At 39.6% G+C, this 1,079,912-nt stretch overlaps 5 protein-coding genes across 12 annotated transcripts; 2 read left to right on the top strand and 3 right to left on the bottom strand.

The window, feature by feature from the left end:
- Positions 1-13,638: 13,638 nt before the first annotated feature.
- On the bottom strand, positions 13,639-24,344 carry snw1 (SNW domain containing 1). Of its 2 annotated transcripts, none has more exons than XM_041806025.1 (14): positions 24,268-24,344; positions 23,613-23,766; positions 23,256-23,417; positions 22,549-22,644; positions 21,258-21,364; positions 20,915-21,019; positions 20,274-20,343; positions 20,092-20,157; positions 19,758-19,874; positions 19,529-19,670; positions 18,710-18,818; positions 17,082-17,199; positions 16,458-16,621; positions 13,639-14,393 (listed from the first exon to the last, which is right to left on the bottom strand). In XM_041806025.1, exons 1-14 carry the CDS (start codon positions 24,279-24,281, stop codon positions 14,201-14,203), a joined length of 1,617 nt encoding a protein of 538 aa, XP_041661959.1. In that variant the 5' UTR covers positions 24,282-24,344; the 3' UTR covers positions 13,639-14,200. The 2 variants fall into 2 exon arrangements, with proteins under 2 accessions (XP_041661959.1, XP_041661960.1); XM_041806026.1 differs by having other exon boundaries at positions 18,710-18,815.
- Positions 24,345-337,556: 313,212 nt separating this feature from the next.
- On the top strand, positions 337,557-873,956 carry LOC121521774 (neurexin-3b). 3 transcript variants are annotated; one of them, XR_005992887.1, is made up of 26 exons: positions 337,557-337,628; positions 343,050-344,180; positions 349,027-349,044; positions 349,381-349,407; positions 352,688-352,699; positions 455,809-456,110; positions 457,548-457,592; positions 459,193-459,354; positions 486,549-486,987; positions 495,497-495,880; positions 546,221-546,424; positions 547,959-547,985; positions 550,437-550,556; positions 551,591-551,703; positions 552,524-552,792; positions 553,010-553,200; positions 556,088-556,261; positions 557,244-557,270; positions 561,276-561,395; positions 727,683-727,864; positions 782,871-783,042; positions 804,009-804,098; positions 805,783-806,093; positions 851,143-851,221; positions 868,306-868,850; positions 871,481-871,605. XR_005992887.1 is itself a non-coding variant. In XM_041805938.1 (25 exons), the coding sequence occupies exons 2-25, from the start codon at positions 343,484-343,486 to the stop codon at positions 872,464-872,466; spliced, it is 5,151 nt and encodes a 1,716-aa protein (XP_041661872.1). In that variant the 5' UTR covers positions 337,557-337,628; positions 343,050-343,483; the 3' UTR covers positions 872,467-873,956. The 3 variants fall into 3 exon arrangements, 2 of the variants coding, with proteins under 2 accessions (XP_041661872.1, XP_041661873.1); XM_041805938.1 differs by lacking the exon at positions 868,306-868,850 and having other exon boundaries at positions 871,481-873,956; XM_041805939.1 differs by lacking the exons at positions 457,548-457,592; positions 868,306-868,850 and having other exon boundaries at positions 871,481-873,956.
- Positions 873,957-908,851: 34,895 nt separating this feature from the next.
- LOC121521870 (centrosomal protein of 128 kDa) lies at positions 908,852-1,004,008 on the bottom strand. Of its 3 annotated transcripts, XM_041806047.1 has the most exons (25): positions 1,003,295-1,004,008; positions 1,002,724-1,002,810; positions 1,002,147-1,002,279; positions 1,001,825-1,001,940; positions 1,001,425-1,001,516; positions 996,631-996,703; positions 995,931-996,041; positions 993,662-993,748; positions 987,456-987,530; positions 987,130-987,277; positions 983,291-983,436; positions 982,000-982,071; positions 981,521-981,706; positions 976,858-977,046; positions 972,069-972,530; positions 962,238-962,402; positions 958,383-958,547; positions 945,632-945,691; positions 943,049-943,241; positions 928,179-928,228; positions 926,940-926,963; positions 918,515-918,592; positions 916,964-917,077; positions 915,504-915,612; positions 908,852-909,563 (listed from the first exon to the last, which is right to left on the bottom strand). In XM_041806047.1, exons 1-25 carry the CDS (start codon positions 1,003,463-1,003,465, stop codon positions 909,490-909,492), a joined length of 3,180 nt encoding a protein of 1,059 aa, XP_041661981.1. In that variant the 5' UTR covers positions 1,003,466-1,004,008; the 3' UTR covers positions 908,852-909,489. The 3 variants fall into 3 exon arrangements, 2 of the variants coding, with proteins under 2 accessions (XP_041661981.1, XP_041661982.1); XM_041806048.1 differs by lacking the exon at positions 962,238-962,402; XR_005992896.1 differs by lacking the exons at positions 908,852-909,563; positions 915,504-915,612 and having other exon boundaries at positions 917,010-917,077; positions 918,515-919,134.
- A 1,658-nt stretch (positions 1,004,009-1,005,666) lies between these two features.
- tshr (thyroid stimulating hormone receptor) lies at positions 1,005,667-1,053,910 on the top strand. The gene is made up of 10 exons (XM_041806208.1): positions 1,005,667-1,005,836; positions 1,024,123-1,024,194; positions 1,029,323-1,029,397; positions 1,035,796-1,035,870; positions 1,038,540-1,038,614; positions 1,039,220-1,039,297; positions 1,039,919-1,039,987; positions 1,042,991-1,043,068; positions 1,050,735-1,050,923; positions 1,051,966-1,053,910. Exons 1-10 carry the CDS (start codon positions 1,005,667-1,005,669, stop codon positions 1,053,419-1,053,421), a joined length of 2,337 nt encoding a protein of 778 aa, XP_041662142.1. The 3' UTR covers positions 1,053,422-1,053,910.
- Positions 1,053,911-1,065,977: 12,067 nt separating this feature from the next.
- On the bottom strand, positions 1,065,978-1,079,477 carry gtf2a1 (general transcription factor IIA, 1). Of its 3 annotated transcripts, XM_041805446.1 has the most exons (12): positions 1,078,100-1,078,250; positions 1,077,486-1,077,587; positions 1,077,063-1,077,070; positions 1,076,916-1,076,968; positions 1,075,210-1,075,396; positions 1,074,883-1,074,947; positions 1,071,724-1,071,799; positions 1,071,452-1,071,573; positions 1,071,081-1,071,185; positions 1,070,668-1,070,970; positions 1,070,248-1,070,337; positions 1,065,978-1,067,592 (listed from the first exon to the last, which is right to left on the bottom strand). In XM_041805446.1, the coding sequence occupies exons 4-12, from the start codon at positions 1,076,937-1,076,939 to the stop codon at positions 1,067,485-1,067,487; spliced, it is 1,080 nt and encodes a 359-aa protein (XP_041661380.1). In that variant the 5' UTR covers positions 1,076,940-1,076,968; positions 1,077,063-1,077,070; positions 1,077,486-1,077,587; positions 1,078,100-1,078,250; the 3' UTR covers positions 1,065,978-1,067,484. The 3 variants fall into 3 exon arrangements, with proteins under 3 accessions (XP_041661380.1, XP_041661381.1, XP_041661379.1); XM_041805447.1 differs by lacking the exon at positions 1,077,063-1,077,070; XM_041805445.1 differs by lacking the exons at positions 1,076,916-1,076,968; positions 1,077,063-1,077,070; positions 1,078,100-1,078,250 and adding an exon at positions 1,079,262-1,079,477.
- Between the last annotated feature and the right edge of the window lie 435 nt (positions 1,079,478-1,079,912).

The raw sequence follows: 1,079,912 nt of genomic DNA, 5'->3' as shown, positions 1-1,079,912 counted from the left end.
TGCACATATAAAAAAAATCTACTGCACCATGACCACGGTGCTCTCAGTGCAGAGGGTAGCCTGCATAAATATTTCAGGTACAGTGGGAGGGGAAGAAGACCTCTAGTGTAAGAGAATACAACAACAATAGGCGGGTTTCCTGGAGTCACAGTGGACCTCTAGGTTGTACTTTTCCCTTCCTGCTTGGTGAATACGGTCCAGTGGAACGTGCCTGTCTGCACAGCCCATGCTGTGTTTGCCTGTATGAGATATAGTGTGTTTGTTTAACACTCCAGCTGTGAGGAAGCATTACCATGCCTCTTCCTCCTCAAACTGCATGTGTTTTGTTTGTGTGTTGAGGGATTTTATTCATTTATAGATGCAAATGCAACATCAGTTGTACAGTTGCATAAATCTCCCTCTTCCACCCACCTAGATGGCACTGTTGGGCTGCTCAAAGGTTGAGCCCTGACGGTAAACAGACCTTGAATCAAAGTTAATGCTGGTACTGTGAGTTGTAGTTCAGTGTGTGGTTACATCTGCGTGCAGCTCGGTGTTCCTGTAAGGTGTGACATCTATGATTAAGACATAAGAGATAACATCTGATGACTTGATTCTCTAATCAATTTTCAAACCTTTCCCTCTTGTTTCATCTCAAGGTTGTAACCTTGAGTGTGGAATAATGAAACATTAGTCCGGCCGGCTCTTGCCAATGTGCCCAAAGGCAGTTAAGCTCCCATCCATTCCAAACCTGATAAAGGTGATAAGGATCCAGCTTTAATAGGATCAGAGGCAGGGTTAAAAGGAAAGAGGATCTGCTCTCATTGATACAGACACAGCAAGGAGCCTAAAATGATTGGATTTTAGTCTGATTAAACACTCGTAATAAAACTGCCCAAATGAAAAGCATTTTTAACGTCCTTGGTGTGATCCTGTGTGACCTGTCAGCAGTTAATTTGTTTTTTGATGAGCAGAGTCATATACCATGTTAATGGCACAGAAAAAACAAGAGAAAGGTAGACCATAGACCACAGACCAAATATGGAGCCAGGGGTGGCTTAAGGGGCTTATGCCCCAAAACTTTTCTCGAAAGCCCCCAATCTTTAAGGCTGGTAAAAAGAAAGTTACTTCTAGGTGTTATGATACATGAATGCAAAATAAACTGATGATAATAAACAAAGTAACCCAGCTGATCTCAACATGAAAAAGTAATTTCTGAAATTAAAATTAAGATTAAAATTAAAATTTCTAACGCCTAAGTGACACACTTCATTGCAAAAGCAGTACCATTTAAACAGCACTAAATGTTAACAATATTTGGCATTTTCAGAAATAAATCAATATCTGGAACTACATATTTTTAATGTTCTTCTCCAAAAGAAATAGAGCCAACTAGAAACTTACAGATATCCTACCTCATCTGTTTATATAACTTTAAAGAACAAACATCAGACACTTTATGCCCTATTTAAGAAGCACAACTGAGAATTATTGATCTTCATCATGCTGGTTACACAATGATGAGGACACTTTGAGAAAATATATTAAAAATTATGCTGTATTTTGAGTGGAACTGTATCATTTTTTTCCCCGAATGCTGAAAAGATTTGTTGGCATTATACATCTATATTTGAATCTCAGATTACTTTAAAATAGTGGGTAAAATGGCCTGATGAGCAAAACATTTCTGGGGAACCTTCTGACTCTCTTAAATTTCGCACAAAGCCCAGGATATCAAACACTTTTGTCTTCAAAAGAAGATATAAAAAAAAAAAAAAAAAACCAACTAATAATGGCCCAAATGTAACTATGGGTGCTTTCAATTGTTTCGAACTGCGTTGCGGCACAGTTCCTCCCTCCCCCTTCCCCCCGCTGGCTTGCTTTCACACTAGCAACATTGATCTGTGCCAGGGCCCACGTGTATGTGCTCAGTCTGATACAGAAGGTGGTGGTAGCTGGTTCACAAACCAACCAAGGAGGAGAAAGAAGAACTTACCATGGCAACCACTCAGATCCTGACCTGAGCGAAGTTTGTTTTTGTTTTAACCTATCAGAAAAGTCCATCTTGCCGCCATGGATGTTTTTAAAGTCACTTTTTAAGATGCCAGCAACGTCGCTCTTCATATCCATACTGACGTGCAGCTCAGAGGATAAAATGGGCTCACACTGTGCAGACAGTTTTTTTTTTTTTAGATGAAAGGAGACTTTTGTTGCCTTTGCATTTAATCTTACTAACTCCAACTTGTGTTCATCCATAAGGTGAGTCATAACAGACTGTTTGTTGACTTGATTCTGAGGATATCCACCTTTTATTGAGGCAAAATCTGAACAAACTGCTGCACCATGGAAAGAAGTATAGTTTTATGATGATGTCATAAAGCTGATATGACACTCTGTCCCATATCTAGGCGCAGTTGCATTTACATCTCATCTGAATCGCTCCCAAGTGGGCCCATGCCCGGTGCCCGTGCAGGGGTCATTTGCATTCACACTGATCAATCAAACCTGACTTTGGGCTCAAGAGCATGCCACCTAAATAAGACAGCAAAACAAGATATGGTTTAGAGTGAGTTTACATATGATATGCTAGTTGCTCTTATGGAAAACACAGCTGGTATCCACCAAGTGGCCGCCTCAGATATTACAAATTAAACCCGTGGACAGGTGCAAAAACTGCAGTTCCTAATGTGTCCACTTGAAGGCAGATCTAAAAGCCAGGGAGCCCCTTAGAGGCCTTATTAATATGCTTATTTATGTAGCAGAAATAAACATGTTCACACCAGCTTCATGGTTTTACAGTAATAGTTTATTGCTTTGTTGCTACACTTTGTACAGACAATACATTTGTATAAGAACTCAAGTGTGGTAGAGCTCTGAATAGTCATTTTTCTAAAGTGGAGTTGAGGCCTGCTTCAAATCCTCCTCTACCTGTTTCTAAATGGGCTTGAGCTTGTATAGCAGTTTTCTAGTTGCCTGACTACTAAAGGAGCTTTCACACCACACGCCACACCTATATTCACTCTACATTCACACACTGATGGAGAAATGGCCATCAGTATTTGCCAATCCCATTCATACCCATATACATGTTACAAATAAGCAAATAAGTGTCACATCAACATGTGACTGCAAGAGCTGGGGATCGAACCCACAAGAAGTCAGGTAGAGTCAGCAACTTTAATGACAATCACCACTGTTGGTCTTTATAACACCTCTCAGAAACCAGTAGGTGGCGCCTGTGAAACTATGACCCTTCTATGCAAACTATGGTATTCATCCTATCATACAGATATGGGGACTCATGGAAAATCAAGATAGTAAAAGCTTGCTGAACTCAAGGGTTTGAATGAGGCCCTTTATAAAGTTTCTGTGGTGGATTCACATGTACAGTGCACAGTCTTTTTGTCAGTTTTGGGGTTGAAGGATATAAGCATGGGCCGAACCCTGCACACGTACTCAATGACTGGGCTCCATTTGCTTCTGTCAGTTGAGTGATGTCAGTTGCCATATTGGAAATGCTGACTCGACTTGACTTTTGGTCAATTTAACACAACACAAAAAGAAATGGAGCTGAAGTGGTTCATAGGCAGTTTTACCATTAGGCAAAGGTAGGCAATTACCTCGGGGCCTCATGCTTCAAGAGGCCTTGAGCTAAAGCCATTCTAGGTGTGCACAAAAGCCGGCTCAAGAAACGAAAATCTTGTCCAGTCTTGACTGACAACCTGCACTACAAGAGTGATCCTGACCGCTCACTGTGTGCTGACGACACCTCATCATAGCTACAAGAGAAACACTCTGTGTGATTCTAGGGGTCTTTTGCTCGAAAAAAAGAAAAAACAAACAAGAAACAATTCTGAACTCCTCCCGATGTACCAAGAGGAGGATAATGTTGACCAGCTCTCCTTCAAATAGAACCTGAGGTATAAAGGTGATAAAATGTTGAGAAAATTTGCCTAGTTAACCTCGCCAGTACATACAGCTTCGGTGGATTTACACATAAATCCCTGGAGGAGGAAAAAGTGGGAACTTGTATAGTGCCACTTTGATAGGGGATGCAAAGATAAGGATTAAATACTCTCCTGTTGGTAGGCAAGATACATGTTACTAACATCAGGTCAGAGTGTCAAACTAGACGATGAAAGATGTCAGACATGTCTGATTATGTTCTGCTACTAGAGCGTTTGTCATCCCTGATGCTCACGATCGCGCACAACATTTTCTGATGAACTGTGACGATGATGTTGGGCTCAATTAGTGTAGTCTGAGCCAGCCTTTAAATATGAGGTATATGTCTAAAAATACTTTAAATGATTCTGGTGCATTCAATGTAAATAAAGTTCAAAGAGTAGAAAATAGGGGCGCAGGTGGCCGAGTGGTTAAGGCGCGCCCCATGTACACAGACGGCCCGGGTTCGAATCCAGCCCGAGGCCCCCCACCACACGCCCCCCCCCGCCCCCGACCCCATCCACTGTACCCCCCCATCTAATAAAGGCACAAAAAAACCCACCCAAAATAAAAAAAAAGTATAAAATAGAATCAAAATAGAGCTAATTAGACCCCAGCTGTGGGAACCCTATAGGTGTCTTGATATAATAAATAGGTAGATTGTTTTATGATGAAATGTGATAAGTCCAAATGTATGATTTTTGGCAGAAGACTGTATATTGCACACTTTTTAAAATCATTAAGTCACACCCAGGCAGAAGACCACTAACTGAGCAGATAACTTTACTCATGGTGCAAAGTTTCTTCTTATTTTTTTTTAATTCAACCTTTATTTAACCATGAAATCCTCATTGAGATTAAAAATCCTTTTTTCCAAGAGTTTCCTGAACAAGACAGCAGCAGCAAACAGAGTTCCAGCCAGCCAAAATTATATAAAAATATTATTATTATTATTATTATTTATTTTAATGTGTATTCAAAAGTAGAATTCTACAAATATGAGGCAATTTAAAACTCTGTCTCCCATACAATATTTCTTTACTCAGTTTCCTTTTGTTTCTGTTTTTATATTGTGTAACACTGTTATGTTAAACCAAAATGATAATTAAAGTGTTCAAAAAAAAAAAAAAAAAAGTCCAATAAAATTAGTTAATTGAGTTTCGACTTGTTTGTAAATCATTCCAGGCAGAGGGAGCAGCAAATTTAAATGCTTTTTTTCTCAGTTCAGTTCTGACCTTTGGGATGAACAGCAAGTAAAGATCTACCACAAAAGTGTCTCTAAAAGAATCTTCAGTGATTACTGCACAGTCCAATCCAACTTTATTTGTATTGCACATTTTACCAACACAAAGTCTCCAAAGTGCTGCACAGAATACTGAATCAAGCAGAACAGAATAAAGCACATGTGAAATATACATATCAAATCAATATCACAAATATCAAATATACATAAATAAATAAATAAAAGCCAATCAAATAAAAACACTTAAAAATAATAAAATCAACAAAAGACTGTCAGAGGACCACACAATTCTCATGCTTTCTCAAAACTGACATCAAAACACATTTAAATAGTTTCTTTAAACTTTTAGACCAAAAGTAGGAGCGTGCTGGGAAAATCTGCCCATTTATTTTATTGTAATTTTTTCTCATTGTAGCAGCATCAATATTTGGAATAAGTGATTGATAGAAAATATATTCCCATCTATTTTAATAAATCAGCTGCTTGAGTTACTTTTTAAGTGAGTCTTTAAGTTTCTGGAGTACTTTCAGATTTTGTTACACCCATGAACAGTACACACGTCAATGCAACTCTTCCAACATAACAGAGAGCTTCAGTACCCTCCATCTGCAGTCCACAGTTGGAGATGAGGTGTCATGCCTTTGCAAACACAGATACTGTGGATACCAAATATTATTTGGAAAATCTCCCTGTTATGCTGCAGCATGCATCAGAGTTTTTGGTGCGAAACGCCAGAAAACAAAACCAAAGTGTTAAATTTAGAGGATCCATGTGCAAGGATGCACCACGACTGCTGTCACAGTTTCAGGACAATAACAAAGGATGATGCATGGACTTCTTCCAGTATACCAAATGTTTTTGGGTAGATTTTGCTCTATTCCTCTTAAGGAAGTTTTTTTTTTGTGTTGCAACAGCAACTGTTAAAACAGGTAAGATAGATTAAATATACCCACTATAAAGAGCTACCATTCTCAGTTTCTTTGAGTATAATTCAAATTATTTGATTGGATATTATTTCTACACATTCTAAACATTTTTTATAGTGTAGTGGGGGGATCCTTGGCTTTTTCAGCCAGTCTCTAGTTGACACTCAAGGAGCTACAGTTTCTCACACTTCCCGATGAGCTCCATTTTCCATCTACTGATTTTAATGCTCCATTTGCAATGATACGCTGCATAATTCTAAAAGACGATTCATAAAAGTATATAACTCAATTTTCAAGGATTTTAAATCAGTTGTTTCCTTCCTCCCTATAACATCCTGATCCAAAACACAGGCTTTATTATTAATGGATATGGATTCTTTTATAGTGGGCCAAGACATTATAAAAAAAATCCTAATTAGAACCATATGTCTCCATTGACATGGTAACATGTCAGTTTCTTACAGTAACATTCAGGACAGATGATTTCCTATTCACTGAAGATGTATTCCCGCTCCCTGTGCAATTTCCTTGCTTTGATGTCATCTAATGAAATCATCAGGAGAATCAATCTCTCCTCCTATTCCCCCAACAACCTATTAAGAACCAGCACTGCCAGAGAAGAAATCTAGGCAAGCAGCCATTTTTCATACTCCACTGGCATCTAAATGGGGTTGGTAACAAATGATGAAATCACAATAGCACAGAAGTAACCATGTAAATGAGTATAAACGAGTGTATTCATTGGTAGGAAGTACCAACAGAGCAAGTGCAGACATCCAGATCTGTGATGTATTGACTGATAACTGCTGCAAACAATGCTTCTAATATTTGGAAGCACAAAGTGTTGTTGACATTTCTAATAGAAATCTGAGGAGGAAAGAAGATGATTATATGAAGTTATTGCATCATCAACATAAGTGCATTAAATCTGACTTTAGCTCCACGTTTCCATTCAGACCACACTCTCTGGCCCAGCTCTTCTTTAAAATAAAGACATTGGCTTAGGCGTCAATCACTTCCTGTCACAGCAAATCCCAGAACAGACGTTGTGCACTCCCTCCACGGTTGGGTGGGCCCCGCTGCCAGAGTATGTGTGGTAGGCTGCTCTCTGACTGACACTACCATTAGAGATTGTTACGCCTGTCTTAGTCTTCCTCACATAATAGATTATCCGCAGAGGGAGCCAATGAGGAGACGAAGGATTCTGCTCTCCACGATCCAGGTGAGTTAGACAGGACGGACAGATTGACAGACAGACCATTTTCCAGTGAGCAGTAGACTCTGTCCGACTCCAGACTGCGGTTATAATGATGAGTGAAATCCGGCCTAAATATTCACAGATGAGGAACTAATGATAAGGAAGTGAGTGAGGACAGGCAGGGAGCTCGGGTGGGTGATGCTGGAGGTGAATGTTAGTTTGACAGATTACACTTCCACACTCTGTGGCTCTGCTCGCTCCATTGTATTCAAACTTTATATTCACAATATGAGTGACAGTCCGTATGTAAATATGAAATATGACGGTATGACTAAGCCTCTGTGGAAACTACGGGTATATGCAAGCAATATTTGAAGTAACATCTTACTAAGTTGAGGCATAATTTGAGTTAAGACTGTATAGAGATGGACAACATGACCACTGTCCAAAAGTGAAACTGAATGACCAGTGCTTTGAGGACTATAGTCTCTGTATATGGGGGCCCACTCTACCCACTGAGCCAAACTGGTGCCCCATATATGGCATTTTAACCAATAAAGAGGATCCCAGTTGAGTATAAACTATCACTAAGTGATAACTTTCTGAAAGGATAATGAAGTCTAACTCCCTTTGGGTTAGTTGCCCTTAGCTCTGTGTTAACACAGACAGGCCAGTGCTTCCTTCAGTTTATCAAAAATGTCACTCAGATGCTCATGCACGTTTTCTTTGTCATACACCCTGTCCTCTCCAAGTGTTAACCTTGCAACCACATGGGGGAAGACAGATGGTCCCGACCACTCTGAGACTCTGGAAGCTCTATAGCCATGTCCTAAGTCATCTGTTTCATCAGTCCTCTGTCTTTGGTTGAACCAGAAATAGTTTCTGATCTGCCATCTTAAAGATCACCCCTTAAACTGGTCAAAGGTTCGAGGATCAAGGACCATGACTTACAAGGGCAATTTGAGAGCAGCCTTCCTGGAACTCTTGCCTCCTTATTGGATATCACTCTCTGATTGGACACAGCTGCACAGTGGACTGTAACAACATCAGCAGAGATTAACAGATTATAACACCAGTGATAAAAGAGTCGATATGTGATAAAGTGGGACTTATAAAGTGTTTGAAATGTCTATTTCAGGTGAAATATTGAGCTTACATTTAATCACAAATCAACTCTATAGGGATACAGTCTTTTAAATTGAACATTTGATTTGTTTTACAATTTCCCATCAACCAATCTGATCATAATCAGATATAATATGGATAGCCTCCTCAGTCTTCTGCTTCACTTCCTTCAGCCCCTTAATGCGTCACTGGTGGGAGGGACCAAGACTCGTGGAAAAGACTCAAGCCAGGGACGCAGGCCACATTTTAGGGAAAGTGAGACACAGCCTTTGTAGAGGCACAAATCCCAGTGCCTGGTAGTGGTTCATTTGCATTCAATCTGACCAACATAAGCTCAAGTGCACTCAGAACCGGACCCGGACCCCTACTTTAAAGTCATCTAAGCTTTTCAGAAGTGCTCTGTTTGTACCCAATCGTACTATCACCTGTTACCATTATACCTAATTACTCATAGAGTATTCCAGGTGCTTTTTAAGCATTCCATTTACTTGCTGTCCCAACTTTTTGTAACAATTGCAGGCATCAAATTCAGAATGTGTGTACATTATAAAAATATTGGTATTAACATTAAATACCATGTTTTTGGGCTGTGTTCAGTTAGAGATAGATTGGAAAGAATTTGTAAATCTCTGTATTCTGCTTTTATCTACATTTCACACAATTTCCCAACTTTTTTGGAGTTTAGGTTTTTATTTTATACAATTAGAACAAACATGATCAGCTTTGCAACTACTCAATATAAAGATGCTTACTTTTCCCCAAGTCTTAGAAATTAGGCTACCTGTCAGTTGTGTTTATGTGTTGAAAATCTCCAGATCTGGGTATTGTACCATGAATTGCTCTGTTTTTGTAAGTTTACTCTTGTAAATGTCAAATCAACCATGCAACACTTGCTGTGATACCACCTTTTAGATGAGGCTATTTCAGCCTAAACATTAAGACATTTTCACCCATGATTTACATTTTCCTTGCTCTTAATGGTGACTGATTCTTCAGTGGAAGAACAGCAATGGTGTCAGAGAGGGAATAGGAGCATTGTTTTCCATGGATGTGGGTGTGTTTCTTGAACAGAACAGAAAGGATTCCTCTGTCACAGCTGCAGCCTTCAGCCCTGGAAGAGAGGAGCAAATCTCATGGAGGGAGATAAGATCTGTCTGGCCAGCGTCTTCAACAGGTCAACAGTGGCAGTGGGGGCGTTTATCACCCAACTTATTGCTTTGCTGCCATTGAGGGGAGGAAGGTTGGAGACATATCACAAAAGGCATCACAAAACAAACTAAGTGCTTCTCCTGCAAGTCCAAAGACTGGAAAGATGCGCTGCTACAACTCAATATTGTTTATTATTTTTTGGAGGTTTGTTTCCTTTGGGAGAAAAGATAAGGAGTTATCCATCACGGCCTCTCTGTCTGCAACCTGAGGATTCCATTATGGCCGAACACAATATGTTCAGCGTTTACATCAAGCAGCACACAAAAGCAATGCCAAGGAACCAATTTCCTCTTACCTTCATGAATAAGAATCTCATTCATCTTCCTCTGTGTGCATTCATAAAGGCAGACAAGAGCTGAGTGGAGACCTTTTATCAAGCTGTCCCTTCTATTTCCACAATGGTCCGAGGACAAATGCAGGCAGAGAGGGAGCAAATCTTTTCTGTTGTTTTCAGGCAGGAACCAAAGCAGATTACAAAGCTTGTCCTGACTGTTTACTCAGATATATTTCTGATGTTTCTCTGTTGCAAGGACTTCAATAATGCTCATAAATATGAGTACAAAACCACAGACAACAGTGACTGTTCCCATCATGAACCTGTCACGCTAAGATGGTACATGCTAGATTGATTTCCTCACACTGACATTCACACCAGGCCCTCACAATAACCCCCCGCTGTCCTGAAATCACCCCACAGTGGCAGCAGAGCGACCTCCCGTACACCCATTCATTCAATATTTACACTCAACAGTAGAATACACACACCTGATCATGAGCCGCTTTTGTTACACAGCAGATAACATTGCATAAGAATTTGTTAAAGTGTACAATGCAAATGGATGTGCAGATAGTAGAAACCACAGTTACAAAAAAGTTGGGACGTTGCAGTGATTTGAAAATCCTCTTTAACTTATATTCAATCAAATTCAGCACAAGGACAAGATATTGAATGTTTACGCTGGCAAACTTTTATGTATTTTGGAAACGTACACACATTCTTAATTTGATGCCTGCAACATGTACTAAAAAAGTTGGGACAGGGACAAGACATGACTGGGAAAAACAATCAAAAAACACTGGGAATATTCCACAGGTAAATTTGGTAACAGGTTATAGTACCATGTTTGGGTCTTAAAAGAGCACTCTTGAGGCTGTAAGGCATAGATTTGGTGAGGCAGACTGCCTGAGCGCACTATTAGGTGGGAAGGAGGATTAACAAATACCCGGTAGTGCTCTGGATGTCCTTGCACATCTCCAGGGGCATGTGAAAAAATAATAAAGTCCACATCTTGAGGGCAGAGTAAGGGGTAGATGTGGGGAGTAAGTATGCCTAGGTTACTGTCTGAGTGGGAAGTAGGGTTGTCACGAGCCCCTGGTCGTGCTGTGAATGCCCAGAGGGCCTGAAAACTGCCGGTAGTCTCCTGGCATACCACCAGAGATGAAAAGGCCTGGGCAAAAGACATGCTGTCAAGCTCGCCTCTGCCCCCTACTTCTCCAGCCCTGGGTTGTGGCACATTGTGTCCCCGTGATGAATCCAGTGTGCCCTACATGCCTAAAACTTATGCACATGACTGTAAGAAAGACCTCATTCTTCCTCCACTTCCAACTCTTTTCAAAAAGGTGTAACACAGTGGTAAACACGCTCCTGTCCCAGTTTTTCTGGAACTTGCTGCAGGGATCAAATTCAAAATGTGCATGTAGGCTATATAAAAAATATCAATAAGAGCTGTGGTTTGAAAATTTGATTTCTTGTCCTTATGCTTAATTCATTTAAAAATAGGTTAAAAAGGATGCTCAAATGACTATATTCTGTTTTTATTCAAATTTTGCAAAGCATCCCAGCTTTTTCGGAATTTGGGTTTGTAGATGAGTAAAACAAATCCGGGAAGAATCCAAAGACAGTGGGAGAGTGCTCCGATAAGGAATAAATGAATAATTGAATACATAAATAAAAGGAAATAAAGGTCAGTGTCATGGTTTTTGTCTTGTTTGCTCAGGTGCAGCAGTGAGACGGGGACATCACGCCACCTTTTCCCCCCAAGCTTGTGAGTCTGTCTGCTCCTCTCCACAGGAGTAAAGGTCAATGTTAAATCACATCAGAGCCACTTTGCTGTAATTGAGTGAGGGTTTAATGTGTTTTAGCCTGGTTCCTCTGTTGTCCTGAAGACAGGAGGCCAAGTGGAGGTGGAGCGCCTGAAACAGGTGGTTAAGCAGTAATCTGAGACAGTCACTGAGTACATGCACAATCATTAAACAACAGACTTCTGGAGTTGTACCGAATTATTCAAGCAGTCAAGCTAACAGCATAATCAAGCACAGTGGTTTCTGCAGAAGCGGGTATACTCTGCATTCTGTTAATGGCCAACCATATATGAAGGTTGCTATTGCTTTTTCACTAGGGCTAGACAGGTTTGGATTTTTTTCCCCTTAATAAATAAATTCATTTAGAAACTGCATTTTGTATTTATTTGGGTTGTCTTTGTGAGACATTAAAATTGGTTCGATGATCCGAAACATTTAAGTGTGATAAATATGCAAAAAAATTAGGAATCAGAAAGGGGGCACATACTATTTCACGGCACTGTAGCTGCATTGTAAGCTTAGCTTTAACTACCAAGCTCCATCATCTTAAATTAGCTAGCTTTAGCAAATGTAGCAAAGCTGACTTAGCTACACAAATAGCATAGATACATAGCTGCTTTGTGAACTTAGCTTATGAAGCTAATCGGGCTACATAAGCTACGTGTGAGAATATTTTTTTTCCTGTAAGCAGACTGTTTACTTGGCTTCATGAAAAATTTTGTTACCAGGTGTTGAACTTTTGGTATCCTTTCCCTTACTCTAAATGGAAGTTTAATCCTATTTTCCTTTTTTTTTTTTTTTTAATCAGTTTTTGCATGTTTAAGCACAATCTGAAATGCACATCCTCTTGAACGGTCTGAGAGTGACTGTCAGAAATTAATGGTCTGCAACCAGATTGTCTTGAAATTTGGTTATCACTACATTACAGGACATTTTAGAAAATGGAAGTATATGCATGTCTGCTAAGGGATTCCATATATGTTAGAGCTTTTGCCTCATTTTTTCCAAGCACACATTCACAACCTACTAGGAACAGCTACACAAACCAGCTGAGAACCATTGTTCTACGATACGTAATTGATTTAACCTTCACATTCTTCATCACTCCATTGAAACTACATTCTGGCGAATGAAGGCGGCTTTAATTTGGAACTGCAACGAGCACAACTTTACTCGAGCATATGCAGAAAATTTGCCAAGAATTCTGTTTTCACATCCCAAAATATTTCCATTATCACTTGTCTTGAGTCCTTAATTATTTTCAGCTTCATGTGGATTTTTTTCTACAATTCTGAGACAATATTTCTGATGCTGGTAGAAAGGCAGGCAGTAAACCATAGCTTAAAAGCATGGAGCTCCGCTCTAATACAGGAAGCCATAACTACAAACACTCTGAGAAAAACATGAATTATGTGCCCATAACAAGTGTCTGAGTCCTATTGAGGCATGAGTGAAAGATGGTACTGCGCAGAGATTACTGAGTCTGCTGGGCTGTGTAATGCTGCGATGATTATTTTCTGACGGCTGGGAAAATAAAACTGTCAGCCTGCATAAGTCGTAATTAATTGAAATTAATGAAACCAGTTTTGGTCTAATCATCGCATAAATTGCAGAGCCTATTTCTGAAAAAAAAAAAAAAAAAAAATGGCAGTACTCAGACTTTGAAATGGATGGCTTCTGTAAATACTTTCTGGGCATTTAATCATCTTTGTAAATGGGATGCATTACTCTGTAGTGATTAAAATGAGGGAAATCTAATACGGGAAAACTATAATAATTAGACAACTAATGGACTTTCTACTCAGACACTATGTTGCAAAAGTTTAAACTAAGTAGCTCTAAACTTCACCCAAAAAAGCTGATGGTAGAAAACATTACTTCTGGATTAATAAGCAACACAAAATAGCTCACATAGCAATAAAAACAACAAATTACACACTATATGAAATTTATTCCAGTGGTAGTAATGTACAAGAATTATAAAGCTGGTTTGCTTTACATCTTTCAGATAAGTTTTACTGCTGTACATATCTTCCATCACATACAGGTTTTAACTATGCTCACAAATACACCTCAGGCTTAAATAAAACATCTAAAAAGATGAAGAGGAATCATGTGAACAGCTCCTGCTGGGTTTAATACATGTAGAAAATAAAAATAAAGGTACAATAACTAAAATCTACAGGTTTTAATGGTCATAACATTATCACATACTACTCTCCACACCTAACTTGTACAATGACTCTTTCAGACGCAGAGGCTGACCTTACACATTGCAGCATTAGTTATGCTTCCCCTGTGTTATATTTAAAGTGTTCACTCATGTCATTTAACATGACACTGAATGAAATTAAAATAAGGTAGAAAAAACATCAGATGTGAAAAATAAGGGAAATCATGAGCCTCTTTCACAGTCTTTTACTGAAACAAAAATCTGACTGATGATTCCTGATAGAGATTTGGGGGCCTCCATTGCAGGGTGCCATGCCCCTCTCACTCCTTCCTGCGTTTCTTGTCGTGGTAGTCGTCCTTTGAGCGGCTGCTGGTTGAGGGTCTTTTGGAGCCACCGTGCTGCTTGGCCTCCTCCAAGAACTTGTCCAGACCGAAGGGATCCTCCTCAAACTGCACAGGGCCTTCTCGTCTCTGAGCATGATCAGTACCTGAGAACTCTTTGTCTGGCACAAACCTGGTGGACAGGAAAAGAAAACATTAGCAAATTCATAGTTTATTAGACCATTAAACTGTTCTCACTTATCTTTTATGTTGTGCATTTATCTTCCAGTCTAGTAACAGAAAGGATGAAAGACAACAACCGTGAATTAGGTCTCTACTTGTTCATTTTATAAAAGAAATGCAAAGCTAGATTCAGTCTCAGTGTTTTCCATTGAACATCTGTTTTCATGTCTCAGGGAACCAGAAGACTTTCTTCCATTGTTTTTACATAGCTGCGTGACACCCTGCAGCTAGACGACATTCCTAGAGGACAACGACAAGCTGTTGACTAAACATATGGGACAGGCCATGCTCGACTGGTAGTGTGTGGCACTGCTGCCCCAAGGACAAGAGCTCCTGCTGGGGTGTCATGTGCACTCTCAGCTTGTGCTTCAAAAAGAGAGCAGGAACAATCTTAAAATGAATGCAGAATTTTCTTATTCTGGGTAATTATCATGAAGTAGGTTGAAACTTTAGCCGTCACTTTAGTAGTCTGATAAATGTTAACCAAAGAGATGATTAACAAGCCTGTAAATGTTTCAAGTCCAGAGGCTTAAAAGATTAAATGATGGAGCCATTGTTGATAGTAAAACAATTTCAGAAAATATTAACACAAAAATTATAAACATTACGGTATAAGCTTATGAAGTTGTCAGTGAAATAAAGTTTGAGCACATGCCAAAGTAAGTCTCCCTAATCTATATGTAGATGGGCAAAGTACTGTCTATTGCACTATTAAGTTAACCACAAATGAGACAAGCAGAAACTCTGAACTGCCTGGGACAGGCTGCTCTGCAATAATCTTAAAGCTTGTGGGCTCACGCCACTGAAGGAGACGATGTGTCCTTTCCATAGAATTTGGCTCTAACAGTCACTCTTTTTAAAGTAACTAACTCTTTAGGCAATAAATCTGTCTTTAAAGAAGGCCAGGTCTGCATACTAACTATTTTTCCCTAGTATCTTTATCATCTTAATAATGTGTAACGTCAGACTGTGTGATTTCTGCTCATTATGAATTGATTTGTCATGACCATTGTAATAAGACAGCAATATTTCACAAAACAAACAAAAAAGCTTTGCTGGATCAGAATTGTTTTAATTAAAAAGTATTTTTTCAGCTAGTATAGTGCAGCACGTCATGCTTACGTGTACTGTCCCCTAATGGAGGGGACAGTAGTGTGCATCAAAAAGACTGATGTAATAATTTTCAAAACTCACAGCATAAGTTTATCAGTCTTATAATAACTAAATCTGCTGAAAACAATTACTTTTCACTAATAAATTCAGCTTCTACAAGCGTGAATTTATCATGTATAAGCTAATATAATGCTGTGCATCCTGCTGGATGTAGTAAGAAGTTGGATGTAGTCATTTCTAAAATGCACAACATGATTTCATCTAACTAAATATTCTGTTTTGAAAAAAAGATATGTTGGCATCTTTAGCCATTTGTTTATCTGCTTGCGATGTCCAGAAACCAGCTACAGTGATATGACAAACTGAACCACAGGCAAGTCATCAAGCTGCAATGGCTCAGCTCTCACAGCTGCAAATGTCATCAACAATGTTTTTAAACACTTGCTGCATTGCCAATCTTTGGTCTTAGCTGGGCTTCAGAATTCTTGGTACAGTACTCTCAAGCAGTGGTAAAAAATACCATCACAAATACACCATTTATATGTAAATATCTATTAGCATGGCTCTTGTACTTAAAAAAAAAAAAAAAAAAAGGATTTATGCACAACTTGTGTGACTTTGTATGCTCTTAAATGGCAATGTCCTTGAATTATGAAGAGACACATAAGACAATTATGACAAAATCAAACATAACCTAATTACACCCTTATCTTTTTGTCATATTTAAAATAATTTCCATGTCGGACATCAGTAACTTCTCTGCTCTTTACACATCTTCCAAATGATAATTGGACTACTGTTCAGTAACCTGACAAAACTGTGACTTGGAATGACACAATGTAAACAGACTGATGGCCAAGTATTAGTGACCATTCAACAAAAATAATGAAATCCATAGTACCTGTTGTTTTGCATGAGCGTGTCAAAGTCATCTGCGTAGGCATCCTTATCAATGTTTTTGCTGGGTCTGTAGATGTTTGAAGCCATGTCTCTACCACTGCGGAAGGGCTGGTCATACACGTTGTATGTGTCATCTTCACCGCCTGCAAAACCACTATCCATTCCCTGGAAGACAGAGAGACAGAGAGAAAATACATCAATATACATACAATTTAAAAGACAAATCTACTTATGAAGGTTGTGCCTGCAAATAAACATTTAAACTTTAGGAAATGTTTTTTTCCTCATTTAGAAAGAAAAAGAAATTATGTGACTGATCTGATATTAACAACAAATCTGCAGATCACATGGTATATTTTGTGGTCAGATTTAATACTCTATTTTAATATTATAAACAGTATACCACTGCTTTCTTTAAAAGCCCGACTATGACCAAATGAGGAAGAACAGCGGTCAAAATTTGGCTCCAGCATGCCTCCCAGCACTCTTTCAGAAGTAACAACAAACAAAGGAATCAAATCAATCAGGAATCAAAAGTGTGACATATGCATCTGATTTACAGTATTGCCCAATACAAAAAAATCAAAAGTACTGATAAAATACAGCAGCTTTGAACGAATCTAACCTTGCTCTGATTGAAGAGTCTCTGGTCATATTGGGCTTCACTGGCTGACCGCGGGTTGGGCATGCCCAGAGCGATGAGCTCACTGATGTCTCTGTCTTGATCTCTCTGCAGCTTGGACCTGTGACAAAACACAGAATGATGTAAAAACAACATAAGAAAACACATTTCCAAAAAATCTACAGTCAAAAGGGAACAGCAATTTTATATTGTTGTACTATATTGTAAGTGCATCTAAAAGATTGTAGAAGAGTTCATTTTCCTTCAACACTTTAATCAAAAAGAGAAACCTTTGTATATTTGAGGTTTATTACATGAAGTGAAATATTTAAAATCTTTTTGTTTTAATCTTGATGATTATGGCTTAAAGCCCATAAAAATAAAAAAACACTATCTCAAACTATTAGAATTTTGCATAAGACCAATGGTAAAAAAAGGTCAACACAATGAAATGCCTATTAAGCTCTCAAACTTGGTCGAGGCTACTTTTGCACTGCATCGGTGTGGTGTGGCATGGAGGGAATCTGCTTTTGGCACTGCTAAGGTATTATGATTTGCTTTGATAGCAGCCTTCAGCTTGTCTGTATTATAGTTTGATGTCTCATTTTCCTCTTGACACCATGCTAAACATTCTCTACAGAGTTCAGGTCAGGCCAGTTGGCCAGCCAATCTAACACAGTAATACCAAGGTCAGTAAAGAAGTTTCTGGTAGTTTTGGCACTGCTGGTGGGTGCCAAGTCCTGCTGGAAAAAAGAAATCAGTATCCTTGTAAAGATTCTTAGAAGATGGAAGCATGAAGTGCTTTGCAATCTCCTAATAGACAGCTGACAGCATTGACTCTGGACTGTGGAAACTGAAAACACCGGACTTTAATCACCTTGGATTCTCTGCCTCTCCACTCTTCCTCCAGACTCTGGGACTTTGGTTTCCAAATGTAATGCAAAACTGACTTTAATCTAAAAACAGGACTTTGGACTATGGAGTAACAGATGGCTGCCAAGTGAATCTAAAATATATTCAAGTTTCACTTTTTGAATTAAATTACAGAATAAAACTGAACTTTTCTAAAATATCTCATTTCTGAGATGCATCATTATATATCACATTAAACTCCCCTGCATGCCTATGCATAAAACAAAAGGTTACACCTTTTATCACAAGGATTTTGGCATCAAATCATTACTTTAAAATGAAATGCAAGCATAAAAAACTCTCTGTATTAAGTTCTTTGTGACTTTACATCTCGACTGTCCTCTGGCAAACAGTGTGTCAAAGTTAAGTGAAAGGTAATTTTAAGATAACGAGGTTTGTGCTTTCTGGCAGCTGGAATTGTGATTGTAATGAGCTCTCCTCTGAATTTCAATTCCACCTCTCCTTCAGGGACCCACAATTCTATCAAATGACACCCTGACAGCGCACATACGCATGCACTGATCACTCATCTCTCATGCACAGTATGTGGATCACTGTGGACAAGGACTACTGCCTGGGTACTCTGCTGGATCCTGCTGGGTTTGTTCAGTATAACTGCTGGTCCCATGAATGATTCAGCAGAGTGGCTGTGTGTGTCTGCGTGGAGAGACAGAGTGGCTAAGTTCACATGCGGTGTGTTTAAAGTGCGTGTCCAGCACCTCTTATCAGGAGCAGCCCTGGAAATGTTCCTGTCGTGCTGTCTCTCTTTCCTTCTGTCATGGCGGATCTCGTCACGCTCTCTGACCGCTGCGTCCTCGCCACCTGCTGCTTGAGACAGGGAGAGATGGACAGACAGAAAGTGGGAGAAAAGGTGAGGATACAAGAAGAAAATTATAAAAATAAATAAAGGAATAAACACATGAGGGGAGAAGTGAGAGACAGATGATGGGAAATGTTGCAGTTGACGGGCAGAGGTGAAAAGAAACATGGAGATAAAGAGGGAGACAGATGGAGAGAGAAATGAGACGACAGAGGTGAGAGAAGCGGATGTTAGGTGATGTTTGGGAAAATGAAAAAAAAAAACAGATGGTGTAGGCATGGTGAAATGTGAGGCAGGTGGTTGAGACAAGGTAGAAGAGGAAGATTAACTCAAGAGAAACTGAGTGCTCAGTCGACTTACAGACAAAAACACAGATGTTGGAGTTTATAATAAAATGGTACTTTGAGATTTTAAATTCTGACTCAGTCATGTATTGAAAGGGTCATTCAAAGACAACACAAAAAACATGCCATACAACCCTGATTTATCGTCTTAAAATCCGAATGCTAACTATCAGCAGGGTAGCAGAACACTTCACAGTTTGCTGGTGCTGTCAACACTGGCAGGGTGAAAAATGTTGTCATCATTTATGCCACCCATGCTCCAGATTTAGAAGTGGCAACAGCGCTGCCAATCAAGTCTCCCCACTCCCTCTAAATAACACAAGTAAGAAACAGCTGGAGTAACCTTTTTACTGACCCTTATCTTCAGGACTTACCTTTGTCTTCGTGACTTCTGATTCCTGCCCTGCGGTCTCGAGCCATCTGGGCCAGATCCCTCAGTTTCTCCTCCCTCTTTTCCTTCTCCTTCTGTGCCATCTTCTTCTCGACCTGAGCTCTCATTTCCACTGCCTCTCTGGCCTATGGAGACATCCAAATATGTAGTGTAAATAAGTGTGGAAAACGTAGCAGTTTTGTTACTAGCAATGAGGATTATTGGTGCTGTACCTTTCTATCAGCGATGTAGAGCGCCTCAGCCAGCTTGGCAAAGTTTTCATTAATGTGAACTGTTTGCAGCCCTCTGCCGTCAGCAGCCAGACGTTTATCAAGAGGAATGGTGTAACCCTGAATGAAAACAGAACACCAAGAGAAAGAAATGAGTCAAGGAGAAAAACAGGGAGTGGGGTAACAAAATGAGGATAATCATAGAGGACCTGGTGTCCCAAAAATCTAATATTTATGACACTGCAAACCAAAATGGCAGGAAAAACACAACTGCATGAACTTCTCAATGGATATTACATCTAGATGAAAGCTGCAGCTGACTCTGTGTTCACATTACCTTTGCGTTCTTCCAGTTAGAGATGCAAGGAGGAATCTTCCACTCCTGCTGCTCCTTGACCGTCATCTAAAACAGCAAAAAAGACAAAGTCAAACACAGTTTCTCCTGAAACAATTTAAATGTATTTTTCTTCATAAAGCCGAAAAATACAAAAATAAGAAAATTATTTCAGCCAATTGTACCTTTCTACTTGGGGAATGCATGACTGGGGCGGGGGGAGAAGGAGGTCCCCGAGGAATCTTCTTATTGATCCTGAAACGAACAAAATGATTTAACTTTATTTTTGATAGGCTGCAGGGACAGAAAACACAATTTCAAACGTGTTTGAAAACATCCTGGTTCGCACAGAACATTTGTCAGAAGGATAGTCACAACAAATTATGATGTGTTTGAACCTGACAGTTTGGTCGATAATGACTTTATTGTCAGTGCAAAATCTTAGACAAAGATATCAATGGGAGAGATTTGCAATCATTAAAAGAATTAAAGGTCAAGTGTTACACTTGAGGAAAAATTACTAAACAAGTATCAACCCAAAACCTTGCAAATGGGTTTTAATTAACTGCAGGATTTTGATTTTTTAATTCTTCTGCTTATTAGAACACATTTCTCATTTTAATTTCCTTTAGCCATTTGCTGCTTCTCAATTTAGATGAAGTTAATGAAAATAAACTACAAGGTGAGTGAAATTCTGAATGTCTGAATTTAAAGACTTATTAACCATCTAAAGACATTACATATGAACATTTTTCTGTATAATCATGTTCAGTCAAACCAGCAAATAAATGTCAATTCCATGTTTAGGTGAGAACTCTTTGCTTACTTGAAACGGGGTGGCTCCATTGGATCCTTCTGCATTTCCACCATCCGAATCACCCTCTGTTTGGCCCCTGAGTTAAATGCCACTCCCTGCTGGGACGGTGTATATCTTTAGGAAAGACAAAGGGTTGAGATGCATAAAAGGTTCATCCCTCAACAACAAACAGGTAAACAGACTTTAAATCAATTTCACCTTCTTATGTTTTAAAAAGGACATGTCTGAATCATTCCCATCACTCGCTTAATATCCACCTGGCTTCAGCATGAGCTCAGTGACAGAGCAACATTACTTAATATTTTTACTGTAAGTGAGCAAAAATAGTTAAATAATCAAACATGACATGTACCTGATATATTGTGCTGGAGCTTGTTTGTCTGCAGCTCTTACGGGCATAGCAGCTGCAATCTTTTGAGAAACCTGTTTGTCCAAAGCAGCCCGAGTCTTCTCTGTGAGCTACAAGGACACATAAGGAAACAACAACATTTAGTTAAGGACAAGTTAAAATGTTTTATGCTTCTAAATCATTTACATTCAGGCAACATGAGCACTGCATTTGAGAGAAAATAGAACACATAGAAGCCTTAGGATGCTAGTTTGAAACTTGATTGTTGCCGAGCAACCCAAACATTTTCCTCACAGAGCTGCTGTGATTGGCTAGTCATGTGCAAGCTACTGCTGACTGGGTTCAGATCTGCTGTGGGTTTCACCAGGTATACGCGAGTTCAAATGTAACCTAGTTTGAACTTAAAGTCTATATTGTGTCAGAGTTAACAATATGCTCACTTTTATGGTGTTGCACTAGCTGAGATAATTTCAGCGTAGGTTGGTTTTTAATGTAAATATTACACGTGCCCCCTAATAGGTGTAAAGTCCTCTGTAAATTCGGTTACCTTGGTGACAGTTTAAAAAGATAGGATAACTTGGAGAATTACGAGGAGCTGACGATTTTACTGGCTGTTTCATGTCAGCAGGGCATTCTCTGTGATCATTACACCCCCCATAAATTTATGAAAACTTTCTTTGATCTCGCAAGTTCTTTTTTTCATAAGCAGAGGCACAATTTGATATTTCCCAAATCGTTCAGCCCATAAGTGCAGCCACACGGATGAGGGGTTGGGTGTTGGAGCAGGGATCTAAGCGGGTCACGGATCAGCTGTTTCTTCATTAGCTGTCTGACCAACAATTTTTAAGTGCCCAGGGCATTGTTGTGATCTTTTATAATTTTCAGTTTGGTACTGTTTTCTGTCAGGAGAGCTGCTGCTCCTGGTGTCTGTGCATTATTGATCTTGTGAGATTGGTTTCACATAGACGAGAAATCTTGTGACATTTTGATCTCATCACTCCCCTAGCTATTAATAAGTATAGCTTTTAAGTAAAAGGTGAATAGACTGTATTGCTCTCTGTGATAACATTGAATAAAGGATATATCACTAACACTTTCAGTTTACAAAATTAGCTGAGTTCTATGTATTGCTAGAAATATTTTGAACACAAATGTTTTATACTGAAAATGAATGTTTTCATTTGGTTGACAATATGAGGAGATGGTCTTTATTCAGTCAAATCTAAAGTCACACAGATAACATGAACAGATGTACACCTGCTCATCTTTCTTTCAACAAACACCCCTGGCTTACCTCTTGGATAGCATCCTCATCAGGCCTCTGAAGTTCAGCAGCATCCTCATTCAAAACTTCCTTTGGAAGAAGGTCTGTGTACTTACTGAAGATCACCTGCAAATGATGAAAGACATACATCAGACTGAGAAAAATGACCTTCAAACAATGCAATAGATTGTTTCAAGTGTTTTTCACTGTTGACTACACTTGTGCATAATGTAAAACAAAGTATATTTATGAAGTAATTGATTAACATTTATTATGCAGAGGCATAGGCAATATTAGTATTTATATGGAAACTGGTTTGACATTTAAAACAAGATGGAATTTGTCTGGTCCAGCCTCAATTGTATGAATTCAAGAGACCTTTGTATTACTTACCACAAATTAAAAACAGGTACTTCTGTAACTAATGCATATCCAAATAATGTATCTTTGACAGGGCCTAACTTTTTAGACATAAGAGTGTGCAGTCTCATTAATGGAGTTCAGTCACACACACCCCGCACCATCTTTTGTTTGTTATCCAAGCTTCAAGATTGTTTGTTTGATAAATGCATGTCATGCAGAGGTTTTAAAATCAATTACCCATTGTACTTAAAATCAGGATATCAATACCAATCAAAGCAATTGTGATTATGATTTCTGACATAATCAAGCAGCCTAACTGCAAACACAGTAAAGTGTGTGTTGAGCATATCTTCACTGGTAGTTTAGTTGTTTACCTTATCCTTGCTCTGTCCTTGTCTGGCTATGGCGTCATATTTGATCTTTCCTTCTGCGTCCACCTGTACAGCCAGGGCATTCGATGTCTTCTTCTTCCGACCCATCTCCAGAGGAAACTGGGCCACATGGATCTCTGGGAAAGCTCCTCCATCTCCAAAGTCCTACAATAACACAAATTAAAAAACAATATAAAATGTTCTTATGTTAACATGTCTATCAACTCACTATCAATGATACATCTGCCAGTACTAAGCCAGACAAAAACATCCACCATCACAAACATAGCACTGACATAACCCCTTTTCAAACTTGTAAAAGTTTGAGATAACTACGTGATAAAAAAGACATAGATCTACCTCAAGGGAGCGGGGTACCCAGCCTTTTCTGTGTCCATAAGGAGGGGGATCTCTGCGGGAAGCAACCAGGGCGGTGGAGTAGGACTTTTGGGCTCGGAGGCGCTCCTCTGCCTCCAGCTGGTCCTGGGACAACTGGGTCGGCGCCGGTAAAAAGCTGTAAATAAAATAAAGGGAAAAACGACACTCTTGTTGGTTTGTTTTTAAGCTCTGCTGCTTTAAGCCCTAGCTAGCTAGCATTAGCCGAAAGTGCCAACAGATTACGTTATGTCAACGTAACAACGCTGATTCAAAGGTGCTCAAAGAACCAGCTGACAAGCTTCAACACTCAGTATTAATAATTATACATCTACGTGGGAAAAATGAAGGAACACTACAAACCTGACTCCAGGAAACGACTGATAAATTTATGTTTTTTACCCCACTATAGCATGTTGATAAGCTACATAGCTAGCATGGCTAATAGCCTACGACACACGGCTAGCTAGCATTTGTCGGTGAAGTTAGCTATGATTTGAAAAAGGAAACGACGACAGACAGGGTGAAACAACACTGTGTGATACTGAATTTAGTCTTTAAATGATACGTCATGGTTTGAAAAAGGAATATCGAACAAATTTGTGGCTAAAAGAACAAAAGGCCTTGTCGTGGTACTTACCTCGTTAGAGACATTTTCCTCTATCTTCCTTAGCAGAGAACTGAGCATGCGCACTCAGTGCTAAAAGGAGACTGCGCCATCCGGAAAGTCACTTTATCAACAAAGGCCTTTTCCGCTATATTATTAAAAATACTGCAACTTTTTTCAGCAAGCTTATCTAAGAATAAACCATTTTATTGTAGAATTGGGGTTATAGTTTTAGCCTCTATTCTGCTTTATTGGTGTTTGCAAACACATAAAAAAATCAAAATGACACACTAATATGTTAAATCCACTTGTAGCGCACGCCAAAACAAACAAACAAACAACCCCCCCCCCCAAAAAAAATCTCTCTATGTCAGTGTTGTTTTACGAGGACATTTTACCTGTGCAAGATTCTTACAAGAAACCTGAAGAATTGATTCACTGACATGTTTTGCTTATGTGGGTGCACTATTTCTAAGCACCTTTTGAGTTAAAAATTCCAACATATCTCTACAGCATTTTGACAAAAATGATGCAGCCATCATCAGTTTTAAAAATCTATCAAGCTTCTCAAGTTGTCCTCATAATTTTGAAATCATGATACAACAGGTTGAAAATGAATAATTTTCAAGTCCTCCTCCTGCAAAAGGGAGAGCTGTTTGATATTTATATTTTAAGATACATAACATAGGTATTGTAGGCTGTGAAAGTTTAAAATAGGAACTGTTCTTCTATGAAAAAAAAAACACAACGTGGGGTTATAGATATTGATTTAGTAATGAAAAATACCAAGATTGTTAATATTAGACACAATTTTAAGGTATTTGTTGTTCTGCAGTGGGTTTTCAAGTCCTTAGAGTTTAAAAATAGTCAGTTTTTTTTAGTTTGGCCACGTAATGAAATTTCATGCTGTGACTGGCAAAATTAATTTATTTACTGTGCTACTTTAATACAATTACATTTTCAAAAATCCACATTATTCTAAGAATTTCTACAGTTAATCATAATTTATCTCTCTTCTTGACACATTTTCCTTAATTTTGCATTTGTCTTGGTTCCATTTTGGTTTTTATTCCATCTTAAACTAAAGGAAATTGACTTCTTGTTACTTTTATTTTGAAAGAACAAAGGAAACTTTGGGTAAATGGAAGATTATGACACAGATTTAACCACAGAAAAGGGAACTTGTTCTAGATTGAAAAGGAAGTAAGGGAACAGTAAACGCTTTGATATTAGAAGATGTGAATGACGTTTGACTTGTCCTTTTTTAACTCAAATGAGTAAAGCTGTCAAACAATTACATTTTTAATCTTGATTAATCTCACCATTATGATTAACCTCCTTCTTTTACACAATCTTCTCCCTGGCTGTAGTTCTCTTACAAATGGAAAAAATTCTCCTCCAGGATTTTCCAATAATTTGCTGCATACATTTTTAACATCTACCTTTACAAGCCTTCAAGGCTGGCTGCCAAGAAGCATCCCACAGCATGATGCTGCCACCACCATGCTTCACAGTGGGGATGGTGTGTTTGTGGTGATGTGTAGTGTTTGGTGTCTTGTCTGATGGCCAGAAAGCACCAAATTGGTCTCATCAGACTAAAGAACTTTCTTCCACTTGACCATGGGTCTCACACATGCATTTTGGTGAACTCTAGTTCAGATTTAATACACATTTTCTTCAACAGTGGCTTTCTCTTTTCCACTCTCCCATAAAGCTTTGACTTGTGAGGAACAAAGGGTTCAGTTGTTGTATGCCCCCCATATCTGCTGCTGAAGCTTGTAACTCCTTCAGAGTTTCCATACAGTAGATCTCTTGGTGGCCTCTCTTACCAGCTTCCTTCTTGCATGGTTTCTCAGTGTATGTAAGGAAGGTCTGATCTTGGCAGATTTTCATATTCCTTTCATTTCTTGATGGTGTATTAAACTGAACTCTAGGGGATGTTCAGCATCTTTTCAATAACCTTTTCTCTGAGTTGCTGTGAGTGTTCTTTTGATTTCATGGTGTAATGGTTGCTGTGAATACTGATTAACCAGTGACTTGATCTTCCAGACACAGATGTCTTTATACTTCAATGATCTGAGACGCAATCAATGCACTCAGGTGATCCCATTTCAGTAACTGTGAGTCTTCCAGCACCAAATGGCTGGACCTCTGCAGAATTAGGTCAGCCACTTTGATGGGGGTGAATATTTATGCAGGCACTCAGTTTACCTTTTATGCTTAAAATCAATTAAAGGGTTTAACATCCAAGGGGTGAATACTTTTATAGGCATTGCATATTCCACTTGAAGCATCCCATTTCTAATCTGATATGGGTGTTTTTCGCTGGCTTCCAGGAAGTTTCTTGTTTTTCTTTAGCTGAAAAAGTCCATGAATGGACTATGAGCTATTGCAGCAAGGTTTTACCCACTTAGTGCTGCAAACAACCTTGAAATAGACAATGAATATTACACCTATACTGTATAAAGCTGCTTTGAGTTCCTTCTTTGTGTTTAAGTCTAAACGGCATTAGTGAATCAACCACGGCCTTGTCATTTTTTTCAGGGACGCAGATAACGCTACTCTTATGGTGCCAACATTGCTTTTTTATAAAGGTAAACAGAGTCCACCTGGTTCCTGCACGGAGTGATAAAGCAGCATAAGTAGCAAGGCCAGACAGTATTATCTGGTGTAAAATGGAAAAAAGACAACCCTCAAGCTGTTGCAGGACTAGATGAGGTGGATGTGGTTGAAAACTTCAGACAACTTAGCAGAGGAGGAATATAAAAAGCTTGATTATTTTGCTATCATGTAGGAGATTTATATAATGCCACCTTTTGCTGTTATGATGAATGTGATGAATATGATGACTCAGACTCTCCAGTCATGATGATCAGCAAGAAGAAGTGACATGACTGGTAACTTGTTGGGTTTCTTTCTTTCTTTCTTTCTCTCTTTCTTTCAACACTACTGTATGTGTCTACATCTTTTCCATCTCCCCATCGCCCCTGCCTCTCTTGTCTCCCCATCTTTCTTCCTTCCTCTCCCTCTCTGTTTCTCAGAAAAGAGGAGGAGGCAGTCTGTCAGTCGCTCAGAAGAGACGCAGTGTATTAATGTGACACAGGGTAAAAGGACACGTCAAAGGAGATCAATCACCGGGCCGTGGCACGGGACACGAAAGCTTTTAATAAACCCAATCATCAGGGTGCATCTCTATGTGACCGTGCTTGGCATTTGGCATTGAGGAGTTTTATACTGTTCTGTCTGCCTGTCTCTGGACTTGCTGCAGTTTGACTGATGGAGTGGGCATCCTTTCACCACTCAGCTAAAATCACCCTCCAGGGAGTTTGTAAGCAGTGCTTCAAAGTTTTGGGTGCTATTTTGAGGAATAGGAAGACCATTTTTAAAAATATACCAAGAAAGGGAACTTAAGTTGGACTGATTTTTGCATATTCTTTATGGAAAAAGATGGATTTACATAAAAAAGATGAGCAGTAAAGGCGAAGTGCATCTCATTTTGCATTTAGGAGAATTAAGTCACTGTCTTAACTTTTCTAATCATGAGGTCATGCTAACAAAGGGCTGTGGCATCCAAGTAATTGTGGTAAAGGACTTTGGAGAGTTGCAGACTGTGTTTACACTCCCAGTACATGGACCTGAGGAAGACAACACATGCTCTGTGGTATCTTGTCATCTTCATCACATTCCTAATCTCAAGTGTTACTGCATGATAGAGGGATCAGGGCACGGAGGGATCAAACTAGAAAACACAAGATGAACAGACTGATAAAGGCTCAGCATTCACTCTTTAAACAAATTATAAAAAGATCTAGCCAACACAAGGGGAGCTGCTTAATGAGGCTATATCTTTATAGTTTTGGCTGTAAGGTGCAGCTATCTTGTAGGTCTGGATATAGTTATTCCTGAGGTCTTTATTTACAGCTACCAAGTTACATAATAGATCTGTTAGGCCAATCAAATATCACCAATGTCCTGAAAGTGCATACTTTAGTAATATTTACATCCATGACACTGCCATAAAGCCTAAAACACATCAGGCTATGCCAGTGGTTCCAAGTGCACCAATCATAAATCAAAAACCAAATCCCAAAAATATTCTTATACATACATATTATTAAATAAAAAGGCAGGACAACACAAACATGTTTAGAAAGTAAATCATTACAGAAGGCTTCAGAGGACATGAATGCATGCATTTTTTACCCCTTCTCCTGTGATAACATGGACATTTTTGATATTTTCAACAAATCTTAAAAACGAACTTATTTCCATAGAAAAGCAATATCTTTTTCCCTGTACGCACTGAATACAGTGCTGTGACCCACTTTTGGGTCTCCACCCACCAGTTGAGAAACACTTAGCTTAGCCACGGTAAGACGCTATAGCATCAAAAGTTGTAGCCAAAGTTTATTTTCAAATAAACAGCCATGTTTATGAACAAGTTCAGGTACCTTATTTGTTTCTGCATACATGAGGTAAAGGCAAAAAATAAACATATTCTGGAAGTTTTTTTCAGGTAAAATCTGTAGTATTTGTGGGAGTTTATTTTTTGACACATTTTTAAAATTATGTTGATTGGGCAGCTAGCAGGCAGCTAACAGGAAATGAGGCTAAGTGTGTGGGGGTGTGTGTGTGTGTGTGTGTGTGTGGGGGTAGTTTGATTTTCATGCAAATTATGTGATCAGTTGGAGAGTTGAGTACCTGAACTCTTTACTGACTGCTACTTTCCTTTTCCCACTCTTAGTATTTTTGAGTTTGTGAAAGATACCATGGGCTGTTCATCTTTCTATTCAGGAAAATTAGAAATACTTTTTCAGATTGCATTTCTTTTTTTTAAGAGAATAAGACAGGTCCTGGGTACATGACCTCAGCCTTTCTACAGTAATCCTATTAGCTGTTAGAAACTGTGCCCCTGTTGGCTATATAAGAGCAAAACTCCTATTGGCAGCGCTGCTTTCATACAGCCAATAGGAACACAGATTCAAAATAACCAAGAGGAGCAATGCTTTCATTAAGACTAAAGGAGCTCTGGTTTTAAACAGCCTTTAGGAGCAATGCTTTCATACAACCAACAGGGTGCAACTTTCATACAACAAAAAGGCGAGTAGATTCTAAGTAGCCAATAGAAGCACATCTTTTATGAGCCAATATCAGCTCAGCATTCTTACAGCCAATGGGAGTGCATCTTTCATACAGCCATTATGAAGGCTAAATTCATACATCCAAGAAGAAAATAGCAAATAGTAGCACAGTACTTAAACAGCCAACAGGAGCTCTGCTATCTTTCTGCTATTTTACAGCCAATAGGAGTGCAGCTTTTAAAAGCCGATAGGTTATCTGCTTTAACACACCAATAGAAGGTCAGCTTTCAAAGGAAGGCTGCGTTCATACAACTAATTGGAGCTTTGCTCTTATACAGCAAACGGAAAACAGCAAATGAACAGCCACTCAGCACTGCAGATTGCACATAGCCAATAGAAGTGCTGATTTTATACAGCCAGCAGGGGCATTGCATATACACAAGACCTCTACCCCCCAAAAGCCATCTGATGTTTCTGAGGAAGAAATAACAATATTTCTGAGCCTGATGAGTGGGATAGCTGTTACTCAGTCCAGACTTTAAAAAACTTTGGAGCACTGCAAAGACTAGGTTATAGGCCAAGCCTTGGAAAAACGTTTTGGTACATTAGTTGCTAAATGTTTGAAGGAATTGTACATTAAGAGATACCATGTGAAGTTTTTCTTCTACAGTGAGCAGAGGTCAGATAATCTTTTGAGTAAATTGTTGTTGTATAAATGGGAGAAAGTTGCAGAGGTTCATCCATACCGCTGTATTTTCTCTCTGCTCTGTGGCCCAGCTGTAATTTCATCACTTCTTTAGCTCGTCCTTGCAGACTCTACTTAACAGTGATGTGCATTTTTATTAGGTTTACCCAACCTGAAAAAACACAAGATAACTCAACCAGCAATGTTTAAATTTCAGCAGAGTGCAGAGCTGTGAACAGTACAGCACTTCCTGGACTTTAGCTTGGGCTGGAGAACCTCAGCTGTATATCATGACAGACTATAGCCTATAGAAAGACTTTGCATGCTTGTCATGTTCAGCAGATCCTGGTCCCCAGCCTCCATACATCATAGCCTATGCTTGCTTTCTTCCTTGAAAATCCCATGTGGCATGATGTAACAAATGGACTCTCTCAGTTTTCTTAACAAGACTGAAAGCAAGTGGTGTGTTTGCACCTTTTTGAAGAGGGTTTGAATGGAAAACTTATTTGAAGTTTCCTTACTTGCGGTTCTTTAAATGCAAAATGATGGTACAGTCGTGTATTTCGGTGCTACAGACTTTTTATTTTATATTTACCCTTTAATGGAATCTATTTAAACCTCATTTAACCTTAAAGTCTCAGTCATAGTGTATTTTGAACATGGCTAGGGATGACTTTAAATGTTCCCTTGTGTGGCTAGAATTTGATTTACACACAGTAAAAGGAACTCAAAAACACACATGCTGTTTGTAGTCCTTTCACTCTGTGATCCAGAAGCATCTCAACACTGGGGCACACCTTTAAGGATTTGTCAGGGAGCTGCAGCATGGATGAAAGTGCTCAAATGTCTTGTTGGTCCTTGCAGACATTGAGAAAGCTCCTCTAGCCTCTCTCAGATCCCCTCGGACCCCTGAAAGATAAATGCGGACTTCTCTCTACACTGTTAGCTGAGGGCTGTTTCTCATACTCACTCTCTTTTTATAAACCTTCTCACTCAGACCATGCTGGGTATTCTCTCACACTAGGGAGGGCTGATAACATCACAAGAGATCAAGTCTCTTTCAACCAATGAAATCGCAGCATTGTATCAGAGATAGAGGTGCAGAAGTACATGTCCAGGGAGAGAAAATCCATGAGGATTCCTATATCGCATCAACACATGCACATCCCACTGGTAAAATATTCTGAGCATGATGAGTGGAGAGTCAAGTAGGTAAAATCATAGTCCGTGCAGTTATTTACGTTGGAGCATAAATATAGAGTGAAATAAGCTCAGTGGTCAATGCATTATAGATCATGCTGTTTAGTGTAATAAAATATATTAAGTGTCAAAAACTGCTTACAGTGGCAAAAATGGACTGTAAAAACTAGCAAAAAGTTATTAAAATGTGGCAAAAATGGGTTGCAAAAGGCACGATAATGCAGGATTATGTGGTGCAATGTGGCTGAAGAGTGGCAAAATTAGTTTAATTTGGTAAAACAGGTGAAAAAAGGGCAAAGTTGAGGGTACAAATGGTGAAAAGTGGTTGAAAAGTGGCAAATATGTATTAAAAGTCGCTCAGTATTGGCTTATAGTGGCAACAATTGCCACTAAAAATGGTGAAAAGGTGGTTAAAAAGTGGCAAAAATACAGACATAAGAGGTTAAAAGTGGAGGAAGAATGACAAAAAGTGGTTGAAAGTGGCAAAAAAATAGGTTAAAAAGGGCAGAAAAAGGGATAAAGAAGCAAACATGGATTAAGAACAGAAAGGGGTAGCAAAAATTGGGTAGAAATTGTAAAGAGGAGTTAAAAAGTGGCAAAAATGGATTGGAATCGGAAAAAAGGTATTAAAAGTAGCAAAAAATTTGCCAGAAGTGACAACAATTGGCAGTAGAAATGATGAAAAGGTGGTTAAAATGAGGGAAAAATGATGACATAAGAGGTGAAAAGTGGAGGAAGAATGGCAAAAACTGGTTGAAAGTGGCAAAAATAGGTTAAAACGGGCAGAAAAGCAGAGAAAGAAGCAAATATGGATAAAGAACAGAAAAGTAGCTTTAAAAATGGTGAAAAGCGGTCAAAAATTTGCTAGAGGTGACAACAATTGGCAGTAGAAATAGGTTAAAAGTGGCATAAAGGGCGGCTAAGGCAATGAAAAGGTTTAAAAAAAAAAGCAAAAATTGGCTGAAAGTGGCAAAAATGGGTTTAATGTGGAAACAAATGTGGATACAAATGTGGCAAACTGGGTGGAACCAGTAATGAAAGGGGTTGAAAAGTGGCATGAATTAATAATTTGAACATCAGAATCCAATAATAGCTTGATACACTTTTCAGCTCCATGAGGAAAAGTAATGAAGTTACAGGAACTTATAATGCTGCACAACAGCCCCATTTATCTGTTTTAAACTGCTGTGGACTAGTCTAACCTTGAACAATCTTTGCTATCAGCTCTCAGCTAAACCCCCTTTGCAGACTTTGGCTTGAAATATGCAAAATGTCACTGCCACAAATGTTCTCAAGGTTGTTGTTGTTCAACCTATTAAACAGTCTTGTTGCAATCAAACTCTAAACATTTTTGCACAATCTGCATACCTATCAAAACCCAATGCCTGGCTGAAAGAGATCTGAAGGTGTGACTGTCTGACGATACCTAGCTCTGTGCATCAAAACATTTGTTTGAAAACACATAAAAGAATAAAAAAACCCAAAAAAACAAAAAAACGCCCTCTTTTCCCGACATGAAGCATCTTGTGTTCTGCCCACCTCAGACAATGTTTCCCTGGAAAATCAGTCAGAGAGTAAACACAGACACACAGGGAGCTCTTGTAAACCCGTCGGTTGCTCGAGTTGTGGGAATCAAAAGAAAGTTTCTCTTCCTCTCCCTGGCTTTTTGTAGCGGGAGTTTGTTCTCAAAACTGAGCTCCTCCCTGTCGGAAACAATTCATGTCACAATTATTACCAGGTAAATACTGGGAGGAGAACAGGAAGAAGCAGAAAAAGAAAAGAGAGAAAGCAAAAGCCTTGTGGCTGCACAGGAGGAGTGAATGAAAAATGAAACAACTCAAAGTGGGTCGACTGTCTCCCAGTTTCTAGGATGGTGAATGCACAGGCACGTGCATATATATATTCACCTGCAGCAGTAAAATGCACCCCCCCCCAACACACACACACACACACAGTGCAAGGCTGCAGAGGATGTTTACTGCATGGAGCATGGCATGTTTGACAAATAAAGCATTGCTATCAGGGCACTCTGTATTTTCATTGCTGGACTGCAGCCCTACACCTGATATAACAATGTCACAAAGCTGCCTAACTGTGTGTCACCTCAGATTACAGATGGCAGGATGATGCTCTTAGATTAGTTTAGGTCCATTCACTCCTCACCTGTCAGATATGGTTACACAGTGAATGTCGTTGCCGTTCCCCTTCTGCAGCTGTTTTGATGAAGGGAATCAGTTTGAATTACATGGATGTGTGTTCCTGTATATTTGGCAAAACATCATTTATAAATCCAGGAGACAGTTATGGAGAGGGTCTGTGTGTGCTAGCTGGATCCTTTCTGCTCACGACCCTTAATCTCATTACATTTCACTGTTATATTTCTAGACCGTATATATGAGGTGTTTTGCCCTTAGTTATGTAAGTGAAGCTAAAGTAGGTTACAATATACAAGATGATCATGCCAATTTTAGGCCAGATTCCTCCCTTGCAACCAAAGTCAGAAGGTTTCAACAGAAGTGGCAAATATCCAGGGCTCCATCTTTGTCATTCTGGAATAACTGAACAACATAATAAAGATTTATAATTTCAACTCTAGCCTCCTCAAAAAAGTGTAGAGACATTCCAGTCAGGAGTGAGTTAAACACGTGTGCACATTTACACGTTTTGATTAACCAGAAATGTGCAAAGTCTTTGGCGATTAGACTCCATCGTGATGTCTTCATGTACTTTGAAGGGGTGGTAAAGCTGACAGGACACCCCACTTGTAGGCTGTGTCTGAAACCACTCACTCATTCCCTACTCCCTATCCACTATATAGTGGACTATATAGTGGACTCAACTGCAAAACACAAAAATGATTTCGTACACTACTCTGGCTGCAGGAAATAACGTCATCGCAGTCTCACAATTAAAATGTTTAGCAACAATGGCTCGTGGATTTTGATGACAATGGCTGAGGATTGAAATTAACAGTAGAATTTTACTGAAAACTGGTACTAAATGTGATGTATCCCCCCCCCCCAAAAAAAACACTTATCAACAAAAAGCTTGTGTCTTTATTGGCTAAATAGTCTACATTTTTGTGCGTAATGTAAATTATTTTTGCATAAAGATGATGGTCTCAAGTCTTGTAATCCTCAGAGTTACTCCGTTATAAATCCTTAACATTTTCTTACAGATTTGGTTAAAACCAACAAACAAAAAGTATAAAATAATGTTTTATATGTGTTCCTGTGTTCCTCTCATTCGTCCGTCATGTTTGAGAGCAGCAACCACTATGCATGATGGTAAATATTGCTGGGCAAGTGAGCATTGCTTGTTCACTACTTTTCAAAATGAATTGTGGGATAGAATGAGTGCACTATATCAGGAATAACAATGCTCACTCAGAATTTGGACACCACCACAAAATGGCGTATTCACTATATACTATAAAGTGAATAGGGAGTGGTTTCGGACACAGCCGTAGAATCTAGACACTAGTGGTGGTGTTTATAAGGGGCACAGGATCAGATGAGACTTCTGAGACATTGTGACCAATGAAATGGCTTGTAGGAGGAGATAGCAGCTAAGCAGAAGACTTGATTAGATCTGGACCAGATGTTGATGAGCTAGAATGGAGGTGGCTGGTGTGGAGGAGGGTTGAAGGATTTACACTGGAACAACATTTAAGATATGACAGGTGCATAATAATCGGACTAACAAGATTGTTTCATACTGATGAATATAAAACAGTCTTCCTGCTTAAACCGTCACTGAGTATCTTTTTTGTAGGATGACTCTACAGTGTTGAGAACAATTTTAAGTTCTATTTTTTAAGCTGCTACAGAGAATTGACAGGCTTTGAGAAAGTTTTGCAAAAGTTAGATTTCAGAAAATCAAAGCTTTGTGTCATTCATACATTTCTCATAATAGAGTAGAAATGCACATATAAAGACACTTCCAGATTTGCGCTGGAAGCAGTCCCAGAATGCACATGTGTGCTGAAAGCAATGCTAGAGTGCATGTGTAGGAAATGCTTGTAAAATTGTGTTTATCTTTGCACACATGTGGGCAGAACATGACAAACTTCTGTTTTCCTACTTTGGCTGTTCCTGATAAAGTAGCAGAGAGGAGAATCCATGCATCCAATAACATTAACATGTACTCGAGGAACCTCACAACTGTTCTGTAAGACCAGACAGATGAAGGCTGTTTAAAAAAGAGTTTCATTGTTGACAGAACACATTTTTAGTTTTAAGTGAACAGCATTCAATCATTTTAAGTAATTTTTGTCACTGTACTCAACTTATTTGACAATCTTCCCTTAATCTGCATAGTTGTCCCAGAATGCCTTTGGGCATTAGACATTTTTTAACTATGAGTGAAGTCACTAACTCAGTCAGAGAAGTCCTGGTGCAACCAGAATGCACAATGAATAATACACTGAACATGATGGAGGAGGACTTCCTGTTTCAGTGTGCACCTTTCGTTACTCTTCACTTAATCATTTGTGCATTTTACTTAATTTATCAAGTGTTAATAACCAAATGTCTTAACTACTTAAACTCAAGTGCAAGAACATAACACTTAAAAGCTTTCTTAAATGTATTTCTTGCAACATAGTATAAAGTTTACCTAACTGGGGGCAAACGTTGTTGTTACTTAGTTTTTTAAAACTGCTCTGCAGCTAATTTTAACCATTTGTCTCAACTGGACTTACTGTCTTAAAAAGCTCATAAAACATTAACCCTGTGGTGCACGTGTGGGCAAGCTCTAAACATCCTTTCTCAGGACAGCCTATGTGTGCTGCAGTGATGTCACTGGAATTTATAAAACATTATGGGACCGAGACAAAGAAAAAACTAAACAGAAATTTAAATGAGTATTTTCATGTTAAACACATAGTAAACGATGATAACTGAGACTTTTTTTGCACACCATCTTTCTCTTTGGGACCAAAAGTGAAAAAATAAGGATTCTGTGACAAAATTTTTTCAAGATATTCACATATTTACAAAAAAGCAGTTCCTGTCTGCAAAGACAGATGTGCATATCACAGTCTCTCTGTGTCTCTTTCTCTTCATTATGAGTCAGCCTGTCATTGGCTGTTACAGCCCATGTACCATCTGTTTTGGGAACTGGAAGCGGTGGCTAATGCTAACCTAGCAGCAGAGCCGATCAAAAATATGGGAGTTATTGGTGTGGATTTAATCTTTGAAGACTCCCAGAAAGTCACCCAAGTTCCAGGCTTGCTAGACAAGCTTCTGTAAGATCTTTTGAAGTGGCTATGATTGATAGTTCAAAAGTTTTTTCACTTTTAATAACACATTTCCATTCTTGTCATATATATGGCAGCGTTGGTTTCAGACATTAAGGCAAGGATTGGCAAGGAAAGGCAAGGGAAATCTGCAGGATTTATTAAAGTAAGGTTTACTAATTGTATTCACAGTGTACTATTTCATAATACTGAATACTAAAATACTTTAATTCTTGGTTTTCATATTTTACCTCATCTCATTATTCTGCTTGTCAAAAAAAGTGGCTGGTTGGTGAAAAAGTTAATCCAGCACCGATGTGCTAATCTAATTTTGACAGCTTTAGAGTAGGCAAAGCCTCCCAACAGACCCCATTGTGAACCAGTGCTGGAAAAGATACAGAGGGTCTCATTTGTCTGATACAGAAAATCCAAGGCACCAATGACACCAGCACGGCCAAGGGGTTAAGGGATTGAATGAAAAACTGAGCTGGCAGTAAACAGCTTCCATCTGTCACTCAAACAACCAAGACTACAACTTTAATTGATGTAACTTATAAGACATAATCCTCCCCCCTACAGTCGTCATTAATAATCACAACCAATGGATTATTTTGCAGTCATGAGGCCTCATTGTAACATGGGGTTTAACGTGGATTGATAAGCATGTTCATTCAACCCAAAGTGGTCAAGGGAGTTCTGTTTATGGTACTTTTGCATTGGCTTTATTTTCATCCCAGTAGGTTTCTACTTCAGAAAAACAGACTCTAATGCTGGATATGCTTTAGGATTTGGCTTATATGAAAAGTCACTACCACAGCAGCCATAAAAATGTGTCCATCCTGCTGCCCAAACACAGATCTAGTTCCAAAACAACCAAGATAGTGACGGCCAAAATGCTGAACTCGAGGCTCCACTTTTGACCGAGTCAACGTTGTGTATCAGTCCTTGGACTGTGAAATGAAGGGATGACAGGCAGAAAAAGAACTACCAGAAAAAAGAAGCAGATGGAGGAATTGCGAGTTGTTCAGATTGCCACTAAAGTGTCCTTACCCTTTACCACTGACCTTAACCCGGCGTTGCCAGAGCTGGCGGCCTTGCTATCTAGCCTCCCCTGCGATGGAGTCACTTGTGCGTGGTGCTCCTCTTTGCCAGCATCAGGATGGCGTCCAGTGAAAAGAGGGACCAAGCAAGGTCAGCAGAGGGCTGAATAAACTGCAGGCACTGCCTTTGGAGGCTTCAGTCTTAATGGGCATTGGCTATAGGAGGCCTGAAGAGGATTAGAAGGATGAAGGAAGAAGAGGAGGGTAGGTGATGACTACATGCTGCACTGTCAGGTGAAAATGTCACACTTCCACTTTGAGTATTTTGTCTTGTCTGATTTGGTTTAAGCGTGCTACTTTGTAAGGAAAAATGGGTCTGCATTTGTCTTATGGACATAATTAGGTCAGTGAAATGGATGATTAAGTCTGCAGCAGAATGGATGATTCAGTGTTTATGACCATGTAGTTTATCCAGTGATGCAAACAGCAGAAACACATTTATGCACTCTGCTGTGCTGCTTGCTTGGGGTTGTGAATCATGTATTAAACACTCTCCTTCATCTAAATGTAATGGCTAGACCAAGCTATCTATTTCCCAAATTGTATATAATGCAAAGATTTGCCGAGCAGAATGTAATGCAGAAATATTACTGCAATTGCATATCTGTTTAATTGCATGTTTTATTGCATAAATCAAAGGATGTGTACGTGATAGAGCAGCGTGTTTATTCACCCATTGGCTTATTCTATGATGAATGAACCCTGTCCTACACATTAGATGCAATACTATCTCGTGTCTGTGTTTCCTCCACTAGATGGCAGCACCACTCAGAGCTGCACTGCCATCCTAATACACACAAATTCAAGCACACACTTTCAGAAGTGACAACAAAGATGCCTGCAGGTGCTTCCACGACTCTGCGCTGCATTCGCTTTGCATGATAAAGAGACAGACATTGAAATGGCGCGATGATGCTGTTGCTTTGTAGGTGACTGTATGTGTTTTTACTGTGTGTGAATGCCAGGGGAAGCATTAGCAGAGAGTGAGAGGGGATGGAGGGGAGAGAGCTGCTGCCAGTCAGGGTCTCTTAACACCAGCAGGAGGGCTGTGTGAGATACTATTCCCTCTTCTGTGTTTGGGCTTTTTCCAAGTTGTGCAGTCTGCATCCCATTCAGGATGCTAAGAGGGAGTTGGACTCCCATCAGAAGTCCCATCATTGGTCTTCCAATTTGGAGAGGAAGTCATTAATTTCCTAATCGACGCAAAATTGCTTCGTCACTCGGAGGGAGCTTGTCGTCAAGAGGGCAAACGAGAGCTAATTAAAATGCTCTCATCACATCAACAGCCTTTTTACGCAATTACTCAACCTTCTGCATGTGTTCAAATAAACAAGTGCATGGACCGGCTCTCTGATAAACCACATTTCATGCAGCGTTCATGCCTTCCTGCACACGTGGTGCTCTCAGCCTCAACGAGGATGTGACCTTGAGAAGAGGGGAAGAATGGATACAGGCGGTGCTGGTAGCAGCAGCAGCAGCAGCGCATGAGGGGCTAATCTCCAGAGCATGTCGCTCGATGTAGGGAGCTGATAGTGAGCAGCGGCAGAAGCCTCTCCAGCAGCGGAGATATGTATCGCTCCAGATTTGAGACAGAGCCCCCTCCAAGTGAAGCAAAGGATTTGGAAGGCGAGTTTAAGCAGCTGCGGTTCAGCCTCATTTTCTGCTTCATTTTTTTGTCAGTAAAGGTAATCCAGTTGGAGGAAAAGGCACTGAAATAAGGTGATGCTGAAGCTGAGGCTCAAACTTGTACAGGCAGAGGAAGAAAATGATACACCTGAAACTGAGCATGGGAGACTAAAGGCTTTGGTGGTGTGACAACAATCTATAAAACCTAAGAATGAAGTGGCTGTTTTCTTGTCTCCCATTGGCTCCTCATTAATCAAACTGGTGCAGGAACCTGCACATATTTGGTTGTAGAAATCATCCTATGAGAAAGTCTAGGTGTGATTAATGAAACATGCACATCCGGTCAATTACAGGACAAGTGAGTGAGTGTTGAACCGGCAACTGAAAGCATTTAAACAACACGCCCCTGTATATGCACGGTTCAGCCAGCCTCTCCCCCAGATTTTACAATATGGAAGTACGAACCACTTCAAGAGAGACTGGTCCCTTTTACTGTGGTGTCTTTTCAGGTCAGAGATGTAAAGGAAAATTAAAAATGATTTTTTTTTCCTGTCTTAAAAGTGGCCTTAAAGGGAATCAAACACCCAGCATGTGTAAGGAAATCAAGGAAACCTAACTCAAGACAGTGACTGAATAACTAATTTATACGTATAACTTGTGCAACACCAATTCCAAATGAAAAATCCAGGAGAGCAGACCCAGGACTGCTGAGCAGCTAGAATCCAGCATCAGACAAGAATGAGACAACATTCCTCTCACAAAACTCCAGCAACTGGTTTCCTCACTTTCAAGATGTTTACAGACTGTTGTTGAAAGAAGATTGACATGGCCCTGTCCCTACTTTTTTAAAAATGTTTTACTGCTATCAATTTTCAATATGAGGTAATATTTTTCATGAAATGTAAAATGTCTCAGTTTCAACATCCAGTGTGTTTACACTGTAGACTTTTTTGGAATCTGGGTTGCACAAGTTATATATCATTATCATTATTCAATTATTGTCTCGAGTTAGGTTGTCACAACACTGTTAACTTCAGGGGGGATTCCCGTACACATGCTGGATTTTTTTGTTTTATGATGCATCAAATTTTTTCTATTGGTGAAAGGTCTGGACTGCAGGCAGGCTAGTTCAGCCTCTTCTACTGTGAAGCCATGCTGTTGTGATGGATGTGGTGTAAATATATGAAATATGTAAGGCATTCTCTGATAGAGATGCCTGGATGGAAGCATATGTTGCTGTGAAACCTTTATATACTTTCCAGCATTGATAGTTCCTCTCCAGATGTGTAAGCTGCCCATGCCATAGGCACTAATGAAACCCCATACCATCAGAGATGCAGGCTTGTGAACTGTGCCAGGATAACGAGCTGGATGATCCCTCTCCTCTTTAGTTGGCTGGCCAAAAGGTATTTCAAATTTTCATTCATCTGACCACAGAACAGTTTTCCATTTTTCCCCAGTCCATTTTAAATGAGCTTTTGCCTAGAGAAGACGGTGACATTTCTAGATTGTGTTCCCATATGGCTTCTGCTTTGTATGATACAGCTGTGACTGTCATTTGTGGATGGCATGGTGAACTTTGTTGACAGACTGTGATTTCTGGAAGTTTTCCTGAGCCCATGAAGTGATTACCAGCACAGACTCATGTTTTAATGCTGTGCCACTTGAAGGCCCAGAGATCACAAGCATCCAATACTGACCTTCAACTTTGTCTCTTGCTCACAGAGATTGCTATGGATTCTCTGAGTCTTTTGATGAAATTACTGACTGTTGATGGTATGATATTTAAAGTCTTGTACATTTAAAGTTATATTACATTAAGGAACATTTTTCTGAAATGGTTCCATACGTTGCAGTTGTGGACTGGTGAACATCCACCCATCTTTACTTCTGAGAAACCCTGCCTCTCAAAAATGCTCCTTTTATTCCCAGTCATGTTGCCAGGGAACCTAATTAGTTGCAAAAGGCTCCTCCAGCAACCTTTTTTTGACCCATTCCTACTTTTTCGAGATGTGTTGCTGCCATCAACTTAAAAGTGAGCTAATATTTTTCAATAATGTCTCAGTTTCAACATCTGATTTCTGTTCCATTTTGAATAAAATATGGGTTTATGAGATTTGCAGATCATTGCATTGTGTTTAATTCCATTCACACAGCACCCCAACTTTTGGGGAAATGGGGTTGTGCTAACCTGACACGCCACGCTACGTGATAAACCCCTGATAGACAGCGTTTGGGAAAGGGCAGAGCCTTTGAAAAAAAAAAAAAACTCGAAGGGTGATAGGATGAACGTTCTGTCTGTCACATCTTTACGGGCCAATCAGAGCAACAAAACACGTGACGTAGCTGCTACCGAAGAGTAAACTCCCTAGAGAACTGCATAACACGAACCATGGTGACTGTAGATGTGTCACTACTCGACATTTGTCATTTTTTGAATAGAAAACAACTCACTGCTGTTCTTTGTTCTTCTAATGAAGAAATGTCATCAAGTTCTGATAAAACTGGTGCTTTAGCAGCATCCATGCTAATGTCTTACACCATAATTGCACTGGCCACTTGTCGCTGCTTGCTTATGTCACGACTCCACCGCGCCTTAACGTACTGCCCCTTGTTGCCGTCACTTTCTAACAGGGCCCAAATGGTTCAGACGGGAGCTTTGCAAGATGGATTTGCCAGTGAGAAACACGGAAACGGGTGGGTCCATCTGCTTTGCAAGGTTAGGGTTGTGCATGATATTATTACAATTTCAAGTTGACATCAAATTGTAATAACATTTCTTTGCATTTGAATTTTTAAGAAATGTGGTTGTCTCTTCAGATGGCAGCCAAAAAAGCTTGTTTTGGCTCTTAAAAGAGGCAGGACGTAAACAGAAGATGGCCAGCTGGACCCCACCCTGAAAGTGGTGAGACTGAGAAAAGAGTGGCTGCTGCAAAACGTCAGTTTAAAGTATTATTATTGATACATTTAGTTATGGGAGGCAGTGATATGTTGGTTTATGTTGAAGATAAATCTTCTTACTGTACTTGAGACTTTAAAAGAGATTTAAGAAAGCCTTATGTGTCTAGTAGCCTGTAAAATGAATAAAGTGTTATAGAGTATATTTCTCATTGAAAGCTTTCTTGCAAAACACATCAGTTGTAATTCCTACTTTTTAGAGCACTGGATCCTGTCTCTGCCTAACAGCCTCCATCCGTGTGTCCATACACAGTTGAGAAGATTGTTTATTTAAGTCTTCAGATATGTCAAGTTATTATGATGAAGTGTACAAAACATTTTTGACTTCATTTATGGTCGGCTCTTAAACAACTCCAGGTTTACACACTTAACCGTAACCCCGTTTTCTGTCGTACGAGGGAGGAGGGCCACTGAGTGAATGTTTGTGATGTGTGCAGCATTTTGTTTGTATGACAGTTGACACAAATGCACACAGATCTGCTCCCAAACTCACCTCCACACAAACACAAAGCTGTATTTAAGACATATTCCTGTCACAGTTGGGGGACTTCCAGGACAGCTGCGCCCTAAAACCACTGTCCGAATGATTTGTTGGAGCAAATATGGCCCCTGTGCTTTCATCTTTATGCATGCAGGTTCCCCAAGGTGACCCGCCTCCCAATTTTCCGCACTTTCCTCCATCTTCATTTTTTTTTTCCACTCACCCCCCCGACCCATAACTACCCCACCACAGGCGTCCTGTTTTCTGAAATGGACCTCATTACAAGAAAAGGTGCCATCCAGGTTCACCTTGGGACGGCTGCATCCTCCACAGCAACCAGACGATATGTTTTGGTAGTGGGTAGTGCGATGGGGCCATTCCACCTTAACAGCTTTCGACAGGTGAAGGAGACAGGAGGTGGGATGTGCAGCTGTGCCCTGCACGTACCTGGTAGCAGATCAGCTGGCGTCGTCTCCTGAGGAAAAAAGGGACACAGCTGCGATATTCGTGATTTGTTCCACCGTGTGGAGCTAGTGTTAAATGACAGCACATGTACCTCTGGCCTGTAATCATATCAATAATCTAAAACCTTCATATGGGTTGAATATTGTAAAAAAAAAGTGACCGAGTTGGGACATTTTTCACTGGAAAAAAAAAAAAAAAAAGATAGATGAGAGGATAGATTTCACTTTCTGGTCTGTTCAGTAAATACGTAGTAAGTACAGCCAGGAGCACATAAGCTTATTTGCTTACATAATTACAAGATCAGACTCAAGTAAACAACATTTCTTTACTTGCACCTTTAAAACTCAATAAATAGCCCTTCTGGGTATTAATTTGTAAAACCTGATGTTAATAGGTTCCTTATTTTTCAATAAGAGTAGGGTAAAGGCCAGTTTGGAAAAAGTTTTCACATTAAGTCTGTTGGCAGAAACTAAACTCTGCATGGAGAGGATGCTGAGGGTCATCCAGGGTTCGCGTTTGCTTTCTGAATGGCTTTTAATTGATAAGCATGGCCAAGATCATTCAAGCTAATGCCAACAATCTTTTGGCAAAGTTGGACATTACCTCCCAGCCTGTTTTTGTTAACAGTGCTGAGGTTTCCAAACTAACAGACACTATCAAAGTTAAAATAGACTCAATTAAAGCTGAAGAGTTTTTCTTTTTAAGGAATTTGTTGACAATAAAATCCATCTCTTATAGAACAGTCTCTGATTGGATCGTTTTCAGATGACATAAGAGTTGGCATCAAGGTCAAGTGGTCACCAAGGATAAATCTGAGTATTTACAGTGCCTTTAAAAAGTTTTCACCCCCTTGGTTGTTCTACCCTTTTATTGATTTTTTAAATTAATCATGGGCAGTATAATTTGGCTTTTTTGACAAAAAACATGAAATGTATGTGTAATGTAGTGTAAAATATGTAATGTAAAAATAAATATTCACCCTCTTTAAAGTGATTGACTTTATTGTGGGGATCACCTGAGTGCAGTGAATTTGTCTCAAGTGATTTTAGTACAAAGATGCCTGTGTCTGGAAGGTCCAGTCACTGGTTAATCAGTATTCCTGGCTACCATTACACCAGGAAGACAAAAGAACACTCCTAGAAACTCAGAGTAAGGGTTATTAAAAAGTGGAAGTCAGGGGATGGATACAAAAAATGGCACCGATCATCCCTCAGAGTTAAGTTAAATCCATCATGAATTAATGTGTTAATCTGCCTAGATCAGGCCATCCTCACAAACTGAGTAACCGTGTTAAGGAGACTAATGAGAGACGATGAAGAGAAAGAGAAAGCCGCTGTCGAAGAAAACTGATTAAATCTGAACCAGAGTTCACCAAAAGGCATGTGGGAGACTTCATGGTCATGAGGACAAAAGAACAGGTCTTTTGTCTGATGAGACCAAAATGGACATTTTTGGCCATCAGACAAGATGCTATGTCACCACAAATACACCCTCCTCACTGTGAAGCATTGTGGTGGTAGCATCATGCTGTGGGTATGCTTCTCAGCAGCCAGCCGCAGAAAGCTTATAAAGGTAAAGGGTGAAATGAATTCAGCAAAATATGAGGAAATCCTGGAAGACAATCTTATTCAGCCTGTTAGGAAGTTTTCAAAGCTGATAGTTATGTTTTGGAACTGAAATTGCAACATTGTTGCACATTCCTATGGTTTTGTTAACATTCACACTGCTCTTGGTCAAATGGACCAAACCGTCTGAACACCTACAACCTCTGCCGTTTAGGGGCAGTGTTGTCACAAACAAATAGCAATAATCAAACAATATAAACATACAAACAGTGAAAAAACACCAAATTTACACTTTCTTGGGGTTTCTGGCTGCTTTTGTATTGAGCTGTCCAGCATGTTGTTTACATGAGGCGAACAAATCAGCACCGACTACATGGCTACACATCGCCAAGCAAGGTACTGACCTGTGTTTAAGTGTATTAAATTACATGTATATCTGTTAATCATTACGCTTTATGTCACTTCCTGCCTTTGGTTCACAAGTTGGTCTGCCTTGCTTTCACACCTTAAACAAACTGCGTTAAGATTCGTTTGGAAGCGGACCGAGACCCCCTGTTTTCAAGTGGACCAGAGTCCACTTGTTTGGTCTGCACCAGAGTCTGTGTGAGCTTTCACACCACTCCAAAGGAACCGGATGAAATCGGACCAGAGTTCTTTTATGGCGGACCAAACAGCTTTGGTGTGAATGCGCCCTAAGATAACTATGGCTTGGGAGAAGATTTGTTTCCCAGCAAGTCAATGACCCGAAGCATTCAATGAAAGCTACACAGAAATGGTTCAAAGACTACACGGTGAATGCTATGGTTTAAGCTCCAAACTCTCATTTGAGCTGGGGCACATTAGCCAAATGGCTAGCACCAACACTGTGATCTGATGTACATTCACTGATATTTTCACATCTTGCTGGGAAACCATTCAACGAGCCTTTTGAGGGCTCTGCATCTCTTTTAGCGGGCCTTTAACAAAACCCTGGCTTGCTGTGTACATGAAGACCAGACTCCAGATAATTGCATTCCACTGTGAATTGACTGTTTGCAGTTGCTCTTTGAGTGTTTTCATTTTACATCGGGTTATTGTACAGGATCAAAGATACTTTGCTTGTTTGGATTATTGGAATTCTCAAATACTTACAGAACATGGCTAAATGGATCAATATATCCAAAGTGAAAATGTGCATTTGACATTTGTGAGTGGATCATACTAGAAAAAGCCTTTGGGACAAGAGCCAATTCACCCTTAACTTGGGTCAATAAATGGAGTGTGTTAAAAATTGTTCTTAAGCAGCCAGGTTAGCTTGGATCAACAGATTTCAGTCTCTATGCTAGGCTAGGCTAATGTACACATGGAGCAGAATTTTCTGTCCCCAAACTTATATTCTAAATCTAGGCAAAAAAGTGATTAATTATAATATATGAAATGTCAGTCATTACCTTTAAAAAATGTATTTCTATAGCATGATGAGGAGTATATTTAAGATATATTTTTCAGCCAACCAGTGCATTTGGTTAGAGGTATTAAATTACAAATGGAGCATGACCAGGCACATTGGACAGTAGGGGGTGGATAGTCATTTACATCTCAGAGCCAGTCAAGGGTAGCGGACCTAAATGGAACTGCCACTACTGTCTCCCTCATGGTTTTATCAGGCTCTCCGTGAATTAGCACTGTATGAAAATAAAAACCGTAATATGGATTTGCCAGGCCTCCCCTCATAAAGATAGCCCGGGCTCCACCACCACTCAAGGCTCAGGCGAGGGGGGACCGTGGAAGATCACAGGGCGTGCATTTCATCGTGCCGGTCTGAGCCGTGAATTAGCCATGCATGACAGGGAAATACAAGGCATGAAATTAGCTACAGCTCCCCTTCTCTGTGATCTGTCTCTCTAGACATCAGTTATTCCCTGCTGTATTATTTGCCATACTTTCCACAGCAAATAAACCAGCAGAAAAATGCAGATTAGATTTATTACTAGGGGTCAGCACTGCAAAGTGGTGTGGAAAACCAGACTGAATGCAATACTGTAACATCATTTAATGCTCTATAAGATAAAAACTTGAGCAATGTGTGATGCATTTCAAATGAGAACATATATTTTTAACTGGCAGGAGCTAAGAGGTTTTTTTTAATTATTTAAAGACAGGGCTGTTTTAAGCTGAGAAAGTTTTTTACAGGAGGAAAATATGATGGATTGATGCCTTAAAATGCCTGTTTTTTTCCTTACAGACTTTTTTATTCTCAAAGGCATTACAGAGTAAATTCACACCAATATTTAGCACACAAATTCACAGCCATTTATCTTATTTTAAGACTGACAACCTTAAAGTTTTATGCTTTTTCTAAATTGTTTTCTTATAGTGTGACCTCATCAGTGCTCAATAGTACAGTAAATGCTTGCTTTTCTGTAGTCTGGCTTTTTGTCTTTCATGGCATTTTTGAATTAATTTTTCCCCTTTAAAATAAAATTTTACACAATAGTTTTAGTGTACAATCCCAGGCAGTAACAAAAATGGAGTTCTTCTTGTCTGTCATACCTTTTGACTCACGGTGCTAGGGCTGTACCAATTCTCAGAGTTCACCTTTATTTTGGAGTCACGGATCCATACAGGTTCAGTCCAACAGGAAATAAAACAACAAGAAGCCCAAGATTCATTATTCGAGGAAACTATTTTTTGTTATTAAGTTTGTTCTTTCTTATATATTATAAAACTACCTGTGATAAACTATATGGACAAAACATTTGGCTACACCTGTTAATTACTGAATTCAGATGTCTCAATCAGACTGTTGCCACAGGTGTTTAAAATCAAGCACCTAGCCATGCAGTCTCCATGTACCAACATTTGTGATACAAAATCTCTATCAACGCTTGGCATTGGACTTGGGATACATTCTCCGAACCACCTTATTTCAAAGGTGGCATCCAGCACTAATCTTGCAAAGCCAATAGATTTGCCCGTTTCCGTGTTTCTCACTGGCGAATCCATCTTGCAAAGCTCCCGTCTTAACCGTTTGGGCCTGGTTAGAAAGTGACAGGACCAATCAGCGTCAAGGGGCAGTACTTTCAGCAGCAGCTGAGTTGTGACGTATGCAAGCAACGAGAAGAGGCCGGTGCAATTATGGTGTAAGACATTAGCGTGGATGCTGCTAAAGCGCCAGATGTATCAGAACTTGACGACTTTTCTTTGTTAAAAGCAGAACAAAGAACAGCAGTGAGTTGTTTTCAAAAACACCAAAGGTCGTGTACTGACATATCTACAGTCACCATGTTTCATGTGATGCAGCTCTCTATGGAGTTTACTCTTCAGTAGGTAGCTCCGCACCTCGGTTTGGGGCAACGATGTCACGTGTTTTGTTGCTCTGATTGGCCGGTAAAGATATGACAGACAGAACATTCATCCAATCACCCTCAAGTTTTCTTTCAAAGGCTCTGCCTTTTCCCAAACACTGTCTTTGGAAGGTTTTCCAGATGATGCTTTAAATCACTGAGCTCTTCAAAATGACACATTTTGTTTCCCAAATGTTTGCAAATGGAGACTGCATGGCTAGGTGCTTGATTTTATACACCTGTGATAACGAGTCTAATTGAAACTTTGTTGATTAGTGGGTGTGGCCAAATACTGTCTATATAGTGTATGATGTTTTTGGCAGATAAGATAGTCATGAGATCTTAGGCTGTTAAATAATAAAGTCGTGGCCCCAAGATATTAAAAAAATAGAAATAGGCCTCTACAAGTTAGTAGTTGTCATTGATTTAGAGGCTCTATCATTTACTGGAAGGGCTGTCATTTTTAGCTTCATTTTATTCCAAATATGTTTAATTTTGAGCTGATTTTATTTGAGCCTAACCTTTACCTTTAGTTAGGATTCTCCCCTTTTTAAATAATTGGTTCCTCCTCTATCTCTTTATTTCCTCTGCTGTAACCTGAGACAAGCAGTGTGTAGTGATCTCCCAACACAGCCCTGGAGAGAAAAGGTGAGCTGGAGGAGAACAGGTAAGGTTTACTGTATATGTGACATCCTATTTGAGCTTCTACTAACATGTATGTATGCCATGAGCTGGACCCTCTTTAGCAGCTAGAGGTGATGCACCCACTCATGACCACATGATAATTATGTAGTCCCCATGATTTATTATCTTGTGACCATGACATAATTACCTCATTCCTTTGGCTTATTAGGTTGTGGCCACACCATATTTATTTCTCCCATGAAAACAATTATAAAGGACAGACATGTTTTGAAAGTATTCATGGATGCTGACACTGTAGGATCTTTCTCCAAGCACCATTTCATTTGAAGTTAAACCCCCGCTGCTTTCTTTGGATCAATCCACGCAGTAACAGAGTGCTATGTTTTCATGTGGTTTAACTATACTTGTCCTTGTAACATACTCCGACCAAAAAAAACATGTCAATTGCTGTGCCTTTGGGAGAAAGGAGTCACTCGACATTGACTCAATTGACCCGGGTCTCCCGCTGGATTGAAGTGTTTTTGGCTGAGTGAACAGTGTTTCAAGGTTATAGAGAGGGATGCAGTCAAACGTAATGGCAGCCTGTAATGAGTGTTTTCCTGTGGGATGGACGGTGACTTTGTGGATGGCAGGTGATTCCAGGCCTAAGGGGAGGACGGATTAGAGACTCTCCTGCCATCTTTGAGTTCAGACCAATTTAACCTGGTGAAACACTTTTTCGTCACCCTTCTTATGTGTCAACACCTTTTTCTTTTCATTTGCTTTATCATTTGTCCTTATTCATATTCTTTTTGATGTCTGTTTACCTGTTTCTGTGGAATCTCCCATGAAGCCTTGCTTTAGTTAATTTTGGTTTTAAACTTGAGCTGTTTTAAAATGCCAGACAACCCACACAGGATGAAAAATAAAGATGGATATTGCATTCATAAAGATTTACATTCCCAAATCTTAAAACTACAAATTCTAAGAAATGTGGTTATTCTTGACTTTAGAGTAAACAAACATGACACATGAGGGTGGAGGAATTTGTTGAAGTTTGTAGGACTTCTTTTTTCCTGATAATTCACTATAAATGAATAAAAAATGATATGAATCAAGATCTTTTTTTTTTCGCCGTTTTTGAGAGCATACACTTCTACGCTGTGTGGCTGTTAGAGGGTGTTCTGGCTTGTTCTTTTCTGAGAGAACTCATTAACAATAAGAAACTCATGACCTTGATTGTTGACCTAAAATATAATATCTGTTCATCCTGTAGTCTAACCTTGCAAAGTCAATGGACTGGCCAGATTCCACGCCTGTCATCAGGTAGATACATCTTATATCGTTCTGTTCGGCCCATAATGAACAAGACTGACAAAACGTTCACCCAGTCACTGTCCAGGATTGTTTTCAGAGGTTCTACCCTTCTAGAACACTTTCAGTGTGCGGTCGCCAGGATGCATGTTAAAATGAAAACTCACAAAGAGCATGCTCAGCCAGGTTTGAGGTTCTCCAATACCTAACAGCAGATCACTTTTTAAAAACGTCATTCATGTCTAATTTCTATGGTCACATGTCTGTGCAGCATGTCATCACTTATTGCTTCAGTTATACACTGCCTGGCCAAAAAAAACTGTCGCCACCAAAAAAAAGGTCACCGCCTTTAGCTTTGATTACAGCATGCAGTCACTGTGGCATTGTTTGGATGAGCTTCTGCAGTGTCACAAGATTTATTTCCATCCAGTGTTGCATTAATTTTTCACCAAGATCTTGTATTGATGATGGGAGAGTCTGACCACTGCGCAAAGCCTTCTCCAGCACATCCCAAAGATTCTCAATGGGGTTAAGGTCTGGACTCTGTGGTGGCCAATCCATGTGTGTAAATGATATCTCATGCTCCCTGAACCACTCTTTCACAATTTGAGCCTGATGAATCCTGGCATTGTCATCTTGGAATATGCCCGTGTCATTAGGGAAGAAAAAAATCCATTGATGGAATAACCTGGTCATTCAGTATATTCAGGTAGTCAGCTGACCTCATTCTTTGGGCACATAATGTTGCTGAACCTAGACCTGACCAACTGCAGCAACCCCAGATCATAGTACTGCCCCCACAGGCTTGTATAGTAGGCACTAGGCATGATGGGTGCATCACTTCACCTGCCTCTCTTCTTACCCTAATGCGCCCATCACTCTGGAACAGGGTAAATCTGGACTCATCAGACCACATGACCAGCTTCCATTCCTCCAGAGTCCAATCTTTATGCTCCCTAGCAAACTGAAGCCTTTTTTTACAGTTAGTCTTACTGATTAGTGGTTTTCTTAAGGCTACACAGCTGTCCAGTCCCAATCCCTTGAGTTCCCTTCACACTGTGCATGTGGAAATGCTCTTACTTTCACTATTAAACATACTCCTGAGTTCTACTGTTGTTTTTCTTTGATTTGATTTGGCCAAACATTTAAGGTATAGGATGTGTCTTTCGACGTGGTTTTTTAAGAAATGAGAAGTTACTCATTGCATCAGATGGGGTTAAATAACTTGTTGCCAGCTGAAATTTAATCGCCCATGCAGTAATTATCCAATAGGAGGCTCGTACCTATTTGCTTAGTTAAATCCAGGTGGCGACTTTTTTTTGGCCAGGCAGTGTTTATGAGTATCACCTGATATCTGGTCATAACTTCATTTCCATTTTGTGTCTCAAAATTGTGCTAAATCATGCGTCCTACAAAATGCTATCGGTGCTATCAGTTCATCATTGTTTACTCTGTATTTAAGAGCATTATGGCAACATTAACCACAGCTACAGAGGCTAGTGGCAGTTGGCTGTTACAGTTTTAGAAGAGCACTGGACCAGGACTGTGGGCCTGAAATTACAGAAAAAAAAGAGTTAGGTTAGTGACTTGTAATTCTGTTGTTGACTACAGATGCATCCGAATTGAACCATTTAGCCAGTTAATCCTGGCATCCTTAGACCAGATCACTGTCGGCATACCTCACACCACAGAATAATATGAAGATAAACCTGAGAACCTTCAAAAAATATTTATCCCAGACCCAGCCAGCATGTCCCTGTGGGACCACATGGGTTATATGTGGGCTACAGTATGGGACCCATATGGATTTGTCTGTGGGTTCCATGGTGGCTTCACCTGTGACTGCAAGCGTGAATCAGCCCATGTAAGTCCCGGATAGGCCCCATCTCTAGAGACGCAAGATAGACCCTATTGTAGTAAACATGGGCAATTGCAAGGATCTCTATATGGGGCCTATATGGGTCTCTTATGGGCTGTTCCACAATTGTAGTTCAAGGGCAATCACTGGTAGGGCCACCATGGACCAATGGACAGACCAACATGGGACCCATATTGTAGCCCACATATAACCCATATAGGGCCAACATGGACATGCTGGCTGGGGAGGAGGGTATAAGTCCTAAATTGTCCTATTGTCCTGTGTACCTCACTAGATTTAACCAGTCTTGGTCTGTCTTTCAGTTTCAGTCACCATCTTTACCCTCTGCTCTTTTGAGTAACTATTATTATGATATCTTTCATGATGTCTAACATATTTACTGTGCCTGCTAAAGGCTCTCTCTCTGTGATTTTCCATCCATATGGTGCTCTCAGTAGCTCCTTATGGAGCATCTCGATGGCATTAATCTCTAAATTAAAGCCCTGAAGTCTCTGTAAGCTGGTTCACTGTATGAGAAAAGCATTTTCCTTGAACTTTTGCCTAAGACATGAAGACCAACTCAACTGGACTGTGTACTCATGCTTATCGCCCACAGGCAAGATGAGTATGTTTCCAGATTGTTTAAAGCCAACTTATGTGAACTATGCTTCCTTTCATAGCCATACTATGTAATGTTTTTGTGCAGCACACCATTTGAACAGTTACATAAGCTTTTCTTTGAGCTCAGATCTTTACACTGTTAGAGGTCATTTCATTCAGACATTATAAGTAGAAACCACCCAGTCACCTCTCTGCGTGTGAGACATGTGGCAGCAGTAAATGGTGTAGAATAAGAGTTATTGGCCTGAGCATTGTGGCAGAAATAAGTGATAAATCACAGCGCAGTGCTATGTGGACACTTCATCAGGCCGTGCGTTTGCTGAATATGCCCGCCGTAATGCCGAAGCGATGAGTGCCATCACTTGTGATCCTCATTGTAATTAATGTCAGCGCAGAAAAGGCAGAGTGTGTGAGGGAGATAAAAGGAGAGAGGCACAAGTATGGAAAGACAGAAGGCAGAAATGAGAGGCGAGCATTCCTTAGAGGAATGTGTCATTTAGGATTGGACTAAGTGTGTCTGTGAGCTCATGATGGTAACAGAAAAACTGCCAAAATCTAATGAGGAGCTGTGGAGAATTAATATTGTTGTGTGGTTTAAGATTGTGAAGTCATGTGGCACAGACTGCACACTTTGGCACGTCTTCATTTAATTAGATTAATTGAAAAATGTAAAATTTAAGAGGTTGGATTAGCTGTTTGCACTTCCCATGTACTGAAGTTAGTAGCACTGGTAAATGGCACATGATTCTCCAAGGAGGTTGCAGTTTCCAAAAGATGGAACATTTCAGTTTCTCAGCTTGGTGCTCATACATTATAGAACATGTTTTTAACAAGCCTAGCATTGTAATTTTGGCAGAGGAAACGGTTTATTTTTTACTTAACACACCATAGCTACTCATACTTGCAGGCGTATACTGAGTCTAAAATAAGGGAACTTAATTAAGGAAGTTGTTCCACATTATTAAGCAAGTCACAGGTTTCATACTATAAGGGGAGAAAAATCTTTCTGCAGATGAAAAGCATGAAATATTGCAGTGTCTTACAAATGGTATGAAAACACAGGCTATTTCATGGAAAATTAAGAGAGATCATCAAACTGTGAAAAGATTTGTGCATGATTCAGCCACCCTTAACCAATGCCAACAGGGAGCCCAGAAATAAATGACAACTGATTTTCAAACAGTTTGATTCACTAATGAATGACATGTGACACTGAATGGTCCAGATGGATGGAGCTCTAGATGGTTGATGGATGGCCACAATGTCCCAACAAGGCTACAACATCAGCAAGGAGGTGGTGAAGTGATGTTTAGGGCTGGGATCATAGGAAGTGAGTTGGTAGGCCCCTTTAAGGTGCCTGAAGGTGTCAAAATAACCTTAGCAAAATATGTGGAGTTCCTAACTGTCCATTCACTGCCATGGTACAAAAAGAAGAACCATGCTTATACAAGAAAATGCACCATCCCATGCATGAAGCCCAAAACAGCAGCTCTGGGAGGCAGTTCTGGCATCCTCAAAGGAAATACAGGCAGAAACTAAACATGGGCCTACAAGTTCAATGAATGAGAGTTAAGGTGATAATGTAGGACACCTACCTTATATGGAAATTTATCTGTAAAGATTCTATTGATTTAAATAGCTTTGAAACTCTGTTTTGCATAATAATTTGGAACTCTACATTTTACGTTATTTTGCAAAAAAAATGCCATTGTCATTATTGATAATTTTGTCAAATAAAATCCAGATTACAATGTAACTGTTGAGGAATGAGAAATCCTATTGAATGTCAATTAGATTGACTAGTTAGGAAAAAATAGAAAATTTATGTGCATAATAATTTGGAACACAGTGTATTAACAAATTTCAAAGTTACTTGGCTTTTCAAAAGAATAATAAGACGATTACAGTAGGTAGTATGGTTCAGGGCTTCTTCCCCTTTTGCTGGTTTTTCTGGTTGGCAGTTGGCAAATAGTGCATATAATTTACTGCCATCTAGGGGACTGGATTGGGAAACAAAATTCACAATTCAGGTTGCTGCACTGCTGCAAATATGCGCTGAGGGTGGCGCTTGAGGCACATCATATGATGCACCATGCTGGTGAAACACCAGTGTGTTTTGGGCTTTACATTACCACAACTATTTCCAGTTGAGATTTTTAATTGTAACAGGATCTGTCTTGGCTAGAGAAACTTTCACAGATATGACTTGTTTTTCATTGCCATGGAAATGTTGGATGTTACAGGAAAGACTGCTACATCACGTGGTGGGAACAACTGGAAGCTACCTTTCTATCTATTTCTTTATTTATTCACATTGGATCCCTATAGAATGGTTGTAACCGCAGTTACAACTTTTCTTCAATTACTATATCTCATTCTTGTTTTATGCTTCATACTTTGTGCTGCTGTTTTGTGATGGATCATAAATATTTTCTGCCATTGGTTGCAAGTTAAATTGCCCAAGCACCCCCCCACCCCCACCCCCATAACACAGATTTTTTTTTCCCCATTATGTATGGGACGCATGCATGCTCGTCAGGTTGGGGTCACTTGGTGGCTGTCTCCAAGCCGGACATGGCCCTGGGGCTGCAAATTAAATGGTTGGTTAGTTTTGGCAAGAATAAAAAAATCATGAAAACCCATAAGAGACCACAGCTGTGAAAGTTTTTCATTTATTTATCCTTTATTTTAGCAGGGAGAACTCTCTGAGATTGTAGTCTCTTTTCCAGGGGGCCCTGCAATAATACAATAAAAGACAGAGAAAGAAAAACACATTTGACATGAATAAAATAATTACTGATACAGTCACAAACAAATCCATACTTGCATACCTATGCTCAGGTCAATAAATAACATTTCAAAGCAGTTGCAGTCACTTTCCTAATATAATTTAGACACAAGCTCTGTAAAAATGCCACTATACCAGAGGGCAACCTAGCCTTTAATTGGACATTTTTACACATAATGGGTAAAGGCAGTCTTACCCCATTCCATTCTAAATCTTGGTGTTTTTAAAGCTCTGAGATCTGGTTGTATGGCTTGAGATTTTTAAAGTAGGAAGACAAGTCAGGTAAAACAGGAGGTTACCCAGCTATATAATGAAAAATAAGGACCTAAAGACAGTCCAAGGAGCTGAGGAAAACTGTAACAGACATTCTTAACTGCCCCGATGGAGCACAACAACATTAATGGTGTTCCTGTTTTATTCAAAAGCCCCAGTAAGACATGACATTATTACAGTGTACCTGTATGAACAACACATGGAACAAAAGCAGCTAAATGGACTTTAACCATCATCAAATAAATTATTTACACATGCTTTTCCCACTTTGGCACGTCAAAAATATTTTCTGTTAACAAAAGGAAGCATATTAACAGAGCGGCACAGAAGTGCATGCTTATAGCCCCCTAACCAAACACTAAAATAAAACCTTTACAACATAACGGCTTGACACAAAGGAGCTATAATTACCCATAGGGATGTTGAGAAAACTAAACCTACTGAATAGGTTATGATAATTAACGTCAGCAAAGGGAAGAAGTTCACATTTCTAGATGTGTTTCATTTATGTTCTGTTGAACCAGGCTATCCTCACAAAAAGCAAGCCATATAGTATGACTTTAAAAAACTTTAATATAAACCCCACATCTGAGAAGTTGGGACATTGTGAAAAATGTCCCAAAACTCAAAAATAGAAAAACAGATTCCAGTGGTTTGTAAATTGTTCTCAAATAACCAAATCAAATGCAGCAAAAAGACAAGATGTTTAATGCTCGGACTGATTTTTTTTTGACACACTTTCAGGATTTGATGTCTGCAACACATAAAAATGGGACAGAAATAAATGACTGGGGAAGTTGTGGAATGCTCACAAAGCACCTGGAACATTGCACAGGCAAGTAGCTGACATGGTCACAGGTGATGGTACCATGATTAGGTATAAAAGTAGCTACCTGAAAGGCTTAGTCATTCACAAACAACAATGGCACCAGGTTCTACAATTAGTGAAAGACTGTGTGGACAAATGGTCAAACAGTTCATGGACAGTGGTCCTCCATGTGCCACTGCAAGATATTTAGAGATTTTATTATCTGCACAATATCCACAATGCCATGAAAAGATTCAGAGAAGCTGAAGAAACGTCTGCATTTAAAGGGAAATGCTGAAAACCACCCATGAATGCAGGGGCGGAGCAAGGTGTAGTCTACATTAGGGGCTAAGCCCAAGACTAGGGGGGTCCGGGGACGTTCTCCCTGAGAGATTTGTCCTGCTTTGCAGATGCTGTTTTCATTGATTTTAAGCTGTTTGTATTCATGAAATGCACTTTTTATTTTGGAGAACTTAATGTGCCTATTAAAAACCATGTTTATGATTAAAAGTGTTGAGTATATATCTTATTTCATAATCATCACCTAAGCGTTAAGTATACACCTGTAACCTAATGAAATATGTTTTTCTTATTTCCAAAGGCTAATAGCATAACGAATTTTTAAAAATGACCTGTCATCTATAGGTACCATGTGATTAATTTCTTTCTGACTCACTCTGTTTTCTGCTCTCTTCCTCTTGTAATCTTTAAGGGCACTTTCACATTAGGCCCAGTTGCTTCAAACCGTGCCGCCAGGCGATTCCTCCCCCTCCCCCCTTCCTCCCGCTGGCTTGCTTTCACACTAGCAACATCGATCCTTGCCCGGGCCCACTTGTGTATGTACTCATTCTAATACAGCAGGTCAACAGCCAGAAATGCCTATTACATCAAATGTGATATCAAAAATCTGTGAAACTTTATGGCAAATTTTTTTTTTTTTTCTAGATTTCAGTAGAGGGTTCAATAAACATCTCATTTCCAAAAAGATACGATTTTTTGGCTTTTTTTTTTTTTTTAGGTATCATGCGTTAAAGGTTTGAAATGATACATTTTTCAAATTGTGTCAAATTTAAGACTATGGGACGTCAAGAAAAAGGTGGGTGAGTGCTACGTGGGGTCAAAATATCCAACTCTGTATCTGCAGGATTAGGTGCTCTTCAGGAAAAGGATGAAGAAATCAGTTCTGACTGATATCTACACTATGGACTTTTATTGACAAGTTAAAGGTTAAAGGCAAGTTAAAGGCAAGTCATAGCTCCCTTTTTTGAAAACTTAAGACTATGGAAGTTGAATAATCATTGATAAAATTGTTGTGTACAGTGTTGCAATAACCCTGGTTCAGTGTCAAAATTAACCAATTCTAGAGTGTTCGATTTAACAGTGGCAATTTTGCTGCACAGAAGAAAAAGTGATGTCACACAGCGTGCCAACTTTTTTGGAATTAGGGTTTGTACAGCCAAGCCAGTATTATGAGACAAGTTAGTGACCTCCAGTGGCTGTAAGAGTACCACTTAGATGGGAAATAAAAACTTTCTGAAAAAAAAAAAAAAAAAAAAAAAAAAAAGACAAGACCACTTTTAACAGCTTTTCTCCACTCGTAATTTAAAGTTCATCAATGAAACAAAAATGTCAATTTACTGTTAAGAAATACACCTTGTGGAGTTCAGTTTCCATTGAACAAAGTCCTGCATTTCAACAAGAAGAAATCAATGGAGGCAGGCAGAGTATAGCAGCATATCTCTCTCTGCTTGAATTGTTTAGTTGGGTCACACTGTTACACACTGTTTCTGTCCTATACATGTGTGCTGTTTTTTTTTTTTTTTTTTTTTTTTACAGGAAATCTTCTGCTTTAAAATGCATCACTCATCCTTGGTTGTTGCCTTAGAAGATGCCAAAAGAGTGTTTTAGCAGCATGGAGTGGATCATTTTGACCTAAATCTACCATGCATCAGCTTTTTCAGTCATGAAGAAGAATTTAGACACAGTCACTGTTGTTGCAGATGGTCATGTTTGCTTTGGTAGATCATAAAGAACCATCAACTTTAATATCAGCATGTTACATAACAAGCAAAAATGTTATTTAAAGTGCTTTAAGGTATGAGGATGTTGAAAATTAATGTACTGCAGTATTGTCTTATATCCTGGTTGGTGGTTTTACACTTCATTGCGTTAAGTATTGCATCAGTGCCACACAATAACACATCATCAAACACAAAGGAAGGTTCAAACAATGTTTTCTCTCAGAAACTATTCATTCTGCAGGTGAGGTATGCTCCTGACATCTTATCTAACATGGTATGTATCTCTACTTGATCACTCTGATTTTTTAAGGTGTTTTCGCCCTGCTTAGCCTTGAAAATAGAGAAGAAACTGAGTGGCTGTATAAATTACAGAAAATAAATGAGCAGTATGAAACAGGAAACACATTACCAGCAAGGCTGACTGAGCTTGGTAAGGGACACGAACATCAGGTATTTATCTAATAAGGCCTGGAGCTTTCATCATGACTATCAACACATGGGAGGTATTCTTGTCAGACAAATGAGACTCATGTTACATAGCAGAAAATAACATCACCCTGGATTTAGTTCTTAGTGCACATCCCTCTTGCTCCCTTTCTGTGCTGAAGTTAGTTATCCGTGATAATTGATTTGTCATGTGCTTTGTGAAATGGGAAACTGATGGATGTCTTCATTGAAAAGGAAGAGTACACAGCTGATTAAAGGTCAAGTCTATTAATGAGCCTTTGTATGAAAGAACACTCACCTGCCCTTTCATTGTTTGATTTGGTCCCTGCACAATTCTGTGTAATAAATTCTAATGAAGTCTTTAGAAATCACATCTCGTACACAGTGCAGAACAGTGGCATAACAAGCAGAACAAGCACACGCTATGGACCACATTCTGGTTCAGTACACACAACTGCAATCATGGGGAAGACTGCTGACTTGACAAATGTTCAGAGGGCAATCACTGACACCCTTCACAAGGAGGGTAAGCCACAGAAGGTCAGTGCAGTAAGAGCAGGCTGTTCTCAGAGGCTGTATCAAAGCATGTTCACTGAAAGTTATTTGAAACAGGTTCAAGAACTTAGGGGAGCTTCACCGGGAGCGGATTCAGGCAGGAGTCAATGGATCAAGAGCCACTGCACAGACGGGTCTAAATGGATTACAAGGGTCATGTTCTTTGTGTCGAGCCAGTCCTGAACCACTGACACCATCAGCGTCTTACTGGGGCTAAAGAGAAAAAGAACTATGCTACGTAGCCCAAAGACCTGTTTTTTTGTTGATGAAACTAAATGTATTTGTGCTTTCTTGTGTCCTCTACATGATTCATTTCATTTGGAAATCAAGGTCCCAGAGTCTGGAGGAAGACCGGAAAGGCACAGAATCTAAGGTGCTTAGAATCCACTCGGAGGTTTCCACAGTCAGTGATGATTTGGGGTGCCATGTCATACTGATGTTGGTCCACTGAGCTTTTTCAAGTCCAGAGTCAACACACTGAGCCGTCTACCAGGAGAACTTGGAACACTTCATGCTTCCATCATGCTTCCTTATGCTTATTGTGAAGCCAAAAACTACAAGAAACTAGTTTACTGACCGTGGTATTGCTGTGTTTGATTGGTCTCTGGTGTTATTTTTACACTGTTTTCCTGACTTGAACCTTGAACTGATCAAGCAGGTCCATTATGGACAACTCCACAGCAGAGGATGCTTGGCATCATGCAGAAAAACAGCACAGAAATGTCATCCAAGGCAGCCTCTGATCAGCACCACTGACAGCAGCTGCACTTTTTTCCATGCTGATCTAAAAGCTATTGCATCAGACCACCTCAGTCTGGTTTACCTGGACTACCAAACACCTGAAAGTGTTTGATAAGCAGCTTCCCATACACGTTAATAACTGCAAAAAATGATCCATGCCTGCATATTATTGACAGCATCTGATAGATTTCATCATTTATCATTATGCATATTTTACAACACTTGAGTGGCAACAATAACACTGCTAAAATGAATTCCTATTTACTAAAATTGCACCCCACTTCGCAAAAAAGAGAAATCTGTAGGAACCCACTCTGTAGGGCCCCTATTAAGCACGGCCCCAGTCCTGCTGCACTCTTTGCACTGCCTATAGTTATGCCTCTGGCGCAGACACTGGAAGCAGGGTGCACCCTAAAGCTGCAACGCTGATCTGCAGTTTTTTTTAACTTCAAAATGATACACACACAAGAAGGAAAAGTAGATCCATTTTAAAGCCCAGACAGGCTTACTGATCCAATTCTGTTTTTTATAAAAAAAAACACCTGCAGCAATTCTCGCACCAAGCACCCCAAAGCTCAGTGGTATTTTAAAATCCAGCACACCTCTGATCGACACGCATGATGCATTTTCCCACCCTCTCTGAACCGATAGCAACAATGCATACTTAAAAACCTCGGGGAGAGACAACAAATTAAAGATTGAGTTTGAGAAAACAACAACACCGCCTCGGTAGGTTCCCATATTACTCTCACATCACGCCCCTCTCGCCGCCTTTCCAAGTCTCTGTTTGCTTATACAGAGATTTCCCTCCAGGACCTCAAGCAGCCCCACACTGTAGCAACAACAGGCCTGTTGATCAATGCCACCTTAATTCGAGAGCATGGATTATAATAGAGGCATTAGCGATCATTGATTAGAGCTCAAGTGAGAGGGGGCAGTTGTGGTATGAATGGAGAGTCGATAGAAACATCACTTGCAATGACAAAGACCTGCAGACCCCCTCAGAGTCTCAGGGGGAGTTAAATGTCAAGAACAGCCTTGATGTGGGGAGGTGTTGACGGGGCTTTACATGTTTTATTTTCCTGGGTCTGATGTTATTGATTATGTTTTAGAAAGCTTTCATTTAAAATGACAAATCACTACTTTTTAGGGGTTATTGATATCCTTTCTTTTGATCCCTGTTATGAGGGACTTTATATTAAAAAAAATGGACAAGCCAGCAGTAGTTCAGTCTGTAGAGACTTGGCCTGGAAACTGGAAGGTCACTGGCTCAAGTCCAGGTAAAAAAAAGTCTGGAAAATTGGTCTGGTCTTTGGAGTGGCACCACTTCACCTTCTAAGTATTGCCAATGTGCCATTCAGCAACCTGCGCTGTTCATCCCTGCATCTAACCCCCTCACTATCTGGGTGCACATTTAAGCTGAGATACCATTATAGCTCAACTGATCTATCACTAAGCCCTGTCCCCTCAGCTCATGAGTCACGCTTGTTTTTGTTTCAACATGGGCCTCTGCAAACATATGTATGCTCAATAGTATCTGGTACACTTTGGGATTTGATTGCTCTACAATAGTTATTTTTAACTATATATCCCACAACCCATTGTGACTAATTTATTGTTGTTAATATTAGCTTTTCAAGCTTTCAAACCACATATACACCTTTCTTCTACACTTATTTTTATTGAAGTGTTTACATCTGAAATGACAATGTTGAAATACATATAATTTAACGCATCATACCGCTTTATACTGCAGCGGCATATATTGTTGTAATCAACAGTTGACAGCCTTCATTCTTTGAGGGACCCCACCAAACAGAAACTTTGCTGTGACACTCAAGGATTGTGATTACTGTAGTATTTTTGGCTGAGATTGTGAATAAACTATGCTTGTCTTAAAACGAGATTACTGTTTCACTCTCAGGTAGATTGTGGTAAGTCTAACTCTGGTACTTATGATATGATGGCTAATAATCAAATCTAACTGGAGAAAATGAACCATGTTGGTGAACCCTATATACGCCCCTGTCAGCCCAGGCACTAACAGACTTTTACTGGTTGACCGTGCTAATGAGTCAGCAAGCATCAATATGGTAGTACTGTATGTTGAACAGTGAAAACATGGATTACTAAACAGCTCTGAACATTTCCTCTGTACCCTACTGTACTTTCAGTTCAATTGCAATACATGCAGTCTCTCTAGCTTGTGGCTATATCAGAATGGTAGTTGACTTCTTTGTCAGTGTCCGGCTAGGAAACTGCTGAGCATGCACAGAAATGCCTATTACAGTTTGAGTCTGGCAGAGGAGTAAATTGATCTTCAACAGCATCATCTAGGTTTATTAGTTGGACTGAGGAATTGAACTTAGTTCAGTCAGATTGACATGTTCACATGTATTTTAAAAGTCCAGTTTTAGTCAAACTAATGAAGCTTGGCCTTAGTTCATGCAGGACACAGTAGTCATACACCCAGCCGTGATCAGCTGACGGCCAGCTGATCTCAATTATGGCCTCCCAGCTCTAAGCCAATCACAGCTCATTCGCTCAACACTGTGGTCCATTTAATAGGACATCTTTCTCACTAGTCCCTGCTTCATAAGGATGATGCACAACTCTGCTGCTGGCACAGCTTAACCTCCTCCCCCCCAGCCTCCTTCATAACTCAACCTTGTTGCACCCTCATATTTAGATTCATGCTGCTATGGATTCATTGCTTCTGTACTAATTTTATTGTATTCAGCATTCATTGTCATTAATGTTTCTATTATAACATAGCGGTTTCTCACCAAGCACTACCTGGAAAGTCAAAGCATGCTGCTTGACTAACCCAGGGGGTATCTTATAAGCAGAGCCTTCATCACAAAGCAAACTGCATATCCATCAATAAATCATTAAATGTATGATGACAGTGTTCCTGACTGATATATTATGATGTTTTTCTCTCACTGACAAAAGTGTGTGAGTAGCAGGTCTCAAAGTTACAGAATATATAACTGAATTTCCTCCAATGATATAAAAAAAAACATGCATATGATTAATAAATCAAAATAAACTTAGCACAAAAAGTAAGGAAATTTGTGTTTGGTAGATAATTTCTTTGTTGTAACAATGCTTCTTGGCAATAAATCTTATACCATTGGAAAGCCTGTTTATTTCCCTTTTAAATGGTGCCACATTTGTACGAACCATGCATTTGTGGGATGAGCAGAAGAGCTGAATATGTGGGTTGCGCCCATGAAAAATTTGCCAGATCTTCTCTGCCAATGCCAAACAGCTGATTCTGCCATTGACTCGTTTGATTGGCACCTGTGGGTACCAGCAGCTCAAAACAAGAGTCAACAGCAACAGCAAAATCAGCAGTTTGGCATTGGCAGAGAAGATTTGGCACATTTTTCATGGGCACAACCCACATACTCAGCTCTGCTGCTCATCTCACAAATGCATGGTCCTTACAAATGTGGCACCATTTAAAAGGAAATAAACAGGCTGTCCAACGGTATTTGATTTATTGCCAAGAAGCATTGTTACAACAAAGAAATAATCCACCAAACACAAATTTCCTTATGGCAGTACACCTGTAACCCAACAGTGCTTATGTCAAAGCGTGTGTGAAAGAAACACAAATGCAGGTTAAATAATGGTTTGAATTCTCTTTAAAACATTACTTTACTTCTACTTATCAAACAAGTTTCTCCTCTACTGCAAAGTACTTAGAAACTAATAGATTATTGCAGTCTACACACTTAAAAATATCAACCTATGACACAGCAAAGCAAGAAAATTTACAAATGCCCTTCGGCTACTCTGTTTCTTTTTCCAACAGAAAGCCAGTTATTTTTTGCATGACCTTCACTGTTCCCTCGCCCTGAGGTTGATATTAAATATACAACAAATCATGCTGTTTTGTCATACACCAGTTCAAGATCAAGGATGGAAACCCCTTGACCATCTGACTTGCCTGTAAGCAAACCAGTCCAATACTGATTAGAACAATGAAGAACACAGGGGTGCAAATAAAACTCCTTTTTTGGTGATTTTAAAGAAAGGAAATGAGCCAAAAGTCTGTGGTTGTTGGTAATGATGGTCTACACTAGGATCAAAATGTACCTCAGTACCTGCAACTGTCACCCGTGTCAGTGTTATGGCTAAACTACAAAACTTTTTATGACTTTTTTTTTTGGCTGAACTTTTAGGTTGAGAGATGAGAAGGGGAGGGAGGGATGACTTGCACTAAATGACCCAGAATCAAAACAGTACATCCAACCAGCCTCAGACTGCTACAGTGTGAGGACTAAGCCTCAGTGGAACCCATTAGCTGTAGGATGTCAATGATAAAGCTTTTGAGGGTTTCTGGTGTAGTGACAAGGACTATCAGCTAAATCTGTCTATATAAGTGATTGTTGTCTGCAACTGATCCTTAGCCCAGCCCTTACCAGCAAGCCCCCCTTTGTCAAGCTTCACTTGGCTTTTTTCCCCCTTGTGAAAAAATACGCACAGTCTTGAATCGTTCTCTTTTTTGAGTACCAGATGAAAATTTTAACAGTCCAGTCATCAGAGTGTTTCTGTTACTGTGTCAGCGTAATTAATGAGGCAAAGCAGAGAGGTAAATGTGTGCTCTCCTCAAAGTTTAATGTCTGTTATAACAACAACATTCAGCGGGTGGACTTACTTTGAAGAGCGTCTGTTGGCCTGATTGGGGCTTTAGCACAGGCTGCGAGCTGCAGCTGCTCAGTTCAGTTCATATATACACATATGAAGAACTGTTATATCAATGCTAATTACCTTATTTGCACAGTTCTCAACAAATAAAGTCCATAGCTGTTATTGTGCTTGACCCACACCAGGAAGTAAGAGGTGGTCAGTGGTGGCTTGACATGCCTCAGCAGGAGAGAAAAGAAACTTACACTACAGATGCAGTTACAAAAAAGTGACCTCAGAGAGACTTATAAAATCATTTTTCTGAGCTGATTATGCCCTTGCTGGTTTGTTTTAAAGGGAAGGTGGTTGTAACATCAAGACTTTTTTCACAGCGCAATATAATATAGTTACTTAAAAGGGCAAAAAAAAAAAAAAAATCAATCAATCAATCAATCAATCAATCAATCAATCAGTGCTGTGATATAAATTAAAGGCCACATCTCCCAGGCCTAGAAGCTAGTTAGCTTGGTTCTTGGATAAAAAAAACCCTGCTATAAGTATTTTGCAAAGAGTCACAAAAGACTCAAAGAGATATTTCGGTATTTTTGTAGTTGGGTTGCATAAAGTACTCGGCAAAAGTAGTGGCATTAGCCTCCAGTAATTTCATTGTGCATTGCCCCTTAAATAGGACAGTAATGGAGAAGCTAGGCCATGCAGGCTATAGAGGGGTAAAGTTGCTCTGCATAATTTAGCAAGTTTTACATAAAAATGGGACAGAAAACAATGTTGGCTCAATGGTATGCATTTTTGAAAAGTTTTTAAGTGTTTTATTTTTCGTCCAGAAAGCCTCTGTGTTTGGAACTATTTTGCAATGCAAGACTCAGCTACCAGCTACTTGATCTTCCACCCCAGCTATCTGGGTCTGCGGGCTTTGTCAGAGGAATCAACAAAAACTCAACTAAGTCTACTTATTTCAGCTCAGTTTTCCCCTTCAGCAGCCAGCCAGAGTAAGCCATAATCAAACTGATGAATTTCCATTCAGCTCTTCTGTTCATTTTTTTTTACCCCAATTTATCTTCAGAAAGTTAAAGCAGGTAAAACACCAGTGTTCAATAATGCAGGGAACTCTGGATGGGAAGGGATGCAGGCTGCGGGCGTCTGTGAGCCGCTATCCTCAATCAGAAATGTTCTGAAGACATGTTGTGAAGGTTCAGTTATGACAGCAGTAGCACCCTGCATTTGTTGGAATGGGCTCACATATTGCACACCTACACCACCAGGTAACTCAGGATCTCTCCTGCTAACATGTGCAAGAAAAAGAGAGCCTCTTAGCTTGCAAGGATGTGCCAGTTAGAGATTAATCAAAGCCAATTGATCGTTTAATGACCACTGGGTGGAGCCAGATTTGCACTAGAGTAGACTGTGTTCCACTTCTTGAACTACCAACCCTTTTTTTTTTTTTTTTTAACTATACAGCCATAGGCTCTGAAACACGGATGGACACCGCTTTCAGACTTCAAACAAAAACCAGAATGTTTCCAATACCTAAACTCCTGCCACATGCTGGATGTTAATAGAGTGGTTTGCATGTAACCAGACTGGTCCTGGCAATGAAGATAAAAAATTTTGTGAAGAACCCCCCAAAACACAACTGTTTTACAATTCTAATCATCTTTTATGAGCTTTATTTTCTAAAAGTGTCGATTACACATGCAAATTTGATACACATGCATGTGCAGTTACCATCGCCTCAGCAAGATAACATGCATCTCTTTCCTGTAATGTCCTGTATCCACAGTGAGATAACTGGCAGTTTGGCGGGTAATCGGATTAATGAAACAATCAGGCAATCAGCAATCATTAACCAACCGAGTCTTACTTTTTTTTTTGGGGGGGGGGGGCTGAGGAAACAACAATAAACGGAGCCAATCGTCTTTATCGGTGAGCAGCACATTGCTCATCCACACCCTCTGCAGCCAGTCATCCAAACCCTAATTAACTCTCTGGAATTGGGTAGTTTTTTTTTTCTTTTTTTGGCCTCGATGTTCATCCCCAGAATTCACTGTGCAGAAGATTATCGTTTCTTTTTCTTTTTTGGGGGAAGGGGTAATGATTACCAGGGTGTACTGCAGGGCTTGGAAAAGCATGCCCGGGGCAATAATATTTCCACTCTGCTTGCACTTCTATTGACTGTGCTGTGGCTGCCAGAATCTGTCTTACAGTCATTCACAGAGAGACATGATCCTGCACAGCTCTTAGGGTGAAAGAGAGGATCAGCTGGTGTCAACTCAGACCTACGTTTTTTTTTTCTTGAGTGAAAGAAGTCCAAATTTCTCACAGTGCCAGACAAGGTAAGGCCACAGAGGTATGAATGATGGATGTAGAGCCAGTTTGATGTCACTAATTGGGTTGTGCGTCTTTTTCAGCCTTGAGCTTGGCATCTTGGTCACTGAAATGCTGATTTTCTTGAGTTAGAGCTAACCTTGTAAGATTAAGAAGGTGGCATTGGAGAAGAGCAAGTTATTAAAGCTTTAAAGTAAAAAAACGCTATATCCAGTCTACCTTTGTATTTCAACAGAATGAGGTTTTTATTTGTAGCATCTTCTGGCTGGAGACTAAAGATGACACGAGTGCTCTTGAAACCCAGTGAACTTGCAGCTTACTCACCTAAATCTCTATTCTGAGAGCAGCAGGTAAACAATAAGGGCCAGTAACTTAAAATACACAGTCTTGTCAAAACTAGAGCAGTCATTTCTATGGGGAAAGACACAACACATATCTTATTGCCAGCGAAATACTAACACTTGATATGCATAGAGTCAGAGAAAACAATCACACCTGCCAACATAAATATTATGACTCTACATTTTTCACCACAGAAACAGGAAAAAAAGGACCTCTAAGACAGTCTGCTGGTACAATTGAAAGCACAGAGAGCCATATTATTTGTTGCACATTTGCACAAAAATCCCCAAAAGAGAGCAACACAACAGAACATGAAATAATGACTGAAATATGAGGTAACAGTTAGGAGACAGCCGATAGCACCAAACAGAGTAACCACATCCCAAATTAAACCACACTTATAGACAGAGTACCACTATTAGGGATGAGTTATAAATCCAGACCCTTTACTCAGCTCTTAGTTGAAGCACCTTTGGCAGCAATTACAGCGTCAAGTCATTTTGAATATGACTCAAGTGTTGCACACCTGCCACTCTGCCACAGAACTGTCCCATGGCCACCCCTGTGTTGTCTTGGCTGTGTGCTTCATGTTGGAAGTTGAACCTTCATCCCAGTCTGAGGTCCTGAGTGCTGCCAAACTGGTTTTCATTGAGGATATCTATGTACCTTGCTCCATTCAGCATTTACTCAACTGGTCTTCCAGTTCCTTCTGCCAAAAAACACCCCAACAGCATGATGCTGCCACCACTATGCCTCGCTGTTGGGATGGCATTGGACAGGTGATGTTTAGAATTAAGGCTAAACAGTTCAATCTTGGTTTCATCAGACCAGAGAATCCTGTTTCTCACGCTCTGTGAGTCCTTCGTGGTTTTCTTTTGCAATCCCCAAACAGGCTTTCATGTGTTTTGCACTGAGGAGAGGCTTCTGTTTAGCCACTCTACCATAAAGCCCAGATAAGTAGAGGGCTACAGTGATGGTTGTCTTTCTGGAACTTTGTCTAGCTACACAGGATCTCTGAAGCTCAGTCAGAGCGATCTCTTACTAAGGCTTTTAGCAGAGTCCCAGTTGTGCCAAACGTCTTCCATTTGGTAATTATGGAGGCCACTGTGCTCCTGGGAACCTTAAGTGGAGCAGATCTTTTTGTTGTAGCCTTCCCCAGATCTGTGCCTGTCAACATCGTGTCCCTGCAGGTAGTTCCTTTGACCTTGTGGCTTGGTTGGACAAAAGTTCTACAGTGAACCAGTGTCTTCCATCTTCAGCTTTCATCAAAGATTAATTCCTTTTTATCTTTGAGATTTTGAAGCTTATGCACACTTTTATAACTTTATGTCTTTATTATTATTATAATGCACTTTATTTTGGTGCTTGTGAAACATCTGTTAATTGCTTACAGCATACGCAGAGGTCTGCAGCTCCTCTTAAACCTAATATGAGTACACTTCCCCCATTGCATATCGTCGCTGACTCACTTTGCGTTTTAGGATTGACTTTTAAATCTACAAGAGGGCTAGCCCCTTCCTATTTTTCTGCCTCTTGAAAACCCTATGTTTTACCATGCATGATTACATCGACCAATCAGTTGTTTTTGATTGTCCTGAGGTCAAAGTTGAAGCTTGTCTTCCTCTTCTTGTGTGACTGGTCCTGACTCTGCCTGTTTTTGGATCAAACCTAAAAATGAACTTTTATTTTCTGGCTTTTGGCTGTGCTTGAAAAGTGTTTTTTTTTAGCCCTTTTTTCCATTTTCAATTAAAAAAAAACTTGTGTTTTATTGATTGTAATTTTCATTCTACAGCACTTTGGAAAACTTGTTGTTTCTGAATCTGATTAATGAATACATTTGGTTAGTTTCTAATATGAAGCCTTCCCAGAGACTAACTTAACACCCAGTTTAGAAAACCCATGAACAGGTTTTCTGTGCTTTCATATACCGATCTTTAATGCTTTGTGTGGACCAGGGTTGTTATAGTTTTGAATTTTTCATTAGTTTGCATTAAGTTTGTACCTCTTGTTGAAGATTTAAGTTTAGTTTAAATTAGTTTTCACTAATGGTTTGCAGGTGGCCAGTTAGGGCAAACAGTCTGCAAAAGCCAGATAAATGAAACAAAACAGCTTCAATAAGAGAAACACTTCAACTTTAGAGAGCGAATCAAAAGTCCAAACAAACTTTAAAAGGGGAAACACAATGCAACTGACAACATGCTCTCCAAGAATCAAAAATATTTGTTTAATTTGTCAGTCATAATCCCAATTTAAAAGACAAATGTGTCAGTTTGAACTTGAGATGGAAGGAAAAGTTGTGATGGCACACACATTTCCTTCAAAATAAAAGCACAAACTTTTCACCAGGGACCTTCTTAGATGGCTTCACGACCACGTTTTGGGTCCTGACCCATCAGCTGAGAACCAAGGCATTAGATGACTCAGCCAAAATAAAGAAAGAAAGGCTTTTCATACTTTTATTAATAGAAGAGGACTGTAAATAGAATAAGAAACAGAAATGAGAGAGTGGGGGAGAGGCATGCAGGAAAGGAGCCACAGACTTGAACTTGGGCAACCTGCCTACGTGGAGCATGACTGTACCACAAGGACATTTGGGCTCTGGCATGCCTTTGTTTGCTTTGTTCTTACAGTTTAAATAAAAACTTCAACCTACTCACTTTTCAAACAACAAGCATGCATATTTAGTCTTTAGTTTTTTTAAGTTGGCATGGTAAACGTATACTTGACGGTCTTATCTTGATCAAAGCTGTAGTTTTTCCACATCAATTTTTCTACACAAGCCTATTTGAAGGTGCAATTTCCCTTCCTGAGAGTCAACACTAAAGATTTCTTCCCTCCATGTGTTTTTGGCCAATTACTTTTTTTTTTAAATAGAATACATGCTTTCTTAATTTAATGCTTGTAACACATTCAAAAAAGTTGTGGCGGGGGCAAAAAGAAACAGAAAGTTGGAATTCTCAAAGACAATCTTGGAGCACTCCACAAGTAAACAGATTAATTTGTAACAGCTGATACTACCAAGATTGGTTATAAAGAAGCACTACCGCTCAGTTGTTCACAATTAACAATGGTGCTAAGTTCTTAATTTTGTGAAAGACTGTTTGGGGAAATAGTTGAATAGTTTATGAACAATATTTGCTGGCATGCAGTTGTAAAGAATTCAAAGATTTCACCGTCTTTCACAAGGCTGAAAACCAGGAAGCTGACCAGGCTGTGCTGCAGGAGTGACCCAAAGAGGGTCTGATGAATCCAAATCTATTTATTTATTCTTCAAAAATAATGGCTGTTGAGGCCCCTGGGCTAAAGAAGAAAAGGCCATACATATTGTTATCGGCACAAAGTTTAAAAGCCAGCATTCGTGATGGTGTGGGGGAGTATTAGTGCGAATGGCACGGGCCACTTACACATCTGTGAAGGCCCCATAAATACAGAGAAGTACATACAGGTGTCGGAGCAACATATGCTTCCATCTAACGTCTAATCTATGCCTATTTCAGCAAGACAAGCTACATTCTTTCAAGTTACAACAGCATGGCTTCACAGAGAAAGAGTGAGGGTACTAGACTGACCAGTAAGCAGTCCTGCTTGCAACATGTCTCCCACTGAAAACCTGTGGTTAATTTGAAATGCAAAATATGCAAATACTGTTGAGCAATTTAAGATATAGATTAAGCAGGAATGCTGCCATCTGAGGGATGTGGGTCACAATTACCAGTGTTGGTTTTTGGCCTTTAACTTTAAGTGCAGAGATGTTTCAGAATCTCTGAATCTTTTGATAATATTATGGACTGCAGATGGTGAAGTCCTTGCAATGGTGCGTTTAGGAGTGTTGTTGGCAAACTGTTGCACTATTTTCCCATGCAGACCTTTGCAGTCTTTTAAGCATCTGTACTAACTTTTTTGGAACATGTCGCTAAATTCAGAGTGTGTGTATATGTTGAAATGTATCAGTTTGAACATATAACTTGTGCTGTATTCAAAAGAATATAGGTATAAAAGGATTTGCAAATCACTGTGATATTTGTATTCACATTTTACAGTCTCAACTTTTTTGGGACTGGGACTTGTTCTACAGTTCTCTAAAAAGTGCTACAGTTCAGATAACTGCTGGCAGGTCGAGACAGACATGAATAAAAAATCAGTCTGGGGCTTCAACGGTTAAAAAATTCATCCACATGTGTGGAGACAGTCTAGAATCAGTAGACATGATATTTATCGATTCAAACTGTTGTAACAAAATTGAAAGGAGGACGATTTGTTTAAAACCTTGAATCTCACATCTCATATTAAATTCCTTGATGTCTGTCATTGTTGAAGACCTTTACAGATACGTGAACAGTGACGGTGAAATTTTCTGAATGTTGTCTGCTGCTTTTACAAATCGTCTCATTCTGACATCTTGCAAAATTTTACAACTGGGCCGGCCGGAAAAAAAATCTGTATAATTCAGGAGGAAAATATTTGGCAGTTTTCTTCCTCACATGCAGCTCAGCCAGAAAATTTATGTAAATTTTGAGGAGAGCATGTGTCAGAGGAGCTATTGAAAGCCATACAAACAGAGAGGCATGCATGCTGTTTTGAGTCTCTGCCTTGCTGAGCTCCAGTGCTGTAGTAGATTTCATTTCTCCAAAGGCACTGTATGTTACTACTTCTCCCTCTTCTTGTCAAGCGTGAAGTAATGGTATCACTGTGAAACTGCTATGTTTGCTCTTTCATCCCCCCGTGGAGCATCTGGTCGGTTTGAGCTGTGTCTGAGAGACACCCACCCTGGGCCCCCAGTGTGAAACGTCACCCACTAACACACAGCGATGGCATCTTCCAGCCCAGCGTTTTCATTTTCCTGAGCTTATGCTAAATCTGGCTCTCTGGTGCAGCTGGGGGTTAGCTGCTGGAGACGGAAAGAAAGACGCAGCAATGAGGGGGAGGGAGGTGGAGGGCAGTGTTGTTAAAGGTGAAGCAGGGACACGCAGAGCTTTAAGTGGGAATGAGGAGTATGACAGAGATGTGGGCTGGGGGCAGGTGAAAGGGTGAATGGTGTTGTCATGTTTTGCTGCACCTCCAGGGTAAAAGGCTAATTCGACGTCCAAAAGGGAGGGAAGGAAGAAATGCAATGAGGCTAATGTGGAGCGATACATGCAGAGGGGAGGTGTGGACTCACTCAAACAGTCAGGTTCACTCATTCAGTTTATTCCCACAGTGGGCTCATGTTTGAGAGAGGCAGACAGAGTGGGTGGGATGGAGAGAGAGATAGAAAAGAGGATAGGGAAGCAGAAAAGAAATACGAGCTTGGGGCATAAGTAGGAGTGTTACATCATGGAATTGTTAAAAGATTGGGTCAGGTGGGAGTTTGTCTTCTCAAGGACTGTATTTAAAAGTCTAAAAAAACATCCCTCCAGATAATTTAGAGCTTAATATCCCACGATCCTCTGCCGCCAGGTCAAGCAGTAGTCAGCACCTCAGGGCCCCCAGGACTGAGCTCCACACCGCAGGGGGACTTCTTCCTCCTGCTGGTGGAACAAACAGCACAGACACCCAGAGGCAGTGCTCAGTAGTGCTTTTAATAAACAGGCCTCAGGAGCTTTGGCTTATTTTAGGAAGGCATTTGAATGTTCATTAGGAAGTCCTGCCCCTTGTTGGCTTTTCATTTGTATTCTTTTAATGATTTACCTCCTTAAAGTGATGGCAGAGGTCTTAACATCACACGTTAGTGCCTGTTCCACTGGCATGATGCAATTTCTCTTTGTCTATTTCTCTCATCATTTCTCCTGAGAAAATGATCTGTAAGGTTTATTTATATGATGAATTAGCATCCACCGTGGATGTGGATGGGTAAAATATTTTCTAAAGTTCAAGAAGGCTTAAAAGCACTTACATTGAGTATTTTCCATTGGGTTAAAAATAAAGAGGAAACATGAAAATACACGTTTTAGGGTAAACTGACATGCCTTCGGCAAATCCTCATGAAGATGATGATCACAGCTGGATCAGCTGTCGAGGACTTTGACAGCTGTTTAGACTTGTAAAGAGGCATGCCACTTCTAAAGGCAGGAAATTATTTATCAAGATACATTTTTCAAGAAAAAAATGAAATGATGCAACTAATCTCACAAGTTAGCTAACAGCTAACAGGATGCAAACTGTAAAAATATGAATCAATTTACAGCATGGACATAAAAAGTTCCAACATGTCCACATGTTGCATGTACTTTAATATAGAGTTGCCCTCCCTTTTGCAGCTATAACAGCCTCCACTGTAGAGCATTTATGAAGTCAGGCACTGATGTTTGATGAGAAGGCCTGGCTTGCAACCTCTGTTCCAGTTCATCCCAAAGGTGTGCGATGGGTTGTCAGGGCTCAGTGTGAAGTTCTTCCACACCAAACTCATTAAACTTTGTCCTTGCTTTGTGCCCTGGGGTACAGTCATGTTGGAATAGAAACAGGTCTTTCTCAAACTGTTGCCACAAAGTTGGAAGCATAGCATTGTCCAAAATATCTTGGTATGTTGAAGCATTAAGATTGGCCTTCACTGGAGATAAGGGGCCAAGCCCAAACCCTGAAAAACAGCCCCATACCATTATCTGTCCTCCACCAAATTTCACAGTTGGCACAATGCAGTCAGGCAGGTAAGGGTCTACCAACATCCATCAAACCCAGACTGGACAGAGAAGCATGATTCGTCACTCCACAGAACACGTTTCCACAGCTCCACAGTCCAGTGTCGGTGTTCTTTACACCACTCCATCTGATGCTTGGCATTGGACTTGGTGATGTGAGGTTTGCATGTAGCTGCTTGGCCATGGAAATCCATTACATGAAGCTCCTGCCGTACAGTTTTTGTGCTTACATACATGCTAATGGAAGTTCAGATCTCTTAAACTGTGGAATCAGCAGAGGCGGCTTTTACTGATCATGCACCATAGCAGCTGATGTGATCTTTGGTCTTCCAATTTGTGGCTGAGTTGCTGTTGTTCCACAAGAGTTTATTTTTGGCGCTAAATACCTTGTTTTTCTTTACCAAAACTCTGTCCTGCTTAGCTTCAAATGGTATTATCAATACTAAATATAGAAGGCATATAAAATTCAATTAAAAAAGAAAATAAATCTCCCAGTATAGATGAATCATTTTTTGTAGTATATTAACTACCTGTTTAGTATAATCTACCATCCATCCATCCATCCATCCTCAGCTTTTGTTGTCCCTCATGTTTCTTATGTGTCCATCATCAGAGGCGTGCTGTTTGATGTCAAAGTCTACCGTAGGCTACTAAAAAAGCAGATAGTGCAGCATGCCTTGAAAATAGCATCTTGCACCTTTTCTAGCCATGCATTATTTTTTTCCCCATTCAGGTCTATATTTCTTCAGCCTTTTCTGCTTTTTAGGGAGTATTAAGTGCTTTTGGGAGCACTTCGGCAGCACTCTTGTGCTTTGTTTTTAATGCTATTTGATTTTTTGTAAAGCACTTTGGTCACCTGTGGGGTGTTGTAAAGGGCTATATAAATAAAGTACATTTACATTTAACATTTACATTCGAGACCCATACCTTCAAATCCGAGCCGGTATCAACTATGCTGCAATGCTGTCTCTTCCTAACAAGCAACTCCGAGCGGCAGTGCTTCGGCCAATGAGATGAGCTGCATTATGCACTGTCATGACGACATGTGAGTGTGCACTCAGCTTATTGGTCACAGAGCGGGAGAGGGGAATGACAATAAGATTACCTTTATACTCATATAAGTTGCCCTGTCATTTCATCCATTCATCCATTTTCTATACCACTCATCCCGTTTGGGGTTGCCTGGGGCTGGGGCCTATCCCAGCTGTCATTGGGCGAGAGGCGGGGTACACCCTGGACTGGTTGCCAGAGTCAGTCGCAGGGCTGAGGGTTTATGACAGGGAATATATATTCCATTTTTCAAGTGCAACATGGCAGCCATGATGGGTCAGGGTAGCTGATAGGAAGTGTATCTCCAGTCTAACAGCATTAAAGTGCTAAATGCTCCACTCTTAGTTTTCTCTCTCTAGTGGGGTTCTGTAGAAGTAAATCCAGTCAAACAACTGTTTTCACTCAGACAAATAAAACTAAAACACAGCTTGCAACTGGGACCACCAGCTTCTCCAAAGTGTAAAGCAAGAAGGGGGCTATTGTTACCCACCAGGGGGCGGTACTGCAAGTATATGACATCTCATATAAGCTGCAAATAGGCTGATGTCTGCCAATAGCCAAGTGTCTGCTGATGATGTTAATAATAACACTCTTACTTAGACACACCATCAAGAAGGATTCAGTCCTTAAGCTTCTTTTGTGGTGATTAGTATCTTTAGAAATGTCAGTGAGGTATTTAAGAGTTATTTTCACCTCTGGCACAAAACCTGGAAGTTGTGGTTTCATTTCAGCTCCTTATATCTAAATATTAAAAAATGGAATGGAGTAAGACTCATAATATTGCCACTTAATGCAATGAAAAAGCAGTAAAGAGACCTCCAGATGTGGAGAGCAGTCCTTGAAGAGTGCATTATTAAACATGCTTGTTTACATTGCTCTACTTGCTGCTCGAATGGGATTTACGTCATATATTCGCATGTTCAAATGCATCATTACTAATTTAGCCGACATGTTATTTGATATTTCATGCCTTTCATGCATGTTCTTCCCAGAGGGAGCGGCCTTCAAATCCTGATGAGCTGCAAACATGCAAAGTCAAATACTTACCTCACGACAGTTTAGACAAAAGGTTACAGTGATTCATTGTCTCTGTTCAGCTCTTTCCTCTCTCACTCTCCGTCTTTATCTCTCGCGCTCCTCCTCTGTCTGTCTTTTTTTTCTGTATCTCAGGAGAGCTCATTCTTTCAGGCTTATTTCCCATGAGCCACCGCTGATTGTGCGATTGCAATCACCCCACGCAGCTGCCATGGCGACAGGTAGAGTGTATTCTTGCTCTGAGCGCAAATTTAACGCCACATTTGATGACATAAGCAGAAAGAGGTGTGAGGATGTGTCCCTGTGTGATTGTGTGTAACTCTGTGGTGCCTAATTTATCTAACTGACTTACAGCCATCACAAAAGGCCACGGGTGTCAGAAACAGAGTGTTATCTGTGCTGTCTGGAATGTTCTGTTTGAGAGCTTATTGCATCAGAAAATGAGAAATACCGACAGATACAGTAAAGTTATATGTCAATTTGTCAGCATCCTCTCCTCTGGGGTATCGAGTTTGTCAGTAAATGCAGGTTTTATGAGCGTTGCCTGTCTCTTCTTCTCTGTATCTTCTACCAAAAACCTCTCAGAGGAGTCGAGGGATGCCCTTGCTTGTGTCAAACCAGGATGTCAGAGCAATCTGTTTTGACAGGTTCAGAGAGATGTTTGATAGCGAGGTGCCTTTTCCCGTCCAAAGCGGAAATTGGATGGCATTTTTGCTCTGTGTCACACATGCCTGACAAACTGCAGAGTCACCGTAAGCACAGAAAAAAAATGTATTCATACAGTCGAGTTTATTGTGCCATCCTTGGCTGAGTTTTCCCACTTATAAGACTCAAGATGTGTGACAATCCCTAAGTCAATTATAGGAAACGCAGGGTGAAATAACACCTGAAAAAGTCTATTTCACAGCACATAAATCTGTACATCATGCAGCTAATTGCAACACTGAATGAACTCTCTTTCATTTGCAGGCGGAAGCAGCCAAGCTGCAGCTAATCTCAATTTACAGATTTTACATAAAAATGAAAAAGCAAGAGCAAACTTTGTCACGAAAACTGCTCTGGTTTCAGTTTAAGTAACTTTGTAGTCCGACTGGCATTGACCAATCACATAGCAGAAGGCTGAATGCAGGAAAAAACAGTCCATTCAGAGAGCAGAGCAGACAAAACTTAATCTGTGGTAGGGTGTTCAAGTGGTTATCAAAAAAGGATATATGTATCTGAATAAACAGAGGTCTGCATGCAAATGCAGCTACCAATCTGTTCCAGAAATAAAATTCTAACTTTTGCAAAGCCAATCAGCATTTACCTTACCTGACACCCTGAAAGGCCTCAAAGAACAAATATGACCTCAGTTATATTGGAAAAAACTGTTAAAAGACCCTGTAACGTGAAATCCAAAGTTTGTTAACACTCTTGATATGTTGGAATATGGTTGCTGTAAACATGTGAAAACACTGAGATCTATGTGTGACTTAATTCTGGATTTGGACTGTTAGAAAGCTTTTCACCTCTTTCCTTGCTGGGTTTAATTTGGGCAGGGCAAATATCAGGTCTCATGATGTCACGAGCCCACAGTGGGGAATGGCCCCGCCCCTCTACAATATAAAACCACAGAGCAGTTCATCTCTGTCTGTTAACAGTCATCCAGGAAACTGCACTCTGCTTATAAAGTCAACATTCAGATTGTAACATTTTTTTAATCTGAAAGGATAGTATTTCTCCTGAGTGGGCGTGGCTTCATCTCATTCAACAGACACACCCACCCCATCCTAGAGCAGATTTTACTGCCTCATTTTTCATGATTTTGAAGCTTGATTTTATAAACTTGGAGATTTTTTTAATTGACTTAAATTTGATTTAGGGGTTCATAACATAGTGACCTGTCATGTAAAAAACCCAACTACAGATTTATTTTTACTTTACGGGGTCTTTAAAGTCTTCTTCTCTTAAGTACAGGCCAAACAAAGCTTACATTATTACAAATCTACACATAGTCTGTGTACCATTGGGAACCATTCCAAAAGAACCTGGATGTTGGTTGGACTATTGTTTGTCCGTCTTATTTATTATGGGCCAATCAGAGTCACTTTTGATTGTGCATGCCGTTGTGTTACCTCTGATGGACTAATGACCTGTGTCTTATGCCAGGATGGATTAGAGATAATGCTGATATAACTAAGTGATTTACTTCATCCGTCTCTGCATTGTGCTGTTTTTTGAAACGGACTGGATAGTTTGCATGTTTTCCTCCTGTTTGGATCAGTCTGCTTTATGTGGATTGAGATGTTTTGGCCACAGCCAGCACTAAAAATGGATTTGGCACGTATCGCAAGTTGAGTGGTACTTCTGACGGGCTGGAGTGAATTGCACAGACTGACAAGAATATCAGAGTTTTGCTCCTCTAAGTGCCTTGTATCACTTCACAGACAGAGAATATGAAATGTATGGGTCAGTTTTACCTCAGTAAATCTCCCATCAAGTGACTTGATTTGTCATATAACTGAGTTGGGAAAAACCCAGAATGAAAGCATTCTGTACAGACAAGGAGAGTTTGTCCACACAGACGCCAAACTGGGCTTTTACTTTGAAAAGCACAAACCAAAAGTGCAACTTTACAGGGTTTATCTTGCCTCTAACAAACCCGATGTTGACACACCACATGACTTACTGTCTGCTTGGGGAAGCTGAAATTGACAGAGCAGAGTTATTATTTACTAGATGCAGTGTGGATAGCCAGAGTCAAATGCATGATGCCACATGATATCTGATGCTCTGGTGCTGTTAGGACATGCTGCATATCTTTCACAGACCATGATAAGTGATGATTGCTGATTGGTTATAAGATTGAGCCAAGGCAGCATCACTGACCCTTTACTTAAGCTTAAAGCCTGATTTTGCCTTCCCTGGTATCTACAGTATGACGCTTTGCTGAAAGCCTTTCTGACTGCAGAAGGCCGCTAATGTAGACCACCATCTCCTTCTCTTCACACTCTTTTCAGTCCATATCTTTACACTGTCTTCATCTTTCTAATAAAGTTGGTCCTCTTATTAATGTTTTCCTTCCTTTACATTCACACTCCACCAAACACCTTTTTCATTTCCGTCATCATCCTTTATCTTAGAGGCCCCTTTTTCCCTCCTTTCAGTGCTTTCACTCCTCAGGTTCATTCTTCTGCTCCCTCGTACTCAAACTTTAGCTGCTTTAATTTCCTTCTCTGCCCCTCACTTTATTTTTTTCTTTAATCCCACTGTAGGTGACGTCATGGAGTGTAATTTTATTCTGACAGTGAGGTCAGATATGCAAATGTGTGTCATCTGTCTTTCTTGGAAAACATGCAGTTTTAAGCAGTTCAGATGGGCTCTGTGTCTTATTTATAAAACTTTAAAGTCTTTCCTCAGTTGAAACAACAGCAGAAAGGAATAAAGCTAGGATATTAATAATAATGAACAGGTATAAAATACCAGTGTTAGTTTGTATTGAAATACTAGTATTAACAGTACGTATTTGTATCCTTGTTTTCTGTCAGAAATATTAGTAAATTCAGGTATATTACGGATGTGGTATATCAGCAGTCCCTGAGAATACTTTTTTTAAACTTAAGAGCAGCTTCCCTTGCTTCAGGCCCACTGCTGAAGTTACAACTAGACTAAAGATGTGCTACCGAGATCTGCTGCTCATATTTCATGTAAGGAAAGAGCCACAGGTCGGACTTGAACCTGAGTCACCCGTGTACATGGGAGTGCACCCTAACCGCTAGGCCATATGAGTCTCTACCAATTTTCAGGTCTTTAGTGTTAGACAGCCCTAAACATCTCTGCCATTGTTTAGCATGATTGTTAACAGTAATGGTGGTATCAATTACGAGCCACAAGCACATTGTGCACCTCTACTTAAATGCCATACATGAGCAATTTTACCATGCCCATGCTCACCTATTCATCAGTACCAGGGCAAGGAAAGTGTACCAGGCTACAGTGCAGCACTCATTGGTCAAATAAATTGGACTTGGAGGCTCAAGCTTGCTTGGGCATGGTTCAAGGGTTCCCAGATGCTCCAGTGCAAGGACCCACCACAACTTAATGACCAGGGGCGTAGCTAGGGATTTTGGGCCCCCAGAAAGAATATTACACAGAGCCTGCCTTAACCAGCTAGCCAAGTAACAAATGTTGCATCATTTTTACAAATATGTATGCATTTCAATGTATTTTTGAACCATAGTTTCCTAATTTATGCACGGTAGTTATACAATGGTTAGATTAAATTTACTTGCAGTATTTCGCAGCACTGGACTATACCATTAGGACAAATTTCAGTCTGTTGACTGGCTCATTTAGTCACTTTTGATTCAATAATGACACTAATTACTTAGAAAAAAAAAATTAAAGACAGCTTTAATTGCAGTCTTCTCAAGGGCCCCTCCCTACTGTGGGCCCGGGTAATCACCCTTTTGCCCCCCTGTACTAAGCCCATGTTAATGAAAATTTGCACCCCAAGGACAATGGATAGGAACAGAAACGGGGATGAGAGAGTGGAGGAGAGACACATGGGAAAGGAGCCACAAGCTGGGCATGAACCCAGGCCACCTGCACTCATGCAGTGCAACCCAACCACTAGTCCATCTGCGCTCCATAACTAAAAGTTTTTAATGAAATATTGGGCATTTGGGATTTGAGATGGAACTAGAGTTGCAACAGGACAAAAATGTAGTTATTTTTATTGAAAATAGAAGCACATTGTGAGACTTTTGCCCCTTTTTTCTGGGTGCACATTCACAATCCACTGAAAATGGCTTTGTGACCCACATTTGGGTCCTGACCCACCAGTTGAGAGCGAAGGGCCTGGTGTAAGCACCCCAGTATGAGTCGAAGTCAACAGTCTCAGTCTCAGCACTGGTTGCAGTTTATCCTGCGTTTCAGTGGGACAGCTGCCTCGACAGACTGGAAGAGAAATGTTTAAATCCCACCTTATGCTGATTGCTGCAGCATTTCAAACTCACTGATATATAATTTAAAATCGCTACATGGACCATATTCTACCATTTCACTGAAACTTAACACCTATCTTCATTGGTGAATCCATCAGAAGATTGCTGTGAAAAACCTTTTGTCTTTACTCGATAGCTCACACATTCCCTCTCTCTATTGGAAGCGAAATTCTTTCTCTGTGCATTGTTAAGCTTGAGGTGTTTAAAGTTCAGTAAGATTTGACCCAAAGAAAGATGCATTAAACTTTGCTATCTTATCATTTATGCAGAGCACACTTCAGGGAGTAAACCCAAAGCCAAAGCCGTATCTGGCAGTAATATCCAGTATCTGGCACAGGCCTGGGTTTGAAACATTTACCTGTTTTGATGCCTCTAGCACTGGGCTGAGATAAAGCCACATCTTGCTCAGACATTTAGTGGATATTTGCTCTAAAAGTCTTGGCAGCATTCACTCTGGCAGCAGTTACAGTGATATCCTCTTGATCTTTTTCTCAAGAGGTCATCAAAGATACTCATCACTGGTTCTTCTTTGAAATATTCTCTCTCACTGTAAAGTGAAGTGGCCGTACGAGTTTATTTTTCAAGATCTTAAAGTGGCACACATTTTCGCCTGAAAGAAATACTATGCCTCTACTTTCCAGCCACTTTGAGGGGACTGAAGGGACGCTCTGGCATTCATGAGGAAGGCTTTACTCTAAATTACATCACTTGTAGTCTGGTGAGAAAAAGAGACACATCAGGGGAAATTTCCCACTAAGTTTGGACTTGTGGAGTACTGAACAGCTTCGACCTTAGGCACATTAACAGTAAAACCTCAATAAAATCAGCAGGATAACCAAATGTTTGCCTCTGTTTCATCTCTATAGGAGGCTTGTAAAACTGCTTCACAAGGCATTGTGAGATCCGACCAGAAACAGGGCTGGCATATGGTGCAAAGTTATGCAAACCAGGGTTTAGCACTGATTTCTCTTCATGCAAAAGCTGCAGAAATGATTAAGAATGAGAGCTGGAAAGTTTAAAAAGTATAAGACTTAGAGGTTATCACTAGATAGCAAATTTAAACAAAATGACTGAGGAATACTCTATTGTGATTTTCATAGTGTTTGCTACTACCCAGCTGCATGTATGCTGGAGTTTTGCCCATGGAGAAGCTGTATAGGGTGTTTTTGTTCAGTACATTTGCTGCCAGTGTGTCTTCGGTGAAAGACCTCTTCACACAGCTCAACAACCCTGAAATAAAATTGGAAGTGAACTCCGCTGACCTCAGTGTCTCAAAAGAGTATTAAAGTTTAGAGAGCAGCTTCAACAGCACCTATTTTTTTCAACCACTTGAGACAAACAATATCCAAAATTGAGAAGATTTCTCTGTATGACCTCCATGTCAAGTCAGTCAGTGTTAACACAGACAGAAAAAAAACAGGGAGATTAAGTGTTGGAGTCACACACAGCATGCAGAAGTGTGTTTTATGAAGCTACTATGCATGCTTGGAAAAGATGGTTGGACCTGAGTTCAAGGCTCTTGATTCAGATTCCATTATTTCACATTTCAAAACTGACCACATACAGCAACTACCAGTGCCCTGATTTAGCAAACAAATGTAGGCAAAGAGATGCATTTTATGATCTTGACTTTTAGATATACAAGACTGGAAAAAAGTACTAATCCCATTCTGGATTTATCCTTGTTTGCATTTTCACTATCCACACCCAGGCCTGATTACTGTTACTGCCAGACCTGTTGGATCCAGGAATCCTTTAAATAGAGCCTGTTAAATTTGATGAAGTAAAGTAGGCTAAAAGAGCTCAAAAAGCAACACATCATGGTGCCATGCAAAGAAATTTAAGAACACATGAGAAGCAAAGTCACTGTATGATTCTGGAAAGGGCTACGAGGACATTTCCAAGGCTTTGGGACTCCAGCCAATCACAGTGAGAGCCATTATCCACAAATGGGGAAAACTTGGAACAGTGGTGGAGCTTCCCAGGAGTGGCGGGCCTACCGAAATGACTCCAAGTGCACATCAAAGACTAATCCAGGAGGTAACAAAAGAACCCACACCAACATCTAAAGACCTGAAGGTCTCACTTGACTCAGTTAAGGTCAGCGTTCATGATTCAACCATAACAAGTACACTGGGCAAAAATGGCATCAATGGGAGAGTTCCAAGGTCAAAACCACTGCTGACCAAAAAGAATGCAAAAACATCCTGATAAACCCCCGGACTTTTGGGAAAATTTTCTGTGGACTGAGGAGACAAAAGTAGAACTGTCTGGAAAGTTTTTCTGACAGGATAACACGATTGCACATAAAAACACTTCAAGGACTTATTTCCTCACAGGGAATACTCCTGGTTAAATGAAGGCTAAAAACACTTCAGTTGTGGCAATCTCCATTGTTGAACTTCATAACACCTCTTCACAAGCTAGTAGGTGAAGTTCTCCTCCATGCTGGTTATTAACATCTCTCTCAGGGTTCAGTTCACAAGCCTGGCTCTCTTTTTGTTAACCACAGTGTTTCTTATCCCTTTACCTGGGGGAACAATTTCCTCTCTGCCAAAGCAAAACCAGCAATCTTTGCCTCAGACAATGCTGAGAAATGAGAAGATGTTTGTGACCTTTCAACCTTCTTCAAAACCCTTGAAAACATCTAATGTGTTTCTGTGTAAATAAAGCCAGAGTGATACCACGCTGTTTAAAAGCCTGGTGTGTTTTATGCTGCATGCTCTGTGGACCTTATTTTTAGAAGAGATGTTCTGCCTGCCACATGAACTTTAAATGACTCAATAAAGACATTTTAAATGTCAAATGTCTCATTTGGCTTTTCCTGTTTGTTTTTTACTTTTATGATCCTAACTTTCATCCATGTCTCTCCTCCATCCTTTCCCTCCTGTCCTCTCTCTCACATCTTGGCCCGCCTTTCTCTCTCTCTTCTAATTGTCCCCGCAGCCATGGGCACAGAGTCAAACAGGGAGACGATTACACAGAATCTGCTCTTATGTAATTCATTATCTCACTACGTCTTGATTGGCTAATGTTGATGGGGTGGAGGGGGGGAGAGGACTCGTAGAGTCGTATACAGGCGGATGGGAAATGAAAGACACTTAAAACACGGTACAAGGACGGCCATTGAGCGTGGCGGCTGCCACTGTGTTCTTACATGGGTCATTGCTTTCAGTATTATGTATAGAGAGAGGGAAAGGCATCCGAACCAGGCTGCCTCCTACTTTTTTACTCCTCTTTGACACTTTACTCTTGTTCTGAAGGTCACAAATCTCTGCTTTCAGACATCCTGAAGGAAATGGGAGAAAATGCATACATGAAATTGCAGACTACACAAAACATCAGTGAACCTTTAATTTAAACCTTAGAAGTCCACAGGATTTTTTTTTTTTTTTTTTTTGTCTTAATCAAACTTTACATTTGGCAATATAACTGACTCAGAAATGTTTACCATGTTCATGTTTAGTATCTTTTCAACATAACCTCAACTTTATGAAATTATTATTATTTTTTTTTAAATCTTGTATTAGATATAGGACGTCCAAAACGCACAATATATCAGAAAGCTGTTTTTTGGAAGAGATTTTTCAGTTTAGCTGTGATAACCATATTCTATTTCTTACTTGAATAACAGCCACTCATATCAAAGCAACAATAATTTATTTATTTATTTATGCAGTTGTAAAATATAGCCTTTTTTTTCCCAAAATGTAAACCCCTTACCTTAAAACAGGATAACCTTTTGTGTGATGTTAACAATGTGGACCTAATAACTATTAGGCAAGTTATTTCAGACTTTATAGCAAAGCCATAGTGTTGTCATGTTAGGGTTCAAGAAAATTTAGAACAAAAAACTGAGATTTGTTTTTGAAAAGAACAGAATAATTGTGAAAAGTGAAAAAACAGATTAATAGTGGCTAAAATTTGTTAAAAGTGTCAAAAAATTGAAACAAGGGAAAATACTGGTAAAAAGTGGCATAAAAAGTTGCAGAGATGGGCAAAAGTGGAAAGAATGGATGAAAAGAGGCATAAACAATACAAAAACGGAAGTAAAAGTAGCAAAAAAAATGGGTTGAAGTGGCAAAAACTGGAAAAAGCACAAAAAAGTGGCAAAAATGGGCCAAATGGAAATGGACAAAGTGACTAAAAGGGGTGAAATGTGGCTAAATTGGTGGAAAAACGATGGCAAATAAGTAAAAAAAAAAGTTTAGAAAGTGGCAAGAAAAGGCTAAAATATCTAAAATGGGCAAAAATACATTGCAAATAGTCTAAAAATGGAAAAAAATGACAAAGGCTGGCCAGTAAGTGACAGAAATTGACCAAAAAAAAACATGAAAAAAAAGGCAAACATTGGCAGAACATGGTTGAAAAGTGTCAAAAAATGGGAAAATGTGCATAAAAATGGCATAATGAGCGAAATGGGACAAAAAACATTTAAAGTGGCTAAAAAGGGTAAAAGTGGCTTTAGAAGCGTCAAAAAAGAAAGGGCAAAAGAATCTTAGAATGTGGCCAAAAAAGCAGAAATATACTAAAGTGGGCAAAAACTTGAAAACTGGCTTTTAAACATGGAAGAGAAACTCAAAAACAGGGCCAAAAAAACAGGGCAAAAATTGGCCTCAAGTGGCAAAAAAGGTGTGAAAAGTGGAAAAAAATGTGCCACAATAAATTTGAAAAAATTGCAAAGGTTGGCAAGAGGGCAAAAATAGAGTTAGAATAGCAAAAACATTACAAAATTTGGTCAAAAGTGTCAGAAGTGGGAAACAGTGCAACAAAAGTAGGCGAAAAGGCCTTAAGTGGCAAAAAGGCGAGAAAAGTGGAAAGTATGGGCCAAAAATTGGAATAGATGTAAAGTGACAAGAACATTATGAGAATGGGTGAAAAGAGGCAAAATGTGTCAAAAATGGGAAAAAGGTGCAAAAAAAAAAAAAAAAAAGGTAAAAATGGGCAAAATGGGACATAAAAAGGACAAAGGGGGTAAAGTGGCTAAAGAAGTGGAAAAAAAATGCCAAAAAAAAATGGCAGAAAATGACTATAATGAGCAAAAACTGGGAAAAATGTTAAAGATGGGCAGGAAAGTGACAAAAATGAGCAAAGAAATGCAAAAAAACAAAGGAAAAACTTGCAAAAATGGACAGAAATTGGCAAAAAGTCAAGAAAAAAAGGGCCTCAACTAACAAAAAAAGGGGTGAAAGAGGCATCACTGGGCAAAAATTGTAGCAAGTGGTGAATAGGCAGAAAAAAAAAAAAAAACTGAACATTGGCAAAAATGACAAAGATGGTCAAGAAAGTGGCAAATTTGTAAAACAAAAATGTCCAAATGGATCAAAGGTGAAATAAATTGCAAATTTGGAAAAAGGTGGAGAAAAGGCAAAAAGAAAAACAAATAAATGGTTTAAAGTGTCAAAAGGAAGAAGCAATAGTGTATGGAAAAGTGATGAAATGGGTTAAATAGTAGCACAAATAAATAATTCCAACATCAGAACCCAATAATAGCTTGACACTCTTTTCAGCTCCAAAATGAGGTGACTGTCAGCTAAGACGCTAACACCAATGCTTCGGATCCAACACACATGCTTTGATATCATTAATAAATCACAGCTGGGGAGGGCCCCATTCCCTCGTTTTATCATGGGCAAGCCAATTCTGTGGGCAGGCCTGCATCATGCCAGCATGATTGTGGACTCCTAAGGTCTAAAGGACACAGAAATGGATGTCTACTTCCTAATATTTACTATGCAACAGAGGAAAATGAGGGCTAAATAAAGTGGAAACTATATGACAATTTCTGCCCTCAGGCATCACTATGCTAAATTCAAAAGGCCTCTATTTCTATCCAATGAATGTTCAATGAGGCTTTTTCAGCAAACATCAGTGACATCAAATTAGAGGGTATTCATTTTTCAGGCAAAAAGGAGCACACAAAAGTTTTGCTGTGACCATATGGTAGGACAAAAGAACAAAAGAATCATTGCATTCAGATGATCAAAAGTCTGGCGGGTATTTGAAGTCTCGTTCAAATAAAAGAGTCAGCAGGTTATAGCCAAAGGGCACCTAGTCAAATTAAGATTTACAAGATCAGTCACTGCCTGATGCTATCTATAAGGAAGCATGAAAGTTGGTGATAAGCAAAGGCAGAATGTAAAGAAAGGGTAAAGAGGGCAAGAGAGAGTGTAGGAGAAAGGAAATGAGCAAGAAGGAAGCAGTAACAAAGAGGATGATGGAGTCGGCTTATAGCAGGACCACCGTCCCCAGCAGTGAGTGTATGTCATCATCTCTGATTCACCGCTGGGTTATGTAATGCAGAGCAGAAGGCCTTCATTTTATATAATAGCCGCTAACTGCAGGACATGTCCGTCTCAGTGTGCCATTTACTCTTGTATTGTGACTTTAGAAGGAGTGACCCTCAGTGCTGCCGGAGAACATGACCTCCAGTGATGGAGCGCCTCTGCAGCTCCCAACAAGAAAACAGCCTCCATGACCGCTGACCTCTAGAATAGAAACGCCAGCCCAGGCTGTACTCTTCTTTAAGAAATAAACAATGGAGTATTCTATCATCCATGCATTCACAACCATACTGAGAGTCATGCTGACGGCTGATGTGACTAGTAGCTAGAACATGTTGGTGTCAAAGTTGATGCTACAGCTGGTGCATTACCATCAAACAGTCTGGTTTTGCTCAGAGCAGTTATAGTGTTTCCACAGCTAACTGTACCCTTACTTGGTAGGCAGGTATGTGCGCCAGATGGCGATAGCCAAATTGGCTACATAACAGTGTGGCATCATAGCACAGGAAGTGAGAATTCTTTCCACTGATCAAGGGACTGCAGAGAGTCCAACTTCACCAGCATCAGGCTCATGCACAGGGTTTTGGTACTACTGTGGTACAAAAACAAAAACTGAGCTCATCAGGGAAGTTTTGGGGCATAATACCCCTGAAAAATTCCCTGATGTAAAATTTGCATTGTAAACTTTTTCATCATACAAGTAAAGCTATGATCATCACATCTGTGGTTAAAAGCAGAAAATATGATATGTGGTTTCTCATTCGACATGCAGGATCTACGTCTGTGCATGGGGTTGGGACGGGGAGCTTTGTAACCTATTTTCTGGCCTATTTCTGCACCTGTTTTTACTAGAAACTGGCTGTTAACATTAACACTCGCACAGATGGTTCATCTCTATCTCATTATGAATATACATGCTAAAACTTTTGAAACAAACTTCTGTTTAGGGTTAAGGCAGTGGTTCTCAGCTAGTGGGTTGGGACCCAAAAGTGGGTCGTGGAGCCTTTTTTTTAGAGGGTTGCAAATGTGTTCTTGAAGTAAAAAGTTCACCAAAAAGTCCATGAGGTTAATTTAAAGCATGCTTGTTTTGATCTGTCTCTTTGATTTTTTTCACATTTTGGACGGTCTGACCTCCAAACTGTACAATTTTTGCTTGAATAAATCTGATTGGTTGAAAAATATCAGAAGTTTGGATTGCAATTTCTCATTGAGGAGTTTATTTTGGGTCCTGAGGCTTGACCAGCTGAGAACCACTGGGGTAGGGCAGGGGTTAAGGTAACGGTTAGATTAAAAGTAAAAAACCTGAACAGGCAAAACCTGATTAAAATGTTTAATAAAGCTCAATAAACAGTCTGGTTACAGGAAAAATGCTTGTCTTCCATGAAAACAGTCCAATGCGCCAAGTGTAGTTTACATAGCTCCACTGGCTGCATAAGCTATAGAGATAATGGAGCTACTAAACAAATGTAGCTAAAGCTAGGCTCACAAAGCAGCTATGTATGTAGATTTTCTGGGTAGCTAACTTAGCTTGAGCTAAAGCTCATATTGCAAAAGCTAACATAGCTAAGGATAATAGAGCTGCATAGAAAATGTAGCTACATAGCTAACGTAGCTAACATAGGAAAATATAAGCTCACAAGCAGATTTGAAGGCTCTGTAGGTATGTTATCTACATAGCTTAGTTAGCTCTAGCTACATTTACACAAGATCACATTGCTAAATGTAACTTAGCTACATTGTCTGATGCAGTTACATTAATTATGTAGCTACTTAGCAAATGCAGCTAAAGCTAAGCTCACAAAGCAGCTATGTATGTACTTTTCTGGATAGCTAACTTAGCTTGAGCTAAAGCTCACACTGCTAGAGCTAACTCAGCTAAGGGTAATAGAGCTATGTAGCAAATGTATCTACATAGATAATGTAGCTAACATAGGTAAAGCTAAGCTCACAAGCAGCTTTGTAGGCTCCATTGGTTATTTTTTTAATGTAGCTAAGTTAGCTTTAGCTACATTTACACAAGATCACATTGCTAAATTTAACTTAGCTACATTGGTTGATGTAGTAACATTAATTATGTAGCTACTTAGCAAATGCAGCTAAAGCTAGGCTCACAAAGCAGCTATGTATGTACTTTTCTGGATAGCTAACTTAGCTTGAGCTAAAGCTCACACTGCTAGAGCTAACTCAGCTAAGGGTAATAGAGCTATGTAGCAAATGTATCTACATAGATAATGTAGCTAACATAGGTAAAGCTAAGCTCACAAAGCAGCTTTGTAGGCTCCATTGGTATGTTTTTTTATGTAGCTTAGTTAGCTTTAGCTACATTTACACAAGATCACATTGCTAAATTTAACTTAGCTACATTGGTTGATGTAGTAACATTAATTATGTAGCTAGCATAGCTATGTTAGCTAATGAAGCTAGATAATTTAACCCTGGAAGAGAACCTCTGAGCTTTCTGTGTTTCAGTTATTACATGTTGCTAAGTCTGTGATGTTAACAATGTAGTTATTCCATGATTTTGTGTATATTATGTACATGATGTACCAGCAAAATGTGGCACTTCCTTTCTGTGATATACAGTGTCTCAGATGATCCATCTGAAACTGTTAGAAAGGAGTGTTGTCTGTAACACGCAGGGCACATATTTACATTCTTATCTATATCTCAGTTATGCAGTTGATTCACTAGTGACAGGCGTGCCTATGTTTCTAGCTTTAAATCAGACATATGACATGAACAAGCTGTGGACTCACTATAAATGAACATGCTGAATGTTGGCTGCCTGCTGAATCATACGTTTGAGACTTACCTACAATTTAGAAATCTATTTTGGTCTTTGCTGAAAGTTCTTCTTTCACTTTGGTTGAGCTACCACTTCAGCCTCTCCCAAATATTCACACAATCAGTAACTGTTATTGGAAGAGTGAGCTGTTCTCTTGGCATTGTAAAGTTTTTGCATTTGCCAAGGGAACATTAAGTTATTTTTGGATATTACAAAGGTCTCAGAGCCTCCAAATTCTCTAATGTCCCCAGCCCAAGGGAACCTGGATATAACACAATATGTGGCCACACTCTATCTCCCATGAAAGCTAGTGATAGATGTAAAAGCAGTGGTTTCATTGGCCTTGATGCGAGTAACACAAACACAAAAGAAAATAACACAAGAGGCTATTCACTAACAGCTTAACCCTCGCAGCCCCGCTGGATTCCAAGCTGTAGTCCATACATTGTTCATAGTCTCTCAGGAACCATTAAACATATCTCTATAGGGTAAATTGTGATCTAAAGCTTACCTTTATGCTGTTCTACAGAAGGCTACTTGGATTTACTTTCCCTTCCAGATGAACTGCTCTGTGATTTTATATCGTAGTGTTGGAGGGGCGAGGCCATTCCCCTCTGTGGGCTGGTGACATCACCAACCTATATATTTGCCCTGCCTAAATGAAACCAACCAGGAAAGAGGTGAAAAGCTTTGTAATGTTCTAAATCCAAAATTCAGTCACATGTAGAGCTCAGTGTTTTCACATGTTTACAGCAACCTTATTTAAACGTATCTAGTGTGTTAAGACACAAATTTTGGATTTCACTTTACAGGATCTTAAAAGGCTGGAGGAGTGGCTGGATTCAATCAGGCAGCTTGAAACGACCAATCAGGCACAGCACCTGCATCAGCTCCTAACTAGAAGACACACTCACAGACAAACACCCACACACTCAACAGCGCATGGGAGGACATAGAGCTGCGCCTATTCATTAAAAAGAGAAACAATTCAAAAATCATGACCCAGGGTCATAACAACACCGAAGAGAATTAGGTCCTGACCTTGGTGACCTCAATGGTATAGGTATGGCCATGACCAGCATCAATGTGTGCCATATCCTGCACTATGGTTATGCTCTATCAGACAGTGTGTTCTTACAACATAGATGCTGGATGTGAAAATAACGGCTGCTGTGGAAGTAAAAGCCAGGATACTTGCAGTAAGGACTTCTGTTTTCATCTCAGAGTGCATGCTAACAACTGAGAGCGTACACGTAGCTGATATGAGAGATGTATCTCACGCATTGAAAATATAGTTAATAGAGGGCTTGCCTTCTTTGACCTATTTCAGCTGTCTCCTGCAAAGATAGACAGTAAGTTTTTATTGAGCATATAGCTTTACTTCAGGCGGGCCATGAAGTTGAGCCATATATTTGAGACCAGCTGATCTTACGCAAGCCCTCATCAGCTGACAGCCAGCTGATAGGCTCTAAGCACAGTACTGGCCAACTGACAGCACTAAAATCAAATAGTGCATTTACAGTATATATTTACACTGTGAAAGAGCAGAAGTAAAAGTAAAAGCCCAGTTGGATGTTGCTCTGGAAAAACTGCCCAAGTTTGAACTGTATGCTTTAAGTCTGAAGTTAAGGCTATCTTGGATACATTACAGCAATCACAGGGAACATTTGGCCAGAGTATAGCAGCACTTTATGTTTGTAACCCTCTCTGTGTTCTGCAAATCAAACTTAGATTGCATGTATCAACTCAGGCTGAACTAGTCCTACTTAAAAACTCTCTTAGACAGAGAACTTCTCAGACAACATCAGAAACAACTTTCTGTTATCTTCAGACTACACATCAAACTTTGCAAGGAGATGTTTAAAAGGAGACGACAAAACCGTCCTGAACTAAGCTAAAGAACAATATGTAAACACACTGTTATTCTTAACCTTGACTACAGAAGCAGAGTGAGCTTTCTCACCTTATCAGTTTCTGATATCAACTTAGATTTTTAAATTTACTTCCTGAAAAAAAAACAATCATGGCAGGCCATAAAAGACATGAACAGAACAGACTGGAAGTAGCATGGTGGATGATGGACAGTACCTGGCACTGAAACACAACATAGCCAAGGCAGCAACAATTATCACCTTCTCTTTAGCCTTGTACAGACTAAAAACAACTACAGAACAGAGTGTTCTTTATAACGTTCTGATTAGATTATGTGACTGAAAACATTACAAAAGGCTAAGAAGTTACTTCACAGGTAAACTGTCAGAACCTGAGATTAGCTTTCATGCCTCTGTCTATATCAAAAAGGCCACAATGCAGGTGCCTTGCTTTGTCTCCTGAAGCCTTGGTGCATTATAAACCCAACATACAGCTACAGCTTCACTGCAGATAAGACGCACTAGTAAAAGAAGGTGAGATGAATGCATAGTTTCTTTTAATTTTCCATTTTATCAATCAAAATGAAAATGATATACATGAAATAAAACGTGGTTTATAAGTACAGTATATTCCATGACTCAAATAGGCAATTATGAACTTACTTATGTCCCAAACATGCAGTAATGAATATGGACACACAATTTTACAATATCATGTGGTGCAAAAATCAACACATATGTATTAACATTTAATATTAGACAAAGATAATCTGAGTAAAGTCATATTGCAGTTTTAAATTGGTGATTTCATTAATTGAGGGAAAAAGCCATCCAAACCTACCTAGTCTTATGTGAAAAAATAATCGCCCCCTAAACCTATTAACTGGTTGTGCAATCCTTGGTGGCAACAACTACAAGCAAGTGTTTCCATTAACTTGCAATGGGTCTTTCACATCCCTGTGGAGGAGTTTTGGCCCCACTCTTCTTTGCAGAATTGTATTAATTCAGCCACACTGGAGGGTTTTCGAACAGCCTGTTTAGGGTCATGCCACAGCATCTCAGTTGGATTTAAGCCAAGACCTTGACTAGGCCAATCCAAAACCTTCATTTTGTTTTGTTTAAGCCATTCAGACTAGGCCACTTGCTGGTGTGTTTCAGATCATTGCCCTGCTGCGTGACTGACATGCGCTTGAGCTGATGGCTGGACGTTTCCTTCAGGATTTCCTGGCAGAGGTCAGAATTCATGGTTCCATCAATTACAGCAAGTGGTCCAGGTCCTGAAGCAGCAAAGCAGCCCCAGACCATCACACTACCAACACCACATCTGACTGCTGGTATGATGTTCTTTTCACAAAATGCTGTTAGTTTTAAGCCATATGTAATGATACGCACACCATCCAAAAAGTTAAACTGTTGTCTCGCCAGTCCACAGAGTATTTTCCCAAAACTCTTGGGGATCATGAGCAGGGGCATAGCACAGTGGGGGGAAAGGGTACTGATTACCCGGGCCCACAGTAGGGAGGGTCCCTTGAGAAAACTGCAATGAAAAATGTGTTTTTATCTATTTTTTCTTAGTAATTATAGTGTCATTATTGAATCAAAAGCAATACAATGATTCGGTCAACAGACTGAAATTTGTATCAAATAGAGTAAAAAAAATATTGGGGGAGCCTTGCTCCTCCATTAAAAATGTCCAAATAGTATAGTCCAGCACTGCAAAACAATGCAAGAAAATTTAATCAAACCATAGTAAAAATATTGCTCATAAATGGGGAAATTATGCTTCAAAAATATACATTAAAATGCATATATATTTGTAAAAGATGATGCAATTTTTTGCTTGGCTAGCCAGATAAGGGGAGCCAAAAATCCCTAGGTATGCCGCTGATCATGAGTGTGTTGTTTTGATTGATGTGAGACAAGCTTTTGTGTTCTTTTTTGGTGAGCAGTGGTTAAGGCCTTGGGACTTTCCTATGGATGCTGTTGCCCAGTCTCTTTCTTATTGCTGAATCAGGAAAACTGACCTTAACTGAGCCAAGTGAGGCCTGCAGGTCTTTAGATGTTGTTTTGGGTTCCTGTATGACCTCCTGGATGAGTCATTGATATGCACTTGGTGTAAAAACATTGTTTTTTTCCATTTGTGGATAATGGCTCTCACTGGGGTTTGCTGGAGTCTAAAGCCTTAGAAATGGCTTTGTGACCATTTCCAGACTGATGGATATCAGTGACTTTGTTTCTCATCTGTTCTTGAATTTCTTTAGATGGCACCAGCTCTGGTTCATGGTTTAATGGGATGGGGTGGTTGTAATTACAAAAGTAGTAGGAGCAATATGGCATTCTGTTCACATCTGATGATAACATAAAAGGAATTACAATGAAAATCCTTTGCAATTCAAAAGGGTTTTTGCACCATTCACAGTAACTGAGCTTTAATTGGCGTGAAAATAGCTTGTTTGTTAAACCAGGAGAATTTTTCCTTGTCTTCACTTCAAACTCTATCTTATGCTAGCTAATCTCTACTTTAACACACTGCTGTCAGAGTTTCTTTGCTAACACTGCAAACAGGTGTTAAAGATTGTAAGTGTTAATTGATGGACTTTAGCATTTCTGTGGCTACAACAGATGTTGAAAATTACACATAAATACTTAGAAGAGAAAATGTTTTTCATTATGATAAAAGCAAACCGAGACACATTCACGAACAATGTCATTTGACATCAGTTAACATGGTCACAAGTCAGACTCTGACTACAGCAGAGCCTTGAGAGCTCCTCCTGCTTAGCCTATGTGCTGATTTTATTAACATATTTTAGTGAGTTGTTTGTTTGGATAGATATCCTCATCTTTCTGAATGTTGATGAGAATTTGGCCTTGTCACTGCTTAAAGTCAACTCACAGGTGCGGTTAAGCGGCAAACAAGCATCTTGAGTGTGACTAGAAGGCCATGCATAGCATTTATTTACACTTGCAATGAGAGAGACAGGCAGTAAGGTAATAGTGTTAAGACAGTCAATGGAATTATGCCACAGTGTGCTATTTTACCATCTCAATCAGAACAAAACAAACAAGATGAAGGTGTGAAAGCACTCTTAGTGACTCTTAGAGCTCATTGACTTCAAGCATGTTACTGTGATGAAAGCCACCTTTGCAATAAGATGGTTCACGCAACTGTAAGTGATATTATTTGAAAGTGGAACAACAGCAACTCAGCCATAAGGCAGAAGACAAAACAAAATCACAGAGCAGGGTCAATAACTGCTCAAAGTCAGCAACGCTCTGCTGATTCCAGAGCTGAAGAGTTCTGAACTTCCATTGGTTTTAATGTAAGCACAAAAACTGTGTGTGGGTTTCCATGGCCGATCAGCTTCATGCAAGCCTCACATCACCAAGTTCAATGCCAAGTGTGAGATTGGATTGGTGTAAAGCAAATGACACTGGACTGTGGAGCAGTAGAAACATGTTCTGTGGAATGATGAATCACTGTTTGGCAGTCAGATGGGTTAGTCTGGGTTTAGGAGATGCTTGGAGATCACAACCTGCCTGACTGTCAACTGTGCAATCTTTGGAGGAGGGATAATGGTATGGGGCTGTTTATCAGGCCCCTTATCTCCACTGATGGCCGATCTTAACGCTTCAGCATACCAAAACATTTTGGACAATGCTATTCTTCCAACTTTATGGTAACAGTTTGGGGAAGGCCCTTTTCTATTCCAACATGACAGTTTCCCAGTGCACAAAGGACTATAAAGGCATGGATTCATGGGTTCAGTGTGGAAGAACTTGACTGGCCTGCACAGAGACCTGACCTCAACCCCACTGAGCTCTTCTTGTCCAATATCAGTGCCTGACCTCATAAATGCTCTACAGAATGAATGGGCACAGGTTCCCACAGAAAAACTCTAAAATCGTGTGGAAAGCTTTCCAAAAACAGTGGAGGCTGTTATAAAGGTGGCCAACACTATATTAAAGTACATGTTTGAACACAATGTCATTACAGTCCCTGTTGGTGTAATGTTTAGGCGGCCAAATACTTTTGTCCATACAACATATGTGCTAACCTGACACATGAAACCACTCACACACAACAGTTGGGAAAGGGCAGAGCCTTTGAAAAAATCCTTGGAAGGTGATTGGATTAACTTTCTGTCTGTCACATCTCTACAGGCCAATCAGAGAAACAAAACACGTGACGTAGCCGCTTGCTTACGTCATGACTCTGCCAGGCCCAAAAGCACTGCCCCTCGTCGCTGATTGGTCCTGTCACTTTCTAACCGGACCCAAACGGTTCAGATGGGAGCTTTGCAAGATGGATACGCCAGTGAGAAGCAAGGAGATATATGTGTACTAAGGCTTTAAACAACATGGTTCTGTCCTGTTTGAAACCTTTTTGCAGAAACCGGGCTCATCTAATGTGTGCTTCTATTTGCATGGGTGGAAATAATTTAACACCAACAAATTTTAACACAACCCCATGAGGTACTATAAAAAATGTCATATTAGATACACAAATAAACAATTTCTTAAGTAAAGACAGATCCTGCAATCTGAAATCTGTCAACACAGCACCTCAGGAGACATCCAGAGGCCTCCTGTTAGCATGGAGTATGTGTTGTCTTTTAATTGGCAGTCTGCTATAAGACCCCATATGACTGAGCGTTTTTATTCCAGAGTAAAGTGAATCAGAACAAACTATCAGTGGGCTCTGCCAAAATGAGTCCCCTGACACCTTGTGTTTATCTCTTTCCGTGAATAACAACTTGTTAAAGCAGATAATCAAATCTGAATGGGAAGTGGTGATTAGGCAAATCACATTTTTCTTTTTAGCACAGTGACACACAAAAGCACAAGCGCTGCATTCATCACAAACACTGCCGTGTTGACCAGCTGAGCTGCACCATCGATGTGACCACAGCATACATCCATCGTGTCTACAGGCGGCCATTTTTAAATCTAACGAGCTTCCCTGAGTATGAGCCCCCGTCTCCACCGAGGCTGTGTGAGACATGAGGAACCTAATCCTCCCTCGCACAGATCAGTGACTTACAGCGATCGGCTAATAACTCTGCCAGCTCTCTCATTAACCGCTCTCAGTGACTCTGGTCATACGCCTGTGAACTCCACACACTGCACAGACCTGACACTCGAACATACACTCCAAGATGGCACAAGTGCATGTGCGAAATGAAAGCTGTGAGCTCTCATTTCAAGAGGAAGCACCAGCTAGTATACAGTCACAAAACAAGCACATTTTATTCCTACACTTGCAGGAACAGTTTTTATAATTAGACCAATTCCCTAACTGCTCCTTTTATCTCTCACTATTTCATATCTACATAGATAAAATTAATTTAAAGCCCATTCTGAATTAAATTTTAGTGGGTGACAGAAACTGTTACGTGTATTATTATGAGTACCTTCAGGTTACATGAAAATCATAGACCATCTCTTTACAGTGGCACCTGTCAGTGAGTGGGGTTAGGCAGGGAGGGAACAATTTGTCCTCAATGCTGATCAGTTATGAGCAGGTTATGAGGGTTGCTATGAGAGGAACTCTGACGAGGACCGACTTGTGATGGCTAGACAACTGATTCAGAGCATCTCCTACTCTGCAACTCCTTTCCACTGTTCCCAGTCTGAATTGATATTGTGGAAAAGTCACACAACCACAATCATGGGGAAGACTGCTGGCCTCGCTATTGTCCAGAAGACAATCATTGATGTTCTACATGGGCAGCTGACTGGAAGAGAAAAGTGTGGTAAGAAAAGGTGAACAAGCAACAAGGATTAGCTCAGCCTTTTAGAGGATTGTCAAACAAAGCAGATTCAAGAACCTAGGGTAGCTTCACAAGGAATGGACTGAGACTGGAGTCAGTGGATCAAGAGCCATCACACACAGATGGGTCCAGGAATTGGGCTACGAGTGTCATGTTCTTTGGTTTAGCCAATCCTGAACCACAGATGTCATAAGTGTCTCACCAGGGCTAAGGAGAAAAAGAACTGGATGGTTGTAGCCTCAGTAATCCAAAGTCCTGATCTGAGAGGCACAGAATCCAAGGTGTTTAAAGTCCAGTGTTTTCAGTTTCCACAGTCGGTGATGGTTTGAGTTGCCATGTCATCTGCTGCTGTCAGCCATCTACCAGGAGATTTTAAAACACTTCTTGCTTCTTTCTACCTGAAAGCTTTCTGGAGATACTGACTTCCTTTTCCAGCAGGACTTGGCACCTGCTCACAGTGAAGCCAAAACTACCAGAAACTGGTCCACTTACCATGATGTTACTGTGTTTGATTGGACAGCCAACTCATCTGACCTTAATCCAGTAGAGAATCTGTGGGGTATTATCAAGTGGAAGATTAGAGACACCAGACTCCAGCAGGACTACAGACTAACTGGCTCTATGCCATGTCACTTTGTTGTTGTCATTTGTATGAGATGAGTCTAGAATATATGTAAGTTTCACTTCTTGAATAAAATAACAGGGAAAAGAAAACTTTTCCATGATGTACTTTTTTCAGAAGCACCTGCATAGTTGCAGTAAGAATGTATGGTTTTCCAAACTGCCACAGCACCTACACTTCTCTCCATTTAGGAACCACAAATTAGGCTAACAATTTACAAAGTAATCTGTTAGAGTACTCAGATTACTTTTTTGTTGTAACATTAGTTTTGCAATTCAAGTAATCTATTATCCTGTTACTTTTTTATTAAGAAATGTTCCCTTTTGTTGCCACAAAAAAGGAAAGAAAAAAATCCAAGAAGCATCTGCTTTGTTTCTGTTTCCCTCCAACCTGTTGTCAGGTAGTTCAGTACCCACCACAGGAAAACATGGACACTGTGTCAGTATGCACAAAGCTAGCAGATTAAACTTTTAAAAAACATGAAAATCACAGTGTATTGTAGGTTCAAAGACTTCTGTTGTATTGGTTATTTCATTGAGGCGTGCAGTTTCATGCACAGCCTATGCGTACTGCTGCATAACCCTGCCTTGTTTGTTGTTAAAATGTTAGTATATTTAAGATCTGTGTAGGCTTTCACATCTGTTATTCCAAACTGTAAGTCTATCCAATCCAGGACCAAAAAGAGCTACACATTTCTGTCACAAATCGTGATCGATGTTTATAGTTTTATTGATAAATTAATAGCAGAATATGCCTACATGCCTTACAAAAAGACCTTTGTATAAGCGATCCTGTAAGTGTGTTTCCATGATTTAGTTGTAAATCTAATTTCAACAACTTCAGCTGTGGAAAACATTGAGCCTGTCTTGGGATCATTGGTGCCTCTTAAAGAGGGGCCCAGATCCCAGCTTGGTAACCGGTAATGCACACCATGAAAAAGTAAGATTTCTACCAATCACATAATAGTGAAAATAACCCCATCATGGAAATTTCACTGCCCAGCTTTGTGTAGCTCATGGAGGCATATCACTACCAGTTAGAAAGTCTGCATTTTGATAACCTGCATTCAAACCTAGAGTGGCTACACAGAGGAAAAAATGGAATAGATTGTTTGGGAACGATGATGCTTGAACAAACTAAAGTTCACTCAAGTTAGCAGCTGTCTTCTGGTCACCATGCTCATCTTTACAAAAAGTAATGACAACCCGTGCAGTGATTGTTGAGATATTTCAGTGTAGAACAAAGTGCTGGACTGTCTAACAGACTCTAAACTGAAAAGCCTTGTAGCAAAGGGGAAAACCTTTATTTACTTCAGAATATCAAACTTCCATCAGTTTTGGACACTTGGCAGTGTCTTGGGAAATCTGAGTCTTAGTTTGCTGATTCTTTGCAACCTTAAGTCTTCGGTCGATGAACTGATATTAAAAGACTGAAAAATATCTAAATAAATGTTCATATCAAAGCTCGGAGTCATTATGAATTCAATTCGAGTACTCTGTAACCTTAGTGAGAAAATCCCAAGACATACAAACAAATACACAGAAATTTGCAAAGTGGATCTCTGGATGGAATAATCAGCAGAAGACTAACCTTTAAAGCTAGACTCTGCGTTTGAGACCTTGTGTTGGTACACAGCTGAGTGGGTAAAGCATCCTTGAGAATGGCTCCAAATCCCACCAGTGCTGACTTTCTAGGAGACACATATTGATTTATCATACATGTACAGTGAATCAGATCAGTCAGGACGATGCACAGAAATGTTCAAATAAAAGCATTTTGATAGTTTCTGTGGTGCTATCATGGGCCCTGTGGATGCTTTACCAACGTCTGACTTGTCATGAATTATTCAGAAGGTTGTGGGTGAAAAGCTGCTTGAACCATTAAAATGTAAATGAGGCACATCGATGGTAAACCAAGCCAGCTCAGAGCAACTTTGGTGTATTATTGGTTTTCACTTTGTGTGGGTATATTGAGTCTGTACCTTATTTTGGCCTCTTGGAATTAACCTTATATGGTAACATTTAATATGTAATGTTAAAGCTGAGATGTCATCAACTTTAAACAAAATATGGGAAAAATTCACCTCTAAGTCTAGTTCAGACAAAGATGAGATGAGCTGAAGCTTGCATCTGCTCTCAACAGGCTGCTCTGCAATGATCTGAAGGTTGGTTAGCTCACACTGCTGCAACTGGAGGAAACAAAGAGCTGTGTGCTTCAGTTCATGTATCCTTTTCATGACTGTGTTGTAGCTGCATAACACATGTAGCATACAGTATGATTGATGTAAGTGAGTTACTTTGTCCTTGCTATGGTTACAATAGGCTTTAAACAAAAACATTAAAAAATCAAAGGGATAGGTGGAATATCTATAAATATATCTCTATATAGTTAAAAAATAGTTCAGCACCCTGATAGTCATTGCCAAGGCTCCTCCATATGACCAACCAAAATCAGGCAAGGGTGGGATACCTTTTTAAACCCCTTCAGTGCAATTTGAAGCAAAACAAACAAACAAAAAAACAAACAAACAAACAAACAAACAAACAAACAAACAAAAACAAAAAACAATGGCAGTAATGGGCTGACTGCGGTTCATACACTTAGGCCCAGTTTGCTTTCATTGCTGCTTTTGTGGTATGTAAATATGAATGGATGCGTTTGAATGGGTTCAGCTGATACAGATGGCCAATCTCTAAAGCAACCTTCACAATCAGAGTATGAATGTGGAGTGGATGGGTGTGAATGGGTTACATTTAAAAATATATATATTTTTATTCACAAAGACAGTCTGGCAGTTAAATTAATGAAAAAAATCCCATTGCAAACATAATAGACTAAACATTTCATAAACAGAACAGAGAAAAAGATCAGAGATCTACTCCAGGATTAAAAAAAATGTGTAAATGATGACCTACATAATTAATATTCATGCATAATCCAATGAAGCCAAGTTACCTATAGCAAACACAACTAAAGCTTAGCTTAGTTTAGCTATGTAGATAACCTAGATACGTAGCTTATGTAGCTACTTTCTGAGCTGGGATTTAACTATGTTTAGCTATGTAGCTTTGTTACCTACTTAGCTTGCGCTGCTAACAGAGCTACGTTAGATTTGTGGCTCTGTTATCGATTTAGATTATGCAGCTACATTTGCTACCTTTACTGCTTAAGAATGTTTTTCATGGAGGATGAGGTTTTTTTTCCCTTTGAGAAGACTGTTTACCATGCTTTATAAAACGTTTTGTAATCAGGTTTTACAGGTCAGATTTTTTACTTTTACTACCCTAACTGTTATTTTAATCCTAAACTGCTGTTTATTTTTTTTTTTAAGTGAAAATTTCTCCAATCTTTTGGCTTTATCAAAAAGATCCACTAAAAAAACATTTGGGGAATTTAAGGGAATTATTGTTATTATTATTATTATTATTTTCAAAGGGGTTATTAAAAATAAATATTTGGTAATGTCTTTGTAAATTAAAAAAATTGAGGGGATTATTTTGTGTTTTGGATTTATCTAATAATTTTTAAGGAATTCTTCCAAGACCTCAAAAACTTTTAAGGAAAAACATTCTCTTTCAAAATTCCATACCAGTAAAGATTAGTTTTGTATTATGAGGTAAGATAAGTCTATTGTCCTAGTATGAAGGCATCATTTTTGACTGAAAATTACTTCCTGTTCAAGCAGGGCTTAAGGTTTATACTTATCAGCTCCTACTTATCCCAAATAAGTGGGAGAAATGAATAAGGCATTCCAAACAAAAGCCTGGGTCTCAGGAGGTTAAAAAGTGGAACTTTTTTTTTTTAATTCGCCAGTCTTTCTTTCCCTTTTTTTCTTTTTCCACAGTCTTTACAGAGTGGTTGACCACAAAATCATTGTGACCGGCTGCTCCACAGACTTGGGAATCATAGTGATCCATTATTATACGTGTTGAATTGGAAGTTCAAACCACAAACTGAAAGCTTTAAACTGAAAAATTATAATGAGGCCAGGGGCATTCAAAGGAAATCCAGTGACAGTGCCATCTTAACCTAAGTTAACATCAGAGCGTGCCATTAACACTGAGTGACCCTTTGCTGGCCCTCAGAATGGACTGAGATATACTGTAGTAGGATGCATGAGGATAATTCTGTATCTTTTAAATTGTTTGTAAGTGAAACTCTCTGATAGCATCCGTGCTCTGTCTGTGCAATGTTCACTATAAATATGGACAACCAGGCACATATGCAAATGCAAGCGGAATCCCCGGTCTTATACATAATAAAAAACCCCAGAAAGTGAAAAGTTTTTGGTGGGTTTATACTGAAGCAGTAGCCACATTTTCTGTCACAGTGATATCAAAGTGAAATCTAAGAAAATGTGAGACTTATAAAAGATCAAGCCCAGTGATTCCCCATGAGGCCATGATGATTTTCTTGTCATTCAACTCTGTGGGTCTGAGCCAGAGTATATAACCTTGTTATTGCCTTAATGATATAATCTCTGGGCGTAATGAACTAATTTGTCACCTGCACGTCTCCTCTATCTGCCAATCTCCCTCCATCAGTTGAAGTGTTTGGTAGGTGGGCATGTTGGTAATCTTTATAGCAGTTTTAATAGCTCCCATTATTCCCCGTTCCACTGCTTTTCACAGTGATTCAAAACCTGCTGACAGCAGCAGCCGGCTGCCAAGAAGCAACCGGCGTACTCATTATTTCACAATCAGGGGTCTTTTATTTACCTCCATCGCCACTCACAGTCTCCGCGGGAGCTAATGGAGACGTTTTTCTCATTAAAATGAGAAAACAGAGTATGAGCTGCCCATCAGTGAAGTACATAAACCCCTCTCCAAAATGTGTGCCCTATCTCCACTGGTTGTATTGTAAATATAAGAGCAGCTCTGTCTCAACATTGTGAGAGTTCACTGAAGTAGTCGGCTCATGTTTAACTTCCAGAAAAGTTGGGAAAAACCTCTTAAAAAAAATACTCTGTGCCAAGTTTGGAGTTTGTGAGCTTGAGCAGTGTATTCAGTAAAAGTTTTGGGCTGTATTGTCAGGAAGTACATCCCAAACAGGCTTTAAGAGTTTTTACTGCGTATAAAAAAAGTTCTATTACACAAATCAGCCCACACATGTGCACAAACTTTTTCTTCAGTAAATAATATTAATAATATTAATAATAATGGACAGATGAGTTCCGGTTACTCTTTGAAGAAGAGGCTGTAGATCAGCAGATTTACTATAAGGCAGGACATAGCCTGATTCTAGGGCGTTGTTTATTATGGAGACTAGACATGGGCCAGTTGTTGATTGAACATTTTTGACCAAGTATGCTGGCCCAACATACTTGTTGATTCTGGGGTGAGGCAGGGGTGTGTCTTAGCCCTTTCGCTCTTTAGCACCTGGATGGACTGGATAATGGAGCGGATAAGGGCTGTGAACTGTGGAGTGCCATTTGGTGATGTCCAGACCACTGATTTGGACTTTGCTGATGATGCTTGGAGCCTTGCTGAGACTGTAGATGTCCTTGTAGGGGCTCTTGACTTGCTTAGAGAGGAGGCTGAAGCATTGTGAATGCATGTCTCCTGAGCTGAAACAAAGATCCAGGCATTTGGGGATGCCTTGAATGCTGCCATCGAATCTGTGTGTTTGGATGGTGAGAGCGTGGAAGCTGTGGAGCGGTTCACCTATCTTGGCAGCATCATCCATCGATTCGCTGACTGTGAAGCTGAGCTCAAGCGCAGGCTTGGACTCACAAATGGGTTCACTAAGCAAGGCACTGTTGCATTCCTGGTATCTGAGTATGAGGATGAGTCGGGGTCTTTTGGTCTTTTGGTTCACCCGATCTTACTTTACTCTTTTGAGGGCTGTACATTGACCTATGACCAAAGGCACCAAGTGGACTCCTTTGTGATGGCTGCTCTGTGGTGCATCTCTGGGTATCATTGGCAAGACCTGATTCATTGGCAAGACCAGATGAAAGTCGGAGTCTTTTTGGTCCTTGTCCTCCCACATCTTACTACACTCCTATGAGAAAATTACACATTTCTGGGTATCGTTGGCTTGACCATGTGTCTAATGCTGATGTGCTCAGTAAATTAAAGATAGGAAGGGACAGCTGCCTAAAACAGGAACAGCAGCTGTGATTTAACAGGCCTGATCCAGCTCACCACAAACTGGGTGCCCAGACCCAGTGGGCTGGTCCAGATGCCAGGGGGGTGACCCCGTTAGTCATGAAGGGATCAGCTAAGAGGATATCTGAAGAGATGGGGCAGGGGCCTGGCGCAAGCATTGATGGTGGCCATCAGGAGGAGGCCCAAACAGTACAGGACCAAGGTTGGTGCTGCAAAATCCTGAACTGGCATGTGCTCCTATACCTGACCTGACCTCATACAGTTTTTTTTTTTTTTTTTTGAGACCTTGGAGGGTTGTGGAATATGAGAACAAAAGAGGAGAAGATGGACTGGTTTGACTTTATGGATGAGGTGTGGTTGAGGTGTGGTCCTGTTATACAGTAAATATTCTCTTCTTAACTGTAAAGGACTTTGAATGGCTTTGTGAATGAATAGTGCTCTATAAATAAGCTTTCCTTGCCTTTATTTGAAGATATTTGAGTTTTCTGACGGGCTTTGTGCTTGCTGTTGAGGCCGGGGAGTCCTCTCCAAGAAGTATTTTAGATAATAAAAATCTTCTTTAATGCTATTTTTAAACCCTTGGCTCCAATTTATATTTCAAATAAACATCTCATTCATTGAGAGTAACTTTAGACATATACCTCATATTTATGCACACCTATGAGGCCCCTTGGAGCGCCAGGCCCCAGGCTATTGCCTGCCTTTGCATAATGGTAAAACCACACATGGGGGCAAGACAAGTACTACTACAGCAGAGGGATGATTGGGAAATCTGCTGCGTGAATAGATCAACACATTTAGATGCTGCATTTTGCAGGATAAGATGCAGTGAGTATATAAATATTACAGCTGGATTTGACCGCTTTAACTAGCTCACAGACATCCCAGTGTTCTCTCTCAAGTCTCTATTATGGCTCTGGCTGTAGGGCACACATGCATTTGTCTACAAAGCTGACAGGAATGTACACTGTGAACACTGATTCAAGGAAATCCACTTAGTAGACTTGAAAACTTTCTCTATGCGTGTTCAGTGTGGACGACAGAGATATTTCTCAAACTAAATGAATAACTCCAACACTATGCATACAGGATGAACATAAAACATACTCAGAAACATGAGAGAAAAGTTCAGTGTTGAATTTGCAGCTGTTCTGCTAAAGATAGATTACTGCAACACTTGAAAAATAAGACTTGAAGTACTAGCCTCCTCTCATGATGCAAGTAATAGCAGTCTTGTATATTAAAACACTTCCCTGCACCATGCAGTTTCATAATAATGGCACTCAGGCACTTGCATTATAATACTTTAAAGTTCCCATTCGTTAAAGAGATAATTTGCTGCCTATTTCCCCTCTAACAAATCAGTCCTGGAAGAAAAAAAGACGTTTTCTGTGCTGGATAATACGCAGCCTAAAAAAATCCATACAATCTGGCAGGAAAAATTGGTCCTTGTAACATTTAATTATTAGAAATTGCTGAGTAGAAAAGTTTTGTAATAATAGCCCGTCAGAGGAATACATAAGCATTTATCCTATAAGGGAGAAAGCCTGTGGTTGTTTGCTTTGTAATTAAGGACGCCACAGTTCCTGCAGCTACTCGCCTCCTCCTCCTCCTCGTTTCCTTTCCTCTTGTCGGCAGCAGCGCTCAGTTTAATCTCTGCTCCTAATAAACACATGCAGATACATGCATGCACACACACGCTGTGACACACATATATTCAGTGTGAAATCCCTTTAGCTGGAAGAGCATGCCGTCTTAGCGGCGCAGGCCTTCACCACGCGCTGCAGCGGCTATATATAGAAGTCATCATAGTCGGCTTTCAGGCCCCCTCATCTATTTCCCCTCTCTTCTTCTTTTCTGTATTAACCGCACCAGTGGTTTTCTTTTCCTAAAGTGCTTTCTAGCCGGACAGCCCATCCTCGCTGCTGTCCTTGAAAAGGTTACGCACATGTTTCATTCTTCTCCATTTTGTCTGTCTCCTGCAGAGACAAAGAAGGGGGGAAGAGAGAGGGACTTGGAAACAGAGAGAGCAAGAGAGAGAGACAGTCCCTTCTGATTGAGAATGATTAAAAGCAGCGGGTTGTCACACCCTGCTGGTACTGATGACACGACAAAATTACAGCGTGTTAAAGACAGTAGGGGGAGGAGGAAGGAGCACGAGGGAGAAAACACGCAGAGAGAAATTGCAATCCTAAACCTGCTATGACAAATTGATGTTGAGTAGAGCCTTAAATCCCTCATGTCCCGCTGCCTCCCCCCATCTCCCCCCACATCAGTTGCCTCATTATACATCCAATGACCTCATTATTTCCTGGAGAAACAGGCGTTTCCCAGTACGACCCCGAGCCTTGATATGTAGGACCCCCAGGATCCCATTAAAACGGCGCTCTGCTTGAAGACCACTCAGAGACTGACACTGTTACACTTGATTCACGGCTGTTAATGTACCAACTGGTGAAGCGCCGTTGCTCTTAGCTGCTCGCAGTAATGTTGTTAAACTTAATGTTTTATTATGGGGTCTCTGATTCGCCATCTGGACAGCGTGGCAGAGCAGAAATTAGTATGGTTTCAGCAGTGCCGCTTTCTACGCCTATCAGTGGAAGATAATTTGAGGTGTCTTTTTCCTGCCAGATGAAAGGGGGAAAATTGATTTTCACTTTAATACAGACATACAAATCTGAGAGTTTCATTCAATTTGCAATCTAAACAGGGAGACAGGAGAATTTCTTCACTGAAGAAGATTTACAGGAGAAAACATGAGCAAGTCAATAAGGACAGCTTTTATATGGTCTCCATAATGCAAAACTAATGTACAGTATATCCTTTAAAGACTGAGGGACCCTATAAGATAATAACAGCTCTGATCACAGTTGATCAAAAAATTCAAAGCCTCTGAGAACTTAGTTTGAAATACATGAAAAATTTAAATGTTATATAAAGATTTCATGTGCAGTTGACAGTGTTGAGGGTAATAGAAAGTCTTACTTTTTAAAGTCGTTATCGAGATAAAGGACAAAAACCAAGCTTATAGTTAGTTCAAGCAGGCCGTGGAGTCAAGCACTGCCATAATTAAGATCAGCTGATCTCACTAAGCCTTCATCAGCTGGTGGCCAGCTGATTAGCTCTGAGCATACTATTGGCTAATCGCTCTCATGCTGCCTTATTTAACCTTCATACAGCTCTTTAATTCCAAACCCATTTTGTCCCTTTTGGACCAAAATGGCTAATTTCATACATTAGGCTATAAAATGGTACACATTCATATTTTTTCAAACTTTTTTGTTTAATTTTTCAACCAACCCCTCCCCTACTGATAGATATTAAAAATTCAAACATTTGAAAAAAACATGTAATCCCTAACTGGCCATCCCCGGTGTTTTGGATGGGCGAGAAAATGAAAGTCTTAGTTATTTTCAATATATTGCATGCAAAGTAATTTTTTTTTCTGGTTGTCAGAGTCTGGTAATACCAATAATTTCCAGCATCATTGACTTGCTATTTTTTTTTAATTTCAAATGTAAAAAGCGCCCCTTTTGACCAAATCAGCAAATTTTATATACTAGGCTATAAAATTATTATACATTCAGTTTTTCTTTTAAGTAACACCTCTTCTCCTCTAAAAATAAAAAAAATTCAAAGGTTTAAAACATTTTAACCCCTAAGTGTGTTTTCTCACAGTTACTTATTAAATCAAATTATGATGGAAGTGAAAGCAATCAAAATGGACACTCAGGACAAAACGTCAGGATTTTTGTACACATGGTGTACTAATTAAGACTACATTTTTCAAAATGCTTTATAAATGCACAAAATTGTCTCATGCCTGAGGCTTGACAGCTCATGAAATAGTGTTGAGACTAAAATGAAATTGTGCCAAAATGATACAAAGGGACACATGAAGGTTAAACTCTCTCTGCAAGCTGCTCTTGCAACCCTCCTCCACCCCAGCTCCTCCTTTATTCTGCTTCTTACTTAATCAGTGCTATTTTATTGTCATTGATAGCTGCTCTGCCCAAGGTTTATTGATACTCCTCTCCCTCAGGCTTTCTTTACTGATGAGAACGAACATTCCTGTTTGATGCTTTCTACATGGGGTTGTGGAGAGGTAGGGGGTCCCAGAATAGGCTCGTCACCAAACATAAATAATAGCGATAAGTTCTGATAAATAACTGCTAATAAAGAAATATTTACAGCCACAAATCATGTGCTTCCTGACAGAGTGGCCCTGACTGAAATGTTGTGGTGAGTTGTAGTGTATGTGAGGAAAGGAAACTTTGTCCACATTAACTTGGCAGACCAAGGAGCACCGCCAGCTGCAGTGTGTCACCAGGGAAACACTAATCAGACCGATAGCAAGGTATGTTGTTGCAGACATGCTTCAGAAAAAACTATTGAGTCTGCTGCCTTCAAAGAGATAATTAGCAGAATACAGATGAGACAGGAGGTAGGACTGTGCAAAAAGACATTTAGAGAGCAGCTGTGATTTAATGTGTACTCTCTTAATGCGGTATGGTTATTTTATTCTTCTTAAACAGTGTACAAATGCTTAGCTTAAAATAAATGTTTTAACAGTGTCAAAACTTTTCCCAACATTTCTACTGTGTTCTATTGTTTCACCATTTTGCACCACGATAATAATGGCTACAATGTTGTATGAAATTTGAGTTATTTCCTCTCACTCTGTCACAACAACACTAACTAAAGTGATGTGTAAAATAATGAAGACTGAAGCAAAAATTGTTAATATTTTTTAGGAACGTTTCAAAGAAAGTAGTTATTTTTACAAGTAAAATAAAAACAAAGGTAATCAGCAAAAAAGGCAAGGGGCCTATCCTGTTGTAGTCTTACAGTACTGTGCAGAAGTTTTAGAGCGCTAAAGGTTCTTCACAGGCCCTGATGTTCCACAACCCTGACCTGAAGAGAGGAGGGAGGGCGGCCAGAGTCAGTGTCGACATATTTGACATGTACGTGTGTCACTCAGCAGCAAAGGTCGAGCTTAACAGCATTTCTTTTGTCTGGGCCTTTGCACCCCTGGTAATACGCCCAGCAACCACCAACAGTTTTCAGGTGCTTAGAACATACACACGACAACCAGGGGGTTGTGGCAACCCTCCTACCTCCCCTAACAGTACCCTAGGCTATGTTTAAGTGCCACATCTACCCATAACTCCACCCTAAAGCCGTGGTTTTTGTTTTGTTTGATCAGATTATTTTCCCATGCCCTTGGTAATGTACAAAGACACCCAGAGCATGACCTGTGTTGTGTCAATACTCCTTCCCGCCCAATGGGGTCCTCAGGTGGGTGTATTCACCATTACACGCCTTACTTCAGCCTCAAATTTCGGCCCAAACATGCTTAAAACTTCTTTACAGTACTGTATGTCCAAAATATGTCCACACAGCAGAGAGAGAAGTGGATATGCTGATCATCCTCTGAATCTTGGCTCCTAGCTGTCAGAAAAAAGCCCATTCACTGCTAGCTTGTTTGTAAGTTCAGGAAGACAACGTTCAAAATTCAAAATAAAACAAAAACAATGATCATTTTAATCCATGTTATGACCCTATTGATTACTTTGGTACCTGATCAAACACCGATGTATCGATCCACATGGATGGAATTTTACACCCCTAGTAGCTTTATTGCACTTGTGTAGGCGTGAATATTGTATGATTGGTAGTAAATTAATTTGTCACGAATCTTTGAAGAGAACATGTTTGTGTTATTATCAATGGACTCTTTTAGCCAGAATAGAAAGGGTTATAAACTTTACATTACCATAGATTGCATTAATACAGGCTGTGCGTAGTACAGTTTGACAAAATGCAAGTATGAGCGTGTCTAAATAGTGAGTTCTTTTACAACAGGTTAATTATTTGACAAATTAGGTCAACATTTGGAGAAGTTTTGTTACTCTGAGAGCAAATTGACACAAAACTTGTGGTGGTGCTGCTACTGGAAATAGACATGCACTCTTAAGGCATTTATTATAACATGCATACATTACACAGCAGATTTTTTCATAATGGTAGCTAAAGGGATACTGTGGATATTGTAAAACCACAGAAAAAAACAGTAGTAGTATACTACAACTCAAACTTTTGTTTTTTTTTTGTTTTTTTTTTTATTCAATTTTACACCTGAGTAACAATAAAACTATCTTAAATTAGCATTTGGCTTTTTCCCTATAGTAGGACCACTGATACTGACAACTCTTACTGGATTAATTGATAACTTTGATATAAATAAAGAGAGAAAGATTCTTATGCAAATCCAAGAGAAATGGCAGGTCATATTTTTACAAAAACTAGGTTCAAGGAAATTTAAAGTGATGTTTATTTATAATTTACAGCTGAGACAATGGTACTGTTTATAGCTGCAAGTCAAACAGGATATGTCTGTGTATGAAGTCAGTGTGCTGTGATTTTTGCTGAGACACAGAAGGAAAAAGTAGGAAGAGAAAATGGAAAATGCACAGAATAATAATGAAAGAAAAACTCTCCATGCAAGGATGAGAACTCTATCTTTCATGTCTCCATTATTTTTCGCCATCAAAAACTTTAAGCAAAACCGCTCCATAGTGAGATTGTGCTTTGATGTCCCCCGTGTAATTAAATTTGGAGGTCAGTGATTTTAAGGACATCCAACGCTTTCCAACAGTTCATCTTCGAGTACAGCGTTTTTAAATTGATGAAGCTGCTGTGTGCAAAAACTCCTTTTTGTTCAACATCTTTCCCTGGTGAATGTTTACTAATGAGAGATTCATCAGAGAAAAGTGAGTATTAATCTGATAACAGAAAGTAATGAGTATTAATTTGTTGGCTGATAACCTAATTTTCATAAATCTTAAGAGAAATGAGCACAGTGAGGTGTAGGATGTGAGTCTAGTCGGGGGATATGTTAGATTATTTAATATGTAGGGCTGCATAATACAGTCTATGAACAGAAAGGAGATTTGTAGAATTTGTAAGGATACATTCATTACAAACACCAATAAAAAATGAAAAACTTCTCAACTGGGAGTGGGCTCAAATCATTGTCAGCCAACACAGTTCACCATACCATCCACAAATGTAATTTTAGCTGTATCATACAAAGAAGAAGCCATATGTAAACACAGTCCAGAAATGTCATTATCTTCTCACTGCCAAAAAAGTCATTTATAACAATCTGAGGCAAAATGGAAAACTGTTCTGTGGTCAGATGAATCAAAGATTGATATTCTTTGTTGAAACTACAGATGCCGAGGAGGGGAGCCATCCAGCTTGTTGTCAGCACACAGTTCAAAAGCCTTCATCTCTGATGGCATGGGGTTGCATTAGTGCCTATGGTGAGGACAGCTCACACATGTGGAGAACCACTATCAATGCTGAGAGGTGGAGGTTTTAGTGTGACACATGCTCCCATCCATACAACGTCTCTGTCAGGTAAGGCTTGTTATTTCAGCAAGACAATGATAAACCACATTACACATCCATCACAACAGCATGGCTCAACAGTAGAACTGGCCTAATTGTAGTCAGGACATTTCACCAACAGACAACATTTAATCATTATGAAACAAAAAGTCCGGCAAAGAAGACCCAGGACTGTTGAGAAGCTAGAACCCTACAAGAATGGGACCTTCCTCTCCCATGACTCCAGGAGCTGTTCCCCTCATATCCTAGACGTTTAAAGACTGTTGTTAAAAAAAGAGGTAATACTGCATGATGGTAAACATGGCTCTGTCCCTACTTTTTTATATGTGCTGTTGCCATGAAATTCAGAATCAAATATTTTTCCTGAACTGGTAAAATGTCTCAGTTTCGTGTTCTATTGTGAATTAAATATGTTTTTTGAGATTTGCAGATCATTTATTCTTGATTTACATTTTTCATAACGCCCCAGCTTTTGAGGAATTGGGGTTGTGCACTACAGGGACATTTTCAATGATAGAACAAAAATAAAACTTGACATAACTTTAATATCTGATTAAGGTGCTAGAACAGAATAACATTCCCTAACACTGGCAGAGTTGGCAGCTCCTTTTAAATTACACTGTTTCACAGGCACACACACAAAAACTTCTCTTGACACTGGAGCACTCAGTAAAGTTTTTTGTCCCTTTGTTGTTGTAGGTTTAGAGCAATGATCTGACCATTTTTTGACCCTGGTCACAGTTTCCATTATTTACGGTCAACGTACTTGTAAATGTGTCGCACTTCTGGTGTCAACTTCTACACCACGTCACATCGACCGATTCACACCACATTCACACAGTGATGACGGCTATGTGAAGGACCCAGTGCCAGTGTCTTTTCCAAGGACACTTTGACATTTTACTTCAGTGACGTGGATGGATCCCAAACCTTCAGATGAGATAGGACCAGGTCTACCACAAATCCACAGCCACCACTGTTAAAGTTAAAGTTGTAATAAACACCATTTTAAACATCAAAATAGCACACGTCAAATATATCCTAAATACATAGATGTCATTGAGAAATAATTTCCTGGAAGGGAAGTAAAACTCCATCTTGATTTGTTGTTCTCAGCTCTATGACAGGATGGCTCTCCCGACAGCTTTTTATGAGATGCCCTCTGGAGGTGGAGACTGTAGATGTTCTCTTAACTTGCTGAGTGAGGAGACTGAAGCATTGGGAATGCACATCTCCTGAGCAGAAACAAAGATCCAGGGATTTGGGGATGTTTTGGTATGGTATCTGTGTCTGTGGATGGTGAGAGCGTGGAATTTGTAGAGCAGTTCACCTACCTTGGCATCGTAATCCATCGATATGCTGACTGCGGGGCTGAGATCAACAACAGACTTAGACTCGGTTGATAGGTTCCCAGTAACTTAGCATGTGGGTGAAAGCCAAGAGTCTATGGCCCTTGGTCCTTCTTGTCTTACTATACTTTTGTGAGACCTGGATGTTGACTGATAGCCAGAGGCACCAATTGGCCTCCTTTCTGACATCTTCTCTTCGGCCATCTTTGGGTATCGTCAGCTAGACTGTGTGTCTAATGCTGATATGCTCAGGAGAATGGGGATAGGAAGTGTCAGTTGTGTGATATTGGAATGGCAGCTTTTACGGGCATTATTGCACCTGGCGTGCTTTCCCAGGCTTGATCCAGCTCACTACATTCTGTGTTCTCAGGCATTGTGTAGGGGGCAACAGGGAGGATACCTGGAGAGATAAGGCATAGGCCTGGTGCAGGCCTGAAGGATGACCATTAGGAGTCCAGAGCAGTACATGACCAAGGCTAAAGCAGAGAAGTGCCGTATCAGCAGTACCTGACCTGACTTAACGTAATCTGCAAAGAAGCTAAAGAAAAATCCATGAATGCACTGTCTCAGGGTTGAGTTAAACCACTGATCTTTTTTTTATTTGACAAATGTGTTTGTATCTGAGCTGTGATGATGACACATGCATGTCAGGCATGTCAGGAACTGTGGTCTTGGCTTACAAGTTTGTCTTGAAAATTTCACCTGTTGTTTTCTGCTGATATGTTGAGCATCATACCACCTCTGCCTCCACCACATGTGTATACTATATCTTGCTTCCACGTTGGGTTAATTTTGAGAACATGCAAAGCTGATGCTTCAAACTGAGGCAGGGACCATGTGGCAGCTGTCATGAATCTGTGTAGGCAGGTATATTTCTGGCCTATGACCAAAGCTAGAGCTGTGACATGCTAATATGCAACATACCTTAAAGCATCATGTTTACAAAAACAGACTTTTTTATTTCCCACCAAGCAGAAAAGTTTTTTAAGGTCTTCATAAAGTAAACAGTTACCTTAAAAGACACTTCAGTATATCTGTGAACAGTATGTAGTCATCTGTGTAGAAGTAATCACCTTAAGAACAAACATTACTCCCAGTGGAATTAAACTGTTCTAGAAGTAACAAAGCAGTCAAAAGTCCTTTTAACCACCATCAGGTGTTTTAATCATGATGATAAATTTAGAAATCACCAGTACAGTACAGCAGCAGTAGTTCATGCTTGATAGACAGTAGGGGTATTATATAAAGCCCGTTGGGAAGATTGAGCGTTTTTGTCTAACAGATGCCATGTCTACTTTTTATCCTGCCAGTGCTACCAGTTCCATGTTAACATTTAAATTGCTACCTCGCTGCAGGCCCAGAGATGAGCAGAAATGTCATTGTGTGATGACAAACAAACAATGCCTCTGCGCTATCTTGATTCCTCTCTTTATTGAACAAAAAAAGCGGAAAGGTCCATTTGCATTTTAGAGAAACGTGGGCCAGACAACCTCGGGCGCACACAAAGAACTGCCGGTGTGACGCGCGGAAATGTGACATGGTGCCACAAATAAAAGTCAATCCCTTAAAGGCTACATGCTTTTTTCCCCCCTGAACAGCCTCTTGCACGCACACACACAACAAGCCCAGCGGCCATTTGTTGTTTGAGCAGCATGTACCCATCAAATCCTGCCTCCCCCTCGCATCTCTGCAGCCTCTCTCTCCGAGCGTATATCACAGGGATGACAGACAGCGCAGGGGCCGAATGGCTCCCTCAGCGGTGGAGGCCTGCTCTGGTGAGTAATACTGATCTGTGCACCATCAGCCTCCAATGGCTCCACTTACACGTCGCCGCATAGGAACCAGTTTTACCTCAAAGGTCAGAAACAATTTATTTTCCACCATTTGTAACACCAAAGCGAGCAGGTTATTAAGCTGGCTGACCCAATGGTACACATTCCTGATACTCTTTGATACAGAACTACAAGATTGTTTTTTCAGGGTTTACCTCTGGAGTCAAAAAGCACAAACACTGCTGCATTTTGTAGCTTAAATTGCCTTCTCAGAGCTGCAGACAAATTCAGCAAACTCACTATTGCAATAAGGCAAAGTAAACAGCATCTCCCATAACTTCATTTTCACTAAATAGCATTTAAGAGCTACAATGCCTGCAAGCTTATACTTTGTGATTCGATTTCTCTCACAGAGCAAAAGTGATCAGAAGTATAACTGCAAGGCACATGGAGGAGAGCTGATGTAGGAGTGTTTATTAGCTTAGCTTTATGAGGCTTTAGCACACAGAATAAGTCTGCTGCAGCCACAGTGCTCAACACAACACTCATCCTAAATGTCTAAGTGATTCATCCGACGTGCCGGGGAAGATAATGTTTAATCTGTAAAAGAAAAAAGATGTTAATCTGTTATTTATGTCAATGACCGGCAGTCCCAGCTGGATCTGCTTTGCTATTCATAGAGTTGAGACTGAGCCTCCTCGCCTAACACTCTTCCACAGGCCATTAAGGCCATGATTTACATGCACAAACCACTGCCCTGCACAGATTTAGTGTGTGTGCATGCTGGTGTGTCAAAGAGAGATTGTGTGTTTGACCTAGCAGCTCTTGAGTTTAAGCTTGGAGGTGTATGTTTTCTTCACATTCTCCCTCTGGGTTTAGGCTCTCTTGCTGGTCCATCATTTTTATTTGAAATAAAATGAAATCTATCCATATTGGCTCTTTAATGTACCAGGAATTTAAAATATGAAGTGACTACCGACAGTGTGTTTTGATGCTAAAGCCCGAGACCTTGCACTATAAGTCTGGCAGAGCTCCCTCAGTGCGACAATCTAAACAGGTGAGGGGATCTCTATTGAGTTATCCTGCTCAGTTTCCTGCTAAATCAGCTTCCACCCTGCAAGAAATGTTGTGTAGAAATATTGGCCCTGAGATGCAGTTTTATTTGAAATCCAAGCTCTAGGTAAACCACTATGCAGTCCTTTGCTAACACAGAGGCAGACAGTATCACCAGACTGAATTGTCTTCCAAAGGGAGGTCATACACAGTTGGCTTTTTGTACATAACAGTGATGCAATCTTTCCCTCTGCTTTACTTGGAAATTGTGTCCCCGCTGGACTGTGATGGAAGATTTCCAGATATTTCACAAAGTCATGAGCTACCGGGATAGTGCTGCATTAAATTTCAGGGAAAAATAACAGCCTGGATATTATCAGGATAAAGTGCCTGTGAGAAAGTTGCTCATGTTTCCCAGATGAGATGCTAACTTAGTATGGATTCCAGCCGGATCTCGGCTGGTCTTTCAACATAATAAGACAAGGTGTTAAAGACAAACGGAATAGCTGATTATTTACCCTGCAGCAAAGCAAAGACACACAATAATCAATTCACATGAATCATTCATTCACATTTATTCATCGTAGAAGTCTTGCGGTTTTCTCAGTTTCAGTTGTTGTGGTACCCAAACAGTTAAGTTTAATTTCTCTCCACATTTCCAGTTTTACTTTTACATTTCTTATAAACAGAGCATCGTGATCTGATTTTTTTTTTATAATTGTCTCTCAAACACAGGTGTTGATTGATCTAAAAATGAGAAATGTACATCATGTATAAAACAGAGGCTTTATTTAAACCATTATCAAAAATATTTGCATATTGTTGGGAACTAGGGTAGTTTGGATTTCATGTCAATAGGAATGTTTGCTTTATGCAAAAAATCACACCTGGTCAGTGATTAAATGAAACTGTGAGAGAGGTGAGATTCTCCTCTCCTCATGCTTGCAGGGTTGCTGCAAAGAATTGTGGGCCCAATGACAGGATATCACATCAGACCCCACCACAACTGTCAAATCAAAGAGGGGGGTCTGGCTGCTTATCCATTCACTTCTTAGATATATTACTGAGAGGAAAGGCCATAGTTTGCCAGTACAACATATTTAAAATCTTAGATTAAAAAACAAATTATTCATAAAAATTGTACACTCATGAAATAACCACATTGCAACCATTACAGAATTAGAAAAATGACATAGATAAAACAGAGAAAAAGGTCAGAGGGATTAAATTATGTATCGACCTCTTTTAGAAGTGGTTAAAAGAACAGTGGCTTGCTTTAGTTTTGTTAGCTTTAGTTAAAGCTAACATAGCAATGCTAGCTATGTTATTAACGTTTCTACATGAGGCAATGTAGCTTAATTCGTTTTAGCAATGTGCGCTTTAGCAAACGCAGCTAAGTTAATGTAGCTATGTAGATAACATAGATACGTAGCTTACATGACTGCTTTGTGAGCTTAGCTTTAGCTATGTCAGCTATGTAGCTATGTTAGCTACATAGCTCTATTATCTAAAGCTAGGTTAGCTTTAGCAACCTGAACTTTAGCAAATGTAGCTAAAGCTAGCTTAGCTATGTAGATAGCAATGTGACTTTCACTTTAGCTGCAGTACCTACGTAACCTACATAGCTTACTCAGCTAACTGTGCTAAGCTATGCTTGCTGTGTAGAATGTTTTCATGGTGGACAGGCTTTTTTTAAACAGACTATTCAGCTTTATTAAACTTTTTGTAATCACATTTTGCAGGTTGGATTTTCAATTTAACTTTTGGTATCCTAAATATTACCTTAACCTAAACAGAAGTTTCATCCAATTTTATTTTAAGAGTTTTAGAGTGTATTTCTATTTCTATGAGATAAATGGGGTCTCAGACGATTGGTCTGTGGCCAGACTTTAATAAAATGAACCCCTTGGCAAAACTATAACCACATCTCTTATGTGCAAAAATTGTTTCATGCTTTCTTAGCTATAACTTTATCAGACATTGTAATGTCAAAATAGCATGAAAAAAGTGATATATTTCCTCGGCAACATCTGCAGCCATATATATTTAAACCCGACCTTTAACGATGACAACTGCACCCTCAGCATGTTCTTGCAATATTTCCTTGAGGGTTCCTACATGCGCTCAAATAAATTTGAGATTTTTCGGGACCTGTACTGAGAAAAATTAACACAATTTTTTTGCTTGGCTAATGATCAAAAATGGAAGGCATGATGGGTTTCTCCATACACCAGACCAGGGCTGTAGTTAATGAAATATCAGATGGTAAAGGTCAAAGAAATTTGGTCATAAATGCCCAAATTTAATGATTTCAGAATTACAGTTTTTGTTTGGAAAGCCAAAATTTGTCACAGACTCATTCAGTTGATGATTTGTTGCATGTGTGTTTTCACATGGAATGTGTGTATTGTTTTTTTCAGCACAGATAATAATGAGCAGTGAGCCATCTTACATCTTTACAACCTTTTCTAAGCGTTTCATGCAATTCAGCGATTGTAATGTGGCATGGAAAAAAAATCATAATGGTTGACAGGGATTTGTTTCACTCCTGGAGTTTCATGTCTCAGACCAGCCCACTTTAGTTCAGAACCTTTGAATGAAGATCTGTATTGTGGTTTAGGTACATTCATTATTGTATTTTCAACTATCAATAAATTTCAAAAAGCATTAGAGGTTACTTTTAGCACTTGGGTTAAAATATTCTGACATTTTTTCCCACACTGTAGGACAGCAACTAGCCTGGGCCTTGTGTGTTACTGACAACAACTACTGCACAAAGCCCAATACTGGAGCCTGGCAATGACACTAACACAAAAATCAAGTTTAAGTAAATGTGAGAATTGTTTTCTCAAGTCGTCCTGTTGTACAGTGATCACTATATTATTGTTGTTTATGATGTTAAACACTTCTGCACCATGCCTGATGTTATCAGCTGAGTTAGTCACTTCCCACCTGTTGCAAAGTGTGGCCTGCAGTGATTATGATTTTCAAAACACGTCTTTGCTATAGGTGTTCAAAAAAAGTTGTCAGTCTATGTATGAAAAGAGCCGATTATTAAAATTCAACAACTTCAAATTCACACCTGTGGTGAAAGGAAATAACACATAGTGTTAAAAGTACACTTTAATGTGTGAAAAAAACATGGGTGTTGAAAATGAACACAGCAAGGGAGTTAAAATATTAACACTTTCCAAGATGTAATTTTAACTCTTAAACACAGAAAAAGTATTACATTTAGATTAATGAAGATTTTACTGTGTATTCATTCTCAGAAGTCCACAATGAAAATGGTCATTAGTTGCATCCCTAGTTTATTGATAGATTTGATATTTCACCATGCTTCCAGTCTCAGAAATAGTTTCTCTGGTTTAAAGAGCTTCAGTGTTGACTTTATTTATCCTTAAATGACAATAAACTGCTCTCTGTATGTGATGAATGTTGTAATGCTCTCATTACCTTAGTCTATGTAGGACCACTAAACTCAGAGTGAGAAAACCCAGCTGTCCATGCTGCGTTCAATAAACCTACTGTATGTTGATTAATCACCTCAGATTACAATGCTACAACTGTACACAGAGCCACACAGCCCACCATCCACACACACACACTCATCCATTAAGTGGTGTGTCGGATATCCAGCCGTGAAACTAACCGCTGAATATGGAGTGCTTCCGTTCAGGGAAGGAGAGATACATTGATCCTTGTCTCCTGACATAAAAGCGAGTATTGATGCCATACCCCACAAGGGCTGGTGTTAGACACGCAGACGGAGAGGAATCACACACCAGCAGGAATCTGACCCCTCTGACCCCACACATGTTATCTTCCTGCCAGTGGGGAGGGTAGATCGCTCTTATGTCAAACTTGAACTGTACAGTCGGAGAGCACTTTTATCAGTGCCTCTTTGAAGTTTTCTTTAAAAGAGAAAGATTTTTACAGTAAATATTCTCTTAACTCACACTGCATTACTGTGTTTCTTTAACCATCCCAGTGTTTGGCTCGGTCACGATTTTCAGGCTGTCCCAGTGATGGTTGCCTTAAATACCAGATTTTGCAGGCTACAATGATTAAGAGTTTAGTTTTAGACTGTTTTACTTGCTGCTAGAAACCATCTATAAGAGACAAATGGATTTTTATCTGCTTTTATAAACACTTGACATGAGTAAAAGAGCCTCAGGTGTTCCCCCAGCTAGGAGAGTTTCAACATAAGTTATAATTTAAATCTTACCTACTATACCTAGCACCTCACAGGTGTTAAGTTTTCTGTAAAATATGGTTGTCTCTGTGATAGTTTTGTAAGACATGATAACTAAAGATAATGAGGAGCTAAGGATTTCACTGGCTGTTTGGTATTAAGCCCAATTCAGATCAAACAGGACGAGACATTTCAGAAAGTGGCTAGGGAGGGTTTCAGCTGTCTGAACTGAGCAGTCCCAGCTCAAATGAGGCCGTCTGGTGATCTTGCCTGTGATTCAGTAAGTCAGATCATAGACAGCTGTTTTTATTTCAGACCTTACAATCAGAAACATGCTAAATGAGAAATGGAAAGCTTGTTTTGATATACTAAATGCCTACAAATATTTCTTCAAAGGAGATCATTTTTTTCATCTTTTTTGTTTCCAAATGGAAACTTCAGCCTAATAATAGTCCCATCTATGGTGTCCAATCTAGGAAATTCTCAAGTCTCAGAGTCAGGTATCAGACCACGAATAAAATAGCATCAAATAGTGTCAGACTTCACATGAAACAGCTTTAGAAAAAAGGGCAACATAGCGGCATTAGAGGGACCTCAGTCTATGTTTTGGCTCAAATTTGGAGTCAGTTTTCTTTAAGACACTCTCTGCCGCTATCTACTGGTCACTAAACACATGATCATTTTACCAACCCATTTTTACTGTTATCCTATTGGCTGGTATATATATGTGGATGTATCTGATTGGTTACATTGATGTAACTTTCTGTCTTTCTGATTTTTTTCAGATTTTTTTCTGATCACATACCACCCTATTGAAATGAAGAGTTCATTTGCAAAAACAGTTAAACGCCATTCTGATAAATAATAAGCTGAGAGGTAAAATTAACACTTTCTATTGAGCTGTCTTGTGATCTAACATTCATTTTGGAGCAAAACCCAATAAAGCCTGTGGGAAGCTGGGTCAAAGTTCATGTTTGTTTATTTGGTATTTGGTTTTTAATGTTGGTCTATTAAAGTTGTTCTCTGAATCCCTCTGATTCCTTCATGAATTTAATTTATCCTCCATGCACCCAGGAAGTTGGTGAGGTTGAACCAGAAATAAGTATTTCATTAGACTCAGACATAAAGGTGTCAGGAAATAGGGTATCAGACTAAGAAGGACAAGGTGTCGGGGAGCATCAGACTTGACAGAAAAGGTCTCAGGAAAAAGGGTATCAGACTAAGACAGAACTGATCTGAGGAGAAAGAGTAACAAACTCAGATGAAAAGTCCCCAGAAAAAAAATGCATCCGATTTAGAAGAAAAGGCCAGGTTTTCTGGGACCTGAATCTTTTTATCTGAGGTCTGACACCTAACTCTAAGACCTGAGGATGTCCATACCAGTCCCCTATATCAGCTGCACAGGTAGGCAGGACACATAATGCTAAAGCTAATACATAGAAGCTGCAAGTTTTTAACTTGTCAGTGTGAATCTTTAGTCTGATCTGAGCTTTAGGAGCGTGTTCACTGTGTGGATTCGAGGCCTTTACATAAGACAAGACATATGTGTAGCTGGTCCAATAAGCTGCTGGTTTCCAAATGTCACCACCCTTACCCTTTCATTACCCCTGTTGCCTCAATAGCTGCACCAGATCTAACTGAAATTTCTTTCTGCATGCTACTTTGTTATTTAAGATAACTGTTCAGGTTCAAGGTTGGTTATTGTTCTCTGTTCCCCCATAGTTACCTCCGCCAAGGAAGTTATGTGATCGGGTGGGTTTGTTCGTTTGTTAGCAACATAACTTAAAAAGTCATGGATGGATTTTCATGAAATTTTCAGGAAATGTCAGAAATGGCATGAGGAAGAACTGATTAGATTTTGGGAGTGATCCAGATCACCGTCTGGATTCAGGATTTTTTTTTAAAGGATTCTGTACTATTGGGAGATAGGGCTAATGGCAGAGGTCTGTGCTGTTACCACTTTATACCAGGAGATGGCAGACATGAGTAACTTATTCAAAGTTTTGGAGTTTATAGAGTTTGAAAGACACACGCCTGGTCGAGAAGACAAGTCAGAGTGTAACAGAGAGAAAGACAGCGAATTGTAGCAAGAATACTCACAATGCTGGGAGGAATAGAGGAATATTCACCCTCTGCCATGACTTCCACACGTAGCGAAGCCAATGCTTCGCCTCACCGTGTCTCCACCCCACCGGGGAGGGAATAATCCGGATCACTGGCTGGATCCAGGAATGTTTTTTAAAGGATTCTGTACTATTGGGAAATAGGGCTAATGGTGGAGGTCTGTGCTCTCTGAGTGCTTTTCTAGTTTAGTATATAACTGCTTCCAGCAATTCAATTTAGTTGAAAGCTCTTTTAGTGTTTGAAATTTTAATACTTGGGCTGCTTGAGAGTCCTCCATCTCATATGAATTGGTGCACAGGATATGCACAAATTCAGGTTATGTTGAGCCACAAAGGAAGCACAAAAAGGATCTTTTGTCTTGAAAATATTCAAAGGTCCTGCTCTAGGTCCTGGAGGATGGACAGTGAAACTCACTGGGGTAGGGTTAGTTATCACGCAGGCAGGAAACAAAAAAGGGCAGGAAGTAGATATTGTAGTAGTTTAGATATTGTTCTATTCTATATACTTCCCCAGGGTGAAGCAAGCTAGGGCTAGCTCATTTGAAGTACAGTGCTGTGAAAACAGATAAAATAAAGAAGAAAACAAAGAACAGATGAAAAACAAAGTCATTGAGATCTATCAGCCTGTAAAGGGTTACAAAGCCATTTCCAAGGCTTTGGGACTCACGGAGAGCCTTTGTCTACAAATGGAGAAAACTTGCAACAGTGGTGAAACTTACCAGGAGTAGGCGGTCAACCAAAATTATTCCAAGAGCACATCAACGACTCATCCAGGAAGTTACAAAAGAACTCATAACAACGTATAAAAACCTGCAGGCCTCACTTGACCCAGTTAAGGTCAGAGTTCATGATTTAACAATAACAGACTGGGCACAAATGGAGATTTCCAAGGCCAAAACCACTGCTGACCAAAACGAACACAAAGGTTCATCTCACATTTGACAACAAAACATCCTGATGATTCCCAAGGCTTTTGGGAAAATATGTTTGGACTGATGAGGCAAAAGTTGAACTTTAAAAGTCTGCATCCTGTTATAGCTGGAATAAAACTAAACAGCATTTCATCAAAAGAACATCATACCACCAGTCAAACACGGCGGTGGTAGCGTGACAGTCTGGGCCTGCTCTGCTGCTTCAGGATCTGGACCACTTGCCAGGATAGAGGAAAATAATGATTGAATTCTGCTCTCTATTAGAAAAGTACTAAGGAGAATGTCTGAGTTTATGACCTCAAGCTAATAAAAAATGTTGACAACAAAGAAAAAAATATAATTTTGACATCAATGACAGTGTAAAAAAGTTGAACGATGCTAAAAAAATGAATGACATCGTAAACAAAAAGTTGACGATGACAACGAGATGATGCTGACTGTGAAAAATGACAATAATGACTAAAAAAGGTTGACAATAATGATGTAAAAATGTTGGCGACACCAAAAAATGATATCAACGACGAGGTAAACAAAAAGGTGACAGCGACCAGGGAAAAAAGTTGAGAAAGACAACAAAAAACTTGGCTGTGAACGGAAAACATGATGTTGACAACGACAAAAAGAAGTTGATAACAACAATGATTAAAAGATGCAGAAAACTAATTTAAAGGGGCGACAACAATGAAAAAAAGTTGACGATGAAGATGAAAAATAAATTGTCATTGGCCATGAAATAAAGTTGATGACAAAAAAATAAACTGACTGCAACGCCAAATAAAATTCCTCCACAGTGGTGTAAAAAGACTCATTGCCAGTTAAAGCTTGATTTCAGTTGTTGCCAACAAGGGGGGAACAACCAGTTATTAGGTATAGGAGGCTATTATTTTCACATTGAGCCAAGTGGTTTTGGAGGGCTTTCAATCATTTAAAAATGACATTTTGTAATTTTTGGTGTTATCTTTGTCTAATATTATAAATTGTTTGATGATCAGAAACATTTAATGTATAAATTCCTCAAAAAGACTTTGCAGTGTACGACCTGTTTAGATGCAGTAGCTCATGAAAGAGGTAAGCAAGCACTAGTCTTTCTGCTTCACAGCATAAATAAACATGTTTATATTGTAGAGATGAAAAATGAAAAGAAAGAAAAAGCTCCTCCTCTGGTGTTTTTTAGACCTTGCAGACCTGGGGGATCAATATATTGATTATCAAAGAAGACATTATGGTGGCATACACATGGGCACCCATATGGGAAAAGGGTGGTTGACAACATTTTGTAAAACTTGCAGTGATGAGCGACAACTGCACAGGTTGTGAATAGGCCAGTAGATTGTCTGTCTTTGTGTTAATATGCTGAAATGCAACATCTACATTACTGAAGGGACTACCTATCACTTCTCTAAAAAAATGCCCTCTAAGTACTCTACTTCTTCTTCCTCTTCTCTCTGCTGAGGGACAAGACCAAGAAACCTGAACTGGATGAACTAAGTTAGTGATAATGAGCAGTATGATAATGGCCATGCTACACTCTGACCCTTAGCTCCTTATTCAAATTCTCTCTTATTATGGGAGTGAATTTCCTGCAGCCTGGCCCCTGAAAATGAGTGAAATACCCACGGTCATTAACACTGCCTGATCCTGTGGAGACCCGGGGGAAAAACGGACCTATTTGAGTCAAAAGTAATAGCTTCACAAGGACTGCAGTATCAAATTAGTGCTGTAAGATCAAAATATTTTATCTATTAGACATGCTAATTAAAAAGCGGCATAACTCCTTAAAAACACATACTTTTTTTTCACTCTTGAATCCAGATCTGCATGTAATACACCTGCAATGTGAGCTTCACCTCACATAAACTGAATTTTTTAGTGTTGAATCATAAAAATGACTTGCTAAATATTGTGCCCAAGAGCAAAGGATGTGACTCAGTTTTCATGTTGTGTTCCCAGAGGACCGTTGGCTTATAAAGTGCTCTCCCATAAAATGTCTGCCGTTCTGGCAGCCTCCAGGCGAAAACTGTTGAGGTAGTTTGATCTCCTCAAGCATTTAATTTTTCCTGTTAGACAGGAAAACTTTCCTGTAAATATGCTCTCAAATAAGACACAAATCCTCTGAATAAAAAATAAGACATTTTAGCTTAGGTTTGCTGTGTTTGAACATATTCACTTTTCATTCATTTTTTGTAGTAACACATGATCCTTGTGCACTACCAACAGGATGAGCACTCAGTGTGGGAATCCCTAAACCCAGGTAAGCCATCACAAGTCAACCGTGGAGACTGATGGGCAGCAAGAAGCCAGAACTACACCAGTTGGAACTCCCTTTTTTGCTGGTGTTTCGTTCAGTTAGTCCCACAACACCTCCCGAGGGATTTACAGTGATCTATAGTATCCCAGTGCCACCCCACTCCATGCTTGCTAGCTCTCACCACCCACCATACCAACACAGAGACATCCTCTACCTTATACCTGCCCTACCACATGGTCATCACAGCTTAAAGCAGTGTTGCCACCTTCAACAGACCCAGGCTCTAAATATGCATGCTCCAGGTAGTGACAATACTGACGCTACCTACCCTGGCATGACTTATACTCTATACTCTACATTCTGTAGAGCATTTATGAGGTTAGGCACTGATTTTGAACGAGAAGGCCTGGCTCACAATCTCCAAGTCATCCCAAAGGTGCTCAGCTGGGTTGAAGTCTTGACTCTGTGCTAACAGTTGAGTTCTTCCTCACTAAACTCATCAAACCATGTCTTTATAGTCCTTGCTTTGTGCAATGAGGCACAGTCATGGTGGAATTGAAAGGGGCCTTTCCAAACTGTTGCCACAAAGTTGGTAGCATAGCATTGTCCAAATCTCTTGGCATGCTGAAGCATTAAGACTGGCCTTCACCGGAGATAAGGGGCCTAGCCCAAACCCTGGAAAACAGGGCCATAACATTTTTCCCTCCTCCGCCAAACTTCAAAAGTCAGACAGGGAGTATTTTTCTGGCTTTGGCCAAACTGTTGCACAGTTTTTGCTGGTGAAAGTCCAAAATTCTTGATCCAACAGAGTGTTGGTGACTTTTACACACTATGCAACCTGAGCGGTTGTTGACCTCACTCTGTGATTTTACGTGATCTTCCGTTTCGTGGCTGATTAGCTGTTGTTTCTAAACACTTCCATTTTCTAATGTTAAAACTTACAGCTGATTGTGGAATATCCAGAAGGGATACAACTTCACCTATTGTCTCATTGCAAAGGTGGCATCCATCACACTATCATGATTGAAGTCACTGAGCTCTTCAGAACGACACATTTTGGATCACAAATGTTTGCTAATGGAGACTGCATGGCTAGGTGCTTGATTTTACACTGTGGCAACGAGTCTGAATGAAAAACCTCAAATTTCACTGATTACCAGGTGTGGTGAAATAGTCCATATAGTGTATGTTCAGAAGCAAAGAAGGAACATGAAGCCAAATGACCTGTGGCTTGCAAAATCTAACCTGTTTTTCCTTGATTTAGGGTGGACTCCCAGTCTTGGCTGTCACCAGAGCAGAAGCATAAAAACAAGAGAAACTAGCCCTAATCTTCTGCAGTTCCTTTATTTGGACCCCTCTGAGACTGATGTTGTTGTATACAACAAGAAGAGACACAGGTTGCAAACAGTTAAATAACTTTTGAACCATAAATAGTAGCCACTTACTTTTTCTGTCTTGCAGCTTGCCATTATGCCTTTCTAATGATGCTACCCATGCCTTCATAGCCCTTACAGACACTCATCTAGCAAGCCTGGAACTTGTGTGACTTTAAAGATTAAATCCACACCAGCAACTCTGTTGTTAAATTTCTTTTTATCTATTTTTAATTCATTTTTCGACTGATCTGCCATCCCGTTTTGTAACATGGGCTTCGACAATCCCACGATGCTTTGCCAGACTGTGCATGTCTTTACTCTCAGAGCTATTCAGTGAACAGCCAGAATAGCTGATAATGGAGAGAAAGAGAGACAGAGAGCCTGTGATGTGTCCCTCTGTGTCACTGCAGACTGGAACTGCTTTAAATAATGGCACAAATTCAGCCAAGTCAGAAAAGCGCAAGGACATTTTTTTGCAAATATGTGAAAAAGTTGAAGACTTTTTTTTTTTTTTTTTTGGCACAGAATGAATATTTTTTTCACATTTTGGTGTCAAAGAGAAGGGAAAGCAAGTTTTTGCATAAAAAAGTCTCAGCCATTATTGTTTACTGTGTCATACATAAAAATCTTAGAGTTTTAATTTTGGTTTATTTTGTCTTTTGGCTTTACAGTCCCATAACTTTCTTGAAATTCAAGATACATTACTGCAGCACATGTATTCTTAAAGCCAAGGCTGTCCTTAAAAAAAGGATATTAAGTGCTTAACTGTGCACCACCTAGTTGATGTTTTACATGTTTTTTAAGACACAAGTCCAGGAGAGACAAAAGGTAACAAAAATAGCTATGGGCTCCGAGGGTGAAAAACTTATTCCCCTTTTTTTTTTTCAAGAGTACCTGGATGCATCCAAGGACTTCCACTTCCCATCGGAAGTTGGAAAATTGCCGCCATATCTTGTCTTCTAATACCGGAAGTCACTTGAACTTCGTCTAGAGTCCGCCAAGTAAGGAAATACAAGTAGATGAAAAATTTGGGAGTTTTTGGGTTAACAAGCACAGTGATAACATTTCATTTATTTTAATGAATCGATTTATGATCCAAGTTAACGTATCACTGAGCACAGACATAATATGCGATGGGAGTACTCAATTATTTAAAATAAATAATTTTATATATAACACAGTTTTGTACGGATATTTTTTAATTTTGCATCTATATATACATAGGCCTATATTAATCTGATCGTTTGACCTAATTATTCCAATAACTTACACAACAAGGCCTTTGTCACCCGTATACGAAGTACTTCCAGTTCAGCGTTTATTGTGCCGGACCACTTCCACCAAAATGGGCCGTCTGCAGGAAAAAGATTTACGACTTATTCATATATACTTATATTTCAGTTATTATTTTTATATGTATCAATTTTTAAATGGTTAATAAAAATCTGTGTAATCTCGTTGATTGAGCTTTTTATTCTGAAAACATGCACAGTCCTTGTCTACTGTATTGAATGACGTAGTGGACTTGCCTCTGGCAACGTGGCACTGATGTCAGCGTCCGGCCAGCCAAACTCCCGTCACATATTATGTCTGTACGAAGTGATACTTGAATTTGGATCATAAATTGATTTAGTACAATAATGTTATGTAATCGCTGTGCTTGTCAGTCTGAAAAGTCATGTATTTTTCACGTTTTCTCCATCATCTGCCCAGTCTTCAATTACCCCCCTTAACTAATGTTGTATAAAATACTCTGACAGTACAAAGCAGACAGGCTGTGATAACATGACATGTTCTGTCTCTTTTCAAAGACTCTATTCATCTGAAAGAGAGGTGTGTTTTTATTACTTGACAATTTACAGCATACAGACATGCAGCAGCAAAAGCTCTTGTGCCGTTGCTTCCCGTGCAGTGGGTGCTAGATAGCTGTCTGTCTGCCTGCTCACTGTGTGAACACACATCAAAGCCTCCTGTCAAAAAAACTTCTGATGGAGTTGGAACAGTGACATATTTCAAAGCTATAATCAGTCACAATATGACAGAGAAATTACCACCTTCCCTCAAGAGCAATCAGTCAGCTCCAGCTCCAATCAGCTCTTCTGACGCTCACGCAAACAGACAAGTCAGAAAACTCTACCTCGCTGTAGCACAACATGTCGGAGTTGAGGGGGAAAAATATGGAAGCTTTTCACTCCTAGTGAAACATCTGTGTTTGTCTTATTTAAACACATATTTCAGTCTCCAAAACGGTGTAAACCCTCATGAGTAGTGCTATTAACTCATCCAATTTGCACCCATATGATTTTGTGAATATCTCTTGGTGCAGACGCATCTTTGCCAGTTTGTCTGGCTGTGCGCAGCAGGCAGGCGCTCCCAGCCACAGTTAAATTATCATGTTTCAGTCTGATGGTCTGACCGAGCGCTGCTGTGCAACCAAGACGCCCCCGAGTGACAAGGCTGGATTTGAGGTACAAAGATAAGACGGCCTCCTACCGATCTGCCATCACAGGGGCGGCGCAGCAGGGGCGGAGAGAGGTTGAGGGATGGAGGGAGGGGGGGGTGTTTTCTGACGCTTCCTGTGTAATCTGACCGAAGCAAAGACGATGGAATGGAGGGTGAGGCGAGGTGAGTAGTCGTAAAGTGAATGTGTCACACTGGCTGGCCCCTGGGAGGACCCTGTAAACACTGCTCAGTCACAGCTCTGATTACAAGGGACGACGAAGGAGGGATGGAAACACAGGGAGGAGGAGGAGGGTGTGATAACAAGGGAAAAAGAAGAGATGAAAACAAGACGACAGAAAAGGACATGGAAAGGAGAGGAGGGGAGGGGAGCAGGCGAGGCCGAGTGGAAGGAATATGATCTTGGGAAGAAATAGACTCACAAACAAGAAGTGGTGGGAAAAGACAGCGTGAGAGAATGAAAAATCAAACCTTTTCTAAGTCCTATTTGTGTTTCACCGAGATTGTTTTTCCCCCACAGACTGAAGTTTTTGCTTTTTATAGGAAATCATCCAGCATAGTCGACGAGCGCTGTGCTGCAGAGAATAACTCAATCAGAAAGTCAAGACATGGATTTGCCTCCTAGAGTCAATACTGCAGCTACACTGAACTCAATTGAATTTGCATCACGCCAACGCCACACTCTGAGCTCCCCTCTGTGCTATTGATCTCTGCAGCCCATTTGCACATGAGGAATTTGAATGGCAGAGGAGAAATGTTTGATATAATATTCATTTAAGCAGTGACACCTCATTATGTGGCACCAAAAAGCAGGAAATTATCATTGCTCTTTTGTACTGGGATTAATCATTCTTCTTTGATACCTAACTATGAAATTGATGATGCTAATTATTTTTAATATTACAGATTATTACAGCCACCGATATGCCTTTAAAATGAGCCTTAAGAATAGGAATGAACCAGTAAAGGGAGAGAAATCAAATAGAGCCAATCAGACACACTCTACTTGTCGGAGAGAAGCCAAATAGACACAGACGACATGATTGAGACCCAAAAACAGGAGTCGACGTTCGCCTGCTTAGCACTCAAGGTTATTCCAGCTCCTTAAAGTCATCTGCATGCACTGACATGGGCCAGATGGATTAGCTTAATATTGAATAAGAGTGGTCTTTTCAGAATACCTCTCCATGTTCACAGTTAACTTGTATGATGTCTCCTGTCATTCAACTGGAGCGGCTTTCAACTTGATTTTATCCAGGCAGCAATCCAAATGACAAGGAGATTGGAGAGTGAAGTCTGGTCGGGACAGGCTGTTGTTTGTTTCTGATGTTGTGGGACTGGCAAAAAGGAGTGACTTTAAAAACCCAAAAGGAGTTTGGTCTATTTGATACTAAAATCAGCTGTTTGAATACCATTGCACCAACTGACACGTGTGCTCTGTACTTTAAAGGAATGAGACACTCAGATTTCTCCAGTCATGTGACTCCCAAAACACAACTTTGTATAATTAAGCCACTTAATTGTACCTCTTTGGGTTCTGCACCAGATTTCTGAATTGTGTGCCTTAAGAAAATGTTGATGGACACTCCTCATACTTCTTTGAACTACTGCTGTGACCGTGTACCTTACACCATCAAAATAGAGTCCTATATTGCAGAACTGGTCATATAAAAATGATCAGGAGCCATGGAGCCTCCTTGCTATATTATGAAATGGTATAAGAAAGACTGCATATCAGAAATGTCAAGTCTAAAAACCTTCACTAGACTGCAAGTCTGCCTTTTCCTGACTGCAATAAATCAGTAACCAAAGATCTTCACAGATACATCAATATAATAAACTGATATTTGACTGCAATCCAGATATTTTTTAAATCTAAATTCTAAGATATTAAAAAAGAAGTTTAAAATGAATTAAACTAGGCCAGGGGTGTGAAAGCACTACATAACCATAATAATCCTCAGTCAGCCTTATATCTCTGTCTCAGGATGAAATAGACTTCCACACATCTGCCAAACTGAAGAACAAGAGAACAGAATGAAAACAGAGGATGTTAAAATAAAACAAGATTGGAGAGAGTGACAGAGGCCACCATTGCAGAGCAACAAACACAAAACAAACATTATGTCTCTGAATTTAAATTCAAATCTTATTTCCAGGGAATCTAAATATAAAAGCCCACAGCAATGCCCTGCAAACTCTCAGACATCATTCTGGATTGCTAACACCTGAATGCACAATAGCCCTCTCACTATTGGACAAGTAATTCTGGGCTTTACAGTACACAGCTAAATACTGGAGATTAGCTTTAATGACTCATACCCCTCTTTAGCTTTTAACACAGTCCCTCTGTGGTCTAACAGAAACATCTGTGCTGTGCTTTGATCTAAATATACAGTATATACATCAAGGACCAGAGGTGGTTTCTGACCCTGTTTAAACTAGCTCTAATTAGCCTTTCACACAGCAGTTTGTATTGGTTTACGTCTCTTTAAATGCAAATGAAACCCTTTTCATTCTACACTTCTCTTACTGGGGTTGTGACAAAAGATTCTAAATTACCGTCTGATTTTGTGGGTCATGAACAAAGAACAAGGTTGGCTAGTTTCACATTTTGTTCGTCATTAACTCATTGAGTGCCATTGACGTATATATACGTCAAAGTGTTTTTTTTGGCGGCTGGCACAAGGGGGCTCTCTCACACTCCCTGTGAGTAATTTTGGGGCTTCTGGGATACATAGTCGGAACCCGGAAGAGATTGTAGATCAGAGCCACAGAGATCAGAGGTGGAGACCCTGGGGTTAAAGAGCAGCGCGATCGTTACAGAGGTAATCTAAGCTAAAAGTTCTACAATAGACGCTGGAAGAAACTTTAAACTCTTGCCTGAGAAATAACTCAGGCAAAATCACTTACTCACTGAAACCGACGTTAGGAACCCACTGATTATTCAGCCAAATTTATCGAATGAAATCATCACTCATGTGTTCCTGCTCTGTGATTTCAGAAGCAGACTTGAGAGAAGAGCAAGCCCCATGCAGTTCTACAACACCGTCTGTTGGCAGAAAAACAGGTAAGAACAAAAAAAAAATTCTATATTATATATTATATGTATAAAACATATTATACATTATATTACTTCTATAATTTACAGGCAGTGCCAGGGGACACGCAAGCAGTAGAGGACATGGGCGTATAGGGGGGTAACATGGAGGCGGTCCAGTTCCAGAGTGTGAATGACGGTGACAAGAAGCATTGTTATTTATTTTAAAATAAAATAACATTTGTATTACAATTTTCAGATGTCTTTTATGCCATTGAAGGCAAAATTATAACATTCAAATCACTGTTTTGTTTGGCAGACTCTTTCACAAAAATGCATTTTTCTCAGCTTTCTAGAAAAAAGTGGTCTTTTTGGTGAAACTAGCCTCTATTCAATTTAAGATAAATCAAAAACAGAACAAGCTGCAAACAAACATTTTTTCCCATGATGAAATAGAGAGTTTGTTCTTTCATTTGAGCTATTTGGTGTTTTCAGAGTTATAGTACAAAATATTCTGTGGGTCTTGAAAGATGACTCAAAATGGCCAAAAACGCTGGCACAAGCCACTTTCCATTTTATAAAAGGGCTGGCACTCAATGAGTTAAATAGTCAGGATTACTAAAATAAAACTGCAAAAATATGTAAAAAAAAAAAAAAAAAAAAAAAGAAGTTTAAGAAGGGTCAAATCATTGGCATGCATCAAGCAGAGAAAACATCTAAGAAGATTGCAGAAACTACTAAAACTGGGTTAAGAACTGTCCAATGCATTATTAAAAACTGAAAGGATAGTGGGGAACCATTGTCTTCCAGGAAGAAATGTGGTTGGAAAACAATCCTGAATGATCGTGATTGGCGATGACTTAAACATTTGGCCAAATCAGATTGAAGAAAAACAACAGTAGAACTCAGGGGTATGTTTAATAGTGAAAGTAAGAGCATTTCCACACGCACAATGCGAAGGGAACTCAAGGGATTGGGACTCAACAGCTGTGTAGCCTTAAGAAAACCATTTATCAGTAATGCTAACCGGAAAAAAGGCTTCTGTTTGCTAGGGAGCATAAAGATTGGACTCTGGAGGAATGGAAGAAGCTCATGTGGTCTGATGAGTCCAGATTTACCCTGTTCCAGAGTGATGGGCGCATCAGGGTAAGAAGAGAGGCAGGTGAAGTGATGCACCCATCATGCCTAGTGCCTACTGTACAAGCCTGTGGGGGCAATGCTATGATCTGGGGTTGCTGCAGTTGGTCAGGTCTAGGTTCAGCAACATTATGTGCCCAAAGAATGAGGTCAGCTGACTACCTGAATATACTGAATGACCAGGTTATTCCATCAATGGATTTTTTCTTCCCTAATGGCACGGGCATATTCCAAGATGACAATGCCAGGATTCATCGGGCTCAAATTGTGAAAGAGTGGTTCAGGGAGCATGAGACATGAGACATCATTTTCACACATGGATTGGCCACTACAGAGTCCAGACCTTAACCCCATTGAGAATCTTTGGGATGTGCTGGAGAAGGCTTTGTGCAGTGGTCAGACTCTCCCATCATCAATACAAAATCTTGGTGAAAAATCAATGCAACACTGGATGGAAATAAATCTTGTGACATTGCAGAAGCTTATCGAAACAATGCCACAGCGAATGCATGCTGTGATCAAAGCTAAAGGCGGTCCAACGAAATATTAGAGTGTGTGACCTTTTTTGGTGGTGACTTTTTTTTTTTGGCCAGGCAGTAAAATGAAAACAAATTTGAAATTTTTCTAAAATACGGTTTCTGTCCTTAAAGGTAGATCTTTTTAGTCTGAGTCCACCCAAATGACTAGCAAATAAAGAACTTTGAGTTTATGCTTTAAGTTAACTCAATGATCTGTTGTTGATGTTGTGAAGTTAAAAGTGTGTTTTGGTTAGTGGATGTCAATGCTGGGGCTTCACTGCATGATGTCAAAATCACTTCACTAGTGCAAAATGCCAGTACCAAATAAACAGGAGGATATTTTTGCTTCACCTTTGTACAGTGGGAGTGTTGTTGTCCAACTTTTATACAGTGTGGTTTATGAAAGGGTGGGCATATTAAGCATGAGTTTCAGCCTATACACCTTTATGATTGGCTCAGTTCCTCATTGTTTTGTGTTTGTGCTGAAGGACAAGCTTCCATAACCTGACATATTTCACAATTATCTGGGAAATCTCCCACAGAAAACATCTGTAAAAGGCAGGACTTTTCAGAAAATTCTTGAAAGATAATCAGAGGAATGTTCTGTCTGGCCAATCAGAGAGACAAGACAAAATGACGTTATGTGCGTGTGCAACTCTTAAGCTGTGCTGCCATGCATTGTTAATGGCAAAGCGTTTCTGTGAATAGAATTGTTGTCAAGGCCTGGAGACATGCAAAACATCTCTGCCAAGACAAGCTTTAGGTGTGGCTCTATGCTTTTGTTTTAAATAGAAATGGCTACATCCGAGCTAATAGCAACCGTGGTATCAGCCATTGGATACACTGGCAAATCCCACCCATAACGACCACAAACCCATGCCAAAGCAGACCGGGAGAAGAGCGAAAGCATCGCTTTCATCATGAAAAGCTTTTAGTGTTGTTTTTATTCTATATTTCATACAGAAATGTGGTTGATTTGTGGTGTAAACAAAAAATACATACATATTGTCTTATAAAGAATAGTTACAACTTGGAGTCCTATATCAAATATAATGTAACTACAAGACAGAGATCATTATGTGCACAGTTGCACAGAAACTTTACCCTTAGACACAGAGACAGGCAGATTTAGTGTCACTTCAAAGGAGGACAGAGTTTGTTTGTTGTGTGACTTTGGGGAAACTGAGATAGAGTTGCATGATTATGAAAAACTTGAGCTTTGCTTCAGAAAAGGAACCTTTTTTGTAGCAGATTATATCTGCAAAGCCTGGGAGAAAGGGCAGAATGTACTCTTTAATACTGAGCTGAGAAAGGATTATGAGACTTTGTAATAGCTTGTAATGAGCTGATTTTTTGGAACACTGCAATGTTATTTCTTGTGTCTTACAATCCAATGAGGATTGGGCACTTTTTGTGCATGACATGCAAATATTATATAATCAATCAGTCAGAAAAGGGACATCTCCAATGAGAGCATACTCATGCTACACAAGCATACTCATACTTGTGTAGTATGAATATGCTAACAGCTAATTGCAGTTTCGATAGGAAAGAATTATAGCTACCAATTTCAATAAATATGTTTTAGATGGCAGAACTCCTGCTATGTCCTCTGACCCTCAAATTCCACATATTCTGTCTACACAGAGACTTGCATGCTACGCACATTCCAGAGAGAATCACTCCTTCTCTAGTCAGTCTTTGTAATTCCACTGCATGCACTATGGTCTCTCGCCAGCATGTCCTAGAAGCACCACTCTGCTTGGTTCAATTGATAGCGCCAGGCCTTTGTTAGCACTGGCTGCAGCCAAATGCATTAATCTCATAGAGTGGGTTGATCCAACAGAAGAAACATTACGTCTGATTCTGTGGCGTTGGCTACACATCACCAGTCAGTCAGTGGGTCACAGAGCAGTGGTGCCATTGACAAAGAAAAGTTAACTTATGAGGTGAAAACCTTACAATATTACATGACACAACACATCATTTCTAGAAAACTTAAACCTTTTAACTTCCTCGTATACAGGTGCCTCTCAAAAACTAAGACCATCATGAAACAGTTTTTTCCCCCTGTGATTGAATTAAAAACTGAAACTTCCATATATTCTAGAAACATCTTATTTAAAGTGAAGTATTTCAAGACATTTTGTTTTTTAAGTCGATGATTACAGTTACATCTCACACAAATCAAAGTCCACTATCTCAAAATATTAGAATGTCAAAAAATCCAAAAAAGGATTTATACTACAGAGATGTTGACCTTCTTAAAAAATTATGCTCATTTATCGCTCAGTAACTGGTTGAAGCTCCTTTTACACAATTAATGGCATCAATGCAACATGGCATGAGGCCTGGTCCTGCGAGGGTGTTGTGTAGCCCAGGTTGCTCTGGTAGCAGCTTTCAGCTCATCTTTATTGTCGAGTCTGTTGTCTCTCATCTTCCTCTTGATGTCTATGGGGTTCAGGTCAGGCCAGTTGGCTTGCCAGTCAAACACATTAATACCATGGTCAGTCAACCATTTTCTGGTAGCTTTGGCTTTGCTGTGGACAGGTGCCAAACCCTACTTGTAAAAGAATTCAGTATTTCCATAAAGCTTCTCAGCAGATGGAAGTATGAAGGTCTTTTAAAATGATCTGTTAGACAGCTGACAGCATTGACTCTGGGCTTAATAAAGACCAGTGGACCAACAGCAGCAGGTGACATGGCACCTCAAACCATCACTAACTGTGGAAAGTGAAAACACTGGACTTCAAGCACCTTGGATTCTGTGCCTCTCTGATCTTCCTCCAGACTCTGGGACCTTGATTTCCAAATGAAATTCAAAATTTGGTTTAATCTGAAAACAGAACTTTGAACCGCTGAGTAACAATCCAGTTCTTTTTCTTACCACATTTTGGTGAGCTGTAAGCCTTAAATTTTACCATTTTTTTCCTCATTTTTCAGATGTACCCTTACTCACCCATGATAGTAGCCCTAAAAAGACCTGAAAAATTGTTTGCCAAACATGCACAGAAACATACAACCAATCTATGCAATCCTACGACTGACTATTCATGTCACCATGCATTTAAACACAATCGCAGCCTCTGATCAGCACCATGGACAGCGACCACACTGATCTCACAGTCAGCCCTAAACAGCCTCTGATCAGCACCATGGACAGCGACCACACTGATCTCACAGTCAGCCCTAAACAGCCTCTGATCAGCACCATGCTCAAAGTCAGCCTTAAACAATCCACCGAGTTTAATTAGACTCCCATGCAACTGAAGCTGGTTTAAAGGTACAATAGAATTCTGCACTGAATTGCCTACATCAGCTAAAAAGACATCAACTTTGATGTCATACAGATTTAAGCTGAGTTATTATACTACCTCCAACAGTTCCAAAGCCAGAGAAATACATAAATTTAATGCCGTTTCTTAAGGTGGCTGTCATGATGAAGGTACCAGGATAGTCACGACTTTTTTTATTGTTTTAATAGAAATGCCTCAGAGGTTTTATTTAAAGCTTATTTTTGTCAGTGTTTAATGAGACTCTTAATCTTAATAACAAATAAGCAATTTCCTCTATTCAAACTAACTTTCCAGAGGCACTAAAAACATTTTGGCATGGCAGCAGATGCATCCAGCCTAACAAAGCAGCTGCATTATGACCCATATAAGTCAACCGATGATAAATGATTTAATGAAGTAACAGATGTTAGAAAAAGGACATTTATTACATCAAAACAAAGACATTTGTCTTCTTTCTTCTTCAGGAACTTCCCCTCCAGTCTTCACTCCCCCACTCTATAACGACACACACACACGCACACAAACGCACCTTTTGCACTCCCTTCATTTCCTCTACCCTGAGCTGACTCCCTCAGACTGACAGTGTGGATGATTCCTCCTGTCAGGTTGCCTTAAGTGGGCACTGTCACACCATAGCGGCTTCTATCTCTCTCCACCACAGCAGCGCTTCCACTGTCTGATCCCGCCTTCGACTTTTCCGTGGCCTCCTCTCCACAAAACAATTTCCCTCCTCCTACTCCTCTTTTCCTTTAAATCATCTTCTATCCATGCTAGACTCATTTAGCCTTGAATAGCTTCCTAACTTTTCTTTATCCTCTAACAAAACCTCTGTCTTTCCATGTGGGCGGTGAAGATGGAAATGAGAGTAATAAAACTGGCTTACAGGGGAAGCTGGTGCTCTGATGGATGATCAGCTGGGTTGTTGTTGTGCAATTGCAAGTTTGGTAAGGTCAGCAGTGGCCTGGGGGTCAGTGTCTGATAATTGCAGGCTTTAATACTGTTAACATTTACTCTAAGGGAAACAAGGCCTGTGTTATCACTGATATGTCTCTTTAAGATTGCTTTTGAGCACAGTTTGAAACTCTTGCTAAATGTCAAAGGGAGGTGTGGGAATAGCTTAAGTGGGACAAGCAGGTGCTAAATACAGCATCTTAGTGTGAGAGACTGATTCGGCTGGTACAGCTGAAAAAATTAACACTTCTAAATTTCACCCAAGTCTGACTGCGGTCAGAGAAATTTAATAGAAGTAGAAGTTTGATTTTTCCAAACCCAAGGTAGTTTGAAAAATGAAGCATTGAAAAGGTGTGCTGTGCAATAGATTATGCTTAGCTCTTCACAAACAAACAAGAACCTGAAAGCTTCAAACACTGTCTCCTCAAGGTTGAATCAAGACAAAGGTTGATTTAAATCAATTGACACATTGTAGATGGAATTTTCTTGGAACAGCCAGTCACAAACTGCAAGAAAGACAATTATCCAGTAGATTAATTCAATATTTAATTGCAAAATCCTCTCGAAGCTGCTTCAACAAAGGCATTTTTTAGAATAGGCCACATGCCTTGCAGGGCACAAGTTGTTTTGAGCCTCTTCAAAGTTGAGTTTATTACAGTGGTTAGAATAAAATCCTGATCAGGATAAAAAGAAAAGCTTCTGATCCAGAACGGCGCATTTAGAATGAAATTTACTTCCAAACGAGCATGGTTTATGTTGCATGTTAATCCAATTAGTGTTCAAATACACTCGGACTGTTCAGATAGGGGCCCGCAGGCCCTGAAGATGCTTCTGAGTGGCCCCAACCTCACCAAGGATTGACAAGGATTTCTTTGAGTGTTCTAAATATGGATGTCCTTGAAGAGGATGAGGAACAGTTTAATTTTACTGATGCAGTTCTCTATATTTCAGTCTGTTGTAAACGGTTGTTTTCAAAATAATCTTAATGCTCCTGTTATTATTGCAATTGTTGTAATGAGTGCATACTGTAGTAATCAATAAAGTGGCACACTATTACAGATTACTATTACACACTGTTACCATTATAGATTTGATTTGAAGAGCTGTTAAAATGCACAATTGGAGGCAGAGCTAGACAAGACTTACTGTATGTGAACACTGATAGCCTACTCAGTACAAGAGGATTTGTTTAAACATTTCTGAACAGATCTACATTGGTTAGCTTTGTGACTTTTAGTTGTATGAAAGACTGCTTAACCACCCATGTGTTTTTTTGAAAGCCACTGCAGCTGCCCTCCATGTGTCTTGGATCTTAATGAAGAAGAAAAGTCTATTCAGAGGTTCTGAAATAGTAAAAGGATGCATGCGTGCCAATGAGGATGAAGTCACTGATGATGACAGAATCAAAGTTATTGTGTTATCTGCTAATAAAGATGCCAAAGTTGTTTATTTCAAGTGTGAAACAAAGTAGACTTCTGTTCGTGTGTGTGGTACACAGAGATGATTTGTGTTGCAGAAATAGCTTTTGTAGTTTTTATTTTGTTTTTGTACTTTGATACGATTGGGTCAAATGGGACCACAATATTTCATTTAAAATGGCAAGTTTTGTCATGGTTGACGGATCATTTAATGTCATTAGTTTTTGTTACGACTCCACTAACAGCACTGACTGCTGGTTTAATGATGGTCATTCACCTTAATTTGCCTCTGCCAGATGTGTGGACAAAAGTTTTAATTTCAAATGTTTTTGATGATTGAAACACTAATAAAGGTTTATATATTTAAACCTTTATTTACATTTGTTTAAAGTTTGTATTTAGCAAAAACAGGGGAAAAGGGATTTTGAACTGTCTTGAAAATGCCCAGCCCAGTAAATTGGACTAGTCTTATCATTTGGCCCAGTTGAAGATGTAATTGAAAGCCCTGATGTACACAATTGTTCTAAACATGCCTGGTTGGGTTTAAACAGCTCCTACTGTGCATGCCTACCTGTCTAAGCACGTGAGCATGTCTGAAGGTCCTCCTGTAGACTAGTATTGTTCCCATGTTTATCAACCGTAGGAAAAGTTTGTGCTGAGCTTTCAGTTTAACATAACATAACATAACAAAACAGAACAAAACAAACCAAAAAAACATAGTTTGCAGTTTATGATAGGGTTTATTTCAAACACGTACTGACTTTTCATTCTGAAGTAACACCAGAGTGTACAAACTAATGGCACTACTTTCCAGTTTGTTGATGCATTTATACTGAACAGAGAACAGTTTTTTTTTTTTAAGTTAGAGCACATTTTTCATTTTTTAACAGTAACAGGTTGTTCTGCTGTTACTGGCTGATTAGTCTGGTGGGGCATCTCTGTGCTTTTATTCTCATTAAATACTTTTGACATACGAGGGATGAAAGTAATACAAAATAAATTATAAAAATGGAAGCGATAGACACTCGTGAATTAAAAAAACTGGAGTGATAAATTCTGAAGTTGAGGTTGATTTGATCAAAGTTGTTTCAATTTGACTAAAACACAGTCGTGGATAAACATGACCTTTATTGTAGTTTCTCTATGCAGAAATAACTACTTGCCCCCCAAGAGGAGTTCTCCACTGCTATGAACCTATAGTAAGATGAAATGGTGTACCTAATGAATTGGTTGTTGTGGAAACCTGCCTTTTCATGGGTGGCCCAGCGACTGTCTTTGCCGTCTTAACCATACTTGAAAGAAAGTTCAAGCGTTTTATATCAGTCCAAACATCAGGTGAGCTTTGTTCTTTGTATTCATAAATGTCAGTCTTCATGCTGAAGTAATTTTCCATGACAGACATCTTTGTGTTCTAAAAACACTGACAACACTCTCCTACCCCTTACACAAACACACTCACTCCCTCCATATAACTCCATGGATCAAACACCTGTATTTAAGGACAGCCTCCAACTGTTTCCCTTTGGATTTGCACCAATAAAAGCAATGCAGGCTAGAAAACATTTCTAAAACCAACACCTCTTTGATGCCTTTTATCTCAGCAGGTAAGACAGTCAAATATTACGCAATGGGAGCCAAAGTGACTGACAGATTTAAGAAAGTAGAACAAGAGAGATGAAGAGAGACGAGGAGCAGAGAAGACAGATGATGGGACAAATTGCTTTGCAGCAGCGGAGGTGCCTGCATTCATAATGGGGAAGACAGACAGACAGCCGGATGGATGTGTGTGGGAAAAACCACAGCTAGCACTCTAACCGGATTCTGAACCCTTACTGGAAATGTTTGTGAGGAGCGTGTGGCCACCTGAAACGCAAGTGATGATTCTTCTTTTTTAAATGCTAATAGCCAGGAACGAAGCCCAAAAGAACAACATAGAGAGAATCTTAACATGCTTGATTTGTCTTCAGTTCATAGAAATGAAAACACCCCTTTTTTTAATTTTTACTTTCTCATCCCTGATTGGCACCCATAAACTGTCATTTAAGATATTTATTTCAATTCAATGTATTTATATTGTTACACTAAGTGTTATAAATATCAACTCACAGACCAACAGAGAGAAAATACAAATTTCTGATGTGTTTAGATTAGACAAATAATGGCATTTGTAAATCTCAATTTGTATCTATTTTGACCACTCTTGGAGGAGCTGAGCATTGCATCTTTACTAGAATTGGAAATGTCAAGTGGGAACACAATGTCTGGGATTGGAGTTACGTTATTGGAGTTGCTTTGGCATTCATGCTTTCTTGTGTAGCAGTGTTTGATATAACATCCAGCAATGCATTACACCAGCTGTGCGTAAGTTCAAACATTGCCTAGATTGTCTTACTTACAACAGAGTTTATGCTCTCCTAAAATTTAAGGTGTTGCACCAGCTGTAATAGTTTCAATGCAGGCTGTAAAGTCCTCCATAGAATGACATTAGTGCTGAGAGACAGAATACCTTGCCGGAGCATGCGTTGAGGATTTTACTGGCAATTTGGTGTCAGCACTGCATTCTCCATGATAATGCTGTAGTTTTCCATGAGCAGAGTTAATTTCCGCCATCCACCGTTGAATTATCTCATGTTATTGATCTCAATGTTGTTATTTTATACTGGCTCTACGTTAGGCTGTAGCCTTTAATACTCTCATATGCAAAATTCCTTGCCATATTTTTCATCCACACTGGACGTTATTTGAGGATTAAGAGCAATTAGCACAAGTTATTTTTAGCTGTTAGCATCTGTAGCAAACACTGGATTAAAAAAGACTTTTCAGTGATTGGTTGAAGTAAGAGCAAACAACACATCTGCAACAATATTTTGGTTAGTTCGGACTAGTTAAGATCAGCCATACCTATCTGTGGTGCAACCGAACCATGACACAACTTGAGTTCGAACTTAACTGGTTTCAACGTAGGGTTTAGTGTGGACTTTACACCATAACTTAAGGCAGAACTTACATATGGCTGATGCAACAGGCTGTTGGGCTTTATCGTATGCCTGGTGCAAAGTGTTTTGGTGTGCAGCTCAAATAGCTTTCCTTGTTTTCATTTGATTCAGTTGTTATTTTCATACCACGTGCTGACATTGTTTTATATAGCGAAATGTTTTCTCTGGTTTCAGCTGAGCATGTAGGCTACCTTTGGTCCTTGTGAAGATGGGTTTGTTTTGCCTCTTTTTTATCGTTTCTAAGACGACCAACAACCAACATTACCTACTAAACCACAGTCGTCCCTATTGTGAAGGAATGTTTTAAACAATTAAAACTTGAAATCGCCCATCCACATAGTCTGTTTCAGACAGTGTCCAACGTGTTTTCTTTTCAGTGGCACAATGAAAGGTGGTCAGTGCAAGGAGCTAGCCGAAGTTCAGTCCTGTGAAGAATAAAATCAACCCACTTTAGCCATCCTCTTTGTGCTGTGCTGAGCATGTGGGACATTCTGCCAGACCCATCCGGGTGGTAATTTCTTCGACTAAAAGTATATGACTAAAAATGTTAGTCACGTTCCTTTTTTCTTGAGGAAGACAAGTCTAAGATTAGATTAGATTAGATTAGATTAGATTAGAAAATAGATTTGTGTTGACAAAAACTATGGCAAAAAGTAAGTTTAGTTTTCATCAAGAAGACTATATGAGACTAAGGCAGGCTGCAGACCAATGCCCCATCTCTACAGGTATCATCCCAGCTGACCCTGTTCACGATGCATGAGGCTGCCCCTGAGATCTGGGCCCAAAGAATGGGGGTGGGCCCAGGGAAGTGTGCCAGTGGCCCATAGAAGTGCAACTGCTGCTCCTGTATCCAGCAGCTGACCCTTCCTATCCTCACTCTCTTGAGTATGTCATCACTGGACATGTAGCCTAATGCTGATGTAATATAAGTACTAGACTGAAAAATGTCACTGGCATCAGGCCAAAATTTTATTATGCAATTTTTCATTATTCCATTTTTTTTCATAAATCAGTATGATTGCTCACCCTTTACATCTGTCAGTGGGCTTTACAAATTTTAAACTGATTAAAAGTGTGAAAAAGATGCAGTCAAAATTTAGTGTTAAACTGACTGAAAATAACAAGTTTTTTCAATTCCCTGAAAAGTGTTGATTTTGGAGATAGGGGTATTTTCCTCGACAGCAGCATTATGTACAGTAACATAATGGTAGACTTTTTGAAATGAATGCATGTTTGTGTATGCATGTGAATGTTAGTGTGAAAGTTCTACACATATTACCCCAAAGAGAAAATACAGTTTTCCACTTTTGTCTCCATACATACCCCTTAATAAGTTGACTTTCCAGTTCTTTTCTTTTATTTGGATTTAGTGCCAGGTTATAGGTGTTACAGCACTCCATATGGCCATAACACCCACTTTAGGTTTTCTTGTAAGGAGGCCAGAAAAGTAGATCTATAGCTATTCATCCTTATCACAGCCATTTTTGTCAATTTGTCATATTATCGATCGTTTGGGAAGTGGAGGCTTTGCAGGCTCAGAGCTGGGGTGAGAGAAGAATAGAGATGGTACCGTACCTCAGAGTCTAACTGTCACTGCAGATAGCTCAGGCCTGCACTGTTGACTGTCTGGGAGTGTTTAGTGGGCGTATGTTTGTATTGCATGTGAATGGTAGAGCACTTTAATGGTCAGGCCTGTGATACACCCACAGCATGAGGAGAGAATGGACGAGGGAAAACAGACCAGTGTGACCTCTGACCTGGATACTAATGGAGCTGCTGTGTCCTTCACTCTATTCAAAACCTCAAAAGAAAAAACTCATATTGTGTTAAAGGTTTAAAAAGTGTGTCTCTCTGAGTGCCTTTGTCTTCTGCATGTGGTTAAACGCTGCAGAAAAAGTGAGCAATACTTAAATGACAGATGTTGTCACTGTGTTTTTCTATTTGTTCTTTTACTCCAAAAACATTTTCTGAACTCTGTTTTTCTCCATTCCTTGAAACATTTGCATTGCTTTACTAATAACCCACAGATCTTGGCTTGGTTTATATTTCCCCCTCACCCATTTATGTGTGTGTATTTACAGGCACTCGCAGCAAGACTGTGTTTGCCGTTATTAAATATTAAAAGTGGGAGTGTTTGCTCTGTCTGATAGAGTAGCTTCCGCTAATGGTACTGAATGTGTGTTTGCGCGTGCGTTCGTGCGTGTGTGTTAGTCATTGGATGAGGCACTTTATGGCGAGGGCTGCATCTCAGAGACACAGCGCTCTCCGTATTTCAGCGAGGGTGGCTTACCCCTGAATTATCTCTGTCTTTGCCTCGGCGTGTAGGCTGTCTCGGCTCCTCAGCCATCTGTCTTTCTGCTCAGGTCTCTCTTAAGATTCAGAGCCTGCACTGAGGCATCACTGGGAGGGTTTACTGAATGAATTCCCAGAGGTTTTTTAGGGAGGTATGATTGAATATGAATTTGAGTTTGTGATAGGTTATCTGTATGCCCAGCGGTATGTGGTGTCTGAGCCTACATGCAGCACAGATTTTCACGAAGGACGAAACAGACAAAAAACGTTTCCCATACGAAGAGCTGCTTGAGTTAGCGCTTGCACTACTCCCATGATAGACTGCTCTATAGTATATTTAAAGCTATATAGAATTTAATACTTTAAAGAATATGTTTATTCTGACAAATATTGAAGCAACATTATTTTAGATAATGTTTAAAAGCACTGACAAAACAATGAAAACCATTCAGCTCAATAGATCTTATATAAACCCCAATTCCAAAAAAGTTAGGACATTGTTGTCAGTAAAATGCCACACAGAGACAAGATATTTAATTGGCAAACTGATAAACTTGTGCATTTTTAATTTTCACATGTTCTGAATTCAATGCCGAAAGCACATTCATAAAAAACGGGACAGGAGCATGTTTACCACTGTTTCAATACCTTTTCTTCAAAGAAAACTCTGTAAGCCCCTGGGGACTGAAGACATTCACTGTTGAAGTATTGATGCATATCTTAAGTTGCTTGACAGTGGCAGTTTCCCATTGACTTATTTTGCACCATGTTTAAGAAGAGACAAGTCTGGTCTGCATGCAGGCCAGTCTAGTACATTGTAGTGCTCCAGAGGGTCTCCACAGACCAGAAGAGTTGAGAACATGACTCAAAACAGCTCGTGAATGCCACACTGCATGTTTAATATTTGCAGGGAAGCTCAGACATTCTTTACAGGTCACATAAGCATACCTTTGTGAAGGTAAAAATAGATCAAAGGTTTTAGAGTCCCAACTCATGTCGGTGTGCATCACCATCGTAACCAAAAGCATTTAAAGGAACAGTACACAGAGAGGTGATCATTACAACATGCACTTTTTCACTGTGAAGCCATGCAGTTGTAACTCACGAAGAATGCTTTCTTGCTGAAATAAGCATGGATGTCCCTGAGATGTCATCTAGAAGCAGATGTTGCTCCAAAACCTGCATGTACCTCTGAGCACTGATAGTGCCTAAACAGGTGTGCAAGTTACAAGAGATGGGGACTCCAGTCCGTGGCTTAGACTCAAGTCGCACTTAAGCCTGACACATCAGTGACTTGAGACTTGACTTGGAATAGTGTGCAAAAGACTCGAGACTTAACTTGGACTGGTGATTTGGTACTTGTGGTTTTTAAATTTTTCCATCATGATGTCCTGTCTCCCTGTCACTCTTTCCCCTATGGTCATATAAATGTGCACCACAACAACAATGGCTACCCCATCCGTTGCTGATGATAATTACAGTACATGCTTGAACTCCTTAGATGTAAAAATGGTAGACTTGAGCCTTGACTTGGACTTGTAAAAATGACTGTGTGCATACCATGGGCACTAATACAGCCCTACACCATCACAGATGCTATCTTCTGAACTTTGCAGTGCTAACAATATTGATGGACCTCTTCCTCTTTAGCCCAGAGGACTCGATGGCCATTATTTCCTAAAACAATCTGAAATGTGGACATGTCAGACCGCAGCACACTTTTACACTTTAGTGCCGGTCCATCCCAGGTGCGCTTGAGTCCAGAGAAGTTTGGAAAGCTTCTGGATGTTGTTGTTACATGACATTCAGTTTGCATGGTAGAGTCTTAGCTTACATTTGTAGATGCAGGGCTGTACTGTGGAAATGAACAATGTTATTCCTTAGTCCAGTGGTTCTCAACCTTTTCAGCCCACGACCCCCAAAATAAAGGTGCCAGTGACCAGTGACCCCCACTGTACCTGAAGGTGGCTGAACACAGCCATGCACATTTAAGAATAGTCATGTGCACACAAGGCCACCCATTAGGGGGGAAAAATGGGAGAGGTTGATTGTAAAGTTAAACAGTGGTATTTTATATTTAACCTGAATAATAACCACTCTGATCAAAGAAACAAATTTAAATTAAGTTGTGTAGTAATTAGCCCTCTTAAAATTGATCCTTTTGTTAAAAACATAGTTAAAAAATGTTAAAAATAGCTAAAACAGGTTAATAATGGCAAAAAATGGTGGGAGAGGTGGTGAAATTAGCTTGTAAAAGTAGCAGAAATGAGTTAGAAATGCCAAAAATTAGATAAAAGTGACAAAAAATCTTAACAAAAAATTACAAAAATGGGTTAAAGTGGCAAAAAAGGGCATAGTTAGAGGTAAAGCAGATCCAAAAGTGGCTGAAATGGTGTTAAAGTAGCAAAAATAGATGGAAATTTGTTGAAATGGGATGAAAATTGATATAAACTGGCAAGAAATGGTAAGCTGAGGCAGAAAAAAGTCATAAACTGGCAAAAATGGGCATATCAAATTGTGAAATGCAGCTTAAAAAGTGGTTAAAGGGGTTAATATTGGCAACAATGGGTCAACAGAGCCAACAATAGGCAGAGTTGCAAGATTTGTTTTTAGAAATGGCTAAAACTGGCAGAGAAATAAGTGGTTGAAAGGGTTTAAAATGGACAAAAAAGGGGTTTAAGTTGCAAAAATGTGTTAAAATTGGTCAAACTGGTGGGAAAAAAGTGATTACAATGTATTAAAATTAGGCAAAATTGGTGTAAAGTGGCAACAGTGTAATTCAAAAATGTTGTTAGTTTTTTGAAGGCATCTGGAGACCCCCTCTCAGTGTCTAAAACCCCCAATAGGGTCCTGACACCAACGTTGAGAAACCCTGCTGTAGAACATTGGTTCTCAACTGATCTAGAGTCAGGACCCGCCATCATCTCCTTGTCGACCAATTGCAACCCAGATTCCTGAAATTGTTCAATCATAACCTTGAGATTTTGATGAAAAATGTTGCAGTGTGGACCCTAAATGGAAGAAAACATGAATGAAAAAAAGACAGCATCAAAATTGGTCATTTCTCAAGGAATTTCCTCATTATCTTTGGTAAAACCATTTTATTTTGGGGGAATGAAAATAAGTAAGATGAAACCTTGAGAAAAAGACTTGAATTCGCTTGTTATCAGTGGAAAAAGGAATACAAATGTTAGGATGTCTTAAAGACTTCTTGCCACATGTTTGCCTTGGCACCCATCTGTGACACACTGGAAAGAGCTTCGCAACCCACTTTTGGGTCCCGACCCACCAGTTGAGAACCACTGCCCTAGTCCACATTGTAATATCCACCAGATAATGATGCCAGTTTTTATGGTTGTAACCCCTAAGGGGTCAAAAGTCATGACTATTCCAAGTTGCTTTTTGGCCTTGCGCCTGATTCAAGGCAATGTATTCTGTTTTATCCAATTTTACACAGTGTTCCTCCTTTCTCAGAATTGGGGTTAGCAGACTTTTCAGGTTTTATTGCCAGCTTCGTAAACTGATCAAAATGCTCTCTGGGACATGTTTCATATCCATTTTAGTAAACAGCCACAGTTGCACTCCCTCTATGCTGATGAACAGAGATGCCTGAATTGACTATGGGGTCACTGCTGTTGACAACTCTGGCAGTTCAGGGCAAAAGTTCAACTTTGGGAAAAAGCAGTCATTACAGGTATGGCTAGGAAGTTTTTACTAATCAAGGACATCATTGCTGTCTCTGAGTGAGCTGTGCTGTCCACAAAGTAAGGAACAGAACTGGCAGGACATGCCCTTTATAGCAGCTGAAGGTGCATTTTTATTTTTTCATGTGGACAAACATTTCCAAATGTTGTAAGAGTTCCTGAAACACTGAGCACCTGTACAGTGCGCTCTGATAAAAACCTGAGTTGTAAACATATACATTTGTGCTCCTAAAACCTTAATGTAGCCATTAATGGGGTTTTAGGGCTGTGCTGACAGACACAAGTAGACACTCAAGGAACTGCAGTCTTTTTACATTTCCATACCAGCTTCATTTTTTAGCAGCAGAGGTTATCACTTCAGCATTATGAGTGTAAGTAAGTAGGTATATGGTAAATGAAGAAAGCTTGTTCAAACTTCACTAAGGACCTTCCATTAGCGTCGTAACATTTTTGTGGTTTTTATGTCTTATGTGATACTTTTCTCAAGTTTCTCTCCATCTCTTGTTAAAAATAGTCCCTTTTTACTGGCCCTCTCCAGCCTCCCTCCTTTCAATCAATGTCCCACTCTATTTGCATCAGTCTGTTTCACACACCACCATCTCTGGAGCAGCATCAAAGATTGATGATGGATTAAATCACCACCCTGCACAGACATGTGGCAGTCTTCTAAAAATTTAAATTATTGTTTTAATAGTAATGTCCATCCTGGTTATTCTTTTCAGAGTGAGAAACAAAGCTGACGTGCAGACATTGGTACTCAGACATGCACACACTCACTCTGTATTCATTCTATTATGAGTCATGTGTAACAGAGAGCATATTTTGGTGGTTTTACATCTCACAGCTGCACTGTACCAGACTCAGGGGACTCTGAGGCACTGTTGGTGTCTTGTCAAACCGCATGGAAGAGTTAGCAGAGGGAAGGAGCGCTCATGCTCAACAAGGGACCGCCAAGAGGAACAATCCAGTAGTGACATTTAGCCGAGGAGCGCTGCCCTTTATCCAAAGTCAATTTAAGAGGAGCACACAAAGGTCAGTGTGTTTAGGAGGGTTTCATGATGACTTCAAAACTGCTGATCACTTCAGACAACAACAGCTGATGGTGATAATTTGCTCAACCATATTCCTTTCCTTTAACGTAGCTTTCTCCACTGATGATTGAAGACAAATCAATGCATTCCTCAAGGTCATGAGGTGAGAAAATTTCCATCCCTCATTATTTAGTTAGGGAACGCTTTATGTTTTATTTATTTTTATTCCCACTTTATTTCCATAAATTTTATTGCTCGTATCAGACATTTTTGTTGAAGCCTGGATGTTTCTCTGTATGTCTATGTGATTTCAGTTTGGATTACCATATAGTCCAGCATATAAATCTTCCAGGTATATAAACTACAATCTGATTTTGGAATCTCCCAAGGGTAAAAAAGTTGAAAATGTTCACAATATGCTGTTTCTATGAACTGTATTGCCCTTTTAGCAAGAATAAGAGGGGGAGGAGGGTGAGAGTTTACTGGGACCTAGCCAAATGAGCATAAGCACTCTTGATTAAAAAAAAAAAAAAAAAAAACACAAACATGCATTGATTTCTGAACCATTTGGAAAGTTATGTCAGACTTCATAGCAAAGCTATGATGTGCACAAACATCAAGACGCCAGAAAAAGGAAGTAGAACGAACTGAAATAACCTCAATGGAAAAAATAAATAATTGTAAAATGGGTGCAAAGCTGCAATAATGGGTCAAAAAGGCAGAAGGGGTGGAAAAATTGTGAAAATTGATCAAAAAAGGGATTAAACATGGCAAAATAGGCAGAAAAAGTAGTGAACAGCAGGTACAGACTGGCAAAATGGGAAAAAGATTAGATAGAAATGGCAAAAAATGGGTTAAGAAAAGCAAAAACATGGAGAAAGATGGTGAAAACTGGTTAAAAGCTAGTAAAAATTGTTAAAATTGACAAAAATTGGTTAAAAGAGGCAAAAACAGGTTAATAGTGTGAAAAATGTGACAATTATTAGGTCAAAATTGTGGAAACAGTGAGCAATAGTGCTTAAAAGTGGCACAAATAAGGAAGCAGACTGTCAAAGTTGACGTGTTATCCACATTACTTTTAACGCCACTTTTTTTGTATCACACACACATTCTGTGTGACCCTTGACCCATCCCATAGTTCGGGAGATCAGGAAGTGGCGCCGTCATGATGCAGTGCAAGACATGCAGAAATGGTTACAGGACAGAGACTTTTGAATGGCAGGTTCAGCTTTCAGACCATGTCAGATAAGACTGAAGTTATTTGCTCTACTGTCAATTCAAGTCAATTCAATTCAATTCAACTTTATTTATATTGCACATTGAAAACAACAATGGTTGACTCAAGTGCTTCACAGTATAAAAGCAAAACATGAAACAAGAATACATCACTATCAAATAGTAAAATGATTTAAAATAGAACAGTATGCAGTAATTGTAAAAGTAACAGTAAAATCTAAAATCTGTTGGGATAAAATAATCTCATCCCGAATTGAAAGCCAATGAGGAAAGATGAGTTTTTAATGATTTAAAATGTCCTGGAGTGTGAGCAGATCTTACATGAAGCTATTCCACAGTTTTGTGCCAGCTACTGCAAAGGCTCGGTCTCCCCTTGCTTTTAGCCTTGTTTTGGGCACGTCCATGAGCAGCTGATTGGCAGACCTCAGAGCTCTGGCTGGGGTGTAAACATAAAGCAGTTCACATAAATGATGTTGCCAAATCATGAAGAGCTAAAGACTACTGTCGACATGAACTGAGTCGCCCAGAGGTTGTAGAGTCTTAAATACCCCGTACCACTTGCTGGCCAAGCACACCTCCAATGCAGAGAGCTGCCCCCCCTAGCCATGCTGGATTGTTTACAACAGAGACGCTCCCATTGGGCCAATGCACTTTGGGGCCTGCATGGTTTATTTATTTATTAACGCTTTGCACTGGCTCCATAGCAGCACTGCCCCTTATAATGTCAGTTGGCTGGTCCAATAGCATCTCCTGAAGGTCTGTTTATCCCTCTCCCATCCCCACTCTGCTCCAGTTTGAAAGTTAAACTGTTCAGACAAAAACGAAACTTAAGCATGAAAATGATCACCTGGATCTGTAAATAAACATAAAATTAAAAAAAACCTGAAGATGCTGCAAAAGTGTCAAAGACTCGGCACCCCCTAAAGGAGACAGTCTGACGCTGGTGAATATACAGCTGTAGAGTATCTGTAGAGTATCATCATATAAGCTAACAAGAATAATTGGACTGTGGGTCCCCTTTATTTATGAAGAAAAAATGTTTTATGATTAAATCTGTAGATTTTCTATGATCTGAAGAATGAAGACATGATTAAGTCCTCTTACAAACCCTTAAACGTATTCTATTTTAAGGTGAAAGTCCTGAATTCAGACTTTATCCCTGCACACGAGTAAGCCAGTGCCAGTATTTTTACATTAAGTCTGAGTACTCTTATGATAATAACAATGATAAATGTATTTAATAAGTGCTTTCAATGTTCTGTAGACAGATTTAAAAGAATAGAAGTAAAACAACAGTTACTGGTAGAGTGAAATGTTTCCTGTGAGTAGTTTGCTAATGTACTGATATCATAGTTGCATTAATATGTTGCCATATTCAGCATGTTTTCAATTTTTTTCAACTTCTAGAAGTCTGAAGTTAGGCACTACATTGTGGTATTATTCAGTGTTTGGCTTGGAGTTAACCACGTTATACTCATCTAGCTTCATCTAGAGATTTTTTTGGACTTTATCTGCCATTGTTTTGGGTTGTTGCCACAAACAAACATTTGCATAAAAAGCATTTTTCTCCATTCTTATTGATGAGGGTATTCAAATCTCGAGAAATGTTTGTGATTAATCGTGAGTCAACTAGGAAATTTGTGAGATCAATTGCAATTAAAATTTTTAATCTATTGACAGCCTTAGTAATTAGGCATGGTTCCCAATAAAAAATTAAGTGACTATTAGCCAGGATGCTAGCACCACTGCTACTGATCCAACACACATGGGTTGTTATCATCAATAAAAGATAACCATGGAGCGGCCATTCACTGGGTTTTTCAGGGGCCCAACCAACTCTCTGTGCAGGTCTGTTTTTAGTACCATTTCTTTTCACAATATGGAGTTTGTGCATCAACTAATGTACTCTGGCTGAGCTCTCAGCAAGCAGTGATTGTTAGGAGTCAGACTCACTTGCAGTGTTTTCAATCAAAGCAGCTCTCCACAAGATTTTTTTACTTAACCTATTTACTCCCTGTTTTCTACAAGTGCAATGTTATGACCTAACAAGGGTGAAAAGCGGTTAAAAAGTGGCACCAAACCTTGCTCAAGGTTCTAGGTTGTCAGGAGTCATGCTGTTGTGATGGATGTGTTATGTGGTTTAGCACTGTCTAGCTAGAATAGTTAAGGCCTTCCCTTAGAGAGACATTGTCTGGATGGGAGCATATGTTGCTTTAAAACCTTTGTATACTTTTCAGCGATGATAGAGCCTCTCCAGATGTGTAAGCTGCCCACGCTGTGGGCACTAAAACAACCTCATACCATCAGAGATGCAGGCTTCTGAACTGTGAAGAATTTCAAATTTGATTCATCTGACCACAGACAGTTCATGCCTCAGTCCATTTCAAATGGACTTTGGTCCAGAAAAGACGGAGGCGTATTAGGACTGTGTTCACATAAACATGTCTGTGTATGCAAATTCTGAGCAATCAGGCTATGTGCAATCATATTAGCCCTTTAATAAACGGGCCAAGGGCAGATGTGCCTCAAGCACATTCATGACCATGTGAAATACATCATTATATTTCTTTGATTATTATGTAATCAGAGACCATTCACTCTATAATAATGCATGGTTATTACTGCTTATTCTACATATGTTGTCACCACTTCTTACTGACAGTTTAGCCATACAGAAGAAAACATGATTATGATGTATTAATGGCCAGTACCGCCATAAATTCATCTTACTAATTGCTGTTTTTTTGACTGTTTGTTTCATCGTCTGTCTCTCTCTCCAGCACAGCTTCAGCAGACGGCTGCTCAACATGAATCTAATTCTGCCTGAAGTTCTCCACAGTAAGAAGGGGGTCCCTTTACAACTCCACCTTTGCTAAATGTCGCTTAGTGCTGTGCTCATGGTGGGATCATGTTGGGTCTTTATGAATACTAATGAGGAGTACAGTCTAGACCTGCTCTATTTCCAAAGTGTTTTGTATTAACATTGGTTAAATTGAATTGTATTCAAACAAAGATTAAGTGAACAAAAAGGTCATTACAAGTGTTGTGTCTCTGTTTACATGCAGTTGGATTTTTTGATTATGAGAAGTCTGAACAAAAAAACATTGAGTAGAGCTTAAATTTGCTTTGTAGAAGCTTGAATTGTCTGGTTTTGTTTTTCTCTCTCTCCTCACCAAGCCAGTCAGTGGCTGGCTGCTCACCAGTGAGTCTGTCAGGATTTCCGTCTGTTAAAGTGTTTCCTTGTTTCTGTTTCAAAATGCTTACTGAATTCTGGTGCAAGTCATGTTTCTGTAAATGATCTTACAGAGAGAATAGTATTCTCTAAATCCATCTATCTATCATGAGATAAAGTTAGTGGGCAATCCATTACTACTGTATGTTGCTACAGTGACTTAAAGCTACCTTTATTCCATACAATTACACTGCTGGACCAAAAACAAGCTTGTAGATCACATCCAACCAATTGCACAGATTTGGCTGGGCCCCTGACAAACCAGGAGAATGGACCCTTCCCAGTTATGATTTATTGATAGTATCATGGTGCGGTGCTGGATCAAAAGCATTAGTTTAAGGAAACGTTCTGGGTAACATTACTTCAATTTGAAACTGAAAAGTGTGTCAAACTATTATTCGGTTCTGATGTGATGAATTACTTTTTCACCACTTTTCCCACCTATTGTCAAGGATTACGGGGAAAAACTCAAAAGGGAGGACCCAAATGCAGATTAAACAGAAAGATTTAATTAAACAAACTAAAGTCCAGGAAAAAGCAACTGAGGATCACGAGGAAAAGCCATTAACAAAACTTACTTAAAACAAAGTCCAACAAAAGCAAAATCCACAGGGAGCACGAGGAGAAAACACTGAGATAAACACGAGGAGTAACAAGCACGAGGAAGACATTTGCAATGAACCGACACAGACACAGGGAGACACAGAGCTTAAATACACAGGGAGTGATTAACAATGGCAGACAGGTGTGGACAATCAGACACAGGTGAAACTGGTGAAGGATAATCAAAGTGGAGGGAAACTCAGGCAGGAAGCAAAACTGGAATCACACACAAGGGAAGGCAACTACAAAATAAAACAGGAAACACGGAACCTAACACAAGAAGCACACAAGGACAGAAAACTGGACACAAGAAGCTAAACTACAGAAATACTGAAAACACAGGAGGATACAAAGAACCAAGGAGGGAAACTCAAACACAGGGAGTAAAACTAAAACATGAAACAAAACAAGAAGCACAGGGAACCTTAACATGAAACAGGGAATAACTAAACATAACACAAGGAGCAAAAACTGAACATGAAACAGGGAAATAAACTAGACATGAAATACATGGAGTACTACACAAGAAACACAAGGGCTACAGATAACATCTAAGAACTAAACCAAATACAAAGTCAACTAGAAATCACAGAATACACAAAGGATAACCATAGGAAAACTCAGAAACATAATAAATCAAAACCTGGATCATGACACCTATCTTTGCCCATATGTATCACTTTTCTTCAATTTTGCCCATTTTTTCCCTATTTTTACCCATCTTTGTCACATTTTGTCTATTTTTCCACTTTAAATCCGTTTTGCAGCTTTAGAATTCCAATTTCACCACTTTTTCTGCCCATTTAGGCCACTTTATACACCCTTTCCACCACTTCTCTGCCTTTTTTGCCACTTTTAATCCATTTGCCATGTGAAGCATCTGTTACCCCAATCATTGCCACAAGAAACCATCTTTTTAACTATTTTTATGCCTTTTTTTTTTTTGCCAATTTCAACCACATTTCAATATTTGTCATGCCTGATTTGCCACCGTTACCTATTTTTGCCACTTTCTGACAATTTTTTCCACTCCTGTTATCGTATATTTACCACTTTAAACACATTTTTGCCACTTTTTAACCCATGTCTGCTACCTTTAAAAATCCAATTTCACCATCTTTTTCTCCCTTTTTGCTATTTTTAACCTATTTCAGTCTTTTTTTTTTTTTCTAAGAAAAGGGGTTAACATTTTAAAGAAGGCTCTATACTGTGGGACAAATTAATAAAAAAATATTTGTTGCTTTGATAAGAAAGTGATTATTATTCATGCTATAGATAAATTATGGTTATTTTAACATAACTTTACGATTAACCATGATTTTGCAGACCTCCATGTGCCCCCAATTAGGCTTGGCCCCAGAAAACGCCACCATTGTCCCCCATTATGGACGACCTTGCATCCAACTACTGACAGCTTTTAGCCTACTTAAGCTCTTACTGACCACTGCAACCCCTAAAAAGCATTGACACATTCAATAGCCCCATGGCTCCATCCATGCAAGCTCCTAAATGTGGCAACACAGTTCCTATCCAGTCCTTAATACCCCCCACAACCCATCAGTGAAAGTTAATAGGAAGTGAGATCCAACAAATCAGCCAGGTTATCAAGTTGGCAGTTATTGATGTTTTAGTTTGACAGATTCAGCATCCCAGAGCCAACCCCATCTGTGCAAGCCCTTGCCACCCACCAAGCCCACCCACAGACCTTCTCTGCACTTTGGCCTCCTCATGTGAAAAGGCCAACCAAATAAACAAAAACACAACCATTCCTGGCGCCAGCATTTGACAAGAGTAAAAAAGGAAAAAGAGAAAAGCCTGTGGAGAGATTTCGGAAGGAAGACAGGGCAGGGCAAGGATCAGATCCCTGTTCAGCTCACCCCAACCTGGTTGGGCTGAATTTACCATAAAATCCAGTGTTTAAGTAACACCAGTATAAGAAGCAGTCTGCTTAGGGGGTCTTCCAAGGGAAAAAAAGGTTTGTTCCGTAATCTCCACTGTATTCATTACACTGGCTTCCTGTGAGTCAAAAGATTGTTTTTGAGACCTGCTCTTGGTTTATTAATCACTAAATGGGCTTTGTCCAAAATACCCCTATACTCTACACTGGCTGCCAGTCAGTCACAGCGCTGACATTCAGTACCATAACAAGTGCTTGCTACCTTCCTGATTTACTCTTTTTTTGTAGTTTTTTTTTTTTTTTTTTGTCATGCTTACGTTTTTCAGATCATCACAAACAAATTTGAATGATAGACAAAGATAACCTGGGTAAAATGCAGTTTTCAAAATATGATTTCATTCATTAAGGGGAAAAAAAAGCCCCATCCAGACCTACCTGGTCCTACGTGGAAAAAGTATTTGCCTCACCACAATCTAAAAAAATTAAAGAAAAGATGAGAAACAGAGTCGCTGACATCTTTCAGTAAGGAAAGGGTTACAAAAGTCATTAATGGGGCTTTGGGACTCAAGCGAACTGTGGTCAGAGCCATTATCCACAAATGGAGAAAACTTAGAACAGTGGTGAACCTTCCCAGGATTGGCTGGCCTCTCAAACTGACTCCAACAGCGCATCAACGACTCATCCAGGAGGTCACAAAAGAACCCAGAACAACATCTGAAGACCTGCAGGCCTCACTTGACTCAGTTAAGGTCAGGGTTCATGATTCAACAATAAGAAAGAGACTGGGAAAAATGGCTTTCATAGGGGAGTTCTGAGGTCAAAACCACTGCTGACCAAAAAGAACACAAAGGTTCATCTCACATTTGACAACAAAACATCTTGATGATCCCCAAGACTCTTGGGAGGATATTAAGTGGACTGACGAGACAAAAGTTGAACTTTCTGGAGTCCGTCTGGAGTAAAACTGGCACAGCATTTCATCAAAAGAACATCATACCAACAGTCAAACATGGTGGTGTGCAGTCTGGGGCTGCTTTGCTGCTTCAGGACCTGGACCTCTTGACATAATTGATGGAACAATCAGTTTTGTTCTCTACCAGACAAACAACCAGGCACGCTCACACTCACACCTACGGGCAATTTAGAATTACCATTTTTCCAGGCTTTAAATGTAGGCTGTAAAAAAAATTCTGCCAGCTCCCATTTCTCCATGGGATTAAAAAAAAAAAAAAAACTGTTCAGTGTTTTTTCCCCAAATATGTCACTATTTTGGGGGCAGCTTAGTTGCTTAAGAATTAAATATGTTATGTGAAAACATGGCCTTTTTGGCCTTTAACACTGTTTCTTTGGTATACGTATTGAAATGATTAATCTTCTTGAGGGGCTTCAGTATTAATCTCAGTGTGTTTTATAGCCAGCTAAAACTCCTCAGAAAAGTCTTATATCCATAAGCTAATATCAGGACTGAAATGACTTAAACATCAGGCATTCTTGCACTCATTTCAAAGACAGCGTTGCATTTTTAACACCTGCAGTTAAAAAAAAAAAACAAAAACCTTACTCTCTTCCATCGCTGGCTCTTACCTGAGGAGAGACAGACAGACTCAAGGCAGTTAAACCACTGTGAATCAGGAGAATAGACTTCAAAGATAAGCTGATTTATACACAACTTTTCACCTCTGGAAAGCTGATATGAGGATGTTAGCGTTTGGTGAGACAGGAGTGTACAAGCTGGCCCGGCTGCCTGTGATGTGCTGCACAGAGGGGCAGCGTATTATTTCATCTTTCTCCAAATGCTCCATCTTCTCTGCTCTCATGTTGTTTCAGAGGACGGGTGTTATCATCTATTCACACATCCTTGAGCAAATACTGATGAACATGATGTGCGTTAGCCAACATAAAAGAAAAGGAGACAAACAAAGCATAAAGAGAAAATCAATAAAGTAAAAAGTGCTACAAAGAGGGGTTTAATCAACAATGCAGCTTTTACAAACTCTGAATACTTACATTGTTGAAATATCATTTATCTTGAGACTAATAAAAATATGAAATAACTTGTTTTGGAAATTCCAATCAGTTCTATTATGGTGCTCTTAACTTACAAAACCCTTCAAAATGAAAGGATAAACCTTCATGGTAAAATGTAAAATACGTCTGTGCCTGTCAGTTCAGCTTGTTTAATGTTTGCTTTAGAGGCTCAAACATGTTTCATACATGCATCTCTATGAGTATGTGCCCCCCCCCGCCCTTTCCAAACCAATAAAGTCTTAATTTTTCTTAATACATCCAAGAATTAAGAACCAGATTCTTTTGGGGCTGCAGATCTGAAAAGAGATCACTTCTACAACTGGTCAGGCTTTGTCTAAAACCTGAAGGAAGGGTGGGACATTGTGCACTGGGGACAAACGTATGGGCAAAGGAAACCTTTATTTTGGTTGAAGTTTATGTTTTGTAAGTGTGGCAGTTATCCATTTAATATTTACTCTGTCAGTTTGTGGGCCCTATTTTGATGCAATAAAGTATGCTGCCTTAAGCACATGGAACAAATTGATACAGGGCACTGCTGGTTACATAGCCCACTCTCAGGGCCCCAAGCAAGGTCTACTATGTCAAGAGATTAGATTAGATTAGTGGCTCCCAACTTAAACTATGATAAGACACTTCCTAAATACTTTATACAAAGGTCTCACTGTTTTTTTATGTTGGTCTTGGAGAAGAGGGGTGGGTATACTTTTTTATGCAAGTAGGACAAAAAGGTTTGCTGAGATCACCTGATTACTTATTGAGGTGTTTTGGCACTATGATTCAAATCAGAGTCCTAGCTCTCTTTCCCTTTAAGAGCCAGATGCTCCTGCAGGCTGGCTTGTTGGTATTTACACTGCTTATGTCAGTCATTAAAAAGATCAAACTCTAGCCCTTGAACTTCTTTCCTTCTACTGTCCCACCAACTACACAGAACACACACAGGACACTTTGAATATTTCTTTAAGTGGATTCAAGTGTTGGATCAGTAAAGTAATTCCCACAACATCAGAAACAATAAAATAAGATGTTGTTAACACTTCTGCATTGTGCACAGAAGTGTAACTTCATTAATTTTTTAAATCTCTGCACATATCAACAGATTTGGACAGGTTCTATGTTCATAATTCTCCTGTGAGCTCAACATCAAATAAAGCAGGCTGAAAAAATATGCTGACTTAGTTTTTCTGCTGGAATGCTTGGCTGTACTCTCTTATAAATTCTGCTTTAATATCTCTGCATAATAATATTTATGGTGGTGCTCCTATGTTAAGATCTACCCCTAATGCTACTGGCTGTATCAGAATTGTATATGCTCTTCTACATGGATGTCTTTAGCTACAGTTTTAGCTATACTAGCTACTTAGTTAATGTTACTACTAAGCCAATGTAGCAAACATAGCTGAAGCTAATGTAGCTAAGTTTGCTATCTAGGCACCATAACTAATATAGCTAGTGTTAGTAAATGTAGCATAAGTTAACCTAGCTAATGTAGCGTCCTTAGCTATGTTAGCTTTGTAGCTTCAAAGCTTATGTAGCTAACATAGCTTGCTTTAGCCGAAGCTATCTGAGTTGCATCAGTGTTTTTATGGAAGACAAGCTTTTATCCTGTAAGCAGATGGTTTACTCCGCTTTATTAAATGTTTTGTAGTCAGATTTTGCAGGTCAGGGTTTTAATTTCTAACTTTTAATAACCCTTACCCTAATCTAACCCTACTCAGAAGAGTAATGCAGTTTTACTTTGAAAATTTTTGCGAATACTTCCATTCTGACAAAGGAGGTGTCTTAGTGGTCTGCAAGTGGTCTGAGAGCTGCGGTCTGCAGCCAGACTGACTTGAAATTGTGTAATGTGTACATTAATAAGGCTATGTGTGTGTCCACATCCATGAGCAGCACCACAGCTTGTGTTTGAAGGTTTGAAGGTGATGACAGAACTAGTGCTCAAGGCCTCAGTTATAAAGGCTTTAATTCTTCACTGTGGGCTCCACTAATCTTAATGCAAACATACTGGACACAGTTCACCATCCAGGAAGCATGCAATAAAGGATGTAGACAATGTAGCCATCATGATCAAGCAACAAACAAAGTAGCCTATTATTCTGATGCAAAGCAAACAGAGCATTATTTGACATTGTCAGATCCTACCTGATAGTTTTTGATTAGAATATTTCAACAATTTCTGATCAAAAGTGCAGAAAGAGATGGCAGATGTATGGAAATAGAAGCTAAAACATAATTTTAAAATCTTTCTTGTTGATAGTCATTTAAACTTTGAAGTGTGTGAACACCACTGCAAGTATAAATCACCTCCAGCACCCCTGTAATCAACGCTAAGAGTCCTTATTGTTTTTTATTTTTATTTTTTGTTAGACTTGGTAAAAGAAGTATTTTTAAAGAAGAAAATGAGGTGCTCTGCTTGCTGACAAGTGCTTTGTAGGATCTCTTTATTGTATAATTTGATTTTTAATCATTTGGCAGTAACACATTGTCTACAGTGGGAAATTGGAAAGGTTTAACAGTATTAAAAATTTGATATTGCCTGGTTCTAACTTGGTTTAAATATATAAACAGTGTCAAGAGGAAAACTGGGAAGATACCTATGCTATTTGCCAAGACACCTTACATCAAGTGTATGATAGGGCCTTTTCCTTTAACTACAGGGAATAAACTGTGGTTTTGTTATTCTGCAGACATACAGAAACTGAATGAAAAATGACCAGTTGTGTTGGTAAAAGCAAATTGCTTGTTGAGATAAAGACAGAACGTGTTATCATATAATAAATGTGCTTTTGATCCACAGAGGGCATAAAAAATGCATTAAAGGAGTCCAAAATGTATCATAAGTTGAACTTATTCAATGATATCTGAGCCCTTAAGGGTCAAACAAAACTGTATTCTGGAAAGTACCGTAGGATGAGAGTTGATTACAAAAGCTCCAGGCTCACACACACACAAGTAAAGCTTCTGATTTTCACTCCCGCAGACCTGAAAACACCTCTCCCCAGCGATAAATGTTTACCCATCACAGATTTTACTTCTTTTGTCTTGCCTGCTCACATCTGATCCGTCTCCTTTGTGAAATCTGTGAAGTTTGACTCCGTCCTTCTTTTTTTCTTTACCCTCTCTCGCCTCTCATCATTCGCCTCCCATGCCTCCTCCTTCCCCTCTGCTCCACCTCTCCCCGGTATTCCCTTTTCATTTCTCCTCGTCTGCCATTCTTGCTGGTGATGAGAAGTGTTATTTCTCACAGTTTTTCTAACACCCGGGAGGCCGCCGCCTGGCTTTTGGCAGACGTTGATAAGGGATGATGCTGCGGTTGCCAAGCCATACAAATTATTTCAGGAATAAAGAGATCAATTGCATCTTTTAGCAAATCCCAGACCACTGTTCATTCTGAGTTTATTTTTCACTGTTAGAATAAAAGTTTTTTTGGGGGCAAACAAAGAAAAATCTGAGTGAGGCAGGTTTTTAACTGCAGCATGCACCACAGGTCATTCTTAAGAAACAGAGATGTCAGCTTTTCTTCTTGCTGAACTTGTCATTCTGAAGATCAAAGCTTCAATTTCTGACTTTGTTTGAGCTCAATATTAACAAAGAATCACAGATTCACCACGGTTACTTGCTTTGAGCCTGAAAGATTAAGGGGTCATTCATGGTTTTGGTGAATATTGTACATATTTCTGGGAATGTAGAAGAAATTCTGACTTCCTTTTGTGTTTTTATGTTTAGAACAGAGCAAGGCATAGAGGCAAGGCTAAAATAGAGTCATAAAGCAGCTGGAACAACAAGCATAGCTCTGCCTGAAAAGAAAAATCTGCATGAACACACTTTTAGAATTGCACATCTGTAATTGATTCACATTTGGCGTATGAATTTCAGTTTCTAATTTCAATTACCACAATTAAGGTCCATAATTGGTGAATTTAAAAAAATGCATTAATTGCATGCTTTATTGTTCCTGCCATAACATTTAAGTTGAGCCACTGTGAGGTCTCCCTGCTGCTGCAGTGATGTCAAGTAAGTGCAATGCTGTTCCTTAATCTCTTATTTTACTTGTATCGCTTCTCACACCATAACAAGATCCTTTTTTCACTCTTACACCCATGCCATCTTTGATCCACCCGAACTTCCTTTGTTCCTTTCAAAATGAAAGCAGAATTGTTTCCAAAGAGGAAGTCAATTACCTTAGGCTAAGTTCAGATTGCACATACACTATATTGACAAAAGTATTCACTCACCTGCCTTGACTTGCATATGAACTTAAGTGACATCCCATTCTTAATCCATAGGGTTTAATATGACCTCGGTCCACCCTTTGCAGCTATAACAGCTTAAATTCTTCTGGGAAGGCTTTCCACAGGGTTTAGGAGTGTGTTTATGGGAATGTTTGACCATTCTTCCAGAGGCACATTTGTGAGGTCACACACTGACGTTGGACGAGAAGGCCTGGCTCTAAGTCTTTGCTCTAATTCATCCCAAAGGTGTTCTATCGGGTCTTTCACAAATGTATGTAGAAACAGTCTGCATGCCTAGGAGCTTGATTTTATACACCTGTGGCCATGGAAGTGATTGGAACACCTGATTTCAATTATTTGGATGGGTGAGAGAATACTTTTGACAATATAATGTATTTTCCATGTCTTTTACAATGATCACTGTGTCAGATTAGGCAATAACAGAGCCATAAATTTGTGCCGTTACTTGACAGACATGACAGACCACATGATGGTATGCAATCGATCACTTCGACTAATGCAATGACATTGGAGGGCATGGCTATTTGTCCTCCTTTTGGAGTCATACCTGAACATAACAGCATATTTTCCAATGCTGTAACACTAACGGTCTTAATCAAAGATTGATCTACCTACAGTAAGCAGCACATCATCATAACTCGAGTCAAAATGGCTCATATTATCTTTGTTTTAGCTTAGTGTGATGTTATTATACCTGCAGAAGCCTGCAGACTCACACAGCTGATCAGAGGATAACAGTGCGTGGATGCGGAAGGAGACAAAATGCTAAAAGGTGCATCATAAATTAGTGCATGACAGAGGTTTTTTTGGGGGAAAAATGCTTTGCATGTTTTCAACACATTGTACAGGCGAGCCAACATATTGTCTTGGCCCATTTTTATGTAATACTCGTGAAACTACGCTCCCATCTATAGCCATTATGCTGTGGGGCTCTCTGAGCTCATAATAACCACAGGACCAACTTTCAGAGAAATCACTGGAGGTCAAGTCCAAGGCCATTAGTCAAGTACCTCATACGACCAAACTTCAAAAATCACGGAATATCCCTTTAACTGTGCATGTACATGCACTTAATGTGCAAAAGTAGTGGGTAACAGGCTGCTTTCACTACAAGTGAATAAGCAGTTTAGTGAAGTTATTCAAATTGAGCAATCTAATCTCTCAGACTGCTCACTGCTCTCCCTGTTTGCTTGTATTGTGCTTTCAGCTATTAAAGAAACATCTTAAGAGCAGTAGAGAAGTAACCAAGGCCCAGTCACAAATAGAGCTCTCCAGGAAGGCTTAAGCAGTTTGAGTTCAGCAGATCTGAAACAGATAATCTCCAGGCGTTGTCCTGGAATTTTCTGGACATTATCAGGAGTTATGTGTAAAAGAGCTGAAGAGTAACAGGGAAAATGTTGTTTTTCATTTATCCTTAGTAACACTGTTGTAAAATCCAGGACTTATTATATGCCACAGCAGCAAACCCAGCACTCTAAATAATCACCTAATAGACTCTTCTTATAGATGCTACAGCAGCAGGGCCTTGGTTTTGTTTAAGATGACTCAGACACCTAAGAGGACACTTTACAGAGCCATTGTTCATATTAATAGGGACATCTCCTGCTGTGACAAAGCAGATAAATACTGACATGAAAATGTTACTCTTCTTGTGATTAAGTACCCTGAAAAATGCATTGTTATGTATTTATCTCCTATTAATTCTTGTTACAACCAGAATTTTTTCTTTCTCATTTGTTCCTTCAGGATGTGGATCATAGTCATGGACCGCCTGCTGCTGCTGGACCTGCTTGGCTCTAACTGCTCCAACCATTTTAGAACTATTATATTATCATTATTTATTACAGCACTAGGAGGTCTGCCATGGTTTTAACATTGCTGTGGGAAAAAGAACTCTATCAATAAAAATGGCCCATTAGATATAAGTTATTACAGCTTAGTTAGCGCCTTTTAAGAACACTGCAAAGCTGCTGCCACTGCATTTGATGCAGCTTTATCTTAAATCATGCGTTATTTTTTGGGATAAATGTCATTTTTTTTGTAATTTCATATACTATGTTAACTTATTGATTTCTTAAGTAAATAGTTGTGTTGTAAGATTGATAATAAAAGTCAAGGTTTTATATGAGTAGAGGACACCCTTAGGGTGAGACTGGACCCTCCTCACCATGTCAGGGTCTTGTACTTTCTGCCCTTTGACCCCTTGCTCACTCTTCATAGCCCCTTTCATGGTTACATACGCTAATATATGCCAGTTTCTGTGATGATTATTGCAATTGCTGTTATGTGGCAGTTCATTATTTATCATTAACTGTTTTTTTGTTGCTGTCTATATACCATATTCCACATTATTAAGCTAACTGGATTTTAGTGTCATAACCATTAAGTTTTTTGTTTTTCAATGAAACTCATGGATGGTATTGTGTCTCAGGGCTCTTTAGATCACTGAAATCAATCTCAGACACCTGTGATAATTGGTTTGCCAGGTGAGCCAAATTAAAGGAAAACTACTTGAGAAGGATGTTCCACATTACTAAGCAGGCCACAGGTTTCAAGCAATATGGGAAAGAAAAAGGATCTCTCTGCTGCCAAAAAGCATCAAATAGTGTAACGCCTTGGTCAAGGAATGAAAACATTAGATATTTCTCATAAACTTTAGTGTAATCATTTTACTGTGAAGAAATGCGTGGCTGATTCAGAGCACAGACGGGTTCATGCAGATAAAGGCATAATGAGGAAGGTTTTTGCCAGACAAATTCATCAGATTAAGAGAGCAGCTGCTAAAATGCCATTACAAAGCAGCAAACAGGTATTTGAGTCCCACAAACCTCAAGGTGTAGGATTCTCCAGAGGCTTGAGGTCGTGCATAAACCAGCCACTCCTAACCAGTGCTCACAAGCAGAAACAGTTGCAGTGGGCCCAGAAATACATGAAAACTAATTTTCAAACAGTCTTGTTTACCGATGAGTGCTGTGCAACCCAGGATGGTCCAGATGGATGGAGTAGTTGATGGTTGGTGGATGGCCAACATGTCCCAACAAGGCTGCAACGTCAGTAAGGAGGTGGCAGAGTCATGTTTTGTGCAAAGCATAAAGGGTTTCTGACTGACCACTTTCTTCCATGGTACAAAAATCAAGAGCAGTGCCTTCCATAGCTAAATTATCTTCATGCATGACAATGCACCATTTCATGCTGCAAAGAATACCTCTGTGTCATTGGCTGCTATTGGCATAAAGGTGGGAAACTCATGGTGTGGCCCCCATCTTCCCCTGACCTCAACCCTACTGAAAACCTTTGGAACATCCTCAAGCAAAAGATCTATGAGGGTGGGGGCAGTTCTCATCAAAACAGCAGCTCTGGGAGGATATTCTGACATCTTGCAAAAAAATTTGAGCAGAAACTCTCCAAAAACTCACAAGTTCAATGGATGCAAGAATTGTGAAGGTGATTTTAAAGAAGGGCTCCTGTGTTTACATGTAACTTGGCCTGTTAAGATGTTTTTTTTTTTTTTTGATTGAAATAGCTTTGATTTCAGTAAATATGACCTCCTAATGATGCAAATTCAACAAATGAGCATTTCAGTTCTTTACAACCTATGATATATATATATATATATATATATATATATATAATGTTTCTGAAACTCTGTTGTGCGTAATAATGTGGAACAGTGCATTCTGAGTGTTTAATTTTGAAAAAAAAAAAGTTATCATTGGGAGGTTTGTTCAATAAAATGTGAATTATGCCTGAATGGTTGATGACTTGAAAATTATACTGACTATCATTTGCATCAATTATGTAGGAAAATCAGAGAAAAACATCATTTGCGTAATAATTTGGAAGGCGGTGTACATCTGTCTGTTCCGCTGATACATTGATTTTATTTTTAGCCATTTTCTGTCAGTCCTGCCCAGAATGACTCATAGTAGATTTGGTAAGGTACCTGGATTTTCAAGGACACTGTCTGAGCACATAAAACAGTAGCTTTTTAAAAATGGAGACTGGATGCTTAGAAAGAAGGGAGCCTACCTGTATGCATTTACATATGTAATTATCTTTGAAACGAGCCAAACACAAGTGGAATTTCAGACATTTGATGCTCATTTAGATTCTCCAGCTGCCACCGTGAAAACACAGACTCTGCTCAGATTTTTGTAATATCAAGACATCTTTGTTATTTAATTTTTTTCATGCCATAGCATTTCCATACCACAGGGCAGCTGCGGCTCAGTCAAATGGACTTTAGCTTGTATTGTGGTTTTCTAGGCATCTGATCACTCAAAAGTGCTTTTAACATTCCTGGATGATGGGCTTCAGGACCCCTGGAGCAGTACAGGACCAAGGTTGAGACAGTGAAGTACCTACATATACTCTCATACTAGACCTGACCTGAGAGTAGGCCAATGAGAGACACAGTTCTGTTGGATTGCTAGTGGCGTGAATGAAGTTAGCAGCCCTGCTTCTACCTCTTACTTCCCTCATTATAATTTCATAATGATCCATACGAGTTGAAGTCAAGCAGATAAATATAAAAGGCCTTTCTCTTAGTGTACTGAATATGCAAAAGTGGTGCAACAGGTCGTTGCTTCTTTGTGCTATGGGCTTTTTAAAACCTGTGGGGCATGAATTAAGAGTATACCACTTCTGCAGACACCACAACATCATTGAGCAGGAGTAAATTGATCTCCAACTGCATCATCTAGGTGTGTTGAGAATTTCTATTTGGTATGATTTTAGTCAGACTAACATCATTACATGCATCTTTAAGGTAAATACAGTGAGTTTGTGAGTGTCCTATGGACAAGTGAATGTCTTTTGTAGTGTTGAAGTTGTTCAAGAAGTCAGATGATCATTAAAGGACTGCACAAGCTCAAATCCATTTACCAATGTACTGTTCACCATAATATTAGTACACACCTGCTTATCTTATTTAGTCAGAACAGAAAATATCTCATTATATAACCAGTGTAACTGATAACCAAGTGCTTCTTTAGGACAATAATAATGTCTGGGTTCAGATTCCACTGTTCACTGTTGCTTGGTTGTAACTACTAACATTTTTTGTTCTTTATTGTATTTTAATGAGTTTTACAGAAAGAGCAGCAAATGGGTTTATCGGGCCTTAGTGGGAGGCACATTAAACAACTAACATAATTTTGATTTAACATTTTCTCATTAAAGTTAACTGAAAATTAACTGCTGCACTTTTTCACATTCATAACAAGCTGAGTTTTGGTGCTTGATTATTTGACACCTTCTGAGCTCAAAAGGCACAAACTCAGCATGAGTCATGTTAACACATATTAAATAGAGGCCCTTTTTAATCACCATCGCATTATTAAAATTGAAATGTTGTCAAGGTTAGGGTTTTTATTTTAACAGAAGACTGAGGGTGATATAAAAATGTACCTTCATAACTTGATAGCATCTTATTACAGCAATGCATTGCATGATATTTCATTCTCTGTAAGCTTTTTTATATGAGGCCACTGTAGCATGAGTGTGTGCTTAGTAGATCCATATCTCCACATATACCATGCTTATGCTCCATGTATAATGATGTATAGAATCTGTCATACATCCTTCTCTGTAAATGAAGGAAACGACTGGACATAATGATGTTCCTGCAGTCCCAAATGAGATGTGGATGAGAATGATGGAGCAGAACAGTAGTGTCCTTTGTCATTTTCAGCCATGTTGCAGCTTCACATCAGTGTGCTGAATGGGCCGTTACTCATCACTGGAGATCAGGCCATGTGTGTGTCCATGTATGCAAGTATGGTACATGCGTGCATTAAGTGAAATAGAGTGATATAAAGAGGAAAGGCTTTTTGCTTTCTGTATCTTTGAGGTTTCTGTGTGGGCTGGCTTTGCAATGTTCAAGTCCCAAAAGTGCTCAGTGTGGTTGAGGTCAGGCTCTGTGCAGCCCAGCCAAATTCTTTCACGCCGAACTCATCAAACCATGCCTTTATAGTCCTTGCTTTGTACACTAGGGCATAGTAGTGGGAATAGAAAAGGACCTTCCCCAAACTGTTGCAATGAAGTTGGAAGCATAACATTGTCTAAAATCCACCCATCCATTTTCTATACCGCTTATCCAAAGCAAACAAGCAAACTCTGCACAGAAAGGCCCAGATAGGGAAACAAACTGGGGACCTTCTTGCTGTGAGGCATCAGTGCTAACCCCTGTGCCGCCGTGCAGCCCACACTGTCTAAAATGTCTTGGTATATTGAAGAATTAAGATTGTCCTTCACCGGAGATAAGAGGTCTCGTCCAGAACCCTGAAAAACAGCCACGTACCATTATTCCTCCTCCAAAAACTTCACAGTTGGCACAATGCAGTCAGTCAGGTAACGTTCTCCCAGCACTCGTCAAACCCAGAATCACCCATCTGACTACCAAACAGAGAAGCATCATTCATTACTACACAGTCCAACTTTGGTGTGCTTCACAACACTCTATCCACAATTGACATTACACTTGTTGATGTGAGGCTTCCACACAGCTGCCCTGCCATGAAACACATTCATGAAGCCCCCACTGCAGTTTTTGTGTTTAAATTAATGATAGTGGACGTTCAGAACTCTTCAGCTATGGAATCAGCAGAGCATTGGTGACTTTCACGCGTCTTAGCAGTTTTTGACCCCGCTTTGTGATTTTATGTGGTCTTCTACTTTGTGGCTGAGTTGCTGTTGTTCCTAAATGCTTCCACTTTCTAATAATATCACTTACAGTTGACTGATGAATATCCAATAGGGATGAAATTTTGCATCCATTACAGTACCACGTTTGAAGTCACCAAGCTCTTCAGATTGACACTTTTTGTGTCATAAATGATTTTATACACCTGGGGCAACTGGTCTGATTGAAACACCTGAATTCAGTAATAAACTGGTGTGGCTAAGTACTTGCCCATATTGTATTCTTCTTAGTCTTCATCTTTATTATACCAAAGTTTCATACTTTTGTATTATTCTGTGCATTGAAAGCCGAGACAATGTCATGTTTAAACTAAATGTATTTAGCTGTTGTATTTTGCTGTGAAAACAAATATATTTCTCCTTCAAACAGTTGTTTTTATTCAAGTTTCTGGCTTGAGCAAGAAGGAGGAAGATAAATGTACAGACACAATGACAACCAATATTGCATATGTGTATGTATGCTACTGACAACTGCAGCGTCTGAGATTTTTACCCCAAAATAGTCCCACTTCATTTTTATTTGATTGAAATATCATTGAATGTCCACCAGTCTAGCATCAACATTTAAGATTTGTCTTAAGCATATTTCTTGTCTTATTTTTATGATTAAAGATTTTTTTAAGCTTGCCATAATCTTGTCTTCACCATGGAAAAATAGGTTGTTGACAAACATTTTTCGTCAAACACTATATTGCCAAAAGTATTCACTCACCCATCCAAATAATTGAAATCAGGTGTTCCAATCACTTCCATGGCCACAGATGTATAAAATCAAGCTCCTAGGCATGCAGACTGTTTCTACAAACATTTGTGAAAGAATGGGTCGCTCTCAGGAGCTCAGTGAATTCCAGCATGGTACTGTGATAGGATACCACCTGTGCAACAAGTCCAGTGGTGAAATTTCCTCTCTCCTAAATATTCCACAGTCAACTGTCAGTGGTATTATGACAAAGTGGAAGCGATTGAGAATGACAGCAACTCAGCCACGAAGTGGTAGGCCTAGTAAAATGATGGAGCGGGGTCAGTGGATTTTGAGGCGTATAGTGCGCAGAGGTCGCTAACTTTCTACAGAGTCAATCACTACACACCTCCAAACTTCATGTGGTCTTCAGATTAGCTGAAGAACAGTGCATAGAGAGCTTCATGGAATGGGTTCCCATGGGTGAGCAGCTGCATCCAAGCCATACATCACCAAGTGCAATGCAAAGCATCAGATACAGTGGCGTAAAGCACACTGCCACTGGACTCTAGTGGCAGAGTCCAGTGGACGCTGCCCCTGGACTCTAGAGATCAGTGGAGACGTATTCTCTGGAGTGACAAATCGCGCTTCTCCATCCGGCAATCTGATGGACGAGTCTGGGTTTGGCAGTTGCCAGGAGAACGGTTCTTATCTGACTGCATTGTGCCAAGTGTAAAGTTTGGTGGAGGGGGTTATGGGGCTTGGCCCCTAAGTTCCAGTGAAAGGAACTCTGAATGCTTCAGCATACCAAGAGATTTTGGACAAGTCCATGCTCCCAACTTTGTGGGAACAGTTTGGGGATGGCCCCTTCCTGTTCCAACATGACTATGCACCAGTCCACAAAGCAAGGTCCATAAAGACATGGATGAGAGAGTTTGGTGTGGATGAACTTGACTGGCCTGCACAGAGTCCTGACCGCAACCCAATAGAACACCTTTGGGATGAATTAGAGCGGAGGCTGAGAGCCAGGCCTTCTCGTCCAACATCAGTGTGTGACCTCACAAATGTGCTTCTGGAAGAATGGTCAAAAATTCCCATAAACACACTCCTAAACCTTTTGGAAAGCCTTTCCAGAAGAGTTGAAGCTGTTATAGCTGCAATGGGTGGACCGACGTTATATTAAACCCTATGAATTAAGAATGGGATGTCACTTAAGTTCATATGCGAGTCAAGGCAGGTGAGCGAATACTTTTGTCAATATAATGTTTCTGTAGCTGATGAAATTAACTCTGATCTATAGTAAATCACATCTCGGGAAGGGCCATTCTCTGGGCTTTTCCAGGACCCAGCCATTGGCCTGTATGCAACAGAAACATAACCTGACATGCCAGATGGACTTTTTTCACACATCTACCTGGAAAACCTCCCATAGACTGTGTTTGGGAACAGGCAGAGCCTTAAAAAAAGAAAAACTCAGAAGGTGATTGGATGAGTGCTCTGTCTGTCACTTCTTTACGGGACAGTCAGAGCAACAAAACACGTGAGGATTAGACTCTTGCTGAATCCAGTCGGGAGAAGGGCAACGACGTAATTTCCGCAAAGGTAAAAAAAACTCACAGCTGTTCTTTGTTCTTCTTTAAACAACGAAATGTACTCAAGTTCTGATAAAACTGACACTTTAGCAGCATCCACGCTAATCTCTTCCGCCATAATTGCACCGGCCTCTTGTCACTGTTTGCTTCTGTCATGACTCTGTCCCACCCGGGAGTACTCTTACTCCTTGTTGGTCCTGTTACCTTCTGACAGGGCCAAATCTGTTCAGATGGGAGCTTTGGATTCGCTTGTGAGAAATATTGAGACGGACGAATCCTTTTCAAGGTTAACAGAAACATGGACTGGACCAACGCTAACAGAGTTTACAGTTTAAAACATGACCTTGTTTACTGGTGACTTTCAACCAAATGAGATGTTGAAAACAGAAAGAGTGCAAAACCCATTCATGCAGTTTTCTATTTAGCAAGTGTCTGACAAGCATATTTTTTGACATTTTAATGAAAAATTCAACAAAAAGGCATTTGTGTGGACAGCTAAATAGGCATTAAGGTTTTTTGAGCCTCACTGCCTTGAGTTTGCCCTTGAATATAACAGAGTCCTTGACATTTGTGTTAGGCTGAGTGTATAATGTTACTATGTAATACTTGTATGGCTCCCAAATGCACCTAGTCTGTAATTTTCCATTAAAATATACAGTAGCCAAATGCCACTTTCAGGACTTCTGCTGTCCTCTGTAGTGAGTGACATCTGGCAGTTACCTGCCAACAAAATGTCTATAGGATTTCTAAAGCTGAACATTAAAATTTTAAATGACCAGCAAACTCTTATTTTGCTCCCCTCTCTCCTCGTTTTCATCTTATTTACTCATTCTTTATCCATGTCTTCTTGGTACACATCTGTATGTCTGCATAACTATCCGTAAATTTGTCAAAAGCAGAAACTGACACAGATTAAAGCGGAGCTTTTGTTGAGAAACCCTTGAAAATGTAAATGCACCTCTAAATGCTTCAGTGGAGCGGTCACAGTATGGCCATGGCTGCTCACACAGAGGAGCTTTGATTGAAGTGTTGGTGAAAAGAGATAAAGTCAGACCTGGGCAGCCTGGGGGTGAGGGAATGGGCCGGTGACTGAGAGGTTGCCAGTTTGTGTTGAGAAAATAAATGAAAAAGGACCCTGTGCTCCTTCAGCCAACAGCTGCTGAGTCGTCCTTGATCTGGAAGAAACCCCAAAACTGCTGCGGTGGATACGCTCAGCAGCTAGTGGTGGAAGATTGGTGATTGTAGTGGGCAGCTCCCAGATGTGGATGTTTACAACAGTGTGTTTTTGTGTGCGTGTGTGTGTGTCCCAGACAGCACTTGAAAGGTCTGAAAAGTCAGCAGAAGTTCAGTGAACTTTCCACAGCATCCTTAAACAGTTTACAGTCTGTATGAAGTCTGTCAAATTGATGTTAAAACATGAATGCCTAATTAGTCTACAGTTAAAATGTATTATTTATCAGTAACTCAGTTCTGTTTAATCTCATCAATGATGTGAAATTACTTAGAAAACAAGCTGAACATACTTTGAAATTAAGAAACTGCCTGATGCTGAGGTAAAGCACTGGTTAATAAAAATGAAATAATCACACACAAAGATTAAGAAGAGACACTATTAGAAGTCTGAAGAGTCTGATATTATAGGGGCTTAAAAGGTTTATTTTGTGGCATTTATGCTTTTATTTTACAAATAGGACAGTGACTAGGGCAGAAAATTTGGGAGGAAAAGTGTGAATGACTTGCTAGAGAGTATCAATGTTGAACGTAGGCTGCATACTTCGATGGGTTTAGCCTCTGAACATGGGGTGCATGGCCTACCCCCAAGCCAGCGAACAGCTCCTTATACCCTTAAAAGCATCTACTCTGAGAGCTGAAAGATAAGCCCATTTCTTGGCATGGCTTCTTTTTGCTTGGGCTTTCAGGCTGTGTGGGTGATCTGCATATCTCAGGTGTACAGAATCTAGAGAATAGAGGGCTCGCTGTGTGTGGTTCTCAGCCAAAATAAGACAGAAAAATAATAGACTGTAGCATATATATACATCCACATTAGTAGAAAATGTGTCCATCAGATAAACCTGATGAAGGGTACGAGACAAAATGCATCCGTTTGATAAAGTTGTCCGCCAAACTTTCACTATTGATGAAGCTGTCGCACCATCACACCGGCATATGTTACAGCAAGGATAAACACACTACGAATACACCCACGGTTTGTTTGTTTCAAAGTAAAAGCTGGTTTACTGAGGTAAAAATCAGGAAGAATGCTTTGACAGTGGGCTGAGTTGTGCCTGGCATGAAAGTTGTGACACTGTAAACTGATGACAAAGCACAATATGATTGGCTGTTATGGTGTGTCGCATTACTATTGGCTGGAAGCTCACAAGGCGGACCTGTTAGCTTTCCACAGAGCTAACTTTGAAAGCTAACTCTAGTGTCATAGTTTTATTCATACTGTGACTTTCCTCTGTCCTCCAAATCACCCTCCATCAACCCTCCATATTTTTTGAGGTGATGTTTGGCCAAGACTCCAAGTTTGCTCATGAAATATATCAGAGGGATGATCTGATTGTTAAGACAATATTTTAACACGTGAGCGAACACGTAAGAATTTGATCTATTATTAATGAAAAGCAGTAAATTACAATTTAAAACTGAACAGATCTCATGCATGGATGTGTCAATCCTTTGCTTTTATCAGCCAATATATTTTTCATTAAAAATATCTCTCTAGTACTTTATGATTAGAATATTATTTTTACCTAAAAAGAAGGTTCTTTATGAAACAAGATAAAAATCATTGTACTGACAGTGAAAAAGGTAATACTAATTTGAAAGAAAATATGTCTCTTTCAATATAAAGCATTAATTAAATCTATCCTGAACTGAATGAGTAAAATATCTATGAGTCTATCAACTTGGCTGTATTGTGGTTTGTCTGGTACCTACACTGGGTCCACTTTGAGAGGAGGTCTTGCCACAGCTCAAGTGGACTCTGGCACAGTACACTTGAGATACGAAGGGAGGGGTCTCAGAAAAGATGCCCAAAGTTAACTTGAGATTTGGTCATCTCTTTTCATTATGAAACACTTACCTACCTCAATATTCAAAACATTGACTCTCATGGCAGCCTCACTGGATTAGGTTTCCAAATTATCAGAGAACGTGCACAGACAGAGTAGTAGGTGGCCTACTGGTAGTCTCTAGAACAATGGTTCTCAAACTTTTCAGCCCAGGACCCCCAAAATAAAGGTGTCAGAGACTGGGGACCCCCACTGTACCTGAAGGTGGTTGAACACAGCCATGAACATTCAAGAACAGTCATGTGCAGACAAGGCTATACATAAGGGGGGATAAGGGAGAGAGCCCAGGCAAACTGAGGGCCACTGGAGTGCAGCAAATTCATGGTCCATTGTAAAGTAAAGCAGTGATAACCATATTTTATATTTAACTGGAATTATAACCACTCTTGTCATAGAACTTTTTTTTGTTATTCTTTTATGCAGTAGTGTATAGCCATCTTAAAAACTGAAAAACACTTTTCTTAAAATGGGTTGAAAACTGCTAAAATGGGTTATAGTGTCAATAATGAATCAACAGATTCAACAATACATCGAAAGTGGCAAGAACTGGTTTCGAAGTGGCAAAAACAGGCAGAAAAAAGTGGATAGAAAGGGTTGAAAATGACCCAAAATAGGTTTAGAAGTGGCAAAATTGTTGGAAAAAAGTGATAAAAGTGGGTTAAAATTTGGAAAACTGGTGCAAAGTGGGTAAAAAGAGGCAAAAACGGGTGTCAGTTGCACAAACTTGATGAAAAGTGGTAAATAACAGTGGCAAAGTGGGAGGAAAAGTGGTTTAAAGGTGGCAAAAATTCTTTCAACATCAGAACCAAATATTAGCTTGACACAGTTTTCAGCTCCAAAATAATAGAACTGTTAGCCAGGATGTTAGCAGCAATGCTACTGATAAAACACATAAATATCATCAATAAATCACAGGTAGGTAGGGCCCATTCTCTGATTCTGCCACGGGCCCAGACAAATCTGTGTGCAGATTTACTTTTTATACCTTTTTGATTACTTTGATTTCAGTATAAATGTCACCAAGTGAACATGTTTTCAAGGCATCTGGCGACCCCCAATGGGGTCCCTCCCCTACATTGAGAACTGCTGCTCCAGAGGAGGATCTGATTTTGTTTTAGGGTGATTTCGTCTCATCCTACTGACTCCAGTCATGAAAGAACAGTTAACTTGGCAATTTTTTCTTCACACTTGTACTCTGTAGGTAGAGGCAGGGAGAGACCTCCACTGTTAAGGCTCTCCTTGAATGCTTGGAATATGGCACAAGTGAATCATGAGGGTACCATTAAAAAGGTGTGTTGTGTTGCCACATACAGAGAGGAAGAAGTACCCATGCACTACAGATGTACTGTCATTCAGTTGGAATTGCTAGATGTGACAGTTAAATACAAGACAGTGAAAACATTGTTTTATTTAGCAGCTGCTAAGAAAAAAACACCCTACCTCTGGGCTGTTCAACTGGCAGCCCCTGGACCAAATTTAGCCTGCAGGCAACCTCCAAGTGGCCCAGACCTGACCTGCATTCATGAATCCAGTACATGAAATATTCAAACAGCAGTGAGTGTGAAAGTAGCTTGCAAGTGTGTCATGTTGACTTCATTCCAGTTACACACGTGTTACTGAGAGGGGAGAAAGTTTACAGAAGAAGTTATAATGATGATGATGAGCAGTCATGTTCAAACATTCAGACCACACATAGTAGCCCGGCTTTTAACCTCTTGAACCCCTGCATGCACATATGAGGATATCAAATTTTGGCTTTCTTATGATGTAGTCATAAATTCTGCTATTAGCGTTTGTCAGCAATGCCCACTTAAGTTTCAGTAATTTGCAAGAAATGTTGGGAGGATGACATTGTGAGGAATTTACATGGAATTTTGTGGATATCCTTGTGTTTCTTGAAGAGATTTAGGGGGAATTTTACACTTTTTGGTGATTTCATGAGGTTGTGGGAAATTTGTTTGGATGTTTGGTGGAAATTCCTAAGAAAATTTCAGGCAGGTTCCAAGAATTTTCATGTACATTTCAGGGAATTTGTTTGGATGTTTGGAGGAATTTCTCTGGGGTGTTTTATTTTTGCAAATTTGATTTAAATGTTAAAGAGCAGAATTTGCTTTAAGATTTTAAGTATTTATTTGTGAATTCATTCATATTTTTTTTCCAATTTTTATGGATTTTTTTTATGGGAGGTCCTTTGAAAAATTTAAGGTCTTTCATTGAAATTTCAGAGAATTTGTTTCGATGTACAATGGAATTTCACTGGGACTATCAATTTTTGATAATTTGATTTAAATTTTGAAAAGTTATGTATTTATTTGTAAATTCATTTGTATATTTTGGGGAACTTGATCAGAGGTTTTTTTTGGGGGGGGGGGGGGTCCTTTGAATTTGTAAGACTTTACATGGAAATAATAAGGAATTTCTTTGGATGTTTGGGGTGGATTTGTTTGGAAATTTTCTGGAATTTACATTAAATTTTGGGGCCACTTTTACTGGACTTCTCAGGCCTTATGATAAAGTTTCACGGAAACATTCTGAGGAATATTTGAAGACATTTTGAGGTACTTTTTATGGGATTCTGTAAAAATACATTAAAGATTTTCTACATACATTTTAGGTAATTTCTTTGAAATTCTGAGGAATTTGTGAGGATTTTTGAACGGAAAATTTCCAAGACATTTTTATCAAAAATTGTGTTCAAGCTTGGCCTAAAGAAGTCCTTGTAGTCCATCATCAAAATGAGTCCAACATCCCTCTCTTGATAAATGATACCACTTCTTACTGACTGAAGACCCCACAACAACTGGCCAACTGTGACAAAGTGGGTGAGACCTCTCTTTACTGCACCACATTGTCACTTAAATCATTCAGTATCACATCACATTTCTCATATTTGTTAACTTAGCTATAATTTACTTTTGCTTAGCATTGCAGCACTTACTATCCCGGGTTTGTTTGTGTCAGCATTTAGTTAGAGTTTACACCAAAGCACAAAGTAATTTAAAGCAAACACACAGTTTTGAGTTAATTAAATCACCTTTATTTAGTCTTAGTTTCATTAACTGTGATTTTCATGTTTATTTGTGCATACTCACATTTGTTTGTTCCTTTGTTTAGTGTGCCATGAGGTCTGGCAGCTAAAGAGGGCCGGCCCAGCACTTCCTGCATATTTATAGAGTTGGTGATGTCATCAGAGATATCCCTGGGCCGTACCAACTGAGGGGATTTTCCTTTTTGATTCATGTTTTCTTTTGGAACTTGTAATGTTTCTTTTAGCAATTATATTTATATCATTTGTTTTTTTTAAAAGCCATTTAGTTATGTAAATGTGTTAAGGTTAATTTAAGAGTTAGATTCATTTCTTTGTTTCTAGAGAAATGTGGGTTTCCACCCTTTAGTGAGTAGGGCTCTAACAGCTGCAGCTACTCCAGTGATTGGGCAGCCTATAAAGCCATGAGAGTTTGCATTTGCAGGGGGAGACAGGGAGGCCGTGCTGCCTCTAACACGTGCCTTACTTTAATTTAGTTATGATTTAGTTTAGTTTGATTTGATTTTCCTTCAATTTTTGTTGGTTTTTGATAAGTTAACACTTGTTAATTTTAAACACAGTAAATAAAAAGCTCACTGCTGGGGAAAAGAAGTATGCTGTTGCCTTCCTACCACCTTCCTTGACCCTTTGGTCAAACTACACTACACCAACACACAGCTAAAACATCTGCTCTAAAACAAATCAGTGCTGTGTTTTCCACAGAAACATGACCAACAGAGAGCCACAGCAGTTCCCCTCTGAGACTGTAGTGGATCTTGGCTAAAAAGCTTTATTCACAGACTCCTGAGTAGTGAGAGAGTACATGCAGGGCATTGTGGGTGATGGTGATAGATAATGCCTAAATTGGAGTTATTGTGCTGTCTGCTATTAAAAACTGTTAATGTTAATGTGCCTCTGCCAGATAGGTCACCAAATGAGTTGTATTTTAAATGTGAAACAAAAAACAAATATTTTTTTTACTACATTAATTTGCATTCATTTCAAATTTGCCCACAGCAAAAGCAGAAAAATGACTTCTGAGTGCTACTGAAATGACCAGACCCATTACATTTCTTGTATAAAATCTCTTTTGAATTTTTAATAGACTAACCCCTCCCTACCTTGTTTTTTAAATGTGTTTTTGTTTTCATTACTTTAATTTTTCCCTTTATAAATACAAGGTTTACTCTTCAAAGTCTTTTTCTGCAAAACAGTCATGGAAATAGGGTGGTCATCTTACTATCAGGACAGTCTTAAGTTCCAGTCAATAAAGTAATATTAACTGGTCACCATTGAGTCAGATTTTGCTCTAGGTTTCAGCCGTTGAAGTTTGCTATTGAATATCATGTGAACTGTCTGCTAAATATTTGATTTAGTTGTGTTTTTGTAATTGATATAACAAAGTATAAAGAATAGTTGTGCTGTATAAACAATCTGCATGAGACCATGTAAAATCACAGAGTGTGGTCAACGACTGCTAAGGTCGCCGACACTCTGCTGATTCCAGCTGAAGAGTTCTGAATTTCCACTGGCAGTCATGTCAGCACAAAAACTGTGGTGAAAGCTTCATGGAATGGATATCCATGGCTGAGCGGCCGCATGCAATACTCACATCATCAAATCCAGTGCCACATGTTGGACCAACATGGGACTGTGGACCTGTGGCTTTGATGGAATCAAAAAACACCTGCCTGACTGCAAAGTGCCAACTGTGAAGTTTGATAATGATATGGGGCTGCTTTTCAGGGTTTTGGGCCAAGCCCTTTATCTCCCATAAAGGCCAATCTTAATGCTTCAGCATACCAACATATTTTGGACAATGCTATGCTTCCAACTTTGTAGCAACAGGTTGAGGAAGTCCCTTTCAAATTCCATCATGACTGTGCCCCCGTGCACAAAGCAACAACTATAAAGACATGACTGATGAGTTTGGTGTACTAGATTTTGGCTGGCCCTCACAGAGCCTTGACCTCAATCACATCTAACACCTTTGGGATGAACTAGATTGTGAGCCAGGCCTTCTCAATTGGCATCAGTGCCTGACCTCATAAATGCTCTACAGAATGAATGGGCACAAGCTCCCACAGAAATACACTTCAAAATCGCGTTGAAAGCTTTCCAAGAAGAGTGGAGGCTGTTTTAGCCACAAAAGGAGGGGCATCTTCATATTAAGGTCCATCTCATCAAAAACAATGAAAAACACAAAAAAAGAGTAGCACAGCAGGCTTTAGTCATAATCAGCTGCTGGGGATGCAACACTGGCATGAGTAAAATTCAAGGCTCTGCAAATGCATATATTTCTTTATGTTTTCTTGTCTCCATATGTAACATCAATGTTATAATGACTTCAATGTAATTGACCATTTGCAGACGTGACTTTCATTTGATTTGATTTGATTTGATAATACTTTATTGTCAGAAGCTAGATCTGAAATTTGTTTTGTATTAAAACAGCAGCTCCGTCATGACATTACTTGTAATAGTGAGCACTGGAATTAACAATGCTGACATTAAGTTATTCTTCATTTTTACTGATAATTACATGAAGGATGTATTGGGAGCCATGGTGACAGACAGTAGCATAGCAGAATTAGCCAACACAACACTAATGTTAGTGACACTGTCAAAAAAACAAAACAAAACAAAACAAAACAAAAAGTAATTGATCTCAACAGTGCAAGCAAAAAAATATAAGAGTAGACCTCAAAAGACATTCCTCCATGTACAGGCAAAGATCTCAAGGCATACAAAAGCTGCCATGTCCATGTACATAAAAATAACTGAACCAGGTCTGAAAACTGACCTGATCTAATCAGCATCATCTTATGTATCTGCTTTGAAATCTTAGCTTTAGCAGCTACGCTTGCTACATAGCTCTGTAATTTATAGCAAAGTTAGCTTTAGCAATGTGAGCTTTAGCAAACTTCAATTTAACACAGCTATGCAGAAAACATAGAAAGATAGCTTATGTAGCTGCTTTGTGAGCTTAGCTTTTACTATGTAGCTCTGTGATCTATAGCTAAGTTAGCTTTTGCAGTGTGAACTTTAGCAAATGTAGCTAAAGCTATCTTAACTATGCAGATAATGTAGATAGGTAGCTTACATAGGTGCTTTTTGGGCTTTGCTTTAGCTTCATTTGCTCCATCTGTAAGCTTCATAGCTCCATTATCTATGTAACTGAGCAATCTGGGCTGCGCCTAAACTTAATATATATATATAAAAAAAAACAACGTACAGTACAGTATACGACCGAGATGGTCCAAACTTTATTCGGTCCAGTATACGGTCCAGTCGTCAAGTTACAACAACACATTTGGCATTGCACTCCCTCCTTTTCCTTCAAAATAAAAGTCTACAGGAAACTGCCAGTTTATTAATAGGACACTGAATTTCCTTACAACAAAATAGCTTACATTTACACAGCTTACATTAGTCTGCCTGTGCTAGAATGTTTTCAAGGAGGATAAGCTTTTTTTCTGTAAGGAGTTTATTTGGCTTTGTTAAACATTTTGTCATTAGGCTATCAGGTCAGGTTTTTAACTTTTGGTATCCTGACAGGTATCTTATCTCTTACTCTAACCCTTAACGGAAGTTTAATCAGATTTTATTTGGAAAGGCACTGTGATGTCATATAATGCAAAGGTCTTTGTGAAAATAGAGCTTTGTTTCCTCTGACAGGGCCACAGTGACATTAAATATTGCATATATTAATAAGAGTATTTAAAAAATAAAAAAAATTACCAGATAATTAGCTAAATGCAGCAATCTTTTCAGGGATCCAGTTACTTTTCAAAGTAACTATAATCGGTGACTAACCTTTAGTAAGTTTTTCAGCTTTGGATTTAGAGTTTTTGATCCAGCAGCTGGGAAATACTGAGACATGTATTCAGAGAGTGAATCCGTTCATTAGTCATTCTGAGATGTGGCTGAGCACAGACGTACCTTTTTCCCGCCTAAACCCATCATTTGAAGAGTAAAGCCCACTTGTCAAAGCAGCAAACCTATGACCTTTAATATGATTGAAACCAGCCACTGAATGGCACATCACATTATTTGATGTCATCGCCTCGATCGGTACAATCAGTCAAGCATTAAATGTCTACTTTATAGCTGCTTTGAATGTCATTCTCTCTCCATCTCTTTGAAAAGGGATGTCTTTAGCTTTGAAAAAGCAAAGCTGTCAGGCACGGCACATCTCAATCACATCACTTCAATATTATGTCTCAGCATAAGAAAAGAGGTGAAATCCTTAGAACCACGATTTATTTATCTCTACATTTTTGATTTACTATTGAACAGAGTCATCGCCAGACTACATTTTACCCGACGTCCTCACAAAGATGATAAAACGCTCTCCATGAGGCGTAAGAGAAGCTGAATTCAGTTCAAAGTCTGCCCTTGTCTGATGAAGGTTATCTCTGACTGCTGTGTCATTATGCTTCTTCACTCTTCTGTAGTGTCACCGCCATATTTTACTGTCTGCTTCACTTTTAATTCCAATACTCTGTCAAAAGTTTATTATTACAGCCCTTCATTCAATATTCAGTGTTTTTCTTAGAGGTTAACAAAGCTCACATTATGAAACAAATGAAGATGAAAACCCTTCACCTTAAAATCCCCCTGTAGAATAATAAAGAGATTTAAAAGGCTTATAGGGAAAACACTGCTGGAGGTTTTAAAGAGAGCCTGGCAGAAAGGGATCCAGGGTAAAATAAAGTCAGGTTTATAGTGGAAGCCAAAAAGGACAATATTTAGCATCGTTCATCAAGGTCATTAAGGAAGAAAATATGTCTCTGATGCCGGTGTTGGGACTTAAAAGTCAGGAGAATGATGAGAAAGACGTAAGGAGAGTAGCTCTGCCCTGCCAGGCAGAGTAAAACAGCATAGTGCAATCATATGTTCTATTTAGTATGTAAAGAGTAGCACCTTCAAGTCACATTTGGCATTCATTGGGAGCTAGAGTAAAGCAGACAGGATAAGTGCCTTTTTTCACAACTGTGACAGCTGCATTTCATATGACCTCTAAATGTGCAAAGCAAGAGGACACTAAAGGAATGCAAAAATTCTTAAAGTTATGCATACCTAACATAGCATGCCATGCAAAGAGGCAGATCCACAAAGCAAAAAAAGGCACGCATTAATGACACCAGAATTAGCACTGATTAGCACCTGCTATTTGCCCAATTTTTGCAAAATACCTGCTAAAGAATTTGCTCTAATCTGGTGATAACAAGCCCTCAGACTGGCATTTTGTGCAGTGATCACACATTGGAAAGTTTGTGTGCAGTTTGCATCCATTTTCCTTTCACCCGTGCTCTGTTGTTTAGACAGTATTCTTTTCTGTCGTTTGCACAGGTTTAACACATGCAATAGGAATGGTGTTCTCCTGTTAACTTGAACTTTTGAAGAAATATGGTTTTATTTTGTAATAGACCCTGTTTACATGTTGCTTTTACATTGGCAAGCTGACTGATATTTAGTGTCTGCATCCACACTATGCATTAATATTATGTCTTCGGTAATGACCTGCAGTTGGAACTCACGTACCTGCCTTTGACGTAAACAACCCATACCCAAGATTCATGCAGTGAATACTTATAGAAATAATGAGGGTGAATTTGGTGTCTCTTTAACAGGTTCACCATTTTGCCATTCATTTTTGTCCCTTTTGGCCAGTCTTGACCCCTCATTTTACCAATTTTTGTCAGTCTTTAAATACTTCAATTATTTTCCTCCCCTTCTTTTTTTCCATTTTTACACCTTATATCACCTATTTTTGCCTATTTTATCCCATTTTGACCACTTTTTAACCACTTTCCACCATTCTCCCACCCACTTCTGCCCCTTTTTTGCATTTTTTTTTAACCAACTGTGGCCACTTTCCACCATTTTCCTACCCATTTTTCCCCTCTTGCCTTTCTTGGCCCATTTTTTCCAAATTTTATCCAATTTTAGCTAACCATTTTAAACCACTTTCTCACCCATTTCTGCCTGTTTTTTGTCTTTCAATTTCAGTATTTTTCACTTAAAGTTATTTCAATATCCTCTACTTCATTATGTGGCATCCTCACATTTGTTGCACATCATGGCTTAGCTATGAAGTCTGACATTACTTCCCAATATTTTAGTCAGTTTTCCCATACACCTTATCATTATCAGCAAAAAAAGGGAATTTCAGTTTCAGAAAAGGGGTTTAACTTTAACTTTACAATGGACCATGGTTTTACAGACTTCCATGGGCCCCTCCATTTGACTGGGCCCCAGAAAGCTCTCCCTTTTATCCCACCTTATGGGTGGCCTTGCTCCAGAATGCTATGAAGCAAGATATGACATCATTAATACTGCAGATATCAATGCCATGTGGGAAAGAAAGTTATGCCAGGAGGTTGTTTGGTACTACCCACTGGATTCACTGGATGTCCTTTATTACCTCCGCCAAGGAGGTTATGTGATCGGGTGGGTTTGTTAGTTAGTTAGTTTGTTTGTTAGCAACATAACTAAAAAAGTTGTGGACGTATTTTGATGAAATTTTCAGGAAGTGTCAGAAATGGCATAAGGAAGAACTGATTAGATTTTGGAAGTCTGGATCACCGTTTGGATCCAGGATTTTTTTAAAGGATTCTGTACTATTGGGAGATAGGGCTAATGGCGGAGGTCTGTGCGGTTACCAAGCAGCAACCTCTGGTCCTAAAAAATGAAGCCAATGCGGAAGTGCCAAAAATTGCTATACCGCGAGTGTCCACTTGAGGCTGGCTGCAGGAAAACCGGAAGTTCCGTCTGCACACATGTTAAACAGCCGGTTTTGACACACAAAATAAACTGGTTTGCAGCCTGGTTCAAAACACCAAACATGACTCATTAGCTAGTGTCTTATTTTGCTCCCACTGTATGGGGGGTGAATTTTTTTGTACCACGATCATTTGGATTATATTTAGGATAAACCTCACTTCACGGTGATTGGTGCGTCTCATTTGATTGGCATATAGCTTGGCAGGCAGAGGCTCCGTTCCCGTCAACCGGAATGCGAGCTAGCAGAGTGACAGGAAGTCGGGCTTAGTGGGCGGGGCCGTTAGGTTGATCCAAAGTTCGGTTGAGACCGCAATTTCAATATGGAAGAATCCACGGATTGGCTTCAAATGCCGTTTTACTCCACCTATTGTAAGCAGACGACTGATGTCACACAGTGTTTTCTACAGTCTATGGTGGTTACCACTTTACACCAGGAGATGATGGACATGAGTAACTTCAATCCCAGCAGCATTTTTGCACGTGTTTCTATTCAAAGTCTTGGAGTTTATAGAGTTTGAAAGATGCACACCCGGTCGAGGAGGCGAGTTGGAGCGTAAGAGAAATTAAAAAAAAGCGAATTGTAGCAATAATACTCACAATGCTGGGAGGAATAGAGGAATATTCCCCCTCTGCCATGACTTCCAGTCATCCAGTGAGACCATGGGTGAGACTGTCAGTTCATCTGATGGTACCAGCAGGCAATGCTTCTACCATGACAGTCCACCCATAGCGAAGCCAGTGCTTTGCCTCACCATGTTTCCACCTCATCAGGGAGGGAGTAATCAGCGAATGCCATGGTCGGGGGCACATAGGGACAGATCCAGGAATTTTTTTAAGGATTCTTCACTATTAGGAGACAGGGCTAATGGCGGAGGTCTGCATTCTCTGAATGCTTTTCTAGTTCATTTATATCAACAGCTTCTATGAGTCCATCTGGCCAGCCATAATACTTATTATTTTTCTTTCTTCACAGCTATTAGGATGAGAGTTATCACGTTAAGGCCACAGCTGTTGAGCTAAATGCTTGAAATGGTGCAGCATCAAACCTCTTATTAAAACAAATGTGGCTTCAGAGTGGGTGGTTATATGCTGATCTCTTATTCACCCACTGAGACCATAATTACAACAAAGGCTGACTTCATTGTTCCAGATTTGGACGTGGCTTTGAGTCTGCAAACACCTGCTGGAATCAATTACTTTCATGAAAAGCAATTTGAGGCAAAGTGTGGCGTTCACTTGCTCTTTTTCCATCGATTTGTTTTTGTTTTTCATATATATTTTTTTTCATTTAGTGACATCTGTGCATGCAAGTTTGCCTCTCTTTTTGGATTTTATTGACATAATTCCTCATGTGCAGAGCCAAAAGAGGGCGGGTGCGAGACAGTAGTCATGAGAAGAGTCATTGTAAGAAAAGGACGATGGTGAGAAGGAGCAAGGAGGAGAAAGACGATGGCTGTGAAGTCTCATTTAGCGTGAATCTTTCAGCTTCAGCGGCTGGTGTTGATGGAGGAACAGGAACAGCTGGGCTCCCCTACAGAGAAAGGGACCAGCACAGCGAGATGAAATGGCTCTTACAAAAACAACCCGATCACGCATTACAGCAAATTACTTCCCGCCACACAGAAAAAAGAAATAATAAATAAAAGAAATCAGTGTGCATTTGCAGTGAACTGTGGTGCTACAGTCTGTGCCGCTGCAGTAAGGAAGCTCACAGCCTGAGATGATTTGTACTATACAAATGAGTTCCAGGAAATGGTTGTAATTATGAAGTTAAAGTGCATACGTGTAAGATTTAAGATGGAGCATCCAATAAAAGTAGTATTTAATAGAGGCATCCAGTGCTTTTTACATCTTGAGATACACTTCATGTATTCATTAGGCCTGATCCATATTGCTAATTAACTTCCCCGGTGCGAGTCTTATCTCAAATTGCCTGCGCGCTGCACAGATGTTCAAGAAAACATCTTTTTAAAACCTCAAGCCTTGTAACTGAGTGCCTGTTAAAGAATTTTTCACCTAAGGGGAATTATGTTTTAACACCATGCAGTGACTTACAAGGAAAGTTGGATGAAAGCAGTGAATGTCAACAGCTCTGAAGAAATTAGCAGCGATTATGTATGCATCAGTGCCTTTGTAAGTGGCAATCCAGGATGCGGGAATACACAGCTGCTTGTTCTACACACCATAATGCTCAGCATTTTGTTTTTACCACGTACTGTAAAGGGCTTTCATCTTTAATATAGCCAAAGACTCCGAGGTCCTTTGAGGACTTTAAAGGATAAGAAAAGTGACACATGCAAGGAGAAACATTAAAGTTGAAGGATTGAGGCGAAATGGTGCAAACTACTTGACTTTCCCACGGATTAAGTGACTTTTCAGACTTCTTTAGCTGCTTTATTTATAAAAAGCAGCAATCAAAAAATAGGAGCCACAGCACAGCAACATGTTCTAGATATTCACACTGGTATTCTCTGAAATATACAAACAAGAAGATTGAGATGGGGTGGAAAGAGTGGGGATAGACCCTATTGGTCAGGGGTGTCAAACTCAAGGCCCAGGGCCCAAATCCGGCTCATGGTACAGTTATACCAGGCCTGCGAGATCATGTCATATTTTATTAACTGGCCTACTCGTCTGAGGTCCGCAGAATTTCTCAAGTATAAAAATATAAACTTTCAGGAATTTGAAAACATAAAAAGTTAAAAAATAGATCAAAATTCAGGAATGTGGAAAAATTCATTTGTGTTTTCAGTTCATATTTTCAATTTTTGCTTCTCACAATTACCACTGAAACCTATGGATATGTATTTTTATTTCATATTTTGACCTTTTAGATTCACAATATTAAATTTAAAGTCATAGTTTCACCTTTTAGACTCACAATTCTAAATTTTATCTCATGTCTTAACATTTTCAACTTTGACTTTAAATCCTGTATTTTGAACTTTTAGACCACAACTTAAAATGCAAGCTTATATTTTGACCTTTTAAACTCATGATTAAAAGTAGAAACTCTTATTTTGACCTTTAAAATTTATGATTTTGAATTTGAGCTCATATTTTGACCTTAAAGTCTCATGATTTTGAATTTTATCATATTTTGACCTTTTAAATGCATGATTAAAAATATTAACTCATTTTTTTACCTATTAAAGTTATGAATTCAAATTCTATCTCATACTTTGACTTTTAAAACTCACAATTTCAACTTTCTGTCTCATATGTTTTCCTTTTAGAAATATTATTTAGAATTTTAATTTCAGTCTTTGGCCTTTTGAACTAATTAAATTTGACTTATAATCTCAGATTTCAAGCCTTTCAATTTTATCATTGTTACTTTTTCTTAATCTACAAACCTTTTATCTGAAGTGTGAAGTTTTTTCCCATATTTTATTACTGATGAGAATGAGGTTAACCGTTTATGGTTAAATGACCATGTTAGGCCCTCACGTCAGACCTTAATTCAAAATCCCCTGCTGTAATGGAGTTTGGCACCCCTGTTATGGGTCACTAAGTGACAAACCAGGGTCTGGACCCAGGTGCTTTCCTATCTGGACCTGTACACTTTTAATACTTGTCAAAGGCCATTGCCTGGGGCCTTAAGATATAGGTGTGAATCAAGTATATGGTATATGTCCAGGCTTGTTTTCAATGATTAAGACATGGATTTGTAATGTCAAGACTTATCCAGGGAGGACCCCTGGCCCCAACAACAAGATTCAAGACCCTCAAAAAGCCCCAAAATGTCTTCTTGTCAAGGTTACTGTAGGTAGATAGACAAAATGAAGCAATAACTTGGTGGATAGCTGTTTGGTACAATATCATACAGGGAAATGAGGGAGAAAAGCTGCTAACAGTGGTCTTCCTGGTTCATGCTGCAAGCTGTTCCTACTGTCTGTTGTTTTGATCTGGAAGGGATACTACTGAACAGGATCTGTGATCAGCTGCTCCAACACCAGTCGCCGGAAAAGTCAGGCTTTACGCCAAAGAGGTCTACATTGCAGTAGACCGCATACCGACACTTAGGTTCTTCAATGAGCATTTCCAGGATTTCAATCAAGGGTTGCTTGCAGCCTATTTTGACTTCCAAAAAGGGGTTCGACTCAATGAGCTGGGGTGCCCTCTGGAAGATTCTGGATCCCATTTTTGCTTGTCCAGCTGATGTCTGCCTTATATTCTGGTACAGAGAGTCTGTTGAGTCTCGTGGTTCCAACTCTGACCTCTTCCCAGGTGATTCTGAGGTAAGGCAGGGGTGCATCTGAGCCCTTCCCTAACTGTATGGACAGGGTGATGGTGCAGGTAACAGGGAAGAGAACTGTGGAGTGTCATTTGGTGATGTCCAGATCAGTGATCTGGAGTTTGCTGATGATGCTATGATCCTTGTGGAGAATATAGATGTCCTTGTGGGGCTCTTAACTTGCTGAGTGAGGGGGATGAAAGGGTATAAATGCATTTGTCCTGGGCCAAAACAAAGACACAAACAGAAAGCCCAGGGCCAAGGTTGATGCAGCAAAGTGTTGAACAGGCATCTGCTCCCATATGACATGACCTATCTGCAAAGCATTCTGGGATTGCTTGCAGCATGAACCACAAAGGCAACTTTTAACAGCATTTCTCCCTCAAAACAACTCAACTCAACTCAAAACAGAAAGTAAGTGGCAGAGATGAGCGATTCTGAGTGGCGTGTCTCTAATTGTCATCATTTGTTACTGTTTTGATTGAGAACCCCTAGGTGGCAGAGTTTCTTCTGCATTGAACATCCCCTCTTTTTCATGCGCATATTTTATCTAGCAGCTACATGGCAAATGTTGAGGATATGCAAAGCAAAGACTTGAAACGTGCAGATGGGTAGCCATCATTCACACATGTATATGATGTTAGAAGCAAGTGTATATCTGACATAAACAAATAATAGTTCTGTAGCAATCTAATATTTGTTAATTGCTCCATTTGAGGAACAAATACTTCCAAGAGAGTCTTGATGGATATTCTTATTGTTATGAGGATATTTTCTGCCTCATGCTGTATCATTTATTTTCGCAAATAATGTTTCCATAAAGGTATGAAATATCAGGATAAAATGCAGCAGCATTCACTGTTTAAAAAACATAAACTACATTGCCAAAAATATTTGCTCACCTGCCTTGACTCGCATATGAAGTTAAGTGACATCCCATTCTTAATCCATAGGGTTTAATATGACATCGGTCCACCCTTTGCAGCTATAACAGCTTCAACTCTTCTGGGAAGGCTTTCCACAAGGTTTAGGAGTGTGTTTATGGGAATTTTTGACCATTCTTCCAGAGGCACATTTGTGAGGTCACACACTGATGTTGGACGAGAAGGCCTGGCTCTCAGTCTCCACTCTAATTCATCCCAAAGGTGTTCTGTCGGGTTGAGGTCGGGACTCTGTGCAGGCCAGTCAAGTTCATCCACACCAAACTCTCTCATCCATGTCTTCATGGACCTTGCTTTGTGCACTGGTGCACAATCATGTTGGAACAGGAAGGGGCCATCCCCAAACTTTTCCAACAAAGTTGGAAGCATGGAATTGTCCAAAATCTCTTGGTATGCTGAAGCATTCAGAGTTCCTTTCACTGGAACTAAGGGGTCAAGCCCAGCTGATGAAAAACAACCCCACAACATAATCCCCCCTCCACCAAACTTTACATGTATCACAATGTAGTGAGACAAGTACTGTTCTCCTGGCAACCACCAAACCCAGACTCGTCCATCAGATTGCCAGATGGAGAAGCGTGATTCAACACACCTGAGAACGCGTCTTCACTGCTCTAGAGGCCAGTGGCGGTGTGCTTTACACCACTGCATCCGACACTTTGCATTGCACTTGGTGATGTATGGCTTGGATGCAGCTGCTTGGCCATGGAAACCCATTCCAATAAGCTCTCTACTCACTGTTCTTGAGCTAATCTGAAGGCCACATGAAGTTTGGAGGCCTGATTTCAATTTTTGGATGAAATCACCTGATTTCAATTTTTGGATGGGTGAGTGAATACTTTTGGCAATATAGTGTAAATGCTGAATAAAGTCCAATTTTCCTTTTTGTAATCTAAAAGTTAACACTTCTACAGATTGGATTTAACATAGCTAATGGATTTTGTAACATAAGGAAGCAGCTATTGTTCTTACAGAAAAACTGTGTTTTAATGGGTTGAATGGCTTACATTTTAAACTTACAAGTCATTTTGAGTCCTACTGCAAGTAAGTGAGCACTGACGCAAGAGTTTTCAAAATCTAAGCTGGATTAAGCCATACTGAATCATTGATCCAGCTGCAACTGGCGTGCCACAGCATTTTAACTGCAGTCTGCTCTGCAAATCTCTCCAGTCAGTGCAGAGTGTTACTGAAGGCTGTGTGACCCAGTGAACTGCAGGATCCCAGGAGGCCTCCCTCCAGGCTCCATAAACCTAACAGTCAGCAGTTCACAGCTTCTTTTCAGGTGTTTGCTCCTGTTGAAGTGAGAACGTTTTAAACTAGCGAGGCAAAACAGATGGCAGGAACAGATTTGAGCCAGCAGCTGGGCATCACATGCCATTAGCTTTAAGCTGCCCTCTCTCTCCACGGCACCGGTCATATTGTCTCACCCCATCTTGTACATGCAGATGTCTCACTATTTCACCCAGAACAGTTTAGAGTCTGACTTCTGCTGTTTGTAGATGTGAAGGGAAAGGGTTTGTGGACGATTAATGCAAGCAGGTTCAGCAGTTTAGGCCCAAGAAGCGTGCAAGAATCCAGCTTGTCTGGTGGAGAACGGAACACCAGCTGAATCCCAAAATACATCCCCTTATTGCTCTGGCCCTAACAGGCAGAGAGGCGTACAAAACAAAACCCATCGAGGTCTAAAAATGCAATTTTATTCTGATTCACACCCTGAACAAACAGTCCAAGCATAGAGACAGCATGAGAAAAAAAAGCATAGTACTGAATGTGTTTTTCTCTTTCTCCACTGACTCAGATACTTTCTTCCACTTCTGACAGCTCCTGGACTTTAATTGACAACTTCCTGAAGGAACACAAGCCAAGCTAAAAACACTTTGTTCTCATAATACTGTAGACAGTTTGTTCTCTCTGAACACTAACTTCTTTTAAACACAACTGCCGAAAACTTTCACTCAAACAGCTCAAGTTTTAAACATTTTAAAACAAAGAAAATCTCTTTTTTAATGATTCCTTCTAATTTACGTTTGCATGAAAATAGTCCCAAAAGGAAGTTGTGATGTTTTGGTTCCAACTCCTGACTCAAATCTAACCAATCTACCTGCAAATTTATCCAAACAATTTACCCTGGCGAACATTGTTAACCGACTTAATTTTTATAAAAGTAATTTATCCCCTAAAGTCCAAAATTAGTGTACTACTGCAGTGACAGTGGATATTATTTTTGTCTACTTTGACTTTCAGATTTTGCATTCAAGACCAGAGCGGCTGGGAGGTGTCAAATGAAGAGAAAACGCACCAAAAAATAGCCACATCATTGGCCAAAGCCTTTGGGTCAGTGTTTCCGGAGGACATTTATTCTAGATTGCCACATGAAAGGTTTTTTTTCACACAAGTCATAGGAAGAGTAATGGTGGATAACTGTAGAGAAATAAAACAAAACAAAACGCTGCAATACAACCAGATATAGTGAAAGCATGGTGAAGGGGGATACTTTACAAATCTAGTGAAGTTGTGAGAGTTGGTTTGGCGATGTTAACTGATATGCTTTAGATGGTGATGGCTCGCCACACCGAGTGGAACAGTTGGATGGCAGCAGAGAAGATAAGTTTTATGTAAAAACTGTGCCCTCATGTGGATACATTTTAACATCCGTTCAAAAATAAGGATATAGAGCAATTTATTGTTTAAAAGATTGTTTTAACTATAGTTTTTTAACTTTACTAAAAAATCTATGGCTGATATTGGCTACATTGGAGACTTTGTACCATCCAAAAATTGCAATAAGTCTTTCACATCACTTAGGAAATTTGGCCTATTCTTCTTTGCAGAATTGTTTTAATTCAGCCACACTGAAGGAATTTAAGCATGAATGGCCTGTTTATGTCACATCCCCGGGTTGAGTTAGTTAAGTTACTTTTCCCTCATGTTTCTAGTCTTGTCATTTCCTGTTTTATTTTGGTTACTTACCTTGTGTCTCTTTTCCAGATCACTCCTTCCTACCCACCCTTACCTGTTTTCCCCACGTCCTGATCATCCTCATGTGTCTCACCTGTGTTGATTGTCTGAGTGGCTGCACCTGGTGATCCCTGGTTGATTGTGGTCCTCTCTGTGTATTTAGTTCATTCACTCCCCATCCTCTGTGAGAGATCGTCTTGTTACCCTGTGTACTTTACTTTTGAGCATTCTTTCTGATTGATTCTCCGTGACCTAGACCCAGTGATTGTTATTAGATTCCTCGTGTATAGCCTGCTGATTTTGGTTACCTCAGCCTGTTTTATTGATCATCTGTGTATCTTTTGTTATTAAACAGACTGGAACCCTTCCTGAGTGTCTGCTTTTGAATCCTGGCTTTTCGTGATAGTTTATGTCATGCCACATCATCTCAGTCAGATTTAAGTTAGGATTAGAGCTTTGACTAGGTCAGTCCAAACCCTTTTTTTTTTGTTTGTTTTAATCCCTTCAGAGGTGGACTTAATGGTGTGTTTTGGATCATTGTCTTGCTTCATAACCCAAATGCGCTTGAGTTTGAGGTTATGACTTGAATCAGCCCCCGGCCATCACTCTACCACCACCATGTTTGACTGTTGGTATGATGTTCTTTTGATGAAATGCGGTGTTAGTTTTACTCTGGATGGACTCCAATAAGTTCAACTTTTGTCTCATCAGTCCACTTAATATTCCCCCAAAAGTCTTTAGGATCATCATCATGTTTATTGTCAAATGGGAGGCAAACCTTTGTATTCTTTTTGGACAGCACTGGTGTTGGCCTTGGAACTCTCCCACGGATGCCATTTTTGCCTAGTCTCTTTCTTATGCTGAATCATGAACTCTGACCTTAACTGAGTCAAGTGAGGCCTGCAGGTCTTTAGATGTTGTTTTGGGCTCTTTTGTGACCTGGATGAGTGGTCAGTGCGCTCTTTGAGTCATTTTGGGAGGCCAGCCTTTCCTGGGGAGGTTCACTACCTTTCCAAGTTTTCTCCATTTGTGGATAATGACTCTCAAGCCCTTTCCACACCGCCACCTCCAGTCATTTTAATGAGGAAAGGGCGGCGGAAACGGAAGCGGTTTTAGCCGTGGTGGTAGGACCCAGAAGCGGTTGCCACACACATGAACACGCACAGATTTTGCCCTGCCTCTCAGAGTTCAGCGTGTTTAACTTTCTGGCGGCAGCCGCCTGGCAGCAGCCAATCACATCGAAGAAGAGAGAGAACCTAGAAATAGCAGGCTTTGAGGGTCAAAGCAAACAATGGAGGAGCTCATAATGTTGGTGTCTGGATATCCTAAACACTACAACACAGCTCTACCGTCGTAAAAAGACAACCAGAAGAAATGTATTTTCGAGGGGGAATTATTTTGAAGACAGAACCGTATTTTTCCCTTTGTTTTATAGTACATTATACATGTTAATATCCAGAGATTGTGAGATACTCTATGTGTTTTGGGGAGGAGGGGTTGTGATGGACTTGTGGGCGGCCTCTGCTGTGACGTTCGCCGAAGCACCTCTACGTCATTGTTGCCTTGTACCACAGCGGCAGCAGCCGCTTTAAAAAATGCTCGGCTTTTCGGGAGACTCCTCCGGCAGGGAGGCGGTTTTCTGGGAAGTTACCGCGTGGCGGTGTTTAACCGATAATGTCAGTGACTTTGTTTCTCATTTGTTCTTGAATTCCTTTAGATGGCGCCATGAAGTGTTGCTTTTTCAGCTCTTTCAGCCTACTTGACTCTGTCAGACAGGTTCTACTAAAGGGATTTCTGGACTCAACAATTCTGGCAGTAATCAGGCCTGGGTTTAGCTTAAGAAATTGAACTTCGCTCTCCAAAAAATGTGGTTGATCACAGTTATTTCATGATTTAACAAGGTGGGGATTACTTTTCCACATAGGTAATCTGTGTTATCTGATTTGGACAACATGGCAAATACACAAAAAGCAAAATATGGATTTTCATAGCTGTTTACTTTAGCTTTTAGACATTTTCTTGGGATCTTGCATGGGAAATTAAGCCAGTGTGTTGGCAGAAGGCAAACAGCTTACTAAGTACCAGATGCACCATGTCTGTTGATGTGTTACACCCAAATAAAAACCTCAAAACATTGGAACTTGCTTTTCTACTTAAAAAAGCCGTTATAAATCAGATATTCAAGGCTAGAAAAGCTCAAGAATCCCAGAGGATTTAAAAATGTATTTTCATGACTGCAAAACCTCCCTTTACATGGTATAAAAATGTACATGTCTCATCAGGGAAATCTACCAAGTTTTCACACAAATCACCATTTTTTTTTTTTTTTACCAGACAGAAAGAAATGATTTGGCACCCGGAATGCAGTTTGGGGACCAAAGTTATTCTGAGGCTATAGGAATGTAATATTCTGATGAGGGACTCAGGGTCATATAATGGGAGCTGGGACAGACATTGTGCCTGAAAAAGGTGGATTTCATCTGAAGTAGCTCCTCATGGATGAGTGACCTGGGAAGACATGGTCCCACTGCTGTAGACAGAAATCCATTCTGCCAGATCCAATCGACTTGTCTGACATTATGTTTGAAAAGAGGGAGAAGAAAGAGAGAGATAGAAGGAGCGTCACAAAGAAAGGAAAGAGAAAGACATACAGAAAGGATAGCAGACAGTACACTGTCTTTAAGATGAAAGGTTGGTCGTGACTCATTCGAAGGATCAAACAGGAGCTAGTAAATAGTTCAGAGTTTCTGAAAAGTTACTGAAAAAAATATAAAGAATAGTGAGATGAATGTATCAAATCTTTTCAAAGAAAAACGCAATCTGGGGACAGGCTTTGAGTAGTCAATATGAAAATATGTTCAAGGAAAATTCTGTCACTTTTATGTTGATGTCCTTTCAGAGTAGAAGGTATAAAAACCCACTAAAGTAATAAATTCCTTCAGCTGACAGCGGCTGCAGCTCTGTATTCTTCTCTTTGCTCTGCTGATTTCCAAGGCTCAGTCCGGTAAATATAAATGGTGGCTTCATCAGTGTAAGAAGAAAATGGAAGGAATGAGTGTAAATGGATCAGTTAATACTGATGGACACTTTACAAAGCAAACCTTACCATCAGTATGTGTACTTGGTGGAGAAGGCTCTGCTGAAAAGATGCTTCCTGACTTAGTCAAGCAGCATGCTTTGACTTTCCGGGGAGTGCATGGCTAGAAACCTATTTATGCATGGAAAGATTAATGACAAGTATTGGATACAATACAATTAGTCCAAAAGCAATTAATCTATAGTAGCATGGATCTACAGTAGATATGATGGTGCAACAAGCTTTATGCTATAAAGGAGGAGGCTGGGGTGGAGGAGGTTAAGCTTTGCCAGCAGCAGCAGCGTGGTGCATCAGCATTAATGCAAGCAGGGATTAGTGAGAAGTACGTCATATTTAAATACGTTACAGTGTTGAGAGAAAGAGCTGTGATTGGCTGTGGGAGCAGGGAGGCATTAATAAGGATCAGCTGGTCATCAGGTGATCACAGCTGGGCATATGTCTACCATGACCTGCATTTACCCTACACCCTTCACCCTTCCTAACAGCTTGTGCTTTCTCATAGCATGGATTTTGAACATCCAATGAAAACCAAGGGTGCTTTCAAATTAGGTTTTCAAACTGCACTTTCCTCCCTTTCCCACTTCCCCCTGTTGGTTTTCTTTCACACTAGTGACATCCATCCGTTCCCTCTTGTGTTTGCACTCAGTCTGATACAGCAGGTGGTGGTACGGATGTAGCTGGATTATAAACCTGCCAAGGAGGAGAAAGACGAAGAAGCTACAATGGCAACCAATCAAGTCATGACCTAAGTGAAGATTATACTTGTTTTAACTGGCAAAAAAGTCCATCCTGTCTCCCTGGAAGTTTTTAAAATAACTTTTTAAGATGCCAGCAACATCACTCTTCATATCTACACATCTATGTGCAGCTCAGTGGATTAAAGGGGCTTGCACTGCGCGGACACAGCGTTTTTTGAGAAACTTTTATTGCCTTTGCATCTCATCTCACTGACTGAAACTTGTGTGCATCCTTAAGGTGAGTCATGAGAGACCTTTTGTTGACTTGATTCTAATGATATCTGCCTTTTATTGTGGAAAATATGAACAAACTGCTGCGCAGTGAAGAAGTTAAGTTTTTTCAATGACGTCAAAAAGCTGATACAACACTCTGTCCTCAGCTGCATTCACATCTCATCTGAACTGTGGCAGAGCCCACTGGAACTGTGACTGAGACCACTTCCCTAAGTGGGCACAGTGCTCAGGCTCCATTTGTTTGCATTCACACTGATGAAAACAAACCTGACTTTGGGCTCAAGTGCACCCTAGTGTGAAAGCCACCTTAATTACATTTTCGTGTCATTTAGTCTCCTTGGAGAAAACTAAACTTACTTTTCATCATAGTTTTTTGTGATCTATTTTTAGCTCAAAGTCTTGTCTTCCTAATGAGAAAAGGGTAGTCGAATCACATTTTTGATCAAATAGTTTTGGCTGACTTAATTAAAACTATCCAGGAAGCATTGAGGTACATTCACACCTCACATTAAGGATCCCCGCTTGGGGGGGGGGGTACTGATTACCCACAGTTGGCAGGGGCCCATGAGGAGCCTGCAATGAAAAGTGTGTTTTAATCTATTTTTTTCTATTTTTCTTAGTAATTAGTGTCAGTATTGAATCAAAAGCAACAAAATGAATCCGTCAACAAACTGAAATTTGTATCAAATAGAGTAAAATAAATACTGGGGGGCCTCTGCACCTCCCTTAAAAATGTCCAAATGGTATAGTCCAGCACTGCGAAATAATGCAAGTAAATTCAGTTTAACCATAGTAAAATTATTGCTCATAAATGGGGAAATTATGCTTCAAAAATACGTTAAAATGCTTATATTTTCGTAAAAAATTATGCAACATTTGTTGCTTGGCTAGCCAGTTAAGGGGGGGGGGGGGGCTTTGAAATATTTTTTCTGGGGGCCCAAAATCCCTGGCTACGCCCCTGTCCAAATGCCTACAGCAGATATGAATCAACGTAAGGTCCAAACTGTGAGTCTCACACTTTGAGAAAATGTGTCTCTGAAAAGGTGCTTGGATAAAAACCCCAGTCTGATGTCATGTGACAGGGCTTCTTCCATTTGAATTGTGTCACTTTTGAAACTGACTGCTTATACTTTATGATAACATCGCCTGCGGCCCAAATTTCAACTTTTGCATATTTTAAAATCCCATCAGTTCTCATTTAACACTCTGTGAATATTTCATTATATCAGGCTTTGTTCTGTGGATGAGATAGAGCCCAATGCAAATGTTTTGCTTGCGTTAAACTAGTTAAAAAGGAAAGTGTTGTCATTTTAGTATTAAGGGATTCTGTTTTATACTCTGTGCCTCAATATTACAAAAAAGTCTCTCCTATTACAAACCATTCTAGGACAACACACTTAGTATGTATGAATATGTGAACAAAAAGAAAACACATATTTCACTGTTCTTTAAATATAAATGTAAGAAGGTTTCAAGAGTGACTGAATGTTCCTTATATAAGATTTTATGATTATTAGTTTATAGAAATGATTGGCCTTTTTCAAATGACCCTCCAACGAGTTACATTAAAAAACCTTTAGATCATTTGAGATATAAAGCACACTCACAAACAGTCGTATTTGCACCCTCTTGCAGTGGTGTCAAGCTATTTTACTACCAGTTACTGTCAAACCACAGCCGTGGTTTAAACACTTTGTGACAGCCTGATGGAAGGAAGCACAGGGATTGAGGGGGAAGCTCTGTCATCAATTGATCCATCAGTCTTTGCTTTCTAGACCACTGCTGGGACATAAAGCTCCCAGATAGAGCAGACCTAGAGTCCCATTAGGACCCACACACAGTCAGCTCTTCCAGCATCGCTTCCTCAGATCTGCTGTTTAGACCATAAGGACGGCCTCGTGGTAAAGCCCCCCCTTTGGCTGACTCTCCCTCTCTTTCTCCCTTCCCCTGCTGTGATCCATCAGTAAAACACCCTGCCTCTGGGCCCCTGCTGGCTCTCTGATGCCTCTGATCAGGTTAGCGATCACGCTCAGGCTCCCAGGGTGAAGGCATTTCTTACCTTCATTCTTTACAAAGATCAATTTTCAGGTGGATGCACTGTCACATTGAATTCTGGGAAAAGTGATGCCATTGCTCTCAATTTTCTGAAATTTGGAGATTTTTTTTTGAAACCTTTTATTTAACAACAGACTCAAAAGCACACATTTTGACTAATCAATTCCCATTACTAAGACTGATTAGATATTATATTAACAATGCAATCAGTAGAAGGAACTACATGTTTTTAGAGTACATTCAGAGCTGTTTTTATCTTTTCCAGAAGCAAAATAAAATGAAAACTTCTTCTGATTTAAATGGCCTTTCCTCTCAAAACTAACCTTCAGATATTAGCATGTTAAGCTCATGGTTTATTATCCATTGTAGGAAGCTCATTCTCTTATTGTGAAAGCTTTCAGGGCAGCGTAATCTTCATTCGCTATGTTAATTTCTGAAGTCACCATTTAAAGGCTTCACTAAAAATTTACATTGACTTTCAGTTGCTTGCATCAATGTGACTGTTCTTGCATCAGATTACCATTGTTTCAGCTAATGCTAGCTTCTAATGAAACATACTTTTAGCTATGAAGCAACATTAAATCAAGCAGATGCCTCATTTTGACTTAAAAGGGTGATAAGACCATTACTGGTAGCACTGGTTTGACTACTTGTCACTTTTGAAAGGGCATGAAGCCTACTGTACGTCTACCTTTGAATATGCTGACTATGCAACTATTCTGCCTTGTTTATTGCCCAAAATCTGCAACTCAGCAGTCTAACAACAGAATAACAAATGTGATACACTTGACAGTCTTTATTGTGCTCACAATCTGACAATGAACTGGGCAGAGTTATGCAGCATTACACACAGGCTGTGCAGCAATATGGTTCAATAGAAACAATACAACACAAGCTTTTGTTCTTACATTTTATTTTCTTGTCTTTTCATCCACGTAGTAACACTGAACAACCTGGAATTACTCAAAACGTTCTTTTATTATAACTGAACACATCAGTGTTTTCAGTGGAAAATCATGTTTGAGTATGATTCAAGATAAAATATATATGTATGTTTTCTTGTTGTTTTTTTTTTTTTACTTTTAAGTTTCATCAACTCAAATGTATTACGTTATTTATAAAAATATCTTTAATTTAAAATCACAAGAATGACTTGATTTGATACTCATTAAAAATCAAATCCAGCTTGATGTCTGTACCTCAAAAAATTTAATCAGGCTCAAAGTTTGATTGACCACAAGTAACAGAGTAAAAGGTTTACTTAAACCCAGAAAGTGCTCTTCCATGGAGTTCAGAGCATTATCCTTACTATGATGAAGTTGGTCCCCCACAGACAGTACTTTACCTACTGAGAGAGTAACTTCACTCATGATGCAAAAGTTTATAATGCCCAAAAGCATTCTGGGAGAACTCTGCATATTAAGGGATGATTTTCAATTAATCTAAGTACAAGGACAAAAAATATACAAAGTGATCAACTACTGTTTACTTAAAACTAAAAATGTGTTCTATCAACTCAGAAAAATGGAGCTGAAATAGTTGTTTTGGGTTTTTAAGTGAACTCATCTCACTTTTTTAACAACCTTGTACTGCACAGTGCACCAGCCTCAATAGCTACTCAATGGCTGCTTGCATGCACTGACACAGCTATATTTACCTTTTAGGCACGTTTTTGCAAAAAACTAAGGCTGAAGTGAGGCCTGTAATGTGAGTAAGCATGCCTGAGGCCACCATTAGGGAGGAAGGAGGATTGACACAACCCTGGTTGTCTCTGGATTTCATTTCGTATTTTCAGGGACATGGTAAAATCATCTTTTGAAAAAGTAGGAAAGTCCACACCTTAAGGGCAAAGTAAAGGGTGGATGTGGCTAGTAGGTATGGCTTAGGGCAGTGTCTCCCAACCTAAGAAAAGCAGAGCCCCTCCATGGACCCAAGAGAGAAGAAAAAGTGGCACACTGCCACCAAAAATCTAACCTGACATGCCAAAAGCTTCATTAGGAAACATTTGGGAAAAGGCAGAGACTTTGAAAAAGCTCAGATTGTGATTGGATGAACGTTCTGTCTGTCACATCCCCACAGGCCAGTCAGAGCAACCAAACATGTGACGTAACCGCGTGCGCAGCTACCGAGGAATAACGTGAAACATGGCGACTAGAGACAGGTAAGTACTCAATGTTTGTCATTTTTGAAAAAACAACCCAGTGCTGTTCTTTGTTCTTCTTTTAACGAAGAAATGTTGTCAATTTCTGATAAAGCTGATGCTTTAGCAGCATCCACGCTAAGCTCTTCTGCCATAATTGCACCTTGCTGCTTGTTTATGTCACGACTCGGCCGTGCCTGAAAGTACTGCCCCTTGTCGCTGATTGGTGCTGTCACTTTTTCTAACCAGGCCCAAACGCTTCAGATGGGAGCTTTGCAAGATGGATTTGCCAGTGAAAAACAAAGAAATGGGCCTATCTATCTGCTTTGCAAGGCTACAAAAAAATCAACGTTGATTATAATTTTTTCACCGATAATACCCTAAAAAAAGCCTATGCATGCTTTTCTTACCAAAAGACCTGTGTAAACTAATTAATAATAGCTGTATCATGGTTTTAGTCAATATTTCAACTTCAGGCAGGTAAAGTAACATGTTTGTTATTTTCTCTTAAGTCATGCAGGAACTTGTGAATTCCTGATCCATGTGCTCTCAAGTCACGTCAAAATGTATTTATACAACATATTTAAAACAACCTCAGTTGACCAAAGTGCTTCAGAGGTGCTCTGTTCTGAGCTAAACAGCGATGAGCCCTAACTAAGAAACGGACTCCGTCTTAATAGCAAAGCCATGGCAGAACACTGTGAACATGGATCCTGTGAAAATGATGGGTCGTTCTGTCTAATCGCAATTCTGTTTGACTGACCTGAGTGATTTGTCTAATCTCATATCTTTCTGTCTTCATGGTGTCCAGGCTAATAAAGGATACTTACTTTCTTCATGTAGCGTTAGCCTCAATCTTTGAGCACAATAACCAGGCCACCACATACCTGTGAATAGACTTTTACATGAGGCTACATTTGTCTTATGTTAGCAGAAATCATAAAAGTCAGAGAAAGACTGTCCAACTAAAATATGGAGCTTGTTCTGACTTAATTAGCTTGCTAACTTGCCACAGCTGATAAAATCTGTTAATTACAGTAGTCATTTTGGATGGTTAAATTAACAGTTGCAGGCTGGAAATCAGAAGCCTGTTTTTGAATACTTCTGCCTTAAATAAAAGACCCATTGTGTTTGAGAATACAATGGTTTTTTAGCACTGTATCTCCCTTTGTTATCTTTGTAAGCAGCACAAAGGAACTATGATAGAATGTGCCAAGGTTTTTAACAGTATTTAAGGAGATCGAGGCTTAGCTAAAGATAGATTGTGAACTATATCTCTTTCACCTCCCTCTTGGTAGGCCCATACATCATTCCCCTAAATGTTTCCGGTCTAAATTAATAATGAGTTTGCACTTTGTATTTGGATGACTGTGAATCTGCAGCAGTGAGGAGGTTCAGGACACAATTAGAGTTCAAGAACTCAATGTTCCACTTGACTGAGGACAAACAGACACTGCAACCCAACATCATGCAAATGAGCCCAATTAACTGCAATATCACTGCACAGGGCATGCCTCTCAAACAATCGAGTAAGCAGAGTGTTTAATGGATTTTGGCTGAGCGGCAGAACGAAGTGTGCAAGTAGGAGTGAGAGCACTTATGAGAGCAGTGTGAAGTACTTGCACAGCATTTTATTTGGCTATGATTTACTACTACTGAAAAAGACTCAGTGGTATCAAGATGCTCCCTTTCTGGTAATGGGAAATGTAGTTCTCTACCTGGTAAAGTATTTAGAGCTGTTACTTTGATTGGCAGAGTCTGACCTCTTCACAGTACAAGCTAAAACCCCAACTATACCTTTATTAACACAGATTAACGTCTTTTTGGGCTTTTGCCAAGTGGTAGTCCTAAATGCTCACTGTGGATGTATCTTTATGACAAAGACATCCCAAGATATCTCATAGCTCAGACTGCACACAGAGATGGTCTGGGATGCCTTCATCTGGATTGGTCTGGTAGTACACTATGCACACTGGCACTGAAGACCATACCACCGACTGACAAAGTCTGCAGGAATCCACTAGTAAACAAAAAAGCAAGGTTTTATTTATGCCTGCCTGACTTTACTTGATGGCCTCTCTCACTTTTCTCCTTCTTACACAGTCATTTAGTTTGAGATTTAGGCAGATTAACACATGTGCTATATCCCTTTCATTTTTTTGATGATGGATTTGACCGAACTCCGGGGATATTTAGGGCCTTGGGATATTTTTTGTATCCATACCCTTACTCATACTTTTCAGTAGCCTTTTTCTCTGAGTTGCTTGAAGTGTTCTTTTGTCTTCATGGTGTAATGGTAGCCAGGAATACTGATCAACCAGTGACTGGACCTTCTAGACACAGGTGTGATTGTAACACAATCACTTGAAACAAGTTCACTGCAATCAAGCGATTCCCATTTCACTGTGAGACTACTAGAATAAATTGGCTGGACCTCTGTTGAATTAGTATTTAATGGTGGTGAATATTTTTGCAGTTACCGATTTAACCTTACATGTTTTATCTAAATGACATTGCTTTTAAGAAATCAGTTTCCACTTTGACACTAATAAGGGGTGAATACATTTTATAGGCACTGTTTGTGTTGTAGTACTCAAGAACGGTCTTGACCTTGAGACTGGTCTCAAGACCAGATTTTGAATGTCTTGGTCTGTCTCGGACTAGAGAGCATTTTTACTCAGTCTTGTCTTGGTCTCGGACTGACCAGACTCACGATTTTCCACAAAGACTAGTTGAGACCAGCACTGATCTGCTACTCTTTGACTTCATTAGTGTGATAATAAGGAGAAGCATTTGCTAAGACAACAAATAGCTACACCTGTAAAATCTCAGACATCAGTCCATCTTATTTCTAGTCCGAAATAAGAAATTGCAGTAAAATAACATGCAAACATGAAGAAAGTATACCGGACAAATCCTGAGTGGCATCAGCTGTTTGGTTGCTAAAGGGGGCTTTTTGAAGTCCATCCAGGGGCTGATAAATTGAAAACCTTGGCTTTGCTTTTCAGACCTGATAATCCAGAAGACTTGATTCAATACCAAAATTGCAACATTTTTGCTCTTTGATGTGGTTTGGCTGGCTTTCACACTGCACTTGGTCAAAGGAATCAAACTGTCTAACATAAAGCAGTCATATATTTGTGGTGCTGTCATCCCAAACAAACAAACAGCGACGAAAAGAAAAGAAGATGTAGATGAAGACAAAACAGGAAATCCATTACCTTCCGCTGTTTTCTTTTTACAACATTAACATTGATTCAACATCAAATTCATGCTGTCTTGGGATTTACACACCTTGCATCATAATCCTTCACCTGACCAATGCCCTCCCAGTTTGGCGGTCTACCTAAGACCAGCCTTACACCAGAGGACTAAAACTTTTAAAAGACTATAAAAAGACTGACATCTGAGACCCTCTCACATCTAAAGAGAATTTGTTAGCAAGTCGCTGAGTTTTAAGTCTCAGGCTAAGATTTTGCAAAGACTGGGGGTCACTAACTACACTTAACTACACTTTTGAGGTTATTTTCCACCATGTATCTGGTGGAAATTCACAACAACAATTTTTGGGCAGAGAAGAAGATGTAGATGGAAATGGAGATCGCTTATGAGTTAATATCTCTTTCAAACTTATGTTTTTTTAAAATCATTTATTCATTGAGTAAAGACGATGCGTGTTACTGCAAAAACCAAAGAGCTATCTCAGGAACACTTTGGATAAAAAGTACAGTATAAAAATGAGAGTCGTCTCTCCACAAACCCAAACTGATTGGGCTTTTACTTTGAATAACCCAATGGAACTCTACTGTTCTTGTCATGTTGTAGTACTTGAGAATGGTGTTGGTCTTGGTCACGGTGCACTCTGGTCTTGGGCTAGTCTTGGCCTTGGATGGTGTGGTCTTGAGTACAACACTACGAGGCACACAAACAGCAGTGCAGAGATCCGACTGCAGGTCTGAGCAGAAAAGTTTTTCCATCTCTTGAGTTATGAGCAGACATTCAGTGGATCTAGACTGATCTGTAGTCACATTACTACTTTGAAAAAGGTAGAGATTTAATGTGCTTATGCACAGCACTGGCTCCCATTGGTTGTGGATGATGGTCGCATTATTGAAAACACAATTTGCATACAACCAGACTAAAGACTTCTGATGATTTCAAGCATGTTTGATATTGTTGTGACATCAAGACTGAAGACCGACTGTCTTAAAACTGCTTGGATCAGATCTTATGAACCAGCTTACACTAAACAACTGACATCACAGAAGTGTGCTGCAGCTGTAGCAAGACTCAGGATTTTACTCCAATCTTGGAATTTTGTCTGCAACTTTGGAATTGCGTGAAAAGTTGTTAGCTGTCAGGCCACCTTAAGCTGCTATACTTCCTCTAGCTCTACCTTGAATCTGCACTGCAATATTGCTTTCAACCCAGTACCCACCTGCATGCTCTGAGGGGGGTTTGTAGATGTTATCTCATAAATTCTAAAATTCTGCATGTGAAATAAATCCAGCCTGATGCCAAAAACAAACATGTTCTCCTGCCACAATGAAGGCTTTTGAACATTTTTCCACTCTAGCACAAGCTTCATTTCTCAACACAGGAGGTTGCTGCTTGGAAAAGAAGACAAAAGGTAAATCAGAAGAAGAGGGTGATGAAGGTGGGGTGAAGATCGAGTCAGGGAATGTTATGTGACTAAAGGGAATAGGTGAGACTGGGAGCAAAGAGTGAGAGGTGGTGAGAGGAGCTAGCAGGGAGCACAGGAGTTCTGAGAGGTGGATATAGATAGAGGTGTGTATCCTGGCGCCTTTTTGAAGTGGGTTATAAAAGCCGACCTAGAGTCCTGTGGAGCGTGTTCTTAAAGGTACTGAGCCAAACAATAGGGGGGCTCACCATCTCTCCTGACAGGGAAGAAACAGTCTTAGGTGCTTCAGAACATCACAAAATACAACATGAACACTTCTGTGAGAGAGGCTCTGTTTGCCTTTTCTACTCTCTGTGTATTTCTGTCTTTGACTGCTTGTGTCAATATTAATCTGTTTGTCTGTCTTTAACTTGTCTGTGCTGCAGTCTAAAAGTAAACCAGAGAGTCGTGTCGAGGCACGAAGTTTGAGAAAAAAGCTGCAAAAAGTGAGTCAAAAAGATCCACCTTTGTAGTTCCCAAATAGTTTTCCTGTGTATCCTCTTACTTTGAGTTTATTTTCTTGCTCCACATGGGAATAGGATACCATATGTGTCAGCATTCATAGCTAAGCCCCCTGTCAGCCAACAGAAATCTACATGTAATTATACCCAGACTCTCCTGGAAAAAGCTTCTCTTTGTTACAGTCTGTTTGCCAGAAGCCTATTGGATCAAATGCCAAGCTGGCTGAACTTCACTATCACACTAAATCAAACTGTATTTATCTGGGGAACAGTCCAACTAGTTCCCCTAACAGTGCTTTGTTTCTCACACCTTCCATTTATATTCACCCCCTTTCTGTCTCCCAGTGTACTTTTTGTGTGAGGTTTGGTTTGTGTGGACTTTTTCTGTGTATCTTATTCTCATATCTTTCTGTTCTTTTCATTGTTCATCAGTTCTAACTTCCCACAGGCTGATAAGACAACTGGTATTGTTTGCTTTATTATTCAAAATAAAACTTATTCAAATTTCTACAGTGAAGAAAGAATGTAGGAGTCTTTTTCTATGGTTTATAGACTCTTTGTTGAGCTCAAAACTGATTTCTCTTCCTTAACTACATTTGTATTTATCTGTTGAAGAAGAAGGCTGACATTTTTCCCCTTATCTCAGAATTTTACAGTATTGTTGAAAGTTTAATTTCTTGTCAATTATTTCCCTCACTCTGGTTCAGTACACACAACAAAAACCATGGGGATGACTGCTGGCTTGACATTTGTCCAAGAAGACAATCATTGACATCCTCCACTAGAAGGGTCAGCCACAGAAGGTCACTGCTGAATGGACAGGCTGTTTACAGAGTGTCCTCCATCCATTCATCCATCCATCTTCTTCCAAGAACATATAACCAGAAGTCCCTCTCTCCAGCAGCACTTTCCAACTTCTTCCCTGAGGATCCCAGAGATGATACATAAATCCCTCCAGCACATTTTTGGTCTTGCTTGAGGCCTCCTCTCAGTCAGATGTGCCTGGAAGACCTCCAAAGGGAGGCACCCAGAAGGCATCCTGATTAGATGCCTCGAACCACCTGAACTGGGTCCAATGCGAAGGAGCAGCGGCTCTACTCTTAGTTCCCCATCAGCATCTCACCTGGACTAAGGAGAAAAAGATCTGGACCTTTGCTCAGAGGCCCAAAGTTCTGTTTTCAGGTGAAAGCACATTTTGTTTTCATTTGTAAATGAAGGTCCCCTAGTCTGGAGGAAAATCCAAGAGGAACAGAATCCAAAGTGCAGTGTAAGTTTCCATCAGTGATGGTTTGGGGTACCATGCCATCAGCTGGTGTTTGTCAACTGTGTATCCTGGGCCAAAACAAAGATCCAGGCATTTGGGGATATGTTGGATGCTGCCATTGAAACATAGTTTGTGGCTTGATGGCAAAAGAGCATGGACGTTGTTGAGTAGTTCACCTACCTTGGCAGCGTAATCCATTTATCTGCTGACTGCGAGACTGAGATCAACCGCAGACTTGGACTTGCGCATGGGGCTATGGGTTGGCTGGCAAGACGACATGGTGCTCCTGGTATCTAAGCATGCAGATGAAAGTCAGAGTCTTTTGGTCCCTCTGGGCTTTCTATATTCTTCTGAGCCCTGAAAGTTGACTGAAAGCCAGAGGTGCCGTTTGGACTCCTTCCAGACAACTTCTCTTAGGTGCATTTTTGTGTATCATTGGTGAGACAGTGTGTGTAATGCTGATGTGCTCATGAGAGCAGGGTCTTCTGCCTGATACAGGAGGGGCAGCTACTCTTCTTCCTGACCCAGCTTGTTGCATACTGGGTGCCCAGCACCAGGAGGGCTGGACCAGATGTTCATGGCAGCCGCGTGCATCATGGAGGGGTCAGCTAGGCCAGCCATGTTAGCTGGTTGTGCTTTTATGCTAGTTATGTGTTTATTTCAAAGCACACCATAAGCTAAATGTGTGGTGAATGACACAAACTAAAACCCAGGCATTAGTAATGGGAAGTTCCGCTCTTTTCAGAGAGCTGACTCTTTTGGCTCGGCTCCTAAAGAAGAGCCGGCTCTTTCGACTCCTGAACGGCTCTTTATTTAGGATCTTTTGTAGCCCTATATTTTACCTTATTTCACAAAAAAAAAAAAAAAAAATGGTTAGTGTGTTGAAAACTCTTTTGCATTCAGTGTTTTTATGAGAAGCCTTATAATTGCCTAATTGTGTGCATTTATTCTGTTACAAACCCATTCTTAGGTTTAGCATTTAAATTCCAGTGGTTAGGGTTAGAATTAATGCCGAGCGGATGTAGACGCTTTTGCACATGTGCAGTACAAATTGGGTCTGGGACGGATCGAGTAGCGCCACCCCCCTCTCTGTTTTCACCTAATGGTATAATCCTTTATCCTCACATGTGATTGGCTGCATGGCTGCCATGCTGGCCAATCAAAACAAAGTTCTGACCAAAGCTGCGGCTGGGCACTATGGGAGCTAAGCAGTGAAAGGAAAAAAAAACTGGGAGCCGGCTCTTCTGATTCACTTTTGCTCATGACCCATCACTACCAGGCATGAGTATGAGAAATGTTAAGGCTCCGACTGGACTGTGTGTCTGAGTTAGAGTGAATAGGCTAGTGCCCCACCTCCTTTAACCACACATGACCACCCTTATTACAAGAAATACTGATATGGAGGTGATAGAACTGTCTAATATGCTATTATACATCATTTTGTCCTCTCATCCCTGAATAGAAGAAGGAAGAAAAAGAATCACATAACCCTGTTCCAGGTGCAACTCATGACTTTGACATTTTTCAACCACAGAATCACTCTAAAAATCAGTGTCTTGGTACCTGGGAAAACACTGGTTTGAAAGAAGGCACTGGAAGTTCTGCCCAGTACACTCAGAAAGTAACTAAACCAGCACGAACAAATGATCTTTATTTTGACACCTTCAAGTATGTTTTGAATATAATGTGTATCTAACATGCTATGTGCTGTGACAAACTTCAATTTTCAGCTTAAAACTATCTTTCCCTCTCAAAGTGAAGTATTTTGCTGGTACAAACTTTGCAAACCACAAGGTCACATTTTGCTCAGCATGGCCCTTAATCTGCTACCTCAGCTGCAGAGGTCTCTCCGTTTATCTCTCCATGAGGAGCCATCCTTTGAGAAGAGCTTTGAGGGTTTTTATCTCCGGTAATTGCAAATGGAAGGTTACAATGTGAGGAAAAAACTAAATTCCTGTCATGCAAACACATTAGTAGGACATATTAAATCACATACTTAAATTACCTCCCATCAGAGCTTCCTTTTTTTTGCTCTTTGAGATGTAATGCATTCTCGAGATGTCCTGCTGTTGTTTTTTTTTTGTACGTAATGAATGCAATTTACAGGTAATTGCCTTCTCTCTGTGTCGCTGATTTGTCCAGTGCCTGGTAATGACATTGCCGTGCATGGAGTGATAAACCAGAGGGAAACACAAAGCAATATGTTGTTTTATTGTGATTTAGATTAAGGGGGGTAAACAGTTCCCTGGGGTATTCTAAGGACTTTCAGGATGTTACAACAAGCCTTATCTTCTTAGCTCAACCAGGGTTGTACAACTGTTGCCAATAACTCTTCTTTTACCTGCAAGAAAACAGGAGAGATGTCATGTCTAAACATTGTGCTGTTTACAACCATTGGGTGAACATAAATTCATCAAGTGTGTCATCATGAATTCTTCAAAGTGTAATTTTGGTTCATTAGGATCAATTTCAACCACTAGGGTAATTTATGTTGGTATTTTGGATATGGCTGTGGATAATTTACTCCCCTTAAGACTGGCTATTAAGCCTTCACAAGGTACGACATTTAAAGAACTGCAAACAGTACTAAAATGCACTTCCAAAGGATTATTTTCAGAGATAAATTTACATCTCTTTACATTTCCTACATGCTTCATGCTTTAAGGCACCAGGGCTAACCCTGGCTAAAGTGAGGCCCCAGGCAGACTCTGATATGAGGCCCCCCTCCACTGCTCATCCTGGCCAGAACCAGGGGTAGCTGGCTTGGAACACCTTTGAAATCTGATGTGGCCACTCCAAAATCCATAGCAGCGATTATTTGCTTTGTCAGCCTTGAAGGGAAAGCTGAGATGTTGGCAGTGTTTTTTTCCCCCTTTAAGCCTCTGAGCCATAGGCTATTTTTGAACAATTTTGTCTCGCCCAGACTTCTTGTCTGAAAAAGCTTGCAAAATACCAGCCCTGTGGTGCACAGTCAAGCTCTAAACATTTTTTTCTTTCAGGACATCCTGGCCTTAAAGAATATGTGTGCTGCAGTGATGTCTCTGGAATTTTAAAAAAGTTATCAGCCTACAAAGACAAAATAGAAAATAAACAGAAGTTAAGATTTAAAGATTTTTATGTGTGACACACAGTAACCAATAACAATTAAACAATGATATTTGTAAAAAAAAAAATAAAAATAAACATAAATAAATATCTTTGTGTTGGCTGTTCCTGTCTGAAATGACACAGAAGGCCCCATCACAGGCTCTCTGTCTTTCTCTCACTCTCTCTTTTACAGGCTTTAGGCTGTTCCATCATGATTTAAGTGTAAAGAGGTGTGCAGTTTTCCAAAGCATGATTCAACGATATAAACGCCTGCAAAATATCATCACAGCCAGTCACAAAGCATTATGGGATGAAAAAGACCCAAAATGTTGGATAGCATTAGCTATGAGCAGCATAAATGATCGAAAAATTGACAAAAATTAAATGAAAGACTTTCAGTTTTGGAGTTAGTGGCATGGATTTATTCTTTAAAGACCCCTGAAAGTCACCCACATTGCAGGCTTTCTATAAAAGCCTCTGTAAGGGCTACAACGGCATGGATAGCATCATTAGAATGGCACAACAGGCTGCAGGAGGAAATTAATAAGTGGCTACAATCTGGGTTGCATCCAACAATGTTCCACAAATTCCATCTGCACCAGTGCACAGCACTTTGATCTGATTAATGGCGTGTGCCATCGACCTCTAGAAATACTTCAGGGGTGCAGTGCAGAGCAGCACATTAGAAAGCTGCACAGTGTAGCTCTGACCTGTTCTGGAGTTGATTTGTACTTCGTTTCAATATTATTTCATAATGTTTGGTTTCTGCCACAGGTGAGTACATTAGCAAGTTAAAAGGTTTATATTTGCTACAAAGAATGAGTGGTTTCATATAGAATTCTGTGGTTTTCCACCTCAAAAGCTAACTTTTCTTCATCAGTGGCGCTTTAGTAGCTCTGTGACCCACTGACTGAACAATGACTTGTAGCTTGTGCCGCAGGATGAGACATAGTGTTCACATAGGGTTGATTTACTATTGGATGCCCGTACATTTTGTTGTATTTTGAAGTTGCCTTGATGCATTGCACATTTTTCCAGCTGTCTGGATTGATCTGCCCATCGTGGATTTATTTGTTTGGCTGCAGCCAGCGCTGACAATAGATCCAACACATACCACAGGCGGAGTAGCACTTCTTGGATGCTTACTGTAGCTTTTCAAAAGGGCACATCTTGCCACCTGCAGAGGCCACCTGCATTTCTTATGCAAAATTTGGAATATGGTGAAAGGTTTCCCTTGGACAGGGGTATTTTTCACAGACATTTCAGGAATGATGGTCCTGAAGGAAACCAACCATAGAGCATGGGTCTATTTGGAAACAGTTCATATCTTAGCAGCATGCACCATTGTAGGTTCTTGCAACAGTCTTAAAAACAGCTTTTGTAACACCTTCACACACAACAGAGCACTACTATGGATCTTCTGCAGTGCATCCCCCAAGTGTGAAGTTGGTGGGATGAAGAGTTGTCAGTAGAAACATAAGATGTCATGTACCACATACAGGCAGGAATAGATTTACTCTTATAGTAGTCTGATTCTGATTCTAAGGTAAAATCATCCATGCCTTATTATCCTCCACACTTGACTACAGCTATTTGCTTTAGTTGGAAACTAATCAGGCCTCTGTACATCACCTACACTTTGTTCAAATACCTCAGCCATACTCCAATCCAGATGTGAAAAAAGATCACATAATCTGTTTTGGTGTACTAACAATGGTTGCCAGTTCAGTGTAGAACCTCATACAAAATCCTCCTGTTTGTGTTCCCTTCATGGCCTTGGTCCAAGCTCCATCAGTGAACTCTTTTCACCACACGGTGCAGCTAGGCCTCTCAGATCACAGTATCAAGGACTTATAACATCCCACGATCACACTGGAGACTTTTGGAGACAGGGCCTCCTCTGTAGCTGCACAAAAACTACATTTCACAGCATGCATCCTATTATTTGTCCTTTAATCCCTAAAATACTTTTACCATATGATAACAGTTCAATTATGTTTTTATATGTTCTTAATTTCTGGAGCACTTTGGTGCAGACTGTGATTGTTTTTGGAGTGCTCTGTAGATAGTGTTGACCTTTACTTTGCCATCACTAACTCAATTCTACAAAATTAAGCTAAGAATAAGTTTAAGCAGGAAGTTCTGTTCATCTGACTGACACCAGATACACTAATGTTTGATACACATCAACAAACAGATGCCTCTTTTAAGTTTTTGATTTACTATACTTGAATTATGAACTTCTTATCGTTTTTAAAACAGAAGTGAAATGTGGTGCTGTCTTTTTATGTGCTGTATTGTTTTTGTCTGGACTTTAAGTACTTAATAAAGTTTGATTTTAGTTGAATTAAACTGATTGTTTCATATTATTTCACATTTACCACCCCCCCATGTCTCTGTCTTCCTGCTCTGGTGATCAGTTGATTGTGGGCATTTTCTCTCAACAACCAGATCCAGACACAAAGTTTATGAACCATTTATCTTGCTGCAGCCAAACTTTGAATCAGCTCTCCTCTCTGCTGCTGTCAGTTTGGAGCCGTTCTTCACTTCAGTCACTTCCTGTCCAGGTCTGTCGTGTCCAGGTCCTGCTAATCAGTGTCTGGGTCCAGATCTTCACATGGCAACTCATCACACCGTGCTTACTTCCTCAAGAGTGGTTCCTCTTATATAGTCATTACCCCACTGAATACACAATCACCAAAGGCACTGCACAGTCCTGATTCTTTTCTAAAGTTGTGCAATTAAAATAAAGTTTTTTTCCTGATTAAAATGAACCTTGCAAAGCAGATGAATTTACCAGACTCCATGTCTGTAATCAGGCAAATACATCTTGAAAAGCTTCGTCTGGTCACCAATCAGTCATCTGAGGAGAACCAGGAGGTAGTTATGGGCAGGTTTAGTTGTACTAGTCTAAAGCAATGGCTGCCACAACAAAGCTGCAGTTTTATCAGAACTGTAACACATTTCTGTATGAAATGAAGAAAAAAAACAACACTTAAACCGTTTAGTGATGGAAACAATGTTTTCGCTCTTCTGCTGACCTGCTTCAGTATCAGTTTGTGATCGTTATAGGTGTTGGTTAGTTTTACAGTGAGTGGTTATATACGATGACTGCTAGTGACGTGATTATCTCAGACGTAGCCACAGTGGCGGTTGTATCAGAACTGGACATTTCTTTATTAAAACAGCAGAAAAAAGCCACACGGAAATCTTTTAATGACATACAAGATGCTTTTTAGCTCTTCTCCAGGCCTTTAATCAGAACTGGACCAAAATTGCCTTTGACATAAGAACAAAGAGTCACACCAAAAGCTTGTCTTGGCAGAGAAGATTTTTTTTGCACATCTCCTGACAGGCCTTGGTATAAATCTATGCCTGGAGGAGATCCACCACAGCTACAGCAACGGAAGCCTGTCAGTTAAGAAGAAACGCATGAGCACAGCCTTATTTTTTCTTGTCACTCTGATTGGCCTGTCACGAATTTGATAGACAGAATTATCTTTCAATCACCTTCTGAGATTTTTGGAAAAGTCCTGCCCTTTCCAAACACTTTGGGAGCTTTACCAGATGAATGTGAAATATATATCCATGCAACAGAAATCTAATCTGGTGTGTCAGGTTTGATGAAGCATTGTCTAGGCCCCTGAAAAATCTTAGTGATCCCCCAAAGTTATGATTTATTGATAATATCAATGCAAATGAGTTGGAAGAAGCGTTGGTGCCAGGGTCCTGGTCAACAGTTTTCCCTGTTTTGGAGCTAAAAAGGGAATCACAATATTACTGGGTTCTGATGTTGGAATTACTCATTTGTGCTACTTTTTAACCCCTTTTCGGCAAGTTTTCTGCCCATTTTTGCAGCTTCTTTTTTGCCACTTTGACCTTGAACTGTTTTTGTCACTTTTTATCCCTTTTAGCCACTTTTATTTGCCATTTTAAACCAAATTTTGCCACTTTATGGCCATTTTTGCAACATCATTTGGCACTTTTATTCCCTTTTTTTGCCATTTCCCCCCATTTTTAGGACCCCCTTGAAAACGAGATGCTGCATCTTAAGGGGCTATCCTTCAATAAAATGAAATTAAATTGAGTTTTTTGCTGCTATTAATCAATTTTGCCACTGTTTCATCGAGTAGGTTGGTGATTATTGGGTTGCTGCATGAAACTGCCATGAAGTCCGACAAAGTACCAGCAATGGAGAACATTCAAGGCAATAGAGTCCCTGATTTTTGGTTGGTGGCTTTTTTTGTAAAAGCAAGTTGACAAGAAATCCACAGATGGACACAAGCAGTGAGACAAAATACTTTTGAAAAGCACAGGAGAGTTTAGGGAGTCATACAGAAGTAAAGATGATGATGAGAGGGCTTTGATTAACATGTTACACACACTCCAGATGCTCAGAGGTGATGCCACAAAAGTAACAGGTACAATCCCAAATGAAGAGTAAAAGACAAAGAGAGTGTGGAAGACTATGCAGACGTGTTTTTTCATGATTGCTTCCTTTTTTACCCGTGCTCTTATAAAAAGAGCAACTCTGCACCCCACACAAAAAAACATGCACCAAAACATCAACCATACAAAGCACCAACCATCACACACCCTTCCTATCCTCCCCGTTCACATGCTCACCTCCTCACTCTCTCACCGAAACATCCAAAATTAGCTCTGACCTTCTCTAATGAAAAGAGGAAACAGCACTGTGGAGGGGCTGTGTGCCTGTGAAATAGCATGCTGTTATTCACCAGCCCCCCCAGTGGCAATTATGAGGCGCACCCTGGAAGGCTTTCTGTCGCCACTCTTGCTAGCAGGTGGTCCTTTTAGATACAATAGACACAAATGACAATGAAGTAAACAACCGCTATTCAGCTGCTCTCGCACTGATGTTAATGGCACTGCCGGTACACAGGCCGATAAAGACAGCAGGGGGGATTTTATGAGACGACTGCCTTTATTTCAGCTCCCCTCCTGATAAGGATTTCTAACTATACTGCCTTTAAATTCATATGAATGTCTCTGCTCACATTCCTCTTATTCTCTAGCATAAAAATTTCTGTGAAATCCAGCTAATAAAGGCAGAAATGATCGTGATCACCAGAAATTTAATTAAATCGTTCAAAAAGCTGATATGCTCTTTTAATATTAACTGGTTACAGCTTTTTAAATTGAACCAAATGTCCCTCTGTCTGTTTGATAGGACTATAATTTAAATAACATTATGTTCTGGGCTGTTCGTTCAGCATAATAAGCAATTCAAAGACATCATGGTACAATTTGAGGCCTTTTTTTCTCTGTTTTTATGATAATCGATAATAATTAATTGAAATAATTAGTTCCAGTCTCATTAAAAATCAATTACTTGGGTAAGTGTTGGCTTGAGATTTATTACATGAGCAGAGCTGATGGCAAAATCACATAGGGGAAGTATGCTTCCTGGTTTTGATCCTAGACTAGAAGACTAGAAAGTACTGGACAATTCTGTGGTAAGATGTTTGAAGCCAGTTTAGGGTGGTTGCAATATCAAAAACAGTGTCTCAAAGCAATTTGAAATCCTCTTTGGCTCCACTGAGTGTGTCCAGGTGATCTGTTGCAGCATTGTGCTCCAGTTAGTCTGAAATGGCTGTTAGAGGTGGAGGTGTGGCGGTCTTCAGCCACTGTGCTGGCTTGCAGGCATATTGGCCAATCTCCTTGCATGTCTTGTATCATTCTTAAAATCAAAACAGGCAATCAATTTTTAAAAAAATCACCCCTCCTACAGTGCGATTATTATGACCAAATCATTTTTGGTAACAGGTGGTAAATATGTTTGTGTCCCCTGTAGACAAGGCCTTCTCTGACGTCACTCAGAGACTGTGGAAAAACCTGCTGTTAAAAATAAGAGTAGCGAATATTTGGACTTCATATTATTCTCTTGATTTTACTTTATGTGCACCTTTTATGCAATCTATGTGTATGGTTGATGACTGCTGCTCTTCTACATTTGTCTTATGCAGCTGAGGTTCATTTCTCAGCTATGGCTGTGTGAGTCTGTGTGCAGGTCTGTGCCTTAACAAACATTTACATTTGAGCATGCACACTTTATTTTTCCTTCTGAAATATTTTTACCATGTGATAATCTTTAAATTGATGTTTTAAAAGTTCTTTGTTCCTTATTTTGAAGAACTTTGGAACAAACGGTTTGTTTTGATGGTTTTCTATGCATAAAGTTGACTTTACTTGACATAATTTCTTTTCCTTTCCCCCAAAGGATAATTACAAGCAGGAAGTCTGCTCTGTTTCGAGAAGTGGTGGTCTGCAGAAGCTGCTGTCATGATATTAAACAAATGCCAGTAAGAGCGCCATCTTGATCTGTCACATTAAAGAAGATCAGAGCTGGAACTTTTCCTGTTTTTGAACTGTCCAACTGGAATCCTAATACATAATAAAGTCAAATATCTTTATTATTTTATAAAAAGAAATGTCAGTATCTACATATAATGCTGCAAGATTCATTCATGAAGTGAAGATGTCTGTTTAAAGCACGCTGTACCACTGTGTATACTGCACACTTATGGTAGACTATGAGTAATCAGGCATGTTTAATAGCACAAGTTAATTCTCCCAATCTGTTTCAAAACATCTTATCTATAAAGTAATTTGCTTGATTTTACTGTCGCTGAGAATAAAATCATCTTGGCTCTGATTGACATCAGATACCCACAATCAGACATCAGTGTTTCTTCTAAGTTTAAACTCATTTTCTTATCTCTATACTTACAGTAAATGATGAACTTTTTAATGTGCCCTGTAAAAAATGATTTATATTAGTGTCTATCTTTGTGTTGTGTTGTTTTTATCTGGTCTCTAAGAACTTCATAAAGTTTGAATTGAATCAAAATAAATTCATATTGCTCATTCATTATGTCTCTCTGTTCCTGCTCTGGTGATCAGCTGATTATGGGCATTATCTTTTTAAGTACCAAAATGACCGAAGCTAGATGCAACCCTTGATGAACCAATTATGTTGCTGCAGCCAAACTTTGAATCAGCTCTCTGCTCTACTGCAGCCCTCCACCACCCCAGCCACCTCTTTCCTAGGGTTTCATCAGGTTTTAATCATAGACTGAAAAATGTATTGAAAAATCTGACTACAGCCATTTGGCTACTAAAAGGGATGTTTGAAAATCAGCATTTTAATATGTTGTGTGTGACTGTCAGTGCCTCTAAAATCAGTCAGGTGGTCACCTGAGGTACTGCAGCTTTTTGCACTTCTGCATTGGCTTCATCTTTCAATCGTGGAGATTGCTTCTTGGTTTGACTTCATCACTCTGCCAAAACCAACAAAAGAAGACAGCAGAGTATTGAATGGGAACTGTCTTAAAGAATGACTCCATCCCCTATGCCACTGTAGCATGACACGACTGTTTAAAATGATTGTTGAGAGGAATTCAGTATGAATTATCTTTAACATTCACAATGCACACCCATGCTTGTTTGTGTGCATGAGCTATCACATGATGCCGAAGCTCACCTCTTTCATCTGTGAGAGCACAAGGGAAGTGTACCGAGCTTGAAATGAATGAATGATAGTGTATTCTGTGAAAATCTGTAGTAGAATTTGGTGAAAACTGTAAAATCCCCAATTTGAAAAATTTGTGGTGTTTTGTGTTGTTACCCGCAACTCAAAAACGTTATCCAGTCCGTACAGGTACTGAAGAGTTTAAGAGCTAAGACACACCGAGGTGGAGCCACCAGACTTCACAGCACTCTCTGCACCAGAATATAGGGTAGTCAACAGCTGGATGAGCAAACGTGGGATCCTGCAGCCCTCCAGAATCCTCCAGAAGGTATCTCTGCTCACTGAGTTGAATGCCCTCTGGCAGTCAGCATAGGCTGCAAGCAACCTTGTATTGGTTCCTGAAAGCGCTCAGTGAGGAGCTGAAGTGCCAGTATGTATTGTACTGTAGACCTCTGAGGAGTAAAGCCTGTTTGGACTGAAATAAGCAGGGACGTCTCTGAAAATGACATCCTCTAGGTCAGTGGTTCTCAAACTTTTCAGCCCACGACCCCCAAAATAAAGGTGACAGAGACCAGGGACCCCTACTGTACATAACGTTGGTCAAACACAGCAAACTGAAACTCTCAAAGAATTAAATCTCTTTTTTAATCATTTGTGTAGTAAAAAGCCCTCTTGAAAATGTAAATGTCTTTCGTTAAAAAAAGGATTAAAATAGTTCAAAAATTGCAAAAATGGGTTTATAATAGCAAAAAACTATGGAAAAGGTGGGGAAGTTGAGAAGGACCCAACTGCAGTCAAGATGGCCGACATGGGCGTAGCTATACATCCAATCCAAGCAGAAGTTTCTTTTTGGTGTTAGACTCCTGTTAGACTTTAGTGTTTGTCAGTCTTTTTCACGCCTAAGCCTAACCCTTGGTGCTGGATCTCAAATATATCACCTTCCCCACTGCCTTACGCGGAACCTAACCACTCGGGTTTTAATGCCTAAGCCTAACCTTAGACGTACAGATTCCAGTTGAGACTTCCGGTATGGATTGGATGTATGTTGGCCATCTTGTCTGCATCAAGGTACTCTTGGTGAAGTTGGATTCTAAAAGTAGCAGAAATGGGTTAGAAGTGGCAAAAATTAGATAAAAATGACAAAAGGTAAAAATGGGTTAAAGTTGCAAAAATGGTAATAAATAGTGGTAAAGGAGTTAAAATGTGGCTAAAATTGCTTTAATTTGGCAAAAATGGGTGGAAATTTGGTGACATGGGATGACAAATTATATAAACTGGCAAAAAATGGTTAAGTGAGGAAGAAAAAATTGGCCGATATTGGCAGAAATCAGTTAGACAAGCAAAAATGGGCAAATCAAAATGGTGAAATGGGGATAAAATGGTAAAAACTGGGTTTTAAAAGTGGTTAGTAGCAATAATGGGGGGTCAATAAAGGCAACATTAAGCTTAAGTGACAAAAATTGGTTTAGAAGCGGCAAAAACAGGCAGAAAAAAGTTGTGGAAAGAGTTTAAAACTTACAAAAATAGGTGTTAAATGGTAAAAATTTGTTAAAATTGGTGGGGAAAAAATCATGAAATGGGGTAAAAACATTGACAAAATTGCTGTTAAGCGGCAACAGTGTAATTTGAAAAATATTCTTAGTTTGTTAAGGGCAACTGGTGGCCCACTCTCAGTGTCTCGTGACTCCAATAGGGGTCCAGATCACAAGGTTGGGAACCACTGCTCTAGGTGGATGTGTATGTTGTTCCAAAACCTGAAAGTATGTCTCAGTGCTAATGTTGCCTTCACAGATGTTTAAGTTACCCATGTCATGGGCACTAATACACCCCCACACCATCATGCTAGCTTTTGAATTCTCCATTGATATCAGTCTGGAAGGTCCTTTTTCTTCTATTACCCAAAAGACTAACCTGACATGCCAGATGGAATTGTTTCACATATCCACCTGGGAAAGCTTCAATAGGAAACGTTTGAGAAAAGGAAGAGGCTTTGAAAAAAAATTCGGAGTGTCATTGGATGAATGTTCTGTCTGTCACATCTCTACGGGCTAATCAGACCAACAAAACACTTGATGTAGCTGCTATCGAGCTACGCGTGCGCAGCTACGCAGGAATAAAGCAAAACATGGCGACTATAGACATGTAAGTACTCAGCTTTAGTTGTGTTTGAAAAGAAAACAACTCACTGCTGTTCCTTGTTCTTCTTTAAACGAAGAATTGTTGTCAAATTCTGATAAAACTGGCGCCTTAGCTAACCTTGCAAAGCAGATGGAGATGCCCGTTTCCTTCTTTCTCACTGGCGAATCCATCTTGCAAAGCTCCTATCTGAACCGTTTGGGCCCGGTTAGAAAGTGACAGGACCAATCAGCGACAAGGGGCAGTACTTTCAGGTGCAGCAGCGTCATGACGTAAACAAGCAGTAGCAAGAGCTGGTGCAGTTATGGAGGAAGAGATTAGCGCGCATGCTGCTAAAGCGCCAGTTTTATCAGAACTTGACAACATTTCTCCGTTAAAAGAAGAACAAAGAACAGCAGTGAGTTGTTTTCTTTTCAAAAATGACAAAAGCCGAGTACTTACATGTCTATAGTCGCCATGTTTCGTGCTATTCCTCAGTAGCTGCACATGCGCAGCTCGATAGCAGTTACGTCATGTGTTTTGTTGCTCTCATTGGTCCGTAGAAATGTGATAGACAGAACATTCAACCAATCACACTCCAAGTTTTTTCAAATCCTCTGCCTTTTCTCAAACGTTTCCTATTGAAGCTTTCCCAGATGGATGTGTGGAATAAATTCATCTGCCGTATCAGGTTACGCTTTAGCAGCATCCACGCTAATCTCTTCCTCCATAACTGCACCAGCTCTTGCTGCTGCTTGTTTACGTCACGACTCTGCCATGCCTGAAAGTACTACCCCTCGTCGCTGATTGGTCCTGTCACTTTCTAACCGGGTCCAAACGGTTCAGACAGGGGCTTTGCAAGATGGATTTGTCAGTGAGAAACACGGAAACAGGCGTATCCATCTGCTTTGCAAGGTTACCAAAAGACTTGACACTTTATTTCCAAACACAGTCATAAATGTGGACTTCTCCACTTCAGTTTAGTCCATCTCAGATGAGCTGGGCCCAGAGAGGTTGGCAGTGCTTCTGCACATCGCTGATATATGGCTTTCGTCTTTCATAGTAGAGTCTTAACTTGTATTTGTAGATACAGTGACATTCTGTGTTAACTGAAATTGTTTTTCCAAAGTTTTACCAAGCCCAACATCATCACAGAATGACGGTAGTTTTAAACGCTGTTCTGCTTGAAAGGTCGAAGGTTATGGGCACTTGATACTTGCTTTTGACCTTGTCCTTTCCACGCAGAGATGAACTGTGAATTCTCTAAATTCCTTCTAATTGCTCCTAAACTGTTGGACTATTTATTCATGCAGTCTTTTGAAAGTGGAGACCTCACACCATTGCTGAATGTGAGTGACTAAGCTTTTCAGGAGTACTCTTTTTTCTTTATCTCTAACCATGGTACCATCTTCAACTTCCCCAGTCTTTCTTGCTGTTGTCCCAGTTATTTTGGAATATATTGCAGGTGACTAATTCTGCATGTGTGTATACTTACAGACAAACAATAAAGTGCATCAGTTTTAGCATTAAACATCTGGCATTTGTGCTGTATTCAAATGAAGTATCTGTCTAAAATAATTTGCAAATCACTGCATTCTGTTTTTATTCAAATTTTACACAATGCCCGTACTATTTTGGAATTGGAGGTTTGTAATTTTCTCCAAGGAGGTGGATTTTTGGAATCTGTAATAGCGGTTTGTTTATTTTCTCCCCATTTATATGCTCATGAAGGTTTTGGCTTGTGTTGTGAACTGAGTCTTTGCACTTTCCCAGCCTTGGTGCCCTCCTCTACTTTAACAGTCTCTTGTAAGGAATTCTCAGAGGCCTTTTTGACGAGCACTTCCAACACTGCGCTCGTGCTTCTGGTCAATATACAGAGAAGAGTTTTGATCATTTTAATTGCCCTTTTGACTGCTCGTGATGGGACTGCTCCTTTGAAGAACAAAAGCTCTGCCACTTGAAAAAACACTCAACGCTATAGCCTTGCTCACTCGTCTTCTGCAAAATAAAAGCCTGTCTCCAGGCTGTTGTTTTATTAAATGATTCTGAATGGATTTAATGCATGATTTACAGATGATTATGATAGCAGAGAAATCTCTCTCAGAGCGCTTGACAGACTAAAACTTTGCTCCCTGATGTAACCTTTCATGAGAGTTGGGTCCCTTTTGTGTAGATCTCACTGCAGCTCTTTACCTTAAAGTTTTATTATGCAACGCCAAGAAAATGGAGGAGATTTCAGATACTTGCTAAAGCTTCTCAAGCCTCCTGTTGCAGAAAATTGCTCCAGTTGGGAATAACTCTACAGAAGCTCCTTGGTACAAAACACAATGGGTGCTTCCTATACAAGACAATTACAATAAAGGCTTATCATTTATTTACAATGTTTTCTTACTGTAAGTGTGGGCAAAAAATAGATAACAGCATTGATGTCCCTTGGTTTGGTTTCAGCCCAAACCTTGTTTGACTGGACAAAAATGGAGTTGCATCGTACTACAGTGCTGTAGAAATGTATTTTCCCCTTTCCTGATTTCAAATATTTTGACTCTTTCACATCCCTCTGGAGGAATTTTGGCCCACTTTTTCTTTGCAGAATTGTTTTAATTCAGCCACACTGGAGGGTTTTCCAACATGAATGACCTGTTTAAGGACATACCACAGCATTTCAATCAGACTTAAGTCCAGACTTTGACTAGGCCACTTTATTTTGATTTTTTCTAAGTCATTCAGAGGTGGACTTGCTCGTTTCGGATCATTGTCCTGCTCCATAACCTGAGTGTGCTCGAGGTCACAAACTGAACCGGACATTCTCATTCAGGATTTCCCTGATGGAGAGCACTATCATGGTTCCATCAATTGTGGCAAGATGTCCAGATCCTGAAGCAGCAGAGCAGCAGCGGACCATCACGCTACCACCACCATGTTTTTAGTGTTGGTATGATGTTCATTAAGAAATGTTGTGTTACTTTGCACCAGATGTAACTGACGCACACCTTCAGAATAGTTCTACTTCTGTCTCATCAGTCAACTGAATATTTTCCCTAAAGTCTTGGGGATCATCAAGATATTTTTTTGCCAAACGTGAGATGAGCCCTTGTGTTCTTTTTAGTCACCACTTGTTTGGCCTTGGAACTCTCCTGTAGTGCTGTTTCTTCCCGACTCTTTCTTATTGTTGAATCATGAACACTGACCTTCACCTATTACGCCCTAAGCTATCTTTTAACCATTGTGTCCCTCCTGAACTTTTTGTCTGAAAAACTAGTGAAACAACAACACTGTGGGGCACAGTCAAGCTCTTCCTTTTTCATCAGGACAACTTGGGCTTTTAGAGTATGTGTGCTGAAGTAATGTAACTGGGATTTTTAAAACATTTTGGATTGTAAGGACAAAAAAAAAAAAAAACTAAATGGGAATTAAAACTCAAAGATTTTTTTTTGAGTGACACACGGTAAACAATAATAACTGAGACTTTTTGCACAAACCTATTTTTCCCATTTCTTGTGGACCAAAAATGGAAAAATAATAAATTCTGTCTGCAGAGACACAGAGGGCAACATCACAGGCTCTCTTTCTCTCCATTATGAGCTATTCAGGCCTTCTCTTCAAAGATCTAAGTTAAAAGACTTTTATAGCTTGACTAAGCATGGCGTTTAGCATCAGCAGATAGTGGTGGAAACAATTGAAAATGTATTTAAAAATTGATTAAAAGACATTCAATACTGGAGTTACTGGTGAGGATTAAATCTTTAAATACCCTGTAAAGTCACCCAAGTTCCAGGCTCGCTAGAAAAGCTTCCATAAGGACTTTGAGGGCATGGATAATTTCACTGAAAGGGCAAACGAGAAAAGAGGGAAAAAAAGCAAGAGGTTACGATTTATGGTTCAAATGTTGCATGCACTATGTTTTTATAAACTGCAACACTTCTTGATTTATGCGACAATGCTGGTCTCAGGGGCTTTACTGAGTCAAGTGAGGTCTGCAGGTCTTTAGGTATTGTTCTTCTGTGACCTCCTGGATGGGCTGTAATGCTCTCTTGGAGTAATTTTGTTAGGCCGGCCACGCCTAGGAAGTTTCACAATTGTTCCAAGTTTTCTCCATTTGTGGACAACGGCTCTCACTGGGGTTTGCTAATGCTCAAAAGCCTTAGAAATGGCTTTGTAACCCTTTCCAGACTGATAGATGATGGTGACTTTGTTTCTCATTTGTTCTTAAATTATGCTGGTGCCATGATGTGTTGATTCCTTGATTCAACAGGTCTGACAGTAATCAGGTCTGGGTGTGGATAGTAAATTTGAACTCCGTGTTTTCACAGCAGTGCATGTGTGAAATAATGCCACTTTGCAGTATTACCAATCTGAATTAAAAAGACTCAAACAGAGCTGAGCCCCCCCTTTTCCTTTTCTTGTTAAGAAAATGAATGCAGTAATTCTTTTATTCTGAAAATATTAAATAATGCAGGTTTAATTTGTACCTGAACCCCCTTGTGTTATCTACTTTCATGTTTCACTTTCATTCTTTCCTGCTTTGTTCCTTTAGATTTCACCACTGATTCTCCTTCTTTTGTTCTTTCAAACATCCATTTTTGACTGCCCTAATGAGAGCACATTTTTCATATAGCAATGTCATGAAAATTAACATCTTGGCAGGCCTGTGAAACGAAACAATGAAGCACTAAACTTCCTTTTTTGCTGACTGACTTGTTTCATGTTAGGGAAGCCCTAAAGCTGCGTCTATTGTTCTTTTGAACAGGCAGAAAATGTAAAAATGTTGCAGCACCTGAGTTTTTCACTCAGGATAAACTCTTCATGCAGATGTGAAGAGGAAGAAGTGCTCACAGCAAATTACAAATACAGAGAAGCTTTCAAATAAAAAACCCAGGCTGCAAATGTTTCTCAGCTTTATGAAATGAATTTAATTAAATTTAAAGTGGAATATGGAGGTTGAAGCAGTGCATAGATTTGGAAAAAAGTAAAGAAAGTGCTGTTTCTATGGCATCCACCTTGAGTATTTCACCCCTGGCAATATCAGTCTCTATCAAAGGCAATATTGTCCACCTGAATTGCTTCATAATGGCTACAGAGGATGATATGAAGGGAAGTATTCTCACAGCTCAGCTTTATAGAGGTGATATAGACATTTCAATGATTGTAATGCCACTCCAACACCAGGGCTATGACCTTTCAACCCCTGCCTCAGGGACTTTTTCCCTTTTTTTTATTGGTGATGTCTAAGTCTTATTCCCAGGGGTTAGAGAGAGGCCTCACTGACCTATCTGAAAGGATCCGGCCCTGCAGGGATAAAGCAAAGAGTGTCTGCAGCTGAGAGCAAACAAAATGAGTACATTTCACCCAGAGAGTCTTTCTTTTGTTGATCTCTTTGATCTATAATGTAGATCACCCACCAACTGAAATAAAAAGGAACTTCCTGACCCTAGAGCTTGTGTTACGACACAGTGAAGGAGAACTGCTGACATGTTCTACTAAAAGACAAAAAAATATCTGAAACACCAAAGATGGGTCGAGCTTACTAACAAGGCTGCATTTATTTGCAGTTAAAATAAATCTAATGTAAAACCATCTTCATACTCTGGATCCCCCATGAAGATTTAATTGATACAGGAAACATGCAGTGCTAATAAATAATCAGAATTCAAAATATGTTGTGCATTAGATAAAGCAGAGCATCAGAAGCCAGTGGGTTACACACAGCCATGTTTTCCCTCATGCAATGTAATTATGTAAATTATCTCTCATTATTGTAGATATCAAATTACAAAGTAATTACATGTGCTTAAAAGGGAAAAAGGGACAAGAAAACTCTGATTGATTTTTGTTCTTCAATAAGGCAAACAGACCAATAACCAATGTTAAAACACCAAACATATCTTGAAATGTACAGTGCAGCACTTAAGAACGCAAGCTAGCGGCTAAAACATTAGCCATCTGGGAACAAATTAGAGCTGGATAGTCATTAACTCTGTTTCTGTATCTTTCAGAGCTAATGTCAGTGCTAATGGGACAAGGAGAACCCACGACCAAATCTAAAGGATGTTCCTATCATCCAGTTCTTCCTCATGAAATTATTAAACATAATAAACTAAATGACAGTGTATTGAAATCCATGTACTTTAACATGGGGTTGGCCCCCTTCTGCAGCTGTAACAGCCTCCACTCCTCTCAGAAGGCTTTCTCAAGATTTCATGGGAATTTGTGCCCATTCATTCTGTATTCATGAGGTCAGACACTGATTTTGGATGAGAAGGCCTGGCTTGTAATCTCCATTCCAGTTCATCCCAAAGGTGCTCGATGGGGTTGAGGTCAGGGCTCTGTGCAGGTCTGGGGAGTTCTACCACACTGAACTCATCAAACCATGTCTTTATAGTCCTTGCTTTGTGCACTGGGGTACAGTCATGTTGGAATAGAAAAAGGCCTTCTCCAAACTGTTGTCACAAAGTTGGAACAACAGCATTGCCTAAAATGTCTTGGTATGCTGAAACATTACGGCTGGCCTCCATGGAGATAAGTGGCTTAGCAGAAACCCTGAAAAACAGCCCCATACCATTATCCCTCCTCCTCTAAACTTCACAGTTGGCACAATGCAGTCTAGCTTACACTCCATGCGCTTTCGCCGTTGTTGGCCCTGCTCTGTGATGTTACATGGACTTCCACTTTGTGGCTGAGTTGTTTTTGCTCCTAAATGCTTCCACTTTATAATATTTTCACTTACAGTTGACTGTGGAATATCCCATAAGGATGAAATTTCACAAACTTTCTTATTGGAAAGGTGGCGTCCATCACAGTACCATGCTTAAGGTCGCTGAGCTCTTTTTGTATCACAAAGGTTTGCAAATGGAGCCTGTTGATTTTATATACCTGTGATAACGGGTCTGATTAAAACACCTGAAATCAATAATTAACAGGTGTGGCCTCTTACTTTTGTCCATATAGTTTGTTTTACATCTGGAAGGTGCCTAGACATGCTGCTTGGGAAGGGTTAAACCTGGTTAAAATAAAAGTGGAGGGTGACTGGATGAATATTCTGTCCATCATATTCTGAGGATTAAACTATAGAACACAACCTCGACAGGCAGCCACTGCCATATTTCTGCCCTCAGTGGAGCCGATTGGTAGAACTGTTGCTGAAGCCAGTTAGGAAGAAACAAATAAAAGCTTCCAGTGTGTTCTTTACTAATTTTTTAATAAGGAATTTATGTTCACTTCTGACTGAACTGCTACTAAAGGTGAACCCACGCCAATCTCTTCTATTGTTTGCAGGCTTGCAGTCACTTTCCATTAAATGCAGAGAATGTAAATTTCTGCCATAAGGGGGCTCTCAACCAAACAATAACAGACTGACAAGTAGACCAGAATGGCATTTCATAAGAAGTATTTAGTACACAGAAAAAACATTTTGTTTTGATTCAGAAATTTTCATATTGAGAGAGAAATGCTCTGAAAGGTGCTCTTCCATGTTCATGCTGGAAGTGTTCCCAGAATGGACGAGTGTTTTGGCATCCATGCTCTGGTGTCACATGCAGTGTGAACATGGAAGTGCACTTTAAAGGGCATTTCTAGAAGCTGGTGTCACTCAATTGGTAAAGCAGGCACCCATAAGCAGAGGCTATAGTCCTCAACACACTGGTTAGGGGATTGGCCTCCGGTATGGGTTTCTGCCATTTTTTAAACACACCTGGTGGGCCCAAAGTGTTGGAAATTTCTTCCCAACTAAGAACTTTCTGGTGGTCCTGGGAGGTTCTTGGTTGTGATTTGACCTTCCATCTGATTTTCCCTTTATTTGACACACTGAGGTGCTGTCACAGTGCACTCAGTTTTTTCTAACCTCAGGCAGTGAGCAAAGGTTAAATGTATGATCTTGTACTGCACTCAGATATCCTCATGGTCGCACAACACATAGACAATGCATGGGTTAAACAGCAGTTCGCAGTGCACATCAATTCTCTAAGTCCCTTAAGAGGACCAGAAAGAAAGGCATGGTTGAGTTTGAACTTTTCAGGTTTTTCAGTGACATGTCATGCATCTTTTAGATATCCCCAACTTTCCTGTTGGCTGTACAATATATGCAGTAGTGCATTTTTGGTACAGTGTAGCTTGATTATTTGTTTTTTGCAAAATCATCTTCAGAAACATTTTAGCTTTATTTTTAAGTCCTTTGCAAACCTGGCTAAAGAAGTTGAACAATTCTTTTTGCCTACTTTTTATGTGAAAATCCACAGGTATCATTATTTTTTAATGAAAGGAAATTTTTAGATCTAAACTCTGGGATTTTCCATTTACTCTAACGTCAGCAGAAGCTGAAAGTGTGTATTAGGTCATAGAGCTGGTTGCATGCGTACTGGATATAAATTATCCAGGACATTTTGGCAGAGCTCAGAGGGGCAAAACTATTTAGAATGTAGCGTTTTACAATATTTATGGAGTGTTAGGTCTCTCTTTTTTTGCACTTAAGTCACATCATGAGACATTTAAATTTTTCAGCTGCTCTGTGACCTAATCTCAAATCTGGAGCTTGATTTAAACACTTTTTTGGTCAGTTGTTAATTCGACATATGAAGGGAGAAAAATTGAAATTGCAACAAAACCTATGACTTATGTTTACACAGGTTGAAATGATGGAAATGAATGGATAAAGTAGTTTTTAAAAGGAAAGTACTGTCTAGGTGGTTAATTTTTTGCTTCCATTTGCTGGAATTGATTGGTATGTATGCTATAAGTCACCAGAAAATAAAGGCTCAGACACCAGACCTGGGAAACTTTCTGTAAAACGTTCTTGAAAACTTTGAAGTGCGTTTGATTTGAGACCAATTAGTATCCAACAGCGAATGATCACCACACAACTACTGGAGCACTAACTGGAAAGCTAGCAGTGACATCCATCTGCCCGTCCTCTCACTTTTAATCTTCAGTCGAAGAGACACAGAAAGGGAAGTGACAGCCCTCACAGAGTGCTGGTTCAACTGTATACAGCAGGAGCGACAGTACGGAAGCAGCACCTATCAATCCCAGAATCCATCTGCCATGACATTTGCATCCTGTGTCAGGCTGGGACTCACAAACTTCCTATATACTAAAGTTTCTGTTTACATTCATGATTCATTAATGAGTCGACTCTGGGAAATATTGAATGACTTTAACGTTTTTCTAGTCATGTTTTTCCTCTTCCTTTTTGCTCACTCAATGCTATTTTGCACTCCAGCAGCCAATTAGTTCCTCTCAAATGTGGCTGGGATGCTAAGTGAAGCGATTGAATGCATGTTATGCTATGGAAGCTCCTTATATAATCCAGCAGACTTGACATACCTCTGCCAGACTTGCTGGTGAGCTTCTCCCTCAGAATAGGAGTAATGATAATCTGCAGTAGCTATAGGGCAATGGGGGAAAGCATACATATGAACACTACACAGTTTTTTACATGGGTAATGAGTGGATTCATATTAGTAAATATTTAAACATATTTTTCTATGTGCAAAGACTTATATGTGGTGCATGAGCTGGGGTTAACAGCTGGGTTTTGAATTCAGTTTAACTTCTCTGATTTCTGTGAGGGCCATTAAAATGTTCTTACTTCCAACCCATTGACAATATCTCACAATCATTCACCACAGAAAAATGCAATAACTTCATTGACTTCTTCAAATCAAAAATTGACAATATCCACAACCACAGCCTCCTGTCCTGACCCACCACCTTCCTCCTCTGCCATACCACAAAACACTCTCACGTCTCTGTCACCTATTACTGAATCAGATCTCACCAAAATCTTCAGTAATATCAACATTTCTACCTGCTCCCTGGACCCCATTCCATCTGCCCTAGTAAAAGCCTGCCTCCCCTGTCTCAGCCCACTCATCCTGGACATCATCAACTCATCTCTCACATCTGGAACTGTCCCCCCTGCTTCCAACTAGCCACCATCACACCTATAATCAAAAAACCCAGATTGGACCCTGAAGACCCCAACAATTTTCGCCCCATTTCCAACCTCTCATTCCTGTCAAAAATTCTGGAACGTTCTGCCGCCTCACAACTCCAACAATACCTCCACTCCAATCAGCTCTACGAGTCCCTTCAATCCGGCTTCTGAACCCACCACAGTACTGAAACAACACTCATAAAAGTTCCAAACAACCTTCTGCTTGCATCTGACTCCGGCTCCCTCACTATACTCATCCTCCTTGACCTCTCCGCCGCCTTTAACACCATCGACCATTCCATCCTCCTCCAATGCCTACGGCGGCGATGACAAAGGTTTGATCGCCCAAGGTCCGGTGCTTGGATTTGGTGATGGGATTTAGGAGGTTGGAGTCAGGGGAGTGGAGGTGGTGTTGAAGAAGGGCTGTGAGGTATGGAGGAGCCAGGTTATGGAGGGCTTTGTAGGTGATGAGCAAGACCTTGAAATGGATGTGCTGTTTTATGGGGAGCCAGTGGAGCTGTTGGAGGACAGGGGTGATGTGGTCTCTAGAGCGGGCGTGGGTGAGGAGGCAGGCAGCGGAGTTCTGAATGTATTGCAGTTTTTGTAAGTTGGAGGAAGGGAGTCCATAGAGGAGGCTATTGCAATAGTTGAGTCTGGATGAAATGAAGGCATGAATGAGTGTAACTCAATCTCCCTCCATATCAGAAACTCTGACTCTCTGCCCACCTTCAAACAGTCACACAAACCTTACCTGTTTAACAACGACTCCTAACCATTCATATGTTTCCTCCTGTCCCATTTTTGTTGTGTTTTTGTTTTTGTTTGTTCTGTAAAGCGTCTTTGAGTTTCCTAGAAAAGCGCTATATAAGTCTGATGAATTATTATTATTATTATTATTAAGTTACATTAGCTTATTGGCGAATTAGGTCCATATATGAGCTTATAATAAAGCTCTCATTTCTTAGTGTAGAGGACTGTCATAGTGATCTCCATTGGTCACAATTAAACATTTGATGCGCTGTTGGTGGGGTTATGAAAGGTATCCCTGTCAAATCAGTATTTAGTAGATGCACTTTTGGCTCCAATCAGGGCACTGAGTATAAGGCTAGGTCTCAATCAGAATTGTACTTTTCAGTAACCCTTTTCTGAGCTGCTTGGAGTGTTCTTTTGTCCTCATGTTGTAATGGTAGCCAGGAATACTTTTTAAGTATTGCTATAGTGTTTTAGCTGTAAAATACTCTAGTAGTCATGTTTAATATTCCACTCCATTAGTCAGTGGTATTCATACTGTTAGTGTTTCTACCATCATCCACTGATATTTCAAAATCCAACTGCACCCGTGATGTAAAAAATATTTTTAAAAAAACACTGTATGCTCCAGTAACCAGTGTTTGACCCTGCCATGGCCCTGTGACCTAAACAGCTGGTCAGAGAATAATGATGCAGTGAGGCAGAAGAACATGTATTTTTTTGTTGAATCATAAAATAGTGCCAAATGCAGAAGCTTTCAGGGAGAAAAATAAACAAATCACCCCCCTGGTGGCATCTGGAAGAAAATGGTGTCATCAAGTAATAAAGAGACAAGGGAACGAGATATTAAGTTGTGTGCACAAGGCAAGAAAGTGTTGTCAGTCGTGAGAATGAGATCTAAGATACACATCTGCTGGCCACAAGAAAGGCCTCATAAACAATTTATATAGGCCCCTGTGTTAATGAGTTCAGTGGGTTTACTGATGCTCCATCACTTAAAGGAAGGGTTTTAATTGTTAGTTGAACTTCACTGCAAATCATTTTAAACAAATTCTCTTTCAGCATAGCCTTTTCCTTTATTACTCCCCCCTTTGTAAATAATAAGACAACAGCCTTACAAGAAAAACCGTATAAAATTGTTCTATTCTGGGACTTTTATAGATCAGTTTAAATGCAATGAATAATTTTAGTAAATTAAATGTCTCAAGGTGATTTTGAAAGCGAACGGTCTCTTTTGATGCCACAAGGTACTTATCTCATTCCACAACATACTTATCTTATGGCCATGAGATAACTATCTTGTTTCCACAACTTACTATCTCATGCCCAAGACCTAATTCCAAAAATTCCAAAACATTTTATTCTCAATAGAACATAAACAACATATGAGATGTTGAACCTGAAGGCCATATTTACTATTGTGTAACACCCCCTCATATTTTAACAACGGTTTGTAAACATTTGTTTTAGGAGAGGAATGTTGTCCCATTCTTTGTCTGATGTAGTATTCTATTTGCTCAACAATCTTGGGTCTTCTTTGCAGGACTTTTCATTTTATTATGGGTCAAATGTTTTCTATTAATGAAAGGTTCAGTTCCCAAACTCTTCTACTGTGAAGCCATGCTGTTGTGATGGATGTTATATGTGGTTTAGCATTGTCTCGCTAAAATCTCAAGGTCTTCCCTGGAAGAGACGTTGTCTGGATGGGAGCGTATGTTGCTCTAAAGCCTCTCTATGCTTTTCAGCACTGATAGTGCCTTTCCAGATGTGTAAGCTTCCCATGCCATAGGCATTTATGCCTAAATTGAACTGTGAGCTCATAACAAGCTGGATGGTCCCTCTTCCCTATGGTCCACAGGGTACAATGTTCATGGTTTCCAGAAAGAAATTCAAAGTTTGATTCATCTGACCACAGAACAGTCTTCCATTTTCCTCTGTCTATTTTAATTGACTTTTGGCCCAGAGAAGACAACAGCGTTTCTGGATAATGTTCACATATGTTTTCTTTCTTTGGATGATACAGCTTTAACTTGCATTTGTAGATGTCATGGTGAACTGTGCTGACAGACAGTGTTTCTGTATCTATGTGGTTATCTCCAGTATGCCTGTTTTTAATGCAGTGCCACCTGAGTGCCCACAGATCACGAGTATCCAATACTGACTTTGTGTGTTTTCCCTTGTACATGGAGATTTCTCCAGATTCTCTGAATCTTTTGATGATATTATGGACCGTAGATGGTGGGATATTCATAGTCTTCACAATTTAGGTTGAGACAACCAATTTTTAGACTCAGTTTCTTGCAAATTGGTTAACCTCTATCCATGTTTACTTCTGAGAGCTTCTGCCTCTCTAAAATGCTCCTTTTATACCCAGTCATGTTACTGATCTGTTGTCAGTTAACCTAATTCTTTGCAAAATGCTCGTCTAGCTGGTTTTTATTAATACCACTTACTTTTCCAGCCTTTTGTTGCCTCGTCCCTACTTTTTTGGGATGTGTTGCCGTTGTCAAATTCAACATGATCTAATACATTTCCATGAAATGGTAAAATGGTCAGAGGTTGTAGATGAAGTGCTCAGCGCTGTCAAATTGGGCCCTTAACCTTTTAAGCATTTCCATGTTTGATTGTGTAAACATCTTTACTGTCATTTAATTTAATCAGCCATCAAGAGAAAGGTTTTGCATACTCCGAGAGTGCATGTGTAAGATGTTCTCCATCCATAAAGTAAATGGTTGCATAAGAGATATTTGATCAACTTTCCAGTTTTTAAGCCTACATTTGCATACACTTTAAGGCTTTAAAGGGGGTGTAGTGCACTTACCACCAATTTGTTGTAAAAGCTTGCTGCACTTCAAAACCCGATATATGTGACACTTACTAAAGTTTCGTTTCTTATGTATCAACATGCATGTACACACAAACCCTAACCCTAACCCATACCTTAAAAAGATGAATATTACTCAAGCAATTACAAGTTGCATACCTCCAGTGACATGCACTCGTTGACTTGCATGCGGTCACACATCACCCACTCAAATGCCCCCCTCTGTACACACATCGTGACACACACAAACTTGTGGAGCTCACAGCCCCATCTCATTAATATGCAAAGTATGTGGTGCAGAGAAACACTGGGGTTGAGCTAATCAAATGGTAATGATTTTCACCAGCAAAAACTAATTATAAATTCTTCAACTCCGGTCATTCAATAGCACAGTCATTAAATCATAATGGCAGAGGCAGAGGCCTATTGATATTTTCCTCACATAAGGAGCAACATGTTATCTTGAAGGAGATGAAGCTTTGAAGCTGGCCTTTGAGGTTGAACTTCAAAGACAGGATAGTGGCTGATGAAGGTGGGGACTCCAGGAGATAACTGCAACAAGGCAGAAACACATAGACACTGATGGAGAAATTTATGTTACATACATTACATAGACATCCATTACCAATCCTAGTATTACATTACATGCTCAAAGCACCATGGACATGTAAAGGTTAAATATGTAGAGCTTTAATTACATGGACAAAACCTAGTCAAGCAATAAATTTGTTTTAAATATTCCTAAGTGATGTTAGCCATCTGCATGAAAAATTTGCACAGTTGGAGCAGCAAAACAACATTAGCATCTTAAAAGGATGGGTAATAAATACATGAATGAATGAATTAGTAGAGGAAGAGATTGGGATCTGTGTATTTTGTTGTGAAGCATCCCTGCAATTTTAATGTATTTCTGTGGATGTCTCAGTCACAGGGATTCAATATTAGCACGGCTGTAATCAGCAGGGAGCAATTAGTCAAAGTGGCAATGTGCAAATGTAACTGAAAACTCACATACAACAGTATGAATGCTTGGTGAGTTATAAGAGATTTCTGAAAAGGAATGGACTTGTAATTCAGATGCAGCACACTAAGTCAAGCTGCAAAGCCGGTTATCTTTGAGTACTGTACATTTCTTATATGCATTCTGCTTTTTCCTCACGGTAAAAAGCCTTTGGCAAAATGAACAAAAACATATCTTTGGTACAAAAGTCAAAGTTTAAAGTTGAATGAAAGTTCATGAAACTGTTTTGACATAAAAACTTCCTCACAGTCATATAGGTCAGGGGTGTCAAACTCAAGGCCTGAGGGCCAAATCTGGTCCATGGTACAGTTATACCTGACCGCAAGAGGAAGGAATGTGGGAAAAGAAATGTTTTCATTTCATGTTTTCAATTTTTCATCATACAATTTTGACTTAAACTTATAATTTTGACTTTAATTACATATTTTGACTTTTAACCCCTTAAAGCCTGTTGTATCATATTTGATACATACTTTTGGAATGCCTCTATCTAATTAATTAACCTTGCAAAGCAGATGGAGATGCCTGTTTCCTTGTTTCTCACTGGCTAATCCATCTTGCAAAGCTCCCATCTGAACCGTTTGGGCCCGGTTAGAAAATGACAGGATGAATCAGCGACGAGGAGCAGTACTTTCAGGCGCAGCAGAATCGTGATGTAAACAAGCAACAGCAAGAACTGGTGCAGTTATGGAGGAAGAGCTTAGCGTGGATGCTGCTAAAGCACCAGTTTTATCAGAACTTGACAACATTTCTTCATTAAAAGAAGAACAAAGAACAGCTTTCCCAGATGGATGTGTGATACACATCCATCTGGCATGTCAGGTTACTAATTAAAATAACTAATAAATTACTAAAAAAATCTGAATACAATTTGATAAATGATAAAAATACCCTCAAGTGAGATGATCAGTTATCAAAAAACACCTAATGTATCAAATGAGATAATATATATATATATATATATATATATATATATATATATATGCACTTTCACCTACTGGGTCCATTTCTGAAGCAGAGTGTAGCGAAGTGCAACCAAGAGCAGCTAGATCTTCAAGTTCACTCATGTAAAGAGAACAGCATACATGCAACATGTTATTTAGCTTGTCTGGAGTTGATTTTGCCATTTATTGCTTTTTTTTTTTTCATACAATGTTGATATAATGATGGGATATATGATCAGCATCATGTACATGGTGCTTTATTTTGAAATGGACCAGATGTGTGAGTCCAATGTCTGACTTTTGTAATGGACCAATCTACTCTGGATCAACTTAACCCCTGCTGGAATCAGGGTAAATAGATTGTGAGTATCTGGCTGGAGTGGAGTGGAGTGGCACATCTGACATGCATGACAACTAACTTTGGTGCATGCTGTGGAAACACAAGCTTTGACTATATAGAGGGTACGATAAGTTGAGGGGTGGAACCTTGTGGAAGTTGAGGTAACAGGAATCAAAATGTGGGCACCAAAATGCCATGAAATCAGATGAAAAGAATAAAACTGTAAACTGGACTACATGACTGAGGTACATATACCATATAAAACAATAAAGCTGCACTGTCTCGAAGAAATTCAGTCTTTGTTGTCTAGTTTGAATGCATAGAATCTTTATACATGTGGGAAAGACTGTGTTTACCATCACCTTCCAGAATGGCAAATGCATACACTGAGTTGAGCAAAAAAACTTTTTAGATTGACTGATGGTGCCTCCTGAACACCGTACTAGAATCAGAAGCTTCCATCACCATCCAAACACCCATTCCCAGTTGGTTTCACACCAATCCACACCTTCAATCATGTGATTCCTACCACCCTCCTCCATCTGCTGTGTGACCGCAGTGACTCCCACATCACACAGCTGACAGAGATGTTGCCAGGGACTCCCCACCTGAAAACACAGAGACGTGTGGAAGGAGAACAAACGCTTTACCACATAAATCCACTGGGGAGTTTGGTACAGACCAAGAGGTGGATTAAAACATGCAAGGGGGATGCATAGCTGGGTAGATGGCTGATTTATTTCAAACATTATATCAGGATTTTTAAGAAAAACAGGTATGCCTGTGCCAAATACATACAACATTCTCAGTTGAAAAAATTTTCATTCTATCATCACTTTTGCTTTATTTACCAATCCAGAAGTACCAGCTGCCGAGATATACAGTGGCTGGACAAAGGGATAGCTGGCGAGTCCAGTCTGGGTAGTATCTAAAGTAGTGTGAATGAAACTGGATGGCCGTGACCTTTGACCTCTAAAATCAAACCAGTTCATCCTTTCAATGCAATTAAAGGATTTCCAAAAACAATCTGTACAGATGTTGTTGAGATATCACATTCACAAGAATGGTCTGAAAACAGACAGACAATCCTGACACATTACGCCTCCAGCCTCAGCTGTGACCATCATGGAGGCAAAAAAAGACACTTCATTGGTTTAACATATGTCCACAGTTGTTTCTGGGGATTTCGACTCACACAACAGCAGACATTTAACTTTCAAGTTCAAAAATAGAAACATATCCCTTTGAATGTATAGATCACTGGTGAAAATCAATATTTCTGTAAACAAGCCATATCACTTAGTAGTGTGGAGTTTATGGAAAAAAACACAGTCATTGGTGTCACCTCTCTGGCAGGCACTCTTCATTCATCTAGAAATTTTCTGATACGTGTTGCGTGCAGGTCCATACAGAGCTCTAGCATGCTCAATTTCATCCTCCCTCAGAGATTCCCAATTAGTGAGTTTACTTCCTGGCCTTATCTGACTTTTACAAATCATCAGGATCATCTTACCTCAAACAAGCTACATAAGCAGGGCTTGACATTAACTTTTTTGCTCACCAGCCACGGTGGCTAGTGGTTCTGCAAACTTACTAGCCACTCAGTATTTCCACTAGCCACAACTTTGGTGTTCGGTAACTCTGAGCTATATGCCAAACTTGGTACAAAGGGTATGATACGACACACGTGCTCTACTTTTCCTCACCAATATGATCAATATCAGCTCTCCTCTTAATAAAGCACTTCTCCCTGTAGCTACATATGGAACAGCACACTACTGAGATATGGGTCAGACTGTTAGAGGCAGTCATCTAAGAGTCAAAACTCTTAGATTTTTATTTTCTTGATAGATATCAAGTTTATGCTAAAATTAAAGTACTGTTAATCGTCTGTTTATTAGAAAAAGCTACAGCAGATCACAAGAACATCTCTAATTTTCACTCTGACAAATCTCCACCAGAGAATATTAAGTGTCCAACTTTTCCTGTCCTCTGCTCTATACTGTATGGAGGAAATGTTTTCATACGTGTGTCTCATACTAATTAAAATATCTCTTTAAATAATAGATGACTTACATTTGGTGCATGAAGCTCACATTTGGAGAACATTAAACAACTGATGTATAATACAAGAAGAAAAAAAACACAGTTTAGTTGATTTCTCTTGGACTCCTAAGTGATCAGTTACAGACTTTAATCCTTCTGCCTCTGTTTCTCACTGCATCAGTGAACTTATTTAAAGTTTTGGAGTTTCTCTCGTCTTTTATAACCGTTAATTATCGATTTATGGCAAATTTATAATTAACCCTGAATATACAAACATTTAAAAGTTTCAATAACATTTAAAGTATGCGCACCTTTACGGAGGTTTTTATCATTTCGATCGCCCTCAACAAACAAATATAGATGGAGAATTAATTAAACAATACTTAGACACACCACCTGCTCTGGCTCACACGAGCGAGAGAGACACACAGCTGGAGCGCACACACACACCCCCACGCATAAACAGTGCTGACGCACTGATTCTCCATGGATAGAGAGAAGCTTTAAAGCAGAAGGAGAAAGTTCAGGTCTGAGTTTATCCTGCAAATTCTGAAACTTTTTCCCTAAACAGATAGAAGCCTTCAGTCTAACCAACACATCAGTGTGTGTCCGTATATGTGTGTGAGTGTCGTGTTTATGTGTATCATACAGCATCAAAGCCGTTGGCGCTGCGTCAAAACGCAGGAATGGATGAAGAGACCAGCCGCTTTTCTGTTATTTTGTAGGGAAATTTGAGCTTTTATGTGCCGAACAGCCTCTCTGTAACAAACCTAAATCATAAGGCTAACAGAAAAGCACTTTCAGAGTCAAGCATAAGTTGTGTCACTGATAAATTCAACCCGCCACTGTGACTAGTTAGAGTCACGCTGCTACCCGCCACGGCCGAAATCCACCCGCATTTGGCTGGTTGGCGGGCCTAAAATGTCAAGCCCTGTATATAAGGATTTGAAAGCTATTCCTGAGGTGCATTACAATTTTGACTTTCTATTGACCATCTTGATTTTGAATTGAACATTATTGGTACACTTACAATGGCTGGTCAGAGATTGGCACAAGACTAACCAATATCCACTAAATACAGCTTATATCAGGCCAAAACCTCCAGTCTGACCCTACTCAGACTTGTTTACGTTCTCTCAAAGCTTGGCTTTTTTGTCTTGGGAGAATGTTCTTGAATACTAGCAAATATGAACATATGGGGCATATTTAGACAGAGCTAAAGTGCTGTGAGCCAACTTATAGAAACTAGAAGCAGTAAGCACTGATAAAAAAAGCCCTCTGAAACTGAGGGTGTTGGCACTGCTAGTGAAATAAAGCCATAGAGGACACAGGCCCTTAGTTTAATGGATTTCTATCAGTTATGCAACTCATTGGCTGGGTATGGCATTGCCTCTGGGGGCTAATTGTTAGGCCATCATGTGTAGCCAGAAGCCATTCAGAAAGGCAACAAAAGATAGCCAAGTAAAGAGTTCCTTTTCTGTCAGTGGTCACTGTTTTCAATTGCAGTCTGATTACAGCTATTGGAATTTAGGATTTTATTACGGCTAGTCTGCCATGTTGGCTAACTATAGGAGCAGTCCTCCATATAAACAGGGCAAAGTGAAACAAGAAAATACATTTCAAACAAGCTCCATAGAACGAAGAAAACTTTTAAAACAAGAGAGACCCACAAAGTGAAGCTTGATGGGATTGAGGTAGTAGAAATGCAAAGGTGATAAAAGTCCATTAAAACTGAAAGTAGCTCTGTCTGTGATGGGAACAGAAAAATTGCATTATGTGTGACCTTGAAACAAAAATGGCATCCAGGCATTTGGGGAGCATTAATGCAAAAAAAAGAGGCGTTATATTCAAACACATTATGCATAGGCAACTTTTTGGAAGGAAGCAGTACTTTGTCTTAATCAGCCACAGAATATGATTCATACCAGGAGCATTTCATGCCAAATTCAGAATCAGTCCAGGTTTGGCCTCTTCCAAATAGATTGAGGGCGTTTGAAAATGAGATACAGGTGCGAAAATCATCCTTGGGTCACGAGCATTACACCAAATTACAAAAATCTGTTGGCTCAATATCATCCTCTGCACACAAGTTTGCCAAACGTACTCACTCTCTTCCTGGCAAAGAAACAGAGATCAACTTCACTGTCACATTGGAATAGTTAACAATGTGTCTTTTTTTCCTTAATCATCTCTGTAAATTATCAAATATCACAGTCCTTAAACACAGCAAGCAATGATTTGCTGGAGTTTTATATACTTGAAAAATCAGTGCAACGCTGTAGTTCTGTCCCCGTTCAGGATGTGCATCCTTAAAAGGCTATATGTGAAGACAAGTCAGTGTTGTGTTAAAGGCTGTCTCATTTTATGACTACTTTAATTGCACCAAATATGAGTGTAGGATCTTTGAGTGCATCCTTGGCACAATGTATTCCAAATATCACTGCATGCCAATACAAGCTGGCAGGCTCTCACACAGTTGTATAATGTTTAAATGAATATTTTCAACCAAATGAAGAAGCTACAAAAGTGGAATTTAAAATGAAGGGACCTTAAACTTCCAGGTCTTTGAATAATAGGATGAGATACTTGACATTAACTAGTTCTCCAGTAGCTAGCGAGGTTGCTAGATGACATGGGCTGTGCTTAGAAAGAGTGACAACAGGTACAGCTGGTGGCACAAATAGGGAATCTCTGACCATCTCAATTCCATTCAGCCTAGGTGGTTTATGCAGGCTTCAAAGCTAGGTCCTCCCTACACCGGGCCCTTTGAAGAATCCTGCTCCTGGGAAATAGTGAGTGATATTCCAAAAACATGCATACCAGCTGTGCATTGTAACAAGCCACTCCAAACTAATAAAAAGTAGTCGGTACTTGATGAGCTAGTTCATTCCAGTTTTCAGTAATGACGTTTGAATGTCAAACAAATATAAGGCCCAAGTACAGACATCTAAACAAAAGACAAAAAGACAAAACTAACATGGGCTTAACTAAATGTCCAAACTAACAGGTCCAAAGTCCAAACAGTTGACACACAGAAAAGATGTGATGACAGGACACAAAAAAGCAGGAGCACTGCAATGTACGCTTAGTCTACACATAAGTGGGTGTTTTTGAAATCTGAGGGTGTCCTTGTCCGTTTTCACAAATGCAACTTTCTCAAAAACATCCTTGTCTACATGAAAATGCAAAAACGGACAGTCATTTGCTTTAAAACACACCATGTCAACAGTTTCATCCAAAATCACTGACGTTAGTGTCAGGGTTGTGGTGATTGCACATTTTCTGGTTTTATTTTGATAAGTTCCTGTGGGCTGCTTCCTGCGTGGAGTGTTTTCTGTTTTCTTCAAAGAGGTTGGGCGTTCACCGGCACTGATTCCCCTGGCACCTTCGTACCTGCACCGGATCACTGCAATCACAGTCTGCTCAGTCATCTCCAGTGCTACAAGGAGAGACAAAAAGAAACAAACAGGAAACACTGGAAAATCATGAGGGAATATTAGAGAGAAACACAAGGAACAAAGGGAAGTAAAACGATTTTTTTTTTTTAAAAAAGGCAGTGAAACACCAGAAATAGATGTTTTAAAATTAAAAAGAAACACAAGGAACACAAGGGAGGAAAAATATTAAAAAGGCAGAGGAGACAGTGGAAAATCATGAGGGAATAATAAACAGAAACACAAGGCAAAAAGATAATGAAAAAGATGAAATAAAGCAGGAAACACTAGAAATAAGTGTTTGAAGAAGAAACACAAGGAACACATGGAGGGGAAAACAAAACAACACAGAAAACACGAGAAAACTGTAAGGGAAAATTAAAGAAGAACAAAGGGAGGGAAAACAGGAAACACTAGAAAATAATGGGGGAATATTAAATAGAAACAAATGGAACATGAAGACAGCACAGGAAACACTAGAAAATAACTAGGTTTACATTTAAAAGAAACAAAAGAAACACAGGGAGAGAAAAAAAGATGAAACATCACAAAAAAAAAACCCCAGAATATTATTAGGGAAATATTGAAAAAACACAAGGAATATGGGGATGGAAAAAGTATGAATCAATGCAGGAAACACTGGCAAATTATGAGTGATTATTAAACAGAAACACAAAGAACAGAGGGAAAAAGATGAAATAGCACTGGGGACACTGGCAAACCATGTTTGAGTATTAAGAGGAAACAAAAGGAACACAGGGAGGAGAGAAAACATGAAAGAGCACAGAAGACACTAGATGACAGGGAGGGAAACAATAGAAAGAAAATGAGGAACCTACACAGGAAACCAAAAAAATGAGGGAATTTTACACAGAAACAATGGAACATAGGGAGGGAAAAAGACAAAATAAAGTAGGAAATACAAGAGCATGAATGAGGAAATGTTATAGAGAAACACAAGGAACACAGGAAACATCAGACACTTACAAAAATGCATGACAAAAACAAGCCAAACACACACTCTGGATAAAAGGCCAAGACTGACGTCAAGTTTGATGTGCTTGTAGCAGTCCCGTGACATTCTGATGGCAAAATATTCATATTTTTCAAAAGTTAAAATACACTACTGAGTTCAGCTTCAAGTCAAGTGATACTGTGTTACTTTCTTTTGGGAAATTAATCATTTTACATATGCATTTAAATATTTAGAAGCACTGGGAGCAGCAGCACAGCAGCTACAAGTGAGTTAGGAGGAGCTCGGTTAGTGTGTTTCTCATCAAATAAACATGCATGTCACAGCCAAACAGCCATTTCCTGCTGGGTAGAACTGTATGAAACACCTCCATCACTAAACTTTTTAAAAACATGCGCTTCAGCTTTTGTTTTAATGGAATCTATAGATGCCGTCTCTCCTTAGACATTGCTTGTTTGCTGATGTCAGGATCAGTTTTTGCATCCTTCCCTACATAAACAAATCAATGAACATACAGGACTCCCTAATGCTTTCAAAGCCATTTAAATTCATATAAGCAGATTGGAATTGTAAAGCATGTGTTTCTTGAGGGTTTCTATGTGTTTTCAATCCATATGATTATTGGATTTCTCCTTCCCTCACTCCCCTCTTCATGTGAGGTTTTCCATTCCCATCTTGTATGCATTTATTCTTGCATAATTATGTTACATCCAAGTGTTCACAGCACATACTACATGTTCATATTTGATTCTGACTTTGCACATTTGGCTGTGCGTGTAATTTCACAGTTATTGCTTCCCCCTGGGCCTTGTTTGCACCTCACACTCTCAAGGTTTCTTGCCACTTACCTACTTTTCACACATTTTATTCTCATTTTTGGCCTTGTGAACCTGTTAAACCTTGTTGCAAACCAGCGCATGAATCTACTGCAAAGCGCTGCCAAGAAAGTGCAGAAATAGAGAGAGAAAAGCAGGCTGAGGCTGGAATAATACAACCTAGCAGCACAAGAAAGTCTATTCTGTACATTGGATTGTACTTGCTGCAGCAGCATTGTATCACAGTACAGTATCAGCTGTGACATGTAGAGGCTCAACTTGGAAGAAACTGTGGAAGCAAGTTTAAAAAAAAAATCAATCTTGTAATCCAGGGCTGGAGCCTTGATTGCATGAATACACAATTGGAAGTCGAGGCCCTGGTGCCATCTGTACTGCAGCACACTAAGAAAATAATCTATTTAATTTCCCTGGTGACCGCAGGTGATATCATTTATCTCATCCAGAGAGACTTCTAAAGCAGATAAATGCACTTCTTAGAACGAGATAAATCTTCAGGACCATATGTGCCCCGCTGTGCAGCCGTATGGGAAAGAGAGGGGATTCCGTGTTTGTTTTTCCTCGCCTATTTAATACTCAGATGCCAAACTCTTCCCAGACGAATTCCATTTATCAGTTTCAGTGGGAGAGTGATGCATGCAGGTGTGCAGCTGCACATTTAGAGCGCTTGGAGGAAAAAGCAGGAAAGACACTGTGTTGAATTGTGCTGTGTTCGAAAGACTATCACATCCTGTTTATGTTGCACAGCTTTATCTGTACTGGAGGGCTAATAACTGTACGTGTGGCCTATCTGCTAATGCAAATGAAGTGCTGTATTGCTAACGAAACTGGACATCTTCCCTGCATGTGAGCTTCTTCAGAAATATTTGCATGTGCTCTTGTGTGCACACCCCATGGTGTTTCTCCTGCACATGGTTGGCATTTTAATTCATGCCTGCGTGACTCTGCTAAGTATGCTGTGTCAATATCCCTCTCATTGTCTTTAATTTCCCTTCTTTTTCCCTCCCTTTGCCTTCATTCCTCTTTTTTTTCCACTCCACAGCTCTGTCAGCCCTCCTCTCTTGGATATCGCATTTCCCACTCCTCCCAGAGGACTTGCAGATCGCCCGCGGTTAACATATTGGTAACATTATCTACCTGGACTTGAACCTTTGTGACCCCTAACCCATAGGGACTCCGACATACAGTACACCCAATCAAGAGCCTCATCGGTCACGGGTGGCCGCAGATGCTCGTGACAGTTCTAGCCTATAAGCCGTAGCAGAATCTGCTTCTACATAATTCATAAAGTCAAGTCATTTGGCCTTGAGCGATGCTGCTGAGAAAGTTGAGTGTAGAGCGTAGCCAGCCAGGAGGAGGTCTGTGTGCAGCTGCCACCACAACAGTTTGCTTGTCGTGAGGTTTGATCTCAGAGTTAATTGAACTTGATGTGATTCAAAGAGAAGTGCATGATGGCGTGCGCTGAGAAGCTGCAGGCAGGATTGCTCCAAGCCTTATGTTCCTAAAATGAGAGCTGATTTTAAAAATGGCTGCACTAAGGGATCTCTGCCGGGGCTTAAGGTGAGTGTCTAATTCTCCTATGAAACTTTTTTTTTTAAGTGTAATGTGTGCTTTTTGGTTGCAAATCACACACTTGCCAACACAAAAGCATGTCACACAGCTGTAACACTGGTAGGAACAAAGTGTATCAAAGCATGGAGGATATAATTGTGGAAATAAAACAGGAATAATGAAGTTCAAGGTGCCAAAATTAAGCTCTCAATAATGTCGAAGTGAGAACACTGGTGAGGACAATGGTAGCAAGTATTCCTGGCTACCATTACACCCTTAAATCAAAAGAACACTCCAAGCAACTCAGAGAAAAGGTTGTTGAAAAGTAGAATTCAGGGGATGGATACAAAAAATGTCCAAGTTACTTAACATCCCCCAGATTTCACTTAAATCCATCATCAAGAAATGGAAGGAATATTGCACATGTGTAAATCTGCCTAGATCAGGCTGTCCTCACAAACTGAGTGACTGTGCAAGAAGGAGACTAGTGAGAGAGGCCACCAAGACACCTTTGACTACTCTAAGGAAGTTACAAGCTTCAGAATCTGAGATGGGAGAGACTCTGCATACAACTGTTGGCTGGGTTCTTCATCAATCAAAGCTTTATGGGAGAGTGGCAAAGAGAAAGCCACTGTTGAAGAAAACAGATTAAATTTGGACAAGAGTTTGCCAAAAGGCATGAGGGAGACTCCATCATCAAGTAGGGGAAAGTTTCTTGGTCTGATGAGACCAAAAGTGTGCTTTTTGGCCATCAAACAAAATGTTGTGTTTGTTTGACACCAAATATTGCACATCACCACTGTGAAGCATGGTGGTGGAAGCATCATGCTGTGGGGGTTCTTCTCAGCAGCTGGCCCTGGAAGGCTTGTAAAGGTAGACGGTAGCATGAATGCAGCGAAACATGGGAAAATCCTATATTTTGCAAGAGAACTGTGGCTTGGGATAAGATTTTTATTTCACCACAACAATGAGCCTGAAGTATACAGTGGAAGCTACCCAGAAATGGTTTAAAGACAACAAGGTGAATAATCCGGAGTGGCCGAGTCAAAGCCCAGACCTCAAGAATTTGTGGCTAGACTTGAAAAGGATGGTTTATACCAGGTACTTTGCAACCTGACAGAGCTTGAGCAGTTTTGCAAAGAAGAATGGAGTAAAGTACAGTGTCCAAATATACAAGCCTGACTGAGAGCTATCCACACAGACTCTATCTATGGAAGTAATGCAGGAAGTAGATGCACCAGTCAATGCATGGTCTACCCAACCTTCAAAACAGCCACAGAAATATACAGAAAAATAAAGAAGTAGAGAGCAGTGCTGAATGTTTGATATTGGTCTAACAGCTAAAAAGGTCAGCAATCAATACAGACTTTAAAAATATGGGTATAATCTCAATGACAATACCCACTGTTTGTGGCATGTATGAAGCCAATCAGTGGCAGGCTGCCATGATGCAAATGATGACTCTTTCAGTCTTTCTTACAAAACCTCAACTGCATATAAAGATAGAAGGAGCACCAGCCAACTGGGAGCGAAGCCAAAATATGTAGAATTCCCCCCTGCTGAATGGCTGCAGTGTTGGTAACAAAATCCACTTCCTTAGTGTTAAAGTTACAATATTATATATATTTTTTCAACTGAAGTGGCTATGTTGATACAAAAGGGGAGAGCCCAGCCAGGTAGGGGGGAAGGGAGCATAGAGGTCAGCAAAATCATGGTCCATTGTAAAATCAAGCTGTGATAACCATATTTTATATTGTGCACAAATGTAAGGATGCCAGAAGATTAGGTAGCAGGAACCGAGACCAATTCAAGAGAAAAATAATTAGTAAATTTGCAAAAATGGGTTTAAAGTAGCATAATAGCTTAAAAATTACAAAAATGGAGGAAAAAGTAGGGAAAATAGATTAAAAGAGGCAAAAAATTTTCTACATAAATGCAAATATGGGTGAAAAGCTGTTAAAGAGTAGCAAAATTGATTTTAAAAAGCAGAATTGGCACAAGTGGATTAAAGAGACAAAAATGGGCTAAAAGTGGTGAAAATATGTTAAAAGAGGCAAAAGGTTGCAAGAAAAAGAAGTAAAATGATTTGAGAGGGGCAGAAATTACTTAAAATTGGGAAAAATTGAAAGATGTAAAAATTGGTGAATTGTGATTAAAAAAACGGGACAAAATTGGCAAAAATGGGTTAAAAATGGCAAAAATGGGCAAAAATTGCTAGATTTAGAAGTATGAAGTGGTTAAAAAGGGGCAAAAATGTATTATAAGTCGCAAAAATGTGCTAAAACATGAAAAAAAAGTGGCAAAAATGAGCAGAAACAGTGGAGAAAATTAGTTCAAAAGTGGTTAACAACAACAATAACAATAATATTCAACACACTTTCCAGCTCCAGAATGAGGTAACTGTTAGCCAGGGTACTAGTACCAATGCTACCAATTCAACACGTGCATATTGATATCATCATCATCAATAAGTCATGACTGGGGAAGACCCATTCTTTTGGTTTTTCATTGGCCCAGCCAATTCTGTGGGCTGGCCTGAATGCTGAATGCAGGCCTGTGTCCTTGAGACGTTGTATTCTCTTCCTATCAAAAAAACTTCAATATTCATTATCAAATGAATTTGATTTGATGAAAATTTTCAGAAAATTGGGTCACAATTGCCAATCCAGGAGGTGGTAGACGGTCCTAAGTCTAGATCAATCGAGTTCCACTGTGGTAAACTGTGTGCTGAATGATGGCATGGTGACACATCCATGCCCAGGCCCAGGTGAGCATGGAGTAATGGGAGAGCATGCTGGGAGGGGAACTACAGAGGGGAGTGGCATGCTTTTGGACAATGTAGGGCAACTGGGCTTTGTATGAGTGCACCCTAGTGCCTCCCTAAACTGTCTCATGACATCAGTCTGTGTTAAAGTTATAATAATATCAGAGCATCCAGTCAGGAAATGGTATCGTATCTGCATAGAGCCAGTAGTGCATTCTACCAATGTGTAGAAATAGTGCTAATGTGTATTTTTTATGCACCGGGGAAGGAAACATGACATCATCTTTAGGCTGAATGGTGCAGAGCTAGAGCATGGGCGCCATGTTTTTTGAAAAATCTCCAAACCCATTGGGCGGAAGTAGTGGGGTGAGAAGGGGAAGAAATTATTAAAATGTGCCACGGCCACAGAGTGCTCTTGGAGTAATTAAGTCGACAGCAGTTTGGCTCTAGCAGCTCCATTTTGAGTGTGTAATGTATTTCAATAATGACAGTGTGCGGAGGCAAACTGGCTTGTCGTCACGCTCTCTCTCCCAGCTAATCCTGTTACTGCTGACCACTCTGACGAGGCGTGAGTCCAGCCCTGCCGCCTGCCACTTTTCTGAAAAAGGAGGGATGAGATGGACGGAGAGAAAGGCCCAGAGAAAGCAGCTAGTTTGTCTCCCCGTTGTTTGAATGAGTGAGTGCATGCTTGCTCGCCTAAATGCGCTGTTGACAGTCATTTGTGAGTTTGTGTGTGTGTGTGTAAGACTCCAAGTGCTTGCTTGTGTGGTTGTGTGCCAGCCTGGTGCATATCTACTGTAAATGTTTATTCACTCTGCAGTGAATACACTCCAGCCTCTTGCTGCTTACAGAGGATGTTTTCAGCATCATCTCAGGCACCGAGCCCATCCACTCTGCTCCGGCCACAATGGTTAATCCTGACACGAGCGAGCAATCAGCACTCACAGCCCAGAACATAATGGAAGCCTGCCTGCCTTTCTGCCTGTCTGGATGGATGGAAGTCTGTGTGGATGACTGGCAGGCTGGCTGCTCATCTGGATTCTTGCCTTTTGTGCCTCTGTGGCTGTTTTGATGGCTGGGTAGACAGAGTGTAGGGGCTGATGGTTATGTAAAGTCTATCCGTCATTGAAGGAGAAGAGAAACATGCCAAATGTTGTGATCCCAGCAAAGATGAAAAAGCTTGGGCCTTACTTACTGTAAAGAGCTTGATACATAATCTAATGAACATGTGGTTTATACAGATGGATCTTTAGTGTTTCCACATGTATCTTTCTGTTTGCATGGCAGCTTATTCTGACAGTCTGCAGGGTGAAGTGCTGATGCAGGATAGCGGGTCAGTTCATTATTCCTGGATTAGCATAACTTAAACATTATTCTTACTTATATTCTCTGTACACTAAGGGGGAAAGACTCTTTAGTGATATATTATTAAAACATAGTCCGGTTATATTTCCTCACTGCCTCACACATAAGGCCTTTTGACTCATGGCAGTAGAGAGACTCTCGGGCACAATATTGGTCCCTTGGTTCAGCACTTTGGCAAAGAGAAATAGCTCTGCCATGACAAAATCTGCTGCCTATACTTTTAATACAACTTTAAAAGAGGTGGACGTAGCCTTTTGGTTTCAGAGGGAGGCTCCGCTGGTTACAAAAATAACAGTTATCAATCCAGAGAGAAAAATGCCTCAAGCTTCTTTTGAAAGATTACCTGAGGTAGCATTTTTTGGGGGGTTTAAGTCTTTTTAGTAAAGTATGTTTATTCTGTATGTGATGGTAAGTGGCTGTCCCATGTGTATCCACCCCTCTATCAATATACCATCACTTTAGCTTCAAGTGGATGTGCAGCACTCAAGGCTTTGAAATGGGGCTTAACAAACCAGTGGGTGAAGTCCCACCCGGTTCTTTAACACAATAATACTGATACCTCTGAAACTATTTTTATGCATTAAGGCTTTGTCCACACAGAAAAAAAGATAATTATGTTTCATTTTGAAAATGTTTTACATAAAAATGGCATAGTTTCAAGAAATGTCCACATAAGCATGAAACCATTCAAAAAGACTGAAAACGCTGCAGTTTATATGCCAGATATGTATGTGGTACTGAAAGGCTGCCACAAAAATGCACCAAAAACAGAGAAGAAGATTATGGAACAAGCACACTGAGGCTGTACTGTTTTGTGGCTCTGTGCAAAAATCTATAAAACATGAACCCTTAATTCACACATACAGCAACTACACTACAGTCTGAAGCAAAAATAACAAGTGTACCAAGGCCTAATTTCTTTGGATTTTCTAAATATCAACCATCAAAATTAATGATGAATTTATCCTTGGGCGTCCAGGGGTTCTTAGCTGTTTGTGTCTTCAAGATATGAAGTGGGGAAGGGGAGGATGCATGAAAAAAAGTTGGGAACCACTGCCTTAGAGTTCAGCAGAGTTCCAACTCCCTTTAGAATGTACCAGGTAATGAATATGCAATGTTTTGCACACACTACAAGAGTCCATTTTCATTTGCCTATGGTGCAATTGCCATCACGTTGATGTCACAACTGGTCACAATTGGTGGCACAATTACCTGCTTGCATTTTGCATTTTATTGACATTTGTAAACTTGTAGCTCTCATGTGATCTTGTAATCTCTTGTCTAACATGAAACACTGCAGCCGTCAGAATGAAAATATAAGCTAAAACTAATAAAATCAGATTAAACTTCTGGTTAGGATAAGACTAAAGGTAAGGGTTAGGCTACCATAAGTTAAAAGTAAAAAACCTGACCTGCAAAGCCAAATTACACAGCGTTTTATATATACTTGAGTAAATAGTCTGTGAGTAGGAAAATAATCTTCAATGAAAGCACAAATGCAGCTAATGTAGTTTAAGCCAAAGCAAAGAAAGCTTTATTAGCTACATAAACAACATAGCTACATAGCTAACATTGCTAAATCTAAAGCTAATGAAGCTACATTAGCTGTTCAAGTAAACTAGCCATAGCTAAAGCAAATGTAGCTATGTTGGCTACATTGGATTATGCTATAAACTAATATACATTAATGTATTATAATATGTTATTATTATTTTATAAATTATTATATATCATATTATAAATGATTATATTATATGATTATGTTGGTTTATTTTTCAACACATACAGTATACTGGCTTTAGGGATGCAGCTAACAACTATTCCCGTAGTTGACTAATCATGGACCACTGTAACGATTAGTCGACTACTCAGGTGGCGCCCTTTTCTATTGATGCCTGGTTCAGACTGTTTATACCAGTGGTTCTCAACTGGTAGGTCGGGACCCAAAAGTGGGTCAGGGGCAGTTTTTCCTGGGTGGCAAAAGAAATCGTGACCCTGTGTCTAGAAAAAAAATGGTGTAAAAGAACATACATCCATACCTTTTATTTTACTCTATTTTACTGTGATAATGGGTAAATGAAAATGTTTCATTAACATTTATAGTCATTTATCTCCTTTTGTTGCAATAAAAAAGTTGCTTTTACCAAGACAATGAAGTGATATCTCAAGATCTCTTGAAAATAGTTAGGTAGGGGGTGTAAAACATGTCATTTTTGGCCTGTCTTTTTCTTATCATAAATTTTGTTCCTCCCAGAGCTTAAGGACAACATTTGTATTTACTAAACATGCATTGTTGATATCTTTGGGGGAAATCTGGGTCGCAATTTTGTCTGCAAAGATAATGGTGGGTCCTGAAGCTGGACCACTTGAGAACCACTGGTTTAAATGACTGATGACATGGCAGCTCCCCTAAAGAGAAGTCAAAACACTTGGAGCAACCTCCCAGTAGCCCTAGTATAGTTCACAAGCCCTCCTCCTCCATACTTACAGATGGGACTTTGCCTCAACTACAAATCTGAAATACAAGGCAAGTTTTTTTCACAATCATGGCTTCTGTTATGTTGTTAGCGCTTATCACACTGATTAATGTCTTGGTGTTCATTTTCCTGTGAAGTCTACTTCAAAGCTGCTGTTTCATGATATCAAAAGAGCTATAATGGCTTGATTGAGAGCTCTCTTGACAAATAGAGTTCTTGTGATGCTTGGTTCACCGAATAAGCAGGTAAGGGGTGAAAGGAAGTGGAGATGTAGCTCTTAAATGAGTCAGTTGACTTCCCATAAGTCATAGTGTTGACACAAGAATCTGCCCTGACATGCGCTGAGAAATCTTTGATGTTTTATTGGTATGTTAAGTGTGTATTTTGTTAGTGGGAGTTGCAGGTCTCCAGGACTGTGGCTTAAACAGTCAATCTCTACACTGCAGAGTCCAGCTTCAAATGACACCATCAGCACAAGATCACTGAGGGTATCTTTACTCCATTTTTGAACACTGGATGCAGGTGGCGATGCATTAACAGTCTGCATGGCATCCTTTCTTGCTTTATGTGTTTTGTTTTCTGTAGTGCTGTGTTGTGTGTGGCACAGATAATACAGTACGTTCTGCTGCACTCATAGGCTTTTTACATGAAAGCCACTGTAATGCAGAAAAAACACTTTGTTTAGTTAAGATAGTGACTGATGACTCATTTCCATTTCGCTAAGCTGGTGTCAGGGTACTTGTACTGTGTATTTAGTTTCAATGTCATTGATCAGAGGGACTCTTGAAAGCAAGAGAGACACCAATAACTTTAGTTAATGAGAGTTAAAAAGGCCTATTGTTTGTCTACAAACTGCTACTCCAAAAAAGTTTGGACATTGTGTAAAATGTGAATAGAACTAAAAACCTTAAAGTGCAAAACCTTTCCAGCCTAACCTGACAGCCTCAATACAGACAAGCTTCAATAGGAAACCTTTGAGAAAAGGCAGAGGCTTTGAAAAAAACTGGGAGTATGATTGGGTGAATGTCTGTCTTTCACATCTCTACGGGCCAATTAGAGCAACAAAACACATGACGTAGCCGCTATCAATATACTGAGGAATAATGAGAAACATGGCAACTATAGACATGTCAGTACTCGACTTTTGTCGTTTTTGAAAAGAAAACAACTCACTGCTGTTCTCTGTTTTTCTTTTAACAAAGAAATGCTGTCAAGTTCTGATAAAGCTGGCGCTTTAGCATCCACGCTAAGCACTTCCTGCATAACTGCACCAGCTCTTGCTGCTGCTTGTTTATGTCACGACTCTGCCGTGCCTGAAAGTACTGCCCCTCATCGCTGATTGGTCCTGTCACTTTCTAACCAGGCCCAAACAGTTCAGATGGGAGCTTTGCAAGATGGATTTGCCAGTGAGAAACAAGGAAACAGGCATATCCATTTGCTTTGCAAGGTTATTTCCAGTCACATTCAACTGAATTCAGCAAAAAGACAAATTTTAATTCTTTGATTTTATTTAGTTTTGGAATGTGCACACATTTCTGAATATGATGCCTGCAACACATTTCAGAAAAAAGTTGGCACAGGAATATGTTTACAACTGTGTAAGATCACTTTCTCTAGTGTTATTTAATTATTTCATTTATTATAAATTTATAATAGGGGACAGTGCAAATTATTGACCATGGGTATGTAAATGTGCCAGATTGATTTCCATCTGTAGTCCCCGGCAGGTTGATGGTATGCAAATGAAAGTGTACATCAAGCATGTACCTACTGAACAATAAAAATATATATACATAAAATCAAACAACACAAACAATACCTAAATATAAAAGACAACTGACAATATAGGAGGTGGCTATATGCTTAAGACTGACCAGTAATAAAGTGGCCATTGCAGTAGGAGTGCATTAGCCAGTTGCGAAAGTGCTGCAGTATGCCCTAATACACATGATCATAAATGTGCTTGAGGAAATTGCACATTTGCCCTTGGCTTCTAACAAAACCGAAGACACTGATTGTATCAGTACTTAAAGTGGAATCTCTCCCATTCTTACTTGATGTCCATCTATAGTTGCTCAACAGTGTGGAGTTTCCATTGTCATATTTTGCCCTTGATAATGCACCATGCATTTTCTTTGTAAGACACCTATGGAGTATTACCCACACTCTTTGACTGTGAAGCCATGCCGTTGTAACTCACATAATGTGGCTTGGCATTGTCTTGCTGAAGTAAGCAGGATCATTCCTGAAAAATATCGTCTGGATGAAGCATATGTTACTCTAAAACCTGTATGTAGTGCAGTATTATTGGTGCCTCTATAGTTGTGCAAGTGACCCATGCCATGGGCACTAATACACCACACACCATTACATATGATGGATTTTGAACTTTGCAATCATAACAGTCAACAATCAGCACACAGTTTCTCAGAGAAGTTTGCAGTGCTTTTGGATGTCACATAAGTCTCTGTGATACCAAAAAATCTGTATTTCTGGTTTGCTGTGTGAAATGCCACTGTGTTACGAACCACCAGGCTAATGATTGAGCCTTTCGGGAGTGCTCCTTTGTAGCCAGTCATGGTACTATGACCTGTTGCCAATTAACCAACTACCTGTGGAATGTTCCAGGTGTTTTTCAAGCATGTCACAGCTTTCCTTGTGTCTTCTTGCTCCTGTCACAACTTTTTAGGAACATGTTTCAGGCATCAAATTCTATTGTAGTTTGCCTTTAAGCTGCAGTCAATTAAATATAGGTTGAAAAGGATTTTTGAAAAACTGGTTTCCATTTTATTCACATTTGACACGGCGTCCCAACTTCTTTTGAATTTGGTTTGGTCAAAGGTCAGGTCCCCATGACTTTAATTTTTATGTTATTGAATTGAAAGTGTATATTTGTTGCTCTGTAAACTTTTCCTGACAGAGAACCTGAAATTTGACCGGACTTTTCATTTTCCTTGAGCGTTTCTTCCGTGAACTTTTATAAATGAAGATGGTAACCTCTACGTTTGGTGCCATTGTTCACAGTTGGTTTGTGGACGGGCGATTTTACCTTTCAAAGTCAAATACAACACAAACCTGTAGGTGTAGAAAACCTCCACTAACCTTTGTATTTCAAACAGTCTCCTCATTGCCTTTAACTTGTTGTGTTTTGGTTTGAAATACTGCAAAAAAATTTCCCCCCAAAGCTGAGCTGTATTACAGTAGATGTGTTTTCCTGCAGAGCCTTTCAAATATTGGATCACAGCAAATAGTCTTTAATGGGAGGAAATAGGTCTGTCCCTGGGGCTTGTTGCACTGAGGCAGCCCCAGTGCCTCAGACCTCTCTCTCTCTCTCACTCACTCTTATTCCCCCCTCCTCTTTTGTCTCTCTCGATTACCATACCGTTTGATGCTTACTCTTCAACACAGTTTATGAGCATGCACTATTGTGCACGCTGAAGCTTTCCCATAATGAGGCCAGAGGTTGTCAGCATGGAAGGAGGGAGGGGCAGAGTATGATGGGGATAAATGGAAAGATGTGTGTTACTCCAGAAGAGGTGGACGGGAAAAGATAGAGGTGGAAGAGTTTGGAAAAGAGCAACAGGAATGTGTCCACTGTCACAGCTTGATGAAAAACCTTGGCATTAGAGATTAATTTTTCCATCCAGAATGTGACATATAGGGCAAGGTTTGCAATGGCATCCACAATCTATACAGGAATGAGTATTCACCTAAAACCTAAGGCCACAAACCGACACAGAAGCCAAGGACGGCAGCCGTTTTACCACAGCCACAACAAAGATAAAACCCTTTCATGCCAGAGATCTCTATTCCCGTCGTTCTTTCTTTCTTTCTTTTGCTCAGAGGTGTGTGGAAAGACACTTTGCATAATCCGGTCACATCCGTATGCAGCAGGGTGTTGGGAGATAGAGTGGGAGTAAACAGGATTCCCTGCGGGTGCTGCTTTCACCTGCTGAAGGTGGACTGAGAAACCAAGGCCACATTTGCAGAGCTAAAGGCTTATCATACAAAAAGGCTGTGTTCAGCTGGGAAACTTATACAGCAGTGCATTTCATGTGTTGATGAATACTATTGACTGCTTGTGCAGAGGCTGGAAATTATTTATGAGGGGGGAAACTGCACTCATAACCTTTTTCTGGTGGATTTTTTAAATTTAAAATCAGTTGGACTTGACTTGGATACAGACTTAGCTGTACATGTGTTGGCTATACTCACCTCATAGCTGCCATTTTGGAAAAAGAATGCCTAGCTCTGCTATTCAACCAAGTCTTTTGCCTTATACCCTGGTAATTACCAATATATATAAGGTCTTTAATTTAAGACCTGGATGTATTTGCTGCGATATAAAAGTCATTATTTCTGACATGTAGAAAATTTACTTTGACTGGTAAAAAGCAGTTTTTTGTGTAATGAAGCACACTCTCAATTTCAAAAAGGTTGTGGCGCTGGGTAAAGAGAATGATTTTCAAATCTTGTAAAACCGTATCTCATTCACAATATATCATAAACAACATGTCAGGTGTTGAAACTGAGACATTTTACCATTTAATGAAAACTTTACTTAGCTTATGCTGAATTTGATGGCAGCAACACATCTCAAAAAAGAAAGGAGGGGCAACAAAAGGCTGGAAAAGTAAGAGGTGCTCATTAAAACCAGCGGCATGAGCATTTTGCAACCAGTTAGATTACTTGGCAAAATGTCAGTAACACGACTGGGTATCAAAGGAGCATTTTTTTTTTTTTTTTTTTTTTTTTTTTTTTTTACAAAGGAAGAGTCTCTCAGAAGTAAAAATAGGCAGAGGTTCACCAATCGGTGAAAATTTCAGAAAAATATAAAATTACGAAAACTTGAAATATCCCACCATCTACATTACATGAGATCATAAAAAGATTAAGAGAATATGGAGAAATCTCTGTGAGCAATGGACAAGGCCAAAGGTCAATATTGGATGCTTGGGATTTTCAGGCCCTCAAGTTGTACAGGTCACAGCTTGTCTACTAGAGCGTTTTGGAGTTGTTGGATTGTGTATTTGATGAGTTTGATGAGGGAAAGCCGGAATACCGTCTACTTACATTGAGTTGGCACAGCAGGTCCAAACTCGGCAGCGCCAATCTAAAAATAGCTTGCTCCAACAACTGAAGGTAACGAACCTATTACTAAGACTATAGGAATTATGGCAATGGGCGAATTTGCCAAAATGCTGAAGTATCCCTTTAAAAACAGATATTAATAGTACTGAAAATCACTGCATGGGCTCGGGAACACTTCCAGAAATCACTGTCAGTCAACACAGTTGGCTGTGCCATCCAGAAATGTAAGTTAAAGCTGTGTCATGCAAAGAAGAAGCCTAATGTGAACACAATCCAGAAATGCCACAGTCTTCTCTGGGCCAAAGCTCATTTAAATTGGACCGAGGTAAAATGGAAAACTGTTCTGTGGTCAGATCACTTAAAATTTTAGAAGCTTTTTGGAAACTACAGCATCATATCCTGCTTACTTAAGAAGAGCGATATCCAGCTTGTTATTAGCTGTGAATCAAATATGGGTTTATAAGGTTTTACAATCATTGCATTCAGTTTTTATTACATTTTTACACATCATCCCAACTTTTTTGGAATTGGGGTTTTATTTACTACTTCTCCCATGTGCTTCTCTTCAACACAGTAGGTTTGAAGTGCTAGATACGTCCTTAATTGGTGATCACATGACAAAACCTATGCACAACTAACTAGATACAGGGTTGGGTCAACTTACCCCACTCTCCCCTATAAGCAATAGCTCTCATGCTTTAACCTGCCTATTTCAATTTTGGTTTATTAATGTTTTCACTATAATAGTAAATCTTTTTTATTCTCTTTTGGCTTTTCAGGAAACTCCTCAGCCTTGACTTGTCTTTTCTCCCCAGCATGCTGGCTTTATTCATTTTTAAAAGGCTGTATGTGCCGTGTTTTTAAATTCACAGATTTTTCAGTTTTCTTTTTATTTATACCACAGCAGGCTACTTCTTATTCTCCAGCTGACCACCTCTCATCTATACCAATCTTCAACAACAGGCCATCAACAGCACCCAGAGGGCTTCAACATGCAATATTGAAGATTTCCATTAGTGCTGAATTGTTTAGGGGAAACGTGAAGAGTGTTGGTGCATCAAGAAGCAGACATGAAGCATCATCAACACACACACACACACACACACACACACACACAGGCAGGGGAAAGAAAGGCGAGAAGTCGTGTGGGAAAAAAGCAGGAGATGTGGGAGAACATGAGGGGGATGTTGAAGGAAACCAGTGAGGAAAAAAAAAACATCAAAATGAAATAAAACAGAATTCAATATAACAGTACATAAGAAAATCAGACTGTGTTGCTCTTGTTTTACGTTTCCTGTCTGGTCTAAAGCGAGACGGCCTCCCATGAGAGTATCAGCCAGGGAAATTCCAGCGCAGTGGGAAACTCGACTCATCCTCTTACTGTTTGACTGGCACACAGAGATCCAAACACACAGACACATTGACATATTTGATCTACACAGGCTAACAATGTTGGTACAGATAACTGGTTATAGGAGCTATCTGTCAGTGTTAGAGCTGTTCAGTTGGGACACATGTTTTAAACTCCATCGCTCAAGCCATGTGGATAGTAAAGAAGCTGTAACCACAACACAAGGTGTTAGCCTATGTTAGCCTACTTACATATCCAACAATAAAGGGCAAGAATTCAGTCAGTAATCAGCAAAAGTACGGTTTCCTTTTTAGGACATCCTCAGGTCTTAGGTTCGGGTGTCAGATCTCAGATGAAAAAAGCATCAGGTCTTACGGAAGCCTCTGCCATGTGTCAGATTAAAAAGTTTAAGGACAAGGCATCAGGTCACAGAAAAAAGGCTCCAGGTTTCAGGAAAAGAGGAAATAGGCTTCAGAAATAAAGGTCTCAGGAACAAAAGGCATCAGGCCTCAAGAAAGAAGGTATCAGGTCCCAGGAAAAAGGCGTTGACTTCAGATGGAAGGTCACAGGAAAAAAAAAAAAAAAACTGCATCAGATCTATGGTAAAAAGGTGTCTGGTCTCAGAAAAAAGAGTCAGACTTCAGATGAAAAGGTCACAGAAAAGAAGATCCTGGGTCTAAGGAAAGAACACAACACATCAGGTTTTAGGAGAAGAGGCTTCTGACTTCAGATGAAAGGTCTCAGGAAAAAAGGCATCAGGTCCAAGAAAAAGAGACTTTAGATTTCGGATGAAAAGGTGTAAGTAAAAAGGCTTCAGGTTTAGGAAAAATGAGTCAGGCCCCAGGAAAAGAGGCTGCAGACCTCAGATTAAAAGATCCCGGGAGAAAAGCATCAGGTCAAGGTAAAAAAAAAAAAAAAAAAAAAAACAAGAAAAGAAAAGAAAAGGCATTGGGCCTCAGAAAACAAGGCATTAAGTCTCAAAAACATGTCACGTGATCTAAGGGGAAAAGGGGCCGGGTCTGAGGAAAAAGAGGTCAGCTGTAAGGAAAAAGGCATTAAACTTTAGAGGAAAAGGTTTCAAGAAAAAGGGCATCAGTTTCCAGATAAATAGGGGTCAGGTCAAAGGACAAGAGGCCTCTGTCTTCAGATATTAAGGTCACAGGAAACATCCATCAGATCTGGGGGAAAAAGGCATCAGGTCTTAGAAATAAAGGTATCAGGACTCAGAAAAGCAGGCATCAGTTCTCAGGAAAAGTGACTTCAGATGAAAAGGTCTCATTAAAAGGTTTCAGTCTCTGGAAAAAGGCATCTAATGCCTTGTTTTCCAGAGACCTTTCTTTCTGCAGCCTGACACCCTTTTTCCTAGGACTTAATTGTCAGACGTCTGATACATGGCAGAGGCTTCCCTGAGGTACTTATTAGTACTTCTTACTTTTCCAGCCTTTTGTTGCCTCTTCCTTTCTTTTAGAGATGTGTTGTTGCCATCTTATTCAATATGAACACTAATATTTTTAATGAAATGGTAAAATGTCTCAGATTCAACATCCGCATCTTTATGTTCTATTGTGACTAAAATACAGGTTTATGAGATTTGACAATCATTGCATTCTGTTTTTTTTTTTTTTTTTTTTTTTTTACATTTTACATTGCACCCAGGCTTTTTGTGAACTGGGGGTTCTAGCTTTAGAAATTGTGATTGGCTAACAGTGTTGGAGGGCGGGGTTTAGTGATAGCTCAGTTACTAGTAAAAGGCTGCTTTATCACCTGAATGCACTGTTTTCTCTACAGTGTGTTTTGTATTTGCATTGATTTTCACATTTATGTGGTGCCATTATAAATTTATATGTAGTTAGACGTGTTGTCAGCATGAACATGAACCCTGCTGAGTTATGACGGCACACTATACACATTCATCTTTTCACCAGTCTTTGCCAGTGTTGACTTTCAATGAGAAACTTTTGTGTCTCCAGTCAGGAAACATCCATGATAGCAGGGGTTCTTCAAGCTCTAGTTTGCTGTGGTTGCAACAGCAGTTTAAGCATGCTGTTTGTGGTCTGCTCCAGCTTTCAAGTTTGTGGGAACTCAGATCTGAAGTACATGTTTTCATGGGTTTTTCTACCATACTGAAATGTCTTGTGCCAAAACAGCTCTGTACAAAAAAATATACCTCCAGTTATCAGCTATGATGTTTGGTAGAGACCTCAAATTGTCAACCAGATTTCTCAGTCGAACATCACCAGAGTAAATTTTTGGGGAAGAAATGAAAAAGCTGCAGATTTATGACACAACTAGTAATCATAAATTTGACTCAAATCACTGCATTGTTAAAGTTGCTGTCATTGGATCTTACCTTGGCTTACCTTGACACTCCAGCAGTACAGAAAGATTGGAATTAGAAGAAAAGGCACAAAACAACTCAGGATTGAACAGTTGCATGTTCTCATATTTTATCCCAACATTTCACTGGCTACAATATGGTACTTGGACTAAAAGATAGAACTTTCCTTCAAAGGATTTGGATGCAGTTATCGAACAAAATCAGCAATTAACTGGAAAGAAGCTGAGACAATTCAGTGAAAAAACAGCCTAATTAACTTTCACCGTGTGAATGTTTTTTTTCTTTTCCAGGCAAAACACTTCAGCAAGAGGAACAAGACACTTTTCCAGTGTTTGTGTATGTTGCGCCGGTTTGTGTGTAGACTCTGGTTTTTCTGTTTTCATTAGACACATAAGGACTCGCTCCTGTCCTCTGCCCAGCTGTGAAAGTAGCAGCTTACAGCCTGCAGGTACATCAATGCACCGTTAATTCTGCAGCTTAATGCTCTTGTCTGCACTTACACACTCACACCTTCACATACACACAAAAGCATAAGTGCTGTTCCTCCATTCAAGCTAGATGGTACAAGCAATCCAACCTCCTGAGAGAGGCTTTTTATCTGTGTCTCCAGTAAAGTATAACTCCATGTTTAGTAACTGGAACACCTGCCTGACTGTATCCATATATAATCATAGATGATTAAAATTCTGTGCAATGAATCTGATGACAGTAGAGAAAAAGATGTCCGTAGGTCACAGTATATTGATCTCACCAGCCGACTCATCCAGTTTTCTTTGATTATGTTCACACACACTTGTCAGTCGTCTTACCTTTAACTCTAGCCCTTGAGGAGGAGACCCATCTCAGCAGGTGACAGCTTTCAATCCCACCCCAGGGTCGATGGAGGGATAGAAGAAAACCCCTTTCATCTTCTCTCTGCTCAATCTCTGTCTCTCTCTTTGCACTCGCTCCCACCTTCTTCCTTTTAACTGAACTTTCTCGTGTCTGCAGGAATTCTATGAGCGGTTACACGCCTGTCCGAGGTGATTCTTCAAGGCCTTTTTACAGTAGATGCACTGGCAGCTCTTTGTTTTTCTCTCCCTTACACCTTTTCTCCTGGGACTATTCTGTAATACACCTCCAAGGTAAGGGATTGAAACCGACAGCAGGAGATAGGCTCAGACCTTTGGGAAGCTGCATTTTTGGCACATTCCTTTCTGGAACAAATTTTAAGACCATTTTCCAGTAATTCTCACTATCTGCTTACAAATACTTGTTGAAGGTTTGGCTGTGTACATGATCACCACAGGTCCACTTTTAGCCAAGGCTCAGTCAATTTGTGGCCATTGTAAGAATCTATCAAGTATAATCTGATGAAGATTAGTCTCTGAAAGTGGGTCCAACTTTTCAAGGCTCCACTTTGGGGATAACTAGTGTCTGCATATACAGACAAAATGCAAGTGAGGGACATAGGTATTAGTACTTTATGTGGGACATGGTACTATACAGTTCTACGTGATAGGATTTGAAATGGCAAAAAACATGGATTTGCAAATCAATCTGGTCATTTAGCGCATAATACTATACAATTTCATAAAATACAACATGACATGATACAATGTGAAACGATACAATACGAAACAAAAAGTTATAGTATGACCCATTTTGTTTTTCTACTTATGATGTGATACAACATGACAAAATACCATAATATGGGATCCAACCTGCATAGATACAATGAAAACATCAAACCATACAATTTAATACAGATTGTAAGCATTACAATACAGTATTACAGTATATGATATGATATATGATATGATATGATACAATACGATACGATACACTATGGTATGATATGAAATGATCTGCCATGATACAATACGATAGGACATGGTATGATACGCCATGAAATGGTATTATACTGTATGGTATGATGAATATGATATGGTTCAGTAGAATAAGATGAGATACTGTGAGATATGATGTGATATAGATATACAGGATGCTATACAAAATGATACAAAACATTACAATATGATACAATGTGACAATAAACATTACAAAATGATATAACATAATGTGATACAATATGATATAAAACAATAAAATAGGATGCAGTATAATGATTCAATATAATGCCATACATCATAAGGTATGATACAATGCAATAAGATACAATACAATACATAAGTTGTAATACAATGGGATACAAAGCAGTAAGATGGAATGCAGTGTAATGATATAATATAATAAGATGCAATAGGATATGATAGGATATGATACAGTACAGTGTAATACGATGAGATACAATAGAATATATAAAAATAAGATATGATGGGATACAATGATACAGTATGATGTCGTACAGTTTGATAAGATATGATGGGACATGATAGGATATGATAGGATACAGTAGGTCACAATACTGTACAATATAATAAGATACAATACAGTACAGTATAATATGATGTGATCCAATAGAATATGGTCCAATACAATTTAATGCGATATAAGGATATAGTGGAATGTACAATATGATAAGATACGATAGTAAATGATAGGATATGGCATTGTATGACAAAATACTGTACAGTATAAAATGATGTTATACAATAGGATTTAAAACAATTAGTTATGATGAAATATAACAATACAATATGATGCAGTACGATATGGTACAATATGATATGATGCCATACATAACGATACAGCTCAGGACATACAAAATGATATGATACCAATCATATTTTATCATGCAATGCAACATTATAGTGTAAAATAGGAATACTATACAATACAATACAATACAGAACAATATAATGTGATGCAGAACAATGAGATATGATGCTACATAACGATACATTATGATCTCATAGATACAATATGGGACAATGCGATAAGAAAAGATACTTCAAAATGTAATATGATGTGATACAATAGGACACAAAATAATGAGATATGATCTGATATAATGATACAATATGATTTCATACTCTGCAATACAATACAACTGAAAGTGCTTGTCGGTTAACCCTTATGATTTAGGCTTGTTACAGAGAGGTGTTTTTGGCACATGCAAGCCTCAAATTTCCCCCAAAACAACTGAAAACTGGCTGGTCTTGTCAGCCATTCCTGTGTTTTTACGCAGCACCAAGGGCTTTCATGCTGTATGACACACATAAACATGACACTCACACACATATACGGACACACACTCGCACTGACGTGTTGCTACTCTAGACTGAAGGCTTCTATCTGTTTAGGGAAAAAGTTTCAGAATGTTGGAAGATAAACTCAGACCTGAACTTTCTCATTCTGCTTAAAAGCGCCTCTCTCTCCAAGGAGGATCAGGGCATCAGCGCCATGTGTTTGTGTGTGTGCTCCAGCTCATGCGAGCCAAGATGTGCTGTGTGACTGAATATTATTCGAGTAATACTCCATCTATATTCTTTGTTTGTTGAGGGCGTTCTAGATGTTAAAACCTGCACAAATGCACGCAAAATTTAAACGTCATTAATACCTTTGATACATTTGTATAATGATTTGCCTTATATCGATTATTAATGCATATAAAAGATGAGAGAAACTCTGAAACTTTAAATCAGTTCACTGAGGCAGTCAGAAACAGAGGCAGAAGGATAAAAGTCTGTAACTGATCACTTATAGGTCAAAGGGTATTAAACTAAACAGTGATTTATTTGCTTCTATTATTAAACAACAGACAGTAGAGTTGTTTAATGTTCTTCAGATGTGAGCTACATGCACCAAATGTAAGTCATCCATTATTTAAACAGATATTTTAATTCATTTTAGACACACATATGAAATCATTTCCACCATAAAGTTTAAAGGAGAATAGAGCAGAGGACAGGAGAAGTAGAGCATGTGTGTCATACCCTTTGTACCAAATTTGGCATTTAGGTCATGGTTTCCAACATCAAAATTATGGCTAGGGGAAATACCGAGTGGCTAGTAAGTTTGCAAAACCACTAGCCACTGTGGCTGGTGAGCAAAATAGTTAATGTCAAGCCCTGGTTATGACGTACCTTCATATAGAGAAACCACCAGTTTATTGGTGGAATTGATCATTTGAGTAGTGGAGTCGGTCATTATGTGGGACACTTTTTTTGCTTTTTTAAGTCTTTTGGATCAGTACCTGCACATCTTGTTTTGGATGTGCATGTTCAGAGCTTCTTGATGACATGTTGTAATGCTATGTATCAGAATTGAATATGTTATCATAGGATATGACACATTTATTGTACCCTTTATGATATGACGCAGGTTAATAGAATACAATACAATGCTGTATATACTAGAGGATATAATACAATGTGACACAGTGGGATAGGATACAGTATGACTTGTTGTGATTCAGTGCAATACAATGCAATTCATTATAACACAACATGACCAGCTGTGATACAGTGCGATGTAATAAGATACAGTTCTTGCGCCCTTGTGGAAATTTGTGTCTGATTTAAGTGCTTCACACATTTAGCTGTCATTGTCTCTTTTGGACTAGCAGCTTGAGAATGCAACTGCTGTTTACGACATGTAAAGCTAAATAAATGCTAACTGGTTCCAATATTGGATTTCGTGGGGTTGCATGTGTATTAATTTGGTCAGTCATTTAAGTGACTATTAAGCAACACAAGAAAATATTTTACAAAGGCAAGACTTTAAGGGTAAAGGAGGGTTAGGGGTACAGATGTTTCCAATGCAGCAAACAAAGGCCCCCTCTTCAAGCTAACCTATAGCTGCTGTATAGTTTTGGGCAAATATAGATTTTTTTTCTTTCATTTATGCTAAAAGAAATGACTAGTGCCTCCCCATCTGCACACTAAAATCATTTCCATCCCCCTTCATCCCTCTTTCCTCACCTCAGGATGAAGGCAGCATCAGAGTGTTTGCTTCTTCTCTTCAGCCCCTGGGGGGACGCACTCGTCTCTGCCCCCCCATTACCTCATCATCATCCATCTGGGAGGCAGGATAAGCACTGCACGGGACATTAGGCCCATTACCCAATCACGACAGGCTACCAGCCCCAGCCCACCAACTCCCCCCTGACGCTCTCACGCCGTGCTCCAATTTACTGGAAAGGACACTGTGCTTAACACAAGCTGGGCGTATCAATCTTTCCTGGCTCACACATCACTAAACTGTACTGGTCATATTTATTTATCAGCTCACTCTTTCACATCTTGTCTACACCAGTGTCATAATCCGACAGATAAGGCTGGTTATATCTACCTTTTATGACATTAGATTAGAAATAACGCTAATCCTTCAACAAAGAAAAAACCTGAAGAAATATATTTTCATTGAAGAGTGGTTTGAGATACTCTTTCTGATATTTTTAAGAAATACTCAAAGGAATTTGTGCTTTCAGGAGCATATCAGGCTCATAACAATGGAAAGAGGGATTATTTTAGTTTGTAAAGAATAATTCATTAAATAACTCATTGCATTTAACAGTAATTCATACTGCTCAGGCTCATTTTTACATACAGCAGAAAGCTAAAAATAATTTTCAAATGGTATCAAGACACCATGTTCACAGTGTTAGTCAAGCATGTTATCATCGCTTGAAATCCCTGTACAGAAGGTGTAAATTGGTCTAGAGGGATGTCATTTGCAGGGAATTGGTTATAGATGTTCCAACAGCATTAAGTGGACCTGCAGCTGTACATTAAGGGTGTAATACGAAGCAATCCATACCATGCCCTGGCACGCTTGGCCACCAGAGTCCAGTTTTTTGACTAATGAGAATGCTCCATAATGTATGGTACTCCTCTTTAGCCCTGGCACTGATGGAAAGGCATACTTCAGTCAGGTGCGATTGCTATGCATGCACACAAGCACAAGCATGTTATAGTCATGCCCTCTGTATATTTCTTGTACTGACTTTGGGACCAAGCATGAACTGTGTCTGTTATTTTACAGGGTGATTGTCTATTTGTGGTTGGACTTGGCAGTGAGTTGAGGGCAGCAGTGGAGTTGGTGATAACAGCCTCCACTCCTTTTGGAAGGCTTTCTGAGAGATTTCTGAGTGCTTCTTTGGGAATTTGTGCCCATTCACTTTGTAGAGTATTTATGAAGTCAGGCACTGGTGTTGGATGAGAAGGCCTGGCTCGCAATCTCTGTTCCAGTTTATCCCAAAGAAACTAGATACAGTTGAGGTCAGGGCTCAGTTTGGGCCAGTCGAGTCCTTCCACACCAGACTCATCAAACCATGTCTTTATAATGTCATGTTGGAATAGAAAAGGGCCTTCCCCAAACTGTTGCCACAAAGTTGGAAGCATAGCATTGTCCAAAATGTCTTGGTATGCTGAAGCATCAAGATTGGCCATCACTGGAGATAAGGGTCCCAGCCCAAACCCTAAAAAACAGCCCCATGCCATTATCCCTTCTCCACCAAACTTCACAGCTGGCACAATGTAGCCAGGCAGGTAAGTCAGGTTTCAATCTGGCTGAATCCATGTAGTCTGACCTGGGTTTAAAGAGGTATCCATCTTAATATCAGTCCTTTCCAAAACCATTAAGAATTTCCTCACAGTATCTTTGCGGTTCAACTAGTATTTCAAAGTTCAGAAAACCCAAGCAATGCTTCCGCTCATCAACAGGAATCCAGGTTTTTTGTTCAGTTGATGCCATCAATCAGTATGTTTTTGTTTTCAGATGTTCAATCTCTATGACGACAAGAAGCTTCAGCACATCAGTTATTGTCTTCATTGTCAGCAGTGCTCATAAAAAAGACTGCAACTGAAGGCCGAGGGTGAGGAGGAGGATTGTTGGGTGAAGGGTGAGGTTAAGAGGACCAGAAGAAGGGGGGCATGAGCTGGAGGGAGAGATTTCTGGAAAAGGCATGAAGAATGCTTTAACAGAAGGAGAAAGGAGTCTTGGTGGTGAATTTGATTTACAGGTTTTACCAAAGCTTGGATTTTCTCTGTGAGTTCAGAAAGGCATTTGAGTGAATGCTGGAGAGGAAGAGCAAGGAGATTTACTGAGGAGGTGGTGATGCCGGTGGCTTTTCCACTTTTGGTGCCTGAAGCTCAGCCCGCTGTGTCAGTGTGCAGAGTCTGGGGCCTGGGGGAAGATGGTTGTGGCAGGGTGTATCAAAAACGGTGCCTTGGTAGGACTGCTGGTTTAAATCCTGGAAAATAATGTTTTGAACTGAAGTATGTAAGAGAGAACTCACTCACTTTCTGTTAGATCGCTGTCAGCATACTGTTGTCTACTTGCAACTTGCACAACTGATAACACTAGTACTAAGTAGATAATTCTTCTAAATTGGTTTCAATTATACTGATGATTCTGATCATTTCAGGTTTTAAAGAGTAAAAAGTGTTTCTTCTATCATAAATCTGTGAGCTGTAGTCATAATGCTAACGTAAGCATCACATGGGCGATGTAAAAGCCATGCCCAAAAGACTAATCTTTATGACTGACCAGTTTCTGTAATCAAAGCCTCTTCCTTTTTTTCCCTTGAGGCTAGCCTTTGTGTCATTCCAATGACACTATGAATGCCTTTGAATTCCTTAAGGAAGCTTTTCTAGTGAGCCTAAAACCCACTGACTTTTCAGGCTCTATAAAGATTAAATCCACACTGGTACATCTGACACTGAACATCTTTCATCCATGTTTCGAATCCCTTTTTAATCATCTTTTTTGGTACCTGCTTTGCTAACCTCCATATTTGTTTTCCAGGATGCTTCGTGATGGGCTGACAACCACTAACAGGCTGTTCTGTTGTCAGGTCATGATGGAGACAGCCTCATAGTACAGAGAGTGAGAGTCAGAGATCCTGTGATTTGGCCCTATGTGTCACTGCAGACAGGAACTGCTTTGAAAAATGGCATAAAAACAGCCGATACAAAAAAGCACAAGGACTTGTCAATATTTTGAAGACTTTTTGTTTCAAAATGATTATTTTTCCCTTGTTGGTGCCCCAAGAGATGGGAGGTCAAGTTTGTGCAAAACCAAGTCTTGGGAGCAGATCCACTATGTTTTTTCGTGCTGCGCAAATAACGCTTTCAAGACTTGCGCCCACTAATAGCACCTCTTTTGCAACTAATCCACTAAAAAATCAGCACACTTAGCACAGCCACAGGTTTAGTGGCACATCAGTGGTTATTCACTTAGATTACCAACACCACAATGATAGCGTGAGCAAGAAAAAGGTAAAATACAGTTTTCAGAGAGAAAACGTGTTCATGCAGAGACATGCAGCAAAAACGCACACACACACAAGGAATTAAATATGTCTCAGAGACTGGAGAAGAAGGAAAAATGCACTCACCATTCACTGGTGCCACTGCTGTTTTTACAATATCACATAATAGACATTATTATCACACAAACCAGCATGTCTGAACATCAGTCATTGGTCAGGTATAGCTTAGAGAAGTCATTCTGTATGATGTGACATTTGCTGTGCAAATCAATATTTTATCACAATTAAATTGGACGTTCAGAATTTTGTTTTATACTGAGTATTATCAGCAGCTCACACTGCAACACATTATACACTTTTGCAGAAGTTAAGACAGATGTGATTTATAATGATGATTAACAGCACAGCTGGGAGACATTTATTTAATACCGAGGATAGGGAGGAAGCGCTGGCACAAAAATATTTTTGGCCATTACCCCAGTCTTAGCTTCTGACATGAGAAAGCACAAGTCTGTTATTAGATACTACAGTGTTCTTTACACTACATAAAAATCTTTGAGTTTACATCTCTGTTCAGTTTTTCGTCTGTCTTTATATTCTCATAACTTTTTATTCATGTTGATGTTTTTAAAGCATTTTGTGACAATAAGTCCAGGTGAGACAAAATGGTTCAAAAATAGCTTAGGGCTTGAAGGGTTAAAATATGAACAGTTGAAGATGAAAAATAATGTTCTAGTTTCTCTGAAAACTCAGTTCATTTTTGCAGAAATTTTAAATGAGTAAAAACTTTCTTGATTTTTTTTTTTGCAAAATAATGATACATACTGTAGTGCAGTATGTCATTTATTTGACAGTGGTTTAATGTTTGTTGTAATCATAAAGAACATTTATGATGGCCTCATTTAAGGTTTGAACCATGATGCATTATGGTGAAAAATGCCATTGATTTTTCACTACTTTTCACTATGCATTATGGCAGGGTTGTCTAAACTATGGTCCGGGGGCCAAATGTGGCTTAAGCAAATTCTAGAAAAAGATTAAATATGGTCCACATTTGAATATTGGCAATCAAAATAATATGTGGTTTTTTTTAACTCCCTGATGAGTTTCAGCAGCAAATAGCAGTACCAATAATATTCCAGGGGCAGAGCCAGTGGCAGCTAGGGTCAAACAGTGCCCCCTGAAATCTGATTGGTATCCCCAAAAACCTGAATATGATCGTCTGTTTGCCTTGTCAGCCGTTAAACCCAGCATTTGGTGTTAGCTCAGGTGAGCCACAGAGTCAAGCTCTGTCCCAGTCAGCTGATCCAACACAAGCCCTCATCAGCTGATGGCCAACTGATTTGCTCTATGCATGCTGTTGGCTAATCACTCTCATGATGCCTTATTTAAACTGCTGTTCCCTGGCTATGCTCTGCCGCTCTCTCTGCATGTTACTCTTGCAACCCTCCTCCTCCTTTATTCTGCTTCTGACTTAATCAGTGTCATATACCTCATCCTGCGGATATAAAAATCGCCCAAATGTCCTTAGACATTTCTGTATGTGGCCTTTAGTGGAAAAAGTTTGGATACTGCTGCATTATGGGTTACAAATAGTGCATTATAAAGGGTATGAGGTCACTCATTCAAAATTTGGACTGCACTGCAGTTGCGTTTTTACTATAAAGAGTACCATCATGTAAATAGTGATATCTGACGCAACAATAAACATTTACTTAACTATGGAAAAAGCAACTTTTTATGGATTAAAAAGGAAAATAAAGAAATGTGAAAGAGTAAAATATTTTATTCCAATAGTTGCAGATGGCTTTTGACTGAGCTGTCTGTGAGGTTATCTTTAAGTGAAATGAGATTATAGGGAGCAGTAGTGGATGTTTACTCCTGCTGTAAAAATGTATATTTTAACACAGGTGTTAGTGAGACTTCAGATACCTTGCTGCCAGCCTCAAGCTTAAGTGGAAGAGCAGCTTCTCTCTTTTTTTTTCTTCTTCTTTTTTTTTTTTTTACTTTTTCTTAACTTTGACAGTTACCTCTTAGTCATAGTCGGTAAAATGGCAGCACCAGGATTGCATTCAACCATCCCAGAAGTAGAAAAGAGCTCAGTTATTAAAGCCTGGGCCAAAGATTAGTCCTCCATCTAACAGCATGCAGAAATACTGAATGGGTGTTTGGGAATCAGGCTGACCAAGCTACGGGAAAGATAGAGATTACTGTGGTGGAACATGATACAGAGACCAATTTGGCACTGTCACAACATCCTGGATCAAGCAAGAGCAGAGGATCATGATCTAGAGGAACTCCGAGTTCACATTTGTGAGGATTAATGCTTCATGGTTTAGGTGTTTTAGTGATCAGTGTGACGTATAGCTTCTTTCATGGAATATAAGTATAAAATTTGATCCATCCCTCAAACATTTGTGTTGGAAGTTTTAAAAGTATTAAAATAGGCCCCATTCTCCAACTCTCTAGGTCCAATAGGCCAGAAAAATCTTACTTTATGAGGAAGAGTCCAGAGCTTCAGAGCATGCCAAGTACAAGTCACCAAGCTGTGATTTAATCATTTTCATATGAGGATTTAACAAACTGTGACTACAGAGGGGAAACTCATTAATTTTCTAAAGGTTAAAAGGTTTTCATACATTGTAGATTTGACTGATTTATAAAGTAGTCAACAGTTTAGTTTAAGTTTGAGTAAATGAAATTTGAGCCTTTCCGCCCCTTTCAAACTTTTTTTTACAGTACAATAGGTCAGGAAACATTCAGTTCCTCACTTTTGCCATTTGAGAATAAGACACATTTATTTCAGGACAATGGTCAGACACATTTTTTCTGCTGGTTAAACCATCTGATATTTTCCCAAAGGCACAAAGCCGACAAAAGGACAGTACAAAAGACGTGTAGTTGATGGTACAAAGACATCACACCAACAAAATCACATATTCAGTTAAATCTCTACTCTCTGGGCAGACTAAAAGACCATTACTCTCAGTTTGTTATTTTCTCTTTAAATTTCTTGTGCTGGATTTACAGACACAAACAGTCTATTAGAGCCGTGTTCACAGCTCCATTTCAGGTGTTTGAATGAGGTAAGGGAAGTAGTCAGTGTTGAATATTTGCCATCCTGAGTGTATGGAAGAAAACCTTTCTTTGTTCACCTGTCATAAGAGAGGTTTCCATCCCCTAGTTTTACATATTTTTAATTACGCATGTAAAAACCCTGACAGAAGAGACCACCAATTAAAACAAACCTCAGAATATTGTAAACTAATGTGTAGGAATAGGTGGAAAATTCGTTGTACCAATGAAAGGCAAATGTGAGTTTTTGCAGGGAAACACATGTAGTGAATAAACAATGATGTCTCTGGATTAAAATCCTTCAGTCAGCATTCTGGGCTGTAACCAGAACTGTTTCAGTAGAGCACATTTAAATAAAGTTTTTCAAACTCTATTTTTACTTTGTTTTATCACTTCACTAGTTTCAAATATGATGGACCTTTGCCCCCCTACGCCCTCTCCCTCATCACTTCTACTCTGTTCACCTGCTTTCGTGGATGGTCCACTGCAGAGCTGTCCAAAACCTCTGAGTGTGGAGCTGGAGTGGGCAGTTAATCCCTCCAACAGTGAGCCTGCACTGATGCTGATTTACTGAACAGATAACAGCCTGTCTGTTATGGAGATGCTCCAAAGTTCTGCATGACCACATTAACAAGTCTAAAGAATAAATGTAAAAATCAAAGCCTTTACATTAAAACTTTATTCTAATTTAATCCTTAAAAATGGAAAAATGTGCTAATTTGACAGCAAAGTGTTTAATGTTAACATGGATGTGTAAAAATCAAGACTCATATAACATCAAACTAACCTGTAACATGTTTAAGCATGTTAGCAAATATCAGTAGTGAAAAATTTTCATGAAGCCAAGTGAGAGACAACATCTCAAATGCATATTGTTGCTGGGGTGGCATTTTTCACTTCAGGAGAAAAAGTTACATAACCAGAGGCACTATGACCTCCTGTTTTACAGCCATGCAAATCTGTGTGACAGTCATGGTTATAATAAACAATCAAAATCTCCTTAATTTAGGTAATTTTTCGTGAATCTTTTCATTTCTGCACACAAACAAAACACAATAGAGTTAAAACTATTTTAGTTTATTATCATACACAGGTAAATCCATCCTCATGATGTTCTTGAGGGTCTGACGGCGGTCTCCAGTTACTTCAACCAGTCAAGGAACGCCAAGGAGTCGAGGAAACGCCACTGCCAAATATGTAGTGTTTCTGATGGTGTATAAGGGTAGACTGACTCGGAAGACTGATGAAAATAAACAAAAAAGGATCAGTTTAGTTGTTGAAAAAAAACAGTTTGTTTTTTAAATTAAGCCAACAAGAAAATCAGAATGTTCATTTTATTAAGTCATAAATTAACCAGAAAAAAAAGAAAAAAAACAAACAATTTTGAGATAAAAAAAAAAGTGGTTAATCTATGAAAAAACAAACTCAGAATTTTCGAGTTTATTATGTGACAAATCTATCAGAAAAATGAGTTTTAAAGGTGTAAATTTAAAAGAAAAATAAACATTCTGAGATTACAAAATGTTTTTTTAAGTTTATTTTTTTGATAAATCTAACAGAAAAAAAGAGTTTATTAAGTCATAAATTTACAAGAAAAACATCTACAATTTTGAGATTATGAGGAGTATAAAGAGTATAAAGAGTATAAAGAGTATAAGAGTTTAAGTCAGAAATCAACAACAAATATAAAGATTCTCTTAAGTCAGAAATCAACCAGAATATAAGATTTTCTTAAGTCAGAAGTCTACCAGAAAAAAAAAAAAAAAGTTTATTAAGCCAGAAATCTACCACAAAAAAAAAAGTTAATTAAGTTAGAAATCTACCAGGAAAAATAGAGTTTAAGTCAAAAATCAACAACAAAAAAAAAAAGTTTCCTTAAGTCTACCAGAAAAAACAGAGTTTATTAAGTCAGAAGTCCATTAGAAAAAAAGATTTTCTTAAGTCAGAAGTCTACCAGAATAAAGAGTTTATTAGGTCAGAAATGTAGCAGAAAAAAAGAGTTTATTAAGTGAGAAACTTACAAGAAAAAATAACAGAAATTCTGAGTGTCAACAAGACATATATTCACAAGAACTAATACATAGAAAATTCGAGATTAAAAATTAATCAAATCACTCCTGTGATCTGAATTATCACATGTTCTTTAGCATTCAGACACTAAAGACTAATCATTGTGAACTGGGGCTACTCAGAAGAACAACAAAACATACTGACAGCATCCAAGAGACAACTTTGATTCGACCAGAGTCTTAAGTTTTCTTTCTTGTAAATAAAATTGTAATTTTATAATGTTGTAAATTTATAACTTTTCAAAGTTGAAATTTTAAGTTCATAAAATTCTAATATACCACTTTAAAACATTACATTTTTTTTGTTTTTCCTTTAGATTTGCGCCTTTTTAAAATTAAAATTTCTGAGTTTGGTTATTTGTAAATTAAGGACTTCAAAATTTAAGAAATGTGTTGTTTTTCTTGCAAATCAATGGATCTTTTCAGTTTTTAAGTGGCCCTTACACACTCTCATAGTTCTTTGTAATATCATGAAGTGATTCTAATGTGTGTGGCTTACATAATTTCTGTGGAAAGCTCATGACTGAGTGACATGAAATCATAGTCATATGATGTTCCTGTTTCTACTGGATGAAGGAGAGCTTGCGTTAAGCCCTCAACCTAAATTTAGAGAACTCCTGTAATGACATCAGACCAGGTCCATATGTCAGAGGAGGGAGTGGTCTGAGAAAGGTCCATAGTTTTTTTTTTCAACAGCCTAGATGAGGTCATTTTTTAAATGAATAAAGTACATTATGGTTTGGTTGGGTGTGAACATTGCTCTGTGTACTTCAGTTTGTGTGTTTTCTGATGGGAGGGGTCTGAGTGTCACTCTTTGACAGCGTAGCCTGGATCCAGCAGGGATTTAGTGCTTTTGATCCACAGTGTGAGTGACCACCGGGCACACAGACAGAACAGAGGGTGTAACCAGCCTCAAACCCCCACCCCACCCCAACTAATCTACTCACAGAGTTATCTCCTGCTAAAGGAGCTTACAGAGCCACTGTCTACCCCAGGGGGTTACCCCAGATGAGCATTAGACAACACACAGACACACATATTCTCTGCTCTTGCCCTGTGATTAAAGGTTGTGATATCATTTACCTCCCCAACTGCACAAAAAACACACAATCTCGGCCAAAAAGCACCACAACTCTGAGAAACAGCATAAGAGTATTTGCAGAAACAAATCTGATCTTATTTTCTTTCCCTGACAAGAACAAGAAGAGCACACGGCAAGGGGCACCATGGGAAATCTAGAAGAGCTGATCCTCTGCAAATGCATTATCTCATGGAGATGTAGTAAAGTTATTCCAACTGTTACAATCCCTATTCCTCTATCCTCCACCCCACTGTTGGGTATTTAATACATTGTGGTCTTGTAAACAGATGATCCCTAAATAAATATTCTGTCCCACTTTGCATGCTGGGATGTTGGTAATGCAATAAGCCTGTGTAAGCATGGGTTGCTCCAACCAAGCACTGATCATGATTCTGCTGTCCAGTATGTTAACAGGGTGATCGGCCGGGGCTTAAAGATCAGAAACCAGTCATCTGAATAGACCAATCAAGTTTTTTTCTCACACTACAGTACGTGTATGGTAATAGCGTCAATGCAGATTATGTGATAATCCTCCAAACCTGCACATTTTCTGTAAGAGAACGGGACTGTTCCTGCTGGTCAGATAGCCAAATTATTCACAAATAACAATGGATAGATGAGTGCTATGAAATCTGACTGACATCCTCAGATCAGTGAGAAGCTAAACTACTGGTGATGCAGAGGTGTTACATAATCAGAGACAAACACACAAGAAAAACTGTGATGTGTTGACAGTAGGGCCGGGCAATACAGTCCAAAGTTTGTCACTTTATTTTTTTATATTTATTTATTTTGCCCTTTGCACATTTTGTTCTGGTATTACAAAATGCAAGAGACAAAGCATTCAAATGCATATTCAGCTGTTACAACCCCCATTCGCCCACTAAAACAAACCTGTGATGGAATAGTAATCTCATGTCTGAGCGTAAGACCACAGAAAAATGATCTGTCAGGTCTCACTATTTTCACTTCTGTGTAACCACTGCTGTAGTTTTAAGTTTCATCTCTCTCTTGCTGAGGTTCATCAGGCTGCTACTGACAACATCCCGTTTCCTGATGTTGGCTTTCACAATAAAAAACGTTTATATTGAAGAACTTATCAGAAATCATGTGATGGGCATTGATTTGACTTTTACAGAGGTGCAGGTGAGTGTGTGGAGCTGCTGTGTTTACAGATACTCCATTGACTTCATTCAACACCACACTTCTCTGAATCTTCATGGACTTATAACAAGTGAGACATAAGTTAAAATATACATTTAAACAGTTGTTACAGTTACAGTTAGTTGCTGCAGTGCTGGGCTCAGTCCATAGCAGCTCACAGCTTGTGTTAAAACTCTTACTTTGAGGACTAGTTAATGAATAAATTCATACTTTTTCTTGAGCAGAGTATACAGACCGATGCTTTAACACACAAGGAAATTTTAACCAAAGTAACTGCACTTTCACTTGAGTACAAAGGTCCTCTACTTTCCATCTTTCAGCCCAGGCTTTCTGTATGTTTTTTTTTAGCAGAAATAAGAAATGTGTCTGATAACTTGTTCCAATAATGGTCTATGCCAGTGGTTTCCAACCTTTTCCCTCAACCCCCCTTGGAAAAATTACACATCAGTGTTAATTGTTGTCATTGACAAAATCCCAGCATAATAGTCCTATATACGCATGTTTTTTAACACAATCTAGCCCTTATTGTGACAGTGCATTAGTGCCACTCGAAAAAATAGTAAACTTGAAATTTCAAGTGCCCTCTAGAGTGGCGATCCTCAACTGGCGGCCCAGGGGCCATACTGATCCCCCCCAAAGCTTCCCATCTGGCCTCAAAAGACTAAAAATTCATGAAAACAAATGGTTTTTATGGGTGTCTTTTGTCTATGTATTCCTATAACTATTAAATTAACCCTAAAAACAGTCAATACTGCAACAGATTTATCAGGAATGACTTAGATTTGACCCATTTTAACAGAAATCCACCTGTCAGTCATCATTAGTAAATATGATGCATGATAAGCATATATGCAAAATTCAAGTCCTTATTAAATCTGCTGTGTGTTTTGTGTTAACTTTCCACAAAACACCACTGCAGAGTCTTGGAGAGTGCAATTTTCCTTGTCTGACATTTAAAAGAAAAGACTTATTTCCTGCACGTGTTTCCTGCACGTGTTTCTCACCAATCAGACAGTGTTCTAGTGTGAAACCCAGAGATATACTACAACATAAAATCTGGCCCGTGTACACATGTAGTTGATGACCGCTGCTCTAGAGTGCCATATTAGTGGACAAAATATAGAAAAGTTTCCTTCAGGGTGCTCCTATGATAGTACCCTGTAGGATGCCATCATGTGGACTTGGGGCCAATCCCATTTCTACCCCCTAACCCTTCCCCTTGCCCCTCAAAACAGAGTGGTAAAGGGTAGGGGTGAAAACCCTCCCTTAAGAAACGATTCGCCACTTGATTGTTGTTCATCATCAAACATTGATGGTAAACAGTGCATCATTGGAGGTGACAACAAAGCTTTGACCATCTCATTCATTCTAAGGATCTCTGTGTTGATCTCCATATATTAAACAGTTAAAAGCCCTGGTTTACATGTGTACATACCAAAAATACAATTCACTCCCATCTTTAGTAGCAAGATTGAATATGAGAAAACACAAACGTAAATATTTTCTATAATCAATGCTGAAAATATTTACGTTTACACGCCTTCTTCGTAGTCCATTGTGCCATTTCGCAAGTGAATGTAGTGCGTGGTGGGCATTTGTCATACCCCTTGGTTTTAAGTGTGGTACTGGAAAATCTTCTTTTCTTTTCTTTTTCTTCTTTTTTTGTAGCCCTAGCCCTCGATCAGAAAGAGAATTGGGATACCCTTTTACCTGACGTAGACATGCAAAACCAATGGGAAGGGCTAAGATAAGGTGCCCTCTAGAGCGCCAATGGGCAAGATTTTATAAAGTGCCCTTTAGAGTGTTTAATTAGTGGACAAAACATAGAAAATGCCCTCTAGAATGCCATTCCATTGGCCAAAATGTGGTAAAGAGCCCTCCAGTGAGCCCGTTCAAATGTTAAAATGTGTGAAAAAAGTGCTCTTCACTACTCTGTCCAAGCTTTTAAAAATACTGTATATTCTACATCAGCAGTGGCAACTGCATCAGTAGAACTGTCATTCTCCACACTAGAGCTTAAGCTGACATCCTTACTTATGTATCTTATGTTGAAGCTGATGACTAAATATTTCATAATTCTTCATCTGTTTCATTACAGAGGTATACAACAGGGCTTCTCAGCTACATTTGTTCAAGGGCCAGCTTATGTCTATGCAAACACTGTGAGGGCCGGCGCTAAATAAAAGAAACATTTTGTTTTCTTTCAGATGTACCTTATTTCTAGCCTTTAGCAGTGAACGAAGTCCCTATTCACATAGTTAAAGCCCTATACTACTGCAAGCCACAAAGGGGCGACTGAGATATTTAAGCCACATATTTCTGGGGCTGCCATGTAGTTTGATGTGGAAATGTTGCGTCCTCAATGGTGAAACACACATGGAGGAAAATGAAAAATAAACAGTGAAAAAGGCAATGAAAAATAAACTCTCAACCCCCAAAACTTTTAATTTACACAGATATCTGCAGCTTTCATCAAGAATGGACTTATGAGTAAGTTTGTCATGTTTCTTATTTGCTAATAATGGTTAATAATAGATGGATTTTTGTCAAACTGATCAAACAGTAAGCAATTTTTTTAAAGCTTCAATTTCACTTATCTTTGGAGTTACTTAAACATCTGTATGGATTGAAAAGGAAAGAAAGAAAAGACCTGAAATGCAGCCATAACTTTTTTTCCTCAGCACTTTTCCTGAATTTAATTGAGCTTCTGGGGACCTTATGGGAGCCTGTGGGGGGCCTTATGTGGCCCCCGGGCCTCCAGTTGATGGTCAGTGGTTTAGAAGGTGTAATCACAAAATAAAAACATTTAATCTTAATCAGGATTTCTAACTAGTACACTATAAGTGTATAATGACTTTATGTGCTTTGATTATTTTCGTCCGGCCCTCCAGAAATTCTGAGTCAGCCGCTAGCGTGCAGTGGAACTGCACAGATTGACTAGAAAGGGAGTGATTTGCTCCAGAGTGTACTTTGCGTGCCGATGGCTGCACGGACGGAGTATGGGGATTTTGAGGGTTAAAACGAGACAGCATTTTATTGTTTTTCGTGCATTACCCACTCACCAATGCCACAGTTCGCTTATGGACCCATCTCAAGAATCCACAATTTAGATTGTGAGTATGAGCTGTTTTGACAACCTTTTCCCTCCACTTCATCTATTATTACTGAAGATTTAATTTCGATCTTGTGTCATTGTCACATTTAGCAGCCTTCATCTATTTCCGTCTGTTTGCTTGTGAACTCTGTTCCGCCTAAAATAGATTTTAAAAAAATCTAAAAAAAAGAGATCATGCTGGTCAAAGAAAATCCAAAGCGAGAACTTGGAAACCTCACAGTTTCATCATCCTGAAACGAGCACAACATGTCTGTTTTCCCTGCTAACTGGCACCCTCGGCCTCTTCCCCGCAGTTTTCATGCTGTGAGTCAACCAATGGGCCAAGGTGTTGATATGAGCCGTGATGACATATGAAAGCGTGAGGAGATGAGAGCACGTGGGAGGCTCTCAGATCCAACATTAGCTGTTCATGGGTGTTTTCTGGCTCTTTTTTGCTGAGTCTTCACTCCCACTGTTTGGAGATGAGAGCCAATGACTGAGAGAGAGAGAAAGAGAGAGAGAGAGGGAGAGAGAGAGAGAGGGAGAGAGAGAGAGGAAGCCAGGCAGGGATGGCTCTCTTACATAACGTCTGCTGCTGCATGACACGTTTGGTCACGCTTCGAATCACTACTCCTCAGTCCAAGATGGAGAGGTGTGTGTGTGTGTGAAAGACAGAGAAAGATGGTGCTGAGAGGGTGGTCTGCAGTCCTGCCCATGGGTGAGCGTGGGGATTATTATTGATTGTACAGCTGTCGCTTTTAATTACGTCTCTATCCAATCAATGCAAAAGGCGGCAGGAGCCAAAGTGACATTTCTCCACTCTGATAACTCACATCTCCTCTGTGGCTCAACTGTCCCTTGCTTTGCTTTCACTCACCTGCACCCATTCTCCATCAGATATTTAGCTCAGGCTGACATTTGACAACTTTTATTTGGTGATGCTTAATGGTGCAACTTAGAGAAACCCCTGATGATGTTTTTGCCAGAGGAGAGAGTTAAGAATGGAAGATGTGCACTTCATGTCTATTTTCTGCAGACAGAGCTGGATGGGTGCTGGAGGGTGTCCAAGTCTGGCATTGGCACGAACCCATCCAGAGGAATCTCAGCACCAAAGATGAGCGACTTTTAAGGAAAAACTTTGCATCACAGAAACAGAGTAAGTTGGGATTATTATTATTCTTTTTAACTTAAAAGGAACATTTTCAGCCTGGGAAGATGTTCTCATAGTCAAATCTGGTGGTAAATGGCTGAAAGCCCAACATTAGGACAAACAGAGCAGATTCAGAAAAGCTGCAAAGTCAAAATTACATGCAAATGTTAAAAGCAAATGAAATTACAACTAAAGCTTGAAAACACAGCTGGAAGTCATAATAGTCATAAGGAGTTTGATGAATTAAATATCTCATAACTACAACTAATCTCATAATTTCTCCACATTTTATCACACAATCATGACGTTATCTCACAACATTGACTCTACATGTTATTCAGTTACGACAGCTTTTTCCCATAATTTCATATCTTATATTCGGACCAACCATAGGCATGACTTCTTTTAATTTTTTAATTTTTTTTTTATCTTATGATTACTATCGCATTATTTTGACATTTTATCTTTAGATGTAGATTTTTTTACATGATTGTGACTTTCTTATTTTTGTTTTTTTTCTTATCTTAAACTTCAGACTTTAAATTTTAGATTTTGCACAATTATTTCCACTCTTTGTCTCTAAATAATGACTATCTCTTTATGACATATTTTGTCACTGCATATTTTTATCTCATATGTATATTATTTTGTCTCTTACTTCGCATGATATATTTTGAGTTACTATTTCATAATTTTGACTTTTATTTATTGTTTTGACTTTATTCCACAATTTAATATTTTACCTCATTATACTGACTTAGAATCTCATAACTTAAAATTAACTTTTCATAAATGTGATGTTCAGTGTCATACTGTAGACTTAATTTAGACTTTTTTCATTTCAGAATTATTTCCTATTGCCACAACATTACTCATAGTCTTCTGTCTTCTAAGTTTGACTTTTATCCAGGGCTAGACTGGTAAGATGGCATACAGGGCATTTTTCCAATGGGCCACCATACCTCTGGGTCAGTATGATTTTTTCTTTTTTGTTTGTTTGTTTTCTTACTTTTTACTGATTAAGGATGTTGTGTCCTCTAACAACACGAGAGCAAGTGAAAACAAAGTAAACATACAAAATTTTATTTGTTCGTGGCATTTATTTCTTAGCGTTGTAACATTGTGTGGGAATGATTTAGTAGAGCTATGAAAGGAAGCAGAGGAACCGTGTAGTTTTGTGTTGATTGACCAAGAAAAAACATGCCAGGGTCGATTTTTCCTTCCAGTCCAGTGCTTTTATTCCATAATAATAATATTTTTTATCCCATGGAAATTAGTTACCATCTCATTGTTATGACTGCTTATCTCAGAATTTTGACTTTTGATCTCATTATTACAACTTACAGGCATATGATTTAGACTTTCATTCATAATCATTGCTTCTTTATCTCCTTACTTTAGATCTCATACCATTAATTCCACTTTTATCTCATAATAATGACTCCCTGTCTCATTCTGACTTGCTCTCATAATTTCATCTTTACATGTGAACATTTTTAGTTTTTTCCTCATACTTTATCTTTCTTCTCTTACTTTTGTGTCATTGAGATTTTTATGTCTGAGTATCTCTCAGTTATGAGTTCCTTGTGTCCCATAATTTTGACATTTTATTTGCATTGTTCTGACTTTTACTCCACATTTTCAACCTTTTCCCCATACTGGCTCAGAATCTCAGAAATTACAATTGCTTTTTCACATCTGTGATGTTTATTCACAGATATGTTTATTATTGATGTTTATAGACTTTTGTTACTTACTCTTTTTTTCAATCTCGTAATTATGACTTATCTTGTGATTTTCAAAATTTTATCCCATAATTTTCTAATTCTTAATTGTGACTTTTATCTCATAATATGGACTTTATCCCATAAAAATCTCATTATTATTCTAATTATTATCACCAAATATCTCCTAACTATGATTCACTATCTCTTTGATTTTGACTTTTTATCTTATTACTTTGACTTTTATTCCACAATTTCAACCTTGATGTCAAAAATCTGTCATAAGTTTGATGTTTAATCTCATACTTTAGACTCTTAGGACTTAATAACTCTTATAACAAGGATATTTCAACCCATAATTTGTTATCTCTCAATGTTGACTTTGTTCTACAATATAGACTTTTTATCTCATTAAAACTACTTACTATCTGATTATAATGACTTATTTTCTTAAAATTTTGTATTTCATTACCATGATTTCTTTCTCATAATTTCAACCTTTTACATTTATATTTATCTAATTTGGGTTTTTTGCCAATCTGTGTCTTTCTATTCCCCATACTTTTTCCCCTATACTCATTTTAATGCCTTACCATCTTCTATTTTACTACATTTTTACTAATTATTCACTCTTATTATTCTTTTATCTCGTTCTTCTTACCCAGATTTTTAACTTTTGACCTCTTAGCTATGATTTTTTAGCTCATTATTTGGGTTTTAATCTTTTAATTTTCACTGTAATTACTAATTTCAACCTTTTATCTCAGAAATATGACTTCTTATCTCTTAATTTTAGAATAGTTTCTCTTCATTTTGACTTATCTCAGATTTTTGATTTTTCATCCAATGATCTTATTTTTATGGTCTTACTTTTGCTTGATACTTTAATTTACCATGACTTAGTATCTCAAAAATAGGATTACAAACTTATACATTTTATTTGAGTGTTGGATAGTTTGATGAGAGAGAGTTAGGTTAGAATTACAGCTAGGAGGAAATCTAAATGGTGTTGACCTCATCACTGGGAATGAAACAGCTGAGAGGGGATTCTGTTGGAGCAGCCTCAGGGTACATAGAGCTAAAGCCAGCTGTGAGGCTAATCAGCGGCGTACATCACATCCCTCTGTCCCACCGGGCCTTTGACACCCCTGCTGTCAGAATCCAGGTTCATCTGGATGTAAATCTCCAGGCAAGAAAAGTGTCACATTGTTGGGAGGAAGTGATGTTTATCTGAAACCAAGAGATTTACAGTGCGATGAACCTGGATTCTGGCGGTGGGAACGGTTAAGGCACATGGGACAGAGGGATACATGTATGGAGCTGATCAGCCAAACAGTTTCTGTAACTTTTCTCTATTGAGTGGGTTTTTAACTTAGTATCATTTCTGTGATTGCATTGCATCTGATGTTGTTTTGCTTTTTGCTGCACATTTGTTCACTTTGCAGCACGTAACAGTCGTTGCATTTGTTGCTGACGTGTTTTTGCAAACAGCACCTGGACTCTTCTTCATTGTGAAGCCTTGCTGTTGGGATGGATTTAGCATGGTTTAGCACTGTCCTGGGGAAATAGTCAAGATCTGAAAGAGACGTCTGGATGGGCGCATCTTTCTCTAAAACCTCTCAACTTTTCAGCATTGATAGTGCCTTTGCAGATGTGTAGCTGCCCACACTATAGGCACTAATGCAACCCCATACCATCAGAGGTAGTCTCTCTCCTCTGTAGTCAGCAGGATACAGTATCCAAAGAATCTCAATTTTTGACTCATCTGACCACAGAACAGTTTTCCATTTTGCCTCAATGAGCTATGGCCCAAAGATGACAGCTATGTTTCTGAATTGTTTCCACATATGGCTTCTTGTTTGCATGATACAGCTTAAACTTGCATTTGTGGATGGCATGGTGAACTGTGTTGACAGACGGTGATTTCTGGAAGTGTTCCTGAGACCTTGCAGTGAGTTTTAGTAAAGAATCATTCCTGCTTTTAGTGAACTGTCCCCTAAGGGCCTGCAGATCACAAGCATCTAATATTTATCTCCAGCCTTGTCTATTGTGCACAGAGATTTCTCCAGATTCTCTGAATCTTTTGATGCTAATATGTACTTTAAATGATATCCGAAGTCAAACATTTTTCTGAAATCTTTCCTCATTTTTCTTGATGCAGATTTTTGCAGATTGATGTACCTCTCCCTATCTTTACTTCTGAGAGACTCTGCCTCTCTAAAATGCTCCTTTTATACCCAGTCATGTTACTTACCTTTTGCCAGTTTATCTAGTTAGTTGCAAATTCACCTCTAGCTGTTTTTCATTTGTACCACTTACTTTTCCAACCTTTTGGTTCTCCATCTCTACTTTTTTGAGATGCTAAAAATGAACAAATATTTTCCATGAAATGTTAAAATATCTCAGTTTCAACATGTGATATGTTGTTTATTTTCTATTGCTGGTTGCAGTGAGCACTGGCCTTTGTGAATTAGTTACTATTTGCAAAGGAAGGGTGCAATTTTTTAGCAGATTTTTAATATTCCCAAATTTACATGCATGCAAATGGAGCTGGATGCTGATTGGTTGGCTAAGCAGTTTGCATGCACTTTTCTGCAATTCCCCCTATGGGTGTACTCTGATGCTATCTTTTACAGTCATTTGCACAGGTTTAGCAATCACAAAGTTAGCACTATTCTTTCATGGCCCACCGTTTGCAAAGGCATTTAAGCACTGGAAGCATTTGATTTCATAGCAACTTGAAAGCTCTGAGTCAAATGTTCACACCATTTTTGACAATATGCTAGAACCTCATATGTATGAATGAACAATTTTTTTTCCCACTTGTAATTCCAAACCGTTTTGTAGCAGTCAAGAAAGCCTGGCTTTGCTGTTATAAGCATTCACTGTGCAGCTGAGTAGCATTTGAATCTCTCTTTAAGAATTAAGGACACTATACTCCATATTTGTGAAAAAAAAAAAATCCCTTTTTGGATGTTTGAGGAGAATCAAAGTAATTTCTCGATTGAAGAATCAGGGCTGTCTACCTTGATACTGCGTCCTTTCAGTGGCAAACTAAAACGTAGGCAGAGGCAGCTAAAATAAATACAACAAAAGAGGCTTCACATCGGCTGAGTGGAATTGTGACAAAATGTTTACCCCATTATGCTGAATTGAATATTCCTGTGAATAATAAAGCTTAGCACTGATGAAGTGGGCACTGCTGAATTTAACAGGCTGTAATTGAGGTGGCGGTGGACCTGAGCTCACAATAGAGACACTCTGATGCACTGCAGTCCATAGAGATTAATGCGACCCCCTGTTGATTGATTCCTCGTCAACGAATAATACGAGCAATGCCACAAAAATGTTCTTTCATTCTCCATCTCTTTTCATTTCTCCCTCTTTGCAAATTCGTCTTTCTGTTTCTTTCCACTGTGATTGAAGTGTAGAGGTAGCTGACACTGAAAGACATAATTGGATCCTTGAATACTTAATGGGAACAGCATTCCCCTCTGACTCACTGAATTTCCACATTACCTGCACAGGTTTCTAAAAGCTTTTATACCTTCACTCCCAATCCCAACTACATTTATAAGGCTTCACAGTTGTTAGAATGCCCGGTGGTTTCTCTACCTGTTCTGGCGGTATACATTTGCAGTCCAATTTATCACTCAAGGTAGTGTTCAATTAGCCAGAGCTGCTCCTGTGTGCATGCAGAGACAGACTAAACATCTGTCCAGCAGGTTAAAAACACAAAGTTTGGCACAGTCGTCCCCATTGTGTTGGGTAAATCCATTTGTCTTTGTCTCTAATGGTGAAAAATGAGTCAGCCTGCTTTACATGTGAGTGCATGGAACCAAAGATGGAAAAACACTCTTGTTCACCCTCAGGTGATGCTGGGAGATACTTTCAAAGTCGTTCACTGCAAGAAAATACATGCTGTCTAAGGAGAGCCATATTTCCCGCCTCTCAGCCATTTTGTCGTCTCGGATAACACTGGGACAATCATGGCTTACTGACCCTCATCCGTTTCCATGGGGACCACAATTCTGCAATTACTGAGATTAGAGTCTTATCTGCTTTTGTTCTATTTTGGACAAGCTCATGCAGACTATCTGGAGGCTCGCTGCTCCTACTCTTCCCACAATTATCACAGACGCAGCATCTACCTCCTCCTGTATAAGTACAGTACAGCTTTAACAGATGTACATGCCAGTACTTCTGTCTGAATGCTAGTCTGCACTGCAAAACGGGGTAAAAATGCACTTATTATTAAAGGACCATTTCAGTATTTTTGGCCCTGGGTTCCATAGGGTTCTTGGCAATAGTTGAGGCATTAGCCCTTAGTGATTTCAGTGAGCATTGCTGCTTTAAGCACAATGCACTTGGAGAAGCTAGACTATATCATGCTACAGAAGGGTACAGTTTCTCATCATAATTTAGCGACTTTGAGGTCAAAACGGACCAAAAAACAATTATACAGTTTATTGAAACATTTTTGTAGCCTACATTTTGCAGTGCAAGCTTTGGCTACCAGCTACGTGGCGATGACTTGCCACTAACTGTGGATATGAGGGGATACTTTTAATAGCCAGAGTACTTAAAAGAACATCAACAGATGGGGACTCAGTGAGAAGAAAGAGAAAGGAAACAAACTTTAGTGGAGACAGGTTAGCAGTAGAGATACCAAGCTACCTGGTGGTGTCAGTGTGCAAACTCTGAGCTACTGTTGTCACAAGTGGGACTTCACGACATCTCTACAGTATTAGTGCCAAACAAAAAAGCTTTCTGGGTAAAAAAAAATAATATGCTTCAAAAATTTAGAAAACAGCATACAATTGAGCCAGGGTTTTACCTGGAACTTAATACTGTACCCATCTGTAGTGCTGCATAACCTAACTTCCCCAAGCATGTCCTGTTTGAAGGGGCACAACCACTGAAATCCCTGGAAGCTAATGCCACTACTGTTGCCAAATACCTCCTACAACCCAACTCCGAAAAAATACCAAAATCTTCCTTTAAAACTGCATGAGCTTTTGCAAAAATAAATGTAACTAAATATCCAGATGCCATTCAAAGCAATTTAGGTAAACAAAAACTGCCATAGTAGTAATTTTAAACAAAGTAATCGTATTTAAGTATGGTCTTTTTGTTTTTACAAAAAGCTCCTCCTGATCCATTGTTCATGGAGTTGGAATTTGCTTTTTATTTAGTAAAAAAAGTGACACAAATCATATTTAAGTAAGCCATTACCAAGATTGAAAGGGCTCATTCTAAATACAACCCTTTTCCCTTTCACCTAAGTCTGGCACATGCTATAACCATGCAGAATCTCGGCCTGATACCTCCATTCAAATATCAGCATAGGCCCAATTTTCACAGGGTTCAAAAAAATATCTTGACTGATCTTCCTGTGGTGTGAGGTTTATTAGGAATGATGTTTTTGTCTCTGGTCTGCTCGGTGCCACTCCGACTTGAGATCATAAATATTAAACATGTTCAATATTTACGATCAGGAATCCTGTTGTGTGGAGGGAACACTGAAGACAGCTGAGCAGACATGAGTGGGATTGTTATGTTGAATGTAGTAATAGCCAATCTGGAAGCAAGCTGACCAAAGGAGGAAGCACAACAAACCCAGCCATGGCAACAAAAGCAAGCATTAAGCATAAAGTTTTATGGACATCAGAAAAGGACACGTAACTTCTTGCTTGGTGACAACATAAGTGCTTATCCAATATTTCATGTAAAACAAAGCTTACAAGGGAGGGAGCAGTTAACCAGCAGACAGTCACTTTTAGCTTGTTTTCTCAAAAGCCAATTTTGACAGTGCAATACTTTGAATTTTGAAAGTGGAGACTTTGGTTGTTTGTCACTATAAGCACAAGAAAGTTTAATCTGTCTTCATCTGTTGCAATTTGTGAAATTGATTAAGATTTTGAAAATCTTTCCGTGTGTGCCAGGCCTTCTTCCTATCTAACCCTAAGTTTTGCACATTCACATCTGGGGGTAGGGTGTCTCAGCTCTTGCTGGAATGGAGCCAGGCCCATAGTGGCTGATTTGGAGAACCAGGAGATATCCAAATCGGAGGACCAGTGTGCAATGAGAGATCACATAGGTTGGACTCAGATGAATGGCCGTTGGCACTCATTGTTTGGGAAGCATCTCTCTCTTAGTGAAATTGAACTGAATTGGATTCACTGGCAGGGAACATCAGTTGTTATTACCAAAGCAGAGTACAAATTAATAATAATAATGATAAGAACAGAAAAAGCATTATAATTGGTGGCAAAAGTCTGGGTTTAACTTTAAGATTATTTGGAAAATGTAGGAATTCTATGATAATAATCCCTCTCCTACTCCTTTTCTCTCTTATTGCATCTCCTGGCTGTAATGTCTTCCGATAGACGGCCAGACAGTGCGCTTGGTCTGGGAGGTCCAAAGCGTTCCAGCTTCGCTGTCAGAAAGTTTATTTTCTTTGACTTTCTTCTGGTTGCCCTTGTGACTCACCCCTGAAAACCTTTGATCTGCTGGCTCATTTTTATGTATTTTCATTCATAAAGAGCTTTGCATCAACTGTATAACTTTGAATGTAGGCATGTGAAGGACATAATACAAGGATGATCAATGTGTGCATATTTTACAGCAGGATTTCTATTTATAAAGAAAGCATTGTGTAAAGATGAGGCGTTTGAATTCCCCCTGTGAGACGCAGCATGGAGGTCATTTGGAGTGAATGTGGATCAGTCACTGCTCATGTTTACTCTGGGGGGGATTTGGCCCCCACCGACGGCCGGGACTCTGTCTGTTAGGACAGATCATTGAAGAGGATATCGACTCTGGTCTGTTTGTTTGTGCACACGTTAGCTCTCAGACGCAGCTCTGTAAAGATGTGTGTTTGATTAATCTTTTTTATTTTGAAGTCAGGCCATTTTCAGGGTTTGGGCAGTGTTTTTTAAATGAGACCCCACATCTGTAGGTTTAACAGATAGGTTAAACTGTGTATCGTCCATATATAAATGGTACAAAACACGGTATTTATTTAACATGAAATCCAAGGGGAGCATATATAATAAAAACAAAACTGGGCCTTAGATGGACCCCTGAGGCCCACCCTATTTTACATCAGAACACACAAAGACAAAATCAATTAATGTCACACAGAACCCTCTGTTTGACAGATAAAATATAAACCGATCTAAAGCGTGAGGTCTGTCCAACAGAATGCTGTGATCAATTGTGTTGAAGGCTGCGCTCAGGTCCAGGAGTACCAGAGCTGAGAACATGCCATGACCAGCAGTCTTTAAAGGTTATTTGTTACCTTTAGTAAGGCAGTCTCAGTGATGTGAAACTTCCTAAAAGTTGTTGTCAAAGATATTATTAGTTTCCAGGGCTATGATATGCTGCAATGTCACAATTTGTTGAAAAATCTTGGAAATAAAAGCAGCTTGAAGACTGGCCTGTAGTTTTAAGGCAAAATGGGAGTTCAGGTTTTTAGCAGATCTCTTGTATAACCTCCTCTGATGCTTGGTCAATATCTCGTTTTGACCAAAGTATTGACATTTGATTTAGACCACAGGGGACTGCGTTCAAAGGTGGGAAACAGATATGACATGTCCTCTACCACCATCTTTATCCTGTACTAAGTGTCTCAAATAAAGTTCCTGTAGAAAGTATATTCCGCAACAAAAGCCAAAATTATCTTTCCTGAGGCTGAAATCAATTTTTCTCGAGAAGACCAACTATATTTTACAGCAGCAGATGTAATCCTCAAGAGCAGATGTTTGTTTCGATTGATTTAGCAGAGAACTTTAATGGATTTCTGAAAAGTTGCTCGTAAACATTTGCAACAGTTCACACTTGACTTTGACCTGGAGGTTGCATGTGTCAGCTCTATGTGCCGTGTTCAGCAACATTGACAAGGTTAAGTGGAGATTTAAGATGTAAACAGATGGATGTTTACATTGACCATGGTATTTATGGCTCTGTTTTGTGCAATGTAAAGATATCATATTAAGACAATTCTGTTTCTGTGTTTTTAAACCCATCACAACAGTAGGAGGGACGGCCAAGGTCGGGTTGTAATCCAATGCCAATTTTTGTGTCTTTTATGTCTATGCTATGTCTAGGTCTATTCCAGACACACTGTTCCTTTTTTTTCAATGGGCATCAAAGACTTGCTGCTGTGGATCTGCACATCTAAAACTGCTCCATCTACCAACATCATCCTTACATCTTTTATCATTAGTAGATCAGTTATACTGAATCTTAATCTTAATTCTACTTAAAGGTATCTAATCACCCATAAGGCTGACAGATATGCTGAGGCAGAAGAGCACATAACCAAAGCTTGCATTGCAAAATAGTACCAAACACAGAGGTACTGGGATGAAAAATAAAATGCTTAAATTTTCAATACAGTGTACAAATGAGCCAACATTGTTTTTGGCCCATTTTTACCCTTTTGCACCTACTGTTGCACTTTGAGATTTGTTTCTAAATGTAAAGTGCGTCATAAAAAAAATGTATTATTATTATTATTATTATTATTGTTATTAATCCCCTAATTTACATGGAGCAACTGTACCTGCCCATAGCATTTTATAGCCTAGCTTCTTCAAGTGCATACTGTTTGAAGGGGCAACACTCACTGAAATCGCTGGAGGCTAATGCCACTACTATTGCCAAATACCTTATACAACCCAACTTCAAAAATACCGAAATATCCCTTTAACTGCTGTAACTATTAATAGCAGTCCTCTCCATTACCATCCTAGTTTATAAATTTAATGTGACTCTGTTTTTTATCAGTCATTACTGCTAATTCTTCGCATATTGCTACCATCATTACAGATGTTATAGCCTTATCCTCCAAAGTAATTTTGTGGCCAGATGGCCATAAATTTGTCATCAATCAGTTGTTTATATATGCATATAAGGCAGGGAGAGAAGCAGCAATAAACCCAGAGCAGAGCAAGTATCACTGACAACAGAATGGCATTGATTTAGTCAAATATAGCATAGAGGAGGAGCTGGGGTGGAGGAGGGTTACAAAAAGCAGCATGCAGAGAGAGCAGCAAAGCATAGCCAGGCTGAGGAGTTTAAATATGGCAGCATGAATGCAGTTATTTAATAGCATGCTAAGAGCGAATTATCTGGCTATCAGCTGATGAGGGCTTGGAGATCAGTCTTTCTCAAATCTATGGCAGCCTGACTGAAGCAACTCTTTACACCTGTTTTTTCTTTAGCAGGTTTTAATTTGCCCATTGTTTGCAAAACCATGTTTGAAAATGTTCTGAGAGGGTCACCGTGAATACAAGTGTAAATGTGTGGATGCTGTTCACTTGTGTTCAATGCCATGATTTGTTCGTATGCAGATGATATAACTGTCTACATCCCTTGCATGCACTGACATTATTTTTTAGTCTGAAAATCAGATTTCACGTAAAGGTAAAGGTCAAGAGCTACAGTGAAAGCACATAAAGGCTTTTTATGTTCCCCGACAGTCTGTGTGGGCCTGCAGGGCTGTAAATATCTCCTCATTGTGCTCCATTATGTGAACATGGCAGCCTAAACACACGGTTCAGTCAGAGAAACGGGCACAATGATCAAACTCTCATGAAGGCTAATAATCACTACTTTAGAAAATGTGGCATAAGGGATAGATGGTGACTGCTTTATAATTAAGAAAGCTATGAATAGGCTGGTACAGGAGGTTTTGTCGTTGGTCACGTGTGCTGCCCTGGTTTCCATACCTCTCTCCTCAATAAAGCAGCTCCTAATGACCTCCTCTTCACTCCCGCCCCTTTCTCCTTCCCCTCGCTTTGTACACCGAGCTCTCACAATCCTGCAGGGGACCGTAGGGAGAGTCTGCGTGCTCCGTGTGATGATCAGCAAGTCTTAGAGAGATCCTGACAGCCAATCATCTGTCTTCTAGTGGCGTCCTGCTTGGCTTCGCATTCCAGCGGGGTGCCATTTCTTATATTCCTGCCTGGAGAGCTGTTTCATGTTTGGAATGGACTGGTGGTTTTTCTTCGGCCTGACACGCTGCAGAAAGCGACTCTGATAGATCTGGGCTGTGTTTTCTACAGAGGAAAAAATCAATAGTTTTGCTTTCAGTCATGCATGCACAGTCAAGTGTAAAAAAATTCCCCCCTTGCCTCCAAAATTTGCGTAGATTAGTCACAGAAGAAGAATTTTCTTGTACTTTTGCCCCCTCCTTCTCCTTCACCAGCCTCAGTGTAAAGTTTCCTATTAAAAAATGTTCCCAGCCCCGGCTCTGTTAGTGTGGAGAAAATACATGAAGGGAGTTAATGTGATTTTGGCTGAGCAGATTAGAAATGTCTTTCATGGTCACATTCCAATATTAGTCCAGAGCTAAGCCGTAATATGTGTTTCTTTTGTGCTTAACCTCATAATGTCAAGAGACCCATAGTCACTTCTGGCATGAATATTCTCAGAGAAGTTAGCTGCTGCACTCATTTAAGGCTTTGTGGAAAGGAGGGGGTGAGCGGAGTTACGTAGCAAGGAGAAACGGGTGCGAAAACACACATTTGATGGGTATTTTACACTCTAACTGCTTGCACTGAAAATGCTCCCACGCTCAAAAAAAAGCCCCACATGTGACACAGTGGCGTCTGAGAGCTAACGTGTGCACAAACAAACAGACCAGAGTCGATATCCTCTTCAATGATCTGTCCTAACAGACAGAGTCCCGGCCGTCGGTGGGGGCCAAATCCCCCCCAGAGTAAACATGAGCAGTGACTGATCCACATTCACTCCAAATGACCTCCATGCTGCGTCTCACAGGGGGAATTCAAACGCCTCAATCAGGCTGCGCTCTCTCCTTAACTCAATCCAAGAGGGATTAAGCAACCAAATCAATTAGAAGCTGCGGCTAAGAAGCAGAAGTCTCCCGCTATCTCTTCTTGCCTCTCACTTTCTCTCTCTCTCTCTGTGCAGCCAAAAAACACAAAAGGTACTAAAGGACATTACACATCAAAGGAGGAGTGGGCACTGGCTGGTAATGATGATTAATGACAGTGGATCATTTCTACATTTTTGCTGCTTTACATAGCAAATAGATGAAAACACATTAAAGGAGCAGATTTGATTGATGTGAACATGGATTCAGGCCAAAAGTGAGGAAATATTTGCCTGATGTAACCCACCAGAGTTTTAGCATGGAAACGCTTATGTGACTTCAAGCATGCTGTGATGGATGCCACCTCTACAATAAGACGTTTTTTGAAATTTCATCCCTGCTGGATAAACTGTAAATATTATTATAAGAAAGTGGAAGCATATAGGAACAATAGCCACTCAGCCACTGAGCTTAAGACCATGTAAAAACACAGGGCGGGGTCAACTGATGTCTAAAAGTCTGAACTTTTACTGGCATTAATGTAAGCACAAAAACTGTGCAGCAGGAGCTTCATGGAATAGGGTTTCCGAGGTCAAGCAGCTGCGTTACCAAGTCCAATCCCAAGCGTCAAGTGGAGTGGTGTGAAGCACGCTGACACTGGACTGTGGAGATGTGGAAATGTATGGTGTGGAGTCATAAATCATGCTAACCTTGTAAAGCACGTGGATACGCCCAGTTCCGTTATGCTTCAGCATACCAACACATTTTGGGCAATGTCATGCTTCCAACTTTGTGGCAACAGTTTGGGGAATGCCCAATTGCTCCAACATGACTGTACACTTGTTATGAGTTTCATTTGAATTCAGTGTGAAGTAGAATAACTCATGCTGATTTTATTTATTTATTTGTTGAGAAAAAAGCCCCACTAAATTTGTCCCTGTAAAACTTAGGATAGTTAAAGTCATTTTTATCTCCGCCAAGGAGGTTATGTGATCGGGTGGGTTTGTTCGTTTGTTTGTTCGTTTGTTAGCAACATAACTCAAAAAGTCATGGACGGATTTTGATGAAATTTTCAGGAAATGTCAGAAATGGCATAAGGAAGAACTGATTAGATTTTGGGACTGATCTGGATCACTGTCTGGATCCAGGAATTTTTTTAAAGGGTTCTTTACTATTGGGAGATAGGGCTATTGGTGGAGGTCTGCGCTGTTACCATGTTACACCAGGAGATGGCAGACATGAGTAACTTCAATCCCAGCAGCATGTTTTTGGTGTCTTTCTATTCAAAGTTTTGGAGCTTATAGAGTTGGAAAGACAGACGCCCGGTCGAGGAGACGAGTCGGAGTGTAACAGACAGAAAGACAGGGAACTGTAGCGAGAATACTCACAATGCTGGTAGGAATAGAGGAATATTCACTCTCTGCCATGACTTTCAGTCATCCAGTGAGACCATGGGTGCTTCCGCCTTGACAGTCCACATGTAGCGAAGCCAATGCTTTGCCTCACCATATCTCCACCCCACCGGGGAGGGAGTAATCGGCGAAATAGATTTTGGGAGTGATCCGGATCACCGTCTGGATCCAGGAATGTTTTTAAAGGATTCTTCACTATTGGGAGATACGGCTAATGGCTGAGGTCTGCGCTCTCTGAGTGCTTTTCTAGTTTGAGTAAAGGATACATCTGAGAGAAAAAGAAGTCACCTTTGTAACTGCAAAAAGGTCTTTTATGGGGGGGGGCTTGCACCACACCCTTCTTTCCACTTGGCTAGCTCCAGGTCTGGTGTTAAAGAACACCCAGCCAAGACTCCCTTTTCTTTGCAGCAATTATGTTGCAGACGTGGTGCCCATTCATCTGTTTTTTCTTTTATGTTTTCATAGTTCAGCAGCAGATATTAAGTTACACAACAGCTTCACTGTTATTTCAGCAGTGAGCCTGTAAAAGACTGATTCATGCAGATAACAAGGATTTAGTTTGCTGAAATAACAACATCATAATGCAGATTTGTAAAACAGCAAAAATGCAGGCTTTGTCTCGTCTTTCCTCAAGAGAAGAAAAAAATGTGCTTGTTTGTTGAATAGAGGCTGCGTCCATAATTCCTGATGCAACGACTCTCAACATTTGCCAAAATCATCTTAATGATCCCCAAGATTTTGAGGAAACTATTCATAGACAAAAGTTGAACATTCTGAAAGATATGCATCCTCTTACATCTGGCTTAAAACTAACTTTCATGAAAAGATCATACAAACCGTCAAACATGGTGGTTGAAGTGTGATGGTCTGGGGCCATAACTGTAATTGTCATAACTGATGAGTTCTTAGCTTTCTCCCAGAAAACCCTGAGGGAGAACGTTCAGCCATCAGTTTGTGACCTTAAGCTCAAGCACACTGGAGTTTTGCAGCAAGACAATGATCTGAAACACACCAGCAAGTCCTCCTCTGACTGGCTGAAAAAAGCAAAATGAAGGTTTTAAAGTGCCCTAGACTTAAATCTGATTGAGATGTGGTAGCATGACCTTAAACTGGCGGTTCACACTTGAAAACCCTCCAGTATGGCTTAATAAAACAATTCTGAAAAGAAGAATGGGTCAAAATTCCTCTACTAATTGCCAGTTTTTCTTTACTCAGGTTATCTTTGTCTTATATTAAAATTTGTTTGATCTGAAATAAGGAAGGGGGCAACAGCACTGTGTTTTCAATGCAAATGGGAGAACAATGTTGCCGTCTGAAAAATAAAGGGCAAAAAATTCTTCACCAACAAAGAAGAAGTGAGTGTTAATTCTGTTCTACTGTCAGCAGCCACTTCAGTCAATGTTCTGGGGCAGTCCTGTTTGGCTGGAGTTAACACAATATTTTGTGGCAGGATTAGGAGAAGCCTGTTAGACGCTCTACTGTCTGTTGTATCCTACAGAGACAGCCGAGCGTCTAACAGCATCAATCTGCTATTTGCTTCTCTATAAGTTTTATCTCTCTGATGGGATTCTGCAGAAGTAAAGCCCAGGCTTGTCTCCTCAGGGGTTGGCACAACACATAGAACGGAAACTGTCTTTAGTTTATAAAAAATGGTTAAAGCAGACTGTCAACTTCTCTGTAGCGTGCAGCAGTAGGAAGTCTTTCTTGCCCACCATGGTGCGGTTCCAGGAGTGTTGCGTCACGTGAAAGCATCATCGTTTAACGTCACACTTTCAATTTGACTGGATTTTATGAGCATAAAAGAGGACATAAAAGAAACAGATGTGCCATATTTAAATTTTCAAGTATATATTAAGAATGGAGCTTGCATGACTCACTACCAAAAGATTTAATTCTATTAAAAGCAACATATTCCACATGACTAAGACATGGCAGAGATTTAACAGAGATCTTTTGAGTGTCTAATCCCTGAGTTCTTTCCCCATCTGAGTCCTTTTTTCCCAAATCTTTGTCTGTATGCAGAGCTTGTTCCATTCTTGCCTTTTTCTTACACCTTTCTCCCTCCTAACTCCCCCACCCCATGTTCGCAGCATCTCTCTGGCCCTGGGAAGAATACCCAAGTTCTGAGGGAAACAAGTGTGCAGCGGCGTCAGGATGAGAGGATGGGAGGCTGTTTTTTTGGGGGGGAAGTGAATCCTCTCTCACAGTCTCTCTCTCTCTCTCTGCTTTTCTCTCTCTCACTCTGTTTCGCTGTCTGTCTCCTCCTAGTCCAACAGAATCAAAGGAGATCAGCTCCCTTACAGCCCTGTCTTAGAGGGGTTTGACTACAGAGGAAGGAGAGAGAGGAAGTGAGTAGGGGGGAGGATACTGATCTGATAGAAGTAACTCAGAGGGCAAGACGGAGTACATCACAAGAATAAAATGAAAACTCTGCCCTTTTTTGGCTTGTTTTTGACAAATATAATCCTATTTTTGTACTTTAGACACAGCCCGTAAAAATGGTCATGATGTGAGCTTTGTTATTGATTATGTTTGTGGATCGTAATTGCATTTCTGTTTACAAGGATGTCTTAGTATTTATTTGAAATATGTCTGAACTATCCGTCTTCACTTACACAAAAGGAAAATGCACTCACTGATCACTTTATTAGGTACACCTGTTCAACTGCCCTGCTTCCATATATGTAATGGGCCGATCATATGGCAGCAACTAATGCATTTACACTAACCCTAACTCATGTAGATGATCTGCAAAGGTTCAAACTAGGCATCAGAATGGGGAAGAAAGGTGATTTAAGTGGCTTTTAATGTGCCACATAAAGATCTGCACAAATACTCACATCTGCATGCTGTATACAGTTTATGTTTCATCTGTATCTGCTCATCCAGCTCTTCATTGAAGTCGTAAGATGCTTACGCTCACTGAAATATTCAAGCAAAACATTTGGTTTTATGAAATTGCACCCTCACATCAAACAGTAAAAACCCAGAAATCTGCATTTGACCAAAATTCAGCCTGATATATGTGGTCTCTTTGAAACTTTCACATCTCCACTTGAATTTTAAGCAAAGGTTCTTTGGGTTAGAACAAAGTTTGGCTGCACAGCCGGAGTTTTATTGACTGGCCTACCTGTGGGGCAGCAAGATTTAGGAGGATTCTTTTGTGAATTGACCTCGGTAACTCATCTCAGTAACCACGTAGGCTACACCGCTGTTTATCATGCTGAGTCTGCAGCCACACTAGATGGCTGTGTAAGGCTGTATTTAAAGCAACAGAGTGTAACTTTTCCACTTTAAAATAGTAGTTTCAAAGTTGATCTTGCAGTACAATTACATTCAACAAGGAGAATAGCATCTACTCCATATTCACAGAGCTCCTGCACAATGTATTTTTTTTTCAGCAGGCCTCAGCTTCCTTGCAAGAAGTGCATACAACTTTCTGGCACTGGTTCACACACCAGTGTTCAGCTAAAAAGAAGCCACTTATCCTATCACAGTGTTGTTTAATGCAATCATTCAGAAATCTCTGAGAAAAAAAGAAAAACTAGAAAGAAGCCAGACAAAATGCATCAATCTAAAGGCAAAGTTTATGTTCCTGCAAATATTTATTCATCACAGCTTGTGACATAATATTAGATTGAATTGTTAATTGCACTAAATATAAACCAAATTTAAAAAAATGCAAACAGGCTGTAGATGCTGGCAGAGTGGCCTCATTCCCTGTCCTTCATTAGGCGTTTCACATGTTGCACAGCTTCAAGCTGATTCACTTGTTCCAGGTCTAAGAATGGACAGAACAGTCAGAATGATTTGTGGAGAACAAGGTGATTCCTACAGTCGTGGCTTAGTTGTACTGGTAAACTCGTAAACTATGACTGCCGCTATAGTAACAGGTTTATCAGACCTGGAAACATTCCTTTATCACAATAAGGGCAGAAAACCTACTAAAAGATTTTCGTTGCTCTTCTCCTGACCAGCTACAGCAGAACATTAATTTACAAACTGACTCCACTGACAGTGAACAACATTACCAGCTGCCTGTCAAGCTCAGTCTACTCATTGGGGCTCACTTTTCGCTTCTCTCAATGTCTTTACCCATTTCAGCATTACATAAAAAATGATCTTTTTAACAATTTAAGCAACATCTACCAAGGACAGCAGATGGAAAAAGCTAATGGCTGTAATCTGCCAAAGCTATACCATCTCATACTGTACAAGTATTGTTTATTATTATGCATTGTATATTTTATTAAATGTGCCTTTTATGACACTGTAGTTGCACTCAAAGACTTGAGAGCTACAGAGCACCAGAGTGAATTCTAACATAATGTTACTTTAAGAGCTACATTTCTTCTAGTTACATATATATGATAATATTAGCTTGCTGATTTATTGACGTTCAATTATAGAAGTGCAACTTTTTTTTTTTTTTTTTTTAAAGATTTATTTTTGGCCTTTTTGCCTTCATTGGATAGGACAGTGGATAGAGTCGGAAACAGGGAAGAGAGCGGGGTGAGACACGCAGGAGATAGTGCCACGGGCCGAATTTGAACCTGGGTTGCCTGCGCACACGGCATGCGCCCCAACCACTCGACCACCAGCACGCCGGAAGTGCAACTATTTTAAACTAAGAATTGCATGTTAGTGCACATTGGCAAACCAGCACTAAACAGACACTATGTTAGGATCTTTGTAATGAAAATTGAAACAATGCTCTAAACACCTTATGAGGCTCATATAAGATTGCAGACCACTACTGTGACACACTGCATCTACCAGAGCAGAAATACATGCTATGACATTCAAGTAAAATTATATTAAACTTACGATTAAGGTAAGGGTTAGAATACCAAAGTTTAAGCTCAAAACTCGACGTGTGAACTTGAATTACAAACATTTGATAAAGCTGAGTAAACTGTGTACTTACAGGACAGAAAACTTTGTGGTCTATAAAAACACTCTAATGCAGCTAATGTAGCTAAGTCTAAAGCTAACAAAGCTATGTTAGCTACATAGGTACTTTATCTACATAGCTAACAAGCAAACTCTAAAGCTTACAAAGCTAGGCTAGCTATGTAAGCGGCACAGACTGTGTCACTACAATTCACTATATTAGCTATGTTGGAGACATAGCTACAAAACTAAAAAAGCTAGAACTAAAGTAGATGAAGCTATGTAAGATTATGCTACAGCTGTTAAAGGTAGTAGCAGAAGTAGCATTATCGAACGTAGCTATGCAAATAATGGCTTGCTTAAGCTTCATGAGCTTTAGCTAAAGTGAACAAAGCTACAGTGGATTATATAGTAATGTTAGCTACATAAAGAGTGTAGCTATTTTAGCTTTAGCTAAAGCGAGCCACCAATAGCATATCTATTCTAAAATGGGTTTAAACATAGGGTTTAGACATCTGACCTTTTTTCTTTTTTCTTTATAAAAGTGTTTCTTGGTCTGTAATGTTTGCAATAGTTTTTTTCATTTCTTTAACTGCCAGAATTTGTTTATGAACAAAGTTGAATCTAAAAAACAAACCTTACAAAACGTTTTACCGGCAAATTTCTTCAGTTCTGACAGATGCGGCATCTCACCATAGTGGTCTGAAAGAGGGGGCGTCTGAGATCTAGGGTCTGCAGCCAGACCCCTGTCAAATGCGAAGCAGTTCAGAAAAGAGCTGTGAGTTGTTTTCTGGGTGTGCATTAAACATCCCATACTTTGATCTGCTTGTGCCGCTGTTCTTGGTCTGGAAAACTTACAAAAATATTTGAGAAGTCTGGTCATAAACATGTATCCATATTAAATTAAGATGAACTGAGTTCAATTAAATCAATGCTGTGTAAAAGTTATAAACACAATTGTAAGAGGAAGCTCTGGGGAAACCAAATTAAGAATATATAATCTGATCAAGACAGTTCACAGACCAGAGCTGTACAGAACCTAACCAGAGCACAGAGACTTGTATGCTCAGCTGTGGTATTCATCATTTGGCATCTGTATTCAGATTCTGAGGAGGATGGAAAGTGTTCTCTGTGGGATTTGGGGACATGGAGAATAAAACGCACTTTTGCTCTGTTGTTCTTCGTATCACACTCTAGGATGTCAGCTTTTCTGCAAATTGTCTGAAGATTGTCCGGATTTGTTTTCTTTGTCTGCTCAAATAGACCAGGGTATCTGTTTACAGAGTGTTTCAAATTGCTCAGTTTATGTTAAATGCCTTCCCACAGAGCAGGAGGATGCTTTATGTCTGATTTATGGAAATTATAACAGTTGCTTAGCGAGTGCTGAAACTGTAATGTCTGAAGAGGAACATTACGTTAACATTTGGTTCATCACTGAAATGTACTACGATGCATTTGTTCTTTTTCTCTCGTTGTGTTACAGCTCTTGTCTGTTTTGTTTTTCAGTATTTTCTAAGTCCATCTGGTCCAGTGCATGGCACACTGAAATGATAAACTAAACCACAGCTTTTTTAAATGCAGAGTACACCTGAGGTTGTTTGTTTTGCAGGTTTGTCCTGATAGTGGTGCCTTGACTGAGGTTAAGGGACAAGCTTTGTTAGAGTTCACTTGAACATAGGGTTATCAAATGGCTTAAAAAGCTAATCGTAATTGAGTTCTTATCACTATCTTGATTTTGGGATCAAATAAATGCACATAAATGTACTTTATGATTTTGGCTTTTAGATTTATTATATAAATGAGTACTGAGCTTGCTTTAAGGTGGATGTTACGGCCTCCTGCCCCATGTGCCTGCCTGTCTCTGCCTCTGTCTGCAGGCTCCTGGTGGATGGTGTTTGCTACTCCTGGCCAGTCCCTTGGTATATCAGACCTGGCAGACTACCTGTCTACACTCTCTGCTCTTCTGCCCAGCTCTGGTTCTAGGCTAGGCTCTGTTCTGTTGTTCTCCACCTCTAACCATCTAGGCACTTCTCTAATGGGACTAATAGTGTCTAGTTATTGATTCTCTGAGTTTAATTGAACAGCTGTGTTGATGATTTCATTGATTTTTGTAATAAAACTTCTCAGCTTTCTAGTTAAAACTAAATGTCTCCATTGCTTTTGACACATTTTTCAAGCTGCGTTATGACATGAAGACAGCTTCAAATTGATTATTGTGTAAAATATGATGTTTAGTAGTGTTAAACATTGTGCATGGACAAAATGACTCAAGTAAAAAGGTTTTCTCAACAAAATTCTCTGTTATACTTTTCATTTGTAATGTGTTAGTTATTTTGACATAAATATATTTTACTCCATTTTCAAATTAAAAACCTGATTTGTTTTGAAAGAATAAAGGAACTTCTACAATGAAGTTAGCTTAACTGCACTTCTGAAAGTAATCCCATTTTAGACTGAGGTTGTGAAGCGTTTGTTACGGCTAGTTATAGTTGGATTTTCATTTTGGCCTGAATGTTAACAAGCCAGAGCTTTCAGACTGCCTCCATTCGTACTGTGTCTCATGTGCTTAGAGAATCTAGAGAATAGAAGCCGCCCTCCATGCATATGAGAGTCATATGAACCTTATTTTAGCAGATACAGTATGTGTTTCATATTAGTTGAGTATACTGCAGTGTGTTTCTTCATGATCCTGATGAAGACCACAGGCCAAATAGTGCCCGTCTAATAAAGTTGCTCTCTAAACTTCAACATCTGAGCAAGCTTTGTTTTCATAGAATATGTCACAGGCAAGATAAACAGGACAAGTGCAATTTCAGTTTGTGTTCTTCAAAGTTAAAGCCTGGTTTAGCATTTCTGTGGAGAAACTCACCTTGTTTTGACAGAATGGTTTAATTCTGACTTTCTCCCAGCTCAGTTCGTTCATGAAACAAATGGAAATGAGTGTAGGGACACTCACTGAGGTAACACTTGTGAAGAAGGACAAGGCTGTGACAGCAGGGAGATACAGCCAACACAGCACACACGTGCCTGGTGTGAAAGTTGTGTTGGTGTGAGCTGGAGTGGACACATGCGTCTGCCACAAGCACCAAAAACACAGCCAGTCTGGTAGAGGTGTAACATCTAGCCGCTGGCTCTCTCTGGCAGCTCAAAGGGGAAATGAAATAAAAAAGCTGCTTTTTAGCATTTTTGAACTTATACTGGGGTACAGTTGAGTATCTGCTAACCCCATACTGGGAATTATGCTAACCCAGTCTTTTTTTTGTGGTAATTCTTCAAAGTTCAAAATATGCTTTAATGGCATGAATGGTTAAAACCTTTGTTGCCAAAGCAGAGTACATAAACAAAACAAAACAAATAATTATAATGACAATCACTATAACCCGACTTATGATAATAAAATATTTACAAAAAAACAAAACAAGCACATTATTATTCTTTGTCTAAAATAATCTTATGGTCTGTTCAGAATCTGAGCTCATTGTGACATCACACTGTGTCATCATGATGAGACCTGGTGTCCCATTGAAAAAATAGTGTGCAGAATCAATACTACAATTTCACATCAAAATAAAAAATGAAAAAAAAAAAATCACGTATACCAAAAATAATTCAGATTTATTGAACTATGTGCATGCAAATCTTCCACAATACTCTCTTTATTACTCGCCTACATTGAACCTTAAACAGTCAATGCAGAAATCCTCATAACACCACATTACTAATGCATTCATGCAGTCCTCTTACAGGGCCCGAAGTCCACCATGCAATATTGTGCACATGTTTCATTGCAGTTTTTGTTTACTAGACCGACTGGATCTCTTCTCATAACCCCAGATCTCACCTCCGCTGTAAGACATTATTACAGAGTTTTGATTAATCACAAAGGATATTTACTTTTTGTTTTATTCTGGTGAGCTCAGCATGCATTTAAGGGTAAATTTAGTAGTTTATACTGCTTTGGATATTAAATACACTTAAGACTTCAAAAATGAGTCCACTCAACCCATGGACAAAAAAATCTACCTGCGGCAATATATAAAAAGTAGTCCAATTCTGCTGGATAACAGCGGAGCTGGCAACCCTGCTAACCTGCAAGAGCTTGACTTCCTGTAAGCTAAGCTATCACTAAAGCCAGCCTTCTGGTGGTAGCATCTGCCTATCAAGCTATCTGTCAATCAAATGAGATGTGCAAATCAGTGCACAGTGAGGTTTTTCCTAAATATAATTGGAACGATTTTAGTACGAAAACATTCATCACCCCTACAGTGTGAGGACATGAAGACATTAGCTAATGAAACACATTTGTTTTTTTTGAACCAGGCTGTAAACCAGTTTATTTCAATTGTAAAAAAAAAAAAAACAAAAAACATTTTTTTAACATGTTTTGTGTACGGGATTTCCAGTGTTTCTGCAGCCAACCTCAAGTGGACACTCGCTGTATCGCAGTTTTTTGCTCTTCTGCATTTGCTACATTTTTCAGGACTCGAGGTTGCCACGTTTGCTTTACGAGGGAAGTGGCCTACACCAACTTCGGGCCTGTTTTGTGCGTACGCAGCTTTTATAAATGAGAGCCTTGCTCCTTACCTGGTTTCTCACCCATGAACTTTGACACAGACTGTCCTGAGAAGGGCTTCCTAGAGCTGGTATATAACATCTTCTGGTGCCTGATTCGTATTATATTGTGACTAAAGAACAGCACAGACATTTTATCTGGGCTACAAAAGACAGTATTAGAGATGGGAAAAGAGTATGATTTTTTTCTTTTCAACTTAAATACCACCACATTAGCACACAAAAACCTTTTACCCATTAAATTTAATTGAATTTGGTCCTCAGCCTGACACTGACAGCCCTGTTTAAAAAACAACCAAACAGTTCAAATATTGTGTTCCAAACTAAAAACCTCAACCTTGTAGTAGAAACAAAGAAAATATAATGGAAAAGCACACAATTAAGGGTCTTCATATCATGGATGTTTGACTCTGCACCATATTTCATGCCAAACCAAGCAATTTTTGTTGAGAAATATCAGTGTGAACAAAAAAGCAGTGGACCAACAGACTGACAGGCCATCATCATAACCAGAGCTAATGATCCATGCCACTGTTGTTGGTAAGAGTTGCTCACATGAAAGAAAAAGCAGTTCTGCCCATTTTTAAAAGATTTTTTCATCAGCTAGTTTTTCTTCACCAAAGTTTAATGCTGGCGATGAATCCCATCCCCAGAAGCATCATTAAACGGCATGGAGATCTTGCCCGTTTACACATTTGAGCAATAATCAATGTGTAATTTTTTTAACAGCTATGTGTAAAACTTTGAAGAGGAATCTGAACTGCTACATATGCATATTGTTCAAAGTCCCCACATACTAAATTAAATATGCTGTGAGTCATCTATGTAAAAAAAATATAAGCCTTTGATTGCTCCATCTCGGTGTGATGGCTCATACAAACATTGACTCATAGCTGTTTTCAGTCTGCAGTCTGTCCGCCTGCCCTGCAGCCCGTCTGTATTTGTTTGTATGTTTATTCAGCTCGTTCTCACTTTTTCTCTGTCCATCTGTCCGTCCATCTGTCTGCATGAGTAATCAATAGTCTCTTCATTAGACAAATGGAAGGAGATGGGAGGAAGCTACATCAGGAAGCCAATCAGATAGCGTAAGTGGGAGGGAAGGACATTTCAGATCCAAATCAGCTGCAATGAATCACAAGGGCATGGCTGATTCATAGGGCACGGCTTGATTTAGGGCTGGATAGACTTCATTCAACATCAAACTGAGTGTACTTAATTGCTCCTTGGTTTTATATCGAGCCATGTTTTTGCTTTTGACATTTACTAATTGCTGCAAACTTCAGTCAAATTTACATAAGCATATTTCTAAGCCCTAGTTCGCATGTTCCAAGCAAAAATCACACATGCTTAGCTGATGTAAAGTGAAAAAATTAGTGTTAGATTACTTTGAAGTAGCATAGAAATTTTTCCATTGCTTTGGTTTGGACTTTGATAATATTCAAGCAGCAGTAACTTCAAAACACTCAAGGTTCTCACCATTATAATTGCTCTTTCCTGTCTCTTGAAAACCCACTGACATCTCAAGTTTGACTCATTCTATCATGATTTGTGTTTTAGATTTTTCTCCTAAGGCAAAAAGAAATGAAAAACAGGCATTTAGCTGGTTTCTGTGAGCCAGTGGAGGCTGAATTGAGATAACCATTCAAGCAATATTTAAAAAAGGTTAAAGAGAGGAGATTTGCCTTTGTATACTCCTGATCTTATTCATACTTTATTCCAAAAGAACCTTTTAAACGTAGTGTAAGAAATATGATTCCAAAAAGGGATGGTGTCACTGCCTATTCAGCATCTGTCAGTTTATTGATTTTTTTTCTATCCAGTGTTCAAATGCATTCATAGAAGTGCAAGATCTGTCGATGGATCTAGGAATGTTCTCGTTATAATGCTGAGAATGATTATATAAATCATGTAATTTCAACTGAACAAAAATATGTAATGTAAAACAAGTGACTGCAAAAATACTTACCCCGTTTAGAGTGACTTGACCTAATTCAACAGAGGTTCTTGCAATTTATGCTAGTAGTCAATTAGTGAGACCTGAGTGCTGTGAATGTGTCTCAAGTGACGGTGGTATAAATACAACCATGTCTGGAAGGTCCGGTCGCTAGTCAATCAGTATTCGTGGCTACCATTGCACCATGAAGACAAAATAACACTCCAAGCAACTCAGAACCTCAGTAAAAGTTATTGAAAAGTATAGGCCAGGGGATGGAAAAAAGTCCAAGGCACTGAACACCCCCCCCCCCCCCCCCCGACTTCAGTTAAATCCATCATCAAGACATGGAAAGAGTATGGCACGTGTGTAAATCTGCCTTGATCAGGACATCCTCACAAACTGAGTGACTGTGCAAGAAGGAGACTAGTGAGAGAGACCACCGAGACACCTATGACTACTCTGAAGGAGATACAAGCTTCAGCAGCTGAGATGGAAGAGACTCTGCATACAACAACTGTTGCCTGGGTTCTTCACCAGTCAAAGCTTTTGGGGATAGTGGCAAAGGAAGAACCACTGTTGAAGAAAACTCAGATTAAATCTGGACTAGAGTTCCCCAAAAGGCATGTTGGAGACTCCATGGTCAAATGGAAGAAAGTTCTTTGATTTAAAGATAATGAAATGGTGCTTTTTGGCCATCAGACAAGATGCAATGTTTGCTGCACATCATCACAAACACACCATACCCACTGTGAAGCACAGTGGTGGCAGCATCATGCTGTGGGGATGCTTCTTGTCAGCCAGCCCTGGAAGGCTTGTAAAGGTAGAGGGTGGATACTTTTTATAGGCTGTATTGGCAAAGAATAGCAGTAAACAACTTGGTGAGTAACTGCCTCTTGCATTACTATCAGGGAAGCATATCAATCATAATGCTTGAATAGAAAACAAATATGTAGTATAGTAAATGTAGCATGATTGTTTGCAGTCCTCTTTCTGGATGTCATCTAGCTCAGTGGTTCCCAAACTTTTTTTTCTTCCTTTTTTTTTTTTTTGCAATGCAAGCTTCAGCTACCTGCTCTTCCACCTCAGTGCATCACTATCTGCAGATCAGATGCTTAGACCTGTGGGCTTTAACAGATACAACAAACTAAACTAGTTCTTTCAGCTCAGTTTTCCACTTCAACAGCTGATACACTGTAGAGAACAAATGGGGATGACTGGCTGCTGAAAATAACTTTAGTTGAAGAACTGTAAAACAAAGTTAGGTGTTCATGGAGAACAGGGGGAAATACTGGCCAATATAAAAAAGAAAGGAAACCAAGCACTCCAAACATGAATAATAAAAGTCATTACTATTTCGGCCGAATCATTTAAAAAGCCAACATGTTTTGACCAAGTGAGTCTTCATCAAGGCTAACAGACAAAACTTTTTTTCTGACCAATCCATCGTTACAAGGTTAGAATACCAGTTTATATCTGTAAGGATGGCCTAATGGGTTAGGCCCAAAAATGAGGCAAGTATCCAAAAATGCAATCCCAGTCAAGTTATTAAGACTGAAAATGAGCAACAATATGTCGAGTGCTGGCCTGGAGAAAAAAAAGAAAAGGAAAAAAAAAGGAAATAGGAAAAAAATAAAAATGTAGAAACATCTCCCTACAAAACAACACTGTGGCTCTGCACATACTTGGTTTCACTTAAAGGCTTTAGCAACTGAACAGCTCAGACCCTGACCCCAAAAAGCCAACATACTGAGCCAAAATAATCCATTAACTCTTCAAAACTTATTTCATGACTGCAAATGATACCAGCTTCTGCCAGATAATGTCACATCATCATAGACAACAGCATCCATAAGACAAATTCTCGCATTTCCTTAAAACAGAACATTGCTACAAAACACCCCTACACTTCTACCACACTTGGCGCCCTCCACCCAGCACACCCCTATATAAGCCGATGGCAAACTTCTGCTCTGTTTGCCATTTCCTGGTTGTTAAAGTGGAGCTCAAGAAAACAACAGGTGAACAATTAAATGCATTTTCACATTAATTAATGAATAAATATGTTTCTGAGGTTAAATTGTTCATGTTTGTTTCTTTGACTTGACAATGCAGTTCTTGGTTAAGTTTTTAATGTTGTTTTGTTTCTTAGAGGTCCTTTAAAACCAAGTAGCTGTTTGCTAGCCATGCTAAGCTAATATAACATCGGCCTCAGTGTCAGCCAGCTTGTTGTTTCAAAAGAAGGCTGTGCAACATTATTGCAAGCATGTTTAAAGCATGTGTTTAGTTTATGATGTGAAACCAATGCAGCAGTGTTCTTCTGAGCAGATCGCATCACTCTAAACACCTCAAACCACAGAAAAATCTGAAGAGATAATCTTTTAAAAGATCAAATTATCTGATACCAAATTGAGTTGTTAGATGTGTGTACATTTATCACCAGTGATACATCAAGCAAACATACAGCTCACTCTGATAGAATAAAAATTGGTGCAGCTTCTGAGCATCTGGTGAGGAGTGCTGGTTTAGCTCAGTGGGTAAAGCAGGCACCCCATGTACAGAGGGGGTAAAAAACTGAACAACTGCAGTGAGCATGCTAATGAATCCTCTTATTTCTACAGACAAAATCAAGTTTTAAAACTGTTATTTCTTAATGCTAGCAGGTTTTACTAGTCATTAGTGGGCTGGCTTTACAAGTCTTCCCTTCTTACAAACTATCCATCTGTGTCTGATTGTCAGCATCACCTTGACTTTTTTGATGGGATAAAACATTTCTAAAGAACAAATGTAATTGCCACACCAAAAAAGTGTATTTCCTGTCAGACTGAGATGGACAGACCTTCCAGATCACACACATCCATTGGCTGTCAGATGGAGAACATTACTGTTAGGATAGAGAGAGAAGGTAGTTTTGACCCACTCTTGGGAGTGCAGACTGTATGTTCTATTTACTGTAACCATGCATAAGAGCAGTACAGCATCACTCCCCGCTTTCCAGCGTGACCGCACCCCATCTGGGGGCAAACAAGCCCCAATGGTGGGTTAGAAAACACAGTGACAATGCAATTTTGTCGTGTTTTGTGCCTTAAACCATTTAAAAGCCATACTTTAAGGCAGGTTTTGTTCTTCTCAAATGATCACAGAGTGTCAGAGAAGAAGTCTGAGTCTTGCAGATGAAACTAGAGAGGACTAAAGCAGACAAATGTTGGGCCGATGCTGTGTTCTTAATGACTTTAAGCTAGCAATCTCTCTGTGACAGCAGGAACTGTAATCTTCCTGCCTGCTGACAGCTTTTTCACACATTAAACAACTTACCAATCACATTAAGTGTTAAGATCAGCACACATAGGGCATGTGATATCGGTTTATAACTTTTTTTTAGTCACAAGATGTTGCAGAGAGAGTCTGAACAGACATCTACATTTATAATTTGGTTTAAATTTTAATAAATGTCCTACATTATATGTTTATCTCACTGGCCATTAGATTTGGCTCCCAATAACCATTTTACCATATTGTTTTCATATTTTCAGCTTTTAAATCCCTTATGAACCAGTCTTTCCCATCTACTGCCATTCATTTTTATGTAATGTTTTCCCCCAGAAAGGGGCGGGGCCAGCATAGTTTGGGCAGAGTACCTGGGTGGGTTGCTCTAATCAATACCACGCTGGAATAAAATGCCTAAAATAAGTAAAGAAAAAATTAAAACAAGGTTTCATGCTTGTAATAAGTTAAAAAAAAAAATCTGCCAATGGAACAAGTGATAATTCTTTTTATAGGATTTCTTGATATTAGACATTTTATTCAAGCCTTACAAGATAAGTCTTAAAACTAGCCAAGAAAACTCATTCTTAACTATATTTTACAAGTATTTGGAAGTTTTGTGTCTTATAATAAGCCTTTGATGCTCAAAGTAGCATGTCCCCCTCACAAGTAAGTCATCCCCCATGTTTTATGTAACTCATTTTAAGTGTTATAAAAGTGACACTGTTCTCCTTTTAAGCCCACCACCTACTTAAAATAAGATTGAAAACTGATATTTTGAGACAAAATGTCTTGAATTAGCACCTGTCTTGTTTTAGGAATTACTTTTTGTTCCATCATAAGCCATAGTTCTCCATTCTGTCATCATCTTGTTGATCTACAATAAAGTAATTTGTTTTCATAATTCAAGTTAAATCTAGTTCTTGAAATAAGATCGATTACAAATTACACAGCAACTTAAAAACCTCATGCAATGTCAAAAAAGCTTGTCTCATCTGAGTTATGACTCATAACAAAATATTTTCAAGACATTTTTACATGTCAAGATATTCAAGATGTACTGTCAAAAAACAATTTCATATAGCTTAGTGAAATGTAACTCTTTAGGGGTTTATGTCTTGTTTTAAGTTAGATAAGGTGTTTGGACTGGAATTAGAAAAATATACTTTTGATTTTGAGTTTTTGCAGTGCATGGCTCTTGTGGCCTTTAATCAGCCGGCCCCTCAGGAATTCTCCAGATTAGCCACAACGGTCCTGACCACATGGTGGTTATATGCCACCAGAGAGGGAGCCGGTTTAGCTCTGCTGGTAGAAAGTCTATAGTCTTTGATGCACTGGCTACAAAGAGGGAGGCTGGATCCTGTCTCTCTTTAGCTGTCTCATGTAGAGTTTCCAGTTGTCTGACAGTGGAAGTACAGTGGTCACCTAAGGCAAAGGGCTGGGGTGCTTTCTGGGGGGTCAACCATGAGGCCTAATTACATTCACCTTTGACCTCTGAGCTACTAAAATTAACAAGGTCATCCATTAGTGAGAGTGAACACGAATGCAAATTTTGACCAAAATCCCTCTCAGGAGTCTTAAAATGTTGCGTTCACAAGCAAGGAATGCACATGTGTTCCAGGACCTTAACCTTTGACCTTTTACCTCCAAAACCAAACCAGTCAATCCCTCACTCTTAGTGGAACTTTCTACAAACTTTGAAGAAAATCCCTTATAGCATTTTAAGGGTATTGTGTTCACAGGGACTGGCAAGCAAGGCATGAGCATGACCCCAACTACAATCTTGACCTGTGACCTCCAAAATTTGATTATTTTATCCTTGGGTCAGGGTGAGCATTTGTGCAAAGTTTCATAAAAATCTGTGAATGCTTTTTAGACATATTGTGTTTAAAAGAAGCTCAGGCGTACGCATCATAAAAGCAAAAGGCCAAAAAGAAAAAAGTGAAACCACTTGATTCTGAAAAAAAAACGCTGTAATTTCAGAAATACACTCCTGCATTGGCCAGTCAGAGTGTGAAACAGTCTGAAATAACTCTATCCAGACAACCTGCTGTATTGTAAGTGAGAAAAAAGTAAAAAGGACTACACTTACTCACAGCTGTTTCAACAAAAATAGGTTATCAGAGACAACATAAAAAAAAAAAAGCTGGGGTGAGAATTGTGTACTTAATTCTTGCAAATATTCTTTTCCAGAATAAGATAGGACCTTTCTTGTGACTTTTGTGTCATCTTCATTTAAATCCTGAGAAGTCAGCGAGTGTTTCAGGGTGAGAAGGATCACAGCACAAAGAATACCAAAGGAGGTGAACCCCGAGCCCTCGGTGGGAATTTACACACAGACTATGAAAAATGGCTGCTGCATCACTACATCAGTTGTTCCCGCTGCAGTCTCTGGAGCGCTTCATCCTGAACTGCTCCATTTTCAAAGCCACTGCCTGGTTCCATATTCATAACCAGTCCTGCATAAATGTCCGATTCTATTTCAGCGTGGAGACAAATCACCTTTTTGGATGGCAAAACTCTCCTGCGTGCATTGATTGATCTGTCATCTATCCCCTCGCTGCTGCTTTATTTTAAATCTGAAAACAAACATGAGAGGACTAAACATTACCCTACTTTCTTGTGTTCTATCTTTTTCCTCCCTACATTTCTTCTCTCTTTTTTCTTGCTTTCCAGGAGTCATCCATCAGCACAATGAGGGAATAATAGGAGCTCCTTCTCGCTAGGTCGAAGTGACTGCTGTACCTTCCATTAAGACTGTGACATGAGTGATTGTCTGGAGATGAAAGGTGGGAAAATGAATGAACTCTTCTTAGTGAGACAGAGAGAACATACTGCTGGTTTTTCTGTTACCACCACTGTGGTTTTTAAATGGGAGCAATGGGATTTCCTCCCTCGCTGATCCAGCAAATCCCAGTCATTCCAGTACTTTGAAACACGGCAGTCTCCTCTTCTCTAATACACATTGGCTTTGTCTTCCAAAAGGGGCCAGCTTCAATGAAATGTGCCTGTTCTTTTTTTCTCTCTTTGATGGAATCAAAGCGTCTCTTTCCAAGGGCCCCCTTGAAAAACAAATGGTCTCCCTCTTGAAAATATGGCAGTGGTGCTTTTGCAGTGAAAAAGAAATGTCCACATGATTTATGTGCCATATGATTTCCTGTACAATCTCAGGAAGAACAAAAGGAAAAATGACTCATGTTGTGCCATTGTATTGTGCATTGCTTTGATAAGCAGGCATTCTTCTCAGCAAATGAAAGAAATGTGTCATCTTATTTGAAATTTTTCAAGCTTTCATCACTGTGTCGGCCCCTTTGCGTCTGGCTTTTGTTTCACTCAGTTCTTGTGAAGTAGTGCGTCAGGGGCAGAGGGCTTCATCGGGTCTTTCTGTCTCTGACTTTGTCTTTCTTCTTATTTAAACTCCAGAGTCTGGTCTCTTCCTCTCTGTTCTTCATGAGAAGTCTGACTAACAAAGATGAGATGAGAATGCTCTCCTTCTTCAAGGCTGCATATGTATGGAAAATTTTGGATTCATATCTAGGTGGATTCAAACTATAGAAGTGCAAAAAACTGCAATTTTTTTATTGTCCACTTGAGGCTGGCTGCAAAAGCCCCCCATTTGTAGAAGCAAACAGAGATGAGGACAAAAGTATTAGCCCCCTATAGAAATGTCAGTGCTGTTAAACAGAGCAACACACTTTTTCCAAAAATCCTAGTTTTCTTTGGAATCCTTAAATGATTTTACTTTGCACACAAAAACAAAATTATTTCACAAAAAATACCCGGGTCTAAATTAATAGCCCCATTTAGAATTGTACTTTTTGTTGAGCCATAGCAAAAACCACTGTTGCGCAATGATGTGCTTTAACGTTGTAATGCTCAAAGCTTCTAAAATCAAGTTAAAACATCATGGTAAAAACAAAAGAAATCAGTTTAGACATGAGAAAAAGAATCCTTGATGTTCACAGAGCAGGAGGATCTAAAAAAGTTATCACAGTGTTTCAAAGAGACAAGAACTGGAGAAGTATCATCAAGAAATTCACGCAGCCATGCAGTATAGAACAAGTCTTGCAGAGGTAGGAAGAGAAAGATTTCAAAGAGTCAGGAAAGGAAACTAGTGAGAGATGTGTCTAAAGACCCCAGAACATCTACCAAGACACGACTGAAAGACTTAGCCAAGTCAGGAACTGTAGTCTTAGAGAAGACAATTGCCAGAGTCCATCACGAGAGTCCACTTCTGCAGAGGAGACACCCTCAAGCCAGACTGAAGTGTACTGAGGACAACCTGGGGAAAGATTCTGATACTGGAAGCATGTAACTTGGCACACCAGATGAATTTGTTTCACGCATCCATCTGGTAAACCACTCATAGACAGCGTTTGGGAAAGGGCAGAGCCTTTGAAAAAAAAACTCGGAGGGTGATTGGATGAACATTCTGTCACCTCTTTACGGGCCGATCAGAGCAACAAAACATGTGACATAGCCATGCTGTACCATGCTGTACCCCTACCGAAGGAGTAAACTGTAGACATGTCAGAGCTCAACTTTTGTCATTTTTGAAAAGAAAACATCTCACTTCTAATCTTTGTTCTTCTTTTAACCAGTGTTCATTTGGCAGCTACTTTTAATTTTAGTTTTAGTTTAAGTCTTTTGATAAAATTTCTTTGAGTTTTGGTCACATTTTAGTCATTTTACCCTTTATAGTTTTAGTCAAAGAAAACTCAAAAACATTTTAGTCTAGTTTTAGTCCATAAAAAGTCCTCACATTTTCGTCTTTACTTTTAGTCCAAGCATTTATTCTCTTGACTAAATCTGGTACCAAATCATGGTAGTGTGTTCTCTGCACCCTGCCAAACCTAGGCTCCCTGCTTTCTACAGCTGAGAGGCTGAATAGCTATAGATGGTTTGTATTTCGATAGATTTACCCACGTTGGAGAAATATCACAGATTTTTAATGTCAGATGAAAACTAAATAATGTTTTCATCAAGTTTTAGTCATCTTGATGAAAACTAAACTTGCTTTTTGTCAGTTTTAGTCATCACAGATCTTTCTTTGGTTAGTTTTAGTCTAGTTTTTGTCATGGAAAAAAAAGGCTGTCGACAAACATTTTTAGTCATAGTTTAAGTCGACAAAATTAACATTGCTTTTAACGAAGAAATGTCGTCAAGTTCTGAAAAAAACTGACGCTGTAGCAGCATCCACTCTAATGTCTTCCGCCATAATTGCACCGCCCTCCTCCTTGCTTGCTTACATCACGACTGCGCCACACCAGAGAGTACTGCCCTTCGTTGCTGATTGGTCCTGTCACTTTTTAACTGGGCCTCAACTGTTCAGACGGGAGCTTTGCAAGATGAAATCACAAGTGAGAAACACAGAAATGGGCGTATCCATCTCCTTTGCAATGTTAGGAAGCATGTCCTTTTTTCAGATGAGACCAAACTAGAGCTCTTCAACCATGTTTGGAGAAAGAAGGGAGAGGTGATTGATCCAAGGAACACCGTCCCCATGGTGAAACATGGCAGAAGGAGTATAACACTGTGGGGATGCTTCAGTGTGTCTGGAGCTGGGAATCTCATAAAGGCGGAAGGAATCTGCAAAACTTGGTCTGGGTTGTCACTTAGTCTTCCAACACGACAATGAAGAACTGCCTCCACAAGACCAAGGTGAACCTTATGAACTGGCCTGCACAAAGCCCAGGTTTGAATCCCATTTAAAATCTGTGGGGTGAACTGAAAAGCAAGGCCCATGCCAGAGGACCATCAAATCTAGAGGAGATTGAGAGATTTGATGGGCTGGGGTTCCTCAGGAGATGTGTCAGAGAAAAAGGAGACAAACTGACTATTAACATCAGGGAGGCAAATAATTTAAACCCTGGTCGTATTGGAAGTTTTGTGAAATAATTTTGTTTCTCTGTGTAAAGTAAAATAATGGAAGTGTCCAAAATAAAACTGAGATGTTTGGAAAAGCTGTGCTACAAATTCTGTGTGCTGTTAAACAACACTTGAGAAATACTTGGGGAAAACTGGGAGCTAATAATTCTGTCCTCAGCTGTCTGTGTGGCAGGAATACAAATAATTACAGCCTGGGTTAAAAAACAAATTTGGTCATTTCACACACTATGCAGTGGATACATTTACATTCTATTTAAAAGTGATGTTAAGCCTAATTCAACATGGCATCCTGTTTCAAGTGTTAAAATTCCCCTCCACTAGAATAAAGCCCTTACAAGAGTGCTGTCTGTGTGTATGCTGGTGTTTAAGACTAGATCTGTTGTTCATCTGGCTCGTCTGAATTATTTGTGTGAGGTAACTGTGTGCCAAAACTGTATCCACCTTTGTCTGGTGTGCGATCCGTCTTCATGCAGCCATCTGGCTAGAGCCTGGAACGCGTAGGTGTCACACGGTCAGCCCTGCCAGGTGTCAGGGTGTCCGGGTGCCCAGGTGGTGTGGGTGTCTCACCGAGACCTTTACTTGTTTGGCATCAGATGCAACAGCTCTAGCAATATTTTATTCTGATGTCATGGTATCGACTTCACTCTGACACAGTTTAATTTGACCTTTACTGAGATAGCATATTCTTTCACACAAAGTATTGCATCTAAATGTTGAATATGGCACTCTGAAAGTTCAGCTGTGTCATAATAGCAGTTAAAGCTGAATAATGGCATACACATAAAGTACTTTAAAAAACCCTATGGTGCTGTTTTAGTCTTATTTTTAAATAAGAAATATGCATAGGCTCTAGTTTCTATTCAATAAATTCTTGTTCAATTACTATTTTTGTCTCCTTGTGTATGGAGACAAAAATTATTGTTAAGCTTCCTTTTGCCATTAAATGCCCCACTTTTGCCACTCTTGCTGCTTTTTGCTCTTTTTAGTCACTTTCCACTCATTCTTTTTGCTATGTATTTGCCAATTTTGACCATTTCTTGTCACTTTTCACCCATTTTGCCACTTTGTGCCTTTATTTTTTGTCAATTTTTCTCCCACTTTGCCACTTTTCAACCAATTTTTGCCACTTTTTTATTGCTTTTTTTTTTTTAACCTTTTTTTTCCATCCTTTACTTATTTTTATTGCTACTTTTGCCCATTTTTGCCACTTGGCTCTTTTTCTTGCAAAGGTATTTTTCAACACTTTGGCTCTTTGCTTGACTTAACTTAAACTTTAACTTTAAGACAACTTTATGTATCCCAAAGGGCAATCCAGTTTTTGCAGTCTACCCAGACCATGCATACCGCATTCACAAACAGCAAGCAGGTTGAGCAAGGTTGGGTAAGATTGATTTAAATGTTTCTACCAGCAGCATGCGGAATTGAGTTTTTTAACCAGGTACCACATTTTTCTCTTATTTGATTCAACTGGCATACACAGTGAAGCTACAGATTCAGCCTACCTAACAGCTCATACTCTCTCTGTTACATATAAACTCATACGCTCTGCCCTCTCTTCTATCTGTCCTCTTTCTGTGTTTGGACAGATAAGACACAAAGCAGACAAAAATCATGTCTACAAGTTCAGCATTAACATTTTTGTTGTGTTTGTGCCTTTCATGGAACTAAATTTACCTTTCATCAGAGTTTTGCTGTCAAAGCCTGTTATCATCTAGTCTTTCTCATGGGGAAAAGGTTGTTGACGAACATTTTTAGTTATATTTAAGTCAAGAAAATTACATAGTAGGGGCGGTTAATTGGAGCTACAGCCCTGGCTGCATAAATGCCATTTTGGTGCTGACTGGCAAGGATGATATTTTGTTGGCTAATCATGCAAATCCTTCACATTTACTCCAATGTGGGAACGAAACTGATAACTCTTTACTTTAAGAGATGGTTTTTATGACATTTCAGCTGTATTTCTACTGACGCTTGAGGAAAAGTCTGATTAAATAAACATCACATGTCAAAAGTGTTAACACTGCACAAGCTAAGATCAACACAGCGTATGGCCTGAGTCACTATCCACATAAATGTTTTATTTTCTATATGAAGCTGAAATCTGTGGAGAAGGTTATGAATTACCAGGGGTCAACAGTGTAGGTCTGACTCTAGTGCTGAGGTTGGATGATTTCCTGTGAGTTTACAAACTGGAGTGAAGGATCAATTTCATTTGCATAAAAACCACAGCGTGTGAGTTGATAATGTCAAGCTCTTAAAACAGAGGTTACATCTGTACATGTATTCCCTTTACTGCAATGTGGTTATTTAAAAAAACAACAGTAGCAAATGTTTATGCATAACTCTTGGCCTTGATGTTAAAATGTAAAGAGCTTTGCCTTCTAAACAGAGTGAACCAAGATTATTGACTCTATTTCTGTTATTTAAAACAGGCTGTAAACATGTTTATTGAAGCAGGCATTTTAATATGGGTGTTAGAGGGACCTTAAGGGCCAACCTCAAGTGGACACTCAAGAAACAGCTTTTTTTTTTTTTTCCACTGCATGCATCAACTTCAATCCTCAACACTGACACTGATGAAAGGCCCCTTATTTGAAAGAGATGCTGCATGTTGGATAAATTGAAAAGCCATCTCAGATTAGATTACATTTTTGATCCTTTTGAAGCTTAAAAAAGAAGCAGGGTCCTTGAATCTTAACGAATCACTCAATCTATGGTTTTATATTAAGAGCCTTGACCTTACCATTTTTTTACACTAATCATCATCTCTCTAGTGTCTTCCTTTTTCTGTATTGGATATTGGGTTGCCTTTGCAGGGGTGACCCTATGAGACCAGGTTATGCCAGCCCTAACCCTTACTGGGTGAAAACATTACATTCAAATGAATGGCAATGATGGGATTTAAAAGGTCACAATACAAATCCCACATATAGTTTAATGGTTATTAGGAGCCCAAATGTGGTGACCAGTGAGTTTAAAATGGGCAGAACTTTTAGGCACATTTTGGCCAAAAATTGAGGCTGAAATAAGGTGTACATGTGGCAAGCAAACCACCTTCAGGCAGGAAGGGTTGACATGTGTCCTGCTATATTTATAAAATGTCCTTTCATTACTCAGGGCATGGGAAAATAATCTGCTGAAAAATAACAAAGTCCCACACCTTTAGGGTGGAGTAAGAAGTGGATGTGGCGAGTTAGCACAGCCTTGGGTAAGTTACCACAACCCCCTGGTTGTGCTCTTTATGTCCCAAGGGCCTGGAAACTGCTGGAAAACTTGAGGTAAATATTAAGAGGCCAAATTTCATAACTTTTGCAGTAAGAGGCAGGATTTCTGACAAGGAATATGCCAGAGTTAACCTGACACACCAGATGGATTTGTTTTCACACATCCATCTTTGAAAAAAAACTTGGAGGGTGATTGGATAAATGTTCTGTCAGCCACATCTTTACGGCCATTCAGAACAACACAACTCGTGACGTCAAAGCCACTACCGAGGTGCAAAACATGGCGACTGTAGCCATACCAATATACGACTTTTGTTGTTCTTGAAAAAAAAAAAAAAAACCTCAGTGCTGTTCTCTGTTCATCTTTTAACAAAGAAATGTCATCAAGTTCTGGCAAAACTGGCACTTTAGCAGCATTGATGCTAATCTCTTCTGCCATAATTGCACCGGCCTCTTGTTGCTGCTTGCTTACGTCATGACTCCGCCGCACCCAAAAGTACTGCTTATTGGTCCTGTCACTTTCTAACCAGGCCCAAACAGTTAAGACAGGAGCTTTGCAAGATGGATTCGCCAGTGAGAAACACGGAAAGGGGCGGATCCATCTGCTTTGCAAAGTTATGCCGGAGTCTCTTGAGAGAGATCCCGAGTAGAGCCTGTCACAAACAATTATTTGTCTGAATAATCCTTGTGTGTGGTGTCAACACGATTGTTTTACTGCTCCAAATCACGTCGGAGCTTCCCAGACCCTGTGATATGTACGATTCTAGGTCATAGTGCCTCTGACGGAGTACCCACAACAACCAATGAGAGCAAGCAGACGGGTAACATCACCAGCTGGATCATATATGCTTTCACCAAGAGGTATCGGCAGACATCCATGTTTGTTTGTTTTTTTTCTGAAGTCACGTGATCACACTAGGTCGCTGGCAGGCCAGCAGGTGTGTGTCCAGTGATCTGACAGTCTGGCTGTGTTGTGCAGGGTGTGCGTTCAGAGAATTAAAGATGAAAAAATCATCTGAAATGCCCCACGTATTTAAAATAATTTCACATGTAAATACTGTTTAGTGTGTGGCTGGCCTTAGTAAGAGAAGTGACTGATGGCCACTCTGACTGAGGTCCACAGATTCTGTGTGGAGATGGGGCAAAGTTACCATCACTATAGCCCTCCACCAATCTGGGCTTATGGCAGAGTAGTGTGACAGAAGACTCCTCTGTGCAAAACACATGAAAGACCACTTGGAGTTTACAAAACCTCCGTGTGAAAGCCATGCCATATATAATCTGATTTCATGCAATTCTATATTTTTGTAAATTGAATAAAGAGAATTTATCAACAGATAATATGTCACATTAAACACTAAAATTTTAAGTGGAGTAATCATCCAAAACCATCTATGGTCACGTGGTAATACTAATCACATGCATTTTGGCAATCTTATAGTTTTTCTTTGCTGAACATTTGGAATTATTTGGAAGTAGAAAGATTTAATGGCCAGCCGAGGTACCACTGCTCTAATGACACAGCGAAATGGGACATTTCACCTTAAAGTACCAGGTTGATTTATTCATGCACACGCTAAAAGATTGGCTAAAAGTAGAAAAATCTCAGCAATGAAAATTTTTAATGGTATGCCACTCAACTCTGAGACTGGCAGTTGACAGGGGCTCTTTCAAATTAATCATCAACTATTCAAGGCCACCGTTATATGGACTATGTAAAAAGCTCCTTGCCTTTATGCTAAATCCTCTAAATAACATCACAATTGAATAAAGAGGGTGTCCTCTGTGTCATATATTCTTCAAATAGCTTACTTTCAAACCTGTTGTAAGAGTCTCAGATCTCCTCTTAGAGCATCAGTTTCATGGTGAAGCGGGTGAATGATGCAGTATCACAGCCCCTCTATGGTGATTGTCTATTCAAGCTGCGAGGTATATATGGGATAAAAAATGCAGGTACCCTGGCCTGCAGTGCAGCATGTGTGCTCTCTGTCTCTCTCTCTCTGCCTTCAGATGTATGGAGGTGTTAGGACTACAGTCCGTGTGTCACGATAAGCAAGCCTGACAGGTGCTTCTCCTCATTATTCAAATAAATTCTCACCAGGGTGAGAGGGTGCGATAGAAGTAGAGCCTCGGTGTGTCTTTCTTTATAAGTCACTGCATATACAGTATGCAGCCTTACATGGTGTGTGTGCACAGGCCCCCACCCTGGGCATTGATGGTTACATTACACTGACATTTACAAGGAAATATCACCCTCTTATCATCTGGGTACCATCGCATTTTTCCCCATAAGCCGGACCTATTGATCTAAATATCACATCCATCCTGCTTAGTACCAAAGCTGCAGACTTTGCACGCAACAGCTCCCAAATAACAGGAGATAAATGAACGTCCATTAAGGAGGTTAGCTGGGCCTGTTTGAGGACCCAACCAGGCCAAATTGGATTCTAATAGATGTCCTTGATAGTGTAATCACTTCGACCTGCTAAGGGCCTCTTCAGTGACCGGCTGGCCAGACAGGCAGGCTTTCAGGCAGCTGGGATTTGAGGTAAAATCAGTACAATTAGGATCAATCAGCATCACTGTGTGTACTTCTGTGTGTGTTTCAGAGAGAGGGAAAGCTAATGTGACCTTCAGTGAGGAGGTGGTAAACCATGATACAGCATTATTAGGACTCTCATGGATTATTGATAATAGCGGAGCAGGTGGTGCCTGCTGGCAGCAGGCTTGTGGAAATGTATTGTTTGGGCTACCAGTGCTGGGACAGACATACACATTTATCTGATAATCCTAAGGTTAATACCTCTGAGGTAACGGTTAGCATATAAGCTAGATGACAGTTTGTTGTTTAATAAAGGCTTTTTAGGAATGAAATGTAAAGCTGCAACAAAGAGGTGGCATTAATTTCACATAAAGACTGGGAGCAGAGTCACACAGAAGACTTGTCTCTGTGCAAAGGGAAAAATGTAATTATTCTTCTACATCAACGTACAACGGGTTGTTTTAAATTTTGATAGAACTGAGAGCAGCTTCCATGCTTAATAATTACTAAAGAAACACTTAGAAAGCTTTACACAAAGTGGAGATTCCACAGTGAAAGCACAGGTTCTATTTACCTGCAAGGCATTGTTGCCTGCTTCATCTCCACCAGTGTTGTCAGGCCACCTGCAGGATCATCAGCCTGGAGCCACCTTACACGGACTTTTGAGCCCTTCAGTCCCAGACCGGGCCCCTGAAAGAATGAGTTAGGACCCTCCTCCCAAGATGTGATTTAGCAATACAAACCCATGCATGCTAGAAAAAAAATGTTAGAGAAAAAAAATCTATGACAGGCTCTTATTTTGAAGGACATGTCTCCATCCCCCTTTTCCATTACATCCTTTGGTCCATTTCAAGTCAATCTGCCACATTTTTAATTAAAAACATTTGGCATTGCAAAGAGATATTGGTGGGTCCTGATGTTAGACCAGTTTAGAACCACAGCTCAAACAGTTAGGTCACTCTTTACAACCAAAAAGTAATCTAACAGATTACCTTGTTAGTCATCACCCCCTTTTGAATGGTGATGTCAAGATTAATTTCTCTGTTACTCTTTTGTCATTCTGTCACCAGATAAAACCAGTTAAACTAATTCTCCAATAAAACTGGATTGGAACTCCTTTGATGTGTCTAATCAATAAACGGTTAATGTACAACTTTTGAATCAGCAAACACTATTCCTTAGAAGTTACTGAAGGTCAGGTCAGGTATGGGAACATATGGTGGTTCAATACTGCTCTGGCCTCCTGATGGCCATTGTCCAGGCACGCACCAAGCCCAAACCCCATCTTTCCAAGTATCCTACCAGCTGACCCCTCCACAATCTCGTGGCTGCCCCAAAGGCTTGGTCCAACCAACCAGGTCTCAGACACCCAATGAGCTGGATCAGGCCTTAGAAAGCACACCAGGTACGGTGAAGCTGCCATTCCCGATTCCAGCAGCTGACTCTTCCCATCCCCTCCTGAGTGCATCAATGTTAGAAAGACAGTCTTGCCAACGATACTCAACATGCACTGAAGGAAACTCTTTCCTCAACACCCATGCTCTACCATCCACAGTCACAGATTTGATGGCAGCAGAATACTGGGATCTTTGTTTTGGCCCAAGAGGTGTGTAGTCCCAATGGCCCAGTCTTGTCATGCCACTAAAGCAACCATGTATAAAAATGTTTGTTTGTCTTTTAAAAGGTAATGCCTGGTATTTAAGTTAAGGACCATTTTTTAACCTCCATGGATCCCCTTTGTTACTGGGACCCAGAAAGCTTTCCCCATCGTCCCCTCTTATGGGCAGCATTTGTCCCAGAACCTCTCAAAGTGGTGAGGCAGCAGTAGAGATGTCTCCCAACTGCTCCTAGCAGCTGACACTCAGCAGACTAAGACACGCCCACTCCCTTCTTCCTGCTGTCCCTTATCAGCCACAACACACTTAGTCTATAGTGCTTTTTAGATTTTTTAGCCATGCTGTCAGAACCATTCAAGGCAGACTAATCATGAGCTATCCAAGTACAAAACAATGATACACAATTTATGGACAAAAGTATTCGACCACCTGACCAATACACCAACAGAGACTCTAGTGACACATGTATTCAAAACATGTACTTTAATATGGAGGTACCACCTTGTACAGCTATAACAGTCTAAACTCCTGCTGAAAGGCTTTTCACAAGATTTTGGAGTTTTTGTGTGGGGAATTTGTGCCCATTCATAGAGTATTTATGAGGTCAGGCACTGATGTTGGTCGAGAAGGCCTTTCTGGCAATCTTTGTTCCAGTTCATCCCAAAGATGCTAGATGGGGTTGAGGTCAGGGCTCTGTGTGGGCCAAGTTTTTCCACACTGAAGTCACCAAACCATGTCTTTATAGTCCATGCTTTGTGCACAGTCATGTTGGAATAAAAAAGGGCCTTTCTCGAACTGTTGCCACAAAGTTGGAAGCATAACACTGTCCAAAATGTCTTGGAATGCTGAAGTATTAGGATTGGCTTTCACAGGAGATAAGGGGCCTAGCCCAAACCCTGAAAAACAGCCCCACACCATCATCCCGCCTCCACCAAACTTCACAGTTGGCACAGTGCAGGCAGATAGGTAAGTTCTCTGGCATCTGACTGCCAAACAGTGATTCATCACAGCAGCTGCTCAGCCATGAAAACACATTCATGAAGCTCCCAGCGCAAAGTTTTTGTGATTAGAAGTTCAGAATTCTTCGGCTATGGAATCAGCAGAGCGTTGGTGACTTTTATGCCTCATGCATCTTAGCAGTTGTTGACCCCACTCTGGGATTTTACGTGATCTTCCACCTCGGGGCTGAGTTGCTGTTGTTCCTAAACTCTTCCACTTTCTAATAATATCACTTCCAGTTGACTGTGGAATATTAAATAGGGATGGAATTTTACAATCTGTTTTTTGCAAAGGAAGCATCCAAGCTCTGTGCCATGCAAAATACTGTTTCCTTATGTAGCATATCATTTGGCACTAAATCAGCCAGTTGAAATATAAATGAAAATCAGTTGAGGCAGACGGTTTCTGTCTGTAGGCTTCAGCTGTGCTGCATATTTTTTTAAACAAAATGTAGAATTAATTTACTTTGTGCTCAAATGTCAAGATTTGGATGCTAAGTGATCAACAGTGCCACTAAATCTCCATGTATACATTAGGCTTTAGAGCAAATAGCCTTTTGTAGTCTGATATAAGCAAGCTTTCGGCAGCTGCAGTAATACCTCTGCATACTTTACCCACTTTACACATCAGTGATTTTCAAGAAACTCACGACTCTGTTCAAGTCTAAGTACACTATTGTGATGCTTCAACCTCACTGGCCTATATACTGAAGGTTTTGTATAAATGATTTCTCGTTTGGGACTTGATAAAAATGTGCCACTGTGTTATTCTTTGCATGTTTAGATTGTTGTTTTTTTTTTTGTTGTTTGTTTGTTTGTTTGTTTTTTTCATTTCATGTTGTTGTTTTGGACCTATTTGGTTAGTCATCTTTTGTTCACTTTGGCCAAGGTCTCCATCCCCTCTTGATTTCTATTTTCATTTATATTTTGAATACTGTTGAAGTTTACTTTTCAAATAAAACTTGCAGGGTTTAATCTTCAAATCTTATGTGGCGTCCTTCTTTTTGTGTTCTGAGCTTTAGAACAAACAGCCGTCTTATTTTGCACTGAGTCTTTGAAAATATTTAGAACAATCTGGAGCTTTCTGAACTTTCTTGTGAGAGCAACTTCAAAGCCTTGATGTAACTAAGGAGAACAACATGCTTCTTATAGACTGGATTTTGTAGTGTGACTCCTCCTTGTCACTTTTCAGCTAACTTTATTTATGATCTTGCTCCTGCCATACAAATATGATATAGCTTAGAAATGCAGGAGCAGCTGCTATGGCATGAGTAACCTGAGAACAATGAGAGGAGATAATGAGTATTTGCAATGTACATAGATAGAGCACATACATGGACAGTAGTGTCAGGGTGTCAGCTACGTGTGGTTTAGATATAAGCCTTGTTCAAACTGAAGGCTAATAGGCTAGTAGCTCATCTGTTGTATCTGGTAAGTGGAGGCTCAGCACACTCCTCTGTACAGGAGTGCAGTTAGTATCACACAGAGAGGAGTTAGCTGAAGATCAAACTACACTCCAAACCACCCACTATCCAGACAGACAGAGCATGAACGTTTGATAAGTCGCTTTGTAGTGTTGCTAACTTTCTGGTTTCTCATAAGACACATACAGTTTACAGAAGCAGGAAGATTATATATCAAAAGCTATGCGTTTAAATTAGTGGTTCTTATCTGGTGGGTCAGGGTGCAAAAACGAGTCAGAAAACTGTCTTTAGGGGTTGAGAATACAGTATATGCCAGTGATGTTTGGAAGCCCTACAGCTCTTACAAATGTGTTCAAAATTATTAGAACTCTTCCGTTAAAGCAAGAAAAAACCCACGATGGTCCCTGAAATAACTTGAGTCTGACAAAAGTAATAATAAATAAAAATTTATTGAAAATTAATCAGTGGAAATCAGACATTCCTTTTGAATTGTTGTTCAACAATATCATTTAAAAAAACAAACTAATGAAACTGGCCTCAGGTTATTACCAATGCTGCACATGTCTACTACCTCATTTTGCCTTGTGAGTCTGATTGGCCCATAGTAAATGTGACAGACAGACTATTCAGCCTCTCTATTTATTTATTTAGGGATTTTGTAACTGTGGGACAGAGTTCAGGACAAATTTCCTACAGGGACGTTATCTTATCTTATCTTATCTTATGAAAGCATGTGTGTTGGACCAGTGGTGTCCTGGCTAACAGTTACTTAATTTTTAGTATTTCATTTTTATTATTTTCTTAAAAGTATGTCAAACTTTTAATGGGTTCTGATGTTATTATTGTTTATTCATTCTGCTTTTTAACATTTTTCAGTTTTTAAACTAATTTTTGCCACCCTTAAACCCCTCTGGATACTTCATCTGGCCATTTTTGCAAGTTTATTTGCTATTGTGACCCATTTTTGCCAACTTTTGCATCTTCTAACCAATTTGTGCCCCTTTATAACCACTTTTCATCATTTCCCATCCATTTTTTAACATTTTTGGAAGCTCTTTTGCCACTTGTGTCCAGTTTTATTGCCATTTTCATCACTTTTTTCTCCAGTTTTGCACTTTCTAACCCATTTGTGCCACTTTAAACCCATTTTTGAAAAGTTTTGCAGATATTTAACCATTTTCCCCTATGTTTGTGCATATCCTGGCTTCACTAAGTAGTTTGACATTACTTTCCAAGTGGTTTTACCAATGTGCCCATCCACATTATTGACATTAACAAAAAATGTTTTTGTTTTTTTTTTTTTTTTTAAGGAAAGGGGTTTACATATTTGAAAAAGGGCTGTACTGCACCAAATCATAAATACATAAAAACATAAATTGTGTTGCTTTGATAAAAGTGGTCTTTATTTGGGTGAAATGTATCACAAATCAACTTTACAATGGACCTGACCTCAATGGGCTCCCTCATCGTACTGGGCCCCAGAAAGCTCCCCCATTATGGGAGGCCTGAAATCTGATTGGCCACTCTGAAATCCTGCACAATGATACACTTTTTGCTTATCAGCCAATTTATTGAAAGCTCTGATGCAGGCTGTTTTTCTTTGACCAGGAAATTACTATTAACCTACACTGGATTGGTTGTACTCTAACTTTAACACACTAAAGGTGAGGCATATTAAAGTCATCCTTATATTTTTCTGTATGTGGCCCTCAGCAGCCAAAAACCTGGACACCCTTGCTCTAGACAAAAGAACATAAAAGAGTCATAATTTGTAATTAATAATTTGCTCATTAGGTTAATTGGTGACTCTAAAATTGGCTTTAGGTGTGAATGCGAGTGTACCTGTCTGTCTCTATATGTCAGCCCTGTGACTGACTGGCAACTAGAGCAGGGTGTACCCCACTCTGTACCCCGAACGGGATAAGTGGTATAGAAAATGAATGAATGGAAGTAGCACAGGCTGTTTGTTAGCTGTTGCTATCTAGCTAGCTGTCTAAGATTACATCTGCTCCATTGATTGGTTGGCACAGCCCCTGAGGGTTTTTTTTTTTTTTTTGCATATTTTGTTGACTTGTTGTAAAACAATCCTGCACCTTACTCTCAGCTTGGTGGCTAAATTCACAATATCATGCTAGCAGTAGAGGGCTAACCCTGCATTTCCTGACTTATCAGTGGGTTACCTAAGGGCAGCTTAACTTATGAGCACATCATTAAGCATATAGATTGCTAGTATTCAAATATTAACGATCTAATAGAATTTTTTTCATCTCCGAGGGGCATATCTGCCTCAGTAGCTGCTACATGCTAAACTGTGCTCACCTGCTCACCTCACCTACCTCCAGCCAAGAAGTCAGCTACTGAGATGGAAAGGAAGGCAGAGATAAAACCAGAGATGTAAGTGGCTCCATGATAGCACTGACAAACGCCTGCTGTACTGCCCAGGCGTCTGTCATGTTGTTGCTTTTAAAGCAAGCTAGCATGTCACAGTAGGACACAACATGCGGTGCATAATTCCACTACATGATGACTGAGCTCGCTCTAACGCAAATTTACATTCTGTGGTATGCAGCTCATCCATGATTTATACCTATTCTTACAGCATTTATATATAAAACATAGTAAATATTACAGCAGTTGTTGTGGCAGCTGGCAATTTCTTCCATGATTAGAGAACAAGTTGGGGCGTTATTAAAGTAAACCAGAAGCTTGTGTTGAATTCAGTTTGAAGACATTTTCAAAGGGTTATAATTCATTTAGTATGCCTTTTAGTTCAGTCGAGAAAAAAAAGGGGTAGGAATTTTTGCGAGAGAAAGCGAGCAAGCTTGAGGCACTATTGTCTCTGATTGTAGTGACTTATTTGTGGAAGAAAGCCCTCCGTTCTGAACGTTGTTTGCATGCCTTTTTGTCAATATTGTATGGGTGTTGTGTTCAGTGGGTCATGAATGAAGATGATTTTTATTCTATTGATGCGGCTCTCTGTTCCGCTATCCCTTTTTACTATGTCTCTCTCTGCTATAGCTCATTAGAGAGAGCTGCTGATCTTCTCATCACTGCTGCGTTTAATTAGCCCTGAACACCTCTTTAATGTGTCACAGGATTCGCTTTAGTATTGAGCCACTGGGTCAGTCAGGTGAAGAAGTAGCAGTCAGAATAAAGGCAACATAAAACTCTTTGGAGCTATACAAAGTTAGGATGAAGGGTTTTGGTGTTGTTATGGTCATGATTGAAATGGACAGAGAAGTTTCTAAACCTGCTGGACAAATCTCGGAAATGTCTTTAAGCTCATATTTCTGGTTATATATCTTTTTTAGTGATTTCTTACATTACCTCAAACAGGGTGTGTCTTGTTACAGTGGCTGCCTTGATGGAGCCAAAGTGACAGACATGCCTGTGTGTGTATTACACTTCATCACAGAATGCTTTGAAAGAGGCTTGCAGAAACAACCAGGAAGGCCACTTTCGGCAGCTTTTCTCACTGATGATGGAAAATTCCTTAGTGAAACTAAAATGTTGGTTTACTGCTGGGTAAAAACACTGTATGAAGTGCACATGTTGTTGAACAGTCCTCAATTGAGAGCAAGAAGTAAACAGTTAGGATGGGTGAAGCTGAGCAGCACTTGTCTTCCGGTGCTATTGTTTAGACTAAGAGGTGGAATGTACATACTGTGCATTTAATGTATAATTCTGAGATAATATTTTCCATTGCAAATGCAAATAACAGTCTGTTTCTGCATGGTAATGATACTCCCTTTGACTGAAACCTACCTCTAACCACTGGCTTGTTAGATAAACATTTACGTCTTTTATATATACAGTGTATTGTACAAAGCAACACACTAGATTTCTCCTCTTTCTTTGTACAAAATACATATAAATGACATTAATGTTCATCCAATAAAGTAAACATGTTATAAAATGCAGCGGTTCTTTTTTTAAAAAACTTAACTCCAATCAAATTTTTCATGACAGTGGAGGTACTTAAAGTGAATATATTTTTTAAATGTGTATTTTAGCACCAGTTCAATAACTCTATACAAGTGAATAACACGGAAACAATCCTTTAAGACCAGGGTTGCAGTGGCAACAGGAGAAACAGAAAGGCCCAGATGCTGTTTGAGCCTTGAATCCCTTCTCAAAGTAAAAAATGGCCTCAATTTGAAAGCAGAAGCAGGAGATTTTTTCATTTGAATCCTATTAAACCTTGATGTCTCATTTAACACTGTTCCCAATGCAGTTGTTTTCCCTTTTGCTGGCAGCAGGTAAACAGCTCTGCTCTCCACTGCCTCAGCCTGACTCATATATTTGAATGTATTTCATTAGAAACTTGAAATGTTTGGCATAAGATGATACCTGTGGTGTTCCCTCAGGCACTATTTCAGGCACAATGCAGTTTTGTTAATCCTGTTTTCTGCTTCTATAATACTTAAAAGCATATGAATGTAGAGCATGTGGATAATTAGACCTCTTTTAAAGATGAACTCAGAGGGTTTTGACAGACTTGAAATAATAAGAGTCAAAGCTTACTTGTTGTGTAATATTTGTTTATAAAGTCCTGAATGCCGACCTCAGCTAAAATAGTGGAGAGAATCGCTGGTGATGTAAAGGCTCTCCAGAGCATTCAGAATATTTAGTAAGAATGCCGTCACTTTACTGTAAATAAACTTTCTTTAGGCCACACTACCTTAAGAACCCTTTAGCTCCTGCTGGTTGGTGCACTTCTTAGTCTATACAGAACAAGGGAAGGTCATTCACACTCCTCTTCTCCTCTCCCTGAAGCCTTGCCTCACAGTCAAAAGTCACAGTCATGCCTGGAGCTATTTCTCGATGCATCAGCTCTGATTTGAATTGATGCCAAAGAATAGAGTCAGTGTATCTCCTGATATAGCACCTCGGCTGTGCTTGCAAGTACTTATCATGTTTTATCTTGGTCTGATGCCCAGATATATTTAGACCTCTTGGGTCTGACCTCTTAGCCCCCGTGTCAGAGATCAGGTCAAACCCCTCAGGCCAGACCTCACAGACTGACCCATCAGCAGACTGGAGGTCCCTATACGCGTCTCAAGAAACCTGCCTGCTCAACCTCGATGTGCTAAATTTAGCCTTGATGCAGCTGTTTTTTATTTTTTTTCTTCCTCACAGTTTTCTGCTCTGCGTTGTTTTATGCTGGCTAATATCTCATTGCATTTTGCAAATTTATTTGTTCCCTTGTTTATTCTCTCTTGTCACTTTAATCTTCTCATTATGCATTTCATTAGGGTTTATTCTCGTCTTGTATTTTCTTCTTGTAGCACTTTGTAAACACTGTTTTAAGATTAATTATGTAACAGCAAGAACAGTCATCGTCACTCGCAGCAGAGGACTGCCTGCAGAAGAAATGGCAGGCTAAAAATACAGCTATATGATGCAGTGGTGTACAATAAGAGTGAAAGAAGAGGCCTTTTGAACTCTATTGCAAAAAATATAAATTTTTAACAATGGACAGCAAAATATGTATAAACAACCCCGATTCCACAAATGTTAGTGCGCTGGGTAAAATGTAAATGAAAACAGAATGCAGGGGTTTACAAATCTCATAAACCAATATTTTATTCTGAATAGAACATAAACAAAACATCAGGCATTGAAACTGAGAAATTTTGCAATTTCATGAAAAATATAAGCTCATCTTGTCCTTGATTGGAGCAACACATAAAAAAGTAGGGACAAGGCTATGTTTACCTTTGTGTGGCAGACCAGCTGCTGGGGTTTCTGGGGAGGAATGTTGTCCTATTCTTGTCCAGTGTATAATTCTAACTGCCCAACAGTCTTGGGTCTTCTTTGACAGGTATTTCCTTTTATGATGTGCCAAATTGTTTCTACTGGTGAAAGTCTGGATTGCAGGCTGGCCAGTTCAGTACTCAGACTGTTCTATTGTGAAGCCATGTTGTTGTGATAGATGTGGTATTTGGTTTAACATTGTCTTACTGAAATATGTGAGGCCTTCCCTGAAAGAGGAATTGTCTGGATGTGAGCGTACTGTATGCTGCTCTTAAACCTCTATATACTTTTCGGCATCGATGGTGTCTTTCTAGATTTGTAAGCTGCCCATGCCATAGGCACGTATGCAACTGCATACCATCAGAGATGCAGGCTTTTGAACTGTGTGCTGATAACAAGCTTCCCTTAAGTCTGCAGAGCACTGTGTCTATGGTTTCAAAAAATAATCTCAAATTTTAATTCATCTGAACACAGAACAGTTTTCCATTTTTGCCTCAGTCCATTTTAAATTTGCTTTGGCCCAGAGAAGATGGCAGTGTTTCTAGATTGTGTTCACATATGGCTTCTTCTTTGCATGATACAACTTTGTTTTGCATTTGTGGATGGCGCAGGGAACTGTATTGAAAGACAACGACTTCTGGAAGTGTTCCCAAGCTCATGCAGTGATTTTCAGTACAGAATCGTACCTGTTTTTAATCCAGTACCTCCTGAGGGCCTGAAGATCACAAGCTTATAATATTGACCTTCTGCCTTGTCCCTTGTGCGCATGGATCTCTCCACATTGCCAGAATCATTTGATGATCTTATGTACTATAAATGCTGAAGAATGCAAAGTCTTAGAAATTATATTTTGAGTACATTTTTTTGAAATTGTTCAACAATTTCTAGATGCAGCTTTTGCAGATTGGTGAACCTCTACCCAGCTTTACTTCTAAGTGACTCTGCCTCTCTAAAATGCTTCTTTTAAACTCAGTCATACTCATGACTAGTGAACCTTATTAGTTGCAAAATGGTCCTCAAGCTGTTTTTCTTTTATTGCCCTGTACCTATTTTATTTGAGAAGTGTCCTGCCATCAAACTCAAAAAGAGCTAATAATTTTTATGAAATGGTAAAATGTCTCAGTTTCAACATCTGATATGTTGTTTATTCTGTTATGATTAAAATATGGGTTCATGAGATTTGCAAATCACTGCATTCTGTTTTATTTACATTTTACACGGTGTTCCAACTTTTTTTGGAATTGGGGTTGTATACAAAACATGAAGGCTCTGCATCACAGTTGTATTAATTACATTTTAGGGTCATTCTCTCAGCTACTTTTGTTTACCAGCACTGCAGATATCCATTGGCATCACAGCAGAGGCAAAAGTGGAATGACAACTCAGGGCCCCAATGGAAGAAGAGACTTCTTGTTGGTTCTGACATAAATGTGTTTTGTTCAGGTTCGTCTCTCTAAGTCATAACTGTCAGAGTAAAGGTTGAAGAAACTGCATAAATGAATGTGATGCTGAACTCTCGAACAGGCTAACGAGATGCATTTTTTATTTGTTTTTGGAATAACACAGGATCCTGTGCCCTGACAAAAGGATAAGCTCTGTGTGAGGAGACCCCTAATTTCAGTCTTGCCCCTCTAACACTGGCTCCCAAACTTTTTCTTCCAGGCCCTCTTCAGCAGATGAAAGTATTTTAAGCCCTACCGCCCATCACTATGCACATCACAAACATATATCAAAAAGCACACAAAAACTTTCCTCAGGCAGGTAGGTTGCTGTAAAAGGAAGGAGTCTGGGACACCTATTGTTGTACAAGTGAAGCAGAGGGCCAAATATATACCATCATATGTTCTTTTCTATGTTTAAATAATTGTGATGTCTTCTGTAGATTCATTATTAGACCTACACTTTCCTGGAAGTCCTCTTACAAAGTTTCCCATGCTTTGCTAGCAGTGCAAATGGCACACATTATTTTCATTTAGTCTTACCAAGTTGCCCCGTCATCATTTCAGCCCCCATGGGAGCCACTTTGGGAACCACTGCTCCATGCACCACTGAGAAGTTGCATAACCTACCACATGGCTCATAGTTGTAACAGCATAGCCACCTTCAACAGTCTCCATGCATGATTAATGTAAGCTCCAGGTAGTGGCAAAAATGAAAAAACATGAAGGTTCTGCATTATTAGCTGTCCTACTTACAACTTGGGGCTATTCTTGAGCCAGAACATCACTGGGGTTTTCAAGTGGGAACATCCCCTCACAGGTGTTTTATCCGGTTAATCCCACAAAACATTGAGGGGGCTGGACAGTGAGCCCTGGCATCCCAGAGCCACCTCCCCCTATGCAAGCTCTCAAAACCGTCTGCATCTTACCTACCGTACTGTGTCACTATCAAAATCCAAACAGCATCACCACCACCACCAACAGACCCCGGCTCTGAACATGCAAGCTCCAGATAATGGCAGTGCTGATACTTCCTACCTAAGCCCCCACAAACAAAACAAATATTCCTGGTGCCAACATGACACATAAAAGAGAACTGCAAAGACAGAAGAGAAGCTAGAAAGACAGGCATAGTTAATTCGCTGTTGCCGTTTTATTAAAAAGCAATAGAGATTTTAGGATGTAATACAAAGTTGTAGTTATTAAAACTTCACCACTTCTAAGAGAGATCCTGGTAAATTCAGCAGCAAAGCTGTACTCATGTCTTATTTTATGTATCACCATTGCTTCTAAATGTGTTTTTACCATTTCTTTTTGTACTTAGTTTACCTTTTCCCCCTTTTGACTTATAGATTTAATCCTTTATTTTTACAAATGCCCTTCTAGCAATGTTTTTTGCAAATTAGTACTCACTATACCACTATGATACCTGCATGGGATAGCTGTCCACAGTTTGACGATGCATGTTGTATCAGTCCCTAAGGAATAAACCATAAATAAATGAATAAATAAGAGTAGTCACAGCCCTCTTATATAAAACTTTGATGCAATACCAGTCAAAATCAGACTATACTGATAACTATTATGGATAAATTTCAATCTGGTTTCAGACAACATCACAGCATTTCATCACAGGAACTGCTCTAGAGTAGTTAATGACATTTTGATGAAGGCTGATACAGGTGATTGCTCTGTACTTGTCCTTCTTGATCTGACCACTGCATTCGATACAGTGGATCATACCACGCTTATTGAGCGGCTGAGGTCTTGGGTTGGTGTCTCTGGCACTGCCTTACAGTGGTTTTCATCATATTTGTCCAATAGAAAGTGTGTTGTGTCTGTAAATGGTTTTAATTCTACAGAGGCCTTTTCTCCCTATGGTGTACCGCAGGGTTCCATCCTTGGGCCAGTCTTATTTTCTCTTTATTTACTCCCCCTGGGCAACATAATTAAGAGCCATTGTATCTCCTATCATTGTTATGCAGATGATACCCAAATGTATCTGTCCTGTAAACCATCTAATCCATCAAACATTGTTTCTCTTAAAAATTGTCTTGCTGCAGTTAAAGATTGGATGGCTGAAAACTTTCTCCAGTTAAACAGAGCATGTGTTTAATGAAATCAGTTCTGCTCTTGGAGATCTTGCAGATAACCTGGTACCTACAGTAAAGAGCCTTGGTGTTATTTTAGATGGTAACCTCAGCCTGGAGCCTCATGTGAAAATGCTTTCACAGTCATGTTTTTATCAACTCAGAACCATTTCCAAAATTCGCTCTTTTATCAGTTTTAATGACCTGGAAAAGGTTATTCATGCTTTTATCACATCTCGATTGGATTATTGTAACACCCTTTTTAGCTGTCTTAATCAGAACCTACTCTCACGGCTTCAGTGCATTCAAAATGCAGCTGCTAGACTCTTAACCAGATCAAGAAAGCATGAACACATCACCCCTATTTTATCCTCACTTCACTGGCTCCCTGTGCATTTTAGAGTTGATTTTAAAATTTTAGTCTTGACTTTTAAAGCCCTACACGGCCTGGCCCCATGCTACCTCTCAGAGCTTTTAACTTTCTATACGCCAAAGCGATGCCTAAGATCCTCTGATAAGAACCTTTTATCTGTCCCTAAAACCAGATTAAAATCAAAAGGTGACCGGGCATTTGTGGTGAGGGCTCCAACCCTGTGGAATAGTTTGCCTGAAGGTCTCAGACTTGAGGATTCACTATTTTCTTTTAAATCAGTTCTAAAGACACATCTTTTCAGATTAGCCTTCTCTTAAAAAAAAAAAAAAAAAAAAAAAATCTCTGCTTTATATGTACTTCTTTTGTTTTTACCAATGTTTTGATGTTTTAGATTTTCATTATTTTTGTTTTATATTATTGTATTTTTCTATGTATTGTTGAATTTATGTATTCTATTTCCTGTGTCGGACTTCTTGTGAAGCACTTTGTAACTTAACTTTTGAAAAGTGCTATATAAATAAACTTATTATTATTATTATTATTAACTGTTTTGATACCACAGCACCAAAAATTAATGTCCCAGGCACCCAGTATTTGGTATTTTCTTGTTCTTAATGACCAAAAATTGCAATTAAACACTTGTATACTATCAAAATTGCAAAAATTCATTGGAAAGGTTTCAGTGCTAGGGCGCAGACGGCTGAGTGGTTTTGGTTGCACCCCAAAGCAGGTGGCCTGGGTTTGAGTCAGACTTGTAGCTCCTTTCCTGCATGTCTCTCCCCCAATCTCTCATCCCTGTTTCTGATCCTGTCGACTTTGTCAGTGGACTCTGTCCGCTGTTGTCCTCTCCAAATAAAGGCATAAAAAGTCCAGAAATAAATCTTCAAAAAAAGAAAGGTGCCAATGCCAATAGTGGCAAATGTATTTGTGCAATTTAGACAGTGTTCAGGTGTCCCCTTGCAACTTTTGACTGCCTCATTCCTGTCTGGTGCACCCCTCTTATGATAAAGACTTTATAAAGACTTACTTTTTGATTGTGTATTCACCTCAATGAATAAAACACTGTGTTGAATAACAAGGTGCAGATGACCCAGCAGTTATGTTGTGTCCTGAGTACATGGGCAGCCTTGGTTCAAGTCCCCACTCTCTCATCCTGTTTATAACTCTATCCACTGTCTTCCTCTATGAATAAAGGCATAAAGAGCCCAAAATTAATAAAAAAAATGTTGAATTACTAGACTTTTGAAAACCAAAATTTAAAGCTTTAAATACATCATTAGTGGATAGTAGGTGGGGTTACAGTAACATCACAGGACTGAATGAAGTAGTACTGGATGGACCTACAGCAATGTCTTTCCAGGGGCCCAGGAATTTCAGGTGCTGATATGTCAGGTTTGATGGAAGCCAACCTGCAATGTAAATGTTGCATTTTTTGTAACATCTAAGCAGGCCTGCCCACAGGGTTGGCTGGGCCCCTGAAAAACCTAGAGAATGGGCCCACCCAAGTGATGATTTATTGGTGATGTCACTCATACCCATATTTGCCACTTCAACCCATTTTCTGCTTCTTTTCGCCCTTGTTTTTCACTTTTTGTCACTATGAACCCATTTTTGCCACTTTTCTCTGCCGCAGTTAACCAATTTTTCTTTATGTCCCCTTTTTTCCCTTATTTTATCACTTCTAACACGTGCTTGCTGCTTTACGTCAGATTATGTCAATTTGACCACTTTGAACCCATTCTTGCCCACTCTTTTTTGCCTTTTCTTGCCTATTTTTCCATTGTTTGACCTTTTTGCCCAATTTTTCCTCTTCTTTTCGCCATTCAACCCATTTTTCCAACTTTTCACCCATGTTTTGTTTCTTGTCACAATTATTCCGTTATGTTTTTGTTCAACTTTTCACAGTTACTTCTACTTTTTTTTCTGGCATCTTGATGTTTGTGCACATTATGGCTTAGCTATGAAGGTGACATTACCTTCCTCATCATTTAGTTCAGTGTTCCCATCTTAACATTACTGATAAAAAAGTAATTCTATTTTAAGGGGTTTACATTTTTAAGGGGGCTATATTGTACCAAAGCATAAACAGATAAAACAGACTTTTTTGTAGTTATGACATGAGAGGTTACTATTAAGGTTAGAAATGAAATATGGACATCACAACTTAACTTAGGAAAGGACCATGATTTTGCTGACCTCCATCGCCCCCCAGTTTGTCTCCCTGAAAGCACTCCCCTTTATCCCCCCTCATGGGCGGCCTTGCAGCCAAGTATAAAATCAATATGATTGCTTGTACTTCAGCCGTGATAATGACTGCAAAGGAAAAGCTGCCTTGCACCCTGTTTTTAGTTGTTGGATTAACAAAAAATAAAGAGCCCATTATGGAAATTCACAAAAGCATTTTATAGTGAAAACATATTTTATGTGAGAACTGGGCTCTGCCAGTCTCCGTTTTTTCTGCTCTTCTCTGCATAATCCTTCTGGCCCTTTTTTACGCCTCATAGGAGCTCGGCACCATGGACAGTTCTCTGGCATTAGTGCTACTGGAGCAAAACTTTCCTTTTGCTGTCAAGGGTGCCTGAACCTGGACAGAGCTTCAGTTTTGCATATTTCACAACCAATTTCCAACATGGTTGCTGTCCAAGGTGCTGAAGCCTTTACCATGCTCCAATGGTGCCTTTTACCCAGGCTGAGAGCAACCATTGGTGCTCTCCGAGGTGCTGAAATCCTAATGGCGGTTCAGTGCCAACAAATGTGGTCATTTGTGATTTAACAAGCCATATTTTTATTCTTTTAGCCACTTTTGGAGCATCTGTGGTAAAATTCTTGGATTATCGAAGCCTTTGATTCCTTTTGATGTCAGCGTTCAGTCTTTGCTTTGCAGCTCTAGCCACACAAAAGACAAAAGAAAGCAAGCAGTACAACAGTTGTTAAATTTTAAATGCGGAACATAAATGTGCTATCAATATGTACGTTCTGGGCATGCGTTCTGTGCCCCTTTTCCTAAATTCAACGCACAAGCTGCAAAAGTGTCCATGCGTTTTTATTACTCCTAATTCGCCCTAAGGGGCTATTTGCCTTATTTTGTCTCCGATTTGATTTTTCCCCCTCACTGTGCAGAGTACTGCTGTGTAGAAGGCGGGTCAGAGCGTCAGTGTGGGAGAAATCCAGGGGCCCATCATCAGTTGCGCTGAGTGAGCCGAGCTGAGAGATGCGCGTTCACTGAGCCGGGGAGAGGAGGACCGCTGCGTTTCCTCCACCGCGCCTCACTTATAATAACCTCCTCATCACCAGCATGAGCATCTCACCACCCCGGGCTCACTATAATTAAAGACACCACGCTTTCTGGATGGATTTTCGCTCTGGATTACTATAATTTATATTTATACACAGGCTTTTTACCCGTCCGGATTCGTCTCTCTGCACGGAAAGGTAAGAGCACATTAAAACTGGGTTATTCATTTTAATAACACGTCCTTTACGCATTAGATGTGTTGTTGAGGTCTTTATGTGGCAGGAATCTGAATCTCTTTGCGCGAGTTTGTGTCTTCTTAGAATTTGACGTGGAATTGGTGACTTTAGGCTGAGATGGGGGTTTAAGCGCAGTGGGATGCTCTGGATGATGAGTTTGAAAGCTCTCGCCTGCACTTTAACCACAAAAGAGCGAGCGATGTGTGGGTGAACCACATCTCAAGAGAGCACGTTTATTTGCCAGGGTAGAATTTGTGACAAATATATTTGCGGTGACTGCGTAAAGAGCGATGAGATGGAAACTTTCAGCTCACTGAATCGCGTGTCACAGAAGGGACAGCTTTGTACATTAGGCTCTATATTATTTGCAACAGCAGAAACTGCCGGAACTTCTTACGATTTACGCATGGGTTCTTACAAATATCTGAACGTAGTTCAAATTTCGCTTCGTAAATTTCAAAGCGAGGGGCTCGTGAACCCTTGAGCAACAGTCAGACTGCCACCGTGCGTGGAGCAGAGGGAAAGCTGGAGCGCTGCTGGAAAATGTTGCTGCCCGCTGTTTTATTCATCGGTGCAGGGCTGCTACAGCTCCGGTTTCTAGTCGGCTTTACTTTCAGTTAAAATATATCAAATATTCTGCAAAGTGATCAAATTTACTCTGGTGATCAACAAAAGCTTTGCTTGCTCCTCTCGCGCTGTGAGAGCATGTCTGTGTGGGATGGACAAATCCACTGGGGATTTGAATAGAGACTAAAGCACGACTACATTCAATATTACAGCAAAAACTTCAGTCACCTTACAAATAGGCTGACTGTGACCTTTATTTCCCCTCAGGTTTGTTGGCTTCCATAAAGTTATTCTTTATTATTTTGCACAAATTGTTTATATAAAGGCTCATTTTATGGTTAAAAAAAAGAGAGAATGCATGTGAAAAAAATCCCTTTTTTGTAAGGATGAGAATTATTACCTTTTTATCTAAAAATCTGTGCACCCCACCTCCACAAAAGGGTAGCTCATGTCCTATAAGACCCCCCAGCACAAGTTTTACCCCAGGCATCATCAATGTCTCAGATGAAACGATGTAAGAATGAAGACATGCACACCCCAGCATTGTATAGTGCATTTAAATACAAAACGTGTCAATATTGCAGTTCACTTTTGGTCACGACCGCCTGCTTCGTCCCTAAAGGCCCTCCTTGGACCTCACATTGTCGAACCAGTAGCAGACTAGCAGGTCCGGACCCACTCCCAGTGTGCCTGCTGTGACTGATGTGGGATTAAATCGTTCCTGCAGACTGCAGCTTGTGATGGACAGGGAGCACAGCAGGGGGATAGAGGGGTCTCCAGTGCGTGATGAGGGGGCTAGACTATAATACAAAACATGTCAATAAATCTGCAGCTCTTAAGTTGGATGGATCAATGCATCATTTATGGGCACCGACGGTATCCCGCGCGGGTCATCTCATATCCGTTTCCATTTAATAATTCAACGTGTGTGTATCCCGGAAAATATGTGCTTATTCTAGCATAGTTATAACTCCATCATGAAGAAGAGGTAGGTAAAGTAACCGTCAAGGGTCCACAGCGAGGTAAAGGTACATACCTTAGTAATTTGTAATGTTTGCGGGCCCTTTTTGCAATTAATTAGGTGAACGCTTCTGTTCATGCTAATTTAGCATGCAGCTAACTTACTTTAAAGTGGTTGAAATTAGCTTCTCTTTCTTCCCTCTAGAGTGAGACGAAGTATGATTAAGGGTGCTAAAACATGGGGTTAGCTAAAGGGCACCTTTCACAACAAACATGTGAGGAAAAGGGTCAGAAAAATATGTACTGTATTTGACTTTTAACCACATTAGTTTAATTCAGCTTAGCCTACAGGCTAGCCAGCAGGTGAGTCATTTTATAGGTTTCGAGGACATATAGTCATTTATAAAGTTCCAGGTGGGTAAGTGTTAAGAAATTAAACATGACCTACCTCAACAGACTAGTTTTAAGTGTTAAATGTTTGGTTGAATCAGGAAAACCAAGCTTTTATTATCCCATTAGTGCCTTAGTTAACTGAGAGGGGACATGTTAGCATTGTTAGCTTTCCCTGTCATATCTATGCTCACAGGGACACCTGATGCCTCAGTTAGGCAATAGACACAATAAGTCCTGCTAATTGAATAGAAGCCAGGGCCAATTTTAATAAGACTCTGGAATATCAGGTTTCATGGCCATATCAAGCGTAGCTTATTCAAAGGACAGAGAGCACACAGCACATCTCTACAGCCAGTGAGTTAGATTGACACTGCTGCATTCAGGGTTATTTTCACCACACAGAACCTTTTAACCTCCGTGCTGTCTCACCAAGTCACTTTTAAGACAAAGACAATGATCCAGCCAGGCAGACCCGGTGTTGTCAGAGAGACGTAGGCCACACATGCACACGCCTGCACAGGTGCACACATGCGTGCACACACAGTGCATTAGCATAGGTATCAGTTACTAGAATTCAATAGCTCGCCTGCTGCAGCAAGATTAACTATTCAGGGCAGGTGGTTAAAGGCCCTATTGTGTTGCATGGTTCTGTGCTTCTGTCATGATTGGACAATGCATTTGTCTGGTGGGCAGCCCACTGCCAAAACAATTGCAAGGGCAAAGGGCTGGAAGAGTACACACACATATAAGGTTTCGCCATGTGAATCATTTCTAGCCCTGCTGAGCAAATTTAAACAGAGCTGAATGAGTACAGGAGTAGCAAACACGGACCAGTACACTAGTTAATATTCCAAAGCTGTGCCATCCAGGTTTCAGTGTTGGATAAAAATATGTATTCATTGGAAGAAAATTTAAAAAATGTTTATAGCAGCAAGATACGAATATGAAGCCGTACCGTCTTAACATCTTTCTGAATTGCTGTTTATGATTGTAATCCCCCAAAGACATGCAAATGAGCTAGTGAGTGGCGGTGGATAATTAGTCATATTTATCAGGATCCCAGCAGAACCCTACAGATAGCAGGCTAGCATTTGAGGCTTAACATATGTTGTGGCTCACCTCAGTGGGTTTTCAGTCATCACAGAAACAGCATCTGCAGTCTTGTGTATTTGAAGATGTAAAAAACCCCTCCATATTGTTGCAACTACTATATGAGAATGTATCATTACATGAAGGCAAAGAAAGACTACTTATTTAGGTTGATCTACAAATGAAACTGGGTAATTGGGGGAAAATGGGACACTGGGTAAAATACTCTTAAAAGCTTTAATGGATGATGACAGTGTTATTTCGTAGTATTTAGTGACCACATGGAGAGTCAAATCTGCATCGAGTGGTGCTCTCAATATCCTCTTACAGTAATCTAAACTCATTGGCTTGACTTTGTTCTTCTGTAAGATGCACTTTATTCTGATACTGAGCCAAAACATTTGCCTTGACCCTGATTACACAAATTTATAAAATGTGATGGCACAACTGGGTAAAATGCTGAATAATAATTATGTCAGAGTTGGATGAATGCCTCATTCACACAGTGTAAATCAAAATGAAACAACTTTCCAGACTGAGCTCATTTGATGGATAGCATTTGATTAGATACACAGAAAATTACACTTTTCCATTACCTTACAAGTTTGTGTATCATTTAGGGGACCATAACCATTGTCAAATGTTATGTGACCTTAAATTTTATGTAGATATACATGGTATTATTGGCATGATACAGGTATCAGAAGACACATTGCAGTATATCAGCTGTAAATATGAAGACTTTAAGACGGGACTGACAGATCTGAATCAGCTGAAGTCATTTTCTTTGTTCAATTTCACCCCTTTCATTTTAAGGGTGTTCTAAAGACTGAAGTTTGTTTCCTTGTGCATCCTTTTTTAATATATATTTTTAAACGTTTGCCTTTCTTTTGGATAGGACAGCTGAAGAAAGACAGGAAATATCACACAAGAGAGTGGGGGGAGGACATGCTTTAAACAGCACCAGACAGGGATTTGATCCTGCAACCAGTGCCTTGAGGCTAAAGCCTCTGTTTATGGGCACCTGCTCTTGCCACTGAGCTAAACTAGTGCCCTTCTTTGTTCATCTTTAAACTTTATAGTGTGTTTTAAGGACTGAAGTTTAAGATCTGCACTACATTTATACATCAGTATCTACATTTGTATCCATATTCATATTGGCTAAATTGACTTTGTAAATGTCAGCATATCAGATATCAGCAAAATTCCAATACTGTGTATCTCTAATTCTTAAGTCCAGTTCAGACCGAAGAAACACAGTGCAATGAGATAGTTTTAGATCAGCACTGGAGACGCTCGCAGCAGTCTGAACCAAGTTGTTGCAGCCCCAATTAAGTCTGATGATGTTGCGCATCACCTTGTAAAGTCACAGGCAGTTGGTTGCAACGTGCTGCAAGCAACAAAAAAAAAAAAAGAAAAAGAAAAGTGTAATCCTGTTTTGAAAGGCTGTAACAGCCAACAGATACTCATTGATGGTAATATTTCTTTAGAAACAATCATGCTGTGAATCTTGGAGCTGATCACACCTGTCTTAAGCTGCAGAAGTTTAATGTGTAGTGATGTTCAAGCCTTAGTTATGACAAGACTAAACTAGCAACGTTTTTTTTTTTTTTTTTGTCTACATGTGCCAAGATATTTGAATGAATACCTTGAATGAATGAATTAGTAATGATCAAACAGCCTGATGTCAGGCATAATGAAGATGATGCAAATGCAGAGGAAAAACACTTGGAGTGCAATACTGTCCCTACTGTAGGGAGAGATTTATTTTGAATTAACTTGAGAAATATTCACTTTAAATTGAGAGACTAGGAGAGTTCTTCACACATTGCCTATTCAGTCCCAGCAGTGTTAACTTGGAGGCATTTTAAATGTTGCAGAGTTGCCAATCACAATCAGTTTCAGTGCTTGTTTCAACCTTCAACTTTCAGTTTATCTCGATGTGAATCTTTGGTCTGAACTGCATATAAGGGATAGACAGATGCATCAGTTTACCCCTGGTATCAGCCAATATTGGCCCTTTTGACAGCAAATAATGTGAGCATCACAGATGTAAGTTTATCCATTTTGTTATGTCAACTTAATGCTAGCATTTAGCACACATATAACAGCTGATTTAGACTAGAGATTGATCATTGGGCAGAAGATGAGACTGGCTGGGCAAACTGTTTCGTGATCACATGCTGTCATTATGGGAATTCCAACCAAAGAGATGCTAAAAAATCATTGGTATAGGTAATTTGTTATTTTAAACATTTGCTTTGAATTGCTCAATCTGTGCATCTCTAACAATTTTATGATCTTCTTTGTCATGCACAGTAGCATGGAAAAAGAATGACTTTTTGCTTACAGTGATTTTATCTTTCTCTTCAGCTCTGCTGTAGGTGTGTCCAAAACTGGAGATCCAACCATGGGGCACGGCGCTGGACCAGCGATGAAGGTTACGTGCTTCAATCCAGGAAGTCGCCTCAAGGAAAAATCCAAAGATGCGGCTCTGAATCACTGACAAAACCCACAAAGGAGCACCTTCATTTTTGCACTTTCATCTGTCCACTTTGTGTGGAAATTGGATATTTTCAATATTTCTCTGCATAGCCCTGGCTGAGAAGATTTGATTTCACCCATTATCAACATTAGATCCGGCTCACATAAAAAAACGGATATTGCATCCTCAGCTTGACTGTTAAATTATCTATGTGGAATATAAGGTTCAGCAGATAAATCCAGACATAATCAGATGTTAATATCACACTGAGGATCTGTCCCCTGTTCTTACCCTCTTCTGGTACATCCTATTATTCTCTACAATGAATCCCAACAGCATACCTGGACATGTCCTCTTGCTGCTAAGTACCGTGCTTGGCCTGAGCGTAGGCCTGGAGTTTACTGGCTCTGAAGGTCAGTGGGCTCGCTACCTGCGCTGGGACGCCAGCTCCAGAAGTGACCTGACATTTCAGTTCAAGACTTCAGAATCAGAAGGCCTGCTGCTCTACTTCGACGATGGCGGATATTGCGACTTTCTTCTCCTGAGTGTAACTGAGGGTAAGCTTCAGCTCCGCATCAGCATCGACTGCGCAGAGACCACCATCACCTCGGACAAGATGGTCAACGACAGCCGCTGGCACTTTGTAGCCATCAACAGGCACAATTTGCGGACTGGCTTGGCCGTGGATGGTCAGACCAAGACGGAGGAAGTGCGGCCCCAGCGACGGTTCATGAAGATCGTTAGTGACCTCTTCCTCGGAGGACTCCCTGGGGATATCCGTGCAGCTGCCATCACCCTGCCCACTGTCCGAGAGCTGAAACCATTCAAGGGAATTATTACAGACCTCAGTTATGGAAGTAAGCTACCAACTCTCATCAACAGTCAGAAAGTGCGTTTGGAAATGATGGGCCTCTGCACCGAGAACCCCTGCGAGAACGGTGGAATCTGCTCTCTGGCAGATGGAGAAACCTACTGTGACTGCTCCAAAACTGGATATGTAGGTCGATACTGCACTGAAGGTAAGAGGGCTGGCCCCAGAGCTTTCTGTGTCAAGCGCTTCATATTGATTAAAATCTTTGTGGAAAAAAGTGAGGGTATACCATACAAATTGACACCTTTACAGTTGGTTTCCTGCCTCCAGCCACACAGTAAAAACTGTGATACTAACTGGTAATACTTGCTTTTTACATTATATCTACAATGTTTAATTACTTCACGGTGTTTGGTTTTACCTCAGAATCAGAATATGTCTTTCTTTGTTGATGCCTTACAGCTTCTCTTAGAAAGTCTTCATATTTCATGTGGGAGTTAATTGGAGGTGATGTGCTCAGCGTTTCCTCTTCCTTCACAGTTATTACTTTTGATGAGGAAGCGGTGGATGCAGCATTAGCTGATACGACTAAAATTACAACACTCGGTTCTCTTTTCTCCATTAAATGTATTCAGCTTCTGCAAGCTGGTGCAGGGACCTGAAGGTACACACAGTGTTTGGATGAGAAACAACTTCATCTATTTTCCTCTGCTTCTGTGCCAAGGTCATCTCTTTTTCGGGGGGGGGAGTGTAATGAGATGCGGCACTTTGACAATATTCTATCCTCTTCTATCTCCACACCTTTTAAGATGTAGCTGTATATACTGCTGCTTTCCTAGCTAATGCTTATCAAACAGCCCTGTGACAGTGATATAGGGGAGCCACTTTTAAAAGTGCTTCTAGTACTTTCCTTCCTGTGCAGAAAAATCATTTTCTATTGTACTCTGAACAACTTTTATATTTGATATGGCTGCTGCTGCTTTTGGCCGTCTTAATAAACAAATCAACATGTTTCAAAGCAAACCCCTGCTTGTGGCCTTGAGTTTAATGCTAGCTGATGCCAAGAACAATACTTTGTTGATACTGCAACTTCAATGTCATAAAAAGGAATTCAATAATCTAGAGTACACATTTTTACTATATCTTATACTCTTTTCTTCATGTGTATGCACTGTGAAAGATAACTATGTGTGAATAGACCCATGTCAAATTTCCTCCACCGCTGACCCACTTCCTGCCTGTCTAAATCAAGCTGACATGGTTTAGGGATGACTTTATTTTGCTGAAAACCAGGGGAATGCTCACGCTTACTGAGTGCAGCAGCTCTACTCACAAGCTATTTTAAACCACGTCTAAAACAGTTAAGACTTTATAGTTTGTCACCAAGAGAGCATGCATTTTGAATAAGCATTTGCAGATTTTTGTGCAGCGGTTTTGCTGTGTTTGGTTTCATAACATGTCCTATCATTTGCTGCTCAAACGAAGCTGTTCGGAGCTTAAATCCCAAGCACTAGCCTGTGGCATCGCTGTGGATAGCACGCAATGTGCTGGTTGCAGCGCAGTCAAGCGGACGGACTGGACTTGCCCACTTTTCGCTTCATCCTATTTGCTCATCGCCTCTGTTGAACAGTCAATGCAGGAGGAGGAGGAGGGGAAGGAGGAGGAATAGGGGGGTCCATTTGTCTGAGAGCATACTGGGCTGACTGGGGACCTTTGACATTCTTGTGTTGAAAACAACCAAGATTTTAAGTGTGTGCTCGCGACTCAACCAGACAGCTTTGACGGGGGGGAAAGAGACGGTCACAGCGCGGCCCCAGGGCAGAGCAAGTGTGATGAGTGCATCCACCACAGGCCTCTTGTACCCCAATTTGTCCCAGGAGGTCAGCTGTAGGACAAGAACCAACTCCCTCTTACTTCCACTCTGCCTGTTTCTTCCTCACAAACATCTTTTTGCGCAGTTTTTTGCAATCTTCTCTCATTTCCAAGCAATAAAAGTGCAAGGCATGAAGGGTAGCTCCCAGCTGATGTGACTGCTGCTCTTTTCTGCCTACCCATTAACTGATGTGGCTGATTGTTGATTATGCCACAGAGACAGGGAGCCATAATTAGGAGGATAATGAGAACAGAGATGGCTAATTTGCCTGTAAAATGCCTGCACAAACACCACTGTCAATTTAGACTATCTATCGGCAAACTAGCAAAGATTTTCTTTTTTATTATAATGTCCACATGTGTACAAGTGTCATAATACTTGTTGTTAAAGCCACCCTAAAGCACCTAGAGCTATCAGACTTTGCAATTTGGTTGCAGTTAGATATGAACAACTGCTCAGCACACCTGTCTTTATCTGCATACTGTTGATTATGCTCTACATTAACGAGCAATGAAAGCAATCTGTCAAACCTGTGAATATTTATTCGTAACATTATCAGGCTGCACGGCCCAGGCTCGTCATCCACGCTCTCAGACGCATTTGCATTTAACAGGCGTGCACACAAACACACACGGAGCAACAAGGCCCCGGAGCTGCTCGTTAAAACGGGCAGATGGCAGACTGACTGAGTGGACTGGGCCTCGGAAGCATTTTGCCAGCCTTATTCCTAATGGTAGCCTGCTAGCCCACTGGCCTAGAAGCGAAATATGAGAAGTGGGCAGAATTAACATGTGAGACGAAAGAATGAAACAAGGAAGAGAGGCAGAGGAAAAAAAAAATCATATTTGCACACAGTTTGGCCATTTTTGGTGTGCATTTTTCGCATCAGGGGACAGCCGGGCTAGCTTTCTGCTGAAGCATCACTGTTTCACCACAGTGATAATCATCAGACTGCCCTGTCTCTCTCTCTATCTCTCTGAGCTCCTGCAGCTTTTCCCCCAAACCATTCAGCTCAGCTAGCAGCTTAGCACCATAAACAGTTGGCCATAAAACACATGTTCAGTCCCTCCTCCATGTGGATCAGGATGTATCAGTGACTAACTGTGTCAGGGCAGAGAGCTGAAATTAGACACCTCTCACCACACGAGTCAACTTTGGCAGACTGTTCGCTGTTGTGTGCCGTTTATAACTTCCTTCTGTTGAATCATCTTTGATATCAAAATGATTCTGCTCATCTTATTAGCAGTGCAAATAGCATTATCTTTAATGGTAATGATGTGGATATTGTCCCTCATTCTGTTCAATTAAATTAATGGGGGTGACATTATGAAGTCTCTTGAATACCTCTGGGTTTTCACTTACAGTGTGATATTCATAAGGTCAAGGTTATTAAAACCTACACTGAATTGGTGAATGAATATGTATAACATTGCCTCTTTTCCTCTAACATCTATATGTTCTGCATTTGAATTTAGCAGAAATATATGCTGGTTTGATAGAAGGCTAGTAATTGAAGGCTTGGGCAAGCAAACTGTTAAGCAAGTGCTAAAATGGTGCCTTCAGGCTTAGCTTTGGGGATTAATAAACAGACATGGAAAAAAATGACAGTTACAATAATCTTACTATAAAAAGTAGGTCATGGGGAAAAAAAAGGAAAAAATGGTGTGGGGGACGCGCCTGATTCTAGTGCAGAGGGCATTTGTGTCTAGTGCCCGAGCTGAAAATTATGTTTGGATTTGAGTGGTGAAGCTGCTGGTAAAATAGAGCAGAGGATTACGCTCGGACCACATGTCCTCCGCAGCACATTGGCTTGTTCCGGGCGCTGTCGCATCAAGAGAAAGGGTTTTATCTACATGGGAAACTGAGCGTTTAACACGCACGCAGAGCGTATGCACACTTATTGAACGGGAATACAAGGGTCTGTAAGTCTGCCCAGTACTTGAGCGCTGGAGCTGTCCATCAGCTGGCCACTATCTCCCTCCCTACCTCCCCCCTCGTCCTTTCCTTTCCTCTCCCAATGTCACCCCTTCTCGGAGAAGTAGCAGCCATTTTTCTCCCTAAAGGAGGAGAAGAAAAAAACTCACCTTGCCTTCACCGGCTCCTTCTACAGAATTTTCTCCCTCTGCGCCTGCTCCTCTCAAATGATATTTATGTCCTCGGCTGAGTTTGTTAAATTATACAAGGACTTAATGCTGCCAGAGAGGAAAATAAAGCATGAAAATCCTCAGCTATATCCAGCGGTGGGAAACAGGCCAGGCTTCTTTGCAGCCTGAGCAGAGATCAAGGCAGAGCACTGAGTCAAATTTGCATCAGATATTGTGTATTCGAGCCGACACTTAAAATGTCTAAAGTGGTCCGTCTTAATTAAGATATCTTTAATTTCCTCTTGTCAGTCCTTGATGCTCTCAGGGGCTTTGATTACAGGAATCTCTCAATGTTAATTTAAGCCTACAAGTTGGAGGCTGAAGAGGTAGGATGTTGCATAAAAGCTCAACACATATTCATAGAGACTGCATTCACCGAGTGATCTTTCATGTGCCCTAAATCAGAGTGGCATGTTTGATACCCTGAAGGTGTCGTCCATGGGTGAGATCCTGGTCGGATTTTTATCCTGCAGGAGTAAAAGCTTAATATCCGGCTCATTTATTTATTTATTTTTTCCCACATTGAATTCCCACAGTGAGCATTCCCCTGAGCAACCGCAAGGGGTGTGTTGAATTTGGGTCAACGTGCAGAAAAGATTGGGTGGGGGTTTAAAGGGCAAAAAAGGAGATGGAGGAGAAAGATATGGGTCTAAAAAGAAGCATCTGGAAATCCACAAACCTCACAACACCATAAATCCTTACAGATTTATGCTTTTTTTAACGTGTGTGAGGATTTCTGTGTGATCCAAGATGCAGAATATTCAGTAAATGATATTCAGAGTTGTTTTTACAAAAGGTGCAACGTCAATCTGATTCCAAGAAAAGACGGGACAGATTAAAGTTTCTCTCCACAGGGTTTAAACTGGTATTTTAATCAGGCATGTTAAGGGGTGGCTCTTTGCTCCTTACATGGATGAAACAATTCTTAGAAGTGTGATCTGTTTTGCATGATAGCTCCACATGCAAACTCAAGTTAAGTGTGTTGCTAATGCTGGACTTCTCTTTGCTTTTTCTCCTTTTCTGTGACAAATCCACAGCAGTCCAGAGAACACCAGGTAAGTTTTAGGAAGGCTTTTAATAATTTAAGTTACATTTTTGCCACCCCTTAATAAGCAAACTTAAGTATAGAGATGTTAAGTCAAGTAAAATTAACCAATAATCATGCAATATGCTTTAAAAATGCTACTTTATATTCACATCCTGCAGCATTCTCTTTTATTAGTTATTGCCTCCTTCTATAGAAAGCTTTTATTTGCATTTGTGAAAGCTTTTCATAGTGTGATGGTCATGTTTTGTCATCATACAAAGCATGCATGCAATACAAGAATAGTATTGGTGTGCTGTTGTTTCTCAAACTTTCTCTCTGTCCCTTTCTGGTTTTTCTCTCCAAGGCCTCGCACACCTGAAGGCAGAGCAAGGTACTCTGTTCTTTGTCTTTCTAGAGTTCTGTTGTTTTTACTTGTTCGCCTGGCTTGGTTTTGAGGCGTAATGCTACACTGTGTGCCTTCACTACCTGTCCATGTGCATTTGTATGTTGTAATGCTCTGCAGAGAAGAGGGAGGGTTTTTGTGTGTGACAGTGTGTGTGTGCTAAAAGGGAGCGAGGGAGGGAGGGGGTGCATGGCAGCCCAGCATGTTCCTCATCTCACCTTCGCCTCTCTCTCTTTGCTCTCCCTCTCTGTGGCTCTGTGTCTCTTCACCCTTGATTCACCCAGGTTTCTGTGTATTACATAATTGTGTACTGTTCTCAGTTCCACAGCTAACATGCAGTGACACACTCCACTGTTCCTGCTCGACCTCTGCAGCGACAGGGTAGGGGAGGAGGTTGGAGTGAGGGAGGATGAAATCCAGGGAAGCAGGAAGGTGGATAAGAAAATCATTGGAATTAGGGGAGACAGCTTAGAGTAAGCAGGAAGAGGGGTACTGCAGATAGAGAGGGGGAAAGAGGAAAATAAGAAGCAAACAGTGTCATGTTAGGTAAGGTGCACATGAAAGACAGAGCTGGGTATTGCTTCCAATTACTTTTATATTTACATCCAGTTCCTCTGTAGGCAGTAGTTTTGGAGGGATATAAGGGCGTGAAGGTCGGGGATATGCATTGAGTCAGACTTTAATTCAGCAGACTGAGGCTGCATCTCATCAATGATGCAATTATATAAAGCTGGCTACTCTTTCAAAGCATTGAGATTAGATTTTTCTCAGTGCAACTAGGCCTGGATGATATGGAGAAGTAATCATATTCTGATATATTTTAGCCAAATAGCAATACATATTACAGAACTTGTTTTTTTCTGTAAAGCAAAAACACTAAGTCAGTGAAATCCAGATGGGCTGAAAGCCAAATGTTACATAGGCATCTTTACTTGCAGACAGCTGTAGGCAATTTCTTCATATACATATAAATGACAATAAAAATAAACCCCCTATTTATGTAAAAAATACTTTTGAAATAAAATAAGATTATTAGAATAAAAGAGTAGATTATCTCATAGTCAATTAAATGAAGTCATCCACCCCAGCTACCTCCTTTATAGCATAAAGCTTGTTGCACACTCATTTTCAGATTCATGCTACTATGGATTTTTTGCTTTTGAACTAATTTATTGTGTTCACGTACCCATTGTCATAACTGTATCTATCCACATGGGGGTTTCTAACTATGAGCTCCCTTGAAAGCCAAAGTACACCTGTGTCCACAGCACTCATTTTCAATACAAAACCAATAAAGTCCAGTATTTTTAGTACTCAGACAGAGTGCTAAAATGCCCTCAGCACTAGCTTTTACTGCCACCACTCTCTCAGTGTTCTCTGTTGAAAACAGTTCAATGCCACCCTCATCAATGTCACTTCTCCTTCATTGACCAATCAAAATCAAGTAGGGGGTGGGACTTAATATACCATCTTTGTCAACAGCAGTTAGAGAAGAGGAACTTATCTGATTTGTTATTTAGAGGATAAAGTTCCTACTAGGGATCCATGATCATACTGGCATGATATCAGTATTGGCAGATTATAGTTTTGAAAGTTTATCATTAGTACTGGTAGATGTGACGATTTTGGTTGACTTATATATGAATACGTTTATAAATAAAAGATTTTTTTTTTCTTTGTTCATCATCATTCTTTAAACTTTAGTGTGTCTTAAGGACTGATGCTTGTTTTGTTTTTTGTTTTTTTTTCAATTAAAAGAATGTTTTAAGGATTGAAGTTTTAGGTGTTATTTACATTTATATATTGGTACCAGCTTAATTAAATTTGTTCATATCTGCATATCAGATGGGCTGAAATTCAAAATCATGCATCCCTAGTTTCAAAGTCTACAGCTGCAGCTAATGCTGGGACAGGACTCCTTTACATTGTCTTTACATTTTCTTGGTTATATTTCCTAAAAAAACCAAAAGTATTACACAGCAAAATAGCCAGGATTAAATTAACAGTGAGTGTTAAAATCTAACAATAGAAAAATGAGTGCGCATGTGTCCACTCTTTTGAGTGTTAATTCAGTACTTCTCAAAGTGTTGATTTTTTAAGACTGAACCAGTTATTCCTACACTGTACACAGCAAAAACATCAGTGCTAATTCAATCCCCATGGTGTCCAAGTTTAGTTCTTAATAAATAAATGTGAGGTATTCATAATTTTAGTTATTTAAACAGTGCAAAACACTTCTCATACCTAAGAATGCCACCTCACATTGAATAACTGTGGCAAAGTAAAATGACTGATAAAAACAGTGGAGCAAAGAGATGGATGCAGAGCTAGGATACACCCTGAGTTGAAAGTTTGCAGGTCAGAGATTGAAAGATCACTCTTAAACAAGAATAAAATTTAAAAGGGTAATCTTAATTGTCTAATATTCAGGCTTTTGCTGACTTCAGTTGGAAGAGAGGATTCAGGCCAAAAATCAGCATAATTATCTTGCAGTGTGTGCCAGGCTTTAGTGGGTTAATAATGTTAGAGCAAGGAACCTTTGTAAGTTTCTGCAAATTGCAGAAACATTGAACATTAATTAGCTAAAACTACATATCATTTTAACATGTTTGGACTTGTTCATATCAGCATTAACCAGTCATGATGCTTTGCAGCATTATGAGGGAAAGCAATTACCCCAGATGCCAAAGGAAAATGTTGCAGTGAAAAATTACAGCATCAACTGGGGTTTTGTTTGAGTGTTTCTAAATTGTTCAAACAATTTAGAAGAAAATTGGATCAGTTAGCATTTCAGGGGGGCTTTTATTACAGCTGGGTCACACCGGCCTTCATAACAGCAGCATTTAGCTCACAAATAGCTTTAAGTAAATATTTTCCTCATGACCTTCCTTTTCTACTTCTAAATAACAAGTTAGCTACATAGAGCTTTTCTCTTTATCCTCAACCTTCAAGTACACCATGCTCAAAAAGGCCAACCATTGAATTAAGTGTAGGGATGCAACTCAGGCTGATGTTATGAAGAAGAGGAAAAGCTGCTTGGATTGTTTAGTGTCATACGTGTGATGCCTGTGTGCCTCTTCCATTTCCCCATCATTTGCATGATTGTCATCATTGTGCATGAAAGTGTCAGATTTCAGTGTTCAGGCTTTGTGTAGACTAACTGTAGTTATCCCCACTTTTTGCTGTCTTTTCTCTGGTGCTCTGCGCGGGATGACACCCTTCCCTCTTTTACCTCTACGGACCCTTTCTCCTCTCCAAAAAACTGTAGGTAGAAACAAAGGTACAGCAATCCTTTTTTCCCTACTGTTGCTCATCTCTGCGCTGCAAGAGCTGTGTGTGAGGGAGTGTCTCTTTCTTTATGTGTGTGTATGTTGAATTGGTGCTGCCACTGGTTAATCATTCATTAAGCGTGTTCATTAAATGTGTGCATATGCTCGTCTGTGAGTCTGGGAGAGAAAGTGAAAAATCTGGGGATGCTGCAGCGAGCGAGCGAGTGCCCACATTCACTGTTGCATGAAGGGTGAGTGATTGAACGGAGAGATGAGCGGAGATGGAGAAAAATATGGTGCCAGTTCTTGGGACTGAGTGATTATCACTGTTTAATATGAAATGATGAGCGTGATGAGAGTAAGCTGTGTAATGGATTATTCAGTGCAATCAGTAAAAATCAATCATTGAAGCTCTTTGATGAGATGAGACGTACATGCCTTTGTGTTTACATCTAAAAGAGTGCGTGTGCATGTTTGCTTAAGTGCTTAATTGGATGTGACAGCTCTCTGTGTGTTGGAAAGGACCTGATTGGTGAATGTGACCTGACATTTGGCTCCATCTGAATGAGGTCATAGCTGTGGCTTCTGTATATTGTAACCATGCAGAGAATATCCTCATTATTCATTTATCAAAGCCATGTGATACACTGTGTAGTTGTCTGTGTGGTCTTGACTTGTGTGTTCCTCCTGTAGCCACATGGAGGGAAACAGTGAATTATGATAACACGTGATGATTGACATCAGTTTAATTGACTGAAGAGTGGCTACTGGGAAAGACTGTTGCAGTGATGTATGTGTCGCTAAAGCAAATTATGATAAAAAAATCTTGTAAAGTAAAGACATTTTGCTGACAGGCAGTAGACTTAAAGTTATGAATGTGTTTCCTGGTTTTACAGAGTCATTCCTAAACCTCTCTTTAGCAGAAATGCCTCCATTCTAACCTTACATACTGTATTGGATATCTTTAAGTCCCTGGTTAACAGAAGCCCCCAATGCCATCACAAATTTCCCCCCTAAAATTCCACTTATTTGTTCATCTTCAGAACATTCCCACACTGAAACAATAAATGCTGAAGCTGCCACTAGCACCTGCAAAGAGGAATAGTGAACAGCTGGGGAGATTATAATGTTGGTCAAAGCTGAAAAAATATCAGCAACCAAACCTGTAAGAGGTGTATTTTCATTATGTTTAAAGACTAAGTATGGAACATCCCAAACAAGGAATTCTTGTAAAGTTGGAAAAATTGATAGATTTTAGAGAATGACATGTGCAAAAGCAGCCACATTTTAGACCTAACCTTAGTTGTCCATGCACATGGGTTGCAAACCAACCATGAGGCCCAAGCTATTCAATTGGAGGCCCTGGGGCCGGGTCAGGCCCCCATAGTCATTTTCAGTGGCCCCTGAAGTAGACTACTTATGCTTAAAAATGATCCACACTTTTTTTTTCACAAAAGGTGCAAGTTTTATTCTATGTGTATGATTATTTGCCACATTTATTTCCCACTTTGTCCAACTTCAGGGTGTTGCAGTAATCTTTTACATCTTCTCTTATACCTGCTTGACAAATGCACTGCTTCCCACTCCAGCATCACAATGCACCAATTTCAGCACCTGTGCAGACATGCTGTTTGGTCAGAAAGCCAGACAAAATTTCTCTTCTACTTTTAAAAAACAAAAATCGGCGCAGAGAACAGACATTTTAACAGGAAATAGATGGAGAAGTGTGCATTTTTATCTGTTAGTGTAAGGCCTGGTGGCATATTGACGTGCTAGGAATACAACTTGAGAAGGCGTTGTAAGACAACTCATTATCATTTTAACACCATTTGGCTCCAAGATTTTAGGGGCTCATAGCACCCTTTTTCAGGCTAGTAATAGTATAACAGTATAACTACTAGTGGCATTGATTTTACATAAAATGCAAGGCATTTATAACTGCAAAGACTGTCAAGGTATGTGTGCTTGCGTTAGTTGAGAAGGTTGGTACTGATGAGAAAATCCAAAATAATTTGATTGAAGTCACAGAAATAATTACACATACTTTATGTCATATAACATCTTTTCATGCTCTTCATATGGGATCTTTTTTAAGGATCCAGCCCTCATCTAGGTCATCTGTGCCCTATTCTGAACACTAAAGATGCAGTGTGTAATATTTAGCCTGGTAGCATTAGCAGGACAAACTTGGTCAAAATGAATGTACAAGGAGGCTTATGTAAAATTATGTTTATTCACCTGAATGTATAAGACTGTTACATCATCATTATTATTATTAGCTTAAAATAAGCCTTTTGTTAATATGTAGGGAAGTCCCCCTCCATGGACTCTGCCATCTTGGATTTTTGCATCTTTAATGTTTTTACAGTACTACAGAAGGGACAAAACAATAGGTACACATTTTTCAAATTACACTGGGTGACAGTTACCTCCATTAGTGAGCATCACTAACTAGAATCAGAGTGTTGGATTTTGCTGTTTGCAATTTAACACACTCCACTTTTAACACTTCACGTTCTTTTTCAGATACCTCCCTCTCCAACCCTTAGCGCTGTCACCACAAAGCGGAAGAGATGTTATCCCGCCCAATCATACACACTGTTTCTAGTGCTCAAATGATGGATGCCATTGCAAGAGTCCAACTGAAATACTTTAATACAATACAATACTTTATGAGTCAGCTTTGAAATTCTTATTAACTCTTAAAATTAAACAGTCTTATATTGAATGTTAATCTGCACTTGTGCATACAGAAACTTGCAGGTGAAACTGGAAGGAAGGATGTGTACAGAATAGTAGGGATGTTTCTTTGTGACAAACTACAAATTCAGTTGAATTGTATTAAGTTCACTCGTCCAAAGTTGAGAAAACAGTCAGAAAAAAAGTCAAAATGGAGCACTGTTTGTTTAACATGGGATAGTATAATAAGCAGGAAGACAATGGAAATTTACTGAGTGTGGCTAACGTTAGCAGTGCTATGAGTGTCCTTGCAGGGCACATGCCTGTGCTAAATGTGGTTACTTAACTTTGAACTGCCTAATCATGCTCCTCCTACAAGATGCTATAGCTGTAGCTGTAGTGCACTATGGTAAGCTTTAATTTTTAAAAAAATGTGCTATAGAAGTAAAGTGGATTGGCTCTGATGTCGATTAGTAAGAGCTACAGTGGCTACTAGTGGCATTTGACCTGAATTGCAATTTATATAACTGATATTCGTATAACTGTATGGTTAATTGTGCTCATCTTGAGTGTTGAGATTGGTGTGTACGTGTACATGGATGGGGGTAAGCTGAGCGTTGTAGGAGGCATGGCCAAAGGCAGCATTTGAAGGAGGCGTGGCCAAAGACAGCACTTGTTTTGGCCTGAAAAAGCTCTGAAAGTCACATAGTGAGCCTTCAGAGTTAACCTGTTAAGCCCTAGCCTCTTAAAACACCACATTTTGACATTACCTCTTTCCCCTTTCATGCCACTAGAGGGTTATTAGGACATAATACCAAATTTGGTCCTGCTAGAGCTTAAGAGATTTTTAAGCTACTGGCAACCAACTAACAAAAAATACACAAAAATAAAGCATTCGTCTTTGCTGCTTCTCTGACACTCTCTAGCTAGTGAGGCAGTACAGCTACAACAGCAATTATACCATTGATTCTGTTAATAACATTTAGTGCCATAGTGGTATACCATACTGTTGTTCAGAAATGATGTATTAATGCCTACTATACACCTCTGCCTCTATCTAAGTGTTAATTGATACTGATACCTATAACGATGGTATTTTGGAGGGAAATGTTGTATCGTATCATCCGTTGTTCACTAATCTGAACATTTGGCTCCATATCAGACTCTGCACTGTATCTCCCTGTGGATGAGCTGAAACCAGAAACAGAGTTCCCTTACACTTGCATAACAACAGCAAATTAGGTAGCGAGAGGTTGAGCAGTGTGTAGTGAGGCGTCCTGCAGCGGTTCAGTTGTTTGCACTGTTGCATAACAGATCAAGACGGACTCAGGTTGTATTCTTCCCTTGTTGTGTCTGTGGGGTTTTCCTCTGGGTTTTACGGTTTCTTTCAAACGTCAAAGAACATGAAAATCAAATGAAGTGGGGACATCCATGTGGAATTCTTATAAGTGTAGAGGGTGAGAGATGGTAGCCTTAAATGACCCACTATTGGACTCTATCTCTCATGACCCAGGAGAGGAATAACTACATCGAGAGAATGGTTATGTGACTAATACAATTGTTGCTACTTGGTGGTGAAACCACTTGAATATAATCATTAGAGATAAAAAAGTGATGATTATTTTACACTTGTTTAACCCTGGCATTATTGAGGTTACATGAAGTTTTATTGAGATGTATCCGGACCAAGCTGTGTTAAATGTGATGGTTCCTTACAGAAGGTCCCTATGCTATTAGATTCATGTCTCTGCAGTGTGTACTGTAAATGGCACAGCGGTCAGAGGCCACAGTAAGTGGGACACTGGGGACAACAGACTAGAGCATAGACCCATGAGGACTGTAAGGAGAGAGTGGGGGAGGGGATGAGAGCCAAAAGATGAAGAAAAAGATAGAATGAGTAAGTACAGAGTGGTGCAGGAGAGAGGGCCAGGGGAACATACCAGTGTTGCAAGGCCACATGTTTCCAGTGCACTATATGGAGCACCTCTGTCAACTTTGGCTTTATGCCGCATACAACCCGAGCCATCTATCAAGGAAGTTTTAGTCCTTTGATATCTGCAAGACCCAGATTATTGTTGGCTCAAAGATGTGACTTTTTGTGATGCATAGCTTTGACATTAGAGGAAACTTTTCTAAGCCATGGCAGTGGACCAGGAAGGGTGCTCCACTTAAAGCATTGCTCTAGTTAGCAACATGCTGTGTTACACCTGCAGACATGCAAAGTTAGTAAATCCCCACCAAGGCCAAGCATTATCTCTTATTTTGGATGTAAGAGGTTGAAAATGAAGTTCAACAGCAGGTTTGGATTAAACTTAGGTTCACCTGTCTGCAAACTGACTGATTTCATTCACCAAATTTGATCGATGTAGCACCAAATAGCAATTAAAGACCTCAATTACAGCTCACATTCTCGTGTGATCATACGTGGATGTGTCATACATGTAATGAGATTGAATCCTGTTTACATGCAGTGGTGATTATGTGTTCTACTTTACCTAATTATGTTGAGATTGAATCACCATATTTTCAGTTGAAGACTGAGTATGAAAGCAGTCAAAGCATCAGCTGTAGCATGTGTAGCTTCCAGATGTGATGTGCAAGAGTCAATCACATCCAGATGTTATGTGTTGCTCCTGTGTTTACATTCATATCATACTGGAAGACTGATGCTCTGTGCTGAAGACTTTGTCTTTAAAATGTGTCATGTTCCCTCACTCCAAGACGGTGGAACAGCTCTTCGGAGGATCTGAGAATAATTATGAATTACAGAAATTAACAGTGGTATGTTTTTTAGTATCATCAAAATCATTGTAATGTTTTATTTTTTATCTTTGATTCATATTTTAATATTCAATTTATATTTTTATTATTTAATTTATTTCTAACTGTGATCATTTGACCTTTTTATGCCCTGTTTTATAGGCTTTTATTTATTTTAGATTTTTTAAATTAATCTTTCATCATTGTTTTATTATATTTAATTAATCTTTTTCTTGTTTTGTTGTTTCTGTTTTTATTTGTTTGCATTTTATTTCTGCCTCTTATAACTGAAATTGTCTTCTTTTATTCACACATCATTTCAAATTAAAAATAAAATGAGTGCATTAATTTGAATGAGTTTTACAGATTTTGTCCAAAAGTTGCTATATAGGGGAGGTTTCCTGAATTAATTGATTGATTGGGCTTTAAGTGTTTTCAAGCTGTAAGCATACACAACTATTCATAATTACATACCAAAATCATTTACTTTAACATAACATTCTGAAGTTTCTACAACCCCAATTCCAAAAAAGTTGGGGTCAAATGTGTGAAGTATGAGTAAAACCAGAATGCAATGAATTGCAAATCTCATAAAAAAAATTTATTCACAGTAGATCCTTAACAACATATCATATGTTGACACTGGGACATTTTACCATTTCATGAAAGATAATAGCACATTTTGAATTGGATGGCAGCAACACATCTCAAAATAGGGAGAGAGCAACAAAGGGCTGGAAAAGTAAGTGGTACTAATGAATCACAGCTATAGGAGCATTTTTCAACCATGAGTGGGTATTAAAAGAGCATTTTAGAGGGGCAGAGTCTCTCAGAAGTACAAACTGAGCAGATGTTCACCATTTTGTAAAACCTGCATCTTAAAAATATGGGACGATTTCAGATAAATGTTCCTGAACTAGAAATTGCTAAAAAAATTGAATACCCAATCATCTACATTACCTAATATCATCAAAAGATTCAGACAATCTGGAGAAATATCTGTTTGCAAGGGGCAAGGCTGAAGGTCAGTACTGGACACTTGTGGTATTTGGCAGCGCTGGACTAAAATCAGGTATGATTCTGTACTGGAAGTCCCTGCATCGGCTCAGAAACACTTCCAGAAATTATTGTCTGTCAACACAGTTCTCTGTGCCAAACACAAATGCAAGTTAAAGCTGTATCATGCAAAGAAGAAGCCATATGTAGACATGATCCAGAAACACTGCTGTCTTTTCTGAGCCAGAGCTTGTTTAAAATGGACTGAGGCAAAATGGAAAACTGTTCTGTGGTCAGATGAATCCAAAATTTGAAATCCCTTTTGAAAACCACAGATGCTGTATCCTGTGGACTAGAGAGGAGAGGGACCATCCAGTTTGTTATCAGCACACAGTTCAAACACCTGCATCTCTGATGGTATGGGGTTGCATTAGTGGCTGTGGCACAGGCAGCTTACACATCTGGAAAGGCACTATCAACGCTGAAGTTTACAGGGGTTCTAGAAAAACATAAACTCCCACTAAGACCATGTTTCCTACAGGGAGGACCTTGCATATTTCAGCATGACAATGCTAAACCACATGCTGCATCCATCACAACAGCATGGCTTCACAGTAGAGGAGTCCATTTGCTGAACTGGCCTATCTAATGTCTAGCCCTTTTACCAATAGGGAACATTTGGTGCATCATAAAATGAAAAATCCAGCAAAGATACCCAGGGTGCTTAAGCAGCTAGAATCCTACATCAGACAAGAATGGGACAACATTCCTCTCCCAAACCTCCAGCTACTGGTCTCCTCACTTCCCAGACTTTTACAGGCTGTTGCTGAAAGAAGAGCTTTGGGCTTGTACCATTAATAATCTTGTTCTTAAACAAATCTTGACTGATTTACCCAGTGCCAGGACCTGTCAGTAAAGCACTCACCCAAAGCAATGGCTTGCTATATTTTCTGCTAACACAAGACAAAACCCGAACCCTGAAACACCCGCTGACCACGTTATCCAGATCATGATGGTCCATACTGTGCTCACTGACTCATGACATCATTATTTTCTCCCTCATGTCCAATCAATGATGTGCTTTCAGTGGACACCTGGAGGGTGTTCATCAGCGTATGACTGTTCAGCCCAAGGTCAGAGATGAGGCTCAACGCTTCAGCCTGCAGCTCTAGCTGCCAGCATTACCTAATGGCTTTGCTCTGAGTGCAGAATCATCTATTATGTGCGTGACAAAAGCTCAGTGTAGTGAGAATTTTGCTTGAATGCACATACACAATGGGGGAGAGAGGAAATATTGGTTACACCTTGCAATAATGCAATCCAGAGTTAATTTAAAACCGTGTTGACATGATTTCATCAAAATGCAAGCATTGTGATTAAATAAATTACATAATAATTTATTGTACTTTATCACAGGCTATATGGGTGAATTGCGAGTTGTTTCCTGGAATTGCACTCACTCCCTGCACTTTCGATGATACAGTACTGCCATAGTTGCTTTGGACAGAACTTGGCAATGGGGATGAGTCCACTTTAGAGCAGTGAGAGTGGGAGGAAGGGAGGGAGGTTGGAAGTACTGCCCGAGTCTAATCCCCCTGCATGAAGGCTTAGGACTGAGAACTTACTCTCCTCTTCTGGAGTCACTCTCCCTAATTATCCCCTCAAAGTCCCCGCTGCAAAGTTCACACAGACACGATTCTTGCTTTCCGCCTCTGTCACACCCTCTCTGTTTCTCTCCCTCCCTCTCTCTGTGTTTATATATATTCTCTCTCTCTGCCTGTCACCCCTCCTCTAACTTTGCCTCCATCTCTCTCAGTCTCCCTCCCTGCCTTTGTCTCGCCCTATTCATCTCTGTCTGTTTCTGTATTCTAGTAAGCCTCCTCCTCCTCATCTTTACCCTTTCTTGTGTTTCTCCAGTTCAAAGTAGTGTGAGCATCATGAGCCTCTCATCACACCAAGGCTGAAGATAGGAGCGCTGTGTTGGTTCTCATTGCCCGTCTGCAGATGCCGTCAGGCTTCAGTGGGATTAATATGCAGCTCTGTCCATCCTCTGTGGTGCTTTGGTCCACTGGACTTTGCCAGAACTAACCTAGAGACGTCCCAATTAATTTTCAGCCCTATCCAGGGCCTGTCTGTGTTTTCAAAGAGCCCGCAAATATACTTCAACCTCAAAGATAGCTATGGGTCATTTATTATTTATCCCAGAAGATAAATAATCAAAAACTGTTTTCTGTAAGAAAGACACTGCAGTATGTTTGGTTGGTTCTTTTACAAATTATACATGTGAACTGAGTCACACGGGGTTACGTTGTGCCACCTTATTTCAAAGGGCAATCTTGGGAGCAAATGTGATTAAAGGCCGTGGAGAGTCAATGTGTGTTAACGTCTCAGAATTGGCCAGCAGCGTTCAACAATGCATTTAAGCCCGTAGAGGCATGCTTTGACATGAGCCAACAGCTGCCCGTGTGTCATCCACTTTGGTGACTCATTCGCTGACTCGGGTTCTGTCGTCTGATTTGAACAAAGTTTTCTCAAAACTCGCTCAACATGTAACAGATATTGATTTGGTGATTCATGTGTTCAGTGGGGCTTGTTCACTGAATGGGTTGACAGTTCAGTCCAAGGGGAATGTGAGACATAAAAGTTTGTTTACAGGCCTTCAGAGGGACACATGCATTTGTTAAAAAGTGAAAGAGAGAAAAAGTTTCTTTAAGGAAGCTTCACATAGTCTGATGAATTGCCTCTAGCCATGTTGGTGGGGTCAGGAAATTAGAATGGCGAGACTTACGAGGACATTTGTAAGAATAACCTTATATTAACTCTGCTAATGACTTCTGACTAATGCTGACTAATCAAGGCGAGATTACCAGCACCTAACTATGAATGATCGAGTGTATGGTGGGTAATGTAGGGGGCAGATTCTGACAAGGAAGAGTAATGCATTCAATAAGAAAAATATAAGCTTGTGCATCCTTGAATGTATGTATGACATACAAACAAGCCAAGGGCCTTATCATTAATCATCACTCCACATGGCTATAGTGACCAAGTGTGGTACAGCTTAGCTTGTAGTTCTCTATCCTTTCCTCTTTTCAGGGAAAACCCTGAAGGTCTGGCATGTTTTGGCCTCAGTGATCAGTTTTTTTCAAATGTTTATCAGTCAAAATCTATTGATTTAGATACAGATTGAAACAAAGAGAAGTTGGAAAGAAGTAGGAGTGCATGTGATTAGCTAGTTAAGTTCAGATCCCTTTGTAGTCGGCACCAGAGTTGCAAGTAGTTTAAACTAATCATCATCATATTTCATCAGTTTAAGCCCACAAGCTTAATCAAATGCTCCATCTAATTTGTAACATACTGTAGCTGCTCAACAGTAGTAGTCATTGTAGTTAATGACTATTTCCATGCTGCTATACTCTTTAATCTGTGGTTGAGCAGTGCATTCACATCTCTCTTTCTTGTATTATCAGGAATCAGAGTGGTTAAATTGAGAATATCTGACCATTTGTAAGAATGAATGTGGACCTCTTGGCCAAAGTTTCTTATCCCTGCTGTAAAATCAGTATTGGTCAACTGTTCAAAAAAGTAAAATCATGCCTGTAATTCCTCTAATTGCCCTCAGCCCTGCATAGACCTGCTCCTTGCCCTACTGACCCATGATATGTGGTACAAAATGATGCATATGTCCTTCTCCATCCTTGGTAATTCACAGCCACAGTGTGTCATCAGAGGTCGACTTTGTTTGCATGTTTGTGATGCCATGGCGGCAAAAGAACCGGGTTCTTCTGTCATGCGTCAGACGTTGGATTCAGAGCACCAGCTGGCGCTTATTGGCCTTGGCGCACGTCGGAGGTGCTGTTGATAAACGGCTATTAAACAGCCAGACGCTCACCCCAAAATTGAGTATAACGTCGCCTCTGCTCATTACTCAGTCTGCAACTCCTCGAGGTGGATTTCAAAGTTGCCAAAAATTGAGGGCAATGGTCAAATTGATTTCAGCGTGGAGCGGCTGATACACAGGGAGTCCGAAAATTTGAGCAGCAAATGCAGACCTCGTCCACTCAATGTTGGTTTCCTTCTGCACCTCATTGTCTCTAAAAGCAGGCTGATTGGTTGTAGTGTTTTCTATCTCAGAGCTGTCAGGGCATCTGTTTTAACAGCTATTCCTGAAAAGCAGAGGTAACAGGAATAGAGTTGTTCTAATGAGCAGTGAAGTAAGTTTTGGGTTGGTTTCATTGCATTTGCTACTAGCATCTGAGGAGGTATCGACTGATTTTTAAAATTTCCTTTACATGCTTTCCTCATTTCTCTGCCTCTCTCTTTGCTCTCTCTCTTTCATGTGCTATTTTCCTTGCTTTAAACACTTGTTCAGCATTTTGTTTTTCATTTAGTTTGCATTATTCTCTGTCAAGTAATGCTCCCCTTCTTCATGTTCTCCTTCCTCCGAGTCATTTCCTGGATCTTTGGTTCCCCGATGACATGCTCACAAGCCATTGTCATCTGCTGTGCTGAATTGTTACACAGACACCACCCTCCCTCATGCCAACCTGGCTATTTTCTTATTCTTTCTCCATGTCATTTTCACTCTCTTTTGGCCTTGTGCTCTCTTTACTCCTCTCCCTCTGTTCTCTTTCTCTCTCTCTCTGTGACGCTGACCTCTGGGATCAACCGAGCAAAACTGATTCCTACTTTTTCACGGATCACGAGTGCGTCAGTGGTTACGCAACATGGAGGGAGAGAGAGAGAGAAAAGGAGAGGGAGTTCATGTGAATACGTAACTGACATATTTGTCCATTTTTATTTGGATTGCTGCTTGTCACCTACAGAATTTTGCACTGTTTAATATGCTTGTATGAAATATTCAGACTGTTGTTATTGCCTTTGCTGCTGGGCAAACAAAATGAGCACTGCTTTATACAAAGCAGCAACTACAACATCTTTTACACGCATAATAACAAGATTGCATCCCTAAAACGGCACTAATGGTGCAAGATGAAACATTTCTGCACCTGAAAAGTGCACAGCTGTGCTGTTAAAATTAAAAAAAAAAAAACTCACAACTCAGGAAACCTGACTTGAATGTGCCAGATTACTCCAAATGAAAATCTCATGTGATATAAAACTGCACAAATAGATAGCTTGGTTCACATGTAAAAGCAGTACAACACTGGGTGAACCCATAAGCACAAATCTGAGGAATGCTGTGTATTGTTTGTGAAGAGCCCAAGACCTTATGAGTGGGATTTATGCAAAGAACTAGGTTAAGATGTGGCTTGAAGGGCTGTATTGTGAGAGTCTAAGTATGAGTGCAGGAAGGCTTAGGAATATGTGGGAGCATGTGCGCCTGTGCAGAGTGTTTGTGTGCCTGTGCAGAGGGGTGACATGTGTAGATGTGATGGCTGCAGCCATGCATAGATGTTCACACCAGGGAGAAAGTAAACAAACATGGCAGCCGAATGGTAAGAAAAGAAGCAACCACAGTTGGAGTGCGGAGCCTTTATCTCTCCTGTTTGTTACCTCAGCCAGCATGGTTATTTTTTTAAGATTCTGCTTGTTTGTTTGTTTGTTTGTCTCGTAGTTTGCCAGATATCCCAGGAAAATATGTAACAGATTCAAGGAAAAGATGGAGAACACCAATGTCTTCTGCATTTTTCATGATAACTTTGCAACAGAAAATCCCAGATGAAAATACCCATCTGCATTTAAATATTAAGATACGTAGGCAAAACATGCATTCACATATGAAGGCCATGTGTTTAGTCAACATCCCTGTGAGTGTAACAAAAGCTCACTATATTGATCAGCTCGTCATAGTTACACACTGCGGTGCACCCCTCATCTGTAAACAAAAAGCAGCGTGTCTGCACCATTACAGGACCATGTATGAAGCTGCAACATTAAAGAGCACTGGAAAGAGATGCTGCTGATAGTAGGAATACACTCACTTAAGATCTGCCTCCCATAACTGGGTGTTTAGCTTGTTGGTCCATCTGTGTCAGTTGTAGGATTGGGTGATATCTATTTGTTAAACCTTCCCCAAATTTTACCCGGTAAACAGTATTGCAGCCAGGTATTCAAAACACATACAAGCACTTGCCAGCATGCACACACGCAAGCACAGCAAGCAGAGCGAACCCCTCTGCAGGGATGAGTATTATTCAAAAATCAAAAATAACTCAAAAACAAAATAAATGCTGTTGATTTCAGGGTTGATTTTCACACATCACAGGTTAACTGAGGTACATCATGACAACCCCCATCGTGAAGAGGAAATGAAAAAATAAGAATCCACAAACCTTATCAAATAGGTTCTAAAAATGTTAAGAAATATTCTGTGTGCTTTTACACAAGTAAAGATCGTCTGTAAATACTGTTTATTTTGTGTTTGGTATCAATGACAAGCTCTGTTCAGCCTTGAGGGAAGATTATAAAAAGTCACAGGCTACAGCTCCCAAAACAACCAACAACTACCTTTTAAATTAATCTGCATATCCCTTAAAAGGTGAAACAATATGTTTAAAGGTTCATCAAAATGCTAGATGGCTTAAATTATACCAGATGTTGCTGTTGCAGCAGAGTGTTGTTAAAATGAAATTTCAGATAATTTCTCATCAGTCATTCAACAGCAGATAGAAGAGTTACTGTTTTCAAACTCACGTTGCTGGGGCGCAACATGGTTAAAGTGTATCCCATGTACGCGGTTGCCCCAGGTGTTAGAATAGGAGATTTGTAAAGAGTAGAAGGGAGCTTGGGTGAGCAAAGCTATCACAAGATTTTGCAATGCTGTGCCATACGCTGTGGACAGCACTTGCTTGGGGCTTATTTCATCCAACAGGATAATGACCCAAAACACACCTCCAAAATGTCTATGAAATATTTAAAAAATAAGCAGTCAGCTAGAATTGTGACTGTAATGGAGTGGCCAGCACAGTCTTCAGATCTGAACCCTATTGAGCTGTTGTGGGAGCAGCTGAACTGTCTGGTACAAAGGAAGACTCTATCAAGCCAGTCCACCTTTGGTAGATGCTCCAGGAAGCATGGGGATGATACCCCAGGCTATGGTATTTTTGTATTATACCCACTTCCAGATGTTTTCAACATGACATGGATGTAGGCAAAAAATTGCTTAAAAATTGAATCATCAGTATCAATACCTACAACTAATATTTTGTCTAGAAAAAGCTGCCTATATCAGCTGTAAATGTTGGTTGTAAGAACAAAACATTTGTGGAGCTCTATGCAGGACCAACAGCCCTCCATCAGCTGAAGTGTTTTTCTTGATTCATCATCTAACTTACACTTAAAAGCATGTTTAAAGGGCTGAAATTTGTTAATTTGTTCATCCTCAGACTTTAAATTGTGAGATTTAAGGACTGAAGTTTTAGGTCTGAACTACATCTCAATCCTTACCATCTAAAATGAATTTGTAAGTATTGGCATATCTGATATTATCTTGCATCCCTAATTCTTAGTCATTAGCATTATTGTTTATAGCCTGAATGCATGTGTAAGATAGAAACAAACTCTACCTGCATAATGATCACTTCTCTGACTCTTGATGGGGATATCAGAAAGATATTATTTTTAGATCGGGCAGGGAATGAAAAAGTTTTGTTTTGCATCAAACAACACTGAAGCAGCAGGATAACTTCCTTCAAGTCAAGTGACTAGCATCTTGCGATGTGACTATCGCAGATGTGCACGCTGCATTCGAGACTGAAAACTGATATATCATTTAGCCCTAGAGATGAGTGATGGTGCATGTGTATCGGGTCCTTTTTTGTGCTAAATGTTGCACTTCAGAAGTGTTTGCTCTTCTTTTCCCTTCCCATCGATGACAGACTTACCTCCTCAGCTTTCTCATCTGTGGAGTCTAACATTGCTTGGCAGCGCTCCTGCCTGACAGAGCGGCTGCTTTTTCTCTGACTTGGAAGTTATTTCTACATGTGTCTGTGCGAGCATTTATCCGTGTTGAAGTGCGGCGCTCGTACAGCACGTTTACTCTAACATTCTGACATCCATGACTATAAAGAGGTTGCTTCCTCAGTTGGAAAAGCATTTCATGCACGCTGGAGAAATTTTGACCTGTGAACTATGATGAAAGCGGCGAGTACTTATTAAAAGCTAAAGAATGGGAGATAATGGAAAAAATGGTCATGACTACCATTAGCATTACAAGTACCAAGGAAGTGATATGAAATGTTAAAAAAGGTGAAAAGAAAGAGCGGTTCTTCAACCATCAACCAAGGGCAGACTTTTGTGAGGTGAGGAGTGAAAAGCTTTCATGGCACTCCATCTGAAGGACATAAATATTCACAAAGCTTTCATAATACTACACTGACTTTTATTCTGGGAATAACTGGAAAGGAATTATGAAGCTGGTGGTCTTTTGATGTGATCAGACCAAAAATACAAAATTCACTTAAACCAAACTATAATCAGATCTTTTTGGAGATAAATTATCTTTATCTTAAATATTTATACAAACCACTTTTCTAACCAAACACTCCCCAGGTCATTTGCAAAAGAAAATGTTGAGAGTGCTGAAATAAAAATATTCAGGCAATTAATATTCTACTTGCAAACATCCATGCCCACATGTTGGCACTTTAATTTGTAGCAGAAGAGCTTATAATTGGATGTACGAGTGAGGGAACTCCAGCGATTGTGCTCAATAGAGGGAAATTATCATCAGTTGAATTTCTTTTTCCTTTTCAACGTGCCCTCAATTAACTGGGAAGTTGAGTTGTCTAAAGCAGTAAAGTGACCTTAAAAGAGACCCAGCATATGCTTTGTTAAAACCAAAATTAAAGACAATCTCTAACCCTAACCTCTCAGAATGAGACACGGTAGGAGCCACGTAGCAAATGCCCTTGCTCTGTTGGAGCCATTATGCAGATGATATGCTAATGAAGTCATCAGATTTGGTTCTGCTCAGGCTGCGCTGCATTGAAGGAAGATAATCAAGCACTGATCAGCTCCCAGTGCTGAGCTGTGCTCTCATTTGTGTGTTTCACAGCCATGTTTGCATTTCTGAGCTGCTTTTGCTCTTTTTTCAAATGAGATTATGTTTTGTTCACATGTTTATATGATGCATGCTTCAGTCTTTTATGTTTAATCATCAAACACAGTTTGAAGTGGTTTGAAGATTTAACTCTTTCACTTCTTGATAACACAGTTGATGCACAGGGGCTGTGCATTTGCAATCATGCTGTTGTGTTGGGAATATTATTACAGGGTGTAGGCCAAAATACAGAAATACATCATCTTCCTGACTCATACAATACTGTTATTGAATTGGTGTCAAATGTGCCAATTTCAATGAGGAAAAAAGATGGCGCTCTAAACAGATTCCTCTGCCAATTTGACTCACCACGCCACTTCTTCATGACTCCTCTGAGTATGACAATAATTAAGCTATTGAAATAAGAGTTAATGGGCTAAAGAAGATGTTTACAGAAGGATGAAGAAGACTGCAAGACGATCTCCAACAGTAAAAACCAATGAAAGACTGCATTCCACAAAAACATTAATCCTTAACTTCACCATTTCTGGAGCAGTTTACATTTAACTTAATATTGCAGTAATGATGCATCATTAAATAACTGTCTTGCAATAGATAAAAATCACTTTATTCAGATTTTAAAAATGTTGTGTGCAAAGAAGGGACTACACGCCAAAAGTTTGACCAAAAGACTTACAAAAACCTAGAGACTCACCATTCATATATGTCCAGATATAAGGTAGAGTGTTTGTGTGGTTTGTACATGCATGATCAGTAAAAAACTGTAAGAGATCCTGTATATGTACTTGAGTGCTGACTCTTCAGGTTTTGTAAATTGGTGTTGTACGCATCCTATTCTTTATCCTATTTCATTGGTCCACATGGGTTTGAGAGACACTGAAGGGGGAAAGGTCATGGCATGCTTTCCCAAAAAACAGAGAAATGTATTAATTGATTAGGTGTATCTTATCCATTACTGCCAAAAGTATTGTAAAATGAGTGCAATTTAAAATACAAAACAAAGTTATTCAATGACATTTGTGCTTAAATGTAAGTAAAATGTATAAAAACTCCCTAAAATGTAAATTTGCACATGATACTTTGTGCAACATCATACACTTTAAGCACCTCCAGGGAAGGTGGAGGTCCCTGAACTCTGATGCTGTTGTTTTGGGGGTCACAGCTTTAAAATTTTGGGAACCCCTGTCCTATTGCATCACACCAGATCTTAACTTCGCATTGCGTTGTGTTGAATTGCATTGCATTGTGTTGCATTGCATTGCATTGAGTTGCATTGCATTATGCTAGCTCTTATTGTTTGGTATCATATTGGGCCATGTCATATTGCATCTAATGTTAGGGGTAATGTCCTGCTAAGCAAGGAAGGAAATAGCTTTGTGTCAGTGCAGGTGTGTAGCTAGCAGGTGTGTATTTGTGAGATGGCAAATAGGATGGTATTACACAGTGGAAGTATTCCCATTGCTTTGTATTTTTGATCAATAGGTACAAGAAGAAAAAAAAAATTACAAAAGGTTTATGCTTGATAAAATGAGACGTACGGTGTTATGCACAGCCTGTGCGTAATGCTGTATTGCTGTTTGCATCTGCCCAGTTCATTATCCAATTATGAACATATTAAAGACCTGTGATAGGTAGCAAAGCAACATAACAAGTTACATTTAAATGTGTCACTGTTGAACACTGATTATATCGTATTGTACTGACCCATCACACCCATCGTGCTGGTGCAGTGACCATTTTGATACAATTTGGCAAAACACACAAAAAAATTGTTTTTGGCACTGAATGTCGCAAGTCTGCTTCGCCAGACTTGCAATGTACAGAATGATGACTCAGCTAGTTCAGCAAATACTTTCCTGCTTGATACAAAAGGAAAGCTCACCATGTTCTCATTTTCATGACTAATTTACCAAAAAGTCAGTCTGATATTACAAGTGCAGCCTTTTACCAGAGGACATGGTGAGCGGTGCATGCAGAGCCTACCACCTGCCACTATCAGACCTGCAGGATTCTACTCTTACACAGTGCTGTTACTAATGCAGATCAGTGAAGCTGTTGGTGTTTTGGGGGTTTATCTCATCATTAATGCTGAAAATGTGCAAGTAATGTACGGATTTATACATAGTTTAAAAAAAAAACAATATGCAATGCGTTTAACTTTAGCTCAAAGTAAGGCATCCTCAAGGCACTAATTGACTCTCTGCCCTTTATATTATTCTCCTCAGACAATCATGTTGTCCATTACAAGCATTTAAAAAAAGACTGATCAGACTGTAACACAAATTCCACCAATTCCACCTTAGGGTACACAAACAAATTGAGAGAGCATGACCTCAATGTCCTCAGTAGCAGTTGTGTCCCTGCTACCATCACAACAGGTGGACTGAGAGGACCTCTACCAGCTTTTGCTTTTTATTCATACATTTATTTATTTGTTAGAGCGCAACTGTAGCTGCTCCTCATGCTCAAATCTTGCAGTAATTCCTCTTGATTATTTTTGTCCTTTCCCTGCTCCCTTCACCTCTGTTGTTCCTCTGTTTTTGTTCCTCTTTCATCCTTCCTCTCCAGCTCCCCCTCTCTTGTCATTCTTTTAATCTCACCCATTAGTCACACATTTGCCTCCCCCACTCCTCTTGTTTGGCTATCAGACAGTCATCAGTTCACTTTACGTTTTTCCTCCCTTTACATCTCTCTTTCACTTCACCCCCTCCTTTGAAAGATCAGAAAATAGTATTTTTCCTTTCATGATTAAATCATCCATCCTTCCTTTTCCCCCCTCATCTCTTCCTTGATATCTTACTCTCTTCATTTTTTCCAGTTCATTTAAAGTTCAGAGCTATTTGCAACACCGCTCCTCTCTAACCTCCATCCATATCCCCTCTTGCACCACCTGCTTCCAATCCACTCCGGTCCTGGCCCTGACCCTCCCCTGAAGCTTTAACAAACAAAATACATCTCTTCCTGTTTCACAGTTTTTTGAAGTTTGTGAAGCCGAGCAGATAATGGATTCAACTTGCATGTTCTTATAGTGGAATCTCAAAGCATCGCAGCACACCCATTAACCCCCATTGCCTCTGTGGCTGACTGGGGCTCCTCTGAGAGACTCGTTTGATAGCGTTTGATCATCGTCTTCTCTTTCATTGGTGAGCATGTGTGTATGTGTGCGATGCTCGGATTAACACATCCTATTGATCTCCTCAGCCCGTGCCTGCACAGGCTGACAGATCTGCACAAAGCAATAATTAGTCGAGTAATTGGCTGATCACTTACACGCAAATATGCTGAGCTAACACACTCTGTTGCTTGAGCCTGTTTTGACCCTACAGTAGATTCTGACAGGCACGAGTCTTTGTGTGTGTCTCTTTATGTGTGAGATGACACGCTGGGAATACTTTGTGATTAGGAACTTTGAGCCTGATCACACTAGATTAGACTCATTAAAGCACAGTTGGAGGGCTTGATTAATTAAAATCCATAATTATTTGCATCTCTTAGAAGGAGGTTGCATGTTTCATATACAGTTGTCATGTTTTGTTTCTGTTGAATTTTATATTTCAGAGTGGGCTGTCTCCTCTTTTCATGTGTGCTGTTTGCTGGAGGACAGACAGAAAACAGGTTTTATAAGACTTTCATCCACAAAATATCCTGTTAAACGCCTGGCTCAAGGGTATTTTCTTTCTGTCTTTCTTTTACCAAACACTGGTAATGAGGAGAAACACATCTAGAGATGGCATGATTACCCAGGTTTTCTAGCTAACTATTTGAAAATGTGGCATCTCAAACGTTAAATCCCTTTTTTGTTTTTTTGTTTTTTTTTACTGGTGATATTCATAAGGAACCAACAAGTGACTTTTGTGGTATTGTTGTGGACATTGCACCACCAAAACTAAAAGACCATCTTCCCCAAAGATCTGCACATGAACTTGAATTATTTTCATAGTAAAGATTCCTATTAGTAGACTCAATGGCCTTTTCTTTCTTTCATATTTTTGACCTCATCAGTAGGTAACTTTAATTACATCAGAAATACTGTTTTTTTTCACACAAAACCTCTTTTGCTGTCTTTATAGATAGTCATTTTGGTCTTGATGGGAAATTTAGTTCTTTGTGTAAATGGCAGATGGACCTGAGCATCTGTAGTGCATTTTTAGGTGACTTTCACACTAGGGGCCCAGTCCCAGATCCAGGTACTTGAACCCCAAGTCTGGTTCTTTTTGGTCAGTGTGAATGCAGTGCAACAATATGATTTAATCTTTCAGCAAAAAAAATGCTCAGGTATATTTCAGCGGTAGCTGGAGACATCTCCCTAGAGGCAACTCCCTGGGAAAGTCTTCACTCTTGATAGCAGTGGAAAAACTTCAACTTTTCTTCTTCTTGTCTGTTTTGGCAGACCATTTTCTGTTGTACTAGACTGACTATGATTCACATCTGAGAAGTACTTAACTACAGTTAAAATGGACAAGTTCATTAAGTGCTGTCCATAGTAAATGCTGACTTGGATGAAAACACTTGTCAGAATTCTACAAGAGCCCGGGGCAGCACAAAATATGCCAGAGGCAGTCACCTAACAGTCCTGCATCTGTTCAAAAATAAATAGTCATGCATCGATTGTGAAGACTCACAAAAACAGGCAAAAGAATGTCCCAGTGGTCACTTTTGCTACCTAATATAAAAACTCCTCTCTAAGTCAGCAACTGATAATAGTTTTCCCTGGCTGATACCAAAACTGACCATTTGTAAAATAAAATGCTGGCTAAATGCCACATATTCGCATCAATAATCGACCAGGCAGATAATCAGTCTTCCCCTAATTGAAAATAATAACATCACAAATTTATATAGCGCCTTTCAAGAAACCCAAGAATGCTTTACAAGAACACATAAGACATGGACAGACTAGATGTTTACTGTGCTTTATGCCAGCGTTAAGTTGATGTAACATATTATGTATAAAATCTGCTACTGAAATCTTTTGATGCTATTTAATTTCTGCCCATGCCAACAGGGCTGTTATTGCTGCTATGGATGCCAGGGTAAGTTACCTAGTCAAAGCAGTACAGTAATGTGTTTGCACTATTGTGCAGTGCTATTTGGGAAATTCTCTGAAGCTAACATACAAAATAAAGATGGTAAATATCATACTTACCTTCACTTTATTAGCAATTAAGCATGCTAACTAGCATAAACTGGAGCAGTCTAGAAGGCTTTATACCTCACAGTTTAGTTGATGAACTAGACATAGAGATACATCCTACATAAAGTTAGCATGTAAGCATGCTAACTTTAGCTTTTAGCTCAAAGCAGTGCTGCTTAAATCCCTCATAGCTGTTGAAATGTAAAAGAAAAAACCCTCCTACCATGTGTGGCTGGGTATTTCCCTCAGCCGCCTGATACGAGGCCACGATACCGCTATTCAGCTGATGTCTTTGTAAATAAAGCATAAAGTGCAGCTTATGGTTTCCTGATTCTATATAGAAGTTAGGGATAATTTTGATTTTACAGTATAGTTCAATGCTGGATCAACCTAGTGTGCCTAGCTGTTGTAGCTAACTGCTAATGAGGCTGGTTTCATGTGTCAATTAAGATTGGTGTTGCTGCAGTGTTTTACCTGTTTTAGCACAGCTTGCATGACCCATATACAACTCCTGTAATAGCAGTAGATAGACACTATTATCCATGTTACCTGTGTGAATACCACCTATTTTTTTGGTGAGTCATGCGCTGCATCATGCAGTTTAGTGTCTGGCTTTTTTGTTAACTGTACCATGCAGGATGTATATTTTAAAACTAGCATCATAGCATTATAGCCATATTGATTCTGTACAATCTGTATCAATGCACATATGGCTAGGAGCATGGACAGTATATTACCATATTATTTTTTTTGGCACAGGTCCACTACAATGTAGTATTTTTTCTCTGTTATGCTGCATTTAAGCAGTACATTGAACTGAATGCTAAGGTTAGCATTCTTACATGCTGAAGACTAATCCTTGATTGCTGTTAAAAATTCAGACAGCTCCTTGACATGTACATTTGTTTACCATTCACTTTTTAAAGACAGGTATGAGCACTACAAGCGATGTTGCTACTGTCACCTTTAGGTGACAGCCTTCTACTCTCCCCTCTTTAATGGATCTCTGCCAATATATTTCATGATGAATGTAAAAGTCTTTAGTTTATGAGCGAGTGTGTAAACCAGAGCCACTGAAGGCTCGTTCGTGTGAGTAATCGATATCTCATTCAAGCATGACACCATCACGACGCACCCAAGCATCACACTGAGCAGAGGGATGATGGCGGCTGCAGGCGTGTGCTTTGTAAAGGGTTAAGCTGTATCTATGTTTTGTTGTGTCCAGCGAGAGATGAGAGGCTAAAAGTAGGTGATGGACGTCGTTAAGGGAACACTCAGAAACCTTGCACACCCAGTGGGTGAGAGATTGGAGAAGAGCTCTGACCTTCTCCTGACCTGTGCTGTGAAACGATCACACCAGTCAATGACACATCCGTGTGCGAAGACATGCTAACTTGTCAAAACGTGATCATGTGTGACCTTGAACATGTTTGGCAGGAGGTGTGTGTTAGTATATGTGAAGGAGTGCCTTTCTGAATTATAGAGAATGTTTGCTTTTTAACAGATCAGCAGAAGAGGTGATGCCACAGTCAATGTCACAGCCTTCATGCATAATTGCTCCACTTTGTCATTGCCAACGGCCAGGCAAAGCCACATCTGATTGCTTCCCTCCTTTTCTCCTTCACTCTGTCTTTCCCTCTTCACTCTTTATTCTCATTAGACTCATTAACTTATCCTGCAGAGACAGACAGAGCGAGACGAGACAAAGAGTGAGCTGGGGCAGCCTAAAGAAGCTTTTTACCTCACAGTATAGTTGATGAACCACAGATAGAGATACATCACTGTGTAAGCCAAGAATAGTCTTCCAGCTACATGAGGCCCCTGGTAAAAGGCTAATGTATGACAGCATGTCTGCAACAACAGACCTGTGTTCTCGTGTGTGGGAGTATGTGAGCGTACTCGAGCGTCACTGTTTGTTTGTACCTGTTTGCATTTGTGTTGTGACGGTGGTAAGAAGACACCGAGCAGTAGAAAGCTCACCCTATCTGATGTGCTGAGAGGTCACCCTGTTTGGCGCTGACTCACTGTCCGACACTGTTAAAAAATTAATTGGAAAATACAGTTTAGAGTGCTGCAACTTTCTAGACTGATGTTTTTGGGTGAGTGGTTCTATCTTTATTTTCCCCTCTGGAAGGAGCTTTACTTTCCTTAGGTTGGACGATGTTGCTTCAAGTTTTGCATCCTTGGCTGTAAAAAACAGAAAAGATCTGAATTTAAGACAGGGTTTACAAGTGGACCTGTGGGTTCATGATTTTGTCATTCATTCGATGGCTAACACATGTGTCTGTGTGTATCGCAGCCCAATGCTGAGAGGCCAGCAGTGAGTGAAGTCGGTCCGTCTCATGGTTAAATGATGGGCCCCTTTCGGGCACTCAGAGGGCTTTGAAACACTAAGTAATTGGTTTTCCTGGCAGAATGGGGCCACAGTTGTAGCTTAGGGCCACAGTGAACTCCACTCTCACTCAGGACACTGAACCTTTAGGTAGAAGCTTTCTAAAGCCAAGAAAAAGAAAACTGGAAATCTTCAGCACAGAGAATTCCTCTGAATATGAGATCCAAAAGAAACTGTGACAAGGCATGTTTTTTTTTCTTCAAAATTACAGTTTAAGGGTGCTTCTCTGAGTCAAACAAGCATATGGAATCTTAATTTGCAATCTGCAGCCTGTAACTTATCCCTTACATGACACTAATTCCTCAAGGTTGTACTCCAGAAGCCAAATTAAACCTCAGAGACAAGGTGGAATATGACTCAGAAATTTGTCACTGCGTTAAAAGGTCTGATGCTAAATCCAAACATGCCACTATCCTTTTAAATAGCTTGGTATTGATAATATTTTTGGATATCCGGCCAAGGGCATAATTCCAACCAGGGAATTTGGGGACACGTTCTCACCTTCCAAAATTTTGTTTTTGTCCCAATAACTTGGCAGAGCACAGTCTAAGTTTGGTTTACTCTTTGAACAAGTTTCCTGAACAGAGTAGGCTTAGTGCCTAGCCTTTCAAATCGTAATGTTAAAGCCAAAAACAAACAAAAAAACACACCATACTTTTAGTATGTCTTTTGCTTGAGGTCTTGCATCTCAGGCATCAAAGGATATGACAGTATATAAACATGGACATAGTTTCTGTAATGTCATCTATCAGTTTTTGAAGTCATCAGTGGCTGGCACCATATTGGAAATGCTATCTCTAATTGACTTGTGAAAGAGTGAGATGAAGGAAAAAAAAGATAAAAAGGAGATGGAGATAAAGGGAAGATGGAGATATAGAAAGAGAAGACAGCGATGCAGATAAAGGGAAGAGGGAGATGCAGAAAGACAAGTGAGAAATGTAAGAAGAGAGAAGAGGGAGAAGCAGAATATGAGAGGATGGAGATGCAGGTAAAGGAAGAGGGAGATGCAGAAATACAGAAGAAGGAATTGCATTTAGAAAGAAGAGGGAGATGCAGATTGGGAGAAGAGGAATATGAAGGAAGATCCATATTAAACTTTTTGTCTTAGGTGGCTTTCACACTAGGGGCCCGGTCCCGAATCCAAATGCACTTGATCCCAAAGCGCAGTTCATTTTGGTTAGTGTGAATGCAAACGAACCACACCTGGGCACCGGGCCTGGGACCATTTGGGAAGGTGGTCTCGGATGAGATGTGAATGCAACCGCGCCCAGATATGGGACAGAGCGTTGTATCAGCTTTATGACGTCATCGGGAAAAATAAAATTCTTTCTATGGCACGGTGGTTGGTTCTCATTTTTCCTCAATGAAAGGTGAATATCATCAGAATCAAGTCAACAAACAGTCTGTTATGACTCACCTTATTGATAAACACAAGTTGGAGTCAGTGAGATGAGGTGCAAAGTCAATTAAAGTCTCCTGTCACCTCAAAAACTGCTGTACCTCCGCAGCGCAAGCCCATTTAAGCCTCTGAGCTGCATGTAGATGTGCAGATACGAAGAGCGACGTTGCTGACATCTTAAAAAGTGATTTTAAATCGTCCATGGCTGCAGAATGGACTTTTTTTGCCAGGTTAAAACAAAAACAATCTTGGCTCAGGTCATGACCTGAGTGGTTGCCATGGTAGCTTCTTCCTTTCCCCTGCGGGTTTGAAAACGAGCTATGTGCATACCGCTACCTGCTGTTTCAGACTGAGTACATACGCAAGTGGGCCCGTACAACTGGGCCTATTATGAAAGCACCCTTAGACTTTGCTACAATGTAGGTAATGATGGCAACATAATGTGAAGAATTAGTGGTAGTATTTGATACAAGACTGAATATTCAAATAATAGCTTTAGCAACTCTGATGATGTTTTGAATTCATATTTTTTATGGTGATCAATATGAATAATACACATATTTTATTTTACTACACTGTGTAATTGGATAATCCTGTTAGTTTTAGCAGTTTAAATTTATTAACATAGACCCAAAGAACACAAATAGTTCTTTATATTGACTTACATGTTGACTCAACCCCTTTTAGGGATAGATCTCATTAAAACTGGCATAAACAATGGATCACACAGTTTGACATGAGCCAGGGCTGTAGTCTCTTTACTGTAGACACAGCTTAAGTTGCTGTGAGTCGCTGCTATCATTAGCTCAACTGTTTTGTCGGAGCCAAATTTAGTTTTAAGTTAGGATACTACCACTCTTCATCATTCAGAATGCTTTTACAGGGAGCCAAATTATCTGTAGAAGCTTCCTCCAACTCCGAACAGATGGTCCTAGTAATTAAAAACAATATCACAATAAAAAAAAGCAGTTTCAGCTTTGAAAATAGTGTACAATCACTTTACACAGCAATGCAGGAACAGTAGAATGACTTATATATCAGGATGTTACGATGAAGATGGGTGCAGTGGTTGCTGACTGTCGGCAGTTATCAGATAGCCTGAGGCTACCATTCAGAGCTAAAATATACTCTTGTGCAAAGAATCAGGGTTAAGAAATAACTTCATGCGTAATTTATGTTCTTCTAAAAATGTTGTTGAATTTTGCAGCAATTTTGTCATAAAAAGAAAAAATAGTGTTATAGTGTAAAATAGTTAAAATAGTGTATTTTGTACGTGTACAATGCCTTCCATTATTGTTTAAAATTTGTCTTCTTCTTATAAAGAATTTGACTTTAAAATCTGACAATACATCTGAACCTTCAGCCCCATATTTAGCTTCAGTTTGATGAGAACATGTTAAAGACATGCCGTCTTGTACCTGTGTGCCTCCCAGTTGCAGGAGAATTATGAGGTAAACATGTGTGCCTACAGCCTGAAGAGGTGTCAAGAAAATCATTCAGGCTTCCATGCACATGGAGAAACATGATTCTGCACACATATCTGCTCAAAACTGCTCCATCACCCATGTTTGTCCCTGAAAAGTCTCAGTCCAGCAGTTTCCTCTATCTTTCAGCCTGATAAACACACATTTGTACTGTGCTCACATACCTGGGCCTCTGAGCTGATAAATAACTCATATTTATGTGTGTGTGTGCGTACATACATGTTCACAGAGGATCACGCTGGCTTCTTAGGCTCGACTGGCCTCAGGCACAGAAGAAGCTTTATATATATATATCAGCCTACATGCTTCTTACTCTTCTGGGAGACTGTCGAGAGCTAATTTGTGCGACTGATAGCTGATCGTTTTGGTGGAAAGATGTGGCTGTGGCAGGGGAATACACTGAATGACTTTCTCCTTTTTTAATGTAATCATCTTTATTGTTTTTGCTTTCCATATGCCTCCTCTCCTCCCACATCTGTGCATTTTTTTCTCCCCTGGATTCCATTTCTGTTATTTAGTCATTTTGAAAAGTCTCTTTCCACATGAGACATCATATATCTACAAAACCTACAAGCCTCTACAATGTATCCATCCTCCAAGGTTGAACAAAGTTGAAACAAAAAAGTTGAAATCTCTATTTTTCACCATCTGTTGGATGAATAAAGACAAAATGTGTTTATTTTTTGTTTGCAAGCAGCTCCTTGCATGATTGAGCTGTAGTGAAACAGAGATCTTCTCTGGTTCTGTCTAGTTTGCTCTTTTTTAAAGGTAGAAACTTAGCATGGAATTCAAGATAAATAGTCCTAATGGAAATGTGCATACTTAAAGCCAGTCCCATTTCAAATATCAGTGATTAACACGTTTAAATGTAAGTGACACTTTGTTAAAACAGCTTTAGGTTCCAAGCTTTCTCAGTATTTCTAATAGGGAGGTTTCATATGTCAAAGGTCTGCCATAAGGTGAGTAAAAGGTCAAAGCAATATCTTTGTTTGTCCTTACTGTAGAGTTTTAATACTTCATTGTTAGTTGTAAAATTAGCTTGCACTAGAATACAAACACTCTATTACTAAAAAAAAAAAAAAAATTGTATATTTCCTGCATAATTTCAAACATCAAGGTTGCATCAGGCAGACCGCACTTTACTATTCATACCTAGATAGTTATGCTTGATTGAATTTCTGCCACACTGACTCTCATGTCTAATTCATGATTGCAAAAAAGAAATGAATGAGAAAAAAAAAGTGAAGTTAAGCATAGAATCCTGCATATCAACACATACCTCACTGGATTAACATTTATATGTTCTACATGATGTAGTTTTTTTAGAGAAAAAATAAAAAAAATAAATTAACATGTAGACTGACATTTCTGTGCAATGCACTCTGAGTGATGTTGTCATATAGGGGTGAAACAGCTCAGAGAGGTCATGGTGCAGTTTGAACCTTGGTTGTAGACTCAGTTCTCTGGGAAGAAAGCAACACAAAGCTCCGGATTTGAAATTCTAGTTTTCCCTCATTTATTACTTTTAACTGGAACTACTTGTGATAGTTGTTGTAGACTCTGGTGTATCAAACATGAAACAAAAAAAGAGTACAAGAAATGCAAAGATCAGTGCATCATATTTCTGATTTATATAGTGTGTGGTGACACCGTCACGTAGTTTGTAGTTATAAGTTGACAGTGGTCATCGCAAAATTACCACTTGTGTACATCGGCAGAGGATCCCAGACTAGCCTTTGTAAACACAGGATGGGATGTTGTAATGGAGCCTGAGCAGCGCGCTCACTTTTTTTTTTTTTTTTTAATTATTTTTCTCTCTTCTGAAATGGCCCTTGAATTTAAACTCAAAAAGTTTTAAGGATGGCACGCCATAGGAAGAACAATGCAGCCATATGACATTACTACCCAGGGTGTACTGCAAAAAATGGCAGCCTACAAGTGAAGCTGTTATTTTAATTTTCTCTATACAACATACATGTTAAAGACACTCGTGTTATTTTTTTCTTATTATACAGGATTTCTTTTACTAATAGGCTGCCTGTGCCTTTGCTTATAAAGCCTATGTTACTGAGTAGGTGCTTGATAAACAGTCCAAATGATAATGAATGATTTTTTTATGAATCAATTAAAACCTCAGGCACTGTTTATCTCTTAATGTCTACCACCATACTGGCATACAGCTCTATAACCCAGATGTAAACCTGGACAGTGGTATCTCATAGCCTTTAGTGGGTTAGCAGGATTTTATGTAGACAATGGAGGTGAAGTTTGACTTATTCACTTGTTTGAATTTAGATATGTGGTTATAGGTTGCGGCCTGCAAGCTGGCTTTTACCTCACAGCAAGAAGGTCCCTGGTTCGCTTCCCGGACAGGGCCTCTCTGTGCACGCGTGGTAGGTTAATTGGTGACTCTACATCAGCCGTAGGTTTTAATGTGAGCATGCCTGGTTGTCTGTCTCTGTATGTCAGCCCTGTTATTGACTGGTGACCAGCCCAGGGTGTACCCCGCCTCGCGCCCCCCCAAGAGGATAAGTGGTGTAAAAAATGGATGGGTTAAAGTTTGCTTTAATTAAACAAGACTTCAGTGACATCTGTGCAGAAAAGAGCATGTTGGGGTAGCAGACATAGGCTTCTGTATGAATACATTTGAATTAGGTAAGGCTCAGGTACCGTTAAGGGGACGAGCCATTTCTCAGAGCAGTCTGCATCTAAATATAAAGGATTTTTAGGTTTTTCAGTGGGGTTCTTCAAAGTACAAGTCAAATTGTTGCAGTGACTCACCTTTAAATCTTTGACAGCCTGGTGAGCCTTGACCTCAGCACCCGCAGTCACCTCAGGCGCTGACAACACTTGGCCCAAAAGGTGGTCACATCAAGCTTGGTGAAGTCTCCTCTCTGAAGGGTTCAGTTCCTTTAAAAGTTTCCTGCATGACTTTCAGAGCTCGTGTGCTGATGGGACTTCTGTCAAGGTCTCTTTTTTAAAACCTACTTTTCAGGGCGTCAGACGGCTTTTTAAACGACTTCGGCCTTTTGCATGACTGAGAAATTTCAGACTGAAGTGAAGGGTTGCAGATCAGATCAGACATTCTTAGCTGAGTTTATTTAACGGAAAAATAAAACTATTTCGTTTCTACTTTTTAATGCCAGTAAAATCCAAAATAGAAAGTTTGACTGTCTTGTATTACGTGATAAGTGTGCCTTCTCTGCTCACTACTTGTATTGAAGGCCTTTTAGAGGTGCACACATGATGAGACAACGCTATTGCACCAAGTTTATTCTGTTGGCTATGCATGGTGGAGAATCAGTACAGTTATAGGGCACATAAATGATGCATAATAGCAGTCTAGTCTGTTTGAAAAGATGTTGATTACTTTTTCTTCAGCTCCACATGCTCAGTGGTGTTTTTTAAAGTGCTGCCCAACAATCCTTAGTACAATCCTGCAATATATTCTGCAAGTCATCCACTGACATCACAACCTCTGTGAGACCCTAAGCTATTTCTTTAATTTTGTCAGAGGCAACCCTGAATCCTTTCATACAGTGCCATTGCATGGTCTGAGCTTTGTGAAAATGCTTGTTTTTCACACTGGATATAAATATAAGGCCACAAGCAGTGTATGAGACAATGCTGTCAGTTCAGGCTGACAGCTGTCAGATGTCACCCTTATAGAGCCAGAGGAGGAGGAGGAGTGGGAGATTCTGCATAAAGCTGCCTGGGTTTTGGGGGGAAAATGGAGAACGTGTGTTTACAACCATTGCTGTTGGTTTAATCATCACCTCAGCATTAAAAATGTTGAAGATAAAAGATGCAATGTAGGGATTTTCCAGTTCTGTAAATCAGTGACACTGATGAGGTATAATATCTGCAGGTTTCTTTAAAAACTTTCATGAATCTACAATCCTGTAGGGCTTGAAATGTCCAAACAAAGCTTTGATATTATTTGAGTACAAAACCCAGACTGGCTTATGTGTTGATAAGTTTTATGGAGCGGGGCACAGAGCCAGACATAGTGAGTTGTGTCCAAAAACTGAGAGATCTATAACAGCCCTTATTGTGGTTAGTGTGTTTAGTGGTTGTGTAGTGTGTTTGAGGTGTCTAAGAAATGGAGGCAAAATACTGCTCACTCTCTGAATGGCAAAAATATAGCTGCATTAGTGGTAGAATTAGTTGTCCACCAGAGGGTGGGGGTTAAGTCCCCAGCCCTGTCCTTGGGAAAGACATTGAACCCCGAGTTGGTCCCACTGCTGTACCACTAGAAAGTGAATGTGTATGGATGCCTATGAATGGGCTTAATTAGTACTGATGGACTTTGTGTAGCAGCTTCCACAATTAGTGTGTTAATGGGTGACTTGCAGTGTTAAAGTGCTTTGACCAGAGAGACGACTAGAAAAGTGCTATGCACGTTCAAGTCTAATCAGCAATTTTACCATCTATTTGTGCAATTTAAATCATATCATCTCTCTCTTAAATCCTCATGGCAGCTTCAAGTCAAAATTATGTCTTCAGATGAGTTATTTGAAAGCTTTGGACCTTTTTAGTGTAATGGAAGTTGTATTAGTATAGCATTGACAAGTATGAAAGAAATGAAGCTCAGCATTAGTTCATGCAGGACATGGAAGCCATTCGCCCAGCTATGATCAGCTGATGGCCAGCTGATCGTAGCTATCCCAGCTCCCTCAGCCAATCACAGCTCTTTCTCTCAACACAGCTAACAATTTAAATCTGACTTCTCACTAGTCCCCTGCTTGCATTAATGCTAATACAAGCTGCTGCTGGCAAAGCTTAACCTCCCCCACCCCAGCATCCTCCTTTATAGCATGAGGCTTGTTGCACCCTCATATTCTGTTCATGCCACCATGGATTAATTGCTCTAGAACTAATTTTATTATATTTAATACACATTATCAGAAATGTATCTATCCGTATGGGGGTTTCTAGCCATGCACTTCTTGGAAAGTCAAAGAATGCTGCTTGTCTTACCCAGGGAGCATCTTTTAAACAGAGCTTTGTCAGTCACATTAAACTTTATATCCATTTTGCACTGAAATGGTTGAAAGTGTGACGATAGTGTTCCTGACTGAAATGTGGTTACTTGTCACTTCGGTTGAGCAGTAATACATAACTATAACCATCAACAGCCTACATACAACTTTATTTCCATTACAAAATGCTGCTGCTACAACATGCTAACCGCTAAGCTACTCATATTTCTGTCCGGGGACATGCTAAGGAAAAACTCTGACAGTAAGGCAGAGGTGATTACCTGAAGTTACAGTGGCTACTAGTGGCAGGAGGCTTCATGACAAGTTCAAAAGAGCATTTGACCAGGATTTCAGGCCTGTGTTTGTGAAAAATGCAAATTTTGCACTGTCTAATTTGATATACCAATACTGGATAACTGCATGCACCCCCATTTTCAACAGACCTTATGTAAGGAGGCAGTTTGTTAAAAAAAAAAAAAAAAAAGGAACGCCATGACTAAATGTACCTTCATCTGATTTTATTTGAACTCTTTGTAAATTCAGGAGGCCTGTACCTGATGATCTGAGGAGTCTGATTGGACAGTGGTCAGTGATACAGTCGGAAGGATAATGGGGTGCCATGCTGTTTAGAGATTTATAAAAAAACATAATACTACAGTTGAAGTAAGCGTGAGTAAATCTTACATTCTTCCTTCTTTGGAACTGTGGCTCATCAGAATGCAGGGGTAAAATAGAAATGGCAAATGTCTTTATATTTTAGACATCAATGCCATACAGAAAAGAAAATCTTCCCTCAAAGCCATTTAACGCAAACCACTGGCTTCACTAGAACCTAAGAGAAATTCACCAGTCCCAGAGATATTAATTGCTGTCAGAAAATGATAGATGATGACTGTCAGGGGGTTCTAAGATTGCACATGAATAAATATGTGGGATAAGGCCCAATGACAATTGACATATTTGATATAAACTGTTTCTTTCTTTTTTTTTTTTTTTTTTCAATTAAAGCCCAGGATAAATGGAGGACACATAACAGCATGACACCTCAAGGTCAAGTATTAGAAAAAATGAAAATCTAAAGCTGCTTCTCAATGTTGAATATCCCGATCCTGTATAACCAGCACAATTATACATTATACAATAAAACTGAGTTTATTCTTGAGTAATTGTGCTGCTGGCTTTATTGGGAATGAATGAAGTTTGGGCAATATCATGTTACGTCTAGGTTCCCATAGACTGGGGCTGTTACATGATTTGGGGGCTCGTCCGGGATCTGGACAAGAGACTTCTTGCACCACATTATTTGTTCTTTAGGAATGCCTTTGTTCAAATAAAGGGATTGTTAGCGCTCTTTATTGTGCTGTAAAACAACAAAATGTTTTTCACTGTGATCTTAGGAGAGTGACTTAAAGAACTGCTGAAAGTTTCTTTCATTATAAACATTTTTATTGACATTCAAACATGCCATGGAAGCAGCAGTTAGAAATGTGTGCATTTAGTTAACTCATCCATCACAATTTGTCCTCTACATTTTTCTCAAATTCAGGTAAAAAAATAAACCATTTTTTAGAGGCATGTAGGTGTCTATCCTGATTTGAGTCCAATCCAATAATCTGGTTAGCAGATTCTTGTCAGCGGTGCAGCCCAGCGTGTTTATAATGAAATGTTTGATGTTTTAAAAAATGCCACAACTATATTTTTATTTCCTCTCTGTCTGTGTCCCTCTTTAGCAGCCGCCCCCCTCCCTCTTTTCCCCAGTCGTCCGCTGTGTGCCTGGTTGTAATTGAGTCATTTTCTCCTTGTTCGAGCACTGTCTCCGGCAGGCAGCTGCATCAAGGTGACCTCCTGCTATTGTTTGGGCCTCTGTGTTTTTGTCTCGCTAGCTCCCCAACATAATCACTGCCTTTCAAGCATTGTAATGGGTCAGCTGTGGCTGTGACACATTATTTCTGACCGTGGATACCTCGCTCCATGGTTGGAAATGTCAGCAAAGAGGCAATAAGGTACGTCAGTGAGTGTAGTGATGTAATACTGCAGTCAACCCTTTCCCTCCCTCTGAGCGCTCTCTGATTCTGGGCTCTTTCTGCTCAGCACCCCCCCTCATGAAAACAGCCGAAGGGTGAATGGGGGATCTGTGGGGAGTTGGATCTCCTCTCTTCTCGTCTCCTTTCCTCTCCTTGGAGCGGAGTTGCTCAGAGGAATAATCTCTGTCTGTTTAAAGCACTAATCCATCTGTCAATCCCAGTCTATTATTTGTAGCATTAGGCTGGACAGACGGGCTAATTACATTGATTTGACTTTTATTTAACCTTTATTTAGCCATGTGACACTTGAAAACAAAGTTTCAATGACAAACTTTACATTAAAACAGTATGGATTACACAGCACTGATGCTTGTAAATCCTTTTTGTACTTTTAACGGACATCTTTCTGCTATTTTTGTGATCAAATATGCCTTTATTTCATGTCCTTATGTCTGATTCTTGTTTCCAGGGTAAAATAAAGATGTCGTAAGACTTAAGAGGATATTTAGGCTTATTGTAACACAGCATGCTAGTGAGCAGGACGGATCTTTATCCTTAAATCAATTGAATGTCACTATGATCTTGAGGAGCCTGGAGATCAAGCTGTGAGAACAAGCTGACATGTCAATACACATGGCCACTTAGATAAAGTATTTTGGTACCACACACTCTGCAGCTTACACAACACATTGTCACTTATGTGTGGGATTTTATGTAAGGTTTGACTTTGAAATCTGGTGTGCAAAACACATATATTTTTTGCCCATGTTACATTTCATATAGACTCCCAATACTCCTTTAATTATGCCGCAAGAAATTTGTATTTATGGTGATTTTGACATCTGTTGTGGACAAAATAGCACATCTGATCTTCTAGCTGATCTTTTTTTCTAAATTCTTTGTGAAGAAATATGTTATTCTGCTGTGTTTAACACTAAAATATATCCATCCACCATGACCATTGTGCAGGTCTAACACCTCTGGTAGCATTGGACACCAGCAGTCAGTGGCATAACAAGTTCACCCTGGGTCTCAGTGCAAATGTGTTTTACCAGCCCTCACCCTTCTTCCAAATATTGTGCATCAGGGACGAACAATTTTATGTACACATTTACAGTCATAGGTGCAATATCAATCATGTGACTTGAAGCACTTACAACCACTTCTGTTTTCTGATGGAAACCAAAAGTTTTCTCATTTCCTTGACTAATCTTCAATAAAAGTGTCTGCTATCAACATCATTAGTTGGAAAACTGAGTACTATGTCACAGGCAACGCTGGGGCTGTCACAGATACACAGGCATGATGCTCGAGGCAGACGCTCAAAAACACAAGGTGGATCTTAAGTGGGTGTCAGCAGCACCTTGTCCTGGTGCCTGTCAATTCTGTGACTATATACAGTATAGTCTGTTTATCAGGGACCACAGGCGACACTGGGGCTGTCACAGATACACCTGCATGATGCTCGAGGCGGGCTCTTGAAAACACAAGGATTTTGAGTGTATTCCTGCTGTCAGCAGCAACTTGTACTGCACTTGTCCTAACAAACTTCAGTCCTTCAAACACACTTTAAATCTTAGGGAATGAGGAATAAAAAAGACAAACATCCAGCTGACATAGGTTCACTGGTCCAGCCTTAAACTCCACAAACCTTTCTTGCATAAGGTGGAAATTTACAGCTAATATAGGCTGACATTTTTGGTCAGTTGTAAATATTGACAGAAAACTCAATATCTGCTGATACAGATAAATTGGCTGATATCTGCCCATACCATTATCATGTTGATAATATTGTACATCCCTATTGTAATAAGTGCTGAGCTGCCACTTAGATAATGTTACAACTGTAGGTTTACACTGCAGATGTTAAGAGCCCCAGGCAGCTCAACAACACAATGAGCTTCATTTACTCAATAGTTACAGTCACAGGACTGATCATGTAGAATAAATGTGACTTTGACCTTAGTTAGAAGTAGTTGATGATGTTTAAGTAACACAGTAACAAGCAACAACTTTTTTGTAAAGTTAAGAAGAAATATGTTGATCCATGGATAGATGAGAGATACACAATTCCTCCTCCTGGTTATGTATTTTAGAGCTTCTGTCAGAGGACTGTGGTTCAAATTGTAATCCAGAAATGACCTGAAGACCCAAATAAGAAAAAACAACATAACTGTAGTCAAATATACTGTAATTGATGTACACAAAAAGAGACTGCATATATCTGCTACAATTTCCTTTCTATTAAAAAACCACACATAATACATGTCACAGAAAGAAAAATTACATCCATTTTTTCTAATATATGTCAGTCCTGATGCACATGCTAGTTTGCACTAACATGCATGATTTAGAGCACCATTCTGTAAGCAGCTTTAAACTGTCATCCAAAGTAGCCTCTGATCAGCACCACAGGCAGCAATTGCACATTAACCCAGTCAGCGTCAAACCAAAACAACAGAACACACTTAATTAGTGTAAATTGTTGTATTTATGAGAAAGAAACAATAGCCATGATGAAAAGCATGGACATTTACATGCAGACTTACTCATTTATTTATTTCCTCTTCATAAAAGCTACCATATTTCTAGCACTATAGATCACAGTAGAGTTGAAGCCCGAATATGGATTCGAACATTGCATTCTTTTACCGTAATAAAGTGAACGAGGTGTCTAAGGCAGCACTGAGTCATTTTGAAGCCGTGCTCACCATTTTCAGCCATAGCAGGGAAATCTATGCACATGTATTATTTCTTTACGGCACTTAAGTTACATCCTATTAAACATTCGGCAGGGTTATGGAAACATTGGCTAATTGGTTTTTAACAAACCATAATATAATGAACAGATAAAAGTGTCTACTTGTGTATTTGTCGTCATTAAATACATGCTCAGGGCACCTGTAACTCGACGCTACTGAATAATTTATAGCAAATTGTAAACTTAGTTGCAATAATATGCGTTAAATGATATCTCATTACATTAAACCATTAAATGCATGTTTGTAAAAGCAAGCAGGGATTTAAATTAACTTGTGTTTTATGTGTCTGTGTACACTTTGCGTTGCTAGTTGCAGAGCCCATGGTCTCTAAATTTCAGTGGCAGTCAGAGGCATTTCATAGATGAAAAATCTTCACAGAGTGATTCCTCCTCTTCTTATGTATTCAGAAAGATCTCAACATAAGTTTGTCATCCATTTAAAGTAGGGGTGACTTTGTGCCCCTCTCAGCATTACAGACTTAAAGGTGTTGCCAAATTAGCCAACTAAACAAAAATGAAGGAGTCTAACCTCAAACTTGGTGTTTTAATCTTGTTTGAGTTCAAAAGTTAATTCAACCTAATTCTATAGAAAATGATGTAAGAAACTGTCTCATTGTCCTTTTAATAAGTCTCTTTACTGTGTTATTATTCCAAAGTCATGTTTAATTGACCTCATTTTTCTGCAGACCCTTTTGAATCTTAAGAGTTATAATTCAACACAACAGAAGCTTGTTTAAAGCTTGGCCTTCGTGTTAATTGCTCAGCAGATAATTTGCATGCAAAAATGTTCACTTTGTGTTGAAGCTGCACATCAGCACAACAGTCCTGACCTGCAGTCAGGATTTCTCTCTGATCAGAAATGACACAGACTTGATTTTACTGTCTAGAAGCTGTTGGTTACATCAGATTAACCCCAGTAAAACAATCTGGTTCGGTTCGTACAAAGACCGCAGTGCCCCTGGCTATATACGTTTGATATCGACCTAGAAAGTCATGCATAGCTTTGGTTTGAAAATAGCTTTTTGGGTTAAGAGTCAAAGTCACTGTAGTGTAGTGCTGGGAGTATTGTTATTAATGGACTCTCATTTTCACTAGGGTTGGGTACATGTTGAATATTTCAGTGTGGTTGGATAGATAAATGCTTCATATTTTTGCAAAGAATTGTGCTGTCAAGACAGTGAATTTTAAACCCTCTGAAACTGATGTTGTAATGGACTTCAAGAAGAGATACAGGTTACAAAAAGTTAACTAACTTTTGAACAATAAATCATAGCTACTTCCTTTTTGTTGCTCTTGCTGCCTTCAGCTGTGCTATTGTAATTACACTAACCATGCCTTTGTAGCCCTTATGAGGCTTTTCTAGCGAGCCTGGAACCTGGGTGACTCTCCGGGGCAGCAAAAGATTTAATCAACACCAGTAACTCCGATATTGAATATCTTTTAATCCATTAAAAAAATAAAATCCTTTTTTGGCTGTTTCTGCCACTTGCAGCTTATAAAAAGTTTGCTTATAATACGTATTAATTATATGTCTAAACTGCCTGGTGTCAACAATGAGATTTGCTCTGACTTGTCCCTACATGCAGTAAGCCTTGGACCGATCATGAATCACATCCTAACTGTGTTGTGTTAGAGAAGAAGAGCCTATGCATATCTTTGAACATGTTACAGGCAATATATCTGATGTTTAGGATGCAGGTAGGAAGGAAAAACGGCTCTAATAATCTTTGTAGAAGTGCAATTTCAAAGTGATTACCTTGACATCGCCCTTAATCATTGGAGGAGGTTCAGAGATGCTTTCAGTTTATAAAACTCTACATAGGAAGAGGTTAAAGCTCATCAGCTAATGAGCTGTTTGGATAAAGTATACAAGAGTGGCATGTACTGCTGTTTGTATTTATTGAAGTGTTATCTTTAAATAGCTTGAGAACAGACAGCGAGATAACTCGTCACCTGGAAAACAAGACTCAGAGGTTGAGAGTGTCTCGTGGGCTGAATAAAAGAAAAACATTCCTCTCTTTGAAATCACGTCTGCTCAAGTGTCATCATTCAGAGTTGATTTCGTCGTCTGAGAGAGGTATCTGATCAGGTGAGCATGTGTAAATGGGTGCTTGGAAATTTGAAAAAAAAAGTTTGAGTGAGGCTGAGCGACGGGTGGCTGTCAGTGCGGCGTTTACAGGCATTAAGGACGAGAGGCACTTGTCTCATCACGTCACTCCCTCATTTCTTTTCCACCCCCCCTTCTCCCACTCTCTCCCTTTTCAGGCTTGTGACTGATTTGGCTCATTAAGATCCAGAGAAGGAGAATTAATTATTGTCATTAAATGAAGCGTGCTGCTCCCCCTCTTTCTCCGGCACTCCAGCGGCAGGGCAGTGAGGTGTGGGTGACGGTGAGGGAGCGAGGGAAAGAGAGACGAGGGGGGGGGGGATGAAGGAAGATTTGGCAAGGCTAAAAGAAGCAAGTGAGGGTTAAAGAAACGGGGAATATAATGAAGAAGATGGAGGCACTGACCAGGAGGGAGATGAGGATGGAGGGCTCAGGCCACTGGGAGAAATGAGAAAAAAAGAGGGTCAGACATGGAGGGGAGGGGCCTGAGCAGGATTTTTCTTTATTTTGGACTGGGCTGCATGCAAATACGCCAGCGCATATTGTTTAGCTCAGGGAGCAGAAAAAAATGTATAATCCAGGTCAGAGGGACGGAGCAGGGGGAAGGGAGGAGGGGATGAAGGCAGAGCACAAAAAAGGAAGAGGTCAGAGATTGAGGCATTAAGAGCCAAGAAGGCAGGAAGAGGAGAGAAAAAGCACGCTAGGGAGAATCGTCACCTCCATAATGATAAACCCCAGCAGCAACACAGAGTCTGCTCTGCTTTTATGCAATTTAACACCAAGTAAACGCTTTAGTTTGAAGGATGCAATGACACACTTAAGTCACCATGAGATATGTGTCACGATACTGGCTTCTTGATAAGATTTTATCCCTTTTTTCTAATATTTACTAAGAAATGACATTGAAGTCATTTTATGAATAAGTTTTAATTCCATTCAATAAAACTGTTAAATATCCTTTTGTAAGAATTAATGCATTTATCTTGATGCACTTAAGGTTCATAATTAGTGCAGTGTTTTTTAAATCCCTTTTATCACATGCTTTATTGCCCCTTTCAGCTCTCACTGGTTAAGCCACATCTCCCTGCAGCCACAGTGATGTAAAATAAGCCCACAGTTTTCAGGTTCAGTACAGATACTGATTATTAGTAGTTCATGAGACCAGTATTTGGTACAGATATGCATTTCTTATGATGTACAAAATGTTCTTAATGTTGCAAAAGTGAAATCACATGATCAAAAAAATAAAGGGAAATCTGAATGAGAAAAAGCAACAAAATAGAAGCAGGGAAACAAGAAGTGATGCCATACAGTCAAGTGTTGATTGGCTACTATGCATTTGACATCCAGCCAATCAGATTTGGTTGTATAAAGGACATTTCCTGAGACTGTGGAAATAAAGCCAGAGGGGAAGATACACCTCGCAGTGAAACCAAAGTAGAGCATCTTTCGATATATTAACTTTATCAATTATTGGGGAAATAAAATGCTAATAATCAGCCAATTGCGTAATACCTGTCTCAATAACCAGTCAGGCTGATAAACGGTCAACCTCTTAAGTCAGCCACTGCTCCTTAATGTCTCACTTCCCTTTAAAAATCCCACAAGCAGCTCAGTGGACAAGTCCAAAGTAATCTGCACATTGTGTTATCAAATGTTTACCTTTTTTACAGCTTAATCTCGTTGTAAAGCATTTTGTGCTACATTAGTTTGTATAAAAGGTGCCTTACAATCCATGACAAGTTCCTTTTTCTGTGGTTGGCTTTGTGTCATAGTCTACCTGAAGTTTCATATATTTTGTTTGGTAATAAGAGCAAGTTTGTCCACACAGGAAGTCCATTTCCATAGTTTGTGACAGCAAAAAAATACAAACTGACACATTAGCAGTTTTAAATACAAAACAGTGGCATTAACTGTGATCAAAAATTATTTTTGTATAGCACTGTTACCTCCCAGCAACAAAAGCAGACCAGTTGACCTATTGCTAAGCCCCGCCTCCTGCTCACCAGATTAAACAGTCATTTCTACGCCCAAGTTAACCTTTGCCTCTGAGTAGAGTTTGCATGCTCTCCTCATACATGAATCTTTCTAGGTACTTAGGCTTGCTCCCACATCTTAAGACATGCTCGTTAAGATGGTGACTCTAAATTGCCCGTAGGTGTGAGTGTTGCCATGGCTGCTTGCTTGTGTCCACCTCTTGCCCAGTGACAGCTGGGACTGACCACAGCCCCCCATGATCCAGCTTGGGATAAGCAGTATGGATGGATAGGAAACAGCTTTCAGGTGTGGTTCAGTCACTGGTGAAAATACTGCATTACAGCCAGGCTCTGGTTAAAAATTTAAAGAATACATCTTTTAAGATTAGATAAAAGTTGCATGAACACTTTGAATTTTTATTAATTAATGAAGCATAAAATATTCAAGAAACATTACCCACCCTTCACTCAAATGTGTTAATCATCGGCTTAAATCCTTAAAACACTACTGTGCATAGTAATCTCTGTAGCTCTAAAGCTCATTTAGGTGAGTTTGTTATTAATGGTATTAATATGTTTGGTATCTTGTGCTTCCCAGTCTGCCTTTGTTTTACATGCTGTGTCATGTTGTTTGTACTTTCATCACTCTTTGGCAATATTTTTGCACAATGGTTTTCTTGTTTTACAATTTCTGCTAAACTAAAGTCGACACTCCCGCTCTGAAACAAGATGAACTCAAAATCTCAGAAGCTTCACTTTCTAAAGACACAGCTCACTTTTACAGTTAAGTGACACAAAACAATAAAAGGCAAAAGAAGGTAGGGCTCTTGGCTGGTTTTAGGTATTGCTATTTATTTTTAGTCTCATCGATTAACAACTCATGTTCCAAAAAGCTGGGATACAAATTTTTCTCATGAAATGGTAAAATATCTCAGTTTCAGCCTTTTATGAGATTTTCAGATCATTGCATTCTGTTTTAATTCATATTTGACACAGTGTCCCAACTTTTTGGAATTTGGTCTTTACATTGTACTTAATTGTTTAAATTTGTAACGTTTTGTTAGGCCAGACTACATCCCTACTTATTTCTCACTTGCTTCTCACCTGCAGGTCACCTCCTGTGCCTCGTGCACCACCTGCTCTGGTAGTGTCTTTATGTGCTTGTGTTTTTAAGAGCTAATATTATTGAGTCTTCATGAGGAAGCTTGAATGCTCAAGGCTCGAGGGCAAAGCCACTCAAGAACATCCCCTGCAATTCAAGTGACCTGCTTTCCTGATGCCGGCTCGTTCCCATTACACAGAGTGGCATTTCATTTAGTCTCCGTCATTCATCTTTCCTTCTACAGATGGGATAGGAGACTCTTGTGTTGCTGACATCTCGCCCCCTGCTTTTATTTTATTTTTCATCTTGCTGTTGACATGTTTGTTTTTCTACATTGCTTGCTACTGCTCTTGCCCCCTCTTCTCTTTATTGCTAAGTGTTCCTGCATGCAAGTTGTTCCCCCTGAAAAAGAAGGACACAAAAGTGGTCAAATTCCATGCCAAAGACTGTGCACCTAAGAGAGAGAGAGAGGGAAAGAGAGAGTGATGTTTTAGGTCAGGTTGTGTTGAATTCTGCAGTTAATATGACTCAGCTGACAAATATCCCTGAGCAAAAAAGCTCTGCTGCCCTTAAAAGTGTTCGTGCTTCAAGACCAACTGATGTTGACAGCCAAACATGCAGACTTTTATTGGGTTGAAACGCTCGCTGTGACAGGATTTTTAGTCCTTATTTGCTCTGTGCCTGGTCTGAACCACAGGTGTATTAACAGAGTACAGTGTGTTGACTTGTTTAAGTGTGAAACAATACAGCAGGAGTGAGAAGTGGCTCTTTGGAAGCTTAACTGAAATAATTGGTGAGTCACTGAAGCAGCCAAGGTGGATTCAAAACATGTCTAAGTAGATACTGGTAGTTCAGGTCGGCATGAAAGATCAGATTACAGAATTCAGAGGCCAAGTTATTTCTCTGTTCTCGTGTTATGTCCATCATTACGTGCAACCAAATAATAATTACATTCTAGCCATGTTAGCCTGTGAAAATGTGGCATTTGACTCATCTATTGGGTCATGACTTGAATACTTTGGCTAATTTTGATTAAATAACCAGTTGACCTATTGCTAAGCCCCATCCCCCGCTCACCAGGTAAACACAAGTTAATGTTATTGATTTTCAGTCTGGGTTCAATTTCACCACATCTACACCAGATTACTGCCAGACAATCTAAAGAAATTCAACAGATCAGAAACAGTCATTAGCTGGGTTTCCATTACAGTTTTTCGCAAAATAAAAGCGATATTTCTTAAATTTCAATTAAGTACAATTGCGCTTTGAATGCATTTCCATTGAAGGGAGTTTTGGACATATGCCTTGCAATTCTCGTAAAATCTCATCTCGCGTGAATCCGCTGTAGGGAAGCTTGACGCCCAAAACCTGTTGCCTGTTGGTACGGTTTTGGTTACATCTACGGTGGTTGCCTTGATAATGTTGAACAAAAGACGAAGGGCAACGGATGATAGTTCAGAGGTAAAGTCCATATGTATGTCAAAAGCCATGTATAAGGGTAGAAGTATGATGTTAAGAAAAGTCTCGTCTCTTCTTCTGTCTACACACACAGGGCCATGTTGTCTCGGAGTGACTAATCATGTGACACCGTATGTCACGTCCCGTGACTTGTAAATGAGGAAAAAGTGTTTCCATTACACTTTTGCGATATATTTCTATACCGAAACGCCTGAAAAACCTCCTCATGAAAGTGTAAAAACTTGTTAGCGATATTTTAGGTTTTTTTTCGAAATTCAGGTGTTTCCATTACCAGTTTTTTATCATCAAGATATGTTCTTGTCAAAATGTTTGTTTACAGATCAACATGGTAGCACTGCCAAGCGCACAAGCTTCATCATCTCATGTGGGCCATCTTTCATTTTGGCTGCGGGCCAATCAAAAATGGACAATCAAAAATGTCACTTTTGGCCCCCCGGGGCATAGTTTGGACACCTCTGATGTAAGCTGTCATTATTTTAATCAGTATTTTTAACTTCAGTTTAAGCATTAGTGCAGTAGTGCAGTTCTACATTTATTTTATACAATTTGGCTGATTGAATTAATTCAAAGAGGATAAGTGTCATTATAGTAAAGTAAATGCAAGGACTTTTTATTGACTAACAATGGATTGAAATGTTTCTGATTTGTCAAGTAAGACTAGAATAAAACTACTAAAGTTAAAAATGACTAAAACTAAACACTGTTACATTGAAATCTAAAGATAGCTGCCAATATTAGCACAGCTCCTCACAAGGAACTCAGCTGCTCTGATGACTGAATATTGAATGAAACATTTCAAAGACGAGTGATATCATTCCAGTGTCTTGTATGATGCACTGTTGATGAATGCTGTTGAAAGAGTAGAAACAAAAATACTGAACATGTTGGAAAGGCTGCACTGTTCTGACTATATAACAAGCAGAACTGATGCTTTTCCTGTCTAATGCCCTGACTGTAATCTGCCCTTAGTGCTGATGCTGGTATGCTTAAATGTCAAAAACAATTCGGGGTCATGGGACATAATAAACACTCCCTATATGCATGCAAACCTTTTTGCAGCAGCTTGCATCATTGTACTCTTTGTCTTTCACTTCATCTCACATAAAAGTTGGTTCAAGCTTTGTTTTTTAAACACAAAGGCACTCATAAAAAATGCAATAAAATAGGAATATGATTGCACACACTGTTTACTTGCAGGTGTCTCCAAATATAAAGACAAACTGATGCACGTATAATGTTGACATTTAGAAGTGAAACACACGACTAATACAACGATTGTCTTTTTCTTAAATGGACATGTTGGCATGCTGAATTTTACTTTCAAGAAAAGCAATCAAACTCAGATAGTGTGTAGTAAAACAGTGGCAATTGGGATTTTTTAATGGACTTGCTTGGTGAAAAGTAGTTTTAATAAAGTGCGACATATCTGCAAAAACTGAACATTCATTCTTGTGAACAGGTGTTAAATGTTGGGTGCCTTGAACAAAGTTTTGCAATCATTTACAGCATATTTGCAAGGAATAGATTCATTTTCCATGGTTGTTTATTCCTCTGTCTGTCTTGTTTTCACTGTGTATTGGGAACTGTCTGCTATTGGTACAAGCAATCATGCTGGGAATTTCTTGTAGCTGAAAGTAGCACGTCTTTTAACCACGTCTTTAACGCAAGCTTCAGTTCCAATAAAGAAAGTAAAAACCATGTTCTTTCAGTGGAAAATAAAAAATGAACTCCAGGAGCTCTGAGGATCATAATCCTTACACGCACATTTATGCATAAGCAGCAGAGATATTATTACTATTATTCATTATTCTATACATACCTGCATCATCCAAAAATCATCATTATAATAGTGGTAATAAAGAAGCAGTTTCCAGGTCATTGCACAGCAAGAAATTGAAAACATCTTTCTTCCTGGCAATAGTAAGCCATTAACTTTTAATATTTTGTGAATTCATCCAAAATCATTCATGATACACTGAAACAGAAGTCTATGTACTCTCTCACATCCCTCATTTGCAGTCTTCTCAGCTATTATTCTCTGTAGTCGATATCTCTGAACATCCAAGCTTTCAGGCAAAACTTCCTTCAAACTTCAAACATTGACTCAGCATTGAACAGTTAAAGTCAATATTTCTTTTTCTCACCTTCCGACCCTCCCCATCCTCCGCTCCGTTCTGTCTTCCAGCCGCTCTTAGTTGTTTAAAAAGCCAGCAGCTTTACTCTGTGGCTTTGGCTTTTAGAAATCTCATTCGAGTGCGTTTGTGCACACAGTCACCACAGGTGTCTCTTGAACCGGCGAGTAGAGGTAGAGATGCAGAGGAAGAGAGACAAAGATGGGGAAAGGAACAGCGAGAGGGAAAAATAATAACAAGAAGCAAACGAGGGATGAAGATCAAGAGAAAAAAAAGATGGCCTCAGCTCCAGCGACGATCACTTGTTAATATCTTCGGGGCTTTGTTTCTTGTCCTGATGATCATACGAGCCAAAGGTGTGCTTAAAGTCACAATAATAGGTGGAGTATGTTCAAGGATGAGACTGGGAGAGAACAAACGCACCCTGCTTTAGATTCACTGTGACAACATCTGGAGGAGAGCTGCAGACTCAGATATGAATGCAAATATTTGCCGCTGCCCTTCTCTGCAGTCTCCCGGAGCCGAAGATCCAGATGAAGAGGAGGATTGTTCTGAAGTGTCTTGACATTATTTCTTTAGTGGGCAGAGCTTATGTGAGAGTGTGAGGAGGGAAGATGTATTTGAAACAATAATAGGCTTATTGTTATACCAGATTTCTCAGATACAGCCTAAGATGTGGAGCCTGTGTAGGAATTTACACCTTTAAGAGCTAGGCGTAAAATGTCATTTATGCTTATGTTGAAGCTATCTCAGCTGGTGCAAAACCTTAAATGTTAACAAATGCAAAATAGGCTTAAACTAGAAATTACAGTAAGCTATAGTTTTAAAATTAAACATGGCTGTTGCTTACATAGCTATGCTAGCTACAGAATTAATTTTGCTGCATAAGCTGATGTAGCTGGGTAGTTACGTAGCTTAGGTGGCAGCTTTGTGAGCTTAGCTTACGTAGCTTACAGATCCAGCAGAGCTTTGTAGATAATGTAGCTATGTTAGCTACTTTGTCTAAATAGCTTACAGAGCTAAGTAAGCTATGCTAGCTGTGTTCAAATGTTTTCCTTAAGTACGAGCTTTTTTCTTGTAAGGAGACTGTTTACTCAGCTTTACTAAAAAGTATTGTAATTAGATTTAAAAAAAAAATCACAATCATAAACTGCATTATTGTGAAGTACAATTGCTCTAATTGTGCAGCACTAATTCTCAGTACTAATCAAAGTTATTGTGGTTATTATTTTGGCTGTATTTGTGCAGCCCTAGTTTGTAGGATTGTGCATTCAGATATACAGCCCAAAGTTGATTCAGTTATTTGTTTCTGGGATTTAAAAGAGGATCTCTTCCTTTTGTTTTAGTTTGGAAAGTTGTTTCTCCTTCAAATGAACTCCTACAAGAGCGCTCTGAAATTACACAAAATTGTGTGTTTTTTAAGAATAAAAAGGGCTTAGTGATAAAAACAGTAAAACCATAGAATGAAGTAGCTGCTCATTATGATCAGTGTTATTCAGATGCTCTTCAGTGATAAACAAGAGAGATTTGTGTTTACAAGGACACTTTCCCACACTAAATAGTTTTTATTCCAAGTTGTGTTTAGCTGTGTTAATTATCAGTCATGACTCACTGTCCAAGTGGGAAATAAAGAAGCTCAGAAGTAATCGGCCAAACAGGAATGATAGATATTCTGCTTTATCTATATAGTACACAGTTGTTGAGACTAAATCACACAGGTGTCTCTAACTGTTTGGAGGTTTATAAATTAAATCACTGAAGAGAATCAGGAGTGAAATAAGGTATAGGAGTGCTGCTTAACTCTTCCTCCAGCCACTCTCTGAAACATGTTTTATACCCAGCGCCTCATCTTACCCATCATCCTCCACTTATACATGGACACATAAAATTACTGTGTGCCCTCACACACACAAAAATACACTCACACGCTCTCACACTTCAGGGTGGAACTTAATGGAGTGTGATCTGGTCTGACGTCTCGGCGGCGAGCCCCTCATCTGCATGCAGCCAGTATTCACAAGTATTCCACAGCCTATAATAATAATAAATCCAGACTGAGGAATTGGCACACCTAATCTGACAGGCCTTTATGGATACTCTCATTCATGTAAGACCGGCGCCACACTGTATTATATTCTCTAACTCTCTCATATACCCTGCACGTCAGCGATTGTTAAAATCCAAAGATTAATGATTTGAAGGAACATTATTTCTCTCTGAGATTGTATAAATCATCTGTGACACATATAGATCACATGGTGAGATCAGGGCCAGGAGGGGGGTAAAAATAGAGCAGACAGGGAACAAATGGGACACGGGGACAAAATGAAACTGAAGATTTGATGAGAGGGTGCATTATTAGATCACACAAAATCCTTAGAAAGGTTGCCGTTGTGTTTTACCTCGCACAGTAATCTTCAGCACAAAGAATCTGCACTCTGATGATGGTCTGTCTGGACCCAAAGATTAGAATAATGTATTGAATTAATAATGCCTTTACTGCAGAACAGTCTGCAGAAATTCATTCTTCATTAAGATGCTAGGCTCCTCACTGTTTTATATTATCACAGCTTCAGTGTTTATGTTTAGAAATTTTAATTCAAAATATGACTTTAGTTCAACTGATAAGCACATTCATATCTTGTACATAATTTTCCTGCAAGAAACTTAAAGTTTTTACCTTATCTACAGGAAGTCTAGCTGATGATGATTCAAGAAAAATAGTGCAATTTGGTATTAATGTGAACTTTAAGGCTTAAGATTTTTGTCTTAACAGAGTTATCAAGTTAAAATGTTAGCCCGTAAGGTTGAAACACTAAAAAGAATAAGCCAAGAGTCAAACTGGACACATGTCGACACATGTGACCACATTTTGAACGTCTTGGTCTTGTCTCGGACTCAAGAGCATTTTTACTCAGTCTTGTCTCGACCTTGGGCTGACCGGACTCGGGATTTTCCATCAAGACCAGTTGAGACCAGCACTGATCTGCTATTCTTCGACTTCATTTATGTGATTAAAAGGAGAAGCACTTGCCAAAAACAACAAATAGCTTCACCTGCAAAAACATCAGTCCATATTATTTCTCGTCAGAAATACCTCTGAACACTTACTTTAGGCCTCATTCACCTGACAAATCTAAATAAACATCTCATTTTCAGATATATAAAATAACTCCGGGCTTTTCAGTTGCTTTTGAATACATACAAGGATTTATTTTGACAAGAAGTTAAGTGAATAATTCTGTTAAGATTTGAGATTTTTGCATGTTGTGCTTTCAAAGAGTTGCAGACACCTTGTTTTTATCCATCAGATTTATTAAAAAGAAAACTAAAATTAAAGAGAGAATGCTCTTTAGATGTTCTTAACTATCTTTAACAAGATAGACATGGGTTTTCAAAATTGATTTTTATGGTCTTGGTCTTGACTCGGTCTCCACCCCCAAAAGTCATGGTCTTGACTTGGTCTTGGTGCACTCTGGTCTCTGAAAGTGTGGTCTTGAGTACAACACTAGCCCCTGGTAATATGCAAGGACACCCAGAGCACAACCAGGGTTGCGTAAATCCTCCTTCATCTGTCAATTATAGACAGAGATAGTTTGTGAAGACAGTATGAATGGTTAGTGTGTATTTTAGTTTTAGCCCTAGGCAGTGCTACTGTGCTAATTCTGTAAACAGTTTGGACACCCCTCATGTGTCGATTGCTATGTCCGTTGATTGATCTGCTTCTCAATTAGATATTTCAACTGTATAGTGATGCAGAGGAAGCATGCTTTTCCCCAAACTAGTGAGATTTAAATGATTAGCATTCATTCATAGGTGTTTGTGCCAGATTCAAGGCCACAGACTGATCATCATTAACATTCATAAGCCTTGCTGCTTTAAAACTTTAATTATGGTGTAGTTTCTGTTTGAGGATATTGTTGTTTAGGAAGGGATCATGTCAGGAAAAATAAGTCATTACCCACAATAAAAGCATTTCCTCCTCATGTAGACATAGATTGTTATTCAGGTGGCATCCTGTGTCTCTATAACTTAATTTGCTGTTATAAATTAGCTGGAGTAAACATCATTTCTAGGATGTTTGTTCACCAAGAAAGCAGCTTATTTCTTCCCCTAGCTGCCACTTAGACTTTATTTAAGATAACATACTTGTGTGCTGCAATAGGTGACACATTTGTGCTTCAATGGGATAAAAGCAGAGGAAGGATCTGAGTGCTTGTGCGTCATCCATCATCATCATCGTTGTCATTATCATCTCCAGTCCCCTCTTTAAATTCTCTGACCCCGGAGACGAGCCGTGACCTTGGAGCCACAGTCTCAGCCGTTCTCTCTCGCTTTGGGTCTGATTCATAATGAAGTCTCTCTCCACAACAGACCCACTGCTTAATGAACTTCACCCAGATGTTCGGGGGAGCCACAGACTCCCAGTAGCCCCGAGTCCCTCTCCAATCTCAGCCCGGGCTCCAGGTCCTCCCTCTACATGCTGTCTTCCAGCCATTCTCTCCCTCCATCTCTCTGTCTCAGCTCAAGCTGGTTGTCAGTTTGCTGAGAAATGAGTTCCATCACATGCTTCCCCTATTTCCCTTTGCATATTTTTCCTATGAATGGCCGTCTTTTCTCTTGTCAAGTTCAGGCTCTGTAAGAGAACCAAAGTCTTCTCTGCGTGCATGGATACATTCCCTGTCATGGCATAGCTTCAGAAATAAAAGCTGTTTCCCCTTAAGTCTGTATTTTAAGGGGAAAGGTAAATATTAAAGGGGTTTTGTACTGCCGCGAGTCTGTAAAAGAACAAAGCCATTTATCTTTTCACATCTCCCTCACCTCCACCAGCAGCCAAACATCGAGCGAGCCTGCGTTTCCGCTTGCCTCCCCTTGCCTCGCCTCGCCTTGCCTCGTCTCCCCCGCAGCAAAAATAGCCGAGCTCCTCTTAGCTCCCATGAAGAGGGAGCGATGTTACATATTTGTTGTTGGATTTTTTCCCACACACTAAAGCACAAAATGGATTCATCTGCTCTTAGCACAGGGGAGCAAAAAAAAAAAAAAAAAAAAAAGAGTAAACAAACAGGCAAAGAAGAGTAGCACGACCAAAACGGCAAAAAATGAAAAAGGAAGGTGACAAATTGCTTTTCTGAGAGCTGCATAATTCTCTTAGCCTGAGAGCGTTTGAGCGATTATGTCACTCAAATAAAACATCTTCCAGCACCTTGACCCCTTTGCATAATAGAATCAGAATGCCTACAGTGACATAAATAATGAAGAGATGAAGAGGGCCTTGAATAACAAAGAAATACATTTATTTTCCCTGCTCTCTCTCTTTATGTCAGAGAATTACAGCCACAAACATTTTTGGAGATCCAACTTTTCTTCTCCAGTTCTGGGAAAAAAGTCAGAATTATAATATTAACCCTTAAAGCCTGTTGTATCATATTTGATACATACCTTTATGATACTTCTATCTAATCACTATGATCATAAATTACTTAAAAAATTTGAATACAATCTGAAAAATGATAAAAATTAAAAAAAAAAATGTTGGATTTCAGTAGAAAGTGAAATAAACATTTCAGTTCCAAAAAAATAGAATTTTCTGGGTATAATTTGTGTTTTCAGGCTTTAATGGGCTGTCAGGAATGTGTGCAAAATCTCAAAATTCTGAGGTAAAAGTCAGGAATATGAGATTTAAGTCAGAATTCTAAGAAAAAAAAAACATAACTCTGATAAAAATCTGAAATCTGAGAGAGAAAAAAGATCCTGTAAATTGTGAGATAAAAGTCATGATTCTGGGATAAAAGTCTGATTTTTGAGTTGATAAAGTCAGAATTTTGTGATAAAAAATGAGGATCTACTCTGAGAAAAAGGTCAGAATTCTGAGATAAAGGCGAGAATTTCCTGATATAAGTCAGACTTGTATGAAACACATCAGAATTCTGAGTTAAAAAGTTTAAGAGAAAATGGTTTCAAAGTAAGATCAAAGTAAGGGTTTAGAGATTAAATTCAGAATTCTTAAAAGGTCACGATTCTGAAATTAAATTTGGAATTCCTAGAAACATCAGGATCCTTAGGCAAAAGTGAGAATTAAAGGATTTAAGTCTGTTATCCGTGATTGAAGTCGTCTAAAAAACAAAAATAGTCAGAATGTCGAGATTAATGGTTGATTTCCGTGACTAAATTCTGATTTCTGAGTTTATAGAGACAGAATTCTGGGATAAAAGAAAGCATTCTGAGATTAAAGTCAGGATTCTAAAAATGTTGGGATTCTGGGACTTAGTCAGAATTCAGATATTAAACTCTGAATTCTGAGTTTAAGGTAGAATTCTATGATTAGACTCTGAATTCTGAGATTGAAGACAGGATTTTAAAAAAGTCAGAATTCTGAGATCAAATGTAGATATCTGGGATTAGAGTCTGAATTCTGAGGAACAAAAATGTAGGATTCTGTAGTAAAGTCACAATTGACCTATGGCTAAGTCCCACCCTCAAATGCGATGAGCCAATCACAGTGCGTATAGCCATTCACAAACACTGGACAACTGCTGCCTGGATGTCCATTGAAATGAATAGGAGAAAGTCAGTTTTCATCCGGTTTATCATTTTTTAAATTTTTTTTTTTTTTTTTTGAGAGTTTAAGTTTAAAAATGGTCAAACGGTGTTCATGGGGTACATGCGACTCCAACACAAGGTATCCTGAGAGGCTGGGCGACAGAGTGTGTTTTTTACCTTTTCCTAAGCCACATCTAAACCGAGAAAAGTGTCTTCTGTGGGTAAAAGTTTTGCGGTGGACCACAACATCAACTCAACGTGAATAAAATTAACACCAATGTCTACATCTGTTCTAAGATAAGCCAATATCGTCTTTGAGGCTACATATTGTCACTTTGCTGGAAAAAAAATATATAAAGTTATCTTTAGCATATCTAAAGTTAGCCTAACATTAGCTCCTAGCTTCGTTGTTCGTTGTGTCATGTTGTTTGTTGGGAGTTCATTGTCATTTTTTGTTCTAGTTTTTGTACTTTGGTGATCGTACATCATTGTTAGCCTTTGTCCAAAGGGCTCTAGTAAAACTAATGTTAACTTCTAGAGCCTAGCTTCATGAACTTATCTGTAAAAGCCGTGATAACAAAAGTTGGCAAACTTTATGCTCCGTGATTCAACGTAAATACTATAGCACCAAACTAATGGAGAGACACTCATGGTAAAGATGGTAAAAAGGCTGTTATATTTTTCTCATATTATGAGCCAAAAACCTTAACTTCAGTGGCACTTTGATGCTGATCCTCTATCTTGTGGTCTGAGATTGTGATGGCAACGAGATGCGGTTTATCACGTTTGCACTGGGACCTGTAAATTTTGGCTTGTAACTAAAGCTTTTTATCGACCTTCTCGAGAATGAAATGATTAATATATCTCTCCAATGCATAGTTTAGACCCTTTTGGCGACTTCTAGATGATATGTGATCTTTCTGTCTCCAAAAATCATCAGTGGCCTCCTGTAAAATGTCTCCTACTGTGATACCTGCAGTAGCGTCTGTCACTGAATGTTCATTGTTTGTCCAAGTGAGTGGAGGGGGCGTGGCTTAGCCATAGGTCAATTCTGAGATGAGAGTCATAATTCTAAAAGGAAAAAGTCAGGATTCTGAAATCAAAGTTTGAACTTTGAGATGTAAATCAGAATTCTAAAGAAAGTCAGGACTGAAGATCAGGGATTAAAATCTTGGTTCTGGGATTAAAGTTGCAATGCTGAGATTGACGTCAGGATTTAGAAAATAAATCAGGATTTGAGGAAAAAAGTCATGGTGATTCGGAGATTAAAGTCAGGACTCTGAGATAAAGTCGGGATTTGAGATAATTCATAATTATGAGATTAAAATCAAAAAGAACGTCAGGACGCTGAGATTAATCTCAGACTTTTGAAGAAAAAAATGGATTTTGGGATGATTGTCAGGATTCTGAGATGACAGGCTTATCTGACTGAAGTCTTGATTGTGAGATAAATTCTATATTCTGGGAAAAAAATTTAGAGTTAAGAGTTTTCTCAGAGTTTTTCTCACAATTTAAGAGTCCTAACTTCATCTCATCATTTTCACATTATTCCAGCATTAAAATAGTTTGATCTCTGTTTTTTCCCAGTGACCCTTATCATCTGTACTTTTTTCTTCAATCTAACACTATCTTCACTATCTCATTTGTCAGAAGTGATTTTAAGATAACGTTTTCACCTCAAGGTCATAGAAATGTGACTCAAAACAGCTGAGTGAGTCACTTCTACAAAACACAAAATGGCATTTCCAAAAAAACTCTTCTGACATATTAATTGCAGCGTGCACTCAAGCTCCTCTTGCGATGGATTTTTCCGCCCTGATGAATCGGTGTGACTTTGCCGAGGCCATTTAATGTGTTTATTTTTACTGAGCGGGTGACAACCCATCAAACGGCGCACAAATCTGTGCCTCCCTAAATGGACAGATCTCGCGCTGTGCTAATTAATATCCTCCTGCTTGCTTGCTGTTTTGGATATGCTGCAGAGTGAATGGTGCCAGGGACATGAAGTGTTGGTTTATAGAAAAATGGAGTCCAAGCCTCTTTGGCATCAACAAGAAGATGAAGAAGAGTTGATTCAGCCACTTTCCCCCACTATTCTCTGGGTTTCCATTCATGTTCTGATGTTTGGGTGTCAGTTTGTTTGCATACATTGAGCACATGCATGTCTATCCCCTATGTGCAGATCCGGGCACAGATGGACCTCGAAATGCACCATCCGTTCCACTCCAGAATGTTCACATGGTGTCCGCCCACTGCAGATGGCGTTAATGGGCAGCCATTTTGAGCGTTAAGATCATAGCTACGTGGGAAATCAAGGACTGAATTCACTTGGGATAGCACCAAAAATTGGAATGGTGCAGATTCATTAGGCAAAACTCAAGACAATAAGAAAAGTGATTAATCCTTCTTCAGTCCCTTTATTGGAGATGTTGTTTTTGTCTTTCAAGGGCAGCTGGTGGGCTGGGAAGTGGAACGGGATGAGAGCGTTTACATAATTGACCAGTGAGCCTGCAATGCTTCCTTGTTGGCAGGCCATCAAAGAGAAGATGAGACCATCACACTGGGGACACCCGGTCCGCCAGCCTTCACCTCTTTAGGCCACACTGACTGCCAGGAAGAGCCTCAGTCTGTTCTGTTTAACATGTATGAGACACAAACACATACAAAAGTGCAGATTAATGTAGGCCTGGGCTTCAAGGCTTTCTTTACAACATTTTTATCCTGTAAACAAAGTGACTGCAACATGGCTGCCAGAGCTATTCATGTTGAATATTTACTGAACAAAGGAAGCAAGTTCATTTGCATATGAGTTTACTACAAATGTTCTTGGACGGTTTTAAGGGGGAAACCTCTCACTGCAATTTAAGCATGGAATTTAATGGTTGGGATCTGCCATTGAATACAATGGACAACACTGGATAGTATTACAATTAGTAATAAAGAAAGAGAAGTTGTGATTAGAGGCCAAGATATGGACAATGTTTGTTGTACAAGTCGGGTTTCTGTTTTAATAGGGATGCACAGATGCACTACTTTAATATTATTATTAAATACTGCTTTAATAATAGTATCAGCCAAAATCGGTCGGTATGACAGACAGCCATGGGCAATGATGTGAGCATGAAGCAATATCAGTTGCAGATATTTCTCTGTGTCTTATCAATTTAACGCTGATTTGACAAGAGATTCTTTCACTAGCAGATGTGACCTGTTGGACAGAGGGGACAGGGGAAGATGTGGCACTGCATCACATTGCATTGCTCGCCTGCTGTCAGGATACAATAGAAATGTAGTCAAGCTGATTATTGTCGCTGATGCTGGCTTGCATCTCATGAAGTTAGGATACAGTGTTGTTCCTCTTAGACCATTCAAAATAAAACCAACATATATGGATATTTAGTAGGGATGTAACAATATCAGAATCTCACAATCTTCAAAACAACAAATGAAGACTTCTAAAAATGTAAAGTCAGCGTTTATTAAACAATTACACTTTGAATATTACAGTATGGCAAAAAAGTGCCAAGCTTTTTTGTCCACCACTGAAACAGCTGTAGGTCTTTGGTGATGCTTTCATTTCATTACACCCTGTGTTGAGCCTTCATGCTGCTGTGGAGATGTGGGATTGTGCAACACTTCCTCAAGAAACTTTTTGCCCCCCCCTGGATTCTGCCCCTCGCATCTTAACACATCTTTTTCAGGGTGATGATTAACCAAGTGGCTCCTTATGTTACAAATATTCCCCATCAAGTGTGTCTCTGCAGTCTGGCAATGTCTGCTTATTTTTCTTTCTTTTTTTTTTTTTTTTTTTTTTTGACAGTCACCTTTATTCCTTTCTTATTTCTTGACACAAGCAACCCAAAATGCTTCCACACATCAGATATAAAAGTCACTGGAGCCTCAACAATCTAAAAAAGCATTACTTGGTCCTCCATTGCCACTTCTAGAATCCACCATTTCTGCGCTGTTCGATCAAGCTAGCTGGTGAGGTGCAAAGGATGATGGGTATGCAAGGGTCAATGGTAACTGTAGTTCCCACTTCCTTTCGCTCAGCTCCACTAAAAAAACTACGCTTTTTGCCCTGAAGGCATATTGTTCTTCTGTTGAAACTGTCAAGTTTCCACAATGACATTAAGTAGCTTCCATCACCGAGATACTGTGAAATTAACGATACCGTTACGTCTCTAGTATTTTGTAGTATTACTGATAATCAAATAATAGTTATAATATTATATTATTAAGTTTGTGTATATTATTGAGTTTGTGTCATCTACAGGAACATATACCATCATTTCCCCACTGTAATCAATGGGATTTACAGAATAACTGTTAAATACAGCAAGTTTTAAAAGTAAAATCAGGATCCACTGAACAAAGATGTTGCTGTGTTACTTTAGGATTGAGGGTGGTGTATTTTTTTTTTTACCTGGGATTGTGAGAAAAAGTTGTTTTCTTGGAACAGGTTGAGGTTGAAAACACTTGTGTCTCATAAAGGCATCGTTTTGCAACTGATATTTCATGGCCAGTCTACCTTGGATGTTTATGACATTATGGCAAATAATCAAATCTAAACATGCAGAATAGACGGTATGATGTTTTTGCTGATTGGGCCAGCATGTAATATTGAGTGGACATGTATTTCCCCTCCCTCTTCTCAGCGTTGTTCATGTCATTCTGAGACATGTTTTAGTCCATTTTTGCAGTGTTCTTTGAGCTCTGAAGGCTTGTTTTTTACAATTCCAATAAAGATCGACTTAACCTGAAATTCTGGGGTTTAATCTATAAATCACACCATGTTTCAGAGTCAAAGCAACTTTTCTTTCTGCTTCATTGTTGGTTTAATGGAGGGTAGCAGCAGCTACAGTGCAACAGGTTGAGTGTGGTGCTGTCCATGGTGCTGAAATGCTCAGCAGTGCTCAGTGGACAACAGAAGTGCTTGTAGGATGTTTGCATGGCTTCAAAACCCCATCTGATGATCTGGGATCATACTTTTTTATTGTGACTGCTCTGCTGAGATGAAATCTTCCTTTTTTACAGTGTTGGTGCAGCTTGTCACTTGAGCATTAAAAAAGTATGAATGATTGTCCTTAAAGACCACTATAGGTTTTGTTTTCTTGTAATGACTGGGCTTATTGTGGGTTTATTTTCCTCTCTTCTTACCTTAGCTAAAACTAGAAAGTCTATATGAAGTTTTCAATATATCTTTGATTTGATTAGATGGATAATAATGGAATTAAAGGTGCAATTTTGTGATTTTGGTTTAAGTTAAAGTTTAAGGGAGAAACTTAACTATCATAAATCACAAGAGTTATCAATTTTCTCTACAAGTGAATGTTTATTAAAGAGCATGCTCAGCTGTATGAACAACATACTTTGCCAGAGGCTACATTATTTCCACCTTCAGAGAGGATATGTCAGCAGCCTCGTTCTGCAAACATTTGGAGTTGGCCAGGTTCCATGAGGATCCCTCTGCGGAAATGTTTCTGGTTCTGAGAGCATGTTGAAATGTTGTTTTAAAAGGTGGCCTATTTCATATCATTTTTCTCTAACTGTTCAAAGCAGCTCAGATGATGTTAGCTTACGTTCAGGGAGGCTAACCCTGGGAAATATGCCGCTGGTTAAACAGCATCTGACAGCTTCTTCTTTTTTTATTCTTCCTGTCACACGCAGCAACTCCAAGGTACAAATTATGTAAACTGTAGCGCTGCTTTGGTTCCTTTGATTTTCATTTGGTGTTAATGTTAAGTTACACACACTAGACATGTTTTTGGGGGGCTGATAATGAGGCTGTACTCCTCAGTTAAAATTAAATGTCAGGTAAGTGCCAAAAGCACTCTTCACTGCAGGCAGATTTAACACAATATTTCCAGCAGCCTGTTCACACGCACCAACAGAACAGACGCTGCACATTTGTGCCAGTCCGCTTGTTTTTGCAACTTACTGATACATACACAGCCTCTGACCTCATGCCTGGAAATCCCCTCACAGCTTTCCTACACAATCACCCTTCACAATTTATCTCCACGTCCTCTCAATCACCCTTTCTTGTAGAATCCCCTGCGCTTAATTTAAACTGTCTCTTCTGTCCATTCCCCCCCTCAGTACTGGTTTACTACATGGACTCAGAGAGGCTGATGGAGTGTGGGCCTTAAATTATCCCTGCTCTACATTGGCTCCGAAGCCTCCTGAAGCAGTGTGGGTGGACTGATTTTATGAGTGCGATGATGGTTTGACGTGCCGTAATCCTCTTTCGCTGATCTCCCCTCGTCCATCTGCTCCATCTCCATCCCTCTTTCCTCTTTCTCCTCCTTGCAGCTGCATCTCTCCATCCAAATTCAAACACATGGACATGTAGACTCGTATAAAATACTGCTTACAGATGGATGTACAGGAAGATGTATAGGCACACGGCTACGCTTACTGTACATGTGCAGAGTCGTCAGATTAAGTTGTGATCTTTGCCTCTGTCCTGTTGTGTCTCTGTAAAGCAGCACAGGTCAAATGAGCAGATTTGATCCCTCTCTCTCCTCTATCTTTAGATGTTTCCTTCCTGGAGCTGCTGTGTGAAATAATCTTCACTATCTTTTTTTATCTGCTCATGGATTGCATCACTTCCCCTTTTTTTGGGTTTATCCCTTTCTCTAGGGCTGGGTGATACAGACCAGAATTCCTAGCTTGATACTTGTAAGTTGAATGGTAATATAGTAAATGTATCTGCACGTTTTCTGTAAAGAAAGCAAATAATTGTACAATAACAAAACTTTAAACTTTAATATGATTCTACTTAAAGTCAAACCAAACTGATACCTGTTTGACACTAGAAAAACAAAATTATAAATCCTGGACAACTAATATTGGCCAGTTTTTTCATATTTTATCATCAAAATTGCAGACGTATTCCTATCCATCTAAATTGTACAAAATCCTTGGGAACATTTTCATACATTAGGATTATCCAAATATCCTATATTCTTCACACTATGGGTTTCAAAATGAGACAAAGTCTAAATTTTGTTAATTTATATATTGTACTGAGAAACTGAGATTTACTCCATTGACAAGAGTGTCTTTGCCCAGACAGGAAGCAGTACAGTCAAAGTTACAGACATAAATCCAAACAGTTACAACCAAATCCTGGTCACAGAAATGAAAGTCATCCACCTACAACTTTGAGCATCTTTTTCAATGCCTTCAATCTGCTATTTAAAGATTATTTTGGGGGCTTTTTTCTTTTTAAGATAAGACAGCTAAAAAGTGCCATGAAATATGGGGGAAGCCATGCACAAATGAGTGCCAAGACTGGGAAGCAATCCCACTACCAGTGCTTTTAAGGCTACAGCCTCAGCATATGGGTGGCTGCTCTACTAACTGAGCTAAACATGCACCCTAAATCTACTCCATTTTTTTAAAAGGGGGACATACTATGCAAAAATCACTTTTTCAGGTTTTTCTAACAAAAATACATGCCCCTGGCCTGTCCACAGTCCCCTCAAGTACCAGAAAAATCCACTATCTTCCACCCTCTCTTTCTCCACCTTTCAGAAAATGTGTGCTAAAACAAGCTGTTCTCAGATTTTCCCCTTATGATGTCATGTGGGGAGTTAGCACTGCCCCCAGGTTCGGTTGGCCCTCCCTGCTTGGAAGAAAGTTCCGCCTTCCTCTCCTGATCCTCCTCTCAGCAGCCAGCTAGATACTGGATAGCTCAGTGGGTTACCCTGCCAGACTTTAGTCTGGGAGATTGATGATTCAAATCCCAGTCAGGTCCTAAACTTTGGATCTAACCCTACCCTAACATCTGGAGTACCACATCCATTTCCTGTGAGGGGTGTGGTCAAGGGCGGAGTCAGACAGATCAGTGACATTTAAAGCCACAGACACAGAAACAGCTCGTCCTGAGCAGGGCTGAAACAGAGGGGTTTTTAGACAATCCTGGAGTGTTTTCTCAGCAATAAACTTTACAGCCATGTTGAGAGCAAAATAAACTCATCTTAAAAGGGTAAAATATGTCCCCTTTAAGAGATGATCTAAACATTTTCCAGCAGCAGATTCCAGGCTGCAGAAGCAGCATTCTTGAATCCCCTTTTACCCATTTCAAGGCTCACTTTAGGGACAGAAAGGAGAAGAAAGTCTTGTCACTGATTCACAATGCAAAGACTGTAGCTTTCAGCCTTTTTCTCATGAATAAAACCACATTGATATGATGGAAACAGAAGTAGTATAGTATAAAGAGGATATGTCAAAGATTTAGTCATGAGTGTTCACCAAAGGCCTATCAGTTTGATCGTATAGTTTACAAAAATGAGTTGGGCCTTAATTAAATTTTGTTGTGAGCTTCAGTGCCCCATGGTACACGGTATCCAAAGATTTAAGACACCGAGAAGATGCATGCATGTTTAAAACACCACCATAATCCATTAGAGTCATAGAAGTGTCAGCAACAAGTGCTGCAAAAGAACAAGACTTACTTCTGATATAAAAATCCAGCTATAACTTCAACTCCTTCACAACTTGCTCGATATGACATTAAAAAGTCTGTGAATCATCAGTCAAGAAACTGAAATTTTAGCTTGGCGACACACTAGACAATTGGAGAATGCATTCCACAGACATAAGTCAATTTCAATTTATTTTTCATCATGACTCATCTGAGTGAACACGCTAGATGACTCAGCCAGACTGTCAGACCACCAGAGACCACACACCTGCAACCTGCCACTGACCTCACAGTGAAGATTCTCATCACACCAGATTACACAGAATCTTGTGTAATCAAATGTGACTTCAGAATGAAAATAAACAACGATAACTATCAATATCCTCAGCCTGCTGTCCCTCCACAACAGGCTGTCCTCGCTTGTGTTACAGGTGTTTATGCTTATGAGCGATGAAAGTACGTAACATCAGCTGGTGATGCTGCCAAGTCTGCTCGCTCTCATTAGTTGTTGTGGGTATTTCATCTGAGGTATTACAACCTAAATATCAAAGATGTCTGATACAATTCAAGATCTAAGAGGCTACGAAGCTATATGGAGCAATAAATAGTTGTGTTGACACCACACACTTGAGGATTATTCAGACAAATAACCATTTGCAATCATTCCCAATCATGACATGCCCCTATGATAGTAGGGGGAGGGAAATCTGTCCTCAGATCTGGCTTAAAATCATATAGTTTGTGGCCAGCGTAAGGCAGAGCTGTTGCTTTTTCTCTTAATTTGTTAACATCATGATCTTATTTTGTCAATGGTATCAAAAAGTACAGAACCGTCATGATCTCTACTGATATTATTAACCAAAAGAGAAAGAGAGCACTGTCCAAATTGCACAAATATATATAATATTTCATCCACTGTTATTGATATCGTATGGTATTACACAGGTGTCAGTATTAATAATAATTGCTCCATAAGAAAATTAAATTACCTAAAATGATAATTCCCCATTCAGACTACATTTAAAATGGATTATCTTATGGTCAGTGGGCTTCAAAAACAATCTGCGCCATTATTTCCTAGGCCAGGCACCCATTGACACACTTCAGCACTTTAGGCCACTGCTCTATTCCTGACCCAGCCGGTAACAGCTGGCAGATTGTTTCCCTTAGATAAAAGCTGTTTTGCCCATCTCAGCTGCTGTGGTAGCAGCGCTCTTTGAGGGCACAAAAAATTAGAATAAGCGCCATCTTTTGTTCAAAGTGTGAAACAAGCCGGAGGCTTAGGCTGCTGATGAAATACCACTTCTGTTGTTTTTTTCACCTACAGGGTGAGGTGGGGAGGTGAGTCGGCTTTCAGCTCTGGTATCAAGCACCTGGCCAAGCAGTGGCTGGTGGGGAGACTGACTGTGGAGGCACTGCTGTTGGTGTGTGTTGGGGATGGCAACTGAGCCGGGTCAAAAGAGGTGATGCATCAGTCTGGCACTGGTGTGTTTTGGACTTTATTGTAAACAGTCTTACTGAGCTGTTAGATTTGGCATCTAATTTTTGACAGTCGTCTCAGCAATGGCCACATGAAGTCAGGACACTTAGCTTTCTTTAAAGCAACATTGGTATTGGCGTGTAGGTGAACTGATCTGAATCGATAATGTCACTTGAGAGATCCGAGTACATTAGCTCCCTGGATTGGTGAAAATGTTATTAGAGTCGGTTGATACACTAACTTTAACCTTATAGATCAGTTCACTGAGTCTTTGCTGCTTGTTTTCATAGCTCCTTCTGCATGCTCATAGTCTGGCTCAGCGTCTTCAGCCCTCAGCCTAGCAAAACCTAACTTGACCTTTTACCTTTCTATGAGAGTTATGCCATTGGTAGGTGATTTGCAGGTTACTAAGAGTGTGGTATGGCTTTTCTAAAGCATCTGATAGTTACAGCTCTCACTTTAGAAATGTTTGCAAGCAGCACAACCAGATTTTGTTGGTCTTCAGTCACTTTTAAGTCAGTGACACCGATTTTAAATGATGTGTTTTTCCCTTTTTATCAATTTCATAAAGAAGAAAATAAAGGAATTCTATTATCAGTTTGAGTCTGATCATATCAGACCAAATTGAACCAAATCCAATCAGACCAAATCATTCCATACATTAACAAATCACAAGTGAACCAGATAGTAGCCCAGATTTAAATTGAATTGCCTTGAAGAGTAGAGCTTAACACCCCTAAACATCAAGTATAAAGGCAGCAATAATTTTGTCTTACCCTAAATCACACATGAAAATCAGTCAGTATATCTTTAAAACCTGATATGTTACCCAGGAAGATGTTTATGTCCTACAAAGGGAACATTGTGTTTAGTTGTACTTCTGTTTTGCAGCAGAAACTTTCTTTAAAAAGGCAAACTTGCTCCATAGTCTTGTAATTACATGTTTCCATCAGAAATGCACAGAAACTAAGAGTAAGATCAGAATTTTGTGACCAGAAGCAAAATGCAGTTTCCTTCAAAATATCAATTTTTGCTATTAATATTTGATGCATCACTTGTGCTCGCTCTGATTTCTTCTGACCTGGAAAGGATCCGAGATGACAAAAATACGTACATGTTGGCACAGGCGGCTCTGATGCCTTTTTACATGCCTGAGTTTGCATTCCTGCTCTCCATTTCACACACACTATCTCCACTTGCTCACCTTTGATGCTTCCTTTGGCAATTTTTCCCTTTGTCTCTCATCTCCTTCTCACTCTTAATCTTTTTTTTTCCCTTCCTCGTAGCTTTTATCTTCCCTTTTTTTCTCATTCTTTCCCTTTTCACCATTTTCACTCTACGCTCCCCCTCCCGTCCTCTCTCTCTCTCCATCTCTCCCCTCCCTCTCTCCTTGCCATAGCAGTGGGTGTACTAAGCAGGGATTAGGCGTGATTGAAGTGCTGACGTGAGAGTTCTTCCGCCGGGGCCTCTTATCCTCTGCAGTCCCCCAGAGAGACCTCTCATTGCAGGGCTTCACTAGCAGGTTGGGCCTGGCCTCTCCAAGGACTCCCCATGGAAATAGCCTCTCTTCATGCCTCCGTGCCTTATCCCCAATAGCCTTAGTGCCTTTCCTTGATAGATGTGTGGCTTGGCTCTGATAGAGCTCCCTGCCTGCCAGCCTGGATTTTTATTTTATGTAATTTATTTTTTTCCTTAAGAGAGAGCTCCTTCCTGCTTTTCTCTATCAAAGCCTGGGCTCTTTCTGAGAGAACTCCTTCCTCATCTTCCTCCTCCCTCCCTGATGACTCTTTTGTTGGTGTCACAGGCTACAGTAACTGATTTGATTTTGATGATTTTGACGAGACCACATCAGTGGAGGCTAATGACTCAGCCCACTTAGCCAACTCTCTAAGACGGTTCAAAGAATCACCAGTCGTGAGGGAGGCGCCTGTTTCATCGCCGTCGTCCCTTTTTTATGATGCCGCTTGAAAGGTCAGAATGTTTCCCTTTCATGTGGCATATGTCCCCGACGCTCTGCAGGTTAGCAGCGGAAGTGAATACAAATTACAGAACAAGCGGATGTCAAGGAGTCTTGGCTGGTTTGAGGAGGGAGACGGGTTGTGCCAGTCACTTCCCACGACCTAAATCTTCATTACATTCTCATTCGTCTTCCGCCTGCTGCCGCACTCACTATGATTAACACATAAAAGAGTGAGAGATGTGTGATATGGCATGTGCTCAGCATATTGTGTGCTTTAGCACCCACCCTTGTCCCACCCCACCTGACTGGAATTCTGCACGAGTTAGCCTTTGAAGTAGGGAAGAAAAGAAGGGAATGAGAGAAAAAGACGACTATATGCAGAGTGAAGAGCTGCCCTCAGGGGGCTAACCGGAATATTCATGGAGCCACTTGTTTCAAGTTTGTTGATTTAGCCTCTATTAGATTTTTTCTCTTTGCTTTGCAGTGTTTTAACACTGTTTAAGTTTGCACAAGAAAATGCCGTGATTACCTCTTTAGCCCTGAGTAAGACCCCTACCGTTATTCCACTTCATTCCCAGAACTGATGTAAATTAGGACGCAAAATCTTTGACATTTTTAGCAGCAGCCATTCCACTTTGAATCGCACCATTTCTACATAATCACTCCATGAGAACACATTTTTTGTCTCCAAGAGGGCAATCAAGTTGTTACCATTTATTTTCTCATACTTAAACACAACAGAGTCTCCCACAATCAAGAAAAGGTGCACACACATGTTGAAGTCAGGCACATATTTACATAAATACAGTGTTGTAATGTATAATCATCTCTCCAGATGACAGTCTTATGATCCGTATGCACGCTCATGCTGGCATATCCGCTGCACAATGTACTCTACTTTTCTCTCTGGAATATTTCTCTGTACAAAGACAGGAACAAAGGGCCGATTCTAATGGAATGTAAATGTTAATGTGCTCAAGGATTTCAGCCCAGTCTAATTCATATCCACCGCTTCACTGGTTTGCAGCTCTTTTAATGTATCAAATGCAATAAAACTAAGAGGAGAAAGAGCCCTGAGAAATCCATTTTTCTGTTTCAAATTATTCAGCCCATGAACACAGATTTAAGTTATGTTTCACCCAGATACTTCCACGGACTAATGCTTGGTGACTTTAACAAATCAGAATTAGACTTTCTAGCACATACTTCTTAGACAACACAGTTGACCCAGTGCTCTATAGTTCCAATGTCCTGCCACATAAATTCTGTGAACATAGGGGCAATTTGCCAGAGTTACACTGCCGTACAAAAGTATTGGAACAATGAGGCAAACTCCTTTATTTTTGCTGTAGACTGAACACATTCTGATTTGACATCAAAAGATGAATATGAGACAAGAGATTCACATTTCAGCTTTTATTTTTCAGATCTTTACATCTCTTTACACTCTTTTGTTTGAACCAGGGCTGGGCTGGTAATCTGGTACACAGGGCATTTTCCAGGTGGGTGTGCACACCTTGGGGCCAGCATTATTCTTAACTCTTTTTTTTTGGGGGGGGGGGGGGGTAAAAATTACTAACTTCTTACATACTTCTACTAGGACATTTTGTCTACCATGTTCCTCTTTAACATCAAGAGAGACAGTGAGTCATTTTAGTTGACTATGGCATTTAATTATAAGTTTTATGACCGTTTGGGGGGATCCTTAGGTAGTCCTGGCTGTGAAAGGGGACGAAGGAACAGTTACATCATGTTGGACCAATGATAAAGGGACAGTTATTCATGTGAGCAAAAGTGTTGGAACATGGGACTGACAGATGTGTTTTGTTGCCCAGGTGGGTCCTATTACATTGGGTTTTGCCTTTGTAGACTGTGTGTAACCAACAGGAAAACCAGAGAGCTGTCTATGGGTGAAAAACAAGCAATTGTGAAGCTGAGAGAAGATGGAAAATCAATCAGAGCCATTGCACATCGGCCATAGCCAGTACAACTAAAGTCCTGAAGAAGAAAGAAACCACTGGTGTACTCAATAACAGACGTCATATGGGTAGACCAAGTAAAACAGCAGCAGTTGATGACAGAAACATTGTGACAGCTGTAGAGAAAGACCCTAAAATAACTGTTAGTGACATGAGCAACAACCTCCAGAGGACAGGAGTGAAGGTATGACCATCTACTGTCATCTACAGAGGACTTCTTGAGCAAAAGTACAGAGACTTAAACAGATAAAGATGCAAACCACTCATTAGCCAGAAAATTGGAAGGCCCGGTGTGGAATTTTCCAAAAAGTACAGAGACAAGTCTCAAAAATCCTTGGACAAAGTTTTTTAGACTGATGAGACAATGTTGAACCTTTGCCAAGTGATAGAAAGGATAAAGTTTGGAGAAAGAAAGGATCTGCTCATGATACCAAACATACAAGCCTTTCGTGTGAAACACAGTGGTGGTAATGTCATGTCATAGCAAGATAATGACCCAAAACACACTGCCAAAACAACAAAGGAGTTCATCCAGGGCAAGAAGTGGAGGGTTTGGCCTACTGTTCCAATACTTTTGGAGGGGAGTGATCAGGAAAAACTCAGCTCGGGATGGTTACTCAATCTGGCGGGCATTATTAGAATAATGTTTCACATGCACACACTGTTTTGAGCTACAGTAGTACTCATTTAGTGTTACATGTTTAACCACACTTTCTAAGTTTGTCTTGCCTAAATATAGTTGATAGCAAACAATAAACAACACAACAAGGTGCAACATTTCCAGCCATGGATCTAGCTTTCATAGCACAGCAGGCCGGACTGCAGCAACAGCAGCTGCTGTACAACAGCTATGGCAACTCTCAAGGGACAGAGTACTCAAATAGCAAATGGACAATTAGCCCTTGAAGCACACCTTGTCCAGATGACACCAGAGTGGAGAAGATTAGACTTCTATTAATAGACTGAGGACTTGAAATATGCTTGCAATAAGTTTTGTGGAAGGAGAAGGTTTATGTGAGCTAATGGCATTTGTTTAGCCACCATCATGGCTAACAATAGCTACATGAGTGGAACAGGTGTGTGACAGATGTATAAGTAAGGTGAGGCAGAAATGAATGCTTACAACACGTTAATAAAGTGGTTGTTACTACTGACACATGGACAGATCTCTCCATGGAGTCATATGTATATGTTAGCTATTTTGACAATCTCACTCACAGTTTAGGAACAATTACTAATCCATTATAATGTCCTCTTGTTGTGTCATCCTGAACCAAGATTTGGCGTGCTGATTAGTAGCACACCATGAAAGTACATTCATCCACATCAGTGCTCAACGTGTGCTGGGATAGTGATGAATACAAGGCTGGTGGCCTGCTTGTAAAAGTTGTAAAAGTTGTAAAACTTGTAAAAGTGCTAACAGTGGTGCAATGTTGAGTAAATAAACTATGTTGAGATCTGGTTTGATTGCAAAGACTACTCAACTTTGAACATTCAGTGACCAGTGAAGGTAGGCAGCATAGCTTGCAGGCTGTGAGTCTGCACTTCAAAACTTTCACTGCAGTCGAGAGCTCAACTAGCATATTGTATACTAGCAGAAGTGCGCACTCCACATGGTGGAAACAGATGGTGCTAAAGAAGCTACACAGCTGCACTGAATAGGAATGTTGTGGATCTTGCTGAATGTAATAGAAATCCTCATGCATTCCCCTCTGGGAGACCCCCAAACAGTCCGTGTTTATGCTGTTGCAACTTATGTTCAGTTTTTTTTAATCATAGTAAAAATTAGAAAATGAATTATTTGAGGACATGAATTTTGTGGAGTCACTGACAGACACCAAAAGGTATGTTTCTTTTTTATCCAGTAAAATAGGACCTGCTAGTAGCTCATCAGTAGCCTTTTACTAAAGTAAATGTTCCAGCATTTCTCTATGCTCATTGCATCATTTTACCTTTTTATTACATTCTCCAAATCATTACAGGAATCATAGTCCCAGGCCTCAGAAAAAAAGAAAAGATTCTTCAAACAGCTACCTTACTCTCTGTCAGTGCCCAGAATAAAAGAGTCTTTAGAGAAGCAGACCAGGTGGCTTTCTTAAGAGATCAACAGGCAGCAGAGCAGAGTGAGGGATAAATACAAGCCCATCCCAGAGGACTGCTTCTCTATTAGCCTCACTGATGAACAGAGAGGAAGGTGAACTGGAGGGACACCGCAGGGAGTGTTTTTTTTATGTCATCTTAAAACTAGTGCTACTAACAAACAAGCTTTTTGAGGAACTGAGGAGGCATTTGATGAGTGATTGTTACTGCAACATCAATCTAAGTTTGTGTAGCCATTCTTTGTGGGTTCCTGGATGGATGGAGGAAATGGATTTTTACATACAAACTCAAGTCTAGAAAAGTTGGGGCACTGTGTAAAATTTAAAGACAGACATAATTAAATAATTTGCAGGTCTCATAAACTCAAATTTTATTCACAATAGAACAGAAACACCACATCAGATGTTGAAATTGAGGCATTTTACAATTTTAAGATAAACAATAGCTCATTTTGAATTTGATAGCTGCAAAACATCTCAAAAAAGTAGGGACAGGGCCTTGTTTACCATTATGTATGATCCCCCTCCTTTGAACAACAGTCTGATAACATCTCAGAAGTGAGGAGACCAGTTTTTGGAGTTTCGAGAGAGGAGTGTTGTCCTATTCTTTCTGATGTAGGATTCTAGCTGCTCAACAGTCCTGGGTCTTCTTTGCCAGATTTTCCATGAGTTCCAAATCAAAGGTTTGGACTGCAGACATGCCAGTTCAGCACCTTGAATCTGCTATTGTGAAGCCATGCTGTTGTGAGTTATATGGGGTTTGTCTTGATGAAGTATGCAAGGCTCTAACTGAAAAAGACATTGTCTGGATGACAGCCTATGTTGCTCTCTGTACTTTTCACCATGGATAGTGCCTTTCCAGATATGTAAGCTGCCCACGCCACATGCACTAATGTAACCCCATACCACCAGAGATGCAGACTTTTGAACTGTACCCTAATAAATTAGATGGAACTTTCATTATTTGAATGACAGGAATTTCAATTTTTTTATTAATGTGACCACAGAACAGTTTTCCATTTTGCCTCGGTCCATTTTCAATGATCTTTGGCCCAGAGATGGCCACAGAGATAGCGCAGGGATTTCATCAGATTCTTTTAATATTTTGAAGGCATTATATACTGTAGATGGTTGGATATTAAAAAGGTTACATTAAGGAACATTTTCTGAAATTGTTCCACAAATTTTAGATGCAGACTCTCTAAAATGCCTCTTTGTATCCACTCATGTTGCTAATCAGTTGCCAGTTTCCCTGTCCCTACTTTTTTCAGATGTGTCGCTGCCATCAGATTCAAAATGAGCTAATATTTTTCATGAACTGGTAATATGTCTCAGTTTCAACATCTGTTCTGTTGTGAATAATATCGAGCCACAGATAATTTGCATGAGATCAAGCCCTCATCAGCTGACAGCTAGCTGATTTGCTCTAAGAACGCTGTTGGCTAAACGTTATCAGGTTACCCTATTTATCTGGGTACGCTCTCTTCCAGCTGCTTTTGCAACCCTCCTCCACCCCAGCTCCTCCTACATTCTACTTCTGACTTGATCAGTGTCATTCTTATGTCAGTGATGCCTGCTCTGCTTTGGGGATTTTCTCTGCTTCTCTCCCTGCCTTAACAGCATAGGAAGAGACCAATCTTATACAACATGTGCTGTGACATGTGTTGTGATCCTGACTGAAATAGGGTTTTGTGAGATTTGCAAATTATTGCATTCTGTTTTTTTTTTTACATTTTTCACAGCCCCCAGCCTTTTTGGAAGTGCGGTTGTACAAAGATCATACATGATGCTCTTCAAATCTTCAGGGGAAGGCTTAACATGAATCCAGCATGATGTGACTTCAGGCTGAACCTCATTTGCTCTTAGAAATGTCACATCATAGCTTCAAACGAAGCTAATCGCTGCATTGTGTAGCTGTGTGGTCGACTTCTAAACGCCCTTTCCCTTCTCTTTCTCACTCCCTTCGCTGTTGATTCTCAGGGTAGGAGGGAACGTATGGCACTTATTACAAGTTAATGGGTCATAAATTGAAAGTGAAAGTTCTATAAAAGGCCTGGATTCATATCCACATACTGGCAACCATGCTCATGGAGAAACTATAAGTTCTTCCAGGCTCGGTATTCCTCATCCGTTATGCCTAGACGTCGCCTGCTTTGAGGTCATCTTTTATGAATTACTGGTCTAAATTTACAGTCTAATAAGTTTTTGAGCGTTTATGTGGCGTTCTGCCCTCCTTGTCCTCTACAAAAATAGGATGCAACCTCTGGAGTTTTAACTTAATGGACTGCTGCTATTTGCCAGATCCTCTTTGGTGAGGTCATCCTCGGTGTGGTTAGTGAGAGTGCCCATCTGCGGTTCACAACTTTTTGATAATGTATGAATTAGATGTCTAATTTTTTTAAATACCCAAACCACCTGGGATGGTCGGAAGCACAGCATCTGAGCACATACTTCCAAGCTCTTTCCTGACTCGACGACTTTTTGCAGCAGAAAAAAGCAGATATATAAAATGTTTCAACGCTCGGATTATTTATCTGAGCACATTTAAAGCTGAAGCCAAGAAAGCCGGCCCTCTTGGGCAACAGCCGCTTCCATTTTGGAGCTGCATCTTCCCAATTCCTCAACCACATCAGATTAAATGTGTCATCATGAATAATTACAAATCAACTGCGTTCATCGTGGCAATTCAGCAAATTTCCTCCTCTTCTCATCTCGCCGCTGCTGCTCATTAATGTTTCAGAAGCTGTGGACAAAGTGTTCGACTAAATACCAGCAAACACACAGACACACAAATGTGCAATAAACACGCATCACTAAACCCTGTGTTTCCTCTAATGGCAGTTTCACAGGCTCATTGTAATCGTCTCAATGGCCCCTGTGAGGATTTTTGCAGCATGCTTTATAGTTTTGTTCCTGCTTTTGTGTTTTATTTTTGTCCTCTTTTCTTGGCCAGTTTCCTCAGAGTAAATGAGTTTCTCTTCACTATTAATTCCACTGAGAGACACTTAAATACACCCTTACAATCATCACCACCATCATCTCCATGGTCACCTACTCATCGAATTAATGAAATGATGAACATTTGTGTGTGCTGCTTTGTGGTTCCTCTCATGTGACATTTGTAGCAAGGCAGCCAATTAAAATCAGTGAAGTGGGGAAGGCGGTCAGAAATAATGCAGCAAAGGTCAAATTGTTGCTGAATCCATTCCTGTGCTCGTATTCTAACTTTACTTAATCAGAACACTTGTAAAGTTTCAGTGTAAAAGTCTTTAATTCATGTGCAACGTCTGCACAAGCCTCTTCTCTGCAGCCCACCTGAGCCTCAGCCCCTTCGTCCATATGGAGCAGCCTCTGGTGCAGCGCTGCAGTCACTTCCCTCACCAGCTCAGACTGGTCAAACACATGCACGCTCTGCACACATGTACACACAAACATACAGGCTCCAGAAATAGACATTTTGAGAAGTAGCCTGCAGTGTGGAGCTGACCACTCTACCATAAAGCCAGCTGTCCCACAGGAATTGACATTTTCTTAGATTGGTCTACACACACACACAATAACAACCATGCACGGATGCACGGTGGCTGCATAAATTCCACTTTCTCATGTCAGAGAGGAAGAAGGGAACATGCAGGAGGGCTTGGGTATTATATGTGAAATCTGCAAATAACTAGATTTTCGTCACTTTATTTCCTAAAAGAAGTATTCAGCAATAATAAAAAGCCTCCAGTGCCTATGAAAAGTATTCAGCATTTGAGAAAAAATTAACAAAACAACTATTTAATGCCAAAGTAAGAACGGATTTCTTCAAAGTAATGCAGATTAAATAAAAATATGTAACGTGACATAAGTGACTGCACATTCACCCCCTTTAAAGTGACTGACCTTATTCAACAGAGGTCCAGGCAACCGGTGCTAGTAGTCTCACAATTAGGATCACCTTGAATGTGTCTCATGTGATTGTAATACAAAGTCATCTGTGTCTGGGACTTCCAGTCACTGGTTAATCAGTATTCCTGGCAACCATTAAATCATGAAGACAAAACAACACACCAAGCAACTCAGACAAAAGGTTATTGAGTCAGGGGATGGATGAAAAAAAAAAAAAATCCAAGGTACTGAACATCTCCTGGAGTCTCCTTCTTGCATGGTCTCTTAAACTAGTGAGAGAGGCCACCAAGACACCTATAACTACTCAGAAGGAGTTACAAGCTTCGGCAGCTGAAATTGGACAGACTCTGCATACAACAACTGTTCTTGTTCTTCACCAGTCAAAGCTTTATGGGAGAAAGGCAGACAGTAAGTCAGTGTTGAAGAAAACTCTTTAAATCTGAGCTAGAGTTCATCAAAAGATGTGTGGGAGACATGGTGAAGTGTAAGAAAGCTGTTTGGTCTGATGAGACTTAAATGGGGATTTTTTTGCCATCAGACAAGACACTGAACACTGCACATCACCACAAACATACCATCCCTGCTGTGAAGCATGGTGGTGGCAGCATCATGCTGTGGGGATGCTTCTTGGCAGCCGGTCCTGAAAGGCTTGTAAAGGTAGAGTGTAAAATGAATTAGGCAGATATTGGAGGACAATCTTATGCAGTCTGCAGAGAACTTCAGCTTGGGGAGAGGATATTTTTTAGCAAGACAAAAACCCCAAAGCATACAACAAAATGGTTTAAGGACAACAAGGTGAATGTTCTAGAGAGGCTGAGTCAAAGCTCAGACCTCAATCCAAAAGAGAATTTGTGGCTGGACTTGAAAAGGGCTGTTCACGCCTATCCCGTGCAAGCTGACAAAGTTGCAGAGTAAAATTGCAGTGTCCAGATGTGGTTGCCTGATTGAGACCTATCCTCACCAAGGTTAGAATAGTTTGGGATTTTTCATTAGTTTTTATTTTTGTTTCATTTTCACTTTCTGTGTTCAATTTAATTAGTTTTAATGAGCTTTTACTGCTGGTTTGTTATTTTGGTTTAGTTTTTATTTTGCAAAAATGCTTCATTTTAGTTTAGTTTTTATTCGTTTTATTGTAAGTTGTAGGTTTTTCGGATGCATGTCAGGGCTGTGTGAACATTCTACATTTTTAAAAACATATTCAAACAGGCTGCACTTTAATTATCATTTAATTTATTTAAAGATGATACTTGAATACAACTCCAGGCATAAAACTACCAGTGTGTGAAGCCTCAACCAATCAAATCAGGCCATTTTCACTCTCCAGACTTGGGTGTTGGTGCCAGTCAGTATGGTTGTGTCAGAGACTAAAACTAAGGATATTTTTTCTCTATTCTTTTTTTTTTTCTTTCATTTAGTTTTGTATGCGCACTATACTATACATTTTAGTTAGTTTTTGTGTTTTGTTGAAGTTTATTTTTTAATTTATTTTCAGTTAACTAAAATTAATTTTGAATTTTAGTTTTAATTATTTAGTTAGTTTTAGTCAACTATAATAACCTTGATCCTCACAGACTCAAAGGTGCATCTACTTAATGCTTACATGAATGGGTGAATATTTATGCAGTCACTTGTTTTACGTTACATATTTTGATGTAAATAGCATCTGTTTTCACTTTGAGTTTTTATTAGTGATTTTTTTTAATTAAAAAGCCAAAATACAGTACTTAACAAATTTATTAGACCACCACCCAAAGTAAGGTTTATGCCACAGCTGCCCTAAATTAACAGCATTGGTAATTACCAAAATCATTTTTTATGTTTCTGCAATGGTTTATACACCTATATATAGTAGCTCTTTAACCAAAATGATATTTTTAATGCTAAAATAAATTATTATTGTTATCCATGAATTTTTAAATTTACTGATTTACAAAAAAAAAAAAAAACATAAAAAAAAGCTAAAGCACATTATTATTTCTTGATTAATATGTCAAATTATAGTTATTGACTTGCATTCCTGAACAGGAAAATGAGTTTTAGTGGTTGAATGTTATGTTTGATTAATTTCTGACTTCTCAGAGAAGCCCAGTGAGCCGGCTCAAATTTGGGTATAAAAAGGTGAATTCAGTTTGAAATTCCTCATTCCTGTTCAAAATGGTTGCTCACTGAAAAGGAAAGAGTCTGCTTTAAAGCACTTCATGATGCTGGATGGTCTCTGAGACAAATAGGGAAAGACATAAAGTGTTCTCACAGTGTGGTCAAGTAATGCTTTGGAGTCAGCTGCCGAGACTGGTACTTACAAAATGCGCCAAGGAAGAGGCAGGAAACCAAAGTTAACTGAAGCAGATGTCAGACACATCAAGATTTGAAGTACTAGAGACAGAAGGAAGACCACTGCTGACCTTCAGGCAGAGATTAATGCTTCTAGATCAGAGTCTGAGAAAGTCTCCAGAATGACCATAAGCAGACGACTGACGGAACAAGGCTTAAAGGGAAGAATAGCTGCTAAGAAGCCATTATTGAGGCCTGCAAACATCCAGAAACGCCTCAGATTTGCCAGGGAGCACAAACACTGGCCTGTTGATGACTGGAAGAAGGTACTCTGGATGGACGAGTCCAAGTTTGAACTCTTCAGTCAGCATCTTCATGTTTATGTCCGCAGAGAAGCTGGGGAACATTTTAATGCCAGATGCATTGCACCCACAGTGAAACACGGTGGAGATTCCATTATGGTATGGGGTTCCATTTGTGGATACGGTGTGGGAAAATTAGTGAAAATGGATGGTATAATGAACAAGAACGTCTACCACAACATCTTAGTGCATCATGGAATCCCTTCTGGACTGAATCTGATTGGTTGTGGATTCATATACCAACACGACAATGACCCCCAAGCATACTTCAAAGCTGTGCAGAGACTATTTGACCAAGAAAAAGGAATCTGGAGAACTGGAACTGAAGGACTGGCCAAGTCCAAGTCCGGATTTGAATCCTATTGAACAAATTTGGGATTTAATAGATTCAAAGATTGATGGCACAAAAGTTTCATCTAAAGCAAGTCTGTGGGAACAGCTAGAAACTATTTGGATCCAATAACAAAAGAGACTGTTTAAAAGTACATAAAAACAATGCCAGCAAGAATGCAAGCTGTTATCAAGGTCAAAGGAGGCCATACAAATATTGAGTTTTTTGGTTATTATGTGTGAAAAAGGACTATTTAGTTGTTTCAGTTTGTTATTTGCCAAATATAATACAATAATATTTTTAGTTTTAAACAAGTTTTTGAAAGATTTCTAAAATATTTATGTTCTCTTGTTCTTATGACAGGTGGTCTAATAAATTTATAAGCACTGTATATTGACCATTACTGATTTAAAAAAGAAAAAAAAAATCAATTAAAGGGCAAATACTTTTAAGAGGCACTATATCTCACAGATGTCCTGGTTTAGTTATCAGTAAATTGTCCTCACACTGTCTTTTCATTTCTAAAATCAAGAAGAAGAAACAAGACCAGCAATTGACTTGTAAAATTGCACTCCAGTTAGACAGTGTGAGCAAAAAGCCCAAGGTAACAGGTACAGTGTTTGTTTTGTTTGTTTGAATTGTACCGTACAATGCAGTGACTGGAAGCTAATAAGCTGAGAGTTCTGATAAAAACAGAAAAAAGCTTAAAATCACACGATTGTTGCAGCCAGTTTAAAGCCGGTTCAGACTGAGAACTATCAGAGAACTGGTCTACTTTTCCATTGGTTGAAGCTGACCTGAGAGTCATGTCATTATGTCACTATAAATGTCAATGCATGTCTCCATTTCCCAGCAGCACTTGCTCCAAATTCAGACACAGTAGCAGAGATAATGGATCGTGTTGCTCCTGTGAATTTTAAGTTTAGCATCATCAGTTAAGGGAGCAGTCTAAGGCACAAGATGGCCAAAAACCGACTTAACTTAAAATTAGTAATATTAACACTAATATTTGTTTATTCATATGACCATACTCATTCACACAGTTTTAAAATGATTTGTTTTAAAAGCCCCAAATTTGCTGTTGTTGATGCACACAACAAAACAGGGCGCAAAGGTCCATGTGGTCTTCTCTTGTTTGTTATCCAAATAGCAGTGAACCTTCTGGTATTTCTTCCTCTCTCCTCCTTTCTGAAAGGTCCCAGTGGAGCGAGAGGAGCGTGAAATGGAGAGGAGCGTTAGCAGCGGGGGCAGAAGTAACAAAGGCTATGCTTTTAGAGAAACAGGCCCAATAAAGCACCTTTCTCTGTTTGACAAAGCAGAAGGGAGGGAGATAGACAGCCAAGCTGATGGGGGAGAGAGAAGCAGAGAGGAGGGAGACAGACTCAGGGGTACAGAGCTCAGGGAGAGGTGGATTCATGGAGCTGAACATCACTCTGTGAGTTCAGGACTTATCTTCACATCATCTTTAACTTTACACACATCAAAAAGTGCTACCAACGTGACTTAACTGTTTCTGAGACTGTGCCTGAGTCTATATTTTACCTTCTTCCTTTCTCTTTGTGATTCTGATTCACATTGAATTTCTCTCTTGCCGCTCCGCACACACTCATCCTTTCAGTGTGATGATTTATCCCTTCATCTCCAGAGTGTCATTGAAAAGAGCCGTTTGGCTCTCCAGACTAATAACCGTCGCTGAGATGGAGAGGGGATAATGTTATTGACTTCCAAGCTAGACTGCTGCCTGCCAGTGTGCATCTTTGTGTGTGTGATTCTATATGAAAGTACCAATGTTTTTCTTAGATAAATATACCTGTGGAACTTGTCACTTTGCAGCGGGCATTTTTGGTTGTGTATCTCAGTCGTGAAGGGAGTCCAAATACTAAATATCCAAGGAATGTTTTCTTAATAATAAAATAATTATGCCTACATATTTATTAATGCATAGTCACCAGGTAAGATAAGGAAACTGCAATGATTGAAAAAAGATCAATAAATTGGTGCAATAGTAAATAGGAGTCTCAACGTGTTTGGCAGATCTGCCAGCCTAGCCACCGCTAACATCAGCTTTGTCTGTTCTCATCTTTGAGCTCAGGATTCCTTGATTGTTAGTTATTTACAAGGTTGTTTAGGCAGCTGAATCATCAGCCACTGTCCTTTCATCCTCAAAATAAATGATCTCTGTGAACAAAACTGTTAAAAACGCTGATGAAAAGGACTTTTAAAGTGTAAATATCATTGTGGGACAAGGACTTCTGGAATCCTTGCAAGCTGCCAAAACAGGACATACAGTACATTAAAGATCATGTTTCTTTTTATTAATTTTCTACTATTTTTACATCTTTTGATCATCACAATAGACAAGTTGTATCACCCCTTTCATGCTCATTGATGTATGCATGTGTGCCACTTACTTAGACCAAGTACAAGTACTTTCGTTTGGGTTCTCACTAAATCATAGTACAAAAATGAAGACTTAATAACATTACAGTTCTTAAATTATTTTGAAAGTTTGGTTTGTTTTTATCAGGTGTTCTTTACCTCTAGTCTTGACAATATAGCAGAGTATATGAAATATGAAATCATGTAGAGGATGAAGTTGTCCTCCGTGCTCTGTCTCCACCTTCCTTGATGCACAGATGCAGTAGAATGCTGTTAGTATTAGCAGTGCTAACTCTCAGTGTCAGTATGTGTGCATGGCTGTGTCTGATATAATGTTGTACTTTCTACACTGACTATGGAGCCTTGAGTTAGTCAGCCCACCTATTTTCCAAAAGACAAGTTTTAAGACTCACTTTGGACTGTACTCTCCCTGGAAAAGAGGAAGCCTGACCCGGCATGTACTGTATGCTAATCTTGCCAAACAACAGTACCGGGCCTACTTAAGGAATGGCTCATATGCCCGAGTTTACATCGCACAGACACATTTAACTTCAAGAAAAAAGAGCGGAACAATCATCCAGCAACTTTTGGAGATCATGACAGTAGATTCCATTTTGGCTTAGCACATATCGCTGGGCGGAAGTAGTCAGGCGTCCTAATTTCCCACCAGAATGACGTCACACCCTGCTGTGCATAGATTTTTTCAGTGCATCCTTATTTCTAGGGTTCGCTTTGTTTATCTCTTCCGAAGTTACATCTGTATTCTTCACTAGCAACTCAAACAGTGCAGTGCTTGGGGCATCTACTCCGACATTTATTTGGGAAAAAAACGGATTAGCTTTGTAGTGCTGTGTGAAATATTATTTGAATTATCTATAATGAGTCCATATTGATATCAATATCAATGGTATCCCATTTCTTCAAAGATGTTAATTAGGGATGTGCATTTCAAGTAAGATTAGCATTTGAAAGTCATTGGCAATAATCTGAATAAAAGTCCCTTAATCCCTGATAACTAATATTCTTACAAATGACTGGGATGTTCAAAGTGGTCTGTTAGCTTGTTATTAAAAAAAATATAAAAGAAATTGCCATTAACAGGCTGACAGATTAGGCATTATAACAATCATTTTAACTTTGTAAACTAACAATGAGATGTAAAGTAAGAATGTGAAGTTAAAAAGGTTGTTTCATCTACTATTACCTTCCAATATTAAGTTAAACAGACATTTTCTTAAGCCTATCTCTAATGGTAATTTCTGCAAGGCTGTAGGTTATTGCTCACTGAAGGTATACTTAGTTATGTTTAAAGCTTTGACCCTTTTATGCATATTTCATGCACATGTGTAAAGAACTTCTTTGTCTGCAAACAAGTGGAGCTTTTTCTATTTTCCTCCCATTCATCAGACGACCACAGAGTCAGCGGTGCAAACGTAACAAGCCAGGATTAGCATAGTTAATAGTAAATGTGGGCAGACCTTGCTCCATAAATAGTAAACACCACCCTCTACTATGACAGTAATTCTGTATTTACCTCGCCGTGTTAGGATGAGTAGATTTGATTGCAGCCAAATGGGATTTGGAAAGCATCTGGCATTTGTTTTTCAAAAAACACCCACACACATGTTCACTTATTGTGCACATTCACATGCATGATAATGGCATGCACGCTGCTGCTGTAGCCTCTCCCACATACCACCAAAAAGGTCTTAAAATGTACTTTATGCAAGCGTGTTATGATAGTCCATGAAAGTGCAGACATATCAGTTGGTGCCTGCTTCTCCCTGGGGAGGCTGTGGATCCTCTCTGCTAATTTTAGAAAGCTGCGAGGAGCCGGGGGAATGCTGAGTTTGGTTCAGCCGAGCCAAGCCTGGGAGCCGAGGATGGCGCGGCTTAAAAACCCTCCCCCCCTCCAGCCCCTGAAGCTGGGTGCACACTTTTCAAGGAAACATATGTGACGTATAGGGACGGAATGAAAGAGAGAGGTGGATTAAGCAGGAGTGAAATGGTAGGGAGAGAGGAAAAAAAGCTACGGTGGCGCGGCCTCCAGCGTCAGTGTTGCTGCCACGTGATGGAGGATGTTGTTTGAATTGCGTGATTAGTGTGGCTGTTTGTCATCAGCGTATGCCAAGATTACCCTTCCTCTATTCATGTTACACTTTTCTCTCTATTTATATACTGTAAAGACACATTACCGTATTATACCTAATTTATGTGCATGTGTAGAGTTTGCAATCAGCCCTGCAGTTAAAGGTTAAAGAACAAGAGCTAAAAAAGGTGAGAGTAATCCATTGTTGCTCTTATCTCTTGAAGGAGAACATCGTTGCAAGCTCTGGCACACACTCCAACACACACAAACACCATTCCACACACAGAGCGAGAGTCACATATTGTTTTGGCTACAGGCTACGACTGGTTCTAGCTGGATTTAAAGCTACAGCAGTGTTTTTTCCCTTCATTTTGCAAAGCTTAGTGCTGAATAGGTTTCCCTGAGTTGTTTGCAGATTTATCCCTGACTTTCATCTGCTTTCCAAGGAATAATGATTGTGCTCATGATGTTTAAAAAGTGTACGAGCATGCATCTTTCTCATCTTTTGTCCCACATCTCCAAACGCACCATAAACGGATCCTGACAGCAGCTAAGCAGACAATAATGTAACCAAATTGCCGTTCACCTCCATCTTAAAACAGCACCTGATGTAATTGGCTGTTGAGACGAGGTCTAAGCTCGGGGCCTGATGGGGGTGCTTGTCGTTAACCGCCTTTGGCACCCTGCTCTTCCCCACCATCTAGATTATATTGGCTTGAAGGGCTCTTTCACGGTGAGTCATGTTTATTTCATTGTCCCTTTTATGGCACCGCTGTTCCCCTTTTAACCCCTCGCCTCCCTGCACGCAGCTAAATGTTCTGGCAGTACACAGGAGAGTAAGTTATAGAGGTAATAAATATTAGATGGCCTCAGCTTCCACTAGGAATGTATGCTAATCTGCTTCAATTGCAGGACAGGGACTTTGCCTCTCTGCTGCACTCATTACTTTATGATTTCTGCTTGGAGTTATTTTAAACCAAGTCAGAATCATGTTAATGTCATTTCATTTAATAATGGACAGTTTAGGAAAAAAAAAAAAAAAAGGAAAAAGCCCAGTGGCTGGTCACTGGGCTGAAATGCATCCAGAGATCATCAAAAGAAAGACAGAAAGTGAATAAAATGACACAAGAAGGCAAGTTTAGGATGGAATTTTCATAGATTTTTTCATCCTTTTTATTAAAAAAATACAATACCATCTCCAAAAAAAAAAAAAAAAAATGTATGGGAGTCATTAGAGTACCATATGATGGCAGCATTTGACATTCATGCAGGAACTACAGAATAATTGTTGTTAAGAGGAAAGTGTCCTTTCTTAAACCAAAAAGAGGAAACTTAATGAAAAATTTGTCCATACATCAAAATACACCAGGATACAAGAAATAAAGCTTCTGACTCTCAGAATTTCCTAATGGAGGACTAGCAGACCACCTTATACCCACTGCTCAAAAACTAACACCAAAGTCTCTATGCATCTTGACACCCATCAGCAATTATCTGTCTTTTTCTGATAGACCATTATGCCTATGGGAACGGACATGAATTGCCCAGTGACTCAGGTGAAGTCAGATTTAAATGATTTCCTTTTCTGTGTGACACAAATGCCATCTTTATTGGTTCATAATATACTGGGGGAGTTCTGCTTAGTTTGTTACAGACTTCTGGACTTTACAGTTTGATCCAAACCAAGTTGATAGATGTGAAACCTCCCTTGGACCAAACCGGACCAAACAGCTGGACCTTGGTCTAACCTAAAGAGGTGGTCTCGGCCTAGACCAAACTGAACCATGATCTTTTCATGCCCAGTGTGGAAGCATCATTTTGAAAGGTTCAGACCTTTGTATCAATGACAGGAAATTGCAGCATGAGAACTAGAAAAGGATACAATAATGTAATATAAGTACTGACATGTCTACAGTCGCCATGATTGGCGTTATGCAGTTCTCTATGGAATTTACTCGTCAGAAGTGGCGCACCTCGGTAGCGGCTACGTCACGTGTTTTGTTGCTCTGATTGGCACGTAAAGATGTGACTGACAGAACGTTCATCCAATATCCCTCCGAGTTTTTCTTCAAAGGCTCTGCCCTTTCCCAAACGCTGTCTATGAGTGGTTGCACAGATGGATGTGTGAAACACATCCATCAGGCGTGTCAGGTTAGAGCTGATAATGGTAGCAATAAAAATGAATTGCTATTCGCATTTGAGGGCAGCTGTTACATCAGCAAGTTTGGCAACATGAACTGACAGTAGAACAAAGTTTTGTTAGATTCAGCCTCTTAATTCTGCTCTCAAAATGCATTTAATCTGAAATGTACACATTGTTCTCCTGAGGGAGCAACCCCCCAGTCCCTTCTTGCTATAGTCTGATAAAATCCTGTGGGAAACACTGATCTTTCTCACAGGGCACATATCATACCCCTGCGTTTCCCACCTATATTGGATTGGAAAAAAGAGTGCTGAATATCTGAACAGACTGTCCTTAACAACGCTTAATATTTCCCTTAAGGGTCTGTAAACCTATACATGATGAAGCCCACTAACCGGGAAAAAAAAAAAAAAGGAAAAGCCCAGTGGCTGGTCATTGAAATGCATCCAGTTAGTTCCTCAAACTGGCGTTTATGTTGTTGTTTTCCTCTTCATATGCAGACTTCAGTGCATGTTTGATTTTCTCTACGTTGGATGGTTTCACACCAGCCTCTCAGTGGTAATTACTAATGTGAATTTACATTGGCTCTCACTGCTCCCATGTGGCAACCTGCATTAAGAAACTGTGTCAACATAAGCAGCCAACATACCTGGGGAAAAAATAACAACACATGGTATGAAAACACCTATTAAATGAAATTTCCTCATCCAAATGCTAAAAATACATGCTTAAGCTTGAAATGATAAACGTGACAAATTTTAAAGCCAATAACAGATAGTGTATGTGTTATTGTAGTGTGATTTCACTGTGCAGAAAGGATTTGTTGATTGTTTTTTCAGCCCCTAGAAGTGTGGGTGGAGAGCTTATTGAAAAGATGCCAAGCTCTTCAGTGAAAAAGGTGATAAAGTATTAGCCATAAATGTAAGAATAAAAAGGCCGGATTTTAATTTCCTTTGACGTAAGACTCCCCTCATTTAATTAAATAAAGTGAATAATAGCTGTTGGCTGTACTCGGAGAATAAGAGGTGACATTTGTTGATGGAGTCTTGGGCTGAAACAGCAAATGTCACTGAAAGTAATGATAACAGCAGCATGCAGCTTCATGCTCCACGGCTCTATCCACAGGCAGCATGTGAACTGACAGAGACTGATGCGCTGAGGTAGAGGCATGGCCGGCCTTCTGACAGGAGAGATAATAGCCAATAAGGCAACGCCAGTCTGGGTGACTGACAGGCTCCAGGGACGGCCCCGCCTGCCTGAGACCTTGCTCCACGCAGCCAGCCACTGTTGACACAAACACAATCACGTATATACACATTTTTACAGCTAAACTTGCTCACACAGAGGGTTCATGTTATTGACAGGCTGCCTTATATTTAGTGAATGCCTACATACAGCAAATAAGTACATCTTTTCTCTCTGGCTTTGCAAAATTAAATGATTTCAATCACAAATGGCAAAGCGCGTTCATGCAAAAATATGTTCTTTGTCAGGAAAACAGATGAAAACAAATAAAACCCACACAGAGTGATGCAAGTCCATCAGGGCACTTCTTCTTCTTCTGCAGGATGGAGGAGAATACGAAACCGACACAATGCTCGCTGCCGTCACTTCCCATTTTGGCTCAGGATGGCAGCTGTCAGGCTGATGCAATAGCCCTGCATTCAGGAGACATACCGTCAGAGATGGTTTGATTGTTGACGGAAATAATACAGAACGAGGATGACTTCATGATATTGTAATCCGCAGTTACAGCCATTTAAATAAGGGAAACCACTCGGGGATTCATGAATGCTGCGCCTGCAATGTGCAGTAATTCAATCAATATTTGACACTATAGATGCACTGAAAAACCAGACAAAGAGGGATTCGGTGATGTCATCAAAATGTAAAAACCAGAGCTGTGTCAGGATGTTTCCTCTAGCCGGAGAGCAGCAGTCTTATTTTAAAGTATTGCACATTTGCAAGTGTTCATCCCTCATATCTCTCCTTCTCTAAAATGCTGATGGATGCTGCCTTCTGGCTCGCCATATGCAGCAAGGAAACAAGTTTTTTACTGCTTTAAATTTTAATCATCATGCCTGACCAACTACCCCCCTGTTGCTTAGCAATCTGAATGATTTGAATTAATAATATGAACTTGATCATTTTCTTGACTGATCTTGCATAGGGTAGACTAAATCAGACAGTAAGCCAGGCAAGTAATGAAAGAAGACGTGATAACTTTGACTCTGAGCTTTTCATGCTGCTTTTACTCAAGTTTCTATCATTTCCAGGAGTTGCCTCAGTTTCTTAAATGTGTTCTCACGTCAGGTTGACAAATGCTGATGCTTCTTCACAAACTGGTGGCATCTCGATCTTAGGTTGGAGATATATTTGCTCTTTCATCTTCCATCCAGCTGCATCACAAGTGTTCTTGTAAATATACTCACCTGTATATGACGTGGAAACCTCTAGAGGGCACGATGTAGAGCTCAGACCTGAAACAGCTACCTTATGTGTGGGATGTAAACTACAGAAATGGCAACAGTGAATATGGTGATAATTCTCTGTAAAAAGAATTGGACAAACCTGTGTGATGTCAGCCGTTTGATTACAAAAGGGGGACTCAAATAACCTTGCAAAGCAGATGGATACGCCCGTTTCCGTGTTTCTTATTGGCAAATCCATCTTGCAAAGCTCCCATCTTAACCATTTGGTCCCAGTTAGAAAGTGACAGGACCAATCACCCTCGAGGGGCAGTACTTTCGAGCGTGAAAGGCTCGTGACGTATGCAAGCAGCGAGACGAGGCCAGTGCAATTATGGCGGAAGAAATTAGCGTGGATGCTGCCAAAGCATCAGTTTTATCAGAAATTGACAAAATGTCTTCATCAAAAGAAGAACAAAGAACAGCAGTGAGTTGTTTTCTTTTCAAAAACTACAAAAGTTGTGACTGACATCTCTACAGTCGCCATGGTTCGTGTTATGCAGCTCTGCATGGAGTTCTCGTAGTACTCGTCGGTATGGTGCACCTCGGCTAGGGGGTTCAACATCACTTGTTTTGTTGCTCTGGTTGTCCAGTAAAGACGTGACAGACAGAAAGTTAATCAAATCACCCTCTGCGTTGTTTTCAAAGGCTCTGCCCTTTCCCAAACACCGTCTATGAGTGGTTTACCAGATGGATGTGTGGATGTTCTCTAGATCTAGATCTCTAGCTTTATCTGAACTTCCATCCCCAGACATGAAAGTATCCATGCCAGAGGACTACTGGAGAAAGTTGTGATCAAACTTTGTCATATAATTAAATTGTTATTATCTTTAAATTGTTTCCAGGTTAATCATGAGTGTTAGATTTAACAGGCCTACATTTTTACCAAGTTTTTACCACTAAATGCTGTAAGGCTATACATTAATATTACACGCTGCACCTTTAAACGTTGACTTCTATACCAGACTTTATCTGTCCCAGCTTGTTTGACAGCCGTGCTTGTCTCTTTGCAGTGGCAATGACACAATGTATAGATAGGGATAACTGACCTGTCACTAAGCCTTTCCCCCCCACACACTGAGCCAGTCACATTTCTTACACTGACTTAAAGCTCTCTGACATCTGGTGCACAAACTTTAACAGAAAAGCATTGGAAATTGTCCTGCAGTGGTATTGAAATGTATACAGTTACAGCTAAGCACTCATATTGCTTGGCCTGCTTCAGCTTTGCAGTGTAGCTTGTCATGTCATGTTTAATTTTGCCTAAAAATTTTAGTTCTTTGGCAAAGGGATGTTTATGTCAACTGTAGCCAAAGGGTTACATTTTTGTTAACTTGGGCAGTGTGCTGACTGTTTATCTGAATGAACTAAGGAGGCGGGGCTTAGAGCTAGGTCAGTCATGGACTGCTGCTGTGCTCATTCCACATCTCAGTTTTCTCCACATCTGCGTCCACATTGCGTTTATGTTTCAGGACGTGCAAAGCCGACATGACAAACTGACGCAAGTGGAGGCTATAATGTGTTCATTTGTGTGTCAGCATTGAGTACATCACTGGCCTTGAGCAGAAAATAGTTCGATTGCATCTCACACTTAACACCTTCTCTCTCTTTTCTAACAAGTGCTTTACTTCTGTTGAGTAAGGTGTTGACATCAAACAGCTATATGATTGAGACTGCATTGTCACAAAGACAATGCAATCTTTACTTTTTTCAACCATCAAGGGACTTTTATGTGGATTTTTGTAGGAAGAGGTCTTGTGTTTTGTAGATGAGGCACAGCTATTGACACCATCATCTTATGTCAATGGCAGGTTAGTTTCTTCTAGCATTATGTATTGATGATGATGAGTTTACTTGCGTTTAAACCCCAGAAGCTTAATTTTATATCTTTATGAGATAAAAAAGGCTTCATTTAAGTGTTACTATTTGATAATTATAGGAATGAGATTGGGCTGGCTTCATTTTTCCACATTGAAGTGTCTTGGGACAAGTCTGTACTCCCTGAATTGCTTCCTTGACTCAAACCAGCACTTTATGTGGAACTTTGCTGCCGTTACCTTGGATATAAATAAAGAGAAAAGAGATCAATTACAACGTGCTTTGGATAGAAAGGCTTTATGGATGCATCCAGGTACTCTTTGATTTTGTGCGGCAAGTTCTCTACATAAAGAGCTGGTATAAACATTAATGGGTGATTTAATTGAATACAGCAAACAATCACTGCCCTCCCAATGAGACATTTACATTCCCTCTATTTCACTTGTATTCTTACTGTGGCCGTGGCTTAGTGGTGGAGTCTGCTGGTTTGATCCAGAACTGCTCCAGTCTCTTCCCAAAGGTCAAGCCAATGATGTAAAAATATGTATGGATGTGATTATTACAGATGGGCATTAGCACTTTATATAGGAGCCTCTGCTGGCGGTGTGTAAATGTGTTTGTGTGAGTGTGACATGAGTGTAAAAGCACTTTGAGTGGTTGGAAAAGTGCCTTATAAGCAACAAAAAATGGTCCGGTCATGAGTGTGTGATGTAAAAGGGAAGGAAAGGAAGAAACCTTGGAGGAGTGCATTAAACCTCTAGACACCACAATAACTCTTGGGGAGAATAAAAGGGTGTATTTAAAAAAGGTGCATTGCAACCGCTCTATTTGAAATAACAGTCATACCATATGCTCAGCACTTTGCTTCTGTGTTTTTCTTTTTTGAAAAGGAATAGGATTTTTCTACTCTTGGGATATTATCACTGACAGAAACAAGCTGTCAATGAATGCAAAAATGTGCTTTTATAAACAGGGAACAGTTCAGGCAGCACAACCAGAGCATTTATAGGTTTTAGAGTTTTGTTTTACATGAGCTGGAAGCTGGTGGGAAATCTAAGGTGCATGCTGGTTATTGGGCATATGTGTGGGACAGTAATTATTTAATTTTGTTCCTCTCTCATTATGTTAATACATAATGCCAAATCCTTTAAAGCTTTTTCTGTAGGCCTCACAACTTTTGAGATGTGTATTTCTTTGTTAATACATAAAAAAAGATAGTAATTGGCAATGTTATTTTGAAGCAATAATCCGAAACAAATGTTTTAACTTATCAATTTGACTGTAAGAATCATTTTGGTTTGGTGTGATAATAAGCTACAATTCCCAACTTGATGGTGACTGTGCTTCTTCTAGTCATGAGTCAGCCTTAGGAACAAGCACAGGGCCTGCTGTTGCCTTGGTTTCATGCTCTTCTAATAGAAAGGACGCTTAGCAAAAATATATAACCGACAACAAAATTAAGCAATCACATTCTGAAATCTGCTGACTAGAACACCTCTAGGGCCCACCTGAAGGCCCCTGGTGTTGTCATCATTATCAACTGATAACTGATAACTTTATATTTTGTGCTGCTGTTGAGCTGTAATGCTAGGCTGTGAGTTCTTAAAACTGAAGAATGACAGTCAGTATCAGTGTGGATGCTGTGTCTGGTTTGCTTAAGAGGCCATCTTCCAGGAGACGTTTTTAGGATAAAAAAAAAAAAGTAATATGTGAAACGGAGAGACCAAGACCTAATCAGGGTGAGCTCACAGGCAGGTACAAGCTTTGCAAGGCACCTTGCAAAAGATGTTAAAAAAATAAACCTTAGAGTTGGCCATGCATGCTCACTGAAACAAAGGAATCATTGTTGAAAGGCAATCTGCCTGGTAAAAGGAAGGTTTTTCTCACCATTGTAACGGAGCTTAATACTGCTAGTGATGAGCGCTGGTCTTTATCATAGTAGACTATATCAGGGAGTGGTCTAGATCTGCCCTCATTGAGAAGTATCTTGAGCTAACTTTGGCCTTAAGTTTCCACTATACAAGATTGCCTGATTGATTGTTTTCTTGCAGATGGCCTGCAAGTCAGTCAAAAATATCAAGGAACTTCTGTTAAAGTCAGGTTGAAAAACTGAATTTCAGGAGTTTTTAGTGAAAGTAGAAATAGGACTTTGGTTTACATAGTTTTAGCTCCAGAACTTTCTAGGGCTTCTGGTTTTAACTCATGAGTCGGCTAGCTGATGTTAGCTTTTTCTTTCTTTTCATTTTGCACGTACTTTTGATGAAAGTGGATATTCTGGCCATGAGTTCATGCGCATTTGGATATGTTGCTGGTCATGGATTTGATCATTAAAAGCCTCACTGTGAGACCTCAAAGTTTATCACTGTATCACATTTCCTCATAATGTTTTAGATGGCCAAGATAATTTAGGATTTTAGTTTACAATTTGGGTTAGGACTAGGGGGGCTAGCAACTTTGGATCATGTGCACTTGAATTTCTTACAAGAAGAGACTCAGGTTACAAAAGTTAGATAATTTCTGAACAATAAAGTCTGCTGCTCCACTGACACTATCCATGCCTTCAAAGCCCTTCAAGAAGCTTTTCTAGCGAGTCTGGAACTTGAGTGATTTTTCAAGGGTCTAATAAAGATAAAATCAATGCCAGTAACTCAGAAACAAATGACTTTTTATCCATTTTAATCCATTCTTTGATCATTTATACTGCTATCAGATAATGCTATTTGCCATATTGTTTTGTGACAACCAATGGCAGGCTGTTCTGTCGTTGCGTCATGCTTTGCATAGCTGCCATCTTTACCCCCCAGATGGCCTGAATAGCTCATAATGTAGAGAAAGCAAGACAGAGAGTCTGTGATGCGGCCCTCCGTGTCACAGCAGACAGGATCTGCTTTTAATAATGGCACATGTCAGACATTTCAAAGAAGTGCAAAGACATTTTTTGTAAATGTTTTAATTCTTTGAATTTTTTGTCACATAATAAGTTCTTTTTTCACTTTTTTGGTCCCCAAGAGATTGGAGAACAAGTTTGCTGAAAAAAAAGCTTTTAAAAATTCAAGTGAGATGTCTACAGAGCACATTTTCTTAAAGCCCATGTTTTTCTTTTAAAAAAAGGATGTTTAGAGCTGTGCACCACAGGGTTGATGTTTTACAAGCTTTTTAAGACACAAATCCAGGAGAGACAAAATAGTTCAAAAACAGCCTAGGACTCAGAGGGTTAAAAAAGAGAGTAAATCAGTGAGTATGCAATGCTGCAGAGGTGCTCCTGAACACCCCCATGGTTCAGTCTTACTCCTAATTGTCTTGTATTAGAAATAAGAGCTCACTCACCACATATCTGTCTTACTCCCTCTCTCTCCTTTGCAAACTCATCCTCAGCCCCCCACCTCCTCACACCAGTATTCGCTCCGCACAATTGCCTCAGTTGATAGGATTGGACCTCAGGCGCCTTCCTCCATTCTTCAGACCTCCTCCATCCCACCATCGTTCTCTCCCGCCACTCACACCATCCCCCCTGTTGTCACTCCAAACCTCATCTCTCACTCCACTAAGGCTTCACCATCAGCAGCCAATAAGGAGCTTTAGTGGCACACGCAAACCTGCAGAGACACACACACAAGGTGACAGTGACTAGCTTGTCACAGCAAGTAGCCAGAAGGGAGCCTGGAGCCATGTCCACATTAATGCAGATATATTTGAAAATGACACCTACCTGTCCAGGACTTCTCAGCTATTTTCTGGATTATTTTTTAGGAAAATTCATGTTGTGCTCTGAGCAAATAAAGAAACTCAGCAAGAACAGAAGCCAACTTTATAATGAGTAGATCACAGAGAAGCACGCATAATCAACAACCTTCCAGTTAAAGCTATGCTGCAAGATTAGCATTTTAACAGATATTCAGCCTTTGACCCTTAATCCTGTAATGTCATGTTGAGTGGCTTTTATGGAATCCAATAGTGCTTAATTTTCAAAATTGAAACAAGAACTCAGAGTTTATTAGATTTAGCCAGCTTGCTGTCATCTCCCATCTTCTTTTTGTATAAAAAAGAAAGAACAATTTAACTGACTACTATTTAATATAACAAGTTTTTTCTCTTCTTTTTTCTGTAATTTGACTGGTTTTGATTTGTTTGTATTCCCTCCTTTAAAATGTCAGTGGAACATCTCTTACAAATTTAAAGTTGCGGATTTTAAAGATAGTGCAAGCCTCTCAATTTGCTGGCATTTTCTGCCACATTTGACCAAATCAGAGAGGACTTCTTCTGCCCAATACATCCACCGCTCTGAAACAGTAGTTTGGTATACCAGCATTTACCTGATGCATCAGTGAATCCCTACACATGTCAGAACAACAGCGTTTGATATGTTGAAATAATTGATTTTTGATGGCACCATGGGTGGCACTTTATTTTCAAAAGACAACAAATTCTTCCCAGATACACCTCCTTGATTTCCCAGGTCCTCCTTCCCCTTACGCCTCCACCCTTCCACCACCCTTCCTGTCCTGTATCACCAGGTGAGACTCTTGTGATGACACTACATCATCTGATTGTAGACACAGTGGTCATTAGTGGGCTGGACCAGCTGTCCTTCAACATGTGATGGCAGGGCTGCTCCCTGCTTGCATCAATGCTGCTGCACCATGCTGCTGGCAAAACATCACCTCCTCCACCCCAGCCTCCTCCTTTATAACATAATGTTGTTGTATCCTCATATTCAGAACCATGCTACATGCTTCTGAACCAATTTCATTGTAATCAGTATACACTGTCATAAATGTATCTATCCATATGGGGGTTTCTAGCCATGCACTCCCTGGAAAGTCAAAGCATGCTGCTTTGCTAACCCAGGGAGCATCTTTTGAGCAGTCTTCTCCACCAAAGAAAAACAGTATATCCATTTTGCAATAAGTTTTTTAATGTATGATGAGGGTTTTCCTGAGTGAAATGTGTTTTTAAATATTATTATGGCATGTCAAGATCTTTATTTTTTCTACGCCATTCTTTCAATTCAAAACATTACACACTATTTAAGCCAATGAGAATTCAGCAGCCACAGTGAATGACAGTGATATATCAAAAAGTTGCTTCACCACTGAACTACTAACACACAACCTCTTAAAAAGTAGAACATTTCTACAAGACTGACAATCAAAGGTAATCCCTCCAGCTGTTTGGGGCTCTTTGGCATTGCAAAGTTTGGGAAGTCCTGTTATAAGTAACATGTAAACAAGCTTAAGGAATTGCCATTCCATTATTGTGATCAAAGAGCTGATAACAACAGACCCAGGGGGAGTTTAAATCCAGTGTCTGTTTAGGCAATCATTACTCCACCATATATTAACATTGAGAATATGTGATATTTGCTATATTAATATTCAGAGTGTTGCATGTTATACCGTTCAGTACCTGGTGATACTCTGGTGTCACTGTTACATCATTTGAATGTTAAATATTGTTAAATTCATTAGAGTATCAAGAGTAATCAGCAAAAATGAAGTTTTTTGGAGGAACAATGCACGACATCTTAATGCATTAGCTACGTATCACTACTTTCTTACATCTCTGTTTCCTTTGACTTGAATCTAAGCACAGCTCCAGCCAATCACAAAGTTAATTTAAGCCAATTGAGCTGCTATCTGTGCAGGTCTATTGATAAAACGACCAGCCCTCTGAGTGTAATCACAGACTTGTTGACTAAATGTTTCCAAATAACATAGATGCTGACCGCTGTGTTTCCCCTCCATATGCAGGACTTTCTGTCCACCATAATGAGTCTTACTGTCACAGTCAAGGCGCTGCTTCAAAGTTCTGTCTCTTTTCTCCCTGCAGCACTTTCTTGTGCTTGAGCATATTTGAACTCGAGAAGGGCTTATTTTATTAATGCCCTTTGTAAATATTGCAACAAAATGAGCATGTACTGTAAGTAATGATGGTTTTTCTGAACTCTAAATGCAATGTTTCTACAGCAGGAGTTCTTTCAAGAATCTTTTGAAATCTCCATTTTTAGATTTAAAAAGCATTTCATGTGAGGATTAACCAGCAAATAAAATCTTCAGACTGCGAGAAGTTGCCGGATTTGTGGTAGTATTTGTGCGCTTTGATGGAGTTGAAGGGGAAGAAGGAGAAAGCAGGATTTTGGTGCGTGTTTTGTGCTATCAGGTACGGTAACAAGGTTTATCACAGCTGGAATCACAGGCTAAAGGGACGGCTCTTCACTGCTAGTCTTAACACTCGGTGTCACCTCATTTCTCTGGAGAGCCATTCAAAGCGCCTTCGTCTCTCTTTCCTCCATCTGCCACTCTCTTTCTCCGCTCTTCCTGCCTCTCTGTCTCCCAGTATCTCTTCTTTTTCCCCGTCCCCTTCCCTTTTCTTTTTCTTCCTCTTGTCTCAGCTTCCATCTTCCACTTCTTTTTGTTTGAAACCCCTTCGCTTCCTCCGTGTCACTTCTGTTTATGTTTATCCCTCGCTCTTTGTCTTCCTCTTTTTGTCTCCCTCTTTGTCGCTCCTCTGTTTGCGCAGACATCAAAAACAGTCTCAGACAGGTCGTTCGCCGCAGCTTCACAAGGTTACGAGAAACACGAGATGAGAATAGAAGTGTCAGGGTGACAATTCGCTTCAACCTCAACTCACACTTGAAAGCTGTCATGAGAGGAACACTCTCTGAAGTCTGTATACAGTTTTTGACTGGAAAGTTAACCCATTAAAACCCTAATAGACAGCTTTCTGACTGCTAGCATCAGTGCTTTGTATCCTGGATTAACTGAAGGGTTAACAGATCTTAAGGAGTTAATGACTGACTGAAAAGGTATCTCAGAGTGATTGTCAAAGTGTCCTACAATAAGAGAAAATAGGGGATGAGTGGTAGATGAAAAATTGCAAAAATGTGCTGGATGCTCTTGGAAAATGAGGTGCACATAAAAAAGAGGAAACCTCATCCTTAAAGCATGAAAAATGTATCAGTAAAGAGGCACTTAAAAGGACTTTATTATGATGGCTCGATCGATTTAGACAATATAATGAATGCAAGGCCTTTAAAGTATTTCCTCCCTCATTTTTACATTTTTTTATGCTTGGAGTGCCTGGTTCCCCACATATTGGTGCGTCCTATAATCAGCGTTGGGGGTAACGTGTTGCAGCATAATCCATGAAAGGACTGTATCTTTGTGCCATGATGTTTATTCATAATCATGTAATCCATTATATAGTTACAGGAGAAAACATGATTTTTTTTTTCTCCTTTGTCGCCAGAAAAAACAAAGTCCCCAAATCTGTGCACAGTTTCTGTTTCTCTCCAACTTCTTGGCAGGTAGAGGATTTTTACCAGAGGGAAATACATGTCAGCGTACATCCATAGCTGGCTAATTTAACTAATACTATAGCAAGAAGATGGCATTTACTTTTCAGGATATCCTTATTATATCCTATATAATAATATCCTGATTGTTAGCATAACAAAGTATAGGTAATTGTGTTATTCCTGTGATTAGGCTCCAGATTTACAGAGCTGAGATGACAAAAAATCAATAAAGTGGACAAAGAGTAGCTGTGTGCCTTCAGCTTGTGACGTACATGTGTGACAAATTGGGAAACAGTTTTTCTATTTTTGTAATGCATAAGTACTTTAACATGATGATTTTCTGTGTCATGCAGTTACATAACAAGCCATATTTGAATGGGAGTAATCTTCTAATGTAACAAGTTACTTTCAAAGAATATTATCTAACACTATAATCAATATTAAGTACAGAGTCCCTTCAGAGAGTTATCCTTTTTAAGCTATAAACGGCTCTTTCCTCTGAAAGCTGCCACACTCTTTTGATAAATATACCTATTTTTTCTTGCAGACCATTGCAGCTGTTCCTCAGCTCCGACCTGCAGGTTGATGGTGTTTTTTTGTGTTGCACAGTCATTATTTTGGATCTGAACCACCTTTTTAAAACAACTGTCACAGAATAGAACAAATGAAAACCAGTTAAGAGCAGTGATTCCCACAGGAGTCGAGGGAGGTGCAATATGACAATGGGAGCTCAGCAAGGCTAAATGGAGACTGTGCATGCTTTTGGCACTTGTAGCAAAACATGACAGTTTTATGAGAGGATTTCAAGATAATTGTAGTGCTAAAAAGACATCACATCTATTAAAACAGATACCAAGAAAACATAAATTCATGTATGACCCTCAGCATTACTTGCATACAACAGGTTTTAAAGGAAGAGCTACACCTCTTCCTTTGAAGAGATTTCTTCTGCCAAAGCTGGGCCTGGCAGAAAAAAAGTTTTGGAACCACTGAGTAAGGGAATTGAAACACAAGGAACTATTATAAACCTGTGCAAGGCTGTATGTTGTACGTATATGGACAGTGCGTTTCCGGTTTTGTCTCCTGTACGAAAGTAAAGCCAAAACACCCATGTAATGGGTGATACCATTCTGTTCTATAGTAGTCGTGTGGAGCCAAGGCTTTCGCAGAACGGACCTGCTGATTCGTATCCCTTCAGTTTGGTAAAGTTTTAAGCTAAACAGAATCTTGTGCTGATTTAGAGTGAACACTCACAGCTATGACAAGCTCAGTGGTTGTGTTGTTGTTATTGTTAAGTTTTCTCTTGCCTTTTGCCTTTTTACTTCTACTCTGCTATTCTAAGGGGGTTCAAGATGTCCCGTTTAACTGCAGAGCAGTTGGTCATGACATCTACTAACATGCTTTTAAGTTTATATAACTTATTAAAACAAACCCAAGCAGAAAAATGAGAACTTGGGAATAGATCAGCTCAATAATACCTGCACTATTCTAGTTTAGCAAAAACCCTATATATATCAGTGGTTACCAGAGTGGGCTACAGTGGCTGTCCCGGTGTCATGACAGGGGGGTGCAAGGCTAAGCAACAACAGCCAATACCTCTATACAGCAGAAGAGGAACAGTTCATTGATGTCACCTCAGATTCAACAATGCAGTTTCAGTTCAAGTCCAAGACATTGTTTGCATTTTGTACTGGAGTGGCAGAGTTGGGTAAAGTACATGACTATTGAACTCAATTTAAAATGCAGCTAGTCAAGTTAAAATTTACCCCAGTAGAACTAAAAGTATTGGTCTATAAATATATTCAGGTCAAAGTAAAAAGTATTAAATTTAAAGTTAAATTAAAGTTCTGAGTACTTAGTTGCTACTGAGGAGTTTTACAATAAAATCTGATCTTTTCATATTGGCCAGAACAAGAGAATAGATCTCCAACCAGGTTGTTTAGATAAAGTCACACCTCTATAAAAAAGTAAAAATTTTGAATTTTTTTGAAAATTAAATATTTTATAATATGACAAAGCTACAGTAACTCTTGCAAATCTGTGGCAAGGTCTACTCTGGCAAGAACAAAGCAGAGCCAACCTCATAGCAGGGCAATGCATACTGATGAAGAATATGCACTATGCATTCATTAGGAGCATGGAAGACATATGCAGGAACTCTCAGTGGATAACTTCAGTCATGGTGCAAATGTGTATTACATGAAAAACTACAACAATCCACCAGAAACATGAGCAAAGGGATCCCAGCAGGGGTAACTATACAACTGGCAACATCTAAACACAACTAAACACAAATAAAACACATCTAAGCACTCTGCTAGGGTATGATGGGAAACTCTGTCCACACATCCCCCCAGATTTAAATTTCAGTGCGCACAGCTAAAATCAGTTGACTATCTGTTAATATAAAGGAGGAGGTAGGGTTCGTGAACTATAGTGCAGTCAGTCATTACGACGCGCTTTAATATTTTGGCTTCACTCTGAGGCAGCTGCTGCTCCATTTATCTTTATGTACATTCCATTGTTACAGCATCATCTCCCCTTATCAAAATAAATGTATATTAATCAGTCAATCCATCGATTATAGTGTTATACTAGGTCAAAGTTAAAAAATATCAGCATTTCCCCTTTAATTTTCTGCAGAAGTTCATGTGTAGTAATTTAGCAGCTGAAATACTCTGCAGTATACTGCTCTAAATCTCCCTCAAACTTAAGCCTGTCTGACAGTGCTGCCTGCCTTTGAAGAGAGACATCATCCATGATGCTCCAAATTTATTTGACACGTGGTGGCTCACTATTGAGTCTAAGCAGCACAGTTGCAAGGTGAGTGTGAGCCTCATGCTCGTCTGCATTGGGCTACCCATGCTGCTTCAGCTGTTAAAAGCAAATGATGCTAATTTCTCACTTCAAGGATGACGATGGAGAATAGATGTATAACAGATGGGTGGAAACGAGAGCGAGAAGAGACATGGTTTTTCAGATTTGAATGCATTGTGTGGGATGACATGACAACCTTGACTGACTTCTTTTCCTGAGGATGTCACCAAAATAACAACAGTTAAAAGCAGACCATGGCTTTCTATGTTTAGGCCTGTAACTCCAGGCTTGTCAATCTGCAAATGTTGTGCAAACATGCATCAGACGTGTTGGATGACAGCATGGATCTAGAGTCTCCTTTGCACTAGCACTAGTGTTAGTTGCCCAGCTAGGATGAAGCTTATGTGCCTGTCAGTCTCACAGCTGTAGCGTCTCCAGCTAAAGTCTGGAGTTCTTCATGTAATCACAACACTTCCTTTCTCTAATCCTATCATTAAACTCATTTGATTTCCCTTACATGTATTAAGTCTAGTGCCTCCCACAGTGATTAAGAACGGTTTGATATCCTGCGTTGATCTTAAGGAGGTTGAAGGTTGCCGACCGGAGCACAGTAAGGTGATGGTGCTCCGTGCTCGAAGGCTCTCGGGGTCAGACTGGAGAGCGAGCCTGGGCAGCTTGGGTGTGTGTGGCGCGGGGGAGCGGAAGAAAATGGAAATGGTAATGAAGGAGCTAATTGCTTCCAGTGGATTTTGAAATCGAACCCCGGCCCCCCTGTGCTCAGGCCTGGCTGCGCGCAAATGGAATATTGATGACTACGGCGAAAATAAGGGAAAGTGACCCTGCGATATGATCGATTTGAAAGCCACGGATCTGTGCAGAACATGTCTCAACAGGCAATACATTTCCCCTGGTTTTTATGGATCCGTATACACTTACCACCGGTTTAATATTGCTGAGGTGCACAAATATTACATTATATCAATTTGCTCTCTCTATTATTCATAGCAACAATGTTACACTGATAGTCTTTATATCTCCATGCCTGCTCTTAATTACATCTATACAATTAATACACCCTTGGTGAGATGAGCATACCATGAGCTAATAGCCTTAGTGTTTGATTTCATATTTAGTGTTTGATTTCATATTATAACAAATAATAAATGATCAGACATATTGGACTTTTACTCTGGTTGTAATGCAATAAGAATACTGTTTTTTTGAAAAATAATTGTTTATAGATCTTTTTTTAGATATGATGATTTTAGAACCTATTATGAAAAACCTGGACAGAACTTTTCATCATCAGAGACTGCAATAATCTCTGATTCTGTGAAATAAAAGTCTTATTAGAACAATATCAACTTAATTCTAAAGTAAAGTAACCCGGCATGCCAGACAGACTGTTACATATATCCATTGCATATGACATATCTGGGCAACAGCCCATACACGGTGTTTGGAAAGGGCAGCACTTTTAAAAAAATATCTTTGAGGATAATTTGATAAAGGTTCTGCCTCCATTACGGACCAATCAGAACAACAAAATATATGACATTTAGGGCATACACCATCCCAGGAATAGACAACGTAAACTGAGCTTTACAGGCATCTATCATTGTTCACTATCTGTGGAGACTGTTGGTTAATTCTGAGATTGTCCAAGTAGCTGCCTACACAGCAAAAACAGGAGTGTTGAATATTCAATGTTAAGGCCTTGTTCACAGAGAAAAGAACGGTGTATTTCCATATCATAAAAGTTTTTTGTATACACATTATTTCAGGAAATGTCGGCATAAGCATGGAACCATCAGCATTACAGTGCCATAGTATATATGCTAAGCCTGTAAGTGGTGCTGTAATGCTGATTTTAAGAACATCTGGTCTATGCTGTTCTCATTGGTGGTAAAGAAGTATCAGATTTTGCTGTAACAGCCATAATAAGCTCAGTAGTTTCTGCAGCACAAACATAATCCTGTTATCCGCCATTGTTGTTTTTGCTGGACCCGTGCATGCGGCTCAAGTGGGCTATGCTAAGCATGACGTAATCGTTTTAAGAAAGATGCGGTTGACTGTCTGGGACCCGTTTTCTAAAGGTAGTGTTTACGGCTTCCCAAAATGCTGTTTCTGTGTGGATGACACTGATAAAACAAAAAACTTTTGTCATACTACTCCTGAATTCATCTCCTTGTGGACAGAGCCTAAACCTTTCAGAGTTGATTTTAACTCCCAAAGTGTAATTTTAACTTCAATATGAGTGAAATGGCCTTCAGTGTTGGAGTTGTTTGACAGTGTCTGTAAAAAGTCAACTGATCTAAGCACCGCCCACTGCCATGCTGAATTATAGGTTTTCCTGTCATGCCTCAGGGCATAGTGTTTAGATGTGTTCACATGAATAAATATTTGTTTAAATGTCTCTGAATGTGTTTAAATGTTACATGTTTTACAGTGATCACTGCTGGGATTCCTCTGCTCATGTTTCTGGTGAATTGTTGTTTTTGATGTTAGACACCTCTGCACCATGAGTGAAGTGATCCACTACATTTGTCACTTTCTGGCAATAGCAGGGGATTGACTGTATTAAAGGGTGGAGTGCTGACTTTCGTCTTAGCACATATTCTAGCTTTGTGTATGTCACTTTGCTTCATATTTGTCGTAACTCTGCTTCAGGTGTTCAGTAAGAGGTGGCAATTTAAAGAAATTACGAAAAGTGCATTGTTGTGTCAATAATTAGACTAATAAATACCACAAATTTACACTAAAAGTGAAAGAAAATAACCCAATATTCTGTTGAAAGTGCAATTATAACACTGTGAGTGCGAGAGTCAAAATTTTAGCACTTTGCAAAGTGTTATTTTAACTAGGAACCTTTGAGAATTATATAAACTTGGAAAAAGAGTAACATTTAACACTATGGGAGTTAAATTAATACTAATGATTTTGCTGTGAATTTTTTAATGTGTCCTTTAGATTTTACTCACACTAGAGGGATTAATGGAAGTCTGCACAATGTTTCCATTGCAATCCATGCACTACTTGTTTTCAGTATGGACCAAAATGACTGCATTACAATTAATAAAGGTGTGGTATTTGCATGATGTTCACAGAAAGTGTGAACCATCCCAATATACGTTGTATATCTAACCTTGCAATACAGAATGTATGCAGGTGGATTTTCAATCGCATGAGGTCATGTGCAGAGGGGGATGGTAGTGGCTGTACTTATGGTTATGACAGTATGCGTCTCAGCATTTTTTTGTGGTATACTGAGTGAACTGGTATAAAGGACACAGCCGTTTTCTTATGTGAAAGTAGGTATTAAAAGTGTGTCTCATATCATATTTTATGGTAATACCCTGTAACAAGTGAGTTTATACCAGATTCTGTATTCACTAAACACGTTTAAATGATAGACATTTATAATCCAGATTCAGCCTTGCAAGGGAAGCCATGCTTCCACTCCTACATGCCTCTCGTTTGCCATCAGCCATATGCGAGGGCCCTCCAGGCACAATGTGACAGCAGCCCACTAGTGTCAGTGGTGCACTGAAATTTTTCCTACAGATCATGGTTATAGCGCCAACTGTTTCAAGGACTCTCTCTTGCTCGGGGACCCCAGAGGCTTGTGGCCTGTTCTCGCCCAGATGTACAGTAAAGCCAACTGGAGCAAGGAGCTGGAGACCTGCTCTATTATCAACACTGATGGCAAAGTTACCACACTGTAGATACATGAACTCATCTTTTATTTACAACATGAAACATCTTTTGATTGAGAGACTGAGAAAGACTTCTAAAAGAGTTGTCTTATGCCTTCTGTACACTAGAAGACCTTGTAAAACTTTTACTGGACTTTCTAAGACTGATGTCTGACATCCTGTTAAAACTAAAGACAATGTGTCTGCAACTCACTGAGGTTTCAGACAACGACCAAGATTTTTGAAAGACTAAGGATCACGCTAGGTCACTACCTTCAAGACTACAGCCATTCTTTTTGAGATCCCATAATACACCAGACAGAAATTAAAAATACACCTTTTGAGCTAAAAATCCAAAAGGAGGTTAGACTGGTAGTGTTGTGAATAGAGACATCCTCTGCTTTGACCACAATGGAGTGGAAAAAGATTTACAGTGGACAGAAAATGTGAAAGCCCTTTGAAATCAAGACAATATCAATTCAGTTCATGTTAATGGTTAGAACAGAGAATGTTTCAAAGATAACTCAAGGCCATTCAACAGGGATCTTGAGGGCAGGGGTGTGTTGCCATAGAGAATGTTTCAGCCTTTTTAATGAGTAACCTGAGATGAAAGAATGTCTGTTGAGTATGCTATAGCTCGCTAGAGCTCATTAACTAGCTATCTGTAGTAAACCCAAGGTGGATCTTGAGGTCCTAAATTAGTATGCTCTAGACCCCTAGATCTCACCTGCAGGTTTGGGACCCAAAAGTGGATTGTAAAGCAATTTTGATGGGTTGTGGGTTTGTGCTTGGTTTCAAAAATGGCAAAAAGTCCATGATGTACTTTTATTTTGAAGGAAATATGTACATGTCATTGTTCTGTTTCATCTTTTGCTCTGTCATAAGTCTAAACTGCCCCATTTTTCTAAAAGGTATTTGGATAATGATTGAAAAGTTTATGGGTCACTTAGGAAATGTTGGTGGGTCCTGGTGCTAAACCAGTCTAGAGCCATTGCTCTAGATGGCTCAGGCTCACTAGTTAGCTAGCTGTATTAAACTTGCCAGTGATCTTGAGGGCTGAAATTGATCTAGTGGGTATGCTATAACCAGGTAGAACTTGTTTGCTAGCTGTAGCATACTTATTTGGGACCTCAAGGTCCTAAAGTAGTCTGCTAAAGACAGCTCTCACTCATAAGCTAGCAAGCTAAATTAAAATAACCATGGATATTGAGGGCTGAAATTTCTCCAGTTAGCGTGCTTTGACCAGCTAGAGTTTGATAGCAAGCTTTGATAGCTATAGCATAGGCTACTCATCAGGAATCTAAAGATCCAGAATTCTGCTATAGTCTACAAGAGCTTGTTAGCAATCTAGATGTAGCATACTTATTGGGCGCTCAAGGTAAAAAAAAAAAAAAAAAATAGCATGCTGTAGACAGCTCAAGTTCATGCACAAGCTACATCAATTTCAGCTAGAGCTTGCTAGCTAGCTAGCTCTACTCATTAACAGACAACAGAACGGCTTGATTAAGTCAGAGGCAGACTGAAGGAGGAGCTGGGGTGGAGGAGGGTTGCAAGTGCAGCTTGCAGAGCGAGTGGCAGAGCATGGGCAGGCAAGAGCAGTTCAGATAAGGCAGCATGACAGCAAATTGTCACAAGCATGCATAGAGCAAATCAGCTGCCAATCACTGCTTATCTTCACAACTTGTGAATGTTTTTTTTATCATGTGTGATGTCCTGAATAATTTCATAGCAGCAATATTATACATGTATTTACAAAACAGTCAAGTTTCTTAGACAAGTTGCCAAAAACCATTCTAAACTGAGTTGTTTTTTTTTTTTTTTTTTTTTAATTCGAATGTATAGTCTTTAGACTCTATTTGTCACACTGTCTCAGATTTTAAAATGGCTCTCCATCTTTTCCTCTGGTACACATATGAAAGCTTCCACAAGGCCTTTTTCTGCCTCTTGTGCTATTTCTCATCTCTGTGCTTTGCAAAGACACAAGTTTGACGCCGAAGGGTAGACTTTTTCCCTGACCGGGATCAGCGCCCCGTCATCCCCTCAGCTCCCCTCCCCTTTTTCTTTTGTTTCCCTCTACATATCCTCATTTTTTCTCTACCACCTTGTGTATCTTTCTGCCTGATCCACATGGCTGCTCCCTCATGTTTACATATAGCCTGATCCACAACACAACAGAACAAACTGACGCTTCACAGCCTGAAGCTCATGCGCTTTCTCTCTCTCTCTTGCCCTTCCTCATCTCTCTCTTCTGTCTTCCCCGCTTGTGCTTCTCCTCGGCCCTCATGACTTCTCTGCGTGTACACAAAAGAAATTGCAGGAGGCAGAGGAAATGAAATGACACATTGAAAATGGTATTGTTGGCAGGTAATGACATAGTTACTGTTACCAAGTGTAACAGAGGTTGTTTGGTTTGGTATGGCAGAGAGTCTTTTTTTCTGAAGGTTGCAATTTCTGAAAGGTGCTGCCTTGAACACTGTGTTCTTGGAGGAGGAATCTTCAAGGCCCATCCTGTGGTCTGTGCGGCTGTGTCCAACTTAACACGCTGTGTAAATAATTGACAGTGAGTCTGACCTTGTCTCTTCACAGAAACACCCAGACCTGAGCTGGATGGAGTTTTAAAGGACTGCAGAAAGTGTCAATTATTTGATCACAGGTCATAAGGAAACCGTACTCTGTCTTTCTCTTAGTCTTCTTTTTCCGTGAGCCTAGCACTTTTATTTTTACTCGCTCACTCTCCATCCATCTTCAAGCCTCCCTTCACTCTCTGTCTGGGGCTGTCTCACCTTACTCTTGGTGTCGATCTAAAAAATGGGCCCAGGAAGTCACTTTGCAACAGCAGAGTGATATAAACTGTAAAATCAGGCTATGTTTGATTTATGCGAACCATTAGCGAGGAATAGTGTTCCATCGTGAGTAGTCTGTCTGTCTAGAGGCTGTATGGGAAACCTAAACCCTCGGTCGTACAGATAGGTTTTTATGATCCGAACTGAATGATGGGATTATCATAGCAGTAATTATGGGGAGCTGTGCATTCTGTTTGTGTGTGTTTGCTGAAAGTATCCAATCTCTGCAGTGTACAGTGGTTCTCATATTTACTGAGGCGGCTTTATGATTGATGCAGGAAGCAACACGGATGCTGGGCTTGTTTCATGTATTAAACATTTGACAGTATGTGCAGGAAGAATGCAATAATGACTGTGGGGCTGCAGTTGCACAAAACTCATAAGGAACCAGGGCTGCAAGCAGCACTGAGGGGTCTTCACATCCCGGCGCATGTCGGGTGTGTTGCACATGCGGGTGCATGGGAATAATTGGGCATTAGCAATCTGTGCAGAGACCATGTATATCCTCACAGGATGTGCATTAGATTAAAAATGACTTTGTATATGAGGTAGTATTCCAAGTCAACACTAGGTGGCATTATTACAAAGGAAGATGCTGATCCTGTATGTGTTGGTGATCAAGGCAGGACCAATATTTTTTGTGGCACTAAAGCAAAACCACAAATTTAATCTTTGAATGTGTCAAGCCAGACCTCGATCATACATGTGAAATTATAAACAAATCATGTTTTTCATGTCAGAATTAGGCCAACTTTTTGTCACACTGGTGAGATATTGAAATGCTTACTTCCTGTTGCCAGTAGGGGGTGCTATGATGAGATGTTTGCATGTGGGTGTGTTCAGTGTGGAACAGTTGCCAAAAACTGTAGAAGATCCCAGAATGATTAGTACAAAAGTAACAACATGTTAAAGCCATTTGACACCATCAAAAATGCCTTATTTTGAAATTGAGGCAAAGCTGTCGGTCTTCCTATCTGGAAATTGGTATGAGTCGAGGAGGCCTTTTTGTAGGTCTGATGATGATCGATAAGCACACCAAAATCCATGAGCCTAGGTTGAGTGGTGTGCGGGTGCTGAATGTTTGAGGTTGTTTTTGAGGAAAGCATCAAAATTTGAAGGACGAAATGGCAATTGGCATAGGGTGGCGCAGTGATAAAGTGATGACATCGTTGCATGATTTTATTCAAGATTGTTGCATGATCATCCCTGTGAAGTGTTGGGATGATTGGCATAAGCACTATAGTTAATTTGAATCTACATAGATGACACACTTCAAAAAATATCAAAAAATGGTTTTCCAACTTTGGGCCCCATTCACAGCCCTTGCCTTTGGTTAAAACTCATGGTTTGCACAACGTTAGATGTCAGTCTTGTCTAGCATAAGCACAGAAAATTTGGAGACAATCCAATGAAATCTGTTGCAAGATAATCTTCAGATGTGACACCAGTGATGAGCCAAAAACGGCCAAAATTTGATGCTCAACTGTTTGTAGTGCTTTCTCTGTATGTTTTAGAGGATGGTCAATAGACTTCATTGCACTCCACTGGGGGGCAATCTTCTGGAAGGTTCTGAGGACGTTTTAGACATGTGAAAGCCCCCAAAACAAGCCACAAAGTGCTGGAAAGAAATATCTAAGGTCACCTAGAGATGCAATAGGGCCCTTGCTCTGAAGTCTGTGCTCAAGCCCTAATAAAGAGACTTTACAATGCATGATGAAGCTAGCTTAATGCTTCTTAAATTCATCCTGATGGAATCAAAGTAACACTTCTTTTTTCTTCCTTCTCATTTCAGCAAGGGAAGAAAACGTGGCCACCTTCCGTGGCTCGGAGTACTTCTGCTATGATCTCTCTCAGAACCCCATCCAGAGCAGCAGCGATGAGATCACGCTGTCCTTCAAGACATGGCAACGCAATGGCCTCCTCCTCCACACGGGGAAGTCGGCAGACTACGTCAACCTGGCGCTAAAAGATGGGGCCGTATCCCTCGTCATCAATCTGGGCTCCGGGGCTTTCGAGGCCATTGTGGAGCCGGTGAACGGGAAATTCAATGACAACGCCTGGCACGACATCAAAGTGACACGCAACCTGAGACAGGTAATCGGGGAATGCAGTGATGGACGGAGTTTGGAGACAGGAGGATTTTTTTTTTGTTTTATTCGCCTTTAGATTAGCTGCTTCCACAAGCTTTGAGAGAGCTGGCGTTATAAGAATGTCACCTTGTTCTGATTGGTTGTCATTCCATCGCCACGGTTCAGAAACATTACTAAGACTGATGTCATATACTTTAAGTTCTTTACTATTACATAAATTCTTTTTAAGTTGACTCATTGTTTACTTTCTTTTCCACTTAGTACATTGTTCTCAAGATGGTATTTTGCATGCTAATGGTAGCTAGGTGAAGATAGCATTATTCTAGGTGTTTTCCCTATCCTGTTTATCAGCTTGTTTCCTCTATGAAGTTGTTTGATATTTCTATTTTTCTTCAAAATCCCCTCAGATGACACATCCATCAGGCGCTGTCACTATATTCTTGCTGTTTTAATGCTTGTGTAGAATAAAGACTCCCACTTTAAAGCCAGGCGCAGAGTGTTTGCCTTTGAGCCATCCATTAATGCAGTATTTATAGCTCAGATCATCACGTTGCTCTTTAAAGCTAGAAATACATTTCACATCAAAGATGTGCATCTGTTGTGCATAAGCAGAGTTTGTTTCTTGACAGATATTGTTTAGCGCTTCTTAATGTGATCTTAAAGCTTGTTTTGCTGTTGGGTGGAGCTAGAATTAGTCATGTATTGAAAGGGAGAGGCTGGATAATGACAGGAAGAGTGTTTGGAGTTAGTGCTAGCTGCTAAGTGCGGAGGTGTTCATTGTCTTGGTCGACCTTTAGTTTGTCTGAAAGGCGAGACAGCGGTACAACAAGTAAGTGCCTGTTTCCTGACCCTCCCTGACAGTAAGCGCTTGGCCTCGCAGGTTAGGAAACAGTTGTAGCAGAAAAATCCCAGCAGGATAACTCAGTTTAGGGGGTTAGAAGCTAAGAGGCGAGGGCTGCTTGCCCACCTTCTCCTGTCTTTCCTTCTTTCTTTTTACAGGTCTGTCTTTCTTTCTTTCACTCTCATTTTCTCTCCTCTTTGAAAGACACACTTTGTTAGATGAGGGGTGAAAAAAACACTACAAGTTTTGCTGGGGTTTATGCCATCCTATACAAATTTTTATCTTAAGGTCCCACGTCTTTACCTGTCTCTGTGTTTTTCTTGCAGGACTCTGGTGTAGAAAATTTGGCTAGGATGGCAAGATGGCACTTAGATACTGCTGCGAATCTCTGACAATTCATGTAGTGTTTTTTCACCGCAACACTAACTCATCCATGATTAAAGTCATTTTATACTAACCAATATCTAACCAACTAATGTACTAACTAACATCCTAATTCTTCATCGTTGCTTTTGTTTTTTTGTTTTCTGTCCATCCTTATTAACAACCTTTTTTGTTCACTATTCTTTTGATTTCCTTTCTTCCCCTTTTTCTGGAAAGCAATCAGGCATTGGACACGCTATGGTAAACAAACTACATTGTCTGGTAGATATCATTCTTATTGTCTTTTTTTTGGGTTTGCCGTGTGTCCCCTCCCCCTCTCTTCTTTTATTCGTTCTCTTTGAGTTCCATCCTAGACACTCTTATCAAAAAATGAGGAGATGGGTTTGTATTACCAGGCAATTCTTTCTTCGCTTCTTCTCAATTTCCTCCCTGACCTGCCAACAACCTCCTTCTTTACCCCACAATATCCCATCCTGTTTTTTTTTCACTTTGGCTTTTACTTTTTTACTCTTTCTTTCTTCCACATTACTGCAGATTTCCAACAAGTAAACCAAAATTGACTTCTTTGCCTTTGTGAGGGCAAACTTACTTTTTTTATTTGATTTTTTTCACACAAAAAGTCCCCATTTTTTGTGAGGACTGTCGTCCAGAACTGACAGAAGCTTACCACAATCTCAAAGATGGTGACCTCGACACCGAGCCCTTAAAGAGAAACTAAATAAGTGGCAACCCTTAACCTTCATTGCGGGAGCTCTGACAGTTGTTTCCAACTCACTATGGCGCATGGCATGCCCACACCTCATCGACCTCTCACCTTCCCAACTCATCAAACCTCCACCCTGTCACCCAAAATAACCACTAACACTCTAATTCACTCACCCACATCCCACCTGTCACCTTTTCACTCACTCTGCCCTCCCTGTGTGTGTTTTTGTAGCATGCTAGTGAAAGTGAAGTCTGTGTGATTTGGCTAACCTTACCCCTGGGCCCATAAACATAACATGTCTAAGAATAACTAGACTGATCTAGGATTGACGGTGCAGTCCAGTGACATTGAAGTGGCAACCATGACACTTGAGCTAAACCTGATCAGAGATCAGCAGCAGCTATTCTGAGAGTGTGTATGAATATGGGCTCTGGTCTCGACTGTGCATGAACCTCTGCACCCCCGTGTGGCCTGCTCCAGCTTTGTATGGCACCATTGATCCACTTACTCCCTTACACGTCCAATTAAGTGTGTTTAATTTGCCTTCGGACAGTGATGACCTTTGTTTGCACATTGATGTGGTGTTAAGCCTCCCTTTGTTTTGCATGTGCGTGGAAATATAAATGTAATGTTTGCAAGAGAGGGGCGAATGTGGGACTGTTGGTGTGAGAATGGATGTATATGCGAGTGTAGGCGTGCATAAGCCCGTCTAAGTGTGCGTACATGTTTACTGTATACGTGTATGTCTGCAGTTACCAGATAAATCCCGAAACCTAAGACAAGTGCAGTCAATTTGTCCTTGGTTTGAACATTGTACTAACCCTCCCCCAACCTGAAGTTTTCCGAACCAAACCTAGGATCCATTCTCTTACCCCATCAAAGATAAAGAAAATATGCCTCTGCCATATTTTCTTTACCTGTCCTGTGAATCCTACGGCAAAAAATCCATTAACAAAATCCAACTAAAAACGCTGTCTGGTCCAAAATCGCTTTAAGGTACCAAATGATTCCGATGAGCAACTCTAGTGCAAGAAAAAAAAAAAAAAAAGCTCATATCGAATGCAGACCAAGGAAGAAGGTGTGTTTTACACACAGCACGCAATCGACTCCCAGAGTGTAATGGCTTGGCTTTGGCTATGTGTTGCCCCTCAACAGGTCACCATCTCGGTTGATGGGATCCTCACCACCACTGGCTACACCCAGGAAGACTACACCATGCTGGGCTCCGATGATTTCTTCTATGTGGGTGGGAGCCCCAGCACTGCAGACCTGCCTGGATCTCCAGTTAGCAACAATTTCATGGGCTGTCTCCGAGAGGTAAGACAAACTTCAGTGAATACAAAAAAAAAAAAAAAAAAAAAAAAAGTTTTTGAAATGTGGGTTTGTCATTCCCAATTTGTCTTAAAACAGTGCAGCTGTACAAAAAATAACAACCAGCGCTCTTTCCCCAAAGGGGAACGGGAAGCAGAAGAAAATAAAATTGCATTATCAATTAAAGCTGCTGAGTTGGCAGAGGAAGTATCAGACTTTCAATATTCCCTGGCTTAATGTAATTCATAACACTTACTGCAGTTTGTGTGTGAGGAAATATCCCCAAAATTGCTTCTGTCACATGTAATTTGCAGCCTCAGCTTGAGTGTGCTGCTAAAACGTCTCCCGATGGGCGGCAATCTGAAAGAAATACTTGCCTGTGATGAAACACAAAAAAGCGTTGTTGTTTTGGGACACTTGTAATGCATTTTCTGGCTCTTTGAGTTTGTGAGAATGGCCGAGAAATTTATTAACTGCCTCGTTATTTACATTTTGCTCACCATTACTTATTCTGCAGCACATAATAACTGTAAAGAGGGGGGCAGGTGGCTTTTGGAGCTGTAAAAACTACTCCACATTCATTTCTGCAGTTTTGCAGCAGTCTTAGAAATAGCAGCACATCTTCAATGGACCTTGAGTTCAGACTGTACTGTTTGACATTGCTTTGATATTGTCTTTATCAGTAATTTTATCCTGTCCATTCATCTTCTGTACTTCCCTGCACTCAGAGGTTTGCTTTTAGCTCAGCTACAGTGTTAAAAGGAATGCCACTTAAGATGATATTAGCACGTCCTGGACAATTTAAGTTGCTGTCAGTAACTTGGGACTAAAATTGGCCATCATAGTTTTGCATTCAGAAATGTTTTTTTTTTCTCCTCATTGTCCTGGTTGTCCTGGAGCTTTGTGTGTAACTGCTGAAGTCCTGTAGGCTGGAGACATGAACAGCATTTAGCAGCAGACATTATGAATGCAAGTATGTTTGTTTTATTGTGTGAGAACCATGGTGGACATTTCAGGCAAAGATCAGATATCAACCAAGGAAACACCTTCGCAGACACCTTCAATTAACAAATAAATCTGAGCTTTACTTCCAATTACTAAAGTGAAACCAATTAGCTCACATATGATCCCCACACTAGCCCTTCTCATAGTGTGGCAAAAGAACAGAGGCAAGTAAGATTCAGTCAAATGCAAGAAGATATCATACAAGATCAAAGAATAGGAGGCAGCATGATATGATACACAACAATACATCATGATGCAGTGTAATGCTAACCTTGCAAAGCAGATGGATACGCCCATTTCCGTGTTTCTCACTGGTGAATCCATCTTGCAAAGCTCCCATTTGAACAGTTTCGGCCCGGTTAGAAAGTGACAGGACCAATCAGCGACGAGGGGCAGTACTTTCGGGACGTGGCGGAGTCGTGACGTAAGCAAGCAGCAACAAGCTGCCGGTACAGTTATGGTGGAAGACATAAAAAAAAAAAAAAAAAAACATTAGTTGCAATAGAATAGATTACAATATGGTACAATTCAAAGCGGCACACCACGGTATGATACAATGTGACACGCGATGCAATATGATACCTTTTCGTACCATATTGTGCCATATTATATTGCGTTGTGTGGTGTCATATCGTATACCATACAATACAACTCAGTGCAATATGACACAAGACAATGCAGTATCATCTGATGCCATACAATATGATACAATACAATATGCTGTGATACCACATTATTTGATATGCTAAGTGATGTAGAAATACAGTTTGTAACTATACAATATGATACTGTATCATGTGATACAACATGATGCTGTAAGAGACAGATAAATTAGATATGGCATGATAACATACGATGTGACATAAAATGATTGAATAGAATACGATTGGATAGGACACAATGTGATGTGTTGCAATAACGTGTGTTTTTGCAAGATACAATGCAATGTAAAACAATAGAATATGACAATGGTAAAATGCAATACAACATTATGCAGTAAGTGAAAAAAGAATTAGATATGATACAGATTGATTATATACAGTATGATTAGGTACATGATTATACAGTATAATAGGGTACAGCCATATTTGACGCAATGCATTGCGATACTATAGCAAAAATAAACAGTAGGATACAAGTGATATAGTCTTATAAGATATAATATATGGTAAAATGCAATAGAATGAGTTACAATTACAGAAAAAAAATGACAGCACAACACAATATGATTTGATATGATAGATAGCTGTGTTTGATGTGAAGAAACAAAAAAATAGGGGGCCGTTGTGATACAATATGATAAAGCAATATACGATACCATGCAATAAATTATGTTAAGAGACAAACTTAATAAAGCACAATAAAATATGATGTGGCATGTTTTGATAAGAGACAAAAGGATTCAATATGATATAAAACAAAACAGTACCATATAATACGATAAAATAAAAATAAATACAATATGAGGCAGTGCATTATGATGAAACGTCATTAGAGAAGATACAGTCTGATACAACTGGATACTTTATGACAGGATACCTTATGATAAATTGATAGTCTATAATATGCTGTGATGGATTGTGGTACAACTTATGATGAAATAAAATACAGTACAATACGTTGTTTTATGTGATACAACAACATATATGATACAAGTAATGCAATACATTAAGAGACAAAAAATATGGTACAATAAGAAACAATAGAGTACAGTAGGATGCAATAAATGGTACAATATGATGCAATTGATATGGGAAAAAGAACAGAATAGATGCAATATGATACGGTATGTTTCGGTATGATTCAATACAGTATGTTGTGATACAGTAACCTGGGATATGATAAGATTCGATAGGATAGGATACAATACGATACAATATGATACAATACCATATGATACGGTACAATACAGTACTATCAGATACAATAGGATGTGATGCAACATAATAGTGGACATAGAGATATGATACATTACGATACATTACGATACATTACGATACAATGCGATTTAATTTGATTTGATTCAATTTGATTCAATAGGATTTCATGTGATTTGAAACGTTATGATATGATAGGATGGAATACAATATGATAAGAGACAAAAATATATGATACTCTTAAATAAAGTGTGATACGATATGATACAATGTGATACTAAACAATGCAGCACAATATGATATGATACAATATGGTTTAGTCCAGTTAGGTACTGCAGAATTAGATACAGTAAGATACAACTGGGCATGTTATAATAAGAGAAAAAAGAATTATGATATGATAAGATATGATGATATGACAGTATACATTGTGATACCATTCAATGTGATACAATATGACACCGTACAGTAAGATTTTATATATAGCCCATAGTGCAGACATCAAGATAAGGATAATCTGCTTTAAACAATTTATTGCAAGACAATGACATCCCAGTATCCTGAACTGAATATCCCTGAAAAGATAGAGTACAGGATTAACACATTGACCCACTGCTATTTGGTGTTATTTTTATCCTTTCGCTTCTTATACCCAGGTCCAGCATTATCCTGCTGTCTATTACTTCTTTATGTAATTATTTGTCATCTACTTCTTTGGCCAAACAACCCTTCATGTTAGATTAATTAATGTCATAAGCATCACTGTGAGTAGTTATGAAGTAATGATGTGGTGAGTCAAACTGGCAGGGAAATCTGTTTAGAGCTCTGCCTTTATTTAATATAAGCATCACTATTTGGCACCAAATCTTTGATAATAGCATCACACAAGTAAGGGTGACAAGAAATTTCTATGTCAGTATTTTGATTTGATAGGTTAGTGAGACATCCTTAACCTTCAAAACAGGAAAAAAAAATCACATTGTAATGCAATGAAGCTCTATAGATGAATACAAAGGGCTAGGTTACATTAAGTGGCATGTTGAACTTGATCTAACTGACCATGCTATTAAATCAAGTCTGAAGGAATGGACAGACTATTATTTACAGTTGCATTCACCACTGACCAGTGCTTGCAGCGAAGCCCTTTGAAGTGTGACCTAGCATACATAAAGGGCACTCACAAGGTTACAGGAGAACATGTTTAGTTCTATGCCAGTTGAACACACTTCCTAATCTTTTAGGGTTTACTATAGTGACATTACTACGCAGCCATGTTTCAATCTGTCCCTTCTCCACCTTCTCATCCTGGCTGTTTGTCCCTTCAATCACCACCTTCTCAATGTCGACAAGAGCCAGTAAGCCCAGTGATGTGCTGCCAAGCTCTGTCGAGCACCTTCCAGCATGCCTTTCATTTAGCCAAGTAAGCCTCCATCAGGCTGCTATACACTCCCTTCATCTGTGTGTGTTTTTTTTTAAGGCTGCACACACGTTTGGATGCTGGCTAAGAGAAAGTCACCTTGTCTGTGATGTTTAATGTTGCTGCTGAGACGCTCAGACTGCTGTTTTTCCAGTCATTACCACATTGGCTAATGCCTCGCTTCTCCATCCTCACACTGCTTTGTCTATTTATCTTTTTTCAGTTTCTCTCACAGACACAAATACAGTGCATTTCTTTACAAAACTGCTGCTGCTACTTGTTATCGCAGGCTTTACGAGCAAGTAACATTAATTTGCGCTGGTGCTGTTGATGATTAACTCTAAGTCTGTGATTCCCGGTTTGCAATGTGGCACAAAAGTGACAAAATAACAAAAGGAAAAGAGAGAGAGGCTTGTTTAAACAGGGAAAAGAATGCATCAGGGTACTTGTCAGCATGATCAAAGAATAACAGATGAATAAATACATTAATGATCCACTAGCTCAAGAAAAGCAATGACCAGAAGAGCATTATCCACTCTGTGATGAAATATTTTACTTGTTGTTAAAGCTTTTTGTGCATTTCACATCTGTGCTGTTGCAAAGTTGTTGATTTGCTGTTCTTGACAGCCATGGCAGTCAGTCCAGCACAAAGCATAAAAGATAAATGAGCACTCGGGTCCATACAGCAAGCAAGCCGTATGCAGTCTCATTCTGTAGGTACTCTAAACACAGTTACACTTTTACAGCGTTAACGCAGTTCAAGGATTTTTACCTGCATAACTGAAGCCTCGTCAGAGAAATATTCCTAGATCCATAATATTTCAGTGAGGGGCAGACATTTCTGTCACTGAGGATTCTTCCAAAGCTTGTTCTTGAGTCAGTTTAATAATTTATCACGAATATTTTAACACAGTAAAAGTACTGTGCTTGTTTGGCCTAATTCTTTGTGTTTGGATGCTGCAGGTTTGGTCCGAACGAAGAAAGTAGATGAGGAGTTTGTTTTGACAGATAATGTTGCATCTCTTCTGTATATTGATGAAAACTGTGATGCAGTAAATTCCCACACAAAGCTGAACTAATCCTTGACTGAGCCTCCTCATTTATCCTTCAGGAGAGGCAGACACGACACGCCAAATGTGGTTATATTGGAGTGCATCGTGGTCTCATAATGACTGAAAATATGCCTAGACACAAGTGGCCACCTCCAGTCGTGAAATATGAAGCAAATGCAGAAGTGCAAAAATCGTCTTTTTTGATTTTAAGAAAGATACAAGTTATACTGATTTAAGGGCATGGCTGATATGTCTACAAGCTATTGCATTGTAGCTTTTTGTTCCTGTTTGCCCACCTCAGCTCAACCAAAACTCACTGTTCATAGGATTGAAAGTGAGTTTTAATATAGCAACCACCAAAGAATAGCTACAAAAGACAACTTCAACAAGTGAAAACTCAATTCAAGACAAGTTGTGAAAGAATGACCTGTCATTTGAGGATGAACTGGTTCTGTTCTGTTGTAAATGATAGGGGCCAGCTCCTGTTTCCCTTTTGTATTATTGTTTTAAAGACATCAAAAAGGCAAAATGGCTAAACACCAGCTCATATTATTGAGCTGGGACAAATAATGCAGGGATTGTCATCAGTCTGAGTGAGGCTGGACAGATCCATAAATAAAGTCATGCATTGGGTTGACTTGCTGAGTACTGCTGCAGGGAGGCTTTCAATGCATGCCAGTTCGCATTGTGTTTAGCCAATACAGTCCAGATGAAGGGAACCCAGACCACCTCTGTAAGCAGTCTGAACTATAGGAAAACAACTCATTGTCACTTTGCATTGAAGAAATCCACACAAAGCATTAAAGTCCCTTAGAAGTGAGATCCAAACTTGGTGATATGTTGGAATAAGGTTGCTGTAAACGTGTGGAAGCACAGAGATCCACTGAATGTGTATCTGAATTTTTGATTTAGACTGTTAGAAAGTTGTTCACCTCTTTCCTAGCAAAAATTAGAGCCCATGACATCATCGATCTTGCTGGGGAACAACCCCACCCCCTTGAAGCTACAATGATCGTAGAACACTCCATCTCAATACAGTCTGTTGTTAGCTAATGCCACTGCCTTCATTGAAAGTTAACAGCCAGTTACATGCTGTGTTTTAGTTCTTTGTAAGATAAATTTCCCAAATCTATCAGTCATGGTGACCAACAGGTTATTAAAATGGAAATATTTGTACCAGAAAACAGTAAATTTAATCCCAACTTCTGTCTCTCTGCTCTGGCACAAAGCCAAGTAGCTTTTTTTTTAGAGGATCATATTTCTTGTGAGTGGGCTCAACTGACAAGCCCACATCATCTTAGAGCAGATTCATTGCCTAATTTTTCATGATTTTGAAGCTTCATTTATAAGCTTAGAGATATCACAGTGGCATATCATACAACAAACCTAAAATAAAGATTTTTTAATCACTTTACAGGGACTTTAGGAATTACCGCTTCATATCTGAATGCACCAATATAGATAAAAATCACTGTTGATACATTGTTTAATGGGGTAAATTTATCACTTGTCAATATCATTCTGACTCTTCTGAATGTGCAACCTAAAACATTACTGTGCGTCAGTGATACTCAATGTGTGGCTCTAGAGACACATGTGGCTCATTTGTGAGGATTTGTGGCTCTTTTATGACTAAATTTGAAATATTATTCCCTCAGAAAACCATAAAAACGGAAACATTGACCTCAGAATTATCCATTGCAATTTCTTTCCCACACTTATACAGAAGGCTTTAATTGTCAACCTTTATTTTTGGTCCGTATATTTCGATTGGCCTTATTTGCAATTTTTTGCCCTGTTTTACCCTTTTTTGCCACTTTTATCCCTGTTTTGCCCCCTTTTTTTTAAAACATTTTTGCCTCTTTTATCCTGCTTTTTGCAAATTGCATTTTATCCTTTTTTGCCATTTTTTGTCCATTTAAGATGCATCTTGCCATAACATGTCCTTTTTCCCATTTTCCCCAGCTTTTTGCCTATTTTAGTTTTTCACCCATTTTTTACACGTTTTTGCCACTTTTTTAACCATTATTGCCCCTTTAAGTCATTTTTTTGCCACGTCTCACCCATTACTGCCACTCTTCCTCCACATTTTTTGTCACTTTTCACCCAATTTTTTGCCATTTTCTACCAGTTATATTCCTTTTCACACATAATTTGCCACTTTTTTGCAGCTTTTTCACCTATTTTGCCAGCTTTAACTTATTTTTATTGCCACTTTCGCCCACTTTTCACCACTTAGATTGTGGCTCTTGCAAAGGTATTTTTCAACAGTTTGGCTCTTTGGTTGAGCAGGGTTGAGTAACACTGCTGTACGTATGTAATGAATGTAACATTAGTATCAGACAAATTCTTATGGTGCAAAAAAGGCCACGCTTAGAAGTCCACAGAAACTCACACACCTGGTAATAACTGCTAATTCATCAATCAAAATTCTACTCTTAAAAAAACTAGAGCATGCTCTTCTTAAATTATTGAGTAGTACAAAAGACAGCACAGCAAGCATTCGTCTTTGTCTGATATTTGTATGGATATTCTTACTACATATTAACAACACAAACACACCTACGGGGTCTGGTGTAGTGACTTATCTATTAGGGATGTCAATTACTATTTTCATCACAATATGATAAAATAACAATTCTTTGGAAGAGGATACAATATCAGCAGTGATTTAATTTGACTTGATTTAGGAGCCTTAGATCAATGTCATATGATATCATGTGCCCATTTCACACAGTTAAAGAATAAAAAGAAGCTTATACATATTACAGCTGAGAGAGGAGTGGATATGTTGTTCATCCTCTTAATCTTGGCTGCTAGCTGTAGGCGACTACCCACATATCGCTACCTTGACTGAAACTTCAAGACACAGCTTGGTGGAAATTTTCAGAGGCTATACAGATGGATGTTTTGAATTTAGTGCATCTGTCCACATCAACGCATCATAACACCTGTATTAGCTCACGTATGTCTCATAGCACACAGTTAATCTGTCTGTAAAACCAAATAAAGAAACATTTTGCACAACTGTAAGCTTTAGAACAGTTAAAAAGTGTGCATTAAATACCATGTTGGCTGGTATATGCATATGCTGCTTTTGTTCTCCTTCAGACACATAAAAATAGTCATATAATCAGGGTTGTCCTACAGTATATGGCAGCCTGTTCTGTAAAATATAAACTCATACATTTTTCTTGAATAGAAATAAGGTTTGGACACTAAAAAAGACACAGATTTGTTTGAACCTTGCATTTCATGCACTGAATCCTTCTTTAATAATTGGCATCTTAAAATGGGACCTACTTGGGATTAACTCACTTTTGGAACCAGCCTCATGTGGTCATTTAAGGAACTACAGTTTTTGGTTCCATTTTTTCAGTCTCTGAGATTGCAGCTAGACTCCACCATGTTCATCATTAAGACACTAGCTTTGTGTGTGTCTTTAAAAAAAAGCATTTTGAATGAGAGCAGCTGCCAACACAGCTGAAAACAAGATTGATGAAAATGTTTACGCTCAACTTAAACAGTGCAATTTAGACAGTAAACAACAATCAGCAAACAGAATAAGCAAAAAGCTGCTGAAAATGAAAAAAAGGGGTGTGCTCTGGGAACAACACAGTCAGTTTATTATTCTCTGTTCATCCACGTCTAACAAACTGGCCGTTTGGTATTCATGTAGACTTTTGACCCATTACTCAGATTAAAATAATGATCCGTGCAGCTTTAAGGGAACAAATGCATCAATGTGAAGTGCATATTTCTTCTTGGGCTGTGATGCAGAGGCAGTACTATCTTCCTTGTGATTCCAGTGTTATCCAAACAAGCGTGACTCAGCATGAGTCGGCCCTTGGGAGGGAACATTGGGCGGACAGCATCATGGAGGTGATTCACCATGTGGTTGGGTGGTTGTAGCATTGTGTGATCCTCAACTGTTCATCATACGTTGCTCCATTTAGCAGGCATGATGCCAGCTGCTACCCAGGATTGTGTGAAACCGCTCACGACCGGCTTTGTTATCCTCCCTTCATTCACAAAATCTCTTTTTGAAAACCTGTCTTGAAGGTTTTCTATGCACTGTGCAGTGTATATGTGCAGTTTGCTTTCACCTACATCTTCTCCCAATGCATCATCTTTTTGTCTCTGTGCCTCTCCACCATATCTATTCCTTCCTGCCCCCTCCACCTCCCTCTTTGGATTCAATATCCCGGGATAATGAGGGAGTGATTCAGTTGAGTTTGGCCCATTGCTCAGATCATCAGAGTGCGTCAGTATCTCTGTCTGCCTGTGTGTATAAATGTCTGGCTGAAGCACGTCTGAAGCAGGTCTGTGGGCGCACGTTGGTCTCTGTTCACTATTAGATAAAAAAGTACATCACTTATGAATAAGCTAAGGGAGGCATGTGTTTCTGCAGAGAGCCAATTCCTCCCTTCTTTTCAGTCTGACAGCTAAAGAGATGGTGCGTGCAGCCATCACAACCCCTCTCTCTTTAGTCTCCACTGCGCTCATCTGCCCCCACAGGCTACATGCCATGTCATCCATACACAACGCACAAACACATACATGTCCCGCCCACGCTCGTGTTTTGCCATGTGGGCTGTCACATGACCAAGGGGGCCGGTGGGCAGCCACCATGGCACTCTCACTCTCTCATTCTCTCTCTCCCTGGTCAGCCTGATGTTTGCAGTGCCATGCAGTCAGCGCCTTCTCACACCATCCAGGCCCCTCCTTCTGATGTCACAGGGCACCCGTGGCGGTGCCAGAGCCATGTAGTGGCAACTTGTGTCAGACTGTGGGGGAGGCTGGGGCATGCGCTGTCATGGCTGCTGTGAGAGGGGGGAGGAAGAGGACGAGCTGTGCGCAGGACGTGGAAGAAGGGTGAAGAGTTGATGGGTAAAAAATCAGAGAAGCAGCATGAGAGCAGAGAAGGTGTAGTGCTGCAAATTTAATGGAGGTTTAAATTCAATTACAGTTCTGGCTTCCCTTAATCAAGAAAAAAAATGTTTTTTTAATATATTATCCTTATTTTATGACACATTTTCCCCAAAAAGTTGCTGTATATACAACTGGAAAGGCACTATCAATGTTGAAAACTATGTAGAGGTTTTAAATCCACACAACATCTCTATCAGACAAGGTCTTGACTATTTAAGCACGACAATGCTAAACAGCATACCACATCTATCACAACAGCATGGCTTCACAGTAGAAGAGTCTGGGTGCTTTCCAGACCTTTCATCAAAAGAAAACATACCTTGAGCAGCTATAATCCAATGGGACAACATTCTTCTCCCAAAACTCCAGCAACTGGTCTCCTCACTTTCCAGAAATTTATGAAGTGTTTTTCTTTTTTTTTTTTTTGTTTTTGTTGTTGTTGTTTTTTAAAGAGGGGAGGCTACACAATGGTAAACATGGCCCTGTCCCTACCTTTTTGAGATGTGTTGCAGCCATCAAATTCAAATTTTTTTCATTTTTTTTAAATAGTCAAATGTCCCAGTTTCAACAACTGATATGTTGTTTATGCTCTTTTGTAATAAAAATGGGTTTATGATATTTGAAAATCACTGCCTTCTGTTTTATCCACATTTTACATAGTGCCCCAATATTTTTGGAAATGGGGTTCAACATATTTATGTTTTTACTTTATATTCATCTTGCTTGTTTTTTCAAAGTGTTAAGAGTGTTTAGATTCGATGAATCTGAGCAATGCAGGTGTAAACTCAATAGATAATCATATTTAATAATTGTGATCTCAGTTTTTATCACAATACTTATGATACTTTAACCTTGCAAAGCAGATGGATATGCCCATTACTGTGTTTCTCACTGGTGAATCCATCTTGCAAAGCTCCTGTCTTAACAGTTTGGACCCGGTTAGAAAGAGACAGGACCAATCAGTGTCGAGAGGCAGTACTTTCGGGCATGGCGACGTGACATAAGCAAGCAGAGACAAACCGCCAGTGCAATTATGGTGGAAGAGATTAGCATGAATGCTGCTAAAGTGCCAGTTTTATCAAAACTTGACAACATTTCTTTGTTTGAAAAAGAACAAAGAACAGTGGTGAGCTGTTTTCTTTTCAAAAATGACAGAAGTCGTGTACTGACATGTCTACAGTCGCCATGGTTTGCATTATGCAGTTCTCTATGGCGTTTACTCCTCGGTAGCGGCTATGTCATGTGTTTTGTTGCACTGATTGGCCTGTAAAGATGTGACAGACAGAACGTTCATCCAGTCACCCTCCAAGTTCTTTTTTTCAAAGGCTCTGCCCTTTCCCCCTTTCCCGAGCGCTGTCTATGAGAGGTTTACCAGATGGATGTGTGAAACACGTCCATCTGGCATGTCAGGTTAATGATACTTAAGATTTTTCTGTATTTTAGCAGCCCTAGATGGCATGGGAGTTAAAAAACGTGGAGAGACTGAATAAATGAGTGAACAGATTCAGGTGTGATGCTAGTGGAAAGAGATCGTGACAGAGAAAATCAAGAGACTGATGAACAAGTAGGGGGATGACAAGAGAGGGCAAAATACCAATATTTGGCATTTAAGAGGAATGTGTCCTCATCAGTTATGTGTTAGTCACCACTGTATATTCAGGCACGCGTGTTTTTCCCTCAAATGCAAATGTCACTCTGTCCTTTTAATTATTTAGCTTCTTTAAATAACACCTAAGTGAGCCAAACAGTGATGGATGGGCACAAACCTTGGACTTTAATGGAATGCCTTCACCTTTTAGCCTCACTCTTCAATAGGCCGAGGTCGGCAGCTCATAGAGAGAGACTGTTGACAGGATTTCACTGCAGGTTCAACCTTATGCACACCGTTTACATCCTCAACTAAGAGACACTGCAAACCTAGCACTGCATAAAACAAAAAAAAGTATTCTTTGTCTTTCATGTATTCAAAAATTCTATACTTAATGTGCAGAGAAGCACAATTATGCCCATGAAAACTGAAAGAAAATTAGATGTTTTTTCTTAGTTTTGAAAATTGCTGCTGTTTTTGTGAGTCATACTTAATTTCCAAAGGTTGCAGCTAAAAACAGAGATGATTAATCATAATCTTTCTTTCCCTCTCTTTTTCACCGCTTTGTTGAAACCATTAGGTAACACATAAAAAGGATGTTATTACAGAAAACAAGTTCACATCTCCTCAGATTAGTCATACTGTGCACAATAAGGATTGCTATGATGCCTATGAGGGGAAATACTCTGTGTGGAGAGCAAAAGCAAGGTATTTACAAGATATTGAACAAGGTATTGATTATTGATATCTATAAGCAAATATCTACATAAAAGCATAGCTGACTATCCCTTATAGATCAAACATTATTCCGATCACAACAGTGCTGTGATGCTGTTGTGATGCTTGCAAGTCTATTGATTTTCTTGGTCCAACTGAAAATCCTACAAAGATAGGAGTAAAGATAGTGAGGCTGTCTAGGACTGAAGAGTAAGCCAAGTGCAGACATGCAATACACTGCATAGAACTGTAGTTGGAGTCTGGCTCCAAAATGGAGTCAGTTTCCATTGTTCTCCCATCCTAAAAAGCACAAATTTGCATGAGAAAATTGCAATAAGGTTATTCATTCTCAAAGCAATATCTCATTTTAATTACAAAGATGCACCCATTGTTAATATTAGGGCCAGTACTGGCAATTAAAATAGCAATTTAGCTGAATGCTGATAGTTAAACCAGTTTGTTTTTCTGACTTCATTGTAGTTCTTTGACTCTGGTTTTCAAATGAAATTTGCAATTAGATGATTTTTTATTTTTTATTTTTTATTTTTCTCAGAGTTCCCTTCATGTAGAAATGCCACAAACTGGATGTTGCTGATTTTTTTTACAGAGATGGTTAGAGGACTAACTCAGTAGACATTTTCTGTCATTTATCCATTTGTTATCCATTCTCTTTTTGCTCTATCATATTATTTATTTGGATCCTTAGAAAACACATTGATGGACAACCCTGATGTTCAGTGGCGCAGAGGTTTGCATAGGAGCAAGTACAGAAAAAAATCAGACAGATATGAGTAATGTAGAAGTCTTTGGATGTAACCAGAAAACTAAGATAGATTTAAGAATCAATTAAACAATAAAAAATTAAGACATTAATCCAATAAGATAGTAAAAACAGTGTATAAAAACTAGGGCTGTCAAAATTGACACATTGATGCGGATTAATCCATCATCATGATTAATCTGATTAAAAATTTTAATGCAATTAACCCATCTAAACGCCAGAATGACTCAAAATCCCTGCAACTTCTCTGGCAACGCGTTTCGGGCAGTTTGTCCAAGTAGTGTTACCGTCGAGCATGCCGCCATGCATGCGCAAATGGGCTGTTGATCCGGTAGTGACCAACCAACTCAATATTGAAGATGCTAAACAGCAGACTGGACCTCTCGATGGGATATTTGAGTACAAAAAAACCAAGACCGAACAGTCGACCAACATAAAGTATTATGCACGTTCTGCAGAAAGGAGTTTTCTTTTCACCAACGCACGTCCAGCTTAAAATACCACATTAATTCAAAGCATATGTTTGTCGGGGATTCTGCTAGCACTGTGGCTAACACGTCGCCAAGCTTGCGACAAACCACCCTCACGGTGGGGGTCAATGCCAAATTTAAAAGGGAGACTATGAATAAAAGTGAATATTTTTCAACAAATTGATCTGTATTGTTTCGAAATTTGACATTACCATCTGCTTACTGGGTGCCAAACATGTCTGGCACGGCTACATTTCTTGATTTAAAAATTTGGCCCAGTTGAATTTGTAATTGAATAGCCCTGGCATATATATTCCCTTCTTTCTTTAGTCTGCTTGCTTATGCAAAATGAAATGCAATTAATATAGATTAAAAATGAATTATATTTAGTCTTGATTAATCTAAATTAATCCACAGCAACCCTGTGATTAATCTGATTAAAAATTTTAATTGTTTGACAGCAATAATAAAAACATCTGGAACAGTTAAAATATTTACAGCAATGACAATTGACCATTCGCTAAACTTTATTTGAGATTAATTTAACGCAGGATGTCACAAGATGCACACCTTCAATAGGGTCCAGCTTCTTTCTCATCAGTCCACAGAATAGTTTCCCAAAAGTCTTCAAGACACTCTGGCTGCAGCCTGTTTATTTGTAGCAGTCACTCTTATGACCATTTATTTGAGTAATGGAAATCTCAGAACTGAAATACATGTAATGTTTAATAGAGTAAACACTCAACTTACTTATGGGAGAAAACCTTGACCTCCATGAAAACATTCTAATGCAGCCGATGTAGCTTACATAGCTCCATTCGTTGCATAAGCTACTTAGATAATGCGGCTAAATAGCTGATGAAGCGAAAGCTACACTCACAAAGCAGCTATATTAGCTACGTAACATTGTCTATGAAGCCAAATTTATTTCACTTTTGCTCTAGCTAATGTTTCTAAAACTAACTAAGCTATAGGTAAGGTAGCTACATAGCTATATAGCAAACATAGCTAATGTAGCTAAAGCTAGGCTCACAAAGCAACTATGAAGGTCATGTAGGTATGTTTGCTACATAGTTATGTAAGCTTGAGCTACATTTGCTAAAGTTTATGTTGCTGCAACCTAGCTACAGACAAAATCGCCACCATAAAAACATTGCAATGCAGCCAACATAGCTTACATAGCTCTATTAGCTGCATAACCTATCTAGATAATGCAGCTAAATAGATAATGAAGCAACATAGCTCAGAGATCAAGGCTATACTCACAAAGTAGCTACATAAGCTACATAACTACATTATCTATGAAGCTAAATTTAAGTCACATTTGCTGAAGCTCATGTTTATAAATCTAACTTAGCTATAGGTAATGTAGCTACATAGTTATATAGCAAATATAGCTACATAGCAAACATAGATAATGTAGCTAAAGCTAGACTCACAAACCAGCTATGTAGGCCATGTAGGTATGTTTTTCTACGTAGCTATGATAGCTTTAGCTACATTTGCAAAAGCTCATGTTGCTAAAACCTAGTTAATGGAAAAAAGCTTTCCACCATAAAACATTCCAGTGCAGCTAACATAGCCTACATATCTCCATTAGCTACATAGATAATGGAGCTAAATCTTAATTCACAAAGCAGCTCTGGAAGCTATGTAGGTATGTTATCTGCAATGCTAAATTAGCTTAAGCTGCATTTTCTCAAGCTCAAGTTGCTAATGCTGACTTAGCCATAGGTAACATAGCTTAATAGCTAATGTAGCTACATAGCTAAGGTAGCCAAATCTTACCTCACGGTGCATCTATGTAAGCTATGTAGGTATTTTATCTATGTAGCTCTGTTAGCTCTGGGTACATTTGCCTAAGCTCACATTGGCAAAATTTAGCTACATTTTCTTATGTAGCAATCATAACTACGTAGCTAGCTAGCGAGCTGGCTGCTCTGGTAAATCTGTCTGAGGTTTGCGTTTTAAAACTGAGTCCACCAAATCCTAGTAGATTCCTCTAATTCTGTGTAACGGCTACCCTTCTTAAAATAAAGCAAAAGTTGAGTGATAGGGAAGTAGTTTGATTAAACGTGTTTTATAAACACATACTCCTTATCACTAGAGCAAAACACCAGTCCAAATATCACCTCCAGGTTACAAAATACTTGTTCACTACTAATATTTGACAGAAAGGTATTAGTATTCTTGTGCAAATATAGCATTTTAGCCACAGATATCACCTCCAGACTTCAAACTAGTATAATATCACATTAACATTGCTAAAACTTCTTCTGCTAAGGCTTCAGCGTTTTATCCAGACCCTACATGAGGTTGACATTAATTCCAAGTTTAGCTGGAAATCATAGAGAGTTGCAGTTTTAGTGCTCCTTAACAAAATAAAGCACACAAATATCTGCACTGAACAGATCTACATAAATCTGGTAAGGGATGAATGTTTTCTCTCTTCTGTGCATGTGGTCCTAGATTTGACAGTTCTTCATTGGTGACAGCCTGTGAGACAGATATGTATGAAAGTCATCATTATACATCTATATATATTCAGTTCTTTCTATCGAAGCTTTCTCTTGTCACACCTTCAATAAGAGCAGCCAAACACCTGGAGAGATAGAAGGAAGTGATGAAGACAAAGCTCTTCACCTCTCAAATTAGACAACACTTGCCACATAGAGTATAATCTGCAGTGAAAGTGGGGCTGGAATCATGGAGACAGACGTTGGTATTTTGAGCAGCGGGGCAGCAGCGTCACATTAGCAGGGCAGGAACAATAATAGTTCATGTGACTGACTGAATGAACTCCTCCCCCTGTGCATGTGCGAGTGTTTGACAGGGTACTGTGGGGTCGCTATGAATAGTGTACAATGTGACACAGATAAAGCAGCCTGTCGGCACAAATGCATCAGCAGTCACTTGATTTTTGCTGCATTAAAGGGTCAGTTCAACCAAATCACAACAAGTTTTTTTCTTTGGAATTTAAAGCAACAACTAGTGATTCAGAGAATTGTTGTTTTATATTCAAAGAAAAGCGGAGATTTAAAATATGCAATATTTAATCTGCTGCAGATATAAAGTTTAATTTGCAGTACACATATTGTCATTAATCAGACAGACTCTGAGAATCATTTAGGGGCAAAATAATGAGTAATCCTGGTGTATGCTGTATAATCCTGCACTAGACTTCAAGTGAAGTACTGTTATTACCCACAGCACTTTACACAGCTTTGCCTTTTATCCCTCTTGTCCAGTCCAAATGTTATACTTCTTCACCTTTTTTCACCTATTTACTTAAACATAATTTATTTCCCACTCCCTCCTTAACTGTGCTTATTTTTCTGTTTTTGCTGCTTCATCAAGAAGATCTCCTCTTGGGATCAATAAAGGCTTATCTTGCTTTAAATAGGTCTTATTTTTTCCTCACACAGCATCTTGGTGACTCAGGCTAATCCATAGACATTGCTATCTTTGGCAGATAAAGTGAACAATAAAACAGTTAATAATTAATTCTAAAACAAGGGAATTATTTTTAAAGGGGATTTCAAAAGTCCACTTTTTTAAGAATAAGGCAGACGTTTCAGAGAGGAACTTTAAATAAAAAAAAAGAACTTGGCTGAAAAATAACCCCTTGGTATTTGTGCGCTGTCACATCTCAGTCATTTTTAAGCAGTAATTAACTTCACGTTGAGCCCTTGTAATTAAAACTGACTAATCCGTGTTTTGTTTCATTAAATTTGTTACCTATTCAGGCTGAACCTTTACCCACTGTCTGTTGCCACGCTAATCTGCCCCTACTAAAAACTTAGGGTTTTCTTACATTTCTTTGTGTATACATGTTGAAGTTGAATAGAGTTTTAATGTATCCTCAAACAAGAAGTTGTCATACACTGTATAAAAAGGCACATAACCTTTTTTTTTCTCACTGACTATACAGATTACAGTTTGCAATGGCACACAGGGACAAAGACCTTAATTTTTGGAGACATGTCCTGGTCTGATGAAACTAAAAGTGAACTGTTTGGCCATAATGACCATTGTTACATTTGGAGGAAAAAGGGGGAAGCTTAAAAGTCTGAGAACACCATCCCAACTGTGACGTATGGGGGTGGCAGCATCATGTTGTGGGGGTGTTTTGCTGCAGGAGGGACTGGTGCACTTCAAAAAAATTGGTGGCATCATGAGGAAAGAATATTATGTAGAAATACTGAAGGAACACCTAAAGATATCAGCCAGGAAGTTAAAGCATGAGCGCAAATGGGTCGTCCAAATGCACAGCCTTAAGCATGCCACCAAATCAGTTACAAAGTTGCTTAAGGACAACAAAGTCAGTGTTTGGAGTGGCCATCACAAAGCCCTGATCTGAGTCTTAGAGAAAATTTATGGGCAGAGCTAAAGAGGTGTATGTAAGCAAGACGGCCTACATACCTGACTCAGTTACACCTGTTCTGTCAGGAGAAATAGGCCAAAATTTCAGCAAACTCTTGTGAGAAGCTTGTGGAAGGATACTCAAAATGTTTGACCCAAGTCATACAGTTTGAAGGCAATGCTACAAAATACGAAGGAAATGTATGTAAACTTCCGACTTTGAAGAAAGTAATTTAAAAAATTCTCTTAAAAATATATTTTTCATTATTCTGGCATGAAACCAGGATGTGTGTGCACAACCGGCACTTTTAGCGTTACAGAGCTTATGTTCAATACAGCGTTGTTTTAGTCCAGCTTTTTCAGCACTCAGCCAACAATACCAGCTTTTGTTGTCGCAGCACTCTCAGTTGAAAACAGTTCAGCTTTTGGAACAGCAATGCTCATCTTTGTCACTTCTCCCTCACTGGCCAATCAAATTTAAGCTCCTACTTCATGCCACTCCAGCAGAAGTCACTTCCACAGTCGGGCCACCCTTGTCAAAAAACACTGGCTACACAACTAAGAAGCCCATATGTTCCATACAAATTCACAGCAATAGACATGCTTTCAGATGTGATACTTGTAGGTATTTGAATGGTGTTTATCAGTGTTTACATGTTGAAGTATGGTCACTAATATTTTTCTCAACGCTCGTTGACTGGCTGATGAGCTCTACCAAGAGCAGCAATGGATTGTGGGGCCATCTAGCTTGACCAGGGGGCTACCATTTCATACTCTAAAATCCTACCCCATCTACTACACATCCAGGGATTTCTGGCATGCACACAATTGCATACTGTGAATTTAGATTGTGCATACTCATTGTGATGTAACATTCACAAATAGTGTGAAAGTCGGCATTTTCAGACCCACCCATTCTTTGTTTTATTGAACAGTGAGGTGTAAAAATAAAAAAAAATAGCTAATGCTTGGCTATTTGTGTGGATGGACAATACAGTGAGACTGCTAGTTTAGTTGACCCTAAACTACAAAGCAAGTAAGTTTGAAGATCATGTTAACTGGGAGTGAGCTGCACTGCCAGGACTCAGTTTTCTACCATTTTTGTTGTTGTTGTCCACCTGTTCACATGTGGCTATTGACTGGAACTGTAAAACGCTGGTAGGAAAAGTTGTATATTATTGACAGTTTACACTTCAACCAAGGTGCTAGCATTTTCAAGTTTCCACTCTCAAACCGTCTTAGTACTACCAATTTCATGGCATCAAAAAAGTGTTTAACTTGTAAACATGGCCAGTAGTTTTAAATATTTTGGCTTGAGGCACACTTGAGATCATGTCAGACTCTCAAGGCAGACCATATTCATATCCATGAAAAATAGCCTCTTTAAAAATTGTGACAATATCTTAAGGTTTTGTGTAGTCGTAGTACATACAGTGCAGAAAAGTAAGGCATGAAGAACAACAAAGTCCACACCTTTAGTGTGAATAGAGAGTGAGCATGGCCTAGGGTATGATGATGATGATTCCTTAGTGCTCTTCATGCCTAAAACTTAACCTCATGACTGCAAAGCTGTTTGAATTCCCATGGCACACACCAGTGTGCCTCTGCAAATAATTTTGGAACCACTGCCTTAGATGGCACTTTAACTGAGAGATGTCTGATTGCATTGTCAGATCTGCACCGCTGGGTTAGTGTTCTATGATTATTTTACAATTTGCTTGTTTATGTGGCACATCACAGCATTTATGGCAGTGTGTTACTAATGCAATCACAAACTGTCAACAGAAAAAAGAAGGATAAGAAGACACGGAATTGCAAGACTGAGAACATTTGTTTTCAAGATGGGGAATGGTTGGCACGGGGAAATAATGATTACGAGATGACTTGCTAGATATGCCAAGTGTTTAAAGATGAGACACCGGAAATCTCAATAGCACCACTGCTATGCTGGGAAAAATCTATCAAAGTTTCTTTATTTGGCATTCAAAACAAGTCCTTTAAAGTCTTACATTTTATTTAAAAAGTCTACAGCGACCCTGGGAAGTGCATGTGAGAAAGTAGAGCTTTGTTCTGCAAGGCTTCATGAGCACCTTGTTAGTGTTTGTCGGCTTGTGTGTATCTTCATCGCACTTCAGTGGAATCACCCCGCTTCTTCATTAACACTGGGGCTAAATCATCAGCTGACAGCAGCTGTGGCCAGGGCCAAGAGGACATGAGCACTGATCTGAAGTAGATTAGGGAGGAGATTGTGTTTGTGTGCATGCAGACTCTGTGCTTCCACCCACCTGCCCTTCCCTCACCCTTACCAGGGCCAGATCAATACGGCATGGTGGAGCAGAGATGGAGGATCTTGACTTTATGGAGTCGTTACAGTCCCCGGTGTGTATGTGTTATGAATGGGCCCCATAAGGCAACTGATAGGCCGAAAGAAAGCGTAGCAAAGCAGAGCCATAACAAAAAAAGCAAAGATGAGGTTCAGATCGCCTCCGCTGCAGTCAGTTCCTCTTTTATAACATCATTTCGATTACGTTATTGATCGGCCTGCAGCAGAACAGACATAATCATAATCCCAAAACAGATCGTAGGCTGCCTGATTGAAGATTAGTTTGTCTCAGAATCACATCGGCGTGCCTGGGAGAGTTTGTAAAGACTTTTCCTTGTCAAGAAAACAAAGATGGAGAGTGAGGTTTTGTAGTGTCGACTTCGCCAAACTGTGCTTTTTTATAGAAGGAGAGCAGCCTGTTACAGCTTTGATGGAGACCTTGTGTCATCAGGGACTCACAGAGTTTAATGATTCTTTCCATGTCTTGAAATTTCTACTTTAAACATCTCAAACACATAGACATCTTGCCTTGAAACTTCAACAAGTCTGAGCAATTTAAATCTAAGAATTGCTCAGTGACCATCGCAGTGATGTTAAAAATATTCTCTGTTGCAAATGAGCAACATTAAAGGTCTTTTCATGTAAAATTCAGTTTGTTCTCCTGAGCAAAACTGGTCTGAGAACTTTCTGAAATAAGAAGACAAGGTATTAAGCTTCAGAGGAAAACGTGAAAACAGGGGCTTTTCAGAGATGTTAGTTATGATGGTTAAAATGAGAGGACTTTAAGCTACAGGGTAGCTGCTACATTTCTGTGAATATCATCTTCAAAATCAGCTCTACAAAAAATCTTGTGTGTGTCTATCATTATACAGAGAGTTCATTACATCTGATAGGCTGTTCAACTCCACATGATGCTGCTGCAGAATGTAATGCTGAAAAAGTCAGATTATTTCTACTTCACCATAAGTCTCATTAGAGTGTAGAAAATACTGAAACTTTCCAGAAACATTTGGATGTTTTATTATTCTATTATTTTAGTACATAATCATCACCCATAGAAATCTGAAAGCAACAACATTCTCCATTGCAGAGGGCGAGGGTTAATTAAGAGTTACATTATATCTTTTCTTTCACACATAAGCCCAACTTTTTTGAGCTAGAAGTGCTTATTTTGGTAGTTCAGCATTTTCACACAGTGATCCTTTTCCATTCTCAGATTAAGCGTTTCAGATTCTTCTTGCACAGCCATCAGGTGAATGGGCAGGTAACATGACTGCAAACAGCACTCAGCCGGAACACAAACTTTAAATATACCATCTAAGCATTACAGGGAACTGCCCATCAAAACAATCCAGACTAGGAAGCAGTTCATTCCCTCAGGCTATCACTTTGTAGCTGCCTAACAGTCACAGGGTTGATGACCACTCAGCAGTTACAGAGTTACTCTGATTACCACTCAACAGTCACAGAGTTACTCTGATGGCCACTCAACAGTTACAGTTACTCTGATGACCACTCAACAGTCACAGAGTTACTCTGATGACCACTCAACAGTCACAGAGTTACTCTGATGGCCACTCAACAGTTACAGAGTTACTCTGATGACCACTCAACAGTCACAGAGTTACTCTGATGGCCACTCAACAGTCACAGAGTTACTCTGATGACCACTCAACAGTCACAGAGTTACTCTGATGACCACTCAACAGTCACAGAGTTACTCTGATGACCACTCAACAGTTACAGTTACTCTGATGACCACTCAACAGTCACAGAGTTACTCTGATGGCCACTCAACAGTCACAGAGTTACTCTGATGACCACTCAGCAGTCACAGAGTTACTCTGATGGCCACTCAACAGTTATTGTTACTCTGATGACCACTCAACAGTCACAGAGTTACTCTGATGGCCACTCAACAGTCACAGAGTTACTCTGATGACCACTCAACAGTCACAGAGTTACTCTGATGGCCACTCAACAGTCACAGAGTTACTCTGATGACCACTCAGCAGTCACAGAGTTACTCTGATGGCCACTCAACAGTCACAGAGTTACTCTGATGACCACTCAGCAGTCACAGAGTTACTCTGATGGCCACTCAATAGTCACAGAGTTACTCTGATGACCACTCAACAGTCACAGAGTTACTCTGATGGCCACTCAACAGTTACAGTTACTCTGATGACCACTCAACAGTCACAGAGTTACTCTGATGGCCACTCAACAGGTACAGTTACTCTGATGGCAAATTTTGTATGAAGCTCACTTTGGTAAAATGCCTCACTTCATATGCATGTGTGCAATAATTTGTCTATTTGCTGTTCTTATTGATTATTAAATCTATCTACCGTACTCAAAGCTGGCAATAATCAAGCTATTCACTCAGATACTCTTAGTAGGCTCTCTGTGGTAAAATGCCTCACATCTATCATGTCTAGTCAGCATTCTTGCACCATTTGCAGATCTTGCACCCAAACTATCAATCCACACAGCTGTCAGAGCTTTCCCTCAGCACATCACTGGATATAAATATGAGAAGCTTAGCAGTTAGCCTGTCGTAAGAACAATGCTATAAAACTTTTAAATATAATATATCTGTTTAATATAAAATTGAAATAAAGTGGAATGTAGGCGGTTTACTCATGTATTACTGCTTAACTGAAGTGACGAGTAGCCCAATTAAGCACGATATAAATCTGCAAAGAGGAATGATTGCTGACGGGGCTAGCTGCTAACTTTAGTCACAGTCTGTACAGCATATCAGGCTCACATCATACTCACTGGCACAACGGCCCTGTGATAAATTTAACTGTTTTCTCAGCAAGGCTGATCCGTACAGATGCTAAAGAAGAAAATTAGGTCAATTTGTATTAGCTGGCAACAAAAAAACCTAGTAAGAAGTGTACAGAAACTAAGGTGGTTGGCACTGCCCGTATAAAAAACCACAACCCTCACTGTTCTAGCAAATGATCAGTCTTACATTGGTATAGAGTTCAGGATTTCTACATCTCCAAAGTTACTTTTTTCAGACTCTTGGCAAGTTTTCCTGTTGTCAGTCCCTATCAACTTTTTTCTTTGTGGGGCAGGAGACTGTTCAAAGGCTGTTAAATCACATTAGTTAACACTACAACTCCCCTTGGTAAAATAAGCTTATGATCTAAGCTATGAGTTCATAATAACCAAAATAATCTGTCAGTCAATACAAGAGGAGGTAAGTGTTTTTATAACATGTATCTCAGCAACAAGGAAATTCAAAGTGCCACAAACATGACATCAAAAGCCTCATCACCTAAGGCTAACATAATACATTTAAAGAGGGCATGGATAAAATTATTCACCATTAAAAGCCAAAAGATGATGAAATACAAACAGTTTGGACAAAAATTAAAAATGATAAGACAGCCATAAAATGGAATAGTTAAGTATAAAATAATAAAAAGTTAGTAAAATTCTTATATCAAAGTCAGCTTTTAAAGGAGAATTGTCAGCTGTGATTGAAATAACTAAGCGTTTATGGATTTGGATAGTCTGAAATCTTCTTTTAGATATATGCATAAAAAATAAACATCATCTCTCAGTGTTTGGTTCTGGCTCTGGAAACTAAAAGCAAACATGGATATAAGGATAGTCAGGAAAAATCAGAAAATCTTTGTCTCAGAGTCAAAGCACAGCAACCTAAGTAGTTTGGAGGGAATGCCTGGAAATCACATAAAACATATTTAAATAAAATCCATAAATTAGGATGCAGAGTCACATTTTCACACAGAAAATACCTAGCTCAGTTTTTCTGTTTGTTTATTAACTTAGTTTTTGCAGCAACTATTCTTCCTGGGGTCTATTCAGTTCCCATATGAAATCCAAAACATATTGTTGCCTGCCCTGCTTTGTGCACTGTTCCCTCTTCTGCTGGATATGGTAGCTTTTCTCTTTAACACCTTTTTCAGGAACTTTTCAACACTCTTATCAAGGCCAAAAATTTGTTTGTGTAAAATTTTGATTTGTGACTACCTTCGACTTTAGTCTCCAAAGAGCTCAGCAGTGACCGTCCACTGTAAATCACAACTTTGAAATTCAGTAACGGCTGATAACCGAAATTCACAGGTGACAGTGAGCCCCACCAGACAGAGATGTTGCTGTAAGTCTCTAGGATTATGGGTAGCAAAATAACCCTTTTGAAAACAAAAGGTTGATGGAATACAAAATGAAGCCTGGCATTAGTTCACAGTAGTCTTACGGCCAGCTGTGATCAGCTGATGGCCAGCTAATCTCAATTACCGCCTCCCATCTCCCACAGCCAATCATAGCTCTTTCTCTCAACACAGCCGTATATTTAAATGCTTGCATTAATGCTGATGCACCACACTGCTGCTGCTGGCAAAGCTTAACCTCCTCCACCCCAGCCTCTTCCTTTATAGCAAAAAGCTTGTTGCATCCTCATATTCAGATCTATACTACTATGGATTAATTGCTTTTGAAGTCATTTTAATGTATTCAATATGGTTTCTAAGGTTTCTAGGTTTCTAACTATGCGCCCCCTGGAAAGTCAAAGCATGCTGCTTGAAAACCCAGGGAGCATCTTTTGAGCAGAGCCTTCTCCACCAATTAAAACTGTACATCCATTTTGAAATAAAATGGTTAAATGTCTGATGAGAGTGTTCCTGACTGAACCTGTGTCTTCTACAAGAGCATCTTTCTCTCACAGCAGCGTGGTACAGTGTAGATTGCCAATGAATTAAATGAAAAAAACATCATACAGTAAGAAAGTGCGACAATGGAGGAGATCCAGCATTTTGTTTTTTTTCTTCTTTGGACGTGGCTGTTCATCACAGAAGAAGGCAAGTGGGCAGAGATGAGTCTTTGGACTAATTAATGAAGGGTGTCTGTTGTGTAGCTTCACCCTTTCTGGAGAGATATGCTTTGTACCGGACAGAACAGTTCCAAAAAAGTGGGTCAATATACGTAAGTGGGGTTAGGGGTAGTGGTAAGGGTTAGGCCATACCACTCTGTGGAAACCCACCATAAACCCTTTTTAGAAATTCCAGGGTGAATGCATCCCAGCAGAATCCCTGAGTTAACTTATTTTAGAACTGTGTTTGTTTCAGTTTTTAAGAATTTTTAAGACACATTTACTGTTTGGTGCTTTTCGGCCTGTTCAACATAAAGCTTACCCTTGTTAGCTCTACACTCTTGTGGTCTTTCCAAGAATCCACTTCAGAAGTAACTAGTTTCCAATTTCTGATAAATGGTGCATCTTTTCTTCCTCATACTTTGTCAGACATCAGTGCTCTGATTATTATCAGGCCCTTTGATTCCCATGTCAAACCAATGGTAAATAAGTTGTATTTCTGTCTATACAACAAAAATGAACCTATTCGTAAGAAAGCTATCAGTTTTACAAATATGCAGTTGTAACTACAAGCTATGTCCACTCAATTCTCAATATAGTTTGTGTTTATAGGAGACATTTGAAATGCTGTGTTCAAAAGACTGAACCTCATTACCTTCTTGTGGTGTTTTACTGCAGAGTAAGTGTTTGACAAAGTGTGTGGTAAGTATTTTCTTGTGTGTCATGTTGAGGAGATTTAGTGGAGCCATTAACCGCATTGACAGCTACATCACTGCGTTTGTACTGTACACACAATCACGCACACGCACAGGCATATTTTCAAAGCTGGTGGCCTCACAGCTTTTAATCTAGGAGATCTCGCCCTCCTTCTCTCCATTTGCCTCCTGACATATTTTTCTTTTTCATGTCGTTTCCTTCTCCCTCCACCACCCTTATTCCCACCAGCCCGTCTTTCTCTCCCCATGGTGTTCCTCTCCCGTCAGAGCTCGGGTCACCTGTGTTGATTTACTGTCAAATCTTCCAGGATTATCGGTAATCCCACAGCAGTAAAATCTGTTTGCTGACAGCTGTGCTCCCTCTAACAGTGTTGCTGTTTCCTACACACTGCCCTATATACCAGAGAAAGCCTTCCTCCATCTCAAGAAAGTAAAAAAACAAAAACGTTAATTTTCTGCCTCGATGGATTCCAATTGACAATATTCTGCTCTCTTTTTATGTGCGATTTTGTTGTGTTTGACTGTAATATCTGTCTGCTTTCTTCTTCTGTGGATTAGATGGTTGAGGCATATTATTGTGGGTAAACTGGTATAATATTGAGTATTTTCTCACACTATCACACATGCTCCCGTGGGGTTTCACGGTGTGTTTTTCAAGACCGCTCCTCCTGAACATTACAGGGAATCACTCACTAATAATTTAGCCATCGCTTCTCACGCTTCAATCCGTTGGCAGGTGTTCAATCAAAACCAAAATGCGGTCATGGATTTGTGTACAATCTCCTTTTCATCTGGGATAAATTGAAGTTGAAATGGAAAATAACTGAGAAACAAATTGGGCCCCACACTCCTCAGAAGATATTAGTTTTATCGATCCAGCTGTCCTTGAATCTTTAATATGTTAGATTACTTGACTATGATGCTCTGGTAAAATAGTTTGATATGAAGTGGGATTCATTCTCATGGAAATGCATATTTTTGTACCATTCTGCTCCACAATTAATCCCGTGAAGAAGTGGAAAAACAACAAAATGAGCTAGAATTCCTCTGAGGATATGACTACTATCACAAAGGTTTGATATGTACTGAGATTTTTTTTACCTCTTTTCAGGTGGTGTATAAAAACAATGATATCCGTCTGGAGCTCTCCCGCCTCGCCCGCATCGTAGACCCCAAGATGAAGCTCCAGGGCGATGTGGTCTTCAAGTGTGAAAACGTGCCCACTCTAGACCCCATCAACTTCGAGACCCCTGAGTCTTTCCTGGCTCTGCCGAAGTGGAACACAAAACGAGTCGGCTCCATCTCCTTTGACTTCCGTACCTCTGAACCAAACGGCTTGATACTCTTCACCCAAGGCAAACCCCAGGACCGGCGGGACGCCAAGGGCCAGAAGAACAACAAAGTGGACTTCTTTGCCGTGGAGCTGCTGGATGGAGGGCTGTTCCTGCTACTGGATATGGGCTCTGGTACTATCAAGGTCAAAGCTACACAAGCGAAGGTCAACGATGGCGCCTGGCACCACGTGGACATCCAAAGAGACGGCCGTTCAGGTAAGAATGAAAGAAAGTAATACTAATAAAGACTTCTTTTAAGGTTGCTTTCACTGCTCGTAAAGCTGTAAAGATAACTGCAATCAGCTCAGTGTTTTGGGAGAACTCTGGGGTCTCCTCCTGTCACAGTTTTTCATTCCCAATTCTCTTTCACACAAAAGCACAAACACATAATCAAGAAGGGCTTCAATCAGGACGCAGAGCTCCTGGCTCAATTAAAATTATGTTGCCTGAGGCAATGCAGAGTATGAATTTATGGGCAGAGCTGACGAGGCAAATAAAAAACTACTGCAGAAGGTAATCAAACCAAGAGAAAGAAAGGTAAGCTCAAGTACAATACATCATAAAATACTGAGAGGTGAATGATGGCTATTTTCTGCTATATTGCCATCCCAAACTTGACACAATATAAAACCTAGAATACAAGTGGCCTCAGTTTATAAAATGCAGTCATTGTTTTGGAGTCTCCCAAACAGAAGGGGACTTTATCACTTTTTTTGTTTTGTCCAGGTTTTTTTTTGCAGCTGTGACACTCTTTTAGTACCATCTGTTTCCTTCATATGAAGTTTGCACTTCTGCTAGCTGGTTGAGCTCTTCACTCACAGTTGTCACTTGCCCTGCTTCTCTTGTCACTTGTCTTTAAATTGGAAGCCTTTTCGATTGAACCAGTGCTCCACTAGTATTACTTACTTGACAATATACTCTCTTTTCCCTGAAATGCAGGATTATTAACTTACAAGTTAGAAAAGCAGTTAAAAAGCAGCACCAATCCCCAGCCAACCTAGTCTATGTCTTTATGTATCCCAGCACGTCTTGAGCATTGAGCCAACACTTGCAATACACATGAATTGGGTGAATTTTCAATTGCATTGCATTAGCCACATGCAATTAAGGTAATGACTCAACATTTTAAACTGGTATATTGGCCGTGCTGGTATATAGGGCGTAGCCAACAACTTAGATGAAAAACAAAGATATTAAAAGAATATCTTATACACAAGATTTGACAGTAATATGATGCTAAACATGAACTGTTGGTTGGTTTAGAGCAGACAGTGTGGGGCAACTTCCTGAGGCTCTGCACATATGTGGAGGTTAGCAAAAACATGGTCGATTGCAAATTGAAGGAATGATTACCATATCTTTTTGTAACCTTAATACTTACCAATCATGTTAAAGCAAAGATAAAGGTTTTACTTTGTGTTGCTTCAGTAAAGTCTAGCTTATTCTAAAGCCAAACATAACTTTATAAAATGCTGTAACCCTTTTTGGACTCAGTTATCCAAGCAATTTGGCCAGCAATGTCAGATGGTGACAAACCAAGCCAAGGCCTACACAAAAGTTGTGATTACCCTAAACAAAAGAGGGAATTGGTAGGAACTTTTTGCTCCAGTCATAAGTTGTCAGATCTAAAAGCTGATCAGAGTCAAGCTGAGGAGCTCAGTGTTAGCCTAACACTACTGATCCAACATACATGTATGCAACGATAATGTCAGATCACAGTGAGGAGGCCCATTACATGGGCTTTTCAATGAGGCAAGGCGTTTGTGTTAGTGGTTCTTAACGGGTGTAAAAGTGTGACCTGTAGTGTAAAATGTCAGTTGAGTATTCAGATGATTAGAAAAAGCACTAAACAAGCTCAGGCCCAAAGTTTGGGCTGCCGGAAGGGTTCAACGTTGGTTACGTAAAAACAGTTAAGAAAAAAGGTGAAAATGGAAAATAATAACTATTGAAATATTTTGCAAGAGTAAAACTGTATTTGGATGTTATTAATCATTTCATATTAATATCTTTGTGCACTATTTACAGTATATGCCGATCTTTCAATTTATAAAGACCACTATGAATAGCAATAATGTATTGGAAAGGGTGATGAAAAGTAGGAATAGAAACACTCATTTCCTTTCTAGGACCAGACATCAACTCGTTCAACAACTCATTTAGTTCCCAGAATGTTTACCCGCTTGTGGATCTTCCTTCTCATTAATAGAACCTTTGCTTTTAGCGAGCTAGTCTCTACTTGAACACACAGCTGTCAGAGCATTAACACCAACGCTGCTAACAGGTGTTACTATAGAAAGGGTAATTGTGTTAATTTGTGGCCTTCAGCTGCTCATCTATGATGCTGTAGTTACAACAGATGTTGAAAACACAAAGAGCACTCACAAATGATATTTTGTCAATTTAGTCATTATAATATCTCAAGGAGATCGTCAGATATGTCCTCAGTGAAAAGTAAACACATTTACAGAGAACGCCAATTAACATCTGCTAACGTGGTTGCAAGTTTGACTGTAACACTAGCAAAGCTTTGAAGCCCCTTTTGTTCGTGCGTTTAGTGTTCTGTATTTTTGTGAGAAAAGCAGGCTGTGATATAAAGACCAATCTGTGGTTGGTGTGTGCTGTGGCCCGCTCTAAATGATTGCAGTGTGAACACAAAACAACCTAAGGGGAAAATGCAGCAGTGTATCATTTTATCATCTGGATTAGAGCAAAGCAAACAATTTATGAAAGCACCCTTTAAGTCCATAATGATAACAGTATGGCTGTTACAGTCAACTGTTAATTACTTATAATTAAGCCTGTAAAACTGTATTTGCATGCACTAACTTCCTGTATTTGTTTCATGTTTCTATATATATCACCAAAAGAGCAAAATAGCAGCCCTAATCTATTGTTGGAGTCAGGCCATCCAACAGAATTGGCTCGACCTCTGAATAACCCAGTGAATGGGCCCTCCCCAGTTATGATTTATTCATGATATTAATGCATGTATGTTGAATCAGTAGCATTGGCGCTAACGTCTTGGCTAACAGTAATTTCTTTTTAGAACTGAAAAGTATGTCAAGCTGTGATTGAGTTCTTATGTTTAACTAACTAATTCATGCCACCATAGACCCCCTTTAATCACTGATACTGCCCATTTTTGCCACTTTGAACCCATTTTTGGGACTTTTAAACTGCATTTAACCATTATTTTCCACCCACGTTTGCCCTTTTTGTATTTCTTAGCCCATTTTTGACAGTCATCACATTTTTGTCTCTTTTAACCCATTTTGCCACCTTCTCCTATTTATGCCACTTTTAACCTATTTTGGCACTATTTAACCACTTGTCACATTTTTTTTTCCACTTATGTTTACTTTCTTTGCATCTTTTAGCCCATTTTGTCTTTTTTATCCAATTTTTGCACCTTTTTGGCATTTTTACCCTTTTTTGCCACTTTGTTCCTGTTTTTACCCATTCTTTTTCTCAATTTTTGGCACTTTTTAACCGTTTTTCACCTTTTCCCACCCATGTTTGCCCTTTTTGCTTTCTAAGCACATTTTTACCGCTGTTATTCCGTGTCTCATTTACACATTTTTGCCACTTTTACCTTCTCTTCACCTTTTTCCCCACTCTATTATTTACTCACTCACCAAGTTTTGCAGCTTTCTCACTTTTTGTCCCATTTGTCATATTTTGTGACTTTTTAACTGCTGTTCACCCTTTCTTACCCCACCCATTTTTGCCCCCTCTTGCCTATTTGTGCCCATTTTATTCCTCTTTTCACAAAGCATAACTTAATCAGCATAAATTGATTTTCCCTTAGAGTTATTCTAGCTCCTCCTACTTTATCATCTTGCATCCCAATGTCTACACATCATGGCTTAGCTCTGAATCTGACAATACCTTCCAAATTGTTTTGTTCAATGCAATGTTCCACATTGTTAACATTCTGAAAAGAAGGTAATTCTGTTTAATGAAAATGTTCTTTTAGTTTGAAAAAGCTCTACTTGTTGTTTTGATTAGAGCAGTTATTATTCAGGTAATTAACTTTATGATGGATTGTGATTTCCCTGACCTTGGGGACCCTTGACCATGAGCTCCCAATTTGGCTTGCCCCAGAAAGCTTCCCATTTATCCTCCCTGGTTGGCCTTGGTTGTAGTCAATAGAAAAATCCAACACTATCTTAGCTCTGTAATATTCACTGTTGTACTGAGGCGGCTGTGAGGTTCAAAGATGTAACCATATTAGTGCTGATTTTCCTGCATCACAACCCGGGTGTGATGTAAACTTCCTCTTTATATTAATTTCAGTGATGATTTATTGCCGGTATAAAGCCACACTTCTCTAGAGATCTATCTCTATCTCTACAGATAGCTCGAGTCCATTTCCCCTCTGCTTCCTTCCATCTGCTTGCCTCTGACCTGAAAACATGGCCGAGTACACAGAAGTATTAGAAGAAGATTATATTAGAGGAAAGGGTTAGAAACTTGTGTTGCCTTGAGCTCATAACCAACGCAATCTCTGAATTAGGTAGGATCCTCCGGAGGACTCGGCTGTGTTGGTTGCCGCTACAGCCCGTGTTATATATCAGGTTAGAGCAGCCAATTTAGCCGTGTGTCAGGGTGCCCTGCTTTGATTAATCACCAGCACAGCCCCTGGTACGATAGCTGAGGAGAAAGTAGGGTTTTCACAGGGAAAAAGAGGAATGAGACAGATATATGGATACCAGACTGAAGGATGGTTAACACCATGCATAATCACACTTGTGGCTTGAGTGAAATGCTAATAAGAGTTGCGAGTGAATTAAATTCCTCATTCTCAAAGAACTCCAGCCAGATTCTCGCTGTCAGACTTCAAGGTGAAATTGTGGGAACTCGTACTACGCCTTTTTGTGCCAAGAGAGATCTTTTCATCTCTCTGCTGTGACGACTTGATCTCATTCAGGAATGATACGGAGCTTTGAAATAGACGTGACGTTGTACAAATAGAGAAGAATTGCAAGTTAAAGCATGGGATGAACTATTTGTATTTGAAGACTAAATCTGCTTTTCATTGGCAGCATTAAATAGTGATGCATCTTGTGTAATACTACACATTTTATTTTAGCTTTTGTTATCTTATATTTTATTTCTCAAGCAGCGTCTGAAACTACAGGTACTAACTGGCCTGAAGACGTCTTAAATTGCTATTAATATGTTCTGGTTTTAACCTTTTTTCTTCATTTTGGCTCTAAATTGAAGGGAATAATGATGAGTAAAATTGGTAAAAAACAGTCAGACTCATTCATTGACTCCTCTTTAGATGAGACTTTGACCAAATTTTTCTTATTTGTGATTTTAACTATTTAGAAAACTAAGAACACTACAGAGCATTCCTCTACACGTTTGTGTGCTGACATGATGGATTAAAATGATTCATTTTGCAGTTTAATGCTGAAATATGCTCGGATAAGAAAGACACAATAACTGCACTCCCTTTTTTTTTTTTTTTAATTCTTATTCTTATTATTTTATTTAGCTCTTTAACAGTTTAAAATGGTTTGCACAAAAACACGACTTGAATATGGCCAACCTTTATAATAATCTCCTGAGACCTGAGCTTTTGTTTGGAATGCATTCGGAGTTTCTACCACTTATTAGGGATTAGTTGAACCTGCTAAGTTTAAAAGCTCACCCTCGTCATTGAACAGGAATAGGTTTTTACTAAAATTATGTCTTCAAACTTTCCTTTCCAAAATCCTCTCAAATTCCCCCAGAATTTAAATAAATTACCTTCAATTTCAGTGAAAATTCCCATAAAAGGACCCCAGAAGTTCATTTATATTTCCCCAGATGTTTCGTTGAAACTTTATTATATATAAATATAGTATAAGTATAAACATTCCAACAAAAAATCCATGTAAATTCCTGGAAAATGTAAAGCAAATTACCCCAAAAAATTCCTCCCAGACTTTTGAGTACATTCCCTAAAAGCATGGCTGCCCATAAAGAGGGATAAAGGGGAGAGATTTCTGGGGCCAAGCCAAAGTGGGGCCCCATGGAGGTCATGGTCCATTGTAAAGTTAAACAGTGATAAGCATATTTTATTTTTAACCTGAATAGTAACTCTTATTTAAACAATAAATATTAATTTTATTTATTTGTGGTGCAGCACAAGTATAATTTTTTTAAATGCACACCCCTTTTCTGAAAACAGAATTACATTTTTATTTGTACAGTTAACAATGTTGATGAGCACACTGAACTGAACCATTTGGAAAGTAATGTTATACTTCAAAACTAGCCCAAGATATGCACAAATGTCAGGATGCCAAGAAATAAACAAAAAGAACATCATTAGACAGCATTAATGTGAAATAATTACATAGTTGTGAAAAGAGGCAAAGGAAAAAAAAAAGGTAAAAAGTGGCCAAACGGGTGCAAAAATAAGTGTCAATATCAATGTCAAAAAGAAGTGGCTAAAATGGGCGTAAAGTGTCAAAACAGAGGAAGAATGTGCATAAATGGGTGTAGAGTGGCAAAAGAGTTCAGAAACAGCAAAATAGCTTAATAGTGAAGCACAATGGGGTTAGGAAAATACCAAAATGTATCATAATGGCAAAAATTGCACAAAATGATGAAGGTGGATCCATTCCATCCAAGAAAGGCTGATGCTAGTATTATATATATCCCAGTGCAAAAAAAAAAAAAAAAAAAAAAAAGTAAATGATCATCTAGGAGTCATATGTGTATGTGCATCCAAAGATTGAAAGTCCAGCCTCTCAGAGTCTCTTGCATTGCAATCTGGATCAAGATTTTTAAATCTGTTAGTGACAGGAGGGACAGTGCTTCTTGTGATGCCTTAACAGATGGAAATAAATATTGAAATTATTAAATCGAATGTTCTTTCCACCCCTAATGCTTTTTTTAACAGTGTAAACAACTAAAGACATCCTGATACACAGCTCCATTGGCCAGCACAGCACTCATTAGTGACTAAATAAACAGAAGTCTCTCCCTCTTTCCCCCACAGTGAGGGCTGGCCAGCATAGATGGGCTGTTTTACAAGCCAGATTATATAAAGGATTTGTAATTCAATTTGTTGATATCCTAATTTTGTACACAGTTAAACATTCCTTCTGGTGTAGATTTAAAATTCTAACAGTCTTTCCCATCTTTGCTGAGAAATAGTTCTATTTGAAAATAATTAAAGTCTGCCTTGTATTTACTCCTGTCCCAAAGAAAGGCAGGGTTACTTAACTGAGTGAAGTAAACAAAATCCAGGGAAATTAATCCACTATTTCATAATACACTTCCCTCCAAAAGTATTGGAACAGTGAGGCCAAAACCTTTGTTCTTGCTGTAGACTGACAACATTTGGGTTTGATTTGGGTTTTGCCTGTGAAGACTTTATACGTAGCGGTGTGAGCAACATGAAAACCAGTGAGCTTGCTATGGGTGAAAAACAAGCAATTGTAAAGCTAAGAGAAGATGGAAAATCAATCAGAGCCATTGACCACTGGCCAAAACCAGTGAAACCATCTGGAATATCCTGAAGAAGAAAGAACTCACTGGTGCACTAATGAACATACAGCAAAATAATGACCCATAACAACAAAGGAGTTCATCAGGGGCTAGACGTGGAAGGGCCAAGTCAATACTTTTGCATACCTAAAGATTTTGTGTTCTGCTACAAATAATGCTATCACCTAAGTTGTGTATTAGAACCGGATGTAAATACCTGGAAAAAAAAATTGAAATGTTGATCTCTTGTCTCTTTTGATGGCAATCTTAAATGTTTTCAGTCTAAACAAAGGGATAGGCCTCAGTGTTCCAATACTTTTGGAGGGAAGGGCATATCTTATCTATTTTTGGCTGTTATTTGAATTTCCCAATTATCTGTTCATTTTCTATCCATTATTTTCAGTATATTTCACATTTAATTTAAAAATTTCATCTCTGCAAACACCTAAATAAATACACTGATCTATTAATATAGAAAATAATGTTGAAAAAATGTAAAAAAAAAAAGAAATCTTCTTTGAAAAGACCACTATGGGGCTTTTCTGCTGCACACAGAGACCCTCTTCCAGTGGAGTAGTTATTTTGTTGCTTGAAAGCCAGTTTTTCCCCTGACTGATTTTTCCTCCTGCCCCTCTTTTCTGTAATTTTGTGACTCTGAAAGAGTTCCCCTGGAGAGCCTTACAATTTTGGTGATCAGTGCAATTTGGGCTGCCAAACGTGGCTTTACACTCCACCCACTCCAGCCAAATCTCAGCACAGACATGGGCCCCCTGTGCTATTTTCATCTCCCTTTTTACAACCTTGCTTGTGTTCAGCAGCACCTGCAATTTGTTAGAAAGACTGCTTGAAAATTTTACCGAGAAAAATCTATCAATCACTCTAACCTCTGTAATCACTTTGATCATCAAAAAAGTGCTGTCAGTCTTAAAATCAGAGGGAAAATTTCCTTTTTCTTCCATCTTAAAATAACATATTTCTGAAGTGAAAAATGCTGCAAATTGAGGGCGCTGAATGTCTTCAGTGGTTTATCTGTTATTTAGAAATCTAGCCTGTTTTCTGACAACTTGCAAATATTGCAGACCACTTAAGCGGTGAACATGACACTTTATTTAAATGAAGATTGCCAGTGTTTTATAGCACATGACAGGGATAGATCAGATGAGATCATGACATGAACTTTTTTGCACTGTAGTTTCTGGGTCGTCTTTAATAATGGATTTTTTTTTTTCCCCTCCAGGCATCATCTCAGTAAACAGCCGCCGGACTCCTTTCACAGCCAGTGGGGAAAATGAGATCTTGGACCTGGAGGGGGACCTTTATCTGGGTGGTCTGCCTGACAGCCGTGCGGGCCTGGTGCTCCCCACCGAGCTCTGGACCGCCATGCTTAACTACGGCTACGTGGGCTGTGTGCGGGATCTTTTCATCGACGGACGCAGCAAGGACATTAGGCAGATTGCTCAGTCCCAGAATGCAACAGGCATTAAGTCATCTTGCAGTAAAGTGACAGGGAAACAGTGCGACAGTAACCCTTGCAAGAACAATGGCGTTTGCAAGGAGGGTTGGAACCGCTTTGTGTGCGACTGTACTGGAACTGGCTTCTGGGATAGCACCTGTGAGAGAGGTAAGAAGTCTCTCCTCGTTATGAGGGTGAGTGTTTGCTCTCTACAGTGATGACTTTAAATCTTATTGGGTTTGTCACAAGGCGTATTGATTTGTTTGTAAAGGACTTTTTAAAGAGGGAGCAGCAGCTGCAGAGCTTCTTTTACGTGCTACAAAATCAATTTAAAATGGTGCTTATGGAACAGTGTTGTGTTACTTTCAACAAGTGTTTGAGTAAGTTGAAAACTCAAAGTTTGCAACACTTAAAGTTAAAAATCTCTATATTTGGTTGTGAAGTGGCACTGACGTCCAGAATCTGACAACAATAGTGTTTCCAAGAGAGTGGACATTTCTCTGTGTTTTCCCAGTGTGACTTGGGACTTTTCCCTCACAATATTTATGGAAGCTTTGCTGAAAGATTTAATAGGATTTCACTTTTCTGCCAAGTGGCTTTGGAGAAGCGAAGCCACTTTTTTTTTTTTTTTTTTTTGCTGGTGAAGGTTCTGCAGTGAAATTGGACTTCTCTCCGCTGGTGAAATGGGCTCTCCTTGTCTGGGTTTTAAGAGCTTGAACGCATTAACTTTTTATGAGACAGTGGAGATAGGGACACTCCGAGCTTGGGGAAGTGTATGTTATCGCGCTATTGTTCAGATTGTCCTTCAGTTTTTCTCCATTTTTCTGAGATTTTTGTGGTTTTCAGTGAAGGCCTTTGAGCACTTCTCGGAGAACTTGAGGTGTGTGATACTTGTAGGTGGAATAATGAGCGTCTGGAGTGGAGGTTGGTATAACTACCAAGAAGTGTGACTGTGGGAGGCAGACGAGATGATAATGTGTGGTAAATGATTAAAGAAAGCCAGAAGAGCAAGAGCACCAACATGTTTCTGTAAAGAGGAAGCTCTGTGTTATGGTAAGCACTGACACATGTCCTTTGTATGTTGTTTAAGGCCACTTTCACACATGATTATGTGAGGTTGTTCTGAAATAAAAGGGCTTCAGCCCACTTTGTTTGGACATGTGTAAACACACCAATTGAGCTCTGTTTCAGAACAGAACAGCCAAGCCAAGATCCATTGGAAGAGGTGGTCTCAGCTCGCTTTCAATCAGTCGCTTGCAGTCGAGCCAACAACCAGAACAGAAAGGCCTTCTGTGTGACATCAGCTACAGGCACAGAATAAGCAGCAAGAATATGTTTATCAGGCAATCCTGTTTATATCTAATGATGAATAACAGGAAGAACAATAATCATTTGCATTTATTTGGGGACTAATTAACATAATACCCAGCCACAGGCAAACATCAATCAAAATCACATGACTTACATCTTACCTAGCTCATTGAACCAGGGGAATCTGTCCTTCTCATCACTAGAACCTCCACTTTTAGCAAGCAGGTGTCTACTTTAGCATACTGCTGTCAGAGCCTCTCTGCTGACACTTGATCCTTTTGCAGACTAAGTCCATTTTCTTGTCTGAAATTGCCACATGTAAAGAAGTAAATCTTGTTTTGCGTTAATCATGTCTGCACACTGACTCAGAAACTTTTGCTCATCATTATATTTTTGGAACCAGTTACATTTGGTACACCTGTCAAAATCATTTGAATGGGCAACTGACTTTTCAGGACAGTGACCGCAGCTCCCTTTCTCTCACTCTCTCTCCCTCCCATTGAAACCTCACTATAAACATCATGATAGGCCAGTGTATGTTGTGGATACAAACCAGAGAGACTAGAGTCTAAATTGAAAAAATCCACTTTATAACTAGTGATTTTGTTTATCAAATTAGCTAGTGTGAGATTAACAAGTCGGTTAGACTAATTACCCGTAAATCTTGAAATCCTGGTCTGTAATGTTCTTTAACTGTGATGAACCTCCTGCCACTAGAGGCCACTGTAGCTACAGTGAAAGGCCACTTCACCAGACGTAAGTATGAGAAGCTTAGCAGTAAGGAACAGCACTGTATGACAATCTTAAAAATAATAGATGGAACTAAAGTGGTATGTAGGCTGTTGAGGGTTGAACTCACGTATAACTACTCAACCTAAGTGAGTAGGCCACATATTAACGGTATTAAGCTGCAAAGAGGAACGAAGGCTGGCGGAGCTAGCTGCTAAAGTTAGCAGGCATGATGTGAGCTTGATATACTCTGTACAGTGTGGCTAACACAGTGACCCTGTGATGAATTTGACTGTTTTCTAAGTATTTTCTCCTCTTTGACTAGTTGGTTAAGCACACTTTAAATGAGCATTTAGAATGGAGAAATAGACACATAGGAGCATCCCTATCTGTCATCCCTACTTGGCACAGCACCGTGACACAAGCTTGAGCAAATACCCATATAAAGGTCTCTTTCAGAAGTGGATAGACCTGGTGTTTTTTTCTTTGTCAAGGAGTGAAAAAGCAACAAAATCATCTTTGCTGCTTCTTTTCTTGAAGTCCATTTTGCCTCATACTGCAAATTAACATGATGAATAGATAATAAACACATCAGGTTTAGTGTGCAAGGTGTTAAGGGGTCTAAAAAACATCCAAAAATAATAACTCAGAGTGCAGAAATCTTTACCTGTGTTATGGTTTAAAGTGGTGGTTCTCAGCTGGTCTAGCCTTTCACTCACCGGTCTCATTAATGACAAAATTTTCAACAACACATGTTTATTTAAGGAAAAATGTTGCAGTTTGAATCTTCAATGGAACTCAATTTATGTATGAAAAGAAGAAACAGAACAAAGCCAACACATTTACACCCTATTTTCCCCATGATAATGTGTGAATTTCTGCCACTTTTTCAAAGAACTTTGCAAGAAAATGAGATGTTTTTGCACAGATCTATTATACTGCATGTCCTCTGAAGATTTCAGTAATTCAAAAACTTTTTTTTCCCACCATTTTTTCAGACGACATTCACAACCCACTAAAAACAGTTCCTCAACCCTCTGACTGAGAAGAACTGGTTTAACGAGCAAGTGTTTTGATTGGTGACCTTTGGTTGCCTGTCTTGATGCTGTAGTTACAGCAAAAGTTAAAAACATCACATTTTATTTTATTGTGACATTTACATGTAAGATTAAGACTGCCAAACAATTTCAATTTTAGACGCAATTCATCTCAGAATTTCACATTTAACCTTTATTTGTTTTAATTTGGATTTTTGTTCAATCTTATACAAAGGGTAATTGAATTGGATAATGATATACTTTTATTTTGAAAAAAATATAAAGAGCCTTCAGAATATCAAAGATTATGACCTGAACTCAATCATGTAAAAAGGAACTTGGTGTGGATTGAAAAGGAAAATAAGGGCATGGTAAAAACTTAATTTTTTTTATGTCAACACAAGGTACAGATGGCTGCGGACTTGTCAACCGAGCTGTCTGTGAAATTTTTAAACTGTAATGAGATGCTAAGGAGCAGTTGTTGATCTATTTTACACCACTGTTGCTGCAGGGAGACGGTGATGTGGCTTAAGTAAAGTGCCCTGTAAGGGACAATAAAGCATGCGATTAACTGCCATTTTTAAAAAAAAGTGAAAGAAATTATGGGCCTTGCAATTGCAATTAGTGCATCAATGCTGAAATCTAAACTAACCCATTAGATACTCTTTACGGGAAACCAAACAAAGAAATGTTCATCAACAATGCCAGAGAACACCAGTTAACATGGTTGCAAATTCAACCGTAACAAAGGCATGGCTTTGAAAGCCCCTTTTTTCTCCCAGTGCTGCATTTGTTGAGTGTTGCTGGTAAATATGCTCATCTGCTCAAATGTCAATGAGATGTTTGACTTCATCACTGCTCCAACTTAACCCACATAGCATCTTGCATGCAAAGTGCATCTAGGAAGTCAGGTATGGCATTTGTTTACTTAAGCAGCAGGGCGATGTAATAATGTAAGGACAGCCCATAATATTGCGGTAAAAACACAAAACGACTCATGATTAAAATGCAGCAAGCTGTCATTTTATCATCTGAATTGGAACAAAGGAAATAAGCTTTAGAGGTGAAAACACTCTTACTGCCATTTTAAAAATGTAAATCTTCAGTAGAAGTTGGTATAAGATTTGAAAAAGTAACCCTCGTTGTAATGAGACAGGATTCAGATGAAGCAGAGCATAGCTCAAACTGCACAGTCGTACTGAATACAAGAAAAGTTCACTTTACATTGCATCAATGTAGAGTACATGTTCTGTCATGTTGTTCAAGATGAAATCTTCCATGGGGAGTTGAGTTAGTATGCAGGGGCTGTCTGATCGCGTTAACCTCATCTTAGCTGGGCTATTGCATCTATTTTAGTAGCTCTCATGATGTTGTATCTGCACCAACAGGGGAGAGCAGCAGCTGTGGGGCTGCAGTGTTCTTGCTGAGAAACGCTCCAGCAGAGCCTACGTGCCTCACTGACCCACAATAAGAAAAGTCATATAGCTCCATACAGTCGCTCTCAGACTGCCTGGCATCACTTCATATTCTGTCTGGTTTCACCTCCCCACACACGTCTTTGTCTGAGTGTTCGTACCTCTGTGCTGTGTGACAGTTCTTGCCGCTGGGTGATAACCCAAGAGGCTGCTAGTCTGCCCTCCAGTCGTGGACTTACAGAACAAAGCTTTAGTCTCTTCAGCAGGAGATTTTCACACTCCAGATGATGTAAAATGTGCTGATTCTTCATATTTGGTCCAAATAGTTGTTGAATTCCTCCTGATCAGTTTTGATTGTTGGAGGTGGGCTTCAACAAATGAATCTTATCAGATCCTACGCGGTCCTATCCTTTCTTACACTAAAAAACTAAACAGTTGAAGGTTGTTAAAATGAGCTAATTCAGCTCTATTTTTATGAGTTGATAGAATACATTCTTGATTTTAAGTACACAGTATCAGTCACTGTGAGTATTTCTTGTAATTGTACTTAGATTATTTGACAATCATCCCTTAATCTGCAGATTTTTCCCAGAATATGTTTGGACATAAGACACTTTGGCACCATGAGTGAAGTTACTGACTCAGTTGAAAAAGTCCTATCTGTGGGAAGCAAACTCAATAAACAATGGATGAGGTACTGAACATGATAGAAGAGGTCATTCTGGTGAGCGTAAATGTTCAAAATAAAGTATGTGATAGACACACAAGGGAAGTGGCTATAGTTAAAGAACATTTAGCTTTGTAAAAAAAGTACTACATATTGTCGTAGGTTTCAGTGAGTATTATTTAGAAAATTTTACGTAATCAGTTGCCTTGAATATTTTCAGGTATACCAACTATTGAGGGATTACAGTGAAATGATATATTTTAAGTTGAGTCATACTAAAAAAAAAATGTTTGCACGACTCAAAAATGTTGATGTAATTGGTTACGAAAAATATTTTGAGTATTTTCAACTTGTTCGTTTTTACATTGTATCTATTATTTTGCAGGGGTGTAAAGTAAGTAATTACATTTACTCAATTTGCTGTAATGAGTATTTGCACTTTTTTTAGATCAGTACTTTTACTTTTACTTAGGTACGTTTTAACCAGACTAACTGTACTTTTACTTGAGTACAATAGTTGTTTCCTTTTTCCACCTCTGATATCTTGTCAACCAGCTGCTGATTTTTTTGGTCATCATTTTCTGCTCTCTGGGTACTTTTTCCACCTCTGTTTCCAACACAGTAATACATAACGAGCCAATGATTCCACATCACATCCCAAAACAGCAAAAGTGGAATGTTGATATTTCAGGGTTAAACATTTCAGTGAAAAAGTTTTTAGTGATGCATTTTTTTTGTTACATAGTTAATCTATCAGTGTTAGTTAAACTCTGTAAAGGCTCACTTAATCTTTATGCCTACTGAAATTTCATGTCTAGGGGAATGTGTGGGTGGATTTTCCCATCATGCCCTTGGGCAGATTGTTTATATGTGTTTAGTTGTGTTAGGATGTTGCCTGTGGTTCAGTGATCCCTGCTGGAGTTCTTTGGTTCATGTTTCTGGTGGATTGTTGTTGTTTGTGATGTAAGGCATATTTGCATCATGAGTGAAGTTATCTGCTGAGTTGGAATTCCCACTTGTTACTTAAGGTGTTCCTAAAGGATGCATAGTGCATAAGCATGCATTGCTTTGCTATGAGCTTGACTCTCTGCTTTGTTCTTGCCAGAGGAGACCACAGATTATCAAGTCAGTTCAGCTCTGCCATATTGTAAAATATTTACCACTTTCACAGTGTAGCTTAATTATATGTACTGTGGACCACTATATACACTTTAAAGTGTTAAATTTAACTCTCAATTAACACTGTCAATCTTGCTGTATATTTACTTGATTTTAAAGGTTTGATTTTACCCGGACAACCTGGTTGGAGATCTATTGTTTTGTTGTTCTTGCCAGTAAGGGAAGATCATATTTTACTGTACAACTTTTCAGTAGCTAATCTGTCCTTAAAGTAAACTTTAAATGAAATACTTTTTACTTTTACTTTAGTAGATTTATAGACCATTACTTTTTCTTTTAAGTAAATTTTTACCAGAGTACCTGTGCTTTTACTTGATTACAATAGTTGTGTACTTTTTCCACCTCTGGTATTTCGTTAACCAGCAGCTGCCTTTCTGTTACCGTCCTCTGCTCTCTGGGCAAACTGGCCTGTGGCACAGTGATCATTTAATGTTAAATATCTCATGATTTTAAAAAGCTGAAATTGTGATTGAAGTTCATGCTTGATTAATTGCCCAGGACTAGTATTAGGAATGGGCACTGGAATTTGCCAAATGATGGCTGGGATCGACTCCAGCCTGAGTGACCCCAACAGAATGGATATATCCTGGCCTCAGTTAAATCTACAGAACAGAATTCATGCGAAAATAGTAATGAAAAAGATGTTGTACTGACAAGATAATCAGACCCAAGAGACAATGACAATACACAATAAATTAGAACAACATAACTTCTATAAAAAATATGAACCTTCACTGTTGGTGATTGATTAGAACTACAAAATAAAAGTGAAGAATTCCTGCCTGTATTGCAGTTCTGCCAATTCAAAACAAGAAAAATATTATAGTAATTCCACAACTACTGCTTTAAGCTCTATTATGTTTGCCCGCTTCTTTATTTTGGGTTTTAGCTGTTAATTAGACAAAATAAGCACACTGATCTGCTCTATTTAGCCTGTTTTTGTAGACCAAACAGCTAAGATGTCCCCTTCCCCTCTTCCTCTTCCTCCAGCTCTTCCTGGAGCATCATTAATCCCTCCTGTGTGTCTATATTTCCTCTGTAGTCCCACCTGAACAGTCTGAACCACCTCAGCCAGAGCTCCTGTCAGTGCAAAAGCACATTAGCTCGATACCTGAGCACCCTCACTTTGCTGAACTGCTCACTTTCTCACATAGAGCGAGGCCAGCCACCCTGCGGAGGAACCTCATCTCGGGCGGCTTGTGTCAGCAATCCTGTTTTTTTTTTTTTTTTTTTTCCCTACTCAAAGTGTGTGAGCACAGGTAAAAGGGTCGGAAAGAGGAGCGGTGAGTAAATTGAGAGCTTTGATTTGGAACTAACTCTTCTCTGACACCATGAAGTCAGCACTCGGTACCTTTTCTCTGCTTTATTTCAGCAGTTATTTTCTCCATCTCCACCTTTACCTGCGACTGAGAGCTCATCTGGACTGTATAGTCCATCTCATTCCCCTAACACTTCATGTTTGACCATCAGGAGTGCAGCAGGTCACAGTTTTATAAATAACAAAATGACAGCATCATCTGCAAAAGCATAAAATCTGCACAGGAGAACAGAAGTATCTTAGTTAAGAATTTTACAAAAGCAGCCACTCAAATAAAGAAATGACTTTGATTAGGAATTTGGGGGCTTTTAAGGACTTGTTTTACACCCTTTTTTTTTAGAATGAATGTGCAACTCTTTAGTACAAATGGCGTATTATTAGTCATGCTGGTTGAAGGGTGTATTTTCCTCCTCCACACTTCTCAGCAGCCCCTGGAGCTCCCCAGCGACATATCAAACAAGCACTGAGATGTATTCACACATGGAGCTCGCTATTGATCTCAACACGCTATATGGTACAACAGAGATTTGTGTGAGTATGATGAGACAGGGGCTGGAATGATAGAAATCAGCGCTCTCCCAGGGAGAGCTACAAAGGTTATTCATTTACATCACAATGATTGGCCTTTGCTGCAGACTCACTGCTGGAATTAGAATAAGAGCTTTTGTCTTTGTTCAAACAGATTTTTTTGAGATCAGCCAACACCTTTTTGTGACATTGTGTAGTTCTGATGGGTTTCCCTGGAAAACAATGAAAGTATCAGACATGTTTGAAGACCAGAAATTCCATAGAGCTCTCATAGAAACAGAAACAAAGTCATCTGTATTGTCTCTACAGACAGTGGCCATTTTATCAAGAACTCCTGTGCCATCCAATGCAGTCCAATAGAGATGTTCGCAGACACATAACTACAACATCAGCACTCACTATGGTGGATGGCGGTACTGCTGGTGTTATCATTAGTCTCCTATGCATTTCCATCCATATTTAATGGTTGAGGTGGATTTCAGGGTCATAAAAGAGGAAGCAACAATAAAATTAGCATGCTTAAATGCCAGTGAGTCGACAAATGAGCTGAGTCACCTCGAGGACAGAAAAAGACCAGACTGAGAGAAGCGGGATCTATAGGAAATATCTATCCACACAAAACCCATCAATCAGATGTCACAAGGTAGTCTTCAGACTTCACAAAGAAGCATTTATGAGTGTTAGCATTAGCCCACTCAGTGATGCTGCTGCACCTAAGGCATGACTAAGGAGAATCTTACATTCAACACTTCCTAAAAGGATTTGTAGGCATCTGACATCTCAAGCCGTCTTAACTTTCTGTGTACAAAATGTGCACTACACTCATTACCGTGGGGAATTTGTGGATTTAGCACTGGGATCTAGTCATTAGCATGTGCCTCTTGTGGTCCAAGTAAGGGCAGGATCAGCAGGACGGGTTTATTAATATTGCATTTTTTTTTTTAAATTCACATTGCCATTGATGTAATGCACAAAGAATTGCTTCTTATAAAATGTGTTTTTTTTTTTTTATTGAGGGCATTTTAGGGCCATTTTAGTTGCATTTTTTAGTTGTATAGTGCTAATATACTGTGTTATAAACTTTTGCTCCAGGGCACTTTACATAAAAGTGCAGTTATAGTATAAATTTCATCATGTTATTTGCAAAAATCCAACATCAATACTCTATAAGCACAACACTCAGGGAAATTTATAAGAGTGACATTAGAAAAGAAAAAAGGCTTTTTAACAGATAGACTGTAGGTCTAATACAAGCATTTACAACTATGTTTTTAAGAGTGGTATGACTGATAATATCATTTTAATACAAACATACAAGCAGTATAGCAGTGGTACATTTAATAGAATGAGAGGCGTCATTGATTAACAAAGTGGCATATAAATTGTTTTGTAGATGAGTTTATGAATTTTCTTGCTTAATCTAATAAGATGTCTAACTATTAAGATCACCCACTCTTTCAGTATTCTTATATATTTTGGTATCTGTAGTATATTTTGACCTACAATATTTGAAATAATCTATTTCAGTCTTCTATGTGGTCCTTCTATGCCACAAATCTGGGGTTTGGTCTGTTACCTTTAAGAAACTTTGTGTCACATTATTCATTTAAAGGTTGTTTCTGCTTTTGCCGTGTAGTTGAGGCCACACTGTTAACAGGAATGGACCTTCTGGTGCGTATCGGTCCACTTGTTCTCTGCTCATGAAGAAGCGTATCAGCTTGAAGCTTTGCAAGATGGATATGCCATATGACAGACATGGAATCTGGCCAATCCACTGGCTTTGCCAGGTTAAAATCAGATCATTTCTTAAGCTAAAATTAGCAGCATCTGTGATTTATCTTATCCAACATTAAGGATAACTATGTATTATAATGTGAACCTATGTGTTAATCATGCAGATTACTGCCTTCTCTTTCATCATTTCAGTACTGTGAGCCACTTGCGCTTAATAATGCATTCCTCTATAGCTCCATGCTGCATCGCTGTCTGGTTTCCTCTTTCAATGTTGTCTTCTTTGATGGGTATTCAAATTGTACAAACAATAAGCAGTTACTTTTTGAATAAATCGACTTTTCTTGAAATTGGAGTTGGATGGCATTATTTGAATAGATAATGTATTTATAATAAATAGAAAATGGATGAGCTAGATGAGTGAGAGACCTCTACTGGTGTAAAGAGACTGTGACCTTGAATATTTGCCGTGATGTCACTGGTCATACTTTTGGCCATCCTTTAAAATGCAGCTAAATTCGTGTTTCTTATTATTTTCACAGATGTCTGCTGTATTCAGAGCACAAATCTTTAAATTTTACATTTAGTTTACTTTCCACTAAAGTTTTCCAGCTATACTGCATGCATTTTGCTAAACAGATAAACACTGTGATGAGTTCCTATATTTAAAGCCTTGTTTTTAATTCAGTGCACATCAAATTCATTAGGGTGTAGTTAGATTTTATGTATTGTAATTGCTCTCTAATGAAACTAAATATGTAGCAGAGACATTATATTACAAATAGAAAACTATATCATCAGTTGTGTCACTTTTATTTGCCACACAAAAGCACTAATCTCAGCCAAAGCTTTGCTCAGGCTATCTGAGGTGACTTCTCTGCTTTCCTTCAGCATATGTCGCCATGTGAAATTTTAATGTTCCTGCAGTTCCAAAAACAAAAACTTGTCCTCATGTACCTTTGTTGGCTTTATATTCTGAGAAAAGCCAGGCGGCATGGAAGTAGCTTCAGCCCATTTTTCACTAATGATACATTTGGAAGTGAAATAATAGAATTATCAGAAATGAAAGTCTCTTGATGATTTCATCATATTTGTATCGAGCGCGGCACATTACTCTCTGTAATGTCTCCTCTTCCTCTGGGAGAATAAACCGCAACAATTTTCTTGCTCTATTTACCAGAACGAAAATACAACCTGACAGATATTTTAGACTGTTTGAGGAGATCAAAGATCGTAGCCGGCGACAACTAACAGACAACAGTGCTGCCGTCTGCTCTGTTATCTTGCGTGCCTGATTTAGTATACAGACGATTTCTGTCTCTTATCTCTCGTGTGTCTGTTTTTATCTTCTACTGTCTCTCTTTTTTCATTCCCTGTCCTGAAATCCCTCACTTTCTTTTACATTCTGCTTCTATTTTTTCCCCCCTTCTCCTCTCTCTGTTTCTGTGTCAAACACACATAGGAACACACTTGCCCCTTCTGTCTGGCTTGTCTTCTTTAACCCGGCCCACGAGCCACGCTAGCACCTGTGATCAGAGGTCTGCCATGGTATCACACAAACAGATGTAGTGTCAGCATGGGAGCCAGCCATTCTGTCTGTGCGTTTGTGTTTTATGGATTTATGCACACACTCAATATGATGTATAAAAAGCAGCACCTATCTTCCTGCCGGTGTCTGTGGGATCATATGCTTCTCTGTCTGCCCCCCTGTATACTTCTGCATCCGTTTTTATATTCCTGTCAGCTTTAGTTTGTGTATGCATGCTTGTGTGTGCGCACATTAGCCAGGTGCTGCCAATGCCTCATGCAGGTGTACGATACTGGGTCCCTGGCCCTGATAGACCCTCTCTCATCTGGGTTGTGACCGGGAGCCTAGCCCTGCCAAAAACCCATCTGCCTGTGATCTGAATTCAAATAGGGACGCTTGGCTCGGCATGGCCCCGACAGGCACACATGGCTGGCTGAGAGAAAAGGGGTGCTGGCGGCTTAAAATAAAGCGCTGTGAACATGAATTAGCCTGGCTGGAAGGGAAATGTTTGCCCCTACCGTTGGCTGTGTATTAGTATGGACAACACGTCTCTGTCTCCTTTTGGTATTCATTTATTTAACATTTTATTTAACCACGGGTCTCCGAGTTGTTATAAGACAACAACACGAAAAGATTTACACAAATAAACAGACTGTAACAAAAGAATATATCAGTCAACAAATTAGTAACATTTGGCTGTAAATCATGCATTCATAGATTTTCCACACATATTCAATGCTCATTTTTAAGGTAACTGAATGTAGGAGCAAGATTCACATGTCCATTGCATGGTAGGTAGCACTCATTCCCAAAGTCCGGGTCAGGTCCCACATGCAGGTCGTGGTAGATTTTTTTGGGGTTGCCAAATATGTTTTCAGGATTCATTGCTTAGGTATTTAATGGGATATCCATTTCTGCAATACACATTATAACCACATGGGGGTGTGACTTCCATCCTATCCACCATAATAAAACATAATACAAAGCTCTACCATTCACAAAAAGAGTTAAAGTCACAGTTTTTGAAGGAGGCCCAAGGGGCCAAGCATGAAATGGACACCGATGTGGCTGAGGTAAAGTGGCCCCTTCCAAGCTTATTAACAGAACTTTCTGGGTCAAGACCAGGCTGAGTCAAGAATAAACATTATCCAAACTAGGACTGGCCATCAGCTAAAACACACAGCTAAGGACGGAACGCACGGTTTTTGGACAAATATTTTGTCTGTCCCATTCATTATGGGACAACGAGGGCAACAAAACATATGATGATGTGGATGTGATGTAATGCCAATCCCGGTTGAGAGAAGAGCAACAACATCTTGCCTGTTAGGAAAATCTTTCAGTGCAATTGTTTTCTTTTCTTTTAATAAAGAAATGTCTTCCAGTTCTGATTAAACTGGTGCTGTAGCTATATTCAAGCTAATTGCTACACCAGCAGCCAGCCATTCCAGACTGATATTGGCATTTGCTGTTTGTGTTTTTTTTTGTTCATTGTGAGGTAGATTTGCCAAATCTATCAGCCACAGTGGCCTATAGATCATTTAAAGTATCATCACAGAGATTTGAGACAGAAAACTGACTTTGTCTCCTCTCTGGCACAGAGTCACGTCATTACGTTAACGTAGGGTAAAGGGGCAGGCTAATGGTGTGAGTGTTTTCGTCCATTCAGATTGTAATATTTTTTAAATTTGAGAGGATCCTATCCTATTTCTCCTGAGTGGGCGTGGCTTCAGCTCATTCAACAGACATGCTCACACCATCCTGGAGCAGATTTATCTGCCTCATTTTTCATGATTTTGGAGCTTAATTTTCTAAACTTGGAGATGTTTTCTTTGACTGAAATTTGAACTAGGGGAAATCCCAAAAAATTTCTAAATTTCCATAAAATGTAAAATATATATATTTTTGTATCTCATTTGATTCATTAGGTGTTTATTGATTAGATAGCAGTATAATAAAAATATGTATCAAATATGATACAACACACTTTAAGGGGTTAAGAAGCTTTCTGACTTCTTTAGAAAGAAAACCCAAGCCTCAGTTGGGGATCTGCTCATGATTATGCTTCACTGGCAAGTCTGTGCATGTCTGGAACTAATCTGACCAGCTGAGAACAGCTGATGGAGCTGTGGTCGGCTGTCATGTCCCCCTGTACACTACACAACAAACAACTCACAATCACTGGAACAGATGTGCAGTGTTATTTCTAATTTCTGTATTTCCTGTGATTGCTTGCTAATGTGTGCAAAGGTTATTTTTGTAACTCTCTCCCTCCCAGTGGTAATTGGGTTGAATCACACATACAGGTTTTGTTCAGTGTAGTGCTTTAAAAAGTGATGCTGGCGAATGATTTTCTTCTCAAATAGCCTGCAGTCAGAACCACAGAAAGCAAAGAGAAAGGAAATCATTACCCTCCTCCTGTAATGATAATGTTTCAAGATGTCCTCTCTCTAGTCTTTGGGAGGCAGCTCCAGGCTTTATTTCTGTTTGATTGTTCCATTTCATTACACAAAAAGGTTACCCAAATGTTACTCCTCATATGGAGAATCAAGTACAGCAGATTATTCCGGTCCTGACTTGAGGAAGGTGACATTAAATCAAGTCCACTGGGACGTGTATTTGATGCCATCTGCAGAGAGCTCATGCACGCTGCTAGTCAGTCAGTCAAACAGCAAGCGTGCCGGTTGGTGGTCATGTTAGTAAGCTGTGTTTTTGTGCGGGTCTGCCTGTGTGGGTGTGTGAGGAGAGCCGAGCAGACAGTTGCACGTCGCAGAGTGCTGTGCAGCTGATAAAGTAGCCCAGTTAATCAGGTAAATAGGCCTGTAATGAAGTGTGTTTGTCTGACGGTGTGCCAGCCCAGCGCCGAGCCGTCCCACTGAGACTCTCCTCTTTCTGTCTCTCTGCTGCATTCACACACGTATACTCACACCAATCCACTGGAGACAGATTGGATTGTGTCTAATGCATATTGCATTTTCCCTGACAAGATGCCACCGCCCAAATACAGTAAGTGCTTGTGTTTTCCCTACTGTCACTGGAGAGAAGTAGTGATGGCTGTGGGCCTGAGCTGATGGCTGGGAGTCTGTGCACTGCAGATCAGTGCTGACATCACTCATTATGGCCCTGGCTTTCTGTTTTGTCATATTTTAACTGCTGTGAACACAGTGCTTAAGCTACAGTTTATTTACGTCTTGTTTGAGGCATTAAGTTTCAAATAGATGGAGTTTTATGTCGTATTAGTTTCTAACAAGGGAAATTCATCAGTGTCTATATGCTACCTCTTCTCATTCCATTATGTTTCTTCCTGGGCTCATGCACCCCTAAATTATATCAATCATATTGGTTCACAGAAAGATGGAAATGAGGGAGCACATATAGTACGCAATTACCTGCTCATTTTGCTTGAAGTCCATTTATAGTGGCAGTCGAATAATGGGTTGCCACATCGCTTTTATGGTTTAATCATGGGTTGTAATAGCAACCATGAATGCCATCTATTCTCTGTCACACCATAGATCTCTAATCATATAGCAATCCAGGTATAACAGATTTCAATATATAAGATAGGGCTGTCACATAAGCATGGTTTCAAACTCAGGTATGATACTTTTATGATACTGATACCATACCACAAACAGTATTTAGGAGTTTCTATGCACTTTTAGATGAGTTAATTCCTTTCCTACACACCTGTCCTATGAAAAAGAGTAGTCATATAAAGCCATCCTACCTTGCCTCATTCTTTTGTGTTTATTTTTAGCCCATGTGTTTATGCTGTTATGGCAGTATTCAGCAGCAGTAAAGATGCTCAAATAACTCTTTAAATTTTCCTCTCAATATTCAGTAATCATAGCAGAGAAGCTGTGTGTAACCTTGCAAAACAGATGGATTGGCCAGATTCCACGTTTATCGTCAGGCAAATCAATCTTGCAAATCTCCAATCTGAAACGATTGCCCTATGTATGAGAACAGACCCAACCAATCAGCATCATTTGAGGACAACAAGGCGGTAGCTATGGGCGGTGTTTAGTAGTACTGGGAGGGTGTGACAATCACTGCCACTGGTGTAGTGACTAGCTGGGATATAGGTATAATATAGTGGCTGTTTTGACACAGCTGGACCACATTTCTTATTTTAAAAAGAGCAAATAACCTGACTGAACACTTTTCAAGGTAAGATTGATGTTTTTGCTCTTGTCCCGACCTTTTTTGGGAAAAAGTTTATAAGGCTATTTTACATGAATTACCTTCTTATCTTTGTTCTCTACTGATTCCAAAAGCTGCCACTAGTGTAATCTTCGTTCTCATGGATTTATCATGTATGAGATTCTTCAAACTTGCACTGTCTTTGCTCAGAGAACTTTTAATGTTTTTGCTCCGTTGTCTTAGTCAGAAACAGTCTATGTGGTGTGTGTGTGTGACAGCTTATTCTTGATGAGTTAGTGTATCACAACAATTTTCCTCTAAAGCAGGAAAACAGGATGGTATTGGGTGGTAGGAACTGCAGAAAAAAATGTGATAATGATAGCATCAGTTTCAACACAAGTTTTCACATTTTCAATTTTAGTTTGATATCTTGGCTATATCTCACCCTACACATTTGGTGATTTTATACATATTCAAAGAGTAAAAGTAAAACAAGTATAAATGGTAGACAAATGTACTTGGGTGTCTTTATATACACCTGGGTGGTCCATCCAAATAATTTCTATATTTTGGAAACACTGAATAAATCATTGAGATAATATAAATTGTATAGTTTTAACACTTATAGAAAGTATTTAACATTGATACAGAAATATTATTATTCTAACAATACTGATGTCTCTTCTGATATAAAAGTAACAAATAGAAGTCTTGGGAAATCAATACTGGGACATCCAGAGACTGATGTGTTGGTTCAGTGTCTATAAGAGTGTCCCTGTTGACAGAAATCAGCACATTGGCAAATAATGTGGCATGGAGAGATGCCTTTAACAGTTTTTATCTGTTGTGTAATTGCAATTCATTTCTGGTATCTAGTAAACTCAATCACATATTAGTATAGGTTAATTTTTTAACCAGGCTGAAGTACTGAGTTGTTGGGCTGTAGTCAACCAAAAAAAAAAAAAAACAAAAAAACAAACCAAAACAAAAACAAAACTATGAACAAATGAAAGTACACCCACACAATGACCAACTGATTGGTTGTTAGAAAAAAAATACAACCAAATCAACCAGCTGGTCAACCATCTGGAGGGTTTCTCTGGGCAAACTCTGATTTGATGTTTTTGTGTGCAAACACATGAGAAAAAGATTGCATTGTGTCTGTCTTTCACCAAAAGAATGACAAAAATAATTGTATAGGCAGTCAACTAAAATGTTATTCTAATCACCAACTTGGTATCAGTCTTGGTTTTAACAATCAGTGCATCTTTTATTTCTTGTTTCAGATCTTTTTCCAAATCTTTTCCCAGTATTTCACCACAGGAAGTGACCAATCACGGAAGCTCCACTACCACCATGTTTGTCAGCGGACAGATTAATCATCTACGCTGCGGGGGCCAGCCTGTCCATGTAGGCTCCATGGCACCCACTCTGCATTTTATGTTTTTTGTTTTCTTTGAAGATTACTAGTTACCAAAAACTGGAGGCAAACTCCCACACATTGTCTAAATTGCACAAATTCGGTATTGAAGTTTTGACAATGTCTGTGTGCAGTTTAGACAGTGTGCAGGAGTTGTCCTGCAGTTTTTGATGGATTCATTCCTCTCCTACACATGAAATAGTAGTTTATTTACTTTTCTAAACTATCAATCATTATTGTTGTGAAGCGTCAAAGATTTGACAAAACAAATAAAAGAAAGTTTGTTCTTTTGCAGATGATGTGCTAATTTTCATTTGAAGCATACAGTATAGTTTTGAGATATAATGGGCAAGCCATCTCTTTAGTAGCACATTACCAGTCCCATAGTCTCTGACCAGTAGCCCTCCATACTCCATAGTCATTCATTTGCATATAGAGTCTATAAGTGACCATTAATATTGCTGCCACAATTATATTGTATTGTATTGTAAACAAAAGCCCATTGTTAATAATGCCCTGGAAAACAATGGGGCATAATGTGAATAAGTTCAGAAGTATGACCAATATTGTTTCAGAGTGGTGGGACTCTTGGCTCAGTACCATGATGTATAAACCTTTTTATAGGTATTTTCTGGTCCTATCTGTATTCAGACAATGTCTATTCTTCAGATATGCTAAAAGCCACTTCCAACAGTGTTTGAGTGGCACAATTTAAATGCTTGTCTATACGCATTTTCCACCCACAGTAGGAGGGGATGCAATTGTTCTAGCTGAAAGCCTGCCTGAAACTTTGAGCCCTATAATCACAATAGCTGCAGAGCTGTAAGACAGCCTTTGTGTGAATAATTCCTAAAGGTCAGGTACCAATTACTGCCACAAATGATTTAGATTTCACCCGTCAAACCAGACTAGAGAGAACATACTGCTTCTTTTAAATTGACCTTATTAAGTGCATTACAGTTGAAAATGTTTTACCAGTTTATTGTATTCATAATCATGAACTGCATCTAACTGAAATAGACATTTTTAGCCTAAATTAACATAAAAAAGAAACATAATTTTTCCAAATATAAAGAAAAAAGTACATTTTATACAGTGAAACTCAGGAAATGGATGATAGAGTTTATAATATTGCCTCCTCATATATTTGAAATGAAGCTTTTTCTGTTTTGTATTGCTGTTTTTTTATTGATCTCCAACCTTTATTAAGGCATTGACTGTGTTTAGGGATTGGACTTTACAGTATTTTCATTATTAAGGTACTCAAACAACAAGAGAGTACTTGAGTTCTGTCTTATTATAATTACCAGCACATATAGACCAGCTTTACCAGCAGTGATGATGGCTTTTACTCAGCCATCAGCTCAAGAAGCCTTCTCTTTCCATAAAACTTTATAAGAGCATATCTCCAGGCCCCAGTTTCATTATTTACAAGCTAATCTTATCCACTCTGGTAGCCTATCATCACAGATGATGTCTGTACTGGTGCTAACAGGATAATGTTACTTTGCCTTTTGAGTCATATGCCCCTTGTGAGAGTTACCAGAGCTGTCATCAAGCAGTTGTATCTTTAAACTGGCTCGCTGTGCTTTTAAAGCCAGAGCCATGGCTGGAGAAGTTATTCCTCTATGAACCATTCATTGTTCTGTTACTTTCATCATTTCTTAAAACATGATTCAGTTCAGTCAGGAACACTCTCATCAGACAATTTTTCATAATTTGCCTTATTTCAACATGGATGTACAGTTTTACTGGGTGGAGAAAGCTCTGCTTAAAGATGCTCCCTGGGTTAGTCAAGTCTTTTGACAGCATTATAATTTACCTATATTATGTACATTTTTTCTAACCCATGAGACATACAGTAGATATGGTGATCTGGCAGGTAACCCTCTAACTCCTTGATTCCTGACATGGGGTCCAGGACTTCCTTAGGGGGGCGCCAAAGATTTCAGGGGCAAGGCTCTGCCTGCACTGAGGTTGTAAAATTAGAATTGCACATAGTAACTAAAATCATGATATAACACTTAAAACTCAATAATACAATGGTCTTTTGGTAAGATATATATTCAGGGCTATTTTCAGATTTTAACGAATAATTAAAATTGCAGTCAATTTGACCACAGTGTATCACTACTTTTTTCGTGTCGGTCATGGGAAGGGCTCAGACTCTCTTAGATGGTAGAAAATAAAAGGACCTGAGCTTTTGTAGCACTTTTGCAGTCATTTGACTACTCACCTGAGTGACAAGGTCCCATCAGTGAGGGAATGTGGTAGGTGTGGCTTGGTGATGATGTTCTTGTGTTTCAAATACATGGGCTAGATGTGGCCGTTAAACAGGCCGGGTGGATCTGGCACCATGTAGAGTAGGTCCTAGAGCCCCTCCTCTTTTTGCATTGCTCGTACGGAATGGAAAAAGAGTAACGTAGGTTCAGCATGCTGTCAAAGGTTCAGGTGTAAAGCCTCCTCATCCTGAGTGTCAAATCTTGGTATCCAGGGTGTTATTTAAGCCATGAGATTTCTCCAACTTGACTAGGTCACACCTATGACATTCCCACACAGAATGCAGAGGTTTCTATGTAGAATTGGCCATCAGTTTTAGCCAATTCAATTCAAATGCATCATACCACGCTGCATCGCCATGGCACACGCCATGTGACTGCACAATGTGTGACTGCAGACACTGGGGATCGTATCAATGACCTTCCAATTTAAGACGAATGACTCTACCTACTGAGCCACAGTCGCCCCACAGGTACAGAGGCTGAAAGGAAAAAAGTTTGGGAACCACTGTCTAACTAATCCTCCAAAAAATCTCAACATTGTTCCATAATGGCAATGATGAATATTCTGTGTTGGTGTTTGTTACATTTTTGCTTCTGTCATTCCTTCTCCAATCTGCTAACCAGAGCACACAGTTCTGCAGGATTACATTTGTCAACAGCTGCCAGTCAATGAGTCATTCTCTTTCTTATGGCACGGAGAAAAACTGACTCAGACTTATCTTTTCAGAATAACAAACACAAGAAAAAGCCCTTATGATGAACTAACTCTGCACTTGCAGAGTATCTTGTTTTTGATTGTATGACTTGTATTCTTCATATCATTGACAGCGGAGTTGGTGAACTGTGCTGCTAAGTCAAAACATCAATCCATAAGGATCTTGCGGCATCTTTAATTTCCCCTCTGGGTTAATTGGTCTTCCATGTGCATGTCTTATGTTTTACATGGTTAATTTAGATGAGCCCTCAAGGTCAAGAAAGGCAAAAAGCTAAACCCTGACAGTAAGCGCATCTGCTTTCCTGGTTAGCGTCACCTCATCTGTAGAAAATAGAGGTGTCATCACACTGTCTGAGTGTTAGGTGAAGGACCGTAATGCAGTGTTGATATAATTTGTTTCCAGAGCATGTAGTCAGTGTTTGACTCTTTTCCCTTTTTCCCTTCCTTCTATTCTGACCTGACAGAGTGTATAAATGGTTTTGAGATACAGCTTTAGAGCCAGGAGTGCTTTTACGATTGTAAAATGAAGGAATTAGTGGCTCCATCTTCAAGGTCATGCTCTTGTTTGGGAAGGATGTGTTGATGCATTCGATATTAAGCCCTCGTCTTGGTGTTTGCAATTTGGTTTGAATGAAAGAACATCACGTCAAGGCTGATAAGTGTGTAGCTGTCTGTGTATACACTGCATTGTCATTCACTTCTAGGAGTTTTTTTCCCTCCATGGCATTTGGAGGAAGCTATTGTCGTCTGAGATGTACAACTGGAGCCTTTTGAATGCTTCCCTCTTGTTATCATAAAGTAGATATCCAGCCAGGGAGGAAATCTTCAGAAGCCTTGTGATTAAGCAGTCGCTGCCCTCAGCTCTGTCACCAGGAGTGGAAATGGGTTCATCTTCCTCTTCCTTCTCCAGACAGTTGCATTTTGTAGAAAGCCGCTCATTGTTTGTGTTTCTGTCTTCAGTTTGCTTAATAGTCTTAAAAATCCAGCAGGCACCTACGATCATTTTTCCTCCCTCTCCCTGCCCACCGCACCATAACCCTCATTTCCCTCCGCCTTTCTCTCGCCCTTGTCTTTTCCCAGCCTCACTTCTTGTTGTAAACGGGTGATAAGCACCTTCGCTGGGACATTTATCTCTGCACAGAGAAAAATGACACTTCAAGGTCTGCCCTTACTAACAGACTGGGGCTTACATTGCATACACGGAAGAAAAATGGGGGGAAGGGTGGACAAAGGAGGAAGGAAAAGACTATGGTACAGAACTTAGCATGGTGAAAAAGGGTGGGACATGATATCAGTATCACTATATATCAGCATATTGACGTCTGAGTCATAATGCTTATTGTACATTTTATGTACAATTTTATAATCTTCAGTTCATCAGATCTAATTATGCATCATAGGAAAAATGTCTTGCAGCATCCTAAACATCACAGAATTGCATTATTGTGATATTATCATTAGCGTATCCTTGTTTCATGTGTCGTACTGATTAAGTTATTAACCCTGCTATTCCCTTCTGATTATAAAATAGAGCCGTGAACTTCAGACTGCAGTGATGTGTACATTTATAGCACAGTATTAAACGGAAACATCTTTTTGAAGCCCTGTCTTTTATTCTTGCTGTAATCTGCTATATAAAAGCTGCTGGGCCTCATTTACCAGCTGTTTTGGGAATACATTTGTTTATACGCTAACTTATGCAGTTTTAACAAGATCCTGACATTCACTAAAGTTTTCTTCTCTTAGATTCACTAATACACAAAATCAACACACACTTCAAGGCACTCTTATGGATGTTTGAGTGCTGATATGCAGGGGTGTAGCTAGGGATTTAGGGCCCCCAGAAAATATAACACAGGGCCCCCCTTAAACGGCTTGCCAAGCAACAAATGTTGGGTCATTTTAACAGATATTTATGCATTTCAATTGATAATTAATTAATTAATTAATTTAATAGTACCTCTAAATCCCCATGTACACACGTTTTTATCTGAAAAAGGTGGGCTGAGGGTAAAGTTACACGTGAAGTTTGTTCTAAAGACTGGAGTTTTTCATCTTTAAACTTCAAAGTGTTTTAAGGACTGCAGTCTCATGCCTTTATATGGACATTAAAGCAGCATCTCTTTGTTCAAATTAAAAACATCAGGCTCAAGCTTCAAGCTTACAAAGACAGTTTAGGTGTGAACATTTTTGCAGTTTTAGAACACCTTCATGAATCCATACTCTTAAGATAATAAAAAATCTCCAGAAAATCATATGTAAAAGGTTTAGTTGGACCCATTTAGCGTTACATTTTATGCTTTAAAATGTGGATGAGTTTTTCATACACGCTTAGACCAACAGTAAGCACTCAATGGCTCTGAATGTGCTAACCGATTTGCATCATTTAGCACATCATTGCCCCTGTGATACATCTGTGGGGCCCTGCAGGTGGTAGCAGCAGCTGCACCTGCACTTCACCATTATGGCTAATGTTGCTATATCATGCTCATTTTAGAATGATAATGTCTGGGGCCGTTAGTGACCAGTGGGACAGTGATACCTCATATTTGATCTGCAAACTATGTGTGCATGCTGCTGCATAAATCACCTGTTTGGTTGTGTTGGCACATGAAATGTTTTCCTCTTGTTGGGGCGTGAATAACAAGCATAGTGAGTGATTGACGGGCTGTACCTTTAGAAGAAAAGCTTACATTGTGTTGCCATATTTCAAACTAAGGTACAGATTTAGAAAATGTACTCACAGGGGGAAATGTATATTTTAAGTTCTTATGTCTTGTAAGGTGTCAGCAGGCACTCTGACACCAGGAAATGTTTGACAAGGGTGAGAATAGATGCGTGAACGTGGGCTGACATTCATGCTAAACCAGGTAGGAGTCAAATATCGGATAACGTCATGCAGATTCTGTCCATCTATGAACAAAGCCAGTGTCAAAGTAAAACCCTGAATGCACCAGATTAATCCTAGAAAAGGCCAGAAAAACCTTAATAATTTCATAAAAACACCTGTATTTGCAACATGTGGTTCATTTAACACTCTCAGAACAAGAAAGAAACAGCTGGTTGTATTCGATCTGGTGATGACATATTTTTTAATTTTGATCCTTTTGTAAGAGATATATTTCTTGGCCTTTAATTACAGAGGAGGAAAGTGGATAGAGTCGCCAACAGGGACGAGAGTGCATGCAGAAAAGGAGCCACAGGCTGAACTTGAACCCCGGTTATTAGAGTTAAATAACTTTTGGACCATAAAAAATTATAGCCGCTTAATTTTTTCCCTCTTGAAGCTAGCTGTTGCACTGTTCCAGTGATGCTATCCATGCCTCTGTAGCTCTTATTAAAGACCCTGGAACTCGGATGACTTTTTAGGGACTTGGGACATTAAATCCACACAAGTAGATCTTTTTTTTTTATCAATTTTTGATCATTAATTGCCACTAGCTTGGATGCTAACTTCCATATAATCCTAGAATGCTTTCTGATGAGTTGTCAACCAATGGCAGGCTGTTCCATCACCATCATGCTATGTCAAACTGCGCATGCATAACACACAGATCATTATGGAGATGGCCTGACTAAGTCAAAGTAAAAACCAAAGCAGGAAAAAAAGCTTAAAGTGAGAGTTTGTACATTATCATTCTATTTGTTGAGCCACGTTCTGAGTTCACTGTAGGGCTAAAACAATGTAGCAGTTTTTGTAAGCACAGTTGGTCCAGAGAGTTTAGATGGATGTCAGATCAGTGCTTAGTATTGACCAACACCCAGCACTCAGGAATCAGCTAGTAATGAGAATTTTGGCTCTTTTTAGTGATCCGGCTCATTTGGCTCGGCTCAGCAAAAAGAGTCGGCTCTTTCGGCTCCCAAACGGCTCTTCATTCAGGTACCAGTCTGGCTTCATTTGACCTGCCAGTTTTAGCAATAATATTACATATGACTGATATCTGGGCAGGTATTTTACTCCTCACCTGACACACCTGACATCAAACATTAATGTTATACCATCAAACACAAGTCCTTAATGCATGGTGTGCCTGTGGTAGAGGATAAAAGATCATCCCTACTAATCAATCAAATCACACACAGACACACACAATCTATATAATGATAATAAAAATAGTAATAAAAATATTAAATGGCTCTTAAATGGGATGTGGCTCTTTGAACCAGCTCATTCACCAACAACCCATGACAAGAATCAGCATTAGGGAGCAAAAATTATTTATTTATTTATTTTTGTTTTTTTATTGGGTAAATGTGGTTTATGAAACCATGATGAAATGTTTTAATGGCAGCTGGATAGAGGTGTTGTCCTAGTAAGAACCCACTGAAATTGTCATTCAAACCAGCCCTTGATCAGCACCGCGGTGTAGCACATTTATCTTGACCAATAACAACCCTAGCTAATTTTACAGAATGATCAAAAGAGGTTGTGTCATCATTTATGATTAAAAAAAGTTGTACTTCTGTAAGTGGGTAAACTTCATAGCTTGTACTTCGGAGTTGAATCACTACTTTTACCAGTCTTTTTTCACACGAGTATCTGTGCTTCTAATTACGTACAGAATGTGCGTACTTTTGTTATCTCTGCATTTTTGATTGCACTTATAGGTAGCGTGAGAAATAATGAATGCTACCAAGCAACAAAGATGAAGCTGCCACTGGAGAAAAATAGATGAATTTAATTGTAGGAAAATCCATGAAGTCAAAATGACTGCTTTCAGTCTTTCTAGCTAAAAGTGGTCCTATTTTCTTTGCCTTTTGTTCAAGTTATTGAAATAACACTTCGAATGAAAAAAACACTTGTAGGAATAGTCAGGGACAAGCAGCTAGTACCTTTTATTTTAGCAAAGTTATTACCTTTGTCAAGTTATGTGATCCGGTGGGTTTGTTCCTTTGTTCCGTTGTTCATTTGTTAGCAACATATCTCACAAAGTTGTGGACAGACTTTGATGAAATTTTCAGGAAATGTCAGAAATGGAATAAGGAAGAATTTATTAGATTTTGGGAGTGATCCAGATCAACGTCTGGATTCAGGAATTTTCTTAAGGATTCTGTACTATTGGGAGATAGGGCTAATGGTGGAGGTCTGCGCTGTTACCACTTTACACCAGGAGATGGCGGGCATGAGTAACTTCAATCCCAGCAGCATTTTGGATGTGTTTCTGTTCAAAGTTTTGGAGTTTGAAAGATGCGTGCCCAGTCGAGGAGACGAATCGGAGCGTAACAGAGAGAAAGACAGCAAACTGTAGCAAGAATACTCACGATGCTGGGAGGAATAGAGGAATATTCACCCTCTGCCATGACTTTAAGTCATCCAGTGAGACCATGGGTGAGACTGTCAGTGCATCTGTTGGCACCAGCAGGCAATGCTTCCACCATGACAGTCCACCCGTAGTGAAGCCAATGCTTTGCCTCACCGTGTTTCCACCTTGGGAGTAATCGGCAAATGCCGTGGTGGGGGCACATGGGGACGGATCCAGGAATTTTTTAAAGGATTCTTCACTATTGGGAGATGGGGCTAATGGTGATGAGGTAATGAGGTCTGCGCTCTGAGTGCTTTTCTAGTTACAAATGTGAAAACAGTGTAAATGCCTGCCATGGTCTCTCTAGTGTTAAGCCACACATGTTGCTTCCTTGAATCATACATTCCTTCTATATTTTCCTTTATCTCACAATGCACAGCTGCACAGATTCATCCCTTTCTTGGCCCAACTGTTGAGCTTTTCCGCCTGCATGTACTGTATGTGTGGCTCTTTTGCAGCCTAGGAAAGCATGCTAAATTAATCCCATTGCATTTGAAGCTGCTGGTATTGTGTGGTGAATGCATGAGATGCCTGCTCCTGTGTCCCTACACCGAATAAACGGACCCTTCCACTCTGTCCTCATCCTAGCTTTGTTCCATCCGTCTTTTTAACACAAATCTGCTTCCCGCTGATGTTGAATAATCGTTGAATTGAGCAGAATAATGAGTTTGGTATCTCCTGCATTATCTAGCGTGTCACATGTTTTTCCTAGGCGAGTTTCGGCGCTTCGGCTACTGCGCTGTGACTTGGGGATGGGTTTATTTCCCGCCTCTGAAATGGATTCATCCTAATTTCACTATCCTCTTATTCTCCCTCTCTCCATTTGCTGAGATGATGGTTTTGCAGAGAGGACGTCCTAAGTGATTGGAGGTCATGTAGGCTGAATTTTAATTCCTGTGGATGCCAGCTGGGGTAATTTCCCTGAACACATGCACAAGGAATGCAGAGCGAAATGTCCTCTCCTCTCCTCTCCTACTGAAGAGATTTAAGTTTGCATGCCATTAAAGATGGTGTTTTCCTGCCGCTGGCGCCAGGAGACGGTCTCATGGCGAGCTCAGAGTGGTTCTGTTTGCAAGTACGGCTCCACAGATTCACACAGGGCATGACAAGGGAAAGGAACAGGAAGAAGAGAGAGTAAGAGAAGTACAAACTGTTGAGTGAATCGTTGAAAATGTCAGCAAATCAGTAGTATTGAGGCAGAGATTTGTTTGACAATGTTTTCCCCGGAGAAGAGCAGATCCTCCTGCACTTTAAAACGATCTGTTCCTTTCCTTTTTTTCACTTCTTAGAACATTACGCTGTTGCTCCCTAATCCCCATTTGTAATTAAATGTGTGCTTCAGAGCTGCGCTGGGTTATGTAAACCCTGACTCTCTTTGTGGCACACCATGCATTATGGGAAGGATGAGAATGTGCTGCATCCATCTTCCTCTCTCCTCTGCTTTCTGTGCCTTGTGTCTCATTTCACTCTCCTTTTTTTTTTTTCTATTTCTTTCTTTCACTTCAGCACACACGCAAACTCTCCCTCATCCTTCTGTGTGGATTTCCAGCTCGCTCCCTCCATCTCAAACACACATTCAAGAGAGCGATAGAGGGGGAGAATACTTAGAGGAAATCAAGCCTTCAGTGCTCGGCCATCTGAGAAATTGACAAGTCTCCAAACCTCTGAAAGCAGGGAGGAGCTTTCCCAGAGAGACTAACTGATTCTTAGGTTTAAAAAAGAGGGAAAAGTACAGAATAAGCCCTGGCTGAGGTACTGCTTTAACTTCTGTGGGGTCTGCAAAAATATCTCTGAATGCACGCTGCATAAAAAAGCATGAATTAGCATTTTTGACAGTCTGGAAGCCATGCACCTTAGTTCAGCCACTAAGTCTACCATCTAACAACCATTTTTCTTTTCCTTCTCCCACCCAATACCCATTCAGTCGTTCGCTGTCATTGGTCTTTTTCTTGTCTTTTTTCCCCATTTTATCATGCCACCCTTAAGACATCACCTTCTCTTCTATCCCCGCTCCTGATCCCCACCCTCTTCATCTCCTAACAACTCAAACGAGAAGCTGGCATCAGCCGCAGCTGCCTGTCTTTGACTCTGCTGCCCCCTAATGGTTCACTGGCTCTGTCTTGATTTATACAGGTGTGCAGAAAATGCATATTTATCCCTCCGTCTGATGGAGAGTTTCCTCCGCAGTGTCAAGGAGAGTGCTGGATTTGTTGAAGGCTTATGAGGTAAAGCTTTTAACAGCTAAACAAACATGGATGCTTTTTAAGCCAACCAAAGACAGATGCTGTGGTGCGCTAAGCTCTAGGCTGCTACAGAAGAGGCTTCCCCTTCTCATGATTTTGCTCATTGTAGTTACTGTACTTTCAATTTGCATATTCAGTCGTTTAAACGCCACACAGGAGGTAGAGCTCAGCGAGCCAGATGTGGAGGAGTTTTACAGCAGTACAAGGCTGTTTCATTTGTTCAACATGTTGCTAGAGATGCTGGAAATGAGGCAGATCAAAGATTCACTGTTACAAGGACTCTGAAGAGTAAACCCAGAGGAAAACAGCCAGCTCTTCCCCCACACTGTCTCTCCAATTCAACATATATTTCACATCTTAGGACTTGAGAGGATGCTGTTGGTTTTAAATGTAAAGATGGTAATTTATGCACAAACTCAGTCACTTCCATGAACATTTATGAACGCCTTCTTTGCTTTTTTCATACTCCCATATAGAAACACATTAGCATGAGGTCTTTAGGTCTGTCTCTCTGTTCCTGTGATAGAATAATTTCATAAATACCTGAAAAAGACAGATTTAGCACAACCTTTTTCAGTTAGGAACCCATGCAGGGTAGTCTATATTAGCAAAAAGGGATGGAATATTGCTTGATTTTGTAGTCCAATCAGGAATCCAATACTGGATGGACAAAGAGAATAAAAAGCAAGGCAAAAACTCGCAAGAGGAGTTTTCCCAACAGGTAATGCCATATCTTTAACCAGTAGATTCTCTCTTCTTTTTTTACTTTGATATAATCCATATAAACATCAAATTTTATTGATATCTGTTTTTACAGCAGAGAAACAGAAGGACCTTTCCAGATGCAAGGGTTGGATCATTTTCAATTGCAGTTGCAATGTGAGCATGCATAGAAACATCTAAGGGTGTGGGTTGTTATTCTCATGGCTTGTAGCATATCATGCTGCCATGTCAGTTGTTTGATGGAAACCTAAAGCAGACGTTTTCTCTTTTCCTCGACTGATCTACAACAGAATTTCACTGATGTCACCATCATTTTCCAGACTGTGCACGAGTGGTCTGTGTGTCTACACATTATGCCTAACCTTGCAAAGCAGGTGGATACGCCTGTTTCCTTGTTTTTCACAGGCAAATCCATCTTGAAAAGCTCCCATCTGAAACTTTTGGGCCCGGTTAGAAGTGACAGGACCAATCAGTGACGAGGGGCAGTACTTTCAGGCGCAGCAGAGTCGTGACGTAAACAAGCAGCAGGAAGAGCTGGTGCAGTTATGGAGGAAGTGATTAACGTGGATGCTGCTAAAGCACCAGTTTTATCAGAACTTGACAACATTTCTTCGTTTAAAGAAGAACAAAGGTCAGCAGTGAGTTGTTTTCGTTTCAAAAACAACAAAAGTCAAGTACTTACATGTCTATAGTTGCCATGTTCGCGTTATTCCTCAGTAGCTGCGCATGCGCAGCGTGCTAGCAGCTTCGTCGCGTGTTTTGTTGCTCTGATTAGCCCATAGAGATGTGAAAAGCCTCTGCCTTTTCTCAAACATTTCCTATTGAAGCTTTCCCAGATGGATGTGTGAAACACATCCATCTGGCGTGTCAGGTTACATCATGCCACTGTTGTCACAGATACACCAGTGTGACTCTTGAGGCAGACGCTTAATTATTTAAGGCAGATCTTAAAGTATTCAACAGAATAAAAGTTCCAGGTTCTAAAGTTGGACCATTTTTAATTGCAATTACAGTGTGACAAGTGCAACAGAAGAGTCTAAGTACATGGGTTTTTAGTCAGGTGGCTTGGAGTGTATCATGCTGCCGCAGCCGTTTGATGGAAACCAAAAGCAGACATTTTCTTGTTTCCTTGACTGATCTAGAACAGATTTTTCACTGATATTACCGTCAGTTTCCAGACTGCATGAATGGTCCGTGTGTCTAAATGTGATGCCAGTGTTGTCACAGATACACCGGTGTGACTCTCAAGCCAGACACTTAATTATTTGAGGCACATCTTAAAGTATTCCCGCCATCAGCAGCATCTGATGCTGGGGTCCATTAATGCAGTGGGCACATATATGGTCAGGTAGTGTCACTAAACATCTGCGAGTCAAAAGCAAAGCAAAATCAATGCCACAGGAGTCTTCCTAACTGTTAAAGATGCATCTTTTACCAGCAGATGATAAGGTTGTCAAGAAACCACATTTTAACTTTGATGTGATCCTAATAAAAATCAAACTATATTGATGTCTGTGTTCACACTAGTTCAACAGAATGAAAGTTCCCCTTGCTAGGATTGGATCATTTCTCAATTGCAGATGCGATGTGGGCATGCATGATAAAATCTAAGGATATGGGATGTTAGTCATGCAGCTTGTCAAGCTGCTATCTCTGTGTTGTTTGATGGAAGCCAAAAGCTACTGCTGTCACAGACACACCAGTGTGACACTCAAGGCAGACACGTAATTACATGAGGCAGGTCAGGTCAGGTATGGGAGCATGTCAGTTTGGCACCTCACCATGTCAACCTCAACAGCTCTGGCCTCCTGATTGCCATCATCCCGGCCTGTGCTTGGCCCATTCACCATCTCTCAGGTATCCCCCCAGCTGCCCCTAAAGATGCTGACTTGTTTTTTCAACGGAGTTTTTGCCCCATGTCTCTTTCAAGGACATTTAGAGCAGGACTGGGGTTGTGTCAGTCCTTCCTTTGTTACTTTAGGTGATCTTTAACTACAAAACAAGTATATTTCAAGGAAATGTCAACTGGGAGTGAGCATTATTGAAGGAGCTTGGTAAATAGCTACTGTTGCTGACTGGAACAATAAGTTGCATGTTCAAAAAGCTTATGTGCATGGCTTTTATTACCTAGTATAGTTATTAACAGTGTGCATGTGTAAAGGATTCATGTTGCATTGTTTGCACAGCAATGGAAATGGTGCCATTTTTAAAATGTATTCTCTGCAACCCACTTTCAAAGTTTCATTTGTAAACCAAGGCTAAAAGAATGTACAGTGTTTGCAACCATTGTTATTTCTGCTCTGTTTTTGCTTAGTCTCAAAAATCTCCTCTTTTCGGCTCTACACCTCACTCTGTAATATAAATACAAGTTTAGAAGTATGACCAAGCTGCCCTTTTGCTCTAAACGCTGAAGAAGCATCCTGTTACATTCTTGTAAGTAAACAACACAGATTCAAAAGGGCACTTCCATTTTTCACACTTTTCTTGAGTCACAGCAGAGTTGCCTCTCTGATACATCTTTCTCAGCTTAAATGGGCCTCTTTTTCTGTTTGAATACCTTCAGTTTGCTCTTGAGTTTCATCTAAGTGATGTTTAATTGGAATTTAAAGACAATAGAGAGTCTAGACAAAACTGAAGCTTAAGCGTAGTTTAAATATTTTCTTCTTCTACCTCAGTCTCATACAATCTGTCCACATGACCAAATAATGCCAATGTGCAGAGATTCAGGCTTTCTAAAATGCATTGTAAAGGTTTTGTTGTTGCACAGAGCTCCCCTTGCATTCTCATTTATTTTGTCCAAGCAGCACTTTTAGCCTCATAAATCACCACAAAGTGCAGTTAATCAAAACTTCAGCATCCTTCAGGTAAATGCAGCAGCACCATTTTGAATAATCCACATCAGAGATTAGAAAAAATGTCATTGTGTGTCTTTTACCAACTGTGGGGTTGAGCCAACAGCACTGTAGGAATGACTCAGACTCTCCATTGTCCCTGACCTAGAATACAGCAGGAATAAATAGTACAGTACGATGTCCATTACAAAATCATACTTGAATTTGATGCGCAGAAGCTTGTTTCAGATACTGATTATATCTGTCACATGTTGATAAAGCTCTACGGATTTACCTTATCCTTGTGTAAAGCCTATTCAATATGTCTGATGCACAAAACCGCTTACTGTTTCATATTGACGCTACATCACCCCTCATGCTTTTTGATATCCTGATAAATTCATCTGGGTCTGCTTATGTTGAGCACGGCACAATATTTGATAATCCCCGTGAGTGTACTGACCTCCTGAGTTTTACCATCTGCAAAAGAAAGTCATTCTTCGAAGTGCTTAGCGGACACTATTTCCTAAATCTGGATTGAGACAAAGCAGAGTTTTTACATTTCAGGGTTTCTACACAAGCCACTATGGAAAATGAAAAGGAGAAAAGCAGAAATAAAAGATCTAAAAACTGTTCAAAGAAAATCCAGCGAGTGAACACAAATGCATTTACTGTCATCATATTACTATAACACCACAACGGATAGAGTGGAATAGCTGGCTTCAACCCATCAGTTTTGAAACAATGGATTAAACAACTGTGAGTAACTTTTTAAGGCTTAACAGTAGGAAAAAACAACCAGAGAATAAGCACCAAACTCAGTTTAGCAAGCTCTAGAGAGCCTATTTTAATTGTAATTATTGAAGAAAATTAATTCAGCACATGCATAACAATGGTCAAATTTCTTAAAAAATATCAGTAAATCTAAAGATGAAGGCTGAAAAAAACATAAAAGTAACTAAGTCTTGCAGGTATACCTCACCCTATAGATAATCTTTACAGAACAATACTCATCTCATTTTAGTTCATTTTGGCTCTTTAGCTGGAAGCATGCATCCATTATAAACCCTGTTTCTAAAAAACGGAAAGTTAAGCATTTAAATAGATCCAGATATTGGTTTCATATCTCTGTATACCCCAAAACAAACCTAAAATTAATCAGAGATTTGATTTGATTTTAGTAATTTGGCAAGAAATGAATGCTTATGTTGTCTTGTGTCTGCTTGCTGTTTAAAGGGCCAGCCTCTGCTGGTGAAAAGCCAATGCAGAATTATGAAAGGAGATAGCAGTTTCTTAAAACTGGCTTCAAACCCCATTAGATCCCATATTATAGTGACCAGTCTTTCTTTCTTTTTCCATATTTAAGATGTTCTTATAAGCTGTTATGCCTTTATTTGGATAAGACAGTGGTAGAGTATAGGAAATTAGGTAAAAAGAGTGGGGAATTGCATAAATGAAAGGAGCCACAAGTTGGACTGGAACCCTGCTGCCTGCTCGGGGCACAACACCGGCCAAACATGGGGCGTACCTTAACCTACAGGACATCGGCGCCCATTAATGTCCGTTTTGACAGTAAAAAACTAACATGATTACAGCGCATTACAAAGGAAGGTTTCAGCCTGATTCGCACATTTTAATAATACATAAAGTTCAACGGGATAATTTCTTTTCTAATAGTTATTTCTGGGCTTTTTTATGCCTTTACTGATAGAGGAGGACAGTGGACAGAATTGTAAACAGGAATGAGAGAGCTGGGAGAGACGTGGGGGAAAGTGCCACAGGCCGGAATCGAACCCGGGTCGATCATGTACATGGGGCGCGCCTTAAACCCTAGGCCACCTACAGCCTGTCAGTGGTATGATTTGAAAAAAAAAAAAGTATCCATTTTGATCATCCTAAGGCTGTAGCTTTATTTCCAGGAGGCTAAAACCCTGCTTCAAACTTACCTCTACCAGATTCACTAAAAGTGTTCCAGTTTTGGCAACCATCATTGTCAGGCTGCAAAACACCGGGTGACATCACTGTGACCATGTTTTATGCAGTAAATAGTATACATCTTCTCATCAAACATTCACTTATATAAGTGGCTTTTTATTTCCTTATTTGGATGGCTTGTTGAGTGACTGTAAAAGTGTCAGTGGTAGGAGTAGGAAATGGAGAATAACATGTGGCTAAGGAGCAACATCTCAGATTTTAAACCACACAGCCATCTTGTATGACTACAGCCTTTGTGCTTGGGTTAAGCCTTACTGCTATGGGTAGAGCCTCCCGACCTGGGGTCCAGCTTTCTAGGGGTGGTGCTAAATATTTACAGAGAAGACAAGAGACTCTCTCTGCTCTGAGACTGTCAAAATTAGATTTGCACTTTTTTTTTCCTCTCATATTTTCTGTTGAGTTTATATCAGTGAAAACACCTAAAACTGATGTATTACTGAGCCTGCCCAAGTTAACAATAATAGTTTTCAGTTGGCAGGGCTTTAACTACAACCTTCTGCTATAGTTAGCAATGATTTTGAATTTCAAACAACACAAATTCTAAGACTAAGTTTAAAAGATCCAATAAGTTAATATTACAAAGGTTGAAGTTTGCCACCATGTTATTGGTGATTGGCTAACTTGCAGTAATGCTACATAGCAAAGTTTAGTGCAAGGTGACGTACATGATGCTACTGGCGTACTGCATGAGGTTATACGTGTGGCTTTGCAGCAACCTTGCTAACATGTTGCCTTTTCCTTAAAGCCTACTCGGACTGCACTATTTTTTTGTCTTTCACAACTGAACCATATTTGCCTCTGTAACAAAAATCTTCTCCAGTCATAGCTGACAGACTGGCCTCACTATAAGTGTGATCCAGACTGCTCATGGTATGCTGATGACACACTACTTTGGCCCCTACAGTGTGCAAGTTGGGCAGGTCATTGGGGTGGCTGGTCTAAGAGCTTTAATCATTGCTGCAACAGGAGTGCTCCGTGTAATACAAGTGGTATTTTGCTCTGAAAAGAAGCAAAAAACAAAAAGAAACAATTATGCACCTGTCCTGTACCGGCTATACCTCAGACAAAACTTGAAATATAAATGTAAAAACATACCAAGAAAATTTGCACAGTTAGCCTAACTAATTCATACAGCTTTATTGTACATCCAACATAAATTCCTGAAGGGAGACAAATGTCATTTTAGTAAATGATGATGCAAGGATAGGGAGAAAATGCTTCTTTTTTGCAACAAAAATTCTGGCATGCTAGTGCTGTGGAGTTGTGGTCATGGGACATCTTGGACACATCAGTCATGTCACATGACAAGATCGTTTGTTGTTCCCAACACTCATATTCAAGCCCGACATTTGATGATGAGCTGCGACGATGCAGTCAGGCCAAATCTGTCTAAATTTTGAGCGGGCCTTTAGAATAGATGTAAACATGCTTGTGGATCTTTACACAGGGCCGACTGTGCAGTCTGCCACATATCTTGATCCAATATAGACACATTACTGTATTGATGTGAGGTTTAAGGGATATGATAAAATAATGAGTTTGCTGAGCAAGACAGTGTGGCGTTCCTGCTATCTGAACATACGGGCAAAAGTCAGAGTCTTTATGTCTTTGGTCCTTCCAGTCTTGCTATACTCATGTGAGGCCTAAAAGTTGACTGATGGCAAGAGGTGCTGACTGGACTCCTTTGACAACTTCTCTTTGGCGCATCTTTGGTAGTGTTGGCAAGACCTTGTGTCTAATGCAAAGGTCAGATGCCTGATAAGGGAACGGCAGCTGCACTTTTACAGGCACCTGGCGTGCTTTGCTGGGCCCGATCCAGCTGACCGCATACTGGGTTGCTAGGAATTGGTGGGCTGGCCCAGATGCCGGAGCGACCGTGTGCCTCATTAAAAGGGCAGCTGGGAGGATACCTGGAGAGATGGGGCATGGTTCCTAGTGCAGGCCTAGAGGATGGCCATCAGGAGGCCAGAACAATACAGGACCAAGGTTGACAGTCAAGTGCCGAGCTGGTATGCTCCCATACCTGACCTGACTTGCCTTATATAATTGAGTGTCTGCCTCGAGTGTCTCATCGGTGTATCTGTGACAGCAGTAGCTTTTGGCTTCCATCAAACAACACAGAGATGGAAGCATGACAAACCAGATAGAATAAGCTCCATTCTCTAGCCTCTTTAGATCCGTCATATCAGTGTTGTCTTCAGGGGTGTACCACAGGGGGTAGAAAGAGCACTGATTACCCGGGCCCACAGTAAGGAGGGGCCCTTGAGGAGCCTGCAATGAAAATTATTTATTTATTTATTTATTCTTAGTAATTTGTGTCATTATTGAATCAAAAGAGACAAATGTATTGGTCAACAGACTGAAATTTGAATCAAAGAGAGTAAAATAAATACTGGGGAAGCCATGCTCCTCCCTTAAAAATGTCCAAATGTTGTAGTCCAGTGCTGCGAAATAATGCAAGTAAATTCAGTTTAATCATAGTAAAAATAACGCTCATAAATGTGGAAATTATGCTTCAAAAATATATTAAAATGCATATGTATTCGTAAAAAAAATGATGCATGTGTTGCTTGGCTAGCTAGTTGAGGGGGGGTTTGTGTAATATTCTTTCTGGGGGCCCAAAATCCCTAGCTATGCCCCTGGTTGTCTTTACCCAGTACCCATAATTCTAAACATTTTGCTAAGTTATAACTGCATTCATTTCAATAAAACCCCTAGAATATCAAAATTTCCAATGCCATTGTGAAGGTTTCTGAGCTGAATCTCAGCTCAGCTTGATATCGTTTAGGTTGCTATCTAGACCCCACAAATCATTTACCAATACTTTAGCTATTTTCAGTACAAGGCCTGTGGAAAAATGTTATTAAGGCACCTCTTAGTAGTATATTCAACAAAAAACAAAGGGCCAACATCTGCCATGGAAAATGCAAATTCTGACATTGAAAAACTTACACAATTTATTAGCGTCAGCAGCACGTTAAGTAATCATTGACTCAGCAGTCCTTCAACAGGCCTCTGAACCCCTGAGTGATATATTAAGGTCACTTTGTGCTTTTGGGACATACAGATATTAGCTCTAACACTGTAAGGCATATTTAAAGAGTAAATAATATTAGGAATAACAGGAATCAGTGTCCCTTAGCTTCAGATTAAATTTCCACTTACTGTAACTAATGACTAAGAGCTGCACAATCACATCATTAGACCTTTACAGCAATAATGAATAAATAAACCTGAGCAGAGGTGGGACTGCTAATATTTCCTGCCTAAAGTACAAACTATTAAATTAAATTAGCTCCCCTCTATTTAAATGTATGGCTCCGTGTCTTAGTTAAGTGCTTTTCTTTCACAAGGGGGTTTGAAATATTCCACTCGCCTTTTAAAAGTACAGTGTGGCCTGTTGGGATATTTTTGGTCGTTGTGATGTTGTGCAGCACTTAAATTGTGTTTGTGTGTGCCTGCGTGTCTCCAGAGCGAATCACGTGGTGAGGATTACTTTGGATAACGTCCACAGCCGAGAGCCTCTTCTGTCGAGTGCAGGCATTTCCTACCGCCTCAGCGTGGTTACACAAAGTACACCGACTCTTTACACGCACACACAAAAAGGAGGGGAAATACACTCAGCGCCTGTGAGATTCTTTATCGATGTCCTTATCCTTGCTGTCAGGCTCAGGATGCGATTTTTGATCTTTAAAGATTGTTGACAGCAGACACTGCGTCTGTTGTGTGTATCCGTGAGTGAGAAATTTCAGATGGGTTGACAGGCATTCACATGAAACACCGCAGTGACAGTCGAGGCCCGTGTTGGTTTGTTTATCAAAACAAAGACTTGTCACTCCGTTCAGGGAAATAAAAGATTAGATAATCCTACACAGTTACAGCCAAGGCGAGTAAATAACGGGAACACAGCGAGGAAAAAAAAGAAGACCAAGAAAACAGATTTGAGAGTTTGAAAAGGACTTAAGTGTGCGTGTTTGTCTGTGTTTGTGTGCATGGCGTGCTGAAAAGATTCGACTAGCTTACTGCCCCCTCTAAACCCTGAATATTTGTGAAGCCTCTCACTTAATAGCTTCCCTCCTCCTCCATCTTCTGCTTCAATTGGACTGCTAATTATGTAAAGTGCAGGGTTTGCTGGGAAACACACACAAAAACACACATGCCCACAGATTGACAAGTAGCAGCTTAATTACCATCTGAAATGACATCCTCATTGCTGCTGATATCTCTCTTAAGAAATACCACTGTGGGATTCACTGTCAGTGCAGAGCGGACCAGTCAAAGCATGCACGTACACTTAGACTCACATTGTGGTGGCATGAAGTGCAGTCACCTGCAGTTTCTTTCTGTATTAGCTTTACATCAGGTTGAATGACTGCAATCACAGCAGCAGGCGTCACTCCTGCAGAACCAGATGTCTCATTCTGCAAAGAAAGAGAGAAGTTTGGCTCAGCTGTCTGCTTCCATTTCCTTACAGGTGTGACATTGTGTTGTTTAACCTTCACATGACAACACACATCTATCTGAGACGAAACAAACAGCCGGAATGATACAAGAGTAACACAAAGTGAATTCATGATTCTGGTCCTCTTTCCTGTAAGTGTGTAAAGTTGGTGCTCACTATCATTTGTGCTAGGATAAGTGAATGCTCAAAAAAGTGTGACCAATGCAATCAGACAATCATACTTCTCCAAACAAGCCTCCAGGTATACATGAATTATTCAAAATCAAAAACAGAAGTGATCAATAACATTTTTGGCCCGTCTGACCTGGTTTGATTGAGGCTGCTGTGTTCCCAGACATTGGAAATTGCCTTACTGAATACATTTTTAACAAGTCATGACCAAAACAAGGGCCTGGCTTTCATAAGTTTATTCAAAAAAGAAAAAAAATATTCTTTTTATTCCAAGTTGAACTGATTTTTTGGCCTCTTAGGAGTAGCAAAGCAAGCTGTAAGAAATATAACAGGAAAATGAAGCAGAGAAAAGGGACAGGGATATTATTTCATCAGACTGGGTGCGTGTTCGCTGCATGACACCTGCAGCATCTGTCCACTTTGGCTTGCACCATTGCAGCTTTGCATGCATGTGTATGCTGCATCTTGGTTACGGCTCTGCTGTCACAGGCCTGTCTTTCTTCATGATTTACCTCAGTGAACCTCCCCACACTTAAATTATCTATTCTCTAACTGAGCAGAGTACATTTCGTTCATTTAATATTTGATTGATAATTGAATAACAAATAAATGAAAAATGGCTCATTGTTCACTTTTCTATTTTAAAAACCAAATCAAATAATGCAAATTCTTTTCATTTTCTAGTTTTCATTACTGAAATGAAATCATATAAACAGGAAATGATGCATCTTTTTGACTTTTGCTATTTATGTCGGGATCAAAGAATGTAATATGAAGAAAAGCTGTAAGCAGTCAATTTGATTGCAATATTGATTTGCGTAACCTGATGCAGGTGTTGTGCTCAGAAAAGCATCCTGAGAATCACATGCCTCATCGCTGAGGAGTTCAAGCTTCCCGGAATGATATATATACAAATGCCAGCATAGGACGCACTCACACTTGGCGATCTGTACTGTGCCTGGGCACGTTTGAGCCTAAAAGTCCAGTACATTTTGCCAGCATGAGTACACTCTTCCGTTCTTGGACGCGGTATGCTTCCCTGGCTTCGGCACGGAAGGACAAGGTGGACCACAGCATGGCACGAATGCAACTAAAGGAGCACAAGTGCAGGAACGTGACTTAACTTGGTGCCCGTGTTTGTGTTCCATATATCAGTCCAGGAAGCGTGAACTTCTCATCGATGGGCATGTGATTCTCAGGATGCTTTTCTGAGCATAACACCTGTACCAGGTTATACAAATTAATAATGAAATCATACTAACTGCTTATGTTCATTTTTTCATATTACATTCTCTGATCCCAGCATTAATAGCAAAAGTCAAAAAGATGCATAATTTCTTATTTATTTGATTTCATTTTAGAAATGAAAACAAGAAAATGAACCATTTTGTGTAAAACTCAATCTCAGAAGGGGCCGGATTCTGAATTAAGGTCTGACCTGGGGGCCTAACAGGGTCCAAATTTAACTGTCAACCTCATTTTTCTCCAGTAATGAATTATGGGGAAGAAATTAGCAATGATGAAAAATGACTTTAGAATTTAAATAGTCAAAATGATAAGTTAAAAGGCTCAAAATCTGAGAGAAATAGTCAAACTTATTTGTTCAGAAGGTCCAAACACGTAATTAGATGTTAAAATAATTTTTTTTAAAAGGCAAATATATAAAAAGAAAGTCACAATCACATTTTAAGACAAAAATATGACTTAAATTAGAAAATGGTGCACCTAAAAGGTCAAATAAGATATAAAGGTCAAAATAATCAATTGAAAAGGTCAAAATATTAGATAAAGTCAAAACTATAGGTTGAAAAGATCAAAATATGAGAAAAAAGTCAAATAATAACTTGAAAAATGGTCGAAATATGAAATAAAAGTCCAAATATTACATTTGAAGTCATTACTGCCCAATGCAAAATCACAAATATGAAATAAATACACAAATTAATTTGTTTTCCCACTTTTCTTTTGATCTAGTTAGTTTTACTTTTAATATTTTTTTCACATTTTCATGACTTAAGGATATTTCATATCATCAAGGTTAAGTCTACATTTTTTTACGGGAGGAAATCTGCAGGCCTCATATTTTAGGGCTGGGTGTAACTCTACCACAGGCCGGATTCAGCTTGAGTTTGACTCCCCTGATGTAAAAGGTGACCAAAAGCACTAATTTATGAAAAAAATGATAGATACAAGATACAAGGTTTTGGCCAAATGCCAGAAACATTCAACAATTTTATTAGATGTGCTTTAGTTTTTGGCCTTGTTCTAGGTCCTGTAGAAATATACTGAAAACACATTCTATTGATGTGGACACACATATCTCATAAAACAAGGCAAATACAGCTATTTATCCTTCATTTTCTTGTGATTTGGCCAAAGGCAAGCATAGGTGAGTCTTCTATTTTTTATAGTGCATCCAGGACGTATCCAGCCCTCCTTTACTTTTTCAGTTTTGCTATGTTGTAGCCTGATACTACAGCCATCTATATTCCTTTATCTCTCACTAATCTACACTTAGTATCCTATCATGATATAGTGAAAATGGATTTTTTTTAATTTTTAGATTCTTTTATATAAGGCTCACAGCTGATAATGCATAGTGCAAAAAATGAATGGACTGTCACATGGGGCTGCATTGATGGTTGTACTTCTGGAACTCCCATCTCCCCAGGATCTCTGGATCTCAGTCAGAGTGACCATCAGGTCCCTGGTCACCTCTCTTACTAAGGCCCTCCTCCTCTGATTGCTCAGTTTGGCCAGACGACCAGCTCTTGGAAGAGCCCTGGTTGTGCCATTTGAGAATTATGGAGGCCATTCAGTAAACCAGCTACTAGGCAAAGAGCTGCAACTACAGCCGGTTTCAAGCTCCCAGACAAACACCTGCAATGCAGCACATTAGTCCTCAACTGGTGGGTCGGGACCCAAACATGGTTTTCAAAGCCATTTTCAGTGGGTTGTGGATGTGCCTGAAAAAGAACGTGGCAAAAATTCTGTAGTGTGCTTTTATTTTGAAGGAAATGTCCCCATCCATTTGTTCCACTACATTTTTCGTTGCATCTCAAGTCCAAACTGCACCATTTTAGTTATGATTGCAAAATGTTAGACATGTGGATTATGATACTTAGGTTTCTAAGTAGATGGTGGTGAGTCCTGACCCGAGACAAGTTGATAACTCATGCACTCATGTGTTTCTTGGCCTTATAATAAATAGCCCTTGTACTTCAACATAATCATAATGGTTGAGTTCTAAAGGAATTAACCCCTGGTAGAGTACTTGCTAGTAAAATATGAGCTATTCAGGCTAAATTCCTTTTTTAACCTGGCTGGAAAGAGTTTCTGCTGTGGAGTGGACATTTTAGTATTGGATACGTCTGTGACTTCTTGGGCTTCTGCATCTAATTTCAAGCGGACACTTGAAAAACTGCAGCATGTTGCACTTGGCTTTTTTGGCTTATTTTTTCAACAATAGAGGTTGGTGCTCTTAACTGACTGTCCATTTTTCCTGCATAGTAATGACTTTATAAAGTCTTTGGCAGAAATAAGGCAGACTTTTTGCCAACACAACGGTGAATTTACCTTTGACCACTCAGTGCTGTTATACAGTGATTTTCAATCTTTTTTTCGCCCAAGGCACACCTAAGGTTAAGCCAAAATCTCAAGGCACACCATATTTAAATCGATACAAAACTGACTTTTTAAATAATGTTACAGTCAAGATGGCCTCTAAGGGGGGATAAAGGGGAGAGCTTTCTGGAGCCCAGCCAACTGTGGGATCATGGAGATGGAAATAGTGGGCAAAAGGTGGTAAAAACGGCTTAAAAGTGATTTCAAAAACATGGCAAAATTGGACAAAAGTGGCAAAACAAAGTCAAAAATGAAAATTGGTAAAAAAAAAAAAAAAAAAAAAAAGAAAGAAAGAAAATGGCCACACAGTGGGTTAAAATTGGCAAAAACTTTTTGAAAATGTTAGAATAGTGGCAAAAGTGGGTTACAAATGGTCTAAAAGGGTTAAGTGTTGTATAAAGGAGGAAAAAATGGGTTAAAAGTGATAATAACATGGCAAAATTGGGCAAAAAAGTGGTCAAACAAAGGCAAAAGTGGGCAAAAATTGGCAATAGGGTGGCAAAAATGGGTTGAAAGTGTCAAAAAGGTGCAAAATAGATCACAAGTGGCAGAAAAGTGGCAAAAAAGGGTTAAAGTTGCTAAAAAATTGGTTAAAAAAAGGGGGTTAAATAGGATAGGAATTATGGTAAAAAATGGCTAAAAAATAGCAAAAGTTCTAAATAAAGTGGCAAAAAGGTAGCAAAAATGGGTTAAATGTGGCAAAAAGTTCCAAAAGAAGTGGCAAAAATGGGACAAAAGCAGTAATAAGAGGTGGCAAAAATGCAAAATGGTGTAAGTTGTCAAAAGAATTGGCAAAAATGGGAATAAAAATTGGTTAACTTAGTTAAAAATAGCATGAATAGATAATTTCATTACCAATTTCAACCCAATAATAGTTTGCAATGCTTTTTAGCTCTTGTTGAGGTAACTGTTAGCCAGGATGGTAGCACCACTGATATCATCAATAAATCCCAGCTGGGGAGGTCCTATTCCCTGGGTTTTTTTCAGGGGTCCAGCCAGATCTGCGGGCAGGCCTGGTTACAGTACTTCCCATAAAGCTGTAGTAATAATGTTTTGTACAGATTTCCATGGCACACCTAGACTTGCCTTAGGGCACACTAGTGTGCCTTGCTGCACCGTTTGAGAATCACTGCTGTAATACAATATAATGAACACATTCATACAGTAACTGCACATGTCCATCTTCATTGCCGTTGTTTTAAAACTAGACAGGAGAAAAGTGAGTACAGACACACATTTGCTTTTAAAACCCATGGTGGTATAACACATTTAATGGACAAGGAAGCTGCTCAAAGAAAGCTGGAGAAAAGGGGCTCGTCTTCATGATGGAGTGGACAAGACTGATCCAAAATTACTTTTTTCAATGTAATTCTTAATGTAAGCACAGTGATAGCAAAGAGCAAATTTAAAAGGTGCTAGAGCTCTGTTCAGTGGTGTGAGAAAGTAATATAACAGCTCTTTGTGGGTTGATAATTTGATGCTAGTTTTGTTTCAAACTAATTGAAACCAATGTTGATGTAAAATCTGAACTTTCAGGGCTGCAAAGCTTCCCATTTTGTTGAAATTTAAACTTCTGCTGGAGTTCAGTGTGGCTTAAAGAGCAATCTCTTTAAGAGGCTGTGCTCAGTCAACACATAGTCAATGGATCAGTTTTGACCTTGACTAAAGGAATGTGCTGGTGGGAACCGAAGTTAATAGATATGACTGTATATGTGGATGATGCAGGTTTAGAGGTGTAGACTATATTTGGTATAAAAACAAGCCAAAATGTCTTCTCTTTGACGCTCTGCCTTTCCTACTTTTCATTTTTGTGTCTGACTGATTGTTGGGAGATTTCTATTTGACCTCTACAAATACAAAGCAGATGACTTTCCTCTTTCCTGTCAATCACTTCTGGTCATTTATTTTGGGACTTTTTCCCATTATTTCTCCCTTGAACCTTCCCTTTGAGGTTCTAAATAAAGCAGGTGAGCATCCTCAAAATAAAGTCTTCCTTTTTTGCTTGATTTGTTTTCCTGCCAGTCAGAGCAGACAGAGATATGCCGTGGGACTCAAATTCACAGATCTGCAGTCAACCTAATACTCCACTCTCCTCATTCAAACAATAAAAAGCCTTTTTGACGACGCCTCAGCCGGCCGTGGCTGTGATTGATCGATGACTGTCACACATGACGGCGACGGCTTTACCCTGATGGCCGCTGTGAACAAAACAGAATCTTAAAATTGGCTCTAATAATATGTTTCTCTGCTTGCTTGAAAAGCCACAGCACAGCTTTGACCCTGAAGCAGTCAGGCATATTGACAAACTGGTTAAAGGGTTGTGTATTCAGCCTGTTGAGAGGGAGACTGAAAGTATTTTTCAGCCATGAATAGCTTTGGACTGTTTCAATGGGGAATCAGTCCCAGCTCCCAAAAACAGATTTGCACGTTGTTTTTGCAGAATTTTGGGCTGTTTGGCCAAGATTGTGCATTTAAACAGTTAAATAGGCTGAGTGGAGGTAAACTCAGAGATGTAAGAGACTGATGCTGGAACAGGTTGGATGAACTGAAGATCATTTGGGAGTTAATTCACCCTGCTGCGCAGAGGCCCCTGGTAAACACTGCCTGATGGGTCAGTCAACCAAAATGGAACAGACTGAAACATAGGTTGACTGGATGGATATCAGTGGGACTTTCCTTTTTTCTTCCTTTTTACATTTGGGCTTGGAGAGTTAAATAATACACTGATGTAAAATATGTATATAGTTTAATTGGAATGCAATATTCCCATTTGCAGTCATAGCTATTGCATCTTGCATTGGCAGGTTGTAATAGCTGAACACAAGTCCCACAGAGAACAAAATACAGTTAAAACCTTCCATTTATCATCTAAACTTGGTGTGTTGGAGTGATTTTGACATTAAGCTCTTTTTCCACCGTGAATGCATTCACTGGTTTTGATTAATTTATCTTAATTTACTAGTATGAATGCAGTCATTGTTCCTGAAATACAATTTTCCTTGAATGTTGCATCTCAGAGTCAAAGGAGACTCTTTTTGTGTAAATTAGCAAATCATGATTTACTGAACAAAATAATATTCATTCGCTGTATGGACAAAAGTATTTGGCCACACCTGTGAATTATTGAATTCACATGTTTCACTCAGACCCAGTGCCACGGATTTATAAAATCAAGTACCGAGCCATAAAGTCTCCATTTACAAACATTTGTGATCTAAATGGGTCATTCTGAAGAGTTCAGTGACTTCAAGTGTGGTACCGTGATGGATGCTACTTTTCCATTAAGACGGTTTGTGAAATTTCGTCCCTGCTGGATCAACTGTTAGCAAAACTATTAGAAAGTAGAAGCATTTAGGAAAAACAGCAACTCAACAACAAAGCAGATGTACGGTGCATGGTGGGTTAAAGTTACCAAATCTCTGCTGATTCCACAGCTGAAGAGTTCTGAACTTCCACTGGCATTAATTTAAACACAAAGCTTGTGGTGCCAGAGCTTCATGGAATGGGTTTCCATGACACTTCTCTGTAGCAGTCAGATAGTTGAGAGGGTTTGGTGGATGCTGAAAGAATGCTACCTTTCTGCACTGTGCCAACTGTGACATTTAGTTTAGGGGAAAATGTTATGGAGCTGTTTTTCAAGGTTTGGACTAGGACCCTTATCTCCCGTAGAGGCCAGACTTAATGCTTCAGAACACCAAGACATTTTGGACATTGCAATGCTTCCAACTCTGGGGCAACAGTTTGGGGAAGGTGCTTTTCTATTCCAACATGATTGTGCAACAGGCACAAAGCAAGTACTGGTTTGATGAGTTCAGAGTGGGAGAACTTAACTGGCCTGCACAGAGTCCTATTCTCAACCCTATCAAACATTCTGGGTTGACCTGGAATGGAGATTGTGAACCAGGCTTTCTCGTCCAACATCAGCGCCTGACCTCATAAAAGCTCTACCGATTGAATGGGCACACATTCCCACAGAAACACTCCAAAATCTTGTGGAAAGCCTTCCAAGAAGAGTGGAAGCTGTTATGGCTGCAAAAAGGGGGCCAAGTCCCTATTAAAGTACATCTATATGAATACAATATCATTACAATTCCTGTTGGCATAACGGTCAGGTGACCAAATACTTTTGTCCATATATCTGGTTGGTCAATTTCACTGTCATGTGAAAATACTCTCTCATAAGTTGACATTACCCAGGTCCTTTGAAATTTTGTAAATGGTGCACTGATCTCAGAGCTGAGAATGAAGGATTATCCTGCCTAGCAACAGCAGTGTTGGAAAATTCTAATAGGTGGAATTACTGTGGTCTCATTCTTTTCACCACTTACATGCCAACGCAACTGTAAGTGGATGTTATTTTCTCAGAAAACACTTTCTTTAATGTCGATTGTTAAATTATGACATTAGCATGTGGCTCAGGCTGAAGCTCCAGTACTGTTGAGTCTTAGTTCCCTGTATTTGCATATGTCTCCAACTTCAACTGTACCTGTCACTGCTGTCAAAATCTGTTGACTTCCAGAGGCTAAAAGTGTGTTTTTTTTTTAGTCTAGTGTACCTGAATGTGGCTCCTGTGTGGAGTTTTAGGTTGTTGTGAAATGCACTGATGTAATAGCTGAAGCCCCTTTATTGTACATCATATCAAGCAAGAACATCGATTTTTATGGATGTATTTTTGATGTTGATGTCAGATGAGGCAACTACTGCACACAGCATGCAGCTGAAACTGCTTTTAGTCACATTTTCTAAGGTATGAAATCACAGTGATTTATTGTACCGTAAGAAGAAAGCATGATGAGATTTTAGTCAGGAAACAGTATTAACACATAAAAAAGACAAGATTAGCAAAGACATGATGATGGTTCCTCGAAGGAGCTTTATACTGCAGAGTGGAGATCACACTGTTTTATTGGGTTCTTCTCCTGCTCCTCCTTGTCTCTTTGTGTTTTCAAAGTACAGATTGACTCTCGCCACATTTTGTTTTTCTTGCAGCGCTAGCCTGGGACCTGACCTGGCTCACGAATCAATACATGCCTCTGTCAGTTAGAGGATCTGTCTGTGCTGTGGACAGGCTGCTGGCCACGTATGTGTGGATGTTTGGCAACGTCTCTTTTTTTCTTCTTATGTATGTGTGCGTGCAGTAGAGAGGAAGAGACAGAGGGAGCGAGAGAGCCTGTGCAATTTAAAATTGAGTAAAACAATGCAGTGCCAAGGTTTCATTACCCTCCAGGCTTCTGTACCCACACAGTCGACAGCTTGTTCAGAGAATGGATTTTACAACAGCCCTAAAAGCAACACAGACGAGTGTTGGATTTTAACAGCAGCATACTGCCTGGTGAGATGAACGGCTCACTGATCTCATACTGCTTATACATAAATTATTTAGCATATCACATGAATCTTGACATTTAAGTGGAGCTGAATTGGATTTGACTTTTAATGCTTTCCAGTTTGCTGTAGTTGGCATTTTCTTTAAAAATCACCCATTAATCTCTAAAATATGGGCAAAAAGTTAAAATCAAAACAGTAGGTGGCATGTAACATTGCATCATTTACAGGTACAAACCCTCCCTCGCGTGATTCTCTAAACCCCTCTCACCTAAAGCCTCAGCATTTCCCCAGACGCAGCCAAATGGTTTGTGCATTTCTGAGGCCACAGGGCTATTTTTTTTTTCTTTTAAAAAGCTGAGGTGTCAAAACAGGTATGTCATGGTTGGATGCCCTTTTTAATCTGTCTCTCTCTGCCCAAGAGGCTTCTGGTCTGCTGACAGTCTTCCTGTTTTTTTCGCCACAGTAGCCAGGGCTTCCAGCTCCTTTTTTCGTGATCTAAAAGAAGCAGAAGAGTTAGGCCCAGCTGCTTTAAAAACCAGCAGTCTTTTATATTTTATGTTTTTCTTCATAATTTTTGCCGAATACTAACTACAGAAAAAGCTTTGTGGTTGCAAGTGTGGGCTACAGATGTGAAAAATTACTTTTCAAAGGTCAATGACCTTAACTCAAATGCATTTTAGGGACTCATTTTCTCCCAGGCTGTTCTCAGTGTACATCTTAGTTTGTTAGCTTAATGCTCACACATGGTGCCACTCACCAAGAGATTCAGCATTTTCTGCTTTTTTATTTAAGAATCAATGTATTTTGATTAGGGTACTCAGGCTTCCTCCCACCACCAAAGACATGCCCATTAGGTTAACTGGTGACTGTAAATTGGCCGTAGTTGTGACTTTTTTGCCCTGGTGCCCTACATGTCAGCCCTGTGATTGACAGGCGACCAGTTCAACATCAGCTGGGATAGGCTCCAGCCCCCTATGACCCAGAACAGTATAAGTGGAGTTGAAAATGGATGGATGGATGGATACAGCTGTAGATGTTAATGGTGCACTCTGTTTGTCCTTGTAACTCAGAAATATCTGAGTTGAAATGCAGCCTGAACATGTAATTCTGACTCAAGTCGAAGCAACCCCCCATAACCTCAAGTTACGAGCTTGTAGCAAATGTAATACATTCAGCTTGGGTGTGACTTAATTTCAAGTGCCTTGATCCGAATTCCAAGGTAATTGGAGTACATACATATACATCCCCCATGGTGTAGTTATCAAAAAGCTAACAGATGGCAGCAGATGCCAAATTGCATAATGCAGCACATCACTCAACCAACACAAGTTGGTACTGTTTAGTTGTGTTAAGATATTGCCTGTGATCCCTGCTGGGGTTCTTTTGGTCAGTTTTCAAGTGGTTGTTGTTGTTTTTGTTGTTAGAGACATTTGCACCACGAGTGCAGTTATCCACTGAGCTGGACTTCCCATCTTTGTCTTTAGGTACTCCTCAAGGACACAGAGCGCATATTCTTCACTAGGCATCAGTATGCATTACCTTGCAATGAGGCAACTCCCTGCTTTGTACTTGCCAGAGCCCCATCTTGCCACAGATTTTCAAGAGTCACTGCGGCTGTCATACTGTAAAATATTTACATCTTTCAAAGTGCACTATAATTATAAGTAGCGTGGACCAATATATACACTTTTAAAGTGTTAGATTTAACTCTTAATTAAGACTGTCAATTTTGCTGTGTATTTACTTGATTAAAGAGGTTCGACTTTAGCTGAACAACCTGGTTTGAGATCTATTCTCTTGTTGCTCTTAGCAATAAGGAAAGATCATATTTTAGGGTACAACTCCCAGTAGCTACTCAGTACTCAGTACATTTTAAATTAAATCCTTTTTACTTGGACTTGAGTAGATTTATAGACTGGCACTTCAGTAAATTTTAACCAAAGTAACTGTACTTGAGTACTGTAGAGTACTGCATATACTTTTTCCATCTCTGGTACTCAGGCTGGTAACATGGGTCATAGATTTTCATGTTAAGGCTAAATGCAAAGATACTGGATTATTTCAGGTTTCTTTAAACAGCAAAAAGTCAGAAGTCGGACACCAGTCATGCAAACTGTAGGAAGGCAACCTGTGAACATTGCAGAAACTCCAATCGTCATCGACACGAGGCTTTATAAGCAGTTAGTAACAACAGCTAGGCGCATCCCAACCTCCACTGAATGACACTGTAAACTGCTTCCTTAACTTCTGATCAGGAGATCATTAGCAGCACTTTGTGCTTTATTTGTAAAGACATAAGCTGAAAATGAGTTTCAGGCAGCGTGTGACTAACCATGTTAAATCCTGACTCTTCTGTCCATTACAGAAACAGTGGTGCCGCTTTATGCAGAAGTAGAGCAAAGAGTCATTCTTACAAATTCACTTGGGCTCATGGTTAAGTGAAACCAGTTTGGTGTTTGTCATTTCTGTAACACTAAGACATAGACTGTTACAGCTAAAAACTCTTAGAATTTATCTGGATATAAAAACCATTGAGAAAGCTGCAGGTAAAGAAAAAATGGAGGCGTCAGCACTCAAAACATTTTTTCTAAGTAAGGCAACAGTCACAACGGACTTGTTTCGACTCGTCTTTTTCATCCTTTTTTTTTTTTTATTGTGCACCTTAGAAAGTTTATTGTTGGACTGTGCTCCTTTTCCGCTTCCCTCAAAAAACATACGACATTTGAGTCATCATTTTTCAATATAAAGCAGATATTCCAGCATGAAAATTCTACATATTGCACCTTTAATGGTGGTTGGCTGCACAACAGCCAGTGTCACTTGGACAGAACTGCTTTGCAACTCGACTCCAGAGCAAGTAATGCAGATTTATTATTTTTAAATGGAGAAAAAGTTGTGTTAATAGTTAAAATATTCATGAAAAAAATTATTATTTTAATAATCAAAAAATATGACTCATCCCTGGTGAGGGAATGAGTAAGAACTTGTTCTGTATTCCAGTGCAGTTGTTCCCTTTCTAATTTTGGTTTAGAATGCAGTAGAGAGTAGAGTTGTCACACTTTCAGAATTTCAGAAACACCAGTTAAAATCTAATGATATTTATTCCTGATTCAGTACCACAGAAACAGAAATAGAAGTACAAGGCCACCAGTATTCAGTGATTTCTTCTTTTTAATCAGCACAAGTTATATGCAAAAGTCAGACAGTGTCATCTTTTCTGTTTGTAACACACAAACAGTTTTTACAGCTAAAGGCTCGCCTTTGAATTCAAATAGTTAAAGACATGACTGAAAATCTGTAGTTTTTTAAATCTCTGTATTTTTTATGCTGTCGATCATTAAAGGATAAGTTAAGTATAAAAACACTTACTTACAACTACAAAGGGAAGTTTCACAGGGGAGAAGTATCACTGGTAAAGCTGTGACACACTGAAATGCAGTGTGTCCACCACATCCACTCCCCTGTCACTCTGTGGATGATAAATGCAGTTTCAACCACACTTATGGGACATGTATGCGCATGTTTTTCATCGATGAAATCAAAGGTACATGAATGCATGCGTGTTCTAAATTTAAATTGAGTTCACCTTCCCTCCCAGAGCATTTTTTCTCATGTATTTGCTTTCGAAGCACACGCTCTCATTCATCATATCGTGGCATCTGTATCATAAACAAAGCTGTCAAGAGGAGATGAAGCATATGCAATTTATTTGTCCTGTTATGATGGGTTTTTTTCCCAGACATAAATGGAGACGGGCTTTTTCCCAGAGTGGTTTTAGATGGCAGCACAAGATGTTAAATTCCCTCTTTTTTGTCTTCACAGAGGCGTCAATCCTGTCCTATGACGGCAGCATGTACATGAAAGTGGTGATTCCGAATGTCATGCACACGGAGGCCGAGGATGTCTCACTTCGCTTCATGTCCCAGCGGGCGTTCGGGCTGCTCATGGCCGCCACGTCCCGCGAGTCTGCAGATACGCTGAGGCTGGAGCTGGACAGCGGGAGGGTGAAACTGACGGTCAACTTAGGTATCGTATAAACCGTTAACGCTGGGCCGCCTCACCTCGAGTTCAAGAGGAGGCCTTACTGTTTCTGTGTCCTTTATTTCTCTCTACAAGTCTAGACGTAGATACTAAACCAGTTTGTCTTTGTAGTTGCATGCTTTGTTTTTTTGGACTTGCCTGTCATTTTTCTGCCTTGATTCTTAGATGTCTGTAGATTTTAACATCCATCATTTTAACACTTTACAGAGTTCTCGATGCTCTGCAGCACATCTTTTGAACAGATCATTGAAGTCATGCTCATTATTGTGTACAAATAGATTGTTTTAAAGCATAATGTGTTGATTTTTTAAAATAGATGGCACTTTGTCATTTCACATAGCAACATTTGAGAGTCTATTATGCCATCTATTCAAAGTTAGAATAAGCATAAACATGTCAGTGCTGCACTGGTAGTTCTCATTCTTCTCGTGTGAGTGCGTCTCTGTGGTTTTTTATTTCCTCATGATAGCAGGTCCATGTTTCTCTCCGTCCATTAGTAACCCTTGGTCTATCGTAGCCGGCATTTCCCATGCCTTGTTCAAAGATGGCACTCACCCCTTCAAAGGCCCCGAGCCTGCGGCCCGTCTGGCAAACAGCCCGATGCCACAGCACCCAGCGCGCCTGCAGATGGTGGCACAAGTGCTGCGTTTAAGTAGAGTGCAGGCTTTTAAAGCAGCGAGCCTAGAATAGACACTTAGAACATATGTTTCTAACTTTTGATAGAATCCAAACTGTGTTGGTTGCCACAGCTGCTAAAAACATGGAACATCTGCAGCCCTTATTTCATGTTTTTAATGAGCAATGTGGTCTTCTTCTAAATAATCAAAAGGAAGAACTTTAATATCAAACTGTAAGTAATGCACAGAAGTATTTCCAGTCATTTCTAGGGACTTTAGGCCTCTGTACAGTGTTGGTGCTGCGTGGCTCGAGGCTGTTTGTTTCCACTTTTCTGTTGCGGTTGACGACACATGACCGGCCTGGTCACATGGATTTCTGCACCTGCCAAACTCAGCTTCAGTACTCTCCCCTTACATAGGGATTTGGCTTCATGTTTCATGAAAAATACATATTGATTAAACTTGCATTATATAGTTGGTTACCTGTCAAATATTTCGGCTCTAGCTGCCAGGATGCAAAATCGATGTGGCCATGGAATCTCATGCGACCATTTTGAAATCTAACAAGTCAATACTAAGCCACAGTTCAATAGCTAATTTATAAGCTAGCGTCTAATAAGACAAAAGATGTTCAAAAAGTCTCATCCATGCAATAATATTCACCAATTTGGCATGATATTATTGGCTCCAAGATTAAGATAACTAAGTAAATAAATTTGGATTAGATTGGATTTGTTGTATCAGTAAAATAAGCTTGACAATCAGTAGCCAGCCAGGCAAAAATGGCCGCTGGGGTCATGTGTCCGTCCCCGGAAGGTGGCTTTTCTTGCTCTTGGATGTCTGCAGCTGTAACCTTGAAGGATGCGATTTCATCTGTCACTTATTCTCCCCTCCCCATCTAGACTGTGTCAGGATAAACTGTAACACCAGTAAGTCAACACTCTTCTTCTGCAGACTCTCTCTCTCTTTTTTCTCCTTCAGTCAATGTTTGATTATAGCCTGTGTGCTAGATGTAAGGGAAGGAATGTGTGAATGCAGGGGACTGATAAGAGGATTTCACAGATAAGAGGAGGAAGAAGTAATAGCCAGAGATCAAAGTTATGCAAATCAGACTTAATGTACTCCATATATTTTAAACGGCCCATTTTTTAAATTAAGTCAGGCAGCTAGTTATTTATTGTTCCCTGTTTGCCTATAGCTACTCTCTCAACATTTACACTTTCAGACTCTATGGGCTGTGCTATTTACTCAATTCCGCTGTTATATATGGCTCTGTGTCTCTCTTGTTTTGTTTACTAGCCTTTCGTCTTCAAACACACACTGCAATAAAAAATGATGTACAGTTAGTATTAGAGAACATGCTCTTACTCATGAATGGGACTCTAATTTTTCATTATTCTTAAAGCCTGGTAGAGGGAAACGGAGATGAATAGAAAGAGGAGCAAAGATAAAAGACAGTATATGTTATAGTATACTTTTATATTGTTAATCTTCATCGATTAAAAACACAAATTCAGTTTCTTAAGAGGATTATTTGTTTTTTTAAAACTTAGGACATATTACCCTTCAAAATGAAGTATAAAAGCAACTCCCTGGTACTTATGTAAAAAGATGGGTTCAACAAAGGACAACAGAATTTAAGTCATAAAATTAAAACCCAAGTCTGTACTTCAAATCAATTTCACTGACCAAAGGATGTGGCTTATTTGGCTTTTAAATCCATGTTCAATATCAGTCAGCGGATCCAGGATTGCAAATGAGCAGCCCTGGCCTGAAGAGAAATTCAGTGGGTCTCTGGTGCCCTCTAGTGGTTCAACGCCACATCACCTCACACAATCTTTGCAGCCCCTTCTAATGGCACTGTAGCATTAATATAATGATCTACCAGGGGTGGAAAAAGTACAGGACTAATGTACTCAAGCAAGGCGCCCATAAAAGGGGATAAAGGGGGGTAGCTTTCTGGGGTCCAGCCTAAACTGTGGGCCCAAGGAGATGAGAAAAACCATGGTCCATTGTAAAGTTAATCTGTGATCACCATATTTTATTTTTAACCTGAATAATAGCCACTTCTATCAAATAATAAAAAAATAGTTATTCTATTTATTTATGCTGTAGTAAAATATGGCCTTTGATATAATGTTAACATCTTTTCTTGAAAAATAATTACTTTTTTTGTAAAGTCTCCAGTGTGAATGAGCACAATGACTAAAGTATTTGAAATATAATGTCAGACTTCATAGATAAGCCATGATGTGGACATTCCTTAGGATGCCAGAGAATAAAGAAGAAGGAACTGAAATAACTTTAAGAGGAAAATAAATAATTACAAAAAGTAACAAAAAAGTGATAAAGGGCAAACATGGGTGACAATTAGCAACATTTGGGTTCAAAGAAACAAACATGGGTTAAAAGTGGCAACATTTTGATTATCAAAGGCAAAAAAGGGGGAATGGGCAAAAAGAATGAAAAGCGGTTAAAAAGTGGCAAAATGGGCAAAAAGGTTGTAATAATGTGAGACTAAGATAGTGAAAATTGGTTAAAAAATAGTGAAAATAGGTTTAAAGTGGCAAAAATTGTCTAAAAGATACAAAAAAATGAAAAAAGTACCAAAGCTGGATGGATACAGTGGTCAAAAGGACCTAAAGTAGTACCAATACATTTTTTAAACATCAGAACCAAATAATAGCTTGACACACTCTCAGCTCCACAATGAAGCAACTCTTAGCCAGGATGCTAGCACTACTGCCACTGGCCCAACATACATGCATTGATGATAAACCACAACTTGGGGGGGGGGGTTCACTGGGTTTTTCAGGGGCCCTGCCAATTCTGTGGGCAAGCATGTACTCAAGTAAAAGGGCAGATACACTGGTTATGATTCACTGACGTAATAGAAAAAGTACTGATTTTAACTGTACTGAAAACATAGAAGTACCCTAACAACCTACTCTTTACAGTAACTAAAGTAAATGTACTTAGTTTCTTTCCACCCCTGTTATTTATCTACTTCAGATCATTTAAAAGTCGAATTAAAGTCAAATAAATACGGGATAATAACATTATTAGATCCCTTTGAACTGTACATCAACTTTTGAGTCCTTTTCTGAGTAACAGCAAATCTTTTTACTTCTTTGAACAACTCTGATTCATTTTCTAGTGTCCTTTTTTGTGAGATTCAAACATTTTTTATCTTAAATTTGTGCTTAATTTATAGAAAATGTTTTGAACAGCATATATATATTAAATAACTTCAAATAATTATAATTTATATTCCCTTTTCTACTTAATATTGCTTGTCTTTTTAAGCCTGTTTTGAAAGCAAAGCTTTGTCTTGTACCTGTGCGCCCCCCTTCCCTTGACTAACTAACCGTCCTCTTCAGGCAAAGGCCCTGAGGTTCTTTATGCCGGACAAAAGCTCAACGACAATGAGTGGCACTCAGTACGAGTGGGCCGCCGTGGTAAACACCTCAAGCTTACAGTGGATGAAGACATGGCTGAAGGTATAATGATGAATGGACCATTGACTTTGTGTTGTACATTCTCCATGTAATGCATGATCACTTTATTTCCTCTTTTTAGGTGGTCAGGTTGTAAACTGCTTCTTTATTTTTTCTTAAAGTCCCTGTAAAGTCATTAAAGAATCTTTTTCTTTTTTTTTTGGTTTGTTGTATGAACACCAGGCCAAATTTCAGCCATGAAAAACATTTCTAAGCTTATACAATTAAGTTTCAAAACAATAAAAAATGAGGCAGTAAAATCTGCTCTAGGGTGGTGTGGGCGTGTTGTTTGATGAGCTGGAGCCACGCCCACTCAGGAGAAATGTGATCCTCTCAAATTCAAAGCAGAGGGATAGAAGTTTGAGATTAAATTTACTGTTTTCTAGCACTGATCTCTGTTATGATACTTTTAAATGGCCCGTAGGTCACTGTGGCTGATAGATTTAGGAAATCTAACTCACAATGAACAAAACACAGCATTTAGCAAGCAGATAACTTTCAATGAAAACAGTACCATTGGCTAACAACAGACTGTAATAAGATGAACTGCTCAGTGGTTTTATATCATTGTAGCATTAGGGGGCAGAGTAATTCCCTATTAAGACTGGAGATGTAATGGGCTCCTATATGTGCCCTACTCGATGAATTCAAGCGAGGAAAGAGGTGAAAAACTATAACAGTCTAAATCCACAATTCAGCCACATATAGATCTCAGTGTTTTTACATGTTTACAGCCTTATTCCAACATATCTTGTGTGCTAAGACACACAAATTTGCTTTACTTTACAGGGACTTAAACTAACAAAATGATTTAGGAAAGTCTCACTTGATGATAGAGTATGTGCTCGGATTTGTGCTGTTGCCATTTGTTTTAACTTTAGGTAATGTTTTTTTAAAAGTCGCTTTCGCCTCTTCTGTTGAATCAGCATGGCACAAGTGAAACTGGACTGTGCAGTATTGCTTGCAGTATCCTTCCTTCCTCCTCCACCCCTTCATCCCTCGCCTTCTTCTCCTCTCTCTCCCCTCCTTCACTTTAGGTGTAATGGCAGGCGACCACAACCGTCTGGAGTTCAACAACGTGGAGACGGGCATCTTAACAGAGAGGCGTTTTGTCTCATCGGCTCCTTCATCCTTTATTGGACATCTTCAGGTATAACGTAACAGATTGTTGACCAGAGATTAGTTCATCATTTTATAACGTTACAATGAAAGTCCCGATTCAGAAGTGTCATCCTTTTTATGTTTAAATCACTTCCCATTGGATTTGAACTCCGAATAACTATTAAGCTATATGGCCTTCGTATTTTCAGCTTTTAAATTACCAAAGACTTCATTTTCCCATTCATTCTGATGGAATGTTTTCTCCTAGAAAGGGGTGGACCTTGATCTTTGGGGCAAAGTACCCCAGTGAGATCCTCTTATCAATTTTACACTGTACCTTTAAGTAAAATGTCCCTCTCTGCCAGCACCACCATGTTGCTGAGTCATACTGCTACGTTTTAATTGACTTGATACTTGTTAATGTTTTTAGACATGAATGGATATTCCAAGAGATTGTTGTATTGTTTGCCATAGTTACTGATACAAATGACCACATTTTGGGTAGCATCATAGGCTGATATCAATATAAGCACTGAAATAAAACAGCTCTATGTTGTCAGTGTATACCAACATTTTGCCCATGTTATCCAAAAGAGAGTCATCATTTTCCTTCACAGCTGCCTATGGGAAATATATGCCATTGTCAATTTAACCTCTTATTTTATTTATGAGGTATATTCTCATTATCATTTGAATTTTTCTTACTTGCCTGTTTTTGTCTTAATGTTTGATTGGCCTCTTTAACCACATAGATGTAGGTTGAAAATTTGGCAGATTGGCCTGTATATACAGTCTTATGATGTAGATGTAAAAACCACCCACACTTTGCATTTATTCATAACAGCATCTCTGAACATCTCTCCCCACAGAGCCTGAAGTTCAACGGCATGCAGTACATCGACATGTGCAAGAACGGGGACATCGACTTCTGTGAGCTGAATGCACGCTTCGGCATGCGCTTCATCATCGCCGACCCCGTCACCTTCAAAACCAAAGGCAGCTACCTGGGCTTGGCCACTCTGCAGGCTTATACCACCATGCACCTCTTCTTCCAGTTCAAAACCACCTCACCGGATGGGTTCATCATCTTCAACAGCGGGGACGGGAATGACTTTATAGCTGTGGAACTGGTCAAAGGGTGAGCGGGAAGTAGTCCAGAGGCAATTAATGCTTAAAAATGCTGATGTGCAATGTTTTCTTCTTAAGGTGTTGACCCAGCTATCGATCCTGAATCTTTGTCTCACCTTTTCAAGTTCAATAAACCCTCTGTTGTAGTCATTATTTTGATATATTCACTCTTATATACTTTGCAACAGACCCTGATATTTTCACCTGCTGTGCTTCCTGTCTGACAGGTTTATCCACTACGTGTTCGACCTGGGGAACGGGCCGAGTCTGTTGAAGGGCAACAGTGACAACCCGCTGAATGATAACCAGTGGCATAATGTGGTTATCACGCGAGACGCCGTCAACACACACACGCTCAAGGTGGACTCAAAGTCAGTCACGCAGAATGTGAACGGAGCCAAAAACCTCGACCTGAAAGGTACCAAATCCTCGCTTAGGAGAAATTGAGATTATTATCTTCATGGTGAAGGCCAAAGAGTATCATTTAATCCTCACATCACATTAAAATCCCCCACCGTGTACCAACATATGACCTTGGCTTGCATGAGACTTTAGTCATAAATCTGAAACGTCTGACTCGACAAAATCAATAAGGCTACACTTTGACTTTTTAACTTGAAATGACTCGACATACTTCCAAGTCCCAAATATGAACGCTGTAACAAAATATCTAGCAATGAATGAGCTCTTCATTTTTCTGATGGAGGAGAGGGTATAAATCTTACCCACTTAAACATTTTAATTAAATGCTTGCCTATAAATTTGTTACGAGACATTAAGTTTCCTGACTTTAAATCAGCTTGACAGCAGCCAATCATGTGCAGGATGACAGCAGGTGATTACTTACTCTATCACATCAGGTACAACTGCTATAATCCAAAAAAGTGGAGGGAACTTACTTAACATTAAGCTCAGACATGACTAATAGCTGTGATTAAGGAACAGCAATGTAATTATACTCGTTTACAAGTCTGTTACATGGTGGACTATTATTTGTCTGAAGTTGGTTTGGCATTTAAACATCCATTAAACCATGTTGTTACTCCACTATCAGTGATATCTGCTTAAACTTGCCATTTGTTGATTATTTAGCTTTGGATTCTTCAGTTTTTTTGTTTACTGTTTACTGCTAACATTTCCAGTAGTTCTCGTAAACTTCAAACCCACTTTTCTTTAGTGGCGGTAGATTCTCCTTAAGTTGATAATGTGCACCGATGTCTCTGATTTAATCAAGGTTTGAGTGATGTTGCCTATTTGGTTACTAAAGGAGGCTTTTGAAGGCCATCTATGGCAGTTTCCATATTATTGGTAACAGATGAAGAGGTAAAGACAAGGCAGACCTGAAGTCTCCTGACAAACAGCTACCACGTGCATGCCCCTAATTAAGCATAACTCATATACTTTGAATGCTTATGAAAAATGTAAACCATATGATGTTTGCCCATAAAGACCATGAGCTGTTCCAACCAAAATCATTTTTTAGTAGGGCTGTAAAATTTCTACTGTAAAAGTGAGCATTTTAACATGGGTGTGTATTTGGCGTCCACTGCTTCTGCAGCCAGCCATTAGTGGAAACTTGGGGAACTGAAGTTTTTGCATTAGCTTCATTTTTTTTTTTTGGCCGTTAAGGTGACCCCTTGATTTGTTGCATAGTGAATATCTGTATATGGTAGGCTGGAAAGCATGCACAGGATGGACCTTAGTTCAAAATGAAACAGCTTCTCGGTGATTTAATTATGTATTTTTAATTGTAAGAAGCAAAGGTACTATACTGTGTTAAGGAGACGTCTGAGGATAAAAGTTGTACAAGCAGCCATCATCGGTCTTGGAATCCACCCTCCGAAGAATGAACTGGGACAAAACCAATGCCAGAATTTCTTAGCGGGGTCTGGTGCAGATCTCACCTGTCTAGCAGACCACTACTGTGAGACACCACCTCTGCCAAAACAGAAGAGATGTTATTTGCTGGTACAACATTTTAGATTTTTTTTTTTTTTTTTTTTTTTTCAAATCATTAATTAAAAGTCTGGCAGGTACATCCATGAAATAACAACACTGCAAACATTACAGACCAAGAAACATTTCATAAAAAAGAAAAAGAAAGAAAGAAAGAAAGAAAGAAAGAAAGAACGAAGTTACACAATCTGTGGCTTACTTTAGTTTTGTTAACTTTAGCTAAAACTAACAAAGCTTTGCTAGCTCTGTAGTTAACGTTACTATGTAAGCCACTGTAGCTAAATTAGCTTTTGCTAAAGCTAACAAAGACAAAGTAAGTGACCATTTGTGTAACTACTTCCACAATGGGTCTAGTTTTGGCTAATGTAGCATCACTTAGCTAATGTAGCTTCAGTTCCTTTTTCTTTAGCTAGGTAGCCATGCTACCTTGGTAGCTTAAGTAGCCAACATAACTCTGTTAGCTTTAGGTTTAGCTAAATTAGCTATGTAGCTATGTTACCAACGTAGCTTACATTAGCTTTAGCCTTATCAATGTCAGCTGCGTTAGAGTGGGGTTTTTTGAGGATGAGCTTTTTTTTCCTGCAAGCTGACTCAGCTTAAAAGTTTTGCAGGTATTTGACTTTACATTTTTGTATCCTAACCCTTACCCTAATCATTAACAAGTTTAATTCAATTTATTTTCAAATTTTTAGCATGTGTTTCCATTCTGAAAGAGGTTGCGTCTCACTTTCGTGGTATGCATGGGGGGCATCTGAGATCTGAACCCAGACCGTCTTGGAATTTCCCTCTACGCTATTCCCAGTCTTTGTACTTAGTTAAGCTAAGACCATGAATGCTAGCTTTATATTTACTATACAAACATGGGGGTGGTTTCAATGTTCTCATCTTCCTCAAGATTTGAATTTGATTCTCCAACAATAATTCAATTATTGCTTTGAGAAACATTTATTTTTTCTGAAAGGTCAGAGTATTTCTTTTTCTACTGTGTTTAAAAAGTGTGAACTGACATAATCTTGGTAAAGGAAGTGCTGACTTGTTGAAGACAAGAGCTAAATTTAGGTCTTAAACTTGGCTTTTGATGATATAGTCAGAACTTTAAAGACTCAGTGACTCAAAACTTTTATTCAGTGAACATTTTCAGAACTCTAGTGGTCTTCTGAAACACTCAAGGACGTTGATCTCAGCAGAATGCTAAGAGACACAGACTCAGAGAAACAAGTCTAATCTTAATCTGTAATTCGTAAATGTGTCAAATATCACGTAAAGCATTTTCTGTCACCATGTAAGACTTGGTTCTTTATATCCCTAACATCTAACCTGTCCTTATCCCCTTCTTCCTCTCACCTCAGGTGACCTCTTCATCGGAGGCCTGGGTCCCAACATGTACCAGAACCTTCCTAAACTGGTGGTTTCTCGGGAAGGTTTCCAGGGCTGCTTGGCCTCGGTTGATCTCAACGGCCGCTTGCCAGACCTCATCAATGACGCCCTTTTCCGCAGCGGGCAGATTGAGCGTGGCTGTGAAGGTACAGATGGCCTGCAGTGCTTAAGAATCATGATCTGCTGTGTGAGATTTATTAGTCTAATTACAAAGCTCTTTAGAAGCCCTTAAAGCCACTGGCTGGCATTGTTAATCCCACTTATTTTCTTCCTCTCTGCCAGGCATTTGTCACAGCTTAGAGGAATGCTTAAAACTTGTCTTTTAGTTTCTCTAATCAAGGCTTGTTAACTTTTTATGTTGCTTCATTATATCTGAAGAGACTAGAAGTAGTTAAATATGACTGAGAGAATCCGGTAAAACAGAATAATGAAAGAAAAGAGACAAGAAAAAAATATGTCAAAACATTGAGTAATTCTTTTAAATTGCAGTTTTACAAGGTAAGACTCTTGCAGGTTTTGCCAACTTTCTATTGAACTCTTAACACCCCCTGCCTGCATTTTCTTTTCCTTCTCCAAATTTCCTTCTCAAGAATGACTAGTAAAAGCTTTTCAGAATACAAATAAGCTGTTGATTACGTGGTTTGAGAGTAGCTTTCATTTAAGAGTTGCAATTTTAATGAGTGTAAAGTTAAATGGGTGGGTGTATCCATCCATATTAAAGAGAGCATAGTGCCATAGCAGCACTATCTGGACTTATTAAGAGCCTAAAGCATATCATTACTCTTTCAAATAAACATTTTATGTTTTTAAATACTCATGCCTTTGTGTAGGCCCTCATCATTTAACCTCTAGAGGGCAGCAGAAGCTTAAATACATTCAAAACACCTCACAATCACCTTTGAAAGCAGAACCATAAGAAGCCAAAAACAAGCTTAAATCTTGTCTTTTGTAAAAGCTATGGGTTATCTTTATCCACACAATGAACCCTAAAGAACTTTTAATAATGTTTCACACTGCCAAAGTGACAAACTTTTACAGACACTAACAATGCTGCTCCCTCACTAACCTTTACTCTTGTTTTCCGCTCTGCTCTGTTCTGTTTGTTATTTTCTTTCTGCGCTAACAAAGTTGGTTTCACCAAAGCCGACCTGCAAGGTAGACGGTTAAATCCAGCCTCTCGGAGGCCTGCTCGCCTGAAAGCTTGCTGTGTGCAATGCATCGTGGGTGTCACCATGGCAATAATGTCCTCTTGGGTGCTGCAGAGGTGACTCGCTCTCTGAAAAGACAAAGTTAATAGGTAGAGAAAAAGAGAGACAGAGAAGTCTGGCAGACAAAACAACTGATTAAGCAGCAAGGATAAATGATTCATAGAGCAAGCTCATGCATTTTTATGTACAGCTGCTCTAATGCATATACATATGTCGAGCTCTACCAGATTTACCTGTAAGTAACAGTCAAATATAAAGTCTAAAAGCATGCTTTCTTCCATGCTTACATCAAGGTTAGGCAAAGGGCTCTATCTAATAAAGTTTGCGTAAATCAAGGACATACTTTAAAGAGTTTTTGCTGTGGTTCATCAACCCCTGAACTTCAAAACAAGTCCTTTAGAACATCATGGACAGGACTGTCCCTTATCAGCCACAACATTCAGTTTATGCTGCGATCTAGATTTGATTATTAGCCATAATGTCATAACCATTTAGGGTCAACTCACCACAAGACACCTAAGTGTGAACAGTAATGTTTGGTCATGTAGGAGACATGTATGTAAGCTATTGACTAGGGCTGCTTGATTATAGCCAAAATCATTATCAGTTTATTCTAAATTAAAATGAAATCACCTTTTCAAAAATGATTTCTCCTTGATGTTATGACAACATTGTCTGCATTTATCAACCTGAAATACTCCTAACAGGCAATGAATGAATATAAATGAGTGAAAATCATAAAAGCTGACAAATAAAACCTCACAGTGCCATTTTTCATGATTTTTATTTTTGTTTATTGAATCAGTGCCATTGGTTACCTTCTGCGTTTGGTCACAATATTACAACAAACACTGACACATCTACCAAGTGACAAAACTTATGGGCAAATTAAGTGTAACATGGCATGTGACACTTTGATCCTTTAATACCAATTATCATATTTTCATGAAAGTGGGAAGCCACAATTGATATTGAAACTGAAACCTGATTAATTGCCCAGTACTACTGAACGCACTACCTCTGTCCGATTCAAAAAAAGATGGTTTAACATAGGGAAACAAAACTTATGATCATGTGGAAGACTTAAGTTTGTATCTTTCCAGCCAAACTTGAAGGAAAATGTAGGTTATTCAGGTTCTTGGTCAAGAGCACTACATAACCCACACTCCAAGAGTGCCACAGTGACACCTCTGATTTGCTTATCCCACCATAACATGCCAAATGTCAATTTTCTCTGTGGTTCTGCCACTTCTAGTGAATTTAACAGTAGTTTTTTCAACAGAAGGAAGTTTAAAATTGGGAAACAAAGCTGGTTATCATGTAAAAGACTAAGGACAGCTAGTTAAACTGGCCAGTACAAGATTTACAAGTCAGTTAAACTAATAGGCTATCATTGTTTATGCATAAAGGCCTGAAATCCCAGCCAAATGCTCTATTAAAACTGTGCCTGGGCCTCCTGCCACTAGAAGCTGCTGTAGCCTCAGTAGATGGCTGCTTCATTCCTGCCAGATCTTTCCACTGGCTCTCTGCTAGATGTGTTCATGAGAAGCTTAGCGGTTTGCATCTCATAAAAACAGTGTGGCATGGCAGTAATTTGAACTAGGTCATGGAGAGAAAGTTGTACATAGGCTGTTGAGGCCCTTAACCAAAGGAATGAGTAACCACATTAAGCATGATGTCAATCTACAAAGATGAACGAAGGCTGGTGGAGCTAGCTGCTACCTTTAGCCACACTCTACTCAGTATACCAGCCTCAGATCATATACCCAATGAAACAGTGGGCCTGTTATTAATCTAACTGTATCTGACTTCAGACTAGTCAGTTACAATTTAAATGCTCATTTAGCTGAATAAGAAAACAATCACTGTAGAACATTACAAAAGAGGTCATACAGTAGCTACTGTGCAGAACTTTTAGGCATGTTTGAGCCAAGAATTGAGGCTGAAATTAGGCGTAGATGTGACAGTAAGCCTGCATGAGGGCACCACTGACACAATCCTGATAGCACTCTTGATTTCGGAAAATAATCAGTAGAAAAAATAACAAAGTCCACACCTTTTAGGCGGAGTAAGGGGTGGATTTGGCATGACCTTGGGTACTGTCCAGGTGGAAAGAAAGGCAGCCACGAGTCCTTTGTCGTGCCAAAAACCGCCAGCGGTCTCTGGGTGTATGACCAGGGGCAAAAAAGCTCGAAAGAGATGCCGTAAAGTTTGACCTTTGTCACCCCATACGTCACTTAGCACCAGATCAACCAGTAGAAATGAAAAAGGTGCATTAGGCAGTTTCAACCTGTAGAAGGCAGTCAGTAAGGATGATTTTAACTTTAAAATATAGACCTTGTGCAAAATTGTCAACATGTGGACTCTAATAGAGTAACAGTTTTACTAATCCCCATATACATCCGTAGGTGTTCACCTGAAGGAAGTGGTCTGAGCGTTTAGTTACTCTTTGAGTAATGCTGTCAGAAAAGTCCTGTAGAGTTCTATGGCTGTGGTTTTGACAGTCTGTAGGCAGAGTCAGACAGTTCTGTGGGAGTTCTGTGCTCTTGTATGAAAATGCCAGCACTGACACATTATTGGGGGGGTGTCGACAGCAGAAAGAGGCTGTCACTGCACATCTGAACTCCGCCAGCCGACGTATCAGGCCTCTCTCAGCTTTTTTTTAAAAAAAGCTATCATGCTACCCAGACGAGTGTTTTTCAGAGAGCAAGCGACCTCCTGCTGACACACTCAAACACAGCAAAATCCTCTGTTGCTCCCACTAACATACGAGCAGCGCTGTGTGAATACAAACATGGAATTCACACTCAGAGATACATTCACATGTGCCTGGTTGACTACCGTTACCATACATTACACAGTAAATGCACTTTCAGCTGGCAAACTTAATCTGTTCTCTTCACTTTGTCTTGCATTAGACACCTGCTCTTCAACACTTGCATTCGTCTGCTTTTTTGTTCATGTTCTTTAATTTGATTTATTTTTAGTTGTTTCCTATGTGGTTATCAGAAAGGTTTTTGTCAAGGTTTCCCCCGCTGCGTCTCTGTCTAGACTCCGACGGGGATTGTTTATCTCGTTATCTATGCTGTGCGCTTGTCCTTATCTGCATTCCCTCTCTGTATACGTATTCAAAGGTAGGAGCCATGTGTGGTGTAGAGGAATAGCAAACACACATCCAGTTTGACTTTGAATACCCTCCTTAACTTCTGTCTGACTAATGTGCATACAAAGAATATGCACAACATGTTCTCTTTTCTCCTTCTCTCCATGAATACTGTCTCTTTTAGTGTGTTTAATGTTCGCCGCAGTCGAGGATTGTTAGAATAGACCACTTAGGATGTGTATTATTATTGCTCTTCTTATCCATGAGTCATCTGTTAAAAGGTTATTTTGTTCACGTCTCGTCTTGCTTGTTCAGAGGGAATGCAGCATTTGAAGTTTTACTCTGATAAAACTTTTATAAATTACTTGTTGGAATGAGAATAAATTGCATGCCTGTCCGACTGCACACAAAGAAGGAAATGAAGGCATGTTGACAGTGTCACCATATCAGCTCAGCTTGAGTCCAATTCAGCTGCTGTTACAGTTGTCGTAAACGCAGACTTGCATCCTTTCAGAAGATTTTACAGAAATTAACTCAACACTTTATGGAGCGTGCTGTTGATCTTGTGAAAACCTGGCGCTTCTGCTTTGGGCTTTCCACTACGATTACTGCCTTACCAGCATGAAACAGGATTCCCCTGGATGTTTTTTAAGCGTGCTGCACTCCGGGTCAGGCTTCCTGTGGTGACACTGTTTACTCCGTCTTCTGCTGTATATCTATCTCTCTCTAGAGTGCATTTCTTCTGCATGGGTCCTGCATTGTTAAAGCTCAGAAGTAGCTCCTTATTGTTTCTTAACTGCTGTCCTGTGGCATGTCTCCTTCCTTCTTGTCCTCTTTCTTTATCCCCAGGCCCAAGTACGACCTGCCAGGAGGACTCGTGTGCCAACATGGGCGTGTGCATCCAGCAGTGGGAGAATTTCACTTGTGACTGCTCGATGACGTCCTACACAGGGACCCACTGCAACGACCGTGAGTACCCAAAAATTACTCTTACTTTTGCTTTTTGTGTGTGCTTTAAAGGAGCTCTCTGCGATTTGTATGTGTCTGAGTTGATGTATGAGTCACAGAGACTATCAAATGGCACCTGAAATAGTTGTGTAATACATCTTGTGGCACTGAAGGGAGCTTTATCAAGTCTGGGAAAATCATTCAAGTGGCATCCCTTGAGTGATTTCAGTGAGTTGCAGCTTAAAGGTGCATTACAGGAAATAATGGATAGTAGGTTTTGCTCCTCACAGAATGCTGTCAGCCAGATTGGATTTGACTTTACAACAAAAGATTGGGATTGTCTGTTGCCTTTTTTAGTAAATGTTGTGGCTACAAGGGCTTACATGATGTTTGTTTATCAGGGCTTGTAGGAGCTCTAGCTTTCAGTTGGACTTTTTAAAATTTCCTGACGGCTGTTTTCTTATTGCTTTAAGTTAAATCATTGTTGTTTTTACTGGATGATTAAACCAGATTAAAAAAAGTAGTCCAATAGACTTGCCAAAGTTTTTGCAAGAGCTTTCATTTTAACAAGAAGTGAATGTTCACTCTTTTATAGTTTGACTTTTAGAGATGAGACACTTGCAGGTTACTTCTCAAAACCTTATGAAAAATGATTGATCCGTAGGGTTTTTCCACCACAACCGAGCCACCCGTTTGAGGGTGTGTCTAGAGCTGATGACTCAGCTTTTGAGTCAGTGGCGTTAAATAGCAAGCATTGTTTTGTACAAGAGTTGGCTGTTGTTTCTACTTCAGAGTTTTTTCTTCTTTTATTGGTAATTCCGCAGATACATCAAAGTTTGATGCTACTTTAACACTTCTGCATGGTGTCCCCAAAATATGACAACCGCTATGGCGTCACAGTGGCGCTTGGGCCCTGCTTCAGAGCAGGGCCGTTATGGGTTGGGCTTGGCGTAACCCAGTGCGGCCAAACTGGAGATGGAAAAGTAAATCAGCATGTCTTAGTTTGGATTAGCGCAGCCAACAGACGGTGAGGATGTGCCACTAGACATTAGCTCAGCAACAGCTTTGGAGCTAGCAGCAGCTCATGTGGCATTCCCTTCTTCCATCCTGTGCATGCTAAATACACTAGGAGAAACTCAGATTTCATTATTTTTACTTATTTTATCACAAGTGGTTCTGTTGCAGAGAAAATGGTCCTCATTCATCACTGTCTTCTCAAGATTTTCCTTAACTTTGTTCTTAAGAAAGTTTTAGAGTCAGATTCATGACTTACTCTTAAACTGTTGGATTATTTGTACTTGTGATCTTGAACTGATGAATGTCATGTGCACATAGGTGAAAGTTTTTGCACGTGTTCTTAACACAGAGATCTCTTAACACAGAGAAAATCCTCTTTAATGCCCATAAAAGGGCATGCGACTGATGTCTGTTATGTCCACATTAATGTGAACTATAAAAATGACTGTGCACTGGACTCCAAGGATAAATATTTAGGCATAGATAGTTCTTAAGTGGATAAATTAAAAATATTCTACAAAAAAATCTAATCTGAATCTTATTATATCACTGGTTCAGATAGGGCTGCCTTTAGGAATGACACGTATTGTGTGATAATAAGAAAGGAAGCATACTATAAGAATTAAAAAAAAAAATAGTGACATAGGGTGGTTTGAAAATGTATATTATTTGATGGAAAACTACATCTTTTGATAGGCCAGCTGAATAGAGATAGGATATATGGGGGGAGAGAGAGTGGCAGGAATGCACAAAACAGCACGGAGACTAGAAATCAATCCAGACCAGTGCATTGAGGACTGTAGCCTCAGCATATGGGTATGTGCTCTACCCACTGAGCTTTACTGGAGCCTGGAAACCTCTATTTTTTCTGAAATCTGACTCAGTTAAAAAATGGAACATCTTTTGAATAGATTTCATTGTTAGCTTGTGTTTTTTTATAATTTGAAACAAGTTATTTAATAATAGAAAATTTAAAAAAAACCCATCACACTAATGTGCTCAGTCTCAATTCATAATGTTACACTTAAGATCAAACATTGCACAGTGGACTTTAAGTTGGCCACATTACAGTATTGTGTCTTTTTTAATTGGAATATTTGAATGCTGATGAGTGAAAAACTAGTCATTTAATCCTGTCATTTTAAGGGATGGGGATCAAAATCCCAGTCTGTAAAGACCAACTTCTGTGTTTTTCAAATACACAAAAATCAATAACATTTCAGCTTGGCGATACTGATATTGAGTCTGACATACATCAGCTTTTTGCAAGTGGATCATAAACTTAAAGCACATCAGCATTGTGCATCAAATTCTGACACTAGCGTGCACTCGTAGCTGCTAAAGCACAAGTTTCTTCTTCAACTGCTGGAAAGTGCTCCTAAACTTTGCAGCAATTCCCATTTGTTAAAAATATTAATTCAGTGCATAAATCTGTGGTGGAATCTGCAGCACTGAGGTTAGATAGCAGACTTAACAAGCTGAAAGATACGATGCATTCAAGTAACCTCAATGAATTAGGTAACTGTATCCTATATGTCATGATGTGTTCAAATATCAGAAAAATGAACATTCCGTTTTGACTACAACCTTCAGTAAATACAGTTGTGAATATGAGGAATGTGTTTGTATTTGAGGGATATAAAATAGAAGTACGAATCATAACTGAATAACTTAACTACTCAGTTTAGACTGCTACTGCTGTAAATATTTTTCATCATTTTGTCTTTCCACCAAACCATAAAAAGTATTGATAATGGTATCATTAAGGACTCTGATTGATAAGGAATGTCGATAAAGGTATCAATATTAATGAGAAACGTATTCTTAAGAGTGGTTGGTGAATGAGGCCCATTGATGCAGCCCCATAGAAATAGTTAAGTTGTTTTGATTTGACTGGCAAACTCAACTTGGCTCTTCAGCTGATGGTGTAAATGGTTGTCTTTAGGGGCTAGCCCTAGCTGGGTCAAACAATTTTCACTACGATAACAACAGGATCAGCTTTGGCAGCCCTAATTTGTTCCTTATAATGTCTAGAAATGCAGTGAGGGGCACTCACAGCTGAGTGAAACTGCCGTATAATGCTGTCATTACATAATGATACCCTGCTTATGTCTGTGATAATATGCACTAATTTCACACTTGCAAAGACTACAAATGCCCGCTGACACCTCCTTAAAGTGAATGCACCTCTGAAGCCTTGCCAACCTCTCCTCAACAGTGAGTATCATCTCCTTGACTCAAGGACTCCCAGAGCTCTCTCACTCGTCTGTTTATTAAGCTTTTGTCGGATTTGCTGCTTGAAAGACGCCCTGAAAGCTTCATGTGATCTTTGAATGGAGCAACTAAGTGATGCTGGGTATTGTTGAGGGTTTCTTTTCTTTTTTTCTTTTTGCTGCAATGCAGGCAATTTGTTGGTACAGGTTTGCTTGATGTCTGGAGCGTTCACGTGCCGGGCTTCAGAGTAGGCGTCTGTGACTGATGATGTGTAAAATATCCACTTCTGCCTCAATCGCCTTTTCATAAACGCCCTTCAACCCGCTATCATAGAAGTGTGAGCCTGTGTGTGTGTGGGATCTCTTATCCCCATGACGACAGGGGACTTCCCCTCAGTAATCACGGTTGGCGGTCTTTCATTTAGCGGTTAATAGTAGGGGCATACTGCTGCTGGGCCAGACTAATGAGGTGGTGGAGGCTGTTAGAGGAGCTGCTCTGTGTGAGCGCCGGCGTCCCCTAATCAGCCAGACCTTTGTGATGTTAGACCCAGTCGCTGTCTATGACTTTATATCTCCAAAAACCTTCCTTTTTTTTCCCTTCTCTTTTTCTCCCTGTGCAAAAGATCATCTGATGCAATCATTTCCACGCAAGGCGAGCCATCGACTCCGGTTCTCACTCAGTGATGGGAGCTGTGTTTTTATGTGTTAATTAGTGATGAGAGGCGCTCATTAATTCACCTCCTACCGCAGCCTGGGATGACTTACAGGGCAGATTCATCGATTTCCTATCGGCTCAGAAATATTTCTTCTTAAAAACACAAGAGCTTGGACAGTAACTTACTTTACATTTCGTGACTTTGCAGGGTGAAGTCTTAGTTTGCCTCTTGCAGGGTTTTGTAGATTAATGCTCACTAATATCGACTGGACTCTTCAAGCGTATAATAGCTTCCTTAACTGAGCGTCATGGACCCAAATTGGAATTTTGCACTTGATTTTCTTTTCCTTTGGGTGCTTTTTCAAGCTGTTTCTTTTCATTTCCTTTAAAAAAGAAACAATAAAAGAAGTAAAATGAGGGGGTTTAGGAGCTCTTATTCTAGGAAGGCTGTAGTTGACTTTTCAAAGCATGTCCCAATCTTGTGATGCTGACTCTGATGCCATCCATGTGAGATTTTAAGAGCGTAGCAGTGTGGCATAATGCCACCAGGTGGCAGTAAATCCACAAGCAGGACCGTGCAGTGTCCCTCTGTGCAGGGAGAAAATGAGATGCAATCCCCCGAGCATGAAATCAGCTTTCCTGTTATTTTCCTCCACTGCTTTGCCTCTTGTACTTCTCTATAGTTATGGATCATAGAGAGAAAATTGTGCAATTCCCTAAATAATGCAAAATCAAATGTAGTACATACAATCATATTGCCAACAGTTTTATAGCTTGATTGGAGCGGCTTGGTAAAAATAAAAACAGTGAGCGCAGCCCTTTGCCTCGTGTGCGTGTTCTGTGCGGCTGCCTTTTATTCAGTGAGCACAGCGCTGAGAGAGAGTTTTTAATTAACAATGTGGGAGTGGAGCTTCTCCCTCTGCTTCTCTCGCTCTCTCCCTCTCTGATAGCTGCCAGCAAATATCAGTAATTGTCTGCCTCCCTGACTCCGTCTCTACCCATTGTCCAAATGAAGAAACTTGAACAAAGTAAAGTGAACATTTCTGCCAGTTAAGCCTCTTCGCTGTTTCATCTGCGCTGATTGTTAGCGTCGAGCCTGCGTGCCCTCTCTGCACTCCTCTTTTGTAGCACACAGAGCTCTAGGTGGCAGCGAGAGAGAAGAGGGAGAAAAAAAAACCTCAGGAGGCAAGAAATATCTCCGCTCCTTCCATTTATTCTCATGTACCCCCCTTTTTGCAGTGCTCTTTGCCACGTACAAGCCATTTTCAGTGGACAATCTGGAGGTGCATGTCGTGCCCAGCACTGCTTAAAAAAACAAGGGTGGAGGGGTGGACTCTTTTTATAGCATTTTCATCCTGCTTGGTTCTGGCTCACTGCTTTTGTCATGCTCATCTCCATCTCCCTGTCGTCTCATATCCATCCCTCTCTTCTCGTCTTTTCTCACTCCTCCTCCTCTTTTCCTCTCTCTGTTTTCTGACTGGAACTCTCCCTGTCAGCTTCTATGAATACCGCAGAGTTTCAGTTTAAAAAAAAAAAAAAAAAAAAAATCCAAGGACATGGGCGCTGTGGGCCGAGCAAGACGAGCAGCGGACACTCCTCTTCCACATCCAGAGCAATTACTCAACTTACATAATAGAATTATCTCGGCAAAGGTCGCTGCATTGTTCCACAGTCAGGAACGCGGTAAACAAACACAAATAAAGAAATGAGAGAAGAAAACTGGAATCAGTGATTGTTACGACATATCAAGAGATGTCTTTCTTTCTGTTTGTGCATTGATCCCAATCGAACCCTCTACCCAACCCGTTGTCCTTAATCTACTCTGCTCAGAAGGCTGTAACCATATCCGGCTAACTGCTTACATAAACAGCGGCGGCGTTGCTTCCTTCACTGTTTAAAAGAAAGTAATCATGGCATTCGCCTCGTAGTCATTTCTCTCCCACTCATAGGGGAGAGAAGAGAGAAAAGAAATGGACAAAAGAGGCAAGGAATGAGGAACAAGCTGTGTTTCCTCTGGTCTGCAATGTTCCTGTGAGTAGAAAACCCACAATAATAACAGAATTCTCCCTCTATTGACTGATGTGTCTGCTCTACAGTATTAAACTCGCAGGGGAAGAAAAAAGGCAGGAGCACAATGAGGCTATTCACTTTGACGTGACGTCAGTGATGAGTGAAGGTTTTAGGGATAAACAAGCAAATGGGAAAAGAAACGCGCGCACAATAACGCACACAGGCACCGCTGGTGTCTGTAGACCCCCCTCATGAATACTGAAGGGGTTTTCATTGGAGCTGAATAATTTAACCTGCCGCCCATTTGAATCGGATTAAGTGGCTGGTGCAGGCTCCTGGGCAAGGCCGCCAATAAGGGGGGGAGAGGGGAGAGCTTTCTGGGGCCTAGCCCAACCCAGGGGGCCCATGGAGGCCAGGAAGTTCATCTTTGATAACCATATTTTGTTTTTAGCCTGAATAATAGCCATTCTTATCAAAGAGACAACAAATAAGAAAAAGGTTAATTTATGCTGTAGTAAAATAAACCCTTTTCTTAACATTGCATTACCTTTTTTCTGGTAATGTTAATAATGTGAATTGGCACATTAAACTAAAGCTTTTGGAATTAATGTCAGTATTTATAGAAAAGCCATGATGTAGACAAAAGTTACAAGAATAAAGTAGAAGGAATGGGATTCAGTGGCAAAATGGATTAACAAAGGAAAAACAAGTCAAAATGGGTGAAAAGATTGTGAAAAGCAGTTAAAAAGTGGGAAAAATTGGCCAAAAAGTTTCAAATAGGGGCAGAAAGTTGCAAAATAGTGGAAACAATGGGTTACAGAGGCAATATGGGCAAAAACATAAGCCTAAAGTTGTGAAAATGGGTTAAAAATGTAGTGAAAAATAGGTAAAAAGTGGCAAGAATTTGCCAGTGATGAAAAGGTCTTTAAGTGTTCAAATAAGTGATTCACACATCAGAACCAAGTAATAGCTTGGCACACTTTCAGCTCTGAAATGAAGTAACTGTTAGCCAGGACACTAGCACCAATGCTAGTGGTCCATTGATATTAAACCACAACTGGGAAGTTCTGTGAGTAGATCTGCTAATGGGCAGGTGTTGAGTAGGGGTCGTCTGTTGCTCTTTGGTGCGGTTGGTCATCCCTTAACTGGAAGGTTGGAAGTTCCTGCAGACAAGGAATCCTTAGGGAAGACATTGAACCTTGAATTGTCCCTTTATGAATCGTATGAATGAGATTAAGTGGACTGATGGAAATGCTACTCAGAAGCAACCTGTGGTGTGAAAATTGCTTTGAATGGTCAGAGGACTTTTCCATTCACTGTTTTAAGCAAAGAACAGGAAACACATAATTTCAGTTTGGGCCCACTGAGCAGAACAGTGTGGCATTCCTGGTATCTGAGCATATGCACTAAGTCTTTCGGTCCTTCTGGGCTCACTTTAGTGAAGCCTGGACATTGACTGATGGCCAGATGCACCCACTGGAATCCTGTGTTAGCTTCTCTTCAGCACATCTTTATTCTCATCTGTATTTCACCACACAGTGATGAAAATGAGACACAAATTTTGAGCCGTACAACTCGCTTGAAAGTCAGATCATGCGTCATTTGTCATGCTGTGTGCAGTGGGGTACGACAGCCAACTAGAACCCAACTACAGCCCAACCAGCTGCTCCGGAATGGTCTGATGGATTTGTGACATGCTTGATGTTTTGATCATGGCTCAAGATTCTCCCCACAGCAGTGAGACCAGAACCACAAGCACATTCCTCAACTTTGGGGGTATTTTTTTTTCCATCATAAACTGTCAGACAGCATCTTAAATCATCATGACAACAGCGAAGGAAACTCCAGTGATTTTTGTCACAGTCTGTCCTGACTTCACTCCTGCAGTGTGAGCACTCAGGTTGTCCACAGCCCTCTATGGTTGTGCATCGTAAGCCATCAAGTCACACAGTACAAGCTGACATTCTGCCACGACTGTGATAGAGTTGGTTTGAAATAGCACAGTGTATGCCCGGCTTAACTGAGAGGGCAACTTCACTCAGGGTGCAAAAGTGTATATAGATACTCTGGGGCAACTCTGCAGTTTAAGGGATGATTGTCAAGTAATTTAACTACAATGACGCAAACCACTCTGAGCGATTAAGTACTGTTAAGTACTCATTTTTCACAACCTTGTACTGTTCAGTCTTTCAGTGTTTTGGTGCTTGGTGCCAATGTGATATTGGAGTTAACACCCCTTTATGCTGTCATTGGCTTGCACTATTTTGATAATAACCTCCTTTTCTTCCCACTTTTTCCAGATCCTGTTTTCTCTTTCTGAAGTTACAAAAAAATGTATCAATTTTACTTCACATATTATCACATTCACGTATTAGCTAGGCAGATTGCTTTGAAACCACTGTGTTAGGTAAGTTTTGCAAGTATAAATCCTCAAAACCAGATTGGTTTCATGGTTCGGAGCACATTTTACCTTTTATGGTCACCAACGGCTGCTTTTCTGTCATGTTTGGTTCTTTCCACAACCCAGCATTTGGGGTAGCAGTCGTTTAAACTTAATTATCTTGTTTTCATCATCAGGAGAAGCTAAAATCATAAATGAGATTGAAATTCTGTTAATTGCTCAGTTTTACGAGTCTTTTTCTGCTGAAAATATAAAAAATCAAAAGAAAGAGATGATTGCCTCTTTTGAGTTGATGATATTTTAGTATTTAGTAGATCCCATTGACATATCAGTGCTTTATTTATCTGTTAGGAACTAATAAATGCAGCTGTACAGACACAAAATAAAGCAATGTAGACATAAAACAGACAAAAGCCAGTGAACTGGTGCAGGTTAAAGCAGTCCAAAGTAAAATCTTTAGCCTCCAGACTGGCTGACTGGCAGCGTTAATGAGTCTCATGAGGAAGGGCACAAAGCTAGACATGGCATGTTTGTCCTGAAAGGAGAGATTTGTACCTGATGATGAATGTGTTTTTTGGTTATGTAGTGTGTTTGAGGTGTTTTATGTTATTTTTAGTTCTTTCTTTGTCGCCCCGTTGCTGCAGATGCTGCTGATTGAGGTATATGTTCCTCACGGCACCAAATGGACAACTTTATCATCCAGGCGGATCGCTCAATATCAAGCAGAAGGAGAGACTGATGTAGAAATGTCTTCCTTTTCTTCCTTCAGAAGCTTATAGAAAGTTTCCAGTAAATGAAAGTACCTTTTGGCTGAAGTGGGCTTATAAGTGGAGCATAGAAATATGAGAACATTTGCCTATAAATACCACAGGTAGTTCAGAAATGGGCCAAAAAAGATCCATAGAGAGTGATTTGCGCTCCAGGCACAATCTTATCCCAGAAGCACACTTTGAAATGCTCTCTTTTCTTTGTGATACTCGTAGAGACGATTACGTTAGCTTAAAATGCCCATATGACCGAGGAATGACATCATCGAGGAGCTTAAACAGCATAAAGATTCAACATGTGCTTGCTGTATCATCAGAAAGAAGCAACTTCTGGATGACGGAGGATTGCTGCTCAGGAGGAAACTCATTCTTTGTTGTGAATCCATGGCTTGAAGAAATCTTTGATTGCCCGACATAAACCCTGCAGAACTGCCCCAAACACAAACAAACACATTAGTACGCGCACGTAAAGTTGTCGCTCCAAGATATATAATCTCTCTCCCTCTCTTCCTCACTTCATCACTCCTTCTTCCTTCCCTCTGATCTCATGATATCTATATTAGAACCAGAGCTGCATGTCCGGCCTGAGGGGGGCTAACAAGCTGGACCGCTATTGGCTGATCAAGCTAATGATGCTTGCCCAGCACTGCATCATGTCACTGTGATAAGACTGGATGTCACTTGTGTCAATCGATGTGTCACCTCTGCACACAGAGCCATGGTATAATTGGATATATGCGGTGCTGTGGAGCCTTACTACCCCAAGGCCAGAAAAAGAGAATGTATAACGGGTAAAAAAAATAAATGGAAGATGTTACTCCTCATAAGTGTCAATAAAGGGCATTGTCCAAGAAATTTTCCATTTTTAGCTCATTCATTGCTGTTGATCTGAGCTTAATCTTAAAGGATTAGATCCTGGTAGTTAATGTTTTAAGTAGACAGTGGCTCAAATAATCAATCATTTTATGCATGTGTGAGGCAGATGCAATCATATTTGGTGTTTTCAGCCTGTTTTGGTTGTTGGTCAGTCTGTTTGGGTTTGTAGTGAACGGGGGCCTCATAGAGGCAGCAGCTCAACCTAACCACAGTGCTGATAGGATTAATTGGCTGACAGCTAGATCATATAATTATCCTACAGAGCACACAGTGCTTCTCTCAGCTGTAGACTCCAGAGTCTTCACCACACAGTCTTGGATCGTTGGCTGTAAGATGTAAATCCAATCCCTAATCTCAAACAAAAATTGTCCAGTTACGATCAGGTGCCAATCAATCGGGGTGTCTGTCATTGCACTTAAGATATGCCAGTTAATAATACACACTAACCAAGAGTAATCTCTTGAATATATCATTTCCATCACTGCAAGGCATTAGATATTCCATCTCAAGCTCTTTCATTTCATAGTGAAAATAAAGTCAACTGTAAAAGTATTTTCTTCGGCAATGCGGGAAATTCTGTTAGTCATAATGTAAGCTGTCATAACCATGTTTTATATTTCACTGCAGTTGTAGTACTTATCAAAGCAACAAAAAATATTTTCATTTATTCATGCAGAAGTACAATATAACCTTTTTCAAAATGTAAACCCCTTTTATTATAACAGAACTGCCTTTTTTACTGATGTTAACTGAGTGGATGGGCACATTGAACTAGACCATTATAAAAGAAATGTCAGGCTAAATAGCTAAGCCATGATGTGCAGAAACATAAAGACGCTGGAGAGTACAGATGACGGAACTGAGACAGCTTTAATGGAAAAATGAATAATTGCAAAAATGGGTTAAAAGTGTCAAAACATTTGTAAAGCAGGCGGTGAAAAGAGGTTAAAGAGAGGCAAAAATATGCAAAAAGAGATCTTTGATCTCAACTTGGTTAAATGAAAGTTGGAAAAAAAAAGTCGCTGATTTGTTTTGATATGAATCTTTGTAGATGCAGAAATTAAGAGTGATTTTGCTCCATTCAGCTTAGCTCAGGATACACACTTTAAACTTAAGAGATAAGCATCAGATTAGGAGTTTCTTGTGTTTTGTTTTGGCCACTTTTGCCAGACCCTGTTCTATTCTACTAAATCTATTGAATGCTAAGATCTGCTAGGTTCAACAATGGCTTTTGTTGACATCAGTCTGAGATCTGTTTTCTCATCTCATTCTTTGACATAAAGCAGAAAAGACGCCTTACTGTTTGTCTTCTCACATACCAAAAACATTAGTTAACAGCCCTATTTTATGGTTGACTCACACAGTAGAAAATGTGAAAAGTTCCCCCACTGTGATGAATAAAATCTTTCACAGCTGTCTGTGAATACAACTGCTCTCAGACTTTCTGCAAACTGCCTCAGCGAGCCGACGAGAGAGATGTTGTATGAAAAAGGGAGAGAGAGGGAATGATTGAGTTGAACACATTACAGATAGTTACGATGAGGGGCATCCATCTGTTTTGGTGCCAGGCGGGTAACCTTGAGGCTGTCAGCGCGTTCTCAGCACCCACTCTGGCCCTCTCAGGCTGAGAGCCCAGCCACAGACACATCCATCAACACATGTTCCGAGACACATTTTAGGAGCGCCAGCAACACATACAAATCACCCAATCAATAGCTGGAACAACTCATCTGAACTTCAGGTTTTCAAGAACAGGCATGTTGTGAGTTTGTGTGCCTCGTGTGCATGTTTACCTTTGCTGCTGTGAAATTTATATTTGCCCTGCTCTTGCACAAATGTGTCTTCCTTAGATGTTATGCTATCTCTTTTCACTTCCTGCAGCATCACTTCTCTGCAGCCTGACCACACCAGTTTAGATGTGCATGAGTCAAAGGGAATGGTGATGGTAATGGTCTCTTTGCAGTAAGTTTGGACAGTCATAATTCAAAGTGGATAACAAAAAATAAACTTCTTCAACTTACAGGAAAATAATTCTTCTCATTGAAGTTGATCTTACTGTGAGGCTGATTGCATTGCACCAAGTGTCAGCCTTACTTAGACATGATAATTTGTACCACTATATGCCTGATGTCTCCTGACAGACTCATTTTTACACTCCTACCTTACATACAGGCTTTTAACTGGGCTACATGCTCCCTTTCTTCATGCAACGGCTAGTATGTGGTCTCACAATTACAAGGTGTAGGCTTACCCACAGGGCAGTCTTGTCATTCATCGACTTGAGTTGCCATAGCGAGGTCAGTCATGGGAAGGTTGTGGGAAGAATAGGTTCGACCCTTGGAGCAGAGAAAAAGGAGATGAAATTGCCCCGTTTGATAGCTAACAGCCATTAATTTTGTCCATTAAAGGGCTCTCAGCAGAGCAACCCCACCTTGTGTCTGAAGGGCACTCGTATGGGGAACGTGCTCATGTGAGGAGCAAAAATGATGGTTTTCTTCAGGTTAAGGCATTTAAAGGCAATTACATTTGACATTCATGTTTCTAAAGAGAACAGGTGGTCCACACTTTCTCACTTTATCCTGTGGGTAAAGTTAAATATGCTGTCCTGTCCATTTTTATAATTTAAAGGTCCAGTCCCTGCTGTTTTATTGGTAAAATACAATGAGTCTTGCCATGTATGGCAACTTTAACACATGCGTTACATGTTTAAAAAATAATGTGACAACTTTATGACTAAATTTAAACCAAAATTAGATGCATAACCTGCTCATTTCAATATGAATAGGATAATAAAACTGGAAGATACAGTGCACACTTCTTGTGGTACTTCTCTGGTTTTAACCTGCATTGTTTGGCTACAACTTTTTCTGTAGCACAGGGCTATTCAGTTACAAATTCAACTGGGCCAAATTTTAAAATCAAGAAATGTAGCCGGGCAAGACATGTTCGGGCCCAGTAAGCAGCTGGTAATGTCAAATTTCGAACCAATACACATCAATTTGATGAAAAATATTCACATGAAAAAGTGCATAAAAACACAACAACAGAGCTGTATTTGAAAGTAACCTGAACTAGAAGATTTTTTTTTTTTTTCGCTTGAATAAAAATGAAATAAACAGAATGAAAAAATAAAGGACATGCTTTATACTCAGTAACTTGGGGCTACTTCTGTCAGCATCGGCTTCAAAAAACCGCAGTGCACTGTAGGTAAAAAATTGATGAAAAATTGCGAAACAGGTGGCCCTCTGCATCTCTGACATGACCACAGGCTGGGCCACTTAGGAGTTGTTTCTGGGCTGCTAATTGAATAGGCTTGCTGTAGCGTATCATACTGAATCATATCGTATCGTACCATACCATAATGCACAGCACTGTATCACACCATCATAACTTATGGAGTCATATCATGTAGTATCATGTCTATGATATTGATTTAGGTCATATCCTATAGTATCATATCATATCTTATATCCTATCATACAGTGTTGTATACTATAGTATGGTAATGTGTACTATAGTATCGTGTTGTTTCATATTGTATCATATTGTACTATAGTATATTACATTGTATAAAATAATATCAAATTGTATCATCTTGATAGTATCATATCCTTTCCTTTAGTATTGTATCATATTGTTTGTATCCTATAGTATCGCATCCTGTCATATTGTGTTGTATCTGTTAGTATTGTGTTGTACCATATTTTATTGTATCATATTAAAAGTATCGTATCATATAGTTCGTTAGTGAAGTTTATTTCGAACATGTATAAAGCATAACAATGAAAAATGATGATATACCTTCAAAAGACACACAAATTTTGAAGAGAGAGATGAAACAAAACAATTACAAGGGCACTTAATGATCAAGATTAAATGTACATATCATAAAGTATTGTATAGTATTGTACCAAATCATGTAGTATCTTATCATATCATTAAGTATTGTATTGTGTTGAATTGTACCCTACAGTATTGATCATATAATCCATTCTTGACCACTTAGCCAGCATATTGTCATCTTTAATCATATAAATTCCCTTTTAGATTTTTGTATGAAAGCAAGCCTACATTTTTGTTGCTTGTGATGGTTATTTGACTTCAGTGCTAATTTTAGTCAGCCAGCTTCAATGTTACTTCCTAACAGTGATTTCACTAAAGGTTTTAAAGGCTTTCTGTGACCGTAACCTTCCTCTTGGTCCAAATGAAATCGGCAGTATAACAAAAAATATAAGTTTTGCAAAACAAATCCAAACTTTGTATGATTTATTGTTCTAATTCTGATAATAACAGGTTGAGAGCATTCATATTTCTGTGGTTTCTTTAGAAATGGAGGCTGATGGCTGCAAACTTTAGTTAGAAGTGTGTTTGCTTTCTCTTTGCCCTGCTGCCAAAGTACAGAAAAGATGCCAGAGAGGTTCAGAATTTTGTTGGAAGGTAAACAAATTACTTTTATATGACTGCACATTTATTGTATAATTTGCTGGTAGTCACTTAACTGATGGTGTTTATCCTGTTTAATTTGTGTAAACACTCACAAGCTGAGACTGATGCATGTTGTGATACTGACATCTGACCAAACACTGTATCTCCAAAGTGTTTAAAGCTTAGAAACGCCACATGCTCAGTGCTTAATGTTCCCCTCTTGATAATTATCAACCTCTCACTTAAAGTTTTGGCCTTTCTTTCCCTCCATCCATCCTGTCTTTCTACTTTCCACTTTGCTTCACACGTCTTTTTGTATTCCTCTTTCTCGGCCTCATTGCTAAATCCCTGCAATTATTGTGTCAGCAGCTTCCTAGTTCATCACTTAGCCCCCTACAGATGGTGCTCACAGACTTTCACGGCACATCGTTCTAACTTGCTCATCATGTTTAAAACTATTGCCTACAGATATCCCACCACATTAATCCAGCGTAGACATCCGCAGTGGAATCGGCAAAATTGAAGTTAATAAGTGAACTTTTCAAGCTGAAGATGGAAAATATGATGTGTTCCGGTGTCCTTAGTAAATTAGATGACTGTATTCTATGTTATGATGTGTTCAAATGTCACATAAAAATGGGATTTTTTTTATGAGAAAAATAAATAAATACAGTTGTAAATGTGTTTATATTTGAGGGTTATACAATATATGTGACAGACTGAATCTTAGATTTTAACTCAAGCATTACTCAGCTAAGACCACTTGTAGTTTAAATAAATGCCTTCATTTTGTCTTTCCATCAAACTATAGAAGGTATTGATAGTGGTAATGATAAGGACTCAGATCAGCACTTTCAATGTCCTGTACATAGAATTAAAAGAATAAAAATAAAACACAATAAAAAACTTTAAAACCCTTAAAACCTAGAAATATACTTTAACTATGAAAAAAATGTGATTAATTATGATAAGAAAAGAAAGCTTTACAGAGGGCAAGGCAGGATTTATACGGAAAAGATAAGGCTAGCCTAGATTAGATGAGATGAAATGAGATGGGATAAGATGAGTTGAGGTAAGATATGCTAAGACAGGACTAGAGGAGATGAGATGAAATGACTTAGTTAAAATGAGATGATGAGACAAGATGAGATAATATGAGCTAAGAAGGGACAAGTCTACATGAGATCAGATGACTTAAAATGAGGTGAGACACATATAGATAAAATAAAATCAGATGAGATAAGGCTAGATGAGATGAAATGACATGAATTAAAATAAGACAAGGCTCAACTAGATAAGAAGAAATGACATAAGATGGGTTGAGATGAGATAAAACAAGATAAGAAGTGATGCGACTAGATGATATGAGATAAAATGAAATCAGATGAGTTAAGATAAGAGAAGATGAGACTAAATGAGATAAGATGAAATGCGATAAGACAGGATGATTGATAAGATGAAATAAGATGAGTTAACATGAGATATAGTATGACTAAATCAGATTCAATGAGATGAAATGAAATGAGATAAGAAAAAGGTGAGTTAAGATAAGATGAGATAAGAGTTGTTAAGAAAAATAGTAGATGTGGTGAAAGACTAGATGACATGAGATGAAATTAAATAGGATAAGTTTAGTTAGGATGAGTTGAGTTGTTGGCTAACCAAAAAGAAAGCATTTTGTGTATTTCATCACCAAAATGTATTAATGGTAGTTCTATCAACAGGAGTACTGTCAGTGATAGTAACACATGATGAATACAAATGTTAACAGACAATGATTATAAAGATAAGATGAAGAAGTGGAGTTTAAAGCTATACTTCTTATAACGATAACTGCATCTAATAGCACATACAAATTTGGTGTATTTTATTCCAATTTTAGTTAAAAAACAAAACAACAGTACCTTTGAAATGTTTATGCAGACTTTGTTCTGCTGTCCAGTTATCCAGTTATCCAGACTTTTTACAGACTGTTCAGTGTTTCTGTCCAGCTTATAAAAGAATCCGTATAAATCCTGCCTTGCCCTCTGTAAAGCTTTAGTTTTCTTGCCCATGTCGAAATGTACACCACAATAGAAAAAAAAAAAAATACAACTCACTAGTTTTATATCTAAGTAGAATCTCCTCTAAAGTGGCTCTTTTTTATCCTACTTGAGAAAACCTGACATGAAGACAAAGCTCAGCTCTCCAAAGGTCATCATTTATATTCATTATACAAAGGCCTGAATGAATATGTAACACTGATTTGCTCAAGAGTTGTTGATTAATTTCACATAACGGCTCTCTGACATACTGTAAAGTCCTTATCTGTATTCTCTCAGCACTCTAAATCCATCACCTTGTTCAGAAATTCTCTGCAAAGATAATGAATTAAACAAAGACACCTGGATTTGCACTGGACTATAAAAACCAACGCTGGTGGTTTTGAGCGCTGCTGTGGTATGAAGGTCGAATTGGGCTGATGGTTTGTTGCTGGGTACATAAAACATCTGCTCTGTTGTATTTTTCTAACTTGCTCATGCTGTTCGTACTCCCACACCAACCAAGCATGTTGATAAGTTGAGAGTTGACACATTTGGACGAAGAAACTATCTGGTTTCAAAAAATCTGAGTCTCAACACTCACAGTTTGAAATAATACAGAGGCATACTTAGCAGTAATAGCTATAATGCAAGCTTAATTCAAGCAGTAATATAGTCTTACTACTTCAGGCCCGGCTTTTAAAGTTCACCAGTTGCTTAAATACTTGCAATTTTTCCCAGCTTACTGGTTGCTGGATGGAATTGCATTATCATTAGTTATGTACATGGACCACTTGTAATCAGGATAAACACCTGATCTGTATCAACAGTCTTCATATAAACACCTCATTTGGAATAAACTTCCAATCAAAAGGGGTGGTTTATGCTATGCCTCATCTGGATCAGCATCCATGAAACCACTCGGTGTGATCTTCTCTCTGTTTTGGGCGACTTACTGCGCATGACTGCCCCTCCTGACCTGACGTCTCTCTGCTTCGTTCTTCCCGGAATGGACAGAAACATGGAGCAAAACAAAAAGTTGCAAAGACAACCTTTTTTAGAAACTTTAAGAGCTCAGAATTATTGATCATCTGGATGGTTGAAAGGCTAGAAATACAGAGTTGTACAAACAAGTTCATGAAAAGTTGAAGGAAGCCAGAATTCAGAGAGATATTGACCAAATTAAAAACTGCTTGAAAAGTGTGAAGGGCACCTGTTAAAAGGCCAAAAGTCAAAACGGCAAAAGTGGATCTGGTTCTGCAATTTTTCCATTTTACGCTTTATTGAATGGCCTGATAGGAGAGCGGCCTTTGTCCAACATCTCTCACTACTGTGTGGATGTTGGTTTTGAGGAGGGCAATGTTAATGTGCCTAAATATGCTAAATATATCTCATTTTCCATGTTTAAGATCAATAATTATGGATATTTTGAACTGATAATTTTGTTGTTAGGATAGGTTTTATAGATGACACATGTGTACAGATGTTCAGTGGGCATGCTTTTATGGATGCCTGTTGTCTCAGGCGCCTCTCCACTTCATCTTCAAAATTCAGCTCTATGCATTTTTATGTAAGCAGTTAGCCATATGTGCCCTTCAATTAATATTTTACAAGAACTTAGCTTAGATGTTATACAGTTTTGAATGGACATAGACGTTTTGGCTTTGTCAGAGTATCTCCAATCCAAAGGAGTTACAAGGTTTGGGCACAAGCTTTCTTTGATTTCACTGGCTTAAAAATGAAGACACAAGGTCCTGCACAACAGCCACATTAGAGTTTATTTTAATCCATTTTGCCTTGATAACAAGTAAATTTGATGGTTTTCTCAAAATTACCACATAGTTATCTTGTTATCTTGGAATATAGGCACTGGTTTTCCCATGACAATGTGTTCATGTCTTCAGAACTCTAGAAAAACATCCAAAAATAGCTTGTTATCTTGGGAAAATCAAATGCATGTATGCATATCCTCCCAGGGCTTCTATAATTATGCCTCTTAAACATATTTCTTTTGTTCTGCATTTTTATTTTATGTTTTATTCCATCGAGGTTTTAAAAGGCAACATTTTCCATGAAATAGTGGCTAAAATTTTTCAAAAAATCTGCTTTGCAATTTCTCATTAAGACAGCGGTGGTGGGTCCTGAGGCTAAACCAGTTAGAATTACTTCATTAGATTACCCAGAAAAACATGAAATCTCTCCTTTATTATAGTCTTTTGCTGTGTGATTTCAAACAGCCACTGAATACAGTTAGGATGATTAACCTTTAGCTTTTTCATTTAAATAGAAGAAGTAGTGATGAATGGCAGAGCTGAAATCAAAAATCACATCTTTATACTACCCATTCTGAGCTGTAGATAGGATTTTCAGCCTCCTCTGTGACTTTTTGGCACCCCACGTATCTCAGGAGAGTAAATTAAGCAGTTTTGGAGAGTAATTATATTCAGATTTCTGAAATTGTGCTCACGTTAGTGTCTTGCAGATTTAAAAAAAACTGATTGATCTGAATTTTCAAATTGTTAAAGTTTGGTTCATTTAGGAAAAGAACAAAATCTGTAGCAGGAAAATGCGAGTGCGTGTCCGGACTATCGAAAACAATTGCCACACAGAAAATGAAGAAAACGTTATCGAACTGTTTTGATTTTACAGTTACAGCTTTGTTGCACTGTGGCTCAGTCTGCACATAATTTAATAGCAGCCGCTCACATTTCCTCTTAAAGCTATTACACCTTTTTTTTGCCTCCTATAGCCTCCTCATGCCCACAAAGTAGGACACTGATGCCATTTAGATTAGTATCCCACGTGACCAATGCTGACATGAATTTGCAGGGTGACAAGGGACCCAATTACAGCAGAGGGCTGATCGTCCATGGACCCGGTGTTTCAAATTGTCTCCGAAGCGTCAAGCGGGGAAACAGGAAATGTGTAACTGCGATCGTGTGCACTCTTTTTGATTCACAGTGAATGTGTGCGGTTGTAACTGTGTCACTGTCTGTTCCCGTCTGCGGGGGAAAGGCTTGTATAAACACCAGGGTCAAATACATCACCGTTAAGGTAATGCAAACTGACTACTGTCAGTCTAGAGATGCCTGATACAAGTCATAAGCTGACACACACACATACACCCCAGAGACTTTGGATGATACTGCAGTACCAGCGTCCTGCCCTCAGCACTGCTTAGCCTCTTGGAAAGTTTTTAGCAAATAAAACATAAAAGGGCATGAGACCTTTTCCTGCCAAGAGTTAATCTCTACCTTTACATGAAAAAAGAGCGAAGTTATTACCTTAAACGCTCTTGTTGTGTCTCAGCGGGACGTAAGGCATTGATAACAGCTGAACCTCATAAAACAAAAATGTGTACTCCTGCTTAAAATTTAAAAGGTTAATCATTGTAGCTAAGAAGCGCAGCCTCAATATAATGAGCAATTTCCAAAGGTCACGATGATGCAGTGCAGAGCGAACAAGTAATGAATCACATCAGACAACAACATTACGCAGCACAGCTCTTTTGTTTATGTCATTTTATTGAACATCTCCCTCGCTGGAAGTCCTCCCTCTGCTTGACAGCTATCCCAACCAACTCGAGCTCAGCAGAGATGAATAAAGACTTACCACTTCCTGTTGTGACATAATCAATCGTAATCAATCTTCCTCGGCTCAGAGTGTCCGGTGTGTTGTTGATTCTGTTTTGCATTTATGGAATTATGCATGTGTCTTTGTTTATGCGTGTTCGTTTTTTTGTTGTGTGCACTTCTCTTTTTTTTTTTTTTTTGCAGGACTCTAGCAGGCGTGCAGTCTCTGTTTTATCCCAGGCTATTTTCAAACCTTGTTCGCTTCAACATGCACTCCCTTCCTCTGCTCCACTTCTTGAAATGTCTCTGCGGCAACGTGAACCCCACACTCGGCAAGTACCGTTTGTTTTCCCCTCCTCTACGCCCGCGCCTTGGCGAATCGAACCCTTCCTCTCGCTGAAACGTCCACCGCAATAAGACTATCTCCCATCGGCGGGGTAATGCTTTTGAAAGGCTTTGCGTGCCTATTAGAGGCAGGCTTGGGGAACACACTGGGATGTCATATGTGCAGTCCTGGCATGAGACAGAGCAGCTGAGAGTCCCAGAAAGTCCTTTTCCCTCCTCTTCACTTTACTGTACTCTCAAACAGAGATGACTCACCTGATCCAAGCATCATATTTCTCGGTCCTAAACAAATATTTTACAAAAATGGCGCAGGTAATAAACTTTTGGCTGCTGTTATTACGCTCTGTTAGTGGTCGACAGTGATGGCGGTGCTTTCCCTCTTCATTATTCACCATGTTGTGTGCTGAATGTGTGTGTCAGTGAGACTGGCCCCGGGCCTTTGCCAGCCCATTACTCCCTCGCTGTTTTGCGTGTATGTGCGCGAGTGGGCTGTGTGTTCAGGCCTAACTGATTGTTTCTCCGTCATAGGGACCCTCATTACTGCCCCCACACTGTCACAAGCATCTGCTTCCCTCCCTCCCTCTTTTTTCTCCTCCTGCCATGCGCTGCAGTCGGCTCCAAGCACGCACTGCTCTGTTCTGACATGGAACGAGGAGAGAGGGAAAAGATTGGACAACACATGCAGACATGGATTAGGAGTATGGAGTCATTATGGTTGCAAAACTCATGAGCACATTTTAAAATTTTGAGAGCATGATTTTTCAGGTTTGGGCACAGATTGTTCTTCAAAGCCTGCCGTTGTGCACAAAACTGCCTCATAGTGCTTTATATTTCTTTGTTTGTGCTCTCAGTAGCTACATTTCCATCACAGTTTTTCACAAAATAAAAGCAATAATTCTTATATTTTGACTTTAAACATGTTTCCATTGAAGGGACTTTTAGGCACAAGCCTCGCAATTCTCGTAAAATCTCATCTCAAGAAACTCCACTACAAAGAAGCTGGACGCTCAAAACCTGTTGCATGTTGGTACGATTATGATTGCATCTACAGTGGTTGCCTTGACAATTTTAGCACAGAAAAGTTTCATGTGTGCAGAAAAAACTCTTGAGTGCATGCGTTGAAGGTTTCCTATGTGTGCAGAGAAAGTTTTGAATGCACGCAGGGAAAGTTCTGTGTGTGCAGAGAAAGTTTTGAGTGCAGGCAGGGAAAGTTTCATACGCCAACCTGAACAAGAGGAGAATGGTTTGATCATGAGCACATGAAACCTGAGCAAGCAACTCGAGATTTAAGAGAACAGAGGAACAGAGAACATCTATGCACTAAGAGGCAGCGCTTGGGTTTTGCAACAAAGAGGACTTCATAAAGGAGTGTGAACCCAAATTTGCCAGTGCAGAAGGTAGCAACATACAAGCATGTTATGGCTGCCAGTTCTAGCTGGCTTTTGGTGGGAATCTCAAACTCACATCATGCTCTGGACAGAGTGGTCAGCAGCCCTTGTTTGACCCAAGCCCAGCGGAGCTTTAACCCTAGGCTTCCCCCCTAGAGAGCCAGAGAGGCAGCTTTTACAGAGATGTATTGCACGGCCCAGTGTGCAGCTGCAAGAGAGAAGGGAGGTCAGGGCTTAAAGAGAAAGAAAAGTCTGTGTGAACGAAAAGAAACAGACACAGGGAGAGAGAGAAGGCATAATGAGTGTGTCAAAATTAGCCTGGCTCACCCAGAGAAAAAAAAAAAAACAGCAGTATGTGTTACTAATGATTTGTTCCAGTAAAGCCCAGTGAGAGGGAAGAAACAGGAAAGGGCACAGGAGACAGAAAATGAAGAAGAGGATGGCAGAGAACACTTTTCTTGCAGCTAAATTGAAAACAAAGCTTCTTTTTTTTCCCCTCTTTTTTAAGTATTACAAAAACAGGCAGACACTCGGGAGGCTCGGTTTTGTTAGCACTTAATGGCTCAGAGGCCCATAAATCCAAGATGAGTAATAACCCTGTTAGAGCAAATATTGATCTGGATATTTAGAACACATCAAGTGACATATTACCCCACTATCATAGCGACTGATGTCCCTGCAGTTCAAAAAGTCCTCATAATCCTGCAGAAAAAAATAGAAACACAGAATTTACCCCATTTTTCAAAGTTTTCACACAAAGAAACTTGTAAATTATAGATCTTAACATGGCAAGATGTTCTGTCTTTCACACATACAGCTCCCACCCTGTACATATTTCAAGAGTCTCCAGAAGCTGCTCCATATGAACAGCTGTAGACTTGACTGACGAAACGTCCTACTTTAAACATTCACTCTTAAACCTACAACACGGTAATTATTTAATGACCCAGAGGTGGAAATCATATCTCCAGCTAGGCGTCACTGTCTACTTCCTTTATGGGGGCGTAGCTCTGTTTAACTTGGCCCAAATCTTCAGAGATACAAACTGAAAGTGATTAGACTTCCCTGGAGACTTTCTTTTACTCCCCTTGTTTGGAGAGATACAACCCTGCAGCATTTTTTGCTAGCTATTTTAACATCCACTTCTATCCGCTTCCCAAAATCTGAGAGGGAATAATTGAGAAAGGGGGGATTGTGTCTGAAAAATCCTTTTTTAGCTGTTAATCCCAGTTTATCATTGCAGCCACTGCACTGCAGCCAATTATCACATGCTAATAAATCTAGCTTTGCAGGTAGAGCCTCTATTTTCCAAAAATGTGCCATTTTTCATCCTGATCAGGTTATTAAAAGACAGTAAATATGTGTTTATTCTCTCTCCGTTACATCGTGTTTGTGCATATCCCCCTATGATTTCATATGTATGGCAGTAGATCAATGCATTATCACCTGTGTATTATTAGCTCCCTGCTATTAGTAACGTGATGCATGTTGTGGGTAATGCTGTTTGTCAGAGTTGCATTGATTAGTGCGTTTCAGGCTCTAAGGAGAATGGATGATGATAGGAGTCATTAGCTATGGCTGCACTTCTTAAATAACAGCATCAGAAAGAAATCATAAAGCAGGACTGGTGGTGTAATAAGGGTAAAGGGTTTCAGGTCAGGGCGGTAAAGTTCAGACAACATGGCTGGCTATGGTGTCAAAAAAATGGCAGATTTATACATCCAGTGTAATGTTTAAAATACGACGCCTTCAAAATGAATCATTAAGTGGTGATCTTATTTTGTGAGGAAGTATATTAACTATCGATTTGAAATATTTATGCCTTAGAGTAGACATTACCCATTCTTTTATGGGTACAATTAGCTACTTGAACAAGATTTATGGCTTTCAAAGATTGGGGATGTTCAAGTGACTAATTTACCTGAAGGAATTCTCTCTAGCGGACTGGTCCTAAGGATAGAAAATGTGCTGTTTTGTTGCTTTGGTACACTGAGGTGGAGCGTCTGTAGGAGCTAGATGATAATTACTTATTCCTAACTAATTTCACAAAAAATAAAAAATCCTCGAAAATGGCTGTCAAGTCCAAAAAAATTCTACACCTTATTATAACAAACATGTATGATTTGTATCATTCTGTGTTGCTACTTTCATTTACTTTTTGATCCATAGCAAGTTTTTCCAGCATTAAGCTAATGTCATAAAATCTGGATTTCCTTTCAAAATAAAAGCGAGTTGTTATCCTTAAAGGAAGTGAAATAGGCTTTAAGACACACTTATGCCACAAACCCGTGTAGAACCATAATAAGATGCTCAAATATTTTACCTTTTATTTATCATATTTGATTTGATTAACAGGGAATCTCAATGCAAATTATTCACTTTCAGCGACATTAACATTATTTAGAAAATGTTAGCAGAGTCACAACGTACAATTAATGAGCCACTGCCTTTTATCCAGTTTTAATCAGGCATCTGTAAAGTCAAATAAATTTTCTGTTCTAATAATTATCTCTGTAAATGTACTTTGTGGCCCTGCAAACTTTCCAAGTAGCACTAATGTCTCCAAAGACTACAAGGACTACTCTGAAAGCTTACAGATATGAATGTATTGTGCATGGATTTGTTTTCAAACATAAAGGAAGCATAAATGAGCCTTAAACCTAAGACAAAACAAAGCATAAAAAAGAACAATTCTCTGAGATAAGTATGTTAGCTTAAGTGTTAACCTAATGGGCCTGCATCCATAGCCAGCTTTCTTAGCACTGGCAGTGCCTATACAACTCATAAAAATGAATCCCACTTTCCTTTGTAGAATCTGTAACATTTCAAGATAGCTCTATTTGCTTCATATTTCTGTAATTCAAGTTTTCAGATCTGCAACTGACACAGGTAACAGCTGCAGACCTTAAAACTACCCCCAATAAAAAACAAGTCCCCGGTTTCTCTTTCACTGATGTCAGATGTCCCGCCCCTTCTTGATTTTTGATTGACAAGCAATGGAGAAGTGACATTGATGAGCGCAGCACTGTTCCAAAAGTTGATCGGTTTTCTACTGAGGGCATTTTTTTTTTGTGCTCATGGCACTGAGTGCTCAGAATTCTGGACTGCATTGGTTTAGAACTGAAAATAAGCACTGTCAGTGCAAAAAGAAGCTGGCTGTGGACACAGGCCCTAATGGAGGTACTTACTCAGAGAAAGCAAGTAAAAATGAACTCCTTAAAAGTGCAAATGCTATTGCATTAACCTGGGCTCACTAGATATCACTGAGTCATTTTGTACATGCACTCCTGCATATTTCTTTCTTTTTTCGATATTTATTTCTGGGCTTTTTATACCTTTATCGATAGAGGGGGATAGTAGATGGAATGGAAACGAATGGGAGTGGGGTAGAGACATGTAGAAAAGGAGCCACAGGCCAGACTTGAACCTGGACCGTCTGCATAAATGGGGCTTAACCTAAACATTAGGTCATCTGCCCCCCAACCTTTATATTTCTTTATGTATGCTGAACTTTAACATGCAGTTAAAACAGGGATTTATCACGTCCATCTATAAAGATTTGTCAACCAGTTGCTGTTGAAACTTTTTGGGGATGCGCAATATTATCAGCATGATATTGCTGTCAGCAGATCATTGCTTTTAAGTTAAACATAGATGTTGGAAAATATCATAATTTCTGCCAACAATTATGACCTACATATTGGTCAGTTTATAGCATATTTTGGCCTTAACTATGGGTAATATCTTCAAGTTTACTATGGGTATAGGTATGGGAGGTTGCCTATAGGGTGCTGTAAACCTTAGGGGGTCCATCATGAGTCCTGAAAATGTATTATGAAGCCCCAAAAGTAAAGCAGCTGCCCCACTCCTCTCTCAGCTTCTCTGCTGTTTGCTGTAAAAAGGTGTTTATATATCATTTTTGCTATATAAAGTCCTATAATATGCATCCCTAAAACTTGTAATTGTTCTACAGCCCAATGATGATGACACCATTTAATAGTTAATGGAACTGATCACACACATCCTTACCTAAAACACAACCTCAGCTTATATCTCCACCTCTTCATGTCATTTATTTAAAACACCCCTTTTAAAGTTCTGCAGGCATTGAGAGATTAAGTCTGAAGTTCCTGCTAAATCATGAAGATTGGCATTGCAATTACACACCCCTGCAATCATGTTAAAATAACCTCCTAGGCGGTGGTATTTTGGCCTTCTACCTTGTAAACTAATGGATTCCTCATCTCCTGTCTGCCTTCCCTTTCATTTCATTTCATCCGACATTTTGCAGCAAGTTGGCATAACTCAGCAGTAAGTGGCTGAGTGAAAATCCACAGATAGCTGTCAGATTTCCAGATAGTAAAAGGCAAAGACTAGAACCTTTCTTTTTTTTTAGTCTGTTGGGAATCTGATTCCCACTGAGGCAACCAGTACTAAAATGATATTCCTGTAAGTCACTTAGGAGGAAATCACCCGGTGAATAGTGTAAAAAGTGATGATTTTGTACCTCCAGTGGCGGTGCCGCTAAGCCTCTCTAATCACAGAAGACATCCATGGCTGGCGGAGCATTCCAGCGATTCCTTAATCTCCATCTCAATGATCCGACGCTTTGAGCAAAGCTACCTGGATTCTCTGAACACATGTTTGGACCCTCCTCCAGAAGCATCTTAAGGTTTCATCAGCTGAATATGAGCTTTTATAGTTGAAACGTTCTATTTCTTGCTGTACTTTTGCTCAGTTTTATTCTTGTCTTTTTTTTTGTTAATTATCACTCTGCATGGGCTAGGCTTGAGAGACTGTATATATCAGCTCTGTCATTGTCACCCTAAGTTGTTGAAGAGGATTCTCACTTTGTGAATGCAACCTAACACATCCCCTCAAATGCTCAAGATGGGGTGTATTGTGGCTAATTGTTCCAGGGTTAAGATGACAGCATGGGGGGTAAAAACTGTCACATTTCCTCACACATAAGTATTGCTATCTGAATAGAACAACATATTGACAGTGGTTTTTGCTAACTTTGTTGGTACTGTGGTATCACAAAGGCGACCTCTGGAGCTTACATTATGACGCCAGCCTTCTGCTAACTGCCCCACTGTACATTCAGGGACATAATTCGTGGGACGCTCAGCAGAGTCAATATGCTCTTTTTCTGCTCCATTTCTGTTTGCCTCCTCTGTGAATCATCAGCGTCGTTATATAAATGACTTTAAAAACACGTTGAGACACCATCAAGAGAAATTACGCACGATTCCTGAGTCACGCCTCATTTAATGGGCCGACTGATTTTGTTTGGGCTCAGCAGTGTTTCTTTCCTTCGGATGCTGTGCAACCCCAGGACATGTAAGCGCAGCACGTGGCGGCTGTATGCATATGTGCGAGCTTTTCCCACACACTGTATACTGGAGAGAGGGATGTGTGTCTATCCAAGTGGGGTATGTAAATCTCTGTATGAGGATTACATGGTTGAGGAGGGCTGCTGCGAATTCCCGCTAAATTCCAGTTCCCAAAGGTTAAGTCTATTCTATAGCTCCAGGCTACTTCAATTTATATCAGAGAATATTCGCGGCCTCTTTACCCAGAAATAAATACGAATGTGGTGCTTTGTTGAGAGTGAATTTAAAAGAGTGGAAAAGGTGCAACCTTATGGGGATTTCATTCAGATTTAAATGGATCCAATGAAACCGTTCAGATGTTAAAGTTCAACTCAATGTTTTCTCCCTCACTCTGAGGCTAAATTGTGAGTTTTGTTATGTATTTCTTGCAGGAAATGGTGAAAAAGTGTAAATTCTAACAGCTTTCTCTGCTTCTAAATCCACACAGGCACCAGCACAACAAATCCCCCTCCCATTTTATCTGGTCAATATTATGTTTAAACAACGCTGAGTTTTACTTGCAACTCGCTGGAATGAAAATATGATGTAAGACAAGGGAAAGTTACAGTGGAGCGCAGAGAGCCATCCAGTGGTTTATTGACTGTGAAGGAGCCAGGGGATAGATAACACTGCGGAAGAGATTGTTCTCTGATAACGACTGATATGTCACATAAAGTGGGCTGTTTGTGTGAACACAGGCAGTTTGTATAATAATGATGGGAAGGAGAGAAAGAAGTCACACACTGGAGCAGGATTTATTCCACGGTGTAAAAATCCCCTGTGGACGTGCAGTCATACTGGTCACATCTCATGAGCCAGTGTTCTGGGCTTTTACATATTAAAAGATAAACTGTATGCTGAAAGAAAGTGGATGCAATCATCCATTCATGTTACATGTATTACTCTCTCAAACATTTAAAATATGTGACAACAACAATATGAAATAATTAATTTCTTTAAACATAATATCATCTCTGTTATATCAAAGCAAATATCCAATAGATTGTGATTTCCCAGTATCCACTTTTAATGTTATTCCTTGATCCAGAAAATTACAAAATCCAGAATGCAAATCATGCCAACATTTAAGATGTTTTTTGCATCTAAGTCCACAATATACAGTCTCTTTGCAGCTATGTCTTTGAGTACCATCTGTGTGCGGTCTGCAGTCGTGCTGGCTAGTGGTGGTAGATTAACTCTCAGCTTACAGTTACATTAGCAAGACCAGCAGTTAAAAATATGAATCAGGGTTGAGCAGTTAATTGCAAATGAGATTAAATCGCAATATGGTATGCTGCAATTCACAAATCACAGACATTGCAATTGCTTTAACTTGATCTATGTCAAAATACCAGTTTAATACATTCGTTTTTTTGTTATGCAAATGTTCAGTGTCATTTTTTAGAATGGTTTCCAAAATTGTCCTTTTCATGATTTATGTATGTTTTTTTTATTAAAATGAGCGCCCCCCCCCCCAAAAAAAAAAAAAAAACAAAACAAAACACAACAATCTCTATTCAATAAAGCAACTGGTATCAAATTTTCAATGTGAGCAAAAATGATTTCAATTAGAAATATTTTTTAAATCGTCCTGCTCTTGTTCATTCTATCTAATATTGATGAAGCTTAGCCTTAGTTTACGGAAGTCATACCAGTAACTGCAATTGACTGATTGCCAGCTGACACCAATTATTGCCTCCTAGCTTAAACAGCCAATCACAGCTCTTTCTCTCCCATTTGAATATGATGTACTCCTCACTAATCCCTGCTTGCATCAATGCTGATGCATCACCCTGTTGCTGGCGAAGCTTAACCTCCTCCACCCCCGCGTCCTCCTTTATAGCTTAAAGCTTGTTGTTCAATCCTATTCATATTCATGCTACTATGGATTAATTGCTTCTGAATAATTTCATTGTTTTCCATTCACATTGTCATAAATGTATCCATCCATATGGGGGGTTCTAGCTACGTGCTCCCTGGAAAGTTAAAGTATGCTGCTTGACTAACCCAGGGAGCATCTTTAGAGAAGCGGTTTCTCTGCCAAGTAAAACTGTATATCCATTTTGCCATAAAATGGTTAAATGTATGATGAGAGTGTTCCTGACTAAATGTAGGTTATAATGAGGTTAGAAGGCTTAATTGCTTGAAGTTGTTGAAAGATACACAAGATGAGGAATCTAATAATAATCGCATATCAAATCGCAATCACAATATTGGGGGGAAAAATTCGCAATTAGTTTATTTTTGCAAATCGTCCAGCCCTAATATAAATATATGTTACATAACCTTGTAAAATCCAGCATTTTAGTGTTGCCATTTGAGAATTTCAGCAAAATAATGTCTCCTCAAAAACTGCTCCCTTTCCTTAGTATGTCATTTCAGATTTGCTGGTATGGTGGCTTCGTCAATAACTCGTCCTGACTCAGTTGAAGGTTGAGGAATTGAAAGCATCTATGAATTAATCCATATGTGTCTCTCTTTCAAACAGAGGTGATAACTCATTGATACTTAACTTGGCCCTGATTTTTTTCACTCCCAACCTGAACCCTGAAGTTACTTTTGAGACATCAGTAAGGATTCAGTAGATAGAATCTCAATGCAGCCTTTTAAACAGCAGCTTTGCTATTAAATCTAGCTACACCATGTTCCTCTCCTATCTTTTGAGCCATCCCACATCTACTACAGCACACTCCCTCTCTCTGGGATCTGTTGTGATATCAGATGAAAGAAATGATTCTCGGTTTTTTTTCTCTCATGTCCGCTGCCTCTCTGGAAGCCTCTCATCATTATGTAGTTCTTCTTGTGAAACCATATCTGCTTCATTTTGTGAGCGCATGTGTGTGGGTACATACTGTAGCCTATACATGTGTGGGTTCAGCTTTCCAGCAATGCTACATGCTCGTGTAACCTCCAGTGGTGAAGATTGACAGCCGAGATAGATAACCGCACAGGGATGCAAGTCGGATGGTGCCATAAGGAGGGAAATGATATGTTTAATACATGGGGATCTGACAGATTCCAAGTGTGGAAACACATTATTTGCCATCTCTATTTCCCTGCATAATGAGCCTAGCAGGATGCATTATGATCTCAACATATAGATGAGGTTTGCTTTGTGTAATTTAAATGGAGTGTCTTGACATTAAAACTGTGTACCACCCTATTAGTCACAATACATTTGTCCAACAATGGCTTAGTGTACACCCTCATGTGTGCTGAAATATGATCACTAAAAATGTAATATTATGGTGCAAAAAATCTTTTTTTAAAGATGTATCATCTTTATCTGCTCTGCACTGATTGCCACTAGATGATTAACAACACCTCTCATCATCTAACATATAAATAATCTTCCAGTTTTTAAAGATGCAACCTTAAAGTTTGGATTTTTGCATCTTAACTGTAGAGCCTTGAATTAACAAGCTAAAAATAGTGTATAATAGAGTTTGTAGGCATCTATAATTTATTAATTTATTTTCTGACAGCTTTCTACCTTTTCCCCCTTGTTTTCAAGGCATTTGTGATTTAAGTAATAATGAAATGCTACTGGATTGTCTTGGTGAAGAAGGTGCCAGTTTATCTACATTTCTACCCTCACCTATAGACATAAGCTTTGGTTAATGACCAAAGAATGATATTGTGCAGTAGAGCTGCTGTTTCTTCACATTTCATGGAGCCAAATTGAGCATCTGGTTAGGATACCCCTTGGTTGCTGCCTTTAAAGGTCTTCCGGACACGTCCAGCAGGGAATTAGACCCTGAGATCTTTGGCAGGGTTATGCATCCCATCTGGCCTGGGAACACCCATAGATTGTACAAATTAGGAACAAAGTCTGAGTGATGTTACCCATTTGGGTACTGAAGTGGCCTTTTAAAGCCTACAGTGGTCGTTGCCATTTTGAAGCTGTCTCAACTTTACTTTCAGTCAACCTAATCACAAAGAGGTGGGCCTGGAGTGGGTCTTAAGCCTTCAGACAAGTGCAGGCTTGCATTCATATCAGTCGTGCCCTAAATTACACACAACCTTAAGAGCCTTATAACCTTATGAATATATAACCTTAAAAACAAAATCAACAGTGAGTCCCCTTAAAGACATATTTGTCTGACCAAAAGATTTTTAAAAACACGCTGTCACATGCTTACACTGCAAAGTTTTGCACTTTTGCATTGGCCTTATTTCATTTTCAATTTTTAAATGTGATTTACATTTGATTTATTTATTACTGCAATTTATTATTACTACTTTAGGATGCCCCTGGATACCCTTGGTGGAGCAGGAAAAAAATTGCTGTGAGCAAGGGGTCCACTGCAAGCTCAGCCCTGGATAATTGGAAGAAGATGGATGGATGGATGGATGAATGATGGATGGATGGGTGGATGGATGGCTTGTTAAATGGATGGATGCATGGCTGCATGGATGAGGAATGGGACGTTGGATGGCTGCATGAATGAGGTATGGATTGATGAATGGATGGAAGGTTTTTAATGGATGTATGCATGCATGGATGGATGGATGGATGGATGGATGGATGGATGGATGGGTGGATGGGTGGATTGATGGGCAATAAGAAGGTTTAATTGATGGATGGAAGTTTAACGGATGGATGGATGTATTGATTGATGGATGGATGGATGATTGGTGGAAGGATGGGCAATAAGAAGGTTTAATGGATGAATGGATGATAGGAAGTGTAAAGGGATGGATGGGAGGATGCATGGATAATTTTTGCCAATGTATAATAATGTCTTAAAATGCTAGTAAGCAAAATTAACATTCTGTTAGGGAAAAAGCACAGATGTTGAATGATTCTAACTTAAAATTTTACTGTTGCTGACCAACCTTGATATCCTCCTCACAAAATACATTTGATTGGCTAATCATGTGCCAGCTAACCCTGATGATTATTAGATTCAGTTTTAATGAAAACTAAATACTGTAGCTTAAGCTAAATATTTCCCAAATAATATGTGAGATCAGGGTAAGGTAGCTGAGAAATGTAACTTACCTACCCATGTATAATTTATGCTGTTTGTTTCAGTTTTGCCATTTCTTCTGTGCAATAAAAGAATCAGTTTACTGTTTTTTTTATAAGTTTTACCTTTTTGTTCATCTAAAATGATGAGATTTATATTTTTTATACTAATTCCTTTTAACTACTGGTGCTCAGTATAGCAGTCTTACACAGAATTATTGAGAACAAAAGTATCACTTTGAAACTAAATCTGCCCAGAGTAAAAGGAGAAATCACATCCCAGGTTTCTATTTAAAGTGTGAAGAAAGGTGAGTGCCATTTTCAGAGTATATATTTCCCTCTGTGGAAACATTACCCCTGCTATGATCCTTATTCACACCCAGAGTTGCACTGATTGGGCCTGAACACTGTGTAATGAGAGCGTGTATATCTACATGGAGCCGACAGGGCCTGCACACTCCGAGGGGTCTGCAATCAGGAGGGCAAACCTGTAATTCAAACTTCTGACTACTTTGGACTTTGGTGCCTGCTGCCAATTTGTGTGTGTATTTGTGTGAGGGGCACATAAGTGGTGGTTATTACAGGCTGTGTGTCCCCGCCATTCACTGACAGGCCAGAGGGGGCGGCTACCATCTCATTTCGGTCAGCACCCCAATCAGAGCGCTCAGACCATCTCCTGCAGGGTTAGCTACCTGGGAGGCGTTGCAATAAGTGTGTGTATGTGTGGCTTTTTGTGTTTGTATGTGTTTGTGTGACCTCTACAACACCCCTCCGGTATCGTGCACACACCTTTAGGAACCGCATTGGCAATTTGCAGCACCATTCATCATTTCCATACTGTGGCCTTGATGAGAAAGGCTTTAATAATACATGTGCGAGGAGATAAAATCAGGGGAGAGAAAATTAATATTCTCTGGGCTTGTCAGGCTCATTTAAGCGAGCCCTGTGTTTCGTTGTGTGGCCTCTGACACAGATGATTGCGTGGGCAGCTTTGCAGTTTTTCCTCATAATTACTTTTCACCATGCAGCTCTTGTCCATTGTCAGCCTCAATAAGGTGGAGGTCTACAGAAGAGAGAGAGAGGCAGAGATGTAGCCTGTGAAGCATTAGAACATTAGAACCAAACACAACTCTCTGGCTTAAAAACATCCTCCAAACAGATCATCACGCCACTGTGGGACCCACTGATGCAGATGCAAGCTGTAAATCGGACTTGATAGTCAAGATATCAACATTGTTTTATTGGGAAAAGCTCAACAGGTTGTTTGCTGTCACGTTATCTCAAAGTGAAAGTCAGATGGGAGATGAAGGTCCCCTGCTGGAAATTAATGGGAATTGGAGTACATTACCCTCCTAATATACAACTGCCCACACTTGAAAGCCCCACAGCAGATGTCCAACCTTTAATCAATGTGACTACACTACACCTTGCATGTTTCTGCAGTGCCACAGATTTTTTATTCCAGTTGTTATCACCAGAAGTGAGCACTGCAATCTTGAATCTAACTGTTAGATGGCGCTAATATTCCCAAGCACACGCTGTACCTTAACACATTAAAAAGCCAAACTGGTATCAAATGAAGAGCTGTTTGGGAGTCAAAAGACTTCTTTCTACCAGATCTCTAAAAAGTGACTAATTTTCCAATGCATCAAGTGGTGCATGCCCAACATCAGCTGTGGAAACAGAAACAGGTTCAGGGTTTACCGTGACAAACTGTACTGAACCAAACTTGACAGTTTGGTGGACACGGACCATACGTGAGGATTTTCTGACTCTGCTTCTCCAAACTTTAGACGGATGGATTTTTAATCCATGTCTGCCACCATTTCTCCATGAGCTTTTTAAACTTTTCACCGTTTTGTGCAATCACTTTTGGGACTCAAAAGTAGCTCAAGATTGTTTTTTTTTCCCAACTTTATCTGGTTGGCACAGACGTAAACAGCAAAAAACTTTGGCAATTTGGCAGAAATCACTTCCTGCCCCCCATCTGGAGGATTCTGCTGTGATGTGACATCATTAGCAAACAACCTTTTTAAATCAGACTTTTGACTTGACTTTGCCTTTGTAGCAAATTTCTGCAGAGAAAACCATCAATTCCCCCTCTGCTGTTGGAATCATTTGCATACAGCCTCATGCATACTGATGCACCATGTTTTCCATAGCGCCAGCACCATGGCAGCGCACCAGTTCTTTAATCTTGATGATTTCAAGGTGATCATGCACAGTTGTGCACATGCAGATACACCCACAATCATACATCCTTCATATAAACGCATCTATAAATAACACTCTAATGCATATCCTTCCAGTGCTTACATATATAACACTCACATGCTTTGCTGCTCCTACACATCCACACTTTAGGCTTTGCATGGACCAGTAATAGAACAGTAATTAACTTACTTTCGTGATAAATGCTCCCCTCTTCTCGCCTATCTCTTTAACTTAATCTCAGTCCTTCTTTGCTGCACCCCTACATGAGACTAAAAGCTAAAAAAAAAAAAAAAAGCAGTTTCAGAGGCATATCTGCGCGCAAGGCAGGCTTGTTTTAATTGAGTGTGCTGAGCGATGGGGCTGCTTGGAGGTGCTTTAATTTGCAAGGATGGCTAAACAGATGTAGCATCATAAAGTAATGTAATGGATTCTTCCCCCCTCCCATCGACCCACTGGCGTGAAGGCACGCAAATAAGCCATGCTAAGTGATGGAAACTGGAAGAATGAATGGGGAAAGAGGATTTTTACGCTAAAAATACTTAAGTAGGGCCTTTTTTGGAACGACTCAGTCGCTAAAGCCTAAAAAGTGATGATTTGCAGCCTTCATTGTACGTTCATTGGAACATATGTGAGTGTAGGTGTTTGTGCATGCTTCATATATGCATCACTTATCTGTGCATAACAAACCGAGGCATGCTTTGAAGTGCATGTGCATGCAAAGTGTGAATGCAGTACAGTAAGGGTTTAAAGTGCACAGTGTATATATAAAAGTGTCTTTCTGAGTGTGTGACCGTGTGTTTGTGATACACTAGGCTAGATAAATCCAAGGTTAACTGTTGTCAAACCAGCCTTGGGGCCATGGCAGTGTAGTAGAGGCAAGAGCCATGAAGTGCTCCCCTAAGAGAGGCTGCAGAGCCCAGCTCCAGCTGTCGAGCAGCAAAGGCACACATACATATAGCACATTCCCGACAACACAGACATATGTCACATACCCTGTCCGGGCGGCACTGGGGAGCCACGCAGCGCCGAGGCTGTGGCACGCTTCCTCCTGGCCCGAAACACACCGACCCAGCCAAGTGCAAGAGGCCATGTCGCACAGTAGCAATGTTACAGGGATTTCACAGCGTGGAAAAAGAGACAGACACAGGGTAAGGTCGCTCTCTCTGTCTCGCTCTGTTAGCGAGCGAGAGCTGGCAAGGTGAACGCCGCGTGTCTTTGCATCGCAGTGCCAATGACAGATGGAGACCAGGTGCCATTAGGCAGACAAACGACGGCTTCATTAGGACGTGCCACTGGCAAATGATGAATGCTGCCCTCGCCAAGCCATATTTGGAGCCAGATAAAAACTGCAAAAGAGCTGCTATGTGGGTTGTTGGGAGGCAGCTTTGTTTTCATTACAAGTCCATGCTTTTAGGCTACCTTAAAAGAGAGAAAAAGGCTTTAAAGAGAAGTGTATCAAATGTGGGTAAATTGCATCAAATGGCTTTGAGGGATTAAAGGACATTTAAAAGCGGAAGAGTATTTTTTCTTCTGTTTTAATGGATTCATTTAAAGCAACAACTAAATGTGTTCTAATCAAAAGGCTGCACATTTCTTGTGATTTTTACTGTTTTCAAGTTTTCTGATTTATGTTAATTTAAAATAAATGCATCAGTCACTCACCCACATTAATGAATCGTGTTTGGAAAGAAAGCCATATGGCTGAAAATGCTTTAACAGAGCTGCTTGTTCCCGTGCAAGTTCATTGTTTATCTCAAACAGCGCAGCATCATCATCATCATCATCAGCACCGCTCAGCATCTCCTGCCTCTCTTGTGAAAGAAAGAGGAGGTAAGTCAGGGCACGGAGGGGGTGGCAGCGGGGGGAGTTGAGGGGGACAGAGGTGGAGATCAGGGCAGAGAAAAGTTAAAGGGGAAAGGAGGACGAGGGGAAAGGAGGGGAGAAAGAGCTTGAGAGAGATCACGAGAGACAGAAGCGGAGGGAACGGAGAGAGAGAGGGAGCGCTGCCACAGGCCACAATGGCTCTCCCTCCCCACTCACATCCATGTGTCACCTCACCGTGTTGCAAATTAGGCTACACATGCTCCCTGGAGATGTCAGAACATATATCTTGATGGTTGGCTTGCATTTGCATAGGTGCACTCTGGTCACTTTTTTTTTTTTTTTTTTTTTTAAGAGAGATTATCACGGCCGGGATCTTTGCATTTTAACACATGCTGGATTTAGTTATGGAGGAAAAATCAGAGCAGCGATTTTTCCACCTGAAATCAGCATCTGGTTGTGGAAGCAGCAAAATTGTCATTTTTTCTCTCCCTTAATAACATCAAGTTATGTAGATATTTAAAGACCATTTTAACTTTTCTTCAATCAGGCCATAGAAACAGACTGATCACTGCTCTAACTCTTTCTTCCTTGAACATAAAAGCTCATAAATGGCTAGAATTTTGCTCATTCACCTGCAGAGACTTTACACCAGTACCTACCAGTCTTATGATTCAGAGGAGAGTAAAGCTGGAGGGTACAGAGCAGAGAGAGAGAGAGAGAGAGAGAGAGGTCTAAGCTGACCCGTCCTGTAAGCTCCATTTTGTTGATCTACATTAGCAGCTGAAGGGGACGCACCCCAAAGAGCAAAAATGGAAGAAACGCTTCAATTAGCCCTCCTATGTTGGAGATAAAACTGATTTCCTTTTTTTCTCAATTATATGTCAGTATTACATTTTTAGTTAAAAATGCACAGAAAAAGATTTTAAAAAACAGCTGAAGCCTGGCGCACACTACAAAATAATCATGCCGATTTTGGGTCAGACCGCCCTTCTGACCCAGGGCAGCAAAAGCCCAATTATCGTGTCATCCTAGAGAACATCTTGAAAGGTTTTCCTGTGATGTGTGGTGTGTTTAGACTGATTTTCCTCTCCAGTCTGCCTGTAATATGATTTGAACTACTCCAACTCGCAACAGTACATATCCAGTATTTCAGAAATTCTATTGTGTGAGGAACACTGAAAACAGCCATGCAATCATGAGCAGGATTGTTACATGGAACAGAGCAAATAAATCTAAAGTCAGGATTTAAAAGTAACATGACAATAGGTGGGAGTAAAATAAATTAAGAGAAAATTGTGTTTCACAGTGGTACAAATTTGAAATATGCAAACAGGTAAGACTGTAAAAAGGATAAGGGGGCCCATGTAAAATAGTCAAGGAACAAGTTTTACAGCTTTTCCTTTAATTAGGGTCCAAACTTTATACTCTGTTTTACCATTTAGTTGACATAACATGCCTGCAGTTGCCCAAGTTTTTCGAGAAATATGTATTTCAATTGGCTTGACTAAAATAGTTGTTCCAACTATTTTTCCCAGAAAATTCTGGTTCAACTATAATCTTTTTGTTCACATGGTATATACCCTACCTAATTCAAGACACCCAATATATGTTATATCAACTAGTTAAGTGATCAAAAGTGTACCCAATATTGTATGTGTTCACTCAACATTGCTCAAGTTGTGTTTTTTTTTTTTTTACAAAGTATCTATCAAACTTTAGTTCCCTCTTACTCCAACTACTCCACACTAGAGCAATGTCAACATAGTAGATGAAGCTAGGATAAAGAAGGGCATGTTGCAATGTGAAAATTACAAGATAAAGACCTCTATATGAAGGATGACAACACAGGGCCAGTATGGTCCTAGACCTTGTAGAAGTAGTCCCCAGAAAAGTAAGACAAACATGATATAAATTCATTACAAAATGATTTGGGTTTTTATTTCATCATGGTATAATTTTCTCTTTAACCTGTTTTATGAGTATCATGTAATGTAAGTAGGCCTGCACGGGAAATGACAGCTTTATCATTATTACAATATTGGTATATGCAATGGTTAAATTGCAAAATTCGGATCTACTCAATGAGCAATACTCTGAGCGTGTCTTCACTTTACTCATCAGATGGAGCCTCAGTGTTGCAGTAAAGCTCTTTTACAGTTTTTATATGGTCATGCTAGCTATCAGCTACCCTCCCATTAAATGGTGCCAGTTCAGTGCTGAAAATGCTTAAGCAAATTACAGGTATTCAAGATAAACATGTTACAATCAATGTTGATTAGTTGGACTAAAGCTATGACTAAAAATGTTCGTCGACGGCCTTTTTTTACATAAGAAAGACTAGACTAAGGTTATCCAAAAGTAGATCTTTGATCACTAAAACTAACTAAAGTAAGATTAGTTTTTATCAAGATGACTAAAACAGCCTGAAATTTAATGTAGTTTTTTTCGGACATTCAAAATCCATTATATTTCTCCATTGTGGTTAAATCTGTCAAATTACAATGCATCTGTAGCTATTTTGCCTCTCAGCTGTCGAAAGCAGGGACCCCAGGTTTGGCAGGGTGCAGAGAACACACAACTATGATTTAGTACCAGATTTAGACGAGAAAATAAATGCTTGGAGTAAAAGTAAAGGCTAAAATGTGAGAACTTTTTATGAACTTAAACTAGACTGAATTTTGAGTTTTCGTGGACCAAAACTACAAAGCAGGGGTATTCAATTACAAATTCAACTGGGCAAAATTTTAAAATTAAGAAATTTAGCCCGGCCAGACATGCTCAGCGCCCAGTAAGCAGCTGGTAATGTCAAATTTTTGAGCAAATACTGATCAATTTGATGAAAAATATGCACTTTTTATTCATAGTCTCCCTTTTAAATTTGGCAGCATGACAAAAGCACATCAAAAAGTGCATAAAAACACAACAACAGAGCTTTTTTTGAATATAATCTGAGCTAGAAGAAATATTTTCTTCACTTGAATAAAAATAAAACAAATAGAATTTAAAAATAAAATAACATTCTGTAAATAATAATTTTGGTCACATCTTACCCAGGCATATCTTAAAGTGCATTAAAAGTAAATTTGCACGGTTGTAGCTACAGTTGAAAAGGACATGTTTTTTGCAAAACAGGTTGCCCTCTGCCTCTCTGGCATGATCACAGCCTGGGCCACTTGGGAGTTGGTTCCGGGCTGCATGTGGCACCCTGAATTGAATAGGCCAGCTATAAAGAGTAGAGATGGCTAAAATGTGACGTAAACTAAAAGGCATTTCATCTAAAGACTAATACTGAGACTAAAATTAAAAATAGCTGTCAAAATGAACACTGGTTACAATGAGCTGTGTATTAAAGCTACACATTTCTTCAGTATTAGGTTGTTGCATTTATATAGTTCAAACAATATGGAAATTCTAACTGCATGTCACTACATTTTTCTCATATTGTTTGTATAAAATTGACATTAGTTCAAAATAATAAAATTTTGATTGTATATTAATACATTAAATACTGCATTCCTTTGCATACCAAACCACCATAGTGGACCATACTATATTTGTACTGATCTCACTGACAGAGAAGATGCCAGATTTCCCAGTCTTGTTTCCCCAATTTGCTAGTTTGAAATGTCCATTTTAATCCTGAATGATTCATCTGCAAACACCTCCATGTTTCTTATAAGCCAGGCTCCAAACTGTGTAAAAATAAGCAGGTGAAGTGGAGGAATTAACAGACACTTGCTGCCAGATTATTAAAAACCTTGTTACTGTAATGGTCGTGTAATCAGGGATAGAGATGACAAGGCTCTTGTTCATCATGTAATTAACCCTGGATGTCATTAAAGTTTCTTTTTACCCAGTTTGTGAGTTTATTTTAGTTAATTCCAATGAGAAAATGATTGAAGCTTCCCCAAATCTGTTGGAATTTACATGAGGAAAAGTAATTTCAACATGACTAATTAAAATTAAACATGAAAAACAGTTTTAATGAGTAAATGTGGGTAATTTTCTTGACTTTTGATTGAATTACTTAAAGAAAGGAGAAGCAAGTGGCAATCAGGACTTTATCAACTTCACTCATATTTAGAGATGTTCATAAAAACAACGGATAAACATGTTCCTCAATCATTGGCTCCTGCTACTTCAGTAATAAATGATCTTTCAAACGCAGAATTCCCTTGGAAACCTCGCTGCAATTTGACTTCATTAAATCTGTAATGTTAGAGGAGGAAAGAGACGCAGAGAGATGAGCTCGCCGTGCGAGTTCACCCCCCGCTGCTCCACTGAAATGTCTTTGATGTGCTTGAAAGAGGCAGGATTCCACATTTTTCTTTATAAAATCTTTCATTTATCCATCTCGCTTTAACAATTTGAAACTGAAGGCAGCTCAAGCTGCACTCAGGGATGACAAACACATGATTCGAGATTTATAATTGTTTCTCTCTCCGCCGGTCCCCATCTCAGCCCTCTTGCCTCCTTGCACCGTTTCATTCTGGGAGGCAGGTGCTCGGGTTATGGTTAGCGTTCTGCATTGTGGGCTCTGATGGGACTGGCGATGCATTATATTGTGAGCCAGATATTGCCATCCCTCGGCTGCAGTCGGACGGACAAATGGATGCTGCGTGTGCATCCTGCCTGGGGATAAAGAGAGAGACAAACCAGCAGAGAGAGGGATCAGCAAACGCCTGACACTTAACACCTGAAGCCAACTAACTCCCTGTGAGTTTGGTGTAAAAACAACACAATAACAATCAACATTATCATCATCATTATCATTAGCACACAAGAAATTCTAATTGAATAAAAAGGAGAAGACATCAGCAGCCAACCAGCTGGAAAATCACATACAAACACTCCTCCAGATACAAAAGGACTTGTTTGCAAACATCTTTCTGTGGTGTAGCCAGTCATTTAATATGCTGTTTGACTAAGGCGGCCTCTTAGAAAGGGGATTGCGGTGTTGATCAATGGCATTTGTTTCCATTTCAAAGAGCCATTACAGCAGTCTGACACGCTGTTTGGACGGCAGGTCTCTACTCATTGGCACAAACAATTTAATTTGGATGGACTAAAGCCAGCCAGCATGGCGGCAGGGTGCTGTTTTTTTTTTATTTTGACACCTTGTGCACATTTGGGTCACACATGCACAGGGAAACATGCAGCCAGCTGAGTTCACACATTTCCTCAGTTTGAGGTTAAAAAACAAAAAGTGCTGTGCAAGTGAGAGAAGAGCTGCAGCTGTAAGCAAAGTGTTTCTGTAAATGTGGTTAAAAGTCCTGTGTGGAACTTTTGGTTTGTGTCTGCTTTAGCTCCCCCTGCAGAAAAATCATTCTTCTATTGTCTTTGCTCTCCGTATCATGCATGTTAGTGATGTTTTTGACAAAAAAACTCTCATCAGGCTTTCTTTAACAGTCAAAAATGTTACTCAGTGGGAACCTTGGCGGTGGAAAACTTAATGGCTTTTTTGGCAATGTACAGTACTTCAATTAACACTAACGCAGCTGAAGGCATTAGCAATAACTGCTGTATACAGAAGTTATCAGTCTGGTAGCTGATGTTCTTTGATTTTTCAGGTCAGAGAGACATACACTCCCCCAAAAAGTATTGGAACATCAAAGCTGATTCCTTTATTCTTGCAAAACATTTTAATTTGACATCAAAAGATGAATATGAGACAAGAAGAGATCAACATGTCAGCTTTTACTCCCAGGTATTTACATTTGGATCTGATACACAACTTAGAAGATAGCATCATTTACAGTATGGGAGCAAAAGCATTGGAACAGATAGACTTGAAATAGATTAAAGTGAGTAAGACTCAATATTAAGTTGCAATCTCTTCTTCTTCTCTCTTCTCCTCATTCTCTTCTTTAGCAGGTAAAATGCATGTTCTATAGGGTTTAAGTCTGGAGTTTGCCTCGGCCAGTCTAAAACCTTCCACTTCTTCCCCCCCGATGAACTCCTCTGTTGTTTTGCCAGTGTGTTTTGGGTCTTGCTACATGATAAAGGATCTCTCAGTCAGTTTGGTTGCATCTTTCTTTAAATGTTTCAATAGACTTCTGAGTTCATTTTGCTGCTGCCATCATGAGTTACATCATCGATGAAGATTAATGAGCCCGTCCCAGAAGAAGAAGTCATGCAAGACCAAGCCATTTCATTACCTCTGCTGTGTTTCACAGATGAGCTTGTATGTTTGGGATCATGAACAGATCCTTTCCTTCTGTAAACTTTAGCCTTTCCAACACTTTGGTAAAGGTTTGTCTTGGTCTCACCAGTCCAGTTTGTACCTTCTGTCAAGTTTGAACCCTCTGTACTTTTGTTCATGAAGTCTTCTGTGAACAGTAGACAATGATACCTTCACTCCTGCCCTCTGGAGGTTGTTGCTCATGTCATTAACAGTAGATGGTGATACCTTCACTCCTGTGAACAGTAGATGGTGATACTGTCACTCCTGTGAACAGTAGATGGTGATACCTTCACTCCTGTGAACAGTAGATGGTGATATCTTCACTCCTGTGAACGGTAGATGGTGATACCTTCACTCTTGTGAACGGTAGATGGTGATACCTTCACTCTTGTGAACAGTAAATGGTGATACCTTCACTCTTGTGAACAGTAGATGGTGATAACTTCACTCTTGTGAACAGTAGATGGTGATATCTTCACTCTTGTGAACAGTAGATGGTGATACCTTCACTCCTGTGAACATTAGATGGTGATAACTTCACTCCTGTGAACAGTAGATGGTGATACCTTCACTCTTGTGAACAGTAAATGGTGATACCTTCACTCTTGTGAACAATAGATGGTGATACCTTCACTCTTGTGAAAAGTAGATGGTGATACCTTCACTCTTGTGAACAATAGATGGTGATACCTTCACTCTTGTGAACAGTAAATGGTGATACCTTCACTCTTGTGAACAATAGATGGTGATACCTTCACTCTTGTGAACAATAGATGGTGATACCTTCACTCTTGTGAACAGTAGATGGTGATACCTTCACTCTTGTGAACAGTAGATGGTGATAGCTTCACTCTTGACCTCTGGAAGTTGTTGCTCATGTCACTAACAGTTGTTTAAGGGTCTTTCTTTACACACAATGTATCTGTAATCATCTGCTACTGTTTTCCTTGGCCCACCTTTTTGACGCCTGTTCCTTAGTATATTGATGGTTTCTTTTTTCTTTAGTTGTGCTGGCAAAGATCAATGTTAGTACAATGGCTCTGATAGATTTTTCCATTTTCTCTCAGCTCCGCAATTTTTGTTTTTTACCCACAGACAGCTCTCTGGTTTTCATGTTGGTTACACCTCCAACTATAAATGCAGTCTGCACAGGCAAAACCCAAATCTGAAACTGAGCGTAGACATTCAGCGCTATTTTGGTTTGTATAATCAATGTAAGTAGGACACCTAGTCAACAAAACACACCTGTCAGTCACATGTTCCAACACGTTTGCTCACATGAAAATGGGTGGGTTAAAATAAAAGGTGCTATCGTCTAAGCTGTGTATCAGATCCAGATTTAAATACCTGGAAATAAAAGCTGAAATGTGGATCTCTTGTCTCATTTTCATCTTTTGGTGTCAAACCCAAATGTTTTTAGTCTACAGCAAAAATAAAGGAACTTTGCTCCCTGTACCAGTACTTTAGGGTAGTGTATATTCCTAATAATAAATTCCCTCTTTAGCCATGTTAAAAATCCATCCAGCCTCGTTGACAGAACCTTCCTATTGATAATTCTACATCCTACAATGTACATCCTACTCCATTATTTATTTCCAATATAAGACATGGGGTTCCTTTTGTGTAGTGAAGTAGAGAATAAGACTGTTATGAATGGAGTGGAGGATGGGCATATTAGAGAGAATAGTATGCCTCCTATGACAGACTAGACCAGATAATATTTGTTTTTTTAATTAACCCTAAGCACGGCCTAACAAGAGGATAGAAAAGAGTATCGTCAGCATAAGGATAAATGTCACTCTATGATGAATTATACACAAACGCCACATGTTCAACTTTTTCCCATGAGAAGAGTGATATATATCTACGATATAATAACTTCAGTATTAAGCACATTGTCGAACCTGGTTGCATTCATCTTGTATTCCCAGACCTCAACAGTTAATGTGAAAACCAGCGTCCATTTCTAAAATGTATTATAAAATAAAGATCGGATATTCTTTAACTTGTTATGCTATTCTCCTTCTCCCCAAGTGGGGATAGCCTGTTTTAGTTCTGTGCAAAGAATCAGCAAGGACAAACCTTCAAAGATTCAGTGAGTTCATCTCTGTGGCTCATATATATGTCCTAGATTTCCTACATTTCAACAGGAAGTCAGTGTGTCGCCGACATTTTTCAGCCTGTGCCCTCCTCGTCTGTGGAGTTCATGGCTGCTTTGCTCCTCTTTGTGCTTTCTGTGACAATCACAAGTCTTTCAGCCACCACATCATCGCTATTGAGATTACAAAGCTGAAGGTCGCCCTTGCCAGCTTCTACAGGGGTGTGTATGTGCATTTCGTCTGGGCATGCGGTCTCCAATGGAAGCACCCATGCAGTGTCTCGGCTGGCCAGGTGTTGTGGGGTGACGGTGGACCTATTTTCCAGCTGACTGCTCTTGTTAGCTGTCTGCCGGGCACACAAATCGCAGGGATTGATTTTGCTCAGCCACAGTGAGAAAGGAGGACTGTGATTACAATGCATGCTCCAGCCAAACTTTAACAACTTTCAAAGGCTATTCTTCTCCTTCTTCTCCAGTTATCCTTTCTTTTCCCTCTCACCTGAAAGAACATTTTTAATTTCCAATACAAACAATTATTTTCCTCCTGCGAGGTAAGGGTTTGAGAAGCAGAATATATCCCTCTGTATTTTAATGAAATTTCAACAAATTAAAGAAGGACTTAATAGAATAAGTTTTCTGTTTAACCTCTCGGAGAGGCCGTGGTAGGGATGTTCCTAGGCGACTCATTTCAAAATCAATGACATTCAAAATAAATGCAGGTTAAACAACTAGTCTTAAGGTAAGTAAACACAAAATAAAGCACAGTTTTTTTTAATTTGTCTGAAGGTGTGGAATTTGGTTTACCAGGTTGCCAATGCAGCCTGCTGAACGTACCCACTCATTACTTCAGCTGACCTGACACAGTCTACTTACATCATTTTCTCAACTTTCTACATCAGTGGTAGCCAAAATTCAGTTTATCACAGCCTATTTGAAATCTGAAGATCTTCTGGGTCCTCCAAACCCTGCTAAAAACCAAAACATGGCACTCAAAGTATTTTCTGTCATAGTTTTATTTCACAAATAGAGAATTTCAGTGTGAACACTTCATTTTTTTACACTAATGTTAATAGAAAAGTGTTTTTAGACTCACAAATTACCGTTAATAAGCCACTGCTGTTCATTTTGTTTAAATGAGGCATTTGCAAAGTCACCTATATTTACTTTTTTAAATATTGATCTCTATAAATGTACTTTGTATTTCCACTGAGTATTTCATATAAATGCCTCCAAAGGCACTGATGAATTCATGTAATCAAGACAAGAGTGTTTGAGTGTCAACAGTTAATCCAACACCAGTCAAACCATGACACCGGTTCTGTGCATTAAAAAATAATGATAAAAGGTGATATGTAAGTTAAATCTTCTGGCTTGGTTTTGTTAGGAACATTCTCATTATACATTTCAACATATCATTGCAAAATGGATATACGGTTTTCTTTGCAGAAAAGGCTCTGCTCAAAGATGCTCCCTGGGTTAGCCAAGCGGCATTCTTTTATGTTCCAGGGAGAGCATAGCTAGATACCCCCATATAGATACATTCATCACAATATGTATTGAATACATTGAAATTTGTTCAAAAGCAGTTTATCCATTGTAGCATGAATCTAAATGAGGGTTCAACAAGCTTTATGCTATAAAGGAGGAGGCTGGGGTGGAGGAGGTTAAGCTTTGGCACTAGCATTAATGTAAGCGGGGATCAGTGAGAAGTATGTCAGATTTAAATACACCACTGTGTTGAGAGAAAGAGCTGTGATTGGCTGTGGGAGCTGGGAGGTAATAATTACAATCAGCTGGCTGTCAGCTGATCACAGCTGAGCATATGACTACTGTTTCCAGCATGAACTAACGCTAAGCTTAATTTCAGTGCTTACCTGGAATTGAGGCCCTGATAAAGTCTGTATTACCACTGGAGTATATCTAACATAGACTTTAGTCATATGAGATGAAAAAAAGACACTTGTACAATTCTTTCTGATTATCCCTCAGGTCTGCCTGTGATTTTTGACGCATAGCTTGTTTGACCCAAAAGTACATTGCTTCCTGTTTTGGGGTCAGGTATAGGTTGGCTTGTGTTCTCACCACAAATGAACTGCACCAGAGTCTAAATAAAAGTGGACCGAGACCAACTTTATCAAGTGGACCTGGTGTAGTTCTTTGGTTCACACTAGGGTTTGATTAACGGCCTTCGCACCAGTCTAAATGGACCGAACCATCTTGGCAAATGGACACAAATAGTTCCAATCAGACCAAACAGGTTAGGTCTAAAAGCATCTTTAGCCTTAATACAACTGATATGGAAGGGTTATAGAAAATGAATCCCTCTGAGACAGTTTATTTCAGGCTGTAAACATTTTTATTTCTGTTGTGAAGATTGTCACTTTTATATGAGACCTAATAGGAATTCCTTGCCTTTTGCTGCCAGTTTCAAGCAGTTTCTTGCACTTTCACATTGGCTTCTTTTTTCAGCGCTTAAGGTGCCTGCCTGGTAGCAATTTGTGCTTTTTTTTTATTGGTTTAGGAACCAGCCAAGTGGGCCATGTTCAGTGAATGTACTGTTAACAGGCGGCACACTTAACTCATTAAAATATAAACCATGTATTTCCAAAAATGATTCAGAACTATCATACTTGGATACCAATGCCAAGGCTCCTCCAGGCTCTCAAATTGGCAGTTTGGTCAAAATCTGCTAAACTGCTATGTAAAATATCTCAGACATTAATTTGTAGAAACTGCAGGTGCAGATCTGTTCATTTTACCACAGCAGATTGAGATTTTGAGTCTGTTGAAAGGAGATTCTGTCAGCTCTTTAGAGAGAGGAGGAGAGAGACAGCTCTCAAATCCTTTTTATTGCTTTGTAGAAGAAAAGTCAGATGATTGACGCTTGAAATGTGCAGCTAGACTAAATTAAAAGAAAGCAAACAATTATGTCATATTATTCTCCAAATTTTGTTGACATAACTGTAATGTGTCAAGCTGTAAAGCTGAATGTTTTTTTTTTTTTTTATTTTTTTTTTTTTGCTAAGCCTGCCTGTGCTACCATGCCTTTTTTTCATTCTTTTTGGACATTTCAGCCCAGCCTACTGTAAAATATCCCCTCTTTTAGCCCTCTGTTTCCACAAGGCCAGATGAAAAGGCTTCACCTGAAGGACCAGGCATTGAGTGCACTGAGCGTAGAGCCTTCCCAGCTCTCCACCTGAGTGGCAGTGCAAACACAGGTGCTCACTCTCTGCAGAATTTTTTTCTAATCCCCATGGCAGTTTGGACAACTTGATTTCCTCCCAGAGGTTTTGTGAACAAGCGGTTGGAAATGCTCCACTTCTTGATGTTCTTTCTACAGTATGTTAGGAGCTTGGCTTTTACTAAACCTCCTGGATGGTATATGTGTATGATTTCCACATTAAAAGGAAAGGAGCGTGTCCTGATACTTTGGTGTTTTTCTAATTTGTGGGGGCAGATCAGCCTCTCATCCATGCCTGTAGCTCATAGCTGCCTGTAGCTCTCTACAAGGCGGTCCCTTCTAACCCTCAAACAGCATGTATCTCCTTGGCCTTCTGCCAGGGCCCTGTTATTTAGCCTTCAAAGCAATCCAGCGTTGGTGTAGAAATAACTGTTATCAATATGCCAGGGACATCTGTTTCCACATTTAAACTCTTCTTTCTCTGTGTGCATGTTTTTTACCCTTTCTCTTGTGTTTCTCCGCTGCAGCACTGTAGCAACAGAGCAAGAACTCATAATTAATCCAGCACGTATAATTGCATTTCAATTCATCTGGGTGCTCTCATGACGGCGTGACTCTCCTGCATCCAGATGTGTCTATTCCATCACCACCTAATAAGCCTCCGCAAAAGCAACCTGAAAATGAGAGATGTAAAAAAAAAACAAAAAAACAAAAATGGAGGCTAAGTAGAGGGTGAGCTGAAATCAATTTGAGCTGCTAAATGCTTGTTTGGAGAAGAAACAAACAACTGAAATGATTTTTCTGTCACGGGGAGCCCCAGCTGAGATGTTGAAATGTTTTGATTCAGATGTTCTTCACTACACGTGTTCTTACAGTGAGTGCTTTTTAATCCGCTGCTGTTTTAAACTGTGACCAACATGGCACCCAGCTTTTAACACCTCACATATCCGCGAGGTGAAGAGTGGGCTAAAAGGGCTAAACGGAGCATGAGCGAAGGAGAGCAGCCAGAGTGAGAAGATGTAAAGGTTCCAAGTTCACTCGGGGTAGCACTTTATCAGCCAAGTGCAGCTTCCTTTCCACCAGATTGGCCTTGTGTGTTTACATGCGTGGAGAAAAAAAAAAAGGGCCTATCTGAGGGCTACGGCTCCAGCAAAGGAGGGCTACGCCTGCCTGCCCTGCTTGCGTGCTCACTCAGCATTGAGTTGAAGAGTTCACCCAGCAGGCTGAGTTTTTTTTTCTCATCCAGTAATGTGGAGAGTGAACCCCAGGCAGGCCTACCGAGAGCTCGGCAATGAGCTGTGCTTCCTCCCCGTCACCCCTCCACTCACAAATACACTTCTATTATAAAGATATTCTACTCTCTGTTAGTGCCTTTATGCTGCGCTCTGAAGGTGGAAAATCTTGAGCCATGAAATCTGTAGAGATGAGTAAGGGTTGGAAGTAACAGCAGAGGTTAATTATTTGTTTTTATAGACCATGAAGGTGTAAAAGATGGGTGAAAATATACGCACTGGTTTATTCAAAGAAGGATTAACTTCTTATGATTTTCTACGTAAAGCTGCAAACAGTCTCTTTGGCATTAAAGCTCTTCCAAGGTAGTTTTTACTTGCTTGAAAAACAGGCTGTGAATTATTCTGAGCCCCGAAGTATGACCTACTAAGTAAAACAACACCATCAACATCAAGATTCATCATCTCTATATAGCTATTATTAAGCATGAAATCACTGCCCTTAGGTAGGAGTCAGAAAAGGTGATCAGCTGCATGATGTTATCTTTCAACATTTTCTCCAACAGAAATAGCCTATAGCCTAATGAGACTCATAATAGAACAAAAAATTTGTGTCATTATTATCATTATGCTGTTGAAACATATACAGTACTGTGTGGGACTTTTAGGCATGTTTTTGCCATGAATTGAGGCTGAAGTAAGGCTGGAGGTCATTGCATATGCAAGGGCATATGGAAATAATCCACTAAAAAAATAAAGTCCACGTTCATCGAAATTTCTGAGATCATACAGTTGTACATTTACAAGATAACAAACTCAGGATTTCTAGGTTTAAAAAGTAGTCAATTTAAGAAAAGAAAACTGGAAATTCCCTTAATCATCAATTTGAAACATTGTAAAGTAACAAAAAAATAGAAGAAACCAAAAATTTAAAAAATGGTTGGATTATTGACTTTTTGACTTAATAATCTCAAAAATCTAAAGTTTTGGTTCACGTACATTTGCAGCTTTTATAGTAAAAAATGTCCATTTTTTCTAATGAATTAAAAACTTTTTAGACTTTAGAATTTCAAGATTTTTCTAGAAAATGAAAAGATCCTCTGTATTTCATCCTTGAGTAGTCCTGTTATGCCGTCGTAATAATTGATCATTATTACATAGATTATTTCTGAAGAACAAGTATATATTGGCGTATTATGTTAGGATTTATGACTGGGGGGACCTTGAGAGAACAAACCACTGGGAACCACTGGCCAAGGGTTGATAGCAGGGTTACCACGAACTCCTGGTCGTTCTGTGGATATCCCAAAGGCCTGAAAATTGCTGTCAGTCTCTAGGCGTATCACCAGAGTTGGAGAAGCCTGGAAAAACGAGTTGCCGTCGAGCTTGATCTTGGTGGCTGGGTGCCACACATGTTGTCATGTGTTGACCTTGACTTATACACAGTACTGTACATGTGAATATAAAGCAAACAAATTAACATGCAGAATAGAATAACTGCTTTGACCACAAGGACACCAAAATCATCACAAACAGAAAATTCCATACAGGAACTTTAAATTAAATGTATTTTATTTGGAGAGGAGGGCAGTAGACATAGTTGGGAGAAGCAGGAAAGAAACTGAAGGCCGGACTTGAACCCGGGCTGCCCACATACATGGGGCACAATTAACCACCAGGTGGTCTTCACTCCTATTTTCTTCACATTTCAACATTAAATAAATGTAATGGTGGTATTTTCAAAGAAATCTTAGGTTTCATTGTCTCGCAAATCCTCACATTCTGGTTTTATTTCTTTTTTACATAACATCCCAACTTTTCTGAATTTGCGGTTATAAATTTTCCCGATGTTAACGGAGAGCAGCTGCAGTGAAATGGATAAAAATGATCTCTCATTCTCGCTCGCCCCTGGCTCTGCTCTGGCATTATTGTCCCAGAATGCCTTGGGGCTTGTGTGAATATGAGGGGTAAAAGCAGGACAGACGCAGCGATGTGACTGTGCTGGAAAGTGTAAAAAAAAAAAAAAAAAAAAAAAAAAGAAAGAAAGAGGCTTCGGGTGAGTAAGAGGGGAGGCATTGTTTGAGAAATATTATTAATAAATGGTAATGTCAAACAGAAGAGACAGGCAGCGCAGAGGAGGGATGAATGGCAGCACATTCAGCTAGAACTAAACTATGTGAGTCTGTGTGCACTGATTTTAATTGCAGAGAGGACCAGAGCATTCAAACACAAACACCCTGTACAGGCCTCTCATGACAGTTCTGCTCCATCAATGTTTCATATCAAGTTTTCTGTGTGTTCCTCCTGCTGTGCGGGTTTTTTCCCCATGCCATTAGTAGTATCAGCCTGAGGACAGGAGGATTTTTTAATATGTGGTTCTCACTAATGCGTCTTCTGCAGCCTAATGGTGATTGCACCTCTCAGCCTCGTCCTTTCATTCGTACCAGAGGACCTGGCCTCATCAATGATTGAGCGCTCGGCTTGCACAGAGAGACGAGCGGCAAGCTGACAGACTCGTGAAGGCTTGGTTTATTCTCAGCAGTGTTCTCTGCGTGTGCGTGTTTGTGTGCGTGGGCATAACACAGGCCATTTTCCAGCTGAAGAGCCACTGGTTTATGTTTTGACCAGAGACGCTGAGAATAAGAGCTGGCTGAAGAAAAAAAATGATGAGGGTAAACAGAAATGGAACAAAATACCTCAGAATCCCAAAGGTTTGTGTCCGCCTCCGACAGCCTGTGTGTCAACTATCATTCCATCACTATCTTTATGACCTCATCAAGGCAAGACAGGCTGTATTGGCGGGCTCCGGCGATGAAGCGTAGCCGGCTCTCCTGTCTGTGATGGGCCCTGCGTGGCCTTGCCAGGAGGGATGCGTGTGTCGATGGATGCAGATGGCCTTATAATGAGAGACAGGGGAGGATGGATACAGTCATTGGTCTTAATGGAGCCTCGCCTTTATTTATGAGACAACACGCTGTCGTTTCCTAACAAAAGAGGGGCAGGGATAATGCCATCACTGTCAGTGTTATACCCTCCCCTGTGCTGTGTGCTATAACTCCTGCTGTCAAAGCACACAAGGATGCACCACACGGAGACATAAGAGTACTCTGATGGAGGCTGGAGTGTTTTAAACGTTTGCGAGGGTTTATGTGTGTAGCCCACTCAACAGGAGCCACTTTATTGGCCCGGTTGGCCTTTTTTCATTACATGGACGGGAAATCTTTAATTTGAGCCTCGCCTGCTGTCACCCAGCGTCCCTTCCACCATCACTCTGCTGTACACACTTTCACTACCCCCCCAAGTAGAAATCGATAGTCGATAGGCTGCTCGCAGTGGCACATTTACTTTTAATCTTCAACAATATGGCTCCGGTCCAGTGTTATGACTCATAGCCAATTGGAAAGAAATAATGAAAACGCAATACTGGCAAGAGTTATTGGGAAAATCAGACTTAATACTTAAACTCAGAGTCAAGTATTTTTTTCTATCACTTGAGTGAAGTCAGTTCAATTTCTGAAGTGCTTCACTTTTGAATTAATCCTAGGGAAGCATCGATCCAAACCACCAGGTACATCTTAACGAGATAATAATTTTTGAATTCTTGAATATTTCAAATCCCCTGTGAGAATTTTTAACTGGTTATGAAACAGAATGAAATGAATACTGATGCCTTCATACGAGCTAGAAAGGCAAACCAGACCTTCAGCGGCAGGATTGACTTCGTCTGTACAGCTTATTTTAAATCTTTAAACTCCAGCCAGGGGGTGGATGTCAATGAACTGATTTTCAGCACACTGAAAAACAGCCTTTTTTTTTACATTTAACTGTAAATTCTCACAAAAACTGACACATTTGAAATGTGAAACATTCAAAGAAGGAAGAGCAAGTGTAAAAAACAATGCTACGACCTGAATGGAGGGCCCGTCCGTCTGCTCTGCAGAACCTGTCAGGTCTTTGTTTGAGCCACAATCGCATTCATTTCATGACAGGTAGAGAATTTTCATTTTTTTTATCCACTATTTAAATATTTCAAGTATTCCTAATATTTCGAAGTTATGTTTCTCTCTTGTTTATGAGCATCTTTGTTGTTAAGTTGTTGCTGAATACGTTTCATTTCCTGTTTTTTATTCAAAATAATAGATAAAGAAAAATAAGTAGTGAAGATTTTTATTGTGAAAGGTAATTTAACTTGGTTAAACATTGTCTTAAAATTCACTGAACTTTAGCTTCAGGGTTAAGCTGCCTAGCCCTGACCCCTTAATCCTCTAACCCCACCCTAAGCCTAATCCTATGCCTATGGGCCTTCACACCTAACCCTCCCAAGCCCTAATCCTCACCTAACCCTAGGGACCTTCACACCTAACCCTAACCCTGGCAGTTTGATCATATGAATTCGAACCCCTCCCTCTCCCCCTTTAGAGACCTTTATGCCTAACCCTAACCCTGGTAGTTTGACCATATACAGTCCAACCCCTCCCTCTCCTCCATAGGTACCTTCATGCCTAACCCTAACCCTGGCAGTTTGACCATATAAATTAACCCCTCCCTATCCCCCATAGGGGCCGTCATGCCCCTAACCCTAACCCTGGCAGTTTGACCATATAAATTAACCCCTCCCTATCCCCCATAGGGGCCGTCATGCCCCTAACCCTCTCCAACATTGACCCTAACCCTAAGGACCTTCATGCCTAATCCTAACACTTGTATAGAGCAGGGTGCTGCTTTGAGAGACACCACCTCAGATCCAATATTTCAAACATTCAGGGTTTCAGACAAGTGACATATCAGTTGAACAAAATTTTAGCAGGTAAAAATGTTATATCCTGTGGTGCCTGGTTTAAATGAGAAACAGAGGAGCACTCCAGCAATTAAAGGATAGGATGCAAACCTGCTTTTATAGGTAGATCGAAGAGTTTGACATGAACTTAACCATAGAAAAAGGAACTTGTTATAGATTAAAAGGAAAATAGAAAGGTAAATGTCTGATATGACAAGGTAGAGATGAATTCCAATTTGAGACTCATCTTTAACGCCCTAAAGAAAACTCTTATTGTGAATGTGTTGGGCAAGATGTGCGATGAAATTTTTGTGCTGCTTCTCTGCACGGGCCGCCAAAATCAAACCAAAGTAAGAGCCCCCCACTGGAGCTTTAATGAGTAATTGATATACGGATTTTTTTTTTTTTTTTTTAAGATGCATTTTTAAGGCTTTTTTGCCTTTATTTTAGAGAGGAGTACAGGATCAGAAACAGAGATGATAAAGAGGGGAAAAGACATACAAGAAAGGAGCCATAGGTCAGAAACAGGCCAACTGGACCATATACTGTATATACCTTATTCACCCTCCTTTGTGATTGGTTCACTTTTGATAAGTTGGGCCCTTTGTTAATTTTATGTGATTAAAAATATAAGCCAACATTCAAATCAGCTTTCTGCTGAGCTTTCCTTGACTCCTATTGACGCACTGTTTATTTAATCCAATTTAAGTGTTAAATACATCGCTCTAAAGAATCTTGCATTTACAGGCTCTGACACACTTCTCCTGGCCTTTGCTCAGCCAGTTATCAACCCCTCACGTTTTTATTCTTTCTCTGGTAAGATTAAAAGCCCATGTGAGCCAGAGCGAAGCAGAGATGTGGAGAGAGAGAGAGGGAGAAAGACAGCGAGTCAGTGAAGCGCAGAGCGAGCGAGTTCAAGGAGGCTGACCTCACTCGATAGCTATTGATTTGCTCGTTTGGGTTCACAGCAAGAGTCTGACACTGGAACTTAACAGCTGAAGGCTCCATCTTGAGGAGCAGATGTGAATAAGATCAACCTCAATGACCTTATATTCCCTATCATGTCAAAAAGAAAAAAATAACTCTTGAAGAAGAATAAGAGAATAATCTATGTTGTCAGGCTGTTAGCGTGTAGCAGTAAAACACCTGATTGTTTCCATTCCAACCGCGGTTTGTGTTTGTTTATACTGTACATAATTGATGCTTTCTGTGTAGTTTTTCTATCTCTGGATGTGTGTGCGTGCAGTGCATCTGAGCATGAACTGTCCTTTTTATTTATGTTTGTCTTAAATCCATCTGTCTTGGAATAAAACTCGTTTCACCCCGCTGACGTTTTTATTTTAAGTGACTGCCTGCACAGCCACAACTCTCTGTCATCCCTCTCTTCCTCCGCTTCTCCTCCTCTATCTCTTTTTTCATCTCATTTTCCATCTTTTGTCGTTTCTTGTGTGCAAACGGGATATTCAACATTTATGGTTTACAGAAGCTGTCATGTATAATTCAGGCGTGATAACTTCTCTGATGAATTGACCCCGAGGCGGACCGAGGCTTTTGATTACACTTCAGTAGCCTGATGCTGCAGCTGCTTGAAGGTATAGCGTGGGCTGTTTAGGAGCTGTTGGACCCAGTTTCTGCTGATGTGCACTATCCTCTTGCTATTTGAGACAGTGCATGGGCATAAATTCGTGCATGAGCACATTCATGTGTTCACTTACTGTAAGCCAAAGTACACACTATGTTTGCCCGCATAGAGATGTTGTGTATTAGTTTGCTTTGACCAATGAAAGTGGTCTGCAGCAGCCAGTCAGGCAGATTATAAACAGCTAGTTATAATCCGGAAGAAATCAGAGCCAAAGCACAAAAGCTGTACCTCTCATTTTGTCTGCAAGAAGGAACAGAGGAACAAGATTTAAATAGAGGAGCAGGGATTGGTGACAAGCCAGCTAACTGCTGTTGACAGTGCTGTGTTCCCCATAGTTTTGCAGCCCCACTTTGAAGACAGATTATTGTGGATTAATGCAGTCTGCAGACTTAAAAACCTACCATGGTGCCCCTGGAATTAAGATGTGGAGTGAAAGTCAATTAAGGTGAAGTGGAAGAAGGGCAAGTCACTTTGATGCAATGAAGCCATCTGGAAAACCAAGTTTTAACGCCCTAGTGATGAAAAGGAGATATATGGATTTGAGAAAAGGATTCAAATTCAATCTAAAAACTCACATGTCTTCAGACAGTGGGAGAGGGTATGCAGATGATGTCAGTCAGCACCAGTCATTGCAGCTCAAGCCACTGAATAGCAGAAAGCATCTACTGGTGACAGAAATCATTAGTTAGTAAGCAGTAAACAACTTTAATCCAACACAAAAGCACAATTTTTTCAATAATTATTTTTAATAATGTTCAGTATGGCTCTTCAGCTATTAGAATAGGATGATAGAACCATTTTGGCACCGTACTGTTACATTATAAGAGATGGAAGAAGAAGCCATGCTGTCATACTGTCACAGTGTCACAGCAGGATATACCACTGGTGGGCTCAGGAGGGGCGTTTCCCCCCCCCTTGCCACCCTATTGTTTGAAAAATACCTGAATAAGCACCAACATGTATGCTATGACAAATATAGACAATAAAGTGCCCCATTTGGTAGCCACTCAGTAGAAACAACCTGGCCAAAGTGCCAGTTTGACAAATTGCCTCCCGAGTGTCCTCAAAGTGAGCAAAATTTGGCAAGTGCCCTCTTAAGTGTTCTCTTAATAGACAAACGTTGACAAGATGCCCTTTGACCTTTAATGGGGACATTTGACAGATTGCCTCTTAAGTGCCCTCTGTGTTAAAAAGGTTGAGAAATTGCCCCTTAAATGTCTTCAAAGTGGACAAATTTGGCAAGTGCCCTCTAAATAGACAAAAGTCGGCACATTGCCTCTAAAGTGTTGTCAATGTAGACAAGATTTCACAGGTGCCCTCCTCTGCACCCTTTAAATAGTTGACAAAGTGCTCTTTGACAAGTCTCCTCTTTGTGGGTCAAATTAGACAAATTGCCTATTAAGTGCTCTCCGTGTGAACAAAATGAGACAAGTTGTCTCTTAAGTGTTCAAAAAGTGGACAAAATTTACCAGGTGGACAAATTTCACAAATTGACTCTAAAGTACCCTATATGGGGACACAATTTGACAAGTGCCCTCTATTTGGACATAAATTGACAAATTGCCTCTTACATGTCCTCAAGTGGACAAAATTTGACAAGAGCCTTTTTAAGTGTCCTCAAAGTTACCAGAATTTGACAAGCGTCATCTATAGGGACAAAATTTGATAAATTGCCTTTTAAGTGTTCTTAAAGTGGACAAAATTTGACAAGTGCCCTCTGAAGTGTCATCTATCTGGACAAAATTTGGCAAAGTGTCTGTAGGTTGCCTTTTGAATGGACAATACATGAGTATGAGAGTCCTCCATGCTGCCCTTACAGTGGACAGTAAGTGATAAAGTGCCCTTATCAGTTTTTACAGAGGTGTTTGAGGTATGATCATATTAAGAACAAAAAAAAAAAACTACTTCTCACTGTTTTTTATATAAATGAAACAATAAATGACAACTTTTTAATGATGGTTCCCCACTGCACACAGTAGGCACCCTTTGTACAACTTTTCCCCCATTCCTCAAACATCCTGAGTCTGCCACTGGCGTGTACTGTATGTTTTCAAGCCTACAGGTATTCAGTTAGTGATGAATGTAATCTGCACTCGACTCCATTCTCCCTCCTCTTCTTTTTAACATAAAGAACAGTAAAGGAATGATATTGACAACGACAAGGCATTTGAGGACAGCGGATTATGATATCATGCTGGTACATAAGACCATGCAGAGTCTGATTAACACAGCTGGTTTTACAGTGAGCCCATGCATATTTATTATAGATTAGGTATAGAGAATTGGACTAACTTGAATTTTATTTTGCTGAATGTTGAAGTTTATTTCCACATATTTTCATAAATGTATCTGACCTCCCCACAGTTTATACTGCCAAGATTATATGAAAGCTAACATCTGTACTGTGTGTGTTTTTATCACATAAGAGATAAACTAGGGATGCACAATATGATCTGTAAGATATCAGCGTCAGATATTAGTGTAGAAAGTGTGTTAAAGGTGTTGGCAGCTATGAAAGGTTCTGCAGATATTTACAGCTGTAAATACTGATTGTATATACAGATAACTTTGAAGATTTGGGCAGGACCAATATATCTATTTCAGCTGAAGTCTTTTCTTTATTCTTTATCATTCCTTACAGTTTGTTTTAAGGACTGAATTATATGTCTAAACTACATTTAAATGTGGATATTGTTATCAGTATCAGAGCAAATATCTGCATTTCGGCAATAGTCCAACATCATGCATCCCTCAAATAAACAGGAAGTTAAGACGGATGGGTGTTAAAACCTGAGCCAAGACTAAGTAGGTAAGGTGACCTCATTTTAAAATACACCCTGACATTTTTTTTATATCACAGCAATATTTCTACAGATAAGCTGAAGTAAAAATACAAGTAGATGGATGACTAAATTACAGAGAAAAAACTGATCTAAATCTTCATCATAAAACTTTGGCCTTAATTCAGATTCACATCCACTGATTGAGGGTTCACTGATTGAACAGGGCTGGCGTGCCCTTAGGCTGTGCTTGGAACAGGTTCATATTAAGTGCCAGGAAACTCAATTCATGGCCACACATCTATGTCAGCAGTTTACTGGGTCTTTATTAAACAGCACAGATCTCTGTCGAGTTTAAATATCCCTGATTTAAGCAGCTGTTTGTGTTGATTACCAAAGCATGTTTCAGATTTTATTTCCACTAAGCCTGACTGAGCAAGAGTGTCATACACTACATGCATTACATAGCAACATTTATGTTTAATGTCGTTCGTTGCTGCTGAACAGCTATTTAGATGTGTTTTAAATGTGTTTCGATGTTAGCTGTTGTACAGTGGTCCCTGCTGAGGTTCTTTTGTTCAGGTTCCTGGTGGATTGTTGTTGGTTTGATGTTAGACACATTTGCACCATGAGGGATGTAAGCCACTAAGTTGGAATCCCCATCTGGGACTTGAGATCGTTCTAAAGCACAGTGTATTCTTCATCAGTATACATTTCCTTTCTATGACGCTGACTCTCTGCTTTTCTCTTACCAGAAGAGAGCCACATTATCACAGATTTTAAAGAGTTACTACAGCTCTGTCATATTTTCAAAAGTGTATTTTAACTATATAATGTGTGGAACAAGACTGAAAGTTTTAAAGTGTTCAATCTAATCCTATGTGATTTAAATCAACACCGTTTTACTTTATTACAGAGGAGTGACTTTGCCTGAACAACCTGGTTGGAGATCTATTCTCTTGTTGTTCTTGCCAATAAAGAAAGATCATAGTGTACCATACTACTAACCTCACAGAGCAGAGGAATTTGCCAGACTCCATCTGTCATCAGGCAAATCCATATAACCATAGTAATTGTACTTTTACTAGAGTAGAATAGTTGTGTAGGTTTTCCACCTCTGATAAGAAATGAGAAAAATTAAAGCAGCTGACTGTTACCAATGGAAAGTATGACCATAAACAATGATATGTGGCTGATTCAGATGTTTTTTACATATGCATATTCAAAACTCACATCTGAAAGTCACCTTACGTAAATAGTGATGTTAGCTATGATACAGTCACTAATAAGTTGGAATGGATCTAGTTTTTTTTTTTTTTTTAATTGATATCCTTGTCTCCTAACCTGACACGCCAGATGGCTGTGTTTCACACATCCATCTGGTAAAGCACTTTTAGGCTATGTTCACACTACAGTTAAAAGTGACCTGAATCTGATTTTTTTTGCTCACATGTGACTCGTGTCTGATTTTTCTCTGACAGTGTGAGCAATGCAAGTCCCATTGAATCTGACCTTTTCGAGTCAGAATCAGGCCACTTTCATATGTGGTTCTAAATCAGATATGTATCTGCTCTTTTGGAAGTTGACTGCAGTGTGAACAGGCAAACAAAAAAATCAGATCTGAGAAAAGATCAGAACTGAGCATTAAGGCCTGCAGTGTGAACGTAGCCATAGACAGTGTTTGGGGAAAGGGCAGAGCCTTTGAAAAAAAAATACTAGGAGGGTGATTGGATGGACGTTCTGTCATATCTTTACTGGCCGATCAGAGCAACAAAACATGTGACGTAGTTGCTACCAGGCTGCACCATTACCGAGGAGTAAACTCCATAGAGAACTGCATAATGCGAACCATGACAACTGTAGACATGTCAGTACACATTTTCTGTTGTTTTTGAAAAGAAAACACCTCAATGCTGTTCTTTGTTTAACAAAGAAATGCCATCAAGTTCTGATAAAACTGCCACTTTAGCAGCATCCACGCTAATGTCTTCCGCCATAATTGCACCAGCCTCTTGTTGCTGCTTGCTTACTCTGCTGTGCCCGAAAGTACTGCCACTCGTCGCTGATTGGTCCTGTCACTTCACTTTTAACTGGGCCCAAACTGTTCAGACTTTGCAAGATGGATTTGCCAGTGAGAAACACGGAAATGACTAAATCCATCTGCTTTGCAAAGCTACTTGTCTCCTAGTTTTCTGTAAACTTTATTGTAAGATGTGAGTTATTATTATGTTTATTTGGCTGTCTCCATAACTATATTATAAAGATATCCAGTTTCAGTCTATTTATCAAAGATATTGACAATATTCATGTTCTGTTAATTACTAAGTTCAATTTCTTCTGTTTAATCTATCTGTCTGCAGAATCAATCAACTCCAATTTGCACTCCAATGAGTAACCAGAGCCCTGACTGCCATTTAGAAGGATGTAAATCTACACTGTAACACCACTGTTTAACAAACATGAATTCAGGGAAGCATAACAGATGGAAGCCCCTAAATATGTGTGGATAAAATGCAGGGATGTTGCAGTGCTGCAGAGGGGATTAGGCTGGTTTTACATGGCATTTTTTTCTCTGCATATCAGTAAGAAAGTGCAGAAAATGTTGCAGAATTAATGCCATTCCAAGTGGTTGTTAAAAGAATCTCATGTAGGAACATGTTAGATCACTTTCAATGAGAAATGATAATAATCTGAAGGATTTTTCCTGCTGTTTTGCATTGCTTCCACTCAGGAGTTGCACCAGCCTGCATTCCTCTCTTCTTTTTTTTTAATTAAAAAGGTATGTGAATATGGCACACACCGCCACAGTCAGCTGATGTATAGTGCATATGCCAAAAGAGGCAAGAAATATGCTGAGCAACTATGAGAAATGTCTGATATTGTCAAACCTGACAGCCGATGTTACTCCTTCTTAAACCTTGATATAATTGGATCACAAAGAGACTCATTTCCATGACTGAACAGATAATCAAAGCTGTGTTTAAATGCCAAAATGAATAAATCAAACTCCACGATTCACATTTTCTACCCTTCAGGGAAACTCAATTTCTAAAAACTTTAATGGATAACAAATATTCATTAAAACTGTTATCGTGTGGATGACTAAAGGCATGACTCAGACGCGTGTGCGTAATATTTGTAGAGCATTCCTGGTATCACGGTCCCCCACATCTTCCCATGCTGCAGTGATTTGAATGTATCTTTACTGGCAGCTGTTCCTGAATGCTGGCGCTGGAAATGTGACTCTCAGGGCATCCCTCCTGCTTCTCCTCTGCATGTGGGTATTTTTAACTCACTTTCAGATAGATAATCACTCAATAGCACACACAGGGCGTCATCCTTTTTACGGTGTATGCCCAGGCTTTAAATGCCATGTGATGACTCCTAACGGCTCTTATGGTACGGAGCAGATTTAGCAGAAGGCTGTAACTGCGTACCAAGTGCTGTGTGCTAGTTTGTTACGCCTGCTGCACATGTGCAAACATCTGCATATCATCGCCACAGCTCCATTTATCCTCGCAACATTAAATCCATTTACCTCTTGCATGCCACGAGTCTAAATCTGGGGCCCAAGTAATTAAATGCCATTCTCTTCCTCCATTAGAGAGATAATTAAGTAGGAAACCGGCACTCGTCTCATTGCTCTTTTATACGTGTGTAAATGGGGGCTGGAAAAAGGATGTGGTAAAATAGATGCTACCTTGAATGAGAATCTTCCCATTAGCAGTGCTATCTGCAGCTTCTTCATCTGTCTCTTTCTCTTTTGCATTGGTGCTAACAAGCTCATCAGGTATGAATAAAATAGCTGATTCTAGCATCACATGTTAAAGAGTAGCAGGTTTTTATTGCAAATTGCTTCAGCTGTGGCTTTAGGTGTCTGTCGCTGATTAAAGACCATCTGTTCTTCGCTCTGGTGAAGAAGAAGCTTGGTAATCTTAATTTGACAGTAACAATTCACAATCGCTTGTCTTTCCACAGATGGGTACCGAGGCTTCTGTTTCAGCCGGAGATGCATTTGAGGAGACACTCACAATTGGTGTGAAAATCCAAATAAACCGGCTTATTTTAGCACACGGGTGCTATTCCATTGGGGATTATTGGAGATTAGTAACCAGTGAATATGGAGTCTAAATAGCAAAGGAATCCTGTTAGTTCTCTGAAGAAGCATGAAGGTGGTGTTAGATGAGATGAGATCAGCGATATCAGTTTCAAAGATAAATATTCTTTGAACATTCATCCAACCTAACAAGAAAAATTAATACTTTTAATCCTTTTCATAGGCGACTCTAGAATTTAGGTTAATGAAAGGGATTCACGGCGTGGGACTGCTTTTCTTTCTCCTTATCGGGCATCTCTTAACATGAGTTCTTTCATTGATTTTCTGTCACCTTTAATAATTTATACATTTTTTTCCCAGCAAAATGGATTTTTCTTATTCCAGTAGCCTTAAATGAGAACATGCAGAGATAATTTGCTGTTGCTTATCACTGTTTACACAAGTTAATCCAATGGAAAAGTATCCTTAAACCGCTGAACTTTTCACTCCTTTCAAAGAAAGTAGCTTCTTCTTCTCCTTTCCCTCAAATTTCACATCTACTTACACGCCGCCCCTCGTTTTCCCCCAACTAAAAGGTGAAAAGAAAGGCAGGACACGGCATTAGGTCGGCGTGAGATGCTGGGACATGTGAGAATATGAGGGGCCAGTGTCTTGTTAAAAGCCTAAAGCTGTCGTCAGCATGCACAATGTTCAGAAACATTCAGGCAGATGTTCCTGCTCAGGCTTGATTGCCTTTGCCGGGGCCCATCAGGGATTGCACTTAGCCGCTGAGCTCGAGCTGGCGAAAAAAAGACACAGGGTTATTTTAGCTATGCTCAGTTCCTCCATTAGATACAGCTGAAATATTGACGCTGCTTGCTCCTTTTTCGCCGCTTTCTGCGTGTATCTAGCACACCTTTGGTCAAGAAAGAGTTGGACTACAGCTCCGTGTTAACCAGTAATGGCTTTTGTCTTTCTCTACTTGGTCTAACAAATTTGGCATTGCATGATTGATTCATGTTCAAAGCCCCTGTGGGGGGCTTTTTCATGGTTGTGAAACTGATTGAAATTAATACTAATGCCTTTATGGCATCTACAGAAACAAACAACACCCATCAGCAGCATGATTAACTATTTCTGCATCATTTGTCGAAGCAGTGCCACAGGGTAGGTGTCAGGCAAAACATTTTACAGCATGCTTGAGAAACAGCCTTTAATTTATATTATTCACAGTGCATGTTCACAAGTGAGAGGTTGGACTGTAAAGGCAGAGGAGGTAAAACTTTTTTTTTTTTTTTAGAAAACACTACTTAAAGGCAAAGCTCTGGGTTTTTTAAGTGCTGTTGTTATAGGTACTTGTCAGTATTCTGGCCACCGGAGATGCCGGTCAATGTGGGCCCTTTAAGAAGACACCAGCCAGAATGCAGGCACTGGAATTGCTCCATACTGGGCCATTTACATATTTTTTGGTGAAAATGTACAGTGCATTTGCCCCTGCATTGTTTTGTTGTCAGACATGTCTTCTGAGAATTAACACAATTATGTCACAGAAAGGGCCCCCCTCCACAGCTATGTATTCATAGGTTTGAAGTTATGAAAGCATAGCCATCGTCACCTGCACCTCACCAACCATAACCTGCCATCTGAAACCCACCCCCTGCGAGTTGTTCTTGACCTGGGCCAGAAACACAAAACTTTGTGGAGCTTCACAGGGTCAGAAATCAGGTTTTTTTTCATTCCACACAATGGCAACTACTACTGAACACTGTGTGGCACAAAGACACCAGACATCATTTCTAATTAGTGCATGTTTACATCATTTGAAAACAGTGGAAAACCTTAGATATAATATTAAACTGCAAGTTTTGGGCACTTTGGACCCTTATACAGCACAATACATTATTTAGATCAGTGTAACCAGAAAAGCCCAAGCCAGAAGTTAGCTTAAATGTGCTGATATGTTAAGAGAAGAGGAGAATCCTCCTCCTTGCAAAGCCACCAGGAAGAAAGTCTACAAAAGTGTAGACAGTTTTCTGTGTTTCGGTCAATAATTCTACCATTTAGGAAGTGAAGTGCAAGATTATCAAAGCCTAGGTTGGTGCTTAAAAGCTAACATTAGCTACTCCACTCTCCTTAATGATCCCATCATGATCACTGTCAGCTGTTAGTCAGTGTTCTGGCAGTAATGTTAAATGGTTATATGAGTGTGATGCCTCATGAAAGTTATGAGTAGCCAAGCCTCCATGTGTGAACTCTGGCTGCACTCTCCTTAAAGGGGCCAAGCTGACTGGTACCTACTGTGACGAGATAGATAGATAGATAGATAGATAGATAGATAGATAGATAGATAGATAGATAGATAGATAGATGCATCATCAGTCGGTCGACGATGGACGGACAGACGCATCGTCGGTGAGCTCCAGGGGTGAAAAGACCTGAACAAAAGATATGCCATCAAGCTTGACCTTGGCTGCCATGCGACACCCCCCACCCCTTCTCCAGCCCTGCGTTGTGGCCCATCAGGCCCACTGATGAATCCTTAGAGTCCTTCATGTCTAAAACTCATGCACATGACTGTATAGATTCATCACACATAAATTGGGGCAGCTGTGGCTCATTAGGCAGAGTTGGTCATCTTGCAATCAGAAGGTCATGTGTTCAATCCCCAGCTCCTGCAGTCAGATATTGATGTGTCCTTGAGCAAAACACTTAACACCTATTTGCTACCACTGCTGCATCTGTGGCAGGTCAATGTGTATGGATGCATTTGAATCCATTTAGCTGATGCTGTTGGCCAATTCTCCGTACAATCCTTTGGCCTCAGTGTATGAATGTGGTGTGAATGGGTAGGTAAAAGTACTTTTAGTTGTCAGACAGATAGAAAAGCACAATCAAAGCTCAAGTCCACTTATTTTTCCTCAGTTAGGGCTTGAAGCTTATGGAAACCCCTAATCCAGTATCTCAAAATATTAGACAATTACATAAAACCAATAAGTGTATAATGTATAATACAGATATGTCCTGGAATTTACAGTATGTTCTTCATACTTGGTCATGGCTCCTTTTGCACAAACTACAGCAAACATATGGTGTGGCATGTCTGCAGTCAGTCTGTCGCGCTGCTAAATTAAAGTGTTATGAAGCCCTGGTTGCTTTAATAGCAGCCTTCAGCTCGTCTGTAATGTTGAGTCTGGTGTTTCTCATCTTCCTCTTGGACTCTCTGGGGTTCAGGTTAGGCCGTTTGGCTGGCCAGTCATGCACAGTAATACTGTGGTCAGCAAACCAGTTTCTGGTAGTTTTGGCGCCGTGGGTGGGTGTTGGAAAAGGAAATCAGCATCTCCATAAAGCTTGTCAGCAGCTCTGAAATCTCCTGGTAGACATCTGTGTTCACCCTTCAGCTCATTCATCATTATCAAGTCATACTGTGCGAACAAAAACAGACCATTTAAACCTGCAGGTCGCCATGGGTATATCTACTATTATGAATTTGTCATTAGGCTGCTGACATAAATGAATTTCTTGGGTTAATAGTTTCCTTTAATGCCAATATTGTATGCAGTAATGAAACACTTCAATCAGTCTGTTTGACACTGAATGGTGTCAAACATTCAGCTGTGGAGGAAATGGAGGGAATTTCATGTGGGTGTTTGGTGTATGTCTATGAAACAAATCATGAAGTAGGAAACAAAGGCAAACTTATATCTTCCTGTAAAGCCTGTCTCCTTATTCAGGTGGATTGTGCTTATTTTTCAGTGAAGGTCCTAAAAATTCTTCCCTAATTTGATGTTTTAACACATTAAATCTGCAATTACAGTGCATTTCTAAGAGCTGGAAAGAGAAAACATGTCTTGTGAATAACAGCGTGTGAAAAAAGCCTGACCTGATAATCAGAGCTTAAGACACAAACATGACACATAAGCAACCATCTGATCTCTGTTCAGCTGTAACTCCTCTGAGGTGAAAATGACTGGTTTGAACTTCATCATAATTATTTCTGTAGCTAAGATGATTCTGCCTCAGGTCTGTGTATGTGTTGTTTTGTGTGCACATGCTCCAATCTTTTTTATCTGCCTATCAACAAAGGCGGGTGAACACATCTTTTTATCTGCTCACATCTCACGCCTCGTCACCTGCCTCCTGGGAAGCTTACTTGCTGCTTGCCTTACAGGTGACGATTTGGAGAATGATGGTCTTATCTTAATGTTTCAGATGTAAAACATAATAACAAATGTCTACATTAAACAGGTGTGCACTACGGGGAAATGCTGTTTTGGAAAGCCAAAGTCATATTCATACACTTATTTTAATAATCCTGAGTTTCCAAACTGTTTTTATTTACCTTAAACATGCAGAGAGAGCTCAGCCTTTAACATAAGCCTGTTTTATTTAGAAACAGGCCTTAAGTGCTGATACTCCCTGTTTCATGTGTAAATGATTATATTTGAGTGAAAAATAACTGTTTATGTGCTCTTATTTATATTTGCTTAAAAAGTGTTTTTCTTGAGCATGAACCCTTTTAACGTAATTTATCTGATACAAAAGAGCCAAATCATTATCTGTTTCATCGCCCTTACATAAATACAATGCTACTCACTAATTTGTTCCAGACAGCTTTACTTATTTATGCATTTTTTAGCTCTCATTTTTTTCATTTTTTTCAATCATGCATTCATACTTTAAGTACTTTTTTGTCCATTATAATAATTTCATATCAATTGCAGATTTCAGTTCTTAAGCTCATGAACTAAAAACCACTATGGTCGACCCCTATAAAAACCCACAGACCTAAAGAATCTTTAGCCTTTTCTGGTTATATTCTAGTAAAAATCTAGCTTTATATTAAATATCCATTCCAACACCTCAGCTTTAACCTTGCAAAGCAGATGGATTTGCCCGTTTTCTTGTTTCTCACTGGTGAATCCATATTGCAAAGCTCCCATCTGAACCGTTTGGGCCGGGTTAGAAAGTGACAGGACCAATCAGCATTGAGGGGCAGTACTTTTGGGCGCAGCAGAGTTATGACGTAAGTAAGCAGCGACAAGAGGCCAGTGCAATTATGGCAGGACAGATTAGTGTGGATGCTGTTAAAGTGTCAGTTTTATCAGAACTTGATGACATTTCTTCATTAAAAGAAGAACAAAGATTAGCAGTGAGTTGTTTTCTTTTCAAAAACAACAAAAGTCATGCACTGACATGTGTACAGTCCCCATGATTCCAATATGCAGTTCTCTATGGATTTACTCCTCAGTAGCGGCTATATCATCACATGTTTTGTTGCTCTGATTGGCCCGTAAAGATGTGACAGACAGAACATTCATCCAGTCACCCTCCGAGTTTTTTTTTTTCAAAGACTTTGCCCTTTCCCAAACACTGTCTATGCAAAGTTTTCCAGATGAATGTGTGAAACAAATCCATCTGGCGTGTCAGGTTACCTCAGCTTTGTTGTGGCACCAAAAAACAACCACCTGGAATTCCACCTTTAACCATCGGAACTATGTCAGTACAGGCAATTTGACATTTCCACAAAAAGCTGGGAATTCAGGGACTTTTCGATGTACCTGCATATCATCTGGGACTATGGACCTCTCAACATTTATTTCTGAGAATGGTATCACAGTATTATTTAGCCTCCTTGTTGGTTTGATCCTTTTCAAATAGGACACATACTGTACTCATCAGGTTTGCTAACTGCTTGTTTTCCATGTCCATTACAGCATCATAATTGCACTTGACAAGCTACATGTCACATCAAATGTACCTCCTGCTTACAGTCCTATCATTCACCTCCCCTGAAAGTGACCTAAAAATCTGTGCATCCACACGTGTGGGAAGGAGACCGCTTTCCAGCCATAATTACTCTCCTCCATATTCATGAGAGAGAAAGCGCCCCATGTGAAATGTCACCATTTTCCCACCATGCTTTGTCCTATCCTCCGCCAACTCTAATTGGAGCGGCACAGGTAGCCTTAGCGGAGGGAGAAAGATGGAAGCAAGCCTGGATTGTGGTCAAAGGGGCCTGTGGTTGAATTTTATCACCCCAGTGCAGTATCAGCACAGAGCCTCACTGGGGCAAGATGGCCAACATTCAGCTACCCTGGGGTAATTAAAAATGTCCTCAGTTGAATTTACACCCGGCTGCTGCAGTATGATATCATTATTGGAATGCATTATAATTCAAGGTTATTATAGGTCTGCAGAAAATCGTAGGGCTGAAGAAACCTATTAGGATGCTGTGATACTAAACATCGGTTTATTCCACCCGAAAGGAACGTTGCAGTCGTCCTCAGTGCATTATGTCATCCTCTCCTCCCCCCTGGGATGTGACCCAAAACATCTCCACACATCATGAGTTCCAGGGCGCTGACAGTTTTTGCAGTGACAGCAGTGTTGCGGGGCCACACCTGGCAGAGGGCTTCGCATACCTGCTGTACACTAGCATCTGTTATACCGACACGATTAAGTGTGTTTTGATGCAAAAGTGCATTAGCAGGCATGTACGCACACACGAGCAGCACAGCGAGGCAGCTGAGCGTGGCCGGCCCTGTCACTTCAGTAGGTGAAATGAGGCGGGAATGCTTCGGTATGTGTGCATTTGTTTACCTGCGTGCATGCATGTAGTAGCTAGAGTAGCAAATGATTGTCTATTGTTCGACAAATGAGCTGACAGTCAACCTCCAGCTGGCCTGTGGGTGACACAACGTGGGCTGAGTGGCAGGTGCGAGCATTTTGAGAGCGCTGCAGCCGCTCCGTGTTGCTTTTGTCAAAAACAAGCAAAATTGAGGTTTTGAGCGATAGCAGAGGCGTGGGGGTTGCTTTTGAATAGTCACTCAGCGCTGCACTTGAACACACAATGATGCTGTTTTCAAACTAGACGGGCTCGTATTGTTGTCCTCTCACAAGTGGAGTTGATCCGGTGGAATCTTGGACAACATCATGATGGCTTTTAGAGGAGGTGTTGGATTGGACTTTTGACTGTTCCTCTTTTAGTGTTATGTAGCTGCTGGGCTTTCTTTATTCACTCTCTTTGTTAAGGACATTTCAGTTGCACAATCAATTGTTAGGCTGCATTTTTCAATCGTTGATCCTGTAGCAATTCATGGAAAAAACTCTACAGTTTGTTGTCTGGCGGGGGCGTCGGCCGAGGGGGCTTCAGCACACAAAGTAAAGTGTCATCTGGTAAAAATGATAAATCCCTGACTGAATAGGGATGACTGGTAAATTTTATTTTTATGATTATTGCAAAATAAACATGAAACGGACAATAAATGCATCACAAAGCACTGTCAGAAACACACTGAGTAAGGCACCGGTTTATTTGCAGTGTATTCACAAACAACATGGAGGCATATAAAAAAGGAGACCTAATACATGAGCAGTTTATTCACACTGGGCCAACAAGCTTGTAGCTGGATACATTGATGTCAATTTGGTGGTGACTGCAAGATCAGACAACACTGAGGCTATGAATGTAAGAAATATAGAGAAAAAATTGGTTAATCTGGACTTAATTTAAACTTGCACGTTAATTTCAAGAACATTAAAAAAAGCTGTACTTTAAGTATGCAAATATTTTTTTTTGAAAATTAAACTGTCAGGTCATGACCTCTTAACTCCAAAATCACCACTTTTCACTGAGGAGGGGACTTTTTTTTTTTTTCAAACAATTTTAACACTGAATGGTTGTAGAAATGTGTATTACCATTTTTGTCCAGTCTCTTTCTTATTGTTGGAGGGTTACAGTTAGGGTTAGTCAAGTGAGGCCTGCAGGTTTTTAGATGTTGTTCTGAGTTCTTTTGTGACCTCTTGGATGAGTCGTTGATACACTCTTGGAGTGATTTACATAGATCTGCCACTCCTGGGAACATTCACCACCGTTCCAAGTTTTCTCCATTGGTGGGTAATGGCTCTCACAATGTTTCTGGAGTCCCAAAGCCTTTGAAATAACTTTGGCACTCACGCCATTAGCCTGCCCATTGACCTTACGTTGACCTTATTATCAGAGCGCAGCTGCCTGGCTCTGTGCCAGAGTACAGGCAAAGTCTGTTTTCTGGTTTAAATCTCTGTTATGATGATTTCAATGATCCATAGGCCACTGCGGCTGATAGATTAGCAAATTTACCTCACAATGAACAGAAAAACGGCATTCATCTGACTGTTAACTTTCAATAAGGGCACTGACATGAGCTAACAACAGACTCTACTGAGATTAACTGCTCTGGGATTTTATATTGTAGTGTTAGAAGGTCAGGGTCATTCCCCCTACACATATTTGCCCTGCCCAAATTAAACTCAGCCAGGAAAGAGGGTCTATGATCCAAATACAAAATTCAGACACATGTTGAACTCTGTGTTGTCTCTTGTTTACAGCAAACATATTTCAACATATATAGAGTGTTTAGACACAAATTTTGGATTTCACTTTACAGGGACTGATATTAATTAGGCCTGGGTGTCTGGATAAATTGAACTATTTATTTATTTACATAGGTCCAGGTAAATTAAATCAGCATTTAAAAAATCAAGCAAAGTGTTAGTTCAGGCAGGCCACAGAGTCAAACTCTACTATAATTGATACTAGCTGATCTCACACAGGCTATTAGCTTATTACAGTCATGCTGCCTTATTTAAACAACTCTGCCACTATTTGCAAGTTGATCTTACAACCCTCCTCCACCCCAGCTCCTCCTTCATCCTGCTTCTTAATTGATCAGTGTCATTCTGTTGTCGCTGATGCTGGCTGTGCTCTGGTATTTTACTGCTTCTCTCCCTGCCTTATGTTTTCCTTATTGGCATAGGAGAAGCAGGAATGTGTGCTGTCCCTGCTTAATGCTTTCCACGTAAGCTTGGAAGGGCAGGTGCAGCTGTAACACCAAATATGAATAACAGAACAAGTGCTGATAATTAATAACTGCTAATAAAGAAATATTTCTAGCCACAAATCATGCATATTTCTTGACACAGTGGTCCTGACTAAACTGCACTTTGTGTTTATCTCTAATATTAAAATCTTTTTGATGATCTGAAACATTTACGTGTGACAAATATCCACTGGATCCACTAGCACTGGAAATCCTGGCAACTGCCCTAGTTACTTTTTGGAGGTATTGTCAGCAAACCTTCTTGTCTTTGAGCTATAAATGCCTCTCTTTTGTCAGGCCACACAATGTATTGAATGCATTCAGGAGAACATGTTCTTTTGTGTGCATCACTGTGTCCAAATGTCTTTACTCATACACAAGAATATGAGCCTGCAGATGGGCGACATGAACGTATTACTGTTATGATGGTTTCACATTCCTACACCATTCCATAAGCAATCATTTCTGTCTCTCGCCCACTCAGCCGTCACATGTATCACATACACAGCATAAAATCCCAGAGCACTTTCTCCCTCAACTAGGTATGATCCATATTTCATATATTGCCTGTAAATCGCTTGGCCAGAACTGTTTTGACGAAGCCCTGGAAGTGGCAGGGGGCAGATTGGCTGTGTGCCTGCCGCTTACCGTACCTGGAATACAAACAAGCCTTCTGCAGAGCACTGTAAAATGCTGTATACGGGGTATTTTCAGTGTCAGTTTTCAAGGTTGAAATGCTCTCTATTACCATTTCTTAGCAATCTAGTGTGTGTTTATCATCATCCTGGCAAACCAGAGTGTAGTCATTGGAACCAATTTGCCAGAGTGCATTAAGACGGGGATTAAAATGTTGAGAAATGGAAAACGGCATCATCAGGCTTCATGAAATAGAGCAATCAAACTCCCATTCTGCTGTAAAGTAGAGCCAATTCCACAAGACCTGTCCTCCCTCTGTCTTACATCAAATAACGCAGCCTGTGTGCAGTAAGCATTTATAAAATAAAGCTCAAAACTCAATCTGTGCTGTATGCCTTCACCCCTGTACTCCATTTTTAAAATGCAAAGCCATTGTGTCAAGTCATCTGAGTCGCCGGCGCATCCCTGAGTGTTTTAGCTTGATCCTCTGCTGCAAAGTTTGTCACTGACAGAGGGGGGGACTCCACGGCGTGTTTGTGCATGTGTGACCTGATCTGTTTATACGTGCTGATCCTTTGATCCTGGATCACCTTGAGCGCAGGCGAACGCCACACGGGAGACAAAATAGATGTTGAACGCCAGCAGAAGGATAATGTCAAGGGGGACAAGAGAAAAGGGAAGGGGGATTCAGACCTGTGAGGGGTTTTGTTGTGTGTCTGTGCTTGTAATTGAGGGAGCTTTGCAGAGACTGTGGAGAACTTTCACCTCAGAGGAGAATAAAAACAAGACACTTCTGTTGTATCGTAACAAAGGATAAAAAAGAAAATTATTGTACTCCCTCGCTTACTGAGATTTGGATGAAAAGATCAATACAGTACCACTCTTTTGTCTGCTTCTTCAATATGTAGTAGGAGCTGGCTTCTTAGCTTAGCAAGGAGAAGGACACAGTAGAGTTGCACTTAGAAATCAGTTTGACATCTGAATCAGCCCTGTGGAAAGACCTCAGCTACTCAGTAGATTATGAGGTGTGCAACAATGCCAATTGCTGACATTTGTTTGTTGTGTTGCATCAACTAAAATCTAACAAACTAGTATACTTGACTGCTAATTTAGAGAAGAGCTTTTTAATGAGCAGAAGTCACTTTTGGTATCAATGGATTTCTTCTCATGTTTAAACATGATAAAAATATTGAAAGAATCTTACACAGTCCATTGTTGAAAAAAACATACAAGCATTTAAGAAGAGGTCATAAGAACAATCTGTATGCAAATGGGAGATGGGCTGATTGTTGTCAGTATTAGGTCCAATTTTACTAAAATTTCATGAATGGGATTTATTTTGTTAAAGGATTTTTAACAACAACACTGTAAACTGTAAATATATTGGCAACCAAAATAATATCTTGATTCATAACAATCTGATAGATCACGACAGCAAATAGCCTGATTGGCCATCCGAAACTTCTTAAAATGACCTTGTCAACCGTTAAATAGCCATTTTAGCATGCCTAATTACCAAGCCTATCTTAACCTACTGTGCATTAGACTGTTTTTTATTAACATTAATATCAAGTTCAAGTATATGAAAGTGGCCCCACCATCCCCCGATGAAAAAAGTCTGGACACCCCTGCCTTATGTTGTGCAGTTGAAGCAAGGGCGAGATATGAGTCCATAGGCGCGAGAAGGTGGGTGCTGAGGGTGCTGCAGCACCCCCTGTTGGCAGGCAGTATAAACACACAATGTGTAAACAATTACAACTTAAAAATATTTAGCCAACCTGCCAACAAACATCATCACATCAGGTCAAAGTGTCAAGTCTTGCCTGCACGCAACTCACTCTTCTGCAGGATCTTACAAAAGAAAAGGGATTAGAAACAGCCACTGGTGTTGCAGGTTTTCTGGGTGGCCTGCATCCACAAACTAAGGAGCTTCTGAGAGAGGTGGAAAAGTTGGTAGAAATTTCCCTCTGCTAACGCATGTCTGTGGCCTCTTCTGAGAGGGGATTCTCCACATTTAGATGGTTGAAAAAGGGTTAAGGAACACTGTGACTCAAAAAAGACCGACACACATGGCTCTGCAACATGTCATTTAGGATGAGTCGGACACTGCGCCTTTGACGCAAATCTTTGTGCAGTGCACAGCGGAGCGCAAGGCCACCTACACAGTCATCAGTTGACGTAAGTTAGCTCAAAGTCATGTTTTTGTTGTAGATATACGATTGTTATGATTTTATACTGGATTTTTGCACAGTTTACGTGTGGGTCAGAGCCAAATAACACCATTCAAACATGCATGTGAAGAGTATATCTAGTGGCATTTTTTTTTAAACACAGAATAAGCACACAGTAACAGATGCACTGCTGGTTGATGTCTTTGGTGGTTTTAGTTTTTAAAAATGTGTTTTACGGTATGAGTTGTGTGTGAGGGACTTGCGCGGACTTGGACAATGTGGCTGGTGTGTATGCGGTGTTCATAGAAAATGTCAGGAAACTGAGCTTTGTTTTTGTGTAGTCTTTTGTTGCACAGTATTTGTGCCTTTGCAGAAAAATTATGAAAAATAATAATTTTGTTTGATTCATGTGTGTTAATTTAAGAACATTTATGGTCTTGCAATGTAAACAGCATTTCAAAGATGTTAAAGCAGCTAACGATCGCGTTTTGTTTTGGCAGTATCTGAAGTTGTCATCTTAATTGAATGAAGGTGTGTAAGCACCTGCACATAAACAGTTATGCATGCACTTTTACCTTGCAGCACCCCTCTGCAGAAACATGTTCTCGTGTGCATGTATGAGTCGTCATGTTTCTTGTCTTTGTTTAAGTATTTGTGTTGTCTGATGTAAAATGATAACTCACTTTTACCTTGAAGTTCCCTTATTTAATTCCCCATGCTTTGGTAACAGTGCAAAATGCTGTGCACTGATTTTTAATGACTTCCAGCCCCCTCTAGGGGCCATGGACACCACTTTTGGAATCACTGGACTAGATATCCAGCCTAAATTTAAACACAAGTTTTACCAAAGTAGTTTGATGATGTCAGAAGTTGAATAATATATTTCCCAGGAGCTTATAAAGTTCAAAAATGTATCCTGCATGAAACCGTTTGAAAATAGCAAACTATTGTGTTTGCTCTACAGTTTTGTGTGTTTTATTAGAGACACCAAAGTGGTTATTTGTGAAATTTAGCAGTACTTTTGAACAGATTTTTTTTATGTTCAATCTAGCTTTCCTTTTCACTGCTAGTCTCAGGCTAACCGTTGTATAAGTGATACCCAATTTAATGAGAATTCAGCAGAAATAAATTACAGGCTCGCTACGATACACCACATTACTGTGATGCAATCTGACACACTGAATCTGCAATAAATACCACATGAAAGAGTTTAGTGTAAGTGTTAGAGAACTCTTCATTCCACTGTCGGGTATGCCTTTAGGCCACAAGTCTACTCTATTGTTTCCACCGGCTGTATGTTGGGAAAACAAAAAGGCTCAAAATGAATGTAAAAACAGAAGCAGTGTAAATTTATCACTGGGACCTTTCGGTGGGAAGCCTTCAGAGACACACCATCGCAGAGGGTGCCACATGATAACATCGCCTTGTCACTTATCTCTGTGTCGGGCAACAGCATGACAGGGTGTAGGTGCAGGCTGCAATATCAGAGATCTGTGTTTGCCAGTGAAATAACTGCACAGTGAGCTGTACTTTTTTATTTGAGAATAGTTTTGACAAGGGCATTCTGCCAGCTCTGCACCTTGAGCATTTAAAAACATTAACACGGTTTGTTTTAATGCAGGAAAGGATTAGAGAAAGCAAGTTTCCTCTTGTCTGTTTTCCTTTCATTGCAAAGACTTCACCAAATCAGTTCAACCCCACAGAGAGCAGTTATCTACTCTTTTGGGGAGACTGTTTTCACAAGGGTGCGCTTAATTCTCTTCGGTGCTCAGACTTGTAGATTGCCTCCCTCCAAAGGTAATCATTTCCTAATTGTAGTTGCAGAGGCAGGCCGGATCAATTTACATCTGCTATTTTTTAATGTAATATCTATAAGCAATGTCGGAGCTACGTCCAATATGGTGCCTGTTTATCTGGACAGATTGCAAGTATAGAAAGTTAGTTCCAAAAACAGAGAAGACTGAAGCTGATGCCAACAAACTTTAGATTAAATTCTTTTCTAGGATTCCTGGCTGTCTCTTTTAAAGCTGCGTAGAGCTCGGTGGCTGTTTGCTGTGTGGCAGGCAGATGTCACATGCTGCTGATGCTGGAGGCTGCAGCTGTTTCACACCGAGGGAGGATTTTTGTGTGAGTGGTGACTTCACTGGTCCCTGAGGGGAAAGCTCACCCAGAGCTAGTATACAGTCAAAGTGTTTTATTGCTTTAGGGCACTTCAGGAACGTCGGAGCTCTCCAACACTTTCCCTTTACTTCATGTTTACAGTAAAGGACTTGAAGGCAGACATGCATTCTTAATGTTAGATCTCCACTCTGTTTTCTGCTTCATTTTGCCCAAGATTGGTGGTGAAATAGCTCACATTTAGTCATGTTTAACATCAGATCAATGCAGTGATGCTAGAAAATGTGCATAATGTCTCTGTTTTTACTGTATTAAAAGCAGGGGTGTTGCTAGGCATAAAGCTCTACTGGGGCACAGGCCCCCAACTACGACTTGAGATATTAATGAGTGTATGAACATATTTATAAAAAAACATCTGATTTGTTTTTTTTTGTTTTGTTTTGTTTTTTTGTTTGTTTTCAGTTTGGCAACAAGAATGAAATTTCTGTGTTGTGATCAGCAGGGTCAATCTGTTTATCAAAATTCAATATAGTTCTTTTTACATTCATCAGTAATCAGAGATAACATTCTTTTACCAAAGTTAAAGATTAGCCACCCCATGGCTCCATCTCTGAGTGATAAACTTATCCACTACACAGGATTTACACATCATATCAGCACAGTGTCAGAAATGTAGGGTTAGAGGGCTGCATTGGGATCAGGTCTGAATTTAATTTTTGCTGGCACTAAAACTGTTTAAGTTAGTAAACAAGGCACAGTCTGATTACTTAAATGCACACCAAAGCTTTAACGCTCTTCATAGCGCTGCAGACCTGTGAGCGTCTCCATGACGCACAGGAAGGGACAGGCACTAAGAAACTGAGCCAACATTCTGTTATTTGAGGGGAAATTCCTTCAATCCATAAAAATTGGCCTCTTTTCATAAAGCATTTAATTTATGGACAAGGACAGGAAGGGACATAAAGAGTAAAAACAAACTCTCTGTAGAAGCTCACTGAAGTGCGCTGCGCTTGGCACTCGCAAACAGTGATCAGGAAAATATTTCCACCTACGGCTTAAGAAAACAAAGGATGTGAACATAAAGTCTGTAAATATGACCCTGATGTTACTCTTATTAATACAACAAGGGTTAAATTAGTCCAGGCTGTCAGCTGTTATAGTCTATATTTTTGGAGCGTTATGCCTGACGAGGATGTGAGTTTTCTTTCATGCTCCTTTCAGTGAGAAAACTTTGATAAGAAAAGTGAAAAACCTTATTTGTCGAGGGCAGTGCTTAAGTGAACGCAATATTATCATGTCTTAAACTGAACGCAGCTTCTGTCATTCAGTGTTTTACGTGGAAGTTCAGATTTTAGGAGGAATTGGACGCACACGTTGCAGGTACAGGTGGGAGGGAGGGATGGCACACACCGCAGAGACAGGTGTTAATGGTCAGGAAATCAGGGGAAATGGGCAGGTAGGGTGTTAGCTGTCCGACGCAGGACTCTATCTCAACCTTCTGTCCGTTCAGCACTGTGTGAATGAAGAAAAGAAAAGTTGTTTCTCTCAACATCTTGCTGGGCTCCCAGTGTGTGTGTGTGTGTGTGTGTGCCAGGGGCGTGCATGGAGAGAGAGACAGAGAGTGGCGAGGTGTGGCTTGACTGTTTCATAAAGATGGGCGCAGAGGTTAGAGGACTGCAGGAGTTGATGATCTGTTACATTGGTGGACCTATTCAAAATGTTCAGGGCTCATGACAGCGCCCCCTTACCGTGGCAACCGCCTCGCCTATGCCCAGAACCGGCCCTGCTCCCGATGGCTAGTCCACCCCTGACACAGGGGCACAGCTCATTTATACTGGGGCACGTGCCCCAGTAGAGGGGGTCTGGCAATGCCCCTGATTAAAAAAAAAAATCTGCATGCACCCTTGAAATATGTTCAGTTTTTCTTATACCAGTATTTGCCATGTTGTCACGTACTACACACCCTTAAAGTCATTTGTTTCTGTTTAAAGAAGTTTTGAACCACAGCCACACTTCTCCCTCACCATGCATTTCCTACACCACTTATCCTGTTCAGGGTTGTGAGGGCTGGAGCCAGTCCCAGCTGCCATAGGACAAGAAGTACAGGGCTGACTTATAAAGACAGACAACCAGGCATGCTCACACTCACACCTACAGGCAATTTAGAGTCACCAATTAACCTAATGAGCATGTCTTTGGTCTGTGCGAGGAAACCGAAGTACCTGGAAAGAACCCACGCATGCATGGAGAGGACTTTTAAACTCTGCACAGAAAGGCCCATCCGACCAGGATTCAAACGAGGAACTTCCTCTGTGTGAGGCAAAATCGCTAACCCCTGCATGCCCTCACCAACCAATCAAAATCAATAAGTGGCAGGACTTCTTAAACCAACTTTGATGATGACAATCAGGCAGCAACTTCTGGTGTTGAAATATAAAGCCAGCGCACAAGTGAAAAAAGCTGCAAGTGTCCACTTGAGGCTGACAGCAAAAACTCTGGAGGTCCCATACACACCCATAGTAAAACGCTCATTTCACAGCAGAAATAAACATGTTCACAGCCTGATTCAAATACTGATTTGGGTCTGATTAGCCCAATTTTTTATAGGTACACTCTCTGCACAGGGTGTAATGTCTTTACCTACTCAATTAAGTTATTTGAAGGCTAATTGCTAAGGGCATCACTCAGTTAACTGGTGAGAAGGCATGCTGGAGGTATTTGCCAGGAGTCTTAAAGCATACCTCAGCTCATGTTTTACTCTGCTGACAGAAAGTTTGTTTGAAATAATGCTTCCGTCTCTTGGCCTTTGAAGTCTGCTTCAAATATCAGTAGGTGACATCTCTAAGACTATGTCCATGTTGTATACAGAACAGTCCATGACAGTGGTTCCCAGCCTTTTTACCTCTGAGCCTTAATGGTGCCAGATACACAGAACTGAACTATGCTCAAGCCAAGGCATCAGCTAGAAACAGTTCTGGAATATCTCTTGTTATTTCTCTGCAGTATTTCAACATTCTCCCTAACACTACAGGTGCTAAGGTAAACTGAATCTCCTCCCAGTGGGTTCCCTAAAAATAAAAGCAGTAACTTCATTCAGAATGATGAATGTTCCCACACAGGCAATAAAGGCCTAATCCCTTACACATATCTTTATTTGTGACAAATAAAAGGTGAGACAGAAATCTGTATGTGAAGAATAATTGTCTGCTCTGTAGAAACTAGGTCTTGGGGGATTGCATTGTTCCCAAAGCAGCACCCTAGGGAGCCTGCTGTGATGTGAATCTTATCTTGATTCACATTTTATGTGAAAACAAAAATAAATTTGAGCTGTGCAGTCATTCGTTTTAATAGATACAGGCGTATTTGTGAAAAGTCTGTTAAAGCTCTTCACAGTGGGTAGGCACATGAAAACCTGCAGGATTACATGTGTGAAGATTCGATAGGAATGTTTTTGTGTGTCTTTTTAATTGTTTTTTTCTCTCCTCCCTTCCTCTGCAGTCTGTGTTTTTCTGGCTCAGTTGGGTTTGCCTCAGCTCGGTTCAGCTCACCCAGAGCTGATGCCCTCCCATTTAGATTTCAGTCTTCATTCATAAGTCATACGGGTGTTGCTGCATTTTTAATCTTTCAAACAAACGGCCACGTTTCAATTGCTGCTTGTCAGTTTTGATTTTATGATTCATTCATTATTAAGTGTGTTAGGCTGCAGTGCAGTGCAGCGGATGGATTACTGCACTTTAGCCATGGGCAGGGGATGAGTCTGCTGTATGTTAGTGTGGGGGAGGAGACGACGGACATGCTTTCGCACATGTGTGTCCACATTTGTTTGGATCGCTTTTCAGATTTGATCTAAGTCGTGCAAGAGAAGATGCGTGATTACCCAAAACACAACAGTCCAAATCAGTCGACATAAAATTTGCATGTAGCAAAGAGTCCTCTTAAGCTGCCTGCTGTCTTGTCACCTTTATTTAGGGGATTGAAGCAGCCAAGAAAACTCAACTAGAAACCGCTGACTCAGCTCCAGGTCTGTGAAGAAGAGTTCTTTCAGACCTTGTGGTTTTTTTGAAAAAATTATTTTTACAAACATAAATTTAAGCCAACGTTTTTATTGATTTGTTCCACTTTCTAAAACTCATTAACATTTCAGATCCAAAATATCTGTTCTTAGTTTTTTTGTGATTTAAATCCATGCCAACAGCTAAAACATTAAAGAGATATTTCAGTATTTTTGGAATTCAGTTGTATGAGGTAGTAGTAGTAGTAATAGTAGTGGCATTAGCCTCCAGTGATTCTTTATGAAGGACTCAATGGTTGTACTGGCCAGGAAGCTAGGCTATACAGCTTAACAGATGGGTACAGTTTCTCCCTAGATTTTAGTAAGTGTTTGGTCAAATGGGCCACAAAAATGCTGACTCTAACGTATGCACTATCAAAAAATGTTGAAGCATTTTATTGTATACCCAGAAAGCCTCTGTGTTTTTGTCACTATTTTAACGCAACGTAACGTGTAGCCAAAGCCTGCATTGCAAAGTTGTAACAAAAACAGAGGCTTTCTAGGCATAAAATGAAATCCTTCAAAAGTTTTCATTAGTGCATACATTTGAGGAAACATTATTTCATGGCTCAGTTTTACCAAAAATTTGCAAAATTCCATGGAGAATCTGTACCCATCTGTTACACTGTATAGCCTAGCTTTCTGGTCGATACAACCATCAAGTCTTTTTTAAAGAAGCAGCACTCATTGGAGGATAATGCCACTTCTTCTGCAAGGGAATGTCATACAGTCCAGCTTCAAAAATACTGAAATATCCCTTTAACCTCCTCAGATGCTGCAGTTGGATACTGTATGAGGACATAACATTTTGGCTTTCCAACATATAGAAATGATTTCTGCTAGTAGAATTTTTGGGATAATTGTCCAGAATGTCCATTGAAGTTGAAGTAATTTGCATAAAATGTTGGGATTGTTTGCAATTTGGATATTTTGGGGAATTTTATTGGAAATTGGCGAATATTTTCCTGGAAATCAAGGGGATATTGTTTGTATATTTTGGAGAGTTTCACTGGAAGATTTGTGGAAATTGCTTCCTGCCTTTTTGTAACAGTTTCATGGGAATTTTATTTTGCATTTTTGGGGAATTTTTATTGGAATCTTTTGGCTTAATGATAAAGTTTAACTGAAAGATTTGAGAACTATTTAAAGACATTTTGGGGTGCTTTTATGGGATATGTTCTAAAAATAATTATGAGAATTTCACAGGATTTTTCGGTAATTTCTTTGAAATTTGAGGGAATTTGTTTAAATTTGTTCATAGAGGAAAATACCATTTTTAACACACCTCACATAACAGGAGAATCTGTCAAAAATAATCATTAGATCCATGTGATAATTGGGCATTTGCCCACTTTGGTCAGAAGGGAGAAATCAGACCCAAAAACAGCAGTCGCCAAGGAAGAATGTCATTCATTTGGTGCCATTTTATGCCAGCAATTCTACTGTTTTTCATCTTTGCCAGCTCCCAAAGGATGCTCAGTATTCGACCCTTCCATTGAAAATGATCAGCCATGTTGACCTGCAAGTTCTTTGTCTTCCTGTTTGTTGTACAGTGGGTTGTGTAGTTTATTTCACACAAATCCGCAGGCTTTTTTTTCCAACTGACAATCCAACCATCCATCTAGTATCTGTTGCCCATTAGGGATCATTAGGGAGCTGGAACCAATCCCAGCTGCCAATAGGCATGACGCGGGATACACCTTGGACTGACGCGGGATACACCTTGGACTGAATCAAAATGATTCAACAGATGACTACTCACACCTATGGGCAATTTAGTCACGTTAGCCTAACAAGCTTGTTTTTGAACTGTAGGAGGAAGCCAGAGTGCTCAGAGAGAACCAATGCATGAACAATGATAATGCTCCAGCTCCACACAGCAAGGCTTCAAGTCAGCTATACTATGAGCTTGACAGATATTACTGTCAAGCAAAGGTGAAGATTTGGGTGATAATGTAGACGAGCGACTTCCTCACATTGTCAGATTGTTCTCACATTGTCACTCCATGTAAAATCTGAGTTTTAATAAAGGATTATAGCCCTCTTTCTTCTTCACATTACACACTTCATAAGGTGGTGCGCACAGAATCATGAGACGAAAAAGGTCAACTTTGCTCACTCAGTATTTTAAGAAGATTCAGTAAAATTGTTGCCCAAGGAGATACTTCTGAGTGAAAGAGGCTTTAAAACAAGTGAAACTACAGTATGTTGTTTGTTTGATTCACATCCCTCCAATTGTGGCTTGTTACAAATGTTGCAGCCTCAAGGGACTCATAGCAGAGCTTTAGACTGTTTATTGCCATCCCCCGTACTGTATGGATGTGTTATACATTTAAATGTGAAATGCTGAGGTACAGATAGAACAACAGCTTTAAAAACCCAGACAAAGACGCACAGACTTTGTCGAGAAGAAGAGAAGCTGACAAGAAAGAAAGCTTCAAATGTAACACTGTCGATTTTGTTGTCGCCACCATTTTGATTTCACTAGAGAGAGTGCGTCATGAAACTAATGTGCCAGGCTGCGATGCTCCAAATACCCAGCGACGCTCTTTGTCCTCTGCCAATCCCCCTTTAAGCCCGTCACTTCAAACGGGCTGAAGTTTGGAGCTGTTTGCATGTGGGGGGAATATCACACTCCAGCAGTTATTTTAGAGCTAATGGAGAGAACTAAAGGAGCAAACCTTGAAAGCATTAAACTCATTGTGGAAGCAGACAGACAGATTTGCCTTCCTCCGGACACCCAGAAATTCAAGTGCAGAGAAAATCAGGCTTTCATTTGACTTTCACCAAAACTCTGAGGAGATTCAAGCCTTTAATCTTACTGGCTTTTTTCCCTCAAAACTGCCAGCTTTCTGTAACTTTATCCTTACATTTTTGTCATAAAATTAGGTTCTTTCATTGAAATGTCGGCATCTGTAATCAAGCAACAGCAGTAGGGTTGGGACAAAGTACTGATACTGTAATATATTGATGTCCTGACTAGTGTGATGCAAATATCAAATCAGTGGTGTAACAATTTGGTGGTGTACATAAAATTCCCTGTAAATTCATCTCACTGCACTTCTACTTCATGACTCCTCGTGGCAGCACCTATTACATGAAGGTGAGTGACATTAATGGAGGTTTACTGGCCAAAGATGAAGATAACAACAGTTGAAAATAAGTAGAATAAAACAAACTGCAACATAAAATTTAACAGCAGGGGAAATAATTTAAAGGAGGAATGGGGTAAAAGGAAGTCTGAAACCAAATTTCACTGAATTTATACATGAATTTTGCACACTACATTTAAGAGATAAGGTGAAATAAGATCCAAAGAGAAAATTCTGGCATTGCAGGTGGTAAAAATACAATAGGATTTAAATAAGAATATGCATCATAAATAGAAAATAATTTTGAATAATGATAAAAATAATTAGAACAACAACAATAATAATTTGATTGGATAATAATAATAATAATAATAATAATAATAATGATGAAAAATGTATATAACGCTTAATAACAACAACAATGAAAAACAATGATTACAGTAATAAAAAAATAATGATGACAAAAAATATAAAATAATAACAGTAGCAACAACAATAGTAATGATAATAATGATAATAAATTCATTTATACATAAACAATGAATTAGATGTTTGTGAAATTTTACCCCTGTTGGATATTCCACGGTCAACTATAAGTGTTATTATAAGAAACTGGAAGCGTTTAGGAACAACAGCAACTCAGCCACTAAGCAGAGGACCATGTTAAGTTGCACAGTGGGGTCAACCGCTGCTAAGGTGCCTGCATCATAACAGTTGCCAACATCTGCTGATTCCATAGCTGAAGAGTTCTGAACTTCCACTAGCATTAATGTTAGCACAAAAGTTGTGTTTGGGTTTCCATGGCCAAGAAGCTGCATGCAAGCCTCACATCACCAAATCCAATGCCAAGCGTTTGATGGAGCAGTGTAAAGCACACCGACACTGGACTGTGGGGCAGCACTTTTTTTTTATAGTGTATATTAAGAGGGTTTAGAAAAAGGCCTGAATAAAGTAAAAAAAATTGTGAGATTTTTTGTTTATACCCTGCTGGAGTATTTTGGCTTAAATTCAGTCCTAAAGAATGAGAGTGAAAGCCTCTGTCTTTATTATTATGCAGTCAGCGACTGTAGTAAAACGATGAATACGAGTCCTTGGTTGAACAAAAATCCAATTTTTTTTGTTTGAATATTTTTTTTCACTCTTTTATGCCATAGTAAATTGAGTTTTTGTTGGTCTTTGGTTGCAGAGATGGTGTTGACAATCATTTTTTGCCTTTTTGACTAGTTGATTGATTTGTCTGAATCACTGAGAGGATGCAATTGAAAAAAAGGATAAATGTTGAGCTGCAGTTCTACCAACAATCTTCATAAAGTCCAACATTTACCCTCCCTGTCTTTGTGCAGCTTTAGGTCGCCATTTGTCTTACATAAAGAGGAGACTGTCTTGTTTTGGACCGCTGGTTTTAAGTTATGAAACAAGATTTGAGGTTAATAGAGTCGGGGAGTTTTTCATCTCCTCTCCTCTGAATCCCCACTCTTCTGTGACATTAAGATGTTTTGTGCTCCATTTGCCTGTATGCAGGGCAGGAGGAACAGACTTCATTTGTCACAGTGAGACACCACAGAGAAATCAGAATGTAAAACACTAATTAGCCACGATCCTGACGAGGGTTCATTACCGAGTCAGCGTGAGACTCGGCGCTCCCAGGATTCTCATTGGTTGACTAGTTTGGAGCTGCAGACTCTGGCAGGCTGGGGCGTGGCTCTGCTCAGGAGTATCAAGTTTGTATGCATGCGTGTGCTGTACAGGTGGCTTGTTTGCTTATGCATGAGCGCTGAGAATGCAAATGTTGGATTAAGAAGAAGGAGCCCAGTTGCAGAGCGGCCGTTGTGGCTGGCGCGCCCACATGAGCGAGAGCCTCCATCTGCAGCATAAATGCCTCTGATTTGCTGTTGAAAGGCCGAGCACCCCTGATGGGCCATTTCACTAAGATTGCGTATCAACTGCTCACTCTACTTGTACTGTGCTATAAAGAGAATAAATATTTCTGGCTGGTCTACAGTAGCTGAAAGGGATGGAGGGAGGCTGATGATGAGGCTGACATATTGCTTTCTTCTATTCTATACAACAACATGGCACAGTTTGGATTTAAACCCAGGGATGATGTCTTTTTCCAAACACTGCCCACAGCTAAATGTAGTTTATTCATACATTTGACAAGAAAGCCCGCTTCAGCGCTTATTTAAACTTATTTTTGGCAGTGCCCTCCATTTTTTGGAAGTTCTTTTCATACTTTCCTGCTGATTCTTGACAATATTCTTCACAAAAGAGAGCCAGACAGTATTGTTTTAGACACATGTAGTGCAGCTTATTACCCAGCACTAAGCCTGGAGGTGTTTGTGAAACCAATTTGTGACGGCTGCACTAAGCAAAGACGAAAACATTTAGATAACTCATTCAGCGGTGTAACTGAGATGGGAGACACTAGATCAAGTTTGAACTTTAATCTGCATCTTTTCGACAATTTTAATTCGTAGAATCCATCAAAATAGAGAAGTATTTGTAGGAAATAAACAAAACTCTAAGAGCATCCCTCTCAAAATGACAAATTCTCTTTTTATTAATGCTTGACTTCCTGACATTTGAGCTGTTGTTTGGTTGGTAGGTTGGTAGGTTTAAAAGCTCAGCCTTGTCTTTGAACAGGAATAAGTTTAGACCAAAAATGATGTCCACAAATCTCCTGAAGGTTCTGTTTCTGCAGAAAAGCCAGCCCGGAATCAGTTTATGAGTAGATGTAATGGCTGAGTGTTGTTGGAGGTCTTCAGTCAGTCAGAAATGGTGTCATTCATTTAGAGAAGTCATTTTTCTTGTTATTTTGATGTTGGAGCACAATGACTGGTAAAAGCCGAGCTTCAACAATATTTTTGGCAAAAACTTATTGAAATGTTCCTTTTCAAATTCTACACAAATTACTTAAAATTTTAAAGACATTTCCAAAACTTTCAGTGAAAATTCTTAAAAATATTCTTAAAGAATCCCATAAAAAAGTAAACTTAAATTTCTTTAGATATTACCCCAAGTTTTTCAGTAAAACTTTATCATAAAACATAATCATTGCAATAAAAATAATCAAGAAATTCCATTTAATTTTCAAGTAAATGTCACAAAATGTTTTAGCAAATTCCCAAAATTTCAAAATACTTATCTGAAAATTCCATGAAAATGACAAAAAATTTCCCCAAAGATCCTAATAAATACCCTGAAATTTCCATGAAAATTCCTCAAGCTTTCAAAGGACACCCCAGCCCCAAAAATTCAAAATAAAATTCCCCAAAATTTACAAATAAATTTCCAAAGATGTCTGAAAAGTACATTTTAAAATTTCAAAGCAAACAACCCCACCCCTCAAACAACTCCAAACAATTACCTAAAAGATAAATAAATTTCCCCTATTTGAATAAAGATTCCCATTAATTTCAACACAAATTTTCCAAAACATCCTAATAACTTTCCCTTGAAAATACAAAAAATAAATAAATAAATAAATAAATAAAAAAATCATATCAAATGAGTTCCCCAAAATATCCAAAAATATTCCAGAAAATTTCAAGGACATTCCAGCCCCAATTTCCCTATCAAACCACCCAAACTTACAAATACATTTCTCAAGTATCCTTGAATATACTTCCAAGCAAATTCCCTCCAAAAATTCAAATCAAATTCCCAAAAACTACAAATACATTTTCCAAATTTTAATGTAAATGCCCAAAAATGTCCACAAAATTTCCCCAAAGATCCAAACAAAGTTCCCAGATTCTAATGAAAATACTAGACAAATTTTAGTCCAAATTTTCCCCTAAACTTCCAATACAATTCTCCAAATAAACAAACATATTTTCCCATTATACCACAAAAAACCCTTGAAAATCTCCAAGCAAGTTCTCCAAAATATCACCAAAAAATCCTTAAAATTTCAAAGGAACAACCTAATTCCAGAAGTTTCCGTATAAAAACTTTCAAAGCACATTCCCCCCAAAATTTCAACTTAAAATGGAAAAAAATTACAATACAGTTCCCAAACTTCAATGACAGTTTACCAAATTTCCACCTAAATTCCCCTAAACATCCCAATAAATTTAAAAGCAAATTTTCTCTGAAACTTCCATCGAAACTCTCCAAAATGTGCTAACATAGCCCCCAGATTCTGTAAAAAATCTTCAAAATTTATGAGCAAATTCCCAAAATTTACAGTACTGTGAAATGTACTGAAACTTCCCCTAAAAATCCTTAAACTTAAAAAAAAAAAAAGATTTCCCTAGTTTCTTTGAAAATAGCCCAAAAACTCAATGTACCCGCCAAACCAACCACCTGACCAAAAAAAAAAAAAAAAAAAAAAAAAATTTGCAAAAATTTAAAAATACATTTACCAACTTTAAATGAAAACGCCTGAACATTTTCACACAAATTCCTCCAAACATCAAAAAAGCAAATTCTCCTGAAATTTTAAGCAAAGTACTTTAACTTCAATGGACCATTTGGAAGATAAAACAGTCCCAAAGCAGAAATTATTTTTTGTGTAGAAAAGCCAAAATGTAATGTCCTCCTATGTACAAACAGGAACTCTTGAGGTTTAGTAACAAACTTAGAAACAAAAAAGCCCAATCCTCCACAGAGTCTGGTTTTTATTTTTAAATGGAAACGTGATGTAATATCTTGGCATCTCTCATCACACATCCAGGACAGATTGACATGAACAGATAATTTGCATGAAATGTCAGAGGTGACGCATCTTTTTGTCAGCCTGTCTGCTTTTGTTACGCTCCTGCTCCAAAAGAAGACGAGACTCTGTAGCGTGAGAATGACAGTGAGCTTAGCCTGAGAGCAGACATGCAGCCAGAGCCACAGCAGCGCTCCAATGCAGCCAAAATTCAAAGAGTCTGCTCACTAAAGACCAGTAAGAGCAGGAGAAGCCTCAGTAAACTTTCATGCTAATTTAATTTTCATTGTGATGATATATTTAGCCAGCACAGTGCTCTCTTGGTGATATACACTATTAAACAAAAAAATGTAGTCTTGTTGAATTGCAATCTGCTCTGCACCACTAGTTCACATTTTCTTGGAGACTGCTTTACAAGCCACCAATTATTTCACATGGAAAAGTACAACAAAAGCACCCTGAAGAAAAATAAGGCTGTGATAATTGAATATGCAGAAAAAAAGTGCATAATTTTTTCTTAAAGTCATAACAAATTCTGCAGATTTGCTGCAATGTTACATTTTGTTGAAGTGATTTAAAAATTAATTTCCTAAATCTAATTCAGACTGTGTCAGACTCCTTCAAAATTTAAGACAAAAAAGGAAAAGCACACTATTTTTTACCATAATGAAAGTTATAGCAGCCATCCCCCAAATAATGCAAGAATCAATGTCCTTATTTAAACCAGAACAGACAAGTTAAGAGAAAGAACCCCCCCCCCACAGAGGACAGTGTGCCCATGAAGGCAATAACTATTCTGATCAGTCAGACTAACACTGCATGGTCCGTACAAAAACTCAGATACACCACAAGTAGCTAGATAACTGACCTCAACCACAGAAGTTACCCCTTAATGGGACAAAATAATACAGTTTGAAAAAATTTCCAGCAGAATAAAGGGGTCAAATCATAGAAAACCTCAGCCCTAATAAAGCAGAGGCAGAGTTTCTGAATAACTATCAATTTACTGCACTTTATGAGTTTGTACCACGATGAATAATTGTATGATTAACATGTATACATAAACATTTATTCAGATACAGATTCATATGACTTTATTTATGCCAGAAGGGCAATTCAGTTTTACAGTCTAGCAGGTCTCATTAAAAGAAATCAAAGCAAACCAGGGAAACAAGCAGCCACAGCAGCGTTTGGACAGTTACATGCACACAATGCATGGGTCACCAATGAAAAATCATAAGAGAACTATAAATAAACTGTGGATGAATAAACAAGATAAAACTCCAAGGCGGTTTGACTTCCTGACGAAGGCTTGATGCCGTAACATGTCAAAGTGTGCTGTAAAAATAAAGGCATTTTAATGTTTGAAGACTTGGAGTTAGTTCTTGTTTATTCATCCACTCCATGAATCCCATTTCTGAAGAGCCCCTCAAACAAATATATAGCGTTAGTTCACGCGGGCCACGGAGTCAAGCGCTGCAATGAGTGAGATCAGCTGATCTCACGCAAGCCTCATGCACTAATGGCCAGCTGATTAGCTCTAAGCACGCTGTTAACTTATCACAGTCATGCTCACTTATTTAAACTGCTCTTGCCTGACTACGGTCTGCTGCTCTCTTTGCAAGTTGCCCATGCAACCCTCCTCCACCCCATCTCCTCCTTCATTATGTTTCTGACTTAATCAGTGTCATTCTGTTGTCATTGATGCCTGCTCTGCTCTGGGTATTTTGCTGCTTCTCTCCCTGCCTCATGCTTTTCTTATTGGCACAGGAGCCTGTGCTGTTCCTGATTGATGCTTTCCACATAGGCTTCCACGTAGGGCAGGGGGATCCCTGAACAGCCACAACGCCAGATATACAGCACAAGTGCTGATTAATAATGGCTAATAAAAAAATATTCATAGCTGCAAATCATGTGTTTCTTGACAAAATGGTCCTGACTGAACTGTATTTAAAGAAACAAATACATACCTTAAAACTTAAACTAAGAGTGCACCGACCATAAATCAATCACAGCTATCAGCATTCAGCTATGGAGTGGATTGCTGCAAAGATAAGTTTATTGTATCTGTATGCAATGATGATTAACCCTTAGAGCTCACAGCTATTTTTTCAACGTCATGTCTCGTCTGGACTTTTTTTCTTAAAAAGATTATAAAACATCAACCCTGTGGTGCACAGTCAAGCTCTATACATCTTCTTTTTTAGGATAACCTGGGCTTTAAGAATATATCTACTACATTAATTTCACCTGAATTTTGCAAAAAGTTATAGAACTCTAAAGACAAGAGAAAAAAAATCAGAATTTGAAACTCAAAGATTTTTACTGAAAACACACAGTAAACAATAGTGACAAAGCATTTTCTTTCCACAGACTTGTGCTCCCATCTCTTGGGGACAAAACAGTGAAAAAAATAAACATTATGTAACTAACATTTTTCAAAATATCTAATTATATACAAAAAACATGCGCTTTTTTGCAGTTGGATTAATTTGTGCCACTCCTTTAAGCTGTAGAAATGCAACAGTTGCTACTGGAGGAAAGCCCCTCCCACAGTGTATTGCATGTAAACATTGCCCTAACAAATATGGCACTACCCACCGAAGAAAGCCAAAGTACATGATCAAAAATGGATTAAAAATGGACAAAAAGGCCGTTATTATTGGATCTAATACCATGGATTTAATCTTTAAAGACCCAGAAAAGTCACCGAAGTTCCAGGCTCGCTAGAATGGCGTCCTTAAAGAGGGGGTATTATACTTTTCTGGTTTTTAAAACATAAAGTCACAATGTTAGGTGTCCATACTCCACGTATGCAAATTTTCAAACCGCAAGATAAACGTATGCGGCAGTAATCTTGGAATTAGCGTGTGAACTGATGAAAACAGTTCGTTTAAAATCTCTATGAGATTCTCCTGAGACGAGATTTTGATGGACCAAACTGATGAGGTCATCGCAAAAGGCTCTCCTAACTGGTTCGTAGGTCGTCTGTGCTGCCGGCAAAGCAGCATGAACAGACCGCCCCCACAAGGCCTTTTAGCCTTTTAGCCTAAGCAACACAGTAATTAAACACTTACCAGACAGATACGTCCTGCTCTATCCTTCGCTGCTGCTGGTTTTCTTCCCCCCTCTCTCCAAATCAGGGTCAGACTCGGGGTCTAGCACGTACGGACGTATATCAAAATTCACCATATTTTACTCAGTCAGACCGGTTCATTAAAAGTTTTCAACTACTAGCATAACAACATTAGCCACATTGAAGGGGGCAGGCACAAAACATTGAGTCCTGCCGCCGGCCAGCCTCTGGAAAATCGGCCAATCGGAGGAAAGCAGGTCCGTTGAGCAGGGGGGTGTTAAAGAGACAGCAGCGAAAATGAGGTGTTTCAGGCGGAGGTTAAAATAAGGGTTTTTCAGGATGCCAGTGTGTGAAAAATGAGGAGTTTTTTGAGCTGTAAACCATGTAATGTTACTATGTGGGTATCAGAGAGATGGTGTAAAGCCTTGAAAAAAGGCATAATACCCCCACTTTAAGAACTACGGAGACATCGAGGATAGTAAACGAACAGCAAAATGGTCAGCTTTCAGAGGAAAAAAAGAGTAAGTATCAATGAGTGTACATGACTTATGGTTTAAAAGTTATTAACGGTTTTATGAACTTGTCACTTCTTGTCATATACGACAACACCATCTTCAGAGACCCTGGAAAGTCAGCCAAGTTCTGGGCTCACTAGAAAATGTTCTGCAAGAGCTACAAACGCATGAAAGACATATTTAGAAAGGCACAACACAGAGGTTGCATGGGAAAAAACAAGTTAGGGTCTACGACTTACGGTTCAAAAGTTACCAAGCAATTTACAAGAATTTACAAAAAGGTCTGCCTGTGGCACGGATCCGTGCTGTGTGAGCTCTAAAGGTTAAGTAGCCACTTACCAGCATATTCAATTTTTTTCAAGCTTTAAATTATATGAAGTAAAATTGCGAATCTGAAAACAGAAAAAAGGAACCACATTTTCAGTTGCATCACATAAAAAAGTGTCAAAATTTTTCACAGCAGCTGGAATATAATTGAATTGAAAATTTTATTGATGTCCTCACTCAAAAATAAGAAAATATATATATTTCATATATTCAAAGTAAAAAAAATAAAATTGCTACTTCTTAATTTGAAGCTTTGATTCCCCCTTGTTGTCTAGACATGCAGGTTTGTTGTGTTTAATGGTTTTGCTAAATTAAGGTATCTATAAAAACTGCAGATGATGATTTCAGCGGGTAATCAAGAATAATAACAGCACGGTTACAGAAAATAGATGTTTGACTTTTTTGTATTATGTAATTTTAAAATGCTGAGAAACAAAAACATTACCCAAGTCATGTCCATTAAACTGAAGTCGCGTACTCTATGTACATTTTTAATGGTGTTATAGTAGGAGCTAATCTGAAAATGTCCACTATGAAGCACAGATGAATGCTCTGCCATGTTTGCATCACATTAGGCTTGCAAATGCTTTTTATTCTACGACAAAAAATATACTCTGATCCAGACTGCTGCCTCCCTTTTACACGGATCAATGGATGTCAGAATGTCCTCCCTCCTCTGTCGTTCATTTACCCATGAAACATTATTGCAGCGCTGTGTGCTCACAACAAGCACAGCAATAATTGCGCCCGCGGTGCTCCCCGATAAGGACTCCTCCTAAATGGGAAATAGGAAGGGACATCTTGACAAAAGCGAGGAAACAGAGTAAAGCTGGAGTGGTGAAGTGCCTCCACAATGAGTCATACGTTTGGAGTCAAAGTTTTACAGTGCACCACATCAATGGGGATACTATCACTTTGCCTTGCATGAGTTCCTCTTGTCATTTTGGAATATCTCAGTGTTGATCCAGAAGGTCAGTAGCCAAATACTCAACGCTGGCGTCAAATCGAATTATGTTCCGCGGAGCGACATGATTAAACTGCAATTTGACTTTGAGTGTTTATTTCTCCCAAAGGCTTCACAGACAGTCTCCCCCTTCAGAAATCTCTCAAAGATTGACAGAACAGGGACTGCAAGCCTTTCTTCTCTGTCATTTCTTTTCGAGTAGTGAGAGATTTCACCCTTTTGAAATTCACTAAATCTGTTGCCGTGTGCATAATGCATAGATTTTTTTTTTCTTTGCTTTTAGTTCAGTGGTTTGGCTTCAATAGGCTTTCAGAAGAACACAGAGGGAGAGGAGGTCGCATGACGTAGGGAAAGTGACACCATATTACCCCCCGAGCTGGGTTCGAAAGCACGACTCCAGGTGTCCCAGACGCCGCTGTAGCCCTGCTATTATCCATCCTTTTAGTTTTTACCCTCACGCTCTCATTTTTCTCTCCTCCCTGCCTCACATCTCCTCTCCCTGTGACTAAAGGCAGCCCACTCCTCTGCAGTGGCTGCCTGCCTCCCTGATTTGTTCGCTGCTTGGGGAGGATTTGCATAGGCTGGCCCACTTGCCGCTTCTCCCCTCCCCCTTCCCCCTCCGCTCCCTCCCTCCCGTCCTCCGTCCCATCATCTTCGCTTAGTTTCACCTGAGCCTGCTCTCATCCTCTTTCTCTTTCTCCTCTGTTCTCTCTCTCTCTCTCTCTCTCTCCTCCATCTCGCTCCCTCCCAGCAGTTTCTCATTTTCCTCTTCTTTTTCCCCGGCTTTTCTCTTTCTTTATCAGTCTGCAAATCTCTCTCTTTCTCCTGTGGAGTAATACAAAGAGCTATCAGTCTGGGTCTCTCTGGGTTAACAAGCTAGACCACTTCACCTCTCCAGGGACTTTAAAGAAAAGAAGAAGAAGAAAAAGTCTGAGAAATATTGGAGCCCAACTTAAAGATAAAGCCAAAGTGGAGATCTTCACCAACTGTGAGTGCATTTCTGCTGAGACGATAGAGAGCTGACAGTTTGTCCGTGCATCTCACTGCCTCGGTTCCCTCCCTCCGTCTCACCCTCCTCCTCCTCGGTCTCATAGCTGAGGCTGTGTATTATCTGAGCGGAGCTGTGCAGAGCAGAACGAAGCGGAGCGATCGGGCAGAGAGCTGCAGCGCAGGTTGTCCCCCCCCCTCCTGTCACTCACTCTGTGCCTGCAGGTGAAGGAGGGCGCACAGGGACACAATCCAGGTGTCGTCTGCGAAAAAAAGTGCATGCACACGCTTGCCAGTTGCTTCCGCTCACAATCACACATGCACGCTACTTGGTCATCAAAGGAGCAGCCACAGGGTGATCCTGCCGAGAACAGAAAGTAAAGACATATTGGATTCTGGTTCAAAGAGCCAGCGAGCAAACGAAGACCAGCGGGAGACCTGCAGCTTCTAACGAGAGGAGTCCAAGAGACGAGCCTGAGCCGCGCTTTGTTTGGAGGAAACTGCTGGATCCTACGCTAACAAGGAGCTGGGGTTGATTTCTACCTGCTATGGAGTTTGTGTCTGTTTCCTATTTACTGGAAGGTCACTTTTTCTGAGATCCTTGCACATCTGTGTTTTCAATATCCAGTGGGAAGGGGGGGCGTGAGCCATGCTCCCCAAAGGAAAGCCCCATGAGGGCCAAGTCTTCTGGATGTTGCTTCTTGCAGTGGGGTGCATGGTGCTGGCTTCAGCCTGGGGCTCCTCCTCTTCCTCTTCCTCCTCATCTTCAGACCTACATCTCCTATCTCCTACCTCTGGAGCCCCACAGCCCCCTGCCCTGCCCCGGCCCGATCACCCTCAGGGGCCAAGGCACCACCAGCCACCTGTGTCCATATACCGCTCCCCGGCCTCTCTACGAGCCGGCCATGGTGAGTCCTTCCTCCACCTCTCACTTCTTCCTCCTGACTCTCCCCAGTCTGTCCATTTATCATCATGAATGATCAGAGTGAAAAGGAGCCATCTGTAGCCACCTCTCCATCATCTTTATCTCTCTATAACTGACTCCCTCTCGCCCTCCCTCCCACTGTCCCTCTGTCTTTGTCTTCCTGTCTCCCTCTTGCTCTCACTCTTCCTTCCACCACAGCGTAACCAAAGTTGACAGCAGCTCTGCATCACAGAGCTGTACATCCTTTATGAGATTATAGGTTTAATTGTCAGTGAAAGGCAGTGACAGGAAAAACACCCACAGTGGCTCTATCAGCTAAGGAGTGAGCTGCGACTCTGAATCCCACCTGGTTTGATGCTCCCGTAATTGATGATTGATAGAGAGTGACGAAGTCGACGCTGTTCTCTTCATCTTTAATAAGTGTGCAGCCAAACACCTCTTTAATCCGCCGGTTTGTCCTAATGCATGTTAGGGCTGTACACGACGTGTGCTGTGACATCTGGCTTTTTGAAGTCGACTTAAAATGTAACAGCCCCGTTTAAACGTCCATGTAGGATTTCGTGCATCTGTTATGGTCTCTGACAGCAGTACACTTTCTTTTTTTTTCTCTCAGTCAATGAGCGCACACCCAGGAGGGGGAATTAGCTGTGGTGGTCAAATGCCTTCTCAATATTGACTTCTGTTTTATAGGTGCTTAATGTGATCTATTTGGACCATTATGTGCTACACAGACATCAGGAGAGGGTCTCCAGCAACACATGGCAGAGAATGTTATCAGATTTTATAACAGCAGGGCATCACTGAGTGCTGCTTTTTAAAGAATATGTATTAGAGCTGTGAAAGGATGAGATTTTTTTTCATCTCTATTAATCATAATCACATCCTTTTCGAAATTTTTCTCATTTGCATTTAACCCTATGAAGGACACTCATTAAAATACCTGAAAATCCAAAATTTAAGCCCTACAGTATTATTGGTAGACATCCCAATTTTACCTTTGTCCCTTATATACATGTTTTTCATCATTATGGTGAAAATCAAGGTCAACAAAGTGACCATATGTGGTTTATTTCCATTAAGTACATGCATATTAAGATGCTAATAATGGAAAATAATCACATATAGAGTCTAATGAGTGTTTACTTGTGTATTAAAAAGTTACTTAAACACAAAATATTCATTTTACAAGACATGGTGAGGTTGTCTTTACATTCTGACCTCTTAAAGACATGACTAGTTTCAAAATTAGGTAATCATGGTACCACCAACTTTATCTTATAACTCCAACAGGACACCTATAATAATCACAAATACTAAAGCGAATTTTTGCGGCGATGAGGCTCACAATAAAAATAAAATCTGATTTATGTAATTTAAGTTTAATAAAAGTGTTACACTGTAGTAAAACTGACTTACAGATAATTCGCTATTTATACATTGATATCTCTTTAGAATTCCACCAGAAAATGTAAAAGACATCACAAATATTGAATAACAGCAGCAGAATATGTCTCACTGTAAAGTGAAAACTGCTAGAAACAACATTAGTATGATTAAACTGTAATAGAGTTATGAAACTGACCAAAAATCACACCTATCTTACTATTCATGCCTTGAAAATGTCTATGAATTAGTCAAGTAAATCACCGGATAACTCAATTTTTTCTTTTACAAACCTGTGTCAACATCTAACTTCACTATAGAGTACTATTATCCTACATCATAATAAATTATTAGTCATGAAGTTGCTCATAGTAGATGAGTTGGCCATATGTCTTAAAATAGACAGCATGTTGCAGCCCTAAATGGGCGTATGTCCAAACATGGTTCCTCCACTTTTCACTCAAAAATGTCTGTAGTTGCTAGAATTCATATGCAAACAAAACCTATCGTGGCATTTAGAGCTACTATTCATCTTTATGATATGTGAGTTTTATCCAGTTGTCATGGTTAGTTTTGATTTTTTGGGCCATTTGTTTTGGATCAAAAGAGATTTAAAACTGCAATTTTTGAGTTCTGGAATAAACAGGAAGTTTGAGATTTCCTGGGCAACTGGTGATTGGTCAGATGGTGTGAAGTCACTTTCAGTGACTTTAACTGATCCCCACTGATTGGCTGAGAAAAATCATTTTGGATCGACTGTATCACAGAGAGTTGCGAAGGAAGTTGACTGAAATGACCATATATGGTTCCTTGCCATGTAGGGTTAAAGTGTTTCCATTTTGGATTTCTAACATCTTAAAACAAAGGGCATTTGACTTCCTGTTTGGATACAAACCTGCCTCTCTATGGTAAGGGTTAAGGTAAGAGTGGTTGGGGTTAGGAGCCATGAAAGATACAATAAATTCCCCCATCCACATCAACTCATGGATGGTTTGGAGTAGGAATTGAAGGGCAAATTACAGGCCGGCGTATGTCGGTATTACCCCTGGATGTATATTTGGCATACAGTCAATGAAGGCAAAAACAAGAAGTCATGCTTCTTAGAGGTGGTTCTGCAGCCCTATGAGTGGGACATTGGCACATTTAAAAGCAGAGAGTACTCAAAGGGCTGTGGTTCCGTAGGTTGTATAGATCATGATAAAATCCTTCAGTAAGGTATGAGGTCAGTTTGAAAAGAAATGTTTGGTCCAGTTCAGTAAGGTTATGTCATGTATCCTGAGGGTTAGGGTTAAGGTTGTGGTGTTAATATTTATGTGGTCACACAACCAGGGTTAGGGTTAGACGTGAAGGCTATGGCCAGTGAGAAGATCACTATCAGACCTAACTCCTAGGCCCAGGTTAGGGTTAGAGGGGTTAGGGTCAGGGCAGAGCAAAGATTTTGATGTGAACTTGACTATAGAAAAAAGGACCTTGATATGGATTGGAAAGGAAAGGCTTAGGATTAGGTTTAGGCAACAGTAAAAAGGTAAATGTTGATTACACAAGGCGCAAAGGGCTCCTGATTTGTCCACTGAGCTTCCATGAGTGAAATGAGACATTAAGGAGCAGTGGTGGGGTTATTCTACATCCCTGTAGCTGAAGAGAGGTGCTGCAGTGGCTTAACTAAAGTGTGTTTAAAGGGACAACAAATCATGTGATTAATTGCAATTTTGAAAAAACGTATGCACTAATTATGGACCTTGATTTGTCTTGATTATTGCATTTCCTTTGAAAGGACTACTTTAAACACTTCAACACCCAGAATGCACTTGGCTTGATGCCTTCCAAGACCATTTGCTGCAGTGACTTAAGCAAATCGTGTTGAAAGGGACAATAAGGCATGCGACTAATAGCATTTTGTTAATTGCAATTAATGTGGTTAATCTTGACAGCCCTAATGTGTGTGTGTATATATATATATATTATATATATATATATATATATATATATATATATGTTTATGTTTTCTATCATGGGGATATTTTAATGCTGTTTTTAATGCAATTACTTTTACTGGATGGCATTTATCAACATTACTTTGCTGAAATGTGGTTAATAAATGAAGCAATCAATGTGTTCTAACTTATTAACATCTTAAAAGGCCTGTCTTATTTGATATTCAAATTCAGATAAGATAGCTCACATTATTTGCAAGTTCTACATGCTTAAACTGCAGCATCATTTGGAACATTGATTTCCAGTTTTGGATTTTTAGTTTGTTGTAATTATGATGTAGTGTGACAGTAACACTTGTGAGGAAATAGAATTAGCATTTCTGCCTTATTATGTCAGAAACTGGCTTGTCATATCCTCTCAGTATTTTTTGGAGTGAAATACCACCGAGGAATATTTTACCATAATGCAAAAGATGCCAAGAATATTAAGAAAAAGAACACCCCAATAAATTCAAAGGGCTCTTTTTTGAATCCACAGCATTTGGGCCGATCCAGTCTTTGCCTTTTTGTGTCACAGCGGATCAATCAATCCCTGCGGGGGGATCGAATCTGTTTGAAAAATAAATTTGAGCCAGGTCTTTGCTTGACTCCTCTCAACACATCGAGGGCTCATTTTTTGAGCATGTTGAGGGCTGCTGGAGCAGATGAGCCTGACAGGCAGAGAAGGAGAAAGAGAGCAAGAAAGAGAGAGAGAGCGAGAGAGAGGAGGGATCTGCATCTCTAATGTGAAATGTGCAAACCATACAAAGTGTCATGGGCAGGGACAGGGTGGCAGGCATTTAAAAAATCTGGACGCATGATGCATACTTCTGGGTGTCAGAAAGTCATGAGATGATTGATTTTTTTGGTTATAGTGTTTATTTTTCACCTTTAATTCACACACTGCATTTTATCCACATTCTATCAGTACTAAACTCCCCCAGTGTGTTGTCTGCCATGTCAGAGATACAGAGAGTCCCAGTTTTATAACAGTATATTGGCTATTTCACATTGATTCTGGCTGACTTCTGTGTACATTTGCATTCAGAATGCGGTGACTCACCACGGAGCAAGATAAGAGCGAAGATAAAATCAGGAGTCTGGAGGGCTAGTTATTGTGTATACCCATGTGTGCAAGCTTGTGTATGTGCGCTTATTTACAATTCAGCAGCCACAGACTGACCCTGGTTTTGGCGTGAGTGTAATTACAGATTCAGAGGAGACCTTGAAAGAAAAACATAAAGAGTCAACAGATACATTCTAATGCTTTCACACATATACGCCGAGACTGTATACACTATACGCACACACAGCTCTACACACTGATGTTTAATCCATGTGTACATACATTACACACACACAAATGCACACACTCGGGACTTATAGCCTCTGCATATGTAAACTCTTAATTAGAGGAATGATCCTCTCTGTTAAGGCATAACAGAGCCAAGGTATTCATTAATAACAGAATAAGGGAATGTGATCAGGCTGCCACAGGCATGAATATATAACAACAGTTTATTTTTGTGTTATCTTTAACTGCCATGATTCTAAAAAAAAGTTGGGGCACTGTTTAAAATGTAAATAAAAACTGTGATGCCATGCTGTAATGCTTTACAAATGAACCCATATTATATTCACAATAGAACATAACAAATGTTGAAACTGAGACACGACAAATATTAGCTCTTTTAAATTTGATGGCTTCCCAAAAAAGTAGGGACAAGGCAACAAAAGGCTGGAAAAGTAAATGGAACTTATAAAAACAGCTGGAGGAGTATGAAGCACCTAATTAGGCTAATTGCCAACAAGGCAGTAAAATGACTGGGCATAAAAGGATAGATAGGCAGAGTCTCTCAGAAGTAAAGGTGGGCTGAGGTTGACCAATCTGCAAAAAACTTCTGCGAGCAAATTTCTAAAATATTGCAATCGTAGCTGAGTGTTTGAATGGAAAATGGGGAGGTTTAAACTAGAAATGGAACAAAATGTGTGACCAAACAAAGAGATAAAGACATTTCCTTCAAAATAAAAGCAAATCTTTTTGCCACATACTTTTTCCAGGCATACTTAAAATGCCTTCATGACCCACTTTGGGTCCTGGCCCACCAGTTGAAAACCAAGGATCTACAGTGCAATATATCCAAAGATCATCAGCAAAAGATTCAGAGAATCTAGAGAAATCTCTGTGTGTAAGGGACAAGGCTAAAGGTCAATCGTGGATGCTTGTGATCTTCACGCTTTCAGGCGGCACTGCATAATGTAAATTTAAAAAGCTTTTTTCTAAGTTTGTAAAAAGAAAACAAAAGTTTAAAGGGGATGATTGTGCACTTATTTTAACATACTTCACATAGATATATAAACATTATATCCCATGTACACCGTTTCTGTTCGGTGAAATGCAGTTAAATTCTACACACTGTTCCTTTAAAATGGACTGAGGCAAAATGGAAAACTGTTCTGTGGTCACATGAATCAAAATTTTTAATTATTTTTAGAAACCACACAGTATCCTGCAGACTAAAGAGAGGGATCATCCAGTACATATATGTATCAGCACTCAGTTCAAAAGCCATCTCAGATGGTATGGGGTTGCATTAGTCCCTATGGCTAAGGTAGCTAACACATCCAAAAAAAAAAGGCACTATCAGTGCTGAAAAGTATAGTGAGGCTTTAAAGCATGCTCCCATTCAGGCAATGTCTCTTTTTGGGAATGCCTTGCATACTTCAGCAAGAACACCACATCGGCATCCATCACAACAGCATGGCTTCACAATAGAAGAGTCTGGGTGCTGAACTGGCCTTCCTGCAATCGAAACCTTTCACAAATAGAAAAAAAATTAGCACATCATAAAAAGAAAAATCCAGGAAAGAAGATCCAGGACTGTTAAGGAATTAGAATCCTACATCAGACAAGAATGGGACAACATTCCTCTCCCAAGTGGTCTCCTTCCAAACAATTACAGACTGTTGATGAGAATACAGGCCGCTACACAATGGTAAGCATGGCCCTGTTTCTACTTTTTTGAGATGTGTTGCTGCCATCAATTTCAAAATGAGCTAAGATTTTAATGGTCAAATGTCTCAGTTTCAGAATCTGATATGATGTTTATGCTCTTCTGTGAACAAAAAATGGGTTTATAAGATTTGAAAATCATTGCAGTTTACAGTGTCCCAACTTTTTTAGAAGTGTAAATGTATTTAATTTATCTCCAAACTTGAGAAATACCCTCTTCACATTTTCTGTTGTTTAAAGTTGCAGGAACATAAAGAGTTTTCACCTGAAAACGATGTGTGACTTTTTTTTATTCTGTTGTGATTTCACAGTTTGCACACCCTGGCGATTTCACTTTTTCATTTTAAGTGTCAGTGTCGCTGCATATGTTTAGGGATGTGTGTTTTTATGCTTGTGTGTTTACAAGTTGGAGTGAATAGACTGAGTTGGCATTCAGAACTCTGCAAGTGCCCTGCAGCAGCTTTAAGTCGAGTTACCATGCTCACAGCTGACCCACCGTATCAATTATTCAGTATTTAAGTTGGACAGAAATATCTCTGCTACTGTATTTTTATTGCCAGTAAAAGCATGCTGTCCGATCATTTAAAGCAGGCCCACACATAGAGGGATGCTTCCTGAACAAATCACAGCTTCACATAGAAACATAAAAGGATTATTTGGCAGATCTACATCATGTGCATCGTGCTTAATGCATTTCCTTGATATATACAGTGGGAGGCTGGACTATAGTGATAGTAAAAGTGTCATCACTGCACTATAAATTGAGTAGACATTGTTTAAAAGTGAATGAGTCAACTGAATAACAACTGTGAGAGTGGTTTGACCTGCATCGAAGCTTTGCCCTTAGCACTTAAGGAGAATAAAAGAGCAAGCGCATGTGATGTTTGCCTTTGTGTGTGAATGCGTGGCAGTTGTTTGATGCAGGATCACCTTGAAGAGAGTGGCTCTGGCAACACCATCTTCTTATAGAATGGACCTGTGCTGCAGTGTAAGTTAAGAGAAGGTTAAAATGGAGGCGGAAAGCAAAGAAAAAAGTGTGGTATTTTTCTCTGAGGTAAGCTCTGTGGCTCTGTGATTTGAATGAAGGCTGCATCAAATCCGTCTTTTCTTTCACAAATTATCAAAGGATTGACATTTTTGAGTTTGAGTGTGCTGACTTTCTTCCTCGGGGCCCTTGACACAGTGTGAAGGGATGTGGCGGTATTGGCGCTCAGTTAAAGTGAAGAATGGCTTCCTCTTCACAGCTGGAGGAATAATTGAAAAGAAGGCGACAAAGACAAATTTTAATGCAGAAAAGAATCAAGTGAAGCCTTTGGGATCAAAGTATAGTCAAAGTCTGTGGAGTGGTAAATATTTCTATAAATATATTATGTGCTCTGTTCAGTTATCTCATGAAGAATAGAAGCACTTCTTCACCATCGGTAATGTGCACTGAAAACATGTTGAGTCATTTAAGTTGGAGCATGATTCTCTGTGGTTAGTTTTCTTTCAATTTTTAGCCACACTAGTAGAAATAATGCAGTAATGGACGCATTGGCATGTCTGACAATCCATCACATTTGCCTGGATTGAAATATTTCAACATCTCTTCAATGGATTCTTGTGAATTAAATTTGTCTATCTATCAGGGTGATGGGTTGTACAGTCAAGGTTTAGTGCAGCATTGGGTTAAGGTTTAAGTTTGAATTGTGTTTCAATTTTTCTTCTTTGACCAAGACTAAAAAAAAATCAATTTTATTAGCAATAACTTGACAAGGTAACAGCCATTCAAAACTAAAGATGCATATTTGGTTGACTTAACATCATCCCCCTCTCTAGTTGGCAGCAGAAGTACTTGCCAATTAAATGAGCAATTCATATTTTGGCTTTCAAGGAAAGCCAAATGAATGCTTCAGCTATAACACAGAAGCCCCTCGCCTAGACTGAGCTGTAGTTGTAGCTCCAGTTAATAGGCCTGTTTTGCCCGCTCTACTATCTGGATGTAAAAAAGCACAGTGAACAGACAGCTTATTGTTGAAGCAGTGCTGTGTAGAACTATATTGATCTAGAAAATTGAGATGAAGTTTTATGTAGGCTATTTTAGATTAAACCAGCATCTAGAGTAGCATTTGCATGCTGATGTTAAGGGGCTACACAGTGGCTAGGTGGTTATTTTGCATGTTCTACCCCTACATGGGTGCTCTCCAGGTACTCCAGCTTCCTCCCACTGACCCAAGTCATGCTTGTTAAGTGATGCTAAATTGCCTGCAGATATGAGTGCGACTGCTCTTCAATGACTCTGATGACCACTCAAAAGTCACAGTGTCAGAAAACAGAAATGTAATTTAACAAGCACATTAGCCCTGCTTAATGTAGAATTTCCTGCACTTTCTCTTATGGCTTTACTGAAGCTCCAATACTGAAAAGGCTCACTGTGGTAAAATGCCTTGTATCATCCGCATATTTTGCAATAATTATTTTATTTACTGATCTCAAATACTGTAAGAAATATCTCTGTATTAAAATGCCTAACCTCATATGCACTAATTGCATATTTCATTGAACTCAAATACTACAAGAAAGCTCTCTGTGGTAAAATGCCTCACCTCATATGCAATGAATAATACATTTACTGTACTCCAATACTGTAGGAAAGCTCTCTGTGCCACACCTCAAATGTACTAATTAATCTATTTACTGTACTCAAGTACTGTAAGAAAGCTCACTGTGGTAAAATGCATCACCTCACATGCACATTTACCCTTATAAATCTATTTACTGTACTCAAATACAGTAAAAAATCTCCCAGTGGTAAAATTCCTCACCTCATATGTACTAATTAGTCTATTTACTATTTAGAAATACTGCAAGAAATCTCACTGTGGTAAAATGCCTCACCTCATACGCATGATTGCACTAATTAATGTAAACAATCTTAAATGATCTTATCTAACTCATGTAAATCTGCTTACATCCTTGCATATTTTATACTTCTGATCATGTTTAGTCATCATTCTTGCACCCTTTGCGTAACTTGTAACCACATTATCAATATACACTGACTTGTATATACTAAAAAAAAATTCTAACAATGGCTTTTACATACTTAATTTTTCCAGTTTGATTCATTTTCATATTTTATGTTTAATTAAATTCTGATTGTTTGGTCTATTTGTTGGCCCTGTGATTAACTGGCAACCAGTCCAGGGTGTTCCCCGCCTCTCGCCTATTGACAGCTTGGATTGGCTCCAGCCCCTTGTATGAGATAAGCATAATAGAAAATAGATGGAAGGTTTCAATTGTGAAGCTGTTTAGGAGGACCAAAGTGCTAGCACTACTAATGTTTACCACACTCTGCAAATCAAACTGCATTATTTTCCGCATACAGTTCTGCTTAATTATAACAGTTTCCCTGAACTTGCAACTAAAGATGCACAGATGCATTGGTTTAACATGGGTATCGGCCTCTATTAGCTTTGTTGACAAACATTGGCATACATAATTTGGCATGAACAGATTTCAGTAGCCAATGTTGATCTGTTTTGTCTAATGGAATTAATTCCAGCATTTAGGGGAACTAACTGTTGAGTCAAACAGGATTTTTTTTTCTTTTTACTTGGCCAAAGAACTTATCTGTCAGACAAACTCTAATTTGTTTTCATGGTCAAACACAAGAAAAAATGTTGGCACAGTGGAAGTTTTGTACCAAAGCATTGGTATCAGTATCAGTCCCAATTTTCACAAGTCCATCTTTGGACCAAGGCCACTCAAAAGAGGAGGGGGCATAACTCCAAGGGGGGCCTTGGAGGTCACCAAAGCTATGGTAACCAGTATAAGCATTTATTTTAAACTTAAAAACTTTTTATTATATCTTTTAAGCAACAAAAATTACATGTAAAAATGTAAACCCCTCCTCCTAAACAAGTATAGGCCTTTATTATTTTGCTAAAGTAACATGGTAGGTGGGCACTGTACCCAAAGGTCCATGTATAACCATGCCGAGACTGTCAACATTTTTTTTTTTTTTTTTTTTTTTGTGTACTCCAAAGTCAATTGGATCCAGGCCCAGGAGGTAAATCTTAACCACGAGGCTGGCGCTGCAGATCCAGTGTGTAAGCATTTATATTATTAAAGGTATCTAGGGGTAGAGTCATTTCCTCTAAAATTAATTGGCTTGGTGCAACATTTAGTACATACACAGGTTTCAAAACAAAAAGCAAGTAAACAGCAGAGTTATCAAAGTCAATTATAATCATCTTGGTTCATATATAACTAAAATAGAAAAATATAAATAAGAAGTATACAGACTTTTCATATTTAAATGTTAACAATGATATACAGAGGAGTCATTATACAATTCTACCGTGCTGTCAGCATAGACTTCTTTTGTGTTGCGTCAGCCAGTGCTGCCAATGCTGGACCTTTTTGTATTCTCACAACTGCCATATTAACTTTGCACAATTTTGTGGAACATGCCACACTAGGTACAGAGCTCATGAGGGAGCGAGGACACTCATTAAAATGATACAGTGCAAAATAAACTGGGTATTTTGTAAAAAATATGATGAAAAGAACTGGTTTTCTGTTTCTGGCCATCATCAGTCTGCTGCCACCTTGGTGGTTTTATCAACAAGAGCAAACTGAACACCAAATATGAAGATATTGGCCTCACCAAACTGTTTTTATTTATCTCTTTCTACCACCATCTGCCTCGAGCTGCAGATTTGTGTTGCTCTATTTTTTGGCCACTTGGCACCATCCAAACAATATGATTTTTTTTTATTTCTCCTCTTTTTCGGAGAGTCCTTTATTTATTGAAGTGTTGTGGTAATGCCTTGCTGTGATTGGCCCTAGCTGTTCCAGAGGGATGAAAACAGTGTTGGGGCTTGATGAGAGCACATTTATCTGTATTCCAGATCACCCAGCCTTTTTTGCACAGCTGCACATACATAAACCATGACAGCAGCTGCACATGTAGACGCCCACACAGTGCATACAGCAAAGACCCACTGCTTTGCATTTGTCGTCGCGCTTGCACTGTGAAATCAGATCCTTCTATCTTTTTATCAGTGTAACTTTATATACAGTGAGAAGTATTACCCCTCTTGGATGTTAACCCTTTTATAGATTTTATGAATCAGTCATGGTCAATATAATTAGGCTTTTTTGAGAAAAAAAAACCCTCTTTAATGTCAAAGTGAAAAAAAGAACACTGCTGTCAAGTCAGTACTTAGTAGATGCAGCTTTGGCTGCACTTACGGCACTGAGTCTTTGTGGACAGGTCCCAAACAGGCTTGCACATCTGGACACTGTAATTCTTCTCTTCTTTGCAAAACTGCTCAAGCTCTGTCAGCTTGCATGGGGATCATGCATGAAAAGCCCTTTTCAAGTCCAGCCACAAATTCCCTACTGGATGAGGTCTTGGCTTTGACTCAGCCACTCAAGATTATTCACCTTGTTGTCTTTAAAGCATTTCTGTGTAGCTTTTGCTGTATGCTTCTGGCCATTGTTTTTGCTAGAAAATAAATCTCCCAAGCCCTAGTTCTCTTGTGGAATGAATAAGATTGTCCTCCAGTATTTTTCCTATATTTTGCCACATTTATTTTCCCCCTTCCTGTACAAGCCTTCCAGAGCCGGCTGCTGAGAAGCATCCCCACGGCATGATGCTGCCAACGGTGTGCTTCACAATGAGGATGGTGCATTTTTGGAGATGTGCAGTGTTTGGTGTCCGCAAAACATAGCATCTCACCTGATGGTCAGAAAGCACAATTTTTTCTCATCAGACCAGAGAAGTTTCTCCCACTTGACCATGGAGTCTCCCAACATGCCTTTTAGGGAACTCAAGTCGAAATTTGATCTGATTTTTCATCTGATTTTTCTTCAACAGTGGCTTTCTCTTTGTCACTCTTCTATAAACTTTGACTGGAAAAGAACCTGGGCAACAGTTGTTGTCTGCAGAGTTTCTGCCATATCAGCTGCTAAAGCTTGGAACTCCTTCAGAGTAGTCTTATGTGTCTTGGTTGCCTCAATCTCTAGTTTCCTTCTTGCACGGTCACTCAATTTGTGAGGATGGCCTGATCTAGGCAGATTTACACATGTGACATATTCCTTCCATTTCTTGATGATGGATTTAACTGACCTCTGGGGCATGTTCAGTGCCTTGGAAATCTTTGAATCCCTCCCCTAACTTAGAACATTTTTTTTCTGAGTTGCTTGGAGTGTTCTTTTGTCTTAATGGTGTAATGGTAGCCAGGTATAGATTAGCCAGTGACTGGACCTTCCAGACACAGTCTTATACTACAATCACTGCACAGTGATCCCAGTTTCACTAATTGTGAGACTACTAGCACCAATTGTATTTCCTGTCAAAAAGCCAAAACATATTAACCATGATTGATTAATAAAATCAATAAAAGGGTAAAACTCTCAAGGGGTGAATACTGTTTATAGGCACTGTACATATTTCTAGTTTGTTTGCTGATCTCATTGAATGTATTTCTTTTGTGGCAAAAACTAAAAGCCCAATTGACTTCACTTAACCTCTTTTGGCTAACAGTACAATCCGTACAACCTGAAAATGCTACCTATGACATTGTCACTTTTACCCAAGAGTATACAAAGGGCAAAAACAGAGGCTTATTTTTCATATTGAGGCAAGGACAAAAGAAATAGCAGCAAATTTAAAATGCCAGAGTGTTTGTTTCCCTCCTCAGTAGTTGGCGTGGATAGCATGGCAACATACTGGAATGCTTTTTGTTGTCACAGCTGAAGTTATGAAAAATGTATTTGACCCCACAGTCTCCTGTAAAATGTATTAGTGCAGGTGTGGGGGCTGCATAATAACCCGTCCCACATGCAGTACGTATATGAATTATTCCAATGAAACTGGAGCATTGTACTCTTTATGTTGCTGTCTCCCTTCATGAGTCGTGTGTGGGCCTTATACCAGCACAGTAGTAGACTTAAATGATATTCCCCACTGGGTATTCACAATGGCGGTAGAATTAAATGAAAGAAGGGGTGAGTAACAAGGGAACAGGATGCTGTATTTTTACAAACAGAAATCTATTCCCTCATTTGAGAACATTTCCTCGCTTGTCTTTCCTTTCTCCTCAACGTCTTCCTCCTTGCTTGACTTCTCACCCTCTTTTTACTCCAGAGCTGCTCCCTGTTTATGCTCCAGACAGCAAATCAATAGGAAGAGACATTTTGGTGGGGGCTTAATTACATGGTTATTTTAGGTTTTGCCTCCTCTGCCCCTCTTTTTGCCCTCACATGCTTTGTCTCAGCAGACTTTCTAAAGCCTGCCAGAGAGGAAGGAAAGGAGGTAAGGATGTAAAAGAAGAGGAGAGGAAAGGAGGGAGTAAAATAGAATAAAAGTGAGAAGAAAGTTTGGGAAGCGTTAATGAGGTGACAGTGACATCCCAATGCCTCCTCTGCTCCTTTCCTCTCTCATCCTGACCTTTATCTCTTTTTCTGCCTGCTCAGCTCACAGCCTCACTTCTACCTTCCCTTCCTCTCCTCTCTCTCCCTGACTTTTCTCCTCTTTGTTCATATTTCTTTGCTCTTGCAACATAAAGATAAACATCTTTTCTCCCCTCCAGAACTCCCTGCCTCTCTGTAATTTTTTTCTTGGAATCTGCTTGCGTGGCAAATTAAGCAGCAAAGTCTGTCCTCACAAACTCAACCTCCAGAAACTCACAGCAAACCTCCCCACCCCCTACCCAGTCACTCCAGCCTTGGCTTATTAATTATATTTATGCTCTCTAGTTCCCATAATTATTGCTGTGGCTCCAACAGGAAGGAGTTGAACACATCTCATAATTATCCATCAAATGATTATTCATTTGAACAAACCCCCACTGATTGGAGCTCCATCTTTAATGCAAATGAGCAATCCAATGGGCAGGAATTAAGCCAAGCTTATGGATATTTTATATCTTACTCTCTTTTTCATTATTCAGCCATTCTTATTTTCCCATTCTTTACATGCCATGAGAATAGTTCCCTCTATCTTGTGTTGATCTCAAAGATTGCTATATTGAGCATCTGTGCCTTTCATGTCACGTCTGCCTCCACAGTGTCAGAACCTCCAGAGATTAGACAGAACCAGGATTTCCCGCTGAGGTCGTAAATCATGTTGGATGTGACCTACGGTGACATCATAAGGTTAACTAATAGGTTACTCAGCAGCAGGCAACACCTTTTTAGCGACTTCACTCCGAGCTCATTATGGTCTACATCAGAACAGACGGCGAGACGAGAGAAGACGTGCTCTGTTTTCTCACTCAGACTTCATCGCTGCACATCTTGAGACTCATTTAATCATCTATAGGTGTCTTACACACGATATTAAAAGATGGACCCATGACAGCTTCCTTAAAATAAGGCCAAAACACTGGAGAACCCCTACTGACTGGCTAAAGTATAGGTTGATTGCAGTCACGTCACCATGATGGGGGCAGGAAGTGGGTCCAGCCATTAAGAATGAATGGGAACAGAGGACTGATAGCACTTTAAAGCTCTAAATGGACCTGTACGCTGCAATTATCATCAAAGTATTTTTACATCCATTGAGATCCATAAGATACCTACAGTTTACAAAGAAGCTTTTTTTTTTTTTCCCTGCAGTTTAACCGATTTACCTGGCGTGGAGCAGATCAATATCGCAAATTATTCCTGCAGGCCTTCTAGTGTCTAGCGTTGTCTAGCCAGTTGAAGGGTCTAGTTTGGAGCTAAAAGAGACTTGCAGCGTACCACAGCTTATCATCTTCTTTTTTTCACAAACATGCCTTTCAATAGAAATCATAATGCACGAGTAGTTCAATAAACCTTGCGGGGTAAGCGACCAAGTCCTTTCACGAATGAGCCTGTTCTACTAATGCTCTTTAATGTCAGCCATAGCTCTTTTCTGAGAGCCAGGTTCCTTTCCTCCATCCTTTAAATGTGGTTTAATCCAAATTTAAAAAACAAACTGGTACTAAATGAATAGCCATTTGGAAGCCAAACAACCAGCTCTACTGAGCTGAGCCAAATGACCTGGATCTCCCAAAAATTCCATTACACTTTCCAAGAAGCGAGGTGGAGGAAACGTGGTTAGATCAGAGTTTACTGGGCTAAACCATTACAAAACTGTACTGAAGAAAAAGGGACGGCTTTGTGGAAACCATGCACGAGCATTGTCTGAAACCACTTCCCCAGGCCTTAGACAGAGGTTTTTAATTATCCATGCCTGCTGTGAAGCTTTTTTAGCTTTTACCTTTTACCTTTTATACTTCACTACTTTCAGGACAAAGTAGTAGCTTAGGAATGTTTTTATTTTCACGCTTAGAACGCTTTGGCACAAAGCATGGCCTTTTGGTCACGTTCTATATGTTGGAATGACTTCTTGTCCCCCTTTGGGAGTTCTCCGCTGCTGCATAATGTCATCTGCAAAGACCATAAAAGTTATAAGCTCCTACTTCTTCATGTTAACAGAATGGCATTGGTTCAAACTTTAAAATCAAAATACATACAGTAAAAAATACTTTTCTTGTCATATGGATTCTTTCTTAGAAGTTAGTTCCTCTTATGCTAATGAAATCCAAGGGCATACTTTCAGGAAATGTTTTAAGTATTTATTTCTTGCTATAAGGATAAGCATGTTAAATGCCACAGTCTGTAATTTTAATCATCATGGAATTAAAACAAGGGAATTATGACTTTAAACAAACATTGATAGTCATTAGAGCTGTTGTTATACGAGTTGCTGCAGCTCGTATTAAAGCAACAGATAGGCCACAAATTAAGGTGCTAAACATTAATCCCACGAACACAAACGGGTGACGTTTGGGTTATCTGACTGCTCTTTAGTGTCAGAGCTTAATATGATAAATGGACTCAGACTGAGTTGTTATACACTGCTACGCTAGTGGCAGCATTTATGCCTTGTTTGTGCGTGACCCAGCGAATACTTACTTTGGATCAGGTCTGGCCCATCTCTTATTTAGAGGATTGGCTGATATGACTACAAACCACCATACTGTAGCTGTTAGTCAGAAATTTAAGACTTGTCTTGGTTCCAACTCTGTCTGATTTTAGGTTAGTTAGTTTTAGACTGCATTTTATATCCGATGACCACCAAGGACAGGCTTACAGCGACCTAGTGTCTCTCAGACTTCACCCAATACTTCATACAGTCAATAGATTCTGTTACTGAGTGAAAATATTTATAAATTGCAAAAACACAGGTACAAACTGTGAGTTAACTCTATAATAATAGTCTAGTTTATAGGCCCAAGCTAATGCTTGATGGTCAGCAGTACAAAGTGAGTGAATGATTCCACATTACATCCAAAATTTGCTATTGCATCACACTTTATTGTAAAACATGCCTTTAATAAAACAATATGGTTGGAGATTTATATTGTCTTGTTTTGCAGTGCACAGGAAGAATACTCAGTTCTTTGATTTTGGCTTTATTTTTGTACAACAGAAGGAGATGGAGATACATCGTCCATCTGTATACAGTCAGCGGCTGGTTAACTTCATTGGAAACCACTGGGATATTATTAGACACTGTTGCACTGAACACTGTGACCTTCAAGAGAGCAGCTGAATGATTCATGCGCACCCTCCTTTAGGTTGTGTCTTATTGCAATAATTAGCACTCCTGTGATAGATTCCTGATTCTCTTAGAGAGCCTATTTGTGACATTGGCAGTAAGATGGAGCACCTTTATAGACAGTTATTCATAATGCCGGCTATTTTCATATCCACCTTAGGGTTAATGGGCACTCTTGATGGTTTATTGCATAGTAAGAGTGAATTATTTAAACGAAACAAAATAAATGACTTCCTCAGTGTATAGGAGTCAATTAACCTTTGTTTGCTCCACATTTCAATGGATAAAACAATAGATGGAGCTAAACGCACTTCGCAAGCTTAGTCAGTCCCACCATGTCAAAAGGTGATTTTTGTTATTGCTCAGTGCTCCAGAGCTGGGACCAAGCATCTAGACAAACATGTTTTTCAGGCAATAGATAATTCATCCCCTGATAAATATGTTTACAGCCAAGCAAATATAATATAAGTTTGTAATCCCCTCCATCTTACTCCAGCAAGAACTGGATGAATATCTCCTGCTCCACCGAGTTTCTAACACACTATTTCTCTTTCATTGTGTTTTATCAGGGCAGAAAGGTGGAGAAAAAATTGCATTGGGAGAAGGAAGCACAGTGACATAAAGAGTGAATAAGCAAGAGATAGATCGAGAACTGTGTAGGGAGAAAGAGAGATAGCAGAGAGGTGGCAGATAAAGTGCAAAGAAGATGGAGAGAGTGTACATGTGAGGTGCAGCAGAGAGGCAGACACAGAAAGAGAGATTGGGATAGCCTCTCCAATCCACTCTAGTCCAGGCTAAAGTAGCTAATGGGCTTGCCCAGACGCACTGAGTGGATATTGCATTGGGACTTCCTACAGTCCCTTAGCAAACAGACAGCCAGGTTTGCTAAGAGGCTCGCTGGCCAGCCGGAAACATGATATCATCTTGCGAGCACCAATAATATGGACCCACCGCCGGTTAGAGAGAGAGTGAGAGAGAGGAAAAGAGACAGCAGACTGACCGAGCCGGGGGGAACCCAATTTTGACAGAAGCTATGAAGGAACACCTGCAGGGGGAATTGATTGGCCGGGCTGATGGGTCAATGAAGCTGCTCTGGTATTCATGTGAAGTATGCAGCCTCTAAAATAAAGTGGAATAGGACAGTATTGTGTTTTAGGAATGACAAAATTGAGGCAGAACATACAAAATAGAGGCACACAGAATTTCCCATTCAGCTATTCTTGTTGTTTAAGACTGTGCTGCTTGTGCTGCTGGGGAGAACATTGGATTCATGGTCAGGGACACAAAGCTTAGGCTCTGAAAATCCTCAGTGAATTGTCAGAACCAAACTTTGCTTCATGCTTCTTTTTCTGTTGCTGGTTATGCATACAAAGACAAAATTCTGAGCCAAATAATAAAAAGTCATTGCTTGCTTTTCAAACGTTAAATTCCAGAAGATACACAAATTAATACAAACATAAAAGGAAATACAACTTGGAGAAGAAATTTGCTGCTGGATATTTTACTTGTCAGAAAACAAGACCATCTATGTAATAGAGAGGTCAGAAAGACTGCATTGGTGCTACACAGCCAGGATAATTTTAGAAGAAAATGCTGGGTCATGCTCTTTTGCCAAAATAATTTAAGATAAACCCTGTTGATCCTGGAATTTCTTAAGTTAATCGTGATTAATCTCCCCATTTTGAGATTCCATTATTTTGCATTTTAAACTGTTTTGTTTCATTTCGGATTGTTGTACCGTCTTAAACTAATTGTAATTGACTTTCTGTTTGGTTAAAGCTTTTATTTTGAAAGAAAATTAGGAACCGCAGGTGGATTGAAAACAACTACATGAATTAAACTTTGGAAAAAAATAAATAAAAAAGGAAACAAAACAAAGGCAAATATTTGGTAACACAAGGTGCATAACACTTTTGACTTATCCACTGAGCTGTCTGAGTGTTTTTAAGAGTGAAATGAGACATTATGAAGCAGTGGTGTACTGATATCATGTCACTTTAGCAGTGGCTGCACCAAAGTGCACTGTAAGGGACAAAAAAGCATGCAACTGGTTGCAAATAAAATGAATGCACCAATTATAGACCTTAGATCTTGATAAATGCATTAACTCTGACCAGAATGCATTTGGCTTGATGCCACCCAAGGCCACTCCCAGACTGTACCCCACTGATGAGCTTTACCAGCTTTTCTAGTAGATGTAATGTCAATACAAAGCAAGTTTCATTTGTTAAAGTGCTACAACAGCATATATGTCTTAAAACTGCAAAGTAAAATTCACTGCAGCACAACAGGAACACTTGGGTTTTCATTGGTGCGCAGTTACTTCAGCACTAATAAATGCCCTGTGCCTCTTCTTTCCCTCTTCGTCATTGGCTGGGGTTGCTGCTATGGCCTCTTGCTCTGTATGTCGTATTTCCTTTGACTGTATTCTGACTGGTGGAAGTGGCCCTGAATGTCTGGCTCCCCCATTACAGTTTTAAGGTCTTTTTTCTTTATTGTACTGTACACAGGATCACCTACCCAGTCTACTCCTGCTTATATGCAACCAAAATATTTAACCTGTCCAGGATCAGATTGCATTGTAGGTCTGTTCATTGTCATGGGTCTAAAGAGGACAATGAATGCATAATAGAAAACTCATTAACACACTATCTTGTCTTCTTTTCCAACTTGTGCCCTCACCAGCTGATCTCAAATGTGATGCTCGATTCTGGCACTGTTTGTCTCTGAAGTAGACGCAAAGAAATACTGAAGTACAGGTTTTTGTTTGAAAGGCATCTAAGGCCTACACATTTATCGGTAGGTATTTTTGAAACTGGAGGTTTTTCTGGACATTTTAGCTTTTCGTAAACACGCAAACAGCGTTTAAGGTCACTGAAAACACACTCTTTAAAAAACTCCTTCAAGAGTGAGGATTTTTAAAAATTCAGGATACAGTCTCTTTTTGTAGACAAAATAACTAGAATTTTGGACTTGTAATGTCTCACTGTGCACCAGTTTCTTCTCCAGTTGATGCCATTGCTCTATGTTTTTATCAATTTCATTTACAAGGCGACAGCGTACGCGAAACTTGGGCTAAGGTTAAAGTTGGTAACTGTGACAAATATAAGGCATTTAAGTTGCTAAGCATTCATCACAGGCCCCGAAGTGCCACAATCTGGGGCTGGAGTGAGGGTAAGGGCAACCAGAGTCAGACTCAACACATGCTGACACACTTGTCGCTCAACAGCGAAGGTCAAGCTCAATGGCATTGCTTTTGTCTAAGTCTTTCAACCCCTGGTAATACACTCTGCCTTACAGCTTTTATTTAGGCATCCACAGCACGACCAGGGGCTCATGGGTAGCCCATACTACCCATCTAGACGGTACCCATGACAGTACTTGCTCACCATGTCCACCCCTGGTGGACTTAGTGGTTTTTGCAACAGATTACGTTCCTATGCCCCTGGTAAAGACATCGAGCACACTACTAAGGTTGTGTCAATCCTCCTTCCCACCTGATGATGCCTTCAGGTGGCTTCATTGCCACATGAATACCTTTCTTCAGCCTCAATTTTTGGCCCAAAAATGTCTGAAAGTTCTGCACCGTACTGGAACTAACTCGGTGGATAACTTCACTTGGTGCAAAACCATCTAATGTCAAAAACTTCAGTGATGGAGCAGAGACCTAAGCAAAGAAATCCCAGCAGTGATTACTGTACAAAAGACATCATTAAAACACATATTAGCAGAACTACATGCTGCCCAAGGGCATGATGGAAAAAAACTCTCCCAAACAGGAGAAAAAATTCGCACCAGGGTTGCCGTAAGGGATAGACCACTTTTAGTTTTGCAGGTACATGAGGTGAGAGTTTTGTCTGGAAGTGAAACTTGGTTCATTGACATCTTTTTTTTATAGTGATATGCAACTGCTTGAAAAACCGCAAATTTCCTCCTTCGAATGTCCTTGAAATGGCCACATCCTGTAAATGCTCCTGCTTCCAGCCCATTCATTCTTAGAGTAGCATGCATATCATAGCTCCCATCCTGATTACTGGTCCCAGTTTAAAGCTCAAACAGAAAGAATTAAAAGAGCAAAGATGTCTTGGGGGGCTGCACTGAACAACAATCTCCTTGTTCTTTGTCCAGATGGAGACCCTTGTAGCATGTCACCCCTCTTTAATCACCACACAGGCTGATTAAAAACACCAGTTAGAGATGCTAAATTAATTATGTAATCTTGTCAGGTCCTCCTAATTATTTTTGCATAAAAAGTATTTGATGGAAACACGCTGTTTAGCATTTTAGTTGGCTAAAAAATTTAGGAAATTAGCTCAGAACATGAACACTTGCAAATTTAGAAGTTAGAAGAGACAAGGAAATATGTCTGAACACATGCAAGACATCCTAGCCACCCACAGCACACACATTTTCTCCTCCACACCGCAGCACTTTCTAAAGATTGTTAGCACGCTCTGAAGGGCCGTATTAGCCCATGGTGGGTCAAAGTTCTGAGCCGGTCAGAGGGCATGAGTGTTTTTCGTCCCACTTCTTGACCTCTTGTTTACTGTGCAGCGACCTGGCACTTCAGGACAACTTCAGGCTGCATCTCTCTCTCCGTGCTTAGGGCTCCGAATCCCAACCTTTTCTCGTATCACTGTGGGCTTTATGCATTTTTATTTTGCTGCAATCCTGAGTGTAAAATAAACCAGAGAAATTAACATATAGATATACGAGAAGTAGAAGGAGGCAGGCTCCTTCCTTATTGGCGTCTTACATAACCGCTGGAGACTTTAAAGCGCGCCTTAACCTGTGATTCATCCTGTTTTACAGGGCACTTAGTGGATATGGATAATTCATATGGATCCCAAAAGCTCCCCAGGGCACCGTGGATGTAAACAATATATGTCCCATATTTGCCAGAATAAAGAGTGCAAGGAGCGGTTTGGGCTCACTGTAGCAGGATGAAGCTGCAGCCAGTCAGCCCTGTGCATGAGCAAGATTGATTAGACGCTCATTACTCCGTGCACGCCAGCATCAGTGTATGCGTGGGTGGGAGTGGGTGTTTCCTTGATTTGATTTATCAAGTGCTCAAAAGCAGGCCGAAGGATTAATCGCAGAGATGATACCATGCCGGGCTATTATCTACATTGCTTTATCTGAAGATGCTGACTCGTTCTTATCACCAAAAGTGTGCGTGACTCTGTCTCTGCTTATAGGATGTGGTTTGAATTACTGAAGAGATTACTGCAGCCTGAGCACATCTCGCCTTATGTTTGCCCCCTTTTCTCATCTACCTGTGCTACCTTTCTTGCGAAGAGCAGATGGTATTTTTGGCAGAGGGGACTTATATTTTTTTTTTCTAATATGTGTAAATGTCTATGCCTGTTACGCTTTTAATCCACTTACGAGATGCGGTTTGCACCCAAGAAGAGGGGTCTTTTGTGAGGTCCTTACATGATGCAAACAAGCAGGCTGCTGCTGGCACTCTATCTGCACCAGGATATGAGTCACTCCTCTTCCACCTTCCTCTTCTCTCTCTTCCATCACTCATAAAATCACTCCTCTCTACGCTCACTGCTGCGAAGTTGATGATAATATCACACTCAGGCTAAAATAACCCTCCCTCTCTCCTTCTAATTGATTTTTTCCTCTCTGTACTCGTCCTCTAGCCACCACATAAGATCCTTCCTCCTCCTTTACCTCAGCCTGCCCTTATAAACACTGACTACAAACTAAAATCTTCATTAAGCAGAGTTTCTTCAAACTTAAAGCCTGCTTAATTATTCCTTGTGTTGCAAAATCAATCATTCTGTTTACCAATCTTCAACAAGAAATTTATCCAACTGTTTCGCATTGCAGCTACCCTAAATTCCCAAATATATGTGATCTATATGCACTGAAGTCAAAGAATCACAGCCCTTTGAAAAGTCTTTTAATGTGAAACATCTTCACAGGAAGTGTACGGTCTGATTTAGTTTTAACAGAGATCACAGAGATGTCAAAGCAGAAGTAATTGGATGCGACTGTGGAATAAAAATAGTACTTTTTTAAGTAAAGACATAAGACAGAATGGCTGTGGTTTACTGCTGTATATAAGAAGAGTGTCAGTGTTCTTAAACTCAAACTACAGCAGGTAAAAATAAGCAAAGGGCAAATTAAAACAGCAATCAAGGACACATTTACATATATTACAACCAAAGTGATCAATACAAGGTCAAGTTTAAAGAGTCAAATATTTATGATTTATGAAAAATAACAGATCCTGCTTACCTGGAGAGTTATTGAACTCTAAATTGATCTAGCTCTTTAGCATTTTTCAACTCCACTTTTGAAGGTCTGGGTCTCTTCTTGGCCTAATCAATCTGAATTTACTCAGCCTTATCTCAGTCTCTGACTGAAAAGATATGGGATTCTGTATCAGAACCACAACTGGAGATATAACCATGGGCTTCCTTGTTAATGTGCATCTCTATAGGCCTTTCTACTAACATTGTACCTGATGCCCTATAATGACTTTACACAAGAACATGCTTTCAATAACTTTTCTTAATTCAGATTATTAAAACTTGTGAATGTTAATGGCTGTTAATAGTAAAAAAATGTATTATTTTCCATACTAAATGACATGTTGACTTGGCTTTGGTGGAGGGTAAACAACCTGAACCAAGTAATGGGGGTCCTGGTCTTATCTCTTGGTCTGGTCTATCTCGGTTGCAGAGCAGATGGATTTGCCAGTCTGTCATCAGGCAAATCCAGCTTGAAAAGCTCTAATACACACCATATGTGCCGCACAGAACACGGTTCGGACTAATCAGCTTCATTTAAGGAGAATGTGGCGGTAGCTACAGGTGGGGTTTAGTTGTACTTAAAGCCAATAGCAATGGTTTCCGCTAATGTGCAAAACCCTCATGAACCTATAAGATACCAGAGGTGCTGATGCTGTGGGCATACGAAGTTGCATGTTCCTTTTACGGCTCAATCGTATTTAGTAGATTCTGCCAACTCATGTTTTTCATAATCTTCCAACTGGAAGAAATCAACAATTATGCAAGATGTCTGAAAAGCACATCACTATTTCCCTCGTAGATGAGACTTTAAAACAAAACAGAAATGTAGTTCTCAATTTCCCCTAACTTTCACAACAAATAAACTCTTCTGGAGTGGCATTCGACCCAAATGTCAGTCTCTAAAGTTAACAGTATAGTTCCTAAATGTAACTGTGCGCTAAGAGATCTTTTTCAGTTTCTTAAATTATACCTAATAAAGGATCCTGCCTTGTAATTACTCATCTTTTGTAGTTTTGGATGGCACCATTTATCAACAGAATCAAGCTCATGCAGGACACGGTAGTCAAACACCTGTTGTGATCAGCTGAAAGCCAGTTGATCCCAACTGTCCCCTCCCAACTCCCACAGCCAATCACAGCCCTTTCTCTCAACACAGCATTCCATTTAAATATGGCGTACTTCTCACTTATCCCTGCTAATGTAAATGCTAATGCATCATGCTGCTGCTGCTGCTTGCAAAGCTTAACCTCCTCCACCCCAGCCTCCTCCTTTTTAGCATAAAGCTTATTGTAACCTCATATTGAGATTCATGCTACTACAGATTAGTTGCTTTTGAACCAATGGTGTTGTATTCAGTATGCATTATCATTAACGTTTCTATCCATATGAGGATTTCTGGCCGCGCACTCCTTAGAAAGTCAAAGCATGCTGCTTGGCTAACCCAGGGAGCATCTTTTGAGCAGAGCCTTCTCCGCTAAGTAGAATTGTATATCCATTTTGCAGTACACATGTGATGAGTGTTCCTGACTGAATTAGATTTAGGCAGGAGTAATGTACATAAGCTTAAAAACAAAGATGGCTACGCAGATACATAGAGTGATATCTGATTACTTGGATGTATATACTGATATTTATGTGTACAGATACATAATAGGTGTTCATATACAAAGATGTTTCAGAGGCACAAAGTTAGATATGTAAATCTATACATTCATTGTCCCTTTGTACTGACTGTATAAACCTAGATATTTCATTGTGTAGCTTTCTCATAAACTATTGATCTCTACCAGGCTGGAAAGTGAAAATACTGCTTTTTGTTTCCGTGTTTCAAGGAGAGGAAGCTCTCTTCCTTTCATGTTCTCTCTCTCCATTGAAGTGGCTCATATGAAAAGGACCTGGCCTCAGAATTGGCAGTGTGAAGTACAGATTACATCTTTGAATGCAGCAGAGAGAAGCAGGCTTATCCTGATACAGTATCACTCTCCCAAATCCATAGGCATGAGTACGAGGCCACGTGTCGCCTGAATGAAACTCAAAAACTGATGCCCACGCATGAATTGTCACCGATGTTAATTCCACAAAACCAACATCCAGTGCCATTCAGTTTCATAAATAGCCCCTGTTTGGTTTTTATCTCTATCCCTTGTCTATCCATCGTGTTGTGGTTTTTTTTTTTTCCTTTATCTCTCGTCTAATTCTCTGGTTTTATCTCTGCCTCTCTCTCTATGCAGCCCTCCCTACAAACACTTTCTCTCTCTTTTTTCCTCTCCCTCCCTTTACCCTCATGCCAAGTTGCAAGCTCGAGCTACGTTGAGCCGTGTTCGTGACAGCGTCTGAGCGAATTAACGCAGTTCTGCCACTGTGTGCAGACATCTAGGACACACAGAGGAGAAAAAAAAATGAAAAATGAAAAAAAAAACAAAAAAAAAAACAGCCTGCTCGTTCTGTCTATCTGGCCAAGCTGGAGCCGAGCTTATCAGGCTGTACTGGAGGAGAGGAAAAAGAAGCGGACATTCACCCCCACTGCAGTGCCATAGTGAACATATCAGTGCCGGTACAGGCAACATAGTCGCAGTTTTCAAATGTCAAATGCTTATTTATGTGTTGGTGTTGTGTGTTTGAGTTTAAAGCTCTGATAGTGAATTAATGTATCATCTGACCTTAATGTTCTCAGTGTAGATGGCAGCGCCGCTTCACTGACTTTTAGACCTTTCACAAAGAAAAACCTGTCTTTTTAAATGTAAGGACAAACTATGGAGACTTTCTCGCCCCCACATTGTGATAAATGATTATCTATGAAATTCTTGGAAACAGTTTTTCTTTTTGACAGAACATATTTGTCTTTTTCTAGTGTGCTCTTTATTCAATCCGTCAGTGTTTACAATTCTTCACCACCAGGGAAACTTTTAGGAATTTTGAAGCCCCAGGCAAAGACCAATATGAGGCCCTTCCCTATTTAGCTTAAAGCAATCATAGTGAGTCAACGAAATATTATGGAGTATCTCAAAGCTGGAGAACTACAGGACATACAAATCTAAAATATAAACACCCCAAAGTATCCGGTCCTGACCTCTCAGAAGAGCATCACCTCATCTAAATATTCTAACATATCTGCAGGCCAGGTGCAAGTTATGAAATACAGAAATATATCCTGAGTATTGGTCCAATATCCATTCTTCTGCCAAAAACCATGCATTTTTTATGCATCGCATGCTATTTTTCCCAACAATCCTTTTCATATGTCTTGAGGAGCTTTGACCTTTCCAAGGACTTTTTTTTGCATAATAAAATCTATTTTGATTATTTTCTGAAAACTCTTAACCCATTATTTACATTCAAAATTCATATACTGATCATTAAATGAAATGCCACTTTACTCTCTACCTTCACAAGTTTTTCAGGGCTGACTACCTATAAGCATTCCCCCAGTATGATGCTGCCACCACCATGCTTCACAGTGGGGATGGTGTGTTCGGTGTCTGCCAAACATAGCATCTTGTCCGATGGCCAAAAAGCACCATTTTGGACTCATCAGACTAAAGAGCTTTCTTCCACTTGACCATGGAGGCTCCCACATGCCTTTTGGTGAACTCCAGTCAAGATCTGATATAAATTTTCTTCAACAGTGGTCCTGATCTTGGCAGATTTACATGTGCCATGTTCCTTCCATTTCTTGATGATGAATTTAGCCCAACTCTGGGGGATGTTCAATGCCTTGGAAATGTTTTGTTTCCATCTCCTCACTTATATTTTTCTATAGCCTTTCCTCTGAGTTACTTGGAGTGTTCTTTTGTCTTCATGGTGTAATGGTAGACAGGAATACTGATTAACCAGCTGGCTGGACCTCTGTTGAAATAGGTCAGTCCCTTCAAAGGGGGTGAATATTTATGCAACCACTTATTTTATAAAATATATATTTTATATAATTGACTTTACAGTGTAGAAATCTATTTTCAATCATATTAAAGATCTGTTTTAGAAAATGTTTAGCTCATAAAAAGCCAAATTACATTGACTATGGCTTTATCTTAATGCCTGTTGGCAATTGTCTGCCTTTGCCTAATGGTAAAACCACCAACTTTCACCTCCACTCATGATGTGGTTGAAACCGCCATAACACAAATCATTATTAGACATAATGGTATGTGAAATGCTCTCCAGGATCCATATAGTTAATGTTACTGGTCCCTGTCAGTGATTCTTAGTGAAAAAACAACATCTTATCTAACCTTTTGCAGTGGGGCATGCTTGATTGATGAGCGTACAAAGGTGATTATTGGAGTTGGCATTGACCATGGAATGCAGAATCAATACTGAAGTGCTGTATTGATCTTTATGGCTGTTGTTGATGAAGTGAGGAGGCTCGTTGTGCCAATTGGGAGATGAGTGTAGGAAGATGATTCACTGAGCAGATGGATTTTTATTGAGAGGTTAAGGCTGCTGTCCAGGAGGATTTGTTAAAATGAGAGTTAGGTGGTTAGGTTATGGTCAAGATCCCTGTGTGGTATTATAGTATTGACCTTTGTGGGGGCTTAGCTGCAACTGTACTCTATATCTCATTTGTAAGAACATTTGTAGTATCATCCCTGGTCTTTAAACACATACCTTAAGCTGTATCATTCCTGTAAATAGATGAGAAATAAAACTAAAGTCGCATTAAAATTGATTCCCTTTGCATTTTATGCCACTTTATGCAGATGACGTCATTATTTCTCTTCAACATGCACTAAGAAAACAGCCTAATAAACCCTGTGCAGCTGCAAACTGGCTATGTCAGTGGCAGTGCCAAATGTAGTAAAGGCATAATCTAGCCTCAGATCAGTCGTTACCAACCCTTTTTCCTCAGGAACCTACTCATTTCTAAAAGAAGCTAATCCCCCCTAGGTACGGCATCTAAAAATCAAACATCAATTTTAACTGGTTTCCAACAGAATAGGCATACACAGACGTGCAAATCGAATTTTGACAACCTGGAATCGACACAGCCTTGCATTTGGTGCCCATTCAGGAGAGCCTGGAACCCAGGTTAGGAACCAGTGCCTCTGACTATTGTGGTTTGCAAACTCCTGTTTGAAATAAATTTAAAATAAAGACCTTTATAGCTGAATTGCAATTTAAAACGATGTATAGTAACTTTAAGTTGATAAATCATTTGCAGACCCTGCATTGTATTATGAGTAAAACCCAGTTAAGTCACTTTATTTCTTAAGAAAATACAATGGCATTGTATTTATTCTGCACGCTGCAACACAGAAATGTACTACTATGCATGCATGAGTTTTGATAGACACTTTCCCTCATTGCTGGAATTACAGACACAAGCAGCTAACTTTTGCTGCTCACTACCAGATGTCTGATTTGGGTCTGAAATCACAAACTAATTCCATGTTCCCTCCTCCCTACATTAAAGTCCTATAGAGGATTGTATAGTGCACTCATCGGCACAATAAAGGAAGGAGTTTGGACACCACTCTTGCCGCAGACAATGACATCATTGCTGTTGCATAATTAAAATGTGCAGCATCAACAGCTGGGGGTTTCACTGAACTCTACTGTAAGCATTTTCAAAAAATAATTTGATTTATTATAAATAAATAAAAGGTCTATGAGTATATTTAGTTATAGTATGCTTATTTTCATGCTGTATCTCATTAGTTTGTGCATACTGACTATTGCCCCTGTGTCTGCAATTATAATCAGGAAAAACATTGTAGATCCTTACGCTTTATAAAACAGATGATGGATTTCTATAAGAATGACTCAAATATGAACAGCTCTGTGTTCTGTATTCATGATTTTAGTGCTCTTCTCATTAGTCCCTCATGTCTGAGAACAGTCACCTTCTGCTCGTTAAAGCTGTGCACGATGGCAAATTTTCCTGGAATAGTGACCATGAATTTTTCAATACATTTCACATTGCACTGTGGGATACAATGTGTGTACTATATAACATTGCTCTCTTAGAATTCATCTTTAAAGAATGGCGTATTCACTATGATGCCTATAGCAGTGGTTCTCAAATGGTCTAACACTGGTGTGCCTTGAGGCAAGTCTAGGTGTGCCTTAGGAATCTGTACAACCATACATTCTTACTCTAACTATATAACAACATAAGGTTCTTTATCATGTGTTAAATCAGCTGTTTTGCATGAATTTGAATATGGTGTGCCTTGAGATTTTGGCTTGATCTCTGGTGTGCCTTGGGCAAAAACACTTTGAAAACTGCACTATAGTTCCAGTTATAGGGTGTGAATGCAAACACAGCTTAAGTCTTCTTTATCAGTTGTTCCCCTCAGGGGTGGTGAGGCACTGAAGGGGGGGTCACGGGCTGCTTTCTAAAAATAACAAAGAGGAGTTTAAAATGAATCCAATGGTGTAAATTACCCATAATAGTAAAAAATCCTCCTTAAAATGAGTTCAATTTAAAATAGTTATTAGGTGAGATGATGTTTTGTGCCACGTCCTACACTTGAACTACCTCCAGGGATGGTGGGGGTCCCTGTTATTCTGAGGGTCACAAGATGCCTTCTGAAAAACAACTAATATTTTTAAATGACTTGAAATTACTTATAGTCCCCTGCAAAACTTTTAGGCATATTTGGGACAAAAACTGAGGCTAGAGTACGGCATAGAGTAAACTGCCTGAGGGAACCACTGTGCAGGATTGAGGATTTGACAAAATTTCAAAATAATAAGCCTACATACACTTGTTCTTGCTAAAAGATCTATGCTTGAACTATCAATTATATACCAGTGTATTATGGTAAATTAAAAAAGCAAGGATGTATTTATTTTTTAAGTTAACATAAAGTTCTCAAGTTTATCAAATTGTAAATTTACGAGGAAAATAATCCAAATTTTCAACTTTAAAAGTACTAAATTTACAACTTAGAGTTTTAAAAAAAAATTTGTTCTTAAACAGCTGATTGTGTGGGGGAACATCAAACTAGATGAACCTGTTTTCTTTGTACAAGCCCTGTTGAGAGCCTGTTCAAATGATACCTCTCACTGAAACTCATCTGGACTCAAAAGAGACATTTCTGTAAACTTTGGATATCCATCCACTGTTCAGAGTTTGGTTTCTGGTAAATTTCTGACTTTACAATGTCATAAATTTCTGACTCTGAAAACCCGAAATGTATTTAAGTTTATAACGTCCAAATATTGACATAATAATCTCAAAAATGTTGTTTTTTTTAATTAAAAAATGTCTTTTATCTCAAAGACCAACCAATCCTCTTTATTTTTTACTTCTTAAGGTGGTCCTAATACGTTGTAGTACTATATCTGTTTGTAATTGTGACTTTAAAATAATACACACATAATATGCACATCTAATTTTTGAAAACATCATAAAAGACAGGGCCCTGTGCCCCCTTAGATCCTTGACACCCCCACTGGTTGGGAACCACTGGCCTAGGGTACTGTCTTGGCAGGTAGTATGGTTGCCACAAGCCCTTAGTCGTTCTGGGGATGTCTCAAGCCCCTAAAAACCATCAGCGGTCTCTGGGTGTATCACCATGGGTCAGATGGCCTGGATAAAGAGATGCAGTCTCAGCTTGACCATGGCTGCCAAGTGGCACACGTGTCCACGTGTGTCAAGCTTGACTGTGGCTTCTCTCCTCTCCTCTAAAAAAAATTCAGTAACTGCAAGAGTATAAAGTAAAAAATTTTTCTAGATTTCTTCTTTTAAAGCTGTGTTGTGTCAGTATGTCTGTATTTTAAGCAAAATCTGATGATAAACATTTGTGATTCTTGTATATTTTTTCATTTATGTCACATTTTGAATACTTCTGGCAGTTATGGTTCTCAGACTTACATAACTTTCTAGCTTATGTTGCTAAGATTCGAGGGAAGTGAAGAATTTAAAAATACTCTGAGCATTGATGTCAGCGAGCATAAATATCAGTGTCGGCACAGACAGACCAATTCCACTGCAGGTTTCTACAGGCTAATCTTGTAACAATCAAAATCAAAATGTTGCTGTTGAAATACCTCCTTGCAAATTGGTTCACTTGATTTGTAGTCTCTCTTTCTCTGCAGATGATGAAACAAGCCTATAATGGTCGTTCTGACTGTATTTCAACATGCAAAAGAAAGGCCTGGCAGAGAGAGCAGTGCACGCATGCTGAATTCAAAATGCCACGCTTTCTCACAGACCAAACTTGGCAAGTCTGGTTAGGTCTGGTTTTGAGGACGCTGCCGACTAGATAGGAGCTGGCAGGTACGGTGCTTTGCAGCCCACTCTCCTGTCTCATGGAATACATTGCTCTCCGTCTTAGACTGCCTCCAACTGTGCGTGTCCACGTGTTTACTGTATGTGCCTTAACTTGTGTTTCCTTTCTGTGTTTGTGTGTGTGTTTTGCAACCGTCCAGCGTATTTGTGGTTTTGCCAAGAGCGGCTCTCCTGGATACAGATGCACCACAGCTAGATCCACTTCAAAGCCTCTCTACATACATATCTACCAGCGTGCATACAGACGTTTGCAGTATCCATAGTATGAAAGCCTCACATTTCCATATGCATCATTTCTCTGCAGAGCCAAACTTGCACATGAATAAAGAAGAACCTTTGTGTGAACAGTAATATCGAGACAATTCTCTCATCTCATAACCTCAGTGCCAAAGCAGAGTGCAGGTCCTAACCCACATCTTTGTTGTGACATCCATCTGGGAAATAAGTGCAAACAAGTCATAAGGTTCATTTAAGCGTAATATTTTTGAAAGCACAATTCTGACAGCCAGGGCAGAGGGCAGCGAATCATCAGGTACCCTAACATCACAGCAAATAAAGGTAGAGTTGGAAAATGGCTAAGGTTGTGCTGATTAAGCCCGTCACTCAAACCTCATGAAACGCTGCAATATGCACATTTTATACACCGGACACTTCCCCCTCTGACAGAAAAAGCAAGCTTTACTAATCAGCTGTGAGACGTCAGTGCAGAGAAGCTCGCCACTTTGATGCTACATACAACTGTGGTGCGTGGGTGAATAAATTGATGTGTGTATGTATATATGTGTTTGTGTGAGAAATGTGGGGTATGTGTATGCATCTCCATGCAAAGCTGTAGGATACATCAAAGCTCCACGCTTTGGCACAGCCCCTTTGGTTTCCAATGATGGCTCTAAAAAACAGTTGGATGTGTGCAAAAACTGGGAATGTGTGCACCAGTATGCATAGTAAATTTACTAGAACATCATTTATGCCCAGGATGCATGCCCAGTTTTCAATGAGAATGAGAATGGTGAATGTAATGTTGTTGGCAGATGCAGAGTCTGTTGCCTTGACAAATCTATAGATGAATTAGATGGGTGGTTTGTGGGCAATGCCATAACTGCAGTGTCATCTGAGCTGCAGGTAAAGGTACCTCCACCTTTATTTAGCACTTACATATGGAGCTAAAGTTGATGATACTGATCACAATGGCATTGCTGGTGATGATGATGATCAAGGTTCTTAGAGTTAACTTAAACTAACAAATTAACTGAAACTCAAGTGTAAAAATATTTCTTGTTAACCGAAACAAAATGAGAAAAAAATGTACATCTGTTTACAAAATAAAGACAAGAGAAAGAATATGGTTAATTTTAGCCTTTGACACAAGGATAGTGATAGACACATCCTTTACATTTGTCTCAGGCATGGGGATTTACATTTTGGATGAGCTTGTTCATCTTTTCTCACACAATAGCCTTCAGCTTTTTTGTAAGAAAAAAGGACACTGAATTAAATGCTCATGCATGTTAATGAGTTAACAGTATGCATACATGTTGTACAACATTTTTCCAATAATCATATCTACTTTCACTTCTAACATTAAATTACATTTTGCTGACTTTGGGCAAAAACCTCATATCTCCTAAATCCCCACTTTTCAAGGAATTAAAAAAAGTTGTATTTAAAATAGTTTAACACTGAATAGTAAGAGTAACCATCTTTTAAAATGTTTTATTAATTTAAAATGTATATAAACCCACTGATAGATGTAAAGGGTGACAGATAGCACTGATTAGTGTCAAAAAAAGAAAAAAGGAGATACAAGGTTTTGGTCCAATGCCAGCAATATGTTGTATTGCTCAGCTGCTTCCCCTCCCACCCAAGCTTGGGAAGTAAAAGGGCGTGATTTGATTGGTAGAGACTTCACACTATGGAAATTTGTGATCTTGAGTCGTATTCCATCAATTGAAAAATGAGGAGTGGAGAGTAGGCTATTTGGGTCTTACCCCTGACAAGCATGTGATATTACTGAAAAGACGACTCTTAAACTGATAAAAACTCAGCACAAAAAGCACTTTTTAAAATGAAAAAACTAAACAAAACTAACAATCAAGCAGTAAAAACTTGGGATGCATGATATTATCAGCCTGATATCGACAGATATATTATCCACACTGGCAGATATCAACCAATATACAACCAATGTGCTATGGTGTTGCAAATACCATTTCTCATTTAAATGTAATGGTAATTATAAATATCAATTATTCTATATTTTCTATTTTTCTGCTTATGCAAGTGTTCTGTAAAGATTACATGCAGATTAGATCCTTACATCCATGCGCAATATGTTTTTATTAAATGCCAGGCAATTAACAATTACATATCATCTACAACATTGGTTCCCAACCTCAGGGTCCGGGACCCCCTTGGAGGGCAACAAAGATCTTAGGGGTGTGCTAGGCTTTGTCTGCTCTGAGGTAATTGCAAACATCTTAAACCATGATAAAGCAGTTACTAAGTAGTTTATACAAAGGGCTTTTAAGAAAAGCATGCATATCCCTTTTTAAGGGTTTTATCAGTGAAACAATTAAAATGTATGTCAATTTTTGACAGCAATGTGCAGCAAGGGAAAATGGTTGGGAAACACTGATCTAAAAAAAACACTCTAGCCATAATAATGATTCTATTCTTGATCCTTTTCTGAAGAATATCTCAGTCCTTTACACAGAGAGTGAACTTATTTTGTCTCAAACTGTGGTTCTTTTCATATCAAGTCAAGGACTGTATATATGTATGCACTCTGTTTTTTACAGAGTAAAAGTTTGTCTTGACTTTCTGAGCAGTTAGAACCTCAACAGGTTCTTGCTGATGTCCTTTATATCATCGTCAAAAGTCAGATTACTAAGAAAGTAATCTTTAAAGCAGAAACTAGTCCACTTCTTTGGCCAGCTTTCATTTAAACGCACACATGTTGCAGGAAGACGACACTGCCATAATGGCAGCTTGTCAACTTCCATTTCCTCCCAGGATTTGTCATTACTTTTGATAGCTGCTCTCTGAAAAGGGAAGGGAGCTTATTTTTAAATCAGCAAAACACAGTGTCAGAAAATGTACCACTCTTAAACTACCAGGACATCCACTTCCTTTTGGATGTCCTTTTGGAAACCTTGCATTTTTTAAATTTTGCATGCAATATCAGCCAGAGAAAATAGGCAACCAAGTAAGGACGGGTGCTTTTCCTGCCAAAACCACCAGACTCTGAAATCTCACAGCACCCATTTCCATGCTCTTCTGTCTACAAATGCCCACACATGCATGTGAACTTTTGATGCAGGGTACTTGTCGATCACCTATTGAATTGGCGCCCACTTTGAAGCGATGTTCATTTGTCCTGAATACGATGCAGAGCAGTGACCATTAAAGTGTCTCCACTTGTCTGGTTAGGGCTCTATGAGCAGGAAGCAAAGAGACTATCACTTTGCCCTTTTATCTTCCTTACAGCTCTCAAATGGAGTGGAGTCATTCAATTTAAAGTCTAAGGCCTGGTGGAAGCCAGTGACTTCCATTAACTCCATCCCTGTGAAGTAGTTCGGGAGGTAGAGCATCAAAGAACTTTAATTATCCCGCCCTGCAGTGAGAGTCACAAAGTTATGGAGCTGTGCCGGAGAAAAAAAAAAAAGATTTACAGCAAGGGAGACAGGGGAAGACAAGGAAGGAGAAGGAAATACAAGTTGCATAGATACTACGCAGTAAAGCTGGCTGATTTGCTTCCTTTTTGCTTGTAAAGAACCCTTAAGGTTTTAAATTGCTTCCTTGCTTTCATTATCTGCTATTTGATTGGATTGTGGAGCCCTGCTGAGGTAAGCCATCAGGAAGTAATGGGCACATCTAGTTTTATTATTTTATTTTGATTTGGTCCTCAAACTAGACAGAACCGGAATATACTCACAGCTGTTTGATCGCTGCGACAAAATGGTAGACTTGGGCGCAGAGGAACACAAAAATTTCCCATCTTTAACCCTCAGGGTGATTAAAAAAGGGATTTTCAGAAGATGGTGCACTGCTTTTCTGTGAAATGAAGAACAAATTTTTCCTCTTTTCTTTTTAGGCAGCCGGCGGAGAGCGATATCGGGACAGACAGTCAGACAAAGTGTTGGGGTGGAGGGCGGTCTGTTGGGAGATGGGCGGTAAAGGTCAGGGACGAGGAGATGGCTCTAGCACAAGGACATAATTGGCTAGGCAGAGAGCCAGTCCAACACACACAAACGCTCAAACACACAAAGGTAGGAGATAGTGGCCTGATGTAGCTGGAGGGGAAAGCAAAGCTTACTGAGGGAATTGGAGCCACTGGAGAGAGATGTGTAAAAGTCTTGACAAAGATTGTTCAGTTCTTTATCCGTCACCTTTGTTTTCTTACTCCTCTGAAACTCCTGGAGAGCTCTACTGCAAGCTGTTTGCGATCTCACTTGTCACACTCTCTCTCTTCCTCCCCTACAAAAACTCTTCAACTTTTCATATCCAAATCAATTTTTGAGATTCGTCTCTCAGCAATATTTCACCATCATCACGGAAACTTTAATGCAGTTGAGTCTCCTTTACTCTTGCATTTCTTCCCTTGAGTGTCCGCAGACTTCAAGAAAGATTGTTCCAACAGAATACCAATACGCTTGAATGGTGCAATAACCAGCCAGCAAAATCCTAATGGATGGAAACAAAAAGTGCTCGGAAAAGAGCGGTAATTCATCATTTACTGGATTATTCTTTTTTTCATGCATTGCTGGGTTGTTTTATCAAGACTTGCAGGGGTGTTTCAGTGCCGCGCTGCTCAGGTGGCATGCATAGCTTCAGCATTTGCATTGACAAGCAAAATAAACGCTTTATGGAGAGAGACGACTGCCAACACCTCGAGCACACTCGTGTCTCTGGTGCAGGCCTGCCCACAGAATCGGCTGGGCCCCTGACAAACCCCAGAGAATGGGCCCTCCCCAGGTGTCATTTATTGAAGATATCATGGCATGTGTGTTGGACCAGTATCATTGGTGCTAGCATCCCTAACAGATCATTTTTGGGCTTGTCTGTCAAACTATTATTGGATACTGATGTTATTTGTGTCACTTTTTAACCTCTTTTGATTACTTTTCTGACCATTTTTGCCATTATTATTTGCCATTTTTGCCATTTTAGCCAATTTTTGCCACTTCCTAATCCCATTTCACCAACTTTTCATCGCATTTCTGCCCCTTTTAGTCATTTCTTGCCTCTTCTAGTCCGTTGTTGCCTCCATTTACCCATTTTTGCCATTATTAAGAACTTTTCAACACTTTATTTGCTAATTTTTTAGACTATTACTGTTATTTTAAACCCATTTTGGCCACTCTTAACCCTTTTTCACATTTTTTTTCCTGGTTTTTGCTTCTGTTTACCCATTTTTGCCACTTTCTAATCCCATTTCAACATCTTTTCATCCAATTCTGTCATTTTTTGTCACTTTTTGCCTCTTCCAGCCCATGGTTGCCTCTTTTGACTCGTTTTGCCGCTGTTAAGACCTTTTTAACACTTTTTTTGCTCTTTTTTTTTTCAATTTTAACCACGTCATTACTTGCTACATATGCTTTTGCAACTTTAAACCAATTTTGGCCACTTTTAACCCTTTTTCTTTTTTCTTTTTTCTTTTTTTTTTGCCTCTGTTAACCCATTTCTGCTGCTTTCAAACCATTTTGCCACTTTTCACCCGTTTCTGCTAGTTGTAAAATCCCCTCATTGCCAAGTTTTCTGCCAGTTTGCTACCTTAGCCAGTTTTTGACACTTTAAACCATTTTTCCCACTTTTCAATCTCATTTCATCACCTTTTCATCCCACTTCTGCCACTTTTTTGCCATTTTATGCCTCTTCTGACCCGTTGTTGACCCATTTTTGCCACTTTTAACCTCTTAACACCACTTTTTATTCGACCACTTGTAACCCCCCTTCACCATCTTTTCTGCCATTTTTTTTCTCTGTTAACCAGTTGGCTAGGCCACAGAAAGCCCCCCCCAGTCTCCCTTATGGGTGGCCTTTCTCAGGTGTGCTGGGAAATATTGGCTTTTGTGGCTTAAGGGACACATGCATATCTTTGCATCCTTCCTGTGTATGCAGAGAAATTCTCCAATAGGAAGACACGTACTTGACTATTGCAAATTAATGATCATGTCATGCATAATAATGATCGCCTCAATGCCAAAGCTAAAGAGAGTAGGAGGAAGAGATTAGGGTTAAGGGCGTTATGTTAGATGCCTATCATCAAACAGAATTAAAATCTTGTAATAGAAGTAAAAAGCACCCTTGGGCTGCAAAGGAGAAGTGGTGGTGTAGAAGGCAACACCAGGGAAAAAAGTGTGCTCCAGATATATTCTATGAGACAGGCCCTGCTTTGGGGTGGGAGGGGGTGTTGGCCCAATCAAAGTATCCACAGGCATTGATTCAATGTGACTGTTGTAAGTGGTTGTAAGTGAGGAAATAGTCAAGCTCTCTTTGGGCAGGACTTGGAGATAGCTCTCTTAGGCCTAAATGAGTTAAAAACGCTGTTAGCACTAAGGCTAAGTACAGGTTCATTTCTACACCCAAGGGTGTATAAGTGGACCCTTCCATCTATGATGTTAATGGCAACAGTGCCCAAAAAGTCTTCCTCCATTGATTGGTATTCAATCACTCACTCTAAGTTTTAATTGGACCTTCCGTTTCTCAGCTTTATCAGAGTGTTACAAATTACTTCATGTTTCAGTCTAGATCAAATCTTCCATCATAATAACAGAACAAAGCAAAGAAACAGAAAACGTTCCTCCTCCTTTTATGTCTTCTCTTTGACCCATCCTCCGTCAGAAGCCTGATAAAAGCAAGAAAGATAAAGACAAATAGTCAAAGCAAGACAGCAGAATTGGTTTTTCTCGCAGGAGCTCTTTTTGCATCAGCGTAATGTTTTATTGATTTATTGGCAGCGTGAGAATGATCCATTTATCCTTGTCTCAGAGAGAAATATGAGCGTTGTTGACGTGTTCTGGCTGAATAATCCTGGTATTAATCGAAGCCACAGTGTCAAGATGAGGCAATTCAGCTGTCGGAGAGCTGGCGTCCAAATGAGGAAACTTTGCCAGTGGCACAGGCTAAGTTCAGAAGCTGTGACTCACCACATGGAGTAACCCCAGTTTTGTCAGTTTGGAAGCCTGAAAGTGTTACTAAGACTGCGTCCTTACACAATGCAAGCATCAAACATTGCATCCTATCACGTTGCATCGCCACTCGCTGTCCACACTGCTTCCGTTGCAAATTTAACTATCTGCTCTGTGAATTTCAGGCTCCAATTGTAAACAGAATGCCATGTACTGCCTTCATTTTCAGTGCAGACAAAGGGAAGTATAGTGTTTTGTATTGACATACATTTAACAGCTTTGAACCAAATATTTATGCCTTAAGTCTGATCATAACACTTCAAATATAGATAAAGACAGTATTAATGAACAGCTATCTCCACCTGGTAAAGCTAACAAGCTCTTTTAAGTGAGAAAAGTGAAAGAAAGTCAAGGAAATATTGCTGTCTGACACTCCTTATACCTTGTCATCTACTTCCTTCATTGTTCCTTGTCCATCTCAAAGCAGAAGAGAGGAAAACAGGACCAGGGAAAACACTGTGCTGGTTTGCTGCATGCTGTCAGAAGACTACCAGAGGAATCAAAATAGTGTCTGCTGGAGCTGAGAACAACAAACCCTGTCTTTTAGGGGTGTAATTCACCAGTTCCATCAGGATATGAAATGATATCAATTCTTGGGAACACAATATAATATTTTTTACATAATAAGATCTACCATATTATAATTTCTATCTAACGATATTATGTACCATTTTCACACAGTTGAATAAAAGCAGGTTTGGCAGTTTAACTTTTGAGAGGATTCTGCTTTTTGATGAAAAACTATCTTTTCCAACAAAATGAACAAAGACCTGCATTTCACTTAATGCTTCAAAGGCTGTTTTTGCCACATACTGTGGGAGCCTTTAATTATCTTTAAATAAGGGGCATAAGATAAGATAAGACCAGCTTTATTGCCCCCATAGAGTGAGAAATTTGTCAACAAAGACAACACACAGATTACAAAGCAGGAAAGAGAGTTTTGAGACTGTCAGCAAGCATGCAGTAGGAATTTCAAAATAAAAGCATGCCTCAAAGAAGACAGTGTAGATCAGTGTTTTGACTTTTAATTGATCTGATTTGATAATTGATCAACCAATCAATATAACGATTTACACTGATGGATCATTACACCCCTACTGTCCTTGTAGGAAGAGATGACTCCTCAATATATTTGGATTAGGTCTATTTGTTTTTTCTTGTATTGAAGCTGTAGTAAGCGATTTATTTTAATATCGTATGCCCAAAAAAACAACACAGCCCGTCACGGTCTTGTCATCGAAGCCACAGAATAACACACTTCTGCAATGCCTCCTCGCGCTGCACTCTCACTTGAGGAAAACCAGCAAGGGGCAATGCTCCAGCCAATGAGGAGGCTAGTACTCGCAGCCAATCTCTCTTGTCAGAGGGAGTGTTCCTACTGGCTGCTGTAGTAGGTGAGCTTCCGCCTCTCAGCTCGGTGAAAAGTTGATACCATGGCAGTTACCAGTGGTGTTCGGTCTTATGTAAAATTTGCTGAGACGAACAGTTTTCTTGCCTGTGATTCAGCCATTGATTTCAGTGGAAAAGCGGAGTAAAACCACTCCACGAGAGCTTTGCCACTGCCGGTAATTGATTCAGCAGACATGCACATTCACGAGGAGGTATCTGAGAAGAGGGGCGGAGCTACGGAGCTCATAAAGGAAGATCAGGAGGGGAGGGGGAGTGGAGTTGATTCTACTGCTTTCATCAAATGTTACGTACTCAAGCTTTAATAGATTTTTTTGCTTATTAAGGCTTTGAAATTGCAACTAAACTTAAGTGCAGTTCTGTAAAAGTTTATTATTTTTAAATCATAACAAATTTAGGGGGTTAACGGGGTTATGTCATCCCCCTTGGCACCATGTTTAAGGATCTGTTATATGTAGCATTTCAAGGAGCCCTAAGTGAAATCTAATATGGCGGTTGTTTAATTAAAACCCCGGCAGTGTTTGGGGGGCAGCAGATTAGTGCTTAAAGATCCAATTAAAGTGTTTGGTGAGAGAGTAGCTCCAGAGACTGTTGGGTTTCCTCTTGGATAAGTGAAATACCTTGCAGCCAAAACCTGATAGTGTTTATAGAGTATAATGAGAAATGACCCTTGGTGCAACATGAGGCTACAGACAGCCATTAACTTTGTCTGCAGCCAGAGCTCCTTGACTCTACTGCCCTCTTTCCCACATCAAAAACTAAACAGGATTACTTCAGTGCCATGTGATGGTAAAAGCAGCCTGTCTGAGAGGGAAAGAGAAATATTTAGAAGCAGAAGTCATCTCTAATTTTCAGTTTAGCCTGATCATGTTCTGTGCAAAGATGCTGCAAAATAAAGTGACATAAAGAGAGAAGAGTTTTCTTTGGAGTTTGTTTGTTCGTCTAATCTCCCCCGCTTGGTTATGCAAGCTCAGATAACTGTCTAAATCTTTTATTAGATTCAGATCAGGAAGAACAACCACAGTGTTGATGGAATAAAATGGGCATATTTAGCATTCAGCTGTTTTTCTTAACAGTAATATTGATGCAAATTACCCCCCTTGAGTAATGGAGCTTTTCTCCCATTTTTACATGCAAATGCAGCTGGCCAGAATGAACAGGACAGTCAGTCATGGGAGGTCTATGCATTTGTGGGAGAATATTGCTATGGGTAATGGGATGTGAGGCTGTGCAAATTCCCATTTCAGTTTTCTTTTTACCTATTTTAGCCAGTACATCAACAGTTTATTTCCCAATGATACATCTCTCGCTCCTGCCATCCTTAGCTACAACGTTGAAATCAGGTATCCTCCCTCAGTGGTGCCTTCACCTTTCAGCTATGGAGAATCTCACACAGGCCATTAGTGAAGCAATCAGCATTCTGCAATGTAAATATTTGCTTAAAGCTGTTTCACAGAACTCAAAGCCAACTAAACAAGCATAAGAGCCACTTTATGAAATTTAATCGCAGCATGAGTATGCAAACATGCACCTGCACCCATGAACACAGATGCACATGTATTCCAAAGCACAGGTATAATTTCCAAGTTCTAAGCCAGTCATCATCTTTCCAACTTCAGCAGCTCCCTTCTTGTGTAATGCTGCTCAGCTTGTATAGAAACGCCATCCGTGTGAAGAACCTCCATTGTGCTCACTGGCAGTGTGCTTGTAGTGGTTCAAAATAAAAGTTTGAGTTGATCAAGGTTATGTAGGATTTGACAGAGCAAAACGTTCTCCCTCAGACAGCTTTGATGTTTTCAGTTTGTTACAATGTTTGATGTCAGGGTTGTTCGTTGAGTGGATGTACACATGCTCTGTTACCGTAGAAAGATGCCTTCCAGTCTCATCCTTTATTCGAGCTTTCTTTCCTGACATCGCTTTCATTTAAAATTCCATTATTTTCATATCTTCTTATTTTTTGGGAGATTACGCAATCCTGTGTTTTGAAGTAATGAATAGACCTCTGCTGTGCATTTCAACATTTCTAAAAATGGTCAAGGCAGTCTTAGTCTGTGTGGTTATCTGCTGTTCTCCTCTGTATTATGTTTAATGTTGGAAGTCCATATGATACAATATGAAATAAAACCACCTGTACAATATGATTTGATACAGTATGATATAATGCAATTGGATACAATACAATACAATAAAATGCAATGCGATACAAGGTAGTGTGATGCGATAGGATACAATACAATACAGTGTGATCCAGTGTGCTCCGATATGATGCCATGCGATATGATGCGATGGGGCGTGTTATGATATAAAATATGATATAATACAATACAGTACGGTGCAATGAAATGTGATGTAATGCTATGTAATGTAAAGCAACATGAATACTCCCATAAAACTTGATACACACCTATACAATGCAACTGTGTGCAAATAAAAGATTTTACCAAATGAAATGATACAATGTGAAGTGATATAGTAGAATGTGAAAAAAATTGACACATTATAAAATGATACAACATAATGCAATGACATAACAGGATATTATATATACGATAAAATACAGTACCATGGCACTATGGTCAAATGAAAATATATATACATATACATTTCATTGCAGTGCAATAAAATACAATACAATATGTTGCATTACTATACAATATGACACCACACTATACAAAGCCATATGATATGATATGATGCAAAAGGAAATTCTGATGCCATGATGTGATACAGTACGCTAAGATACAATGAAATATATGATACTATGATAGGAAAGAACACGATAGGATGGAATAGGATATGATACTACAAAATGATATGAAATAGTATGATACATTATGATGCACTGGTATAAGATACTATATGATACAGTACAGTATGATACAGTGTGATGAAATGTGATGCCATACATTACAATAGTGTGAAATAAAAAATAAATGTAAAATAAAATAAAGTGAAATGATACAATAGGATGTAATAGATGCGTTACAATACAATGACATAACATAAGATATAACGATTTGATGCAGTGTGATGAAATATGATACATTATGATATGATGTTATGCTGTGCAATGCTTGAAATCATGCTGTATTCTGCAATAAAATAAGATACAATAGGATACTTACAAAAATATGCAATGAAAAATTATATGATACCATTTGAACAGTACAGTAAAATACAGTACCATGCCTTATGAGCAAAATGCCATATGATTTAATGTGACACATTGTTTATACGTCATCAAGATTTCCACCTCACATTGATCACCTGCAGCAAAGTCAGGTGTCTTACTGTTAAGACAGGCCACAGGGACACTTACAGAGCTAGAGTATGCCCTGAAATTGAAGTCTGCACACAACCCTTTACTATAGGGCCATCCCCTGCCACAGACAGGAAGTTACCAACTTAGTGGATAACTTCATTCACGGTGTGAAAGTGTTAAACTTAAAAAAAACAACAATCATCCACCAGAAACATGAGTGAAAGAATTCAGGCAGTGATGGCTGTACAACAGGCAACATTTAAACACATATAAATACATCTGACAACATCTAAAACACATCTAAACACTGTGCCCAAGGGCATAAGCTGCATAAGCTGCCATATGAAATCTGTGCATCCCCAGATTTCATATGGCAGCTTTGATCAGTTGATTCTTTCTCCGTAACTGAAGGCCGTTTAACTCTGAATGGAGTTAAAACTACACTTTTGGAGTTAGAATTAACTCTGCAATGTTAAACACTGAGATTTCAACACTATAGTTTTTGTTGTGCCTGATTAAGGATGTATATGATACATTATGGTTGGGTTACATGATATCCAGCTAAATGATTTAATAGGACAGGATGCAATCATTTGATACAATAGGATACAATAAAATATGTTATGATTAAAATACTACTACTATATCATAGCATGGCACACCATATCAAACTATATGATGCTGGAAAATATGATACAATATAGAATGATACTGTGTAATATGATATGATATTTGCCTCTGTGGTGAACTTTGAATTTCACCGCGGGGTCTAAAATATTTAGCTTCCTCACATTATATTATAACTTCAAAGAAACTCTGTTTTGCTCTGTTTGCCTGGCCGCTGTGCCTTACCTGAACTTTCATCCTAAATAAAGCCTGACAAAGCAGCACCCTGAGGTGGTTGCCATTCAGGTTGTCATTGTCATACTAGTCACTGACTCAGACTTCTTACCGAGGATCTGCAACCTGCTTGACGGAGCTTAGGGTCAAGTTAGGCAGTGGCACTGGGGGCAGCCGGGCTGTGCACACGATAAGAAAAGCTTTGACGAAAAATGATTTTGAAATGTAAACAAGAATGCTGACAAATATAAACGGATTTGTGTTTCACATTTTGTTTTCTAGGTACAAGACACAATACTTTTCAGTTCAAATAACAGGCTTTTCTTTCTTACTTTTTCTATTTGCTACTTGTAAATGGCATCAATCAATATGTTATTATTCTTCTCTCGCTTCCTATTTTGTTACCTCAAGGTGAACAGGCTTATCATCTGATATAATACAGAACATATATCTTTTGTCCACAGCACCATACAGGAAACTATTACTGCACTCATGAGCCTCATCTTTAGAGGCCTCGCATAAAAAGCACTACAAGTAATCTTGTTTGTGTACGTACTGTACTTGCATAAAGCTGCAGCATAAAAGTTCAAAGACAGCTATTGCTCCGCTTGCATCGTCTGTGCTGCTATTTATGCCTCCCTTGGCAGAGTGGAGCACATCCCTATCAGTATTCATATCCAACACTGCAGTAAAATGAAGTCAGATCCTGATAGGCGCTGTGTGACTGAGGCACCTGTTGCCCTATTGGCTCAGCCTGCAGATTGATGTCTTCCCTTTGATGAACAAGAGCTCATGTCTAGACTATGCAATGGGGCCTGTCACCTTTCCTTTCTACTGCAACATATTTAAAGTGTGTAGGTCGTTGACTATCTCCATTTTTTCTCCTTTTTAACAGAAATGGATCGTGTGCCTATAGGTGGGTTTCCATATGACAGGAGTGGTAATATGTTTTAATGAGCTCAGCTCCCAAGGGCAGTGGAATAAATTTCTCAATTTGGACTGAGAGAAAAAAAATGGGGTCCCTGCTTAGTGCCAATTTACTGTCCCAGGGCAAGGAGAGAAAAAATCTGTTGAATTATGATATGCCAAAATACATTTGAATGATGCATTTTTGGTTCCCATTTTGTCAAAGGTAGCTCAAGGGTTCTACCATCTGAGGCTCCCTTTGTCTTTCCTGTGCGTTCGCTCATTTTCATGCGTGCCATATGAGCCGAGATGTGTGCGAGCCCGGGCCGAGGGTTTGAAGTAAGCTTTGTACAGAGTTTTGCCTATAGTCCTCGTCCCTGCTACCCATGCCACCGCCACAATTCCCACATCCATTTGACTCACACGGAGTGGCAGATTTCCTTTGCCTTTCATGAGCTGTTGAAAGCTGCTGTTGCCTGCTTTAAATTTCTCGTCAGTTCAGCTAAGTACATCTTCAAAGGCGGCAACTGGGCTGCCTGGTGTGGGTGGGGTTCAGGTATTTAAATGAAAGGGTGATGGAGGAGAAGAAAAGAAAAGATGGTGGGAAAAAGAGGAGGCAGAAACACTTAGATTCTACGTCCATAGAACCAAAATCCTGTAAAATAGGTCATATTATAATCCAAACAAATGTAAAAGCTAAGTTTTTTAACTAGCAGGGGAAACCCATCTATTTTCATTCAAAATCTGCCTTTTTTATATGTAAATATAAATAAAAGAACTGGATAAAATGGTGCACTGGTAAAATAAACTGTTTTACATATGGTGAAAAGAGGAATAGGGTTAAACATGATACAATAAGATATATGAGTTGAAAGGTGATGAAGAAAAGGAAAACGGTATAAAAATGAAAGAGTTAACATAGGTTCTAGTTTCAGTAAAAATTTGCAAATTTTCTAATCCATTCAGCATCAAAGTTTCCAAAATTTAAAGGAAAAACCCAACTATTTTCATTCAAAAGGTATCAACTGTTTTATAACTGTAAATAAAATAAACACCATAGGATATGATACACTACAAAATGATATGACAGGATGGGATATGATACATTAAAATTAAATGCAAAGCCATTTATATTTCAGTGACACAACTGACCAAATGTTATAAAGTGTTACCAAATGAAAGATGTTGATAGATGAGGAAAGATTGTAGAAATGAAAATGAGGCAACAGGCAAAATCAGTGGTTCTCACCTGGTGGGTTGGGATACAGAAGTGGGTCGCGGAGCCATTGTCAGTGTCAGATTTTTTTCCTAGAAAAAACATGTGCCAAAAAATCTATCATATACTTTTATTTTGAAGGAAATGTCCTCATTAAACATTTTTTGCTACATCCCAAGTCTAAATACCCCCATTTTTCATTAAAAACACTTTGTTATGGTTTTAAATTTAAGAAATCTGGGTCAGAATTTGTCAGTAAGGAAGTGGTAGTGGGTCATGATCCTAGAGCAGTTGAGAACCAATTTTTCTAGATCCTGTAAAAGCCTCAATCCTATAAAAAGAGCGGATAATGTTATCCAAACAAATACAAAGTTTCCAAACTTTGGAGGAAGAACACATCTCTGCTCATTCAAAATGTGTTTTTACTGTTTTTATAAATGTTAAGTAAAAGCCCTGGATTGAATACTGTTTGATACATTGAGATTCCATACAATAGAGGAAGAAGAAAAAGACAGATGGTAGATAAAAAGGAGGACAGGAGGGAAGAACACTCAGATTCAAAGTCCAGTTTGAAACCACAGTCCTGAAAAAGAGCGCATGTTTTAAACTAAACAGATACAAAATTAAAGTGTAGGAACTTTGGAGGAAACCACTTTTTTTTTCAAGATGTGTCGACTGTATTTTAATTGTTAAACAAAATAATTTGATTAAATATATGATGTGATACAATACTGTACAGTACTGTATAATGCAAACTAATATGTTATATTTTGTAATAATTTCAGAAATGTTCAATAAAAGATAAATATGTGATTCAATACCATGCTTTACTATACAACACAATAAGATACAATACCATACAATTCGGTAAGATTTGATGGGGTGTAAGTATTTTAAATTACAAATGAATGAAAAAGATAAGTGAAAGATTGATAGAGGAAGAAGAAAAGGTGAAATTGTAAAAAAAAAAAAAAAAAAGAGAGAAGGAATCATGGGGGTAAATACACTTCAATTCCAGATCCTGTTAAAATTACAATCCTGTAAAAAGAGTACATATTTGAATCAAATTAAATGCAGAATCAGAGCTTCCAGACTTCAGAGGAAGAACCCATTTCTGCTTATTCAAAATGTGTTGACTGTTTTCTAAATGTTAAATAAATGAATTGGATTAAAACTAAATTATGCATGTTGTATTTTAAATGCACCCAGAGCTTCAGTTATACAAGGCTGTCTTCCTGTTACTAATGACATGCACTATCCTCAGAAACAAGCAAATACACAAGATTCAGGAAGACAGCTTGATCTCCCAAATAGGCTAAATTTTGTTTTTTATTCTCAACATATTCTAAAGAATTGTCCCCCTCCTCGGGGCATTGTAACCATTTAATCAATTTTAAGCTGCTCTGGCCTATTTTCTTGTGAATAAGTAGGCTACACCCAAATTCAAATTACAATTTAGCAACTCTTTTATGTGGCATAATGAGTATTTTGAGACATAAAATTGGGCTGACAGGCCATTCAGGATTTAGAGGACTCGCCATAGAGTATTTAGGAGCACAATAAAACGGAAGCACAGGTTTTCAAGCACTTTAACATCCGTGGACAAATGCAAGCACATCCACATGCTGACACACGCAGAACAGCAGCAACAACAACATGGAGAGCTTTTTGGCTTAGCTTTTAATTAGGCCGACACTAAGACACTGTGAGAGGCCAGAATGTTCCATCCCGCTGCCCTCCGAACTCCCCTGGGTCCTCTCAACCTCACCCCAGGCAAATTCAGCCAAGCCTTGGCCGCTGATCAGCATACACATCCGCATGCAGTTCCACACAAGCCTACTTAATGCTGCCAAGCTCACATGGGCGTGCAGATGTGGGCATTCTCCTCCAGCATGTGCTCATTTGGTGTCTTTGTGTTGTCCTCGGTGGGACTGGCATTTGCCCTCCTGCCTATCGCCAATCCATAATTCGTGCTTAAGTATTCCGTTAATTACAGCTTTCAAGGAGCACCTTTTACCCCAGATGTGTCCCTTCCTCCCTTCTCATTGATTTCAGCTCTTCTTGTTTATTTGTAGATAGGCTGCATGGCAGCAGCCTTTTAAGCATCTATCTCTGTTGCTCCATCCCCTCCCCTCCTCTGAAAGCCATTCTCCCCTTTTGATAAAGGATTGGAAACAGATAACGGAGGAGGTGGTGCAGCTCCGACCTCTCCACGGCTTTGTGGCCAAATGACTAAAAGGAGATGGATTGTGGCTCTGCTGCCAAATTTTCCTCCCATGGCTTCAGTCACTGTTTTGTTTTGTCTCGGTCTCAGTGTCCTTGAAGCAATTGGAAGAACTGCTGGCAAGTGTTGGTCAAAGTATCGTCGGTCAATGGTGGAGGAAGAGTAGTCGGGGAGGAAAGAATGGAGGGGAGAGAGTGGAGGTGAATTGAAGAGAGGGAGGGCATTAATTATAAGGTTGACACGTTCAATAGAGGGCTAAAGTCAAACCACCTGCCAGAGGGAATTGGAAAACTGCAGCTACAGAGAGCCGTCCAATATCGGAGCCCAGATTCAGTGAGAGGGTGGACTAGCAGAGTTTCTTTCCCTGGCTCGACTAAGAGAGACAAAAAGAAAAAGATCTAGCACAGAAGAGCTTAAGGGGTACTCAAGCATTGCACAGACTTACTGTAACTGTATAGGGTTACTTCCTGAAATACATAATTAAATATCATTGCTTAAAATGAATCTGTAGATATTGACTTATCAGTTATCAGAAAAAATGCAATCGTTCATCCCTACTTGATACCTTTGACTGCATGTTTGACCAAATTTAGTGGTACCACCTCAAACAATGGAGGGCACACAAGTCCTGGCTGTGTCTTGGTACCTCCAAATGGAAGCTGTGCAATGTTGGATGTAAGCAAAGTGCACCACTATCCTTCTGTCCTCGCCCATCCTTCAGTGTCATTGCTCTAACTATCAAGTTCTTGCATTGGAAAGCCTTTTTGTAGTCTTGACTTGTATTCTTCCAGCTAAATGCTGCCGTTGTACCATTTTTAGATGTACAAAGACTCTACATACCTCTGTTGCTGAGTAGGTGTGGCTTTCATATGGTGGCAGCATACACTGATGCCTTCAAATGGGGCCCTGTTACTGAAGGAGAAACCATACGAATGCCCCCCTCTTACAGTATTCACAAAATCTCAAGCTGAATTTTCTGAGGGTGTCAAGTTCACAACTTGTGACATGTTTGATGACATTTCTAGAAATGGCAGATCCCGGGACCTCAGTTTTCAGCCACATACAGGACTGAAAGGAGCTGATGCGACTGTAGATTGTCACTTTTGTTGCCTTGTGTCTTGTCCCTCTCTGAAGCACTTAAACAAAAAAGCTATCTGATTTTAGCATTTTCACAAAGAAAGGCAGGAGGGTAATAAGCAATATTCTGGCATCTGTGTTGGTGAAGACTTTCCTGTACTCAACTTCACAGTGTTTTCATATGAAGGCTGCAAGTGTAACATGCTTGAGCCTCTAAACCAGCCTTTCCCAAACTCCAGTATGCCTCAGCCCAATCTAAGACCTGAAAATCTTCTGAGGCCCACCAAAACCCTTGTGCAACCATAACACTAGACTCAAACATTTGCCCTCATGATTTTCTTCATAAACAAAAAATTTCAATGCAAACACTTGGCTTTCAGAGACATAATCACTACTTAAAACGTCTTTGTGGCATTAGATAGTACAAATGAGCAACTGCCAAGCCACTAGAATTTTCTTTTCTAAAATTCGTATCTGTAAAGTACTTTGTGAGACACAAAAAGTTCTTAGAATTGGCAAACCAGCATCATAGTGTATTGTCTAATAGAGTGTCACTGGTTAATCTATCACCAGTTAAACTGTGACACCAGTTCAATACATCAGACAAAATAACTAGTTGTTTCTAAGACTTAAGATACACATGTAATCAGGTACTTTCTTATCATTTTTTATACATGATTTAATAACAATGTTAATATGATTGATTTATTAAATGTTTGATATAATTTCTTTGGTATTTAGTTATTGTACATGACCTCTTGCAGCCCACCTGCAGTACCTCGGGACCAGCCCACACTTTTGGAAGCACTGCTCTAAATCAAATAGAAGCAAGCTGAAAAAAATGTTGTCCTGTCAGTGTTAACAAAGAGCAGAGAACAACAAACTCAGAGGCACTATTTGTTTGAAACTCATTCCTCAAAAGTAAACTTTAGTTAGGGCATCAATCCAGGTGACATTAGTTGTATGCAGAGCCTCTCCCATCTCAGTCATAGGTGTCTTGGTGGCCTCTCTCACTAGACTCTTTCTTGCACAGTCACTAAGTTAATGAAGATGGCCTGATCCAGGCATATCCCTTCAGTTTCTTCATGATGGATTTAACTGAACTCTGGGGGAAGTTCATATATATATAAGTATATACTTTTTGATAAGCTTTTCTATCTATTCTATCTCATGGTGTAATGGTAGCCAGGGATGCTGATTTACCAGTGACTGGACCTTCTTGAAACAGGTGTCTTTATACTCCAGTCACTTGAGGCACATTCATTTAACTCAGGTGATTCATATTTCACTCATTGTAAGACTACTAGCACCAGTTGACTGGACCTTGTTGAATAAGGTCAATCACTAAAGGGGGTGAAAAATTGAGTCACTTATTTTACTTTATATATTTTTATATAATTGACATGTATTTGTAGAAATCTGTTTTCATTTTTAATATTTTTTTTTTTTTTTGTTTGAAAAGGTCCAATTATATTGACCATGACTGATTTATAAAATCAGTAAAAGGGTAAAAAGTTCAAGGGGTAAATATTTTTTACAGACATGCCACCTTGCTATATTCACTACGGAAGAGTATTAGGTCCACTGGGGAAAAAAAAAAAAAAAAAAAAAAAAACATTTTGAGACAATTTTTTTTCCACTTTTGAGAAAAAAGCCAGAATTCTGAGAAAAAGTCAGAATTCTAAGATTAAAGTCAGAATTCTGAGTTTAAGGTCAGAATTCTGAGTGTAATCTCAGAATTCTCAAGTGAAATAAAAAAAAAAAACATCTCAATTTTTTTTTCACTGGCCCTAATACTCTTCTGTAATTCACTGGACTGATGCTGCACTTCTTTTTAACTCTTTAGTCTAAAATCTATTATCTGGCTTGCCTCACAATGAAAGCTCTTTGCTCATTAAATTCTTTATGGACTTTTTCTTTATTTTCTGTGTAATTCTTGCCAGCTTTGCTTTATATAATCAGACTAAATCTTTCTCTCTGCAGACATTTTTAAGACTTGCAAAAGTTTCATGAGTTGTTGTCACCTTAAGTGTTCCAAGAACAGCTCTAAGTCTCACTTAAAGTCAACATATCAGAGACCTTCATAAGAACACTCTCACCTCCCACTGCGTTAAATAATACAAAGACGAGGCGCTCAGCAGGGTTTGTAGGTGAGACCCCATGGAGAGATGGATTCTGGTTTACCATGATGATGACCATTACCATTGAGTGATTGCTTCCATTAAATCACAGCTAAATGCGAAATGGTGCACTTAACTGTGTACCCTACAGGTTGCAATGCATGTCACTGAAATAAGAGCTACCTGCCAAAACCAATCACTTCATCAAGGTTGCGACTGATGGCAGGTCGCTGCTAAAATTGGAGAGTTGTTGGTGAGAAAAGCAGGCCCGTGGTAAATGCCACCTTAAATGGTAACTGTGGGGTTGAAGTCCTTTGCTCAGAGGGAGGGTGCAAAGTAAACTTCTGAAAAGTGCAATCTTGATGGAGGTATTTCTTGTTTCCACCTGCATTTTTCATGCCTGTCTGTGAGTGACAGAGAGCATGCAGTGGATGTGGGAGGTATAATGCAATGCACATTTAACTATTTCTTTAATTAGTCGTGGGAAGGAGCTGCTCATGAATCAACCAGTGAAATGTAAAGGTGTTTGATTAAGGTATGGTTGGAGACAATGTGGGGTTTTTCACAGACATAGGTGGCTAAGATGTAGGGTTGCCATGCAAACAGAAAGCACAGCTGTTTTAAGCTTTGGAGTAGACAATGAGGCAGTGTTTGCACGGGCAATCATCAAATTCAGACAAACAGAACACACCGAGCAGACATCAGGTCATCCGGTATGTTTTGATTCACAGTTTGATTTTGATCTGAAAAACAAAGATCTGTATTGTCAGCTTGTTTGTTTTCTCCTGCGAGGGAGAGCCATTATTGTGTATCCCATTTTAGGTTCAAGTACTACTTTTCTATTTGATGTTGTCAATATCAAAGGGAAGATTAGCCCTGCTTCAAACGAGACGCAGATTCCCTTTTAGCATCCACCCGGTCTGGCTCTCTAATCCATTCTCTTCAAAGGCAGGTGGGCATCTGAGACATAGATACTCAACTAGATTTGTAAATAAAGACTACCTGTAATTGAAATACACAGGCAGCATTGCAAAACGATGGATGATTTGACAGTGCTGTCATAACACCGTAAGTCTCATTCTCTCCTTCAGCCTGTAACATTTTGTTTGTGGTTGTCAGCTCCCATTTAAAACAGCAATTACGTTACAAGAGGGAAAACCTACATGCAGGATGCCGCATCAGTTATCACTTCCCACATTGACAGCTAAGTTCAGCCTTGGAGGACAGAGGCTGTGAAGTTCTGTAGCTGTCTTTGTCATCAGTGCTTGGAGTGAAATAAAACAGCCATCTACCATTGAGCGAACACTCGAGCTGGGTTGTTGGTGCAGCGAAGGCAGCAGCTGGTTTGACAGATAGTCAATCCATCTTGACTTATTACATTCTGTACACAACTAGTCTGAGGCAAACAAACCGAACTAACAAAATCCATTTGCTGCTGTGGCTTGTTGACATTTTGTGAAAAATAACACTGCAACTGTAGCTGCCTCTCTGGAAGAGCTTGCTCTTTAAACAGTGAGTGTGTTTCAACACAGGGCCTTGAATAAAAAGCTGAGGTATATCTGTGCAGTAAAGAAGGCTGAATCCTTAGTTTTCCAACCCAAAAATCATGCTGTTGACTTGTAAAGCACAAGGCACTCTCAAGCAATCATTCTCAAGTGGTGGGTCAGGACCCAAATATGGGTCGTGGAGCTGTTTTCAATGGGTTATGAATGTGTCAAAGAGTTTCTTTGGGGCTTTTGTTCCATCAATTGAAAGCAGAAAGGAAATAGATATTGCTTTGCAATTTTTTCTCCTGATTTATTGAGTAATTTTTGAATTACAAAAACAAAGATGTTTTTATACTCAGACGGTGTTTATTGGGATAGAAGTACTGCTGAATCTTTGGTGCTATTGCAATAAGTAACGTTGCCTTCTTTTCACTTTTATCCACTTTTTTGTTCTCAACTGCACTGTTAGACCAAACAGCAAAAGGTTGTTAAAAAAATGAGTTGCATTAACCTAGAAATAGCTAGACAATAGTCCAAAATAGCTATTTCAGCTCTATTTTTCGAGTTGATGACACGCATTTTTTTTTTTTTTTTTTGTTTAAGTTCTCGATCACTAAGTATTTTTTGTCATTGTACTGAAATTGTTTAGAAAGCATGTCTTAATCTGCATAGTTTTCCCTGAATGCCTTTGGGCATTTGACACTTTTGCACCATGAGTTCAGTTACCCTCTCAGTTAGAAAACTCCTGTGTTGCAAGGATGATGTACTGAACTGCGTAGAAAAAACACTTTCTGGGTCAAAGTGCACCTTTGGTCTTTGTTATTTATTGTCAATTGAATTAGCTAACTTTGGGTGGCATGATTGTTCAAAATAAAAATATGTGAAAGACATAAGGGAAAATTTTAGTCAATGAGAGACATGTCAATTATCCATGTTAACTTGAGTCATACTTAGAAAAATGTATTTCCACTTCTAAAAGAATTGAATGTCATCAGTTATAACAAATATTTTGAGTATTTTTAACTTCCTTGATTTTTACAGTGCAAAAGGCTTTTATATTCACTGAGTACCATAATCCCAGCCATGCCAGCAGCTAGCACAACAAAGCAGACCTTGAGTCGGGTTTACACTTTGCAATTTTCAGCCGATTCAGACACAAATTTTGAGTCGCACAACTCACTTGGATGTTGGACTTTCAGCCTCATCATGCATCATTTGTCCTGCAGTATACAGAGGAACACAAAGGCCAAACACAGTCCCAACAGCTGCTCCCGACTGGTCGGGTGGTCTTCTAGCATGTTTGATCATTTGGCTGATCGACTGCACGCACTTAATGCAAGAGCAGAGCCAAGAGAAGGCCTGTAGAGCTATAACCAGGACATAGTAAGGACTTGTTGCCTTCCATAGAATAAACAAAACATGGATATACTGTAGTCTCAGTGACGTCACTCAGTGGTGTTTGAAGCTGAGTTTTGAAGCCTACACTGTAAATTTACCTGAGTAAATTTTACTCAAATTGGATACAATTTTACTCTGAAAAATCTTACAGTTGGTCCCAGTCTGTTTGGAGTAAAATTTCCTCTGCTTGCAGGGAAATGTTTTCAGAGTTATTGTGTTTTTATTTAACTTTAATGGTTATGAATGCCACAAACACAGTTTGTTTATAACAGAGCTGTTTTTACTCAACACAGTGTTGTGTTTAAGTCTTTCAGAGCTATTTTCCATACTTTATAAAGCTGTTTTTCAGTCCTTATAGAAATGATTCCTACTCATTAAAGAACTCTTCTTCTCCATATAGAAATAGCTAACCCTTTATGTAGAGCTGTATCTTACTCTAAATAGATAGATGCTTCTCTCTAAAGCTACATTTTACTCTAAAAAGATAATTCTGCTGCCTTTCCACTTATAAATGGTGGAAAAAAACAGGACTCTTTTCCCATACGTAGATATAAGACTTAATGTTATAACATTTAAGAAACAATTGTGATGAACATATGACAAGGACCAATGGGCAGAGCGCAAGATGAGATAATAAGGTTAAAGGAGTTTATTAGACAACAACAATAATGCAAATGTGGGTGGGTATAGGCCTACTGGTTGGTGGTCGGTAGAAGCACTGGCAGAGAGATGGAGACACTGCAAAAGAAGAGGACCAAATGGAGTTAGACAAGGAAGAAAACTCACTGAAAAATCATTGATTCAATGGTGGAAGAGGAGCCAGTTTGCCTGACTGGAGGCTGTAGTACACTGGTGTCTGAAGGTTCATCACCAGGTGTGCAGATCTTGATTGCCAAGGATTAGCTGCAGCTGACATACCTTACGAGCTGCAGCCGTGACTGTCCATGAGTGATGACAGCTGAATTAAAACTTAAGTGGGCGTGGTTAAAGTTTTACTCCAGCAGAATTTCATCTGTGTTTTTACTCAAGTGGCTAGTAATAAATACACTTAAAAAAGAGTAGATTTGACTATTTTTGAGTAAGATATTTTCTAGTCTGGAAAAATTACTCCCCAGATTTTCCTGTGTAGGTTTGGCAGTCACAATTTTGGAAAAACTAACCATTGGTTGACAGGCTAAGAAGTTCAGGTGAGGGCTTAAACTTCCTGACAACAGCTACAAAGCAGAAGAAAATAAAAGACCTGCACACCCCATAGTGGTAATTCATTTAAAACAAAAATGTATAAATGAGAATAAAGATCCATTAAAGAAGCTCCTGTTAGGACACATGGCCATGTCAACATTTCCAATGCTGTGTGTTAATGCTGGTTTAGTCCAGTGAATAGCATCTAGGCAAGGATTACAAATGATGTTTCCATCAATCCATGAATAGCTGTAGTTTATAACTGTTTCAGAAAAAAACAGATGAACTGGCCAGCTTCCATGTCCATCATCAGGATCCTTCTTGCAAAGCTTCCAGCTGAAATACTTGATCCCGGTCAGAGAAACCACACCACTGTCACTGGAGGAGATCAAGGTGGCTGTGAGGGGGCGTGGTTTAACTGTACTGCAAGCCTGTAAACATTGATGGCAGATGAAGAAATATCTTTATTGAAAGACAAGCAAAGCACAGCTAATAAGCCAGGCTGACATCTGCAGCAAATGCTTGTACCAGGGAAGTTGGTGCATGAAGGAAGATAGCAGCAGAGTTTGTTGTGCCCAAACTAGCTTATGATGGAAATGTACTTAAGATGAAGTATGTCAAAAAAATATTGATTTTTGTCAATCGATTTTTTCCAGCACCTCCGGTAATTACCCTACTTGTAGATATGAGTAGTTGTAATGCAGTGTTTGTACTGTCTACAGTGTACTTCTCACTCCTTAGACTGAAAAAATCAAGTTTGTAAAAAGTTCAGAATGAGTAAATGTGACCAACTGGGGTTTGAGTCATAAAGGCCTTGGGATAAGATCAGTGGCTGAGGTTGCTGTGTTGTTGCTTGTGTACGAGGGGGCCTTTCAGTTATTGCAGAGAGAGAAGAGGAGAGACAGACAGAGACTGACTGGGAGAGAGTGAGGAGGAGGAGATGAGGAGTTCTGGGCTCTCTGCGAAGCCTTGGCAAAGGCAGACAGCCTGCACTATCCTCTGGGGAAGATTCAATTATAAATGATGCTTTCACTCGGAGCCATCTTGGAATCCCTTATTCTTTAGGAGATCTTCTTCACCTAATCCTCAGCAGGGTTTGGTGTGGCCTGCCTCTGAAGTGATATGCCTCGCACACATTGTGTGTCATGCATTATGAATGATGGGAAGGAGACACTCATGTCCTAATTTCACTGAGAGCAGTGTGAACATCAACACTTGAGCTGACAGAATGCTAATTTTTTTTGCCTTAGAAAGGCACAGGATTGAGTCAGGTTTAACACAGCTTTAGTGTACAAGTGTCCCAACTATTTATTTGCAAATCTTCTATTTTGTCAGCTGAGGCTTCTCCACCTTTGCTGGCTGTCATTGTTTGTCTGTCTCTTTTCTCTCCCAGCATCCTTTGGCATCTCCCTTCCCTTACGTCTTTCTTCGTCTTTCTAAAAATTCTACGGTGGCAGCGTGCAGCATTAAAGTCAGCAGACAGGTCTTCTTTTGTAGCCTAGAGTGCTGGCTGCAAGGATCTCAGCTGCAACCACCACCACCCTCGCTTCCCCCCAGCCTCTGAAATCCTCTTCAGACCCCCTTCCCTCTTTCTCATCCTCCTCCTTTTCCCGACCAGAGAGAATAGGAGCTGACATCTCCAGAGAACCGAGAAAAAAAAAATCATTTAAAGCCCTTCCTCTCTGTCCGCTCGCCGCTACAACAGAGAAGAGTGTCAGTAATGCAGCAGGGAAGGGGGGAGGCGAGGGCGGGCGAGCGGGTGAGACTCGCTCTCAGAGTTTTCGCCGTAATGAGGGGAGAGTTGTTATGGCTCACCTTCTGCTGTTGAAGTCTGTGAGTGTATGTGTGGTTATTTTCACTTCTGTGTACTCATGTTTGCGCCTTTGCAGTGATACATGAAGTGAAGTTACATGACTCTTTGGTTAATGGGTGTCTGTGAGTCGATCCTCCTGTTCTCCCGCAGCTATCTGAGGACGACTTGACATGCCTGTGAGGAAGAAACCCATTCTTTTTTTTTTCCAGACAAACATCTCAGGCTCGCTTCTACCACACTTGACTCTCTCGCTCTCCATCTGTGTCTCTATTCTCCATGTCTGTCCTCCTTCCTCCTGCAAAGAATAACTCATCAACAACATGTACTATCTCACCACATCTCACTACTTGTTCTTGAGCAACATGATACAGATGGCAAATCAAGCTGTTTGTCATGGAACATGTTAAGCATGGCCCCCCGCCTACGACGGGTGACGAAGGAGACAAGAACTTTTTGATTGAGCTGCAAGAGATGGTGGGAAGTTATTCCACCTCAGTTGTTTTTGAGGAAGAATTCTGTAACATACATCTTAAACTTAAACTAAAGGGAAGAATTGCTAATTTAAGATATGATAATGCTCGGCCAGTAGATAAGTTAGACATTTTACTCTAATGATTGCATTCTAACATCTGATGATTCCATCAGTGCATGAGTAGAAGTAGTTTTTTTTTTTTACTCTTTCAGCAGAGCAAAACTGATGGATTGGCCAGATTCCATGTCTGTCATCAGGCAGATCCATCTTGCAAAGCTTCAAGCTGTTCCCAGTCAGAGAATGACTGGAGCAATTTAGCATCACTAGAGGAGAACAAGGTGGGAGCCAGGGGCATTGATTAGTTCAGTGGTTCTCAACTTATCAAGCGTCAGGACCCATCGCCCCCTTAGTGATAAATCATGGTCCAAATTTCATCAGTTTTTTAAATCATAACCAAATGTTTTAATCAGAATTAGGCCACTTTAGGTTTGAACTGGAACTAAAACTATGAAAAACAAATAGATTAAGACATATCCTTCAAAATAAAAGCACTGGCAGACTTTTGGGTTTGAACCCACCAGTTAAGAACAAATGGTTTAGTTGTACCACAAGCCTGCAAACAAAGACAGGAAACCAAGAGATTTCCTTATCCCAAAAAAAAAAAAAAAAAAAAAAAGAGCATAGAACTTACCTTGCAAAGCTGTTGGATTGTCCAGATTTCATACCTGCCATTAGACAGATCCATCTTGCAAAGCTTCAAGCTGTATAACCTGACCAATCAACATAACAAGAGGGAACAAGGTCGTAGCCTGGGCCATGGTTTAGTTGTACTGCAAGCTGGTAAACAATGGCAGCTGGTTAAATTATTTCCTTATTAAAAGAGCAAAAAGCTTACCTTGCAAAGCCATTTGATTGCTTGATTCCATGTCTATCATCAGGCAGATCCTTTTTGCAAAACTCTAATCTGAAACGATTGTGCCCAGTCTGAGAACGCACAGACAAATCAGCATCATATGAGGAGAAGGAGGTGGTGTTATGTCATAGTTTAGTTTTTCTGCATCCAGTCTCAGATCTAGCTATAGAGGTAGTTTTTAATCAGATCTGTACAGCATTACAACAAGAGGTAAGAACCACACTGAAAAATTTCTTGGCAGAAATGATGTTTTTTGCTCTTCTTACAACCAGCCTTGGCATTAGCTTGTGGTTTAGCAGTATACAAGCTGGTATACAATGGCTATTAGCAATTATCAAAGATGTAGCTATAGTGGGAGTTTTATCAGAACAGGACCAAATTCTTTATTAACCCTTCTGAGACCGACATTTTTCCTATGCTACAAGAAAAGGTTCAGCATATAAACCATTTTCCCTTCAGTAACACTGCAGGTCAGTTTTGGCTATAGTGGTGGGGCCCTTGTGATACCTTTCCAAAAGGCCCACAATTCCAGGCAGTTATATATGGTTATTTAGATAGTTTAACCTGAAATGATCAAGTTTCACTGATAAAAATGCTGAAAAATTATCTATTTTTGTCAAAGAAAAGCTGAAAACTGATCTTGTCTTGATGTCTAGATTAAATAAGGCATTTAAATGGCTGATTTGTTCTGCCATGGTCTTCTTCCAGACATTCTGTAGATGAAACACTACCAAAAAAGTGCAGTAACACAATTCTGCAGCAAAAGCAAAGAAGAGTTCTCAAAATTAAATCACTCATGGTGGAAGGATGTATTGGCTTTATGTCAAAGTAGGTGTACCTAATAAAGTGGCAAGTGGGTGATCAGGACTAATTTAGGAAATGGATTAATGGGTTTATTGACTTAATTGAAAGAAAACTTGTTCCAGTTGTTTTCCTCAAAAAGAAAAAGACATTTCTTGTCACCATTTCATGAATTAGTATGCCATCTGCTTTTTTAAGTATGTTAAACTGAAAGTCTTGTTCTTTTAAGTCAAAATAGGCATTCATGTGTGATAACTTCTTCACAGTCCAGACGACCAATGAATAAAAACTGAGAGCATATATGATAGAACGACCATAAAAAGCTTTCTTCGGCGCTTTGCTCTTGAACAAAATGTTCTTGTTCTCCCTGGCATTACTCTTTGTTTCCTGTAACCTGCTCTCCCTCCGCACCAGCACCGACAGCCTACTGCAACAAAACCGTCAGACCTAAATCTCACTGCAGCAGAAAGGCCTTAGCTTCTCCTGGCATTGTTGGATGACTGTAGCACAAATACAACCTCTGTAGTATTTGACTGCTCAATCCCAGCGAGCGGAGCCGCTGCCCAGCGGCTCAGACTTTATCATCCTGGCCAGTGGAGCTGCTCTGCAGCCACAGCAGCCTCGCTTTGCTGCTTTTGCTAGTGGGCGCTGGCTCATAAAGTTAGAATATGACTCTGACAAAATGTTATACAATATGGAATAATCCATAGAAGCCTCTGTATGCACTGTGGAGACCGGAGAATAACTTTTTAAGCTCTTATTGACTGTGTTGGGTTATTGCTGGGTTGTTCTCTAGCAGGTTTTGACACTGATTTAGTTTTCTGTTCAGTTTTGGCATAAAAATTCTCTTCTGGTGATGCAACCGTGACATGCATGCAAATTCTAATACTGCTGGAATTATAACACTGCAATTTTTGATGGGGAAACTATAGACAAATGTGGGTTTCAATGCATCTCTACATGTATTTTACCACCTGGTTTCAGCACATATATCATCATTCCGCTCTGGCTGCCTGCATACTTCTTCCACTTTTCTCCGTGCACGCTCCGTCCATCCTGTCTCCGTTTCCCCGCCACTTCTATTACCCCTGTTTTTTGGCGCGTGAACCCATATAGTGTGATAATGCTACAGCTTATTATAAGAAGGAAACAGACAGTGTAAATCATTCAAGGCTGGCTGTTTTCTTTACACAGCCGTTTTTTCACGTAACACCGCCTGTCATCTATCATAGTCTGTAAGAGATGGGACACATGGCCGCCATCTGTGGAGACAGTGCACACAAAAGACACACACATGAATTTTATGTCTGCGTCATAGAAATGTATAAAATGCCATCCACACTCATAAACATCCATGGCGTTTTAGTAATTTGCTGTAAACTCGCCTTTGACAGCTGATTGAGGATGGAGCCAGCGAGAGAATGAGCGTTCAATCATCAGCCTCGTCCCTCACTGTGTCCCAGAGGGAAGAGGCAACAGTTGGAAATCTGAATTATGATATGATAAAAGGTTGTAAAATGGAGATAAATCCCGGTGATTACACAGCTCGGTATCACAAAATTCGATTCCTCCGCCAATGATTCCTCATTGTAGCGGCGTGAAGGACAGCAGGCCTAATAATTCCCTGTGTATGAAGCTCGGCAGGGGAAAAAGCATTGTGATGATAGACTTCTTTTGAATGTGATTGAGGAGGCAATTACATTTTTGCATCTCACTTTCAGGAATTTTTTCCTTTTTTTCAACCCCTTTCTTTTTCCCCCCTCATTCTCCGATGGCAGAAAATTCGACCACATCAAACCGTGTTTGTCTTCTTTTTCTATCCCCTGGGGTGCCAGTGCTGCAGAAAGCCCAAGAGATAACAAGGGGAAAGACATAAAAGCACATAAACAACACACGCCAAGGAGAAAGGAGAGGAAGTGTGTGCATGTGTGAGCGCTCGTGGAAGTGTGCAGATGTTCAGACTCATACGTGTTTATGCAGATGAGTTTGAGCGCGGGCGAGTGCGTGCATACTCACACAGAGGGTTACAGTTTTAAACATTTACCCACTGCAGCTCTGTTTTCTGGGGCTGTTGGCAGTGGCACCTGTTTCTTTGTGGCCACCCAAACACACATTCACGCACACACACACACACAACTGCACTAGAGTTAGGAAGAACACACTCTTGACCGCCTCCTCCCTGCAGGCTGTGCAGGTGGACCGACAGTTGCAGTCTTTGACTGCAGGTCCTCTTCCAGCTGCCTCTAAATAGAGCGTTTTATCACAGCATGGTGTGGAGCCTGAATGCAGCTAATTAGCCAGTTATAACACATATGCACCATGGCAGCTTCTTTGTTATTTTTGCTCTTGTGCATAGGATGGTTGTGACTCAGTGGTAAAGTGAGTCCTATGTGAGAAGATAAGGGTTCACTCCAGTGTTGTTTTTGAATTTACCCTAAAGGCCTCTGCAAATTGAGTCCACTTTTTTCATCCAAAGTCTTCACACTTTAAAAAAGAAAATCAATCTCATATTGTGCTAATTATGTTTGCTCACTGACGGCAACATTTTTAGTCCATCATTATTTTTTTTTGGAACAGGTTTGATTTTTTTTTTTTTTTAAATCAGTGCAAGTCATTTAGATGGTGATTGATAATTCAGAACAGCACCTGCTATTTTCTTTTCTCTCACTTGCTCATGCCCTTCCCTTTCTCTCATGCACTGAAACCTTAATTTAAACCCCAATATCTGTCCTTGTATTATGTGGATATAAATCATGGAAATACAACAGACAAGGGCTTAAGTTTGTCCTCACAGCTACCTAACAGAGAATAAATTAGAGTCCCTATAAAGCGATGAAAAAAATCTTTGTTTTCGTTTTGATGTATGATAGACCACTGTGTTATGAGCCACCAGAACAAATTTGAGTCATGAAAAACATCTCTAAGTTTATAAAATTACGCCTCAAAATCATGAAAAATGAGGCAGTAAAATCTGCTTTAGGATGGTGTGGGCGTGCGGGTTGCATGAGCTGAAGCCACGCCTACTCAGGAGTAATACTATCCTCTCCAATTTAAAAAAAATGCTTCTGATCAGAGCCCAGCAGAGATAAAATGTACTGTTTTCTGGCACAAATATCTGTTATGATACTGTTAATGACACATAGGCTACTGTGGCTGATATATTTGGGAAATTTACCTCACAATGAACAAAAACACAACATATAGCTGGCTTGTAACTTTCAATATAGGCAGTGGCATCAGCTAACAGACTGTATTGATATGAACTGCTCAGTGATTTTATATCATTATAGAGTTGGGCGGCGGGGTAATTCTCCATCAAGACTGGTGACGTCATGGGCTCCTATATTTGCTCTAAACCAAGCCAGGAATGAGGCGAACAGTATTCTAAAAGTCTAAATCAGAGATTCAGTCACAAAAAGATCTGTGTTTTCACATTTGCATCAACCTTTTTTCCAACATATCTAGTCTGTTAAGACACAAATTTTTGATTTCCATTTACACGGACTTAAAACACTGTGATTTGCCCATGTGTTATGTGGATATAAACCATGGAAATATAACAGATGAAGACCATCAGTTTGTCTTCACAGCCACTTACCAGAATAAAAACTAGTTGCTCTCCATCTCTCCAATTTGGCAAAGCTGTGATGTACGAACTGGTGCTGTATGAAGATCTCAGAAGATGAAGATGATCTATGAAGATCTACTGCAAATTTACACACGAAACAATTTGTCACACTCTATGAATTTTCATGGTATACAAATAAAATGCAACGGACTCAGTGTGCAAGGTTCGAGTGTGTGACTTGTTTTCAGATATGGGATTCGAAGAAACGCATCCAAAAACAACAGACTGAGTGTGCATAGACGTAAAGTCTTTAGATTAGAATTTAACTTGTTTTAGTGAAAGTTTAGTTCATTTTTAACCTGTGTACTTTCAGTGTATCTGCCCTTTACAGTTCCCAAACACTTCAAAGTGCTTTTGAAACACTAACTGATCCCACAAAGAGGTAAACATGACCTTGTCCCCATGTTTTTGAAATCAGCTGCTGCTGGCATCAGAATTAAATTTGGGATAGACATTAATTTTCCAAAAGACATGACCATTCTGTATTCCAACACTAGGTGTAATCTCAGTGCTTTGCAAATCACTGCATCTTTTTTTAAATAAACATCTTTTAAGGAAATGGGGTTGTATAAGTGCAAATAGAAAGGAAGGAGAGACCTTTAACCTGCCTGTACATGTTGTAAGTTAAAAGTGTTTTGAGAGCTTATTTTCTCTTGGAGTTCTCTCGATGTTTCCTTAGCTCAGAATTCCCTGCTGGTCAAGTGTATTGAAACAGGTGACCTTCAGTCAATCTTAGCTCTGTGTGAAATACCTCCTCTTCTTCTTTTTTTTCTCTCCTTTTTTAATGTCATGTGGGGAGCCTGAAGGACAGGACATAGTTCTGTTTTGCAGACAGGTGTCCTGACCTTCTGTCTGCACTCCCACGCCTCGGGGGACCTCGGTGAAATAGAGGCCAAGACTTTGACCCAGTCTCTCATCTACGGTTTGTCTCTAAACGGAGGCTCACTGCAGATGCAATGAATCACCAGACACACCGGAGAGTAATGCATCACTGCAATACCAATGTTTCATATCTAACAGCATACTTTTTAGTTTTGAGGATAGATAATAATCAGTCATGTATTACTTTTAAAGGATAACTAGGGTGAAATCTGGAATATAAGGGGGTCCAGAGGGGCTTGATCTGTCTTCTTGTGAGTTTTAAAGGTGTACAAACGAGTTTTCTTTAAAAGTATAATCATGACCAAATGAGAGAGAAATGTAGCCTGTCTGTGCAAAAGTCCATACCAGGATGCTCTGAGCAGCAAAGAGGTCTCTTGCAATGCATAATGAATAATTGTAAGTTGCATCAGATTGGTCTAAAAAGTCAGTTGGTGTTGCTGGCTGCACTTGTAGTCATGAACATGCATGTCCGTTATGAGACATCAGATCAACTTTAGTGCCATAAAAATACCTCTTTTAAGATTTTATGCTTGTAAATTTCTATCAGGAGAGAGTTCATTTTGATAAAAAATTTATCAATTGCACGATAGTACATGAATAAGAAATGTGTTATGTCTTTGGCGATAAGACTCCATCATGATGTCTTCGTGAATGCAAAGGGCTAGTGAGTCCTACCAGCAGAGCCTGGACCCTGGCTAATTATCAACATTTTTTTTATCATTTCCGGCCCACAAACCCCATCAAACAATCTGTCAAAACTGTAACTCAGCTGCTCAGCCCTACTAGCTTCTGTAGTTATACAATGCTCTTTAACCCTTCAAGCCCAACTATTTTGCCTCACCTGGACTTATTGTCCTAAAAAGCTTGTATAGAATCAACCCTGTGGTGCACACTCAAGTTCTAAACGTCCTTGTTTTTTCAGAACAAACTTGGCTTTAAGAATATGTGTGCTTCAGTAATGCTACTTGAAACTGATGTGTAACACACTGTGGACAATAATGCTAAAGACTTTTTTTTTTTTTTGCACAAACTTGTTCTTCCACCTCTTGGGGGCCAAAAAGTAGGAAAATAATCATTCTGTAACAAAAAGTTTTGAAAATATTGACATACTTGCAAAAAGCTTTGCAATTCTTTATATTAGCTGTTTTTGGGCCATCATTCAAAGCAGTTCCTATCTGCTGTGAACCATTGTCACAGCACATGTGACAACCATTACTGGAAAACAATGTAAAGTAAAGTCATACTTTATTAATCCCTGAAGGGAAATTCACAGTTTACACTCTATTGTTTTACATGCTACACACACATTGACAGAGTGATGACCTTGCTGCTCCCCCAGAAAGTCACCCAAGTTCCAGGCTTGCTAGGAACCCATGCTTAAGGGCTACAAAAGCATGGATAATGACATAAGAACTTCACATTAGAGGGCCTCCAGAGGGAAAAATGTAAGTGGCTCCACCGTGTGATTCAAAAGTTATTTAACTCTAAAAAACCTGTGTCTGTTCTTGTCGTATACAACAACACTGGTCTCAGAGGGTTAATCAGATGTAAGCAACAGCTAACTGATAGCACTGATAGCATCATGTAAAACAGCACAGTTTAGCACTATTTTGATTTAAAAAATGGGGACAGTTATCCAGAAGCTGTGCCAGGTTATAGTACATATTACCTAAGCACCGAGTTAGCTCAGGAACGTGGGCGTAACCCGCAAAAAGGATCAAAGGCCAGTGGTGCTAGCATTGGTAGTGTTATCCACATTCTGCAATCAACTTAGCACGGTTGTGTTTTTTGTTGTTTTCCCATTGTAGTGTTAAATTGGCTTGCAGGATGTCTTTACCTGACTTTTGACTAGTTGGCTAAGTGTTTTTATAATATGCATTTGATCAGATGGGAAATTTGTCACCTAGGAACATCACTTATCTGGACAGTAGGGGTCTGAAGTAGTTAAGGGTAGCACAGATCCACACTGAAGACAAACTTACAGAGGAGAGCTGATTTTAAGTATGGCTGCAGCAAGATGATTGGTTCATAGAGGTTGTGTCTAGATTTGGTTGAGTAAATACTAGTAATCAGCTGATCACCAGAGCAGGAAATCCAAGAGAGAGGTGGAGAGTGAGCAATATGGACGGACTTGGTCCACTTTTATTTTACAAGAAAAGGTTTTAAAAGTGAGTCTTACACACTAAATTTCACATTGATGTCTTTTAAGCAATTCAAGAACCATGCAAAATGTGTAGAAAAATTCCTGTTTGATTTTTCATTCGAAATTTAGCATGCTTTAATTTTGTGCAGGAAATACCCTGAGTGTAGCAGAAAAATGGAGCAGAACACATTGGCTGTAATGCAGAACCCTTTGGCAGTCATGGGACAGAGATTTAGCTTTACCCAACTGAATAGACTGGCATCTGCATGCAAGTACAGCTAACAATCAACCATAAGATGCCACTTTTCCATAACAGCTCCAATCAAATTCTAGGCAGACTGTAAACCACAAAAGTGCACAAAAAGGGAAGTCTTTGTGGCTAACCTCTGGATACTACGGAAGGCCCAAAAGTTGTCGATTGTCTGCATAGGCTACATCATCTTTAATTGTTAGCAAATGGGTGCTGTGATTGAAGAGTTATCAGAGAAAAACACAGTTGGTAGTCATTTTTTCCCCACTCCTACACTTAGAAATCAATGTAGCACCCATATGCTACAGTTAGATTTCAAATGGCCCCCCTCTAATACCCACTGGCCATGGCAAGATTGCATTATTCAAAGATGGGAGATGAAAGTCCCCTCTGATCCACCAAAATAACATCTTGTGCAGTAATCTGTTTGTAGATTTGATTCCTTTGATGATATTTTCCTTGTGGTTGGGCTTTTCACCAGGGCTGCGTGGCTAGGAAATACATGTACGCAAGTTGGGTGCTCTCATTTTCTCCCAAAGCAACACTTCAATTTTGTAATGGCGGCGAGTTCTTCATTGTGCATCTGTGAAACAATGCCAAGAATAATCATAAAGAATAAAGTCACAAATACATAAAAATTACAAAAAAATGCTTAATGGCAGAATGAGAAACTAATATTCCTTATTATAAAAGTTACCAAGCAAATCGAGATGAACAAAAAGATACAAGCTCATCACTATCACACACTCCATTATTGGATTTCTTTTTTGTTGAAGGCTATCTTTTTAATAAACTGAATTATTTCAAGACAAAAAAAAATACTCTTTCTGTTGTGCTTTTGCACTCATAATTACACACAAAAGTGCAAGGTTTTTGCTTAAGTGCTCATGGGAAATCTTTTCTCCAAGGTAGGCTGCTTCAGCTTCTAATCAGTGAAAGCAAAAGAAACCTTAGCAATTGATTTCAACAAGGAACTGCTTTTGTATCCTGCTTTGTGTATGGCTGATTTCTAATAGTAGATAAAGAAAACAAAACCTTGAACCTTACATTGTTAATAAAAAGTTTAGAGCCAGGTTAATGCCTGAGGAGCTGTTAGTTGAAGTAATTGAGAGTGTGCATGCTAAAATATGCCATTGCTTACCCTCACTTTTATCTAATTAGTCTCACTGCGAAAGCATGGATATTCATTCTCTGGCTGCTCATATCCACACTCCAGCAGCTCGCTCGGTACTGAACTTATTCAAATAGAACTCTTGACCTTGGGAGTTTAGCCTAGCCGCCACATTTCTACATTTCCTCTCAGATGCTAACCATCCATGAAAGTTCTTTTTTTCTCTGCTGAAATCTTGAGATGAGTATCTGAAATGATGCCACACTTGATAGTTTTCTCACACTGAATGCATGAATTGATATGCAGCGGACTTCCTCTCTGTGTGGAAATAGAGCCGGTGCAGTCTGGGCCCAGCGGGGTGTTAGAGAAATGTGCAACATTTGGGCGGTCTCGGGTTCTCTCTCCTCTCTGTACTTGTGCAGATAATCACCCACTTGTGCGATTGTATGTGAGAAGGCATCGTGTCTGGGCTGTTTGTGTGTGCTCACACGTGTTTGCACACTTTTACATTCACTTGGTGCATCTGTCCTTCCTGTGCACGTGCGTCAGATGGCGTGCACGTGGCTGACTGTGTGTTTCGAGCTGAACATTGTCTTCTTGAAACACTAAGCAAATCTCCTCAATGTGATAATTGGCTCCCCGGGGTGCCTGTATCTTTTCTGCTCATCATCGTCATCCCCTCCAGAAAAAAAATGAGTGCGTGTGTGCAAGATGAGATAGGCGAAGTTTGCTCGTTTGCCGGGGAAACTGATCCCAAGTCTGCCCGAACTCTTTTGGTAAGAAGAAACTTTGAGGTGATGAGACAGTGGGGCCAGATCCAGTGCAACCCAGCTGCAGGCTGCTGTCTTTATGGCATCAGGGCCTCATTTTCAGCCAGACAATATGTGGAGGATATGAGCTATTTGAGGCAGGTGATATATAATGCAAACATCTGCTACAGTAGCTGCAATGTCATTCAGAGCAAATGGGAGATTTTATTGTTTCTATTTTATGGAGTCATTATTATTGCAAAACCCAAAAGCACATTTAATGTTTAAAGGACAGACTTTTGATTTTGGACTCAGATTTTTCTTCAACTTTCCATTTAAAGCCTACCTGCGTGCTCAAAACTGCCTCCTCTGGCTTAGATTTTTTCTGTTTGTGCTCTAAATGTTTGCTTTTCTCAAATCTTCTCTCAAATCTTTAGTTGTCTGCTCGAATTTCCTTCGGTTGTGCTCAAACCAGCTTCCTCTCATACAGGTTGCTTCTGCTTTCTTGTGAAACTGCCACTCTGATTTATCTCTCTGCGTTCATATAAAATGTTCTCTACAAGCTCAAAACATCACTCTGTTCTTGAATTTTTTTTTATGAATAAAACAATAGACAGCAGGTATAAGATCGGCCTATCGTGTTTGCTCTAGTGTTCTCCTTTTGCTTTGGCCTAATAGAGTCCCAACATTCCTTCACATAAACACTCATCATCTCAGCTGACTTTCCAAGCCCTTCCAACGCCAACTCTGTTTCCCCTTCAGACCATCTTATTGCTAACGGTAATATACAAATGATCCAACTTTTTATGCTGGATTCACCATTTTCTTAGTGTTTTGAAATTTTTAAAATAATTTCTGTTAAATTATCATTTTTTAAAATTTTTTTTTAAAGATTTGTTTTTTGGGCCTTTTGTGCTATTGGATAGAGAGGGACAGTGGACAAACTCGGAAACAGGGACGAGAGAGCAGGTAGAGACACATGGCAAAGGGCCACAGGCTGGATCTGAACCCGGGCCACCTGTGCACTCAACCATCTGCGCGCCCCAAATTATGAAATAATAACGTATAATTATATAACATTACAACACATGAAGCAAATACTCTGAACTATCTCTTTAGTAAACCACTGGGCGGAGTGACACAGTGCAGCAGCCATGTCTGGAGTGTAGTTCCGGCTTTGCTTTTACCTAAACGTCTTCGTCTCGTAATGTTCCATGATTACTTCATAGCGTGGTGAATGTGCAGGTCACAGCTTGTCCACAAGAGCGTTTTTGAGTTGTGGGATTGTGTATTTGATGAGTTTGATGAGGGAAAGCCAGAATACCGTAAGACACCATAGCGTTAGCTGAGCAGCTCCTATCTCAGCACTGCTGATCTAAAAAAAGCTTGCACCAACAACTAAAGGTAACGAACCTATTAGTAAGACTATAGGGATTATGGCAGTGGACGAATTTACCAAAATGTTGAAGTATCCCTTTAACGTTTTTTGTGGGCACAGAGAAAGTTTCGTACGCACTCTAAAAAAGTTTTGAGCCTGACGAAGCAAGTTTTGTACATGTTCAGACAAAGTTTTGAATGCTTACAGAGAAAGCTGTGTACTCATACAGAGAAAAATCAGAGAAGCAGTTTCACAAGCAAGCAGAAGCAACCTAAATGAGAGGGGAATGGTTTAAACATGAGTACAGGAATTTTAAGCAAGATTTGAGAGTAAGTAGACATTTTGAGTTTAAACAGAGAAAATCTAAGCCCAAGGAGGCAGTTTTGAGCACAAAGAAGGGGTTTTGATGGAAAGTTTGAAGAAAAATCCTAACCCAAAATCAATGCCTGTTCTCATAACATAAAAATGCGCTTTTGAGTTTTGCAGTAATAATGACTCCATACTCTACAGCATAAAAAAGAGAAATGTCAGAGGGAGGCGTCTGTGTTAAACCATCCTTGTTAGGTTATCAGTTACAAGCAGTAAGAGCAGTTGTTTGAGGCGCGGGTTGCTTCACTTGTTTAGATATTTTTCATGTCAAATAGAACGACCTTAGCCGGTGGTTTGCATCACTGGCACCTGAGGTGTGTGAAATGCAGCCCTGTTTGTGCGCCTGAAGGCAAATAGAGTTGCTCATCTGGTGGATGGAGTCTCTCCCTCTCTCTTTTTACTCCCTCGCATCCATATGTTCCTGCAGTCTCCAGGGGATTGTGGACCACGGAGCAGATTGTTGGCCGTTTCATAGGGGGAAACAGTGAGACAGCTGGGCACCCATCACAAGGCCAAACAGATGTTCAGGTGACTTGGAGAGGAAGTGATTTGAAAGGAGAGGAACGACGGCAGGGAAAGAGAGACTGAGAGAGAGAGGTGATGTGGAAGAGAGAAACGCAGAGGGATGAAAAAAAGATAAATAAATTGATTCAGAGACTTCATTAGAAATCCCCTGTCAGCTTCCGAGGTGGGCCAAATGCTTCCCACTTTCCTGAGGCCACAGGAGTCTGTTTGGTCTTCCATATTGATCCACCCACCAGTCTATGTGCTGTGGGTCTTTTGCCTTTGATCTCTTGATTATCTTTGCCTAAATGTGGACAAGATGGCTAAGCAGCTGAAGGATTCACTGCTTTAATTCTGATGCACCTTGGGGAACATTTGGAAGTTGGGATTGAATCCAAGCCTGCAGCCATATAGTGAAACTCTTCTCTTTTTTTCTTTTTCTATTTGATTAGAAAAATGAATTCACAAACAGCTTTCACAGATTCAGTGACTAAGGGCCAAGCGCGATCCAATCAGAGCCTCTAATATGACACAAATCTGCATAGTGGCTGACGTGATAGCATAAAACGCCATCCCTGTGAGCGCCCTCATCCTCACTAAAGCAGAGTCTCTTTTTCTGCACTGCATTTGTCAAATTAAACTCAACGAAGGTTCTTCGATTTTTTTCCCCTCCCCTTCCCTCCTTTCTCCATGCCAGCCTTTGTTCTTTGGTTGCAGGTCTCATATATAATACATGAGGATTGGGAGACTTATCCCGTTCTGGCCATACTGGCTGTTATTCCCTGGAAAGGGGGCTATATTTAAGCAGAGGATGGGTCAGGAATGGCATCAGGGGAGCTGCTGACTTCTACCCAAAAGGTGGTGTTGGCTGAATACCATTAAAAACCAAAAATAGAAGTCGACACAATTACATTACAGCAGTGGCAAGGTAGCTGTAAAGGAATTACAGCCGTGTTAGACCTTAATGGAAGTAGTCTGGAGCTGGTTTTATCTGAAAAGTGTCTTGTTGGTGCAGACACTGTGCTCTCTGGTGTCTTGTTACCGTATGTTTATGTGTCGCAAAATTTAATTTTGCCCCATCTCCTTTTAACTGCTTCTCCTGAACAAATCTAAAAGCTGTCCCTCTTTTTTTTCTTCTTGTGTTTCTGCAGCTGGCACCACGTATATATTTGGGAAAGGAGGAGGTCTGATTACATACACATGGCCCAACAATGAGAGGCCAAGCACGAGGACGGACCGGCTGGCCGTGGGCTTCAGCACTACAATCAAAGACGGCATCCTGGTCCGCATCGACAGCGCCCCACGTCTGGGTGACTACATCATGCTTCACATCGTAAGTACCACTGCAGGGTTTCCTGCAGATCCATAAACAGTCTTGTGTTACATTTACAAAATTTAGAGTCTTATAGGGCCTGGAAGTCTTATTCTTACTCTTGAGAAGTCTTCATCAAATCTGCACCATCCACAAGCCTTCAGCTCCATTTACATGCATCACACTGTGTGTGTGGCCTCATCATTTGTGAGTGGCTTTCATTTTTGCACAATTTTCTTTTCCTAATCCTTGAACAACCTACATTTACCACACTTAAAATCTGGTTTAGTATCACTCTTCTTGCCATTTTTAATTCTAATTTGGAGATCACAGCAATCAGTGATTAAACAGTAAGTGCACAGTGTCTGCTTCCTTTGCCTTTTCCTGTTCAGAGTGACGCTGTTTCAGACTGGGTGCATTTTTGCAGCATGCATCTGCAGCACATTCTGCAATGGTTCGCAACATCATGACTTTTATCCTAGGAATGTGTGCGCTGAATATTGGGTGCATCTCTGGCTGTCACAACCCCGTCTTTCTTCATTAGGGCAACTTCGATAAATTTCCCAAGAAATAGTTTGAATCATTGTATAGCTTAACTGAGCTATGACAAATTCAGAAATAAAGCATTTTGTACAAACAGGGTGAGTTTCTCCACAGCAAGAGTTGTTCATATCTCAGCATAACTAACAAGGATCCAAATAAACACATTGAAAACATTTTACTCTTACTTTAAAAAGTAGCAACTGAAAGTGTGACTGTGCTGTGACATATTCTACTGGTGTGTTAGCTTAAAGCCTCAGTAACACTTGAAGCTGACAGAGCATCTTTATTAAAGAGGTACTTTCCAGCTTCTCACTTTAATCAGGGTCATCAAGAAACACATAGCAAACTCATTCTACCAACATAGGCATGCGTATCAGCCAAAACAAGGGAATATTTATTTGAGTTTCAATAGGCGAGCCTTGTATTCTCTAGATTCTTCTCAGTGAGACGTGTGTCACACATGTGAAACACAGCAGGCAGTCTAGGAGCCCTGATTTGTTAACATGCAAGCTCAAACAAAAATCAAGCAGTGATGCTGTCAGTATGCTGCAAATGTGCACCTAGTCGGAAACAAGCTTCAGAGATGGGAAGAAGCTGCTCTAAGTAACGACATTCATTGTTGTGGGAACTCTCTTATTATGTGAATTTATAATGTACCGTAAAATCTGATGTATAAGCTGCACTCTTAATACCTATTTTTTCATCTGACATGTTGTCTGCAGCTTATATACTAGGGCAGTGTTTCTCAGCAGTTTTCTGGCATCATTAGGGTGCTTTCAGAATGCTTCATATTTAACCAAGAATTATCATGAATATGCAGATCATTAGCTATCCCAGATAAAATAATCCAAATTGTTTCATTAGCTTCTGAAATCGTGGCGGTCAAGAATTTTTTTTTTTGTTTTTTTCAGGCATGTAAATAGTTTTTATGAGAGTTCTTTGATTCCATTACTGCATAAATCCCTCAGCAGTCATAAAGATGTAAAATGTTCTTTTTTATATTACTTTTTGACAGGCTAAGATTATTAAAAAAATTAAGGGTGCCTTGGTAGAAAAAAAGGTGGAGAAAGGCTGTACTACAGCAGCTTCTATTCAACTATAGAGTGCTGAGACATGCAACCTCATTGCCACAAGTGTATGCAGCTGGCCCCTTCACACACAGCGTGAAGAACAGTGTGTTCGCTCTGTACTGTAAGCAGCTGCCCTGGCTTCGCTGCTCATAATGTGCTAGAATGCATAACAACACAAAACAAAAAGGGGTTGGTGCTATTTTTTAACAGCTTTTCCCCCTTGTTTGGTCATAAACATGCATTGAGGAATTTAACTTTGGTATGCTGGTATGGCTGAGAATACTCCTCAATAAGGACAACAAGTGACAGGCGGTACAGGGCAGAGCGTCTTGCAGGCTGTGAGTCTGTTGCACAAAAGTCAATGAGAACCCACCATATTATAGCTAGTAGATGCACACACTCCATATGGCAAAAACCGTTGGTATGAAAAGAGTGACACAGCTGCACATAAAACTGCACATTGTGGACTTATGAGAGAATGTTTTAAACTAGGGCTGTCAAGATTAATCGAGTTAATCACGATTAATTAAGGTCCATATGTAAAATAAGTCCACCACTCCTCCTTAATGTATCAGAAGTCATCTGCACATTTTTAATGACCTCTTATTTCATTTTGAATCCAGAGGTTGTTCTTTTTTTTAATGGTTAAATCTATGTTTAAATCTTCACTAGACCTGTAAAAGTTGGTCTGTGCCCAAACAGGAAGTCATTTACCCTTATTTTTAGGACAGTAGAAAAATCCAAAATACCACAAAACAGTGTAAAATGCAAAATGGTGGACTTTTAAAATGCAATTAAAATTAAATTTGTTAATCTTTTGACAGCCCTAGTTTAAACATTTTTTCCTTTGGCACCTTATAATGCAGATTTTATGACATCTCTGTATAGTTGCTGAACTGCTCGATGAATATGTGCATATACCAGGCCTACCTATCTCAGGTTAAATTACAAAGTTGCATAGATTTTTTATAACACTTAGCTATGCTTAGATTGTGTAGGAATGCTGTTAAATGATGGCTGTATAGGTGTGTGCTGGTATGCAGAGGGCCTCGCACAAAGCTCCAGTTAGTGTTGTATGATTTTTTTTTCTCTTCTTTTTGCGGATTTGCTCATTTATGTTCCAATTTGCAGCATTTACAGCAGTTTTTAAGGCATCGTATTACATTCACGCTTACAAACCATTAGCCAGAGAACACAGAAGACAAAGATGAGGAAATGAAAGTTCAAGAATGTTTGGCATCAAGATGAAAAACACAGGAATCGGTTGGCAGGGGCACATAAGCGATTATGAGGCAACTTGCAAGATGTGCAAAAAGCTTGTCATCTTCAGATAATTGGAATCAAAGCTGTTGAGTCCCACATGAGACCAGAAAGATAACGATGCTAGGCAGTGCAAAGAGTTCATTAATTTTTCCATGTTTGCATCTTAAAGGGGTATTAAAAAGAGTTTAACTTGATTTGAAAGTGTGCATCAACCCTATGTTTGCATTATTTAACAGTTTTATGCCAATAACATTCAACCTGAGGTATTCATTTAATCATATTGATGCTAAACATCTGGTTAGAGCAAATTATGAGCTGTATTTTTAGCCTTTTAGCACCTTGCTATCACAGCAAATTAATCAGTGTGTATATTGACACAAGGACTCGTTTTTCCAGCACTACAACCACAGGATGATGACCACAAACAAACCTGTGAATCAATCCTCAAGGTTTTCTTATTGCAGTCTGCAGGCCGAGCTCGGCCAGTAATGCTCCAACTGAATTATACAAACAGAGCAGATCCATAAAAAGAAAAAAAAAGAAGATAACTTACTCCCCTACTCTGAGTCTCTGCTCGCCATCCTCTTCCAGAATAACCCCCCTTCTCCACCATTTCTACCGACTCCCAGCATGAATAATGAATGTGACTCTCCATACATATGCAGCGGGTTCCCACATGTTGGAGCTACATGATAGGAAAGTGGGGGCTGGGGGGCGGGTGGGGGGGTGAAGTTCTTGGCTGGTGGACTGAGCATCCGTGCAGCATCTTAATAATTCCACTTTGCGACCTTGTGTTTGACTCATTTACGCAAGCAATAAGTATTTACATAATCATCAACAGCAGAGAGATGAATGCGGAGCGACAAGACAGAAGGACGGAGATATGTGGAGAAGGGGGTGGGAGAAGACGGGGTGTGGGACCGTTTTGCTGCTGACGCCTTGCAAAAAAAGAAAAAAAAAAAAAAAAAGATGTGATGATGAGGAGGAGCTACAGTTGCTAAAGCAGATTGAAAGTCTTTTTCTTCTTAAAGAGCTCCCCTCATCTCCTGAGTGCCGGCCATGTGGTGCAGAAAAGCAGCCATCTGCTCTGCAAAGATGAGGGCCAACAAGAAGCTGCCTTTACAGTATAGAGACAGAATGTGAAAGTGTGTCTGTGAAGGTGAGAGAAAAAATGAGAAAGCATGCATCGAGAATCATAAAGATGTACAGTAGCGTGTGAGGAGGCTGTAGGAAACGCCTCCCCGCGTTGCTAACTGACTGAGTAATTGCAGGAACCCCTAAAGGAGGGAAAGGGAATGCATTTTTAATTCAGGCTTTTTTGATATCACAGCACAGCTAGCCAGGCAGGGTTCCTCTTATAATTTGGCTGTTAGGCGTTGGATGGTGGACGTCTTCATTCCTCTAGTCTCCTGGTTCTAATTAGTTTATTAATAGATAAAAGGCAGTAGGAGGATTCACTTTTTCATTTGGAGAATCTGTTTTCCTTGTTTTGCTTTCAAATCCTTTACTGACAGCCAAGAGTGAACGAAGAAAGCTTTATTTTTATATACTTCCAGTCACTATTGCACTCTTAAACGATCAAATTTCTGGCAGAAATCAGCTCCTACAAGTCTTACATTCTCCAAAAATTACCCTTCTGTTGAACAAATGAAGAAAAATCCACTCTTTGCCACAGGTGAGTGGTAAATAATTTATCAGACCTTGAGTGAATATTTAGCAGCAAGGCTGCTGAATTTAGCTTCATCTGGAGGAAAATAAACCGTTGCTTGAGCTCACTTCTAATGTTACTAATGTTTATAGTGACTTTTTTACCCTCTGAAGCTGGAAGGGCTGACAGGTAGAGTCAGACTTACACTACCACCTAAAGCTATGACCAGATCAGTGTACCTGGAGAGGCCCTATCTGGCTGTGAGGCGTCAACAGTAACCAACAATCCACATCACACTCCAGATTTTATTTTCTACTGTACAAATCATAAAAATGTGGACAAAATTCCCTTTTTGCCCCAAGGGATAAAAGTGTTGTCTGCATCAGATGAAACTGGGACTCTATTTTTCAAATTTGGATGAAATATCTCAGCTTACAAACTTGTTTTGTCTTTGTGCCATTATTAATTTAATAATGTGTTTCAGTGTTTTGCAAAGAATCACTTTCTCTTTCAGTGTTAACACAGTGTTCCAGGCATTTTTGGCTGCTTAATCTGCAGTTAAATCAACTTTTCTGCCCCTGCGAGTTTTATGTAGGATATAAATGCTGTTAATTTGGCCAATATTTCAAAGATAGCTGAAATGTCATGAGATAACAACTCCTAATGACAGTCGTCAGGTCATCGCTGTCAGCATTTTGCACTTGGTAATGAATCTAGAGGAAAAGGTTAAAGGCATTATGCCTGTCCATTCCTGATATATGTCTAACCAAAGGTCTTAGCAGGCCCAGGGACATTACCTTAGCCTTTGCCATTATTAGGTCACCACTTAAGAATCAGCTCACTTAAGTCGAGATACATTATGAGAGCTTTGAAAGTACTATGTGACAAGGTACAGGCAATGGAAGGAAAATAACTCCTGCAGTGTTGTACTTAGAGGTTCCTATTTTAGTTCAATCCATGCAGAGAAGCTGAATGTCTTTGGATAGCCTTGAATTTTACCTAAGTACCTCATGCTTGCAGATTATTCTGACTGCAAAAAAAAAAAGGGCGTACATAAACATGCTGAGCCCAGAGCACAGAGAAAAACAGACATTTTGAGGCAAGACCTAATCACTGACTCCCTCCTTATTCTCCCTCTCTCTCTCTCGCTTTCTTCATTATCTCCTCGCCGTGATTAGCTTACGGCTTGTTTGGCAATCATGAATTAAAATGCTGATTGTAGTGTTTACATTTAAACTGCTAAGAACAACTGCATGCTTGGTTGGAAATCCGAGGGGCAATTTGGGGTAATTTGCCGAGGTGAGCACGACATTTCGCAACCTCTGGTGTTTCATTTGCACGTTCATTTACATTCAGAGCTCTCATACGAAGCGTGGAGGCAGACAAGGAGATCTGTCAGGTGTCGTCTTTTGTTTCATGCTGCAGATAGTCAAAGATAATAGGACTCCATAGAGACGTTTGTATTGCAGGTGACATTTCAGCGTAAGGTGAGTCAAAAAGGGGGCTTATTGCATTACTGCTGGGATTTGTAGGAGTGTATCTACATTGGGTATGTTAAGGTGTGAGGTGTTTGTGTGTGTATGTGTGTGAGATTAAATCCATGACAGAAAGACTAATCCGTGGGCTAGATGTGCCAGTAATGACTCACAAAGTCTCTCACCGGGGAGTGCACATGTCTGCAGGTTACAGATTACACAAGACACTCACAAACACACCAGGGCACACACACATCGAGAAGAGCATCAAAATTTCATCTCTGCAACATCATTTAGTGAGGGAAAAATCTTTTTTTTTATTGTCTTCACAGAAACAGTAGCCTCAAAACAACACGACATGACAATTAACAACACAAACTTTAAGAAAGTCTGCTGTTTTGAAGACTTTGACGTAGCCTTATTCAAGTGATAAATGTGCGGCTGCGGGTAAATTTCATTAAAGGTTGAATTTTCAAAACTGCCACAGAATTGTCTGGATAAACAACGAAAAATAAGTACCATCTTTTTCTTTGAAGACACAGCTTTGTGTACGAGGTATCATCAGTTTAAATCACTGAACAGCTGGGGAAATCTGAAATTAAATAAAAGATAGACATAGATGCAGCAAGTGTATATATTAACCACTGTGCACCCTCTACCTCAAAGCTAGAGTCTTTTCTTTCAAACAGCAATACGTAGAGTTTTGAAATGTCTACACTCCCCTATGATGTACATCACAAGTACAAACCTCTGCTTCTATGTGTACTTGCATTACTCTTAAATATTTTCAACAGTATTCAAAGCCAGAGAAATCTTCCATTTCTATAGTTGGATGGTCTTGTCAAGGCAGCTGCCATGAAAAACATTGACGGACATGATATTTACATCCCTTCCTTGATGTAAATGAATGTTACACAAAAACTGCTACACATAGAAGTGTGAACTACCTGAACTACTGCTGCAAGTTGCTGTTCTGTTGCTGTATCTCGTTCATGTTTTGTTCTGCTTTCTTGTGATGGACAACTAGCATTCTCTACTATTCGCTGCATGTTCTGACACCCCAACCATCCCCTATAATGTACCCCCCACCACCACCATTCAACCGCTGTAAAACTGTGGTCCCACTAGACATTTCCAAGTGAATCAGGGTTTGCTGAATGACAACTGGCTTCATGAAGTGTATTTACCAAAGAGTAAACTACCATTTTCGTTTAATGGATAAAATTTGTATGTCTTATTAGTTAGTTACTAGTTGTAGAGAACAGAAGTAATGGTCTTTGTCTTGTCAAGGCAACCGCCATGATAGAGCCACTGTGAGAGGCACAATATGTTTATAATTGGCATCAATATGCTGGAAGTTACATCAAGACTGCTACGTTAAGAAGTGTGAACTGCTACTGTAACCATATATCCATTGCGCAGATAAATTTGACATTCATTAGGGAAACTTTCCATACAAAGTGTCTGTTAGGGCTGCACCTTTCAAAAAAAAAAAAAATTCAAAACATGACTGGACAGACATTCTACCTGTCACATTCGTGATGGGCCAATCAGAGCGACAAGACAAAACAAGGCAGTAGACATGTGTAAATGACTTACATGAGCTGTACGGGCCAGCACTTCCTCAATTTATCAGCGACGGATCTCATTGATGGATAAAATTCATGCCATAGCCTATTGGAAGATGTGCAAAGCCTTATTTTCTGCCAAGAGAAGCCTTTTCTCTTGTTTTAATAATGAAAGGTGGTCCAGTTCTGATTAGGGATACATGCAACTTAATAGTAAATTCATTCTTTAAATTAGCCGGCGCGAGATTTTCGGGTCAGTGAAACTAATAAACTGTTTTTTATGAACATGTGCTTGAAACTCCTAGTCTGATGCTCTTTTAAACTGTAATGAACCTCAAGCCACTAGAGGCCGGTGTGGCTTTAGTTAATGGCTGCTGCCTTCTGGTCTGAGCTTTCTTCTGGCACTTCCCTGGACATAAATATGAGAAGCTTAGCAATTAGCACGTAGATGGAACAGCACAGTATGACTTTTTTTTTTTTTTTTGGTAAATGGAAATAAAGTGGTATGTAAAAGTGGTGGTGGTAAAGGCCACATATCAAAATACAATATCAATCTGCAAAGCAGAACGAAGCCTGGTGGAGCTAGCTGCTAATGTTAGCCAAGCTGTACAGAGCACATCGGGCTCACATTATACCCGCTTACACAACGACCCTGTGATGAATTTGACTGTTTTCTAAGTATTTTCTCCTCTTTGGGCAAGTTGGTTAAATGTAGTTTTAATGGATATTTAGCTGAATGGGGAGATGGATGCCTGGGAACATCCTTAGTTCTGCTAAAACTGCTGCTATACGATTGCTACTTCTAAGAAAATAGCTACAGCATTGGCAGCCATTGCTACTGGCTTTCAACTAACTTAACCCCACCTGTAGCTACTGTTTTACTCTCCTTAGGTGATGCTGATTTGTCAGTTGTAACCATTTTCAGGTCTGGCATGAACGTTGTGGATTGAGCTTCATGAGGTGGATTTGCCTGATGACAGACATGGAGTCTGGCAAATCCATCAGCTTTGCGAGGTTACATGTTTTGTGCTGCCCACTTGTGATTGACAATATTTATTCTCTGCCATGGACTGCTAGGTCTTTTGCCCAAGCTATCTCTTTAATGTACCCCCCCCCCCCCCCGATCCCCTGAGTCCTCTTACATTGTGGCCTCACTAGACATTTCCAAGGCTAGTAGAGAGTTGCTGCTCATATTTGATGCCGATAAGGTGGCCAGGGCTGAGCAGTGCATCTTTGCACATCATCTTTTGTCATGGTTTTGATAAGGGTTGAATTGATGCATCAATTTAACATCAGTATTGGTTGAAATAATATGGCATGAATTGTTACCAGTAGCCAGTTATCTGTTATATCCAGTCCATGTAATGCTGGCATCAAGCGTAATAAGAGTCTTCCTCTCAAAGAAGTGTGCATTTTTGTGCATTTTAAGGTCTACTTATGCTACCTAAAATAGAGCCATGCTTTTTAAACGATACAAACAATCTGTCCCGTGCTAAAATCAGATATGGCATCAACTGTTGGCTACATTGCTCAACACTACTCCCTCAATTTATGGTAGTATTGCCATGTTTGGTCCATAACCATAAGTCCCAGGAGAGCATGCAGACATACGGATGAAATGAAGGCAAAGAATGGACAGAAAGCTCTGTCTGCATCCTTTTCAAGTGTAGAGATAAATGAGCCTTCAAAGGAGAAGTATAGGGTGGTTGTCAAATTTAGAGAGACAAAAAGAGGAGGATGACAATGTGCTACAGAGATCCTGGTCTAAGTTAGATCCCAGTTCATGACAGGGACATCGTACATGCCTCAGCCACCAGAATGACCCGTCTTTTCTCCTTAACATTGTTTGAACATCATAGCAGAAAAGTGTATTGGAGGTGAACTCTGGCTCATCATAGCTCCAGTGAGCCCAGATGAATTCACTTCTGCTGAGATGTCGTAGGTGACAAGTCGGAGTCGGGCGAGGCTGGAATAGAGAACGCTCCGTCAGGTTTCATGTCTGGCAGCTCTTTTGGTTTCCAATTAAGGGTGAAAATCACAACAAGACAGCAGAAGATAAGCTCTGCGAGCACTGCAACACGTTCTCTGTAACAGGTAGCTTAAAAATATGCCACTCTCCATACTGAGCTTTCACAATCAAAACTACAACAGCAAATTTATGTATGAGTGTGACATTTAAACTCCTGAAAATCCAGCTGCTTCAGTATAAACCATAAACTTTTACTGTTGTAATTTCTTCTTTGGTTTGTCCCTTAGCAGGAAGGATTTAATTTAAAGTTATCTCGTTAAAAAGTAGAAAAGTACCATTAGTAGTCACATTTTTATTGTTTTAATTTGTATTTTACTTCAAATTTAAGCGCACTTTATTTCACAATAGTCATAAAGTCCATTATTAAGCTTTCCCAAATGAATGCACATATGCTCCAGATAACTAAGCATAAACACATTATCAGAGGATTATTTTTCTTTCTTGTTATCTCTGTTTAAATATTCAACACAAGTATGATAAGTGGACCATTTCTGTTTGTGGTCCTTTTGTTGTTCTAATTGTACAGACCAAACAATTCACAGATGGTGTTGGTATATGAAGGAAAAAACATACAAAGAGTAATGCAATGGTATCCTAGGTCCCACTGCAAGCTATTTATGCATCTCTAGAAACAGAAATGTGCATGAAAGTGCAGCTAGCAGCTGGTTTTGAAATCTGAGGTGTTGTGAAAGCCAGCCAGTGCTTAGATTTTTAGACTTTCTGGAATGCATCACAAATGATCAAACTTGACCTCCAGTCAACAAAGGTTTTGAAAGCTGTCCGTAGAAGCCTGTTATTCGTGTTTCAATTCTGTTGTTATTTGGCAAACTAAAGACCTAGTACTGCAAGAAAATATCAAAAGGAACCTTTTGCATAACCTGACACATCAAGTTCACTGTTTCACATATTCATGGTATGGGGCATATTTCACATTCATGTGGGCAACACCCCATGGATGGTGTTTGGGGGCAACAAAGCATATGATGTAGTCGGCATGCTCCGCCTTGGTAGTATGCTACAAACTACTATAACACAAGCTCAACAGGAATTCATTTCCATTGTACACTAGAAGTGGAGTCAGTTGGGAAATTGAACTCTTACCAGAGCTTGTCCTAAGAAGAAGGACCATATTTTACTCCAAGAAAAGCTTTTTAGTGTGGTTTTTGCTCCTTTTTATCGAGGACATGTCATCCAGTTCTGATAAAACTGCCGCTTTAGCTATATCCACGCTAATCTCTTCAATGGTCACCATTGTTTACAGGCTTGCAGTGCAACTAAAAAACTACCAACAAAGTTAAAAAGTTTGAACAACATAACAGCAAAATAATATTACACACATTAATCAACAACATTATGTAACAGAACAGTTAGACATGAAAAGCTAGTTTAAAAGGTGAGTCTTCAGTGCAGTCCTGAATAAACACGAAGTGAATTCAGATGGGAGAGGGCCGCTATGGCTTTTTGCACTCACCCCTAAAAGGAAGTCACTTTACCATTGCACTCAGATGCTAACATAAGATGGAGCGAAGCCTCTTTGTGACTTAGTTTTTACAGTTAAACTGAATCTCACCAGAAACAGATAAATAGGTGCTTCTTCATAAGATTTCTTTTAACTTTAGTGAAAGAGTGTGGTTCTACAAAATACCACAGTACGCCAAGACTTTTCTCAAGGCTGCACACCATTTGGGAACCGTTGTGATATAATATTTTAGAACTTTTTGCACCCCTGCAGATAACTGACAAAAAAATTGGTTTGCCTTTGGGACTCAGACAGCTAAATTAAGCTTAAAAGAAAGCCTCTGTGTGACCTAGTAATAACAGTTAAAGTAGGACTCACCAGAAACAGATGAATGGATGCTCCTCTGGGTTATAATAAACCAGGAAATCATATTAGGTGCTTCTTGATTTAATTTGCTTTTAATCTTAACGCTGTTGCTTCTCAAGTTCTCAGATGGACTGTAAACAATGCATCAGATGAAAAAGAAGATCTTGGGAGGAAGTCATTTAAATCTGCCTGCTGGCTTTACCAGATGGTCATCTTTGCTAGAGGCATATTTTGTAGACAGACAATAGCTGGTGGGTTTATGTAGTCGGACCTAGCACATCGAAAACACCAACATTCACACCTTCATTTCCAGAGATTTTAAATCAAACCTTGTCAAAATCATACATCGATAACCCGTCATTCCCATGTTTTGCTATGGCGCAAGGACACGTGGTAATCCACTTCTTGATTCCACTCACACTAATTCGCATGGAGAAAATACTCAGCTGCCGGATAATTGAAACCCCAGGTGCGGACACTTCCATACAAGTTGAAAGACATGAAAAGGCTGACAAAGGTGAACGCTATAGTGCACCAACCATGCTGTATGCATTTTCATCATCCTCACATACGCTACATGCATACATACAGTGGTGTAGTGTACTTTAATGAATTAATGCCAGAGAAAAGATGCATAATTCATTCAGCTCTTCAACCACCCCTGTCTTCCCACATCCATCCATCAGCCTCGTCTCTGTCTCTGTGTGTTTGTGTCTAACACTGTCTGCTTCCATGTCTCCCTCCCACTCCCCCACTCGCTCGCTCGCTCTCCCTCTCTCTCTTTCTCTCCCTTTGACAGACCTAATATAGGATGTTTGATGTGTACCTGTGTGCATCAGCTCGTATATGGCCAGCAATGTATTGCCTCTATCAAGTTACCCTACCTCGGCAGGGAAAGACAGATATTATCGCGGTTGTGGCTCACGGCCTCTGATAGCATTACAGCTTCTTATTTGAGTTTGTATTTCCTTACCACCCACATTTGATTCCCCCCTCGGAAATAAAAAGCTGGGAAATATATATCTCACAGCTGTTTTCACTGCTAGTTTTATGCAGTACACGCGGTCAGCATTATTGTAACTGTTGATAAAGAGGTATTTGGGTAAAACTGAACCACAGATAATATTTCCGATTCTACAGGCTGCATTAATTCACCTTGCTACTTTTATTTTAATCAAATAAACATTTAAATAGAAACTCAACCCTACCGTATTTCATCTCCTGATGTCACATTATAATGCCAGATCAATGGCTCTACATCGTCCCAGAGGCTGACACAGTTGACACTGTGACTTTTCACAGCAGGCTGAGCTAACCAGCACACCAGCCACCAGATGGTGTGTGCACGTGTGGGCAGGGAAACCTTTACATGCAGCAGAAGGTACTCACATGAGAAGCAGTAAAACACTGAATGATCATAAAGAATCACTCACACTTGTTTTTATGTTCGATTTATACTCTGATCTATGAGTGGTGTAAAAATCAGACAGGTTACATTTTACAGGCAAGTTGAGCTTTACAGTTTAGCGGCCGATGACGTGATCTGTTGATGTTTTAAAGATAAATTCAGTTCTTTCTAGGTTGCTATAATAGGCTAAAGAGCTGAGGAGTTTTTATCTGGTTATGAAACAGATTTAAAAGTACAATATGTAGAATTTCTGCACTAAAATGTAAATATTGACTTAAGAAATTACTACTCATATGTTATTTTCCTTACCATGTATACAATTCAGGCGTATAGGGCGCTAAGGATTCAGTGCTGGATCTTTTCACCCCTGGTAATGCCAAGACCTGGCTGCAAACCACTCATCTCTGACAGCCACTCTCACAGACTGTTCATGTGAGACACCATACATCTCAGAATGGGATTACAAGCAACAACTTTATTACTAGAATCAGATTAAACTTCTTTTTAGGGTTAAGATAAGTGTTAGGATTCCAAAAGTTAAAGTAAAAAACCGGACTTGCAAAACCAATTCACAAAACATTTAAGAAAGTTGAGTATCTCCTAACAGGGTAAAAGCTTGTCATCAGTGAGAATATTCTAACACAGCAAATGTTGCTTACTTAGCTCATTTAGCTGCATTAGCTACGCAGTAAATGGAACTACATTGCTAACTTACATTGCTAATGTAGCCAAAGCTAAGCTCACAAAGAAGCTATGTAACTAAGTTAGCTTTAGCTATGTTTGTGTAAGCTCACTTTGCTAATGCTAACTTAGCTGTAGATAAAGGATCTACATAGTTGATGTATCTGGTGTAGCTACATAGCTAACAGAGCTACAGCTAAGCTCACAAAGCAGCTACCTATCTACATAGCTCAGTTAGCCTTAGTTATGTTTGTTTAAGCTCACTTTGCTAATGATTGCTTAACTGTAGGTAATGGAGCTACATAGCTGATATAGCTATGATGCTATTGTAGCTAACATAGCTAAAGCTTCAGTCACTAAGCAACTATGTAAGCTACAGCTCTATATAGCTCTATAAGCTTTAGCTACGTTTGTGTTAACTCACTTTGCTAATGCTAACTTAGTCATAGATAATGAAGCTACATAGATTAAGTAGCTATTTTAGCTAGCATTGCTAAAGCTAAGATCACAAAGCAGCTATGTAAGATACACATCTATGTTGCTAAGTTAACTTAAGCTACATTTGTCAAACTCACTTTGCTAAAGCTAGCTTAGGTATAGAAACTGTAGCAAAGTAGCTGATGTAGCTAAAGCTAAGGTATGAAAGCAGTAATGCAAGCTAAGTGGATGTGTTCTCTACATAGCTACATTAGCTTTAGCTATGTTTGCTAACGCTTACATTGGGAAAGCTAATTTAGCTAAATTGGCTTATGTAACATTAATTACATAGCTATTGTAGATAGGTTAGCTTTAGTTGAAGCTAAATGTTCACAATTCATTTATCTACTTATAAAATGGGTCTATGAAAAACGTGATCCCAGATTAGACCTCTGACCTTTTCTTTGTTTTATTTCTGAAACGTTGCTTAGTCAGTAATGTTTCCATTGTGGTTATTTCATGAATTTCATTTAAAGGCTGTAAGGGTGAGGGTAGTTTAATACAAACTAAGCCAAAGAAGGGAACAAAGCATCCAGAGAAAATGTCATTTTGTTGCAGAATGGTGCCGTAGTTACATAAAGAAAGCCTCCCGCTGATCTATTTGCGCCGATGTTTGTGAGATGACACAGAATAATCATGAGTGGAGGTTGAGAGTTCGGTGCCTGCAGTCATTCATAATTAACAGCTTTGACAGCCGTCTTCACTTTACATCAGAAGACAGAAAAAAAAGGAGCGTACACACTTAAATGAACATAACACAGAAATCCTTTTTGTGTCTTGTAATTTTTCAAACCGCCCATGCTTGAATACACAAAAACATATGTAACACAAGTTCTCACACTTTTATTTCCCCGTCTCTCAGAACCCACCCACCCACGCGCTCCTTCTATCATTTATTGTCTCACTCTTAGCTATGGCCACGTACGTTTCTTAACACACACCTCCACAGGCTCCTTCAACAAATTCTCACACCACTGGCGCTGACACTCCAAACATGATACAAGGGCTCTTGGGGGACATCTCCGCCTGTCAGTCATCCACGTCGACCAAAAGGCACTTCAGGGGGGGAAACAGTCTGTATAGCAGACTCTCTGACACACAAACATTCTCCATTCTGCACTATTTTACAGCAGTAATAACAGCTAGAGTTGTACAAACAGAGACACATTATTACAATGTGCCCGTGTGGTCGGAGGCCTTAGCCTCGGCCAGGGCAGCGATGTATATTTCATGGACGACGATGAAAAATTCAATGAGGAACAACAAACAGGAGCGGCTCCCTCTCCTCACTTTGCTCTCTGACAGCCGCCCCTCAGGGGGATGCTTGTGTTTTCACAGCTTCATGGTAGGACATGAATCCCATTCTCACAGTGATGAAGAGACAGAAGGAGGAGATGAAAGAGACAGAGTGTGGAGCGTCATGTAGGTCCAAAAGTAGAACAAATACAAGAGGCTGACTAAAAAAAGACAAGAAAGAAGAAGAAGATGTGTAAAAGAAGAAGAGATGGGGCAGGATTTTATCATTCAGAGCAGGATCCGAGAGACACTCTTGGCTCCAATGGGTCTCAGCATATTGGCTGTGAATTACAAATAACATGCTGTCTAACTCCACCCTTTCAACACCCCCAACCTTCAATACCTTCTGTATAACTCTTTACCACTTCTTATCTTTTTGCTTTTTTCTTTTTATGTGACAGTCCCACAGCAGGATTGTTTCAGCACTAAAGGTATACAAGACTGACAGGTCAGTCTTTTTGAGTTCAGCCACAGTATGAAAGAAAAAAAAGCTCAAGGCCAAGGTGACTCAGTTAGACTTTACGTGGCCGTTCTCTTGACACAAGAAATTTATGTTTTTTCTAAAGAACAGTTTCAGGGGAATGCATTTCAAAGTAAACCATCCATTACTTGAAAAAAATCCCATTATTCCCTTTACCTTTGTGGTTGAAAGCACATGACATTTAAAGTAGGTGCTGGGCAATTCAAAGATAGCAGAAACAGAGGTCAATGGTCAGCACCACAAAAAATGATTCAACCAGACAGCATACCTGTCTCTTTCTGTCTTTACCTTCTGTTTTAAGAAAAGAAAAATCCCTTAAATATATGCACAGTTTCTGTTTGTCTCTGACTTCTTGCGGCGTACCAATTACAATTGTGTAAGTGCACATGCATAGCTAGCTCATTCATCTAGACAGATGGCAGGGTGGACAGCATTCAAGCCTTGGGAATATCTGCATTATGTTGATTTTCTAAAAAGAAAGGGACAAGATTTAATCTTGCAAAGCAGATGGATACGTCCGTTTCCTTGTTTCTCACTGGCAAATCCATCTTGCAAAGCTCCTGTCTGAACCGTTTGGGCCTGGTTAGAAAGCGACAGGACCAATCAGCGACGGGGGGCAGTACTGTCAGGCGTGGCCGAATCAGACGTCGGCAAGCAGCAACAAGAGGCCGATGCAATTACGGCTGCTGCTAGAGCCATTTTTATCAAAACTTGACATTTCTTCGTTAAAAGAAGAACAAAGAACAGCAGTGAGTTGTTTTCTTTTCAAAAACCACAAAAGTCGTGTATTGACATGTCTACAGTTGCCATGGTTCGCGTTATTCCTTGGTAGCTGTGCACACGCACCTCGGTCGCAGCTACGTTACGTGTTTTGTTGCTCTGATTGGCCAGTAAAGATGTGACAGACAGAATGTTCATCCAATCACACTCCGAGTTGTTTTCAAAGCCTCTGCCCTTTCCCAAACGCTTAGTATTGAAGGTTTTCCAGATGGATGTGTGAAACAAATCCATCTGGTTAGAGAACAGCATCGTAAAAAACTTGGGTGTATGAAGCCATATTGTATTGCTTTTATGTAGTGTACTGTGTCTTAAACTGCTTTTCTCTACCCAGTTAACTTTCAGATTGTTAGCATACTAAAGAGCTGTAAAGGTTATCACGTCACTTGGATCAGACTGCAGATTAACATATTCTGAGCCGTTAACAAGGCTGAAGGCTGTTGACAGTAGAGTCAACAAATTCAAGGGCAGATGTAGACTAGACCTTGTGCTGTCTTAAAAATATTACCAACATAGGTAACAACTCACAAAAGGGTTGGGATGCTTTACTTTTCTCACTATGTAACCAAGTGACAGGTTACTTTTTAATGGCAGAATGTTTTAATATAATGACTTATCTTTAAAAGTAACAAATTACTGCTTATTTCCCAGTCAACAAGCATTTTCATTGCTTTTCAACAGCAAAAGTGCAATATAATCTTGCAGTTAACAGTGTACAGGTCATATTGCCTGTGCATAACAACTGAAGAAAAGGCACACTTTACTTAGCAACAATAACGTCTCTATGACTGCACACAGAGTGACAAGTCAGAGTAGAGCTGTTGGGTGGAAGCACACTTCAAGTGTGTAACTAACCTCATCATTTAAATATGTTTGCCCATAGTTTAATTAGCTATGTTTGTGTTTCTTGGAAAATCAATGAAGCAAAGAAACAACTTAGCTGGATATGGAGTGATATGCAGGAAAGGAGTCACGGACTGGACTTAACCCAGGCCCTCCACATACATGGGGTGTATCGGAACCCCTAGGCCATCTGCACCCTAAAGTGAATCATATCAATGCTATTTGTTATTATTGTGCCTAAAATTGCTGCTGTGTGGTTGGTGCAAAATGCAGGGATTGATGGCAAGCTGCTTTGCTAAAACGATTTTACATTTCCACTGCAAAGATTCTTAATGAGACAATTAAAAGAAGCATGATTTGACACAAAAAGCAAAGTGCCGTGTTCAGAATTTAATGGAGGAAGATAAAATATGAACAGCTTTATCCAGTGGACATGGCAAAATCAACACAAATAAAAAGAAGCTTAAACAATATCTAATTTGTTTTGAATCCTAATCTTTTTTAACCTGACACGCCAGATGGATGTGTGTTTCATGTGTGACTATTAATATGTCAGTACACGACTTTTGTTGTTTTTGCAAAGAAAACAACTCACTGCTATTTTTTGTTCTACTTTTAACAAAGAAATGTCATCAAGTTCTGATAAAACTGTCTCACTGGCAGCATCCACGCTAATGTCTTCCGTCATAACTGCACCGGCCTCTTGCTGATGCTTGCTTATATCATGACTCTGTGCCGCGCTGCATACTAACCCTTTTCGCTGATTGGTCCTGTCAATTTCTAACTGGGCCCAAACTGTTTAGAAGGGAGCTTTGCAAGATGGATTCGCCAGTGAGAAACACGGAAATGGGCGAATCCATCTGCTTTGCAAGATTAAATCTTTCTACTATTTGAATTCAATTGGATTTTATTAGTATTGGTCACATAAGGAACTGCAATTTTGTTTGTGTTTTCAGCACATTGACATATACTGTCTTGACGTAACATGCATCAAAAATATTAAAGGAGAGACAATGTTTCTTTTTCTTCTAGTGACTTCCTTTCATTGCAGCTCCTGCACCAGGCTGACATTTCATGCATTAGCCTGATCATTAAGTAAATGCATTTGCCTTCAATAATGCAAAGGTCCATTAGTAGGATCAATGACTTTAATTTTGATAATTGAATTTCAAACCATTATCTTTTATGATTAGTAGTATGAAATGTCATCTCAGTATTTTAATTTTTTTTTACCAGCTTTGTATGCTGGTAGGCATGCTTCTGCTCAAGAGCACATACCTCTGTCTTTAAGTGGCTGCACTTTTTAAGACGAGGACAGATGTTCTCTGAGAGAAAAGCCCCTCACTTCAGTTAGCAAGGTGTCATTTTATAATTTCCACTATTTACTCAGCTGCAGACGCTGCGTTGTGTGTGCTGAGTGATGAGCGGGACAGCTTGTGACGAGCACCTAATGAAAGATCAGAGGGATTTGGAATCGATTGAGGTGCCTCTCACAGACAAGGCGAGGTGCCATCTCAGCTCCAAAGACACTCCTAAATCCTCCCGCTAGGCTCCACGTTACCCTGTTACAGCCACTCTGCGCTCATCTGCTGTCTCTCACCTGAGCCGCCACGGGACAAAGACACGGAGAAGGAAGACAGAGATGGAGTGAGAGGGGAAGAGGAGGGATAAGGGGGGGAGTTAAACCAAATAAAAGAAAGGGATTCACATTTTAGCAAATTGACTCCCCTTCAGATTATCGACAGGAAAGGGGGGATGATGAATTGTGAGCCTGCTCAAGTGATAAACGTCAACATTAGAAAATAAATCTAGCAGAAAGACGGTAAGAAAGAAAAAAAGCCTTGAATATCAATGACGCAGTAGCAGATCGGCTCCGTCATAAACACACATGCACTTACACAAATGTACACACTGCAAATGTATTCACGGAGGATTAAGCAAGAAGTTTCCCTCTCTCTCCTTCGCTGATAAAGAAAGAGAGGGATCAAATTTACGAAGCTCCTTCACAGATGGAGTGAAAATGTGAGTACCTGTGCATTTTACCCGGTGTGTATTTATTTAATCCTCCCATTATTGACTTGCACCATGACAAAGCTCTATTGACAGGGAGACAAAAAGGACTATATCACTTTTATTTAAGCTGGGGTCATCAGAAAACCAATCTATAGGGATGAAAGATATTTCCTCCTGGACGTCTCTTATATAGAATTATTCTAAGCTCTGAATCACTGAAGGTTATGGAGTGTATCTCTGCGTTTTATTGATCCTCAGGCACTCTGGGCAGGCAGTGGGGCAAACGGCCAAGGACATGACAGCCGAGTCCTCCATCTCCACATCTCTTGTTCTTCTCCTCTGTTGCCCTCAGCCATTTCCTCTGTCTCTCTCTCTCTCTTCTGCAGAAAAAAAAAAAATATTATTTCTATTTTTAGTTTGAGCTCCAGTTCTGCTAAGCACTCTTTGGTGCCCCAGAACACACAGACGTACACAGACGGAGCACATTTCCTGTCAGGTCAAAGCTGGCTCCGAAGAGGCCACGGCCCCCAATAGGATCCAGTCTGATTGGGCGCCTAAGTCGACCAATATGCTTTTGACCTGGCGTACTTTGAGGGTTCATGGTTTTTGTAAGGGGTCATTGATTTGTGGTTTGAAGGGAAATGGATGAGGGAATCTATCACAATACTTTTATTGATCATATCCAGGCAATAATTCCTTTTAAATGCTTTATGCTTATTATTTTTATCAAAGTTTTTACTCATTTTTTCTGTTTAACTCTAGTATGGTTGCAGAGCTTTGACCTGTTGTTTTTTGTTTCTTTTACTTTTATTTAGAGATGCACTGATTGTGAAATTAGGACTAGTTGCTAATACAGATGTTTAACTCTGCTTTTGGTGTATGATTCAGCAGCTAAACATACCAGATGCCTGCATTAAAAAAATGGACATCATAGATAACAATCTGTTACTGATATCTGTTCATGCCACGTCGTTTAGTGGATGTCAGATGTTTTTTAACAGGATCAATATTAGGCAATACAGATGTTAAATGAATGCAACTCCACATCCCTGCTTTTATTGGCTGATATGAAGCACCTGAAAACTGATTTTTAGAAAATTCTTTAAAATTGTTATGCATTCATTATTCGTTAAAAGAAAAATTATGGCTTTTAGTATCAAATTGATTTACCAAAATCAGGGGAGCTCAGTATAAAAAAGATAAAAGTAAGCCATCCATCTGTACATATTTAAAATGCATGAAAGCATCAAACTTAACATATTAAACGGATACTGCTTTGCACAAAGCAGTGTTTACTTGGCTTTAAGTAGATCTGTGTCAGTCTCAAGATATTACCTGTTCCAAAGAGTTCTAAGATGCCTCTAAGATGCATTTCTGCAGCAATGGAGAGATATAGTAATAGCTAGGATCTTTTATGTTCTCCAGCCTGTGAATTTGCAAATAATCTGTGTACACCATGATGCATCCACGCCATGCTCTTCAGAGTCAATGCCCACAGCAAGCACTGTTGTTCGTCCCTATGGCACCACACTCTGCTTTACTCAAACACACATCACATCTGTTTTCATTGGAGGAGCAGATTGCCTCATACTCAGCAAAGAGTTCAACCAAGACTGGAAGTAAAACACCAGTAGCATAGTGGATAAGATCAGTCTCAAAATAAAACTCCATATTCAGACAGCCCATTGTGTCTCACATCACTACATTGACATTATGTTGAAACAAGGGCCAAACAGACTTAAAATCAACCTGGTATGTATGCTGTTCTCTATATTGCAGCCTAGTGAGCTCCCTAATATAAGTAGTAGACGTAGTAGTAGTGTATTCAGTCAGTATTTGAAATAAATTCTGATGCTGCAAACACTGGTTCTGCATGAGGCAAACCTTAAGCAGCACCAGATTCCTGCTTAGCCTCCCTCTGTTGAGCTGGGGTTGTTAAGGACGCAGGGAGATGAAGAAAAGGAAAAGGGGAAGATGCAGAAGGAGAAAAGAGGGGGATGCAGAAAAAGACCAGAGAGAGATGCAGAAAAGGAGAAGCAGAAGATGCAGAAAGAGAGATGAGGGAAATGCAGAGAAAGACGAGAGGGAAAGCAAGAATTAAAAAGAGTGAGATGCAGAAAAAAAAACACAGATGTACAGAACTTTTAGACATGTTTGGGCCAAAAATTAAGGCTAAAGTAAGGTGTAGATGTGGCAAGTAAACCCGCCTGAGGACACCATTGGGTGGGAAGGAAGATTGGCACAACCCTGGTCATATTGTGGATGCGTTTGCATTATAACAGTAATCTGTTGAAAAAGCAAAGTCCACATCTATAGGGCAGAGTAAGGGGTAAAAGTGTCAAATGGCATGGCCTGTGGTACTGTCCAGGCTGGTAATAGGTTGCCATTGGCCTCTGGTTGTGTTGTGGATATCCCCAAGGCCAGAAAACTGCCAACTGCCTTCAGGCGTATTACCAGGGGTGAAAATGCCCAAACAAAAAAGATGCTGTTGAGCTTAACATTGGCTGCCATGCTCAACTCTGGTCACGTTCCCAGAGATGAATCCTTGGCACCCTGTATGCCTAAAACTTATGTGCATGACTTTATTCTTTATGTGTTGAGGTGTAGTGTGGTGGAGTGGGTCTTGGAAATATCCTCTTCTATTTAAAAAAGACCTGTCAGAAAATAAAGTTTGGAAACCACTGATTTCTGGCAAAACAGCTTTAGACTTTTGACACTCACTAGGGAAATTTACAATTGAAGTTAAAGTATATTAATATTAAAAAATATGAATTCCCCTCATTTACCACCTACTCACAATGTGTACTGTCTGAGAATGCTGTCTCTGTTTTTCCAATAAGTGGTGCACAAGTTCTTTCTAAGAACCCTCTTAGGAACAGAAAACTCTTTTTACCCATAAGAGCAGATGTTAGAAAAAGATGTATTTTGGAAATTGCCATTCAGTTGGTAAAATGCAGACTGATTATAAGGTCTGCTGTGGCTCTGATGGATTTCTCTGACATATGACTTAAAATGTGCTTTTGCAAACTAAAGACTGTGTAATGCAGTTTACCTGGCAGCAGCATGGGTTGCATTATGGGAAACCAAGGATCCAGTGATTTTGATGCACAACCCTTACTTGCAACTGAAATTCACTGTATCATAAACTTTGCAGCGTCCGTATCATATCGGTTTTAAAAATCTATTGAAGCATAGTGTTTAATTATTTATTAAACACATAAAAACAGAGTGATCCAATCATAGAGCAGATGTTCCCTTTATATAAGGATGGATAATAACAAGAGCGATCTTACAGGGTTAAGGCTTACCTAGACGTTGTTGTGTTTGTGCCTAAGTTGCAGCACGTTCTATGCTATGGCACATCTAAGGCTTCGACCACGACAGTATGAGTCAGCACAAAGGTGACAGACATAAAAACCATGGACATGGGAGAAAACACAGCTCTCATGACCCACTGGAACTTGCCCTCTAAATATCTTAACATCCCTTTGATTAAGTTGGTTTAAAGGATGAAGGCACATGGTTAATTCATTCTTCCCACATTATCTTTAATTTATTCACGCCGTGCTTCAACATGCTAGGCTGACCAAAGAGAAGAGAGAGAAGACTTTGTTCTTTTGTGGTTTAACCTGCTCTCTCACTCACTTGTTTTTTTTTCTCCCTCGAAAATACAAAATTCATCAGATTTTTTCTCTCAAATCTTTCTTTGATAGTGACCATTCCTGACATACCCATGATGCAATCGCGCAGAATTTAGAAAAAGAAGCAGCGAGTTCTCTTCGGTCTTGTGTTGCCCTAACCTGCACATGTGTTGGCTGTTTTCCAGCAGGCTTCTGCCTGGACAGCAATTAATGTCATTTGGAGCGAAGAAGGACCTCATGACTCATTACATATGCCTTTTTTTCCCCTCAAAAAAGCCTCTAAGGGGCCGTCTCCTCTTGTGCGCCAGCGCTGCCACTTGGGACTGGCACAAGTTGGATAACACTAATTATAAAATACACTAAGAAAAATGTCTTCTGCAGAGCTGGCAGGGATGAGATTAAGCCTTGTTTTCACTTTAGTTCATTTGAGCTTCTTGTGCCTACGGAGTCTGTGCTAACTCTATGGATACTGTAGGGTTTTGTCAGTTTGTGTAATTAATTCCAACAGCTTGAAGAAGGTTTTTTGACATTTTAAATTGATATTTGGCTATTTGAATGTTTATGAGGACTCTTCTCATTGCAGAGGAATCATTTTGGCAGTAGGCTTTGAAAAGTCAACTTTCATTTCATAAACATTGTGCAGAAATCTGCCCTGAAACCTACCAGCAACTGAGGAGGTAAAAACTATTGACTTTGACAGTGACAGCCATGTATTTTTGACATTTTACAAAGCATTATCTGACATTATTTCACTGACTCGGCTGTCAACTACAGCGTAGACAGGGGTTTTGAAATACGCCGTGCATTCTGATGCTATAACCAGTGTCAACAGGCTCGCTGAACGGACAAGGAGGCCCATCTGTGCCTCGCATGGCTGATCCTGGTGGGCCTCCCCTCTCGACTACTGTAACCTGTTCGCAGTCCTGGCTCAGTGGAGCGCACGCTGGCAAATAGAGGATAGAGGGAGGGAAGGGGAGGGAGAATAAGATAGAGGACAGAGGCGGTGACAGCAAGAGAGAAGGGGGAATGTTGATGGGAGAGGGAAAGAGGGGGCAGACAAGGGCTGCAGATATGTGGGGAGAGAGAGAGGAAAAACAGAGATAGATAGAGGTAGAGAGAGTCAGCGCAGTGTGTCTAATCTCCCTTCAGGGGCAGTGCTATGAGGACGCCTTCTATGACAGATAAACTCAGCCAGCAGCGAGATGACAGACACCCACCAGTGCTCTAATACTGTAGTTAGGTACAAATAGAAAGGTAGCTGTACTATACTTTAATTTATGACAGCCTGTGTGGCATCCTTTCATATGTTACTGATCTTTTTCTGTTTGGTTGTTTGATTTGGTTTAGGATATACTGTATATTATGATTTCTTTAGATTAAATCAGAACAACCAACACTCAAACCCTAAGACCAGCAACATATGGAAGGCAGCCACTCAGATTTAAAGGTTGATCAAAAAAATTGAAGCTTTATTAAAGAAGTTAAAAGCCAATCAAAAATAAGGCAACTTTAAGAACCAAAAGGGGCTGTAGGTGCTGCCCAAATGTGGTAAGATGGCAAAGGCAAACCCAGCAATATGCCGGAGGAACGCCCCATTAAACTGCTGAACAGAAACTAACCCATAAGAAGTGGAAAAAAAAAAAAAGACTACCGTCAAACTACGAAGTAAAACAACAAACCTCAGCAATCTATGCATGCATGGTGGGAAAAATTTACAAGAAGAGAAAATGCTTGGATGAAATGGAAAAAAAAAAAAAACAAGAATAAGTGAGTGGAGATCACAACCAACCTGGAGAGTGTGTGCTATCCCTATGCCTCTCTCCCTGCTCTTCTAAATACACCTCTCTTCTGCTTTAAGTGCAGATCACACTCAGATGTTTGGTAGGTAATGGGAGGAGGGGAACTAGCCAGGAGGCTGCAGACCACGTCATGTGTAATAATGACCATTATAAACAAAATTTGGAGGTAAATATCAATCTTGGGCTGTGTGGCTGCACAAAGGTTACCACTGTTACCTTATAGCAAGGACATTGCAGGTTCAAATCCCAGCTGAGATCTTTCTGTGTATGTTCTTCCCGATGCATGTGTGGATTCTGGGCACTCCGGCTTCCTAGGTTAGGTTGATTTGGGGACTCTAAATTGCCCATACCAGTGTTGCTTGTCTCTGCAATTGTTACAATGTTACAGTGCCATTTAGCAGATGCTTTTATCCAAAGTGACCTGAATCTGAGACATAAGGACCTTGCCCAAGGGTCCACACTGGATGCTGATTGTACCCAGATTGGAAAGTCCAACCTTCTGTACTGAAGTCAGAAATGTAAACCACTGAGCTGGCGACCAGTCCAGGGTGTGCCCTGCCTCTCGCCCAATGATAGCTGGGATAGGTTCCAGGCCCTGACGACCCTAAACGGGATAAGTGGTGTAGAAAAATGGATGGATATACTTCAAACTTTACACATCACAAAACTGATCTAAACTTTTACACACAACTTTACATATTCACAAATCATGACAAAATAATTACTTAGTTCAAAGTTGCACAACCTCTACCAGCTACAAAATGAAAATTATTTACACAATAGCAATTTAATTAACAATATTTTATTGAAGCTTTCATAGAAGGGACTTTGACTTTTCATCATTCCCTGAGGGAAAATTTGAGTGTTAATGACTCCCAGAGTATAATAATTTGTACGTATCATTAATATAAACACAAAAGGGTGCTTGTTTAACTCAATGGTTATAGCAGTCACAGATATACCGGGGTTATCGTCCTCAACACAGTGGTTGCAAGATCAATTACTAGTAACAGCACTGTTTGGTGCATGTCTTCTACCCCTCTCTTACCCATATGTCCTGCCTCTCTTCTTCCTTCCTATCTAAATAAAGGCATAAAGCTCAAAAAGTAATAAGAAGGAAACACAGAGGACTGTTGCCTGTTACATCTGTGATGTGTGAGTTCTGACAGGTTCAGACATGATTTCATAACAAATATATTTGTTTCCACTCAAACACGGACAGGATGGACCTCCCAGCCAAGCTGTTAAGCTGTTAGAGACTAAACTATTTTCACTGAGGGCCACATATAGGAAAATGTAAATAAATGAATGGGCGACTTTAAAGTTAATAAAGCCAATCTAATGTAGGTTAAGATATGATTAGTAGAGCTTAAAAACAGCCTACATCATAGGTTTCCACTAATTGCTGATAAAGTAAATAGCCAATCATTGTTATAGATTTTGGGGTGTCCATTCAGATGTCAAGGGGGCCCTGGCCTGGGCCTCTCAGATTCAGACAACTTTTAATCATCCCAAAGGGCAATTTAGTTTGGGCAGTCCGCCCAGACCATACACACATTTACAAACAACAGCAAACAGGAAATGCCAGAGGCAATAATAAGTAAAAAAGTCATTACATAGACAAAGATTCACATTGACACGTTGACCCCCCCATGTGGCCCCTTTAGGAATGATACACCTTAGGACAAGCAAGATTAGAATGCGCGTTTAAGAAAGTACTTTTGGAGCCACCATGGTCAGGATGAGAATGGCACTCTGTGAAAAGAGGAAAGAGCGGAGACACTGACAGTTCATGTCAATATTCAGACACAAAATAAGATCAAACTGCACAAAGCTGACAAAGTTTACAGTAGTGTTTCTACTTGAAGATGATTAGCGAGATATACTTCGTTGGAGGACCTTGAGATGGAGCTATTTGCTGCTGTGATGCTTTTGCCTTATATATCAGGGCTTTATGAATAAAGATACTGTTTTTGTTGTCAATATGTCTATAATTTACACTCATTCAGGACTCATTCATGTATGTAACCATTTATTGCAAAATGGATGTACAGTTTTACTTGGCTGAAAAGGCTCTGCTCAAAGGATGCTACCTGGGTTAGTCAAGCATAGATAAATCATAGCTAGAAAGCCCCATATGGATTGATACATTTATGTCATATTGAATTTATTACAATAACAATAAAACAATAAAAGCAATGAATCCATAGTAGCATGAATCTGTATACAAGGGTGTAACAAGCTTTTTGCTATAAAGGAGGAGGCTGGGGTGGAGGAGGTTAAGCTTTGCCAGCAGTAGCAGTGTGGTGCATCAGCATTAATGCAAGCAGGGATTATAGAGAAGTACGTCATATTTGAATACACCTGTGTTGAGAGAAAGTTGTGATTGTCTGTGGGAGCTGGGATCTCCTGGCCTTCAGATGATCACAGCTGGGTGCACGACTACCGAGTCCTGCGTAAACTAACACCAAGCTTCATTTGTCATCTCAGTTTAGTCATGGATACATTAATTGTTCTTGTCAAATTGTCAAAGATTAAACAGCAGAACTTTAAGTTCTAGTAAGGGCCATATTCTGGCCCAGCCTGCTCCAGATTAGTAACTCACTCTTGGCATGACTGTAGCCGTACAGATTATTGGGGCTAACTCTGCATAGTTTAATTTAAGATGCTCTTGATATTTAACATGACACTGTAAAGACAAGGAGACAGTTTCACAAGTCAAATTGCCTTCATCGTGATTCCACTTCTGTTAAACCGTATAACTGGGACCTCCATTAGTGTTAGCATCAAACAATTCTCTCCCTGGCCCCGTATGCACCAGTCACCAGGACTGACACAAATCAAGTAGGGCGTCAAAATAGCAATTTGACACTTGCACCTGTGTTCTTTTACTTACATTTTAAAATGCTAGTGTAGAAAAGTATCTCTATACACTTACCGTGCTATCTGTGCTTTTAAGTGATTAAAAGTTGCAGGCTCTGAGTCCATCCACTTCACCGGACGTGACCCATCATCTTTGGCAAAGGAGGAGAGGCAGCACCTATTTTTCATTCAGCTTTGGTGAAAAGGAAGAAAGTGGTGTTGAGTGGGCGGCTTTGTTAGCGGTGCAGGTTGAGCTGGGAGGTGAAAAGAAAAGTGTGAGTAGAGATCTGTTAACTGCACTGTGGAGAACACAGATGGAGAGAGAACCAGCAGGAGGTGTTGTTTTCATTCACTTTCCTTTTTTTTCAATCACTCCTCCTCTTCTCACTCTCACTGTTGAAGATTGTTAAGGTCTTCAAGGAGAGCTGGACGAGCCATCTGAACTTTTCGTCACCCTTTTGGCTTTTGTTTCAGATTATGCACGACAGTGTCCATGCATGAACAATCTCTCTATCTCCCCCCTAATTCCTTTGGAGTGCGGCTGGCTCGCTCCACATTAGTGAGGGGGAAAATTGCCTCTGAAAGCCTCTGCGGTTATATGTGCTCGTGTCAGGCTGCAACACTCTTTGTCTTGTTTTTTTTCTGCGGCTTTGTCTTTAAAAATAAAGCAAACTTTGGTCAAACTGTGAAGGCACGCATAAAGTGAAAGGCCTCAAGAAAAAGTGACTTTATTTTTAAAAGAAAACAACTTTGCATCAGAGAAGCTCTCTTCTTTGATTTAACATGCTGTCACACATCCAAATTGAGATCTCGGCATGTTTGCGCTTGTTTTTAGTATGAAATCGATGCTTTTGGAGATTTTCAAGCAGCCAAAGGGGTGGATGGTGACTTTTCTGATGCAGCAATGCCTGTCCTCTTTTTCAGAGGAGACCCCTCAGAGACCCTGTGACATTTTAAAACAACCTCCCACTGTCTTGCTAGATTGACTATATATTATCACTTTCTCTGGCTCACTATTCCCTGCCCTCTGTGAACCTCTATATAGACATCTCTGAGGGGATAAAGATAAAGATATATATGAGCAAACACACCTATCCATATCTGTCTCTCTGACACTTTCAGGCTGTTTCTGCGTGGGAAAATGCATGCAAGCGCTCATCGGATTTGGCACCGCATCAGTCACGTTTACACGCACGCCAGCGCTGCATTTATCAGCAACCATCACACTCTATCCACCCTGTGCAATTAGACGCCTTAAGAGCCAGATAAAAGCGCCACGATAAATGCATCAACTTCTTTGATCGTGCACTCTGACATGCCTACAACACGCATCGGCATGCACGCACAGCTCCCAACATGCATGAAAAGCATCAGCGTCGTCGATCATTTGGAGCTCCTGATTAACATTAATGGCTTTTCTCAGAATTTCATTGGCATCTCGTTGCATTCCAATCACCTAGATTTCATGGCTCCTCTCTGCAGGCAGCCCTGTTAATTGTGAGAGAGGAGAGCAGCAATGAGTGCTATCTGCTGAGCCTTTGATATGCACTTATCTTTTAGCAGTTTCACATTATGGGAAAGAAAATTGCCTTTAAAAATGACGGGTGCTTTATTACTTTTGGGCCAATTAATTTAATGAAAAATAATGCCTTTTTTGGAATAGCGAGGAAGAAATAATTATGTAGAATAATTGACAAGGAGGGACAAGCACGCAGGGAGGATGTGAGTAGAGGTGAATGCAAATTTAGTACCATTTTGTTGCTCATAAATAAGACTTTTTGTCTCTTTCCCAGACAGGCCTCATTGTTTTAATGTATCCAGAGGTGTAGTGGAGACTCAGTTTGTCGACAGCTTGCCCTGAAAGTGTCCAAAGCATTCAAAGAAGTAGGGCACTTGCCTCAATGTTCCTTGAAGTGGGAGAGACAGACCGACCTAGATTTCCTCCTGTTTATTCAGCCATTTTAGGTGCTGGCTATTCATGTCTCCATTTCAAGCTCTCCCCTTTATCTGTCTTTTTACTTTCTACTTCTCAACACGGCTACTCAAGTTTGTTTGTTGCTTCTATCTGCCGCCTTTCTTTCTCCCCTGTGCCCTCGGTCCATATCACCTCTCAGCATCAAAACATACATGAAAGTAGCTCTAAACGGTGGTGACACATTTAGACAGCTGCTGAGATAACCCACGCTGCTTTGCAGCAGGGGGTCTGATAGCTCGTCTTATCTTGAAAAACCCGGTGTAACCCGCTCTTACATTGCTGTTTTTATGTTTTTCTGAAAACAATCTTCTTATCTCATTTATGCCTGAATTCATCCCCCTAATGATGACTTACATACAATACTTCTTCATAATGTAATCTTAACAATCAAACAATTCTTTTAAAAGCATCTTTAAAATGTCAGCACAGCTCATCATCTTTTTATGCATTCTGGAGAGTTTGGTGCCGTTCTGGTTGATTTAACGCGGCTCTAATGCACCGGATGTGGTCATGAATTGGAAATGAATGAATGCAAAGCGAGACTTGGACTGTTGACCGGTATCAAGCTGACATGACAGCCATGCACACCGAGATGGCATATGTTGCCCAGTGTGGCATCTGAAACATCGCCGCGGGAGGGTTTTGACTATGCTGCAGCATTATGTCTGTGCAGGTATTCTTTCATACGTTAGATGATATCTGCCCGAGGTCACAGCGCTGTGTGCAGCTGCAGGCAGAGATACTGTACATACATGCATTAACAGACAGTGCTGGAGGAACTATTCACATCTTTTACTTGAGGAAAATTATTTAAATATCTGTCTAACAAGTATATGACTCGATCAGGAAAAGGATTGCTTTTGAAAAAAAAAAAAAACAGTCTATTCTCAGTGAAGCATGTTTTTATTGATCATGCCCTTATGGTTTGAGAGAAATATGCCATGTGTGATATATGTTCATATTGCAATAATGATTTGAAGTGCTATAAATTCACAAAGATCAAAGGCTGTATTAGCTATAAGTCATAGTTTCGTTATATGTGTTACTCATCATGTTTTACACAATTGCACTGATTGCATCATATCCCTGTGGTTTCCTGTGGCCAAAATCTAACTGATGATTATTTCTTTTGTTGAAACAGGCATAATTGCCAGTACAAGTTATTTCCGGTTTGGGATTTTTTAATTAACTTTATTCAAAAACTAAGTCTGGCAGCTACATTCATGAAATAACCACACTGCAAATTGGATTAAACTTGATTAAACTATATATAGACCCATTTTAGAAGTAGTTACACCAGTTCCATTAGCTTTAGCTACAGCTAACATAGCTATGCTGGTAATGTGATTTACATTACTACACAAGCCAATGTAGCAATGTGAGCTTTAGGAACACAAGCTTTAGAAAATGTAGCTAAAGCTAACTTAGCTATGTGCATAATGTGCCCAAGTAGCTTACATAGCTGCTTTCTGAGCTTAGCTGTAGCTACATTAGCTACAGAGCAGAGAAACTTTTATTTATAGCTAAGTTAGCTTTAGCAACCTGAGCTTTAGCAAACCTAAATTAAAGCTTGCTTAGCTATGTAGATAATGTGGATACATAGCTTACGTAGCTTCTTTGTTTAGCTTCATTAGCTATGTAGCTCTGTTATCTATGCAGCTCTGTAAGCTTTGTAGCTCCATTATGTTTAACTTAGTTAGCTTTAGTGATGTGATTTACTTAAAGTTAACTTAGCTATGCCAGTTACATACAGTATATGTGTATCTTATGTAGCAGCTTTGTTAGAGTACATTTAGCTACCTAGCTCCGTTACTTATAGCTTAGTTAGCTTTGGAAATGTGAGCTTAAGCAAATGCTAAATCTAACTTAGCTATGCATCTAAAGATATATGTAGCATGCTTTGTGAGCTGCATTAGCTACATAGCTTTTTATCTACAGAGTTTGCACAGCTAACAGAGCTACATAAACTCCATAGAATGTGTTCATGGAGGACAAGCTTTTTTTCCTGTTAGCAGACTGTTTACTTGGCTTTATTAAACCTTTTGCAATCAGGTTTTGCAGGTCAGGTTTTAAATTTTGGTATCCTAACCCTGACCTTATTCCTTACTCAGGATGCACCAAAAATTCAGCCACCGAAAATTTTCGGCTGAAAATGGCCCAGAAGTGCATTTTCAGTTTCTGGCCAAAAGACTTTTATCACCGAAACAAGAAGGCCAAAACATGATGTTGTGATGACGTAAGCAAAAACCGCGGCCAGCACATGCTTGGATCAGTGGTTCTCAAACAGGGGTACGCATACATGAAGGCACTCCAGGGGGTATGCGAGATTTTAAAATACATGCCGGCTATTTAAGGAAAAATAGCGCCTTTCTTTGCACGTCAGGAGTGACATGATTTTGCGAGTATATTACTTACATTCTAAAATCACATTCGTGCTGCGAATGTCTGCAGTGTGTTTTCTCTGTCCTCTGACAAACAGTGATATTTATTGAAGCAGAAGATAAAAGGAAGTTTGTCCCTCTGTCCTTCACTCCCTGCGTATCCCAGCACTTTAACGCACGGCCAGGAGGTCAGTGCTGTTTTGTTTCACTGTTTCATTCACTGTGCCAGCCAAGTTTGTAAGAGGAGCTGGTTGATCCGGAGCATTTATAAGTCGTATGTCTGATGTCAGAGGAGATTGTGTTGGTAAATATTTCACTAAAGTCCCGGTAGTTTAGAAACAGCTCCAGCTGTGTCAGTAGCGCATTTATGTTCACATAGACATGTTGGGCTGCCTGTCTCCCTCTCTACCAGGCTACATGAGGCAAAAACACAAGAAATATAATTAGTTATTTAATTACAGGTTTTTAGTTCTTTCTAGTTCTATGTTTTTAATTCCAAATTGTTCCAGAGAGACCACTGCAGCCGAGCAGAGTTTTGCACACTTCTGGGTTCAAATGGTTTTATGCCTTTCCAGTGACTGTTTTCAATACATTAATTTGAATTCCCACATTTAGTGATGAGAAGATCTGCCATGAATTTAGTCACGCATTTTTAACATTTAAAATGTTTGAAAAAAAATCTAATATTTGTAATTTGAAAGTGTTTATCAGTTACAAACTTTGATAAATCAGATGGCTGTCACAGCACTGTTTACTGTCTTTCTTTTTGGCCAAAAAACTTTGCACTGTTTAGGGGTACTTGGCTGAAAAAATACATTTTTATTTTATATTTAGCTGTTGCAGAACGTCGGTCCAAGCTGTATTTTATTTTACTTTATATTGTGCATTGTTGAAATGTCAGTGCTTAATAAATATATAATTTTGTAATTGATTTATTCTTTGAAGTATTAATATGAATTTATGCAATTGCAATTGATTTTAGTGAGGTTAGTACACAGTCATAGCCATAAATGCAATAGTACTAATAATTGGCATAATAATTTGTTTCGGTTTTCAGTTTTTGGCCTTGGTTTCTTTATTTTCGGTTTTCGGTTTTCAGTTTCGGCCAAGAATTTTCATTTCGGTGCATCCCTATTCCTTACCCTTAACCGAAGTTTAATCCAATTTTTTTTTTCAAAAGTTTTATTGTGTATTTCCATTCTTAGACATGCGTTAGATGAACAGTCTGAAGCCAGACTGTCTTGGAATACTCAGTCAGAGCTAAATGTTACTATTGTAAAGTTGTTATGTTCATAATGAACACACATATGAGACATTAATACCTATGTACAGTGCTTAACAAATTTATTAGATCACCTTCCGTATTTCTCTCAAAGACCATCCAGCATCATGAAGTGCTTTAATGTGGACTCTTTCATTTTCAGTGAGCTCTCCACGTTTTACCATTTTGAACAGGAATGAGGAATTTCAAACTGAATTCACCCAAATTTCAGCCGGCTCACTGGGCTTCTCTGAGAAGTCAGAAATTAATCAAGCATAACATTCAACCACTAAAACTCATTTTTCTGTTCAGGAATGCAAGTAAATAACTATAATTTGACATATTAATCAAGAAATAATAATGTGCTTTACTATTTTTTCAGTTTTTTTGTAAATCAGTAAATTTGAAAATTCATGGATAACAATAATAATTATATTTTAGCATTAAAAATATCATTTTGGTTAAAGAGCTTCTACATATTGGTGTATTAACCATTGCAGAAACATAAAAAATGATTTTGGTAATTACCAATGTTGTTAATTTAGGGCAGCTGTGGCCTAAACCTTACTTTGGTTAGGGTTAGGGTGGTCTGATAAATTTGTTAAGCACTGTATGTATGCTTGGGTAGCCATAGCTGTACAGTGTACAGTGTTGTAGGAGGTTATTTTAACTACCATGCATTGGAAGTTTAGGTTCTAATCTACAGTGTGGACATCCTGAGTGCACAAAATTATTCGGTGGGGTCTTGAATGACTTGTGGGTGAAGAGGACAGAAACCTTCCTGCTCTGTCATACAAATGTATGTTCATCTTTGTGAAGTCTTGTATTACCTTTTCCCTCTTCTGTTGGAAATATTCGATAATTGGGTCTTTTTACATCCTGAGTCGATATTTAGAAGAATTTAAATGAAACCCTGTGAGAGGTTCTGCGGAGCAAACGGCTCTTGGAAAGAATTGCTAATAACCGACAGACATCTGAAACATGACGGTGGCTTTAAAGCAGACATTGATTTTCACATTGGCACAAATGTTGAGAACTGCCGGTTTATTCTTAAAAGCAGTATAATAATTTGTCTTTATGTGACTCAGAATAGAAACCCAAAATAGAACCAATGAAGAAAAGTACATGTACCTCAAACTTAACAGCTCTTGAGGGAATTAATTTAAGTATAACAGATGGCAGTCATGTAAACATGAAATGTCTGCTTTATGCTCCTCATAGAGGTATTGTTTTGTACAAATTTCCCAAGTCCTGCTGATATGCCCCCATTATAACTGTGTTTAGAGCAACTTTATCTTCTTACCCAATCATAATCTCTCCTAGTTGAAGCAATTACACTGTGAATGGTGCGAGTTTAAACAGCAGCAATCTGTATCTGCGGTGCTTAGTGGGAGGGAGCGACTCACGAATTGATATTATCTCTGAGAGACTTTGAGGATTTGAAACTAAATGAATCTCAAATCAAAATAAAATGAATCTCCTCTTCAGTGGACTATCAAAGACAGATGAGAGAAATGGAAAGAAGAAGAAAAAAAAGGAGAGTGGATGGGACCGGGGTGCCTAATGCACTCTATTCTCAGTTAATCATTTTTCTGCACCTCACCTCATAGCCTCTCTACTTTCATCCTCTGAGTCTTTTCTTTCTCTTCTCCCCTCCTCACTACCTCCAGCTACATCTCTGACACCTCAGCAGGCAAGGTGCAGGGCACCGTTTTGATCCCTGGCAGGTTACCCTTGGCAAGAGACCACCCACCCCTCAGCTGCCAGCGTGTTTTGGGGTGATCCAACTAGCTTTGGCGCTCACGTTGGCAACCCCCTCCGCCCTCCTGTTGGTGCGGCCCTTTTTTCTGCTTCATCATCTCATATGATTTGGCAACAAGTGCCCTCCTTTCTCTTTTAACTCCATTTTACCCTCTGCTATCTCTGCCTGACATAGACGGCGAGGCATCACAGTGTGTCTACTGTAGATAGAAGCCATTAGCATTAGCATTTTAACACCTGTTCCTGCACATGCGGCACTGCACTGTGCAGCAACAACATGGAAAAGCAAGTGGATATGACAACAAAAATAACGTACAAGCCTCTATGTATGTGTGGTTACGTGCATATTTGCATGTTTACATTCAACCGCCAGTCTGTTTGTGCCGGAAAGTGCGTGCCCAGAATAGTATGTGTACATAAACAGATGGATGAAGAGCTGCGCCTCTCTTTTCCATCGCTATGTCTGTCTCTTTTTCACTCACTCAGTGGTCCAAGCTTCGCTCAAGACTTATTTATGGCAGGACAAGAGAGCATGTCCGTCCGTCCTGTTTTATTAGAAAGAGTCTCCATGGCACAGCTCCCTCATTTATAGAAATTATTCCTCTTGCTTCAATAATTGCCGTCAGTTTAGATAATTGGAATGATGCAGCTTTCTGACTAAAATAGCAACTGCAGAGGCTTTTTCTCTTTCTCCCTGTGTGGTTTTGCTTTGCATACAGTTCCAGACATGCTAAGGAGAGCGTGCAAAGTACAGAGGGCAGCTCTGCAAACAAGCAGGAATCTTTTGTGTGCCTATTCAAATAATTTCAGCTCTAAACCGTGCAGCTGCAGCGATGCATGCCACTGTGACTGAAGGTGTTCTCAGCGGAGAACGCTCAGAAAGGTCAAAGATAAGTCGTACACAGGCAGTGCATGTCTGAACTTTTTTTCCATTTATTTATGTTTGCACCTGTTTTTTTGTGAAATAGAGGGTAAGATTTGTGCAAATACAGGCATTGGAAAGTTGTTCATTTCAGAAACATGAGCAGAGGAGAGAATGTAGGATGAATCGTGTCCCCGCCTGATTTATTGTGCACTGGTTTCATTCTGGAGCCACCAAATAGAAAGTGCTTGAATTCAGCGGCACATTAAATTAAATATCTGCCGAACAGATTCTAATTTGATCACCAAGCTGTTTCAATTTCATTAGCCTGGTCCCTAATGGACTTTCACAGCATATTATTCCATCTAGCACAAATCCCATTCATTGGCTCTCTTTTTTTCTAAATGAGCCCCCCAGCGCTCGGGGACCGTGTGGCCCAAACGTGATGCTGCGTGAGGTCACATAAAAACCTGCTTTTTTCTCTTCGCGTACGCTGGTGCAGAGCTAAATGCAATCAAGCTAAAGATTTATGCCCGGCACCTTCTTAACAGCTGTTGCAGAACGTTGGTCCAAGCTGCGTATTAATACAATCATAGCGATGAGGAGGGTGTGTGGTTTTGTGTGTGATTACATGATGCTGCCGGCTGCTGCTCTCTGCATTGTAATGGTTCAAATGAAGTACTGTAGCAGCAGGTCAGACAGATGAAAATTCATGGCTGCTTTAAGTTTCACCACGCTTCTGTGGTTTAGCAAGCTTGTAATTATGCAATGTGCATAATAATTACTTCAGCTGTGTAGTATTCTGACCATAAACAGAGTGAGAGCATCACTCAGCTCCTTTCAGAGGATTCTCTCTTTAGGAAACATCTATGGATGTATTTATTAATGTTGTGAAAACATCTGAAAACAATGCAAATATAAAGCGATGAAAAGAATAGTGAGGGAGGGCAGTGAAGGCAGCTCTGCAAAAGTTACAATCAAACATCAGAAAGAAAAGAAACAGAGAAAGAATAAAGAGATGAAAACTTGAGTTGCATGAGATTAACTCTGAAAAGATGACAAGTAAAATAAGAGGGGGCGGTGTAAAAATTTGCGCCGCTGGGTGTGTGAATGTGGTTGTGTGAAAGGTGGCTGATGTCAGGGATGGGGGAGGGTGAGGTGAAAGGGTTAGAATATGTGGTGAGAGTTTCTGACCTGAGCATGCCAGCTGACAATAAGGTGTAATGCTGGTTTTGTGTTTTTCTTTGTAATCTCATAAATATCACTTGGAATAAAGTTGTATATTATTTGTAAAGGTCCAAATATAATGAGTACAGGTTGTATTTTTTACCAGCTGTCAGTGCTTTTTGAGTCAAAACTTAACGTCAAGTAGATAGATACAATGGATCAAATGTTTTTAGGTTGTAATCAGCAATAATTTCATCTAGGGATGCATGATATTATCTGCTGTATATCAGTATCAGGATATTAGCTTACAGCAATGGTATGCAAGAATTCAGTTTGTTTCACTTTGGCATCCATTCTTTTGTTTCTCTTCCTATCTTAATCTGCCAACACAGCCTCCAGTCCCTTAGCCCCAGCTGTGGAATCAAAGAGTTTTGAGACAGGATCACTGGCTTCTTTTTAGCAGAAGTCTGGTGTGTGAACCAGGGCTGAGTGATTTGGCTAACTAATCCAATTGCGAATTGTTTTCTAACATTGCAAATGTGATTTTATGCAGTTGTCTTATTAAGAATCATATTATACACACACAGGATTAGCTTAAAGAAACAATATGTAAGAATTTAGTTTGGTCCATTTTGGGTTCTTCTCTCTTTTTTTTTTTTTTTTCTTTCTTCCTGGCTTTATCTGCCAACACAGTCTTCAGTCCCTCAGAACTGGTTGTGAGACAGGCTAACTGGCTTCGTTTTAGCAGAAGTCTGGTGTATGAACCAAAGCGGAACATTTTAAGAAAATAATACAATTGGGGTTTTTTCTAACAGTGCAAATGTGATGTAATATATGATGATTGTATAACCCTTTGATACCAATGTGGTTGTATACAACAAGAAGAGACACAGGTTACAAAAAGTTAGCAAAGTTTTGGACCATAAATCAGGCTCACTTACCTTTTCTTCCCTGAAAGCGCTCCATTTTTCCGTTCTAGTGTTGGTATCCAAGCCAACATGGGAGCCTGGAACTTGTGGTCTTTTAAAGATTAAATCCACACAAGGAACTCGGATATTGAACAACTTTTATCCATTATTTTAATCAACTTTTTTCATCTGTGCTGCTAGCAGCTAATGCTGTCCACAATACTGTCTGTTTGTATCCCACAATACATTGTGACTGGGTTGTGGCAACCAATGGCAGGCTGTTATGACACATCATCGTGTCATTACTTTCTCAAACTTCTTATGTCATCACACTGGAGACAGCCTGAAAGCTCACAATGGAAAGAAAGAGAGACAGAGAGCCTGTGAAGTATCAAACTATCATTTTTCAAAAACATGTTAAGAAACGTTGCACCTTCTGCAATTTGAAAATTGTAGTTGGACATATTGCGATTTAATCTAAATGTGGATTAATTGCCCTGCTGTACATTGAGCTAGTTATTAGCTGCATTTTTTATGAGAACTGCATCTCACTGCTTAAGTTATATAGTACTGAAAGCAGGCAAGCAAGGCCCTCAGTGGAAACAGGACAGATGCAAATCTCAGAGTAAAGAAAATATGTACTTTCAGATCAACTTTGAAACTATTATGTTAAGCTGGAAACACAAAGCAAGAATAAAAGTTGCATATTGTTACTTTGAAAAGTTCTGAGCATTTCTTGTGGATTTTTACAGCTCGTTTATGGGCTGTAAATGTCAGCAGATTGTAAGAATAACTAACAAATCTTGCTCAGCTGAAGTTTTTTACTCTTTTCCATCCCCTGCTTTAAACTTTTTCTAAGGACTGAGGTTTCAGATCTGCACTACAGTTAGCTGAATTATTTGCACTTCAGATAAGTGGGTTTTTTTGTGTTATTTTAAGCACTTTGTCAAGATACTCTCAGTGAATCACCCTGCCAACCTGCAATTTAAACTGAATTTTAATTTGAAAGAACTGGCACCATTTAAAAGGGGCTTTAGGAGGCACTTTGACTTAGATGTGTATAAATTTAATTCTGATCAGTTTTGATTGTATGTGTATTTTATAAATTCTATCAAAATACCATATACTGATAAAAATCTGGTATTAAATGGGCCAGAAATCATCAAATTTGGGGGTTAATGACAAACGAATCTCTGACCTATATGTCTGTCTTTGAAAAGATTACCATCTTTTTTTTTTTTTTTTTTTTTTTTTTTGTGGAATCAAATGTTTGTCTTGTTTTTTTTGACTGTTAATAGACAGTTGCAGTATGAGAAGCAGAAGCAATATCTGCAAAAGTCAAATATTTCACTTCCATAATTTTACAATAACATTTGACATGGGTTCGTCCTGTGCTTCTGTGTATTTTGGGCCGATGTTTGTGTGTAACATGTTTCAGAATAAAAGGTTGAATTTCCCCTCTTGGATCCATAGTAATAATGTATATGAAACTTGCAAATACATTTTTAAAGCCAAAAAATCCAGTGTGTTTCAAATGAAAAAAAAAAAAGAAAAAATTAAACTAATAGTCTTCCAAATTTCTATAATAAAGTACAGATTATGGCACAAATGTATTCAAGTTTTATGACGTATGTGCAGGTAAATACAGTAAAATATATCTATTACTGTCACAGTTCTTCTTTTTGGGCCAGTAAATGATGATGTTTAGGATGAAAATGACATCACATTGGATCCCCATTAGTTGTTACCACAGTAACAACTATTCAGAGAAACTAACACAACAAAAAAAAATATTCAGAAATACAAAGAAACATGATAGTACATACAAAATCTAAAAATTATAAAAACAGTATTGAGATACAATAAAAACAATAAAATAGATATAGTAAAAAACAAACAAGAGCGGAAATATCTCAGAGTCTGGAAACATTTAACAGGATCATAACTCGAATTTCAATAAGAGTCTATTAAATATTATATTTGATTCATTTAAACATTTACTAGACATAACAAGTAAGTAAGACTCACTTTCTCCTTTAATGATAACTGTCTGCAATTATTATTAAAAATCGGAGCGAAATGTAGTGGCAGTCTCTTCCAGATAAACATTGCGCTATACTTGACAGTCCTCTTTAAGGCTTTGGATTTAGGCAGTGGTGATGTGAAGTGCTCCAAGAAGGCTTGCCTTGTGTCATTAATGAAGATCCATGTTAGTTCATGCAGGACATGGTAGCCATATGCCCAGCCATGATCAGCTGATTGCCAGGAGATCCCAATTATCACCTCCAAGCTCTCACAACCAATCACAGCTCTTTCTCTCAACACAGCGGTCCATACAAATATGACATACTTCTCACTAATCCCTGCTTGCATTAACACTGATGCATCACACTGCTGCTGCTGGTAAAGCTTAACCTCCTCCACCCCAGCCTCCTCCTTTATAGTTCAATCTTATGGCACCCTCATATTCAGAGTCATGCTACTATGGATTAATTACTTCAAAACGCATTGTCATGAATGTATCCATCCATATTGGGGTTTCTAGCCTCCCTGGAAAGTCAAAGCATGCTGATGACTAACCTCTGGAGCTTCTTTTGAGCAGAGCCTTCTCCGCCAAGTAAAACAGTGTCAATCAATTTAGCAGTAAAAGGGTTAAATATGTGATGGGAGTGTTCCTGACTGGACTATGTCCATAGGTATGAAAGTTTTTTGAGAGGTTAAGTTTCTTATAAACTGGACCAAGCTACAGCCAAGTTTCTTTTCCATGTTTATGACAGCCTGGCATGTGTCTCTGTCGCTCACTGAGCAGTGCAGCACTAAACAGGCGGCTCTGTTCTGGGTGAGCTGGATCAAGTTGGACAATAATCAAAGTGGGATACAAATAGAGATTGAAATAAAGCTGAAATAAAGCAATGAATATGAAGATGATATGTCTTCAGATGCAAGACAAAAGCAGGGAATTATAGCCTTAGTGTTTAGAAATGTAAGACTTTCTTTTTCTAGACTTTAATTCCTTCATTTCTAGGAAACAGTGGATGGAGCGGGTAATCAGATGAAAAGAGAGAGAAAGGAGCTGCAGGTTGGACTCACACCCCAGGATGCCTGCTTAGAGGACTCCATATGTAGGGTGCAACCAAACCCCCGAGTTGTTTTTTAAGATTATATATTGGGCTTTTCATGGCTTTATTGAAGGGAACAGGGATGAGAAAGTAAGACATGACATGTGGTAAATGGCTGAGGTTAGGAATCGATCCTGGAGCTGCTGCTTTGAGAACAATATCCTCTGCAAACAGCTGACCCAGAGAGCTTTTACAGAAGACTTTTGCACACTATTGCTTTGAAAATGCTTCTGAGACTGCACTTTAAGAGGAAAGAAGCATGTTGGCTTCTTGGAGAAGACTTTTTTGAACTATCAAAATTCAGTTTGGAGAAGTATGTTGTAAATTTAGGTCCTTACTTCCTAAAAATCCAGTAAAAATTTATTGTAGCACAGAATGCGGCATCCAAAGGTTCTTTCAGGGACACAGTGAGTTTGCAGAGACAATGCAGCCAAGACACGTTCAGTAAAGTATAGTAGTGATGATTAGGATCAGTGCAGTGTCAGTACTTGGAGTTCCAAAAGGCTGAAAGCGATAGTACGAAGCTGGAGAGGACTCTGCTGTAACATTGATAAATGTTTTCACCAAGCCATCGGCCATTAGTGTCAGGGCAAGTTACAGCCACAAGAGCGGACAAACAGGAAACAGAGAAAGAGTGGGTGTAAATAATTGATAAGGCTGACCCTGCGCGATTCATATTCTGCAGCAGAGGATCAAAGAGCGAGCCTCTGAGTTTGACATTGAGCCCGCGCGCAGGAGTCAAAGCCATTACCTGCCTCTGCAACGCTGCTGCTGCTCATGTTTGTATTAAAAATGCACTGACTCCTCTGCCTCAGTCTGTGCTAACACTAGCTGGCACTCCTGGGCATTAACCAACTGGCTAATGGACCTGCTGGTATAATCCTGGCAATTACCTACAGTAGAAGCAGCTTAAGCACGAGTAAAGTAAGGTGGCAGCCATTTTGTGCCTGTCCATTCGATGAAGCTGTTCCTGACTCTCTCAGGTGTGAAATATAGCCTGTGTTAGACCTCTGGGTTCTTTTAGGTGTGATCAATATTTCAGAGGCACCAGGCCCCTGCGCCGTGTATCCTCCCACATCCCCCGCTCACAACAGCTCTGCAGCCGATTATGAATGTCTGAATGAACCGTGGAGCCATTTAAAGATTTATGAAATTTCACAGTTTTCAGAGGGATGTTTATTTGAATAGTGCATTAAGACTGTCTCTGTACTAAACCAGGAACCCAGCACCCTGCCGTTTCTGTGTCTCACACCAGAAAGTAAAACCGTGTCTGCGGTGTTTTATTCAGTCCCACTGTGGAGTCTATGTTTCCAAAATTAGAGCCTCTTTTTGGTCCTTGTCTGTCCACTGCACTAAATATGCATCACTGCTATCTGCAGCTACATGTTTAACCAATAATGTTTTATACAGGACATTTAAATATGCATCTGTACTTCTTCCTGTCTTATGTCCTTTCCATGAAGGACAAGTCAAAGAACTGCCTGTGAGTTAGAGCACATCTGCTTTATTAATGTGTACGGCTAAATATAAAAGAAAAAGAAACGAGTCAAGTTAAGAAGCAGCTTTCATATTTGAAGCAATGCAAACTGTTTTTCAATATAGCCTTCCTAACATTAACCTCCTTTGACCTGAGCTTTTGTTGGAAATACATTTTTAGTTTCCCCCACTATTTAGGATAAGAAGGAGCTGACAAGTTTCCAAGCTCAGCCTTGTCTTCAATCAGGAAGTAGTTTAGACCAAAAATGATGTCCGCAAATCTCCTGAAGGATGTGTTTCTGCAGAAAATATAACACTGGATTGGTTTCAGATCAGATGTTATGGCTGAGTGCTGGCCAGTTGGTCATTTATGCCCTTACAATTCCAGAAATATGCAAGCAAATTCCCCCAAAGATTGCTTAGCTGATTCCCGAAATGTACAACACATTCCCCAAAACTCTAGGACACAAAGGACACAACCTTCAAATTTCCAGTCAAATCCACCAAAATGTAAAAATGATTTTTGCAAATTGCCATGAAAATATTGGAAATATTTCAAACCAAATCCCATCCAAAAAATTAAAATCAAATTTTCAAATAATAAAAACACATATTCCAAATTCCTTAAAATTGCAAGACAAATTCCAATAAACATTAAAATTCCTAAAACTCCTATGAAAATATCAAAACCTTTAAAGCAAATTTTTACCCAAAAACCTCTAATGATACATCGGAAAATATAAAGATATTCCCAAAAGTTCCATGAAAATTCTTGAAAATTTAGAAGCAAATTCCCTCTATAATTTCTTAGCAAATTCCCATTAAAAATGAACAGATTCCTTCCCCCAAAATCCAACAAAAATCCTCTAAACATTCAAACAAAACCCCTGAATTCTCCATTAAATTCTTGAAAATGTCAAAGGACACAATCCTCAAATTACCCAAAAGTTACGAGTCATCAAAATGCAAATTTCTGCCAAGAAGTTAAATCAAAATTCCCAGTTATTAGAAATACGCCTTAACATTTTAAAACAAATTTCAGCAAACATCCAAATTCCCCAAACTGTCATGAAAATTACAAACATTTTTCACATTTTTCTGGCTCCCAAATAGTTCTTAATTTTGTACCAGTTTGTCTGTATACATTTATATGAATTGACAACAAAAATGGAGGTAAGGTCACTGACTCTCAAACATGAGCCAGGCCCTGTGGTTCACTTAAAAGAGTTGACTTCTAAAACCAGCTCGTTCCTGAACAACACATTACTACCCTTTCGCTTACCCCACTAAGTTTATTTACTTAATAGCAGGCTGTATTACTGTTTCAGATAAAAGCATGTGTACGACGAAACAAGGGTGAAAAGCTGTTAAAGAGGTGCAGGTGTAGCCAACGACTCAAGATGCTCGGTCTGCAGGACTAAGCTACGGGTGTTCTTCACTCCCTGCCTCCTATCTGACATTTGCATGTCATCAGAATTCATGCCACTGCAAAAAACCTACTGTATTATACTAATGGCAAAGAGCTTAGAGGTCTCCCTTGTCCACATGGGGCGCCAAAGTCAACACAACCCGAACATCCCTCACAGGAGCTTTAACCACACGGTTCATCTATGGCATGCTGAAAGTTTTGGTTTATATGCCCAAGTTTTCAGAAAGAAAACATGCATTACACCTTTGCAGCATTTCTTGTAGGGATCACTGGCCTTGTCATTCTCTGTAATCCTCAGAATTCTCTGTGCCAGGTTGTCTGAGAAAATGCTCTCTATCAAAGTAATAGCCCTCATGAAACCTCCTGACACTGTGTTCTGTTGATCATCCACAATAACAGGGATGGTGTTTTCTGCCAGACACATTGCTGTTCAAGTTTTTCATTGCACTTTTCCAACGACTTGAACACCAAACTATGTCTTAAGAATGGATCAACTTTTCTGTTTCTCTATCAAGATTGAAATTAGTCACAAAGTAGTCAATCATTCAGTCTTTTTCAGCCTTATGTGGTTTTGATTCCATTTCAAATTTGATATTTCTTCATCCTCAGAGGAAATTTAATCTGGGACTGTTTTCAGCCATTCTACATCATAGACCAAGAACAAAAACACATGCATGAACAGGAACCAGGGGGATGTCAGAACAGAGTGAGGGGCTGCATGCCACACACTGAGCCACTATCACCCCACAGTAGAAGATGTAGATTTTAGGGATGCCTCAATACAGATACCAGTTTCAAGTCTCAACACTGATACCAAGCCTCAGTAATCATAATGATACTCATAAAATATTGATGTTACCATGCTCCATATCATTTTAAAGCATCATTAATTGAGCAGGTAGATAAAGATTGAGCAATCTCCATAGTTTGGAGGTATTTCAATTTATGTGAGCATGACATCAGTAGAGCAGATTAGAAACCATGCTCTGCTGAACTGTCAAGAAGAGGAAGGGGGACTGTAAAGGTGTTAATAGGTAGATATGTGCCCTTGTCTTAGTATGTACCCTAATGTAAGTACTTGTTCTTGGTCTGAAAAAAAAAGTACAAGTAGATTTTGTAAATGACATTTTTATCTTTTTTACACATGTGGAGTGATTAAAGCTGCCGTTCTTGGTATTAAAACTGAGTTAAGTATGTCAGTCATTGGGATTATTTTCATTGGTGGATTGATGCGTATTACTGTGTTAAGTTTTTATAGACTTATTGCATTAGGCATTACACAATCTATTCCAGCCCAACTATAATGGCTAATAGACATGATACTCACTGGATGCCAGGGTTAATTAATTACTCATGTTGACAAATTCACAAAGCTCATCTGTGTAGTGCACATTCTGTACAAGGAAAGTAAAGATAGCTTAAAATGTTGGCATTAGATGCCTGCAAATCATATGACTAGAGAACATTTTCCATGGTTTGTACCCTAAATAATCAATAGAATAATGCTAAGATAATGCTAACATCAGCACTGCAGCTGAACTCAAAGTAATAGTCTGTTCCAGCCCAGTCTGGATGGCAAAAGGGACATGCTACTTACTGGATGCCAAAGCAAAGTAAATACTCCTGTTGGCAAATTTCCCCATGGTCATCCGTGTAGTGCACATTCTGAACAAGGAAAGTTTAGAAAGCTTGAAATGCCAGTATTAGATGCCTACAAATCATTTTATGGAGTGTAAAACAGCATTTTCCATAAACGTCTCATATCAAACCCTGGTAATCAATGGGCTCAAGCAAAGATTAGCAAACATCAATACTACAGTTAAGATGTGGTCCTGTTTGCTGGTGACTTTCAACCAAATGAGATGTTGGAAACAGAAAGAGAAAGAGTACTCCTGAATGCTTCTTTGTATAGTCACATGAGCAAATTTTGACATTTTAAGGAAACACTAAACAAAGACAGCTGTGCAGGCATCAAGGCTTTTGTACACTTCAAGATCACTGCCTTTGCGTTCTGAGAAAAGCCTCATTCAGTCCTTTTTCTGTGTGTGTGTGAGCGCTCTTGAGGTGAATTACTTAATTCAACAGTCATTGACATTTGTGTCAAGCAGTTTAGTGTCTTTACTGCTCACAAATATATCTAAAACCTTGTTGCTGACTTAAATGCATAGTAGTCCAATGCCAACAGCTTTTTATTCGGACATCCACTGTTGCAAGTTGTGCCATAATAGTGACATATCTGCTACAGTATAGCCAGACTTGAGTCCAAAACTTTGAGGCCAGTGTTTTGTTTTGTTTTGTTTTGTTTTGTTTTGTTTTTTTATAATTTTTATCACAACTGAGAAGCAGATGCTTAGAGAAATCTATCCTTCAGTTTACTGCAATCTGGGAGATAATTCATTTAAAAGGTGTAGTCCTTTAGCAGTATTAATATCATGGTCTAATATTAAAGTAAACAGCGATTACCATATATATATCTATATTTTACCTAATATCCACTCTTATCAAAGCAACATATACATTTTTTTATCTATGCTGTAGTATAAAGCTTTCTTAAAAGTGTGGAAACTGAAAACTAAAGTGAAATGGGTTTAAATTGGCAATAATTACCAGTAAATCGGGTGAAATGGGATTTAGGATTTAGAATTAGGTTAAAAGAAGCAGAAATGTTTTTAAAGTGACAACAATGGGTTAATGGGGGCGTACAAAGTAGGTGTATGTTGGCAAATGGGTAAAAGTAGCAAAAAAAGGTAAAATGGGATCAAAAAAGTGGCAAAATAGGTCAAATGTGGCAAAAATGATGTAAAGAGGTGAAATGGGTTAAAAATGGCAAAAACATTATTAGAGTGACATAAATAGGTGGTACAATGGGAACCAAAAGTTGCAGAATCTGTAAAAAAAAAGGCAAATTTGAGTGTTAAGTGGCAAAAATGTGTTTAAAGTTGTAAAAGAATGGGCTAAGGTGGGTAAAAAAAGTATTTAGAGTGACATAAATAGGTTGATTATCTGGTGAACTGGGATGAAAACTTGCAAAATGGGTAAAAAGAGGCAAAAATGTGTTTATCATGTTAAAAATGGGCAGAAAAAATTATGAATCGTCTTAGAATTCTGCAAGAAAAGGTTTAAAGTGTCAAAACAGTTGAAAGTGGCAGCTCCAAAATGAAGTAACCAATGGTAGCCTACCGATTAAACACATAATGATACGATCAGTAAATCACACCAGGGTAGGGCCCATTCTTTGGGGTTGTCAGGGTCAAGTCTGTGGGAAGGCCTGCTAGTCAGTGGCAAAATCTTAGAAAAACACCTCAAAACCTGAAAAATTTTACAATCTGCTTGGCAAGATGCACCTACAGAGAATTGGTTTGTAACCCGGGATAAGAGGGGGACACCAAAGACCTCATGGGGGCAAGGCTTTGTCTGTTAGATTTGCACATCTTTGTTTTACCAATTTTATCAGACTTAGTTGAGAAGTATTTAGGTAAGAACTGGTGTATTCAGGCTTATACTGTTGGGATGTTAAAAAAAAAAAAGTTAATTTCATATCAGAAAATAGAGACTGGCCAGTAGTAAAGATTCAAATGAAAAAACAATAAACATGATGGTAGTTTAACTTTTGTGTGGCTTTTTTTTTTTTTTTTGTTAAGAGAGAACTCAAAGAACTACAGGTTGGGAATTACTACTGCAGATGTTACTAGTAAAACATGATTTCTGTCAGTCATTTTGCATAAAAAGGCTCTTTAATCCCTGAAAGCAAGTTCAATCTCAAGGCTTTTTTCTTCAGATGGAGGCAGAAAATGCTTCCCCAGGCTATCTTTATTCTGTGTAGTTTTCATAAAGGTATGATCTACTGTATCACCTTCTTTTTGTGTGACTTTTCCATTTAATTTATTGTGGACATACTTTCTGTCACTTGGCCTTTCAATTTGTCCAATAAAGCCACATAATTTCAACACTGCAATAAAAAAGCCAGGGCCTGTGCTAGTCAAGGACCCGTCAAGCCTTCAGTACATAACGTCTGAAAAGAGATGACTTATATAAACACAAAGCTCTCCTCAGCAGCCTTTAACATCCAAGCCTTCTGCAAATTTGTGACTCTGGAGCCTGATGCACACAGGAACAGACAGCTACAAATCACCACGCCGTCTATGAGTTATCTCTGTCAATTACTGACAATAAATGACTTTGGCAGTGTGAAGGCCAGGTGCATCAATCCACAGCATCTCACGTTGTCCCAGCTTCTCCACTCTATTGATTCTGCTCCCATGATCCAGTTTTGATGGCCTCTGACCACAAAGCTAACTTGAGCGCTGATGTCAGATAAAAGAGTGGATATGTAACCCAAACTCCCGCCATGGGACATGTTCACAGTCTTGATATTAGATCTTTCTCTCTACCTTCTGAGACTTAATATAGATCCACAGGAATTTTCCCAATACAGCTGCTCTGTGATTTTAATCAAAGCTTGATTGTAATGCATTTCTTTTGTAAGGAGAAAAATCACTTTAATAACTTTCTCTAATGTGATTTGAATTAAGGGTGAAATTTTTGTAGGCCTTTTTTGATGGTATTTTATAAATGACAACAATTGAAATGGATCGGGGCTCTAAGGAAGAAAAGGTTGGGAACCACTGTTGTAGCATATTGTGTTGTATCCTATCATACTGTATTGAATGGTATCATATTTTATCATATTGTATGGTATCCCATCATATTGTTTCAAATTATACCAAACCACACAGTATTGTATCCTACTGTTCCTATTGTATGATAACTTATTGAATTCTTTTGTATCATATTCAGTCACTCAGTCTTGTTTGAATTCATAACCAGTTATCTCAAGACGCTTAACAAAGAGGGCAGGTTTAGACTGTGCTCTATGAGAAAGTGTTAAAAAGACCCAAAATGTGTCACTTTGAGCTAAGCACCAATTGTATTGTACCATAACGTATAGTGTCATTTCGTATTGTTGCATTTTTGTATCATATCTTATAGTATTGTACCATATTATCATCTTCGTATTATATTGTAAAGTGCCATTTTATATTGTATTGTTTTATGATTCACTGCGATTTCTCCTTAATTCATACCAACAAATTTGCCTCTGACTCCATAAATTTCCCTTCGTCTTCATTCTTTTGTCATGCCTCCACAGTAGAGTTAAATGCGCCAATTCTACTCTTCTCACCTCCATAAAATGCTTCCCAGATGTATGCACCCGTCGAGGGCTCCGCTGCGCACCCGAATGACCATTCAGCCAGGTTGGGCTGGGGTCTGTTGTCAGCCACCCACCCCCCTGTACAGCAGCTGTCTGCTAAGAGCTGTCTGTGATGGCTGTCTGCAGGATCGCCCACCACTGCTTTGAGTGATTCTCTCTCTTTCACCCTGCCTGCGGCGCTGCTTGTGTTGAAGGCATTGATCGGCCCTGAATTGGATTGCAGCGGGCCTGATTACTGATGTCAGTGTGTGCCGGGTCACGTGGGACTGCCGGAGCTCCGCGTGCCAAGACCGGGCCAGCGTGCAACCGAGGAGGAGGAGGGGAAGAGGAGTGGAGTTGTTCTCTGGAATTACATTTATCAGTCTTAGTTACACCGAGGGAGCAAACACAACATGCCCACACATACTGTACACTTATGTGACACACAACAGAGTGCCAACATAAGCCCGTTATAGGGAGAACACCGCCAGCGCTGGTGATTGGCATTGAATAGAGTGTGGGAGCATGTTTGACTACAAAAAGCTTGGCATATCATCCCAATAAATTAGCACTTTCCGTACTGTAATGTCATATTTGGAGTGTTGCATCGACAGTGATTGAATGTTGGGATGTTGCACTTATATTTTTGCCCCGTTGAGCGACTGAGTCAGATATTCTTTAGCACAAGGTTACACTCTTTGACTTTGTTTGTGCGTTTCAGTGCCTGTTGTGTGTGTACAAGAGTGGAAGTGATTCTCCGCGCATCATTTGTTTACGCCTGGAATTGTGGCCATCATCTTTTCCACTAAAAGAACAATAGCCATTTTTCCCCTTTGCTCAGGAGACAATGAAGTGCCTTCCCGCCTTGCGAGCGACAGGCCAATAAAAAACGTAATTGGATCTGTCAATCACACATTGCTGCAGCGTCGGGGGGGTGGCGGGGGGTGCGCTGGCAGGTGGGTGGCGGAGCCGGACAACAGGAGTAGAGCGGAAGAGGAAAGAGAGCAAGACAAGGCGAGAGCTGTGGCATTATGAGGAACCACCACACATGCTGTTCCCTCTCCGTGCGCTGCCCGGAGGCACTCAGCAACCGTTACAGGGGTGTACAATTGTTGTGTTTTGTTGTTTGTTTGTACCAGGGCCAGGGGGGTGACGATCTGTCTTTGTTTGTAGGTATTAGTGGGTTGGTGATGTGGCTTTGATGCGACTACACAGGAGAGCCGGGGCCGCCACAGCCTCTGAAGGTCACAGTGGATATTCTGCCGCCGCTGTGTGCGTCTGTGTGCACGCTCAGGCCGTCAGACGTTGCTTTTTTTGTACCAGGGAAAGGTCCTGTCATTAGTCAGGAGAGCCAGGATGCTTTAGTTCTATTTTTCACGGTACAGCACACACACTGAACATCATCTTGTCACATTAAATCATCAACATATTCATGTGCGTGCTTACTTAAGCCTGTCTACGCGCACAGATTATGCGTATCTGCGTGCTAGCCGTACATTTCTCCACACACGCCTCTATTGTATATGCGTTTGTCCACTGTTCCAAGTTTTAATGACATCTAGTTAAATTAAGAACCCATTTACAGTCTCTCTGACAGAGATGTTAAGTGCGCATTCAGATATTGTGCTTGTCTGGCTCCCACTCTGAGCCCTACCTTGGCTTTTAGGAGATGGCTTTCTCATGTCTTTCGGTGACATTCTTTTTCCATTATTAGCCGACTCAGAGATTGTTACAGAGAGTCACTCGGCCGTTCCTTGCATTATTGGCTCAAGCAGACTGTAATTCTACCTTCTTTTAGTAAAAGACAAAGGATGTGTGAACTGTAAGCACGAATGAGGCAGCGAGTACAGTGCAGGTCCTCAGACTTACTTAGCAGATAAAAGAACTTGTTGAAGAGTATGCCCAGTCTCTGCAAGGGTGACCATGCTCACTCTGAGCAACCATAAACTTTCTTAAAAGCTGCAAGAAAAGACTTTCTTTTGACTAGATGCACTGCACTTATTCATAACCAGAATAGACTCCTGCACTCTTGTGCTTAAAAAGATGCCAAAAAGCAGGATTCTTATTCAGAGAAGTGACAAAAGAGCTGTCCGCTTTCAGCCAAGGTTTTTAGGTGCTCTACTTAAAAAGCAGAGATGTTGGAGCAAACGCTGTTTTTTAAGTTATGGAACACAAAAGGTGATACTCTGGGCATGATGAATGGATTGCATCAGTTAATAGCTCCAAAAATCATGTGTCATTCACACCTACTCTGTTCTGTCTTAAGGTCTACTTCACAAAGAATTATGCAATAATGATATCCAGGCCCAAACACATCCAGAGTTGCTGTGCTGTATGTGGTTGCCAGCACTGCTCTCATGCTTATGGAGCTTTATATTGTCTAGATAAAGGTGATGAGCTAAGAGGATAGGGGAACCTTATTCTTAACAAAGATGATCTTTACATTTTAAAACAAAACTCTGAATGTATTAAGCCTCCAAAAGCAACTCTGAAAATAAAACCCTCACCATGCATCATAGCTTTTCCCTGTCTTCACACATGTAGATGGGGGGTGAGCTGCTGACTGCCCTGCACTGATTTAAGTTCCAGCTATTATAGTATTACTAATGCCTAAGTATATCTAAAGAATCTATATATACATTTTTTTTATAAGTCATATAGATTAGGGCTAATTAACACAGGAATAAACAGACCTTGCAGACATTTCTCTGCTATATACATTGTGATTTCTGTATTAAAAAGTAAAATAAAACCTGATCTATGAAGTGCCTTTTATGCACATGTATTTAAATTCTACATATGTCTCTCACTGGGCCTTTAAGTCATTTTTGGACTTGGAAATCACACTGTTCATCCCTCTGACAGTGACTCTGACACAGACATACAGAAGGAGAAAGAGAGAAAGAAGAGACAGAGCAGGTGGACAGAGCGGTTTGTTTCTTTATTAACCCTACATATAAATGTGCCGCTGTGTTCCTTCAGTGCCACCAGCCATTTCCAAAGATGTTCAAGGTAAAGTAAAGCGACATGAAAGGCCAAAGAGTGCAACAGGTGGTCAACTGTATGCTCACAAGGGCAAGCTTCCGTGACTGTCTCACTGCAGCGCACACATATAAGCTCTATGATAAACAAACTGGCACAACCATGCCGTGAATGGTCCATTTATCAGTAAGCACAAGGACGAGGTGTCATTTGTAGCTGGAATTAACTCACTTAGGATCAGCTGTGTGTTACTTCAGGGTCTGCTTGAAGCATTAGGATGAGGAAGCAGGGTCACCTGCAGCCTGGCATAAGGAGGGGACTCAAACTCTGCTGCACAGACTCACGTCTCTGACTTCTGATGATGATTTCAGACTGACAGCTGTCGCAGAAATGAGAAAATGTGCAACTTTCCTAACATTAAAATGGACAGAGGCAGTTGCGTGACATGCTCCAGGTCACCTGACTATAGCAGTTCCTTGCGATGTGACTATTGCACATGTGCACATCTTCATCACGTAGAAATACGGTATATCTTCCTGCTCTAATACCGATGCATTATTACTTTTTGGTTCACTGGAAAGTTTGTGCGAGACATCCTTCATAGATACTGCAGTGCAGTTACCGCCTAGTCTTAACAAATGGTTTTTGTTCTCCTGTAACTATGCAGTACTGTCAGCGATAGTATTAATGAATGACACTTGTTGCTGTAAGGCAGATATGTGCAGAAAAGGGGCAATTATTCCCCCTTAATGACTGCAAAATAAGCCATTTAAAAGTGTGCAAACAGCACTGGTGCACAAAGCTTTTTGCTCTACAGCACAGTTAAGATTAGTTTAACCCTTTGCATGTGTTTTGATTTAGTTTATTGGGCAAAACAGCTACACAGTCATTTATGATCAGGCACTCTGTTTTAGTTTTTACCCTTTCACTTGAGCTCACAAACTTTTTTATTTCAACAAAACTCTTAACTGTAGTGGATAATAAGAAAATATCCAGCCATCCACATTTTATACCACTTATCCCACTGGAGTTCGCGGGGTGTTAGAAAATATGTTAAAAGAAATTTAACATATAGTACATTCTTCAAACCCATCCAAACTAAATCAGGTATGAGTTTTACTCTGCCACCTTCACTAAGCTTGTATTTACACAGTTAATGCTGGTCTATGAAGAGAAGCATTCTCTAAGTTTATGGCAAACACCATTGAATGGAAATGCGTTTAACTGGAAATGTTTGCATTCATAACTTTTTCAATAAAACAGAACTGAAAAGTAGGCTCAATCCCAGTTCAGCCTTCGCCCTTACCACTTAGCCCTACCCTAGTGTTTTGCACGCTCACGTCTAGGGATAGGGTGTCCAGATTCTTACAGCAATGGAGGGAAAGGGTGAGATACTATAGCTAAATGGCCCTTCAAATGGATTTTTGAGAGGCACACTCCTGACAGGATGTTATGGGCAAGCTTCCCAAATGCTTTGAGAATCATCTGCATAATCATGACAACAGTGAATCATGATTTATTGTTGTTCCAATGCATAATGCTCCTTTTGATTTTGAAAAGCTTGAAAGAGCTTGAAGGGTCGTCCCATTTTGTCAGGGCTTCTACAGCAAGATGATTTCACCACTACCCCTTGTAACTCTGTTTCCTGGGGCAGAGGGTTGTTCAAAATCAGGGGGTAAGGCTAAGTGTTGGGGGCAAAGACTGAAGTAAATGTGAAATGTCAAGCTTTATAACTGTACACTAAACAGCTGTCTTTAACAATCTAGTGTGTTATATAAAATAAAGCTGTATGCATGTAAAAGCAGGAAGGACTGTGTAAAGAATAGGTTGGCCTTATTAAATCCCCCTCTATAGTAAGTGCCCATAACGTTAAATAGAGCCCTATCAGGTTTAAGTGTTGTATCATTTAAGTCGTGGCAGGCTCTCCTGAACATAAGCACTGTTAAATCCGACTTGACATTATCAAGCTCGGCATTGTAACAGTTAGCCGAGGCCAGTGTCTCAGATGATCAGTTAACAATATGTGTCTGCCCCCATGTGCATGCCTTCTTAATTTCGGTTTTGTTATGAGAAATGGTCCCTCTGCTCGTGGCTTCTAAAGTAGGTAATTACACTGAGAGATTCCCTGCGGGGGATTAAAACAAATGACACAGAAAACACTGCTCTTCCTCATCGCCTCTCACTCAAGCCCTGCCTCCGCTCTCCAACCCTTTTCGCTTGTAACGCCTACATGCCCATGAATACGCAAACAGTCGCAATAAAACACACTGGCAGCTCATGAAAATTAGTGGGGTCATGGGGGGAGATGAGTCAGGGAATGATGGGGTGGGATCGCAATTTATGGTCATGGTTAAACTGGTTTAACATTAAGAGCTAAACAAAACGTATGGTTTTCATCCAGTTTGGAAGGGCTGTTGCAGAAAAAAAGGCATCAGTCCTGCCAGTTTTTGCAGTGACAGGCTGCAGGGAGCATTACTCATCATTACAATCTCTGCTGGCAGCCTATTTTCATCACATTACAGTGGTATAATGAAGCGTAGCGAGCTAGCGTCCTCAGGTTCTCTGAGCAGTTCACCATTAGCACCAGCCGAAGGCATTCATCCAAGTAGCTTTATTGAACTTCTTACAGTTAGTTTATTTATAATTAATTAACCAGTGAAGAGCGAAAGGCAGAACCTCGACAAAGTAGTAATCATAAATTGTAGATTTGCTTGTGTTTGAGATGTAAATGTTCTGGCTGAGAAAAATCTGGCTTGGTGGAGGTCTGCGTCCAAAGATTTGTAGCACCAACTCTTCTTTTCTTTGTGTTTTTCCAGGAACAAGGAAAAGTAGGAGTGACGTTTAACATCGGGACAGTGGACATCAGCGTTAAGGAGGCGAATACGCCGGTAAATGATGGCAAATACCATTTGGTGAGATTCACCAGGAACGGGGGCAACGCCACGTTGCAAGTGGACAACTGGCCAGTGAATGAGCACTTTCCTACAGGTACTGCCTCTCTTTCTATTCCTGTCTGGTTTATTTCTGCAAGATAGAGAGTAAAATTACAGCTCTCAAACTACTGGACACCACCTCAGCAACGGGCTCCAACAAAAATGCAAAAAAAAAAGTTTTACAGAAATGGTTTTCTCTTTATATTTGGCAAACTTCTCAAAACACCAACACAGATTCCTAACTAGAAGTGAAATGTACTAGTGGGCATCAGATTGTTCCAGTTTCCCCTCATGAAGATGTCCATGAACAATTTTACAACAGTACACACTATAAAAGCTTATTTATTCTCTTTTTTTGTAAAGCAATACAAGCTATACCACCAGGGATCACGGGGAAGCATCAAGCAGTACGAGTCAAGCCACACCAGCAAATCATAATTAATCAATCTTCCTTTGTATAGTGCCAATTCATAGCCAATGATAACTTTACAAAGAAAGCATGTCTAGACTAGACAACATTAAGCAAGCATACAGGAAAACTTCCTTTAACCAGGCAGAAACCTTGGGTACAGTCAGACGTATGTTGTACAAAGGGGTAGAGGGACATAGAGAAATGGAGAAGAGAGAGAAGCAGGAACAGAGGAAAGAGAAGGGAAGAATGACAGTGGGAGATTGAGGAAAAGAGAAGAGGGAAATTCCGAAAGAGAGAGGGAGGAAATGCATAAAGAGGACAGCAGGTAGATGCAGGAAAAAGAAGAGAGAGGACAGAAGGAGAAGCCAGAGGGAAAGGCAGAAAAAAGAGGGAGATACAGAAAAGGAGAAGAGTTGCAGAAAAAAGGGATTGACAGAAAAGAAGAGGGAGGGACAGAAAAAAGAAGAGAGGATGCAGAAAAAGAGGAGAGATGCGTAATGAGAGAATGAGGTGCCAAAAATGAGAAGAAGATTCTTCAGGAGAGAGGAGGGAAATGTAGAAAGAACAAATGAAGAGGTGGATTCAGGAAAAAGAGGAGGGAGGGACAGAAAAAAACAAGAGGAAGATCCAGCAAAAGACGAAAGAGGAAGATACAGAAAGAGAGAAGGAGAAACCACAACTAAGAAGAAGGAGATTCAGAAAAAGAGATTAAAAAAAAGAAGACTGAGCTGCAGACGAAGAAGGGAGATGCAGGAAGAAAAAAGAGGGGGATGCAGAAAAAAGAAAGATTGAGTTACAACAAGATAGACAATCAAGTGAAATACTATGAACATTTTCCAAACTTTTGTCAAAGGATGAGATAGGTGATGTAGGCATACTGTATGTCTGATGTTAGCTTCACTTTGCAGTGAGATGGACTACACCAGAGCAGAGAATGGATGAGAATTGAATGTCCGTTGAACGGTCATGAAGGAGAAGTAAAGCCCCCTAAAAGACCGCCCCCTTTCATCAGTTCTTTTTTAAACCTTTATAGTTATGTAAGGAAGGTGGGAAAGTAATCAAAATTTATATAACTTAAGTGTTGGTATAAATTGTCATGTGTAAAAGAAGCTAAAGTGAGCCTTAAGCGACCTCTTCTCTATTTCTATTCTTTTCCAAGTTTTGCACACAAGCTGCACTTCAGCTAACTTTAATCTTTTAAGATTGATTATATTTTCTTGGCGTTTTTGTCGACATTGACAACACAGTGAAAAACTACTTTCCATGACTGACAAACTGCAGATCTTGTTTGATCCACAGGATGTAAGAAAATTCAGCTGTTCTGGCAGACAGTTAATCAATATCATTTTTATTACAGCCTATATAATTTGAATGCACAGTGCACAAACCCCAAAAATGAATCATTCTAGCTAAGGGCATGATTAAAATCTACAAAGTTATGAACAAATGACCCACACATTATTCAGAAAAATAAATTTCACCCCCTCCTTGAACTTTGAAATCACTCATAGTGTATTTGGACAGTTTTTCGTGCTCCATCTGCAGGAGTTTGCTCACTGACTGGATGTTAGAAGAGCTGTAAGAGGCATCTTGTGTTGGCTTTGGCGCACTTTACCCCTGTGGCAGACATTTCCTGCAAAATCTTTACTTTCTCACCCTCAAACCTGACTCCGCAGGAGAGGAGCACACCAAGCTCCAATCTTTTGTCTAGCAAGAGGCATTGGCTGTGCAACATCTGGTCAGCTGAATTCAGGGAAGGGGATTTGAAGGCACCAAGAGGTTTTTTTTTTAGTCGCTGGGCAGGCGAGGAAGGGATGGAGGCAGAGAGCAAGGGGTGGCCTGCTGGCCAGATAAAGCTGCAGCGTGCCTGTATCTCTCATTCCCAGGTCAGCAGAAGCAGCGCAGCAGCAGAATACAAATAGGGTCATCAAACAGAGCTCTCTCCATTTGGAGGCTCAGGCGCTCCCTTCATTTGGCACTGAGATGTGCCGCTCAGCTAGCTAGGTGAGAGAGCGAGAGAAGAGGTGAGGAAGGGGGAGGGGAAGGAAGGGAAAAATCCTCTCCTGCTTCTACATAACAGTCAATTAAATTAAGTTGGCTCTCCTGCTCTTTGATATCTGTGTCTTTACGGCAGCCAGCTAAGGAGAGGGCACCTTTGTTTCCTCGTTCGCTGTTACCCACTCTTCCTTTTCACTTAGTCAGAAAGAGTAGACACAGTGAAGCAGCACAGGCACAAAGCTGCAGCTGAGAAAAGAAGAGGTTGAAATGACTAAAGATTGCTCCAAAAGTCATAGATCTCTGAGGTGAAATTTTGCCAAAGCATCACACGTAATTGGACAGAAATGGATGCAGAACCAACAGACAGGGTTAAAGAATAAATAGTGTTACACTAGCGGATGTGACGCTAATGTGAACAGAAGAGTGTCCAGAAATACAACCATCATCACTAGCTAAAATAGTTTCCTTCCAAACACTGGTAAAAAATGCTGATGCTACTCATTGGTAAGAAGCACATAAATAGGAGTTGATCCCTTTCACTTCTCAGCCCTATGTCTCAGCAGCCCTACAGCGTGCTCCAAGTCGCATGCCTTCACCGAGGACAGGGCAGCAGAGTCTCCTGGCATGACCTGGCACGCTGTTTTGGTTTGGTTCAATGCCAGCGCAGGTGATGTTAATCTCTTCTGTCTCTGGCTTTCTTTTGCCGTCGGCTGTCTTTCGCTTTTTCTTTGAGCAGATAACGTTAGACGGGTTTCATAACTGTGCTTCAGCCACATTTCTACTGGAAAATACTGAGAAACTCTACAAACAGCACACGGCACGCATGAGAATGACGTCTCTCTCACGTTCACACTCACATGAAGGAGTTGACATAATCAGACAAATGTGGCCATGATGATGCACAGATGTAGTTTTTGTCACTGTTGTTTAAAATTAAGCTATTTTATTGGCAAGAACATCAAAACAGTTAAGCCCTCTCCATCATTATACAGTGCCTTCAAAAAGTTTCACCCCCTTTGATGTTGTATCCTTTTATTGATTGTATAAATCAGTTATCAATATAATTTGACTTTTATTACAAAAAAATGACAAAAAACCCTCCTTAATGTCAAAGTGAAAACAGATTTCTACAAAGCAATATCAATTAAACAAAAATATGCAATGTAAGAAAAGTGACTGCATAAATTTTCAACCCTTTCAAAGTGGCTGGCCTAATTCAACAGAGGTCCAGCCAGCTGGAGCTAGTAGTCTCACAAATAGTGAAATGGGAATCGCCTGAGTGCAGTGAATGTGTCTCTAGATATTGTAGTGTATAGACACTTGTGTCTGGAAGGTCCAGTCACTGGTTAATCAGTATTCCTGGCTACCATTACACCATGAAGACAAAAGAGCACAAAAAGTAAGTGAGAAATGTAAGTCAGGGGAAGGATACAAAACATTGCCAAGGCACTGAGCATCTCCAAAGCTCAGTTAAATCCATTATCAAGAAATGGAATGGATATGGGACATATGTGAATCTGTCTAGATCAGACCGTCCTCACAAACTGAGTGACCGTGCACGAAGGAGACCAGTGAGAGAGGCCACAAGAAACCTATGACTACTCTGAAGGAGTTACAAGCTTCAGTAGCTGAGATTGGAGAGGTTCTACATACAACGACTGCTGCCCGGGTTTTTAACCAGTCAAAGCTTTATGAGAGAGTGGCAAAGACAAAGCCACCGTTGAAGAAAGCTCAGATTAAATCTGGACTAGAGTTCACCAAAAGGTGAAAGAAAGTTCTTTGGTCTGATGAGACCAAAATGGTGCTTTTTGGCCATCAGACAAGATGCTAAACACTTCAAATGATTTTTGACCCTCCAGTGGTGGGATTGCATGATCCTGTTACCATTGACAGTAGTGTGATTGAGCAGATGGGCTCCTATAAATACCTGGGTGTCCAGTTTGACAGCCTTCTTAAATGGACAGCACAGGTAGAATATCTTTGTGCGAGGTTGGCTGAGAGACTTCACTTTCTGCACAGATTGAGACTGTTTGGAGTTAGCTCCAAGATAATGCGCACGTTTTACAACGCAGTTATTGAAAGTTTGATCAAATATGGCATGTCAGCTTGGTTTGGCAATCTCTCTGTACAGCTCAGGTCCAAAATAAATAACCTGGTAAAAACATCAATGAAAGTGATTGGGAGGGAAGAACAGCCGTCTTTTAACACCATCTATGGAAAAATTGTCGTACACCAGGCTCAGAAGATCGATAGTTTCAAACTTTTCTTTCCTTCCTACCTCAGTCACACTGCTCAACAAAACAGACTGCAGTCCCAAATGTCCCTCGTCTTGTGTATTCATAAGTGCTATACCTTCCTGGCACCTGCTTGCACATGAGCACTCTGTGTGGTAGGTAGTCTAGCTGGTAATGTGTAATTTCCTTTTATTGCGTGTATATTCTGTGCTTTTCTTGTAGTTGGAATTGTCAGTACAAAAACACCATCCCCATTGTAAAGCACAGCAGTGGCAGCATCATGCTGTGGGGTTGCTTCTCTGCAGCCAGTACTGGAAAGCTTGTAAAAGTATAGAGTAAAATGAATGCAGTAAAATATCGGAAAATCCTGGAGGACAATCTTATTCAGTCTGCAAGAGAACTAAAGCCAACAAGGTGAATGTTCTGGAGCATCTGAGTCAACAGCCAGTCTTCAATCCAATAGAGAATTTGTGGCTGGACTTGCCCAATCCTAGTTCAACCTGACAGAGCTTGAGCAGTGCTGTGATTGCAGCCTATGGTGGCTAAATACTGACTTGAATAGGGTTATATTTATGCAGTCACTTATAATGAAAAAAAAGGCAAATTATATTGGCCATGATTGATCCTTGAAATCAATGAAATGGTAAAACATCCAAGGGGTTAATTCCTTTTTTAGGCACTGTAATTGTTGAAAATTTTTTCCTTTTGAGCATTCAGTGGTTGTTTCCTCTGTGATCTATTGATATGTCTGTTGATATCTCTGATCAAAAGAAAGCATCTATTCAAAAAATCACTACTAAACACTTGTCTGGTTTGCATCTCCTTTTAAGCAATGCACAACAAAAAGAAATCAGGCTTTTTTAGTGTTGAATTCCTTCCAAGTGATCCCTCCGAGGTTTTTTTTTTCTGTCTGCCTGCCATTGTCTTAGAAAGGAGTTGAGGTCGGTGGGGATCGAATGCGTGGTAATTTCTTTTTCTCTTCTGCACAGGTAATTTGCAGAGCACTCAGTGATAGTAATTCAACAATGATTGATTTTTTTTTTTTCACCCTCCCTCCCTTGTAAAGGCGTTGTCATCTCATGAGTAATTACATGTTGGGGTCCAGACTCATCGACTGCTTTCTCGCACTCTCCCCATGCTTAACTTGAAGGCGGCAGCCGCCACAGGACTCTCAGGGCGTTCGATAAACAGTTACCGGATCTGGGCATGCCCTCTCTCTCTGCTGAAGACAAAGGTGCCGGTGGATTGCTTGTCATTCAAGGCTGCCTGAAAAAATAGCCAGACTGGTAAATTGGACGTCTTAACAGCAGTGTTTGTGAAGTTGTCTTACTGAACGACAGAGGCCTTAGGGTCTACTTTAAATAGCAGCGAGAGGATTCTACCGCCTGGCATGCTTTTAATATTAAAGTTGCAGTGTGCAACATGGACATCTTTCTTCTACCACCTAAGCCTCACCTGCAAAATCACACTCAAACCATGCACGCCAGCTTTTGTCACTGTAACTGTCTGTTCCATTCTGCTAGTTATGTCTGACTTAGAGGACAAATACACAGTCGATCAATATACATCAAAAAAATGTTAGAAGAAGTAGCAACTGGTGTGTATTGCACAGCGGCTGTGCTCTCAGAACCACAAGGTGAGGGGAGAAAGCAAGAGGGCAAGTGAGAGAGCTGCTATAGAAGCATCACTGTGACTGGCTAGTTAACTGCAAGCTAACCCTTAATGATTGGTTGTTTAAACTACAGAGAATATGGCGGTCTCTTGCCCCTTCCGTAGGTGTTTTAGCCAGTTTTATTCTCATTTCTAAATGAAAGACTGTTTTATCTAACTGGAAGCAAACATCTGAGGAGACAAGCCCGGGTTATACTTCTACAGAATCCAATCCTAAGGAGGAGCAAATAGTGGACTAATACTGTTAGACACTCTGCTGTCAGTGTAGGTTACAATAGCTGGTAGTGCTGGAAAGACTTCCCCTAACTCAACATGAAATATAGCAATAAGTTGATCAAAATATGACTGCCTTTTACAGCACCAACATCACAAAAATGTTGACTGGAAGTGACAGCTGACGGTGTTCCTCATGCCTTGTCCACTTATATGAACTAGCTCAACTTAGCTGATTAGCACTGAACAAGGCTTTTATTATGAAGGAATTCTCAACCCTCATTTTTAGCAAACAGCAGCATTATTGACCCAAAGATGTTGAAAGTACATAAAACTGTGCATACTTTTATAGACTTTCATCTTGATGTCTCTGTGAGAGAGGGAGTCTCCACTACTTAACCAGTATGAAAACATCACTAAATTAAGTTCTGGCTGGGGATTTTCTATTTAAAGGGCTTTTAATTGTGTCTCTGTGTTATATGGGGTCAAAAGAGACAAAATGTACAAATATCTCAGTTTTTTGAGAGAGGTCTGGCTGCAGACCACAGACCTCAGACTCACCCGCCCACAGACCACTACTATGAGACGCTGCATCTGTCAGGATGGAGGTGACGTAATTTGCTGGTACAACGTACTTCCTGTTTTAGATTTCTTTCTAAATTAAACTTTATTTATATACATGGTCTGGCAGTTACATTTATGAAATGACCACACTGTAAGCATTACAGACTAAGCACCATCTCATAGATAAAATTTTTTTTTTTTTTTTTTAAAGTCAGAGGATTAATTGTATGTAGAGCTGTTTTAAATGTAGTAGCCATGCAGCCAATGTAGCTAAGGCTAAAGTCAATGAAACATTGATAGCTACATTAGCTACATAGGTAACATAGCCATGTTGCTAATGTAGCTAATCTCAAAGCCATGAAACTGCATTAGCTACATAAGCTAATGCTTTGTCTCTTAAGCTCATATAGCTACACTAGCTACGTAGTTAACATCCCTTTGTAGGACAATGCAACTATGTCAGCTAAAACAAGCCCTCATTTCAGTAACTTCTTGTAAAATGGGCCTAGCTTAGCAAACATAACATTAGCTAACGGATCTAAAGTAGTTTGATTAGCTTCATTAGCTTAGGTTTAGTTACACTGGCTGTGCGAGGTTGTTTTCATGGAGGATGAGCTTTTTCCTGTGAGTAGACTATTAACTCGGCTTTGTTAAAGGTTTTGTAATTAGGTTTTGAAGGTCAGGTGTTTACATTTAAACTTTTGGTTTCTTAACCCTTACCCTAACTGGAAGTTTAATCCTGTTTTTTTGTTTGTTTGTTTGTTTTGTTTTTGTTTTTGTTTTTGTTTTTGTTTTTTTTTAAGTTTTAGCATTTATTTCTGTCCTGACAGATAAGGCATCTCACAGATGTGGTCTGAGATCTGTAGCCAGACTGTCTTGAGTATTTCTATGCTTGACAGGTGAAGTAAAAATGTGCTGTTTTAAGGAGTTGGATAATTTTAAGTCCCTGAGCTATAGCTCCACATAGTGGTCAAAGTTAGCTGCCACAGTCCTAACCTCTTCCTGCCCAGGCCTGTTACGTGACTGAAAGCAATAAATTGAGAAACAGTGACTTCATAGGTTTAACGTTAGTGTCTTTACATACATGTCATACAGAGAAACACTAAATGTCCACTTTTAAAAGGAACTTTGGACACAAAGTCATAGGTCGCCTGCCATTGTTCAATGCACTGCATGAAGAGATTTGACATGGTTGCATTGTTCTTCCATTCTCTTTGTACTCACTTCAGTCAACATTAAAGACACAAGCTAACTGGCACCCAAACCTGAGAATTCTCAACATATCATTTTACTTTTGTCTTTTTAGTTTTTCAGTTGTTTTCACATGTAATATCTAGCAGCTATACAAACATTAAACCCACTGGTTTTATGACTCATACTGTACTGTATCTGCTAATGTGGGGATGTTGTTGAAGATTGACAAGAAACACAAGGAGGCTGATGATTATGTCTAAACAAAGCTAAATTTATAATGTGATACAAAAACTTTCATGACAGTTTAAAGAGCAACTTTGTTAGATTAGACTGATGTAGTTTATTAACCCAGCTGAACCCTGTCTTTGTTTTATCTAATATCAAAGAAGATTTCAGTTCAGCCAGAAAAATAGACTGTATGACAGGTATGACAAAGCAAAGTTTGTAAAAGGAATATGACTGGTTATACTTATGCTTAGTGCTCATACGCAGGGGAGGATACTGGGAACTTTCAGAGATAAAGCTGTTTCGACTGATTAATTCAAGTTGGTTAAATGTGAGTTTGAACTCAGATAAAAGTCAGTGAAAACACTCAGACCACCATCAAAACTGAGGAGAGGTTACTGAACGTAGCCCAAATGGCCAACATTCGCGTTGCTAGCACCACCAACCCTCAGTTCTTTTTTCAAGTAAATACCCTTATGTCTTTGTCAAACTTGGCGATGAATTGCATCCTTTCAGTGCTTATATGCCATTTTAAGTTGACTCAAATACCCACCAAGCCACGCTGCTTCTCTTTGTTGCTATCCATTCTCTGTGCTTGTTTATGTCCCAGCAGTAGAGCCTTATAGAAGCATGACAGTAGCCAACAACCAGAGCTACAGCCTTCACTAGTGGTGGGCAACAGCATTACAATTCAGATATAGCATTATAACAAAGGCCTGATCTGATAAATTACTAATAATTTGTCTTACTGACCAAGAGGGTGTCAACTTTAACCTTTTTAAAGATAATTGCATGTGTCCCTTTTATAGAACAAAGATTACAAGCATTAAAATGAAGCATAATTCTCATTCAGCTAATCAAATCTTCTTTTTTTGTATATTTATAACAGATGTTATGTCTTAGACACCCTTCTAAAAGAGCAGGTCTAGACTCTTCTCTGTCTAATACCTTTACAAAGACCCAACAATTATCCATCATCATGAACACAGCACCTGCCAATATTTAGCAAAGCTACAGGTGAAGGAAAAACTGCCTTTTAACAGGCAGAGACCCTGAGAAGAGTTAAATAATCTTTACTAAATTGTACACTGAGATATAAATGTAAGTATAAAGAAGGAAAGTAGAAGGTCGGCTTTTTTTTTATCCTGGAAAGTCAATTCAGTTTTTGCACTCTTTTTTTTTGAACATGCTCCACACACATCTACCAGGATCACAAACACATCCAGAACTATAATCCTGCATGGTCATGCACCAATTGAGAGAAGTCAGAGTAAGGGGCTGCACACAAAGATCGCCAGAGCAATTAAGACGTTTGTTGTCTTGCTCTCAGCTGCAGGTACATTCAGCATAAAGGGGAATACGCAGAAGACATCACAGATACTTAGCACCAAGAAGGGCAACATATTATTGACTCCAATGCCGAAGAGCAGCTGCATGGCCTTCTGCACCACAAATAAACCAAAAAATCTGATTCTTTCCACAGTGTGTATGGTGTTAAGGACCTTGCCAAAGGTCAGTGATGTCAACCACTGAACTATCCAGTGCGGGCTTTGTGACATTAATACTTTGGGACAAGAACCATCTACCCACTGGTTTCAAGTCAAAGTCCCTACAGACTGAGCTCCCAGTCTCTTCACTTCTTTCAAATCCATTTCCTGTATTGGCTTTGTGCAGTCATAGCCTTTCCATTTGTATAATTAGTAATCATCCTGAGCCACTGTGCAAACAGCTGAGTGGTCAGTGAGTATGATCCTGAATAGCGACTATTCCTCAATGCAAGCCGTCCTTCATATTATTTGATAATAATTTTCTGTGCTCTATTTTGTTTGAATGACTGAGAAGAAGGCTTGAGAACCTTTCAGAGCCATAGCATTGCACAATGTTGATTGAAGTGAAGCTACATCAGCAGCTCTACAGTAAAGTGTTCTTATTGCATACAGATAGAAGAAGCTGTACAATTTTCTTGTTTAATAGCTCTGTACACGGGTCATCTTCTTTCTTATGAATGAAAAGACTTTCATCGGAATAAAATAAACCCTACACTTTCTCAGAAAATGTTGGTATACTCTGTCAAAAGTTCTTCTTTTTTTGTTTATAGTTTTTAATTGCTTTTTTTTTATAGTTTTTTAGTCTGCACTGGTCTTAAACTAGACTGCAGCATGTTATCTCTATTGCCAAACCATTTTTTAGTCAAAGCTGTGAGGATATTTGCAGACAGATGTTGTTTTTTTAATTAATACCCAGTGATTTTCACAAACAGGTTTACAAGATAAAAATCGTGTATTGTAGCGCTGATAAATATAGAGGAATAGGTGGGATTTTTGCATTTCAGGGTCCTATTCTTCCATCTAGCAAAAAACCCTCCTGATCCTATATGACAGCATTTCTCCTGCAGCTTACACATGTTCAGTGTGTATTTGTATGTGATTGCTTTGTCTCTCCCTTTTCTCTAATTATCCCCTCCCTCTAACAGTGCCCTCTCAGATCTCTGGTCTTTTTTTGTCCTCAAATTCCTCTTTATCTGCGTTTCTCATCCTTTTTCCTTTCGTTCCTCATCAGAGCCGTGCATCTCCACTACAATCGTGTGTACTTTTGTGACAACCCACATTACTGCAGGGGCTTGTCTTTGTTTAGCGAGAGGGTTCCAATTTCCTTATATAACACTCCGAATCCCCGCACTCTTTGATTTTGGATTACATGATCTTTTTGCGCCGGTTTGAATCTTTGAATCAAAGACTTACAAGGCCGAGCCAGGCGGAAATTGTGCATCAGACTTTTCGCCGGAGCTGGCCGAGGTTCAGGCGTTGTCTCAGATGAATGACCATTGGCCTAACTACTCAGCTCGGGCCTCGGGGAAGCTGTGTTTGTGTTCCATCATTTGTGGTGGGTACAAGAGGGTCGGTCATAACAAGGGCAGCCTTGTTTTCTTTTTCAGATGCGCCCAAATGTACAAAGACCTTCGTGCATGCTCTGATGCGCATTAACCGCCACCACCTGAAACAGACACAATGTGCAGCACTGTTTCAAAATAACTGCCAGTCTTTGTCTTGAAATACAGACAAAACAATTCCTCAGGAGCAAGATAAATCCCCTGTGCGTCCCCCGGGCCAAACACGATTAGCTCTATCAGAGACATGATCTCTGTCGCTCTCGGAACCTCAGACTAAGCCGAGTGTCGAAGCCGCCGGTCTAATTCATCCTTTCAACACCATAAATTTCAGAGCAACCTGATAAATGATGAATTTACACCCTCGCTTTGTGTGACGTTGGAGAGAGAACAGGAGGATGGAGGGGAAGACAGGGACAGATGTGGACAGAAATGAAATATTTAATGAAGTGGATGACAGGAATAGGGTGGGAAAGCTGATATATGCCAATAGATTGCTTTAGGAGAATAAAAAAGAAGAAGAAAGAGTGAGTACAAAGTAGATAAATGATAGCAGGATTGTGTCTGTAGCTAAAGAGTATGATTCAGCCAAGAAGAGAGCATGGATTGCAGATTGCATTAGAAAGAGAGAGAATAGCGGGGGCAGAGGAGAAAGAGAGAATAGAAAAGACTCGGTCAGAAGAGTGAATAGAGCAGGTGAGATGGAGATGAAAGCAAGGTGTAGATTGGAAAGGAGGTGGGTGGTGCAGGATATTCAAAACCAGCGGCTGCAGCAGCCGTGCTATGGACTGGAGCTTTGGAATGATGATTTTTTGGACAGGGCTGCAGTATATCAAATGTACTCATCATCCCCAAATGGAGAGAAAGCCAGGAGCCTGTCACGGTAGCCATTTTCACAGTTTTGATGGGCTCTCAGCACCGGCCCTGTGATGGAACCCCGGCGAGATTAGTCTGGCAAGCAAACTGAATAGAACGAGCCGAGCGACCAGCAGATGACTGTCGGCGTGCCAGTGTTTGTGTTGACTGAAAAGCTGCCACCACAGGGGAAACATTTAGACATTGTTTTGGCTGGGAGGGAAAAAATAGTAACGGCAATGACTGGAGCTAAAAGAGACACATAGACACAAAGCATGTTACAGCACAGAAACAGCGGCATATCATGGAAATGTTGGTCTTTTACATCAATTAAAAGGTCCTAATTCAGCCGCCCAGCTGAGCAGGTACAAGCAGCAAAATGTGGACGATGCATGTTAACCTACTCTGAAACACAGTGTAGCACTAAAGAAGCAATTTTATGATTAAGCATTTGCTAATGTCCGTGGTCATTTGACAAACTTATAAATAAAATGTAGTCATGCATATTAGCATAAACACACATCCATTTACCTCCATGAACAGCTTTTAATTTGAAAATTCCTAACTAATAGTAGACACAGCATCATCAGTAACAGGCTCTTAACCTTTTAATTTGATGGCACATGGTCAAATGCTACCAATTGTATTAAGATAGGAGGAGGTCAAACCAGCTTTGTAGTGTTCCAACAGTGTGCAGCCATTTATAAGGATGTCTATTTAGATACATAGTCCAAACCTGATTCGGTTCTCATTTCTTCGAGGTATTTCAAGGTAAACAATGTTTGAAAAGTCTGTTGGTTTATATGAATTACACTCTTTCGATACAATTCTAAATGGACCTCCACATAACTCCCTGATTGGATGGGGTCACCTGTCTTCCACCACTTTGTGGCAGGGTTAACAGTTGGAAGGAAGGGGCAGCACATTTGAGCCTTTAAGCTAAAGATGAATACGCTTTCAATCTGTGTTAACACAGAGCTGAGAACAACAAAACTTGAAGGAGTTTGACTTTTCATCCCTTTTATGGAAAGCAATTACATATTTACTTCTCTTGTAATCTGCTGTTTAAATTGTTGCATTTCTGGCCTTGTTTTTGCTTGTAATATCCTGAAAAAAGAAGGGTTCTCTAGACCTTTAATGCCTATGTGGTCTATATGAAGTGTAATGACATATTCTTTTAGTAGAAAGTAGACAACTACATTTGCTAAGATTTGATTTTTGGCCATGTACTCCACTCCAACAATATTTTTCATTCATAAGAGCTGGCTTTGTTTCCACATGTGGCACAACAAGAAAAGAGAATTCGGGTTGCCAGTGCCTGAGATCCAAAACACCATTATAATAGAAACAACGCTGCACAGTTTATGCTTAAATCACAAAAAAAATGAGTCTTATTATTTTGTAAGTACATAGCAGTCTAAATCGAATAATGTGTGTTAGTAGAAACTCAGGAAATAGATCTTAAATTCAGAAACAGCGACTCTCTCGCTGCAACATCAAACACATAATGGGCTTTTTTTTTCTGCAGTTGGGTTGTTTGATGAAATGTCTTTGTGGAAATATCCACTCTGCTTTGAAAATCTGGTTTTATACCAAACAATGCCGCTTTTATTGGCAAGGTCGTCCATTCTGGAGTCACCTTTACAAACCGAATATCAAATTGACAAACTAGAGAGATTTTTCTCATTAGTCGAACAATTAGTTTGTGGTGTATTCATTACAAGGAGCCTGTCACCTCATTAATCACCTGAAACAATGTAAGAGCTATACCTGAGATCGTACCATTAGCAATGCACTGTGAGTGTCTGCACCCTTCTCTCACATTCAGCTGTGGTTTCACTCCAGCTCAGCGAGAATATAGATGACTTTATGTATTCTGTGTGTAAGTCCTCCACCTGCTCCCTCCTAGTACTAAACTCTTCCCCGTCAGGTTTCACATACAACCCTCATGCCTGCCTCTGTGGCCCCTGTCCAGAGGAGAGTGTATTTGGCTGCCACCTGAAACCTGCTGCAGATCAAAGGAAAGGGGGAGGGAGTCCTGTTGGTAGCTGATTAACCTTCTGGCACGCTGCACGCTCTCTCCTTTAGCTCCTTGGGCTCCCTCGCAGCCATATCCACACTCCGTCCCAGCTGGGTGTAAACCGAGCTCTGGGCTGCTTTTTCTCTCGATGCTGGGGGTTGGAAAGGAATGATAGAGAAATATTACCAAGGAAACTGAAACAAGCTTAAAGTTTACCCAGCTACTGTAGAACACAAGTGGCTTAATGACTGGTTTAATGTAACTGTTGTGTTCACTCATTATGTACAATTTTAATCAGCAGGTGAGAGCTGGGCAGTTTCAAATTCAGGAGGCAGCATGCAGAGCTGGGACGTAACGAAGAGCAAGTACTTCATAGCTGTGTTTTAATGTGATGGGAGGGTTTTTTTGAGTTTTTATGAACACATTTAAATGAATACTGGAGCTTCTTCATGGCCTCTAAAGGCAGAGTGGACAGGAAGACTGCTATTTTTTAGTTTAGGCAAACATGCCAGAATAGTTAGTGACTTTGGCCTAGTCCACATGTCGGGTGGTGTTTTTGAAGATGTAAGTTTTCTCTTTCTGTGCCGTCCCCAGCTGCTACAATTTCTAAATCTTTGCTCATGTTAAAATACAGAAGATGCACACATGATGTAAAGAGCTTGTCATGTCATTGGTAGTCTGTCTTTCAATGCAGCGCAGGCAGAGCAGCTCACTCAGAGACAGCAAGATTGAAATGAATACACAAAAAATTGTCTTGCCATGCCTCTGCAATGACCATTTTAGTTTCAAAGTTGTTCCACCTAGAATATATATCTAAACCCTCTGATATTGGCACTGAGATTGGTGTTTTTGGAGTGTTATATGAAGCAGCAGCTACCTCTGTAGTCCATCCAGGCATCTCTGTTCATCGTCACAGTGGGGGACGAGCTGTTTATGTATGTGCAGGCTTTTGAAAAGTCCAGGCAGCCAAGTTAACACAAGTTTGGCATCCGTGGTGGCCATGCAAATGAAAGTTATATCGTTGCACATCAGTGATATCAAACAGATGAGGAAACCAGAGCACAGTGTGACGTTACAAGCCCAAACTCTGTTTTCCCATCTACAAATAAACACTGTAAACAAAGTTTCTAAAATAATCACCAACGAGAGTTTCCCAAAAGATACATTTTCAGTTACCTGAAACACTGTTTTAATGCACTAAGACCAAAATGTGAAGAAAAAGTTAAAAAACATTTCCCTGCATGGTCTTCAACCAGGCTGGTAGTGACACTTTTTAACAGCTTTTCTCTTTCCTTATCATGCTTTTGATGAAAAAGGTGGTATATTGTAGTTTCATTTTCATCTACTAAAACAATGACAAAAAATTTTCATCAACAGCCTTTACCATGAGAAAGACTTGACTAAAACTAGCCAAAAATAGACCATTGATGACTAAAACTAACTAAAAGTAAGTTTAGTTTTCATGAAGATGACTAGAACTAGACTAAAATGTAATGTAGTTTTTGTCTGACATTTAAAATTTGTATCTCTTCTGCCTCTCAGCTGTAGAAAACAGCTGAGAGGCAGAAGACTCAGACTTTCCTTGTAGGCACGGGAAGAGCAGAGATGTGTGCTGTTCCTGCTTGACACTTTCCCAGATCAGTCATTGCAAAATATAAATGATGAGCAAAATAATAACATGATTTTCCTGACTGAATTAACAATAGTAGTAAATTAACCTTATGGAGTTAGGAGTTTGGCAGCACGACTTAGTATGTGACCAATATAAAAGAGGAAACCAGGCACTCCAAACATCAAAAATAAGGAGGAAATACTTTTAAAATCGTTTATTATTATGGCTAGGTCATATAAAAGTCAAAAGCCAACATATTATTGGGCAGATTCTTTCATCCCCTGTATTCCAAGAGCACCCAACTTTGCTTCTACAGTTCCTCCACTTAAACTGCATCGAGCAGCCAGTCACCCCCCTGTGTATCAGTATGCATTTACAACTACCCTACTGGAAGCTAGAATGTTCGCAAACAACATTTATTGAAAATTGATGGTACTCAGACAACTACATCGCTGTAGAGACTGCATATTTTGTATTGAGACAATGGAAATCATTTCACAGGAGGACAGCTTAACTCTATTTCCCCTCTGGGTCACAACCAACGACAGTCTACATCTTATATACTGGGGTAGCTTCTGGATTTGATGGTGCTTGGCAACAGCTGGCAACATTTGGCAACAGTGGTGAGGTAAACATCCTTTTTACAGGCAGCAACCTCAAGCAGAACCAGATTTATGGTGCACAGTAATCTGCCTCAGTGGGCCAAAAAGTGGCAGAGGGAGAAAGATGCAGTGACAGAGACAAAGATAAACAGAGCAACAGCAACAACAGAAAATACAGAATTACAACAGCAACATCAACAGTTATTGAAAAGCAGTTATAAACTGAACAATGGCAACTATATCAATGATAGTAAAACTGACAGTAGCAGCAGTTGGAGTCATACAGATCTACAGCAACAGCCTGCATCAATCAGTACAGATCTTTGTGTAGTATGCAGGAGAGAGATTACATAATGTGCTAAAAAGCATATCAATAGGTGTCTTTAGTCAAGTGGATATATCTGCATGCCACATGAGCAGCCTTTAAGTACTCTCTGCATATATTCCCCCACACTATCTCTTTTTCTACCAGATTTGGAACTACAAAATGTCGTTTCTCTCAAATAAAGACACAAGAAAAGAGAAATGTGCAATGTCTGTGGTGAGTAGACTCCATCATGCTGACGTCATGTACCTGAAGGAGTAGTGGGGATGACAGCAGGAGATACCCCCCCTATGGAGTCTGGGCACTGGTAGTGGTGCTGATGAGGGATGCAGCTTTAGATGAGGAGTAGAGTTCTGAGAAACTGTACTGGGTCAGGGATAAAGTGGCTTGGAGGAGAAGATGGAGGTATGCTGGCGGTTAGCACTACTTTTCAACAGCTTCTCCCCTTAATAATGTTAGACATTGATTATAGAGAAAAATATAATATATGCTACTTGGAATATAGTTTTGAAAAGACTCCTAGATACAGGAAACATGACCAGCAGACCTGAGAAGTGACTCATAATTTGTGTAGCAGGTCTGAAGTTGCTGTGACCCAGTTCCAGACCACCAGTCCTGGGCTCGGGCAGAGAATCTAACCTCTAGTTTCATTAACTTTCCACAAAAGTATTCAGTAGAAAAGCCTCTTTTTCACTTTCATACTGTATTGACATTTCTGAGTATGTACTTTTCACTTTCACTGTAAAGAAGTTCTGCTTTTCTCCTTCACTCTCAGTATCAATACTTCCTCTGGAGTCAGGACCGGGTACCTTTGCACCTCTGGCAGGTAGAAACTGAACCAGGAAAGAGCAAAAATAAGAATCTCTGAATGATTTATGGACTCAAGGATAAGCATGACATCATATCCAGAAACCTCTTTTCACCCTTCGCTTGGTGGATCCATAGGAGTGTGTGCAGGATTTACTGTGTGCAGAATGTCGTCAGTAGATGAATCACCTCTGAAAATTCTCACAATCAGGCCACACATTTATCCACGAGGCTTTTCTAACAATTACCCAGCCCTGCCCTTTCACTTGACTTCTAAAAGATGCTGCTCTTAAGTTTTTTTGTTCCTCCAAATTTCCTCCCACACGGGAACAGAGTGACATCATGTTGTCATTCATTATTCCACACAGGCTTCACAGGATTCTGTCATACCTTTAAAGTCTTTGAAGACAGAGCTCAACGTCTCAATTCTCCGTGTTGACAGACTCACAGCGCCTTTCAGAGGGAATGCTCCTGTGATTGTCAGACTGAAATGGCATCCTGGCACACACATCCACCAGACGTATCTTACCAGAAATAATACTGAGTACACACACAACACTCCCTATAAAAGGCGCTCTATTATCTGTAATACCTGGAACGTGTTACTCATGGTCTCAGAACAGGAGAATGCTGCAGGTGGGGTGTAGTGTTTTTTTTTTTTTTTACCCAAAAGGCCTCCCTGCATGTCAGTAATGATCTCATTTGTATGCATTGTCCTTCTCAAATCTGTGCCACTGTGGCACTTTGCTCCCAATAGGTCTGCAGAGCTTCAAATTACCACTTCCTCCTCCATCCTTACCCACTGTCCTCTCCAAACCTGATACACATTGTGCTCCTTACTTCTAAATAGGCTACAGACTGAATCTTTCCACAGCCCTTAAAATTTGAAAGCAGGTGGTGTCCAGATGGGGAATTAGTTGCATGAATTGTGCTAGATTTAAATGCATGTTTAACTTTTTAATAAATACAAGGTATGGCTTTTGAATAAATGAGACTACGCTCAAGGATAAAACCATGTCGTTCACAGTCACACTGAGTGTTTCATATTAAAGGTTTGGTATTCACACACAATTGCTGTGAGTTTCCAACAAGTGACTGTAGTTCACTGCTAGCTACTGATTGAAGTGCATTTGTTTTTGTTAAGCCATAGGAAAATAATTCATTTAGAAGCTGAGCAACTCAAAAAAAAATTGGTGTTTCTTTTAATTTGTTACAAAATGTCTCCACAAATTTGATTGTGTTTCTCCTTTTGATCAGGAGTCAGACATTTTTGGACAACTTTGGCACACACTTTAGTCAAAATTTCATGCAAAATTTGCCAAAATGTCTCCTCATCATTGGAGACCATTTCTGCTATCATTCATGCTTTCAGTAGGGATGAGAACCGAGAACTGTTTCCATTTGAGGGACCGATTCCAATGGGTTCAATCCATCAACATAATTTACATACGGTCTTAACTATTCCCTTATCAATGCCTTTCTTCCATGTGCCTTGATACATGGTCACTAACCAACATAAAATCATTATAAACTCTAACCCCTAACCCTAACCCTAACCCCCTACCCTAACACACTAACGCAGTTGAAAGTTTGGCTTCATGTCTTAATAAAAGACTCAAACAGTGTGACACCTTATGGATGTCTTACAATGATTCCATGCAATGCATGCATCTGTTTGCACAAGAACTATTAATTTAAGATTTCGCCCAAATATCTAGGATCCTGAGACTAGTTTTATATTTATTTCATGGTTTTAAAGAAAGTGAGCTGTTGTATTGTATTTTTATCCAAGTTCAGATTGAAGATCCAGAGAGCAGTTTGTTTTAACAGGGACATTTCCAACAAAATAGATAATTTTTGAATATATTTAACATTTCTTATCTCAGAACTGTTTATTATTGCCAGTAACTGAAGTATGCTTGTCACTGACTTTCACTGAAGGTGGCATACATCTTGATCAGTGTAAAGAGAGAGTGAGACTCAGTAGAATCTGAGTTATTAACAGTGAAAACCTATATAGTTTACTTTTTCCAAAAAGAAAATTGACATGACAGAATTGATAAGGGCATTAATAAAGAACTGAATCAATAAGAAGAATTAATAAAGGCATCGATATCATTCAAACCTTATCAATTCCCATTCTAGTTTTCAGATGTTTCTGATATGCATGGGTGCCACTCTTTTGTACCATTCAAACACACGTTCACGTAACATGCAGTGTCTCCTGTATTAGGGATGCACACGGTTAAACAGTTGAATTCATTTACCAAATTAGCTGGCGCAAAATCTCTGAGTTGGTTAGACTAATTACCAATCATCTTTATAAACACAGGGTTGAAATCCCTATCTAATGCTCTTTTCAACTGTAATAGACCTCCCGCCACTAGAGGCTGCTGTAACTTCAGTTAACGGTCACTGCCTTCCTGTCTTAGTCCTCCCCCGGCAATTCACCAGACATCAATATGAGAAGCTTAGCAGTTAGCATTTAGAAGGAAAAGCGCGGTATGAAGTTTTTTAAATAGTAAATGGAAATAATGTGGTATATCGTCTGTCAAGTGAATTCACGTATTACCACTCAGCCGAAGTAAAAAAAAAGGCCACACATCAAAGCTCGATATTAACCTGTGAAGAGGAATGAAGGCTGGTGGAGCTAGCAGCTAATGTTAGCCATACTGTAGAGAGGCTATCAGGCTCACATCATACCCACTGACACAATGACTCTGATGAGTTTTCTCCTCTTTTGACTAGTCGGTTAAACGCAATTTAAATGGCCATTTAGCCGAATAGGGAAATAGACACCAAGGAACATTTTTACCCAATACACCTCAGTTAATGTGCCAAAAGCTTCAGCTGATGTTTAGCAGTTTACCTTAGCAAAAAAAGACATGGGCTTCAACCAGTAGCTAGCAGAGAACTAGAGACTTCTGTTAGTAGTAACTTACAGCATTTGTATGTGCATACCCAACCTTTAATATATAACACCCAATGTGACTGTGAACCACTTGGTTTTTAGCCTCACTGGTATGGCCTAATTATTCAATATCCACCTTGTTTAACTATTTTGCCTTGATTGTTTGATATCTTGTGTATTTCTAGATAGAATATGATGCATTTCTGTGTTTTTAACCTCTTCTTGCAGGTTTTTATAAGGTTTATTATTCTATGACTGCTAGAGATAACCTTGTGTTGTGTAATCCATGGATATTTGTTAAATCTAGGTGTGGAGTGTGCTGTAAAAAATGAATAAAACATACCTAAAATGCTTGAAAAAAATCATCATAAAGCTTTTATAAATATTTCTAAACAAAGATAAAACTCTTCATAAACCACTGTATAAATGTGTGATGTCTGTTGCTGTTGCCGACTGTTTCAAGTTGTTTGTTAAACTTTCAAATTTTAAAGGCAACAGCGACATTGAGCGCTATCAAATGGCAAATAAGAAAATCCCGTTCAAATATACCCGGCCAGTAGAAGATTGGCTTCAGGAGAAAGGTAAATCTTTATCGAACTTTAAGAATGTCTTATCTTTTTATTTTCTGTCATCTCATCGGCTTGTTCCCTTCCAACCTCTGAGAATGAATAACCACCCCTTAAACCCTTTAAAAATCAAGTTAAACCAAACGTTGTTTGATACTTTCCTTTAATTTTCTTTCTTTTTTCCGTTTTGTCATTATCATCTTTTTTAAATTTTGTTGACTCATGGTATCCAGTTAAAGGGACTGGGAAAAGATTTTATAAACAGTGCAACAATTAGATTTTTAGTATCAAGTAATCCTAATCTTTGTTTGCTGAATTGACTGGGAGAAGGCATTATCCATGCTGAAACAGTCAGCCAATTGTTTTGAGAGGAGAATTATCTCCCTTGGCTCAAATCCTCAGTAATGTTTGAGAACAAACTAATCAGCGGGCATATCCCCCTGAAAACTTTCCAAACAGCAGGTGCCTTTCCCTGCTGTAATTTATCTGATTGTAGTTATGCACATTACACTGGATAAAATCCTCACTTGTTTGGTGATGGAAAGCTAAATGAAGCCTTTTTGACAGTGAAGTATCAGCGAGTCTGCCAAGGTGCACTGCTCCCTCATTCTCTGATTATGATCAAATCAGCACCTCGTTTATGTTTACACACATTTGCGGGGAATAAAAAGTCTCCTCCCTTCTCTTTCATGAAATTTTCTCACTCAACATAAAATCATTATAAACTTTATTTAAAGTTAATTTTCACATAAACATCATAACCTGCTCATAAAGTCCCTTTAACAACCGCTAAAGCACAGACAGGTCTGAAAAATACCATTACTGCTGCATGCATGACTCCACACGTGCTATTTCATTTTGGCTTCTGTGATATGAGCATCCTGTCCCTGTCATTCCATGCCTGGTGTATTATGTATCCTAATTGTGCCAGTGCCGCAACGTAACAAGCCTGCAATACCATGCATCTGTAAATTACACCAGTGAGATTTTTAATTATGATTCCTGTATCGTGAAACTTTGTTGTATTCCATTTCATTATTAATGCATGAGCTGTGTGTTTTGACGAAGATATTTAGGCCTCCCCTAATGAAATTTACCATGACATGTAGCAAGTGTGTGTTGCTCATTCTTTATCATAATGTGCCAAAGCTTGTATACATATTTATTAATCACATTACTGCATAAATGCCATTGTTTTGTCCAGAGAATATTAAGAGTGTCTGTGGAACATGTTTGTTTTTCCAAATAGAGATAATTTTTATACCTGCATGTTTTTGCACCCTGCTGATAATGCTGCTTAGCTGCTTAGTGTGTGTCGTTTCCAGCATTAGTCGCCTCTTTCTGGGGCTGTTTTTCTCGCATATCAAAGGGAAAAAGCCTTTTTTTCTGTAGATAATGTTGCATATAGCCGCAGCCTTTTATAGACAGAAAGGTGGGGTTGTTTAATCTGATACTGTAATTACTCTTTACAGTGTAAAAGCATGCACCACCATTACATTTCATTTCATCTCCATCCACACTCACTTAATCAAGCAGTAAACTAATAGTATTAAAAGGCAGCTTTCTGCTAGTGCATCCATAAAGGGCTAGACCTACTTCATCCTTAAGGCGCTGCATGGCAAAGATAGAGCTTTTACAGACTTTCATGAATTTTGCCATTGTAAAGATCTAACAATCATTCTCGTCCCTCCTGCGCCAGGCCGGCAGCTGACAATCTTCAACACCCAGGCCACCATCTCCATCGGCGGAAATGACCGCAAGCGACCCTACCAGGGTCAGCTCTCAGGCCTCTACTACAACGGCCTGAAAGTCCTCAACATGGCCGCCGAAGGCCACGTCAACATCAAGATCAATGGCAGCGTACGGCTGGTGGGAGACGTGCCTTCCAGCAGGGGCGCAGCACGCACCACCACATCAGTGCCCCCAGAGATGTCCACCACCTTTATCGAGACGACAACCACGCTGTCCACCACGACCACCCGGAAACAGCGCTCTCCACCCACTATTCAGGTAAGACCAAGGGGATATAAGGAGTGGTGTTTGGTGGGAGATTGTGTGGTGAAAAGTGCCTGTATGCCTGTGCTGACCGAACTAACATTTACAGTTTGTCTGTCACCCACATGGTTCCACAGGCATTGCTGCAAGCCAGGTTCAGAGATACCTGAGTGGATGTTCATCTAAAACTTTTACGAAGTTTGGTTGAACATGTTTAACTTCCTTGCATAGATCTGGACTGAGGAAAGTTTAATATTACACAGCAGCACTGGCAGTAACCCCTAGATACTCAGATCGTGCCAAAGTCTGACTTTAAGGAATGGAAGACAAATTATTTTAACCCTTTAAAGCCTGAATACACAAAATATAGCCAGAAAATTCTCATTTTTAGGAAATGAAATGTTTATTTCACTTTCTACTGAAATCCAAGAAAATCCAAATTTCCATAAAATTTAACATTTTTGTATCTCATTTGATACATTAGGTGTTTCTGGTAACTGATAATCCACTTGAGGGCATTTTTATCATATATCAGATTGTATTCAAATTTTTTTCTAGTAATTTATTGATCATATTAATTAGATAGAGGTATCATAAAAGTATGTTTCAAATATGATACAACAGGCTTTAAGGGGTTAAAGGGTATCTGCTTTACACATGTAAACCTCTGATCATACTAGCATCACCTTATTTCCATCCTGTATCACAAAGGCAAAAGGTTGAGGTACTCTGGGATACTGGTTCCTAACCTAGGGTCTGGGTAACCCTGGAGGGGGACACCTAAGATCTCTGGGGTAAGGCTCTGTCTGCTATGAGGTTGCTTCTCGTTACCATGAGATGCTACCAGTGCTATCAGTTACAGGTTGTTTATGTTGAAGTAAAAAGTATTCTGGCAGCAAGGCAGTAGACACTAAGAACATTGCAATGGCAAAGACATAGCTTTTGACTAGGATTGTGGGCCTGAAGTGATAAAAAAAATTCTAATAGTTAGTTACACTGATGTGTTATGCTGGTGCGGGCTTTAAAAGGATTCAATTTCAACCTTTAGCCAGCTAATTGGGCACATCTCTAGGGGCTCCACGGGAAATAACATGGCGAATCACTAGTCTCAGAATACAGTGTTACGGCCTCCTGCCCCTTTGATGGCCAAGAGTGGCCAATCTATTTGGGATGTTGTTTGCATAGCTTAGCATAAAGCAAACAAAACCCAAACTCTGTAGTAGTAATATTTTAGTTATAATTAGGCAGTAATATTTGCTGAACAAATTCTCTTAAGGTCACAATAGACACATTAGTAAAATGTATTTAAAAGCATTAAGCAATGAAGATGTGACATGGCTCAGATATGCCTTGGACATGACTGTTTCTTATATATAGCTGCGACCAATATGCCAGAGTCAAATGCTGAGATGTGCCCTGCAATGCCAGGAAGTGCGCCTACTACCATCACATGCGGCACACAACTTGAGGCAAATTCCCCCTCATTTATTGTGTACTACAATCATTCATTTCACTGTCGAAACATACTGGGGGAAAAGGGTAGTAGTTAATGGACTTCAGCTTGTGTAATGCTTTTCTTGACTACCCAAAGTACTTTTTGCACTGCAGATGTCAGACCAATCCACTCCACATTCACACACTGATGGCAAACCCTGCTGTTAAAAGGCCATCAGCATTAGCAAATCCTATTCATTCGCAACCATTTATATCCACATGCCACACCAATTTGAGGTTGAGTGTCTTACCCAGGGACACATGAACATGTGACTGTAGGACACCAACTTTACCAAGCCACAGTCAATTTGGTGCCATTTTTAACAGTTCTTCTCCATCAGTAGGTCATAATCATGCATTTTAAGAAAACTGCCATGTGCTGTTTAGTAAATTAACCTTTCATAGTTCTTGTCTGATTAAAAAGACTCCCCAATTTTAAATAAGTGGTGATCAGCAGAGGTAGGTGCTGCAGGCTGTGGGTCTGTACTTCTCTACTATCAGTATAGGCTGAGAGGTAGCTCGCAATACCGCACACTCCACATGGTACAAAGAAACAGACAACCTCAGAGAAGCTGCACATTGTGGATGTTGCTTGACACAACTGAAATACCCTTGCTGGAGCACAGTTGAAACCTTTTTTTCCCATGGAGACCACCAAAAAAGTCTCAGTCTTATATACTGGTTCAACTTATTTTACAATAATTATTGATTTAACAGAAGAACTGGTCCAAAGTAACAATCAGATACACTTTGAGCATGCCTGGATGTCCTAGTCTGCTAAGGTTGGCTTACCAGTCATTTGCTAGAACAGTTTATTTTTCCTATAAATACTTCACACTGGTGCTGATTTTCTCCTCTTAACCTTGACAAGAAAGCAGAGGCATGAATTCCTCAAAATGTCAAACCACTTCACCAACAATAAACCAGCAAGTAGTGCGGCATTCAGTTGTCCTAAAAAACAGATATCTATGTCCAGAGTTGTGTGTTGCACAGCCTCATTCTGTTGTTATAGTGATCTACTTTCTTGATAAAAGGGCTTGATAGCTGGCAAATGGAGAAGTTAAGAAGTCATTTGTACACACTACACTATAGTTGGTATTAAATATGACTTTTTGGTGACTGTGAGTGGGTGGGTGGATCGCTGCCACGCTGCATTTTCCCCCGTTTGATCAGTCAAGGTCAGGGTTCTGAATTACTCGTTCTATTGAGGACTGCAGTGCTACCATTCATTGACATATGCAAAGCTAGCATTGCCTCTTCTTCCTTTCTTGTCTTTTCTGTTTCTTTGATTCTGTCTTTCTGCCTCTGTCCACCTCTATCTGTCACTCATCCGATCACTCCCATCAGAGACCTTTCTCCAATATGTCCTGAATCGAAGCCAATGACTGTCACCGCCGTGCTAAGAAAGTAATCACGCCTTTGACACCCAGAGGACAAATTCAACCATCGACTCTTCATATTAAAGCAATAACTCTCCCCTGAGGCGTGAGACAGGCCAGGTTTGGGCAGAGGTTTGTTGGTGGACGACAGACAGGGACCACCGTTATCAGCCTCTTCACCTCAACAACAGATTGCCTGGTGTGTTTGTGATGATGGCCCTTCATGCCAGCGCTGACACTTGTATTTCTGTATCTGTGCGAGCACGGGGGGAGACCGGAGTCAAAGCGGTTAGATAGCCACTAAATACCCTGTGATTTGGACAGATGTGACAAAATTGTAAAGCTTTATATGTGAGCTTTGAAGGTCTGGAGCTGAAGTGAAGCAGTCTATATCTATTGTGTCAGTAATCTGGGATGATGATGACTGAGCTGAGATACATTACACCATCGTCTCCAGCACCGTATCAAGGTCACATTAGATATGAAAAACATGGCATCACTAGGAAAATGGCATTTTGTGTCACAGGCTATTAATATCAAAGGAAGTCAATAAAGTTCTGTGTGCTTTGAAAGACCTTTCAGAAAAGCGCTCTCCCTTTCAAGGTGAAGAAAAAAAGCCATATCTCTTTTGTCGACATCCAGGATGCAGCTGTTAGATGATGCACTTTGGTAACTTAACAATGAAACCGCAGCTTTTTCCTCTCACTAACTTTTCACTTTAGTTTTTCTTCTGAGAGCACACCTTTCTCATTCTTCACCCACAACCTCCCATGGCAGCGTCTGCTTTGATTCACACCGCCGTGTCACTGAATTTCATTTGCAGAGGCCTTTAATTTTGCCGTTCCCTAGCCAGCTGTCAAAAACAGCCGTGTGAGAGGTAAGGAGAGGACCTGTGCAGGTTTGGCAGATTTCTCCACCCCTCAGGGTGGTATGGGGAGCTGGGGGAGTTGAGCTATCATTAGTGATGTAGTGCAGAGCTGAAAAAGAGCGATAGGTGTGCTGGACTCTAGCTGGAGTGTTTCAGAAAGATGTTTGAACACAAGTGGACTAAAACAAGCATGTTTTGGGTATCTTCTCACATGTCTATTTATTGGTCCACTTCACCGACAGTAGCTGTTTCCTTTCAGAGGTGAGAAGTGAAGAATCCCCAGATCAACAGAATGAGAGACAGGCCTGGGAAGAGGAGTCAGCCAATCTCACGCTTAATTAATGATAGCTCCACGGGGACGAACAAGACAGACACGTTTCATTTTCTTTACACTCTCTCGCACTGTCTCTGAGTTAGTCAGCTTCTCTGTCGGTCAGATGATCCTCTTTGGGGAGGCAGAAATGAGCAAAATAGAAACGTTTCCAGATTGTAGTTCTGCAGATAAATCACATTGGCATATGATGGGATAAAATTATGTACTTTACTTTAACTCAGGCTGCCAGCATTCATGCATTTATCACGATAAATCAAGATCCTCAATAAGTGCATTAACATCTTTTAACTACAATTGATCAGATCCCTTTTCAGCACTCTTTGGTTAAGTGTCTCCCTGCAGCATCAGTGATGTACAGTACACTCACAGACCACTCTTCTGGGTACACTTGTTTAATTGCTAATGAGCCAATCACATGGCAGCAACTCAAAGCATTTAGGCATGAAGACTTGATCAAGATGACTTACTTTAGTCGAGCATCAGAATGGGGAAGAAAGGGGATTTAAGTGACTTTGAATGTGACAAAAACTTGAATCCAATGGGCTACAGCAAGCTAAGAACAGGAAACTGAGGCTACAATTCACACAGGCTCACCAAAATTGGACAACAGAAGAATGGGAAAACGTTGCCTTGTCTGATGAGTCTCGATTTCAGCTGAGATATCCAAATGGTAGGATCAGAATTTGGCGTAAACAAAATGAAAACATGGACCCATCCTGGCTTTTATGAATGGTTCAGGCTAGTGGTGGTGATGTAATGGTGTGGGGAATAATTTCTTGGGACACTTTGGGCCCCTTAGTACCAACTGAGAATCATTTAAGCGCCGCAGCCTACCTGAGTATTATTGCTGACCATGCCCTTCCCTTTATGACCACAATGTACCCATCTTCTGATGGCTACTTCCAGCAGCATAATGCACCATGTCCCAAAGCTCAAATAATCTTCAACTGGTTTCTTGAGCATGACAATGAGTACTCCAAGGCCTCCACAGTCACCGGATCTCAATCTAATAGAGCACCTTTTGGATGTGGTGGAACAAGCGATTCACGTTGTTGATGTGCAGCTGACAAAACTGCAGCAACTGCATGATGATATCGGGTCAACATGGCCCAAAATCTCTGAGGAATGTTTCCAACACCTTGTTGAAACAATGCCAAGACAAATTAAGGCAGTTCTGAAGGCAACAGGGGTCCAACCTGGGGTGTACCTAATAAAGTGGCTAGTGAGTGTAAGTCTGCCACTGCTCCTTAATGTCTTATGTCACTTAACAAAACTCACAGATAGCTTAGTGGACAAGATACAATTAATCTGCTCTTGTGTTTCCAAACATGTACCTTTTAGCTGGCCCCTAATCTCCTTTTCAATCCATTACAACCAGGCTATTCAAGTGAAGGCCCTGAGGCCGGGACAGGCTCCTTAGGTCATTTTTAGTGGCCCTTTAAGAACATTACTTACACTTAAAGATGATCCACACTAGTTTTTATTGAAAATGCAAGTTTTATTATTTTGTTTGTCCAACCTCACGGTGCTGCAGTAATCCTTGTTTGACAAATTCACTGTTTCCACTCCAACATCTTAATGCAAAGATTTCAGCACCTGTAGACATGTTCTTGGCCAGAAGGCCAGACAAAATATCTCTCCTACTAAAAAAAAGTAGATGCAGACATCAGACAGTTCAACAGGGAATAGATGGAGAAGTATGTATTTTTATCTGTTTGTGTAAGGCTGATTAGCATATTGGTGTGCAAGGAACACAGATTGAGAAGGCATTTTAATATAACCGATGCCAATTCCAACACCATTTGCTTCCAGCACTGTGAGAAGGTGTTATATAGCTTCAATCAATGAGACTCATTTGGTTCTGCCTTCAAAAAAGTCTGAAGACGATGGTGATTAAAACCTGTCCAGTTCTATAAATCCACTAGTGAGTCAATGTTCCCAGTCTTTAAAGTTTTTAAAAGATTAAATACAGAGTGCTTTAAGACCCATTTCTCATATTGTTTTAAACAGAGTTTAATTTGTAAGATTTATGGATTTTACATTGGGGATTTACATTTGACAAAGGTCAGTGGACAATTTTTGCAACCTGTAGCTCGATAAAAGGCTGTTTCTGCTGGTGATCAGAGAATGTTGAGTTCTGTCGCATCATATCTGTATCTGAGTGAATATTAATATGGCCAGAGACCTGGCAGTAAATGGGCTTGCGTGGTGCTTTTCTAGTTAGCTGACTATATAAAGCACCTTGTACACCACAGGTCGTACTTATCCACTCATACCCATGCCCATCTTGATGGCTGAGGCTGCTGTGTAAAGCTGTCGTCAGTGTTTTTATCCATTCTTAGGCATTTTCATGCCACTGACACAGCAGTGGGAACAATTTGGGTCATGTCCACAGACACGTCAATGTCTGCCACAGTTTTAGTGGATTTGTCAATGAGCTGGCTCATTCTGAAAACCTTTCACTGGCCCACGCACGGCCTTTATCTCTTGGTTTGGATGAATTTGAAGTTAAACCTTAGTCATCATTCAGTGTTTCACCCGTTAAGCAATCAGTTCAACTCTCTGCTCTGATGTATGATGGAGTTAATCAGAGGGTGGTGACTAATGCTAACCCTGCTAACTTTAGCTGCATCCTCTGGACTCTCCCAAAGCATTTTTAGGGTTGGATGGCATGCTTTTACTCTCTGATTCATTAGGAGGAAAGTTACTCTTATGTACACTAAGCTTAAGTTGGTGTGAACAAATCTTACACCCTCAAAAGCCCTTGACTTTTTTCATCATCATAAGCAGTAATTAGCTCTTTATTGACTCGGCAAGACAAGTAAATAAGGTCCTTAAAAATATGCAACAGTCAATATATATGAACAAGTATAATGAAGTAAATATTGACCTGCTTATTTAAAGCTGTGTTTTAGCTTCACATTGAGCCCTACCTGCTTTTATCAAACAGTTTGCTCTCTCGTCAAGAGTAAACCATCTGACATCAGCACTGTCTCAGCCTGGCTGTCCCAGCCTTCGTTCATAAGTGGGTTGTGTTAAAGTTTAAAAGGCTCCATTATTATTTAGGGAGTTGCACAACATTTAATTAAAATTCAATAGCAGCGTGCAGCTTTAAAGGTGAAAATCATCTATGTAACATTTACAGAATATGTAAAACATTATGTAAAGCTCAACAAGGGGCTTTCATTAAAAAAAAAACTCTGCTAAGTGATGTCACTTAAGGCCACATTTCTGCGTCAGAGGACTGCAAGTCAAGTTTTTTTCAGATAGAAAGAGGTAAACCTCTGAAACCTCTGCTAAAAAGCATTCATCTTTGCTGGAAATCCATTTGAAGAGACTTGATATAGGCTTTAGGTTTGTTACAAGTAAGAATAGGTGGATTGAAAGATTATTCCTGTTTCTGCTCATTTGCTGATGTCTTGATCACTGATCTGGACTTTGCTGATGAGGCTGTGATCCCTGCAGAGACTGTAGATGTCCTTGTGGGGGCTCTTTGCCTGCTGTGTGAGGCGGCTAAAGCACTGGGGATGCAAGATCCAGGCATTTGGGGATGCCCTGGATTCTGCCATTGAACCTGTGTCTGTGTCATGGGGCAAGTGGTTCGCTGTGCAAGACAGGATGCAGACGAAAGTCAGAGTCTTTTGGTCCTTGGTGCTCCCGGTCTTACTATATTCTGTTGAGGTCTGCACATTGACAGACGGCCAGAGGTGCCAACTGGACTCCTTTGCGACAGCTTCTCTTCTGCACATATTTGGGCACAGTTGTGTGTCTAATGCTGACATGCTAAAATAGCGGGGATGGGAAGGGTCAGCTGACTGATGTGGGAATGTCAGTTGTGCTTTTACAGGCACCTGGCGCACTTTCCTGGGCCGACCCAGCTCACTACATACTGGGTGCCCAGAATCTGGTGTGCTGGTCCAGACGCATGGGTCACGGAGGATACCTGGAATGATGGGGTATGGGCTTAGAGCAGGCCTGGACAATGGTCACTAGGAGGCTAGAGTATATGCTCCCATACCTGACTTCAGTAGTGACAAAGGCTGCAGGGACTTAGCAGGAGAGACACATCAAAATAACCAAAAACTACCCGTCCGTCAATAAGAAACAACAGAAAAACCAAATTGTGCTGAAAGGAACAATAATGCATGCATTTATTGCAGTTTCATAGAATTGAATCACGTATTATGGATCTCAATCACATCACAATTAATGCATGAACGCTGACAGCCCTAGTATTTATCCATAAATTACTTAAACATCAATACAGAGTGGATAGGTTATAATGCCTGATAAATGATGGGTTAAGTTTAAACTAATGCTTCACTAATGTGTCAAATCCTTTACAACTGTGTTCATAAATGACATACAGATTTAACATTGTCTCATAAATGAGTTAAGTAATTAATTATGGATGTTTCCAGCTAAGGAAGTTTATGAGAAAAGAGGACTAGCAGCTGTTTGTATACAGAAATAGAAACTTTTATTCTGAGCCTTTTTAATGACCCTTAGAAAAGAAGCTACATCTGGAGCGTACCTTCATTGTTAATTATGGTGAGTTGTTGGCAGTTCCATCTGTGTTGTTCAGAAATGTTTTAGAAAAGTTTTTTTTCAACCTTTGTGAAGATGTGCTGATGTTGTTCCTCTATAGCAGGGGTGTCAAACTCAATCACAGCAGGGGCTGGATTCTGGATTTAGGTCTAACCTGAGGGCCTAACAGGGTCAACATTTAACCATAACTGTCAACCTCACTGATGATAAATCATTTGGAAATTCAAAAAGTAAAAACGATAAGTTTAAAGGCTCAAATCTGAAATAAAAAAATTCCATTTTATTAGTTCAAAAGATCAGGACATAATATAAAAATAAAAAACTGATGTTTTTAAAGAGCAAATATACTAGGAGAAAGTTGAAATCATGAGTTTAAAAGTCAAAATATGACTTAAAAATTTTAAACTGTGAGTCTGATAGTACAAAATATTGGATTGAAAAGCCAAAATTAGGAGTTCGAAATGTCAAAATATGAGCTAGAATTCAATATTGATGACTTAAAAAGTTAAAAATATGACTTAAACTCAAAATTGGGAGTGTAAAAGGTCAAAAATGATATAAAAAGTAAAGATTATAAATTTATATATGAGAAAAAATTGAAATCATGTTTTTAAAAGTGGAAATATGGGATTAAAAAGCCAAAGTAAGAGTTGAAAAGGTCAAAATATGACTTAAAGTTTAAAACTGGGAATCTAAAAGATAACTAGAATGTCCGTCTGAGGCGGCAGACCCACACCTAAGCAGCGCCACCGAGGAACTCGCATTCCCATTGATTACTATGGTGTTCAAAATTTGAAGTGCGAGAAAAACCAAACGGGTGCACAGATCATCACCAAAATCTAATGGATTATTTCCTGTCATTATCCCAATATTCCCTAAAGGTTTGGTGAAGTTCTGACTTTCCGTTCTGGAGTTATCTTGTACACATACAAAAAAAAAAAAACAAACAAAGATATGGAACCCTTTACATAACCCCCCTTCCGATTTCATCGGCGTGGGTAAAAAATATTACATATAAAGTCCAAATTATGAGCTGAAAGGGTCAAAGTATGAACTGAAAAGTCAAAATCATAACTGAGTCGTGATCTTGAGATGTAAAATTGAAAATATAAATTAAAACACGTTACCCCAGCCCACACCCCCTCCGCCCTACACACACGCCCACACACACACACATTCTGACTTTTTATGAAATATTTCTTACACTTTACTTTTTTGGATTTTTATGGCTTAACAATGAAATTTTAAATAATGAAGTTGAAGTTTACATTGTTATACTGGAGGAAATCCACGGGCCTCATGAAGATGGGCCAGTAATAATACAAATATGACATGATCTTGCGGGCCGGAAATACTCGTTCCACCGGCCGGATTTGGCTCCCAGGCCTTGAGATGACACCAGTGCTCAATAGAGTATATCCATAAAGCTGACTTTGTCCTTGAACTCCTATTGACTTTGAATCCAGGTGTTTCAACTTCTTACAGGTTTTCATACTGTTGTACAGTTTGGACACTCAACAGCTGCAGCAACCTTGAATATCATCTTAAAGAGAAAAAAATTAAACAGGCACAGCTTGATAAATGGCTGCATAATATCTCCAGCTCTGCAGGTCTGTGTTTGAACCAGAGACTGGATTTTATGCTTGCTGGTTTGGTGTAGATAGTCGTCTTGGGAGCGCTCATTTATGCGAGCCTCTCTATCATGGGAGATCAACGTCTCTCGTTCTCAATTAGCTCGCGCTGCTGGCCTGAGATGTTTGGGAACAATTAGAAAAGGAGGCTGCAATCTAGAGTACCGTGGGGGGAAAAAACGCTGAGGGAGAGGCACTGAAAATGATTTGCATGGTTGCCGTGTTAAAGAAATTGCTCGCGTCCATCATCTTCAACTGGCCTGGTGCTCAGGAGACGGGAAAATGAGAGGTAAATTGTTTGCAGTTTAATCGGTCTCTTTTTTTCAACTGAGCAGCGAGAAGTAAGGCCATTTCTATAAGCTTGGGTATGCACTGCATGATGACAATATCATTATGTTGGATTGACATGGATTTCTCTCTGGCGCTATGTAATTTCTGCAATTTTAGATGATTTCAGGCTAGATTCTATGAGGTAGCAAGTTACAGGAAAGTTAAGAGAGAGGGCAACCAGCAGCAAGAAGGTCATGAACCAGAATCAATTCACACAGCTGCGAGATAAGATTTTGCACACTAAGCTCCCGCATTGCTTGCCTGCTCGCCCTCCATTTTCTCCTCACTGTTTTCCTCGACTTGCTTCTTTTACAGCGTCTATCCAAAGCACATCAAGGATGTTGCTTAACGCCTGGGGATGTATGATAATCACTGATTTATTCTCTCTTCAAGAGGTGGTGAAGAAGGCACTGTGCAGCCTGCTGTGCGTCTCCACGTGCTAGTCTGCCAGATGATGTTTGATGAGTGCGTTCATCTGCTCGTAAGTGTGAGTGTGGATACAGGTGTGTGTGTCAGGGGCTGTAGGCAGCTCCGCTCCTCTTCTCCACCTGCTGTCAGTCGTCTTTTCTTTCCAGTTAGTCAGTCTCTGTGATCACCTTCCCCGCAGCAGCCGCCAGGACCTGCCGGTAATTGTGTAAAGGTCAAACTAGTTTGCTGGAATACCTTCGTTTGCTTCTTTTATCCCTCCTTTCTCTTCTCTCTTTTTTGTCAATATCCAGCTTTTATTCTCTGCGAGACACCCTTCTTCAAGTGAATTCTTGGAGATGAATGCTGGTGGTCCACTATTTGCTTGGTAGGTCCAATTAGGAGACAGCGACTGATGAGGAGCTTGCTGCTGTGTGAGGCTCATTAAAGAGAAACACAGACACACACTTGTGCAGTTTGTACAGGGATCTCTTAATCATTGTCTCACATGTCTGCATACATGCAGCGCTAAATTAGGCGACTGTTACTTGCATATATTTGAGCAAACACATGCACAAACCTGTCAGCTGTGCTGCAGCTGCAACCACTCACATTGTCAGAGAACAGGACAACAGTATCACAGGATTTTTAGTGTCTAGTTCCTCCTGCATACACCATCAATGTGACAAACTCATTCCAGGACTGTCATGGATTGTCTGTCTCTGTCAACAGACTGTGTTGAGACTATGTGCATGAATTTTTCATGTGCAGGAGAATATGTACAAGAAGATATTTCCATTAGATGACCTGCTAGATGTTCCCAATGCCATGTTTATACACTGCAAAATTAAATCTGTTAGATTTTTAGTGTACGAGTTGACAGAATAGAGTCACTTTTACTTTTGTGAAGCTTAATTCAACACCAGAAGAGTTAATCCTCAAACAGAGTTTGTGGTCATCAGTGGAGTTTAATGTTGAATTCTCCAGTTAACTCTACAGTGTTGATTTCACTCCATAATCAGGGTTAATGCCACACCCAGAAGTCTGGTGTGCTTATTTTTCTGAAACGAAGCAGGAACTGAGCACACAGCAAAAACAGGAGTGTTGATATCTCAGAGTTACACATGTAAACATCCAAATTGTAGTTTAATGGGCAGTGTGCACTGCAGAGTAATCAGTGTTGTCTCAACTCCCATAGTGTTAAATTAAACACTTTCCCTGGGTTTGCATAAAGTGTAAGTGGAAAGCGTTGATATCATAACTCAATAGAAGTGTCGATTTTTTACACTCAGAGTGTAGATTTCTGACACATTAAAGTGAACTTTTAACATTTTCAGTGTTATTTGTCACAAAGTGTTTTTTTTTGTTCGTGTGTTTTTTTTTCTAATTTTTACATCCCCTACATTTAGGGTCATAGTGTCACCAAACCATGCTTTTATTTGGCCCATGAATTTCCATAGATGGGAAGTGGCTAACTCAGTGGATTACTTCACTCATGGTGCAAAGCTGTCAAACATCAAAACCGACTCCACCAGAAACATGAAGAAAGGAATCCCAAGTGTGACTACTGTACAAAAGACAACATCTAAACTCACCGAGAACACATGTAAAAACTCTGCCCAAGGGCATGATGGGTAAACTCTGCCAAAATATTTATCTCCAGATTTGAAATGGCAGTGGGCAGTGAGTTTGTCTTTCTGCTTCATCCTTGCATGAGGTTACCCAACCTTCCAACTGGTGTTAAACACAGAGAAAAAAAAGAAAAAAGAAAAAACACTGTGTTAAAAGTACACTTTATGTTAAAAAAGAACACGCTGAGTGTTAAAAAATAATGTTAATCCTCTACTATTCTACTATTGGAATTTTAAAGATAATAGTCCAGAATTTCCACTGAAGTTTAAGTAATTGGCTTTAAATGTTGGGATAATTTCCATTTGGGGTTGGGACTTTTCAGAGATCGGGATTGTCCTTTGAAATTATCTCAAATTTAATGAAAATTCAAGGGAATTCATCTGGATGTATGTTCATGGAATTTTGGGAATTTATTTGTAAATTTTAATCAAAATTTTGCATAGAAGTTTTTGGGGGAATTTCCATTGAAAACTGGGGAATTCACTTGTAATCTTTCAGGAATCTACATGGAATTTTATGATATGGATTTAGTGAAAGATTTGAGGACTATCTGAAGAAATTCGGGCTACTTATCTTGGTATACTTTAATAAAATGTTAAAGAGTTTTCACAAAAATCTTAGTACATTTCCTTGAAATCTAAGGGAATTTGTTTGGTCTTAAGAAAAAGAAAAGGAAAGTAAAATTTCCAAGAAATTCCCTTATCAGGGAATCATAACTTATCAGGCCCTACTTATTCCAGATAAGTGGGATGAGCCACAAATGATTTCCAAGCAAAAGTTCAGGTCTTAGAAGGTTAATCTAATTGCAATTACAATTGCAAAGTGTGGCTGTTTGATTACATAACTGCATAAAAGGCTGCAATTAATTTGTGTTTAATAGTACCTGAAAGGTTTACAAAATTTCTGCAGAAAGACTTTAAAGTTAGTAGTGCAAGATAGTGAAGATATCCTGAATATCATTACCCCTTCACCGCTCCCCCTATGCACCAAAGCACATGCATGCATTCCATATACTCTCCCATAAACTCCTGGCACACACATACACACACCCATGGACACATACGGACATAGCCCCTCAACACCCTCAACTCTAAAGGTCACAGTATGTTGTAAGTCCACTCCAGGGTCTGTTTTGTGTAGTTTTCGCGGCTTCAAGTATTTGCACATCTTTTTGTCCTTTTTTATTATTGTTTTTATGTTTGTATCTTGTTTCTCACTATTCTGGTATTATTTGTATCATCTTGCATCACTAATTTAAAAAAAAAGTTTACAGTAGTGCAACAAAGGGAAACCTTTTATTCTTTGTAAAATTTTAAGTTATTTTGAAAGCAGGACTGTAAAAACCTAAGGTTTGGTATTCTTTACATTCTACTTAATAATTGTGTCTTTTGGGTTATGAAATCCACTCATCAAAGCTTTTTTCTTTTTTTTTTTTTTTTTTTGATAATCAAGCAAGTAGACTTATTAAACCATTTATGTATTACATTTGTGTACCACAGTATTGTCCAGTATAATTTAACTCTTACATTATTATCAAATCATGCTGCACTTGTTTTAACAATATGTGGTGTGGACCAATATGGGCACTTTTAAGGTGTGTAGGAATTGAATTAACACATTCAGTTTTGCTGTGTAGGTTATGCGTTGGGGGGATACGTGGGTGTGTTTTGCATGAGTATTTGTGTTCAGGGCAGTTTGTCTCTCAGTGTGTGAGAACTAGCAGCAGGCTCCAGGGGTTTTGAACCACAGGGGTTTTAGTAATGGATGTCCCCCATGCCTCACAACACAGTTTATATAGATCCTCCGGGAAAGCTCAAGTGTTTGTGTGTGTGCGTGTGTGTGTGTGTGGGTGTGTGTTGGTGTGTGTTTTTGCAAACCCGCTGTCTTGTCAGCCTCCGCTGTCACTGCGGGGCACCCACACACCAAGGGGCAAGCAAACAACACACATCAGTTACACAAACGGGGAAAACGCACACACTGAGGAGCAGTTTGTTTCTGAGCTGGACGGCAGGACATCAGCACATGCTCACAGGCTGAAGCTCCCGCTGTGAGCCACCAGAGATGGCTGACTGGTTATAGAGTGATACGCGAGTCCGACTAATAACTCACACTCACAACTAAGACAACAAAGTAACAAAAAAAACAGCTCAAAGACAGTGATGGCACTTAGAAAGACCTGTTTTAACTCTGAAAGTGCATTTAACAGATTGTTTTATAGGTTTCAATGCAGCATTTCTTTCTATGAGTTTAAAGGGAAAAACACTCCAGATGGTGTTCAAAGTGTTACATGACAAATCCAGATTCTTCCCTTTTCCATACAGATGTCATCTATCCCCCAGCACATGCCAGTAGACTTGCATGGATTATCAAAGTGGAACAGTCGGTATTAAATCCTGTGCCAAGCCATTTTAAAAACTTGCGAGGTTGCTGTGAGATCCCACTCTCTTGCTGGTGTTTAATTAGCTTTTTTCCAGCACAACGGTTCTGGGAGCAAAACTATTATAAAAGTTAGACTTCTATTGCCAGCATTTTTCCTTCAGCACTTTTGCAAGTTGCAGTAGGGGAGACTTAGTAAGTTATTGGCCTTCCAGTGAAAAGAAAATTAATGAATTAAAACATCTGGCACTACTTCTGTCCAGTTCAACATGCCTTATTCAACAAATGACGTCAGGTATGTCGACTTAATTTTGGTGCTTTCTGATCCTGTGTCCAGTTTCCATGCAAACCTCTATTCGTCTTCAGAAATATAATATTTTAACCTACTTTCTTGTTTTTGGGTCACAGAAACTATTGGAAAATATCTATAACCCACATATGAACACAGTTCCTTGCAAAATTCCCTAGTGTTGTGGTTCCCAAAGTGGGGGTCAGGACCTCTGGGGGGTCGCTAGGCCCTAAGGATGGGCTGCAGACTGCATTACAAAAAATACAAAAAAAATACAGTCATGTGCGTAAGTTTTAGGCATGTAGGGCACTAAGGATTCATCATGGGGCCCAGTGTGCCACAACCCAGTGCTGCAGAGAGGGTGGCCAGAGTCAACTGTGACACAACTCGTGTCACTTTGCAGCCAAGGTCAAGGCCAACAGCATTTCCTTTGTCCAGGCTTTTTCAAGCTTGGCGAAAACACCTGTAGACCACCAGCATTTTTTTGGACCCCCTTGACATCCACATCATCACCAGGGGCTCATGGCATCTATACTACCCCACTGGATGCTACACTTGGCCATGCTTGCTCGACACATTTTCCTCGGACACCGCTCTAAAGGTGTATTCTTTATTTTTTCAACAGACTATTTTCCTGTGCCCCTGGTAATGCAAGGACAGCAGAACCTGGGTTGTGTCAATCCTCCTTCACACCCTCAGGCAGCTTACTCACAATCAAACACCTTACTTCAGCCTCAATTTAAGGCCCAAACATACCTAAAAGTTCTGCAGAGTACTGCATATCCTTAAATCTAGTCAAAACCCAGGTTAAACAGTGAGATGTTTACTTCAATGTAAGGAAAACCTCCTTCAAATGTGAATTTGTACATGATGCTTTGTGCAGTCTTGTTTGCTGCAACTACTTCCAGGACAGTTGGGGGTCCCAGGTCTCTGGCACTGTTATTTTTGAGGTCAGATGCAGAAAAGTTTGGACACTCCTGCCCTAGAGAATGCATAGTCTGATAAGCTAAATAGACTGCTTTAAATACCCATGGTATGGGATATATTTCTCATCCACCTGGGCTACACCCCATAGAACTTGTTTGGGGAGGGCAGCACCTTTCAACAGATCTCATAGGGTGATTGGACAAACATTCTGTCACATTCATTACAGACCAATCAGAGTCAGAACCTCTTTTCCACCAAAAACAACACTTTTAGTGCAAATCTTTCTAATTCATTTTTCTAGTTCTGATAAAACTGCTGCTATAGCCTCATCAATGTTTTCTCCTTCCAGCCAACATTGTTCACAGGCTTGCAGTCACTTCAACTAACCGTGCCTACTGCCTCTTTCTCCTCAGATACTCTCACTGAGAGAACTGCATCAGCTTGAAGCTTTAAACAATGGATCTGCATGATTACAGATTTACTCTAGACAAGCCAACTGCCTTGCAAGGTCAGAGGATGCCCCTGTCATTATAAACCACTAACAAAGAATAAAAAGGTTGATCATCTTAAAAACTGTCATTATTTTAACTTGGGTGATAAATTATCTTTTTGAAATCGTCTTTTGGACCACATGCTAGTATTCTATCATGTGTAGGCAGCTAAAATATCTTCTTTTCCAAACAGTCAGATGTTTCACTCACTGCTGTGGATAATGTAAAACTCTTAAAGTCTGTGTAGTCCGCGTCCTGTAAATCGCCTCTTCTGGCATCTTCCCCATGGCAGCACTTACAGGCACTCAGAAATACATTAAAGATGTAGTCAATACAGTGACGGATGATCTGGTGTACTGTGCAGCTCAAAAACAGGCATAATGTTTGTGTCATAACCATGGAAAACTACCTGTGCAGGAGATTTAATCAATTCAACACACTACAGTAACATGTGGCACAAAACATATCAAAATCTATCTACATTTGACATTAACACATGCATGCAGTATTTACAAGTATTTGCAGAGAAGTTCTGACAAAACAAATTTAGTGATTAAATTCTTAATAAAGGAATAATAAATCCCCATTCAACCCTCAGGGAATTATGTATTTGTACTCATTGTCACCTTACACAATGTTGTACAGTAATTGTTTCTTTCATTGTAATTAGTCCTAAACTGATATCTCGACATGTTTGGAAATCTTTCATAGAGACTATATAAAAAGATGAAAAAGCAGCATGCTAAAAATATTAGGAATACAAAGTATAAATTAAATAATTGTGTTAACAAATTTTAAGGTTGTTAACATGGGCTTAGTTGGGACTGATTTTAGCAGCCCTTGTTGCTGATTATACCCTTTACATGCTCCAGTAATTTCTTTAACAATTTAAATCCATCCTGCTGTCATTTCACATTCAAATGTATTACTCATCTTTGAATCTTTGCAGTGGAAAATGTAAATCAAGGCTGTTTCTGCAGCCTGCTGTTGATCATTTAGTCTGACACCTACTCTGCTGAAGCAGTCTCAGGCATTTAAACTCAGGTCAACTCAATGTAGTCAGTCTTTAAGCTGAGGGTGTCTTTTGCTTTTGTAGCTTATTTAGAGGCATCAATATTTATTTAAGTTGGATTTATAGCGAGCTAAAAACCTGTCATAGCAGCTTTAACAATGCATGGATAGCTTTAGCTCCTATATGGTAACAGAGGTAAAAAGTTGTGTTAATGTGTCTAATATCCGTTCATAAAGTATTATTTTAATGGATGCTTTATTTAGAAATTGCTGATGTCAGACCAAAACCCCATATCTACATTTTTCATTATTTTAATTTTTTCATAAATCACTCCTGTTAGTAATCTTTTACATCTGCCAGTGGGTTTTACACATTTTTAACCAATGAAATCAGTTAAAAAATTCAATGTTTTTGAATTTTTTAACTGATTCATTCCCTGAAAAGTAGTGATTTTTGGAAATAGGATGTTTTGGCCTGATGGCATTGATATTTGAATATTTATGAATATAAAATGATACAGTGTTGGTTTTATGTACTGTGCCTGAGCATGACTGAGTCCCCTTCCATTTTCCTCAAAGGTCTGCTTACATTAGAAACATTGTTCAGTACCCAAGCACACTTGTGTTTTTACATAGTCTGATACAGTAGCTGGCAGTATAAATGTAGTCTTCAGCTGATTGACATTCGTTTATGTTCCCTGTGCACAATGCAGTCAGTCCTGCTTCTATTGGTGTTTTATCCATTTTAAGACACCAACAGTGACAACTCTTCCTCCTTCCATATCTACAGTGCAGCTCACAGGATGAAATGGCCCCATGCTGCATGGATTTAATGGTCTTAAAAGACATAGCAGACATTAAGAATTACCCTTTCAATTGCAGAAACTGTAGGGTAAACAGTGCTCGAGCATGGTTGCATTCACATCTCTTGCAGACTGTGCCTGAATACACATGAATCATGCACAAGGCCTGCAAATCAAGTGGGTATGGTGCTTGAGTACAGTTGATCATGTGAACCAAACTTTGAGATCAAGAGTACCAGGGGCGTTGCCATGGGGTAGGCAACTGAAGCAGTTGCCACAAGGTGGAAGGAGGCCTCCAAGAGACAGCTGACATGGGTAAATATCAAGAACATGGGATCCCCTTTAGAGACTGCAACGACGATGACCTCCAATGTGCCTTCTGCTTGGGGCCTCCAGAGTGCCTAGAAACACCCCTGAAGTGTACTGGGATCCAAGCTTGGGTCACTGATGTAAATCCACACCTAGTCTCAGTCCCATTTCTGTTTTTACCCTTCCTCTTTTTTTCCAATGCCTTCTTTACCCTTGGAGCAGAGTTGCAAGGGGTACACAGTAAAATCTGAACTTTTGAAGGTTTCCAGAGTTGTGTTAACTTAAAAATACAAATCAGCTATTTCAGCTCTATTTTTCTGAGTTTTAAGAACACATTTTTAGATGTAAGTTAACAGCACTCAATCACTTTCAGTACTTTTGTAATTTTTCTCAATTTTTTTTGGCAACCACCCCTTAATCTGCAGAGTTTTCCCAGAATGTCTTTGGGCATTTGACACTTTTGCACCATGAGTGAAGTTACTAACTGAGTCAGACAAGTGCTGCCTATGGGGAGCAACCACAAAACACAATGAATTTTATACTGAGCAGGATGGAAGAGGACTTCCTAGTTCGTTGTGCACCTATTAGTTATCGTCATTTGTTATTTAAGTTGAGTGGCATGAATTATCAAAAACAAAATATTCGAAAGAAATAAGACAAGGGACAATTGTACTGGGCATTTCTACTATTAATGATTTTTTTATGGTTGCTGAGAATCAAAATGACCATGAGACGTTGAAAGCACTTTAGAATATTATAATGTGTATATATAATGTAGCAAGGTTCTCAGAGATTTCCTAAAATACTCGGTTTGGAGTGTGCCTCCAGAAAAACATCAGTTTGAAGAGTCATGTAGCCCTCACAATTCATCCTCCCTCTCCATGCCAAGCATAGGAATAGGCCTTAGTGGTAGGGACAAAGCATGCATTGGGACTGAGTCTTATAGTCTAGCAACAGCTGGGTACATTTCCTGCTCACAGCAACAAGGAGTCCTCTCCTCATTAAGCAGCTAACCTCGTGTACTTTTTTAACTCTGAAAGAAACACAGCTGACTCATAGCTGTGGTGGTCATTAGCTTACAAAAACAAAAAAGACATTCATTTTCGGGGGGGGCTTTTTTGTTTTTAATTTAACTTTTTTTTTTTTCTGCTCAGTTGCTTTGTGCAAAGCCAGGCTATTTATACATTACCATGAGGACATATCGAACACAACGCAGGACCATGCGATGGCTGCCCCTGAGCCGTGTGCTTCATGTGATAATAAATCATAACTTCAGGTGTGTTTGAGGCTCGATCTACAGCAGCGCTCACAGAGCTGCTGAATTATTCCTTGCTTGCAGTAATGAATCTCTGCACACAGCCGTACTGTGAATATATATGTTCAGTCCCTCTGCTCTGCACTTGAATTTATGCTGGAGAGAAACAGAAAGAGACCATGTTCTTTTGAGAATATTCACAGATCTATATATTCATAACTGTCTCTTTGTGCACTGAATGCAGCATGCGTCTGCAGGAGTCAATAGGATTTAATTAAATATGTATCACACAGACACAGCCTTTGATGTTCCCCCGCTATAATGCGTTCTGTTTCATTGCTCAGCTGAGCTGTTAGCAAGGCCCAGTGATGTTTCTCATCTGTGTCCACAGAGAGATGCTGCAACTACAACCGAACCTGTTGCTCTTAACTGTATAGTGAAGAATAATTGCAGGAATGTGCTGTATATACTTGTGCATGCACGGTTAGTCATCCTTGAATGTATGTTAGCGTGTTGTGCTACTGTGGGAGGGCCCAGACGTACAATACACTTGAATAATTTCTCTATTGGTTAGTGATTACGATTCAACTTTCATCTTCTAAAAAGAGACTAAATTGAATGCTTAATTTGGTTTGTGCTCATTAGGAACTAAAGCCTAATGGGACCTCCGGCTAATTTGGGAGACGTGAGGCTGCCAGCCACAGCCATTACACAACGCCTACATTGATTTGGTATTAAAGCCTTGAAGTCATAATAGCCTTCGACTGTGAGGAGTAGAGCAATATTGAAATGGATTGAAGAGGGAGATCAAAATGTGGTCCACATGGAGAGAGCGTAAGGTCCAATTTCATCCGCTTGTCTGAGACTTCACACATCCACAATAGAAAGCCAATAAGCTTTTCAAATTGGACATATCGTCTTACTTATTGATTGTATTGTTTCAATTAGTAAGGTCATCTCAGGTTTATTTTTGAAGCCTTTTGCACATAGAGGGCTTTCTAACTACAATGCAAACATTTCCCTCCGTAGATTAAGACAATAAACAGCATTTTCATGTGCATTATGCATATTTATAACAGAAGACTCCCTGAGTAGCAATGCATAAGATTTATTAAACATTTGGACTTGCTTTTTTGTGCAGTTTACTAGTTTGCAGACTTATTCCAAGTTTTCTAAAATCCAACTTTGACTTAACAGGATTGTATTACATCAAACTTTCTTTGAATGAGACTCAATAAGTCAGATCTCAAGAGGGCATGAAGCATTGATCACGTCTACCCAAAGTGGGGAAGGAGATGTAAGACAAGATCAGTGGACTTCACATCCACAAAGCTGACAATATTAAACAGAAAGATGTATCTGAAGAATGAAACAATAGGGAGAAAAGGAAGTGAGCCATAAATGTGAAGAAAGAGTTAATTTGGCAGCATTTTAAAGGCCACAGCATTAAACATGACGCCAATTCAGATGTGTTGTGTTCTGCTTTTCCTCTTAATTGAAATGGTTCAAAATCCTCTTCCAATCATATTATCTCTTATTCAAACCTATTTAATTCTAAACTGGTTCAAGCACCTTAAAAAGGGAGTATATCCTTACTTTTTTTTTTTTTACTTATACCTACTTTAATTGTACTATTCTCTGTCTTAAATCATTAGATCAGATTGTTCAACATCTCTAATATGTGAATGTAGTTGTGTATGCATGACATTATTACCCAGATTTCAAGAGGACATGAAGCAATGATTACATCAATACAAAGTGGGAAACAGATGAAAGAAGCGGTCAGAAAAAGGGGCAATGCACTGAATCTGACACCGGTTCAGATGTCTTATTTACCTCATTTCTTCAAGTCTTCTAAGGTATTTTTTAAATCCTCCTGTAATCATTTCACCTCAAAATCAAGCCAAGCACATAGATATGTTTTGCTTCAAGGTTCCTTGAAAATGACGGCACACAGCAGCAGAAAACTCCCCTTGGGAAATGCTACCAAAAAGGCCATGATTTGAGCTGTTCACAGCTATGTCAAGCGTTACATGGGAAATATAAATTGTCTTAATTTTTATCCTTCTGAGGATGAAATTGTCTTATAGGATGAGAAGAGACACATGCTTTTCAAAGTTAAATAACTTTTGAACCATAGATCTTAGCCTTTTACTTGTTTTTTCTCTGAAAGCCCATTGTGCCTTTCTAATGATGCTATCCACGTCTGTGTAGCTCTTACAGAACATCTTAGTGAGCCTGGAGCTTGGGTAACTTTCTAGGGTCTTTAAAGATTAAATCCACACCACTTATTCCAATAATGGACATCTTTTTTCTAGTTATAATCCATTTTTGATCATCCCAGAAGCTAGCAAGTTAGCCCACAGCCATATTGTCTGTTTGTATCCCAGAATGCATTGTGACTGGGCTTTGATGAACAATGGCAGGCTGTTTAGTCTTCCTTTCATGTTTTGACAAACAGCGCATGTGCACAGACCTATAAACTGAAGCAGACAGCCTGAATGACTCATCACAGAATGATTATTCTTTAAATATTCAGCCCCAAAGAGATAGGAGAACAAGTCTGTGCAAAAGAAATATTAGTCAATAATGGTTTCTGTGTTTAGTACATAAAAATCTTTGAGTTTTATTTTCCAGTTTGTTTTTTTCACTTTGTTTTCATAGTCCCCTGATTTTTTAAAAATTAATTTCAAATTCACATATTCTAAAAAAATCTGCCTTGAAAAAAGAATGAATGTGCACCACAGGGTTGATGTTTAACAAGCTTTAAGACAAAAAGTCAAGGAAAGACAAAACGGTTAAAAAAAATATCTGAAGGCTCAGAGGGTTAAACTACTTTTGTGTCCAGAAAGTAGCCAAATATACAGGCATAACAGAATAACTAAATGTAAACATATAGGGATTATATTTAGTGTATGTGGACATTTTCTGATGATAATTGCAGCGTACAGGTCCATTTAGAGCTGTTAAGTACTAACTTTCCTCTGTTCCCATTCATTCCTAATGACTGTCTCCCACTTTCTGACCCCCAACGGACCTCCGGGACCACGGGATTGCAAACAACCCATTCAAAACTTGCTGTCACCCATCAGAAAGTGAATTTTTCCTTGCTTTTTAGATCCAACCTCCTTTGTTTTAATATTTTGAGTCTGTATGTTTACATTACTATAAAGTGTTTGATGCAAAATACTAGTGTTGTACTCAAGACCACACTGTCCGAGACCAAGACTTGCCCAAGACCAGAGTGCACCGAGACCAAGACAAGGCCAAGACTTTTGGGAGTCGGGACCAAGTAAAGACCGAGACCGAGACAAGACCAAGACCATAAAAGTCAATTTTATTATTGATTATAATTGAGTTAATTTTAGTTTTGTTACCTCCACCAAGGAGGTTATGTGATCAGCAGGGTTTGTTAGTTTGTTAGCAACATAACTCAAACAGTTATAAAAAGATTTTGATTAAATTTTCAGGAAATGTCAGAAATGGCATAAGGAAGAACTGATTAGATTTTGGGAGTGATCCAGATCACTGTCTGGATCCAGGAATTTTTTTAAGTATTCTGTACTATCGGGAGATAGGGCTAATGGTGGAGGTCTGCACTCTCTGAGTGCTTTTCTAGTTTTAGTAAAAACTGAGTTGTGTTTGAGTTCAAATTTCATAATTCAGTTGTTAACATCTGTCGTTTTTAGCAGGTGCTTCTCCTTTTTATCACATTAACGAAGTCAAAGAATAGCAGATCAGTGCTGGTCTCATCCAGTCTTGATGCAAAATCCCAAGTCCAGCCAGTCCAAGACCGAGACAAGGCCGAATGAAAATGTTCTTGAGTACAAGACAAGACTAGGACCTTCAAAATGTGGTCTTGAGACAAGTCTTGAAACCAAGACGAGAATGAGTACTACAACACTACAAATGTATTCATGATAGTATAACCTAGAGAGCTGAACCATTAATTGGAAAGATCTATCTGAACCAGTTCAGATGTGTTGATCCAGAAGATTGTTAGTTCTTCTGGTAACTAAACTGGTTTACAATTCTCTTCTAAAAGTATAATCTTGGATTTAAGAAAGATAAATTCTTATCTTTATTTTTAAACTGGTTATAGCCTCTCAAGAATGGAGCTATCTCTTGCTTTTAACCTCATACCTACTGTGCTTTTCATATTCTTAAACCATTGGATCAAATTACTTTTCAGTCTTTGATAATATGCAGTGAACACATTCATGACATTATAGCCAAATTCTCAAGAGTGTTTGAAGCATTGATCACATTGATGCAAAGTGAGAAAAAGATGTAAGGAGACATCAGTGGAGTTCACAGCCACAGAGCAGCAAATATTAATCATAAGAACGTGTCTGAAGAGTGAAACAATAATGAGAAACATCTACCTCATCAGAAATGTAACGGGAGAGTAGAAGTCAGCAAAGGCCAAAGCAGTGAATTTGACATCAGTTCAGTTGTGATATGAACCTTGAACCTTTTTTGTTCCTCTGTTAATTAAAATGGTTCAACATCTTCTGTTTTCTTGTTATTCTTAACTGGTTTTAGCCTTTCAAAATGTGAAAACGTCTAAGGTTTTTCACTTAATCCCATCTTAATGTTAATATTTTCCCTCTAAACTGATCATATGAAAGCTTTCTTTGAATATATGTATTCATGACTTTATAACCCAGATCTCAAGAGGGCATGAAGTATTGATCACATTGATTCAGAGTGGAGGAAAAGGTGTAAGAAGAGATCAGTGGAATTCACGGCAGCAGAGCGCCAAATAAATAAGATAAGAAAGTATATGAGGAATGAAACCTTAAGAAAGAAAATGGAGTGAATTGAAATGTAAAGGAGATAATTTATTTTAAAAACCACAGCACTGAATCTGACACCAGCTAAGATGTGTCATTGGCCCAAAAAACACTTAGACCTCAAAGTAACAAAAACATATCCAACACTCTAAATCAATAATAAAGTTGCAAATACATCTTTCTTTTCATGTGTTTGCCACAGCTTCATTCGAACCAACACATAATGGATAGAAGTATTTGGCTGCCTGGCCATTGCACCAACAGAGACTGTAATGACATTGTATTCAAATGCATGCACTTTAATATAGAGTTGTTCCCCCTTTTGCCGCTATAACACCCTCCACTCTTCTTGGAGGGCTTTCCTCAAGATTTTGGAGTGTTTCTGTGGGAATTTTTGTCCATTCATTCTGTAGAGCATTTATGAAGTCAGGCACTGGGATGAACTGGAACAGAGTTTGTAAGCCAGGCATTTTTGTCCAACATCAAAGGTGCTTGATGTGGTTGAGGACAGGGGTCTGTGCAGTTGGAATCATAGCATTGTCCAGAATGTTTTGGTATGCTGAAGCATTAAGACTGGTCTTCACTGGAGTTAAGGGGCCTAAAGCTAACCCTGTAAAACAGTCCCATACTATTATCCCTCCTCCACCAAATTTCAAAGTTGGCACAGTGCAGTCAGGCAGGTAATGTTCTCCCAACATCCGGCAAACCCAGACTCACCTACCCAACTTTTGTCATTGGACCTGGTGATGTGAGCCTTGCATGCACCTGCTTGACCATGGAAACCCATTCCATGAAGCTCTCGCCGCACAGTTTTTGATCTTACATTAATGCCAGTGGAAGTTGTGTCTTAATGTGGTCTTCTGCTTCATAGCTGACCTGCTGTTGATCCCAAACTCTTCCACTTTCTAATAATGACACTTATAGTTGAATGTGAAATATCCAGCAGGGCTGAAACTTCACAAACCATGTTATTGCGAAGGTGGCATACATGACAGTACCACACTTGAAGCCACTGAGCTCTTCAGAACAATCCATTTAGGAACATAAATGTTTGTGAGTGGAGACTGCACGATGCTTGATTTTATATATCTGTGGCTTTAAAGGGACTTTAGATATGCTTTAAATATGACATGATAATAATTTGTAATTGATGGGTTGTTTCATGGTTGTATGGAGTTTTAATGATTGTAATATTAATGAAAATTTAAAATAAGTGACATACTCAAAGGAAATTAAGATTTCTGCTGGTTGAAAACCGTTATATGATAATCTTGATGAATGAAATGAGAGTTTATAATAACTTCAAGTTTTTGAAAGCAACCCAGTGAAGTAATATAACTTTGGTTCTGTGTTATGAATCTGAATGTTCTAAGTAAAAGCTTGAGTGGCTCCATGAAATCAGCTAGTTTTGCTTTGTGACACAGCAGTCCGGCGGTGTCCAAGCAGAAATGCTGTTACCTTGATTTTGTTTTGAAGACCAGTCTGTGCCAATGTCTTGTGATCTGCAGTAAAATGGAGCTCTTTCCATTCCTGTCCTGACTCCCCTCTTCTTCCTATTACCCCCCCACTCGCTCTCATCTTCTCTCTGCTTCTCCTTTGGTCACGGCTTTCAGCGCAGCTCACCACCACATCCACATGAATTCGGCACTTCCTCTTTGAAGGGGAGAAGAACCACAAACGGTAACACGAACCGTAACTCTGAGCTGTAATCGCTGCTCCAATTTCACTTGGCGCAGGCTCGCATAGAGAGGAGAAATTTCCTCCCATTTCTTGTCTGCTTACCTTATGTGTCCCTGTCCACCTGTCTCTCATTGCGTCCTCACCCCCTCCATGTCTACCTTCAGTCTTTCATCCGTTCTGTCTGTGTTCAGCCCATGTTTGTGAGAGTCTGTTTGTCACTGGGCTTCCCTGATGACCTTGTACACTGCGGCAGGGGGGTGATTAAGGATCAGGGCCAAAGACCATTTCCTTTTCCATGGGAAGATGAATGACCCTGTTTGAAAGTGGCTGCCTATGGCCTCAGGGCAATTAGAGTTTGCTGTGAGCCAGCAACCCTCGCTGCTCTGTGTACAAAGGCAGGTCCTTGAGAAAAAGAGAAATACTCGGCACATAACCCATTCTGCTGAAACCAACACAGCACGCTGATGGTGAACAAATTAAATGCATTTTCTGTTTTTTTCCACCTTCCCAGCTGTTTTGCCTGCTGCTCTCCTCGCCAACCTTTTCCCATTTCTTTATAAAAACCTGGAATGAAAAAAAAAAGTGCTGACTACAGGAGGCGAATAAGAAAGGCCCACCGAGGGTGCTCATTTTGAAATATCAATATTTGATCTGGGAAATCATTTAGCATGCGGCTTTGGCCTTACAAGTTGATTCTGGAGCTCATTTCATTGTAATTTATCCGCCATGTTGAAGGAGAAGGTTGACAGAAGGACTTTTCCACTGCCTTTGTTTGCTTTCATCTTTCAACAACACTGTTAATAATGAAGATTAAACATCACGCTCAAATGTTTTATTAAAATCACCCTCCTGTGTTCTTTCCAGCATACCTCTGTGCTTTTCATTCCCTGCCTTTTTTTCCCGATAGAGCATCTTATCTGTCACAGAGCGCGGAGCATGAGCAAAAAGAGTTGTGGCAGCCTATTGATAGGGATATGGCCTAGCGCCATTGATTCCCCTTGTAATACAAGCCTCTCCCTTGTCAGCCTGTCAAAGCCCAGATCGGACATGATAACGCGCGCATCAGACAGCCATCAATAGAAAGGCGAAGCTTCCGCCACAGAGATGACTATCTTATTTTGGTACGAGGGCTGCTGGAGTGGAGGAATGGGAATGAGCGAGATAGCGAGAAAGAGGAGATGGGTAGTGGGAGTCAGTCTGACCTCTGATGTCTGTTGAGCCATTTCTCCAACTGAAAAATAGTCTATCCTAGTCTAACATGTGTGACAAGTATATATATGTGAAGCACCTCAGGTTGCTTCTGAATGGTGTGTCTTTGATTCGCCCTTGCCTCTGTGTCGCCACTTTGATCTCCAAACATGCAACCACATTGGATATCCATGGCAAGTGACTGCCAGGATGGGGCGCTTGCAGAAAATTGATTTGTTTGGGGTTTATTCCCTTCAGTCCCAAAAAAACAGAAAATCAGCTCTTGCCATTGGGCTTTCTGGCATTGTAAATAAAGCAGATTGGTTTTGAGAGTGTGGATCTATAACGTCGTGTCTCTTCCCTTACTCTCCAAAGGCTTCGATTCTGCGCGTTTCCTTCGCCCGCCAGGCACAAAAACACGTGAAGGTCATTTGTTATGATAAGACCGTGGTGCGTTCAGGAGCGACCTCCATTCCCCCCCGCCCTCCCTGATGATATGACTCAGTGTGTTGTACTTAAACATCTGAGCTTATTTTCTCCCCCGCCTCTCCAAGATACAGCACTGTTGGCGCTCATATTTCATGTCATGTTTGTAACCCGGGGGCCATGGCTGCTTTTTAGCCTTTACACTGCTTCTACTGACCCAGGGGAACACTACAGACATTGGTCGAGTACATTATGTCTTTCTTTTCCCCCTGCCGAGCACAAGCCGCTGCTTTGATGTGCCCCATCAAATCACCATCACGCTCAGCAGAATATTCAACTGCATCCACAGCCACAGCTGCAGCAGCTGCTCCTGTTAACATCTATGTGTTTGATGAGTTTTATCTAGAGTTGAATCATTCTGTGTGTGATTAGTATGACTGTTAGATGATAACTGTCAGGACTGATTTAAGTCGAGGAAAATGTGACTGCTGGCTGGTCGATGGTTGATCAAATTAAGTCAGAAACTTGGAAAATAAGCTAACTTTATCCTTTTTCTTAAGGTTAAGTGTAGAAACATCTCTCTGATGTGATTCCAGCTCATGTTGCAAATGAATCATACAGTGCTGGGAAAGAGGTTTTGCACACTTCCTTATTTTTTAATGCATTTTCCTCACACACAGAAATGTTTCAGATCATCAAATCAATTTTAATATAAGACAAAGCCAATCAAAGCTCTTCCTCTCAACATGGTGGTGTATTTAAATATGGCGTACTACTCATTAATCTGTACTGATGCACAATGCTGCTGCTGCTGCTCTTGGCGGCAAAGCTCAAGCTCCTCCACCCCAGCCACCTCCTTTATTGTATAAAGCTTGTTGCACCTTCATTTTGCGATTCATGCTACTATAGATTAATTGCTTATGAGCTAATTTTATGTATTCAATATGCATAGTCATAAATGTACATATCCTGAAGGGGGTCTCCAGCCATTTGCTCCCTGAAAATCAAAGCATGCTGCTTGACTAACCCAGGAAGCATCATTTTGAGCAGAGCCCCTTTTCTGCCTAGTAAAACTGTCGACCAATTTTTCAATAAAATGGTTTCATGAGTGTACCTAAATGAGCCAGAGTAAATACAAGATGTAGTTATTAAATGACGATTTCATTTATTAAAGGAAAAATCCATCCAAACCTACCTGGCCCTATGTGAAAAGGTAATCACCCCCTAAACTAATAACTGGTTGTGCCACCCAAGATTTGTGAGCAAGCATTTGTGATAACTGGCATTGAGTTTTCACATCACTGTGGAGGAGCTTTGGCCCTTTTGTCTTTGCAGAATTGTTTTGCTCAGCCACATTGTAGGGTTTTCCAACATGAACGGCCTGTTCAAGGTCATGTCACAGCATTGCAATTAGATCTAAGTCTGGACTTCCACAAGACCACTCTGAAATCATCTTCTTTTTCTTTTTCCAGTCAGAGGTGGACTTGCTCATGTGTTTCAGATCGTAGTCCTCCTGCATAACACAAGTGCGCCTGAGGTCATGAACTAATGGCCGGACATTGTCCTTCAGGATTTCTAGCAGAGAACAGAACAGAATTCATGGTTCCATCAATTATGGCAAGTTGTCAAAGCAGCCCCAGACCATCTCACTACTACCACCATGTTTGACTTTTTGGCATGGTGTTCTTTTTATGAAATGCTGTTAGTTTTACTCCAGATGTAATGGGACGCACACCTCTCAAAAAGCTAAACTTTTGTCTCGTCAATCTACAGAATATTCTACCCAAAAGTCTCGGGATCAACGAGATGTTTTTTTTTTTTTTTTTTTTTTTTTTTTCAAATATGAGACAAGCCTTTGTTCTTTTGGTCAGCTGTGGTTTTGGCCTTGGAACTCTCCCATGGATGCCAATTTTCCCCAGTCCCCAGACCTTAACTGAGTCAAGTGAGACCTGCAGGTCTTTAGATGTCGTTCTAGGTTCTTTTGTGGTCTCCTGGATGAGTTGTTGATGCACTCTTGGAGTTATTTTGGTGGGCTAGCTAGTCCAAGGAAGGTTCACCACTGTTCCAAGTTTTCCCCATTAGTGGATAATGGCTCTCACTATGGTTTGCTGGAGTTCCAAAGCCTTAGAAATGGCTTTGTAGAAGTCAGTGACTTTGTTTCTCATGTGTTCTTGCATTTCTTTAGATGATGACATGACACTTTGTCAGACAGGTTCTATTTAAAAGATTTCCTGATTCAACAAGTCTGGCAGTAATCCAGCCTGGGTGTGAATAGTGAAATCAAATTCAGCTTTCCAAGAAAAGTGGTTAATCACAGTTATTTCATGATATAACAAGATGGGGCAATTACTTTTTCTCATAGGGCCAGGTAGGTTTAGATGGCTTTTTGCTCTTAATATATGAAATCATAATTTAAAAACTGCATTTTTCATTTACTCAGGTTATCCCTGTCTGATATAAAAATTTGTGTGATGATCTTAAACAGATAAGTGTGACAAATATGCAAAAAATATGAAATCATGAAGGGGGAAAATACCTTTTCACAGCACCATATGCTCTATCTTCTTTTTATTTACAGCCCTGGTGAGCCTCTTCCCAGAGAGGACATATGCTTTTTATGGAAAGCAGTCATGTTTTAGCACCCAGATCTTCTGAGTTCAGTCACGTTTATGATTAGTCCTAGGCGTACAGAGATGGTGTGAATGCACTTTTACTCCTTCAGGCACATTATTAGACATGCCTCAGTAGTTAAGAACAAAAATAAATGAATATAATCTGCGATTAACAAACTCTGAAAAGCAAAAAAAAATTACATCACACCTTTTTTTTCTCACTTCTTTGACTCGTGTTTGAGCCACGTTGGCTCTGCTTTGCTGGGAAAACCTTTAAAGTGTGAAAAATGTGGCCCGACTATATTGAATAGTGGATTTTATTTGGCTGTGGAAGAAATCTGTCAGACACCGGTTGCATTTATCTGCTCGATGTAGCAGAGCGTGGCAGCCTGCAGTGCTTATGATGCTGCTACTAATACAGCTGGAAGGAGGCAAGGGCAAAAGTTTTTATTTGTCACAAGCTTTTTTATGAGATGTCTCCTGCTCTCATGGCACAAATATTATCAGATCAATACAATTACATCAATGTGTACAAAAAGTTAAAGGTTAACTCTTAAAGCTTTACTTCTTTCCATGTAGTTTCTGCAGACATCCATAGGTGATGTTTTGCAATTAAAGTTAAAGCATCTGTAGGGAGTTTTAAGCTGGTTGTGAAACTGACTGAGATTTATTTTGATGATTTCTAATGACCTACAAAAGCAAAAATGACCATCATCCACAAGACTGACTAATTCTCATGTTATTTTAAATGCCTGACATGCCACCAAAACCTTGCACAAGGTGATGGATCGGCCAGATTCAATGTCTGTCATCAGGCAGATCCATCTTGTAAAGCCTCAAGCTGATACACTTGTTCCTAGTCGGAGAATAACCAGACCGATCAGGGTCCTTTGAGGAGAATGAGGCAGTAGCTACAGGCATGGTTTACTTGTACTGTGAGCTTATAAACATGGCAGATTGGTGTGGATGCAGCCATGGCAGCAGTTTTACCAGAACTGGACATCATTTCCTTTTTAAAATAAGACCAAAGAAAGCTTTCCTTGTGAAAAACAATTATTTTTGCCCTTCTCCCAACTGGCTTCAGAAAAAGTTCAGTCAATGAACTTGCTTAACTGATAGTGAGTGGCGAAAACATCTGCCTGTCAAGCTTGTGTTGTTTGGTTTACGCCATGCCTACTAAGTCACATGTTCTGTTGCTCTGATTGGTCCATGATGAATGTGGCAGACAGAGCGTTCATCCAATCACCCTAAAAGTTCTGACCTTCCCAAACTCAGTCTGTAGAGTGTTACCTTGATGGATGTGATCCCAGGACATGGATGTGTCTACATCACATGGTTTATGCAACTATGGCTGGCTGTCAAACCCTGCTACAGTCAATGCCTTCCTGCTCAACAGTTTCCATTGCATTGGGAAAAATCCACAATGTTAAGTGTCTCTGCAGCTGTGCAGCTCTTTCAGTGCCATCTGTTTTCACCACGTGGAGTTGGCAATTCTGCCAGCTTCCCTCCAAGTCAAGCTGCCCACCTCTGCTGGTCACTTGTTGTCTAAAATTGATGACTCTTTTCAATCAAATTAGCACCCCACAAGATTTTGTATAACCATTGTTTCCTTTAAAAATACAGGATTATGACATAATGAGAAAAGATGTTAGAAAGTGCGTTTTTATGCAGCTCAGCAGGTTTTTGCAATGAATGGTTGTAGATTTTTGGTCACATCAGGTCACAAGCAGTGGGCAATGTTGATGGTGCTGTTATGACAGTGCATGTCAAATCATTTTATATGTGCATTTACATTTTTGAAGTTTGTTTTTATCTGGGTTTTTTGTCTTTATTGGAGGGATAGGACAGTAGATAGTGTTTCAAACAGGGATGAGAGAGGGGAATTTAATGTGGTGAAAGAGCAACATGGGGCGACCTAACCACTTGGTCATTTGCTCCCCTTATACTGGTGTACTGGATGCATCTGGAAAGAGGACTAAAGCAACTTCTTAGATGAAAAAAACAGGCAGTAAAAGTGTGTCTTACACAGTGAACATTATTTTAAGTTAAATCACAAAATATCTACTCTTTCTCTTCAAAGGGTATTGTTTTATACAATTACAGGGAAGAAACCAGGTACTCCAAACATGAAAATGGGAAAATAAAGAATGAAATACTTAAAAGCTTTTATTATACTGGTCAGATTACTTAAAAGGCAAATGTGTTTTAATCATGAGGTCTTCATCAGGGCTTATGGAAAAACAAAACATACAACATACATTTTAGGCATGTAGGGCATTAAGGATTCATCTGAGGCAGAATCAGGCTCTATATAATACATGTCAACACAAATGTGTGGCGCCCAACAGCATCTCTTTTGTCCAGGCCTTTTCACCCCTGGTGATAGGCGCAGAGACCGCTGGTGGTTTTTGGGCCCTTGGGGCAACCACAGTAGGACCAGGGGCACATGGCAACCCTGCTAACCCCCTCCAGACAGTACCCTAGGCCGTGCTTACTTGCCATATCCACCCTTTACGCTATCCTAAAGTTGTAGACTCTATTTTTTCAACAGGTTATTTTGCCTAGGTTGTGTCAGTCCTGCTTACTGCTCAGGTGGGCTCACCCACAATTACACCTTACTTCAGCCTCAATTTTTGTTCCAAACATGTCTTGAAGTTCTGCACAGCAGGCAGTTTAAAGATTCTAGTGTTTTGAATGACGAGGCCATATTTTCACACCTTGAGTTCCTGGTTTTTTTTTTATTTCTTTTGAGTGCACATTATTTTTTCTTCCTATTTTCCAAGAACATCCAGCACTTTTTTACACTTCTTCCACTTTAACCACTTGAATGAGCTGTCAGTTGTTCCCATCATCTCTACAGAAATACAGTGAACTCTGAAATAAAACACTGATTTGTCCTTTTGTCAAAAAATGCTACTGAAACTTGTCTTGAACAAAATATGTGAAACAATGAGACACCCTGTTTTGGCCCCAGAGATCACCAAAACCAATAAGCCAAAAGGTTCTCACAGGACGACTTCAAGTCATTTTTCTCAGAAAAATAACGTCTTAAAGTTAAGCTTAAGCTCAAAATAATGTTTCAAAGTCACTATTTTTTTTTTAAATTCTTTGGATATGTTCAATTGGTACCCCCTTCTTCTGGTGAAATTTCCTCTGTGACTTTCTCTGTTGGCTCTGTTACAGCAAAGGGATAAAGACACAAAGAAGTAATTTTCTAACACAGTGTCTATACGGCTCCTGTAGGAATTGCAGCGCATTAGTAGAACAGCAGCAGCTTCAGTCCTCCATCAGTGTCGATACGAGGAGCGGTATGGAGTGTAGGTGACTCACCTTTTGCTGGGGTAAAATTATGACTTGGGTTGGAGCTTTAGTCTAAACAGGATTATAAATCAAGGGAAGAAACAAAAATTTACTCCAAACTATCCCTAAAAAACAGACTGTAATGCATGTCCCATATTCATCTTACTGCATATCGCTTTATAATGTAGAGAAAGTAAGCTCTACTGGGCATGCACAGTGTTATTCCTGTGGTTAAAAGTTTTTAATAAAAGCCCACGACTTGAGTTTTATTGCTAATCAATGGTGCAGCCTCTTTGAACACTCTGAGGTCAGGCCTGGCTGGTGATGTAGCATGCTCTTCATTCAGCTGCTGAGGTAATTGCAGCTCAGTCTGTTAATGGCATTGCTGTTGGCTGATTCACAGTGGTCAGTCCAGACTTCCTGATTAAACACCACAGAAGCTCTGTGGAGACATCTTTGCACTCTCTCCATTTTGCCCGCGTCAGTGCCGTCAGCTGTGAAACTAAAAGCTGCGTATTTTGAGACTCGTCTCTCAAGGAGGCTGTCTATCTTCATCGATCCCCGCTGTGATCCTTTTAGTTGATGTGCTGAAGTGGTCAGAAGTAAATGCTGCTTTAATGAAGTCTGCCTATTGATCTGACTGTGCTGTTTGTTTGTGGTGTTAAGGATTTGAGCAACACTTGAAGGCGGATGTAATCAGGATAATCAGGCATGATGCACATAGCGTGAGAATTTTTGTGTTCTGAAATTATCTTGTGCGATAGCATGCACGCCCATATCAAAGCTTCAAACGCGCACAACAAAGCAGCCTGCAAATCCACCCATCCAGAGCATCTTAAAAATGACGATTTGTTGAGAATAATTACACCCAAAAAGAAATCACTTTGCTGCCAAAATATATCCCACTCTGTGTTATGGAGATTTCAACTGAGAATTGGATTTCCCCAGCTGTGAAATCAGTTTTTGTTGTCCTGCTGGCCAACCGCATCATTCTGCCACGCCACGCTGTACGCTCCCATCACTGCACACACATGCAGCTTGAGCCTTTTCCGCTCCACGAGCTCTCTTTGCATTTACAGCATCTAGCCTCGTGCTATAAGTTATTATCGACGTCTCCGGTCGACTGAGAGAAGACTGTAAGCTCTGGGTGTCACTTCATTTGTTCTGCATTAGCCCAAATGCGGAAAAATGGCACCCATAAGCCTTTCATGAGAAGCACTTCAGCTTGAACCATTGTGACTGGCGGAGATACATCATGTGTTTATGGAGCTGAATCAGGCAGCACATCTAGTGGATCTACAAATGTCAAACATCACACTTCAAAAGCCCTCTTCAATTTCTGCGAGTGGAATCAAAGTCGCTCGGATGAGAGGGGTTCTCACTCCCAGTCACAGATGATTTTCAATCAAGAGGAGAGTGACTACATTGACTGTGAGTGTGTCCTTCTACCATTTAAATGCAACCTTTATGATACACGAGGTGAGGCAGCCTGTCCTCTTTCATGTGGATAGGCTCAAAGATGAAGTGCTTAATGATTTTTTTTTTTCCGAGGCTGAAGTTCTGCAGTGCTGTGCAGAACTTCAGCCTCAGTGAGCAGAGTCAAGAGAGCACAGAGGATATAAACATTTTTAATGAGGCTTACCTTGGGGTTCAAAGCCATGCTATTTTAACCTTATCATATTAATTAACGCACCAATAGCCCTCTTTAGATAGTGAGAGCAATGTCAGTCCTTGTGGGAGTGCTATCCAGGATATTTTAATACATTTTTTCGTACATTTACAGATTAACTTCTCACTAAATGGCTCAGATGTTCTTTGATTCGGCATGTCTCTCTAGGATTTCACAGGCTTTTTCAGTGATTCAGTCGGTTATATGACTGGCACAGAGACCTGGAATGCAAAAGAAGCCTAGGAAAGTGGCAGCTAACAGTGGCAACTATGTGGAGCTGCAGCCACAGGCTTTTAGATTTTACATTTTTTCTAAACAATGCATGGTAGCTTCACCTGGCAGATGCAGAAAACAGAGATATTACTTAAAAGCCAGAATTTAGCTTCAGTAATGTCTGCACACTAGTATATCTCCAACCCCAGTTCCAAATGTATATAAAAACAAAATTCAATGATTTGCAGATTTCAGAAGCTCTTTATTTATCTTTACTTACAATAGAACATAAACACCATATCAGATGCTGAATTTGAGACATGTTGTTACTGCATGAAAATTTCAAGACAACAACACATCTCATAAAAGTAGGGATGGGGTCATGTTTACCATTGCATAGCATCCCCTCTTCTTTTAACAACAGGCTGTAAATATCTGGGAAGTGAGGAGACCAGTTGCTGGAGTGTTGGTGGAGGAATGTTGTCCCATTCTTGTCTGATGTAGGACTCTAGCTGCTTGATAATCCTGAGTTGTCTTTTTTGGATTTTTAGTTGTATTATGTGCCAAATGTTTCCTATTGGTGGGAGGTCTGGACTGCAGTCAGACCAGTTCAGCCCCCAGACTATTCTACTGTGAAGCCATGCTGTTATGATGGATGCAGGACACGGTTTAGCATTGTCTTGCTTTAATAGTCAAGGCCTTCCCTGAAAGGGACATTGTCTGAAACCTCTGTCTACATTGATAGTGCCTTTTCCAGATGTGTAATCTGCCCACACCATAGGCACTAATGCAACCCTATACCATCAGAGACACACGCTTTTAAAATATACAGTGATAACAAGCTGGATGGTTCATCTCCTCTGTAGTCCACAGGACATGACATCCTAGTTTCAAAAGATTTAAAATTTTGTTTAAACTGACCACAGAGCAGTTTTCCATGTTGCCTCAGTCCATTTTAAATGAGCTTTGGCCCAGAGAGGACAGTGCCGTTTATGGAGCGTGTTCATATATGACTTCTTCTTTACATGATAAAGCTTTGACCTTCATTTGCGGATGGCACTACCAACTAAGCCTATCCAGCACAGAATCATCCTGAAGATCAAGCATCCAGTAATGTTACTTGCACAATCTCTAAAATGCTCCTTTTACACCAAGTAATGTTGCTGACCTATTGCCAGTTCACCTAATTAGTTACAAAATGCTCCTCTAGTTGTTTTGCATTAGCACCACTTTTCCAGCCTTTTGTTTCCCTGTCACTACTTTTTGAGATGCATTGATGCCATCAAATTCAAAATGAGTTAATAGTTTTTTCGGAATTGGTAGAATGTGTCCGTTTCAACATCTGATGTGCTGCTGGGATGAAAGTTTTAGGAATGCACCGACAGCTTAATGCATTTTTGATATGGTCTGATCAATAATGCTGCCTTTGGCAAGAGTGCTAATTAGCTTACTTTAGCTAGTTCACATTACTTGACCACTTAACCACTGTGTAATACATCAAAAGCTATATTTTTAAAGTATTTCTCTCTCAGAATTTTTGAAAACACACAGACACTTATGATGTAGCCTGCTGATATAATGATCACTGTAACTATCAGCATGTGAGTAGACTTTCATCAATGACTACATGCACCTGTAGAGGAAACTACTTTCAGAGGGACTCTGAGTGACTCTTTTGCACTGAACAAACTCCAAGGTGAACTGAGATGTCTGCATCTGTTAATTCCTACTATGATTCAAAATCTGTGGCATTTAATGAACTAATTATTTAGAAAACATCAAGCCTATCATACCATCTTTCTGCTATTTTCACCTCTGCTTGAGGAACTTTTTCAAATTTTAAAAGTCCTCCTCATAGGCCTCAAGCTCTCTAAGATGCCTGGTGATTAACTTTTTATCTTGACCAGCGTCAAGTCTGATTTTTCTGTAGGGGAATTCTTAGAAAGCGTCATCATTCTGTACAATTTTTTCTTAGAATTTCATCACTGGGAGCAACTCTTTCTACTGAGGAAGCTTTATGAACACAGCCCCTGATCCCGCAGACAGTTTTAAGAAAGCTGCAGTACAAGTTGTAATGGGTCAAGGCCTTTTTTCTTTTGTATTTCACATTACATATTCTCTTTGAGCAACTGGGGAAAAACCTCCAATCAACAGCCATCTACTGGTGAGCAAGCTGCTTAGCTTCTGTTGTCATTTTTGATCAGTTTGTATGACAAGATGCTAAACAAATATAAAATGTGTCAAAATATGATGAAACCAAACTTAACTGCTTTACCATGCTAGGTGCAAAGGTGCAAAAAAAAAAAGAAAACAACAACAACATTGTAGCCTTCTCAAATGACTAATCTGACATGTTACCTGACTTGGTGGAGCTTTTGATCCATACATCTAAGGCTGGGTCTGAAACCATCATATGTCCTTTTGTGGTGTACGAATCTGAATGCCATAATGCACTGTGATACAAAGCTGTAGTGAAGGAAAAGTGGTGTTTGAATGCTCTCAACTATGGCAGACAGATGAGAAGAGGAAGGCCAGTGTACATATTAAACACATAATCACAAGAAAAGTGAGTATTTGGTGGCATTGCTGAAATTAAGAAGCTGTTAAGATAAAGACTAAAGTATTTTTGACAGTTTTACTCCTAATAATGCTGATGAAAGGCACAAGATCATTATTTTTTGCATAATCCAATGAGACAAGGCAGATTTCAGTGCACAATATTCATTTATGTAATTTATTTGTTTTGCGAAAATTTGCCAACTATTTCATTTGCAGTCACTGAATTTCATGCTGTGATTCACTAGTTTTAAGCTGCAAAACAACAGCAATGTCGTCATTATGGGCAGCTGGAGCAGTGTCTGAGTTTGTTTTGTTTTCGTTGTGTAGGTGAGTGCACCACAAAGTCCACTACAGAGATCTCCCTATGCAGGGAGTAGGGAAGACAGAATGAGTGAGTGATTTCATCACCCTGGTTTCATTCCAGCTACTGGTCTTTACTGCACCTTTCTCTTTTTCTTACATTTCCTGTTTATCTTTAGCTTCTCAATGAAATAAGGAAAGAAAAGAGCAATCCTAAAAGAAAGAAAGCAGCAGATATTGTTCGTCTACAGTAATCAAAAATGTAAAACATTTTTACAGTTGATAAGAGTAATCCATCTTGCCCAAGCATTGCCGGCCCCGGCCCTTTCTAGGTGAGAACAGTCCATGAAAATGAATGGCACAAATAAGGACATTTGGGTCTTAAATGATGGGGGATCAAATCCAATGGCCAGTGAGTTAACCATAACAATGATGACTTTTCTGAACAGGGATGTTTATCTTAAAATTACAAAATGGACCAAATTATAGGTGTATACAATGAGCTAGCAGTGTTTAGCCCTGTTACAGTGGTGAGACATAAACTTCCCTTTAGCAGGCAGGAACTTTGAGCAGACTAGACTCATGTTGAACAGCTATCTGTCAAAGCCACGATGGGATTGGAGAAGAGAGAAGCAGGAAGAGAGAAAAGGGGGGGGGGGGGTGCAGAAAGAGGGACAAGAGAAACAACAAAACAACAAATTTAGCTGCCGTGGCCATTAACTTGTCTTCCATTTTGTAGGATATGGCTTTGACATCAGTAATGATGGTTGGAGTATTGAAAAATTTCAATAACAGTGATGATTGATAGAAAACAGAACAATGCAATATTGGCATTAGCAGTTAGGATGATAATATGAACTATTATTGACAATTGTAAGAGTGTAGAGTTTCTATTAGATTCAATTTAACTGTTCTAGTAATGATAAAAGAAGTATGGATGATGCTGGTAGATGAAGCAGTTCTATAAGCTTTATCAAAGAGGAATGTTTTAAACCTACTCTTAAAGGTAGAAAGAGTGTCGGCCTGATTCCTAAGGAGAAGGAGCTGATAACTGAAGGATTATATCTATTAATTTCTTACCAAGACTTAACCATGTATCAATAATCAAAGGTTATAAGAGAAATGTTTATATTTTTCACATTTTTATGGCATGTTGTCTTCATTTTTTTTATTTATTGGTATTTGAAATTGGCATAGAGGCCAACCATGGCTCAGCAGTGGCACAACACCAGTCCCACATTTGACCACTTTGCTCCTCTCTAGTTTGCACCCAAAGCCACCGAGCTCTTCTTTTACTCTCCTTTGTTATTCCACAAATACTGAAATTCTGCAAATTGTGTTTTTTTTATATATTTTTTAAGCACAAAACACAAAGCAATAGAATCTAAATGCATTGCTACCATTGTTTTCCAATCTACCGCCATTCAGTTTTGGGGCTTGTTTTCACCTAAATGGAGGCATGGTGGCTCTGGAGCAGGAAGTGACGTTGCACAGTTCTTACCAAAAAGCAAGCATGAGATGCAATCCCACTACCTAATTTGTAGATGTTGCACTTCAGCCGATAACTCGTTTGAGTCACAGCAGAGGGCTGTAAAAGTCCAAGAGAGTGTTTGATTGCATAGAAATAGTAAGTTCCAGTCTGTAGGATGAATCATACATCTTTTATTTCCAGGATTACTAAGCTGAAATATCATCAATTAGAATTTGCTTGTGGGGGACTAAGAAGCCTGAACATATGAGTGGCAGTCAATGCAGGGTGTATGTCAATAAAACATACACGTTGATTTTGTTGCATTCAGAGCAGATTTTACACAGCCAAGCGCAGTTCTCTACATCTAAATTTCTTCCCATCTCAATGAGAACTTCGCTGCTGAGAGCCATTTGTCAGTTGAAAAATAATATCAAGGGATTAATATAATCTCTGTCTTTAATTATTAACCACTGATCACATGAGAGACATTTTGCCCCAACTACTCAAAGCTCATACGGACTTGATTAGACACAGCAGTTCATAAAATATCTTCTAATCTGCAGAGGCACACATTTAATCCACTTCTGAATAATTAACATAAAGTAACATCCATTTTACTAATCATTTCAGCGAAACATCTGGAACATGATAAAGGGATACTTCAGCTCATTTAAAAGAGCTGAGGGGCGACTTCAGACAGAAAAAAAGGTCAGAAACAAATGTTCTCATCATTTTTTTATAGAATATAAAATCACTCGGCTCATTTTTAGCCCACAATCTCAAAGTGCCCATTAACAGTTTTAACAAAATGTTAGGTTGTGTCTCTTATTTATTTAATTTCTGCCAGCATTTGTGTTAGACTAATGGTCGAGTGATTATAGCCTTTTTCTAAGGGTTTTTTCCCTCCACAGCAGAGGGACGATGTGTATGTAAAATAAATGAGAGGCTTATTTCTACAGACTGATCCGACATGAGAAGATTCTCCCCTACAAGTTAGTTATATCTCATTACAGTATTTCATGCTTTATTAAACAGATTTTATTTTCTTTGTGCATAAGAAATGAACTAAATTACAAATTTATTACAGAGCTCTTTAGAAGACAGAAAAAGATGCCTTTTGATATTTCCGTATGCTCAGTATATGTGCTGCTGCAGCTTTATGTAAATCCAAACAGTTTAAAGCACGCTTGCTTTCAAAATAAAAGCCTCCATATCAGCCGCTCAGGGTGAATTATCATTTAAGTGGGGCTTGTGATTTTTGACTAAAATTTGCCTCGATGTAGTGCTCACTCACATGAAGTGAGACAACTCATGTTGTTCATGCAGCCATTATCAGTATGTAGGTGTTTTAGTTTGCAGGTAGCAGACTCAACAGTTGGACAGCATGTCAACAAAATTTGCTTTTTTTTTAGCGTGGGTTAACAGATCATGGTGCTGGCTGTGATTGAAAACTGAACCTTGTCTGTTTGGATGGGTCTTTGTTTATCTGCTGAGCTCGTTTAAGCTGCACCTGGGTCACTGCTGTTTGCAGTGCTGAGCTCTTTAGTACTAGAGGTGTGTTGTTTACTCAGGTGTCTTGTGAGTTAAGAATCACTATCTTAAGCAATGGACGAAGTTTTCTTTCCTCTGCATTGACTAAACTCAACTGTATTCTAGTCTTTAACTTTGAGGGGGTTAAATTATGTTGGTATGCTCATTTTTGAATGAGCATCAATGCAATCACTGATCAGTGTATTTTCTATGTGTGATATTATGTCCTCTAGGATGCTACTGAGATGACTTTTGGTAATGTGTCCTGCAAAATCAGATGTTATCAACCTAGATCACAGGTTGTTTTTGGCTGTTTAATACAAAGTAGCTAGAGCTTTGAATTTTTTGCAAGTGTAACAGTGGTACTGAATTTGAAAGTAACAGATACACTAGTTACTGATACAGCAACGGCACTACAGTAACTTCTTTCTAAAAATCTCATAGTTCCCAAGTGATGACTTTTTTAAGCTTGATTATAGGCCCCAAGGATCAGGGAGACATCGTCAGGATGGAATTGTAAATATCAAACACACTCAAGATTCCAGATTGGGCTGTCTCTGACATAATGCCTGCAAAAGCCAATGACAGCGAGCAGACCAGGGAGTGTTACCGGCCAGATGTTATGTCTTTTGCAGCTAATAAACTTTGTTTATATAGCGCCAATTCATAGCCAGTTATTTCATGACACTTTACAAAGATGGCAGGTCTAGACCATACTCTCTGTTGTGGCCTATTAGAAAAGACCGCTGTTAATCATTAACATCATAATTATATACCCTGTTATGATAAAGACCAGCATTAATCACCATGAGCACAGCACTAGTAGTGTTCAGCTCTTTTACAGTGGCAGCGTCAACCTTCCCTAACTAATAGGTAGGACTGTTGAGCAGACCAGACTCATGTTGAAAGCTCTCAGCCAAAGCTCTACTGAGGTTTGACTAGAGGGGCTTAGAAGGAGGGGTAGGGGTGGGAGAGAAGTAGGAGGAGGAGCAGGACTAAGAGAAACAACAAAACAACAAATGAAAGACATAAACTTGGCCTTAAATAGAAAACAAAATGTCAATGAAATATGAAATATATGCATAAAATGGTAAGTCTAACAAAGCTAACAGTAAGTGTTCTCTACAGATCTGTTTGAAGTTACCCTTTATTACACTTTCTTATCAAATCTGCTCTCTGAGTTCAGACGGCTCCACAAATCCATGCCTCAAATTGTTTGGCACTTAATTTTTTATAATGTGCAAGCAGACAGAGTCAAAGGCATAAACAGACTGGATGTCATTTTTAATCAATTTTGATATAATCCTCAATATAATAACATCTTTAATTTAGATTTTAGAATAAAAAAGCATTTTATTGGAGATTAGGTTTCTCTAATCTTCTACCCTGAAAACAAAACCAGGATCTTTATCTAAATAACGATCATGGTGTCATATTATTGGTGGGAGTCGAGTGTTGCTAGGCGAAATGCTTGTATGCTTGCAAATGCACTTCATGTGTTGTCATTTGATTTAGATTAGAGCCATGTTTGGTCTATGTTTTGGGGCTTTTTCAGTGCTGCTTGCCTGTAATTGACAGGAAAGCTGAAGAGAGACAGAAACTATGTGGAGAGAGCATGGGGGAAGAAATGCACCAGGACTGGGATTAGATCCTGCAGCCAGTGCGTTGAGGACTGCACCTGTTTTACCTCAGCTGAACCGATTTAGACATGAAAATGCCATGTATAATATAAATAATGAAGTGCATCCTGATTAAAGGCTTAATGGCCTAATATATAAGCTCTGGATGCTTGTTAGGAGATTAATCTCCAGTGCTCCAAAATATTTACGTCATTTAAAAATTGCAGCCCTCCTAAATTTCCGATAGAAGATCATCTATTCAGCTAAATTCTGCACATACAGATTTGTGTGTAAGATTCTGCTAAGCTGCTGCATCCCAGGCTGAGAGAGCGTTTGCTCAGTGCTGAGATGCTGTCGGTTTGGGCTGCAGAGAAATGCAGCATGAACAAGAGAGAGGCTGTGTTTTCAGTTGATGCTGGGTTATGGTGTGATGGTCTGGGGCTGAAATTGCTGGAACAGACTTTGAAGTGGCTGGCTTTTTTCATCTCGCTCACAGTGTCCCTGCCTCCCACATCTGCCGCCATCATAATAACAAGCAATAACCCTCTTTCAGCAATAACCAAGACTTTTACGCCTGTAATGTGGCTTCAATAAATAGTCATGTTTACCAAGGGGCCATATTTTACAGCAATTTAGTTTAGAGCCTCCCCTCCTGCTATGGTTTTTGCCTCCTCATGCTGGAGTACAGTACATAATGTGCTGCATTATGCACGCCAGCACAAACACACATTAACACATTATCAAATGTACCGACATGGAAAATAACACAGAGCCTCCTGCATAATCAAACCACACATTAGGCTTTGAAAAAAATCCAGCTTTTCACTGTGGTTTGGTAGGAGTACATGTTGAACATCAGCGTGCATGTGTATTCGTACACCGGAGGTAGACAGCTTTCTCCAGGCCCTGTTGAAAGCAGCAGCGCAAGCATGGGGGCGCGTTTCATTAGTCTGTCAAACTCAATGATATTTAGAGCCCCACACCCTCAGCCAGGACTGGAAAACTCAATCAGCACTCTGATTTCATAACCCTGCTTGGTGACAGGGTTTATTTTATCGCCCCGCTGATTCATTCTAATAAACGCCGGCTGCCCAGCGCACCGTCGGTGAAATACAACCCCCTCCCTCCTTCTGTCCTCCATGGGTCGACCCGAAAAAAGAGAAGGGTTGGGAAGTGAGGAGGGGGGGATAAATCAGAATTGTGGGAACTGGAAGGTGCAGATAATCCATCGCCGGTTCGGGTGAAGCTTGGAAGTCAGCGCCCCATCCCCTCCCTCCCTCTGCACCCTTTAGCACAAATCAGAAGCCGGGACAGTGTTGATCTGTGAGGGCTTGGTGGGGCCATTGATTGTGGACGACAGAGGAGGAAAGAGGCGATAAATAATGGGAGGCAGAGTGCGGAGGGTGAAGGAAAACAATTATCTGCGGAGGTGGAAAGCACATAAAGTGAAAAATGATAAACACTGTGAAATATGATTGACTCCAAGTGATATATGGAAGCCGAAGGACAGGCGGAGAGGTCTGCGCGTGCTGAGATATCCTTGAATGGAGAGCCTGTGGGGCAGTTTAGCTGAGGACTCACTCCACTCACTTCTTTTTCCTCTGTGTCTTTCTCCACAGACGACGGATGACATTGTTTCATCGGCCGAGTGCTCCAGCGACGACGAAGACCTGGAAGAGTGCGACTCCGGACATGCAGGTGGGATGGGTGTGTCAAGTTGTGCTTGCTCTGAACCTGGTCTATTATTCCTTCTCTTTTTCTTTGATTTGCTACCGAGGAGCCTCTCCTCTTAGCATCATGTCCCATGGGAGCTTCAAGTGTAACTTCAAAAAAAAAAAAAAAAAGACACAAAAACCTCTGAAGACTAGCCACAGTGAGAAATATACACTAGTGTGAGGGGTTCTCAGTACATATATCTAAAGTTTAACACTGGAAAGGCCGGACTCCAAAACCTACTGGAAAGACCATGAGACGTCATTTTGACTCCTAAATCACAAACTTCGTAATCTCTGATGATAGATAGCCAATACAAACAGAAATACTGTTGTTGTGTTTAAATGACATAACACAAAAATATACATTTTTACTAGCTCATGTAGACATTTTCAATATTATTAACCATTAATAAAGCAAACTGTGATCATTCAATATAAAAACTGCTATGTTTGCAATAGATAATTAATCTAAAATTCTGTGTATCTGGTTTGATAAAACAGTCAATTTTGATCCCCTTTTATAGTTAAACAATAAACTAATTATAAAGAATATATTTTGGGGATCAATTCGTCCTGTTCACTGGAAAGTTTGCGTGTAACTTTTCTGATCAATTCTGCAATGCTGTTGCTACCTACTGTCAACAGTTTACCAATATTTTTACTCTTACAGCACAGAGCTGTTAGCTCAGATTTCTTTTTGTAAATACAATGTTGATGCCATTAGAAAAATGAAGTTTCACTACACAATCCCTAACTTTAGCTGATGTCAATATTGCTAACAATATTTAAATGTAGTCCAGACCTACAACTTCAGTCCTTAAAACACAAAATTAAAAGTTTGAGAATGTGAGAATGAATAAATTAACAAATTTCAGCCCTTTAAACACAATTTAAAGTATAAGGATAATGATGAATAAAGAAAAAGACTTTGGTCAATGTAACTCCTCCTCTAACTTATTTGTTCATGTGGCCAATATTTACAGCTAGTACAGGCAGATTTTTATGGCCAAAACATCAGTTGAAAATATCAACTGAAATTTGTATATCTGCTAGTATAGATTATTAGTGTTGTAGTCAAGACCACACTGAGACCAGGACATGCCTGAGACCAGAGGGCACAGAGTACATGACTAGACCTAGACTTTTGGGTGTTGAGACAGAGACAAGCAGAGACCATAAAGCTCCATTTTTAAAAAATGATCACAAGGTTAAACAGTAGAAGAGCATCCTCTCTTTAATTTAGTTTTTTTAATGAATTTGACAGCAAAAAACAAGGGGTCCTCAACTGTTTTCAAAGCACCACATAAAAAAGCTCAAATCCTAGCAAATTTGTGAAATTACACATGAATTGAGGCCCATTGTTGTTCTAGCAAGGGCTTCGTCTTTTTAGCACATTGCTCTCGATTTCGAGACAAGACCAAGACCTTCAAGATGTGGTCTTGAGACCGGTCTCAAGTACTACAACACTACCAGTTACTATGACTTTCATTCCTATTCACTACCTCAAGTCTTCAGCAGGGGAAATGTTACAATCTAAGCTAAAACAATAGCATTAAAGCGTATTCTCATTTATTATTCTCAGTTTTATTTTATGCTACTGAAAATATTACTTTTTTATGTTTTTCTGATTCTTGTTTTTACATCAAACCCGTTTTTTCCGATGCAAATGTATCATTTTTAGTTGGACTTCTCTGAACCAAAATAATCAGCTTAAATTTTTAAATTTTGACACCAATTTGGCTTAGGAAACCATGATAAAAACCTATAAATGACCACCAAATCAGTATTTCTGTCTCTCCATAACAGCTGGATAGAGGTGATGATAGAGGTTAGTATGGTCAGCCCTGAAATTCCTTGATCAGCACCACAGAACAGCGCATTTGTCTTGTAATAATAACAATAATAATCTTGATTTATTGAGCACTTTTCTAAACAAAGTTACAACATGCTTCACATGCTGCAGAGACAACAAAGCACTTAAAACACAAGTACAATCAGGTAACAGGTAAACAAGATCAGAGCATGTTAATCTCAAATGAGATCAAGTGAATAAAAGTAGTAGAAACTCGTGAAGGGGACACAGGTGGCCTGGTGGTTAGGTCAAGCCCAATGTACACCTGTGGCCAATCAGGCCTGTGGCTTTTTCACCACGTCATTCCCCACTCTCTAGTCCCAGTTTCCAGCTCTATCCATTCTCCTATCTCTATCTAATAAAGGCAATAAAGCCCCAAATTAAATCTCTAAAAAAAAACTTAAAATCAGCCAAAGTTCTCTTATTATTTAGGTATGACTTAAGAGAAGATTTAAGAGAGGTTTCTAACTCGTTCTGATCTTCTCAGGCAGCCTTGGGACTCAGGCTGTCTCCCTTAGGTTTCAGCCGGGTTCTTTGGACCGCTTAGAGACCCCTGCCTGAGGATCTAAGAGTACATGCTTGACTAATAACAGCCTAAAACCTCATCAAGCTGATGTATTAATAATCCCAACTAATCAAGGTCCAAAATTCGTGGACTAATTTTTTTTAATCATGATTAATCACATGCTTTATTGTCACCTTCAGCATACATTAGTTAAGGCATGTAAACATTTCCCAGCACCCACAGTGATGTAAAATAAGTCAACCGCTGCTCCTTAATGTCTCATTTCACTTTAAAGACTCACAAAAGCTCAGTGGATGAGTCGGAAGTCATTTGAACCTTTTTAATGTCCTCTTATTTCATTTTCAATTCATAAAAAGTTCCTTTTTCCTTTTTAAGGTTGTGTGAAAATCTTCAATCTATCACTAAAAGCAGGGCTGAATCCAAACAAGAAGTCAATTATCCCTCGTTTAAGACAGTATAAAATTTTAAAAAATAAAAGACACCAAGACAGTTTGAAATGCAAATTTAATGGAATTGCAGAATGTGATAAAAGGGTGCAATTAATCACAAAATGTTTAACCTTTTTTCATCCTTAATCCGTACAGACAAAATGACTGCTTGCAGTTTTTCTTGGTCAAAGTGACCAAATGTTTTTGACTTTTTATGCAATTTGTTCAAACATTTTAAATCAAAATACACACACTTTTAGGAAAAGTCAGAAACCAGCAGCACAAGTAATGCAAATTTGAATCCAGTCAAAATGACTGCCATGGTCTTTCTAGTGCTAAAGAACTCTTTGGAGATGGATGAAAGCAGTTCAGTTTTACATCCATAGCATGCCCTGTGCAGGACGCTACAATAGAGAAGAAAACACGTTATAGCCAGCTGCTCACACCTTTCATCTCGAAAACAAGTTACACTTAGCGATGGGGCCACTGGCTGCAGACATGACGAAGCGTTGATACTAATTTTGTTCTCTCAGCATTCAGACGAGAGCAAAACTTTACTCAACAAAGTACGAAATTAGTATCAAGCCCCATGTCGCCCGAACTGATGCTTCAAAATGTATCTGTCCTGTACTTGGTTGATTTCCTCTTGCTGTGCGTGTGTGTGCGTCTCTCTTGACAGAGGATACATTTTGAGATTCTTTCGAGAACAAAGATGCTTTCAGCATAGATACTGTGATATGTAGCAGACTAACTGCAACAGAGCCTCTTCCTCCCTTCTTCTTCTTCTCTTGTTTGTACCTCTGTTTCCTTCGTCGGAGGCTTGCCTTACCTGAAACATTCTAATAGAGAACAGATATCCTCGAATTTCTGTGCGCATCGTCTCTCTTCCCTCCTCCCCTTACACACAGAGACATACACGAGCACACATACACGAATCACTTTGTGATAAAAATCAAAGTGATGAGACACTGAAAGAGTGGAGTTTCAAAATAAAACCAGAGCTGGATAGAAAACCCTAGATTGTAAAAAAGGAATGGTTATTTTGAGGCATCTTGGGTTTGGTCGTCTTCTGAACACGCAGCTGTCAATCACGCTCATACCCGGGAGCAGTTAGCATAAATCTGAGCAGTAAACCAAGAGAGTATGCTACATCAGATCTGGCTTAGTATGGGAGAAGCGTTTCCCCTTAGGCACTCTGGAAATCATTAACAGCTCAGGCTATTTTAATGGCTTTACTGTCCTTCAGTGCACCATCATAGCGCACTAATTGATGCCGGCTTAGTCTGGCTAAATATGGCTCAGCTTAGCACGAAGCATATGTCCACTTTTCAGTTTTAATAATAAGCCTTAACTGAAACAATGCAGTGCCCTTTGTTATCACTGCTCAGAGAAAGACACAGATAATCAAGCGTTTCTGTGTTTCCCTCGGAAATGAGGTTCTTTCTGTGCATTTAGGTAGATATTCTGCTTTTAATTTTACCCTCCAATCTGTGAAAGGACCTCATTTACTTTGAAGTCTTATCGTGCTGTATTAGCGTTATTTCGTTGAAATTATGACCACATTTAGGTCTTGGAGCTTATGGCTTTTTGATGTGAATAGAAAGCCATTTTCCTGTACCTTGGCTTAGTATTTAGGTTCCTTATCTAAAAGCGTGAGTAGCTTTTTTTAAGTTGGAGATAATTGGAAGTGAAATTCACAGCTCTTCTATTAAAACCTCAAACCCAAGTGCTCTCAAAAACAGAAGTTTTCAGGGAACATGGTACCCTCCCCTCATATAGTGGCAACATATATGTAGTCATACACAGTCATACATACCGTACATTTCACCATGTTGACACAGAAATTCATATCCTCATTCCTGCCCCGCTTCCAGTCGTATGAACAGTTGCATGACATGGTGTTCCTTTTCTGTTGCATTTTGTTTTTTCTTTTCTCCTGTGATGCACATATGAACATCTCTCCTCTGTATCGATTTGGACCCAGCTGCTGGGTTGCTTAAGATTTGTTTTTTGCTTTTCCTTTTGGGGTGCAAAGGGCGGGTTTGAGTGGGGTTCTTGGTTTGTTGTGGTTGAGGGTTTTTTTTTTTTTTTTTTTGGTTCATTTTATTTCCTTTTGGTGTCCTCCTCATCATCCGTCGTCCATCCTCCAAGCAAGGATAAGAGCCACTCCTCCCGTTTTTGCCTCATCTTGTGCCGCATGAACTTTTGGTGGTTGGAAAATTCTCAAAGTTCTCCTCTTCATCATCATGTTTATTTTATTTTAATTTTTTGGTGCCACATGGCTTCTAAAGAAACATCCTCCCCTCATTTTTCGATACAACATAGGGAAATGAACGGCAACAAAATCTTTTCTTGCCATCATCCTTTTTTTGGCCTTGTGCAGGCAACCCCATTCTGTCTCAAGAAAGTTGTGTGTGAAAGAATGACTCCCTGTCTCCCCTTTCCGAGCGTTAACCCCCCACCCTGACCCCTTCCCCATCCATCCCCCGACTCACCCACCTTCTTTCTTTTAGCCTTTCTGCATATACATGTCTGTTTGAATGCAGATGGCATAAAAAGACTTTTATTGCCACAAAGTATATCTGTTTTTCTATTCTATCTGTTGCTCCAAGTAGAAGGCATTTGTGGCATGCACTGTACTGGACTGTACTGCAGCTCTGTAGACTAACCAATAATCCTCTCCCCCCTATTCCCCCCTGCTTCTGCATGCATATGATTGGCATCCATTTTGTGTGCTGCTTCTTCTCCACCCATAAGTCTCAGGCTAACCCCCAGCTGGCTTCTACTACATGTCAGTGTATGTGTGTTCTGGGCTACAGCGGTGGCCCAGCGCCGCCGCTGTCCCCCGCCGCAGCGGCCCCTCCTCAAGAGGCGTCTCGTGTTGGTGCTTGTGCCTGCTGTCTGTGTCTGCGTCTGCCAAACAGCCTGTCCTGTCTGCTCGTCTCGTGCTTGTGTTGTCCGTGTGTTTAATAAAAGAAATGTTAAACCTTACCTTCTCCCTCCTGTCCCATGTGAGTTCCACAAGAGAGCACAAAAGGAGCGTGCACGCAGAGACGACTTACAAAAAAGTTAAACCTTCCTGCAGGAGTTCACCACCAGGTTACAACTACAATCAGAAAATCACTATATAAACAATTATATAACTCTGCATACAGAACAGTAAATAAGTCAATCTTTGATTTAATTTCACAGTGATTAACTGATTAAAAGTGATGCAGCTTGTCATTACCATGTAATCAGAGCAATTTTGTGATTGATATGTAATTATGTTTTGGTAATTGATGCAAATGATTTTGATAAATTCAAGTGTTAATCAGAATATTTGGCTGGAACATACAGAGCTTTGAAGTTGCAAAAACAAAGACAAAATAGTAGCCAGACCAAAGAAAATTATTCAACTTAAATTCTGGAATCAAAACAGGATGCTTTTAAAACAGGCAAGAGTGAAGTCATAAAGCTCCTCCAAAAAGACGCCATAAAAAACAACCCATCTAATCTACTCAATTTTATTGTGTAATTTCTAACCAATATTTGGTCTACAAGGTACCTTAATTAAAAACTATCATATACTCAAGTGAACTGGGTAAATTTAACAACTCAGAACTTAAAAGTAAGTAATCATTACTCCTTGGCATCATAAGGGATCTCAAATCTGAGGCACTTAGCTTTAAACAATGATATTTTGTCTTTTTCACTCAAATGAAGTGCAGCCGTGGTATTGTTGTCAAGGCTGCTAATACGGGGGTTGAAAGGGTAGGTTTTTCTGGGGCCCAGCCAGACTGGAGGGCCATGGAGGTCAGCAGAATCATGGTCCAATGTAAAGTGAAGCTGTGATAACCATATTTTATTTTTCACCTGAATAATAACCACTTTCATCAAAGAAACATAAATTAAGTTTGTGAATGATTTAGTAAAAGTAAAGCCGTTTTCAAAATAATTCTTAAAACAGAACAAATATTTGTAGGTAATGATAACAATGTGGTTGAGGACTCTGAACTTAAACATTTGGACAGGAATGTTAGACTTTGGATCCCAGGAAACTGAAGTTGAAGACTTCAACTGAAGTGGGAAAATGGGCTTTACGTTGCAAAAATTTGTTAAAAGTGGCAAGAAAGTGGAGAAAATTGGTAAAAAGTGGCAAAAAAAATGTGGAAAGTGCAGGGATAAGTGGGGAAAATGGGTATAAAAGGCAAAAAAAGGTGGTGAAAATTTGTTTAAAGTAAAGATAAATGGCAAACAATGGTTATAAAGTTGCAAGTGGTTGTTAAAAGTGGCAAAAAGGAAGAAAAATGGTTAAAAAGGGCAAAACCTGTGGCTAAAATGTGTTTAAAGTGGCAAAAAAATGGTGGTAATGGGCTAAAAGTGACCAACTGGGTTTTAAGATGCAGAAAGGGGGTAAGAAGGGAAAAAATGGGTTTATGAATGGGTTAAGAATATGGGTTTAAAGTGAAATTAGTGGCAAAAATGGGTTTCAGGTTTGACAAAATGTGTTCAAAGAGGCAGGAGAGGGACCAAAGTGCAAAAAGTGGTGGAAAATGGGTGAAAAAGACACAAAATATGGCTAATATGCATCAAAACTGGCAAAAAAGTGGTGTAAATGGGTAAAAAGGGCAAAATGTGTTAAAGCAGCAAAAAAGTGGAAACAATTGGTAAAAGGACAAAAACATGGCTAGAATGCTTTAAATGTGACAAAAAAGTGGGGAAAATGGGCTAAAAGTGACCATTAATGGAAAGAATGAGTTGGTAAAGTTGCAAACTCTTGTTAAAAGTGGCAAGAAAGTGCTGCAAATTGGTTAAAGGTGGCAAAAATTGGCAAAAAAAAAAAAAAAAACATTAAAAGTGGCAAAAAATCATGGTGAAAATAGATTAAAGTTGCATGAATAACTATTTTCGACATCAGACCGGATATAATACCTTGGCACACTTTTCAGCTCCAAAATGAAGGAACTGTTGGCCAAGATGGGTTAGGGTTCCAACACGCATGCACTGAAATCATCAATAAATCACAACTGGGAAGGGTCCATTCTTCTGTTTTGTCAGGGATCAAGTCTGCGGGCAGGCCTGAGAGGCTTACTGTAAGATAAAGACAGCTATAGGTACACTGACCTAGGAAGGGCTCCTAATTGAGTTTAGCGTGCCTGCCATGTGGAAGTCAGACTAATTTCCAAAGGCACAAGGTGACTAACTGATCAGGTAACTTCACTCATGGTGCAAAAGTTTGTTTCAACAAAAGTGGCTCTATCACGAGGAATATGTGTGAAAGAATCTTCAGTACATTTAAAAAGTTTCTCATAACTTTTGGTCCAAAAGTACAACACACAAGGGCATGCTGGGGAAAAACGTGCCCAAGTTTTTTATCCAATGTAGGTCATTCTCATTGTAGCGACATCTATATTTGGAATAAGTGATTGATAGAAAATCCATTGTCATCCATTTTGATATATCAACCGCATGAGTTATTTTTAAAGCAAAGCATCCAGTGAAAGGAAAAGCTTCTACTTTCAGTCTTATAAGTCACAGTGTAACAGTGTAACAGTGCAAATGCCGATGCAACATCATAATTGGAGGAGAAAAGTGAAAGAAAATCTTTTTCGGCAGACACTCCTGATGCTTTATCATCTCCCCTTTTCCTTGTTCCTTGTCCATCACAACACTAGTGAAGGGAGGAAATTTGGGAGCAGGGCAAATGTGGAAAAAAAAACAATACACTGCCTCACCTGTGGGCTGTCAAAATACTCAATTAAAATCTGTATAATCAAGCTGATTTTGTTGCTGACACATGCAGTCAGGACACGCTGTGGCCATTTGTGACCGCCACAACCAAGCTGGACTGGGAAGAAATTATAGCCCCAGGCCTGTGTTGGTGCAAACTGGCCCTCTTCACTGGCTGAATATGACATAAGTACACATAGTTACACTAAATCTAGCAGATCAGTACCCCAGACTACTTGAAAGCTGAGTAGTAAATGACATAGACAAATAAAATGATGTGTGTTGTCTCTATTAATCACTCTCTCATTGTCAGAGGTGAACATGTGGAATGTAAGGAAATAAAAATTAAATGAGATCAAGTTATACCAGCACCAAAGTGCATCAGCCCACCATGGAAATACCCTGTCACCAGTCCAGCCCTGACCACAACCCAAAGACAGGGCAAGACAATTTAGTTGATTTGGCAGCAATTATATGACGAGCAACTTAAAGTCTTATACATAGTTAAAAACAGAGCATTACGGGATACCATCATTAACCAAAAATCCATCCATTGTTAACAACACTCTCCCATTGTGGGGATGCAGGTGGCTCGGGCCTATCCCAGCTGTCATTGGGTGAGAGGCAGGGTACACTCTGTACTGGTCACCAGTCAATGGCAGGGCTGATATATCGAGACAACCAGGCACACTTGCACTCATACATATGGGTAATTTAGAATCACCAGTAACCTAAAGAGCATGTCTTTGGTTTGCGGGTGGAAGCCAGAGTACCTGGAGAGGGTGAACATGCAAACTCTGCACCAAGAGGCAATCCAGAAACCTTCTTGCTGCACCACCCTGTGTCCATTAATACAGTGAAACACAAGGTATAATAAAATATTAGTCCTATATTGTTGATTTTACCACTATGAAAATGCAAAAAGCACTCATGCTTAGGCTTAATGATATTTTTTGGGTCGCTTGTAATAAAGATATTTGAAAGGCCTTTTTGAGTCAACTATTCAGTTGCATTGATTTATTTTTGTAAGGCCTTGAATCCTGTAGGTTATTCCCAAATAACTTCTCTCATCTAGAGCCTTTGAAGCCATTTTTAAAATCTCATAAATCTGTTATGTTAACCACCTTTAAAAAAAGCATTTCGACCCTTCAAAAACCCATGCTCTCAGTAGGCTTCAGGTATGACACGTTGATAATAGCTGGTCACCACATTGTTTTATATGACCCCAACAGTAGAAGCATGAAGATAGAAGAGCAGTTAGGGCCAGCACATTATTAGTGTTGTCTAGTGGGTTCCTTCCAAGTTCAATAAAGACTAGATACTAGTTAGTTGAAAGGAAAAAAAAATAATTCAAATTTAGACTTAAAACAGTCTTTAAAAGCCATATATACTAATAATTTAAATGCAAATGAACAAATCCCGAACAATAAAGTTAGGGGTTTGCACATCGTGGGTGGGTGCAGATAAATTTAAGAACAGCAGTGAGAAAACAAGAGGTCTTCTTCAGATGATAGTTTTAACAATGATAATAATAATAATAATACATTTTATTTATACAGCGCTTTTCATAAAACTCAAAGACACTGTACAAAGCAGAAAGGATAAAATCACATCAAACAAACCATGAAAACAGACAAAGTCAGCACAAGCAAAACAGAAACAAAGGAAGATCAGAGTCACAGATTAAAAGCTTGTCTAAAGAGGTGTGTTTTGAGGAGTGATTTGAAGGTAGGAAGGTCCGTGCAGTTTTGGATATGAGGTGGGAGTGAGTTCCAAAGGGAAGGGGCAGCTATGGAGAAAGATCTGTCCCCCCAGGTTTGGTGCTTGGTTCTTGGGGGGGGGGACGTGAACATCTTGATTGAAAACATCCCCTTTAAGGAGACCTCTGGTTGAAACACTAAGATGTAATACATTTTTATGGCACTGATGAAATGTGTAGACATAGCTCTCTTTTGCTTTTAATTGGTATTATAAATATATAAATATATATATATATATATATATATATATATATATATATATATATATATGTATTATTTGGACAGTTACTGGAACAGCATAATAATTGTAAACCCAGTGGTATAGTGCAAGGAACACGCAGGTTTATGGAGTATATTTAGATTTTTAGTTTCCACAGAGTATGCACACTTCTCATTTCTCTCTAGATAACAAAATTTGGTAGTATGCTGTAATTTTTTTCAAAGATGGCAACAGCATGACCCACCACACTCTGCCTCTGATTGGCTAGCACAAGTTACAAATTCCGTTGTCATTTAGCAGATTCTCTTGTCCACAGCGATGTACATGTGGGACAGGTTTCCATGGCGTTAAGGACCTTGCCCAAGGGCCCACACTGGTTAGTCCTTATTCTGACCGGGATTCAAACCCCCAATCACCCGTAACAAAATCAGTGGTTTACATCACTATGCAAAGCATAACAAAACCAGAGTAAGAGTTGTTAGAGGAAGACTTTGCTGGAATATCTAGCAATGCAAATTGAACTATCAGCGTCACCTTGCTTTGCTTAATCATAATTTCATAATGATCCTTACTAGCTGAGGTTAAGCAGCATGAGTTGAGAGTCAGTGTGCAAATGCAAAAGGGCAGTTTTTTGGTCAACATATGCAAGAGCCATCTAAAACGAAGAGTAAACCAACTTCTGCAGGTACCACTACACTACTGCTTATACCACTAATCTGTGCGCTGTGCAATACATCTGCACCTAAGAGGCTGCATTAGAAAAGCCTGGATAGCAATAATGTGAACAATTAAGAAATCCCTTCATGGCATAATAAGTTCTTGGAAATGGCCTTCCACAATAACCCATGTCTATACAGCTACTTATGGTTGGTTAATTTTGCATAACTTCTAAACTCCATATTTTGCAATAGCGGTGGATCAAATGACTTCAGTTCAAAGGATAGTAGCTAATATTGACAAGTTTCAACTGCATCGCTCCTCTGCTGTAAGGAACATTTTATTGTCTTTTAGCTTGGTTTTGGTGTACAGGCCTGAAACTTCCTGTTCAAGTCCAACCAAACTTGCATATAAATAGACTGTAAGTATTCCCTTGGGAGTAGGTGGTGACCAAAACAGAACCAAAAAAGAAAGAAGGCTGTACTTAGTGTCATTTAATCCAGACAAAATGCTAATGCTAAACCAGTGCTAATGTTGCTCTGTGCCTGCTGGATATTTAAGTAGTGAAAAGTTTGCTCGTACCTTTGCAATATCAACTTCTAAGATTTTAATGTTTAGGTTACAGTCGCTTCCAAATGACCAAATTATCAATGGAAGGGGAAGCCATCCATCACTGTGCCTCTACCTTTTTCCTGCGCTTTAAGAAAGTTAAACTTCCTGCTGTGTTGCTACAGGGCATTAACAGGTACGTCATATCTATCTGTTTGAATAAATGACTCAGCCTCCCACAAATCTCTGCAAAGCGGCTAACTGTTGCCCTCTGTGTGCCAGTCAAGTAGATCGTAAAAAGATTGTGTATTTAATAAATGGGCCATAAATGGTCCAGCATGCACCATTACCCTTTCAGCCTTTGATGAAGTGAAACACAGAGCAAACAGATGTAACATTTATCGATGTCCCTTCATCTCATTGGCCTTGCTGAGTAGAGTGGAGTGTCTGTGGACAGGAAGCTTGGATGTAATGTTGTGTGATTTCCTTATTGCTGTATATGAAGAGCCCCAACTCGTGTAGGCTGCAGAATGAAGTATGATAGGGATGGATCACTGCGTTTCTCGTGGCGTCCGCTATGGCTTCCGTCAAGCCCCATCGGGCCGGCTGTCACTTCAACACAGGCCTCAGATCAGTTTAAAGGTTATTCAGCTGACACATGTCCGCTGAGTGCAGAGGTGCAGCCTAATGGCTGTACAGCAAATCGACCGGCTGACAGGGGCGAGTCGCCACGCCTGCTGGAGATGCCAATTTAATACGCCAGAGTGCGCCCAGTCTCATGATGACGGATTAAGAGCTATCTGCCATGCGCCGTGGCTTCAGGACGCCCCGGGCAGAAAGCTCCTCCAGCCAGAGGAAGCTCCTACAGCCTCACAGGGCAGACCTCGTGGCTTTTCTTGAGTTTTAAACGAACATCTTTCAACTTTTAGGGAGGAAATGAAATGTCCATCAGAGAGAAATTAGACCTCTCTTGGCAGGGGTCTGCACCAGTGAGATAAGATAATTTAAAAGCAGGGGAAGTGCTCAGCGTTTTACAGGACAAGTTTCCAGAAAGTTCAGCTATTCAACATGGCACCAGTATAATCCCTGCCATGTCCCTTTAAGTGCGTCCACACTAAGTCTCTATGTTTTGCTGGCTCTCAGGTAATCAGCTCCCTACCTGTAGTGGGTAGAGTTGAATGAATCTGCTACAGCAGGTCTCTGTGAACAATGTATGAAGCAACAATGGGATTTCAGACCCCCAAACCACTGACTCACCCACAATTTGCACCGTCGAAATCCCATTGACTCAGTTCATCCTTGGTTGGTGCTGGTGCGCCGGCTTTCCGCTTTTATGGCGTGGCGTCGTCAAATCCCCGACACACCATCGGGTTTCATCTTCATTTGGAAGCCTCAGCAAACGCTGGATGGACACGGGGATCAGGCCAGGAGGAAGACGAGAGAGAAAAGAGAGAGGGAGTGGAGGGAAGAGAAGAGAAAGTGCTGCTCTGAGATTTCTGCATCTGTAGCCTCGGAGCTGCTGAGGTAGTCAGTCAATCAGCCGTTTAGGAGTAACTACATTCACTTAATTCCACTTCAAAAGCACGGGCATGCAGCTGAAAGTCTTTTCCTGGAATAATGAAAAGCACAATCCCTTGAAATTTTTGTTTTTGTTCTCAAGTATGTGATTTAAAAAAGATTGGATTGTTTTCTCTCATTGGTGCGAAAGCTATCCAGAAGGCACTGATGCAAAAAAACACTTGTTAATCTCAAGTCTTGACTTCCTGTTGCTTGGAAAGAAAGGAAACAGAGTATCTGGCTGTAGGTCTGTCAGAGTGGAGAATTATTTGCCAGTAAGGCTTAGAATGAAATCCCCATCCATCTTTACGAGTGCGGAAAACAAACGCAGTGTGGTTAAGCAAACCCATTAGAAAACGCCGTGTTTGTCTGCCTCAGAAATGCAGCAAGATGTGCGATGCTTGTGCTAGAGCTTACACAGGATTAAAGTGTTTACCAAAACATCAAGGTCCTCTGCACTGACTTTACTGGAGACCCCTTCGCTGCAGCGATTTCCCTCCCAGCAAAGTGTTTTGTTGATTTAGCGCTAAGCTAACAGTCGCAGAGAGCTGTTAGCCAAGAACAGTGAAGGGATGCAAACAAGGCCAAGACAACAAGGGCAGGGATGGATAAATAAACCCTCTGATGAAATCACTTACTCTGTGCTGGTGGCTGGTTCTGTTTATTGAACAAGGCAAGGACTTTGTGTCTGTTATTAGAATATTAAACATGCAACATGAGCAGTGGATTATCATGCAAACAGCAGAGACATGCAGAAGCCTTTTGGTGCATGGTCAGGAACTCCAAGTTTAAAACATCAGAGTTGATCTTCACCACTAGCATATTTACTCAGTCTGAGACTCAAATTTACTTGATGAATGAAATTTTAGCTCTGACGACAAATGCATCCCTCACATCTCCTTTAACCCTCTGAGACTGTTTTCCTATCAACAAGAGGAGACACAGGTTACAGGAAGTTGAATAACTTTTGGACCATAAATTAACGATGCTATCCACACCTTACAGAAGCTTCTCTTGTGAATTTTGGTGATTTTCTGGGGTCTTTGACCCTCTAAACCCTGCTCAATAATTTATACTTCCATCAGTAGTAGATGTGTTGATTACTATACCTCAGGAACCATAAGACAGATCTCCATGAAGTAAATTGTGATATGAAGCTTGAAAATCGGCTTCTGGCATTTATAAGCCTTCCAGAACATTTTTTAATCCTGGCACAAAGCATGGTGCTTATTCAGAGCTATGATATTATAAATCCACATTGCTAAATCCATAATAAAATGACCATTTATTTTGATTATCGGGATAAATACTTAGCTGCTGTTGCTAGCATTCCTCAGTTTTTCCACTCCATAAGTCAAACTTCCCGTTAGCCTGTGGTAGCGACCAATCAGAGCAGGCCAAAGATGAACAAGAGACAAAAAGTTATCAGTAAGTTTGAAAAGGTACAAGAAAAATCATCCTCTATGGCCCAAAGAATAGAAAGATGACGTTATCCCAAAATGGGATTCATGCACATTTTCTGCACTGGAATACCAAATGCAGTTGATAGTGACAGTTTTGTTGTGTTTTTGTTAGCAAGTTGTTATTTTTTTCACCTGATAGACAAGGCTTGTAGGAACTAAATGCATATGTGTTTGATCTGCATCTGAGTTCAAAGTTCAATGAGGGTTAGGGTTTGGGACCTATAAAGTATGAGTTGCATTTTGTTCTTGTACTCAGTCTTTGTGGTCATGTAACTTTTGACAAGCTTTCTGACAACCTTGCAGCACACATATTTTTAAAGATCAGGCAGTCCTGAAAAAAAACAGAAATTTATAACTTGATTGTGCTAAAAATGGTTGAGCATGTACTGATATTTTTGCATAAATAGTACAGGCAGACCAAAATAGCAAAAAAATAAAATAAAATAAAAAATAAAAGGTTTCAGGTTCCTAGGGTGAAAGATTAAAATCACATTAGTAACTTTAAAATTGATTGATTTTCTTTGTTTTTTAATCAATTTTTCAATCTTGTATGCCATTAGCAGCAAATGCTGTCCGCCATTGTGTCTGTTGTGTATCCCACAATGCACTGTGACTGGGTTGTGACAACCTATAGTAGACCGCTTTGTCAAACTGTTGGTGAATATCTGAGAGACAAAGACCTGAATAGTTCATTATGGAGAGAAATAGAGTCAGGGAGCCTTTGATGTGGCCCTCTGTGTCTCTGCAGACAGAAACTGCTTTAAGTAATGGCACAAAAACTTCAATACAAAAAAACGGCGGGACTTTTTTGTGAATATGTGAATATTTTGAAGACGTTTTGTCACAGAATGATTACTTTTCACATTTTGGTTCCTAAGAGATGGGAGAACAAGTTTGCACAAAAAGTTTTAGTCATCAATGTTTTTTGTGTGTCATACATAAGAAAACTTAACTTTCATTTACTTATTTATTTTGTCTTTATAGTCTCATAACTTTCTTTAAATCCAAGTGACATTACTGAAGCTCACATATTCTTAAAGCCCAGGTCGTCCTGAAAAAAAAAAGTTTAAAGTTTGACTGCACTACAGGGTTGATGTTTTACAAGCTGTTTAAGAATAAATGTCAAAAAATGGTGAAAAAACATAGCTTAGGGCTCTGCAGGTTAACTCTCACAAATCAACCAGTGCGCTCTTGTGGAACTCCTCCCCAGACACAGTGTTTCTCTGTCAAACGAAGGCTGTTGGTTATGCACATAACACAAAGCATCTGAACATTTAACATAAAAAACATAGCTCATTAATTATCACTCTACTTCCCCTCTTGATTAATTAGCGAATGCTGTGGGCCTAAACGCCACTTAATGTTGGTTATACATCACCCATAATGCACCTGCTCCCCCTTGATGAATGGTTTCTTTGCCTGAAGGAAATATCCCACAGCCCTTGGTGGCAGTAACTTTAACTGACCCCTTTCTTAAGCCCCCCTTCCCCTTCTCTGTCCCATGGCTTGCTGTATCTGTTACTGTAAATTACTCTCCCTAAATGCAACTTACTTAAGCATGCATTAACCCAGCGTTACTATAGTGGGACTAAAATCCAAAATATGTCTGATTGACCTCTCTCTCTCTCTGACGTACATCCAGATTGCACGCCCTGTCCTGTGTTTTAATACTAACAAGAGAAATGTACTGAAGTAACTAATAATAAAGCTTTTATTATTAGTTAAAATGAAGGTGGTGACACTTTGCCTATAAACTGTCCCCCCCTCTCTTTGTCTGCCTCAGTGTGTGCTTTCTGGTTGTTCATCTTTGATAGTGTGACAAATTTACTGCCTTTCTTTCTTGCTTGCTGTTTTATTTTTGTCTCTTTTTTTGTACATATATGTTAAAACATATATGTTAATCTGTTTCTTTTCTGAAAAATGTTCAAATTTTATCTGCTAATTTGATAAGAATATTTCAACTGTTTAAGGATTTTCTACCCTAATCAGATGATACTTCCTCTTTTCTCTATGACTTTGAGCAATTTCGCCGCCAATGCAATGTTTTTATTGGGTTTCAAAATAAAATTATTGGAATGACGCACTCATAGAGAAAAAAGAGAAGACTCCTCCAAAGTAGACCCTATCTGTGACAACTGTTTCTATGCTGATCTCTAATATTTTCCTGTTATAGCTTCTTTTACTGATTGAAATTTGGATTAAATCAACAAATGATTAATTTGTGCATGGCAAAGAAGTTGCAGCTTAGGGTTTGTAAAACTGTCAGTGTTGAGAGTGCTGTTCTCTTTTGTAGATGGGCATGTATATGCTCATTGTTTGTATATCCCCATCCCTTCCTTACAGCCAAAAGCTCTAATGCCGCCCGACCGCTTCGTGCCGCCTTTACATGGACATGGCAACTGATGTACACGTTCACCCCCATCTATGTCATTTCCTTCCTAGTATGTTCATAGGTCCCACCCCCGTCTCACACCCCCCCTTCCTCCTGAACCCTTTAAGATCTAAGAAATGTACAGTCATCCATTTGTTCATTACTGATGAAGCTTAAAAAAAAGAAGAGTCATCTAATCCGGCTGTATATATTAATGGAGAGACTTATCTATCGAAGCATAAATATACAGTTTCTTTTATACAAAATGGCATAAAAAGATGATAAAAAGATATCCTGAACAGAATGGTGAAGATTATTTTTCATGTCATGATGTGTGGATGTATGTGTTGTTGCCTCCCTGTACCATCCTGTCTAAAAAAAGAGGAATATATACTTACTTAATCAGAAATTGCTTAAAAAATAAACTAACCTAACTTGTCCAAAGGCATTCTTACACAACTTTCTTTTGTAAATTTTTTTTTTCTTCCTGCCAAAATCATGCGGGCAATTTGTTGATGTAAGTTGACAAAACTGATGGTATGCTTTCTTCCTTTGAAAACTTTCTTTATTTTTCCGTAGGCTTTTATGATTTTCCGAGCTGACTTTGTTTTTTTCTACTTACCTATTTACTAATCCCTTTCTGGATAGCTCTATCTGTGTCTTTACTTTGTGAATGTTTTCTTTATTTAATATGTTTGCTCTAACTCTGGACTCCTTTTGCAATGCCTTAATTATTATTTTGGTTCTGTTTGATTTCCTTTATTTCTGTTGTCTTCTTTTCTTTTATTGTTCCAAAAGGTTTGCATCTCTTTCTAGTGCCCTGTTTGTGAGCCTTTGCAATGTACAAACAAGCCACTTTGGCAAGAGGATAAGCAGCTTCAATGGACATCTGAATGTTTCATACTCTTTTTATTAGCTTTAACTAATAAAGCACACACTATTCACAAGTAGGTTCATTCTAATTAACACAAGTAAAGGTAACTTTTCAAGCAACTGGAGCTTCCAGAATACCACGCTAATGAATAACATGATAAAATCACGATATGAAGTGTAGAATAAGGGCTGTTAAAGGCATGATTCTCCTGTAAAAGTGCACTCCTGCAAACATTCAGGTACCATTGAACTGCCCGGTGACTTTGTGCCATAGTGGTGACTGTAGGGGTCAAAAGGCAAGAGGCTAGGGCAAATAGGTGAGCCCACTAATGCTGAGGCAGGAAGTTCCCTCCATTTTTAGACTTGTGAGTGCAGTTAGACTTAAAGCACAAATTTACAAGAGGTACTGGCTGCATACCTGTACAATACAGACCTAAACCGTGGGGCAGTAAGTGACATATACTCCCAAAGCCAGAACCAGAATGTTGTACTGAATGACATATATTTTCTGCTTGCTGTCAGAGGTAACAGTAGGAGGGTATTTTAAACACTACATGAACTAAGGAAAACCAGAAAGGAGTTCGGTTAGGCACCCAAAGCCTGAAGGTTAAGGTAAAGGCCGGCTCAGACTATGCAAATTCAGCCAGATTTAAGCCCGACTGCAACGTCGCAGCTCATTGTCAAAACTCAGGCCCAGTTTAGAGCGTAAGGTAAGACAAACGGTCTTGTAGAGTGACATAATTACCAATGCGTCCAAGACACCCCACGACCACGATTCAACAAGACTAGCGTTTCAGAATTTTTCGTACATTGCCATCTTGTTTGACACCCAGACCTGACGTTAGCTACATGAACCCTGACATCTAACAACAGGAGAACATTTGCTCGTTATCTTTGCATCATCATTTACAAGATTTACCACTTTTATCCCCTTTTATTTCTTAAAACTGTGTACATTTATTTTATTTAAGTTAAAAATAAGTCCATATTGTCCTCCTTTTGATACATCCATAACTGTTATCCATAATCCAATCCATAGTTGTTTCTTATTTGACTTTTTTACAAGTAAAAGACCGCTAAAATCACACCGAGCGCTTCTGTTGCAGAGTGATTGACACTCTTTGGCCTGCCCCCCGACAACCTGTGAACTCGCACTCAGTCACAGAGATGGTGGTGACGTCAGCATATGAAACCTGAAGAGGGTTAGCGTTAGGCACCCGAATCCTAAAGGTCCTGGTTAGGGTTAGGGAGAGGCGATAAAATTAGAGATATTACACCACAATGTAAGGAAAATTCAAAAAGGGTTTAGGTTAGGTATTTTAACCCTAAAGGTTATGGTAAGGGGGAGGGGGATAAAATTAAAAATAACACACCATAAACTAAGACAAAATCCAACAAGGGTTAGTACGTCACTTCGCGCCCCATGGTTGAGGTCGCCCCATTGTAGAGGTCTGCAGAGATTAGCCCTAAATACCCCACCATAGAGGGTTGCAGCCAGATGCCTCACTAAGTTAAGGCTTTTTAAGAGGCTTGAGGTCATGTTTTTTCTGTATCCCCTTTTTTTATTTTTAGATCTCAAGGGTTAAAAAAATAACTCCCTGACTCATTTTATGACACTTTACAAACACTTTCTCATTTCAGACTTGGGTAGCTTGTGTTCAAGCCCACTGGCTTGCACTTGAATTGCAAACAAATGCCCTCTGCTTTTCTGTGTGTATCTTTTGCTGAACAAACTAGAAAGGATTTAGACTCAAATATAAATGAAACAAGCCTCTTAAAGCCTGAATGAGCCTCTTTTGTGCAGAAATAGGCAGTGGTATCAGATGAAGCTAAATGTAGGGCCAAAATTTGTGTGACATTAAGCGTAATTCACCCAGTATAATAAATGTCCATGGTAGATTAAGAGTGCACACACAGCATATAGAGCAGACTAGTGCAGTATAAATGAAGTGCTGAGGAAGAATAGTGTATGGAGTTTAATGCAGCTCACCCTGTGCATCCCTCAAAGCCTTTTGATGCAATGTAACTTCTTTATGGCTGTTGTTTTCTTTCAGTTTGGGTCTTGTTTGGTTCTGAGTTTCATTGTTTTTGCACTGGTAAAGTATTTCTGTTCTTTCTTTCTTTGTTTCATTTCAGTTCATTTCTTTCCTTGGTTGGGCTTTGCTTTATCCGTTCTTTGGTTATCAGTTCTTTTGGTGTTTGGCTGCTTTTTTCTTCAATCATAGATGATGTTCTGCTTTCTGATTGGTGTTTTTCTCTCTCTTTCACTTTCAGGAGGGGAGCTAGTCATCCCCGTGCTAGTCGAGGACCCCATAGACATCCCTTCTGTATCCACCCGTTCTCCCTTCATACCCCTCCCCCCCACCCTCCGCCCCGTCCTCACCATTATTGAGACCACCAAAGAGTCCTTGGCCATGGCCACTGAGGCGGGGGTACCTTGCTTGTCGGACCGAGGCAGCGATGATTGTGATGATGGTGATGGTGGTGATGATGGTGATGATGATGATGATGATGGCATGGTGATTTCGGGGTTTGGCTCTGGCGAAGCTTTCGACTCTAGCCTGCCCCCAACTGACGATGAAGATTTTTACACCACCTTCTCCCTGGTAACAGATAAGATCTTGACCACATCGGCCTATGAAGGCGGCTACAAAGCTCTCGCGCCCAAGTGGGAGGCCAAGGACTTGAGGCCTAGCAAAGCCTCAGAGGCAGGTAGGACTACACCCACCTCGCCTCTGCCCGACAACCGGGGCACGCCGCCGGCGGCAGTCCCCTCGGACACGCCACCCAAGCTGCCCGCCGGGAAAATGAACAACCGCGAGGTTAAACCCCCGCAGCCGGACATAGTCCTGCTGCCCCTGCCCACATCCTTCGATCTGGACGGCACCAAGCCGCGGGGTCCCTTCATCACCTCGCCCATGCTGCGCACGGTGCCCGCCGCCTTGCCCACTGTGCCCGGCGTGGTGCGGCGGGTTCCTCCTGGGGCCTCGGAGGTGATCAGGGAATCCAGCAGTACCACGGGCATGGTGGTGGGCATCGTCTCAGCTGCCGCCCTCTGCATTCTCATCCTCCTCTACGCCATGTACAAGTACAGGAACAGGGACGAGGGTTCCTACCAAGTGGACGAGACGCGCAACTACATCAGCAACTCGGCGCAAACCAACGGCGCTGTGGTGAAGGATAAAACGCCCAGCGGCAGCGCCAAAGGCAGTGCTAGTAGCAAGAGACCGAAAGACAAGGACAAGGAATATTATGTATAGAAAGAATTCAAATCATTTCCCAACACATAGAAAAAAACTCTTTGGAACAAAGTTATAAACATTTTGACAGTACCATATTGGCAACTGTGATTTAAAAAGGATAAAATCTCCTGAGAACTCTTCTGAGTCCTGAAACATTTACAAAAGAACTTTGGCTAAAGGCAGCACACTTACTATTGTAAGCATTAACGAGAGACAATGCAGCTGGACTTCAGCGGGACTCAGTGTGGATCTTTTTCAGGAGTCCCTGCTGGAGACTTTTGGCAGTGTGAATAACATCACTGGAACATCCACACGACCCCACAGTGACTGTCAAAGAGGTGTGTGACCCTTGGAGCTCTGACGACCTTGTCCGTTGTAACCCTGTAAAATACGCTCACTGTCATTTCGGCCATTCTGAGCATGCATGTGAGGTGTATGTGACGTGGTGCTGGCATCTGTGTAAGTGAGGGACCTCAAGAAACTATGATTGTCGGGAAAGTTGGAAGTCAAAAAGTTCACATTTCAAACGGTTTCATTCAATGTAGCTTCCATGGACGCGATGTGAGCTAAAGTATACGTGTACTTTTAGCCATCTTTTTATTTCTGTTTTAGTTTGTTTTTTATTTATTCATTTAATGGGTAATGTATTTATTTATTTATTGAATTTAGGTACTTTAATTTTGAAGGATGATGTCCAGTCAGGGTTGACGAGGCTCAGCAGGATGTTAATTTTCACCCCGTTCCCTCACATCTCAATTGGACGGCATGGCATCCAAATTCTAAACGGTGCAAAAGTGGATCCATCCGGCAAAAATGCACCAAACATTCTGAGTTTTAAATCTCTGATAGCATTTCTCTGTTCATTTTTGTCACATGCTGTTGCAAAAAAAATGCATTATCATGTCTTTATTGTTCAAATCCAGGCTGAAGATTCACTCCAGTGTGATGATACTATGACTGTGTCAAAAACAGCAAATATGTTTACATATTTTATTACATCATAGCCGTTGTGCTTTGCAGGTCGATATTGTACAGAAAACTCCAGTTTCTGTTGATTTTGTTAAACCCTCTTCTTGTATAGAGACATCATTTGATTTCTTGCTGTAGCAACATGACATAAAAAATCATTGTTACTGTTTGGCGATGATGATGTGCACAGGATGCTCTGTTCAGGCGGGGAGCTCATGTTGTTAGATTAGACGTCTAGTCTCTCTGGATGGTGTTTCTCTTCAGCCGCATGAATATTTGACCACAGGAAGCTGTCAGTCAGATAGAAAACACCTCCCTCTGAGGCTCCTCCTTATTTGCAAATTGATTTCATTATGTTATTTATTTTTTTATTGGAAATTTAAAAAACAGAACAAGTGAATAAATACAGATTATGATGGATTTGGAGATCTGTTGCTAGCACCTTACTGACTAACAGGTGTTTTTCTTTTCTTACTTTCTTTTTTTAAATCAATGTTCTCGTCTGCTCAGCTCGTCTTTTTCTGTTTCTTTTTTTTTTTTTTTTTTTTTTTGTTATTGTGTAGCAAATTTCATGTCTCATTTTTACAACATTCTCCTCCGGCAATATGTTGTTTTTTTATGTCATTATTTATTGCTGAAGTTATTTGTTCTCATTCATTTTCATGCCGAACCAGTCAGTGTGTATGTTCACTTTGATTTTTTGTGTTGGTACTTGGCTTTTTTCAACCAATTAATTATTATTGTCTTCTGCTCCTTTGACTCCAAACAATTCCCAGAAATAAAAAAATGTTGTTCCCAAACTTTTCTGGATGTTCGACTGCAAAGTCGGCTGTCACTTTCTCTGGTTTAAAGGTGAAAGACGAAGATGAAGAAGCAGCGAGGAGGCGGTGGAGATAGATACCATCGACACTGAAGACTATTCACCCAAACTACAGGCACTTCATCACTTCAACGATTTCCCTTTTAGACCAAAAAGTGCTATCATTTCCATTCAGATGAAGTCCCAAGCAGTGCACCTCAACACTATCATTTACCTATAGATGATTATGCAAATTCACACACTGTTCATCGATGCAGTGAGAGAAAGAGGAAGCGGGTGGAGAAAAGGGTTATTAGAGGGTCCAGAGTCGTCACAACAGCACAGAAATGGCTCTAGGTTTCTCTGAAGTCAGGCTTTTGTGAGAGCGCACAGCCAAATGAGATTCTTCTCCACCATATGGCGGGGTTATGAGCTACTCAATGGCAGCAGCACCTGCTCTCCCAGCCCCCTTTTTACACCGTCCATATTTCGCGTAAATGGGCCTTCACAGAGCCGGTCATTAACTTGCAATAGCCCATTGATGTAGGATATCAGAGCAGCGTGTGTGAGTATATCCAGCTCGCACAATGACTACATATTAACTCATTCATCCTGCTACGGGCAATGGGAACAAGGAGGTCGGCAGGGATTTCTGCCACAGAGGGACTATTTTTTTACAAAACTGGGTGGATTTACATTTCAATATTGCTTTTTTTGACTTCAGCGAAATGAGAGGGAATTTGTTCAGTATGAATAAACGCAACAAGATTTTTAACGTGTGAGGAAAAAGCATATATTTTAGCAAGAAAAGGCATCCAATCAGAACTGGTCAATATGATTTGCCATTTTGGCAACAAAAACTTACAAAAAAAAACTCCTTAATGTCAAAGTGAACTCTACAAAATAATGTCAATTAAACAAAAATATGTAATGTAAAATAAGTTACTGCATAAATTTCCACCCCCTTCAGGTCAGTATTTAGTAGATGCACCTATGGCTGCAATCACAGCACTGAGTCTGTGTGGATAGGTCTCAATTACGCTTGCACATCTGGACACTGAAATTTTACCCCTTTGTTCTTTGCAAAGCTCTGGCAGATTGCATAGGGATCGGGCTTGAACAGCCGTTTTGAAGTCCAGCTACAAATTCTCTATTGGACTGAGGCCACAATATTCACCTTGAGTATCTTTCACTGTATACTTCAAGTCATTGTTCTGCTGGAAAATAAATGTTCTCCAAAACAGTACTTCTTTCAGTAGCCTTCTAGAGCTGGCTGCTGAAAAGCATCCCCAACAGCATGATGCTGCCACCACCGTGCTTCACAGTGGGGTTGGTGTGTTTGTAGTGATATGCAGTGTTTGGTGTCCTCGAAAAAGCACCATTTTGGTCATATCAGACCAAAGAACTTTCTTTCTACTTGTCCATGGAGTCTCCTGCATGCCTTTTTGAGAATTCTACTCCACATTTAATCGGACTTTTCTTCAAACAGTGGCCTTCTCTTTGCCACTCTCCCTTAAAACTTTGACTGGTGAAGAACCCGAGCAACATTTGTTGTATGCAGAGTCTCTCCCATCTCAGCTGCTGAAGCTTGTAACTTCTTCAGAGTAGTCATAGGTGTCTTGATGGTCTCTCTCACTAGTCTTCTTCTTGCACAGTCAGTTTGTGAGGACGGCCTGATCTAGGCAGATTTAAACATGTGACATATCCCTACAATTTCTTAAAGATAGATTTAACTGAACTCCAGGGATGTTCAGTGCCTTGGAAATGTTTTTGTACCCATCCCCTGACTTAAACTTTTCGATAACCTTCTCTGTGAGTTGCTTGGAGTGTTCTTTTGTCTTCATGGTGTAATAGTAGCCAGGAATACTGATTAAACAGTGACTGGACTGTCAAGACACAGGTGTCTTTATACTACAATCACTTGAGACACATTCAATGCACTCAGGGATCCTCATTTCACTAATTGTGAGACTTCTGACACCAATAGACTGGACCTCTGTTGAATTAGGTCAAGGGGGTGAATATTTATTCAGTCACTTATTTCATCTTACATATTTTTTGTTAAATTGGCAGTAAAAACCAGGTAAAACATCCAAGGGGCTGAATACTTCTTTATAGGCACTGTAATTTTAAGACAACATGAGCATCAGACTGGAGTCATGAAAAGGCCCTATTGTTCTAAACTGACATTAACCTTACTATCAACATAAAAAGAGCCAGTGTCAACAAGGAACAAATAAGTCACATTAAATGTATCACTACAGTGGCTGGTGTATGCTGACAAGGATTTAATGCAATCAGAAAGACTCCTGGTAGCTATGACATGTCATGATCCAATGAATGGAAACATTTACTGTAGCACAAACATAGGTAGAAATTACATTTCTTACCCAAAACTATTCATTTTTTGAGGCCATTTTACAATCATTTCATCAATGATAAAGCACAGAGAATTTTGCAGTGCATGTCTTAATCAGGTCCTTTACAGTAGCTACCTTTCAGCTACAATAGTGGTATGCTGAAAAATAAACTGATTTTCTGACTCTTAGCCTAAACACAGTATTCTTCTTTTTTCCCATTTTTTTTTCTCAGCCCGTCACTTTGGTTATTTAATACTCTAAATCATCTTCTTTCTGTGAGTGATACTGTGTACACTTTAGACTTCAGTCCTGCTTGAAAAAAAAATTTGACATGAGAGTGCATTAGGGCCACTATAATAAGATTCAGATTTTAGGGATCCATACATTATTGAAGAAAAAACTTGGCATTTTTGAGATCATGAAGAGTTACATTTACAGGAAACCAAACTTAGAATTTGAGTTTGTGAAGTTGTAAATTTTGACTTTATAATCTCAAAAATATGTATGTTCTTTATGACATCTGATATCACCTTATCCAAATTTGTTAGAATTACCTGCCTTAGGACAATGGATGCAATTAAACTATTGTGCCAATTCCAGCATATTTACATTAATGTGCACCATGGATATGTTAAATAATGTGTTCTGTCTTAATTTAAAAAGAATTTCCTCATTGCTCAGTCCCAGTAGAAAGAATTATTCCAGTCGGCTCTCATCGGCTGGATTTGTGCTAGTCAAACGGCTTAATCTGGTAGGATTTTCTTTCAGCAGTTTTCAATTATTGACTTTATAATCTCAAAATGATAGTGGTCCTGGTACACAGTTTTACACTGGGAGAGCATATTTTTATTGAATTTAGTTGGGTCTAAAGTTTTCTTTGATTCTTCAGTAACATTTTCTTATTATTAAAAAAAAACATCAGTGAGAAAATTAGTATAATTAGCACTGATTTTATTACATAACTATAATTATGAGTCCTTCTGAGTGATCTAAATGGTCCATACTTATGCAGCCTTTCTGCCTATATTCCAGATGGCCAGTCACCAGAAAGCCCCCTTTTCATGACTAATCTTCCAAAAAAGACTTTATAAACAGCAACTTTTATTGAATAAATTAAATCGTTTTAGTAGTTGTAGTTTATTTGATCTGCATTTAAAATCAATCACTGTAAGGCGAACACAAAGCATATTCACTACTAATACACTGGGGTGTAGACTGGATATGTAAGCACAGTGAATAAAAAGGTAGGTTCTTGTTGTCTTGAACACCTGTTGAATGAATTTTTGTATTTATGATGTTTGACATTAACCCCTGGCTTCCACTCACATGTGTGACTAATGTCTGTAAATCTAGGGATGATGTCTCCTGCCGTCCGAGGCGACCAGGTGTACTTCTTTATGGATGGATAGAAAACTATAGAAACTACCTGTAGCCACAGGCAGAGGATATTTTTGAATGTTGTTGCCATTTAGTAGTTTGGAATATTTATTTGGAGGATAACAGACAAAAACAGGACTATTATTGCATGTCAAGAAATAAAGAAGCTGGCCTGCCCAGAACATAACATATTTTGAGAAATGTTTCATTAAAAAAGTTTATCTAGTTATGCCTTCTAACTCGAAATGTGCCAATATATTTCACACTGCCAAGATGATCCGACACCGCTTTATATTGACTAATAGATCAGGCTGTATTTTATGATAAATTCACAAATAAATCACTCATTGTAGCCTGTTAGCCACTTAGCAGCTTGTTTACTAAGCTAGCACACTGTCATAGAGTCTCACAGGCACATCCGGTCTCACAGAGATTCCAGTAGATTTGTTGCAGATGAAGTCATGCAGCAGCAGAGAACTACAGATGGGATTTCTGCTGTGAGAAGTGCCACCAAAAAGGACATGTTTTGAGCTGTTTACGACTATGCAAATACTTTATTCCTAAGTTACTTTTGTTATCTGAAAGTACTCAAATATTAAGGAAAAAAAGTTTGAAAAATCGATGTAGAAATGGCAGCAGGCAGGACATAAAAAGCCTTCATCTGAATCTGTCCAATTTAGTTTAGTACAGTTTTGCCATGGTTTAGCTCATCAAACGCTGATTCTGCCTCAGTTTCCTCAGCTCATGTTCATCTAGTCTTTCTTGTCACAGAAAATAAGTCTCTTAAAGAGATCCAGATCATTTGGCTTAGCTCAGTAGAGCTGGTAGTTTGGTCTCCAGTTTGACTTTTTTAATGTGGATTAAATAACAATGAAGGAGGGGGGAAAGGAAACTGGTAGTTGCTAGCTGCAGTGGCTAAAATTAAAGAGCCATTTCATAGCACAGGCTCGTTCGTGAGCAGCACATCACAAAGGTTATTTAGTTGGTAGTACTTCATCATTTCAGTTAAAAGTATGTTTGTGACAAAATAGCTTAGCCCAGTAACAGACTCCTCAAGACTCTTGCCTCCATTCATCCGGCTAGACAATGCTTGGGGGTCAGCACAGAGTCATTTTAATGACATTGGTCGTCTCAATGCAATGTAACTCAGTTAAACTATGGGGGAAAAGACACTTTTTTGTAAAGTGTAGGGATTGTATGTGGAATTTTCTGATGATAATTACAGCATACCGGTCCGTTTAGAGCTGTAAAGTACTGACTTTCTTTCATTCACAATCATTCCTAATGGCTCACCCCACTTCCTGCCCCTGAGCATTTGGGAGATATTATATGCAATTATGGTAGAGGACAGGTGCAGCATATGCATTTGGTTATCAATTTTCGATGGCTGAGAGTCATTAAAACATGGATCATAACTTCCATATCTCCACACACATGCACACCATCTTTCTTACATGCTGTCTTCCCTGTAGCCTAAGAGCCCACACAACTATTTTAAAATGTTTCACTCGCTATACCGTTGCACCATATTCCATCCACAATACAAGATAATGCTACTTTTAGGTGACTTTAACACTTTAAAGTTGTTTGATTTATGGTGATTCGGATGGTAAAATTATTCATTGTCACATTTTTCTCTGGGGTTATTTTGTGTTCACGCTGCACCAATGAAGGGCTGGACTTCTGTCATGATGTCAAAGCCTGCTTTTCTCTCTGTAAGTAAACACTGAAATGCATATTTTCTCCAGTCAGCCATTTCACTTTTGGACAAAAAGAGTGAGTGAGGGGCAGCAAGGAGGTCAAATGCTTAATCAACATTTGGGCAGATGTTTTCAAATGTTTGACAACTCTCACAATACAAAGGTTAACAAACTTGTGAATAAACACATTGACAAGAGGGGCACTCAACACTCCTTTGGTGTTACACTTTAATGTGTGACCATGTTAACTGATCCAGTTGTGTTCTTTCAGAACCAGTCATTGTTAATGTTTCATTTTCATTAAAGACTTTTCTGATAAGTTAGTTTTTAAATTAAAAATAAGAAAATCCACAAAGAGGCTTTTTTAAGCACTCAGTCTACTGTGCTGAAGGCTATCACACACAAGGCAGCTGAAGGTCACCAGTTAACACAGTCATCCTTTTAACCATAACACCTGCTACTGATAGCAGCGTGTAAAGTAGAGTTTACCCTGACAAAAGAGGAAGTTTTAGAGATGAAAAACACGATTTCCCTGGTTCTATGAACTGGACAAAATTCAGGAACTAGGTGAGAAGTAACCTGACACACCAGATGGATGGGAAACCTTCGATCTCCGGCGTATGGAAAAGGGCAGAGCCTTGAAAAAAAACTCAGAGGGTGATTGGATGAACGCTCTGTCTGTCACATCTTTACCGGCCAATCAGAGCAGCAAAACATGTGACATCATTGCCGCTACTGAGGTGCACGTGTGCAGCTACCGAGGAATAAACTCTGTATAGGACTGCATAACGCAGACCATTGCAACTATAGACATGAGGTTTAAGGCAGGCTGATACAGTATATCAACTTCAACTGTCAACCACAGCTGACTGCTAAATTGTAATTCCGAAATTAACCCCTTACACAACTAAGTTGGCTCAGTTGGACATGAACCAGCTGGTGGACATTTCTTATGTCAGTCATTGCTGACATGGTTGGTTTGTCCTCTGGTAAGGCCAGTGTGAGTCACTCAAGCCTAGTGTAGACATCAGCAAAGAACCTCCTCCACCCCAGCCTCCTCCTTTATAGCATAAAGCTTGTTGCACCCTAATATTGAGATTCATGCAAATATGTACTGTATGTATTGCTTTTGAACTATTTTTATTGTCCACATGAAGGTCTCTAGCTAAGTGTTCTCTGGAAAATCAAAAATGCTGCTTGACTAACCCAGGAAGCATCTTTTTTGACGTGGCTTTCTAGCCAAGCACAACCAAATATCCATTTTAATGAAAAGGTAGAATGTATGTCAAGACTGTTTATGACTGCACCCAAGTTATCTAAAGACACTTTACAAAGAGGGCAGGTCTTGACTTTACTCTTTGACATACAACTATAAAGGCCCAATATTAATCACCATTGGCTCAAGCAACGTCACAGTGGCAAGGAAAACTTTCCCTATAATGGGCAGGAACATTGAGCAGAACCAGACTCATCCGGAACAGCCATCTGGCAAAGCCAAGCAGGGGTTGGAAGGGAGGGTACTGGGAGAGAAGCAGGAAGGGGGTGCAGAATAGGGAAAAGAGAAACAACAAATGGAAGGCATATTTATAGCCATATACTTCTCTTCCATTTTGTAGGATATGGCTATTTATGTTCAAGTGTAATTACACAGAAATCTGTGAACCTTCTCCCGTGGGACGTGGTGCTGAGATTGCACAAGTTGACATCTGGTAAATTAGATTCAATACTGTTCTCCAGGGGGAATAAACACATAGTTTGTGTTATGTGCAACACAGTAATATTAGGGCCGCTCAATCACAAAGTCACAAAGTCTGCTCCAGAGCATCACTGACCAGAATGGCACACACAGGAGGTTTAATTTCAGACATAAAATGCTGAGATTTTTAAGGCTTGCTGTCAAAAATCCATTAATGCACAATTAAAAGTTTCTGTGCAGTTTTAAAATTGTAATGTGTATGCTTAACAACACAAACTTAACACTGAGGAATAAAATACTTTAAGTGTATTAACTGTGTCATTCACATGTAGGCTAAGCATCTTTACACCCTTTTGAAAATAAATGTACTTTTTTTTCATTTGGTACTGGTTGCTTTTCAACTAGCTGCACCTGCCTGGTCTCTCTCTCTCTGTGGATCATGTGACCACTTTTAATTGGTTATACATTAGTGTGGTTACTCCACAAATGTTTGTTTGCTAGCCCTGATGATTTTTCCTTGCTTTTTTTGCAGCAGCCAAGGCGTGAGACCGAGATTTTTAACTGTGTTATGCACTCACATATAACATATTTCAAAGGTTATGGAGCTATGAAGCTGTCTGTCTTCTCTGAGTTTCTCCTTTTGAAGCTGATGTGGACTTTTTTTGCTGTATTACTCCATCTGTACTGGATCCTGTGTAAATTGAGCCTCCAGCTGCACCAGCTCATAGATCCTCTTTTCTCTCTCTTCTGTCAGGGCTGATTTGCTCAGGATGAGAGGCATCTGTCACAGACATTTATCTAATTTTACAACTTTAAACCGGGAAATGTATTCAGTCTAATTGCAAAGATTCAACATAAAGACAGGACGCTTGTCAGGCAGTAGAAAACCACCTTAAAATCACATATTCCTGAGATGCAACAGAGAGACAGGTGCATTATTTTTGAAAAGGAAAATACTGCTCAAGACATCTTGGAAAAAAAATAATTGACTTTTTCAGCGGTGCACAGGGCACAGATTAAAATAAAAGGCGAATGCTGTGAGACACACAACAATGGCATCAAAAGAGCGGAGAACAAACACAAGCACCAGAGAAGGTAATTATGGGATAAATCAGCACAGAAATAAACTGAAAATACAAAAGAAGCACAGCAGTTCAGTTAAATATTTCCCCAAACAACCTATAATGACATATACTGGCAGCTAATTTTATGATTATGATGACCTGTAGTTGCTGAATAACACATAAAGAGAGAAATAAGTCTCATTTAAGGCCTGGAACAGCGAGGTACTGCTGTTTTCTCAGCCATTCGTCACTTTCGGATTTACAGCAGCGGGGTGCCAGCGGAGGAAACGCGCTTACTTGATATTCACAACCCATTTGCTTACACAGTTGTTGCCTGACAAAGTTTATTGATTGGATTTTATGTGTAGCAACTACTTTTCCTTTTAGTCAAATTAGTAGAAGTAGATTACATCAATCCCGCTGATGTCGGCTGGATAATTCATATCCTAATTGACAGAAAAAAACAATTTACATCTGCTAATGGCTTTTCCAAATGGATTTCTGCGTGCATTAGCTCTGCCTGCGCCCTGTATAGGTTCTCTGGAACATCGACAAGGGAGCAGCTCGGCGTCCCCTTCATGCATTTACAGGCTGACTGTTGACCTGTCATAAAATTTTACTTCAACTAATGAACTGGTTAATTCCACTTAAACGCTTTATGGCGTGTTTTTCCTTTCAAATAAACAGCGGCTCTGCTGGAGCGATACATCAGCCATGGCAGTGATTACAGATGAAATCTGTTTCTGTTGCCTCCTGTGTTGATGCTGTAAAACACCTTGAGCTCTGGGAGCGTCTGCATCTGGAGCGTTTTACGGCTGCGCTGTATAGATTGTAGCCTAGAAAGGGTTTTTTTTTTTTTCATTCAGGAGAGATGCTGTATCCTCAGTGGACTGAAGCAAAGCAGCTGTGAAGGCGATGGTGATCAGTCCTGACAGGTAAAATATGAGACTGCTGACCTTAACTCCAGCTTTATGAAGGACACACCTGCACACACACCCCCGAAAGAGCATGCATCTCTGTTTGCGTGGCATATTTTCAATGGAAGCTCAAACACAGAAGAAAACCTGCAAAGTGGTCGCACATGTGGGGGTTAAACATTCATATTCATATGTCTCAGTCAGTGCACACAGTGATACATTAGCACAATAGTCAGGTGTGTATATATGCACTTAATTCACTTTTGTGTCTCGCTGCAGGGAGCACACCTCCTCTTATTCTTCCACTCCATCACTCAGCAGCTTTCACTTAGCTCCTCAGTCCTAATTAACTGCCAAGATATGAATGCACTAATCTGGGCTCTAAATCTTCAGTTCCTCTGACAAAAGCTTTTACAGGCTGTCACGGCTGCATGATAAACAGCAGGGCTGCTTCCTCGCCCAGAGGACACAGTGCCATCTAGGGACCGGGTCTGGCAGCTCACTGTTTGTACACTGCAGGGTGTGCAATGCTGTTCATACACATTTAATGACAGTGCATCAGCTGTAAACTTCACTGTCTCACTGTCTACCATCTTTATTTCTTCTATCATAAGATAATATAAATGTTGAAGATGAAAACTGATGAGCTGATCCATACGACTTATCCCATTCAGGGTCTCTGGATTGCTAGAGCCAATCCCAGCTGTCACTGAGCGAGAAGTGAGGTACACCCTGGACAGGTCACCAGTGAATCACAGGGCTGATGTATAGAGACAAACAATCAGCCACTCATATACCTATGGGAAGTTTAGAAGCACCAATTGAGCTAATGAGCATGTTGTTGGACTGTGGAGGTAAGCCAGAGTACCTGGAGAGGATCCACACATGCACAGGGAGAACAAACAGAAAAGCTCTGTCCAACAAGATCTTTCTAGCTGTGAGGCAACAGAGCTAACCACTCAACCACCATGCGGCCTAAATCCTGGCAATCACTAGAGGATTTTTAAAATATTTACTGATTTTGACTGTAAAAGAGCTTGCATATATGAAAGATTTGAAAGTTTTGTTCTCATAGCGTGTGGTGTGAGACAAGATGACCAACGCAGCTCACGACACACTGGAGGTTAGATCCTCTGCACAGGCCTGAGACTACAGTAAACACTGCCTGCAGCTTGAAGCCAAGGCAGACTTAAGGGAAATCAGAGACTTCCTGTCAGACGTAGCTACAGAATTGTTATTACTGGAGACTTTTCATCTGTTTTTTTCTTATAAATGAAGCTCAGAGTTAGTTCATGCAGGACATGGTGGTTATAAGCCCAGCTGTGATCAGCTGAAGGTAATTATCACCTCTCAGCTCCCACAGCAAATCCCAGCTCTTTCTCTTAATATCGCAATGCACTTCAGACGTACTTCTCACGAATCTCTGCTTGCATTAATCTTGATGCACCACACTGCTGCTGCTGCTGCTGCTGCTGCTGCTGCTGCTGGCTAAACTTTACCAGCTCCAGCTCCACCCCAGCCTCCTCCTTCATAACATAGAGCATGTTAAACCCTCATATTCAGATCCATGCTTTCTATGTAGTAATTGCTTTTGAACTAATTCTATTGTATTCAGCATTGTCATAAATCTAGCTATCCATATGGGGGTTTCTCGCCATGCGCTCCTTGGAAAGTCAAAGCATGCTGCTTGACTAACCCAGGAGCATCTTTTCAGCTGAGCCTTCTCTGCCAAGTAAAGCTGTATATCAATTTTGCAATTAAAGGGTTAAAATGTATGACGAGAGTGTTCTTGACTGAGACCCTTACTATGAGTTTAACAATAATGCATTTTACATCCACATGGAGGTTGTAGGTTACAATTTTAACGAAAGACAAATGAGCAATGTCGTTAGCGATTAAACTCCATTATGATGACTTCATGTACATGAAGGAGTACTGAGCCCAACAGCAGGAACAGGATACCCCCTATAGAGTCTAGACACTGGTGGTGTTGATGAGGGATGCAGGACCGGGATGAGGAGTAGACTGCTGAGAAGCTAGTCTGAGACACCAATGAGGTGGCTTGAAGAAGGAGACGGAGGCATGCAGGATGAGATGAGCAGAAGAAATGTGAGTATGTGGACAAGATGCCGATGAATTTAATGGAGGTGGCTGGGGTGAGGGAGGGTTGCAGCAACCACACTGAAATGACTGAATAATGACTGACTGTGAAAAAGAGGATGACAGATTTAAAATATGACAGGTGCATGATGAATCTGTGAATGGAATGGAATAAGGGAGAGATATGAACGAGTGGTGACTAATGAGTGAGTAGAAACAGTCTTCCTGCTTGAACTCCATAACAACTTCCCCTGTAGCAGACTGTCTTCACAAATAATCAGACACACTGCGCAGCCCTGGTCATGAGTCCAGGTGGTTCATTTACTAATCAATATAACTGCTTTCTTTCAGTGTCTGGTTTTAATTAGGGAGAACAGCTGTTAAAAAGTGGCACTGCCAGCCTCCACTCTGTAAGCACACCGTGAAATAGTACAGTGGGGGATGAGTGAGGAGCTTCAATTGATATCTGCTCTACTGCAACTCAGTTTACCAATGGAGCATGTGAAGATCAGTGCAGACTGCAGCCATCTACCAGTGGACTGATGCGTTCCAAAAAGCTCCATGTGTTCTGAGCTCAGTGATGTCCGAGTGCCCATTCCTCATCCTCACTGCTCTGTTTATCATAAACATTAAACAGGCAACAAGTGTACAAGCTTCCATGTTGCACTCACTAAGACCTCGTCTGAACAAATTTCTGTGATCGAAACAACTATGAATCATTGTTTAAACTTTAATCATGAAAGTCAGATAATTAAAAAAAAATCTGAGTTTAGATCAAGCTCAGACCCATAAATTCAGTGAGTAGAATGGGCCAGGACAGGCTTGGAGAGAATGTGCCATGTAGGGTCTGGCAGGACTTTCTGGGCCCAACTTAAACTCTGCCACACACTAACAGATTCCCTCACTAACATCAGTGCCTCTATCCTTCAAACTGGAAATTTTGTGCAGTTCTTGTATACAAATGTGGACAAAATTGTTGGTACCCCTCTGTTAATGAAAGAAAAACCCACAATGGTCACAGAAATAACTTGAATCTGACAAAAGTGATAATGAATAAAAATTCTATGAAAATTAACCAATGAAAATCAGACATTGCTTTTGAACTGTGGTTCAACAGAATTATTTTAAAAAACAAACTCATGAAACAGGCCTGGACAAAAATGATGGTATCCTTAACTTCATATTTTGTTGCACAACCTTTTGAGGCAACCACTGCAATCAAACGATTTCTGTAACTTACAGTGAGACTTCTGCACCTCTCAGCAGGTATTTTGGCCCACTCCTCATAAGCAAACTGCTCCAGTTGTCTCAGGTTTGAAGGGTGCCTTCTCCAGACGCCATGTTTCAGCTCCTTCCACAGATGTTCAATGGGATTTAGATCAGGGCTCATAGAAGGCCACTTCAGAATAGTCCAATGTTTTGCTCTTAGCCATTCTTGGGTGTTTTTAGCTGTGTGTTTTGGGTCATCATCCTGTTGCAAGACCCATGACCTGCGACTGAGACCGAGCTTTCTGACACTGGGCTGCACATTTCTCTCTAGAATACCTTGATAGTCTTGAGATTTCATTGTACCCTGCACAGATTCAAGACACCCATAACAGAGAACATAACAGAGCCTCCTCCATGTTTCACAGTAGGGACAGTGTTCTTTTCTTGGTATGCTTCATTTTTGTGTCTGTGAACATAGAGCTGATGTGCCTTGCCAAAAAGTTCCAGTTTTGTCTCGTCTGTCCATAGGACATTCTCCCAGAAGCTTTGTGGCTTGTCAACATGCAGTTTGGCAAATTCTAGTCTCAATTTTTTATCATTTGTTTTCAACAGTGGTGTCCTCCTTGGTCATTTCCCATGAAGTCCACTTTGGCTCAAACAACGACGGATGGTGCGATCTGACACTGATGTACCTTGACCTTGGAGTTCACCTTTAATGTCTTTGGAGGTTGTCCTGGACTCTTTTGTTCCCATTGGTATTGTCCATCTCTTCGAGTTGTCATCAATTTTCCTCCAGCGGCCACATCCAAGGAGGTTGGCTACAGTCCCGTGGATCTTACATTTCTGAATAATATGCGCAACTGTAGTCACAAGAACATCAGGCTGCTTGGAGATGGTCTTATAGCCTTTACCTTTAACATGCTTGTCTATAATTTTCTTTCTTATCTCCTGAGACAACTCTCTCCTTTGCTGCCTCTGGTCCATGTTTAGTGTGGTACACACCATGTCACCACACAGCACAGTGACTACTTGTCACCCTTTAAATAGGCCGACTGATTACAAGTTTGTAGACACCTGTGATGCTAATAAGAGGACACACCTTGGTTGAACATGTCCCTATGGTCACATTATTTTCAATCTTTTCTAGGGGTACCATCATTTTTGTCAAGGCCTGTTTCATGAGTTTGTTTTTTAAAATAATTCTGTTGAACCACAGTTCAAAAGCAATGTCTGATTTTCATTGGTTAATTTTCATAGAATTTTTATTTATTATCACTTTTGTCAGATTCAAGTTATTTCTGTGACCATTGTGGGTTTTTCTTTCATTAACAGAGGGGTACCAACAATTTTGTCCACATGTGTATATGATTGTCAGTACCCAAACTTTTTTTTTTCTGGTAACCAACTGTTTAAAAGGTACAAGCCATTGCGACCCGACAACTTTGTTACATATTTGCTTATCAACACCGTCCTTGGCTGGTTGGTTTAGTTGATGGCCAATACTAGCTTTGATAACGTAAATTCTACACTCTGTCTCGTCCTGACCTGGCAGTTTCTGTTTTAAAAGCGTGAAAGCAGCTTCTTCACCTCCATCACATGGACTTTCTCTGCATGCTCAACTCCTTGGGATTTCAGCGTCTGTCTGGTGTCAAACAATGCATTTCTTTTTTGTTAGCTAAGCATCTAATGGTTGTAACTGTTGCTCTTTTTCCATCCATTGGCTGCTAGAGCCTTGATTTGAGTTTATCATGCTATTATTATGAGGGAGCTCAAGCCAAAAACAACTGCCATGTGGGATGCCAAATCTTCATCAAGGGGGTAACTGGACTTAATTGAGGTTCTTGAAGACATTTTGCTTCTTCTACAGTTCTAAAGAGACTGGGGTCAGCTCAAGAATTTATAGCCTCCGTTGACCAACCAGTGTTAATGATCTGGGCGGTCACCTGAGAGTCATCCACAGCTAAGTCACCTGGGTCACCCAGGTCCTTAGCGCTCTCAACAAAGACTTGGATAACCATGACCTGGATGAATGAGAACCTACACAAACATCATGTGTGGGATGTAAACTAACAACATGGAGACAGTGAATATGATGACAATAAAAAACAAAATAGAAAACACCAATTATCAATAGTAACCACAGATCAGCCCAGACTGATGACTGGTGGTCAGAACACCATCTGCACTCTGTTTCTCCAACGTTTACTTGCTCCAGGTGTATTGGTTTAATTAGAGACTGTAATAACTGGTGACTTCAAGCCGAATGTGTTCATAGTTGTTGACATTACAGCAGCTGATGAAAACAGAAAATGTCACAATGTCTCTCTGTTAAGTTTTACATTATTATACTGAAATATCTTCATTAGATGTGTATCTGATGAAAAATTAAACTAATACAAACAGCCATGGTCTCACAGTTTACACAGTCACTTTTTGAACTGTAATAGTGACAATAAACAGAAGATGTGGAGAATTGTGGACTTCGTGTATCGATTTGTCATCAAAACTAGTTATGATTATACTGCAGCTCACATCTGCATTTGGATGCATGGCAGCCATGATGCATCTGAATCTGCAAAGCAGTGTGACCCGCAATTTCAACTCGTACCGAAGCGCCGCGGGTTGTCAACAGCGGACTATTTTACCTTTTGGGGTTAATTTATCATCCATTCCAGTATAAGTCCATAAAAAATATTGCTTCCACCATTGTGTGAGTACATTAGGAAGTTCAAAGTTTAATGTTTGCTTAAAGATCTGTGGTTTTATGCAAAATTCTTTGTCTAAATATCCTAAAAGTTTACTGTTCCTTGTCAGTAGCACCGTTGTAGCTCTGTGACCCACTGACCTCTAGGTGACCCTTTGCTCTCACTGAAGTATGAGACATAATGTTGATGCAGTGATGATTTACAATAGGGAGTCCATGCATTGTGTTGTACTTTGAAAGAACTGGATATTCTACGCTTGTGACTTCCTCTTTTGGAGCTTTCTGATTGATGGGTATTGATGTGGTTTGGCAGCGGCAGGCGCTGAAAATAGACCTGCAGCACATCTCGAACAAAGCGGACCAAAGTGGCGCTCCAGGCACGCGCTGCTGCTGGTGTGGAGTGCAGGCTGTGGAAATGCTACGATAGACTACAGAGTGAGTGATTTGCTCTGTAATAAGGTTCACCAGCTCGTGAATTGTGGTCCAGTCGCTGTATGTGGAAATTGGAGGTTAATGGACGAAAACCATGACTAAAAGTGTTTATTGATGACCTCTTTTCAAAGAGAGAGATGAGACTAAGGCAAGCAAAAAATTGATATTTCATAATAAAAAGCCTAGGTTTTGGAATGAGGCAAAAATAGAATTCATTCCAAAACTCTCGTCATACTTTTAATCTTTTCATTGCAAGATATATAGACAGTTTTACTTGGCGGAGAAGGCTCAGCTGAAAAGATGCTCCTGGGTTAGTCAAGCAGCATGCTTTGACTTTCAGGGAGCAAATGGCTAGAAACCCCATATAGACAGATACATTTATGACAATGTAAATTGATTACAAAAAGTGTAGCATCCATCCATAGAAAGCATGGATCTGAATATCAGAGTGCAACAAGCTTTATGCTATAAAGGAGGAGGCTGGGGTGGAGGAGGTGACGCTTTGCCAGCAGCACTATTGTGCATAAGCATTAATGCAAGCAGTGATTAGTGAGAAGTACATCATATTCAAATACACCTAAAGTTTAAACAGCTGCCAAAATTAACACTGGGGAAAAGTTAAACAGTATCTCAGGCCTTAGAGGACAGGTTGTACTCAGGTTGTTGCCACTAAAGGTTCTCCATTTCTTTATGCTTCACTTTTACTGTTGACCTAATGACTGTGTTTGTTTTACTTCCTTTTTCTGTCAGCTTGCCGCCTGATTGGCTCTCATTCCATTCCTTGTTGCAGGCCTAAGAGTATATGCTCGGCTGTCCTCCTTCACATGACAGGATTGTAAATACTGAACATTTTAAATTGGAGGTGGTCAGATTGTCTTCTGAGCAGACTGGGGAGACTCTTAACACACCTGACACCACGGGAAAATCTGGACAAATAATCTTGAAAACTATCAGATGATTGGGCCTGACTTTGGTTGGAAAGGGGAAATACGACCCAAAACTGCACAATCATCTTGTAGTGTGTACCCAGCTTAAGCTGATGAGAGAATGAATGATTATGTGGCTTACATGTAAAGCTGGGATCCTAATTCCAACATAAATTCAGTAAATGAAGCTTGCAGTTGAAGATAATAAAAGGAAAACAGCCCCATCAGTTTAAGTAGCATTCCAGCTTCTGCAGCAGTAGTTATTTTGCAGTAAAAGCCTCCATGAACACCAAAATTGACTCATATTTTTTCTGTATTTTTGTGCATCCTCAGGGTGTTTTTAATTTCCTGACATTAGAGGAATATTACAATAACTTTGAATGGATTATCACTGAAGTGGAACTGAGTTCAAGCAGGTAGCTTAAGTTTCCCTGGAGGAGACGGAGCTGCAAAATTCAGCGGTGAGAGGGAAAGACGAGAGCCTGAGCTGCACATCAAAACAAGCCCCACTGTTGCTCTGCAGTCAGGAGCATCAACAGGCGTGTGAGGACTGTGTATGAAACCGGGCGCTCATTTATACTGTATGTCTCCTTCTCCATCTCTATGTGTCAGTGAGTGATGTTCAAAACTCTGTATGTGTGATGAATCAACTACCGAGGGAGACGGGCCTTCTATCCGAGCCTGACAGTGTGATTGGATCCAGAGAGAATCCAAATGAAGCAATGAGTATCTCAGTGGCAGCTCCGCTCCCAGAGGCCCCGGCGCAGCCCACAGGCCGACCCCAGCCCTCAGCAGTCAGACCAGATGGAGAGTGAGGCGGGATGGGATCTGGGAAGCAAAAAGAGGACGAGTGAACTTCAAACCGTTGGAGCCGCTGTGAAGGTGACTGCGGCAAAAGCATCTGTAAAGCCTGATGTGATCAGAAGTGAAGGTGGCAGATAATTGTTCAGGGTGTCTGTCAGGGGCGTCGGCGTGCAGCTCCAATCTGATGTGCCTGGGTTGAATTCATAAAAAGCCCACCTGGGATTGAGAAAGTTTGGTTATATTAACTGATAGAAATCAAAAACTGAAAATTCCAGCAATAACTGGGACATTTTCATGAAAAAAACATCCTGGCCCCTTTTTAGAAATGTGAATAAAACTCAGTGTTGCTTGCAGAGGTGACTCAAAATTCAATACTGAATTCCACATGAGGGCTTTTGCCTCCAGCAAGCCAGTCATAGCAAATAACAATCTGTTTTTAATTGAGTTGCTTTGTTAAATAAAACATTTAGATTGCCATCTGGTTTATTTGGATGAGTCTAAGCTGAGCTCTGGCAAGAGAAACAGGAGACTGTTTATGTTTGTGCTTAACGTCCTTTCAAGGTTCCTGAAAACTACGAGCTAGTTTTAAAAATAGGGATATATAATTCATTGTGTTTCACCGTTTACACTTAAGGATCTAGGCTAGTTAATGCTTTATACATGTGTTCACAAGAATTCAAGAGTTAATTGCCAAAACTTTTACAATCTGGCTGCCAATTCTTTGTAAACACATGTTAGCAAGCATTGACATTTATCTGTAAATGCATACAGAAATATCTGTTGAGATCTGATTAGAATAGAGTTCAATAGAAAACACTTAATTGCCTATGTTAGCATGCACCTGCAGAGATAAGCTTTTGAGTGCAGGATACACCATTTTAACCACACAGTATGATTTTAAAAAGTGGCAAATTGTTGCACAATATCACACACTTTACAAGACTGTAAAAATATGAGCTGTGTTAACTTAAAAATCCAAAACAGCTATTTTAGCTCAATTTCTCTGATCTGATAGATGTCATATTTGGTTTTAGGTAAACAGTACTCTATTGCTCCAAGTATTTTTTGTCATTGTACTTAAATTATTTCATAATCATCCCTTAATCTACACAATTTTCCCAAAATGCCTTTGAGCATTAGATACTTTTGCACCATGAGTGAAGTCAATAAAATTAGCTTACTTTTGGTGGCAAGACTGTATAAAATTAAAATATGAGAAAGGTAAGGGAAAAATGCAATGGATGCGAAACTTGTAAATTAAATATTTATACTCGAATCATACTCGGTGCTTTAAGTGGGCCGGTGTGCAACGATACACAGTACTGGCACTTTTAAATTTTACCCCCTTGCGTATCGGGACTCCTTCCAGCATCCCGGCACTTTGCCAGTAGCTGCTAAGCTATCCTGTCCTCTTTACATCTTACAGCTTTTATAAGTGATTCTTGAAAGCATCTAATTAAATGTGGTCCGTGGTGCATGGTACATTTCCCACCATGTAATGTGAGGTTTGTCTCTGTATATGAATCCAGGTAAACTCTGGGTATAAAGTGGCAAAGTCAGTTCAACAAAATAATCTATTTCTAATGCTGAGTCTAATTGGAATATAGCATTTTATTTTCTTATTTTAAGGAGCTTTATTGTTTGATATTATGTTTTTCTCCCTCAAACATGTGGTTTATTTTTATGTAATTTGCCATGTTTATGTTGACACTGATTGTCTGGTTGTTGATAAAAGTGCCATTGTGGTAAATCATCCATGTGAATTTGACTTAGAGGTGATAAAAATATCCAAACATAAATCATGTACTGCTGTTCAGTTCAGCTTCAATACTTCTGACACAGCCCTGGTTTGGGAGTTCTTGCTGCTTGTTCTCGACACACTTTTTTCTTGTCCAACAACAAATATGTGATATGTCAGAAATTTGAAATAGGTGTGCTTAGTGTGCATGACATGTGCTGCAGTGGGAGGGCTCTATGAGGACTTGCCATGAGTTCTGCACTTGAGTTTCTCATGAAGTATGAAATCTGGCCAGAACTAACTTTGTTCTTGTACCTGCCACCTTGACAAAATGAACAAATTTCTCTGTTCTTGTGGAGAATGTAACAGGTTTAAGACATGTGTTGTCTCAGATGAACGGTCTGCAGCCAGTCTGCTTTGTTTCAAACTGAAACAACTACTCAGGTAAGAATGCACCTGAAGCTTTAACTCTAGCCATTGAGGCAAATCTTGCTTGCCTGTCCTTTAAAATCACCATTTTCTCACTATAATTATTATCTATAACACACTTTTATGTCCACCTATTACAGCAACCATATTTTTCCAACAGCTGTTGCAAACCTGTTTAAGCCAGACAGGATTTATTTCTGCTTGTTCCAGTTGGTCACTGATAATACAGCCAAGACACAGCACACAGAAAGCAGCTTTCATTTGTTTTTGTAGATTTTATTCAAACCTGTTCAAAACAAGAGAAGTGTGAAATAAAAGCATAATGATCAGTTTAGAAAAGTGTACTAGAGGATTGGACCCAACATTTCAGAACCGACAGGGGACTTTGAGTTTCCTCTCTTTGCAGGCTCATCACACATTCATGAGAAGCAGTGAAAGATAAAGTAATAAACTAATGACACTGAATCTGTCACTATTACAGCCATGTCAGTCGAGCTAGGTCACATCCTGGCTACAACAGTCTCAGTCTGTTTGCTGTGAGTCTGTGCGGAGTTGCTCCATCTGATTCAGCACGGGTCCTCACAGCGATGACACTCGAGCGTGGCATAGAGAATGAGAGGCGCCCGCTCGCTATGCCAGGAGAGGTCATTCTGGCATCACGATTGGACGGCTGGTGCCTCACACCTGCCTGCCATCAAACATGGAAATCTTTGCACTCATCCCTGACTGTTGCATATTCTATGAGCAAACACTGTGGACAGCACTTCATTTCATTTTGAAATGGGTTATAAATACATATTGTTGCACAACAATAGCACAAAACCCATGATTTTTTTCCTAAGCATGCGAGAAAATGAGGTTGATATGGAGCCTCAGCTGCAATAACCCATTCACTTATTGAGCGACGGCGGCTGGATACACTCTCAGCCTCCGGGCCCGAGCGAAAAAGCAGAGCATGGCTGCCTGATTGAATGGGTTTGTAATGCAAGCCAAATAGGTTTGTTCTAATGGGAATCAGCCTCTGTGGCTGCAGCAGAGGCTTACGCCAGCACTATAACAGCAGTAGGCATCGGTGGCAAACACCCCAGTGCTGTTTGACTGGCTGTGAGCGACACAGGCAACATTAAGAGGTTGCTGTGTTTACTAATGCTCGTTTTAGTGAGCTAATATTCAATGAGCCTGAACTTCAGCAATCGCCGTATTTGTCAGGAAGGTCTTATATGTTATACATGTGGTGTTAAAAACCTGATCTGACTCAGGTGGTTTTACAACTTCATAAAGTCCAGAGCTCCTGCAATGTGACAGCGTTTAAATTAGATGTACCGCCTCAATGTCCTTGAGCGAAAACACTGTCTGGATAAGTGCAGAGACTGTTTTATAGCTGACCCAAAAATCTGAAATCCCTGTAGGCATGGGGACAAGATAGTTAAATTATCATTATTAATATTCAGGCTGAAGCAGGGAGGCAAAAGTAAATGTTAAGATATGACTCCTAAAATTTATAGTTTCACATTTAGGCCTGCTCTGAACATTCTTTTTTCCACAAGGACCACCATGGAGCCAATCAGTCATTTCTTTTTTAATTCATAAAGCGCTAAATTATTGTTATCAAGTTATCACAGTACACTTTTAAACACTAACCTTTGTCAGTCTTTGGAGTATTCTGTAGCATCCTCCAGAAGTTGCAAATTGTCTCTTTTGGGTGCAAACCTCTGATCTCCAAAATTACTTTTCAGGGAAAAAAAATTAAACGCAGTAAGAAGTTCAGGGTTGCTACTCACCTGGGCTCCCGGCCAAATTATTTCGACCAAAGATCTCTAGATCAGAGTCCTGCCCTTTTCCTTTGCCATTTCAGACACAAACAACCTCAGCTGTCAAAGGAGAATGCTGAGAGGATGATACACTCACCAGGGAGAGAGTCTGGCTGCTGTTACTGGAACTAGACATCAAATAGTTCACAGCGTAAACAGAGAAAGAGGCAAGAAAGACAGACTTATTTCTCAATTAACCCTTTTTATATTGTGATTTTGGTTTATACTCATGAATGCATGCTCATAAGTGTGCCTGGGTACACTAAGGTGGTGTTTTCGTTCAAAGAAGTTCTAGCCAGTAATAAGTTGCTACAATGTTGGATCCCTGTATTAAAAAAGCAGGGCTGTCAAGATTACAATTTCCATCCATTTTCTGCTTATCCGGGGCAGGGCCGTGGTGGTAGTAGTCAGCCGAGCTAGTCAACCCTCTTCCCTTTTTAATTCCTTCTGGGGATTCCCAAGGCATTCCCAAACCAGACAGGATGTATAATCCCTCCAGTGCATTCTGGGTGTTCCCTGAGGTCCCTTACCAGCAAGATGTGCCCGAAGGACCTCCAAGGGAGGTGTCTTGAAGGCATCTTGATCAGATACCTGAACCACCTCAACTGGCTCTTTTGATGCAAAAGAGTGTTTCTACTTTTAGCTCCCTCCAGATGTCTAAACTCCTCACCCAATATCTAAAGCCAAGCTCATAAATCCGACAGAGAAAACTAGTTTCAGCCGCTTGTATCCACAATCTCGTTCTTTCAGTCATTACCCAGAGTTTATGACCATAGGTGAGGGTTGGGAGGTAAATCAAAAGCTTTTGCCTTTTGGCTCAGCTCCCTCTTCATCTAAACACACTGGCTAAATGTCTGGCAGATTCTGCACCACTCTGCCCGTCAATCTCACGCTCCCTTTTATCCCTGCTGGTGAACAAGATAGAGACTCACTCCCCACTCAGTGGAGCAATCAACCGTTCTCCAGCCTCGGACTTGGAGTTGCTGACCCTTCACACTCACCTGGAAACCGTCCCAATGCCTGCTGGAGGTCCCCAGCAGAGGAAGCCAACAGAACCAGATCATCTGCAAAGAGCAGAGATTGCAATTTCTTATTGTGATCATTCTTAGAATTTCTGTAGGTAAATGTAATTTTCTGTTTTTTTACTGAATTTTAAAATTCTACTATTTTGCACACACAGGTGTTTTTGTGTCATATTGTATTTTTCTTCTGTCTCAATGAAGGGTAATTGTTGCCAGGCCCATGCCCCATCTCTCCAGGTATCTTCCCAACTGTCATCTCTACAACACACACTGTCACCTCTAGTGTCTGGACTAGCCCACTGGTTTCTGAGCACCCAATATGCAGTGAGCTGGATCAGGCCTGGGAAGCACGCCAGGTTCCTGTAAAAGCACAGCTGCCTTTCCTGTATGAGGCTGCTGACCTTTCACATCCCCGCTCTCCTGAGCACATCAGCATTAGAGACAAGGTCATGCCAAAGATACCCAAAGATGTGCTGAAGTTGTCACAAAGGAGTCCAGTCATTGCCTCTGGCCATCAGTCAACTCGAGGCTTAACAAGAGTAAAGTAAGACCAGAAGGAGCAAGGACTAAAAGACTCTGAATTTGGATCAGATACCAGGAATGTCACGCTGTCTCACTCAGCAAACCCACCGTCCCATGCATGAGTCCAACTCTGCGATAAATCTCAGCTTCGTAGTCTGTGAAACGATGGATTATGCTGCCAAGGCAGGTGAGGTGCTCCACTACTTCCACGCTCTCATCATTCACAGACACATATTCCATGGCAGCATCCAAGTTGTCCCTAGATGCCTGGGTCTTTGTTTTGGTCCAGGAGACATGCATTCCCAACACTTCAGCCTCCTAACTCAGCAATGTAAGAGCCCCAATAAGGACGGTTACAGTCTTCACACAGATGACAGCATCATCAGCAAAGTCTGATTAACACTGTGAGTGAACAAAGAAAGGGGAGAGATTACATAATACTCGTACACCTATTTACCTTCAAAAAAACATGTTTGTGTATGATACACAAGAGAAATCATTTAACAGAAAATGTGACAACATATGTTGAAAACTATGACAACAAAGAAGATGGATAGTCCAGGACACATTTGAGAGAAAGAATGGAAAACTTCCATCAAGAGAAACACAAAAAAGTCAAAAAAGAAGACCTCAGTCTCAACTACAACTCCTGGCTAGATTAAAAGCTAACAACTGCTAGTAACTGCCAGGGAACACTGCCTGATCAACAGGAGACTACTGAATGGTACCTATTAAGGTAGCACTTGGAGACTGAATGGAGGATGATCTACAGCTGGGTGGGGAGGAGGCAGAGACGGCGTTGTGCGAGAAGGCTAAAGTAGAGCAAATGAGCCGGGCTGCAGGCTAGGGAGGCCCCAAACAAACCCGCAATACCAAGCATCTCTCTTGCAAATGCCCGCGCCTTTGCCAACAAGGTAGACAACATAAGGCTCGAATTTCTAACCACCACTTGGACGACTGTGTCTTGATAATAACAGAGACCTGGCTGCACGAAAACATTCCAGACCTTGCAGAGGAGCTTGTAGGCTGCACCATATACAGAGCGGACCAGACACCTGACTTTAATAAGACTAGAGGGGGTTGTTGGTTCTCCCCTCCCTCCCCTTAAAAACATCTACCAGAATCGCCTCCACAAGCAGACCTCCAGGATTCTGACCTCTCGCGCCCTTGACACTGTCTGTTCATCATCACCCACACAAACCTGCCATACCGGGCCTCTTTCTCACAGGTGCCCGCTCACTCACCAGAGGGATGGACGGCGCGGGGCTTTGGATTTCTAACCACCACTTGGACATCTGTGTTTGCTGCTACAGAGGAGACTACCAAACAAAATTTCGTTGTTTTTTTTCTATGCAATGATAATAAAGTATCTATCTTAAGTCTTCATGGCATCCTCATTGAATTTATCTTCTCGTGTGTGGTCCATCCTGTAACAGGTAGAGGCCCCCTGTGTGGAAGAGGCCTATGAGTCTGAGGCCTGGAAGGCCAGAATGTGGGGTACAGCTGCAGAATCCTTGCTAAAGATTATAGAGTCTCTAGATGTGTTGCCCAAGCAACTGGAAAGTTCTGGGAGTTTTAACACACTTCATTGTCAAAGTTGGCATTATGTTTTTCTCACCAGAATGTGCGCCTGAATGAAAAACATTTTTCCCTAATCAAGCTAAAATTGAGTTACAAGGTTTTAGACCTGCAAAAATGGATGTAGGAGTTTTGGCCACCAAAACTTAAATAGTTTCTTGGTCACTGTCAGTCAGTCAGATGGTCAAATTGCCAAAAAAAAAAAAAAAAAAATTAACATTCATTATCCTGCCATGTTTGAACAGAAAGGGGTTTAACATCCTCAGCAATGTACAATTATGTTTATAATATTCATGCCTCTTTGTACTAGTCTGTCTTGGGGATCATTTTTAGAAGCCCCAAATAAGTCCGGTGTTATATTTGGCATTGTTGGGTCCATGGGTATTGTGTTATTGTGGGTGCAGAAATATAAAAATGCTTGGAACACATGTACAAATGATACCGTATGTGTGGGAATTAATAGACGTCAGTGATTGAGTATGTCCTTTTCTTTGTAACTCAAGAGAAACATCCAGGCTGGGAGGTTTCTCTGTTAGACAGATAATGATGTGTCGAGATAGTATGTAGGGTCAGAACTGTGGGAACTCCTTGGAAACTAACGAGCTCTGATGAGATGAACCTGAGGGACACCAGATGAAATTTCATCCAACAGACACCGAAGGAGCTACTAAACAGCAGGTAGGAAATATATCATAACAGATGTTGTCTCAGGACACTTAATATAAATAGCAGATCTAGACTGTACTCTTTTTTCATTGTTTACAAGGACACAACATAAGTCTACTATGAGCAAAGCACTAAGCAGTAGTTGGCCAAGGTAAAACAGAGGAAAAACCTCCTGATGAAACTGTGTTGAATGTAAGTGGACACTATGTAGAATTTTATAGAGTTTATATAAGGTCCTATAATTCATGGCCTCTGATTCTGGAGGATTATCTCATCTGGACTCTTTGTATTTTTAGGAGAAGTTCCAACATTAGTCTCAACATAACTAAGCTTTTCATGTTTTGTAGTACACATCTCAGTTCTCTTCTGAATCCATCCATCCATCCATAGAGATAGACAGACAGACAGACGCCCTCTGAATTCATCTGAATGCTGGCACATTATAAATAACTTTGACTGCAGCGCTGCAATTTATTCTGACAGGCTCAGACAGATGTGTGTAACATTTCTCATGCATGTGCAAATGCAGATTACAAACTTCTTTTTGGTCTGATTTTTTCCTTTAATAAAACCACAAATGTACACAAAGCAGAGAAAATTCTCTGCATTTATTCATTAACATCTCTCATTCTGACAAAGTGGAAGAAAGCTGGACTAATGATGGGGCAGGATGGAAATGAGAACAAGTCTGTCTGCGGCAGCAGGACTGATCTATGAGTGTGCATGTGTTAGCAGCCAAATATAGCTCTAATAAACAGATTCTTTCCTATGAATGTAGCTAAAGCATCAAAGAGCACATTAGGGAGCCAGGGTTGTCAGCGAGTGTCTGAGCTCCCATTAATGTTTACCTCAGATGAATGTAAAACAATAATGTTAATGCAATGATTAATGAGAGGTGAGTTTGCAGCTCTACTAAGGATGAACTATTAACTGTTTACCTTATAATTGCAAAATGTTAAGATCTGGGTCCCTGCCTTGTAGAAGTGTTTGATTTCCTACAAACCAGAGAAAAATTAAAGGAAAAACCTGCAAAATAAATGTCATTATTTACTGTTGGCCACCATTTACCACCAGAACAGCACTGGCCCTCTGCATCATCAGGTTGTCAAAATGTTTCAATACTTTAAAATACCATTGTTTCACTTTGATACAGTCGAGGCCATCATAATAACAAACAGTATGTGAAAGTACCCAAACTTTAAACATACTTCAAAAATTCAGTCAACCAGGAGCAAAGAAAAAGTAAGAGAGCAAGGTTGATTTGGAGCTTTGGTTATGATAAAATTATATTGATGTGTAGCACTTCTATTTTTTGTTGCTGAGGTACTGAAACTCAACCTTTGGAAGCCAATGACTGGCCAGGATCCATGTCTGTCATTTGCTAGATCCATCTTGCAAAGCTTCAAGCTGAAACATCTGTTCCCGTTTAGTGAATGACCAGACCAATCAGCTTCATTTAAACAGAAAAAGGCGGTGGCTACAGGGGTGGTTTGGTTGAAGGGACTGCAAACCTGTAAACAATGGTGGCTTCTGAAGAGATTTCCATGGATCTAGGGTTGGGTGTCATTGGGATGGGTTTGGGTCAGCTAGGGTTAAGGTTAGAAAAAAGAAGCGCTGTCAAACTATGTGAAGGCCTGGGATCTTTTACTACCACACCCCTCATATACGCACCACCGTAACCGCACCCCCAAGGCCCCTCCCCCAAGTGTTACTGTTAGGGTTAGGGTTAGCTAGGGTGAGGGTTAGCCGAACAGGGAACTGTCAAACTATGTGAAGGCCTAGGATCTTTTACGACCACACCCCTAATATATAGGGGCCACTCAAACCCCACCCCTAAAACCCTGGGGCCCCTCCCCCTAGTGTTACTGCTAGGGTTAGGGTTTTTTCCGATACCAGTGCTCAGTCGATCATTTTCAAATGATGCTGGTGCCTAAATGGTGCCTTAATCAATATTTTTAAGAGAAAATATTGTGTCAAAAGCCAGCAAGTGATTGAAATGGTACATTTAAGTAAAGAAAACAAGTGTGACCCCTTTATTTGAGAGGCTCAAGGAAAATTCACATACTGGCATTTTATTAGGGAAAAAATGAAGTAAATGTGTCAGTCAGTGTGACCGTGTCCTTGGTATGAACTCAAGAGAAGAGCAGAGACAAAGATTTCATACTTTTCATTTGAAGTGGTAGGGGTTGCATCAGGGTGGCAGGGTACCAAACTGAAGCACCAAAATCTGTGCTGTAATTCGATGTGGTAGGTATCTGATGTTTTTGGTTGTGGTACCATGTTGGTACAGGATTCCGGTTTTCATCCCTGCGTGAATCCACCAATAGAGACATTTTTAATGAAACTAGACATTTCAAGACATCCAAGAATTTGGAGCATTTCTGTTGGAGTATGTGCCCATTCATTCTGCAGAGTATTTATGAGGTCAGGCACTGATGTTGGACGAGAAGGCCTGGCTTGCAATTCCAGTTCCAGTTCATCCCAAAGGTGCTTAGTGGGGTTGAGGTCAGGGCTCTGTGCGGGCCAAGTTCAAATCAAGTTCATCTACATCAAACTCACCAAACCGTGTCATTATATTCCTTGCTTTGTGCCCTGGAGCACAGTCATGTTGAAACAGAAAAGGGCCTTCTCCAAACTGTTGCCACAAAGTTGGAAGTATAGCATTGCCCTAATGTCTTGGTATACTGAAGCATTAAGATTGTTCTTCACTGGACCCTGAAAAACAGCCTCATATCATTATCCCTCCTCTGATTTATCTTGTCTGAAAGGTTCTGCTTTTCCCAAACACCAGGGTGTTTCCTGGATGGATGTGAAATAAATCCCATGCCAAAGATATATGATATGTATTAGATATATAGATATGTATTCCACTAAAGTTTAACATTCTGGTATTATGACAACCCTACTGCCTCAAGTCTTAAAATCTTTATAACTCTGCTGAAAACTATTTTTGCCTTATTAGGTCTCTTAATGATGGTGTGAAAGAGTGCTGTCTCACATATTTGTTTAACAAGAGTTCAACAAGAAAAAGTCTGGTGATTGTGTAGGCCAAAGTGTATAATTCTCAGTTTTCATATAAATCAAATCCCTCAGTGACCCTTTGTCCTTTTAGTGGGACACTTATTATCTTCAAGAAAACACAGCAAGAGTACAGTTCAAATGATTTTTCACAGAGATCACACTGTGCTTCACAGATAAAATGAGAACAAAACAAAGTGAAACAAAAGCAATCTATACACAAAAGAGAAGGCTATTACACTCTGATAGAGCCACAGCTTTACAAAGTTGTAGTTGCAGATCAGATGTGAACATAGGAGCCTGCCTGTAAAGAACTTTATTAATAGGAAGACGTAGCTAATAAAAGACTAACCCTATATGGGTGGTATAATGTGAAATTATGTAAAAAGGATAAGATACATGTGATTGTGAGAACAGGATGTTGTCAAAATTATTCCATGATTTTTCCCCATGAGCTGCATGTGTGGACGCTGACTGCCAAATTGTTCAACCCAGTCTGGCATTTTTCCCTTTAGCCCCTCAGTAAAATTTCTGCATGAAATCTGGGTGACCTGATGTGTGAACACAGCTGGACACATTAGGAAAGTAAAAATGAGCAACTGAGCATGGCTGGTATGACATGGAGTGAAGCTGCTTAACACTCTTTTCTGCTGGCATGTTGTTTTTTACTGGTTTACTGATTCTAGGAAGAAGTCTAATATGACATTGATACTAAGGCAAAAACTTCATCATTTCCATGTCCTTTAAAGATTACGCTCTGCCACCTGAGATGGATATCCAATAGAGGTTCCATTTTAGGAAACTCAGATCTCAGATGAAAAAGCATCAGGTTTCAGGAAAGCATCTGTCATGTTAAAACTTCCAATGCAAAGGTCTCAGGAAAACGGCATCAGACTTCAGAAAAAAAGGCAACAGACTTCACATGCAAAGTTCTCAGGAAGAAAGGCACCAGGTCTCAAGAAAAAAGGCAACAGACTTAAGAATCAAAGGACTCAGGAAAAAAAGGCATTAGACTTAAGATAAAAAGGCCTTAGGGAAAAATGCATCTGACTTCGAGTGCAAAGTTCTCAGGAAGAAAAGTGTCACATTTCAAGGAAAGAAGGCATCAGACTTCAGAAAAAAGTCTCAGGAAAAAAGAGTTCAGATACAAAGGTCTCAGGAAAAAAGGCATCAGAATTAGAACAAATGCAAAGGTCTCACAAAAAAGGTGTCAGGTCTTAGGAAAAGAGGGATCAGACTTATGGAAAATATCTCAGGAAAAAGAAGAGTTGAAGCTTCAAATGAAAAGGTCTAAGGAAAAAAAATGTGATGACTTTTTTCCTGAGATCTGACACCTTTTTAGCTAAGACCTGATGCCTTATTTCCAGAAGTCTTTTTTTCTGGCACCTGTTTTTTTAAGACTGGATGCCTTTTCCATAGACCTACCTATCCTAATTCGGATGCCCTTTTTTCCTGAGCCCTTTTGGTCTTAAATCTGACACATCAGAAATGTTCCTGAGACCGGATGCTTTTTCATCTGAGATCTGACACCTGGCTCTGAGTCCTGATGTTGTCTTAAATGGACACTGTAGGTCCTTGCTGTTAGGTATATGACCAGGCAAATCAGGATGAATACCCAGCAGCCTGTGGAGAAATTTTCAGCAGTGTGTGTGCAAAAAGTCTTAATGAAAACTTACCAAGCAGATAAAAAGAAAAATTACCAGGCATTAAAAGCCTTAGCTTAAACTCCTTTTGTTGAACACTGATCTAAGACATCAGGCAGAAACTGTGTTATTATAGGATAAAGCTGATCAACCAAAATAACTCTGTAATGATTGGCCCGTCTATAGGGATAAGTGAACACAATTTATTGCCGACAAAACACCCTCAATAGTGAAACATACTTCTACTGCTACACCTTACGGGGCAGGTATGTTTGCATATACAAAGAATTTAGCTCTGATTTTCTTTGCTCTCTATGTGCAGCAATAAGGATAAGTATTAAAATATTAAACTGCTACACACAAGCATAAAAGTTTGATGTTTAAAAATTACTCTCTGGTAGATATGAACAGAAAGGAAGAGCAGAGGCCTGAACAAAAGTACTACAACACGAAAACTACTTTAGAGTACAGTAATACAGCAACCATCTACAGCACCATCATGGACACATACTCTCTAACAAGTGTTGTTTTGACATGTTTATCTGGAGTTTTGGTTCCCAGAGTGTGGGTCAGGGCCCCTGGAGGGGCGATAAACACCTAAGAGGGGTCACAGGATGCTTTAAAAAAAGATCAAAGTAAGATTTCAAATGTATACATTCTACTTTGAGACTTTTTTTTAAATAATAAATCACTGTATAATATGATGTTGTGGTGTGATGTTGTGTGATTCGATGTTGTGAAGTTTTGCATCATTTCATGCCAATGCCATGAAAAGCTATTAAGCGTGAGCGGCTGTGCACAACATTGTATGCTTTAGCTCTAGGATTGTGGGGATCCCCAGTCTCTTGCACTGTTGTTTGCAGGTCCCTGGATGAAAAATTTGGGACCCCCGATCTAGAAATTTTGTATGTTCTAATGGGACTTTAACCCTTCAAGCTCTCAGCTATTTTTCACCAATTTTATCTCGCCTGGACTTATTGTTTAAAAAAGCTTGTAAAACATCAACCCTGTGGTGTACAGTCAAGCTCTAAACATCCTTTTTTCAGACAATCTGGGCTTTAAGAATCTGTCTGATGCAGTAATGTCACTTAAATTTTAAAAAACTACGGGACTATTTAGAAAAAAGAAAAAACGAAACAGGTATTAAAACTAAAGGATTTTAAGGCGTTACACACAGTAAACAATAATGACTAAGACTTTTGCACAAATTTGTTCTTCCATCTCTTGCAGGGCAAAAAAAAAAAAAAAAAAATTTCATTCTGCAAGAAAAAGTCTTCTAAATATTCACATAATTACAAAAAAGGTACTTGTGCTTTCTTTTTATTAACTCCATTTGTGCCATTATTCAAAGCAGTTCCTGTCTGCAGAGACACAGAGGGCCAAATCACAGGCTCCCTGCCTCTTTCTCTCCATTATGAGCTATTCAGGTCATCTCCTGCATGATCTGTGTAGTTTGGCACTGGATAACACAATGACCAGAAAGCCTGCCATTGGTTGTCAGCCCCTCACAAAGCATTGTGGGAAAACAATATAGCAGTTAGCATGGTACTTGCCAAAAAGATTGAAAAAATGGATTAAAAAATATTAAGTGTTGGATTTACTGATGTTGATTTAATCTTTAGGGACCCCGAAAAGTCATCCAGGTTCCAGCATCAATAGAAAAGCTTCCATAAGATTTTCAAAGGTATGGACAGCATCATTAGAATGGCACATTGGCTAGCTTAAAGATGGAAAAAAAAGATAAGAGGCAAAACTAATGGCTATAAAGTTATTCAAGTTTTTACATACTATATCTAATCCTAGTATTTTTTCTGCTTTTCCTTCCATGTCTTTAATAACAGCTGTTGGCAATTTGACAAAATAGATCCCAGACAATACTGTCTGCAGGCTGGATTCAAGCTGCCACAGCTCACTTCACACTGCTACAGCTGTTTCCTGCAATGATCTACGATGGACTTGTTGCACAGCCGATCTTTGGTGTGCAGAGTAAACAAGCATAATGTGGCTGGCTGCTACATCCACTGCAGTAGCAATTTTAGCCCAACTCACCTCTTTTGCCAGTTTGATTGTGGTCTATTTTACAAGACATGTTGCATAAACACCAGTTGTTGCCACAAATCAAGAAGTTAGTCCTCCATTTCTGACGCCAATCTGACTTGGTGATTCATGTGGCCTTGGCTGCGTTTGTTGTGCTTCCTCCTCAGGTCGGCTTACTTCCTGATTGGCCATTGTTCTGTTTGACATTTCAATGAGTGCATGTCCTCAGTGTCGCCCGACATAAAAGGATTTCTAAATGCAAATATTGTGCATGTGTTATATTTACATAAATCATAATAAAGCGGCTAAAAGTGTCTTCTGAGCAGATCAGGGAGGGTAAGATCACTTTCAGCACACACCAGGAAACTGGCATGATAATCTTCGGGAACATCAGAAAATCTGTTTTTTGCTGACTTTAGTCAAGCCACACAGAATATGAAATAGTACACTGAGCAACAATAACCTTTTTTGTCAACAAAAAAGATGCTTGATAGTAACTATAACATTATCAAGAGATTTCATTAAAAAACACTCCTCAGGAACCTTGAGTAAATAAACCAGAGCATGTCTAAGGAGCCACCACATTAGTGCGGAGTCAATGTTTGCTGAAAAAATGTGCAAGGAGAATTGTTCAATATTTTCTCCGGACTCTGGCTTTCTAAATGTGCTCAGAACTTAAGAGGGGAAACAGGGATTGAGTGAAGGCTTAGTACAGCTTCACAGCTCATTTTTCCTCTAAGCTTGGCTGAGCTTTACTTTCCTCTGGATGCTGCTTCATAAAACACGGACTCCTTTTTTTTCAGACTGGACTTGTAATCGCCTGGACTCTGTGTGGAACATTTTTCCTCTTTGTGATTAAGTCTTACACAAACTTTCCCTGTACTTAATACATGGCTTTACAAGACTTTTCTCTCTCTAAAGTGATTTTTAACAAGATAACATGGTCGTTTGTTCAGAGGATGAGTCGGTACATTAGCACCACTGAAATGTTCAAAAATACCCAAACTCTACTAAGCTTTGATTTCCTCTGAAGGAAAAGACTGCTTAGCTGTCAATTACCTTTTTAATTCTCTTTGAAAATTACGGGCTGCTGTACAAAAGACATGTGCAAATAGTTTTAAAGCAGGATTTGTGTTGTACAGCAGAAAAAGCTAATAAAAACCCACAGGCCTGGATTTAGGGAAGGTGGTGCATTAATCATATTTCTTTTGGGAATTTCAGCTTTAAACATTTGTAGTTTATTCTTGTTTTGTGTGCCAAATATGGTATGGTATAGAAAAAAGATTGAGGTGAGTAACCTTCAACTTCAGTTTTATAAAAGACACAGCGAAACTCTGCTAAGGAGTCCTGAAAGTCATCAAATAAAGGAAAAGAGCAACTAAGTCCAAAAGCTGTCAATAATTCCAAGAAAAGAATTACAAAATAAAGTAATAAAGTGTGGAAAAAAAGCTTTTTGTTGAGATCAGTTTTTGTTTCAGCAGCTCACACGTTGCCGCAGTATTGTTTTTGGAATAGGCAGGCCTGCTCACAGAATCGGCTGAACTCTCGAGAAACCCAGTAAATGAATAGGCCCTCCCAAGGTGTGATTTATTTATGATGCCAATGCATGTGTGCTGGATCAGTAGCCTTGGTGCTTTTATCCAAGGTAGCATCCTGAGTAACCTCATTTTCAAGCTGAAAATTGTGTGAAGCTAGCATCTTTAAAACCTTCATAATTTTAAAGCCATTCAGAGGTGCACATGCTAGTGTGTTTCAGATCATTCTCCTGCTACATAATCCACATTCTCCTTCAGGATCTTCTGGTTGAGGGCAGGGCAGTTCAATCAATTAGGCAAATGGTCCAGGTCCTGAAGCTGCAAAGCAGCCCAAGTCCATCACACTACCACCACCATGGTGAATATTTTCCTCAAAAGTCTTGGGGATCATCAAGGTGTTTCTGTGAAATGTGAAACGAGCCTTTGTGTTCTTTTGGTCAGCAGTGGTTTTGGCCTTATAACTCTCCCATGGATGGCTTTGTTGCCGAGTTTCTTTCTTATTGTTGAAGAGTTACAGTTAGGGTTAGTCAAGTGAGGCCTGCAGGTCTTTAGATGTTGTTCTAGGATCTTTTGTGACCTCTTGAATGAGTAGTGGATGCGCTCTTGGAGTAAGTTCGGTAGGCCGGTCACTCCTGAGAAAATTCACAACTGTTCCAAGTTTTCTCCATTTGTGGATAACGGCTCTCACTGTGATTCACTGGAGTCCCAAAGCATTGAAATGGTTTTGTAACCCTTTCCAGGCTGATAGATGTCAGTGACTTTGTTTCTCATCTGTTCTTGATTTTTTAAATTGTGGCATGATGTGTTGCTTTTTGAGATCTTTCAGCCCACTTCACTTGTCAGACAGGTTCTATTTGAGGGATTTCTTGATTCAACAGGTCTGGGAGTAATCAGGCCTGTGTGCGGCAAGTGAAAATTAACTTAGCTTTCCAAAAAATAAGGTTAATCACAGTTAATTCAGGATTTGACTTGTCAGATAGCCATTACATCAGTTGTTTGCTCCATGACTGAAGGTTGCTGGTCACCCTTAGACTCCACACTACCGTACAGTACATTTCTACAGCTGTGCAAAGTCTCAAGATAGATTATGTACAAACCTGGGAAGTGTTTACACAGCAGGTACTGTGTTTACACCTTTGAAGCTGAGCGGTAAATTAAAAAAGGACGTTTCTCTCTCCTGTGGCTTTAGGTTGTTCTCCCTGATGTAGGATTTTAGTGGAAAGTAAAAGATTTACCGTTGGGAGTAGCTGGAGTCTCTTGGCTGCTGCAAAACCAACACTTCACTCTGAAATGAAGGAGCCATCAAGTGTGCTCATAAAACTAGACATTTAGATGCATGGGGATTTATTCAGAGTGCATATACTTCCTTTGCATTTCATAAAAAATAGACTTCTGTTTGTGGTATTACTTTTTAGAAATTCATACTGCATAAAACAAAACTAGAAAGTCATTTAAAAAATCAGTCAATACATTTAAAGAGGTTGTAACTGTGGAAAAACAAACAATTTGTCACATTTTCATGATTAAATTGCATATTGTTGAAAAGGCACCAGTGTTTTGTTAAGTGTGGCATTCTGAGTCATCTTAGCACAAACACATTGGCATGATGATAAAAGCAGATTGCTTATACAGAAAACACTGTTTAAAAAGCTGCTGAAAAAGGAATAAAATAAATGTTGGAACAATGGCAAGAAATGTAACAGACTATTTTGGTTTAAACCCTTTAAATACATTCAGCCGAAGTTTGTATAAATAACATTTAAACACTTTAATCATCCACCAGTGTCCACACTTGTGTTAGGTGTCAAACCTCGCAGTGACTTCCTGTTTGAGGTAGTCCAGGAGGATTAGTGCTGAATGTGAGACCTTTAAGTAGAGCCAACTTGTTCTTTGTTCTGGACAAGCACCAGGCAGGTAGAATCAGCTGTTAGCACCGAGTGTTTGTGTTTGTGTAGATACAGATAGAAGGTTCACTTGAGGTTGAGTTAATCTTTGAAGGTTTTGGCCCCAGTGACTGCAGAATCATCCAGGTCTGAGCTGGTAAGGTGTTTGTGAGGAGCTGTGGCACAAGGAAAGAGAAAAAAACGATCATTATAGCCTGTACACTGCCCAGCCACAACCTAAAACGTTGAGTGCTTTATTCCCCGGTTACATGCCCAGACAAGACCGACAAAAATGAGATGGTGGAGGAGGCTAATTGTGGAAAATTGGCTTGACCAAAAAAGAAGTGGATACATGAGCTTACCAGAGCTGTGATAGTATTTAGAGAACATCACAACCTCAAATGCAGCCACTCTTTCAGCGTAGGCCTAAACCATCAAATTACTTCACCAATAATGGTCAGCATTTAAAGTTAATAGGGCCAGACAATATGGCTAAAATTTATTTCACCTTATTTTCTGCCATTGCAGTAATGTTAACATATTACAGTATTAAAAGATAAAAAGGCATAATGCTTTTTAGTGCATATTCAGGTGTTACAACCTTCTTGTGTCAAACTACTACTGATAGTGTCGAGTTTCCCAACATTCAAAGATTTTAACCAAACTTAAGATACTTGTGCTCTACAGAAAGGATAAGCACTCAGCAAAGAAGTCCCTAAACCCTGTTAAATCATTACTATTTGCCTCCACACATCAGCTGTGCCGACAGATGGGCAGCAAGGAGCCTACACTTCACCAGCGTTGTCAATTGGGAACCCCCCCTTTGTCAGTGTTTCATCCAATTAGTCCCACAACACCTCCAGAGGGCTGAACAGTGATCTCCAGCTTCCCAGAGCCATCCCCCTTCCATGCTAGCTCTTATCACCCATCATGTTTCAACGGGACATTCCTTTTCTTATCTACCCTGTGACATGGCTAAACTGCATTGCCACCTTCAACAAACCCAGACTTAGCAAGCTTAGCTCTACCTCCCCCTTCTATCTACCCTAGCACAACTCATAATCACACCTTCAATAGACCCAGGCTTAGTAAAAGGGTGGGGGATAGAGCTGGGCGATACGGCCTAAAATTGATATCCTGGTATATTTTTGCTATATCCCAATACACAATATTTATCGCAAAATTTTGAAATGGCCTGTCAGCAGTTGTATTTCATTTGGCCCAAAATGACACTAGTTTGGTGATAAAAATAGACTGTTCTATTGAAGAGAGAGCTGCTGTGAGAGATGCGTTCAGAGACAATGGGAGAGGCAAAACTCCAGCGAGAAATGCACGCTGACGGCTCAAAACTTCCACATAATTTATACTCGATGTTCGCGATATAGTCATTTTATACATTGTGTGTGGCAAAAGCCACGATACATCGAATATACTTGATATGTCGCCCAGCCCTAGTGGGGGAGGCAGAATCCTAATCTGGATCCTGAAGTTGACAGGAAGCCAGTGGAGAGAAGCTAAAACTGGTGTGATACGATCACATCAAAATCATTTTGGACCAGCTGCAGACAACGAAGCAAGGACTGATCAAAACCAGTATACAATGAAAAGTTATAAACTTCTGACTAACCCTCTCAAACTCTTTTTTCCCATTCTTTACACATTGCTGTTGTTAATGGAAAGCACAATGTCAATCACAACACTGTTTTATTGTATTTCTTTACAAAAAGTAGCTTAAAGATTAGCACTACATGTTACAGCCAAAACGGTATTGTATATTAACACTGGCGTTAAATAGCCATAGATATCTTTTGGCCATAATATTTCTTGGAGGTACAACAGACACAGAGCTACAGAAAGTATTCTCCTCTCACACTGTGCCAAATATCAGTAAGCAGCTTAGGAAAGTGCTACAAGTGATTCTGGCTGTGAGCCACTGGCAGTGATACAGACAGACACACTTCCAGGGCACTGATGGAAACTTTCAGCTCTGGGAGCCATGTTGAAAAACAGCATGAAAAAATGACAGTGCTGTAAGGCTGCCACAGTATAAACATTATGTATTATGATGTATATCGCTACTACAGCTTTATAAAGTACTGTACTGTGGAATGGAGCCATGCTGAAGCAGACACATAGTTATATTATCCATTTCCCTGGGCATATTTCATTTCATCTTCTGAGCATCAATAGGAGGAGCTGCTGATGTGGGCCAGACTCTCTGTTGCTGCCAGGTGAAATCAAACCAAAGTGGGTGAAGCAAAGACATATTCAGCAGTGGTATTCCCAGGTGTTTAAGTAGACAAAATTGCTGGGGAGTGAGCTGAAGAGTCAGAACTTGAGTGTCAGTGCTAATTTTGTAAGGACAGAGTTGGGTCAAGACAGGACCTGCATGAGTCTCGGTAAGAAAAGGACTAGTGAATCGACCTGTGTGAGTCAGTCGAAGTAATTACACTGGCTGCTCTATCCCCTCTTTATCCTCTGGTTGTCTGCTTGACACACAGTGTGTGCTTAGAGGACAGTCCTGTCATACACAACCACATCCTAACTGAGAAACGACTCTTCTTCTCTGTCCTTTGTTTTGATTTTCCTGTTTGAGGTGCCACTGTGCTGTAAGAGCAACACAATCCATCCATCCTGTCATACTGTTGAAGCACTCACATTAAAACCTCATAATACCCCAGCAGCCCCGAAGAACTGAAGACTTCCCTGAGTTTTAAATAAGAAAAGTGTTGGGTCTGTTTGTATTACGTTTAGTGTTAGCATCTTAGCTAAACTTTAGCTCTGCTGTATCAACGGGTGAGATTAAGGTACTGTAGTTGTACTGAATCGCTTTTCTCCAAAGTGTATAGACAGGCAAACATTTATTATCCTTGCTTCATATGAAGTCCACATGACTTGATTTCTGAGGTGGAGAACTGCAACTGTAATATGTTTCAGCGATGATCGGTGAAACACATCCAGCTACCTCCGAGGACCTACGGCTCAAAAGGTCACTGCGGCTTGTGCGAGATTAAAGACGCTAAAGCAAAGCATGGTGGAGCTTGCTATGATAACAAGCAGTAGAGCCTCAGTGAACCAATCTCTGACGTTAAAACCGGTCCAAAAACTGGACCTTTGATGTTAAGATCGGCTAACCGATCCAGATCGGTTTATCTTTGCACCACTAATGAATATGCTTTGATACAGCCTCTTAGAACAGCCTGCCCTTTCAGCAGTGACCTTCTGTGGCTTACCCCCCTTGTCAAGGGTGTCCATGATTGTCCTCTGGACAATAGTCAACTCAGCAGTCTTCCCCATGATTGTGGTTGTGTGTACTGACCCAGAGTGAGACTGAAGGCTTGGGAAACCATTGCAAACTGGACTTTTCCACAGTATTCTCATATTTAGAGAGTGAGCCATAATCAAGATTAAAACAAAAAAAGTCTTGAAATACTTCAGTTTGTATAAGAATCTTGAATATCAAGGAATTTAACTTTTTGAAATAAATCACCAGAATAAATTAACTTTTACTTGATATTTTATCTTTAAAGATGCATCTGTATTCTTGCATGTAAATCAATTCAGAAGACAGTGAGGCTGTTAATATTACGTGTTATAACATGATAGTCTTCAAACAGGACCAAAACTTTAAAGAAATCCCAAATCTTCAGTCTGAGATTTACCACAGCTGCTGCACCCTATTAAAATTGTACAAATAAATTGGCAATGTTTCAATACAAAAATGTGTACAGGGGATTACCCAATATTCTGTGTCTCGTACTTTTACTTTTGTTTCTGTCGTATTAAACGGTTATCTATGTGGTTTGACTTTTGCTTAAGTCATAATAGTTTAAAATCTGGTATTGTCACAACACTACAAGGTGACCATTTTCCCCTGACAGGATAGAAGGCTCAAACGCTGGTATGTCAAACTGCTTTGTTCCAGAGATACAAACTGAAAGATGCTGACATCTGTCAGGATCTTACAGCTTCCAGACAAATCCTTATTTTTCACAGGTATAGAAAAAAACCCGTCTGTCATAGGAAATGCAATCCCAACCCCCTTTCCTTACCACAGAAACCCTCTTGTAACTCCTACTTTATTTGTGGCCTTTGGAACTGTCTATCTGCTGTCGATAAAACAGAATTCATTGAGGCACTCTTGAAAACGATCAGACATTCTGGCACCTGCCCTCACTGAAACCTGGATTGGACCAGAAAACATAACTGAACCAGGAGCACTCACCACAGTATGTCATTTGTAGAGGTCATCCAGGCATCCTCATTTCCAAAAATGGAAAATTGAAACAGTTCTCACCGCTAAACAACAACTCCCCCTTGGAAATGGCTTTGCAACCTTTTCCAGACTGACAGATTACAATCACTTTGTTCCTCATTTGTTCTTGAATTTCTTTGGATAGTGGCATGATGCATTTCTTTTGTCAGACAGGTTCTATTGAAATTATTTCTTGAATCAACAGGTCTTGGAGCAAACAGGCCTGTGTGCAGCTAGCTTTCCAAAAAATGAGGTTAATCACCGTTAATTCAGGATTTGACTTGTCAGATAACCATTACAACAGTTGTTTGCCCCATGACGGAAGGTTACTGGTCACCCTTAAAATGCTCTCACCTGTCCTTACTGAAACCTGGATTGGACCAGAAAACATAATTAAACCAGGAGCACTCACCACAGTATTTCATTTGTAGAGGTCATCCAGGCATCCTCATTTCCAAAAATAGGACATTAAAACAGTTCTTGCCACTAAACAACAACTCCTCCTTAGAATAGCATGCAATAACATTACCGCTCCCATTAAAATTAAGGCTTCTGTCATTAAACACCAACATGTGTGTCATCTGGAGACCTTTGTCGTGGAACTAGACCTGTTAGACACCCTTGATTATAGCACACCTCTGATGTCTAGGAAGACACGAGCATTGACACTGATAAAACCTGGGCAAGTGATTCCTTTCTCTTTTGTCTTCTTTAGATTTCAAACAGGTTTGCACACCTCACTATCAGATCACTCCTTTACTCAAGTGACTGTCTCTTTACTAGAACACCAGAACTTCTTGAGGTTCTAACAGATACGGTTTCATAACAATGAAATCTTCCCTCTAGTGTCCAAACCTACTTAACCCTCAGTTCGTGGCTCACTGAGGTTATCAGGGAACAAAAGCTAGGGCAAAACGGCATGAATTCAGAGAGATTCCTCTCCATACATTACGCTCTTGGAATGACATAATCTTCTAGCCACTTGTGTATGCCCTTCCTCTCAGGATGATCCTTCAGAGTATCTTGGAAGGGAGTTGTCCAAACACACATAGCTGATCCATAGGTGTGCCTCAAGGGTCAGTGCTTGAACCCCTCTTCTCTCTTCACAATAACACCTCAATAGGTGTAACTTTCCTCTCCCATGTTTCTCATACCATTTCTATGCTGATGATACCCAGCTGGTACAACAGTATAGTCTCATTTAGCAGACGCTTTTATCCAAAGCGACTTACATCTGGGAGATAGAGGCGTGTTCACTATGTTAAGGACCTTGCTCAAGAGTCCACACTGGACACTGACTGTGCCAAGATCTGGATTCAAACCCCAAATCTCCTGTACTGGAGTCAATGATGTAAATTGCTGTTCTACCCAGCTTGACCTGTCACATCCATCAGAAGACACGACAGTCTCAGCAAAGGCTGCAATGATGAGGACAGGGAAATTAAGTGTCAAATGAATTCTATTTCTTTAATGACGATGGTGGCTGTTGCTGTTTACTATAATGGTAAATTTGTGCACTGCCTGTCAGCATCTATGTCTGATCAAAGCTGAGGCCATCTTCTATCTAAACTGGAGGATTGCAAATATTTAAAAGTAACAAAAACTGCGAATTAACTTAAAAAAAATATATATGTTTTCATATTCATTATTAGGCATACAAATGACCTGGATTTTATTTTACCCCTCACAGGTAATGCTCAGACTTGTGATTCTATCAGGCAAGTTTAAAAAAATATCAGTTTACATTTTTTCAAATTATCTAGAAAATACAGAGATGCAGAAAAACATGTCTACAATCAAACCCAGCAATAGATAAGCTGTCAGAGTGCAGGTTTTGTAGTTTCAGCGTGGAGATACTCACACAGTGTGCCAGATCCCAGGGAGCTGCTCAGAAATATGGTGGGCTCTTTGATGGAGGAAGAAAGAGCAGTCAGTTTAAGGCTCCTGGAGGTGGCGTCCAGCTTCTCTTCCTGACAGACAGAGGGACACAGTAACTGACAGGGCTGAGAGCCTACAGCCATGCTAGCATCAATGTGAGGCTGTCATGTATGTTGAGAAGGAGTTTTTTTAGGGCTTTGGAAATGGTGGTTAGGACCCAAGGTTGGTGGTTGTACACCCAAATAAATTCATCAATACAGCCATGTTATCAATGATGTCCAATGGCTACATTTTTCTTTGTAAAATAGGGGCACAAGTGTGATTGTTTACAGCCATACAGTAAACATAAACAAAGCAAAGAAACCAGAAATAATATAATGCAAAAACTCTGGATGGTGTTGTGGCCATCATTTGGCTCTGCACAGAAAGCTTGCTTGAAAATCCTAAGTGTTCTGCAGAGTGCTTGAGTATTTTATTTGGGCAGCAAGTAATTTAGGGTGCTCTCTGGTTTGATAGAAGCATCTTCTAAAGGCGTTTGCTTGTCTGTAAACATGAAAGCAAAGTATCCCAATATGAACAAATCAGAATTTTTGACTCTGTTTAAGGGCCATCCAGTCACTGCTGTCAGCTGAAGGCTGACACTTCACTGCTTTCCTTTATTCTTTTTACAAGTCATTACCATTACAGACGTCCTGTAATCACAGGACAAGCACTGACAAAAATATGTCTGAACAAAGCTTCAAGAGCTGCCGTTTTAAGAATAGGGCGTGTATTTAGAGTAGAAGTTGTTTGTTGTTGTTTTGGCTTTGCTAACTCTGATCAAGATGGAAGTCTTGTAAAGACATTGCATCCAGCCTTTCTCTTAAAGAAACCCCGGGTGGGCAACAGCTATTAAACTAATGCAATCACCACTTATCGCTCGACATGGGAGTCATTTGGCAAACCAACGGGGTAATCTGGCAGATTAAAACCATTTGAGAAGTGACTGTATTGCTGTTTAGGGGAGGTTTCACACTGCAGATGGCAATCAGCTGTCAACAATGATGTCTGGATGGCTCCCTCGGCAGCTTTGCAGCACAGAAGGAGACTGTGGCAATTAGGAGTGAGTGGTAAAATTCAGGTTTTGTTTGAGTGCTATTGCTTTCACTTAATCCACTCTGTCCATCCATGATGCATTACCATTATGTGAAATTATTCATTTATTCATACAAGTTGCAAATTAGAAGCTCTGCACACATTGGCAGCAGTGTGGGCGAGCTAGACTCATAAATGGCTCTCAAAGTCAGGCTATCCTGATCCAAACGGCGGCTGTTTGAACAAAGCAGAGCAATTAGTGCCTGAAATAGAAAAGATGTGGGTTGCTGTTTGGGAGTGCAGGCTCTTGTACGCCATTATAAATCTCATTTTTCTGGAACTGCATGAGTCTCTGTTTGTGTGTCATACTCTGCACTCCTGGATTCTTCGTTTGGACTCGTCCAGCTGGTGTTGAAGGTCCCAGATGATCTCTTTGTATTTGGTGTGGCGCTGCTCAACCAGCTCCCTCTGCCGCTGTGACTCCTGAAGGCACAAAATGAAGGTTATTTTACCATTAATAAGCAAATAAAACATTTCACTGTCTTTGACGTAAGACAGAACATCTTAATAGTGATAATCCTCACATTTAAGAGGGGAAAAATGTTAAGATATGTTAATACATGGCTGTAATACTGATTAGTGCTATCACATGTACCGATGATGACAAACTAAATTTCAGAGGAGAGTTTCATGTCTGCCATTGTAGCAAAAGTTAGGTCCTGATTCTAGCTTTTACCTTTACTCCTAAATTTCAAGTGCCCCCTTTAGTTCAGTTCAGCTTCAGTTTATTAACAAAATCAATCAAAATACACACACATTACAATGTTTAGTCATTTGTAAAATGAGACTCCCCAGAAACTATCTGCAGCTTGTAAGCAGGGGCAATAACATACAGTTATGAATGAAATTTTCAGCCTGCAACCTACTATTTACCAAAAACCCTAAAATACCTTAATGCCTACCTAAATGCCTAAAATAATATACTTAACTCAGTTTCCCCATAGTAACTATACTTTTTCTTAAGTACTACACTCTTGTACTTTATCAATCTCTGTTGACTAATCAGTAGAGTACAGTGATATGTCCTTAGTAGTCATTGACAGCATTTACATTAACAGGTCCAAGGACAAGACCAGAAGACATTTTTACTGCAAACATTTTTTTCAAAAGGTTCATAATGGAGATAAAATGTTCTAAAGGTCCATAATGCATTGAAACAATTTTAAATTGTCATATAAGCTTGTTGTCATAATTTCACATCTACAAAAAAACAACTGACATTTGTACCCCTACTTGGGAAGCTATCTTGCTGGTGATTCACAGGACAATCTGGGAGATTTCACATAACACTAGGTTTGGAGAGAGCTTCTGGTAAATCTCCACTGAAAGAGCCATGGGTCCCTCGCGCTTCACCCCACCCCTCCAGGCAGAGGTGGAAAAAGTACTGTACTCAAGTCAAAGTAGTTACTTTGGTTAAAATGTGTTTCAATTTACCCATGTGGCAGTTTAAATATTTCAGGTGGCTGCTCGCTTGTTTTGCATTGCCATCAAATTATACCCCTGATAACTGTCTGATCAGCTGGGCGGCAGACTGTACAGAGAGTTCTGTGAATAACAGAGTTGGAGTCCAGCCCTTTAACTATGCAACAACAGCATTCTTTAATTACCAATGCACTATTTTCTGCATTATGTGTTCTATAAAGTTAGCTTTAAGTCAGCACAAACATGCATCCTGACACTTTATTACTTTAGAAAATGCACTGCAAAAATGCACAATTAATAAACTTTTCAATATACCCATGCTTATATGTCTTGTTGGCTTTCCTAGTGGTTTTTGTGCTTTGCTGCATCAAAAGATGGCAGTTTTAGGAGTCATCTCAGAACCTCCTAACCCCTTTACAAAGGCTTTAACAAACCCACCTCCAAATCTTTGAAGTTCTCCATCAGACATGGTTTTTCTGGAATTGACTCCAAGTGATCCAAGGTTACTCTGGTATTCTGGAAACCACAAACACACACTAGATCAGTCCTTTCACACAGCAATATTATTTTCATGTTTCTCCCTGTCGTTCGTTCAAGCCATTTATCTCAAGCTGAAGCTTATACTTCCAACCAGCACAGACAAGACAAATGTAAAAAGATTTTTCTAAGAAATCATTACCATAAATTGTGCTAGGCTGGAAGAAAAAATATCCAGAATAATCAGAAAGTGGTTCTTTGAATTAAAAGAAAGTTAAAGTGCCAAAGAACAACTGGCAAGTCATGGCGGCTCACAGCATACAGATCACTTTTACGTCACTGGTTTCCATTTTCATATCCTCTTATCATTTTAATTTTAAAATATGCAATCAAGTTAAGATCCCCAAATCCAAAATTATATTGACTGCACTGACAGGCAGACAGCACTATGATGAAGGAATCACATGGTAAATGGAGAATTATCCAAAAATAAATACTAGAGCTGAATCTCAATTCCCTTAATTGTGCTGCCCTTTCCGTCTCGTGTCTTTCTTTGTTTTTGAGCACTTCTCACTTAAGACCTGGAAAGAAGATAAAAGGAGGAGAAGAGAGTTAGGAATAGCCAAAAAAATGTACATTTAGTGAAATGAGACGTCTTCCTCAGTCGAGGTCGACTTAAGAGCTGATTACTGATGACAGCTCACAGCTGGATCAGCTGTCTGAGGGCTTTTAACTGCTCTGAGGCGGCTACTAATGCTTTTGTATCTGAAGAGATAATGGGAGAAGCAGAACCCAAAAAACAAACGGTGCAACTTCAATACCGCAAGTTCTGCTATGTTTTATTAATGTCTTCCAAATTGACAGTAGAGGTAGTAAAATTTTAGGGCAGAAAAATGTACTGTTCCTTAAAAAAACTGCAAGACTATTATATTTCTCTACATGCTTGATCATTAATCTATTTTACAGTTTATACTCTTTTTATATTCTTGTCTTACTGGTCACTGAATCAGATGAGGGAATTAACAGTGCAGAGTCAGGTGTGTCTGGCTGGTTGCTCCTGACTGGGGCCAGGTGTGGCAAGTTTATATAAACTCTTGGTTTGAAGCACTCTGTGCTGACTCATTATCTCACCACCAGAGATAAGGAGAGCACCTCTCTGTGTTTCTTGAGTGTTTTATAAAAAAAAGTGTCTACCTGGGCTTTACCAGACCTCTTTTGTGTGAACATTTGAGATTACCAGTTGACCCTCTAAGATAATTGTTTGCCAGTGCTGTGTGATTTTAAAAAGCCATTTTGTTTCTCCTCTTCAAACCAGCCCTTTGGCTTTTGTATTTTATTTTAATAGTTTTCTTAGTCTCCCATGAATGCTTGGGATGTATTCAGCTACAAGGCAGTGGTGGTTTTGTTTCTAAATGACATTTGAATCAGGGGCTTTTGGGCTATTTCATATTGATTTTTTTCCTTGACTTTACCCCCTTTCCCTTGCAATTCCTTGTGATTTTAGTGGTTGTCCTTCCAGGATAACTTTAAAAACCCCCTTCTTGTCCTCAATTGTGTCCCACTCACCCCGCTGTAATAATTCTAAATGCAAGGCATGTAAATCTGATGCCAGCAGAGGCTCTGAAAAAGATTGTGTCAAGGATAGCGAGGAATCTTGAAACTTGTCTCCACTACCCACCCTCAATGAATATATATATATCTGTTCTGTGTATTGTGCAAGTTTAGCCATTACTGTGAGTAATTTACCATGAAACGGTAATATACTGGAAAAAGAAAGACTAACTCTTCAAGCCTAGTGTTTCCTATCAATTACCTAGACCCTAGACCCACCATAGTCCAATCTTTGTTACCATAGTCTCATCTGACCCACCAATGATACATTTTCATAAAGCCGACATCCCTTTTGCCTGCTTGGCAGTGAACCTGTAAGTGCACAAGTCTTGCTGCACACAAGATTAGGTGTGTAAGAACGATTTGCACTGTGATTGAGCTTCAGACACTCAAGCTACAGAAAACGATACCTTCACACATTTCAGGTGAAACACAGAACTTTGCCTGCACTAGTTCCTCTCCACCTTATATACATATAGGATCTCAGGTCTGCATGGATTTGCATGCTCACGCCGTGTCTCTGTCATGCATGCGCAGACTGAGTAGAGTGCTAAATATCATAAGTATTTTAGTAATATTCTCATCTTAAGTGACAAAACGTCAGTGTGCGAGTGCGTTATTGAGAAGACTGAGCTTCAGATGTATTTACAGAAAATAATAACAGAACTTAAAATGGATATGAAAAATGTTAAAACTCTGAGAGATTTTCAGTTCTAGCTGAGTGAAAGTCTCTGATTTTAGTTGTTTGTTGGTTAACTCATAATTCCTTCAGCAATAAGAGAGAATACAGCTGCTGTAAACTTCTCTGTTTCAGTGATTTGATTAAATCCTGAGTTACACTGACAAGGACGAGGGACAGAGTGTTTATAATGGACAACTGTTGCTCTCTAGAATGTAAACTTAACTCAGAAATAAATTTCATGCATCATTTAAATAGATTTTGTTTTCCTTTGGCAAACTAACATGAAATAACGCTACTGTAATTTACAGAATAAAAATAAATAAAAATATTGGAAATAAAGGCTGTGACATAGTTTTCTAGTGGAGATTAGTTTAAGTTAAAATCAGAGATGGTCATGTAACATGAAACAGTTTTGAAAAAAGTTTTAAATGAAATATTGATAGTCAATGTTTTATTATGATAATAAAAATCCATTAAAGACAAGGTAAAAATAATAATTTTTGCGACAGATTTCTAAGGAAAGAAAATCGGAACCATCCAAAATCTTTAACAGAAGGTCAGACCGTAAAAAAAAAACTAGAATCAACTAATTTCTAATCAGTACAGCTCTAATTTAACCACTACAGAAGACAACTGTTTATATAGAACAACATTTCATAACTAAAGCCTCTTAATTTTTCTTTCAAGTGCACAAAATCAATACATCTGACTTAAAAACGTCAATGTTTTTCTGCCAGTGGAGCATGCTTCCAGACTCTCCAGACAGTTCAAGGTCACCTTAAAGGTGCAGTGTGTAATATTTAGCCTAGTAGCATTTAGTAAAACAAACAAGCTTGGTTAAAGGAAACATGATGTCTATAGGTAGGTCTATCCTAAGTACTGTTTATCCCCCTGAAAAAAATGGGTTTTTGTTTTATATTAACTCAGAATAAGCAATCTATTCATACATGGGGAGGGTCCCCTCCATGGGCGCAGCCATCTTGAATTTTTGCATTTTGCATGTTTCTATGGCGCCACAGAAGCGACCAAATAACATACACTTTTTTTTTTTTAAATTCCACTGGTTGCCACAGTTTTCACCAGAGAAACATGCAAAATGCAAAAATTCAAGATGGCAGCGCCCGTGGATGGGACCCTCCCCATGTATGAATAGATTGTTTATTCTGAGTTAATATAAAACAAAAACACATTTTTTTTCAGGGGGATAAACAGTACTTAGGATAGACCTACCTATAGACATCATGTTTCATTTAACCAAGTTTGTTTGTTTTACCAAATGCTACTAGGCTTAATATTACACACTGCACCTTTAAAGCCTGTGGGAAACACTGAAGGCTTAATGGAAACAATGCAAAACTGTCTTTAAAAATACTTTTAAAACACAAAAATTCTTTAAACTTCAAGGATATACACAATGCATTTTTGTCTTGTAACTCTGAATTTATAGAAAATCCCTTCTGTGTGCCTTTAAGATGGCTTTTCAATGTCACTCAATGCTTTCCATCAGTGCTTAAGCTTCACCAGAAGAATTAGTTGATGCATAGCAGAGTAATTGGAATATACTGAAGATATGAATTAAATGTGGGAAAGATTATTATGCTGCAGGGATGATGAGAATGTTGTATGAGCATTCTGACATTTCATTTAACTGTTCTGAAGATGTGCTCATTAGAGCTGTCAACCTCATCATCAGGAGAAACATACACCGAGCCTACAGGGGAAGGATGTTTGATACTGGAATCATTTATAATAATTACAGCATGTTTGCCTTTATTGGACTGTAGCTGCAGGAGATTAAACAAAATATTGAGAGAGAAAGACAAGGACTATCTTGGGAACTGATTTTTTTAATGCTGCAAATCTACCTTTATCCTCTGGAAACTGGAACCCTGAGGACTATATTTCCTTTAAATACCTCTTCTTTACTTAAAGGCTCTGAGCAATGTTTGGCTTGTTGTTTGCTTCCCACTTACACCTTTCTTTTAATAGCATTGTAGTCTATACAACATCTATATTAACACATTTAAATTGTTAATGAAAGACACAATATGGTTGACAAATGCTATGCTGAACCCATATGGGGCTAAACATGTTTATGACCTTTAGCAGACACGTGACTGCTATGGTGACATAAGACTGCATTTTAGTTGATAATTACACTTTAGATGTATTTCATAGGTAACAGAAAGTAACGTAACAGAATTAGCTTACTTGTCAGTGACTGTCAAATGAACTGTCATCTCAACATGCTAACAAACAGAGTGGACTGAAAGACACGTTTCTCTGTACACAGGCAGTGATCTTAAAGCATACAAAAACCTTCATGCCTACATAGCTGCCCACCCTAAATCCTCTTTTCATTTGAATGTCAAAAAATGCTCATCAGACCGAACAAAGAGAAATTTTAAATCATTCTATTTACAGTATCTTGTTAGGTTGAACATCACATGTAAACAGTGTGTGTTGACCGACACAGGTGATTGCACACATCTGCATTAACTCATTCAGTGCTTGTTATAAAGAAGACGTTGCTGACGAAAATGCTTTTTAACCCTTCATTAAATGTTTTGCAGGCATCCAAAGCTTTCATTTCAGGCTCTCTCAGCTAACTGTGTACAAAGTGTGAATTACAGAGATTACTGGAGGGAATTTGTGGACAAGAGCATCCCATTCTGCATTGCTACCTTGAAAATAAGAGGCACCTTTGGCTTTACAGTTAGGGGAGGGAAAAAATGTGACAGATCATGCGGCAACACCAGGGGATGCAAAAGTGCACAAACACTGCACTCATGTAAAAGTACTGGTACTTTGATGGATATTTACTCAAGTAAAAGCACTGGTTTATAAATCTACTAAAAATTGAAAAGTAATGAAGTTTTAGTTTACTTGTAGTTTTGAGTACTGAGTAGTTTCTACTGAAAATTAAAATATGCTCTTTCCTTCATAAGTCTGCAAAAACAACACAATGACTCTCTAGATTGGTTATTTAAAGGCAACCTTTTAAATAAAGTGCAATGCAATGGCAAACTTTTGAAATCTCCGAGTTTAACATTTCAGAGTTGATTTTAACTCCTTAAGTTAATTTTAACTCGATTATTAGTGAACTGGTCTTCAGTCTTAGAGTTATAAATGAGTTTAAATCCAACAGTGTTAGTTCAACTCTGTAAAGTGTCAGCTGATCCAAACTCTGACCACTGCAATTTAAATCTGGGGAGATGTGGGCAGAGTAATTAGATGTGTTGTTTTTAGTCTTATTTGGGTTTTGTCTGCTGTTCAGTAATCCCTGCTGGGGTTCCTTTGGTCATGTTTTGGTGAATTATTTGTGTTTTAGATGTGCGTCACATTTGCATCATGACTGAAGTTATCCACTGAGTGGATGCCCACCTGTGGCTTTAGGTGTTCCTTTGGGTGAACTGAGCATATTCTTTCTCAGCATGCATTGCCTTGCAATGCAGTTGTCTCTCTGCTTTTTTATTTTACCTTTATTTAAGCAGATAAAGACCCCTTGAGATCGAGATCTCTTTTACAAGGATGACCTTGCCAAGAGGTCAGCAGCATACGTCATAATAAATAAAACAATTCAGAGACAAATTACAACAATAAGTTAAAAACAAACAACAACTTTGAAAGTGCATATGTAGCTGCAGATAAAGGCTGGAAAAATAACTCACAATAACAGGTTTATAAACACAGGCACTGTTGCATGGTCTCGCAATGTCTGTCATTTAAGACAAAACGAAAGGCTCCAGACAGAGGAGACACTCCCTACCACAGATTTTCAAGAGTTAATGTCACTGCACACTGAGTCTGTATGCATTTTTTCTTGATCCCTAATAAAAAACAAACAAACAAACAAACAAACAAAAGTCACACACTAAAATCTTGCACACTGAGTCTATTGTGTTTTACTTGTATTTACTGTGAAAATTCATAGATTGTGGCAAATTGTTTCATACTGCAACGAAAATAAGCAGCGAGGATGAGCCTGTGGCACTGTCACTCCTTAAAAATCCCTCTGGATTCATCCATCCTGACAGATCTTCACATGGCACCAGCTCATACGTCAAAGTTGTGCCAAGTTGGAGGGATGGAGACTAACTTTTTAATTCAGTCTTTGTTAGATGGCTGTGAAAAACTTATGCCTTTATCTGCTATACTTCCATGTTTGATATCCACATAATAAACAAAAAATCTGTGTTTAAAGTGAGGTTATGGGTTAGGTTGAGTGAGTCAGAGAGGAGGAAGCAGCAGGCGCTGTTTAGAATCATTGATCACCATTTATATGACATGGATTGATGCGAAAATTTGCATTAAATTGAATCGGCCTCAGTGTGCAAACATGATTAGAACGCTAAGAGATTTATGTTTTTTAATGCGCGAAAAATGTGGATGAAAAAAAACACAGACTCAGTGTACAAAGGCCTTTCCTGCAGCTCTGTCAGAATGTAAAATATCTAATACTTTAAACGCTGTCATTTTTCTTTGTATTTAACGTTATTATAAAGGTGTAACTTCACCCCGAACAATTTTGTTGGAAATCTACTCTCTTGTTGTTCTTGCTAATGAGTGAAAGTTATACTTTACTGCACAACTCCTCAGTAGCTACTCAGTGCTTTAAGTAAACTTTGAATCAAATACTTTTCCCAATGCATGAGTAGATTTATGGGACAGTGCTCTGACTTTTACTGAAGTAAAATTCAACCAGAGTAACTGCACTTTTAACTGAGTACAACAGTTGTGTACCTTCTCCACCTCTGCATAGAAGCAAATACATGCAAAATGTTATTAGGTGCAACAGTTACCCCAAATGGTACTTAGAAATAAAATTACTTATTTTAAAAACTACTCAAAAGGGTACATTCACACAAAAAGACAGCCACTTACAGGAATGCAAGGAAATGTAATGAGTTACTTTCCACCCTTGGGAATTACATGCAAAAGGTCTATAGTGTCTGATGACTGGGGCAACTGTGGTTCAGTTGGTGGAACTGATCATCTCTTAACCAGAAGGTTCATCAGCGTGTCCTTGGGCAAGACACTTAACCCCAAATTGCTCCCATTGCTGCACCAGTGACGTGTGAATGTGAATAGATGCATGTGAATGGTGTTAGTTAATAATGACAGCTTAACACCTACATGGCAGCCTTGCCTTCAATGTGTAAACACTGAGTGAATGGCTAAATGTAGAGTAGTCAGACAACTAGAAAAGTGCCATAAAAGCTCATTAACCATTTACCATGACTTCAATACTATGTAATGGCTTTAGCTACAGCACTTTCAGTTTAATCTACAATTAAGTAACTACTCAAGTGGCACTCCAGACAATCGATCCTTCCATTGTGTGTTTGAACAGCTTTATTATTTCCATTCATACCAAGCATTTTAGCATCAAAAGGGCTGGTAGTTACAAGGCGTCACTTTGATTGCCCCATTGAATGGCATGCTGACACACATGAAAAGTGTCTTTTTGATCCCCACCACCCATGCTGACAGGAGAATGGGTCGATGCTGCTGCAGCTGTGTTGTTGCACGAAACAGAAAAATTTGACTTGAAGTGGTCCGAGGTATTACCTCTTCTTTATCATGCCAGATAATTGAAGGTTGATGTGGCCAAGCATGGCGCATAATTGTGATGGATGCGCAGCATGCATTAAATGGCTTCATTTATCTAATGCTTTTCAAGAGAGTGAAAAGGGGGCTTGGGTCAATACAACCTTTCTGTTGTGCTCGGTAATTTCCGCCCAAAACCTCAAAGCTGAATCTTAACTGTTTAGATGGTGAGGTCAATACTGTATTGTCAGTGCAGCTTGGCTATTAACCCCATCAGCAAGATGTATGATGATTAACAGAGCTGTGAGCCTTGACTAAAGTAATCATTTCTAACCCTGTGTTAGCCTCAATGGGTTGCTAAACAAACATAGCCTGAGGTGAACCTGCCTACACAACTGCATCAAATCATGCTGAGAGTCAACATGGTTTCTAATTATATAACAACTGCAGGGCACTTCAGAACTCTGGGCTGTCTAACCTGCATGTGTAGGCCTATTTTCTTCACTTGTATTCATTAATTTAATTAGAGAAATCAAACCTTACCGTCTCAAGATCCAAAACACGATCCTGTTAAGACACAAACAAAGTGAGATTACTTTACCCCCATAAAGAAAACATAAACAAGACACCAGTGAGCAAAAAGGTTTCACTTGAAATGATACAGCAGGTGAGTTCAGGTAACTGCTCTTAGATAAGCAGAGAAAATCCCAGAGTGTGTGGGAGAACAGTGACAGAAGGAAGGGATAGGGCTTTTCAACAAATATGCAACATGGGAGGGATATGCAGAGGCTAGGGAGAGTCTATAGCACACAACAGGCTTCTTATCACACACACTGACACTTACACACCCACACAGACACATACACAACAGCAAACCGCTTTCACCGCTCATCCAGCTCCTGACTGATGTTCCCTCTCTAACGATGCATATGTGATGCTATGCCTCTTATCTGCCACTCAAACAAACACCTGCCCCCACCCCCCAAAACAGCTGCCTCCCCCACTCCTCTCTGACTGTAATGCATTGCTGCTGACTTGCAACAAGGGTGCTTTCTTTTCCCCAGCACCTTCCCAAACATTTTTTCTTTCATACATACATCCCTCACTCCCTATATCTCTCTGTTCTCATCGTTCATAATTAAAAGCCTGACTGGCTCTGAGAGGGCTGATTAATTGCACAGGAGCTCTGGCAGGTGCTATCATGCAGCCATGGATGGGACCATAGTGTCCAACACAGACACAAAAACACCTTCACAGAGCTATAAACACACACTGGGAAAGAACAAATGATTAGCCAACACTTTAGTGAGTGTAGAGAGAGTATGTGTTTCAGTTTTTAATAGCGAGTAAAGGGCCGGTGAGGCGCTGGGGGCCAGTCCAATCCAGACAAGGTGAGTTGGTGGTCTGCCAAGTGTAAATGCTGCGGTGCTGAAAGACAGAAACAAGGCCTCTGGTGGCTTTTAAACTCCAAGGCCTTGTGTCTGCAGTAATTAGCTACTTGTCCAAGCAAGGCTGCAAGGAGTCTGTCAGGCCAATGGCTGTGCTTCGCTGTTTGTAGCAGTGCATCACAGAACTCAGATGAGTAAAGGCCAGCTCTTGCCCAAAAAAAACACACACAAGAAAAAGAATTTCAACTCTGTGTGCATAAAAATAGCACCAGCTGTCAGTTTTCCATAACCTTGATGAAATAAGGGCATGTGGAAATTAAAATCAACTATTCATGCTGCAGATTTTCAGAAAAAAATGAACAGACAAAGATGAACTGAGATGGATAACGCTTACCTGAAGGCTCCTCATTTCTTCCTCTTTCCTGCGACTCCTCTCCAAAAGCTCTGAAAGAAAAACATTTCATCAGTTTTTACATTCATACGGGAATCCAACTGACATGAGACAAACTGGTACAACTCTAGAGTGAAATACCCTTAGCACTGCAGATAGGGCGGAGAATTAGTGCTATATGAAATACTAAAATGCATGCTGATACCCAAATACGCATGATTCATGCAGGCTGCTGATCACGCTATTCATAATACATGTGTAGTGACCATCATAATCTGTCTTTTCTACATATTTTTACTGTATGCTAACACCTAGACAGATATTTAAAGGATTTTTTGATGGGAAAAGTTGCACATTTATGTATGGTTAAAATGCTAGTTCTAAAGAACCTATGCAGCAACAAGAAAACATATCACCTCTTAATGAACAACAACTTATCTCATAAAAGAATATTTAATACCAAAACTGATGTATTGAAAACGGATGACTTCTGCTGCCTAATCCAGCAGGAACAACAAGAGAATACATATCCAACCAAATTGTTCAGTCAAAGTTACACCTCTATAATAAAGTCAAATACACTTAAACTCATATAGAGTTAACTCATAAAAATCTCAGGTAGGTCTCTTCTGGCAAGAACAAAGCAGAGTCAACCTCATAGCAAGACAATGCACCCTGATGAAGAATACACACTAGGAGCACATGAAGTCACAGGAGGGCGCTCTAACTCAGTGGCTATCTTTGCTCATGCATCAAATGTGTCTCACATCAAAAACAACAACAATCACCATAAACATCACCAAAGGAACCCCAGCAGGGTTCACTGTACAACAATCAACACCCAAACACAACTAAACACATAAAATACATCCAAACACTCTGTCAAAACACTCCCACATCCCCTTAGATTTGAAATTGCAGTGGGCTGTGCTTAGATTAGTTAACTTTCTCTAGAGTTGAACGAACACTGGTGGATCAACACTGTCAAATAACTAGGTGCTCAGTCATCCAGGTTATGGCTAAGCAAAGCTTGATCTGAATGGGCCAACTGGACTTGGTTAAGACTTTTTGTCTGTCCACTGAAAGGCTTCAGCTGTAAGGCTTTGTCCACACGGAGACGAAAACGATATATTTGTTTCTTTTTTAAAAAAAGTTATCCGTTAACACGGTATCGTTTCAGAAAATGTCCGCGTAAGCATGGAACCACAGAAAACGACTGAAAACGCTGTAGTATACATGCCAAGCCTAAAAGTGGCACTGTAACGCTGCCATGGAAATGCACTGAAAAAGAGAAAAAGATTACGTAAAACTTCCCAAAACTTTCTCTGGGTTGCCCTTCTGGTTGTTCTCCACGATGGATCTAAAAACATCTGGTGTATACTGTTCTCCATGACCATTTGTTGTTGGCGGGGGTGGTAAAGGAGCATCAGATTTTGCTGTAAAAGCCATAATAAACTCATTAGCTTCTGTAGCACGAACACAACCCTGTAATCCGCCATTGTTGTTTTGGCTGGACCCACGCATGTGGCTTAAGTGGGCTATGCTATGTATGACGTTACCGTTTCAAGAAAGATGCGGTTGGCTGTTCACTGCCAGTGAACATTTGTTCACTCTGTGACCCAGTTTAAAAAAGTCGCATTTACGGCCTCCCAAAACGCTGTTTCTGTGTGGATGAAATGCCGATACGACAAAAACTGTTTGCATGTACTCCTGAATTCGTTTCTGTGTAGACAGGGTACTACCCCCTGTGCAGGGACTGTTCAAGGTGTAGATTTTCTACCCCAGAAAAAAAGCTGTGGTTGAAAAGCAAAGTTCATCTGAGGGTTCCTAGTTCCTGGGGAAATTTCTTGTTGTTGAAAAGCACCCTATGATGTGATGTAGAGGTACTGTAAAGGTAGAGGCCCCTCTTCTTTCCAACATCATAACATCGGATGGACTGATGGTAGGGTACCATTGTGAAGTCTGTCATGATACTAATTTATGGCTCTGACAGTGACCAGTAGTCTGACAGAGTGAAAAAGGTTCTGTTGTCTGATCTTGGCCAAATAGAAAAAAAGAAAGTCAGGTTATAGTACCTGTTATATAAATTATATATGAAATAATGCAGTGTCAATGAAATAGATGGCTCTCAACAGCTAAATCAACTATGAACTAACAACCAGCCAAGCAGAGAAATAAAATAGTGTTTCATCATGTGATGCATGCTTCTATGGAGGACTCACTCAAACATTTTTTGCTGCTTGTAGAATATTTTTAACCAAATGGAGGAGAAAAAACACTGCTTGTGTTTATTGTTCAAAGGAACAGAAATTATTTTAATAAGAATCCTGCTTGTTTGCTTAATCAGGTGTTAATTTAGAGGAATAAATTGATTAAGGATTGGAGCTTTGTTAGCAAAATGCCTCAGTACCAACCCAATTTCATTCTCTTTGACATTTTACTAAGCAGAAGAAATGTTGATTAAACTTTTAATAAAATGGTGAATCTGATAGAAAATGTAGTGTTAAAAGAACATTTTATTTTTATGTATCTCAGTTAGAAATATTTGTAATGCAGCATTCTTCCATTAATTACTATTTACTGTTCTGAGCTCAGTGTTTTCAGATTAATAAAGATTTAAAATGACTGCTGCACCAAAAACTACAGCTTTAAAGATGACCCAGTATTGAGAACTAGAGCTTTTCACTCACTGTAGACATTTGATCGCTTCACATTAACAATATCCTACTGATACCACTTTGCCTTTTGGGAATATATGAATCTTGACCCTTCAGAGCATTTGTGTATCTAAGCATCTAACCAAACACAGGAAGCAATACATGTGACATTAATGCTTTTTCAACATCATATGGATTATTCTTCAGTTAAATAGTGCAAGTATTGAAAAATGACACAGATAAAGTCTGCTGTTAGAGTCTAATACAGACTCAAACAACCAGACTGGGTATGGTGAGAATGAGTAAATCTTTGCAGCTCAGTTGCATACAGTTCTCTGTTTACTTGGGTGCGTAAGTGGACTACGTCACTTCCATCAGCGCCTTAGCAGGTCTGTGAATTTGGCTAGGTGGAGCCATTGCAGAGGATTCACATTATTATTTGGGCTGTTTTGGCCTTTCTTTGACATGACTGAGGAGACCAAACCTACCTGGCTCATGTGAAAAAGTAATCCCCCTCCCTTTGTTAAATAAAAGACGCACCCAGGCCTGATTACTGCCAGACCTGTTGAACAAAGAACTCCTTGAACAGAACCTCTATGACAAAGTGAAGTAGGCTAAAAGATCTCAAAAAGCTACACATCATGCCACAATATAAAACAAGACTAGGTTAAACCTAGTATATGGCTGACCGCAATAATCTGGTATGCCTGTTAAAATGCCAGACTGAATTGTGTGTTCTGGCAGAGTGATTAGTTTTTGGGGTCTCTAATGGTGCTGTCCCTTATGTCTGTCTTTGGGTTGAGAATTAAAGGACCCTTAAAGTTTAAAACACAAATTCCTGTCAGGAGGATACAGCTAACCTGGCGTGCCAGATTGACTATATATTTCACAATCATCTGATAATGCACCCAAAGAAAGTGTTTGGGAAGGGCAGGACTTTTCATAAAATCTTCAGAGGATGATTGGTGATTCTGTCCGTCATATTCATGACGGGCTATGATAGCGACAAATGACGTAGTGGGCATGTGCTAGTCTTGTGCGGGCCACTGCTGTCTTAAATCGTGAACGGCGGAGCTTCATGTAAAATTGATGCCAAGGCCGCTCAAGAGACGCTCAAAAAGAACTTCTGTGCTGAGACAAGCTTTTGGTGTGACTCTGCACTCGTTTAAAAAGAAATCTGCTCCAGTTCCGATTAAACTGCCGCTTTCCTACAGCTACATCTGAGAAAACACATCGGAAAAACACATAAAGACATTGTCTAGTTCTGACCAAACTACCACTGTGGCTAAGTATGAGCTAATCATGCCACTAGCAGGCATTGTATACAAACACTTACAACAGCTAACCCTTTTCCCGTAACCATTACAAACTTACACCAAAACAGGTTGACAGGAGAGCGAAAACACCTGTTCTGTCACAGAAAGCTCTCAGTATGGCCCTCAACGCTTGTTTCAAAAATAAATATTGTCCAATTCAGACCAAAGTGCTGCTGTGGCTTATTCTGAGCTAGTCACTCCACTAGAAGCCACTGTATACAAACTATCACACAGCAAGTAACCCTTTCCACCCTATCACACACTCATGCCGAAGCAGGCTGGCAGAAGAGCCAAAACACCTTTCACAACATGAAAAACTTATAGGGTTGTTTTATTCTTTATTTCATACAGAAAAGTAGTCTAGTAAAATGGATAGAGTGCTAAAGCTATATCCAAGGTCATCACCGCAATGGAGGCAGCCATTACTGATGGCTTTCTGTACAACCAAGCCCCGCCTATAGCACAACTCTGTATGGTATGGCTCTGAAAGTAGTGTCAGTCAGTCAGACACATATAGAGCCATGTGTAGGACTGACCTCAGTGGGCAGCCAAAAATAAGACATCAGGAAAGGGGCAAATACTTTTTTCACAGCACTTGTCATGCTCTGTTTCATCAAAGAGAAAGAGACCTCACAGAGCAAGCACAAGACAGAGAAACCTTATTCAAAACGTCTACAAAATCTCAATTTGCACATCACCAAGAAAACAAATCTTAAAACTGTTGTTACCAATGAATTTTCTTAATTACTGAAAAAAGTATTCAAGCCTTTAACTGCAGTAATGACTGACAAAACTACTTATTTCAAATGGCTGTTGGGGTCTGAAGGCAAAGGAAGTTGTGTTTTTTTTAAATGGGGTCAGAAATAGAGGCTTAATCATCATCTCATCACAATGGCCTGATGCTACCACGTTTACCTAAATCAGCAAGAAACAGCCCAATAGAGGCCATGCAGAGACCAAGACACAGCAAAATCCTAATGTCTGCCCTATATGCCCAAGTACTGAACCCTCGCAGACTTTACTGACATGAGTACTGAGGTGTACAGTATGTGAGTGTATGAGCAGTGAGATGGTATAATAAATGAGCAATAGGACCAACTATTATACACATGTGGACAAAATTGTTGGTACCCCTCTGTTAATGAAAGAAAACCCCACAATGGTCACAGAAATAACTTGAATCTGACGAAAGTGATAATAAATAGAAATTCAATGAAAATTAACAAATGAAAATCAGACATTGCTTTTGAACTGTGGTTCAACAGAATTATTTTAAAAAACAAACTCATGAAACAGACGACCAAGGAGGACACCACTGTTGAAAACAAATCATAAAAAAGCCAGACTGAACTTTGCCAAACTGCATGTTGACAAGCCACAAAGCTTCTGGGAGAATGTCCTATGGACAGACGGGACAAAACTGGAACTTTTTGGCAAGCCACATCAGCTCTATGTTCACAGACACAAAAATGAAGCATACCAAGAAAAGAACACTGTCCCTACCGTGAAACATGGAGGAGGCTCTGTTATGTTCTGGGGCTGCTTTGCTGCATCTGGCACAGGGTTTCTTGAATCTGTGCAGGGTACAATGAAATCTCAAGACTATCAAGGTATTCTAGAGAGAAATGTGCTGCCCAGTGTCAGAAAGCTTTGTCTCAGTCGCAGGTCATGGGTCTTGCAACAGGATAATGACCCAAAACACACAGCTAAAAACACCTAAGAATGGCTAAGAGCAAAACATTGGATTCTGAAGTAGCCTTCTATGAGCCCTGATCTAAATCCTATTGAACATCTGTGGAAGGAGCTGAACCATGGCATCTGGAGAAGGCACCCTTCAAACCTGAGACAACTGGAGCAGTTTGCTCAAAATACCTGCTGAGAGGTGCAGAAGTCTCACTGAAAGTTACAGAAATCGTTTGATTGCAGTGATTGCCTCAAAAGGTTGTGCAACAAAATATGAAGTTAAGGGTACCATCATTTTTGTCCAGGCCTGTTTCATGAGTTTGTTTTTTAAAATAATTCGGTTGAACCACAATTCAAAAGCAATGTCTGATTTTCATTGGTTAATTTTCATTAAATTTTTATTTATTATCACTTTCGTCAGATTCAAGTTATTTCTGTGACCATTGTGGGTTTTTCTTTCATTAACAGAGGGGTACCAACAATTTTGTCCATGTGTGTATTAAATGCTGCCTGAAAACAAGATGTACCATTATATAATAAAAAAAGGCATCCTTCAGTATGGATTTGTATTCTTTTAACAACAGTATTCATCTACAGTCACTGGCCACTTTATTAGGTACACCTGTTCAATTGCTTGTTAACACAAATAGCTAATCAGCCAATCACATGGCAGCAACTTAATGCATTTAGGCATGTATGCAAGGTCAAGAAGGCTTGCTGAAGTCAAAGCATGAATCAGAATGGAGAAGACAGGAGAGTCAAGTGATGTACATGTCATGGTTGTTGGTACCAGACGGGCTGGTCTGAGTATTTCAGAAACTGCTGATCTACTGGGATTTTCAGGCACAATCATCTCTAGGGTTTACAGATAACAGTCTGAAAAAGGGAAAATATGCCGTGAGCGGCAGTTGTATGGATGAAAATGCTTTGTTGATGTCAGAGGCAAGAAGAGAATGGGCAGACTAGTTCAAGCTGATGGAAAGGCAACAGTAACTCAAATAACTACTGGTTACAAACAAGGTATGCAGAGTATTATATCTGAATGCACAACCGTGAAGCAGATGGGCTACATAAGCAGAAGACCACACTGGGCCCCAACTCCTGTCAGCTAAGAACAGGAAACTGAGCCTACAATTCACACGGACTCGCTGAAAATGGCTGATAGAAGTTTGGACAAACTTTGCCTGGTCTGATGAGTCTCGATTCCAACTGAGACATTCAGGTGGTAGGGTCAGAAACAACATGAAAGCATGAATCCATCCTGCCTTGTATAAAAGATTCAGACTGGTGGCGATGGTGTTATGGTTTCGGGGATATTTTCTTGGCACACTTTGGGCTCCTTAGTACCACCAGAGCATCGTTTAAACACCACAACCTACCTGAGTACTGTTGCAGGCCATGTCCATCCCTTTATGACCACAGTGTACCCATCTTCTGATGGCTACTTCCAGCAGGACAATGCACCATGTCACAATGCCCAAATCATCTCAAACTGGTTTCTTGAGCATGGCAATGAGTTCACTGTACTCCAATGACCTCTACAGTCAACATATCTTGATCCAATAGAGCACCTTTGGGATGTGGTGGAACAGGAAATTTGCAGCCGACCAATCTGCAATAACTACGTAATGCTATCATGTCAACATGGACCAAAATCTCTAAGGAATGTTTCCAACACCTTGTTAAAAATATGCCACGAAGAATGAATGCAGTTCTGAAGGCAAAAAGAGTCCAACCCAGTACTAGCAAGGTGTACCTAATAAAATGGCCGGTGAGTGTGCTCTAAATGAGAACTAAATACTGAAAACCACTTATAAAAACCTATAACTACGCTAGATGTTATCACTGGGTTTCCCCTCATGTACATGTTTACTTTGTTTACATACAGGATTATTAAACTTAATTAGACATGACTTCAGTATATACATATTTGCTCAAATTCCCTAAAGGGTCGGATGTCTTTCAAATAACATGGTTGGCAATGAACCCTGGGTGAGTCCCACAGGGAGAACTGCAGAAATGAGGACTTGTGAAAAGTGTAATTTGGCATTTTTTAGTCTGCATCAGTGCCCTCATACACTTGATGATTTGTCAGTGAGATGGCAAAGCACTCATCTTTTTACTGTGAATGTACCTCAAAGTCTGAAAGCAGCGAAAGCCGTCTGTGAGTGTGGAGATTGGGTTTCAGCCAAACTTGTGTACAAGTTCAAACACCAGACAGAAAAATGGATGATGAATATTCTCAGCCTGTCCTTGCAAGGCTTGCTTTCACATGAATTCATTTATTTACAGCTAGAAAGGATACAGTGATATTAGTTTAGTTTATCTACTGTTACATCAGATGAAAAAAATTACTAGAGTTAGGTTTAAATTTGACCTTCTTAAGAACACAAATACTGACATTAGTGTGCGTTTCAATTTAAAAGGCTTCTTCCCACTTATTCTAAAATAAGAATATTGCACAGTTTGCTGATAATATTAGAATAATAACTTTAACAAAAAACGTTTCATCTACTTGTGCATTTGAACAAAAACTTTATAAAGAAAAAAGCATGCACAATGCAAATTACACACACATGAAAAGTGTTAAATGGTGGCTCTGCTGGAGCGCCTGGGCTTTTAAATGATAGGGCCACAATAAAACACTGTGGCACTACAGTAAGACAATTTACTGCGTGTGTAAGCCTAACATTTTCTTGTCCATGGCTCCATTTTCTCCCTTTGTGGTCTTGCCGTTTCTTTACGCTTTCTTATCTCTTTGTTAATGGAACACAAATTAGGCCCATTTCCCTGTATTGTCCTCATGAAGAGCAAAAAACAAGTTGTTCTACCTCTGGCAGTTACAGCTCATTAGGAGACAATTTATAAAAAAGGGACTTAAAGGGACAGCAAAAACAAGCCCATTTTCTAAATTATTCTCTAATAACACCCAATTTCTCTTAATCTGGGGTGAACTCCTGTCCAAATGGGGTTCTCACCTTCACTACCACTGTTCTAGCATCTCTTGAGAAGAGTTTTTATCTTTGTTTTCTTCTTTTTAAGCAGACCTTTTTTTCAATGCAGTGCACAAGTGCAGTAAAATAAAACTTGGTGGCTGCCATGGTGCAGATGGCATAGAAAAAGATTCAAACAAATAATTAAGTTTAATAACAGTAAGACCAGAAAATGAAAAACACAATAAAAATGTAAAAATACGAAAAAACTCTATATTGCACAGACACTTACTGCATAGAACGCCCCGCATATTGAATATACCTCATATATTACCATGTGATATACAATCCAGACCTGTTGCACAATAATAAATCATATTGCACAGTTTTCTTGGTTAAGTGTTCATGTTAATTGCAGCTCTGGCTTTGGCATAAAACCTGTTTTTCAGCCTTTTACAGGGTATGAGTATGATGAGCGGTGAGAGCTAGCACGGAGGGGTGTGGCTGGCACTAAATCTTAGAGACATATTTTACCCTTGAAAGACAAGTTTATATTGTTCTCAGAGGTCCCCAAAACATGCCTGTGAAGTTTATTGCTGAAAAAATACTCCAGTATTAGGTTTTTGCATGTCTAAAACCCCCTCTATTTCAGCTGTTCACAGAACAAGCTGTTTCTGTGTCTGTGGCTATAAATGGTTATTAGCTGTCTGACTCCACCCCTGCCCACACCCCTCTCAGGAAATGGATGCAGCACACCTGATGTTACAGACACTTTTATTTAAAGTTTAGGACCTGACTGGGATTCAAACCATCAACCTCCCAGACTGTAGTCTGCAGAGTAAACCACTGAGCTATCCAGCATCTCAACAGGTGGCTGAGAGGATCAGAGAGGAGTTTCCTTCAAGTGGGGGAAGGCCAACCAAACCTGGGGGCGAGCGCTTACGCCCCTGGTGAGGTCACCAGGAGTAAAATCTGAGCATCGCTTGTTTCAGCACACATTTTCTGAAATGTGGAGAAAGAGAGGGAGAAAGGGAATTGATTTTTCTGGTATTCGAGGGGATTGTGGACAAGCCAGGGGCACATATTGGTGTTAGAAAAGCCTGGAAAAGTGATTTCTGCATAATGTGTCCCCTTTAATACTTCGAACTTGAATAAACACCATTAAAGGGAGGTGAGGGTGACTCCTCGTGCCTTTGACCGTTAGACCTACAGTACTTTTGCATTTTGGATATGTTGTCCTGAAAAAGAGAACAACACAAGCTGTATTCTGTGTGTGTATGTGTATGTGAGGGTATGTGTGTGTGTGTGTGTGTGTGGGGGGGGGGGGGGACTGTTTAAGTTTTTATTGCTTTTACAGTTTGTTTTTATCTTGTGTAAAGCACATAGAGTCTACATTTGTATGAAATGTGCTATACAAATAAAGATGAATTGAATTTATAACCCTTCCTTCACATTTTGATTACGGTGGGATTTAGGATTTTAACTTTCAGTCATGCATCTTTAACCCAGTTAGACCAGATGAGACACTAGTGACTTCTTTCCAGTTGGTTCTGTGGTGAGGCAGGTGCGTCTTAGCCCCTATGCTCTTCAATACCTGCATTCACTGAACAATGGGGCAGGTAACTGGGGCAGCAAACTGTGGAGTGTCATTTGGCGATGACACTGTGAGCCTTGCTGAGACTGCAGATGTTCTTGTGAGGGCTCTTAACTTGCTGAGATTGGAGGCTGAAGAACTGGGAATGCGCGTCCCTTGGGCCAAAACAAAGATCCAGGTATTTTGGGATGCCTTGGATGCTGCCATTGAATCTGTGTCAATAAATGGTGAGAGTGTGGAAGCTGTAGTGCAATGCGCCTATCTTGGAAGTGTAATCCATTGATCGGCTCACTGCAAGGCTGAGGTCAACCACAGGCTTGAACCGGCACATGGGGTGATGGGTTCCCTGAGCAAGACAGTGTGGCATTCCTGGTATCAGAGCATGTGGATGAAAATCTTTCAGTCCTTAGTCCTTCCAGTCTTACTGTACTCTTAAGAAGCCTGGATGTTGACTGATGGCCAGAGACGCCTTTGTGACAACCTTTGCTTTGGCGCATCTTCAGTATCGTTGCCAAGACCGTATGTTGACCGTGCTGACGTGCTCAGGGGAGCAGGAATGGGAAGGGTCAGCTGCTTAATACAAGAATGTCAGCTGCACTTTTAAGGACACACTTTCCCAGGCCTGACCCAGCTCACTGCATACTGGGTGCCCAGGATCTGGTGGGCTGGTCCAGATGCCAAGGGCATCCATGGAGGCAGTTGGGAGGATAGCCATGAGGAGGCCAGAGCAGTATAGGACCAAGGTTCATGCAGAAAAGTGATAACCAGCATATGCCCCCACGCCTGACCTGATCTGAGACGCTAGTGCGCTTCTACTTTTTAGACCTAATGTAATGTTGGCTTCTTTGGATGATCTTATTGTGTTTAGTACACAGCACCAACTAACGCAATCAGGAAAACCTGAGAGAGGAGGCAAACACAGAGGTCGAACACAGAGTGTTTTAGTTGACAAGGACAACACTGACCACGACCTAGATTACAATGTGACAGGGGACCAAGGTTAAATGGATATCACATATTTATAGAGGAGGATGTCTGTGGTTCGAAATATTACTTCATATAACAAGCAGAATTTTTCACAGTAAATCAAGAAATTAAGCCTTCAAAGTTTTGTTTTTGTTTTTTTTTTTCATTTTATGTCCCTATCTGCTTCTGAGGTTGAGAAATAAAGATTCATGTAAATGTTAAAAAGCTGTGCAGATTTTCAAAAACACTGGGTTATGGAGGTTGTTAAAAAAACACTTATGTTTTAGAGGGAGTTTTTCATGGCACTTTAGGTCTAAATGGGCTAAAGTTTGTATCCGTGCATTAGATATTCATGAGAAGAGCTATGCTCTGTGAAGATACATAAAGGGACACACAGCAGCCTAAGCCAACACCTACTGGCTTTAGCCCTGTCAAGAAATGTCACCAAGCAAGCTAAAATGTCAAGTGTGTAGGTTTTTCTGTCACATTCTGTTTTGGAGATTTTTTGAAAGTGAAACTCTGTGATGACGTCCATATGCTGGCCACCATTAACACTCTGTGTTCCAAATCACATACTTCTGTACTAAATACTCAATGTTTTAAGTCCATAAATGCACAAAGTGTATTCAAACTGAGAGGAATATGAAAATGCAGTATACTACTGGCACACTCAAAACTGTCCAAGAATTAAATGGGGAATGATGGACACTCCCAACCCTCAACTAAAGGCATAATGGTGACACAGCAGGTTTGGCACTGTTGGCGTGCTGGCAAACATAGCAACAGCTAGCCAACATGCTACTTGCCAAGGCATTTAAGGCAAAGTAAGATGACTTTTTTTTAGAGAAAAAATGTTACATAAACTTAAAGTTAAATGAATTTCAAAGTTGGTTAAAATAGCTTTAAAATTCTGGTGACAATGACTTAGTATCTCTTTGTGAATCCCAGTTAAAAAAGAGAAGAAAAACAGAGGCAGTTTAAGAGCAACACACTTCTCTCTGTTTGCCACACTGAAGTTTACTGTAGTAGAGTATACAAATAGAAATAAGTGATTTGGATTTGTGAACTGTCTCATCTGGGACTGTGAGAGAACAATAGGTTGGATCCACTGAGTGGTCAATTTCAGTTTGGTACTGCATAGTATGCATTTATTTGGGTTTACATGATCAAAAGTAGGAAAGGGTCCTTGATAACTGACCTGTTTTGTCCTACCTTTCTGGCGCCCTTCCGTAGAAGTGCCAGGCACACCTATCTGTCCCAAAAGGATGGAGCTACACATGCAATAGAGGGTTTGCAATGACATGACTGCTCAGCCGGGCTACAAAACACAGCTGTCTACTCCGGGAGGAGTGGGTGAAAACGGATTATTCACTATTCACTCCTGATTCCTGTCACCAGTAAAAGTTTTTTGCCTCTCAGTAGAAGGAGTGGCAGAGACAAGTGCTGCCTGTGATGTCTCATGTAACCACCAAGTGAGGATACATGTGTCTGTGGAAACTATGTTAGGGTTTACTATACTAAACTGTACTCAATCAAACTGCACCACCTGGTGGAAATGCAGCTTACATGGACATGAGTTAGCCATTTTCTGGGTCTATCTACATGTAACCAGAACCAAATTTAACTTTTTGGGAAACAGAGTCAGTCTTGTCTCAGCAATATGACTGATTGTCTCTGCCATTGTTAACTCATTTGGTTCTCATGACAATTCAACATGTCACTTAATTTCTTTCTTCTTTACATCTTTAGCAAGCGGCAACCTCGGGTCCTGAAAAATGAAGCCAATGCGGAAGTGCAAAAAAATGCTATACCGCGAGTGTCCACTTGAGGCTGGCTGCAGGAACACCGGAAATCCCGTCTGAACACGTTAAAAAGCCGGTTTTGACACTAGAAATAAACTTGTTTACAGCCTGGTTCAAAACACCAAACATGTCTCATTAGCTAGTGTCTTATCGTGCTCCAACTATGGGGGGGTGAATTTTTTGTACTAAGATCGTTTGGATTATATTTAAGATGAAAGTTGATTGGTGCATCTCATTTGATTGACAGAAAGCTTGGCAGGCAGAGACTCTGTTTCTGTCATCCAGAATGCTAGCTAGCAGACTGACAAGAAGTCGTGCTTAGTGGGCGCGCCATTAGGTTGATCCAAAGTTTGGTTGAGACAGCGATTTCAATATGGCAGCCTCCACGGATTGGCTTCAAGAGCCGTTTGAGTCCGCCTATTGTAAGCAGACGACTGACGTCACACGAGGTTTGTCCAATTCTTTCTACCAGTGCTGTCATAACCTGGAAGCTAACGAATGTAGCCTGGCTCTGTTAAGTTGGGAATGTTAACTGGGCTGTGGTGGACTCAATGGCAATGTGGCAACTACCTCATATAAGCAGGGCCTGGGAAACTTAGAAATGTTCCTGCTGAAGGTGGGAATACTGTTTGAGTTGTGTTGGCCTCTTTGGGATATGTGGCAAGTTATGAGACCAATCAGTAGAGCATGAAGGGATGATTGGGAATTGGGGTTACCTCCCTGAGCGCTTGTCATTACATTAGGAAAAGAAGTTTTGTTGTGTGTTTTATATAGGGGTGCACCGATTGATCGGCCAAAATCGGTATCGGCACTGATTTCCTTAATTTTAGGAGATCGGCGATCGGCCGATCCTTGTAAATAAGATCAGTGGATACGATCAGTTTCATATGCCTCCACCTACTAAAATGTGAAAAATGAAAGACTAAAGGAACTGATATAATTTAGCAGTTTGGACAGCAATGCTCTAAACTTTTCATTTATATCTGAGGGAACTACCTCATGTGCAGTTAAAACAACAAGTTTGTATTGTTTCACGGGTATTGTTCAATGTTATTCAATAAGATAAGATTGGAACATTGAAGGTATATGCTGTCAGTTATAAAAAAAATCGGTATCGGCCAAAATCAGAATCGGCAGGTCAGGCTTTTTAAAGATCGGTGATCGGCCAGAAAATTGCATCGCAATTGCATTGCAATCGGTGCACCCCTAGTTTTATACTCACTTCTCCTATCTTTCAGTTATCACAAATTGACAGTGCATGGTTTCAGCACTTAATACTGGGGTATTTCACCAGTTATTGCTTTTAAAAGGAGCTCAGAATGTTGACTTTATTTAGTTAATATTTTTTTCTTTTATTTCTCATTAAAAAAACACACACTAGAAAGGCCACCTATGCTTGACTATTGAGATTGATTGCAATGCTTGCACTCTGGGTGGTAACATCAAGTGGTTGTCTTAATAATGTAAACATGCTATAAAATGCAGAGTTCCTTTTAACAACAATGTGATTAAATGTAAATGACAGAGAGAGAAGACAGTCTGTGCATGAACTGTATGAATCAATTAAAAGAGCTAGCTGTTTAACACAAAGGAACAGAGCTCAATATGGTGGAACCCTTACGTTGTTTCAACATGTAAAACTGAACAGAAGGATTTTATGTCCCATGCTTTTTCAAATCAGGTATTAGCTGCCTCATAAAGAACACAAAGCCTGATTAGTCTCACATGATTTTGTGCTGTAGCATTTGAATGGTGTGGGAATGTGACTAACTGGCCTCATTTGATGACGACAGTACCTTTGTTAAGTGGAAAACACCACACAGATCCATACGCATAAATCCTACACTGCCTTCCCACGTGCTTCCTCAGTGTGGGTACAATAAGGATGAAGGCATTTTGCTAATCAAACATTGTTTTTGTACCTCTTTTTTCAGTGCTGAGGGAGAGCAGCAGCTTCTCCTGTTGGTCCAGGCGCAGCTGGAGCTCTGTTTGCTCTGAGTCCCGGCTCTGCCTCAGGGCCTTTAACTGATCCCTGGTCTGTTGATGCTGCTTCCTTAGGCGCTGTTCTCTTGTGTTGCACTCCCGCACCTCCTCGCACAGCCACCACAGTTTTGTCTGGATAGAAAAATGAAATCAAAAGAAATGGAAAGTGTTTCTGATAATGGTTATGTAGGTTTATTTAGACGCTGAAAAATTCAGACATGTAAGGAAGTATGACAAAGACAAAGGTACAATGCTATTGTGACACTTTTTTTGGCTTTGGATATCTTTTTTTTTAATTATATGTGCACATTTCTAGCCTTATAATGAAAGGATAGAACAGCATCTCAAATAAATCATCGAAACTGCTAAAAAAAACAAATACGGACAGTTTCCTAGTTAAAGCCAAATCATCACAAAAATAAATTACATCTGAACTCCCTGCTGAGCTTTCTCTCTACTTCTGGTGTTCTTCCTGGAAAAAAAATCGCCAAGAACAAAGAATCCTCACATCATTGTTTGCGATTACACCATCATTTTGTCGATTAAACCTTGCCTGTGGTTTTAAGCTCAAGTTCAGAAAAACAAAAATACAATAACCCAGTTTAAGTTGTGTAGAGAGCGTTGCTAATTAAACAGGCAATATAAATGTGCTTACAGTGAGAAAGTTACAAAGATTTGTTACAGCCAAGGAAAATTATTGGCTAACTGAGAGTTGTAAATGAGCTCTTTAAGCCTGTAAATCATGTCTAGAATTTACCAACATAAAATGGCTAACAAGGGAGCCAATTATCGCTCTTGTTCTCTCGTGTTTTATTCCTGTAAATGCTCTGTGCTCTGAAAACACTGTTGACAGGACTATAATGGTGATAAACATCTGAACTGTCCTCACACCTTTTCACTCAGTATTATGGATCACTGGGACAGCCATAATCATGTTACTTTTGTACAGAATATCATTGTCACAAGCAGCAACTGAGGATGGCTGCAGTAAGGCCTGTAAAGTATCTCCAGGGAGGGAAAGTAAGTGACGACCCAAGTATTAAAAACTAAGGTTATAGTTCTAATAAAGTTAGTTTGCCCAAAAAACTTTGAGCCCCTGATAATGGAGGTAATCTGAATGAAAATGGATGTAATTTCTAAATAGTAAATGCTGTTTTTTTTCTTTGCGAAATCCTTTTAATTAAAGCTCAAAGTCTACACTGTAGTCATACCTTGATTGTTTTATTTCAAGTCCATTTTGGTGACAAATAGAATCAAAAGATAAAAAAATATATATGTTGCTGTCCAAAAACGTATGGATCCAACAGCTTTTCCTAACTCCATTTGTTGTGAGAGAAAGTCAGTGACAAAATCAGCTAGTTTACATTGATTCCTATTGTAGTATCCTGACAGCATGTGGTCAGTGCTGCACTGCATTATTTCCCTGTTGCCCTGCTCCTATTTCCTTTTTTTAACTGAAATAGGCAGGGTACAAAGAAAGAGGGAGACGGCAAGGCATCAGGAGCGTTGGACAGCAATATATCCTTGCGCTAACTTCGCTCAACAGAACTTGTCAGCTTGTTTTACGAAGTGAAGATAGTTGAGCATTATTAATATCCAAATCTAATATGTGACAAAATATGTATACTATTTCATCCATTAGTTTTTTTTTTATTTTTATTTTTTTTGAAAATACATTATGTTCAGTATCAGTTTTCAGTGAAATTCTACCATTAATTTTGATCCTCAGCCATTGCCATGGAAATATATGAGCCGTTGTTGCTAAATGTCCAAATTTGTATTTGGCCATTACAATAAAGGCTTTTTAGTATTTCCTTCCTCATTTGCTCATTTTGTTGTTTGGAGTGCCTGGTTTTCTCCTCCTTTTTGGACAGTTTTTTCCCCCCTGTTCTCCAAGAGCACCCAATTTTGGTTTATTATTTAAGCACCTTAGTCATATTGAGCAGCCAGTCAACCTCCCTCTTTCGCTGTCAACATTTCTGCATTTGAAATATTGTTTCAGAAACACTTTTTTCCATTCATCATTCATGGATTTCATAAAAATCCATAAGACAAAGAATCGAGATAAAATTGAGACTGTAATCCAGAAAAAAAAAAAAAAGATTGTGATACATTCATTTTTTCCCATATTGTACACCCTTACTGCCAAGTACAATCTAAGACTGATGAAGATGTTGAAACGTTTTTTTTTTTTTTTGCTTTAATTTAATAGACAGGCCAGAGTAAGAAATGGAAGGAAAGAGGGAAGGCATGCAGGAAAGAGCTGCAGTTAAAAATCACATCCAAACTGTATGCTTTGAGGACTGTTTCTTATGTGCAGGGGATGTGTTTTAACTGTAAACTCCAAAGATAACGATCACTGTATTACTTATTTACCATAGTCATTTATCAATGGTATACATTTAACAGAGCAAGACATTCAGAGTAAGTGTCACATAGTTAATATTGTGTTTTCTAGCTTATATGATTAATTGTATTGCCAAATCACTTGTGAAGAAGGCAGCACTGCTGCATGTTCATACCTTTGTCTCTGCTAGCCAGCGGTGTGGGTCTTTCACTAATCCAGGTTTCTGGGAGATCGCCTGTTAAAGCACAACAGAAATTATTGCAGATGGGAGCTTTACAGCCTTTGTTAGCATACGTGATACAAATTCAGCTCATAATTTAAATCTTAAACAAGTCTACAATAAAGAAAGCAGAGAGATGTTAAAGTAAAGTCTTTTAGAGTGTACTGTTTTTTGTCTAGACATGTTAAATCTATAAGACCAGAAAAAGTAGGAGATATAAAATTTAAAAGGTAAAAAACAAAAGAAGTGATCGAAATATGGACGGACAAACAACAGGATGAAAATGAGAAAAACAGCTTCCTGTCAAAACCTTAACTTTTGTGAAGAAGTGCTTCTGCCAACTTAAATTGGCGTACATGTTTGTTAAACTGCCTGTGACAGTACACAAACTGGTGCATGCGCAGGCACTCACACACTGAGGTTTTATGTGTGTGTCATAAAAATGAGCTCAGGGAGTATGTTCCATCCTTCCCAGACAAGCTTGTCAGCATCAGCAATACAAACTGTCTGCCAACTCCTAATGACTGCTGACACACACTGACACAAACACTCACACAACATACACTCATAAGAAAAAAGGACAATCAGATACATGAATAACTAGAAGGCACTGTGCTAAAAGCTCAGCTCTGCTAGAACTGTAATTGTTGAGATATGTCTGCTACATATGTTGAATATGCACCAGAGGTTAATATAGCACCTATGCATCATTACCTTCTTGCTCCACACCAGGAGATGAACGCAGTGTCTAATGTTCAAGTTATTATCACACAGTGTAGTCAATCAGCCCTCCGTCTTTTCAGAGGCCATTAGAGTTACAATTTAACTACTGCAGCTGCTTATTATTTTTCATTCTTACAGAGAGTGACAGAGTAGACACCTGGGTAAATCACTGTAATAACTTTGACTGGAATGACTGAATTTGCAACAAAGGTGTTGAAAAAAGGTACAATGGGTATGCAGAACAACAGAATCTAGCAGATTGATCAAGATAAAGGAAAAATACTTTGTCTAATTTGTCCAATAATTGAGTTTTTCTTTGTTAATTGCTCAAACAAGAATGGGTAGCATTCATAGCACGGGAAACAGGGACAAGTGGATGTGCCACTTCAGATACCAAAGAGACCAGTTCAGTTATGTATTGCTGAATCAGAGATTTCAGGGGCCAAACACTTCAAAGTTGTTGTACAGTCCCAAGATTTTTCCATTAAAAGTTGTCATTACCTAATGCCTTTCAACCATCGTGTGTAATGGAAAGCTCTGTTCATATTGCTTTCAGAAATCCAGTAAACCTACAGTAGTCATCATCTGTCACCATCTCATACAGGATTTCTGTCTCTGGTAATGAATAATTATTTCTCCACAGTGAATGACTTCTAGGCAAGACTTTACCTTACATGCAAACTTAAATTGTGGGCAAAAATGGTGGCACATCTTGGTCCATAACATCCGAGTGGCATTTGTTTATCTGTTCAGTCTCAGTTCGGATCAACAGTAGACAAAAAGTTTACGGTGACTTCATTCCTACTTACTTTGGGGGTATGAAGTCGAAACATAATGATGCAGATTTATATTAAGTAAAAAGTCAAGTTTGTCAGGTTCGTCCTAAGCAATAACCTCTGTAGCTGAAATATTTAATCAAAATGCAGAATTGCAAAAAACTGTAGATCCTCAAGTGTTCACTTAAGGCTCGCTGCAGAAGCACTGTAAAAGTTATATACACACCCCATGACAAAATGTCAATTTAAACAGCAGATATAAACATGTAGGGGTGACTGTGGATCAGTGGGTGGAGTCGGTCAGCCCCTGATTGGAAGATTATGTTTTTGATCCCCAGATCCTGCAGCCATGTCAATGTGTCCTTGGGCAAGACACTGAACCCCAATTTTCTCCCACTGCTTTGTCAGTGGGGTGCAAATAGGTATGGATGCTGATAGCCAGTTCTCCAGAGGAAGTGTGCATTTTCCATTTGGCTTCTGCCATCAGTGTGTGAATGTGGAGTGAATGGAGTGAAAGGATGTGAATGGGCAGGAAAAAGCGCTTTCAGTAGTCAGACAACTAGAAAAGCACTAAACAGACTCAAGCCCATTTACCATTTACTTCTTTACATGATTCAAAACCCGATTCTGGTTGGAATAGTTAATGTCTTTGTGGATTCACACTGTGTGTATTTGTGGGTCCAGTGTTGTTGTATCCTGCAAGAAGGTACACAGGTTATTAAAATCTAAATGACTTTTGAAGCATGAATTATAGCCTCTTATTTTTTTCCCTCTTGAAGCTAGCCTTTGCCTTGTTCCATTAATGCTTTTCATGCCTTCATAGCCCTTAAGGAAGCATTTCAAGCGAGCCTCGAACATAAGTGACTTTTTGGGGACTTTAAAGATTAAATCTAGACTGGAAGATCTGATGTTGGATGTCTTTTTCCATTTTCAATCCCTTATTGCTGCTAGCTTGAATGCTAACCACCAAACTGGCTTTGTAAGGGGCTGTCAACCAATGGCATGCTGTTTGGTCCTCAGGTCATGCTGTGTCAAACGGTGTATGGATCATTATGGGGACGGCCTGAATAGCGTATAATGGAGACAAACATGGATAGAGAGCCTGTGATGTGGCCCTCTGTATGATTGTTACTTTGGTAGCAGGAAGAACAATCTTAAGCGTCACAGAGAGGCTAAACATTACCACTCTTTTATCAAGTCATGTTCTGAGTTCACTTTAGGGCTAAAACAATGCACCAGTTTTTCACAGCACAGTCAGTCTAGAAATCAGTACTCAGTATCAGCTGATACCCAAATCTTTGGTATCGGAATCGGTATTGGGAAGGAAAAAATGGCACTGAAACATCTGTAAGTGCAAGTCAGCATGTTGTGGCTGTTTATCAGGAAATTTAAGACCCAACTCAGCTCCACCTCTTTGTCTTCTCAGTTATCTAAAGTTAGTTTGAGAAAGCATTTTCACCATGGCATCTACTGTGGATTGTCTTCAAAAGCAGCAACCAAATGACTGACATGAATCAGGCTAATTTTCCACAGTCCGTGGTTGTCCTTGAGAGAAGAAAACAACTTTTAAAACATGTTGCTGAATGAAGGTCAGGCTGAATATTTTTGAAATGTCTGGGCTATAATGGATTTACAATGCCTTTTAGCAGACACTTTTGTCCAAAGCCACACACATCTGGGACAGATGTTTCCGGTGTTAAAAACCTCACCCAAGGGCCTACTCTGGATGCTCAATGAGACTCAAACACCCAATCTCCTGCAACAAAGTCAGATGTAAACCACTGAGCCATCCAGCCACCTTATGCTGTTTAACACTGTTGTACTATCAAAGCCCAGGCTTTCCAGCACAGCTGACTAAAGTAAAAACTTTCAAACTCCTGAAAATTAATAAATAGAAGATGATTTATCCATGCCAGCAAGATGGAAGAAAGGATGAAGAGTGCATGTACAATACTGACATCTGAAGCTTTTTTAGGTTTTACACTACTGTCAAATTCTTCCATTAACACAAACACTCTGTTTGGCATATTTTTGTGAGCTGGTGCTGATAAATATTGAACAGCAGTTGATTATACTGCAATTATTGCAAACAAGAAAAGGCAAGGTTGGCTGAATGTACGGCTGCTAAATCAGCTGAAGCAGAGGACGGCGAAACTGTTTTATCAGCGCAGGCAAAATGATGCCACCAGGGGACCAATCACAGCTTATGTATAGGTACAGGGCTACATGAACTTGTGGCACATGATACCGAGTTGATTCAATCTTAATAAAGCCCAACATCTTGCACTGCCTGTAGGCCATACAAACATGAGCTATATGTCAATGCATTAATATAGCATAAAAATCCAACTGTCATGATGATGAGAAATTGTGTAAAATGTGAATATAAATAGAATTTACAGAATTTCAAATATTTTTCAATCTATGTTCAGTTGAATACAGCACAAAGACAAGGTACATACTGATTTTTTAAATATACACATTTCTGGATTTTAAGCCTGCAACATGTACTAAAAATGCTGGAACAGTAGCATGCAAGTGTTAAAAAATGGAATTCTTTCCCGTTCTTGCTTGAAGTATCTTAAGTTGCTCAACACTTTGGGATTTCTAATGCCACATTTTACACCTTATAATGCTCCATACATTTTCAAAGGAAGACAGGGCTGGACTGCATGCAGGCCAGTCTACCAAGCTTTGGCTGTGAAGCCATGCTGTTGTAACTCATGCAGAATGTGGCTTCCCTGAAAAAGACCTTGTCTGAATGGATAACATATGCCGCTCCAAAACCTGTATGCACCTCTCAGTATTAATGATGCCTTCACAGATGTTACCCATGCAATCGGCACTAATACACACCTCATCACAGGTGTTGGGTTTTAAGCTTTGTGTTGGTAATAATCACCTAGCAAAAGGCCCAGCTCTTTCAAGAACACTATGCACTTAACTAGACTCCTCTCTCCTGTACCCAGTGGTAGAATGAGTTTCCAAACATATTTCGCTTGCACTGCCCTACCCAGTTCTTTGTGAAAGACCTAGGACTTTATTCTTTGTTGCAATATATGTTGGTGAAGACGATGTCATTGATGATGATGATAATAATAATGAGAGGTCTCATGTTCGTGATTTGTTGTTTCATTCCTAATGCCTATGGTTTTAGGAAAACAATTTAAAAAATAACCAAAAATGCTTCTGTACACGTGGACATAGCCCTAGCACCTGTGCATGGCAGCACCTGCATCCAAATTGACTTTATGCACTTTGTGGCACTTACTGATATTGTTCCCTCCTGCCCAAATCTGTGCTTGTGTTGTACTAACTCTCAGATGTACATCGCTTTGGACAAAAGCATTGCTAAATTACAATGTAACATTCTTTTTCCTCTTTAACCTGGGGGACTAAACAGCCAATAATATTCCAATAACAATTTGAAACACACCAGCACACTTTTTTCATTTCATGGCAGTCCATCTTAGATGAGCTTGGGCCCAGAGAAGTTGGCAACACTTCTGGATGGTGCTGATATATGGTTTTTACTTTGTATGTTAGAGGCTTGACTTACATTTGATGATGCAGCAACATACTGTGCTAACTAACATTGGTTTTCTGAGGGGTCCCTGAGCCTTGGTTGTAATATCCATTGCAGAATGATGCTGTTTTTAATGCAGAGCCACTTGAGGGATCCAAGGTCCCAAGCAGTCAATGTTCATTTTCAGTCTTCTCCTTTACATGCAGAGATTTCTCCTCATTCTCTGAATCTTTTGATGGTATTGTGGACTTTAGATGTAAAATTTCTAAATTCTTTGCAATTGCACCTTAACAAACATCCATAAACTGTTGGACTATTTGCCCACAGCCTTTTTCACAAATCATGCCTTGCAAGAGAGCTCTTTTTAACATAGTGGTGCTATCACTTGTTACCAATGAACATACTTAATTGAGCATTCCACAACGTTACCATTCTTCTATTGCCCCGTCCCAACTTTTCTGTAAGATGCTCGAGCTTAACATTCTGCTGTCTTGTATAGAATATATATTGAAAAGTATTTGCAAATCACAGTGTTCTGATTTTATTCACACTGCACACTATGTCCCAACTTCTTTTGGACTTGGGGGTTGTAAAAGTTTCATAACAAGTAGATCTAATTAGATGTAGCCCATGGTACACCTAACAAAGTGAATGCTAAAACTCAGACTGTCTTGCATGACTAAATAATTCTTCTTTGCCCAAAGGTTAACCTTTAAGAGTTATGCACAAATTCTTTCATAGGGAGACATCCTGGCTCCCTGATAACACACAAACAGCCAGAAAAAACTCCTATCTCCCATCCTGCCACACGTAAAAATAAAAAAAAACACAAAACATAAACATAAACTCATGCACACATACTTGCACACAGCTGTGAACAAAGTCAACAAAAAGTGCAAGTGTTTCTTCAAGTGCACCCTCGTGGTAAGATGTTTACGCATGATCAACAGACATGGAAAGCACACAGCAGGATTTTTTGGACCTATTCATTCCCGAGTCTCGGCAAACAACACTGTCACTGCGCAGGTGTCAGGCAACTTTTTCAAGCCGTCACTCAATACCAGATCCAAGCAGAATGAATTTCCCAAGTTGTTGCCGCGACAGCTCAAAGAAAAGCATTGGCGTGATGCTGTGCAGAGGTCCCCGTCTCAGGGAGTTTACAACCGCACGGTAGAGCGTGTGACTGTGTGGGAGGATAAAACATGCCTCTGTGCCTCTCGCTCTCTTTACTTTTCCTGAACCATCAAAGCAACTCTGCACAGCGGCAGACAAAAAGGAGGTGAAACTGTTGAAAAACTGAACAAGTAGGCTGGGAGTTCAAAGTGCTGTCTGTGGGGTTGAAGAGAAAGAAATGCCACTATTTTCTCAGTAGCACTGCTGTGGAATCCAAGTGTCTGCCACTGCTAATTTAAATGCGCGACTGCATGGTTTATATTCCTCTTTCAGACACAGAGAGAATCGGTGACTGTGTGGCTTTGGTTACAGTTTGTTTCACCTCCTGCTAAGAAAATGGCAAAGATGCAGAAGTCTAGAGCGAACCACATGGTGGAGATGTTTAGACTACCAGCACGTGGAAAGGACACATCAAGATATTCTCATAGAGATAAGCACAGTGTTAGACAGCTTTAAGTGAAGGAAGACAGCGAAGATTGAGGAGGGAATAAAAACTGACAAATGTCCCAGGCTATATTCAGATGCAAACATTTTGAAATGACATGCTGTGAACTCATCTGAGCCAGCTGAGCCCAGAAAATAGATGTGAACAGGAAGTAGGTCACAAGTGAGAGAAGATAGAGATGGACAGGGAAGTAACCCAAGACAGTCCTAGACTGAAGGTGGTGCAAAATATTGATATAGTAATTATAGCAGTGTTGCCAAAAATCAACATTTTGGTTGAGAAAACACTGCACTATAAACTAGGGATCAGTGCGAATATAAGAGTACTCTTTTTAAAATGTATTTTTGGGCATTTTGTGCCTTTAATCATAGAATAGGGCAGGGGATGGAGTTGGAAACAGGAGTAAGAGAGGAGGGGAGAGACAACCAGGGCTGCCTACATCTACGAGGTGTGCCTCAATCTTGAGGACTTAATGTGGCTGTCATAACTGAAGTAATGTTTCATAACTTTCAGAGAAAGCACATGCTGTTTTAGGCCTCAGAGTTTTAACTGATTTACATTCCATTTGTAACTGTATTTCTAACTGAATATACATGGTGAGACATAATAAAAATTACTTGAGTAATTCAAGTAAAGTAATCAAATCAAATCAATCAAGTAATGAAATTACAGTAAAATCCTATCCCTTGGAGCACTGATGGTGGTTAGGTCACATCCATGTATGTAAGCACCCCGGGTTCAAGTCCAGCCTGTGACTCCTTTCCTGCATGTCTCCCCCAATCTCTTATCCCTGTTTCCAACTAGGGCTAACAAATGTGTGAAAATAATCTAATTGTGACCCCCTTCATACTGTAATTTTAATGCAATTTTTTAAATTCCTCATCTTATGCATTTGTAAAAAACAGCTATAAATCATCCTATATTATAAAGAACATGATATTTGGTTGGTTAAACTAGGGCTGAACAATTTTGAAAAATATCTAATTGTATTTATTTTGACTTACTGTAAATTCAATATGTATTGAAAGTAACAATGATTGTATGTCTTCTCCTTTTTAAACAGACAAATATATAAAAACAAGAAAAGGAGGATTTTTTTGCAAACTGTTTTAGAAAAAAAACCTTAAACTTGAATCAAACTAGTATTATGAAACACATGTCAGGTCAAAGAAATATTGCATCTTCTGCAATTTGAAAACTGCAATAGGACTTACTGTTATTTAATCTAAATTTTGATTAATTTCTCATCACTATGTCCACTGTCCTTCTCTATCAGTAAAGACCGTTATTTGGGCCAGGGCCCTGACTTCAACCCTATAGAACATCTCAGGAGAGACCTGAAAATGGCTGTCCACTGACGGTCACCATCCAACCTGATTGAGCTTGAGAGGATTTGCAAAGAAAAATGGCAGAAAATCCCCCAACAGAGGTGTGGAAAGCTTGTTGCGTCATATTAAAAAAGACTGGAGGCTGTGATTACTGCCAAAGGACTTCCACTAAGTACTGAGAAAAGGTTTTATGTGATACTTGTGAATTACATACACAGCCTGCAATTTGTACAGCTCACCTCTGTAAGTCACTTGTATCTTTATTTGAGTCGTCTCTTGAATTAAACCGCCACTCAACGAGAGTTATTTTCTGAGCAGTACCGCTGCTTTTTTTAAATCCAGGATTATTACCAAATGTGGTAACAAGAGCCCAAGTCTTAGCATTTTAAACTGGTATATTGATGACACTGTTACATAAGAGTAAGTTAACCTTTCAGAAGAAAAAACAGGCATTAAAACAAAATCTCATTCACAAGATTTAAAGGTAATTTAAAATCTTCCTAGGAAACATGCAGCAAACTCTCTAACTAGGATCATTACTTCTACAGACACGAAGGGAGGCTACCAGGAGGTAAGTGAAACCTAATAAACCCTTAACTGTTAATGATTCCCCTCATTAGACCAGTCACTAGCAAGTTTGACTTCTTTTCAATATGACAGATTATAGATGAAGCTAGAGATTGGCTCTCATGTCTGGCTGCAGCATTACCTGACCAGATTTGGGAATCTATATAAGCAGATAAGAGCCTACAGGGTTCATTAGCCTGGAGCAGCAGAGGAAAGCAGCTCCAAGCAAAGTGGCATGTGTGTATGTACTGTGTGTTCATCAGTGTACAAGTGTTTAAACACTGGGCAGCACTGTATGGTTTTTAGAAGTATTTTTTTCTCAAAATACACTGGGAACTTTAATGTGCACAGCAGGCTTCAATTTGTCATGTGTATGATTCATACCTGAGCAAGCTTCCAATTCATGATGATTATATCTTATTACTAACCTCGCAAAGCAGATGGATACGCCCATTTCCGTGTTTCTCACGGAAACTGAACTGTTTGGGCCTGGTTAGAAAGTGACAGCAGTACTTTCGGGCTAACGGAGCCGTGATGCAAACAAGCAGCAACAAGAGGCCAGTGCAGTTATGGCGGCAGACATTAGCGTAGATGCTGCTAAAGCGCCAGTTTTATCAGAACTTGACGACATTTCTTCATTAAAAGAACAAAGAGCAGCAGTGAGTTGTTTCTTTTCAAAAACGTCAAAAGTCGTGTACTGACATGTCTATAGTCACCATGGTTTGTGTTATGCAGTTCTATATCGCGTATTCCTCGGTAGTGGCAACGACATCACGTGTTGTTTGTTGCTCTGATTGGCCCGTAAAAATGTGACAGACAGAACGTTCCTGCAATCACCCTCTGAGTTTTTTTTCAAAGGCTCTGCCCTTTCCCAAATGCTGTATATTGAAGGTTTTCCAGATGGATGTGTAAAACAAATCCTTCTGGTGTGTCAGGTTATCTTATTACACTGATCTTGAACAATTATATCTGGAATTCTGAAAGTGAAATGTATTACTGATCATTACGGGTGATCTGGCTTGCCTTTGTCACATTAAAACCATTTTCATTGACAAGAAAAGGTACAATGAGGAGTGGCTTAACTAGTGGTACAACAGGTCATATCTAACCCCTGTTCAGTGCAGATCACCCCCCCCCCCATGTTTTAGAACACATCACCCACAGATCAATGAAAATTTTATCACCACTGAGTAAAATGAATTAACTGCCAATAAATCCCCTGCACAATGTCTGGTGAAACAAAAGAAGCCTTTTAAATGGTGTGTTTAGGTGGAATGGAGATCTGCTATATATATATGAAGACAGTTAAGTCTCTCTTTATTGTGATATGCATGTTTTAGCTAATCCCAAAATATCCTGATACATGACACCAGCAGAGTTTGCTTTAGACTTTTTTTTATTTCTGGACAAATAACCTGGTTTTAAAAGCAATAAAACATACAAAACAGAAACACTGTGATATACCTTTGTGTCTGCTCAAAGCAGGGCTGGAGACACTTTTCTGTCCAAATCTGACCTGAGTCCAAGACAGCAGAAACTGAAAGTAGAAACTGAGCCTTACAGTAGCCCTGAGCTATAGTTACCCTGTTACAGCCTGCTTGACAGTATTACACATGACCAGACCCCGGAAATTACTGAGAAAAGACATTCACATATTTGTCTTTGTGTAAGCTGTTTAAACAACCCAAATAAAAGTTGTGAGCTTTTCCTTACACACATGCTATTGTTAATCAATCCTCCAGTATTAGTTCTATAAACTGGTGAACTCAACTGCTAGCTTAAAACCATAATATCCAACCATCGTGGTCCTGTAGAAGAGAAAAACGTCAACAGCAGATAATTCAGAGCCGTTCTCCTCCTGTCAATGGCCCTTCCCACAGCTGAAGTTACATTCACTGCGGCGGCAGATTAGCCAGAAAGTCCCAAGCAAGCACTCCCAGCTTTGGTTAACAGAGATGGTGCTATCAGAGTACTAAATTGTTTTGCTTGTTCACAGCGGCACCATGTCAGACTTTTAGGGGAGGGGCTGTCACTCACTCTACAACAGAAGTGCTCAAAGTGATTGTAGCGCTCCTTTATCATAAAGGGACAAAATAACAAACAAGAAACACTTATGGATTATGGATAAGAATAATGGATGTATAAAGAGGAGGACAACATGGACTGGATCTCCTTCAGACAGAACTTAAGGTATGCATGTGATAACGAAAAGGGAAGAAAATGTACACATTATTTTCTCGGAGGAAGAAAAAATAGGAACTCTTGTAAATGATTATGCAATGATGAGCAGCAAGTGCTCTCTTGCTCGTAGGCATCAGGATTCACGTTGTTGACGTAGGGTCAGGGTGTCAAACTAAACAATATGTCAGAAAAATTTCTGACATACTAGTCTTGTTGAGCTGTGGTCCTGGGGCATTGAGAGGAGTCTTGGATGCATTGTGAAATATGTAACACTACAAGACCATTGTAGTGATGCTGATGCTCAAAACAGGGCTGAGTTTGGGTGATGAGCTGCAACGTTGTAGTCAGGGGAAAAATCTGACTGAATTAGTGTAGTCTGAGCCAGCCTTAAGAATAGTCATAGGTAGGATTACCTAGTCTTCAAAGTCAACTTCAACCCTCTGCTCAGCGTAGGCCTGTCCTTGTCAGGGCTGCTGCATCAGTGTTTGTGTTGCTAAGCTATCTGCACTTTCCTTTGTTTTGGCATTTTTATTGCATGCATCAAGGACCAGCTAAAAAACTAATACCACTGTTGTGATGTCCCTGCATAGTTTTCCATAGCTCTAAACTCCCCCAGAGATAAGCTTTGCTTGACATCATCCACTATGATCACATGAATATTCACTGTCTAAATTACATGGCAGTGTAATTACATGGCAAGTGCTGAATTATGTAGATAAACAAACCTCGGCAATGAACAGGAAGAAGGCCGTAGTAAGATCACTTTGAGTTTTGGCTGTAAATATCTTTATCTGCCTGACAACTGCCCATGAAACCGGCTAAAGATGGTTTCTGATTTTGTCTCTGGTTGATCGTCTAATGACCTTCAGAGATTTTTTTTTGCACAGCTCTCCTTAAAAACACTATGTATAAGAGGTTTCCCAGATGAACGTGAAATATATCCTATGAACATTAATATTCTTTGGTAAAGACAGAGTTGATGGAGGATTCTGTGTTGGGATTGCTCATTTAAGAGGTGGTGGTGGGTCCTGATGCTAGTCCAGTTGAGAATCACTTGATAAAAGCATGTGGTATTGAAAAAGTATGGAAGTATTGAACATTTTGACAACCTTATTCTCTGCTGACTCCAAAATCTGTTCATAGCTGTAACCTTTGGTGTCATGGATTCATCACGTATAACATTTGCCAGACTCGCTCTGCCTATGGTAAAAGAGCTTTTAAGGTTTTGCTCCATTTCCTCGGTCTAAGTTACAGGGTCATCTTAAACTAAAGTGTTGCATTTGTTTGGGAGATTTTATAACCAAAATTAAGAATCATTTGACCAGTGTATGCACATTTTATTGCTGATTGTTAGTGGTTTGCAGATTTATGTATTTGTTATGATAAATTATATTTTTTTCTCCAATTTTGTACCATTCTGGGAATGGTACAAAGGAAATAAAGTTTGGCAATGAGGCCATTTTACAGCATGAGGTATCTAAGTGGAGCGCAAGTACTGGAAGGCTCTGGATGTCCGAACCACATATGCATGTATTTCATCTTACATTACACTTCCTTAAATTCTTTGGTTCTTGTAATGACTATCATCACTGGAATTGGATGCAGATGCTGTGTGTTCTAATAACCAAAGCATTAGCAAGAAAACTGGCTGTTTAAGTTATTTTTGTATAAGCACTGGACAAAGTAATCACTTTGATCATTGATGAAAGTATGGATCCAAAGGTCGTTGTTTTCCCTTAAGAACTGGTGGACCATCACAGCTGAAATACAGGTCAATATTGGACCAATGCTGGACAACTCCAAAGGGTTGTTTATGTTGCTCTGCTCAAGGGGATGGAACAATGATGTCTAGATTTTTTCAGAGCATATTTACAAGCAATTTTGTTTCATAGAGGCAAAAACACTAACTGCAGCTCTATACAAACACATGCAGACATACAAATACATGTAAAACAAAAAATTAAAATTAAGTGATACATGAACATACCTGCAGTTTGTCTTCACCATTCCTTGCAAGGCTGCGACAAGCTGCATCAAGTTCTTCACCCAAGGAGGTAAGGACTGCCTCTCTGTCTTTCTCCAAATGTAAAACCTTCTCCTTCAGCTTCATCAGCTCGGACTCCGAGGCACGTCTCTGCTCACCTGATCTAACCTGTGGAGGATTGTAGGTGCATATTAGCCATAACTGTGTTTTAATGTTTTTAACAACAGTCACGGCAGGAGACTTTTGAGGGAAACTTAAAGAGAGGAGAGATCCAGGTTTGCTTTTAGCAGATCAGTTCAGTAGTTCCTATAGTTTACTCAGACGATCACAGACAGACCTTGAGAGTCATGAAGGTCCTTCTCACACAAACAGACCTAGTTAAGTTTTTTTTCCTGGACTCCACTGTCAATAAGTTCAGGGCCCCTACCAGGACACACAATCGATGTATCCGAGGCACAGGAACCATCTGATCAGTGCTGCCCAGGGGTCGTGGATCATTATCCTGTGCTTGGGATAATAAACAACCATGTTACATTAATAAAAGCCCCTTCCTCCCTTCACCCAATTTCCAATCAATATATGGATCCTCCAAAAGAGCCCTTAACAACTTATCAGGTGCCTGTCAGAGAGGTTCAATACTTCATCTGCTGCTGTAAAACACCTAAGGGTGTATTGATAAGGCCCCTCTAAAAATAGTGCTGATTTTGCACCACTTAACCTTATGAACCATGCTTATACCATAAGAGACATCTTAAGGGAATGAAAGAAATGCCCTTGTGGTCTGGTGTTATGAATGTTTTTTGTTGCTGCCATATTTGATATATTAAAGCTCCTGTGAGGACTTTTTGATTTGTGCCATTACTTTTGGCACCCCCTGTGGATAAAGCAGTGGCTCCTTTCTCATTGTTGATCTGGGCTTTATGTGTAGGTGGTGTTTTCATATAAAAAAAAAAACCTCCTGCTCTCTTCTGACAGTTTAATGTATCATCTAGCATGATTTATTTCTTCTGGGAAATGTAAACAAAGGCTGTTTCTGCAGCATTCTTTAACTCACTTCACCAGACACCTACTGCACCACAGTGGAAACAGGAGAAGAAGATTCATATTTAGAAATGATGAGACATGACAATAGTAGTCGTTGTTAGCTTTTGTAGGTCATATAGAGGAATCAGAACTTCAGTCAGTTTTGTGACCAGCTTCACTCCTCAAGGGAGTTTGAATCAAAATAAAGTTTTGCTGAATGTCCCCAAAAAATAAATTCAGATTGGTCATTAATAACAGCCAGACCAAGCACAGACTTGCATTCAAGGGCAATTTAAGCTGTTTATTTTGTCTCTTATACCACTAAAAGTAAAGAAAAACACAACAAAGAGATTAAAACAACTCAAGGTCACTTAACAAGTTAAATACCTTGATTTTCACAGCCATAACGGACATAAACTTTAAAACACATCGTCATGTTTTGGCATCAAGCCTTCATCAGAAAGTCAAACAAACAGATGCCAGGAAACTAGGACTTAAACCATCTAGTCAGATAGTCTGATTTGTTGGTCACTGAGCCCTTGTCCGGACAAAATCTCATTATTCAGACTATCACAGAAAGAGAGCGATGCTTGTAATGTCCACATACAATGCAACAGTTTTGCTTGAGTTTATGCAGGAATAGTATCAAAAGAGCTGATTATTTTCCTTATTTGGGCTTAATCTGTCATTCATTTTCACATAATTCCATGATTTTTTGCTTGGGTGAGTACATTATTACGTTAAAAGGTTTATACTTTCTGCAAAGGATGTGTGGTTTCAGGTAAAATCCTGTGGTTTTCCACTCCAAACGTTGACTTTTCTTCATCCATGGCGCCACATATTGTGACAATATAGGGATTAAACTAGGGGTGCACCGATCGCAATTTTCTGGCCGATCACCGATCACCGATCTTTAAAAAGCCTGACCTGCCGATTCCGATTTTGGCCAATACCGATTTTTTTTTGTAACTGACAGCATACACCTTCAATGTACCATTCTTATTTTATTGAAAAACACTGAACACTACCCGTGAAACAATACAAACTTGTTGTTTTAACTGCACATGAGGTAGTTCTCTCAAATATAAATGAAAAGTTTAGAGCATTGCTGTCCAAACTACTAATTTATTTCAGTTCCTTTAGTCTTTCATTTTTCACATTTTAGTAGGTAGAGGTACATATGAAACCGATCTTATCCACCGATCTTATTTACAAGTATCGGCCGATCACCGATCCCCCAAAATAAAGGAAATCGGTGCCGATTCCAATTTTGGCTGATAGCCACAGACTTCTGTTTGTGCTGAAGTGGTGCTTTGAGTATCTCAACTTCTCGCTGTCTCTCACAGTCTATAGGTACTGCCTCCGACAGTTTTATTCATCAGTTGCAAAATACATTTCTTCTCATAAAAATGCACACGTTAATCTAAGTGTCTGTTACAGGTGGAGAGCAAGGGGGAGAAAAGGTTGTCTCTTGACCCCAAAAAGTCTGTCTTTACGTCCTGACCTGTGAACTTATTTTCAGTTCACCTCACTAAATAGCCATTGCATGCTGTCTGGACAGAATGGGTATTTGGATATTGCAAAGGCTAGGCTTAAACAATTGGGTTCCTTTAATTGTTATTGTTATAAAAAAGACCAAAACAATGACCTCAAGTTATTTCTGTAATCACATGTATTATATGAATACAGGCAAGCGCATGCTAGTCAACTGAGTCAGCTGTTATTTCAGTACATAATAATGAGGTTAAGAATAAATAATTTTGTGGCACAGCCACCCCTTACTCTGCCCTAAAGGTTTAGACTTTATTTTTCAAATAGATTATTTTTCCATGCCCCTGGTAATATGTAAGGACATTTAGAGTGCAATCAAGGTTGTGCCAATTCTCCTTCCTGTCCCACAGTGCTCTTAGGCAGGCTTACTCGCCACATCCATGCCTCGTTTCAGCCTCAATTTCTGGCCAAAATATGCCTAAAGGTTCGGCCTAGTACTGTCAATATAATCATGAAGTATATATAAATACAGCAACATTTATTAAAAAAGATTCAATAGATTACAACTCTTAAAACACAAAATGGCTCATTACAAAAGCTCAATTACAAAAACACAGAGGAATCCATTTCTTTTTCAATTAGTCCAGGGTGTTTGGTGATGTGTGATTTATAAATCAAATAAAAGCTTCCCACAGCTTCAGTTTCTTTTATCTCTAACCTTTTTTTTTTTTTTTTTTTTAGAAAAGGTGGGTCAATGTCAAAAGCTTGTATTGTTGTTGGGTTGCTGTTGTGGAGTAAATGCATTTTTTTGCAAAGGAGTAATTAACGGTTCAAGTTCAGACAGCATATTTGTGTTCTGTGAGTCTGTCCTGTCGTTTTTGTTCTGCCAAGGCCTTTCAATTGTTTAAAGAGAGTTCTTTTGAGTATTTCTTGATTAATTCATGTAGTTCTTATAAAATAATCCCACAACAAAAAGCATCTGAAACACACTCTTTTTGTGCCCAGGAAACATTTCTTTCTGCAGTTTTCAATCCATTTAAAAAGAGTCAGAAAAGCATTCAAAAAACAGTTTTACTCCACACATTCAGTCAGGAGGGTGCCTCTGTTAAACTAGAACTATAGCTGCTGCTGCTGCTGGCACTCGTGTCTGCAAAGTTCAACTCTTTTAATTTCCCTTGAACTATGTCTATCTGTTAATTAAAAACTCCACACTATTATTTGAAAACTTCCCCTGCGGACAGATATCTTTAATATGACAGCAGATACTTTGTCCTTATTGAGAGTATTACATCTTTCAATATTAGTCATAGGGTTGAAAAACATGGCAGAGGAAGCAGTGCTTACTTTGTCATCCAGTTCCTGTTTGAGTAGTTGGTGCTTTCTCTGGAGGAGTGCATGTGCCTCGTCTTTTGTGCTCAGCTGAGCTGCCAGCTTATCACATTCATCCTTCATCCTGTCCAAGTTGATGCGCAGTGCCCTACACAGCTCCTTGTCTGATGCTGCCTCTGCCTGGTAGAGGATTTGTTTCAGAAATGATAAACAGGAAATCATTTCAGATGAGAATTGATCATTTATTTGCTGAAAAAAATGCAGTTTATATTTATATGGTGCAGCTTTGTGAATCACAACCACAGCAAGCTAAATTTGCAAAAGACAACAAATAAAGCATCTTTAACCATGTCTGGCAGGTATAGGTAAGGATGATGTGATTTTCTGAACAAATGGAGAGCATTCAGGGCCAAGAAACTGGGCTAGGGATGCAGGATATTGGCATGACTTCGGTATAGGCAGATAATAGCCTTACAAGTACAGTGCTGTGAAAAACTATTTTCCCCCTTCCTCATTTCTTGTTTTTTGCCTATTTTTCACATTTCAATATTTCAGTTCAGCAAACAAATTTTGATATTAGACAAAGTCAACCTCAGTACATACAAAATGCTGTAAATGACTATTTAATTCTTTAAGGGAAAAAGCCATCAAACCTACCTACACCTACAGCAGTGATAAAAAATTATTCAGCCCCCATTGCAAATCGGTTTATTTGGAATCTTATCCCGTTCCTCATGTGCAACTGCCTCTAGTTCAGTAATTTTCTTGGGTCTGCATGCTGCAACTTCCTTCTTCAAGTTAGGCGACTATATGGCCATTATATAATCTTCCAGGACTTCTTCTACAACAAAGCCCTGGTGGAATTTGAAGTATGCTTAGGATCATTGTCCTGTTGGAAGGTCCAATGACACCAAAGTTTTAGTTTCCTCACAGATGGCATGACGTTTCCTCCTAGGGTTTCCTGATACTTCAGTGAATCCATTTTGCCTTCCACACACTGCAGGTTTCCATTGCCAGAGGATGCAAAGCAGCCCCAGAGCATCACCGAGCCACCATCATGCTTAGATGTGAGCAGTGTTCTTTTCAGTATATGCTTCATTCCTCTTCCTCCGGACATACCACTAATCTAACCTGCCAAAAAGTTCCAGTTCTGTTTCCTCGCTCTACAGAAAAGAATCCCAAAACCTCTGTGGGTTATTTATATGACTTTGAGCATATTGGGTTGACTTTCTTCTGTTTTTCAGTCAGTAGTGGTGCAGGTCTTGGCGTTTTGGCATGGAAACCTCAGTCCCTGTTGCCACCAAGTTTTGCTTGAGGTCTTATGCAATCACTCCAGTGTTGACACAACCTGCCTTCTCAGATATCTGGTTGTAACCATTGACAGCTTCCTTTTTCTGCCCTGTCAAGGTACTGTAACCAACCTCTAACTTTAAACTAGCGAACTATGCTTCTGATGGTGTCTCTAGGAGCATTCAGTGCCTTTGCTGTCTTTTTGTATCCCATTCTTTGTTTGTGAAGGGCATTAATCTTCTCTTGACTTTTTGGACCATTCCTTTGACTCTGCCATATTTCCAACACGCAGTCAAACATGACACTCTGGAAGGGCCTTGCACTTAAGGTATTTCATGTGTTCCAGCTTATCAAACCTGCTGCAACAAATGGAGTCCTTGATTAGTAGTATCAGCTGTGCATGAAACAACATGGGTTTTACATATTAAAGCTGTTGTGAGGGATTCGGTTCAGGGGTTTAATAATTTTGAGACTGGAGAAGTCATTACATGTTGCATTTTCAGTTGAATTTGGGAAAAACAATTTAATTATGAGTTGTGTTTAGCTATTTCAATTCCTTTTGTTTTATTTGTTCATTGCAACAGCTAAAAGTCTGTAAATTTACAAAACTGACCTGATTTGCAATGGGGGTTGAATAATTTTGACTGCAACTATAGGTGAAAAAATCATTCCCCACTTGGCTGTCCACACAGAGACGAAACGGTAAGCATTTACAGATTTGTTCACTCTGGGACCCAGTTTCAAAATGTAGTGTTTACGGCCTCCCAAAATCCCATTTCTGTGTGGATGAAACGCTGATACAACAAAAACTTTTGCATATCCTCCTGAATTTGTCTCTGTGTGGGTGGGGCCTAACATTTGACAAAAACATCTTGATGATGATTCCCGAGACTTTTGGGAAATATTTTCTTGACTGATCAGACAGAAGTTGAACTTTTTGGAACGTGTGTCCCCTTAAATCTGGAGTGAAACTAACTAATCATTTCATTAAAACAAAACATCATACCAACAGTCAAACATGGTGGTGGTAGTGTGATGGTCTGGGGCTTCTTTGCTGCTTCAGGACCTGGACCACTTCCTGCAATTACTTTTTCACATAGGGCTAGGTAGGTTTGGATGTTTTTTTTTCCTTTATTAAATTAAATCATCATTTAAAAACTGCATTTTGTATTTAATCAAGTTATCTTTGTCTAATATTAAAGTTAGTTTGATTATCTGAAACATTTAAGTCTGACATATATGCAATGACAATAGAAAATGAGGATGCTTTCAGATGCACTACAACCACCATCGGGTGTTACCACATCAAAACTAAGCACCATTAAAAATAATGGAGGCCAGTTAGGCAGTGATGAGAGGGAAAATAACTGCAAGATCGGAACACTTAAAGAAACTTAGGCAAGAAAAATTTAACAAACTAGAACAAGAATTATACAACCTAAAAAGGAAAAATAAACACAATGTTAATGCTGACACTACTCAAAAAATTACATAAATTAAACGCCAAATAAATGAACTATTCACTAAAAATACAGAAGAAATTGTTATTCATGAAACAGCGATACTATGAAGTTGGGGGCAGGTCTACAAAAATTTTGGCTTAAAAACTAAAGAAACTCCAAACATAGAGTAATAATCAGAATTAAAGATCCAATTAATAAACAAGTAAAGCACAAAATCCAAGATATTTAAGGCTGTTTTTAATCTTACTATAGAAATCAATACACTGAAAAGACCAGTAAAGGAGATTCAGATGCAGACCCACTCCTAAATTCCCTGAAACTTCCTGTAATCTCAGATGAACAAAATACAGCAATATTGACTAAAGTAACACTCAAAGAGCTGGAAAACGCAATATAAAGACTTAAGACAAACAAATCTCCAGGATCTGATGGATTTAGTGCTGAATGGTACAAAACCTTCAAAGATACAGTGCTTAACAGATTTATTAGACCACCTGTCATATTTGTCTGAAAGACCATCCAGCATCATGAAGTGCTTTAATCCAGACTCTTTCAATTTCAGTGAGCTCTCCACATTTTACCATTTTGAACAGGAATGAGGAATTTCAAACTGAATTCACCTTTTTATACCAAAATTTGAGCCGGCTTACTGGGCTTCTCTGAGAAGTCAGAAATGAATCAAGCATAACATTCAACCACTAAAACTTTTTTTCTGTTCAGGAATGCAAGTAAATAACTATAATTTGACATATTAATCAAGAAATAATTATGTGCTTTACTATTTTTTCAGTTTTTTTGTAAATCAGTAAATTTGAAAATTCATGTATAACAATAAATATACTTCAGAGTTGAAATATCATTTGGGTTAAAGAGCTTCTACATATTGGTGTATTAACTATTGCAGAAACACAAAAAATGATTTTGTAATTACCAATGCTGTTAATTTAGGGCAGCTGTGGCATAAGCCTTACTTTGGGTGGTGGTCTAATTCATTTGTTAAGCACTGTATGTAAGCCTATATATATTTATCTTTATTTGGTGTGCGTTTTGTGAAAATGTCCCGAGGGCTGAGGACTTACATCTGATTATCTATTTATTGTTGTTGTTATTATTATTATTATTATTATTATTGTGTTGCATACATCTTTTTGGATTGGTTGGTTTTGTTTTTCTGGAAAAAAAAAGGAACAGGAAGTCTTGTGGCAAAGTTGTGATGTGGAACGTTCTGGCTCTGTTCTTAATAAGAATCTAAATAACAAGAAAATAATGGAGGAACATTTTGTTTAAATTAACATAAACATCCGCCTTGTATACGTAAATGAGTTTGGAAAATTGGCATATAAGGTATCAGCAAAAATTCAATATCCTGCATCCCTTGTAAATCCCTTTGACAACACTTTAAAATCATGCTTGGAATCTATACCTAAATCTGTCTGAGACTCGCAAAGGTAAGCCTAAAAGCGTAAAGATTAGCCTCTGATCTTAAATGATCACATCATTGAACTCAAGATGCAGTGAAGTGAAAAAAACAACGACTGACGACTTGGAGTAATGGGAGTGACACATACAAAGGAAAAAAAGAGAAAAAGCAGAACTGCTGGAAGTGAGAAGGAAAAAAAACAGATGGAGAATGCAAAATTAGAACTGGAGGGAGGCAGAAAGAGAGGGATTAAGGCAGAGAGAGACAGAGCAAAGGAAGATAGAGTGGAGGAGAAATCACGAGTGAGAGGACAAGGACAAGAAATCAGAATATTTTAAGATTTTTCTGACAGCTGACTGTATCAAAACTGTAATACAGGCTTCCGGCGATGCTATGTGAATATTGGGTGGGCTTCTTAGGGACATCTGCAGTACCCGTAGGCTACTACTTAAAAACATTCTAGCAAATGCCCTTGTCCTCACCGTGCTCGGAAATGGCACCATTACAATGAGCTATGTCAGATATTAATGCCATTCAGCACAGCTAATGGGCTAAACTCAACCGTATCAGGGAGGACCATGCCCCTTAAGAAACAATGTACCCATAAGGGCTCATCATTGGAGATACTGAAGGGAGGAACGGGGAGTAGGGCGCTTAGAGAATAAGTCAAGTGGAGTCCCCTATCTGGAGCACTCCTTGATGAGACTTCTGAGGTCTGATATCAGGGGTTTTAAATATTCACGCTTTGAGCTTGGGAATGGCCAATGAGGATCCACGGGGCACCACACACCATTAAGAGCTCAGCTATCCTCAATTCACCCACACTCAGAGGACACAGGCGCGGCCGATGAAGAAAATTAGTCTAAATGAGAGTTTTGTCTGTGCCTCGCTGAGTCGGAAATATGCCAGATGTTTAGTGGCTGAGGCATGTTACCCCGTGCTGGATTTGAAGCCTGTGCCAATAATAGTGAAAATGTCAATTAGAGTGCGGTACTCTGTGATCCATGCCTGTGTGCGAGGAAAACCTGATTTTTTTTTTGCTTGGTTTATGACCTTGACATCTCTAAAGATTTGACTAATTTGTCACATCTGATACATAAACTAGGAGTGTTAAAGGAGCCTGTAGGTACATTTAAGGAACAGTTTGACATTTCTGGACACATTTGCTTTCTTACGGTGCTCTACTAAATGATTTATATCTCCTCATGTCTGTGTGATGAATATGTAGCTAAAGGCAGCGCCCGTTTAGCATCACTTTGCATGGAAAGTAGAGGAAAAATGCTAATATGGCTCTGCCCAACAGAAACAAAATCCTGGTGTTAAAATACTCTGGCTTTAAGGATGTCAACTTTTAGGCAAGAGTACAAAAAAAGCATCAAGTGGCCACAATATATAAAAATAACCAACACATTTCAACTTTAACATGGGTGATAAAGTCAGGATTACTGTGCAAAGCTGAGATGCAGTTAGACCTGCTATCAGTAATGCTTTAACTCTACCGCTGTGAATTAGGGCTGCAACAAATGATGATTTCAATCATTGATGAATCGAATGATTATTTTTCTTGCTTAATCGATGAATCGGATGTTTCCTGGGGGGGTGGGGTCCCTTATTTAAAAATTTAACATGGATATTATATCCATGTTAAATTCTCCCCCAAATCAACAATCCTCTCTCTGAGATCTGCAGGCAGTTCCTTTGACCTCTTGGCTTGGTTTTTGCTCTGATATGCACTGCCACTGGTGAGGCCTTCTACAGAGAGGTGTGTGCCTTTCCAAATCATGTCCAGTCAATTTAATTGACCACATGTGGACTCCAGTCAAGATGTAGAAACATTCAAGTGTTTTTGCAAAGGGTCTGAATAGTTATGTTAATGTTATTATTTCAGGGGTTTTTTACCTTTCATAATTGCAAAAAATTCTAACATTCTGTTTTCACTTTGTCAGTATGAGGAACAAAGTGTAGATTAATAAAAGAAAAAAATTATAAAATAAATTTAAAATACTATAGCATCTGGCTGAAACATGACAATACTGAAGAAGTGAAGGGGGTCTAAATACTTTCTTAATGCACTGTAAATCTGCTGTTCTAAATGTTTTACACAATATTTTTCTTCAACATGCTTCTCCTGAATCACAAATTAATCCAAAAAGCATCTTTTCAGTACTACAATGGACTCATTCAGTGTAAGAACAGCTGATAGCTAACTTAAGCTACTTCAAACAAACATTATGTTCACAAGCTAAGTGAAATCATAAAACAAATTGTAGTCACATTCTGCATTTATATGGAATACCAAAAGCTGAAATGCACTGCAAAACACTGCTTAAGGTGTAAATAGATGTGAAATTTGCTTAAAAGCTGTAGGTATAATAAGCTGCACTGCCTGACAATCTGAAAGCTTGATGTACATTCTGAAAAAGGCTTGTTGTAAAGAGCTTGAAAGTAGATTAAACTAAACAAGAGAAAGGTGTTTATGTCTTCAAAAGAGGTAAACTTAAGTATGAAAAATAAAACAACATGAATGACAAATTAGAAATAGATGTACAAAGAAACAGGTAGACAGAAGCATAAATAACTGTAAAAGCCTATAAATAGGGACAGTTGAATATGAAGAACAGAGAAAAATCTCAAAACACAGGTTTTAATGTACTGAGTAGGAATGGGTGATATCTTATCGTTTGTGATCTACCGCGAAAAAAACTTTCCACAATGAGAAAACGGCATTCAACGATAATAACAAGAAACTGTGGTTGATGATGCAGGTGTCTGCGACCGTCACGCACACATATGTGATCAACTGCATTCATAACTCACATGCAGAAGCATAACAAACGGAAAGCGGAGTTGAAACAGAATGAGTTTGTTGTTAAACGAGGAGCTACCTCCGTTATCTGGAAATGGTTTGGTTAGAGGAAATCAGACGTACAGCAGACAACGGTAATTTGCAGTGTGCTTTATTTTACGACCCCTTATTCCTCCGTTTCACAGCGGCACTAGTTATGCACAGCCCCACTGTTTACACGAGGAAAGACAGAGCAAGAAGAGACTTATCTCTGTAAAAACAAATGTGGTGGAGCCTGGCAGCTCTGATCCACTGAAGGAACCTCCAAACTTAAAAGAGGATATCAGACTGCATTTTGGATTTAAACACAACAAAGACAGAGGCAAACTGGACAAAAGAGGCCATATCTAGAATTGGCCACATGGAGGTAAAACAGTGATGTAAATACTTCTAGTTTAGGGTCAATTTTTAATGCAAGCCCTGATATTTTTAATAATGTGCCAAGTTGGAACATTCTTTGTACTATTTCCAACTAAATTTCTCTTCTTAACTAAAATATCCCTACATGAATCGATATCTATTTATATTTTTATATATAGATATATTTATATATCTATATTTATATGTAGCTGGTGTAGTTAAGCAGCCCATTTGATACATTTTACCTAGCCAAAAAAGTTGTGTTGAATGGTGGTCTTTTGTATTGTGATTTATATTGTCATCGCAATAAATACAGCAAAACATCGTGATAAATTTTTTAGTCCATATCACCCATCCATAGTACTGAGTTCACTTAAAATTGAACACAGAACAAATGTCATTAACAACTGCTCTATAATAAAAGCAGAGGATGAAGATGATGATCATGATGATGATCATGATGAACATGATCATCATGATGATGATTATTACGATGGTGAACATTTAACAATAAAGATGTTGATGAAAATAAAAAGGAGAGGAGAGAGAACAGCTGTAAATTTTAGATGAAGTCTCTAGGTTGAGGTTTGCATGAGTAGCAGGGCTCTGCAGAACCTCCCCATCTGATTACATCGTTAAAATATTTAAATAGAGTTAAATTATTCAAAAAGTAAAGAAGTTAAGAATGTTGAAAGTTATTGACAGTGGCAGAGAAACTCAAAAAGAGCTCGGAGTGCAAGCCAGGTGTACACCGTGTGATTTCAGGCAGATTCTGCCCTGATTATTGAACGGTTCATCTCCTTTGAAAAATTTCAGCCTGGCTGTGTATCATTTGTTGAGCAGTGCACAGGAGGAAATGACAGCTGATCACAGTCTGATCAGCTGCTTCTATCTAGTATTTCAGACATTCTTGATATTTTGGTTGCATGACTGCACACAGTCCCACGGACTGACCAGCGCCATGAGCCGTTTCCCTGACTTCAGGGCTTTTTTTCCTGATGAGCCCACACAAACTGTTCGATTCAGCAGTAGGCATATCTGTTTTATGTGTCATGCATCAGAAATTCAAAGAAAGCCACACAGTCCAGGACAGTGCAATCAGAGGTGGGAAAAGAAAGATTTTAAAGACTTTTGAAAGAAAACTAGTGAGAGATATGTCCAAAGACCTCAGAACTGCTAAGATACTAGTGAATGACTTAGCCAAGTCAGGAATTGTAGTCTCAAAGAAGAAAATCACTAGAGCCCTGGAATGGACTGAGAGGTTGCAGACCAGGAAAACTTCACTACTGCAGGAGACACTTTGAGAACCTGGAGAAAGATTCTGATACAGGAAGTGTGTCCTTTGGTCAGATGAAACCAAACTACAGCTCTTTGGCCAAAGAGATGGCACTTACATTTGGAAAAAGAAGGGAGAGGCGTATCACTGTCCCCACAGATAAACACGGCAGTGGGAGAATAATGCTGTGGGGATGCTTCAGTGCATCTGGGAATCTTGTGAAGGTGGAAGAATTCATGAAGAAAAAAGGATATGTAGCAAAACTGGGTCTGGGTCATCGCATTGTCTTCCACAAACACCAAAAACATTCATCACTCCTGGTGAAGAAATACCTCCTGCACAAAGCCCTAAACTGAATCCCATTGAGAATCTGTGGGGTGAACTGAAGACCAAGGTCCATGCCAGAAGACCATCAAAACCAGACGACCCTCAGAGACTGACCAAAGAAGAATGGGCTGGGATTCCTCAGAAGACATGTCAGAGACTTGTTGAAAACTATAACAAACGACTGCAGGCTGTTATCCAGCAAAAAGGAGACACAACTGACTATTAGCATCAGGGGCGCAAATAATATAGACCCTGGTAGTTTTTGGATTTGTGAAATAATTTTGTGAGAAAAGCAAAATAATTTTAGCACGTAAGGTAAAACTAGGACGTTTGGAAAAGCTTCGTTAAAAATTCCTTTCCCTGTTTTTTTAGAAAGTGAAATTTTTTTAGGGGGGCTAATAATTTTGTCCTCATTTGTAAAAGGGTAAAACAGTTTTTTAGATTTATGTGCATTTTTGTTTATTTATATCACACATTTTGGCAGCTATCAAACCCTTTCGGGGCCGTTGTCAAACTCTAAATGCCCCAAACACAGGAACATCCACCTGTAAGCATATCTAAAGCAAATGCTGACTGAGTTTTAGTCTCTGTTCAATCTACAGCAATAAGTGTTGATATGACAACTTAATTTCTTGTACCAGTTGCAAGACTAACAATACAGACTTCAGGAATTCAGTGATCATAGATTTTGGCCAAGTCAGCTCTTTAAAGTGCTTTTTCAAAACTAAGCTGACCAGTTGTCAGCTTAAGCCACAAACCTTACAGAAAAGAGCTGTATCAATCAGAGAGTAAGGTTTCCCAATATGACAAACTCACACGGTCAGTGTATATTTATGCATGAGTAGTCCTGCAGAAAAGGGCTTACCTTAACCTCCTTTAGGTGTGTTTGCATTTCATCACGCTCCTGTTGGCAGAGCTTGAGCACGTCCTGCACTTCTCTGTCCTTGTTTGTCCTGCTGTCTTCCATCATCTTCTTCACATTGTCCAGTTCTTTCTGATGCATTCCTCTCTGAAGCTGCAGCTGCTGTCCTAGGGCCGACCGCTCCTCCTGTGTTGCTGTCAGTTTGGCCTGTAGGTCCAAAGCATTCTGTTGGAGCTCCTTCTTGGTGCTCTCTCCCTCTGCCAACCGCTGGGCAAGCTGTGCATGGGCTGAGGTCATCTGCTTCAGGGCAGCCTGGAGCTCAGCATGTGCGTCCTGGTCTCTCTGACAACGGCGGGCTTGTGTGTCGGCTCGTTCTTCCAGCTTCTGGTTTTCTTCTTTCAGTCTGGTCTGGATGACAGTCTGCCGCTGAATCTCTTCCTCCAGGGCAGCTGAGGCCTCCCTCACCTGGGCCAGAGAAAGCTGTTAGGTGATGATCAGAGCTGGGTTTTTTCACTTTAACAGCCTTTCAAAGTAAAAATGGAAATTTTGTGTGCCAAAAGAATTTTTGCAAAAATTTTGAACATGGCAAATAACAAACTGGGATTTTAGTGCCAGTATTGTATTGGCCTGAGCATAATACAGAGTTTTTCCTCTTGACAACTATTATCAAACTCTAATGTGTTCGCAACAATAGACAAAGATCTCTCTCCATATAGCTTCTGTACCTTATGACAACTGTCATTTACAGTTTTAGTTCAAGCTGAGACAGAGTGATCATCCAGACCACAGTGACTCAAAAGTTGGTGAAGTTAAAGGACCACTGAGAAGGAGTTGTGATACAGATTATAAAATTAGGGTTTCAGAAGATCAACAAATTAGTGGGCAATCTGCACAGCTTTCTATCCTGAAGCAGAGAGAGATGTTTGCTGTCAAGTCTCTCTTTAAAGGGATATTTCAGTATTTTTGAAGTTGAGTCATATGAAGTACCTTGCAGTTGAAATGGCATTAGCCTTTATTTTGGATTTGCCAGGACTCTAGGCTATACAACATAACAGATGAGTACAGTTTCTCCCCAGAATTCTATAAGTTTCTTGTAAAAAAATAGGCCACAAAACAACGTTGGTTCAAATGTACGCACTTCCAAAAACATTTTTGAAGCATTTTATATTATACCCAGAAAGCCTCTGTGCTTTTGTCACAATTTTGCAATGCACAAGCACGTAACTGGTGACGAAAGCCTCCATTCCAAAATAGTGAGAAAAGGACAGAGGCTTTCTGAGTACAAATGCCTCAAAAGTTTTCAGTAGTGCCAGCCAACATTGTTTTGTGGCCCATTTATACCCAAAACATGCTGAATTACATAGAAAAACTATACCCATCTGTTATGCTGTATAGCCTGGCCTCCAAGGTATTCCTAACATTGTTGTCTTTCCAGTGTTTATCCTCTGTGTCTATTCTGCGTGTCTTTGAAATTCTTTTAATCTGCCTTTCTTTTAATTTTGTTTATTCAATGCAATTTTTTAAGCAATTTAAAATCTTAAGTGTTTGAGTACATCCATAAATACACTGGTCCTGACTGATGCCCGCAGCAAATTCCAAAAATAAAATGAAATATGGCCCACATTAGAACATGAAGCTTGTGCTTGACTATACTGTACTTTAGAGTTTCAGCACAAGGCCGTGGTACCATGTTAATTCTGTAAACAAACACTTTGGATAAAGGACAGAGACTTTTGAATGGCAGCTTCAGCTTTCATATCATGTCAGATAAAACTGAAGTTATTTTCTCCTACTGTCAGCATGAACTGAGTTACCAGGAGTTCGTCTTAAATAGCCCGTACCACTCGTTAGCCGAGCACGCCGCTAATGCAGAGAGCCGCCCCCTCCATGCTGGGTTTGTGTACTATGGAGACGCTCTGACAACACCGTAAGCAGGGATGAACACGCTATCTGGAATACCGGGCATTTTCCGGTGTGCCGACGCACTTTTGGGCCAGCATGATTTATTCATTTATTTATATCTGCTATGAACCGGCAATACAGCTGCGCTGACCCTTTATACTGACTGTTGACTGGTCCGATCACGTCTCCTTAAGGTCTGTTTACTCCCTGCTCCCATCCACACGCAGCTCCTGCTTGAAAGTGAAAGAATTCGGAAAAAAACAAAACTACTAAGATGATCGGTTGGAGCTGTAAATAAACTCCAAATTAAAAAAATAAATAAATTAAAAAAAAGTCAATCCAGACGCTGCAAAAGTGTCAAAGACTCTGCAGTTCCTACAGGAGACGGTCTGACGCTGGTGAATATACAGCTGCATCATGGGTAGGAGGAGACAGAGCAGCAGAGGCTGGTGTGTGACAGGGGAGCAGAGGTTAGAGGTGAGCCTGAGAATGAATGAGCTCTGTAGAGCATCATAATATAAGCTAAAAGGCATTATTAGACTGTGGGTCTCCTTTATTTAGGAAGAAAAAAATGGTTTTAGCTCTTCTATGATCTGGAGAATGAAAAGATAGTCAAGTCCTCTTACAACACCTTAAAGGTTCTCAACTGAGACTTCTTTTACTTTGTGTGTTCATGAGTTTTGAAAAGCGGCTTCACATGTGTGTTTATTGACATCATTCCAGTAAATTTACTGGACTGATGACAGTAATTTCTTACTGTCAGCATTTATTTTAAATCTGGGCATTTTTTAGTTTGAAAGTAAAAATATGATAAATAATAGCAGACATTTTTTAAGTAATAACTTGCTTTTTCTCTTGAGTAGGGCAGATGTGTCCACCTAACTCACGTCTGACCACATCAGAACAGTGAAACACCATTAGATGTGTCTGTGCCTTACTGCTGAGCTCTCAGCAGAGACTTGACTTCTCCCAGTGATCTGTTGTGTAATTAAAGGGATGTAAAAGGATGTTTATGTGAGCCTTTATTTCCCTCATGTGAGGCTGAAATTCTCTGCTTTAGTGTGAAGGATCAGGAATGATCTTTGAGTGATTTAAACTTCACTGACCATGCTCTTTATGTACATGTGTGATGATGAGATCTGTTGTTCAGTGTTAAGCTGCTGAGAACAGAGGATTTAACTTCTAGAAGTCTAAAGTTTGACTCTACATTGTGGTATTATTCAGTAATGTTACATTAAGGTCAGTATCTCCATCTGTTGTGGCTTGAGTTTACCATGTTATGCTCTCAGCATATTTTTGAAGCCTTCAGTGTCTTTGAGCACAGACTAGAGAATTATCTGGACTTTAACTGTTGTTGTTTTGGGTTGTTGACGTGAACAAACATTTGCATAAAGAAAGCATTTTTGTCCATTTGTATTGATAAGGGTATTTTAAATCTTGAGAAATAGTACTGTAAGGTACATTTAGAATAGACAAAAAAAAAGTGTGATTAATTTGCGATTAATCTCGAGTTAACTGTGGAATTTGTGAGATTAATCACGATTAAAAATTTTAACAACAGAAAAAACTGTCAAGGTGCCTTCACAGCACGATTAATCCATAGTCTGGACATGGAGGCGTGAGGATCTCCTGCTCTAACCGCAGCTGAGAGGGACTAATGCGCGAGGAGTGGGCTGCCTGTCAGTGCTTTGGGACGGGGAGGGGCCCACGGCAACGCCTGCTGCTCAAGAGGCACTACAAAGATAATTTCATGTCAGAGTCTTCAAAAGTCTCCAATAACACCAGACAAAGTCGCTAGATTTGTTGCCAGTCGCTTTTTTGAAAAAGAGTCGCTAGAGGGGTCTGAAAACTTGCTAAATATAGCGACAAAGTCGCTAAGTTGGCAACACTGCAAGGAGGTACAGCTACGGTAACAATCAGCTATCCACCTCAGCGCGTTGTGAATGACGTCATGACTAATGCACTTACGTGACCAAAGATCATCTCGGCCTTACTCTGCCAGGGAACCAGCCGATACCAGCATTGTTCTCCAGTAACAAAAAAATGAATTTTTTGCTGGTAAAAAACATAACTCACCACAGTAGTGAGTGGTCTTAAAAATTTACCAGCCAGAGACTCGTTATTGGCGAGTGGAGACACGCAGCAGCATGAACCAGTTTTCTTGTAGTACATGGGGCATTCTGTTGCACTGTACAGCCCTGTGTTTAGTTATGTAGTGTTTGCTGGTGTTTCAGGCAGCCGCTTCCACATGCTTGCCTGTGTTGTTTGGTAGGGGTTGGCGGGTTTTAGTAAGAGATAAACGAGCTGTGCCACATAATAGTGATCCCTCCCAGAATATTCTCCCCTAATATATGTTCCTGTTTCTCACAAAAACAGCATTTCAGTCAATCTAAGTCCATCTTCATTTTATTTTGTGTTTAATAGTAGATTCCATTCATTGGCCAGCTCTGCAATTCCATCTGCAATTCTGTTAATGTGGAAATCATAGGGCCGTATTTAAAGGTGTGTGCTGTGGTGGTGGTGGGTGGCTTTGTAACAGCTATAAAAAAAACTTCAGAGGATATAACTGCTTTTAATCATGACAAAACCTGTAACTTTCTTTAGAGGGTGCAATTTCAGCATCAAACCAAAAAAATAATGACTTCAGAATGACTAACAGAATGACTACTTACAGCAGCAACAGCTGAAAAGGCCACTGAAACTGGTCCTTATAAATCCTCTTGCATAAGGCTGTATGGATTCTAATTTTATGAATTATAAAGAACACTACTGTACACTGATTTCTCAATGAAACCTGAACCACAGTTCTCAAAGTTTAGGACAGAAAAAGTCGTCTGTTGTCCCTGGTGATTTCAGACACCTTTCTATTTCTGGGTATTTGACCCCCTACCTCCCGCATTTCCTGCTCCAGTGACAACTGGCGCTGGCGGGTCTCGGACAGTTCCATGTCCTTGCGGTGGAGTTCTTCATCGCGCTGGGCCAAACGGCCTAGAGTTTCAGCAAGCTCCCTGCGGGCCGCCTCCGTCTGCTGGCTCAGCGCCTTGAGCTGGGCCTGAGAGCTCTCCTTTTCTCTGGCTGCCTGGAGGGAGAGAGAGAGAGAGAGAGAGAGAGAGAGTGAGTTAGTAGAGAGAGACACAGAAGAGGAAATGAAGAATGACAAATGAAGAGGAGGCAGGAGATGGTGTAAAAAAGGAGCTGTAACAATAATGATGAGAGGAAGAAAAAGAGTGACAGAGAGACAGAGGGAGAGAAACATATGCAGAACCAGCTCTCGCACTGATAGCAAAATGCTGGCACTCAGCTCCCTGATAAGGGACAATGGTCAGGTCTGTTCAAGGCAGATTGCTTCTAATACTCTGGCTTTGACTGGAATTTGCAAAGACTTTGCTGTAGCTCAGAACCTAATCATTTAATTGAGCACTTGATTCTCTCCCCTAATTCATTAAGGGGGCAGAAATGATTTTGTAATTAATTCGTGTCACGTTGAGTATGCCAGGTGGGAGTGGGTCTGTCTCTGTGTGTGTTAGGAGGGAGGCTGCAGACTGTGAGTTTGGAGGTGACTCACTCAGTTCAAATGAATGAAAATGACAGGGACCTGACTTTTAAGCTTATTATAATAGTACTCTTTTAATGATTCTAATAAGAATAACTGCTGTAACATACCTTGCAAAGGAACTTCTTACCTCTATAATTGGTTACATTGTTATAAAGTTCTTTCAGAACACATTATTCTGAAGTATGACATGAAAACCTCCATTCCATTAATATCAATTAAAGCAGTGGTTCAACTGTACAGTGTAAAGACTGCAGAAGTATCTCATTGTTTTGTTTAGGTGTTTGTGTTTATCTTGGGGTTCTCCATATCATAGTGTAACAAAGAGGGGATGTCTGCTGCATAGTAACACCAAAAGCAACAACTATTATAATTCTAACACTTTAGAAGATTTTTGTGGGAACATTTTCTCACAATACTTTCAAATATGGTGCGTATAGCTGTAGAAAGATGTGAAAACCTGGTTTGTTTCCACCATCCTCTCATTGATGTCAGTGTTGAAGAACTACAGGGAGAGTTTGGCGGAGAGAAATTTTGTTTTCTTGCTGCCTTAGGCGTGCCTACAAATCATTCCACTATTGGAATGGGGAAATACATTTCAGTACAGGCATTATTGATTACCTTTTAGAACACACTGTCAAAGCAGCAAAGCATGATCCAAAGTCCACTGCAAAGAAAACCCAACCAAAATAGTCAGCTGTTGTGAACAGTGATGCCAGCTGGCGAGCCAATCACTGGGCCAACAGCAGCACACAGATTGTTGGAGACAGGCTTGGTGGGAGCCAGTGAGTAGAGCTGACTCTTACTTTAGCTGAAGGTACAAAACAGTGCCAGCTGATAACTTCTCAATAAACTCCACTATTATCCAACTATGTCTGTTTCACTTTTGTTGGATTCTTTGCAAGGACTTAGAACTTTTGCTTTGTTCAAAGAGGAGCCAAAATAACTATTGGCAACAGAAACAAGAAAGCAGTCGACTACTGAGCAGTTTTGATTGGTATCTTGGCACAGACAAACCGCCAGTTACACTGTAATGTACAAAAAACAGCTATAACAAATAGCACAAGTTTGTTTATAAAGTTATTCCTTCCTAGGTCCAGTGCATTTGTGTTTGCAAAGTAAAACACAAATAATCTGATTTGCCAACTGCCAGTGAGTTGTAGAGACTGCATTTTGTTATTGTGGAAAGATGGCTGACATTAAAGTCTCTGTAAAGTGATAAAAAAAATATGTATTTCAGGTTTGTTAGTGACAGATGACTGTGATATTAACCACTAGGCCAAAATTTCAGTCTTTAAACATCTCAAAGTATGTAAAATTAAGTTTCAAACTAATGAAAAATGAGGCAGTAATATCTGCTCTATGATAATCTAGGTGTGTCCATTTAATGCATTGAAGCCTTGTCAGCTTAAGACAAAGACAATCCTCTATTAAAATTTTAAAAAAGCTAAGACCTGAATGGACAACTCATCTTTCTGCTTTACTGGACCTTTAATCTTTAGGTTTAAACCACCAGAGCCACTGTCAAATTCAGGTCATGGCAGGATGGTTTAGGGCTAAAAAGTCTGAGTTTAATTTTTTTGACTGAGGCTTCCCAATTAGGGATGGGTGTTTGGAAGAAACCTGCCAACAAACAAAAACAAAAACAAAAAACAATAACAAAAACAGGTAATTAATGAGTGTGTTTCTCAATGATTTATTTATTTTCACCCTTCGAAAGCCTAGGGCTCTTAAACATAAACAAGGCGTGGTCCCATTCACAATGTCATGATGGTAGATATTGTTGTGCAATGCAGAGTAAGATGTGTTTAGTCTCTTTATTAAATGCCAACATCAGATCGACTAAATTCCCTGTGATCGACCAAATTCTTAATGACTAATTAATCGAACATCGACTAATTGTTCCCATTGGGAATTGTTCCCTATTCCCAATATTTCATTTCCTAAGAGTAATGTGATGGTTTGTTTCTCGTTCATGGGATTTTTTAGTTGCTGCTGAATGCACTCCATTTCCAAATGTTGCTCCTTAAAATTAAAGACCTCATTGACATAAGAAGCTGAGATTTTTATTATGACAAATTCAGCAGAAATACAATGTGTCCATCTTCAGACAATTCACTAAATTTTTACATTATGATAGCAGAGAGCAGGGAATAAAACAGCTGTTTTAAGAGAGACACTGACACAGTTCACTTATTTTAGTCATGCAGTACTGAGGACAAGCTATATGTTGATTTAAACACGTTTAGGAGGCAAAGATGTTAGTTTCTGCGGCACCTGGTTTGAGTGACTAAAAGACAAGCACACCAGAACTAGGCCTATACCCTGACATTACTGTCTACTATGGCCAGAGAATGGCTGCCTGGCTCTGAGTCAGAGCAGGAGAGGCAGTCTGGGATTAAACTTACTACTAATCACCCTATTATTTACAAACCTATCACCATGGTTTTTTGCCTTTATCAGAGAAATAGGCCACCTGCTGCCCTAAAGAGATTTAACACTTGAGCTACTGCACAATAAATCTGTCTCAACAATGACAGTACCCCACACTCACTGATTTTCTGTGTTTTTGTCATCATGATAATGTGTATTATTTAGTTGTTTAAGGGTGCACAAGGGTAATTCATGACTAAATCCCCCTTGCCATCACTATCATAGGGTGGCAGACCAATTTCACAGCAAATAAACACAAAAATGCTTTGCTAACTCAATCTTGTTCTAACTAAGATGTCTGTAGAGAATAATAGATTTTACATGGATAAATTTAGCTCCTACAAAAATGGAATTCTTGTGTATTTGCTCATATATCTAGTGCTTATGTGCACAACTTATGGAGGGAACAGGAGTGTTTATGGGCTGAAATATCCATGTGAAAAGTTAAAAAGGGAGATGTATTCACTTCCAGAATTCCTAGCATGAATATGAATATTCCTCTTGAAAAAATATTTGTTGACAGCAGATGCCCTTATTTCCAAAATTTCCAGCATTAATATGAATATTCTATATGAATAAATATTTTTTGTTCAAAACAAGACTTCCATTTCCCATGTTACATTTATCTGCTTGCAACCACCTACAAACAGCTGTCTGTGATTTGCTGAACTGACTGGCAGGAAAGTTTCAAGCTGTGATGGCTCAGTTCAGACAACTGCAACCATCCCTAGCAATGTTCTACAATGGAATCTTTGGTCTGAACTTGGCTTAAGAAAGAACTTGAACCCCATTCCTATGCTGGATCCATCTAAGCTGGATCTACCTTTGCATTTAGAAGTACACAGACTTTATCCAAAATTAGAAATTAAGGCCTTGTCCACATGGAGACAAAAACAATATTTTTCAGTTTTGTATTGAAAAAGTTTTCCGTCAACACGGCATTTTATGAAGAAATGTCTGTGTAGGCATGAAACCATACAAAGTGACTGAAAGCGTTGTATTTTATATGCCAGGCATGTAAGTGGCGCTGTAACGCCGCAACAGAAATGCACCAGATACAGAGCAGAAGATTATGGGGCAAGCGCACCCAAAACTTTCTCCTGGCTGCCCTTCTGGTTGTACTCTACAGTGGATCTAATAACATGTGGCATATGCTGCTCTCCACAGCCATTTGTTGCTCATGGTGGAAGATAAGAAGCAGAAGATTTTGCTGTCAGAATCATAAAAGCTCAGTAGCTTTAGCAGCACAAACACAATCATGTAATCTGCCATTGTTATTGTTGTCTGCTGGAATCGCAAATGTTAAGTTAAATGCGCTATGACATAAAAGATGTGTTTGGTTGTGCACGCCGAAATGAAACAGGTGGCGTATACAAATTCGTTCACACCTGGTTTCAAAAAGTAGTGTTTCAGGCTCCCAAAACACCAGTTCTGTGTGGATGAAACACCGATGCGACAAAATACTTTTGCAGATACCCCTTAACTCGTTTCCATGTGGACAGCCCCTCAGCATGGCTGGTGCAACCCTTGTTACACTTGTGCAAATAATGCATCTTTGTTAACTGACCTGGGAAGCTTTGTCAGTATTAAATACAGCCTGGGCCCTCTCGTCCTCTAGCTCCTTCTGCAGCCTCCTGCACTTTGCCCTCCACTGCTGCACGGCCTCTTTGGCTCTGGTCTTTAGTTCATCTCTGCTCCTTGTTGTCTCCTGGAGTAAGGCCTCTGTTTCTCTCCTTTCTGCCTGCCTTTGGTTCTGAGATGTAGAGTGAGTTAGTTAACAAACAAAACAGTTTCATTTGTTATAAACTGAATCCACATGTTTTTAAACCACAAGGTGTATCCTTTTGTCTTGCAGACATAAATCTGTGGATTATTAGGACTACATAGTAAGTTATTCAAGTCTTAACAGTATTTTTTCAAACCCACACACACTATGATTCCAAACTGAACTGTCATTATAAAAAGTGCCTGTCGTTGTTCCAAGCCTTTGAATTAAATTACCTGTGATGAATTAGAGTGAGATGCAATAACCAGTAATAAAAATACCTGTATATCCCTCAACTGTTCAAGCATTCGTAGCTGCTGTTGCTCCCGCCGCGCCAGGTCTGATGATAATTCCTGGTGCAGAGAACAAAGAAAGGTCAAGGTCGTGTATGTGTCGCTTACACTGCTAATGGGAGAAAAAAGACAGAAAGGAGAGAGTGAAAGAGACTGAGGAGCGTGGAGGTATGTTTTTGGACAATGGAGGAAAAGGAAGTGAAAGACAGCCGGATGAAGTTTAAAGATGGAAGCAGAAAGAAAAAACAGATAACAGACTTTTAGAAAAAGGGCAGGTGTAGCAAACAAAGACGAGGACAAAAGGTAAAGACAGAAATGTCAAAGAAGGTTGAGACTGTGTTCACAAGCTGCCTGCAATTGGATTATCTGCAAGGCTGGTCTGAAAACGCAGTCTGAAAGGAGAGTTACACAGGATTAACTTCATATCCACAACAAAATCACAATTGCTTTGAAGTTTCGAGTTTGATTGAAGTCTCAAGAAGGGCATGTGAGGTGAGCCTGATGCAGTATGGGTATTTCTACTGAATAAGGCTGTCAGTTAGCAGTAATTAGACATAGACTGATTAGTCATATGCCTATTACACTCTATATAAATTCAGTCACTGGGAAATTGAATCTTCCAGCCTTTTTCCTCATTATACTTCATTTTTGCTCATTTACCGTTAAAAAAGAAACATTTCCGACGTCTATTTTGATCTTGACATAAAAACCGTAAGAGGTGCCCCAGGTGATACACGCAAACACCGGATTCATCTCTTAACACCTACTCGGCAAAGAGGGAAGCGTGGGAGTTTAAAAACCAGTCAGTGAAAGAAACATCAGAGATTAGAGAAATGTGCCAATGCTTAAAGTGCAGCTATTTCTACTAACATTTTATTGATACCCACCAGAGTCTTGAATTCCCCTGTTAAACAAGAGAATTTTGCTAGTTTTTCTTGTCTTTTTTTATGTCTAGTTACATTGATGGAAGTGACACGTCGCATCAGTTTCAGCGACATAAATGACTGCTGGTTGATTTCTCATTTCCCATTCCAGCTGTCGCCTCATCTCACAATTTTGAGAAGATAGAGTGTTGTGGAGTTGGCAGAGGATGCAACCACAGATGAGAGGGGGAGGACAAACTGAAATAACCATGATCAGTGTGAAGATGGAAAAAGAGAAAAGTCAAAGGGTCATTTTCAGATAAGAGATACTCACTGTCTTATCCATTTAACCTTAACAGTGTACTGGAAACAAATCAACAAGATGACAAATGCAAAGATGATTTTTTAATACATACCTCCACCTGTAAGCTCAGTTGGACTCTCTCCTTCTCTTTGCGGTCCAGAGCCCTTTTCAGTTCTTCAACCTCAACCTCACGGAGGACTGAGGCCTTGCTCAGCTGGAGTCGCAGCTCTGCTACTTCCTTTTCCAAGCTCAGACGATCTATACTCATGAACAAATAACAGAAAATTTTAAAAGGATGGAAATCTATTTGTGAAGAGAAGAAAGTACATAACAACTGTACAGTACAAACTTGGCTAAACTTCGGTGGAGTATTTTTTCTACTTCCTTTAGATAGAGTTGAGAATATTGCCTGGATTGTTGTGGGCATAAGCCTGGCCTTGTTTCCCAGCCAAGATGGTACTCTGAGATTGAGGTAATCACTGAACACCAATGATGTCCAGAGAGAGTTCTTAATAGAACTGCAAAGCAAGGTTTTCAAAATGTACAATACTTTGGTGCCTCTCAATGTCACAAGTTTAAAAGCAATGCAATGTCAGTAACCTTAAAGATCAATAGACTTAGTAGTACTTAATCAAAGGGAAAAACTACAGATTTTCAGTCTAAACGATAACCAAAAGCAGCCCAAAGAGATACAGAGAGAAAACTGTCTAAACTGCACATATACGTTGGTAGTTCTGTGGTTCTAAAATCAAAAAGAATGTTTGGTTGAATGTTTTTTCTGCTTTTTTTTCATAAAGAAAGACATTTAATTCTGGGTGCCTAATTTTGATGTTTTATAAAACACAAATTAAAATTGAATAACATAAATAGCTGATTTAATACCAGAGCAACAAAAAAGTTTACCTCCAGGACATGCGAAAGAGTTTCATTTAGTTACTTCCAACTTCAAACCTGCAATTTTGGCAGCTGTTTTAAATTTAGTCTAAGTTGTTAAGTTAAAATGATTTTTAGTTTTAGTCACATTTCAGTCCTTTCTTTGAAAGTTTTTGTCCAGTTTTAATTGGCAAAATCTCAAAAACATTTTTGATGTTTAAGTTGATAAAACCTACTTTTACCCAAAACAATTATTTTCTTTGAATTAACTTTATTGGTCATAATGTGAAATTAATATAAATGTAAAATAAACAATTGCATTACTATAAAAACTATCAAAAAATACAGACATATCATGAATGCTCTAAATCCAGTCTCTCCTTGTGTTATTCAAGATTATGCAAACAGTAGAGAAATATCACTGATTTTGAAGGTCCAACAGTCCAGCACTAACATTTTAGTGTCCTTGAAAAAACTAAACTTAGTTTTTGTCAGTTTTCATCACCAAAGATCTTTTTTTAGCTAGTCTTAGTCTGGTCTTCCTCATGGAAAAAGTTAGCTGACAAACATTTTTAGTCATGGTTTTGGTCAAAGAAATTAACACAAATCAACACAAATTAACACATTAACTTGTCTGTCACATCTTTACGGACCAATCAGAGCAACAAAACTTGTGACGTTGTAGGTGTGCGCCGCTACTGAGGAGTAAACTCCATAGAGAACTGCATAACCAAACTATGGCGAACTCATTGCTGTTCTTTGTTCTTCTTTTAACAAAGAAATGTCGTCAAGCTCTGACAAAACTGACGCTATAGCAGCATCCACGTTAATCTCTTCTGCTATAATTGCACCAGCAGCTTGTTGCTGCTTGCTTAAGTCACATCTCCTTATCTTGTACTGTTTTGACTTCTATCAAATTTGGTAAATTTAGCAATGTCTTGTACTATAACTGATACCCTTGTTTCACTGAAATCACTCATTGAAATTAAAACAAACCTTAGATTACCCAGAAGAAAACATACTTTTCTTGATTTTTTGTACAAACATTGTTTTACTGACCAGGCATTAGTTCTGCCTATGATCAAACAGTATGCATTAAAGATCATATCTTTTTCCTGAGATGTATGTAATAGCAACAAACAAGAAAAAGGAAAACATTTCCCATTGATCACGTGAAATAACCAGCCATTTAAACTGGCTTACAAATGACAACCCATTAATGTCAGTTGGAGGTCTGCAGGAAAGTCGATTCCCTGCCAGTTTATATCTTTAATGACAGGCATGCCTACTGTTGTAGTGGTGATATTAGACTCTGGCAGTTTATAAAGGAAAAACTACCTCAAACTCTCACTGTGCGAGTTTGGACAATCGCGCAACCAAAACATCAAACATGCCAGAAATCCATCAGACCAGCAGGGAGCAGCTGATCAGTAAAAATAATCTCTGAACTGGCTTGAAATCGCACAGTGTACGCCAGATTTTATAGTAACAAAAAGAAAAACAATTCAGATTTTCCACAAAATAATTGACCCAAGGTAAAATACGTCCTCTGAATTATTAAAAATCCAAAAGAAGTGTATAAATTGATTATGCTCTGTCTTTATTTAATGTTTTTTTTTTATCTTATATCTTTTTATCAGCATTAGTGTTTGTGTTGTGATGTGAAGTTCACAGTCCACAGTTCAAGATATGAAGCAAAACTTTTAGGGAGCAGATGGCATTGCTGTCTTTTTCCTCTACTTTTTTACTGTACGCAACAGACACTAATGTTAGGTGTGCATCTTTACAAAATGCTTAAGTGACTTTGGGAAACTTGATTGCAGACAAAAGACAAAAGACTGAGAGTAACCAGTGGTGAAGTGTCTGAGACAGATGGCAGAAAAGAGATATACACTGCAGGCAGGAAGGGGTGAGACTTAAGCTGAAGAAGGAAGAAGATAACCTCTTATTTCTTTGTAATGCTGCCTTGCTGGTAACTAGTAGCGCTCACTCTCTTTGCCCAATCTTGATGCCGATCATCCACTGCTGTTCTCTCTTTCAGCTGAGGCTTTTGGTTGAAAATATGACAGTATATCTGTTTTTTCAGACTTTTGTTACATCTTCTGTACAATCAATTCTAAAAATTATAGACAATATACTGTTTAACAAGTGTTACCAAAAAGTATCAAAAATTCAGAAAAACTGAATCTGTATTGTTGAAAAGAAATCAAGAGAATTACCAAAACCTCAGGTTAGTCTTGCCAAACCATGCAGTGGAACTGAGGCGAAATAGCCCTGTAGAGGAGAGACAATTCTAAAATATTTTATACCTGCTTACTCTAAAAATTGTTTACTTCTTTACAGACAATGTTGGAGGCATATATGCATGACTCCCTGTCTATCTCTTCACTTTGTCACTTGGGGGCAAACCAAGAGGTGTTGGTTGTGAACAGAATATGAATGAAGTGAGAAAAATACCATAAAAAAGATGCTCATGTCTGTATGGTGCAATGGTGCTTATTACTAAACAAGGGTTGAGGATCAGTTAAAAATATATTCAACATGAACTGACTGTAGAACTTGACCTTTTTCTAAGGGTGTCATCAATGTCAAACTCTCACTGCCTCCAGGGTTGTTGAAAGAAAACCAGAAAACAGAAAATAAGAGTTTCAATACTTTTTCACTAGATTCTTCACTCAATTTTTTCTCTTTTTGAGATCACATATTTGACATCATATCCCAGCTCTCCATCTGTGCTATAGTCCAATCAATTCTCTGGTCTCTCCAGTACTCCACTAGTTTTTTTCTTGGCTGCAGCAGGGCCTGTAGCTCATCTCAAAGTTCTTTCTCCCCACAGCATGCCCTGTATTCTCCCATTCTTCTACCGTTAAAGGTAATTTGATCCATAATCGGCAAAGCGAGTGTGCTGTCTGGAGATTTTCTTCAGGCAGACATTGATAGATAAAAATATCAAGAAATAGCACCAGCTTTTCTACAGTTACAGAGCTGGCAGAGCAAACTTTTAACCCGTCCATTTGACCTGCATCCAAATCCTCTGTGCTGTCTCTTCAGCTGTTTATCTGAAACTGTATTCAGTACCTGAGGCTCCCTGTCCACCTCTTCCCTCCTCCCTGTCAGTGTGGCTGCCATGTGGCTGAGCAACTGGCTGAAACGTCTCCAGCCGGGCCCTCTGCAGCTCATTCCTTTCCTTTCTTGTCCTCAGCAGTTCACAGCGCATATCCTCCACCTAGGGGATCATCAGCCAAGTAAGCAGACACAGAGAAAGACATCAGACTGTTTGAGGGCAGGCAGAATGGCACTGAAGTACTCTTGAAAGGGGCTGTACTGATTATTGCTTTGTCTCTTGAGGTTTATCATACATCTAAATACACAATTGGGTACAACTTAAAAAGACAAAAACAAACCTGTTGAACAAGGGACTCTCTACTCCCCTCAGACATTTCAAGTTGCCTCCTGGTTCTTTCCAGCTCCTGATCCATCTGGAAAGAGCACAATAATAAATATCGAGTAAACAAGCTTTGCAAAAGCTATTGAGGAACTTTGCTCATGCCTTGTCTGGTGTTTTTGTGTGTTCAAGGATGGGAGTTTTCAATCAAAAATACACAAGTACAGTCATGGGCAAAAGTATTGGCACCCCTGGATTTTTTCCAGAAAATACACCATTTCTCCCAGAAATTGCTGCAATTACAAATGTTTTCGGTATACACGTTTATTTCATTTATGTGCATTGGAACAACACAGAAAAGCAGAAAAAAAAGCCAAAATTGACATAATTTTACACAAAACTCAAAAAATGGGCTGGACAAAACTGTTGGTACCCTCAACTTCATATTTGGTTGCACACCCTTGGGAAAAAATAACTGAAACCAATCTCTTCCTTTAACCATCAACAAGCCTCTTACAACTCTCAACTGGAATTTTGGACCACTCTTCTTTTGCAAACTCCTCCAGGTCTCTCAGATTTGAAGGGTTCCTTCTTGCAACAGCAGTTTTGAGATCTCTCCATAGGCGTTCAAGGGGATTTAGATCCGGACTCATCGTTGGCCACTTCAGAATTCTGCAGCACTTTGTCTCCAACAATTTCTTGGTGCTTTTTGAGGTATGTTTGTGGTCATTGTCCTGCTGGAACACCCATGACCTCTGACGCAGACCCAGCTTTCTGACACTAGGCCTTACATTGTGGCCCAAAATCTTTTGATAGTCTCCAGATTTCATGATTCCTTGCACACAGTCAAGGCACCCAGTGCCAGAGGCAGCAAAACAACCCCAAAACATCTTTGAACCTCCGCCATGTTTGACTGTAGGTACTGTGTTCTTTTCTTTGTAGGCCTCATTCTGTTTTCTGTAAACAGTAGAATGATGTACTTTACCAAAAAGCTCTACCTTAGTCTCATCTGTCCACAAAATGTTCTCCCAGAAGGATTTAGGCTTACTCAGGTACATTTTTGCAAACTCCAGTCTGCCTTTTTATGTCTTTTTATCAGCAGTGGGGTTCTCCTCAGTCTCCTGCCATAGCGCTTCATCTCATTCAGATGACGACGTATGGTCCGAGCTGACACTTCGGCACCTTGAGTCTGCAGGACAGCCTGAATTTGTGTGGAAGTTGACTGAGGATGTTTATCCACCATTCCAACTATCCTGTATTGCATTCTTTTGCCAATTTTTCTCTTACGTCCACATCCAGGGAGATTAGCCACAATTCCATGGGTTATAAACTTCTTGATTATATTATGCACAGTGAACAAAGGAATTTCAACATCTCTGGAGGTGGTCTTGTAACCTTGAGATTGTTCATATTTATACACAATTTTGCTTCTTAAGTCCTCAGACAATTTTCAGCTCTTCTTTCTCTTCTCCATGCTTGGTGTGACACACGCAGGCACACAACACAAAGACTGAGTCAACTTTTAGACATTCTAACTGGCTTCAGGTGTGATTTCTAGATTGCCAGCACCTGTTACTGCCACAGGTGAGTTTAAATGAGCATCACATTCTTGAAATAAAATGATTTACCCACAGTTTTAAAAGGGTGTCAATCATTTTGTCTGGCCCATTGTTTTAGTTTTGTGTAAAATTATGTCAATTTTGGCTTTTTTCTTCTGCTTTTTTTGTGTTGTTCCAATGCACACAAATGAAATAAACATGTGTATACCAAAAACATTTGTAATTGCAAACATTTCTGGGAGAAATGGTGTATTTTCTGGAAAAATTCAAGGGGTGCCAATACTTTCGTCCATGACCGCATATGCACATATGTTTTTTTTTTAATGTCTAGGGGGTTTTACCTCTAAACCAGCTCTAAATATCCAGGCTTTCTTTGACAGAGCATTAAGCTCCAGTTAGAGACGTCAGGTATCTAGAAGCTGGACATGAACTTTCTCTGATAATTCATTCTTTCTGCTCAAAGATGTGAATGCACTCACATTAAAGATGCGTTCAGTATGCCATTTGGCACCTCTTTCACAAAAGAGGAACGATCACCAGCTGTCTGCTTCTGTCAGATTAAAATAATGATGTATACATAAATGTTTTTGCAGTTTAAAATAAAAAACTGCTTCTGCACTAAAGAAGAAAGAGACTGCAAAATGTTATTGTTTTAAATTGTATCAATTAATGAGCTTATTTTGCATTCTGACAGACTGCTGGTGTTTCTCATTTATGTCTAATGTGAAAACTTCACTCAATAAAACTCTTAAAACTTTAAAAATGATACATGACTTCAGAGGAATAATCAGGAACTTTAATAAGTTCTGATTGTTTGTCATAAAAAAAAGAAATATTTATCAATTGGGCTAAATCAAAGTCAAACTAATTAATTAAACGGATTTAATAGGTTAAATAACACGGTAATTAAGGCTACAGTAAGCTGATGATACCTAAAAAATTATTTCTATTATTTGTGTTTCGTTGTAACAACAGCCATATTAAGCACACAGTAAGTACAAAACCTAAACACAACAACAACAGCTCAGCTCTGTCCCAATGTTCGAACAGGTCTCTGTTCATTGTTTTTTTTTACGCCTTTATTTAGAGAGGAGAACAGTGATTAGAGTTGATGGAGAGATGAGAGTGGGGGAGAACTGTGCAGGAAAGAAACCACAGGCCGGAATTAAACCCTAGCCACCTGCCTATGAGGAGCAAACTAACCGCTAGCCCATCTGCACCCCCATACAGTGTATTCACTAAACAGTCAACTAATATTCAGATTTCAAAGATGGATTTCCCATAAGGGCAAAACAGTGCCCTTCCAATATCTTGATGCTACTCGCAAAGCATGCAGTGCAGCATGAATCTGGAAAGCCCTTTTTAACAGCTTTCCTCGCTCAATATGCAAACTTTAAAAATAAAACCGAAACAATCAGTTTATTGTTACATCAGTACACTGTATGGAGGGCAGTTTTTAATGAACAGTCTTCAACTCAAAATAAAAAAGTTAGCCATGGAGTTTGGCACTATGAGCAGTAGGGGCTGCATAGATTAGTCGAATAGTCGACTTTACTGCTGTGTGATGAGTCGTTTTGCTAGAAGTTGACTTGTCACTCATCACAAGATTAAGCATTTACAATGTCTTTGAATAGCCCTTTTTATTGAATTACATACAGTTTCTGACACAGTAGACTACAGTTTACTGATAAATGTGCTTCATCATATTGGCATGTCAAATCAAGCAGCATCACGGTTTGCCAACTATCTGACTGGCTATGTGTTCAGATGGCTGGATCAACTTCTTCTTTTCTGGAGGTCCTAAAGGAGTGCCTCAAGATTCAGTCTTAGGACCTATTTTATTCTGTATTTATGTCAACAATCTGTGTGGTAACTTGTCAAATGCCTCGTATTATTTTGAAGCAGATGACACCATTCTTCTGTTGTTAAATTTTGCAGGCTTTTGATTTTTTAATCTGCTTTAAGTGTTTTTCTGTCTTGTCTGCAGAAACCTAACTTGGTCTTAAATGCTGATAAACCCAAGCTCGTGGTCAATACAAGTTCAAACACAAATACATTACCAGGGAACATCCCACCAATTTTAATACACAAGGCTGACCTAGTCTCAAAACTATAAATATCTTAGTGATCTGAGCAATACTTAAGTTTTTAGAGGGCATTTATAGGTGGTCCAAGGTCTAAATGGGTAAAATAAAGGCTCAATTAACATAAAATAAAACTATGGACCTCTACACAATGGCAGGTAAGGCATATAAAGTGCCACTCTAGAAATCTAGTGACAGTGCAGCAGAGTTTGTTTTTTGTAAATTCTATGTTAAATACCATATTAACCTTCTGCTGTTTGCACTTGCACCAAAAAATGTTTGTTAGCCACCTGCTGTTAGTTATTTTAAACTATTCCCTTCTCCTGTAGACTCATTCATGATTTCATCAATGACTAGTCGGAGTCGAGTCAACTTTTATCACATGAAAGTCGACTTTAAAAATTCTCAGGTCATGCAACCCCTACTGAGCAGCGGATCAAACTCGAAATATCTAGTGGGGTACATCGTGGGCAGAGGAGAGGGGTTTGATGTTACAGGGACCAGATTGGGCGATTGAACTTATAACTGATGGCAGCTACCATAAGATAACACGTTACAATTATGAAAATAATTTCTCTGGTTTTGACAACTATTGGAAATATTTGAAATATTGCAATGTCAAAACTTCACTAGAAAGTATGCATAAAAAAGTAGTAGCCATTTTTTAAATCAATAAAGACATCTCAATGCAGAAATTCTACCTACTCTAGCTTTAAAAAGGCACTTAAGAGTATCATGACCAAATATAAAACCAACAGCTTGCTAAGGTGCTGTGCATTGCCTTCTTTTTGGATGATCTGCAGAAATTAAACATGTGACTTTAAACAGGTAAAATGAAGGGTGGCTCCCTGAAGTGATGCCTACAGTTAGCCAACTGACCTGCAAAGCTTCCTTCTGTGACATTCCAAATGGGCGATTATAATTCGAGAAGATTCTATAAACATATTTCTTTTGCTAAAAATCTGGTTAATGACCATGGGGAACATTCTCAGGAAATAAATAAAAATGACGAGACTACTTTTGAATTTAAGATGTGACTCTGGGCCTAAACTGGTCCCAACCAGGTTATAAGTAGGGATACCCACTATTGCAGAAATCTTACATGCTGACATTTCCAAAATTATTTTCATTCATAAAGATAGCATTTTATACTCACCTTATCTCTTACTGCAAAGAACACCAAGTGTTTCTTGGTCAGGCTGAGTCAAGCTACACTGAGAGAGGCATGGGGAGGTAGACAGCGGTAGCTGTTTTACATTTGGGGCTTTATTCAAAATCTTCAGGGTTCATGATGGGCCTCCTTGGGTGTGTAGTACCCTAGGAATCACCTATACCTGGTGGTTCACTGGTAAATACCTTGTATACTAAACCAATATTTAAAGCCGATATATGATTTATATTGGAGATATGTACGGCCAATGCATTGACTGTACATATTGGAAAAAAATTAACATCTGCTGATATTGATATCATGCAAATAGTACTATGCATCCCTACTTATGGTTTTAGACTCATAATCTAGTTCACTTTGGTGACCTAACCCAGTGGTTTTGGAAAATGTTCTTCTTGTTTAAGAAAATATGAGCCGCCCTAAGACAGGCATGTGAAAAAGTGCTACATTGCAATCAAAAACTAACATCAGTTTTAGTTATTTTTGTTGTTTAATTCCAAACTAAACTCAATAACGAACACAAATGTTCTTACCTAAGGACACAATAAGTGTTTTATCATGATTTTAGTCTGTGTGTGCAAACCCTATTTAACAGTCCCAGAGCAGTCAGAGCCTGGTGCCCTGCCAAAATCTCTATCACCCGCCTTAGGGGGGCCTGGACCCCAGGTTGGGAACCAATGATCTAGCCAGATTAAAAGAGAGCCAGCTTCATGACAAAGAAAAATCAGACTTTCACCCCAACAGACCAGGCTTACCCTCCAGTCCCACCTCATGGTACACCCCTTAGTTGTCCACCACAGAATACCCTGAGAAACTCAAGGTATAACAATCTGTTGACTTGTAATAAACTTATTTTTTGTGATAAAACACAATACTAATCGTTGTTCTGTAGATGAATCTGCTGCTCGGTGTCTCAAAAAGACTCTGCAGTTATTGTAGACTTATTTATTTTACATCATTTCAAAAATAATTTTATGAAAGGAGTTTCACAAAGAACCCAGAGAATGGCTACAGAATGTCTTAATTTCTCTTCAGCTAGAAATCTTATAGCACTACACTTATTCTACCAGCACTTGGCACTGATGCTGTCTTCATTTTAGTTATGCATTGACAGTTAGCAAACAGCTTTCAGATGCCCTAAAGGCACTGTCTGATAGTAGTACCGCATTTAAACCAGGCACTGAAAAACAACAAAAAGAATTTGTTTTAAGTGGAGATTATAGCTGTATGGCCTAAAAAAGGATTGACTATTCGAATTTACAAAAATCAGGACCCCTCTCTGGATTATGAGTAGCATTGCCTTCCTCATATTTTCAGCTACGTCAAGTTTGGGTTAAAAAAAATAAACATTTTTAGAGACTAGAATGACCACCACAGCTGTTAACTGCTGTTCAAGACTTTATATACTTACCTTGAACTTCTCCCTCTCTGCTTTCAGCAGCCTGTCTGTCATGGCCTCCTCTCTCTCATGGGCTTGAGCTTGGCGCCTTCCAGCAGTCTGAAAGCAAAAAACACAATATTCAGGCCTCAGCATGAATCATTATAAAAGCACATGTGGAATAGTGTAATAATGAAACAGGAGAGGTGCCATTACATCACAGCATCTCCCATCCCTTCTTCTCAGAACAAGATACCAGTATGGTGGTGAATTTGCTCAGGAGCTTAGATCCCACTCATTTCAAGCAGGCTGTGGTGATGAATTACAGGCTGCTAGCAATAACATCTACCCAAGTGACTCATCATCTATTTGATTCAGATCACAGCGGGCCCATCGGTGGGGAATAAATGTGCCCTCTGCTCTCCCTCCTCTCCTGCTCTTTAGTAGTAAAAGAGATTATTTTCCTCTTCATTTCCTTATGCTTGTTTATTTACCCTTAATTTTTGGACAAATGCGTTATTTCCCATCGCCCCGGGCCCTGCTGGTGTCCCATTAGGGCACTACGGAAGAGAGGGATGCAAATGAATGGGTAGCTACTATCATTACACTGTGTGTTGAAAAAAGTCTGGCTCACAAAAAGTGAGAAGTCTGGATAAAGCTACACAGTGCCCCTCTGTGGTCTGCAAATGAACTACAGCAGGTTTAAGACATTTTAAAGGGGCTGATGTCATTACACTCAGCTCAAACAAAACCCTGACTTTAAACACAGTAGAATAATGTATGATTATTTCAAAGAACCAACAATAACATGGATAGTACAGCAACATTTGTGAGTTTATATGGAGAGCAACTGCAATAGTATGAGATAATGTTTTCTTTTTTGACTGTGAGCATGAGTGCATCTTGTCATAAATCTTCAACAGTAAAGTGCACCTCATGAGAAAGCTCTTGCAGCTTTTAAGGCTTCGGAAAGAGGCACAACAAATAAGAGATAAAATGATTGGCATAAAATACAGAAAAGTAGTAATTACTTGCTTAGCAACCATTACGACTGCATCAAAGTAACTACCCAGGTTTTTAATAGCCTCATGAAAGCAGAGCGGAGGGACAAGGTGACACAGTGGGGACTATGACAATCAAAAAGGTTGGCTCTCAGAGAAAGACGGTAGTTTTTTGAAAGTTGTGAGATAGACATCACTTGTGATTACTTTGATTAGTGCAATTATTCCAGGGCATGAATTATGTGGAAGGTAACTAATCATGCAGATAGCAGTTTGGGCTCTGTCCTGACTTCTTTTTGTAAAGGTGAGCAATAATTACGCAGCAGAAATCACTTAATGTTTTAGTCTTCATTTTAAAACAGCACTGAGCTTTCTGTGCCAGGGCTGTCAACTAGAAATGCTTGTGACTTTTTCAAAATTGAGCACTCACAGATCAGTAAACTTTGAAATGTCAACAGTCTGTCATTACTTGGGAAACCAAAAGAAATTTGTTGCTGCTGCTACTGGTCCAAGAAAGTCCTGCTGACTTGTTTTCACTTTACTGCAACAAATTTCTCTTCACCTTTACAAAAAATGTGATTCAAATGAAAGATTCTTGGTTGAGTTGATAGGTCTTCACATCCTAATACCTGTAGTAAATGGTCAGTTTTTATGCTGGCGGTGGAATGGAAGGAGTGAAAGGGAGCTGACCTACAACATCCAAATCACCAGGTGGTCACCCTCCGTCTTTGATGTTTCATTGATAAACCCCAGACATCTCCAGAGAGCTCAGCGGTTATAGCTCACATCCCAGGTACATCCCTCTTTGGCTTTAGACCTTCTTTCTCATCTTGCAGCCAAGCTGTTTTCTATCCTTACAATCCAGAGTCATTTGTTGTTTGGTTCTGCTGCACTTGACAAGAACATGATTGCTAATGGAGATGTAACACTAAATAGCTGAGTAGAGTGGTTGTAGAGTTAGCAATGACTCCCCTGCACAGCTCTCCAGAGAGCAGCCCACACAGATGTCTGCATCAGACCAGTGAGGAAGTTTTGCTTTAGCCAATCAGCATTTTATTTCTAGACAGTGTCATCTAAGCCAGTGGTATTTTTTTTTCATGCTGATTTAAGTTTGTATTTGTATTGCAAAATGTGAAGTACTTTGATGCTCCAATTTTCATCTCTATAGCTGATTTTATGTGATTCAGTGTTATCTCAAGATATTTTGATGTCCTTTCTGAGTGTGAGAGACCAAGAGAGTGGCAGCGGGGAGGTGTTGGATGGATCTATCACAGCAGATGAATGGTGGAAAAGAGTGTCACCTCCTGCAGCTCGTCAGACATGACCACCCGCTGATCGGTCCTCCTCTCTCGCTTCCCAGCGTGCTGCTCTCTCTCTAGCTCCTGCAGACGTCGCTCCACGCGAGACGTCACCTGCAGAAATGGAGACAGAAAACGCCTGGGGGGTCACGCAAACATCACTGGTGCAGGAACAGCACTAAGATATGATAAATGAGACAGCAGGAAATTAAAAGGGTGGGTGACAAAAATATCTCTTGGAACTGACTGGAAGTATTACATTTTGGATGCAAGACTTCTCGGACTAATCAGGAAGTATCACATCCACCTGTAGGAGACAGCTAATACCTTTATCGTGTCGCGTCCACAGACATGACAAGATAAAAAATATTAAACATGCCAGGCTGACGTTTGGAGCTGCATATTTATCACAGCGCTGATGGTGCAGGGAACAGTCATGTGCCTGGAAATTAAACTGAATTACTTGCTAAAGTTATACTTCAGAGAAATTAAATCTTAAAAAGATGACACCATTTGTCTGTAGCTGTTTTCTACGAAGGAAAGAAAATATTAGTTTATTGCATTCTAAATGCACTGCTATCATTTATCTTTCCCTGTGATATGACATCTTAAAATTCAGCGGGCATTCACTTTTCCTCTGAAACTCATAAAGCTTCAAGGCTCACTATAAGTACTGATGGAGAAATACTTGGCTATAACTCACCGAGGCCTGTCTCTGGGATGTTGTCAAGTGCTCTGTGAGGCTCTCCATCGCCCGCCTCGTGTCAATATCAGACCTATAAAAATAAAGAGAATGCAGTAGATTGAAAACATTTATACAGCTGAGTCCTCCATCTTTTATTCAAGGACATCATTGATCAAAATGTGAATACATAATATGAAGCCAATAAGAATCTTAATACAACTACAAATGTTGAAATATGGTGAAGGGTTAATTCAGTGTGGTCAGCACCACCAGAGAGGAGAGATTTTTTAATAACCTGAAAATATCAAATACTAATTTATGTAGAGAGAAAGGGCTCCTGCCTTTTGACTCCAATTTCCGTTGCTGTCTCTTACAGCTTCAAATACCACCTTTATCTTCCTCTCATCAAGGAGATTAAAGAGATCATAAAAGGTGCATTCTTTAAAAGCTAAGGAAAAATACATCCATACAACAGATATGAAAAAATAGATCAATATGCTGCAAGTCAGAACCAAGGTCAATGTAAAATGTGTGAATGTAAATGCTAAACCAAGAAAAATTAATACGAATAAATGTAAAAAAAAGAAAAAAAAAAAGAACGGGAAAGCATAGATAATAAACTGCATAGGGACTAAAGCTAAAGACACTGGGACAAATGAGCAGTGCCCTTCTCTGTCTGCAAAGTATGCTGCAATATCAAAGAAAATACACTACATTTTTCAAATTAATGCCGTGAGTTTATCTAGGCGAACACAGGGAAAGAAAACAATTAAATGATACAGCCATAATCTTGCTATTTTATGCCTACACCTATGTTCATCTTGGGCCTGCATAATATGACAAAAATATGATTTGCAAGAAGGATATATAGTGAGATAAATAAACTAAAAGTTAACATTCTCTGTAAGCTTTCTTTATAGCTTCTTGCAACAGGTTGCTCCTGAATCAAAAGTTAAAATCAACAAAAAAAGCATTTTTCCCCCACAAGTCTATCACCATAAATCTTGAGCTTCAGCTTCATATGACTCTATCAAACTGGTGTGAGAGAATGTTTGTGATACACAAGCCTCTGTTCAGCAGTTAACATGTATGTATGCTGCATGAAAAAGCATTGCCTGTCTTTATGAAATAATTTTACTGTATTTGCTAGGATAAAAGGCAAAGGCAAAGGATCATATAAAACTGCAATTTATTGGGCAACCATAATAGATGCCTTACACCACCGGTTCCCAACCTGGAGTCTGGGACCCCACGGGGGGGGGGGGCACCAAAGATCTTAAGGGGGGTGCGAGGCTTTGTCTGCTCTGATACTGCCAAAATTAGATTTGCAAATATTGACTAAAACTATGATAAAGCAGTTATTAAGTAGTTTATACAAAGGTTTTTTGATAAGAAAAGCATGCACAGGCCTGTTTTAGGGTTTTTTTTAATCAGTGAAATAATTAAAACTATGTTGAATTTTGGTGGCAGTGTATTACTTTTTCTTCTCTTTTGGGTCCTGGGGGGGGGGGCTTTGCTTTTCTTAAGTACATGTAGGGGGTGGTCAAAGAAAAACGGTTGGAAAACACTGCCTTACACTTTGGATTACAAAATCAGAGAGGCCCTACCCCCTAAAGCCTGATGCAGACAGTCAAAGCAGTCTCAGAAATACTAAAGAAAAAATATACTAGGGCAAAATCACCCTAGGCAGTTTTTTAACCATGCCCAAGCACGCTTGAGGTTCCTCTCAATGACCATTTCAAACAATGGTAGAGATTTAGAGACGTATCTGATCAAAAGAAGTCACAAAGTGAGTAAAGTTAGTCATGTTTTGTGAATTTCTCCATGCTGCCATCTCTGTTAAACCGTGCTTCTAGTAAACTGCATATCATATTATGATGTGATGCTTAATCCCTGCTCAAGCCCTGTAAGGCTTTGAGGAAAGTGAACGCAGGCTAGCAGGTGACAGGGTAACTGGCCCTAGTGTGAGTGTGCTCTTAGAGAAGGAAAGACAAATAACAAAAACAAGTGAATAATTTTATAAGAGATGAATGGCTTTCATCACTGATTCATCTAATTACTAAGCTGAATGAATGGCCAAAAGCCTTTTCTGATTACTTCTGAATTCAGACTTCTAGTGAGTTCAACAAAAATGTTTGGGAAACAAATACTTTGTAAAACAGATATGTCACAATACCAGAATTTCAAGTATTTATGATAATTGTAGTGAATAAATAACATTCAAATTACTAAAACTGAAGCCCTATGCCCCCAATATTTATTTTATTTTCAAATGACCAAAGAAAATCTCAAGCACACTCCTACACACTGTTAAAATGCAAAAATACATTGTCACCACACTTTGTACAACTAAAGCCTGGTAAACACTGTGATTTTGGGCTATTGGCTATTAGTGGGAGTTGTAGTTTTACAGTCTACACACATCAAGCTTGATGTCTTATGAGATTCATGTTGCACAGTGTAGAATGCCAGAAACTAACAGGTGCATCTCACTGAATTAGAAAATCATCAAGAAGTTGACTTATTTAAGTTCAACTCAAAAAGTAAAATTCGTATTATATAGATTCTAGGGGTGTAACGGTATTTGTATTCGTCTCACACCGTCACGGTACGGACGCCACGGTTTTGCATACTTAACAAGCTAACTTGCAATTGTGTGATGATACGTTCAAGTTAGCTGGGAAATTTTAGTGTTTAAAGAATGGGTATAAATATGTCAATGTATCAATGGAAATAACCTAGTTATTCAAAAATTTATTTATTTATTAATATTTTTAATCATTGAAAAACTTTTGGAGGGAGGTCGCAGCATTATTTATAATTTAGATGTAATTTATTCAGCCTATTTATTTTAATAGAATTTAACTAAAAAAATTAAAATTTAATTTTATTTATCCACCTCAATCACCGTACCGAAAACATACCGAACCAAAGTTGTTCTGTATCGTTACACCCCTAATAGATTCAGTACACACAGACTGAGAAAGTTAAAGTGTTTATTTCTTCTCCTTTTGATGATTATGGTTTACAGCTAATGAAAACCCAAAATTCAGTATCTCAGAAAATTAGAATATTACTTAAAAACAATGAAAAAATGGTTTTTAACACAGAAATGTTGGCCTACTGGAAAGTATGAAAATGTACAGCACTCAGTACTTGGTTGGGGCTCCTTTAGCATGAATCACTACAGCAATGCAGCATGGCATGGAGGCGATCAGTCTGTGGCACTACTGAGGTGTTATGAAGTCCAGGTTGCTCTGACAGTGGCCTTCAGCTCTTTTGCATTGTTGGGTCTGGTGTCTCACATCGCCCTCCTCACAATACCCCAGAGATTCTCCAGAGGGTTTAGGTCAGGCAAGTTTGCTGCCCATTCAAGCACAAGGATATCATTGTCCTTAAACCAGGTATCGGTACTGCTGGCACTGTGGGCAGGTGCTAAGTTCTGTTGGAAAATTAAATCATTCGTGCTAACCTTGGACCTGATAAAACAAAGTGGTCCAACACCAGCAGCTGACATGGCTCCCCAAACCATCACTGACTGTGCAGACTTTACACTGGACCTCAAGCATCTTGGATTCTGTGCCTCTGCTCTCTTCCTCCAGACTCTGGGACCTTGATTTCCAAATGAAATGCAAAATTAACTTTCATCTGAGAAGAAGACTTTGTACCACTGAGCAACAGTCCAGTGCTTTGTGTCTCTAGCCCAGGTTAGACGCCTCTGACATCATCTCTGGTTCAAGAGTGGCTGGACACAAGGAATACAAAAGTTGCAGCACATGTCCTGGATACGTCCATGCATGGTGGCTCTTGAAGCACTGACTCCAGACTCCAGCTGCAGTCCAATCCTTGTGAAGCTCCCCCAAATCCTTGAATGGGCTTTTTTCACAATCCTCTCAAGACTGTGGTTATCCCTGTTGCTTGTGCACCTTTTAGTTTTTTCCTTCCATTCAACTTTCCATTAATGTGCTTTGGTACAGCACTGTGTGAACAGCCAGCTTCTTTAGCAATGACCCTTTGCGTCTTACCTTCTTTGTGCAGGCTGTCAATGATCTTCTTCTGGACATCTGTCAAGTCTGCAGTCTTCCACATGATTGTGTAGGCAACTGATCCAGACTGAGAGACCTTTTAAAGACTCAGAAACCTTTGCAAGTGGTTTAAGTTAATTAGCTGATAAAAGTGTGATACCATCAGACTCCTATATTGAACTTTTTCACAATATTCTAATTTTCTGAGATACTGAATGTTGGTTTTCATTAGCTGTAAGCCATAATCATCAACATTAAAAAAATAAACACTTGAACTATATGAGTCTGTATGTAATGAATCTATAAACTTTGAGTTTAATTTTTTTAACTGAATTACTGAAAAAAATCAACTTTTTGTAATTTATGAGATGCACCTGTATGAGATTGCTAAAAATGCACAGTCTTTCAAGCAGTTTTGAGTTGAAGATGTAATTCAAGACCTACAGTTTTCTCTCTTACATTTTGTTTCTTTCAAAAGCTAAAGAACAAAGACTGTGTAAGTTTAAATGTATTGCATCAAAAGTATAGTAAATTATGAAAACTTCAGTTACAACTTATTGCCAGATGTTCCTATCTGGTAGTGTTTGCCAGAAATTCTGCATAAACAATGATGCTGTGACTGACTAACTGGTAACTAAACACCTTTTTATAGATTTAGTTAACTAAAAACACTTTATCAACAGAATATGGAATAACTGAGTACACTTTAATGGTGTATTCAGTAGGGTACTAGCAGCGACTGTTTGCAGTTTTAATTTTCAGACTTTGCCACCCCCCCTTAAGATACCTATTTCTCCGGAGGATTTCTCTATCCAGGTCCTCAGACAGTCTCTGCTGGTCACAGCGCAGATCCCTCAAGGATTGGTGCATTGTGTGAATCTATATGTGACAGCCAATGACAGATACAGAATACTAAATAGCAGAGCAAAAAGAAGGCTATCTTCTTCTTGAGAGGCACAAATTATTGAAACTACAGTAGAAACTATAAGTCAGTGCTCCTGAACCACTATATATCAATTAGTAAATACAAATACCTGATGCTGAATAAATCTAATTGACAGTGTTTAAGATAAGTGATAACAAAGTTCCTATGATCTGTATGTTGCTGACTCAATATGCCCTCTTGTGGAAGCTTTATGAAACTACTTTACATAAACAAGTGGAACTGATTTATCTACTTTTCTTACATCCTCTCCTGTCAGGCTGGCCTCCTTAAAGCGCACACCAGCAGACTGTGACCTCCTTCTTCTTGGAGTGCTTGTATAGTCCTTCAGTGGAGACGTAGGATAGAAACGCTGGCCATCTGAAACAACAGATGTAGGAATTTTTTAAGTTTTAAAACAAAATAAGAGCCAGAGTTTCTGATCATTTTTCTTTATAACAATTCTAAAATACGCCTACATTTCAGCAGTCTTTGTTCTTCATTTCTTAGCAAACTGTTGTATATTCAACCTGTTATGAGATGACAACGGACAGTTCACTGAAAATTGAATTTATGTTCCTACTAACCCGATCCAGAGCAGGCCTCCAGGTCACTGGTGTGCAGGGTAGAGGCAGAGGATGAAGCGCTTTGAGCCCCATTGGATCTGCCAATCCTCTGAGTCTGAAGCTGACTGATCGACTCCTCCAGGTTGTCCCTGAGCTGATACAGCAGAAGACAATTGACAAGCAAAAAATACATCACAGGAGAAACAGATATTCTTGAGAAAAGTCACATATTCTAAAGATCTGAAGAAAGAAAAATAGATTGACAACTTAATGCTATCACTAAGCAAAGAGAAACATTGATCATTGTTTTTTTAATGTTCCGATTATAAACTGAAGATGTAGATTTATGAAATTGATGTTTAAAGCCTGATATTTAAACTCTTTCAATACAGAGAAAAATTTACTTCTACTTAAAACTTAGCCATAAGTTCCAAAAAGTGTCAAAATAAGCATATTCGTGCTACAACAGCATGCACAGAAAAGAAATCTGCTATGCGAACATAGCCATATCTGTTTTGAAAAGACTCATGTCACAATGTCAGTGCCTTTATTATGCGGAAAAACTACAGTTCATTTATAGTAAGAACAGATGCCTAACCAGTGCTATGGCTTCAGTTTGATCAACTGAATGGTCCCTGTACTGGCCCAGCATCCGATCAACTTTGGTCAAGTTCCTACTGGTGTCCTGTCAAAGAAAAGCAGCATCTGTAAGCTGACAACGATGGGGCTTGTGATGTGTTACAGCATTCAAGTGCATCGGAGAAAATCAGAATATCATGGAAAATTATTTTCTGCAAAGCAAACTGGGTTTCCATAACACCTTAGCAGCGCCACAGACTAACGGTCTACATGCAATACCACACTGATACAGAGATTATTGCAAATGTATAAATTATCATAGTCTTCAGAAGGTCCCTATAAAATAAATATTAGTACATAAATACATAAGGTCACAATGTCTGTATTACAAATCATTTTAGCTGTCTTATGATAGATTCTAATATTTTGAAATACATTTTCAACGACATTCTAAATTTTTAGATGAACTGTACATGTATAATGGCAGTTACAGCTGTTGCAAGATGTAAGCATGAGGACGACTGTACTGTACAGGTGCATGAAATCTTAGCGGATGTCGGCGTCTCTGTCTATGTGGTGTATATTGGTACCTGTAAAGTGTTTGCCAACGTGCTTATCTTCTCGCTGATGCCTGCAGCTCGACCATCGCCCACACTCCCACTGGCTCTGCCCCTGTCCCGGCCAGGTCTGTGGGCTTCACGCCCCCGGGGTCTACGCCCCGGTGTCCGATCATACGAATCGGACTCGCTTGATGTATCCATAGTTTTAAACGGAGCAGCTTTTAGCGATTACAAACCTGACGAATAGTGACCAGCACTAGCGTCGTCTGCACAAAACGCGAACTGTTCACAGAAACGTTAATCAGATTAACGATCAAACAGGGCTGCGTTTCAACAGTTTTGTCGATTGATATTTTAGTCATAGTTAACAGAGATATGAAATGTTTCTATGTTACCATCACAACCAGCGGAGACAGACAACTATCTGAACATTACAACAAAACCATTCAAAGTGTCCTCTTCCCAATCAATCACAGAGCTGGGCATTGTTGTGGGTGATGGTCCCCCGGCTAGCAACAAGTGGAAACTACTGTGAACGCTAGCTAGCTACCCAAACGTTAGCCAACTATTTTAGCCTTGTGACAACACCGTAAAAAACTGTACAAGATGCAAAATTCCAGCGGAAAATATAAGAAAAATGACAAATATATGAAAACGCTGAGCGACAGCCGCTGCTTTATAGCATAACGAGTAACAGAAGCAGCCCTCAGCTCTACCGTGCTATGGCAACTTAAACTAGCCGCGTCTGAGCAGGAAAACAACGGATCACAGCGGCCCCAAAGGATGATGGGAAGTGTATGCTACCAGCAAGGGGAAGTGTTGGAATGTGTTATTTGTGAACTACATTGTCCAAAGTGATGTGATTGCGCCAGTTGTGCCGCTCTTTAGAAAGAAAAGTGAAAAGAGTGAGAAACAAAGTTAAGAAAAGAAAATCAGAAGTCAAAAACAACCAAACAATATACATAATATAATTTTAAAAATAAATAAATAAATAATGATAATAATAATAATATCGACAATGAAGTAGTCATTTTAATACAATTATTAAAATGGATAGTTTGTACTCACCATCTGTTTTCAGTCTTTATTATGGTTGCCCCAAAGGCCTAAAAATTTCAAACACAATAAACAATTAATTTATAATGTAAATGTACATTTTTTTTGTTGTTGTTTTTACACTTTAAAACTTTTTTTGCATTTCACAAAAAATGTTCACGCTTTTTGAACTATTTTTTTCCTTCTTGTTATTTTTCATGTTTTGTGAAATATTTTTGTCTTGATATACTTCTGTATAATGTGAAATAGTTTTAAACTTCATTAAATATTGTTCAATCATTACAGTGGCCTTAAGTTTCAACTATGTAAAAGTTTCATTTACACAGAAAGAAAGAAAGAAAGAAAGAAAGAAAGAAAGAAAGAAATCAGTTGTCATGTTAATTAATTTGTGGTTCAATGATTCTTTTTACAGTTCTTGATATATATATAGATAGATAGATAGATAGATAGATAGATAGATTACATTTTTGTAATTTTTTTTTAAATTTCCTAAAGTATATTGTTTCATTTTTAATGTATATTTCTTATGCTTGTTATTTTTCTACATTTTTATTTTAAGTTTCTTTTCAATGATTTATATTCATTTACATAATTTTGATATAATTTGTCAAACTTTTATTGAATTTTATAAAATCTTTTTTCATACTTCTTGAACCACTTTTGCGTTTCCTTTTTTATGTTTTGTGAAATATTTTTGCTTGTCATGATTTATTTTATAAAATGTGGAATGCTTTTGAGTTTCCTTAAATGTTTCTCTTTTTTTTATTTTAATTGATTAAAAATTGTCTTGTTGCCTCAAATATTGTTTCAGTTTTTATTTTACAAAATGTTTGTTATATATTTTTAGTTTAATGGTGTTTTTTATGTTTAGTGAATTGGCTGTTGTATCAACTCCACTCATGTTGAGTTTGTTAAATGTGCATTGGCGTTAAGGCCTCCGTAGTTTATTAGCTAGCTACACTCAAACACTACACTTAACTCCACTACAAGCGTAGAGCAGGTTACAGAAGGGTAAAAACTATTCTCAAGTCAAACACAAGAGTGCCTCAGAAGTCCACCCTCCTCTTTAGCTGAAGACCACCTCCAAAGCCACCACAGAGGTGCAGCTGTCCGTCTTTTACAGCATCCACACCTCCAGAACCTCTCAGAAACTCATCTGAGGCCCTGCAGAGAAAACTTATCACAACAGTCTGGAGCAGCTCCACTGCATCTACCTGCGGACTACAAACCTGAAGCAATGATCTTACAGCAGCCATCCTGACTTGAACTGGATGAAAACTTTGCTGTTTTGAACCATCAGAAGTTCAGACTGAGGATATTTCTCTGGCAGCGAGCAGCTCTCCAGCATGCAGGTGGTAGCATGCTCGTTGTTGACGCTCCTCACGCTCTCTGTCAGCGCCGTGTCGGAGGCTAACTTCTGCCCTAAAGGCTGCAACTGCTCTGAGTGGGGGACTTTCACAGTCTCCTGCGTTGACATTGATATTCTCCCCAGGTTTCCCGCGAGCACGGAGACGCTGTAAGTAGGCGTACAGAACGCATCTGTAAAAGCGATTCTACTGGGTGTTTTTCATGCATTTTGAATGTAAAATGGCTCGTAACCCCGAGGAAAAATCATTATAATATCATGAATATTCCTTCAAAGTGCTCCCTGGGGGCTGAGGCTGTCTGTGATGTTAAGTAGTTATTCCGTTTCAAGGTATTATTTTTCCTCTATTATAGTATTACTAACAAGCTGTGTCCCAGATGTCAGTGGGACTTGTTTTCCTGATAAAGAGTGAGGGTACAGGCAATCTGAAACAGTGAAGAAAAAATAAACTTATGAATAATCATTAATGGGAGCATGTTTAATGATAAAATACATTCTGCACCATGTATTTGGTCAATTGAATAATGCATCCATCATTATAAAAACCTGTGCAACTAAACAAGTCAAAAGGTCAACATTAATTCTCAAAGGTAAATCTCCTTTATCATTTATATTTTCTCTAAAAGCACAATTTATACAACATTGCATAAGAGCAAGTTATTGAATCCAGAGCTTGTGATTATAGATGTAGTGTACTTGATATTAGGGCGATGGAGAGACAGCTACAGGGATTTATACAGAAAAGAAAAGGAGGAAATTAGACCACAAGACTCCAGTTTGAAAGGTTTTGATTCCAGATCAGGTATATTGGCAAGTACGTTTACAGAGATAAGGATTTTGGCTTGGTGTTTTGGTAGAACAATAGTATTAAACAGCTCTACTTTTCAAGGACTGGAATTTTCAAAAATGAAACCAAATAGAATAAATCACTGTAGTACAAATGATGCAATAGGAGCTGTGCAGTTGTGCAGGTGTGCATTACACAAGACAAAAGACACTGGTTTGTAGGAATGCTTGATATCAAATGTTCGCTGATAACCAGAGGTGGAGGTAGAACTCCAAAACATCAGGGGTGACCTAAAGCACAAAAGGGTCCAGGGGTTAAAAAATGTAAATGTATCCCAAAAAGGCAGCTAAATGTAACATTTTCGAGCCATTGTAAATACAAATACGTTTTTGATGCAAAGAAATTTGTACATAATTTAGGGAGAAAGTGATAGCTCTGCTGGCATAAAACATTCGGTTATGCCAATTTAAAAAAAAAAAAAAAGATCCAAATGTATTCAAACTTTTCTTATCAGTCTGAAACCATTCTATAAGATGTTTAATATTAATGATTTTCATACTGCCTTTCAAAAATGGGTAAAAATTCAGGATGCACGATATTGGATTTTTGCCAATATCCGATATGCCGATATTTACAGATTCATTTTAGCCGATACGGATATTTAAATATGCTCTTCTGACAAGACATTTCAGTTCTTTTGGACATACTTTAAGTTTTGAGGATGACCAAAAAAGCAATCTTTAGTCCTTAAAAACACTTTAAAGTTTAGAAAATGAGGATAAATAAAGAAATAGACCTATACTGACATAGGTCAGTTTGTTCAGCCTAAAATTACACTAATTTGATAATATATATGGATGAAATTTACAGTCGATATATGCTGAAATACACAGACAAAATATCAGATGTAAATATCGGCATAAATTTTTATATCTGCCGATACATATATTTGCCTTTTTAAGCCAATATCTGCCAATACCAATACCAGACCGATGATACAGTGTATCCCTAGTAAAAACTGCGCATTTATTTTCTTATTTCTGAATTAGGCTGCATAACACAGGTAGGGTTAGGATTTAGTGTAAGGGTTGTAATTGCTGAATTAAACAGCATGTTTGTTAAGTGTTTACGTCAGACAAACATGGAAAAGTGCTCGAAAAACACAAAAGATACCTAGATTTTATCAGGTTTAGAAATTCAAAGTGGCTGAAGTTCAGACCTAAAACTTGAGACCTCAGAACACACTTAAAAGTGTAAGATATGAGTGTTAATAGAGAACGAAACTTTAAAACACCTAAACAGCTACTTCAACTGTATGCTTCCGAGTTTATAGAACCCATTTGTATTTTGAAGTAAACACTACTTGATCATTGGTAGTATTTTTGTCATTGCACTCAAGTTATTTGACAATCATCCCTTAATCTGCAGTTTTCCCAGAATGCCCTGGGTGACACTTTTGCACCATGAGTGAAGTTATCCTCTGAATTAGAGGGACCAACCTCAGCATGACAAGGATAGGAGCACTTAAAGTGTACTTTATTGAAGGATCTGTAATAGCTATTTCATATTTGTAGTTTAGCTAAAAAAAAAAAAGAACATTACATAATTGTTGGAGTAAAACTGAGTTGATGCTACTTAAATGTTGCCTCTAATATTTAGACTTCTTTTAACTTATCTGGGATTACAGTATAAATTATATTTTTTTTCTTGAGTCTACGCAAAAATGTATTTTCACTCTTTACAGTGTTATCAGTTTCAACAAAGATTTTGAGTATCTTCACGTGTCAGATTTTACAGTGTAGGTGAATTGATTCTGCTATGATCTGCACAAATTCATTGGTATATTTCACCAATATTAACAGCCAGTCATCTGCAAATATCGGCAGAATCTTCCATCTTCTAATACCAATAATTCAATTTTCAAGTTATTACCTATGTCTAACTGATAATATCATGCATCCATTATTATTCCATGCTGGTGTTGATGCTAAAGTTATGCTCCATGCAGAATGTAGTCTAAGCAAATGTAAAAAGCAGCTCATCGCTTGAATAAAGCTGAATTCTTATGTTGTCTCACTGGTAATGTATAATACAGAGTGTAAGGTTAGACATTCCGGCACGCATTTTTATTAATCTCTTAAGAAGCAACAGCAAAGCTAACATTGAAGTTCACTATTCAAATAAGTGGCCCATCTTATTTATCAGCTTGTGCATACGCTGCAGGTAGAGTGCATACCGTGTTCCCTTTTCTTTTCTTGGAAGTGTCTTTCCAGTGATAGTCAGTGAAGATGATAGAATACCGGTCATAATGGCTGCAACTAATTATTCTCTTCATTATTAATTTGATGATTAATTTCCATTATAACCATGAAGCCTAAATGTCAGCCTAAATTGCTTTTATAATATCAGAGCACCCAAGGTGACATCTTTAGGTTTCTGTTTTGAGAACATCCCAAAATTCAGTATATATAATCCACATTAAATGTGGTATGAAGAGGAAAAGCAGCATGATGTATCAAAGACTTTACATTGTCTTTCATTTATGCGTTATGATGACTGATCCGTGATTAAAGAGTGCAGCAGATGATATTCTGTTTTAGTCTCCGTTGAGCAGGCAATAAAACCACAGATGTGTAAAAAACAAAAAAAGATGGTCCAGCCAGCAGCCTGATCTGTGTGCAATCTGCCATTCTATTATCTTGAGGCCCCAAATAATCTGTAGAGAATCCTGGGAGCCGATGTGATGTAATATGTCAGGGTCACGTCAGAAAAATGTAGCGGCGCTTTTACACATCTTAAATTGCTTAAGTACAGTGAGAAAATTATGCAATAGAGAGCGACCAGTCTGCTTTGGCCTTGAGTGATGGAAACACATGCCCTTCAGGGGGACTCTGGCATGTCTGGAAACATGAAAGTGAAGGCGGTAGAATAGGTATTTCCATCTAATTTAACCTTCTTCTATGGCAAAACAGGCAGTATTGATTTCATTATATTACTGAACTTTTGGAGATGTTATTGGAGAAATAAATCATCAAACTAAAATGGTGTTAAATGTATCTTTACGTCTTAAGAAGTCTCAAATATTTTACATTGCAGAATGTGAGAGATGACTGCGACTCTAGAGACTGCAGTGCACTGACTCATTTGACTGTAGGTGTCATTAGCATCTTCCACAAATTAATACATGAAGGTCAAATCAGTTAATCCTCTCTCATCATGAAATGACTATAAAGGAATCAGACAGATTTCAATGAACAGAAATGAACTGAAACACATACTATCAATGCATAAAGCCTACTTTCCTGTATTTTCCCTGGCTGCTCCCCCTGCATTCATATTGTGCTTGTTATTTTGAAAGTTATTGGGACTAGTTTTATCTGGTTATAAAACAGACTGAACTTACTAATGATGCATTTTTATGACCTACTAAAGCAAACGCACCAGTCAAAATGAAGACAGATGACCTATCATAGTTATTTTTTATGCCTGTTGCTGCAGAACAGATGTCAGATGAGACAATCATAGGACACTAGTGAAACACAATTTTCTTTAATCTCTGGGCTAAAGTCTCATTTTGACTTGCATGTTTCAGATTAAGGATAAGAAGGATGAGATTTTTTCTCTCAGAAAACAGAATGTCCAGGAAAGAGGTACAGTTTTCCACTTTGTCCACAAGGGGAGCCAAAATCAACATACTCAGAAGGAGCCTCACCGCAGCTTTAAATGAAATGTTTTGACATCATTAGATCAAAACTGAAATCTGACAATATCATATCACAAATGGTATGTGCTACTGATAGCTAAGGCGGGAGGCATTAAGTTTTTTGGTGCAGTCATACATCCATACATATGTCCAGGTTATTTTTGGTATCCCTAGAAGACTTTGACAGATTATCATCAAACTTTGCTCTCATGTTAACTCTGATCCAAGGATGAAATGATTAGATTTTGGAGTGCATAGGTCATCGGTCAAAGTCACAAGGCCTCATGTTTCCAGGCTTTTCTTAAGCGCTCAATATCTTTAAAAAGCTTTTGGATTTTCTCAGTGTAATCAATGTAAAGCACAGCAATGAGGTAAATGTGTTGTGTGTGCATAACAGCAACAAAAAGCAAGTTCGCTCACTTTGAAGGGCTCATCACCTGACACGCCAGATAGACTGTTTCATATTTCTACTGCAGGAAGTAATTCACATTCATCTGGCAAAGCTCCCATAGAAAGCGTTTTGGACTTTTCACAAAATTCTGGTAAAGTGATTGGAGGAACATTCTGTCCGTCATATTTGTGATGGGACAATCAGAGCAAATAGACAAAATAATGTTGTGCTCATGCATTTCTCCTGAGCAGTGTGACTTAGTGTGTGTTTCAAAAGGAAATGTGGTCCAGTTCTGATTAAAATGCTGCTTTCTTTTAGCTACATCCGAGCTAATAGCTACCGCAGCAGCGATTGGATACACCTTATTTATAATGGCCACAAACCCATGCCAAAGCAAGCCATGAGAAGAGCAAAAACATCTGCCATGAAAAGCTTTCAGTGTGTATATTTTCTTTTGTTTAAATGAAGAAATATCATCCAGTTCTGACAAAACTGCTGTTGTGGCTATGTCTGAGCTAACTACTCCACTAGCAGCCATTGTATACAACCACTTACAGTACAACTAACCACCACCCCGTAACGATCGCAAACTCATACTAAAGCAGGTCGGCAACAGAGGGAAAGCAAAATTTCCATCATGAATGCTTTAAATGTTGTTTTGTTCTTTATATCAAACAGAAATGGGGTCCAATTCTGATAAAACGGCCGCTATGTTGTGGCAGCTAATAGGCTAGTAAATCTAAACCCCGCCCACCGCTAACGCCTCGTTCCCCTCAAATGATGCCGATTAGTGTGGATTGGAGCTTTTAAAGATGGATTTGCCCGATTACAGACATGGAGTCTGGCAGATTCATCTGCTTTGCAAGGTCGGGCGTCTTAGTCAGCTTGTCTACAGTTTTGACACAGCCTTTGAGCTGCGTATGGACTAGGTTCAGCTAGAGTCCAGCACTGCAGTGATTTGTACTATAATGTCTAAAAAATGGTTTAAAGTTGTGTTTTGACTGATAACTTGCTTATTTTAAGTCCATGATGATTCAAAGATGTGGGCTGTGACATTAAACATGAACAGAGAAGCATCTGTAAACACTGTAGCTCTTTACACTCACTGGAATCTCTGCTAAAGTTAAATCAATGATAAACATGATATTTCCAACAAGTTCTTCCCAATAAAAGACCACAGTTTGCCCAAATGCTTTTATTGTGCACACCCACATCAGGAATTTGATGTTGTCAGTGGTAACTTGGCACAGCTCAGCAGGAGAGAAATGAAACTCAAACTTAAAAGAATTAATGACACAATGACTTAAAAGAACATTTTTCTGAGGAGTTTAGCATCAGCTCACAGGTTTGTTTTAGGGGTAGAAATAGTGGTGAAGGACAAAATAAATACAGCATAGTATCGCAATATTTTGCGTGGAAATATAATCTTATCGTATCTTCCGTCGACTATCGATTCGTTTCAAATTAATGGCTAATATGAACTGAAGTCCATGATACTGGATAAATAGCATCAGTTGCTTTTCTGTCTACTTGATGATGCTGTTGCGTCCTCTGTCCAGTGAGGTCGACAGAGGTGGCGGTCATCCAGCGGGAGAAAGTTAATACAACCAGTATGGCAGCACCAGGGAAAGGACATAAGTGATGCAAGCAGGGCACAAACAACATGGTCATGACACATGGGGTTTGCAAGGAGTGCAAATAAAATACCGCGGTTATACGATAAAAATGAAGGCAAGGCTAGTTATGAATCAGCTATAGCTGAAAAATTGATATGTTAGCAATATATTACAATATATGGTATCGCAATACTCTGTGTTTAATGTTTGACTTTGATGTAATACTGTTCAGCGTTAGAAACAGGAAGTGTTATAATTTTTTGTTTTTTAGGTTATTGCAATATTGAACATTGTATTTTTTATCATGCCATGCTGCACTCATTGCTGTCTTTCTCTCTTGCAATTTATTGGACCATTTTATTTTTGTCTTAAACACCTCTTTGCATCACTTCAAACAGCTGCCATCACATAAAATTATCTCCCAGCCACTGCCTCAATTCTTACCCCTCTGTCCCATACTATTTCCTCACATTCCTGCTCAGAGTTTACTCAGAGCTCTGCAGGAAGATACAGAGACATGAAAGCATGCCACCAAGCACTGGACAGTCATCCAAACAAAAAAATCCACCAAATAAGCCTGAAATAGATTTTGTATTGAGAGCGGTGTTAGGGCAGACAAGGCACGGAGGACGTTTGGATTTTGTTGAGCTCACAGTGAGGAATGAATGACCCTGCTGTCTGTGGTCAAGCTTTTTTCAAGGCAGGACTTTTGGCTCGTTTGTGATATTTACCTGCCTTCTTTTAGCAGTAGAATTAAAAAAAAAAAAATCAGACTTGAAGCGTCCACAGAAGGAAACACAGTTGTAATTAACTGATTTAGTACGGTAGTGCAAAAAGAAATAGACACTAGCTTTATCTGAAAAGGTGAAATTGAACTCAAAATCCACCTGATAGGAGCTCTGTCTTTCGGTCAAAAAGCATGAGAAAAGTTCTACGTTTCTGAAAATATAATCCATCTGAGTTCAACAAAAAGATCAATACCACTCTCAGATATAAGTGGTTTCAATTTTCTTCATCTAACTCTCTGCCAGAAAGTAATTCATTGTATTTTTCAAAAGTGTTGCTTGTTGGCTTTTCTTTCCAACATTGGTGGAAGTTTGTGCTTTTGATTTACTTTTAAAACCTTCTTTTCAGTGCAAAAATTAAAAAAAAGGCCAAATTAAGAGCAAAAGCTTCAATGCTTTATGCACAGATGTCGATGAAAGCAGAGAAATATGTAAAACTATCTTTTAGGATGAAAAATTATGTCTCACAACATGAAAAGTGAATTCAAAGCAGACGGGAGTGCGTGTCTGTGAGTACATATGTAGACACTTAGCATTTGGAGTCCTTTGTGTGTACTTGAGGTTACTCCATGTGTCACTGAGAGTCAGAGAGGTGGAAAGGAAAGCACAGACACGCTTAAAGAGCCTGCGTAGCGTGACTCTTGACTGAGTCTGGACGTTGCATTCAAATACAATATTTACCTTTTGCAGCACATTTCTCAAACACCCAGAGAGTTCCATTTGAGAATAATTAAGAGGGAAAAAAGACTTCAAGGGAAAGGAGGGAAAATATACGGTCGTTCCAGACGTTCAAAAACCCTCAGAGGTTTTGGACGGACACTTAAACATGTGATAAGTCGTGATAATTGTCATCCGTTGACCTCTTGTCTTTTAAAACTGACTGATGAGTTAAATGCTGTTTTCTGAAAAAATGGGACATTGGACATCATGAGCTGTAGCTGAGATTACTGGAAATACTGACAGTGGTTCAGCTATTAATTTGCACCGATGGATCATGCAATGGAAATGATTACAGCAACTTAACATTCTGCAATGAGTCCCCCACATATTTAACAGAAAATGAGCATAGTGCAACTTTAATAAACCACAGAATAAAAACCATTTTCACTCAAAAGTACGTGCACACACCTGTTCTAAAGCAGATGTCAATTAAAGCATTCTGCAGACATAAATGTTTGTATTCACAATTGCCCCCTTTCACCAATGCCCTCTGAAGATTTTTCTTAATCCTATTCCTAAAGAGTTTCAGCTGAGCTGCTTCTAACCTGAAAAAAAAAATGCCTTTAGAACATCACTGAAAGGCCCTCCTGCTATCATCCTCAACACCATTCAGTTTGCTGCTTTTCAGATTTGATTATTAGGCATAATGTCATAACCTTACAAGGTAGACTTACCACAGTGTGCAACAATGATATGTGACCATGTAGAAGACACATGTTTTGTATGTTTTCCACTTGATTAAAAAGAATCATGGTTTATTTGGGATCTCAGGCTAGAGCGCTACACTACCCACAATCCTAGAGTTTCACAGCAACATATCTAATTGGTCAATGCTGCCCTTAGCCATGAAATGTTTGCATTCTGCCTGGTTCTACTGCTAATAGTGGCATGATCTGTCCTTTTTTCAACCAAATGTGAAAAATAGCACATTGCAAAAGCACAATGAGTCTAATGTTGAATGAGCCAGGTACCACAAATGAAGCTGAATGAATACTCTGGCGTCTGCAGGCTCAACATGAGGTGGTAAAAGCGAAACCTTGATTGCCCAAAGACTGGCTGCAACTAAAGGCGGCCCTACACCTTACAACTTTTCCTCCAATTTCAAAGTCGCATACAAAATTCAAAAGTTGGAGTAAAATCATGGGAGTCTTGCTAAAGCCGCAAAAACTCCTGTTGTCTCAGTCGTTGGGTGTGAGGTGGTCATAATCAATCATAGTCAATTTTAACCATTTTAAGGCAGTCTTTCTTCAGTCTTGGTGTTACGATAATATAAACCGTGTTTGATATTGTGGGAAGTCTTAAGTCTGATGTCATGCAATCTGTGTTTCTCAGTGACGCAACAGTCATCCACGACCAATTGACAACAACAGCCAATGTTGTGTGTAAGCACATTCACTTCATTCTTCAGAATACAAACATGAGTGTAGATCAATCTAGACCTGCTGAATGTCCTCCATCTGCAGGACGGTATCAGAGTCTTTCCTAGAAGCTTCTTTCTAGAGGATTTCTTCTGCTTGAGAGAGTCTATCTCAGCTGACAGCCTCTGTTGGACTTCTTGTACCTCTGTCTGCAGGGAGTGAGATCTTAACATTTCAGTCTGCAGGCACTTATTTTGAGAGGAAACAAGTACTAAGAGCTCTTTAATTTGCTCTGTATTATTTGAACACTGGGGGCTGGACTTGGGCCTTTTGGTTCTTCCTCAACCTCCTCCAGCTGCTTCCAGAGATCTTTCATCTCCTTTTCCATCTCCTCTTGGGTCTCCACCTAAGCCTTCAGTTTGGCTCTCTGCTCCTGAAGCTGATTCTGAATTAGGGGGTCCATTGTAGGGGTATGGTGGATGAGGGGGTCCTTGGTTCTGCCTGGGACCTCTTTCCAGTCTTTCTGGGGGAGCATTATTTTGCTCTTTCAAGATTCCTTCGGTCTGGGTCTGCTCACTGCTGCTGGCCCCCGGCATTGTGTCAGCTTCCTCACGTTCAATCTCCAAAACATTCGTGATGTGGCCGCTAGCTCAACTCAAAAAGTGGCCACCCAGTCGAGGAGTTAACTCCATAGAGAACTGCATAAAGCGAACAATGGTGACTGTAGACATGTCAGTACACGACTTTGTCGTTTTTGAAAAGAAAACACCCACTGCTGTTCTTTGTTCTACTTTTAATGAAGAAATGTCAAGTTCTGATAAAACTGGTGCTTTAGCAGCATCCAGGCCAATGTCTTCCGCCATAACCACAACGGCCTCTTGTTGCTGCTTGCTTACGTCACGACTCCGCTGTGCCTGAAAGTACTGCCCCTCATCGCTGATTGATGTTTTAATGAAGATATTTCAATTTTAGTAACTCAGTTTAATTTAAGTTTGTGCTATAGTTACATTTAATGTGTTTTATTTTTTACCTGCACAAACATTTTATTTTCTCTAAATAATTCATGAAAAACCTAGACACGTTTTTTATTTGCCTGAAATGTGTGCCTTTTAAAAGCTTGATAGTCCAACATTTTATTCTTCTTTCTTTAAAAGTATTGATATCCGTATTAGTGTCTGAAATTGGGTCTTCTTAAAAAAATCAGCACAATTTGGTTTTCAAAACAATTTCTTCTTCAGTATGTGAATGGGACCCAGTGAGCACAATAACATGCACGCTAATAAACTAATCATCATTTGACTTCTAGAGTCACCTGGTTACGAATAGTCATGGAACCAGCATAATCTGATATACGTTATTGGATAAAGGCCTTTATTGGATTAGGAAAAGTCAGATAAACACACCTAGCTTTTGCCCTGTGATTTGTTGTATTCAGTGAATGTCTTCCTCTTGATCTGGTTTCTTTCATTCTGTTATATCTGCACACGAGGGAAGAACATGAGTGGAGGCTGAAGAAGAGAAAACAGCAGAGATGGCATGCAGCAGCAAGAGTGTTGAGCTGCATTTTTTGGTTTGAGTTTCACACTCATTGAGATGAACTCAAATAGGAATTATAGAAATACTGAAAGCTGCAATACAATTTAAAAAAAAACTTGATTAGTTAGTAGTTTGATTAGTTGATAGTAACTTAAAATATGTAAGGTATAGCTCAACTAACCAGGAGCTCAACTGAAATAGCTCACTTGGCTCAACAACTGAACTTTATATTTCTACTTCTATTGGAAAAAATTTCTGCCAACTTGGATTTTTTTGCATTGAGCATGTTATGTCCACAAAATGACAACAGGAAGTACTAAGTCAGGCCACTCAACTCAAAAAGCTAAAGTTACTTAAGTATTTTACATAGGACCCCTACATTTGTTTTTACAGTATGTTGAATTTTTGCACAAAAATGCCTAGATCAATTTTAAAATCGACTATACCTATGTTCTATATTCTTGCTGAGTTCTTACATATATTTCCAGTTTTTTTTTTTTTTTAAGAGAAATGATTTATTTTTATGTTTGCAACAGGAGAGGTCTTGTGACTGGATCTGTCACCAGGGACTACCAGGTTGAGTAGAGACCAGGCCAGCTGCTAACAGCTCCAACCTCCATGGCTTATTTCTTTTTTTAAGTTGATAACTATGTTCATTTATGGTTCTCCTTGGCTTTAATTTACCATAGAGTAAACCAACAATGTGGTACTGTTTTGAGGGACAGCCCGAATTTACATACTGTGCATTTTATGTAAAATAAGTAAGGTTTTTTTATGTAATCTTTTCGGTCAAACCAGACTCTGTTGCTGCTTGAGATTAGCTCTGATAATGTTAGCTGCACAGCTAAAGCCAGACTTATGCCCTGTGGCATACAGTATGCCATATGTCTGCAAAGTCCTTGGGTCTCACTTATAAATGTATGCACTATGGCTATGTTCACACTGCAGGCCTAAGTGCTCAATTCAGATCTTTTCTCGTGTCTGATTTTTTTCTCCGCTCTCTTTTTTCCAGCCTGTTCACACTGCTGTCGACTTCCAAAAGATCAGATACGTATCTGATTTAGAACCACTTAACAGAAGTGGTCTGAATGGGATTTGAAACAGTCGGATTCAGTGTGACTTGTGCTGTTCACACTGCCAGAAAAAAATCAGATACGGTTCACATGTGAGCAAAAAATTAGATTCAGGTCACTTTTAACTGTAGTGTGATAATGATGGGAAATTCAGCTCTTTTCAGTGATCCGGACCATTCGGTTTGGCTCTTTTTTGGCAAGAAGAGTCGGCTCTTTTGGATCCCACACGGCTCTTCATTCGTGTATTAGTTATGTTCATTTTTGACCTGCCAGATTTAGCAGTCATGACATATGATTGATATTTGTACTGGTGTTTTAGTCCAACTCTGCCCAATTTTTTTTTGAAAAACACCTTCAGAACACCTCGAAATTTGCTCATTGGCTGGGCTGTATGACACTCCTGATATAAAACATTAATGTTATACCATCATCTTGTGCCCCCAATGTAAGATGTGCCTGTGGAAGTGTAAGTAGTAAAGATCATTCCTGCTAATCAATCACATAACACACAAACAACATACATAAAAGCTATAAAAGTAATAGTTATAATGATATAAAACAGCCAAGAAAACCATAATTTACTTCCTATAATGAAAATGTGGCCATTTATCTTTTAAAAACCTGCCATACATGTCATTATCAAAGTCTCAACTTCATTCACCCTGATCGAAGGTGTTCAAACAACTGCAGACCATAGCACCAGCACTTACATTAATGTGATATTTCCCATGTTATCACAGTGTGAGTTTTAGTTTGAATTAATTTCACGTACCTGAAAAACGCACAGATGAAATAGAGACATGGTGTCTGCTCCACAGGGATTCCTCTTTGCCCTCTCGTCACTGAACATATCTTTATCACCCGCATGTATTTAATTGTATAACTGAGCACAGTGTGTAAATGGAGACCAGAAAGGTTTCACACAAACCTAATATATCCTCAGAATCAGTCATAGTTCAGGCTGAGCTTGCCAGAATATAAAAAGAAGTAAATAAATAAATGCCTTTGGACGTCAATTAAACTTTTCTCGATTACTATACTGTAGTGATCATTCAAAACTTTCTTTTGTGATTTATTTTTGTCCAGAATGTGCCTGAAGAATGTTGAAAAAAATTAAACTTTTGTGGTAGATTTCAGAGAGACCATATGGCAGTGATAATCAACTGGAGGTCTGGGGGCCACATCAGGCCCCCCACAGTTTCCCATCTGGCCTCCAGAGGACTGTTAAATTAAGAAAATTTGAGAGGCATGCTATCTTTTAACTTTTTTTTTCTTGAAGTCTAAAGTAAACCTTCAACCTAGCGGCTTACTATACAAGAAACACACTAGTATTTCTGTAATTTGGAATGGTAAACATATACTTGTTATTGTCTTGAATAAAGTTGCAGTTTTTACAATCATTTTTCACACAGGGCGCTTTGCGAGTGCAATCTCCCTCCTTTACAGATCTGTTTCCTACCAGCGTTTTTGGCCAATCGCAACACAGCATATTAGCATCAAACTCAGTGACAGACATCAAGAGGGATCCAGAAATATGGAGTTAAAATATCTTGCCCCCTTGTGGCTGGCTGCAGTAAAGGTGATAGGGACTGATCTCACTGTTAAAGGCTGAAAGTTCCGTTATTTTTGGAAGGACATAATATTTTTACAAGAATGTTTTGAAAATGTTGATTTTTATTTCAGTTTATTTCAATATCTTGCCCCCACAGCATCAATCAAGAAAAAGCTGGCCCTTGTGAAAATGGAGTTAATGACCCCTGCCGTATGGCAACGTGCCAGACGACCAAGCTGCTTACAAGAAAACAGGCTTTAAACTCAAATTCATCAGCTTGACAAATGCAGTCAGATTAACAACTTTGATATGAAATACATCATGATTAGAGGAGTCAACTCCCCCCACAGCACAGTGATTGGCTCACCTGTTTGTGTTCCAGACTGGTCAGAGGAGTCATTTCAGTGAGCTGATTGAGCCGGAGCATTTATTAGCTGTGTGTCTGAGGTCAGAGGATACTGTGTTGTTAAATATTTAATGGGACTAAATCCCAGTAGTTTACCAACAGTAGTTTTACATTCACATGGACATGTCGGGCTGCCCGTCTCCCTCTCTTACCAGGCTACATGAGGCAAAAACCACAAGCACTGTCTACAGACAGATATGAGAAGAGGACAAACATAGTGATGGTGAGGAGGATGTGTTGCTCCTCTGTCTATTTTAAAACTCTGCACCAGTGAGTGTTTTGATTGGCCAGATATGTGCTCATCGGAGCGAGCTTAAAAATAGAATAAATCAACCACGGTTCGAAAAAATGTCCGCCGCAATTTCACTACACGAATTTATGTTGCTGGTGTGGAAGGTTGCATTGACTTGCTACAGGTTGGAAAAATAAATATTTCGTATGAATTATTCGCACTTTAAAAAAATTATGTCTGGTGTGCAAGGGCTTTTAGCCATAACCTGGGGATGGATCAGTCTGAGACTCTGCAGATTTTTCTTTTTTTTTTTTTTTACCAGGTGTGGCACTGTTTTGCTTGACAAGGATGTGAGTGTTGTGGTTGTTCTCAAACTGCTGAGTAAAGTTACAGCAAAGCTTGGCAGAGCAACCATGCTCATGATGGCATAGGACACTACAGCATAGATTTGAGACCAATGTTTAAACCAGGTTCAATAAGACAGGACCAACACCCCCCCTGCTGCCTGAGCACTCCAAACAGTGGGGAGGCTCCACAGAAGAAAAAAGTCAGCAATGGTCTCACTGTATCTGTCAAGTACGTGTGGAAAGAAATCCAGCTACCAATACAATCATGCAAACTAGTTTTTTTCCCAATAGTGTGTAACTAATGTTACCTGATTATTCCCAGAAATGTGATCAAGCTGCTCATTATTTCATTGAGCTGCACAGCATCAAACAGGAGAAAGTTGAGACTTTCAGCAAGAGATGTAACCGACTCTTTCCACTAGTCACCTCAGACCATGACAAATCAAAATGGGACTGAGTCCGTAGTAAACACGGCTGAGTTATGCTGACAATGAATATCATGAATTTTGTGGTTTCTCTTCACTTCAAACTCAATTCCCAACCTGTTTGTTTTCACAGGTTTCTGTCCAAAATGACAAACTGGAGGAGTACTTTTCTCTTCCAACCTCTGTGATGGGCTTCTTCTCCACACGCTCCAGAGGGAAAATGCATGCTGGTTATTTGGGTTTGAGCGTGGTTGTATCAAAACGTGGCGGTTCTTACTGAGGGTGTTTGATGTCAGGGCCTGCTCTGTCTCCCTGTGTTTGTTTGGGTTTGTCAAAGTGTGTGCAGGGTGCCGTGCTCCCGTGTCTACCCGCTGACCCCCCCCCCCCCCATGCGAGCGCGATTCAGACTCACAGGCCAGATCTCAGCCTCTGAATTAGCCTATTGTTCCCCTGAGGAGCTGAAGGTGCATGAGGATGGTGGCTTCAGCTGAGTCATGATTTATTCCTGTTTCATAATGGATTCAGACGCTGTTGCCGGTTGATCTGAGATGATGCAGAGGAACGAACTCTAAATGTGCATCCTACTTCAGGGTGGCCCTGGATTTTAACATGACAGCCACATGTGGACTTCATCTTAATATCTGTACTCTGTCATTATTTTATAATTCTTAAATCTACCACAAAAATGCCTACACTAAGATTACAAGAAGGAATAACTAATCTTGACATGTGTGGGTAAAATACAAAAATGTCACTACTGAAGAAAATGGAGGATATTTTCTCAGTGACAGACTATTAAATTTGTTGTGCACTGTTTCATTAGAAGAATAATAGCATATATATCGCCTTATATGTGTCTTGTTCTTCCTTCAGAGAAATCTCTGTGACAATGGACGAGGCTGAAGGGCCAGTGTTGGATGTTCATGACCTTCAGGCCTTCATAAGGCACTGCATTAAAAACAGGCATGAATCTGTACTGGAAATTCCTTCATGGGCTCAGGGATGCTTGCAGTAATCATTGTCTGTCAACATAGTTCTCTCCACAGATGTGAGTTAAAGCTGTATCATGCGAAGAAGAAGCCATATGTGAGCATGATCCAGAAATGCTGTTGTCTTCTCTGGACCAAAGCTCACTTACAATGGACTGAGGAGGAATGGAAAACTGTTCTGTGGTCAGATGAATCAAAGTTTCAAATATGTTTTGGAGGCCACAGACATTGTGTCCTGTGGACTATCAAGAAAAGGTACCATCTAGCTCGATATCAGCACACAGATCAAAAGCCTGCATCTCTGATGGTATGGGGCTACATACGTGGCTATGGCGTGGGCAGCTCACACATCTGGAAAGGAACTATCAAAGCTGAAAAGTATCCAGAAGTTTTAGAGCAACATATGCTCCCATCTAGACGTCTCTTTCAGGGAAGATCTTGCAGATTTCAGCAAGACAGTGCTAAACCACATACCACATCCATCACAAGAGCATGGCTTCATGGGAGAAGAGTCCAGATGCAGAACTGACCTGCCTAAGTTACAAGCTTCAGCAGCTTGTAACTCCATCAGAGTAGTCATAGTCTTGGTGTCCTCTCTCAATAGTCTCCTTCTTGCACGGTCACTCAGTTTGTGAGGACGGCCTGATCTAGGCAGATTTAAACATTTTTGTTATTCCTTACATTTCTGACCTATACTTTTCAAGTACCTTTTGTCTGAGTTGCTTGGAGTGTTCTTTTGTCTTCATGGTGTAATGGTAGCCAGGAATACTGGTTAAGCTGTGACTGGACCTTCCAGACACAAGTGTCTTTATTTTACTATCACTTGTCACTCATTCACAGCACTTAGGTGATCCCCATTTCACTGATTGTGAGACTTCTAGCATCATTTGGCTAGACCTCTGTTGAATGAGGTCAGTCACTTTTAAGGGGCTAACAGCCACTTATTTTACCATGCAAATTTTTATTTGACATTACTTTGTAGAAATCTGTTTTCACTTTGACATTAAAGAGGGTTTTTTTTTGGTCTAAAATTCCAAAGTATATTGACCATGATTGATTTATAAAATTCAATTAAAGTGTAAAACATCCAAAGGATGAACACTTTTTATAGGCACTTACCTTAACTTCATCAAAAAGGAAAAAGGATTGAACAAAACTCAGAATCCAAACACAAATAACTGCATTATTGTACTGACAAACTTTGCAAAGTATTTTATTCTTTTTAAATTTCAGATATTTTCCCTCTCTTACTGACTTTAACACCTGCAGCAAGTTTAAGATTTGACATGTGGGTAGTAAATCAGAGGAAATTTCTGATTTTAAAGCTGCACTGAGGAGCTTTTTCACGTGCATGTTAGAACTGTGTTTTGTCACAAAAATGTAATCTCTAACTTTTTATGTCTGGCATAATACTCAGAATAAATGTTTAGGGTGGAAAAAATAAAAAGGCTGTGACTTTTTGTCCATTACATTGTTGTACCCCTGTTAGCTCTTTCAGGATATGAAAATAACCTTGAACAATTAGCCAGTAGCAGCTGCTGTTTTGCTTTTTTAGGTGGTATGGGCCTAATTTCAGACACTTTCATTACCAAACTCCACACATGAGCTCTAAATAGTCTCTTTCTCAAAGTTAAACCATTTATTTTAACATGGTAGGTATTATTTTATCCAGAACAATATGGAGGAACAGTTTAGTCTGTTTTGGCCCCATACTCAGGTCCTAACCTAACTATCAGGACATGCTGTCCTAAACAGACACAGACACTGTTGTTCTTGGCTCTCTGCTCTGGTCCAGCCTGATCCAAGTCTTTGTTTCAGTCCCTTGTTTCTAATACAGGGGGTATGTTTTTACTGAAGTCACTAAAGATACCTTTCATCTCATGCTGAGATTTAACAGTCCAGCTGTTATCTCTCTCCTCTCCTTGGTCTCTGTTTGTTGAACCTGCACACTCTCCCTTTGGATCTTTTCTTGTTTGGCACAACTGGACATTTAAAAAGACAAGCACTTCAAATGAAATCTGTTTAGATTACAAAATCACTTTGAATTTGAGGAGAATCCTGAGGATTTTTCTAATTAGAGTAAATTTTTTAAAACAGTTCTGGGTGTTAAACTTTGGTGTTATTCATCTCAGGATATTGTAGCTTAGACGAGGTTAAACATGGGGTATTTAAATCTATAATGAGGCTTAGATCTACAGATAGACCTTCATGTATATATCCATATACATATATTTGTACATATTAGATTTTCTGGTATGTGCACTGGTATTGATCGCAGTTATGTTAGGTATACATGAAAAACATGCTTCCATTAATATGCAGGTGCTCCTCAGAGGATAATTTTAAATTTCCTGGTGTTTACTCATATTTGGTGCATTCCTATGCTTTGTTACCTAATTAGAAAAGGATGGACTTCAGCTGTGTTGTGTCAAGTGTATATAGATAGAAATGTTGCTAGAGATATTGTGGCCAAAAATCAGTTTTTAAAGACTACATTTTCTCTTTGTTTTCATCAGGTGGCTTTTTGAAACCCGTCTTTCATCCGTGCCAACAGATGCATTTGCAGACATGGTCAACATTTCAAGGATGTGAGTACCAGCTTATTTTCCACTTGACATCCACTATAACTGTCCAGGGGTCCCTGTATACCTGAAAAACTGTAAAAAGAAGCCGGTAGTCGGTGCTTGAATTGCAAAATAGTGCCAAACAAAGAGGCTTTTTCAGTGAAAAGTGAAATGCTTGAAAAAATGATTGAACATATAATGTGCCAGCACTGTTTTTTGGGCCCATTTGACCTTAAACTTGCTAAATTATACAGAGAAACTTTACCTATCTGCTATGCTGTATAACCTAGCTTCTCCTAGAGCTTCCTGTTTGAAGGGGCATCCCTCACTGTAATCACTGAGGGCAGATGCCACAAGTCTGCCAAGAACCTTAGAGCAACCAAACTTCAAAAACACAGAAAGATCCCTTTACAGCAATAATTTAACCACAGACAATGAACAGATGATTAACAAGACAGAGAGGCAGACTACTTCCCAGATTCATTACATCCAAGAATTTCCCAGGACTGATCAGTCAGCCCTGAAATTCCCCCAACATCAGATTCTTCTTCATATAAAGCATGGAGCATGTCTCATGACACTTCACATTCATAAATCTCTTACTTTTATCTGAGGTATCCATGTTGAAGGTTAGCCTATGACTTACAGGGCCAAAAGAATTTTCACCACCTTGGATGTTTAATCCCTTTATTGATTTTATAAATCAATCATGGTCAATATAATTTTGCTTTTTTGCCAAAAAATATTACAAAAAAATCTCTTTAATATCAAGGTAAAAACAGATTTTTACTAAGTAATATCAATTACATAGATAAAAAATGTAATGTTGAATAACTGCATGAATAATCAAAGTGACTGAATTCAAATGAGGTTCAGCCAACTGGTGCTAGTAGTCTCACAAATAGTGAAATGGGGATCACCTGAGTACAGTGAATGAGTCTTAAGAGATTCTAGTATAAAGACACCTGTGTCTAGAAGTTCCAGTCACTGTTTAATCAGTATTCCTGGCTACCATTACACCATGAAGACAAAAGAACACATATGCAACTGACAGAAAAGGTTATTAAAAAGTATACATCAGGAGAGATGGCTACAAAATAATTTCCAAGGCACTGAACATCCTCAAAACATTTGTTTTTTGTTTGTCAGAAAGTCAAATTACATTGACAATGACTGATTTATAAAATCAATAAAGGGGAAAAGATCCAAAGGGGTGAGTACTTTTTAATTGGCACTGTGAATCTGTCTGATGACAGACATGAAATCTGGCCAGTCCATTGGCTTTGCAAGGTTAGGTTTCAAGGGATAAGTGGTAATTTCTAAAATCTGGATATGTGTGAACAAATTTTAATGACAGCAGGTGCTACTAAGCTCCCTTGAAAAAAGTCAAAGACTGAGTTGTTTGCTACATAAACTGTTTTTCAAGACACAAATCCAGACAAGTGCTGAAATCGACCTGCTTTCTCTCAGCGGTTTTCTTAGAAAAGAGTGGGAACCCGTCACATTTCCAAAGTTCCCGCCCTTTCCTCTCTGTCTCCCACCCAAGCAGATGATTTACTCTCTGTTTAGCATCAGCAGAGGCTCCTAATCACAGCTGGAAACACTAAATGCATTCCTTCAATAGGAATGTTGGTCCTTCAACCGCAGTGGGGCTTGGACATCGACTAGGTATCCCAGCAGAGATTTCTGGGTGTGTGGGGATTTCAGAATCCCAGTAGAGGTGAAGTCTCTATGCAGAGGTAAAATATACACTTGATCCCCGGCTGCTGAGTCGGACGTCTGCCTCCAAGTCATGCGTGAAGGGACGAAGGTGGATTAGAAGTTTTCTGTAAGCTTCAAACAGCCATGAGTGCACACAGATGGTATTTTCAGTGTCTCTTTGTATGTATTACAGGTAGATGGCCAAACGTTTTCATTGGAAAAACACAAAATACCTTTAACATTATCCACAGAAAGCTCATTAAAAAAAAAAAACAATTGCAAAAAAGTTGGGACATTGAACAAAATGTGACAAAAACATAAATTCAGTGACTAGCAAAACATTTTCAACCTCTATTTAATTGATTACAGCATAAATGTTCAAACTGATACACTTGACTGTTTTTAACTTCATTGTGAAGCAGGCCAGGCTAGTACACACACTCTTTCTATGAAGCCATGCTGTTGTAACTTGTGCAGGATGTGGCTTGGCATGGCCTCTCTGAAAAAGCAGACATGTCCCTGAAAGGGACAGCCTCTGGATGGAAGCATATTTTGCTCCAAAACCTCTATACTCCTCTCAGTATTCATGTTGCCTTTACAAATGTACAAGTTACCCATGCAATGGGGACTAATACACCCACACACTCACTGGCTTTTGAATTTTGCTTTGAAAATCTGGATGGTCCTTTTCCTCTTTGCTTCCCAAAACTGAACAACTGTCAACAACTTCTGGTGTTTTTGACATACGGCTTTCTCTTTGCATGGTAGAGCCTTAGCTTACATCTGTAGATGCAGCGATGTTCTGTGTTAATAGACAGTGGATCTCTGAAGTGTAACATTTATCACAGAATGACGCGGGTTTTCATTGGACTTCTGTTTGAGGGCCTGAAGGTCACAGGCATTCAATGCCCCTGAAGCTGGCCTCATACTAAATGATTTTAAGCCATGTTTTGCGCCAGATTTGACCCCTTTGATAAAGTATGTTCATCTTAGTCAGGATGGTGATTGTCCACTATGTTTGTTTTTCCTCTGAAGTCACGTTTTTATCTTGTAAGTTTCTGTGAGTATTTTTGTGTTTGGAATCTGCACTATTGAACCCTAGCAGCAGATGGCAGGTGAGTGGTGTTACTGCTTTCCTACCAAAGCTGTTTGGTCCTCTTTGAACGATCCCTGGTCCATTTTTGGTTAATTTGAAATGGTGTGAAAGCTCATTCAAACCTGCTTAAAAACAGGGGTCTCAATTCGCTTCCAACCCTGGCAGGGTTTGCTCGATGTCGTCATCTCTTGCTCTTTTTTTGGCTCATCTTCTTCATACTGATTAAATCATCTCATGTAAAGAACAACACGCTTGCTGCCTCACTTGTTGCTCACACAGGACGCCTTTTTGTGAAACGCAGATATGAAAGCTGAAATCCTAAGACAACGTAAATTTGGTGCTGATCCATTGTTTATGTGGCTAAAAAGCCGACAGAAGAGGATGTATTTCCTGTGTCTGTAATGGACAGTAGATAAGCCGTTTTGTCTTTTGTAATGTCTTCTTTTCCTCTTCATTACTGTTTATTTTGGGAAGATAGCACCACAAACATATTTCAGCTTCAACATTATTCAGATGGTTTGGTTCGCTTTACCAAGCGCAATGTGAAAGTAAACCAGATTGTAGGAAAGTGTAAAACTGAGTCCCCTAGTACAGTGTCTCCCTAACTTTTTTCTGGTGATTGATATTTTAGGAGATACAAGCCATCGTATCCCAGTCCAAAATTCTATAAATCATTAGGCAGGTTAGTTGTGCATAAATGTTTTTGACCATTTTAATACTGCTTCTACACCATTCTATAATTTTTATTACCAGCCAATATGACTTATATGTTTGACAGAATCATCGGAACTTAATTTCCGTGCATTATTGCTCATCGAGCCTGCCTTCTGTGCCACTCTTAGCTGACTGGTTGAGCTGATGGCTGGTGCTAGCTTGACTAACTTAAATCTTTCTTTGGAAAGAACCACTTTATCTCAGTCACGTGTCCACCCCTTCCAGTGTGGCCCAGGGCTTGCGTAGCTGTCTGGTCTGGGACAATGCGTCTCTTTTTTTTATTAGTCATGCATCCATGATTGTAACTTTAGCTCTCCCACCACCCAGTGGCTGGTAGAGACTTGTTTTGTGTTTTGTTATGATGGAAACAGTGAGTGTGATAGGGTGGAGCTCCCCCATGTGGCTTTATACTGCAGACATAAATGCCACATGAAATAGGCTTTTTGCACGGCAGGGTATGATGTATTTTCAGTATTTTCAGTGCTGTGTGCTACAATGTACATCCTCAGCTAAATTTAACTCATCATTGACAGTCAGCTTGGGTAACTCGTGCAAACAGCAAATAAACCTCAACGGATCTACCATCATACATCTTTCTTTTCTGTGTTCAAGCTCCCGACTGGAAGATTGGGAACCGCCTTATGCCAAATGCAGAAGCGATGCGTGCATAGAGCCCATACTGTAGGGAAGAAATCCTGAAAACTCATTAGGCGACCCCCAAAATAATCTCTCATGACCCACCCAAGGTTTAGGATCAAGACTTCGGGAATCAGTGGTGTAGTTTGTATGCTATGAGGATTTTAAGAGGACACTTCCAGATTCTCTGAATCTTCTGATGATATTACAGACTGAGGATGGTGATATCTCTACATTTTTTGCAACTGGATATTCAGTAATCATGTTTATAAACCGCTGGACCATTTACCCATGCAGTCTCTATCACAAAGGGGAACACCTACTATCATTTGTTTGTGTTCCACAACTTTCTCAGGCTTTTCTTGCCCCTGTCCAAGCTTTGTTGGAACATGTTGCAGGCATCAAATTCAGAGCATTTAAAAAAAATCAGTAATTTGAACCTTAAATATCATGTTTTTGTGCTGTAATCAATTGAATTTACATTGGAAAAGATCTGCAAATCACTGTTTTCTTTTTTTATTCATATTTGTAGAATGTCCCAACTTTTTTGAATCAGGGTTTGTAGCTTGTCAACATCAAGGCTGCTTTATTAAGTGCTTAAAATCAACTACAAGAGAACAGGATACAGATTTGTTTAAAAAGACATTTTTAAGGTTACTTGAGTGCTAAGCTGATGGTTTATTTAAAGAGCGTAACTCTTACCAAGTAAAAATAAATGTTAGCTGAGTGACTGATGGTGGTGTAATGTATACACAGGGTGCATACCTGTAAAATAACCCGTGACTTTGGGGGATTAAGACGAGGTGGGTTGATAAATTCAGGAAAGAGTTGCAGGCTTTAGGATAATTCTTTGAGCCTTTTTTATAAAAACAAGTCTAATGTTTCATTTGCACACGGCTTCATTCTTACAAGTCAGACACATGCTTTAAAAACACCCCATTACTTTGATTTATAAAAGGGAATTTCTTCATTAGATTTGATTTAACCTCTGTGTATTTCTTTCAGATATTTCTCCGTGGATGTGACGCTGCAGAGGCTAGAGAGGCACTCTTTCTACAGCCTGAAGAAAATCACCCAAATGTGAGTAACTAAAGGAAGAAGGGGTGCACTTTTTATCGATCCTTATTGATTAAGCTGTTCCATTTGCACTCTGGAGAGAAAAAATGCTTAATTTTAAACCTTGCCGGCAGCAAATGAAAGCAGAGGAAACACATTAGAAGCTGATTTCTCTCCAATATGCTGCTCATCACGATGGTTCAGAGCTGTTTAACCTCTCTGGCGGTGAAATAATATGAAAAAACATCCTGCTGAGGGATTACAACATGCAAATTAGATGAGAAATAATTCAAATGAATGAAATAAGTTATTATGGGGGTTGTTATTGCTGTTCCTGGGTTAATCAGACAGTCCGAATGCGTGTTTTAGAGTGTGTTTATGACCTCACTCCTTGTCTTTTTATGCTTGTTGAAGCAGCACAGGGGAAAAGTCGAGCAACGTGCTCTCTTTTCTCAATTATGGGATAGAGATTTATAGTCAAAGCTGCAGGTGGACCACACTTTTCCAGCAGAACACCTCCTAGCAATTTATATATTACTGCAAGACTTCCTGGCCATGTGAAAGATTTGTTGCAACATCTTCCAACACAGTATTTTGTTCGTACGCCGTTTGTTTCCAGCATAAAATATGGGAGTTGGTAGCAGTTTTGAGACAGTAACTGTAATTCACATCTACTGGAATTAATTTGACATGACTAAATGAATGTGTCCATATCATTTTTATCTAAATTATGCTTCCTTTAAGTCTTCCCTTATTAGCCGCTGAATTCCAGACACAGACAGAAACAATCATTCAGACTGCTCGCTGAGGGTTTTATCTTTGTTCTGCTGGTGTATTTTGGATCTCCGGGGCCCATTTGCCTCTGATTGGTGTGGTGCAGTGCCATACATCAGATAATGGCATCTCTCTCAGGTTTCCTTCAGGGTCAGACACAAATTAATGCTCGGCTTCCTGTTGGCTGCTCGAGGCCGACAGCAGCTGTGGTTCAGGGACTGCAGTCGGAGCAGAATTCAGAGGGGGGCTGGGTGAAGGTTGTGTCATGCCAGCATCAAGAGAAACCACCAGTGTCAGGAATTCTGCTCCGTTTTACTGGAAAGTGAAAACTGACAGTTTTATGAGCTTTGTCACAGCTCTGATCATCAGTGAAGTGCAATGATCTTACAAGCAGCAACAGCAGGAGTTTGTTAGGTCATGTTTAAGATCTAAATTGTGTAGTTAAAGCTTTCATATCATCTAGGGATCATACTTATAAGTGTAAGTCCCATGCTGTGATGGGTTATGAGCTTCGCCTGCAGTTTTATGAAAGAAAAAAGTCTTAGCTTATTCTTTCAGTGTATTTTTACAGCCTTCAATTTCCCAATTGGGTGCAATCTCATTGTTCCGATAATCCTCATTTCCAGCCACATTAGGATGCTGTCAGCACATTAAGTCTGATAAACACAGTAGGGGGGCATTCTCGAAGAATGGACTGTGGCCACTAAACTACACATCATTTGCTCCTATCTGCTCCGTCTCAAGGTCTAATCGACAAATCAAGCAGTGTTAGTGATATTTAGACACAAAAGCAACCCAGACTTGTCCTTATCCATGCAGTTTTCTCTTGTTTCATGACTCAGTGTGGAGAGATCTGCATCTCCACTTTACAAAAAGGCTGTTAATAGTTTTATCCACATGAAGATGATTAGAAAGGGAGCGAGAACTTTTCCAAGTTTCTTGTGAAGTAAGACTAAAACACATTTATTCTTATAATGTGTGAGGACCCCAGACAATCTCCACACCTATGGATGAAATGTCAAGCCTTTAAAAGCCTTTGATTGAACCCCCACAGTTCAAACGCCTGCATTTCTAATAATATGAGGCTGCATTAGTGCCTATGGCATGGGCAGCTTATCTGGAAAGGTACTTTCTATGCTAAAAAGTAGCAGTTCAAGAGCTACATATGTTCCCATCCAGACAACATCTCTTTCAGAGAAGGCCTTGCATATTTCAGCAAGATAAACATGTCACATCAGTCACAACAGCATGGCTTCACAGTAGAAGCGTCTGGGTGCTGAACTGACCTGACTGCAGTCCAGACCTGTCACCGATAAAAGACATTTGGAGCATCAAAAGACTAAAAAAATCTGGCAATGAAGTCCCAGGACTGTTGAGCTGCAAGAGTCCTACATCAGACAAGAATGGGACAACATTCCTCTCCCAAAACTCCAGCAACAGATCTCCTCACTTCCCAGATGTTTACAGACTGTTGTTAAAAGAAGAGGGGGATGTACACAATGGTAAACAGGACTCTGTCCCTACTTTTTTGAGATGTTTTGCTGCAAGTCAATGGTGGGCAACTGGTGGCCCTCCCCTTCACTAATGGCTCTCAAGTTTATTTCAAATCTCTAGAAATTGTGGAATTGAGGAAAACATGATAAGTTCTGCCATCGAAACATGGAAAATAGAAGTGTTTCTATAATCATATTTGTTTATCAAAAAGAAATATGAGACACAACTGGCTTTTACTGTCACTGTAAACATCTTTTGTATGCATCATTAAGAGCACTTGTGTGAAAATCTAGATATATAAGTTAAACATACAAAGATAACCATGACCATTTATCTTCATTGCACTAAAAACACTACTGGCTAAATTCAATTGAAATAATATATTTGTTCCGTTAGTTAAATGTACAGTGATTATAACTGTTAAATTGAGAGTATGACAAAGACACAGTTTGTAACAATTTTGCCCTCTTGTAACCAAAGTTGCCCATACCTGCTTTGAATCAATGTGTTCTGTTTTTATTTACGTTTGACACAGCGCCCCAAATTTTCCAGGATAGGAGATGTAAAAATAATTTCTCTTTAGGTTGCAAAGAGACAGAATTGTTTTCTTTTTCAAGCAAGTTTGCACACAACATCCCTTACAATAAACTGTGGCGCAGTTACCACCAACTCGCCTCAGACCTTTTTTTCCTCTGTGTGGCTGTTGCCACTATTGTTTGTGCCTTTTTTTTTTTTTTTTTTTGCAATAAGGCTTGTTTAAAGGGGCATTTCCCCCTAAATGACTGCCTCATTTTATCATGCACAAACACCACAGGCACTCAGAGATGCTGTTTGCTCTGCAGCACAGTTGGAGGTGCATTTAACCCTTTGTGTTTTGTGAATCAGACAGTGTGTTTTGGTCTCATTTGCACAGGTTCAGTGGGTGCAAAAGCCATGCAGTTCTTTTAATCAGGCCCACATTTTTCTCACTGCTTGTCATTAATCAACAAGAAAGATTATAAACAGCTACTTAAGATAGGGCATATCTATTGACTAAAAGTTGGCGAGCAACAAGACAGACAGTGAAAATTATTCTTATAACTTATTAGCTGTATGGAAGACTCAACAAATGCCTGTGTCACCCTCGTCTGCTGATTAGAGTAGACTTTTGATAAGATAGGGGAATTTAGCAGATCTGTTTGTGGACTGTCATTTTTAAGGCCTCAAATGGGCAGTAGTGAGAATTTTGTCTCTTATCATTTGGCTCAGCTCGGCAAAAAAGGCAGGCTCTTTAGGCTCCAAAACAGCTCTTCATTTGGTAATGTTTTAGTGTCATAGTTAAGCAAAATTAAGCAGTGTTTTGACATATGATTATTATTTGTGCTGGTTCTTTATTCCAAATTTGTTTAATTTTTAAGTCATTGAAAGTGTAATGTACCTGTCTCTCAAAAACTCCTTGAGATCCAGATGAAACCTGCTGACTGGCTCACTGGTGTAAAATCTTAGTTACACCACCAAGCATGACTCTTTAGTACATGGTGTGCCTGTGGTAGAGTGGTGTGAGTGGTAGAGTGCTGTCATCGTATTGGCTTATAAGCAGAAGTTAATACTGTGGTTGAGCTGGAGAATCAAGGGTTTGGCTGGCCCAGATTTATTGATACCAAACACACAATAACTAATATGCTTGTAAATGACTGTGTCTCTGTCCAAATGTTTTATATGTTGCAGTAGCTAACCCTCAAAAATCCTCGAAGACCAGGGCATTTATTTATAAATATGCAGAAGTTAGTAAAGCTTCTTCCTTTTCCTCACTCTCACACTTTCTTATTTAATAGAATAATTATGTTCAGCCGGTCTTGTTAACAATTTAAATCTGTGCTCAGAGTGTGACAGGTAAAATAATGTTTTGTGTTGATCTTAAATCAGCATATTGTTGGCACATTTTTTGATCAGGGAATGATTGTGTGAGGATTCTGATAGATTATTTCTGGCTATTTATTTTTTTGCAACCAAATGTGAGTCTAGAAGTGCTTTGTCTTGTATGGATGTTCGGCATGATCACATAAATCTGTACAACAGTAATGAAACATATGAGACGGACTGGTTTAAACTGCCTGTAGCTGGGGGAGAGTGAATATAACAGTCTGTAAATTTTTGAAGAAAAGCTCTTTTATCGCCGTCCTCTCTGCATGAACAAGTCGTCTCTACTGTCACTGACCAGCTCTGTTTATCCCTCGGTCAACTCTCCAGTCTGCACTGCTCTTCTGTGTGTTTCCAGGTTAGCTTACAAGCCCGGTCAGAGGAAAGGATTTGATTGGTTGAGTAGTGTCACAAGGGATGAACTCTACAGTAAAGTAGGGCTGGGTGATATGGCCTAAAACTAATATAGCGATGTTTTTAAAATAAAGAGAATCTGGTCATTTTTTAAAGCAAAAAAACTAATAATTAGGGGGTGCAATTTTTGATGAAAAAGATGTATATTTAAAAGAAAACAAACTTAGAATTTCAGAGTTTAAAAAGTTGAAAATATAAAAGAAAATATTGAAATTTCCAAGTTTGAAAAGACTGACATTTTTACATGGAATTCAAAATTTTAAAATTTCTAAAATTTACAAGAAACCAAACTGAAAACAGTGGTTGGATTTTTGACTTTATAATCTCAGAAATTCTGAGTTCTGGTACATGTATATATACAACTTTTAAGGTCAAAAATATCTTTTTTTTTCTCGTTAACTATCAAGTTTTTTAACTTAAGAATTTTGGTTTTTTTTTCTTGAAAATTAATTTTTCCTCTTTATCATTATTTTTTCTATAAGCCCTAATACACCGTTGTAATAATGGATAGTTTTTACAAAGATCTTTTAGTAAGAACAAGTTTATGTATGCCTATTATGCTGGGATTTTGTCACTTACAACAATTGCTGATATGTAATTCTTTCTAAGTGGGTCCTGGGGGGGGCTTAAATTTTCTTAGATATGAAAGAAGGGGCCCCCAGAAAAAGAAGGTTGGGAACCAGTGCTCTATATCAACAGATGTATAAAGGCAGATGGCAGAAGTGTAACACTAAAAGAGCCAAACACATTTTCTAACAGGCTGAAAACTTTGTTGTTCCATGGTAAAGTTGGGCGTTAACATGGAGCCTAATGGGGATTGACTCATTTTGGCGCCAGCCTCAAGTGGACATTGTGGGAACTGCAGTTGTTCTGCATTTGCTTCCTTTATCAGACACAGATGTGTGATGTTTGATGACAAAATAGTTTACTGACATACAGCTGAAGAAGAATTAGAGCCAATATTCAGTCATTATTGTTTGTTTGGACCAAAAATAAGTTGTATAAACAGATAAGTATCCTGCAGGAATGGTGATGTTGAAAATAAGCCTGTCAACACGTTTAAAAAGGCCTCTCACACACTGTGCAGGTCTGGATGATGGTTCTGTTAATCTTGGCTATATTCACCTGATCCAGTGTTTCAGAAAGGCTAGAATCAGGAACACAAACCTCTTCAGATAGTTTGGTTAAAATGAGCAGCCAAACACATCTTGGCGGAAGAAAGAAGAGAACACCAATCACCAATAAAAACAAAAACTTTATCAGTAATTTAACCAAGTAAAACAGAATTATTTTCCATGCTTTGAATGACCTCAAGATTGAGTTTATAAAGTTACTACAACTTCCTTACCTCAGGATCTGCCACTCAGAAGTTACATAGTTAGCTTGACAGACGATGTGATGGTTTTATTAGCTGATATAAAATTATCCGCTGACATTTCAGCCCAAGTCTTTATACAGCAGCTCCAGGATGATGAACCTCTCCCACTCAGAGACTTATATTGACGTCCGTCTGCTGGGCTCATTGCGGCTTGCCAAGTGTGTGAAGAAAGGCCAGCAAACACGATATAGAGAACCACATGTCTGTAGACAGCAGAGAGAGGTGTTCAGCCCAGGGCAGACCAGAGTAAACACACTAATGAAACACTAATTGGACTGTACTTCCGGCCCTGGCTGTCTGCTCTCAGTTTCCCTTCCCACTCGCTGGCATGCACCTTGTCCTGTGCTGTCAGCAGGTTTTAAGACAGTGTGCGTTTAAAAATGTGTCTTTTTTGTGTTCCTAATTAGTTTTTGTTAATGTATAAGTGCATTTCAGTCAATATTTTCCTTGTCTGTCTTTTCAGAGAGCTCCGAAATGCAAAAGGTCTGACCTACGTTGACCCGGAGGCCTTTCAAAATCTCCCAAACCTCAAATACCTGTGAGTATTTTTCTCACTAAATTCCACATACTGACATCATTATAGTAATCCAGAAAGATGAGTGGTTTATACTTAAAATGCTTTCTGTCTGGCAGCCATTTAGATACTGTGATATTCTCATAGCATTGTGAAGAAAAGGCAGAGCAAAGCTTCATTTGAGTTTAATGCTGTGGTACAGGTCATCTTCAGAAAAGTGACTGCACACTGAATAGCTCAGAAGAAATCTGACGTGTTTGGCTCAAGAAGGAAAGATGTCAATCTTGTGTAAACTTTTGACTCTCTGTGAGAAAATTATAGGTTGTTGTTTCCTTGATTCAGGCCACAGCTGTGTATTTTAGCCTGATCTCATGGTTGCTTAAAAACCCTTCAAGAATTTTTGGCTTGGCCAACAATCAGCCTTTTTGGTATCAGAAATAAATAAGCCAACAGATGAGCTGGGTTATTTATAACAAAATGATGTCATACACTGATATTTAGGGCTGTTTTGAATTTCAGTTTGTCATACTTAATCCCACAGAACCACAACAACATCAACAAGATATCTTCATTTTTCCTTACTTGCGTAGTTTCTTTTTAGTGGATAATCAAAAAATAAAAAGCTTAGCTTCACATTACTTCAACCCAAAGACTAACAAAGGAAAACCATACTTTCATAACTTTATCATTTCTAACTTTTGAAACAGAGAGACTGGCAAAATTATATAAAAACATTGGTAACACTTTATTTTAGTAAGAAGTGGTATTTATCAAGCACTTTCTTAAAAATATATAAAAGGTAGTAATGACCTTGTAATAAACTGGCATTTTACAAGTAATACTAACTCGTAAATATGGTGGTATTTAGGAAGTATTTGCCCAGTAATAATGCATTAATTATAAAATAATTACTCATAATTTTGTGGCGATTCTCTGGTATTTAGGTGGTATTTTACCCTAACCTTAACCCTTACCTTAAAAAATGACTTGAAAATTATCAGGGAAGGACACGCTTTAATGTAGCAGACCAAAATAAAGAAATTAGCTGAAAATAATCAATGAACTTATATAGAAAATTATCATTTTATCTCTAAGGAATTACTTGGTAAAATATAGGGGTGGGGATCACTAGTGGCGATACGATAGGATATTATCACAATACTTATGCCAGGATTTGATATCATTGCGTTTTTAAACATTTTGCAATACACAGAGTATTGCGATACAGTATATTATGATATACTGCCATCCATACCATTGTTTCAACTGTAGCTGATTTAGCATTAGCCTTGCCTTCATTTTTGTTGTATTACTGTGCAATTTTATTTTCATGCAGCACTCCTTGCTAACCTGTGGAAGCCTATTCCCGCCAATTAAAAAAGAAAATGTGAAAGTAAGGCAATTATTTAAAAAAGGATCCTAAGTCATACTAATGAGATAAAAAGTCTAAATTATGAGATAAAAGTCATAATTATGACATGTTTATCTCATAATTTCAACTTTTTCTCTCATAATTATGATTTAAGATTTTTTTTTTTCAAGGATTGTCTTACTTTCATATTTTTTATTTTAAATTTGGCGGAAATTGGCTTCCATACTAACCCCATGTTTCATGTCCATGTCTTTTGTGCCCTGATGGCATTCCTAATGTCCTTTCCCTGGTGCTGCTATGTTTGTTGTACTAACTTTCTCCTGCCGTATGACCGTCACCTCTGCCGACCTCACAGGACAAAGGGCACAATGGCATCATCAAGTGGACAGAAAACCAATTGATGCTATTTATCCAGTATCATAGAATTCAGTTCATATTAGCAATTAATTAGTAAAAATCCATACTTGGCAGATGATACAATACGATATATCACCGCACAAAATATATCAATACTATGCTCTATCATTTTTCCCCTCACCCTAGTAGAATACCATCTTATTACCAGAGAATTGGGTTAGGGTTAGAGTTTTGCGATATTGTGGCAGTTCTCTGGTAGTTAGAAAGTATTTTACCCTAACCCCAAAAATTACTTGAAAATTATTCAGGAGGGTCTTGCTTTAATGTAGCAGGCCAAAATAAAGAAATTATCTGGAATTATCAATCAACTTATATAGAAAATTATCATTTATATCATACCGCTTAATTACCAGAGGATTGCAACAATATCGCAACTCTTTAGCCCTAAATCTGGTAATTAGATGGTATTTTACCAACTTCTAACATGCTGCCAGGTACTACACATGCAAAGTTTGCATACTACACATGCAAACTTTGCATGTGTAGTATGTGTATACATATTTAACTGAGAGGACCCTCTCAGTTAAATATGTATACACATACTACACATGCAAAGTTTGCATACCACAGACTGTAAGTGCCAGCAGACTCTAATTTATGCAAAATCTTCTGAGATCGCTGATACTTTTTCTGAAAGGGACAGCTTACGTCTTGTCATGAAATCAATATTAAATAAAATTTAGACTGATGTTCACAAGCATTTGTTTCTTAAAACTTAAAACTGATAAGTGAAACAAATATTCTAAAGAATCAGCATTTTCAATTTAGGACATCAACATCAAAATTTAGACCTTCTAAAGACTTTTCATATCAAAGCAGGTTATTTGAGCATCCACTAACCCTTTCACCAGCCGCTATTTGTGCTTTTTAAGTGCGTTGACTGTTTCTCTCCTGTCCTCTTCAGGGGAATTTTCAACACCGGCCTTACTTTCTTTCCTGACTTGAGCAACATCCACTCTAATGAAATGAACTTCATCCTGTAAGTTGCTGTATCCTTACAACTTTTAAACTAAGCACATTAATCAGTTTTCATGCTCTCTTAAACTACAACTTGAATGAATGTTAATGTTGGCAGTTAATAGCCGTATTAATGCAGGGCCATTACTCTGACCATCATAAACCAACAAGACTGTCAGAGAGATGAGGATCTATTATCTGCGTTATCATGCTCTACATTAAACACTGTTTAAGGATTAGAGGGATTTTCCATGGCAAAGAGAGATTTTTGGTTTTTATCATTTCTGCAGCATCATGATGATTTAAAACTGATAACTATATGAGGGTCAGGATAAAGAGATTTGATGAAAAGTGATGTAAATATCCAGAAATGTCACATCATCTGTAAATGATTAACAAAATGTCCTAAAAGGATGTTGTATATTTTCTGTATGCATCTTTGTTTTTGAGTCAGTCAGCATCTGCCTTTTGCATTTTTACATCTTGACCATCTAATTCAGTTTTCTACTGAGTCATAACACTTCAAAATATACTCCTCATTTACATTCCTTTTCGCCACTTTCCAGTAAAGGACGAGCAGTTACAAAACCACTTCATTTCCTCAAAACCAGCTGTCTTTCTTTGCAGGGAAATAGCCGATCACCCCTACATCACTGAAATCCCGGCCAACTCGTTCAACGGCATCACAAGTGACGTGCTGACAGTGTAAGATCTCTGCAGAACCAAATTTATAGACATAAATGTATGAACATTCTCCAAGATGAAATGTTAGATCTAATTTAGTGTGCATAGTTTTATCATAGATTTTTATGCTAAAATTTGTGAGGGAAATGTGAACTTATTTGAAACTGGTGAGTGCGATAATGCTAATAATGCCATTTATTCCCAAATCCAACCAAAACCATAAATAGCCACTAGAAGCAATGGATATTTGCCAAAATGACCTCACTTTTAAAGGATGTCCTCACTCTGAGTTTTCTTGAATCTGCCAGAAAAACCAAACAAGTCCACAAAGACACTCACACAAAGCAGGCAATAACATGTTACTTTTAGGTTTGGGTTTTAGGGTAGAGAGATTATCATTTTTTTATCCCTAAAATGGCATTTATGGGAAAATTGGGCTAAAAACCACAAAACTACATAGACAGATAAAACCTCAAAATAGACTATTAAATAGGTAAGACTTTGTATTTCCCTTAGTAAGCTATACTGACTGAAGCATAAACACATGACAATTTTCAGTAGATCAGTTATTAAACTTTAAGAGACCACAAGACCTGTGCTATTTTCTTATCAAGACTTTAAATCTCTCATTTTCTTTTTCAGGATGTTATATGGAAATGGCTTCAGAGAGATCCATCATCATGCCTTTAATGGAACCAAACTAGATCAAGTGTAAGTTTTTATGTCGTGTGAACAAAGGATGTCCCTAAGCGTCTGTTTCCCCATTCGGCTAAACGCAAATTTAAAATTTTGTTCAACCAACTAGTCAGAAGAGGAGAAAATCCTTAGAAAACAGTCCTATTCCTCAAAGGGTTATCGTGTCAGTGGGTGTACAGTATGGCTAACATTTAAAGCTAGCTCTGCCAGCCTTCGTTCCTCTTCACAGATTACTATCGTGCTTTGACTGGGGACCTCTTTTCACTTCAGTGACCCTCAATAGCCTACGTACTACTTTATTTTTATTTATTCCTAAAAAACTGTCATACCGCGCTGTTCCTACTACAGGCAAACCACTAGGCTACCGCTGAGCTTCTCATATTTACGTCTGGTGAAGTGCCGTGGAAAAGCTCAGACAGGAAGGCAGCGGCCATTAACTGAAGCTACAGCGCCCTCTATTGGCAGAAGGTCTATTACAGTTTAAAAGATTTCAAGGCCATGTTTATAAAAAAAGATAGGTAATAGTTTAACTGACTCGTAAATCTCATGCCGGCTGATTTGATAAATGAACTTAACCGTTTAACTGTGCACATCCCTGATGTAAACCAGATAAACACCTTGTTTGAATATACCTGTTAAAGGATGCTTTATATTCTGATTGGCCCTTTTTCTAAGAGTTAAGTGGACCAAACCTGTTATTTTGTGTCCAAATATAAAAGCTAATGTACACTGATAAATAAACATGAACTTGTACTGAGGCCAATGCTGTTTACAACAGCAGTACATCGGCATAGACACCATCTTGGAGAGGGGTAGCCTTGGTTAATGCAAATCTACACAGAGGTGTGAAAAGTATTCACATTCATTACTCAGGTAGAAGTATAGTTACTAGGGTTTAAAAAGACTTCTGTAGAAGCTGAAGTATCAACTCAAGCTTTTTACTCCAGTAAAAGTGTAAAAGGACTGGTTTCAAAACTACTTGAAGTATAAAAGTAAAAGTAATATAAGGGGGAAAACTGCCATTAAGGACAAAAGCTTAGGCCGAGCCACAGGGGCCTATAGTGCACTGTTATATTAAAATGTTAATGTTGAAAAATTTGGGATGCACCTGTTTCAGCTGCATTTATGCCCATTGAAAATGAACGCATTTTAGTACAATGCAAATACATTCAAGGACCATATATGTGTACTACCAACCTCCTCGCTGGTGCTTGGTTGGGACATTTTTCCTGAGTTCTCTTGAGTCTCTGCCACAGACATCTTCGTACTAAGCTACATATGTCTGCTATTTCCTTGCTGGAGTGTGACGTGATTTGTGTCATGTGCACATGTGCAATGGATTGCATACAAACCAATAGGGTGTCGGAATGGTATTTTGTATATACTTCTCATCCAACCACAATCAAATTCACTCTATCCGGTTGGCGCAATTTATCTGGGTAGGTTTTTGGGTTTTTTTATTTGTGTGTTTTTGAACGATGACAAGCCCGAATGAAAACAAGCTGAAATGAAATAGGAGTAACAAGGCTATTTTTCAAATGTAAGACGTAGAAAGTACAGATAATTGCTTGAAAATGTAAGGAGTAGAAGTAAGAAGTAGGCTGAAAAATAATTACTCCAGTAAAGTATAGATACCCAAAATTTCTACTTAAGTAAGGTAACAAAGTATTTGTACTTAGTTACTTTACACCTCTGAATCTACAACGGTGGGAGGTCTATCCACAGTTATAACTTGATGTAGTTTGAATTAACTTTCAAGGCTTTGGTCACAAACATCAAACATGATACTGGATTTTATCTAATGTAAGATTACTGACATCGTCTGTTTTCTATCAATCTTAGACTTTCTGCTAATTTTTCATTTATTGCCACCATCACTCTTGGCAAGACAGCTAATTATGTGCAAGTATCAAAGCCTGTTTTTTCTTTATAACCATAACCAGCACTGTTCCTATCAAACTGAATTGGAGCTGTGGTAAAGCGTTATTATAGGCCTTTGTTTATTATTCATCAAATGTTCCTCTGCCTACTCTTTCTGCTTTTTATTCAAATGAAAATCTAATCCCAGTTTTAGTTTACTAGGTCAGTAAAATTAGTGGATTCGGAGGTCAGTCAAGGCTTCTTGTTATTCTGCCTGGATTAAATACTTTCTGACATCTGGCATGAGTATTTCTTTGCCCAAAGTTGCACTACAAAGCAGTCGGATCACAGTCAGGTCTCTGTTCCACTCAACCTCTTCTCATATGTACTCAAAAGTGGCCAAAGCCCAGCTCTTGATTAGAGCACTGCAGCTCTCACGGGAAAAAAGTTTCCGAAAGTGGGTATCAGGAAGTCTGCATTATGAGTTTGACTCTCGTTCTCTTAGCGACACTGAGCCCTCAATCTGTGTCGGACTTTAAGAAATCAATTTCACACTCACATTCAATGACCTCAGTGGGATGAATGATGAGAGAGTGGGTAGGCATTTCTTCCCTCTTTTGTCGCAACATGTTTTCCTTTTTATTGTCACCCTGTGGTCCGGAATCCTACGTACATATTCAGGATATGAGATATTAATGGCATTACCCCCTTTTCTTTTGCAACACCTACACACATCCTTATAAAAGTCAAATTAAGCCATTGGTGTGTGACTAGTGAGACTTCACACATTGGTGTTTATGCTGGCAGTCGATCTTCTCCGAGGAGAGAACTGATCCCAGCACAGCCTGACCAAGAAAAACACACCCCTTACAGGTCAATTATCCTTATTAGATTTAAGGGATTCTGGGAGATGTGTAGTGAGGGCAGTGTGTTAAAGAAGTAGGCCACCATGTCTTTTATGGTCTAATTTAAATCAACAACCTGGTTTAAACCTTCTCTGTCATGTTTTACATCTGAAATGGGAGAAAATAAACAAAGTTGTGCAGTGATGAGGAATGGTAGAATATCATGGCATGCCTTGCTCTCCAAGTCAGTTTGAATTGTGAAGGAAGGATAGCTTTTCTCCATATAAACTTTACTTTGTGCTTTCTTTTACAGTGACCTCCACAGGAATAAATACCTTACCAGGATGGATGACATGGCTTTTGCAGGCTCCATCAGTGGCCCCAATCTTCTGTAAGTACAGAACAGGTTAAAAATATGAGCCCCTCAATGCAGTTTATTATTAAAACAAGTTATTATCATGCTCAAATATGTCTTAAATTTATAAAAGGGGCTTTCAAACCTAACCTGATGCATTGGGTTAAAGTGTACTTCCACAGGAAGGAACAGGGCACAGATGCTAACTAGTCCATAGTTCATTCGATCAGTGTGAACACAAGCGTACCATACTCAGACACCATGCTCGAGTCCGTTTGCAGAGGTGATCTTGGAAAAAGAGACATGTGAACTCAAAATATGTTGCAGTGTTTTGCCGTGCCTATAAAAAGTATTCATTCCCTTGTTTGTTTTACCCTTTTATTTTTTTATTAATCAATCATGGTCAATATAAATGAGCTTTTTAGACACAGAAAATACAAAAAAAACTTTTAAATGTTTAAGTGAAAGCAGATTTCTCCATATTAATGTCAATTAAATAAAAATATTTAATGTAAAATAAGTGACTGCAGAATTATTCATCCCTTTCAAGTCAGTATTTAGTAAATGCAGCTTTGGCTGCAATCACAGCACTGAGTCTGTGTGGATAGGTCTCAATCAGGCTTGACACTACAATTTTACTCCATTCTTCTTTGTAAAACTGCTCAAGCTCTGTCAGGTTGCGCAGGGATCAAGCCTGAACAGCCCTTTTCAAATCCAGCCACAAATTCCCTTTTGGATTGAGGTCTGGGCTTTGACTCTGTCACTCCAGAACATTCACCTTGTTGTCTCTACACCATTTCTGTGTAGCTTTCACTGTATGCTTCAGGCCACTGTCTTGCTGGAAAATAAATCTTCTCCCAAGTCGTAGTTCTCCTAAATAAATAAGACTGTTTATCAGGATTTACCTGTTTTTGCTGCATTCATTTTACTCTCTACCTTTACCATCCTTCCAGGGCTGGCTGCTGAGAAGCATCCCCACAGCATAATGCTGCCACCATGCTTCACAGTAGGGATGGTTTATGGTGATGTTGGTGTTTGGTGTCCACCAAATAAAGTGTCTTTTCTGCCAGAAATCACCATTCAGGTCTCATCAGACCAAAGAACTTTCTTCCACTTGACCATGGAGTCACCCACATGCCTTTTAGCGAACTGTAGTCTAGATTTGAGTGATTTTTCTTCAGCAGTGGCTTTTTCTTTGCCATTCTCCTATAGCTTTGACTGGTGAAGAACCTGGCAACAGTTATTGTATGCAGAGTCTCTCCCATCGCAGCTGCTGAAGCTTCTTCATAGGTGTCTTGGTGGCCTCTCTCACTAGTCTCCTTCTTGCACGGTCTCAGTTTTTGAGGACGGCCTGAATATAGGCACTGGGAATGCATTTGAGTTGACCTAGTTACTGGTGACCTCTTTATGCAGCAGCCTCCTTCATCAGTGTATGAATGGGTGTGAATGACCTGTGGTGTAGCCACTCTAAGTTGTCAGGTGGCTTGGAAGGAACTGTGCATGCTCAAGGCCATTTACCAGTCAATAAAATAAAAGGCTAAGTTTGGTAGCTGTATTCTTCACACCTTGTCATGGTCAATTTCAAAGATGTTGTCATCATAAATGTGCAGACTGCATCAGACATGTCTGTGAAGGTGGATAGAGTATCATGACGAGTTGAAATCATTCCTCCACAGCTGCGTCTCTGACCAAGAAACCTGAAACACATTGTGTGCGAGCGTGTAAGGGAAAAACATCCAACATGTCTTTGATACTGTCGTCTTCTCTTTGATGCTCTCAGGGTTTTTAAAGCTCACTTCCCGTTTTTACAGGTGTTTGATGCTAAAACCTTCTTCCACAGATGTCTAGCTGCTGGGATGAAGCCATTAAGTTTAGTGTTAGGTAAACGTGTGTGCAGGACTTCATCCTCTGAGGGACATGTCCTCAGTTCGGTCACCTCCATGAGGTCATGGGTGAAACATCTGCGAATGACAAAATCAGACCAATCATAGACTCTCAGCTTCTTTTATTCACTGCCTTACACAATCCTCCCCATGAGAGGGGAAAAGGGCAGAAGAGAGGACTAAAAAAGAACTATTAGGACTTGGCAAATCTAGAAATGTTTGGCTTGTGATTCTTATATTTAATCAAATTAATCTGCAGATGCTATGACTAAGAGCTTAATGGGTTAGGGAACTAAAGAAAGCAAAAGAAACTTGACCTCTACACGGCCCCTGGAGGGGGGGGGGGGGCTGACATAATGTCCTGATAATGGGATCACTCAAGATGTTGCATATCTTTGTCACGATGAGGTTGAACTTGCTTTTGCATGACAGACTAATATAAGAAATACCACATGTAATTGTTTAAAGATAATAAAGAAGGGAGGATTATATTCTAGGAAACAGATGGATGGTGTTATTTAATCCTTCGATGAACTCCATGGTCTCATGTCTAGCTCCCTACAAAGCTTTGCTGGTCTGTTTCAGAGCGTAGTCTGGCAAAGACATGGATGTAGTCACCGTGAAGTCACTCGTTGGTTCCTGAAAGCATATCGTGGAGCCTGATTATGGTGGATGCAAAACCGGAAGTGCTGATTTGACCTCATTTTCAGCCGGTCTAGTAAGAGTTGAGATGAGTGAGCCTTGTGGTAAACAACTAGTCAGTCAAACCAACGATGCCTCCAATTACACTTTGTTATGCAAAACTCGTAGGTTTCATATAATCATTAGAACAGATCCGTTTGAAAAATATTCATCCACTATATTTTTTACCAGGCTTAATTTTGCTGTTAAAATGAGCAGAATAGGGAGTCATGTTTTTTGTTGCCAGTCTCATACAGACTCTGCAGGTTTTTGCACTTCTACATTGGCTTCATTTATCAGTAACAGTTGCAGCTTGTTCAATAGTTTAAAAAGTTATTTGTTGCTTTCTTCAGCAAACAAGTTGCAAAGTTTTGAATCAGTTTGATTTGTTATTACCTTCACCAAGGAGGTAGTTAGTTTGTTTGTTAGTTAGATTGTTAGCAACATAACTCAAAAAGTTATGGACGGATTTTGATTACATTTTCAGGAAATGTCACAAATGGCATAAGGAAGAACTGATTAGGTTTTGGGAGTGATCCAGATCACTGTCTGGATCCAGGAATTTTTTTTAAAGGATTCTTTACTGTTGGGAGATAGGGCTGATGGCGGAGGTCTGTGCTCTCCGAGTGCTTTCCTAGTTATCTGTTTGTTTGGCCTGGCAAAGGAGATACCAGACACATCTTAAACGTTAGTCAGAGTTGTCTGTGCTTGATGTGTGCATGATTTGACTTCGTGGTGACCTGGACAGATTTAGACTCTATGAGGTTTCTTAGTCTCAGTTAATTGGTTCTGCATATGCAAGCAGAGATGGGTAGTCTATGGTGGTTGTCTGTCTGAGCTTATATGATGGCGTCTCTGGGCCTCGACTGATGAAGCTAGTGTGCAGAGATAGAGAACTGATGCTTATATCCATACTGATAGACTGTTATACCCAAAGAAATTCTTTTTGATTAAAAATCAGTAATAATCATACTTGTGACATTAAAATGTCCTGTGTCATGTGGATAGATGTGTTGTATTTTGTCGAAAATAAAGGGTCAATTTTAGACTACTGTGACTACAGAAAGCCTTAAAGAAACCAAGACAAACCACTGTAAGTCAGTTAATATTGGTGTGAGGCAATCAGCTAGCAATGAAGAAAATAAAGGGTCAAATATAGACTAGGCACAATAGACAAACCACTGTAAGTCAGTAAATATTGGTGTGAGGCAATCAGCTAGCAATGAAGAAAATAAAGGGTCCTAAATGCATGAAGGGTGTTAAAAAGTACAGTGTGTAAAACTGGAAATATTAGCTACATCTGATGGTAAGATTTTGGTTTGCAACCCTCAAGCCTAAAACACACCTCGATTGCCTCCCCCAGCTTACATTGGCAGCAGCACATCAATGGTCAAACTCCCCACCAGCCACTGGACTAGGGCTGAGAGCCCACTTGGGGCTCAACTCTCTACCTCACTCAGTATTAAAAAAAAAGCTTTCTTCTTCTGTGCTCTCAAATAGAGATGCTACTTGGCAGCCAACATGTAAAAAGCAGCTGTCCTCTCAGGAAAAAAATTTGAATTGAGCAGCAGCATAAACTGCCACGTTGCGTGGCATCCCGGTGCCACAGGTGTGGGTTTGTATATAGCAGGTAATGGGGACGATGATTTGGATGCAAGTTTGACAGTGCCGGTGTGTTCTGGGATTCATTCCTGGCAGTAACCTTGGCAACCAGTGTTTTTTTTTTTTTAAACAGTATCTTTTATTTGGTCCCCTCTGTGGTACTATATTTTGCAAGATGCAAAATATATAAATATAAATAACTGTACCTGTAATGTGTGAGTGGAAGTATTCAAACCAGGCCAGCTAGTGTTTGCTAGCCATCTGTGACCATGGTTGGAGCTTGCCTGGCCCTTCCACTCCACACTCCCTCATTCTCTGTGAATGCCAACCAACTACAGCAGTTTCCAGAAAGTAGTTTATTTGGTAATTACTTTAACAAAACACCAAAGTTTAATTTTCAAATAGAATTTTGCACTGAGAAGGTAAAAGTGCATCGCCATTTTTTATTATTATGGCATGGTGCAAAATTAGTGCTTGCAGCGTATTTAGAACCCTTAAAAAACATTTGATCTCTCACAGGCCATCTAAGGCAGAGAGAAAGCATTTTGAAATTTTTCCTCTCAGTATCCCCTACCTTCAGCAGCTCGCATTGATTTTCCCACAGGTGTTGAATTTAACCTTTTAATGCGTTTTATTAAACACCCTTATGAACACATTGATGAAGGCATTTCTTTATAAGGAATTTGTTCCCACATTTTCAAAGTATTTCCTTATTATATATGGCAAATTCACTAAGAATGAGTTATGGCCACTCATAGCACCACTCTCTGCTCTTTCAAAGCATGTTGTTCTGATATTAAAATGAAAAAGGACCATAAAGTTTGGCAGTTGGCTCTTGTTTTTTGTCTGATTGTGGAGAGAAGCTGTCTGCAGCTTCACTCTCTGCTGCACGGATCTGTTCACTCATCATTTCTGAGGAAGCTAAGCTCTGCCAACACGAAGATGATGAGCTGGATTGGGAGTGAACACTTCTTCCACTTTATAGTGAAGTTGAGTCTCAACAAGAGTGATAAAAGTTAAGCTTTTCTAGCTTTCTGTCTGGAAAGACCCTGCCCTTGTATGCCCTATGTGCATGAGCTGCAGACTGATAAAGCATCGTATCAAAGTCAGTAATTACAGATTTTATTTACTGAAAGCTTATTTTAAGGTCATACAGTGGTGGAATTTTGCTGTTCTGTATGGAGAGCGTTTAAGCCTTTGTATGTTCTATGTTAATTAGAAAGCCACAATCCTTATTACACCCTACTGCCCTGTTTACAGTGCATTAAAACAGATTTAGATCTGTTTTAGGCATTTAGGGTCCAAGTGGTAATTCTTAGTACTTTGTGAGGATGAATCTCAGTGTGTACTGAAATCCGTTTGAACTCCAGTAGCTTGGACTTCGTACAGAGGTGGTCTGGGATGTGCTAATCTGCACTGGATTGGTTGTGTAGACACAATGCATAGTGGCACCCATTAAAGACCAACCTGTCAACTTGCACAATCTGTTGTATCCCGCTAGGCTTTATGTCATCCTGCCTCACGTGGAGTGATGGGAATTGTTTTTAGAAATCTGGACTTTTTGGCTTATCTCAGTAATAAGCTGTCTGTCAGCTCTCAAATGGCTCTTCAGTTGGTATCAATTAATATCTTAATAACAAAAAAACTGAAATAACATTGCCAGAAGCCAACTCCCACTGCTCGCAAAACAAGCCAGCCTGTGACTCCCTTGCAACTTCTTGTCTTAAATAGAGCTGTCATTTCAATGTAACCAGTACCCAACAAGGTTATTTGATAAATAACATATCACCATGTCCTTTAAAAGCATGTTTATGCAGGATGAGGGAAAAAGAAGCACTGCTAGTCTCATAGTCTGGGCTAATTTGCCCCTATTGCCCCCCATTGGCCACAGCTTTACTTTGATACTCAAGTCATAAGAGAGCTATGGAAATGGTGTACCAGCTGTTGTTTGCAAACCAGGGTAGTGAGTTCAAATATCAGGTTGTCACTGAAGATGTATTATTAATGTATAATATGAATGCTCGTATAGAGTGCAGTTACTTTGTATCCAAATGTGCAAAAACACATTGCTAATGCAAAATGTAAGCGGGGCCTAAGTCACCAAGTCATGGGTTAATACGTAGGTCGCAACAGTTTCATTTGTTTTAGGAAGTTTGCCCCTTGGGATCGCTCAGACGAAAACAGTTGACGCACTGCCGAGGTTTTATGGTAATGGGTTTTAGCATTGTGGGCTCTGAGAACCAACTTTTTACAACAGGTAAAATTGATGTTCAGTTGTCAAAGAACAAGAATTGTAGTCAGCTGATATGATGCGCTAACGTTACAAAGCTGAAGATTGCCGCAGGTTAGCGAAACCAAGCCTGACAGTAAACCCAAGTTGCCTTTAACCTGTTACTGCCTGTTTGTTCACACAAATTACACAACCAAACCTTAAAAATTGACTGAGAAAAGACAGATTTAATTTATCTGTATGTAAGTTGTTCAAGCATAATGAGTAAGCCTGTTAGCACATTAGCTATGAACATACAGCAGCCAAGTAAGAGAGTCTACAGAAAACACCAACAACAAACTGATACAACAAATAGTTAACCAACAATCTGCCAAATTTGAACTATGTTGAAATGAGGCATTTCACATTGAATTGGAGTCTTACCCATGGTTGAAGCACGGGGGGGAGAAAGGGTACTGATTACCTGGGCCCACAGTTGGGTGGGGTGGGGGGCCCTGAGAGGCCTGCAATGAAAAGTGTGTTTTTATTTTTATTTTTTTCTGAGTAATTAGTGTCAATATTGAATCAAAAGTGACTAAATGAGTCCCTCAACAGACTGAAGTTTGGATCAAACAGAAAAAAATACAGTACTGGGGCGCCCCTGCTCCTGGCTTAAAAATGTCCAAATGGTATAGTCCAGCACTGCCAAATAATGCAAGTAATATGATTTAACCACAGTCAAAATATTGCTGATAAATTGGGAATTTATTGTTCAAAAATACATTAAAATGCATAGACATTTGTAAAAATGATACAACACTTGATGCTTGGCTAGCTGGTTAAGGGGGGCCCTGTGTAATATTCTTTCTGGCTACACCCCTGGTCTTACCAATTGATGGTTGTCTAGTGTCAGTCCTAATAAGCTGATGAACTCAAATGTAACCTCTGTTAACTTAAAAACTATAGAATCCAGCCAGAGAGAAACCCCTCCTCCATGAATAATTCAGTGCTGTCCTCTTACTGATGGTTCTTCCCACAGCTGAAGTAACGTTATTGTGGCTGCTTTGAGGTGCAATAGCCACTGAGTTGTTGCCCTTGTCATAACATAAATGACATAAATGTAGCTTTCACATACAGTACATATACACCTTTTTGTCTACCACTCATTTTATCCAGAACTGCATCATTACTTTCCTGCTAATACTCCTTATATAGCTGAAAACTAGTATTCAAATTGACTGGCTTGGCAATTGACAGGCCTGCATGGAGACAGTTTAATTCAATCTATGATGTATCATCTGGATATGTTTTTTTTTCTGTCTTTAAGGGATGTATCAGGCACGGGGGTCACCTCCCTGCCAACCACAGGTTTGGGCTCTCTCCGGGAGCTGAAGGCGCGCAACGCCTGGGCCCTCAAGAAACTTCCACCCATTAAAACATTCAAGAACCTCAGCATCGCCAACCTCACCTACCCTAGCCACTGCTGCGGCTTTAAAAACCTCAAGAAGAGGCAGAGGTGAGCTTTTTATTTCAGTCTTATTGTGAATTCATTGAAGGTACTTAAGAGAGTCATAAAAGTCAAGTGGATAGACAAATGAACAGTATAAGAGACAAACAGAGTGCAATAGACAGCTCTTGTTGTCTATGTTTTTGGATGAAGTAACACAGTGACCGAGTAGAAGCACTTGTATGGTGTGGACTCTGGCAGGGATTGAATGAACTCTTAGACGTGTTTACCTTCAACTTTTTACAGGGCTGCTATAATTAGTGCCACTCATTTTTGTTATTTTAGGAAGAAGGTTGAGCCCGACTAGTAATGACTCTTCAAAACAGTCAATCTCTTTTCCTCTACTGGACGTATTATTTATTTGATTTGGCACATAGAGCTGGTGAGAGAAGAAGCCAGCAGCCTGTTGCACCAGTGTTGTATGTCCTAAATTGTGACCTAAGTGGTTGTGTCATGGTTTGGTTGAAGATGCAAGGTTCATTTTACCTAGAAGGGCTTGGCATCCAAACTAACTGAAATAGTGTTGCAAATATGGCATTTTTACTGCTTGGGACCAATTAATTACTGGCAGTTTTAGTGCAGTGTTTGTTACAGTGCTGCTCTTTGTGTCAAATTATCTCCAAAGAGGTTAACAGCTGGAAAACACTTAATGCTAACTGTCCATCCATCCATTTTCTATACCGCTTATCCCGTTAGGAGTAGCAGGTGTGCTGGAGCCTATCACAGCTGTCATTGGGCGAGAGGCAGGGTAAACCCTAGACTGGTAGCCTGTCAATCGCCAGTCTGTTAATCCTCAAAGTGGATGAAAAATATGACAAGGCAATTGCATAAGTGATTACCAAAGCACACACTCTAGAGCCAGTGTAAAATATCAGGGTTGTTTTTTTTTTGTTTTTTTTTGACGATACTTTTGCTAAATCAGTACTTCTAAAATGGTCTAAATGGTGCCTGGTCAGTGAAACTAGAAATTATCAACTCTTAAAATAAAATAAATCACCCTGAACAAATTCACATTGTTAATAAATTAAACCTTTATTTTGTGTCTTTTCAGCTATTTGGAGTACATGATGTGTAACCTGACTGCTTTCCAAGATCAGCATCACAAGCGCTCTGTGGGACCCCTCAGCATGCCCTCCCTTGAAGGAGACAGTGCGGTCGAAACAGTCCCAGACGATGAGCAAAACGACGGCGTCCACAAAGAGCTGCATCAAGACTGGGGGAGAGGTGACTTCCACGGCAGCCTCCATTACCACGCGTACTTCGGGGGTCTGCCAGATGAGGATGTGGGTTTCGGAGAGACTCTCAAGAACCCCCAAGAGGATACCAGCCAGTACTTTAACAGTCACATCTATTATGTGGTGTGTGAGGAGGGGGAAGAAGTGGTGTGTGCACCAGTCCCTGATGAGTTCAATCCTTGTGAGGACATAATGGGGTTTGGCTTCCTGCGAGTGTCTGTGTGGTTTGTGAGTCTGCTGGCTGTTTTAGGAAATGTTGTGGTTCTGTTGGTGCTGCTCACCAGCCACTACAAGCTATCAGTCTCCCGCTTCCTCATGTGTCACCTGGCCTTTGCAGACCTATGCATGGGGATTTACCTGCTGCTTATCGCTTCTGTAGACCTCCACACACGATCAGAGTACTTCAACCATGCCATAGATTGGCAGACAGGCCCTGGATGTGGACTTGCCGGGTTTTTCACGGTATTTGCCAGTGAGCTCTCAGTGTACACCTTGACTGTGATCACTTTGGAGAGGTGGTATGCCATTACCTTTGCGATGCGCCTGGATCGTAAGCTTCGTCTGCACCATGCGGCAGCTGTGATGCTCGGCGGCTGGGTCTTCTGCCTCCTTTTGGCATTGTTCCCTCTGGTCGGGGTGAGCAGTTACCAGCGGGTCAGCATTTGTCTCCCAATGGACACCACCTCCACAGGGGCGCAGGTCTACATCCTGTCTGTGCTGGTTCTCAACATCCTGGCCTTTCTGGTGATCTGTGCTTGCTACATCAAGATCTACTGTGCAGTTCACAACCCTCACTACCGATCTGGATCAAAGGATACAAACATCGCCAAGCGCATGGCTGTCCTAATCTTCACTGACTTCTTGTGCATGGCGCCTATCTCCTTCTACGCCATGTCTGCAGTCCTAGACCGGCCCCTCATCACTGTGTCCAACTCCAAAATATTATTAGTGCTGTTCTACCCTCTGAATTCCTGTGCCAACCCTTTCCTCTACGCCATCTTCACCAAGGCCTTCAGGGGGGACATTTTCATCCTCCTAAGCAAGGTGGGTCTCTGTCAACAGCGAGCTCAGCTCTTCAGAGGCCAGACGGTCTCTTCAAAGGGCAGCAGCGGGACTTCTCAAGCCCGTAGAGACAAGGATAAGTTTAGAAAAGGAGGAAGAGGAAGCCAGGAAGAGGTGCCAATCCACCTGAAGAAGTGCTGCGGACATACTTACCACCAACCGGTCTGCCAGAAGGCAAGTCCTGAAGAGAACCAGAGCCTGAACACATGAGCCAAACACCAGCTCAAGGTAGCAAAGCATGACAGGTTCAGGTGGGAGAGAAGAGGCCTTGAGGTGTTTGTGGACAGATCTGTTTGGATATTTAACAGGGAAGTCCAGGATTCAATATCTGCTGCCAAGTTCAGCTGTTTTCACAATTTGGGCTGTGACGATTTTATGGTTGCAGTTGTTGGAGGATATCAAGTGTTTCTGAAATATGAGCCCCACTTCGTCTCTCTTAGAGTCCTTTGTAATTGAAGGGACAGGCTGGAAAAAACGGACTGTTGAGAGAAAAATTGTTAAGGTAAAATCTCAAATACAAGAAAATAAACACCAATCTTTTAAGTATCTGTAATGATATATACACAAAATCAACTTGAAATCAAAGGAAATATGACAGACTTTATATGAAGGTTTTGAGGAGATGTATTTATAATCATTATAGTGTTCAAGGACAGCCTGCTGGCTCAGTGCGGAGACATAAAAACACTGCATTTATGCTGTTTTATCATACACTTTATGTAAATACACATTGATATCCAGTGATTTATGAATGAATTTTGTGAAAATTCTGTGCAATTTTTGTTTTTCTCATTTCTTGTCAATTGATTTATCAATAATGAACAAGTATAGCGAGTAAGTGATGCTGAGTTTAGTGTTATTGTGCAAATTGTGCTTTTATATGGTCTATACCAACACATTGTTGATGTATCACTGTCTATGATTTATAAAAAAAAGTCTGTACTCCTTTTATGTGTGTGAGATTTATTTAATGTAACCTAATGTCATTACTTTCAGCTTTTAATGACTCACGTCCTCATCTTTAGAGGGCATGTGATCCAGTTACAAAAGTAAACACTAGACATATTTTGATTATTAGCAATTTTCTACTAATTACACACAGGCATGATAATCACAAATCTGTAGCGTTAAAGCCTCGTCCCTCCTCTGGAATGTCATGGTTGTTTTTCTTGCATGATCCTGATATTTTTCCATCCTCTTGCGGAAACTAGTGACTTCTACAATCAGCAGAGATACTTCGCCTTCACTTGGAGAGCTTAAAGCAAATACAGCAGAGGCACGTGTGAGCCGCATCGCTTCAGCTTGTGTAATATGGAGTCATTATGAGTTAGAGGACACCCTCTGCCAGTGCAGCTCAACATCTGGTTAGCATTTCATCTGCTGGGTGACATTTTTCTAGGCAATGTAAAGATGAACTAGGGGGGGATTTCCTGGAAAAAGGGATGGTTTCAGACCCAACATTTTGGAGCAGACTTCTACGGTTTGTTAAGAAAGTGGTACAAAATTCCCAAATCTTTAACACACTTTTACAGCGTCAAGTCTAGTCCACACATTAGCAGGAAGTTTTGAAATGAAAGGGTTCATCATGTCTCCATTTTGAAAAATAATCCTGTGCACACATGCCACATCCTCAAAATCATCCCCTCATTCACACCAAAACTAAAAACATACATTTTTCTTATGCCATGTCTACAGCAGTATGTCTTTCATTGTGCAGGCAAAGGTTTATCAATTTTAGTTCAGAAAAAAAATTTAGATTTTAAGTAGGCCCTATACATGATTGATAGAAAAATCCTATTTATTACAGAAGTTTCGCATCCATATTTTCCTTCTGGATACAGATTCTGACACCAAGGTATTGGGTATCAGCTGATACCGAGTACTGATCCGAACCTTCTGGGCTGACTAGCAATTATTTTAAACCTATATTTGACTCAGAACGTGGCGCAACAAGTAGAATCATAATGTGGTTATTGAGTTTTACTGCTAAATATTAAAATTGGTAATACGGGGGGGGACAGGCTCTGTCTCTTGTTCCATTATGCTCTATTCGGGCAGTCATTAGGGAACAGCCTCCCATTGGCTGACAGACCCTCACAAAGGGTAAACAATATGATGGTGAGCATTCAAGCTAGTGGTAGGAAATGATCGTAATTTGATTAAAATGGATAAAAAGATGTTTAATATCGGGTTTACTGGTGGGGATTTAATCATTAAAGTTCCGAAAAGTCACACGAGTTCCAGGCTCATTGAAAATGCTGCCACCAGGGATTCAGAGGCATCAGTAGTGTCAATGGGAAAGCACACCAGCTAGCTTCAAGAGGAAAAACAAGAAGCAACACTTTATGGTTCAAAAGTTAAAACTGTCACACAGCCACCATTCTTTGCTGCTGCAGTGGGTCCTTTGGCTCTTCTTCGCTGCTCTAAAAACGGTAGCCCGTGCATGCAGTGCTTCCTAGCAGTGAAGAGGAATTGATTTCTGGTTTATGGTGCTATCATTTATCATGGCTAAACGAAGCTAAATGTAAAGCTAAACCAAACTGTATCTGATCGGTGCATAAACTCGTGTACTTGCCAATACTAATTCCTGCATTTTAAGCAGTACCGGATGGATTTCCAATACTGGTATCAGAATAGGAAAAACTCTACCATTTATTTTACCTTTTATTACTATTAACAGAAGGTCAAACCTTTCTTTTTTGCAGGTTGGAAATAAAATAAATTCACCAGTTTTCCTCCTTCTACACACAAATGCCAAAACAGAATCTCTAAAAATCTTCTCCCTGGAAGCAGTTTTTCCAAAGGTCACCTAAAAATGCTGCTTGCTTTGTACAAAGGCCAGAGTGAACTGAAAACCCTGTTTTCAAAAATACCCGCCTATGTGTTGACTCAGTCTCAGTGAGTACAGCATAAGAAAAACTCTAAACTGGGAGCGTTTCTTGTTTTAAAGTTGAAAATATCATAAATGGCATCTGCTCTCTGTTTTCCAGACTTTGGCTCCTGCTGAAAATTCTTACCAGACTAACAGGACATCATTTTCAGCTGAATGTTTTCCACAGCTTTATGTCTATCTCCTCCAATCACCCATTCACAACAATCCAGCGTAGAGTCCGCTCTTCAAAGTCTAAACACACAGACCTGAGCATGCTGTGCCTGGCTGCATCTGTGAGGGCCTCTTCCCTCTTGCTGCCAGTTTGTCTTTACTCAAAGTTCATGCTTGTTTCACAAGTGTTTGTGTGTCAGGGTTGATCAGAATCAAAATCACTTCACATTGGCATGGCTTGTTTGCTCGGTAAATATGAAGAGAACACCAAGGAAGCAGGCCTGTAGCTAGGTTAGGAAGGTTGAAAGAAGCCCCAACTTATAACCAAAGATCCAGAATCTCAGTTAATAGTTTTTTTTTGTTTTGTTTTGTTTTTTTAATTTAATGAACATATTTTATGTAACAATGGCTACTACTAAATTGATAAATGCTAAAAAGTAAATGCTGCATATGGCTTCTATGGCATGATTTTTTAGTGCAGTGTTTCAGAGTGTCATTTTTTAGGTTAATTTTTCATGTGTTCCTGTGCTTTTACCTACACTGAAAAAGGTAAAACATTGGTTGAACTTAAGAAAAAATGAAGTGATCAATCACACGAAACAGTTTGAGTTGAATCAATTAATTTTTTTTTTTTTTAAATTAGGTAAATGTAAATTTTTTAAGTTCATAGAAACTATGTTTAAAGGTTTAGCAAACCTAACTATTTTAGATTGTCCTAAACTAAAAATAAAAATGTAAAAGTTTCTCTGAATCTTTTGATGATATAATGTACTGTAGGTGGTGGGATAATTAAAGTATTTGCAATTTTACGCTGAGGAGCATTTTCCTGAAATTGTTCTACAATATTTAGACACAGTTTTTCAAAGATTTGTGAACCTCTGCCCATCTTTACTCCTGAGAGACCCTGCCTCTCTAAACTGTCCTTTTTATACCCAGTCATGTTTCTGACCTGTTGCCCATTAACCAAATTAGTTGCAAAATACTCTTTCAGCTGTTTTTCATTAGTGCTACTTACTTTTCCAGCTGTTTGTTGCCCTGTCCCTACCTTTTTTAAGATGTGATGCTGCTGTCAAATTTAAAATGAGCTTAAATGTCTAATGTAATGTTTAAATGTCTTAGTACCAACATATGATATGTTGTCTATGTTCTATTGTGAATAAAAAATGGGTTTATGAGATTTGACAATGATTGCATTTTGTTTCTAATAACATTTTACACAGTGCCCCAACTTTTTTGGAAATGGGGTTGTACTTAAGTGACTGTAAAATACTGCAGTGAATGTTCCAACTGCAAAATGTGGTGTATTTCTCTGTAGCGTGTTTGATTTTTGCAGGTAGAGGTGCTTTATTGAAGAAAAGCTAACTTTTTCAGGAGCATGTGTTTTGTCTCATCCCACACATGCCAAGTTTGTACCTGTTTTACATCCCGACTGGGCTATGTCTTTGTCTTATAAAAATCATTGTTAATCCTCCTGTTGATTACATCATAATAAGCACTAGCTGTCTGGGACCATCCAAGGCCTGACTGTCTGCTTCTGCAAGATCTTATTTGCATTCTCAGTGCAGCCATCTAATTTGAAGCTCACAATAATTTCAAAATAAGGGGCCATGAGGCAAAAGGTTAGGCCTGAGTCGTGACATACAGTGCTTAACAAATTTATTAGACCACCCTAACCATAACCGAAGTAAGGTTTATGCCACAGCTGCCCTATATTAACAGCATTGGTAATTACCAAAATCATTTTTTATGTTTCTGTAGTGGTTAATACACCAATATGTAGAAGCTCTTTCACCAAAATGATATTTTTAATGCTAAAATATAATTATTATTGTTATCCATGAATTTTCAAATTTACTGATTTACAAAAAAACTGAAAAAATGGTAAAGCATATTATTATTTCTTGATAAATATGTCAAATTATAGTTATTTACTTGCATTCCTGAACATAAAAATGAGTTTTAGTGCTTGAATGTTATGCTTGATTAATTCCTGACTCCTCAGAGAAGCCCAGTGAGCCAGCTCAAATTTGGATATAAAAAGGTGAATTCAGTTTGAAATTCCTCATTCCTGTTCAAAACGGTAAAATGTTGAGAGCTCACTGAAAATGAAAGAGTCCGCATTAAAGCACTTCATGATGCTGGATGGTCTCTGAGACAAATATGACAGGTGGTCTAATAAATTTGTTAAGCACTGTACCTGCAGAGCCATCCATGGATAAATCTCCACTTAGAACTCATGAAACAGTCAAGTGTTGTCTTAGCGCCAACAGGATCATCACACTGAATATCAGAGAGCTGTGAGTTGTATTCACATAGTTTGCAATCTTACCAACAGTCAGGAGAGGCTGAACAAACTGATAGAGACAAGGGCTGGATTTGTTTTCACATTCTTCATGTAGCTTCTTCTCAGGCCTGCCTCATCATTCCTTTCTCAGTATTTCAAATAAACCCATCCCTGAGCTGTTCTTTAAATAAGCAGGGCAGGACCAGACGATGCACCTCGCTAACACCAGATAAGGTTGCTCGAGTCAAATACGGTGGGAAAAAATCATGAGAAGGTCCAAATAGATGAGCTGCAGTTTCCATTAGGAGGATTTCAAAAGCCTCTGGCGGTCTGAGAAGGTCAAAGTGGACAAGTATCCATTAAGGTCTTGTTCTTGGAAATATAACATCCCTGCATTTGTGAGGTCATTACTTACGGTACTGCATGGACCAGTAGGCTCTTGAAAAATCACACTCCTCTCTTGAATGACAACTAGAGCGAAACAAAAAGCCCATGTCAGTGAAAACATCTCCTTGTGTTGTTCTGAGTCCCCCTTCTCTTTTTATGATAAAATTAAAGGTAAGGGATTTATATTTCCTACAGCCACCAGCCATCTCACCATGATCCATGGAAACAGGGCAAGAGCTGTTGGATGTTAAAATCCTACTCTGCTTCATATATTTGTGTGGATTTCTGGCCCAGCTCATTGGCATTACACAGGTGTAGTGCATGGCACACAACCAAAATGACTTAATCAGAATGCCATATTGTTCATTAAATACGCATTGGAGGAAAACCTGGCTAAAGGCCTAAAAATAAAGTATTTCAGTCACTTAAGAGTGCCAACTTTCCCAGTAGCAATTAGTGGCTAATTACTTGGGCACTGATGCTTGCAGAGCTCTGTTCTTGCTACAACTTCCCAATAGTTAGCAAAAGATGTTTGTGCCTGAAGCAACTGAGCAGTGCTAAGTATTTGTTTGCTTTAGAAAGATAATATTTGTTCTGTTTGAACTGATGAACTCTGCCAAAGATGCCTAGTCACATCCAGATTGCTTCACAGTATTTGTGTTGACTCAACACTTGGACTTAAGCTGTCCAAGCCTTGAATCAGATAATTCTAAGGCCAAAGGCTGTTTAAAAATTTAACTACAGGGTTCAGACAAGGAGAAAATGTGCAAACATAAAAGTATTCATTTAAAACCCCAAATCCAAATTAACCTCATGAGACCTGAGCTTTTATTTGTTTTGCATTTTTGATAACTCCTACTTAGCTGGAATTATTAGGACCAGATAAGTATAATAATGAAACACTGTGTCTAAAACAAGTAGTTTAGAAAAACTGTAGTCTCATATGAGGACAGTGGGTTTTTATTTATTGTATGAAATAAAGTAAAGACACTTAAGTGTGACAAAATATGGGATCCTACCAAAATGGTAGAGTCAAAAATATCCTGAGAGAATAGACTTATTTATTCCATAATTTTTATGCCTGCAGAATGATAAAGACTAAAGGGACGCATTTCTACATTTTTTCCACTTAAATCTGCCTTTGTATTTTTACTGTTTCCTAATATTTTTGTCTCCAAATTTTCACTTCTGAAACAAAAACTTTGAAGATAAAATAAAAGTGATCTTAAAAAGCCTTTAAAGGTGCAGTGTGCCATATTTAGCCAAGCAGCATTTAGCAGAACAAACCTGGTAAAAATGATATATAATATTTATAAGCAGGACTATCTAAATTGGTGTTAAATCACCTAGATACAAAAAAATTGCTATTTTTTTTTAAATGAACTCGGAATAAGCCTTTTATTCATACATAGGGAGGGTCTCCTCCCCGGATGCAGCTATCTTGGATTTTTGCATGTTTCCATGTTTGCTTAGAAGGCACCAAATAACAGATATGCTTTTTTGGTTTTTTTTTTTAAATTCCACTGGTTACCACAGTTCAGCAGAGAAATCAACATTTCCGTTTTACTCACTGCACTCAATTTTACTCAATTCTTCTTTGCGAAACTGCTCAAACCTTGTCAGGTTGCACAGGGATTTGGTGTGAACATCACTTTTCAAGCCAAGCGACAAATTCTCTTTTGGACTGAGGTCTGGGCTTTGACTCTGCCACTCCAGAACTTTCACCTTGTTGTCCTTAAACCATTTCTGTGTAGCTTCTGTGTGCTGTGGACCATTGTCTCACCGGAAAATAAATCTCTCTCTCTCAAGCAGACTGAAAAAGCTTGTCCTCCAGGTTTATCTTATATTGTGCTGCATTCATTTTAACCACCACCTACCTTCACAAACTGTCCAGGGCCGGTTGCTTAGAAGCATCCCCACAACATGATGCTGCCACCACCATGCTTCACAGTGGAGATGGTGTGTTTGTAGTGGTGTGCAGTGTTTGGTGTCTTGTCTGATGGCAAAAAGCACCATTTTGGTCTCAACAGACCAACAAACTTTCTTCCACTTGAACATGGAGTCTCCCACATGCCTTTTAGTTAACTCTAGTTAAGTTTTAATCTGGGTGTTCTTCAGTGGCTTTCTCTTTGTCACCCTCCCATAAAGCTTTGACTGGTGAAGAACCTGGGCAATAGTTCTTTATGCAGAGTCTTTCCCATCTCAGCTGATGAAGCTTGTAAGTCCTTCAGAATAGTCATAGGTGTCTTGGTGGTCTCTCTCACTAGTTTCCTTCTTGCACGATCACTCAGTGTGTGAGGACAGCCTGATTTAGACAGATTTACGTGTGACCAATATTCCTCACATTTCTTGATGATGGATTTATCCGAACTCCAGGGATGGTCAGTTGCTTAGAAATGTTTTTACATCCATCCCCTGATTTATACTTTTCAGTAACCTTTGTCAGAGTTGCTTGGGGTGTTATTTTGTCTTATTGGTGTAATGGTAGCCAGGAATACTGACCACACCCCCATTTTGAATCAATCAGCAACCTGTGGAGCTTTTGTGTCCAGCATGCACAATATCAGGACCTTGTAACAGACGAAGATACTTGAATTCATCCATCACTTACCTTATCTACTTCAAATAATGTGGGGGGGAAAGCCTACAACAGAAGCTGAAATAAAAGCTGTGGGTTGGCTAAGCACATCAGCAGATGGAAAAATATCTTGTTTACATCTTGAACACAAAATCCTGATTAAATTAGTATATTTAAACCAAGACGTGTGGCTTAATAACATCCTTTCTCATCAACACTTACTATATTTCCTATTGGATACTCTAAAAACTCTGAGACAATGAAGGAAAATAGGAAATGAGGAATCACTTTTAAATCTGGATGGAGCCTCTTTGTCCAAAACAGTTTGACATTTTGAGTCTACAGTAACACAGCACTGCCAAAAGGCCTGGCTACTGAAGCCTCCAAACTCTTATTTGACCATTCAGCTGATTGGCAGTCACCATCAGTTAGCTGTAAGCAGAGAAAGCCATATAGCCTTAGCTGGACATCTCCAGGGCCTCATTATAAGCCTCATTCAGCAGCAGCTCAGACGCTTATGTCTGAGTGCCCAGAAGTAGCAACAGGGCCCACTTCATCTGGAGCAGCCAGGGATACATTCCTCCCGCACTAGGTCTGTTCAGGGCTGAATACGTCTTTGTGAAGCCTGATATGTTGTAGAAGTGACAGCCTGCCTCAAATCCATTTACAATCAGGGGCAAAAATCTCAGTGTAGATTCTGCTTCAGCTTTAATCTCAGACAGCACCACACCTTTATCTTATAATTACCTGTGAGGAAATACACAGGGATTGAATCAGTTTGGGTTGGAATTAGAGAAAAGGCGAAGAGAACGCCCATGCTGTGAATACCCTGACAGCCGTCCAGACACTGGATTACAAGGCTCGAAAGTGGAATTGAAGACAGACTGGGGCTGATTCTGGGTCTCACACGTCCATGTTTTGGTAGATGTAGTAAGGAAGTGAGCCTCAACGATGGCTCTGTGTACCACAGGAGGTACTTCTGTATTAGCAGTTAGCAAATATGTTAAAAATTATAGTTTAAGACAGCTAGTTTAAAGTTTGAATTTCAATTAAAGTATAGCCCACAAGACAAGGCATTTAGCAAGCAGAACAGATCAGCTGGCTTGGTTATATAGAAAGCTAGCTTACGATTGCAATAGTAAGAAAAAAGAAATCTTTAATTCTTTAATTGCTGCTGACTGCACAGAATGTTAATTGTACAGTTGCAGGAAAAAGTATGTGAACCCTTTGGGAGTTCTTGGATTTCTGCATAAATTGGTCATAAAATGTGCTCTGATCTTCATCTAAGTCACAACAGTAGACAAACACTGTCTGCTTAAACTAATACCACAAAAAAATGATATGTTTTCATGTTTTTATTGAACAAAACATGTAAACATTCACAGTGCAGGGTGGAAAAAGTATGTGAACCCCTAGGCTAATGACTTCTCCAAGAGCTAATTGGAGCCAGGAGTCAGCCAACCTGGAGTCCAATCAATGTGATGAGATTGGATGTGTTGGCTAAAGCTGCCCTGCCCTATAAAAAAACATACACACCAGTTTTGAGTTTGCTGTTCTCAAGAGGCATTGCCTGATGTGAACCATGCCTCGCACAAAAGAGCTCTCAGAAGACCTACGATCAAGAATTGTTGGCTTGCATGAAGCTGGAAAAGGTTACAAAAGTATCTAAAAGCCTTGATGTTCATGTGTCCACGGTAAGACAGACTGTCTACAAATGGAGAAAGTTCAGCACTGTTGCTACTCTCCCTAGGTGTGGTCGTCCTGTAAAGATGACTGCAAGAGCACAGCACAGAATGCTCAATGAGGTGAAGAAGAATCCTAGAGTGTCAGATAAAGACTTACAGAAGTCTCTGGCACATGCTAACATTTGTGTTGACAAATCTACAATAAGTAAAACATTAAACAAGAAATGGAGTTTATGGGAGGACACCACGGAGGAAGCCACTGCTGTCCAAAACAAAACATTGCTGCATGTTTGAAGTTTGCAGAAGAGCACCTGGATGTTCCACAGCACTACTGGCAAAATATTCTGTGGACAGATGAAACCAAAACTAAGTTTGGAAGGAACACACAACACTATGTGTGGAGAAAAAAAGGCACAGCACACCAACATCAAAACCTCATCCCAACCGTGAAATATGGTGAAGGGGCCATCATGGTTTGGGGCTGCTTTGCTGCCTCAGGGCCTGGACGGATTGCTGTCATTGACGGAAAAATGAATTCCCAAGTTTATCAAGACATTTTGCTGGAAAACTTAAGACCATCTGTTCACCAACTGAAGTTCAACAGAGGATGGGTGATGCAACAGGACAACGACCCAAGGCATAGAAGTAAATCGACAACAGAATGGCTTCAACAGAAGAAAATACGCCTTCTAGAGTGGCCCAGTCAGAGTCCTGACCTCAACTCGATTGAGATGCTGTGGCATGACCTCAAGAGAGCGATTCACACCAGACAAGACATCTCAAGAATATTGCTGAGCTGAAACAGTTTTGTCAGGAGGAATGGTCCAAAATTCCTCCTGACCATTGTGCAGGTCTGATCTGCAACTACAGGAAATGTTTGGTTGAGGTTATTGCTGCCAAAGGAGGGTGAACCAGTTATTGAATCCAAAGGTTCACATACTTTTTCCACCCTGCACTGTGAATGTTTACATGTTTTGTTCAATAATAACATAGAAACATATCATTTTTTGTGCAGTATTAGTTTAAGCAGACTGTGTTTGTCTATTGTTGTGACTTAGATGAAGATCAGAACACATTTAATGACCAATTTATGCAGAAATCCAAGAAATCTCAAAGGGTTCACATACTTTTTCTTGCAACTGTATATACCTGCTGCTGCTATGCCAGAATCTCTCCTCTGCAGATCAATAAAGTGTTATCTCAATATCTGCATAACAGTAGTGGAGAGATTGCTGAATTTCTAAACATTTGGGTCAACAGTACTACTGATGGTTGCTGGTTTACCTCAGTTGGTAGAGCTAAACCAACTAAGCCAAGAGGAGTACTACTTCACTGCTGTATTTATTAATATTTCACTCTATACCATCCTAGCTGCTATTGCTAATTCTGAATTGTTCTGTTTTCTATCAATCACAGCCATTTCTGCTCATTCAGCTTATTTTCTTTATATTGCTACCATCCTCAATAAATTCATATCAATTTTCTACAAAATGGGAGATACGTTCATGGCCACAACCGCTATAATTTTGGTTTCCATTTTTGTTTTGTTGTTTCTCTTGTCCCTCTCGTCTTCCTGCTTTTCTCCCACCCCTACCGATCTTTCTAGTCATTTCAAACCCCAATGCAGCTTCACAAGAGAGCTGTCAACATAAGCCTGGTCAGCTGGACAGTCAATCTCAGTCTTTCTTTGTATTACACCACTTTTTATCCAAGACACTTTACAAAGAGGGCAGGTCTAAGCATTCTCTGTTGTGGCCTATAATGGACCGGGGTTAATCATTAATATCAAAATAAAGACTATACAGTCCAGCCCTATAGTAAGGGAGAGTTTATGCTGCCACTGTAACAAGGCTAAGTCCTGCTAGTGCTGTGCTCATGGTGATTAAGGCTGGTCTTTATTATAATATTAATGATTAACACTGGTCTATTATATAGGCAACAACAGAGAGTACGGTCTAGACCTGCCCTATTTGTAATGTGTCTTGAGATAACCTTGGTTATGAATTGGCATTATACAAAGATTGATTAGTGGTAGAGCAGGCACCCATCTACAGAGGCAACAGTCCTCAGTGCACTGGTCCTGGAATCGATTCCCGGTCTCAGCGCTGTGTAGTGCATGTCTCCTCCCCATTTGTTTCCTGTCTTTTCAGCTGCCCCGTCAAAATAAAGGCAAGACACCCAAAAATATTCTAAAAAGTGCTTCTAAAACAGAAAAAAAGGTATAATCTCCATTATTTTCCTAATACAACTCAATGCATTCAAAGCACAGCCTTGTGAATTTTCTGTCAAACTTATATTTTAATCAAAAACTTGAATGTATATGAACATTACATTTTCTTTTATATGTGAACAGCAACCATGACAAAATTATTCAATCAGGGATATATTTCTTGTAGCCATCCTTTTATAAACTCATCTATGGTTTTTGAGAATAAGGAAACTAAAATAAAGTTTAAAGGCACACGCAACATTCAACAATAAGACAGACAAGTTCATGAGGAAACTGAGTTGAGATTAGTTTGAAGAGCTACTGAATGCTGCCCTTTTGATTTGAGTTTATCTTGCAAACATGCTTTACTTAATCTGTGTTGAAAACTTTCCTTGGCACTTTTAGGTCTTGTTTTAGAAATTAAAGGTGACATTTTTTATATTGCAGCTTTGTTAACTGTGCATGAAACAAATTCTGGATAATAATTCGATTCCACTAAGGTGATTTACGTGAGGATATAACAAACAAGGTTCAGCTGTGGAAAATCTACTCTCTAGATCAAACCAAATTGACACAACAGTCAAAAACACGTACTTTATTTCAAATTGCTGCAACAGGGGCACTAAAAACAAACTGCAGAGAAACACACGGGCCCCGAGTTCAACTCACTTCGATAGAAAATATTTTCATTTAAAAGTTATGAATAAAATGAAAGCACAGGAGAACATATGGTGGACGAAATGATTTGGAACACAGCAGAAAGTCGCTTTGTCCAGCCAACAGAAAATAAAGGAACACTTATTTGATTATAAGAGCACAGTTTGGTGCGGCTTTCCAACTTCTCAAAAAAATAGAGCATGTTGTTAACTTTTAGGAATAAATTAAAAAAAAAAACTGGGGGGACTTCATCTTTCCCCAACTGAAAAGAAGAGAAGGAAATCTCTATTTTTGAGATTATGGGGTGTGCAAGAAATTAAACTATAACATTCACAAAAAAAGCTGTGAGAACACACGCAACCATACACACGAGAACAATCACTCACTCTCGCACACGAACAGAACAGAGCACTCTGTGGCTATTGATTAACGCAACTGACTGATTTCACAACACATTGATAAACTGACAGTGCAAATCTTCAGACGGCTGCAGAGAACTAAAATAAGAGCAAAGAAGATACACCAACAGGATAAACTTTGAGACATTTTTGTACAATTCATTAATGAGTTCAGTGTTGGATCTTCCTTTTTTTGTTACATTTTGGGAAAAAGATGGAATGAAGCTCCAGAGAAGCCGATTAGGAAATCAAATGGTATTTTTGGATACAGCACTCTCCAAAGGTTAAAAAAAATGCCTTCAGACAATTAGTAATTATTTTAGGATTAATGTTACTTTACCTTCTTTGTCTTAACCCTACACCAAACATGATTAAAAATGTTTAAAACAGAACAGGTTATTAAACTACATAAAACACTCTGGAGCACCTTTGACATGAACATGACTCAAGACAATCCAAGAACAAAAACTAAGAAGCCAAAAGGTGATTCTGGCCGTTCTAAAGGCAGCGATCTCGACTGGTGGCACTAAGTTTAGACTTAAATGTAGACGCATGTCAATCCAGTCAACCGACTACAGTGCATCGTGAAGGTGTTATTCATCTACAGGGTCCTAATGAATGACGTCCGGCCTCCTGCAACAGGGCAGGTCGGGTCGCCCTGGTCCACTACACCTGTACGATGTGAAATGCTTACTTTTCAAACATTTGAATTCTCTCAGGAAAAAAGGTAAGAGAAGCCTGAAAAAACAAAAATCACAAGAACACTCTGCTCACAGGACTTCCCCTTCCTTGTAGGTTTCTCAGCCTGCAAGGCCGGTGGAGTGTTTTTGACGACACCCTGTTTTTTTTTTTTTTTTCACGGTACCTCACAGTCCTTTGGGTTTACCAGAGTTCTCACAGACTCAGAAAAGATTTCCTGAAATGAATCCAGTCACAGGATATGGAAGGGTACTGAAGAGTCTGTTGACCGGATAGAAGGAGTTACAGAGTTCCTGCTCCTGCTGTCACTTTGTCTGTTTTTTGTTTTTTTCTTCACCATTCGGCATCCCCAATGGCTTTGGAGAAGACAAAGTCTCTCCCATTCAGATTCATGATCCCGTCCTTCAGGTGGAATTTCCATTTGTTCTTACTTCTGTGAATCTGCACAATAAAGAGAGGAAATGAACAGTGTGGGCGTTAGGGACAGATGGACACTGTTTCATCTTACAGTGGGACACGCTAATGTCTTTAACTCTTTCATGCACAACACTCAGCCAGACACATGCTTTAACAAATTTTGCAGCTTTGTTGCATTCCTAGGCGACGATAATCAAAGCTGATGAAAAGGCTCATTTAAATTTGAGGTAGTCGACTCATCCAAACCTAGAAAACACTCAAAACTAAGCAATCTTTTTTCAACAGGACTAAGCATGGGAACACAGTGTTTGCAGGTAAACGGTAAGAAAATTGGTTTGCTGAGTGGGCCTACAAGATACTATCAGGCCACTGTGTGGTTTATATTAAAGATGTGCATTTAAAGGGAAAGTCACTGGCAATCATTAAAGACAATCTGTTCTTTCACTGATGGGTCAGGATCTACATCCAAGTTTGTACATTATGTTTATTGTACAATAGGTAATGGTATCTACCATTACAGGCTTACAGGCTTCGCATTCTATCCTGTAAATTTTTGTTAGAGAAACAAACCATCTTATTTGACAACAGTAAAAATAGGTAAAATAGGCAATCTAAGCAATAAAATGAGGTCTGATACCAATGTTTAATAACCTGACACACCAGGAAACCTCTCATAGACAGCGATTGGGAGGGTGACTGGATGAACGTTCTGTCTGTCACATCTTTATGGGCCAATCAGAGCAATAAAACACCTGACGTAGCCGCTACCGAAGAATAAACTCAATATAAAACTGCATAACATGAACCATGGCGACTCTAGACATGTCAGTGCACGACTTTTGTCGTTTTTGAAAAGAAAACAACTCAATGCAGTTCCTTGTTCTTCTTTTAACAAAGAAATGTTGTCAAGTTCTGATAAAACTGGCACTTTAGCAGCATCCACGCTAATGTCTTCTGTCATAATTGCACCAGCCCCTTGTTGCTGCTTGCTTACGTCATGACTCAGCCACACCTGAAAGTATTGCCCCTCGACGCTGATTGGTCCTGTCACTTTCTAACCGGGCCCAAACAGTTCAGACGGGAGCTTTGCAAGATGGGTTCACCAGTGGAAAAAAAAGGAAATGGGTGTATACATCTGCTACTCAAGGTTAGACGTTTAAGGATTCAGCAGATTCGGATGCTTTTTGAATCACTTATTTTGGTATAACACCCCTAGCCAACATTTCCTCATATTTGACCATGTAACCAGATCAGAGTTTAACAGATCCCTTTTTCTGTCCTATAAAAAAATCACTTAGTTGATTCAGAAGCTAGATATACCAGATACCAGCATAAAACTGGCAACCACAGATGAACATTGTTAGCTGACATCTGTTCATGCTTCATGATTTCGCTAATGGGCGATGTTGTCAACAGGGCCGATATTGGCATATAATGTTAAACTAAAGCATGTGTGAACACCTACAAGCAGATATATTGTTTCGTAGGTTAAAAGCATAGACTGTAGAAAGAATTGGACAAACCCTGTGTGACATCAGCCGTCTGCTTACAATAGGCGGACTCAAACAGCTTGAAGCCAATCCACGGCGGCTTCCATATTGAAATCGTGGTCTCAACGACACTTTGGATCAACCTAACGGTTGGCCCACTAAGCGCGACTTCCTGTCAGCTAGCTAGCTAGAATTCTGGTTGACAGAAACGTAGCTTCTGCCTGTCAAGCTGTCTGTCAATCAAATGAGACACACCAATCAGTGTGCAGTGAGGTTTTTCCTAAATATAATCTAAACCATTGTAGTACAAAAAAAATTCACTCCTCATACAGTGAGAGCATATGAAGGCATTAGTTAATGAGACACATTTGGTTTTCTGAACCAGGCTGTAAACCAGTTAATTCTGGTGTAAAAACCGTCTGTTTAACAGGTGTCCAAACAGGACGTCCGTTGTTCCTGCAGCCAGCCTCCAGTGGACACTCGTTGTATTGCATTTTTTTGCACTTCTGCATTAGCTTCATTTTTTAGGACCGGAGATTGCCGCTTGGTTAAAAGACAGTCAGAATCCTGGCATCTCTAAAGTCTATCACTAAAGTTATGACAAACAACACTAATAAGTTAAACTTCTTTTGTTATCAAATGGCAGTTAAAAAACAGGATTTAGAAACTCTATGATTACCATCTGGCCATGGTACTGCACTATGACCTGGAATCAGGAATATAATGTTTTAAAAGTACAATGGAATAAAAGTTGCATAATTTGTCCAGTTTTTTTAAGTTGCTGACTATTGGATAATTTAAAAATAATGCACCACCCTAGTTTACATCCTGATAGTGAACATTATTGTAGTAGTCTTTAAATTAAGTAATAGCCCTTGCTAGTGGTGGGTGGCTGGATTGCAGTTCAAATTAAATATTAGGCGTCGCAGGCCCGAATTAATAAAATCTCTATCATTAGATAAATAGACTAGCAAATCTGGTACCAACTAGTGAGGGGCACAACTCTTACACGCGCTGTGCTAACACTGATGTGCAATGGCTCTTGTTTAATTTGGCCATTGGGTTATAACCAGAAATATAGTTCCTGAGTTATAGATGCTAAATACATGCTCTGTTGTGAAAAAAAATCAGATATTTTGCAAGTTAAGAAGAGTAGGTTGAGTTTGTCTCGCTTTTAACAATTCCTTACCTTATCATACTGGCACACTACTACATTCTCTGTATCAAACAGCTCCTGGTCCTCTTCATCACTCACATCATCTCCACTGTTCAAAGGCTCCTGGTTAAGACAGCAAACCAACAAGTTAATTGCGTACTGTTCTACATACAGTCCGTTCAATGTTGAAACATCAAGTGTTAGATTAAGGCTAAACATCAACTTGTAAATAATCCCTACTGATTACCTGAAGAATACATGATTCCATGCATTTGTTAACGGTAGGTAACATGTTGCACTGTATTTTTTTTTTTTTTTTTGCCCAGAAAAAAACGTTTCAACCACTGATCAACTAAAAGAGGTCAATTATTTTCACTGCTGTTCATCTGCCTGTCAGTCAATTTTCTTTGTCATTATTTGATTAATTTTCGCTGTTATTAATCTGTTGCTCACCTCTTCAACCTGCCCATCCTCTCCCCCATCCTTGTCCTTCTCCTCCTCGTCATCTTCATCGTACTCCTCCTCCTCATCCTCATCCTCTTCTGAGGAGGTGTCCCCCGCGCCATCCACCTGCAGCATCATGGGCGGCTGCTGGGTTTGAGGCTGAGCCTGAGCCTGAGGCTGGGCTTGCTGCTGGGCCTGTGGCTGAGCTGGGGCCTGTGGTGCAGCTGCACCCTGGGCCTGCTGAAGCTGCTGCACCAGAGCTGCTGTTGTTGCTTGTCCGGGCTGCTGTGCCATACCTGCTGCCTGCATCACCTGGCAGGGAAAAAAAAAAAGTGCAAAAACCCGTGAATGCTAAAGCTGCATGAAAAACTTGCAGGGAGAAGCAGTTAAATGAGTAATGAAGTTAGAGTGGAAGTGCTTACCTGTGCATTGCCTTGCACTTGTTTTCCTGAAGCTAAAACAATCTGCTGCGGCTGGATGATGACTCCTGTTTGCTGGGGAAGGCCTCCCTGCAGAGGAGCTAGAACCTGGACAGAGTTCACAAGAATAGCTTACATTTTACAACAAAGCTGCATCTTCTTTCTTACATGTGCTATTGTTATTCGTGCAAGTAATTTGCATAAATGTTATGGAATAAATACAATTAGGACTCTTTACATACATCAGCTGTTAACTTTCATTCTTCAACAAATTAAACAAGGCACTTTTTGCTGATCTGATCACATTCAACTTCACTTTCTTAAGATATTGTCTCTGTTTATCCATCTTTTTGTTCCTGTGTAATGATTTGTACCTGCTGTATGACGGGGGGCTGCACACCACCAGGTTGCATCTGCTGCTGCAGGAGGATCTGCTGCTGGGGCTGGATGATGTACTGAGCCCCATTAGGAGCACGCACCACCTGAAGAATCTGACCTGAGAAATCACAAACAGAGGAGACATGAGTGCTGTGAAAGTACATGCATCCTCCACAACTAATTAGGGAATCTAAAAAAAATGAAGGTAAAATGGAAGTATTGGTCCTAAGTAATCTGATCCATTGATTATGCTGTGCAAGTGTTTCACCTTGGCTGGTGATAAGCTGTTGGTATGGGGTGACTCCTGTGGGCAAAGCGAGGGTTGCTGCAGTTGCTGCTGCACTCTAGAGGAGAAAAGGGGGAAACACACTTTAAAGAGGCTAGATCACTTATCAACGGGATGTCTGTTAACTAAACCTGATCTAAACATCCCCAAGCAAAAGGCTGAAAGAGTTCAAGATCGTGGAAGTTTTGATATAATTAATTTGTAAAGCTCTTTTGGAGTTTTAAAGACACAAACCAGATATTTATGTTAAGAACATTTCTCTGGAGAGATTTTTATTAAGTTAATGAAAAACAGCACATCTTCAGAACTTCAGTTATAAAATTAATTTTCTCCTGGCTATTCTGATAAAAGTCTTTGCGTTCATTAATTTATGAACCAAGTTTGATGATTAAAGGTTATAAATTCACACGCTTAGGGGTGCTTGAAAATTATATGAAAAAACACAACACAGAAGAAAGCCTTGACATTAACAGATGGCGTGCACATCTAAAGTGTTGTTAAAGAAAGGGAAGTGTTGACGCATCATTAAGGGAAAATGAGAAGAAGCATGTCTGTGTATGTGTGAGGCACACAGGAAGTTGTATTGCACTGTTATCTAGACTGCAAGAGAACGCTGGAAAAAGTCTCTCCTCCTTACTTTAGTTTTACTTTCTGTGCCTCTCACCCTCTTAACATGTCTGTTACTACACCAGTTGTTATGTGTGAAAAGTTTGTAGATAAATTAAAATGCTGTTTTCCTTTTAAGGTGCCTGTTTCAGGTGCATGACGGCTGCAGAAGCTCTGAATCATGCCATTACAGCTTAACAGATCCATGTGTGTTGTATGTTTGCCATGTCTCCCTGCTGTCACAGCCCTGCCTTTCTTTATAAATGACTTCATGCATTTTATAACGAGGTGAGTTTCTTTAGAGAAATGCCAAACCTGGATACCAAGTTTGAAAAGCACAAAATGCAAGTGTACACATATTGTGTTTATCTCACCTATGGCATTCTACTGACATATTCTACTGATGCATATCTGCTAAAATAAGATAGTAATCATTTTCCTGTCTGTTTTGGCCAAGAAAACTGGGGGACTAAAATAGTGGCACACGCAAGCAGGTTTAAAACCACTTGTATGCACACCCAAAAAAATGACACATTCATGTTAAAGCTGTTCCGTGACTGCCATGCACCCAGTCTGAAACAGTTAAGATCCTTATTGTTGCAGTTTCCTTCAAATGTCCTAATGTCATAAAATATGACTGACAGGCATTGGCCTTATGGGCAAAACAGGAAAGTTGTGACCAAACAGGAAAACTGTTAATAGTTTTGCTTACTGTAGTATCTGCAGGCAGGATGTAGGTATGTACTGGAAGAAGTCTGGCGTTGGTTTGTTAAACTTAGTCCCATGAATGAGTCTTTCTTGTTTTTATTAAACTCACTTTGCAAAGGCGTGCACATGTTGTTTTCTGCTTTAAGGGCCTGTGTCCATAGCTGCAGTTTTTTGTTCTGGCAGCACTCATTATCAAAGCAAAACCAAAGTAGTCCAGCATTTTCAGCGTTCTGTGTACTGAGCACTACATGTCCTCAATATTACCCGTTTTTTGTCACAGAACCTTTATTTGAAAAAGTTCAACTTTTTGAACACACCCTTGCATCCTCACTTCTTCCTCGCTGAGCAATCAAAATTAAGAAGGGGTGATTCTTAATGATATCAGCCTTGTTTAAAACAATAACTAAGGGAAAAACTAATATGACTGAAGTCTTAGATAGGGTTAGGTGTTGTTTGGGTATTTCCAATACTGGCGATAAATTGATACTTTTTAAATGTGCCAGTAACTGAATGGCACCTGAATCGATAGGTGTAAGGGAAAAATGTGTTTCAAAATTAAGCAGGTATCCTTTGTTCTGTTGGGGAGGGGTTAGGAAGGTTTTTTTCTCCTTAGTTCAATTCAAAAAAAGGAAAACTGGACATATGTATTGTAAGCATATTGTCGCTCTGTGCATGTATATTTCAAGATTAAAATGATTATAAAAAAGATTAAGCAGGTAAATTAAAGCTGTCTTGGTATAATGATTCAGAGAAATATCTTGAAAAGATGCAAATAAAACATAAATAAACAAAATAAATGTACTGGCGTAGCATCAGGGACATTCAAAGGAGTTAATGTGTCAGTCAGTGTGACTGTGTCCTCAGTAGGAACACCAGAGAAGAGCAGAGATAAAAACTGAATGCCTTTCGTTTGGAGTGGTAGGGGGTTGAATCAGGGTGGCAGGGAACTGAGATGAAGCACCAAAATCTGTTGTAATTTGGAACGGCTGGTACTGGTGCATTGGTGCCAGCACTGTGTTAGCGCTAGAGTTACTTATCTCTAGTTTTAGAAGGTAAAATTTCCATGTCTACAGCTGCTGGATTTATAGACATTGTTTTCATGATTTCTTTATGATATACACTTTAAAGAAGGATTATGTTAGCATACATAGCTATCTTAAAACCACCTTAATGACACTACAAAAGGAAAGAAAATGCATCTTTTGTAACCAAGCAACTATAAAAGCTGATAACTTCATATTATTTTTTCAGTATGGCCCAAGCATCCTATTTTTTGAACAGGTATGTAAAGTTGGAGCGATGTCTGCAGTTGAGGGATATTTTAATATCAATGAGAAAGAATAAAGTAGAGCTGAGTGTAAACTATTCACTGTGAAGTTGTCAACAGGAAGGTTGAGGAACATTTGATGTAAATAAAACTTTCAAATTAATTTGGACTTGTACTTGTTCTAGGCCTATAAAAAGGAGGCATTGTTGCACGCCTTGTCTCACTCGAGGTTTTTCTGATACATTTAGAATCACTTCTGCCGTTGCTGCTAGCCCTGTTATTATATGTATTTGTTTGTGCATATACAAAACATATATTCAGGGGCTGATTATTCTTGTATGCCTTTAATAACAACAGCTTCAATAGCTACTTATAACCATTTTTCTCAATTGGACCTTTAAATAAGTATAAATATCTATCAAAGAAAATGCTAATAAATACAGGGTATGCAGAAGTCACTTTAAATTTCTCATGAGGAGAGAGTCATTGTCTGTAGAACTGCTGCACTTATTTCCAAACTACGACTCACTGTTGATTCTATATAAACATGTTCTGCTTACCATCCCTGTTGCACTCATGTGCTGAAGAATCTTTGAATCCTGAACAATGACTTGCTGCTGGGGAGCTGTCAAGACAAATGTGTAAGTCAAACCATAAAAACCTCAGTTGTACAAATCACATCATAGTAAAAGAGGATTAAAACAGATATGTTTAGAGATCAAATACAGATTTGATCAAGTCATTTAATCTACTTCAGCTCTTAATTGTGTTGCTGTATTTTGGAGTGAGAAGATCTCAATACTGAGTAGACTTTTTCATGATATGGCTTATCCATATTTTCAGTTAATCTGTATTACCACAGTGTGGCAGTGCCAGAGCTTAAATACCTTGCTGCTGCTGAGGAGGCAGGATGACTTGCTGGGCCTGTGCTGGCTGGGTGACTTGCTGGACTTGTTGGACCTGCTGAACCTGCTGCTGCTGTTGCTGCTGCTGCTGAGCGGCCTGCAGGGCAACCTGCTCCTCCGTGTGGAAGCCCTCCACTGCCTTCGACTGCAACAGTTTGTTTTCCCATAGCTAAAGGCAGGGAGAAGCACAGCACAGAATGAAGCAATAAAAATCAACATTTGTCGATATTTTAGAAAGACATTGATTCATTGTTTGTCCATTTTGTTCCCCAGATAGCACAGATTTTGAAGTGAACCGGATAGCATAGATTTTGAAGTGAAACAGATAGCATAGATTTTGAAGTAAACCAGATAGCATAGATTTTGAAGTGAACCAAATTTCTCCAGATGATAAATCCAACTAACACTGCATGTGGGGACATCCTCATATGACTAGCATATGGAAACTGGATCTTGCACCACTGGCTGTTCTTCTTCAGTCAACAGCAGTGTTTCTAAAATAGGGGTGCTGGATCCCCTAAGGGTACCACAGAGAACTGCAGAGGGTGCTTGAGTTTAAAAATATCATTTATGCGTAAGCCTCGATAAAAGCAGGCGATTATAAGCTCAAAAATTTATTTAAATGTATGATGCACCATACCACTGATTAAAGTGAAAGCAAAGTCCCAGCTCAGAGTTAACTCTGCCCACTTCAGGAAAAATGCAAAATGCTGCACTCCACTTACATGGAACTCAGATGTCAGAGCTGGGAAGATGTTACAACTGAGTTGAATGAGTTATACTTGCTACGAGCTCGTAACTGGGGCACTGGGGGTTGCTCTGACTTTGAGTTGGAATTCCAAGAGCAGGGTGCATTTTTGATGACATATTTGTCATGTAGAAAACAACCATCAGCAGGTTTACCTCTTTAAATTAAAGATTTTCAACTTTTATTTAACACTGTAAATGTAAACTGTTGCAATAAATAAATCATACATCATAAATCTTGATGCAACACTTCCCCTTCCAGCTATACAAAGGTGTAGGTTTAGCTTTTGTCTTCAAGTTTGGTGGGGACACAAACATTACTTCAGCTGGGACTTAAAATTTCCTTGAGGGTTCGTCCATTTTGAGGTTTAACGCTTTATTTTATGTTTCCGGGGTGCATTTTGCCTTGTTTGTCATGAAATTGTGTTTCTTTCTGATATTGACTTTTTGCCTGCCGAAAAGCATCCCCACAGCATGATGCTGCCACCACCAAGGCTCACAGTGGGGATAGTGTGTTTGTGATGATTGGCAGTATTAAAATTTTGATTATCAATATTTCAACTTTAAAGGGGAATTGAAGATCAACATTTGTGTACATTCACATTATATTCTTGGCAAAGCTGGAAATGTTTGGTTTGGTAATTTGTGATGCTCATTCTCTTTCCATGTGAGACTGTTCATATATGCATAAAATGGGTTTAAAACACCACCACTTTGGTCATCTGTGATGCTTCTGCAAATCCAGGCAGTGTGAACTTTACCTCAACTTTCTTTAGTATGTTGCTGTTTTAAATCATATGGTGTAACCAAGATGTTAGGGTGCTGAATATTATATGGCCATCAAGGTAAACCATTATGATAATTCAGAGAAGGGAAAGAGACAGAAGAGTGGAGATAAAAAGGATAACAGAGCGCTGTCCTCTCCTGTCATTCTTGTTTACCTTGCTCCTCGATGAAGCGCTCATCTGACCTGTCCACAGAGTTTACCTTACGTCTCGAATCAAGAAGAGAAAAGATTTTATGTTGACATGGACTGTGTGTATGCTAAGCCATTTTGTGTTGATAAACTGGGGTATATCTAGTAGTACCATGACAACTGCAGGAGTTTCCAGGGAGAAATGACAAGACGAGAGGATGGCGGGAGATGGCCCACAATCAAGGGAGAAAATTGGGAAAAACAGGAATGTTGGCAGGTATGAAAAAAAATGATGTTAAAGCAAGATTTATTTTTTACATTCCGATTTAATGCTAGATGAGAGAAAAAAAAATCAAGAAATGATTCATGGCTCAATAGCAGCATTAGAGGGTGAGAAAAGCTGGGGAGAAAAGAGTAAAAGCAGAGCCTCATGGAGATTAGGAATAGTACTTTTTAGGGCAGGTCAGGAGAAACTTGACTGACATATTAAAGGGGATTATGACTTTTTGCTGGACAGGAGGGTGAAGCCTCTCCCTTATACACCTCTACTGTAGTGACATTTCCCCTTAGGAACGAAAATTGAGGGTAATGTTACCGTTTTTAGCTCCAGAAGCACCTGCTCATCCACTCCCTCGTCCAGGAACAGCTCTCGAACCTCGCTGATCACATCCTCAATCACAGACCTATAAAGTTTAGGCTGTTGAGAAGTAGACATAAAACATGTTTTATTACCTTAATGGACTTTTGCTGTATTGTAGCAGAGCTAGAAAATATATCACTGCACACTAGTAAAGGCTGACTTTCACATGGCAAGTGGTATGCTGAAATATGTTTAGCAGGAGACTATTAGTTAACTTAATAGTGCTTCACAGCTGCTCCAACAGCATGCATAACTGTTACAATAAATTAAATTTGTCAGTGCAAAATGGCGATTAGTTTAACATTGCATGTAGCTGTTGTACTTTGGAAGATAGACTAGTCCTCGCTAAATAATCCCAGGGTTTATGGTACAATGTATGCACGGCAGCCTGTGTTGGTATGCTAATCCATATGAGGCAGTTCTGTACGTCTGTCTGTCACGGCAAACGAGGTAAACAGTGAATCCCTCGGGATACCATGGCGATGCAAGCAGGGCGAACAACAAAAACGGCAAAAAATAACGTTTAAAACAATACAACAGTCAGATTTCAGAACCGGAAGACACCGTACATAGTACACCTAAAGCGACCGCCACGCAGGCCACCGCACTGCGCAGCATTGTCCCCAAAGTCCGCAGCAACGGACCTCGGTCTCTCCTTCCCTCCCCCTCGGCCTGTCTGCTCCTCCACTATTTAAAGCTCAGTCTGCTGTTTATATGTAGAGCCGGTGACGTAGCGTCGAGTAGCACCTTCCCATCCCGGGCAGTCTATATTAGAGAGCCAATATGGCTGTATAAAACCAGGCAGCAGAAAGGAGGAGGGCCAGAACAGGAGCGAGGGGCGACGTGGAAGCCATTTTACGGAGCGGCAAACAGCGCGCTCGACGGCCCCGTACTTTGTACAATATGTGGCGGAATGTCATGGATATTTTCGGTGTTTTAACTTAGAAGTGCTCAGCTTTGTGACTACGTATTAAAATTGTCGGGGGGGGAAAGGACAGATTTGTTATGAGATGGGTAAGGTGGTGGTTTTGGGACGACTACCCTGCCTTCTGGTCGTGGAATGGTGGACAATGATGAGGCGTTAAACTGAACGTTGACGAATTTAATCAAGATATGCTTTAATTTTTCAAAATAAAAACAAGCTAAATTCGTATGCAGTGGTTTAAGGCAAGGTGCTTTGCGTACATACGCTTTTACGAGCAATTCTACCTTAGAAATATAAAGTATCTTCTATTTTCATTTCATAAACCACAAGCAATGCGTTCACCTTTAACGTTCATCAAAGTAACAGCACAAACATCAAAGACCGTAAATCCTTATTCTCGTCAGCAAACCAAATATTTACACCAATTTCCAGAACCCTCTTCAAAGTACCATCAATCAAGCAACTGCTGTAGGCTTCAACCATGACAAAGAACCAGTCATTTACAGTTTAAAATTGCATATCCATCACTAACGCTTTACCTCAATATTAGAAAATAACAGTTTCGACGGAAACTTCTCTCCGACCGTTAGTAACTGCTCGTACCAGATGGTTCTATCTGCGAGTGATCTAGTTCCAAAAACTAGTGAAATGATCGATTGACTGAACTTTAATCTTCGTTTTATTTGAAATGACAGTGAAGTGATTGCTTCAGCTTTTACTGTAATAAATAAAACCAGCTTGCCGACAGCTTCCACAATCTTTACCCCCATTTTCCCCGCTGACAATCCTTAGAGATTGATCCTTACCACTGGGTTCGAGTTTGCCGAGCTCGCCATTATACGCGTAGTGTAAAACCACACGGAAATAGGCGAGAAATAGAGCCAAAAATAAGGAAAAACGACTTAAAACAACTGGGAACGGTACTCTAAAACAGCCGGCATCACTTTTGTAAATAAAACACAGTTTAGACGGTCTTATTTACAATCCCGGGCTGCGACTCCCCAGCCGTCCTCCTTCCGTCGTTGTCCTGCTTTATATACTGAGCGATGGAGCTGCGAGTGCGCGAGACATAGGGCAGGGTCAAACAGCACATATCGCGAGATTTCACGTGGGGAATGATGACCAATCAATTCGCCTGCTGCTGGGAAATGAAGTTGAATATGGTAAGCTAAATATAAATGAACATGAACAGATCGCATTAGCTTCTTATGCTCAGTGATCTTGTTTACGGAATTAGGCCAGCAGTAAATATCACAGCCCATATAAAGATTGAGCTCGAGGAGCTGTGTGTGACACAAGTAGATTATTGTAGCCTTCAGTATAAGGTCATTACAGATTATTATAAAAGAATGAATGAACCTGATGAAACAAATAAATAAATAAATAAACATTATTATGCACTGGTCAGTCCATTTCTTTTAAACAGTTAACATGGCTGAAAAATATGATGACAGGAA

Source organism: Cheilinus undulatus, linkage group 14 (genome assembly GCF_018320785.1).
Source record: "Cheilinus undulatus linkage group 14, ASM1832078v1, whole genome shotgun sequence".
Lineage (NCBI taxonomy): Eukaryota > Metazoa > Chordata > Actinopteri > Labriformes > Labridae > Cheilinus > Cheilinus undulatus.
Note: the sequence above shows the minus strand (reverse complement) of the source record. Positions and strands in the feature narration are given on the sequence as shown.

What these genes read in the sequence shown, in the direction of transcription:
- snw1 (XM_041806025.1), bottom strand. An exon ending in AGGGCTGCTCCTGATAAGAG is followed by an intron (nt 17,200 to 18,709) that starts GTGCTGGACACG and finishes GTTTTGTCACAG; the next exon opens with GTCCAAGCTGCAGAGAGATC. An exon ending in GACTCTTCAATCAGAGCAAG is followed by an intron (nt 16,622 to 17,081) that starts GTTAGATTCGTT and finishes TCTGTCTTCCAG; the next exon opens with GGAATGGATAGTGGTTTTGC.
- LOC121521774 (XM_041805938.1), top strand. Translation starts at nt 343,484, where the DNA reads ATGAATCCCAACAGCATACCTGGACATGTCCTCTTGCTGCTAAGTACC. An exon ending in GGATAGCACCTGTGAGAGAG is followed by an intron (nt 495,881 to 546,220) that starts GTAAGAAGTCTC and finishes TTGTCTTCACAG; the next exon opens with AGGCGTCAATCCTGTCCTAT. An exon ending in GGATGAAGACATGGCTGAAG is followed by an intron (nt 550,557 to 551,590) that starts GTATAATGATGA and finishes CCTTCACTTTAG; the next exon opens with GTGTAATGGCAGGCGACCAC.
- LOC121521870 (XM_041806047.1), bottom strand. Translation starts at nt 1,003,465, where the DNA reads ATGGATACATCAAGCGAGTCCGATTCGTATGATCGGACACCGGGGCGT. An exon ending in CCTCAGCACTGAAAAAAGAG is followed by an intron (nt 928,229 to 943,048) that starts GTACAAAAACAA and finishes TTTTTCTTTCAG; the next exon opens with AGCTTTTGGAGAGGAGTCGC. An exon ending in GAAGAATCCAGGAGTGCAGA is followed by an intron (nt 915,613 to 916,963) that starts GTATGACACACA and finishes TCTGTCTGTCAG; the next exon opens with GAAGAGAAGCTGGACGCCAC.
- tshr (XM_041806208.1), top strand. Translation starts at nt 1,005,667, where the DNA reads ATGCAGGTGGTAGCATGCTCGTTGTTGACGCTCCTCACGCTCTCTGTC. An exon ending in AATGAAATGAACTTCATCCT is followed by an intron (nt 1,038,615 to 1,039,219) that starts GTAAGTTGCTGT and finishes CTTTCTTTGCAG; the next exon opens with GGAAATAGCCGATCACCCCT. An exon ending in ATCAGTGGCCCCAATCTTCT is followed by an intron (nt 1,043,069 to 1,050,734) that starts GTAAGTACAGAA and finishes TCTGTCTTTAAG; the next exon opens with GGATGTATCAGGCACGGGGG.
- gtf2a1 (XM_041805445.1), bottom strand. Translation starts at nt 1,079,291, where the DNA reads ATGGCGAGCTCGGCAAACTCGAACCCAGTG. An exon ending in ACATGAGTGCAACAGGGATG is followed by an intron (nt 1,071,800 to 1,074,882) that starts GTAAGCAGAACA and finishes TTTCTCCTCTAG; the next exon opens with AGTGCAGCAGCAACTGCAGC. An exon ending in AGGATGGGCAGGTTGAAGAG is followed by an intron (nt 1,070,338 to 1,070,667) that starts GTGAGCAACAGA and finishes TGTCTTAACCAG; the next exon opens with GAGCCTTTGAACAGTGGAGA.